The sequence below is a fragment of the Lissotriton helveticus genome, chromosome 5_1, assembly GCF_964261635.1.
Source record: "Lissotriton helveticus chromosome 5_1, aLisHel1.1, whole genome shotgun sequence".
In the NCBI taxonomy this organism is placed as follows: Eukaryota; Metazoa; Chordata; class Amphibia; order Caudata; family Salamandridae; genus Lissotriton; species Lissotriton helveticus.
Window position 1 is genome coordinate 595,906,752 of NC_136065.1, and position 1,153,433 is coordinate 597,060,184.

A 1,153,433-nucleotide genomic window follows, 5' to 3' on the forward strand; every position below is an offset into this window, starting at 1 on the left:
GGCATTTAAATTACAACTTCTTTTAAAGTTGTCTTCATTTGTTTTAATTTAGATTTTTTTATTAAGCCTAAACCTTGCTAAATCGCTCACGGAGCTTTGTAAAGTACATATTTGAACCCACAGATGAATGAGACTCATTAGAGGTCGATCTGATGAATGAGACTCATTAGAGGTCGATCTTTTCAAAACTAAGTGCATAATTTACAGTTTAGAACAGCGGTTTCATAATTTTCTGTAGTAAGAGCTACTTATGTTCAATTAAAATGAACCAGCGCTAAGTGATGTGATAGTCCATTCAAGACTGCCAGCAGTGATCACATCAGTGCATTAGGCAGGGATGTTTGCAGTAAAGTAAAAAAACACTATCAATTTGGTATGCATCTACATGGGTAAGACATTACAGCAATAGCTTCTATTCCCCGGCACCAAGGTAATAATTTGAGTAATAAATGTCTGCAACTCAAATAATAGCTTTACATTTATTTTGGAAATTGAACCATTTTTCCCCAAACATCAGCTTATTAGTTCTGAAAATACATACATTTGTGTCTCAAATACGTGCTTTTTAATGTTGTGAAACAAATAATCATAAAACCAAGCAAGTAGTCTGAGTTGCACAAAGGCGAGCTACTCACAGGTAACAGGAGAGCTACCGGTAGCTCACAAGCTACTAGTTGGAGACACATGGTTTAGAGGTTGATGGTAATGGAGAGCCCTGCAGTTTGTGGAGGCAATTGTAAATATCCCAGTGGATGATTCTCTAAAGGCAGAAAAACACCCAGTGAAGTAACCTCTGCCGTTCTGTTCCTATGGTGCGTCAATACGCCAAAGGGTTCTTCACTTCAGAATTTTTCACTGCCTCCTCCTTGCCTTGCCAGTTGCCACCCAACTCTGAGACTATTATTAATCCTTGTGGGTAGAGGAATACATGTTATGTGAGTTTTTCCATGGGTACCCATTTTAAAGATCCCAAGGTTCAGAGGGAAATCAGAGCTGTAGCTACGGTTTGTGTAGCAGGTGCAGTAGCAACAGGGTCCAGAGGTGCCCTTTGAACCCTGACAAAGCTGTATTTTACATTCCAACAGCTGTCTAAGTGGTCTTTTGCGCTGCTTGCCCCAAGGCCCAGGGCATTCTTGCTACGCTACTGAGGGAAATAACTCTGAGACTGGAGAGATATGGATCACAAGTTGAGATTTACATGGAAAACCAACAGGTGATCAGTCCCAGCCATGAACTCCTTGTTGATGTCTGGGAACCCATTTCGTTTGCCAGCTCTGAAAATGACTTAAAGATCTTTGCATGGTTGTTTCCTGAATTAGTTAGGAGTTACCTGTCATTCTCCCCTTCCTCCAGCCCCTGTTCTCACACTCGACAGCGCTTGCGCTGTCTCTTCCGTGGACTTTTGGCAATCCACTAATTGTCATTGGTTCTTTCTTGTGCCATTCCAAAATGCTGGCCTTCCATTGCTCTATTGCTATCAATTGTCCCTCCTGTGCATGCTTGTTTCAGCTGAGGCGATTTCACTAAGTGATTGTTTTTGTTGGCCATCGGCACGCTTCCTCCTCGCACAGTGCGCAAAGGCCCCTCCTCCCATCTGGGAACGCAGTCTCAGGATTCTTTTTCGTTGTCTATCTGTTTGCTTTGGCAGGCCGCGCCCCTTTGCGAGAAAGCCTTGTGTGTATTTTGTAAAGTCTCAAAATCACCAGCTACCGTTAAATACATACTTCCTCTAGTCGGCAATGTATAATTACAAAATGTGCCTCCTTTTCTAATGTTCTGACCTCTGTCTGCTTGTAATACTTAGTGGGAGTGTCCAATGTTTCTAAACATTCAATACTGTATGTCCTCTTTCTAGTTCCATGACACAGTCTGGAGCAGCTCTTTCTGATTGGCTCTGTCCCTCTGCTGACATTCCATGAGGGTTTGCTTATGGTTTACCTTGGTATACAATCCAGTATACTTCATGTTTACGCTGCGGCACACTGCGAGTTCCCTGCCATCTCTCACGTCAGAACCATAAAGGACCTCTTTCTTCACATTAACCAGGTTACTTACCTCTCTGCCTCCTTGCCTAGTTATGGAGCATGTAGGTATCTACATCCGCTGGTGCTAAAACATGCTGTTTTTATTTTTTTTAACGTTCAACTCAGTCACTTTTTATTGGAGGCAAAAGCATTACAGCAAAAAAGGTGAATATTTATCACACATGTTCTCTCAATCAGGACCAAAGAAAATAAAAAATACTCATGCACTCAAGACAGAGAAAGAAACTTAAAAAACATGACATGTTTTCACCTGTTACTATCAATAACAAAAGGGGGAGAGAGAGAAATAGATCGAAATGGATTTGTTCTCCCTAGACAAATGTAAATAAACAAAAGGAATCCACTCCCTGGGTATAGGGCGTGTCCTCCAAAGTTGGGGAACACCCTTGTTGTTTTTGGTCCCTTCACACACCAACAGGCTCCTTGGTGTCATGCTTCATCATTGGGGTCCTCGTCACGTCGTACCCCGTAGAGGGGTACGAGGACCCCAATGATGAAGCATGACACCAAGGGGCCTGTTGGTGTGTGAGGGGACCAAAAACAACAAGGGTGTTCCCCAACTTTGGAGGACACGCCCTATACCCAAGGAATGTTTTCACCTGTGCATACCCCGTTATTCTTCCCATAAATCTGTAAATCAGCGCCTAGACGCCTCCAGGTAGTAATGCGCTATATACATTTATAAATAAATAAATCAATTAAAAAAAAAAATTCTTGTCACCTGCAGCTGACTTGAGCTTCTTAGTCGGTCATTTGGTCTAACACAGATATAGACCTTCGTCCATCACTGTCAGCACTTCGTTAGCCTCTGCCTTTACTGACTTCTACTGTCTCTGCTAACCTACCTTCTTTCTGCTCCCTTCATTGGCTTACGAACAATACCGAGCACATCAAGTAGATTCTTTTTTTCACCACTTTTCATGTCATGTAATTTTAAGTGTCTTACCCGGATGGTATTGATCATAGACTGAAATTGTGGTAAAGAAATGAGCGCATAAAGGAGAATAAATTGGAGTTGAACAAATTCAAAACTTTCATCACTGAAAGACAGCTCTGCATTTTACTGGTATGTTACTTCTGGGAGTTGTTTTTATGTGTGGGTGCCATCTTGATTTTTATATAACTTAATATTTTTTTTACCCTGCATAATTCCCGCTTGCTGATTCTCCGTGTTTAACTATAACTGTTGTGTAACTTCAGTTTCTGTGTGTGAGTGAGAAGTAAGATGAGGTTTTCTTAAGACATACTGGTGGTCTCTGAACGGCGACTGGGTGTGAGCAAGGGAAAGCTGGGGGTATCGCAATTAGGGCCTGGCTGAGTGGGCAACTAAACGGTTTTCAGCTCTAAAGGCCCCAGCTCTGTGATTAATTTCAGAAGTTCAACAAAGACACAATAGATCCCTTCCACAATGTCTGGGCCTCTGCTGATAAGTAATGTGTGAATAAAAACCAAATGTTGCTTAATATGCATCTCTGAGCTAGGTTGTGCTGAGTTGACACTATTTTTCCATGGTGTGCACCAAAATGTTTTATAATATTTCAGTTAGTGCACAGCGAGTTCATCGGTTAACCAGTTATTAGTTTCAATTAGGCTTTTTTTGGTGTGCACTACACGCTTGAATTTCAGATTTTATTTTTATCTTAATTTGTCACAAGTCCTATATGTTGTAAAGCTGTGTGATACCCGCAGGTCTAGCCAGCGCTACATACAACTCTCAAATAAATAAATAAGTCATGCTTCAGGGAAGGCCACTAACCAAAAGTGTAAAAACCTGAAATGGTCTAATTTTAGCTCCATTGTGCCGAGTTCCATCTGCATCAATCCCTGAATTAGCATGTACCCTTTTGTTTCCCTTTGTTTGCATTTGTGTCCTTGTGATTATCTTTTGTGATTTATTTCCTTCCATGTAGTAATGAGCTCCATGTTACACATGCTCTTGTTTCACTAAAGGGCTCCCTTATAGTTGGTGCGGCAATTGGTCACCCATACTCTATCCCTGGGAATCTGTTTCAAGGCCCTCTTCAACAGGTGAAGCGTCCGAGAGCACTTAACATCAAACCATTTCAGGTGCTCAGGGAGGAGCTGAGCTACAGGAGCTGATAACAAACTGCTGTTGTCTGCGTGATGGCGATAAATGACGTAATAGTCTCCTCATCAGATGCTGATGGCTCTAAACAGGTATGGATCTCCTGTTGTCGGGGTTTAAAAAGAGAATAATTAAAAACCTTAGGATCTTTTTGCAACCAGAATGGGCCTCTGCCTTGATCAGATCAAAATAATGAGCCTGCAGATATGCTAGAATGCGTCGGCTGGTTACCCGCCCCTTCGAGTACTAGTGTCAGGGGGTTGTGATCACTATATGGACAATTTAAGATCTTAAAGCAGAGTGGTGACCCTCCCATTGTGGCAGAAACAAAGATATAGTTGATGATTGTGGCATGGCCCCAACCTTTATAGGGGAATTACAGTTTTAAAAGGTTCCGGCCTCTTATCTATGGTAAATACTAAATTATAAGAGTGCAGTAGACGGTTCAATGCAAGCACTATTGGGGAGTGTTCCATATGCAGTCCCTCCCTAATCATACATGTTTGTATGCTATGCTGCAGTTGACTTGAGTTGGGGCAAAGGTGGTAGTTAAAATCCCCAGCTACAATTAGTTTTTTTTAGCCAAAGGCCCTCTCCCGGTAGCGAGTCTAGGGCCACTCTCAGTTCTTGTAGACTTGAAAGCCCTTGCTTACCCTTTCTAAGAATTGTAAAAATTAACTATAGTCAAGCGAAGCGATCTTCCCACCACTAATTTGAGGCCCAGGAGAACTTTGGAGTCCCACTTCGGTTGCTTCACGAACCCACCATGATCAAGGGCTACTAAAATGATAAGACCCTCCTCTTGCTCTACCTGCTCTGGAGCTCACCGCTGGGAGGACAAAAGTCTTAAAACCCTTGAGAAACAAGCATTTGCAATGCAATAGGTCTCGCATTAGGAAAGTTTGAGCTATTGGTATTGTAAATGGCAAAGTTTTTATTTATGTTTCTTTTTTTTTTAAATAGCTAAATTAATAGCTTCGTCATTTACAATGCCAATAGTTATAACTTTCGCAAATGTGATACCTATAGCATTTGTAATGCAATATGTTTTGTATTTACAAACCGCGAGAGGACAAAAAAAAGCTCCGGACCACCGCCTCCTCCCAGGCCTTCAAAAGGGACCTCAAAGTTCTCCTCCTCCAGAGACACCTCCAAAAGTAATTCACGTCCTCTTGCTATTGTGAGGAAGACTTCCCACTACTGATAATTTCTACTTTCCATGGCCATGGAAGTGCCTTCCCAGTGTATGCCTGTGATTGGAGGGTCTGCCTTTTTGCAGTATTTTCCATGTACTGGTGTTCGGTGCCCTTTTGTAACATGCACACACCACTCTGCCCTTGCAACACACGGCTGCTACCTCTCACATGTCTTTACCTTTGATACTTGCACAAGTGCCACCTTGCCCATGTAACGCTTGTTCCTGAGCCTGAGTGTCTAGCACTTATTGCAGGACTATACCTCTAATCATACTCTGTTTTCTCTTATAACTGCACACTTGTCACTTTCATTTCCTCTTGTGCACTTTTGTCTACCTCATGTATTTTGGTTGCTCACAATTTTTACTCAAGTATTTTGTTTGCTCACGATTGTCACTATTACCTTTACTACCTCATGTATTTTTGGTTGCTCATAGTTTTTACTACCTCGTGTATTTTGTTTGCTCACAATTGTCACTATTACCTTATGTAAGTAACGTATGTTTTTGCAACCTGTTCTTTTGTAATGTTTCTCATTATGTTTCATTTCTGTTCCTGTTGTGAAGCCTCCGACGCCTTCGGGTAAAGTCCGCGCTATATAAAAATGCATAAATACATGAATAAATAAATACCGCCTTCGGGTAAAGTCCGCGCTATATAAAAATGCATAAATACATGAATAAATAAATACCGCCTTCGGGTAAAGTCCGCGCTATATAAAAATGCATAAATAACTAAATAAATAAATACCGCAAATCAAACATCCTCGTCACTCTGCCGCGCACACGAATCCAGGAAGAAAAGCTTGTGCACCCTCTTGTCCCTCCTTCCCCCCAGACTGATCACTATACGTCTCCAGCTGGACAAATGCATCCTTGCGGATGCATTGCCAGCGAGACCCAAAAATATACTCTCGACCTCCCATGTTTCCTGTAGGCAAATAATTCTAAAAGATCTAATGAACTAGACCCACCCTGTGTCTTCAAACTTTGCAGATACCCCAGCCACATTCCAAAGAGACAACGCTTAAGTCGCTCCTACTGCCAGGTTATGGGTTGAGAGAGGGGTTATAAGGCCCTCAGGTCGGGTGATAGCAACTTTAGTAGACGTCCTGCTAGTTAGGAGGGCTATATTTGTGTAAGAAAGAACCTCATTGTCAGCCAATGCCTGTAAGGGGGACCCTGGAGAGGTTGTCATTAGTAGGACATCTGGTGTCCTCTTCTACGAATCAGTCCAGCTTGTTAAGGTCTGCCAAGTGGGCATAACGGTTGGACAATGCATAGAATCCACCCTGTGCACATTACTCCCCCAAAAGGCACATTATGTTTCTTAATTGGCACTGTGTCCAAAAATACAATTCAAGATCAGTTTATAGTAAGCAATTGTGTCTGGTTTGGCTTTCTGTGTTTCTCCCCCTTTGATTGATGAGTCCTTTGTTCTTTACCTGGTAAGTGCAAGAGGTGTGGCGCCGCGGTCAGGGCGACTGACTCCGGAATCTGGGGATCACGGGTTGATCCCCGGCACCGGTGGCAGATTAGCCCAGCACCATGTGACTCTGGGCAATAGCTTGCTTAATCTTCCTGACGGCCCCCAGCGCCTAGAGACCCTTACGGGTGATTGTTCGCGCTTTACAAATGTGGATTATTATTATAGCTACCTAAAGTTGGCGCAGCGCCATTTGTATTGTTTTTGCATCAGTTGCACTCTGAGGCGGATATCACTTTACGGAAGAGGACCGACATTTGGCGTGTGAAACGAAAGTAGAAACTAAACCGGAGGTTGAAAGCTAGACTGAGGTGGTGCCTGTGTGTGTGTGTGGGGGGGGGGGGGGGGGGGGGGGGAGAGGGGATGCTGGGGGGTGAGGCAGGCACAGCTCGCTTTGTTAGGAACAACCGGCTACATCAGCCTTCAGCACATTATAAGGAGGAGGCAGACACTATTAACCCTTTGCTTGGACTTAAAAGCTGAAGGGCGCACTATGGGGCATATTATCAAGAACAGGCGATAAAATTATCGCCGCTTTATCAGCAGGAAACTGCGGCTAAAGCGGCGATAATGGGCTTGATAATATGCCCTTGTGAATTCCCATAGCAGCCCAGGTTAACACCAGAACCTGGGCTGCTATGGGAATTCACAAGGACATATTATCAAGCCCATTATCACCGCTTTAGCGGCAGTTTCCTGCCGATAAAGCGGCGATAATTTTATCACCTGTTCTTGATAATTAACAAATACCGAAGATGTCAGCACTTACCAGGCTCAATACTTAAAAAATCGCAAATACAAGACCTATTGGCTATGCAAAAGTGCTAGTTGATCGAGGCTTGTGGGCACCAGGCTGCTTTTTTTAATGCAGTGGCTAAAGCTGCTACATAGCGGAGTATGAATGGGGGTCTTTGAAACAATTGTCCTGTTCGTCTAGAACTTAGGGGCATATTATCAAGAACAGGCGATAAAATTATCGCCACTTTATCGGCAGATAACTGCCACTAAAGCGGCGATAATGGGCTTGATAATATGTCCTTGTGAATTCCCATAGCAGCCCAGGTTAACACCAGATAAAGAGGCGATAATTTTATCACCTGTTCTTGATAATATGCCCCTTAATTCAGTCAGTGACCGTGTCTTCCTGCTCCTCTGGTGCCACAAGCACAAGACAGGAACACACACGGAGAGCCTAAATGGGGAATCTTTAGTGTATGACTGCAGATCCCTTCTGCAGTTTTGAAATTCCAATAAAATGTGTTACTCTAACTTGCAATGGTTGACACTTTGACTGCCTGACTGTGACTTTTAAATTGCCCTCTGCTACCCGTGTGTGTGGCGTGCTGCAGCAATGTTGATTTGACCCCTATGTGTGTACTTATATTTATTCTTTAATCTGGCCTGGAGCATTTGAGATGCTTACCCAGCTCCGCTGTAAACAGGGCTCTAAATCTCGTTATCTGGTCATATTTGCACCTCCACCACTTCATCCACAAATATTACCCCACACACTCCACTACCCACTCTATTGCCTAAGCCAAAAATAGCTCGTCTGCAGGCGAGACCTATTGGCATGACCAAGCTTGTTTTGTGTCCCCGCCGAAGGTTTCTAAACGTCTTGTTACAGCCTTCGACCACTCGCTTTGCTGTTTGACGTTATTGGTTCATTTAAGTATTCCGCCTCTTCCTCAGAAAATTACTTGTTAAACTTGTTCGACTTCAAGTAACAGTTGTGAAACACACGCAAAATAACTATTCGTGCTACCAGGGGCGGCTCTAGGCTCATGGCGGCCCTGGGCAGGGAGCGTAGGTAGGGGGCCCCGGAAGAGGGGATCTGGCCGGGGCGGAGCGCGGAGGCCAGTGAAGAGGGGGGTGGGGGGTCAGGGTGTTTGGAAATGGAACAGAGCCGGAGGCCGCCAAATCCCTGCCAGGGGCCGCCACGCAAATATGTATCCTTCCTCAGAGGATTATTATATTAACGATATATATTGGTGTGGTGGCCCCTGGGTTTTGGTGGCCCTGTGCAGGTGCACAGCTTGCACATGCCTAGGGCCGGCCCTGGTGCTACACCCCGTGGCACAGAAACCAAATAAAGCACACTTCCAAGTGCAGGAAGAAAGACTGTCAAGGATTGCGATACCATATTTCTCAAAAAGAGTTTACATTTTCCTATCAGAGAAGCGCCCAAGGGGTGACGTGCCAGACAAAAATATCATAATTAATTTCTTGGGAACCTGTAGCCGCAAGATTCTGGCAAGCAGCCAGTTTCAGCAGGTATATAAGGCCATCCCTCTTCCCGCCTGAGAAACTGCGATAGAAAATACAGAATAGGTGATTTAGTGCTAATTCTAAAGTTTATAAATAGGTCCAGATTCCAAAGTAAGTTGTTTTAAGAAAGCAGAGTTCGGTTTCTTTATAATCACGAAAGCCTTCCTTTAAATTCAGGGTTTGCTATACGAGTTAGTAAATCCAGTGGCGTACCAAGCTCAGGTGGTACCCGGTGCGGACATTTTTTTGTCACCAATGGCAAAAATAAGTGTTTAAAACTCATATTTTTGCCATTTTGTCACCCCCCACCCCTCAGTGATGACACCCGGGGCGACCCACACCCACCTTCCTACGGCACTGAGTAAATCCGAGGGTTAAATTGCCTGTCGCTCGGATGGCAAGGTGTCAATGGCTCTACGCAAAGCTTAATTTGTAAAAAAAAAAAAGTGCCAGGGCCTAGACAAGACAGCTTGCATCACCTACTGCCCTTGCCAGCACTGTCAATAACACTACCAATATAACTGATAACCATCACACTGCTACACCTGTGACAAATCAGACTATTTCATGCACCCAGTGCTATAAGAACGGCTTGGACGGCAGGTATTAGCCATGATTATGTTGCATTGAATGAATAAACAACTGTTCTTGCCCTGATTTCTAAATGAGACATACAGCGCCACAATGTAGCAGACTCAAAAGTGCCAGTGCTGACAATTAAGTACGAGTGCTGAGCACTGGAAACCATTGGCCAAAACGAAGCATTCAAAAGAAGCAACGGTGAGGGTAACACAAACTGTAGCACAGAAAACAACCCAAATTTATAAACAGAAATAATTCAATTGTCTTTTCTGGTCTAATGTCCGTTCAAAACCCCAAAAGGATCCACCGTCCTAAGATCCAAAAAATGTCCAATACAAATCCAATGATTCGAGGGAGCGGTTCACACTTCTTGAAAATATCACAGGGTCAAGAATTGTTGATTCCCAAGTTTTATTCATGTTTCAGTCACAAAATGACGACAGCTTCAATAATAAATTTCAATATCTCAAATGAATCCAAATTAATCAAAACATCAGACAGCCAAAACGAAGCACTGGCTCTGCATTTTATAATATTATTTAGCTGAGTTTCCACCACTTCCTGGAGCACAAACTTGGCCATGGTTGAACAAATATGTTGACGTTCTTGATAACGGTCCCAAGACAGCAAAAAACATTCTCCTGCTTCACTACCTAATGGTAGATTACTCTCAAGTGACTATCCTGAGATTGCAAGTGGGGCACAGGACAACACTGGTAACCTCGCGTTTTTATGCCACTGACTTTCTTCCCCTAACCCAGGAACGTCATTTGTGGTGTTTGGGTGGTTCAGACCACTTGTGGGCAGCAGCGCCTTTTTTCAGGTTTGGAAGTCTGGGCACAGGGGCATCTTGGCCTGTATCCTAACCACCTAGACCCATCTAACCGGACCACTGGCTTTCCAAGGATCAAGTCCTTTGTCTCCACCCAGGTGATAGGACATGATTTCCATTATACTGCACTTTTCTTGCGAAAAGGCACATTCTTATGTCCACTAATTTCCTCATTACCTCCCGGAAGCCATCTTTTCCTGCAAGTCAGGTCTTGACGTAATTCTCAAAAGCTGTCCCTCACGAATAGTACTTAGATTGAGGGGGTCTTGGCAGCAATTGAACTTATGTTTTATGATTTCTAAAGCTTTGATAGTGTCTTTTGGGGTCTTTGCACCAGATATTTTCTGCAATTTCAGGGCTGTTCTTCAAGGCAACAACAGGGCTCTCACAGCTTTTCAAGATCTTAAGATGCTTAAGAGGAAATATCCTAGTTTTAGTACTATCCAATACTCAGTTACATGTCAGAATATTGTTGCTCAAATGTTTTCTGACAAAAATATTGTGGGCAAAATAAAATTAAAAAAAATATTGCTTCGTTGGGTTTAAGTTTTCTGTTTTTAAGTCCAATACAGCAATATCTTTGTTATCGATATTTAGGCAATGATATTCTGGCACCATACCGAAAGTCAATGATATTTTTTTAGAAACATCATTCTATTTATTCTGAAGACAGGGAACACAATTAAGGTAGGCTGGAATTAATAATCTGTGCCTCCTAGCTTTCTCCGTGGGCAGTGCCTGTCAATGGCGGTCAAGATCCAGTGATGGAGAACCAATTTTAGGTCTCAGCTAGACAGCGCTTGGGCTGTCTCTTTGAGACATGTTGTATATACTTTGTGGGCTTCAGCTTGCACCTAGGCTTCCCATTGCTCAATCGTCGCTCTCCTATTCTTTCTTCCCATTTGTCTATGACATGCTTGCGTCATGTCTCTTCCTGTGTTTATCCCTTCCCAAGAGCATGGACCAATTACCATATCAATTCACTGGTCCCATTTTAGCATCTGTTTTAGGACCTCTTTTTTCCTTTGTTGAAAAGCAATTCACACACTGGTACTCCTGTAAAACGCTCTGATACCCGATACCTTCCAGTCAAGTTCACGCTATAACTCCGTAAAAAGAATTATGTGTATTTTTGTAATGCACTTTATGAAAACGTACTTTATATTTTTAGGAGAGGGGGTACATCAGCTGACATTGTTGGATTGTCTCAAATCTATTTCGAGATGCACGGTGCACTTTTCAGAATTATGTGTTTTAGGGAAGTATATAGAGTAAACAAGAGAGGCAGGCTGGGCTGTTTGTATCTAAATTGCATTAATAGCAATGCTTTAAATCAGGAAAGAGCTGCAACATCTGTTTATATTCGCCTGCCTAGAAAGAGATGTGGAATTTTGAGGTCCCATCTGGACTTGTTGTCAAACTATGGCCACATTTAGGGTTGGGTGGTAATTGGAGAACCTGTATTTTCCGGGGGAAGTGTTAATTCTAGAGTAGACTACCTCAGATGACCTCCCCCCATCAAGCATACCTCCGAGCTTTCCAGTGGTTAGCAGTTGCAGGGAGAGTATCCTTCAAAGCCCTTTGTGTTGCACATTGAGTGATTCATGGGTTAGGACGTACAGTCCAAAACTCAGGTCATTCAATCGAAGGAGAATGCTTGAATTTAGTATGGTTCACACATATTAATCCGCAGTCAACAACAACTTGCTTGAGTGGTTGCTACAAGCACTGTAACATACGCCGAAAGAGACCAGGTCCATCAACAATCTTTGATATTTCACAAAGGAAATAAAAACCTGTCTTTTCCCGAACAATGGACTCAACTGAACCTCATCCTGCAAATATTGAATGGTTTGTTTATGGAGTTTGTTATCCTATCCTCTCTCTCCTTTGCTCACAAGAGTAAGCTGTGCATACATGCTGCTGCACCAGTTCTGGAGGACCTCAACCTTAAGCCTGAAGCCCAGAATAAAGAGTTGTGACTATTGCAAGCACCCTTCTTCAGTCATCACACGACAGATGCTCTGGCTTTCCCCAAATGCTGGACCCGGGTAAACTCCCACGCTCCAACCATTTGTCTTGTTTGCATATGCTGCTTGCAATACAATCCTCTCACGTCTTTTCTCTCAACCACAAGTATAAGCTACCAGGCATGCATTCTTGTGCCAGGACTGGAACACACTCTTCACACTCCACTAATGACACCAAAACTCAAAAGTAATACATCTGGCTACTCCCAAAGCCCATCTCCCATCCTCACACAACCGATGAACTAATTACTTATTGGACCTTTGAGAAAGCGCGTTGAGGCTGAACAAGAGATGAAAAAAAGGCTAGAAAAAGGGTGGAAGGAATTCCACTAGTGGATGCACCTCAGAATTTAGCACTCCTTCCACCAAGCGAAGGTTTTCTGTAGCATGCAAATCTAAATCAACCCTAAGTGTCATAGGAGAGTTATTCGAAGCCACCGGCAATCTTTGCTGGGCAAGATCACCACTGGTCCCTGGAGAATACTGAGTATTTGTTTAAATGTCAGGCATCCATCTTATATTCATATTGATTATGTGATATGATATCGGGTCAAGCGCCTACTATTTGGCTAGTGCTGGAGCCTGAAACTGCCACTACATATTTTCAACGAGAAGGGACTCATCTAAAAAAACACTTTGGAAATTAACAGGTTAAAAATAGTTCACCAATGGGAATTGCTCAAGTTCTTCAAACAATGGTTTACAGCCTAGAGGTGGTTCACTCTCTGGTGCACACTATGCAAATGACCCCACTCGCTCATCATCATTCTGTAGGTTGAATCCCTCCATTCTTACTGTGGTGAGTTAGCGTGCCAGCTCCTGGTGCTGACGCACACGCCGGAAATGTCCAGCCCCAGCGCTTGCGCCGAAAGGCGGAGCACATACAAAAATAAACGGGTGTGACCGCATTAGGCAGTCTGCCGCAAGCATGAGCTGAGTGTGGTTGTCCAGGTATTTCCGTGGTACATCTGAGTAGCGCGCCAGACCCCACGCGTCCCTCGGCTCCACTTATCACACTGGCAACGAGGAGCGGAACGGCCCACGCTCCACGGCGCCCTGCAGAGGGTAGCTGCAACATGTCCCCACAGTGTGCAATCTACACAGAGGACCGCCTTTGAAGCTGGCCAAACGTCACATACGGCACCATGAGAAAGGAGGACTCTTGCTTGTCCTCAGGAAGTACCGGGTATTTGCGCAATTTGGCAGAGTACGCCTAACAGTACCAGAAAGTGTCACAACAGGACACGCCCACACCAACAATGGTGAGTTTCACATGACACGGAGTGGAAGCGCCCAGGCATTTTCCCGCTTTGCAGACAGTACCTACGTGCCACAAGGCCGCGCTCACGCTCGCTGACCCAGTAAGACCCCAGTAATGCCAGTCTTACTGGCCACAACGCTGGATCCATTCCTTTGGGCACTGCACCTTCGCTAGGACGTACAGGCATCGCATTAGCCAGCATCATGAGAGTAAGAGCCACAACACAACACCCTCCCTCAGGTGTTTTACCTTATTTTTGTGAATTGGCAGACCCCTCTACGGCCTCGCTGAGGTGGCAAGTCGGGCTCAGCCGCCTGGAGAATTACTTCATCACCACCAGGGAGACGGATGGTGGCGTCAAATGCTCACTACTTCTCCACGACGTGGGAGAGGAAATAATCCTGCTCTTCAAACACCTCCACACCACCGGACCCCCCGAGGACTATGCAGCAGCCGTGACTGCATTAAACGCACACTTTGACCCGCAACTAAATCCAGACTTTGAGCATTTTAAGTTGAGGCAAGCAAGGCAAAGGGAAGGAGAATGTCAGGGCTGGACAGTGTAGACCATCTCCTGTTCTTAAATTACTCCCTGCTGTCAGTAGAAAGGTCCAGATTTACTATTCACGACTCCATAGAGTCATACCCTGCAGATGGGTTTCCTTTTGGCTGAATTGCCAGTTGACTTCCTCGTGGCGGAATTCCAAGATGGCCACCGGTGGAAGTTCATCAGGTTGCAGGTCTAGTTGCTGAAGCTTCTGCAAGCGCAGCTGTGCTCGCGCTTCCTCGCGCAGCAAAGTGCGCACTTCAACTGGAGGATTTTCTAGAGCAGTCGCATTTCCTCATTGTGACTGCAGTTTTGGAAGGCAAATCTATTTAGTGAGTATAAAAGCGGCAATTTGTGACGAAGAACCAAGAGGGTTTCCACAGCAGCGGTAAGTCGTCAGTTTGGCCATATGATTTTTCAAGTCTATTTCTGAGAGGAGAATCCAGGGAAACCATAGCTTCAGTTGGTCAGCTGGATTAGAGACTGAATACAGAGAGCTGCCAAATTGGTTTTCTTCTTGAAGAACCTTTTTTCCTGGAATTCCAGAGACACATTTATATCGTTAGAGACTTATTTAAGATATACCTTTCTAGTTTATTGCTCACATTTCTTCAGAGACAAGGAGACTTATTTCACAGCATAAGTAAGAGTGTGAAAATTCTATCACAGACAATATACCCTATTATTGATCCTTAGTTGGGTATTTACATATGGAAACTCTTGACCATGGAAACTAAGCTACTAATGAGAAGTACACCAAGTAGGTGTAGTTATATATATCTCCTTTCCACCTCTTCGATCCACCGGGACCCTTGTACGTCGGTGCATTCCAGGGTCTGAGGTTAGCCTGTATCAATTACTTTCTCTCCGCACGGTCAGGTACGCAATGCACTCCTTCCAATCATTATCACGAGTTCAAGATGCTTTAAAAAGATTTAATTAAATATCAAGCCAACGCAAACCCTACGCATTTCAGCGATAAATCGCCTTGGTCACGGGTTTATCGCTGAAACCCGTAGGGTTTGCGTTGGCTTGATGTTTAATGAAATCTTTTTCAAGCATCTTGGACTCATGATAATTATTAGAAGGAGTGCATTGCGTACCCGACCGTGCGGAGAGAAAGTATATATATATATATATATATATATATATATATATATATATATATATATATATATATATTACCTACTGGCGGTCGCCAGTAGGTATATATAGTTAGAATTTTCAAAAATCCCATAGAGAAAAAATCCTATGTCTAATAACTTTGGCGTTTGTGGACGGAATTGGCTGAAATTTTCAGGAAAATGGCACATTTTGTTTCAGAGCAGCCCTTGAAAATTTGGGGGGGGTTCGTCAAGGGGGAGCCGAGAAAAAAGGGGGGTCCCAAAACGTGTTTTTAACATTGAGTTTTCCATAGGGCGGTTGGCCTCACTTTTAGCCCGAACGGCTGAATGGATTTGCACGAAACTTGGCAAAATTGTAGGGACTGGTAGCCCGATGTGCCTTTTGTAGGTCTCAATATATGTGCTCCAGTGGATTTTGAGAAATTAACGTTTAAAAAAAGATATATATCTGTAACAGCGGACCTGGCAGCGTCCCAGGACGCGTACTTTACGCGCAACGGAGCTTTGTGAAGCGAAGCTGATTGGTTCTCCGGCGTCTGTCAACATTCCAAACAGTCCGTAGCGGCCGCCATCTTGTCTCTCGGTAGGATCGAGAGACAAGAGGAGGCCAAAGCGAAGGGGCAAATGACCATAAGGGGGCATAGTACATTGTCGCTCACCCCCTAGGTTTGATGTGGAGGTTTTAAAAGGGCCCCGCGGGGCAAAAAAAAATAAAAATAATAATAATCGAACAGCTGAATGGATTTGCACGAATCTTGGCAAAATTGTAGGGACTGGTAGCCCGATGTGCCTTTGCTAGATCTCAATATATGTGCTCCAGTGGATTTTGAGAAATTAACGTTCAAAAAAAGATATATATCTGTAACAGCGCACCGCTTCGCGTACTTTTCGCGTTACGGAGCTTTGCGAAGCGAAGCTGATTGGCTCTCCGGTGTCTGTAAACATTCCAAACAGTCCGTAGCGGCCGCCATCTTGTCTCTCGGTAGGATCGAACAGCTGAATGGATTTGCACGAAACTTGGCAAAATTGTAGGGACTGGTAGCCCGATGTGCCTTTGCTAGGTCTCAATATATGTGCTTCAGTGCATTTTGAGAAATTAACGTTCAGAAACAAGATATATATCTGTAACAGCGCTCCGCTTCGCGGAGATAAAATTATATGTGTATTACCTAGCTGTTGCTAACACCAGTTAGCGACGGCTAGTAGAATATAGCGACCATCTTGGGCCCCACTTTGCATGTGAGTGATATTTATCACTAATGACATGCAAAGTGGGCATGCCAAGATGTTAGCGACTGGAAACAGTCGCTAACATCGCTATCTCCTATTATCAACTTTTGGAAATATTCGAGATAAGCGCGAATATCTCCAAAAGCTACCACCTGCCCTGAGCAGTTCTTAGCCATGTTATCCAATGGGAGGTGGATAACATGGCTAAGAGCATTAGCTCGGTAATGCATGAATATCGCTGAGTTTTCAGCGATATTAATGCATTGCGGTCGTTTTTTATCGTATTTCCGATAAACCTTGATAATAGCAAGGTTTATCTGCGATAATTTCTGACGGTAAAAAAATCGTTGCTAAGCATCGTTAGGGATAAATATCGCTTAACTTTGGTAATATGCCCCAACGTCTGTTAACGTTCGATTCGAAGGAAATCAGGAAGTGTTGAAAAACATTGTCTGCGCCATCTTGTCTTTTTTCAAATGCCACACTTTTGTCGTGCACGGCAGCCATTTTAGATGCCTTGACCAGACCCACTCTGTGCACGCTGTCGATCCTTAGCATGGCTCCCCACCCTCGCAAGCATCTCCCCCAGGCAGTGGTCACCCCCGCTCTCTGTCTTATGCATGGGTAATAAACCTCCCCCCATCTGCGCTGCTCTTCCCTGAGAATCACACCCTGTGCCCGCCCGACACCTCCCTTTCGCCCTAATCACTACCGCACCCTCTGACACTCCTTTTCCTCTGTGTCCGATTGTCCAGGCTGGTCCTAGGGTATCAGCTAGCCCTGCAGATGTAGTTTATGGCCACAGCTGTAAAGAATCACCCCTCTTCAAAGGAGTTATAGTAGATCAAGGCCCACACTCGATGAGATCCGTCACAGCAGAAGCGTTGCTATTATCTGAAAACCATCCTGTATTGTGATTGGGGAGGGGACCGAGCCTGAAGCGGAAGATTCCAGGGATGACTCTTTGTACATCAAAGTTTTTACAATTATGTGTCACATTAAAAATATATAGCACTCCGACAAAGTAGTAAGATTATAAAACTTTAATAATTTATAAATATATACAAGAAAACAAAAATAGTAATAACATATAAACATTTTTAGGGAAAAACAACGAAGTAGCGGTCGGCTGTGCGAATAGTCCCAACGCAGCACAACGTCCAGATTTCCGGCGTGGGGCGTCGCGGGGGTGGGTCATCAGTAGCAAACTGTTGTGCGAATAGTTCCAAGGCAGCAGAACGCGCTGAAATCTAGATGACACGAAAGTGATGTCTAGTAAGTTGCCACCCAGCAAATAACGGCATGGGGCGTCGCGGGGGGTGGGTCATCAGTAGCAAACTGTTGCGCGAATAGTTCCAAGGCAGCAGAACGATGGCACCAAGGTGATGTCCAGTAAGTTGCCGCACTAGTTTTGGTATCCTACAATGCTGCTCCGAATAACGGCGTGGGGCGCTCCGGGGGAGGCGGCGTGAACGGGCCTCTCCAGGTGGAGTGTCATCTGTTGTAGTGGGGCGCCCCTTTACCGTTTCAGTTGCCATTCCGTCCGTTTTTGGTCCACTGTGTCAAAAGCCGCAATTCAGCTGAGTTGCGCCCACTCTTGCGGTGCAGCGATAGGCGGCTGTCACAGGACTCTCAAAATGGCGGCAGGCTGTTTCCTTTTTGGGCCTGGTCCACTGAAATGGCCCTGGGACACCTTGGAAATCGGACGCTTGTCTGCTAGGTCTTGGACCCCATTCTCGAAAGCGTCCCCTCCGCCTTGAGAATTCATCAAAAGTTTTGGGGGCTCCGACTCCTGCAGGCTTCTGGTGGGGAGCGGCTGCCATGATTGCTCGCGGAATGACCACGACTGAGCTACGAGATGGTGGTGCTCTCATGCTGACGCCAGCTTCAGTCTGAAACATCCAGAAACAAGGTGGGGCTTTCATCGTTTGGGAAAAAAAAAAAGTTTTCATCCAATGAAAAGTGTTGTTTTTAGGTCACATGATCAAGCCTTCCATCATTAGGAAACCAAAAGTAAAATGAACCAATGAAAAGTTTTATAAACAAGTCACATGACCTGTTATGCGGCATAGGGTGTAAAATGCGGAGAAAATACGTTGGCACGTGAGGCGGCGTCAGTAGCGGACCGATGTGCGAATAGGCCGAAGGCAACACAACGCGCCAAGATCCGGATGGCACCGAGGTGGTGTCCAGCAAGTTGCAGCACTGGTGTGGCCATCCTACAATGCTGAAAGTCGGCGTGGGGCGCCCCGTTGGCCTGTGAGTTTGCGTCAGTAGCGGACCGATGTGCGAATAGGCCGAAGGCAGCACAACGCGCCAAGATCCGGATGGCACCGAGGTGGTGTCTAGTAAGTTGCCGCACTGGTGTGGCCATCCAACAATGCTGAAAGTCGGCGTGGGGCGCCCCGTTGGCCTGTGAGTTTGCGTCAGTAGCGGACCGATGTGCGAATAGGCCGAAGGCAGCACAACGCGCCAAGATCCGGATGGCACCGAGGTGGTGTCTAGTAAGTTGCCGCACTGGTGTGGCCATCCTACAATGCTGAAAGTCGGCGTGGGGCGCCCCGTTGGACTGTGAGATGGCGTCAGTAGCGGACCGATGTGTGAATGGGGCCGAAGGCAGCGCAACAATATTTTCGGAATAGAAGACACCACTAGGCGCTGAGATTCCAAGATCCGGATGGCACCGAGGTGGTGTGTAGCAAGTTGCCGCACTGGTGTGGCCATCCTACAATGCTGAAAGTCGGCGTGGGGCGCCCCGTTGGCCTGTGAGTTTGCGTCAGTAGCGGACCGATGTGCGAATAGGCCGAAGGCAGCACAACGCGCCAAGATCCGGATGGCACCGAGGTGGTGTCTAGTAAGTTGTCGCACTTCTGTGGCCATCCTACAATGTTGAAAGTCGGCGTGGGGCGCCCCGTTGGCCTGTGAGATGGCGTCAGTAGCGGACCGATGTGCGAATGGGGCCAAAGGCAGCGCAACAATATTTTCTGATTTGAAGACACCACAAGGCGCTGAGATGCCAAGATCCGGATGGCACCGAGGTGGTGTCTAGCAAGTTGTGGCACTGGTGTGGCCATCGTACAATGGTAAAAGTCGGCGTGGGGCGCCCTGTTGGCCTGTGAGATGGTGTCAGTAGCGGACTGATGTGTGAATGGGGCCAAAGGCAGCGCAACAATATTTTCTACAATATTTTCGGAGTAGAAGACACCACAAGGCGCTGAGATGCCAAGATCCGGATGGCACCGAGGTGATGTCTAAGTTGCGGACCGATGTGCGAATGGGGCCAAAGGCAGCTCAACAATATTTTCTGAAGAGAATACACCACAAGGCGCTGAGATGCCAAGATCCGGATGGCACCGAGGTGATGTCTAAGTTGCGGACCGATGTGCGAATGGGGCCAAAGGTAGCGTAACAAGATTTTCTGTATGGAAGATACCACTAGGCGTTGAGATGCCAAGATTCGGATGGCACCGAGGTGATGTCTAGCAAGTTGTGCCACTGGTGTGGCCATCGTACAATGGTAAAAGTCGGCGTGGGGCGCCCTATTGGCCTGTGAGATGGTGTCAGTAGCGGACTGATGTGCGAATGGGGCCAAAGGCAGCGCAACAATATTTTCTGACTGACACCACAAGGCGCTGAGATGCCAAGATCCGGATGGCACCGAGGTGATGTCTAAGTTGCGGACTGATGTGCGAATGGGGCCAAAGGCAGCGTAACAATATTTTCTGTATGGAAGATACCACTAGGCGTTGAGATGCCAAGATTCGGATGGCACCGAGGTGATGTCTAGCAAGTTGGTGTGGTCATCCTACAATGCTGAAACTCGGCGTGGGTCATCCCATTAGCCTGTGAGATGGCGTCAGTAGCGGACCGATGTGCGAATAGGCCGAAGGCAGCACAACGCGCCAAGATCCGGATGTCACCGTGGTGGTTTCATAGTTGAGAGGCACTTCATCTGCAGTGGGGCGCCGAGATCCGGATGGCACCGAGGTGATGTCTAGCAAGTTGCTGTACTGGTGTGGTCATCCTACAATGCTGAAATGTAGTGGGGCGCCCATTTACCGTTTCAGTTGCCATTCAGCTGAGTTTCGGCTGCTCTTGATGCTACAGCGACAGGCGGCTGCAAGAGGACTCTCAAAATGGCGGCCTGTTCTTTGGATTTGGGCCTGGTCCACTAAAATGGCCCTGGGACACCTTAGAACTTGGACGCTCGATTTTTTTTTCCTTTCCTGTACATGCAAAAAAAGGTAAATGCCCGGTACGTTACACGCTTCATCTGCCACGATGAACTCTCCAGAGGAACCGAAAAAAAATATAGTTGTGGTAACTATACCATGCATCGTCATATGGAGAGGTGGCACCAATTAATTATAGTGCTGCATAAAAGAGAGATTTGGAGGAGAACCCCTGACCTGCTAGTACATTCATCAAAGAAGTGGCACTGAGAGCTTCAGAGGCAAGGGAAACGGTCCCAAATATTTAGAAGAACTTTGGAAAGATTAAAATGACATGTTTAGATTGTGGTAAATTAATTTCATGTGGACAGATGAGTGTTACTCTAATAAATACAGCATATGAACATCATCATAGTCGATGGTTGGTAGAGACATTTTGACTATATCCTGGACCTGCCCGTCCTCACCCAAAATGGCGCCGGAATAAATGGGACTCGTAACTCCTTGTTGTGTACTGGTTGCAGAACCTTGAAATCACGAGATACGTATGCAGTTTTGAAGCACATGGCGGGCGGGGACGAGAATTGATTGAATATTTCGACATCCCTATTGATATTAAGTTCTGATGTGTTATTGATTACTGTACTGTTGAAAGTTCGAATTAACGTCACCCATGGTACTTGCCCGCAAATGTATATCTAGATAATTTTATTGTAACTGGCCCTGTCGTATTTTAATTATAAAATGTACGTCCACCGATTCCGTAACTGTTAGACACCTTAGTTCTTGCAACCTAATGGCCCGCCCGTTACGTTCCTCTACAGTGTAAATGTCTATTCATCATATACGATTACAGTTTGCTCCGTGGCAGGCCCACGTGGTTATAGGCTCGTATTTGTATAATGAAATTTTCACAATAAAGGTTTTTAAAAGAAAACATGGTAGTAGTATATACATTGGTAAAGTTTTTAATAATAGTCACTGTTTTAGAATCATTAAAAGGCAAGTGAAATAAAGCAGACCAATTACATGAAGGGTAAAAGGTATAATACGAAGGAACGCAGTAAAGATAAATGGTCAAGGGCTGTTGTGTTTTCTATTCCTGCAACATAAAGTGATCGCTAAGAATCTCATATTCAGGCGTATCGGCGACTAAGACAGCAGGTCGACCCTCTTTTGCTCAACGGCTCCGTCATGGGACGAAGAAACGCTCTTTTTCTCGAAAAAAGAATATATTTTACTTGCAGGACAGTTGTAAAATTTCCGGGAAAGTACATTAGCCTGGAACGTTATAACATATATTTAAGAAAAAATAATGTTCGGAAGTAATTAAAAGCGTAATTTTTAGGTGATATGACCAAGGCTTTCATCATTAGAATAAGAAAAGTAAAATGAACCAATGAAAAGTTTTATTAACAAGTCACATGACTTGTTATGCTTACGTTACGCGCTGCGCGCCCCGGATGACTTCCGGATGCGCTAACGCGGCGCGTCTATGACGCATTACGCGACAACGCAGGTCCAGAATATAGTCAAAATGTCTCCACCAACCAGCGGTCGAAACACAACCCCTTTCAGCAGGCTAAATAGTTCTGTTAAATGACAACAGAAGGGACAGGCAACAAGAACCATCAGTCAAAGAGGGGACGGCTAGTTCTTCTCTACCGGGTTACATTGGGGCGCTACCGGAACTGATCGAATTGGTAGTCTACAGTGTTTCTGGATGTTTCAGACTGAAGCTGGGGTTAGCATGAGAGCACCACCATTTCGTAGCTCGGTTGTGGCCATTCCGCAACCAATCATGGCAGCCGCTCTTTATCGTTATTTTGGGCGGGGTGGGTGGCGGAGCCGAGCTGTTTTGCAGCCATCATTGTGTGGAGTTCAGTTCATCTCACTAGTTTTGTATTTGTCATGAGGGGTTGTTCCTAATGTTTCTATTTTAGCGAGGTCAAAAAGAGATCCCATTAGTGGCCTACTGATTTTGCTCGATTCCTTTTCTTTTTTTTTACACGATTTTTCGTTATCTGCAAAGACTAAACAGAGTATTGCGACTCTGTGTTTGTTTGTAAATAGAGAATGAACCAAAGAGAACTAATTCTAAAACAGTAAATACTTGGATAACAATCAATCAAATGGAGAGAGAAGCAGGCACGACGGATTACAACGGGGGCAAAGGCCTGCGTTAACTACCTTTCACTATCTGCAAAGAGAGAGTACTCCTAATAGAAATGAGGGGGGGGGGGGGCACCATTCAAAGCAGATCAGTGTGCATAAACACGAAAATGTTTTCACTTACCACGTACTTGACATTCGACAGCTTATGATAATTGCTATTAAAAAACCATTGAAATTCACTGAAAAAACCATAGGTTATAGACCATATATAGTTAGGAATTAGCATTTACAAAACCTTGAAAATTCACTGAAAAAACCATAGGTTATAGACCATATATAGTTAGGAATTAGCATTTAAAAAACCTTATTTTACTCACACAAAACCATTGAAATTCCATATATAGTTAGTTGCACTAACTATATATCGCGCACCCGCAATCCACTGCTGATCATGTCACATATTACATCATTCATGAAATGGTCAGTGACATCACTGATGACATCACTGATGACAACATCCAGTGATTATGTGTTTCTGTAAAGTTTAAATATGTTTTACATATTGAAGAATGAGTGGATGTATAAGTGTCTGAATGAAGGTTTTAGTAGGTGCGTGATTGACTGTATGAGTGAGTGATTAAATGCGTCTTACTGAATGCACGGGTTAGTGACTAAACTGTCTAAAAGTGTGCATCGGTATGTCTGTTGTTGTGCAAGCTGCTGCACGTGTTGATCAGTAGCTATATAAGTAGCTATATGGGTTATTGATTGGTTGCACAAGTATTTGTATGGGAGACTGAGTGTGTGTATGGCTGGCTGGGAGGTGTGTGACTCTGTGCAGATCAATGTGTACTTGTATCAGTGATTCTATAAGAGAGTAACTATGTGTTAGTATATGTTTCAAAAATGTAAGGTGTTCTGTGTTTAACTGTATAGATGAGAAAATGGAAGTGTGATTGATTCTTTTCAGGACTGACTAGGTGTGTGAGTAACTCCATGGATGAGTGGCAGAGTGTGAGTGTCTGTATAGGTGTATGAGTGCATATGATAGTGTTGTAAAGATGAGTGATTGTATGTATGAATGATTGTATGAGTGAATGTGTGTGTAGACATAGGAATCAGTGAGTGCGTATGTAGTAACTAGTATTGGTGTGTCAATGGTTTCAAAAATGATACTCTCTATTTAACACTGGGTGTAACGGAGGTTATATTAGAGTGTGAGGAGATGCATTGTATTATCACATGAATGATATCATCAGTGATGTGATCATTGATGTCAAGTGAGATGTCATCAGTGATGTCATTTGAGATGTCATCAGTGATGTCATCAGTGATGTCACTGACCATGTCATGAATGATGTAATATGTGACATGATCAGCAGTGGATTGCGGGTGCGCGATATATAGTTAGTGCAACTAACTATATATGGAATTTCAATGGTTTTGTGTGAGTAAAATAAGGTTTTTTAAATGCTAATTCCTAACTATATATGGTCTATAACCTATGGTTTTTTCAGTGAATTTTCAAGGTTTTGTAAATGCTAATTCCTAACTATATATGGTCTATAACCTATGGTTTTTTCAGTGAATATATATATATATATATATATATATATATATATATGTGTGTAAAAAAAATTACTTACCGACATTGACAGAGCATCTTTCATATCCTTGCAACCAGCGGAATGCAGTCAGGAGTTTGGTAACAGTCATCCAATACTATCTAAAGAGAAAAGATAAGAAAGTCATTCTACAGTATTCATTGAAGGGTTCACAAGGTTGTATGCAGGTAACAGTGAAGAAAATTAAGCAAATTAGAAATATTCAGTGAGTGATTCTCATTAGTGACATATAACTCTTTTGCAGATACTGACCTATTCTGAGGACACCCCCGCGCCGCACGGCCACCAGCTGTCGCGTGTGCCCCCCGCCTGCCGCTGCTCTCAGCCTCGCTGAGCCCTCCTGCTGACCACGCCCCCGCCGCCGCTCGTTTTTGTCTCCCGCATGTACTGTTATTCTTTGTAATTTAAATTGTAATTTTGTACTTTTTTGTACCTACTGCCTGTGTTCTCTGTCCCCCCCTGTGCAGTTTTCCCCTGCAGTGCCCCCTGCGCCCACCCGCCCCGCTCCCCGCTTCCCGCGGCCGTGAGTGCGGACACGCCCCCTTTCCTTCTGTGCCCTCCCCGCTCCCACCTCCCAGCTGCTCCGCCCTCCCTCGCACTTGGCCATAAATGGCGACCGTGCGGCACAGGTGAGTGTGACCTATTCTGAGGACACCCTCGCGCCGCACGGCCACCAGCTGTCGCGTGTGCCCCCCGCCTGCCGCTGCTCTCAGCCTCGCTGAGCCCTCCTGCTGACCACACCCCCGCCGCCGCTCGTTGTTGTCTCCCGCATGTACTGTTATTCTTTGTAATTTAAATTGTAATTTTGTACTTTTTTGTACCTACTGCCTGTGTTTTCTGTCCCCCCCTGTGCAGTTTTCCCCTGCAGTGCCGTCTGCGCCCACCCGCTCCGCTCCCCGCCGCCGTGAGTGCGGACACGCCCCCTTTCCTTCTGTGCCCTCCCCGCTCCCACCTCCCAGCTGCTCCGCCCTCCCTCGCACTTCGCCATAAATGGCGACCGTGCGCACGTGCAGCGGTTGCGCCGATTGTGCGCCGAAGGCGCGCCAAAGGCAAGCCCGTCTACGCCCGTCCACGCCTGGACCGCGCCCAGCGCCAGGACCCCTGGTCCCCACCGCCGATGCAAGACTTCACGACATACCTACGACGCCGCCACCCTCAACGCACTCAATGCCGGCCGGAACCCTGCCTGCTACCGAGCCACCCCGAGACGCACCAACGGACCCTTCGCCTGCAAAGCCTGCCGCTTCACCTGCTACCGGACCTGCACCGCCCCCGCTGACACCAACACTAACAGCAACCACCTGAAGTGCATCATGCTGAACACCCGCTCCGTCCACAGGCACGCCGTGGAACTCTGGGACCTGCTCGACGCCACTGCACCGGACGTCGCCTTCCTCACCGAAACCTGGATGAACGCCTCCTCTGCGCCTGACATCGCCACAGCCATCCCGGACGGATACAAGATCACCCGGAAGGACCGCGTCAACCAGACTGGAGGAGGCATCGCCATCGTACAAAAGAACACCATCCGCATCTCGACTAACTCCGACAAAACCTTCTCCGCCGCCGAGCACCTGCACTTCCAGATACACACCGACCCCAAGACCACCCTCCGAGGCACCCTCATCTACAGACCACCGGGACCGCGCAAGCAGTTCAGCGAAGACATCGCAGACTTCATCAGCCCGCACGCCCTTCACTCCGCCGACTACATCCTCCTACGCCACCCGCAAACACCATCAACTGATCCGCGCCACCAAGAAGACGGCACTCAAAGAATGACTGGACAACAACGCCCACGACAGTAAGGAACTCTTCAGCATCGTCAAAGAGTTCTCCAACCCCAGCACCGGAACCAACGACATCACTCCCACGCACGACCTCTGCGACTCCCTCGCCTCGTTCTTCCACCGCAAGATTGCCGACATACACAACAGCTTCGACTCACAGACCACGCACCCTACCACCGAACCAACGCCCGCCACCACCACCCTCTGCAACTGGACCTCGATCAGCACCGAAGACACCACCCGCACGATGAACTCCATCCACTCAGGATCACCAACCGACCCGTGCCCACACCACGTCTTCAACAAAGCTGCCGCCACCATCGCACCCCATCTCCGAGACACCATCAACTCCTCCTTCCGCACCGCCACCTTCCCGGAGAGCTGGAAGCACGCCGAACTGACCGCCCTTCTGAAGTAACCAACGGCGGACCCCACCGACCTCAAGAACTACCGTCCCATCTCGCTCCTTCCTTTTCCGGCCAAAGTCATCAAGAAGACCGTCAACAAACAGCTTGACGCCTTCCTCGAGAAGAACAGATCCCTCGACCACTCGCAGTCTGGATTTAGGGCCAACCACAGCACCGAGACCGCCCTGATCGCAGCCACCGACGACATCAGATCCCTGATCGACAACGGGGAAACAGCGGCCCTCATCCTCCTGGACCTCTCCGCAGCGTTCAACACGGTCTGCCACCGCACCCTAGTGAAGCACCTCAGCAACATCGGAATCCGAGAGAAAGCACTGGAGTGGATCATCTCGTTCCTCACCGGAAGAACCCAGAGAGTCCGCCTTCCTCCGTTCAGATCCGAGGCCACCGAAGTCATTTGCGGCGTACCACAAGGATCTTCTCTCAGCCCGACCCTCTTCAACGTCTACATGAGCCCCCTCGCAGCCATCGCACGACAACACCACCTCAACATCATCTCCTACGCCGACGACACCCAACTGATCCTCTCCCTCACCAACGATCCCACCACCGCCAGAGCCAACCTACACGAAGGGATGAAAGATGTCGCCGACTGGATGAGGAACAGCCGCCTTAAACTGAACTCAGACAAGACGGAAGTCCTCATCCTGGGATCATCACCCTCCGCCTGGGACGACTCCTGGTGGCCCCCGGCCCTGGGCACCGCCCCCAAACCAACGGACCACGCACGCAACCTGGGCTTCATCCTGGACTGCTCCCTGTCAATGAGCAGACAAGTCAACGCTGTCTCTTCCTCCTGCTTCAACACCCTGCGCATGCTCTGCAAGATCTTCAGATGGATCCCCACTGAAACCAGGAAGACCGTCACCCAGGCACTCGTCACCAGCCGACTGGACTACGGGAACGCCCTCTACACCGGAACCACAGCCAAACTCCAGAGAAGACTCCAACGCATCCAAAACGCCTCCGCACGACTCATCATGGACATCCCCCGACACAGCCACATCACCGGACACCTGAGAGAACTGCACTGGCTCCCCGTCAGCAAGAGAATCACGTTCAGACTCCTCACCCACACACACAAGGCTCTACACGACCTGGGCCCCAGGTACCTCAACGACCGCATGACCTTCTACACGCCCACCCGCCAGCTACGATCGACCAGCCACGCCCTCGCCACCGTACCACGCATCCGCAGAGCCACCGCCGGAGGAAGATCTTTCTCCTACCTGGCAGCCAAGACTTGGAACTCACTCCCCATTCACCTTCGACGTACCCAAGACCATCTCTCCTTCAGGAAGCAACTCAAGACCTGGCTGTTTGAGCAGTGACACACCCCTCTCCCCCAGCGCCTTGAGACCCTCCCGGGTGAGTAGCGCGCTATACAAATGCCGTGATTGATTGATTGACCAGCAATGCTGCACTCTTGTAGGGAGAAGCTTCTGTGCAAGAAAAAACCTTGTTAGAATTTAATACACGAGAGCAGCTAGCCACTAAACTAGGACAGGTAACTAGAGGGTAAGGTAAATGTTATAGATTAGGAATTACAATTATAGTGTTTACATGGTTTTCTATTTACAGGACGAATACGAGGATTATCGTTTGCAGTCCAGTCCAGAAGAAGTGAAGCCGCGGCGGTCTGACTTTTATTCGCAATCCCCTTTCCCCCTCTTTGCTGCTTGCGAGCCTATTGTTCGCAGATTCAGAGTTTGGGAATTGCGGAGTATTCATCTGCTTCCGCGGAAGCTTGAAGTTCTGGTAAAGGTTCTTGACAGAGAATCAGTGGACTCTTTTCACACAAAGCTGAGGGAGCTCACTAGCACTCACCTCGTAGGGGACAGAGCCACAGAAGAAATCAGGGCGCAACTGATTCTGGGGATCAATAGTTAAGTGCTGCAAGGCCTTATCCTAAGACAGACGAACATGTCTATGAATGACATACTGGTGCAGACACGGTCCCATAATCTTTCAGCCGCGCGTGCAGACGAGATGGACCTTGCGCTCATACGCAACACAGAAAAGGGCGTTGCAGTTAATACTCAACATGCCGATGCTGTCAGGATGCGGGACAAGACCAACAAACCAGGAGACCGCCCACCGCCAACACCAAAAGGCCAATGTGGGTACTGTGGTTATGAGCAACATCCCCCACAGTCATGCCCAGCACAAGGGTAGACATGCACCAACTGCGGGATTGCGAACCATTTTGCTTCGGTGTGCAGAAAGATAGCACCACAGTAAGAAGGCAAACGACCCAAGCAAATGAGGAGACTGGTCTGTCAACTATCGAGCATCTCGCTATCATCCACGCCAGGAAGAAAGACGACGGGCACAACCGTCTACCAAGCAGACAACACCTCGTCAGAAGAGGAAGGGGAGACGTACCTAGTCTCTTTCACCCAAGCCCTGAAAAGACAGAGACGTCCTCAACCCCGATGCACGGTGCAGATAGCTGGGTCAGAAGTCAATGCAGTGATAGACACGGGAGCGTCCATCACCGTCATGGGAATCCAACAATACAACAAATTGAAGCCCAAGCCAGAACTTCGACCCTCAAAGACAAAGATCTTCGCCTAGGACACCGAAATCAGAGTTGACATCCATGTCATCAACCAAGAGGCAGACACGCTGCAGAGCAGCCATGCCGCAGAAGACCTGGGACTAGTGAAGTTTGCCAGAAAAGGGCAAGATGACCAGACCAAAGAACTGCTCAGCCAATTTAAGGATCTGTTCAAAGGGCTGGGACGGATAAAAAAAGCTCCAATCAAACTGCACATAGACTCAACCGTCATGCCGATGGCACTGAGGCACAGCAGGATTCCCTTCCACCTCCGACTGCTAGTGGAAGAAGAGCTGCAGAAGCTAGAAGATCAAGGGGTCATAATGGAGGTCTCAGGGCCCACACCTTGGGTGTCCCACATGGTGATCGCTGAAAAGCCTCGCCAACCAGGAAAAATAAGACTCTGCACTCTGCATTGATACGCGCCTCCCCAACAAGGCCATTCAGCGTGAACGCCACATAACGCCGACCATGGACGACATTGTGGCCGCCCTAAATGGGTCCAGGTTGTTTTCGAAACTGGACCTGAATGCAGGCTATCACCAGCTGGTGCTTGTGAAAGAAAGACGGTACATAACCACATTCAGCATGCACCTAGGACTCAGAAGGTACAAGAGCCTGAGTTTCGGCATATTTTCAGCTGCCGAGATCTTCCAGAATGCAGTCAAAGAGATTCTGGTTGGGCAGCCTGGCGTACTAAACATGAGTGACGACATCCTCATCCACTCACAGACAGCCGAGGAACACTACAGGCACCTGAGGGCCATGCTGCAGAGGTTCCATACCATGGGGGTCACCTTACATCGGGAGAAGTGTCTGCCGTTCCAACAATGGATAGAATTATTCTGTTACACGTTCACGCAAGATGGAATCCAGGTCGACCCCCGGAAATCCCATGTCATCAAAAGTGCGCCTGCACCCCTCACAGTAGCGGAAGTTTGCAGTTTCCTTGGGATTGACACATACTGTGGGCGCTTCATCCCGGATCTAACCGCCACTGCGGATCCACTCCGAAACCTAACACGAGCCGGTGCCATGTGGCAATGGGGCCCGGCTGAAGAAGCAGCATTTCAAGCAGTCAAGGGTGCTCTCCTCGACCACACCACGCTGGTGTATTTCAATCTCACTAAACGGACCGAAATACTAGTAAACGCCAGCCCTGTCGGCCTAGGGGCCGTCCTTACCCAGGAGCAAGAGCCTGGAAGGTGGGCTGACCTGGCATACTCCAGCAAAGCACTCTCCCCAACGAGAAGCGATATGCCCAGATTGAGAGGGAAGCCCTAGCTGGGCATGCCAGCATTTTCATTTGTACATATGTGGCACCCATTCAAGATCACTATGGACCATCAGCCCCTAGTACTGTTATTTAAAGGGTGGGCACCCCACCCCCCGCCACGCATCAAATGATGGGCCATTGGGCTCCAGCAGTACGAGACGGACGTGGCATACTGGCCGGGTGCAAAAACCCTGCTGATTTCCTCTGGAGACACCCGGGGCCAGTGGAAGACAGATGTGAAGAACAGGGTGTTGACCCCCCGGAGGCCCACCTTAACATGATCTCAGCATTTACGTGCCCTCGAGCACTGACCGTTGAGGAGGTGGTAGCTGTAGCAGAAGCAGACCCAGTTATTACCAAGGTCCGAGCAGCCGTCCAAGGAGGGCACTGGCACCAGTTCCTACAATCAGCCAACTCATGGGCGGGCCCAGAGAAGCAGAATCTAATACACATGTGGAGGGTCAGGAATTAACTGAGCGTTCCCCAACAGGGAATCCTGCAGGGAGGCTCTCAGATTGTGATCCCAGCATCACTCCAGTCGAGAGCAAATCAACTCACCCACGGGGGACACCAAGGGGTAGAGAAAATGAAGGCCCGCATGCGGGAGAAAGTCTGGTTCCCAGGTATGGACGCTCGTGTCGACAAGACAGCCCGGAGTTGCCCCTCCTGTCAGGTGACAAGTGGCCCCAAAAGACCCACACCCGTCCACACCGAAGAGCACGGGAAAAGTCAATTGGAGAAGCTGACCGTGGACTTCGGGAGCTTCCTGGATGGGAGAGTCACTCTGGCTCTGATCGACAGCTACTCGAAGTACCCAATCGTGGAAGTTGTCAGATCAACGGTCTTCTCACATGTTTGCCCAGTGCTGGGAAAGATATTCACCATGCTTGGATGCCCAGAAGAACTCCAAAGTGACAACGGAACCCCATTCCAAGGGCATGAGTTCCAGGAGTTTCTGCAACGCCATGGCATCCAGCACAGGCGAATCACCCAGCAATGGCCCCAAGCCAATGGCGAAAACGAACGATTTATGAGGACAATCAACAAAGCCCTATGCATCTTGTGGCTGGGCACGCCGATCCGGAAAAGCACCTACAGAAATTCTTGCAGGAACACCGTAGCACCCCTCAAAGTTTCACGCGTCAGGCCCCATGGGCGCTGATGTTTAATGGGGCCTTGCTGATTCTCCGTGTTTAACTATAACTGTTGTGTAACTACACTTTCTGTGTGTGACTGAGAAGTAAGATGAGGGTTTCTTAAGAAATACTGGTGGTCTCTGAATGGCCAGTTAATCAGAAAGGAGAATGGACACTTGTAGCTTCATAACCATTGGTTATAGTGGATCACCCTCATAAACGCTGTGATGTTAAATGCGGTGTATATCTGTTATCCGCCCCACGTTCAGCGTTATGGCATAGTCATCGGTGTCCAATTACGTGCTATATGCCAGCCTCATCCTGAGGCAACCTCTGGTCTGGGTAGCAGTGTCTAGAGAGTGAGGGACACCCCCAGAGGGAAGGTGAAGAAAAGAAGAGAAAGTTTCAACTTAAAAACAATACCTCTCCAAAAGGAAACTTTAATGTAAAAAGGAGAGGTAATGTTATTAAAATGGATTGGATATGGTGGTTAATCAAGTTACTGGATCACCTTATATCTCTTAAAAACGGTCGACATGTTTCTGCTCTCTCTGGCCCAGCCGGGTCTATAGAGCATTCGTCAGGACATACAAGACAACAGGTAAGTACTTACACCATTTGTGTAGCTTTCAAAAGAGTGTGTGATTTTCAAAACTTGATTGAACGCAGCGCCATTTGTATTGTTTTTGCATCACTTGCACTCTGAGGCGGATATCACTTTACAGAAGAGGACCGACATTTGGCGTGTGAAACGAAAGTAGAAACTAAACCGGAGGTTGAAAGCTAGACTGAGGTGGTGCCTGTGTGTGTGGGGGGGGGAGAGGGGATGCTGGGGGGTGAGGCAGGCACAGCTCGCTTTGTTTGGAACAACCGGCTACATCAGCCTTCAGCACATTATAAGGAGGAGGCAGACACTATTAACCCTTTGCTTGGACTTAAAAGCTGAAGGGCGCACTATGGGGCATATTATCAAGAACAGGCGATAAAATTATCGCCGCTTTATCAGCAGGAAACTGCGGCTAAAGCGGCGATAATGGGCTTGATAATATGCCCTTGTGAATTCCCATAGCAGCCCAGGTTAACACCAGAACCTGGGCTGCTATGGGAATTCACAAGGACATATTATCAAGCCCATTATCACCGCTTTAGCGGCAGTTTCCTGCCGATAAAGCGGCGATAATTTTATCACCTGTTCTTGATAATATGCCCCTATATATCCTTAACAAATACCGAAGATGTCAGCACTTACCAGGCTCAATACTTAAAAAATCGCAAATACAAGACCTATTGGCTATGCAAAAGTGCTAGTTGATCGAGGCTTGTGGGCACCAGGCTGCTTTTTTTAATGCAGTGGCTAAAGCTGCTACATAGCGGAGTATGAATGGGGGTCTTTGAAACAATTGTCCTGTTCGTCTAGAACTTAGGGGCATATTATCAAGAACAGGCGATAAAATTATCGCCACTTTATCGGCAGATAACTGCCACTAAAGCGGCGATAATGGGCTTGATAATATGTCCTTGTGAATTCCCATAGCAGCCCAGGTTAACACCAGAAAAAGCGGCGATAATTTTATCACCTGTTCTTGATAATATGCCCCTTAATTCAGTCAGTGACCGTGTCTTCCTGCTCCTCTGGTGCCACAAGCACAAGACAGGAACACACACGGAGAGCCTAAATGGGGAATCTTTAGTGTATGACTGCAGATCCCTTCTGCAGTTTTGAAATTCCAATAAAATGTGTTACTCTAACTTGCAATGGTTGACACTTTGACTGCCTGACTGTGACTTTTAAATTGCCCTCTGCTACCCGTGTGTGTGGCGTGCTGCAGCAATGTTGATTTGACCCCTATGTGTGTACTTATATTTATTCTTTAATCTGGCCTGGAGCATTTGAGACGCTTACCCAGCTCCGCTGTAAACAGGGCTCTAAATCTCGTTATCTGGTCATATTTGCACCTCCACCACTTCATCCACAAATATTACCCCACACACTCCACTACCCACTCTATTGCCTAAGCCAAAAATAGCTCGTCTGCAGGCGAGACCTATTGGCATGACCAAGCTTGTTTTGTGTCCCCGCCGAAGGTTTCTAAACGTCTTGTTACAGCCTTCGACCACTCGCTTTGCTGTTTGACGTTATTGGTTCATTTAAGTATTCCGCCTCTTCCTCAGAAAATTACTTGTTAAACTTGTTCGACTTCAAGTAACAGTTGTGAAACACACGCAGAATAACTATTCGTGCTACACCCCATGGCACAGAAACCAAATAAGGCACACTTCCAAGTGCAGGAAGAAACACTGTCAAGAATTGCGATACCTGGTTTCTCAAAAATTGTTTACATTTTTCCTATCAGAGAAGCGCCCGAGGGGGGACGTGGCAGACTAAAATATCATAATTAATTTCCTGGGAACCTGTAGCCGCAAGATTCTGGCGAGCAGCCAGTTTCAGCTGGTATATAGGGCCATCCCTCTTCCCGCCTGATAAACTGCGATAGAAAATACAGAATAGGTGACTTAGGGGCATATTATTAAGGGGGTTTATTTCCGCTTTTTGGCTTTAAAAGCCAAGAAAGCGGAGATAAAATGATCTCCCTATTACCTAGCTGTCGCTAACACCAGTTAGCGACAGCTAGTAGGAGATAGCGACCATCTTGGGCCCCGCTTTGCATGTCAGTGAAATGTATCACTAATGACATGCAAAGTGGGCGTGCAAGATGTTAGCGACTGGAAACAGTCGCTAACATCGCTATCTCCTATTACCAACTTTTGGAGATATTCGCGCTAAGCGTGAATATCTCCAAAAGCTAACACCTGCCCCTGAGCAGTTCTTAGCCATGTTATCCAATGTGGCAATGGGGCCCGGCTGAAGAAGCAGCATTTCAAGCAGTCAAGGGTGCTCTCCTCGACCACACCACGCTGGTGTATTTCAATCTCACTAAACGGACCGAAATACTAGTAAACGCCAGCCCTGTCGGCCTAGGGGCCGTCCTTACCCAGGAGCAAGAGCCTGGAAGGTGGGCTGACCTGGCATACTCCAGCAAAGCACTCTCCCCAACGAGAAGCGATATGCCCAGATTGAGAGGGAAGCCCTAGCTGGGCATGCCAGCATTTTCATTTGTACATATGTGGCACCCATTCAAGATCACTATGGACCATCAGCCCCTAGTACTGTTATTTAAAGGGTGGGCACCCCACCCCCCGCCACGCATCAAATGATGGGCCATTGGGCTCCAGCAGTACGAGACGGACGTGGCATACTGGCCGGGTGCAAAAACCCTGCTGATTTCCTCTGGAGACACCCGGGGCCAGTGGAAGACAGATGTGAAGAACAGGGTGTTGACCCCCCGGAGGCCCACCTTAACATGATCTCAGCATTTACGTGCCCTCGAGCACTGACCGTTGAGGAGGTGGTAGCTGTAGCAGAAGCAGACCCAGTTATTACCAAGGTCCGAGCAGCCGTCCAAGGAGGGCACTGGCACCAGTTCCTACAATCAGCCAACTCATGGGCGGGCCCAGAGAAGCAGAATCTAATACACATGTGGAGGGTCAGGAATTAACTGAGCGTTCCCCAACAGGGAATCCTGCAGGGAGGCTCTCAGATTGTGATCCCAGCATCACTCCAGTCGAGAGCAAATCAACTCACCCACGGGGGACACCAAGGGGTAGAGAAAATGAAGGCCCGCATGCGGGAGAAAGTCTGGTTCCCAGGTATGGACGCTCGTGTCGACAAGACAGCCCGGAGTTGCCCCTCCTGTCAGGTGACAAGTGGCCCCAAAAGACCCACACCCGTCCACACCGAAGAGCACGGGAAAAGTCAATTGGAGAAGCTGACCGTGGACTTCGGGAGCTTCCTGGATGGGAGAGTCACTCTGGCTCTGATCGACAGCTACTCGAAGTACCCAATCGTGGAAGTTGTCAGATCAACGGTCTTCTCACATGTTTGCCCAGTGCTGGGAAAGATATTCACCATGCTTGGATGCCCAGAAGAACTCCAAAGTGACAACGGAACCCCATTCCAAGGGCATGAGTTCCAGGAGTTTCTGCAACGCCATGGCATCCAGCACAGGCGAATCACCCAGCAATGGCCCCAAGCCAATGGCGAAAACGAACGATTTATGAGGACAATCAACAAAGCCCTATGCATCTTGTGGCTGGGCACGCCGATCCGGAAAAGCACCTACAGAAATTCTTGCAGGAACACCGTAGCACCCCTCAAAGTTTCACGCGTCAGGCCCCATGGGCGCTGATGTTTAATGGGGCCTTGCTGATTCTCCGTGTTTAACTATAACTGTTGTGTAACTACACTTTCTGTGTGTGACTGAGAAGTAAGATGAGGGTTTCTTAAGAAATACTGGTGGTCTCTGAATGGCCAGTTAATCAGAAAGGAGAATGGACACTTGTAGCTTCATAACCATTGGTTATAGTGGATCACCCTCATAAACGCTGTGATGTTAAATGCGGTGTATATCTGTTATCCGCCCCACGTTCAGCGTTATGGCATAGTCATCGGTGTCCAATTACGTGCTATATGCCAGCCTCATCCTGAGGCAACCTCTGGTCTGGGTAGCAGTGTCTAGAGAGTGAGGGACACCCCCAGAGGGAAGGTGAAGAAAAGAAGAGAAAGTTTCAACTTAAAAACAATACCTCTCCAAAAGGAAACTTTAATGTAAAAAGGAGAGGTAATGTTATTAAAATGGATTGGATATGGTGGTTAATCAAGTTACTGGATCACCTTATATCTCTTAAAAACGGTCGACATGTTTCTGCTCTCTCTGGCCCAGCCGGGTCTATAGAGCATTCGTCAGGACATACAAGACAACAGGTAAGTACTTACACCATTTGTGTAGCTTTCAAAAGAGTGTGTGATTTTCCAAACTTGATTGAACGCAGCGCCATTTGTATTGTTTTTGCATCACTTGCACTCTGAGGCGGATATCACTTTACAGAAGAGGACCGACATTTGGCGTGTGAAACGAAAGTAGAAACTAAACCGGAGGTTGAAAGCTAGACTGAGGTGGTGCCTGTGTGTGTGGGGGGGGGAGAGGGGATGCTGGGGGGTGAGGCAGGCACAGCTCGCTTTGTTTGGAACAACCGGCTACATCAGCCTTCAGCACATTATAAGGAGGAGGCAGACACTATTAACCCTTTGCTTGGACTTAAAAGCTGAAGGGCGCACTATGGGGCATATTATCAAGAACAGGCGATAAAATTATCGCCGCTTTATCAGCAGGAAACTGCGGCTAAAGCGGCGATAATGGGCTTGATAATATGCCCTTGTGAATTCCCATAGCAGCCCAGGTTAACACCAGAACCTGGGCTGCTATGGGAATTCACAAGGACATATTATCAAGCCCATTATCACCGCTTTAGCGACAGTTTCCTGCCGATAAAGCGGCGATAATTTTATCACCTGTTCTTGATAATATGCCCCTATATATCCTTAACAAATACCGAAGATGTCAGCACTTACCAGGCTCAATACTTAAAAAATCGCAAATACAAGACCTATTGGCTATGCAAAAGTGCTAGTTGATCGAGGCTTGTGGGCACCAGGCTGCTTTTTTTAATGCAGTGGCTAAAGCTGCTACATAGCGGAGTATGAATGGGGGTCTTTGAAACAATTGTCCTGTTCGTCTAGAACTTAGGGGCATATTATCAAGAACAGGCGATAAAATTATCGCCACTTTATCGGCAGATAACTGCCACTAAAGCGGCGATAATGGGCTTGATAATATGTCCTTGTGAATTCCCATAGCAGCCCAGGTTAACACCAGAAAAAGCGGCGATAATTTTATCACCTGTTCTTGATAATATGCCCCTTAATTCAGTCAGTGACCGTGTCTTCCTGCTCCTCTGGTGCCACAAGCACAAGACAGGAACACACACGGAGAGCCTAAATGGGGAATCTTTAGTGTATGACTGCAGATCCCTTCTGCAGTTTTGAAATTCCAATAAAATGTGTTACTCTAACTTGCAATGGTTGACACTTTGACTGCCTGACTGTGACTTTTAAATTGCCCTCTGCTACCCGTGTGTGTGGCGTGCTGCAGCAATGTTGATTTGACCCCTATGTGTGTACTTATATTTATTCTTTAATCTGGCCTGGAGCATTTGAGACGCTTACCCAGCTCCGCTGTAAACAGGGCTCTAAATCTCGTTATCTGGTCATATTTGCACCTCCACCACTTCATCCACAAATATTACCCCACACACTCCACTACCCACTCTATTGCCTAAGCCAAAAATAGCTCGTCTGCAGGCGAGACCTATTGGCATGACCAAGCTTGTTTTGTGTCCCCGCCGAAGGTTTCTAAACGTCTTGTTACAGCCTTCGACCACTCGCTTTGCTGTTTGACGTTATTGGTTCATTTAAGTATTCCGCCTCTTCCTCAGAAAATTACTTGTTAAACTTGTTCGACTTCAAGTAACAGTTGTGAAACACACGCAGAATAACTATTCGTGCTACACCCCATGGCACAGAAACCAAATAAGGCACACTTCCAAGTGCAGGAAGAAACACTGTCAAGAATTGCGATACCTGGTTTCTCAAAAATTGTTTACATTTTTCCTATCAGAGAAGCGCCCGAGGGGGGACGTGGCAGACTAAAATATCATAATTAATTTCCTGGGAACCTGTAGCCGCAAGATTCTGGCGAGCAGCCAGTTTCAGCTGGTATATAGGGCCATCCCTCTTCCCGCCTGATAAACTGCGATAGAAAATACAGAATAGGTGACTTAGGGGCATATTATTAAGGGGGTTTATTTCCGCTTTTTGGCTTTAAAAGCCAAGAAAGCGGAGATAAAATGATCTCCCTATTACCTAGCTGTCGCTAACACCAGTTAGCGACAGCTAGTAGGAGATAGCGACCATCTTGGGCCCCGCTTTGCATGTCAGTGAAATGTATCACTAATGACATGCAAAGTGGGCGTGCAAGATGTTAGCGACTGGAAACAGTCGCTAACATCGCTATCTCCTATTACCAACTTTTGGAGATATTCGCGCTAAGCGTGAATATCTCCAAAAGCTAACACCTGCCCCTGAGCAGTTCTTAGCCATGTTATCCAATGGTAGGTGGATAACATGGCTAAGAGCATTAGCTCGGTAATGCATGAATATCGCTGACTTTTCAGCGATATTCATGCATTGCGGCCGTTTTTTATCGCATTTGCGATAAACCTTGGTAATACCAAGGTTTATCTGCGATAAAAATCGCCGCAGCTCAGCGGTAAATATTTGTCTCTAACCAAGCAATAGCGATAATTATCGCTATTGCTTGGTAATATGCCCCTTAGTGCTAATTCTAAAGTTTATAAATAGGTCCAGATTCCAAGGTAAGTTGTTTTAAGAATGCAGAGTTCGGTTTCTTTATAATCAAGAAAGCCTTCCTTTAAAGTCAGGGTTTGCTATACGAGTTAGTAAATCCAGTGGCGTACCAAGCTCAGGTGGTACCCGGTGCGGACATTTTTTTGTCACCCCCGGCTTGACAAAATGGCAAAAATATGTGTTTAAAACACATATTTTTGCCATTTTGTCACCCCCCACCCCTCAGTGATGACACCCGGGGCGACCCACACCCACCTTCCCACGGCACTGAGTAAATCCGAGGGTTAAATTGCCTGTCGCTCGGATGGCAAGGTGTCAATGGCTCTACGCAGAGCTTAATTTGTAAAAAAAAAAAAAAAAAGTGCCAGGGCCTTGACAAGAGGCATCTGCAGCTCGCGACACCTACTGCCCTTGCCAGCACTGTCAATAACACTACCAATATAACTGATACCATCACACTGCTACAACTCTCACAATTCAGACTATTCCATGCACCCAGTGCTATAAGAACGGCTTGAACGGCAGGTATTAGCCATTTTTATGTTGAAAAAATAACTGTTCTTGCCCTGATTTCTAAATGAGATATACAGCGCCACCACCGAAACTTGAACCCTGTTCCCCAGCTTCATAGTCGACTGCTCTAGCCATTACGCCTTATCCTCTCTTATATTCTTGATCGCCCCCTGTCTATTGTTACTCCTTCGTGATCAACAACCCTACTGTCCACCTCCCCCGCTGTCCGTTTCGCTCCCTCCCTCCTTTCCCGCACCTTCCCCGGTCTAGCTTGTTATGCACAAGGCTGAAAGTGAAAAACAAAAAAAGCGCTATGACGTGGTCAACTTTAGCCACGTCATAGCATTTTTTTAAAACCTTTAAACCACGTTGTACAGCAACTACTGCCGCTGTGCAACGTCTTAACACCACATTCACAAAACCAATAGATTTCACAGAGATGAAACCTATTGGCTTTGCCAGTGCTTGTTTACAGACAAGTAATCTTTCCTTTTTCATCACTTGTTCTCTCCAAGCCTGCCATGCTATATTCTGCCACCATCTCCCTCATTATTTCCGTTGTGACGTTGTCAACACATTGACAACGGATGCAACAGTGCACAATGCAACAATCACAGCATTGAGTGTGAACACATGATAAACTCTAAAGAACTGTTTATGAGTACATTATCTAAGAGGTAAATAATTTTATTCTGATGTAACAACATTGTTGAATTCCCCGCTTATGTTTAGTTCCTTTCAGATTCATCACAGAGGTTATGAAACGTGAAGCAAGTCAGAGGCATTTTAATCGCCTGAACTGGCCCAGCTGGGTAACGTGAGCAAAGTGTGTATGACGACTGTACATTCAAGGAGAGGGTGCCTCGGTCATTTGCATATTGGCTGGGGCTGCGTTGTGTAATTTCCGCTGAACAACATTGCCTGCCCTGCCAGCACTTTATATATAGACCTATTAAAATAGCGTCATCTATTAGTGATACCTGGCAGACTAAATAAAGTGTTATTGCAAAAGTGATACATGCAGTAGTCAATGACTATAAAAATCACTATACACCATCAACACCACACCTTAACGCCCAACTGTCTTTTTAAATTTCCTTGTACTTGTTAATGTAATCGTCCTCCACAGCATTAGGGGCCCCATTTAGGATTTGTTTTGCAAGCGTGGGTCTTACCTAAGCCATGACATGGTGCTGGTGTCAGTTTCACCTGCTTCACAAAAGCATAAGTTTCAGCATAAGTTTGTGAAATGTGTGCATAATGCACTCAAGTCTGTGCAACGTACAGACAGATACACGTGTATTTTTTTTGCATGCTGAACACTAGTGGGTAAAATCAGGTGTGTTTTAGAAGGGCGGTCAAGAATGCCATATACAAACGGGTGAACACTCACAGCGGGAACCACTGTAAACATTAATAATATCTGGGAAATCATGTGCTGACGTTTGGACCTCAATTGAGCTAATGATATGGGTAGTTATGTCCTAACATTGGGCACTGTGTGACACTGAGTAGAGTTGAACCTTGTTGGCCTTTTTTGGGTTCTCGCACAGCTCTTCATGCTCGGTTGCCCTGATCATGGGACTTTTGTAGAGAGATAGATCTGATATGTACTAATTACAAATATTATTTTGGAATCAAAATTAACCCGATGTTACAGCTGCCTTAAACCCAATTTTAATGCCATTGATGTTTTTCGCCAGACGTGCTTCTAAATATCTTATCTGCCATTTTTTTCTTAAAAAATGTGCATGTAGGTATCTCACTATTATGATGGTTTCTGATTAATACTTCTAACCACATGTTCCTCACCTTGTGAATACCCCCAGGCATCAGACTGGATTGGGAGAATATTCTCTGCGTTGTTCCCGTGCGACAGTAAGTGTTGTGGTGCCACTTGTGGTATATAAATAAATAATACCGGATCTATTTTTGACTGGATACAGTAATAACAGATAGCTCAATAAATAAGAGTCAAGATTCGAGGTAGTAGGAGTTTGCAGGTTTAATACAGCATAAGGACAGGAACAGGACAACCTGCACAGGACTAGGATGGCAGCGCTGCCGGGGGCAGGATCGGAATCGGAGTAACATTTAATAACAGTGCACAAGCATATATACTAAAACAGTTGCATTACAGTACATACAATAGGCGGAGCAGTGGGTGTGGTCAATAGCAGTCGCGAAAGATAAGGGTGAAAGTAGGTGTAACAAGAGGCGTGAACATAGACATGTGATGTAAACGTAACAGAATATGTCATAAAATGGGGCGGAAACATGGGGGGGGCAACCTGAGGAGCCGGGACCTCTAACCTAGTGGTGCGCGCAAACTGACAATGACGTGTTACTAGGAGAAGCTGGGGGCTATGACTTCTGCGCTAGGAGCAGAGACTGAAGTCTGGAGAGTCAGGGCGACATGTACCTAAACACTATCTAGTATCTGATGTTTAGAGAACATGTTGATAGAATCCAAAAGTTATCGGGGTAAAGGCTAACAGACACTAAGACTGGTGCATGCATTATTCTACATGTAGTGCGTGTTGAAGAATATTAAATGACCATTAATACAGTATTTCTCTTACATGGAGACGTAAAGGCTAGACGATGACGGAAACTATTGATGCGATTCAGTAGCTTTAGGAATGCAGAGAAGGAGGGCTGGACTGATAACTAGAATCATAACATACTCTTGGCAGACTGGCAGGCAGAGCCAGGCCGAGCCGGGCACTGTGAGGCAGTAAGTAAGTGAAGGGTCAGGGATACAGGTGGGGGCTGTATCGCTCCTCAGCGAGGGCTCAGGAGACAGGAGCTGAATCTGGTGTCCGGGCCCTTTTGAGGCCTAGAAACGGGGACTTTACAATGAAATAACGTGCACACTGAGAAACGTGGCAACGTAACTTTACATAGGCCTAATACTCGTAGCTTTCACGAGAACTGGAAACTGGCATACTAGAGATGGACACAACTGTAATTGCGTCTTTAATCGATCATGGGGAATACATATGCATATTAATCATGCACATACAACATAGGATGGGGAACACGTAGGGACACAGAACATGGCAAAATTTACTTTTCCACACACTCAGCGTGACCTTCATCCCTCCCTGAAGTGACTCCGCAGCCACATGTATGTCCCACCCTTGTGGTGACACCAGTTGATTTCTTTCCGTGTCTACGGGTCTGGAGCTCGCTCCTCAACATTTTCTCGTCTGTTGACAAGTTTTTTTTGTTAAATTTTTCTCTCCGTGTGCAAGAGACCACAGGGTTTAAGCCTTGTGGGGACTTTCACAAATAAATGCCTATGACAAATCCCCACCAGGTATATCTTTGATGCCTAGGGTCTTTGAATGACTCCAAGTCTAGTGAGGACTGCACCCGGAGGAAGCCTTAGACGATCCAGGGCTGCTCTATGTTGTCGAACACCATCAGAAGATGCCCAAAGGCTGGTTCTCATCAAGGATGCAAACCCGTTCCCATTCTGAAGGCCGTTCCTGCCAAAGGACCTCTTCACCCTCAAACTCATCCCTGGTGGTCCATTGGGAGAGCCTTGCTCTTCTGCTGTTCACTCTGCCAGCCTTTCTGTTTTTGCCCCTTTTTGTCTGTCAGTGCCTTGTTGACTGTTAGTGCCTCTTTTGTTTGTCTGTGCCATTTACACTGCTTTCACTGTTTTTCCTGCTGCCTTTTTGTTCCCTCTCCCACCGCTGCTGCCCTCATGACACCTCCCCACTCGTGTTCCCGCTCCAGGCTCCCAGCTGCTCTCCTTCCCCCAACCCCTACTTAATGGCGGCGGTTGCGCAACAGGGTGAGCAAGACCTCAGACCTCCTAGTCAGGGAAATTGCTCTCCCTTCTCGCAGCTCCATCGTTGTGCCTCTTCCCCCAGCACCTCTCTGATTCAGGTAGGTGTTCGAGGCCCTCCTCCACCCGCAGGTTCCTGCCTGCGCCTCATCCCTGGTGGTCCAGTGGGAGAGCCTTGCTCTTCTGCTGGTCCGCTCTGCCAGCCTTTCTGTTTTTTTCAGTTTTTGTCTTTCTATGCCTTTGTTGTTTGTCTGTGCCTTGTTGACTGTTTGTGCCACTTTTTGTCTGTCTGTGCCTTGTTGACTGTTTGTGCCTCTTTTGTCTGTCTGTGTCGTTTAAACTGTTTTCTCAGTTTTTATTGCTGCCTTTTCGTTCCCTCTCCCGCCACTGCTGCCCCCGTGGCCCCCCACTGCATGTTCCCGGTCCCGCCTCCAAGCTGCTCTCCCTCCCCTTGACCCCTATTTAATGATGGCCAAACCAGTGGCGCACCAAAGGTGTCCGCGACCTGCCGCGACTAAATCCAGGGACCCTGGTCTTCCGACCCCCCATCGCTACGACTCCAGCACTCTGCACGCATTTAACCCTGGACGCAACAACAACCACCAGCTCTCAATGCCAAGTAACTCCCAAGGACCGTTCTCCAGCCAACACTGCTGCTGTACCTTCACCCACCTCCGGACCCAGACAGGTACTGCCACCCTACCGGATGCCAACGCACCCAAACCCCTGAGCTGCATCCTCCTCAACGTACGCTCCCTGCACAGACACGCAGTAGAAATCTTGGAGCTCCTCAACACCCTATCGCCAGACGTCGCCTTCCTCACAGAGACCTGGACCAACGCCGACCCCGCATCAACATCGCAACCGCCGTCCCCGACGTGTACAAGATCCAGGGGAAAGACCGACCCAACCACCATGGAGGAGGCCTTGCCTTCATCCACAAAAACTCCCTTCGACTGACTACCTCCATCTCGAATGACTCCTCGCCCCATATGGAACACATCCACTTCCAGATCCAGGTCAACCTCAGAACAACTCTATGCAGAACCCTTGCCTACAGACCACCTGAAACCCGCACCCTGTTCACCAACACCATCGCAGACTACATCGCAATCCATGCCCTTGCCTCCTCGGACTACGTACTGCTCGCAGACCTGAACTTACACTTTGACAACCTCAGCGGCCCCCAACTCCACCGCGCTCATAGACAACCTCGCCAACATCGGATTGAAGCAACTCATCACCATCCGACCCACAAGGCGGGACACACCCTCGACCCCATCTTCGCCGGAGGAACCAACATTCGCTTCAGTCACACCACTCAACCCCTCTGGATGGACCACCACTGTGTTCACTTCTCCTTCTCGAAACCCATCGCACACAAGGCAACGTCACATCCCCGTGCAGAAACTGGAGCAAGATTACCGAAGAGCACCTTGCCTCTGCCCTCAGCCACACTTCTCTACCCACCACAACCAACGTCAATTCTGCAGCCAACGAACTCCACAAATGGATCGCCGACTGCGTCAACATGCTCGCACCCCTCAAGATCTCCGACAGACAACACACCACGAAAGCCACCTGGTTCACCACAGACCTCGAGAATCCATGCGCTTGAGACAACGACTCGAGAAAGTGTGGAGGAACAGCAAAACCCCGGAAGCAACCACCGCCTACAGGACCGCCACTACAGCACACCACTAACTCATCAGATCTACGAAGAGGAACTTCATCTAGGGCAGAATCCTCTCCAACTCCCACAACTCCAAGGAACTATTCAACATCATACAAGAATTCCCAAGACCCCCCCCTCCCCCAGCGAAACCTCTGACGTTCCTCCTTCCCTGAACCTCTGCAACATACTCAGATCTTTCTTCCACCACAAGATCAGGACACTCTAGATCAATTTTGGCGTACAGACCCAAGACACCGACCCAACACCTTCCACCAGCAACTCCACCCTGCCGACCATCCTCGCCTGGACCCTGTCACGACAGAAGACACTGCAAACACCATGAGGAGCATACACTCCAGAGCACCCACAGACCCCTGCTCTCCGCACATCTTCCACAGTGCCGCCTCCACCATTGCACCAGAAATACGATGGACAATCAACTGCACCCTCGAAACAGGCACATTACCCGACGACTGGAAATGAGCAGAAGTCAAACCCCTCCTCAAGAAGCCCCCTGCAGACCCAACGGACCTCAAGAACTACAGGCCCATCTCCCTCCTCCCCTTCACTGCCCAAGTCACCGGGCAGATAGATCGTCAACATCCAGCTAACGAACTTCATAGAATCCAACAGTATCCTCTACACTTCTCAATTCAGCTTCCACAGCAACCACAGCACCGAGACCGCTCCCCTAGCCGCCATGGACGACATCTGCACACTCCTAGACCAAGACCATACTGCAGCCCTCATTCTACTTGACCTCTCATCAGCTTACGACACCGTCTCCCACCGCACACCAGCCGCCAGACTCCACGACACAGGCATACAGGGAACTACCCTAGATTGGATCCACTTCTTCCTCAAAGAATTAGACTCCCGCCCTTCCTCTCTGAACCCACAGAGATCAGATATGGAGTTCTCCAAGGATCCTCCCTCAGCCCCATGCGCTCCAACATCTATATGGCCCCCCTCGCAAACATCAAGAGAAAACAGACTCAGCATAATATCCTATGCCGACAACACCCAGCTCACCCACTCCCTCACCAAGGAACCCAACATCACCAGACACACCTTCCAGGAAGGAATGAAAGACTTTGCACCCTGGATGAGCAGCAGCTGCCTGAAACTCAACTCAGAGAAAACTGAAGTCCTCATCCTCTGAGCCACCCCCTCCGCATGGGGCAACACCTGGTGGCCCCCCTGCCATCGGCAACCCTCCCACCCCTACGGACCACACCCGCGACCTCAGCATCATATTCCGCTCCTGCTTCACCGTGAACCGACAGATCAACGCTGTATCCTCCACATACTGAACACCCTCTGCAAGACTTTCAAATGGATCCCTCCGAATCCAGGAAGACCATCACCCACGCACTCATCACCAGCAGGCCTGGCTACGGGAACGCCCTCTACGCCGGAGTCAACAAATCTCTACTCCACAAACCCCAGACTGTCCATAACGCTGCAGACAGACTCGTCCTCAGCATCCCACGACAAGACCACATCACCCAGCACCTACCAGACCTCCACTGACTCCCCATCGAAAAAAGAGGGACCTTCAAGCTGCTCACTCACGCCTACAGAGCACTCCACAACACCGCACCCCAATATCTCAACAAAAGAATCTCCTTCTACACCCCCAAGACAAACCTCCGCTCCACTGACCTAGCCTTGGTTAAAATCCCCTGCACCCACAGAGCCAGAACGGGAGGCAGATCCTTCTCCTACATCACGGCCAAGACCTGTAACAAACTCCCCCTCAGCATCAGACGAAGCTCCACACTGCAAGCATTCAGGAAGAGCCTCAAGACCTGGCTCTTAAGATGACTGGAGCTGCCTGAAGCCCCCCCCCAGCGCATTGAGACCCTCAAGGGTGAGTAGTGTGCTCTATAAATCCCTGATTGATTGATTGAAAGTCGTCAGGTCAGTCCACAGCAAGAAAGAAACACAAGATGTCAAAATATAACTCCTCCTTTTCCTGCCGCTCTCATCAAGAGAAGTCATGTGGATGTCATGGTGCCTCCCAATCTCAATCCTGGTCCCCTACTGAAGAACTGATTCCCCAGCTTATTCCAATGAAACCCAAATTTCCAGGTCCATCGGTAATGCTGCAACAAGTTGCGGCCTTCGAGGAAGCTATGTCATGCATTTTTGGGATCCTTCCAGCTACCTATGGTATGCCATCGGGTCCCAAGGATCTGAGGAGGCCTCTAGGTGGGCTACTGTCAGTGGATCCATCCTCAACCCTATCTGCAGCTCTTGACTCCACTACAAGGTCTGCCACAATTCCAGTGGCAACACCCAAACCAACTTCAAATACAGCAGCACATTCTTTTCCGGTCCTTCAACAATGCCAAAGGAAGAAGCTATTGTCTTATCAGACTCGTCAGTGAACTCTCGACTGAAGTCGTCCCCTCCACAGCCTTAAGCGCAGCTGGCCCAACCTCATCCTAATTGGGAAAAAACCTGGCTTTTTACCTAAAATGCTCCACATTTCTGTCTCTTCACACTCATGGGATAGACACTTACCCGCATGCTGGATTGAACTCTCCAGTTGGCCCATCCACAGAGGATCAGACAGACTGCTGGAGTTTTAGACCTGTAACTTTCATCTATTGAAGTAAAGACTAATGTCCAGAAAAAAGTCAGACAATCTGGGAATACTTCCACAGAACCACTTCTTCCTTGTAATCAATTCCTGATTGACAAAGTGATGGGTACTTGGGCCAAGTCCGGCTCTACCCACCAGCCAACAGACAGGTTTCCAGAAGACAAAGGCATTCCCTAGTGTTCTTTCCATCTTTATGCAACACCTTACACCTGAAAGCGTGGCTGTCCAGGTGTCGACAAGTGGACTCAACTCTAACACATTCCCTACTACGCCTTCCGATAGGGAATCAAAACGTGTGGAGGCATTCGGCAAGCAGGTGTTCTCCTCAGCCAGGCTCGCTGTTGGACTTGGCCCTTTCTGCAGGGTCATCCCTGAACTTTTTGCCTTCCTCCAATATTCTCTCTGACCTGTTTTTGTTGGTTTAATGACTCTGGGCACTTTACCACTGCTGACCAGTGCTAAAGTGCATATGTTCTCCCTACTATAAAAGTGTATATGTAATTGATGTCCATGATTGGCTTATTTGGTTTACTGTCAGACCCCAGTTAAGTGCACTAGGAGTGCCAGGGCTTGTAAATACAAATGCTGCTAGTGGGCCTGCAGCACTGGCTGTGCCACCCACAGAAGCAGCCTTTTAAAATGTGTCTAAGGTCTGCCATTGCAGAACCTGCGTGCAGTCTGGTATTGTCATGCTGACTGCGCAAGTGCACCCACTTGCCAATCCCTAAACCTTCTCTTAACTTCATATTAGTCACCCCTATGGTAGGCCCAAGGGCAGGGTGCATTGCTCTCCATAGGACAGAATGGGCTGCTGGAATTATTACACTCTATAATCCTAACAGACTCAGAGAGCATGATAGAAAGTCAAGTTTAGTATGCCTGAACTCAGAATAATAAAATACATCTTTTAGTAAAGTTTATTTTAATATCCTGTGTTTGCAAATACTACTTTTAGAAAGTTAGTATTTGCTTGCCTAACCTTTTCAGCCCGCCTCTGCTAGGATGTGTATCTGCTGTCTGGTTTCTGTGAGTGACAGGGCTGGGGATGACAGGTGGTGAATAGAGGGATTACACCAGGATGGGTGGGGGGAGTGCCCCTTGACTCTGAATAGGGCTGTGCTCTGCCACCTCAATGCTGGCTCCACCCTCTGGGGAGCGTCTGATGTCTCTGCCCTGCCCCTTGTAAAGAGAGAGGAGAAGACTTTCAACAGAGTACTCCTGGACTGTACTTGTCACCACAATGCTGGCACAACCTCCTGCGGAGCGTCTGATGTGCCTGCCCTGCTCACTGAAAGGAGAAGCCAGAGTCTGCAAAACAAAGTGCTCAGGGCCTGGACTGGATTAGGCAAAGGCCCCCCTGGTCTGCAAGAACAAAAGAAATGGTGTATAAAAGTAGGAGCCCTGCTCCTAAGAAATCAGATCCTGTTTGCGCCAAGAAGAACCTCTGCCCGAAGAGAAGGACCTGGAAAAGCTGCATGGAGGACTACGGTCTCTGACCTGGGAGATTGGCCTGTGGAGGGTGCCTTGCTGCAAGAAGAAGAGGAGAAAAGACTGAGAGAGACTTTCTAAAATCTACTTGTGCTTTTGTGAACAATCTCCGAGGCTTGGACTTGAGCTTGACCCCTGAACAGAGTCCCAGGATCATTGGACTCTTGACTGCCTTCCCTGATGAGCTGCTGGGTCCTGCCTGATCTCTTGTGCCGCTGGGGGCCGCATCTGAAGTGCACCTCACTTCCCCTTTGCAGCCCGTGCCTGGCCACTCCCTCCTCGAGTCACTCCGCTCCCGTTTGAGCCATGTCCGCTCTGCTGAGCCACCTGCAACCTGCCTCCCCCTTCTCCCTGAGCCGCACTGCTCTTTGCCGCCCCCACCGCTGAAATAGCCCGGAGCCCCCGTTGCGAGGTGAAGAAACGCCCGTACGCCTGAAGCGTACCAGCCGCCTCTCTCCCCGCTCCGGCCCGTAGAGATCACCTGCATTGCCCCCAGCCGCCCTGACGGAAGGTACGGCTCATACCTGAAAGGCATACAGCACCGCACTAAGAGAGCCGCCGGTACGGCCCGTACCCCCGCTAGGTGCCGCCGCAGTAACCACATACTTCGCACCGAACCAACCTAATGCTTTGCTCATCCCGGTACGGCGCGTACTTGTGAGAGCGCACCGGCCCGCTCGCACCTGCATTGAAGGTGCGGCTCCATCCCCAAAGCGTACTGAAGTAGTGCGCTGCGCACAGAAGCCTCGCCCCACGAACGCCTAAAGCTCCGGATCGTCTGCCCCTCTCTCTGCAGTCCCGCTCACCCACCTCGCAGCTCGAGGCCTCCTACGAGCCGGACTGCCTGGGAGAACCGCCAACCTCATCCCGGGCCCGCCTTTACTTGGGGCCGCATCTGTACGCCACGAATTCCCGCATTTGAAGGTACTGTGCGACTCAGACCACAGGGTCCGCAACGTTGGTGTAACACTGTTTAAAGCTACGAACTACCAAAGAAAGGTCGCCCAGCTAGTGCGAAGCGCGCAGGACCCTAAAAACGACGCATTTAGAAGAACTCTTTTTCATACTAAAGTACTGTGGCCTCATTTAAAAAAACGTGATAATGGTCTTGTAATTTCAACCTGCATAGAAATCTATTTTTACATAAAGCATATGTATTTTTATAAATATAGACTGGTGTCCATTTGTGGTGGGTGATTTTTATTACTGTATGTGGTCATGATTGCTTAACTGACTAAGACGCCCTGAAGTCTAGCCTTGTCTGCTCGCGCCACACTACCTAGAGGGTGAGCAGGGGTTATTCTGAGGAGTGAGTCCCTTACCCTGACTAGAGGAGAGGGTCCCTGCTTGTCACAAGTGCATACCTGTGCCAACCAGAGACCCTCAATCTAACACTCGCCCTCTGTTCAGTGTATACATTTTCTTCCTGTGTTGAAACAGCGTTCTGGTATATGGTTAAAAAGATCTTGCCAACAGTCCTCATTGGATTCCGCGCCAACCTTGCGCAGATTATCCAAGACGGTGAAGAAGCGGTGAAGTACATCATCTGTTCTGGACTGGACACCACTGACTGGGCAGGGCACTCATTACCGGTGTGGTGTTTCAGCACATGGCATATATGAAATGCATGAGCTTCTGAAATTATGTTCAGGCATCACTAATGGACATGTCATTTGATGGTACCCATCTCTTTGGAGATAAGGCAGACTCGACCCTGGAGTACTTCAATGAAAGCAGGACTACAATGCGCTCCCTCTGCCTTTCTTTGCCTGTGTAGCAGTATCCCCAACAGTTCTCCCCTTTTGAGGTTTCATAAGAAGTGTGGCACTAAGACAATGCCAAGATCCACCTTCACAGCAGCAGACTATGCAGTCTATTCGAGGCCGGGGTAGGGGATCCAGCCGAGAGCAGCCAGGCACTTAGGGACAACACACTGCTCAATTGCCCGTCCCCACCGCTACCAACACAAACCACTTTAGCTTGCTCTCGGTGGCACTTGACTATCCTATTGAAGGCAGAATAAGATATTACCTACAAGTGCGGCAGAGCATCAAATTCAACAGATGAGTATTTCAATTAGCCCAGCAGGTTTGTGCCTCTCAGGCAGACCAAATATTCTACCCACAGCAAACCGGCTGTCGATGTGATGTAGGTGACTATTTGTCCACTTTACAGCAGGAGATCAAAGTTCTTTAGGATAAAAGAGTCACAGAGTGTCCCAGCATCACACATAGGAACTGGGTGCTCCTCCCTTTATTTTCTGGTGTTGAAGAAGAATGGACACCTCTGTCCTATTTTAGACCTTGGCCCTCTCAATTTTTTCCTGAAATAGAGCAAATTCAAGATGCTCACATTATCCTGAGTGCTATCTGCCCTGAATCCAGAAGACTGGAGGTTCACGCTGGGCCTGCAAGATTCTGTTTTCTCATTCCCTTCCTGCAGCCCTCAGGCATTGCCTGCGATTAAGGTGGGCCAGAAACAATTGCAGTGTTCTTTGTTCCCTTATGCCTTACAGGTACTCCTCTGTTTGCCGCGCATCTTTCCAGGTTGAGCATACCAGGCTTCCTCTACCTCAAAGACTGGCTGTTGAAGGCATTCTCGGCATAGTCAGTTGTAAACCATCTCCAGACAACAGCAAACCTCTTAACATTTTTGGAGGCTCTCAATCTACGTGCCGAAGTAACATCTGACTCCTTCATAGAGGCTCCTGTTCACCTTAGCTGTTCTAGATACGGTGCAGTTTGAACATTTCCTGCAGATCAAAGATCCAGGATATTCAGGCTATGATCCCAACGTTTCAGCCTCGGTCCTGGGTCTCAGTGCTAGTGTCTCAGAGGCTTACTGACCTTCTTCATCCTTCCAAATGCATTTGCAGGCTCTGCAGTGGTATCTGAAGTTTCTGTGGGCGCAACACTCATGTAACCTTTCGGGTGTCATCCAGATATCAGGGGAGACTGCAAAAAATCTGCAGTGGTGATTGATGTACCTCAGTTGGACCTACACCATAGCCCTCTCCCTACTCGACCCAGAACCGATGGTGGTGACCAACATGTTGCTATTGGGTTTAAGGTCATCTGGGAGAGGAGGAGATATGAGGACTCTGGTCTCTGTCAGCAACCTGCTTCCACATCAGTCTGTTGGAATTGTGGACCTTTGCATTGAAGGCCTTCCTACTTTTCAAGAAAGGAGACTGATCCCGGTGCTTACGGACAGCTCGACTGCCTTGTGGTACTGCAACAAGCAGGGCTTAGTCGGGTTCTGGGTCCTGTGCTCAGACCCTCTGTTCCTCTGGATTTGGCTGCACCGGCAGGGCGTCTCCATTGCCATGCACCTCCTGATGGGATCTTTAAAAACCAGGGCACACAAACTCAGCTGGTGATGCATTGCGGATCACAAATGATAGTCACTGCCAAGAACACACACTGGCAACACTTTTGCACCTTTGAGTTCCCAAGAAGGCTCTCTCTCAGAGATGCATTCCACCCAGAGTGGATCATGGAACTCCTATATGCCTTCCCACAGTTGCCTCCCTAAACCCTAGTTCTGAAGATCAGGAATGACCAGGCCCACATCATTCCAGTGGTTCACAAGTGGGCCAGGAGACTGTGGTACCCAGAATGTCTGTCCATGAGCATCTGCTCTCTGATCAGGCTGCTGCTTAATCGGGAGGATCTTCTGTTGCGGGGAAGGGTCCTGCACCTGTGCTTGCACAATCTTCACCTCCCTATCTGGAGATTGAACAGTAACAGTTCACTGTTTTTGATTTGCTCCTTCTGACGTAGTGGATATCATTCTAGTGGCCAGGCGTCAATCTACAAAATCTGTTTACGCTTGTACAAGTTTGTTGCCTCGTGCAATTACCACCACAGAGACACATTTCAAGCAAAGCTGTCAGATGTTCAGCTTTTTCTGCTATTGTTGGGCTAGCAAGTACCTGCCATGGGCACAGGTAAAAGTTACTTGAAGGCCCTTTCAACCTCTTTACGTTTACTGTCCTAACCATCTTTATTTAAATCACCTGTTGTGATATATTGTCATATCTTTCCCGGGGGCGAAGGGAACAGCGTCGGGGAAAAGCACAACATCGCGAACGCCATGGACTACACTTCCGGGTTCGCGACACCGGAAGGAACTACAATTCCCGTGAGGCACTGCGCGGCTCATGCACACTTCAGCAAACAGTATTTAAGTGATGGCGGCGCCCGCGGACACTGTCGTTTATTACTGCCGCAACACGGAAGATTCTCCGCAAGGTAAGAGACTACGTTCTCCTGCGCTTGTTTACTCGTTCTTCCCAGGGGAAGCACAAAGCAATTGTCCTACGGCCGCCTTGTCTGGAGTTCTGCGCACCCCCAAGCGCACGGCGAACTCATTGGGTAAACGGTACCTCCCAGTGCTGCGGGAAACTTAACTCGGCACCAAGTTGGTGCTCGGATACGTACTAATACCGAGAGCGGTCAGAACTGTACCTGCTCCACTACCTGACTATAACATTGGGGAGACAGTGACGTAACTGCTCGCCCAGGTGTAGAGAACATTATAAACGGGTGGTTATAGTGCTTCACGGACTAACAGACTTTGTGTCCTGTATACTTTGGTGAGGTTAACCAAAAGTACTGTACCCCACGTTGGGGAGTGCCGGGACCGGCATTCTTGCGGGGGACGGTTTGGTGCAAGAAGGTCGAGTGGCATTGTCGGCCATTACATAGCACGGTGCCCTCCGTTGGCAAGTGTCTGGATGGACATTCATGCGGAGGACGGTCTAACGAAGTAAAGAGCACCTAGGGTGGAGTTAACCCTTGCTATACTTCTAGCGTGTATCATGACTTCTTAGAAGTTGTTTTGTATGCTCATAAAAAACCATCATACCGTAACCTTTGGATTTAGTCTGCTTTATTCCGGCGCAGGTACGCCACAGGTTAAGAGATAGGTTCGCACCCAATCCCGAGGGCACTCAGGGATTACAAAATAAACGACCTTGAAAATCTTAATCAGCCTCCCGGTTGGGTTAACGAACATGACGGACATGGACGATGTGTTAGCTGCCCTTCAGGCAGTCCAGAATGAATTAGCGGCCTCAAGGTTGGAGACTGCTGACATAAGGGCCAGAATGGAGCACCTCCAAAGGAACCCGTTTAACGCTGGTACGCCTGTGGTGGCTCAGCCGGCTGCAGTGGTTGTGGAGTTACCAGTGTCTATACCGCTTGCGACACCGGAACGTTACAGTGGTGATCCAAGCACGGTGCAAGTGTTCCTTACACAAGTAGCTTTGCATTTCTCCTGTAAGCCAAGGTCGTTCCCCACGAACCAGGCGAGAGTCGCCTTTCTGATTTCTTATCTGGCCGGAAACGCAGCCCAGTGGGCTGTGCCACTAGTGAGCAGAGATGACCCTCTCATTCACGATTGGGACACATTCCAGGAGGAATTCATAAAGGTGTTCGACAGGAGAGCCGATTTGTATACAGCAGACAGGGAGCTGCTAGAGCTACGCCAAGGCAATAACGGGCTGGTACAGTACATGAACTCCTTTCGAAGACTGGTGTCGGAAACTAAGTGGCCTGACGAGAACCAGGCGGCGCTTTTCCATCAAGGCTTAGGTGAAGAGCTGAAGGACGTGATAGCCAAAATTGACCCCCAACCAGCCACGTGTGAAGCTCTCATCAGTCTGGTTCTTCGACTCGATCACAGATTAGGAGAACGCCGTGGGGATCATAAGAAAAAAGATAAAACCCTACCTGTCCAAGGGCCTTCAGGGGCCACAGAAACACCCCTTCCAGTACGATCCGAGCCCATGGATGTAGGGGCCATAAGGGCCAGCTTAACATCCACAGAAAGAGAATCACGACGCAAGCAGGGCCTATGCTTGTATTGCGGCAAGAAAGGCCACTTTGTGAGAGAGTGTCCGGTTAAACCAAAGACCAGTCGCTTCAAGGGCCCAAGAATAACAGCCGCACCTATCGACAACCCTGCGGAAAACTGAAGAGCTCCGGGAAGAGAGAAGGGGATTCCAGGAGTCGTTGTTTGATCCCTTCCGTACAGGTGAAAACGTTGCCCAACCCGAGACACTTGTTCATAACCATTCACCTACATGTCAAGGGGGAGTGGTCACCGGTGGAAGCCATGGTAGACTCGGGTGCCACGGGTCTCTTTATGGACGCAGAAAAGGCAAGAGAACTATCTCTCGTGCTTACAAACAAGACTGTGGCAGAGGATGTCTTTGCGGTGGATGGAAGGAGTCTGGCCTCGGGGCCCATTAGGCAACACACAGGGGGCATCCGAACACGATACGGGAAGGAACATAAGGAGGTCATCGACTTCAATATCATACAAGCCCCCCAATACGGAGTGATATTAGGGTTGCCGTGGCTCCAGAAACACAACCCTTTGATCCACTGGATCACCCATACTGTAAGCATGACGTCTGGTTACTGTGCCTGCAAGTGCGGGGTGTCCGTTTCAACTCAGGAGGTAGAGCACACGATACCGCATGCCGTTGCCACAGCGGCGGAAAAACGAGTGGAGTTACCCGACGTCTATCAGGCGTTCGCCGACGTGTTTAATAGCACACAAGCCGAAGAGCTCCCACCGCATCAGATATACGATTGCCAGATAGACTTGGTCCCTGGGGCAAGCGTACCGAGTGGGAGGCTCTACGCGCTGTCTGAACCAGAGAATGTACACCTACGTGCATACATCGACAACATGTTATGCCTGGGGTTCATACGCCCATCGAAATCACCGGCCGCTTCTCCCCTGTTCTTCATCCCCAAGGCCAAAGGGGAACTCCGCGCTTGTGTGGAGTTCAGGGCTCTCAATGCCATCACGGTAAAGAACCGTTATCCATTGCCTCTTATCAACGTTCTATTGGAGCAAGTGAAAACGGCCAAGATATACACCAAGCTCGACTTGAAAGGGGCATACCACTTAGTGCGCATGAGAACAGGGGACGAATGGAAGACGGTGATCTGAATTTTCATATGGATGAGAGTTCTAATCGGGATACAATGAAATTGATGGATATTATGACACCGTTAGGCCTGACCCCTTTTCTCTCTGGACCGACCCATGACAGGGGCCATACCCTGGATCAGATCTTTTCTACGTCTCCTATCGAAGTGTCGGCTCTGTTGCCGGTATTGTGGTCAGATCATTATCTGGCCAAATTTTACGTTCAGTGCATTAAAATTTCACCTAGCACTGTTCGGAAACACCAGGGACTAGTATCCAGGGAGTACCATCGGGTGACTCCAGAGATGCTGGATCAGGCCTCTCTGGATCATCCTCTCCCTGTTACGGGCGGTCTGGAAAAGGATTTAGATTCACTGCAGCAGTGGCTGATGGACAGGCTGAACGACCTAGCCCCTGTTACTCCCCCCCCGATTAACACCCAAAAGGGCCTCTGCCCCTTGGTTCACTGAAGCACTGTCGCACTCCCGTAGGCAATGCAAAGTGGCCGAAAGGGCCTGGCGATCTCAGTATGACGCCGATGCTAGGCTTGTCTACAGAACAACGGTTAAAGCCTACCACCGGGAAATTCTCCAGGAAAAAAAAGGCTATTTCGCCAGGAGAATAGAGGCAGCAGCCAACTCTTGTAAAGAGATTTTTTCCATCGTCAGAGAATTTACGACTTCTAGGTCCAATTCGACTCTGATCGATCCCTCTCAGTCATGGGTGTCTGCCCTTGCCAACTTTTTTACCAACAAGATAAAGCTGATTCAGGACTCCTTTCCCTTGAGGCAGATAGATGCTCCTCCCAGCCCTGTGGGTGGGCCAGCTCTATTGACCCCCACTGGTCCTGTTTTGATGGTGTTCCCCCCACTTTCGCTACCTGTGTCCTTGGCGTTCATGGCCAATCTTAAATCTGGATCACCTCTGGATCCCTGCCCTGCTAAATTCCTGGCGAAGATGTCGGACATCATAAATCCTTTGGCTAATCCGCTCTTGAATCTTTCTCTGAGTCAAGGGGTGGTCCCGCAGGTGTGGAAGCAGGCAATGGTCATTCCCCTTCTCAAAAAGCCCGGTCTTCCTCTAGGTGAGCTGGCCAATTATAGGCCTATTTCGCTTCTTCCCGCTCTGGCGAAGATCCTGGAGAAACATGTTCATTCTGTTCTCTCCAATTATTTGGAGTCCCAAGATCTTCTACATCCCTCCCAGTCAGGCTTTCGCCCTAATTTAAGCACTGAGACAGCGTTGCTGGATGGTTTCCGAGGCCATTAAGGAGTCGCTGGATTCAGGAGGCAAAGTCATGCTTGTTAGGCTTGACTTGTCGGCGGATTTTGACACCGTCCCCCATGAGGGTCTCCTCACCAGACTTTATGAGATCGGTCTGAGGGGGACGGTGCTCAGCTGGTTTAGATCTTTTTTGGCTGGCCGCCGACAAACGGTCTGGGCCTCTTCGAGCTCCGCCGAGATGCCGCCATTGGGAGTCGGAGTCCCTCAGGGCTCCGTGTTGAGCCCGACTCTGTTTAACATCTTTATGACCCCTTTGGCGACATTGGTGGAGTCTTTCGGGGCCCAGATCGTGTCTTACGCCGACGATACCCAGCTCCTCTTTTCATGTCAGAAAGGAGCAGATTTTGACGGAGAGAGTGTCCGTGAGTGCCTTGGGGCTGTTTTTAATTGGTTCCAGCTAAACAGCCTCAAGTGCAACTCAGATAAATCGGAGATACTCTTCTTCGGTTGTGTCTCTGACCCAGAATGGCATGAATGGTGGCCTGCTGACATGTTCCCTCCAGCACACTCTTCTCAGTTAGCCAAGAATCTGGGAGTGAAGATCGATAATGGGTTGACTTTAAAGTCCCAAGTTCTGGCCCTCTCAGGAACCTGCTTTGGTCTCCTCAAAATGCTCCGGAAGTTCTTCCCCCTGCTCTCGGAAGAGCATAGGAGGACCACGGTCCAGGCATTAATTGGCTCAAGATTGGATTATTCCAACATCCTCTATCTTGGCCTGCCGGAGTATCTCCTGCAATGTCTGCAGGTGGTGCAGAATGTGGCCGCACGGGCTATCTTCGGCCTCCATAGACGTGCCAGAGTATCCAGCCTATTGCAGTCGCTCCACTGGCTGCCCATCCGGAAGCAGATAGAGTTCAAGGCCTTGACTTTGGCCCATAAGGCCCTGCATGCTAAGGGAGCTCAGTATCTCCAAAGGAGGCTTGCCTTTTATCATCCGGCTCGTTCTCTGAGGTCTGAGTCTCTGTTTTTAGCTGAGGTTCCCCGTGTAAAAAAGGCGCGCATGGGTGGTCGCTCTTTCAGGCTGCGGGCGCCGCAGCTTTGGAATTCGCTTCCTCTGTCACTGCGTAGCACATCCAATCTACTGGCCTTCAGGAAGGGCCTTAAAACGTGGCTCTTTGCCCGATAGCGGTCTTCTCCCTAGTGTTGGAGTCTTCCACTCATTGTAGGTGTTCTGTCGTTTGCTGTCGATGTTTGTCTTTTCCGGTCACAAATCAAAGCGCCGGGACACTCCTTTGGAGTAGCTGAGCGCTATATAAGACCAACCTAACATAACATAACATAACACGGTTTGGTCTGTATGAATACCTGGTGAGGCCGTATGGCCTGTGTAACGCCCCTGCGGCCTATCAGTTTTTCCTGAATGATGTCCTCCGGGACATGCTGGACATTTCCGTCGTAGTATATATCAACGATATATTGGTGTACTCCGATAACGAAAAGGGTCACGTACAGCATGTGTCCAAGGTTCTGCAGGTCCTGCGAGAACACCTGTTGTTCTGTAAACTCAGCAAGTGCGACTTTCATGTCACAACGGTGGAGTTCCTGGGTGTGATGCTGAGTCCCGAGGGCCAGACGATGGCAGATCGGAAGGTAAAGGCTATAAACGAATGGCCTAGGCCACAGAACGTCAAGGAAGTACAGAGCTTCATTGGCTTTGCCAATTTCTATAGGCGTTTCATCGATGGCTTTTCTGGACTAGTGGCCCCTATCACCCAGTTGTTACGGAAAGCGCATGTCTTTCTATGGACCCCTGACGCGGAGACAACTTTTTTGGCTTTGAAGACGGCCTTTGGAACAGCACCGGTGTTGGCTCACCCAAACACGGACATGCCGTTCATCGTGGAGGCAGATGCGTCAGACGTGGCCCTGGGAGCCATATTGTCACAACCGCAACAGAGTACAGGTGAGCTACACCCTGTGGCCTTCATGTCCAGGAAATTGAACGAGGCCGAGCGCAATTACCACATAGCCGAGAAGGAACTGCTGGCTATCAAGGATGCCTTCTTGGAATGGAGACATCTGCTGATGGGGGCTAAACATGTCGTTACCGTTTTTACGTATCACAGAAACCTCCAGTTCATGACAGCGGCCAGGCAACTATCTCCCAGGCAGATGCGGTGGATGCTCTTCTTCTCGGGGTTCAATTTCACTATCACCTATAGACCAGGAGCCGAGAATCGTAAGGCTGATGCTCTCTCCCGCCAGTCCTCGGTGCCTTCACTCCTCCCTGCACCTGAGGCCTCCATCATTCAACCCGACAAGGTAATCGGGGCGATCCAACCCGTTACCTTCCTGAAAGGGGTGCTGAGGGGAGCCCGCACACACGAGTGGACGACGTGGCTACATCACCACCCAGAGTGGCAGATGCAGGACGGTATTCCTATGAAAGGGAGTCGCATACTGCTACCTAACCTACAACTGAGGATACAAGCCTTCAAATGGTGCCACGACTCACCCAGCGCTGGGCATCTTGGGTCCGAGAAAACGGAAAAGAGGCAAACTGTGGTACCTGGTGGCTTGGAAGGGGTACGGTCCAGAAGAACAGACGTGGGAGCCCGTGGTGGGCATCTCTGCCGCCAGGTTGATTGCAGCATTTCACAAAAAGTACCCTGAGAAGCCAGGCCCGTCGGTGGGAGCCGTGTAAGGAGGGATGTGCTGTCATACCTTTCCCGGGGGCGAAGGGAACAGCGTCGGGGAAAAGCACAACATCGCGAACGCCATGGACTACACTTCCGGGTTCGCGACACCGGAAGGAACTACAATTCCCGTGAGGCACTGCGCGGCTCATGCGCACTTCAGCAAACAGTATTTAAGTGATGGCGGCGCCCGCGGACACTGTCGTTTATTACTGCCGCAACACGGAAGATTCTCCGCAAGGTAAGAGACTACGTTCTCCTGCGCTTGTTTACTCGTTCTTCCCAGGGGAAGCACAAAGCAATTGTCCTACGGCCGCCTTGTCTGGAGTTCTGCGCACCCCCAAGCGCACGGCGAACTCATTGGGTTAACGGTGCCTCCCAGTGCTGCGGGAAACTTAACTCGGCACCAAGTTGGTGCTCGGATACGTACTAATACCGAGAGAGGTCAGAACTGTACCTGCTCCACTACCTGACTATAACATTGGGGAGACAGTGACGTAACTGCTCGCCCAGGTGTAGAGAACATTATAAACGGGTGGTTATAGTGCTTCACGGACTAACAGACTTTGTGTCCTGTATACTTTGGTGAGGTTAACCAAAAGTACTGTACCCCACGTTGGGGAGTGCCGGGACCGGCATTCTTGCAGGGGACGGTTTGGTGCAAGAAGGTCGAGTGGCATTGTCGGCCATTACATAGCACGGTGCCCTCCGTTGGCGAGTGTCTGGACGGACATTCATGCGGAGGACGGTCTAACGAAGTAAAGAGCACCTAGGGTGGAGTTAACCCTTGCTATACTTCTAGCGTGTATCATCACTTCTTAGAAGTTGTTTTGTATGCTCATAAAAAACCATCATACCTTAACCTTTGGATTTAGTCTGCTTTATTCCGGCGCAGGTACGCCACAGGTTAAGAGACAGGTTCGCACCCAATCCCGAAGGCACTCAGGGATTACATATATTTCCTTAAATGTCTAGTCCACAGCTTCCCACCGAAACATTCTGTAATGCCGAAGTGGGACTTTAATTTGATACTCAGTTTTCTGATGTGAACTCTATTAAAACTGATGCACAGCTGCCTTTGCACTTTCAGACTTTTAAAATAGTCTTCCTCATAACAACAGCCTCAACTTGTTGGGTCAGTGAGCTACAAGCTCTGTCCATTCAGTCACCATACACTGCCTTTTTTACAGACAAATTGGTAGATGCACCCTTTCATGTCAGACAGCCCTTCACCCTTTTAGAATTCTTTGATCTGCCTCACCTGTTGAAAGAAGAAGAGACATGCTAACATTTGGACCCCAAATGAGCTTGAAGTTTTACATTGATCGTACCAAAGACCATCAAGAGGACGATCAGCTCTTTGTGGTATTTGTTGGGGTGAAGAAGGGTAAGACAGTGCAGAAAAGGACTGTATCAAGGTCATCTGTATAAAGATCTACTACTTTTTGGCTAAGAAGCAGCACCCCGATGGCCCTCAGGGTTCATTCAACCGGAGCTGAATGCTTGGTCTGGATATCTATCAGGCTGTGATGTGGGAATCACTCTGCCCAAGCAACCTGGTCCAGAGTGAAAGGCATTTTGCCTGTTCAATCCTGCAGGACTTTCATGTTTGAGCCACCACTTTGGGAGGTACTGCTTTGGTGTCTGTTCACAAGGTGATCATTTTGTGGTTAGAAATATCCAACAGAAGAACAAGTTATTTACCTTCATAACAGTCTTCCTGGTAAATAAATGTTCTAGCTGCAGAATTTCCACTACCATCCTTTCTCTTTGTTCTGTGGAATTGACTCTTTTCACCATACTTTAAAAGATCCCAATTTAGAGATCGTCACACTGTCACATCTGATCAGTTAGTAAGCTACATTTCCAAATGTGTGGACACAAACAATACATAAACTGACGTCCACTTGTAGTGGTGGTCATATAACTGGCTACAGCATCATTTCTTGGGGCGGGGTGAAGTCAACGCAGAACCGCATGAATCCCTACCAGTGCACATGAGCAATGCTGAGAAAAAACTCCTGATCCAGTCTAGCCCTTTGGGTATTCACAGGGTGAGTAACCTGTGATTAGATAGAGTATTCACCAGAAAGAGTGTTGTTGAAGGTAAGTGACCTGTTGATTTACAATCATCTATATGGGTATACAAAGTTACTCACAGATTGCAACGTTGCGTAATTTTTTAAGAACTAATGATTAGGTAAAGTGCGTAGTTGTTCCAATATTTAAAAAACATATATATTGCTGTTTCAGGGTGTCATGGGGAACTGGTGCAGCTCAGCAGCTGTCCATCTGCTATGAGCCCCCGTCCAAATACACAGAAATTCCGAGCCTTCGATGCACTGGTTAAATAAAAACATTCCCAACCTGGTCATTGTCTGTGTGTGAGTCTGCCCACTTTGCCTGCCCATTCCCCTCACCCTCCTGTAGTATTCCAACTGTCCAACCCACCCTGCACCACCCTGATATACTCCTACCTACATGCATAATCCAGGCCACAATCCCCGGCAAATCCTGGTATTCCATGCCAGGGGGCAGGAGGCTATATGATGGCACTTCCTTCTGCAGTGCGGATTATGTCCGTCCTAGGACATCCAGAGCAAAAAGTGATCAGAACTGGCCACACCTGTTTTATTAGGAAAAATTGGAAATTTCCAGCTACTGTTTGTAGCAGAAATGTTCTCATTTTTGACAATTCGACATGCACATTTATGTATTCTCACATGCCTTATCATTTAAATCCTTGACTTATGTTATTGTCCAAAGAAGCTAGTCAATGAACCATTCTCCACCTTGGTCACTGCTGGGATCTGATTCTATGTCTTGGGAACCCTTGTACATGAACATTCCCTGCGTGGAATGTTCTGCGTATTGTGTTTTTACTTCGGCAGTTGCTGCCGGGGAGTTCCTGTGACTGGCTGGAATAAAGTATCCTCCTACTTACCTTGATGTGTGGGGCTCTACTTCCTTTCACTGGCGACGATTGATGCCAGATCCAGCCTCCCAATAGTTTGTTTGAGCTGCTGCAATCGGCTGTCTTCGTGTGATTATCTTTGTGGGACCGCCATATCTGCGTTTTGTTTGCGGCCCCTTCGGCGATTCCTGCCTCTTTTCTACCGTCATGGTGGTCTCCATTGTATCCTGACTGGCTTAGGGTCTACGTGATCAGCATTTAAGGTACTCTGCTCATGTTGGTCTTGTTCCACGATTGAGCCGTTCTGCTCTTGCGTCAGCGCGTGTGTGCTTGGCTCTGTCCTGCATGTCCTGTCTGACTTTCACGCGACGTTCCTACGCTGCGTGCGGCCATTTTGGATTGCAATTGTCATAGCAACCTCGCTGATGCGCACATCTTTGTTTTCAGCGCGATCAGCTGACGAACAGTGGCAATCGTATTGCTTTTACCTTGCAGTGCGCACTGCTTCTTTTCTTGCCACCTATACAGTCATTCAGCCTCTAATTTTCTTCCGCTGACGCGCACAGCCCTTTTTTTTTGTGTGCTCCTTAGCGCCAGCATTTCATTCTTTTGTGGTATTCTGCTGCATCTGTGATGTTTGGTTACATTATTTTTCACCGCTGATGTGCACAGCATTGTTTATGGTGCACACTTCTATGTATTTCTTTATTGTGATTTGATTGCACTGTTTCATTTTACAGGTTTCGTTTTGTCATTGTTAGTATTAGTTGGGGCAGCAACTCACCCACGTGCTGCTATGGATCACATTTTAGCACCTCTACCCTTTTTACAGTCCGCTGGCACGCCTCCTGTGAAGTGGGATGATTGGAAGGACACGTTTGAGGCGTATTTAGAGGCAAATGATGGAGAAACTTTTACTTCTAAAAAAAAGAAAGCCTTGTTGATTTATAACCTTGGGGCTGAAGGCAGAAGTGTTTTAAAAACCCTACCCTTGGAAACTGTGAGCACTTTAGTGACTGGTGGTGATAGTGGTGATTCCTTGTTGGTGGATGAGTATGCCACAGTCATCAAAACCTTGGACAAGCGTTTTAGTCCAAAAAGGAACATTGTTCTAGAACGACACAAATTTCTTCAGCGAACTCAAATTCCTGGTGAATCGATTGATGATTTTGTGGCCGCACTCAGAATTCTTGCTGTCAATTGCAATTACAGGGAATTTAGGGATGAAATCATCCGGGATCAATTGATTGAGAAGACCTCCAACAAGAAAAATCAAGAGAAGTTGCTGTCGTCTGATGATCCTGACTTAGAAACTGCTCTAACTCTTGCTAGATCTATCAAACATTCTCAGTTTTGTGTGAAAGAGATGAGCAATCCTACCTCTTCCACCGAGGTTAAACTTTTAAAATCCACTTCCAAACCCACCAAGTCGCCGTCTTTCACTAAGCCTCCTTCTGGGGTTCCACGGTCCTCCGTTGCGATTCCTAACCAGACTAAGGCTATACCAAAGGATGTAATATGTTTCCGTTGTGGCAGTACTACTCATCTTGGCAATGCTACGTTTTGTTTTGCACTAAATCAGACTTGTTACAACTGTGGAAAGAAGGGCCATTATTCCAGAATGTGTAAAGTCGCCTCCACCAAGAGAAATCAGGATCAAATTGTAAAAACCATTACCGATGACTCTGATGAAGAGAACTATGAATTGTTAATGCTGTCTTCTTCTGCATCTCTTGGGGATGGTGTGGTGGAGTTAGCTGCTTTAGGCGGTATTCACAAAAGGAAATCACCTTCCTGACATATTTCTGTAAATGATACCTGTCTGACTTTTTTAGCTGCTTCTGGTTCTCCTTTTACTTTGGTGAATGCTGCGGATTGTGATAAAATAGGAAATGTGCATCTTGGGGAATCCTGTATAAAAACGTTTGCCTATGGTGGGAAACAGGTTGAAGTTTTAGGGAAATTTGTTGCCAATCTCAAATTTCATTCTGATCTTGCTTCTGGTACTATATTTGTAGTCAAAGAGGGAGCCAAACTTTTAGGTTGGGATGCGCAGGGTGATTTGAATACTGTGCTGGATCCCAATCATCCTGATATGGTAATTTCTCATAGCGAGTTTTATAAATCTGTTCCTGGATCATCTGTTCATTCTCATATTGTGACCCAATTGTCTGGTGCCAAGTGCGAACATATGTTTCCTGAAGTCTATTATGGTAAGCTGGGAAAACTCAAAGGTTTCCAACACCAGATTGTTCTCAAGGATGGTGCCAAAGCTGTAGCGCATAAAGTTCGTAAGGTGCCTTTGAGTCTTTGCCCTGAACTCAAAAAGGAGCTCGAGGGTTCTGAATGGCTCGCACCAATTGTTTTGGCACGAAAATCAGACAACTGTTTGAGGATGTGTATTGATTTGAGAGACCTAAATGCTAACATCTGGGTCGACCGTCAACCCCTTCCAAATATCAATGAATTGTTGAACACTCTTGACAGTGCCAGATTTTTTACTTCCCTTGACATCTCTTCTGCATACCATCTTATTGAACTTAGCAAAGAGTCTAGACATTTGACCTCCTTTGAAACCCCTGAAGGCGCTTACCGTTATATACGGATGCCCTTTGGCCTTGCCTCAGCTTCGGCTGTTTTTCAACGATTAATGAAAAACTTATTTAAGGACATTCCTGGGGTCGTTTTCTTTCAAGATGATATCCTTATTCATGGGAAAAATGAACTTGAACATTATGAGAGGGTCAAACATGTTTTAAGTATCATTAAGGCTAGAGGGTTAACATTGAGGGCTGATAAATGCAAGTTTTTGCAAGATGGTGTTGATTATTTGGGTCACCACATTTCTCACAAGGGTATCGAGCCTAAGTTTAAAATCATTGATGCCATTCAAAATGCACCCACACCTACGAACAGGGATCAGCTTCGTTCATATTTGGGGCTAGTGGAATATTATTTGAAGTTTGTTAGTAATTTCTCCACCAAAACTGCTTCCATGCGTAATTTGCTAAAGAAGAATGTCAAATTCGTATGGGATCAGGATTGTCAAAATAATTTTGTGTTAAATAAGAATGAGATTGTACAAGCAGGTCCGCTTAAACTGTTCAATATCAATGACTTATGCATTATTTCAACTGATGCTAGCAATGTGGGTCTTGGTACCGTTCTTCTTCAAAAAAGAAGTGATGGTCGTGAAGACACAATTGCTTTCGCTTCTAGAACCTTGAGGGGTGCAGAAGGAACTTATTCAACCATTGAGAAGGAAGCTTTGGGTTTGTGGTGGGGTGTACAGCATTTCAAAAACTTTTTATGGGGGAATGAATTTATTTTGAGGACCGACCACAAACCTTTACTTGACCTTATCACAACCAAGGGGGGTGGTAGGGCCACACCTCGGGTTGCCAAGTGGCAATTTAGGTTGCAAGAGTTTCGTTATCATCTTGAGTACGTGCCTGGTGTTAAAAATCATGTTGCCGATTGCCTGTCTAGATTGCCCCTTTGTTCCGATGATGATATTTCTACGTGTGATGATTTGGAGATGGTGTGTGCTGTTTGTTCTTTAAATGACACTGTTGGTTGTGCTCTGTCTGAGCGTGAGTGGTTGGATAGCACATCTGAGGATGATGTGGTTATGAAGGTTTTTGACTATTTATCTGGTGTGTGGCCGTGTGACAAGGATTGCCCTTCTGAATTGGTTCCTTATAAAAGAGTCAAAGACGAATTGTCTGTTGTGGATGGTATGTTACGTAGGGGTGGTTTACTTGTAGTTCCTTTTTCCATTCGTAACAGAATTCTTAATTTGGCACACGAAGGCCATCCTGATATTCGAGCTATGAAGCGTAGGGTTAGACACGATTTTTGGTGGCCGGCACTTGACAGGGATGTGGAACATTTTGTACGTGACTGTTGTACATGTGTCACTAGTGACAAGTCGCAGGTGACAAGACCATCTCCTGTTGAACCTATTGTTGTAAAGAACATACCTTGGTCCAAGCTTGCTTTTGATGTTGCTGGTCCTTTTGGTCTCATTGGTTGCTCTCCCAAGTATGCTCTTGTTCTCATTGATTATATGTCTAAATGGCCTGAGGGGAGATTTGTTGATAATGCCAACTCGTCATCCATCATTAGTTTCTTTCTTGATGTTTTTCTCAGGGAGGGTTTTCCGGAAGAATTGGTTTCTGATAATGGCACCCAATTAACGTCATTTGAAATGCAGGTTTTTTTCGAGGATGCAGGAATTAAGCATGTTCGTACATCTCTTTATCATCCACGGAGCAATGGTTTGGTTGAATGTTTCAACCGTGTTGTCAAAGAACATGTGCAGCTTGCTTTGGTGAATGGGTTGCATTGGCGCAAGGCACTTTGTGACATGTTGTGGGCTGTAAAAACTACTCCTCATATTAGCACTGGAGTTGCCCCGTTCACTTTGCTCCGCGGTAGGGTGGCTGGTTCCAAATTGAATAAAGAGTGGATGTTTAGGAGAATGATTGATTCCAGTAAATTTTCTGGTGTGACTGATGTCAGAGCTGCTGTACAGTTGAAGTATGATACTTCCCCTGGTGCGCGTCATACCCTGGATGTCAAGGTGGGTGATTGGGTGAGATTCAAAAAACCTGTTTTTTTCCGCAAAGGTGAATCTCGTTTTTCTTCTCCTAAAAGGGTGTCTGAGGTGAAAGAACAAGTGGTGGTGTTGATGGATGGTAGGGTGTGGAACAAATCTTGGGGCAGATTTACAAGCCCCTTGCACCTCATTTTGCGGTGCAGTTGTGTCACTTTTGTGACGCAGCGGCAGCGCAAATCCTGCTCCATGGTGCAGGGGTACTTACAACGTGACGCATCTGGGAGTTGCGTCACATTGTAATGCCCTGCGCCACATGTAGGCGTTCCTGTGCAGGGGTGGGCGTTCCGGCGCAGGAACGCCTCCTAAAAGTGGCTGAGTGAAATCTACAAGATTTCACTCAGTCACTTTTAGGCCCATGCTGCGTCAAAACCCTGCGCCTGCCTGATGCAGGCGTAAGGATTGACGCAGCATTAACTAGATAGGGCCTCCAGAGCATTGCTGGAGCTGCGTCGCGCTTGCGACGCAACTCCAGCAATGCGTCACTTTTACGGCACAGATGCGTCACGCATCTGTGCCGTTTTTGCACCATGGTGCGCCGTATTGTAAATGCGGCGCATTCATGATGGCGGAGCTGTGGCGCACAATAACTGGCGCATCCCTGCTGATTTGCAGGGATGCGCCAGTTATTGTAAATATGCCCCCTTGTATCTCCATTGTTCCTAAACCTATGGTTGATAAGGTTAATAGTAGACTGGGCACTCATTCCCCTGCCGTTGTGGTGTCCTCTGATGTTCTTGGTAGGGGGGGTGTTGTTCTTCCAGGTTGTGTTCCTTCCAAGAGAGTATACAGAAACAAAAAAGTCCCCAATTGGTGGGGATATACCCTGGGGCGTAAGATAACCTGACCAAAGGGCTTGAGGGTTATCTACGCTCACAACAGCTAGAAATATATCAACATACCATCATTCTATCATTCTAATAGCGGCCAACAGTCAGTGTGGGGACCCTATCTAATTGAACACACAACAGTTAAAAGACTGTAATCTTTACCAGTGTAAAATCAACAATTTATTTAAAACCATACACAATCAATTTGCATCAGAAAAAACATTACAAAATGAAATACACAATTAAAAAAAACCAAAGGTCGCCGCGGCGTTTCGGTGTCTTTTGTTGATGGTGACACCTTCTTCAGGACAGGGTTTTTTTGATTAAAAATATCTCAACATTTATAGGAGATACAAAGCATATGTAGTCTCATAAGGATACAGATTTTTTCTATCTTTACTCTGCCACCCAAGGACTTCTCTTCATTGGCGGAAATATGTCAATGGTTATTCCACCTGAATATAGAGTTTCCTATATATGGTCTTTGCTGTATCTGGGGCGACCACCGTATATCTTTTAGGCTTTGACCGCATGTAACTTTTGTGGTGTCATCTATACAGAGCTCCAATTTCTCATTTGTAGGTAGAGGCATACGTTTTTCTACTTTCCGTTTCCTTCTACCAGCTTGTAGTTATTTCCTTCCATTGGAGGTTTCTTAAGTTGAACTTTTTGTTTTAATCTTTCTGATGAATCTCGGCCTCCCTGTCGCCTTGTTCCGGATACAGCTTCCTCATGGTCCATGAGGAAGCTGTATCCGGAACAAGGCGACAGGGAGGCCGAGATTCATCAGAAAGATTAAAACAAAAAGTTAAACTTAAGAAACCTCCAATGGAAGGAAATAACTACAAGCTGGTAGAAGGAAACGGAAAGTAGAAAAACGTATGCCTCTACCTACAAATGAGAAATTGGAGCTCTGTATAGATGACACCACAAAAGTTACATGCGGTCAAAGCCTAAAAGATATACGGTGGTCGCCCCAGATACAGCAAAGACCATATATAGGAAACTCTATATTCAGGTGGAATAACCATGGTCCATGAGGAAGCTGTATCCGGAACAAGGCGACAGGGAGGCCGAGATTCATCAGAAAGATTAAAACAAAAAGTTCAACTTAAGAAACCTCCAATGGAAGGAAATAACTACAAGCTGGTAGAAGGAAACGGAAAGTAGGAAAACGTATGCCTCTACCTACAAATGAGAAATTGGAGCTCTGTATAGATGACACCACAAAAGTTTCATGTGGTCAAAGCCTAAAAGATATACGGTGGTCGCCCCAGATACAGCAAAGACCATATATAGGAAACTCTATATTCAGGTGGAATAACCATTGACATATTTCCGCCAATGAAGAGAAGTCCTTGGGTGGCAGAGTAAAGATAGAAAAAATCTGTATCCTTATGAGACTACATATGCTTTGTATCTCCTATAAATGTTGAGATATTTTTAATCAAAAAAACCCTGTCCTGAAGAAGGTGTCACCATCAACAAAAGACACCGAAACGCCGCGTCGACCTTTGTTTTTTTTTAATTGTGTATTTCATTTTGTAATGTTTTTTCTGATGCAAATTGATTGTGTATGGTTTTAAATAAATTGTTGATTTTACACTGGTAAAGATTACAGTCTTTTAACTGTTGTGTGTTCAATTAGATAGGGTCCCCACACTGACTGTTGGCCGCTATTAGAATGATAGAATGATGGTATGTTGATATATTTCTAGCTGTTGTGAGCGTAGATAACCCTCAAGCCCTTTGGTCAGGTTATCTTACGCCCCAGGGTATATCCCCACCAATTGGGGACTTTTTTGTTTCTGTATACTGCTTACCCGGTCCCCTAAACGGTCCTAAGGGTACCTCCCTCCTTGTGTTGTGAGCCTTCCAAGAGAGTGTCATCTAGGTCAAAACGTTTACCTGTCAGGTTTCATGATTATAAATATGCAATAGACAAAACGTTTACCTGTTATATTTCGTGATTATGATTTGCAATTGCTTGTGGTTATGATATCTTGTTTCTCCTGTTTCTTTAATCTCTATTTTCCTGTTTTCCATTTTCATTTTCCTGTTTCTCTTATCTCTTCTTTTTTTCTGTCTTTGTTTTTATATTGAAGGAGGGGAGGTGTGTTGGGATCTGGTTCTATGTCTTGGGAACCCTTGTACATGAACATTCCCTGCTTGGAATGTTCTGCGTGTTGTGTTCTTACTTCGGCAGTTGCTGCCGGGGAGTTCCTGTGACTGGCTGGAATAAAGTATCCTCCTACTTACCTTGATGTGTGAAGCTCTACTTCCTTTCAGTCACTAAAAGAATCTTTGGTAACCCACACCATTATCAAGATGTCTTGAAATCCTATCCAATTTTAACCAGGTATACCTGCCCAATGTGTTTGTTAATGCACCATTCCTAATGAATTTTCCTAAAAAAATTAGGTAAAAGTACTCAAATCCTCTAGTAAAGATATCTTTACATTTGATCCCAATTATTGTTACTGGTCCAGTGTGTTTAAGAATATATGCTATTTCTCACATGTATTCAATAAAAGGTCGCTGGGGTAGAACCCTTAAACCCACGTTGAGGCATTGCCTTTCAGATTCTTTACAATTCGGACTAATGAAGCTTGCCGGGTGTGCCTAAGAAAGCGCCTTTTGGTATAAATATGTCAAAAAATGTGCCGTAAAAAAGCTACCCTACAGTGTATCACTCAGAAATGTGAATCACTATGTGATAATGTCTTGCACTTTTTTAGTTGTCTGGGCTTTTTTTCGTCCCAGTCTGACACTGCGACCATCTATGTATCAGCCTTATTGCTTAGCAACAATTAACTAGCATTCGGTTGAATAATTATGTTACTTAATGGTGCTCGTTTTATTGTCTTTGGATTGTTGAATTGTTTAGTTCACAATAGCTTTGGGCCTTTTGACTTTCAGGTTCAAATGCACACACATCTGTTCTGTCCAGCAGGCTGTAACTCGCTGGTCCGCCTGGCCACATAACAAATCTGGCTTCAGTTGATCCATATGTCTCAGTTGACAGCCACCTGAAGATAAAAATGACAATTTACATTGCCTATGGCGGGCATTTCATCAGAATAGGTTATGATACGAGCAAACTCGTATTTATAAAAGCCAGACTGCATAAATGGAAACCCATATTCGTTGGAGCATGCAGCAGGCTGGAGATTTACATTACGTCACAGTTCAGAAATGTTGCTGGGTTTGTTTCACAATTATACTGCAAGTCACCCTTGTAATCCTCGTGTGTCTCGTCCTGTTTAGAAGTGACACATCATACAGACACGCAGTGTTACATGACATTTACTCTGCGTCATAGTTTCAGAACAACGCTCACAACTCTTATTATACAAGTTATGAAACAAACCACCATTCCAGAATTCGCAAAGATGATTCGTTAAATTTGCGGTATAAAACTGAAACTTTGATATTTTCTTACTAAAACAGAAGCGTTTCACAAGCGTTGCTACACTGTTTCCCAGAATGCACTTTTTTTATATGTATTGTTCACTCCAATTTCTTGGGAACTGTCTTCTAGATAGTGGTGAGATGGGGAATGCTGTCTAAGACATATGTAATTACCGAGGGCTAACTGGGGATGTTATTCACCCAGGGCTCTGGTTGACGGTCAAGCAGACCGGTGCGAAGTTTGAGTTATTTATTTGTGATGTCACTCAAAACCTCGAAGTGAATAACATCCCAGTTAGTCATATATATATATATATATATATATATATATATATATATATATATATATATATTTTAATCTTTCAATTGCAGTGAAAAAACAAATACAGTACAGCGTAGAAAAATTAACAGAGGCATTTTTCTACTCGTAATTTAATTTTGAGTTATACTTCCTAACTCCCCTAACACATCTGCCTCTCTGCCAACATATAGTAAGGGGGGTTAAATATTAGAAGTATTAAAAAAAAAGGAGAAAATTCTAAATCTGACTAAATTAGAGGCCATTGCTTGGATGAAATAACATAGGTAGACCAAAATTGAAAATGATGAAAATGTGTGTACTTTCAGAGCTCCTAAGATGATGTTTGGAGAAAAATAGATCGACGGCATTTCTCCTCCCCAACAAACAACTTGGACGTTGGAACCAGTCTGAGGGAGGTAAGTTGTGGGTGATTAAGGTGAGCTGGGGGTGGTGAGGGGATGTGTGTGCAAAGGCCTGATCTGTGAAAAGGGAATGCTGCAGCATTTTCTTTTATTCACCAACAGTAGGGAGGGCGGTACATTTCTTTTCGCCCAGGGCGCTATTGCAGCAGCCATGTCACCGTTCTCTGCTCGATTCGAGAAACGTGGCTAGAGTGACTTTGGATCCTCCTGCATCTGCCCCACATTTCCTGCTGGGAGTGGTGGTGTTTACAACAAAACTAGAATTACCCCTGGGGAGACATTGCATGGAAGGAGAAGAGCCATGGGCGGCACTTGGCAGGGACAAAACCAGATTCGGGGCAGGAAACTGCCGCTAAAGCGTCGATGAGAGGCTTGATAATATGCCCTTGAGAATTCCCATAGAAGCCCAGGTTCTGGTGTGAAGGACATCAAACCTGGGCTTCTATGGGAATTCACAAGGGCATATTGTCAAGCCTCTTATCGCCGCTTTAGCGGCAGGAAACTGCCGCTAAAGCGGCAAAAATGTTATCGTCGTTCTTGATAATATGGCCCTCTGTCTTCAATCTGAGAGCGCTATTTTGGGAGCCCGTGCATTTTAATACGACTTTCATTATTTTTAGGAAAAGTGCTGTTGCAGTTCTAGGGATCTACCTACTCAAAGAGAAAAAGGCAATTACAGACAAAAAGAATAGAGATCTCCTCATAATTAGAGCATAATAGACACTGCACAACCCATTCGAGTAGGTTTGTGAAAAACCATGGTCCTCGAAATCCAGTAATGGTTTAGCTCTGATCAGAGAGAACAGGCACCCCAGCACGGCTACCAGTTAACCATAAAGGTATCTTAATGTATCATTTATATTCCTAGATTTGTATATGCTTCGCTGTTTTATTGTTTATGGTAAATAAATATACATTTTTGCTATTTTCTTACCCATTGCTGAATGCGACTTTATGAATTTCTTAAGCCCATGGTTCTTGTTACCAAGTTTTAGGCCATGCCACTAATTATATTGGCCACGCCCCCAGGGTTGCTGTGCTGCCCTTAGAGACACCCCACTCCCAGTTTTTTAATCCCACCCAAAGCCCTGATTTGGAAAAGGGTAGGTGAGGTCGCAATTCTGTCACTAACCTTGGGTTTTTGGAGACCCGAGCGAGGTTGTGGAACAAAGTGGACGCAAGCAAAAGAGTAATGAAGCGCTTTCCCTGGGTGACATCACAGTGGTTAACTATTTATTTGTTATTTTATTTATTTATAAAGTTTTATATAGCGCAAACTTGACCCTAGAAGGGTATCAAACCGCTTTAAAAATATTTAGGTAAGTAGAAAACAAAACAGCCAGGAAGCACATGCTGACAATACCCATTGCAAATCAGAAGGACTGTGAGTTAGAAACCAGGACGTGGTCAGCGGCTATGTTGCTCAATTAATTTTGTGACCGCACTGCAACGAGTAACTAGTTTCCAATCCAGTTATTCATGCTAAAGGCTTCCAGTGGGAGCCATATAATAATAAACTGTTCAGAATGATGCAGTTGTGTAAGCAGCACGGCCCATTTGAAGAAAAAAAGTAGCTGCTCCTTTATGCACCGGCTGTTCTGCTGAATGGCCACTCTCCAGCAGAAACCTGAGTTTATTTGGCGAAATACGTGGAGTGAAATTAAATCTTGATGCACAAACCTGCTACTAGCCCAGGGCTCGAGTCGGGGTACCACGTGGGTGGACGGCGTCCCCCCACTTATTTTACCGGGTGGACGCCGTCCCCTCTGCCAAACAGCTGGACTTCACTCTTTGGCCTCTCTGGGACGAGATCGGAGCGCACCTTTTGCGACGTCACTTCCTGTCGTGACATCACTTCCGGTGACAGCGTCCCCCCACTTCTCTTTTTAGGACTCGTGCCCTGTACTAGCCCCTTTAAAATAGTTCCTGTGTATGTGCGGTCTGCAGTATTTTGGAGGCAAGCAAATCTCTTGAATTGGAATCAGCTTGGCCTTCTCTTGCCCAAGTATTTAATCTGTAGGGGATCTTGAGGTAAGGGTGGGCCCTTATGAGTGAACTTAGCAATAAGGACTGGATCTCTTTCCGAGCACCAAACCACTAACACACCCCAGAGTGCAAGCAGCATCGCAGGGGTGGACCTTCTGTCCCCTCCACATTCTTTGGATTCCTTCCGCAAGCCATGGCGAGAGGAGCTCAGGAGTCTGCCTCCTCTAATCGAGACTGATCCATGCACTATAATACTGTCCCTGACCTGATCATGGATATCAATCAGGGATAGCTACTTGCCATTTGATACTTTCAACACTGTACTTTGTGGAACATAAATTAAATAAACAACAGTGTCTATGTTAAGAAAACAAAAATAAAGTGTGTGTGTGTGAGTGAGTGAGAGAGTGTGGGAGTGAATGTGTAATTGAGTGAGTGAGTGTGTAAGTGAGTGTGAGTGAGTGAGAGAGTTTGTGTGCGTCTGTGTGTGTGTGCGTGGGTATATGTTTGTGTGTGACCCTCTGATCAGTGCTCCTTTCTTCGACCCCACTTACATCTGTTCAGGTAACTTTTCATCCTTTTCGAGCCAGGAAGATTGCAAATGAGCAGTTTCTGCTTTGAAACATTGCTTACCATATATCACTGTACAAGGCTGGACTGTTTAGTATCAGGCCCGGACTGGCTATAGTGGGCACCGGGCAATCCCCCGGTGCGCCGCACAGGTGGGGGCCGGTTTTGGGCCCCCGGGGGCCGTTTTTGTTACAGGGCCGTTTTTGCAGCATAAAATCGTCCCTGTACCAAAATTGGCCGAAAACCGGCCCCGTCAAAGAGCTCAGCGGCTCCTGCAACTCCCCCCCCTGCCCTCCCCCCAGTGGGGAGGGGGGGCCGGCCGAGTACTTTGCCGGAGCCGTTTTGGTTTCCCAGTCCGGCCCTGTTTAGTATTATACTTACTATCAGGTTTTGGGAAGATGGACCAGTTTCTAATTGCAGGAAACCGTGCTTGAATTATGACGCACAGCTGTTAAGCTGTAAAACTATTTGTTTGAGCAGGTCTCTTTTTAGGTGGAACCAGATGACTTCCGACTGTGGATAGGTGGGTATCTATCTATCTATCTATCTATCTATCTATCTATCTATCTATCTATCTATCTATCTATCTATCTATCTATCTATCTATCTATCTATCTATCTATATCTATATATATATATATATATATATATATATATATATGCACAAACACAACCTCCAGCACTTCCAGACGGCGAACTGAAGAAACGGACCACCAGGACATTTGAATGGCAGATTTTTATTTTTTCACTTCCTCATTCCATGACGCGTTTCGGGCATCAAGTGCCCTTGATCACATACAGAGTAAGCAGTACGCCATGTTTTTTATACGTTTTTTTCTCTTCTCAAATGCAACACCACGTGATTAATGAGCAGTGAAGAAATACTATGTTGTTTACATCGAGACTTTTTTTGCAATGCACTGAGATAATATTCACCTACAATGCTACATTTGTATTAAGCACATTGTTTTTACGAGACAACATATATCATGTATTTTATATCGCTAAAAAAACATGAATGCTTGCATTTATAGATATTGTGTGATTCTGAATAAATAAATAAATAAATACATATTTTAAATAAATATGTATAAATAATTTAAAATATACATATTGCCACACAATAATAAATAACAATCTTAATTTCAAAAACCAATGTGCAAATTACGCAATGATCATATTTCTGCTTAAATGCTTATTGATCATGTAGAGCTTGGATGAATTAATATCTGCTAAATACAGTATTAAGTTTCCTTGAATTATAAAGTGCATAGTGCCATAGTATACGTCATCTGTATATACATATATATTTCATAAAGTGAACTGTGCCTAAATTAACGTGCTTATATGTTATTCTAAAGTGCATTGTGCAATGAACAGATCCAAAAATATATATGCAGTGTGGATTCAAAGAAAAGGTAATATAAAAGGTATCTAAAAACAAGAGACAAGTTGTCTACACCCTAGTGGTTCACGGTGGACAGCGTACAAGTCTAGTACCATCAAAGTCTTCATTTGCCCAACAAGCCTGTTGGGCAGCTTGACTGTCAACATAATAATCAGAGTCATACATGTCAAAAATGTATATTCAATATGTGCACAGATAATATGTGTTAAAATATATCTAGGCTATCTCAACCTCCCTGGGTTAAAATGTCCTAAAATAACACATAAAAAGGCAAATCACAGAAAAGGTATAGATATATACAACTATAAAAAAGTGTGCATATCCTCTGTATTGTTAAGACCGTTTGGGAATTTGCTATTCAGTTCTAAAATAAATCTTGTTTCTCTTTGTCTTAGCAATTTTTCCCGATTGCCACCTCTGCGAGGGGCCAATACAGAGTCAATGACAAAGTACGTTAAATAGTTGACGTCATTGTTATGTGCTTCTTTAAAATGTTGAGCGACCGGATATATATATATAGCTCCACAAACAATTCCAATTAAATGCGCTCTCAGCTATCAAAGTCACGCCAGGCAATCTGTAGTCCAAGGGTGTTTATTCACCTACTATAGGTAGGTAGTAGGTGAATAAACACCCTTGGACTACAGATTGCCTGGCGTGACTTTGATGCTGAGAGCGCATTTAATTGGAATTTTTTGTGAAATTGAATACCGGCGTGCTCGGCCGGAGCATGCGCCACCTCCCACGGGGCCAAAAAAGCAGTTAGAACAGAGCGACCTGTCTTGGGATATATATATATATATATATATTTGTATATATATATATATATATATATATAAATATATATATATATATATATATAATATTTACTGAAAAAACCATAGGTTTCAGACACGTTATAAATAGAAGTTAGCATTTAAAAAACCTTAGAAATTCACTGATAAAACCATAGGTTTCAGACATGTTATAGTTAGTTGGACATTTCACTCGTACAAAACCATAGAAATTCCCCTGTTATAGTTAGTTCAGCTAACTATAACTCGCGCACCCGCCATGCACTGCTGATGATGTCACATATTACATCATTCATAACATGGTCAGTGACATCACTGATGACATCTCAAATGACATCACTGATGACATCATCCACGTGAAAATCTCATACACCTCCTCACACTCTAATATAACCTTTGATACATCCACTCTAAAATATAGAGTAGCGTTTAGAAAACCATCGACACACCAATACCAGTTACTACAAACGCACTCACTGATTCCCAGGTCTAGGCACACATCCACTCATTTACCATTTTCTGACCCCTGCAATACCTTCATGCCAAATTCGGGGTAATTTCGTTCAGTAGTTAATTTCCTATGGAAAATTGTTTTTTTGACTCTTATTTTTTAAATTTCTCAAAAACTACTGAATGGATTTACACCATTTAAAAAAGACCGCTTTCTGAAACAAGCTCGACCTTTCTGCCAAATTTGGGGTAATTCCTTTCAGCAGTTTGGGCTGTAGCTCGTGGCAAAATCTCCTACGGAAATTAACATGGGGAAAACGCATTTTGGGACCCCCTTTGTTCTCAGCCCTCGCTTGGCGAATCACCCCCAAACTTTCAGGATAGGAGCTAACCTGGATAGACCTTTTTTTGGGAGAATTTCAGAAAGATTCGTCAAACAACGCCAACGTTATTAGCAAATCAAAAAATACTTTTCCTGTGGAAACTAGGTTCTAACTATAACTACCTATTGTGTTACTGACAGAAATGATACATCTTGACATTGCTATTGCGCTAAGAAGCTACATGAAAGGTTTAAATCGTTTTGTATGGGATAAACTTAAGCAAGGGTAGAAATGTTATCTATTCTTAAAATCCCTTATTCTGAGTATATAAACATCGATGCTTAAGGAACAGTCATAGATCCAATGGTTTTAATTAACTGCTGCTAAAAAGGAAGGATGTGGATAATGAATCCTCTTTTAATGAGAGTATCAACGATACCACCAACTAATAATTTTATGCTATTTTTTAAATTATTTAATTGTGTATATAATATTGAAATGTTGAAGCCACCAGGGGAGAAGGTGGTCACCGGTCCCCTGTTTACCAAAATATTAGGCTAAATTAATTCTGAGGAATTAGATGGTTTTATCTGTTCATGTGATCTTTTTGTGTATGGTTTTATTGTTTATGAGATCTTTTTGTGTTTAAAGACTGTGGTCTAAATAAACAGAGTTCTCTCTCTCTACCTACTGGCAACCACCAGTAGGTTATATATATATATATATATATATATATATATATATATATATATATATAAAATCGAAATCTTAGATGTAAGCATACAGGTGGTGGAGGACAAGCTGGTAACTAGCGCCTTCAGGAAACCAACTGCTGGCAACGCAATTTTGCACGTGACCAGCGCACACCCGAAACACCTAATTGCAAGCATTCCCTATGGGGAAATCTTGCGATTGAAACGCATTTGCAGTGCACAAAAAGAGTTCGAAAGATGTCAAGGTGAAACCCTTAATAGAATGAGACGGAGGGGTTACACAGAGAATATTCTGACAAAAGCAGTCTTGAAAGCCAGTCAGAAGCACAGAGAGTCATTACTACCAAAAGGCCATGATTCAGAAAAGGAGACAAGTGATATTGATGATGCTCCTAGATTAATTACAACTTACAGCAGGCAAGAACGTAAGATCAAAGCCATTTTAACCAAAAATTAGCCCATAGTTTTAACTGACAATATCTTGAAAGATAGACTACCAGTTAAACAACAACCTTTCGCAGGTGTAAAACTATGGAGGCTCACCTATCTAAAACCAGAGTGGAAGGAGCTCCGGTAAAAACGTGGCTGCCAACTAAACAAGGGTTCTATAAATGTGCCACTTGCCGGGCATGTAAGTTTGGTGTTAATACTATGAAGTATAAAACGCCATTCAGGGAAAATGAAATTACTATCAGAGGCAATTTCGATTGCCGTACAGAGTTTGCAGTTTATGTTCTCACGTGCACCTGTGGGCTAAGATATGTGGGAAGCACAAAACTCCAGGTGCACGTGAGAATTTTGCAGCACATTAGAGCAATCATAAACTGCGATCCCGCCTATCCTGTGGCGCGGCACTTTAAATCTGTACACAACAAAGGCATCAATTGCCTGACATACTTTATAATTGACACAGTCCCTATGCCACGCAGAGGTGGAGACAGAGAAAAATTGTTGAGACAGCTGGAGACAAAATACATTTTAAATTTGAATAGTAAAGCTCCAAATGGTCTCAACAATACTGAGGATTTGCATACATTCCTTTGAGACATCCTCTTTCTTTTGGCTTATATTTACGTAGTTTTCTCTGCTGTTGCAAGAAACTTTTACAAGAACAATAGATCCCTTTTTTGTTGTAATTTTCTTAAACCAACTTTTAAACCTGTCCTGCAGGCGTGCAGTGATTGGGAGTCTGATCAAACAGCTAAGAATAGTTGGATTATTGATACAAGGGAGGAATAATTACTTGACAGTGTTCAACCTTAAGATATTAGGTTAAAACATATTTTAAATAATTTTGGAGCTCACGATCCTTTTAGCAATCACTTATTTTTATTCACTTTGAGCACTTAGCACTTTGGCAATACTTTATGAAATAATTGTAGGAGCTGTCTTTTTGGCACTTGGGATCAAGTGTCAAATTAATCCAACAACGGGTGTGAGTCAAAACACCAATTGTAAGAATTGAATAAGCAGATAATTCTGTCAGCAGTACATGTTTACAGTGACATTGAGTTTCCACATACGCAACTGCATTTAGGCAGTAATTTTGCACAGGTTCTATGGCGTCTCAAAATTAATATGTTTGAGATGCATAAGAATTAGACTTTGTATTAAAACTATTGCGTAATTTGCACATGCACTACAGCATTTAAGCTGTTATTTTGCACAAATAACCTTAATGGGGTATAGGAATGGAGATCAACATCTCAGCGTATTGTGATTTTAACAATGTAATGCTAATATTTGTAAATATATGTAAATAAGTATCAATTTTATAATTTTATAAATTTTGATGCAGCAATTTTCATGAATAAATATTTATTGCGTATTATGCATTTATGCTGACACAAATCCGATTGAGAAATAAGCTCTGAAAAAACAATAATTGCCGTGTATAACATATTCACTAAGTATTTCTACACTGTTTATAATCACGTGGTTTTTGAAATGAGAAAGAGAAAAAAATGAGTATAAAAACATTCTCTCGCAGTGCATGCCTGTTATGTGATCAAGGGTATTCACTACCCGAAACGCGTCATGCCTAAATGAAACAAGGAAGAGATAATAAACTTACCTGATATTCCATGCTGCTTGGTGGTCCGTGATTTCTGTTGTGCTGCGAACCGGATAGACAGAATCTGCCCTGGATATATATATATATATATATATTTACTGCTCCACTGCCAAACAAAGTCGACACACCCGCACTCACAGTAAGTTAAACCTCTTTAGGTTTATTGCACAAGGAAAAAGTAAAACAGACGCGTTTCAGCACTTGCCTTCGTCAGTGTCATCTGGCGACGGCGAGGCGGAAGTAAATAAAGGCATATATAATAAACATAGAAAACGGACTATTGCCCAAATCATAAGTGCCATCTTGGAATGGCAAAATAAAACCAAATCATAATCCAATTAAATTGCATTCATTTGGGTACATTGTGCTATTGTACAAATCAATTTATGTATATCAGTACTATATACATGGTAAATATTTACAACCAAGTTTGTAGCCCTAGATGGGCAATCATGTTAAGACAATTGATTCGCTGTTGTTTTAATTATTCAATTAGCACAGGCAATTATTGACAAATGTGACCCGAATTGTTGTTATGTTACATAATAATGCAGTCAGGGGAAAAAGAAGTTAATTATGTTGGAGCATAAAGCAACCATAAGGGCCTGGATGGGCATACTGTAAAAAATCATGATCACTTAATGGATGTCCGTGATTCATTTTACAATCAATCATTGTTCTTGGTAATGGTGTACTGTGTGCTCCAATTTATACTGTCCCCTGGCATGTTACTACATTGGTTTCTCTAAATCATTCTTGAAAAGTACTCAGGCATCGACACAGCACATGGTTCCTAACATTTATCAGTGTTTACAGATGTGATATTAGTTCCTCTCCCGCATTGAGACCTCCCGGTGACTTTGTTTGGAGTTCGATGATATACCTCGACTCCAAACGTCTTAGTTTCCGTTTATAGTCCCCCCTCTCAGGTCTTGTGGGATGCAGTCTAGACTAAAGAAACTAAGGAGAGTTCTGTCGCTATTGTGGTGTGTAGCGAAATGGCGAGCCATCGGATAGTTCTCGTCCTTATTGGCGATGGCCCGTTGGTGTTCTAGTATCCTTAGTTTAACTGCTTTAGTGGTGCTCCCTACATAACGGTGTCCGCAGGGACATCTCAAGCAATAGACTACAAATGATGTAGAACAGGTTATGAATTTCAGGATTTTGATCCTAGCTTCTTTGTGGGGTACTTGGTAAGATAGCTCTCTCTGGCTCATGCTACAGGCCTTGCATTTCCCACATGGGTATGACCCATGCATGGCCTGTAGTTCTCCTTTAGATTTTGCTTTTGACAGATGACTTTGTACTAGCTTACCCTTCAGCAATTTGGTTTTCCTGAAGGTTATCATTGGATGATCCGATAGATCCTTGCCAATGACCGCATCTGATTTCAGAATACCCCAATTTCTAAGCATTATGGCTCTAACCCTATTCGCTGCCACCGAATAGTTGGTGATTAGTCTTATTATGCCATTGCCGCCCTTCTTCTCCCTGTTCTGCCTCTCACTCAAAAGTGTTTGCCTGTCAGTGTTTAACACTTTTCTTTTTGCTTGCTGGAGCACCGTGTGGGAGTAGCCGCGTGATTTAAAGCGTTTTATACTTCTCTCGGCTGCCTCCTCAAAATTATTATTTAGGGAGCTATTGCGTTTTATCCTCAATAGCTCCCCGTAGGGGATGCTTTTTACGAGGGTTCCTGGGTGGCTGCTACGTCCATGGAGGACGGAGTTCCCCGCTGTCTCTTTCCTGTAAAGAGCAGTCTGAATTGCATCTGATTCTACGAAGACCCTTAGATCCAGGAAATTGACCTCCTGTTTGCTCATATTGTAGGTGAATTTTAAGTTCAAGTTGTTAATGTTGAGGGCTGCGATATACTCTTCTGCTGGGGATTCCGATCCCTTCCAAATGAGGAAGAGATCGTCGATGTATCTCCTCCAGCAGATCACCCTATCCACCCATTCAGCCTTATCGTCTGCCCAGGCCACCTGCTTCTCCCACCAGCCCACAAATAAATTCGCGTAGCTGGGGGCGAAGCAGGTGCCCATAGCCGTCCCCCTGATCTGCCTGTACCTTTGGTCCTGGAAAATGAAAATGTTGTTGTTTAAACAAAATGATATGATATAAAATCCATAATCATCCTGCTGTGTTCCAGGTATATATATATATATATATATATATATATATATATATATATATAGATATATATATGTATATATATTACCTACTGGCGGTCGCCAGTAGGTATATATAGTTAGGATTTTTTCTCTATGGGATTTTTGAAAATTCTATGTCTAATAACTTTGGCGTTTGTGGACGGAATTGGCTGAAATTTTCAGGAAAATGGAACATTTTGTTTCTGAGCAGCCCCTGAAAATTTGGGGGGGGTCGTCAAGGGGGGGCCGAGAAAAAAGGGGGGTCCCAAAACGTGTTTTTGCCATGCAATTTTCCATAGGGCGGTTGGCCTCACTTTTAGCTCGAACGGCTGAATGGATTTCCACGAAACTTGGCAAAATTGTAGATATTGTTTGCCCGATGTGCCTTTGCTAGGTCTCAAGATATGTGGTCCTGTGAATTTTGAGTAAATTAGGTTTAAAAAAAGATATATATCTAGAGCCGCGCCCGGTATGCGTACCGGGGAGCGCTTCGGGCGCGCCACGCGACTTGCGCACGGCAAGCTGATTGGTTCTCGGGTGTCTGTAAACATTCGAAACAGTCCGCAGCGGCCGCCATCTTGTGTCTCGGTAGGATTGAGACACAAGAGGTGGCAAAAATCAAAGGGGGGAAATGAGCAAAAGGGGGCAGGGTACACCCCCCTGACCCCCTAGTTTTGATGAGGGGGCCATAAAAGGCTCCCGCGGGTAAAAAAAAATTTTTTTTTTAATTTCGATTTTCGCGGGGGGGAGCGCCCGGTACGCGCACCGGGGAGCTTACGGGGGAGCGTACCAGGAGATAAAAAATGACAGACTTTTAAAAAAAAAAAAAAAAGCTTCTTTTTATAAATTGGAGGTAGTTCTGAAAAGAACTTTTTTTGATTTTGTTGTTTTATATATTTGTTTTTGTTTTTGTTGTTTTATATTTTTTTTAGACTTTTTAAAACAATTTTATATTTTTTTGGGATTTTTGTCAAGGGAAAAACAAAAACAAGGATTCCAAAACTGCTCAACAGGAGCAAAAAAAATTGAACATTTACGGACTGGCAGAGCAGCGGTGTTGCTGTTTCTTTAGGGCAATGAGTTCAACACTCTGCTCCCCATAGCAGAGCAGTTCGTCACACTCCGTGCACAGAAATTTGATGCCTGCAAACACCGGCTGAATGTTAGGGACCATTCTTCCACGGGGTGGTCCCGAAGGTGTTGCTCCACCAGTGGAGGTGCTGCCGCCATCTGTGGGTAAATTCCGTGCCAGCTCTCTGACACTCTCCCTGGCAAAGTTGTTAGGGTGTCTTCTTTTCACATGCCTGATTAAATTAGCATTTCCAAAACTATATTTTTTCAGAGGATTGCCTCTGGATAAACTACTCCCACATATTTTGCAGGTTACTTTGGGAGCGTTGACTTTTTTTTGTCCTTCAGGGATGTCATAAAATTTCCAGATGAAATGGTTTTTTTTTCTTCTGCTGAGGAGGGTCCTCATCTAAAAATCCCTCTGAATCACTGCTGGATGACTCTCTTGCAGCCATTGCTGGAGATCAGAAAAGTAGGAGATAAACACAGTACACAGAACAGCTCTTGCTCTCTCCAAGTACAAAGCAATAGTGAGAGAAATGGGTGGGTTTCACACAATTTGGAAAAAAAAAAGTTCTGAACCAATGAAAAGTGTTATTTTAAAGTCACATGGTTTGACGCGCTTACGCTACGCGCCCCGGGGCGCGTCCCGGGGCGTGTATCGTAAGCGTATCGGGGCGCTTACGTTGCGCGATCGTATGCGCTTCCGGGTGCGCTTACGCGGTGCGTCATAAGACGCATCTCGCGGCTACGCGATACGTGTCTTATGACGCAAGGCGTGGCGGCTACGCGATACGTCACGATGTTGTTTTCGTTCGCGGCAATAACGCTATCGGGACGCTCATGAGTACGCGCCCCGGGGCGCGCCGCAAGATTGCGCTTACCCGTGCGTTCACCTGTCCGCGCCCCGGGAGCGCACCAAAAAGAATTAAAAAAAAAAAAGACAGAATTATAAAATATAAAATTCGATTTAAAATGTATTATTTTTATAAAGATTTGCTATTAAAAAACCTATGAAATTCACTGAAAAAACCATAGGTTATAGACCATATATAGTTAGGAATTAGCATTTACAAAACCTTGAAAATTCACTGAAAAAACCATAGGTTATATACCATATATAGTTAGGAATTAGCATTTACAAAACCTTATTTTACTCACACAAAACCATTGAAATTCCATATATAGTTAGTTGCACTAACTATATATCGCGCACCCGCAATCCACTGCTGATGATGTCACATATTACATCATTCATGACATGGTCAGTGACATCACTGATGACATCACTGATGACATCTCAAATGACATCACTGATGACATCACTGATGACATCTCATTTGACATTACTGATCACATCACTGATGACATCATTCATGTGATGATACGATGAACATCTTCAGACTCTAATATAACCTTAGATACACTCAGTGTAAACAGACACTCACAGACTGTCACTCATCCATGGAGTTACTCACACACCTAGTCAGTCTTGCAAAGAATCAATCACACCTCCATTTCCTCAACTATATAGTTATACACACCTTACTTATTGAAACATATAATAACACATATTTACTCCGTTATACAATCCCTGATACAAGTTCACAATAATCCATACAGCCACTCACACATTCACTGGCTCTTATGCACAGTTATTTATATATGTCAACTATCACATGTACTGTGTTTTACATATGTACTTACTTTGACATGTAGCACTGAGATATCCATTCACTCACCAATACACTCATGCACACAGTCAACCGCCCAAACAGCTGTTTCCACATGCACTTTTGAACCCATACATCTAGTGAATCAACTGCTCACACATCTATGCACAGAGTCATACACCTCCCAGACACCCACACTCACACTCAGTCTCCCATACAAATACTTGGCCAACTAATCAATAACCCATATAGTTAGTCATATAGCTAATGATCAACACATGCATCAGATTACAAAACAACAGACACAATGATGCACAATTTAAAACAGTTTAGTCACTAACCCATGCACTCAGTGAGACACATTTAATCACTCACTTATACAGTCAGTCATGCACCTACTAAATCCTTAATCCAGACACTTATACATCCACTCATTATTCAATATGTAAGACATATTTTAACTTTACAGAAACATACAGTCACTGGATGTTGTCATCAGTGATGTCATCAGTGATGTCATTTGAGATGTCATCAGTGATGTCATCAGTGATGTCACTGACCATGTCATGAATGATGTAATATGTGACATCATCAGCAGTGGATTGCGGGTGCGCGATATATAGTTAGTGCAACTAACTATATATGGAATTTCAATGGTTTTGTGTGAGTAAAATAAGGTTTTGTAAATGCTAATTCCTAACTATATATGGTCTATAACCTATGGTTTTTTTCAGTGAATTTTCAAGGTTTTGTAAATGCTAATTCCTAACTATATATGGTCTATAACCTATGGTTTTTTCAGTGAATATATATATATATATATATTTATAAGAGACCTGTCATAACAAAATGTTTTACAGCTTAACAGCTGTGTGTCATAATATATATATATATATATATATATATATATTTATATATATATATATATATATATATATATATATATATATATATATATATATATATATATATATATATATATGTTAATATATACATATATTTATATGGGCAATTCACTCCGTGTTTGTTTGTTTTGGCAGCAGGTAACACGGAGCAAAGCGTGATTGAAGGACTGTTAGTTATTTTGAGCCATGCCGATTTTCATCGCTTTTTGGAAAAACTTACGGACCTGCTTTCATTGAGCGTAAACCTTTGAGCACAGTTTGGGCACAGTTTTATTTTAGGTATATATTTTGGCGGGAGGCGCTAGGGGGCGCAAAGCGGAATGGCTGCCTGAACCGCAGCTCCGCCGGGCGATCACACACGATGTGATCCGTTGTCCCTGGATCCCCACCAACCCTCTTTTCGCGACCATTTCCGGGTGGGGGAAGATGTGGGGCATGGGCGCTCCTACACTGTAGAGGTCTCTAACCCCGCTAAGCTGAGAAATGCCGAGATGACCGCAGCAAGCATCGGACTGCCTGACAAGATGGCCGGCGGCGAATAACAGACATTGCACAACCACGGCGAACTCGGCGTAGGACTGCCGGATAACACAACACACAAGGTCCGGGGGTGAGTTCCTACTGCCAGGCACAGTGTGGCAGAATTGCGCTGCTTTCACCCCCGAGCGGTGACGGCTGAGTCTGTAGGCACCCTTGACCGGGTGCCTGACAAAATGGCGGCGCCGGTTGAGGAGGCAGTGGGAACTTCGGACCAGCGCCGGTGACTGGGACTCGGCTACGTTGGGCTGGCTGGCCGCCGGATCGGCGAGTGTGGGAGCTGAAAACACCATTGTGGGGCATATGAGACTGGAGGCGGCCTGCCGCCGGCAACTTGGCGCCGAACGCACATACTAACCGGGTAGGGTAATCACAGGCTGCAGAACAAAAGCGGGAAACCCCACGAAGGAGTAGCGCTCAGCTTACCTAACTAGTTGCGGAGGGACCCCCTGTGGAAACGGTCCTGTACCTCCGCCTTGCTACTAGACGCTGTTGGCATACACGATATACATCCCACCTATAACGCATACACCCTGGCGGGAACCTACTGACGGTGACCATCTCAAACACGGAGTTTAACCACGAGAAGCGGCTGGCTACCACTGCCGAGGAAACACGGCGACGGCGAACAGAATAACGAGGGCGTCTGGACCCACATTGCGGAAAGTACATACACCGGCCGCCACAATGGGGAAGCCAGATAAGCAGCAACCGAAACTCTCTTTTGACAACAGGAAAGCAACGAAGCCTGCAGAAGATTTGGCGGAGGCCGGCGGTTCGTCAGAATCACCACTAAATAGCAACATAGAGAAGATTCTGATGGCAATTCAGTCGAATTTGCAAGATATAAACGGTAAGCTGGACAATCTGACGTGCAGGATGGATGGCATGGCTGCTCGGCAAGAAAAGCATGGCGAGCGCCTGGATGAAGCGGAAACAAGAATCTCAGCCGTTGAAGATGAAGCACGTGCGTCCACCACTAAATGCGCCGGAATGGAGCGAATTCTGGCGGTAATAAAAGCAAAGGAGGAGGATTTGGAAGCGCGTTCGAGGCGCAATAACGTGCGAATCGCGGGCCTGCCAGAATCGACTAACACAGGGCGTATGGAGCATTACATCGAGGGTCTATGTAAGGATATCTTTGGTGCGGAGGCCCTGTCGCAGATCTTCATTGTGGAAAGAGCCCACAGGTCATTAGGCCCCAAGCCGCCACCCGGCGCTACGCCCAGGCCGATTGTGGCGCGGATTCTCAACTACCGCGATTGGGACATGATCCTCAGGCTCGCGAGAGAGAAGGGTAAAATCACTCATCAAGGTAACACTCTGGAGTTTTATCCTGATCACACGGTTGCTGTTCAGCAGGCGCGTAAGGAATACACCGCGGTGAAGGCTAAGCTGCGAGATTTGAATATCGCCTATTCTATGTTATACCCTGCCCGACTTCGAGTGGTGTGGAAGGAACAGGCGATAGTATTAGCGACACCTAAAGCGGCACTTGAATTAGTCAAGAAAATACAGCGGGAAACGAGGTCAGAGTCCCAGAGCGATCAGAACAGAGACTCGGAATGAAGACACTGGTGATGTTCATCGTGGTCCAGCGGTGAGTGCTATTGCGCGGATGGCTACGATGGACTGCTGTATGGCCATCCTCAGCCGCACTGAGCAGAACTGACCGATGCGAGACTCATAGAGGTGAGATAATAGCGCTCTACTGCGAAACTTGGTACTATAAAGGTGGGGACAGGTGGAGATGACAGGGGCTGTAACAAGGGCTGCACCGCACTCATGTCCTGGAGTGCAGCTGATACCCGTGACTAACACTTGCCACAGCGATCTCCCCCACTGGATGACTAGTCCCGCAGCCACGCTAAACTGTAACTGTTACTGATGCTGCGAGCGATGGGTCAGACCTTTTTCAAGTAACTGTACTCACAGACCCTATGATGTGCAGAGAGATAGAGATAGAGACAACGAACCACTGGACACTGCGATGCATATCATGCTGCAAGGTATAGACTAACCGAGATAAGATTGGCACTGCCTGCCTCTGTTTACCTAACTACTTGGGTCCGGGTGTTGGCTTTGTGCAGGACAGACTGAAAATTAGATGAGTTGGGCCTATTTCCTGCCATGTACATTTGATCGATATGGGGGGGAGATGCATTTCCTCTATGACAGCGCCACTGCTTTCACCCATAATGGGAGTGGCGATGGGGAGGTGGGGAGAGCGGATCAATGGTCACGTATTTTGCGAATATGTTCATGTTTTCTAGAATCGCCTGCACCCTTTCACCGGGTGAGGGTTGTGCTCCTGGCGGTCCTCCATGAGGGTAATACCCAACACAAGTTCTTAAAATGAGCACTAAGTTGATAGTTATGTGTTTGGGAGAGTTGTGCTCTGAAGGGGTATGGCTTCGGCAGGTTGGGGATGCTGGAGTGGGTGGGTATTGGGAAGGGGGGATATTTAACTGTTTACTGAGACCGAAGACATTGCTAATGTACACTTTATTGGATGCTCAATGGAGAGAGTCTGTCATTGTAACTTCTGTACAGTGGGCTGCGGGTGGACGAGATTCGGGTGTAGCGCCTGAGGGTGTAGAGATTAGTTACTTTGCGCTTTTGATGTACGACAGGTTCTAGGAATAGAAGCAGAATTGGTCTGAACGTGGTTACTTGGAACATACGGGGGTTCGCCCGTCCTCAGAAAATTAGACAGGTATTTGCTAGCCTTACCAGATGGAACGTTGATATAGCATTCCTACAGGAATCACACCTCGCACCACACACACACGCTACATTGGGATCAAAGTGGGCGGGGGCATCTTACAGGGCGTCATATTCCTCTTACTCTCGGGGGGTGCTTATATTGATTAAGAAAGGGATCAACTTTGAGGAGAAGCAAGTGACACAGGACCCTGCTGGCAGATATGTGCTGGTGACAGGTACACTGAGAGGCCAACATATGACACTCCTTAATGTCTATGGCCCAAATACGGACGCACCCGAATTTTATCGGGATGTATGGGGACACATGCAGAAACATACTAACACACACATGTTATGTGGGGGGGATTGGAACGTGACATTACGGGATGGACTGGATCGCTCCTCACAATCCGTAGAACAACACAAACAATCGAGACTAATGGTGGGTCACATGATGGGAGATCTAGCTTTAGCAGATCTCTGGAGACTACGACACACTGACGCACCAGGCGCCACACACATCACCGCATCTCACAACAGTTGGTCCAGGCTGGACTACTGGTTGGGCTCCAAAGACGTGGCACTGTGGGTTCGTAACATACAAGTACTACCGCGCACATTATCGGACCACAACCCGGTCCTGTTGCAGATAGACATTCCACATTACGAACCCCCCCCCATTCCAATGGCGATTTAACTCCCAAGCCCTCACAGACCCAATATACATAGACACTCTGACAAAGGCGATCAAGGACTATTTTGCTAATAACTCCCAAACCACTGAGGACCCATGTCTCCTCTGGGAAGCCTTTAAGGCCACGATCAGAGGTGTATGCATTGGCACTACCATAGGAGTACTCAAGGACATCAGGGGCCGGATTTGTCGCTGTGAAAGTCAAATGAGGGACTTGGAATTGCAATATGAAGCGACGCAGGACGTATCACTGTTACCCAAATTACGCGATTTGCACACCGAACATGCGGATTGCTTAACTTCAGAACTTAAATACTTGGATCGCAAACATGTGGCCAGGGCCTTTGGAGAGGGGGGCAGACCGGGGAGTGTACTGGCGCGGAAAATATGTGAAGGACGGGGGCAATCAGCAATACTCCGAGTCAAATCAGGGGAGGGGATATTGCAAACACATTCGACGGACATATTGAAAAGCTTTGTGGACTCCTATAGCACATTATATCAATCTCAACCAACAGCGACAGCGGACGAAACATATGATTACTTGCATGACGTGGCAATTGGCTGGTTGTCGGACGCCGAAAGGGAATATTTAGCTCGGCCAATAACGGTGGAGGAGGTCACGGAGGTGATCACTTCACTTCCCAATGGAAAGGCACCGGGCCCGGACGGGTACACATCCGAATTCTATAAGAAGTTTGTAGATATCATCGCCCCCTACCTGGTAGATATGTATGGGGCCTCCTTTGAGAAAGCGTTGCTACCCCCCACATTGCGTGAAGCAATGGTCATTGCACTCCTAAAACCGTCCAAGGATCCGGAACACTGCGACTCCTACAGGCCCTTGTCCCTGATAAACGTAGATTCGAAGATACTTGCTAAATTGCTAGCTGTTAGGTTGTCCCCTTTGATGACTCGACTGGTCCTTCCAGACCAAGCGGGGTTTGTTCCCACCAGATCCGCCTCGCATAACACCAGATCCCTGTTTGCGCTGGCGCACTACCTGGAACCCTCGGTTAAGGCGGTGGCCGTCATGCTAGACGCCGCAAAAGCTTTCGATTCTATCGAATGGCGTTATATGCTAACGGTCCTCAATAGGATGGGTTTCCCTAAAAGGTTCGTCCAGTGGATTTCCCTGCTATATACTCAACCATGTGCAAGGGTCCGGATCAATGGCTATGTTTCAGCTCCGTTTGAAATTGGGCGGGGTACTAGGCAGGGCTGCCCCCTGTCACCCCTGCTATTCGCACTAGCGTTAGAGCCCCTAGCGTGCATAGTACGGCAAAACTACAAAGACTCGGCGTTGCAGTTTGCGGCTAGGCCACTGCACATATCACTCTATGCTGACGATATGTTGCTATACGTTCGCGACCCAGAGGTACATCTAAACCCGCTCCTTAGAGAATATATCCGATTTGGGGGGCACTCGGGGTTAGCGATTAATTGGTCCAAATCCTCACTTATACCTCTCACCGACACCACAAATTCATTTGCGGTTGATTACCCGCTAGAGTGGCAGCAAGATCCGACTCGCTACCTAGGGGTCATGTTCCACAGAGATCCGGACGAAGTCATGCGAGCAAACTATGGGGTGGTACTCTCCAAACTGGACGAAAAGATCCGCCGGTGGATCCACTTACCTCTCTCACTAGCAGATCGCATAGCGATCGTCAAAATGAACATTTTGCCCAAGTTATTATATCTCTTTAATAACATACCCATCACGCCAACTCAAGAAGTCTTCCGCCGTATAAAGTCCCTGGTACTAACCCTGATCTGGGCGGGTAAACAAGCTCGTATTGATCTGCAGACACTGACACTCCCGATTACACAGGGCGGATTCGGAGTCCCTGATTTTCTCCTATACTACCTTTGTGCCCAGGCACAATATGCAGCATACTGGTACCATGAGGTCCCCTATCTCACTCATACGGCCATTGAGGAGGGAGATGCCCATCCTGTCCCCCTATCAGCGATACTGACGCACACCAGGCCACCACTACACGCAAACGATATCAACACTGTAGACACCACGATTAAAGCATGGAACAAATTAGGGCAGTTGGCTCACAAAACCCCGTTATACGCACCGAACATGCCATTGCAGTATCATCAGGCACTGTCAGTCACTAACGAAAAGGTGGGGATGTCCTTGCTGACTAGAGCGGGTATCGACAAGATGAGCGATGTATTCCAGGGAGGCACATTTATGGGCATTGACCAGTTGAGTTATATTCGCAACCAGACTCCTATGTTCCGATTCACATACTATAGGCTAACGAGGGCATTGAGGGAACATTACCCATCCTTCCCTGCGGAACCAGAAAGCCTAACACCTCTGCAAATGCTGATCACTACAAGGGATCTATCACACTTAGTGTCCAGACTGTACTCTGCTGCACAATCAGAAATAGCGGGCCACACACTTAAAGCTAAAGGGCGGTGGGATGCGCTGCTAGATACTCCACTAACAGAGGAGGAATGGCACAGCTCATGCGCGCTAACACAGATACTGACACCGAACGGAAATCTAAGAATCATTCATTTCAAGTTCATCCACCAGACCTACTACACACCCACTACACTGCGCAAATTTGGGTTACAAGAGGAAGACAAATGCAAGCGCTGTGGTAGGGAGGGTGCGGACTTTGTCCATCTGGCCTGGACTTGCGAGAAGGTAGCGGGTTATTGGGCAGAGATTACGGCCACACTCACGGTCATGTTAGAGGATGAGGTGCAATGCACGCCACAGGTCTGTTTACTAGGTATTATACCCCAATTCCGAGCGTTGAAACGCAAATTCTGTGCAATAGCCCTGTTGTTAGCAAAAAGACAGGTGGCGCAGTGTTGGCACAGCCGTAGGGTACCGACTGCAAAAATATGGCTACATGACATGTCCATCTGCCGGGACAAATTGCAAACATATGAGGAGAACTTACCGGCGAAATCAAAACCGAAGGACGTATGGTGCTTCTTATCAGACTACCTAACCTCATTGCAGGATGATGAGGAGGATTAGCTCGACCTCTGGTTATACTATCGGGAGGGATAAGTGGGGGGTGAATGGGGGTCAGTTGGGGGTTGCACTAAGGACATGCCGGTCTACTGCTTCACACACTGTATAGGTTGTGTATAAGGGCAATGTAAGGTCTTAAGTTGGGGTATGTTGAATTTTCCGTTTTCCAAAAAGACAAAATGTGAGACTCATTTCGATTGTCTGCTCAGAGCCCTACGGAGGTTATGTACGGCAGCTCAGCCAGAAGATTTTTACTCTGATTTTCGTTACTAAATTACTGTTTATTGGATTATCAACATCACGTGGCGAGCCGGCCCCAGGGTTGTAGGCTCATGCTGTGTACTTTGCTTTATGTTAATAAAGGTCTTACGCAAAAAAAAAAAAAAAGTATATATTTTGGCAAATGTGATCGCATGGCATCTGGATGATTTTTCAGCCGTTGAAGTGTGCGATGTTTAAACCTCTGCGAAAGTTCGTTTCTACACGCGCACACCTTACCTTTCCTGCGTGTTCTTAATGTGACATCTTATCCCACGCGAAGCAGCTCTGGAATCCTGTGCTGCTTACCGACGCTCTGCTGACTTGATGTGCCGGTAGCCACCCGGTACAACATGAACTACGTTTCCGCCATTTTCTGATTGACGCATCTCATCGAGTCTTGTGCAGTTATCTGATACACTGTGGAGCACGGCTGCATTGCGCAGCTGATACGATTTGCAGCGCATTTCTGGAAGGCAGCAAGCATTCAATAGCACTCTCAGTGAGCAGAGTTAACAGAACGTGGAGTGAGAGTTATGACCGGATTGTAGAGCGTGGAGTGAGAGATACGACCGTACCTTTCTTCAGACTTTTAAATGGTACTAATTTTGTTCGTATGAACCCTTCATGACGTCAACGGTAACTACTTCTTTTGTTTTAGTTAGTTTTTTTAACAACTATTGAACTCTTTGACAATGTATTGAGTTGATGTGCCTTTTAAAGTGAATGATCTAGCTCTGTTACTGATCAACATTAAGAGTAATCAAGGTGTACATAGCATTTATTTAGTCTTTTCATAATTTACTATTACTGTGACTAGGATTGTTAGGTATCATCATAGTGTGCATGTCGTTTTAGTGTGCATCCTCAACTATTTTGTTAGCTTGTTTTCTGTCCAGGTTGTGTTAGGTATGTCCTCTTACGGGGAGGTGGTGGGGTTGTGTAGCTAAGTGCCCCATCATAGGGAGGTGTCTTCCCTATTACATGGAGGGTGTGGGAACTGTGTGCTCCAGTTCTACCTAGTCTAAGAGGTTTTGGGAGCTAAGTTTCTGAGTCACTCATTATTTTTATGGTTGTACATGAGATTCCTGTTATGTGTTAAGTCACTCATGTTTTCTACTGTTCATGAGATGTCTGAAAAGTTGTTTAAGTCACTCATTGCTTGCATGGTGTATGAGAGTTTTATGTTGCGCATGAGATGGCCGTCAAATTTAAGCCACTCATTACCATTTTGGTTTGCTTTTGGAATGACTGCTGTGGTATGGCAGTGTGTGAACAGGTCACCTGATGTTTTATTTTATTTTTAAAAACATTTTTTTGTAGATGAGTATGTGAGCCCGTGACCTGAACGCATGGGCGCGTGACCCAAGTGACGTGACTGTTGTCACATTTGTATGTTTTGTATAATGTGTCTAGAATTGGTTGAATTTTTTCCCTGTCACGCTGAGTTGGGACCCTTTTGCCTCTTGCCAGTCGGTTTGTTTGGTTTCTTGGGTTTTGTATGTTGTGTGTTGGCGTGGTGGTGTGTTGGTTATTTCGATTTGGGAGTAATGTCTTTTTGTTTGAGATAGGGAGAAGGTGGTGGTGAATGTAATTTGCTGGTTTGCGTGATTTGCTTGAGTGAATGTTAATTGCTGATCTTACCTGATTTCATGTTAATTTCTGAAGTTGCGGGATTTGACTTGATCTCCCCAATTTTGTTTCTATTTATTGTTCTTCTATTAAAGAAGGGAGATGTGTTGTACTTATTCCTGCTGCTCAGCCTAGAATGTTGGTGTGAGAGCTTGTTGGAATGTTGAGTGTGTAAGACTGCCTGTTGGATGAAGGGCTGAGCAGCAGGAGGCTGCTCCTGGTGGGGCTTTATCCTCTTCTTCTTACTTTACCAGCTTACCTGAAATAAACTACTTACAAGGAACTACAAGGACTACGCTACCTTTATTTACAACAATAACATATCAGAAGGAGCAGAAACAGCAGTGGAAGTGGGAGGGTTGTAGGTTACATTTGAACCACTTATGTCGTTACCGAGACGGCTGCATGGTAGCATCAAGTTGGTAGCATCAAGTATCCTTGCCCCACATCTTGCTCGTGTGCATCATAAAATGATGCATGTCAGCAAGGGGAATGATTGCTGCTGTGGAAAAAGGTTGGTTTGCCCCGTATTTTCCCACAATGCCACTGCAGTATTGTTACACCTGCACCATTGTTCAAGCCCACAATGTAGGGAAAGCAGCCAGAACTACACAGACCACCCACCCATCACCATGGGGCCCATTTGTAAATATTTTAGTGGGTATCATAAACATATCTAAATGTCTAATTATGAATTTGTACTTTTATTGTTGTATGTTTTCAGAGTGGGTAGAGGCCTACCCTTGTATTAATTCAAAAAGAACATTTGAAGGACAGAATGGTGAACAATATCAAACATTCACCCCCGTACAGAGATCTGGGCCTAAATCCATCATTTTTTTGCTCACCATGCAATTCCAATTTGGACCCAGCCATAGCCATATAAAAATCAGTCTTGACCCTGGTCCCATGGGAACAGTCCAGCCATAACTGCCAGGCCAGATCCTCCCTGGACTGGAAACAAGCACCCTGGGACCGGTTTCGGGGATTCCACCCTCATTAGCCAGACTAGCTTGACTCCAGTGGCATGGCGAGCACGGGACCCACGTCTATGCATACCCGTCTCACTCAGGGTGACAAATGTAAAAAGAACAATTGATGGACAGAATGCTGAACAATGTCAAACACTCACCCCAGTACAGACATCTAAGCCTAAATCCATCATGAGCAAACAATTGATGGATTTAACACAGATCTGTGACTTAGGGTAAATGTGTCATTTGTTCTACATTCTGTCCATCGTGTGTTATTTACCCCTTTATTGAAGCTGATACGAAGACAGTAACAAAATACTGCTGAAGGACTTTATTCCTTGCTTTGGCATTTTACTATCCATAAACAGTTAAAATGGAACTCACTTCACTGCCCAAATACTGCATGACATTTGCAAGGTCCTCCAAATACAGTAGAAATTTCACTTTGCCTATCACCCTCAGTCAGCTCGGAAGGTAGAGCGAAATAATTGGGTGCTTAAAAATAAACTTGTAAAGATCTGTGCAGATACTGATCTCATATGGCCTGATGCATTGCCCATTGTTGTCATGAGCATGCTAGCTACTGTAAATAGGGTAACAGAGATTAGTGCACATGGACTCAGCACCAAGGGGACCTTTGAGAGTATATTCGAGAAGACTGAGAAGGACATGCAGTGGTGGCTGCTTGACTGCAATTGGACCAGCTGCAGACCCCTCTACCTATCCCACCCAGAGCTAATGGCCATGACAGATGCACCGTTGCAGGGTTGAGGAGCCTACTTAATAGGGGTGGAGAACAGAGGACTCTGGTCTGTAGGGTAAGCTTGCCTTTACATTCATTTTGCTAGAGTTGTGATTGATTCACTCAGCATTGAAGGCTTGCTTCCGACCATCACTGTGGTAATAGGTACAGGTTCTCAAGGACAACACAACCACCATGTGCATTTGCAACAGACAGGGCAGAATGGTGTTGGAGGTCCTGTGCTAGGAGGCTCTGTGTCTCTGGAAGTGCTTTAATGCTCAGGGCATTTAACTGATTGCCCAGCACCTGGTAGGCTCTTTAACAGCCAGGGTAGATGCACAAATGGCAGTCACGCACTGAGGTGGTGCAGGGAATCTTCCAGCAATGGGGCGAACCCTGGCTTGATCCATTAGCTACCACAGAGAAAGCTCAGTGTCCAAACCTTTGCCCATTGGGGTTCACAAGTCAGTACTTCTTCAGAGATGCCTTCTGTCTCAACTTGGGCTTGGGACTCCTGTATTACTTTCCCCCCTGCCTCTCCTTCCTAAAGTACTGAACAAGATCAACAAAGACTGAGCCTAAGTCATCCTAGGCCGGGTGAGTAAAGTGTAGTACCCAGAATTCTGGGCATTTGTCCTCCAATCAGGTTGCCCCTTTGGGACTCCTGGGAGCTCCTGTCACAGCAGCAGGTCCAAGTCATAAATGGGAGACTGCACAATTTACACCTCTATTCGTGGAGATTCAGCGCTGAAGTTTATAGTTTTTTATTTCCCTCCCGAGGTGCTCGGTGTCATCTTGGCGACCAGACAACCATCCCCTCAAAGAAATGCATCACTGGATGCAGTCTGGAACCTGAGGGCTTTCAGAAGGTGAGGAATCTGCAGTTAGATAGAGTTTCTACCACAAAAGTAATTACCAAAGGTAAGTAACTTGTCTGTTTCAACTGGACATTGCAATTTGTGTGGCACACTGAATATAAATCAGTTCAGGTGGATGTGGCAGGTTTCTTCATTGGTTCATGGCTACAGCTACCCATCGACATCAGCTTTTGCATCATTGTTGATAGAAACAGACCACTAGGGAACATGAAGTACATAACACACCCCAACTTGAGAAGTCATAAGAGTTGATTATACAGCAGCTGAAAAGATTGCTTGAAGAAACTCAAAACAAATCTGTAAGTAGAGACTGCTTTATGATCCAATGTTTTGCTTAATTGTCTTTATTAGGTTTCTTTAGACACGGATACAATTTCACACTGTTTCACAAGAAGCGTATTCTAGATATTTTTTAGATTACGCGCATTCAATTTTACCTCATTACTACTCGATTAGCATTAGGCTGAAGAGGTAAAGAACATCATTGAAGTTTGCTAAACATTCAGAATGCACCTAAATACAATAATTTAGATTATTCTCAAGCTAGACAACACACTTAACATATTTTCTGGAATGTTTAAAATTAGAGTCTGTTTACTCTATTCAATCCCTTATGAAAGAGCCCTAGATTTGTTAAAACAACTGTAACTGATCATTCAATGTATAAAACATTGTTGCCATTGTCATCTTCGATTGTGTCCAGTTACCTTACATCAAGGGTATGCTTGATTTCCTGACTGGGAAAAGTGCACAATTTGGCTACTGCTAGAGCTGAGACTCTCCATCTCTTTGCAAGGTTGTTTATGTCTATTACCTCATGTGTCAAGAAGGACTTCAAGTTCCAAGGATGGGACAATCTGCAAAGAAATCATATTTTTCAGATTCTGCCGTACATAATATCAGTACTTGTTCAATGTCAGACAGGACCATAGAATGTGAACCATATCCCCTCCTAGTTAGCCGCATCGCTATTATCTGGAGGACAGAGCAAACTTTGTTCTGTGGAGTTTATACGGTGATCAATGCCATTCCTGAGGTTCAAGAAGCTACATTTCTTCTAGGTTTTGCTTAGACCTTTGTCATGGGTGGCGAATATTTCAGACCATTCTACTTCAGTGTAGGGCGGCTGGTGACATTTGAAAGTGGTGAGGCGTAAAAGTTCAGGATGAGTGGCATGTAGCGAGCGAGCGGAGCATACCTTCTAATTACACTTCCACCACACACAACACAAGGATGCTTTATTCCTTCTTCCGTCATTTGTACCACACGCAGAAGAGTGGTGCTTCATCCCTTCTACTTGCACTCAACTTCAAACATTTGAGACATACTGCATCCTATTTCCATTACTATCTTCTACAGAAGTATGGTACTGCACTCCTAATTGCACTTCGACCTCACACTACTGAATCACACTGCATCTTTTTGATTTCCAGTTCTAGCTCACACCGAATGGTGGCCCTGCATCCATTACCCAGCACTACACCAGACACCCACACACACACCAGCTATGCACCCAGCACTACACCAGACACCCACACCAGTTGTGTACCCAGCCTCTCATACAGGCAGCACTACACCAGATACCAGTCCCCCTCCCCCACTGTGCACCCAGCTTGCTCTACACTAAACACCTGCCAAAAAAGACTGCTCTACACCACACCATTCACTGTGCACCCACCTTTCTTACCAACTACTCTACACCAAACACCACCCACCCTAGGTGTGCACCCAACAACGCAGACCTGCAGCAGAACAAAGATACAAAGGGGCATATTTACAATAAGTGGCGCATCCCTGCATATCAGCAGGCATGCGCCACTTATTGTGCGCCATGCCTCCGCCACAATGGATACGCCGAACTTACAATGCGGTGGACCATGAGGCAAAAACAGCACAGATGCGTCACGCATCTGTGCTGTAAAAGTGGCGCATTGCTGGAGTTGCTCCAGCAAGGCTCTAGGGTGCCCTATCCTTCAAATTCTGCGTCAATCCTTACGTCTGCTTCAAGCAGGCGCAGGGTTTTGACGCAGCATAGGCCCCAAAGTGACTGAGTGAAATCTTGTAGATTTCACTCAGCCACTTTCAGGAGGCGTTCCTGCGCCAGAACGCCCCCCCCCTGCGCAGGAACACCTCCTTCTGGCGCAGGGCTTTACAACGTGACGCATCTCCCAGATGCGTCACGTTGTAAATACCCCGCACCATGGCGCATCTTTTGCACGGCCGCTGCGGCACAAAAGTGACGCAATGGCAGTGTAAAAGAGGTGCAAGGGGCTTGTAAATCTGCCCCAAAGTATTTGATGCCAAAACCATGTAGTCTGGTCGCACACCACAAACCAGCGTCAGTGACTCAAGTGTGTACCTTAGCTCTAACGGTAGATCCTCTCTTTCTGGTCTTCCCCCAGTATTGTGGGAATTTAGTTGTATGTCACATTCATCTTTTGCATCACAGCTGTAGGTTTCAATTGTCCAATTTTGCATGTTCTAATTCAATAGGGCACTGCAGCTATATATGTAGTAATACATGTTCTCACATTTTGCTTCACTGCACATTTCACAATTCAGAGATGATTAGGGAACTGTACCAGTGCTGTGTCCTTAAGCAGTTAATATTAACATAATCATGCATCAGTACCTGTTGAAATAAAAGTTTGTGATGCTGAGGACGTCTAAGTACCCCCACCAAGGGTGTTCACAGCATTTCTAAATCCGGCATGGAAAGCGACCTTTACTTCCGATTGTCTCCTCTCCTTTTTCTTTCAACTGGCCCTCCCCTTCTCTTCCATCCTGTGCACGCCTCCACCCTCTCTCTGAGCACAACTTTCCCAAAGTCACATGCACGTTTCCTTAACCTCTAGGATTGCATTTCTGAAAACTGCCCACAACTCATAACAAAGACTACATCCTCTCCTTTGTTGACAGTCATATCCCTGTAATGTAAGGTTTACTCAATCCAACCTGTTAATCCCACCGACCATCTGCATGAGCGCACATACTCCCACCCCCAACTAATGATCAACCCTAACTTTTATTGATATAATCACCAAGAAAATGAAATGGTTTGCTGAGCGGACAAGACTAATCCCAATCAATAACTAACAGTAACCAATAATACGGGACTAATCCATAACCTTGAGTTCGGGAGCAGTACGGTGTAATGTGCTTCAACTCCACATCAAGGGTAGTGAATCCTATTTAAATGCAATTACAATCTCACAAAAACCTAATCTGTAAAAAAAAAAAATATATACAAGTGCAGAAGTTGCCTAGTTTTGATTTCTACCCTACACGTTGTCTCACGATTGCATTCTTATTCCATCCCTGCTTCCTATCCTTCTTTTCCTCATTTTTCTCCCTTTTCTTCCTGTTGCTCTGGGTCAACCTTTGATGATGAAAAGTAAGTTTGGGCCCTCAAAACTCAGCGTCGATGCCCTCCGGTTGCAAACACCGGGACAAATTAAGCACTACGTTGTCAAAAGTTAATACGATCCTGTCTGCAGCACGCTGCCACAGACACTGTCATGCACTACAGTGACATTCACTGTCACAGCCTCTTTAACAGCCCTGTGCACTCTCGTGACTCTTTGATAGACACGCTGTCGTGTGCTCACGGTGTCAAAACCTAACACACACATGCACTGACATGACCCGACCCCAGCGCCGCCCCTGAATACAGTCAGCAGCAACATTGTGCGTGCAGATGCACTGCAATCGCGCGGGAGGGGGGTCGTGCGGGGGGGATGGTCGTGCGGGGGGGGGAGGGTCGTGCGGGGGGGGTAAGGGGGGTATTAAAATTAATTTTCAAAATCCTTATCCTACCTTAGAGGTCCTGAGCAGGTCCGCGCTGCCCGAGTCCGTCCCTTGGCGCCTACAGCCTACAGCCCCTCTCAGCCAATCCAGCAGCGCCAGGGCACGGCTATTCTTCGCCCGCCGCATGCCCATTAGGAGAACAAAGGGCTCCTAATGGGCATGCGCAAACAAGTCAAAACTCAAGTGCGCATGAGTGGGCACGGTGCAAAATTCGCCCTCCGTCCCCACTCATGCGCACCTGTGTTGTGCTGCTGCCTGTTGCCCCCCACTGGTCTGACAATCATGTCAGTCAACATGACGCCAGACCGCCCACCCCCTTTAGTCTCTGAAGGGGGTGGGCGGTCCGACGTCATGCTGACTGACATGATTGTCAGTTCTCCCTCGGCCTCTTTGAACTTAAGTAAACTGAATCAGTTTACTTAAGTTCAAAGAAGCCGAGGGAGCTGCGGGCGGGGGGGCTACGCCCCCACGCCCCAATGGACGCACCGCGCCTGGACTTTTCTAAATGCAAGTCCGTCATTATTCAAAAGGAAACACATGCAGTAGGCTTGCAGAATATTTCTCCGATCAGGGTTTCATATTCTCCCGAGACTAATTTTATGTAGCCACTCAATCTTACTAGATAGTTGTACAAGGTTGTAGTAGGTTAAATTGTTGTTTTCCTAATATTTGCACTACACAATGTTTCAGCTGCAAGAGCTGTCAGCAATGCTTTGGTCAATGGTGGAATTCTTTGTGCTATTATGCAACTGATTTTAGGGAACACTGATATCAGGTGGATGAGGGTCACATTATGTTTTGTAAGAAATTGAATTATTAATTGGAGGTGGATGACTAACCAAAAGGAACTGGAAAATAAACTATAATTAAATAAACAAAATGACACCAAAATGACAAAAGTCTGATAAGGGGAACCAGAGATATTAATTTTTAAAGTTTTAAGCAGCAATAGCACTCAGAAGCACTAAGTGCCAACGATAATCAATAGTCAAGGTAAACCAGTACCTATGCAAAAATTGATTCAACCGCGATGGAGCTCAGGTCAGATGCACCAATCCGGTTCATCCTGGTCAAATACTTCACCTACTGAATAAGGGCCCAATTTAATTACTGGCGGATGGAGTATTCTCTCTTGGCCTGGTGTAGAAATGTACTTCTGCCAGGCCAAGACTATTCAGCCCAGCAGATTTATAAATGACCGCCTAGCTTGGGGTCATTTAGAAAGGCATTGGCAGAAACCGCCTTTACAGCAGTTCCTGTCAATACATTTTACTGTTTGCTGCAGGGCTGCATTAGAAGGACACAGCACTGCAGCAAACAGTATTCTTTTTTCTTTTTAAAAAAAAAATCCAGAAACTCGTTTTTTTTAAAGAAACAAAGTAATGCTTTGTTAGCTATAGGAGGCTTCTCCCTTGGTGAGGGGAGCATTAGAACGTTTTTCCTGTTCCTTACTGCCAGGTAAAACCTGGTAGTAATAAATGTAAAAAATAACAACATGTTCGCTCATCTAAATTGGGTGGGCGGCCATTTCTACAATGGCTCCTACTGCCCAGGGCCATTGGAGACATTTGGCCTCGGCAGAGACAGAGTAGTGTCCACCGTGGCCAAACCTAATGTTCACCCGCAATTAAATTTGGCAGGTGGAACACTATATTGGTGGGGAGTACCCTCTCTGGCAATATATAAATCAAGCCCTTAGTCTTTTAGGTCCCAATTCACACCAGCGGGGTACACTTCTAAAGCCCCCTAGGACCTTAGGGGAGGCACTTAGAGACTCACAGAGTGTCAGGCAGGCAGCGGGCTCTAGTTCAGGTCTAGGTGCCAGTGGTCGGCTGGGCAGTTGTAGGAAAGGCTTATTGTAGCTTATTGTATACTTGTAGCAACACAGGTGGTCAGTCAGCTGACAATTGGAGTCCTCTTTTTTCCCTGGGTACAAGTGGGAGAAGGTCCAGTCCTTCAGGTCTCCTCTCAGGTCACAGACAGCAGATTCCGTCCTCTTCTGTTCTTCCTTAGGTCCAGGAGTGTTTGAAGGTTGGTGCCTAGAGATGACATATTTATGCCTGGCATGATCTAAAGCAGTGAAGGAAGTGACCCGATACGGGTCACCCGGGTCACTCACAACCACCTCTCAGCCTTACACACAAATGAAGAGTCGGTCAGACAGTAGAGAATACAAACCAAGTATATTTTATTCAGGTAAACTCGAGTGGAGTCCGGTCTGACCAGCCTCCTTGGATTGCTGCAGAGGGACTGACTTCAGCAAACAGAAATACAATATGCACACTTTCTGAACCAAGAATGTCCCGCCCCTAATGGAAATCTACTAGCAAGTGCAGCTAAAACAAAGGAGTACAGTAAGATGAGTTTCGACTCTGGGACCGGGCACAGGGTATCTACTTGCCAAGGTTATTCTGTTCATGTCTCAAGCTAGGCTAATGCGAGAAAGCCTTTATCTATGGGGAAAGGAATGCATCAATAGGAACAGTATATTAGTTAGCAGAGCAAGGCCTAACCTTGGAGAAATCAAAATGTCCACAGCCTGCCTCTCGAGTCAGGGAATACAAAGCTAGCGACATGATTCAAAATGGCGGCTGAACCTAAAATGTTGCCGCAATTGCTAACTTAACACGTACAATGCATGAACAGATAGCTAAAACATTTTTATTCCAACAGCAGTGATACTCAAAGTACGGCCCGGGGCCGCATGCGGCCCTCCTGACCTTTACATGCAGCCCCCTGGCAGCATCACACTGGGCTGCTGTTTACTCGACTCAGCACTAACATGAAAAAACTGTTAAATATACATCAAGCACATATTTAAAGGTTAATTGCAGTTGGGGAAAGAAAGCCATTACCTTTATTTTTAAAGACAGCAAATTTGCAAAAAAATCTCTATAGTCTTTTCAAAATTAAAAACGTGTATTTCATTGACCTGTAGAACCATTTCACCTTAGTAAATCAAATTATAGCAGTGCATTCAGAAGTATTTTTCTTAAAGGGATGTTTTTCAAACATGAATTTAGAAACTTTCATGCTTCCCCCCTACCCTGACAACAATGCCATTAGTGAATACATCCAAGCACAGGAGATGGTTTTGAACACCACGCATCCTGAAGTCATGTATTTCGAGTTCCTCTCATATGAGATAGTGAAGAAAAAGGAGGGACATTGAAATAAAACAATTGCCCAGGGTCGCACAATTTGGTCAAGTTGAGAAGCCAGGATTCATCCCAGGTTTTATGGTTTCACATTGCTTAATTCAGTTCAGCCACTAAATATTCATGCTTTGCTCCACCTACACCCACTTGACACTCACCGATGGCATCAGTGCAGCCCTCTGTCACACCAAAGACCAAACTTTTTTTCGCCCTGGAAAATGTTTTATGATTCCCCATGATCTAGTGGGTGAAAATCAGTGGCGGCTAGTGATTTATGCAGGTGGGGGACAGGTGGGCCACACATGCAAAATCATACATACTCACACTCACTCATCTAAATTCACGCTCACTCACACCCAGACATTCATAGGCATGCACACGTATGAACATCATTCACAAGCACATACACAGACACACATTCACAGATGCAGGCACTGATACACACACATTTACACATATGTGAATGCACATACGCAATAAACATTAAAAAATATAGACAAACTTACCGTGCTGCAGTGGCAATCTGGATTGGCGGAAGGAAAGCCTCTAAGATTCCTGGAGGGTTGGGAATGCTACCTCCTCTCATTGGCTGATATTAGGTCAGCTAATGAGAGAAGGCATCAGTCCCTTACTCGTCACAAAGTGGGATGGCATCAGTGAGAGTTGCTGACCTGACCCGCTCTGGGACAAGCACCACTAATGGACCCTAGCACAGGGGCACTTTGTGGAAAAGTGCGTTTATTGTCTTGCCATTTCACTCAGCCATTTTTTGTGCTGTGTCCTTGTGACTGACTTTTTCTCTGTATCACGAACACTCTGGAGCTCAAACTTTTGACCTGTTGCATTCCTGCACGGACACTCTGTTCATGCTTTGGCCTAACACTGATTGACCAGCCCATGCTACATGGAGTTTCCCAGATGTTTATCGTCCTCGCCGTTACCTGTGCTTATCAGATTAACCTTTGTTTGACATGTAATCATGCTATGCCCTGCAGTGCCATCTAAATCAGATTAACCTTTGTGAACTATGTAATTATAATGTTTTGCCCATATCCTGCTAAAACCCCAAAGGCTACTCACCTGCTGACCCTCCAGATTTTCCATTTGTTTAGGAATGTAATTGGTACAACTCCCTTACATGCCTGGGACAGGATAGAGAGTATATAAGACGTGAAGTAAGACCATTCTAGCAGACTGCCTCATTCAGTTGCTAAGGCTTCTGTGTGACGTAGTCTCACCTCATTTAAGGTTAATAAAAATGTCCTTGTAAATTTCGGCTGCTATGGAATTTCTTCTTTGTTGGTTTAAAAAGGACCAAGTATCAGTTAGGCCCCTGAGAAGGATTTTTGATTTCTTCAGTTGGCGCTCCAACGCGGGCCTCATCAGAGAAGTGGCTATCTGAGGGAGTGATCTTGTCAGGAGACAGAAATCTACTAAGGAGGTACTCTGTGCACAGAGATTTGGGGGATTCTCTGTCTCTGCAGCCCAGTATATTTCTGATTTTCCTGATTTTGATCCTCCACATGATGTCACTCCTGACTGAGAACCTTTTTGGCATGAGTATTCTAAAAAAGACCGTTAGGTCATTCAGAACTTGGCAGTTAGAATTTGGACAACCTTTTGATTGGTAAGAGTCGTTCTGCGGCGCTTGCTGTGGGTTTCGATGCCTGTGATTGGTAAGTCAGTTTAGTAACGCTTACTATGGCTTTGGAAATATATGAATTTGTGTTGGTCAACTTTGAATTTGTATGGGATTGATACGCTAATTGCAATTCGTGTAGGCAGGTAATGAGGCGACTTTTCTCTACTTTGTATAAATTTGAACGGTGCAACGTACGGAGAGTACCTTCAGCACTATTTTGATTATAATATTTGCATATTCTGCAGTATTTTGGCATGCCTGTTTTCAAGCTCACATCAGAGAATGTGTTGCTTTTTGGAAGGTGCCATATTGTGATGTGAAGTAAATTAGCCGGCTCCCCCAGAGGGAATGCCTAAATAGGTTTAGGTATAAAAACATATTTCTTCCTTGGTGATTCTGTATCCCCAGGGAATTAAAATATGACAAAATACAAACAAGGATCCTTTGTTTTGTGCAATTTTATGAATGGAGATATGCAGAGCGATTTTTTTTGGGTGTTCTGCCAGCCAAAGCTAGTGAATTGAGTGTATCTTGGCTTCTTGGAAATAAAGGTCTGTGGGGCTGTTTTTGCAGTTTTTTGGAACACTATTGAGAAGCGTTTCTTGTAAATATGACTTACAACTAGTATTTACAAATGGTTTGGTTTAAGTACAGTCTGTGGGCTGTCCTTTGTTTCTGTTCTAAGTGTTGATCTGTGGGTTAAGTGTGTGTTTAAATGTCTATGTGATTTGTGGGTTTTCCCATTAGCAACTTTTGTAAGTGAATAGCGATAGCGCTATTTATGAAATAATGGTTATTAAGCGCGCTGTATTGTGTGTCCTGAGTGTTTCACCCCTTTCTGTATATGTCTGAAATGTGCTCAATATGTGTTGGTGGTCTTTCTTGTTGTCTTCAGTCTGTTGTGCAAAATGTTAGTTGATTAATATTAATCAGAAATAAAAGAAAAATCCAGAAATGAGCCACGTGATATGCTAAAATAGCTATATGTTGCTATTTAATTTATAGAGTAAGCAATTATGCACATGTACAATGCTTAAAAGATAAAATTAAAATTCACATTTACTAGGAATAAAAAAGCCCTCAAAAACGAAATTGTGTGTTTTGGAAAAAAATAAACTTAAAGCATTTTCCTTAGATACATTGTATTAGATATTAATAGGCAAACACATCATCTGAATACATTGGATTTTGTTGTATTGCACACACATTTTGAAACTTGAAATGTCTTAGTTTTAGTTTTAATAGACAGCCACCGTGCCCACGTTTTCAACACTAAGAAACAGCTGTTGCTGCCGCTAAGCAAGCAACACGAAGCAATCACGAATAGACAGGAATGTTTACTCAGTCAGGACTTTCCCAGTTAAACACGGGTGACCCTTTGCATTTCAGAATAGTGTTTTAAAAAGGTTACAAAAATAAGGTTCATTATTTTGTATTACAGGAAAACATTTCAATTAAGGGTTTCCTCTCTTTAAGCATTTTTGTAAGCATATTCTTGATTCTAATGTTAAAATAATTGTCCTTTTAAAAAAAAGTGGCGCAAAAATTTGTCATGTTTCAAGTTAGGCTTCTGTGCTTAGGCTTGTGAATGAATGCGTGTAAATATGATAGGCAAGGCATGCAGCTTGCTTTTCATGTGGAATTATCAAAAATGATTGGTTTCATTGAAGAAGAAGAAATTATTATTAATCACGAAAAAAAATAAGTGCTTTTAAAATCGTTTTTTAATATTTATAAAGCTTAATACTCATACTATGACCTCCTAGCATTAAAATTCAATTTAAGTTGTGTTGAACCGCAAAAATGAGAACATTTGCATATGGAATTTCACTTGGCGCAGGCGTAAAAAAACTCATTTTTATAAGGATTTACATGAGATGTCTAATGTCCAATCTCTGCAATCTGTAAAGAACATTCGGAGGATGGTTAATATGTAGCACAATTATAGGATATTTATTTTTAAGTGCCCCAAATATCAAAGTCGAAATTGGGTGAGGGCACTATTTAGGCAGCATTTTCTTTCATTTAGAGTAGCTTTTAAAGTGCCCTAGGCTTCAGTAAATGCATACATTTAGGTATAATACAAATTTGCAGGTTGTTCTCATTTGGGGTTGCTTTTAATGGCTCAGTGAGCCAATGTGCCCGGTGCAGAGGTTTGAGTTTCATATCAGGGTTGAATGTTCTTACTCTAGCTGGCCCTACTGAGACGTTCATCCATTTAAGGTTGATGAAATGAGCACCATTGCATAGGGTGGTAACAAGCATTTGTTCTAAAGCTGGCATGTTGTGTTGTTGTGTTCTGCGAATTATTCACAGTAGATGTTTTTGAGTCTGGGAATAGGAGTGGATTGTGGCCCCTAAAGGGAGTAATATATATGGTATGTGGTTTTGGATAGGGTTGGTTATTGCAGGTTGGAAAGAGTTGGGAAGGCTTTTTGTCTTTGACAGCTTCAGAGTGAGGAGCCGCGGAGTGCGCGAGGTAGATTTTGACCTTAAAGTCTGTCAGGTGGGGGTTAGGAGTGAGTATAAACAGATGTTCTGCTGAGGTGTTATTCTTAGCTCTTGGAGGACTGTGCTAGGCTTTCATGTATGTTGACATGTGCAGCCTATTAAATCAGGGCCTTGACTCCGAGAAGTGCATTCCTGAGCGGCCTCGCTCAAAGCAGGGCCTCAAAGGGGGTGATACATTTGTATTTCTATTTTTTAAAAATAATGTCCATGTAAGTTGCTTTCATTTAACAGAAAAAAAAATGCTGCATTAGTTTTAGAAGATGGTTGGTTACAGTTGATATTTTGTGTGTTATGTGAAGTGTCAGCAGTATGTTGAAGCAAGATGTGGTTTTTGTATGACTCCTTTGAAAAGAAATGTTTGTGTGTTTTTCACGTTTTTGCATTTTGTCCTATGAATTGTAACTGTTGGTCCTGTGTGTCAGAAGCGACACAGTAAGTTGTATTTGAAAGCCGATCTCCACTAACTGGTGATCTGCTGTTAAAAGGAGGGTGTGTAAAGTAAAAGAAAGTGTAATTTTAATTTTAAGCCTGACAAATTAAGCAGGCCCGAATATTGGGTTTTGGGCTATAGGTTCACAGTGCGTGCATGAAGTGTATGACATGGTGTTGTGCGTCACCGCTCATTTACATGTGCTACTGTAATTTGTCTATGCTTTTTGAGCTTGGTATACAGCAAGTATATCTGATGGCTTGACATGTGCATTTTTATTTTATGTATGTTTTTGTTATATGTTGCTGCTTTTGATACTATTACTAGTTCCCCTGTGTTGTGAAGGGATCTTCATGACAATGCATATCGCTGCACAACATTTGGGTGGATTTGCTCTGATACTAAATTTCACAGATATGATATTTTCATGCTGTGAACGACACAGACAACACTTCACTAGTGCATGTCTATTTGGCTATAATGATATTGAAGAAAAATAAAAGAGATATACAGGATCAAAGTGTGTCACCTGCAGTTAGTCACGTTACTGCCCCTTCCCTTAAGAAACAGGCAGCCCTAGATTTATGTTTCCTTGATTGGACCTAAGGATGAAATTATAGATCTGTGACTCTTGTACAAGGTGACCTAATTTCTATATTGCATTAGTCTGCGTCCTAAGTAGTGTATGGCTTTGTTCCTCAAAGGAAACCAGGTTTCATTTTACCCTGAAAAAGGAACTGGAACATTAGCTGAGATTACCGTATATGGTGTAGCGGCCAGCGGTAGAGCTATTTTGTGAACTATTTTGATTTTTGTGTATCACCCGTACTCTTGGTGTTGTGTCACATGCCTGACTATCACCCAAGTAATTTCTTGTTCTTCCTATAGATTTTTCTTTTGTCGCTTCTCCCCTGACCGATGTCGCATCGTGCCTAGTTATTGGGGATTTTAGCTGTGTCCTAGTTCCATTTCCCTTTTCCATATTCCTTTCACCAGTTAGCCCATTTATTATTGTTGGTGTATTGTTCAGGTTCACACTTCTAGACTGCAGTGATGTACCAGGGACCCCCATATTATGTATAATTCCCTTTTGTATGACCAGATGGGTTTTTCAAGAATTTTACTTCATGCTCACTTGGATGTCTTTTTTATAGTCTGACTGTCAGGATAGTGATGGACTGGTTAACTGACTCAATACTATAGCAAGACAAGTTTTCCACCTTAATAGGAGATATCTTACGTTTATTCTTTGAACATGACGAATTTTCAATTTTTATTTTACTTTGGTTTTTTACCCTTTTGTTCCTGCTGCTTTAATTTTTTGTGGGATCAGATGTGTTCTAATCATGGAAATACCAGGACTCTAGTTCTTGTCTTTTGTTTCCATATTTGATCATTAGCCTGTGTATTGCATAGTGCGCCTGATGCACAGTTATTAAAGGGAGGTATCTACATGTCCCTGATAATCTGTATTATGTGATTTCTCTTTTGAGGTGTTCTAGATAAGGAATTTAGGAACACCTACACGTAATCATTGAGAGAAAAAAAATGTGTTTACCCCATTAGGCAATGCCACTATGTGGGAGGACATCCATTCAGATAGAATTCCCAAGTAGCTATCTACCCTTAGATGCAGAGAATAATGAAGAGAACCCAATTGAAGAGGCTAGAGGTACTGTTTTGCCTACTGCCTTTGTCTTTGTATTCTATGAGAATGACAGTGTATTTTAGATCACAATAGTCCCATGTCGTATGGCCACTCCTTTGAAGATTACAGGCCACCTGCTTGCAGTCCCCTTGTTAAATACAATGAACTGTTTTTGTACTAAATTGAAGGAAACTAACAACTGTGTCACATTTCCTACGTCACTAGGTTCTGCGGTATCAAGTCATAATAACCTGCAGAACGCTGATTTAAGACTAATTCCCATCAGTGACAGCTACAAATGAGGGCCGGACATCTTGGCTCTACAGTCCCAGCACCCAGACAGTAGCAAGGCTGGACAGCAATCGTCAGCGCGCCATCAATGGTATCTCCAAAGTATTGTGCTTGCTTCATCAGAAGGCGTTGAACATCAGAAAAGAAGGAGGAGCTGGTTCAGTGCAAAAGAGCGAAAGAGAAGGATCCCTGCTGTTGATGGCAGGATTAGTTTCAGGCTTGAGTTTTCTACCTGTCATGTGCTGGTAACCTCTGACAGTGTGCAGTCCCTTGAGCCCCTTGGACTGAGTTTTGGCCATTCCCCTTTTTTCTTTGCTCCAACGGAAGGGCAGTGCACCGCAGGATCCAAGATTGGCAAAAGGCACTACACTTGTGATTCTTATGTTGAAAGGAAAATTAAAATGAAAGAGCAGCCCGAGTGTCCTCTGACACTGAATAACAAGTGTTGGAGCCTGAGGATGTTGCTCAACGTAAACGTCTGTTGCTCTTTCCCGATTTACAGTACTTGGGTCTGCATGATATGATCAGCGCCCACGACCAACGAAGAGCATGATATCTGTAGTGCCTGCCGCAGAGGAGAGACACTGGTGCCCTGCCTTGAGACATTGAGACTTTCGAGTGAGCTGTGAGTGTTTGCCAGGAGGGCACTCCAACAGATACTAAGAAGCACTATTTTCATGGAAAGGCCCAGATCGAGAGGCCCAACGTGGAAGAAGACAATGGATGGGCGATAGAAGCCTACCAAAGAGGCTTAGAACGGACTTTGGGCACAGTTGCACAATCGTGATGAACATTGTAATTTACTGAAAATGGTTTCGCTTATGGCAAAAGGATGGTCTGTGGAAAAGTGCGTTTATTGTCTTGCCATTTCACTCAGCCATTTTTTGTGCTGTGTCCTTGTGACTGACTTTTTCTCTGTATCACGAACACTCTGGAGCTCAAACTTTTGACCTGTTGCATTCCTGCACGGACACTCTGTTCATGCTTTGGCCTGACACTGATTGACCACCCCATGCTACATGGAGTTTCCCAGATGTTTATCGTCCTCGCCATTACCTGTGCTTATCAGATTAACCTTTGTTTGACATGTAATCATGCTATGCCCTGCAGTGCCATCTAAATCAGATTAACCTTTGTGAACTATGAGGGGCGCTAGAGGGCGCCAGGCAAGATGGCCGCACATATGTGAGGCTCCGCCGGATCGGATCGACATCCTACACTTATCCTGTTAATTCGCCTCGGTGAAGTGCCCAGTGCTGTGGCAAATAGCGGAGTACTGCTGGGTGCTAGAACGGCGCTGGTAATTTAACTGCTGGACTGTCCCTGGGGCTGAAAGCGGCGAGTGAGCTGCCGGCTGGAAATCCGCCATTGTGGAGACCAGGAGCGGAGGCTGTTTCCGAGGATTGCGACGGAGCGGGACCTTGGATATTGAGACTGCGGTGGCTTCTTGCTGACTGAACGTTGCCTCGGTGATTGGGACTGGGACTGCCGGAGAAGAGCGGCCGGTCAGCGGTGGAGACAGCGTGACGGCAGGGCTCGGTCCGACTTCCGCCGGTTGTGGTGAGTGGGGTGGCGGCCTGGGAAAGCCCGCGGCTGCGGAGGTGGCGCTGGGCCGTGCTAGGCCGCGCCGTGCAAACTGTGGCTGGTGTGGGCGGGGCGGGTCGGAGAGGGCCGGCGAGGGAAGCGCTGAATCACGGAGTGTCTGCGGCCATCCCTGGCAGGGTGCTATCTGTGACACACTATTTGGAAATCGCTTCTGCACTGCTAGATGTGAGCTGAGGGGCTGTGGTGCAAATAGCGATCACTACTACTTACAAGCGGCCATAAGGGATCAAGCTGAGACTGAGTGGGCCATGTTTTATGATTGAAGTGACTGGGGCGACTCGCGCCCGCTATGGAAATAGGTGAGACCAGAACACAGCGGCCTGGAGATACACGGTTGGCGCCTTAGAGGAACGGACTGGGCCTGCGGTGTCTGCAGTTTGCAGTAGGGTACACGATCGAGACGACTCTAAACACACTCTCTGCTTTGGACTCCGGGGTACCGTATAAATTTGTGCTGCCACTGTAGAGGACACTGCTGTGTGAGCCGAGACATGGGTAGAACTGAAAGAAATCAGCCTAAGTTGGTGTTTGAGGCGAAAAAGGCCCCCATGTCTACTGCGCAGGATCCACCGGTCTCCGACGCTGCTGGAGCAACGGGCGGCACGCCGAATTTGGAGGGGGTCCTTGTGGCTATGCAGAAGACACTGCAGTCCATTGAAGGCACTATGGAGGCAGTTAATCATAGACTGGACCACATGGCCACCCAATTTGATAGACAGAATGAGCGGATGGGGAGGTGGAACAGAGGGTGTCTGCTACGGAGGACGGCTTGACCACAGTCACTACGAAAGTGTTTAACATGGAGCGTGTCCTGGAAGTAATACAGGCCAAGAACGAGGAGTTGGAAGGGAGGTCCAGACGCAACAACATCCGCGTCACGGGCCTGCCCGAGTCCACAAATGTGGGTCGCATGGAAGACTTCATGGAACGGCTGATCACTGACATTTTTGGTGCTGAACAACTATCTCGTGTGTTCATAGTGGAATGAGCGCAACGTTCTCTTGCTAAGAGACCGGTGTTTGGGGCGGCACCGCGACCAGTTATTGCCCGAATATTGAATTATAAGGACAGGGACGTGATCCTTCGGATGGCGCGAGAGAAGGGCACCATAGACTGGCAAGGCAGTAAACTGGAGTTCTATCCCGATTTTACTGTGGCGGTGCAAACGGCGAGAAAAGAATTTCAGGCTGTGAAGCAACTTCTCAGGGCCGAGGACGTCCCGTACGCAATGCTCTATCCCGCCAGACTTCGGATTGGTCCACCGTCCGATAATAAAATCTTCACCTCGTCCAAGGCAGCTATGGATTATGCGAAAAAGCAAAAGAAAAGAAAAAGAGACGCAAATGCGGCGCAGAAAAGGGAAGAAGACATTCTGGAAGAGGCTGAGTGATCGGATGTCTCTGGACGGCACGGACATTGCCCGTTGTCTAGTATACTGCGGTGGAGATGACCACATAGATGAACACTGTTCTTGAGTTTGGATGTTGAGACCTGCGTGATTGCTGTTTGCAGGCGAAGCCCGGACTGGAAGAGCGTACTGGGATGGTTCTTTGTACACTGGTTAAGGGGATATGACGTTTGAGTGACCTGTCATTGTATTTGTTTATGGTGCTTCATGATGTTCACCCGCTGGAATAAGACTGGGTGTTCGTCATTCTGGCTCCTTTGTCGGAGGGATGGAATGTGGGTAAGGTCACTGTCTAACATTGCGAAGTTATGATTACTGCTGGGTGGCTGCGATTGACTCCAGGGACTATTACCGGATTTACAGCGGTTGTCTTCCATTTTGTATTATGGGCCGTGGGGCTTGGTCCACTGGGGCGGAGGGTTGACTGTCTATTCCTCTTCTACTACACTTGGTAGTGGAAGTTGGGCACCTCTACGCCCCCGCTTATGGGAGTTCCCCAAGATATGCTCCGAATAGGGGTTTTGGTTGGGAGGTTGGGGGGTCGGGGACGGCTTTGGCAGGTTGGGGGAGCTGAAGTGGGTGGGGGGAGGATGGGGGAAGTTCAAAGGTTTCAGATGGATACGTTGCTATGTGTGGGTATGTGCGACGGGGAGGGCTGTGATTTCGTAATAAGGATAGATGCTACGTGATACTCTCTGGATGATGAATATAATTCACTGTTTGCTGTGTTGCTCCTGGATTGACATTTACCGTTGGGGGTGGGCTATGTGTGCAGGCTGATGGAATCTGACATGTACGGACTTTATGGCTAGGAGTGGGCAGATCTGTTGGATAACATGGAATGTGCGAGGTCTGAACAGACCGCAGAAATCTAGACAAATGCTGTCCTTTCTTTCTAAACATGGGGCGCAGGTGGTCTTTCTTCAGGAGACACACCTCCGGGGGAAAGCAATTGAAGCCGTGGCTAAGCAATGGGCGGGAGTGCGAGTGGCAACGGACTACTCATCTTATGCGCGAGGGGTCATGATTTTAATCAAGAAAAATGTGCAGTTTGATTTGATGTATAAAGAGGTTGATAAAGAGGGCAGATACATTATTCTACAGGGGAAACTGTATGGCACATTAATAACGTTGGTGAATATCTATGGTCCGAATGTGGACGATCCAGATTTCTATGTTGATCTGTGGAACAAGGTGTATGCCCTTCCGCCGTCGGCTATTGTATGTGGAGGTGATTGGAATGTGACATTAGACGAGATGCTGGATAAAAAGGATGAGAGGCCGACTGTACATAGGAAAGCGGCAGATGTGGTGTGTGATGGAATGCGTGACTTTGGATTGGTGGATGTGTGGCGGTTGGTACATCCGGGCGTGCGAGAGGGCACTTGCTATACATCTGCCCATGACACTTGGTCGAGATTGGATTATTGGCTGGTTACCCGAGATATCAGTGGATGGGTCAAGTGCAGCGACCATTTACCCAGGACCCTATCAGATCATGCTCCAGTGCTAATGGACGTGGACTGGCCGTCACACACTCCGGCACCATTTTCATGGCGCTTAAACCTGGGGATGCTGCCCCGATCTGGTGCTGCGGGAGGACTTAAGAACCTGTATTGAAGAATTTTTTTATAGGAATGTGGGATCCGTGGAGAGTATGGGCACAGTATGGGAGGCGTTCAAAGTTACGATTAGAGGTGCGTGTATCGGTATGCAATCTGGGGTGCTTAAATCGTTGAGGAACTCTATGAGTAAACTGGAGGAAGAACTATTGACATTGGAACGACAGCAGGAACAATTTTCTACAGATGCTAGGCTAGCAGAGATTCGAGAGAAAGTCACTGCTTATAACGAGCTAGCTGACCAAGAGATTAACTTTCTGTCCAAGCGTTCCAAGGCGCGTTACTACAGTGAAGGGGGGCGCGCGGGACGGGGGCTAGCTGATAGAATTAGAGAACCATGGGCGAGGCATTGCGGAGTTCAGGAAATAATACATGAGGGCGACACTGTCACCAGTGCTGCGGGTATCCTAGATTGCTTTGCGCAGTACTATGAGCAGATGTATAGTTTCAGGAACACGGCTGACGAGGAGGAATTGGCACAATACTTGGACGATATCGCTCTAGTTTGGCTGTCCAAGGGGCAGCAAGATTTTTTAATGCATCATATCACGGAAGAGGAGTTTCGGGATGCGATTTCTGCTCTGCCCAATGGCAAAGCGGCTGGCACAGACGGTTTACCGTCAGAATTTTATAAAGAATACGCAGATTTGTTGTTGCCGCGACTGGCGGCTGTCCTGGAGGACTCGTTGGAACGGGGTCAGCTACCGGCCACAATGAGGGAGGCGCTATTGGTGGCACTGCCGAAGCCAGGCAAGCCGCCTAACCTATGCGAATCATATAGACCATTGTCTCTAATCAACACAGACGTCAAGATCATAGCTAAAGTGCTGGCGACACGTCTGAGACTTATTCTACCGGTGATGGTCCTGCCTGACCAGTCTGGTTTTGTTCCCCTCCGCTCCACTGCTCACAACCTAAGGGCTTTGTTCGCGATTCTGCACCTTCTCAAACCGGAACTTCCAGCGGTGGCGGTACTACTGGATGCAGCCAAGGCATTCGACTCTGTGGCTTGGAGATATATGCTAGCGGTGCTGCACCGGATGGGTGTGCCGTACTTTTTCACGTCCTTAATAACTTTGTTGTACACAAAACCGATGGCGCGGGTGCGGATTAATGGTCACGTGTCGGCGACGTTCGGTATTCAAAGGGGAACTCGGCAGGGGTGTCCTCTTTCGCCCCTGCTTTTTGCCCTTATGCTGGAACCACTGGCCTGCATTTTGCGGCAAAGGTATGCTGCCGCAGCGTTAAGGTTTCCGCTAAGGTCATTTGCAGTATCCATGTATGCGGATGACATGGTGCTGTATATCAGATACCCAGCTCAGCATCTAGAGAGAGTATTGAGGGAGTTCATACGGTTTGAACTTTTTTCTGGTCTCTCGATAAATTGGAATAAATCTATTCTGCTGCCCCTTACTGACGCCACCATGCCCTTCCCGTTAGAATTTCCATTGGAATGGGCAGTAGAACCGGTGCGCTATCTGGGAATCTGGGTGCACAGGGATTGTACTGAAGTCCTCCGGACCAATTGCGGAGTGGCGGTCTCAAAATTGGAAGACCAGGTGCACAGATGGATTAGGCTGCCGCTATCATTTGCGGATAGGGTATCCATCATCAAAATGGTGGTGCTACCTAAATTTCTGTACTATTTTGTCAATGTGCCCATCATCCTGACGTCACACTTTTTTGCACAACTGCAATCGTTACTCATCACGCTGGCCTGGGCCGGTAAGAAGGCGCGGGTGAGATGGGATGTTCTAACGAAGCCGTACGAACTTGGGGGTTTTGCAGTACCGGATATGAAACTGTACTATCTCTGTGCGCAGGCTCACTTTGCTTCTTATTGGATGTCGGCACCGCCATATACACCACATGTAGCACTCGAAGCTAGTGCAGTCACTCCGCGACCACTGAAGGCCATGTTAGTAAATCGGTACTCTGTGTTTGAGAGGGGGGAGGTGGACACGGTACGCAGCACACAATGTGCTTGGCAAGAATTGGGCAAAAGGTCGGATAGATTGCCGTTGTATGCCCCGGATATGCCGCTGCTATATCACGCCGAGATCTCGGTCACCAGCGAAGTGGGAGCGCTCCAGCTTTTCCAAGGGGCTGGCATACATAACATGGGGCATGTGTTTCCTAATGCCTAGTTCATTCCACTGCAGACTCTGTTGGATAGCACGACTAATCCCACTATGGCCACGTTCCTTTATGTTAGGCTACGCGCTGCGGGACTTGTATCCCTCCTTCCCGGATGAACCCCCAGTGTTAGGTGCCTTACAGTTACTGTATTCCTCTACGAATCGTGTGAAACTGGTTTCGCGCTTATATCGTGCCTCGCAGGAGGATGAGGGCGGGGGTGGGGTATTGGCGAAAGCGAGATGGGACGCATGTTTCCTCTGACTGATGAGGAATGGACTGAATGCTGTTCTGGGACGGGTGGGTTTGCGGCCAATGGGAATTTCCGTCTCATTCACTATAAATATTTACAGCAACGGTATTACACACCTGCACAACTGTTGAGATATGGACTGCGGGATCACTCTAGATGTGTGAGATGTGGCGCAGAAAATGCTGACTTCATACACTTGGCGTGGGGCTGTGCTAAGGTATACGAGTTCTGGATTGCGGTGACGAAGGCACTGACTGAGATGACTTCCATAGAGGTGACTGCTGAACCGCGGTTGTGCTTGTTGGGTATTGCTTCTGGATTGCCTGTTGGAGCTAGGCGTCTGATAGTGTTGGCATTGCAAGTAGCCAAGCGCAGAGTGGCTGTGACGTGGGGCGGGCGGCGAGCACCTGCTGTCAAGCTATGGTTGCAAGACATGGCGTATTGTCGTGATCAACTGACCTGCTACTATGAGGAATTGCCAGAAGCCTCAAGACCTAGGGATGTGTGGGGTCCGTATACAATGTACATGTTGTCCAGGACGGCGGTGGAGGGGAGCCCCTAGATCAAGGCTGGTGTGGAGGATGGCCTCAGATGAATGAGTGCGACATGGGAGTGGTTTACCCTTGCAAAGATTGTTGATGGAGTAACACGGACGGTTCATAGCTTTACCGTCATCACGGTGTGATATTGAGACACGACCTTTGTGTCGTTCTATGTACCTCACTGGAAGCACACTTGAATACGGCATTTGCTGGAGTCTGATCTGAAACCTGGGATGTTAGATGGGGGGGATGTTACATGGTTAAGTACTGTTGGGTTGCTTATGAAACAAGACTGCTTGCTAATTGAGTTAAAATCCTTACAAGATTCAGCTTCTGTATTGTCACCTGCTTTTATTTGTATACCTACTATGTACGGAGATTATATCATTTTGTAGGTGTTGGAAGACAGAAGTACTTTGCGGCCAGCCCGCGTCTGGGTTGTAGGCCTATGGCTGTGTTCTTGTACTTTGACTAATAAAAGTCTTTAATCAAAAAAAAGCTTTGTGAACTATGTCATTATAATGTTTTGCCCATATCCTGCTAAAACCTCAAAGGCTACTCACCTGCTGACCCTCCAGATTTTCCATTTGTTTAGGAATGTAATTGGTACAACTCCCTTACATGCCTGGGGCAGGATAAAGAGTATATAAGACGTGAGGTAAGACCATTCTAGCAGACTGCCTCATTCAGTTGCTAAGGCTTCTGTGTGACGTAGTCTCACCTCATTTAAGGTTAATAAAAATGTACTTTTAAATTTCAGCTTCTATGGAATTTCTTCTTAGTTGGATTAAAAAGGACCAAGTTTTGGCCATTCCCCTTTTTTCTTTGCTCCAACGGAAGGGCAGTGCACCGCAGGATCCAATATTGGCAAAAGGCACTACACTTGTGATGCTTATGTTGAAAGGCCGCTTGTGTAAGAGACGCTGCTGCTGCTGTGTTTGTTTTCCCCTAGCTACTGGAGTAGCTAACAAGGTGTCGTATCTGCTGCTGGACTTGGCAGAAAGCCTACAATCACCTTCGTGGCCGCAGAGGAGGGAGAGGCGCCGGTCCCGGGACTGCGAGGACCAGCATACAACACCTTCAGCTGGGTCCTCTTCCCGCGTGAGCTGCGCCCCCTCCCAGTGCCACGCCCTCAGCCAAGTGCCGATAACTACTCGCGGCCCCCGCTTCGCGGGACCTGCTCGTGTAAGAGACGCTGCTGCTGCTGTGTTTGTTTTCCCCTCGCTACTGGAGTAGCTAACAAGGTGTCGTATCTGCTGCTGGACTTGGCAGAAAGCCTACAATCACCTTCGTGGCCGCAGAGGAGGGAGAGGCGCCGGCCCCGGGACTGCGAGGACCAGCATACAACACCTTCAGCTGGGTCCTCTTCCCGCGTGAGCCGCGCCCCCTCCCAGCGCCACGCCCCTACAACCCAATACACTACTTATTAAACCCTGTAACGCGCATCGCGGGACGCGCGCGGGTCGGAGCACGGGGCGAAGCCCGGGCAAAGGGCGGGCCGTCTGTGGCCGTCCGGGGACGTACCAGGACGGGACGGGCCACCTTATTTCCATTTCATTTTTACTTTTACCATTCAACTGCGACCTATTAGATCCTGGTACCCTAGGGTCCTAGGGTCGAGTAATAACCAGCATCAGCGCGGTAGGTGTAACACCTATCTTCTTGACTCTACCATCGGGGAGACGACTCTCTGAGCTGTTGGCCCATCAATCAACAACAGAGAAGGAAATATCACCTATACCTCACTAATTCCTTCGAGGAAAGCTATATGGCTTTTAAAAAGCTTAGATCTCGCACTATATTCATGAAGCGAATGGGCACTGAGGAAGCAGTTAGAAAATCTTCTGACAAAGCAATAAAACACGGCCAGATAACTAGAAAACCGGCAATTAGTAACTATTTCACAGCCTTATCACCAAAAAAGCTAGCTCCTACTAATGTATGGGAAATTCCAACAAATATTGAAACATCAAAAATCAATGAGGTAACAGAGTTGCCCTTCCCGGACCATCAAATTATTCAAAATTCTAGCGTTTCGTGTCTTGAATCCAACCAAAAGATATTATTCTCAACACAGGAATCACAAATTCCGAATCACGAGTCCTTACACTCTACATCTCTAACACCTATAAAACGAATAGGCAGCCTTTCTGGTACTGAGGATCTTCTTCAAAACGAGATGAAGTCGTTGGAAAATATCTTAGATCTTCAGACAATTCAAGATAATTCACTCCACAAGTCCCAGGAAAAATCATTAGATCACGAAATTGTCCTTGATTCTTCATTGGACCCATTTCTCCTTAAAAACATTAATTCAATTAATACTACAACACCTATATCAAAAGCTCTTTACACTTTACAGGAAATACTGGAATCGGTTCTTTCTTTTTTAGGTAATGTTGCAGGGTTTCTGTACTCACACAGAACTGTGCACAGAGGAGTGGAACCTCGGCAAATTAGGGTGTCCCAAAACTTACCTTAGCAACCAACTCACCCCTTACCGAGCTAGCTACAGTGTCTCATTGGACATATCAAACACCCAATGTTTAGACAAACCAGAACATGAACTTACAGTACCTCAGGGTACGTGGGACTCATGAACACTCTTTCGTTATTTTATCATTACAAACCAGAACATGGAGTAAAGAAGACACATGTGCATTTGAAATGTTTATTTACTAATGCCGTCTTCTCAGGCGCAGTATCTTAGATAATACAAGTATAATTATTATCAGTAGCAAAATTATCAGCATAGTTACTAAGACATAAAAAGCGAATGGTGACAGCATGTTAACATGCTGTAATGAATAAGAGTTAACAACACTTATATCTCACCCTCCCTAACACATATATTATATTATTAGCTAAGAAGGTCTCTTTGGGTTGTTTTAGGGCGGGCCCATACCTTAGTGTCCTAGCATGAAGGAATCACATCAGCATACACCAGCTCTCTCTGCATGTGCACCGCATCAAGTGTGTTAACAATTCTCGTGCAAAGCAATATCAATCCCGCCTCAAGCCCAAGTTGGCAAAGGCTGCACTTGTGTTATGACTATGAAGGCGTGGAGATCAGACCTCATAACAATTCCATATCGTGTTGCTCCTGAAACTTCAGCACTCTCCGTGCAGACATGGTTTATTAAACAAAACTGATATCAGAGCAATAACATATTATTCTCACATACACCACGGCAAACCACTAGGTTGAAAGCTAAGTCAACAATTAAGGGTCGTGTGCAGAAGTTGCAAGAAAGGAAAAATGGCGTTTAAATCTCAAATGTACCTATGCTAACTTAACACGATATAAGGATATATAGGAGCTATACAACAGTAATATCTTGGAAAACTCTGATCAAACTTTAGATGTCCAAATTGGCATATTAAAATTCTTAGTAGAAGAAAAAAGGAAAAAAGAATTCGCTGATGCAACAAATAACAAACAGATAACTGATGCGAAGCAGGACAACTACAACATTTCTTCTAATATCATCATAAGCCCTGAGCCACAAATTAAATGTGACATTAGTACCCAAACACTTGATGTAAAAATACTAGAAAAGCCAAATAAGAAGATCCGGAAAAATCTTAAGGATGTCAAAACATACTCCTTGAAGAAACTTTTTAGAGAAGAGCCTTTACCCACTGTTAAAGAGTACTCTATTTTTTTGGTTTCCAATAAACTAAACTTGCAAAAGTCAGGGTCCGATAAGGAAGAACAAGGAACCTCCACTAAACTTACACCTGATGAAGTCGGAGATGACAAGATCTCCCAAACAAAACTCAACCAAGAAAAAAAGGGAAAAAACAGAAGAAGGAAACCGCTAAGAAGAATTAATAAAAAGAAATCCCGAAAGCTAAAATTCAAAAATACAATCACTCCTCAAAAAAATCAAGAGGGACAAAATGATAAAATAATATCTAACTTTCCTTTAGTAGAGACAACTAGTGTTAGAAAAAATACACAATCAATAAAGTTACTGAACTATAGAGCCAATGAATATATACCTTCCAAATTTACTGAAAGAGCAGGACATACACACAAGGAAACAAGTGAAAATAATAATAAGATGCCTCTAGGCGGCGAACAAATTTTGACTAACTATTTACAATTTGAAGAACTCTTTCCAATCGATAATTTACCATTAAATCGGGGAAGGATAATTAATCTTCTACAGAAAATACATCCTTTACAATCTATAACCAGCAAAGAAATAGATCTGGTGACCTTCACCATAAAAGAAAATTGTAAAATAGCGGAAGTAGCGTTCTGGTCATCAGTAATTCCCGGGATTATTATAAAGGAAAAAGAAACATTACACAAATGTGGTTATGATGTTATTGAAAGATTTCTTCCTAAGGAAATTAAAATTAAGAACAGGACTATTGGCCTCCTAGGCACTAATTTGAATACCCCAATTGTGAATTGTTATTCTAATAACTCTAACCAAGATGATTTAGGATCAACTTGCGCAAGAAAGGAAATTTTGAAAATTCATGTGAATAATGGCGAAAGAAAAGTCTGGAGCCTAGACCTAGAAGCAACAGAGGACAAAAAATCAACAAAGTCTTGGGCTTGGGTCTCGGAGACATTAAACAGTAATAAATTACTTTACCATCAACATCTTACTGTTTAACAATGGTTTAGAGATCACTTCATGGAACATAGCCGGAAAAACAAATAATAAAATGAATGAAGCTCTCAAAAATCATCCTGATATCCTGGCTTTGCAGGAAACCTGGGCAACAAAATCTTTCCACCAGACTGGCGATGTTCCAGCTAAAGCTACAAACCGAGGCCACGCAAAGGGCGGATTGGCAATTTTGTTGAGTGAGGATCATTCATGGTCCCAAGAAGTTGTTGAGTCTAACTCTGATAACTTCCAATGTATTAAGGTTTCGCTGAAGACTCATAATCTAGACCAAAAAAAGGCCTTTCTACTCTTTAATATGTATTTCCCCCCCGGCACCAACCAGGACGTCACTTTTGTGGAAACCTTGGATGCAATTGCACAAATAATCGAAGACCGAGCAAATTTGTCTTATTTAATCATGGGCGACCTGAATGGAAAAATTTCTAATGTCGAGATTGGAAAATGGGCAAAACTCTACGAAGAAGAATCGCTGGAACTATCTATCCCAATATTTCCTAAAGGGAAAGCTTCAGACAAGAGAGGAAAACTGATATTAGCATGTTTACCAAACCTAAACGGGACAATTCTAAATGGCAACGTGGACGGAGACATACCAGCGTCTTTTACAAGATGAGGGAAAGGATCTCTAACAATTATTGACTATATAATATGTGGCATGGAGCTAGTGGATACAGCTTCATATTTGAACATCAACTTTTCAGATGATAGTGACCATGCTCTATTACACTTAATCACTGGTTGGTCGGTTATCCCCTCCTCGACAAACCGAATCATGTTCCATAAAAGTAATATTGAAATTAACAACAACCAGAGACGGATCTTTTGGAACTCGGCGACCTTGGACCATATCACTGAAATGATTTCACATAATGAACTTTTAACTAGTATACATTCTAGCGACCAAATAACAAACTTTGAAAGTATTATCAACAATCTTAAAAGAGCTCTCTTAGATAAGATAAAACAAGATAAAAATAGAAATCAAAAGAAGAACAACAAAAACACAACCAGGAGAACTTTGACCTCGAAGATGCTCAACAAACTTATTCGAGGTCAATACTTGAAATCTTCACCTGTAATTCAACAAGAAATTAACAAACTAAAAAATAAATTAAGAAGAGAGAAGAATAGCCAAAAAAGAATGTTGCAGGATAACAATTGGGTTGATATCCAAGTAGCGGCTAAAAAATACAATCAAAGAAAATATTGGTCCCTAATTGCCAAAATGACAGGAACAAAAAAGAAACTACATGCTACACCAGTTCCACCGCAGGAATGGGAAATCTATCTAACCGACCTATACAAGGAAAATTTAATAAAATCAGACAGAAAAGACACTGACATTATTTTGGAAAATAAATCTATTATGATAGCAAAAACTACAGCATTTTCCATAGAGATGCATATCAGAAAAGCAAGAAGCACCGCCACGTCAGGTCCTGATCAAATACCCATTAAGGTTTTGCAGTCATATCCTAAAGAATGGAGTCAGATGTTACTACCGCTCTTCGACTATATCTTCAACACTGGGAGACTACCAAAGTCGTGGCAGGGAAGTATTATAATTCCAATTTATAAAAAGGGGAGTAAAAATATCGCTGGCAACTACCGCCAAATAGCGTTGATGGACGCTACTGGAAAAATCTTCGCTGCAGAGGTTTTGGATAGACTAAAAGACTGGGCCTTCTCGCAGGGTTTAATACCTAAGTACCAAGCAGGCTTTCGACCTAACCATTCAGTTACTGACAACATATAAATTCTCCAGACTATTTTAGATAAATACATCATACAGAAATTACAACCAGTGTACGCTGCGTTTATTGACTATTCCACAGCTTTCGATCGCGTAGATAGACCTACACTGTGGAAAAAGTTAAGGAGACTGGGAATTCCGGAATATCTACTACAGATCATAATTAATCTTCATACCAACACTTGGTCCCAGGTGCAAATGGGGAATGAAAAAGGACTAACTAAATCGATTAAAACCGCTAACGGCCTCAAACAAGGGTGCCTTTTAGCACCAATATTATTTTCACTATATCTTAGTGATTTACCGCACCACTTGCAACAATGCTCTAGTTTGCCCCCAAAGATTGCTTCACATACTGTTCACGCACTGCTATACGCAGATGACATTGTAATGTTGGACCTTACACCCTTTGGTTTGCAAAAGCTACTGGATACTTTAAATGATTACTCAAAGGACCATTTTTTAACTCCAAACTTAACAAAAACCAAAGTGGTAGCTTTTTCTGGTAGGAAACAAAGTGTAAAATACTGTTGGAAACTTGACGGGGTTAGAGTTGAAGAAGTTGATGAATATACTTACCTCGGAAGGATATTCTCAAAGAACTTGCAAAATACAAAACAGATGAACAATTTAAAGAGAAAATCAGAATTACACGCCGGGGCTCTTTCCAGATTGTACTCTGCTACAGGAAATAGGCACTTCTCTTCATTGTTAAAAGTGTATAGAGCAAAAATTCCTCCGGTTTTATCTTATGCTACTGAGCACATACCAATAAAGCAATGGTCCTATATGGACCTAACCGAAGGGAAAATTTTGAAAAAAATCTTAAAGGTTTCTAAATCAACACCTATTCAAGCCCTAAGACTGGAATTTTCATTAACAAGCTCTTATGCTACAGCTGTTGCCAACGTCATCAGATGGGCTTATAATATTCTGCACGCAAAGGAAGGATCATTGCGATCCTTGCTAAAGACCGAGAAATTTGAATTAAACGCATCAAAACTCAACTTTTACAGGAATATGTCAGCTGCATTTGAAATTGCTAAACTTACTAAAGACATATTGCTCACCTGGTCAAATTCCCAATTGAAACATTTTCTAAAATGCTTTACACCTAGACTGAGCTTTGATCTTGATCTTGCATATTGTAGTAAGTTATCCACATATAAACTCTATACTGAGACATTGGAATATAAGCAAATACAGCCACATTTAAGGTTTTCCCTTACGCATGGTGCAAGAAGGGCTATAACAATGTTGCGCTTAGGTATTTTACCCGTGTCAACCTTTACCTCTAGATGGTCACTAGCTGGTTCCCCGATATGTAAACTCTGTCAAGGAGGTGATCAGGACATTGAGCATATTTTATTCGTATGTCCTCATCCAAATATAGTTTCAGCACGGGCAAGATATCTCGACCCGATATATCGCAAATGTAAAATTACTACAGTAAAAAATTTGTTACTAGTGGGCAAACAACCACCAGTGAATGGGTTTGATAGAATTTTTACAAATTTCTAAAGTCTTCTTTAACATTATACTAACTTTTGTTGATTTATCCTCATGTAAACTGTTTTTAAATTTGTGGTCCTCAGTTGAGTACCAAAACAAATAAAAATCTTTTTGACTTTTGAAAGGAAAATTAGAATGAAAGAGCAGCTCGAGTGTCCTCTGACACTGAATAACATGTGTTGGAGCCTGAGGATGTTGCTCAACGTAAACGTCTGTTGCTCTTTCCCGATTTACAGTACTTGGGTCTGCATGATATGATCAGCGCCCATGACCAACGAAGAGCACGATATCTGTAGTGCCTGCCGCAGAGGAGAGACACTGGTGCCCTGCCTTGAGACATTGAGACTTTCGAGTGAGCTGTGAGTGTTTGCCAGGAGGGCACTCCAACAGATACTAAGAAGCACTATTTTCGTGGAAAGGCCCAGATCGAGAGGCCCAACGTGGAAGAAAACAATGGATGGACGATAGAAGCCTACCAAAGAGGCTTAGAACGAACTTTGAGCACAGTTGCACAAGCGTGATGAACATTGTAATTTACTGAAAATTGTTTCGCTTATGGCAAAAGGATGGTCTGTGGAAAAGTGCGTTTATTGTCTTGCCATTTCAGTCAGCCATTGTTTGTGCTGTGTCCTTGTGACTGACTTTTTCTCTGTATCACGAACACTTTGGAGCTCAAACTTTTGACCTGTTGCATTCCTGCACGGACACTCTGTTCATTCTTTGGCCTGACACTGATTGACCACCCCATGCTACATGGAGTTTCCCACATGTTTATTGTCCTCGCCGTTACCTGTGCTTATCAGATTAACCTTTGTTTGACATGTAATCATGCTATGCCCTGCAGTGCCATCTAAATCAGATTAACCTTTGTGAACTATGTAATTATAATGTTTTGCCCATATCCTGCTAAAACCTCAAAGGCTACTCACCTGCTGACCCTCCAGATTTTCCATTTGTTTAGGTATGTAATTGGTACAACTCCCTTACATGCCTGGGGCAGGATAAAGAGTATATAAGACGTGAGGCAAGACCATTCTAGCAGACTGCCTCATTCAGTTGCTAAGGCTTCTGTGTGACGTAGTCTCACCTCATTTAAGGTTAATAAAAATGTACTTTTAAATTTCAGCTTCTATAGAATTTCTTCTTTGTTGGTTTAAAAAGGACTAAGTATCAGTTAGGCCCCTGAAAAGGATTTTTGATTTCTTCAACTTCAGGGCTTAAAACTGAGGCCACCATGACTGAGTCTATCAGTGACGTGCCCACTCGTCATGAGTGGTGAGGACCTTGAGGCACTTTGCAGGGCTGAGGAGGTTGCACCCATAGGACTGTGAAATCCTTAGCTCTGAAACGTTCCGCTCAGGCAACCGTATACATGCGCTATATGTGCAGGTGCATGACTGCCTGAGCTTAACCTTGCAGGGTTGAAAATAAAGAGTGCTTGTCGGGCTGAGCTTTACTCAGCCTAACAAACACTGTTTATGTGTGCAAAAAAGTTGGGGACTTGGCCCCTCCACCCTTAAGGACAGGCTGTGCCTGGTGGAAATATCTCCTAGGCAATCCTAACCTATGGGGTAAAAGTTCCCAGGGCCAACCCTGCATACTTTAAGCATTTTCAGGATGGCAAAAGTCTTTGACCACACTCAAGTTGACCTCTGAAGACTGGGGATATGTGTGTGTGTAGGGGGGGGGTTGTACTATGGTGTCCACATCTAAAAATAAAATCAGTTTGATGCAGCCACTATACTGATAATAAGCCCAGTGACTTAAATCTGGCAGCACAAAAGTAGGAAACAGACAATAGATACACAAGAATTGTCTTGGCATCCTGTTCTCCTTCTTTTCAAGAGCACTCCGGTTGTCCTGTGTAAAACCCAGAAACAGATGCCTAGTTGGACAAAGCATGGTTCATCACCAACCAGACAGTGGCTACACAAGAAATGTCTTGCCCTCCTGTTCTCTGCCATTTAAGCATGCCCCGGAGTGTTATATTTTAACTCAGAAGACCTGTCAAGCAGGTTTTAATACTGAAGCCGGATTTGGAACTGTATTGTCAAAAAGGACGCTCACAGACTACACCCTGCACATTCCGTGATGTTCAAGGGACTCATCTCTGCTCATTCAATTCAGCCTATAGCTTCCTTTAAGGGTAGACAGAATATTCCATTCCGCCAGTGGAATTAGAGAAATTTGGCGAATCTTCGTTACTCTTGTGGCGCAGAGTTATGGCCAAATTCCACCGATTGCCGCATGGTGAATTTTTCTCATGCGAGGCTTCAGAACGGTAAGTTGATGAGCGCAAGCGAGATTAGGCGGCCCTTAGCGCGGTTTGCGGTCACTAGGAAAACACCTGACCAGATTTTTCTAATGCAGGCAGTGGCGAATGTTCGTGATCAGAAGGCTTCCGCTCGAGTAAAAAAATCTACTCAAGCGGCAGCAAATTCAACTCGAGTACCTCCACACCCTCTTGTTCACTGTGTGGTGCCGTTTAAGTTGATTTGTCAGTGTGTAACGATTTGTCAGTGTGTAACGTGATACCAGTGCTAAATCACAGGGCGAACAACCCAAAGTGCCTATTTGGAAGAACTCTGCGGAATCTAGCTGAGTTTTTATGTAACTCCAAGGAATTCCGTAGAGTCAAATTCCACGAGTCCTGCCCACCCCTAGATTTTTCCTGGGAAGAATTTCACCTCTTTTTTATACCTCTTTAAAAACGAATCTCTGGGTGGGAGTATTTTGAGACCATATGCACACTATACTACAGTAACTTCAGGGAGGGAAAAGGTAACTTTCTAAAAGTTTCTTTCTAAATTTTATTAAAAATCCAAATTCTCAAAGTAATTGGATTTTTAATAACTATTAAAAATAGTTGTTTAATTATTATTTTATCTAGTCCCCTTCCCAAGATACAGTATTAGGGTTTTAATCTGCACTCTGGGTTTCTACATAGGACAGCTCGGCCTGCCAAAGTGAATAGCTTTTTGATGCTAGTCACCGGAAGGCTATATTAACATTAAGTTTTTACATGCCATTCCTCAAATAAAATGCACTTTGCCTTGTGGGCTACAAGGCCTACATGAGATGACTTATTAATATTTAAAAAGGAGGTGTAATCCTGTTAAAAGGGTTAATTGTGACAGGAGGGATTGCAGTTTTTACACTGCTTCAGTCAGACTTCAAAATGGTAGGCCTGAAGCTATGTTTTACACTGTCACTCCAGTAGATGAAGTAATAGGTACTGCAGTTCACTAACAGCTTTTAACTTACAGGCCCGGGTGCATTTTATCCCATGTACTAGGTACTTCTGGGTTGTGTTATGTAATGTTATGTTATCTGTGTGTTTATAGCATGCTAATCACCTGCGAGGGTATCCATGCGCTCCGTAGCAAGTATGTGAGGCCATCCCTTGGGACTTACTCAAAAAGCCAGGTCTTCAGCTTCCTGCAAAAGTCAAGAAAAGAGGAGGAGGCTTACCTGTGTTGTGGGAGGTCGTCCCATGCTATGGGGCCAGGTACAAGAAGACTTGGTCTCCTGCTCTGCTTATGTGTATGATTGGGGTATGTGCTAGTTAGAGACCAGCATAGCAGAGATATCTGGCAGGTTGATGGAAGTGAATGCAGCTGTTCAGATAAGCAGGGCCAGTTTTGTTCAGAGCTTTGTTTGAAATATTTGAAATGTGCTGCAAGTAGGTAAGTTAAGTGGACCAATTAGAAATATGCCAATTCTACCATGTTTAAATGGGGAGCACCATTGCTTTACCACTGATCAGCAGGTTTAAAGTGAACAATGGTCTAATGCCAGAAAAAATATAGATTCCATCAAAAACGGAGAAATTGATGTGACTGCGCAGAAATGGCGGATTTCCTAAACTTGTCCTGCCCGTGTTTGGCCGCAAAATATTTGGCCTTTGTTGCATCATTCTGTGTTGATCTATATAGATATTTGTAGGTGAACTAAGCCATTTTAGTCCAGTGCTTTGTGGTTGGAGGACCAAAGTTTCATAGAACTCACTAAGATTGGATTGACTTTTCCTCTAGTTGCTGATAAGCAGTTCCTTAGAGCCCTTTCCCAAGTGATTCTCCAATATTGCCCAGTCAGTTTCCAGATGCCGAATACAGTGGTATGCCCTTTGCACAGATGTTGCGATGTATGATAAACTTCCTTATTAAGCAGTTGTAGAACCACTGAAGACGTAGAGGTGCAGAATTTGGACATAACCAGCCTCTGTGTGTCCCCGCCCCAGGTATATTCCTTAATAAGATGGTGATCATTTATGACTGAATATGAGATGCTCGAACTGGTAACATGCTGAAGAAATAATTGAACCTCGTGCAACTGTCATTTTTAATGTTTGTATTCTAGCCCCAGAGTGATTATTGTAGCTTGTTCCACTTAATAAACTTGTTCTGGTCCACCACAAACCTCAAATTGTCCTGCACTATACTATGAGTATTGCCACTTACCATATTGCATTTTGCTGGCTACCCACCTAAATGGTTGGCTTTGTAGAGAGCCTGCCTTTTGATACTGAGCTATTGGCAGGGCCTAACCTTTCCTCCTGTTTATTTAGTACCTGGAGAATAGAGACAATTTGGAGATAACCTCCATCATGTCCGGTACAGAAGTACTGGAGAAGGCCACTTCCATCAGGATATCATCGGCATGTAGCATCGATTTGAGGCTGCGATCAGATGTCCATTGTCTTTGATTTCAGCAGAGCATCAAATTACTATGTCCAGTGGTTCCAGCTAGTAAGAAAAGTAAGGGTGACAGAGTGTCCTAGTGACTTAAGCAATTTCCATTATTTTAGATGGAAACCACTGAAGTTCACTAGCGCTGATTGCTTTGATATAACCATCTAGTCATGAAGATGAATTTTAGTCCCATGCTTAGTCTATCCAGCATACAGAACAGGTACCCAGTACGCCAGTGTACAAACCTAACAAGGCAGATGAAACCAGGATTCTCAAGTTCACCATGAGCCATTGCTTGTTTGTATGACAGATTCTTGGGCTTCCAAGCACAGAATCGAAAACCAGCCTACCAACAAACACAGTACAGTCTTCTGTAAGAGGACCCCAAAAGGCATCAGACCATAATATACACACTAAAATCAATGGAAACTCAGTCACAAGTAGACAGTGACTGTGGAGTTTATTAGGCGCAGATATCTGTTGTATTCATCTTATGATGAACATTTCCTTGATTATTACTCTGTTACTGGATCACTCTATTAAAACAAGCACAAGTGCAAGATATAAAGTATAAAAAATATAAAAAATGTGCTTAAATGTACAGAACATCACAAAAACATGCAAAATATAAAATTTGTACAAATCACATTATCTTACTTGCTTCCATCTAATATGTGTAATTACATTATATAATTCACATTCAAAACTTAGGCTGATAAGCATTAACTAAATTACATAAACTCAGTTATAATGAAAAGAAGAGAGGCGACGAACAAAGAGTTAAACATTTATTTTATTTATTTTTGGTGTATTATAAAGCGCTAACATGACCCAAGGGTATCAGAGCCCTGCACATATGAATGATAAACATAACCAAAGAGCTGATACATAAAAAAGAAACATCTAAAAAAATCGTAGAGCAACGTTTTAAAATATTGAGTAAGATATGGTATGTTGTAGCAGAGTTGTTATTAAACTACCGCTATTCATTTAAAAGTCATTGGGATAGATTCTCTGGTATGGTTTTTCATGAATCTGCTTAGCGTTGGTTTAGTTCCAGGTACTCGGGGACAATGTTTGTGAGTGTCCTACTGGGATTGATGTGCTTCTGCCCTGTACTGGGATTACTGTCTTTGTAAAGGCCAATGTACCCAGGAGACAGGCTCACTGTGCCTTTATGAAAGTAATATGTGTATTAGGAACTTTTATACCTCATTTTTCAAGATGTGGTCGATGGGATAGACCAAATCTTGGGTGGTAGGGGGTTTCAAATTCTTGGAGCCGATCCAGGAAAGCAGCATGTGAAGGATTTTTATTTTCTGAATCTGGGGGTTCTAGCCTAAGAGAGTTTGCACTTCTGAGGGAGGGGATGCCCCCTGAGACTGGAATATTTCCTACCTTGGTTTGTCACAAGGTAAGGCTTTATGTGTGAGGCAAGCACTTTTCAGTTGAGGTCTGGCCTTAATAGGGAGGCTAGCTGCTGCATTGAAACACACTTTGAGTTGAGTAGTACTCGATTTGTGAAGACCTGAGAGTGTTGCAGAACCATCTGAGAGTGTTGCAGAACCATATTCTAGGCTTGAGAACACTAATGATTGTACTGTTTGTTTGAAGTCTGGAGCTGGCAGAAATGGTTTCACTTTCTTTAGTAGTTTGAGTTGGAAAGATGCACTGCATGTGGTTGTACTGACATGTGCTAGCATGTTCATGTTCTTGTCTAGTGTTATTCCAAGGGATTTAGTGGAATCAATAATGGTAGGTTTGCAGTTGAGGGCATCTTTGTGACTGGATGTGTGTAGAGCTGTTATGAGTGGAGAAAAGTAGGAGCTCAGCTTGAGGTTGTTTTGAGCTATCCGGGACTGAGTTTTGACTTGAGTGTTACTTAGTTGAGGGGGTATCTTTAATTATAGTTGTGTGTCATCTGCGTACATGTGGTATCCAGCGTTCAATTGTTTGAAGATTTCCATTAGTGGCTCAATATGTAGGTTTAAGAGTGTGGGGGAAATAGTCAACCCTTGGGGGACTCCGCATCTCACTGGGGCGGTACCTGAGAATGAGTTGCGTAGTTTGATTCGTTGTGAGCAGTTATGCATGACGGATGCGAACCAGGAGAACACTTTCCCAGACTGCCCTATTCGGTTTTCTAGTCATTTTAGTAGGATGCTGTGACTGACCATGTCAAATGCCGATGAGAGGTCTAGTAGGTTGAGTAGGCAGGAGTCTTCGTTGTCTAGCATCTTAAGGGTGTCATCCATTTTGTTAACAATGGCCGATTCTGTGCTGTGCCCTGGTCTAAATCCTGATTGAAACATTTGGAGTAGATCAAATTGATCAATATGGTGACTCAATTATTTTTGAACATATTTTTCCAACAATTTAGCCAGAAAGGGAATTTTCGATACCAGGCAAAAGTTGCTCAGGGCTGTAGGGTTTGCTCCTGCTTTTTTCAGGAGGGGGTGTCACTTGCTCAGCCTTCACGCAGACTTGTTTTAGCAATAGATGTACAATCCTTGTCAGTATGGGTGTGAGGTGGTGACTGAGTTCCTTTAGTATTGTGGAGGGGATAGGGTTGTTGAAATGTGAAGTTGGTTCCATGGATAATAAGGTCTTCCTTCTCCTTGGCTAGTGTTTTGAATTAATTCCAGATAGTTTGATTTTTTTGTCTTTAATGGGTGAGTCCTAGTCAGTTCCTTCATTGGGTATGGAGATACAACATCTGAATGGTGATCATTGTCTATAGTGGCTCTTAGCCTTTCTTTGTCAGTTACAATTTCTTTTTCGATTTCTAAGATTTTTCCATTGAAAAATGAAAAAAAAGCTTCACAGTTTTCCCCTGAGTTAATTATTGCTGAGCTTATAAAGAGCCACAATGCTGAATTGCCCCACAACCTGTCACAAATGGACACGATAATAAAGTGTTGAAACTGGCCAATTTCAGAAAAACTTGCCCTGATCTTCCAAGCAAATAATGAAGTTCTGGAGGTCCCATACATCGTATTTTCAGACGTTTCTAATTTACATGCTCATAATTGTAATTCTGAAGCTTATAAAGCGCATGGTTACACTTACCAGTGTGTCCCCGCGCTGAATAAACTGCTGAGGAACCAGTCCTGGCCTGTTCCTGTGAGGCACCCAACTCCTGGGCACCCCCCTGGTGAAGCCAGGCATCCTTAGCGATTAGGGCCGGTGTGGAGACTAAGCAAGCTATTGCCCAGAGTTGCAGCGTGGGACCCCATGATTAGAGTAGGCACCGTGCCGAGAATGATCGGGTCCGCGGACATTTGAGCTCAAGACCCTGCCGCGACGGGAATTGAACCCTGGTCCCGGGCCAGAACTCTGCATCAGGGTCTGCCGCTCTAATCAGTGAGCCACACTCCTCCACGGTGGGTGACTAAATGCTCTGAGAAACCTAGGTTTTGTTGGTGCTGCAGAATCCTCCTCTTATGTGACTTTCGACATAAAGAGCAAAAAGAAACCCCCCAGAAAATTAGCCTCCATTTCATCTGAATTTAAAAAATAAAAATGTTTTCTAGCATGACCTTGAGCTGATATCCGTGAGGGCGTGAATGTGACTAAAGGAAGGTGCCAAGAGGGATTCCGATATATTATCGCTTGGCCATGATGCGTCTGACATGATTTAGAAAGTTTTTCAAATTCGGGATGCATTTGAACATTAGAAAGGCCTCCTTCAGTTTGCCCAGGCCAGGAATAATCGGTGTTGACGCTTGTGACCATGAATGAATGACAAGTACTTCTATAGCGCATGGCTACTCGGAAACAGTGTCCCGGCGCTGATTGGGTGACTCAAAGCAGAAAAGAAGGCGTGAACCACTTATCTCTTGTTATCCTAAGGTCTAAATAAGAGAGTTTTTTTTTATTTAATTTTTTTTAAGTTTTATGAAGCGCTGGCTAGACCCGGAGGTATCAGAGAGCTTTACATGAGCATCAGATCATAGTTACAGGTTACATCATTACAAAGGTTGCACAGTTCTTAGAGCATGGCAACATAGTTACTTGTTATGTTATGTTATGTTACTGGCATTTGTAATGCGCTCAGCTGCTCCAGCGAAGGAGCGTCCCGGCGCCCGACAAGGTAGCCACACAACATAACGAAGGGCAGAGTATTATTAAAAAATTAGAGTTACAGCAGGCTATGGAAACAAAAGAGTCTTAACGGCCCTGCGAAAAGAAAGCAGGTCAACAAGGGTCCGGATTTCCCGAGGCAAGGCGTTCCACAGAGCGGCTGCCCGCACTTTAAAGGAACGCCCCCCAGCTCGACTACGATTGAAACGTGAGGCTAGTGCCAATTCTTGGTCTGAGGAGCGAAGGGAACGGCCAGGGATATAGGGACGCAAAAGGTGATGCAGTATTGGAGCAGAGGGGCCCTTTAAGATCTTGAAGGCCAGACAAAGCACTTTGAAATGTATCCGTTGCCTGACAGGCAGCCAGTGTAGAGCACGCAAGGTGCCGGAGACCGAGCAGAACCTAGGAAGGCCTACAACTGCTCTGGCAGCTGCATTTTGCACTCGCTGGAGACGCGTCAGCTCGGCCTGATTTAACCCTATAAAAAGGGAGCTGGCGTAGTCTAGCCGAGCCAATATCGTCGCCTGGATCACGAGTTGGCGCGTTGCTGCATCAAAATATTTGAGTGCAGGTCTTAGGTTGCGCAAAATGCCAAAGCAGGAAGCCGCCATCTTTTTGGTATGGCCGACAAAACTGAGTGAGGGGTCCAACCACACCCCCAGATTTTTTGTCTCCGAAACCGGAGTGGGGGTGGGACCCAGCTCCGAAGGCCACCAAGAATCTCCCCAGAGATCCGTCCGCTTGCCAAAGACCATCACCTCTGTTTTTTTGGCATTCAGTTGGAGACAGTTGGACGTCATCCAACTGGCCACCGCCCGAAGTCCGTCCCTGAATCTTGGGGCCTCAACCTCGGGGTCCCCGCTGATCGTGACCACTAGCTGAGTGTCATCTGCGTATGACACCATGGTCAAACCGCAGAGCTTCATGACCTCAGCCAGCGGCCTCGCGTAGAGATTGAACAACGTGGGACTCAGCGAGGAACCCTGCGGGACCCCAAGAGACAGAGGATGAAATTTGGACTGGTAGGGCGGGGCAGCCACACAGAAGGACCGATCCGCTAGAAACGAACGAAACCACTGGAGTGCAATGCCGGCCACGCCTGCATCCTCGAGGCGCTGCAGGAGGATCACATGCGAGACAGTGTCAAAGGCGGCGCTCAGATCTAACAAAACAAGCGCCGCCGTTTGACCTGCGTCAAGCACTGCCCTCAAATGCTCGACCATAAATAGGAGGGCTGTCTCCGTACTGTGACCAGCACGAAAACCAACTCTGAACGTAATGGCGCCCGAATAGGGACTTGCCCTTTCCCCACGCGCCGGCGAAGCCACGCAAGCCCCCTGACCCTCTGCAGCCGTGACGGAACCATCCTGCGCACCGGCAGATATTTCTGCTTCAAGTATCCCTCAGGTCCACGGAGGAGACGGAGGTTGCGGTCCAGCATCCAGACGAGGCGGTGGAGGAACGCGGCGAGTCCCGACCAGAGCCCAAGCCGAGAGTCCAAGGTCCGAGGTATCCGGAGGCCCACCTGTAACTGAAGTCCGAAGTTCGTCGTCCGTCGTCGTAGCAGTCCAGTCCAGTCCGAGGCCTTCCGTTCTTGCTGCCCGGTGAGTACCGTTGCTGGGGTAGTATCTAGACAGGGTCAATTAATTTGTCGTGGGTTTGGGTACGCAAATCCAACACGAAGTGTTCACCTAGGTGGACGCGGGTCCTGACGTGTCTCTTTAAGTAGTGTGGCTCACTGGTTAGAGGCGGCAGACCCGAGAGCAGAGGACGGCCCGGGACCAGGGTTCGATTCCCGGCGCGGCAGGTTTCTGGACCAGGGTCAGCGGACTCGATAATTCTCTCGCCTCGGTGCCCACTCTGATCAGCGTTCACACTCGGCAACTCTGGGCATTAGCTTGCCTCATCTTCACTAACGGCCCCACCAGACCGCCGGGGATGCCTGGTCTCACCCTGGAGATACCCATTAAGGGACCATCTCTCAGGGAAGCCAGGAAGGGTTTCGCAGCGGTCGAAGCGCCTTGGGACCCTACGGGTAAGTAGTGCGCTATATAAATGCCTATACATTTACATACATACATTTATGAGACCGGTAAGTTTCGTGCTGTTTTAGCAGTACATCTAGTAATTCTAGTAAGTTCTGTTCTCGAGAAATTCATGTGATCTGTTCTAAAGTATTCCAGGTAATATTCTGTAATGTTATTCATGTATTTTTATGTCGTGGTATGAGTGATTTGTTATTCAAGTTATCATCGTGTCCATTGTGTATTGTATTGTGTCTAGATTCCAGCCTAAATCATGCCTCTATTCTCGAAATTACGTCAGTTAAAAACTAGAAAAGGATTGTTAGAGGAAGCAGTCCCTGTCCCTCCTAGGGACAGTCCAGGACATTTTATGTATCACAAGCATGGCTTAAGTGCCATAATATACCTAGACTTATGGTCTGATTATCCCAGACATCTCGAAGAGAAGTATAGATGGCCTGTATCAGGCACATGGGATGCCGAGTGCATCATGCGAGTAGAAGAAGCATTATGGAAAAAGAAAGCCAGACAGTCACAGAAAGATGCCATCGAGTTATGGCGCAAAGAATCTCATAAAAGAACCGAAAAAGAAATCAGAAAAACAGAATTAAGTAGAGAATCCTCAGAGAAAGCCCAAGAAAGGGAATTAATCGAAATAGGTGAACGAGTTAAAAGCGAACAGTCCGACAGACAGAGAAATGCCCTTGTTAAGGGTATGTATCCTCTTATTGCCGAGGGCTTGCCAAAAGCAACCCCGGAGGCATCCAGTAATTTCCCGCCATCACTAGTTCCGACTAAGCTACGTCATAAACCGACCGCAGCTGATATTTTCCTCTCGTCCTATTTGGACGACACAGTCCCAGAATATGCAAATCCTGCTCCGCCTGCTCCCGTAAATAATGTAATTCCTGTACCTCCAGCCACCGGGGCAACCGTTACAGCACCTGTTACGGTGCCCCCGGTCCAGCCTACAGTACATGTGCCCGCTACATCAGTCACTCTCCCAGCACGTACGATACCCATCGACGATTCTAGTCAAGGGGCCTCGGGGGGAAGTCCTCCTGGAACCCCGCCTCAACATAAGCGTGTGACATTAATCGAGCTACATGCCCGAGCGTTACAACGTTCGCCCAAGCATCAGTCAGTTGCCGATATCAAGCGAGCCCTTACCGAATGCCGTTATGATCCAGTCCCAGGCGATGATAATATGGTTATATATTCACTGCGTGTAAGACGGGTGACCGAGTATTTGGACACCCTGCCGAATATGAAAGGTTATCTAGACAGAATATATTGTTTCATCCGTACAGGAGCAGACCCAGGAAGTATTGGCGAGGCCATGACTCAAAGAAAAGTCGAGATTCAGCTCATGCTATTAAAGTTTCTAATTAATTGTTTAATACGAGAACAAGATTATCCAGGAAAAGATCCAGAAGAAATGAAAGTCCTGACCAGGTGGAGTGACCATATAGCCGAGGGAAGACACAAGACCCAGAACTGTATAGAGAGTATGTACAAGAAAATCCGTAGGGAAATAGTAAAGTTACACGAGAAACGAGAAGCATTACAAGCAACCGAGAAAGAAGACGCCTCTGATACTGAAGAGGTAGACGACGAGAATCCCACCAGAATAGCGTATGTAGGTAGAACTAGACTTCCCGACCGACATTCACGCCTAGAACACAAGAAAGTTTCCCTTTCTCCAGTACCAGAACAAGGTTCTCTCGAACAAGTATTTCAAGCTACCGATCACATTCTGAAATCACGAATCGGTTATGGTGAACTCAGTACTATGTATGAACAAGAACTAGCCCGATCAGCGGTCCGATGGACTACTGATTCTACCACTTTTCCAGACGAAATAGTGGCACAAATGTTTCTGAAATTGCCCCCAGCCGAGCAACGACTGGTGGGTATGTATATGATCCAGCACCTCATTACACTGTATGAGGGACAGCATTCTGATCCAGGTCCGTTACATGATGTTCTGAACGAGTTACTCCAGTATAGATGGAGAGGTCTAGGTACCGATTTAATTAGTATCATTCTAGAACAGCGCCACAAATATAGAACGTTTCTGAATCCGCATTTTGTTCATGTCCCACCTCCAGAAAATAAATCCTTTTACATAGATAGACAGCATCCGTTACGAGAAGTACACCCAGTTAGGACAGCGGGTGGTGAATTAGAACGAGTATTTGTTTACACCCCTATTACAAAGATGGAACTCTTAGAGATGAAAAAGTTAATTCCCTGTCATGATAAAGATCCAGCAGGGTTCCACCGTGAATTAAAAGACATGCTCCGTATGGGAGAATACACGTATCCAGATATCATTAAAATGTTAAAGGTCCTGTTGCCTGCGGGGGTATATGAAAAACTCAAGGAAAAAGAATGGGAGGTGGGAGAGAAAAAGATAGATTGGACAGCTCTAGAAGCTGAAGACAATTCACGAGTACCAGGTACCGGTCTTGGGGATAAATGTAAGGAATTGCCCGAACTATTGATACAAGTTTTGCCAAGATTACTAGCCACGAAAAAGGAAGACTGGGATGCAATCTCAGCCTGTAAACAGAAACAAGACGAAGATACTAGTGATTTTTATTCTAGATTTGAAAAATGTTTTATTATCAACAGTGGTCTGAAGACAGGTAGCGAGTCATACCCTCATCTTTTTGTTACCAAACTAGTCGAGAATTCAAGTCCACAAGTTAAAAACCGAGTTCTGAAAGTCGAAAGTACCTGGCAAGCTAATACTCCGTCCCAAATGTTACAGATGCTCCAGTATCACCAGAACAGAATCAGGGAAGAGCAAGAACACGAAAGGAGACGTATGAAAGACACGAAAATGAAAGTATTAGTTGCACAATTTGTTCCCCAAGACAGTCAGAAGAGGGGTCCGAATCAAGCCAGTCATCCTGCAGCTCCCGTTAAAGGGACCTGCAATTATTGTAAACAGCCAGGTCATTTTATAAACGAGTGTGCAGTTCTGAAACACAACATAGCTACTGGTAAGACTAAAGAAAGACCACGTCCGCCTAGACAAGAACAAGTTTTACAGACTTCTCAGTCACCACAGAATGCACAATAGACAGTTACAGTACCGCAGCCTATCGCTGCAACACAGCATGTTACACAGCAGATGTACCAGTACGCACAGTCCGAGTATCCAGAGTATCAACAGTATTCATGAAACAGCCTAGAGAGGGAGGTAGGCTTGCCTCTTATCGAGATACCTGTAGATCAAGAGGGTCCCTATGTACACAGTCAAGTATTAGGGAAAGACAGAAAGTTACTGATTGATACAGGGGCAAGTAGGACTACTATCAGTCATGACGAGGTTCCAGGGGCTCCGCTCTCAGGCTCTAGAAATGTTTCCCTTGGATTTTCAGGAAAGCCCATTGTTAATGATATTTCAAAACCAGTTACTCTAGAAGTTGGTCCCTTGTCCCGAACTACTGATTTGTTACTCACGAAAGCGTGTCCAGAAAATTTGTTAGGCATCAAGACATTAAAAGAATTAGGTGCAGTTATATGTTGTTCCCCAGAGGGGGTTCGTTTGTTTTTACGTGACTTTAAAGGTCACTATGTATTACGTGATTTTGATCCAAGATTATTGAATGTACCGCAGCATCTATGGGCACAAGGTCCAACTGATGTTGGTTGTATGCACATCACACCCCATCGTGTGACTCTCAAGCAAGGTATAGTTTTGCCACGAATCAGACAGTACAGATTGCCACCTGAGGCTGTAGCAGCCTTATCCAAAATTATTGACGAGCTCATTGCTCAAGGAGTAGTTGTAGAAACTGACTCCAATGTATGTAATTCTCCTATCATTCCAGTCATGAAACGTACTGATCCAAATGCACCTCCAGTATATCGATTAGTGATTGACCTTCGAGAACTTAATAAATGTATTATTCCCCAGTACCCAGTAGTTCCAGATATTTCTTCCCTATTGACAGCCATTGATTCTGAAGCTACATTCTTCACAGTTATCGATCTCAAGAACGCATTTTTCAGTGTCCCCATTCATCCAGACAGCCAGTACCTTTTCGGATTCTGTTTAAATGGAAGGAGCTATAAATTCACACGAGCTCCTCAAGGTTTCACAGAAAGTCCTAGCATTTACAGTCAAGCACTCAAGAGACAACTAGACAATATTCATATGCCAACTGACACTGCCCTGCTCCAGTATGTCGATGATCTACTGATCACAGCCCGTTCTGAACGTGACTGCGAGCGTGCGTCACTTACAGTTCTGTATTTCCTGGCCGAGATGGGGCACAAGGTGTCCCCTTCGAAGCTTCAATTCTGTGTCCAGCAAGTGGTCTACTTAGGACACTTACTGTCCAAGAGGGGTAGGCAGTTGACACCAGACCGTATCCAGTTAATAGCATGTCTTCCGCAGCCCAAGACTCAGAAGGAGGTACGAGCTTTTATCGGCCTCACTTCTTATTGTAGACAATGGATTCCTCAGTATGCATTTCTAGCCAAGCCGCTGATACAGTTAACGACACAGGAGGCAGCCGCATCGACTGTCCTCCCTTGGACATCTGAACATACACTCGCTTTTAATGAGTTAAAGAAAGCTTTATGCCAAGCACCTGTTCTAGCAACACCGAACTACAGTAAGCCTTTTACACTTTTTGTCACAGAACGTGAAGGTACAGCATTATCTGTTCTCACACAAGATCAAGCAGGACAATACAAGCCTTGTGCTTATTTTTCTAGCACATTAGATCCAGTAGCCCAGGCTCTGCCTGTGTGCCTCAAGTCAGTTGCAGCCACAGCTCTAGCTATCAGACAAAGTGATTCCATAGTGTTAGGACATTCCCTGACAGTACAAGTTCCACACTCCGTGGAAGTTCTTTTAAACAGAACACAGACCCAGCACTTGACTATTGCACGATTAACAGGTTATGAATTGACACTGTTCCAGTCACACATAGAAATCAGACGCTGCAACATTCTAAATCCTGCTACACTGTTACCGTTAGTTACTTCAAATCCTGCCACACATGACTGCGTGGAAGTTGTTAACACTATGACTAAGCCAAGACAAGACCTGACAGATATTGCATTACCTGATCCCGACCTGACACTTTATGTGGATGGTTCATGTATGAGAACAAGTACAGGAGAACTAGTAGCCGCGTATGCAGTGACTACTGAAACCGAAGTTATAGAGACACACCGTATTGATACCCTGTCCGCTCAAGCAGCAGAGCTAGTCGCTCTGACCCAAGCCTGCATACGTGCCAAGAACCTGAAAGTTAACATATACACAGATTCACGTTATGCATTCGGAGTCGTACACGACTTTGGAGTGCTCTGGCAAGAAAGAGGTTTTATGACTTCTCATGGAACCAAGATTCAGCATGGTCTCCTCATTCAAGCTCTGTTAGATGCAATACATTTACCGACAGCTATCGCTATCATGAAGTGCAAGGCACATACGAAAGTCACTGACATCATTTCCCAAGGTAACGATCTAGCAGATCGAACAGCCAAGCTTACAGCTCAGACTCCAGACATTCCAGTTAGCAAGACACTGACACTCACTCCAGATCAGACTACTTGTATGACAGTTAAGGACCCTACACAAGATGTCATAGATATCCAGTTACATGCTACTCCCGATGAAATCAAGAAATGGTCCGAACAAGGAGGGGTCCAGACAGATCAAGGATGGGTGACAAAGGGAAAAGTCACATGGTTTCTCCCCGATTCAATGGTTCAAGTCATCATTAATACCGCACATAGTCCAGCACATCTAGGAGAAAAAGCCATGTTAGACAGTATCCAGAACATTTGGTTCAACAAGCATTTACGAGCTGCAGCCAAGCAGAAAGTCCGTACCTGTATGATATGTTGCCAGTTCAATCCAGGTAAAAGTGTCCCGGTGGAACAAGGTGGTTTCCAACCTCCTGACCACCCTTTTGAAGTCCTCCAGATGGATTATATTCAGATGGAGCGATGTCGAGGTTTCAAGTATGTCCTCGTAGTTGTATGCGCTTTGTCCAGGTGGACAGAAGCATATCCAGTTCCAGATTATACAGCTGCGACCACTGCCAAGCAGTTTGATCGTGAATTCTTTCCTCGTTATGGACTCCCTAGGGTTGTGTATTCAGATAACGGCCAGCCATTCTAATCTGAGCTTATGAAACATGTTTCCCTTTTGTTAGGGTACCAGTGGAAGTTCCATTGTGTGCGCCATCCTGAGGCAGCCGGTCTCGTAGAGAGACATAACCAGACTCTGAAAATCCGAATTGCAAAAATATGTAAGGAGAAAGGTGTAGACTGGCTCGTAGCCCTGCCAGTTGCTCTATTTTATATGCGCATGGTCGCACATTCCAGATCAGGTCTGTCCCCGTATGAGGTCGTATTCGGCCGCCCCCCAAATATGTGGGGTACACCTAGACCCCGAAGTATTACAGACGTTTCCAGTAATATGCTGACAGATTACCTAGCTTCCTTGATGTCTGCCCTACACTCTTGTCGTTCACAGGTTGCCGCTGCATTTCCAGACAATACCGAGGTGAAACCGCATGAAATCGTTCCAGGAAACCTCGTATTGGTCCGAAATTTTGATCGTTCAAGTCCGCTGGAGCCCCGTTGGAAGGAGCCTCGTATGGTCTTACTTACAACAAGGACTGCGGCCAAACTAGAGGGGAGAAAAGGATGGGTCCACCTGTCCCACATAAAGAAGTTCCATGGAGTGCGTGTAAAAACATTTGCTAAGGACTACCTTCCTCCTAAAGACTGCCTAAAAACAAACTCTGAACTCAAGCCTCCCCTGTTAGAGGAAACTCCGCAACAGGAGTATAAAAAGAAACTCAGGTCTAGTAAAATAAGTCAGCCAGTTTAATTGTCTAAGTCCCTCTCGGGTGAAACGGTTAGACAGGTTTCTGACATGTATGAGATAGACCCACATAGTGAGAGAGTTAGTCAAAACTCTATCAAATGTATTATTGTTCTAAGTTTTTTGTTACTCTTGAGTCTTATGGTTACCTGCACAAGTTATGCTTTACATTTATGTTTTCCAATTTCACATGTAAATATGTTTCTAATGCTACAGTAGAGCACACATTTAGTGATCTGCCTCCTCACGAGCTATCCTATCGTCTTGCTATGCGAAATAATACATTTATCAGAATGTTACACTATTCACACCAGACCAGCAATGCCACTAATTGTTGGGTGTGTGGTCGACTCCCCCCTTTCCAGACACCGAAGGGAGTTCTGCCACTCTTTCCTTATCCGTTTTCACATAATGGTTCGTGTGGAGCATGGTCCACGTTAACGTCATCCTCAACTGATATGTCCCTTCTGAATAGCACATGTTTCCCAGACAAACAAGGTCTTTCCCATAGAACAGGGTTAGATCTAGAAAATGAAGTATATGATTTAGGTAATTATTCCTCGAATTTCATGGTCCTGAATGTTCAGTCCGATACTACTCCAGATCTGCCCGCTATTTCAGTACTACCAGTCAAAGGCGAATTATGTGTCAGAAAGAATGGTTCCGCACATATAGGACATAGTGATTGTACTACTATTGTCAAGTATAGTGACAGTGGGAAATCTATTTTCAAAGCCTCACGTCATTCTTATTTTATTTGTGGTCAGACCGCATATGTTCGTCTGCCCCTCGATTGGGATGGAACCTGTTACATTGCCTTCCTACTGCCACCAGTTTTTCTAGCCCCATCTGATTATCACAGAAACACACATCTAGTACACATTAGACATAGAAGGGAGATCGAGTCCCCAATTGTCGATCAAACTGAAACTACTCTAGAACAATATCAAGATTTCAATAAAGGTTTATTCTTCTTTATAGGCCCTGTCCAGAATAGTAAGTTAATACGTAGGTTAACCAGAACCCTTGAAGCAGTAGTGAATGAGACTACTTCCGCTCTAGGTAACTTAATCGAAGAGCAATCTGCTATGAGATTTGTCGTGCTCCAAAATCGTCTCGTTCTTGACGTCATACTGGCCGATAGAGGAGGAGCATGTAGAGTCATCGGATCTAGTTGCTGCATTTTCATTCCTAATAACGCGCCGTCTGTTTATTCAGCTATAACCAGACTACATAAAATTGCCCATCAGTTACACCAGAATCCAGGCACCTGGACATGGTCCGGTTGGCTTCAATGTGGCCCTGCGATTTGCGGCATTTGTGCTACCTCTTGTATTCCTAGTCCTAAGTCCCGTTCCAAGACAATTCGAGACGAACAAATGATGCTATATGAAATGATAGATGGTATCATGAATATTGATGTTTCCTGATGGAAACGTAGGGCACAAGGAGGGAATGTGGAAAAGTAAATTTTGCCATGTTGTATGTGCCTACGTGTTCCCCATCCTAAGTTATATGTGCATGATCAATATGCATATGTATTCCCTATGATCGATTAAAGACGCGATTACAGTTGTGTCCAACTCTAGTATGCCAGTTTCCAGTTCTCGTGAAAGCTACGAATATTAGGCCTATGTAAACCTACGTTGCCACATTTTACAGTGTGCACGTTAATTCAGTAAAAGTCCCCGTTTCTAGGCCTCAAAAGGGCCCGGACTCAGATTCAGCTCCTGTTTCCTGAACCCTCTCCGAGGAGCGATGCAGCCCCCACCTGTATCCCTGACCCTTCACTTACTTCCTGCCTCACAGTGCCCGGCTCGGTCTGGCTCTGCCTCCCAGTCTGCCAAGAGTATGTTATGCTTCTAGTTATCAGTTCAGCCCTCCTTCTCTGCATTCCTAAGCTACTGAATCGCATCAATAGTTTCCGTCATGGTCTAGCCTTTCTGTCTCCATGTAAGAGAAATACTGTATTATATTCATAGAATATTCCTTGCACCCGCAATACATGTAGAATAATGCATGCACCAGCCTTAGAGTCAAGTAGCCTTTGCCCTGATAACTTTTGGATTCTATCAACATGTTCTCCAAACACCAGATATCAGATATGTTTTAGGTACATGTCGCTCTGACTCCGCAGACTTTAGTCTCCTCTTCTAGCGCAGAAGTCATAGCCCCCAGTTCTCCCTGGTAACACGTCATTGTCCGTTTGCGCGCACCACTAGGTTAGAGGTCCCAGCTGCTCAGGTAGCCCCCTCCATGTTTCCGCCCCATTCATGACACTTCTGTGACATTCATACCACATGTCTATGTACACGCCTCTTGTTACACCCACTTTCTGCCTTATCTTTCGCGACTGTTACGAACCACGCCTACTGCTACGCCTACTGTATTGAATGTAATGCAATTGTTTTAGTATATATATATTGTGTACTGTTATTAAACGTTGGCTAGCCATTCCAGACCCTGCCCCCGGCAGCTGCCATCCTATTCCCATGCAGGCTGTCCTGTTCCAGTCCTTTATGCCTTATTAAAGCCTGTGACTCAAGATACCTCGAATCTTGTCTCTTATTTATTGAGCTATCTGTTATTAGAGTATCCTGAAAAATAGACCGGTAATTAATTATTTATTTACCACAGTAGCATCCAGAACGTTGGTACGCGACAGATGGTCAGTGAGGGCGGTGTTAACATGCACCTCCGCGAGTTTGGCTGGCCACGGGAGAAGTGAGATGGGTCGATAGCTCTCCGATTTACTAGGGTCAAGAGATGGCTTTTTCAAGATGGGCATTACTACTGCCTGCTTCCACCTCGAAGGCACCCGGCCGGATGTAAGCGAGATGTTGATCAAGTCTCAGACTGGGTGAGAGAGTGTCGCATCTCTGAACATTACTGGCTTGAGCGGATCTGCCGGAGATCCAGATTTGACTCGAAGAGCCAAAATGTTAAAAGTCTCCGGAGTAAGACAGGGAAAAGAATCTAATATCAACTGTCCAGGCACAGTAGGCAACCCGGCGCCAGCCTGCGCAGCAGTAGGGAAGGCTCTATAGATGGATTGAACCTTCTCCAGAAAAAAGGCCGCCAGCGTTTCACAATGAGCGTTTGAGCTAATGGTGTCAGCAGCGGGCTTCTTTGCTACGAGGTCCTTAAGAGCCTTAAAGATGGTTTTTACCGGGTTAGAGCTGTTGCGAAATTCCAGTGCATAAAATGCAGCCCGGGCTCTGCAAACAGCCGATGATAAGCCTTAACAGTAGCCATATAGATGATTTTTTTACTCTGATCATACGCTCTCCGCCAGTCTCTCTCTGCACGCCTGCAGGCGCTTTTCAGTACACGCAGAGTGCCATTATACCAGGGGCTGGGATCACGAGGTCCGCATTTACTCTGTATCATCGGGATAAGGGAGTCAAGGGCTCTGGTTACCCATTCGCAGAAATGGTCATAACCAGATTCCACATCCTCCACTGGGCCCAACGGATCTTCCGTAAGAATGCGGTAAAAGTCTTCCAACTTTAATTTGCTCCAACGCCGCCTAGGCATAACTCGCAACAAGGGCTTAAAAGGAGCCTCTGACAGAGGGCAGTGAATCGTCACCAACGAGTGGTCTGTCCAAGGCATGGGAAGGGAGGGGGCCACCTTTACCCCCGCTAGATTTGAAAAGAAGGGGTCCAGAGTATGTCCCCCAACATGGGTGGAATCTGGGACCAATTGGACCAGTTGAAGGGCCTCGAGATCAGCCCCCAACCTGCTCACTGAGGGTAGGGTCATGATGTCAAAGTGAAGATTCAAGTCTCCAATGATTGAGAAGTTGGCACACCCTACTGCCAGTGAACTAACAGCCTCAGGAAGAGCCTCTCGGAATGCCACATCGCTGCCTGGCGGACGGTAAATAAGCAGCCCTGAGAAGGTGAAGTGAGATGTAACCGCCACCTTAAACAGGGCGCTTTCACAGCCCGCAATGTTCTGAACTTTCCAGGTACAAGGGTAGCGAGATTTTACAGCAAGCGCTACTCCACCGCCCCTGGAGGAGCGATTCAGCGAGTAGGTAGAATACTCGGAGGAAAAAGCCAAATTCAGGACAGCTGGGTCAGAGTCCTGAAGCCAAGTCTCTGTCAGACAAAATATGTCAGGAGGTTCGTTACCCATAAGGTCCGCTATGTCCTGATGATGTTTTACTAACGATCTTACATTCAAATTCCAGATGGTAATATGGTCCCGAGGGCTGCTACTGCAAGTAGCGAACTTTGCTCCAATAGCCCCTAATAAGGAGGGAGCTTCAAGCAGCCACCTGCCGCATGCACACTGATGAGGGCCACATAAGGGGTCCACGCGGGCTCTGTCACAAGACGGCAAACGGTGGCAGACAGACATAAGAGCTTCCCTAGTGTAGGAGAGCATCGTGCATAGGTGGCAAGAAGCAGAGTCCCCGCCGGACCCGCGCGACCAAGCGCGGACGGGCGCAGACGGGCAGGACTCTGGCACGACTCAGGCTACGCGAGGGCGCCACCGCTGCGCGTTACCGCTGCACTAGGCGGGGAGCTTTAAATACCTGTCCCTCAGTAACTCCTGCGCACTAGAGCGCTCGCCGGTAGTAGTCCCTGAACACACCACCACCACACCACTCCAAGATGGCGGCCAATACCAAAACGGACCCCACCCCAGAACCGGACCCGCACAAGCGGCGGTGAAATAACAATGTAACAACTTGTAAGGTCGAGATAAACAATAAGCACAAATACGTAAGGGGAAAAGCAGGCAAGGTGAGAGATTCAGGGGAGGGGGGTTGGAGCAGGGGAAGTAGATAGATAATGAAGGCGGGAAAGAGGAGGGGAGGGTGAGAGACACAGCAAGGGGAGAGGAGGGGAAGGGTGACGTGGACACAAACCGGTAGACGAGTCAAGGCAACGTCCAAAGTCCAGTAAGCTGTGATCCCAGGGGAAGTGGTATCCCTTCCCTATCTCTATTGCGAGAGGCTCCCTTTACGCAGTGGACTCTCTCAGAGGGGTCTCTGAGACTCCAAGGCCTACATACTGGATCCTTCCCCAAAAAGGGGAGAGGGAGTGCTTTGGCAAGGGGTGCCATACATACCTCAAGTGTGAGTGGCTCCCTTGGCGCAGTGGACTCACTCAGCGGGTTCGCTGAGACTCCAAAGTATAAATATTGGATCTTTCCCCAACAAGGGGAGAAGGAGTGCTTAGTCAAAGGGCACAAAGGACAGGGGGTAGACAGAGTAGCAGGCAAGGGGAGAGATTCAGGGAAGAGAGGATAGGAGCTAGGGAAGAGACAATAAGGAGAGACGAAAAGAAGTCTGCCTAAAGACCGACTGGGTGGGTGACGACCAAGGAGGGAATCCACGTCCCATCTCCCCTATAGCTAAACCAAGTAGCTCCATCGGGCATCAGACAAAATAGTTCAGTGTCAATACATTGAGAGAGGAGGGAGGGAGAGACATAAATAGAGGGAGGATGCAGTAGGAGACGACAGGAGAGACGAAAGGAAGTGCAACAATGTGGTTCAACAATACCAGAAAAAGAACAACAAGTAAACATTAAATCAAACAGTCAGCAGTACATTAAAGGAGGAGAGAAAGGAGAGAGAAAGTAGTGGGGGGTAGGCGAGGAGAGGGAGTGAGGATAAGGGAAGAGACAACTGTAGAGACAAAAGGAAGTCTGTTTAAAGACCGACTGGGTAGGTGACGACCAAGGAGGGAATCCACGACCCATCTCCCCTATAGTTAAACCAGGTAGCTCCATCGAGCATCAGACAAAATAGTTCAGTCTCAATACATTGAGAGAGGAGGGAAGGAGAGACATAAATAGAGGGAGGATGCGGTAGGAGACGACAGGAGAGACGAAAGGAAGTGCAACAATGTGGTTCAACAATACCAGAAAAAGAACAACAAGTAAACATTAAATCAAACAGTCAGCAGTACATTAGGGGAGGAGAGAAAGGAGAGAGAAAGTAGTGGGGGGTAGGGGAGGAGAGAGAGTGAGGATAAGGGAAGAGACATCGGTAGAGATGAAAGGAAGTCTGTCTAAAGACCGACTGGGTAGGTGACGACCAAGGAGGGAATCCACGGCTCATCTCCCCTATAGCTAAACCAGGTAGCTCCATTTACATTTATGTTTACATTTTACTTCATCTGGGATAGCCCTTGTTTGTTCAGGCAGTCAATTCCACATTCTGGCTGCCCTAACAGTGAAGGAAGGACCTCCCCTCCATTGCCTTTTATAGCGGGGGACCACAATTAGACCAGCATTGCTAAAACACAATGGTCTTCCGGGGCTATATTCCTAAATTCTTTCATTCAGGTAGGCAGGCCCTTTATTGTAAAAGGCTTGGTGCGTCAGGGTCAGTGCTTTGTATACTATACATTTCCTAACTGGCAACTAGTGAAGTCTCTCCTGAAATAGTGATATTGATGTATATTTTGGTATTTTGTACAGTAGGCGGACCCCCATTGTCTGCACAACTTGTAACTGCTGAATCAGATATGCCAGGAGGCCCAAGTATAATGTATTAGCATAGTCCAGTCGTGAAATGATTAATGACCTAGCCACTGTGACTTGAGCATTGTGTGGAAGCGGATAAAGAAATTTTTTCAGCACGCAAAAAAAGTCTGGAAACACGTTTTCACAACTGTTGATAACTGTCAGGCCAAGCTCCAACCCATTCTGGGAAGGGATTCCCCTCAAACAATAGAATTTCTGTTTTATCGGGGTTACATTGTAATTTTTTTTTTGGTCTCAGCCAGTCAAGCAAGGTACTATACAGCAAGCAAATGCTTCCTTCATCATTATATATACTATACTGTATATGTGAGAAGGAGTTGGGTATCATCCGCATATGAGATGACCTTGATGGTAAATAATTCAACCAAATGGGCCAGAGAAGACATATAAATGTTGAAGTGCGTAGGACTCATGGAGGAGCCTTGCAGCACCTCCCACTTCAACTTTTTTGCTCCCAAGGCATACGGTTTCATCTAAACCACCTGCTCACATCTCTCAAGGAAGGAACCCAGCCAACTTAAGGTAGATCCTGTCACCCCCAGATGTTTCAATCTGTACAGCAGGATGTTATGATTTACTGTATCAAACATGGCTGACAGGTCCAACAGCACCAAGGCCACTTTAAGGGCAGAGTCGAAGCTGGCTTAAATAGACTCAAAGACCTCTAATGATATGGTCTCGGTGCTGTGGCAAACTCTAAACCCTGATTGGGAGGGATAGAGCAGGTTGTTCTCAGTCAGAAAGTTGGTAAGTTGTTTATTCACCCACCTTTCCAAGATATTTGAAGCTGCTGGGATCAGAGAGACTGGTCTAAAATGTGCCAAAGATTCAGGGTCTGTGTTAACCTTTTTCAACAGAGGAACACCATTAGCTCCTTTCCAATCCTCTGGAATGATCCCTGAGTGGAGAGAGATGTCAAAAAGCTCCTGATAAATTGGGGCAATAATATCTGAGATTGACCTTAGATTTTGAGGAGGAATTAGATCCATTGAAGATCCAGACTTACAGTTCCTGAAGGAGGTTGACAATTCCTCAACAGACAGAGCTTGGAAGGGCCCCAATTTAGATTTTGGAATAGAATCAGCTCCATCAGTTATTACAGATCCTCCGGGGGAATGATTCACCCCAAAATTGGACTGGAATTTGAGGTTTTATCCTCAAAAAAATCATTAAGATGGTCACATACTGACTGGGTAGGTTCCAGCAAAGGGGAAGAACATTTAGAGTCCGTAAAATTGGTCTCAATTTAAGAAATCTCCTGCCCATCATTTTCTGCTTCCTTAATAGATTGCGTAAAAAAAGGTGCCACAGGACCTCTTGAGATTCTTATGGTAGTTTTTCAGGGTTGTTCTATAGAGAACCTTATCTGATTCTAAGTATTGATGCCATTAGGCTCTTTCGAGGTTCTTGCACGCAACTCTTTTCTGGGCTAACTCCTGTGAAAACAAGCGTGCTGAATGGGCGGTAGTATTCTTTTTACAGGCTGTAATGGGGGCTACAAAGTCTGCCGCCCTTCTAAGCTAAGTACTAATAACAGTGTCCTCCTCCATGGCAGAGTATAGAATAGCCTACGGAAATATGTAGGTTGACTTTACTAACCTATAAGCATTGTTGCTTATATTCTCCGGAGAAGACCAAACATTCATGAGATGGATGTCTCAAGGAGAATCTTGAATAAAAGTAAACCATCCCAGATTTCTGGTACCTACTGGGGAAAAACATCTTAGAGGGCAAATCTGTATTGACTGGGTTCGTAATGCGAACCCAAAGAAGCAAATTCTCTGATTTAATCAAAGGAGAGACATCAACGAATACCCAAATCTCATGATTGTAGCACACTGCAGGTTGAGTTTGTTAGACCTGACATCCTTGGTGTGGTGTCCCCCGACTTTTTGTTTTCTGACCTCCTTTTTTTGCTGCCTTCATTGTTGCTGACTTTAGAATTCTGGGCACTTTACTACTGCTAACCAGTGCTAAAATGCATATGCTCCATACTCTAAACATGGTAACATTGGCCCATCCACAATTTCCATATTTAATTGACTTGTAAGTCCCTAGTAAAGTGAACTATATGCGCCCATGGCCTGTAAATTAAATGCTACTATTGGACCTGCAGCCCTAATTGTGCCATCCACTCGGCCCTTTAAACATGGCTCAGGCCTGCCATTGCACAGCAGTGTGTGCAGTTTTAAACTGCCATTTCAACCTGGCAGGTTAAACAACTTGGCAGGCCCAAATCTTCCTTTTTTATTACATTTAGGTTTCCCCTAAGGTAGGCCCTAGGTAGCCCCAAGGGCTGTGCAGTGTATTTAAAAGGTGAGACACGTACTTTTGAGTTATAAATATCCTGGAAGTGAAAACTGCTAAATTCACGTTTCACTACTGCAATGCCCATCTCTACCTTAGGTTAACATGGGGATTGCCTTAAAACATCTTTTAAGTGTAATTTCCCATTGGAAGCAGCTATATAATTGGAGTTTGGTGTCTCTGGAGTTGCAATTTAAAAGCACATATTTTAGTGAAATTGGTTCTTAAATTGCAGGTCTGAAAATGGCACTTTTAGAAAATTGGCATTTTCTTACTTCAACCATTCTGTGCCGCTGCCTGTCTCTGAATACACACCTAGGTTAGGGTTACAACTGGGCTTTGTGCATTCCCTCTAGACAGTCACACAAAGGAAGCTATGAGGTATTACATTTGCATCCTGAGCGCCCATCACCAGGCTGATGGGCCTTCCTGAGATAGGCTGGGAGGGAGGAGCTGACTCTTGCACATGAGTAGGGCTATGCCTGCCCCCACAGAAAGAATTGCATACCCCCCTGTAGTGTGTCTGGAGCCAGGGCATGAGAGGCAGAGACCTTGCAATCTTCAATGGCACCTCTTTAATGTCTCCCTCACTTTAAAGGCACATTTGGGTATAAGTACTGAACCCCCGACACCACCAAATCAGAACTCTACTCGAACCAAGGACATTCCGCCTGGAAGAAGAGCTGATGTGCTGAAAGAGGTTCTGCTACTTTGCTACTGTCTCTGCTGTGCTGGCCTGCTGATTGCTGTGCACAGGAGGGACTGCCACTTTGCCACTTGCTCTGCCGTGCTGGCCAGCTGCCTCTTACAGGGAGTGAGAGGAACTGGACATCCTTTCTACATCCATGAACCCAAGATTCTCAAAGGGCTTGCTGGCTTGCCTCCTGTTTCCAAGAAGTCACAGGATCACAAAAGACTTCCTGCAACTCTCACGGTGCTGCAGCACTCTGAAATATGTGAGTCCTACCCTTGCCTGTGGTGCCCCCTCTCATCCTGGGCCTCAGAAGTGGCTTGTGCATCTGTTTTCCTGCAAAAACTGGAGCATCAACCCGACTGTGTGAGAAAAATTGACGCATCACTCTTCGACCCCGATGCAGTGCGGAAACGACAACGACGTGGGTCCCAACTGCAGGGCTCAATGACGACGCAGGAGCCAATCCTGCACAGCTTGACGACAACGCAGCACCAATCCTTCAACACCTTCTGCAAGGCTCAACACGACACAGTGATCCGACTGTGTGAATTGGAAATGACGCATTGTGTTCTCGACGTCAACGCTTTGCTCCATACAAGGTACTTTTTCAGCAGACTTTGCGTGGGTTCTGTTGCGAGCCTGCCCTCCATCCACCCTGAACTTTCTATTTGTACTGGTTCCTCACAACCTCAAGTAACCCTTTGACCACTAGTGACTTCTAAGCACTGGTTTTTTTATTTTTATTATTCATCATCAGGAAATACAGTTCCACGTGATTACAATCAATTATTTCATTCCAAATATACATTTCATTTAGCAGATATGCATCATTGTAAACAAGAAAAAAAAAATTTCACAGGTCATGTAAGTCTTTACACAAATGAGCTGAAATTCATGAAAACAAAAAACGAAAAGTAAGAATTATTATAATGTTATAGACTAATATTGTAGAATAGATTACTCCTCTATTCTGAATTTCCAATGCGTTACCGGTGCTAAGATCCGTTTACCTAATTGCATCACTTTACGACCTTTTTTTTCATACTATGATTTCTCCAATGTATATATTGATAACATTCTTATAAGCCATTGGTTAAATGACGGGGGATTAGCACTGTTTTCAAATGTATTCTTTAAAAATTCATAGCTCCAATTTGCTTAGTGGATTTTTGTCAATTTCGTCTTGTTTTAATCAGATAAATATTCTCTATTTTTCAAAACTGGTGTGGAGTCTTTTTGTGGTGTATTCATTGAGTTACTTTAATTAAAGTGTGCACACATTCTTTACACATTGCCTTTTAAGTTATGCTTGACTGCTTTGTGCCAGAGGGTGAGCACAGGTTAATTTAGGTTGTGTATCTGACTTACCCTGACTAGAGCGGTGGTTCCTACTTGGACAGGGTACCTACTTCTGCCAACTAGAAACTCCATTTCTAACAGAGCTGCACCCCTATAGACCTCTATTGAGGTTAATAACACTTACCTGTACAGGGTTTTAGTAAATTGAATGGTAGCACCGCCTGTTGTGTCAGAATGTAAATAGTTTTTGTCAGCTTTTTATTTAAATTATCTCCGAGCTCTGGTTAATGCCCAAATAATCAAATTCGAGCACCCGCTCAAGAAAACAATTGTCCAGATATAGATTATTTTTAGATGTTCTAGGTGGGTTAAATGTCATAAATGCTGTTTTACACAGTTTAATTATTAATCATAGCTGATGACAAAAAACGAATATCTATCAAGTCAGTGTTCTATTCCCAACGGTGTGCCAGACACTAATAAGATTATGAGTGATGATACGTCCTTGCTGGACGCTATGTCTCACCAGAAGGGATTAAGGGCCTGATTTAGACTTTGGCAGAGAGGTTACCCTGTCGCTCTCTCCTCCAAAGTGTAGTTTCACTGCCTCATTTAGAGTAGGACGGAACTTCAGTATGTAGATGGCAGAAACTACTCCGTCTCTGCCGCCTATATATACCTCAGATGGCCTGACAGAGTAAGGGCCATAGGAGTTTTTGCCATGGGTCCACCCACACTATTTAAAGTGGGTGAACACATGGGCAGTTTTTGCTTACGACAGAAGGAAAGCAGGCAAGCCAGTCCAAGTGTGCCGGCACAAAGAGCACAAAAAGCCAAAGGGAGGCAACATACATAGCTTATTTCCAATGACTGGCCACCGTTTAGCATAAACGGTGACACCAGCCAATGGAAATGAGGGGCGGGCTTAAAGCTCTCTTCTGAAGATCCTCTCCTACAAAATCTCTCGCTGAGGCGGAGCAGGGATCTGCCCTGCAACGCCACATGAGACCTAAAAAGTATCTACTTTTAAAAGTAGTTACCTGCTGATATCACTTCAAAGTACTCACATTGAGCTTAAAATCGGCCCCAAGAGTCTTTACAAAATGCATGGCACTGGTGACAGCTCAACTCCAGAGAGACAGTTGCCAAGTCTGAAATCCGCTTTTGATAATATCCCTAAACATATGTTATGGGCTTCTTTGATTAAAATAGCCATGATAGTGTCATGTTAGATATTCTGTTACGATTGCACCACTGTCATTATGCGAAAATCCTTTGGTGACTGTTTCATAAAATGAGATTCATTTCTGGATCTGGTGGCTCAATGGACTAATGCGTCCTCTGCAGGGGCCTGTGTGACCTCATGGTCACAGGTTCAAATCCCGGCAGGTCCTCTCAACCTTTCATCCATCTGAGGTCAATAAAATGAGTACCGTTGTGTTGGGTAACAATAAACATCTGTTATTTAGCACCAAGATACCTCCGAGTAAACATGCTTAACAAATACAAGTTATGTTATGGTTTATGTGCATCAAAGTAACATTTGCTGATCTTCAAAATACTGTGCAAAACCAAAGGGGATGACGGACGGAGTGTTGAACATTGCAAGCACTCACCCCCAGTCAACTGATCTGGGTTTAATCCATCATCATTCTTTAGCTCACTCCGCCACCCCAGTTCAGACATGGCCATATGCAAATCAGTCTGACCCTGTGCCTCATGGGTACAGTCCAGCCCGAACTGCCAAGCCTTGTCTTCCCTGGACTGGAAACAAGCATCCTGGGACCGGTTACTGGCTAATCAGCCGTCATCAGCCAGGCTAGCTTGAACCCACTGGCAAAGTGAGCAAGGGACCCATGTCTGGTCATACCCTGCCAACTAAGGGCGAACAAAGCAAAACCAAAGGTGATGAGGGACGGAGTGTTGAACATTGCAAGCACTCACCCCCAGTCAACTGATCTGGGTTTAATCCATCATCATTCTTTAGCTCACTCCGCCACCCCAGTTCAGACATGGCCATATGCAAATCAGTCTGACCCTGTGCCTCATGGGAACAGTCCAGCCCTAACTGCGAAGCCATGTCTTTCAAAAAACTGTGCCTGTCTCTTATTCAAAGAAAATCATTTTAATTATTCGCTATGAATGCAGTTCCTTGAATCAACCTTGAATACCAGTATAGAGAAAACATTCCCTGCAAAAGAAAAACTACTGTTGTATCAGTCCCAATGGATTGGGGTCACTGGCAGATCCTCTAAGCAACAAAAGGTAATTCCAACTTTTTTGGATAGAAGGAGAACTGGGAGGTATCTCATTCTATCTAAACTGAGTTAAGCTCAAGCGGAAAGGAGTGTTTACAGTCAGACAAGCCTGTCGGATAATCTCTCAGTCACACATGTTTTGTACCCCCAAAATCAGTGCATACATATATGCAGATGTGCACGCGCTCGCACACACTCATAACGCACACACGCGCACCCACACACACACACACTTGATATTTCACTATATGATTATTTATTCTGCACTTTATTAATAAATCAAGTCCATTAAATTATTTTAAATGTTATAAACAACTCAGCAATAATTATGCAAATTAAGGCAATAGTCAAAAATGGCCCAATTATAGTTTATAACACATCACTATTTTACTGATTTTGCCTAATGTGGTTGTAATCAGCCTTTTAATTACATGGTTGAATTCGTTTTTATTATACTTCATTATGCTAACAAATCATGTAATGCCTTCCGGCACGCTGCTTTTTAGGGTCGAAGACAGATCTCCATGTTTTAGGGCCTGTTAGAACCGGGGGCCTCCAGTTGGCAATGGTTTGCACCTTTGTCCAAATAGGGACCCTTGCTTCTAGTCAGGGTAAGGGGGCTACACTCCTAAAATAACCCCTGCTTGGCACGAGCTGGAAGACTTATCTCAGAGGCAGTGTGTAAAGCATTTGTGAACACATACAGTAATACAGTGAAAACACTACAGATGGACACCATACAGGTTTTTATAAAAATAAGTATTCTTTATATAGACTTAACACAAGACCCAAACAACAAAAATCCACAATACAGTATTAAAAAGATGACTTTTAGATGGTAAATATAGCTTAGTTCAATGATGATGGTAAATGCGACACGTTTATCACAAAGTACCTTTGGTTGCGTAACGCGAGATAAACAAAATGTTCGCAGGGAGAGCGATGCACCGGTTCCTTGCTTCGGGGGAGACGATGCGTCTGCTCCTCAGTGCTTTTGCAAAGTATGTGATGCGTCAGTTCCTTACCGGAGAGGAGGTGATGCGTCGATCTCATAGTGGCGTTCAGGTTGCGATGCGAAAAGATGGTGACGCAATGCGACGATCCGGTGCGATGCTATAAGATGGCTTCTTTGATGCGATGCGACGATGTGAAGGCGATGCATGCATCCCCGATGGCCGTGCGGCGACTCTGGAAATTCTGAGCCGTGACAGGCCCTGCGACACGCTTCTCTGGAAATGCGACGGCTCCCCTTGTGGTGGTGACACGATTCTTCTGTGATGCGACGACAAACAGCTGCGACGGAGACACGCTTCTCTAGGGGTGCGACGTGACCTCTGCTGCAGCAACACGCTTCTCCGGTGATGCGACGGCAACAGCTGCGGCGGCGACGAGCTTCTTCTCGTTGCGTCGCGCTTCTAGCTCCCAACAATATGCAGGCTTCTGCAGAGTGAATTCCCAGCAAGGAAATTCAAGGGGGAGCTGGTGGTGAAGTCTTGTATCCCTGAGACTTCAGCAGGAGGCAAGCACAATTCAAGCCCTTGGAGATTCTTCTTCAAGATGCTCAAAGTTCATTAAAAGTTATTTCTTGTTTCCTTGGCAAATAAGTAACCACTTCAGCCCAACCCCAGAAAATAGCACACTGGCACAGGGGCAGTCAAATCCTTCAGCTTCTTTTGGTTCCTCTCCTTGGCAAAGGTTTGTCTTGATTCCCAGAAGTGATCTCAAGTCTTGGGGTCTGGGCCCCAATATTTATACCAGTAATGTATTTGTTCTCTGAAGGCAGAGAGTGTCTGTACCTGGCCAAAACCAGTTCTGTCCTCCCCGGTGCAGCTTCCTGTCAGGAGGCGGAGACAGCATTGTTGAAAAGCACACCTGGCCTATGTAGCTGAAAGGAAATCTCCTCCCCCTACTCTCTAATCTATGAGGGCTTCGGGTAGTGAAAGGAAATCTCTGCCCCCTACTCTCTATTCACCCAAGGTCCAATTCAGCCCAGCCCTGACTCATCAGACTGCTTGAGCCCAAGCCCTCCTGCCGCTCACAAACCAGACATGCAATAAACAACCTAGCATAGGCAGGCTGGATGGTTAGGTAAGAAAATACCTACTTTCTAAAAGTGGTATTTTCAAACACAGAATGTAAAAATCACCATCACAAAAAAAATAACATTCAGAGTTCAGGCATACTAAATTCGTTTTTCTACCATGTTCCCTGGGTCAGTTAGGATTATAAAATGTTATAATCAAACTGCCCATTCTGGCCTATGGGGACAGGTAGCCTTGCAATAGTGAAAAACTAAATTGGCTGTAATTTACTATCAGGACAAGCCACACACACCAGGGCATCTCCTACCTTTCACTTACAATGCACCTTGCCCTTGGGCCTGTCTTAGGGGTAGCTAACATGTTGAAAAGGGAAGGTTTAGGGGCTGGTAAGTGGGTGCATGGTCAGCATTTTCTTATAATCATCTCTGTGATGTTGACAGTTCAAGAAATACATAAAAATCCTTTGTTGAGAGTCTTACAACAATTTCCTTTATGACGCTGTCGTCATGGTAATCTGCTTCATGAAACGTCTCCGTGACGTAAGTACTTTTGACAATGGTTTCTGCGTTTCACTATTGAAACGCAAACGTGCTTGTACCCAGGGTAGCACGTAACCACAAGCCACCAGTTTTTTCTGTTGCTGGAACGCATGTCCATGTTGTGTGTTCCAGTGCCACTGACCTTATTTTACCGTTGTGTTCTGCCCACCAAAACTGCCCCGACGCGGTCCACACAGCAACCATGGATGAAAAGCAGATGAGATTCACCCTCGTACAGCCTCGTACAGCTTCCGACTTCATCAGGACCCGAAATCACAGCATTCCGACATCCCTCTGTGTCATCGGTATTGTGGCTGTATCCTTGCTGCACATTGCCAAAATTTTTCCTTTGAAGAGTTGCTGTTTCTTGGCGATATTTACTTCAGTGGACATTTCCTTTCCTTTAATGGAAAAATATCTTCAGCAGACGCTCATGGGTTCATGTAGGTAGTCCAGCTCCCGTCGCCAAAAAGATGTTGTAATCAAGACTGACATCAGGTAGGTTTTAAACTTAGTTTAATCCGTATCAAAACCGGACTACCAAGCAGATACACAACATCTTGAGCTGCCAAGGATCAACTGTCTTCAACAGAACTTTATAATAGAACAACACCTCATTGTGGAACACACTCAGTATTAGGTTCTAGGCATCTAACCATGCAACAAGCATAGGTTAGTGCAAATGTAAATTACTACAGACTGGTAAGTGGGTGCATTTACCAAGTTGACATGGCAGTACTAGATTGCACACAGGCTCTGCAATGGCAGGCCTGAAACACACTTTACAAGCTGCTTCTGTGGGTGGCACAATCAGTGCTGCAAGCCCACTAGCAGCATTTGATCTACAGGCCCTGGGCACACATGGTGCACTGCACTAGGGTCAGACAAGTAAATCAATTAAGCCAATCATGGCATCACTAATCCATTACAACAATTTACAATAGAGAGCTCTTGCACTGTGGCACTGAATAGCAGTGGCACAGTGCTCAAAGCATGTAACCAGCAAAAACATATCAAAAACAGAGGAGACAACAGTGAAAAATGGAAGGGAGACTCACGCCAATGGTACCAGGTCTAACAGGGCCCCTTTGTCAACCAGTCAATTTGTCTAACAGCTTATTTACCTTTCCTAGGTATCACGTTCAGTGGCGCGGGGAGGGCTCGGGACGGGTAATACTTGTCCTCAATATGATTGTTCAGGACTCTTGAACAGCATATTTATTTAAAAGATGCAGGGTAAGCGAACTGCTACTTTCCAGGGGCGTAACAAAGGCCCCTGCAGCCCCCGGGGTGCGGGGGGGGGGGCCCTCGAGCTCCAGGGCCCCCCTAAGCTCACTGTACAATTATACTCACAGACAGGGTCCGTCTGAACTCTGGGACCTAGTGATAATAGGGCTTTGGGGGGGGGGGTGACCAGCGGGAAGCCTGTCACCCCCGGGAGGTTTTGGGGGCCGGGGAAGGGGGGGTAGAGCCAGCACCGTACGTGGGCTGGTTTTGGGCTGCTCTGGTAGCCTTGGGCTGGGGTTGGGCTATATTTGGGCTGCTTGGGCTGGTTGCCTTTAAAACCGGCCATTTTGGGTAATAGGCCACCATTTTGATGACCTGGTCACAGCAGCCGGGCGGGGTGGTGGCGGATAAAATGTTTTCCCTCCCTCCCTCCCTGGGTTTTTTATAAATTTGATGTACTGGTGGTCGCGTCGCGTGGGGGGGCAGGGTCGCCCTTTGGTTGTCCACGGGGCCTGTTTGGTGCTGGGAGTCGTGGTTGGCGGTGGCGTGAGGAGCGGAGGCAGATGGCGCGCAACTCTGAACCGCGGACCTGGAGGGCCGGTGGTGACGCCGCTGCGGCGCACCACTGGCGATGCTGCGGTGGCCGGATTAGCGGTGGTGCCGCTGCGTGTATATCCCAGGTAGGAGGGGGGTGGGTGGGGGCATCGCAGGGCCTGGCGAGAGGGCGGTGCGGTAGGGACACGGCCGGGGTGCGGGGCATGTGCGAAGGGGAGAGCCCGTCGCGGGTGGCGGCGGCTGCGCCTAAGCGGCAGGTAGCTCCGCACGCGCGCCAACCTATAGTACGTTGGGTCTGTCCCGGTGCGGTAGACAGCGAATTAGTGCATCATGTGCTTTCAAGGATCCGATAGCAGGCATGTCGGTACAGGCAGCGACAGCGGAGCTATCGCTTAGATTAACAGAGTTTACTTGCTGCCAGGCACGTTTTTGGCCCAAATCTGCCAGGCTCTTAAAAGGTGGGCTCACGTCTGCACTTCCCTAAGTGCGCGGTAATGAGGATACTGGGGGGGGGGAGTATATGTTTCCACTCCGGGCCTGGTATTCGGTAGATGACGATAAGGGGGGGCAGGCTGGGGGGTGCGGGGGGGGGGCGGCCGATGGGAGCCTGGGGGAGGGCGGGGCTGGGGGGGAACTGTTGCAGGTGGGGGGGGGTGGGAGGCACCGCAGGCGCGGGGGGGGCATGTCGGGTGTGGAGGGGGGGGCTTTCGGGGGCGGGGGGGTTTGGTTATCCCCCGGCTTGCTGGACCACGCCTCTTGTTCTGGACAGGGACGCGGAGATTGGCGCTCGGGAGGGCAGCATGCAGCCCCACTCGACCGAGGGGATGGGCCGGCTCTGCCTGGTATGGGCAGTCGCGCTCCCACGAGGGACTGTTCTTGGAAGCGCGAGGGGGAGCGGGGCGGTGCGCACCCCCAGCCCTCCCCCCCCCAAAGGGTCTGCACGGCCGCCGGGGGTTGGGGCTGGCGATTGGAAGCGGTTGATCGGATGCTGAGTATTATTTATTTCTTTATGAGCAATGCAGGACACTTGAACGATCAGATGCTGAGTATTATTCATTACTTTGAGTTTGAATGGCGCAGACTTTACTGAAGGTGTCGGAGCGCTTCAAGATAGGGACGGACCTGATACGGGTGCAGTACAAAGTGAACGACTGGCGAAAGCAACGTTATGGTACATGAGGCAACAGTGACAATCAGGTGCAAACAAACTGCTAGAGGTGGCAGACTATGCATTACAGGAGGGAAGGAACATGTTTGCAGGTTACAACAGGGGCAATCAGCAAATGGTGGCATGATACTGCAATCGATGGAGGACACTTGAACAAAAGGGCACAGGTTACGTGGGGGTAGCGAACAGTGTGTACCTGGGACTTGGTGACGTGTGCTTGTTACTGGGAGTGCCAAGCACAGGTGAGAGGGTGTTAGCGCATTTATGGCAGCCTAACGGACCACACGTACACGTGGGGACAACACTGACATGGTCACATAGAATGAACGTTTGGTTTGCCAAAAGGTCTGCCCGCAGGTTATAGTGGGTGAGGAACTGGTGGTTCAAAGCGGAGGCGGAAGGGAGTTCCAGTTACTAATTGCATTGTCCGGAAAGGGGAGCCGTCGGCCAGTCCTTCTTGCAGGTGGGGGTTCCATGCTGTCGTTTTCCGCATGTGGTCAAGTGCCAGAGCCTACAGAGAGTTGTGGTTTCTTTGTGAGATAGTGTAAAGGGGCAGGACGAGGGGATGAGTGGACGGAGGGGCCCGGTGCTGGGCAGGAGGCCGTGAGGCCATTGGACTATGTGAGGATGTGCAGGAAGAGGGGGAGAGGCGGACAGGGGGGGTGGGGGGGCAGCAGAGTAGCGGTGTTGGTGTTGCTTCAGGTATGCCCACGGCGGGGAGCGCCGAGTATGACGGGCCCACCGGGAATATCGGGATGGAACATGTCAGTTACTATCATGACATATTTTACTCGATCTCTTCTCCGTTTAACAGAAGGGTATGGCTATTGATTTCGTATTCTCCTTTTGTCCTCGTCAGAGTAAGGCTGCTTGGGCACACCAGGATTCGAGTCTATGACAACAGGGGTAGGAGGGCTCCTTCAGCAGAAGGCTTATACAGTAACACTAGAGCAGTAATAGCATTCATGCAATGACCGCAGTTGACAGGTACCAAAATCGAGTGGGGTGATGAGGGTTCGAGGGAGCGGGGCCTGAGGACGTGGTCACATATGGCTTCTTTTTTCTTACAACACAAGCCCATTATTACTACTTTTGATTACTGTTAGACAGGTTTTGTGCCAGTTTCAATGTATTCTTGAACATCGGCGGAGGCCGAGCTGGCCGTAACAGGGGTTAAAGCTGAAAGTTGCACATGACTCAAGGAAGATCAAAAATGCCGCTTAAAAGGCAGGTCAATAACGGGGCAAGCCTTGCTGGTTCATGGATTGTACATTAACAAGTATTGTCACAGCCAATAGGCCTCACCTTTGGGACCTTGCAGTTGTTTAGCTATGCAACGCATTCTCCTGGGTGCGGTGCACAGTCAGCTGGCTCAGAAAAAGGGAAGCCTGGGGTGGGGGGACAGGGTAGTAGAAAGGGGCACATATCAGGTGGGTGGGTGGCTGGAAAGGTGTCACTGGGAAAGCATTGATGAATGGGGGGGACAAGCGCGTTGATGTGGATCAACCAGTGAGGAGAGAAGGTGAGGGGCAGGGGTCGGTACTGAGGTGTTGGAAAGGTGTTCAAGGCATTGTCCTGGAAGGTTGGATCTCACGTGTGCGGATTGGGCGATTTAGTTTTGTTGCATTGGGCTTTTTCCTGGCGGACAGGCTCTGGGACGGTGACACACGATCTGGAGGACTTCTTTCTGGTGGGACGGCCAGGTTCGACGGACTGCCAGCGGCAGCTGGTCAGTTGTACGGGCCTCGTGTTTGCATGGAGGGTGCCCCTGGCGCCAGAGAAGACGTACGGTCCCAGGCGATGCTGTCCTGGCTTGGTATATAGCTCGACTCCGGGGCAGGGAAGCACGCCTGCCATGGGAGGAGAGGGCATCAAGGTTGGCATGGGGGGCGACAGTGCCCAGGGGATGTACGAGGTCGTATGCGCTGTGTGTACCATTCATTTCTGTTGGCAGTGGGGGTTTTTTCCTGGCAGACAGGCGCTGGCGGTGACGCACTATCTGGTTGACTTCCTTCTGGTGGGACGGCCGGGTTCGACAGACTGCCGGCGGCAGCTGGTCTGTTTAAAGGGCCTCGTGGGTTGCCTGGGGGTGCCCATGGCACCAGAGAAGGGTACGGTCCCAGACGGTGCTGTCCTTGCGTGGTATAGAGCTTGATTCAGGGCCATGGAAGCTCGCCTGCCGGAGGACGGGGGGGGCTGCAATGTTGGCATGGTGGGCGAAAGCACGGCCCATGGGATGTTCGCTTTCATGTGCGATGTGGGAGACATTCAGTTCTTTTGCAGTAGGCTTTTTCCGGGCGGACCGGCTCTGGGTTTGACCGCACTATCTGGATGACTTCTTTCTGGTGGGACGGCCGGGTTGCGACGGACTGCCAGCGGAGCTGGACGGTTTACGGGCCTTGTGGTTTACCTGGGGGTGCCCTGGGCGCCAGAGAGGATGCACGGTCCCAGTTCGGTGCGGTCATAACTTGGGAGAGCTTGACTCCGTGGCATGGAAGCACGCCTGCCGGAAGACAAGAGGATGGCAGCGGCGTCGTTTGGGTCTGACGCTGTCCGGTTTGACGCTGCCGCATCATTGACTACGGTTGTCGGCGGGGCAAAAGGGGGAGCTGTTGGGACATGTGTTCTTGGGGCATTTTCCATGGTGCCTATGACTTGACAGAGGAGGAGTTGCGGCGGTAGAGAGCAGAGAGGCAGGTGACCGGTGGCTTCAGCAGGAGCAGGTAGTGCGGTTCGGGTTGAATTGATGGACGGGGTTTTGTGTTGGGGGGTGACGATTCACCGTCGGCGGGGGTCTGAAGGACGGTGCTGTTGGACAGGGGGCAGGGGTTTTGGTGAGGAGGAGGTGACAGAGTGTATGCGGCAGGGGGGTTGGGGGGTCCTGCGGCACGCCCTATGGTGTATGGGTGAGGACCTGATGGCGTTACAGTGGCATTCGTTCGTAGTGGGGCGGCAATGAAGGCTGCGCGTCAGGGTAGGGAAGGCCTTGGGCCCTGGAGGTCGGTCTGTGAGCGGGCGTCTGTCAGGCAGCGGGGGGAGGGGAGTGACGCTAGGACAGGAAAGAAACATTTCCCGCCTCCCTCGGGTGTGTCTTTTCAGGGGCGGGGCCAACTGCGGAGGCGCCGGAGAGCTATTTGGTGGACACTCCTTTATAAAGCAAGCAGAAAGGGGGACTGGGTCAAGCGCCGGACTCGGAAGTTGGCATTGGAGGGCAGGTTGTTCATGGTCAGTGGTAAGGAAGAGGGGCCGGCGCGGGCATGCTTCATTGCCGGCTTGGTGTGGGGGGGAAAAGGGGAGACTGTGCCGGACGTGGCCTTGGTAACATGCAAAGGGTTAGCGTTGGTTAAACACGTAAGGAGGGTCCTGTTGCGAGTCGGCGCAGGTAGGCGGGGGTCTTGACAAGTGGTCGGATTTTAGGTCACCGGCGGGTTTGGAGGGGGGTTGAGAGGCCAGCGGCCATAGTTAGGCCCGGAGGTTACTTATTGGAAACTGAAGGCTTTTGAGGAGAAAGAGGGGTGTGAAAGGATGGAGCGCCCGGAGATTAGGCCCGGGGCGGTGGTTTTCAGGGAGGAGGGGTACACCTGGCAGTACGGAATGGAGTTGTATGTGGTACACTTGCAGGAGGCTTTGGATCGGTCCATTGGTGGGTGCAGATACACGAAAGTGCAGGAGTCCTGTGGGGGGGTCGAAAGCCGTTAGCACGTCTTTCGAGTGGCGGTTCTTCCTAATATATGGGGGAAGTGCAGGAGATATGTTTTGGATATCGGGGGGTAGGTCAAGCACAATGAAGTATTTAGCCAGGTGGAGAGGAAAATTGACGTTGTTGCTAATTGTTTACTGCTTGTGGATTGGGGGAACCAGTTTAGGGGAGGGGGTGGGGGTTGTCAGGAAATTACATATTTAGTGAGGCCTAGTTTTGTACGGCGCAGGCCAAGGGTTTTCATTGTTAAGGTGCACCTGCTTCCAATAAAGCGGCCTTTATCACACCAAAATTCTGAGTCTCTGGTCGGTGCTTTGCTCCCCCTCCTCCCCCAATGGGCCCCAATAGGGCTTTGGGGGGGGCGGCCGACCAGCGGGAGGCCTGTCACCCCCGGGAGGTTTTGGGGCCGGGGAAGGGGGGGTAGAGCCAGCACCGTACGTGGGCTGGTTTTGGGCTGCTCTGGTAGCCTTGGGCTGAGGTTGGGATATTTGGGCCGCTTGGGCTGGTTGCCTTTAAAACCGGCCATTTTGGGTAATAGGCCACCATTTCGATGACCTGGGCACAGCAGCCGGGCGGGGTGGTGGCGGATAAAATGTTTTCCCTCCCTCCCTCCCTGGGTTTTATCCTGTTTCAAGGGGGGTTTCGAGTTTTTAACCTGGGGAAGCATGGGTGGGTTGATTTCCATTTTTCAGGATGGAGTAAGGTTTTTTGGGGATTGGGTGGGGTTTTTTGGAAGGGGTTTTCTTGGGGGCAGGTGCATTGGGATCTGTTTGATGGTTGGGGGGTTGTGGTGTCGCTGGAGCAGGTGCGGATGTGTTTCTGCCTGTGGGGGCGGTTCTTCCTATATGGGGGAAGTGCAGGAGATATGTTTTGGATATCGGGGGGTAGGTCAAGCACAATAAAGTATTTAGCCAGGTGGAGAGGAAAATTGACGTTGTTGCTAATTGTTTACTGCTTGTGGATTGGGGGAACCAGTTTAGGGGAGGGGGTGGGGGTTGTCAGGAAATTACATATTTAGTGAGGCCTAGTATTGTACGGCGCAGGCCAAGGGTTTTCATTGTTAAGGTGCACCTGCTTCCAATAAAGCGGCCTTTATCCCACCAAAATTCTGAGTCTCTGGTCGGTGCTTTGCTCCCCCCCTCCCCCAATGGGCCCCAAAGTTAACTCGGCGCTGCATAATTCGCAGACTTTAACAAAAAAAGTTTCTACTTGAAACGGATCAAAAATTATTAAACTACCACATTGCACGAGTAAGTACATTGGCACAAAAGGAACTTTACAACAGTGGTCACCAGCTGCTTTAATTAGCCGCTGAACAAGAAGACAGGTGTCACCCAGTGAGTGTAAACAACCACACTAGTTCGAAAGGGAAATACGTGTGTCTGTATCAGGAAACAAGAACCTTAAAATGTCAGTTTAACTCAAGCAGGACGGTTACCAGGATTGCTTCTTCCTCAATATTTTTTTATGTCACTATTAATGCAAATGCATATTCTCATCACAGAAATTATTTCAAAAGTGTAGTTAGTTCAAGCTTGAATAAAATCACAAACCTCCCTTTTTAAGGTAACATGTCATAAATCCTAAAGTACATTCTAGTTAAACAGCTTTATCTAAAGATGTAAATAAACTATTTTTCCACAGAGCTGTTCTTAATGGACAGAGGTGTGTCTAATTTGTGTTTCTCTGCCGCATGCATCAGTCTGCTTCAGCTTTATAATTCAAGTGACTTTTAGAATATTGAATATATGCATATTTTACGTTTGAACCTAAGCCTTCCTTTAAGGTGATTTTGGCTATAACGGTTCACATTAATGTTGTTTATGAAGCACGTAATCTATAATTCGACGGCTTCTAGGCACTCTCTTTTATTTTCGAGTAACCTTAGGAAGGTACTACCACCACTGCACACATCCACTGCTGCTCATTGTTTGGGAACTATTATTACTGTATTTCACCAGACACGTAAAGGAGTTTACCAAACAGGAGAACTTGGGGAAAATCAGAAAGGAGCTATACAAATAGTGAAAAGAAAGCTTCCAAAGTAGAATAGCTCATCACTACATGGGTTCAAGCAACCCATTATCAATATAACAAGTGTATTAGAAAAAGACTGCTTATTGCAATGCATCATTTAGTCCATGGAATCTCTGTGACGTTTACAGGCCCATGACTTCAGAAAACACTTCCTCCGAATTTAGACTGGAATTCCTGAGCTTACAACTCTGCTCTTCTCATTGTACACGTTTTTCATGGCAGGTAAAATCGCTCGGAGGTTTGAGCACCTGGTGTAAATGATGCATATAACTTGGAGTCATGGTAGGGCTCTCTCGGTTTCTTATCCTCGCAGTGACGATTAATAAGCCCCATTGCTGTGCTAAGGGACAATTCTGTGTCTTATCAGTACAGTTCGAATGATCAATGACATCATCAATGTGACCCTTCATAATAACAACGAGGAGGCAGAGATCACACGCTGAAGATCCCAGCAGATGCTGTCAGATTCGGTGCACGAGGATTGGTTGGTACGTTTTACAACAGCTTATCATATATATCCACACAATTCGTCATATAATTAATGAAGATTATACAAGCTTTACTTTCATTGCATAGATGGAAGTCAATCGCCGCCCTCCTTTGAAAAGATTTCAGTAGTTTTCCATCTAGGACTTTGGTCCTGATAGACGTCAATCCCAAGCCCCGCCCCCTGCATACATTATGCTTATGAAGTTAGCGGAATGTGTCTAACTAATTACTTACACTTACGCATTTACGTTCATGTTCTCATTATGCAGTTATTCACTTATGCGTGTGATATTGTTTGCAGTGTTCTTAGCTTAGCATGTGTGCCACCATTTTGGATTATTCTCTTTACGTGCGAAGTGTACTTGCTCATTCCCCCTCCCGTAGGAATAGGAGTAATTCCTCGTGTCAGCATATATGCATTTCTTGGTTTACTGTAACTGAAACTCCTGCTAGCGAAACTCCTTATCAGGCCGTTCTCATGCGCTGGGGATGTAGCGGCCTGGCTCTGTGTCCTTGGGAGATGATAACAAGTGTTGCTATTGCAGGTGCAGATGCCTCTTGTATGAGGCCATTGTCCACACCTCTGGTGGACCAGTACTTTTCCATTATGGGCGTGTTTTACTCTGTTTTCTCGTAATATAATGTATCACCATGATGATGTGAGTTAGTCCTTCTCGGCACACTCTTAGGGGTGAGGTCGATATAGGGCCCTCTCATATGGGAGTTTGTGGCCTAATAAACTTGTATTGTTTATTCTTCTCCACTGTCCGGCTGACTTATTTTGGGTAACTATAGGAGAGTGAGGTAAGTCACTCAGGTGGATTTGGGCCACGCTTATCAGATGGCGCCCGAACAGGGACTCCGCGATTAGGATCTTTCTCACCCGTAAGTGGGTAGCAGAAGGCCAGAGACCCCCTGGTCGGCACGGTGGGTCCGGGTACCCACTTTGATGCCGAGCTTGGTTCTCGCAGCGCTGCCCCACCCTGCTGATTGGAGGAGGTCTTGGTCCGTGATCCTACGCCGGAGTCCGGAAGGCGGAACCTTGGAGCTGACCGTGTTGGTCCAGCCAGCCGGAAGTGGAGAACGGTAGAAGTCGGGACCGCGCACGGAAGGTAAGTGGTCCGACTGGTGATTGAGGGGCCGGAGTGCTCCGTGAGACCGGTGTGTCTCTGGTGATTGGAGGAGCCGGTGTGCTTCTGGGGCTAGTGTGCTCCGGGAAACTCAGGGCGTGGATAACGCTCTGACAGACTTGATGGAGATTGGGGAACGAGGGTTTGTGAAAAATCCGACTGGATAGTACTGCGGGTTGGTGAGTGGCTTGCTGCGCGAGGATTTTGGGCTCGCCCGAACACCTAATGTGGTGATTTACGGGAGAGCGCCGGGTCCCGCGTGGTGTGGCACCTGCCGATTTGTAGTGCTGCCCGGGAAACGGATTGGTTTCCCAGTCTCGGAACAGCGAGTGTAGGCTGTTCAGTCTGCGGTAGTGTCCAGGTTTCCCAGGACTTGGTCGACGGGCCTTGTCCCATTTGGTAACACGTGTTTTAGTACGGACTATGTTTGATTAATATATGCATATGATATTGTGAATTTTTCCCTGTGTTATTGTGTGTTGTAGGATTACAAAATGCCGTGCTTTAGTAAATTGCGGTGTTTCGGGTGTTGTGATGAGGTTTCAGATGTGAGATTGGCTAAGAGCCAACCTGCCCCTCAGGAAGGTTCTCCAAATTTCGACATGTACGTCAAACACGGCTTGCCTCCTATTTTGTTTTCCTCTTTATGGCATAAGTATACAATGGATAATGTGGATTTGCAGTGGCCCCTATTGGGTTCTTTCGATGCAGAAAAATTAGACTATTTACAAGACAAGTTATTTGCTAGACGCAGCCGCCAGAGTATGTTTGATTCTTTGCGAATGTGGCAGAAGGAGGTACGGGAACGGCAGATAAGGGAAGAGAAGGTTGCTCAGAAAAGATCGGCTCAGACTATGGCGCAAAAGGCGAGAGAACACACTAAGAAAGAGAATGAACTGCGGATTGAGCGCGCAGATAGGCGTTTTCGGTTGTTGGAAAATAAGTGCTATGTGGTAAAGGAAGAGGACGTAGACGAGATGGAAGATATTTTGAGCGCTCGACCTCCTCCCCCATATGCACCACAGTCACTGTACCCCGTGCTTGGGGATTTCGCCCCACAGGCGGTGGTTTCAGTTCCCCAAGTCGGTGCCCCTCCCTTGTCCGGTACACCTGCTTCCTCTGCAGGGGGACTTACTTCCCCTTCTACCACGGCACCCTTGCTCCCTTTCTCGGCGGCGAGCCCTGCGTCTGCTGCGCTATCCCCGGTGCTCTCTGCTGGCCCTGCTATCCCCACTGTTTCTGCCAGCGCCACCCCTCAGAGCGCGTTGCGAACACCTGCTAGAGGAGCGGAGGGAGGTCTACTCCATCAGGTACGAAAGTTACTCACACGCGCTACTGTACCCCTAGACGAGAAAACAATGGTAGCTAATCAAGCTTGTCAATGGGCCAGGAATAACATTTATTCATTAGAAGATATTTGGTCTACTATGAAGGATTTTGAGCCTTTAATGCAGCAGCACGCTTTGTGGCACATGTCAACGACCCTGATAACGTTATGGGAGCAGGGGTATGGCGGTGAGGCACCGGCGATTCTTCGCGATATTAAGGCTCATGCTTACAGGGCTAATACTGGTGCGGGGGAAGTGCTCCGTAGTCTGAGGTATTTGTTGGAATACAGGAATGAGCTAACGGTAACAGGTGAGACTCACTTCCCGGGGATACATCCAATGCGTGAGGTACACCCTATATTTCACCCTGAGGTATCTGAAATAATAGACCCGACCACCTTGGCAGTAACGAGACCACGTGTAGATGCTCATTTCCAAGAACAATGGGTGTATACGCCCTGGAAAAGGAGCGAGGTATTAGCTCTGAAGGCGCAGTTACCCGACTCTAGAAAGAACCCAACGGCTTATTACAAGGAATTAACAGAGGCAGCATCCTCAACGGTAATGACGTTAGCAGATATTGAACTGTTTTTCGGATTATTGGTCCCCGTGGATGTGTGGAGACAGGTGAAGGGTTCGGAACATAGAGAGGAGTTAGGCGGGACTTGGGCAGAATTTACTGATTGGGATAAGGAACGTAAGCCAGGCGAAAAACCGAAACCTGAGATACTAGCATTACCCGGGCGCATAATTAAATATATGCATTCACTCATTCCTCCTAAAAAGGTAGATTGGGATAAGTTAACAGCTTGCAAACAGAAAAAGGATGAGGCAGTTTCAGATTTCTTTACTCGCTTTGAGGACACGTTTATGGATTTTAGCGGGCAGGATATCTCTCAAGATGGCGGGTTGCGTCTCTTTGTCAATAGATTTGTTACGAATCTACTGCCAGAAATATCAGCCCGACTGCAAGCGTCTGAAAGTACATGGACAACATCTACCCCCTCAGGCATCTTAAGCATGGCCCAGTATTATGAGCATAGAGAGAATGAGAATAAAGACAGGCAGGAAAAGAAGGCGAAAGATTTGAAAACGCAAGTAGCGAAGGGCAGAGGACGGGGAGCCCCGCCCGCGTCAGGTGGTCGAGGAAGTAGTTTCGGGAGGGGAGAGAGAAGAGAGCGTTTGGGACCCAACCAGTGCGCTAACTGCAAACAGGAAGGGCACTGGTGGAAGGATTGTCCACTACTGCGGTCCCAGGCTGGACCTGGTAGGGGACGAGGTCGGGGAGAAGCGCCTAGAGACAATAGGCAGTCTGAGGAGGGTAGGAGGCCTGGAGGAAATTATTTTGACGGAGGAAGGGATAGGCAGCATGTTGAAGGAAGGGATAGACAGTTTTACAACGATGCGTACGCCGAGGATGATTTCACTGGATTTTCTTATAACTAGGACAGCGTAGGGCAGAGTGAGGGACCTGTTTCTGTGGATGTTGATCAACGTGGGCCTTATGTAACGGCAGACTTGTCGGGATCTCATCAGAAATTTTTATTGGATACAGGCGCTACGAAAAGTTCTGTAGCACGTTCTCAGGTTCCAGGGGCAGCTCTGTCTGGCAAGACTAATGTTTCAGTGGGGTTTTCTGGTACCCCGGTGATTAGCCCCATCTCTAAGCCATTGACACTTACGATTGGCCCCTTTACTGTTGACTCCCCTTTTCTTTTGACTTCGAATTGTGGTGAGAATTTGCTGGGTTTGGATCTGTTAAAAAGATTGCATGCTACAATTTACTGCTCTCCGGATGGTGTGTACCTTACAATGGGTCCTTCGGTCGCGCATGCGCAGCAATGTTTTTCAAAGGATGAACCCCTCCCAGTTGAATTCAGGGATGTCCCTCCGAGCTTGTGGGCCTGTAGCGATACTGATGTGGGTAAGATGGACATTGCACCGGTGTCCATAAATGTTAAGGTGGGAGCGAAGCTGCCTCGCATACCTCAATATAAGATTTCTAGAGATGGAGAGAGGGCTCTGTTGCAGATTATACAGGATTTGATCGGATCAGGGGTGGTTGAGGAGACAGACTCTAACATTTGTAATAGCCCGATACTCCCGATACTGAAAAGGTCCTCAGGTGCCGAGGGTGAGAATACACCTGATGTCTATCGTTTTGTGATTGATTTACGCCATGTTAATAAAGTGGTTGAGCCTCAGTACCCAGTGGTTTCTGACATTACTACCATTTTGACTATGATACCTCCGTCAGCAAAATATTTTTCAGTATTGGACCTTAAGAATGCGTTCTTCAGTATACCCGTACACCCAGATAGCAGGTACCTCTTCAGATTCTCATTGGCCGGACGCAGTTTTAGATTTACGAGAATTCCTCAAGGTTATACAGAAAGCCCCAGTATTTATAGTCAAGCATTAAAAGCACAGTTAGATGATTTGGAGCTCCCACAGGGCAATGTCTTGTTGCAATATGTGGACGATATTCTCATCGCCTCCGACAATGAGGAGGGATGCCGAGAGTCGACAGTTAAATTGTTATACCATTTGGCTCAGAAGGGACACAAGGTGTCTCTCCCTAAATTCCAATATTGTCGACAGGAGGTTACTTATCTCGGTCACCTCCTATCGAAGGACGGGAGAAGGCTGACACCAGAACGCATCAGGGCAATAACTAACAGGGCAGTACCTAACACGCAGCGAGAGGTGCGCGCATTCTTGGGAATAACATCGTACTGTCGTCAGTGGATACCTAATTATGCTTTACTAACGAAACCCCTGCTGTATCTGACCACGAAAGAAGTGTGTGAGCCCCTACCTTGGACACCTGCATGCCAGGAAGCGTTTGAGTTGTTGAAAACTGCTTTATGTTCTGCACCCGTTTTGGGAACACCCAATTACCAGAAGCCTTTTGTACTCTATGTGCACGAGGCGGAAGGTTGCGCGTTGTCTGTCTTAACACAAGATTTTGGAGGGAAGCAGAGACCATGTGCTTACTTCTCTGCAATGCTCGACAATGTGGCAAGAGCGCTTCCGAGCTGTCTAAGGGCTACAGCGGCTGCTGCAGTTTCGATAAGACAGTCGGCAGGGCTCGTACTGGGTTCAGCTCTTACGGTAATGGTACCACATGCAGTGGACATTTTACTAAACAGAACACAGACGCAGCATTTAACTAGCGCTCGTCTGACAGGATATGAGATGACATTATTTGCCCCACATGTGACGATAAAAAGATGTGCTACCCTGAACCCAGCAACACTGTTGCCCCTCCCTTCGGATGAGGAAACTGGTGAAGTACATGACTGCCTGTTCCGAACGGAGGAGGAAACAAAAGGGAGAGTAGATTTGACGGACAAACCCCTAGATAACCCTGACGGAGAGTTGTACGTTGATGGGTCCTGTTTTAAACTAACGGACGGCACCACAACAGCAGCATATGCAGTGACAACATTACACACAGTGGTGGAGACTTCTAGAGTCCCGTATAACTCAGCTCAGGCCGCAGAGATAATAGCGTTGATGCGTGCATGTGAACTGAGTGAAGGATTGGATGTGAACATTTATACTGACAGCCAATACGCCTTTGGCGTAGCTCATAGTTATGGAAGACTGTGGGCAGAGAGGGGATTTTTAACATCACACGGACAGCGCATCCAACACGGCCCATTGATATTGCGCTTGCTGACGGCTCTAACGCTTCCCAGAAGGTTGGCAGTCATAAAGTGTAGCGCACACAAAGCAGTGGTTGATGATGTGGGGCAAGGAAATGCGTTTGCAGATCAGACGGCCAAAGAAACTGCCAGGAACAGACTCCCGCGAATGTTTGTGGCTGGACCGGCTAGATCTGTACCAGACATTAATATGTTTTCAGATACTGTACAGAGTGTGCGAAACATACAGGAGAAAGTGACTGAGGAGGAGCTGAGGGAATGGAAGAATGGAAAGGGACAGCTGGATTCGGATGAGTGTTGGACGGATGTGACTGACAAAAGACGATGGTTGCTCCCAAATGCATATGTCCTTCCAGTGGTGACGATGGCCCACGGACCAGCTCACATAAGCGCTAAAGGAATATGTAAATTATTAGACCCCGTATGGAGTAATAAGAACATTTCCAGGGTGGCCACACGCATGGTACAACAGTGCATGATTTGTCTAAGACACAATCCTGGGAAGGGAACACCTGTCCCTGTGGGTAACTTTGCACCTCCAACATACCCCTTTGAGGTAATACAAATGGATTACATTGAAATGGAAAGAGTGAATAATCTTAAATATGTACTTGTGGTGGTGTGCGCATTCAGTAGATGGGTGGAAGCCTTTCCAACAAAAGACTGTACAGCCATGTCGACAGCTAAAATGTTGATCAAGGAATACTTCAGCAGGTTCGGATTACCTAGGGTGATCTGGAGTGATAACGGTACCTCCTTCAATGCAGAACTGATGAAAAATATATGTAAGGGATTGCAAATCTCTCAAAAATTCCACGCAGCCTTACACCCACAGGCGGCGGGTTTAGTTGAAAGATTTAATGGTACATTGAAACTGAAAATGGCCAAGATACAGGAAAGTACTGGGTTGCGTTGGCCAGACGCTCTTCCCCTTGCTCTACTCTCCACACGAGTTACAGTAAATTCCAAGACGGGTGTTTCTCCCCATGAAGTTGTATTCGGCAGGCCAGCAAATGTGTGGGGAGTTCCTAGACCTAAATGTTTCTCAGAGATAGAATATCCTATGTTGACAGACTACTTGTATGCCTTGACTAAAGATCTTCATTCTGTTCACCAGCAGGTAGCAGACACACTGAAACCGCTGCCTGAGGGGCCCGGTCACGGCATCAACCCAGGGGACTGGGTTGTCGTCAAGAAGTACCAGCGGAAGTCCTGTTTGGAGCCCAGGTGGTCTGAGCCGAGGTTGGTGCTGCTCACCACCCGCACCGCACTTCGAGTGGACGGACGTAAGGCGTGGACGCATGCCTCTCATGTGAAAAAGGTTCCACTGCCTTTACCCTATGATGCCTGGGTAAGAGGTGGCATTGCAGATCACGAAACAGAATCGTTGCCTAAGTATCTCCCTTTCTCTGATGCTGTGTTGATTGGGGAGGAGCACGACGACAAAGCACGAAAGCCAGCCCTGAGTACGAGTAGCAAGGCTTCCATCGGTCACGGTGCTCCGGTGACCGAAGCCACCTCCTGTCCGATTGATCCACCAATTCTGTTTTCAGATCACGAAGTGCGAGGGAGCACTCGCTATAACTTGCGGCCCAGGAAAGAGAGGCAAACGAATTGAGCACTGGAAGAAGGGCTGAGATAGGGGCAGGAGTGGACTGAAGTCGATAGGTTAGTGTAGCAATAGGGATGGACTGCTGAAAGGAGCCCTGGTGCACTTCTGAAGACATTGTTGGATGGAACATTAGAGTCAAACGTGGGCCCAAGTTTAGTGCTCCTGAGTCATTACAGTTGTGTGACTCCGTCGAGGGAATAGGGTTCGCGAAGCTGAAAGCCTGCCTATGAGGCTTTAACGGACATAGGGAGAACAGCCCATCGAAGGGTGAAGAACCCCTCTGGCCGGTTTTGGAGTGTCTGAACTTTTAGTAGTGTCCTTAGTTTTCGGAACTTTTAGGATATCCCTTGCCCCGTTCTTTAGCAGAAATGTACCCTTTTGGTCGTCCAATACCCGATGAGGAACAGCCTTTTGCTGCTCCCCGCAGGCCGGAACAAGATTCACCATGGCGTGCTCTATCACGAAAAAGTAAAATTGTGGTTATTGTGGTGCTCATTATTGTCTTCCTGATCATGCTTGGAATACTGTTTTTCCTAGACAAAGCTTACCCAGTCCACAAGATGGTTCCTACCCCTTCTCCCTTACCAGAGCATAATATGATTACTGTTGATTATGGTGAACAATGTATGAGAAAAGGTTACCGTGATAATGTCTTCATAAAAACGTTACATCATGCACACGCGGTATACAATGTGACAGATTGTTGGGTATGTGGGTTGCTTCCTTCTGCAGCGTATAAGAAGGACAGGTTACTGGCACTGCAACTGACCCCTGTGAATAGCTGCGTGGGCTGGTACACTTTAATTGGTAGGGTAAAGTTTTTTCAGCAGCCGGACTCTCTTACACCACGACTCCCTGACAGTAGGTCTACATTGACGATGCGCGTTCGCCCTTTGCCTCCCTCATCCCTTGGACGGTTATTTACTGATGGACGTTTTGATCAAACATTCCTAAAGACTTGCTCGAACAAGTTGGACAAGTTTCTGGTACCTAATGATACTGATAAAGTACGAGAGAGTTTTCTACAGTTAAACTCCTCTCTAGCATACCGACACCCTCCCACTACGAACAGTAGTGGTCATTCTTTAGTGCCCCTAGCAGTGGTGGGACCCTCACCTTATTTCTGTATACAGGGTAGAGGTCCGATAAAGGTGGGTGATAGTGTTTGTAATGTGACCACCTCGATTAGGTTGACCCTTAGCCCTTCGCTTGTCACTCCCCCTAATGTCTACTTTGTGTGCGGTGATAACGGGTACCTGTGGTTGCCTGAGGGTTGGGGTGGGACATGCTACCTGGCGTATTTACTTCCTCCTGTTTATGTAGCACCTTCAGATTATCACAAGACACATAGGAGGTTTGACGCGGGGCAAGAACAGCGAAAAAGGAGGGATCTTCAAGTTGATGACGTCGATCAGACAGACACCGCTGGGCAGCAGTTTAATGACTTTTCTAAAGGTCTGTTGCCATTCTGGGGCCCTATTTTTAATAGTAGATCCATTAGACGCCTTTCACGGGTTATGGAAAAGGTAGTGAACACTGAAGCTGATATCGCAGCTAACATGTCACTAGAGATGCAGGCTATGAGATTATTTACGATTCAGAATAGAATGGTTCTTGACGTCATCCTGGCAGATAGGGGTGGAGCTTGCCGCGTCATCGGGACGTCTTGTTGCGTATATATTCCTGACTCCGCCCCGACTGTTAACTTGGCTGTGCAGAAACTTCATAGGTTGGCTGCTGAACTCCATCAAGATAATGGTACCTGGTCCTTACAGACATGGTTGTGGGGTCTTTTCTCTTCCTGGGGTTGGAAAATATTCATGGTCATTATAGGTGTTGTAGGTTTTCTACTGTCATGCTGCCTCTGCGTTTATTGCCTTCCTCCCTGTTGCTCCATGTGTGCCAGCAATTTGAAGAAGTCTACGAAACGATTGAAACAATACCCTGCTGTTGAGCTTACTGATGCGAATTGGCTAATACTGATTCATGATGATGTTATGGTTTAAGTTCCCCTGCCCATAGATTTTGCTGTAAAGGCCCTCCTTTTGGTTAATAAATGGAAACAAACGTGTTAGCCACAGTCCGCTAAAAGGAGGGTCTGATAGACGTCAATCCCAAGCCCCGCCCCCTGCATACATTATGCTTATGAAGTTAGCGGAATGTGTCTAACTAATTACTTACACTTACGCATTTACGTTCATGTTCTCATTATGCAGTTATTCACTTATGCGTGTGATATTGTTTGCAGTGTTCTTAGCTTAGCATGTGTGCCACCATTTTGGATTATTCTCTTTACGTGCGAAGTGTACTTGCTCATTCCCCCTCCCGTAGGAATAGGAGTAATTCCTCGTGTCAGCATATATGCATTTCTTGGTTTACTGTAACTGAAACTCCTGCTAGCGAAACTCCTTATCAGGCCGTTCTCATGCGCTGGGGATGTAGCGGCCTGGCTCTGTGTCCTTGGGAGATGATAACAAGTGTTGCTATTGCAGGTGCAGATGCCTCTTGTATGAGGCCATTGTCCACACCTCTGGTGGACCAGTACTTTTCCATTATGGGCGTGTTTTACTCTGTTTTCTCGTAATATAATGTATCACCATGATGATGTGAGTTAGTCCTTCTCGGCACACTCTTAGGGGTGAGGTCGATATAGGGCCCTCTCATATGGGAGTTTGTGGCCTAATAAACTTGTATTGTTTATTCTTCTCCACTGTCCGGCTGACTTATTTTGGGTAACTATAGGAGAGTGAGGTAAGTCACTCAGGTGGATTTGGGCCACGCTTATCAGTCCACAAATCATATTTTAAGCACCCTGACTCTTGAATGCAAAGGCTCAATAACCTTTCCTTATTAGCCTAGAAAAGGCCCCACTTGAGGTTGTCCTGAGAGAAAGGATTTATCCACTCCTGGACCCATGCAGACCTCACAACCAACAAGTGCAAAGCCTCCGGGGGACCTGAGAATTGACAGCTGGGCCCTGCGCACGGCGCAGCTGTGTGGTCTTAAGCCTCAGGGTGGGGCATCAGGTGTGGGCAGGGGTGGGCTGACTAAATTGTCATGCGCAGTCAGTGTAAACTGTACGTGCGGGGGCGGTGGGCAGTGACCAAAATTTAAATTGCGAGCCTGTGCCTGCCACCAAAGCTGCAAGACAAGTCCCAGGTGAGTCGGTGAGAGAGTGAGATGACGCGACAACTGGTAGTAGTACTACTAGTCCAGACACTCACGATACATTGTGTTGAGTTCAGTGGTCGAAGTGGGCGGAATCCGCAGGGCACGGCGTGCCTCTACTTCTTTAATTTAATGCGATCCATGACTCCCCTACTTTTTTATTTAAAAAATGCTTCCCAGGACGCCATAAATAGCCAAGGCCCATATATAAGGTTCGGCGTTCATGGCCCTTGGTGACGGGCGGGCAGGAAAGGAAAACGGGCTCGAATGGAGAGAAAAAAAGGTTAAAAACACAACAAATAAATAGCTAAATAAAGCAAGACATAGTGGTCGCAAAGTGGCCAGATTGGTTTTATTCACAGTCACACACTTTAGCGTCACTTTAAAAAGTTTACCAGTGAAGCGATACTATCGTTTTCTCATCTTTCTTTGAACAGCATTGTTTTCCTTAGTTCGGCAAGTGCAGCAATCCTGAAGGGACTGGAATACCAAGTTAATGTGTTGAGTGGAATACGTTTAATGTGTTCATTATCCGCTGTTTTCCTTATTTTAGTTTATCTGCGTCCAGGGATGTGGACTTTATAAACCAAACTGCTTAAGGTTTGTAAGGATATAAGCAATGGACATTGAAACTGTTCACTTCTAGGCCCTGTAGTCATTTCCTTAACTTTTCAAGCAAAAACACTCATTTATTTCTGAATAATGAGTGTAAAAGCGTTAAGGAAACCAAGTTGCTCCTGCTTACATTTCACATGCTTTACTTAATCTTGCGTTTCCTATGAGTGTTTGCTTTTTCCAGGATGTTGTTACTTTTTTTTTTCCAGGCAGCATATTACTCTTGTCTCGTGCATTATTTGAATTGAGTTGCATCCAGGTGTTTATAGCACGGCACAATTTTGTTGTAGCTGAAAGCAGCGCAACTTTCTCTCAGTGGAGCAGTCTGGTGTTCAATGGGGGAGCGGATGTGGGACTATGGCCACAACCGGCGATTATGGCCCTGGCGAACCAGGTTTAGCCTTCATGACCAGCCCAGCAGACCACTCTTTTGAGGGAGCACATTCCCGTGCTAGACCTTAAAAGGCCCGCTAGACCTTAGAAGCCCTGGTGTCATAGCACCAGCAGGTCGACCCTAGTGCTGACAAGTGTGCGTTAACTTTGAAGGCCTGTCCCACGCAATCCATACTGAAGTTCACCTTCACTCTTGCGGGCAGGCCTACGAAACAGCACACCCTAGAGCAACAGTGACACTGTCACTGAGGTCACAGGACACTTGAAACCAGTCCGCCTCACCCATTGATACCTCCATTGGCCTTGTTACAGCAGTAGTAGTGCAAATCACCAGGGATCGGCAATGCATGATTTGCACACACACCAAACTAAGTTTGCAAACGTCACTGTCTCTCTGCTTCATGCACGAGCACTTTTAACATGTGCTGCTTGCTTTGGGGGCACTGGAATTATACAGCTATGGGGGACAAAATTATGCCACAGTGTTTACTTAATTATGCAGCAAAACAATGGCTGCAGTGTAATGCAGTATAGTTTCTGATACTTTATTATTTTGACTTTTTACACATGCTAACTGTCTTTGCAAAGATTTGGCCTCATTAGTACCAGTGTAACATACAAATGAAGCAGTGAGAAAGGTGACCAGTCAACCTTTGCAGGGGGCCCTCCACTTTGCAGTAACACAAGTCACAATTTTTAGTAACCTTTGATCCGTTTGAGCTACAAACAATTTATTAGTTCTAATCGTCAAATTATGCAGCAGATGATGTATTATGTGACAAATATAGCAGAGCCATAATTATGTGGAATACATTTGCACAGTAGGATATCTCGCCATCCATGTTTGAACTGCTCTTGGGGAAAAGGGAAAGAGAAGTTCTGATGACAGAAACTGCATGGCTCGGTGACAGATAGTTTGTGATTCCAGTTTTGAGTGTATGTGGGGCATTCTGTTATTGGAAATGTATCCCACTTTGTGAATGTATTTTAATGTCAATAACTCATATTAAGCCTTTAAAAACATGTGCATCCATTGGTTGGATTAAATAATGTAATAAGCTGTAACTGATCAGTGAAATGCTAAACAAATACTAGAAATTGGGATGTCCTACTTTTTCTGGCCACACCTCTGACTCCGCCAACTGATCCAATCCTCGGGTTATTCCTGCCCTCTGATTCTCCGCCCACAGGTCCCCTAGTTTTTTCCCCCACTTCGACCACTGGTTGATTTCAGTTATGTTCTGTCTTCAATTCTCTGCAGTGGGGGCTGCTTTTATTCAGGGACCTGGGCCCCGGATTTGCTTGCATGCTATTTGCGAGACTCTAGCCACCATGAGCCATACACCCATCATAAAATAAGCCTTACTTTTGCGAAATTTTGCAGATGTCATCTTGCAGCCCTGCAAGGGTATTTGATTTATTGGTGCTTCTTTATTGGAGGGTCCCGGTTCTCCAGATGGGGTATGGCACATGAAAAACTTGACAGGCTTTTTCAACAGCCATTCTCTATTACAGCCTGCTGGGAACTATGAATGTGAACAAACGTCAAGACCCAAATGTCTTCAACCCCATGCTTCGTCTGGAGGAGTGGTGTTCTGTTAATATGGCAATTTAACTTATTCATTGTCCTGAAAATACCCAATTGTGCTTCGCATCCACACATTCAGAGTAAATTGTGCATGCCCCTCTTTCTTTTTTCTGCAACATTTGTATGTATATTAGGCAATACTTCAGTGATTATTTTTCTTCAGCAGTGATGTAACATAAGTCCCTGCAGTGTGGGGGTGCAGAGCTCCAGGGGCCCCTCTAAGCAAAAGTGGTAGGTGTTGGGGAAGGGGCCCCCTCCATGTACTTTGCAGGGGGGCCCCCTCAAGTTTTGTTACGCCACTGCTACTTTCCGTTCTTCTTCTTTCGAGACGGACCGCAGAGGGTCGTCTCTCTTGCAGCTAGCTTGCTGTCTCTTCAGCCGCCATGCATACACACGACGAGGGCACCTGAGAATGAGCATTTTATATTCGAAGTTACCGAGGCCAATAACATCCCATCCCCTTTTATTGTTCTGATACAGCATCGAACACTGAATAACATTCTAGAACCTTACCAACGTTCCAAACGCTTTAAAAGTACAGAAATGCATCCGTCTTCCTTCTTTTATTGGTGCTCACGATCAGATAAGTACTCTGAGTGCAACCTGGAAAATGGATTTCTGCTTTGTGGAATGATTAATTGATTAGTAGTCACAGGAAGTGTTTAGCGGGGAAGAGTTTGTTTGAAAAGCTGCAAGAAATTGTAGGATCGGTTCTTCAACAAATGAATACAGCGGCGTAGCTTCAGGGGGAGTGTTGTGGGTGTTACACCCCCTAATAAATGTATTTTCAGATGAATAGTTGGGTACAGGTGCTTTCAGTGCAAGGGAAAATGCACCTGCACTTTGGGAACAACATGTGACATTTTACATATATTATTGGATTGTCAGAAGGTTTTAGATATACAAATAGAGATTTTACGCCCGATTTTTTTAAAGTATGATATTAAAAACAGGGTTCAAGCAGTAAACCTTTTAACAGAAATTAATACTTTAGACATAGCTTGTGCCATGGTGAAGTTTATCCAAAAAGTTAAAGAATTTCTTAAACGTGATTAGATCTGAAATGTTTATTTTATTGTTTTACGTGGCCACTCACCTACGGCAGACCCAGGATCACCTCTCCTTCAGGAAACTACTCAAGACCTGGCTGTTCGAGCAGTAGCGACCCCCCCCGCCTCAGCGCCTTGAGACCCTTACGGGTGAGTAGCGCGCTATACAAATTCTGTGATTGATTGATTGATATGTTATATGAAATGTTGAAAGGAAATCCGAGTGTATTATATGAATTTTTATGATGTTTAAATTAAGAACCATGATTTTAGAAGTTGTATTAATGTAGTTTTTAAAAACGTTTGAGGACCATTGGACTAAATAAACTTGCATTGAATTGATTGAATTGCTTTCAGTGGGTACAGAGAAGTGTCTGTTGGATTGAGTTAGCTGTATTTTGAGACATTATTAGAATGTTGCTGAGCGATGGATTGAGTTATCCTGCCAGTTTCTAGTAGCAATGTGATTAACAATGGAGGAGCAGTCAATCGATAATCTGGATGGGTGTAGGAGCATCAGCATTATCTGTAGCGGTGGGCGTAACTCGCGTAATTCCTGCCTGCTGTAATCATGCGAAATGACCCACGAATTCTGTGAGATTACGCTTAATTATGTGAGATACATCTCGCGCAGGTCACGTCAGAAAGATGACGTTGGGGACTAGAGCCGGCCTTTGCTAAAATAGCGCCCTGTGCATTTTGACGGAGAGAAATTTAGTGCCCTTTCGGATAGTAGTGAAATAAATGAGGCATCAGGGGGTCTCTTTTGTGTTCACTGGTCAGTATCTGGATGAGCAGGGACTGGCCCCTGAACACAAGCATCTCGACCACCCCCAGATCACCTAAATTGCTGCTAGCTTAGCTGCCTCACATAGATGTGGATTTGTTGATGTGTGCCAGCAAGGGTCAAGGGGCAAATGCAGGGCAAGGAAGGGGGCAATGGGGTATTAACAAAATCACCAGCCATATGATAATTAGGGACTAACGCCACTTTAAACTGGCAAATCAGAAAGAAACAAACAGGCAGGGATCAGGATGGGGCAAGGTCAGAAGGGCGCTGCTGTTGGCATAACCTTAATGCAGACAGGCACCCTGACCCCAGCTCGCTCATGGGAAAGTTCGGCTCTATCAGTTATGCTGTTTGCTTTAACCGCATGCGTGCGGGCGGAATTCCGCTCGTACGCTGACTTTTTTAAAAGCGCACTTTACGTGACGAGCTGGGCTCGTCATGAGCGTGCGAGGAGGCTACCTCATGACGAGCCCAGCTCGTCATCAGCGTCGAAGGGGTTAATAAACAGCATGAACAGCATTTCATGCTGCATAAGGGTGCAGACATTTTGTGCTTTAATGTCTGCACCTGCCTAGCCATACCCTTGTGTTTCCTGCTCTCTAAGCCCCAAACTACCTAATCCACCCCATTCTGTGCCACCAGTCACACTTTTTTTGTATTTTTTCACTTTTTCATTACATTCCTTCTCCCGTATGTGTTTATTTTACTTTTTTTCCCCAATAGTTAGTCTATATTTTGTACCCAAGCCACCCAACCATTTTCTATGGCAGAGGCAGGCAGCACTGCTGCGTGCCGCGCACCCTGTGGCAACGATGGAATGAGCGGGTGATGCCCCGCCACATGTTTAGTGAGGCGGAGAGGGCAGCGCTAGTTTTATATGCTCAGCACCACCTCCTCCTCATGCTATTACATTTTCCCCAGTGGAGGTCACCCCTGGGTAGTTAGAATTAGTATTGTGTTTCAATAGGAAATGCCTTATTTGTGTTGCTAATAACTTTGGTGCATTTGACTAATCTCCACAAAACTTAACAAAAATATATACTTTTTGACTAGTTTGTGCATGGGAAGTTTCACCATTATTTTTCTATAGGAACTTTAGGCACAGCTACATCCTACACCACTGAAGAGACTTACACCAAATTAGGTAGAATGCTGGATCTTGTTTCAGAAAGAGTGATTTTTGTGATTTTGGGGTAATTCATTCAGTAGTTTTAGAGCAATTAGTGCTCAAGATTTTGCATGTTTCATGCTGCGGAGGATTCCATGGAGCTGGCAGATCTCCTGTAGAGATCTGTTTGGCTGCCACTACATCAACCAGGAAGTGGTGGCAGCCACCTTAGGACTCAGGACTGAGTCCTGAATCTTTAAAAAACGCATAATAAGAAATAGGGAGTAGGGTAGGCATACCCTGACTTCCCCAGGGCTTGATGGTGGGATCCCAGAGGGACCCAGCCTGAGGCCAAATAATTCCTCAGGTTCCCTCATCTCCCGGGGCAGCCATTTTGATAAACAGAAGGGGGCATGCCCCCTCCTTCCCAGGCCTAATAAGGCCCCAGGGAGCCCATATCCCGGGTCCAAAAACCTTTGAAAAGAGAGGGCGCGACCCCTATCCCTATGCCTAAAAATGCTCGGGGACATATCCACTGGGGACAAGTAACTAATGATGGAAGGGGGAACGTGGCCCCCCACTTCTTGAGCCTACGTAGGCACCAGAGACCCTATCCCCCAGGGCTAAAATGTGCATAAAGGGAGGGGGCTGTGCAGCCCACCTCCAAGAGCCTTAAAAAGGCTGCAGGGACCCCATCCCCTGGGGCAGGCTCGGTGACCGCACCCTGGGGAGCTCACCGCTGGACACAGTAGTTTCCCTGCACGCACTAGCGCAGACAGGGATACATATGTTTTCTCCCTTCTGATAGGAGCATTTTAAAATCTCCCATCAAATGGGAGCAAACACTAAGTGCTAGATATACGTTGCTTTTTTGAGCTCACAAATGGCCAAATTCTCAGAATTGGTCTGTTTGCGATTGCAAAAAGGCCTTTTTGGATGTGCAAAACCCAATTTTGTGATACGGTAACCCATTTCCAAATCGCAAAATGGGTTGAGATTTAGGTATAAGGAAAGGGCGAGTTAAGAGTATTACTTCCTAATCGCAAATCTCAGTGGTAGGTGTGAATGTTTTGCTACCGAAATGCAGTCTCAAACCATCCACATTTTTCTTATTACTACAGGTAGGTAGGCGGCAAACCACTGTCTCCTCTTAAAAAATGAAAAGAAGACTTTTTATTTTTGTTTTTGAAATGCATCCCATTTTCCTCTAAGGAAAACGGGATGCATTTAAAAAAAAATATATATATTGCTTTATTTAAAAGCAATCACAGCCATGGTGGTCTGCTGAACCCAGCAGGCCACCATTCCTTTGATTTGAGCAATTCCCAGTGGGTTGCAAAGTGCTACCTACCTCATAAATATTAATTAGAGAGGTCTATTTGTGACCAACTGGGAATCGCAAAACGTGAAAAACACATTAAATTTGACACCTAGAAATCCTGTTCCAACACTTTCTATGTTGAGTAAAATACATTCTAGTTTATAAAACATTATTATTCTTTTCTGCAGTCTTCTAAGTTTGATAGAGAACATAGTCTTCATTTTTAGTTTACAGTACTTATTTTCGACTTACTGCACGATACTTTCAACTTGGAATAAAGATTTATCAACATGTAGGAAATACAGCTTTAGCAGCCTTCCAACATAGACAAAACCCTCCAGCAGTAGCAGCTTATTAAAGAAGCATGGGTAGAGAAAAGTAATTGAGGACTTGCTCCCCTAAACACAGCTTTTGTCTAAACAGAAAACAAACGTCTTACCAGCCATGGAACTGCAGCCACGGCCTGTGGAGGGAGTTTCGGTGGGGCGGAGAGGCGGGGCGGGGGAGGGGCAGGGCGGGGGGTGCTAAAAACTGGAGTATGGATAATTGAAGGTAAGTAAACAATTTAATTAATAAAACGAATTTCGTAGCGCACCCCGGCATCGCATAATGCAATGCAGGGTGCGCTACGAAATTCGTTTTATTTATTAAATTGTTTACTTACCTTCAATTATCCATACTCCAGTTTTTAGCACCCCCCACCCTGCCCCTCCCCCGCCCCGCCTCTCCGCCCCACCGAAACTCCCTCCACAGGCCGTGGCTGTGGAACTGGTTTCGAAAGGTAGGTCTCTCCATCAATGTTCCTCATAGGAGTTGAAGAAGCCTGTAGAGGCCTGAGAAATAGCTGTGCGGACTACAACCCTCATGAACATGAGTTACTGTAACAAACAAACCGAGTTGCTACTGTACTCCGAATAAGCTCCAGTTAGTGCATCGACCTGTGCTCTGAGGGTCCAGTATCACCCTCAGGTCTCCCAACCCTTCTTAAGCTGGTGAAGCAGGGGGTTCATGACACCACTGTCCTGGATGAAGACCATGCCCTCTGGCCAACCCCCTGCTGCGCAAAGCCTTTGATCGTGCACAGCATGGGGTTGGCTGCCTGCAAGGGGATGAAAGCTGGGTGGGGGGGTTGGCTTTACTTATGGTAACAAAATATTACTTTATGTTAAAAAAAAAACTAGAAATTTACTGAACGAAACAAAGGTTATAGTAAGGTTATGGTTAGGTGACATTTTTAGTTAAAACTTCACTTTTTAAACTCTACAAACCACAGAAATTCACCAGTTATAGTCATCTTAAGTAATGATAACGCATGCCATAAGGTAGCTATAACTTACGCCCTTGCCCTGCTAAGTACCCCACATATTGCTGGCAGGAACAGGCCTAGGTGGAACGCATTCTTTGCTCTGCGTTCGGTCTCAGAGGCACCATGGACCTGCAAGTCCCCGAGAACATTTGGCAGCCAGCGAATACTGAATTACCGTTATCCAACTGATGCCCCCAAGAGAAGGGGGTTTGGGACCAAATAATAAACTAATAAAACTAAGTAAAATAACTATTGGCAGACAAGTGCGTGCTCGTGTAAGTGGAGAAAGCAAACCATCGGGTCACCAGACTTGTTTTCTAGTTTTAAATTTACACAACCAGTTAGTGTGAACATTTGTAGGGCAAGTATCCCAATACTCATTCACTCTTAGCATTGTCACCTAAACTGGCCTTCAGAATAACTTGGAGGGGGTATCGAGTGGCATAGAGAGCAGTGGCATAGATTGAAATTTAATAGATAGAGTGATGTAGAATCCATAAGTCGAATGGTGTAGATTGAGTGGTAAGGTTCAAAAGGGCCTGCGCACAAGTCTCCCTTTTAGTTACACATTTAAAGTTTACATTTTTTTCTAAACAGTGGCCGTTACATGCCTTGTACATACATGATAACATAGTTGGAAACTCTTCTGCTTGCAGCATATTTCTTAGTAAGCATTTTCTCATGTAGTTCATATGCTCTGTCCAAGGCTAAGGAACACTCTAAGCGATGCCCTTGTATTTGATTGTCCAGTTGGAGACAGCACTGAGTCCCAAGACAAACAATCACATCAGCATTGCACCTCTGACACAGTGTGATTAAAACAGTGCTTTTATTATATAAACCGCCTCTTAGTCAAACCCGGCAGAGGAGCACTTCAGATTATCCTGACATGCTGTGCCTGAGATGCAGCACTGTTGATTCTAATCTCTAACCTGCACAGGACGGTTGGCCTACTGATGCATCACTCACAGGAATGGGGGTTGGGTTTTCCCAAGGGATCTGGCAGAGGGTACTCCCACTATGCTCTTGATAGTGTATGTAGTATTAGGTAGCAGTATATGTAAAGTTGGTAACTAAGGCTGAGTAACGGTTGGGGAAAGCAGAAAGTCAATAATGCTTTTGCCCACACTACTATCAAATGTACAAAATACCTCGACTGGTCTGTCCCAAAATAAACTGCTGAAACCTAGATCATATTTAAAAATAAGCTTAATGAGTTTCTCACCGTATTCTGAATGTAAAAAATGGGTGCCATCGTCATTTGTGAGCGCAGCCATACCACAGATATTGTTAGATGGCAATTTGCAGGGTTGGATATTAAAATCGCCCCATACCAGTATTTTCTTCTCCATTCCCCTTAGTAATTAGAGATTCCAGATCAATATCAAGTTGGCCTAGAGAAGCCAGTACATCTGAGTTACAAGGATTATTGTAGAAATTGACTAAAATCTATTGGGAGGATGCTGAGAGCTCGACAGAGACAATTTGATAAAAGGTATTCGGAAACTTTATATTTATAATAGAGGATGATAGTTTGACACATAAATACAAAGACCACCCTTGGGTCTACCATATCTTGATGGAATGGCTGGAGAGTTGAGTGTTTTAAAACCATTCTGATGTGTTGGTTCAATGACCCATGTTTCTTGTAGGCAAATAATATTAAAACCTGTCGTAAAATCTAACCATTCTGGTAAACTGTGCTTACTACGAAGCCCTGCTAGATTCCACCATAAAAATGTGGTAGTACTTATATCTGGTGTTGTAAGATCCATATTAATCTCATTTCTCAATGGGGACTGCTCCGCAGTTAATTGGACATTTAATAGGACCTCCTATGCCTGTGTATTATTGATAAGGGTTAAGGTTATGGGAACAGGTATATGCAAAGTAGTTCCTACCAATGATTCAGCCTTCAGTCAATCCACACGTTTTCACTAGGCCCCCACACGTTGATGAACAACTGCAGCACCTCCTACAAAAGATCTCCGATAAAGAGCCCTCTTGCGTTGCCCGTGGGGGACTGCAGCGCCACCCCCATGAGGAGCTACGCCCAATGATGAAGCACGACAACCGCAAGAGTGTGTGAGAGCACTAATTTCAAAAGGAGGAATTTACCCCCTATTTCTTTCTATCCCACCTACTCTATCTCTTGACACACTATATCTCAACTAAAATAGTTGTAGAGTGTTTGCCTTTTTGAGGAACAGCTACCATCCATTGTGTTGACATTCAGTCAATCCACCCCAGTAAGACTAGAAAGACAATCAAACCTGTTCGACGTTGAAATAGGATACATAAGGAGACGTTCGTAGTTTGGTTTGAAATTGGTAGTTGATATGTTGGTTGTGATTGAGGGAATTGTTAAATCGCAACATTCAGCTGACTCGGCAATTGTAGGGGGGTGCTTGTAAAAGAAACCTAACGGCAAAACTGAAATTTCATTTTGATTTAGAAGCACAAAATCTGCAAAAAGCGCTCACCCATCCCAACTTTAAAGTTTAACCAGTTAAGAAATGTATTTCTCAACGAGTCCCATGTTTGTTGGAGAGGAGCACCTAGGGTCAGAACGTTGGCCAAAATGACCACGTATGGGGTAGCAGCAGGGGGAAGATCTAATAGATCCATGACAGGCGGAGGGTGTGTAGGAGCAGTTCTCCCATAGGAAGTATTGGACAGAGAGACTGGTGGTGCCCCTTTATTTTGAAACCTGTTTACATACGTGACTAGTACTTGATGTGACTGAGGCTCTGAATTTAACAATGGTCAATTGGGTAACTTGGGATTCCCTGGAACAGGTTGTTGTGGGGGAGTTACAGAGGCTCTAGAGGTTAAACCATCAATATTAACGTGATCATTTGGCCCTTCCCTACCATTCCCAAGGTGGGAATTAACCGAACCCAATCGTTCTACACAGGTTAACACAGCACATTCAATGGCTTTAAGTCAGTCCGTGAGACTACAAACAGAGGTCTTAATAAGTTCTGTCAGGGATTGAACAGCTGTCACCAATGGAGAACAGTCCAGGGATGCAGAGAGCAATTATTTGTTGACAGCTCTGGGGGTTTGGGGTTCGCTGCAGACTTCTGGTGAAGTGAGATTATGGATATTCTCATCTTTATCTTTATTCGCTGAATCGGTTCTCGTAATCTGCAGTTCGATCGGTTGGACTGCATTTGAGGAGGTTGTACACAAATTTGGTGGTTCAAGGCAACTCTCAGAACATATGGTTAAAGTTTCCTCCACACTTCAAATTTGCTTCTCAATAGCCCCCATTGCCCCTGTTATATAATTCATAATGGACTGCTGTGATTTCGGTGGGAACTGTGGGAACTGTGGTAGTGCAGAGCTCAGATGTCTACTTTTCTCCATTTTCATACAATGCACCACTGCTTGGATCCAAAGTATACATGGGAAAACAACAGGACAACGTAAATACTGCCAAAAAGACAAGAAACAGTAGGTTATTCAAATTTACAGTACCAGTACCAGGCTCATCGTTAAGGGACAGGAATGCTGGAAGTTACTTGACAGGATGCACAGCCAAGTGAGGGGCCCAGCCCTGCCTCCTCCTGCCGCTGATGGGCGCAGACGGGCCTACCATTGGCCCTGGCTTCGCCTGGGCATGGCCTGGGCAAGCCTGCGAGCGTCCCACGCTGCAGGAAGCCCTGGCCACCTTTCAGGTCCTCTGGGCGTGGGCAGATGTCATATTGGCAGCACTCGGGCCGCAGGAATGCTTGGGGTTGGAGTCCTCCCCAACAATAAGCATCAACAGCAAACAATGGGCTTCCACGCTGCCGGAAGCCCTGGCCCCCTTTCAGAGCCTCCGGACGCAGACCGACGTCACGTTAGTGGCACTCAATAAATGTTTGGAAAGACAATTTGTATCTTTCTTGTGTCTCTCTCTGGGCATGCCTAAGCAACAACGAAAGGGAAGATTTGTTTCCTTGAATGACAGGGAGAGCCAGGAAGGGTTCCACAGCCTAAGCGCCGAGATACCCTAATGGGTGATTCAGCGCTATATAAATAAGTAACTATAACTAGAGTGGTTATGTTCTGAAGTTGCAGATACCATCTTGTACCCTGGAAGTTTAGGGGTCCAGATGGCACACTGCAAGATTGCTTGGAATTAGGCCAACATACTCTGATGATATGTATGGTCTCAGTCCCCATATTCTGGCCGTTATGTTGTCTGGCTACACAGTCCTACTTGATTCACAGGAAGTATATGACAAGAAGAATAGCATAGATGGAGTCACATGGAGTGGTGTACAGTACAGTGCAGGTAAGTGGAGTGTCCTAGAGTAGAACAGCATAGAGTGGAGAGGCACAGAGTGGCATAGAGTCAAGTAGCATAGAGTGGAGGGGCATAAAGTGGAGTGGTGTACAGTGGAGCAGCATATAGTGGAGTAGTTTACAGTGGAGCGGTATACAGTAGAATGGCATTGAGTGAAATGGCATACAGTGGAGTGGTGTAGAGTGGATTTGGGTAGAGTGGAGTGGTATAGAGTTGAGTGGCGTACAGTAGAATAGAGTGTGGTGTAGAGTACAATAGTGTAGAGTGGAGTGGCATACAATGGACTGGCGTTCAGTGGAATAGCTGAAGTGCAGTGGCATAGAATACAGTGGCGTGGAGTGGCGTAGAGTGAAGTGGCATAGAGTGGAATATCATAGAGAGGAATAGCATAGAGTGGAGTGGCTTAGATTTGAGTGGTGTACACGGGGGTGGCATTGAGTAGACCAGTGTAGAGAGGAATGGTATAGAGTGGAATTGCTTAGAGTGCGGAAGTGTAGAGTTGCGTACAGTCGAGTGGCTTAGAGCGGAATAGTGTAGATGGGAGTGCCTAAGAGTGGAGCGGCGTAGGGTGGAATTACTTAGAATGGAGTGGCGTAGAGTAGCATAGAAGGAAGTGCCTAAAATGAAATAGCATAGAGTGGAGTGGCAAAGAATGGACTATAGCGGGGTAGAGTGTAGTGGCATGGAGTGGAATAGCATAGTATGGAGTGGCGTAGAGAGGATAACGTAGAGTGGAGTGGTGTACAGTGGAGTGGTGTACAGTGGAGTGGAATGGAGTCATTTGCTTTAGAGTGGAATTCCTCAAAATGCATAGAAAGAGGAAAATGGCTCAAGGAATTGTTTTTGTGCACATAGGTGTCCCTTCCTGCACAAAAGCAATTGTGCTTGTAAAGCAGGCACGCTTGCACCATGGCACAAGGGTACCTGCATTGGTGCTAAGCCGCAGTCAGTGCGTCAGCGCAGGGAGAGAGCAGTAACATATTTTGCCCAGACTTTCAAACAAGGCACGGAAATCAGCTAAGCAGCAGGGAGGAGGAGAGCGCCATATCTACAGAAATATGGCTCTCTCCTCTCCTCCCCTCTCCCTAGCCCCGGAGTGGATTTAAGCTGCTGTGCGCTAACCATACGGGATAGCGCTAGGGTGCGTGCCTGTGTCTAACATAGGTTTTGTACAGGAAGGGTACCCTTACTGTACAAAATAGTATGCTTCGACACACTTTAGATCATTACCTACTTTGTATGTGTGCTGCACAGTACAGAACGCATGCAAAGTCAGAAAAGAAAGGAGAAATATGCAAACATTTCTCTTCTTAATGTCTAATTTCAAATAGTGTTAACTTTAGGCACTAAACCCTGCCTACTATTGTTTGTAGATAGATTTTTGTGTCAAAAAGCATGGATGCTAGCAAGGGAATGCCCATGTCCCACCCTTGTAAAACTCCCTTAGCACTACGTAATGCAGAGCAGCGATTCATGCTGCTGTGCGTTACTTTCAGGGTACTTTCCAGCACTGGAAAGTAAATGAGGAAGAAAACATTGTGTGCTGGTTAGCATCACTTTTGCAGACATGCCAACCCTCCCGATTCAGGCGTGAGACTACCGATTTGAAGGTTAGTCTCCCGCCTCCTGCAATCAAAAACCCGATTCCTCGGGGTTTCAGCTGACAGGGCTTGGTATTGTGTAAAGTGCCAATTCTTCCAGCAATAGTCAGAGTGGCCATGCAGGGGTTGTAGAAGAGGTGGGAAACCAACAAAGCGTCATTAACAAGGGAATGGTCTTTTAAAGACCTGTGAAGTACTGGGAGGGGGAGGGTGAAGGGGGGCGGCTGTGTGCACAGAAAGCTGTTTCAGCCTGGGCTGTCACACAGGGGGGGGAGAGAGGGGGGGGGAGGGGGGGGAGCATGCATTGCCAGCAACCAACCTGCCAGGCCAGTGCACAACGCTTGCATCACCCTCTCTCTGCCTAACATTGCGCTCCATGCTTCTGAAAGGTAAAAAAAAACGTGCATTTGTGTTTCAAATGTCCAATCCTGCAGCAGCACACTTCCAAAGCCCATACATGCCAGTAACCCGATTCAAGGCCCCATTCTCCCAATATTTTTTTTTTTAAATCTCCCTCTTTGCTCTTCTGAAATGTTGGCATGTATGCTTTTGTGACGCAAACCCAGTGCAAAATGTTTGTAAATGTAGCCATTTGTGTCATATCCTACTAGATATAGTACATTCCTGCTCTCTCCCTATGTCTCAGTTCATCCCTAATCACGGAACACCTTTTGTTTGTAAAATTTAAAAGTAGACCACTTAGTGCCTTTGTGTGAAGACGCTGTTCCCTTGTGAAAGCTCAGGCCTCAATCACGATGTTTTGGCTCTGCAGCCAACGGAGCAGCGTTCTTCTTCAATCGCGTATGGCTTGAGCGAAGGCACTAAGTGGTCTACTTTAAAATATTACAAACAAAAGGTGTTCCGGTATTTGTGCATGATTAAAGCGGCTACAAACCCTGTATAAAGCCCACATTAGTGAAATAGATCGGCTGATCTATCTTTGAATTAAAATGAGCTTTTGTAGGTCCTTAGGAGAACACCATTTAATTGAAGTTGTTCGAAACGCGTCGACCTGCCTTTTTTGACCTACTGAGTGTTGTGCAACTGTTTTTTGAATTGTACAAGATTTATGTAAATTATGCACCTTAGGGCTTATGATTTTTTGGAAATGATTCATGTCAAAACTTAAATTGTAAATGTGGCATTGCGTGTATTGGGATGAATGAGTGGTTTTGAATTTCACAGTATGTGAATACGAGTGTGAGAGTGTGTTTGCATTTTTATGAAATTGGTAGATTGTGACAATTATAGTGAATTGTATAGTTTTGTATTGTGTAATTATGTTAAATGTTGAAAAATTTAATTAAACAAAATTATGGTTTAAACATTTTTTGCAAAATAAAAAGTAAGGAATAAAAAAAAACTTATGTCATGTCTGTTTAGGTCTAGGTGACTTTATGAAAAATTAATTTCAAGTAACTATCAATATTGGCTCCTTATTGTTTTGTTCTTATTGTGTCGCTCTGCCTTACTGATTAAGAGTCCAAACCCTGGTTGTTCTTCACAGGTTTATTTCTGGGCACTCTCAAAAATAAATTCATTTTTTGCACCAGAGCATGCCTGAGTCCACTGTCTTTATTTCAAAGGAGTGAGCATGGTTTCTCTGTACATGTTTGGATGTAAATTGTGAACTGTCCATGTGGTTTGCAGAGTAGTGGGGCATGTTGCTACTGTGTCTGACAGATACGGTGGGTGTAGGACTGAAGGATCGTAAGGGATGTGGAGTGGACATCAAGTGACACCAGATTGTGTTTCAGTGTGAGTCAGGTGCGTGATTGTGCTAAGGGAAGTTAGTAACAAGGATAGCCTGATATCAGGGGTGTTGGTTGGCATCGTCTGTGACTTTATGTTGCTTATACAGTTTCCATCTCCTATCTCCTTGAGGTGCAGTAGGTGAAGGAAGACTGAATTTGCCCATCAATGGAAAAATTGTGTGAAGTTGAGCGGAGTAGCAATATAATTGTAGGAAGCAAATAATGTGTACAACAGAGAACTGATTTAGGGAGGAATTTGAAGGGGGTAGAGGATTGGTTATTCCGACTGTAGAATACTTGAATGCTATATCACATAAAAAAGAGTATCTCTCCAACACCATCTTCCAAACCAAACATCCAACCACACGAAAGGGTGTAGGGGGCGAGAGAAGATCCCAAAAGGTGAATTTGGCACTCACACTTGTTATTAAAAATGCCCTCACCCACAAATTGTGGCATGCTTCATCATTGGGCTTGCTAATAACATCCCTGTGCATACGATCACCTGGGATGGAGCATAAGGGTGGGGACGGCACAGTTTGACACAATTAACCATCAAGTACTTGTCAACCGACTGCAGAATCTGGGATCAGGGTTACAGTTCTGAGCCTACTCAGTTCTTTTTTGTCAAACAGAGAAAAGACTGTGGTGTTTGGAGGGCATGCATCAAACTCTTTCGCTCTTCCCTGTGTTGTGCCTCATGGATCATCATTTTCTCCAACAATATTTAACATCTATGTCACCCTATTGGCACAACTCATTCGATCAAATGGTTAATCTGCAATATCATATGCATATGATACACAGATAGTGGTATCAATTTCCTCTGAGTTAGACACTGTGTGGCCAAAGAATTTAACAACTCTTTGGCACACATCAATAGATGGATGCAGGAAAACTGTTTCAAGTTGAATACTGAGAAAACAAAGGTTATACTCTGTGGAAACAACACCACTTTCTGGAACAATTCTTGGTGACCGGTCGTCTAAGGGCAGTGCCCATCTCCAGATCAAAAAGTAAAAAGATCTGTGAGTCATGTTCGACAGTCAACTTTGTTTCTCAGAATAGATCAATCATATAACATCCTCATGTTTTGATATCTTGAAGGTTTTAAAAAAGGCTTACGAAAAACCGTAATAGTTGCCTTGTATCAAAGATAAGACTACTGTAACACTCTCTATTTGGTAGCAAAGAAGCATTTGCAGACGAAGCTTCAGTCTTTGCCGAATGCAGCAGCCCGCTTACTACTAAAAATTCCAAAATGTAGTTCCATATCAAAGATCATTAGGGATGTAAACTGGCTGCCTGTCCAGGTTAGGGTAAAATGTAAGGCCTTATGTATTGTACATAAGGCCCTTCCATCTTTCACCAATCCCTTGCGTAGCATGTCCCTCAACGTGACTTAAGATCATCGACTGCCCAGTTGGTGGTTAGCCCCAAGGTAAGGAAGGCAAACTGGGGGGAGGCTGAAGTTTTTTTCACTTGGCCTGTAAGCTGTGGAATTCCACACCATTCTCATTGAAATCTCAAAGAAGCAGGTTGGTCTTTAGAAAATCTTTGAAGACCTGGCTCTTTGTCTTTAGTGTCTAAAGTATGTCTCTCTCTCAGTCAGTGAGAGCACTCATTAGCGCTAAGACGCCTTAGCATTCACGCGCTTTAGAAAAATATTACTTACTTAAGACAATACAAACAAATAATATTAGGATCAAAATGTGCAGGAATCAGGATTAAAAATGGCTCAGGAATATCCTCCCTATATTTTATTCATTTATTTCCTGGTCAGGATTAAAATATATATATTATAGGATGACGGCGATGGGGAGAATTATTAGCCCTACACCCCTCCTATCTACATGCTTGTCTATATGTTTCAGCCGTATTTAGTAGCCCAAAAAGGGTTTTCCAGTTTTCTTCAGGACTATAGATCCAGTGTAACCCCTACTCTCCTACCTTACTTAGGGGTCGATTAGGATGGCGGACGTCTGGGGCAGGGACCGTCCGCCACAAGGTCGGAGGTGCAGGGCCCCGAATTAGGATGCACCCGCCACAGTGGCGGGTGCATCCCGCATTTTTAACATTGCGGCTGACGGTGCTGAAAGCACCATTCGCTGCAATGTCAAAAATGCATGTTGTGCGTTTAACAGCACAACATGACAGGCACCGCGCGGTGCCTGCCATGTTGTACTGTGAAACGCAGGGGGGTACCATAGGTACCCCCCATGTGCACCCCCCCTTCACCCTGGGGGCCCGCAACGGGCCCCCAAAGCAAAGCCTGTATGCCTTTCCATGGCGGCATTGCCGCCACGGAAAGGCATCTGCATCCGGCCATCGTAATATGGGTGTCTGGAAGACACCGCCAGCCATATGAACCCTTTTCTGCCCCGGCCGCAAGGCGACTGGGGCGGAAGAGCGGCGGACGTGTTTCTGTCCGCTTCGGTCCCCCCGCCATTGTAATATGGCGGGGGGAAATTGGTGGCGGACGGGCACAGATGGCGGACGGATCGCCACCGCCTGCATGGCGATCCGTCCGCCATCCTAATCGGCCCCTTAGTTGGTAGAGTGAGATCTGACCAATTCTGGTTTAGATTGTGTAATCACATTGCAGTATTTCCAAGTTTCAAATGTTCAATCGCTCATATTGGTGTGTGAGTCGGAGAGTCTCCCTATAGCCATACATTTGTCAAGGTGAGACCGCCGCAGCAGCGAGCCTCTCTGGACACTGTGAAGGGCTACTAAATACGGCTGAAACAAGTTAACAAGCATGCAAATCTCTGTGAGAGGCTGTACATGAAGGGAGACTGACTTTGCCCATCGCTTTCAGTGTGTCAACATCTCAAAACTGTATGAGGCAAGGATGGAGGCACAATTTACAATTTTATGTTTAGGGTTGAACAGAAGTAAAGGATTGCTTAGTCAGGCACTAGATTTGCTGGCCACTAAAATCCCACCTCCCCTTTTAAGAGTACCTTCTAATTTTTTTCTTTGTTTCAGGCAGTCCACCACCGCCAACACCAACTTGCCCCACAGGACTGAAGCAGCCTGAACCTCTGCAATTCCTGCTGGTAAACTTGCAGAATATTTTTTGCCTCTAAACTAGTATTCAGTCTTTAGTATTTTCTCTAACTTCTCTCCATCTATTTTAGTGTCCGCTTTAACCACGCAAACCTGCCTCCTAGTGTTTTCTTTTATATTGTTCCAGTTTCAGCTGGTGACTTCTCCTGTCCTTTCTTCCCCTGCCTTTTTAGTAAACTTTCTCTCGCCCCTCGTTTACATGTCTTGTGTTAACAGAAGATTGTCGGTAATGTATAGTGGAACACAGGTCTTTGTTTACTTCCACACACCATACAGGTTGACACAAGACTTTATTGAGCCTGAAATCGGTCCCAGTATGCTTGTTTCCCGACCAGGGAGGACCTGGCATGGCAGTTCAGGCTGAACTGTCCCCATGGGTAGCAGGGTCAATACTGATTTGCATATGGCTGGGTTTAAACTGGAATGGCATGGTGGGCAAAAAGCGATGGATTTAGGCCTTCATCTCTGTACTGGGGGTGAATATTTGACATTGTTCAGCATTCTGTCCTTTTTTTGGTCATTTTACTTTTGGGTAGGATGGCCCCCAAGATAGAAAAAAGCAAAGAAAGAGGCAAAACGAGAGGGCAAGCTTTGAATTGCATCAGCTGGAATGTCATGAGTCAGATTCAGTGTAAATCAGGCAATGACTCTAAATGTATTGCAACGATCCTAGCTGGAAAGCATGCGCCAACAGCTACAATAACATTGAATGTAAGAGTTTAGCACCCCCTACCCGCAAGCAGAGGGACACCACATGGATGCTTGCTGTCTCCTCTTTTCTTTGCTTTCACTATAGAGCCACTGAAAAGAAGAATTAGAGGAAACCGGGCATTGCAGGGGCTACAATTCTGCCAGTGCATGCATCGACTGATGTTATTTGCAGACAACATTTTATTAACACTTTCAAATCGAGGCACCACACCCCTTACCTACAGGGCCTAAAGAAGCATGATGTGATAATAAAATTCAAAATAAACAAGTCCAAAATAATACATCTCACCCTATCACAGTCAGAAGTGGAAGCCCATCGGTATTGAATACAATTCCTCTGATTTTCAAGGTCCATTAAACATATTTGAGTCACTGTTACTCCTGACTTTGTGGACCACCTCAAAGCAAACGTCCTCCCTATTATCGCTGAACTAAAACGGGAACTAAAACAATGTCTAGCAAACCTTGTCTCATGGATAGGTAGAGTAAATGCTACCATAATGACCTAATTACCTAATATTTTATAGCTTTTTCAAGCTCTCCCTATAGTTTTCCTGAGGACCTTCTTGACTGACTTCAAAAGAGCGTTACTGACATTTATTTGGGGAGGGGGATAACCAAGAGTCCCTTATAAAACAAAGGGCCAACCTAAAAACAGGAGGAGGTATGTCTTTGCCTCAGCTAAGGCCCATTGAGGAGTGGTGTGTGAAGGCATCTGGAAAGATATGGGTGCAAATGAACAGAGATAGAGAGAGCCTTCTCTGTGGGATTTGATATGGAAACCAATATGGGATCACCCAACAAATTCCTATGTTGGAATGCCCACATCCACAACATTACAGCTCTGCACACCTTAGAAAGACAACTCCTCTGAACTACTTATCCTTCCCCGCACAGACCATATTATTTTAACCTGACATTTACATCTGCCCCTTGCTGCCTGGAGCATCGGAACTGCCTATTCATCTTGGCTCTATTTAACAATGGTGGCATCAAATCATTTGAAGAGTGCAAGAAAGATTTTCTTATAGAGGAAAGATAAAGGTTTAATTATATCCTACTTCTGCTATGGGGACTGCAGCTGGAGTGGAAAGAAGCCGCCACCAGAGACTTGGCTCCTGTCGAAACATCTGTACAGGCAATAGAGTAGAAGAACGTAATCTCAAAGATCTATACTATCCTCTTAGGTTTGACCGTACACAATCATAAATGTCAGACCATTGCAAGGACAACATACATGGAACCATTGGCTCAATATCTGGAGGGATCTGCATCAAAATGGTCTTCTCTCATTTTCATCCGAAATGTTGGAGGTGCTTTGAATCAGTTGGCGATGCGAGGCATTGCTGGTGGGACTGCCCGTGCATCTCACCGTTTTGGTCTGTGATTATGGAGTCACTTAGAACTATCTTTCATGCCCCGATCCCACAAAACTTCTCCACAGTACTTTTGGTGGTGAGGACTTCCGCTTTGAGGTACCAGACTAAATAAGATAAGACAATTCTTTGGAGCTGTCTACGAGCAACAAAAGTTACAATAGCATCTCATTGGAAGAATGCTATACTCCCGTCATATCACGGGGAAGCTGTGTAATAGTGGGACAGAGGAGAGGTTGTTCTTGGAATCCGTGTAGGGTCCTTTGTCATCGTATCTATCCAAAGGGACCCCATCTTTTGCTTACCCAGCGAGACTGAAAGCCTTGAATATGTTTATACTCTACAGAATTAGAGGGGAGTGCATGGATAGCAAGTTGCCCTTGCTAACCTATTCGCTTCAGGGTAACTAGTAAGATTTGAATCTAGCTGGAACTCAATCAATCAATCAATCAAAGCATTTGTATAGCGCACTACTCACCCGGAGGGTCTCAAGGCGCTGGGGAGGGGGGTCTGCTACTGTTAGAACAGCCAGGTCTTGAGCTACTTCCTGAAGGCGAGGTGGTCCTGGGTCAGGCGGAGGTGGGTCGGGAGGGAGTTCCAAGTCTTGGCGGCGAGGTAGGAGAAGGATCTTCCCCCTGTAGTGGCTCTTCGGATGCGGGGGACGGCGGCGAGGGCGTGGCCGGTCTATCGAAGCTGGCGTTTGGGAGCGTAGAAGTTGAGGCGGTTGTTGAGGTATCCTGGGCCTTGGTTGTGCAGGGCTTTGTGTGCATGGGTGAGGAGGCGGAAGGTGATTCTCTTGTTGACCGGGAGCCAGTGCAGGTCTCTCAGGTGTCCGGAGATGTGGTTGTGGCGGGGGATGTCCAGGATGAGTCGTGCTGAGGCGTTCTGGATCCGCTGGAGTCTCTTCTGGAGTTTGGCGGTGGTTCCGGCGTAGAGGGAGTTGCCATAGTCCAGTCGGCTGGTGACGAGGGCCTGGGTGACCGTCTTCCTGGTCTCGGTGGGGATCCATCGGAAGATCTTTCATAGCATGCGTAGGATGTTGAAGCACGACGAGGAGACGGCGTTGACTTGTCTGGTCATGGAGAGGGAGGAGTCCAGGATGAAGCCCAGGTTACGTGCGTGGTCTGTTGGTTTGGGTGCGCTGCCTAGAGCTGGGGGCCACCAGGAGTTGTCCCAGGCGGAGGGTGAGGATCCCAGGATGAGGACTTCCGTCTTGTCCGGGTTCAGTTTCAGGCGGCTGTCCTTCATCCATTCGGCTACCTCTTTCATCCCTTCATGTAGGTGGGCTCTGGCGGTGGCGGGGTCGTTGGTGAGGGAGAGGATCAGCTGGGTGTCGTCGGCGTAGGAGATGATGTTGAGGTTGTGCTGGCGTGCGATGGCTGCGAGGTGACTCATGTAGACGTTGAAGAGGGTTGGGCTGAGCGAGGAGCCTTGAGGAACGCCGCAGATGACTTCGGTAGCTTCTGATCTGAACGGGGGAAGGTGGACTCTCTGTGTCCTTCCGGCGAGGAAGGAGATGATCCACTCCAGTGCCTTTTCCTGGACTCCGACGTTGCTGAGGCGCTGTACTAGGGTACGGTGGCAGACAGTGTCGAAGGCCGCGGAGAGGTCTAGGAGGATGAGGGCCGCTGTTTCTCCGTTGTCGAGCAGGGCTCTGATGTCATCGGTTGCTGCGATCAGGGCGGTCTCGGTGCTGTGGTTGGCCCGGAAGCCAGACTGCGAGAGGTCGAGGGATCCGTTCGTCTCGAGGAAGGCGGCCAGCTGCTTGTTGACGGTCTTCTCGATGACTTTTGCGGGAAACGGGAGCAGCGAGATGGGTCGGTAGTTCTTGAGGTCGGTGAGGTCGGCTGATGGCTTCTTTAGTAGGGCGCTGAGTTCGGCGTGCTTCCAACTCTCCGGGAAGGTAGCGGTGTCGAAGGAGGTGTTGATGATGTTCCGCAGGTGGGGTGCGATGACAGCGTCGGCCTTGTTGAAGACGTGGTGAGGGCAGGGGTCGGTCGGAGATCCGGAGTGGATGGAGTTCATTGTGCGGACGGTGTCTTCGATGCTGATCGGGGTCCAGGCGCGGAGGGTGGTGGTGGGGGGCGGTGGTTCGGACGTGGCGTGCGTCGGTTGGGTGCTGAAGCTGTTGTGTATGTCCGCGATCTTGTTGTGGAAGTAGGAGGCGAGGGAGTTGCAGAGGTCTTGCGAAGGGGTGATGTCGTTGTTTCCGGCGTTGGGGTTGGAGAGCTCTTTAACGATGTTGAAGAGTTCCTTGCTGTTGTGTGCGTTGTTGTCCAGTCGTTCCTTGAATGCAGTTTTCTTGGTGGTGTGGATCCGTTGGTGGTGTTTTCGGGTGGCGAGCTTGAGGGCAGTCATGTTGTCCGGAGTTGGGTCTCTGCGCCAGGCTTTCTCAAGGGCTCTGCAGTTCCTCTTGGAGCTCTTGAGTTCGTCGGTGAACCATGGGGCTTTCTTGCTGCCGGGTCTGCTAGGCGGGGTCCTCAGAGGGGCGAGGTAGTCTGCGCAGTCGCTGATCCACTTCGTGAGGTTGGTGGCCGCTTGGCTGGGGTTCGTTGCGCTGGTGGGTGGGTTCTTGCTCAGGGAGGTCGCGAGCTGGTCGGCAGTGATCTTGTTCCAGCTTCTGCGTGCAACCTGTTGCTGTTGGAGGTGGATCGTGGTCCTTTTGAAGCTGAAGTGGACGCAGCTGTGGTCCGTCCAGTGGAGTGCGGTGGCGTGGCTGAAGGCGATGTCCTTGCTGGAAGAGAAGACGGGGTCGAGTGTGTGTCCGGCGTCGTGGGTGGGGGTGGTCACCAGTTGCTTGAGTCCGAGGTTGGCGAGGTTGTCCAGTAGGGTGGTGGTGTTGCGGTCGTTGTTGTTCTCCAGGTGGAAGTTGAGGTCCCCGAGGAGGATGTAGTCAGCGGAGGGGAGGGCGTGCGGGCTGACGAAGTCGGCGATGTCCTCGCTGAATTGTGTGCGTGGTCCCGGGGGTCTATAGATGAGGGTGCCTCTGAGGGGTGGTCTTGGGGTTGATGTGGATCTGGAAGTGCAGGTGCTCGGCGGGTGCGAGGGTGTCGTTGGTGTTGGTTGTGATGCGGATGGAGTTCCTGTGGATGATGGCGATGCCACCCCTTGTCTGGTTGACGCGGTCCCTCCGGATGATCTTGTAGCCGTCTGGGATGGCGATGGCGATGTCGGGCGCTGAGGAGGCGTTCATCCAGGTTTCCGTGAGGAAGGCGACGTCTGGGGCTGTGGTGTCGAGCAGGTTCCAGAGCTCGACGGCGTGTCTGTGGATGGAGCGGGTGTTGAGCAGGATGCACTTCAGGTGGCTGCTGCTGTTGCTCGTCGAGGTCTTGGGCCCTGCTGGAGTGGTGCAGGTTCGGATGCAGGTGAACTTGCAGGAGTTGCAGCAGAAGGGTCCGTGGGTGCGTCTTGGGGTGGCTCGGTAGCATCCCGGGATTCGGCTGGCGTTGAGTGCGTTGAGGGTGGCGGCGTCGTACGTCCGGCGGGTGGGCTGGGGTCAGCGGGGGCCAGGGGGGACCTTCGGCGCTCAATCGGTGCTCCCGCTGCGCGCTTCCGCTGCGCGGTCGCTCTGGGGGCGTCATAAGAGAGGAGCCGGGAGGGCGGGTCTGCTGGGTGGCGGGAGCGGGGCTGCCAATGGGCAGGGGGGGGCGGAGTCGGCGGGGGTCAGTGGCGGGAAGGGGCTCTCAGGGCGGCTCTGCGGCGGCTGGGTCGGTGGAGGAGACCCACGGAACTCAACAGGATACCCTAACTATTTTGAGAAGATGTATGGATGGGTGTGTGTACATAGATATGCACTTAGATTGAGGTGGCCCATGGAAGGGAGGGAGGGGAAAGTTTATCCATTTTCCCATACATAATATATCCTGAGTCAAGGTGCAAGGCGCTTTGAGAATTGTTAACATCTCTGCTACACTTTATATGATGCTATGCAAAATTCTTGACGGGCAGGTTCATGTGCATTGTATTTTTGAGCTGTGAACTGTTCTTAAAATCAATAATATTTTCCTGGTAAAAATACATTTTAAAAACACACAAAATCCAAACTTCTCCCATTCAAATATTTTTTTAGGGCCCTCCAACAAAGGGCGTGCCTCTATTAATTGGAAGGCCTTGCACAGTTTCAGTGGTGGGTTGGATGCAGTGCCTAACCTATCCGCAGGTCATGAAACCAAACCCTGCTTCAGGTTGGAGGCAAGCCGAGCCCTGTGATCAACCGGTGCAGTACAATACATATGAGGAATGGGCATGTGGTAAGTGAATAAAGAGCACCATGAAAAATTACTGGGACTTACAATTAAAAAAAAAGCACAGTTAAAAGTTAGATATGTTTCAGTGAACACAAACCTGAAAAAGCCCTGCTGCACAATAAACACAATGTGCACCATATCTCAAGCTGTCTGCAGGCTCTGGATACGACTTTGCCAATAACATAGGGGGGAAAACGCTGCTTATCAAGAATAAAACATGGCGGGTGGTGTGAATTATGGTGCATTCTGATTTGCATGCCATGTAATCATAACTAATTTTAAACCATGTTTTTTGTAGTTACCCACCATACATCACCACGCCGACCGCTACACTTGCAAAAGTTGGAACAAAGTCATTGACCCCCTGCCTCAGCTAAACCCCACCTCCGACTTCTGCTGACACCACTACCTTTGCACACAAACTTCCACCGATGGATCTCCAACTGCGCCGACACAAGGGATTCCCTCAGGAAAGCGCCAGGCAAGAAAAACTCCAAAAAAGCCAGCTGGTTCTCTCCCATTCTTCATGAGTCCAGACGCACCTGTAGACAACTCGAGAAGAGATGGAGGAGTAGCAAGAACCCAGGAGACCACTTAGCCTTCAAAACCGCTGTCACAGCACACCGCACACCGCCACCTTATTAGAACAACAAAGAAAGCAGTCCCGCAAGAAAGGATCAATGACAATGCACACGATAGCAAAGAACTTTTCACCGTAGTCAAAGAATTTGCCAAACCCAACACACAGACAGCAAACATTATACCCTTCCGAATATATGACGTTACAACGCATTATTTTACAGCACGGATTTCACAACGCAATTACCATTACAATGCATGTTTTTACAACGGGAACCATTACAGCGCATGTCTATAAGGACACAAATAAATGCTATTACAATGCATAATATTACTACGTATGCCAATACAACAAATACCATTACAGCGCATAATAATTTAACTGTTAAAATGTAGACAGATGTTATAAGCAAAAAAAAGTCATTAAAAAAACAAAGATCAACACTTCACAAAAATATTTTAAACAATAAATAATTTTCCAGGATATAAGTCACATTTTACGTTTTTTTAAAGAGCGCTTTTATTGACAAAACATGCATTTACATACAAAGCATTAAAAATATGAGTCCCTCTACATTTTCCACTACAACAGCCCAGCCATCATCTACTCAAAATGGTGACCATTCTGAAATGGATTGTTATAAAGAACATTTTACACACAACATAATAATCATTAAACATTCTGTCAGGTTCTAAATCACGTGGACAAATAGAATTCTATACATATTTTCTTTTACATTTTCGTTAACTCCAAACAAATGTGTAAATTCAGCTGACCACCATTTTGTGCTCAGTGGTACACTGACTTCCCTGGTGACCACATGCATCTACAGTAGCAGGAGAATTATGAGAAGTTCAACTTCAAACACTGCCATCTATTGACTGAAGAAAGTGAAAGTTGTAAACAAAACACATTTAGATAGACATCAAATAATTAATAAAGCTAAACCTCCAAATATAGTAAATTCACAGATCTTGGAGAAACAGACACAGCAAAACAGTACTCATCTTCTGAATAAAGGAAGTGAATGCTTAACATAAATCAGATTTAGTTTTAAGCGGAAAAAAGCTCAAAGTACATTTAAATTTTGTGTTTCGAATACATTCACTGACTTTGAAGAGAGACATACACGTAACAAAATTACTTTATATCTCTGAAGAAATCCATCAGTAAGTTCATGCGAAGTATTTTTATAACCTAAAAAAGAAACTTTGATTTTTAAATAAATAAATATATGTTGTGAAAAATGCTGGGCAGTAGTCTGAGGCAAAATTACAACTGTAACGCAGCAGGGTGCTTACCTCTAGAAAGTTGCTGGTCAGTGGTAAGGGAGCAAAATTTGTATTATAACTCCATCAGGTGTTGGCCTGAGGGAAGGTGCTGGTCAGTTGTGGGGGGCAAAATTACTATTATAACTCCACCATGTGTTGGCATCAGGGAATGTGCTGGTCAGTGGTGGAGGGGAAAATGTCTATTATAATTCTGCAACATGTTTGCCGCAGCGAAGGTGCTGGTCAGTGGTGTGGTACACAATTTGTATTCTTACTCAACCAGGTGCTTGCCTCAGGGAAGGTGCTATAAACTGTGGTGGGCAAACTTACTATTCTAACTCAGCAGGGTGCTTGCCTCAGGGAAGGTGCTGGTCAGTAGCAGGCGCAAACTTATTATTCTAACTAGGGGGCTGATTACGATGGAGGATTTTCCGCATGCTCCGGGCCGGCAGAAGCCACCGCCGGCCCGGAGGATGCGGAAAATCCTCTGCGGACCCACCGCCAAATTAGGATGGCTGGTGGGTCTTGGTTTCAGTCCGCCGCTTTTCCACCGCGGTCGGCTTACAACCGTGGCGGAAAAGCTCTAACATGTCAGGCATATTAGGATGTCTGGAGTACTATGCCTTTCCACGGCGGCATTTCCGCAGTGGAAAGGCATATGGACTTTTGTTTGGGGGCCCGTTGCGGGCCCCCAAGGGTGAAGGGGGGTGGGGGGTGCACATGGGGGTACCTATGGTACCCCCCTGCATTTGTGTGCAGAAATCGGCAGGCACCGCGCGGTGCCTGCCGCTTTCTGCATACAAATGCAATGTATGCATTTGTAACATTGCGGCGGGTGCAGCTTGAAACCACACCCGCCGCAATGTTACAAATAGAGGATGTGACCGCCAGGGTGGCGGTCACATCCTAATTGCACAGGAGGGAACTCCGCATGCCCATGCGGAGGTTCCCTCCTCCTCGGTGATCGCGGACGGACTCAAGTCCGTCCGCGATCATAATGGGCCCCTAGGCACGGTACTTGCCTCAGGGAAGGTGCTGGTCAGTGTTGGGGAGCAAAATTACTAATCTAAGTCCACAGGGTGCTTACGTCAGTGAAAGTGCAGGTCAGTGGAGGAGCAAAATTATTTACTACCTACACTGTGCGCTTGCGTCATGGAAGGTGATGGTCAGTGGTGGAGTGCAAAAATAATATTCTAACTCCACTGTGTGCTTGCCTCAGGCAAAGGGCTGGTCAGTGGTGGGAGACAAAAATACTATTCTAACTCCGCTCAGTGCTTGCCTCAGGGAAGGTGCTGGTCAGCGGTAGGGGGCAAACTTACTATTCTAACTCCACAGGGTGCATGCTTCAAAGAAGGTGCTGATCAGTGGTGGGGGCATAATTAATATTCTAACTCCACTGAGTGCTTGCCTCCTGAAAGGTACTGATCAATTCTTGCTTTATTAAATGGGAACAAAAAAAAGAATGCATACAATCATTTTCCTTTTTTTACACAGCTTGAATGAACTCTATCTAAAAGCAATAAAATAAAATCCATCAACTGGGCTACAAAATATCCTATCAGGCAATTGTTCAACAATCAGAAGGCTTTTCACAGGTAAAATAGTTAAAAACGTAATGTTGCAACAAAAACTAATAAAAATATTTCTTTTTAGAAAGCAAAAAGGCAAGCAAATATCAATCATTAAAAATCAACATTTCCTTTTAGACCTACCCAACATTACCATGAAGGGAGAAAATAAAATCAACAAAAACAGCTGAAGATACCAAACTACACCAGCAAAAGTACAAACAACCACACAAAGGAACCTTACTAAGGCGAGACATACTAATTCAACTATACAAAATGCCTCTTTATGTTTTAATAGGAATCAACAACAAACCATATTAGAAAATCACATCTGGCAAAATCTAAATCAAATGTAATAAACAACATGTTCTTAGAGAACTGAATACACAACCAATGAACTATTAACCATTGTTTCTGCAGGTGGTAAAAAAAACAATTTAATTAGAAAATCACATAATAACAGCCAAACTGTATTCGGAAATATACATTGTCAAACATGTCAAATTAACTACATTTTCTTAAACGTTAATCTAAAAAACTATAACACAAAAACTATTGTTCCCCCTTCGTTTACAGACATATACCTAATGGCATCAGGAAGACAAGCCATCTATGTGAAATTCCAAAGAGGAAATTGACTATTAAAGCACAGTGGCTCCCTTTACTGGAAGGAGAGATTAACTGAGCCCAGGAGCATTGGAGGTGCGTGCAGTATTAGTTATCCCAATGCACAGGCAGAGCAGTTACTCTTGGTGACACTGTTAAAAGGACCACAGAATATAACCGTTCTGCCTCTGCAATGGGGATCGAGTTTAGAGAAAGCATAAACCAAATGAAATAACTTGCATCCACCTCCAATGAACCCTGGGGTGCAGTTTTAAGGGAGGTATCCCAACACATTCCTATACATGTAGAAAATAGTATGCCCACAATCCCACAGTGACGCAGAATTATACAGAGAAAAAAACAAGCGTATAACATCCCAAACATACTCCGATATTAACTCCTGAACTAACTGTTACAGTTACTAATGAACCCTTTCTTTAGCATGACAACAAAAACCTCAGAAAGGAATACTAATCTTTATCACACCCCGTAATCAAGTATAATTCGAGACTAGTGATATTTGGATGATGGATGGGACATTTAAATCCACACCCTATTCATTCTCCCAAATACACACCAAGCACGCCTACAATAATAACTCTGTAGTTCCCTTAGTGTACAGTTTACTCCCTGATATGCAAACCTCAACATAAACTGAATTTTTAAAATGTAGTAAAATCTGAAAAACAAAAGTCCTAGAAAAGTGATAGTTGATTTTGACTTATCAATGATTAATACCATAACCAAATTGTATCCTGATACCCAAATTCAAGGACGTTTTTTCACTTTTCACAGGTGGATTGGAGTAAAATTCAAAAAACATTGTTAGTTGAGGATTACATATCAGACAGTAAACTGCAATTTGAGTTAAACAACTAACTGCCTTGTGCTTTATTCCTCCTGACAGTGAAGATGACTACACATTAATCACTGAATATTACTGCAAATGAAGACAAACTGGGCACCTTACTGAATTACTTTGAGGACACATGGATTGTTCATCTAATCAGGTCGGGTTGCAGGAGGAATCCAAGGTTTCCTGTGAAGTGGTGGAACTGTCACACGACCTGCTTAGCAGCCTGAGCAAAGACCAATAATGCCATAGAGGGATGGCATAATTCCTTCAATAAATCAATTGGAAAACCTCACCCAAACTTTTATCATTTCTTGGAAATTTTGAAGAAGGAGCAAAGTTTCTAAAAAACGAGAATAGCGCAATCATTGACTGGTAGTCTGAACCCACGAATTTCCAAAAGAACAAAATAAAGGTTAGAGAGCTATTGGGACAAATTCAACAGTTATTTTTGATGGTGGCTTCAGACTACCTAGACAATATTAAACAAATACTGCCTTTCTAACTATCACTAACACCTATTCTATCTTACTTACCTGTTTTGCAAATTTCTTTTTTTTATTAAAATGGCATTTTTGGCAACTTTCCAAATAAAAAAAAAAGAAAAACGGGTTTCCTACCTTCAGTTGTCTTCCGTCTTTGACTCTTCAAATCCATAATCAACTCTTGAATCCAAAGCCCATGTAAAACTTTCAAAAGAGACACAGGTTGGCATAGCCATATTTTACAGCAAAACACTGCTGCAAAATATACTGTGAAAACTTTTTTTAAAAAATGCATCCTGATAACTGAAATAAGTTTGGCAAAAAAACGCAACAAGATATCCATTGTTGCAATCCACTCTCCAGGCAATTTAAATCCATTAATTTTGTGTCAAAAGTTTGACAAAAAACAAAAATCCAAACTTTAACATGCAGCTAAGCTCCTGTATTAATTTAAAATCTATTTGAAAAACTTCCAAATTGTCCAAAACATCCATTCGGCTGTCCATGCCATCTGTTTTCTCCAAACTAAAACATGCTCGAACACACATGAATACGCTATACTTTTTTTGAAAAACACAACGCACTCAAAATTTCAACAAAAAAAAATCTGCTTTCTTCACACATTGGTTAAAAATAAATGTTAATAATTATTTTAACATAATTTGTTTTTTTAAACCAAAAGTGTAAACAAAAGCATTCAACCCAACGTGGGCATACAATCTACCTGTATAGGAAAGAAAATGTAATTAACAAGCATTTGCAATGCAATAGGTCTCGTATTAGGAAAGTTTGAGCTATTGGTATTGTAAATGACAAATTTTGTATTTATGTTTTGGTTTTGAAAATAGCTAAATTAATAGCTTTGTCATTTACAATTCCAATAGTTTTAACTTATGCAAATGTGACACCTATAGCATTTGTAATGCAATATGTGTTGTATTTACGTGACTTAGATGGATTGACATTACAAATAGCAATGGCTTTTATTTTTTTTAAATAATTAATACTTAAATAAAAGTTATTGTAATTTATAATGGCAATAGCTTAAACTTTTGTAAATAACTTTTGTGAAGATTATGTTCAGTGTATTTTATTGTGACGAAAATCCAAGAACAGAAGTGAAATATTAAAAAACAATTGTGACATTTGTAATAAAGCTTGAAACATTGAGAGAACATATTTGAACCAGTTGTTGTTGAATGGTTGCACAGATTGATGCTGTGGTGGCGCTGAGTGATGTTTTGGTGGCGACGAGTGATGCGGTGGTAGCGCATAGTGATGTTGTGGTGCCCCTGAGTGATGTTGTGGTGCCCCTGAGTGATGTTGTGGTGCCCCTGAGTGATGCTGTGGTGCTGCTGAGTGATGCTGTGGTGATGCGATAGAGTGAGTGCGGTAGATAGAGTGAGGGCGATAGATAGAGTGAGGGCGATAGATAGAGTGAGGGCGATAGATAGATAGAGTGAGGGCGATAGATAGATAGAGTGAGGGCGATAGATAGAGTGAGGGCGATAGATAGAGTGAGGGCGATAGATAGAGTGAGGGCGATAGATAGAGTGAAGGTGATAGAGTGAGGGTGATGGAGTGAGGGCGATGGAGTGAAGGCGATGGAGTGAAGGCGATGGAGTGAGGGCGATGGAGTGTGGGTGATGGAGTGAGGGCGAAAGATAGAGTGAGGGTGATAGATAAAGTGAGGGCGATAGATAGAGTGAGGGCGATAGATAGAGTGAGGGCGATAGATAGAGTGAAGGCGATAGATAGATAGATAGATAGATAGATAGATAGATAGATATATAGATAGATATATAGATAGATAGATAGATAGATAGATAGATAGATAGATAGATAGAGGTGTAGAGAGAGATGTAGAGAGAGAGGGGTGTAGAGAGAGGGGGGTGTAGAGAGAGGGGGGTGTAGAGTGAGGGGGGTGTAGAGAGAGGTGGGTGTAGAGAGAGGGGGGTGTAGAGCGAGGGGCTTGTATAGAGAGGGGGTGTAGAGAGAGAGGGGGGTGTAGAGAGAGAGGGGGGTGTAGAGAGAGAGGGGGATAAAGAGAGGGGGTGTAGAGAGAGTGGGGTGTAGAGAGAGTGGGGTGTAGAGAGAGGGGGGTGTAGAGAGAAAGGGGTGTAGAGAGAGAGTGGGCTAGAGAGCGAGGGGGTGTAGAGAGAGAGGGGTGTAGAGAGAGTGGGGTAAAGAGCAAGGGGGTGTGGAGAGCAAGGGGGTGTAGAGAGCAAGAGGGGTGTAGAGAGCAAGAGGGGTGTAGAGAGCAAGGGGGGTGTAGAGAGCAAGGGGGGTGTAGAGAGCAAGGGGGGTGTAGAGAGCAAGGGGGTGTAGAGAGCAAGGGGGTGTAGAGAGCAAGGGGGTGTAGAGAGCAAGGGGGGTGTAGAGAGAGAGGGGGTGTAGAGAGAGAGTGGGTGTAGAGAGAGAGGGGGTGTAGAGAGAAAGGGGGTGTAGAGAGAGAGGGGGAGTAGAGAGGGAGGGGGTGTAGAGAGAGGGGGTATAGAGAGATGGGTGTAGAGAGACAGGTGTAAAAGAGTGTAGAGACAGAGGGGTGTAGAGAGATGGGTGTAGAGAGACAGGTGAAGAGAGAGTTGTAGAGAGATGGAAGAGACTAGTGTAGAGAGAGGGGTGTAGAGAGAGGGGTGTAGAGAGAGGGGTGTAGAGAGAGGGGTGTAGAGAGAGATGGGTGTAGAGAGAGAGGGGTGTAGAGAGAGAGAGGGGTATAGAGAGAGAGGGGTGTAGAGAGAGGGGAGTAGAGAGAGGGGTGTAGATAGGGGGTGTAGAGAGGGGTGTAGAGAGGGGGTGTTGAGAGACAGGTGTAGAGAGACAGGTGTAGAGAGACGGGTGTAGAGAGACGGGTGTAGAGAGACGGGTGTAGAGAGATGGGTGTAGAGAGATGGGTGTAGAGAGAGGGGTGTAGAGAGAGGGGTGTAGAGAGTGGGGTGTAAAGAGAGGGGTGTAGAGAGAGGGGGTGTAGAGAGAGAGGGGTGTAGAGAGAGAGGGGTGTAGAGAGAGAGGGGTGTAGAGAGAGTGGGGTAAAGAGCAAGGGGGTGTGGAGAGCAAGGGGGTGTAGAGAGCAAGGGGGTGTAGAGAGCAAGGGGGGTGTAGAGAGCAATGGGGTGTAGAGAGCAATGGGGTGTAGAGAGCAATGGGGTATAGAGAGCAAGGGGGTGTAGAGAGAGAGGGGTGTAGAGAGAGAGGGGGTGTAGAGAGAAAGGGGGTGTAGAGAGAGAGGGGGAGTAGAGAGGGAGTGGGGTGTAGAGAGAGGGGGTGTAGAGAGATGGGTGTAGAGAGACAGGTGTAGAAGAGTGTAGAGACAGAGGGGTGTAGAGAGAGGGTTGTAGAGAGACGGGTGTAGAGAGACAGGTGAAGAGAGAGTTGTAGAGAGATGGGAGAGACTAGTGTAGAGAGAGGGGTGTAGAGAGAGGGGTGTAGAGAGAGGGGTGTAGAGAGAGAGGGGAGTAGAGAGAGGGGTGTAGAGAGAGAGGGGTGTAGAGAGAGAGGGGTGTAGAGAGAGAGGGGTGTAGAGAGAGAGGGGTGTAGAGAGAGAGGGGTATAGAGAGAGAGGGGTGTAGAGAGAGGGGTGTAGAGAGAGGGGAGTAGAGAGAGAGGTGTAGATAGGGGGTGTAGAGAGGGGTGTAGAGAGGGGTGTAGAGAGGGGGTGTAGAGAGATGGGTGTAGAGAGATGGGTGTAGAGAGATGGGTGTAGAGAGACGGGTGTAGAGGGGTGTAGAGAGAGAGGGGTGTAGAGAGAGGGTTGTAGAGAGAGGGGTGTAGAGAGAGGGGTAGAGAGAGAGGTGTAGAGAGGGGGTGTAGAGAGACAGGTGTAGAGAGACAGGTGTAGAGAGACGGGTGTAGAGAGACCGGTGTAGAGAGACTGTGTAGAGAGACAGGTGTAGAGAGACGGGTGTAGAGAGACAGGTGTAGAGAGATGGGTGTAGAGAGACGGGTGAAGAGAGAGTTGTAGAGAGATGGGAGAGACTGGTGTAGAGAGAGGGGTGTAGAGAGAGGGGTGTACAAAGAGGGGTGTAGAGTGAGGGGTGTAGAGAGAGGGGGGTGTAGAGAGGGGGGTAGAGAGGGGGTGTGTAGAGAGAGGGGGTGTAGAGACAGGGGGATGTAGAAAGAGGGGTAGAGAGAGAGGGGTAGAGAGAGAGGGCTGTAGAGAGAGAGAGGGGTGTAGGGAGAGGGGTGCAGAGAGAGGGGTGTAGAGAGAGGGGTGTAGCGAGCAAGAGGGGTGTAGAGAGCGAGGGGGGTGTAGAGAGAGTGGGCTAGAGAGCAAGGGGGTGTAGAGCGAGGGGGTGTGGAGAGAGAGGGGGGTGGAGAGATAGAGGGGGTGGGGAGAGAGAGAGTGGTGTAGAGAGAGGAGTGTAGAGAGAGGGGCGTAGAGAGAGGGGGTGTAGAGAGAGGGGGTGTAGAGAGAGGGGGTGTAGAGAGAGGGGGTATAGAGAGAGGGGGTGTAGAGAGAGGGGTGTGGGGAGAGAGGGGTGTGGAGAGAGAGGGGTGTGGAGAGAGAGGGGTGTGGAGGGAGAGAGAGTGGTGTGGAGAGAGGGGGGTGTAGAGAGCAAGGGGGTGTAGAGAGCAAGGGGGGTGTAGAGAGAGAGGGGTGTAGAGAGAGAGGGGTGTAGAGAGGGGGTGTCGAGAGGAGGTGTAGAGAGAGAGGGGTGTAGAGAGAGAGGGAGTGTAGAGTGGGGGTGTAGAGAGAGAGAGGGGTGTAGAGAGAGGGGTGTAGAGAGCGAGAGGGGTGTAGAGAGAGAGGAGTGTAGAGAGGGGTGTGTGGAGAAGGGTGTAGAGAGGGGGTAGAGAGAGGGGGTGTAGAGAGAGAGGGGTGTAGAGAGTGAGAGGGGTGTAGAGAGCGAGAGGGGTGTCGAGAGCGAGGGGGGTGTAGAGAGAGTGGGCCAGAGAGCGAGGGGGTGTAGAGCGAGGCGGGTGTAGAGAGAGAGGGGGTGTAGAGAGAGAGGGGGTGTAGAGAGAGAGGGGGTGTAGAGAGAGAGGGGTGTAGAGAGAGGGAGTGTAGAGAGAGGGGGTGTAGAGCAGAGGGGGTGTAGAGAGAGGGGGTGTAGAGAGGGGATGTAGAGAGAGAGGGGTATGGGGAGAGAGGGGTGTAGAGACAAAGGGGTGTAGAGAGAGAGGGGTGTGGAGAGAGAGGGGTGTGGAAATAGAGTGGTGTGGAGAGAGTGGGGTGTAGAGAGCAAGGGGGTGTGGAGAGCGAGGGGGGTGTAGAGAGAGAGGGGTGTAGAGAGGGGGTGTAGAGAAAGAGGTGTAGAGAGAGAGGGGGTGTAGAGTGGGGGTGTAGAGAGAGAGGGGTGTAGAGAGAGGGGTGTAGAGAGGGGGGTAGAGAGAGGGGGTGTAGAGAGAGAGGGGTGTAGAGAGAGAGGGTTGTAGAGAGAGAAGGGTGTAGAGAGAGAGGGGGTGTAGAGAGAGGGGAGTAGAGAGAGGAGTGTAGAAAGAGTTAAGGAGGTCCTTTATCTAAGATGACTTATTCATTACACGTCCTTAATTTACCAAGAAAATTCGAGGATATGTCTTCACATTACCATACACTGAAAACATCTTAAAGTATGTGCTTGCAACAAAGTGTAAACAGATCAGTGGCCTGTTAGCTCACACTACAGATTTTACGTTTATTCCGGATCAAAAGCAGCTGGGGTGTTGTGTGTAAACAACAAGCTCTTGGCATTGCGCGGAGGGGGGCGGGGGAGCGGATTTCTTTGAAGTGTGAGAATTCCTTTGAAGTGTGAGTGTAACAACAAGCTCTCGGCATTGCCTGGAGCGGGGCGGGTGAGCTCGGGAGGGTGTTTCTCGTCGCTGGACGTGGCTAGTACAACTTTCCCTCCATTGGAAGCCAGACAGAAATCATCAACTTTGCTCATGTTTGATCCGGCTGTCAACGATAAAAAATCATGTGTGTTTAAGACACCAACAAAAAGAGAGATCCACAGCAGGCTGAACCCTTGCGGAAGCTTCCGGGCCATCAAAAGGAGAGTCCCCTAGTCACCAGGCAACCGAGAAGTCTCGTTGCGCAGCGCTAAAAGCGCAATATTCTGTATTAAAGTGGGTAAATTCGACGGCCATTTTGGAGTAAAATGTATCATCTCGTTAAACTGCTATATTGAGCCCACGGCTGCAGTACAGACGTGCGCAAAGAGCTCACCTTTTACTTATTACCAACTGTGAGGGTTGTGGGTAAAACCTTAGGAAACGCTTCAACTGACATATCACTAGTGAGATCGGAATAAGGACAGAATACAATAATTAGAGTTGAAAAGCAAGCGGTATTGAATCATTAGTAAACTCATTGGCAAGTAAGTAAAATTGTAAGCCGACACCACACAACATAAAATGTGTAATGACAATACATTGGCAAACATAAATTTAATGAAAATACAAAAAGAATTTAAACCATTTAAGCTTATCATCAATAGAACGTATTAACATTCCAAGATGGCCACTGCCATACCTCACAGTGATTGGTCTAGTGTTTCAGAACGTGCACCTGGGCAGCTGGTTGTTAGTTACCAAAGTGAGTGACATTGAGAAAAGACTCCCACGCCACTTTTGTACAGAAGGCTCTTTCACTGCACAGGTTGGTAGAACTAAGTTTATGTTGCGGAGTTCGGAGTTTGCAACAGTGTCCTACAAGACCTATAGTGACTTGTTAAGTAAGTTGGCCCCTTAGAAACCTTTAGAATGTGCTGATGTTTTTCGCCTAGTTCTATCATATTTAAAAAAGGTGAAGAAGTTCTCAAATTGGTACAAAGTATGTACATATCAATAATACTGGGTTCGCGCGTGCATCTGTCTGTTTTAAGTTTAGAGGTCGTGACTTAGAAAAAGGTGTACTCCAAAAGTTTAACGGTGTTTTCCTTCTTATGTTGGTATTTATTGTCTTTGACGGCTCTCAATGTTGTGAACATCAGCAGAGTTATCTGCGTTATCAAGCTGCGAAATGGCGCGCACGCGCTTAATTAACAAAGACTTTAAACAAGGAGGAAAGAAAGGGTTAATCAACTGCACATGCCGCCGCTGCTGGAGTAAACAGAGGCAGTCAGGGGGGAGTGTAGGTGCTGGAGGGGGGATTCGCAATGCAAGATCTCTGATGTGAGAAACCCTCAGCTGTGTGTGTGTGCTTGGAGGGTGGGGGTGGGCTCCGAGCACGAGGAGGGAGGGGGAAGCCACAAACAGGCAGACTGAAGGGATTATCAATGCCTTTGTGAACCCGAGCAAAGGGAAATAAAAAGAGTGTGCAGGCACAAACATTTATGACAAGTAAGTATGCCGCAGAGCACGTTGATGCGAGGCACAGACTGGGGGGAGAGGGAGACGGGGGGTCGGGGGAGCGAGCGAGTGAGAGGGAAGGAGCATGGTGGTGTGCGAGGCGGATGGGGGTGGGGGTGGGGGAGCAAGAGAGCGAGCGAGTGGGAGGGAACCAGCATATGGGGTGTGACGAGTAGGAGGGAAGGAGCATGGTGGTGTGCGAGGCGGATGGGGTGGAGGGGCGGGTGAGCAGGGGAGCGAGCGAGTGGGAGGGAACCAGCATATGGGGTGTGAGTGAGGCCAAGCTCGCGCTGGCGAAGCATCACTCTTCAATAGATCACATGCATTGGGAGGGATCCGCTTGGTCAAAGAGTTTGTTTCAACTACTATACTCTCGTCTATTTATCCCTGCGGGATAGAATAGTCGAGACCTAAAAAACACAAAACATATATCAAAATACGAAAATCTATCTAACTACCTTCCTCCTCTCTCCTTACAATAAGCTATGCCACCCACAATCTCTATTTGATAAATAAAATTTGTCTTACCTAACCGCAGCTCTTCCTTGCTTCCAATCTTCACCGCGACACTCTACTGACAGTAGAAGCAAATGCACAACCACGTACATTATCTGTAAAAGTTTTTTAAAAAGGACGATTTCACCTATTGACTAGAATAGAAAAAACATCGGAAAAATTGAAAACTATGTTAAACAAAATGTTAACGTACTCCTTTGCAAAAGTTTTTATTTTTGTAAAATAATATATAATTAAGCATGTCTATATTTATTTTTATGACAATTTTTTATTCACTGTTATATTTTTTTAAATAAATCTTATGAATAAATACTTTTTTGTGTCCTTTTTAATTATTTCCTTTAAAAAAAAGTATTAATAAATTCCTTTTTATTATTATCTTATATGCTGTCTTTTTTTATAGAATTATCTGAGTGCACATATAACCATTTTTACCTTATTTTAAATGTTTTATTAATTTATTGTATATCAACTCATATTTACAAATAATGTTTTAAAAATACTACACCCCCCTACACCAAATATCTGTTTTGTTACATCCCATGACAGATTAAATGTTAAACCTTCATAATGTTTTATTTAAATTCTTTGAAATGTTATTACATTATCATTATTATTATTAAATTAATGCACAAGTATTAAAATTAGAATTAAAAAATGAATAATACATCTAATATTCATTAATACCCAGATATTGAAATTAATACCTGGGTATTTGTGAGAAGTTGGCCTGATATATGATGTTTCCAATTCTGGAACCACCTTGTATCAGTCCAAACAACCCTTATGGTGTCTGGTTGTAAGTCAACCTTATTAGACAAGCTATCCTAGGGGTAGCATGGACTAAGCAGCCTAAAGGCTTAACTTAAGAGGTCGTGTTAAGCGAGCTGTTTTACCACATACAATCCTGTAATATCAAATGAAAGGACACCACACAAGTATATTATATAAAAATATATGTATTTATTACTAAAAACAATCCCCAGTATTCTTTATGAATAAAGGGGCACAAGCGTTAAATCAAAAGCACAGTATAACATATAAAGTTGCACAATTTTGGATGAGGCCAAGGGGCCACTCAAACCATATACTAAAAAAATGGTATAAGAGAGACCATTTGATCAGTGGTTAGGCCTAGGGCCTAGGGAATCGCTGGGAGCAGTCAGGACAAGCAATACTGAAGTCGGGAAAAGCCAGCGGGATTCGGGTGCAGTGCAGAAAGTGCACGCATGCATCAAAGTTAACCAATGGTGCGTAAAAGTTACAAAGTTATAGTTTAAGGACACTTCCGCTGAACCTAGAGGAACAAAACTTAAGACACAGACCCTAGAGGTGTGTACCAGTGTGGGAACACCGGCGTTGCAATGTTACCTCACCCACAGGAAGTGGGTGCACAGGGTCGAAGTTGAGTCGGGTTTCGTCACGCAGGCTCTTGGTGCTTGGAGCTGAAAGGGCTGCAGGCGAGGTGAAGGAGAAGTGTCCGGTGGAGTCCAAGGGTGGACTCGAGTCGAAAAGTACCTGAAAGCAGAGGGGACAGAGTCTGGGTCACTCAGCAGTGACCAGGGTGGAACCAGGACGGAACCAGGCAATGTCGGGCGCAATCAGGTGGTTGTTGAGGAGCTTCTCTCCGCTGTCACGTGGGCTCGGGGGCATCTACGAAGTCCAGGAGCAGGTCACAATCTGTCCCACACAGGCTCTCGCCGTCGGCACTGTCGGCTTCAAGATTGGAGCAAACAACACTTGGCAAAAGCAATCCACGCGGAACTGGAAGATTGCTTCTCACTCGGACCAGGAGGGTCAGAGTGGGGGCTCCTTTTCAGGGGAGCTGGTGCAAATCTGGAGCAACCAGAATCACAAGTCGAATTTCAAGTTTCATCGGCACAGGGGCCACAAGCCAGCTGGCAAGGGACTGGCCAACGCATTGAGCCAAAAGAAGCAGAAGGGCCCCACGCAGCACTCGTCAAGTGTGGGGGGCTGAACTTCGGTGCAAGAGTGGCTCAGGGTTGGGGCTTCTTAAACCCCGTTGTACAGCTTCAAGGGTCACTCGTGGGCTGCACGGTCAGCGTCTCATGGTCTTTTCAAGATGGCGTGCCCCACGCTTCCGGTCGCCTCCACGGGTCTCAGCTCTGCAGGGACTGTGGATCGGGCTGTTAGAAGGCAGGCAAGCTTAATCTCGTCGATCTCTGTCGCTCGAGTTCTGGCGGGAACTGCAACAAAGCAGACATCAAGGTGCTGGATGGTGCCTGTTTGCACAGGGTGGTCACTCCTTGACCACAAGGGAGATTCTTCAGTCTTCTACGTCGAGTAGGATGTCGAAGGGTCCAGAGTTTCGTTTCTTATGTTTCATCAGGATAGTCTAAAGTGCCTTGGCACTGCTCCCACTCTTATACCAATCTAGGGGGCTGGATTACCTGCTAGGTCCCCTCCAATGGGTGGGACCCAGGAAGTGGGTGGATACACCCCCTTCCTTTGATCCAGGCCGCGCTGGCACGAGGGCTGGAGTGCCCCAGAACCGGTTTGGCCGGATTTTGCAAGGGGCAGCCTTGTGCTCCCCAGGCAGTGTCTGGTTTCTTTCAACCTCCCTGCTACAATCCACAATCTCCTGTCTGGGGGGTTGTAACACCGCCCTGCGACAGGAAACCCTTTGTCCAGGCCCCTTGGGCTGAGTTTCAGTCAGCTTCAGGGGGTCAGACTTGTGTCTGTGGCAGAAGCATCCATTTTGTGGATCTGAGGCCCTTTTAGAAATTAACCGCATTTAAGTAAAGTAACATGTCTTACCCCTCTAGAGGGGTGGAATGCTATCCCCGTCGCCAGAACTGGCGAGGTGATAGTATTCCAAATCGTATGACACCTTACACGACATGTTTTGATAAAGCCAAACCAAAGTTGCTATATAACCGCGAGGATTATAATGCACTTAAGAGTATATGGTATGGCATTATCCTGAAACAGCTTAGGGATTTGTTCCCGACGGCTGCAGACAGGCTCAGCTCATGCTAGAGCTCCATCTCACATTAAACCACGCACTCTGCCTCCAGGATTGATAAGGCCTTCCATAGGAGTGACTCACAGGTTTATATGTGTCCAGATATGGGTCTAGATATAGGTATACTATATCTAAGCAAGAGGTGATTACACCACCTTGCCCCAGCTGAGTGATCAGCCAGTTGTGTCAATTTAAGAACCAGCCAGGGGTGGCAAAAGAAATGCTGCAGCCCCTGGTAGGCCTTGGTGGCACCTATGCCCTGAGCACCTACAGTGCATGGTACAGGGGCTGACAAGGAGTCCATTTCCAATTGTGGTATGTACCTATAGCACATGTATCAATAATTTAGAGAGAGAACAGCAGGCTGGGGGTCTGATTAGCAGGCCCACAGCCTCAGTAGTCTAAAACCAGTGAAGCAAAATGCAAAAATTTGGGGTGACCATAGGATAGCAGACCCTACTCTCCTACACACCCCCCCCCCCCCAAACGCAGGGACATTAAACTAACCTTGACCAGATAAGTCTTCATGTTCTAAGTGGAAGTACCTGGAGACACCATCTGCATTACCATGGTCAGTCCCTGGGCTGTGCTCCACTGTAAAGTCCATCCCCTGTAGGGAAATGGACCACCTGAGCAGTTTGGGATTTTCACCCTTCATCTGATTGAGCCACAAGAGGGGCTTATGGTCTGTCTGAACTAGGAAGTGAGTTCTAAACAAGTAGGACCTCAACTTCTTCAGGGCCCAAACCACAGCAAAGGCCTCCCTCTCAATGGCTGACCAACATTTCTCCCTGGGGGTCAGCCTTCTGCTAATAAAAGCAATGGGCTGGTCTTGACCATCTTGATTAAGTTGTGAGAGCACAGCTCCCACCCCCAACTCAGAAGCTTCTGTCTGTACAATGAACTGTTTGGAGTAGTCAGGACTCTTCAGGATAGGTGCAGAGCACATGGCCTTCTTCAGGTCATCAAATGCCTTCTGACAGCTAACTGTCCACTGAACCTTTTTTGGCATCTTCTTGGATGTCAAGTCATTTAATGGTGTCACAATGGACCCATAGTTTTTCACAAACTTTCTGTAATACCCAGTCAGGCCCAAGAAGGCTCTGACTTGTGTCTGGGTAACTGGAGGAGCCCAGTCCTGTATGGTTTGGATTTTGCTCTCCAGTGGTTGAACCTGACCCCCACCTACTAGGTGGCCCAGGTACACAACCTTACTCTGCCCTATCTGGCACTTGGTAGCCTTGATAGTCAGGCCTGCCTTTTGCAGGGCCTCCAGAACCTTCTTCAGGTGGATCAGGTGATCCTCCCAGGTGGAGCTAAAGTCAGCAATATCATCTAGATATGCTGCACAAAAGTCATCCAACCCAGCAAGGGCTTGATTCACCAACCTTTGGAAGGTGGCAGGTGCATTCTTCAAACCAAAGGGCATCACCACAAACTGATAATGTCCACTGGGGGTAGAGAATGCTGTCTTGGCTTTTGACTCCTCAGCTAGTCTGATTTGCCAGTAGCCAGCTGTCAAATCAAATGTGCTCAGAAACTTGTCAGAAGCCAATCTGTCAATGAGCTCATCTGCTCTTGGAATGGGATGTGCATCTGTCCTAGTGACAGCATTGAGACCTCTGTAGTCCACACAAAACCTCATTTCTCTCTTTCCATCTTGGGTATGAGGTTTTGGCACAAGGACTACTGGGCTGGCCCATGGGCTCTCTGATGGCTCAATCACTCCAAGCTCCAACATCTTTTGCACCTCAGCCTTGATACAATCCCTGACATGATCAGGTTGCCTGTAGATCTTATTCTTGACAGACAGACTGTCACCAGTGTCCACCTCATGGGTGCACCAGTTTGTCTGGCTGGGTGTGAGTGAAAACAAGTGTCTGTGGGCTTGCAAAACCTGTCTGCAGTCCATCTGTTGCTGGTCAGTGAGGCTGCCTGCCAAGGCTACTCCATCAACTGAACCATCATCAGGGTTCTGGGAAAGCAGGTCTGGGAGAGGGTCACTCTCTTCCTCCTGTTCCCCATCTGTGGCCACGAGCAAGCTCATGTCCTCCCTGTCCACAAATGCTTTCAAACGATTCACATGGAGCACCCTGTGGGGGCTCCTAGGGGTTCCAAAGTCAACCAGGTAGGTGACTTCTCCCTTTTTCTCAATGATAGGGTAGGGTCCAGTCCATTTGTCCTGGAGTGCTGCTGGGGCCACTGGCTCCAACACCCACACCTTCTGCCCTGGCTGGAACTCAACCAGAACAGCCTTTTGGTCATGCCAAGCTTTCTGTAATTCTTGGCTGGCCTCCAGGTTTTTGGATGCTCTTTCCATATACTCAGCCATCCTGGAGCGGAGACCAAGTACATAGTCCACTACATCTAGCTTAGGCTTTTTGAGAGGTAACTCCCATCCTTCCTTCACCAAACATAGTGGACCCCTCACAGGGTGGCCAAACAAAAGTTCAAAAGGGCTGTAGCCAACCCCCTTCTGTGGGACCTCTCTGTAAGCAAAGAGCAAGCAGGGTAAAAGAATGTCCCATTTCCGCCTAAGCTTCTCTGGTAATCCTTTTATCATTCCCTTGAGGGTCTTGTTGAATCTCTCCACAAGCCCATTGCACTGTGGGTGATAGGGTGTGGTAAACCTGTACTCCACACTCCTTCCACATTGCTTTCAAAAAGCTAGACATGAAGTTAGTACCTCTGTCTGATAATACCTCATTTGGAAGCCCACTCTTGAGAAAACTGCAATTAGGGCTTTTGCCACCACAGGGGCTGTGGTGGTCCTCAGGGGAATAGCTTCTGGATACCTGGTGGCATGATTCACTACCACCAGTATAAATCTGTTCCCAGATGCTGTTTGAGGATCCATGGGACCCACAATATCTATTCCAACTCTTTCAAAGGGTACCCCCACCACAGGTAGTGGTATGAGGGGGGCCTTTGTTGTGCCACCTGACTTACCACTGGCTTGGCAAGTGACACAGGAGCGACAAAACTCCTTGATATTTTCTGACATGTGAGGCCAGTGAAAGTGTGAAACAAGCCTGTCCCACGTTTTGTTCTGGCCTAAGTGTCCTGCAAGGGGAATATCATGGGCCACGGTAAGAAGGAAGCCCCTAAACTTCAGAGGTATGACCAACCTCCTGGTTGTACCAGGCTTGGGGTCTCTAGCCTCTGAGTAAAGGAGTCCATCATCCCAATACACAGTATGGGTACCTTGGGCATCCCCAGCAGCCTCAGCAGCAGCCTGCTGTCTCAGGGGCTCAAGTGAAGGGCAATCTAATTGAGCCTGCCTCAGGTCTGCCCTTGAGGGTCCCCCTGTCCCCAGAAACTCAACCTGGTCAGGTTCAAGTTCCTCAGAGACAGTCTCCTCTTGGACTGCAGAATCAGTTTCCTGTGAAACCTGATCCTCAACCTGGGGCAAGGTGGAAGGCTCAGCCTTTCCTCTCTTGCTCCTTCTCTTGGGTTGTGGTTGGTCTATTGTTTCAAGATCCACCACTGGTTCAGGAAGGCACTTCTTAGCCTGAGACCTTGTCACTGCAAGGACATGAGCTGAAATCCCTAGCATTTCTGCATGAGTCCTGTACTCCACTTCTGACCAAAGTGAGCTTTCAAGATCATTGCCTAACAGACAGTCTACTGGGAGGTCTGCACTCACAACAACTTTCTTTAGGCCATCTACCCCTCCCCAGGAGAAGTTTACAACTGCCACACTATGGGAAGTAGTGGAGTTGCTGGCATTGGTCACTAGGTTGTGGAAAATGAAATTTTGCCTGACCATGATAATACATCCCCTGACTTAAGATATCAGTTAGTACCAGACGTGCTGGTCGCCTTGACACTAAAGATCTCTCTACTAGACTGAAAGTCAGCTCTCCTCCCAGTTACACGTCAATTGCACGTCATGCTCAAATTGCATGCACAAGGAGGGCAAAGTTCCAGCCTGCCATGTAACCCCTCCTCTATGTAGCCACCCACCTATCACCCACCTGTGACTCATCAAGTGTACACCCTCATGCACGCCCACATGCTCTTATCTCTTTCTTTCATGCTCTGCCTGGAGCGCTCCTCCCTATGTACAAGGAAAAATGTATATATGTGTTGTTCTCTGTAAATAAAGTTAGAAGACCCTTCCTGAATCTTAGAGGTGATGGAACAGATTCTCCCTTAACTCGAGTTATTGGAATAAAGCCCTTTTAACTTGGACACCACGGACTCTCTGCCTCTCATTTGATACATGCTAATTGTTAATGCCTAGAAATTATGCCAGGGTAATATTTTATTTACCACATTAATTTGGCGCCCTTACAGGGACCTATCCCTTCCCCACGCGCCGGAGTTGTAGGTCCAGCTTTGCCCCCTTCTACAGCCGTGACGGACTTTAAAGTGTACACGCCATCGGGATTTCCCGCTACTCCCTCAGGCCCAGGAGGAGGACGGACTGTGACCAGGCATCCATACGAGGCGGTGAGGATTGCGGATCGTCTCAACCAGAGCCCGACTTGTGAGAGAGCAAGGTCCGAGGTTTCCAGAGGTCCACCCGTTCCGAGGCGCATGCGTAGACGTAGACGTAGATGCGTAGAAGTCCGAGGCTTTCAAGTTTCAAGTTTTGCTTCCCGGTGAGTACCACTGTGGGGAATGCATAAAGTTTCAAGACGGGTTAATTTTATATGAACACGGTCAAGACGGGTCCACGGTAAAACGTGGGCACGGTAAAGACGGGTTCACGTTATTCGTGAAAACGGTAAAGACGGGTTCGTTCACACAAGCACGGTCAAGACGGGTCCATGGTAAACGAGGGCACGGTAAAGACGTGTCTCATTTTTGAGACCGGTATGGTTGTACTGTATTCCAGTGCATATAGTTTTTCAAGTACATGTTTAGTTCTCTGTATTGGTTTAGATCATGTTTGTTTTAATGTTATGATGTTTTAGTGTGAATGATTGTTGATTGTTTCAGTCTATTTTTGTGTATTGTATTTCCATTGTGTTGGTTTCAACATGCCACTGTTTTCAAAATTGCGTCAGATAGGGACCAGAAAAGGTATACTAGAAGAGTCAGTTAACATCCCGCCTAGAGACACACCTGGTCATTATATGTATAATAAGCATGGATTAGACGCCATCTTGTTTTTAGATTTATGGGTAGACTATACAAAGGACCTGGAGGAAAAGTATAGATGGCCTATCTCAGGAACTTGGGATTCAGAATGCATTATGAGAGTAGAGGAAGCGCTATGGAAAAAGAAATCAAGACCCTCTCAGAAAGATGCCATTGAATTGTGGCGCAAAGAGTCACACAGGAGAACAGAGAAAGAATTCAATAAAGCAGAGAGAACTAAACAAGCAGAGGAAAAAGCCAAAGAAAAAGAACTACGGGAGGAGGGGGAACGGGTCAAAAGAGAACAGATTGATAGAGAAAGAAACGCCGTCGTTACTGGTATTTATCCTGTCCTGGCTGAAGAACTAGCTAGAGTGACCACCTCAGAGAGACCCAGTAGGTCGCGAACGCCACCACCTGTACCATATAGAGAACGTAGAGTAAAGCCGACAGCATCAGAGGCGTTCATTTCCTCGTATCTAGATGATTCCCTTCCGGACTACGTTAATGCAGGTTTCCCTCCACCCCCACCAGCAGATCAGCTCCAGCAACTTCAGCAGCAGCTAGTAAAAGATGACGTAGGTCCCGGGGCAGTGGGAGGGGTGCCTACTGTAGATGTAGCCATTCCATTTTGTGTATATGATCCAGAACCAGGAAAAGGTTCAATGGTCGTGATTTCACGTAGGCTAAGACAAGCCGTTGCAGATCTAGAGACATTACCAGACATGAAAGAACACCTAGATAAAATGTACCGTTTCATTAGAACGGGGGAGGGACCAGATAGTATAGCACAAGCCATGGCACAAAGAAAGGTAGGGGTTAAGAACCATATCCTATGTTTTATTATTAACTGCCTGATCAGGGAACAAGACGAAGGAGACGGAGATGTAAAACAAGGTTTGATAGAATGGAGCGAGCACATAGATGCCGGTAGACATGATAAACAGGGACAGATAGATGCCATGTACAAGAAAATACGAAAGGAAATAATAGAAAGACACAGAAAAGAGTCTGACGAGAAGGGCGAGTCATCAGCGGAAGAGGTAGAGGATCATCAGGATCCGAAAGGCAAGATTAATTATGTAGGAAAGGCGCGACAGTTTGACAGACCCAAATGTCTTGACTACCGTAAACAAGGGCCAGCTATAAAAGAAAGGTATTCCCTCGAAAATCTGTTCCAAGCTACTGAACAAGCCCTGAAAAAGCAGATAGGGAGTGAGAGACCTCCCACCTCACACGAAATTGAATTGGCCCGGTCAGCCACCCAGTGGGTGTCTAATTCTAATATATATAGCAGTGATATAGTGGCTCAGACTTTCTTAAGCCTTCCACCGAACGAACAGCGTTTGGCTGGTATTTACATGGTCCAACACTTGATAACGTTGTATGAGAGTCAATATTCGGATCCTGGTCACTTGCATAAATTACTAGACGACATTTTACTAGACAGATGGACAGGTTTAGGTACCAAATTAATTAATGTTATTCTGGATCAACGACATAAGTACATAAATTCTCTGACCACATGTATGCCTCCAACCTCACACCACGGCAGAAATAACTTACACGTAGACAGACAGAACCCCCTACGAGAGGTACATCCCGTCAAAGATGCGGACAATGTGTTGCAACGGGTGTATGTTTACACCCCCTTAACAAAAATAGAAATACTAGAAATGAAAAAGATGCTGCCCTGCCATGATAAAGACCCGGGGGGGTTTCACCGAGAATTAAAAGACATCCTCCGCATAGGAGATTATACGTACGATGACATTCTGAAGTTACTGAAAGTACTGTTGCCTGCTGGTATTTATGAAAAGCTTAAGGAAAAAGACTGGGAGGTAGGCGAGAAAAAGTTAAGCTGGGATGCACTGGAAACGGAAGAAAAAGGTAGGCTCCCAGGGGTTGGTCTTGGGGAAAAAGCTAGAGAACTGCCTGAACTCCTGATACAAGTTTTACCGAGATTATTGATTACGGAAAAGGAAGACTGGGATGCTATTTCAGCCTGTAAACAAAAGCAAGAAGAGGACACAAGTGATTTCTATTCTAGATTTGAGAGATGCTTTACTATTAATAGTGGCCTTAAGCCAGGTAGCGAGTTATTTCCACACCTTTTTGTGAACAAATTAGTAGAGAACTCCTTACCCCAGATCAAGAATAGAATACTGAAGGTTGAGAGTACTTGGCAAGCAAACAGCCCTTCACAAATGTTACAGATGCTACAATATCATCAGAACAGGATTAGAGAAGAGCAGGATCAGGAAAAGAAACGCATGAAAGAGACAAAAATGAAGGTGCTGGTTGCCCAGACGGTACCAGCAAATAAGAACAGAAATAACATGACACATGTTAAGGGGAACTGTAATTATTGCAAACAACCAGGTCACTATGTAAATGAATGTACTGTCCTGAAACACAATATAGCTACAGGCAAGACAAAAGAATGACTGTACACTCCTAGACAGAATAGCACGCAACAGAACACACAGCAGACAGTAACGACTTTTCCACCTCCACCACCGCCTGTTCATGCCACACCACAAATGTATCAGTACACACAGTCAGACTATCCAGAATATCAACAGTTCTCATGAAACAGCCTTGAGAGGGAAGTAGGCTTGCCCCTTATTGAGGTTCCTGTAGATCAAGAGGGTCCGTATGTACATAGTCGTGTATTAGGACAAGACCGAAAATTTCTGATTGACACAGGGGCGAGCAGGACTACCATCAGTCATGACGAGGTTCCAGGGGCACCTCTCTCAGGCTCACAGAATGTTTCCCTGGGATTTTCAGGAAAGCCTATTGTTAATGAAGTATTGAAACCAGTTTCCCTCGGGGTTGGTCCACTGTCACGAACTACAGACTTGCTACTTACTAAATCATGTCCAGAAAACTTACTTGGTATGAAGACATTAAAAGACCTAGGAGCAGTTATCTGCTGCTCTCCAGAAGGAGTACGCATGTTCTTACGTGATTTTAAGGGACATTATGTGCTGACTGATTTTGACCACAGACTCCAGAACGTGCCACATCACCTATAGGCACAAGGACCAACTGACGTAGGGTACATGAATATAACACCACACCATGTCACACTCAAAGCAGGGGTAGTACTTCCACGTATTAGACAATACAAGTTACCACCTGACGCCGAAACAGCCTTATTGAAATTAGTTGACGAACTTATTGCACGAGGAGTAGTGGTAGAGACTGACTCAAATGTATGTAACTCGCCTGTCATCCCTATCCTTAAACGATCTGACCCTAGTGTACTGCCAGTGTACCGACTAATTATTGACCTACGAGAATTGAACAAATGTGTAGTACCACAATATCCAGTGGTGCCAGACATTTCTTCATTACTGACTGCTATTGATTCTGAGGCTACTTTCTTTACTGTTATCGACTTGAAGAACGCTTTCTTTAGTGTTCCCATCCATCCCGACAGCCAGTACCTGTTCGGATTTTCATTAAAAGGTCGTAGCTTTGTATTTACAAGAGCTCCACAAGGCTTTACAGAAAGCCCTAGTATTTACAGTCAGGCACTGAAAAGACAACTAGACAGTGTTCACATGCCTGCCAACACTGCGCTACTCCAGTACGTAGATGACATCCTAATTACAGCACGATCAGAACCAGAATGCGAAAATGCATCACTAACAGTTTTACATTTTCTGGCTGACAAAGGGCACAAGGTGTCCCCTTCCAAGTTGCAATTCTGTGAAAAGCAAGTGGTGTACCTTGGACACTTACTTTCCAAGGAGGGTAGACAACTAACACGAGAACGCATACAGCTCATTTCTAACCTTTCACAGCCCAAGAAACAGAAAGAAGTACGTGCATTTATTGGCCTCACTTCATACTGTAGGCAATGGATTCCCCAGTATGCCTATCTAGCCAAACCACTCATACAGTTAACTACACAGGAGGCAGCCGCCACTCCGACTGTCCTCCCTTGGACACAAGAACATACCTTGGCATTTGAGGAATTAAAAAGAGCATTATGTCAAGCGCCAGTTTTAGCGACTCCATGTTACAGTAAACCTTTTATGCTTTTCATAACTGAACGAGATGGAACAGCGTTATCTGTCCTCACACAAGATCAAGCAGGAAAACACAAGCCTTGCGCTTATTTTTCTAGTACACTAGATCCAGTGGCCCAGGCTCTGCCTGCGTGCCTGAAATCAGTTGCAGCAACAGCCCTAGCCATAAGACAAAGTGACTCGATAGTGTTGGGTCACCCTCTGACAGTACAGGTTCCACATGCAGTGGAGGTTCTCTTAAACAGGACACAGACACAACATTTGACTGTAGCAAGACTGACAGGATATGAACTGACATTATTTCAACCACACATAGAGATCAGACGTTGTAATATTCTGAATCCTGCAACACTATTGCCCTCAAGTACAGTAAATGCACCGCCACACGACTGTGTGGAAGTAATGAATATAGTGACGAAACCAAGACAAGACCTGACAGATATTACACTTCCAGACCCAGACTTAACGCTCTATGTAGATGGATCATGCATGAGAACGAGTGCAGGAGAATTAGTAGCAGCATATGCTGTGACCACTGCTACTAAAGTCATAGAGACACAGAAAATAGACACACTATCAGCACAAGCAGCAGAGCTCATCGCCCTGACACAAGCCTGCATAAGAGCTAAGCACTTGAAAGTAAACATTTATACTGACTCACAATATGCTTTTGGCGTTGTTCATGATTTCGGGGTCTTATGGAGGGAGAGAGGTTTCTTGACCTCCCATGGGACCAAGATCCAGCACGGCCAGCTCATTCAAGCCCTGTTGGAAGCAATACATTTACCTACAGCCATTTCTATCCTGAAGTGCAAAGCTCACACCAAAGTTACAGACACCATTTCCCAGGGTAATGACCTGGCAGACCGAACAGCTAAACTTACAGCCCAGACACCAACAGACACGACAAGGACAGAGGTACCATTACTGACAACATGTATGACAGTCAGGGATCCCACTCAAGATGTACTCGACATACAGACACATGCCACTGCAGATGAGATAAAGAAATGGACTGAACAAGGAGGGGTCCAGACTGAACAAGGTTGGATGACTAAGGGAAAAGGTACATGGTTTCTTCCAGATTCTATGGTACAAGTAATCATAAACACAGCACATAGTCCAGCACACTTGGGAGAAAAGGCAATGATAGACAGCTTACAGAATATCTGGTTTAACAAGCACATGCGTGCAGCAGCGAAACAGAAAGTACGAACATGTATGATCTGTTGCCAGTTCAATCCAGGTAAAGGCATTCCGGTGGAACAAGGCGGATTTCATCCTCCTGACCACCCTTTTGAGGTCCTCCAGATGGATTATATCCAAATGAACAGATGTAGAGGTTACAAGTATGTCTTGGTAGTTGTGTGTGCACTATCTAGATGGACAGAAGCATATCCAGTTCCAGATTATACTGCTGTGACAACAGCCAGGCAATTAGTGCGCGAGTACTTCCCCAGGTATGGATTGCCTCGGGTCGTATATTCCGATAACGGTCAGCCATTCTCCTCTGAATTAATGAAACAAGTGTCTCTTCTGTTAGGATACACTTGGAAATTCCATTGTGTAAGACACCCTGAAGCAGCAGGCCTTGTAGAAAGACATAGTCAGACAATCAAAACAAAACTTGCTAAGATATGTACAGAAAAAGGCGTGGATTGGATGGTAGCTTTACCGGTTGCCCTCTTTTACATGCGTATGGTAGCTCATTCCAGAACAGGCCTATCCCCGTATGAAGTAGTCTTCGGTAGACCGCCAAATATGTGGGGTACGCCTATGCCTAAAAGAATAACTGATGTCGACAGTAACATGCTGACAGATTACCTGGCTTCCTTGATGTCTGCACTACTTTCTTGTCGTTCACAGGTTGCTGCCGCCTTCCCTGACAACACCCAGGTCAAGGAACACGCCATTGTCCCTGGGGATTACATTTGTGTCCGGAATTTTGATCGTTCAAGCCCCCTCGAGCCTCGCTGGAAGACCCCGAAATTAGTGCTTCTTACAACAAGGACCGCGCTGAAGGTGGAGGGACGCAAAGGATGGATCCACGCTCAGCACTGTAAAAGACACTTTGGACAATCTGGTACTTTAGTAAAAGATACAGGCACTAAAGACATTAAAGACAATACAGACTTTGCGCCGCTTGCGCCGCCTGCGCCGCCTTTACTAGAAAAGACTCCACAGCAGGAGTATAAATCTAAGTTAAGATCTAGTAAGTCAGACGTAGTTTAATTGTCTAAGTCCACTCGGTGGTGAATCGGTTAGACTAGATTTCTGACATGTAGAAGATCACATACGAGAATAGTAAGAAAAAAACATGAAAGCAAAATACTGCAAGCTATTACGCAGTAGATGTATAGTTACTTTGATCATTCTTTTTATTCTGTGCATTGTTATAATCTGTGTCAGTTTATTACTACATGTTTTCTTTCCTATTTCCTCACATATACACTCTTCCAGTAACAGCACCATAGAGCATACATTTAGTGAACTGCCACCTCATGAATTGTCATATCGACTTGCATTGCGTAATAATACTTTTATTCGAATGTTACACCATTCTCATCAGACCAGCAATGCGACTGATTGCTGGGTATGTGGCCAACTGCCACCTTATCAAAAGGCGAAGGGAGTTCTGCCCTTCTATCCTCTGCCGTTCTCACACAATGGTTCATGTGGAGCATGGTTTGCCTTAATGACCTCAATAGATAGAAAGTACATAGCTTATCAAGGTGGCTGGATATATGGAAACCAGAATAAAGTAATGAATGAAGCATGTTTTCCAGACAAAGACGGATTTCCCCAAAGGAAGGGAACCGATCTAGAGAATGAAGAGTACGAGCAGGGAAATGCATCCGTTAATTTTATAATGTTAAATGTTCAGCCCAAGCAAAATACAGGTCCACCGTTTATTTCAGTTCTACCAGCAAAAGGTGATTTATGTGTTAATAAGAAAGGCTCAGTACATATGGGACACAGCGAGTGTAAAGTTGTAGTAGAGTTTAATGATAAAGGACTTTCTTCTTTCAAAACATCACGCCATACCTATTTCATTTGCGGTCAGACAGCCTATGTACATCTGCCCTTAGACTGGGGTGGGACTTGTTATATAGCATTCTTATTACCACCTGTATTCTTGGCCCCATCCCATTATCATAGAGATTCACGACTAGAACATGTTAGAGTAAAGAGAGAGACAGATGCCTCAGGGATTGATCAGACTGAAACAGCTTGGGAGCAATATACAGATTTCAACAAAGGATTCTTCTTCTTCATAGGTCCCGTCCAAAACAGTAAACTGATACGCAAGTTAACAAGGACTCTTGAGGCAGTAGTGAATGTGACTGCATCTGCCCTGGCGAACTTGACCCAGGAACAGTCTGCTATGAGACTTGTTGTTCTTCAAAATCGCCTCGTTCTAGACGTCATCTTGGCGGATAGGGGCGGAGCTTGTAGCGTGATCCGATCTAGTTGTTGCGTTTTCATCCCAAATAACGCGCCATCTGTGTATGCAGCAATAACAAGGCTCCACAAGATTGCTCATGTCATACATCAAGACCCAGGCACATGGACTTGGTCCAGTTGGCTCTGGGGTGTGATATCTGCTTGGGGATGGAAAGTGTTGTCCTTCCTAGGAATGGTCCTACTTATGATATTTGGTTGCTGTCTCTGTCTGCAGTGTGGCCCGGCCATTTGCGGCCTGTGTGCAACTGCATGTGTTCCACATCCAAGTATACAAAGGGTTAAGGACGAACAAATGATGCTGTATGATCAACTATACGGTCTCATGAATATAGATGTATCCTGAAGGGTTAAGTAGGGGACAAGGAGGGAATGTGGAAAATGAAATTTTGCCTGACCAAGATGCCCCCTACGTGTACCCTATGTTACATGTATGTGCATGTCACCCATGCATATTTCTCTCAGTGGCCTGAATCACAAGGCCTCTGCAATCACGTCCTGCATTAAGGTGCCTGCCATCAAGTTTCCCAAACGTTAAGCTAACATGAAGGTCCATGTATTTGCATTGTGCACTTTTAAATAAATATCGTAATGAACCCTTTTTGTGGTTCAGTCTGAGCCACTTTCTGAATTAGGGTTTTCATGACTCCTGACACACTGAAAGCTGCAGTTACGTATCTCTGACCTCGCATACTTCTAGCTCAGCCGAAAGAGACCCAGCAAGGGTTGCCAAGATAGTATTATGAATAACAGTTATCTGCCTGTTGTACAGAGTCACATTCCTGCCCAGTGAGGAAGGTAAACAGAACCCGTCCGCGGAAGATAGGGCCTAGCCTCTCTGTCTCCATTGAAGTAAATCACAGTGCTTGCATCCATAGAAAGCTCACAGCCCCCACGCAATGAACGAAGAAATATATGCTTTTTCTGATTCTTAGCGATGAGCAACCTTTGCTTCAGATAATACATCCCCTGACTTAAGATATCAGTTAGTACCAGACGTGCTGGTCGCCTTGACACTAAAGATCTCTCTACTAGACTGAAAGTCAGCTCTCCTCCCAGTTACACGTCAATTGCACGTCATGCTCAAATTGCGTGCACAAGGAGGGCAAAGTTCCAGGCTGCCATGTAACCCCTCCTCTATGTAGCCACCCACCTATCACCCACCTGTGACTCATCAAGTGTACACCCTCATGCACGCCCACATGCTCTTATCTCTTTCTTTCATGCTCTGCCTGGAGCGCTCCTCCCTATGTACAAGGAAAAATGTATATATGTGTTGTTCTCTGTAAATAAAGTTAGAAGACCCTTCCTGAACCTTAGAGGTGATGGAACAGATTCTCCCTTAACTCGAGTTATTGGAATAAAGCCCTTTTAACTTGGACACCACGGACTCTCTGCCTCTCATTTGATACATGCTAATTGTTAATGCCTAGAAATTATGCCAGGGTAATATTTTATTTACCACAAGATAACTTTCACCTAGTACAATCTGTCCAGGGTCCACAAAGTCAGGTGTCACCATTGTGACACTGGCACATGTGTCCCTGTAGGCCTGAGCCAGTTTCTCATTGATTAAAGGTGTCTGCCTATATTTGCCCAGGTTACTGGGACTCACTGTAGTGGACAAAGTTAAGTCCACATCATATAGGAGAACTGCCTGAGTAGGGATTCTGACTAGGCCAGATCCTACTTCAGTACCCAGGGTTAACCCTACTACACCCTTTGGCTGTGTTCCACCACTGCTTACTGAACTAGGGGGTGCAGGTGCTTTAGGAGATGCAGTGGTGGGGACTGGATTTGTCTTGGTGCATTCACTGCCCCAGTGTGAAACTGATTTGCAGGTATTACACCAAGGTTTCTTTGGGCTAAGCATGGGCGTAAAATCCGCTCCGATCGCGGATTTTTCGGATTTTCGGCAAATTCGCAATCCGCGAACTCTCGCGAATTTGTCGAAAATCCGTGAATCCGCTCGCGGCGGATTTTTTGCTTGGTTGCGGCGCGCGGCGTGGTGCACGGCGTTCACTTTCCGTCATTAAGCGTTTGCCGAGTTGTTTTTCTCGATCATATTTTGCGAGTGCCGCGCCATTTTGGATCTTGCTGCGTGATCCCGCGGGAGTTTGGCGCCCGCGAATACGTAATCGCGGCTTGCCACCTTGCACAGCACACCTCGCGAGAGTTCGCAATTGCGAACACGTAGTTGCGGCGGAAAGGAACAATCTCGCACTCGCGAAATAGAGATTTTGCAATTCTGCACAAGAAAATCACCAGCAAACAGGATAAACCTTCAGAAAATTATGATTTTTATCAGAATCACTCCTCAGGTTGACATTTGCATGGCCTTTTTTTTTGCAAGGAGTCCATTTTTGGGGGGGGAGGAAGGAAGTGCCCCACAGTCTCCAACTTCCTGTTCCTGTCCAGCAGGCTCCTCCCAGTGCTTTGTCCATCTCCTGGTCACTTTCATTTGGATCTGGAGCTGGAAGGATTACTTTTTGTGGGTGCTGCTGGATATTTGGATTTGAGGCCTTTTTGACTGTCTTTGGATCACTTTTGGATTAGAAATCAACTTTCACAAGTAAGTTTGTTTGGGGCATTACAGTTGCTGCAACTACAATTTTGGAACTTTTTCAGAACATTAAATAAATTATATTGTGGGTAGCCACAGTATCCAGTAGGACCAGGGTTGGTTATGGGTGCATGATACAACAGTTTTGTTGAATTTAAACACCATTGAGGCCATGGATGGGCTGGGATTGTGCTGATTTTTGTCGTTTTTTTGGGCCTGCTGGTGGGGCCCTTTGCCCAGGGGTGGTGAGTGTTGCATGGGCCTAGTCTTTCTGTGGGGTGTCTTCTTGAATTTAAACATCATTGAGGCCATGGATGGGCTGGGATTGTGCTTATTTTATTGTTTTTTGTCGTTTTTTTGGGGCTGCTGGTGTGGCCTTTTGCCCAGGGGTGGTGGTGCATGGACTGAGTGTGCCTGTGGTGTGGTCTCACTCTCTTTAATGTAAACATCATGGATGGCATTGGATCGTGGTGATTTCTGGCTGGTTTTCTGTTTTTTGGGGGTGTACTGTTGATGTGGACTGGCCATGTGGGTGGTGGTGGTGGCCATCTTGAGTGCTGGCTGGTACAGGCAACATGTGCTTGGGGTGTAAGGGGCCATTTTGAAGAGAGGCAGTGTCTGAGGCCTGCACTTATTTTGCCTACTTTTCATCCATTATGCCCAGGGGTAGTGAGTGTTGCATGGGCCTAGTGTTTCTGAGGGGTGTCTTCTTGAATTTAAACACCATTGAGGCCATGGATGGGCTGGGATTGTGCTGATTTTATTGTTTTTTGTCGTTTTTTTGGGGCTGCTGGTGGGGCCCTTTGCCTAGGGGTGGTGAGTGTTGCATGGGCCTAGTCTTTCTGTGGGGTGTCCTCTTGAATTTAAACACCATTGAGGCCATGGATGGGCTGGGATTGTGCTGTTTTTTATTGTTTTTGTCGTTTTTTTGGGGCTGCTGGTGTGGCCTTTTGCCCAGGGGTAGTGGTGCATGGACTGAGTGTGCCTGTAGTGTGGTCTCACTCTCTTTAATGTAAACATCCTGGATGGCATTGGATTGTGGTGATTTTTGGCTGTTTTTCTGTTTTTTTGGGGTGTCCTGTTGATGTGGACTGGCTTGGGGTGTAAGGGGCCATTTTGAAGAGAGGCAGTGTCTGAGGCCTGCACCTATTTTGCCTACTTTTCATCCATTATGCCCAGGGGTAGTGAGTGTTGCATAGGCCTAGTCTTTCTGTGGGGTGTCTTCTTGAATTTAAACACCATTGAGGCCATGGATGGGCTGGGATTGTGCTGTTTTTGTGTTTTTTGTTGTTTTTTTGGGGCTGCTGGTGTGGCCTTTTGCCAAGGGGTAGTGGTGCATGGACCGAGTGTGCCTGTAGTGTGGTCTCACTCTCTTTAATGTAAACATCCTGGATGGCATTGGTTTGTGGTGATTTTTGGCTGTTTTTCTGTTTTTTTGGGGTGTACTGTTGATGTGGACTGGCCATGTGGGTGGTGGTGGTGGCCATCTTGAGTGCTGGCTGGTACAGGCAACATGTGCTTGGGGTGCAGGGGGCCATTTTGAAGAGAGGCAGTGTCTGAGGCCTGCACTTATTTTGCCTACCTTTCATCCATTATGCCCAGGGGTAGTGAGTGTTGCATGGGCCTAGTGTTTTTGAGGGGTGTCTTCTTGAATTTCAACACCATTGAGGCCATGGATGGGCTGGGATTGTGCTGATTTTATTGTTTTTTGTCGTTTTTTTGGGGCTGCTGGTGGGGCCCTTTGCCCAGGGGTGGTGAGTGTTGCATGGGCCTAGTCTTTCTGTGGGGTGTCCTCTTGAATTTAAACACCATTGAGGCCATGGATGGTCTGGGATTGTGCTGTTTTTTGTTGTTTTTGTTGTTTTTTTGGGGCTGCTGGTGTGGCCTTTTGCCCAGGGGTAGTGGTGCATGGACCGAGTGTGCCTGTAGTGTGGTCTCACTCTCTTTAATGTAAACATCCTGGATGGCATTGGATTGTGGTGATTTTTGGCTGTTTTTCTGTTTTTTTGGGGTGTACTGTTGATGTGGACTGGCTTGGGGTGTAAGGGGCCATTTTGAAGAGAGGCAGTGTCTGAGGCCTGCACTTATTTTGCCTACTTTTCATCCATTATGCCCAGGGGTAGTGAGTGTTGCATACTTGCATGGCCCTAGTCTTTCTGTGGGGTGTCTTCAATGTAAACATCATGGATGGCATGGGATTGTGCTGATTTTTCTGTGTTTTGTCGATTTTTTGGGGTGTATACTGAACTGATGTTCCTCTGTCTTCCATTGCTTTTAGCTGCACAAGACTCAAGAGAACCACCAGTGCCAGGAAGAAGTCCTGCAGCGGTGTGTGTGTGCAGCATAACGTCACGCGACGTCACGTCTGGACACAGACAACTCTGCAACTCGTGCAACTGCTGCCTGCTGTTCTGACCTGCTCTGAAGAAGATGGCCCCAAAAAAAGTTACCCGTAGCTCCTCTAGCAAGAAAGGTGCCAGTAAGGAGCTGAAGAAGCAAGTTACCAAGGAGACTGGTGTGCCGCCCGCCCCTTTTTTTGGGAGTAAAAAAAAAAGTATGCCTGCAGCAGCAGCGGGATCTGCTGGGGACCAAGCTGGCAGCAGCACCCCCGCTCCATTGGGCTCAGTGCCACCACCACCACCACGCCAACTTAAGTCCAAGCCCTTGAGTGCTGCAGAGGAAGCCAGTATAGTTGTTCAATCACCATCGACCAGTGATGTTGGCTCATCGCAAGAAAGCAGCAGCAATGTCCCTCAATCAACACAGGTTGTTGTAGCTCATCTGACGAGTGTTGAACAACCACAGCCGCAACAACAATCACATGTGCAAGTACAAGCCCAAGTACATGTGGAAGGAGAGGCAGCGCAAGGAGATGCGTAAGCAGAGGTGCATGGAGGGTCACAAGTGCCCACAATAGTTGTTCCTCCCGAAGTAGGGGCACATCAGGAAATCGACAATCAAGGCGAGGTATCATTTGAGGAAGACACTCCTCCTGATGATCATTCATTGTCTTCCACACCCCTAGCAAGGAAGAGATCAAGGGTGGTGTCTACATCTTCTTCAAGCACACCTCCTTCTGATGATACGGATCAAAATTGGGAACCAGCACCACTGCCTGAGAGTGAGGCACACCATGATCTGACAAAGGTAGTTAAGCGTAAAAGGAAGCTCGTCCAAAGTCTCAGAGTTATGGAGTGTGATGATGAGGCTCAACAAGAAGTGGCGGATACTGCTGCTGATGAAGACTCTGACAACAACGACCCAGTCATCATAAAGGTCACTGCAGCTCCAGCGGGCATGCAGCAAACAGACATTTTGACCCTAGCCCGAAAAGCTGCTGAGCGTGATGATGATGATGTTGTCGACGAGGAGGCAGTGGAAACACCACCACAATCATTGGAGTTAAGTAGTACATCAACTCGTACCGCTTCCATATTTCTTTCTGGCAAGAAGGGACCTCCATCCACCTCGACCTTAATTAGTGGCGGTGAAAGTGCACAACGTACAAAAGTTGGGCAATCAGATCCTCCACTTCATCTGGCATTAGCATCATGACCACCACCACTAGTATCGCCGCCTCCTCCAGGCCCCACAGACACTTCAAGTCCCCAGTTTGGGACTTCTTTACTGTTTGCCAAAAAAGTCCAAAGTTTGCCATTTGTACCCTTTGTAAGCTTGCAGTTAGTCGTGGTAAGTCAGGTACCAACTATGGTACCGGAGGCCAGAGAGGTCATCTTGAGAGAAAGCACACTGTCAAATGGTTTGCGCACCTAGATGCGATCAAGGAAGCCCGAATTGGAAGTCAAGAAAACGTTGATGTTGCATCTGATGATGACGAGGAGGAAGAAGACGTGTCAAACACTTCCCTTACACCCAGTACCCCTGTCAGCAGCACACCCAATGTGAGGCACACTAAGAGTGTTGGAGCGAGTGAGACACCAACGCGCAAAAGTTCACCAGCGAGCAAAATTGGCTCAACGAAGTCATTATCATCCCGTAAATGCTTGGTCCAGGGCAACATTAGAACCATGTTTTCTTCAGACGTGCCATATGAACGCAACCACCACTGACGCGTCTGTATAACACTAAGCTGGCTAAAATGCTAGCTGTGGACCTTCTCCCTTTTTCTTTTGTAGAAGCGGTAGGTTTTCTAGAATTAGTGGCAACGCTCTGCCCTAAATGGAAGGTTCCTCGCCGGTTCTATTTTGCCAGAGTTGCGGTTCCAGCACTACATGAAGATGTGCTGGAGGCGATTGGGGCAGCTTTGCAGAAGAGTGCTGTTCACACAATACATCTGACAACAGACATGTGGACCAGTGGCACAGGCGCTGATTACATGTGCATCACTGCACACTGGGTCTCTTTTTCAGGTGTTAAAGCAAAGCTAAACGCAGGTGTTGACCCGGGCCAAGTTTTTAAAGCTGCTCGGAAACATGCAACACTAGCCATGTTTGGCTTGGAGAAAAGTCACACATCCCAAAACATTTTGGACGAGTTTAACAAAAAGGTCTTGAAAATGCTATCCCCAAAAAAACGCCAGATTGGTTATGTTTCCACGGATAATGGCGCCAATGTAGTTAAGGCCATGGTGCTGGGTGGCTATTTCAGAGTGCCGTGTTTGGCGCACTGTATCAACCTGGTAGTTCAAAAATTCTTGAGTGATAGAGACAGTGCAGCGTTCGCGGTAATGACCACCTGCCGCAAAATGTGCAACCATTTCAGCCATTCTTTTAAGGCCCGGAAGCATCTGAGGAGGCTGCTACTTCAAAGTCGAATACCAGTGAAAGCACTCATCCAGGAGGTGGCAACACGTTGGAACTCAACCTTCTACATGCTTGAGCGTCTGTATGAGCAGTATACGGTACTCGATCACTATTTCTTAACAGAGGGTACATCTCAGAAGGAGGACCTGCGGATGGGTGCGGCGCAATGGGACATAGTTAAAAGCCTGACAGACATGCTTCGTCCTTTTGAGTTCTTCACGCGTGCAGTCAGCCAGGAGGACTGTAATTTGGGAAAAGCTATCCCATTGTTGTGCATGCTGGAGCACCAACTGATGGCGGTGTCTTCTGAGTTTGAAAAAGATGTAAAAAAAAAGACCCTTTTATTTTGTCTGAGAAATTATTAGAGCGCCTACGTGGTGATGAACGTCTTCAAAAGATCAAGTCAGAACAGCATTACATTTGTGCTACTATTCTGGATCCACGCTACAAAAAGGCGCTGGCAGGCGAAGCATTCTTTCCTTTTGCTGATGAAGATGTTCAAAAGTACAAACATTGGCTAGCCTGGTCAGCCAAGAGGTTTGAAAAAGAACGGCAGGTTATTGAAGGAGAAGGCAGTACATCAGCATCAGCATCAGCAGGCCATCCCCAGTCACAAGAATCCACTTCTGCACCTGTGGCTGGGGCACAAGTGACCTCTCAGCCGTTAAAGACACCGGCAACTGGATCATCTGCACCACACACAACAGTAACAGTGGCTGCTGTGGAGGATTGGCTAAGTTTGCTTGGGTATGGTTCTCGAAAAAATGTCACAGGCACAGCAAAAAGTAAGCAAAGTGGAGGAACCGTTGATGACCTTGAGTCGATGGTGCAGGACTATCTGAATGACTCAACAGAGGTCTTTCTTAATGATGAGCCATTGCAGTATTGGCATGGCAAAAAACAATTGTGGCCACAGCTCTCCAACCTGGCTATAAACTATTTGTCTTGCCCACTCGCAAGTGTGTCTTCTGAACGTGTTTTCAGTGCTGCTGGTGGCATTGTAACTCCCAAACGGAGCCGCCTCTCGCCCAAAAATGTGGAGCGGCTGACAATGATCAAGATGAATCAGCACCTCATACCACCAGATTACAAAGTATGAGAAAGCACGTCGCATGAAGACGAGGAGGACGGCAACGTAGATGAGGGGATTTGTTCTCTGTTCGGTGGCACTGACCTCATCCTGCCTGAATTCGCAGAGTATGATGACGAAATCTTCTTCTTATTCCCTGACACCGAGCCCTGAAAATGAGACAATGAATCAATAAGTTTCTTTTTCGTCCTTATTCACTTTTATTCCTGTGTGTCTGTCTTTCTTTGTTTTGCACAGTTAATTTAATTCAAACTTTAATCACCTAATCCCAAAAACAAGACCATCAGCAGAACTGTCTTCACTTGTTTGCTTATTGATTTGAAGGTGCCGCAGTCTACATTCCTCAGGTTCACAAGTTCTGAAGAACATGCTCCTCTATCCTCCTCCTCCAGACTGCGATTTCCCTCAAAGCAGAGTGCTGGATTACGCCCAATGAAGAAAGACTCAGCACTTGTGGGGGTGTTCTACTTCTTTGCGGGTGAGTTGACGGCTTTGGGCCCATTGCTGTGAAGCTCTAATAATGGATAAAAGTGTTTTGGACCAAATATGAGGTGGAAATTTCTTGCCGTTTTTGCTGACTTGCTTGCCTTTGAGGTGCTCTTTGGCGGGGTTCCGGGTGTTTGTGGGTGAGTTTTGGGGTCTGGGAGCACTGCTGCGACAGTCTAATCTTGATTGCATTTGCTTTTCAGGAAATCCGTGGTGGAAAACAGGAGTTATGATGATGACCTAGCTGCACAGCGCGTTTGGACCGAAGGCCGAGAGATATTGTAAGTATGAGATTTAGCTTTTTCGCTGTTTGGGGGTGTTGTCGCATGCTTTTTTGCGGGTGGGTTGGCGGGTCTTGGCTGGGGCATTCCTGGGAAGGTCTAATACCGGATAGAAGTGTTTTGGACAAAATCCTTAAGGAAAAGCCTTTTTTTTGCTATTTCTTCTGACATCTTGCTCAATGTAGCGTTTTGGGGGGCTTCCTGCTGTTCGTGGGTGGGTTGCGGGGTCTCTGTCGAAGCACTGCTGCGACAGTCTAATCTTGATTGCATTTGCTTTTCAGAAAATCCGTGGTGGAAAACAGGAGTTATGATGATGACCTAGCTGCACAGCGCGTTTGGACCGAAGGCCGAGAGATATTGTAAGTATGAGATTTAGCTTTTTTGCTGTTTGGGGGTGTTGTCGCGTGCTTTTTTGCGGGTGGGTTGGCGGGTCTTCGGGCATTCCTGGGAAGGTCTAATACCGGATAGAAGTGTTTTGGACAAAATCCTTAAGGAAAAGCCTTTTTTTTGCTATTTCTTCTGACATCTTGCTCAATGTAGCGTTTTGGGGGGCTTCCTGCTGTTCGTGGGTGGGTTGCGGGGTCTCTGTCGAAGCACTGCTGCGACAGTCTAATCTTGATTGCATTTGCTTTTCAGGAAATCCGTGGTGGAAAACAGGAGTTATGATGATGACCTAGCTGCACAGCGCGTTTGGACCGAAGGCCGAGAGATATTGTAAGTATGATATTTAGCTTTTTTGCTGTTTGGGGGTGTTGTCGCGTGCTTTTTTGCGGGTGGGTTGGCGGGTCTTCGGGCATTCCTGGGAAGGTCTAATACCGGATAGAAGTGTTTTGGACAAAATCCATAAGGAAAAACCTTTTGGCACTTTTTGTAAGTTAGGGTTCGTTAGGGTTAGCCCTAGCAGCAGGATTGCATGTGTTTCGGGGTGTTCTATTGCAACGCAGTTCTGGGGTTTTAGAGCACTCTTGGAGCGATGCTGGCTATGGATACTTTTGCTTGCTTGCAAGTGGTTTGAATACAATCCACGGTCGGTAAGGGTGTATTTGGGCCTACTGTTACTTTCAAAGTACGTTTTGTCACCATTTTTCTGCTAGGCATCGTTTTTGGAGATCTGATTGGGGGTCTTCTACATTTTTGCGACTGGCTTTAGTAAGGGTCTTGGTGGGAGCATTGCTGGGAAGGTCAAATTTTGTTCTAAAACACAGTTTACAGTACACCTACCTTGAGGGGAAAGATCCGCTATAATATTTTGGCCATACTTATTTATCCTTAAAAAGGTGACTCAGACAGAGCACGCAATTTCAAAAATATTGTACTGTCTATTAGGGAAATCAAAGTGTGACTTTTTGCACCACACAGCGTACATACCTTATATTTATTTATCAGTGGTATTGTAATAGCACTTCCTGTTTTCCGTTCAATAATTACAGGCCGGGTTTCAGTCAACATCCGCCAGGCAGGCAGTGGACAGGGTGTCTTCTGTCAGTGGTCACCAACATTGATGGACGAAGCGTCAGCTGGAATGGAGGAGTGCCGCTAATAAGAGGAATTGTTTGCTGCATGCAACTTACTTACCAAATTCAACAGGACAACTCCAACAACATACAGAATACAGATACAGTATCCATTGTTTTCTTCTATGAGTGTGACTGCATGTGGTTAGCTTTAGTTTGTACCCAAAGATTTCTTTATCTTCAATTATTGTTTGTCCAGGCTGTGCTTTTTTTTTCTTCTCTCAACAAAACCTACCCAAAAAGAAACCCCCATTCCCATCCATTTTCCAAACCCTAACCCTCTTCCCCCGGGCTGTGTTGTTTTGCTTGATGTCTGACTAAAATGACATCAATAATTCCACACACTTGCTGGGGAGGATAAGGTCATAGCAACAGGCTGGTGAAGGAATACGAGGATATCTTCTAGACTTACTCAGCTTCAGTACTATTTCTTCTAGTAGTAGGAGCCAATGTCAAATAAATTCAACGCAAGTACTAGTTATACTTGCAAGCAAATACTTTACCATTTGTTAGGCTACATTGTGGCACTGTTCTAGTGTACTGTCACCTGCTATATTCTCGATCGTACCGTAACCGTTGTAATGCTACAGTAAGGACAAACCAGGTTTCGTTTTCTTTTTTCCATAGGCATGCAACTGCCACTGTGTCACACCACTAGTACCACCGCAATGAGGAAATTTCACCCGCCCAGGATTGCCAACGTTAATCCCCATTTCACGTGGAGCCAGCCCTGGGCCTAGCCCTAATTTCTAACACAAATTACAGGTAAGATAAGCGTTTGGTGGGAGGTAGTATAATGGAGTATTAGGACTAGACGAGAGATTGACGGTAGTACTACTAAAGTCCTACGACTGTTCAGGAAAACAAACTTACTGTTACACCCCCGTCCCCCACCCACCAGACTGAAAAGCAGTAAAAACAGGTATGGTCAGATAAAGTTTAAAAATGTATATTTATGTAGCCCTAACAAAATAATCTCCCTCAAGACCCTCCCTAACCCCAACGATTGTCTTTGAAAAGTCCCAAAAAGAACCCAACTCCCAAATCCCACCCCCCAAAAGTCTCTAAAAAAAGGGCAAGGGACACTCCACTACTGGAGGGTGCTGGTGCATTTTGCAGCATGGGCATCATACTCCTTGCGGAGGGTGGCAAGCTCGAAGCGGATGCCCTCCACCAAGTTCTTATAGTTATGGACCTCCTGCTCCAGGTAGGACATTCGGACTCCTAGGCGGCGTTGGCGTGCCTTGCAGCTCCTGTGGGGGGCAGCTGGTCTTTCTGCTGCTTGGCGGTGGCGGTTGGCTTTGTTAGCCCAGCTCCGTACCGCTGGAGCACTGCGCATGCTGGCGGCCCGTGGGGTCACGGAGGAGGATGCAGCTGTCCCAGTCGAGGTTGTTGTGGTTGCACCGGTCGACTGCGTGTCCTCCTCCTCCTCCAGGGCCACCAGCCGCCGATATTCGGCGACAGTGGCATCCAGCCTCCGTTGCCGGGCCATTCGAGCCTGCTCCCTCCGTGATGTCAATTTGGAAGGAGCAACTATATGAAGAAAGAAAGACATAGTCTGTAACCAATGCTCCTTAGCATTAATAACACAAAGTGATTGAGCCGAAAGTTGGGTCACAGTACAAGTAGCAAATTGAAAGCACAGTACATAACTATTGAGGACAGTATCTATGTAACCTCCCACTTCTGCATCCTTGCTCTAACATTAGTGGTAGTTTAATGAACAAATTCTACGACCACTATGGACTTCCATTACAGTCGACTATGACAGTACACCAGTCTTATTCTTCTTCTTCTCTCTTGTTTAGGAAAATTGGTACGTTATCTTATGCAAGCCGGCAGAATGGCAGCACAGTGAACTTGCACCCGAGAAAAACAGTTGCACACCATGATGAGTGAGACAGACTTGCGTTACTGTACCGGTCCAGTACATGCAGGTGGTGAAGCTATTACTTTTCTATTACGGGTGGCACTGAGAATACTCTGTTACAAGGGCTACTGCTTAATTAATTTACCTTTCACCCTACAGTGCAAATGAGTACTAGAAAAGGAAAATGAAGAAGCTAAATAATTTGATTATCTATCACTTCACATGGGACGTATTTGATGACATATGGGATGACTTTAGGTGCTTTGCTTAATATTGAGTGAACAGTGATACACCCACACATGAATGACGTACTACAACTAAACTAAAGTTATTAAGAGAGGTACGGAGTGTCCACCGTAATAACGGGATATATGCTGTGCTTGCAGTTGCAATACAAAGTACTGCTACTATTCATGGTAGTATTGGACAAATTTACAATTTCTTTTCCTTGCCTTCCCTACACTGGAACGGACGTGCGGGTGCGGTGGTACATGCTCTTCAAGGTAACACTTAGTTCATCCAGCGACCATCTACTCTCTCTAGATACACATGTGCTATCTAAGAGTCAGATAATACCATGCTCCAGGCATCCATTCATTCAAAGTATACGCACACATACAGTTTCTGTTTCACCCACCCAGGCTGCTGTCCTTCCACCCATCCTTGCTTCATCATTGACCCAGCCATGCACCATACCATATTCTTTCCTTCCCAGCCACCTCGGGGGCCAAGCAAACACATATCATTCTTCTTTGCCAGCCATCATAAAATTTCGCGTCCCACATACTTACACCCTTCTTTCGCTTTTCGTTCATCCCATCCATCACGTTCATCTAAGATCTTATTGGGATTCTTCTCACCAAAAACTTCACAGCTAAGTCGAAGTACATTTCGAGGAGGCTACTACCTGGTTGATTTGTAATACACCCGTGCAGAAAGCACACTATGCAGTCTTCAATCTCAATAAGTAAGGAATATATAGCTTACCTGTTCCCGCCACCACCGTGCGAACCCTCACAGGACCGTCCGCCGGCACTTGCACCGCATCCTCCCCAGAGTCCTCCTCGCCCAACACCACCACCTCCGCGCTGGCCCCGCCACCAGATGTTCCACCTACAAAGTACATTTAAGAATGTTAGAATACACCACTCACTACTATATAATATTTGGTCTAGGAGTAATAAAGAAATGTTAAAAAAACAGAATACAATGTAATAATTTGTGACTGTCTACTCTAAAGTAAAAATGTCCCTTTTTCCAGGGAAGGCTGTTGTCTTGCTGCACTTTTATGCACAACTGATGAATGCTTGGTTTTTATTTTTAACACGCACCACTTTTTCTCCTAACAGACAGAAGCTTGACTTCTAAGAACACGAGCAGGATCAAGTTCAAACCAGGTGAGAGCTCGGCTCGACCACAAGAAATGTGTCCAATTAATCATCAGCACTAAGCACTTTTCCGTTTTCAGTTAAATAGTTTTATGACAAAGTTGATTTTAATAAATGTGTTTACTTTTAATAAAGCTTTTAAACTTAAATAGACTCTGTGGTTTTTGGTCCTCCAGACTAGAGTGGATGAGCTAAAGGTTTTGGAATTTTTGCAAGCATGAGTGCCTCTGACACTTCTTGACTGTGACTCCGTACCCTTGTCCTGCGTAGGATAATCTAATGATCATTGGGGATCAATCATCGGTGACTTCGGGAGCTAAATTACTCTGCCACACTATCTAGTCAGTAAGGAGACAGTGCATAGAGCTATTGCTGAATAGAATGGGAGTCCAATGGAATTGCCAAATGTCCAATCTTAGTTAGCTACACAGACAGACTAATAAGAATAATCTAGTAATACCACAGGGAGTCATATTCGAGGCAGGATAAGAATTTAGATCCAGTCTACAAGAAGATCAAAGACGATTTAGAAAAAATCGAATGAGGAACGCTAGGAAAAAATAGGTACTCTTTATTAAAATTAAAACTTACTGGGGCCAGCAAAGGAGCCCTCGCCTGCCCGATCCTGGCCTGCATCCTCCTGAACAGCACCCTCCTCCTCCTGTGTCCTATTGCCCTTGGGGGGAGCTGATGTACAACATGAAAGAAAGAAAGACCAGAAAACATGGATGAGATTTGTCAACCAAATCAAACATTTCAAAAGAACAATAACAAAATATTTTGGAGAAATAGCAAATAGATAGACAACTATTCCACGGGATCTATCTCATGTGGTATACTACGTTATTCGTATTGCCTGATTTGCGGACCGTTGACTTAGAAAGTTCCTATGTAACTCAATAAACAGACTACTAAAGAGGTTTGCCTAGGCCTGGCAGGCAGCAGTCCGCAGCACGCGAAGTGACAGACAAAGTCCATCCTGCTTGCAGATCAGTGAATACTCAAACTATCAATCCACCCACCACCACCACTATTTCTTCTTATAGCCATGTGTCTAAAGGAAGGACTGGACTTCAGTCTGTTGGGGCTGATTTAGAAGTCCCTTGCGGCTCATTTTCCTCCATTGTTGCGTGACTTTTGTGACGCAGCGGCAGAACAAAAGACTCGCCATGGTGTTGGTGCGGCGTATATATTAAAAAAAAACACATATGGGAGATGCATCACGTTGTAAAGCCCTGCGCCATCAGGGGGCGTTCCGGCGCAAGGGAGGGCGTTCCTGCGCAGGAACGAATCCTAAAAGTGGCTGAGGGAAATCTACAAGATGTCAATCAGTCACTTTTAGGACAATGATGCATGACTCAAACCCTGCGCCTGCTTGAAGCCGACGTACGGCTTGATGCAGCATTGGGGAGATAGGGTACCCCAGAGCATTGCTGGAGCTGCGCCATCGTTGGCACGCAACTCCAGCAATGCGCCGCCTTTACGGCACAGATGCGTAAGGCTTCTGTGACCTTTTGGGCCAATGGGTGGTGGTGGCATGGCACACAATTACTGCCGCATCCCTGCTACTTTGCAGGGATGCGCCGGTAATTGAAAATATGACCCTTAGTGTCTAGCATTACGCAGTTCTTATCTTTACACTACACTCATACATAATTTCTCAGGCCAATGAAATGAACACAAAATACAAAACAAATAAGCATAGTAGCAAGCAAGGCTACTGAGAAGGAGAGCAGTGCACCTGAAATGCATAGAAGATTTTGAAATATAATTTACCTACAATGTAATCGGCAGCATTATTGCTCTTGGTAAAGAACAAAGATTTGCAAATAACAGAGCCGGATAAAACAGAGTAGTGATGAATAGCTACTACTACTCACCAAGCCCGGGGACCTCTACGCCGAGCGCGTCCAGCAAGTCCCGTTCCCGGTCCATGACATCCGTCCAGCGGTGGGTGGCCTGGTTATAGGTGCGCCGGACCCCAGAGAGCTTAAACATGGCCCGGCACACCTTCTCCCACCGCTTCCGGCGCTCCCGGATGCCATAGCCGGTTGCGATCTTGCCGCCTCCCAGGATGGTCTTGGGGAGGCGGCGCTGGACGTAGAAGATTAGTGCGCCCACCTCCTCCGCGCTAAAGATCTCCCGTGGCACCACTTGCTCCCCCCTCAAACGCCCGCACGGGAGCCGGGCACGGGATGCGGGACCCTTCCCCTTCTCAGGGTGCTTCCCGGCTCCCTTTACCATGGTCTGGGCAGAAATAAAGTTAAATGATAAAGAAGAAATAGAATATTGAAGAAGAAAAGAAAAGAGTTTAAAAAAGTAGTTTAAAAGTAACTAAAAGTAGCAGAAAACACAAAAATATAGAGCTAGAAAAATAGAGGGATAGATAATAAGTAAAATAGATCAAATAAACTTCAAACAAGCAAAGGATGGCAGAGATTCAGAGAGGATACAGAAAGCATGCCCAGAAGCATAGCAATGAATGAGAAACAAGATGGCCGCGCCCGTTTACGACCGCGTGGGTAAGTTCGCGCGAGATTTTCCTCGCGAGCACGCGCGAAATTGTACTAGCGAGCAGCACACTTTGCGAGATTACACATAGCGGCCGGACACGGAATTACGTCACGCAAACAAGATGGCCGCGCCCGTGTACGACCGCTAGGGTAACTTGGCAAACGTATAGCTACAAGCGCCTTGCGAACACGCACAAAATCACGCGAACATACACGCCGCAAAAAAAAATTAGTGTATTCGCAAGCATTCGCGGCTTCCGAAATCGATCTCGCACGGATTTGCGCCCCAAAAAACGCACGAAATTGCCGAAAAAACGATTTTTGCTAAACTGAAAGCAATGAGCAGGTGCAAAAGTTCAAACTTAACATTAGTAACATTCACTCTAGTGCTTCCTGAGGGGCCCCTCCAGAGTTTGCAACTATTCTATGACCCTGCTATGACCCAAACAGCAGGCTCATAGAATAGCTACAAGTAGATCATAAAGGTCCTGTGAAAAAAAATTGCACTGCAACAGAAAGCAAATTACAGATAAGGAAGGAAGCAGGTGCCAGCCAGACTGGAACTTTCAAAATAACTGACACATTAATCAACCCCAAATTAATTCATGGCAGTTGAAGTAGGGGAGGTGTGCTTGCTTTTTTCAACCCCCATAATCTACAGTGATAAACAAACCTAATGGGTGGCAGTGAGGATGTACCAGAGGGTGGCATGGGTGTCCCAGAGGGTGGCAGTGGTGAAACAGAGGGTGCTGTGAACCTGTGATGATAAACCAGACGTAGAAACAACATAGTCGCGGCCGTTGCGAGCCGAAAAGTAAGTTCGCAATTGCGAAATTGTCCACAAATCCTCGCGAACACTCACCAACACAAAAACCGGGAAAATCCGCCAATCCGCGAGAGTTCGCGTATTTTCGCGGATTGCGAATCCGTAAATCCGCAAATTCGCGTACGCGAGATCCGCTAGATCCGCCCATGCTTACTTTGGGCCATTATTCTTCTTTTTCTTGTTTCCATTTTGGGAACCACCCTCCTTATTACTATTTTGGGGGCCTAAAGACTTCTGGTCCTTTTCTTTATCTTTCTGATTTCCACCCTTCTGGTCTGTTTTCTTCTGGTCACCACCTTGGTTCTGGGGTTTCTGCTTAATCCTTGTTCTGACCCATTTGTCTGCCTTCTTTCCCAATTCTTGGGGAGAGGTCAGATCAGAGTCAATAAGGTATTAATGCAACAGCTGGTTTGTACAGTTATTAAGGATCTGTTCTCTCATGATAAGATTGTACAATCCTGTATAGTCTGAAACTTTACTTCCCTGCAACCAACCCTCCAGAGCCTTAGTGGCACAATCTACAAAATCAGTCCAGTCTTGAGTCTGTGCTTTTTGGGTGTCTCTGAACAACAACCTGTATTGCTCAGTGGTTAGGCAAAACCCTTCAATAAGAGCACTCTTCAAGACAGAGTAGTTTTTGGCATCCTCAGGTCTAACTGCGAGGAGCCTGTCCCTCCCTTTCTCTGAAAAGGAGTACCATAAAATTGCAGCCCACTGATCCTGAGGAACCTGCTGTACCATGCAGGCTCTCTCAAGAGCAGTCATCCATTTGTGGATGTCATCCCCTTCCTTGTAGGGGGCCACAATTTTTGTCAGGTTTCTATTATCATAGCTCCTGTCTTTTTCTCTAGGAATATTGCTGCCACCAGTGACATCTAAGCACAAATTTCTGCTCTCTTGCCAAGGCAAGTCTAGCTTGAGCCAGGGCTACCTCCTCCTCTTCCTCCTCTGGGGTGGTCTCAGTGGCTGTGGGGTTCACTCCATCTCCTGATTCTAAGGGAACTGCATTTGCCTTTTCCAAGTCATCCTGCTCTATAATGGCTATCAGGGAAGGACTGGTGGGACTTCTGCCCCTTTTTAACCCTCTTGAGATGCACAAGGCAACCAAGTCTTTGTGGGTTAGTTTGTCATAGCTGGAAGTTGCCTGGGTAAGGTCAACTGTCACAGGAACAGACCCTGAGGCTTTCCCTGTGTCAGACATGACTCTAGTGTGGTGTAAGTGATGCACCTACCTACACTAAGTGTTTCCCTACTGTACCTTGCTGGTGAGTTGTAGTCAGGGTGTGCTAATCCCTTTAATCTACAACTACTAAGTTCAGTAGAACTTAAATATGCTAAGCTTTTGATTTATATGTACCTAAAGGTACTTGATGTGATCTTTCAATTTGATTAAAAGATTGCAATGTTAAAACAAACAGCAAGCTCAAATCCGCACCGCTGCTCACCAATGTGAGAAGTTGGCCTGATATATGATGTTTCCAATTCTGGAACAACCTTGTATCAGTCCAAACAACCCTTATGGTGTCTGGTTGTAAGTCAACCTTATTAGACAAGCTATCCTAGGGGTAGCATGGACTAAGCAGCCTAAAGGCTTAACTTAAGAGGTCGTGTTAAGCGAGCTGTTTTAGCACATACAATCCTGTAATATCAAATGAAAGGACACCACACAAGTATATATTATAAAAATATATGTATTTATTACTAAAAACAATCCCCAGTATTCTTTATGAATAAAGGGGCACAAGCGTTAAATCAAAAGCACAGTATAACATATAAAGTTGCACAATTTTGGATGAGGCCAAGGGGCCACTCAAACCATATACTAAAAAAATGGTATAAGAGAGACCATTCGATCAGTGGTTAGGCCTAGGGCCTAGGGAATCGCTGGGAGCAGTCGGGACAAGCAATGCTGAAGTCGGGAAAAGCCCGCGGGATTCGTGTGCAGTGCAGAAAGTGCATGCATGCATCAATGTTAACCAATGGTGCGTAAAAGTTACAAAGTTAGAGTTTAAGGAAACTTCCGCTGAACCTAGAGGAACAAAACGTAAGACACAGACCCTAGAGGTGTGTACCAGTGTGGGAACACCGGCGTTGCAATGTTACCTCACCCACAGGAAGTGGGTGCACAGGGTCGAAGTTGAGTCGGGTTTCGTCACGCAGGCTCTTGGTGCTTGGAGCTGAAAGGGCTGCAGGCGAGGTGAAGGAGAAGTGTCCGGTGGAGTCCAAGGGTGGACTCGAGTCGAAAAGTACCTGAAAGCAGAGGGGACAGAGTCTGGGTCACTCAGCAGTGACCAGGGTGGAACCATGACAGAACCAGGCAATGTCGGGCGCAATCAGGTGGTTGTCGAGGAGCTTCTCTCCGCTGTCACGTGGGCTCGGGGGCATCTACGAAGTCCAGGAGCAGGTCACAATCTGTCCCACACAGGCTCTCGCCGTCGGCGCTGTCGGCTTCAAGATTGGAGCAAACAACACTTGGCAAAAGCAATCCACGCGGAACTGGAAGATTGCTTCTCACTCGGACCAGGAGGGTCAGAGTGGGGGCTCCTTTTCAGGGGAGCTGGTGCAAATCTGGAGCAACCAGAATCACAAGTCGAATTTCAAGTTTCATTGGCACAGGGGCCACAAGCCAGCTGGCAAGGGACTGGCCAATGCGTTGAGCCAAAAGAAGCAGAAGGGCCCCACGCAGCACTCGTCAAGTGTGGGGGGCTGAACTTCGGTGCAAGAGTGGCTCAGGGTTGGGGCTTCTTAAACCCCGTTGTACAGCTTCGAGGGTCACTCGTGGGCTGCACGGTCAGCGTCTCGTGGTCTTTTCAAGATGACGTGCCCCGCGCTTCCGGTCGCCTCCACGGGTCTCAGCTCTGCAGGGACTGTGGATCGGGCTGTTAAAAAGCAGGCAAGCTTGATCTTGTTGATCTCTGTTGCTCGAGTTCCGGCGGGAACTGCAACAAAGCAGACGTTGAGGTGCTGGATGGTGCCTGTTTGCACAGGGTGGTCACTCCTTGACCACAAGGGAGATTCTTCAGTCTTCTACGTCGAGTAGGATGTCGAAGGGTCCAGAGTTTCGTTTCTTATGTTTCATCAGGATAATCTAAAGTGCATTGGCACTGCTCCCACTCTTATGCCAATCTAGGGGGCTGGATTACCTGCTAGGTCCCCTCCTATGGGTGGGACCCAGGAAGTGGGTGGATACACCCCCTTCCTTTGATCCAGGCCACGCTGGCACGAGGGCTGGAGTGCCCCAGAACCGGTTTGGCCGGATTATGCAAGGGGCAGCCTTGTGCTCCCCAGGCAGTGTCTGGTTTCTTTCAAACCTCCCTGCTACAATCCACTATCTCCTGTCTGGGGGGTTGTAACACCGCCCTGCGACAGGAAACCCTTTGTCCAGGCCCCTTGGGCTGAGTTTCAGTCAGCTTCAGGGGGTCAGACTTGTGTCTGTGGCAGAAGCATCCATTTTGTGGATCTGAGGCCCTTTTAGAAATTAACCGCATTTAAGTAAAGTAACATGTCTTACCCCTCTAGAGGGGTGGAATGCTATCCCCGTCGCCAGAACTGGCGAGGGGATAGTATTCCAAATCGTATGACACCTTACACGACATGTTTTGATAAAGCCAAACCAAAGTTGCTATATAACCGCGAGGATTATAATGCACTTAAGAGTATATGGTATGGCATTATCCTGAAACAGCTTAGGGATTTGTTCCCGACGGCTGCAGACAGGATCAGCTCATGCTAGAGCTCCATCTCACATTAAACCACGCACTCTGCCTCCAGGATTGATAAGGCCTTCCATAGGAGTGACTCACAGGTTTATATGTGTCCAGATATGGGTTTAGATATAGGTATACTATATCTAAGCAAGAGGTGATTACACCACCTTGCCCCAGCTGAGTGATCAGCCAGTTGTGTCAATTTAAGAACCAGCCAGGGGTGGCAAAAGAAATGCTGCAGCCCCTGGTAGGCCTTGGTGGCACCTATGCCCTGAGCACCTGTATGGTACAGGGGCTGACAAGGAGTCCATTTCCAATTGTGGTATGTACCTATAGCACATGTATCAATAATTTAGAGAGAGAACAGCAGGCTGGGGGTCTGATTAGCAGGCCCACAGCCTCAGTAGTCTAAAACCAGTGAAGCAAAAAGCAAAAATTTGGGGTGACCATAGGATAGCAGACCCTACTCTCCTACAGTATTAATACACTCCCCTGCCCAAAACCCCCAATTCTCCCACATCCTGTGCCATAGAAAGGGTGACACACTCTCATAAATATTATTTTTATTTTTAAATGGATTAAAAATAATATTACTTTTAGTATTCATTAATACAGATGTATTACAATTAATACCTGGGTATTAATACACTCCCCAACCTAAAACCTCTAAAACCCCTGCATCCTGTGCCAAAGACAGGGTATCACACCCTCATAAGTATTATTTTTAATTATGATCAAATTACAAAAAAATGCATAATACATGTATTATTCATTAATACACAGGCATTTACATTTATACCTGAGTATTAAGACACTCCCCAATGCAAACGCCTAATTCCCTGCATCCCAAGTCAGAGGATGATAATTACATCTCAAAAATATTCATGTAAACGTTTTGGAAATAATACCAATAGTAATAGTAAATTCAATACTACTATAAATAAAATTAAAAACTACACAAAAAATATTTTATAGTAGTTACCTAATTCCCGATGTAATAGCATGCGTTGTAAAGGCTTTATGATTTAATGCCTGAGTTGAAATGGATGTTTCCCTACTCTCCCAAGACCTCTGCAACAACCTTATCACCTTCCTCCACTGCAAGATTAAAGAGATCTACGACAGCTTTAACAGTCTTGACACCCAACACTCTCTCACCCCACATGCAACCTCCGCACCCAACGACAACAAACCCCAGCAGACCCTGACCAGCTGGACTTCCCTCACTGCTGACAGCACTCTGAAAAGCATGAAGAGCATCCACGCTGGTGCACCCTCGGACTCCAGCCCGCACCACAACTTCAACAAAGCCGGCACCTCCTTTGCCCCAAAACGCTGCCGCACCATCAACTGCTCCATCAACTCTGCCATCTGCCTAGAAGACTGGAAACACAAAGAGATCAACCCCTTGCCGAAGAAACTCTCTGCTGACCCGAAGGACCTCAAGAACTTCAGACCTATCTCTCTGCTTCTCTTCCCAGCCACTGTCATCGAGAAGGCCACATCAACACCCAACTACCCGAGTTCATAGAAGCAAACCACATCCTGGACCTTACCCAATCTGGCTTCCAAAGCAGCCATCACAAGAGACCGCCCTCCTCGCCGCCACTGATGACATCGCACTTTACAAGTCACCTGATTGATTGATTGAATATATGTATAGATATATACATGTTCATAACTACACAGTGAATAGGAGGAATGTATAACAGCTAAACTAATGGAGGAGGAAAAACTACACAGTTTGGTGTTTCCTCATAATATGAACTGCAGCATGAATTGGGAGTGGTAGATTTCTTTGGGCAGCTTGTTCCAGAGGTGGGTGAGTGCCACAGAGAATTTAGGGACAGCTCTATTTTCATACTTAGCTGTAGGTGTGACTAGAGGAGTGTACTACTGAGTGTAGTTTTTGTGGAGGAGCGTATGTGTATGTTTACTTGGGGCCAGGTTGCAGGCGACTAACAGCTGCTAATTTTTAAGTCCTGTCTACAAGCAGCTTTTAGCTGTGTATTTTTGAGACCTCTTCTTTCAATACCAGTACCTAGAACAAGCTTTGGATCGGCCCATTACTTATAATTGTTTGGCTTTCTTGTTATGTGCTTACTTCTGCCTGTCGGTGAGACTGCCACCGGCAGGCTGTCGGTGGTGGTCTTACCGCCATGATAATTGACCCCTATATTCTTTGTGATGCATTTGCACTGTTCTAACGAATCAACCTGAGAATACTAACATAATTTTTAGCCACCAATTTCAAATTCCTTCACATTTACAGATTGTTTTAAAATTTTCACTAGTGCATTTTGCTCCTTTATTAATATTTTTTAATGTTCTAAGCAATCGCTGGCCCATTGGTTAAGAACCACTGCTCTATCTTATCTTTAAGCTGGATCAAGCACATCAGGCTTTTAACCCCTTCCGTGCTCCCGCCGGCCAACGGGAGCACTACCTTGTGGGTGCTGCCGTCGGCCGATGGCCGACGGAGCCCCGCCCACTCTTTAGAACGCCGGCACCGCGTTAGGTGATTCCTGACCTTGCCAGAGGTCTGATCGCTCATCTCGCCGCACAGCTCCCCCGGAGTGCTCGTGCCCCTCCCTCCTCCCGAACGCTACTGCCGAGAGTTTGTTCCCCCTGAGCTGCCCGTCCTGCACGCTTGCACTGGTTTCTGTTTTGCACTGTGCCCACTGTTCGGTTTTCTGTGCCACATTTCTGCCCCTTTTGATTCCTCCTGTTGCCCTTTTTCCGCTTTTGTTTCCTCTTGTCGCCCGCTATCTCCTGTCCCCCCGCTGCTCCCCTGCGGCACGCCCCCTCGACAGCCCATTGGCCCCCCCGCTCCCGCCTCCCAGCTGCTCCTCCCTCCCTTCTCGCCTCATATGACGACCACTGCGCGTCCGCGCAGCGGGCGCGCCACTGGCACGCCGGAGCACGCCTGTCTGTGCCCGTCCATGCCTGGACCACGCCCAGCACCAGGACCCTGGACCCCGCAACCGTTGGACCAGACTCCGCAACAATGCCAGTGCCCTCCACGCTCTCAACACCGGCCGAGACCACCGCTGCTACCAGGCTGCCCTGAAAGGCACCCACAGACCTTTCTCCTGCAGCACTTGCAGCTTCTCCTGCAACAGAGCTGCCAAACCCACCAGGACAGGTGCCAACTACCTCCGGTGCATACTCCTCAACACCCGCTCTGCACGTAAACACGCCGTCGAGCTCTGGGAACTGCTCGACACCCTCACTCCAGACGTCGCCTTCCTGACCGAGACCTGGTGGAACAACTCCACGGCACCCAACATCGCCACAGCCATCCCGGAAACCGCAACAACAGGTCTGGAGGAGGAATAGCCATCGTCCACAAGTCCACCCTCAAGGTCTCCTCCCACTCAGATAACACCCTCAGTACCGCCGAACACTTCCGGATCCACACCGACCCAAACACCACCTTCAGAGGAACACTCATCTACAGACCACCTGGACCCTGGCCTCAGTTCAGTGACTCCCTCGCCGACCTCGCCAGCACCCACGCACTCGCCTCCATGGACTACATCCTCATCGGGGACTTCAACTTCCACCTCGAGAACAACAATGACACCAATTCCACCACCCTGATTGACAACCTCACCAACTTCGGCCTCAGACAACTCGTCATGGCTTCAACGCACGCCGCTGGCCACACGCTTGACCCAACCTTCTCCACAAGCCTACACACGTCACCTTCAACCACACCAGCGACCTCCACTGGACCGACCACCGATGCGTCCATTTCACCTTCAGGAAACCCACCACGCACCACTGCACCCAACAGCTGCCCCGCCGGTGCTGGAGCAAAGTCACCAAGGACCAGCTGTCCACCTCCCTCGCCCAGAACCCTCCCATCGACACCACGGATCAAGTCGCCGCCGCACGCAACCTCAGCCAATGGTTCAACAACTGCGCCAACACCCTCGCCCCACTCAAGAAACCACCCAACAGCCGCACCAGCAAGAAAGCCACCTGGTTCACCGAAGAACTCCAGACCTCCAAACGGACACGTCGTAAACTGGAAAAGAAATGGCTACACGAACAAACACCAGACAACCGGGCAGCCGACAAGGACGCCTCTCGCAGACATCACCACCTCATCAGACTAGCCAAGAGAGCGTCCTTCAAAAGCCGCCAGAAAACAACGCACACAACAGTAAAGAGCTCTTCAGCATTGTGAACGAACTCTCCAACCCCAGCGCCAACGCAAACGACATCCCGCCCTCTCAAGAACTGTGCGACTCACTAGCCACCTTCTTCTACCGTAAAATTGCTGACATCCACGCCAGCTTCCACAACGCAACCGTCCCTACCACACTGGACTCCAAAGCACCAGCGAACACAACCAACGGCAACCGCTTGACCTCCTGGACCAAAGTCACCATCAACGAAACACGCACGACCATGAACTTCATCCACTCACGATCACCAGCAGACCCCTGCCCACACCACATCTTCAACAAAGCTCACACTGCCATCGCCCCCCCAACTACGGAATGTTATCAACATCTCCCTGGAGACTGCCACCTTCCCGGAGAGCTGGAAGCATGCCGAAATCAACGCCCTCCTGAAGAAACCCAAGGCGGATCCCAAGGACCTCAAGAACTTCTGGCCCATCTCCCTGCTCCCGTTCCTGGAAAAAGTCATCGAGAAAGTCATCAACGCGCAGCTGACCCACTACCTCAAGGAGAACAACAGCCTTGACCCATCCCAGTCCGGATTCCGAAGAAACCACAGCACCGAGACAGCCCTCATCGCAGCCACAGATGACATCAGGATTCAACTAGACAACAGAGAAACTTCGGCCCTCATCCTCCTGGACCTATCAGCCGCCTTCGACACAGTCTGCCACCGCACACTAAGAGCACGCCTCCAAGAAGGAGGTATCCAAGAAAAGGCCCTGGACTGGATTACATCCTTCCTTGCCGGCAGAACACAGAGCGTGCGCCTCCCCCCCTTCCGCTCCGAAGCCACCGCCATCATCTGCGGCGTACCCCACGGATCTTCCCTCAGCCAGACGCTGTTCAACATCTACATGGCCCCCCTCGCACAAGTCGTCCGCCAACACGACCTCAACATTATCTCCTACGCAGATGACACCCAACTGATCCTTTCCCTCACCAAGGACTCGACCACCGCCAAAACCAACCTCCACGAGGGATTGAAAGCAGTCGCCGAATGGATGAGGAACAGCCGACTGAAGCTGAACTCGGACAAGACGGAGGTCCTCATCCATGGCCCCACACCCTCAGCCTGGGGCGACACCTGGTGGCCAACCAAGCTAGGAACAGCACCTACTCCCACCGACCACGCACACAACGTGGGAATCATCCGTGACTCCTCCCTCACCTTGTCAAAGCAGGTCAACACCGTCTCCTCCTCCTGCTACAACACACTCCACATGCTCCGCAGAATCTACAAGTGGATCCCCACCGGAACAAGAAGGACTGTGACCCAGGCCCTCCTCAGCAGCAAGCTAGACTGAGGCAACGCACTCTACGCAGGCATCCTGGCCAAACACCTGCGACGACTGCAACGCATCCAGAACGCCTCCGCCCGACTGATCATCAAAATCCCTCGCCACACCCACATCACCCCCACCTAAGAGATCTTCACTGGCTCCCCGTCGAAAAGAGGATCACCTTCAAACTACTCACCCATGCACACAAAGCCCTCCACAACACCGGACCAGCTTACCTCAACGACCGACTCAGCTTCTACACCCCTACCCGCCAGCTCCACTCAGCCAACCTCGCCCTCACCACAGTCACCCGCATCCACCGGGCGACCTCCGGCGGCAGATCATTCTCCTTCCTCGCCGCCAAGACCTGGAACACCCTCCCCACCCATCTACGGCAGACCCAGGACCTCCTCACCTTCAGAAGACTCCTCAAGACCTGGCTCTTCGAGCAGTAGCAGCCCCCCCCCACACACTCAGCGCCTTGAGACCCTCGCGGGTATATAGCGCGCTTTACAAATATAGTGATTGATTGATTGATTGATTGAAAAACCGCCGTGGTTAAGGCATTACAATTCTTTTCAGTTTCCTGTGTGAAATTTAAAAATTCGACTATGTTGTTTAGAACGATCAAAAAATATTGGGGACACATACTGGATTTAATATATTGTACCATTAGTCTAGTAATTATTATTGATGTATTATATATATATTTGTATTGGGATTGTTTTGATTTCAGGTACAATAGCCTGGGACGGTGCACTCCTTGGTGGCCACTCCCTCTCATTCCTTTCCTCCCTCCGTTGCTGAGGATATTAGTTGCATGTGATCTCCATTATAAGTCAAACACTGAATAGTTCTGTCCGCACACAAGATCCCAGAGCTCTCTTAAAATATAAATGCATAAAAAATAAGAATTCTCAAATCAGCCAATATTGAGAATGCAAAATAAATTGAAAATTTTAAAACCTATGTGCAGCTTTTATTTTCAAATTTTTAGATGATTCTCCCAAAAAATAAGCCAGTCATTTCCATGATAAAAATCAGTAGCCTTCAAAATTATTATAAAACAACTTCGCAAGCGTCTATTAAGAGAAAAGTAAAAAAAAGCAGGGCAATGTAGCCAAATTGTCTGCAGCCATAACTTTCTATCAAAAATAAAACTGCCCTCTTCAGAAAGAGCAGTACACCAGTATTCCATCATGTGCTGTCAGTGACAGTTAGGAAAAAGAACAGATGACCGACGGAATGCTGAACAATGCAAACAGTCACCCCAGTCACAAATCTGGGTTTAATCCATTGTTTTTTTTATCACTACACCATCCCAGTTTGGAACCAACCAACTACAAATTAGCCTTGACCCTGCTTCTCATGGAAACATTTTAGCCCAAAATGCCAAACCAAGTCCTCCCTGGACTGAAAACAAGCATCCTGGGTCCGGTTTCCGGGTATCACCACTCATCAGCCAGGCTAGCTTGAATCCCACTTACGGCAACAAAAGCAAAAAGAACAGGTGATGGACTAATGCTGAACAATTCAAACATTCACTCGAGTCATAGATCTGGGTTTAATCCATTGTTTTTTTGCTCACCTCCCCACCCCAGTTTGGGCGCAGCGATATGCAAATCAGTCCTTACCCAGCTGCTCATGTGAGAATTAGGTTAGTTCTTTTCCCGCTACTGGTGACGGAGTCCTGGTTCACTGAGCTTGGCCTTTTTTGGTTTGAAACACATTTCCAAATCCTTAAAAATCACAAAGCCACTGTTGTACCATAAGACATTGCAGTAAGGTATGAAATGTGTGGTACATTTAAGAACTTGCTAAGAGCGAGCTCCTGCTTTGCGTAGCGATCTCGCTTACCAAAAGTAACAGCCGTCTGAAGCTGAACTTGGACAAGACGGAAGTCCTCATCCTCGGCTCTATCCCCTCGGCCTGGGATGCCTCCTGGTGGCCGGCCGCACTGGGAGCAGCACCAACACCCACCAACCATGCACGCAACCTGGGGTTCATTTTCAACTCAACCCTCTCCATGACCAAGCAGGTCAACGCCGTCTCTTCCTCCTGCTTCAACACCCTCCGCATGCTCTGCAAGATCTACAGGTGTATCCCCACCGAAACCAGAAGAACTGTCACCCAGGCCCTCGTCAGCAGCAGGCTGGACTACGGAAACGCCCTCTACGCAGGACCCTCTGCCAAACTCCTGAAACGACTACAACGCTTACAGAACACCTCTGCACGCCTGATCCTCGACATCCCTCGCCACAGCCACATCACACCCCATCTGAGAGACCTGCACTGGCTTCCCGTCAACAAGAGGATCATCTTCAAGCTCCTCACCCACGCACCCAAGGTACTTCCCAACACCGGACCGGCATACCTCAACAGACGACTCACTTTCTACACCCCGAACCGCTAGCACTGCTCCTCCGAACTCGCTCTCGCCACCGTCCCCCGCATCGGAAGAGCAACAACCGGTGGCAGATCGTTCTCCCACCTCGCCGCCAAAACCTGGAACACCCTCCCCATCGTCCTACAGCAGACCCAGGACCTACTAACCTTCAGGAGGCTACTCAAGACCTAGCTATTCGAGCAGAAGCAGCACCCCCACCCCCCAGCGCCTTGAGACCCTCATAGGTGAGTAGTGCGCTTTATAAATGTTCTGATTGATTGATTGATTGATTGATTGATTGATTGATTGATTGATTGATGCTGGTTGCTATTTTTCCTTTTAAGTTACTTCTTTATGGCTCGCGTTGCTTTCCTGCATCGGTTGCTTGGTCTTAGTTGGATGTCTTGATTTGTGAGGATAGGCTGTGTTTGGGTTTCTTATTTATTGACTTATACTTCACAAAATAAATGCAGCACTTATCTCTGCTTAGCACACAAAGTCTCTATGTAACATTTGACGATGATTTATCAAGAAATTTTGACTTTTGAGAATTTGGGGGCATACTACCAAGGAGGCGATAGGAAATTATCGGCCGAAAAGCGGCGATAATTTCATCGCCTTATTAGCAAAGACACGCTATCGCGTGTTTTGCTGATTTAGCGAGCCTTTCAACAACGCCCAGTTTTGTATCTGAAGAGATGCAAAGTGTGTGTTCCAGAGCTAAGTGACATTTCTCCTATTATCAAGCTGCACGCTAACAACCACAGTTAACGCTACTTTCCTAACGCCTGCTTGTGACCTGATTTAGCCATGTAATCCAATGGGAGGTGGATTACATGGCTAAGCTTACCCTGCCCTATCAACAAGGTTATCGCCATTTTCAATGGAATATCGCTGGAAAAACAGCGATATTCCACTGAAAACGGCGATAAACCCGCTATCGCTGTTTTTTTTTTATCTCCGTGGCGTTAAGCATTGTTAATACAACGCTAACATGGAGATTATCACCAGCGATAGCCGGGGATAGATTTACTCATGCTAACAGCGGTCAGCGATAATTATCGCTGCCGCTTGTTAATATGCCCCTTGAAGCTTATAGCATACTCCAGATATCTCAGACTATCATTGGTATTATCTCACTCGTCTATGCTGTTATCCAGAGAGTGTTTCTCCTGTACTTCCTGGAGCCCACACAGCTCAAGGCTACTTTTAAGCTATTTCAAGGGTCGCTCCGCCCACTTCCTCGTGTCAGCTTCATGTGCTCCACTTCTTCCTCACCAGGGGTGAGCCACTGGGCCCTAGTGCGTGTGTATGTGCTTGATATAATTTCTTTAGTTTACATGCCTGTCTTTCAAGTAAATACTTAGCTGCTCCTTGACACAAACTTTACATTTCTGATCTGTTTCCTTCTTCTGTTGGGAACAAGGTGCAGATAGACATCATTGAGTCTGCCTTGTTTGCCTGCTTTTTTCCATCAACCATTTTATCCAAAATGTTCCTAATTTGAAAGCAACTGTTTTTAGCTTTATGTAATGCAGCTCCACATGCTTTGTACTATCCTGCCATCTAGTGTTCTGTTTGGAGTATTACAACTTGTATATTTTAAAGACTGTGTGTTTCAGTTTGGAGAATAATTTGTGAGCATGTAGCCAAACTCCACCATTCACCAGCACACTAACCCCCCTTTTGATTGTAGTGTCTGTGTGTGTGTGTGCTCATGGTATAAAATTAAACTGCTTAGCTAAGCAACCCCTGTACTTTCAAAGTACAAACGAGGAGGATCAAACATGTGTATCTATAACCTGACAAACTTCAAATATTTTTTTATGGTTCATCCAAATAACTGATGAACATATCAACCGCTCAAATTACTTTCATATTTCACTAAACTAATTCACCACTAATCCTTTATGGGTCCAGAGTAACGTGCTACTCACCAAAAAAAGCGCTTTGATGCCTCATCAGGGGTAGTAAGCGCTATATAAATGCATTTAAAGTTTATTTATTTGAGAGTTTTTTTATATCGGTAGCTAGACCTGAAGTTATCCGAGTGATTTACAACAGTAAGTGCTCATATCAAAGATATCAAGTCTATTCAGAGCGCTTTACAGCAGCAAATGTTCACAACATAGTCCATACACACATCGAAACATGATACGCCAAAAGATGCACATCAGACAGCCGGGTCATATCTACAATAGCACTGATGGGCAAAGCCGTACATTCCACATTGAAATAGGTCAAACACTAAAAGGAATCTGAGGACTGAACAGGGGACGTGAATTTATGACAACAGGTTTAAGTGCCATTTGCTGAGTTCTGTAATTAGCACTGACTAGCCCTGCTAGTGGCAAACTGGCATCACAGGTTATTTTTAAAAAATTTTATATGAAATTAGTTGATTATATGTAAGTAACATATTACCTTTACAGTGTGTATGGTTGCCGATCACAAACGTCACAGCAACTTTACACTTTCACTGCATGGTGTCTGTGCATCTTTGTGCAGGAGGTTTTTTTTATCGATTTATTGAAACACAGGTACCACTTTGCTCAACTCATGCACCAATTCATGCTTTAATATACAATGAAAAATGTGGAGATATTTTAATTTTGTTAACAAATTTGCTAAATATTTTGTTTCATTTCTCAGAACGACAAATATAAATCATAGCATGCTAATCAAAGAAATGTTTTCCTGTGTGTCTGTGTCTATGTCTAGAGTTTGTCATTACCACATATGTTTAGGTGTGAGTACCCGGGGAATGGGGCTGTACAATCAACTATAGAGTATTAGAAAAGATCACATATTTGTGTGGCAGAATCACTCTTTATGGTGCACTGCTCATTTGATGACAAATACCAAAACTCAGGACTCTCTGGAAAGTTTGAAAACTATGTATTATCTAACTCTATATAACCTAAGGAGTCTTTTGGTGCAAGTTAAGCCACCCTTTCCCTGAGTTTCAGAAGAACACAATCAACACGATTTTTGTCAGATTTTTTGCAATATATTTTCCAAAGCATGCTAATTCCCTCAAGTCTCCTTTATACAGAAACATATCCCCCAACTTTGCTCCTCTGGGTCTTTTGAGCGTGAAGAAACTAGGCATGTTTGTGGTTTCTATGGGTGCAGGACGCTTACAGGCGATAAACTAAGTGCACTGCATTTGGTAAATTTGTTAAACAACTGAAAGCAAAATTTTGTTTGTAGGCTACCTGTATTTTGGTCGTAGATGTGTCCCCTGGACTGTACAGAAGCTTACGCCAATCATAGCGCTCTGATATCCCTCGGGATCTTGTTCGTGCTACATAACACTTTATAAATAAATAAATATATTTTCAACATTTACAAATAAAATGCTTTCTATCACTTGGTGCCAGACTGCCTTCACCTAGCTTGCAGGGAGACAACACACTCATCAATATTTCTGTCAGATTTTCTGCATTTCCCTCAAAACATGGTAATTTCCTTCAGTGTTCCTCAACATGAACAAAGCCCTGCCAACATTTAGCCTGAATATGTGTTTCTCTTGGTCTTCTGAGTGTAGGGTGATCATACTTGTGTAGGTTTTGTATGGGTTTTCCAGGGATCTGCACGCTAGAGTCCAGGATTTTTTTTTGATGAGGAGAGACTCTGTGGTGAGTCTGTGCAATCTTTTGGCTCCTGGTCGTCCGGGACCCAGACGAATCTAATAACCCCAATAAAAACTGTATTGCAACCACTTGCCACACAAGCCAGAAATACACCAAGATTTGACCTTTTGAAGACTACTTTGACATTTAATTTACTTCACATATTCACAGATGTGGCCTGTTCTTTTCAGTTGCAATAGGCTCACCCATACCTACGCGGTACGTTTTTATTGATAAAAGTATGGGAACCCTGAGTAGTGTGTTTAGCTGTTCCCCCACAAATTCAGGTACATTCTGTCACAGAAATGTGATGAAATTCAGCGTTTTAAGCAATGTTAGACATTTGCAGGATATTCTGGGTAAGAAATATTAGTTTCATCTACTCAAGCCATACCCCCCAGAACTCCTGGAGTTGATAGGTTCCTAGGTACCCAAAGAACCCAGGCCCAAATCCACCACCACCCACATCACTAAAAATCAACCTCATTGCAAACCTTTTTCTTTAGCTCTCCACGCCATGTTCTTCGGCCTTTCCTGCCCCGTGGGAAATACAATTGCGGGCTGCCAATTTAATCAGTAGACATGTGGAAATACAGAATGGTATCACATTTCTATTATTTATGGTATTTCTCTAATATTTTGGCTTCCTTCTGTATGTCAATAGGCACAATGTATTTAAATCTGAAGTTCACTAAAAAAAAGTATTACCCAAGGAGCATCACATACATATAAACATAAAGCAACAATTTCTGCCATTTATTGAAAATCAATGATCAAGAAGTTCCAAACAGGCTTTCTTCATTGCTGAATCAAAGTCTTTAATATTTTCATTGATAGATTATATCAATTATCGATGCTTATTTCCTTTTCATATATACTAGATGCAAAGTTCACTAACCCTGCAATTAACAAATTCACAGGGTTTGCGAATGCAAAAGAGTCACATGCAATGTAATAATCCAGTTTTGGAAGCTGGAAAGCCTTTCTGATTCACAAAATGGCTTTTGCAATCCATTCCATATTGCATTTAGCTGTGACGTGAAGGGCGCGTCCTCTGAGCCGCATTGGTATATATCAATGGTAGGAGGTGGTAACGGATTCAGAAAGGGGACAGTGTCATTTTGGGGCACCTCCCCCTTTGTGAATCATGTTGGACAATCGCAGATGAGCAGGCTTCTTTTGAGGAACATTTATTGCTTTAAAAAACTAAAACCACACAAATGGTGATCATCTAGGTGTTTGTAAACCATGATCTGGTGTTTGTAGCTAGTCACTGGGGTGTTCACTAATAGCAATCTGCCTTATTAGTATTCTTGAGACAGGCCATTCTGTGACAGCCTGTGACTGTAGATTGTGTGATGCAACCAATTAGTAGATAAGTTGCAACACAAAATCAGAGACATGTCGTGAAAAGTCTGTGCACAATTTGCAACAGGTTTTTGTGGCCTATCTCTTACTACTTTGGTCCCAAAGTCCACAAATTCTTTTTGCAAAAACATCTTCAGAATTGCCTGAATGTATGGGTTATCCAAAATACAGGGTTGTGCAAATGTCCTATCCCTTACCTCAGAGCTTTGGGTACATTTAAAAACTATATACCTTTCATTTACCCCCAATTAATATTTGGGTGTGAGTGGGTGCGTCAGAGATTCTGTGGATGATATCATCAGTGATGTCACTTGACAGACCCCCCCCCAGTATATAGCGGCATGGATTAGCAAATTTAGCGGCACAGATGTGGAAATTTAGCGGCACAAATATGGAAATTTAGCGGCATTTTTGCAATGGAAGAATCTTTGGTACCATTACTTCAGGGACCTTCACTTTGGAACTAGGAGGGATAATAACAAATCAGTCCTAAAGGCAGCTCTGCTATTTGGAGTGCCACATGACAACGCTCCCAAACTTTTGCATAAGACACTAAACCAAAACATTATCCATAACCTTTCTAAGCCATTTCTGGGTCTGTACAACATAATTATCTCAGCAGTCGACCATTACTGTGAACACTATGCTGCTTAGCAATACGAGTCCACATAAAACATGAGTACAGTGGCCTCTCTCATGGAGCTAGACCATATGGCAAGTTTGTAAATATGACCACCTTCGACCCATTCACAACCCAGTCATGAACACAAAAGTTGCCTTATCCAAGCTGTAGACATATTAATCAGGAGGGACAACGGTCTACATACATAGTCATGAAGGGAAACATCTTAAAAGTCCTCTTCACTATCATTTTGGTTAAAAATCAGTGGAGCACAGAGACCAAAGAGAGTCTCCCAGGGTCACCAAAAGACTACCCCAACACATCCATATGGATATTAACCATGGCTACAACCATATGAGCTTTCCACTACTAAATGAAAGCCTGAGTGAGTGCATTTGTTTTCCGAAAGTGAGGAAAAAATATTTTTGCCACAGTAATCCAATTGCGATCCCACTATTATAAAGGCCATTTTACATGGATGGAACTGCTGCCTGAAAATATAAATTTAATCAGGAATTCTATTCGCACGACACAATAGATTTAATCTAGGATACCGGTTTTGGCTTCTTTCTATAGATTTAGTAGGCAACCATGGTCTCAGTCTCGGGATGTCTACAGTGCCCTTTACTGAATGACTTATGCGCCAATCAGGACACACCTATCCTATGGAGCCGACGGAGCAACTTAAAAGCAGCTCCGGTGGTCCTACCCAGTAATATTCAGGATGGGAGGGACTGCAAGAAGCATGGAGAGACTGCGCTTCAAGTAGGTTTTGCAAAACTTAATACAGCGTCACTGCACGTTATACTGCTAAAAACGGCAGGAGAAGTAAACCTTGTGACTTGCCTTATTTTACAGCCATTTCTCATTTCTTGTTGCTTTCACAGAGAAGACAGCCAATCCCTCTCCCTTTTTTGATGACATTAAAGATTCAGAGCATTTAGAAACTTTGCCTCGCAACGGCACATTAATATTAAGCGAGGATATATAAATATATAATCCCTTGGAAATGTTTCTAATTCGAATATTGAATTTCCTGACTAACATACAAGTGCTTGCACTGTGCACAACGTCAGTATTGTAGATCCCACCCTTTCTTTGATTTTTAGGAAGTGTAAATATGTGGTAAATACTTTTGTAATAGTCGCAGGATTTTTACAAAAGTGCCGATTTCGCGGGCACTTTTGTAAAAATCGCGGCATTTTTACAAAAGTGCAGATTTCGCGGTAAACCGCAAAATCTTGGAGGGTCTGACTTGAGATATCAGTGATGTCATCAGTGATGTCACTGACCATGCCATGAAAAATGTAATATGCGAGGTCATAAGCAGTGCATTGTGGGGGCGCAAGTTTAAGTTAGGTCAGCTAACTAGAACTGCTATATTTCTCTGGTTTTGTGCATGTGAAATCAGAGCCTATCTATAACGTCCCTGTTACCTTTGTTTTTTTAGGTGAATTTCTAAGATTTTGAAAATTCTATTTTCTAACTGTAACAGCCCTGTAACCTCTGTTTTTTTCAGTGAATTTATAAGGATTTTTAAATGCTAATTCCTAACTATAGCGTCCTTGTAACCTTTGTTTTTTTCAGTGCACTCCCATGGTTTCTTATGAAGCAATGGTGCTTGCAGAGTGGTGGGGAAAGGCCACAGGCCCCTGACCAACTCTCTGGAATCCCCCAGTGTAGTACTTACAGAAAGTACCAGGAGGGCTTCATGGTACCCAAGGCCCCTTAGCATCCAAGAGAACTTAATTCCCCAAACAGCAGTGTACCAGGAGACACGTTTGCAGAGTGGTGCAGAAAGGGGGCGTGGCCTCCGAAGACCTCTTAACAAACTGACTGTGTGCGACTTGGTAGAGGTAACAGGAGTGGTAGTTGACCCCCAACGACCCTCATTAGCCAACGGGACTTCAACCCCCAACTAGTACTGTGCCAGAAGGGCGTTTGCAGAGTGGTGAAGAAAGAACGTCCTTCATGATTGCACAGGTAGTGCCTGTGTGATTCTACGAGTACCATTGCCAAGGATATACAGAGAATACTGGGTGTTTTTGACAAAGTATAAAACACATATATAGACATATTTTACATAAAATGTCAGTGTAGCTATTTAGTAAGATATTAATTTAACTTTCCCCTTTGTATAAATTTGTCAAAATAACTACATCAAAAATACATTTTCCAACTTCACAACAACACCGAAGGTCGCAATGACATCAGCGCTGCCTGTGATCCAAATGTGGCCAACATCTATATGGGTGCATTTGAAAATAAATGTATTTTGAATGAGATTGCCTCATTTTTTGAAAATATCACATATTACTGTCGATTTATTGACGATATTTTCTTTATCTGGAGTGGACCTGAGGAACAACTAGACAAATTCATTTTGTGGATCAATTGGTGTGACTCTCATTTGAAGTTTAGTCCCATTCTTTGCAAAGAAAAAATCGAATTTCTAGATATATGAATTGAGGTAGTGGATAAACACATTGATGTATCTTTATACACCAAACATACTGCGCGTAACACTCTTTTACAATATCATAGTTACCATCCTCGCAGTCAAAAGGATAGTATACCTTTTAGTCAGTTCCTGCGTCTCCGCAGGAATTGGACCTGTATTAAGAAATTTGATTTTCATGCTGAACAACTAAAAACTAAACTTTTGAATAGAGGGTATCCGTACAGAATAACCACAGAATCCTATAAAAGGGCTAAATATTATAATAGTTACTCCCTTCTCCAAGTTAAACTTAAGGACAATCAGAATAATCTGGTGTGCGTTACTAGACACTCGAGCTTCAACAACAAATTACGCCAAGCGATCAATTCTTCGTGGCATGTCCTGAATTCCGGGAATTAGAATAATATTTTGCCTAAACCCTACTTTGCGTTTCGTAGAAATAGGAATCTTAAGAATGTTTTAGTTAAATCTACTGTACCAGAAAAGAATAAAACTATTCAACGCTCCATTACTGGAACCAACCCCATCCTAGGCACCCACAAATGTGGCAATTGCCATGCTTCTAGTTTTGCCAAAGTAACTTCTAGCCTTGAGTGGGGCAAGAAGGAATTCTTATTTAAGGAAATGACAAATTGCAGGACTGCCAATTTGGTTTACCTTATCCTTTGTCCTTGTGGAAAAGGATATGTAGGAGAAACCAGTAGAGAAATGCGGACCAGATTTAGGGGCCCATTATGATCGCGGACGGACTTGAGTCCGTCCGCGATCACCGAGGAGGAGGGAACCTCTGCATGGGCCTGCAGAGTTCCCTCCTGTCCAATTAGGATGTGACTGTCACCCTGGCGGTCACATCCTCTATTTGTAACATTGCGGCGGGTGCAGCTTCAAGCTGCACCCGCCGCAATGTTACAAATGCATACATTGCATTTGTATGCAGACCGCGGCAGGCACCGCGCGGTGCCTGCCGATTTCTGCATACAAATGCAGGGGGGTACCATAGGTACCCCCCATGTGCACCCCCCAACCCCCCTTCACCCTGGGGGCCCGCTACGGGCCCCCGAGGTGAAGAACCGCATGCTTTTCCTCGGCGGAGAAGCCGCCGCGGAAAAGCATCATTTCTCAGCCATCCTAATATGTCTGGCGGTGTCTGAGAGACCCCGCCACCATATTAGGCCTTTTCCGCCGCGGTTGTAAGCCAACCGCGGCGGACTGAAACCAGGACCCATCAGCCATCCTAATGTGGCGGTGGGTCTTTGGTGGGTCCGCAGAGGATTTTCCGCATCCTCCGGGCCGGCGGTGGCTTCCGCCGGCCCGGAGGATGCGGAAAATCCTCCATCATAATCAGCCCCTTAGTGAGCACAAATCGGCGATAAATAACAAACGCATTGGAGCACCACTGGTGAAACACTGGTTGGAGAAACAACATTGCATTAAGGATCTCCAATGGCTCATTTTGGAACAGTTACATGCTCCTAAAGATGGCAACATTGATGCCTTAAGACAGAAAAGGAAGGTTTTTTGGATGTATACTTTACAGACGGCACAGACTGGTTTAAACGAGTACCTTCCCTGGGAGAATGTGATTACTTGAATTTACCCTTCGGTGACCTACTATGAATATATGCTGAGCTGGTTTTTATTCTTCTCTTGTTTTGTATATCCTTTTTTCTTCAGTTTTTTTTACACAAGTTATTTTCATATTTGCTTTTCTACATTCTTCACCTAGTGACTTCCCCTTTTCTCTTCCTTTTATATTTTGGAATTTAGGTTATGCGAGTAAACCAGAGGATACTTCCAGACTTAGCACTCTTAATATATATTTATTTCCTGACTCAACAAGCCTTGTTTGCTTTTGAGTATGTGTATTGCTACTATTTACTTTTATGGTTGGACTTGATGGTTTTAATATCATAACTCTGCTGCAGGATTCTGATATAAAAGGTCACTCTGTCTTAAGGACTGTTATAGAAATCTGGTGTGCCTACATTGAATCTTGTTTGGCATATTCCTCTATATGGCATTTTCTAATGTCATATATTGGTTTATTCGGTTTTATATTTTTCGGCTGATTTTTGCTTGATCTCTAGCCGTATTTTCCCACTGCAACATGGCCACCAAGTCGGCGCCCAGCCGTAATACGTACGCCCGTCGGGTTTCCTTAAATCCCTGTCATATAGGAGGATTCAATAGGGCTATTCATATTCAAAACATTGAGGTTCGCGGACCATACTTCTAGTCCGCAGGTGTATTATAACATCCCGCGGTATTTAAGCAGGGATTTCCCGTCCCAGTCTCTCATGCCCCGGAAGTACCTGCGGTGGAGCCAGATATTACTGAGGGAATCCTTCCCCGTCGATGTAAGTACATTACTATCTAGATCTTGGGTGGAATCCTGCTGATATTCAAGGCATTGTGTCCCGGGTCAGTCCTAGTCGCCACGGTAGCAGTGTGTATACCGGTAGAACGATGAGCATATGTACGGTACGAAGGGTTGTGGTTCTGAAAATCTGGACCCTGTCGCTATCCCGATATCGAGGTCCAATACCCGTGTCACAAAATATCAACGTACCATGACGATTTTGGTGTCTATGAACCGATAATGATTAGGACATCATTCCTATGTATTTGCGTCACAATCGAGGGTTGCCAACACCCCAAAATCGTAGTTTCCGTCCCAATCCCTTAGACTCCATTTTGTGAACGGCATCCATCTTACATCTTGCCCTCATGTTAAGTCAATTAAAGGTCGAGCTTGATCCAAAAGGGACACGTCCACCTTCCCTGACTTCCCCCTGACCTGTCCCAACTGACTCCATTGCCTTAAGCCAAACCTGTTTGGGCAGCTCCTCGCCCAGTGGCCGAATACGATAGCATCAATGCATAACATTCCACAAACCATTTTTTTATTTTTTTATTTATTTAATTTGTATAGCGCGTTATAACCACCGGGATCTCTAAGCGGGGTCTCATTCACTACATACAGACCATGCTTTCTGCAAACATGCACCTGTCCACGTTCCTTGTTTATGGCCAGTTTTATGACTGGGTTGTACCTTTCTTTATTGGTGTTTCATCGATATCTGATGGGAGTTCCAGATCTTGCTGGGTAATCTATCACGAACTGGACATCTAAAATGTGGGCTTGCTTACATGACTTCGCACTTTGTATTATTGCAGAAATATGTTTATAGCCATACCATAAAACTCAAGAATTCTTGCTTGCAGCCATTATTTTCGTATATAAGGAGAAGGCTGGTTCTGTAAAAACGAACACGAACAGTCTCCTGAGAATACATGACCTGTGTTTGTCGTGCTTCTAGGACACGTGTTACTTGGTAGCTACCAATAAAACTTGATCTCTGACTGCGACTAGAAGACTCATTGTTTCTGTGGTCCGGAACAAGGGAGAACTCAGAGGTCTTCGGGTGTTATCCCCTGGCACCACCGGGTTCCTAAAAACCCGGCACCTCAGTTGGCGCCCAACTCGGGGCGATATCAAGCGGCGACGGTCCAAGCCAGATGTTCGTGAGGAGCTTCGTGTGAAAATTCCGGAGGACGGCCAGCCACTTCAGCGACCCCTGTATGTCGACGTGGTTCCGAAGGTCTTTGCTGCGAGGTTCCCCGCGTCCCGACGGCTACGAAGGACTGCTGCCCTGACTATCGCCTTGTTTTGGACCCAGTGATCCTTGGTAGAGCGAAACGATAGACGAGTCTTCTAGCGACGTCACCGATCTTCAAATACTTCAGTTAAGTATAAGTGGAGCTTCTCCCAGTCCTTAGGTTGTCCTTAGTTTTTGGTATCCTTGAGATACGACTTGATTTGGTACTTGCAAGCCCCAAAGCCGAAGGACTCGTGTATTCACGAGAAATATCGTAATAGATAAACCTTTGAAGTTTGAAGCTAGACTAGTGAGCGAAGATGCCTGGTTTTAGCAGACTTGGAAACTTGTTTTGTCTTGGTTGTAATAAGGACTCCCGATTAGAGGATTCTTGTCCGGTTCCTCCAATTGGAACTCCAACGTATGAGCTCTATGTAAAACATGGCGTAGGTCCTGTCACATATAATGAAGTGTGGATAAAATACACCCGTAAGGATGGTGTTTTAAAATGGCCCCAATATGGTAGTTTCGACTCAGAAGTTTTAGATAACCTAGAGGTCAAACTGTTCAAGAAGAAAGCCCGACCGGCGATGTTTGACTCTTTCCGCTTATGGCGTAAAGAGGCCAAACAGAGGGAAATTAAATTAGAAAAGAAGAATAGGAGAGAAAGAGGTATTTCAGTAATGCAAGCCGCAATAAAATTTAAAGACAATGAAGAGGATAGAATAAGTGAGCAGTTGCACAGGCAACGTAAAATGGCAATAGATAAATGCTATCCTGTTTTACCATCTCTTCAGAAAGAGACAGTAAAAGAGCGTGAAAAAGATCCATTAATGGCTCATTTGCTAAGTTCGCCACCACCCTATGCACAAAATGCCACAGCACCTCCGCAACCTTTAGTTGCACCTCTGGTAGCTGTTATACCAGCTCCTCTACAGCACTCACCAGCTACTCTTCAGCTGGCTCCTATTTCTCTAGTGCAGCCTCCTCAAGGCTCGCAGATCACATCTACTTGTCCTACTGTTCCTCTTACAACTTCGCCTAGCGCACCTTCTATTTCTCCTGATACTAGTTCTACGAATGCTTCTGTTTCTACTTTGCGTGACTCTGTTCTGCCACCAGTTATTCCTCCGCTTTCACCTTCCGTCTGGCATAAAATGGCCAGCATTGTTACTAACATTCCTTCACCACTGTTTCGGTCGCCTAAAACGACCCCTAATACGAGACAGAGACAGTTACGAAGCCAAATGCCTGATTATCAAGAGAGGGAATGCCTGAATAAGTTAGCACGGAATTGGGCTATGGATACAGCCAGATATGATGTAGAGTCCGTCATGAACGTTTTCCGTCAATGGGATGAACCGACGCAAAGATATGTTTTTGAACAGATGTGTGTTTTTCTGTGTGAGGATTTGGAAGATAATGGTCAAGAGAGCAACGCTCGAGAGTTATGTAATGTACGATTTAAATTTGGGGAAGGCATGATTGTAGGTCCCGATGTCGAGAAAGCAGTTGAGGTATTATTATCATATCGAAGTACAGGTGGTAATTCTGGGTCATCGTCTGAATGTGGTACGTCTAGTAGGAAAAGAGCGAGACAGTACCCCATGAGAGAGGTTCCTCCAGTTTGGAGGGAAGGTGATGCGAATGCTAATCCACCAATTCTGCCCCATTTCCAGCGTGTATGGGTACATGTCCCATGGAAAAGATCGGAAGTATTAGCACTCAAGCAGTAACTACCTGACCCTCGTAAGAACCCAACTGGGTATTATAAGGAGTTATCGCAAACTGCAAGCTCATGTATAATGAATTTAGCGGATGTAGGCATGTTATTTGGGAACGTTGTTCCACATCCTTTATGGAGCAAAATACGTCATACGGATCACGATCAGGAACTAGGTGACTCGTGGGCGAACATTGCGACTACTGATGCTAGACAAATCGGTGGTTTTAAACCTGAGCCTTTAATAGCCAAACTACCCGGTAGAATTATAGCGTACATGAAGACAATAATGCCTGAAGTACGCGTAAATTGGGACAAGCTATCCGCGTGTAAACAAAAGAAAGATGAGAATGTGTCTGACTTTTTCACGAGATTCGAGGAAACTTTCACCGACCATAGTGGTCAAGATATGGCTACCGAGGGTGGCCAAAGATTGTTTGTGGACAAGTTCGTACATAATTTGCTCCCTGAACTATGCAATAAACTAAAAGACTCTGAAAGCGCTTGGGCTGTCTCTACGTCAGCGCAGATTTTAGCTACGGCCCAGTACTATGAAAATAGGCGTAAGGACGAGCTAGATAAGGCAGATAAAAAGACGAAAGATTTGAAAACTAAGGTTCTTCTCCAGCAGGCCTATCCGCCTCGTACGGCTAGTCAGCACGACTACCAACCACGACAACAGTATTCGAGAAACGCGCAAGGTAACGAGTTTTCCCATCAGCGTCCTACATATGGCCCGAATCAATGTGCGTATTGCAAGGAAGAGGGTCATTTTAAAGGTAATTGTCCGGCTCTTGCGCGACGTTTAAACGGTGCTCAAGGTGTAAGGGGAAGAGGTGTTCAGCATGCCCCTAGAGGTAGGGGCCGTGGAAATTTAACTCAGAATACAACTTCTTTTCCGCCTCAGAATTCGATGAATAGCTTTGATCAACAGAATAATTCATCGTCCAAGTCAGCTCAGTATTACTCTGACGACTATTACGCCGAACACGAACATGAGGGTAATGATTGCTAGGACAGCCATGGACAAAGAGAGGGAGTTGTTTCAGTTCCGGTAGATCAGAATGGACCTTATGTCGAGGTGATTACCTCAGGAGTGTCCGAGCCATTTCTGCTGGATACTGGTGCTACAAAAAGTTCTATTGTGCACTCGAAACTTCCTGGCGCACCTTTGTCTGGCGAAATGAATGTCTCAGTAGGTTTCTCTGGCGCCCCTGTTAGAAACCCGATCTCTAGCCCTATATCCCTTTCTGTTGGCCCATGCGAATTAGAAGCACCCCTCATTTTGACAACAGGTTGTGGTGAAAATTTGTTAGGTTTGGATTTACTAAAACGGTTATATGCGACCTTGTACTGTTCTCCCTCGGGAGTACAACTTACTTTAGGTAAGAAGGTAATTTCTCCGATGTATTTGTCAAAAGAAAATATTCCAACTGAATTATTATCACTTCCTGATATACTTTGGGCTAATGGTTCTAATGATGTAGGTCGTTTGGAGATATCACCATATGTCATAACTTTGAAAGCCGACGTTAGGTTGCCACGTATTCCCCAATACAAAATATCTAGCGAATGCGAAAAAGCATTGTTGAAAATTGTTTATGATTTGATTGATAAAGACGTCATCGAAGAAACGACAGGAAATGTCTGTAACAGTCCGGTTTTGCCCGTCTTAAAACGCACTGATCATTTACAACCGCCTACATACAGATTCGTGATCGACCTCAGAGAAGTGAACAAGGTAGTTATTCCACAGTTTCCAGTCGTCCCCGACATTGCTGCTTTATTGACAATGGTTCCAGCTTCAGCAAATTGGTTCTCGGTGATTGACCTGAAGAACGCTTTCTTCAGCATCCCGATTGCTGAGGAGAGTAGAGACATTTTCGGCTTCAATTTAGGAGGACGAAGCTTCCGCTTCAAGTGCGCTCCTCAAGGCTACTGCGAAAGCCCATCAATATTCAGTCAGGCCCTGAAAGCACAACTGGACTCGATTATTCTACCAGATGGTTCGACTCTGATTCAGTATGTCGACGATCTGCTGATCGCCGCAGACACTAAGGAAATTTGCAAGCGAGCTACATTGTCATTATTGCATCACTTATGTGACATGAAGCACAAGGTATCCCTTTCCAAACTACAATTTTGCCGACAAGAAGTAACCTACTTAGGTCACATCTTGTCGAAGGAGGGAAGGAGACTGACACCAGAAATAATACAGGCAATCGCAGAACTGAGTGCCCAAAGGACACAGCGAGAAGTTCGAGCCTTTTTGGGCATTACGTCGTACTGTAGACAATGGATACCGAATTTCTCACTACTAGCTAAACCCTTGCTGGCACTACTCCGTAAAGATACGCCCAATCCTATGCCCTGGTCTGAAGATTGTCAGACGAGTTTCCACAAGTTGCGTGATGCATTATGTTCGGCTCCTGTGTTGGGAAACCCCAACTACAGTAAGCCTTTCACATTATATGTCCATGAGAAGGAAGGCTGTGCATTATCAGTCCTAACACAACACTTTGGGGACAAACAGCGCCCATGCGCATATTTTTCGGCAACTCTAGATCCTGTGGCTAAGGCACTACCAAGTTGTCTGAGAGCCACCGCCGCAGCAGCTGTCTGCATTCGACAGTCTGCTGGATTAGTCATGAATAATACTCTGATTGTTATGGTTTCACATGCAGTAGACATTTTACTAAACAGGACAAAGACACAACACCCTACTAGCGCTCGACTATCCAGTTACGAACTTACACTGCTAGCAAGTCACATACACATAAAGAGGTGTGATACACTCAACCCTGCTACACTATTACCCATCCCGACAGAAACAGACACAGACAAGATTGATAAACATGACTGCTGCTTTAGGACAGAAGAAGAGACAAAAGGGAGAGTAGACTTACAGGACACTCCCCTTCCTGAATGCAATGATACTTTATGGGTTGATGGTTCATGTTTCAAGTTACCGAATGGTGATACGACTGCAGCATATGCTGTAACAACAGTACACACCATTATAGAGACCGCACGTATTTCCCACAACTCTGCACAAGCTGCGGAAATTATTGCACTTACCAGAGCATGCGTGTTAGCAAAAGGAAAGCAAGTGAATGTGTACACGGACAGCCAATACGCCTTTGGCGTGGCTCACAGTTTTGGGAGATTATGGCGTGAACGTGGTTTCCTTACATCACATGGTGCAAAGATACAACATGGTCAGCTAGTTAACGAGCTCCTTGAGTCACTGACCATGCCACTACAAGTAGCCATTATAAAATGCAGTGCACACAAGAAAATTCAAGACGATGTTGGCCGCGGGAATGCATTTGCAGACGAGGTTGCGAAAGAGACCGCAAGGAACACGATGAGTCGAATGTATGTAGCGGGTCCCGGTAGATGTATTGCTGATGTGGGAATGTGTGAGGACACCATTGAAAGCGTGAAATCTATACAAGCTGAGGCAACTGAGAATGAGTTGAATGAGTGGAGAGAAAGTAAGGGTAGATTGGATACGAATGGTTGTTGGGTCGAATTATCGGAACACCAGCGATGGCTACTACCTAATGCATATGTACTTGCAGTAGTAACAATGGCTCACGGCATGGCACACATCAGTTCGAAAGGAATATGTAAGCTATTGGCCACAGTATGGCAGAATAGCAATATCCCGAAATATGCAGAAAATGTGGTCAGAAACTGTATGATATGCCTGAAACACAATCCCGGTAAAGGAACTCCAACTCCAGCTGGTCATTTTGCGCCTCCTACGTATCCGTTCGAGGTTTTGCAGCTCGATTTCATCCACATGGAGAGGTGCAACAATCTAAAGTATGTGCTCGTTGTTGTTTGCGCCTTTTCAAGGTGGGTGGAAGCGTACCCCCTTAAGGATATGCCGCTTTGACAACTGCCAAAGCTCTTGTCAAAGAGTTCTTCCCGAGATTCGGTATGCCTAGAATTGTCTGGAGTGATAACGGAAGTGAATTCATAGGACGAGTGATGAAGAGAGTGTGTGAGTGTCTAGGCATACACCAGAAATTCCACGCTGCAAATCACCCCCAATCAGCTAGATTAGTAGAGTGCTACAATGGCACATTGAAACTCAAGCTAGCCAAGATCCAAGCCAGTACAGGTCTTAAATGGTCTGACGCCTTGCCCCTAGCACTCTTGTCAACTAGGATGACTGTCCATTCCAGATTAGGTCTTAGCCCTCACGAGATAGTGTTTTGCCGCCCAGCCAACGTCTGGGGCGTGCCAAGACCAAAGAAACTCAGTGAGATAGAACACCCTGTACTGCTTGATTATTTGTGCGAGTTGACAGCTAAATTGCGTGTTTTACACCAACAGGTTCACAGTTCCTCTCCGCCAGCCTCTGACGATCCAGGCCACCTCATCAAACCCGGCACGTGGGTCCTGGTGCGAAACTTCCAGCGCACCAGCAACGGACAGCCGAGGTGGACCGGACCTTACTTGGTGCTTCTTTCCACGAGGTCAGCGGTTCGGGTGGATGGCAAAAAGAACTGGGTACATGGGACCCATTGCAAACGGGTCCCTCTGCCCCTTCCATACGACCGGTGGGTCGATAAAGGACTTGCCGACTCTGAGACTGAATCCGTACCTCGTTTCATCCCTTTCAGCGATGCACGTTTAAAAGAGACTGGTACCGAAAAGGAGAGTGATCGTATTTTGCAAGGACTTGTGCCACCGTCTATGCAGTTGGACACTACCGAACCTGAGACATTGTTTAAAGACCACACCGTACCTGAGAAGCGATGATACGACCTGCGATCTAGCCCCAGAGACTAATAAAACTTGACCTAATGTGATTTCCCTTTTCCCCCAAGAACTATTTTTGATTTTCCAGCTCTCTCGTCCCAGGGAACTAGCTCATTTTTGATTTTCGAACCGCCATCCGGTTCCGCTGCTAGGGTCGCGGTTGAAAGTCTGGGGAGTGCAACCAAGGAAGTTTTAGGTCCACGGTTCTGGTTGATCCGAGGGAGTCACCCCGGACTGAACGGAGCGCACTCCCTGGTAGAATCAACCTACCACCGCGGGCAGCAAGTAGATGATGGAGTTTCCAAGGGTAGAGAGACCTGTCAAACCTACGAACTTTGAAAAACAATTGTGTACTATACTGTCCAGGAGAAGATTTTTAATAATATGCGTTCTAATGCTGTGTAGCACTGTGATACTTTTGATTGGTTATGCTCTATTCGTATTTCGAGTTTCCCTATTCTCAAATAACACTCTGCCAACGCCTCCTCCCACTCTCTCCCCACACTCTTTTCACCCTCTACCTGAACACGAGTCTGCCAGAAGACTCGAATTTGTAAATAGCTCTTTCATCCAACTCCTACACCAACACCAGTCTATAATGAACACATCAAACTGTTGGATATGCGGACTCATGCCGCACACAACTGATAAGGGTATCCCATACTTCATCCTGCCATTTAGTTATTATGGTTCTCTGTGGGCTTTTCAGACCATGTTCCTATTCGCCCTAGAACCATACCCGACCCGTTCCACTGAGAGCGATTCCAGTAACAAGGCGCTAATAGCAGGGATAAGAAATATGAGTAGGGATATCGACACATATCTGACTATCCCCAAAGATGAACTGACTCCATACGCTCGTTGGAACGTAACTAAACATGGCGTTTACCTGATCAAGAGCCAAGCAGCAAAGAAATCGCGCCCAGTTTGGATAGTGCCCCACCGAGGTCACTTATGTTTACAAGGTATCGGTAGGAATCCCACAGCACAGTTAGGAAAGAGCATTTGCACAGAAACATATGTGTTCGCCTCCCGAACTTCCCCTATACTCTTAGCAGCCAAAGGCACATATTTCGTCTGCCACGATCAAGCCTATACATGGTTACCCCCTGACTTCTCAGGCACGTGTTTCATCTCATTTTTGCTGCCTCCCACCTACACGGCCCGAGCAGATTACCATCGGACAAGGACAGCTAGAGGTGTCGTGAGTAAAGACGACACCGCGGGTCAGGAATTCGCTGACTTCGCAAAAGGTTTTCTGCCATTTTGGGGGCCTATGGTAAACAGCAGGAATATTCGCCAGTTAGCAAGGATAGTTGAATCCGCCGTGACTACAACGGCCGGAGCACTTGGCAATTTGACAACCGAGCTTCAGTCGGATCGACTTATGACCCTTCAGAACCGAATTGTCCTTGATATCATACTCGCCGATCGTGGTGGTGTGTGTAGAGTCATCCAATCCAGTTGTTGCATTTTCATCCCTGATAATGCGCCGACAGTATACCAGGCCATCTCTAAACTACATGAAATATCTGATTCCCTTCACGTTGAGAAAGGGGATTGGTCCTTGCTAGGGTGGTTCTGGGGACTGATCGCTGCCTGGGGATGGAAAGCACCGATCTTCATTGGGATGATCTTAACACTTCTGTTCATGTTCTGCCTATGTGTACATTGCGCTCCTGCACTCTGTGGCCTCTGTGCTACTTCATGTGCACGGAAGCCTGTGTCAAGGGACGAACTGAGCAACAGGATGATGTTACAGCAGCATCTCCACGAATTCCTTCATACAGATTTGGACTCAGATTAACATGAGTTATTGCCTTAACCTAAGGGCAAAAGGAGGGTCTGTGGTTCTGAAAATCTGGACCCTGTCGCTATCCCGATATCGAGGTCCAATACCCGTGTCACAAAATATCAACGTACCATGACGATTTTGGTGTCTATGAACCGATAATGATTAGGACATCATTCCTATGTATTTGCGTCACAATCGAGGGTTGCCAACACCACAAAATCGTAGTTTCCGTCCCAATCCCTTAGACTCCATTTTGTGAATGGCATCCATCTTACATCTTGCCCTCATGTTAAGTCAATTAAAGGTCGAGCTTGATCCAAAAGGGACACGTCCACCTTCCCTGACTTCCCCCTGACCTGTCCCAACTGACTCCATTGCCTTAAGCCAAACCTGTTTGGGCAGCTCCTCGCCTAGTGGCCGAATACGATAGCATCAATGCATAACATTCCACAAACCATTCACTACATACAGACCATGCTTTCTGCAAACATGCACCTGTCCACGTTCCTTGTTTATGGCCAGTTTTATGACTGGGTTGTACCTTTCTTTATTGGTGTTTCATCGATATCTGATGGGAGTTCCAGATCTTGCTGGGTAATCTATCACGAACTGGACATCTAAAATGTGGGCTTGCTTACATGACTTCGCACTTTGTATTATTGCAGAAATATGTTTATAGCCATACCATAAAACTCAAGAATTCTTGCTTGCAGCCATTATTTTCGTATATAAGGAGAAGGCTGGTTCTGTAAAAACGAACACGAACAGTCTCCTGAGAATACATAACCTGTGTTTGTCGTGCTTCTAGGGCACGTGTTACTTGGTAGCTACCAATAAAACTTGATCTCTGACTGCGACTAGAAGACTCATTGTTTCTGTGGTCCGGAACAAGGGAGAACTCAGAGGTCTTCGGGTGTTATCCCCTGGCACCACCGGGTTCCTAAAAACCCGGCACCTCAGTGTCCCCCTCGGTGCATTTTGCGCCGTAACCACTCATTTTATTTCCTTCATCTTACCACTCTACTCGACCTGATATTTGATGGGTACGCTCCTTTAATATTGCTGGCGTACTTAGGGGTGTATATGCGCTACTCGACTTGATATACGATGGGGACTAAGGATAAGTATATACGGGCAGACCAAGACTATTATATGCTTAGTAAAGGGTTTTGGCTTGAATCCCAGGATGCACGGATTAACTGTTTAGCAATGTTTATATATCTTACAGCCCCTTCTAATTAATAAGGAAGAGGACTGACCGTTTCAATATATCCTTTGAAGGAGGATTGGGACCATACTATGAACACACAATTTTACACACATACCGGGAAACTACTGAAGAGTTGTTTTTGTAAATATGTAAGTGTGCCCGGGTTTTAGATCTTTTGGCAGATCTGTACTTGTACAGACACTGATTAATCCTCTATGTCTTCTGTCTCTTGATAGTTTAAGTTCGAGACTGGTGACTTCGCAATTTGTTCTTCATTTGTACGGATATCGACTTGGAACTAATTCTGGCATTTTGCAAGTATTTCATATTGGACTTAGGTTCATGACAACATTCTAATCAGGATTATTAGATTATTCATAATGACTAGATCTTCATTTATTTCAGTGTACCTCAGGCTGTATACAGTAGACGATCCCGTTTTGTGACCACCTCCCGGAGGACCTTTCCTTAATCCTATTTTATACAAGTAGGCTTGTTCTACGTTTATAATTTACTTTTCAACATTAAATTATATAACTAAATATATTTTTATACTCTTATTTTCTCTAAAGTATATATGTCTAATAGTGGTCTGGTTTGTCCATAAGAAGTTAGATGGTTGAAGTGCCCCAGGAGACACAAGTTACAATCCTTCCTCTTTGCAATACAAGTATGTAGAGAACCCTTGATTCGACCATTTTCACTAACGCTTCTAAATCTATTGAGTCTAGCCTAAACTTTTATACTATGGGCTAAGGTTCTATATCTATGGCCAAGCAAAGTTTTCTTGTTCTATTGTCACTTGGAATTTTCAGTGCACTTTGTGTGGGTGTTCTGCCCCTGTTTTAAATTCTGTCTATATGTGGTGATGGATTGTATTCTTAGCTTTGAGACATACATTTTCTTATGATTCACAGGTGTTACCATTTCGTTTTTGCTCATATGTGATTTTAATTAGAGTGATATGATTAAATCATGAATATGAATTAGTAACTTTGCTATATCTGTTCCCACAGAGTCTGTTGTATATTCGATACAGAGCCTCCTTTTGCAAAAAGTATTTTCTTGTATGACTTGACAGATACATTGTTTTTGGAATTGTGAATCACCCGATTGCATCAGCGCCCTGATGAAAGACGGTTTTGTTTGAAAAAACAGGAGTGAAAACCCATCAACCAGGTCGGGATTGGGGTAATAAGCTATATATATAAAAACAATATCCCAACTGGTATGATTGCAGGACAATTATAAAGGATATGAAAACATTATCCGGAGGGGTACAAGGAGACTCTATACATTCATTTTAAATGCTAGAAGCATCAATTTAATTCAAGTAATCAAAGAAATTTTGTGAAACCGGAGAGAAATTACAGTTAAATATCAGCACTGCAATTGTAAATACACATTTTCAATGACCCAAGTGTGTACAAGGTGCACGAGTGAAAAAGGTGACACTACGGCGACACAAGTGACAAGGAGATCAGCGAGGGACAGCGCAAGGTGTGAAGTGAAAATATTTACAGTGACTTCAGACATAGGGATTTCAAAACACTTTAAATATTTGATTTAGGTATTTCATTTTCATAGAAATTCGCTATGAAGGAAGCGCCTAAATACAGGCTGAAGGGTCGACGGCGTTTCGATCCGTGCAGTTTGGGATCATCTTCAGGACTAAAAGGGGTCGTGTGCAGTGCTGTAAGGAGAAAGAGGGGAGGTGTCACTGGATATGAACGGGAGGGTGGAAAGGGAGACAGTGACAAAGGTAACAATAAACCAAGTCTCACCCGGGGTACAGGCAAGGGCTCCTTAGGTAGATTCGGAGATTCAGGGTCCGATGAACCAGAAGTCACGAGGGACTTGAAGGGTAGAACCAGGATGGTCAATCTGGGAGGGAAAGGAGGCAATGAGTGACAGGATCGGTATGGGAGAGTGGAGGAGACTGGGCTCTAAAGGGGGAGTAAGGGTGGTGGAGTCTACTCACCCGTCGGCGATCGACTGTGACTGTCGGTGTAATTCTGGAAAGTCCCGGTCTGGAAGGATCCGAGAGTCCGGCCGTGAGCAATTATGTCGGCGGGAGTTGGACACCGATCTTACCTTGTGATCGGGTCAGGACTAGGAACAATCTATAATGAAGTGGAGGAGTAAATTAAGCCAAGACTATGTGGGCGCAAGCAAAGGGAATCTGGACTGGGCACAAAGGCCTTACCTCTAGTTGGGAGAATGTCGGGCGACTGAATCGCGGTGCCAGCGTTGCTAGGGGAACCTCAGCGGGTTTGGAGAAGCTAAATGCTGGTAGGCCTATGCGGGAGGGAAAGGGGCGGGGAGTGAGTGGAATGGAAGCTGGACGTGGATTGGGCACAGTCGGGAGAGGGGAGGGGGCGGGAGGCGGGAACAGACCTGTGTTGCAGGGAAGGTGACGCGATACCACGTTAGGAAAATCCTTGCCACAGATATACACAGTGAAGGAGTATCGGAGACAATATACAATAAAGTCAACAGATTGAAGCTGGCATTTGGACAACCGTGGAGAGTAAGTCTGGCCAGCAATTAGATCTTCCAAATGCAAAACAAAAATCATTGCAACAGTACGAGCGTATTTACAAGAAGCAGACCAGAACAACCAACAACTATACAGTTAGTGAATGATAATAATTAGACAGATGGCTGAATTAGCGCTATCTAGTGGTTTAAAGTAGGAGACTTGCTGGTAGTACTGGTAAGGGACAAGAGGTGAAGGGACCTGTCTGATGATACAGAGGCGTACAGGGGGGACAGTAAAAATTACATGATAACGAGTCGTGAATACCGAAGTGTGATAAATCAGAAGAGGTCGGTATTACTGAGAGGCAGGTCAGCAACAAAGAGTAGCATTACATGGTGATTGTTCCATTACGTTCATCGATGGTGTTTAATCCGTTATTAACGGAATCGCAAAGTGACATCCATTTGCATTCGATCCTATTGAGTAGAGATCTGATGTCGCCACCTCTGATGGGTAGCGATACTTGTTCAACTACCTGCCATTTGATATCTGTGTCTTTGTGTCCTTTCTCCAGAAAGTGCGACACCAGGGGGGCTGTCACCACTTTACAGTTGATGCGGCTCTTGTGTTGTACAATCCTGTTTTTTACACTTTGGATAGTTTGGCCGATGTAGATCAGTGTACACGGACACTCGATTGCATATATCACGTTGGTAGATCTGCAGTTTGTGTGATTTTTCAAGGTATGGGTCCTATCTTTGAACTTGAACACTTTGGTGTTGATGGTTAGGTCACATACTGAGCAACTTTGACATTTATAGTGGCCCAGTACTGGAGGAAAGCCCCAAGCTGCAGTAATGGTATGATGATCAGTGGTTTTTTCGGGCCAGGTGATAGCATGGACCAAATGAGAGGACAAATTGTCTCCACGTTGATAGGAGAAGAGAGGTTCTTCTTGGAAGTGTGCAAAAGGACGGAGGATTGACCAATTTTTCTTAATTATTTTCGCCACTTTGTTGCTGCAGGGACTGAACTTTGAGACAAATGGGACCCTTTTGAGGGATGTCTTGGTTTGTGTCGTCAGCAAATGTTCTCGATGGCAATACCAGGCTCTTTTACGGGCTCTCGAAACGAGGCGCTTGGGGTATCCACGAGCAATCAGTTTTTTGGTAAGAATGTCGGCCTCGCGAAAGTAGTCATAGCGCCATTTGCAATTCCGCCTGATGCGGAGAAATTGACCAAAAGGTAATCCATCCCTAAGCCCTCTAGGGTGGTAGCTGGTATATTGGAGAAGGGTGTTTCTCTCCGTAGGTTTTCTGTATAGTCGGGTGCCTAATTTTCCTCCTTCCGCATGGATCGTGACATCCAAGAAAGGTAAGTCATTTGGTTTGCATTCACACGTGAAGCGAAGATTTTCCTGTGATTGGTTGAGCCATTCAATAAACGTTCTTAGAGTTACCTCAGTACCATTCCAAAGGAGCAACACATCGTCAATGTATCGACGCCACAAGTTTATGTTAGTGTGAAAGGGATTCGTAGGTAGTAAAATGAGGGTTTTTTCCATGTAGTGCACGTACAGGATGGCAAAATTTGGAGCAAAGCAAGCACCCATGGATACTCCTTTAATCTGTAAATAAAAGTTGTCTCTGTATAGAAAATAATTATTTTGAAGCGCTATATGAAGTAAATCCATGATGAAATGACTGGGTATTTTGTTTGGTCTGGGTCTTGTCTCAAGGAGGTCTCGTATGACTTGCAGACCTTCTATATGGGGAATGTTTGTATATAGGAACTCGATGTCCAGTCCTGCCATCAGATTCTCATCCATATCATAGTCAAGGTCCTCAATGGTGTTGATTAGATCAGTGGTATCGCGGATAAAGGTATCCGTGAGGGGTACAAATTCTTTCAATATGGCATCAATGTATTTCCCGATGGTCTCTAGAATTGATCCGCAGCCGGAAACAATGGGTCGTCCAGGTGGGTCGAGGTGGTTTTTGTGAATCTTGGGTAAGACGTATAAAACTGGAGTTCGTGGGTGGGGGTTGTTCAAGAAGAGATACTCTTTGTGAGTAATTATATCCATCATTCTTGCCTCTTCAGTAACGTCCAAGATCTTACGTCTGATATCCTGGAGTGGGTCTTTGGTCAATAGACGATAATGTTCGGCATTGTTAAGTTGCCGTTTTATTTCAAGGTCATATTTGTCGGCTTGCATTATGACAATTCCTCCACCCTTATCCGTGGGTTTAATTATGATGTCCGGATTACCCTTTAGGTCTGCAAGAGCTTGTTTTTCGGATAGAGGGATATTGTAAGGGACAAATTGTGGCTGTGATTGTAGTTCCGTTATGTCACGTAAGACCAACCGTTCAAATGCCAAAATTTCAGGAGGCATAGTAGCTGTCGGTGGATTAAATGTCGAGGTCGGATGAAAGCGTTGAATCATTGGCTCAAAGGATTCTACCTCATGGTGGAAAAATTGTTTCAATCGTATTCTCCGAAAGAATCTTAATAAACTTGACTGTAATTCCAGATAGTTGGTACGCTCAGTGGGCACAAAACTCAATCCTCGAGATAGAATACGCGTTTCTTCGTCAGTCATAATGTGATAGGACAGATTGAAGATAGGAATGATTTCATCATTATTGATAGTAGGTCGAGTATCAGTCAATATGGATTCCATTCCCGAGGGAATTATTGGGGAGGTCCCCATTGGTAAAATCGGTTGCGCGTTTGCCTTTCTCCTGGTAGTTGCGCTTGATATTGGCGGGTTCGAGTTGGTCTGGTAGGAGGTTGGCCGCGTCCTCGGCCCCGGCCAAAAAAACCTTGGGGAAGTAGTGGCGGTGGTCTGTTGTTTGGTCTGTTGGAACTTGAGCCTTCACCTGGGTCGGACTCTTCCGCGGAGGTGTTAGATAAATCCGAAAAGGTGATACGTTGATTATTCCTGTATCTACCCCAGTTCTTGGTTCTAGGAGGGATGTAGGGTGTCTTGTAAAATTCCTCGTTGAGATATGGATAGGTGTTCTCAACTTTGTAGAATTTTATATCCTTTTGGATTTTTGTCGCTTTTTTATTCAATTCAAATGTGTTAAAGGTAGCAATGGTGGAATTCACTTTATCTAGTAAACTTTTGGCATCAGGAATAGTAGAATCGGCTAGAATAAGTTGTTCAAGGTCCTCAATTTCTTGGAGCTCCTTCCTGCTGTGTTCGACTGCCGTATCGATACCCAACACCATCCAGTGGCGTGAGCAGGATTGTACAACACAAGAGCCGCATCAACTGTAAAGTGGCGACAGCCCCCCTGGTGTCGCACTTTCTGGAGAAAGGACACAAAGACACAGATATCAAATGGCAGGTAGTTGAACAAGTATCGCTACCCATCAGAGGTGGCGACATCAGATCTCTACTCAATAGGATTGAATGCAAATGGATGTTACTTTGCGATTCCGTTAATAACGGATTAAACACCATCGATGAACGTAATGGAACAATCACCATGTAATGCTACTCTTTGTTGCTGACCTGCCTCTCAGTAATACCGACCTCTTCTGATTTATCACACTTCGCTATTCACGACTGGTTATCATGTAATTTTTACTGTCCCCCCTTTACGCCTCTGTATCATCAGACAGGTCCCTTCACCTCTTGTCCCTTACCAGTACTACCAGCAAGTCTCCTACTTTAAACCACTAGATAGCGCTAATTCAGCCATCTGTCTAATTATTATCATTCACTAACTGTATAGTTGTTGGTTGTTCTGGTCTGCTTCTTGTAAATACGCTCGTACTGTTGCAATGATTTTTGTTTTGCATTTGGAAGATCTAATTGCTGGCCAGACTTACTCTCCACGGTTGTCCAAATGCCAGCTTCAATCTGTTGACTTTATTGTATATTGTCTCCGATACTCCTTCACTGTGTATATCTGTGGCAAGGATTTTCCTAACGTGGTATCGCGTCACCTTCCCTGCAACACAGGTTTGTTCCCGCCTCCCGCCCCCTCCCCTCTCCTGACTGTGCCCAATCCACGTCCAGCTTCCATTCCACTCCCTCCCCGCCCCTTTCCCTCCCGCATAGGCCTACCAGCATTTAGCTTCTCCAAACCCGCTGAGGTTCCCCTAGCAACGCTGGCACCACGATTCAGTCGCCCGACATTCTCCCAACTAGAGGTAAGGCCTTTGTGCCCAGTCCAGATTCCCTTCGCTTGCGCCCACATAGTCTTGGCTTAATTTACTCCTCCATTTCATTATAGATTGTTCCTAGTCCTGACCCGATCACAAGGTAAGATCGGTGTCCAACTCCCGCCGACATAATTGCTCACGGCCGGACTCTCGGATCCTTCCAGACCGGGACTTTCCAGAATTACACCGACAGTCACAGTTGATCGCCGACGGGTGAGTAGACTCCACCACCCTTACTCCCCCTTTAGAGCCCAGTCTCCTCCACTCTCCCATACCGATCCTGTCACTCATTGCCTCCTTTCCCTCCCAGATTGACCATCCTGGTTCTACCCTTCAAGTCCCTCGTGACTTCTGGTTCATCGGACCCTGAATCTCCGAATCTACATAAGGAGCCCTTGCCTGTACCCCGGGTGAGACTTCGTTTATTGTTACCTTTGTCACTTTCTCCCTTTTCACCCTCCCGTTCATATCCAGTGACACCTCCCCTCTTTCTCCTTACAGCACTGCACACGACCCCTTTTAGTCCTGAAGATGATCCCAAACTGCACGGATCGAAACGCCGTCGACCCTTCAGCCTGTATTTAGGCGCTTCCTTCATAGCGAATTTCTATGAAAATGAAATACTAAAATCAAATATTTAAAGTGTTTTGAAGTCCCTATGTCTGAAGTCACTGTAAATATTTTCACTTCACACCTTGCGCCGTCCCTCGCTGATCTCCTTGTCACTTGTGTCGCCGTAGTGTCACCTTTTTCACTCGTGCACCTTGTACACACTTGGGTCATTGAAAATGTGTATTTACAATTGCAGTGCTGATATTTAACTGTAATTTCTCTCCGGTTTCACAAAATTTCTTTGATTACTTGAATTAAATTGATGCTTCTAGCATTTAAAATGAATGTATAGAGTCTCCTTGTACCCCTCCGGATAATGTTTTCATATCCTTTATAATTGTCCTGCAATCATACCAGTTGGGATATTGTTTTTATATATATAGCTGATGAAAGACGGTACATGGGATTTCCGAAACGCGCGTCAGCGCAATTTTGTTGTTTGAACTGTTAGTAATGTTTAAAATTGTGATGTATTGTCAATTTTGTAAGTCTTTGTGAAGTTTGATTATATGTCTCTTCTTCTATGTGTATTGATTGTTTTATGTGGAGACATGTACCATAATTAAGTGACTTTCTCTCCCCCCCCCTCCCATGTATGACTGGGGCTCCTGAGTCTGGGACTCATTTTTTAGGATAAACAGTTTATATATGAAATGTAATAAAATAGATGTGATGAACAGTATATGTATATTAGAAAACTCAAAATTATATATTTTTTTAAAAAGTATAATATATGTTTATCATTTTTGATAACAATAAAAAAAATATTAAAAAATGTACATTTTGAATAAAAATGTATATTTCTCTCTGTGGGACATATGTGTTTGAAGCAATGTAGGATGTGATTATTGCATTTGGGGTTTAGTGTTGTTTATTAGGTTGTTTCTCCGTGGTTTTCCCCTAACAATTCTCGCTGAGCAGGGACCCTCTTATGTATATTTCGCAATTAATTTATTTATTTGTATTTATTTATATTAAGAGTTTTATATAGCGCTAGCTAGATCCGGAGGTATCAGAGCGCTTTACATGAGGTTCCACAAAATTACAAGATTACATCAGTTCCAAGTTACATCAGTTGCTAGACAAACAATTACAAGAGCATAGAAAACGAGGTAAGCGAAGTGTAGAGGGGAAGGGGGTAAGGGTAAAGGGGTGGGAGGAGATACAGCAGAAAGACGAAGGAAAGTCTGCCCAAAGTCTGGCTGGGTAGGTGAGGGTCGAGGGGGAAGTCCCAAAACCCATCTCCTCTATAGCTATCAGGTAGCTCCACCGGGCTTTGGACAAATAGCTAGGTCTCAAAGGGAAACATTTAAGGAAAATGGAGGGCAAAATAAATGGAGCGTAGAGGGGAGGGGACAGGGAAGGTGAGAAAGGGAGCATAGGGGAAGAGACAACTAGGAGAGACGAAATGAAATCTGTCTATAGGCCGACTGGGTAGGTGACGTGAGTTTGAGTCTACCTGATTAGTAACATAATTGTTTAACTTTAGTTTAACAACACATTTAACAAAAATAACAATTTCAAAAAATAACTTCCAACACTGAACTCATGAATAAAACAGAACTTCAAAATTCCCATAAAACAACTCATTCTTACCCAAACTCAACAGGAATCAAAAACTGCTCCAAACTACTTCAATATACACTCTCTGAAAAGATCCTCTCTAGAGGGACGAATACAAAATATTTATGTGGAATGACGTCCATGGTCTATCATCTTAAAACTTAACATTGAAAACATCTCTAACTGGCAATCAAGTAGAGGGAAGCTTGAGGACCATCTACATCGATGGCACCAGCAAGAATTCCCACCCAGAAAGTTCTTTGAGAGTTGCAGACTACCGCAACAGATATGGCTCCAGTGTTTTCAAGAATGGCCACGTAAAAAACACAAACAAAAACAATCAATAACAAAACAGAAAATGATGTCACTGAGAAATAAAGGAATGTCATTGGATAATGCACTTTCCAACTAAAAAATAAAAAGAACACACCCATTTATCTATCTTGAACATTCTTTAAGAGGAGTTCATAGTGAGCAGATTTGCGCTATGCACAATATGTCACAAGGCATTGTCAAGGGGTACAAATACAAATATTTTTTGCGGAACTAAGTCTATGCTTTATCATCTAAAAACATTCCAAAGCAATAGTGTGAAAGCAGCACGAAGGCAACGCAAGGGTGAACTTCAGTATCAGCCACCAGCCACAACAACACTGGGGCAGAGAATCCCTTCAGAGGTCCAATCTCAACTTCCAGATTTGGCGCCACAGTTTTCCTGGATGGTATCATACTGCATGGATTGTGGAGTTGTAGTGAGTGCTGTAGAGAAGCCCATAGGAGCCCTTCGCAATGCTGCAAAGAAACATAAATATGAATTTCTTTTTATTTTTGGCCCTTCATAGTGCTTCTACATTAGTAGGCATTTTAATATCTTACAAAATGGGGATTTAATAGATATGTGTTGTTCATTTTATTATCGTCTAATTAATCGTAAGACTAGGGCCTTGCTTTGCACTTCCAGATAATACAGTATACCAGACGGTGGCCTAGACATGATGAAGCAATACACATTAGACAAAATCCCCTGGAAAGGGATTACACTTTCTAAAGTGAAGCACATCAAAGACTCTCTTTTCAGAATAAGGCTTGGGGTTTTCTTTGTGCAATGTTCTCTAACAGAAAGACTTTCCCAGATGTCAAATGAAGAACATTCAAATATATTTAGCGATTGTTAGAAATGGTATTTTTGGTCAGCTAGGGCATGTGCCAAAGTTGGGCAGAAACCACCACGCTAGTCAGGATCAGGGAGTTACACTCCTAAAATAACCCCTGCTCAGCCCCTTGGTAGCTTGGCACGAGCAGTCAGGCTTATCTTAGAGGCAGTGTGTAAGCATTTGCACATAACCAACAGTAATACAGTGTAAACACTACAAAAGGACACCACACCAGTTTAGAAAAATCTCTAATATTTTTATATATTTAAGAGAAGACCAAAAATTATAAAAATCTACATTACAGTACTTAAAAATCTTCAATTATCAAAATATCCTTGAAAAATAGTTCCTTGATGTCGATAGCTCCGTCCGGGGCTATCACAGCATCGTGAGCAAACAAATGCAAACAGTTCTGGCTGAACGCAGTGTCACGGGCCGGCAACGGTGTTGGGAAGACCCGCAAACAGTACCTTTTATAAATGCAGTGCATCAGCGACCTCTCGTTGAGCTTCCGGAAGCACGGTGCCACAGGCGTCGGTTCCAGAAGTTGGTGCAGGAGTCGTCGGGACCCTCGAAGTCACACGGGATGCAGATCGAACTCCTCTCTGTTGATGTCAGAAGCGCTGGCGTCGGCAGACGTTGGTTGCTGCGGTGTAAAGGCTTTTTCTCGTATTACAAGCTTTGTCATACTTTATCGCTCTCACACAGAAGTCTTCGTATGTATGACTTTTATTTTGCACAGCATATTTGAAGAATAAGAAGACCAAGCTCTACCACCGTCTCCAGCACGCAATTTAATACAAAATTCCACAGTTTTCTCGAAATTTGCATCAATGGAATCTTCTGTAGCCTCTCAGCCAAAAAATGGCACATCCTTAATTATGGTATCTGCAGCGACTATCCTGGCAAATTCTGGTAAGGCTACCAACGAGCTTCTCTAAAAAGACCCACCTTCTCCTGCAAAGTAACCTTCTCCTGCCTCGTTGGATCTATTTCTTGATTAAATTCGTGCCTTAAGGCCCTTTATGGAGGAAACAAATACTAAACTACAATTTCTTACTGAGAGGTGGTCCTAACTGGATGAGCGGCTTCATGCTGTGGAATAGAACGTTTCCTCATATGGTGTGACTGAAAGCAAAGTGAGTACCTTTCAGTCACAAGCTGCTACCTTGCAGAAGCAAGTTGAGGATTTGGACAATAGAAATAGAAGGAATAACTTACGTTTATATGGTCTATCGGAAAGCACGGAGGGTACAGACCCTCTCACCTCCTTCAAAAGTTTTTTTCCTAAGGTGCTGTACCTTCTGAAAGGTACCATTCTGAACATTCAACACACACACAGATTTGGTTGTCAACATCTTAATGCTTCTCGTTCAAACCGCCCAAGGGGTGTCATCTTGTATTTCCTGGAGTATACAGATCTTCTTAAAGTTCTCTTGGCTACTAAAACAACAACCTGCATCTCTTGATTAGGGCACGCTTTATTCTTTTCTCAAGATTATGCTAAGAGTACCACAGACAGACGTAAAGAATTTCTAAATATGAGACCGGATCTTTGTACCTTTTTCATCCTTGTCTTTTTAAGGTCACCTATAGAAATAAGGCAACTAACTATGAGGATCCATTTAAACTTAAAAGTTTTCTCATCTCTTACAAAACAGAAACTATGGGCATTTCTGGAGCTTCTACCTCTCATTCTGACTAGGAGGAGAGACTGACAGTAGTAAGTGAGGGTAGTACTGCATCTATCTGCCGTTGTGTTAAACGATTGGCAGATTTCAAAAACTGGCTGCGCCCCTGCAGCAAAAGGGGGAACAAAAAAACAAGGTGACGTAAAAGATTAACCCCCCCAGAAAAGATTGGCATCATATGTATTGAAAAACTATAAATGTATTACCCTAACAATTATAACCTAAGACAAACCCCACAACACCTCAACCACCCCTCCTACCCCAGCCAATATCCAGTAGTAAATTAAATAAACGTCCATGGTGAAAGAAGTCCGAGAAAAAGTCTACGCCAAGGTACCCCAACTAGTCCCAACATCCCACCCACCCAAAACATTTTTTAAAAAGGGGCAAGACAAGTGTCCGACTGATGTGATGATTAGCAGCGGGGGTGCCGGCTAGTCCCCGCCAGGACCTCCTCCAGCTTGGCCTCCAAGCGCGCCACCCTGAGATCCATGCAGCGCCGGAAGTTCCTGCAGGAACAACAGAGGTGTGCAGCAGTAGATGTGGATGGGCGGCTGCCAGAACACGGTGCCGTGTCACCGGAGGCACGTGGGGGCTGGCTGGGCCCAGGGGCATTGGAGGAAGAAGCTGCCCCCGCTGCTGCCTCCTCCTCCTCCTCCTCCTCCAGGACAACCAGCCAGCTATATTTGTCCCGCGGATAGCCTCCAGCCTCCTTTGGTGGGCCCTAGCCGCCATCTCCTGTCTAGTTGGTTGGGATTGGTAAGGAGTAGCTATATCAAGAAAGGAAAAAGAAGATAATTGTAACCAATACTCTTAGCAAAACAGTAACACAAAATTAAATTACACACATAGAAATTATAGTGGCACAGTAGTAGTACTAGCAGTTGTGGTATCCTCTCCTCCTCACTTCACTTCCTCTGCCCCTAAGATTTGGATGTGATGTTAATACTTTTATTAACAACACTACTGGGTTTCGGCTCCCAACAGTAAGGCCAAGCCTTTGAACACTAAGTAACAAAAAAAGATGCCAGTACTGAAGAAGACTTTTTGAAAAAACTAAATTTTCTACCATTAATTGATATAAAACAAGAAATGGGGAAGGCAACTTGTTTGTCTGATTTAATCAAGTATCTATTTATTCTTTTTTATGCATGTTTTTGAGGAATTATTCTTATTCACTTTCTACATTTCTTTGATAGCAAAAATAACACAATTAAAATATCCACAAGTACAAATCCCAAGAAAAATTCATTTTCATTGTACCATCCAACTAAACACTTTTGCATACTTTCATTCACACCCACTCAACACATTCATCCTACACAAAGAAAAATATTTACACAAATTCGATTTTTCACATCTATATCACATTACTGAAATGCCATAAAGTAAACATTCCGACTGAAATCTTAATTATTTTGTGGTTAGTTCAACAACTACTATTTACAAGACTTTTATGGCTGAAAAGAAAAAGGTCTACGCGTTTCGAACTCTGAACAGTTTTTTGAGTTCTCATCAGGACCACAAAGAAAGCTGTGGGGAAGAGACAAAAAGACCTAATTTAGTCTCATTCTTATTATTCAAATTGTGCTACCCTCCCTATTTAATCAGCTGTGTCTCTCTTACCTCCATTGAGGTTTGTTCAACACCAGAGTAAATCTGTCGTGGGAGAACTGCAAACAAGAAGAAATACCACTGTTTGTTATCCCTGACCCTCTAAATAAATACACTCTTCCACAACACGACTCTGCTAGATATAACATCTCCTGCCAGATTGTTTGCCACCACTTACATTTTTTCGAGGTGTGGGTCTTTGAGTTTTGAATGTTGGACGGTATATTTTCCTTTTCTTTATCCCTTTTGGGCTGTGTCACAAGGATTAAAACGAAAGGTCTATTTGAGTGCGTGTCTGCACTGGCCCGATTTTTACATAAAACGAGACATTTGCTCTGGGTGTACTTACAGCTGCCTGTAGTCAATCTTAGCGTGTATCTTTGTAGCGAGCTGGTCCCTCGTATTTATGCACGCTGTAAAGACAAACGATAACCCGACGTCAGTCTGTGTGCTCACACCGTTTGGAAGTTTTAAGGTTTGGGCGAGGCAGATTCTATTTCTGGTTCTTACCTCTACGCGTGGCTGGGACCGCTGTCTCAATCCGTCCGGGGGAATCTTGTGTGTGCAAGCCCTTGGTTGCTGCATCTAAGCACGCTTGTGGCGTTTTTTTACTTCCTGATTCTCTTTACAGGGCACCTGGGAATTGTAGTTTTACCCCTGGTGCTCATGGGAAGGATAGTCATTTGCGTGTGTTATTCCTACCTGTGTCCTGTTACAGGGCGCATTGGAATTAAGACTTTACATAGTGCTCGTGATGAGTGCAGTCTATTGAAACGTTGCCCATATTTTGTGGCGGGAATATTCGGTGATTTAGATTATTCTAAGCGTATCTTGTGTCCGTGTCTACGGGCGTCATTAATTGAAATCGGATGGGTTGTGTTCCATTCGGTGGGGGTCATGGTTCTCAGTAACCTCTAGATTGCTTTGAAAAAAGGGGGGTAAGAAGCGAACTCTGAACATCGTTATGATGTATTCTGTTGAAGCGTTTGTCAAAAACTATGTGAGCTTGAATTTAGACCAGGTTGTAGATTTCTGACAATTCATTAAGCCCATTCGTTGCAGTGTTATATTTGACAATAAGCATTGCCTCCCTTCTTGCGAGTTTTTGGTCTAAATCACCTCCTCTTTGGTCTTTCTCCATTTTAGATATTACTGTCCAAATCAGATCAGATACTTTATGGTTTTTTAAGCGCCAATGGTATACTAATGGTGCTGTATGGACGTTGTTTTTTATCCTTGATTTGTGCTGAGTAATGCGTGTCCTCACTTCCTGATTGGTCTTCCCGATGTATGACATTTTACATGGACAGACGATACCGTATATCACGTTTCTTGATTTACAGTTTGTAAATGTATTGTGCTTCCAATAAATGTTCTGATGTTCAAAAATGTTTCCTTCTTTTGTAGAGGGGCAGCATATACAGGTCCCGCATTTATGGTGACCTTGGACCAGTGGTAGTCCCGCGTATGCTCTGACTGTCAGTGGGCTAGTTTGTGGAAGGGCAGCTCTGACCAAGTGATTTGCGACGCTTGAATCTTTTTTGAATGCAAAGAGGGGTGGATTTTTTAAGGAGGTATCCAAATTTTTAACTAAGTGCCAGTTCTGCATTATTACCTTTTTCAGCATGTTGGAATTAGGACTAAATGTGGATACGCAGACAATCCTGTCTGTTTCCTTTTTGGGACTTTTTTCTAAAAGGCATTCTCTTGAAGTCCACCTGGCCCTTTTCATTGCTCTTTTCAACAACTTCTTCGGGTAGCCTCTTTGTTGCAAATTTTCTGAAAGTTGTTCCGCATGTGAAAAATATTCATCCTTGAAATGACAGTTTCGCCTAATTCTAAGGAATTGCCCTAGTGGAAGATTTTCTTTTAGGCTTCTGGGGTGATTGCTGGAAAAATGCAGCGCTTTGTTCCGATCTGTTTTCTTTTTAAACAAAGTCGTCACAAGACCTCCGTCTGCGGGGCATACTTCCACATCAAGAAATGGCATTTTCTTTTTTGAGAAGTTCAAAGTGAACTTTATTTCTTCTGTGCGGTTGTTTAACCATTGATGAAAAGAGATTAGATCTTCCTCTGAGCCTGTCCATACTAGCAAGACGTCGTCAATATAACGACTCCAGTTTTTTATGAACTGTCCAAACGGATTATTCTGATAAATTAATTTGTCTTCATATTTAGCCATGAATAAAATCGCTAATTCCGGCGCGAAGGGGCAACCCATTGCTACTCCACCTACTTGGAAATAGAATGATCCATTAAAGTTGAAATAGTTCTTTTGTAGGGCGAATTTCGCCAGTTTGATTATGAACTCTGTTGGTACTTTTGTTGGTTTTTCCCGTGTTTCTAAATAGGCCTCAATCACTTTCAGTCCCTCATCTTGAGGTATTTTGGTGTAAAGAGACACCACATCCAAGGAAACTAAAAGATGTTTATCTTCTTCAAACTCAAATGTGGATAACTTGTTAATAAAGTCTGTGGTATCCCTGAGGTAAGATTTAACCTGTATTACAAACGGCTTTAGAAAGAAATCAACGAATTTGGAAATCGGCTCCATTAATGATTCACACCCGGATACGATGGGGCGTCCGGGGGGGTGGGGGTTTCATCTTTATGGACTTTTGGAAGTACATAAAACAGTGGGCTTCGGGGGCATTTGATTTTCATATATTCATACTCTTTTTTCCCGATGAAACCCTCATTATTCCCTTCCTCCAGGATACTGTACAATTCATTTTTTAGTTCAATCAATGGATCTTTGTTGATCTTTTTATAACATGTGACGTCCTGTAGCTTTCTCTGAACCTCGGCGATGTATTTGACTTTGTCCCAAATTACAATCGACCCTCCATTGTCTGCTTGTTTTATTATCACAGACGTGTCCTTTTTCAGGTTATTCAGAGCCTCTATCTCTAGTTTGGAGGTGTTATACTTGATCCACCGTTTTTTTTGTTCCATGTCAGTGACCACCGATAGGATGGTTTTTTCAAAAATCCCTACTTCTTTTGGGATTTTATTTCCCGGGGGCAAAAAGGTCATCTATTCCGCAATCCTGTTGTTTCAATTGGGGTCTCCATTGGATTTTGGTTAAAAAAGGTTTTCAATCTGATTTTCCTGCAGAATTCTATGACTTCTGTTTTCATTTTAATGAAGTCTGTATGTTTTGAGGGGACAAAGGTTAAACCTTTTTTCAAGATGCTTTCTTCTTCCTTTGTCAAAATTTTTTCAGATAAATTAAAAACCGGCGAAACTGTTAGTTCTTGTAGTTGTGACGCCGGGTTGACATTTCCCATGGTTGGTTGAACCTTATTCGTCCCCTGGCTTTTTGTTGGCCCCTTCCTAAAAAAGAAGAGGAATTTTGCGGTTGTTGATTTTGATAGGAACCTCTCCTGTTTGTATTCCTTCTTGGTTCCGAATTTTCTGATTCACTGTTGCTGTCCGAAGACGAGGTCTCTGAAAAAGTTAGGTAGTTATTTTTTGACCTCCCTTGATATTCCTGGAGGTGTCTCCTTGATTCCGGTCGTTGATAAAAATCCGATTGTAAATAGGAATAGACTTTATCAAGATTAAAGTTTTTTTTGTCCTTTTCGAATTGGTTTCCTTTCTGCTTGATAGTGTAGTCTCTAAAATCAGCGATTTCTTTCTCTACTTTCTCAAGTAGTGCCTTAGAGTCCGTTATCTATTGATTAGATGTAATTTCTTTTTCCAAGGTTTCAATCTCTTCCAATTGTAGTTTGGATAGTCTTTGTGCTGTTTCTACAGTAAGGACCATCAGGTCCCTACTGCATTTTGTCTCGATGTAGCTATACCCTTTCTTGTAGATCGGGTCATCGGTAAAGATAACTGGCACGTTTTTTATTTGTAGTCCCCCTGGGATTGTACCGGCTCTGAGATGTTGGATCAGGAAGTGGCCTTGCAGATCTGTCCGTATCTGTTTCTTTTTTAGTCGAAGCAATTTGTCTGATTCGTTTTGATTTTGGGCTGTGAGACTTAATGTTGCTGATGCAAAAAGGGGGGGGGGCAGCTATTAGTTTTTGGATATGGTCTTCACTGTATGAAAAAGTCTCTTTTTCTGACATTGTAACGTAACACACTCACCGCTATCTGTAACCCACTGACATAAATCCAATAACACCGAGGGACGCTCTCCCCTCTTCTTATCACTCGACACAACCTACTCTAGGCACTGAGTGCTATCAGGAGGCAACCTCGCAGAGCCGCGTCTGCTATGAACATTAACAACACTACTGGGTTTCGTCTCCCAACAGTAAGGCCAAGCCTTTGAACACTAAGTAACAAAAAAAGATGCCAGCACTGAAGAAGACTTTTTGAAAAAACTAAATTTTCTACCATTAATTGATATAAAACAAGAAATGGGGAAGGCAACTTGTTTGTCTGATTTAATCAAGTATCTATTTATTCTTTTTTATGCATGTTTTGGAGGAATGATTCTTATTCACTTTCTACATTTTTTTGATAGCAAAAATAACACAATTAAAATATCAACAAGTACAAATCCCAAGAAAAATTCATTTTCATTGTACCATCCAACTAAACACTTTTGCATACTTTCATTCACACCCACTCAACACATTCATCCTACACAAAGAAAAATATTTACACAAATTCCGATTTTTCATATCTATATCACATTACTGAAATGCCATAAAGTAAACATTCCGACTGAAATCTTAATTATTTTGTGGTTAGTTCAACAACTCTATTTACAAGACTTTTATGGCTGAAAAGAAAAAGGTCTACGCGTTTCGAACTCGGAACAGTTTTTTGAGTTCTCATCAGGACCATAAAGAAAGCTGTGGGGAAATGTCAACCTGGCGTCACAACTACAAGAACTAACAGTTTCGCCGGTTTTAATTTATCTGAAAACATTTTGACAAAGGAAGAAGAAAGCATCTTGAAAAAAGGTTTAACCTTTTTCCCCTCAAAACATACAGACTTCATTAAAATGAAAACAGAAGTCATAGAATTCTGCAGGAAAATCAGATTGAAAACCTTTTTTAACCAAAATCCAATGGAGACCCCAATTGAAACAACAGGATTGCGGAATAGATCAACTTTTTGCCCCCCGGGAAATAAAATCCCAAAAGAAGTAGGGATTTTTGAAAAAACCATCCTATCGGCGGTCACTGACATGGAACAAAAAAAATGGTGGATCAAGTATAACACCTCCAAACTAGAGATAGAGGCTCTGAAAAACCTGAAAAAGGACACGTCTGTGATAATAAAACAAGCAGACAAAGGAGGGTCGATTGTAATTTGGGACAAAGTCAAATACATCGCCAAGGTTCAGAGACAGCTACAGGACGTCACATGTTATAAAAAGATCAACAAAGATCCATTGATTGTACTAAAAAATGAATTGTACAGTATCCTGGAGGAAAGGAATAATGAGGGTTTCATCGGGAAAAAAGAGTATGAATATATGAAAATCAAATGCCCCCGAACCCCACTGTTTTATGTACTTCCAAAAGTCCATAAAGATGAAAAAAAAAAACAACGGACGCCCCATCGTATCCGGGTGTGAATCATTAATGGAGCCGATTTCCAAATTCGTTGATTTCTTTCTAAAGCCGTTTGTAATACAGGTTAAATCTTACCTCAGGGATACCACAAACGTTATTAACAAGTTATCCACAGTTGAGTTTGAAGAAGACAAACATCTTTTAGTTTCCTTGGATGTGGTGTCTCTTTACACCAAAATACCTCAAGATGAGGGACTGAAAGTGATTGAGGCCTATTTAGAAACACGGGAAAAACCAACAAAAGTACCAACAGAGTTCATAATCAAACTGGCGAAATTCGCCCTAAAAAAGAACTATTTCAACTTTAATGGATCATTCTATTTCCAAGTAGGTGGAGTAGCAATGGGTTGCCCCTTCACGCCGGAATTAGCGATTTTATTCATGGCTAAATATGAAGACAAATTCATTTATCAGAATAATCAGTTTGGACAGTTCATAAAAAACTGGAGTCGTTATATTGACGACGTCTTCCTAGTATGGACAGGCTCAGAGGAAGATCTAATCTCTTTTCATCAATGGTTAAACAACCGCACAGAAGAAATAAAGTTCACTTTGAACTTCTCAAAAAAGAAAATGCCATTTCTTGATGTGGAAGTATACCCCGCAGACGGAGGTCTTGTGACGACTTTGTTTAAAAAGAAAACAGATCTGAACAAAGCGCTGCATTTTTCCAGCAATCACCCCAGAAGCCTAAAAGAAAATCTTCCACTAGGGCAATTCCTTAGAATTAGGCGAAACTGTCATTTCAAGGATGAATATTTTTCACATGCGGAACAACTTTCAGAAAATTTGCAACAAAGAGGCTACCCGAAGAAGTTGTTGAAAAGAGCAATGAAAAGGGCCTGGTGGACTCCAAGAGAATGCCTTTTAGAAAAAAGTCCCAAAAAGGAAACAGACAGGATTGTCTGTGTATCCACATTTAGTCCTAATTCCAACATGCTGAAAAAGGTAATAATGCAGAACTGGCACTTAGTTAAAAATTTGGATACCTCCTTAAAAAATCCACCCCTCTTTGCATTCAAAAAAGATTCAAGCGTCGCAAATCACTTGGTCAGAGCTGCCCTTCCACAAACTAGCCCACTGACAGTCAGAGCGTACGCGGGACTACCACCGGTCCAAGATCACCATAAATGCGGGACCTGTATATGCTGCCCCTCCACAAAAGAAGGAAACATTTTTGAACATCAGAACATTTATTGGAAGCACAATACATTTACAAACTGTAAATCAAGAAACGTGATATACGGTATCGTCTGTCCATGTAAAATGTAATACATCGGGAAGACCAATCAGGAAGTGAGGACACGCATTACTCAGCACAAATCAAGGATAAAAAACAACGTCCATACAGCACCATTAGTAAACCATTGGCGCTTAAAAAACCATAAAGAATCTGATCTGATTTGGACAGTAATATCTAAAGTGGAGAAAGACCAAAGAGGAGGTGATTTAGACCAAAAACTCGCAAGAAGGGAGGCAATGCTTATTGTCAAATATAACACTGCAACGAATGGGCTTAATGAATTGTCAGAAATCTACAACCTGGTCTAAATTCAAGATCACATAGTTTTTGACAAACGCTTCAACAGAATACATCATAACGATGTTCAGAGTTCGCTTCCTACCCCCCCTTTTTTCAAAGCAATCTAGAGGTTACTGAGAACCATGACCCCCACCGAATGGAACACAACCCATCCGATTTCAATTAATGACGCCCGTAGACACGGACACAAGATACGCTTAGAATAATCTAAATCACCGAATATTCCCGCCACGAAATATGGCCAACGTTTCAAAAGACTGCACTCATCACGAGCACTATGCAAAGTCTTAATTCCAATGCACCCTGTAACAGGACACAGGTAGGAATAACACACGCAAATGACTATCCTTCCCATGAGCACCAGGGGTAAAACTACAATTCCCAGGTGCCCTGTAAAGAGAATCAGGAAGTAAAAAAACGCCACAAGCGTGCTTAGATGCAGCAACCAAGGGCTTGCACACACAAGATTCCCCCGGACGGATTGAGACAGCGGTCCCAGCCACGCGTAGAGGTAAGAACCAGAAATAGAATCTGCCTCGCCCAAACCTTAAAACTTCCAAACGGTGTGAGCACACAGACTGACGTTGGGTTATCGTTTGTCTTTACAGCGTGCATAAATACGAGGGACCAGCTCGCTACAAAGACACACGCTAAGATTGACTACACGCAGATGTAAGTACACCCAGAGCAAATGTCTCGTTTTATGTAAAAATCGGGCCAGTGCAGACACGCACTCAAATAGACCTTTCGTTTTAATCCTAGTGACACAGCCCAAAAGGGTAAAGAAAAGGAAAAAATACCGTCCAAAATTCAAAACTCAAAGACCCACACCTCGAAAAAATGTAAGTGGTGGCAAACAATCTGGCAGGAGATGTTATATCTAGCAGAGTCGTGTTGTGGAAGAGTGTATTTATTCAGAGCGTCAGGGATAACAAACAGTGGTATTTCTTCTTGCTTGCAGTTCTCCCACGACAGATTTACTCTGGTGTTGAACAAACCTTAATGGAGGTAAGAGAGACACAGCTGATTAAATAGGGAGGGTAGCACAATTTGAATAATAAGAATGAGACTAAATTAGGTCTTTTTGTCTCTTCCCCACAGCTTTCTTTATGGTCCTGATGAGAACTCATAAAACTGTTCCGAGTTCGAAACGCGTTGACCTTTTTCTTTTCAGCCATAAAAGTCTTGTAAATAGTAGTTGTTGAACTAACCACAAAATAATTAAGATTTCAGTCGGAATGTTTACTTTATGGCATTTCAGTAATGTGATATAGATAAAAAAAATCGGAATTTGTGTAAATATTTTTCTTTGTGTAGGATGAATGTGTTGAGTGGGTGTGAATGAAAGTATGCAAAAGTGTTTAGTTGGATGGTACAATGAAAATGAATTTTTCTTGGGATTTGTACTTGTGGATATTTTAATTGTGTTATTTTTGCTATAAAAAAAATGTAGAAAGTGAATAAGAATAATTCCTCAAAAACATGCATAAAAAAGAATAAATAGATACTTGATTAAATCAGACAAACAAGTTGCCTTCCCCATTTTCACTTTCACCATGACTACATTACTGCAATAATAAGGCACATGATGATGGTTACTGATGACATGCTTATGGATGTTGAGAAACGGGGGCACAACATCATGAATGATGACATACTGAGTGATTTGTAAGTATTAGTTACTCACCATGCAGCCGCTAAGCCACCCATGGCTGACACAGAGAAGGGCCTGGAGCGGAAGTGGGCCTTGGAGTTGGAGGGATGCGATTATCGGTAGGGTATAGTCATCCACAACATTATGTTGTGCTTAGTTGCAAATGACTGTGAGTTAAGGGAGTATTCCATTCTGAAATACAAGTACAACCCCAAACCTTTGAATAAAAAACCTTGCAAAAAAATAGCCCTTGTTCTACCCAGGGCTTGTTTCTTCATTTACATTCAGTGCATTTACATTCAGGGCATTGCTCTTCTAGCATTATTATTATTTTATTCTTAATCTTCTTCAGCCTTGGCTTTAGTACTCTGGCACGGTTTAATTTTCTTTTACATTCTCTTCATCCAGTCTGACTCTGCTTTCACCCACTATGATACCATCCAGGCATCCATCCATCCAAACATGGCTATCACATACCAGATTTCACTGACACAAACAACATTCATTTGTCATAGATATAATATATAACCAACCACCACCCATGTCATGCATCCTCGCTTGCCTTAGAGTTTGACCCTTCAAACCCCCCCCAACAGGATTCCTTTGACCCATACAGTTCACCGACTCAGACAGGCATCCTTTCTGCTTTCTCTTTCACCTTTCACCCATCCTTCAACTTCCCATGCATCCTATTCCTATCAACTCCATTTGCCACCTATGTATCCTGGGAACTCTTCCTTCACCCATGCATCCTTCTCTGCAGTCATACATGTCGACTGACTGTTAGTCTTTGTCATAAAACTGTCTTTGCTGAGTTGAAGAAAGAATATGCCATTAGTTACTCAAACCCCACCGCTGATGCTAATGTTTAAGTAAAGGGTGTCTTCTTCAACTGTTCAGTGTTCAAAACAACAACTTAGCCTCAGCAGAAGTAAAGTGTACTAGTAATGACTGAGTGCTGTACACTCTTGAAGCGAGTGTATTCATCATTCTCAATAATTAAGGATATATATATTACCACTGCCTGCCACTGGCTGCTGGCTCACCTCTGTGGCTGACGCATCCGCTCCCTCTGGAGTGGTCTGGCTCTCACCGCTCGCCCCAGCACTGGTGGTCGGTACACATGGGGGAAAAATTTTAAAAAATGTAGATGGCATATATACGCCACCCCTGTTTATTTTTCTCATTAGCAAGATTGAAAATACATCATTATTAATACATTAAATACACCACACACTTCACTATCTTCAATTAGGATACTAAGGTACAGTAGACAGTATGTCCTATCAAAAATAACTAACTAATATCCGGCTGGGCATTGTGTTGGTGCCAATTTTTGAAAAGCCTCTCAAGAAGAGGACAACCCAAATAACTGGACTCAGTGACTAGAGCTATTGGTGCATCTCATTTTTTGAAAAGAAGAAAGAGTAGCAAAGTGGGTGGGCATGAGTTTTCTCTTAGTTGGAAAATATTAATGCCGTCCTTCTACTCCTCCTACTTCCTTCCAGCCATAGTGCACGGTAACTGTTGTTCAGTGTTACTGTTCACCATCAATTGCTGCTACTAAAAAAGTAATAGGTCTGGATTACAAAAAGTAAAATACAGCACTTTGGGGTGTCCTGTGACCACCATTACTGATTGAGCATGATGAGACAGTAAAAGAAACTAAAGCTTTCTCATCTCACAATTCACAAACTTGCGGATATTTATAATACTTTACTTGGGCGTGCAATCTGCACAGCACATTAGTTCTAAGTAGTAGTAAGGAGTCCTTACTAGTACTAGTATTAGCCTAGGACCAATGGGTTCTCTGAGTCTTTCAGTACCACTACTAGGCAATCCACATATAAGGGGAGAGGAAAATCTGAGTGAAACCCAGATGAAAACAAGCTACAGACAGACTAATACAGAGGCAGAGCAGAAGTTAGTTAGATGCAGTTTCACTTAATGTAAAAAAAAATGACACTAGAAGAAACAATGTCATTATTCGTACTAGCACTTAGTAGTAGGTAATGGACCAAAAACAAGAATTTAAAAACAGATAGATTGAAGAGGATTTTGGAAAAACGGAAATTAGGAAATAATAGAGCGGTAAAAGTTAGGGAAATAAATGTAATATGACAATACCAGGAGGACTTACTGGGGCCAGCAGCAGAGTAATCAGCGCCTGAGGCTGCTTCCTAATGCTCAAGGAGGCCACTCCAGCTCCCACACCCGCTGCAATGCCAGCTCCCCCAGTCTTCTTCTTGTTCCTGGATGCTGATCATCTTGTAAAGAAAGAGACAAAAACTATTGAGTCGCAGTCGAGTACCATCCGATCATTATTATTTCAAATTTCAATTCAGATTCCTGAAAACTTAAACATACTTATCCCGCCTATTCCAGACTTTGGAATGAATTGCAAAAAAGTTATATTTGCTTCTAAGTTCTAATCTCATTCCCAATCATCTCTCAGTCTCAACTCCAACAACCCCCTTTGACGGGCCAATTAGTCTGCATTTATTCTTCTTCTTATTAATGCATAGATGGACGCATGCATATTGCATACACCAAATTGGTTGAAGAACTAAAAAAGGTTGTACCGGGACTGAAGTCATGTGAGAGGACGCGTCACGCAGGCCCCTTAGCGCTAAATTAACAAATAATATTAACTAACTGCTACCACTATCTTAGTGACAGGAGGACACAGGGCAGCCTGACAGGGCAAAGGAAAGGACTGGAGTCTACCCTATCTGGATTACCTACCTAACTTAAATTCTCTAACCCAACCAGCCCAAGTGAGCGCAAAGTTGCAATCAAGTACTATTAGTTAGTAGCGCCGACTCGAGCACATGTCTGGAAGTAACAATCACATAATATAAGATTTTTAAACATAGGTTACCTGCATGTTCAGCAGCAGCAGCAGCATGTTAGCCCCAGAACCTCAACACCTAGCAGGTCCAGCAAGTCCTGCTTCTGGTCAAGGATATCGGACCACCGGTGCATCAATTGGTTATGGGTGCGCCCGAACCCAGAGCAGCGAAATACTGCCCGGCACACTCTTACCCACCACCGGTGACACTCCCAGAGCCCGTTCCCGGACCCAGGCCTGCCACCTGCTGCCAGGGTTAAGGGGAGGTGGAGCTGCACAAGAAACCAGTGCGGCCACTTCCGCCTCACTGAATAGGTGCCGAGACTGCACCCCTTGTGGGCGCCGCTTCCGCAAGGAAGGCGGTTGCGATTCAGAGTATCTGCGCCGCAGCTTACGTACCTCTGAGACTGCTGGGGGTTAGACTCTCTCTTCGTCCCTGCGCCTGCCTGCTTGACGCGCCTCCCAACATCCGCGGACCGCGCGCTGCCCAACTACAAGATCCAGAGGGCAGCGCGGTCCCGCGAGAGGTGCTCGGCAGTTGCCCCGCCCCCCCGGGACCTTTCAATTGAGGTCAGCTCTACATGTCGTGGGACACCTTTGCAGTAAATCTAAAGATGAACCTGTGATTTCACCAGTATCTGCGCCGCAGCTTACCTCCCTCTGAGACTGCTGGGGGTTAGACTCTCTCTTCGTCCCTGCGCCTGCCTGCTTGACGCGCCTCCTGACATCCGCGGACCGCGCGCTGCCCAACTACAAGATCCAGAGGGCAGCGCGGTCTAGCGAGAGGTGCTCCGCAGTTGCCCCGCCCCCCGGGACGCGCGTGGGCGAAGCCCGGGCCAAGGGCGGGCCCGTCCTTGGCCGTCACTGGCCGGAAGAGGCCGGGCTGGGCCCACTCCCTTGGTTTGAACTTTTGGCCCATATTGTGTTCCGTCTTTCCCTGACTAACCCCTGAAGTATTGGTATTGTGGGTAACTAACACTGAATAATGGGTAAAAGGAAATTACCGAGTCCCAGGGGAATAAGGCGCAACACTGATACACAGCAGACCCTTCTGAGTTATCTAACAGGAGCGGTAGACGTGCTAGACAAACATATCCACTCAGTCGAAGAGTCTATAGCGGGGTCATCTTCCGGGTTAAGCCAGGAGCAACCGCCCAGTGAAGAACTAGCTTCTCCACACTTTTGGGAGCAAGGCACCAAGCATAGAAAATGGGTGCATTCAATCACATACCAATGATATTCAGTCTATTGGTAGTGAGTCCCCCATCCAACCCCCCCCAAAAAAGTCTAAAAATAAACCAAGACGAACAGCAGCTAGCACTAACAATACTCATAATGGAGCGGGCTCAGTAGTTGTTCATGTTCCTCCTAGCACACCCAAACAACAGAAAATTGTTACATCTAAAAGGAGACCCGCAGGCCAGCTTAAAATGCAATCATAGAAGAGAGCCAACCACCCCGGCACTGTGACTACTCAGTCTTATCCCGAGATACAGAATTTAACAGCTCTAGTGGAAAGACTAGATTCATATATAAGAGTTAGGTTAGATCAAATATCCACCAGAGTGACTAATGTAGAAAATATCTTACTGTCCAAATCTAGCTCAGTTACTCAATGCATAAGCACAGATCTAGGCTCAGATACGAGTCCAAACGCCCAGTCAGGGATGCCAAATGCTTGTGAAAACGAAGGGTTAATATCAAAAAAGGCACCTCCTCCGGCCCCCTCTCTGATAGACAAGACACATACCACTCAAGCAGGAAGAGGGGCTCTGCACACAACATTAAGGCATACTAGTATACCCGCTAATCCGCCTTCACAGGTAACAACATCTTGTGTACTGGTCCCTTCTTCCCTTCAGCATCCAAGTCAAAATTACCCTACTAATTTTCTCCCGACTGTATATAGGGCTGTAGACCCTCACTTAGATCTTCCTCCAGAAGCCACCCCCTATGTTATCATCTTAGGTAATGTTCCCCCTAACCAATCTTCTAACGAGGAAACATGGTCAGCCCTTAAGAACAAGTCGCTCCATTGGTTCAGCAGCAGGGTTGGACTACATACTCACCTTTTTCGAGATTTTAAGATGGTTAGGCGAGTCAAATGGGTAGGCGTAAGGGAGAAGGTTCTAACAGGGGACTGTATAGTATTGACATTCGGCTCCCCCCAACTGGTCAAGGAAATCCTGTGCAAAGTGCGGAATCACATAGCTGATTCCATAGGGATTAATGTTCTGCCACAGGGATTTATTTACCCTCCGCATAGCACGATTTTCCTTCTTCATATATGAGAAATCCCCATAAAGCTCAGTGGTTCCCACAGCCGATTCCTACCTATAATAGATTCAGCGCCCTATCGGGTTTAGATGACAACGAGTGACTGGACTTGGCGGTGGTAGAGATAACGTCAGTAAGTGCTATGGAGTTATTAACTAGGCGGAACTTAACCAATCCCGGGCCCACACATGCTGTTCAAACATTAGATACTATTACCATCCAACGTATAAATGGTGAGGATTTGAAAACTGCATTTAACGACTTAGGTAAATGGACTTGTAAACCTAAAACAGATATGCCAATTCCAGTATCAACACTATACAGTGAACCTTCTATGCAAAAATGGTTTTCATCCCCTAAAACACAGGGCTTAAAATTGGAGATCGCTTTTTGGAATGTAGGCGGTCTGCTTCCCGAAATTGCAAATGAAAATTGGCTGTCATTAGTGACGAAGTATAATATTATAGGATTGCAGGAAACATGGCTCCGTACCCCCGTTCATTTAGTGGGATATAAAACCTACTTTTCGGCGGCTTTTCCATCTACTGTTAATAAGGTGTCGATCTATTTTATGGTAAATTTTTATAACAATGTCAATTCAATTGATTTAATTGATATTTTAAATAAGGTTTCCTTTTTAATACAAGGGTTGAGTTTGAAGCACAGTGACAAATTGTTAGCAATGGTATGGGGCGGTGATTTTAACATGTCATTATGCAAGAAAAGTAATACCAACACCTGTGGAATTCAGGACAAGGGTGGAAATAACAAAACACATTTTGCACATACGAGAGTAGGAGATCGAATGAATAAAATAATGGTCTCCTTGGACTTAGGGTTTGCTAACGAATCAGTCAACACCCAGTTCCTTTTGCCCCTACTTTTAGTGGGAGAGGACTTACAAGTACAATAGACTTTATAATCGTCTTGCACTGTATCTCACCAATATTGTCAAACTTTGAGACAACTATCAGTGCCATAAGTGACCACTTTCTTAATAGTGTTACTATAAGTAGTCCCTCTCCTTCGGCAGTTGTTGATTTTTGGAGTCTATTGGATCAAAGATCCTTGAACATCGACAGACTCAACGGCCGTTCCCTAAAATGGGGTAAAGTGGACCGAGATTGAATTACGGCCAATGTAGTAAAGAGAGGCCTATCTTCCTTTGATGTCTGTCTAGATCCTAATGCCACTTCTGAACAAATACTCCTTAGTTACATGACCATCACTAAAATCATCAAAGAAGAATTAACTCATGAAAGGAAATTGAAATGGACCCCCAGGAAGGGATGGTTCCATTCAGAGTGTACAAAATCTTACAAGGAATTAAAGATGGCATTGAGCAAGGAAGTAAGGGACAGAAATGAAATTGTTATACTGAGGAAAACTTATAATGCTGCCTTAAAAAACCGTAAGTCCCAGATTAAAAGTAGTTTGTGGAATCAACTGCATGAAAGCTGCCAAATGAAGGATATGACCACTTTTTGGAGAGTAGTTAAATCTCCATTTTTACTTGAGGATAATGACTCTCCAAAATTGGATATAGCAGTAGATGCTGACATGTGGATACACCATTTTACAGAAGCTTTTAAACAAATAGGGGACGTCATCCCAGGCTCAGCCGAGGATATACCCCAAATAAGCTATCCCATACAGCTAACTTTTGAACATAATGAGGTAATTAATGCCCTGAAAACATCAAAATTGGGAAAAGCCCCAGGCCCCGACGGGGTTCCCGTAGATCTTTTTAAATATAAATTAGATCTATGGTCCCCAATTTTACTTAGAGTCTTGGAAGCAGCGAGAAAGATTGGTCTGGTTGATTCCTGGTCCAGTTCGATTTTGGTGCCGATTTTAAAAAAAAAGGCGATTGCCATATTCCCACCTGCTATCGACCCATATCGTTACTCGACTCTCTCGGGAAAATCGCTGGACGAATTCTATTAGACCGTCTCCAGGACTGGGCAAGTGATAATAATATAATATCTGACCTCCAATATGGGTTCCGAGAGGGTCTAGGCACAGTGGACCAGGCACCTTTCGCTTCTCATGGGGAAGTACGTTTAAGCAAAAAAAGGGTTTCTGTACATGGTCTATGTCGACCTGACAGCAGCGTTCGACTGCGTCAGTCATTCCAAATTGTGGGCAATTTTATTGGCTATGGGAGTGGACCTTTCGCTGGTGAACTTCTTGAGGGAGCTCTATTCGGAGGCAACCGCAAGAGTGAGGTATGGAACAGGGGGGAACTCATCGAGCCCTTCAGGATAGAGAAGGGGGTCAGACAAGTTGTGTCTTGGCCCCCTTCCTATTCACATTATACACCAACGGCTGGAAGTGGAGATGGTGAAAGGAAGTCGGGATCTGCCAATAATTTGTCGTCGGCCAATTCCGGCGTTACTTTACGCTGACGCCGCCGAAATTTTGACGAGAACCCCTGTCCAGCTCCAGAGGTCTTTGAATAAATATTGTAACTTTATGAACTCACTGAATCTCAAAGTAAATATAAAAAAGACTTATGCCATGCACGCTGGCCATAAAACGAGAGATATTTTTGTTAATAACAGCAGTCTAGAGTGCACAACAACATACCCCTATTTAGGGATTTTAATAGATCATAAGCTTAAATGGACAGCGGCCGTCCAGGCAAGGAAATTATTGTTCCTAAGGGCTACCTCTGCGCTGGTGGCATTTGCACAGAAGTTAGGAAAGAGGCCACCATTGGAAATGCTGAAAATCTATCAGGCAAAGTGTACTAGTGTTGCTAGCTATGGTGCAGGGCTGTGGGGATACACAAATACGGATGCTATACAGAGAGTAGAAAACTCTTTTTTGCGCTACCTACTCGCAGTCCCACAATCTACCACGACATATGGCTGCCACTTAGAATTAGGGTTGGACTACATCTCCGACATTTTGAAGATACAACCGATTATGCTATGGAGGCGTATTTTGACCACACAGCAGTGCGAACTTACACGAAGTCTTATTCAGGAATGTATGTTATTGGATAACATGGACAAGATAGGATGGTTAATATATGTAAGGTCTTTCTTGGAGGCCTTAGGCCTTCAGGGATATTTTACAGATCCACCCACTTATTCCGAAGTGTCAAGGAAGGACTTAAAAAAATTGTGTCTTTTCCACTTAGGCGAGCTACGACTATCGCATGAAGAAGGAAAACCCTCAGTACAGCATCTGCTAGCTGTACAAACCACCCTTTTTCATGCAGCCTTATCTGACGTTCAACCTGAACCCATATGAAAAGTTTCTTTTAACAAGATTTAGATTAGATAGTTTCCATCGTTTGATCTCCTTCCCACAGCAAAATGACTGGACAAGGAATCTAGTACCCTGTCCATGTGATAACATCGCTCCACAATCCTCAATTCATGCATTGTTGTTCTGTAAATATTACGAAGCTCCACGTAAACGTTGGATTGTTCCCATATTAAGATCGATGAGACTCCGAATGTGCCGTCCTGCTTTCCTAGCACTTCAATTTTTGGATAATGAAATACATGCCAAATCTGTAGCTTGCTTTTTGAAATTCTGTGTCAATCACCGTGGCAATCTTAACCTTAATTAACTGTTGGCACTATGTAGATATCGCAACATGATAATTTTATAATTGTTTAAATGTTTTTATCTGTGCTTTTATGGTTTTCTACGAATTATGGAAGCCGAATAAAGATGATTGATTGATTGACTCAGATTCCGAGTCTTGCCCTTACTCTTTGGCATGGTTCCCGGACAGGTGGGGGCGGAAAAGAAAAGGTGGGAGCTAAGAAAGTAAGTAAAAGAAACTAAATATGCAAATAATAAAAAAAGAGTCAAACGCAGTAAAAAACACACAAAAGTAGGAAAAAACGCAAAATATAGAATCAGGAATAGAGAGGGATAGATAATAAATCAAATAGATCAAAAAATGTTTCTAGAAAGAAAGGATTGAAAAGATAGAAAACCAGGCCACAGAACCATAGCAAAAGGTGAAAAACAAAATGGCGACCGTATGGGTAACTTCGCGCAATATTTTCCGCGAGCACGAAAAAAGCGTCCAGAACACACAATACACGTTCCCGAACAGGAAAAACGCATCACGAACAGGCGGAAGAAGCAACTTTGTGTGCTTGCGGAACTTTACGAAGCTTGCAGAATTTTTTGGCGACATCGTGGAATTCTGCGTAGCGCGACTACACAAACTCTGCCCAGGGTTAATGTGTATATACACACACATATATATATATATATATATATATATATATATATATATATATATATGTACCTCATGAAGGTTGCTGCAATGGATGTCAGAGTGCATCTCCAACAGGTGGGAACCTTGAAGCTTTGGATATATATATATATATATATATATATATATATATATATATATATATATATATATATATATATATATATATATATATATATATATATATATATATGTGTATTGTATATATATATATATATATGTGTGTATATGCTGCTTACTCCGTTTTGTGTCTCTTTCTCCACTCCAAACAATGGACGCAGACCCAAAATTGGTGCAATACTATTTTAGTTTTTAAATAACCCCCTGCACCACCACCATGACGCGTTTCGGGCAACACAGTGCCCTTGATCACATGACCCGCATGTGGAGTGCTTCCCATATTTAAAGTGACAGTGCAAGTGCAAAAGTTACCACGTCATAGGCATAAACATGAAAGACATACTTAATTATTTTCATTTAAGTCAATTAATGATCCCTTAGTTGTTATGCTATATACAATAGATGTTAATAAATAAATGTTATCAACAATTCTATAAATAAATAGACATTAAATATGGTAAAAGCATTTAAAAAACCCTCGCAGTGAGTTTTTAAAGTTTTTTCGAATTTAAAAGAAAACCCCATAGCTCATAGCATCAACCATATACAATTGCATAATTGTTTTGGTTATAATTTGTGTGCTAATTTGCAAAAGGGAAATGTAAACATTAGACTATTGCCCGAGTGGGCCATGATTATTGATGTTTTCATGATTTAAATGGCCTAAAAGTGTTTGTGCTAAAGAGATATGTGTGTTTAGTGATCATGGCCGTGACCTACTAATGTGCAAATGTGCAAAAGAAATAACAGGAAGATAAAAGAAACATTCATTTTAGCAGGCAGCGGTTGAATATGGATTTTAAGATCTCATTAAAAATCCAATATAAAAGCTCAGTGCAAAATATAGGCATGTATAAAAATCTTCACTAAAATTCAAACCCTGAGGTATCTTACTATCCAGTTCCAGCCTACGCAATAAAGCCTTCCGGTTCCCCCCTCGTTTCTGGGGCAAGATGGTATCAATGACAAAATATTTCAAATCATCAAGCTTGCTGTCATGATACTCTTTAAAGTGGCGTGCAACCGGGTAAGTTACATCGTTGTTAATTATTGCTCTCAAATGCTGGAGCACTCGCTTGTGTACTTGTAATTTAGTGCTTCCTATGTATTGTAATTTGCATGTACATTCCAATACATAAACTGCGTATTCGGTTTTGCAGTTGAGACTCTTATTAATTGGGACTGGATTTGGTTTGAATGGTGTACTGTAGCTTATTTTTTCCACCCCATATTTACATGCTTTACATATTTTACAGCGTGTAAAGCCATTCTTTAGACTTAGCCAGGTTTTAGCCACCAATACCTCCGGACTACTCTTTACTAAGGAGTTGCTCATTGATTGAGCCTTCCTAAAAGTTATACATGGTGACCGGATGGATTGGTTATTCAACATTGGGTCACTGTTTACCAAAGACCAGTTTTTGTTCATGATTTTGCGTATAGCTTTGTGTTGCAAACTGTATGTTAAAATCAATCTGGTGGAGGGTTCATCTTGTGTAACCAATGATTTTTTATGAATTATGAGTGCTTGTGTTTGATTGAGACCAGCTGTTTTCTCCATAGCAATATCATGTATTATTTCAGAATACCCCCTGTCCAGGAATCTATTCTTACTTTCTAGCTGTGCTACCCTGCAGTCATTGTCATCACTACATATCCTGTGTATTCGTAGCATCTCCCCGTAGGGGATGCCGTTAATCAAATGGACAGGATGATGGCTTGTAGCATGTAAGATTGTATTTCCAGCTGTTATCTTTCTCTGTAATTTGATATTCACCTTGTTGTCTGCAATGTAAACTTCCACATCTAAAAAGTTTATAGTTTCCCTGCTCATTTGTGCTGTAAAACCCAAATTAAAAGAATTACAGTTAATACATTCCACAAATCTTTGAGCACTTTCTTCAGTTCTCCTCCAAATTAAAAAAATGTCATCAATAAATCTGTACCAACATAAAACCTGACTCTTTAAAATTTCTGAATATTCTTTTCCTAGCACCTGTTCCTCCCAGTAACCCATATGTAGGCATGCATAACTGTGCGAAAAACAGGCCCCCATAGCCACTCCCCGGACTTGGTTAAAAATCTTGTTGTTAAATAAAAAGAATTTTTTTTCGAGACAAGTTAAAATCATGGTAGATACCATTTTGTTATGCAAATGCATGTCCTCTGATCTTGTGTTCAAATAAAGCACCACTGCCCTGATGCCATCACAACGGTTAATACTTGTATACAATGTTGTGACATCAAGGGTCATCAAGAGGTGGTCTGCTTCCCATTCTATTCCACTCAATTTCCTCAAAAAGTCACTTGTATCTTTTATATATGAGGAAAGACTTTTAACGTGGTTCTGTAGGAAGAAGTCCACATAACGTGATGTGTTCTCCAGTAGACCAGCACAGGCCGATATGACGGGCCTACCGGGGGGAGTTGAAATACGTTTGTGAACTTTTGGGATAAAATTATTGCTGGAAGTTTTGGGTGATCGTTCTTTAAAAATTTCAATTCATCTTGAGAAAGTAAATCTGCTGGTTTCCATGCTATAAGTTTTCCATAAAACTCATTGCGTGCTGTAGTTACTTGTAATGGGTTTCTTCATCTGTAGCAGTCTCTATTGTTTAGTTGGCCAATGCTTCTTCATATACATGTCGTGTGCCCCTTTATCAGATTGGCGAATTATAATTTTCTGTTGTGCTTGCAATTTTTTCACTAATTTGTGATATTCATTATTGTGTTGGTTAAATTTATTTTCTTGCTGAGTGCATTGTTTTATAATAGAGTATTTTTAACTCCTTTGTGACTTTCTCACTAAATAGGTCCAGATTGTCTCTCAGCATTAGGGGGCAGAAAGTAGATATGGGTTTGAATGGAGTGCGAGCATCTTCTCTTGCTTCCACTCCCATAGGTTGAGGTCCTTGTGTGATTACATTGTTCTCTGCATGTAATTCCTCCAAATCACTTAATAACATTCCATCTTGTGTTGATGATCCATCCGGATTACCTGCTGGTAATGCATGTATCAGCCTTTGAAACTCTATATTGGTCCTTCGCATTGCGTGATATTTGCGAAGCTTTAGTTTGCGTACACATTTATACACGTCAACCCTGGTGTTAGCATAGTCAAAGTTAGCTTGTGGGCTGTATGATAATCCATGAGACTGAGTTTTTGTTTCCTCTTTGCTAAATTTTATGTTAGTCAGATTAAATATTGTGCTCGAGTTTGTTTCATTTGTTATTACTTTCGTTGCCACCTTTTGTTCGCCTTTTTCTTGTTTTTTGGCTTTGTTGCATCTGCGTCTGGCTCTTCGTTTGAAGTTCCTGTTTTTGGTGTCCCTGCATTTTTCACATTGGACCTCAGGGTTTGTCGCCTGTCCTGGCGCAGGCAGTCGACCTCCTGTGCCAGGGATCGTTTTGGAAACCCCATTGCTTTTGATGTTCCCGGTTGGTCCACTTCCGATTCACTATCAATAACTAAGCTAAGGTCAGAGGCAGAAGACTGTATAGTGAGATTTCTGCCAGTGTTTGGTTGTTGTTCTCTCATCCCACTCGCAGTGCTGGTTGTTTTTATATTGTCATATTTTTTAGCGAATGTGAACACGAGTCCCTGTTCATAATCGCATTTATCACTGTGGAATTTAAAGGTCTTCCTCTTTTTTATTACATCCTCTTCCTTTTGTAATCTGACAAGCATTTCATTCCTGTATCTTTGTATTACCTCTGTTTATTCCAACTTAGCAATTTCATCATTGGTTTCATCTATGTTATTTTGTAATGCTATCCAAATTTGTCTCGGCCCATTCAGATAGCATGCGGGGGTCCGGATTTTCATAACTGGGGGCTAGCATTATTCTTAGTCCCCTCGGGACCCTTCCCACCTCCAAATAACGTGTAAGCGACTTATGCTCCCACCACTTTGATTGTTCCATTCTGCTGAGCTTCTCCAATTTTTTTAACAATTCTTTGGCGTTTTGGTTAACTATGGGGGTCAAAGTCAGATTACATGCCATTGTTGTCTCCCCACTGGGAGAGTCATTAAACATATCCGTAGCCTCTGCCTCATGACTCCTCAGCGTGTCGGCTGGCATGGTGGTATGTGTGGGCAAATTCTTTTGGGTATTTGAACTATTAAGTCCTTTATTTAATAATCAGGCTTCAATAGTGCACACTCCTTCACCAGACATTTGGCGTCTCCCTACCTTTGTCGATACTTCAGCATTTACACGTATCCTCCGATATGCGCTTACGCGTTGGATCCACTCGTAGGGTTGTTGCCTCGTCTGGGGGCTACCGCGGCTTCTCCTTTACTCGGAGTTTCCAAAAATACACCCGGAACGATACCAGGATGTTGCTCCTTGCCGACCGGCCCACAACTCGAAGGAGGGGTCTATGTATATGTATATATATATATACAACAAAGTTCTCTTCTCCTGAAAAGAACGAGCCCACGCGGCACATCAGGAAACTCGCTTTAATGAACAAGCAAAGGCATGATGCGTTTCATCTGGAGTGACTTTCTCAAATGCCGGCAAATTAAAGTGTTCACAGGTATCCACATTGAACACTATGTGCCTCACTACGATTGGCTGAGGCACTGTGACAGGTAGAGGGGGATGTCCTGAAACCTACTGATGGTCACCAGTAGGTAGTTATAATTAGGACCTCGTTTCTATTCAAAAAGTGTTTATATTTTGCCAATATCATTGGCGCTGTTTGACGAATCTTCACGAAATTTTCAAAACTATTGGTTCACTCAGGTCAGCTCCTTTCTCGAAAGTTTTGGAGTGATTCGTCAAACGGGTGCCGAGGAAAAAGGGGGGGTCCCAAAACGCATTTTCCCCATGTTAATTGAATAGGAACTTTAGACATAGCTACAGCCCGAACTGCTGAACGGAATTACACCGAATTTTGCAAAAAGGTAGATATTGGCCAGAAAGTGACCTTTTTTTTAAATGATGTAAATCCGTTCAGTAGTTGCTGAGCATTTTTTTTAAATCACCCAAATTCACGCTGTGTGCTCGAATCCAGCCAAAAATATTTTTAAAAAACAAACGCGGGCTCCCACTTTTTGTTTTCTATAAGCCCACGGGTGGGCCAGGTCCCCGGGGCAATGCTTAATTAATTTGTGAGTGCCTCTTCCCCAGTGCTTTTTATTTAAAATGCATGGTGGGCTGCTGTCCCGGGGACGGCCACCTCCCCGGGGTATTTGCATTTTTGTGCGGGGGGACCTCGTGAGCCCACCAAGCCCTAGGGACCGCGACCACCCCGGGGCTTTGAATTATTTTGGGTGGGGGGACCTCGCAGGCCCAACCAAGTTGGGGACCACCACCCCCTCGGGGCTACAAGATTTAAATTTGGGAGGCCTGGGGACCACCAGCTACCTGGGGCTATTTTCAAAATCAAAGTGTGGGGGGGCTTGAGCCCCCCCCACAGTTCCCCAGGGACCACCACCTCTCTAGAGCGTTGAATATGTAAATACAGGGGTCCATAGTGGACCCCATCCCTGGTGACCACCACCTCTCCAGGGCTATTTACATGTTTGGGCCCGCCTCCTGGAGCCCTCAATGGCCCTGGGGACTGCCAGCTTGCTTTTCTCTGCACTTCTGTTGCTTCTTTCTGTACCTCTCTTGTCTCTTTCTGCACCCTTCTTCCCTCTTTCTGCATCTCTCTTGCCTCCTCTTTCTGCACATCTCTTGCCTCTTTCTGCGCCCCATTGCTACTTTTAAACTGGCATCAGGCTCAGCAGTGCACACATGAAAGTGCAGACAAGTGCTGGTGGTTCGAGGCCATGCCCCTTTTTACACCACTCTGAAGTCCACTTGTTTCCTGAGCTCTGAGGAGCTCAGGACACAAGTGGACTTCATCTCCTGAGCAGCAGTGCACCAGGAGCTGCGTTTGCTGAGTGGTGTAAAAAGGGGGGTTGGCCTCGACCCACTCTCAGCAATCCAGGTGTGTGGTGCTTACTGGAGGTATTTGGTGGGAAAGCTGGCCTCCAGGGATCATCAGGAAGGAAGGGGACTTAATACCCCAACTTAGAATGCGCCAGGAGGCGCGTGTGCAGAGTGGTGGGGAAAGGGGTGTGGCCTTTTTCCACCTCTCAGCAATCCCACTGTGTGGGGCTTACTGGAGATAAGAGGTAGGCTAATTGGCCCCTAAAGGACCCCCAGCAGTGAAGGGGATTTCAATCCCGATCCAAGAGAGCACCAGGGAGCGCGTTTGCAGAGTGGTGGGCAAAGGGGGCATGGCCTGCTATGAGAACTTAGCAATCCTGCTGTGTGGAACTTAGTGGAGGTAATAGGAGGGGTAGTTGGTCCCCAAGGACATCCTTGGGGGCCAACTACCCCTCTTGTTAACTCCAGTAAGTCCCACACAGTGGGATTGCTAAGACGTCTTCGGAGGCCATGCCCCCTTTCTCCACCACTCTGCAAACTTACCTCCTGGCAGCCTACGGGATGGGGTATGAAGTCCAATTTACTCCAGAGTGACTTTGGGGGCCAAGAAGCGCGCCTGGTACCTCCTGTAAGTCGTACACAGCAAAATTTCTGAGCGCTGGTCGGAGGACCAGCACCCTTTCTCCACCACTCAGCAAACGCGACTACTAGGTAAAGAAGTGTTTGCAATATAATAGCTTTCACATTTTGTGAGAATTAGAGCTATTGGCGTTGTAAATGCAAAAGTTTTTACTAATGTTTTTTGGAGTGGAGTGGATGTACGTTGTGTGAAGTGAAATTATGTGGTAAGTTGTGCAGTGAAATTATGTGGCTAGAAAGTATGTGGTGTTTAGTGTATTGAAATTATGTAGAGTGGGATTATGTGTTATGGAGAGTAATGATGTGGTATGGTAATGTGAGACGGCACATATGAGGGACAGTACGGTACCTGTTCGTTGGGAACGGCAGGTTAACAACACTCCGCGATCCACATAAAGCCCAGTGGACTACAGGGCGACGCTGTCAACGATAACCCAGCTCCTTGTCATGTGTCCTTACAGGAACCAACCCCGAGGCGGGAGGCGGTAGAAGGGGGCGGAACTGTCCCAGGAAACAGAAACCTAGTGCCGGTAAATAGAGCACAAAGGAGAAGGGAAGGCAGCGCATCTGCAGGAGATGAGGAGGACAAGCACGAGAACCAGAAAGGAGAAGAGACGAAGAAGACCTCAAGTCGAGTGGACGAAACCAAAGGACCAGAAGGAGAAGAAGAGGGGAGCGGGGAGTGGTGGAGCCCACCGGAGGACGCTGGCGAGCAACTCAGGAGAGCCGGTGAGTCACTGAGAGAGAGAGAGAAAGAAAGAGGTAGCGGGAGCAGGGGAGGTGGGTGGTGGATGAATACCGGGGGTGGGATAGGGAGGGTCTAGGTGTACAGCATGTAAGACGCACAAACCCTGAAACACCCTAAACCTCATGTCCACTCATAGGCACCATAGTCCCCCTCCTTTCCATAATGTTCTGTGCCCTGTACCTTGTAGTTTATATATCACGCATTCCCCTTTTTGCACATCCCACCATCCAACACTGTGTTCACCCTCATATCACCGAGTGGGTGTGGTGACGGATAACCTTAGGCACAGAATTAAAGACAGCACAACAGCTGATGGCTCCCTTTTGTTTCTCCCCTCTGTAAGAGCCTCCGGTGACCCTCCCCTTTGTTAGGAGCCACCTCTGGAGAAGACCAACCAACCGAAGAGGCCACAGGAAGCGAACAACAGAGAGAAGAAACAACTGAGGAGAAAGAGGAATCTACCAAGACAGCCTGTTGTTATTAATAAACCAACTAAGATTGCCAACTACATCCAGCCTCCGCGTCTGTGTATCTGACCTGTACTCCCCCCACGCTCACAGGTAGTCTGTGTTGTGGAGTGTTAAACCTCAGGTTTGGTCTTCCTCGTTTCCATAGAAGCTCAACTATGAACTCAGTGAGACAAAAAAAGAAGGAATCACTGAGGAGCACTTGTGGAGCTAGTCAGAGGTATGAGCAGGGCCACTTGAATTATGTGACTGTTTGGCTGCTCTGACTTTTGCACAGTTATACATTTTCTGTATTAGCTACATAATTCATCATCTGCTCCCTAATCTGCATATTTGAATAAAAAAAGCCTGGTTTCTAGCTCAAACGGCTCAAACGTTACCAAAAATGCAGCGACAAGTTTTACAGCGTGGTGGAGGCCCTTTGCAAACCAAGAATGGTCACCTGTTACTTATTGCTAAATAAAGGGTGTTAAATTGGTACTAATGATGTTCAAGCCACTCTTGCTTCCTTCTGCGCCTCTCTTGCCTCTTTCTGCATTTCTGTTGCTTCTTTCTGCATCTTTCTTTATTTTCCTGCACTTCTCTTCCCTCTTTCTGCAAATCTCTTCTACTTTCTGCACCTCTCTTCCCTCTTTCTGCACCTCTCTTCCCTCTTTCTGCATGTCTATTGCCTCTTTCTGCACCTCATTTGCTTCTTTCTGTATTCCTCTTGCCTCTTTCTGCCCCCTTTTTCCCTCTTTCTGCACTACTCGCCTTTTTCTGTACCCCTCTTATGTCTTTCTGCACCCTTTTTGCATTGTGCTGCTCCTCTGTTCTTTCTTTCTACACTTGTTTTGTTTCTTTCAGCATCTGTCTTGCTTCTTTCTGCACCCCTCTTCCCTCTTTCTGCACTTATGTTGCTTCCTTCTGCACTTATCTTACTTCGTTCTGCACCTCACTTGCCTCTTTTTGCACTTCACTGAACTTCTTTCTGTAACTCGCTTTCCTCTTTCTGCACCTCTCTTGCCTCTTTCTGCGTCTTACTTGCTTCTGTCTGCACCCCTTTTGCCTCTTTCTGCACCCCTCTTCCCTCTTTGTGCAACTCTCTTGCCTCCTTCTGCACCTCTGTTCCTTCTTTCTGCACCACTCTTGCCTCTTTCTGTAACTCTGTTCCTTCTTTCTTCACCTGTCCTGTCTCTTTCTGTACCCTTTGTGACTCTTTCAGCATCTCTGTTGCTTCTTTCTACAGTTCTCTTCCTGTTTGTGCACACCTCCTGCCTCTTTCTGCACCCCTTTAGCTTCTTTGTGCTACACTCCTACCACTTTACGCACTCCTCTTGCCTCTTTTTTCACCTCTGTTGGTTCTTTCTGCACCTCTTTTGCTTCGTTCTGCACTTCACCTGCCTCTTTCTGTACCCTTTTAGCCTATTTCTGCACCACTGTTGTTTTTTTTGCACTGTTCTGGATTCTTCCTCCACCTCGGTTCGAACTTTCTGCATCCCTCTTGCCTTTTTCTGCACCCCTTCCCTCTTTCACCACCTCTCTTGCCTCAGTTTGACCACCTGTTTCCTCTTTCTGCATCCTGTTTGCCTGTTTCTGCTACTCTCTTGCCTCTTTCTGCAGGTCTCTTGCCTCTTTCTGCAGGTCTCTTGCCTCCTTCTGCACCTCACTTGCCTCTTTTTGCACCTCTGTTGGTTCTTTTGCACTGCTCTTGCTTCTTTCGGTATCTCACTTGCAAATTTCTATACCTCTCTTGCCTCTTTTGCACTCCTTTACCTGTTTGTGGACCTCTCTTGCCTCGGAATGCACTACTTTTCCCTCTTTCTGTATCTCTTTTGCCTGCTTCTGCCACTCTCTTGCCTCTTTCTGCATGCCTTTTACATGTTTCTGCACCTCTTATGCCTCGGTCTGCCTACCTGTTCCCTCTTTCTGCACCCCTTTTGCCTGCTTCGGCAACTCTCTTGCCTCTTTCTGCAGTACTCTTACCTCCTTCTGCACCTCACTTGCCTCTTTTTGCACCACTGTTGGTTCTTTTGCACTGCTTTTGCTTCTTTATGTACATTCTTTCAAATTTCTGCATCCCTCTTGCCTCTTTCTGCACCCCTTGTACCTGTTTCTGCACCTCTCTTGCCTCTGACTGCACCTCTGTTCCCGCATTTTCTACCTCTTTTGCATGTTACTGCAACTCTCTTGCCTCCTTCTGCACTTCTCTTGCCTTTTTCTGCACCCCTGTTCCTTCATTCTGCACTTTCCATACTTCTTTCTGCAGCCGTCTCGCTTCTTTTTGCACCCCTGTTGTCTCTTTCTGCAATCGTCGTCCCTCTTTCTGCACTTTTCTTGCTTCTTTCTGCACCTCTGTTGCTTCTTTCAGCACTTCTCTTGCCTTTTTCTGCACCCCTGTTGCTTTATCTGCACTTTCCATACTTCTTTCTGCAACTGTCTTGCTTCTTTTTGCACCCCTGTTGTCTCTTGCTGCCCTCGTCTTCCGTCTTTCTGCATTTCTCTTGCTTCTTTCTGTACCTCTATTGCTTCTTTCAGGAATTCTCTTGCCTCTTTCTGTACTTCTTTTGACTGTTTCTGCACATCTCTTGCCTCTTTCTGTACACTCTTGCCTCTTTCTGCACCTCTGTTGCTTCTTTCTGCACTGCTTTAGCCTCTTTCTGCACCCCTGTTATTTATTTCTGTACCTCACTTGCCTCTTTCAGCACCTCACTTACTTTTTTCTGCAGATCTCTTGCCCCTTTCAGCACCTCACTTGACTCTTTCAGCACCTCTGCTGCTTTTTTCTGCAGATCTCTTGCCTCTTTCTGCACCCCACTTTCCCCTTTCTGCACCTTTCTTGCCTCTATCTGCACCCCTGTGCCGGCTTTCTAAACCTTTCCGGCCTATTTCTGCACCTTTCTTGCCTCTTTCGGCACATTTGTAACTTTTTCTGCTCTTTCGGCATCCCTCCTACCTTATTCTGCACCCCCTTCCCTCTTTTTGCACCTCTGTTGGTTCTTTCTGCACCTCTTTTGCTTCGTTCTGCACTTCACCTGCCTCTTTCTGTACCCTTCTAGCCTATTTCTGCACCACTGTTGTTTTTTTTGCACTGTTCTGGCTACTTCCTCCACCTCTGTTCCAACTTTTTGCATCCCTCTTGCCTTTTTCTGCACCCCCTTCCCTCTTTCTCCACCTCTCTTGCCTCAGTTTGACCACCTGTTTCCTCTTTCTGCATCCCGTTTGCCTGTTTCTGCTACTCTCTTGCCTCTTTCTGAAGGTCTTTTGCCTCTTTTTGCACCTCTGTTGGTTCTTTTGCACTGCTCTTGCTTCTTTCGGTACCTTTCTTGCAAATTTCTATACCTCTCTTGCCTCTTTTGCACTCCTTTACCTGTTTGTGGACCTCTCTTGCCTCGGAATGCACCACTTCCCTCTTTCTGTATCTCTTTTGCCTGTTTCTGCCACTCTCTTGCCTCTTTCTGCATGCCTTTTACATGTTTCTGCACCTCTTATGCCTCGGTCTGCCTACCTGTTCCCTCTTTCTGCACCCCTTTTGCCTGCTTCGGCAACTCTCTTGCCTCTTTCTGCAGTACTCTTACCTCCTTCTGCACCTCACTTGCCTCTTTTTGCACCACTGTTGGTTCTTTTGCACTGCTTTTGCTTCTTTATATACCTTCTTTCAAATTTCTGCATCCCTCTTGCCTCTTTCTGCCCCCCGTGTACCTGTTTCTGCACCTCTCTTGCCTCTGACTGCACCTCTGTTCCCGCTTTTTCTACCTCTTTTGCATGTTACTGCAACTCTCTTGCCTCCTTCTGCACTTCTCTTGCCTTTTTCTGCACCCCTGTTCCTTCATTCTGCACTTTCCATACTTCTTTCTGCAGCCGTCTTGCTTCTTTTTGCACCCCTGTTGTCTCTTTCTGCAATCGTCGTCCCTCTTTCTGCACTTTTTTTGCTTTTTTCTGCACCTCTGTTGCTTCATTCTGCACTTTCCTTACTTCTTTCTGCAACTGTCTTGCTTCTTTTTGCACCACTGTTGTCTCTTGCTGCACTCGTCTTCCGTCTTTCTGCACTTTTCTTGCTTCTTTCTGCACCTCTATTGCTTCTTTCAGGGATTCTCTTGCCTCTTTCTGTACTTCTTTTGAATGTTTCTGCACATCTTTAGCCTCTTTCTGTACACTCTTGCCTCTTTCTGCACCTCTGTTGCTTCTTTCTGCACTGCTTTAGCCTCTTTCTGCACCCCTGTTATTTCTTTCTGTACCTCACTTGCCTCTTTCTGCACCTCACTTACTTTTTTCTGCAGATCTCTTGCCCCTTTCAGCACCTCACTTGACTCTTTCAGCACCTCTGCTGCTTTTTTCCGCAGATCTCTTGCCTCTTTCTGCACCCCACTTTCCCCTTTCTGCACCTTTCTTGCCTCTATCTGCACCCCTGTTCCGGCTTTCTAAACCTTTCCGGCCTATTTCTGCACCTTCCTTGCCTCTTTCGGCACACTTGTAACTTTTTTCTGCTCTTTCGGCATCCCTCCTACCTTATTCTGCACCCCCTTCCCTCTTTTTGCACCTCTGTTGGTTCTTTCTGCACTCCTCTTGCTTCTTTCTGCACCCCTGTTGCTTCATTCTGCACTTTCCATACTCCTTTCTGCAACTGTCTTGCTTCTTTTTGCACCCCTGTTGTCTCTTGCTGTACTCATCTTCCCTCTTTCTGCACTTTTCTTGCTTCTTTCTGCACCTCTATTGCTTCTTTCAGGAATTCTCTTGCCTTTTTCTGTACTTCTTTTGACTGTTTCTGCACATCTCTGGCCTCTTTCTGTACACTCTTGCCTCTTTCTGCACCTACGTTGCTTCTTTCTGACTTGCTTTTGCCTCTTTCTGCACCCCTGTTATTTCTTTCTACACCTCACTTGCCTCTTTCAGCACCTCACTTGCTTTTTTCTGCAGATCTCTTGCCCCTTTCAGCACCTCACTTGACTCTTTCAGCACCTTTGCTGCTTTTGTCTGCAGATCTCTTGCCTCTTTCTGCACCCCACCTTTCCCTTTCTGCACCTTTCTTGCCTCTATCTGCACCCCTGTTCCGGCTTTCTAAACCTTTCCGGCCTGTTTCTGCACCTTCCTTGCCTCTTTTGGCACATTTGTAACTTTTTTCTGCACTTCTCTTCCTTCTTTCTGCACTCCCCATGTCTCTTTCTGTACCCCACTTACCTCTTTCGGCATCCCTCCTACCTTATTCTGCACCCCCTTTCCTCTTGTTGCACCTCTGTTGGTTCTTTCTGCACTCCTCTTGCTTCTTTCTGCACCACTCTTGCCTCTTTCTGTGACTCTGTCCCAGCTTACTTCACCTGTCCGGTCTCTTCCTATACCCTTTGTGACTCTTTCAGCATCTCTGTTGCTTCTTTCTACAGTTCTCTTCCTGTTTGTGCACACTCCTGCCTCTTTCTGCACCCCTTTAGCCTCTTTGTGCAACTCTCCTACCACTTTACTCACCTCTGTTGGTTCTTTCTGCGCCTCTTTTGCTTCGTTCTACACTTCACCTGTCTCTATCTGTACCCCTGTAGCCTATTTCTGCACCACTGTTGTTTTTTTTGCACTCCCCTGACTTCTTCCTCCACCTCTGTTCCAAATTTCTGCATCCCTCTTGCCTTTTTCTGCACCCCTTTCCCTATTTCTCCACCTCTCTTGCCTCAGTTTGACCACCTGTTTCCTCTTTCTGCATCCCTTTTGCCTGTTTCTGCTACTCTCTTGCCTCTTTCTGCAGGTCTCTTGCCTCCTTCTGCACTCCTCTTGCTTCTTTCTGCACCCCTGTTGCTTCATTCTGCACTTTCCATACTTCTTTCTGCAACTGTCTTGCTTCTTTTTGCAACCGTTGTCTCTTTCTGCAAACGTCTTCCCTCTTTCTGCACTTTTCTTGCTTCTTTCTGCACCTCTGTTGCTTCTTTCAGCACTTCTCTTGCCTTTTTCTGCACCCCTGTTGCTTCATTCTGCACTTTCCATACTTCTTTCTGCAAATGTCTTGCTTCTTTTTTCTGCAGATCTCTTGCCTCTTTCTGCACCCCACTTTTCCCTTTCTGCACCTTTCTTGCCTCTATCTGCACCCCTGTTCCGGCTCTCTAACCCTTTCCGGCCTGTTTCTGCACCTTCCTTGCCTCTTTCGGCACATTTGTAACTTTTTTCTGCACTTCTCTCCTTCTTTCTGCACTCCCCATGTCTCTTTCTGTACCTCACTTGCCTCTTTCGGCATCCCTCCTACCTTATTCTGCACCCCCTTCCCTCTTTTTGCACCTCTGTTGGTTCTTTCTGCACTCCTCTTGCTTCTTTCTGCACCCCTGTTGCTTCATTCTGCACTTTCCATACTTCTTTCTGCAACTGCATTGCTTCTTTTTGCACCCCTGTTGTCTCTTTCTGCAATCGTCTTCCCTCTTTCTGCACTTTTCTTGCACCCCTGTTGCTTCTTTCAGCACTTCTCTTGCCTTTTTCTGCACCCCTGTTGCTTCATTCTGCACTTTCCATACTTCTTTCTGCAACTGTCTTGCTTCTTTTTGCACCCCTGTTGTCTCTTGCTGTACTCATCTTCCCTCTTTCTGCACTTTTCTTGCTTCTTTCTGCACCTCTATTGCTTCTTTCAGGAATTCTCTTGCCTTTTTCTGTACTTCTTTTGACTGTTTCTGCACATCTCTTGCCTTTTTCTGTACACTCTTGCCTCTTTCTGCATCTAAGTTGCTTCTTTCTGCCTTGCTTGTGCCTCTTTCTGCACCCCTGTTATTTCTTTCTGCACCTCACTTGCCTCTTTCAGCACCTCACTTGCTTTTTTCTGCAGATCTCTTGCCCCTTTCAGCACCTCACTTGACTCTTTCAGCACCTCTGCTGCTTTTTCCTGCAGATCTCTTGCCTCTTTCTGCACCCCACTTTTCCCTTTCTGCACCTTTCTTGCCTCTATCTGCACCCCTGTTCCGGCTTTCTAAACCTTTCCGGCCTGTTTCTGCACCTTCCTTGACTCTTTTGGCACATTTGTAACTTTTTTCTGCACTTCTCTTCCTTCTTTCTGCACTCCCCATGTCTCTTTCTGTACCCCACTTGCCTCTTTCGGCATCCCTCCTACCTTATTCTGCACCCCCTTCCCTCTTGTTGCACCTCTGTTGGTTCTTTCTGCACTCCTCTTGCTTCTTTCTGCACCACTCTTGCCTCTTTCTGTGACTCTGTCCAGCTTACTTCACCTGTCCGGTCTCTTTCTATACCCTTTGTGACTCTTTCAGCATCTCTGTTGCTTCTTTCTATAGTTCTCTTCCTGTTTGTGCACACCTCCTGCCTCTTTCTGCACCCCTTTAGCCTCTTTGTGCAACTCTCCTACCACTTTACTCACCTATGTTGGTTCTTTCTGCGCCTCTTTTGCTTCGTTCTACACTTCACCTGTCTCTATCTGTACCCCTCTAGCCTATTTCTGCACCACTGTTGTTTTTTTTTTTGCACTCCCCTGACTTCTTCCTCCACCTCTGTTCCAAATTTCTGCATCCCTCTTGCCTTTTTCTGCACCCCTTTCCCTCTTTCTCCACCTCTCTTGCCTCAGTTTGACCACCTGTTTCCTCTTTCTGCATCCCTTTTGCCTGTTTCTGCTACTCTCTTGCCTCTTTCTGCAGGTATCTTGCCTCCTTCTGCACTCCTCTTGCTTCTTTCTGTACCCCTGTTGCTTCATTCTGCACTTTCCATACTTCTTTCTGCAACTGTCTTGCTTCTTTTTGCACCCGTTGTCTCTTTCTGCAAACGTCTTCCCTCTTTCTGTACTTTTCTTGCTTCTTTCTGCACCTCTGTTGCTTCTTTCAGCACTTCTCTTGCCTTTTTCTGCACACCTGTTGCTTCATTCTGCACTTTCCATACTTCTTTCTGCAAATGTCTTGCTTCTTTTTTCTGCAGATCTCTTGCCTCTTTCTGCACCCCACTTTTCCCTTTCTGCACCTTTCTTGCCTCTATCTGCACCCCTGTTCCGGCTCTCTAACCCTTTCCGGCCTGTTTCTGTACCTTCCTTGCCTCTTTCGGCACATTTGTAACTTTTTTCTGCACTTCTCTTCCTTCTTTCTGCACTCCCCATGTCTCTTTCTGTACCTCACTTGCCTCTTTCGGCATCCCTCCTACCTTATTCTGCACCCCCTTCCCTCTTTTTGCACCTCTGTTGGTTCTTTCTGCACTCCTCTTGCTTCTTTCTGCACCCCTGTTGCTTCATTCTGCACTTTCCATACTTCTTTCTGCAACTGTCTTGCTTCTTTTTGCACCCCTGTTGTCTCTTTCTGCAATCGTCTTCCCTCTTTCTGCACTTTTCTTGCTTCTTTTTGCACCTCTGTTGCTTCTTTCAGCACTTCTCTTGCCTTTTTCTGCACCCCTGTTGCTTCATTCTGCACTTTCCATACTTCTTTCTGCAACTGTCTTGCTTCTTTTTGCACCCCTGTTGTCTCTTGCTGTACTCATCTTCCCTCTTACTGCACTTTTCTTGCTTCTTTCTGCACCTCTATTGCTTCTTTCAGGAATTCTCTTGCCTTTTTCTGTATTTCTTCTGTCTGTTTCTGCACGTCTCTTGCCTCTTTCTGTACACTCTTGCCTCTTTCTGCACCTCTGTTGCTTCTTTCTGCACTGCTTTAGCCTCTTTCTGCACCCCTGTTATTTCTTTCTGTACCTCACTTGCCTCTTTCTGCACCTCACTTACTTTTTTCTGCAGATATTTGCCCCTTTCAGCACCTCACTTGACTCTTTCAGCACCTCTGCTGCTTTTTTCTGCAGATCTCTTGCCTCTTTCTGCACCCCACTTTCCCCTTTCTGCATCTTTCTTGCCTCTATCTGCACCCCTGTTCCGGCTTTCTAAACCTTTCCGGCCTATTTCTGCACCTTCCTTGCCTCTTTCGGCACATTTGTATCTTTTTTCTGCTCTTTCGGCATCCCTCCTACCTTATTCTGCACCCCCTTCCCTCTTTTTGCACCTCTGTTGGTTCTTTCTGCACTCCTCTTGCTTCTTTCTGCACCACTCTTGCCTCTTTCTGTGACTCTGTCCAGCTTACTTCACCTGTCCGGTCTCTTTCTATACCCTTTGTGACTCTTTCAGCATCCCTGTTGCTTCTTTCTACAGTTCTCTTCCTGTTTGTGCACACCTCCTGCCTCTTTCTGCACCCCTTTAGCCTCTTTGTGCAACTCTCCTACCACTTTACTCACCTCTGTTGGTTCTTTCTGCGCCTCTTTTGCTTCGTTCTACACTTCACCTGTCTCTATCTGTACCCTTCTAGCCTATTTCTGCACCACTGTTGTTTTTGTTGCACTCCCCTGACTTCTTCCTCCACCTCTGTTCCAAATTTCTGCATCCCTCTTGCCTTTTTCTGCACCCCTTTCCCTATTTCTCCACCTCTCTTGCCTCAGTTTGACCACCTGTTTCCTCTTTCTGCATCCCTTTTGCCTGTTTCTGCTACTCTCTTGCCTCTTTCTGCAGGTCTCTTGCCTCCTTCTGCACTCCTCTTGCTTCTTTCTGCACCCCTGTTGCTTCATTCTGCACTTTCCATACTTCTTTCTGCAACTGTCTTACTTCTTTTTGCACCCGTTGTCTCTTTCTGCAAACGTCTTCCCTCTTTCTGCACTTTTCTTGCTTCTTTCTGCACCTCTGTTGCTTCTTTCAGCACTTCTCTTGCCTTTTTCTGCCCCCCTGTTGCTTCATTCTGCACTTTCCTTTTTTTTATTTCAATCTTTTTATTAAAAGTTTTTGCTTTTACATACAGGACACGGCATATCTACAAACAAGAGAAATAACAGAAATAACAGAGAGAGAAAGAAAAAAAACAACAACCCAATAAGAAAAGTAGATATAACAGTCCAGGCTCTGAAAACGTAAATCTTATCAAGGGGTTAGAAAACAATATTCATCATATATCGTTCCCACAAAACACATTCCATTATATTACATAAATTCTTTTATGTACAATTAAACCATAATCAGTTGTCTAATTTTTATCTCTCTCCCAATATTTCAGAGGTAACGTCTAAGTACCTTATAGATTATCATAAGTCACACGATTTTTCCTCGTATCTAGTTTTCAATCTGTTCCACCCTCTTTCCATCGCGTAATGGGGTCCCATATTAGCTTACCCAGCTTCCTTCCCCTTTTCCCCTTCCTTGCGTAGATCTCTCTCTCCATATTATATATTGTTATTAATTTGGCCAACCAATGATGAAAGGTAGGAGGAATAGGGTCAATCCATGCAGACGCTATACATAATCTCATAACTGATAATGCTACGAATAAAAATTCCCCCCCCGCTTAGTGGTTGTTCATCCTCCACATTCACTCCTAATAATATTGTTCCGGGAGTTAACACAATTTCAGTTCCTAAAATATTATTTATAAAGCCTTCAATATCTTTTTTGAGTGAATATAGATGAGGACATGTTGCAAATACATGCATCAAATCAGCTTCCAAGCTTCCACACCTATAACACTTAATTCCCACAGTACCTCCCCATTGAGCTATTTTTGCAGGGGTATAATATAGATGGTATAACGTTTTATAGTGTTGCGCCTGTAATGGTGCCGAGCATAACAGCGAATATCCCTTTTCTAAAGAAATATCAAAGCTTTCCCCGCTGATATTGAGATTGTTTTTCCATTTATCTGTCCATTTTTCAAGATCATCCTGTTTTGATTTAATCAATTCAGCATAAAACCTCTTGATAGTACAATCTTCCCCTAACTGAATCACTTCCATAATCGGGTCATGTCTAAACCCCAATGGTCCTCCCTTTTTACTCAACAAAAAACTCCTGATTTGTAAATATTTAAAAAAATGCCTAGTATCTAGCTTAAATCTTGCCTGTAGTTCTGAAAATTGACAAACCCCTTGTTCCCCCATTACATCCCCTATTCTTCTAATTCCCTTACTTTCCCATTCTATAAATGTGAGACCCGAAAAAATCTCTTGTGGAAGATTTGGATTATCTATAAATCTAGTGTATAAATTATATTTCCCCAAGCCCGTTCTTTTAATGAAACTTTTCCAAATTGTACATGCTGCTATAAGCGTCTTGAACCTTGTCCTTTTATAGTAACTAGCCTCTGTATACTTCAACAGCACATTCTCCACTTCTATTCCCAAGGTTAGGCCATAAATTGCCAGCGTTCCAAATTCGCTCCACCCTTCTAACTCTGCCCCCCCCAGTAAACTTACCATATTTTGAAGAGCTGCCGCCCAATAATAAAGCTTTAATTCTGGTACTCCCCAACCTCCCCTCTCTCTTGGGAGTGTCATGAATCTGAGGGCCCTTCTAGTTTCCTCCTTTGCCCATATGAATCTATTGATTATATACTCTAGTTTTTTAAATAATTTGATGTCAAATAACAGAGGTATTGCTCTAAATAGATATAAAAATTTTGGGAGAACCAGCATTTTTATTATATTCGTCCGCCCCACAATTGACATGTGCAAGTTATCCTTTCCGGCCTGTTTCTGCACCTTCCTTGCCTCTTTCGGCACATTTCTAACTTTTTTCTGCACTTCTCTTCCTTCTTTCTGCACTCCCCATGTCTCTTTCTGTACCCCACTTGCCTCTTTCGGTATCCCTCCTACCTTATTCTGCACCCCTTCCCTCTTGTTGCACCTCTGTTGGTTCTTTCTGCACTCCTCTTGCTTCTTTCTGCACCACTCTTGCCTCTTTCTGTGACTCTGTCCCAGCTTACTTCACCTGTCCTGTCTCTTTCTGTACCCTTTGTGACTCTTTCAGCATATCTGTTGCTTCTTTCTACAGTTCTCTTCCTGTTTGTGCACACCTCCTGCCTCTTTCTGCGCCCCTTTAGCCTCTTTGTGCAACTCTCCTACCACTTTACGCACTCCTCTTGCCTCTTTTTCCACCTCCTTTGCTTCGTTCTGCACTTCACCTGCCTCTTTCTGTACCCCTCTATCCTATTTCTGCACCACTGTTGTTTTTTTTGCACCCCCTTCCCTCTTTCTCCACCTCTCTTGCCTCAGTCTGCCCACCTGTTCACTCTTTCTGCACCCCTTTTGCCTGTTTCTGCTACTCTCTTGCCTGTTTCTGCAGGTCTCTTGCCTCCTTCTGCACCTCACCTGCCTCTTTTTGCACCTCTGTTGGTTCTTTTGCACTGCTCTTTCTTCTTTCTGTACCTCTCTTGCAAATTTCTATACCCCTCTTGCCTCTTTTGCACTCCTTTACCAGTTTGTGGACCTCTCTTGCCTCGGTATGCCCCACTGTTCCCTCTTTCTGTATCTCCTTTGCCTGTTTCTGCCACTCTCTTGCCTCTTTCTCCATGCCTTTTACATGTTTCTGCACCTCTTATGCCTCGGTCTGCCTACCTGTTCCCTCTTTCTGCACCCCTTTTGCCTGCTTCGGCAACTCTCTGGCCTCTTTCTGCAGTACTCTTACCTCCTTTTGCACCTCACTTGCCTCTTTTTGCACCACTGTTGGTTCTTTTGCACTGCTTTTGCTTCTTTCTGTACCTTCTTTCAAATTGCTGCATCCCTCTTGCCTCTTTCTGCAACCTTGTACCTGTTTCTGCACCTCTCTTGCCTCTGACTGCACCTCTGTTCCTGCTTTTTGTACCTCTTTTGCATGTTACTGCAACTCTCTTGCCGCCTTCTGCACTTCTCTTGCCTTTTTCCGCACCCCTGTTGCTTCATTCTGCACTTTCCATACTTCTTTCTGCAACTGTCTTGCTTCTTTTAGCACCCCTGTTGTCTCTTTCTGCAGTCGTCTTCCCTCTTTCTGCACTTTTCTTGCCTCTTTCTGCACCTAAGTTGCTTCTTTCTGCCTTGCTTTTGCCTCTTTCTGCACCCCTGTTATTTCTTTCTGCACCTCACTTGCTTCTTTCAGTCCCTCACTTGCTTTTTTCTGCAGATCTCTTGCCTCTTTCTGCATCTCACTTGACTCTTTCAGCATCTCTGCTGCTTTTTTCTGCAGATCTCTTGCCTCTTTCTGCACCCCACTTTTCTCTTTCTGCACCTTTCTTGCCTCTATCTGCACCCCTGTTCCGGCTTTCTAAACCTTTCCGGCATGTTTCTGTACCTTCCTTGCCTCTTTTGGCACTTTTGTAACTTTTTTCTGCACTTCTCTTCCTTCTTTCTGCACTCCCAATGTCTCTTTCTGTACCTCACTTGCCTCTTTCGGCATCCCTCCTACCTTATTCTGCACCCCCTTCCCTCTTTTTGCACATCTGTTGGTTCTTTCTGCACTCCTCTTGCTTCTTTCTGCACCCCTGTTGCTTCATTCTGCACTTTCCATACTTCTTTCTGCAACTGTCTTGCTTCTTTTTGCACCCGTTGTCTCTTTCTGCAATCGTCTTCCCTCTTTCTGCACTTTTCTTGCTTCTTTCTGCACCTCTGTTGCTTCTTTCAGCACTTCTCTTGCCTTTTTATGCACCCCTGTTGCTTCATTCTGCACTTTCCATACTTCTTTCTGCAACTGTCTTGCTTCTTTTTGCACCCCTGTTATCTCTTGCTGCACTCGTCTTCCCTCTTTCTGTACTTTTCTTGCTTCTTTCTGCTCCTCTGTTGCTTCTTTCAGCAATTCTCTTGCCTCTGTCTGTACTTCTCTTGACTGTTTCTGCACACCTTTTGCCTCTTTCTGTACAATCTTGCCTCTTTCTGCACCTTCCTTGCTTCTTTCTGCACTGCTTTTGCCTCTTTCTACACCCCTGTTATTTCTTTCTGCACCTCACTTGCCTCTTTCAGTCCCTCACTTGCTTTTTTCTGCAGATCTCTTGCCTCTTTCTGCATCTCACTTGACTCTTTCAGCATCTCTGCTGCTTTTTTCTGCACATCTCTTGCCTCTTTCTGCACCCCACTTTTCTCTTTCTGCACCTTTCTTGCCTCTATCTGCACCCCTGTTCCGTCTTTCCGAACCTTTCCTGTCTGTTTCTGCACCTTCCTTGCCTCTTTTGGCACATTTGTAACTTTTTTCGGCACTTCTGTTCCTTCTTTCTGCACTCCCCATGTCTCTTTATGAACCTCACTTGCCTCTTTGGGCATCCCTTCTACCTTATTCTGCACCGCTTCCCTCTTTTTGCACCTCTGTTTTTTCTTTCTGCACTCCTCTTGCTTCTTTCTGCACCTTACTTGCCTCTTTCTGCACTTATCTTGCTTCTTTCTACACCTCTGTTGCTTCTTTCAGCAATTCTCTTGCCTCTTTCTGCACTTCTCCTCCTTCTTTCTGTACCCCTCCTGCCTCTTTCTCTACCTCTCTTGCCTCTTTGTGCACCTCTCCTACTTTTTCTACTTCATCTGCACCACTCTTGCCTCTTTTTGCACCTCTGTTGGTTCTTTCAGCACTGCTCTTCCTTCCTTCTCTACCTCACTTGCCTCTTTTTGCTCTTCTCTTGGTTCTTTCTAAACCTCTGTTTCTTCTTTCAGCAATTCTCTTGCCTTTGTCTACACTTCTCTTGCTTCTTTCTGCACCTCTCTTCCCTCTTTCTGCACCACTCTTGCCTCTTTCTGCACCTCTTTTGCTTCTTTCTGTAGTTCTCTTCCTCTTTGTGCACACCTCATGCCCCTTTCTGTACCCCTTAGCCTCTTTATGCACATCTCGTACCACTTTACGCACCCCTCTAGCCTCTTTCTGCACCACTGTTGGTTCTTTCTGCACTGTTCTGGCTTCTTCCTGCACCTCTGTTCCAAATTTCTGCATACTCTTGCCTTTTTTTGCACCCCTTCCCTCTTTCTGCACCTCTCTTGCCTCAGTCTGCCCACCTGTTCCCTCTTTCTGCAACCCTTTTGCCTGTTTTTGCTACCTTCTTGCCTCTTTCTGCAAATCTCTTGCCTCCTTCTGCACCTCATTTGCCTATTTTCGCACCTCTGTTGTTTCTTTTGCACTGCTCTTGCTTCTTTATGCACCTTTCTTGCAAATTTCTATAACCCTCTTGCTTCTTTCTGCACCCCTTTTAACTCTTGTGGACCTCTCTTGCATCTGTATGCTCCTCTGTTCCCTCTTTCTGTATCTATTTTGCCTGTTTCTGCCACTCTCTTGCCTCTTTCTGCACCCCTTTTACCTGTCTCTGCACCTCTCATGCCTCAGTCTGCCCACCTGTTCCCTCTTTCTGCACCCCGTTTGCCTGTTTCTGCAACTCTCTTGCCTATTTCTGCAATTCTCTTGCCTCCTTATGTACCTCACTTGCCTCTTTTTGCACCACTGTGAGTTCTATAGAACTGCTTTTGCTTCTTTCTGTACCTCGTTTGCTAATTTCTGCACCCCTCTTTCCTCTTTCTGCACCCCTTTTACCTGTTTCTGCACCTCTCTGGCCTCTGACTTCACCTCAGTTCTCTCTTTCTGTACCTCTTGTGCCTGTTGCTGAAACTCGCCTGCCTCTTTCTGCAGTTCTCTGGCCTTCTTCTGCACCTCTGTTGCTTCTTTCTGCACTTCTCTTGCCTTTTTCTGCACCCCTGTTGCTTCATTCTGCGCTTTCCACACTTCTTCTTGCAAATGTCTTGCTTCTTTCTGCACCCCTGTTGTCTCTTTCTGCACTTGTCTTCCCTCTTTCTGTACCTTTTGTGCCTGTTTCTGCATCTCACTTGCCTATTTCTATACTTTTCTTGCATCTTTCTACACCTCTGTTGCTTCTTTCAGCAATTATCTTGCCTGTTTCTGCTTTTCTCTTGCCTGTATCTACACCTCTCTTGCCCCTTTCTGTACCCTCTTGCCTCTTTCTGTACCTCCCTTGCTTCTTTCTGCACTTCTTTTGCCTCTTTCTGCAACCCTGTTGCTTCTTTCTGCACCTCACTTGCCTCTTTCAGCACCACAGTTGCTGTTTTCTGCAGATCTCTTGCCCCTTTCTGTACCTCACTTGCCTCTTTTAGCACCTCTGTTGCTTTTTTCTGCAATTCTCTTGCCTCTTTCTGCACCCCTCTTTTCTCTTTCAGCACCTCTCTTGCCTCTATCTGCATCCCGGTTCCGTCTTTCTGAGCCTTTCCTGCCAGTTTCTGCACCTCCCTTGCCTCTCTCTGTACCTCTTTTGCCTCTTTCTGTACTGTTCTTGCTCTTTCTGTACCCTTTGCGCCTCTTTCAGCACCTGTTACTTTTTTCTGCACTTCTCTTCCTTCTTTCTGCACTCCTCATGTCTCTTTCTGTACCTCTCTTGCCTCTTTGTGCACCCCTCCTACTTCATCTGCACCGCTCTTGCCTCTTTTTGCACCTTTGTTGGTTCTTTCTGCACTGCTCTTCCTTCTTTCTGTACCTCACTTGCCACTTTTTGCACTTCTCTTGGTTCTTTCTAGACCTCTGATGCTTCTTTCAGCAATTCTCTTGCCTCTTTCTGTGCTTCTCTTGCTGGTTTCTGTACCTCTCTTGCAACTTTCTGCACCTCTGTTGCCTCTTTCTGCACTTCACTTCCTTCTTTCTGTACCTCTCTTGCTTCTTTTGGCACCTCTGTTGCTTCTTTTTGCACTCCTCCTGCCTCTTCCTAATCCCTTCTACGTGCATCTCTCTTGCCTCTTTCTATACCTCTCTTCCCTCTTTCTGCACCACTCTTCACCACTCTTGCCTCTTTCTGCACCTCTCCTGCTTCTTTCTGCAGTTCTCTTCCTCTTTGTGCACGCCTCCTGCCTCTTTCTGTACCCCTCTAGCCTCTTTGTGCACCTCTCCTACCGCTTTGCGGACCCCTCTTGCCTCTTTATCCACCTCCGTTGGTTCTTTCTGCACCTCTTTTGCTTCTTTCTGCACTTCACTTGCCTCTTTCTGTACCTCTCTAGCCTCTTTCTGTACCACTGTTGGTTCTTTCTGCACTGCCCTGGCTTCTTCCTGCACCTCTGTTCCAAATTTCTGCATCCCTCTTTTTTCTGCACCCCTCTTCCCTCTTTCTGCACCTCTCTTGCCTCAGTCTGCCTACCTGTTCCCTCTTTCTGCACCCCTTTTACCGGTTTCTGCAACTCTCTTGCCTCTTTCTGCAGTTCTCTTGCCTCCTTCTGCACCTCACTTGCCTCTTGCTGCATCTCTGTTGGTTCTTTTGCACTGCTCTTGCTTCTTTCTGCACCATCTTATGCAAATTTCTATACCCCTCTTGCCTCTTTCTGCACCCCTTTTACCTGCTTGTGGACCTCCCTTGACTCTGTATGCACTGCTGTTTCCTCTTTCTGTACTGTATCTCTTTTGCCTGTGTCTGCCACTCTCTTGCCTCTTTCTGCAGTTCTCTTGCCTCCTTCTGCACCTCACTTGCCTCTTTGTGCACAACTGTTGGTTATTTTGCAATGCTTTTGCTTCTTTCTGCACCTCTCTTGCAAATTTCTGCACCCCCTTGCCTCTTTCTCTACCCCATTTACCTGTTTCTGCACTTTTCCTACCTCTGACTGCACCTCTGTTCCCTCTTTCTGTACCTCTTTTGCCTGTTTCTTTAACTCTCTTGCCTCTTTCTGCAGTTCTCTTTCCTCTTTCTGCACCTCTGTTGCTTCTTTCTGCACTTCTCTTGCCTTTTCTTTTTCTGCACCCATGTTGCTTCATTCTGCACTTACCACACTTGCTTCTTTCTGCACCCCTGATGTCTCTTTCTGTACCTTTCTTGCCTGTTCCTGCATCTCACTTTCCTCTTTCTGCACTTTGTTGTTTCTTTCTACACCTCTGTTGCTTCTTTCAGCAATTCTCTTCATTCTTTCTGCACCTCTCTTGCCTATTTCTGCACCCTCTTGCCTCTTTCTGTACCGCCCTTGCTTCTTTCTGCACTTGTCTCGTGCCTTTTTCTGCACCCATTTTGCTTCTTTCTGTACCTCGCTCGCTTCTTTCAAAACCTCACTTGTTTTTTCTACAGATCTCTTGCCCTGTTCTGCACCTCACTTGCCTCTTTTAGCACCTCTGTTGCATTTTCTGCAGATCTCTTGCCTCTTTCTGCACCCCTCTGTTCTCTTTCTGCACCTCTCTTGCCTCTATCTGCACCCCTGTTCCATCTTTCTGAAACTTTCCTGCCTGTTTATTCACCTCCCTTGCCTCTTTCTGTACCTCTCTTGCCTCTTTCTGTACTGCACTTGCTCTTTCTGCACCCTTCACGCCTCTTTCAGCACCTCTGTAACTTTTTTCTGCACTTCTCTTCCTTCTTTCTGCACTCCTCATGTCTCTTTCTGTACCTCTCTTGCCTCTTTGTGCACGCCTCCTACCTTTTTCTGCACCCCTCTTCCCTCTTTTTTCACCTCTGTTGGTTCTTTCTGCACTCTTCTTGCTTCCTTCTGCATCTTACTTGCCTCTTTCTGCACTTCTCTTGGTTCTTTCTACACCTCTGTTGCTTGTTTCAGCAATTCTCTTGCCTGTTTCTGCACTTCTCTTGCTTGCTTCTGTACCTCTTTTGTGTCTTTCTGCACCTCTGTTGCTTCTTTCAGCACGTCACTTGCTTCTTTCTGCACTTCTATTGCCTCTTTTGGCACCTCTGTTGCTTCTGCACCCTTCCTGCCTTTGTTTGCACACCTCTTCCCTCTTTGTGCATCTCTCTTGACTCTTCCTACACCTCTCTTCCTTCTTTCTGCACCACTCTTGACTCTTTCTGCAGCTCTGTTGCTTCTTTCTGCAGTTCTCTACCTCTTTGTGCATGCCTCCTGCCTCTTTCTGTATCCCTTTAGGCTCTTTGTGAACCTCTCCTACCTCTTTATGCACCCCTCTTGCCTCTTTTTCCATTTCTGTTGGTTCTTTATGCACCTCTTTTACTTAGTTCTGCACTTCACGCCTCTTTCTGTACCCATCTAGCCTCTTTCTGCACTGCTCTGGCTTCTTCCTGCATCTCTGTAACACATTTCTGCATCCCTCTTGCCTTTTTCTGCACCCCTCGTATGTCTTTCTGCACCTCTCTTGCCGCAGTGTACCCACATGTTCCCTCTTTCTGCACCCCTTTTGCATGTTTCTGCAACTCTCTTGCCTCTTTCTGCAGTTCTAATGCCTCCTTCTGCACCTCACTTACCTCTTTTTGCACCTCTGTTGGTTCTTTTGCACTGCTCTTGCTTCTTTCTGCACCTCTCTTGCAAGTTTCTATACCCCTCTGGCCTCTATCTGCACCTCTTTCACCTGTTTCTGCACCTCTCTTGCCTCAGTCTGCCCACCTATTCCCTCTTTCTGCACCCATTTTGCCTGTTTCTGCAACTCTCTTGCCTCTTTCTGCAGTTCTCTTGCCTCCTTCTGCACCTCACTTGCCTCTTTTTGCACCACTGTTGGTTCTTTTGCACTGCTCTTCTTTCTGCACCTCTCATGCACATTTCTGTACCCCTCTTGCCTCTTTCTGCACCCCTTTTACCTGTTTCTGCACCTCTCTTGCCTCTGACTGCACCTCTGTTCCCTTTTTCTGTACCTCTTTTGCCTGTTTCTGCAACTCACTTGCCTCTTTCTGTAGTTCTCTTGCCTCCTTCTGCACCTCTGTTGCTTCTCTCTGCACTTTCCATACTTCTTTCTGCAACTGTCTTGCTTCTTTCTGCACCCCTGTTGTCTCTTTCTGTACTCGTATTCCCTCTTTCTGTACCTTCCTTGCCAGTTTCTGCAACTCACTTGCCTCTTTCTGCACTTTTCCAGCTTCTTTCTCCACCTCTGTTGCTTCTTTCAGCAATTCTCTTGCCTCTTTCTGCACTTCTCTTGCCTGTTTCTGCACCTCTCTTGCCTCTTTCTGCACCTTCCTTGCTTCTTTCTGTACTTCCCTTGCCTCTTTCTGCATTACCGTTACTTATTTTTGCACCTTACTTGCCTCTTTCAGCAACTCACTTGCTTTTTTTCTGCAGATCTCTTGCCTCTTTCTGCACCCCTCTTTACTCTTTCTGTACCTCCCTTGCTTCTTTCTACACTTCTCTTGCCTCTTTCTGTAACCCTGTTGCTTCTTTCTGCACCTCACTTGCCTCTTTCAGCACCTCACTTGCTGTTTTCTGCAGATCTCGTGCCCCTTTCTGTACCTCACTTGCCTCATTCAGCACCTCTGTTGCTTTTTTCTGCAAATCTATTTCCTCTTTCTGCACCCCTCTTTTCTCTTTCTGCACCTCTCTTGCCTCTATCTGCACCCCTGTTCCATCTTTTTGAGCCTTTCCTGCCTGTTAGCGCACCTCCCTTGCCTCTCTCTGTACCTCTTTTGGCTCTTTCTGCACTGTTCTTGCTCTTTCTGTACCCTTCGCGCCTCTTTCAGTACCTCGGTTACTTTTTTCTGCACTTCTCTTCCTTCTTTCTTCACTCCTCACGTCTCTTTCTGTGCCTCTCTTTCCTCTTTGTGCACCCCTCCTACCTTATTCTGCACCCCTCTTCCCTCTTTTTGCACTTCTGTTGGTTTTTTCTGCACCTTACTTGCCTCTTTCTGCACTTATCTTGCTTCTTTTTACACCTCTGTTCCTCTCCTTTCAGCAACTCCCTTGCCTCTTTCTGCACGTCTCCTCCTCCTTTCTGCACCCGTCCTGCCTTTTTCTGTAACATTCTTGCCTCTTTTTGCACCTATGTTGATTCTTTCTGCACTGCTCTTCCTTCTTTCTGTACATCACTTACCTCTTTTTCACTTCTCTTGGTTCTTTCTAAACCTCAGTTGCTTCTTTCAGCAGTTCTCTTGCTTCTTTCTGCACTTCTCTTGCTTCTTTCTGTACCTCTCTTGCTTCGTTCTGTACCTCAGTTGCCTCTTTCTGCACTTCACTTGCTTCTTTCTGCACCTCTCTTGCCTCTTTTGGTACCTCTGTTGCTTCTTTCTGCACCCCTGTCTCTTTCTGTACCCCTCTTCCCTCTTTGTGCATCTCTCTTGCCTCTGTCTACAACTCTCTTCCCTCTTTCTGCACCACTCTTGCCTTTTTCTGCACCTCTGTTGATTCTTCCTTCAGTTCTCTTCCTCTTTGTGCCTGTCTCCTGCCTCTTTCTGTACCCCGAAAGCCTCTTTGTGCACCTCTCCTACCACTGTACGCACCCTCCTTGCCTCTTTTTCCACCTGTTTGTTCTTTCTGCACCTCTTTTGCCTCGTTCTGCACTTCACTTGCTTCTTTCTGTACCCCTCTAGCCTCGTTCTACACCACTGTTAGTTATTTCTGCACTGCTCTGACTTCTTCCTGCACCTCTATTCCAAATTTCTGCATCTCTTGCCTTTTTCTGCACCCCTCTTCCCTCTTTCTGCACCACTCTTGCCTCAGTCTGCTCACCCGTTCCCTCTCTCTGTCCCCCTTTTGCCTGTTTCTGCAACTCTGTTGCCTCTTTATGCAGTTCTCATGCCTCCTTCTGCACCTCATTTGCCTCTGTTTGCACCACAGTTGGTTATTTTGCACTGCATTTGCTTCTTTCTGCACCTCTTGACAATTTCTGCACCCCTCTTGCCTCTTTCTGTACCCCTTTTATCTGTTTCTGTACCTCTCTTGCCTCTTTCTGCGCCGTATTGCCTCTTTCTGCACCTCCCTTGCTTCTTTCTGCACTTCTCTTGCCTCTGTATGCATTTCTGTTGCTTATTTCTGCACCTCACTTGCCTCATTCAGCACCTCACTTGCTTTTTTCTCTTGCCTCTTTCTGCACCCCTCTTTTCTCTTTCTGTACCTCTCTTGCCTCTATCTGCACCCCTGTTCCATCTTTCTGAACCTTTCCTGCCTATTTGCAACTCTCTTGCCTCTTTCTGCAGTTCTCTTACCTCCTTCTGCACCTCACTTCTCTTTTTGCACCTCTGTTGTTTTTTTTGCACTGCCCTTGCTTCTTTCTGCACCTCTCTTGCAAGTTTCTATACCCCTTCTTTCTGCACTCCTCATGTCTCTTTCTGTACCTCTCTTGCCTCTTTGTGGACCCCTACCCTTTTCTTCTCCCGTCTTCCCTCTTTTTGCACCTCTGTTGGTTCTTTCTGCACACCTCTTGCTTCTTTCTACACCTTACTTGCCTGTTTCTGCACTTCTCTAGCTTCTTTCTGCTCCTCTCTTGCCTCTTTCTGCACCTCTGTTGATTCTTTCTGCACCTCAGTTGCTTCTTTTTGCACTTCTCATGCCTCTTTCTGTACCCTTCGTGCCTCTTTCAGCAACTCTGTTGCTTCTTTCTGCACTTCTCTTCCTTCTTTTTGTACTCCGTGTGCCTCCTTCTGCACCTCTGTTGCTTCTTTCTACACCTCTATTGCTTCTTTCAGCAAATCTCTTACCTCTTTTTACACTTCTCTTGCCTGTGTCTGCTCCCCTCTTGCCTCTTTCTGCATCCATCTTCCCTTTTTGTGCAACTCTCTAGCCTCTTTCTATACCTGTTCCCTCTTTATGCACCACTCTTGCCTCTTTTTCTACCTCTGTTGCTTCTTTCTGCACTTCTCTTACCTCTTTCTGCACCCTTCATGCCTCTAAGTATCTCTGTTTCTTCTTTCTGTGCTTCTTTTCCTTCTTTTTGCAATCCTTGTGCCTCCTTCTGCACTTCTGTTGCCTCTTTGAGCACCTCTTTTGCTTCTTTCTGCACTTCTCTTGCCTCCTGTTGCTTCTGTCTGCACTTGCACTTTCCACGCTTCTTTCTACACCTGTCATGCTTCTTTCTGTACCCCTGTTGTCTCTTCGTGTACCTCTTTCTGCTGTTCTCTTGCCTCCTTCTGCACCTCTGGTGCTTCTTTCTGCACTTCGCTTGCCCCTTTCTGTACCCCTGTCTGCACTTTCCATGCTTTTTTCTGCACCTGTCTTGCTTCTTTCAGCATCCCTGTTGTTTCTTTCTGCACTCGTCTTCCCTCTTTCTGTACCTTTCTTGCCTGTTTCTGCATCTCAATTGCCTCTTTCTGATCTTTTCTTGCTTCTTTTTTACATCTCTGTTGCTTCTTTCAGCAGTTCTCTTGCCTGTTTCTGCATCCCCTTGCCTCTTTCTGCAGTCTTCCCTCGTTGTGCAACTCTCTAGCCTCTTGCTACATCTCTCTTCACTCTTTCTGTACCCCTTTCTCCTCTTTTTACATCTCTGTTGGTTCCTTCTGTACTGCTCTTGCTTCTTTCTGCACCTTACTTGCCTCTTTCTGCACTTTTATTGCTTCTTTCTACATCTCTGTTGCTTCTTTCAGCAACTCTCTTGCCTCTTTCTGCACTTCTCTTCCTTCTTTCTGCACCACTACTGTCTTTCTGTACCTCTCTTGCCTCTTTGTGCACCTCTCCCACTTCTTCTGCACCCCTCTTGCCTCTTTTTGCACCTCTGTTGGTTATTTCTGCACTGCTCTTCCTTCTTTCTGCACCTCACTTGTCTCTTTTTGCACTTCTCTGATTCTTTCTAAACCTGTTACTTCTTTCAGCAATTCTCTTGCCTCTTTCTGCACTTCTCTTGCTTGTTTCTGTACCTCTCTTGCGTCTTTCAGCACCTCTGTTGCCTCTTTCTGCACTTCACTTGCTTCTTTCTGCACCTATCTTGCCTCTTCCTGCACCTCTGTTGCTTCTTTCTGCACTTCTCTTCCTCCTTTTTGTACTCCTTGTGCCTCCTTCTGTAGCTCTGATGCTTCTTTCTACACCTCTGTTGCTTCTTTCAGCAATCCTCTTACCTCTTTGTGCAACTCTCTAGCCTCTTTCTACACCTCTTCCCTCTTTATGCACTACTCTTGCCTCTTTGTCTACCTCCGTTGCTTCTTTCTGCACTTCTCTTACCTCTTTATGCACCCTTCGTGCCTCTCAGCACCTCTGTTGCTTCTGTCTGCACTCCTCGTGCCTCCTTCTGCACCTCTGTTGCCTGTTTGAGAATCTCTTTTGCTTCTTTCTGCACTTCTCTTGCCTCTGGTTACTTCATTCTGCACTTTCCATGCTTCTTTATACACCTGTCTAGCTTCTTTCTGTACCCCTGTTGTCTCTTCATGTACCTCTTTTGCCTGTTTCTGCAACTCTCGCCTCTTTCTGCCATTCTCTTGCCTCCTTATGTACCTCTGGTGCTTCTTTCAGCACTTCTCTTGCCCCATTCTGCACCCCTGTTGCTTCATTCTACACTTCCCATGCTTCTTTCTGCATCAGTCCTGCTTCTGCACCCCTGTTGTTTCTTTTTGCACTTGTCTTCCCTCTTTCTGTACCTTTTATTGCCTATTTTTGCATCTCAATTGCCTCTTTCTGCACTTTTCTTGCTTCTTTCACATCTCTGTTGCTTCTTTCAGCAATTCTCTTGCCTCTTTCAGCAGCTCTCATGCCTCTTTCTGCACCCATCTTCCCTCTTTGTGCAACTCTCTAGCCTATTTTTAGGTCTCGACCTACAGCATTGCTTTAGCAATGCTTGTTTGTGTCGAGATTATAGTGAGGCTTTCAAAAGTCTACCCAAACTGCTGCGGATTGGGTACAGTTCATGTGAGCCAGGCGCGTGCACAAAACACCACAAGCCTCGGCATAGGACTTCAAAGGAATCGCCCCCCCCGCATCAGACTTCTGAGGAATGTGCTCCCCCGCCCCTGCCACAGCAATGCCGAGAGCTTCATACACTCTTCTAACGAGTCTTCCTTCTCCCTACTTGCACCCTCTCGGATCCATCTTCATTCCTTTCTGCTTTTCCCTGTTTCCGCCACACACTCCACTCCTTAGTATCTCCTTTCTGGCCTCTTTCCTACTTAACTTTTCATCCTTTTTCCTTTAATCCCATTTCCACCTTCTCACAACCCCTTCGAGCACTGTTCTCTTAACATTTGTGTTTCTCTCTGTCTAATGTCTGCACAGCCACCATTTACTTCGGACCCTCACACACCCTCACCCTCACACCTCAGTGATGCCATTTGAGATGTCATCAGTGATATCACTGACCACGTCATGAACGATGTAATATGTGACATCATCAGCAGTGCTTTGAGGAGGCGCAAGGTATAGTTAGCTCAACTAAATATAATGTCCGAATTTCTCTGGTTTTGTACAAGTGAAATGTCCAACTATAACGCCCCTGAAACCTGTCGTTTTTTCAGTGAATATATATATATATATAAAATATAGTTACCTGAGCTAACTATAGGTTACGCCCCCACAATGCACTGCTTATGACCTTCCATATTACATCACTCATGACATAGTCAGTGATATCACTCATGACATTACAAATTACATCATTGATGATATCATTCCGTTAGTGTCCATGTTTTTTAAGTTTGAGTGGTAAACATATATACCAAGGTACTACATTAACATTGTATACTTTCTATACTACTGAGTGATACTATTTCTAACATATATTAGGTGAGTGGCTGTGTGACTGTGTATGTCTGTGAGTGCGGTCTGAGTATCAGTTTGGGTGTGTGAGGGGCTGTATAGGTAGGCATGTGAGTATCTGTGTGGGTGAGTGAGTGGCTGTGTGAGTGACTATATTGGTAAGTGGGTGACAGTGGCCGTATGGGTGAGTGAGTGACTGTGTGAGTGGCTGTATGGTTGGGTGAATGGGTGTGTGACTATGGGTGAGTGGGTGTCTGAATTTCTTTATGAGTGAGTGACTGGCTGTGTAAGTTACTGTATGGGAGAGTGAGTGGCTGTTTGGTTAAGTGAGTTGGTGTTTGAGTGTCTGTATTCTAAGGTAAATTGTCTGTGTGAACAGATGTATGGGTGGGTGAGCAGATTTGTGATTGCTTGTATGGATGTGTGAATAGGTATAGAAGTGGTTGTGTGAGGAAGAGTGTTAGTGCTTGTATAAATGAGTAAGTGGCTGTGTTGAGAGGCTATATGGTTGAGTGGGTGGGTGTGTGAGTGGATGTATAGGTCAATAAGTGGGTGTGAGTGTAGCTAAGTGGTTATATGAGTAGCTTTATGGGCAAGTGAGTGGTTGTGTGAGTGCCTGTATGAGTGAATGGGGGCCTGAGTGGCTCTATGGATGAGAGAGTGGCTGTGTTAGTACTTATAGGAGTCTATGAAGGGGTATGTGAGTGGTTGTGTGGGTATGTGAGTGGGTGTATGAGAGATTTTATAGAGGTGAATTGCCTTTGTGGATGAGGTCATTAGAGTGCCATCAATTATGTAATTTGTGATGTCATCAATGATGTCACTGACCATGTCATAAGCACTGCATTGCAGGGCGTAAATTATAGTTCGCTCAGGTAACTATAACTGCTGAATTGTCCTTGTTTTGTATGAGTCAAATGTGAGCGTAACTATAACATCTCTGTTACCTTTGGCTTTTTCTGTGAATTTCTAAGGTTTTTAAAAAATTCTATTTCCCAACTAAAACGTCCTGGGTAGGTGGCGGGCCCACCTGCCTATATATTTGTATTGTGCCCTGGAAAGGTGGCTGTCCTCGAGGCTGCGGGGGGGGGCTGCTTGGACCCCCTGCATGTATTTAAACATTTGCCCCTGGGAGATCGCGGTGGCCGGGGAGTGAGGAGCACTGCACTAGCAAGCCCCTGCATTTTTATATTTCCTAATGCCCCTGGAGCATGGCCCACCCAGGGGTTAAAGATGACAGATGAGCGGTAGCCCGCCCTTCCTTTTTTTGGCAGAAGCCATGGTTCCAGCGGTGCTCCCACGTAAATATATTTTTTTAAATGTTCTTTTGCCCTGCTGGACCTCCCCCAAGAGGCCTAGGGGATCAGGGTGTTTGTACTCTGCCCCTTCTGTTTTTTTATGATTTTTTTTCTTGGACATGGCTGAAGCAGAGTCCCAAGGTGGCTGGCAACACTTCCTGGTTAAAGTGCTGGCAGCCAGTCACATTTCAGCTCTAGGATTGTTGGATCCTCTAAGGATTTGCGTCCCTAATATACACATTTGGATTTCCCTTAATTTAACAGCGCCAAATGTATTAGCAAAACAATAATTTCCTTTGGAAAGTAGGTTGTCACCAGTTATACTTAGGACCATGTCTCCATAGAAAAAACGTCTTCACTTAGTTTTCCACAAAAAAGTGTGCCGGTGATTCTTGTTGCACATGGAAAGTTTAGGGGCATTCCGTCAAGCTGGGAAAAAGGGGGGGGTCAAAAAAAGTGTTTTTCCAATGTTAACTTCCATAGATATTTTCGTTGTGACTACAGCCCGAACCACTGGATAGAATTACCCCAAATTTGGCAGCAAGGTAGCTCTTGGTCCAGAAAGAATGAACTCTTTTTGTCAATTGATGTAAAACCATTCAGTAGTGTTTGAGACATTAAAGGAAATGTAAATTTGTATATATAGGGACGCGGATCCTGAGAAACTCCTACATTCCCCATCTGAAATGGGATTGGCTGCCAACACTTCAAGTTGGAAGTGTTGGCCGTGTCCCAAAAAAACATTTAACAAAAGAGAAGGTGGAAGGGTGGCAATACCTGGACCACCGAGGACTCTTGGAGGGGCAACAAAAATGTTTTTCCTGATTTTTCAGCAGGAGTCACGCTGGATCCGCGGAACCCACCCAAAAGAAAAAGCAACGCTTCCCTGGTGGTAATGGAGCATGCAGGCTTACAGAAAATTGAAAGGACGGAGCACACGGACCCCACTCCTTGGGCATTTTTATGCCATGGGGACCCAAACCTCTTTGATGCTTATATTGTGTAAAGGGGGGGGGGGGGGCTTGGAATCCCCGAGGACCACCACATCCCAGGGGCTAAACTATTTGTAATGGAGGGGCCTCATGGACCTCCCCTCTCAGGCATTGGGGATCACCACCACCCTGGGGCCCAAATACTATTTTTGAAATGGGAAGGGGGATGACCGGCCCCATTCTGAGACATATACGGCCCCAGATACCACCACCTCCCCAGGGCCGGCCCATGAACTACAAAGGAGAGGGAGTTGTGCGGCCCCCCCCCCTCCTAAAGCCATATTTGGCCCTAGGGATCGCCACCCCCCAGGGCAGGCTGCTGCTATGTTCCACAATGCCCACCCCTGGGACGTAGCTTCCAGCAAGCAAGAGCTGATAAATGCTCACTTACTGGAAGCAGCACTTTTGTTTGTTTCCTCGCTCACTGTCAATTGGGCAGGAAACCAGATGAAAGGATTGCTCCTGCATGGAGGGAGCTGCCTTTCAGCAGCTCCCTCCGTGCAGGAGCAAAGCCAGCTCCAAATGAAGGTGAGAAACAAGTAGAAAGAGGCAGAATAAAGATCAACAACGAGCAAAAGTTGGCAAGATTAAAAAGAGAAATGAGCAGTAAGAGGAAGAATAGAAGTCAGAAATGAACAGAAAGAAGCAGAATAGAAGTCAGAAAGAGCAGCAAGAGGCAGCATAAAGGTCAAACACAAGCAGAACGAGGCAAAATAGACATTAGAAACTAGCAGAAAGAGGCAAAATATAGGTCAGAAACGAGCAGAAAGAGTCCCCCTCAACACCCTCAGCAGCCAAGGAGACTTCATCCTCCAACCAGTAGTACCCCAGGTGACGCGCTTGCAGGGTGGTTAAGAAAGGGGGTGGGGGTCTCCCACAAGGTCTCAGCAATCCCACTGTGGGGGGACTTACTGGTGGCAACAAAAGGGGTTCTTTGCCCCCATGGACACTTAGCAGCCAAGGGGCATCCACCAACCTGTAGTGCGCCAGGAGGGGGGTTTACAGATAGGTTGAAAAAGAGGGAGAGGCGTGTAACAAGGTATCAGCAATTCCGCTGAGGGACTTACTGGTGGCAACAATAAGGGTTCTTGGCTCCCAAGGACCCTCAGAAGTCAAGGGGACTTCATCCAACAACCAGTAGCGCACCATGATTCATGTTCACAGAGTGGTTAAACAAGGGGGCAGGGCCTCTGACAAGAACTTAGCTATCCCGCTCTGGGAAACTTACTTGTGGCAACAATAAGGGTTCTTGGCCCCCAAGGGCCCTCAGCATCCAAGGGAACACACTCATTCGCACATCCACTGAGAACCTCATGCACTCACTCACATACTCAGTTAACAGATTACACTTAGGAAATAAAATTAAAAAACAATAGAAATTCACTTAAAAACCTAAGGTTACAGGGTCGTTATATTTTGAAAATAGAATTTTTTTTAAACCTTAGAAATTCACTGACAAAACCAAAGGTTACTGGTACATTATAGTTAGGTTCAGATTTCACTCGTACATAACCATAGAAATTCAGCAGTTATAGTTACCTGAGCCAACTATAACTTATGCCCTCACAATGCACTGCTTATGATCTCACATATTACATCACTCATGAGATGGTCAGTGAAATCACAGATGACATATCAAATTACATACACTCATGCCCCATACAACCTCACATACACCAACTCCCACACAACCACTCACAATCCCATTCACAGACCCATACAAGTACTCACACACCCACTCGCTGATTCATAGAGCCAGTTAAACATCAAGTCGCTCATATAGCCACTCGTACCTACTGACTCAACAATACAGCCACTGACATATCCAGTCAAACAGTCATGCAGACACCCATACAGCCACTTACACATCGAGTCAGTTAGACATACAGCTACTTACACACATACTCACTCACCCATATAGTCAATCATGCACTCACCCATATAGTTACTCACACATTCACTCACTCATACAGATACTAAAACATGTATTCACTCACCTATACAGTCACTGACACAAACACACATTCACATATACAGCCACTGTCACATTCACTCATTCATCCATACACTCATATCCAAGCACTCACTCATTCACCACTTATGCACCTACTCACTCACCCATACATCCACTCACACACACCATCACTTGCCTATAGAGTCGCTCACTCACCCATACACCACTGACAACCCTCCTCACTCACCCACACAACCGCGTACTCACTCCTACAGCCACTCACACACCTATATAACCACACACACCCCATAGAGCCTCTCAGACACCACTTACACAGTCACTCACATATGGATTGCAAATAGTAACACTCTTTAGTAGTATACAAACTATACTCATTTAACTTTTGTAATATCTTAGTATATATCTTCAACACTTAGAAACATTTAGAGAACACTCACAGGATGATGTCATGAGTGATGTCCTTTTTCTATAGTTTTGTGTGTGCAAATTCTGAATCTAACTCTAACATCCCTGTAACCTTTGGCTTTTTAGTGATATATATAAATATATATCACCAGTCTTTCTCGTCCATACCATCCAGAAACAAGAAGGCAGACCCAAGGATAGTGCAGATGTCTGGTTTAAACACCTGCACCACCGCCATAACGTGTTTCAGCCTCCTCCGAGGCCTTGATCACATGACACGTTTCAGAGGTAATTTATTCAATTTTAAAGTGACAGTGCAAATGACACATGGGAAAAGCATAATAAACATAGAAGTTACACTATGAACATGTTCAGTGAACCCATGAATATACAGCCTGTATTTGGTAGTGCAAGAGTGCAAAATCCGCAATAAATATTCATAATGTCATAAATATCTAAAAATGTACAAAACATTCGAAATATTTAAAATATTGAATAATTCAAATATTAAAAACATTCTAAATTTAGCACATCAGCCTGACAACCTACACAATTCAATAGGTGAGAGGTATTGATAAATATTGACAGTATAAGCAAAAAAATGTGTCTCAATGTAAAATTGTTATAAAATTCATCATACAACAATAAATACATTGCGCTTATTGACTAATGGACAACATGTATCCTACTAGAAGATCGGTCATGAAACCTCACAAGTGCCACAATAGAGACACGGTCAAGCTGCCTGCAGTACTACCAAAATATTATGCTGTATGTTGGTTGAGACCATTGTGTCTAAAGGGTTCAAAGGAAAGAATTTTGCCCAAGTGGGCCAGTAATCATGTGTAACCTAAAAAAAGTGCAAAGTGCAAGTGCATAATAAAAATTGCGCTCTAACTATTTTCTGATTTACAGCCGTAAATCAAAAACGTAAAGTCATAAAAAAATCATAATCATTTCATTTCAATACAAAAGGGGTGTGGCTGATGCTAGCTAAAAGGTACTGGGTATGCAAACAGTTACAGTTAAATTTTAAAGACAGGTAAAGACATCTTCACTGATATTAAGACCATAGGGTGTTTTGCTATTAAGCTCTAAATGTATTTGGTTTCCAATTTCCTGAGGAGGTACTCACGATTGCCATCCCTTCTAAGGGGCAAGACAGTATCCACAGAAAAATATTTCAGATGTTGTATATTGCTGTTGTGATGTTCCTGGAAATGTCTTGCTACCGGATACGTGGCATCCATGTTGGCGATTGCCCGCTGGAGTACCCGTTTGTGAACCTGCAGCTTAGTGCTCCCCACATAGCGCAGGCCACATGGGCACTCCAGCACATATACTGTTTTGCAGCTCAAAGCTTTGGTGATAGTAACAGGTTTAGGTTGAATGGGGTGGTGTATGTTTTAGTATTTACTCCCTGTTTACAGGCCACACAAATAGCACACTTGTAAAAGCCTGGCCTGCTGCTAAGCCAATTCTTGGTCTTTATCACCTCAGGGCTGCTCCTAACCAAATCATTACTCATAGAGAGCGCTTTCCTGTAGGACATGCTTGAAGTTTTTGTCAAGCAACTACCTAATACTGGGTCATTCTATACCAGTGGCCAATTTTTGTTGACAATTTTACGGAGGGTTTTGTGTTGCCGATTGAATGTAAACACTAGTCTTGTTGGTTCTGCTATTGTTTCTTTATTGGAATTAGCCTCAGAAGTTTTTGGCAGTAACGTCACTGAGCACTGAAGTTTATCGGCCTTCTCCATTGCTATCTGAACTACCACTTCCGAGTACCCCCTTGACATGAACCTTTGCTTACTTGCCATCTGCGATTGTGTACACTCCAGGTCCGTACTGCATATCCTTCTGATCCACACTATCTCCCCGTAGGAGATGCTGTTGATCAGATATATATATATATATATATATATATACATACACACAAACGCACACACACGCATACTCAGTTATAAAAAAACAAAGGCTACAAGGACGTTATAGTTGGGCTCAGATTTTGCATGTACAAAACCAAAGAAATTCAGCAGTTAAAAATACCTGAGCTAACTATAACTTATGCCCCCGCTATGCACTGCTTATGACCTCACATATTACATCACTCAAGACATGGTCAGTGACATCACTGATGACATCTCAAAAGGCTGAAGTAGGCAGAAAGTACAGGTAATTGCAATTCATATTTAAGAACAGCCTGGTCCTCTTGGGCTTCTTCCTTGCAATAATATTTTGGTAATGTGTCTGTAGGTGACCATGTTGGTGCCTTGCAAATATCTATGGTATGTTGCCTAGGAAAGTTATGGTGGCATCTTTTTTGTGTGTAGATGAGCCCGAGGAAGGAGCTATTTGCGCTGCATAGCAAACTTGAAGGCTTCACACAATCCATCTAGTTATGCTCCATTTTGAAAATGGCATACCCAGTTATGTAGGTGTGAAGGAAACAACTGTGTTGCGTAAGCGCTGGATTCTGTTAATGTAGCACATGGGTGTACATTTGACATGTAGGAAATGTAATGCTCTTATTTCCCTGCTTGAAGGAATTTGAAATATTAGAATTTAAACTGTTTTATTGAGCTGAAAGTGTGATATGAACTCTGGGAGAAAGGTTGAATGTGCATTTAAGATGATTTTTTTCTTTGTGAACTTAAATGAAGGCCTCATCAAATGATAGTGCTCGTTATTCGACAGAAACGCAGCTTTCCAAGTTAAAACCTGCAGTCTGCATGAATGAAGTGGTTCAAATGGTGCTGCGTTATTTTAAGACAATATTAAGATCTCAATTGAGTACCTGACGTACTTTAGTTGTATAACCCTTCCATGAATGCTTTGGCCACAGCTTTTATAGAATTTCATTTATAGTAATTAACAACGATTTACAATGTGTTGCATAGCATGCTCGTGAAGTGGGGTGACTTAAAAGTAATGGTAATTTAAGGTAACTTAATACAATCACTGCAGAAGTTTAATTGTACAACTTTGTTGGTTGGGATGGTAAATTTGGTCTTTTTGCAGTATTAACAAGTCTAGGCTGATCATCAGCTTGAAATGCACCTATTTTGTCATTTAAAGCAACTATGAGAACCATAATTGTTTGGTCAGTGTTGGTGCAACTTTGATTATGTCCTTTACTTCGGACAGAAGTTGAAAAGGTGGAAAAGCGTACACACATATGCCTGACAATTATTTATCTTTATTTAACATATTCAATACAAGATAAACAGAGCATACCCTACAAAGGATGCTAACAGGTTAGTAGATTGTGTACCTCTTGGAAGTCATTTTGCTTCAAGTTGTATGGTTTCCTTATCAGCACACCAAACTCCCTATGTCCTTAAATTAATCAAATGTACACCCCTTTGCATCGTTAACGGGGTATTGCACTGAATATTACTGCATAACACAATATATATTTGCGGTATTGCAATTATAATTAGGTTGTTTTGTTTTCTTGGTTAATGTTGCTATCCGACTTATGTGATACATCTTGTTTTTCCAGAAGATAAGTTTGTAGTCGACTCCAAATATCCCAGGGCCTGGAGGCGTTGGGGTTGTATGGAAGCATATCACTCTGAGGTATTTTGCAATATGCAATGTCCTTCAACCGTGCCTTTGATTTTAAGAGGAAGGACCTTTGCCCATCTGACTCCTGTTCATCATCCTAAGAGTTTGTGCTGTGAACTTGCGCACAGCCCAGCAAATTGTTTTAACATATACTAATAGACTGTCTGGATAGATATTTGAATTGTGATGTTTGCCATTGTGGTAAGTTCTTAAAATGTATTAAACAATACATGCCATTAACTGAGACTTCCTTGATCTGTGCCCAGCAATATGCCCGTTTCTGGTCTGTCACTGATTTACCTAAATCGTCCTCCCAGACTGGTCTAGGCTGGTTGGCTATTTGTTTGTGTAAGAGTGTAAAGTTGGATATTTAATTCCGTTTGGTTAGTAGTAGTGATATATATATATATATATATATATATATATATATATATATATCCAGAGTCTCTCACAAAGTGAATTACTTGCGCTCTCAGGCAAGAAGGCAAAGGGGGTCGAAATAGTCAATAATGCAGTTTATTACACAACGCGTTTCAGCAAAGAAAGCCTTGTTCACGTGTAACCTCACACAGGAGAACACCAAGTATAAATAAAGTTTTACTGTGCTGTAGACTCATAATCAACAAAAAGGTAGGACTGGCAAAAAACACAACTTGTTATTTGGCAGACATGTTGGAATGGTCAAAAGAAACGTGAATAGTTAGGAGGTACCTGATTATGTGGGTCCTTGCACACTAATTGTTAATTTAATACACAAAAGTGCACAAATGTTCATGCAAAATGCAAACAGAAAATTAATTCCAATTTTTCAATTTCCAAACAAAGTATTATTCTGGAAAAAAGCATGTAACATTGTCAAATAAACGCTCCTGTAATATCAAAGTGGCACAATAAGGAAAAATATTAAGGAAAAAAAATATTTCAACATATTCCTCAATGTCAGCACGTGTCCCCCTTATCATGGATGTAGGTGTCACATAGGTGCATGCAGACAGCCATCTGCTACGTTATGGTTATAGTAAGGGTGTGTCTGTAGCAATCTACACAAAAGTGAGTTACAGCCTAAATGCGCTAGTGAGAAAAGTCTGAATACAATGATATCAGCGCCAGTTGCTGTATTTCGTGATAGGAAGAGCATGGGTTAAACATGAAAAGTAAAATACAATATAATGCATGACATGGATCTCTTCCACAGGATGTAAAAGTCTACATGGTCCATCAGCGACAGAAAATATTTCCTCTAAGGCAAATATGTCATGCCCAGTTACGGGTGATAACTGAGGAGAGTGCTACTGAGTCAGTGCCACAGTCATCCCAAGCGTGAAATTAAGTCTATACATGGGTATCATATCTGCCCGATAATGTGATGGTATGGGGTTTGCCAAAGTCTTTCATAAATGGAAAAGTCAAACCTTGGAAATATGGTGTCTCGGAGTGTGGTACAAACTCGAGCAGTGATTCCTGGAGTGCAAAGGTTGGGTGCGCCCGTGCAGGTGTGATCCAGTGGTGGGCCCCCTCCTTTCCTCCTAAGGAATGAAACAAAGTAAGATGTGACTTGAAGGTTAACATAGAAAGACAAGTGAAAACATATAACCAAATGAAGAGCATCATAGTGGGAATAACAACATGTTAAAAAATGTCAGAAGACGATTAGAGGAGTCAGAGCTTAACAAATGAAATCAAAACAAATTCAGGGTGTTACTGGAGATTTGCAAGGTCATGCAGTCGCTACTCTCTAAGGTGAATTGCCAATTCCTCATCCATATTGAGGCCTCCCGGGAATCTGGTTTGAAACTCAATTATGAGTTTGGATTCTCGTTGTCTCAGATTGAGTACCCTGTCACCCCCTCTCGGATGTCTGGGGACCTGTTCCAATATGAAGAATTTTAGATCAGCGGTATTGGAATAGTGTTTTTGTTCAAAATGGCGCGCCACAGGGTATTTTGGGTCCTTGTTGGTAATGGCCCTGAGATGCTCAAGGATTCTTTTCTTGGCAGCACAACTAGTACTACCAATGTACCACAATTTGCAGGAGCATTCGATGACATATATCACAAATGTGGTGCTGCAGGTAAAGAAAGAGGTCAGGTTTTTGGTGATGTTATTATATTCTACAGATCCTCTGTATTTACTGTGCTTGCAGGCTTTGCAATGGCCACAGGGGTAAACACCCACTAGACCATGTTCAGAGTTTATTTTGGTGTATTGAGTGATGTCATTTCTGACCACCAAGTCACGTATATTCCTGCATCTTTTGTAGGAAATGGTTGGACGATCAGGAATGCTGTTGCCTAGAATGGAATCAGTTTTGAGAATATCCCAATTTTTGGTTAACAGTTTTCTGACTTGATTGACCTCTGAACTGTAAGTCAAGATGAGTCTGGTGGACTCATCTTGCTCCACAGTGTCTGTAGTATCTTTGTTAGCTAATGTTTCAGATCTCGCTATTTCATCTGCTCTCTTTTTAGCTTTTTTAAGGACCCAACTGGGATAACCTCTGCTTTTGAACCTGGTTGTGATGGTTGCCTGCTCTTTAAGATAAGCATCATTGGTATTGCAGTTTCTTTTTGCCCTTAACAACTCCCCATAGGGGATGCTCCATTTCAGAGCCTCAGGGTGGCTACTTTGTGCGTGAAGCACACTGTTACCTGCCGTGGCCTTACGAAACAATGAGGTGCAGATTTTTTGGTCTCTAATCTCCAGTTTGACATCCAAAAATTCAGTTTGGCTGTCACTGATGTTGCCAGATAGAAAGATGTTATAGCTGTTGTTGACAAAACAAAGGGCGCAGTGGGAACCAGAAAGACACGCTCCAACAAGAACTACTAATGGATGCAAAAACGGTAAATAAAACTGTGATTAATCTGTCAAAAAGAACTATCTCCGATAGTGACAAAAAGACGTTATGCTTAGGCCTCTCTTTCTGCCCTAGTGCCAGACTCAATTTCACTGATACCCGGATTGAGGTTTTTAAATTTGTACGTAAACTTAAATTACGCAAATGGCACAAACTTAAGAGATTGGGTCAAAACAACACCACCGGCAACAGCAATAATACCGTCACCTCCGATTTAACAATTGGAGATGCAGAGACACTAGCAGCAATGGCTGATCTAAACGAGAACATTGACATTTGTAATGATGACCTACCGATGCCTATCACACAGTGCCTTGATGATATGAGCTTAACGCAAGATGCACATGCGAAAACCGCCTTTAGAGCCAAATCTACATTTATGCCCTCACTCCCACATGATAACATAGACACATTTCATGACTGTATCATCAAGGGGTTGGTGGGCCTAAGGAAAAAGAATCATACACAACAAAAAAATAGAGGTTTCAACAATAATCTATCTTTTTCCCAAAGGAAGGCACTTAAGGCTCTATATGAGGATAACAATATAGTGATACGTCCTGCCGACAAGGGTGGCAATATTGTTATCATGGACCGTGAAAGTTATGTAAATGAGGCACTCAGACAACTAAGTGATACCAAGTTTTATATCTCTGTCAATATCGATGCCTATAATATGAGCATCACCGACATTTGGGAAAAATTAGAGACATGGAAAGACAAGGGGCTCCTTGTTTGGGAAGAATATCGCTACCTAAAAAAAGACTTCCCTAGACTTCCTATCCTGTATCTACTTCCCAAACTTCACAAAAATGCAACCGATCCCCCAGGACGCCCTATAGTGTCCTCCATCGGGAGTATCAGCGAAAACATTTCCAAGTATGTAGATCATTTTCTCCGGGACTATGTCACCTTACTACCCAGCTATATCAAAGACACTAAAGATTTTCTTTGTCATATTGAAGAAATAGCGTGGGAACCTGAATACAGTTTTGTTGTTTTGGATGTTCAGTCACTTTACACGATAATCAATCATCAACATGGTCTTCAAGCATGTGAACATTTTTTGAAACACAGACCCTTATGTTTTCGTGAACATTCCAAAATGATAATGGACATGATGTATTTTTGTCTCACAAATAACATTTTTTCCTTTGATGGCGCCCTCTACAGGCAAGTCAGTGGTACTGCCATGGGTTCTTGCTTCGCTCCAAGTTTAGCTAATCTGTTCATGGGATACTGGGAGCAAGAAATCCATGGCAGCAGCACACTGGCAGAGGATTTTGGGAAGGTCGTCGTGTGGCTCCGTTACATCGACGACCTTTTCATCATCTGGAGAGGTACTAAACCTGAGGCTGAAGACTTTATCATGAAACTTAACTGCAACAGCTATAACATCTTTCTATCTGGCAACATCAGTGACAGCCAAACTGAATTTTTGGATGTCAAACTGGAGATTAGAGACCAAAAAATCTGCACCTCATTGTTTCGTAAGGCCACGGCAGGTAACAGTGTGCTTCACGCACAAAGTAGCCACCCTGAGGCTCTGAAATGGAGCATCCCCTATGGGGAGTTGTTAAGGGCAAAAAGAAACTGCAATACCGATGATGCTTATCTTAAAGAGCAGGCAACCATCACAACCAGGTTCAAAAGCAGAGGTTATCCCAGTTGGGTCCTTAAAAAAGCTAAAAAGAGAGCAGATGAAATAGCGAGATCTGAAACATTAGCTAACAAAGATACTACAGACACTGTGGAGCAAGATGAGTCCACCAGACTCATCTTAACTTACAGTTCAGAGGTCAATCAAGTCAGAAAACTGTTAACCAAAAATTGGGATATTCTCAAAACTGATTCCATTCTAGGCAACAGCATTCCTGATCGTCCAACCATTTCCTACAAAAGATGCAGGAATATACGTGACTTGGTGGTCAGAAATGACATCACTCAATACACCAAAATAAACTCTGAACATGGTCTAGTGGGTTTTTACCCCTGTGGCCATTGCAAAGCCTGCAAGCACAGTAAATACAGAGGATCTGTAGAATATAATAACATCACCAAAAACCTGACCTCTTTCTTTACCTGCAGCACCACATTTGTGATATATGTCATCGAATGCTCCTGCAAATTGTGGTACATTGGTAGTACTAGTTGTGCTGCCAAGAAAAGAATCCTTGAGCATCTCAGGGCCATTACCAACAAGGACCCAAAATACCCTGTGGCGCGCCATTTTGAACAAAAACACTATTCCAATACCGCTGATCTAAAATTCTTCATATTGGAACAGGTCCCCAGACATCCGAGAGGGGGTGACAGGGTACTCAATCTGAGACAACGAGAATCCAAACTCATAATTGAGTTTCAAACCAGATTCCCGGGAGGCCTCAATATGGATGAGGAATTGGCAATTCACCTTAGAGAGTAGCGACTGCATGACCTTGCAAATCTCCAGTAACACCCTGAATTTGTTCTGATTTGATTTGTTAAGCTCTGACTCCTCTAATCGTCTTCTGACATTTTTTAACATGTTGTTATTCCCACTATGATGCTCTTCATTTGGTTATATGTTTTCACTTGTCTTTCTATGTTAACCTTCAAGTCACATCTTACTTTGTTTCATTCCTAAGGAGGAAAGGAGGGGGCCCACCACTGGATCACACCTGCACGGGTGCACCCAACCTTTGCACTCCAGGAATCACTGCTCGAGTTTGTACCACACTCCGAGACACCATATTTCCAAGGTTTGACTTTTCCATTTATGAAAGACTTTGGCAAACCCCATACCATCACATTATCGGGCAGATATGATACCCATGTATTGACTTAATTTCACGCTTGGGATGACTGTGGCACTGACTCAGTAGCACTCTCCTCAGTTATCACCCGTAACTGGGCATGACATATTTGCCTTAGAGGAAATATTTTCTGTCGCTGATGGACCATGTAGACTTTTACATCCTGTGGAAGAGATCCATGTCATGCATTATATTGTATTTTACTTTTCATGTTTAACCCATGCTCTTCCTATCACGAAATACAGCAACTGGCGCTGATATCATTGTATTCAGACTTTTCTCACTAGCGCATTTAGGCTGTAACTCACTTTTGTGTAGATTGCTACAGACACACCCTTACTATAACCATAACGTAGCAGATGGCTGTCTGCATGCACCTATGTGACACCTACATCCATGATAAGGGGGACACGTGCTGACATTGAGGAATATGTTGAAATATTTTTTTTCCTTAATATTTTTCCTTATTGTGCCACTTTGACATTACAGGAGCGTTTATTTGACAATGTTACATGCTTTTTTCCAGAATAATACTTTGTTTGGAAATTGAAAAATTGGAATTAATTTTCTGTTTGCATTTTGCATGAACATTTGTGCACTTTCGTGTATTAAATTAACAATTAGTGTGCAAGGACCCACATAATCAGGTACCTCCTAACTATTCACGTTTCTTTTGACCATTCCAACATGTCTGCCAAATAACAAGTTGTGTTTTTTGCCAGTCCTACCTTTTTGTTGATTATGAGTCTACAGCACAGTAAAACTTTATTTATACTTGGTGTTCTCCTGTGTGAGGTTACACGTGAACAAGGCTTTCTTTGCTGAAACGCGTTGTGTAATAAACTGCATTATTGACTATTTCGACCCCCTTTGCCTTCTTGCCTGAGAGCGCAAGTAATTCACTTTGTGAGAGACTCTGGATATATTAATTTAACCGGACCGCTTCGCCGGCATTTGCGCCAACTTCCACGGGTTCCAGTGCTCCAGAAGAAGCGGTTTGTTTTCTCATATATATATATATATATATATATATATATATATATATATATATATAAAACTACACGCACACATACATACATACAAACTTACATACACATGGGGTTACTGATTGGCGCCCCTAAGGGTATGCTGAAAACACAGATTGAGCTTTTCGTCTAAAACACAAGAATGTGACTGTTGATTTGATTTCGGTACTGTCTATATAGGTGTGAAGAGTGATATATTGGCTTCTTTAAATAGTTTTTCCAAAGTATATATTGGTAGTTTGCAGAATTGTGTTTTTGGCTTCATTTCTGAAGCCAATAGAAAAAGTGGGTGCTCTTGAATTTTAGCAGCCGGCATGTATAATGTGAGATTACCAATACGTTCACCTAATTCCCCCCAAGCTCATTTGGTAACTCACAACGTTATGTTCTCTGGGAAGGCCATATCTGCCTTGCCATAGCACTTTTTTTAGTGGGATTGGTGCATCTGTAGCATTCCCTGCAATCAGATTGGGTGGGGGGTAAGATGCCACCATCAGTATGTGTGTTGTTTCTGTTCATATTAATAGTATAGTTCAATGACTGTGGCAGCAGTATCCCTCTCCACTTGCTCTATGGTTGTGTGTTTCCCATTTATCCCCGACCAGTTAAACCATTTATTATTCCCTTTATATTGTGGGTAACAAAACCTGGTCATACAATATGGCCATTTTCTGTTTTTAATTGTGGAAAACAGATCTGTGTTCGCATGACCTCTGAAAGTAAAGTTGGAGATTTGTGGGGTTTATTTCTCACATGCGTGTTTTTGTATTGTGCCAGTTGACCGATTTGTACAGCAGTTGTTCAATAGGGGATCTCCCGCTAAAGGTACTCTTGAGGGTCCAGAGTTTGAAACTTAGCAAGTAATAGATTTGCTTCCCCACAATGAATTACGTCTTACCCTAATGCCTCTGAGAAACTGCATTAATGGAAAAACCCCAAAGGAGCCATGTCAAGGCTTGCAATTCCTGTGGCGAAATGAGGGTTTTCAATGATGATCCTCACACGGGATACATATACTGCCTCTACCCAGACAACAAGGCTGAAGGATGCAACAGCTGAAGAACTTTTTCTGCCAAGACCCTCAAAGACTGAGGGGAGATGTCTCAGATGGCTCCAAAAGAATAAAGCATCGGAACACCCCTCTCCAGGGGATGAATCTGAGGCTAGATCCCCTAAATCTGAGAGAGAGAAAAAGGAAGCCTGGTGAAGAGGATTCCTCAAGGGTGTCTGAAACTGAACTCAGACAAGACGGAGGTCCTCATCCAGGGATCATCCCCCTCCGCCTGGGACGACTCCTGGTGGCCCCCTACCCTGGGCACCACCCCCAAGCCAATAGACCACGCACGAAACCTGGGCTTCATCTTGGACTCCTCCCTCTCGATGACCAAACAAGTCAACGCCGTCTCATCATCCTGTTTCAACACCCTGCGCATGCTCCGGAAGATCTTTCGATGGATCCCCACCGAAACTAGAAAGACTGTCACCCAGGCACTCGTCACCAGCCGACTGGACTACGGGAACACCCTCTATGCAGGAAACACAGCCAAACTACAGAAAAGACTCCAGCGCATACAGAACGCCTCCGCTCGACTCGTCCTGGACATCCCCTGCCACAACCACATCTCCGTCCACCTGAGAGACCTGCACTGGCTCCCCGTCAGCAAGAGGATCACGTTCAGACTCCTTACCCACGAACACAAAGCTCTCCACGACCTGGGCCCCAAGTACCTCAACAACCGTCTCACTTTCTACACGCCCACCCGCCAGCTGCGATCGACCAGCCTCGCCCTCGCCACCGTACCACGCATTCGCAGAGCCACTGCCGGAGGAAGATCCTTCTCCTACCTGGCGGCCAAGACATGGAACTCCCTCCCCATCCACCTACGGCTGACCCAGGACCATCTCTCCTTCAGGAAGCAACTCAAGACCTGGCTTTTCGAGCAGTAACGGACCCCTCCCCCCCAACGCCTTGAGACCCTAGCGGGTGAGTAGCGCGCTATATAAATCTGATAGATTGATTGATTGAAGGGTGTTAGAGCGTGGTGTGCTCTCTCATCTGTAGGGGTGCATCATAATCATGGGTAGTTCGCACCCTCATATAATCCTTTGTCGTGTTAACATTGGGTCATTAGATTGTGTATTGTAATAACGTGAAAAGAGAAGTTCTAGGGATATTTCAGAGATAACGTGAAGAAATGAATGTTGCAATATATGTGGTCAGATGAAAACCTTAACGTGTAGGGTTTATACATGTGGCTAACAAAAATTCTCACAATTAATGTGCTCGTGTAATGTTTTGATTTGACCGTGCTCAGTAATAATGTTCATTTATATGTGTGCTTTATAAAATGTGCCATTTCTTTTGTTGGCTGATTTCTGTAGGCCTTAATTGTATTTCTCCCTGGAAGCTCTCGTATTAGACTTGCTATTGAATTTCATGTGCATGTGGAATTTGTTCTTTCTCATGTTTGGGTTGCAGGTGAAGAAATTCATCCTTGTTAGATAGAATTATGTCCTTGTTTTAGGAGTTAGGCTTAGGGAGGAGAAGATACATTGAACGGCAATGCTGATAATGAGGGACAGTGTTTTTTCTCATCGGAGAGAGCCTGGGAATCAAGGTCATCGAGCCAAGGCATGGGAGCTTTGCTGCCGCATGGAAAGTTACCTACAAGGAAGTGGCTTGCTTGGATGGTGTGAGAGGTCGCGTTGCATCTTGGGATGCTAACTGCAAGTTCATGTATTGAAGTAGGGATAGTGTCCGGGGGACTTCTGTCTTCCCCTGAGAGAGAGAGCATCTTAGAACTAGCTCTGTAGCTTTATGCTACTTGACCCACTCAATGTGAATGGACTTATTAGGAAGCCTTCACGTGCTGACACCTTTACAGAACTTGTCGGGGAAATGCTAAGTAGGGATGGCATGTTAGTGGTAGCGTAGGGACTGACGCTTTTTACTTACAAGCCCCAATGAAGGGAAATTTGGATGTCGGAGCCATTCTTTTCTGTATCCTGATTTTGGAACGGATTATTCTGTGCATGTTGCACCATCTCAACTTCACTCGTAGGTTTGGCTTTGTATTAGTTCCAATGTATTTCTACACCCTCGTCTTGCAGTGCTTGTATGTCAAATTGTTTTTGGCTTTGTAAAACGTACTAAACTCGATTGGGAGTCTGTGATCCTTCGGTGTCATAGTCAATTGGAACAGTAATGATTGATAGGCTAACGATTTTCCTCCCCTCCACACTTCCATGCAGACAAAAATAGATATTGGCCTAAGGTTCCAGAGTAAATCTACAACATGGAACCCAGCTTCTTCAAGGGCAAAGACCAAGCCTAAAGAACCTGCCTCAGCATGTAATAAGTGAAAACACAAAAAAAAGCTCTGAAAAAATCAAAAGGTATGTCTATCCAATAAAAAACAAGGGAAAAAGAGGCTTTCTCCATCTTCAATGCCTCCAAATTTATAACCACTGACTAAAAAACCTGAAGTTAATACCACTGTCGACAAGGAGCCCATTGATGTCATCAACAATGCCAGAGAGAGATCCAATGCTCTTAATATGAGGATTTACAATCAGTCCTCAGCTGCTGTGGCGGAATGTGTAGTATTCTTAGATATGCCAGACAGGGTCAGGTGTACAAAGCATTTTTGTGGTCGCAAACTCTCCAATTCGGAGTGTGACATCTCAGAAATGCTTTTTGCAATGTACAAAACCCATTTTGTGATTTATTACCGGGTTGCTGAATTGTAAAATAGGATTCGAAGTGCATAAAGAATCGCTACTTAGAATGGGCGGTTTCTTCCAAGAAGTGATCCTCTACAGTATGCATCAACAAAGAAAGGTACGCAGTTCCCTAAGGGTGGTGTACTCTGAGATAACAAACTAAACTAATAGGGCCCAGGTAACAAATCAAGAAGGGACAGTTGAAAGGGGGATGGGGATCCTCCCTTTTGGGACTTAAAACCCTCACACACCCAGCAAGCTAGGTGTCATGCTTCATCATATGGGTTTTTGCTCCTCGTCAAGCTGGCGCTGCAATGCCTGACGGGCACCCAGAGGGGGCTCTTTGTCGGAGATCTTTTATCCCTGCCAGTTGGTGCATGTGGGTATGAGGGCCTAGCGCGAAAGGGTGTAGATGTGTGTAAGTGATAGTGATGTAAAATTAAAAAAAGGTTAGATAATCCACAAAGTTTTTTATTGGCGTGGTTATTTACCTTAATAAAAACAGTATGGAGAGTTAAACTTCCTAGTTCAATGATCCAGGACAGTGTGCTCTACCAAGTGGTCAATTAGTGGTCGGTCGACATGTTTCATGCTCTAGTTCATAAGGATACAGCGCAATTCATCAGGACCTAAACAATAATAAAGGTGCACTATCTACACAGTGTGGATGGTGAAACGTATAACTACTCCACAAGGAGTCGAATGGTAGGCTGGTGGTCCTACCACTTCTTAGTGGAACCGGTTTCTTATTGACAGTACGAAGAGCTGCAGTCCTCGGCTGACCAGCATGTTGATGTCCCACTGTGTACAGATAAATCGCCTCACATCAACCTGGCGACAGCTCGGGGGAGGGGCAACCCGCTCTCTCCGTCGAGACCCCGGGCTTTCAAAAAGCTGGAAACCTCTACAGTATGTAACATTGATCTTTTATTAACTCCCAACATGGGGTGTTATGCCACTTGCATAAGGGAAGGTGTCCCTTTGCGGCAACTTGCCTTTTGTGAATGTAAATTTTAAAAAAAGGTTGTTGGAACTTTTCAAACTTTTATTTTTTAAACCACAACTTGGTTTCCTTTATGGAAAACAGGCTGCATGTTAAAAAAAAAAAGTATTTAAAAAGTAGTCACAGATATGGTGATCTGCTGACCACCCACAAACCACCATGGCTGTGATGGCCATCAATAGTAGCATGTCGCAACTTGAGACCGAACTCATGAATATTGATGAGGTAGGTCGGATTGCTTAACACTAAGATTTGTACGTAAGTCGGTTAGTAAAATTCAACATTGGTCGCTAAAAAACCTGGTCACAATTTGCTCCCAGAGTTTTGTACATCTGGCCCTTAGTCGCTTATGTATCTTCCTGAGGAAAGGGGGCACCATGTTTGGGATTTTCTGTTCACAAACCGAAAATAAGCAGAGTGATGATAGGAACAGTGAGTGGAGTCTCAGTAATGTGCATTAGCCATTTTGAAATCAAAAATGTAATTTCATCTGTGACACAGGTCATTCTTACATCCCAATATCAAATGATCCTGGAAAGTTCATACTTTGTAGCATTTGTTTTTGTTTAAACCGCTTTCATATAGTCTTAGGGCATATGTACTAGAGTTGCATTAATTGGTGGTGGTGCTGGATTTCGCACATAGAGTGCAGTTTCTAGAAGAAAACATAGAAACAAAAGGAGCGCTACTTTTAACGTTGCATTACATAGAGGCTTTCATGCTGAACTGATCGCACCTAAGAACGCAGTCTGCCACTACTTTTCATCACCTTCATATGTAAAAACAAGAAGTTAGGGGGTGAGGAAAAAGTATTTTAACAACATTTATGAAACACTCACTACTACTATGGAATCTTAGTGCAGTTGCAATCTGGTTGACCTTTTGTGTAGATTTTTGAAAGTCAATCGTGTGTGCATGTTATTTGTCAGTGATTGGTGAACTGTACTTAGAGGTTTTTTTCACTCCAAATTTGTATTCTTAGGTCGTCTGTATATTTTATTGTAAAAGTAAAGTGCAACAGCAAATATCTGCTTTAAAAGAACAACATACACACTTAACATACAGGTTTCATCTGAATACATATTTATTAGATAAATATTATGTTGTCACATCCAGCTACATACAATTTTGCAAGACTAAAAATCACAATTTGTATTTTCTGACCAGTCTGAAGTATGAAATGATGTTATCGTACATACAATGTACAAAGGAAAGGATATGACCATTTGTTTGCATGTGCTACTTTATTTAGATTGTACCTCGGTGTTTATCGTCTTAATAATTCGTTATCTGAGCATGATATCAAAAGTTGTACAAAGTATGAATTTGGTTACAATCTGCTTTTTTTCCAGCTCATTATCATTCCTCATTGTCCCACGTTCATTCTTCATCATTATTTTGTAGCACCTTCAAAATACAAAGGTGAAAGAGAAAGACAGGTACACTTACACCAAATATTACACATATTGATAAAACAAAAAAAAACTAAAAAACAAAAGTATCTTTTTTTCCACAAAGGGTCCGAGTATATTACACAAGAGAAACAAATGCGGAGATGTCACGAACGCCAGCACATGGAGTTCATTTTCCACGCAGGATGGAGTGGCAAGCTTTTTTTTCCTTCTTTCTTTTTTTTGCAAAATAAAAAACAATGCACATTCCAAGGAAAATGAATGCATTTCTGTTAACATTTCTTTCTTCGTCATTTACATATGTACAGAGCAATGTGTCCCTTGGGTCTCTGCTGCAGACTTTATTTTCTTTAAATGTTTGTCAGTCCGTTGTTTTAAAATCCCTTTACAGCAAAAGAAATAAAAAAATAAACTTGCAATTTAATCAGATTCTATCCAGGGGCGGGGCCGACTTTCCGTAGTGAGAAAGGGAAAGAAAATTTACAACAGAAAGAGAACCAAACGTTTGAACCAGAATTAGAATGGAGTGCTCCCTAAACTCACAATGCAAACATATTAAAAATATTTTGATTACCACTGCCTCCCACCTTTCTTGCTGGCAGTGGACATTTTAAATTAAATCAGTTGGCAGTCATTCTAAAAAAGATTTTCAATCTTAGTCCTGGCAGAGATAGTGTGAGCAACTGGCCACCACCTAAATCCATCATAGATTCCATTGGACTGATAGAAAGTGTGTGTTAACCATCCGATTCATAAGCTCACTATGTAGGTACTATTAACCATCCGATTCATTGGCTCCCAATGCAGGTACTATGTGTACCAATGTATGCCCTTCAATGCAGGCAGAATATGCCCTTCATCTTGCAGGTGGTGCCCTTGTGTTTTGTATACCGGTTATTCTAGTGTTGCCTGGCACATCTGACCGCTCTGGGCAACTTTCTACTTCCAGTCATCTCCAACACTATTCATTCTGAATTCACGTATGTATGTAAACATGTGTGGCTCATATGCACAATTTCCAGGGCATGCCTTTTTTTGGGAATATATCCTCATATTTCTCCAGCTGCAGTTTTGATCACAGATGGACTGAACGACCAAATTATTTCTAGAATTAGAGGCGACTTACTCCTGAAGCTCAAATAAGAATAGTTTGTGAATCTTGCCCATGGTGTCTGAAAACTGTCAGAATATCATGCTTCTGTTCCCTACTTTATTTCCTTCCTAGTCAATTTGTGATCAAAGAGCTTCATTCCGGTAAAGGTTAAAAACAAAATGGCAATCTGCAACGTAAGCTCAGCTATCTACATCAGAAGCATAAGAATGTCGCAGGCTATTTAATTTACAAAAAAACAATATTCAGAGGCTTGGTGTAATATAACAAAAAAGTATCCATACAAGTACAATCTCAAGATGACGGCATACTGAAAATATGCTAAGAAAATGCAACAAAGGTAGCACACGACCAAAAAAGTGTAGAAGGCTGCAGGCATCAGAAAGTTATGACCCCGCAAGGTTCTCAATAATAGGGGCAACTAAGTGGATCACAAATAGCTATAGTTAGAAGTGCCAAAGGCCAGCATGCATATGGATGCTCGTAGTATTTCAGCACAATAAAGGCTTTCGGACTTATCTGTAGGGACCAAAAAAAGAGACCCTGTCATATGAAATGATCCAACCCTACAAGTTAAGGTTGAAATAGGATGGAAAATAATAATAACTAAGGCAAAACTGATGATTTTCAATGAGGCTGCGGTATAATAACAGACAAGAAATTTGCTTGGTGGAAAACGACCATTAAATTCACAGTGATCAGTCATGTTCAAACTTGAAGAAAACTAAAATACATAGAAAACTTGCATCCTGATGACAATAATAGTTCATGGAAATTGTACGCCATTTGATTCCGTATGGTCCTCATCATTCTATCATGACCACTGTTTGCATCCGAAGCTAACACTCAAAGTACCTTTCAATGCCAGTTTGTTTCTTTTTCCTATATTTGTCTTTTTGAAAGTTACCCTGAACTGCAATTTGAAATCCTGTTTACCAGTTTTGGAGCGGAGTACTCCATAGCCAATTCTACCATGCTCATACATCTTACTAAGAAGGCTGGCTGTTGGATTGAGTTCATTTCTGGAATGCCAAAAATCACACTCCAGCAAGTACCTTTGATGGTCATTTACAAACACATCACTTAAAATATGCCTCCGATAAAGTGCTTCACTTCTATGCTATCAGACAAAGGGACCATATTTTGTCTGTTTACTGAACACTAAAAAGAGTTTTCCTGGAGTGTGATATTTTGGCTCCGCAATACCTTTGAGGAAGTACAGAGAATGTTCTCTAGACTAGAAGTGGAAAATCTCAGGACCGCAGGTAACAAATTCCTCCTCTTTGGAGCATATCCAAGCTCAGTAACCATGCGAAACGCGCAGATATACACTTGGTGAGTATAGGTCTTAAACTGACTCAAATTAGTGCTTATAATTTGTTGGCAAGTATGGAAAAGACCACATGCTTTCTTATCACTGGCCCAGCTGTGACCCAAGGAAAGGCATGCTTCTACAAGTGCTAGTGTGTCACTAAGCAATATGAAGAAAAGGACTTTCTGCCAGCAAACTGTGATATGCTGTTCATGGGAAGCCAATATGAACGTGTGTGGAACCTTTGCTGAGCATACCTTAGATTACACTGCATCTTGGAAGGTTTCAATACATATCAGTCGCGTAGGACAGTTGTTGGTCCGCCTGACAGTGTTATAAATACTTTAAAAGCAGTTAACAATGATGGCTTGGTGAAATAGCATCAGAATTTAGTTATACGTCAATTGAATAGATCAGAGCAGAATTGGAAACGAATCGCTTATAAAGTAACTCCACTTGAGTTTGTGCCAAACTCAATACAGGATCCAAGAATATTTCCCAATGACTGGAGTGAAAAGACCTGGGAAATTGGTCAGAGGGTACTGACATTTGAAATGTTGTTCTAATGTGCACTGCACTTGGCTAGTCTAGAGAACCGTTAAGAAAGCTACAGGCAAAATCAAAGAAGCATTCGCATTCCGTTTGCAGCAGTCAGAGACCAAGTAACTTTATCCTCCCCACTATTATTTATACATTTTTTTCAAATGAAGGGTAATATGAGCCTGTGGAGCCGGTCAAATGAAACAAACACATTTTTAAAAACACAGATGAAGTGTCCCCATCCTGCAAAAAGGGACTCCAAGTATTTAAAACACCAGCAAAGGTGGACCAAATGAGATCATTTGAACAGTGATTATCGTTATTATTATCAAAGACATTATTAAAATATTCAGAGATTATTTACAATAGCGGGTTATGGTTTCTTCTTTAAAAGAACTGACTTTGCATACTGAGCAACACTTTAAAAAAACACAAATAAAATAAAGGAAAGAAAAAATAAAGGCTGGCAACCTTCTTCAGATAGTTTCACCACTACTGCTAACAGAAATGGGGGAGGAGGTGGAAGCTTACTTACTGATCCTTCTCGTCCCCAACACTTCCCCACCCAAAAATATAAATGGCGTTGCAGATCAATCTCTAAAAACCGTGCATGTAGAGACCAATAGAGGTCACTTGTTTTTTCAATTTTTGCTGTTGCTGCGATCGCTTTTTCATGTTTTTTTTTCTTAAATAAAAAAATTAATTTACAAATACAACTTTGGTACTTAATTTAAAAAAAAAAAAAAGCAAATGCCCTAACATGTGCCATCCTATTTACATTGTGAACAAGAAAATGGCAAGGTGAAATGGAATTCTGAAAAGATTCAAAAACAGCAGCGAAAATCAGCTGGCACTCTAAAGAAAATAAAGTAAAAAACATTTGCTTTGAAGTGGAACAGATTAAAAGATATGTTTTTTTCTTGTTTTAGCCTAGACAGGATATTGAAACATGATTGTGATCTGTGCAAAAGGTGGGAGAGGATGTGGTCTAAGAAAACAGGGTTTAGCACCCAGATTGGCACGCATGCACGTTGTTGATATATCAAGTGTACATCGTTTATCAAAGGAGGCAAGGGACAGAAACACAGACAGCACGTGGGGCCAGTGAACCAATGGAACACATGCAAGAGATGCCACCAAACAACCATAACAGGCCAAGAAAGGCTTGGTACCTTAGTTCAATGAGGATCATTGGGATACCCCTAATTTTATGGTTTAAAAAACTCTAATAGGTCAAATAAAAGACTAGACTGTGTGTACATTATGTAAATTAAAAAAAGTAATTTTGACTGTCCGGTTAGAATGCCCCATTTTCCACCTTATAAAATGATAATGACGATCTTGTAGATGTTTTCCTTTCGACACTCCCTTCCTTGCTCCATCTGACCGAGGGAACCAGAAGACTTTCCGGTGGGGAGTGAAAGCAAACCGCATTCTCTCTGCTAGGTCCAAGAATATCTGAATGGATATATACGCCAACACTACCTATCTAAGAAAGGACAGAAGGTTTAGAATCTTTAAGCAAAACCAGAGGGATTGTCCGTGGACTAGACTAGACTTAGGCCCGGTAGGATTGCTGCTACTTCCTTTTGAGTTCCTTTCCATTATTTTCGATAGACTGGGTACTGACTGATTTAACTGTGTTCAATCACTTCACCCCCAAGTCTGAACATGTTCAATGTTGGTGAGGGAAATATAGCCAGTCTTATAACTGCATGCCCATCCAATCTCAAAGTCCAACTGATATTTGAGAACCTCCTACTTCGCAAAAGGAAGAACTCTGATGAGTGGTGGCCAAGGAAGGGGTGGGAAGACATGCCGGAATCCGGGCACAAGGCAGCAGGTCCATCTGTTTCTTCCCAGTTCATATTTCGCTGGACACCACTGCTTAAAATCCGAACTGTTCTTTTTTCACGATTAAAAAAATCATTGATTTTTATATATATATATATATATATATGTTTTAATATTTATGTGTTTGTGGCAGAAGGGGTCATATATATATTTATAAAGCTGCGCCACTGTCTTAGCAGGCTGGTTCTGACTCCTTAGGGATAGTCAATACAAAACAAACAAAAAACCTCTACAACATGGTCCATTCCTGTCTCCACGAGCTTTATGGCCAGCTGATGTGGGATGCAGTCCTTCCCATGCCGTCACTCAGTGTCTGTCGGAGGAGGAGGAGTGCGTAGTACTGAGGGATAGAGGTGTCGGTTCCTCATTGTGTGGCTGTGCAGTGCCACTGACTCAGCCGAGAAAAGACAACACCAGTTTTGTTTCAGTTGTTCTCAAAGAGGGATAGAAGGTCATCATTGCTGTTGGTCGGCAGGTCAGGGGGATCCAGGTAGGAGAGGAGTTCATCAGGATTGGTGAGTTCTGGAAGCAGCTGTAAACAAAAGCATAAGGAAAATTGCACAGGTTAATGATGATGTGTAGAAGTGCAGGTCAACTGAAAGCACATATTCACTTGCATTAAAAGGTAGAAAACGACAAAACCAATGGCCAAAACTCCTTAATAATGACTGCTAATATAAAGCATATCACAAATGGCATTTACCCATGATGCTTTAATAACAGGCGTTACTAAATATATTTAGATATTTATTTAAATCAGGGCAGAAGTATGAAAACGTCAATGGACAGCAGCAGATTTCAAACCTGTGAAAGGGAGTTTACACCCTGATCTGCAAGAGGTAGCTGACGGAGTAGAGCCGTCTAACTGACAAGGAAGTCATGAAGGTAGCAATATTTGAGGCATATGATTAATATTAACATGTATGGACAGTAAAAGGAACCTTCTACAGGATGTCATGCTGTTGGCCACAACAATCATTTGTGGGAGCTATAGCTTGCTGCAGCGTAATAATATGCATCTCCTTGTCTGTCTTCTCATATCATACGAACACAGATAGCATTCAGATATTTCTCCCATTCCCTTCTTTCTCAGTCTACTTCATGACATCCATTTTCAGAATACCCATCAGAAACTCGGCATTGTGACACTCTGGCGACTTATGCTGAAAAGTCAGCCAAAATCCAGCCGGTCCATGTCGTAGCACCCAGTGCCCCATTTGGAACCATCCATTTCCCCAAAATGCCTTAATCCTATACCCACCTATTTGAAATGTCTAAGTGCGCTTTATTTTCATTACCACTGCTGAATTTCATGGTATCCACATTTAGAATGCATCTGCAAAGTTACCTCGACTTCCTTTGCACACTGTCAGGGCCTTTATCAATAGGCTTGCTAAGAGCAGATTGAGTTTCTTAACAGCTCTTTAACCCGTCTGCCCAGATATTGGTTCGGATTGTTGGACAAGGTTATCTGCGTCACCATGAAAATCTTTTTCAACCTCCATAGGAACTCTGCCCTCTCTACCGTCAATATCAAGCCTTGCTGGGTATCCATGTAGAGCTGTTTTGCATACAAGTTCTGTGCATTGCTTTGTCAAATTTAAGGTGTTCATCAGCACTGCTCCAACGTACCTCTCAAAACCACTTGCCAGATATACTCCCATCGCAATCTGCAACCACTGAAGTGCAACCTTTAAGTTAGCCCCAAATCTGCCTTCAAAACATTCAGATTTTGGTTTTATGGCACGGTCATGCCATTCACTTCTCAGCCTTACAAACCCCACCTTCAGCAGAGAGAATATCTTAAGGACCTCAAGGCCTCTCTTCATTCCATTCTCTCAACACGTATTCCTTCGTCTGTACTGTATGCCACCAGGAAACATTCAAACTGTACAAAAGTACCTCTGTAAATTTGCTTAGTTTCGTGAAATGACTCACAGCTTCTCTATGACCACAAGAAGAACATTTCTGCAAGTATGCCGATCAAACAACCAAACAAATACAAAAACAAGACTGCAAATGGATAACTACTGACAGAAAGGTCTCTTCCCTTCCTTTGCCCTAATTTGGGATGGAGATTTCCCAGCTAATTCAAAAGAACTCCATGTTCATTAATATAGATGAGGGCTCCTATAAAGAATGTTTATCATATTATATTGAATAAACATTACAAGAAAGACACTACAGTTCGAAAGCATCCACCTCAGCCATTTCTATATGTCAGTTTGGCCACAAAAAGGCAGATCTCATTATGTCTCGCCTGTGACAGCGCATGTGCTGCATGCGCTCAGGATTGCGGGAGATATATAAAAGAATGGGCTTACTGCTCATTGCTGAACATTCATTGCCACATTACCCATGGTGCTTTAACCCCTTGGGCGCGGCCACGATTCTGCGCCTGTGCGGCGTTTTCCGTAGTGGGCGGGTTCATGACGGCCCCCAGCCGTCATCAGCACACGCCCACCGCGGTTCAGGACGGACGGGGGCCGTCATCAGCACCGAAGGGGTTAATAACAGGCGTTACTAAAACCCATCACTATGATATTTATTAATTCACAGCAGAAGTATGAAAACGTCAACTGACAGCAGCAGATTTCAAACCTGTGAAAGGGAGTTTACACACTGATCTCTACAAGAGGCAGCTGAAGGAGTAGAGCCATCTAACTAACAAGGAAGTCATGAAGGTAACAAGATTTGAGGCATTTGATTAATATTAACATGTATGGACAGTAAAAGGAACCTTCTACAGGATGTCGTGCTGTTGGCCACAACAATAATTTGTGAGAGCTATAGCTTGTTGCAGCGTAATAATATATATCTCCTCGTCTGTCTTCTCATATCATACATACACAGATAGCATTCAGATATTTTTCCCATTCCCTTCTTTCTCAGTCTACTTCATGACATCCATTTTCAGAATGTCCATCAGAAATTCTGCATTGGCATTGGATGACATTCTGGCTTCTGCTTGATTGCTGTCCTTCCACTGATCGTGCTGTGATTGAAGTAATATTTTTTTTTTTATTCCCTGTCTTCCTTGTTAAACTTTTTGCCATATGTTGCTATGTTTTACTAAGCCACATGCAGAAAGAAACAATTTTCTCCTGTGAAATGGTTATTTATTTTGACATATGTTATCTGCTTTTATTATGACAACAGATGTTATCTGTTTCCAAATGTATTTTCACTAAGACATGTACATGGGTGCAATCGCTTTCTTTATGCAATAGCATTGTTTTGTTAATATTTTTCTTTTTCATGCATGGGGAGATCAACTGACTTGCTCACAATCACAGGGGAGTTGTGCCAAGACCTAACAAGCATTGGCAAATCCAATAAGTTTCGCCCTCGAGGACATTGGCTCTGCCATCTGCTTTTTTTTCATGCTGTACAGCATGGGAATTTCCGACTTAGGAAATAATTTGTAGCAATACTGTATAGCAGTATGGTTATTGTGCAGTATGGCTAAAATAATAATTAAAAAAAGACTATGAAATCAACAAGCCCTAATGCAAGTTAAAAAAAAAAAACACGCATGAGCCCTAGCTTCTTCATAGTGCTTTTTAAAATTAGTTCTAGCCACACTGCAAAGCATCTGCACTGCTGTACAGCATGGCTTCAAAACATTGCCAAGGCCAGTAACTCTCAAAAGCGAGACCTATCGACTTTGCCAAAGCTCGTTTTGAGATATTAAGAAGCAATTTAGGGTACAAGGTTTATAAAAAAAAAAAGTGGGCACCATCAAGAAACAGCAAACAGAAAATCATCACTAATTCTGTGTAAAATTGCACCTTCAATTGTTACAACCCTTGTGTACTGATTTTTTTCTAACCAAGTATCAGAAAAACAAAATACATCGCTACTGCTGAAAATTTACATTTAATCATAAATCACAGGAAGGTCAGAAACCTCTTGCTACTTTATTTGCACACATTATCATTCTTCTGAGAGAGAAAATCTTTCTTATTACAGGAAGCTGGGTAAAAAGTGTTGGGGTTGTAGAGTATTTTTTTCAAGAGCTCCATTAACCCGTTGGCTGTGCCGCCCCTTTTGTGGAAGTGCGGCACTTCCGCAAAACGGGTGGGGCCGCGCCGGCCATTGGCCGACGGCAGCACCAGCGAGGTAGTGCTGCCGTCGGCCAATGGCCGACAGCTGCATGGATGGGGTTAAGTTTGCCCCTTCCCAACACAGATTCATCCGCCACATAGTAAGGTTGGGGCATCTCCTTTAGGAGAATCACTCGTTAATCCGCGAAATTATTCATGAAACTTTAAAAAGAGAAAGCATTAAGAATGAGGAAAGGAGTAAAAAGGGTTTCAACAGTTGCAGCTTTTGAGGAACCCATAGATTACACACAGTTTTTAAAGTCATCAAAGAAAAAGTTTAAAAGTTAAAAAAAAAAAACCCTAACGTTGGTTTTAAGGCTATTCTTCCTTTGTTCACCCCTTTCAGTGGGATTTTTACGGTTGGCAGTAGGTGCTTAATATAAACCAGTAGCGGTATTTTGTAGATTGCTAACAGACAGTGTCAGCCAAGGTTACGCCCCGCACAGCACTGGAAATGAAGGGTCCCAGGTACATTGGAGAAACTGGTGTGGCAGGGAAGGGATGCTTACTCTCCTAGTTTGTAAGAAAGGATCCAGGGGCAAAGGACATGAAGGCACAGTCTTAACCACAGGGAATGAGGAAACCCAACATTCTGTGCAAACATGCATCCAACTTCCTCTATGGACACCATTCACTTTGTCTATTGCGTCCTGGTCCCACCTACAGCAAGCATGTAACATAACAAACTGTGCTCCACATACAGACAATATGCTGCTACGTTGTTAAGATGGACTGTTTTCATTTTAATTAGGGAGAGACTATGAAGCGGTTGCCTTCCAAGAGTGCTGGTAAAAAGGACTATACCCCTGTCTATTAGCAGCCGCCAATACTTCAGGCATCCTACAGCCTGATGTAGGGGGGCAGTAACCACTCTCTACTGTCAGTCGTGGTATAGCAGGCAAGACCTTTCTTTAAATTATGCTCAAATGTCTAATGTCAAGCAAGGTCAAAGAGCACATCCAACGGTCTCGCTATTTGTCTAGTCCACTCGTAGACAAAGAGAACACAAAAAAAGAACAAGCCAGGCCGACACAGCTTTTCCAAGCCAAGCTATGCCTTCAGTCTCTACAATAACAGACAATTAAAGTTACTTCAAATTTGCAGAAGATAGAAGGTGGTGTGGGCCAAGCCTCTACAGGGAAACTTGGCCAAAAATGTAGTGAAAAAGCGGCATGACACATTCTCTGGCAAGGCAGTGTAAGCAGTCCGTTCTGGCAAGAGCCTGGTGCATGAATATTTTCTAGTCCCTTCCTGAATAGACATTTCAAATATGAAGTGCAGAAATTAGGGGTGTGCTAAATTCACGTAATTTGCTTTAGCATAATAATGTGAACTTTTGGCAAACTACACAAAATGCAAATCCATCATTTTCACACCATATTTTAGCATAAAATGCTTCTTCACATATTTTTTTGTCATGAGGATACATTCATACGAAACACCCTGAACATCCACTCTCGTTCTGTTGTTTCTGTGTGTTCATGGGGAATTTTTACTGCAAATGGTGTATAATTATGCGCAGTGGCAATATGGCATAATTTTGGGAATTTGACCTAACAAGTGTAACACATTTTTGTGCTAGCATCATTTAAATTATGCCGAAGGCTGGCGGAAATGGTTGTCAAGGACTGCTGGGAAAAAAGCTCTGCCCCTTATGGTTCAGAGAGAGCATATTGGCTCCAGTGTTTGAAAAGTGTTATGGTCTGTTGACAGACTGACGCAATAAGTAGAACACCCACACTGCGACAGCATATTAAAGAAGCCATGTGTGCACTTTGAAACCACACATATTATTTCAAACCCACATGGTGTGACCAAAGCAACCGATTCACAAATGTACAGAGACTCCTAAACAACGTGTCACCAAATAAACCACTGATTAAACAATTGTGCCAAAGCTACCAGCCAACTTATACATTGATCTGCTGATGTTACTAAGCAACATCGTCTGTCCTGCCAAAGCAAAGAACTCACATGATCACTGTGACACAAAATGACCTGCCCACTTATGCACTGTAACACCAACAGCATCATACAATGTATGCACTGTTATTGGCCATGCACTCAGTAGTCCATGGCAGTGATTATTTTGTAAAAAAACGTAAGTGCCAGGGCCCTTGTTAAGAGGCCACTATAGCTTGCACCACCCAATGCCCTTGCCAGCGGTGCCAATGGCAGTATCAACATAACAACAAACCATCATACTCCTACAAGTATGACAATTTAGACTATTACAGGACCCCAAAGCTTTAAGATATGCATGGGAGGCAGGCATTAGTCATTTTAAATGTAAGATGAGTTAATAAACAGCTGTTGTCAGTGGCGGCTGGCATGTACCAGCAGTGGTGAGGCGAAGGGCACAAAAAAACAGTAATAATAAAATAAACTTACATTCCTGGCTTGCAGCGTGAGGTCCTCCTCCCTCGGGTGACTTCTCAAAGCTCCAGACCCAGGAAACTGCACTACCCAATCCTGGCGCTGCTCTCAAAGCATGAGAGAAGTGCTAGAATTGGAGGGAACAGCCTCATTCAGCACTCTAAATAGCCTTGGAGGTCTGTGCTTTCTCTAACCCAGCTGTCTAAGACAGCTGGGTTAAAGAAGTTTAAAATGCGCATGCCTGGCTGGACATCACAAGACGGCCAGCCAAAGAGACATGCACATTTTAAACTTTAGCGCACAGTTCCCTGCTACTGGCAATCGGCAGCAATGGCCCCGCCTTCTTCTGACAGTTTGGGACTGGTTGCTGAAAAATAAAATGGTAATAAATAAACGTTATTTCCATTTTATTTTCCATCTATGGGGCTTGTGGGCCGATGCTCCTCAGATCAGATGGAGGAGCCGCCCCTGGTTGTTTTGCTCAACACTAAATTATACAAACACCGCCACCATGGGGCAGACTGGTATAAGTGCCGGTGCTGACAATTAACTGCTGGTGCCGAGCACAGGGAACCACTGGCTCAAATTAAGCGCTGATCCACAGTACCTCTTGTTAATGTGCTGTGTATCATTAGAAAATAGTGCGATAATCCTTCTCACGCAATAATATGCTGTGATACTATCAAAAGAGTCGAAGTGAATTCAGAACAAGGCCTACCAAAAATATTTTATTGAATCCAATAGAACAAATCCTTTCTAAACATTTTTCACAGTAACGAATGCTTCTTAGCCTATCATCAAGGGCTTAACAAACAGAATGTGTATTAATCTGAGCACATTCATGCACAGAAACAGAGGACTAATAAAGAGCATAAAGTCTAAAGGCTAAAATCAGGGACTGCCTTGACACCGTTTTTTCATGGTTTCAACAACACAGCCTTAAATGCAACTCAGACAAGTCTGAGTTGCTCTTTTTTGGCTGTGCTCCGGATCCATGTTGGAAATCTTGGTGGCCTCGAGACATGTTTCCTCCAGACGCGGTGTCAACGCAGGCCAAAAATCTGGGTGTGATCTGTGACGTTGATCTGTCATTTAGATCCCAGATCAATGTATTATCAGGGAAATGTTTTAGCATTCTGCGGATGCTCAGGAAATTTTTGCCGCTGCTGTCACTGCAATATAAGAAAATTGTGGTGCAGGCATTAGTTGGATCACGTTTCGACTATGCTAATGCACTTTATGCGGGCCTGCCGAAGTATTTGGTGGCAAGATTGCAGATAGTCCAAAATTCTGCTGCAAGGGCAATTTTTGGCCTTCCACGCAGAGCTAGAGCCTCTGGTTTACTTAAAGAGTTACATTGGCTACCGATTTCCAAAAGAGTCATTTTTAAAACTTTGACTCTGGCATTTAAAGCCCTGCATTCTGTAGGCCCTTTGTACATTAGGAAGAGACTGGCCTTTTATGTCCCAAAGAGGGTGTTGCGTTCAGCTTCATCTGCCACGATTGTGGTCCCTTCTTTTAAACGCGCTCGGATGGGTGGTCGGTCCTTCCGCTATCTAGCGGCCCTCCATTGGAATGGGCTTCCGATCTCTTTGCGGAAAGCCAACAGTCTCCTGATGTTTAGAAAAGAACTAAAGACGTGGCTCTTTTCTGCATGATCATCACGACTTCTGAGCTGCGGGCTGGATTGACTGGTCTCTGATCTCTTTGCTAAAGCGCCGGGACACCCGCTTGGGTAGCCGTGCGCTATAAAAGAGTGGGCACATAACATAACATAACATAACATAACATAAAGTGTCTGACTTCCGAGTGGAATTTCACAGAAGAGGATAAACGCATTGGCAGATGTAGGTACGCTCACTATCTTAGTCTTTGCATGAAAGCGGCTGCTCACTGAACGAGGCTCCATACAAATGTCAGATTCTTCCTACAATCCCATTACTGAGCAATCTTAACAGCAATGAGACTACAAAACGTAGGTATGCTCCAGCTGAACAGGAGCTTATAATCAGACTATTTTCCAGAGCGTATTATCACCCGGACTATAGCACCTGCTTTGCAATGTACTATTCTGTTAGGAAAATATTAAATCCCAACACTTGTCTGAAGTGACGTACCTGCTAGGAATAGGAGCCATCACTGCAGGGCCTCGGTTATTTGAGTTGCTAAACTCCTGCTACAAAGCATCACATTAATATTAGCACTAGAAAGCTGAAATAAAGAGTTGCCAAAGGAGACGAGGAATAATTCACATTCATAGTAGAATTATTTAAATTCAGAGGCACCTCAACGTTAAAGGTATAGACAGGTGCATACATGACTCATGCAACTGGATAAAGGGAAGGAGATTAGAAATAACCTTATTAGAAGACTTTCGGTGTGATTGATCCAATATATGGTACAATAAACACTGAAATTCAACCTTTAAGACGTTTGTGCTTCATTTATCAATATCAAGAAGGATGCCTATGCTTTTCGCAGGTTGTGCAGTTGCTTACAAAACTCTGCTGGAAGATCATCTCGCCTTCAATGCAGATGTACCCACAACCCCAATTCCCACCTCCCCAACTGCCCCTCTTCAAGAGACCAAAAGCACATTCTCAGGCAGGCAGAGAGTGGTTATGAGAAACTTACATCCAGCGAGGGTTCCGTCATGTCGGGCGCTCCCTGTCCTCCCGCCTGACCGTGTAAGGCCGAGGCGGGGTGAAAGGTCAGGTCACCGTGTGGATGGTTGCTAGGAGCGGCCTGTGGCGGCTGCCGGGACAGCTGTGTAGGACCACTGGGATGTAATGGCTGCCCTGACTGGCTGCTGGGGTGGTGGTGGTGTGCATGCAAACCTTGCTGCAGGGAACTATGTAACTGATCAGAGCTGCCAGGATGAGGCATCTGCGAAGGAGGAAAAAAGCAGGAAAGAAAGTGAGGCCACACGATGTCCGAAGAAAAATGAACACACCTTTGTGGATTTTCTTTAGGAATAAAGAGACGGTATCACAGATAAGCGAGAAAAAGACCATTCCCATCCTTACAGGTGATATCATATTGTCTCTTCAAACTGTGTATATGGCTAAAGCAATGGGTATTATCCATCCAGGAACTATTTAAAGTCCTCCTCGTTCACCCAAGGCCATTTCTAAAAAAAATGTGGTCAAAAGGTTTACTTCTGTTTACTGGTTCATGTATTGGGCACTCTACCAATGCTAGGATCACAAAACAAATGTCTTGTATCCTCCACATCGTTCACGAGAAATCCTTTTATGGGTACATGGAGAGCTTGTCTACATACTTTCCTGCGTAGTCCCCAGCATTGTAACTGGGTATGCTGAACAAGCTACCAGTCAGTGCTACTCCTTTTAAATGAAGACCACATTCAGACTAAACTAACTTCATATTCAAGGGAATGTGCTTAAGTATGCAGAATAAATAGCATGGATGCTGGAGCGTCACACTGCACATGTAATAGCCATAATTCCTAGACCCTCTAACATGTTTAAAATTGAAATCTCGCTCAATACTTCTCACAAATAATGTGCGCCACATAGAAGATCCTGACTCGACCATCATTTTAAAATAAGTTTCTCTCCTTCTACCCAGTTAGTTCGGTGGCAATGATACAACGTGGTAAACTTAAATGAGCATTATTTACAGGTCCAGCACAAAAAACGTCTTTGAAGTGGAGCTCTCAATTTTTGAATACTCACCGTTGTGCAATGCACCATAAACTGGTAATATCATTATAAGAAATCAGTGGTAGCAACCTTCCCATCTTTCATTTCTCTCAACATTAATCATGGTTAATATAAAATAAAGGATAAAGTAATATAGAAAAACACATTTCTGCAAGACTTTTCTCTAAGGACTTGGACAACCCGTGGAGAAAACCAATGCCATTAAGATAAAGCTTGTAAAGAAAAAGCCAACTCTACTATCATTCCAGGTCTCTCTGTTGATTACTTGACAGATTTTGATCTTAAAAACAATCTACATTTGAGAATATGATCATACCGAATTCAAAGCACTGGGGACTCACTTCCATTGTGGGCCCACCTTCGATTAAAAGAACTGGTCGTTGGTTAATACAAGAAGGCACAGTCAAAGCTGAGCTGGCGGTGGAAGATGGGCTAATACCCGACTCGCTCATATTCCAAAAAACAACTGATTACCTAACAAAGTTATTGTTTGGGAGTTGACGACCAACTGCTTGAGACATGATTCAAGCAAACAGGATGTGAAAAATAGACCAATATAAGCGCTGAACGACCTCCAGGGATTGCTTATCTATAACATGCTTCTGAAAAGCTAAGGATGCTGTTTGAATGAGTATGAATAGAAAGGACATGAGGCAGACCATACATTTTGCTACTTAAGAATATCAAACTAATAGTTCACCAATATATCCCTCATAATCCAATATCGGAGGCATTCACACTGTAAATGGTGGATCAAGACAGTGATTTGTGTCCTCAGTTCTGCTGAATCAGAATTTAAGGCCTCCTCTAGCATCCTGAAAATGAATGATCTTCTCAGCTCTTTTTTTAAGGATGTCAAAAAAAATAAAAGGCAGAAAAAATGAAGATCTAATTTGAGCTGAAATTTAAGAACACCTGAGGAATGGAGTATCACACTCACTGTCTCACAAACACTTAGTGGGTTGCGGTATTTTATTTTGTTATTGATGAAAATTGCTTCAGCAATGCAGTTGTGCGGAATAATGCACAGCATAGTGAATCCAGAAAGATTTACGCTGCAAAAACTCTATATACCCCAGCAGTTTCATGAGAGTCTGGATCGCTTAAAGAAGAGTTATGAGAGTATTCCAATGTTAGAAGGTATAAAACCCCACTGATAGCAATCCCTTTATTGAAGCATTGCTCTCATTCCAGGCATCCTCCATAAGAATATAGGAAGACATATTTGGAACTAGGAGAGAGGTGGGTACAGTCCGACGGTTGTACAGATACCCACGTTTTTTAAATTAAAAATCAGGCTTTGATCTGGAAGCCATTGTGAGTCTTAAGGCATGCTAGAAATAATCAGGGGGTGTGAAGGAGATAGAATGGTATGGGAGGATTTCGTTCCTCCTGCTATAAAAACTTCAATAGCAGAACCTCATCCACTTTTATTTATAAACAAAAAAACAAGTCAATGAAACCTAGTACTGGTAGGCTACGGCTCCCAATATGTGCCCTAGAAATACTGGCCAAGTCACTGTGTGATGCCTGCTGACACTATTAGATGTCTTCCCCTTATCAGTGTGAAGACTATAGCCTGTCCTGAAATGTAATGCATTTAGATTTCCCTTACAACCTCGCCCAGACACCCAAACACCTTAAGTCTGCTAACGCACGGTTTAGGAATGAACAAAATAATTTTGTATTGAAGATGAATAGCAACACCCAACACATTGGTGAAGAGGAAACACAAATCAAATTGTATTTGTTGTAGACCAAGAGGATTTCCAGTTTACAGACTTGGGCAAGTTAAGTTTAAAGCAAGAGTCTGTGAGGGGAAGTCCCTGTCCCACCTTTATGATTTCTGTGTGTATATGTGTACAGTGGAAGCAGCCGATGGCCTGTTAAATTGCAATGTATATTGTTTGTATTATTTCCCTTAACTTCCTAAGAAAATCAGAATCTTTATCAGGGTTTGAGGCAATGTTTAAAAGTTTTCCAGATTGCTTAACCTCCAGCCACACTTGTTTTAAAATGTAGTGTCAACTTTAAAATAGCATTTGTACATGTTTAAACCAAAATATATATTAAAGACTATAATGTAGGTGGTTGAAAAAGTGTACTGATTTACTAACAGACTGAATGTAGCACAAAGTTGGTTTCGCTCTAAATCCACAGAAAACAGTTTGCATTAAAAATAGTTGTAATAAGTTGCTGAACTTGTTAAACCGATGCCTTTTGTGTTATTTGTAACATTCTGTAAGGTATTAAAAACAATCTAAATTTAACAGGCTTTATAGCAGCTGCTCATTTTGTACTGTTATGCATTCGGAATGGCAACCTCGTCCAAATACAAGTCTTGAGGCACGTAGAAAACAAAAGCAACCAGGCTGCAGGGTTACAGCATAGAAAAAAAATAAGCTTTGAATTACAGCACAGACATATCCACTTCATGTTTGGTAGAAGAAAAATCTACAATTGTTAGAATTTCCTTTCTCGTTATAATGTAGTGGTTCTTTGAGCATGCTGGTTCAACAGAGACATATTTGCTTGTTGGCCAGTAAGAGTAAGCCAGGGATTTTAAACAGCAAAAGAAAATGTGTGTCATATCCTAGCACATTTGTTTGGGAATAAACTATGCTTGAATGAGATAATGTGCACTCAGGTCTTGAATTTGAAGCAGATATGCAATGGCTCTGGGTCTTCAATAAACATTTAGAAATCCACAGAAGATCATTAATCAACAGGATTTTCTTACAATAAACACAAATCCCCAAAATCGAACTAGGAACCAGAGTGAAGAGAGATTACAGTCGCCAAAGAGCCTTAACACCCTTCAAGAGAATATCTATATTTAGACCTTAAAACCAGTTAAAGTCAGTGCTTTAAGTTAGATTAGTATCATTATGTAGAATCAATCCTACACATTTCTCTGTACTTCTTAGCTTCTCTGTGGTTACTAGATCGCCAAGTCCCACTCTACACCATATCCAAATGTGTGGGCCTTAGTGATAAGGTTATGAAGTTACTTTAATACTATCCAAATGTTTTGTAAAGATTGAGTTTTCTTAATGATTGAGTTTTCCTGAGCTACCTGTTCTCTGACTTACAAAGGGCATCAAGGTTCTATCTTTGAACCCAATCTCTCCAACCTACACATGATGCCACTTCCCAAAATATCGACAAATAACATCACCACTCAGCAGATTAGAAGAAACATTCAGAATCGTAAACTCTAAATAAAGTCCCTAGTATTCTGGGAGACTTCAGTGTCCCTTAATTTGATTGGAATCCAAAATGACGTTTTTTCTCTTATGCAGCTACCTACTCAATCATTTTAAAATTCACCCTCTTGGTGAATCACCTCCACCTACTTGCTCCCCTTCGAAAAAAGTCTCATGGGTTATCCTGGATGACAATTTTGCTTTAGAACCAAACGTAATCAGATAATAAAAGACTGCCTTGTCTTAAACAAAAAAAACAAGCCCCTTATGAAAATGTCACATACGTGGTCCAGTTCTTGGTTCTTCCTCACAAAGGTGGGGATGTGGAAAAATCAATCCCAAATCCCAGCAGCTGTTCCTAGGACCTATGTACCCCCAATTAAACCCATTCATCCCTATAAGCCCTTTATGATCAACTATGCAAAGAAAGTATGATCATGTTCATTTAATACTGCAGATTCTTCAGAGAAACTTCAAAACCTTTGAATATCCTAAAAGACCCGTCTATTGCTCAGCCTAATCTCATAAAGATAAACTCCCTACTACTGGCAGATCACATAAGAGAAGCACTTCAGACTTCTCCCTAAGATCTCTTCGCACCCTGAGTACCAAGAGATTTAACCATGCCTTCTCATGATCTGCAAACGTGCCTTCTCATGATCTGCCCTCGCATGCCTGGAATCTCGAAAAATGCCATGTGGCACTTATTCTCCAATAAGGCTGTAGAATCTCATCTTTTTTTCTATCCTTCCATTACTTCCTAATTCACTCTCTCTCTCCTTTCTTGGTTTCCGGTACTTGGAAGACACAAAGTAATTTTTAAGTCTCCTACTGTGATAAAGTGCTCCCATGCATGTGTGACTAGAGCTGTGCTATAAATGCAATAAAAAAAAATAACACCGTCTGCTTTAAGTATGTAGTGTATTCTTTATAACTTAATGACTTAGCTCTACTATATCATCTCATCATACATGAACTCAGAGAGCACAAGGGTTTCTGGTGATGCAAATTATTGAAACCTTCTCAGTTTATGTGGAAATCTGTACTTATGGCACTAAACACTCTTTACCTAGTAAATATTTGTGCATCATCAACTAGAAGTCATATTTAAAATGTGGAAATAAGTAAATTTTCCATGCAGATCATTCAACTTTGCAATTTCTACATCTCATGTTTTAGATTGGTCAGATTTTGACAGTAACACTGCTCTTTGGCTTTAGTTCGATATGGAAAATATTAAGATGGTGTCAGGGCCACAAACAGTGAGGTTTATTCTAATGTCAAAGGCAAGCAACAGAGTTCGAAAGGCCAGAGATTAGGTCTGGGAAGCAGGTTACTTACAGACTCTTGCATTGGGTGGCTTAAGGGTTTGTCCAAGGCCCCCATACTGTTTGGTAAGTCTGGTGGATGGGACAGCTGTGGACCATGCATGAAGTCATTCATGGTGGTGCCCCCGGGGTTCCCATGGGGGAAGTCAAAGTTGCCATGGCCCTGGTAGGCGTTTCCTAGAAGAAAAAAAAAGTGGAACAATTTGTTTTGTACTTTCTCCTTAGTAGCCCTAGGGGCAGTTGAGTGTGTAATGTAGGAGAGAGTGTTCCAATGTGTGCATATCACATAAGCAACTATCGGGTGTTTTAAAAAGTTCACATTAAAATTGTGATTTTCACATAGAAATACAAACATTCTGTACAAAAGAGCTAATGATTGTGAGAAACTTAGAGCTGTTATGTCACTAATTACATTCAAGTCTGGCACTGGGATCAGTCAAAAGTCAGTACAGTTTGCTTGTATGCCAGTATAAAACGCTAGTCTTCTAACTCTCCCTTGGACAGTCTTGGCAGATAAGCCATACTGAATCTGGCAATGCTTCAGAACTGTGTTCTCCTCTTGTCGAGGTCTGCAAAGATCACTGGTATGGCACCGCACTGAAGCAGTAGAGAATTCTGTGCTGTCACAGTTTTTACTAAGTTTTCTATGTGGTAGAGCGAGAAGAGTATTCCCAAATAGGTTACTGAAACACTTAAGCATAATGTTGTTTCAAAGTCAATGACTTGTCAGGATGTTCTCCCACTCCGCGCAAGGTCTGGGCTTCCAAGAGGACAAGCTTTGACATAGAGAACACACTTTTTTTTGTACAATTAGTTTTTCACCTAGCAGTGAAGACCTACCTTGGCCAACGTATTCAGGGTTGTTGCCCCCGGGTGGTTGCTGGAGGGAGGAGTAGGGTGACGGTCCAGGGCCCAGAGCTGCTATCATTTCCATCACATTAGGCATGATCATTTGGCTGGGGCTCATGGTCTTGAAACGCTTGGAGGGCATGCCATCTGGGTCATCTTTAATGTGGATCTCAGACTTAATGGCAACCGGCCGCCAGCTGCACGTTGGGTCGATCGTCACTTCTTCAAACTCAGAGCTGCAACACACAGGACTATTTGAATAAGAAACATTTTCAAGAGTCTGCAAGCACCAACAGTCCAGGTGAAAGAGCTTCCAAATTCTGGGGCAGAACATCGCCCAATACGGCGTGGGGCAAAAACAAAGGTGCCATAGTTTCAGGGCTTAACCAAAATGCAGGTTTAGCAGGGCCTGCAGTCTTGTTGTAGGCAGAAAATATACAAATGAGACATGCAGTCTTCGTTTAATATCAATAGCATCAGATTAAACAGGAGCCAAGGTAGGAGAGGCACTTCCTTGATATCCAAACCGCTGAGGCTTTTGGGCTTTTCCTCCCCAAATACCAACCTTATGTAAAGGCAACTTGAAATCCTGTTCTAGAGTGAGCAGGAAATGTGTTATGTCAACAGCAGTTTGAAAAATGTTCTCCCAGTCTACTGCAGCATGAAACAATTTTTTTCAAACACGTGATAAAACAAATATTTGTTAAAATCAGTGGTCAACAGTTACACAGACATGTTGGTATAGTGAACGTTTTTAATATAAGATCAACTCTAAACTCCCTGAACATTTGCCCCTGTTTTCCTTGGTGCTCAAACTGCCCTGGGCCTTGGGCCCGTGGTGGTCGGAGATAAATTGTCGACATAAACAATTCTCTTCTGGGGAGTGGTGAGAATTGAAAGGATACCTTCCAAGATAAAATAGTGGTTGCATTCCAGTGCAAACAACAACCAGGATAATTGAAAAGTGGTTAATGGATGCAGACTGGTAAACAGCTTTCTGACATTCCCATAAAAGTAGTATAAGTAAAACTAAACTTAAGAAAACTAATTAATACGCTAAACAAAAATAATGTGGCAAGAAAATATAAAAGATTTGCTTAAAGAAAGCAGAACGGCATTCATAACTATTAAAGGCAGGGAGTTCTGGTTTGTATAATATTGACCAGTGCTGGTTGTGCAATAATTATTTTTAGGAGGTTCTTCTAGGTACCATTTTAAAAACTAAAAAAGGGATAGTAATTTCAAAATGGATCACCCAGTGATTTATCTGTAAGATACTAAGATGTTTTGAAATATTCTGTGCACGGCAAATGGGGTCAGCATGTTCAAGATAAACTTAAAGCACAATCTATTTTAACACAGGCAGAAAACTTAGTTTGAAAAACGAAACCTGCTGACTTATCGTGGCTCTATGACAAGAGGTTGGGACTCCTGTGTCCTCTTTCAATGCGCTCATGCTCAGATGTGCCATTCATTTTTGAGAACACATTTTAGCCCATCAAGCAGACACCTGGGGCCGTATTATGCATTTGTGATTGGATGCACCCGGCGCACCTTTTAAAAAGTGCGCCGGGCGCAAACAATCAAAACGCGCCCTATTATGATGTATGTGCTGCCCCACGGCAGCCGCAAACTTGCACTGCCCTGGGGGCAGCACATACATGTGAAAACACAGAGCAGCTGCTCCGTGTTTTCACAGTGCAGGCGGCACCCGCCTGAATTTTTACATGGTAATAGAGATCCCCTTGCAGGCAGGTGGAGTCAGTGACTGCACCCGTCTGCAAGGGGATGTCTGGGGTCCATGGGACCCCCTTTACCCCCTGCAGAGGGCTGCTCTCAGGAAGTGCACTGACATTGCACCACCTTGTAAATGGTGCACTGTCAGTGCGCCTCCTGAGGGCTGCTTTGACTCTGCGCCCGCGTTGTAATATGACGCAGGCGCAAAGCCAAAGGAATTCCCTTAGTTGCATAGGGCACGCCCCTATGTAAATGAGGGCACACCCTCTGAAGGTAGTGCTGGTACTTTAAGTGTGCCAGCACTATCGGTATTATAGAAGGGAACGTTCAAGCATCTGCACCCTCTTCTATAATACCAAAGTGCCCCGGAGGCGCGCAAAGCGGGCGCAAATGCCATTTGTTCCCCTGGGGCACTTATTGTAATACGGCTCCTGGATTTTCCTACTGATACCATGCAGCAATCAGTGCAATGAAAAGAACGAAAACTAACTGTAACACTTACTTCTGAATGGCGTTGAGAATGCCCCACATGTACTGGTCCACCTCCAGACCTTCCAATAGCGCAGTTTTACTGAATAGGGGAGACAAAAAAGGGCGTTGAAGCAGCAGGCCTCTCTCATCATTTTATGCAAGAATGTCACAAATAATCACGTGGTCGGAGCGCCAGTAAAGTCCGGAATGTGAAACAGCCATTCGCTGACTGAATGCATGAAGTTTAAATTCATACAAATAGAAGGAAGGTAGAAATGGATGGTGGGAGTGCCTTGATGCACATGGTGCAATCTGCATCTACCCTCTGACATGTCGCTCTGTGCTACCCATGTCTAAGCACTTAAAGGAGATTATGTATTCAGTTAGTGTAACCCAGGTCACAAAACCACGTACCCCTTTATCCTAAGCCCCATTCAACATGGACCAACTGTAGTCTGGTTAATATTTCAATGCAACTCAATCAGAGTGCTAGTTTCCTCGATGCTTCCTATCCATAACAGTGCATCATGGCCAAGCAAAAACCAAATGTCGAAACTCCAGTCCCATGTACATACTTGCATACAGGACACCGCCACGTCCCTCGCTCACAGTTCAGCTGTAGGTAGGATTCGAGGTCAAAGCACTGCAAGAAGTCCAAAACAGATACGAACATTAGGCGATCCACCCAAGTACAAAGAATAATGATTCAGGATGCTTCAGTTTTCTCATACGTGTTGGTGGGAGTTTCAGGCCATCTTATTTTTTCATTTCAAATTGTGATAGCAAGAATGCTACCCAAAAGGCAGTCGAGTCCGATCATGTACAAAATAGAAACGAGAAGGCGTACCACATATCAATTTAAAATAAGAGAAACCCCTAAAACAACAGAAATGTTTTTTTCATTTAAAATGATTCGTAATTTACTAGAAAAATGGTTACAAGCGGACTTCATGACCGAGGATAAAAAAAAACATCAGAATCAGGTGATGACATAACAAAGTACATGAACATTAGCTATTGCCAACCATTTTCCAGAAATGAACAAGGTTCCCCATTCGCTTCACCAGCCCTAATCTAACCCCTCGATGTCACCGACTCCAAGACTTTCAGAATAAGGCAGGGCACACAGTGCTAGGTACACGCCGATGACAGATTTAAAATAGGAAATGTGTACTAACTTTTGTTTCTGTATTTGTTTTTTTTTATACTCCGGACTAACTGAGCACAGCATGCTCCTAGGCTCCGACTGTCAAACTCATGTCAGACTCAGCAGATGTCTTTGTGACCACATGCAAAACTCATAAATAAGTCTGCAAGAACTCATTCCCTCAGCCGTGGCTGAAGGCTGTCACCCTCTCTTTTTATCATACTACTGATGTACCTATGTAGCATCTCATTGCAACACTAGCTGTATATCACAACTCAATGCTGCACTATCCATGTGGCAGCTCTCGGTTGCACTGGGTTATAAACAGCTCACAGACAGCACATATGGCAGCCATCATCCGCACTAGCTCCGTACGGCAGCCATCCACTGCACTAGCTCCATACGGCGGCTATCCACTGCAATTGTTAAGTATGACCAATATCCACTGCAATTGTTCCTTATGGCAGCTATCCACTGCACTAGCCCCGTACAGCAGCTATCCACTGCACCAGCTCCATACGGCGGCTATCTACTGCACTAGCTCCATACGGCGGCTATCCACTGCACTAGCTCCATATGGTGGCTATCCACTGCACTAGCTCCATACTGCAGCTATCCACTGCAATAGCTCCATAGGGCAGCTATCCACTGCACTAATTTGTATGGCGGCTATTTACTGCACTAGTTCTGTATGACAGCAATCCACTGCACTAGCTCCATACTGCAGCTACCCACTTCACTAGCTCCATACAGCAGAGAGCACTGATACTCAATTTGTCAGCTCACCAATACGCTTACTGGTGACTCTTTGCGATAATAGATTTATGGCGTTATTCAAGGCACTAGCCTTAAATGGAAGCTCACTGGTCCTTCCAGCAGTGGTGGCCCACTACCTCTAATTTATGGCAACTAAATTCTTCTCTGCCAAATGGACGCTCACTGCCCCCTACCAATATGATCACACAATGTCTGTCACGTGGCTCTCTGCTCCTTTGGACGTCCACTGACTATCTGGCAAAATGGACGCTTGCCAGGCCACAATCCACTTCGAACCCTTTTAATTTTTACTGCCCCTCCAGCTATACAAATACTCTATGTGACAGAAATGGCTTGACTCACTGCCCCTCTAACAATTTGAACACTCATTGCAGTCGCTAACCAGATACACATGTATTGCTTCTTTAGCCATATGCATTTGTATTGCCTCTCTAGGCACACAGACCTTCACTGTCACTCTAGTTCTTCACTACCGCTTTAACCACATGGCAGCTCACTGCCCAATTAAACATATGGTTGGTCACTGCACAGATAGCCTCTTGGAGACTAACGCGTCACAGGTGCCAAGATTCATGTGTTTTAAGGTTACATCCGGAATCTCGTCATTAGCTGAACGGGGACCTTACCTGTACATGCTTGCAGTCATGACCTCGCGCTGGGAGTTGAATCCGCCGGAATGTGATTGGACACTTGAGGGACACCTTGATTGCTGTCTGTTCCACACCATCCTCACTGTTTAGAGTTGCATTACCTGTTGAAGCTGCCACGCTGCTGAAATTCCTCTTAACTGTGGTGAAAAGTTATCACACATTACCACTGGTTTCAGAAACATTTATGGATTTAGCTTTTAAGGCATGCAGTGTGGATTCCATTGCAGCCCCAACAAACAAGGACCACATCAAAAAGCTCCCAGTCAAAAACCTAAAGTCATATCTGACTGTGCTCCACACATTACAAAAATAATATTCCAAATGCAATACATTTTTGTTTTCAAAAAAATACAGTTCACGTTTCATCGATACTCGTACTGTTCCAGTTTTCAGAAGTCTGACTTACTTTTTGTGATGCAGTGTTCTGCTGGGAGAAGCCTCTTCTTTAGTAACCCCTGCAGTACAGAACGTACTGACGGCCGATGCACCAACTGTAAAACGAACAAGTGCGACTGCGAAGGAGAAAAGAGCAGACCATCAGGGACACAGTATCAAGACTGTTAGAATTGTTAAAAGCAGTCAAAGAAATGGTTTCAAAATAAAATAACTTTTTTTATAACTGCCAGCGTGGAGGACATTTCTAGTGGTGATCCACCAACTTCAGTTAAACGTTCCCCCCATTGCTGTTCCAAACCAAAGACCTATAGCTGCATATTTGTGAGACATTATTATACAGCACGTCGTTCACAGATTCCTTGATCTACGGGTGCCCTCATAATGTAATATTCAAATACAAAGTACCAATGCCATTTAGCATCAATAATTCATCACACTACACGGGTAGTTGCTAGGCATTGAGATTGTTATGGACAGACAAACTGCTTAGGTGTGGTTTTTGTGAGAGTAACAACTCTCACACTAGGAAAAAAAATTGTGGTACTTAGGTGCGGTTTTGTGACTGTAACGTAACCCTCAGAAGGGAAAAAGTGTGGGGAGCAATGTAACATTGTTCAACTTTCTGACTGTCATTTTCTCTGTGCAGAAGCAGCTTGGCATTGGTGGCTTTTTCCCAGCAGCTTTTTTGCTCTTGAGGAGATGCACTGAGCAGGGATCCTAGTACTCTGTTTCATAGCATAAGAGTGTTGAGTGGTGAAATCAATGACGCAGTAGGATTTGTTTTTTTTGGGAAAATTGTTGGTTTAAGCTGACCCTGGGACCACTACTGCAGTACAAAGCATATATATAGAGGGATGACTGAAAAGAAGTTTCTAGAATTGGGCTAAAATATTTCAGTAATTACTTCGTTTTAGGAAACCAACTGTAGTCTGAAAGTCAGTATGAGGCAACCCTATTTCCTGTCAGTAGTGCATCACAAAGCAATCCGTCGTGTATTTCTCATTTTTAGTAACAAAAACAAAATATGTTGACCTTTTTCTAACTCATGCCCCCTCTTAGTGTGGGTCAAAAAAATGCCAGGTTTTAACTACTGCTTATTTTCAGACAGTCAGTTTGCAGTGTGAGCTATATAAAAACCCATATACAAACCACACCATAGAAGCAGAAGATTTCAGCTAAAAAAAGACAAGTGAATGAGCTGCAGGGATGTTCTTAGACTCCTTTGGATAGTCAATTTTAGTTTCCTCAGGATATCTAAAATTCTTCAAGCCCCACCTTCAAAGGTAAGATTTAATTAGGGTTTTTAAAAAGAAAAGATTCCACTGGAATTCCCTTTCTTCTTTGGTCTGGCGTCTGCTTTGTTTCGGGATGTATAACGAAGGTGTACACTGAGGACTATGAAGCTACCAGAAGATTTCCTTCACTGATAAAAGTGGTATAAAATATGGTTTCTGACCAATAAAATGGTCATAGAAGGTTACAGAAATGCGCTATTTTGCAGTCCGAACATGGTAAAAGGTTGTGGTGAGCAGTGACACAGAACAGTAACTGTACATTAACCAAGGCAGCAAACTCAATGTCTGTGTTAAGACACGTTCAGATATCATCACAAAGTTCTTTCAACGTTCCCTCTTGCTATCCCAAATGAGGAGAGAAAAATCCTTCTACACAGAGGCCAAGACTTGACCACAGGCCTTAAGGATTCAACTCACCTTTCTTAACCTAAATTCTTGTCAAGATACAAGTCAATTTGTGCCCTAAAGAACAACTTGGAGTGCACACCATGTGCACACAAAGAGCACCACGACAACCACAATAGTCACCAGTTAGTTGAACTGAAAGTCAAACTCAACCCTAAGTGCACAAACATCAGGTGAATAAAGTCACCACATTCCCCTCCCTGAATCCCCATAATCCAGGACCTCACGTTCCAGAAGATTGTACTTACACAACAACATGCTGTCACCGTGATCTGTATGGTGTTCCTGCCCGGCTGGCATACGTGCTTCAGGTGAAGGGGTTTGTGGGAGGTCTTGTTGTCCCCACGTTCGATGGTCAGTGGAGTGGCATTGACACTGACCTGGACGGAGGCCGGCCAGTTTGTGTTCATTTGCCGGTCTTCGTGGTGGTAGCACTTGAATTGGAGCTCAAGATCAGACCTGCACATAAGGGAAGAGCACAAATAACTTCTGGTCAGCAATCCCTTTCATTAACTTCAATGTAATGGAGGTTCAAAGGGGAACGTCTTTTGCATAGTATAACAGGAGAGTAAGTATATTTTCCGAGAGCATTCAAAACGCTTCCCTTTGCTGAGGGATAAAGGGACAGCCCGAATCTAAAGCTATGAAAATTGTCAGTGAGCTCTGCTCACAATCAAGTTTTCACAATTCCAAATAAGAATTCAGAATAACGTTTGCATAGATTTAACCATAACCATTTCCGAGTATAGTGTACAACAAGGGACATAGTAACAAATGGTCAACTACTCAACGTCAAACAAACAAAACAAAAAAGACTGCAAGAGAATTCTGGACCATACCATTAGATGGTGGAATAATGCACAGCATGTGAATCAAGAAAAGATTCACGCAGCAGAATTCTCAATGGTGTACAACAACGGACATGGCTGGCGGTACTTGGGTTTTGTCAGTGTGACCTAGCAGCTAATCTTTGTGAGTAATATGGCTTGAGGTTTGCCTAACACTGAACAGTTTTATAGTTATGGCAAGCAAAAATAATGAGAGAATGGACATCCTCTGTTGTGTGCATTATTTAACTACATATTAATTAGGGGGATTCATAGGGCAGGAGTGGAATACGTTTTAAAAAAAACAACAGAGTGGGGTACATAGCAAATGGAAGCTGCAAGAGCAGAGCAAGTCATACATGTAGCGTAATCGCTGTCTTCAGGTCCTTATTAAATGTTTTCACCCCATTACTAGACCTTATGACCAAGCTTATAGGCAGATGAAGAACAATGACCCCTCTGGCAGTTTCTACTACTGGACTGAGATGTGTCTATTCTCTGCACTCCCAAAGCAACCTGAAATACCAAGCTGGCACATTAAGTTTTATTTCAGCGTATGTCATGTATTGCAACAACTGCCTCTTGGATGCAGGCGGATAGCAAGGAGCCATTTTGCTGTCGCCAGCAGCCACAATGCAGAGGTATAAATTTGCAGGCGGTATCTGACAGCCCTCCCCGGCGCTGATTACCTATTAATAAGAAGCTGCAAATAAACTGCTGAAATCCGCCACACACCACCGTACACCCAGGCATAATGACATGCCGGGCTGCCCAAACGACTGCAGAGAACGACGGCAATTACTGGCCTTCCGTCCGCCCCCCTTCGTGAGTATGAGTTCAGGAGTGCACTGAAGTGAGAGCTGTGGCCACAAGGGAGGAACGAAGGCAGCCATGTCAGAGGTTGCCATGGTTACGAAAGCAATCAATCTCCCTAAAAAGGGTCATTTTCTCAGGGTGCAGTGACTGGCGAGTGAAGCAGGTAAAAGCAGATAATAAAGCTCGGGCTTTTACATGGAACAGCGGGGCTCTCACCTATGTCTGCACAGCTGCCATACAACGAGCAGAACAGTGGTCTCCACTGTGCATTTGAAGCTGGACAGACGAGGACCTGTCAGAGTGCGTTTAATGAGAGATGCTGCAGCTCATTTGTTGGTCTGCATGCTGGGCTTAGAAGGGGTGAGGAAATGCAGATGCTGTTGGTCAGCCGCCCTGTATAATGAATGTGTAGGTGGACAGGGCAGAGTGACCTTGTTCTTGGACAATAAATGCTGCAGGTTAGGGGATCTGCATTATAGGCTGGAAATGGACAAAGGCAGGTGTCCTCTGCTTGGACAGTGGTAGATGATGCAGGTCGCGGGTCTGTATCATGATGGGTTCAGAAAGATTGCTTACCTGCAATAATGAAGTTTAACTAACCTGGTCCACTTTAGCCCCAGAGCCACTATTATGTAATACCCAGCACAAAGGCAGAAGTAAAAGTGAGTGGAAAATGTAACCCTTTGGAAGTATTCAGTTTCTCTCATGCCACTAGATGCATACTCACCTCCACATCAGCGTCTGGTGGACTGTCGGCCGCAAGTGGAAGACATGGTTGCTGACAGCCAGGTTATGCTCCAGCCGGAAGGGCTCGAGCACCACACCGTCCCGCACGGGGAAGGTCAGCCGCAGCTCATCAGCATGACTGGATGGCATGGAGGATGGGGAGAAGGTGTGTACTTTGCCTTTTGCATCTGGCATGGATAGAAGAGGTCAAAATGTGTCAGTGGCACAATAGAAACCGATGAAAAGCAAAGAGCTGGTTAGTCACCTGAGCTTGACTAGATGCTCTACAACGTCTTACGACCTATCACAAATCTATGCAGTCGCTCTTATGGTAGTCATTCATGTTACAAGGCAATTTAGTCTTCACTATGAAGCGTGGACTACTGTAGAAGACCTCCTTCCCCATTGGTCACAATCCGGCACCTTGCACACACAAGCAAATTCACGCCATTAAAACTACTTTAGAGCCTAAAGAAGATTCATACACATGCATAGTTTAGCCACATTCACAAGCTTCTTCTTCTTCTCCTCCTTGCTGACCTACAAGCCTGTCTTGGTAAGGCTTCCTCCTAACCCCACACATTGCTCTCCCACCACAACCCATGGTAAACGCCACAGGGGTCCAGATTTGCTGTATGCAGATGATGCTGTTGTTGTGATTCTTATGCCCACGGACACCATATTTACATAGATAAAGCTGCGCTTGATATCTAACCAACCAAAACCAAGCGTTATGGAAAACCCAAGTACAAAGATAAACTCTTAATGTTTCATCCAGTAAGCCGCAAAAGATGAGTAATTGACAACACTTATAAAGTACTAGCCATGCTAAAGGGGTTTACTGGTGCCTTTCTGACAACGTTGTAGCCAAATAGGTATATTTCAGCTTTTTTTCGAAAGCTTAAAAGTGTGCGAGAACGTTAAATGTCTAAAGGAAATGGATTCCATAACAATGGTGACGGGGGAGAGAAGGAGCGACTTCCTGTGACACAAGACTGCATTTGAGCGTCATTAACTCGATCTGGTGTTTGCTGCAAACATTTCAAGTTGCCACCTGCCGACTAACTTTGGTTATCCTTGGTAAGTGTAGTCCAGCTGCTGCTAACAGGATCTGAACACTAAGCACTGAATTTTTAGCATAATCCTGTCACTGACAGGAAACCACTGAACTGCTGCATGTGGATCCTTATGGAGTCTTAATTAGGGGTTCTCAGAGAGCCTGTTTAAAGGCGATTGCAAGACTCCAGACAACAGTCTATATCAGCCCCTACAACCAGAGCCCCATTCTTCATCAATAGCACTAATAGTAGTAGTTTACGATGTTTATATTATGAAATCTGTTTTTGACCATCGTATGTATACGAGGGTCCAGAGGCTTCTTTACCTTATTAAAAAAATATGAATGAATAGAGGATGTACGTGGAGATTGAATAAGTTGATGAGAGAAAGGACCATTGTATACCCATAAATTTGTGTATTTGGTTGGAAAAGGAAGACTCCCAACCTCACCTTTTGAGTCCGTCCTGCCAAGATGTATTGGAACAATCGACACTTACTATAATCTAGCCATTCCATTTGGATAACCAACTAAAAAAGGCTACAACTTCCTCAAATAGTCTCCACATTTTCTTTGTGATTTACAGTGGATATTCTCAAACATATTTTTTAGGCCTTGATATTGCCAGAGTTGAGGCAGCTGGTGTTGGCCAGTATTTACATGTACCCACTGCACCTCTACACCCGAAAACTGATCTCACTAGCCGGCTTTAGTCTGATGGCCTGGAACTACTGAGTCACCAACCATAAAGTGTTGTGGTGCACGGGGGTGGTGTGATTCAGCAGGGGAAAACAGCGCTAAGCTTCTGCCCATGACAGTCATATATCTGCAACACCACTGGGCTGTTGTACAAGTTTGGATCCAAGAAGGTACCAGAGGAACAAATCTGAGTGGGAAAAATCCGAGTGGTAGAGGCACTAACAGCCTGATTAATCAAGCCGAAATCGGCTCGCAAAGGGCCAGATTCTGAGAATCTGGCCCTTTGCGAGCGCTATTTTTGCATTTGGGATTCATCATCCCAAATGCAAAAATCGGTAATAGCGATTTCGCTATTTTGCGAGGAATTACATTTAAGGAATCTCTATTTGAGATTCCTTAAATGCAATTCATCATCCATTTAAAAATTGCGAATTCGCAATTTCGGCCCGCTATTTACCGCGAGGTGAAACCTCGTGGTAAATAGCGAAAAGTTAGAAAAATGCTTTTAAAAGCATTTTTCTAAGTTGCATGTTGCACGCACACATGTCCTTTGGACATGTGTGTGCGCAACACCCGTTTCAATTTGCATTTAAGGGGTGCTACAGGGTGTCCGTTGGACACCCCTGGCACCCTTTAAATCGCTATCTAATTTGCGATTAGCAAATTGCTAATCGCAAATAAGGAATACTCCCCATCCATTCCTATGGGCCTTTTGACCCATAGGAATGAATGGGGAGTTATTCCTTATTTGCGATTAGCAATTTGCTAATCGCAAATAAGGAATGTGTAGGAATCGCATTTCTTTACGCAATTTCTACATGAATCCCGTTTTGCAAGTCCTTAATAGCGATTCGTTATGAATCGCTATTAGGGGCTCGCAAAACGGGAGAATGATGAATCAGGCTGTAAGCTCCTAGGTATCAATACTCTACTGAAGTCTGAGTGATCTTGATATTACTCATGTTTTTAAGTGAACAATGCTACAACATGAGTAATGCAGAGGACTTCGTTAAGCTTCAAGTTCACGAAACCTAAACATATCTGCGTGAGAGTTCAGAAAAAATGACCGGGGGGGGGATGTTTGCCGTAATGGGATATAAAAATAAAAAAATCGGAACCCTAAATACATCCCGAAAGTGTTAAGCTGAAATACTTTCACTATGAAATATTTTATTTTGAAAACACAAAGGCACGGGTTTGTGTTAGGCTTAGGTTTGGCATTGGTTTATGGCATGTTTTAATGCATTTCATATTACGTTTTTAGAATTATAGTAACAGAAATCGTTACTGTTCTTCAAGTATAAAAATGTCGTTTTCAATAAAATTGTCTTTAGGCTATATATTTACGTTTTTGACCAGTTAATTAATGTAAACATCTAGCATTTGGGAAATATTAGCTTTCCTAAAATCCTAATTGTGTCAAGTTGAGACAGGGAGGCGGAAGAGCATTGTAAGGCCACTAATTCAATGTAATTGGTATTTTAATGGTTGGATGATGAAGAGGAAATGAACAACTGATAAATTGTAGGACATTTTGTTTGCTGTTATTGCAGTTGACACCCTAACGGTGACGATACGCCCAGACGTGGATCCCATACTCACTGTGCCACTGGAACTAAGATACCTGGCTGATGAGCCCCAATCAGGCGAAACAAGTATTGGCTTGCTTGTGTTCTCGTTCAGGGAGGACCTGGCCTGGCAGGTGGGATGGACTGTTTCTATTGGACCAGGATCAAGACAGATTTGCATACGAGGCTGAGGCTAATCAGGAAGTCCATCCATCTATCACCTTGTTGCTGTTGCACAAGCACAAGAAGACAGGCCTCCTAGTAACCCTATGACCAGAGATCTGATATTATTAGATTTCAGTTGATCTACAAACATTACTGGGGGATCCGTTGAGCTGGGAAGTGAATTCCCGCAGCACTTCTTAGAACAACATCCCCTTTTGAATTGCAATCCTGCACTGGGCTGTCAAAAAAGAGATCACATTGATTCCCTTTCCAATACTTCACCCATCTCTCTTTGACCGAATACTGTCCTTTGGCTGCCGCAGTCAAACGCTACCAATAACCCTGACAGCAAGCTGACGCTTTTTATTTTTTATCCAGCTACAGCCAGCTAATGGATGTGATGCTCTATCGCTCCTGGTGGCTTGCGGCCACGGTGGCCCCCGCTGAACCATACTTTTACTGCAATTAGTAACCTTTTGCTCCAAAACTTCTTGTCCCCAGCACCATGAAGCTAGGAAGATTGTGTTACCCTGTTGGCTCTTGCAGTCTAATGCGGCAAGGGCAGCGAGTGGCTACGAGAGGCACATACATCAATGAACGCACAATATTGAATATTCTTGGTATAGACGCTATTTATATTCCCCTCTCAGGCAGCGGCTCAATGACATATATCCCTTTGTCCTTGGACCGGGTTACTCCGCGGCCAGAATATCAATGGAGGCCATTAGAGGAAAGCACTCCGGTGATTACTTCAGACAGTGTAACCTAATGGGTCTGTGTTTAAGGCCGTGAGCGCACATGTGTCCAGAACAATAAATGTACCGTCTGTGCAGCCTGGTGACCTAGGGTGCATCCTTCAAAACAACATAACATTTAAGAGGGTGCTATGTAATATCTGTGGTTATAGAAAGACGCAACTGTAATAAGGTGAGGCAGTGTAACAGCAAGAGCGATCAAGGAATACATCTGTAATAACAAAAATACCAAGAAAGGGGCAAAATGTGATAGCTAGTACTTCCTGGGATGAAACATATGGTCTAAAACACATTCCAGATGCTACTCATGACAAATGATATGCTTTGTACAAGCGACTATCACAATATACCATCAAATGAGCAAATGCAGTGATCACAAAGTGATACCAGTGAAACATTTAGGAATATTCCAATGATGTGCAAAGTGGCTTGTCAGATCCGTGTAAACTTGGGACAGTTCTCACTACAGATCCTGGAGGACACTAGTACTTCCAGAACACGTGTGCTGGATCTGCTGCTTATGGCACAGCTCTGATAGCAGTGCATACTCTGCCAGCACTCGTATGAGCTCTTCAGAGACCAGGCATTGGGATGGTGTTGAGGTCTTCAAACACAGACCATTTTAGCCTTTGCAACCCAATGGTTGACTGCACTTTATTTCCCACAAAGCGGTCTGTGAGCTACTGCTCCACTCTATACACAGTTCTACAACTGTCCTAAGACACAAAGCTGTACAGACTAAAACATCGACCCAATACGCCTACATTAAGCAGATGCAACAATGAGTCAAGTGTTTCAGACTTTCAAACTATGAGCATGACAAAGGGAATGCTGTATAATCACAGATGGGACACAAACTACTGCTCGCAGGTGTTGTTGATCCAGGGAAGAAAACATGTGAAAATACCAGCTTCTGGGAGGTTGTAGCTGCTATCAAGTTACATGCTAGTTAACCATTACAACAGCATGCAGTCATCGGTTAGTACAGCCTTTAAAACATTACATAAAATCCCAACCTCTCTCCTAGCATCAGCTTTACCACTCAATCTTCTCTGCACACGTGTATGTCTATTGTACGGAAATAACGAGCAAGTCTACCTGGTTTGCCTGATGCAACACAATTGACACTACTTGGCGTTCAGGTTGGTTTTACTCTTGTGCTATGATTATTACGTCTATGTGTCTGTCCAGACTTTTTGAATTATGCTACTAATCTTTACCGATCTGAAAGGCAGCTTCATGTATTTACCATAATTTCTGTGTACACTGTCTTCCTCCTGTTACTCCCCACCTTCCTAATGACCAGATACTACCTTATGGCACCTTATTCTAGACCTCACACCTGTGCAACTCAAGCAATGAAATGTCTCAGCTGCACGTCACCACTCTCCGACACTATACATATGTGAGATCTTCCAACTTGCTTCAGGAAATGAATGTTGCATGGCAGAAACTGTAAACATGAGTTGATAAAACCCTGCCTACCTTTCTGTAGTTTCCACTCCTTGTCCTTGCACTGAACAGCACATGGGAGTCTACTTTAGTGTTGAGGGTGGAATGAGGGGTGGGTCAATCTAGTGATAAGATCTGCAGTCAATAGGTGTCTGATGTCAGTGTTGCCTCCCCTAACATTCTAGTGAATTTACATCTATTGGCTGATGCAGACTATGTACTTTCTTGCTAGTTTTCCTTTGATTCATTCTGAACAAAGGGCCTGCAGAGCGAGACTTAATATTCCTGATTTATCCTTCAGTACTTGGAAAAACTCTACCTGTGTCCGCCCAAATTCAACAAAATACTCAAGCTAAGACTCTATATATGCCTTCCAGACCTGGCTGTCATACTCAAGCTCCGGATTGCTGAACTGCAAGCATACTGCAAATGAAGCACAAGAAGTGGTGGTGCAACGACAATCCAACTTCATACCTTTCCTCATACATCCCAACGCACGTCACTTTAGAACACTACTCAAACCTTACTTGGTCATGACCAAAATCATGGGTCATTAAAGCATGCAAGCAAGGTGATGATTGACTCACTTGGAGGCGGAGGCAAGGAGTTCATGTTTGGCTTTATATCTGGGGGGAATGGTGGCTTCACATCCTGGTTGGGCGACAGATACGGTGGCATACTGCTTCCTGGCGTCATGGGAGGCGTGGGGTTTCCTGGAACAGGTGAGTGGGGGTAATTTGCGACAGGCCGCGAAGGCTGCAACAAAGAGGTAAAGAAAGTAAATATTTGGAAAAAATGAAAATACAAAAAATAAAAAAGTAAAATGTGAACACTTCATTAAGTTTGCTGCGCCGATCATCCACCAAAACATGAGGGAAACATAGCAAGTGCGATGAACTCAGGCAATCCCATAACTGGTAATGTTGTGAAATCCCCTACACAACCGTTGAAGAGCAAGTAGGCTCGATGAGACTTGAAAAGTCCTAAAAGGTCCAAATTAGGTGTAAATATTTTGGAAATTACGGTATTAAGGCTCTCATCCCGCTTCAATAGGATACTTGGAAAGCCATATTCATATTGGGAAAAAAGAATGAACGATTCCAGAAAGTAAAGTGAGGTGTAGTGAAAAGCCAAGACTAGCTCTGACAACTACATCACAAAGTTGACCTCAAGCATCATGAATCAAAGCCTGCGCCATCTCAATCTGCATGCAAAGATAGAACAGGCCAGTATGTAGGCAAGGTAAAATTGAGAGGTCCCCCTTGGTCCAGAAGAAAGTAAAAGAAATGAGAGCCGAAATAAAACCATGACGTGTCAATAGGACCGTCACTGTCAAAGGGTCAAAAACGTGGCGCCTATTGCTAGTGATTCCAGGTGGTGAAATGCACACTGCAAATAAAGCAGTGCAGCATTTGAGTGAGCAGAGTTTTAGAGAGCACAGGTGAGCATGCGGCCAGGAGAGCGCAGCAAGTGAAAATAGAGATGTAGGCCAAGAGAAGAGTGCCCAGTTTGAGGGGAGAGCTTCCTTTAACAACAGGATGGAGTACTGACAGACAGACGTTGCAACGTTTGAGAACTCACAGTAAGACAAAGGACGAAAGAAGGCAGAGCAGAACTTGAAAACAGTCACTCCATGTCCTGGGAACACGCACTGCAGCACCTCGATCGTCACATAAGTTGTCATCATGAACATGATCACAACATCAATGTTGACAATGAGTGGTGTGGGAAAGTGCATCATCACAACTAAGTGTGACAAATCATGCAATAGCAATAGAAAACTCTAAAACTGTTGCCATTTGATGAGCCATAATTGGAAACGTTCTCCTGGCAACTTACATTCTCCAAGCATCCATGACGACTGTCCATGTCACAAGAGGTGTCAATTCAATAATGATCACAACTGCCCCATCGCAGCAGTCTTTCTGGTCATAAGGACAGTCATATTCACACAACAGCCTTTATCTACACATGTGCCTTGGAAACAACCATCATTACCACACACCCATCCTTCTGTCTGCAATATAAATCGCTCAACTGAAGAGGGCCTTACCTTGTAATATTGCCCCATATTGACGGCCTGTGGAGGATACTGCCCCGTATTCTGCTGGCCTGGCATTCGCTGGCCGGAGTAGTTAGGCGACGTCAGCGGGCGTTGAGAGTTGGGTGTTGGATACTGCCCAGGCTGCGTTGGAAATTGGCTGTTTGGTCCATATTGCTGATTTCCATAATTCGGCTTTTATACCAAATAGATTAATAGGGGAAAAAGACAATCAAGGGTTATCATTCCATCACTTATACAAGAGAACATTGACTACTCGCTCTCGAGCTGGTGTAAAAGATAATGTAAAGAATCCATTAAACAAAGCATGGTAAAGTTTACATTCTAAAGAAAAGCACTGCTTCTGAAATGAAGCCTCCGAATGGCAGCGAATTTGAAATGTTAAAATATGAATCACCAAAGGCAAGAGGCTCAGTCAACTGTGGCCCTCTTCCTAACTGAAAATGAGAAAGAGACAGGACTCGATTAAGCTTTTGAGTACCTTCATTTGTGATATAGCTGAGTCTATAGGGAAACCAGTAGCCAAACATAACAAAAGAGAATGTGTTGCCATTCACTAAGGCTGTGTTGTGGGTCCAATAATTCTCATTGGAAATTAGCTTTTGCGGTGCCAAGGGGTTTTCTATGAAATATGGACCATTCAAACTGGATCTGTGTGGCCACGGCGTTTTTAATGGGCGGGTATATGAGTTCTTACAGAAGTGTTGTATTGTGAGGTCTTTTTCACCCTAGTGCTGTGGGCTGATGCTTATGGTGACCGGTCCACAACATTTGGACACAGCAAAATCATTTTGTTTTTAGAATCAAGATTAGCCAAGTGTTGAAACTAGGTACAATGCCTCCTCATTTTGGAGAAGCCCAATGAAACTGCCAAGATTATGGCATTTAAAAGGAAACCTGGTTCTACTCTACCACAGCAGAAAAGATTCGATACTGGGGATATGCAGAGGGTGCAAACTGTTGTGCCAGATTCAAACATAGGTGTCCTTTCACAACGCGGACCTGCAGGTACTGACCTCTCCCGGGTATGGCCTCTTCATGCCCTGGATGGGCAGCGACTGTGGGCGGGGACCTGGGTAGGCTTGCTGGGGCATTCTCTGATTATGGGCGCTGAAGGGGTTCATGCCAGGCCGAGGCTGATTCATGCCCATCGGAGGACCGCTCATACTGGACGGGGCCATCCCAGCACCCATATTGCCTGGGTTCATGCCGCCTTGCATCGAGGCGGGCCCACGTGCCCCCTGCTGGCTCATGAACTGGTTGTTGTAAGCTTGAGACGGGCCCATCTGGAAAGAGGAACAAACCTTCACCGGAAGAGAAAAAAACAAGAATAAAATGCGACATGCATTACAAACGGGGAAAGGGCGGGGAGGAGGGGAGGGGAAACAGATCATCAGGTGGGGGGAGAGGGTCATGTCGCATTTTCTATCATGTTCAGTACTCTGCGGCATTGCACATTTGCAATCCAAATGGATTTCTAAACGCAAAGAAAAAGTATGTTTGTTAAATCACTTTATAAACAGAATTAGAAAAACAAGCAGCACATACAGCTTCTGAAAACAGTACGCACACATGGGGGGGGGGGGGTTTAAAATTTGAATTGTCCCCTGGTTCGGAGCGTGTGGCCTGGCGACCCGCAGCATATGATACACATCAAAGAAATTATAAAAGTAACTGTGACAGGGTCTTATACGAATCCGATGTCTGCCCTAATATGCACTAATGTGATTAAAAACACATTTGAAATCACCCACAGGCAAGAAAAGGTGTATGGTTTAAAGTGTATTTGGTGCATGGATTGCATCTGGGTCTCCAACTCGTATCTGAAAGGAATGCCCCCAGTACACCCAAATTATAGAATTCAAATATGTCAATCCCTGAATGCTGTGGCTTAGTATTTATTTTAGGTGTGGACTTTGCTTCTGTACACCACTTTAAAACCTAACACATGTTTATCATTAAAAGCCTATTAGCTTCAGTAAAGAGCAGCAAGGAACTGCTAATGTGGGGTACAGTAGTTTTCGGGTGTGCTGAGAGGAGCACAAGTGACACAAAAGAAGACACCTCAGGCCGGAAAGTGGAAAAAATGCCCAGAAACATTGAATGAAGCACAGGAACTCTCTCATCCGCACAATGCTACACTCGGATGAAAAGTCTGTTGCTAACCACGCCGCCCTTAGTGTACCTCACTATACGAGACAAAATATATTTTGCTGCAGACAAGCTGATGGAAGGCAGCAGAATTCTAATAGCACCTCTTCACTGAAATGATCCCTTTGTAAGAAGATCATTCTCCTCAATATTAATTATAGAAATTAATCGGAGTGTGTATGAAGGGCAGATGTAATATACCCTTTCTGATACAAATAACCTTCAAGTGGGTGTTTAAATGTGTTTTCAAACACAGAAGATGCACACGACTTCTTTCTACCTTTTTGCAACTTTCTCAGACTCTTATTCTGTATGGAATAAATGTGATTTTATGTGTATTATTAAGTAACTCTTGAATGGAAATGTTGATTTACCATGCATCTGACCAGGGGCGGCTCCTTCGCTATGGCAGAGGAGCTTCCCTTCACTGCCTTTCGGCATGGCAAAAAAGTTAAAATAAAATAATAACACAATGTTATTATGATTTTATTTTTCTCTGCTGGGGCAGTTTTGTGGGGCGGGTCTAGGCTGCGCAAGTGGAATGGGCGGGGGGATCGTGGTGGCACCCTCCTAAGTGCACATGAATGTTTGGCTGGCCCTCTGGGGCTGGCCAAACATTCATGCACACTTTGTATGTTCTCTGGGCATGGGAATGCAAACCTGAGTGGAGAACATGCCTAGGCTCCCATTCCCCATCTGAGCGCAGAACCATGGTGCTCAGACCAATCACAACACGGCAATTAGGCTTAAGGGAGTTTATCCTGCTTCCTGTTTCAACAGAAGCCAGAAAGAGGATGGAAAAAAAGCGGCAGCCGGCAAGTAAGTGATGTACCCCCTTCCCAGCCCCACTACTGATATGCAGGAGCAGCCGCGACTGCATCTGACCATTACTTTCTTCTATAACTTTCCTAGGAGGTAAGTTCACCTTTGTATTTTGTTATTTTCCAAGAATTCAGTGAAGGATACAAAATTGTACACTTATAGCAAAGCCAAGAATCATCTGGTAGGGAAAGCTTTCAAAATATTTAGGGGTAGGCAGGTGCCGACTTTACCTGCCCATACTGGTTCATCTCCTTGTTCTGCGTCTCCTGCAGGGCTGCCACCGTCGCTGTGGCAGTGGCGGTTGCAGTGGCTGCTGCTGCAGCCACAGCAGCAGCTGCAGCAGCAGCAGCCGGCTGGGTAAAATCCTGTGACCGGCCATGCTGGGACATAGACATCCCACCAGGGTTGTTCGGGCCGCCAGGATAACTAGGGAGCAGAAACCATAAATAGATTATTTCTAATCCTCTAGATCATCTGGTAACACGTATCAGATGATTAACAACACATTCATCATTATATAATTTCACACCATTTTATAAATTCTCCTAAAATTGGGTTAATTCAACATTTCAAAAAACAGTCACGTTTATAGTAATCAGAACATTTTTAGCAAGGGATCTACAACGTGCAATCCAAATTAAAAACATCAATCACTCTTTAAGAACTATGTTTGGAACCACCAGTGTTATAGAAAATGTGTTTCAAAGTTATGGCTACATTTGGTTCCTCTGATGCAGCAGCAGTTTCAGATTTTGTTTTTTTTTAGCACTTCTCACTCATCACGTAAATTTACGATAGATTTTTCTTCCTGCCCAATCTCCCATAATGTTGGATAATTCATGGGAACAGAAAATGATCAGTTTCATACTGGTTTGCCCATCTTCCATGTGACTTCATCAGTGCTCAAAGTGGACTGAGCAAATAGATTTTAGCAACTAAGTGCAAAGTTCCAGAGTGATGTTGGTGGACTGGTCTGTGGCTTAAGAGGCCTTGGAATAAACAAGCTGTAACAGTTAACATGTTCAATGGGAGTTCCATGGAGGGGAAATGTGAATGTGCAGGGTTTAAAAAATATATATTTTGCTCTAAATGTTATGGATGTTTTTGCTTATAAGTGCTCTAAATGTATTTCTGCGGAATAGAGAATGGACATAAAAGGAGATGGGGTGAATTGCCCATAATTACACAATAATAGTCCCCGGGAAAGCAGAGATTACAAATCAGTTTCAGGATACGCATTCACTGCTTGCAATCTGCTACAAGGAAACTAATTACAGCTGTTATTCAACTGATACAAATATTTGCTTGTTTGTTCATTTTTATAATATTGTGCCCCTCTCGCATCGACTACATCCTTTTAGATGCACACTCATGGCCCGACGTAATAGACATGGTGGTTAGGGAGTCCTCCTATAGTGACCACAACCCCTTATGTATGCAGCTTAGGTGGGTACGTGGCCGTGAACCTAGTCGGGTAACTGAGATGCTAACTAAAGAAATCTTCCCTGTAAATAATAATAGGAAGCTAAAATGGAATGTAGTCAAATGTGATGAGGGGAAGCTCCAAAATATTACGGATTTAGTATCCAAAGAAATTAGTAGTTTGACAGCTTTGCCCCACTCTGAAGTTAAGGTAGTCGGTCCCAGTTTGTTGGTATCCTATAGTAACTTAATAAGTAAAATAGGAGCCCATTTTTGTAAGAAGCAACCGGCAAAATCAGGCCTTAATGGTTTTAAAACCACAAGTAACCCATGGTACACGAGTAATTGTAGAATCAAGAGGAAAGCAATAACCAAAGCAATACAAAGTAAGGACTCTGTGGCCGTTCGGGCTGCCAGGAAAGATTATACAAGAAGTATAAAATCCGCAAAACGAGCCTGGGAGGAAGAGCACTGGCAACAGCTTAAGGAAGCAGCACGTGGGAAAAATGCTGTTATTTTTTGGAAATTAATTAACATTTTAGATAGCAAGGGAGCAGGAATGATTTTAAATCATATTACGGAGCAGGAATGGTATTCCCATTTTTTAAAGTTGTACTGCGAGGATAATTTGGACAGCTCGCTACCACAATTAGCTAATACCCCTGGAAACATGCTCTGTGAAACTTTGAACCATAATATAGATCCATTTTCGCAGAGAGAAGTATTAGATGCTATCTCTAAACTACTGCCCGGGAAGGCCCCAGGCCAAGATGGCCTTCCAGGGGATATGTTAAAATATGACCCAAATGTATGGGCTAAGTATATTTCGTGTCTGATGAACTTGATCCAGGCTGGTCACCCTGTTCCAGACTCCTGGAAAGGCGCTGAGGTGATAACTATTTTTAAAAAGGGCGAAAGGGATGACCCCTCTAATTACAGACCAATAAGTCTGATAGACACCATTCAGAAGGTGGTAGGAAGGGTGATCATAAATCGCACAGAATCTTGGCTTATGGATAATAACATCTTGTCCCATTTTCAGGCCGGGTTTAGAAGTAATATAGGTGCAATAGATCAGGTCTTCAGATTTTGTGCAGTCTGTTGGAAGTCAGTGCTAATCATGAAGGGTAGTCTATACTTGGCTTTTATAGACTTGAAGACAGCATTTGACGTCATCCCACGGACTAAGCTTTGGTCGGTCTTATCTGATATGGGTTTTCCTAGTTACCTTCTACAATTTATTGTTAAACTTCATGATGGAAATTATGCCAGAATCCGCTGGGGATCTCAGGGTCAACTGACTGAGAGGATTCCGGTAAACAGGGGAGTGAGACAGGGGTGTGTGATGGCTCCAACCTTGTTCTCCCTCTTTATCAATGGGGTGGTAGACCATTTGAGGGAGGACCAGGCTGATGCCCCCACCCTTGCCGGTGAGAAAACACCTACTCTCCTGTTTGCCGATGACACTCTTCTCATGTCTAAATCCCCTATGGGTCTGCAGAAACTGCTTGATCGGTTTTGCAGTTTTTGTAAAGAAAGAGGGTTGACAATAAACACTTCTAAAACAAAGTTGATGGTGTTAACATCGAAAAAGCAACATAGGAAGGTTAACCTCTTGTTGAATGGCACCGCGCTGGAGGTGGTTCAAGAATTTGATTACCTAGGAGTAAGACTTTGTAATGATTTGAGTTGGTCTGCCCATATTACTAAAATGGTTTTAAACCTTAAAAGGGTGGCAGGAGTGATTCTCAAAAACCAGCGACGTTCTATTAGCAGACCCATAGCCCCTACCCTGGCAGTGTACGAAGGGAAAGCACTGGCGGCGGCAGTTTATGGTTCAGAACTTTGGGGTGCGGAAAATACAAAAGCTTTAAAAGTGGCGGAAAATAAGTTTATTAGAAATATGGTTTCGCTACCTTTATCGTCCCCCTTGAAACCCTTATTTTTAGACCTGGGCAAAAAATCAATAGTAGATCTGGTGCAAATTCGCCCCTTGTTATTTTGGGTTCGTCTTAGAAGGACCCCAGAACTCTCTAACTATGCCATGGTTTTGGATGAGTTGATTGGTTTGAATGTAGCCAACAAAATCAAATGGTTGAATAATCTAAAGAGGCTCGTGAAAGCCATAGGTTTGGAGGAGAGTTGGATCTCTCAAATGCCACCCCCAAAAACAATTGTAAAGAAATTATATTGGGATTGGGTTGTTGCAAAAGATCTTAGGAACCAAAATTGGGGCCACTTAACCAACTCCTTCCTTGAACATAAGCCCCTTGGAAAATTGGAGCCCTTTTTGGATTTTATCCAGGTCCCTCGAGATAGAACTTTGTTTCTGGAATTCAGATACGGCATTTTACCTCTTAACACATTCAAGGAAGGTTGGAAGGGATATAGCGGTACAGGGGTTAAATGTCCAGGTTGTCCCTGCCCGAAAGAATCATTAGGACACTTCCTATTTGCTTGTGTAGCCTACAAAAAACCTAGAGATAGGTGGTTGAAACCTGTTTGTAGGAATTTAGGGGTGAGGGAACATAGATTAGCCATGCGTATTTTACAAACAAATGTCATTTCAATGCATATGATTTGTGGGGTGGCTAAATATGTGGCGAATGCTTGGTTCATTAGGTCAAAATTTTTGCCCATTGTCTGAAATTATTTTTATGTTAATAATCTGTTTACTGGTGAAAAATTTTAATTTTTGTGTATAGCTTATTTTGGATATTGTGTGTTGTACTTTTATGAAACTTGTTTCGAATAAAGTAAATAAACAATATTGTGTTAACAGCTCTTACTAAGATAGGTGCAAAAGAAAGTCAGGTTAAAGCAACTTCAAAAGTTGGGCAGATGATGTTAATTGTATTGTTTCAAATAGTAATTACAAGTCGGCTGGCTGGCTGGCTGGCAGGTACGCACACCCCCCTCCCTCTCTCCTCCCTCCATACACCCCTCTGGTTTAATAGCTACCAACTTCTTCCAGTAACCGGCTAATTTCGATTGGAAAAAAGTGTAGCAACAGTTTAAACTATATCCTATGAGGGAAGATTCCCTCAAAGTTATGTAAACTTTCTTATCAAGGTAATAAAGCTTACTTGGTTTAGTAAGAAAGGCCTATCGCTGTAGATGAAAGAAGATAATATTTAGTATTCATGGTTCCATAAAAATAATGTTTCTCTTGATTTCAGCTTGGTGGTCATGCATGTGCAACTCCAGGCAAGGGTTGTATGGTTATGAAATGAAGTTTAAATTCGAAAGGGACTCTATTTCTGTCGTTCTCTGCTGCAATTTGGGTGATTTTGTCAAGAGTTTGTATGGCTTGGGTTCAGAGAGTTACAGGAACACACACAAATGGGTCTTACCTGCCCCCAAATCCTCCGCTGCCAGGGTAGTTTGGCCGCCCATACATGCCCTGCTGTAGGTAAGGCTGGTTAGAGCTTCCTTTCGTTGTAAACTGCTGCTGCTGTGTCGAGTACTGCGGGGAGTTCATGCCTGGGTTGCTGTTCGTCATCCCAGAGCCCATGGGGTTCCCTCCAGGGTTCATGGGGTTGTTAGAGTTAACCATTGGGTTACCCAGCACCTAATGAAGGGGTGAGTAAATCATGACTTGAAGAATTTAACATTTGCATCTAATATTCTAATAATCTAGGATATCTAAGCCTCTGTAATTAAAAACATGCCCTACTCCAGTGGTCATGAAATTTCTTAATAGGCGCAGAGCCATTGTTTGTGTAAAAAAACTTGAATTAGGCCCTCCATGAACGAGACCCTATTTTTTTACAATTATTCTATAAAATTAGTAGCTATAAACACATATAACATTGAAACTTTGCAGTTATGTATGGCTGTCCCTCTTAAAAATGTAATCAAGTACACGACTACCAATATACTAGGGAAGCTTCGTCTCTCTGATGTGTTTAAGTATCCACAATATGACCCTTTACCAAAAATGGGGAGGGAATTTGAGTCTTTTTTCCACCAACACCTGCCACACCCCTTTGACCCCTACTCCAAATCCAAGACATGAGTGACAAAAGATGTTACTGATAGTCCATTCCAGAGAGGCTCACTGTAACTGTTTGTTTTGCTAAAAATATTGCACCCTTTTAAGCATAATGCCCGGCGCACACACCTCCCAAGATGAAGCCCAGCCCCCCACTTTGAAGTTGTTTGCCCAAGTCAAGTGTGGATGTTGACCATGAGGATGCTAAGCAGCGATCTATGCAGGAGGAGAGTTTCCACATGTACTGTGGAGCATTCATGGCGATGTTAGGCTAAGTTAATTGTCACTTTGTTTCTTGAATTCACATAACATTTATGAGATGTAGCTAACAATCCACAACGCGTTTCAGATTCAAACCCACACAACTGCACATTGAATTGGGGCGTGTCCAAAGCTCACCTGGCTCTGAGAAGTGTTTGTGACTCCCCACACCGTTGTCACCACGGAGAGAGAGCCTGGTGCCTGGTTAGTGTTCTGCTGCCAGGGGACAGAGTCATAGGAGAAGGACCCATCACTGCAAAAACAAGGGGAAACAAACTTGTAATTTGAGAACTATTTTGTGTGAAAAGAATGAAAGCACTAATACAAATAAAAAAAAAATATTTCAAACGTAGGAATGACAGCAATCGGAGTCAATATAAAAAAGTATTTTCAAATGACCTTACTATCAAGTTCAATATACTATCAAGTGACCTTTAAAATCAGAGAGGAGTATTAACAAGCAGTCTTACGATCGTTCAAGGATAGTGATAAAATAAATTCCTGACTATTAACCACTTCCGTGCTGATGACGGAACCGCTCCGTCATCAGCCGCGGTAGCGCTGTGCTGTAGACGGAGCGGTTCCGTCATGGCCCGCCCGACGCGCCTGCGCGGTGCCGATTTCGCGTCTGCACGGCGCGTTCTATTGAGCGGGCGGGGCCATAACGGAACCGCTCCGTCATGAGCACAGCTCAACCGAGGCTGGTGACGGAGCGGTACAGTCACCAGCATGGGCGCGCATCGCGGCTCCCCCGCCCCCTTAGCGCTGCGGCAGAATAGCCGCCGCAGTGAAGGTGTTAAACAAAAATAAGTAATACATGACCAAATGGCAAAGGTGGAACAATATATCAGCATACTGAACGCAGACTAACAGGTGACCTTAATATGAAACAAAGAGTAACTACAAGTGAACTTGATATAAAACTTAGGGGGTACTACCAAGTGACCTCTGCATTACAACTAGAGCCTCAACAAGTGACCTCTTTACAAATATGAGTACCGCCAAGAAACTGCCATATAAAAAGCCAGAGGGATCAAAAAACACACTAACTTGAAGTACCAGGACTTAAGAAAGTGACCTTACTTTTCAAACAATGAGGCTACCACTAGGACACTCATATATCAAACACAGAGCATTCCACCAAGTGGCCCCATATGGGTGGTTGACAAATGCCCCATGTGTGTCATGGGTGCTCATTGCAGTTAGTTTATGGTTTGCTGCTTCGCCTGACTTACCCATGCGACAGAGTGGGTTTCATTGAGCTCATAGAGTTCATGGGGGGCTGCATAGGGATCTTCCCTGCGGGGTCGTTCTGACGGCTCTTCTGGTGGCGGAGCAGCAAGAGCCTCCCCAACTCTTCACACCAAGAAGAGAGCAGGGCTGTAAAAAAACATAATAAACAAAGCAATAAAGTAATTAACTTGAAGGACAAAAGGCTGCTAAATTTTGTCAATAAGTATGCACACTGACTGCTTAGCGATCATACTATAACAACAGCCGGAGAAGTCCCTGTGCCCCTACAGAGACGTGGAGTAATTACACAAATATTCTCTGAAGGTGCACAGAGGCAACCTTACAAAGTACAAAACATGCCACTAGGAGCACTCAACATTCTGACGTTTAATAAACATATGAACTAAACAGGTTATAGTGGATATGCTCACTGAATTTGTAATCGAACTACACCGCACATTCTGTGAGAATGTCACTCTTCACATTCCATATGATTACCACATTTCACTTTTTAGGAGACTATCACTAAATGTTTTAGATCACCACAGTACACACTACTACTTCCGGTCAGTCAATTAATACAACATTTGACTAGTTTCACGCTTTGAACTTTTGTGCATACCCTTACATAATAATATGGGAAGAAGTCTACATGAACAGCTACACAAATTAGGAAATATTTCATTTAATTCACAAACAAATATATATGTCTAAGTTTAAATTTTAATGGAAACATTGGAGCTTTTCAGAATGTGGTTTTATTTCTAAAAGACAAAGCGATATGCTAGAATCTTGCATGTCAGTCTATCTTTCATACTCTCTTTGTTAAGATCATACCAGTGCTTCAATTGAGACCATAAATCATTCATACTCGATTCTGTTTGCTGTACTTGCAATTGAATCAAACTATGGATACCAACTTAATTTTTACCCTCCTATTTCATATTCCTTCACAATTACAGGGAGTTTTAATATTTTTAATAAAGCTTTTTTAGATAAATACCCTTTATAAATAAGCTAATATTTCACTTTCTAAATAGTCGCTTACCCCTCAGTTGCGCCGCATGCCCCCAAGGGTCTGCAGACCTCGGATTAAGAATCACTATTTTTTTTTGGAGTTACCACACTGTGCATGCTGCTGAATTACCAGGCTGTATACTTGTGAATCACCAACTGCAAACTAAGCAATTAACACTATGGTTTCTTACAAAATATTACATATGGTATGCATTGACACAAATTCTAATACTGTGGATTGTAGAAAAAAAAGAAAGACAGCTGAACTGTGTATTTAATAGGTGCCATGCTGTGAATTCTAACATAACTATCACACTGTGCATTCAAATAAGTCACCACACTGTGCAATCTAGCAAGTTTTAATTTTGTGCACTCCAATGAATTACTGCTGATTCAATTGTGAATAGCCACACTGTGCATTCTAGCAGACTGCAACGCTATCGCAATCATCCGTGGATTCAAGAGTGCATTCTGTATAAGGACACTACTATGCATGCGCAAGGATTGTAACACTGTTTAGTAGCAGTTTCTGGTGCAGGGCATCAAAGCGGCTTCTTTCGTTGAGCAACGTAGAGATTCCAACACTTCATAATCTATAATCACACTGCACTAGATTACTACACTGTGGGATTCCCACAACTCACATTCAAAAGGATTCATGGGGTACTCATTTTAACACACTGCCCAAATGCATAATTTTGCGAATTACCACACTGCACATTGTAACCGCTATCAAGAGGATGCAAATGTTTGCGGACTAATAAACCGTGTCCGACTGACCTACCACTGTGCATGTTTGTGTAGATTCCTCCACTGCTCACTGCCTCACAATACTAGTTTTCACTTCCAAACAGTAGGCATGTGAAGCGCTTGTACTTGTATAGGTGGTACTCCCACATAGTAAACCTGTAAACTGACATGCACACCGCAACAAGGATCTGATTTGTGACTAGTCACCTACTGCGGGTGTTCTTCCATTGCCTTGCTCTCATTCATCCTTACTGTGTGCTCTGCGAATATGATCTGCAGTTTTTGTACCTTCCTGGCTACCTCCCAACTCTTCATCCATCCATGAAACAGATTCGTGACTAGACTTTAAAAATACAGCCAAAAAAAAAAAGGGAAGGCATAGATGTGAAGGCGCTCTGCCTTTGTCTGCCTCAGTGGTGCAGGACTGCGATGATGGCAGTGGCACTTAGCAGCATCAATATGTCCAACGCGAAGATGGTTACAGAAAGGCCTGAAGAAAATCGCGTCTGACGCGTGGCGAAGGAAAAGGCTATGTGACACTAGGGGTGACTCTCACATTTTTGTTGTTGAATATCTGTGCACTCTCCAGGGGGTCTAACTATTGTCAATCTGTACTTTTGATATGAGTGTGCTTTTTGGGATGTCACTTTCTGATCTCAAGTGCAAAATAATTAGACAATAATCCCTTTATGAGTTTATGTTCCCCATAGGCACTCCTGTGATAAGTCTCCCGCTGGGTTTCTCAAGCTAAATTCATTATAATATATTCCTCTCAATATTTCCACATCCGTCAAATGAATTACTCTTTTGATTTCAAGGTTCATTTCACTGAAGTGTTTATTTAATTTTGTGCATTTTTGTTGTGTCCTCAACCAATAATATATTTAGTACCCTCCTCTCCCCAATGCATTTTGGACCTAATGTGCTCCTTCATCAGGGGAAACTCTGATAATCATCTCTTGCATTTCTTTTTTTTGGGACTGGAAATGTCCTCCTGTTTGGGTATGTGTGAATGTTAAGAGAGCTTCAAGGCCAAGAGAATCACTTTCAACCAGACATATCTTTGTAGTCAACAACACTTTCTTGGATTCTAGGACTTGTAGTTTTGTTTTTCCCATTTTAAGCATGGGTCTAAATGCAACAGATTGCAGTGAACAGTCGGAAACAATACAACACATGAGTTTGTTGCCCTCAAAGTACGAGGAGAGCAAGAAGATCAGTGAACTAATGAGGAATGAGAGAATGAATGAATAGTGAGATATAGTGAGATATCTACAGCACACAGCTACTCAGAGGAGTGTCCCAGCGCTGAGTAGAATGTAAGAGAGAAAAGGATGTTGGAATTAGAGACTGAAAAATCAGGTCTTGAGTTGCTTTCTGAAACATCTCTCACTTTCTATTTAGGAGAATTCAGCAGGCAGTCTGTTCTAGGCTTGGGGGCACCTAAGGGAGAAGGATCTGCCTCCTGTTTTTTGCCCGCCTGACCCTATGGACTTTAGCCAGATAGCCGTGGGAAGAACTGCGGTGCAGTGTTGAATCCTGGAAGATAGGTACTCAGGGCTAGAGTGGTTCAAAACTATGTGCATAAGAACCAGAGTCTTGAACAGGATCCTTTTTTAACAGGAAGGCAATGCAGGGCTCCATCCAGCAAATTAACTTGCAGGTAGAGAGTTAAATGATGGCCGAAGCTGAGGACCTCTGTGCTATCAGTGTTGCATTTGAATTGGTTAGTAGTGATCCACTGGAATACAACTGATAGGCAGGGTTTACTGGCATCCTGGGCAATTGGCTGACCTTTTTTAAAAGAAAACAGAAGCTGAGTGCCATTGGCATAGGAGATTATCTTGGCCCCAAAAGACTCGACCAATGCCGCTAGAGGGACCATATAGATGTTAAACATTGTTGGGCTAAGGGCCGAGCCCTGGGGCACTCCTACAGAGACACTTCTCTTACCCGACGAGACAGGTGGTATCCAGACCTCTTACATCCATCTTCGAGGAAGGATTTTAGCCACTTCAGCGTTGTGCCCCTGATGCCTATGTCATGAAGACGGGCAAGCAGTGTGAAGCTGAAACACTTCATTAGTCCTAACAAGGCAGCAAGATCACTTTTATAAGTTTAGCCCCTCCAGACTTACTCAGCATGTCGAGCACTGTCTGTGGTGTGCACAAACTGACTCAGGCTCTTGTGCTGCATGTTGAATAGATTTAGATATACAGCAAATCTATTTGCTATGCATTTTTTCTATGTGTTTGGCGTAAGGGACTCAACTGTGTACATACTGGGCTAAATTTAAAAAATAGATGCACACTATGACACACGTAATTTACTTGTATGCATGATAGTAATTTACACTTTGTTATTCCACAGTCATCTCATGTCCTCCTAGCGCATTGAGTTATGCCTTATTTCTAGTTATATGTATGGGTTCGCTGGCATTGCATAGATCAAGTCCACGGGTTAGGAAATCAGAAAAATAATGACTTGTTTAATCTTTCAACTATAATGGTCTGTGCAAGTCTCTTGTCTCTACACACCCATTGCAATTTTCAGCAGCACTCCCACAATGTTCAGCTGCAAGTCAGTAGAAAAAATGCCTTGAACAAATGTCCGAATGCACCACTTTGTTAAAACTGAGTGGGTATTCACCATATTTGCAAAAGATCATCCAGACTACTCTTCTGACACACCCAATTTAAGTTAAAAACAAGGCCTATATATTCTATACATTATCCAGTACACTATACAGTAGTGCTTTGCATTCATTTACACGTTTCATGCTTAGTGACTCAAGAGTAAATTATGCAGTACAATCTACACCTTTTACTTTCACATTTTTGGAATCCGTCCCATTCAATTCTTAGATGCATACATTACACATATGCAGCGTTATTATTTTCTGAAAGTTCAGAGCCTGGTCCCACATTGGCTGTGAAAGGCGATTGTGTTAAACTCGTTTCTCTAACCCCTTCATCAGAATAAAATTAAAGGGGAAACTGGCTGCGTTTGAAATGTTGGTTTTATGGTGCAAATCAGGCTTGCACGTAAGCTCTCATGGAGTGCTTATTCGAACATTAATGGCACTCGTCTAATTCACCACTAATACTTTTTGGGGTCCAGACTAGCGCGCTACTTACCAAAAAGCGATTTGAAGCCTCCTGGGGGTAAGTATGCGCTATATAAATGCAATTACAATTACATCTACTTGTAATGATTGGTTGGCCTGCCACCGCTGCTTGTTGCCAGGAGAATGTATTAAAGAGGCAAACAACAAGCATTTACAATGCAACGGTCTCGCCTTTGAAAAAGTTAGAGCTATTGGAAATGTAAATAACATTTTTATTTATGTGTTGGTTTTGAAAACAGAGACATAAATGGCACTGTCATTTACAATGCCAATAGCTTAATCTCTCGCAAATGCCACACACAAACACACAGACCCACACAGAGTCCCACACACATACATACCTACAGAGTCACACGCAGAGCCACACACACACATACACAGAGCCACATAAACAGACACACACAGAGCCCCCCCTCCCCCCTGTCGGGACGCACCCTCCAGGGCCAGCATGGACGGGAAGTCCTTGCAGTTGGAGATGCCGGTGGAGTCGGTGATGCAGGTCTTCCACAAGTTGGACCAGAAGGTGGCCGTGGTGAGGACCGTGCCGTCGATGCTCGACACCTTCCAGTAGTCGGTGGGCAGCGTGGAGCAGACCAGCACCCAGCCCGACAGGGCCAGCAGGAAGGCCAAGATCTCCCCCGCCGTGCTGGCCATGGTCACCGGCGAGGGTCACAGGGCATAGGTGTCAGAGCTGAGGGCACGGGTGAGGGCACAGGGGTAAGAGCTGAGGGCAGAGGGGTGAGAGCTGAGGGCACAGGTAAGAGCTGAGGGCACAGGAGTCAGAAGCGAGGGCCTAGGAAGAGCTGAGGTCACAGGGCAGGGTAAGAGCTGAGGGCACAGGGCAGGGTAAGAGCTGAGGGCACAGGGCAGGGTAAGAGCTGAGGGCACAGGGCAGGGTAAGAGCTGAGGGCACAGGGCAGGGTAAGAGCTGAGGGCACAGGGCAGGGTAAGAGCTGAGGGCACAGGGCAGGGTAAGAGCTGAGGGCACAGGGCAGGGTAAGAGCTGAGGGCACAGGGCAGGGTAAGAGCTGAGGGCACAGGGGTAAGAGCTGAGGGCACAGGGGTAAGAGCTGAGGGCACAGGGGTAAGAGCTGAGGGCACAGGGGTAAGAGCTGAGGGCACAGGGGTAAGAGCTGAGGGCACAGGGGTAAGAGCTGAGGGCACAGGGGTAAGAGCTGAGGGCACAGGGGTAAGAGCTGAGGGCACAGGGGTAAGAGCTGAGGGCAGAGGGGTGAGAGCTGAGGGCAGAGGGGTGAGAGCTGAGGGCACAGGTAAGAGCTGAGGGCACAGGAGTCAGAAGCGAGGGCCTAGGAAGAGCTGAGGGCACAGGGCAGTGTAAGAGCTGAGGGCACAGGGCAGGGTAAGAGCTGAGGGCACAGGGCAGGGTAAGAGCTGAGGGCACAGGGCAGGGTAAGAGCTGAGGGCACAGGGCAGGGTAAGAGCTGAGGGCACAGGGCAGGGTAAGAGCTGAGGGCACAGGGCAGGGTAAGAGCTGAGGGCACAGGGCAGGGTAAGAGCTGAGGGCACAGGGGTAAGAGCTGAGGGCACAGGGGTAAGAGCGGAGGGCACAGGGGTAAGAGCTGAGGGCACAGGGGTAAGAGCTGAGGGCACAGGGGTAAGAGCTGAGGGCACAGGGGTAAGAGCTGAGGGCACAGGGGTAAGAGCTGAGGGCACAGGGGTAAGAGCTGAGGGCACAGGGGTAAGAGCTGAGGGCACGAGTAAGAGCTGAGGGCACGAGTAAGAGCTGAGGGCACGGGTAAGAGCTGAGGGCACGGGTAAGAGCTGAGGGCACAGGTAAGAGCTGAGGGCACAGGTAAGAGCTGAGGGCACAGGTAAGAGCTGAGGGCACAGGTAAGAGCTGAGGGCGCAGGTAAGGGCAGAGGGCAGCGTGGTGAGGGCTGGAGGCCTGGGTGAGGTCAGAGGGCACAGGTGCCAGAAGTTAGGGCCTAGGAAGAGCTGAGGGCAGAGGGGTAAGAGCTGAGGGCAGAGGGGTAAGAGCTCAGAGTACAGGGGTAAGGAGTGAGGGCCCAGGGTGAGATCAGATGGCAGAGGATTCAGAGCTGAGGGCACCTGCGAGGGCAGAGAGCAACGCGGCTCGCAACTTTAAGGAATGCCTGGAACGTTGGAGTCCCGCTCGGGGGACTCTGAATCAGAAACTGCCCAAGAGCCTCTCACGGGCTTTAAAACAATAATGCCCAGGATGCTGTGGCGGAACGATGGAGCGGCCCTCTGCCCTCTGGGGCCGCTCTAGAACCACTGTTCCACTGTTGGGCCCCCAGACGCCCACACTCACCGGGCTGCTTCGGCGGGGGCTCCTCGGTGTTCCCGTGCTGCTCCTCGAGGCCGCAGCTCCCTTCACTGGCTGCGGGGCTCTCCCTTTACTCTGGGAGCCTCGCGGCTCTCGCGGCTGGACTTCTCTCTCTCCTCTCACTCCCCGGGGCTCTCCCACGCTCTTGGGAGCCCGGGGGGGGGTTGTGGCGGCAGTATCTCTCCGGACATGGCAGCTTCCAGAGGAGGCGGGGTGGGCTCCCGGCCTCTTCCTGTGGTCCCGCAGTCCCGCCCTCGGCCTGCCTGACTTCCGGGCCCGGCGGCGGGGGCAAACGAGGGGTAGGCACCCTCTCTAATTTAAATATAAACGGATGCCTTACCTTAATCACAAAAACGGAGCATACATACCGGGCAAAGATGGAAGACGGAGACAACAGCCACGAGCCACGCACAACATAACACGGAGACGACAGGCACAAAGACGACAGCCACGCACGACGATAAAGGAAACGACAGGACACTGGGTTACCTGCTCGCAAAAGAATCAGCAACAGAAATCGCGCAGCCCATCCGTGCAACAGACACGTTTCAAATGACAAAAACATGGCTTGAAGAAAAAAAAAAAAACGCCCACCGCCCCATGACGGTAAAAAGGGGGCGGGGCTAAAAAAAAACACAGAAACGCCCACGAATCTGCTCCGACAATGATTGCCATTATTCTCTTCCAATGGCTAGCCTCCATTTATGGAGCTAGCCAATGGAAGAGAGAGGCGGGTTCAACCCCACTACTGTACTAAGAAAATTTCTCGAGCTGCGCGACACTGCTGCGCAGTGTACACCAGTCGAGACCTAAAACACCACCGGCTGCGCCCCTGCTTCAAACTAGGAGAGGGATGTTTAAAGCGTAAAGAGGCCTAAGGTGCGGACATCCGCTGCGCCCTCGAGGGCTTAACCACATCGACGCGGATGACGAGCTCAGCTCGTCATGAGGTACACCTCTCATACGCTCATGACGAGCTGAGCTCGTCATGAACCGTGGGATTTTCAAATCTTCAGCGCACAGCGGGAAAATGCGCCGCACCGATGCGGTTAACATGCTGAATTTGGCTTGCCAACAAACGTTTACCTGCTTCCACACAGAATTGCCACTAGGAGGCGCAGCAACGGCGAATTAATAAACAACTGTTGGTGGGCTCATCTCTAAATTAGACAGACAGCACAATGTTGCAGACTGTCATAAGCGTCATAAGCGCCGGAGTTGACAATTAAGTGCCGGTGCCAAGCACCGGAAAATACCTGCTCAAATTAAGCATGGTTGTAAAGCTATTGTTTAGTCTAATTCTGCCACAACAGACAACGGGTACACTACATGTGCAGAGATTGTTTCACTACTGTCCTCTTGACTCTTGGAATACATGTGGACATCGTTGCCGAAGACATTTTTTTTCGTCCCAACGTTCACGTCCGATAATCAGAATGGGTGCATCTGCTTTGTAGCTTAAAAATGACATCTGCTATCATTTCTACTTTGTTAGTAACCAGAGGTGAACACGCTGGAGGGTACCAAAACCGCTGCAAATCCATCAGTGAATAGAGAGATGTCGTGAGCTGTGGACACCATGCCTACCACCCTAAGTTTATTTCACCTTTTACCTTCTAGTTTCCTTGTTAGTGTATTCCACATTGTCACCTCTGATCCCCAAAGTCCATGAGCGTGCCAACTAAATTGATCCCCATGAGAGCCCTAGGCAGCTGACGATTGTTTTTGTTCCCATCTTTCGTTATTGAAGGAGTACTCTCCCTTCATATCCCACGAGGAGAAAGTTTGGTTGTACCAGTAAATTTAGAGTTCTGAAGTATTACTTTTTACTATACTGTGATTTAGAGGTCTACTGTTCCCTATGTGTAACCTCCAAACAGACCCCTATAACACCACTTTACCGCTCTCTTAAGGATATGGTACATGGTGGGTGGTAAAGAGCTTACAAAGTGAGTAAGTATGTCTCGCTGCTGCTGTGGTAGTCACGTATTTTGGAAAATTGCCTTCCCATCCTTAAATAAGTTGCAGTTTCTCAGATGTAAGAAACTGTCGCAAAAATATAACCTAATCCGGCAAATCGACTCTCTCTAAATTATTTGGTTTCTCAGATGTAAGAAACTGTCGCAAAAATATAACCTAATCAGACAAGTCAACTCTCTCTAAATTATCTGGGGAAGAACCGTGCGAACATTTTCTCTATGGAGAGCTAGAGTCTCGATCTGTGAATGATGCTTGCATTGGATTGGAGCCGCTCCATCAAAAACTGATGCCTCCCAATAGCCAGTACACTTTGTGGTTGAGGACTAGACCGGCTTTTCAGAATGTGGATCCAGAGTGGTGCCTGTTTCCTTCATCTGGGGCTAACTTGAGAAAGTTGGCTTGGAGCCAGGCCAGCCTGCCTGAAGTGCATGCCACAAGTAAAACACTCAAGGTAACGACATACCAGGAGACCAGCCAAACAAGGTGGCGACCGCAGTTCTGAATGAGCCATAGCATTACAAGCATCAATTGAAGGAGTATTACGCTCACTATACTATTGTGAGAGTGTTCCGAGGTATGCTAGATGCCAACCACAACATCCATGTGTTGGCACATGGCAGAAACTTTCCACAACTTTTAAGATCCTTTAGCCCATTAGCATCCACTGATTGGCAACAGTGACTTCTAAGAAGAAATTCAACTCTGAACAGCCAAGTCAACTGAAAACCCTCTCGAGGACACTAACCATGAGCTGCCACGCTCAACTCATCCCAAAACAATAGTTAATGACCTCCGAGGAAGCAGTGATTTAAACTAGTTTTGTAACGTGGCAGGCTTCAATAAGCAAGCCGAGCAACTAAACAAGGACATCAAGAAACCTGCAAAATCATGAGTACAATGGCAGGCAACCAACATACAGGTCGATTTCACTACCCGGTTGGGGCCTAATCATAATAGTGTGGGTGCTAACTGCACAAATGAGCAGCAGGGCACTGAAAAATCCTGACCATGCAAGTCAAGAACTGAGACCTGGCTCCACTTCCCTTCATTGATGGCCTCCAACAGGTAGCTTACCATGGCTCAAAGAACTGAAGGGCATCAAAAAAGATAACTCATGCAAATTAAGCATTACAGCCCACTGCCACGGGCAATAATGGTCGTTCAAGGCACTGAACCCAAGTCATAGGCCCAAGGTCTTTCTTAGGGAATCTCATTGTGATGAACTTCGAGTCAGAGCTACCTGTTGTGCTTGGACGTCCATGAGCTTACAATGGCCCATTTCAGTTCTTTGCAGCCTGAACCTGAAGGCTTTGCAAAGGCTAAATTTGCAGTTAGATTTAAAAAAAGCCCATAAGACCCACCCCGCCCCTTTCATAAAGTTCACAGAGATTATTTACATAGTTAATAGAGGGAAAGTCCAAGTAACAAGACTGTTAGGCTTCACAGATCCTGATTCCACTGCAAAAACGATACTGATAAACGTTGAACTATCTGGATATAAGCTATAGGTTTTTAGTGCAGCTCATCATTTTACCCGTTTGTTTTTTAACAACATATTTTTTTTAAAACCAAACCTTTGAGTGGTCTCCGAGCTGTAATGACAGAGTAACTACCTGTGCTACACTGAATCCGATACCCGGCTCTACACTACCTCCCAGGTTCAAGTACTAGACTGCTCTATGCAGATCCACTGGACACTCGAAGAACCTCCTGGGACCTTTCTTACTCCGGCACTCCTAGTCCTTAGACTCTCGAGGACAGGAGAGGTGTCAGTGTCTTAAAGTTAAGGACACACAGGCCAACTTAAGGGAGGGAGGTGTAAAAAAATCATTCAGCATGTAGCGCCACCAGGGGAAAAGTGTTCTGTGTGAACATTCCTCCCCACCGCGCCCTAACGAAGAGACATGCCTAGGCTGGGATATTTCCCTGCTGCATGAAATCCTATCCTGACGAGTGTCAAGAGGCTTTTATCGATCAATAGACTTATTTATAACAACTTGGTAAGAACCAGCGGGCCTGTGGTACCAGTGTCCACCGCTGGGCTGTGGGTAAAGCATGGAGTAGGAGAGGAGGTGGAGTGCACAAGTTAAGCCGTGTGGCACTGCAGAACAGATCATTTGAGAGAGCCCAATGATCTCTGCAAGTAAGACTGCATTCCCCAGTATTGCTGCACTTAGAAGATTATAAAATACTGTTTGCTTTTTGGTTTGTACATATCAATTTGGCGGTTTTTAACCTGTGGTCCACAACGATATTCAGGGGTCCACGACTGTTTAGAAAAATAAACAATATTAGCGGCCTAAGATGTATATGCATAAAAAAAAAATCAATTGACAATTTTAGAACATTCTAAGTGTCACTGAATTTGAACTTGAACACTAAAAATAAGTACGAATCTTTAGCTTAATTCGTGGGAGCAGCACAAGTACAGCAAACAAAATCCAGAACAGATGACTGGAGACTAACAGTAGCACTCTTATGAGTTGACAAAAAGAAAATATGGAATAGGAGCAAAAAGAATAACCTATATGCTAAAGTGTGGCATATTGCTTTGGGTTTTAGAAATAAAACCACATTTTGAAAGGCTCGAAAAGCTGCATCAAAATGTCTGTTCCAATGGGATGTTGCCACTGAGTCCCCTGTAGGTAAAAGCTGTCGCTGAAAGAGTAATGTCGCGAGACAGTCCTGGTATACAAACAGATCTAAAACAACCAATGAGTGTGGAAAGTGGGTGTAGGGCTGCGAAGGGACTAAAAGCATGCAGAGGAACCTGATAAGAAGAATTAAGACTTTTTCCTCGAGTGAATGTCTGAGGTCAAAACTGCTCACGGCCTGACTGGTGGGGTAATTACCTGTGCCTAATTAATCCTCCTGGGGAGAGGATAGAGGAAGGAGGTGTAGTTCTTTAGTGAAGTTAGTAACTGTGATTGCAACCCTGTAGTTGTGAATCCTACTCAATTGAGAAGTATTTTGTTCTACTTTGAGGTTAAATAACTTTCATTTAAAAAATGATAATCACTGGCCTGAAGAATACATTAATGTGTCAGCTGATTGACCGTTGAGTTCGGAGCTCTTGTCCTCCGTTCTACCTCCCTGAGAAAACTTTGACTGCTTACGATGAGACTTAAGAGCAGAAAAGGATGTACTTCGCCTAATTTGAGGAGCCACCGAAGGACCGATCGCAGGACATTAGTAGGACCAACCTCAACTAGCATATCTGCCTTGTTGAAAGAGGTGTGACATGATGGGGGTTGCACTGATGGTGGTGTTGGTGGTAGTATCAGTGATGGCCTTCACTTGGTTATAGTACTAGTGATGGTGTGATAATCATATGGCATTTGTGGTTGTAGTACTGGTAGCTCCAATCAGATGCCTGCATATTAACACGCCTACATCTCGCGCAAAAATGCTTTTTAGTTTATTGCACTGGGATGCCATGGACCAAGGATGGTCGCTCGATGTGATAAACGAAAAGCAATTAGAAAGCCATGTTAGGGTCAGGTTAGCACAAGAGTCAAGAAAAAGGCATTCTTAAATGACGATGCAGTAAAAAAAAAACATTATGTATTCCCTGCATTAATGAGAAAAATGAGTGAATGTGACGAGGTGTACTAGTTGAGTGTACTTTATAAATACACAATAGTCCCTCATCCATTACAGTACCAGCACTCTATAGGCAATAGAATGATGCACCAGTCAACAGCAGGACAGTGTGAGAGAGATATTCCTCAGATAGTGCCAGTGAAATACTACATAGCATGCAGTGGCGGCTGCTATTTAACAGGGGTGGCGAGGATTTAGGGTGTGGTAAATGAACAAAACAACTTATAAAACACTTACCTTCTGGCCGGCCAGAGGCCGCCTCTCGCTCCTCTCCGGCTCCTCCACAGCAGGAACCAGGAAGCATCCAGGCTCCCGAGTCCCCTAGTCAATCACAGCACTGCAATTCAGCGTTGTGATGGGCCCGAGCGCCGTGGTTCGACGCTCAGATGGGGAATGGGACCCTGGGCAAGTTCTCCACCCACGCTGTAATGCAGCCTGGGTGAAGAACATGCAAAGTGCGCATGACAGTTTGGCCAGCCAAACATTCATGCACACTTGGAGTGGGCAAACCACTCCTCCCCTGGCCCCTGCTCCGTCAGCCCCTCCCGCACCAGGAAACAGAAAACTATAATTATAACGTTGGTTATTATCATTTTAGTTTTCCTTTAACTACTGCTAGGAGAGCAGTGGGGAGACGCTCCTCATCCTTAGCGGAGGAGCCACCACTGATGGCATGCGTTTTAACACCCTGAAAAGTCTAATAAATGAATACCTTTACCAACCACTTGGTCCACCGGAATATTTTGTTCACAATGAGGGACAGAACCGAGTCTTGCATAAGCTTCTCTGAAGTAAGAGAGGCTTCAGTGACAACACTCAAGGATGATGTATCTGCACTTTTATGATGCAGATTTTCTCTCTCATAGTTTCCCCACTAGTAAACTGTCTTCTACTCTGTGCACAAATGCCTGGAGATTAAGCTAGGTTAAAGTGAAAGTGTGGGACACAAAATTTCACAACGCTAAGAAACTACAAGCAAAATGTGCACTAAATATAACGGATGCAGTCTTACAGTGGGGAACTATGGCCACTAAGAGACAGCAGAATCTCAACAGGTCAAGGAAGACTAACAGAAAACAAAAACATCAAACTTCATAAAGCATGAGGCAAATCTTCATTCATGCATGTGGGTCAGACTCCAGCTATAAAGTAACTCAGTCAGACGGGGCAGGCTACTTCTGTGGGTATGGTGGGCTCTAGGTAGGATAAGCAAGATGATTGAAAGTTGGAGTTGTCTTGAAGTTTAGCATTCAATGGCAGGCTACAAATAAGGGTGGTTAGGATGCTGTAAGTCTTGCTAGACCCTGCAGGCTTGAGCAGGTTTATGAGTTTTTGCTCTTATACATCACAAAGGAAGACCTGCCTTGACAAAGATGGTGAAAGCCATTGGTGTTGGCAAGCTCATCCAGGTTATTACGTACATTTATGGCATGGAAAATCCTTCAAAGTTTCAAAGTGAGACATCCCTTATTAATGTGGCAAACTTCAACGCAGGACAAGAAGTTGGTATATTATCCACTAAAACAGGTATGGGGTTGAAGAAGTTAATGAAGGGGCCCGCGGATGGCGAATTAGGCTGGGTTTTATTGATGAACACGACTGACTGTCGCCTTCTCCAGCTACTGCCAGTATAAGCTTTTCACTCTCTACTCTAGATGAAACCCAAGCCCTGGGACGTCATCCTGGCTGTTCGCATCTCCCCAGGGAACTGTATACCTGTTTACCTGAAGAAAGGGAGCATATGGCTTTGAAGGGAGTAGAATAGTAAAGCCAGGTAAATGGCCACAGCTGTTTCCCTACAGCTAGAGAGGGGCCGAACCATCTGCTTCCACTGGTTCGATGTAATTCTAGCCTCCCCCAGAAAGCAGGGCAGGTGGCGAAGTCGAGGTGCTTAGTTTGCACTACCTGCAGTTAAAAACTCAAAGATACCGACGGTCACCTCCTTCTGAAAAACAAAGTGTCAGAATTAATCTGACCAACAGTTCAACTGATAGATAAGAAAAGGAGATAAACAGAACTGAGGTAGACTTAGGCCCCCGAAGGACTCGGCAAAAACCCAAACCAGTGAAGTTAGGGAGGGAATAGGAAGGTGTTTTTTTTGTTGCAGAAAGAACAAACTTTCCCAATACATTATATAGAAAGCATGCCCCAAAAAGCCAGGTTTCAAGCTATCGCACCCAAAATTAACTCGGTCAAATGCTGAACAGACATTGCAAAAATGTTAAACCACAACATACGTGCTATCGTTCAGTTTGCGGCTTGTGCGTCTAAAGTGCTTGATCTGCTTTGAGACGGACATGGGTAACCAATTTCAAACATTTTTCTGGAGATTGATTTTGCAAACAAATGTGTTTTTTGAAGACTGTGGCATGGATTGTTTGATTTTCTTCTGTACTTGATAGTGGAAGGTTTTTTCACTATTCTGTGTGGTGTAAAGGTAAGGACATGTAGAAACTGAATTAGTCATCCGGTGCATAGCTTGGCTCCGATAATCTTAGTATGCATGATGTCAGTGGATGAAATAGGGACGTTTAGACAGCCTGAGTAAACTTCAATAAACAGGACTTAATATAATCGATTCTGGCAAGGTGTTCCACAATTTTGATGCAGCAAGCAAAACGATCAACACCAATTTTGATTTTCTTAAAAGGTGGGCGTTTTAGAGTCATAACATTTGAGCGCAAATATCTCACCAAGCAATAGATTATGAAACGCAGAAGGGGGTGAAAACCTGTCCCCCACTGTGATTGGCCTAATAGACTAAAAACATATATTTACATTTGATCTGTGCAGCAACATGCAGGGCAATCCAGGAAGCTCGTGTTGGGGAGATAAGGTTAGAATATTCGAGTTTTTTGGCACCATTGGCATTGTTGTGTTCCCTTTAAAAAAAAATAATACCCGTTTTGGAAGATCCAGGAAACAAACCTCTTCATTGGCCCTAGATGGTCTGGAAATGAAAACAGACTAAGTCACAGCAGGCGCAGCTGAATAAACCATGCACAGACTACTGAGTTGATGGTGGGGGGTCAAGTGATGCTCTGGTCGTTTTAACAACATGACTGTTCACCACTCTTTCCTATATGAATGTCTCACCAAATTCAATTGGCTTGTAATTGCAAATAAATAGCAGGACTCACTTAAGGGGCGAAAGATTTCGGTTTTATTACTGCTCAGTTAGGTCTGCTTTAGGCACATCCAACCGTCCATTGCTTTCATACATTCATGGGTTAAAAAAACATAGGAGAAAGCAGCCCTGTGGAACAAAATAGTTAAGCATTTGTGAGGCTCGCTTGGCCAGAAATCCCTTAAACCTTTGCAAAGTTTGGTACATCAGGCCCACTGCCTGCAACTGATCTTTCAGCTTTAAAAAGTTATCAAGAAAACAACCAGCACATGTATTAGTCAATTGCGGGGATGGCATATGGGATCTCCGAAATTCATTAGCCACGAGAAAAATCCCTTTAGCAATATTTATTAGGAGTCTCGAATATGTTAATGGTAAAATGCTAATGTTTTGCTTTCTGATTTTTACTTTTTAAAGACCGGACGCTACTGTCCAAAGTCCTTGGACAAGATTTTCAGTTGGAAAATCGTGGTAACCAGACCATTCAAACACCAATGTTTCTTTAAAACCCGATAAGTCTAATTAGGTTATTCTAATGGAAACACACTGAAAAATAAGGTCAAATAAGGGACCCATGGTCTTCTGAGTCTACTCACGGTGTCCTTAATTCTCTTTCAACTTTGCGTCTCCTAATTTTCATATTTTCCTGTGTTGTTTCTGTGATTTAGGCAACATGAAGGATACTATGTCATATTACATAAATTCCAAAAGGTTTTCCTTCACAGAACAAGAAGTCCTTATGTGCTGCTGTCTATTTTGTCTGTCTACACTAAACTCAAGATGATCCAAACCATACTGTGTTGAAAGTAAGTCTGGTAGCACATGGTGGAAATATTCATTCGTTTGTTGTTTGTATAGCCACTGAGCATGCATTACAAATTTGCCTCTATTGTGGTTGTTTGTAAAGCGCACACTCTGCCTTCGGTATAGCCTTGTGCACATTGGGCAGTCCAACAGCTGCTCACATGATTCCTAGATAACCATGGCAGATCGGAACCTGGTTCAGTTTGTGATAGTGTGTTAAAAGTAATGAAATCAGGTCATGTTCTCGACTAGGTGGCAAAGGCCTACACATTCATCTGTGGGTATATGATTTTGTAACGTTTACAGCCTTTAAATGCAGAGGGCTTCACCACCTGTTTAAGCTACCTTCTATGTTGAAAGGCTTTTTCATTGCCCTATGGACAGAAATATGCGAGTGTGGTGTTATTAGAAAATTTTGCAAGGTACTTTAAAGCCAAAAACGAATAGTAACGGAATGTGTTGGCTGAATTTTACGAGATCACTTCAGGGTGATCTATGGGATGTTAATAAGTGGTGTGGGGTGTGTAGAGGTATAGTCAGCACAGCAAGAGTCAACAATACAGCTTATCTAAACTGAGCTTCATTTCAGTAAGGTGGTCTTGTCCAATGGTCAAGTATTTACAGCCTTTCTAGCAGCAATTACTCTATGCACACAGAACATTATGAAAATAGTGTATATTTTTAAAGTACGAGCGTATGATTGAATGAAATGCAGGTCAACAACCTGGCTCATTAAAATGAGGTCAGACTTACAGACTACATCTAACCTTGCTAAAACGTCTGAAAAGAGTAGAATTCACTGCCAGGGAACAGCGTCATTTAGACATGCCCCCGATTTTGTCCTTCATATTACTGAAATATGATAGAAGAAATAATCATGCATAAAAACAACAAACTGTGAGAGCACTTGTGGTAGTCCCCACACTGCTCTGCCAATGGTGCGCCCATGTGACCATCTTTAGGTCAGACACTGGGGACACAGAATCGTGCGGATACCACACAAACCGGCAAACTGCCTGCTGTCCCACCCACATAATATATGTCCAGAGACCGGGCTTCAATTCGGCAACGCTTTATGTATAAGGGGAGAAGGGGAGGGATGGACAGCCTAGAATAACTATTGCCAACTGCCACCTCAGGCCAGTGAACCAGGAATAGATAGAAGACAGATGTTTTCATGCTATTCCCACTTGTAATTCCACCACGTTTCAGCTTCCCAGCATCAGATCCATAACATCTTTCCTAGCGTGAACTTACAAACCAGAAAAAGATTTTTCAAACAAATCAGCTCTCAACTCAAAGGCCATGAAGCCATTCATGAGCTTCTCAGAGCTTTAAATCAGCAACATAATTTAACAACTCAATTTTTTTCGACTTCTGAAGGACGAAAGTATACATATAAGCAGGAAAGAGCCCTGGGCAGGATTGATCCGAGTTCAAAGCAGCTTCACTGATCGGCACTTCACCCTGGTAGTCTGACCACTATATTAATTTCCTGTATACAGAAAAGGATGGACCTGATATTCCAAGGAACCGCTGTAATTAGGACAGCAGAGAAAAATGGGGCCTCCCTTGGAATTACATTTGAAAACCATAGTCCGAAATCTGACAGATCACAAAGCGTATAACCTGTAGAGTAACATACAATTTAATCATCGTAAAAAATGACGCAACACATTTTAAATATGTTCACCTATCTCCCACAACTCCTTATTCATCATACCACTATATGGTGCATTCCATAACACGATAACCACACCTTGTGTTTCCAACCATATGCCCACAAGGTATGGCATGCTACTCACAAGGACAAACACTTAATTCCATATCGGGGTATTAAGCACTGTGAAAAAAATAAGTGCTGTTTTTGGTTTAACTACTTTTTAAAGTAATGCAATTGTTTATGTACGCGTGCATGCATTTTAGTGGTATGTGTGTATGTGTACAAGGGAGACGGCCTGAAAACACAAGTGCTCCTACGGAGCACTTGAAAACAAACAAATAAATAGGTCTGCAAATTGTGAGCAGTGTAAGGAGACATGTACTTGGTCCATGGGCTATGTGAGGGCCAATATCACATGGGAATGGATTGCACACCTTCCTTTTGACAATTGTTTCCTTTTTCTCTCTCAACTTTTGTATTTATTCACGCGGCGTGCACACTGTTTCGTGCCAAGCCCATACTGCACGAGTTCAACTTAAACACCAAAATAATGGAGCTCTCTTCTAGCTCCATTTCAGTGGCGACAGCCTTATTTAACAATGCTTTTGCTAGCTCATTTAAATTTTTTGCTGTTCGTTACAATTGATAATCAAAATTCTCCCATAGGTTTTAACTTTTTTTATCATCCGTTTTCACCGCATTTTTTATGCAAGGCAATGCCAATTTTCAAAGTTTCTCATGATTTGGTGGGCCGTCAGAACCTCTCGACCATAATCACGTACAAAAAGCATGGTTCTCTTCAAGCAGTATATTTATTTATCCATTTTCCAATGCATTTCGGACCGAACTGGCCCTTCGTCAGGGAAATACTGTAAACAACAATAGAACATGTTTTAATAACCATCTTCAAAAAACCCTTTATATTAAGATACAATTTTCATTAATCATCCATAATGTTCACAATGCTACTGCTGAACGATCTTATTGTTTATGGGTATCTTTTCACACTCGGTTTTCAAAATGACCTCTCCCCTTCCCTTTCTCTCTATGGCTCCTCATTCAACCTCTCTCCCGGTACATTTCTATTCAACTCTACCTTTAACGCACATCCTTCTCACATTACTTCTTTTTAAACATCCCTTCCCGCAGTCTACCCGCCGTTCTCAAACTTTACGTCTCACTCCTTCTTCTCACTCCACTTAACTCGCAACGTTTACCTGCTTGGACTGCTCACTGCCTCATCTCTCGTAACAACAAACGCTAACCCTTCTCCGTTCCTCCCCGTCATTTGAATAGAATTTCCCGCCATCTTTCATTAAACCCGCCCCTGTTTTACTCAAGCGGACTCCCGCCTGCGTGCGTGAAAAAAACTACATCCCCCATAATCACTTATTCTAACATCGTTTCATGTGGAACCACAGTTTCCTCGTAGCTGGACTTGAATCTCTCATGCAAACTGGATGAAACCTGTCTTAATCCGGGAATTTATAAATGTTGCGGTAATATGTCCACTTTTTCTGTTCGTCGTTCTGTCATATTCAACTGGCGTTTTCTTAAGGAAAAAATAATAAATAAACTTGTCGGGTGAACCTAGATAATCCTCCTTGCATAACATGCATTGTTTTTTGCTTCTCAGAATTCCTTGTTGAATTCCCGGATTAAGACAGGTTTCATCCAGTTTGCATGAGAGATTCAAGTCCAGCTACGAGGAAACTGTGGTTCCACATGAAACGATGTTAGAATAAGTGATTATGGGGGATGTAGTTTTTTTCACGCACGCAGGCGGGAGTCCGCTTGAGTAAAACAGGGGCGGGTTTAATGAAAGATGGCGGGAAATTCTATTCAAATGACGGGGAGGAACGGAGAAGGGTTAGCGTTTGTTGTTACGAGAGATGAGGCAGTGAGCAGTCCAAGCAGGTAAACGTTGCGAGTTAAGTGGAGTGAGAAGAAGGAGTGAGACGTAAAGTTTGAGAACGGCGGGTAGACTGCGGGAAGGGATGTTTAAAAAGAAGTAATGTGAGAAGGATGTGCGTTAAAGGTAGAGTTGAATAGAAATGTACCGGGAGAGAGGTTGAATGAGGAGCCATAGAGAGAAAGGGAAGGGGAGAGGTCATTTTGAAAACCGAGTGTGAAAAGATACCCATAAACAATAAGATCGTTCAGCAGTAGCATTGTGAACATTATGGATGATTAATGAAAATTGTATCTTAATATAAAGGGTTTTTTGAAGATGGTTATTAAAACATGTTCTATTGTTGTTTACAGTATTTCCCTGACGAAGGGCCAGTTCGGTCCGAAATGCATTGGAAAATGGATAAATAAATATACTGCTTGAAGAGAACCATGCTTTTTGTACGTGATTATGGTCGAGAGGTTCTGACGGCCCACCAAATCATGAGAAACTTTGAAAATTGGCATTGCCTTGCATAAAAAATGCGGTGAAAACGGATGATAAAAAAAGTTAAAACCTATGGGAGAATTTTGATTATCAATTGTAACGAACAGCAAAAAATGTAAATGAGCTAGCAAAAGCATTGTTAAATAAGGCTGTCGCCACTGAAATGGAGCTAGAAGAGAGCTCCATTATTTTGGTGTTTAAGTTGAACTCGTGCAGTATGGGCTTGGCACGAAACAGTGTGCACGCCGCGTGAATAAATACAAAAGTTGAGAGAGAAAAAGGAAACAATTGTCAAAAGGAAGGTGTGCAATCCATTCCCATGTGATATTTGTCGTTTCTCAAGCCTAACGGGTTAGCACCCAGTGAAAATTATGAACATTCAACAAGGAATTCTGAGAAGCAAAAAACAATGCATGTTATGCAAGGAGGATTATCTAGGTTCACCCGACAAGTTTATTTATTATTTTTTCCTTAAGAAAACGCCAGTTGAATATGACAGAACGACGAACAGAAAAAGTGGACATATTACCGCAACATTTATAAATTCCCGGATTAAGACAGGTTTCATCCAGTTTGCATGAGAGATTCAAGTCCAGCTACGAGGAAACTGTGGTTCCACATGAAACGATGTTAGAATAAGTGATTATGGGGGATGTAGTTTTTTTCACGCACGCAGGCGGGAGTCCGCTTGAGTAAAACAGGGGCGGGTTTAATGAAAGATGGCGGGAAATTCTATTCAAATGACGGGGAGGAACGGAGAAGGGTTAGCGTTTGTTGTTACGAGAGATGAGGCAGTGAGCAGTCCAAGCAGGTAAACGTTGCGAGTTAAGTGGAGTGAGAAGAAGGAGTGAGACGTAAAGTTTGAGAACGGCGGGTAGACTGCGGGAAGGGATGTTTAAAAAGAAGTAATGTGAGAAGGATGTGCGTTAAAGGTAGAGTTGAATAGAAATGTACCGGGAGAGAGGTTGAATGAGGAGCCATAGAGAGAAAGGGAAGGGGAGAGGTCATTTTGAAAACCGAGTGTGAAAAGATACCCATAAACAATAAGATCGTTCAGCAGTAGCATTGTGAACATTATGGATGATTAATGAAAATTGTATCTTAATATAAAGGGTTTTTTGAAGATGGTTATTAAAACATGTTCTATTGTTGTTTACAGTATTTCCCTGACGAAGGGCCAGTTCGGTCCGAAATGCATTGGAAAATGGATAAATAAATATACTGCTTGAAGAGAACCATGCTTTTTGTACGTGATTATGGTCGAGAGGTTCTGACGGCCCACCAAATCATGAGAAACTTTGAAAATTGGCATTGCCTTGCATAAAAAATGCGGTGAAAACGGATGATAAAAAAAGTTAAAACCTATGGGAGAATTTTGATTATCAATTGTAACGAACAGCAAAAAATGTAAATGAGCTAGCAAAAGCATTGTTAAATAAGGCTGTCGCCACTGAAATGGAGCTAGAAGAGAGCTCCATTATTTTGGTGTCTATGTGAGGGCCAAACACAAGAAGAGGCCATGACGCCTGCATGCTGTGACGAACAGCATCAAAGAAAACGAAAGTGACACTGAAGTTTACCAATGGTAGGAGGTGGGTGGCCTGTAAGCCTACAGAAAGAACACAACACGTCTCTTCGAGACAGTGCATGCACTGTCTAGCCGAGACCTAATTACTTGCCAGGATATGGCCTAAAATACTTTTTGTCTGAAGCTGGAGACAATGCACGTTCGTTCACATTGGCCATGCTCACTGGCCAAGCAAGGGTGAGTTCCACAACTCGAGGCAGACATTTTACATTTGTGGGCCCACAAGGAGAAAACACAAATTACTTCACCAATATAGTTTGAAAACAATTTGTTAAATTGCACCATTTAAACTTCAGCAACTGTGTCTGTTGCAACTCACCAATGTTGATGAAATTAAGACCGTGCTTGAAACTGCTCATTTTACGTTTATTATCCCTATAATTTTGGACCGTAATCTGGCACGTCTCTTGCAAGGGATGTTGTCTTTATTGAAACCTGCTAATTATTTAAAGATCTAAAAATACAAGTCCCGATCAGTAAAAATGAATTCGGTAAAACAACTAATTCAATAGGAAATCCATAATCACAAACCCACCACAATATATTTTTATTTACATGGATTCTTTCGGACAATGAATCCCTAAACAATTACCTCCATATTAACATGTTTTTGTCTCACCCGGAAAACGACAATATTCCTTTCCCTAACACCTTTTTTTTTTTTTTACCTCAGCGTTAATTTCCAACCCTGGCACGGACTAATCATCTTCCATTCTGTAATGATTACCACTAAGGTCACATCTTCTGAGGTCCTTAGGCCAAATGCTAACCCCATCTCTAACACAACACTTGCCCTTAGTGTAACCCTTACCCAAAACCAACCCGTGACAAAATCCTTAATCCTGACCCTGAAGGGTAGACATATCCTAATACCTACCCCGTACCCTAGTCTCATAATGTATACTGACTTCAACAAGTAAAAACAACAAATGTTGTGATTACTTTATTTTGCCAATTTGATGTGTCGAATTCTAGGTCATGAGATATTCTATTGTCATTTGTTGTAATGAATGCACGTTTGGACTATTCAGCACAGGGCAGACTTGGTTGCCTGTGTGGCCTGCCCAGTCTAAAATCTTAATACACCCTTCACATGGAGAAGGGCCTCACCGTAGCAGTGAGTCTCTATCATGAAGTCAGGAAGTTCAAAGAGGCAGAAAAAAGACTGGGACAATGAATACTCCAACAGTGAAGCAGAACAAATTAGATCCACACATGCAGTCTGGGAGACAGTGACACATACACACTAATGAAATCCAAGACCCAGTGACCCCCATCCCAAGGATTGTTGGAAGGTCATTAGCCCCATTGACAATTCGGAAGTCTACCCATTGGCATTATCTATAACAGGCAGACAACAACCTGTGTACTGAAATACCCAAGAGTGCCTGAACGTCATAGAAATGGTGAACACTACAAAAAGTAACAGAAACAGATGTGCAGCAGCCAAGCAGCCATGTTGCTGCAACATTCTTACAAATGGCCTCTATGACCTTGGTAACAAGAGGGACACTAGAGACGAGTCTCTAGCTTGCGGGATCGGGAGGGAAGAAGTACGCTTTTTAAACATGTGCCACAACTGCTTCTTTGTGATGCACAGCAATGAGTTTCATAGCAAAATGATATTGTTATGACTGCCTTGACTCCGTTGGCCTAATATTCAAAATGTGTGCCAAGCTGATGGGGAAAGATGGATCACAGCAGCTTTATGTGCTGCCTTCATCTTCCTAAAAGGAAACCCGCTTTCCAGCCCGGAATTAGGAGACTAGACCGTTGAAGCAATGTCTCCCAACCTTTGGGGTGACTTTACTTAGGGGGATCCCTATTTGGCTGATTTTTATTTTAACATTGAAAGCAAGCTCTGTGACGACTCGGGAGAGGCTGGGGCTACATAAAAAAAAGCGTGTTGTTCTTTCAAACTGTTAAGAAGCACAGCTGTAGTGTTCACTGTTCACTCACCATCCGAGTGTTCGTTTATTTGCACAAAAGGTAATCTTTTACACCACTCTCTCTCTGCTGGACATATTCGATCATCTTCCTTTCGTGTCTTTGCTCCAGTTATACTCATGTCACCCCAGTCCCTTCAGTTCCCCCTTAGTGCAGCAGACAACCAATAGTTTCCTTAAGGATTCATTTCTGCAATTTGTTGTGGCCGATGGTACTAAGTTGCAATACATGGTAAAGGGATTTCGAACCGAATTGTCTCACCAGACCATCTAAGTTAATGTGTAGACAGCCACAAAGCAAGCAGTGCACTGTGTGAGTGTGCCACTAAGTACTATTCACATACATTCTCTAACCAGTGCAGTTTGTATTGTGTGCCGAGACTTGACAGACACCCAGTTGTTATTACTGTATAATTTGGATATATGGTTAGTGCAACCACACAGAATGTAAAAACAACACAGTTTGTGTCATGTCTTGTATAAGGAGACTGTACACACCGTACGATTGGTAACATGTTTAGATCAAGCACAGAGAGACAGGAAAGACCACAACACCCAAGAGATCTATCATGTGAAATATCGTCTTTCTTTACTTCTTGCCAAGTGATAGTGAATTCCTGAGAGCACTCGTGGACAAGCGTGGGCATGACAGTGTCTGCGCCAACTAAATCGCCTGTAGGAACAGAAACACAAGCTGGGTCACACAATTGCTTCGATATGAGGACTTATCTAGAGAATACAACAAACATTGGTTTTGCTGATGTTTGTTGAGCACAACTTCATGGTTTGGGAAATTGCTTGTGAATCTATAAAAAATGATAAAAACTAAAATATTGTTTACTTCAAAAAGTGCACATTGCCATAACAGTCCTTGTCACTGAAGGGAACTATTTTGTGTGTGGATGTGCTTCTTGTGGAAGGACACAATACCATAAATCACAGCGCAGTTAGTCAATGACCTACTGCCCCATGCTGCAGTGGATGGAACACACATGTGAACGACATAATAGCAGACCAATAGATGAAAAGGGCCAGCTGACTGTCCCTATATGTTTGCTATACAATTATATCAAAATCAAAATGTCTTGGTTAAAGCCAGACCTAAAAAGTGTAGGAAGGATTTCCAAAAACGTGATCGCGGGCTAACAGAAAAGATTTTAAAAAGGCCAAAATTCACAACTTCTGTCTTGCAATGAGACAAAGTATCTTAATGTCCTCTGAATCTGGTAAACGTAGTGTAGGAGCCTGGAGGGGCGTACTACTGCTGTAACCTGCACTTAAAAACCATCACAGCCCCAGTTGAAGGAAAATATCTTCCAAGGGAGTCAAATCTTGATTTTACAGGGATTCCCTGCTTTATCATGAAAATCTGTCTTAATATAAACGGCTGATTACTTTGTTCCTGGAAATCCCGAGTCGCATGATCTTTAGACATGTGGTCTCTGCCTTGTTTGAGAGTTCATCTCTTTGTTAGACAAAGAGAAACTCTCCACTAAAACATTACATTATAAGTACGTTTGAGGGCTTTTAAGGTATTATATGATGAACAGCATGGCCATCCATATCTACTCTATTCAGCTAATACTCATTTCCTGACAGGTATACATAACACGGAACTGGGCGGGTCTAGAATGGGCGTTATTCCAAAATGCCCAAATTGGAATTAGATTGGGCACATCTACATTGATTTGATCGTCATCTCTCCTATGGTGCAGTAAATACAAACGTCAATCCATAAACTCATGATTTTAGAGATGCGAGAAGAGGGATATTAGCATGGTCAAAATAAGTCACTAGCATGAGCCTGGTTGGGCTCAGGTGTAACAGGAGCTTCCTTACTATAATATCGCAGGAGCAGACAAAGGAATTCAAGCACGGAGAGAGTTAGTGAGAATATGGGGCATGGACCACCATGTGAACCAACCATTGATGCCTTTGCGCTGGTGTCTAATGCTATTCTTCTCCTTAATCGGGGCATGCATGCTTAGTGGTGCTTTGTCAGTAATATTAGCAAAACTGGACTACCTCCAGCACACTGGACAGGGAACTCCTGTATCATAAATCATAGTTATGCTCATGTGTCCCACCCCCACTATCTCAAACAGCACACAATAAAGAGGACACACCATATGCCCCTTCTTCCCACTCACAAGGCTGCCATTCTATTAAATTATAGGACTTTAGTTTGATGCAACAATTACTAGGTATGACGCTCTGTACAGGTGTGGTCACTTATTCATCGCATTGTTGCATACGAGAAGTATGCACAGACCATGCTTCAGAGAGGAACGAACAACAAACTAACTGGCAAGCCCCCTTGGAAATCCTACCAGTTTTGTAGACATCCAGTTGATGATTCCTTAGCAGAAAGTAAAAACATTCTATTCTTGATATTAGTAGCTAGAAACCTCGGGGTTGTGACTGTGAATGTACATAAAGAAGAAGCCAATGCAATTGGTACACTTAAGCCTTATGGGTTCTTTGGTGTCTCTTACAAACACCACAGGCACAAAGATGACCTCCTAAATTAAATGTATCATTAAACTGCCTTTCCCTTTAAAGAAATTGGAAGATGCACACTTTATTGGAACTGTAGACCATAATAACACGTGAAGGAAGATCCTTCTGTCTTTTCTTGACTCGTAGACAGAGCAAAGTCTTTAGCTGGAACTTGACCTTTACATTTCTATTTGTCTATTCTGTCCCTGGCTTTTTGTATTCCTTAATGTTTCTCGTGTCCACCACTTTTTCTGACTGGCTGTTTAGTCCACCACACTATTTTATGTGAAAGAATATCATCCAGCACTACTCTCTAGCCTTTCCACTCCAGTCATAAATGACCGCATCTAGTGCTATGAGACTACCTCCACTGCAAAATGCAGCCTTTTGCATTAGATGTTTTCCCTTTAGTGTACTGAATGTCTATCATCTCCCCCTCTATATACCCCTCCTTTTCTTCTATAATGTAGATTTTTGACCTTTTACTCCTAATACTGGATTTAAACCAGCCACCATTTCTGATCCCGCCACAAAAGGCCATGAGCTGTTTCAAATGAATTTTTTCTCTGGGCATGTGAACTAAAGATCTCGACACACAACTATGAACTTGCTGCCCCTTAAAACGAGGTGCTAACAGTTCTAAAATCTCTCTGTCCGTGGCATTTTTCTCTACGCAGAAATGTGTGTAGCAAAGGGGCAACACTGTGAAAGCTGATGCCCCAGTTACCCGAGAACAATCAAACAAGACCTTCCATTTGTTTTGCTTTTTGCAAAGTCTCTTCCATTCAGGGCTGGCTGTGATGCTTCGAGCTCACATAAGTGCTAAATTCTAAGACTCTGAACACATTTAGGCTGCTAATGAAAGAAATAGGGTTATGCCTCTACTTGTAGTCACAAACCACAAATTTGCCTTATCCATGTATGGGTGTCCTAGTGATGTTTGGCACCTAACCATCACTCCTTGTGTACTGCATTGGTCTCTGAAAAACTCTGTAGTCACTAGCTCCACCCTGCCTCGAGCATTCATCTGGGCCAACCCTTGGCATGCTCTAAAAGCATCCGCTGTTCTCCCTGGAGACCCAAACCCATCTCGACAAAACCTGGGCTGCAGGGCCAGCCTGGCTGGCTGCACTGGATATCGACAGGCTCGAAAATCCATACTGCTCAGTACGGCTGCCGCCAAAGGTAAACTCTGCCTCCATTTATGGAGCACTTTCCGCTGTAGGGGATGCTGGATTGCCCGGCTCCTGCAGAACTTCTGCAAATTACCTTCAGACAGAATGACACATATAAGCTTGTGGGTGTTGAATATATGTTAACATGTGGATAATGCCTGTGATCCGGAACTCATTCGTTGTATGGCAATTACAATATCAAGCAGCTTACAATTAAATGTTTTCCTACTTTGCTTCAGGTGAACTAGAGTTTCACATTACCTCAGGGGTGTGTCCATTACAAAGATTCGAGGGGTTCTCCAACAATCTTGTCCCAAGAGCTGCAAAATCTGCAGAAAGTTGCAGGCTGGCTTTAAAATTGTTCTCCTCTACGACTCCTTCTGCGCAGCTTGTGATGGTGGGCCACTCATTTATGAGTACATTTCCAAAAACTGCATACATTATACTACCACAGACCGTCCAGCAAGGCAAAGGTCCCTTTTATATGGATCCAATCTGAACCTTTTTCATTCCAGATCAAAGCAATGCCGCTTACAATCATTACATTCTTATCAGTAGATGGGAATATTTATCCATACTTCTGACCGTCACACCATTTTTCATTGATGGTTATTTACGTCTATTACCAAATATTTGTTTTGAACTTTCACTTGCAATTTATTTCCATTTACAAATGTTACTCTGATGACAAACGGCACTTCTCCACCAGGTTTCACAGACTAATATACCATACAAATAGCTAAGAAGCTTTCAAATATGAAGATCAACTTTTGTCACACAAAACAGTGTGAAAAATGCGATAAAGTACGTTTCTTATGGAGGATTTATCCTACATTTAAGAAACTATGCAATCCAGTGCTTTTCAATATGAACACATTTAATAATAAGCAGAGGCATTGTGTTGTGTGGAGAATTGCCTAAAATCGATGCTTTCGGAATTTGTAATAACATTTGGTATAAACCTATCCTGATTTAGTATTTTTGATTTACCAAAATAACTGACATGCATAACTCCTATTTCTGGGCTAAGCAAAAGACAAGTAAATTAAACCTATACAACAAGCCAAATAATAGAAGAACGACTCTTAATGTGGATGGAGCAACGAGCTCCATTTGAAGTTGATGTGTAGGTTTATATAATTAAAGGCAAGGGAACCAGTAGCACTGCAACACATCAATGTTTATGATTATATTCCCCAGGGTCGGACTCCTTCAAACCTTTCATGGGGTTACAATGGTGTGTACCTGTGTAAAAACTAACTTTTCTAGAGGGAGTCTGGATCTTCCAACCCATCCCCCTCTTCAGCTCAGCCACCTAGGGCTGGGCAGTAGGGAGGCTGGAGGACTAACTGGCAGGGCGCTGTCACTAAAAGGGATCAAAGATAAAGGAAAGGACAGTCGATTTACCCGTCGTAGAGACTGACTTTATCAGCATGATTTCCCATCCCTACCATGTCAATGTGCCACCTGCTGTTGAGATCTGTGCACAGGTTAAAGATTGCAGGTTGGTTTCCAAATCACAACTTTATAACTCTGGGGTGATGGGATCATTTGTGGTGTGTGGTACATCAACAATTAAATCGAGCACCAGGTAGCAAGCAGAAGGAGGTAAAGGGAAACTTTTGGCTTAGAAAATAAATCTCTGACAGCACAGCGATGAATTAGTTTTGTCCCCAAAAAAATGATCTGCTGATGATCACCATAGGGCACTGCCATGAGTATAAACTTGACAGATGGTAGGAATTTACAGAAGAGCAGATCATGTTTACTGTGCTTGAACCTACGTAGTGGTTAGCAGTCTGCTAGTACAGTGCAACCCTGAAAATCTAAGAGTCCAATTTCTATGATTAAACACATGGTAGGCTGGTCCAAGCTTCTTGAAAGCCTGCCCCAGAAGTATGTGTGGCTTGATTTCATGAAGGTATTCAATATTGTGGTACTTTCTCCTCAGTGGCAAAAGGCAGACTCACGTTGCCTTCAGGACAGCAATATTGGAGAGGGGAGAGGAGGTGGCCTAACGGCTAGGGCGCTCGACCTCGGACCTGGGTTCGAGTCTCGGGAACAACGCCAAAAAACCTCCTGTGATTCTGGGCAAATCACTTAATCTCCCCGTGCCTAAAATGAATGCGTGTCCTCATGTAACGTAACTGGTGCTATGTAAAGCGCTCTGATACCCGATTCAGTTCGGGTCTAGTTCGCGCTATATAAAACTCTGCTAAAAAAATAAATAAATAAATAAATATTGAGTTGAAGTACAACATTGTGCCAATTTCTTGCTAAAATTTCTGCAGAACACGTATAGAATTAACTGTACAGTGCCAAAATGTTTTTCTCCTTCGTCCCTGCTTTTCAATCTGTTTCCCTTATGATTCACGAACATCTGCTGTGAAGAGATGAATTTATACCTATGTAATGTGCAGTTATCCTAAATCATAAACTAAAAACATGATCTAAAAAACTAATCTGAAAAAGAAGATAACGCCTACCAAGTAATAATCCAAGTGTCTGTCCTGAATCATTAATGAGACACCCATGCAGTAATTGGGGGTGGGCGGTGGTGATTGCAGACTACCCACTTGGTTATGCTGCATCTGCTCTCTACACCTTTTTAACTTGAATGCTCGAAGGGGGCACCCTGCACTCCTGTTCCGTATTGCAGGGCACAAATGTTCTCCAGGAACAAGAAGCCGCAATATTATCTCTTTCCACATCGATGACTTCAGAAGGTTTAAGTTATCAATGGCTCTAAAACACGCTGCTTTAGGTGTACTCAGTCGTTCAAGTTAACAGGTACCAGGTGGCCTTGACATTTAGGATGGACATACACTGACAGTCTGGTGATTTCTAAAACGCTGCCAGGGCTAATGATTCTATTCCTTATGGAGGAGGTAACTCGGCAGCAGTTTGGGCAATCCAGAAAGTATTGCAGTTACTCTAGTGGCCAGGCTACTGATGTATAGAGAAAGATTAACTGCCCATCCTTTCTCCAGGTAATACAGACAGCAAGACATCTCTCAATTCCCTCGCTCCACCATCCTGTTGCATTAATGCGAGTTACATACAGCACACTCACCAAGTTATGCCCAGGAACCAATTCACAGTGAATGGCTTGACAATCTAATCCCTCGGTGACAAGGTGTACTTTTACTGGAAGAGCCACACATGCTTAAGGGAGCCTCGCACTAGGAGAAAGGATGAACCTGTCACTACACAAAAGTCTTAAAGGTGAATTTCATACATAGCGAGAATCTGGGGTCATTGTAACGGTTTTATGGCACTTCCAAACCATGCGTCTCTGCAGCCTGCCAGACACATTCATGTGCAGAAAGGGACGGCCATGCACCTCCTGGCAGAGTCAAAGGCACACACAAAACACAGAATGGATGCGTTTCAAGGGTGCTCTCGCAGAAACAACAGTGGATACAAAGCCACCAGTCGATAAATCAGGACAGACAGCTGCGGAGTTTTCTTCAAAAGCCCATCTCACATATCCCACCGCTCCCACTGTGCAGTAGGCGTGGACGACCGGTGGGGTCGAAAAAACATGCCGTCTACAGTTAGGCGGACCAGCTGGCCAGCGTCCATGAGCTTCTTTTCCAACTATTTGCAAGTAAAGTTTACACAGCGCATGGTGATCGGGGGCCTTAAAAGGGGCAACAATGTTAAGCCAAAAATACAGCAATAATTTAAGTTTGTGCCGAGACATAGAAGTCCTTTACGTCACATGTTGCACGAAAGTTAATGGAGCACAATGAGCTTCATTTATATAGCATGCCTTTTCCCACTGTTTAGTGACCCTGCCAGCCACTCTTGGAGCTGCTGCAGCAATGCCACATATTTAGGATATCACCACACCTAGTGTTTGGTATGGCCTGAATGCCCCAGAACACTATTTGCTAACAATTGAGATTTCAGAATATTCAGCTGCGATGTTATTGTCCGACATAATAGATTACAAATCTTATTGTGCTTGTTTTAGGACCCGCGCCACAGTGGGAGATATTAGGCACAGCAAGCAGGTGGGCTACCCTCTCGCCGCCAGCTCACTGCGGCACAACCCTGTAGATGTCTGGCACTTACTGCCTTCAAGATTAACCAGGGTAATCCCGGGCCTGCACCACAAGCCCTGCCACCTTCTACGTTCATAGTACAGGTAGGCCAGGAAGAAACTGGGGTCCAAGTGGAAGGCAATACTATGCTTTGAATCCTCAAGACCCCTTAGAGCACAACAACATGCCCTCGGCACTAGTGGTACAAATAGGTGAGTTTTTGTAGCACTTTCGCATCCCACAGGAAACCAAGAAGAATTCCCAGATCCTGCCTCAGACACAGCCTTCATAATACCACACTCTCCCAGCAGAAACCAACTAGGTCTACATTGGCAGGACCTCTACATTCAACACAATCTACAGATAAGAGCATCTGTGAACAGGGACGGACTGAGAGCCAAAATCGACCCAGGCAAATTTTGTCAGACCAGCCCCTCCGTGCATAGTCTGTCTCAGGTAGCTCCGTTCGGCTGTACTGAGGTTTGTATTTTCATTGCAGTGCACTGCTGGCCTACAGTGAGAGCAGGCCTGAAAAGTGAAAATAGGCCCTCTTAAGGGAAAATCGTCCTTCTGGCCTCCAGCCTACCGGGGAAACGCCGGATACCAGATATAGCCAGTCCAGTCCTGTCTGTGAAACAGCAAAGCATGTCGCCATGTTAAGGATCTCTGCCGACATCCGATTGTACGATTAGTTCACAAATTTGTATCCTGGTAATACCTTCAAAGTCTTGCAATTCAAATTAGGTATACTAAGTACCATTAAGCCGAGTAGTAGTACTGTGAATGATAACAGATATAGAGCTCCTAAAAACAGAAGAAACGGTGCAATGAAAGGGCCACAGTAAATTGGGCCCAAAAACATTCTGAGGGCTGCTTCTCAGACTTGGTCTATAATACAGATAATTGGTCGTGAGAGGCACTGGCTTTGGAGTTAGAGATACAAGAGGCAACAGAGATGAGAAAGCGAGGGCTCTGGGATAGAAAGTTATTTTCAGAAACACAGCATTTTTCCAGCACACGTAGGCATCAGCTTCAAGTAATTGTTTAAATACAGAGCGGTCATTTATGAGGATACATTGGACTGTGGATTTTTGACCAATTTAGGAGCAGGTATGTCACTACATAAGATATTTCAGACGGCTTTCTACTGTCCTGATAAGATGCTGATCTGTTCAACCAGGGTTGAAACTTCAACCATAAACACTGAAACAGTTGATCCAACTGAGAGGACAGAGAATTTCAGGACTTATTTTGGCCTGCAGCTCTCGGGTTATAAGTAACGTGCTGCATCTCAGGACACATTCTTCTTTTGCTCAAAAGTAACACTGTTTTTCCTTGTCACAGGGCACTGTGTAGTCTGAACTGTTTACTTTCTGTTGTGAAATGTATGTGACGTGTATTATTCATACTGAAGTCAATATGTTTACATTATCTTTTTTTAGCATTGGGTCCCTCTTTTTTATTCTGATGGTGAATTAATTTGTATCTGCAATAATAAGATCAGTAATGAATGGACTAATCTTATATAATTATATATCTTCCTGTATTGCCTTGGGTGTGTGGGTTAGTCCTGGAATAAATCTATTTGGAAAAAATAGAGTCCGTTTTTCACTTCCTTCTTTGAGGCTCCACATTTTGATCTTCTGTTGAACACCCATGTCCATGACATCTCTAAGCATATGTAATGATGAGCTTCTGTGGTTTACGGCTTTTTTTCACTACTCCTAGCACCAATGTGATTCTTAGGATGGAATAAACATACCACAGAGGATTCTGCACCAATTAGAGTATGGGTTATGATCACCAGACTGGGGTGACCATGTTTTACACTAGGTAGAGTTATACATGTATGTCCCCTGTGGGAACAGGCACATTCTGAGACAGCATATTAATCACAATTTAGGATTAGACATAAAAATGATCAGCCACATTATGCACCACTAGCTAGTCAGGCACTTATATCAGCACAAGACAGGGTCATCTCAGACACATCTTTTATTGGGACTGAGAAAGGGACAGCTACATTCTGCACTAGTTGGGATTTGGGATGTTTTCAGAAGCACATCTTCACTATACAGGCTCAGTTTGGGAAGGCATCTATCTCCTCACATTCCGGCAAATTTTGTGTCTACATAAAGAGTGAAAAATGGGGCACTATATATATTTTAGGGGGATACATATGAATTCCCAGTTGCTCCAAAGGATGGAACTCCATGAATGGAATTTTTAGCGAGAGGATGTTCTTGGTGGTGTTGGAAGCTAAAAGGTCCTACTATGATCCATATAACTGGATTGGGCTGCATTTCTGGTTTGAGAAGCACAGTGTATTCACATTTTGAAATTCTATTTTGTCTAACAGACTATTTTGAAATATCGCAACAGCCGCAATCTGATCTTTAAGTGTTCAGATAACTCCTTTAATAGATGCATCCCTACACAAACCCATTATTATTTAAAGAGTTGGCCTTTCCTCAGAGACTACCGAGGGCACAATCAAATCTCAACCTCTGCCTCCCGCACTCGTCCTCTTTAATTGTCTATGTATTGAACATTTTGGAGGGGTGGCAGGAAGGTGAGGTGGGCAAGCTTAAGCATGGCCACAGGATACCCAAAACAAACAAAAAGCAGACATTCCTTGCTAAACCGGGATGCCAGTGGTTTCTGCCCACCATCAACACCTCTCCAGCCTAGCTTAACATCGAAAAAGACCTGGATAAACCCTTATCACTTGCATCCCTAATACCTATAAAAAAAAAATGAAAACAGAACACTTTGCTAACATCATCTCATGCACAGTACAGGCACTACACAAAGTTTATAACAAACTACCCAACAGAATGCGTCACTCGCACCTAGCCTCCTTGTTGCACAACGAAAACTTCAGAACAGAGGGTAGAACACCTTTCATTGAAGAATGGGCACAAGAGGGCATACTGTCAGTAGGGGACATTGGCACCCCCTCAGAAACCAGATCAAGATGAATTTCAATCTCAAAGACATGGACGTCTTTCACTTTTTAAAAATCAAATCACTCATAGCCAGACGTAAACCGCTAACCCATCCAGATCTCCTAAAGGCCCTAAATACTTACAACAAAGGGGGTCACTTGGCATCTAAAATATACGCTCTACTTTCCCCCAGTAAATCTGCGCTAACCAAACCCACCCAGGGTAAATGGGAAACCCTACTGGCTGATTTTGGCAACTCCCATGTGACAACACCTGACTGGTCGTCCATTTGGGGAAACCTCACCACCAACGAACTAACTCCCTCTCTGGCACAATGGTGTTACTGAATTGCTAATATGGTCCGCTGGAACCCAGCCAAACGTTACTAACTAGGCCTCCGACGCTCGGATACCTGCTGGAGTTGAGAGGAGGAAGCAGGGGACTTGAGGCACATGCTTTGGAAGTGCCCCTTCACTAAAACATTCTGGAAGGATATCAGTGATACTATATCACAAATTCTTCACACAAAATGGACTCCAGACTTAGCAGCTATTACACTAGGTATACTTCCACCGGCACTAAAACAAGCACTGAACAAAGACGGAGAAGTCTTATGGGATATACTAGTTACATCCGGTCTCAAAGTCATCCTCTCAAATTGGAAGGACTCATCCAAACTCTCCTCCCAAACCTGGTGGGAATGGGTTCAATTCACCAGAAGCGCAATGATTTCACCGAATACATATCTTAAATCCTCTCCATAGATTAAAAAGAAAACGTGGCCCAAACTAGAGAAGTTTACAATTATTCCCACCATCCAAGTTAGGGGACAGTCCCACACACCCACTCCCTCTTATTTCCTATACGCCTCCCTCCTCCCCAGTGCCCCACCCCTCACCCTGACATTTCCTGACACACCCTGCTAAATGCCTCACTCACTCTTTCTTTCTACCTCTCTATCCCTTCCCACTCAACAGCTATTGCTATACAAACAAGATACCGCACAGTCCTCTCTTAGTCACCAACTCAACCCATTCACCACGCCAACGTCAATCAACTATACTTGAAACCGATTCACTTACACCTCATACCCTCAGAGACATAACTTTTACTTGTTATGCATTATAATGTTGTCTCTCACTTAGACTATCGGTATCATCCCCTGGATAGATTGCTTTATTTGTATCTTCTTTACTGTATTTTCTGTACACGATAACCTAATAAAACATTTTGAAAATTACATTTTTTTTAAATGAAGCACGGACCCGAAGTTGATTAAAACATAGACAAAGGCCAACAGAACTATACAGATCGCTTTATTAACACTACCTTAATGTTCTAAAGAAAAGGTGCTATAAATACCAAATGTATAACGACCCACTTTATCAGCATCGAGCAGCTGAATAGCTGTGTGTGCCCTTCCTGGATGAGAACCTCTAACTAGCATGTTATACAGAGATGGATGCAAAACAAAAAGACTTTTCAAGCACACTGTGAGAGACCACTACTTTAATCGTTAGGAGGTGCCCAGGAATTTCTCAATTAACTAGGGATTCACGGACATTCACAGCAGATAATGACCCTTCATAATTCTGTTTGATGCTCATTTCACGGCATAACACGACACCAAAGTTCACCATACTCTCCCACTTTGTACATTGTCTCACAATGTTTTTATTGTGTATATCTCAGATTTGCTTACCAATCTCTTCCTTATGTATCTGTTGTTGGTAGCGTGTTATTCCCCCCCCCCACACTTAATGACAATGTTTATAGTTTCTCTAAAGCAGTAACAAAAACAAGCGATGGAGAATAGGGCCATATGCATAACAGAAAGTGCAGAAAAACATACAATCAGGGTTTGATAACATCTTGGTTTATACGCTCAATTCAAGGGGAACTATATGGTATATAAACGCAAAGCACATCTCATCAAACTCTTGCAGAAAATGAATGTGCAACATGATGTAGTTTCAAAACATGTAAGTTAGACTAGCGAGCAACAGTGTTGAAGAGACTATATGTTTCAATGAGTCATAAGATCATATAGTTTGCAAGTCATACAAAGAAAACGTATACATGGCGGTTAAAATGGACATCAACACGGACAGGACAATGTATGCAGCTACGTTCATAATGATACAGTATCAAATAGATCTATAACCAATGTGGCCACAAGAAATGAAACTAACCTACCTAATGTATCTAAATCTAAATGTAGCTAAAGCTTTTCACCAATCTGTCAAAGAAAACACAGCTACAATAGTATCACCGCAGCAACGTAACTCGAGAACTAACATGCCTCCATCGCATTTCACTTCACCCCTAGCCATGAATGGAGGACTGATGAGGATGGTGGACTGGGATGTGAAAACAGCATTCCACGTGCATCCTGAGAGCCCGCACCTGCCAGGATCAGCCGCGGCGCGCGGCCCTCCCCTCCTTTATTCTACCTTCTGCCATTTGACAGCAGGCTGCACCCCGCGCTACCCACAGTGCCCCGCGCCGCTCGCTCCCGCGCGCACATAAACAGTCACAGTGACAACGGCGAGCACGAGCCACCCGGCCAAGATGTGCGTCCCCCGCCAGCCCCTCCCCCACAAGTCCCCGTGTGCCGCGCGCCCCACGCACTGAGGAGGAATATTAAGGGTAGATAAAGATCCCAACTTACCCACCAGTTGTGTGTCATGGAGTCAGGGGGCGCAGCTCGCCGCCGCTATCCGCCCTCGAGGTCTGGGTGCAACGGAGGCCACACATACGCCTCGAAGGGGGGTGGGGGAGGCAGGAGGCACCAACGGCGGAACAAAGACGGCCGGGCCAGCCTTTAATCCTGGCGCTGAGCTGGGGCCAGCGGCAGTTCGCTGGCGCGCGCGCGCGCTCAGAGTGCGCCGCGTGCGTGCCCGCGCGCGCCCCCCTCCCTTCTCACATGCAGAGACGCACACATGAATAATTCAGTGCCCGTCTCCTGGCTCCCCCGCGCGGCCCAATCACCGGAGCCCGCGGCTAATGGGCTTCTCCGGCGCTTGCCAACGGGCATCTTTCCTGCGCTCGCGGCCCCCACGGAGACAATGGAGGTAAACCGGGCTCCGGCCGGGCGACCTCGCCCGCGCGGACCCGGGCTGGAATGGAATGGGAAGTTAGAGGCTTGGGAGGCACGGCATCTTTGCTGTAGTATGGTCAGGGCTTGGACATTAACAATCCTATGAGCCCGAGGTATCAAGATGCAGCCTTTCTTCCACCAGGGGAAACAAAAAACCTGCAGTGGATAAAGCCACCCTGTTTTATCAGGAGGACGTCACGTACCGCTTTTAATAAAATACATGTTAGGCCAGTCGGCACGGCAGCTCCCTATACACAGACCCGCATGACGTCCTCCCATACCAAGCATTACAATAAAGTGGTATTTGTAATTTATTGAGACCTCATCTCAATAGCCCGAATCCTGGTACGCTGCTACTTTGCGCCAGATGCAGAGGTGTGGCGCCGCCACCTCAAGTGCCCCCAAACCACATGGGAATAAGGCATGAAACGATAATTTCATTTTTTATCCCCTTGGATTGAAAGCTGGGGAAAGGAGAGTGGGTGTCCGAGAAAAAAAGAAAGAGCAAGAAATCCTCACCTCAGCTGTGTCAGGGCATTGGTGGTCTCTGCTCCTGACTGCACTGATCCATCCCTGGATGTCCCTTATGCACACCCCCCCTTCCTCCTTCACCCCTAACACATCTGAACAGACACAGCTACTTAGCCAAAAGGGAGGGAGACAGAGAGGCAAGGGAGGGAGGAGGGGTGGCAGGGGGTGGCGGAGTGGGGAAAGAGAAGTGGGAGAACCAGGCAGCTCACATTTCAAACTCGCATCGAGGGGGAGGTGCTTAGAGCATCAGACAAAACCCGTGCCCTGGAGGGCGGCCAGAGCCCTTGAATGACCCCCCTTCCCCCATTGAGGCCACAATGGGAGGAGGGCTTTTGAGGACTGGGTCCAAATATTCTGGACTCCCGAGTGCCCCTCTGTCCACAAGCCTACCCGTCCCATGGTAATTACGCCAGACCTCCATACAATATTGAACAATCACGTACAAATACAGTACCACAAATAAAAGCTTGAAATCCCATCAAATAGCAGATGTCCGCCAACTCATTCCACCCCACGTGGCCAGCTTCCCCAACTGTCTTGGACAGGGCGCTGCCTCAAAATGTAGCAGAGTTACGTCAGCAGACTTTAGGTTCTCTACTAAGGGACAGTTTTTGCTCTCCACTCTGGCGGAGGCTGGTGTCAGGGCCGCAGAGTTGCACATACGAATGTGTTATTGCCAGTGCCAGGTTGCCCAGGCAGCGGCAGACGCTGTGCTTTATACCATGCTGTTAGTCTCTGTGTAGATCACTTCTGCCACTTGTGGGACCGTCTGGCGTGCTTTGATGTGCCTTTCCTCGTGGGTCCGGGAGTTCTCACTGACTGCATCCATTTGTGGGCAGGCATTCCTTTCTAGTCTGTACAGAGGGGCCCTTGGATTATATAGGAGTTTGTTAAGAATCTGGGTGTCTTGGTGAGTGACTCTTAGGACTTTGCTGTTCATTTCATAAATCAAGGGCGAACTCTAAAAATAATAGCTATAATAAGATATTACGCCCAAATATCCATAAAGACAGTTCTCCACACTCTGGAGAATGGACAACAATGTGACAACAATAATTGAGCATTTTTTTTTTTAAATAAAACTTATTATTGAAACCTTCTTTATGAAGGAACCCCCTGTGACCTCAACCCATTTCATGCCCCCAACTGGGTACTCTAAAGGCACAGAGTCCCCTGGATTTAGATTGAACATCTAGTTCTGCGAGCAAAGTCAGGACAAAACACATTTGCGTAATTTCTTGCTTATGATCAAAGATATCCATTCTAAAGAGACTAATTGCATTCCACAGTACAGAGGAAGGCAAGGGAAATGTGGAGGATAGTCGAAGCGATTGGCTATTATTATCCAATATCTGTGCAATAGTTTACCTACTCATCTAAAATTCTTCACAATGCATCTATAAGAAACTGAATTTCTGCCTGTAGGTTGTTTATAAAGGGATCAGAACAGTTCATAGCAGTCTCTATTCAGCACTAATGATCCACGCCTTTTCCTGCAGTTTTCATCGCCAATTGACTGTTCCAATTAGAAGATGCCAAGACACACAAATGCCTTAATTATGTCTTAATGTTTTTGCATTTTGTGTCCTCAGCTCAGAAAAAGGGCACTGGCCGGTCAGTGTAAATATTAGCACATGCATGCAGTTGTGAACACAGCGAAACCGGCAAACCAAATTGCTTCAGTGCTGGTGCTAATGCGATTTGTAAAGGCAGTTTTCAACAGCTGGTCAGTTTAAATCACTAGCGAAATCAGTCCTTATCAATATAGTTTCCAACTGATGGTATATTACATCCATCTTGTGTTACAAAATTGTTCTGACAATGAATTCCTGGGTAATATCTGTGGTTCTAGACAACAAGAGGACCTGGTGCCACAAACTGTAACACTCAGCAAACTTTAGTATGGCAGTTTCTACTGCAACTTTGTCCTGGGTAAAAAGTGCTATATGCATGCTGTAAAATACAGCATTGCTGGGGCTTAGTATAGGAGTGCCGCCCCACTGCTCTCAGAGCAGTGCAAAAGGAAAAAAATAAAATGATAATAACAAGGTTATTATCATTTTATTTTTCATTTCTACCTAGCTGGGTTAGGGTAAGGGGGGGCTGGTGGCTCAGGGAGGAAGAGTGGAATGTGCACACTAAGTGCGTAGGACTGCTTGGCCGGACGTCTCGGGCCGCCAAACAGTCCTGCACACTTTGCATGTTCCCCACCCGGGCTGCATTACAGCCTGGGTGGGGAACATGCATAGGCTCCCTGTCCCAGTCTGAGCGCCGGACTAGGGTGCTCAGACCAATGACAACGCTGCATTGCAGCGTTGTGATTGGCTTAGTAGAGCCTGTGTGCTTCCGGACTCTTCAGCAATGAGGGAGACGGAGGCGGCCGCGGCTTGAAGAGGTAAGTGGTGTCTTTTTTGTTTTTAAATATTTTGTTGCCCCCCACTCCCCTGCCTGCCTCCGCTCCGCCCCTGTTCTCTGTCAGCCGCCACTGCAGCACTGGATATATGAGATCCTAGGTAGTGTAAGGAGAGCATTAGAAATGTGGTAAACAGTGGTGACAACGCAAAAGCAATCACAATCTAATATTACATCGTGACAATTGTCACTTCAACTTGCCCCATCAACACAAGTCCCCTTGCCGTACAGGATTTCTGCCTGTCCGTGACTGGAGGAAATGATGGGGGAAGAGGATAGGCACATTTGATAACTACCTAAGAGCCCCAAGCAAAAACTATTTTGATGAGCATGCAATGATCTGTTTGAAAAATAAAGTGTGTGCATATACTACAATAATAGAAGCTGGAGCGACAAATGTGTAAGGAAGGCGCTCAACTGGAGATGGAACAGAGAACAAAAGGTTATGACTAGTATAAAACTAAAACAGCATGCTGCGTTGTGGATTATAATTTATTCATTGTTTAATGTTCTGCTGTTGGCTAAAAATGCTGTAACTGATTGTACAAATCATTTTGCTAAAGTGTACAAGACCGGTGGAGCAACTTGTAAGAAATCAAACATAGCATTAGGAGAAGAAAGAAAGAATGTCATCCTTTCTCCTCAGTCAGTGGTATGGACATTAGGCTACATATGACAACATAAATAGACCTGCAGATGCCATCAGAAAACACAGAAGAAACTGCGAAGCTCAGAACATAAACAACACTTTTGGGGAAATACCAATAGTATCATATGCAGCCAGGATATTCTGGCAAGTTGAGCAAAGTGCACTATATCGTGTGACTGAAAATGAAAAAAAAAAATCAATAAAAAGCAGTAGATGTAGAGTCCACCACAGATGTGTTCTAGCCAAGACTCTACCAATAAAACCAGTAACATACAAGGAAATGCCAGAACACAAATCCACATCCCTTCAGGATTCCGTGCATGTCCCCAAGGTGAAGTGTCCTGGTGCCTCTTTAGCAACGCTATAATGAGGCTCATTTTGTTGATACCAATGATTTTCTATTTGCTTGCCAGTTATTCAGTGACAAAAATATTCCAAATACTATGCCACAGCTAGTATAAATTCAAACACTCACAAAAAATATTAATATCAAATAAGACCATCTTATTGCACAGAATCATAGAAGTACACAAGTAGCTGGGGAAATTAACAGCATTAGAACGAAGGACAAAAGAGAAAAACATGCATTGACGTACAGCCAAGACTACTCAACACTTCCAAAGAAACAGAGAGACATGCTGTACTAAACATTAATGCCATGTCCAGCTTTCTAAATGGATCTTGGATCGTTTCCACACCGAACTTATACAAATAATATCAACAACTTGAGTTACAGCCCCTGGCACAATACACTGCCATAATTTTCACATATAAAGTGCATACATGTTACACATGGCTCAACTACAGAATATCCTCTGCTGCAGAAATAATCTAAGAAGCAACTGGACAAGTTGTTCAGGACAGTTTCAACTGCGATGACCAATTTGGTATTTTGAAGAATCACTGAAAAACATGATCTTGCAGTCTCGTCCTCAGTCGTAACAAACATGAGCCTGATAGATTTAAACTCACTTTCTCAGTCCACATTATGTCTGAATGAAAAATACATCCAGATGTAAGAGAAAGCTATAACATTAGGAAATGTGCCCACCCCTCTGAATATAGTTGAACTCAGATTGCTACAGCTAATGGCAAGAAACTGCTTCCTTGACATCAGTGATTTTGTCACCGTCTGAACTATTCTGAGATAGCTTACATTTAAAAGAAAGGTCTTCTGCGTGCCAAAAGTAATTTCATAAGATTAAGGATGGGCTGGCATCAGAAGATAACATGATGTATTTTGACTTTTACCTGCACACTGAACCCAGGGTAGATGTCAGCCCAATGGAGTTAGGAGCCATTCTTGCACAACTGTCAGTAGGAAAAGTAATGCTATTTGCAATCAGGTCCTAACTGATGTGGAACTTAACTATGATAATATGTAATATAAAAAGTCTGGCTGTGGGGAGGGCCTACGAACAATGCGTTCACCACCATGATGCACCATCAAGCAATATAGCAATGATGTAGAAGTAAAAATGCTACTTGCAGCTGATGATGTCCCCATCATCAGTTGCAAGTTGCAAGTTGCATTTTTAGTACTTCTACTTTAGCTCTTAAAATAGGACTTCAGTGTAATTCACAAACTTGGAAAGAAGTACAATCTCGCTGATTATGTATCTAGATATATTTTTTGTTGAAAAATTACCCAACCTTTTCCAGCAGAGAAATAAATCAGTTTGTGGTGCCAACAGTCAAATTCTTCAGCAATAACAATTGAACATATTGAATAACAGCCAAGTGAAAATATCACTCTATAAGTGATTTGCAAATTGCTGATACAGCACAGATGGAAGCATGTTAATGACGTGAAGAGATACAAGCAAGTGTCAACACAGAACAATTTAAATGTTTCAAGCACATAAAGAGGAAGTTTTAACATCTGATGGGATTTTGCTATACAGAATCCACAGTTCATATGAAAATCTGTTGAAAATAAAGTAATGGATGTTTTACATTTAAGCAGCTGAGTTTCAAGTGCCACAAAAAAACACTTAAAGAAAGGGTGGAGGTCATGATGTTCGATATCTGTGGCAAAAAAAAAAAAAGAGGCCATCTGTCAGTAAGCAAGCGGTCCTCAAGTGATGAACCTCTGCCAATGTCAGACATTTCTTAAATGTTTTTCTATTGCCTCTTGACAGTTAGCTTCATCTCTTGTCCTCTCTGATAAGTACTCAAGAGTAGTAAATCTGGTGGCATCCTCGGAGAGGCTACCTACTCCTGAAGTAATGTATGCAGAATGTGGATCCCAGACACTCCGAAAACAGATAACAGGCGTCCGTTGCACTGCTATGAATTTACAAGATTAATCAAGTATGTCTATGTGGGCATAAACCACTGAGAAACAACATCACTGCAACCATAACAAAATGGCATGACACAGTGATTTATGTCAGCGGTCAAGACGGTGATTGAAAGAGCTACATCCAGGAACACAGAGGCAATGATGGCTTCTGAATGGATTGAAAACCAAGAGGGGATGCATAGTTTCTATTCGATGTGAATGCAATCTCACTCTTAGAAATACCAAATCTCTTGTCAAAGGGTGGCAATCTTAGTGAGGCCAGCTTTTAGAGCGTGCCTGGGACTGCTAGAACGCAGGGTTCTCAGGCCGAACCATCATCCGTCCAGTTTAATCTTTAAAAAAAATTCTGATATTCAAGATACATTTATTTCAGGGAAACGGTCATGCTTTCTCCTTGTATTCACTGCTGCACTGCAAGCGAATGGAAACATGAGTGGTCTTCGCACCACTGCTTTAGCCACAGACAGACTGATCTAACAAAGGCTAGGGTCCCTATTAACACTGACTTGGTCAGTGCGTGTGACCCCTGCAGTACACGAGTCTGACAAAACAATGCTCAAGTAGGTTTGGTACTGGTCAGAGACCACAGCTTTGCAAGACCAGCTTAACCAAGTCTCAGGCAGGACAAAAACACACTAAATAACCTTCCTTTCCAATAATAGGATGCTGCCACATGGATGTAGCTCACCCATGACTACTGCCCCTCATGCAGTCGTGGCACAGTCACAGGGCAGAAAGTGCCCGCACACCTATCTTGCATTGGGGCAAAGAATAAAGCAAAAGGCAGGTGGCCAGGATGCAAGACACTGTGCTGAGAATTGTGCCATGTACCACTAGCTGTTTTCGTACGGTTACCCAAAATAATGGCGCCTGATCATTTAAACATTAACGTCAGACTCATTTTATATTGGCATGAGGCTTGTCAATGCCGGTTGAAGTACGTTGACCCCTGGGCATGTTGTTCGTCGATGCTCAGCCTGTTGCATGCTCGTGTCTTCCGCTTGGCACGTGCATGCAGGGCTTGCTGCACGCAGACACTTCTTGTCGCACGTCAATCTAACACCATGTCTTGTATATTTCATTAGTAAAGTGACGCCTTTATTTTGTCTGCAAGATGACACACTGACATCCGTGGCTGGCTGGCGCAAAGCCAAAACATCATCGGCAGTATTTCAGAAGCACAGAGGCAGCCAGAACAGGCTTCTGAAGAAATGTTGACAGCTGGTGTGAACAGAGTAAAGACCTCTGAATAGCTGTAACTAGGTTAAAAAATAATTGATCGCATACCTTTGTCGACCACCAGACCTAGTTCCAGGCTAAAAGGGTTCCCAGAAGAGGCTCACACAGAACCCTCCTAGAAGGATGGGGGCTCATGCAGTAACCTGTGTGAAGGGTGGAGGCTCATGCATGAACAGGAGGAGACCCACCAGCAACCCGCAAGAAGAGGTGGATGCTTACTCATGAGCCTGCAAGACGAGGTGCATGATCATTTAGAGCAATGAAAGGGTTGACATCTCAGCCAGGAACTTGTAAAAATAAGTGGATTCCTACGCAGAAACGGCTCACACTGAAACTTGGGTATGGTGTGGATTTTAAAGCAGGAAAGTGATGAGACGGAGGCTCGTACAGAAAACGGACAACTGAGGCGGAAACTTATGCAGCAGCTGCAACTGGTGGAGAATGACATAGTAGCCTAACACAGGGAGTTGCAGCTCATGCAGGAACCTGTCACAGGGGTTTGGAGGCTCACCAGGAGCCTGAAGGAGTGTCTAAAGATACAAAAATAAACATGTGGCAGAGGACAGAGGTATACACAAAGCTCTATGTATCTGGACAGATGAAATAGGTCTGATCCCAGAGTTTCCTGCCAAACTTGTTCAGCGCTCTCTGCAGGCATATATTCATGAATTCCAGCAACTGATCTCTATACAGGCCAAACACAAAACCCATCAGCAGCTAATACTCGGAATATTCATCTTCAGTTCTGTGGCCTTGGTCCAAGGCACCGTGCCGATAACTGCCTGGGGGATGGACTGACCATTGAGGATCAAGAGGAACTGCGCTGCAATATACGTCTAGATGTAGTGGTGTTTGTATGGCTTAAACCTAGCTACAAATACATCAGGTGATGTAAAATGCTGATATGTGGACACCTCTCAACAGATACTGGGGATTTTTAGGCCAATTCTGCCCAGAGCAGGTACCCCATAGCAGGAGAGGAGCTTAGAAGAACCAAAGTGCTTAAAGCACAGGGATGATAACAAGATTCTCTCTGATGCTCTAGGCTGAAACATTTAATTGCTACATTAGCGTGATCTTGGTCAGGTCACTTCGTACATTTATTTGTTAGACGACAAGTCCTCTGATGGGCTCTTCTGATCAGACACCTTCCCACGTTCATGAACAGAGCACCACTGGGACTAGCAGCATGTCATGACATGTTGCTTGTTTGGCTCTCTCGTATGCTGCCACTCGCTTCCTTCAAAAACGGAAGATGGCAATCGGGTAAAGGGAGAGGGCACAAACAGTGGAAAGAAGAATGAGGCCAGAACGGTGATATTTTGGTACTGCCATTTTTCACTGCCCAATGGCTCTGGATATTGTGTTTTTGTTGGCTACGGTTGATTAGGTATGGCCCCAAGCATAGCTCAATGGTAACCCAATGTTAATTCTATGTGTCCAACTTTAAAAGCGCTTCGGAAGTCCTTGGGACTCAGAGTCACTTTTGTGTTTATTATCAGTACAGCAATCAATTAAATGGTACAACATTATCTGTCAAACCCTACATTCCTTGGACAATCTGGGTACTGGTGATTACACATTGGGGATAAGAGGAAGAACACCAAGGGTACTTTTTTACTGTCTAAGTTTAAATCTGTACAGTGTCATATGACAACTGGTGCCTCAGTGTCCTCTGGGATTTAGACTACCAAGGGAAATCATTGGTAAACAGTAGAACTTTCATAGGAGAAAGGTTTGCTAGATGGTACACCTGTGACAGGGATATTTGGCTTTATATTAGGGTGTATAGGTTGGTTATAAAGTGTTTATACTATTTTAAGTATGCTTCATGCAACAAGCAATAACAGAAGGAGGAAAATGGTGGACAAGAAAGGGTAGGGAATGGATGCAGGGTGTCGAAAATGAGGTAGAACAGGGAATAGGAGGAACTTTGTGAAAGATAGTGATTAAAAGCATGAAAGAAACATTTCTCGGATAAATTATATGCAGATTCACTTGTTTCAAGTGCTTCTGTGTCAAGCACCTTGCAGGCACACCCTTCTAGCACTTTAGGCATCGCAATGAGTATGTAATATGCATATTATAGTACAAAACTACAGACTACATAGGCTCCACACCCACTCTCCCTCTTCAGTAATGGAAGTGCCCCCTCCCCATCTCTCTTACAAATAGCACAGGCGCCCTATTCATGTCTAGCACTCTACTCAGTTCTGGGAACACCCCTGCTACTTTCTGCCACATCTACTATTCTCAAAACTGAAATCTCCCTGGATTGGCTCTCTCTGGTCCACGCCTCTCAAGAGTACATGTTCTACATGCACACAGCCTTTCTAGACTCCATAGACACACCACTTAACTTATGTCATTTATGTGTACTCCAACACTCCAGCGAATGAGCTCTTCATTGCCCTACTCTCTTGTATTGGGAAAACCCCAGGCACACCACTTACGCGTGCCACTCTATCATACATGCTGAATAATCAGAAAACAAAACTTGATTTACCCCATGCTCTCTATAGAGACAGAGGCAAATGAATGTATGAACACCACCTTGTCCTGAGTAATGGGAGACCCCACTTTTGCTATCTTCACGTACAGTACTCTGTCCACAGTGCTGGGGTACAACCCAGATCTCCAGTTCTACCACTGACAAATTCACATTCCCAGTTGGCATATTGGTAGCTCTGGTCTTAGAAACAGAGTTCATGTTTTAGGACCATTGCGACACAAACACGGACACACACACTGACAGCCACACTCACACGTTAGAAAGTGCCTGACAACCTGTGGGAATGCCTGAAATTAATGGTACAACAAAGACATTTACAATGTCCCTGAGTGCACAGTTTGATGTATGAGAAAACATTACATAGTTTTAATGATTAAAGTCCAAGCAGTCTCAGGCCACGTGTGGCTGTATGCAGAAAACAAAACTGATATCACAAGTCTGAGAAGGTGCAGCATCAGAACAAACCTAGGGCACCCTATGTCATGCCTGGGAGTGAGTCCACACGCCTTGCTTGTGATAACCGGAGCTCGAGAGAATGCGTAGAGGCCAGTTCTAAACATGGGTGAACCATGCTCAGGAGTGGATATCTTCAGGACTGGAATTGAGTGACTTGACACCAAACACAACGGTGGGCGAGCCCGAGTTGCTATGAGCATCCCTAGGCCTGCGTCAAGCTGATCAAAGTCTGAAAATGAGGGAACGGAGATAGTCCTGTAAGTGAGCACTGCGCACCTGAGAGTGAATTACCCTGATCTCAGCCTGACAGCTCGGGACCACTAGTATTGGTGTGAGAGACCAAAAGCCTGATAATGGGAGATCCCAATTGTGAGTAAACAGCACTACATCCAGCTGTTGCAGCCCCAGATAGGTGGCCATAAGGTAAACCTGAGAGTGAATGACCCTAGATCTAGACGTGAGTGACCCCCTGACAGTAAGTGGCTGCAAGCCCAGATTTAGAGTGAGTGAATCCAGGCTCAGTCTGTAAAAGAGCCGCCCCATACCAGAGAGGTGCAAGCCCGATCCCAGCCTGAGAATTTTCGACTGTCTGTCTCCTTTCCCTAAGTAAAGGACCTAAGGCATGGAAATGAGTGTTTCAGCGCGTGTCAATCTGAAAACAACTTAATACGTTTTTACAGAATGGAGGAATGAGATTACAGGTTAACACAGAAGAAGGCCTTAAGTTTCTCTTCTCTGGTTTTGTGTGTTTAACTTCTGGATACAGTATTGCAGCAATTTGCAACATGACAAATAAAATACAGGAAATGCTTCAAAATGTTGTAGCTCAGATCATTATGCTAATAATGTGCGATAGCCAATAAGGAGTACAGACAAGCAATTTCAAGCATAAGCTACTACTTGAGTCACATACCACCCTAACAATTCTGGAACAATCTTGAGAGAGTACTAGTGACATTCGGCTCCAGGCCTTTTGTCTGAGAGAAAGGGGGTCATTGGAACTGGAACGGCAACATTCTTGCATGTCTGGAATTCTGTGGTGTATGTGGTGAGCCTACGACAGGATGCCCATCCAATCTACGACTGGGACCACAATGGCACAACAGGACCCACCTTTAGGAAGCCGAATTCAACTTCTGAATGTGACCTAAATGGCCCCTAGGAGCCAAGATGTTGGTGCTAGTAAAAAGTGATGTGCTGATTTTGATGCTACTCTCCTCGCAGACTCCATAAATTCTTTCAATGTGCAAACTCCTCAAATACATGTAATGAGTTCCTTAGTCCATCCATGTGACAAAATCTCTTAACATGCTTTCCTTGTGCTCCAAGTTCCTTTCACTGTTCCTGCATCAAGGTCCACACATTGTGCTCCAAGCAGCTGTCTGCACATGTGCATCAACTCATCACACCATCGATCCAAAAGTCTAAAGCTCGAATTATCCACATTTCCCACATCATCATACAGCCCATGTACCCCACGCAACCCGCACTCTCTGGTAACCTGCAGACTACTCCTCACACCTCATACATTTCAAGCCCATCACATTGTCTTGATACTTCAAGTTCTTCAAACTTCTTGTCTATGCGACCTCAGCTTCTTAACCTTGCCTTGTCCCCGTGCCACCAGATCCGTGTACTGTCAGCACATTTTCAACAATCGCCTAACATACTCTATCAATGTGCCACAACTTCTAGCATTCTCCCAAGGAGCTTAACATCTTAACTTATTTGTGTGCCCCAATCTTCTTACAAAATGTGTCACTTTTTCCATGTGCGCTCCTTAATTCTTTACACTGACTGCCATATACACCAAGCCTCTCACGTTGGCTACAGTATGACCCAAGCTCCTTATGCTGACCACTTTGTGCCCCACATCCCTAATACTCTTTGCCATGTGCTCTTAGCCCCTCGACATGTCCATGTGATCCAAGCTCACCACATGCTCATCATGGGACCAAGTCTGCATATGCAAGACAATAAGAATTATGATTCTGATGGCGGAATCTTCCCAAATTTTCTCTCAACACACCCAACTCAGAATTTACATGTTTTTAGAGGCACCTCAGGTGGCCTGTGCTATACTGCTACATACACAAATGGACGAAACTCCACCACCGTTGCAAGATGGCTTGATGAGTGTATGATAGCCATCGGCATCTTTAGATCACAAATTTGAAGCCTAGCCAGGCAGATTCAGTCAGTCACCAATCTGAGGTCAGTAAATTATGTACATATAATTTAGTCATAAATGCAACTGTTATTTACAGTATTTAGAAGAGGCAAAAGGCAGGTGTGAAGTGATACGTAGAAATAATACTGAAGGCCAACGTAATAAGGGGTTGGATGGCACACAGATTACCTATATTCTACAAATGAAAACACCTGCATGGCCATTTGGACAGGGGGAGCAAGTGACTGGTTGGGCATTGAACGAGAGGCTTCCTTAAGTAAGTCTCTAGTACTCTGTGTGTCTCAGAGCCACATTTCAAAGCAATGGTTACATTGCACTTTGTGCATTCAAGAGCAGTGTGCACCTTCAAAGCACGCTTCTGCCAGCGTTTTGACCTATTTAAACGTGGGGAAGGAGCTCCTGGCACCTCTGTAGGGAGTGGGAAGCACTTTAGCGGCTCCCCTCCTTTCTTCTCCCAAACAGACATGGAAGATCAAGTGAAAATGCTGCCGTCTTCCAGCTGCAAAGCCTTCCAACCGGCCTTTGAGGGAACAGTAAGGTGGCGAGAATTCAAAGGCTGGTCAGGTAGGAGTGGCAAACTTTGTGCCTTTGTGTCTGCACAACTTCTAAACCATAGCAGTAGCGCACTCTCCTTACACTGGAAACAACGAATCCCCAGGGCTGTATGGTAAGGTCGGAAACCAAGGCATAACAGGGAATTAATATGAACACCTACAGATACACCAAAGTCTGTCAATTCAATGCAAATGTATCTAGCACGTGCACCTGTAGCCACCCACGGAACAAACGGATTTGCCTTTGCGTCGGAGACGCACGCGGCCAGTGACGCAACGACGCTGACGTACTGCCTGCATGCGTGACGTGGCAGTTTGCTTTGACGGCTGAGGTGATTATAGGGGCTGTTTTTCCAGCTTGAATCGAGTTGCGCGTGAAGGCCGCTAAGCTCTTAGCGGGCAGGACCGGTTATTATGCGCGCGAGACTGACAGCTACTGAGAGCTTTCTAATCTTGCAGGTGTTGACCTGACACGTAGATCCTCTCGCGGATAGGGCCATAGTGCCTCTGGGGTGCGGACGTTATGTTTCAGCGCGCCCAAAGCGCCCGGGCAGCGTGCCTGGGGCCACAGCCCCGCCGCAGTGTGAACTCCAAGGCCACGTTTGCTCTTCCTAAAGGACGAGCCATGGCCTAGGTAAAGAGAAAGGCTCAACTGCAGGAGAGGGTTTCTTCTTTCGCGTTGCGCCACTGAAACCGTCAGTGTATTCTGTCTGACTCTGAGCTGTATATCACATTATAAAACAAAGATCTCTGTGCTAAAGAACTTGTTAGAGCCACAGCGAGTTGAAGGAAAACCTGTGACATTTCTAGGTAGGAATGGTGCCATGGCTTGACAAGCACACAAGGGGTCAGGGCTGGAGTAAGTCACGAGTCAAGTGTGCCTCAAAAGGGCAGTAGGCCCGAGGAAGAATCGACTAAATGTCATGCAAGACTGAGGAGCGGAAGCGAAAGGGTGGGGCGGTAATTAGCATTTTGGAGTTTACTCAGGTATATTTATTTATGTTTGTATAAGACTCCCTGAAGGTAAACAGGATTATCAAAGGCAGGCAGAGAAACAGGCATACTAACACTGGCTGACACTATGGGAAGAAATTTAGTGACGCTACATCATTTTCTTGCCCAAGTTCAAATGATTAATAAAAGGCATACAACAGAGAATTACAACAAATAAACCTTTTTAAAATGACAATTCAATGACCATACAGTTGATGGCATTTAACACGGTGGTGCGTTTTGCCATTACTTTATTAGAAGGGTGAGTGAAATTGGGTTCCCTCTTTGTGACCTCAAGTACTCTGCTTACAATTAAGATAGGGCCCGTCACCGCTGGGGAATGGGTGTTTCAACAAAACATTCCACAATACACTTTTGTATGGAGTACTAGGCATTTCAGAAAGCCTTTTGCTGCATCTGGCCAAAACAGCACACCTGTCTGCTGGTTAAATGCACACTGCATTGAACTTTACTAAGTATTTACGCATTCTTATAGAGCACACGCATCCTTAAGATAACAATACAATGCATAGCACGTTACAAATAAGAAAGTAAGTAACCGTGTAAGTGAAACGATTTTGTACATCAACGCATCAAAACCACATCATGGCACAAAAGGAGGAAGGTTATACAGAACGAGAGAAAAGGAGGTAGGAAATAAACTAGGGAGTGGACAGAAGAGAAGTGGATAACAGAAGAAGATTTCGCTCAGAAGATTAAGCAAAGGAGAACCAGAAGAAATTACTGGTAGCTAGAAAGCACTCCAGATGTAATTTGAACAAAACAGTTTTCAGTTGAAACTGGAGAAATGTTTCCGAACATCTCAAATCAACCAGGACAGAGATCCAGAGTGTTGCCTAAACATTTTGCCTTAGCACTTTTTGTGTTATGTACGTCTTGGTTTTTAAAAGTAGGTTTTGGAGACTTCTCAGCTTTCTTTTTTCCCCTGATAAGTTTAGGGTAGTGTGAAAGTAACTGGGCTGTTGTAGATGGAAACATTTATAAGCAGGCTAATTTGAATTTAATCCTGATTGCCGGTGGTACCCAGTGCAAATCTCTAAACCATCACATTTTCTTATTCCCAGTATTAACCTGTATTCCACACCAATACCTTCACCTCTTTGGCCCTATTAACTCCTCTGTCTCTTAGATTCCCTTTGACCTGTCTTTCTATCCCTACTCTGGTGTCCTCTCTTGCTTCCTTGTCAGAGTAGACGTAAAAGCAATTAAACATATTTGTCTACTTATTTACGTGTCCTTCGAACTGCTGCCAATGTTTTAGGAATTCTACACATTTTTTCCTGTTCTCCTTGAGTTAGGATTCCTAAACGGATTAAGGCCACGTAGTTGTCAAAAGTATTGCGATGTTCATTGATAATGTTTTTTTGGTTATTCACCTTAATTAACATACACTGGTTTGGACTTGTTACACTAGTACTGTCTACTTCGATGTTCCACCAAACGAAGTGCATGGAGGCATATCAAGCATTCTGCTAAAGTTAATTGGAATTTAATGTACTTTTGTCTGAAAGATGGAAAATTAGCATTTGTAGTGACACAAAGACAGTGGCGGGGTTTCCCCCATTATATCGCACGTGCTTTACAATATGACAAAACAATTGCATCCGCTGCTTCGACCCAACTTCTAACTCCCAAGCTTAAGTGTAGGTAAGCTGATGTTGATTTAAAAATAGCAAATATATACCAATATTGAAGATGAGGTGGTAGGTATTGCAGTGAATGGAATATATTAGTAGGTCGAAATTATTGACCTCAATATAGTGTCACAGAGGGCAATAGCTAGTCTTTTTAATATGGGAAAGGCGACCTACATATTTTGGCATCACATTTAGTAAGAGAGGGGGTGGCAAGAGGGCAGCTAATATCAAGGCAGATTCAGAATGGTGAATTAAAACAAGGGGGACCAGGGCACTAGAACTGCTGGCTAAAGGAGTACATCAGCAGCTCTCCACCCACACTAACAAAGACCACCAAATGGCAACACAGGAACCACCAAAAAGATCAATAACACCCAGATACCCCACTGAGATCTCCAACAACTACCTGGCTAATTACACACAGACCTATGGCTTCCACCTGACTACCCATGCACAAATCCACAATGCCTGCCGAACCACTACCAGTGAGATTGATGTAAAAACTGGGTTACACCCAAGAATACATCTCCCATCCTTACCAGAAAAACAGCTCTGCAGCACACATCCAGCTAACATCAAATATTGCACCAGCACCAACCTTAGCCTTTACCATGCTCATGACGAGCTGAGCTCGTCATGAGCCGTAGAACGCTCAGGTGCGGGGAGAATTCCCCTGCTGTGCTGAGCGTTCCACGGGAGCCGGTGCACCTGTGACGAGCTCAGCTCATCATGAGCACAGGAGCGCCGTGCCTCATGACGAGCTGAGTTCGTCATGAGCATGCGGGCGCTGTGCGCGCCCCCCCCAGCACAGCGGGGGAATTACCCCCGCAGCGAAGGGGTTAAAAGTCCAAGACAGAACAAAAGCCATCAAACAGCTAACCCCAGGGAAATCCTAGTGACCCACCTAGCGACTCAGAAAGAAATTCCTGACTCCCACCAGCCTATCTCCGAGATATTGCTGGCTAACTACACTAAGCCCCATCCCAATATCCCGTCTCCTACCCATCTTCCATCCAACATAACTCCAGCACTGTGTTGGTTTAGCAACAAAAACATGAAATCCTAATATGCTAAACAATCCATTTTTATGTGGTGGTATGTTTGTGTATGTGTTTTAAGGTATATGTATGGTATAGGTGCTTATGGACGTTTACAGATATGCGCACACAAACACTTATTGAGCACAATCATGTGCACGCAGATTTTAAACAGTAAACAAAATATCCGTGTGTAATGTAACTGGTGCTCGTGTAATGCAATCCAATACCTTCGGGTCAGGTTTGCGCTGTATAAAACAGCAAAACCAAAGAAGTGGCATAGAGCTTCTCTGGCACAGACAGTCCAGTAACGGGGCCCTTAAAGGACTCCCTGGTGCTATGAGCTATATTTAACCTAGTGTGGACTGCACGGCCAAATGCGACTCATGGATTTATCTGGTGTGTGCAATAAAGGTCTTTGTAATCTTGCTTCCAATTTGGACCTCTGTTGCAAATTCTGAGGGCACCCCTTTCATGTTCACATCCCCCATTTAACACGTCCTTTTGTGGGTCCTCTATCTCTCAGCCATTTTGAAAATAATTTTCATATATTAGTGGCTGTGGCCAAGACCAAGTCTTTAGAAAGCTTTACAGGGATTTGCAGTTTTTACATTATGGCCAACTATTTTTTTTGTTGTTTTACAATGCATTGTAGATTCTATTAAGCACTTCACCCAGGGGCATAGTTACCATTGGTGCAGCAGGTGCAGTGGCGCCAGGGCCCATTGAATCCTGACAATTGCTGTATTTTAGTATTTCAAAAGCAGCCAAAGGGAATAGTTTTCTTGCTTGCACAAGGGCCCATGGCATTCTTGCTACGTTACTGGTTTTACCACTTAATTCCTTGACTGCCGCACCATTCCATGCCAGTCACTCCCAGACTTTGCTGGTGCCTTGGGCACCTGGATGGGGGTATGGGCTTCTTGAACAGTTTCCTCTCCATGCAATAGCCATTTATCATACGCACATCACAGAATACTCTTTAAGCGCTTTAGTAATAACAGGGTGTTATTGAGTTAAGAAGGTGGAAAAGCAGGCTCAGCCCTGATGAGATTCAAACATTTGACCTGCTATTTACACAAAAATCATTGTAGTGGGTGCTCAAATCACTGAGCCATTTTGTTGGCTACGAAAACAAAACGGGTGGGGGCTACTTTGTCCCCAATATAGTCACATGATGGTCGATCGATACTAACGCATGCTGAAGGTCAAGTACCAGTAATTACACTACCAAGGGTTAGAAGTAATGTTGCAATACCGTACTTTTCCCACCCTACTTCAAATAATCCGTGCAGCCAAAATTCATGGTTGGTGCACAACAGTGATCCTCTCAAGATGCCTAGACAAGTTAAACACTCGCTCTTAAGATCTACAGTAAGCTGTGGTCAACATACTGAATACAGACAAGGTCACCACCGCCTTTCATCCTTCTGGGATTGATAAACTGAGCACCATTAGACTGACTAATATAAAAATCCGTTATTTGCCTTTCTTAGAATGAATAATAACAACTGCAATATTAAGCACATATTTTTTTTTAAACGAATTATTATTTCCTTCTTTTACAGAGAAACACCCTTGGGGGAAATCCCCAGCTATTCGATGATACAGACCACAATTCACACTGGTCAGGTGGAAAAGTCCACGACCTTACCTCCCTACGAAAAAGCCCACAATTTGCCGGAAATTATCTGCTCTCCGAAACCCATAACAATGGCAATAGATTGTCGGACGCATTGTTAGACATAAACTAGCACTGGCAAAACAGCAATTACTATTTTTATTTACTTATTTCTTTGCAAAGATACGCAATTTACATAAAAAAGTAAAAATACGAACTTCTGAATGCGGCATGCAGGTTTGCAAAAAAAAAAAGTACAAATTAAGCAAAATGCAGGTCACTGCTTTTAAGTGGATGTGTACATGTGCACTAGCAAATTGAATGCCGCCACTCACAGTGAAGTAGAGCGAGTGCCTGAAGTGAGGTGAGCCGTTGTACCATGCTGTAGGTGGTGGTGGGTGGAGTAAAAAGCAAAAAGAACTTGAACAGACTGTTGGATGAAGATAACTGACCGAAAGTCACTCATGTATATATGTATGTTTTTGTGTAATGTAGATTATGGAAACACATTTTGAAAAACACGAATCTAGCAAGACCGCTAAAGTTGACTATCATCATTGGGGGCTTGTTGTATAAGGAGCTCACGGTTCTGGACTTTTTCGGAGGTGGCCCTTGAGTGAAAGGCTGACACTGGCTCCTCTCAGCACACTTGCAGCATCTCTCCCACCAGGCAGCAACTTCACCAGGCCCTGTGTGAGCAGCAACCCAAACCCCAAGCGGCTCCTGGTGGTGCCTTGAAACCCCTGTGCGCTGCCTCTGGTGAGGCAGCCATGCTCGTGGGGGTATCATATTACTCCTAGCCTTCCCTCGGCCCAGCCTTCACCTCAACAACAACCAAACAACAAGAAGTTCAAAACAGTAGGGCAGGTGGGTAAGATGAGCCCCTACGCAGATGGTACCAGATCTATCCTGTGGTTGGTACCCCAGGGAACCTACACAAAGAGTCCTGCTTTATGTCGTGTAAGAGTGCGCCACGATGTTCCAGCTTAGACACAATGCAACCAAGTGCAAAGTCAGGCTCTTACAGAACTGAAATCCTAGGGTGTAGAAGCTCCGAGAGGGGCGAGGGGCTCGGGTTATAGATCAGCGAAGTGGAGCAAGGCCCTCAGATTACATCAGATGAACCCCAATAAATGGAAATTATTTCTGGAGGTTCTATCCTGGGTAGCTTGTACAGTTCAGAAAGCCTCATCTGAAGAACGGCTCACATTTCTACATGTCTCATTTTAAGTACTGTGCCTGGGACTGAGAGTTCATATGAAGTACTGGACGCCTCACCCACACCCCTGTGTACTTTTCATAGGCCATTTCAAGAGAATTTTGGGCATGTCTGCAGGTCATTCCTAGTGTGCTTTGTTTAATTCTGCAAATCACATCTGATTACTCTGTCCCAGTGCTCAATTTTGAGCCGGTGCTCAGCACTGGTGCTTAATTAGTTTCCGGGGCTGGGCACCAGCACCTAATTGTCAACACCATACTTAGAACAGTTCACCACATGGTGGCGCTGCTCATCTAATTTAGAGATGAGCAGCAGAACGGTAGTTTAGGACTACAATATACATTAAAATGCCTGCCTCCCCAGCTATTACTTTAGCTTTGCGGACCTAGAATAATCTGAACTGTAGCATTTACATGCAAGAAAGATGGTTAGTAGTTGTTTTGAAGGGGGGTGGCTGGTGCAAGCTGCAGTGGCCTCCTGGTCAGAGCCCTGGCACTTAATATTTTACAAATTAAGCACTGCCACCATTAAAGGTCACATGTCCAAAATAGAAACATTGGGTATATGTGTCAAAAATGGCATCTAAAAATGAACAAAACTGGATGCTCATATGAGCCCACTTTTCTATGTGTAATCCATACTATAATGTTTAACCCCTTGGCCACGGCGGTAATTCCACCGCGGCGCTGGGGGGGGATGTCATGCGGCGCCGCCATGCTTGTGACGGAACCACTCCATCACGAGCCACGGGCGCGCTGTGCTCATGACGGAGTGGTTCCGTCACGGCCCTGCCCGCTCATTAATTCTGCCGCGCAGGCGCGGAATTGATGCAGCGTGGGCGGAGCAGCCGCGGCGTGACGGAACCACTCCGTCATTAGCAGAGCGCGCCCGTGGCTCGTCATAGAGTGGTTCTGCCACGAGCACGGAACGGGTTAATCAAACTAAAAGCGAGTCATTTTGACGATTCAGTTATTTTATCAAAGCTTTCACAGTAAATCATGTCGGGAAAATTGTGGCAAACTCATTTTGGGTTGTGATCAATGCAAGTCTATTATGTGCACAAATTATGTGGGCAAGATACATGTCGATTACACTGCAAATCTACAAATGATGACCTTTTTATGAAGTTATAATGTTGCTAGTGAACCTCTTGAGGCGTCTGTCAATTACAGGTTCTAAATCACGCAATGACGAGTCAGCCATTCATCAGTAGAATACTCTGAGTTTCATAGACCACCTGTCATTTACAGTGCTTGTTAGATTAAAGTATTTAGCAAAAGCACTTTTTAAATACAGGTTTGTCCAAGGAAGAATTTTACGCCATCTCTGTACCTCTCCTTGATACAACAAAAAGGTATTACGTCCTAGAAATGCCATTAAAATGGCATGTAAAATTAACTGTTTTTCTAGTTCTGTTCCTTTTCACTCTTCAAAACCCATTCGGCTAAACACATTTTTAATGGGAACCTAGACCCCTCCCTTTCTGACTCAAATATTAATTCTCTAAGCCTCTGTGCTTGGGATGCCATTCACACCTAAGTGCATCAAGCCCTGATGATCCCACTGGATCTGTTTGCAACTTTCGCTTCTGTGGAACACCTTTGACTTCCAAACAGATTCATCACAACCGAAAGAAAAGTACCCTAAGTGCTTCGATGATTTACCTCATTTTTAAAGCACAGAGAACAAACAACACAGGGCAGTTTCTATTTGCTTGCAACTGTGGTGAGCTGACGTAAGCAATGTCCAGGAACTTTTTCTTAAATGTACTTTTGACACCTGAAAAGTGCTTCAGAGATAAGACAAAAGTTACTTACCAGCAACAATAGTTTGGCAGCTTGAAAAATCACATGCTCTGAAGATATTCTCCCAGCTAGTGACTGGAGTCCGAAAGTTCTGTTTATTTTTATTAAACTCATCATGTTTGCATTAGGGATCTGAATTCAGACTACTTCTGCCCAGTTTAAGTATCGCCTCCTCTCCTTGGCCCCTCCCCACCACCTCCATGTGCAGCCATGTTGTGATGGGCTCAAAGCGCTGCCTGCACAACTGACCTCAACCCTTCGTGGCCACACACCCTTCTCACATAGTAAAACAAATATGAAAGTTGGCAGGTCTGTAACCCCTTTTGAGAGGTTCAAAAACAAAGGTGTCCCAAATTGATGGACAGTGTCGTCCTTTTAATGTGTCAATATTAACACACAGCATACCATACTGTTGGCGGGAAAGGCAAAATTCTATGTTCTATTCAACAAGAGCAGTAACAACCAGGGACAGATTGAACACAATTAATACATCACAAGTACTTATAGAAATGAGAGAAATTAATAAAACTTGTCAAAGCATGTCTTGGTTAAAAAAGTATGGGTTGAATTTATTACATCATCCAATTACATTACATATAAAAACATAGTTTAAAAACATAACAATTCATTAAAATAAATTACAAAGCTCATAAAAAACAAGAAGAATCAACAAGGTCGACGCAGCGTTTCGGCTTTCTTTTAGTATGCCTTCATCAGGACTGATTCTAGACAAGTGAGACATTGGAAACACAAAGTTACCAGCCATTTTTTAGAAATTTGAACAAGTTTTAGTCTCTCTTTTTTTTACCTTTTTCTATTACAAAAAAACTGATCCTTTTCCCCACGGTTGTATTATTCTTACAAAATATCAAAAAAACATTTTTCCTGATTTTGTATTACTCTAGATATACATATCCAAATGTTCAGATTCTAATCACTTTTGGCTCAACTAGATATCCCAATAAAGATTAATCAGACATGAAGTTTTTTTGCCTCTCCCTTGGATCTAGATCCAATGCTATGTACTTGCAATATTGTCACTGTTGTCGTGCATATTTTTATGGAGCACTAACATACCTTATTCTAGGTCGTACCTAGCTGGAACCCGCTAGGTAGATCAGAGGGTCTTATGGACTTTTGGACTGTTTTCAGGTCACAGGTTGCTTTTCTCAATTCGCAAGTGCCTGCAGTTTCTGAATATGAAATTAGGGCATTGTCAGTACCATCTTAATTGATAACTGATATTGCTATAGGTTTTGGGGCGTTGTTTTTGCATACCTCTTTAGAGATGGTTGTATACACAGTTTCTTTACTTTCATCTATGTATGTAGGTACAGGTTCTCATGTATCTGCAAATATACAAGGGAGAATTTACCACACTTGATTGGTTTGTTTATGAATCACCCCACCAGGTCTTAAAAAGCATAATCCGCCCAACCTATTACCTGTTTATGGTATATTTCCTGTGTATATATGTCTGCCAGGAGGAGCCACCGTTTTTATATGGATTATATAGACTCTTCTTCCTACAGGGTTGAAAATGATGTTTCAATCACCAATCCTCACATGTTAAAGTAGATTATAACTGTAGCATTACCCCCATATTTATCACTCACCAAAGGAGTTGTGTGATCAATCGTTGTAGTATGGAGCCTCTTATCACTTGGGCAACCATGCATCACGGATCATTAGCGAATTCGGGGTTGACCTCGCGAATTTTTTCTGTGGAGGTATTTGATGAAAATAATTTGTTTTATTTCTCATTATATCGAATACCTCATTACACTCAATTGTTATTATTAGTATTGATGCTCAATTCCCTGTTTTACTGTGCTTCTCCAGCACTCCATTACATTGTTCTCTTATTCCCGATTTTATTATTCAGAACCATATGAATCTTAATTTCTAATGGCCTGGCCGTTATCTATATCTACAATTCTATGAAGCCATCGCAAGGTTAATATTATCCTCCGTATTGCATATTCCCCACCTATAGCGTGAAAGAGTTCCATTTTTAACATCATGCTACAATTCTAAGATGACATCGGTAGTCTAAATACATATTCCTTAAGTCTAATGCTCCCTAACAATCTCTATTCTTAGCCTGCTCTTCTGTCAATCTTGCTGTTTGTAAAGACTCACAGCATTCCTCCCGCGTTTCTCTTCCTTGGCTTACCTTAAATGCTCGGTCCGGCCTCCCTGCTCCTATTTCCTGGCAGAACTTCCGCGTGTTGTTTGTTCAATCTTGTATTGAAAAGAATAGTCACAGTCAGTTAGTTTCGGGTTTATATGCAACCATAATGCTAATTGGCCGCCTTTTCCTCATAGGTTGATTGGACCCGCGGTATCCAATTAAAATAGCGTCGTTACGGTTACCAAACACCAATGCTTACTTTTTCATTGGTTCATTTTTTCAAGGGGGGATGTTTAGATTGGATAATGGCTAAAACGCGTTGCCAAGGGGATGTTAATACGCGTCAGTTTGTTCCGGGTTTATGTTTCTGACAAACTCCGATCGGGCTTTTCTTGTGCCGTGTGTTGATTGGTCCAAAGGTCGATAAGCTGATGTTCCCCCGCGTTTTCAAGATAGAATACACTGTACTCGGCTGCTTATTCGTATTGCATTAACACGGGAATGCCGCCCCGATTCTTGGGCGATTATTTATCAGTCATGTTGAAACGATTGCTTGTATTTTAACGTTCATGTTTCTATGTCGTTGGCATGCAGGCAAAGTTACATAGAGATATTGCCTTTTATTGCTAAATATTGGCTAATATCTTTTTGCCTCGTTCCTTACTGCCGAGCTTAGTTTTGTCTCTAGTATTTTTTCTATATAATACACGTATTTACTTGATACACTCCTTAGTTGCTATATGTGCAGCGTTATACTTTTAATTTTGCTATATAATACACGTGCTTGCTGGATACTCTCCTTAATTGCTGTATGTACAGCTTTATATAGGGGAGATAAACCTGAATTGCAGGCATTTCCCTTCCACATTAATCAAGATTGATGACTTCAGTCTATTCGCTCAAAATATCGCCTCATTGCCGTAGAGCGGGAGACACAAAGAGTCATTGCCATTGTTTCATCAATTGTATTATGACCGACTAACCCAACAGTAGGCTTCGCTCAGTATCTTTTTCTTTCTCCTTCAGTGTGATTTTGGTGGTTCCCATCATTTGATAATTTTTTCCCAGTCCTCTCTTGAGTTTAGACCAACTCTAACACTATTAAAAGTGGACATATAGAATTGCTCTCTTTTTTTTTTTTTTTTTTTTTTTCCTCTTCTTATCCAAATTGCCACCTCTCTTACTGCCTGTAATTTTCTCCAGTCCGCACCACTTCAAATCCTCAATTTGGTGGCCAGCAGTCCGCCAGTGGTCGGTTAATGGAGCTCCTACTTTGTTTGTTCTGATGGCTGATCGGTGTTCATTTAACCGTAACCTGATCTCTATAGACGTCTCACCTACATATGATTTTTGACAAGGACATTGGATCAAGTAGATTAAGTTCTTAGACCTACAATTTATAAAGCTTTTGATATTTGTTGATCTATCATTCACTTTAATCTGATTGCCCTTGATAATGTTGGCACAATTCACACAACCCAAACAGGGATGTGTGCCCGTGGGTAGTGGGGTTTCATATAGTGTCAATTGTGAGTTTTTGGTTTTTTCTCTATACGTATGGACAAGAGAGTTCCTAATGGTTTTGTTCCTCCTATATGAGAAAATAGGTTTGGGAATTGGAGTATCTGTTTTGTCCACCACAAGGTGCCAGTTCCTGTTTATGATATTCTTAACCCTATGGCTTACTTGTGAAAAATTAGTTACGAACATAATTGGTTGTTGCTTTTCCTGGATTCCATTTTTTGGAACAAATAGGTTGTCCCTGTTGAAATATTTCGCCCGTTTGTAGGCATGTCTGATCATCCTTTTGGGGTAACCCCTGTCTATAAATTTGATTTTCAGTTTAGCTGCATGTATTTCAAAATCTTGCATAGAGGTGCAGTTCCTTTTTAACCGCAGGAATTGTCCAAATGGAATATTATTCTTCTGCGATGCTGGGTGGTTGCTATCAAAATGCAGCATGCTGTTCCTATCTGTGGGTTTTGTATATAGTTCAACAGTAAGATATCCATCTGTGTTTTTGATGATAATATCAAGAAATTCCACATAGTGTTTGCTGGTATGAGATGTAAATTTGAGATTATCATCGCCCAAATTGAGCCAAATTAGGAAGTCTTTGAGACAGTCTATGTCTCCTGTCCATATGAAGAATATATCGTATATATAGTATGGGGGCTACATGTGCCCCAAGTTTAGCTTGCCTATACGTCTCCAAATTTGAGGATAAACACATCTATAACTCTTCGGCCCCATTCTATGAGAATATCTCGGAATGGGGTCGGTATATAGATGAATAATATTCCATTTGGACAATTCCTGCGGTTAAAAAGGAACTGCACCTCTATGCAAGATTTTGAAATACATGCAGCTAAACTGAAAATCAAATTTATAGACAGGGGTTACCCCAAAAGGATGATCAGACATGCCTACAAACGGGCGAAATATTTCAACAGGGACAACCTATTTGTTCCAAAAAATGGAATCCAGGAAAAGCAACAACCAATTATGTTCGTAACTAATTTTTCACAAGTAAGCCATAGGGTTAAGAATATCATAAACAGGAACTGGCACCTTGTGGTGGACAAAACAGATACTCCAATTCCCAAACCTATTTTCTCATATAGGAGGAACAAAACCATTAGGAACTCTCTTGTCCATACGTATAGAGAAAAAACCAAAAACTCACAATTGACACTATATGAAACCCCACTACCCACGGGCACACATCCCTGTTTGGGTTGTGTGAATTGTGCCAACATTATCAAGGGCAATCAGATTAAAGTGAATGATAGATCAACAAATATCAAAAGCTTTATAAATTGTAGGTCTAAGAACTTAATCTACTTGATCCAATGTCCTTGTCAAAAATCATATGTAGGTGAGACGTCTAGAGAGATCAGGTTACGGTTAAATGAACACCGATCAGCCATCAGAACAAACAAAGTAGGAGCTCCATTAACCGACCACTGGCGGACTGCTGGCCACCAAATTGAGGATTTGAAGTGGTGCGGACTGGAGAAAATTACAGGCAGTAAGAGAGGTGGCAATTTGGATAAGAAGAGGAAAAAAAGAGAGCAATTCTATATGTCCACTTTTAATAGTGTTAGAGTTGGTCTAAACTCAAGAGAGGACTGGGAAAAAATTATCAAATGATGGGAACCACCAAAATCACACTGAAGGAGAAAGAAAAAGATACTGAGCGAAGCCTACTGTTGGGTTAGTCGGTCATAATACAATTGATGAAACAATGGCAATGACTCTTTGTGTCTCCCGCTCTACGGCAATGAGGCGATATTTTGAGCGAATAGACTGAAGTCATCAATCTTGATTAATGTGGAAGGGAAATGCCTGCAATTCAGGTTTATCTCCCCTATATAAAGCTGTACATACAGCAATTAAGGAGAGTATCCAGTAAGCACGTGTATTATATAGCAAAATTAAAAGTATAACGCTGCACATATAGCAACTAAGGAGTGTATCAAGTAAATACGTGTATTATATAGAAAAAATACTAGAGACAAAACTAAGCTCGGCAGTAAGGAACGAGGCAAAAAGATATTAGCCAATATTTAGCAATAAAAGGCAATATCTCTATGTAACTTTGCCTGCATGCCAACGACATAGAAACATGAACGTTAAAATACAAGCAATCGTTTCAACATGACTGATAAATAATCGCCCAAGAATCGGGGCGGCATTCCCGTGTTAATGCAATACGAATAAGCAGCCGAGTACAGTGTATTCTATCTTGAAAACGCGGGGGAACATCAGCGGCGGTATATCGACCTTTGGACCAATCAACACACGGCACAAGAAAAGCCCGATCGGAGTTTGTCAGAAACATAAACCCGGAACAAACTGACGCGTATTAACATCCCCTTGGCAACGCGTTTTAGCCATTATCCAATCTAAACATCCCCCCTTGAAAAAATGAACCAATGAAAAAGTAAGCATTGGTGTTTGGTAACCGTAACGACGCTATTTTAATTGGATACCGCGGGTCCAATCAACCTATGAGAAAAAGGCGGCCAATTAGCATTATGGTTGCATATAAACCCGAAACTAACTGACTGTGACTATTCTTTTCAATACAAGATTGAACAAACAACACGCGGAAGTTCTGCCAGGAAATAGGAGCAGGGAGGCCGGACCGAGCATTTAAGGTAAGCCAAGGAAGAGAAACGCGGGAGGAATGCTGTGAGTCTTTACAAACAGCAAGATTGACAGAAGAGCAGGCTAAGAATAGAGATTGTTAGGGAGCATTAGACTTAAGGAATATGTATTTAGACTACCGATGTCATCTTAGAATTGTAGCATGATGTTAAAAATGGAACTCTTTCACGCTATAGGTGGGGAATATGCAATACGGAGGATAATATTAACCTTGCGATGGCTTCATAGAATTGTAGATATAGATAACGGCCAGGCCATTAGAAATTAAGATTCATATGGTTCTGAATAATAAAATCGGGAATAAGAGAACAATGTAATGGAGTGCTGGAGAAGCACAGTAAAACAGGGAATTGAGCATCAATACTAATAATAACAATTGAGTGTAATGAGGTATTCGATATAATGAGAAATAAAACAAATTATTTTCATCAAATACCTCCACAGAAAAAATTCGCGAGGTCAACCCCGAATTCGCTAATGATCCGTGATGCATGGTTGCCCAAGTGATAAGAGGCTCCATACTACAACGATTGATCACACAACTCCTTTGGTGAGTGATAAATATGGGGGTAATGCTACAGTTATAATCTACTTTAACATGTGAGGATTGGTGATTGAAACATCATTTTCAACCCTGTAGGAAGAAGAGTCTATATAATCCATATAAAAACGGTGGCTCCTCCTGGCAGACATATATACACAGGAAATATACCATAAACAGGTAATAGGTTGGGCGGATTATGCTTTTTAAGACCTGGTGGGGTGATTCATAAACAAACCAATCAAGTGTGGTAAATTCTCCCTTGTATATTTGCAGATACATGAGAACCTGTACCTACATACATAGATGAAAGTAAAGAAACTGTGTATACAACCATCTCTAAAGAGGTATGCAAAAACAACGCCCCAAAACCTATAGCAATATCAGTTATCAATTAAGATGGTACTGACAATGCCCTAATTTCATATTCAGAAACTGCAGGCACTTGCGAATTGAGAAAAGCAACCTGTGACCTGAAAACAGTCCAAAAGTCCATAAGACCCTCTGATCTACCTAGCGGGTTCCAGCTAGGTACGACCTAGAATAAGGTATGTTAGTGCTCCATAAAAATATGCACGACAACAGTGACAATATTGCAAGTACATAGCATTGGATCTAGATCCAAGGGAGAGGCAAAAAAACTTCATGTCTGATTAATCTTTATTGGGATATCTAGTTGAGCCAAAAGTGATTAGAATCTGAACATTTGGATATGTATATCTAGAGTAATACAAAATCAGGAAAAATGTTTTTTTGATATTTTGTAAGAATAATACAACCGTGGGGAAAAGGATCAGTTTTTTTGTAATAGAAAAAGGTAAAAAAAGAGAGACTAAAACTTGTTCAAATTTCTAAAAAATGGCTGGTAACTTTGTGTTTCCAATGTCTCACTTGTCTAGAATCAGTCCTGATGAAGGCATACTAAAAGAAAGCCGAAACGCCGCGTCGACCTTGTTGATTCTTCTTGTTTTTTATGAGCTTTGTAATTTATTTTAATGAATTGTTATGTTTTTAAACTATGTTTTTATATGTAATGTAATTGGATGATGTAATAAATTCAACCCATACTTTTTTAACCAAGACATGCTTTGACAAGTTTTATTAATTTCTCTCATTTCTATAAGTACTTGTGATGTATTAATTGTGTTCAATCTGTCCCTGGTTGTTACTGCTCTTGTTGAATAGAACATAGAATTTTGCCTTTCCCGCCAACAGTATGGTATGCTGTGTGTTAATATTGACACATTAAAAGGACGACACTGTCCATCAATTTGGGACACCTTTGTTTTTGAACTACGACTTTCCCCCCAGTCCCTATAAAATTCTGTGAGGGGTCCTCCTTCATTTTCATTCTAATACCCCTTTTGAGAGGGCATTCCTTTCTCTTAATGCTACTTTACCGTGCCAGTGATACTACCGCCAGGACGTCTAAGGCCTCAATAATATTCGACAGGCTCTGTTAGTATATAGCTCCAAAGGAACCATCACCATGGATTTTGCCTCCTTTACAACTAGATGATTTCAGGTATGTTTTCCCTTAAACACCTCGAGCATTTTATGGAGCACTGTCTAGTGACCGTTCCACTGCTGCATCAGCAGTACTGAAGAGGCGTCACCTCACCCCCTGCGGTTTGACTGTCCAGGTTAGGATCAGGCAATTAATGGTGCAATTCCTTAACAAACCTTAAACAATCATGAGCCAAAAATACCTTAGCCTGACACCACTGCCAATGGGAAAGTCGGTCATTTATCAGAGCTCGGCAACAGCATTTATATTATATAAAGGGCTGTAAGTGGGCCGGGTCTCACCGGTACTCAGCACTGACTGATTTTTTAAAGGGGGGCTCGAAACGGGTCTCTATCAGGCTCTGTTTTGTGCCCTGGCACAGGCGGGCTGCAGTGACAGCAGGCACATCAATGTGCATGTGCTCACACTGCTCACTTTTCACTAGTGGAGAAGTAACGCATGACGCCTTGCCAAGAGAACGTAGTAGGGGAAGGGAAATCCTTTAAGAGAGTAATTTTATCTCTGTATTTCCCTTCACTTTTTGAAACTCAGGAGCAGTAACATTATTGTGGTGTCACCTGGGCTTCAAGTGGAAGCTTTTTCAATATTATATACAAGCTAAGTGTGTTGCTTATTTACCTTATGCAACTAACAACCATTGACAAAGCCAATAGTCCTGACTTGCTGCAGGTATTATGTTACTTGTTGTATCATATATCTGGATGCAATGACAGAGACAGAAAAATACAAGTCGGGCAGCACACTATACTAAGTACAGATTTTTAGCTTACGTGTTTTAAGCGACGCCATTAATTACATTGGCCACGCCCATTTGAGAGACCCCCCCAGTTTTTTTTATCCCACTTAAAGCCCTGCTTTTATGGAAAACCATGGTGTGTGGATTATTGTTTGATCTCCCCCAATCTCTCAAGCCGCCCCCTCCAATCCTGCAAGAATTATCAACGAGTGAAAAAGTATTCTCCAAAAGGAACAAAATGTATGCAACCCTTCCGACATGTGAAGAGATTTACAGAGAAATGTAACTGCTTACAAGAAGATCTCCCCGTACTCCTCATGGTTGGTTAAAGGCGTGAAACATAGCACACAAATGTGGCAACACACACGTGCCTGCGCTTCGTCTCCCTCAGTTGGTAAAATTCGGAGCGCCTAGAAGATTTAGCGCTATTGAGACAAACTAGGCATTAACCTTTATTTTCTCTCACACCTCGCCTGTAACTCTTAATAAAATGATCAACCAGCATAATCGTTTTTTTCTTTGGAGGGGGGTTAACCTTAAGAGACCAGAGACTCTTGACTCTAGTATGGAATAAAGAAATGCCAAGAAAGCTTTCAAACAAAACGACCCTCCCCCTTCCTTCACATTCCCTGCCTCACATTTGAAGGCCACCCTGCTTGCTCAATCCCCTCCACCTCCCCCACCCCACCCTCCTTCTCCAGAGAAGTGAGGGGGGCGGGGGCGTCAATGCATTCCTAACCAGCTGCCTGTGCTGCTGTCGCTGCCAAGCCAGCAGCGCGCGGCTATCCGCGGAGGCCCGGCGTCTCTTGACCTTCTCTACGGTCGCGAGGCAGGGACAGCCACTGCAAGGTCACGAGACACAGGAAACAGGAGAGACGGTTCTCTCCAGAGGAAGTAGCTCTGGGATCTGACGGGCGAGGAAGGGGAGATCCGACACCCAGCTGGAGGTCCTAAACAGCTCCAGGAGTCGAAGACCAGCATAAGGTGCCAGGCCCCCCGAGTCTGGAGAACTAAAAGCAATGCCTGGCTTTGGAATGGCGCTGCTCCTCGGGCTAGACACCGGCAGCACAGGCCTGTCAATCACAACACAATACACGATGAACCCTGACCCGGCCCTACTAGATAAGCGTCCACCTTCAATCGCAAAATAGCTGTTTTTCAGACTGCGAGGGGCAGTTTTATCAAGGGTTTTTTATGTCGCAAACGCTGCGATTCGCAAAATAGCAGCGTTTGCGACAAAAAAACGGGATTTGGAATTTATCATGCAAAAATCCTCGCAATGTTAAGGAATCGCAAATTTTGCGATTCCTTAATATTGCGTAAGCATTTAAGAAATCGCAAATTGCGATTTCCTAAATGCAATGTATTAAGCATTTCAGTTTTGCGAATTTTGACTAAGAAATCGCAATTTGCCACCAACTTGTAGTTGGTGGTAATTTGCGAATTCTTTTACAAATGCACTTTTTGCATTTTCTAAAGGTGCCATGTGACGCTCATACATGCCCTTAGGGCATGTATGTGTGCCATATGCGCACACATGTCGATTTCAGGGGTGCAGCAGGGTGTCCTTGAGACACCCCTGCACCCTTGAAATGATTCTCAATTTGCTAATCGCAATTAAGGAATTTTAAGAAATCGCTAAAAAATAGTGAATTTCTACATACATACCATTTTGCAATTCTCAAATAGCGATTCCTTAAAAATCGCTGTTTGAGAATCGCAAAAGGGTATCTTGATACATCTACCCCCTAGGTCACCCCAAGGCAGGCGAGTAACGTAATGTTATGCTGCCCACCGGTGGCCGAATAACAGCGGTGTACAGCACACCTGCAAATTGGGTACCATGCGACAGTAGTAGCGCATTTTATTTACAGCGGCCGGACACTTTAGTGTGAAAGATATTGCCATAAAAATATCAGTCGAACGACAGGGTGGTGAAAGATATTGCCATAAAAATATCAGTCGAACGACAGGGTGGTACACAGTGCTCCAAAAAAATACTGGACTTTACCTAAAACTCCCAAAACAATGTAGGACATATTACCCCCTATGATACTGTCCCACTTAAATGGCCGGCAGAACGATGCTACGATGCGAGCTGTACCCAGGTATGCAGGTCAGTTAGAAGCTAATGGTTATTCCAGGACTTGTACACAGAAATGCATGTAAGCTGCCACAACATTTATCCAATAAAGGCCAGGCCTCACTATTAAATATTAAAGTTGAAAACAAGCACGCAGAAATCATGAGGTTTGCAAGAAGTTTGCACCAGAAGTAAAAACCATCATCTTGCGTTAGCCATGCCAACTTTTACATTCACATAAGTAGTCATTGCTAGAGACTCCATTCAGAGTAGGAGGCTTGGAATATCTGCATTGAGAAGTGATGCATGGAGTAGAGAGGTAGGCCGCACCAACTTATTGTTGCACAGGCTTTTCTGCGTACCAGGTATCACGCATCCTCTCCACTGTGTAGTCTATGGCTAGTGTTTATTGCAGCACTTAATTTGAAAAAAATAAGTGTCAGAGTCCTTGTCAGGAGGCCACTGCAGCCAGATCCACCCATTGCCCCTGCGGTGCAGCCAATGACAGTACCAACACAACTCCTAACCATCACACTCCTGTAAGTGTGACAATTCAGACTATTCCAAGCCCCTAAAGGTATAAGAAAGACTTGGGAGGCAGGTTTTAGTAATTTTCGAGGTATACAAATTAATAAACAACTGTTGTTGTGCTCATCGCTAAAATAGACAGACAGCACCACCATGAGGCAGACTCTCATAAGCACCGGTGTTGACAATTAAGTGCTGGCGCAGAGCACAGGACATTACGGACTCAAATTAAACACTGGTTTGCTGAGAAATCCTGCTGCCTTACCAGGGTAAACTGTGTGATCCTGGGGAAATGGATTCACTCTCTGCCACAGGGCTCTGGTTAAAAAGACGGTACGAAATGAAGGGATCAGCTGAAGTAGACGATAAAGAATTCAGGGGCAATAGACACTGAGGCAGCGAGGAGAGTGGGCATGCACGCACAAGGGATGGGAAGTAGATTATGACACACTGATGGGCGAATCATCACGGGTTATATGGAATTCAGGTGAAAAAGGGCTACAAGAGAGACAGGTGTAAGGCAAGCACAGAGAACAGGCATTACAGAGAGAGTGGAAAAAGGTGAGCTTGGAACATGAACCAAGTTAGACAATGGCAGAAGGCAAAAGCAGACGGGGAGTCACGCAGAGGGGAGAGGAAATGCATGTAGTGAATGACCATTAGCGAAGCATGGAAAGTGATCAAGAGAAATTCCCAGTGATTAGGAAGTGTTAGATCAAGTTGACCGATCCATTACCTTTGTGTTGTCTGAGTGAATCTCACGAATGATGAAAGGTATGGCCAGACCAGAGTCCTGAGCTTGTTGTGCAAGGGCTCCACCTGCACCCTACAAATGGGACCCAAAATAACCCAATACATCTGGAGGTGCCTATATTTCTGTGCCAATTGATCAATTATTGCAAAGTTTGGGCTAAACAGCTCATTTGCATCTATTTTTCTCATTTGAAAAGGTATAAACAGCTACAACACCATGTTATGCTGATTTGTATGGTGCACGTCGCCCATGACGGTATCTTATTACCTGAAAAAGGAGCAGTGCAACATTATCAGGAGCTTATAGGACAAGCCATGTTTTCAGCTTCTTGAAGAATTCCAATTTGTTGCTGGTGGCTCTGATGTGGAGGGGAGGTCTTTCCAGACTCTGGGGGCTAGGTAGTAAAAGATGCAGCCCTGGACTCTGGCTCAGTGGAAGCAGAGAACTTGGGCTTAGAGAAAGTATGCCGAGCCTTGGTGTCGAGTTGGTGTGTGGAACTGGTTGAGGTATGCTGGGCCTTGCTTCTGAAGTACTCTGTAGGTGCGTGAAGAGTTTGACGAGGGCACATTTGTGAATGGGGAGCAAGTGGAGGTCTTGAGTTGTTTGGATATGCGCTGGCGTGCTTGGTGGAAGTTTGAGAGTGAGTCTAGCTGCTGCATTCTGTGTAACTTGGAGCCTCTTGGTGAGTTGAACAGTGATAAGGACTAAGAGGGTTTTGCCGTAGTCTTTTCTGCTGGTGATAAGGGCTTGCATGATGGACCTCCAGGTACCCTGAGAGAGCCATCTGAACTCTTTTTCGAGGAGCTTGAAGTTGTGAAATCAGGTGGATGCAACTGAGGTGAATTTGTTGGCCATTGAGGTTTGATTGTTGATCCCCAGGTTGTATGGCCAAGATGTTATGTTATATTGATTTGCATTGCACAAAAACGACCAGAGGGGGTATCCAGGCGAATGTGTGCAATGAGAGTGAGGCAGAGCGTTGGTGTCTGGTAGGCTGGTGAAAGTGTATTCGGTTGTTCAGGTATTCTGGTGCTGTGTTGTGTAGGGCTTTGTATGTGTGTGTGAAGAGGTTGAAAAGCCTGCGCTTGTGAATGGGGAGCCAGTGAAGCGTCCTGAGGTGCGGTGTGATGTGGGTGCAGCATGGGAGATCTAGTACGAGACTTGCAGGGGTGTTCTGGGTGGTTTGGAGTCTGTGCAGGAGTTGTTTGGAGATTCCAGCAAAGAGAATGTTGCCATAGTTCAGCCTGAATGAGTCTGAACTGCGGCTGTTATTTCGGCGCAGTGCGGGCGTTCCATTAGGTGGGTGGGGCTCCGTCAGCCATTGGCCGACGGTAGCACTAGGGAGGTAGTGCTCCCGTCGGCCAATGGCTGACGGGAGCATGGACCGGGTTAATAACAAGAGTGCTAGAAAGACATGAACTTTTTAAACCTTCGTTTTAAATGAAATTTTAAATATTTGACGCACAAAAGTTCCTTATAGATTAACTTTGTAATATTCTGCCAATGATTTTATGCGTTTATATGTAGTAGTACTATTTAAAAATGTCATTTGCTGTAATGGTTTTTGTTTTTAAAAGACCGAGCACCCAAAATAAAATCTTGAAATCTTGAATCATTCACCCGAGACAGCGGCAGACGTGATGGGGTTGATGATGTGAGTCGGGGTGGTGATCATTGGTGATTATCCCAGGTTGTAGATGTAGTGGGGGCATGGGTCCATTTAGACCCCTGAGTGATTGGTCTGCAAGACTGCCACTGTGTTGTTTCTGGTGAAATATGTCCATTTGGTCAGGTCGCCATCTTGGTTGGTGGTGAGTAGGTTAGCAATGAGTTTTCTGGGGTTGGGTTGGAGTGCGAAGTTGCTGTAAATGTTTGCGATTGAGATGGTTGGGCTGGGTGTCAGGCCTAGCTCTTTTGGCCACCAGACCAAGGACAAAAGAGAGGTGTCTTTACCGAATAAGACCACTTTCATTTTGTTGGTGTCGAGTTTTAGGCAGTTGGTTTTCAGTGCAATGAAATACAGTTTAATGCAACACGTGACTTTTCAGTGGGTAATAGGTGGCAACCAGAGTACTTCCATTCATCCTCTTCATGGTACACAAACAGTGTTAGTACTTTCTTCAAGTAGGACAGAACTTCTCTAGGTAGGAATATTAACCAAGCTAACTTGTAACAAAGTCAATAACTGTTAAGCCATCGACAAGGTTGTCAATGTTGTATCTATGAAGAGTACTGCAAAACTGCTTTTGGTAAATACATTGGAAACTCATGATTACGTCAAAACAAATCTGGCTAGCATTAATTACTTGGAGGTACCTAATTTTACACACGCAAAAAGATTAGGGGGAGGGGGGGAGAACTATAAGTAGTTTGCAGCGCTTAGAAGAGATTCATTGCCCAGTATTGCACTGCATTTCCAGGGGAGCTCTAAATCACAACAAGCCGCCAGGTTGATGCAGCACTGCCAGAGTCCCAGCAAACATGTTAAATAAACAAAAACCTCCCAATCATCTCCTGCTATATATTCTGCTTAAGTGATATAACACAATACACCGCATTATAGTTTCATGGTTTTCTTGAGGTCCATCACCACAAACGGCTAGGGCGCTCGACCTCGGATCTGGAGGAACTGGGTTCGAGTCTCGGTAACGACGCCAAACATCCTGCGATTCTGGGCAAATCACTTAATCTCCCCGTGCCTAACAAAAATTAATGTGTGTCCTCATGTAACGTAACTGGTGCTATGTAAAGTGCTCTGATACCTGATTCGGTTTGGGTCTAGTTCACGCTATATAAAACTCTGCAAAAAAAAAAAAGGATAGAATTCTTGAAAGGACATCACCTCAAACATAGTCTGCGAGAGGGGCATCCGTCGCAGGCAGATAGTCATTTTGAAGCACTCCGCAAGTTTGGAGTCAGTCTCAAGTAGTCCACCATATGGTTATCAATCGCGACTGTCATTAATCACTATGCCCACCGAGAGATGGAGATCAACCACAAAGAGAGACCATTGCCAGACCACTCGTGCAAGCGCGTGGCCATCCCAGAGCATTTGACTTTTCTAAAGTACCGGGTCAGAGTCACAGTGTTGCTAGAAAGTTACCTGAGGGAGTATTGCATCCAATAGTACTCACTGAAGGGTATCAATCGCAGGCTGCAATTGATGCAAGAGCATTTGGCTAAGTAAAGGACAATACTCGATCAAACAGAAACCAATGGCAGGGCATTTGGTGAAACTGGTATCAATATCTAAACACTCAGTTGATTGGTATCATTCCCAGATCTCTCAGTCACGTGGGTATCAATCCTGCTCATCTATACGCAGCTTAGTGGTCAGTGTCCGGTGTCCACCATGCCACACATACTGAGGTGGGTGGAATTCAATGGCCCTTTGCAAGTCAAGTAACAATCCTTAGCATCAGGAGTGGCGAGTGTCAATTCCACGGCACTCTGCAGTGAAGAGTCAATCTTTACATAGCCCTTAGCTTGTAGACACAATTTCCAAGCCTCAGCTAGCAGGTGTGTAACAGATGAAATACACACACCACAAAAACACAAAAATAGCACCAACCCTTTTAGAAACACTGAACTGGCTGGTAAAAATCCAGAGATTTGAGGTGAAAAGCACGAACCGCTGTATTTCAAAACAAAATATGCTATTAATTCTCCCTTGAAATGCAAGTGTGTTGCCCGGGCAACGGACCATTTCTGCAAAAAAATTATACATCAGTAAGCGGAAAGAGGTAGGTAGGGGTTAGAAGCAGGGGGCCCCACTTCATTCAAAAATTTCGAATCGTATAATACAGCTTATTTTTAGTGCATATCAAAGCATAATCTTACAAGAAGGATACCTTGATATCTTAAAAACCCTTTGATTGCTATCGTTGGCATCTCACTGGCCTTTTCATCAGTCAGTTATGAACCAGAAGTAGGCGCCCTGTATTAGGCACGACGAGCCTGCTCTCTGCACTTGTAAGCAAATTACATTTCTAGGAAAGTGTGAAAAGGAAGTGTGACACTACCATGCAACTTCGATAGCTACAAGAAAGGCAGAATGGTGTTAATTTGTCAGTGCTGCTGTCGGCAGAAATTCAGAGCAATTAGTGTACCTGCAAGGCAAGTCTCAGGCTGCTGTCTGCAGGGCTATTAAGCACTCTCTCCAGTAGGTGTCAGCGCAGGCCGACGAATTCTCTGTTCTGGCGGAAGGGAGACTATGCTTCTATACAAGAATATCATACTACATCATCCTCTGGTCCAAAGCGACGGCTCTCCTCTTTATTACTGCCCATGGTCCTCCCCTTTCCACCTACCCTCAAACACAGCATCTCTTATTCTCACTGGACATTTTAGATTACATTCATCAATAAATATCTGGAAACTGCAGGCAGATACATCATTGGAATGGGGTTGAGTAACATTTTCATGTTAAACTGTATTGAAAATGATTACTTGTTTTTTTTCTGTCCCCCGAAAAAAAAAAATGGAGCTGCCATTGTAAATAAAATGGGTGGCAGAAAAAAAAGCAACACTCGTCACAGTCACAGTAATGCCCTTCAGTAAATCGGAGATCTCAGTTGAATGGTCATTATCAGCCTTATTCATCAACGGGCCGTTTTGCGAGCCCCTAATAGCGATTCATAGCGAATCGCTATTAAGGACTCGCAAAACGGTATTCATGTAGGAATTGATAAATAAATAGCGATTCCTACACATTCCTTATTTGCGAGTAGCAAATTGCTAATCGCAAATAAGGAATAACTCCCCATTCATTCCTATGGGACAAAAGGCCCATAGGAATGAATGGGGAGTATTCCTTATTTGCGATTAGCAATTTGCTACTCGCAAATAAGATAGCGATTTAAAGGGTGCCAGGGGTGTCCAAAGGACACCCTGTAGCACCCCTTAAATGCAAATTGAAACAGGTGTTGCGCACACACATGTCCAAAGGACATGTGTGTGTGCAACATGCAACTTAGAAAAATGCTTTTAAAAGCATTTTTCTAAGTTTTTGCTATTTACCGAGAGGTCTGACCTCTCGGTAAATAGCGGCCCAAAATTGCGAATTAGCAATTTAAAAATGGTTGATGAATTGCATTTAAGGAATCTCAAATAGAGATTCCTTAAATGTAATTCCTCGCAATTTAGCGAATTAGCAATTACCGATTTTTGCATTTGGGATGATGAATCCCAAATGCAAAAATTGCGCTCGCAAAGGGCCAGATTCTCAGATTCTGGCCCTTTGCGAGCGCAATTCGGCTTGATGAATCAGGCTGCAGGTCCTTAAAATAATTTACTAAACCATTTAAAAGTTCTTAGGTGGCTTTAAGTTTCTTTTGTGTGACTGGCAATTCAGTTATATGAAATGGAGCCTTTTTGGTTGTTTAGGTAGAGCGCGGATCTAGCACCAAGAAGTGGTGCTGCGTTTCACAGACAGCCTTTTCATTACACCAGTCACTCGCCGGTAAGTACAAAACACAACCAGACACAAACTCAACAGAACACTTTCGAGTGCAGTCAAAAGGTACCTAAAACCATAAAGGGTACCGAGATCCCAAAAGCACTGCAGGACCATAGAAGCAGTGCTTAATTTGTAAAAGAAATAAATAATAAATGTGCCAGGGCCATTGTAGGGAGGCTACTGCAGCTTTCACCAGCCATTGCCCCTGCTAGTCCTCGCATGTAAAGTACCATCACAACTACTAACCATCACACTACTATTATAAGAGTGACAATTCAGACTACTCAAGGCCCCCAGAGCTATGAGACTGGCTTTGGTAGCAGGAATCAGTCCCATTAATGTTTATTTCATGAATAAGCAACTATTGTGTGTTCATCTTTACCTTGGAAAACAGCGCCACCATGAGGCAGACTGTCATACGTACTGGTGTTGGCAATTAAGTGCCGGTGCTGAGCACCGGATACCACCGGCTCAAATTAAGCACTGCATAGAGGTGGCTGTAAAGCCGAGTACAAATGCATGTTAAGTAACAATTTTAGGCACCGGTATCTGGAGGTGATTTCAAGAATCACACTTCACCTGGTTCAAAAATCCTGGCAAATGGATGTAGAGCTATGCTGAGCTGCGCCTGTTTTAGGTAAACTGGAACATTTTAAACAATTCCAGGAGCACTCTTGGGATGTGGCAAGTAGTCACCAATTTCTAAGAGGGCTGGCATGCATATCCTTTTGCAGACAAGCCCATGTATCATTTTACTTATGTGGAATTATAACACGAAGGTACTATGGCACTATATTACTTAGTGCTCGTTTCCTGGTGGAAAAATATTTTGCAAAAAAAATTGCCAACAGACACATTTTTTTGTAGAGTTTCTCCCCATTCCCACCTTGAAAGCATCTTTTTTTTCTTGCTAAGAACGCACATACAAATCATTTTCCGGATGGGGAACTACTGGCAAAATATTTGTTATCATACAGAAACTCGCAAGTTTGTGGTTGTTTACCACATTTTACAGGTGGACTCACCGAGCACCACCAGCATATTAGCCCCAAGAGCTGGTCCTCTCAAACGAAAATACCATCATACTGGTAACATTTCTATATGAGTAAATGCCATAGAAAGGGCTGCATCCCATGGTTCCTGATTCTGCGAACCAGGAATGGGTTTTAGCCCTTATTACACCTGTCTGCATTTGCTTCATTTGCATTCGTTTCACTCATGCACACAAATACCTTTGAGACTTTGGTTGAATGTTGATTGCCTAGGGCCAATGCTGGGGTTATAACCCAACTCGCCGGGGACTAAAACAATCCACCGAGTCATTAATCCACATCTCCTGCCACAGTACTAGACTAGTAACAATAATAAAAAAATTTTCATAACAGTTTCTGCTAGTGCTGTAGTCTTGTTACTATACAACTAAGCAGAGCTCATCATCATTCTCAAGTCCATGGAACCTGTGTAGAGCTAGTAGAAAGGAGGCTCAAGAAGTGTAGATCCAATTCATACTTAAGTTGCAGCCCTATTTCCCCCACTGGACTAGCTGTCTCATGCACAAATATATTTTTATGCAAACGATGAAGCATGTCACCTGATCATGAAGCAAACAGATCCGCTGATGCCTGCGTTTTTGGCGACTCATTCCTCCCTCCACCTTTTCGGGTCACTTCTGATCGTCTTTTAGTGCATATCACCCCGTTTCAAAACTGACGGCATAAGCCTTTGCTGTGTCCTTTATGGAAATCACACGTTATTTTAAGATGTACAGATGTACACTATTATTGGGTACACAGTAGTTGCGTATCACACTTCTTCAGTGGGTGATAGAAGTGAATCTTTAAAATTGAAAAACAAAATCTATTGGCTCAGTTCAGAATGCCTCTGAGTCAGGAGTCCGGCCTCTGCTCTCCATGATGACACACACCTTTGTAGTAGATGTCCAACTTGGATACGCTAACAAAGAATACAAGGAGTACTCTCGGAAATGTCCACGAGATGTATATTACCAAGGGTACTGCAAACCCCAAAATGCATAGTGTGTGGAATCTCCATAGGAGTAAACCATCAGAAATTGTACACTTTCAAATTAACAGTTTTTTTCGTTTTCTCCATAATTTTTGCCTTCTGGACAAACCCCTTACTGTGCAGACCCAGTAAACAGTGGGGTTTTCCTCCCCCACCAAGGAGCCTAGCTTATGTCGGCCTCCAACAGAGTTACTTTGTGTGTGTGTCACTACAGTGGGAAACCACGTGCAACCGGGAAGCGGATACCCTCAACCACACAAGTTTGTCAACGATCTTCGACTTAAGCATCATCTTCACTGAAATGCCTGTCACCTGTCCGTCATAAAGGCAATTTTCTGAGGTGAGTGCGCTTTAGAAAGATAGAATTCTACAAGTCAGACTTCCATGACAATATATATTCTGTGACTAAGTATGTGGATTTTGGGAATACAACACGCTTTTCTAAACACACAATTGTGTGAACTTAAGTTATCATATTGCTACTAACAAACCACACATCTTCCGTTAGTGTAGTCTCTTGGTGCTTCGGGCTGTCTTGAGATGTGCATTGTGCTGCTTTTGGATGTATGAATCTGATTAAGTGAGTGTAGGTGTGATATTGAATTCGTGTTTTGCAATTGGTGCGGTCTATGTGCGTATTGTGTGTGGAACGTCTATGAGTTCTTCTGAGATAGATCTCATAGTTCTTCCAGGATGATACAGAGTGTCTGGTGTACAGTATTCACCTTATGTGTGCTTGCTGGGGTCCAAAATGCTCTTCTAGGTTCTGTATTACATGTTGTGGTTGTTACCTCGCTGGTGCTGACCATATTTGTAGTACTCCCCTGGGATCACGTTGTTTAGTAGGTCAATCTAACATTCTCATTTAGAGATTCTCGCAACCAGCCACCGGCTTCTTGCCACACCAAAATCCCTTGAAAAACACGTTTTGTTTGCGTTCTGCTTACGAAACCATATTACGTAGGTCAATTTAATATACAGTGCGTATCATGAGTTTTGTGCTACAATAAAGCGATGCATGTCGGCTTTGTAATTCACTTCTGCAAAACGGAAGACTACTTGCGCTATCACAAACAAAGAAAACAAAAAAGTCAGGCTGCACAGTGATAATCTTGAGCTGACTGCCCTTTTGTCTAGTTGATGAGGTCATCTACCTGGACTGGGACTGATATCAAGATTTACCACTAAACTCGAAAGTGCAAGTGTAACTTTATACGTTCAAAAGCTAAGAAATGTTTCTGTGTGGAACAGACTCCAGTTTTCTCTTCAGCAAGAATTGGTTGTATAAAATCACCAAACAGCAAAACTACCTAGCTGTAATAGTTGTTAACGAACTCGAGCCACGTGTGATGCAAACTTAGAACTGGTTTGGACTCCAAATTCAGCATGATTGCCCTGTCGGGAAACTTAGACAAACTACAAACAAAGAGGATCACTTTTGTCTGCTGAATCTAACTCCTCCTCAATGTTTTCCAGATGCCCTATCTAAATAAATCTCTTCTACTTTCACTTTGAACTACCTGTTGCGCAGACTGTAACTAACTGTAACTAATGCACCAACACAGAGAAAAACATCCAAACCCCATCATAACTTCCTGATTTCAAGAGGGCCTGCAAAGGTGGCTGTAGAACAATGACACTGAAAATGGCGCCCCTCCCATACAATTCTTAGGAAAATAATGCATCTAAATATCTGCCACTTGAGCAATTTGTACACTACCCTCCAATTACAATAACAGCACGTGGTTCGAGGCGAACAAAAGCTGCAAAAACACCTTTGGTAAAAACAGACTCTAAATTATAGACTGCTAAAAATCTCGTAAGTGCTCAAATATCTCTCTACAAAAATGTTGAAAGGTAGTGAATTCATAAATGCAGCCATTTTCGCTTACTAAGACTTTTAAAGTGTATATTTTGAAGTATTTATTGTAAAAGGTATCTTTTTAACCTGTATTTTCACATGCTACTATAGTTTGCACTTTAAAAAAAAAGAGTGAAATGGGCATGTGGAAAGATAGTAACGACAATCACAAAAAAAAGTGTGTTTTCCTACCAGCAGATTTTGGAGTGAATTTGTCTCTGTTTGCAGCACATACGGCAAGTAGCCGGTACCCCAGGTCTAGATCGAACCCTTGTTGTGCCGCTACTCTGCTTACAACCTAGAGAGAGTGAGAAACAAAAATTAGATGCACAGTAATGGCACAGACGTGTCCAAAAAAAGTTTGTTCCACACTGTGGATATTCGCACCCAAGAACTTAGACGCCACACTCAATGCTTGTGCACAGAAAGCTCTTATGGCCAACACGCATGAGTCTGTGCAGAAGAATTTACAAACTACTGTGTGCTTGCTACAACTTACACCATATGCTTACATGGAGCAAAAACCTAGTGAGGGAGCAAGGGAACTCTGAACATAATAATGGGTTAGGGAATGATTTATGATAGTGTACTAAAGCGACTTGAGTGGAGGTAGCAGCACGAGTTTTCCTTCAAGGTGTGTCTCTAGAACTAGATGTTTTTTTCCATATCAGTTTTGAATGGAGTGCTACTTTGACAACTTAATTTTAAGCTACTTTTTCTGAGCGAACAGGCATGCTTGATATCCAGAGTGATGTTGCGTCCTCTTCTGGTCATTTCTTAATTGCACTCTTTGATTTTTAAGTTTAGATATCTTTGAGGTGAATTGCACTCTTCCAACCAGCATATATGCACTAAAGAGTTACTGTTCTACACCTTAGGTATTAACAAAGTAGAACTTAAACCCTATAATTCATGTGTCTGCACTTAGTAGCGAAACTGCTGCATTACGTTTGACCTCTTAGTATGTTACATCTTATGCTGATGGTGTCTACACCAAAGACCTTCCATCCTACACCAAAAAATGGTACACCCCATTCCTTATGTGCCTACTCTCTCTATATGCTATGAGTGTCTGTACTAAAGAGCTCATGTTCCATAGTTCACATGGCTGCATTTACCAGTTTATCTACCACTCTGTCAATGTCTGCACACAGTATGTTAAATCATGCACTTGCAAGTTTCTGTATGCAGAGCCTACATCTTACATTGGATGTGTCTAAATCCAGTAGCTTACATCCGATTTGATAAGCGTTTGTCACTTGTTAGCCAATATGGTACTGCTGCAAAGGTCTATACTAAAGAAGTTGTGTCTTGCAAAGGATATCAATTTGGGCAATGATCGTGTCTGAACATGAAACAAGTTACATACCTGTAACTATAGTTTTGCAGTATGATGCTATTCTAGTTTATATGCTTTGCTTAATTCTACAATCCAACGGTTAGGCTCAAAACAGCCTCTTTTTTCCAACATAAGTTTGATTTTGTGTGCTGGCTGTAGGCATGGTTGGAGTGACTCGACGCCATTGTAATATTTCACTGCTGTGTTTGACAGAAGCATTTGCATCCATTATTGTAGGGGGGCATCATAGCAGACCTTGCATATGTTTCTTAGCACTTTAAGTTATATTCTGCATTGTGCTTTCAAGAGCAGCTGCATCCTAGGCAGCCTACATATCACTTACCTGAGCCTTTACACAGACGGTTACTGTCAATAATGCAGTGGCTGGCCACAGACATCACATCCTGAACCCGCACAGTGCTGCGATCTTCCTTGGAAAGCATTATCCCATTACAGCCCCACAAGAGCTGGGTTGCTCTTATTCTGTTTAGCGGAGTCTTTCATACAAAGGTGACAAGGCCCCCACAGATGTACACCCTACCCAACAGGTCGTCAAGGTAACGATGACAGGTGTCCTTTTGCCAAAGGATACCGGGAGCAAATCTGAGGAGACGCACAATCCACTGACTGGTCTATAAGGTTGTGCCCCACTACCACAGTGATGCGCTGAACCAATGAAGAACATTATCGGTGGAATTCATCAATCCGGACTGGGTGTAGCGGGAGGTGAGAAATGAACCTATAACGTGGTCAACTGCCACGTCATTCAGCTGCCATGACCATCCCTTTCACCCACCATGCGGGCACACGGGCCTTTCAGGGACCTGGGCTTGGGGAGGCTGATTATTATGCACCAGGGCTTGTCACCGTGGCCACTTGTACGCACGCGGCATCCAAAGCATGCAGCTGCGCCATCTCACCAAGTGACACCTTTCATTAGCACTCTGAGGTAAACTAACCCGCGCCGCGATGGCAATTTAATTACTCCCGACTGTTTCCCAACATCCACTTTTCTTAATTAACAACAAAGACTCCGATTGTCATTATCAAGGAGAAATATTATGGATTAGGCCATACAATGTTGAGGTTTCAGAGGCGGATAATTTCCAAATTGGAGGGAAGATTAATCGCGCTCTTGCAGAGGTCTTTTTTCCCCTCTTGTTTAAGCATCCAATCTACGAAATGGAAAGGCTCCGGAATCGAGCGGCTCCGGGAGTGCATTTTAATGATCAGACATGCTAATGCGGCTCAGATGGCGAACGCTTTAAAATACGCTTACACAACATGCGGCGCCGCGCGCGCTCCTCCCTCCAAAAATACAAACACGAAAAAAAAAAATCTCAGACGGCACGCAGGAAACGCGCCTGGGCCAAAGCACGCACGCACGCACGTCGACTCCTTCCTCCCGCCATCTGTGGCTGCACGAGGAAGGTGATGGCGGGAATGCAGCGCTGGCGCGAGCAGGGATGGCGGCAGCTGCGAGGGGAGAGAGTGAAGCCCCCATGCGTGGCGGCGGCGGCTGCTTCTGTGGTGGAACATTCCAGATGGCGGGCGGCGGGCTCTGTCCGCCCAGTTCTTGTGCTAGTGTAGGACTGGCCAGCCTCTATTCGTCCCCCACTCCTGTCCCAGAAGTTCTTACATCTGGAGCGCGTGCGTCAAAAACCCCCCAAACCTCTTTTGGGTGGCTGCGGTGCGGAGGGAGAGGTAAGTACCATGGCACACGCCCTTTCCTCACTGGCTCGCAGAGAGGCACTTTAACTTCTCATAGGTGGGGAAGATTCGCAGTTCCGCATAGGCCAGTGTTCTTTGTCTATTGAGCCCATGCAGGCTCTGTGCTCCCCTGGATGGCTGACAGGACTGCTCACCTCTTAGCTACAACCCTTCATCCTCTAAGGGGTAAAGCTACTTGGAGAACAGGTCAGACTATGCTCTCCCCTCGCCCTTTGAGTATCGAGCTCTCCTTGTCAACAAAGACAGATCCAGCATCCATTCAGCAAGTAGACAGGAACCACTACCGCCTTGACCACGGAATGGGACCTGAAACAAGGCCAACTACATCACCAGTGCTTTATGAAGGATGATAAAGGTGGGGTGATCGCCAACAGAGGCGTGACAAAAAAGCACAACTAGGAATCCCTTGAAAAATGCAGGGTATATGCAACCAGAGAGGTTACCCAAGGACCTCCAATTCAAACATGAACATTCAGACTATAAACATGAGATGCTTAGTGCATAGGCAGGAGACTTAAAGTTACGCTAGGAATACCACTACACCAATTGTGGGTAATATCAAGCATGGTTTGCTCCTTGCAAAAAATGAAAATAGATAGAATGATAGACAGACAGATAGATAGATCAGATTCCCATTGGGAACCAGCATTGCTATCCCACTGGAAATACGGCACAATCTTCCTACCCTAGTAAACGTTCACTGTGCCTCTGAGCGGTGCACCTGTATTGACATCTGCAGACTGCCTGGGCCTCCAGCACCTGATCACGCATACTACCTGCCTTCCAGAAAGCGCTAAGAAGCGCTAATGAAGATGCAGCTCTGTACTCCAACTAACTGTCAGTAAGAACCTAAAGGGTTGCAGGTTGCAATGTTCATGTCTCCTGAATGCTCGCGGCGCGAGAAGGGAAATCAATCTAAGCCCCCTGCACCCATTCAAGACCAACAAATTGCAGAATACAAGGATCCGTGAGGCAAGGCACATCTGTATATCACATACAAATGCTAGTAGGATTCGTTAAAAAAACCATTATGTTTGCCCAAACTAGTTATTTGTCATTTCTATGCAACTGTTTTGAAAAAAAATAGAACTTATTTTTTCCTGCTAGGGCAAGTTTGTATTTTTTCCGGTGAGTAAAAGGCAAGAATAGAATACTTGCTAAAGATCAGTTTCAATGTCTGTTTTGTTTTTTACTGCTGGGGCGGAGCCCCAGCAGGTTTAGCCCTGCACACAGCTCTGCCTAAAACACTGCGTCGAGTGCAACCGCAGCTTGATTCAAGAACTAAAGGAATCTCAATCAACTGTAATTCCAGAAGCACAGTGAGCTAAGGACGTCAGGACAAAGTCAGGATGATCAATAGATCTGCAACACTGGGACCACGAATAGAGAAAAAACAAGTGAGAACACATTGATGGGAACCACCCATGTCATGATCGCACCTAAACGGAAGGGGCTGTGGATCTCAGTTAAGCTTCTTGCAAACAGCTAGCACTCAACTATGAAGGTCTCCACACATCTAATTTTCATGGACTATTTTCTCAACATCCTAAATTCCGAAACATGACATGACCACCTTGCTAAAACAACTGATATAGGCTCCCGCTAAATTCACTCATGGCCAGAGCGGACAAGGGTTGTTAAGACCCATCCTCCCACTATGACCTACAACATAGAGATAACCCACTAGTTACAGAGATGGGTCAGGTTGGGAGGTCAGAATGTCAATCGCGTACCCTCCAAATAAACTCTCCCACATAAAATGAGGGTTGGGAATGAATTAACAACTTATGAGAGCATCGACATGGATGCAACACAAATGGAGACAGAAGTCTGCACAAAGAACCAACAGAGGTCAAGTAAGTGGTAAGTGCAGCATTATAGAAACAGCAAGAAACGTAACATAACGGGAGCATGTTTATATCTTGCATGCTTTTTAGGTCTCGCCTGTCGATGCGCATGCGCATCGAGCAAGCGAGAGTATTGGGACTTATCCACTCTTTATCCACACTGCAAGGAATCGTGGCGATTCCTTGCAGTGCCCGTGACTTTTAAGCTCAATGCGCATGCGCATTGAGCTTAAAAGCGCGTGCACGTCCGTCTTTGTTTACCCGCTCCGCCCCCTCCCCGCCGTCTCGCATTTCCCCTGCCGCATCAAAGGCTTTCACGGCCGGCAGGCCATGCTTTCAGTTTCACGACCGGCCGGCCGTGTCAATTACATTACAAAGCCCGCTCTCCCTGATGATCTGATCCACCTTTGATCATTTCTGCTTGTGAAATATTATTAAATATTTATCGGATTTAAATTTGGTTTGGATTATGAAGCTCTTTCTGTATTTTTGCCTGTCCTTTTTGTAAACAGACACACGTCACAAGCATTTTTCCCTCAGAGGATTACTAAACCAAGAAGGATTTTGAAATGAGAGTGAAGGTAGAGGTTGTGGACGCTATTTTCAGCTCAGGGTCCTTTGCGATTGCAGCGGTTGTCTGCTGTTGCCTGTGTCTGTAATCAAGCTCCCTATTGGCTCGTGCTACCGGCTGCCAGGCTACGCTTGGCCTCCGGTTGTTGCTGGTGTTGGATGCAGCGTGAGGATTACGTTTCACCATCTAACTCCTGGTCGTTATCTCTCTTCTTGTATCTCCGGTCTTCAACCCAAGCTGCTACTAATAAGTTTCACAAAATTTGGGACTGTTTCCTTCATTCTTCATTTTACATATGCTTGTTTAGTGTAGTACACATGCTTACGCAGGATTAGTACTTGGCACCATTGCTCTAATTAGTATTTATTTTGCCTTGCATTATGTTGTAGTTGTTTGCTGGTTTCTTTAATATGTGTGAAATGTAGCCCTGGTGTGTTTTTCTGCGCTTTGTTTATTTTACCCGCTCCGCCCCCTCCCCTGCCCGCCGTGTCGCATTTTTTTTTAAATCCCCACTTCCCCCCTACCCCCCAGCAATGCCAACACTGACGCCGTGCTCTGCTGCTTGTTTTTTTCTTCCTCACTTCTAGCTGCTGCAATTCCAGTCCAGCAGCCTGGGCGACGGAGGGAGGATTTGCAAGCAGAGCTGCTCCCATTTGCAATCAATTTCCGTAGAATTTGCCAATGATTTAAATGCTTACTTTTTTCCGCATTTTTGTTAGCACAGAGCTGTGGCATTATCGAACCACCGTCGATCTCTTTCTGCTTACTGAATTTGCCAATGATTTAAATGCTTATTTTTTCCGCATTTTTGTTAGCACAGAGCTGTGGCATTATCGAACCGGCGTCGATCTCTTTCTGCTTACTCAACAAGGCGCACTGTTGACAAACACTGATGAGCCAACTGGTTTAACGAGGATAGCGATGTTGGCCACCCCTCACCCTCACTCACCCTCACCCTCACTCACCCTCAACCCCTCACCCTCACTCACCCTCAACCCCTCACCCTCACTCACCCTCACTCACCCTCACCCTCACTCACCCTCACTCACCCTCACCCTCACTCACCCTCACTCACCCTCACTCACCCTCAACCCCTCCCTCACCCTCACTCACCCTCAACCCCTCACCCTCACTCACCCTCAACCCCTCACCCTCACCCTCACTCACCCTCAACCCCTCACTCACCCTCACCCCCACTCACCCTCACCCTCAACCCCTCACCCACCCTCACCCTCACTCACCCTGACCATCACTCACCCTCAACCCCTCACTCACCCTCACTCTCACTCATCCTCACTCACCCTCAACCCCTCACCCTCACTCACCCTCACTCACCCTCAACCCCTCACCCTCAACCCCTCACTCACCCTCACTCTCACTCATCCTCACTCACCTTTAACCCCTCACCCTCACCCTCAATCACCCTCAACCCCTCACCCTCACTCACTCACCCTCAACCCCTCACCCTCAACCCCTCACTCACCCTCACTCTCACTCATCCTCACTCAACCACCCTCAACCTCACTCACCCTCAACCCCTCACCCTCACCCCCTCACCCTCACTCACTCACCCTCAACCCCTCACCCTCAAACCCTCACCCTCACTCACCCACCCTCAACCCCTCACCCTCACTCACCCTCAACCCCTCACCCTCAACCCCTCCCCCTCAAACCCTCACTCACCCTCCCTCACCCTCAACCCCTCACCCTCAAACCCTCACTCACCCTCAACCCCTCACTCACCCTCAACCCCTCACTCACCCTCAACCCCTCACCCTCACTCACTCACCCTCAACCCCTCACCCTCAACCCCTCACTCACCCTCACTCTCACTCACCCTCACTCAGCCTCAACTACTCCCCCTCACCCTCACTCACCCAAAACCCCTCACCCTCACTCACCCTCACTCACCCTCAACACCTCACTCACCCTCAACACCTCACCCTCACTCACCCTCACCCTCACTCACCCTCACCCTCAACACCTCACCCTCAACCCCTCACTCACCCTCACTCACCCTCACTCACCCTCACTCCCTCACCCTCACTCACCCTCACTCACCCTCACCCTCACTCACCCTCACCCTCACACAGTGCAATAGTTCTCAGACCATTTCAGTTAGAGCTTTTAGAAATGTTTATGGCTTTTTTTATTTGTAATACTTTAGCATTGGCTACAGGAAACAAAAATGCTAAACATTTACAAAAAAAACCCATAAACAATTCTAAAAGCACTAACTCTAATGGTGCGAGACCTATTGCATTTCCAATGCTTGTTGGTAGTAGAGGTGATGGGTCTGCCATCCTATCCTCCAGGTTAATTCCTGCCACTCTGTGCACAAGGAGTTAATGGTGAGAATCACAACAGCTGCATCTTGGGACCCATACTCGTATCTTCTTGGTACATGCCTTTTTGAATATGAAAGACGTTCTCTGAAAGATCAGGCGAACGCGCAAGCATCAAGGTCCTTCATGGACACTGCAGTACAGCCCACTCTCAACCCTACTGGGCAAGGGGCAAGTTAGTGGAAACACTACTTCGGTGACTGACTGCTTACGGTTGCAAATGGCCACAGGTTTTATAGTTATTACTAACAAGAGTCAGAGGGCACCGAGTACAAGCAAGGTGCAATACTAGCAAACACTGTACTTGTCTTCGAATACAGCGACAATATTGAATATATTCTACAGACTGCATTTTAATGTAATCTGAAATTATTGACATCATCTCCTAAACTTACTATGCAGAGCTCCAGTGTAGGTCTAAGGCTTTTCCAATAAGATTCAGACTGAATGAGGAAGAGTCACCCACTGTCAACAACACCTAAAAACAAGATAAACATGCCCCCTCACAAACTGGGTAAAAAAACACACAAAGGATGGACGGAGTGTAGAACAAATCAAACATTCACCCCCAGTCACACATCTACATACATGATTTTTTTTGCTTACCACGTCACCCCAGTTTGGACCAAGCCATATGCAAATAAGTCTTGACCCACCTCCCCATGGGAAGAGTCCAGCCCAAACTGCCAGGCCAGGTCCTACCTGGATTGGAAAACAATCATCCTGGGACTGGTTTGGGCGTATCTACCCTCATCAGCCAGGTTAGCTTGAATCCAGTGGTATAGTGAGCCCAGGACCCAAGTCTGGGCATACCCTTCCCAAAGCCAGACGGTAACCAAGTACAAGCAAGGTGCAATACTAGCAAACGCTGTACTTGTCTTGGGATACAGCAACAATATTGAAGATATTCTACAGACTGCATCTTAATGTAATCTGAAATACTTGACACCATCTCCGAAACTCACTGTGCAAAAGCACAGACCCAGTGTAGGCCTAAAACGTATCCAGTAAGTTTACGACTAAACATGCCCCCTTAAAAACTGCAGCATAATATCCGAATCGTAGGTCCCAGTCTTGTGTGTCTCAAATCGGATGGTCTAGCAAAAGGAAATCAACATTCAAATCCTAACAAATTAAATTTGACTTCAGGCCAGTCCATGGTAAGCAGCCATATACAGTGAGATGACAACGGGTGGTCCTTGGCTCACTGATCAAATATGCACACAAGATAACCTGGGCACGGTAGCAGGAAGGTTTAAGGTACCCAGTAGTGGACCAAAGAAACAACATTTTATTTACACCTCCTGTGTCTCTACGTGATCAAAAGCACAAATTTGAGGGAACCCAGCCTGGGCCTAATATCACCAGGCGGAACAAGATAGAGTATCTCAAGTACAGACAAGGTGATGTGGCAACATGACCACAAGGCACATGCTCTTAAAAAGCTCAAGCACAAGTAATAGCCGAAACAAGATTAGGACCAGGTATTGTGTTAAATGTGGGGCACAGGCACTGCCGAGTTGAGGCAAGATCTAGAAACGAGCTGGAGAGAGTATACCAGAAGGGGTTAAAGGTGATTTGGAGGAAAGGGACAGAAAGGAGAGAGAGAGGGAGAGAGAGAGAGAGGGAGAGAGAGAGAGAGAGAGAGAGAGAGAGAGAGAGAGAGAGAGAGAGAGAGAGAGGGGGAGAGAGGGAGAGAGGGGGAGAGGGGGAGGGAGAGGGAGAGGGAGATGGGGAGGGGGAGGGGGGGGGGGGGAGGGGGAGAGGGAGAGGGGGAGGGGGAGGGGGAGAGGGAGAGGGGGAGGGGGAGGGGGAGAAGGAGTGGGAGGGAGGGAGAGAGAGAGAGAGAGGGGGGGGGAGAGAGAGAGAGGGAGAGGGAGAGAGAGAGAAAGAGAGATGGAGAGAGAGATGGAGAGGGAGAGGGAGGGGAGAGGGGGAGGGGGAGAGGGAGAGGGGGAGAGGGAGAGGGAGAGGGGGATGGGGAGGGAAAGAGGGAGGGGGAGAGGGAGGGGAAGAGGGAGGAGGAAGAGGGAGAGGGAGAGGGAGAGGGGGAGGGAGAGGGAGAGGGGGAGAGGGGAAGAGGGAGAGCGAGACAGAGAGAGAGAGAGGGAGGGAGGGAGAGAGACAGACAGACAGACAGACAGCCAGAGAGACAAAAAGGAGAGAGAGAGTCAAATAGGAGGGGAGTCTACATGGGGAATGGAATAGGAATCCAGGAAGGAAGATGGGAAGCTAGGTGACGTAAGCTCGTCCATATCGTTAATGCATTGGACAGAAACAGAGCAGACGATGACCATTCATGACAAAGTATGATCTACCACTTTGAAGCCGCCTATAGCTGGAGGCATCTATGCGAATAAAGCAATTTAAACCACTTCAACACACCTTCCGTAGCGAGTACAGCAGGATTAATGAGGTGGGCTGCAACATTAATATTTCAAGGGATGGCTTCAACATAAAGTATCACAGCACCAATATCCTCATTACGATTCATGTTTAAATCCCGACTGGGCAACTAACAGCATTTAGTGTCCAAATTCAGATTACGAACTTTCCGGAAAAATCTGTACTTATGGATTTTTGGGGCAGTTTCAGTAGTACAAAAGTTTGACTTTTTCTAGGGACATTTTGGGGGAATTATGAAAAATCTGCAGATATCAGTGCAAAAACACAAATTTCCAAGGTTAATCCACATTCCAAGATTCTGTATTCATAATGGTGAAATAATACCACATTAGCATACCCTGCGGTACCAGTCTTACTGCATCAGTTTATTGTAGACTCACAAACTGCCCCTAACGAAGGATCTTTAATTTGTTAACCAGTTTGATTTTGTTCCATTTTTGAAACTTTTTGCAACGGTGCAAGCTGACAGAGGCAGCAATGCATGCCCACAGTGCAGCAATGCCCAGCAACTTCCCAGAAAATGGAAAACTGCCAGTACCTTTCAATACTCTCATGCCATGCAGGTACCTACGGCTCCTGCCTTTCACCGTGCACCAGAAAAGTGAACCTGCTACAGATTTACAGAATAACACAGCTTTCGGCTTTTTTCCAATTGTTATTTTTAGTAATCTCTTCTAGGAACTTGAAAAGACAGGTTGTTCCAGACTTTCCGGGAGCAGCACATTCTTGCCACAATTATGCAATGATGTTTTACTTTGCTTAAGGAAATAGTGCAATGTGTGAGGTCAGGAGCTAAGCAGTAGCGCTATACTCCCTCATAAAATACCTTTTAATACATCAACATGTGTTTTGCATGCAGGTCTTCAGTTTGCTTCTCTTCAAATCTGGTTGATCATCTCCCTTACTTTCCACCAACAGAGGCACAGAGCACCCAATCCCCCGACAAAAGGCAATCATCTAAACCCTCCACTCCACACTTTGATTGACACATCCTCCGTTCAGCTCTGACTGAGGCAAATTTCACCTGACCGAGGCAAGAATCCTCTCTATCACAGTTCTCACCCATCCTGAAAATTAGCATAGCTCAGCCCCATCCCTTAGAGAGGCATAGTGCCATCTCCAACCCTTGATTCCTGAAAACATGATCTGATGAGCCTCCTCAGGGTAGGTGAGAAGCAGTACCTGGCTGTGAGGCTGTTATGGCATCACGGCTCCAACAGGTTCTGGTGGCAATATCTGGACATGGCAGTGGGTGGAGGTGTGAACCACCACAGGCAGGGCACCTACCGTTAAACAGCCCATCAGGCTCTGCTCAAAAGGTCTCTGGAAGGCTCGAGGATCCCCACACCAGTCCAGCAGCTCAGTGGCCGCATTCTGAAAGTTGGCAGGATTCTGTAAGTGCTGAAAGAGGAGCAGAGGAGAAGAGGATCAATGGCCAGTGGTGATCAACAAGAGAACGACAGAAAAACCACCAACATCCATCCCACCCTCATTTTACTTCTCAGAAAAAAAAAGTTTAATGAGCAAAGGCAGGTCAATGTCTGTCCACTGATGGTCAATGTCTGTCCACTGATACCAAATGCGCGGAACTAAGGCCAAACGAGATATTGCAGCCAAAAGTGGTGGGAATGTCAGAGAAGTGAGGAAACCAAAGTCCTGCCCGTCCCTAGTTGGATTCCTAATCCGCATGGTGACATCTTGGTTCTGATTTTGCTTACCAGCATATCGATCACAAATTTATACATAAGAATGTGTAAATAATTTGGGATAACTGAAAGAGTAGACAGGATAAGGGGCACTGCACAGTTCAAGATATCACATATGAGGCTAAAGAGAGAGTGGGGTTAGGGGAGTAAGAAGCTAGTTACTTACCTATAACAACAGTGTGAGCTTGAAGCTTTTGTAGGTTCTCTTTGCCGTGTATTATTTAGGCCTCCGTCGTGAATTACGAGTCATGTTGCCTGGAGCTTGGACAGAGTTTTGGGCATGGGGATTAGGTACAGCTACAGAAGTATATGGCATGGAAAACAGCGTTTACATCGCATGCCATTACAACACGGTTGTTACAACGACTGCGTTGTTACATTGCGAACCATTACATCGTAAGTAGTTGCAACGGCTTGCTGTAGGGGGCAGAAGGTGTTCGATTTACAATCCAACACCTACCCTGCTGTTGCACAAACAGTAGGAATAGTAAATTATACTATTCCTATCCTAAGTCCAGCGCGCCCCCTACAGCAAGTCGTAACAACTTGCGATATAATTGCTCGTGATGTAACAACGCTGTCGTTGAAACGACTGCGTTGTAATGGCAGGCGATGTACAGCATGCCTAGTAATGATATATATTCAAAGGCACAGATGAAGAAAATTAACAGTTTCTCAACAAAAATATATAGAAGTAGAAAGTGAGGCCCTGATGATGATGTTGCTATAGTTCCTTATACTATAGTTCAAGATTGTAAAAAGTTGATCACAAGGGGCCAATCTATGCCAGATTTAAAACTAAAGCCATGTAAATGACTCCTAGTGAGTTCTCTGCATCTGAATGCATCTTCTGGGTGTCTTTGAAGATATGGCGAGGAATTTGGTATCTTTGGCCAATCCTGAACAACACCAGTCTACGTACTTTTCAAAACCCAAAATAAAATATTCATACATGCCCCTTCACCCCTAAGGAAGGTGTGTCCAGCTGTTTGCTCCTGAATACAAAGACACAAGAGATGGCTCAAGAGCCCCCAGACAGGCGCCTCCCACACATTCTATCAAAAATCTGCTTTTTCAAACATGAATTCTCCGAAGATGAGCTATGTATGCACCACTGACCTGCAGCATCTAAGGTTTTCACTTTAAATCACACCTCTACTCTCACCCTGAGTCCATAAGCGCACACCTCCGGGTAGGTCGCTTCCCCACCGCTGCAGTGCCGCCTGTGACCCGCCTGCTCTGCTCCCTGTGTGCCAGTGTCTGCTGCCCATTTTGACTTCTGTACCCCCGTGTGACTGTCGCCCTTCTCTCCCTTGGAGCCTCACTCGCCGCTGCTCCCCCGTTTTCCCGCCACTGCCTCCCGTGCGCCCCCCCGTGCCCATTCGCTGACCACCCTCCCGCCTCCCAGCTGACCCCTCCTCCCTTTAAATGGCAGCCGCTGCGTGGTAGAGACAGCGACGCTTGACCCTCCGGGTAGGTCGCTTCCCCACCACTGCAGTGCCACCTGTGCCTGTGACCCGCCTGCTCTGCTCCCTGTGTGCCAGTGTCTGCTGCCCATTTTGATTTCTGTACCCCCGTGTGACTGTCGCCCTTCTCTCCCTTGGAGCCTCGCTCGCCGCTGCTCCCCCGTTTTCCCGCCGCTGCCTCCCGTGCGGCCCCGCCCCCCCGTGCCCATTCGCTGACCACCCTCCCACCTCCCAGCTGACCCCTCCTCCCCGCCTCCCTTTAAATGGCGGCCGCTGCGAGACCGCGCAGTGGACGCGCCTAAGGCAAGCCCGTCTGCGCCCGGACCGCGCCCAGCGCCACAACCCCTGGCCCCCGACGTCTCCAGGGCACCCGACTGAGGTACGACACCGCCACCCTCATCGCACTCAACACAGGACGATCTGCCGCCTGCCACCGAGCCACGCCGAGGCGCACCCACGGACCTTTCACCTGCCAAGCATGCAAATTCTCCTGCTTCCGAACCTGCACACCTCCCACCGAACCCAGCAACAACAACAGCCACCTCAAGTGCATCCTCCTCAACACCTGCTCCGTCCACAAACACGCCATCGAACTCTGGTAACTCCTGGATACAACAGTACCAGACGTCGCCTTCCTCACGGAAACCTGGATGAACGCCTCCTCTGCCCCCGACATCGCCATAGCCATCCCGGACGGCTACAAAATCACCCTGAAAGACCGCGTCAACAAAACTGGAGGAGGCATTGCCGTCATCTACAAGAACACCATCAGCGTCACGACCAACGCCGAAGACACACTCACCGCCGCCGAATACCTACACTTCCAAATCCACACCGACCCCCAGACCACCCTCAGAGGAATGCTCATCTACAGACCCCCGGGCCCACGGACACAAATCTGCGAAACCATCACCGACTTCATCAGCCCGCACGCCTTAACCTCACCAGAGCACATCCTCCTAGGGGACCTGAACTTCCACCTGGAGAAAAACAACGACAACACCACCACCACCCTGCTCGACAACCTCGGACTCAAGCAACTGGTGGACACCCCCACCCACTACGCCGGCCACACGCTCGACCCCATCTTCTCGGCCAGCAGCCATGTTGCCTTCAGCCACTCCACCGGACTACACTGGACCGACCACAGCTGCATCCATTTCACCTTCAAGAAGACCACATCCCACCACCACACACTACAGATCCCCCGGAGATGCTGGAGCAAAATCACCACAGACCAGCTGACCACATCGCTGAGCCAGAACCCACCGGTCGACACCCCTGACACCAACAACGAAGCAGACAATCTAGCACAATGGATCACCAACTGCGCCGACGACCTCGCTCCACTGAAGAAACCCCCAGGCAAGACTAGCAACAGAAAATCCTCATGGTTCACAGACACCCTCAAAATAGAAAAGAAATCGTGCCGAACCCTCGAAAAAGCCTGGCGCCACAAGCGGACATCAGAAAACATGACAGCCCTCAAGAGCGCCACCCGCGAATACCACCAGATGATCCGCACCACCAAAAGGACATCGTTCAAAGAGCGACTGGACAACAGCTCCCACAACAGCAAGGAACTCTTCAGCATCGTCAAAGAGCTCTCCAACCCCAGCGCCAGCAACAATGACATCACATCGTCGCAAGACCTCTGCAACTCCCTCGCCACATTCTTCCACCGCAAGATCACAGATATACACGACAGCTTCTGACCCCAGACCCCGCCCCCAGCAACCAAACCAACGACCCCCACCACCACCCTCAGCGCATGGACCCACATCAGCACTGAAGACACAACCCGCGTCATGAACACCATCCACTCCGGCTCCCCCTCCGACCCATGCCCTCATCACATCTTCAACAAAGCCGACACCACCATCGCACCCCACCTCCGGAACGTCATTAACAGCTCCTTCACGTCAGCCACCTTCCCTGGAAACTGGAAACACGCAGAAATCAACGCTCTTCTGAAAAAACCAGCAGCGGACCCCAAAGACCTCAAGAACTTCCGCCCCATCTCTCTGCTCCCCTTCCCGGCCAAAGTCATCAAGAAGACCGTCAACAAACAGCTGACTGCATTCCTCGAAGAACACAGCTCGCTCAACCCATCCCAGTCCGGATTTCGAGCCAACCACAGCACCGAGACCGCCCTCATCGCAGTCACCGATGACATCAGGACCCTGATGGACAACGGAGAGACAGCCGCTCTCATCCTCCTGGACCTCTCGGCAGCCTTTGACACCGTCTGCCACCGCACCCTAATAACCCGCCTCTACAACACTGGGATCCAAGGAAAGGCCCTGGACTGGATCACATCGTTCCTCTCCGACAGAACCCAGAGAGTCAGTCTCCCTCACTTCCGTTCCGAGGCCACCAAGATTATCTGCGGCGTACCCCAAGGCTCCTAACTCAGCCCAACCCTCTTCAATATCTACATGAGCCCCCTCGCCACCATCGCCCGCAAACACAACATCAACATCATCTCCTACGCCGACGACACCCAACTTATACTCTCCCTCACCAAAGACCCTCTCACCGCCAAAGCCAACTTCCAGGACGGAATGATTGAGGTCACAGAATGGATGAGGCACAGCCGTCTGAAGCTCAACTCGGACAAGACAGAGGTCCTCATCCTCGGACAATCCCCTTCCGCCTGGGACGACTCCTGGTGGCCCACGTCGCTGGGCACCGCACCGACACCCACTGACCACTCACGCAACCTGGGATTCATCCTGGACTCCTCTCTCACGATGACCAAGCAAGTCAACGCAGGCTCGTCCTTGTGTTTCAACACCCTGCACATGCTACGAAAGATCTTCCGGTGGATCCCCACCGAAACCAGAAAGACGGTCACCCAGGCCCTCGTCACCAGCCGACTGGACTACGGGAACGCCCTATACGCAGGAACCACAGCAAAACTTCGGAAACGCCTCCGCACGACTCATCCTCGACATCCCCCGCCACAGCCACATAACCGCCCACCTGAGAAACCTGCACTGGCTCCACGTCAGCAAGAGGATCCCATTCAGGCTGCTCACCCACGCACACAAAGCGCTCCACAACATGGGCCCTGAATGCCTCAACAACCGCATCTCGTTCCACACCCCCACCTGCTAGCTCCGTTCCTCCAGCCTCGCCCTCGCCCTCGCCACCATCCCACAGATTCGCAGAACCACCACGGGAGGAAGATCGTTCTCCTACCCAGCAGCGAAGACATGGAACTCCCTCCCCGTACACCTACGACTGACCCAGGACCATCTCACCTTCAGGAAACACCTCAAGACCTGGCTATTCGAGCAGTAGCAGCACCCCCCCCCTTGTTTTTCCTCCAGTGGCTTGATACCCGCACGGGTGAGTAGCGCGCTCTACAAATGTACTGATTGATTGATTGATATACATCTCTTGCCCCATAAAATTCATAATCAAGAAACCATGTCCTTCCGAAATAGTAAAATACACACATCTCTCTTACTCCTCTTGTCCCGGACAGCTTTTCATTATATGAGCATTTTCCTCCTCATCGCCTCTTCATCGTACTTTTCATTCTGCTACGGTTTTGTAAACTGGTGAGATCGGCTCTTCTTTTTCCTGTGACAAACCGGTCAGACTCTACAAATGTGACACAGTTATTGGTATGTCCAACATTCAATTGACAGCGCAGGCCTCTACACTGCCCATGTGTATTGTCGTTGCACGTTTCAGGATTGCCGGCCCTACCTTATCCCCACCTGCTACCATTTTAGTCTTCTTCACTGCCTCCTCTTCTTCACTGCCTTCACTGACTCCACAGCATTTTCTAAGTTCCTCTGGTACCTCAAGTTTACCAAGCTCCACCACAGACATAGCCTGTGTCACCAAATAGTAGGCCATTACCAACGTGTTTAACTATCACTGCCAGCCCCCGCTCACACCAGCGGCCTCTCTGCTGCCACCAAGAACCCCTCAAATACATCCACATTTTTCTCCTAAAACACAGCGGCCCAGTCATTACATCCACAGCCCACGGCTGGACCCTATAAGCTGCTATCACTACTTCCTCCCTTCCATCATTGCCCTCTCGTCCGCCACCAAAGGTCTACTCGCTACCTAGAATGGGTCCACCACCGCAGCCACAGGTCACTCTGGTGCCGCTCCCTCCGTAGCCCTCCACGCTGCCACTGTGGATGTTTCTGTGGACTGTACTGCACTCCACGCACCTGTAGCCTCCAGACTCTGCCCTGTGCTCCCAGACACCCCACAACGACAGACACAGGACGCTAAGGTATCCCTTCCTCACCACCCTCATAAAAGCAGACTGCTATGTCCCGTCTGAGAGCTTCCAGCCATTCTCTGACAAGAGATGATCATGATGTGGAGGAACACTTTTTTTATTTTTTATATACATATACAGTTGTACAGACTGCACCTTATTCAGCTACAGTGGAGCAGGCCCAGTCCAGTCTTTGCCACAGACACTGAGTGGCACCTCCAGCCACAGCGCCCTACATACACTCTACAACACAAACTGAAATGCCTCTTCCACTCAGTTGCTTTGGGATTAAGAGTGCCTTTCAGGTGTGTGTTGTACAGGCTGGTCTGCAGAAGTCAGTGCATGTATTTTATTTTTTTCTACATCCGGCTTTTCCGGACCAGCTAATTACCAGCGTTGCACAGCATGAAAGATTCAAGGTTCAAGTACTACACAAAAAAACAAAATATTTTTTTAAGTTGGGAAGCTACAGTGTTGGTCGGCTTTGCCTTACAAAAAACTTTAAACAATTTTCAAAATATTCCTAACACTGAATACAATAAATGGGTTGACCTTTCGCTCAACATGCCTGTGCGGGAAAGTCAATAGTTTGAGCCCAGATAGAGTGTATTAGGCCTTTTAAATATTGCTATTAAATCTACCCCTGAGGCGGAAAGCCGGGGGCTCATACCTTTGTGAACGCGCTATAGAATGTTGTAGACTACCTGCTATTAAAGACTGTAAATATTTTAATTTGCACTTTTAAAAACTTCAATTGCTTAAAACTTCAGCGCGAGATTTGCTTCGCGCTGAAGCTAATACAAACATTCTTAAGGCACGGTGCAGCCGATTTGCGGGCTGACACCGGCTTTCACACACTTCACGCGCCATATTGCGCTGAGAAACGGGTCGCGTTCTAGTTGTTGGACGCCTCCCGCCCTCCCTGGCTATTTAAATCCCGATCACTAGCAGAACGGTGATTGCTATTAAATCTACCCCTGAGGCGGAAAGCCGGGGGCTCATACCTTTGTGAACGCGCTATAGAATGTTGTAGACTACCTGCTATTAAAGACTGTAAATATTTTAATTTGCACTTTTAAAAACTTCAATTGCTTAAAACTTCAGCGCGAGATTTGCTTCGCGCTGAAGCTAATACAAACATTCTTAAGGCACGGTGCAGCCGATTTGCGGGCTGACACCGGCTTTCACACACTTCACGCGCCATATTGCGCTGAGAAACGGGTCGCGTTCTAGTTGTTGGACGCCTCCCACCCTCCTCAGTACTCACGAGCTCTGGGGATAAAAACAATATGTCATCCCGTCCGCGCAGCGGGCGGGCGCAGCGGGCGCGCCAAAGGCGAGCCCGTCTGCGCCCGTCCGCGCCGGGACCGGGCCTAGGGCCCCGACCCCTGGCCAGATTTCATCAGATTGCAGGATAATCCATTCCCGAGCCTCCTTATTAGAGCTACGCACCCTTTCCAACTCTCGATGCTTGGTTCACGACCCTAGCAGTCTTATACACAACACCGCTATTAACTGTACCAATTGTAATACCACGATCTTCATAAACAATCAAAAAATTCCACCTAAAGTAATATCAGCAGCGAAAGAAACTGACTATCTCATGGCCCTGATCAATGCAAGATCAATAAGCAAGCATAGACAAGAAACAGCCGACCTCATTATAGACAACAATCTAGATGTCCTCTTCGTTACCGAGACCTGGCTGAATGAAGCATCCGGACCAGACCTGGTTATTGCTGTGCCTCACGGCTATACCATTTACCGTCTAGACAGGAAATTACAACGAGGGGGGGGACTGGCAATTATTGCCAGAGAAGGATTTCCAATTAAAATAACACCCATTTCAGTAACCACATGTGAGGTATTTCAATTTAGCATTCGCTTCACTGCCCTTCATAGTTTCAAGGGACTACTCTTATATCGTCCCCCTGGAACTAGAACGCCTTTTATAAACACCCTCAATACAATAATGGAATCATTAATCATGGAGGAATCCTTCACAATTCTGGGTGACATGAATTTTCACCTGGACTTGAAAGAGGACAAGGATACCCAGACCTTGACTATGGATCTGGACATGTTAGGACTCAAACAATTGATCACGTCCCCGACCCACCAAGCTGGACACATTCTTGACGGTATTTTTTCCAATGTTGAGACCCTACAGATTCTTAACATCCTGCCATTGCCTTGGACGGATCATTATGTCATATTCACTAAGCTGACTCTAACTGATACTTCAAAGATAAAAGCTATGCCACCGAGCCCAACCACTTTCAAAATCTGGAAAAATATAAACCATACCGAATTAACCAATCTACTGGACAGCTCTTGTCCATCACTTTCCGCTGACCCATCCATTGCCACTCAACAATTTCACGACTGGCTGAGAAACGCTACCAATATCTTAGTTCCAACAAAAAAAGTCTCCACGAACAGAACGACTCCTTCTGCCCCATGGTACACTGATGAGCTTAGGAGACAAAAACAGCTTAATAGAAGCAGGGAAAGGAAGTGGCGTACAAATTACGATCCGGACGAGAAAGCGAAATATAAAGAGTCACTATCAGTGTATAAAGATATGATTATGGAAGCAAAGAAAACATTCTTTTCAGAAAAAATCGACAAAGCTAAAAACTCAACTAGACAATTGTACGACATTACCAGAACACTATCTGGCAATGCACCAGATCTTACCCCGCCTGCCTCTCAATCCTTCTGTGATGAATTGGCTAAATTCTTTTACTCCAAAGTCAATGATATCTATCAGGCTTTTTCTTCAAACCCCCCAAACTCGCCCTCCCCTAAGCCTGTACAGGACAATGAATTTACGAGTTTTAAACCACTGACCATGGACCAAACTAAAAAAATAGTCTCTTCTATTAAGACTGGATCCATATTGGATCCGTGTCCATTCTCGGTTCTCCCACCAGTGATGAATACTCTCATCCCGATGATCACTTCAGTCTGTAACACCATTCTAGGCTCCGGAATCTTCCCCGATTCCTTAAAAAACACGATTGTGAAGCCTCTGTTGAAGAAAGCTAGCTTGGACAAGACCGACCCAAAGAACTATAGACCAATCGCAAGCCTACCTTTCTTAGCCAAAGTGGTCGAAAAGGCCATGAATCAACAGCTGGTTGAGTACATCGAGACACACCACCTACTGGATGACTCACAATTCGGCTTCCGAAGACACCATGGCACCGAAACCGCCTTAATCAAGGCTGCGGATGACATAAGAACCATCCGAGATCTCGGTGGGACAGCTGTCCTGGTCATGCTGGATCTGTCGGCGGCTTTCGACACGGTCGACCACAACACTCTTATCGACTGTGTCGAAAAGATGGGCATCCACCAATCGGCGAGCAAATTGATTGCCTCATTCCTAGCCGACAGATCACAGGCAGTCACCATTGGCCCTTATCAATCTATCAATCTGTCATTACCATGTGGGGTTCCTCAAGGCTCATCCCTAAGTCCGACACTTTTTAACATCTATGTGTCGGACCTTGCCAATGTCATCAAGGCATATGGGATGAGCGTAACCTCCTATGCAGATGATACCCAGCTGGTTTTGGGTATTAAAGATAACGGACCAGAGGTGACTGACCGATTTCGGCGCGGAATGCTCGCAATCAGCGAGTGGATAGCATCTAACTGTCTTAAGCTAAATTCCGATAAGACGGAAGTGCTAATTTTCGGACCCCTCAGACCAGACTGGTCATCAACTTGGTGGCCACCGGGAATGGGTGAGCCTCCGAAGCCAGCACTCAAGGTTAGGAACCTAGGAGTAACTTTCGATGTGGACTTAAATTTCATGGCACATGCAAATAAGGTAGCGGCAACAGTCCACCATAAATTAAGGCTGATTAGGAAAATTCTCCCATTTCTTCCAGTTACTGCTGCAAAAACACTAATCAGTTCATTAGTGTTAACTTCCCTTGACTACTGCAACGGGCTATTTTTAAATGCCCAAACCAGGATAATAAACAAGCTTCAGTCATTGCAGAATGCTGCAGCACGGCTCCTCTCAGGAACACCTAAATTTTCCTCAGTATCGGACACCCTTAAAAACTATCATTGGCTAACGATCCGCAACCGAATAAAATTTAAATCTTTATGCATAGTTTACAAAGCATTACATGACCAGGCTCCCCAATTTTTTAAGGCAAAGCTGACACCCTATAAACCAACCAGACTGCTTCGATCAACCACTCTGAACCATCTAGTGGTCCCTCGATCCAAGACAGTATCTTGGGGAGATCGTCGCTTCCTGGTTGCGGCTTCAAAGCTTTGGAATTCCTTGCCACTCTGCATCAAGACCTCTCCTTCACTTATGCAATTTCGAAAACTATTAAAAACCTGGTTATTCGATCAGTAGTCCAATACAGCCTGCTATGAGCGATGAGGGAATTAATGGAATCATAGCGCCGAGACGCCCACGGGTATTCGCCGCGCTCAATAAATTACAAAAATAAATAAATAAATAATCTTTTTTTGAGGACCATTTTTTTTGTTTGAAACTGAGACAGTTTAGGTTGTGAAATGTGCATTGATAGGTCTAAATTATAAATAGTAACAAAAACAATTATAATAATAATAAAAATATAATTATTAGTCCTTCTGAGAAAAAAAAGATGCAAGGGTCATATAAAGCTAACAATACAATAAAGCAAATAATGTCAGGTGGGATGAACCACTGGACTGAGTACCCAATACCAAACACTCTCCTGTTGTCAAATAAAGGTGCCCATCGTTTCCAGGCAGATAGGATCAGACAACCCTGGCTTTGACCTGAAGACCTGGGCCCACTTGCGTTAGGCTATGCACTAAACGCTGCCGCACCTCAAAGAATACCCCCTCTATGGCCACTGTGCTAAAGCAGACAGGGTAAGAGCTCTGAATGTAGGTACAGCGCTTGGAAGTAGCACACTATGCCCTTAAGTAAGAAGAACAGTCTACTGTTCTCTGCTGCAGGCCCAGCACAGCACGAAGGTGGACTAGCTACAGAGCAGTGCACAGGTTCAAAGAAAAGATCAAAAGGATCGAGTCTACCTCACACTGGAGCAGCTGCGCAGACACACCCAAGATCACACTGACTGACTGCCTTGGAGGCGACCTACACAGACAAGAGGGGTTAAGAAGTTCACATTAACAGCAGCGCGAGGCAGAGTGGAAAAAGCGTGTCTTGCTTGCGAGGCGGAAGAATGTGGGACCGGGCCAGAGGCCTGTAGTGGCCCGCCCTGGAAAGAGCTGCAGAGGAATAATGACTTCCAGGCCCTGAGCTCTGGAGCAAGGCAAGGAGGCTGGAACCTTGGTGATGACTCACCAGTGCAATTTCTTTGGGGGGAGGGGGGGGAGGGGGGAGTGGAGACACAAGGGCTTTAAGTCAGATTAAAAAAGTGTGTGTGTGTGTGGGTGGGTGCGTGTATGTGTGTGTGTGTGTTGGGGGCGGGGCTTCTAAAGAGGGCATTGCCTATGTAATTAAGGGAGTTTCGTAAACGCCTAAACTACATTTCTGTGATTCCCAGTGTGGTATTCCCAGTGACCGGTATTTGGTATTTAAGTTCCTCTCTCAACTTTCTATTATTGAATCTAGATATATAACACGACAACTGACATACTCTGAAAACCAGCCAGGACTACTGGCTTTGTCAATGGTTGTTAGCTGTTAAAGATAAATGAGTAAGAACAATGATAATATTGAATACATTTCAACTCAGAAATTGTGAGACTGAATAAAACACCACTGAGGCTAGTGGAAGGAGTAGTGATCTTCAGAGCTTCTAAATCACTTCAGTTATATTCACTCAAGGTCAGACATGCACACCCATTTCCCTCCACATCTTGTTCATCTGCATATCTTACACTTCATCTTTTTCCTTTTCATCACCCTCTTTTCACTCTTTCCTGAGTGCACTTTCTCTCATCTCCTTCACTTCACCACATGCCAAACACACGCGCGCCCACTCACCTGGAAGTTCACTTTCGCTTTATCAATATTTTGACAACTGCGGGCCTCCTTCATACTCAGTTGCACAGAATCACCATTACTATTGGAATATGTGGCCATTGCTCAGTGTGCTCTACAGAGAGGCCAAGGATTGGATGACCATGTATTCTGAATACCTTTCTGACCCTCTGCCAGGCAGTGTGACAAAGTCACACTGCCTTCGTTCAGCCTTTACTCCAGAGCTCTCTGTCATGGCCCATTATGAACAGCTGGAGGGGACTCATTTCAAAGTATGCACTATGCAAGAGTCACAGCCGACACAAAAAAGAAATACAAAATTCTGAAAATAGCCAACACTCTTGGGGAATGCATGATTAATAAAACGTGAAATATAAACAGGAACTAAATTGCTGACATGAATTACTTTAACATGTTTTACATTAATTGTTCAGAAACTGGATCAGTGTTGTTGCCAGTAAAGTTAAGGACATGAATATATGGCCTGATGGGGACCCGTTTCAATATCCGTTTTAATTAGTACCAGGTCTGAGACCCGGAGGGATCCAGTCCACTCAAAGCCCCGACAAACACCCTCCTTTCAGTCTGGAATCTCAACAATCACTCCCACTCCCGCTCAGAGCTCTTAAAAGCACCCCGCAGCAGCCTGAAGCTCAGACAAGGCCCCTCCCTGCGGCCATGTTCTGAGATAAGCACCTGTCTAATGGTGCGAAGCAGAGACAAGCACCACCCTCAGACACTCGCTAATCAAACAAGCACACTCCAGAAGGCTGGACTGAGACGAGTACCCTCTGAGTGCACTTCTCAATGAAAGCAAGTGGGGCTCATAGGCACGCATTTTTGGGGAAGACTGAAAAACGGGCACAAAGAGAGAAAGCAGGGACCGCAAGAGTGAGGTAAAAGGGCAGCAGCGTCTGGTAGTGGATTAACCCTTCCATGCTCATGACAAGCCCAGCACGTCATAAGTCACAGTGGAGCTGGGCTCGTCATAACGGCCGCGGCCCGCCCGCGCACGATTGATTCCCCGCCTGTGTGGGAGAATTAATCAGTGGGCGGGGTTGTGACGAGCCTAGCTCGTCATGAACACAGCTCCACTGTGACTCATGACGAGCCCAGCTCGCCATGAGCACTGCGGCGCCGCCCCCTCCCCCCCTCACGGGGAAATTACCCCCGCGGCAAAGGGGTTAAAGATAATTGAGGTGAACCCAACACTATTAGTTGATTTTGTGTGCTCCCTGGCACTCATTCTTTTACAAATTAAGCACTGTTGTGTGGTCTGTGACCGTGACAAGTGGCATCACCATGAATAAGAACCTTGCAGCCAACCTGAACAGACACAGCACCCCCTCAATGGCCTGGCGATAGGGTGAGCTCTCTCTCTCCAGTGGGACTGAACAGATACAAGCACTCAGTCCAGCAGCGCAGAAACAAGTGGGGCTCTCTCCACCAATCCTGGAACTGAGAGAAGAAGCCCCATTCCCCTGGCCTGAACCCAAAATACACACCTCTTTGGACTGTCAGAAGTCTGACCCCCCCAAGAGTCAAAAACCAACCACAATCATGTCCTTGAACCCGCAAGGCATCATCACACAGCCATGACCAAACTAAGCACCCTCCTCGCGACCTGCACCCAGACTGGGAATGCCCAATGGCAAACACTCAAACCGGAAGTGCTGTAGTGTTTTGTTCTTGTAGGTCAACCTTAAATGGACTTGTATAAAATGTACTAATGTTACGGTGTCAACAAATGTCAAATATAGCCACAGAAACATTTCACAAGGCTAAGCACACACTTCACAACTACATGCCACTTTCACCATACTACACTAACAAAATTCACTTACTGCAATTTCCCTATGCTGCTTTTATTCGGTGAATCGGGTAAAGATTTTTTTATGCGAAGGGAATGAGGGTAAAAGTTAATAGCTAAACATTTAAACCACAAATGTTTGACCTGAACACCTGGTCCGGACAAGCAGCCATTCATTCTATCAATGATTGGCTGACTGACTACGCAGTCCCCTTTTAGGAGAACCCAAATTACAAACGTAATATTGACAGTTGTGTGATTTTCAAGATGCATATAATTCTGACAACCTCACCGACAGAAACATGCAAAACAATGAAAAGCTGTACGGAAAAAACAACAAGGCTATATCACGTAGAACACCTTCACGGACAGGGCTCAGTCAGATGCAGGTTTAAGAGTAGACTCTACAAGAGGGTGAATGATCATGAGTTAATGGGGACTCAGGATTAAGCTCCCACAAATCTAGAGGTGATCAAAAATAATAAAGTAATAAATAACCTCCCTCAGAATATGCACTTGTGAGCTACCTGCCACATACTACAGTCGGTAAGCAACCAGGTAATCTCCCTTGGCAACAATGTCGCAGTGTAATTAGTGCACCTAGGACTGCTACACACACAAAGAAGGCTGAATTTCTATTTTAAGGCACAGTTATGTAGCTTGTAAGTGGGGTTAAGCCAGGAGTATAGTAGAAACTCCTAACACTTAAATCAACCACTGAAATCTACCTGGTGACGTCCACCAGTAAGTAAATTTACCCTAACTTAACGTGAAACAGTAGTAACACTGTTAGTCTACTACAGGTCACCATTCCTGGGTGGGAGAGGTAGTACTAAGGAACAAAGGGAACCCTAGAGCCATTCAGGGACCTTAAGTATTCACCAGAACAGTGGCCCTGAGGCACACAACATCAACAATCTTAAACACAGAAAAGTTGTTTATTAGTAACAAAAGAGAAATTTCAAAAAAAGTAAAATCAAACTTATTAACAATGGTGCAGTGGGTGAGGGTGACAAAACGTGCTCGGTGCACTGTTTTATGTGATACACACGTAATTTTAGAGGTCAAAGTGCGTATTCCAAAACAAGAGCGGCAAGGCCCGTTAGTAGTTGATAAACAGTGCAAATAGGGTCCTTAACAACAGTAAACGTTTCAATCCTTTAAGTGAATCCATCAGGATTCAAAGGTTTTTTAAGGGCCTGAAAGTTAGATGGGAAAAGCTTCAAGGCATTTAGGGTAGAAATACTCTAAATACATGTGAAAAATTGAAAATAGGAGTAGCCACTATCGAGCATGCTTAAAATAGCCAGGGACATGTACACTGGCTCCAGCAATCCAAAATGACAGAACCCTCTGACAGGTAGAAGTTACAAGTTTTGCTGACGGCCAATTAAGGATTGATATGGGACAACGCCCTTGATTGCTGCACAAGGTCATGTAGACGAATTCAGTATAAAGCAGACACAGTGATTCACTGGTAGGCCTTGCGGAACGATGGAACATGATTTGCTCCTCAGATCCTTGATGAAACAGGGACTTTAACATCTGACGCTGAAGGCATCAATAATCCCTTCGCTGTCTCCAGTAAACATTTTATGCTGTCAACGGGCCTAATAGCATGGTGGCCGCAGTCAGACCTACCGAAGAACTTCCAGCCGAGCGCCTGAAGAAGGGTAGTAGAAGTGACCTTTGAACAGCCACCAACAGTGGATGAACTGATGCTCTATCCTCCATGCAGTTGGGCTAAAGGCTCCCCAGCTGATCTCTTAAGCGTATGGCCTCACTCCTCCCACCTCACATGTTGGCTATGTTTGACTAGGCCTCTTGAGGATAGGCAGGAGTACACTGTGTTAGAAAGCTATTAATAGGGCTATACGATGTCATGAACATTTTGGGGTCAAAGGTGGGAGCATTTCCACATTTCTTCGGGATTTAATTCATAAGGGCATGCCTAATTAAGTACATCTTGCTATGCATATGTAGTCATGTGCATGTATATAATAATAGCCCATAACTACTTTGACATGTAATGATACAAACTATACCGTGTATGTCTGAGAGGTTGATCTATTTAAATGAGAATTAAATATTTTATATAAAAACCGCATTGAATAGCCTTCATGTCCTCAGATGACTTCAGACATCCTAACTCCTTTAAGCTACCCGGATAACAGGACAGGCACTTAAGGGCATGGCGCCCAGGTTCCTCCGAGAGTCAGAAGGGTAAGTCGGGCAGTACACAAGTCAGTAACACGACAACCATTCCCAATGGCGAGTATCATTTTTCTGTCGTCCACAGATTCCTTTTAGCCCTCTTCCGTACCCCGAACTCCGCCACAAACAAAGCCCTAGTTGCTGTGTTAGTACACTGCGTAACCGAGCCAGGGCCCTTGGCACCTCTGGCTGACAGTGCGCGCCAAAAAAGCGCCTCCATCGAATGACCTTGCCGAGTTTGTTTTTCCCACCCTTGTGGCGACGAGGATTGCACAAGAGTTTGTCACCACCGTAAGTGAACCTGCGAAAATCCCTCGCGCAGCGCATGAGTCACCGTCAACAAAGGGGAGATAGTGAGAGAGTCCTCCACGGGCTGGTACCGGCCCGCAGCTGGCACTCCCCCGGCTCCAGGAATTTTTATTTGGGTGGGCCAATGGTGTATTTGGGTGGGCCACTGAGTTAGTCGCGTCCGGCATGACTCGCGGGGGGGGGGGGGGGGAGAGGGGGCAGGGGGGTCACGCGGGGGGGGGGGTAATTTAATAATATCTTTTTTTTAAATGTAGCTTACCAGGTGCCACGGCTTCTCAGCTCCTGCCCAGGATGCAAGCAGCCAGGCTCCCTCCCCAATGGTGCATAATTCCAGTGGCCCTGGTTATATCAATACACCCCAGCAGGCAGCAGTTATTGACTGTGCTGTCTGAACAAATAACTATGGCGTAAACATGTTCAGTTTCGCTGGTTTTGATTGAAAGGGCTTTATTTTTTTTTCCAAGGAAGGAGTACATGATCAAACATTTGGTCTCTCAGAAAAACCATAACACTTTCTGTGGTGGCCCTCCTTTGACTGAGGTAACTTAAAAGTTACACTGCGGTGACCCTAGGGCCCAGGAACCTCGCTGCCAAGGGCATCTGCTGACAAAGCCTATACATTAAATGCCACATCGCAAAGAGATAGGTATAGTGGGGTTGGTTTCTGGTTAAATCCTGAGTTTGAGATGGGAGGTTGGTAGAGCAATCAGCAGGGGCAGCTGGTGACATTTGAAAGTGGTGAGCCGTAAACTAATTTGCATATTGCACCGCAGTGAGCGAGCGCAGCGAGCGAGCCCAAACCACCTTGCATCCATCCATACATCATTCATGCATCCACCCACCCTTCATCCATACATCATTCATTCATGCATCCACCCATCCATCCATCATGCATCCACCCATCATGCATGCATCCATGCATCCATCCATACATCATTCATGCATCCACCCATCCATCCACCCACCCATCCTGCATCCATATATCATTCATTCATGCATCCACCCATCCATCCACCCACCCATTCAACCTGCATCCATCATTCATGCATCCATCCACCCATCAAAGAAAAACCAAAGGTGATGATGGACGGAGCGTTGACAATACAAACACTCACCCCCAGTCAACTGATCTGGGTTTAATCCATCACCGTTCTTTAGCTCACTCTGCCACCCCAGTTCAGACATGGCCATATGCAAATCAGTCTGACCCTGTGCCTCATGGGAACAGTCCAGCCCGAACTGCCAAGCCATGTCTTCCCTGGACCGGAATCAAGCTTCCCAGGACCGGTTTCTGGCATTACAGCCGTCTTCAGCCGGGCTTGCTTGACTCCAGTGGCAAAGTGAGCAAGGGACTCACGTCTGAGCATACCCTGCCACTTAGGGCGAACAAAGAAAAACCAAAGGTGATGATGGACGGAGCGTTGACAATACTAACACTCACCCCCAGTCAACTGATCTGGGTTTAATCCATCACCGTTCTTTAGCTCACTCCGCCACCCCAGTTCAGACATGGCCCACCCATCCTGCATCCATACATCATTCATTCATGCATCCATCCATCCACCCACCCATCCAACCTGCATCCATCATTCATGCATCCAACCACCCATCATGCATGCATCCATGCATCCATACATCATTCATGCATCCACCCATCCATCCACCCACCCTGCATCCATACATCACTCATTCATGCATCCACCCATCCATCCATCCATCCACCCACCCATCCAACCTGCATCCATCATTCATGCATCCATCCACCCATCATGCATGCATCCATGCATCCATCCATACATCATTCATGCATCCACCCATCCATCCACCCACCCTGCATCCATACATCACTCATCCATGCATCCACCCATCCATCCATCCATCCACCCACCCATCCAACCTGCATCCATCATTCATGCATCCATCCACCCATCATGCATGCATCCATGCATCCATCCATACATCATTCATGCATCCACCCACCCATCCTGCATCCATATATCATGCATTCATGCATCCACCCATCCATCCATCCACCCACCCATCCAACCTGCATCCATCATTCATGCATCCATCCACCCATCAAAGAAAAACCAAAGGTGATGATGGACGGAGCGTTGACAATACAAACACTCACCCCCAGTCAACTGATCTGGGTTTAATCCATCACCGTTCTTTAGCTCACTCTGCCACCCCAGTTCAGACATGGCCATATGCAAATCAGTCTGACCCTGTGCCTCATGGGAACAGTCCAGCCCGAACTGCCAAGCCATGTCTTCCCTGGACCGGAATCAAGCTTCCCAGGACCGGTTTCTGGCATTCCAGCCGTCTTCAGCCGGGCTTGCTTGACTCCAGTGGCAAAGTGAGCAAGGGACTCACGTCTGAGCATACCCTGCCACTTAGGGCGAACAAAGAAAAACCAAAGGTGATGATGGACGGAGCGTTGACAATACTAACACTCACCCCCAGTCAACTGATCTGGGTTTAATCCATCACCGTTCTTTAGCTCACTCCGCCACCCCAGTTCAGACATGGCCCACCCATCCTGCATCCATACATCATTCATTCATGCATCCATCCATCCACCCACCCATCCAACCTGCATCCATCATTCATGCATCCAACCACCCATCATGCATGCATCCATGCATCCATCCATACATCATTCATGCATCCACCCATCCATCCACCCACCCTGCATCCATACATCACTCATTCATGCATCCACCCATCCATCCATCCACCCACCCATCCAACCTGCATCCATCATTCATGCATCCATCCACCCATCATGCATGCATCCATGCATCCATCCATACATCATTCATGCATCCACCCACAGCACGCCCATTAGGAGACCGAAGGGCTCCTAATGGGCATGCGCAAAAAAGCACGAACACAAGTGCGCATGCGTGGGCACGGGTAAAAACGTCACCCTCCGTCCCCACGCATGTGCACTCGTGTTGCTGCCTGCCTGGTGACAATCATGTCAATCAACATGACGCCTCCTGACGTCATGCTGACTGGCATGCATTGTCAGTTCTCCCTCGGTGTCTCCTGCAGGCGGCTCCGGGCGGGGGGGGGCTACGCCCCCACACCCCTATGGACGCACCGCGCCTGGCAGTGAGGATGCCTTGCCTGGCCAGAATTAGTTGGAGTCGGGCCAGCCATCCACTGCGAGGAGGGAGGGAGCAAAACCCTGTTTATTGCCCTCATCACTTCCTGTTCCAAGGGGAGTGAAAACTCTGGCCCGTCGTAGCAGCATCTCCCGTGGTGAGGCCTCACTGTCATACCCTAAGGCAGTGGTCTTCAAACTTTTTTGCATGGGGCCCCCCAAAGCAAAATGTTTTGAAGTTGGGGACCCATGCAAAACTTTATTCCAAGGATCGTAAAACAGGAGAGGCAGGGCTGAGAGCAAAGGCAGAGCTTTTGAGATCATATCATGGACACTTTTTTGTAGCTCATAATCCACAGTAAATGTGAAACATATGATAGGGAAAATCATCAAGCAATAACAGAAATTGACAAAAAACCTGTTCTCTCAATAAATTGGTTCTTGTGAGCCCCTCGCACTCCTGGGCCCCAATGGAATTTTATTTTCTGCACTAATTATAGCTGAGGCCCTAATTAGCCCCCTACCTCCTCTGCCTCTTTCACAACTTACCGACCATGGCTATCACTCTAATCTTGAAACAGGTTATCCATCACTTTTTGGGTTTTACGTAAGGGCATTGGGAAACTTTAAATAAGCACCATTTACATTACACAAATACAAGTTCATAAAATGTATTATATACATTTTTTTATTTTAGGCACTGGACTATTAAGTGATTTGAGTTGAGCTGACAGGAGGACCTGAACTAGGTTCCAAAGTAGGAAGCTCTTGCCATTAGGACACAACTCCTCCCTTTTAGAAATAATGAGCTCCAATGTTCTGTCCCCACCTTTTCGCAGTGAAGGTGCTCTCATCTCTCTGTGAAACGCCCTTCGCAAAGCTTGACTGGTCACCTTTCTTTTGCTTTTTGCTATATTTGGGTATTAAACCAGCATTAATGAGGTAAAATCAATGCCCAGATAGTTTTTACCAAATGTAAAAATGACAAAGTAGATGCATGACAAAATGTTCTGCATAACCCCACATAATTTTCCTTTTCTTGCCACATAATTTAGTCAACCCTGCCACATGATTTGGTCCTCCCCTGCGGCATGATTCCAGTGACCCTGGCTTTAATAGGCCTCTCATGACACTGGACCCTATGCAACTGGTTAAGCAACACACATAAAAGCAGCCGAGGAGCTAATATATTCTTTATGTCATACCATAGTGCTTTTTACCACAGGCATGGAACGTGTAGCTTATAAATACACTAGTTACTATTTCCCACTGTGAAAACCAGGATTCAAATCGGCGACTCTCTGGTCAGACACAGAAATCTGCAGTGATTGCTTTAGATAACTGAGGTTTATAATGTAAGAGAGTATATTTTTGCAAAATTCGTTTCATTTGCTTTGTTTTTTCATTTACTGTGTGTGCGCTTTTTTTTAAATATGCAGTTATATGAAGATGAAAAAATTACATAGTTATTAGCATGTTGTGTTTACCCTTGAGCCCCGTCTCCCTACTCACTGACAGTGCCCCAGGAAAAACTCAGGATTACAGGTGCAAACTTTTTATGCTGTTTAACTTCTGCATATAAAAGAAGACAGCCTGTGAACTCACCAGATACACGTCGATGCTTGCAGGCGATCTTCATTCACAATTCCTTCCTTGCAGTTGTGCCCCCCTGGGAATGCAATCACGGGCCCCCAGGGAGGTGTGCACAACCGTTTGAAGACCTGTGCCCTAAGGCCAGGGCCGGCGCTCCCACCACATGCTGTGCCTGCTGGCTTTGGCCCATTGTCATTCTATATGTGACAATGGGCCGCGATAATCTGTGCTGGGCTGCACAGAGGCTGCAGCAGTCTCTTGACTTCGGATCAGGAGAGCCAGCCTGAACACTTGATGGGGGAGGAACGGCTCACATCAGGCCTCAGGCCAAGGCTCCTGTTTGGGTGGGCCGGGCTCATGTTTGGGTGGGCCCGGCCCACCCGGCCCACCCTCTAGAACCGGGCCTGAGCTGGCATCACGTGCCCTCCCGTGCAGACCGCAGGCCGACCGCAGGTTCCCGGCGCCCTGGCATCTAGTAATCCCGGCCTCAGTAAGCAGCGATGGGAGAGGGGCATTTAAATATATACACGCAGCGCTTCGTGATGGGTATACAGGGTGCAGCGTGAGAGAGCGCTGGGGGCGGGCGACTGCATGAAGTATGTATGAGAGAGGCCCTGGCTGCATGCAACGTGTGAGAGAGGACCTAAACGTATGCAGGGTATAAGATACACGTGGATATAGCATGTGTGAGATGCCCTGGGAGAGCGACATTTGTGCATACGGTGAGAGACAGAGAGACCTTGGGTATATGCTGTTTGAGGAGAGGAAGAGAGGCCCAGGCTGCATGCAACAACTGAGGGGCCTAAAAGTATGCAGGGTATAAGACAGACCCGGATATGGCATGTGTGAGATGCCCTGGGAGAGCGACATTTGTGCATACGGTGAGTGCCAGAGAGACCACCCCACTCCCACATGACCAGAACCCCACACTTCCGACTAGCTTCCCAGGACAACCAACCTCACCTGACTGCACCCAACACAACATGACTCTCTCCCAACCCATCTCCCCCCCACTCTTTGCACTCCCTCCACTCCTAGCCCTCACTCTCCCCCCAACCTCTCCCCCCCCCCCACTCTTTGCACTCCCGCCACTCCTGGCCCTCTCTCCTCCCTCAACCTCCCCCCCCACTCTCACTCCCTTCTACCACACTGTCACCCTCGCAACACCCAGCCTCCACAATTCCCGCAATTGCCTCACCCCCCCTATCATTGATTCCCTGTCCAATAACACCAACACCATCGCTAATCCTATCACTCCACCCCCCTCAACATCCCTTCCTACCCGAACATCAACACACTCACTAACACCTCCAACTCCAACACCAACTCCAACCACTCTAACACCCCCACCCCTCTCCCCCCCATCTCCAGTAACCTAGACACTTGCTCTCCATCAATGCCCACCCCCAACTCCTTACCCAACCCCACGCTGGACACGATCATGTCCACCCTCCTCCAAGTGAGAGAAGAACTCAGCACCCTCAAAGAGTTACTCCTCAAACACCCCAGAAACCCCCCTACCGCCTCCTCTTCCCAACCTAACATCATATTCCCCTCACATCCTACTCACCCCCTACATTGGACCTCTATCCCCTCTCACAATACCTCCAACCGCCCTCAACTCCGCACCCTCAGAGAGTTACCCCTCACACACCCCAGACACCCCCCTCCCACCTCCACTGCTCAACCTAACAACATATCCCCCTCACTTCCTACTCACCCCCTACATTGGCCCTCTATCCCCTTTCGCAATACCTCCAACCGCCCTCGACGCACTAACAAGACTCTTTCGGACCTCGACATACACACCCTACTCCGCACATATGCCCCGACTCGCCAAAACCCCGGCTCGCCATCCACCTCCATCTTAGCCACCACACACATGTCCATTCCTACGATTCTCTCCAACCCTCTCAGACACCCCACACATAACAACAGAAGCTCCGTCCTCAACAACCTCACTAAAGTCCCCCTCACTTTAGATCCCTCCTCCTCCCTCTGCACCCCCAAACTCAAATGCACACTTCTCAACTGTAGATCGGCCCAAAGACACTCCTCGGAGATCGCTGATCTCATCACTTCCTTGAACCTTGACCTAGCCATCCTAACGGAAACATGGTTAACTGAATCTTCTACTCCTATCATGGATATCCTAGTCCCCCCCAACTACTGCATCATTAGACTTGACAGGTCCAGGAAGACAGGCGGTGGAATCGCATGCATTTACAAGAGCAACCTTTCAATTAATAAAGTCACCGCCCCTTCTCTTACCTCCTGTGAATACATCGGCCTTGATGTCATCAGTGAAAACAAACCAGTGTGTTCACTACACATCATCTACCACCCACCTGGGGACAACCTCACCTTCTCCCAACAACTCATGGACACAATCTCAATCAACTCAGGACGGCAAAACACACAAATTTACCTTGGCGATTACAATCTTCACTGGAATGACTGTAGTGACGCAGTGGTCAATAGCCTCAAAAATTACCTCAACGCTTCTGACCTCACCCAAATTTGCAACAGCCCGACCCATGACAAAGGCTCTATCCTCGACCTTATCATCTCCAAAGAAGGTACTACTCAACTTGATTCAATCCAACCATGTGACTGGTCAGATCACCACATTGTCACATTATTCATCAATGAAAAAATTAAACGTATCCCGGCCCAATCCACCAAACCCAAAGTATGGAAAAGAGACTTGAAGAAACTCAATCCAAACTCTCTACCCTCTAACAGCTGCAATCTCCTTCTTCCCCCTACCGGCGTTACTGATGTTCAGTGCTTAACCGACCACTATCTCAACGCCATGACCTCAATAATCAATGAGGCTGCACTGTTGCATCTGAAAAGAGTCTCCACCAAGATCTCCAACCCGTGGTACGACGGGAGCCTCAATGAAGACAGACGGGCCATGCGAATGGCAGAGCGCACCTGGAGATCTGTCCCCTCGGCACTGCACCTAAAAACTCTAAAGAAAAAGAGAAACGCATACTTCAGGAAAATAAAACGCTCAAAGTCAGATTTCTTCAGACTCCAGCTCGACCAAGCAAAAAACCGTCCAAGAAAGCTGTTCGAGCTAATCCGATCACAATCCAAGGAACAACCCAAAGCAGTAGACAGTATGGGCAATGCACCTTCTTGTGAAGATTTCTCTGCTTTCTTTAGCCAAAAAACTGACAACATAAGGAGCGATCTCCTCATTGATGCAAGCCTTTACTCCAAACCCCACTGCATAACACCCAAGAAACCAAAAAACAATGCGACATGGTCATCCTTTGGTACTTACTCTGAAGAAGAAATTGACAGACTACTCAGCACCCTGAAACCATCCAATCACCTCAATGACCCTCTTCCTGCTAACGCTGTAAAAGACTTCACCCCTTTGCTCCTCCCACTCTGGACTAAAATTATCAATAGCTCACTTCAACAAGGAACCATCCCTGACTCCCTCAAAGTTGGACAAGTTACACCTTTACTAAAGAAACCAACAGCCGACCCCACTGATCTAAACAACTACCGTCCTATTACCAACATTCCCACTCTCGCCAAACTGTTGGAAAAATGCGTTCAACTACAATTGACAAAGCACATAGAACAGTTTGATCTCCTCAACCCTCATCAATCAGGCTTCAGAGCAGGGCACAGTACCGAAACTGCTATGACTCACATAATTGACGACGCCCTCCAAATTTTAGATCAAAATGATACCTGCCTCCTCATCCTTCTTGATCTCTCCTCAGCATTCGACGCTGTGAAACATGAGAACTTACTCGAACTCCTAAACACAAGAATGGGTCTTTCTGGGACTGTTCTTCAATGGTTCACCTCCTTTCTACACAACAGGTCTCAGAAATTCAAGAGCAACAACCGGATGTCCTCTCCAGTACCTGTATCGTTAGGTGTCCCTCAAGGATCCTGCCTATCCCCTACTTTGTTCAACCTAGTTATGGAACCTCTCACCGCATTGCTACAAGCATCCAATGTACACTTTCACATGTACGCCGATGACACTCAACTATATCTCAAACTACAATCACCCAAAGACATTATGCGTCTGAACTCAACAATCAGAAGCACACAATCCTGGCTGGCCGATAACCACCTCAAACTCAATGCTATGAAAACTGAGTTCCTTCTGATCTCACCTCCCGCGAAAATCTCTACCACTCAAACCTGGCTTAAACACCTAACTGCACTCAATGTCCAACCGACCATAGTGGATTCAGCAAAATCTTTAGGCATAACACTTGACGCCAATCTCAATATGCAGCAGCATATAAGCAAGGCAACTAAGGGAGCGAACTTCCAAATAAATACCTTGAGGAAACTTAAACCCTTCCTCCCAGCCGAGGACTTCCAAACTGTAGTACAAGCACTAATCATCCCTCGCATAGACTACGGCAGCATCGCCCTCTGCGGTCTCCCCCTAACCACAACTGCACCCCTAAGAGCTTCACTTAACGCGGCAGCGAGACTCATCACTGGATAAAAAAATACTCACATATCTCCCCTGACTTAAAATCCCTGAATTGGCTGCCTTTTGAAGCCAGAATACATCTGAAAATTGCCTGCTTGACGCACAAAGCTATACACCTGAACTCACCCGGCTACCTCACTCAGAAGCTGACAATTTCCGGCGGCTCCAGAACCACCAGAAGTACAAACAATCTTCTGCTGAAGCCTCGAAGATTCCGGAAGGAAAGAACTTACAAACGCTCCTTCTCAGGAATGGCGCCCAGGATCTGGAACTCACTCCCTCCTAAAACCAGGCTCATCCCCTCCACTTTTCTTTTTAAGAAGGAAGTTAAAGCTATCCTCATGGCTAAATACACTTGAACTACTACTTCTGATCTTCTAAGACTGTGCGTCGATCTGTATTACTTATTTGATCCCTTGCACATGTGTTTTACTTGTATTATCGACCCTACCCGATTGCTCATGCTCCCTCCTATTTGTACTACTTGCATTGACGACCTACCATCCTAACTATGCTCCCTCATGTACCCACCCTACCCCTTACCCCCTTGCCTATGTAAAGCGCTCTGTTATCTGCAAAGATCTTGTTAGCGCTATATAAAACTTTCAAAATAAATAAATAAAATAAAAATAAATAAATATGCTGTGTGAGGAGAGGAAGAGAGGCCCTGGCTGCATGCAACGTGTGAGAGGCCCTAAAAGTATGCAGGGTATAATAATCCACATTTGTATAGCGCACAATCACCCGTTAGGGTCTCTAGGCGCTGGGGGCCGTCGGGAAGATTAAGCAAGCTATTGCCCAGAGTCACATGGTGCTGGGCTAACCTGCCGCCGGAGCCGGGGATCGAACCCTGATCCCTAGATTCCAGCGTCAGTCGCCCCGGCCGCGGCGCCACACCTCTCCCCAGGGTATAAGACAGACCCGGATATGGCATGTGTGAGATGCCCTGGGAGAGCGACATTTGTGCATACGGTGAATGCCAGAGAGACCCTGGGTATATGCTGTGTGAGTGAGGAGAGGAAGAGAGGCCCTGGCTGCATGCAACGTGTGAGAGGCCCTAAAAGTATGCAGGATATAAGACATACCCGTATATAGCATGTGCGAGATGTGCTGGGAGAGCGACATTTGTGCATACGGTGAGTGCCAGAGAGACCCTGGGTATATGCTGTTTGAGGAGAGGAAGAGGCCCTGGCTGCATGCAACGTGTGAGAGGCCCTAAAAGTATGCAGGGTATAAGACAGACCCGGATATGGCATGTGTGAGATGTGCTGGGAGAGCCACATTTGTGCATACGGTGAGTGCCAGAGAGACCCTGGATGTATGCGGTGTGAGGGGAGGAAGAGAGGCCCTGGCTGCATGCAGGTCTAGTCCAGAAACCCTGCTTTAATGTACAGAGGCCCTGGCTATGCATGCTGGGTGGAAGCAAGGGCCTGGAAGTATGCAGCAAGCCTGTGAGGGTTCCCCAGCGTGCTCTGGGTACGACACCCAATGCTAACACATCTTTTTAGCTTCCCAGCCAAGGTTCCTTACTCCGCTATTTGCATCGACAACACGAGGGTGATAAAGTAGGGCCTGACTACCTATGTGCTGGCGATTCAGATGATTTTAAGGCACCCCTGCACTTATGTCTAACTACAAGTCCCGAAGCCCTTCGTGGGAAAAGCGCCCCCCACCCACGTTACTCCGTGGCATCTCCCTGCAAACTCATGAGCCACGGGGCACGTTCAATTGCATGTATTTAAAGGACCTTTAGCACATGTGCGTTTGTGGAACTGCGTCCTAAGTCCGCACTAACCAGTGTACATTACTCCCTTTTGCAGGGTCCGCTCTTACACCTGCATCTGACTGAGCCCTTCTTTGGAAAGTGTACCATGTGATTGTCCCTCAAGTCTTTTGGGCGTTAAAAGTTCTCGGTTGTGTAAGTGCTACAGACATCTTGAGATGACAGAACAGTCACTGCTATGGCTGTGTTGTGCGTCCTCTGGAATGCCGCGTGCAGTGATGGGCTACTGGTCTGAAGTGCTGTGTGAATTCTTACCTGGAACATTGTGTCCAGTTCTGGAGGCCTCAACAGCCGTGTTGTGTTGACTACTTGGCAGGAGAAAGGGAAGCAGTGGGACCAATAGAAGCTAAAGAAGGGGACAGAAACGCAAGAACGAAGCTGTCGCGTGGATAGGTCACCCTTCCCAAGACACGGGAACATCACCAGATACAGCCACGGGGCACCATAGTGTGGCCGACCTTGATGAAGGAGCAGGAGGGAACAGGAGAGGGAGTACAGGACATCAGCTGGAGCACTGTGTCCAGCTCCAGAGGCCTTATCTGGAGCGCCAACTCTGGAAGCTCTATCTGGCATTTCTATTCTTGGAAATCTCGTGTCAGGAAGGATAAATGGGAAACAGCAAATACCACGACCGCCGAACAACGCGTTGACTTTGCAAAGCGGGTGGAAAAACAAATGCGTCTGAACCAATCATTCCTTTTACAACGCAAGTCGTTACAACGTTCCCTCCTGTTGCGTGGACTGGAGTTGGAATAGAAAATTATACTATTTGAAAGTCCAGCCCCCCCCCAGGCAAGTCGTTGTAATGATTCAAATTAATTAGTTGTTCTGCCGACGTTTTTTTAAGGAATGTGTGGGAAAGGAAAGCGTGGTTGCGTCATACAACCATAAAGACAGGCTGGAGACAATCCAGAGGTGGGTGACCAAAAAGGTAACTTGCTTATACCACTCGTCCTATCTAGTCATGCTCTAGATTGTTAACATACACATACTGGAAGACCATATAAAAGGCAGAAAAAGACAGCCACAAATAATCCACACTGACGCAAATCAATACAGGGACTCCTGGGACACAAGCAGCATGATAGGAGCCGGGAGAGGCCAAAGCGGAGGGATACATACCTGTTTTATGCACTGCAGCCTGTCGTTGGTCTGCTGTATGTGCCTGTCCATAGAATTCATTCTGACCGTCTCCTCCAGGCCTCTACCTGGAAGCCATTAACTGCGCCAACCTATGAGAAAATGAAAAAGAGATGGAATAAGACACCAAGTCTGAGCTGGTGGTGCAACAGTCGATTCATCAGCTTTCGGTGTTCATTTTCATATGGTTCTACTGTCAGCTAGAGGCGTTACTCATTTGTACAACATTAAAGGACATGATTATAACAAATAACAAATGTTGCATTTCATAGTGCCTAACTGCACAGATTGGCTTCTAGGCACTTTCCCTTTAGTGCAAAAACAACAGTTGATGGACAGAATGCAGAACAATGTTATACATTCACCCCAGTACAGAGATCTGGGCCTAAATCCATCCATGTCTTCCCTGGACATGGCTTTGCAGTTCGGGCTGGACTGTTCCCATGAGGAACAGAATCAAGGCTGATTTTCATATTTCCATGTCTGAACTGGGGTGGGGTGGTGAGCAAAAAAACGATGGATTTAGGCCCAGATCTCTGTACTGGGGTGAATGTATGACATTGTTCTGCATTCTGTCCATCAACTGTTGTATTTACACTTTCCCTTTAGTGCCCATCAAGAGTGAAATGTAACTGAATGGGGAAACTGAAAGTTAAAGAGATAAAACCAATTATGTAAAAGAATATGTGTTCCCGTGTGCACGCACTATATTTAGAAGGATTTGAACAGGACATGTTGAAAGGCTGACCAGCATTACCAACATGCTATAGTGCAAGATTTGTATACACAGGTCCACAACACACACACTTGAGTTGAAAAAAGTCCCCCTCCAAAACAAACACAAATACACACACACGTCACAAGCGAAGCTTCAGACACAGGTGTACTCAGTTCAGTACACAGTCCAATCACATGTTATATTAAGTAGCAACAACCCAGATATGTACACAGGTGGTCATAACTTGCACAGGTTCATTCTGAGCAAATAATCACACAATCCGAAGCCTAGCCCTGTGTGTTGGGAAGAGTGATGAGGAATCCTGCACCTCATTTCAGACGTGGGCAGCTGGTTTTTATGGAGTACAGTGTGCGACAGTCGTTGCATCTGTCGGTGAGGGTTGTACCAAGCTGGGAAGTCTGATGGATCACAACTCCATATATGTTTCTTTAAACTATGGGTACATACGTCTAGTGCATGGCTACTCTCAGTATAAAACAAGCATTTGCAATGCAATAGGTCTCGCATTAGGAAAGTTTGAGCTATTGGTATTGTAAATGACACATGTTTTATTTATGTTTGTTTTGAAAATAGCGAAATTAATAGCTTTGTCATTTACAATGCCAATACTTTTAACTTTTGCAAATGTGACATCTATAGCATTTGTAATGTAAGATGTTTTGTATTTACGTGACTTAGATGTATTGATATTACAAACAACAATGGCTTTTACATTTTTAAAATAATTAATACTTAAATAAAAGTTATTGTAATTTATAATGGCAATAGCTTAAACTTTTGGAAATAACTTTTGTGAAGATTATGTTCAGTGTATTTTATTGTGACGAAAATCCAAGGACAGAAGTGAAATATTAACATCATTTTTGTGACATTTGTAATAAAGCTTGAAACATTGAGAGAACATATTTGAACCAGTTGTTGTTGATTGGTTGCACAGATTGATGCTGTGGTGGCGCTGAGTGATGTTGTGGTGGCGACGAGTGATGCTGTAGCGTGCAGTGATGCTGTGATAGTGCATAGTGATGCTGTAGTGCCCCTGAGTGATGCTGTGGTGGTGCGATAGATAGATAGAGTGAGGGCGATAGATAGATAGATAGATAGAGGGAGGGTGATAGATAGAGTGAGGGCGATAGAAAAATAGAGTGAGTGCGATAGATAGATAGACTAATGGCGATAGATAGAGTGAGTGTGAAAGATAGACAGATAGAGTGAGGGCGATAGATAGACAGATCGATAGAGTGAGTGGGATAGATAGAGTGAGGGCGATAGATAGATGTGTGTGGTTGTGTGTGTGGTTGTGTGTGTGTGGTTGTGTGTGTGTGTGGTTGTGTGTGTGTGTGGTTGTGTGTGTGTAGTTGTGTGTGTAGTTGTGTGTGTAGTTGTGTGTGTAGTTGTGTGTGTAGTTGTGTGTGTGGTTGGGTGTGTGGTTGGGTGTGTGGTTGGGTGTGTGGTTGGGTGTGTGGTTGGGTGTGTGGTTGGGTGTGTGGTTGGGTGTGCGGTTGGGTGTGCGGTTGGGTGTGCGGTTGGGTGTGCGGTTGGGTGTGCGGTTGGGTGTGCGGTTGGGTGTGGTTGTGTGTGGTTGTGGCTGTGTGTGGCTGTGGTTGTGGCTGTGTGTGGCTGTGGTTGTGGCTGTGTGTGGTTGTGTGTGGTTGTGTGTGTGGCTGTGTGTGGCTGTGTGTGGCGGTGTGTGGTGGTGTGTGGTGGTGTGTGTGGCTGTGCACCCCAGACTAAAATGGATTGAACCTATTTGCCAACAAATGGGCACACAGAATTACCGGGTTGCCTTGCGCATTCTTTAAATCGGACACTAGACCAGTCTTTGCTTGTGCAGTCACCAGGTTCCTTGGCCATATGTGGAGCATTAGGAAAAATGCACAAGAAGATAGCTCATGAAGTAGGCTGACTCCTCCCACTTATACTGTTGCCTGTGCCCTAAGTAGCCTTTGTCATAACTCGCTTTTAACCCAAAAGTAATGGAACTGGGCCATAAAAAGAGCCTTGGAGCAATGCGCTGTACAGATACAATTTAAGAATCCCTCCCTATATAACAGAAATGCTGGCTCTGATAAAACAGTTAATAAGCAGGAGGCTTCACTGTGTATAATTTAGCATTGTGACTTTCGGCCGTTTTTATTCCTTTGCACACATGCTCTCTGTTAACTTGTAAAGGACTAACTTTTTAAGAATTCTAGTATGAATTTTTATTCTTTTTTAGTACAACTACAAAGTCAAACCTATGAACTTTATTATTTACTCAGGTAACTGCACTATTATGACGGTTTTTCCTTGAGCTCGTTTTTAAAGATTTTGTATATGTGAAAACGTTGAAGGCATGAATGCCGAAATAAAGTTTATATTACAAATAAGGGGATACGTGAGTGTTAATTTTTTTATGTTTCTAGTTAGACTGCTGGTGTGGTGGAAACAGAACTTTGAAAACGTTGGGTGGCCCGATTACCCCAAAAATAAAAATAAGGACCCGATGCCAAGATCTGAAAAGTCAGGTCTTAATTGTACTCTTCACGGTATCTGAAAATCTGCTGATCATAAAGGAAATTAACCTTTGTGTGCTCTCCGAACAGCAATCCAAGCCACACCCAATACGGCAACAGTAAACAGAATGCTGCAAAACCCGTCACAGTGCAACCAAAAAACGTGCACAATTTTGTCCAGAAAAGATCCTAAACTAGCTGAAATGCAACGTGGAGACAGAGTTCATTAATCAGTTTGGAAGTTCCATACACAATATGCAGCTCCAAAGAACTTATTTCATCGGAGTTCGCGAAGCACCACAAACTGACCACAAGATGTGCAGGCTACTTTACATAACACTTTATAATAATAATTTCTACATGTCCATTAGCCGCTTTCCCCGTTGCATTTAAAGTGACTTGACGGGTGAAGCAAAACGGACATCAGAACAAAACTCAGAGGGCTCCTGTCAGTCCCCTCTGCCCTCAAGAGGGGGTTGTTTTGTTAGTACATGTGACTACCGGCCTCTGTCCTCAGTGGGCTGGAGAGTCTGTAGTTTCTGTCGATTTATTGGACCGAGTGACCTCCTGCCCGTTTCTTGGACCTGTGTGACCTCCTGCCTCTGCCCTCAGAGGGCCTTGAAGACGTGTGTTTGCCGGTCTGTCTCCAGCGGGGGTACGAGCACAGAAGCAAACGTGGAAAGAAAACAGATGGCGGGGGTCTGAGACGGAGACTCCGGAGCACAAAAGGGTCCAGACGGCCCCCTAGGGGCAGCGAGGATGCAACCCTGACATATAAACTGCGCTGTTAAAAGGACCGACAGCAGCTAAGCTCCACCCAGCCCTCAAACTACCCCAAGTCGGCCGAGATTCTATAGAATGGGGAGTGAAAGGGAAATCAGACAACAATAAACTCGATCTCAAGTTCCCACCAACAAAAAAAAAAAAACACCTAGGCCGCGCCTGTGCACGCGCCCTGGGCGTACTGACGTCAGCGCCGTAGTAGATCAGAAGAAGAAACAAGCGTGAGGGAAGCACCGCGTATGGTGATGCACCGAAGAAAACACCAGAGGAGTGCGGAGCCTGTAGAGCACAGCGAGGCGACGTGACAAAAGAGCACGGTGAGTGGAGGGGGGATATGTGTGTGTGTCTGTGTGCGTGTGTATGTGTGCGCGAGAGCCCGTGAGTGGAGGGGGAGGGGGGGGGGGGGTGTACGCGCGTGTCTGTGTGTGTTCGAGTGTGTCTGTGCATGTGTCTGTCTGTGTGCGCGGGGGTCTGTTTAAGGGGGGGTGCGTGTGTGTATGCAGTGTGTGTGTGCCTGTGTTTGCGTGTGGCTGTGTACGTGCGCATGCGTAAGTGTGGCTGTGTGAGTGTGTTTGCGCATGGGAATATGAGGCACGAGAGGGGTGCGTGCCCACGAGGTGAAATCTGCGCTCGTGCCCCTCTCGTGTCTACATTCCCAAATACGGGCAGCAATAGGTCTCGAGCAGACTCTGTCTGCTCGACCTAAAAATCTGGTCTGTCTCACTGGCCCTGGGTGACAGTGGGAAACTATTCCTGCTGATGCAGGTGAGGGGATTGGAAACCGGCAGACTGTCACTGCTTGGCAGCCACCCACTCTTCCCATGAGCCACCATCATCCTGCATAAAGCATTCCAGGTAGCAGGCACATCCCCCCCTTCCCCAAACAACGAGCCAACAACACAGAGAATTGCCTGGTACAGCTCACCTGCATCCTTTATAGGCCCCACTTGAGACATGCCAACTTAAAAAAAAAATCGAATCATCATGTGAGGACTGGGTGGAGCCATGCGGCGTGGCTTCAGGTGAGAACTGCATGGGAGGTACTTCTGCCCCTCGCCCCAGTGCTCCCCCACACAATAAATAAAAAGCTAGGTGAAGCTGCTGCCGATGTCCTGTGGTGTTTTTACGCCCCTTACGGATATCAGCTGCTTAAAGCCTTCAAAGAGGAGCTGGAAACCCACTCAGTGCAGGGCTGTCCAGTTCACCTTCCCTGCCACCATGTGATATCTGTTCTTCGCAGGGTGATCGCATGAAGGAAGCAGCTATTGAGTGACGCATGGTGGCACCATGTGAAATAGCAAGTCTGCCACTTCCCCACCCTTCCCCCCTTTGTCCTGTCCTGGTTGCCCTCCATTTCGACTGCTGGTATTCGTAGGAGGGATTAGCCGTCAATATCTCCATATTCCTGCTCCTGGATGAACCTGCACTGCAGGTGCGCGAGCGTTTCTCAGAGTGTTAATGTACTCATCTGTCTGTCCGCACCGGTCTCTCTAGCACTGTCGCTCTTGGCTAGCTTGATCTACAGGCATGCACCTGGCAGTTCCAGCATGCATGTCTGCTGCATGTATGATGGTGTGATGTGGCTGTCTGTGGTAGATCTGGCTGCATTTGTAGATGAACTCTCTGAAATTGAATGGAGAAAAAACAGAGGTCTTGGTGTGAGGAAAAAACCCACCCTTATGGTGTCCTCAACATTGGCCGATAAATCTGGATGCCTGGAAGGTGAAGAACTGTGGCTTTATTTTGAACTGGCCCTTCAGTTACAGCAGGCACGGCAGCACCTCAGCCACTGGAACCATTTTTAGAGCAAGGGGGGTGTTGGCCATTAACTTCACCCACTAAAGAATTAGGAATGAGAAAAAAACTGCGAACAGTAAATGGTCACACACATGAGCGAGAAAATAGGCAGAAGGTTTAGTGGAACGTTTGGACCTGCATTTTTGCACATATATGGCAAAGCCATTTGTTAATGCCAATCATATACGCCACATGCTCCATTCAAATTGTCTTTTTATGCATCTATACAAACAGAAACAACCACTGCACTTGATATTGACTAGGCAAGAGAGAGTGTCTAATCTCCTTCACTGCTAAGAATGATCTGTTTTGAAGGCAAGCATGGAGAACCATGGCACATGAACAAGAAAGCGCTCTGTATAGAATATACAAGAATTCGAGAGGTGCACTCGTTGGTGTATATAGCAAAAAAAGTTCATAAAGTTTGTGAATCTTCTGTTTCTTCTTTATTAAATTCTTTTTTCCCCTTCTTTTGAGATACAAAGGCACAGCCAACGCGTTTCATTCCCTTTCGTGCCGTGGGAATTTCGTCAGGGCTGTAAAAGGCACGAAAGGGAATGTGATTGTTACAGGTTTATAGGATTTGTCCTGAAAAAGGTTTATGAATTCCATAGTAGAGGTGTGAAAATTACGCAAGGAAAATGCATCTGTATTGGTGAAATTCCACTTCTATATATTTTTTTCTCCAATATGAAATCAATTTTCCCCACAAAGAAACCCATTTACTTATACCCCCTATAAATGTGAAGGTGTTCCCTTCCTATTCCATCTTGAAAATGAGTACGTATCTTTGAATGTTTCAAGAGTGGAAATGGGCAGTGGTGAAGTTTGTGAATACTAACACATCCATGCTTGGAACACACACTACCCACCCCGACACGATGTACTCATGCCAAATTACACCATATTGGGATGTTGTTGTGCTTGACTACAAATTGACTTTTGTGAATTTTAATTGGAAATCTGAATTCCTGAGTCAAGCTAACTGCATGTTTAGGTACAACTTGCACATGAAAATGACTTTTGTGAACCGATCCCAAAAAGTCAATATACCCTCACGTGCATGTCATTTACTATTGGAATATGTTGAAATACTTGTAACGATTAGCTTGCTAACAAAAACAAACGTATATATGAGTGTGTGTGTTGGAAAACCTTTGCTCAAGCTTCACACACTCCTTACAAAGTTATCTCAATTTTCAAACACAGAAAGGAAAATAAAACAAACCTTTCAATGTAAGAATAGTCATCAAGAGTTTTCAGACACAGTGGCCTGATATCTGATAGTGGGCCTTTAAAAACACAACAAATACAACTTGTTGAGGCGATTTCAGGAGCCTCCAACCTTTTCACTAACGCGAGCTACTTTTGTCAAACAAAAATAACCCTGAGCGACTGAAATTATTTGTGCAATACACTTCAGATAAGCGTAGGTTAGTTACCACCCTATGCAAGATTACCAGCCGTGATCTCCTCAGTGCAGGACTGTCAGGAGTAATGTAAAAAAGTCTTAGTCAGTTTGGAATACCTCTACAAGGGTCATGCATAACAGCAACAGCAATGCCCCCAGCACAAACGGGATAACCTTAGCAATACATCTCCCAATGCTGCATGATTTATCATTCAGATATCAGCTTTAAATATATTTTTGATATTATGGGTTTTGAAAATACACACATTTTCCCCTCAAATACACATGTTTCAATGTTGGTATATGCTTATTGATTCAACCAAGCAAATGCTTCTAATTTAGTAGGCTGGGCTGCACACAGGAGAGCTTCTCGCAGGTAGCTGGAGAACTACCAGTAGCTCAGGAGCTATTCGTTCGAGAACCCTGGGCTATTCATTGTTTTTCCTGCATCTGAAATCTTACGCAGCCGCGGTCGGTAGGGGAGTACCTGCCGGGGCGGTGACGTGGGGAGGGGAAGGGGCAGGGTGGGGGTGAGTAATGTATGGATAATGGAGGTTTGCTGGTAAGTAAACATTTATATAAATCAAACTAATTTCGTTGCACGCACTGCATTGCATTTGGGGATGCAGTGCGCGCAACGAAATTCGTTTGATTTATATAAATGTTTACTTACCTGCAAACCTCCATTATCCATACATTACTAACCCCCACCATGCCACTCCCCCTCCCCACGTCACCGCCCCGGCAGGTACTCCCCTACTGACCGCGGCTGATCTTACGTTTACATGAGTGTGTTGCAGAACCTTCTAACTCCCCTCAATCCAACTCCACTGCCCAGGTCCTGGCTGCCACTGAAAACAAACACAAGCACTAAGTGATTGATTCACCAAGGAGTAAGATGCCAGGTATCTACTTATGCTTGCCTGCTGGTTCTTTTTTTTTTTTTTACTACAAATGCAGAAAGTATTATTTACTGCTGCCTGACCTCAAAATGTGACAGGAAGGAAAAGATAAATCAATAGGTAGTGGTGATGCTGCATCAATCAGCCCATTAGGAGTCCTTCTACCATTCCACTCCCAAATGTGGTGTCCTCTTTGGACTCTACATACATTAACTGTTTACCGGTCTCCAAGATGGGCACCTGTTGGAGGTGGTCCGGCAGTGATGTTGAGAACAGTAAAACAGTTTGTGTGCGTGGAGGTTGTGACAGCCACCAGGGTGAAGACAAGCAACTCCTGAGGTTCTGATGTACATCTACTGATTACCACTCCATAGCGTCACTTCCCAGGAGTGGGTGCAATATATCAAGGGCCAGAAGGATGGTGAATTTACACTAAGGTAATCACAAATTGGCAGCACTCTATTACTGGAGGAAGGAGGTTATGGCAGAAGATTACAGTGATGAGGCTTCTCACTTTCTTACTCTGTGCCCGCTTCTTGAAACACCACTGTATTCATTACTTTGCCCATTGTGGTGCCAAATATGACATAAAAAATGTCATGGACACCCCATCAATAAAAATCTCCCAAAATACAGAAATCATTTTTGCCACATGTAAGAAAGAAAGTGTTGGTAGCAAAGAAATACATTAAATGGCACATCAAGGGAGGAACCACCACCACTCTAGACTTGGAGAAGTTCTTGATTTGTGACTAGAAATGCCTGGGTGTCTTTTTAGAGTTGCTTTTAAGTGCTTGGGGGGAGGGAGTCTGATATACAGGTCTTGTCCTTCCAAGACTGTATTCATAGGTGCACAGGAACACGACCTGCAAGTTTTTTATTCCAAACCCTTATTTTCAACCAATGTGTGGTATGTTCATCAACGCGGCCAAAAACCTAGAAACACCAGCTTATCAGCCAAGTGTTTGAGAAGAAAGGTTTGAGTTTTGAGGAGACACTTTTAGGCTGTCAGATGTACTTTACAAAGTAATATCGGACTTTAAATCCACCGGGAGTTGGAGTATTGTTCACAGCATTACCTTAATGAAATTGTACTCTAACTTTCGCTGACGAACCTCAATTTCTGGGTGAGAGCGCGATCAAAAAAAAGTATGTGATAATAAATTGTGAGTAGTTCTATGTGGAAATTGCCTTCCACGCAGCAGTTACATTTCCGCGAACATCAGCCACATCCTTGAACACTGTTTTGAGGAAAAAGATTACGTTGGTACGCCCAATGAACAACACTAAAAGTTTTGGTAAGGAAGGACTTTTGATGTTGTGCCAAAGTCCAGTAAAGTGACCACAATCGTAAGCGGCACGTGGATGCAAAGGACCGGAGGCGAGGTGGTGCCTGAGGAAGCGGCAGTAGTCCTAGTAACAAGCAGGCGCTCGGAGTTGGCCAGTGTACACATGGTTCCTGTTCCTGTATTAATCCCTGTGTCGGGGACAAGCCAGATGCAGATAGAGACTATCCTTGGCAGGAGCATAACGCATGCCCCTGAGATGGACGGGCGCAAACCTCCAGGGGGACCCAAATCTCAAGAGGGGTCCCAATTCAGTCAAAACCCAATGAATATATGTGAAATATGGAAGGCCTCGCTAGCCTCTTCACGACGCTGGTTGGGCCCTATCATTTTGCCTTTTATCACTGAGCCTTGGGGGAGCCTTCTGATGCACCAGACAGGGGTCTCCGACCTTTTCTGTATTGAGACCTACTTATGTTCAATAAAACACATTAACAGCTACTAATATTATTAGTGCAGTATAACTTCAATTTCTTGATATGTCTATTAATTCAACCAAGCAAAATCCTTTTAATTTAATAAGCTGGGCTGCACACAGGTGAGCTACTTGGAGTTAGCTCAAGAGCTACAGTAGCTTACGAGCTACTGGTTGGAGACCCCTGCACCGGAGCAATAAGGTCAGAAGAAAAAGCTGTGATGGAATCCTCAGCTGAAGCCTTACACCGTTCTTCTATTGTTGAAAATTAGTACGTTTCGGTGAACATTATCTGCGCCATCTTGCCTCTCCCCCTGATGCCACACTTTTGTCGTGCGCGCCCGCCATTTTGTTAGATGCCCCGAGCAGAACGAACCCTTTTGCATGCCGCTGGCCCCTGACATAGCCTTTCGCCTTCACTAAGCCTGCACGCTGACCACCCCCCTGCTTGCACCTGCCTTGAGTCATAAACCCCTCTTCGGCGCTGCTCTGCCCCAGGCCCTCATCCTGTTCCCAGCGCGACACCTCCCTGCTTCCCTTTCATGATCTCCGGCCCTTAGATGCAAACCCCCTTTTTTCCCCGTATGCCCGCTTTGTCTTCCCCGTTCCCAGGCCGACACCCAGCTCTGCCGATACCATTCCTTGCCCCTCCCCGTACAATAGAAAGCTTCCCCCATCAAAAGATCCCCGGGTTGATCAAAGCCCCCACCCCATGAGATCCGATCAAAACCCCCCACATTCCGTGAATCGGCGGAATATCCAGCTGCGTGATACTCATCACCTGTTGTGACTAGGGTGGGGACTTCGACTGTAAATGTGTGTGGGAACGGGCCCAAAGGGGATTTCCGGGAATGTCTTTTTCATACATCAAAGCTTTAACATGAATGTGTAATGTACAATAAAGTCATAAACTTGTGTATAAGAGGCCAGGCCTCAGGGATGCAGTTAGAGCACCTCAGAACGATACCTTCTGTCCGTTTCGTTGTGTTCTCCTCCGGAGAGAATAAAAATCTTGTTTCCTGCTTTCCAGTCTCCAGCGCCTGCCTCTTCATTTGATTAAATAACTAGAGGGTCACAGAGGCAATATCGCCGGGCAAATATCGATTGTCCCCGACCCGACTCATTATTTTTACAATTGGCGTCCCAAGCGTGGGGCCCATCAGCGACTCGTGGATCCAGTGGGAGAGGTCCCGACGACAGAGTGAACGACTGCAACGATCGGGAGAGCTCTTGCCCAATAGACCCTCGTCTGGCAGCCGATCATCCGAACTTCACTAGTTCCGAACAGACCTCTCTCGAGTGATCTACGGTCCTGACTGGGGACCATCAGGAGTGCCGTGAGAAATACGAGAAAAAGAGGACGATCGGGCGCTGGATTCGGAAGACAAGAAACTGTCCATATGGTCCGGGTAAGGTCGTAATAATTGCTTGATTGCTTGATTGTTTAAAAATACTAGTATTGCTCTTTTTATTTTATTTGGAGATTCACTGTCTACAAACGGAGAAACAACAGGCTCTCTCTTTGCAAGCAGTGGAGGATAGGTAGGGCAGCAGCCGTGCTTATTTTTTCTCCCCCACTCAATAATCACTTGAAACTGAACTGTTGTTCGCAAACTATTGTTTCCTGGAGATTCCCTGTCTGCAAACAGGGAAGAGACCACCCTTTTTGCAGATAGTGAAAAGGGTAGGTAACGCAGATCTTTGCGGACCTACTCATTCTCCCCATTGTTATTTATTGGTCTTTTGTTATTTTGATCCATGAGGTATTCACTGCCTGCAAACAACGTAGAATAGAAATATTCTGTCCGGTCTTTGCACCTAGTGATAAGATAGGCAGTGCTGACTTTTTAGTCCCTCGTTACGAGCCGTCATGTCTGTCTTCTCCCCACTGATGAATAGCCTGTTTAGCCCGGACCGTGTATTAGAGGTGGACCATATAGCTCCACTAGAAGGCACCCCTAATAAGGACATGTTCATAAACTATGGATTAGTCACCATAGCCTATAATAAATTGTGGCACAGGTATACCGAAGATAGTCAAGACAAACAGTGGCCACTGGCAGGATCCTTTGACCTTGATAAAATAGAAACGTTAGAAATAGCCCTTCGAAATAATAAGACAACGCCAATTATGCTCGACAGTCTCGGTATGTGGCGCAGAGAGGCTATGCAACGACAGAGAAAAGACGAGGACAAACCAAGTAGGGAAATATACCGACAGGACAACCCCAGGACACCGCTACCCACAACTTATCCCCCGACACTATGCAAAAGACGACCAGACTTAGGGCAAAACCAATGCGCTTTTTGTAGGTATGTCGGACACTGGAAAGCCCAATGCCCGACTCTACTGAGCGTGAGTAAAGGCAAAGGGCCGACAAGAACGACAGACCGGCAGTACGAGAAAAAGCGCGAGACAAAGAAGAACCCGACTTACATAGACAGACTAGACAGAACCACCACGTTTGATTATGCCCGATGGCACAGATTTCGCCAGGACAATTTCAGCGGCATGCTCAAGTTCTCCTAGGTCGGGCAACGTCAAGACAGGAACCCAGCCTCGTTTCAAATTCACAGACGGAAAGAGATAATTATGACCAATAACTGTTTTATATTCGTCTTGGGTCTTTGTATGTCGTACTTGTACTGTCCCCCGTCTGAGTTTGTGTGTATGTAATGTACAAATCTGCGTCATCCCTCTACACGTGTTTCCGTGTTACTCAACCTCTGTTAGCAGAAACTTAGCATAAAAGCAACCTGAAAAGAAAGAAATGGTAAAACAAAATCCGTAGACCATTAATGAACTTGAACTTTTAATTTAACACAACAAACAAGGAATAATAACGGTAAACTGTAGAAAATGAAAGTCAAACAGAACATTCGCCCCCCCCCCATACTGGAACCTTCCAAAGTAGGGCAGGGTTACGGCTACGCCCAACCAACGGCAACCCATATAAGGCGGGCCCGACCGCCAACTCTTGGTCAGGAAATCTTAACGTATGGGGGAGCCGGAGGAGAGGCAGGAGCCAGCGGCCCGGGCAGTTGTAGGTAGTCCCGCCACATGTCTCTTCAGCCAGCCGCAACGGGCCTGGATAGACTTAAGTAGTCCCGCCACATGTCCAGAGGAGAACGAGGCACCCTTTTTTTTTCCTTTTCTCTTCCGTAACAGCCGCAGCAGCTCTGGACGGCGAGATGTCCTGCAACGTACCTCCACAACAATTTGTCCAAGTTGGGCTGGGAGGGAGAGGCGACGCGGACGAGCCTCTCCCACCTCCACCGATAGGAGGTTTCCCAGCCCCCGGCCCGACGCCGAACACCCCCAGTCAGGCGATGGTGCCAATACTTCCACAGCACCGAACACACCATGGTGGCACCCCAGTACTTGCGCAGCACCGAACGTGCAATGGTGGCCATACTCCCACAGCACCGAGCACAGGTCTTGGGGAACACCGGATGTGGAGAAACCTTCATGCGGGGCGATGAAAAGGAGCGGCCTGGAGTGCACCGGGAGAAGGAGACGATGCGAACCAGTCTCCCTCGCCCCCCAGGTGGGGGCATCACAGCTGCACCCCAGCCGAACGTCCCGCTCTCACAAAACAGAGACCTCTTCCTTTCACTCCGAAGGATCTCTCCCACTCTTGCAAACTCGACGAGAGTGGCCCCTGTAGGGCCTCAAAATGGCGTCTGGATCCGCTGGAAGGCGGGCCCCGGCCCCTAGAGTAACTTTGACCAGCAATATAACTCGAACATTTGCCCCCTGGAGCACGAGCCCCCATCTCCGGCAGCATCTCCGCAGCCTTGAAGATCCTACAAAGGTCCCCGGCGGAACCTTCGGCCTTTGCAGGCTTCCGGTAAGGGACGGCTGCCTTGATCGCCAACGAAACAAACATGACATTGCCACTCCTTCTATTAGCATGAATTCTAGAACTGCCGAAAAGGACTCTGGTCCAAACTGCCAGTAATGGGAAACATTTCCCCCTGATGCTGCTTCCGGACTGAGCCGGCCCCGCCCAAAATGGCGCTGGTATCAATCGGAACTTACGAACACCTCGTGGTGTTCCTTCGCACTAATATAAACTTGATGTTCTGAGATTTTATATGATCCTTTGTACACTTGGCTAGAAAAGACAAGGAGAACTCACTCGACGAACAGTATGAAAGGATCCCCGTTACAAATGTTGATTACAAATGTACAATGTATTATATTTTTATAATTGATGTAAACCTCGTTTACGACGCTCACGTACGGTATGCATATAGGAAATCTGATTACCACTATTATGATTATGCTTCTAAATTATGAAAATAAATGCCCCCCCGAACCCCCAGCCAATTAATAGACGTTTTAGTCTCTTACAAACGAATGAGTAAAACTTTCCGATGTTTTTATTGCTGCAAACGACACCCCCCACTGTACGCACTTTAGCCATTGCCACGACCGACCAAATACGACCGCACCCTCATAATCCAAATGCTGAAATGATTTTGCAAAATAAAGTTTTTGAAACTATGAACGGGTATTGCATGCTTTATTTTAAAAATATGGGATCGGTGGGAAAGTTCTTTTCTGTGCACCCTACTCTGCTCTCTCTTTAAGGTTAAAAGAAGATGGTTGCCCAGCCCTGGAGGACGGATCGGATCGACAACACGACACTCCGCCTTCAAAGTACGCGACTGACTCATGAACTCTCGCGTAGAGGAAGACCTTGACTTCCAAGGATGGGTAAAACGAACGGTGTAAACGAGGGAATGTAAAAGGAGGGTGAAATAAAATAATGTAAATGTTATAAAGTACAACGTTCCAAAGTATCAGGGAACGGAGCTGACCCAAGAACCGAAGAACCTTAGAACGACACAGCGTTGAAAGAGGTTTTAGGATCCCGATAGTGAGATACATTCTTTGACTAGATACCTCGCACTAAGCACCTCTGGTTTCCTTTTTTACGTTTCCCCGCGCACGACCTATATGAACACACTACCCCCCTCGACTCCAGAAACCATATCCCCGGGGACCCTGCCCCGAGGAGGAAAGACGAGTAAGAGGTAAGTAAAGGACTTATGAATCCAGGTATTTGAATATGCGCGAATGCTGTCTCCCCCACCCCCCCCCTTTTTTTCCTCCCTCTGCAGGTTACATCAGAAATTACAGCCGAGGTGTGGCGAAGATCCGAAGCCTTGCCATGTCTAATACACGAAGCGGACTAGCGCCGCAAGGTGGTGTCTAAGCACGCCTGCAAACTACTCACGTATCGAACAAACCCGAAAAATTAGCACAACCTGATAAAAAGTGATCACCCTTAAACCAGACTGGACGAATGAACCCATGTCACGTATGATGCGAAACTATGAGGGAATGTGTGTGTGTGACTGAGGCGTCGACCCAACTGGTCGAAGGGCCGAGAATGCGAGAAGTGCGACAACATGGTACCTCCTTTCTTCTTTCCTTTTTCTCAAAGCACGTCCCCTCTACCCTGTCTAATGCTCAAAACTGCATGATTACAAGATCCTAACGCAGACCCGTGAATGCCCTTTACTGTGTAATGCACTAAATAGCCTTTCTTGAATACACTGCCACCCTCTCTGTTGCACGTGTACTATTTAGCCTGCCGTTACGCTCTCTCTCTCTCTCTCTCTCTCTCTCTCTCTCTCTCTCTCTCTCTATTTTTGCACTCCCACTCTTCCGAGTGATTAGCCCCGAAATTGGCAGACTGCCACCCCTAGCACACCACCTAATTGGCTTCAAATACCGTCAGTATTTGCGCAAAAACTTGTCTTTAATACAATCACCCTGAGACCGCGTCATTACCTCTCCTTTTCCGCTAGAAGCCAATGAACCGAGGTTGGGCCGTAAGGGAAAGGACAGGTAAGGCGACAGAGGTTCCCTAATCTGGCCCGAAATAAGGGAACTACAGGTCAACGGCTCCTATGGTATAAAACAAGGACCTCAGAATACGCGACCCTCCCCTCCCCGAAATGTCGCAATACCCAAAACCAGAAAAATGATCACCCCTGTTACCTCCCCTGTATCAGCCGCCCAAAAACTGGAATTATGAAACTACCCCTCATTTCCGGTTGTGAGAGATGGGTCGATTTATGCCCTTACCACAAGTTTCCTATGTCCCTGGTTGTTTCCCATAAAACCCCTGTCCTTCCTAATTAAGTAATCGGGCTGTAAAAGGTTACGTAGGAACCAGAATGATGTTTTACAAGGTTAACAGACTAGTCCTAGGTAAAGAAATCATCGAAATGAACCCCGTAGTAGTTAAAAGGCAGGATGCATCGATAGAAAGGAAATGTTTAGCCATGTTCGTCTCTCAGCAAAATACCTGTGTAGTACCATGTTAACGTCTCACGAAGGTGGGTCACCATCAGATGAACTGTCGTGACTATGATAAATAATTTTAAAGGAAAGTCATAGTAAATCCAACAGGCCCGTCACCGGTCATTCATATGCCAGTTGTGAACACTAAATAACGGGCATTTTTCATTCTTTGCCTGGAGCTGGGAGAGAAATAGACTTTTTTGATTATCTTCATCTGCAAATTCTCTAAAGACTGTCTTTTCAAACTTGTTTAAGGGTACTGCTGTTGGAGGAGAGAAGGACCGGATGTGGGAGCACGAGGCCTGACTGCAGACTAAGGAACACCTGCGACATTAGCCAAGGCGAGACCACGACAGAAAAGAGCTGCAGGACGAGACACTGTTTTCGACAACATGAGAAGAAAGGGTCGACCTGATGCCCCTGCTCAATGTCCAGTGTCTGTCGACAAGTCCCCGCTCTCTGAATTCGGTCACACGCCCGCCTGTTTGAAGTCTCTCGTTCCCCTAGTTTGTTCCTAATTTGGCCTTGCTCCATCCCCCTTTTCCTCTGACCTACCCTATGGACTGTTTTGAACGCTCTTCTTCCATCTGAACTTTCTGACAATCACCTCAAAGGACACAGGGCGAAAGGGACCTTTCCGACCAGGACGCGAGGAAAGGGTCGTGCCCTGCAACGCAGAACTTAGAACCGAGCTGGACTCGTAGCTCCACCGCCGGTGCTCAACAGCGCCAACGAAAGGCAACAAAGAATGATGAGAACTCGTTAAACTTCGAACATTTGACATCCCCAATCGCCGTTTCTGCTAGACCTCATTTCTCTCCCAGCCGCCATTGTATTGATCATGCTCCAATCCGAACCTGATATATATGTAATAACCTGCCAGTATGAAATATGCTTGCTGCTTTCGCTACAGAATCGTTTTTTGTATTACATTCCTATGACTTTCCTGCTAAACAAATTGATCAAAGTTTATCAAATAGGCCCACCTCCTAAAAACTAGAAATGTTAAAATGTATTGTTTACAACTCTTTTCCTCTAGGGTTCCTACCGTTTCCTTTCTCATGCCCACCACAATAGAACCGAGTAGAAAATGAACCAGCAAGATGTCTTGAATATGTTAAAGGGAGGACTGTTGAAAATTAGTACGTTTCGGTGAACATTATCTGCGCCATCTTGCCTCTCCCCCTGATGCCACACTTTTGTCGTGCGCGCCCGCCATTTTGTTAGATGCCCCGAGCAGAACGAACCCTTTTGCATGCCGCTGGCCCCTGACATAGCCTTTCGCCTTCACTAAGCCTGCACGCTGACCACCCCCCTGCTTGCACCTGCCTTGAGTCATAAACCCCTCTTCGGCGCTGCTCTGCCCCAGGCCCTCATCCTGTTCCCAGCGCGACACCTCCCTGCTTCCCTTTCATGATCTCCGGCCCTTAGATGCAAACCCCCTTTTTTCCCCGTATGCCCGCTTTGTCTTCCCCGTTCCCAGGCCTACACCCAGCTCTGCCGATACCATTCCTTGCCCCTCCCCGTACAATAGAAAGCTTCCCCCATCAAAAGATCCCCGGGTTGATCAAAGCCCCCACCCCATGAGATCCGATCAAAACCCCCCACATTCCGTGAATCGGCGGAATATCCAGCTGCGTGATACTCATCACCTGTTGTGACTAGGGTGGGGACTTCGACTGTAAATGTGTGTGGGAACGGGCCCAAAGGGGATTTCCGGGAATGTCTTTTTCATACATCAAAGCTTTAACATGAATGTGTAATGTACAATAAAGTCATAAACTTGTGTATAAGAGGCCAGGCCTCAGGGATGCAGTTAGAGCACCTCAGAACGATACCTTCTGTCCGTTTCGTTGTGTTCTCCTCCGGAGAGAATAAAAATCTTGTTTCCTGCTTTCCAGTCTCCAGCGCCTGCCTCTTCATTTGATTAAATAACTAGAGGGTCACAGAGGCAATATCGCCGGGCAAATATCGATTGTCCCCGACCCGACTCATTATTTTTACACTATAGGACCCAGCAAGAAGGCTCATTGAGTCCTAAAGAGGGGAAAGGGTGGCACATGAAGTCTCGCATGGGGACTCGTTTACATGAGAGGTGTCCGGAGGGTGCGAAGATCTCATAGCTTGCAGGGGCAGGCGAAGATAATCACGTGTCAGGTTCTACCTGACCAGTCACTGACTCTTTTTTTTTGTATCTCAATTCTTTATTGAAGTTTTTTCAAAATTACATGAACAATGATGAACATTCAAATATCCTCATATAAACAAAAAAAAGTCAAGGATACATTAGGAGATATGAGCAGAATAAAGCAAAACAAAATAAAAACAAATTAGTACAAGTACCAGAGTTGCATACATAGACAAATGAATGACATAAGTGGTGCTAGCCTGGCAGGAAATCTAAGAGTTAATTCCCATGTCAGTCTGTCCCTCTGGGAAGACAAGATAGTCACAGTACATCAGAAGGGCTGGGGAGGCTCGTAAAACGGAATATTTCACTATCTGCTGAAAAGATATACGCATTGTCCTTTGGTGCCCCAGGTTCACGCATGAGAAACGCATCCAGGCCTCCTATCAGCATTGTAATTCGGGACTTGTAGTCCTGCATATCCCATTATAAAATAAGGACTACATGTACCAGAATGCACAGCAAAACAGACTGGGTGAGCTGCTCACACATGCACTGCTTTAAATGGGTAAGTACTGGGTATCTTTAATTTAAAAAGGAAGAATACCTGCCCTTTTCTCACAACTACTGCAATACTTACAACTCGAGAGCAGCAGCACTTCTTAGTAGCACCAAAGTACAGAAAGGACTTAGGTACTATAGCATACTAAGTACCCGCAATTCTGCTTTTCGACTGACAGCACTGCACCCATGTACCCAGGAAACACCACGACTCTGCATTCTCTCTCGCTGGATCAGTGGCTTTATCACCCCACCAAATGACTGTCCACCCCTCATCCCCTTCTAACCACCTCCGGTTGAGGCGTAGCTCTCAACAGGTACAACAGCAGGTGCAATGGCACTGGGGCCCATGACTGTGAGGGACCCCTTCACCCTAATGAGTGCCCATTTTATACTCCCCTAAACCAGGAGTTGAGGGGCTAGTTTCCTAGCCTGCATTAGGGCTTGATGTGCCCCTGCCACGCCACTGTCCCAGTGTCGTATTGGACTCCAGTTGACATGTTTTTCCATCACCCTGGACTCCAGTTGACATGTTTTTCCATCACCCTCTGAGGCTCCGGATGGTGAGGGGGCAGTGGACACGCATTCCCCAGGCCCTTTTCCTTTCCCTGAAAGGTGGGGTAGGAGCAGCCGGCGAGCCCGCAATTCAGGTTTATCAAGCGGCAAATGGGGCGCCGCGGGTCAGCCGCGAGCTCCACTCTCCGGGCCTAGGGAATGCGCATCCAAAACGACAGCGCCTCGGAGGTGTTCACACTCCAGGGCGAGGTGTGGAGCGGTCGCGGGGGGTGTGAAGGGGGGTCCTCTCACTGTACGGCTTTGGCACGTGCTATGGGTCTGGCTGATGGCGCGGGCAATGGCTACCACGGAATATTAGTACCGCCCCCTACACACACCACCACCACCCCGACAAATTGTGATGAAGGGCCTTTGAGCATCCAATAATCTCACTGGCCGTAGACATGTACAGGCCTTGGGCTGAAAGGAGTGGGGCTCCCTGCTGGGGCTTGCGTTACGCTCCTGTGCACTGGCTGAGCTATAACTAGAGGTGACAATACTTAAAATGCCCGGATTAAGGTGCACTAACAGTTGGGAGTTTTAGGTGCACCATCAAAACCCTTGAAATGTTTTCGGCTGAGGTGCAATGTTACAGCTACGGTCTGGGGTTATGGAGGGCACCCACGGCTAGGCCAGGCGTGGGTAACCGCCCTCTGCTGTCCTCGGTAGGCACAGACTTCCGTCAGCCATGGCACAGCCGGGAGAGAGCGAGCTCACCACTCCCCCCGTGACCTCCACATGCACAAGGGTCCACCCTGAGAAACAAAACCGCACCGACAGCGCGGAAGCCGCGCACTTGCCAACAAACAAAGGATGCAGGGAGGAGGCCTCGACGTGTTTACAGATCCCGGCTTTGAACCGGTGCCACGGGGCGAGTCACACGCACTGGCAAAGTGCGCCCGGACTGCGAGGAGACGGGCCTTGGCAGACGCTCCACAAACTACCACCTGCTGAATCACTGAGGCGGCCGGGGGAGCTCCGCAGCGCCCAGGAAATGCGCACTGCCTCCCCTCGGGGGGTCTCACGTGGAGCCATCGCCTTCCAAGGCTCCCAGCCGGAGGAGCCGTTTCCAGCAGAGAAAAACATTGCTTCAGTGATAGCTCTTGACATGCGCATATACACAAAACACACCAGCGGAAGCACAGAGATGTAATACTACCCTCGGGTAAAATAATAACTCATCCACAGCCAGTACGATGCTGATTAACTGGACGTTTACCCAACTATCATTAATATTGATTGGACTTCAATCATAATTTGGCTTTCACAATATAAACATATAACGAGTTAAGACTTTGTGTAGAGACTCAGTGGGAGGCCCCAATTGGTAACTTTTGACTTTAAACTCGTGACATTTTTCCCGGATTGTCCCCTGGGTTTTCCAGACTTTGAAGTTCACAACTTTCAGTTCTTTTACATCTTCATGATGACCACCGCGGGGAAGTCCCATTAGCAGGGCCCCTGGAATTATGCGGCAGGGGAAGACCAAATTCTTTGGCAGTGCTGGCTGAATTATACCTTCACACTCCAAGCTAAAACCCATGCGCTTCCTTCTTTTATCAAGCTCCCCCGTACAAAGAGGCCGGTAGCAAAGTATCCATCAACCAGTTCAGAAGGTGACGTTCTAGGAGCTGCCACAAGGTGGCAGTATTGCACCACCTTCTCGTAAAACAGAGTTGAGATGCTGCAGGTCTCTAAAACAGATGTCGCTTATATACATTTTGACCGAACCCATTTTTTTTGTAGAAAAATGTTGCCACACAAGGAACTACAGGACACACTATTGGCACATACACTGCATATGTAGATGGGGTGAAACAGCGAGGCGTACATGTTAGCGCGCGGGCCAGAGAACGCTTCAAGAGCGTGCTCGCATGGCACGGATTAATGTCCCCCTTGTGCATGGATGGGTTGCAGAGGGTCGGTCTCCCTGGTACTATGCCCTCTGGGCGGTTCCATCTTCGTGGCAGACGGGGCTCTCCTTGCAGAGACCGTTTCTCTGCTCCCTTGTGAAGTGCTCGAGTGAAACCACAAGATTCCCCTCTGCAGGGATGTTGTGCCGGGACCTGGGTTCGTAGCTTCAGTGGAATTCTCTCCAGGTATTTTCATCGCTGCTCTGGCTCTTGTTGGTGTTTTGGCTTCATGCGACGCTTCCGCTTTACAGGTGGCTGCTTGCAGCTCCAAAAGGATCCGAGCAGAAAACAAGCACAAGCCAGAACAAGAAGGAAATAACCCAAGGGTTGGGGAAGAGGGGGTGGACCCCGGGGGTCCTAACAGCAGACCCTGAGACAGAAGTATGGGCACCTCGTTTTCGGTCAGGGCAGCTGGGCACCTGCTCAGCTGGGACATGGCCTATGAAGCTGAGATACATTTTCCTGGCCTACAGGGCCATGTAGTAGGGCGAACCACCACATATTCCAAAACCAGATGAAGACTGCTCCAGGCGCTTGTTGACACATCTGGCGGGTGGGTGGTAGACTCCATCATCCCTGGCTACCAACGACTCGAGTGAAAATTAACCCTCTACTTTCCCTGGTGCTTGATATGGTGCTTTATATGCATAAAAGTGTTTTCACAAAACGTAAACATACTCCTCTTACAGTCCCTGCTCGGATTCGAACCTGATACTCGCACACAAATCACTGCAGCTGGCCCACTGCCCTGAGGCGTCTCCAGAGGGGTATTCGCACATTCGAGCAGAACAATTAGGGTAGATTCCACTCAAACCCCCCCCCCTGACACTTCTCATCCACTGTTAATACCGGGTCTGCCATGGGTAGAGCAAATGGTAGTCTCTCGGCGCCAGGACACCTTTCTGGTACTTGCACACTTACAAACTCCGACCACAAAAAAACTTAACAATTGAGGTGAAAACGGTTTGCTTTGCAGCGAGTAGCTGCTGCACGTGCCTTGGTCTGGAGCAAAGTTCTTGGTGTAGGACTACAGGGTGAGACGGTGATCTGCTTGCTTGCTATTCCTACTTTTTACTTTTATTCCATCATTCATTTACTTGCTATTACATCAACACGGCATGGAAAGGGTAACAATCACTGTTGTATACAGCATGAATGATGAATGACAAAGGTTGGAGGAGGGGAGGGCCTTGACTTATCCGCCGGCCCCACCCCTTCCCACGCACTTGTGGGCCTAGGAATCTGGTACAGGCCAGGTAATTTTGGAAAACACACTTGTGACGCATCATTTTAAAAGGACGTCCCGGTGAGCTCGTTCTGATGACTCTTAAACCGGTACACGTCCCCATGGAGGCCTATGGTGTCTGGCTGTGGGCCCCACCGGTTTCACAGCCCGGCCCTACTCGGAAACCAAACATGGCCCATCCCGGAGGGCCGGGGCCGCCGCCTCGGCGCAGGCGGGCGCCCAGATCGGCGGAGGCCCCCAGGGCTGGCACCGTGCCCGTCCCTGCGACTTTCAAGCAAGAGCCAGGCTCTGGGATCAGCGTCTGCCAGCAAGGTGCACGCGGATTAAGCATTTCCCACGAGTCTTTCGCACAAAGCTGCGACGCTGATCCGGCGCGCGGAGACTGCCAAGCCAGGCCCAGGCTTCCCCGGCAGAGGGCGCCCTCTCCCCGCCCGAGCCCGGCCTCAGGCCCCGGTCCCCCGAAGGATGCGCGCTCTGTTGTTCCTCTAAGCCCCTACAAGCCCCCGACAAATCCTCTGCCGCTGCCTAACAGGGAGCTCGGGAGCTGACACTGCCTGCCTGACCCGCTGCCTACCAATGAGGCTTCCCCCGGAGCTCCCGGGCTGGGGGCGGCGCACTAAGCAGGGGCATTCATCCCGTGTGACAGAGACGCACCAAGTAGGCCTCAGTCAGACGCGGTGACCGCCTGAGAGGGGGGCGGGGAGGCCCGAGGGTGGGAAATAATTTCGTTTTTTTCCCTACACAAGAACCAGAAGAAATGTCAATTTCCAGGATGGTGGAAATGAAAATAAGCATCAAGAATTCAGGAAGACTCTCGAATCTGAAACCTGTCAATCTGTATTGGTATGATTTGATATACGATTTGACAGAGAAAGTCATGGTTTTATTAGTGACGTGTATTCAATCACTTCAAAGATGTCTATGGTCACCTATCCACAAATGTTCTATGTTTTACATAAAGGTGGATGAATCACTGAAAGCTCCAGTCTGGCTCGAGCCAAATGACAGCCTCTGGCTCTGGCAACCTTGAACCCAAAATGAGCAGATTTCCTTGGCAAGCGAAGTGGCCTGGTGGCTACAGCTGCAGACCATGTATTACCAGGAGGCGGGTTTGAATCCTGGCCTCGGATCAGCATCCTGTGAATTCTGACAATGCTCCCTGTGCTGCACAAAAACAGAAGATGTAAACAGGCTGTACTTGTTGTGAAGGTGTTGTTTGTGCCCATGGGCAAGGTTCTTGCTATGTAAAACTCCCCAAAAAAAATCTGAATTCGGCTTCCACAAAATCTAATCTGAATTTCCAAGAATTAAGTCCAAAGCATTAACCCATGGTGGCAGAAAGAGATACTAATCTAGTGTATGAATTTCATAGTGTGAACCTGGAAAATCTGTGATTAAACCCAACTTCCCTTCTTGGCCATTTTGTGGGAACCTGGACAAGTACTTTATTTCACCAAGCATTTTTGTTCATTACCAGACAACAGCACCTTTACATACTTGAGTTCAGGATGTGCTCTAGAAAACCCTTGCCTTGTGTTTGATTCAATAACCTATAAAGATGATATCTACAATACAAATCTAGGCCAGGTATACTCTATACAGGACAACTGGCCTGCTTCTTACTTCACTAATAGCATTGTAACCAGGGTGGGTGCAAGAATGTTTACCAGTTCATGTTTAAAAACTCCCAGTTTAATGAACATTTTAAAAATAATCTGATGTGCTATGATGAAATGCTTCCGTGTGATAAAGAAATACAGTTTATTGAATTTTGAAAACAATTTATCACACTATCATAATATTTGTTGCATGATTTTCATGCCAAATATTTTCTGGGTTCTGCTCATGCACGGCCTTTTAGAGTCTTCCCTAGGCTCTGATCTCCACGTCAATGTGTTGGCTCACCCACCGCTAGTTTTACATTCTTAGATATAAATACATGCATACATTTTTAAAGATGCAAACAGACAAGACCAGAACATAAAGCACCTCCATTTTAGATCTAATAAAGAAAGTCAGAGACAGGAGCAGAGAGCCTGTCGCATGCCTGCACAGTAGAGTGCACCTTGGAGAACGCTTTACCCATGTGCACGCTCTTGGAGAGGGAGGCACAAACAAGAATGATGTTGAAGTACATCATGCTCGCAGCAACACAGTAACACATCAACCGGCATGCTCAATGCTGTTGGTAGCATGATTTCTTGTCTATGAAGGCATGTGTCAGAAGGTAGCTGTTCCATATGGTCCTGGAATGATGATTCCTATTACATAAAAAATACAATCTGCTCATTCGATGCAGGGTAATGGATGGGCAGAAAGAGACTAGTTTCATAACAACTCTCCATCCAATGGAGGTGGGCAAGAAATAGTGCTTAGGGGGGTTATTTTGCCACATGGCCAGCCAATTCCACACATTTGTACACTGCAAATGATAGAAAACTTCAAGTGGTTCTGTCAGGTTTCACAACTCTGGCAAGGAAAATCTTCTCGGGAGAGGATATGGCCTAACGGCTAGGGCAGTCGATCTCGAATCTGGGGACCCAGGTTTGAGTCTCGGCAACGCTGCTCAACATCCTGCGATTCTGAGCAAAGCACTTAATCTCCCTGTGCCCAGAGCCGGACTGGCGGTAGCGGGCACCGGGCATTTCCCCAATGGGCCGCCAGGGTGGGGGCCGGTTTTGGGCCCCTGGGGGGCCATTTTTTCTACTGGGCCGGCATTATTGGCCCATAACAATATAGGCCGAAACTGACCCTAGGAAAAAGCTTGGCCGCACCCCTCCTACCCCACAGGGGGGGCCGGCCGAGCAGTTTGCCAGGGCCGGTTTCATTTCCCAGTCCGGCCCTGCCGGTGCCTAACAAAAAAAAATTAATGTATCAGTCTGTAAAGCAACTAGTGCTCATGCAAAACGCTCTGATACCCGATACCTACGGGTCAAGTTTGTGCATACAAAACTCACAAAAAAAAAGTATTGTTAAAGATGCTATTTACTAAGAATGAATATTAAGGGTCAAATATTGATCCCTATTAGGCAGTTTATGAGAGCATTGTGGAATTCTAATTGTCTACACAGCACGACACAAAGAGTAACTCATCAATAACATGTATTATTAGGCTGTCTATAAGACACAAAATACAAACAGTACAATAACTTCAACTGACATAAAACACATGGATAAACAAAAGTTCACAGTGTTTACATATACAGACATGAAAACTATTCCAGTTGACATTTCGACCTTCTGATAATGTGTTATTGGTTACAGATCTTAGTCGCTCTTACTCAGGACTAAAAAATCAAAGGGATAGCCTGCAGGGGAAGAGTCCAGGAACACAAAATGTGCGTCCTGTGTAATATCATAAATGTATATTCCAGGTCATCATGGTACCCAGCCGGGATTCACAAGGTGAGTAAAATGGAGTGGGTATCACCTAAATGGCAGCCCATCTTAATTCTTGGCCTTCACATGACTACTCAACTATTAGTACTTCATTGGTGTTCCATCATCAAATATTTATCTTTAGGAGGGTATGTCTTTGTCATCGGGTGATACAGCTAAAGGGACCGCTCTGTCCTCTGAATTTCACATCTATGATCCAACCAGCAGCACTTCATCTGTACCGCCTGAAGGGCCACGGCCCCCACCTTTTTCCAGGCAAGAAGAGTGTCTGTCAGGCTGAGCAACGGTCAGCCTGGCAGACATTCTTTTGGTTCAGGTCAGGCAGCCAGGAGCTAGACATGCGCTAAATGCGCAGGCTCCTGGCTTCCCGAGCTGAACTTGGCAAGGATGAGGATTTCACAACCCTGCGGGTGTGACCTCCTCAGCCCGGCAAAAGTGCGAGGGCCTCCCACTAGTGATGAACGTGAGCGTCACTGATTGCCTCAGACCTGGGAGCTTCAATTTTAAACCCTGAAGTGCCCAAGGCCGAGTGTCAATCAGTCACACCTCGTCACAGAGTGGTGTGGGGTCAGCAGTCTCACTGACCCTATCCCACTCATAGGAGATTGGGACTGCCACCTTCCCTCATCAGTTGACCTTAGGCAGCAGTTTCAATCCTCCTGGGACCTCCAAGGCTTCCTGTTGGAGAGCTGTTGTTGAGGTAAGTTTTTTGTTTGGTGCGTGCGTGTATGTATGTATGTATGCATGTATATTTGTTAGTGGGTGTTGTGAATGTGGGTGTGTGAATGAATAGATGTGAGTGAGGTGCATGTGTACTCCCCCATGGTAAAATTACCAGCCACCACTGCATTCAACAAGAACCATAAGGTCTTCTTATGCCTGCCCACTATTCGCTCACATCCGTAAGCCCTGGGTGGGTGGCTGCTGCTTCAGACGTCTTGTGGACAAATATTTCTTCACTTTACACCTACAAGAAAACAATATAATGTTCTCCATGTCTCTTACAACTTGACACTTTACTACTAGAACTTAGGTTCGTGCACTACGATCTATCTAGACAGTCCAGAGTCAGGCCTTCCCTTACGGTACTTACACAATTTACAAAAGGCAACTCAAATCAGAAATGGCCAGTAGGTGAGAGAGAATGGCATGTAACGGAGGCAGACAGATGTGAAGAAGGTAGACAGATGAGAGGCCAACAGACGTGAGGGGCCAACAGGTGTGAGACAGGCAGATGTTAGAGGCTAGCAAGTATGAGAGGCCGCAAATTGTGAGGCTGACAAATGTGGGAGGGCAACTGCTGTGAAATACTATGAAGTGTGGTATGTCCGGAAGAGTGAGATACTAGCAGGAATGAGATGCGGGCATGTGTGAGATGCGTGCAGGTGTAAGGTGCAGGCAGGTGTAAGGTGCAGGCAGGTGTAAGGTGCAGGCAGGTGTAAGGTGCAGGCAGGTGTAAGGTGCAGGCAGGTGTAAGGTGCAGGCAGGTGTGAGGTGCAGGCAGGTGTGAGGTGGAGGCAGGTGTGCAGGCAAGTGTGAGGTGCGGCAAGTGTGAGGTGCGGCAAGTGTGAGGTGCGGCAAGTGTGAGGTGCGGCAAGTGTGAGGTGCGGCAAGTGTGAGGTGCGGCAAGTGTGAGGTGCGGCAAGTGTGAGGTGCAGGCAGGTTTGAGATGCAGGCAGGTTTGACATGCAGGCAGGTTTGACATGCAGGCAGGTTTGACATGCAGGCAGGTTTGAGATGCAGGCGGGTTTAGTGGTGCTGGCAGGCGTCAGAAGACGGTTGTTGTGAAGCACCATGAAGGGGGGTGCTGGCTGGTGTGAGAGGGCAGCAGGCAAGCTGTGACCTAATACACAACACACGATTTCTTGCCTGGGAGCACCTTACAGTTGCAGCTGTCACAATCCCCAGCCCACCACAACCACACAATGAAGAACCAACCCTGGCTACAACTACACGCATGCAAACAGTCAACCACACACCATAGACACAGAACACCACAACATTATAACAGCGCCCTTCTAGCAAGATGACAAGTCACCTCTGAAGGCAGGGCGCTGAACCCGGGAGATTAACGTTTGACAGAATCAGGGGCACTCGGGCAGGGTACACACATAGTTTAATACAGCTTTATTCGCAAATCCTGTGAAAAGAGCACCCGGGCGAGGCATTTTAGGGACGCACACCGAACTCATCATAACCGGGGAGGGAGGGGGGCTGGTGCTAGGGATCAGAGGGGGCAATCGACCCATAAGTGAGGCCTCCACTGACTGCGCCGCGTCGAATCTGGAAAGATCCCCAGCCGAGGTTTGCAGTCACTTCAAGGGGCACAAAGAGGCGGAGGAAGCAGTCACCCCAAGCTCAGGACATGAGAGCCCCGAATCATTGTGTTAATCCGCCAAATACCCAGCCCACTCGGCCGTCGGAGCCCCAACATTAGATGCTCGCAAGCAGATCACAACAACGGGCCGGATGTCGTCGCAGCACGTCCCTCGCGCCCCCGCGCGTGCGCCGAGCGCTCGCATCTCGTGGACGGAAAAGAATGGGCTGACAGCCGGCAGGAGCAGCCCCGCCGGACTCCTCGGGGAGACGGAGCAGCGGGGCGAGGCGCCAATCACAGGCCGCATCTGCAGCCTGATTACAAAAGCCACCGGCGGCGGCTGCGGGGAGGGAGGGGGCGCAGCTCTGCGCGGAGGACACACAAAGAGGTGAGGCGCGGGGGAGAGCGCGAGCGCACCGCGCGCCGAGTGCAACGTGTCTTTGACGCCGAGCGGCCTGCACGTGCGAGTAGAGCGCGCCCACTGGAGTAGCAAGTGTCCGTAGCACCAAAAGAGACGCGTGCTCCTAGTCCAGCGGCAGGTGTGCCAGATGAACAGGTGCGAACATTAAAGCGAACACCTTTTGCTAAATGCGGACGGATTTAGGCCTTTATCATACATGACAACATTTTAGGACAAGGACGTGGGAGAATTAAAATTAATAAAATCGGGAGAATGAAAATTCCCCATTGACTTATATTGTAGGAAATGCAATTTCAGGCGGGAGACAGCTGAAATAAAGCCATTTTTGGCTTGAGAAATTGGTAGTCTCCCGCCTGAATCGGGTCTATTGGCATGTATGGTGTATCAGGGTGATCCCATGTAGGTGAAAGAAAATGAACACTCTTGGAGGGTTGATATGCGACAAGCGGGTACCCTCACTGGAGTATATTGACACATTTTGTCAGGCGGACGGATCATGGAGCGTGACAACGGCCAAGTACTTCATGTCGCAGCACCAGTTTGACTTTTACATCGTTAGCTCCTCTGTTTTTTCAGCCGATTTCTCAGAATCCAAGAGACCACCCATATACAAGATAATGTGTGCCACTTGGCATCAGTAAATGCTCCCCATGTCATCAATAGGGAGCAATTGATTCTGTAAGACTCTATGGTTAATGGTAGTTGCATTGAATTGCATGGTAGAGAATTTTTTATAGATTCTGGGGAAGAGGTCAGCGGACTTCTACTGAATAAAGTCCAATATGGTAGTTGCTTTTCGCGTGCTTCTGTGCATACATGTGCCTCTGTCGGAAGTGCAGGCTCATGCATACAAGAGAATTAACTTGGCTGTGGCGTGACCATGGTCACCTTTGCCAGACCACCCATTTACCTCAAATTGTGTTCGAAAGTCCTAGCTGGCCGACCATGGTTTGACAATGGGCCCGGCGAGGCTTCCCGCCCAGTCAAGAGAAATACACAGACAAATCCCACATGTGGATAAATACTGGTCCCACTTTATTACAGGTTAATTGAAAATGAGTGAAGGTTAGTATTCGTGGTATCACAAGGGGACAGCAGTTGGGGTACTTTGCTGTGGGCTTCGTACTTTACAACTCCTCATTGTCCAGCTACATAACTGATTTATATAATAAATAATACAAAATATGGTCTGGCCTGCTTGAATGAGAAGGCCCCTAATGGAAGGCTGCTAAAAGGTGGTAACAAATTCACCCTTTCTCTTTCCCAGAAACCATGTTGCTTCGGTTTAAAAGGTGAAAGCCAGAGTTAGGCCCAGCAAAAACGTTTTGACCCGGACCTCACAAAGTTGAGTAGCACTGTTATTTCACAGAATAGGGGTGAGGCGGGGGGGGAGGTTGGCTGTGGAGAAGCACCAACCCATCCCACCATCCTGTGGCTAGTACAGATTGATTTCGAAGAGTTATGTTCAAGAGCTCCCTGCCCCTAAGAGGACTCTGAACCTCACTCGGTTAAAAGCATTACAATTAATTCATCTTAATAAATATATATTTTGCGATCTTCAAAGCCAAGAGGGGATACGTAGTGCTCCTTCCTGATCAAACCAAGCAAACACTATGTAATACGCCAAAAGGCCACTTCCTCAACTGATTAAAATGCACAGCTTGGTGGGCTGGAAGCAAAGTTCTTGTTAGCAGCGGTCCCATGCAGAGGTCACTGGGGGTCTAGGTGAAAAGAGGAGGAAAAGTGATATTGAATCCAGATATTGTCCTTTATACCCTGCATGATCATTCGCTACAGGAAGAAGCTGTTTTCCTGCTCTTCAGATAGAATCTGCAAGACGTCTAGCTAGTCCCTAAACTACATCCTGCAAACAAAAGAGCCCACCTCTGCAAAGCTGGTGCCCAGATTTTGAAAGAAGCATTTCTTCTGATGGGAGGTGGAGGCCTGTCCTGCTCCTTCGAGAACTGAATCCAAATTATAAGACATGGGCCAGTGTTCTGAAGAGCTAAACCGACCCAGCACCATGGTGGACTTTGTACAAGGTGCAGCTACTTGCTTCCCATCTCTCTCTAGCAGGCCACAAGCAGGGAAGACGGTTTCACTAGGGTCTGTTAAGTCTGCCTTCTAAAGAACTGTCTTTAAGGCCACAAGCATCTCAACAAAGGGAGCCAGTGATGAGTCCAAGGCCTCCTGCATGCTCTTGTCCAGAGATCATGGGCACAGCCTGAACAAAGAGCCAACTGTGGAAGAAAGAACTGGATCCAGAAGGCAAAGGAAGAACAACTAGTTTGATTATGTCCAAGGGTCAGACGAGCAACTCTACCGTAGTGAGCTTAGCTCCTTGCCCCAGAAGAGAACATTTTTTTACCCTGCAAGGAGCCCCCACAGCCTATGTAAATGCCTCCACAAGGGTCTCTGAGCGTTAGGCCACTGGCTTGGTATTCTTAAGTTTGTGAACTGACTGGAAAGTTTGTCCCACGTTCAGAAACAACTACCCTGATACACCATAGTGGTGCATCTGACCGGTAGCAGGACACGCTGTTGAGTGCTGATCTGCTAAAGGTAGCAATCAGGTGCGCAACACCCATAGGGATCAGAGGGCTTCAGCCCCCCCCCGTCATGTGTGTCAGCCCGGGCTGAGACAGCTTCCCCACACACATGAACAGCCAGTTCTTGAACTGCTGTGGGCTGGTTAGTCTGGCGTCTGATTGCAGCTGCACCCGAGTACTTCACAGGTCTTTAAAATACCATTTACTTGATAACAAGGCTTTGTTGTTTTTTCACTCGTTCCTAGAGCCCCTGCATCTCCACTTAGCCTATTCCTTAAAGTTGCAAATTACTTTTGCTGCCACATGTGAGAATGCATTTCCTGAAAAGTAACCTTAGGCTTTGCTTTTTTGCAGTTTTATACAGTTCCAACTCCACCCAAAGGTATTGAGGCACTTTTGCATGAGCACCAGCTATATTATACAAGGACTGCAGAATTACCTGAAGAGTACTGGCAAATAACAAGCGAACTGGACTCTCGCCATGTCTGTAAATCCCACGTGGATAACTGAACTCTCCCGCAAAGACCAGATACAAATCTGAACTGTCGTCGCCTAATCAAATGAGCAGGATTATCACTCCACGCACTCAAACTGTTTCCATCCAGTGAAATACTCAAAAGTGTACAACTCACTCAGTAGATAACAAGTGTATTCAAGTGAGTTAGATGTCTTGTTCCATCAGCAAATACCAAGTTGGAAAGGCTCGACCTCCCTTAACCAATCAAAGGGGATGCACACTTTCAAGGCACAAGGCTTTGCATTGCTAAGCCTCACTTCATACGCGTACGACAGTGAAAAATATTTCAGAAATCTAAAGGACTGAGTTGACAGTAGAGGAGATCACACAATTTGACGAAGCACGTCAAATGCTGTGCCGCTCTCCGATCAACAAAACCTGAGCAACAGGGTGGCCGCAGTCTGCACAGTCTGTGCAGTTCAAACCAAATTTAGCTATGTTCAACACTGAAACTGCCGAAGAGGTCCTGACAATGGGTTTATGATCATAAAGAAAGAAGTTACTTGCCTCTAAAAACGGTTCTAAAGATTCAGACTTGTAGATTCACCTGCTGTACATTATTCCTCACTTCTGATGCTAGCTTCAGAGTAGCACGCCAAAATACATTTTGTGGGTGTCAACTACAGGCGGAGTCACTCCGACTTAGGGTCATCCTTCAAAACACTCATCCACGCCGCAGTGTTCAAATATCTCCTCCTCCCACCGCACAGAATATGATAATTAAATTATATATTAACTCAGCCTCAGGAAAGTGCCCAGGAATAAAAGGTAGAATCCACACTGAGTCAGCCATTGCATAGGTCTCCGGTGATCCTGTGTGAGCGGTCATAGAAGCCGGTGAGACAGCTCTGTGACTTGAGCACCTGCAGAGGTCTTGGTTACCAGCAGGTCACATGTTTTGACTCCTGATGAAATCAACTTGCCTGTTCACCTTTTTAACGCTGATAAAATGAGCACCATTGAGTTGCAGTTGGATAGTAATCCCTGCTGTTCAAGGAGGGGCAGGTAAGTTTATGTCAGCTCTGTACAGGGCCGGATTAGCCTATAGGGCAGTGAGGAAGCGCCCAATGGTAGGGTCAGACAAGTCATTGCGTGGGTTGCTTTTTTAGTTGTTTGTGGGCTTGTTTTGTGGTCTGCAGGGTCGGTGTCTACTGTTCATTTCCCAGACATTAAAACAAACATTGCCTGCAGCAAACTCAAATTCATGCAGTCTTCCATACTTTGCATAATACTTGTGCGGCATGTCTTTAAAAGTTAAAAAGGGACCTAATTTGCAAAAACTGACCACTTTTTTATCTTTTCGATTCCCTAATGGAGGATCATTTTTATTTTGGTGCCCAGGCATATTCTCAATCAATCAATCAAACTGAATTTGTAAAGCGTACCTAATCACCCATGAGGGTATTCAGGTGCTTGAGAAGCTGCTGCAGGAGGCTCAGTTGAACAGCCAGGTCTGGAGTCCTCTTCTAAGTTCAAGCAGAGAGAATGAGGTCTGTAGGTGAAGTGGAAGGTCATTCAGGAGTTCGCAGCTAGGTAGGAGAAGGAGCGACCTCCACTGTTGCATTTTGTGTGCCAGTCCGACACTGGCACTGCACAAATGCTCTGTACTACTAGTAGTATTATAATCATGCCTCAAGAATATTCCCTCACTCAAATATCTCATCATCTACTCACAAGGGAGACAAAAATGTACTGAGGTTGAGTACTTCAACCTCTTTAGGGAGTACATTATTTTGTAAGTACATTATTTTCCAAGGCACAATGTCCCTTTGAACATGTTGAAATCCTGCAGGCTTGAAACATGTGAGAGGCAGTTGGCAGACACATGGCCCGGACCTCTTTACTGTATGTTTGCTTTTCATGTGCTGAGAAGGAATCAATCCAAGGACCTAAGCTTGTAAACCCCACGCCCAGCATTTCTATTTGTGTATCATTTTACTAATCCTCGTGTTTACCTGGGCACTATATATGTTTGACTTGTATTGCTACTAACATAGTTAGTAATGTAATGCTGCGTGGCGGGCTCTCCCTAGCATGCATCTGGAAGGCTGGTGCCGCGGTGGCACAGGCAGCCACATATCTGCGGCTCATGCCAAGTTCAAAACACGTCACATCATTCAAAGCCTTATACAGTAAAAATGCAATACTACATGTACCAGAAAACACTCTGCTTTTGCAGTGGAGGCTGCTCTATTCTCAAAGTAGTGAGGCAACGCAAACACCATTGGGGGGGGTAAGTAAATCAAAGCACTTACCTGCCGCTGCGGTCTATGCCTCGGTGCTCCCCTTCTGACGCTGTGCACACTACACAGGCTCCCCGGGGCCACTCACGGTGCTGCTCTCCTGCTGGTAATACCAGTGTGTGAGCAGCGCCATGATTGGCCTGAGCAGGCTCAACTAACGCTTGCTGAGAGTCTATGCCTTTTCTCCACCTGGCTGTGCAACGCAGCTGGGTGGAGAAATGTAAGTGCGCATGTCGGTTTGCCCATCCTAAGATGGCCGGCCAAACCAACATGCGCACTTACAGTGCACAACTCTCCTCCGCTCATGATGATAAACTGGTTTTATTATAGTTTTATTTTTCAGTGTGGCCCCTGTGCTTTTGGCTAATAGACCGAAACCGACTGAAGGTGTCATACATGGCATGTGCCAACTTGGCAGCACTGCAGTAACCTTGTGGGCTAATTTCTTAAAGGCAGACACCCTTGGAGCAGAGACGAAAACATGCAATAAATGCCGCAAGCCAGATAGCAAGATGAAGATGCCAGGATCATTTGTAAATGACCAGTACTGCTGGTAAGGGTAAGTCACTTGAAAGATTTGCTTTTGAAAGGCTGGCGTGCCTTGTTCAAATTTAAGAGGGTTAGTACAGATTAAGAGACATGGCACCTCATCTCCGAAAGGCCAACTTGGCTGGGCAGAACGAGTCCGAACAATCGTGGATCAGCATGAGTAAGTTTCAGCGATGTCCTTTACACCCTCGTGTATCGGACTGACTCTGCCCTACTGTGTCATAGGATGAAATTTAAGTGAACATACAAGACATAACTGTAGTATTAGAACAGTGCACTTTGAGCCCGAAGGAACGCTTGACGCCATTGACATCTAAAAGATATTGCTTCTTTCCCACCTCAATGGTATTCAATGGGTGTATGACATTACAACGCATGCTTTTACATCGCATGCTTTTACATCGCAGTTTTTACAACGCATACCATTACAACGCATAGCGCTTTGGGGTGCTGGATAGTGAATAGTTTAATCTACTATTCCAACTCCAGTCCCCGTGGACACTAGGGAAGGTGTTGGATAGTAAATTAAATCTATTCCCTATCCTAAAGCGCCCCCAGCGCAATGCGTTGTAATGGTTTGCGTTGTAAAAGTTGCGATGTAAAAGCACTGCGTGGTAAAAGTTGCGTTGTAAAGGATGTTTCCCGTATTCAATTGATCAATCTCAGAAGGAGGAAAGACTGAATTGACAGGCTTGGAGTCCAACCTGTGACCATGAGATTAAAGAGATCACTGTAGAGAATGCACGAGTTCCCTGAGCCACCTCACAGCTTAATACAATCTTTTCTTGACAAGTCAAAAAAACAGTACCATAAAGGTTCTTTTAATCCACACTTTATCAACTCTAAGTCTGGGGGGAACCTGGTGTGTCTATTAACTAACAAAGTGATGTCAGGGAGCAGGGAACGAATTGTTTTCTGAACAAGAATAGCACTCCTGGCTCACATTCCCTTTAAAAACAACCTTTGTTTTAGATGCTACATCGAAATAAAAAGAAGATAGCCCTGACATTTATGATGTTGTCAATGAGAAATCATCTCAGGTCAGCTGCATACCATAAGTGGTTGACGGATGAAAGGTTTCTCACACATCCACAGGTGATTCAATGTGGCAAAGCCATACTCTATCTGGCTGGGTTTACATCTTCCGGCTACTGAGAGTGGTGACACCAACAGCTGGAAATGACGTTAAATTCAAAATAAATAAATATAATGAGGGTATCCATGCCCAGCCAGTGATTTACGACTGCTTCCAGCTCCTATAGGCAGCGCCTTCGCATAAGTGGCTGTTGCATATTAATTACCAAGTTAATTAATGGTGTACTGTATAATCACGCCGTAATTCATTAGTCGTCTCTCGAGTGCTAAAACGCTGCATAGCGCTGAGCAGTAGGCCTGATCCAGAGGGCTGTGCCAGGCCGCTCGGAGGCTGGCACTTGAGATTACACATAAAATGAGGGGGCTGCACCCTCGGGAAGGGCAACACCACCCACCTTTGGCGTTCCCAGGGATCTGGGACGCCAGCTCCGCCGCGGCTAATGCAACCAATAACAATATAAATAAACTGGGGACTTCGGCTACGTAAAAGTCGCCGGGCGGCTCCTCCATTTGAGCGGAGGAGCATCGCCCCACAAGCTCCAGAGCTGACGAATAATATGATAAAGGAGTTTATTTGTTACCATTTTATATTTCAGCAACCCGTCCCGAACTGTCAGGATGGGGCAGGGTCAGTGCTGCCAAGTGGCAGCAGCAGGGAGCTGTGTGCTTTAAAATGTTTAGGTCTCTTTGGCCGGCCGTCTTGGGACGGCCATCCAGACATGCACATTTTAAAGTTCTCTAAACTAGCTGACTTAGACAGCTGGTTTAGTAAAGCTCAGGCCTTCAGTGGTCTTGTGAGCACTGAGTGAGGCCGCTCTGTCCAATCCTGGAGCTGCTCTCATGCTGAGAGCAGCGCCTAGATTGGGTAGTGCAGTTTCGTAGTCCGGAGCTTCCAGAACACACCAGAGGGAGGAGGATATCGAGCTGCAAGGAAGGTACATTTATTTTATTTATTTATTCGTTGTGCCCATCCTCGGTATATGCCAGCCGCCACTGAAAGTCACTCGCTACTGTAGAGGCCCGAGTAAGAAAGGGAGACAGACTTTACCCACCCAAATAACCACGCACACATCCTTACTTCCGTTAGATTATCCATGCCACCTCCAGTGGTCAAACTGAGGGAAGACATACGTTGCACAGGGCTGCCATTTTGAAATAGTGTTTGCTAATTGGCCAGATGCACACCTGATCCAAATACCCTCCAGCACAGACCTGGTTAGCAGTGAAGCTGCGCCACGTCAGGCTTGTTCCTACAGGCAGGGGCCATGGTCTCTTGTGCGCTGTGGCGGCGGGGACTTCTGACCCTGCTCTTAATGCTAGGAGTGAGACCCCAGGCAGTCTGGTGGGGGTGGAGTCTGGTGCTTCTTCTGTTGGTGGGCGGGGGGAGAGTTGTCCTGGGATTGCCCCACCATGGATCTGGGCGGCTTCGTATGAAATTTGGACGAGTGGAAATTGGTTTTATTTCTAGTATGCCAGGTCCATCCAATGATTTCTGTTGACGCTCGGTCTGCTTAAGTCGATTGGTTGAGTTGTATTAGCTTAGTTAGAATAAATTAAAACCTGTATAAATATTGTATTCAACTTTGTTCTCGAAACGGATTGTGTTTTAATGTATTTTTTAAATAAAGTCCAGGTGGGTGCAATCCATGAGCAAGTATGTTGTCATTGTCTCAGTTGAATAGGGGGGAGTGGGGATCAAATTGGGCACTTCTTAAGCCTTGTGATTGGCTACTACCTGGTAACTGATAACTAGGCCCCCTGGTAATACTGATCCAGAGACACATCTTAGCTTCCTGGTAAACAGGTGCCTTCCTATAACGCTCTGCCGCGTTGATGGGTTACTTCCTGAACGTGCTTTAGGGATCACTTTCTGAACGAGCCACACCTGTCACTTGAAAGCTGCTGCTCCCCGACTGGTTAATATCCAACACCCGATGTGATTCACATTCACGACACCTGCTCGGGGGTTTGGTGCCGGCACAGCGCTTCCATCAATAGATTCTTCCTGCCGGTTGCCTTATTGGGTCCGTCCCGCGTTGCCATGACGCCGACATCATCCACAGAAGCCCCCTGACCTGCCTCTGGCGGCCACTGTTTCCCATGCTGGTAAGTGAACAGAGGCTGCTGTCGCCGCTCACAAAACCCAGCCTCTTGCCCCCTGACACAGCCATGCTCAAGGATTCGACGTATTCTCTGTAGGGGGTGGCTGTCTTCATTCTATGGCACGCACCTCTATTTACAACCTATCCTCGCGAGGCTCATGGCGTAAGCCATTCCATGCACCATTTGCTCGCCTGTGTACAGTTTATCCTATGGACACACTTTCAGACCTGGGTACAATGGCTGCCATGAAAAGCGAGTGTAAGGATCACACACGATCATTTCCTGCACCCAGTGTGGCACAGAATATGCCCACCTCCCCTTCTTCTATCTCAAAAAACATGCACAGATACTCAACGTTTTTTTTTGTTTTTTTTTTTTTATTTATTGGCATTTCAACAAGTATAGATACTAAAAGTTAATGGAGTCCTGCTGTCCCTTAGCTTTGAGCATCTGTGCATGTTTTGTGAGTGGCCAAGGTCATAGTGTGACTGTCGGTGAGCTGAGACCGTGCAAGATGCAGAAACTAAGACGTCTTCGCTGCGCAGGCTGCATATTCGGTGATCTCATGCTCATGAAAATATCAAATTGACTTTCAGAATTGAAAGGTTCAGGACAGAATATTTCATGGCATCCAGTTGGTCCCTAACCTTGTCCACCTCAGTCGCCAGTGTCGTCACTCGTACGCAAAGACAGCAGAATGTCTTTGTGTATGTAGGAAGGACTACTGCGGCGTATTTTGGGCGCAAGACGCACCGCAGAATATTTCTGGGTGTAAAAACATTAATTTGAATATCATTGTTTACTTAGGGAAGGGAAACAAAGCCCCAGGGGCATGTGAAGGTGGAGTAACAAAAAATGACCACAATGTCTTGAGTTTATGGATCCAAGTAGCCCCAGTTCACAGCAGAAACTGTATCGTCCATCACAGTGGACCAGAGGCCATTGTCCAACAGGGCAGACAACTGGTAGGCGGCAGCCAAAGGCTCACTCACATTTACTATTTGATGCTCATGAAGTCTGTGTAAGGTCCTGGAGTCACTCCTCCACTGTGAGCAGTCCTTGTTCTTCTGCAGCATCTTCGGTTTCTTTGGCAGAGAAGGTTTATGGTCCTGGGCTGCTTCTGTGGCTCCTTCGGCTGGTGGAAAGGGTCTTTTAGCAGGCCATGCCATCTGCTTGAGCACTCGAAGATAGCATTGCTCTGAGGAACACACACACAAGATCCGCTGATGAAGTAAATGTTGTAAGTGAAATGAGCGCAGTGGTTCACTGCCTAGCCGGTTTCCTAGGCTTAGTTGAACAGGACCCAAGCCTCCGGTCAGGGCTGGTTCTACATCATGTATCTTGACAGAGACCGGTATCAGACAACCCAGGTTCATGGCCTTTATTCCTAGGTCTTGGTACCCATGAACTGGCTTCTGCCAGGCATTTTGTGTATTGGACCCCAAAAGCCAGACAGTAGAAAAGTTGTTCTGCATGAAGGCACAATATGGGGTAGTCCACCAACTAACCAAGGCCCTTCTTGGGCCACAGGGAACCATGCCAACAACCATATAGTCTTAGTCACTTTATAAGGGTAGGTCCTGCCATGGAAAGACATGGTCCCGGGTACGCTATCATGCATGCAGGGGACTTATCTAAGATTTAACAAACACACCCAGCGGGACGCAAGCGGAATAATTGGGGTTCTCACCATGGCTTTATAATAGGAGGCGATGTTTCTCACCCCTAGAGATACAGGAAAACGGTTCTTCCTACAACTATTTCTATACACGGCCAACGCGCAAAGGGGATTACTTGGGAGGTTACTCTGTAGGACTTTAAAAGAAGTAAACCTTTGGGTTCCTCATATGCGTTAGCCTAAGTCAGCTTAGTTAGACCTTAAACATCTTACTGGCCACAGGAGGAGAATTGTGGAAAACAATTCCTAGGCAACTACGAGATCGTTCATGTATCAATATACAGAGAGTAAGTCAGAAATAGACAGAAAAAAATATATATTAAAAATTATTTAGTTTTTATTCAATTGTGTCCACAAATGTCTCACTAATATTGAAAAACAACAATACATTGAAATCATCCTTAAAGGCTAAAAAGACATAAGGAGGACAATGCCATTGACTGGAAGAATTAGAGAGGAGAAAAGGGGCACAGCGGAAAATGGCAAAGGATGGTTGCTACAGCATTAACAGCCAAATGGGCCTATCATTCACCAATCAAGGAAATCCACACCAGTAATTGATGAAAAACACCCAACCCTATTAAACAACTTTTTGATATAACCCACAATGAGAAAGCAAAAACATATTTCCAACACATCAGCAGCAGTATTTGATACGCTAGCCAATGCTAGCCATTTCCTTGACTGAATGCGACACTAGCTGGGCAATAGGTACAAAAATCACAGGAATTATTCAAGGCTATTTTGCAATGGATTCCTCTGGAGCAGGGTGGTTCATGCAAGTCTTTCACATGTCCGCAGTACTGGTCATTGGTCTAAATTCACTGCTACATGGGAGTAATCATCTCGCTTGCTCTCTAGTCCAATTCAATTTCTGATCTCTGCAGTAGGGATGACGCGGTGGGGGCGTATTTAAGAATTAAAGCAAAAGTTTGAACTCAAGAGCACAAAGTTCCCTTTTGCGATCACTGGTAAGATCACCAATTGGCACATGACGCATCTTCCAACAACAGATTGTAAGAGGTGTATGTACTTTTTTTTTTAGAGTTCTACCAAGTGCAACAAACGTGTTAATCAACAATGCTACCACCAAACAATGATATTTATATTGTGAGTAGAACACATAACCCTAGTCTCTTCTACACATATCCTCATGGTAAATTGAACAGAAATAAGTTGGAAAGGTGCAAATCTTTCAGTTTATATGTTTACAACAGAACAGTTTACAAGTGCATTCATTTTTTTGCTGGGGGGGGAGAAGAGCAGACCTGCACGAATCCAACATAGAGCACCCAAACAAAATACAGACAAAGCACCTTCCATTTCTGAATGAATTTGTGTGCAGGTTGCATAATCACTAGTGAACGCTTACAATATGAAAAGATCCATACAAGAATGAACAGGAAGTAAACAGAGATATGTTCCAAACTGGAACCTAACACCCCTGGGGTTTGACAGCGAACATATATACTTGATCTCTATATAAACAAGCCTTTCTTACACCTGTGTGTTTAGTGCATGGAAGGGATGTCTGAAAGCTCCTGACGGACGCAAGGGGCACATGGTGCAAGTTGGACATTCCCTGTCCTTTGGGTGCAGCCTGGGGGTAGATGTGCCAATTCCCAGCGATGGCAGCTTCTTGCGTGTGCCTGGCGGCCCTGCTTGCAGCTTATGCCTCTGGATTCTCAGCACACTTGACACTGTGTCATATTTTGCCAGCTCATTAAGTACGCATGCTCTTTCCCAGGAGTGATTGACGCATTAGGCTCTTGTCGACAGATCAGTTTTGGGATTCGCAGAACATCAACTAAGAGGTTTTGGTGGGCGAGGCGAGAGGGATGTTGCTGTACTTTCCATACATGGTTGTAGTGCTTCAAATCCCATATTCTAGAAACACTGGTGGGTGCACTGGACGCCAGACTTTGCCTTCTCTTCGCCTTGTTAGATTTACCTTTGTGTAACCCTGTGGGCAGGCAGTAATGCCTCCAAAGTGGTTGCGTGACCAAATCCATTGATCTGGCATATAGCAGTTGGCGACCCAGCAATTTTTTTTAGCAACTCTTTGCATTGGAAAAGGCCCACCCCAGGTTGGTGAACATTCGTGACCCTTGTGAGGCTTGCACCATTAACTTGACACGTGCAAGATTCTACAACCCCTGTGTATGCCGGAGAAGTGTCGTGCCCGTCCCGGTAGACTCAGCTGTGACTTCAGCGCCTCTAAGGTAGGGGGCACTCGCGAGGTGCTCTAAACGCATTAGACTACAAACGAGACACCACAAATTGAAGAGAGCGCCTTGTTTTACAGTGCGCGCGGGCATCTCATTAGTCTTGCCTCCCGTACACTGTCTATGTGCAGGCCACATAAAATACAGCAGGCAGGCTAATTAAAATATGACAGATCCCATCTTCGGGACCGGCCTCCCAGGATAACATGTTTTCTATTATTAGCAATGAGCCTTATCTGCTCCCCTCCCCCCAGACACCCGATCCCCACAAAGGCACCTTGCCGCCCCCACAGCAAGCGCTTCACGCGATCACAACCAGTGATTTGTCTGCGTGGCGCTCGGCGGACATATATATATATTTTTTTTTTAACTTGCCCAGCGCGTGTAAATTGCAAGACGCTGGCGGGGCGGGGGCGCTTGGCCTGCCTTCGCTCAGTGGATAACCCCGTGGCAGGGCGGTGCCACGCCGGATGACGGATGGCACCGGTGCCTGCAGTACCAGCTCTCGGGGGCCCTCCCGGGGCAGACAGGGAGGCAGCTGCGCTCTCGAGACGTCAGGAGCCTGGCCTGCCCCGGCTCAGGTTATCAATGGCCTGCAGTGTTCCAGCCGGAGCCCGGCTACCCCCTGCAGCCATTACTTTCACAGCTGAAGGCGACCTTCGTCTAGCGGCAATTAGCCTTCAAGCCACACACGACTTCTTAGTAGCCAGGCGTAGGGTGTCTGCTGAAGCCGCACGGACTGCATCGGGGCTGAGATCTATATTTTCGCAATTAGTTTACCAGCTAGTGCTGCGTTTTTGTGGCCTCGCGAGGTGTTTGGAAAGCGCTGCACAAATGCCATTACAATAGCACCCACGATTAACCTTTTAACCAATGCATAGCCTTTTATAGTCAGGAATAACACTTTTACCTATGACTTGCCCTGGCTGTGACTACCTCCTACGGCCACGCCCATTCTTTCAGCTCATGCCAACATTGTTCCAGCGTTGAATGGAGCAACGCTTGGCTACTAAAAAACAAGCATTTCCTTGCTAGATGTCGGAGTCACGTGCTTGCCTTGCTTCGCTGCTCTGGCAAGATTCTTGCAGAAGGCCCCAGCCTTACTGCTAGCGCCGAGTGTTTCCTTGAAAATGTCAGCAGTGCTGTGAAGCCTCTTCAACCAAAGCCCATTTAGGCGCTGCAGTGTTAAGCAGGGCACAAGTCATAAAAAAAGAAAGGGTGGGGGACGCTGTCACCGGAAGTGACGTCACGACATGAAGTGACGTCACGAAAGGTGCCGTGCTCCTCGTCCCAGAGAGGCAAAAGAGTGAAGTCCAGCTGTTTGGCAGGGAGGACGGCGTCCCCCCGTAAAATATGTGGGGGGACACCGTCCACTCACGTGGTACCCCGACTCGAGCCCTGGTGTTAAGCCTTTCTTCTAGCAAAGACCTAATGCCAACAGAGCATGCTTTCTTATAGTGCCGAATTCTTACTAGCGGATACAAAACAAGGTAGATGGAATACTTGAATGAATCCAAGCATTGCTGATAACTCGGAGCCGCATTCCAGTACAACTTTATTTTGCACATCATGTCACCTCAGTTTCGACCCAGCCATATGCAAATCATTCTTGATTCCTGCTCCAATGGGATCAGGCCAGGTCCTTTCTGAACCGGAGCGCAAGAAACCCAGGACCGGTTTCGCTCTTATTACAGCCAGGTAATGGTTGGTTCCCTTTTTAAAGTAGGGGTGTTCTTAGGGGTAAGGGTGGGGAGGTTGGGGTACTTTTGGAAAGGGGGCAGGTTTTTAGGGCTCAGGGCGGGGGGAGGGGTAGGTTTAAGGGCAGGGTTTGGGGGGGATCGGGGTAGCTTTCTTAAGTGGGGGCATGGCTTTAGGCCTCAGGGCAGTGGAAAGGATTGGGGTCGTTTTGGAGAGGGGGATGTTTTTAGGGATCAAGGCGGGGGTGGGGTTCTTTTAGGGACATCAGGGTGCCTGAGTGGTCTATGGTAAGGGGCATGGTTTTAGGCCTTAGGGCAGGGGGAAGGGAAGGGGTACTTTTAAGGGCAGGTTTAGGCCTCAGGGTGGGTGGGGAGGTCGGGGTTCGAATTTTAGTGCTTAGGGCAGGGGCAGTTGGGGGAGGGTTAGTATATGGTAAGAGGCATGGTTTTCTACTCAGTACAGGGGGAGGGGAAGGGGTAGATTTAAGGGCAGGTTTAGGCCTCAGGGGGGCGAGGTAGGGTGCTCGGATTTTAGGGCCGGGCGTAGTAGTTGGAAACCTTAACCACACATACCCCCTTGCCATTCATGCCTTTACAACTAAAATGCATGCTAAAGGAATGCATGGTACAGGAATTCATGGTTATGATGCATTCATGGTTCGGGCTGCGTGGTAGAGGCACGCGTGGTTTAGCCATTGTTCATCCCCTGTTCACACAACGCTCTTGTTTTACACAAATATAACTCTTTTTAATAAGATTTTGAAACATGTGCATGCAATCTAGAAGCTGGCCAACCGGTTACAGCACAAGGCATCATGTCATACAGTGCGCAACTTTGGGCCCATCAGGCAGGGCCGGACTGCGAACCACAACCGGCCCTGGCAAAGTGCTTGTCTGCTCTCCCCCTCCCCCTCCCCACTCGGGGGGGGGGGGGGGGGGGGTGGGGGCTCGGGGGGGGTTGGAGGTGCCGCCGAGCAGTTTGCCGGGGCCGGATTTCAGCTGATTTTGGTACAGGGCCGAATTTCTATGCTGCAAAAACGGGCCTGTAACAAAAACAGCCCCCAGGGGCCAAAAACCGCCCCCCACCCGTGCAGCGCACCGGGGGATTGCCCGGTGCCCGCAATGGCCAGTCCGGCCCTGCCATCAGGGCCTAGGAGTAGATGTCACCATTCTGGCCAACTCGCATGAGATCGCCCCATGCCCTGTGCTTTCTAATTGAGATTACATTTAACCAGTCCTCTGCAAGCCAGTGCGTGGGCTACAGGGGAGCAAGAGTGAATCTGGTAAGACAACTAGCTCAGGGGATTTTGCGTCCATTGCAGTGATAATCAGGATGCAATCTACCAGTAGCAAGTTCCTAAAAAGACTCAGATTGGGACAAAAAATAGGCCCAGTCACCAAGTTAAACGTGGCCCCCATTAGCAACGCACATAGCAAAACAGGGGTAATATCAGCAAAATGAACATTAAAACCCGGCCTGTGGCCATAAAACTGGCCAAAAACTGCTAAAAAAAACTGTCTCACACACTGATCCGTCAGACCAGCCCATCAGGCACTACTTGACTGCTCTGTAGGCAGGTCCCACCTGGTTAGACCTGAGAGCCTTCGGAGGGTCTTACCCCCACTTTTTTTGCCTACCTCCCTCCATTTTCTGTTCCCCTTTTTTGCTGTCTCTAGGACCTTGTGCACCTTAACGCTGCTAATCCGTGCTACTGTGCGTGTGAGTGCTCTCTCCCCTAAAACATGGTAATATTGGATCGTACCCAATTGGCATATCTAATTTATTTATAAGTCCCTAGTAACGTGCACTACAGGTTCCCAGGGCCTGTAAATTAAATGCTACAAGTGGGCCCGCTGCACTGATTGTGCCGCCCAAGTAAGTCGCTCCCTAACCATGTCTCAGGCCTGCTATGGCATGGCCTGCGTATGCAGTTCGCTGTCAATATGACTTGGCAGGTAAAACTACTTGCCAAGCCCTAAACTCCACTTTTTAATACATATTTCACCCTAAGCACCCCTTGCCAACCCAGAGGGCAGGGTGCTATGTAAGTAAAGGGAAAGACATGTGCATGTACATTTTACAGGTCCAGCTTTATCATATGTGGTATGGGTGGAATACTAGTGATAAACGCTCTTTACTGGTAAGGTTGGATTTAACACTACTAGTGCAGAAATGCCACTTCCGGACAGTGGACATTTTTCTGCTCTTAACTTTGCTCTATGTGACCTTTAGCCTGTCTTCAATACCCATTTGGACACCCCAGGGTGAAGGATTCCATTTGTGCCTTCCTTCCAGACAGCCATAAACCCTGGAAGGACTGGCTTGAAAGGAGCGCTGGTGCACTTCAAAACTACTCTTTGAAGTTTCCCCCACATCAAAGGCACATTTGCTTATAAGTTCGGGGTCCCTAACCCTCCCAAATCAGACACTTCTGGACTTATACCTAATTTCAGTCAGAAGAACTGCAGTACTGCTCAAAGGAGTCAACTGGGCTGCTTCTCTGGAAGGGCTGTTTTTCTATTTGTTGCCCTGCTGCTCTCTGACTACTTGAAAGGGAGCTAGTGGTCTGCCTTCCCTCCAAAGTGATCTTCAAGAGATTTTTAGCTTGCCTCTGGTCTCTGAGGTTTCAGAGACACAAAAGACTTCCTGCAGTTCTGCTGGTGCAGCTGGACTCTACCTTCTGTGAGTCCTACCTATACTTGAGGTGCCCTCTCCAAGTTCTGGGCCTCAGATGTGTGTTCTGCAACTGAGTTTCTGCCAAATCTGACGTAGTATGACACAAAGCCTTGCCGAGCAGCCTCTCGGAAAGTACGCCAGAAAGTTTTGCTATGAAGACTGCTCCCCAGGATACAAGGTACAGTGTTCAGCGGGACCAAGTGATTCCCTGTAACCGGCCCAAGCTCCATCACGGTCTGCCTGAACTTCGGATTTGCACCAGTACCTCACAACCTGAAGAGACCTTTTTAGTGATACCCGATTCTAAGTATGTTATTGAATTTTTTTCTTCACAATTCCATATCTCAACTTCTACTTGATGGATTTTTAATTGTTTTTGACTTTTTTTTTTTTTGCTCAAGTATTCTCTATTTATCTAAACTGCTGCAGAGTCTTTTTGTGGTGTATTGACTGTCTTGTTGTAAGAGTTACTGCACACATATTTTACACATTGGCCTCTAAGTTAAGCCTGCCTGCTCTGTGCCAAGCTACCAGAGGGTGAGCACAGGATAAAGTAGGACTGCGTTGTGACTTACCCGGACTAGGATTGCGGTCCCCACTTGGACAGGGTGCATACCTCTGTCCATTGGTGACCCAATTTCTAACAGACTGGTTCCTAAAGCGATAGAAATTAACATGTTAAGGGCCAATGGAGGATTCGGTTTCCAATGAGCTTTATACAAACACGCAATGTTTAAATATGAAGGTTGCGCCTAGGGCTCGAGTCGGGGTACCATGCGGGTGGACGGTGTCCCCCCACTCATTTTATCGGGGAGGGGCGCCGCCCCCCCCCGCCAAACAGCTGGACTTCACTCTTTGTCTTTGGCCTCTCTGGGACGAGGAGCTCGGCACCTTTCGCGACGTCACTTCCTGTCGCGACGTAACTTCCGGTGACAGCGTCCCCCCCCACTTCTTTTTTTTTTTTTAGGACTTGTGCCCTGGTTGCGCCTCAGGATGGGGCTTTGGAAAGGACTATCCATCCTTTCGGCCTCTGCTGTCCATGCACGTGGGGGCTCAGGCCTGCCACCGCACTTGCAAGATCGCGAGACATTTCTCTGCTGTAAACCTCATTCCGGAGCAGACAAACCGAGGATTAAAAATGTGTTTTGACAAAGATAGAGCCGCCCTGGTGTTCGCGGAGATTCGGCGCCCCTGTTGCATTTCTTTTCACCTAGAGCACCTGGCAGCTTCAGATAAAGCGCGGCTCTGCTGGCGGCGTCGCAGCACGGGCTCGGCTCCGTCCCACACACTGCTAAAAATAAGGCGAAAAGGCTTTTCATTCTGCACCTCCAGCGGGCTTCCTGGAGGAATCCGGGGACAGGAATCCAGCCGACCGGCAAGAAGGCTGCACAGAAGCGGCCACAATGCAGGCTTGAAGACATTCTTAAAGGGGACGCAGGCACTGAGTTGTATAGCGCTTCACGCCACCATTTAGCCTGCTTCTAAGTGCTTCCCATTTTAGCACACAAGGGGGAGGAGGGAATTAGGAGGATTTGTCCAGGATCAGATAGAGTGCTGAAGTGTCGAGCCAGGATTAGAATCCCGATAACACATGAATGATCGTTTTCCCTTCTGCTCTTAATGGTCACATTTTCACAGGTATGTTTAAAAAAACTCCGTATGTTTTGCTTTGAACATTAAATGTGACTAACTGTTATGTGCTGCACTGTTTCTGAGATTTCATCCGACAATAAGTGACCTAATAAGAACACACATATAAATGCTGGAGCGATGCCCATTTCTTAGCATTTTTAATTTGCGCTGAGACTAGGCACAAATGTAAAAGTGATGTGCCAAGATGACCCAATGTGGTCGAGTGGGTGAAATAAATTAAAATCCAGGTGACCGAAATTGTGGCCATTTTCTCTTTCAAGTTACATAGGCCTTTGCAGCAGGCGCATTTACCTTCTGAGCCATTGTAGGGATGCAGGTCTATTGGCCGCGGCAGTTTCTGTGGTCTATGTGCAACAAGTGGCCTCTAATCTAAGCAGCAACCAGGACCCCATCTCTAGTTCTCCTTGCAGATCCCTGGGCTGCTGCTTAGAAATGGGAGATCCTGAAAATGTCGCCAGCCAGCATCTTCAAGTGAGTGCCTTTCCTGCCTCTTACACATGGCAACCAGAGACAAAAGATTTGCTACCCTTTTGTTGTGCTTCAGGTCCAAAGATCAGTGATGCCCACTAGGTAAACCATGCAACCTACACAATGCGGATCTTCTCCCAGGCCCATGAGTGTGTGGTAGAGGTAGGTGTCTGAATAAATGACCCATTTCTAAATGGCCTTGTTGTGTTTGTGATCATTGGTATGAACCTCCCCTGCAGCACACTCACCGACTCTCTTCCCTGTCTGGTTTGGATGGATGGAATCCACACAAATTTCAGCCCAGCCAAGTCTGTCCAGAACCTGCTCAGGGAGGAACACCTTCTAGGTTGGGCTGTTCATGGATGGCTTGGAGCTGGAATGCACATCCCGCTCAAGTCCTGGTTCTTGTAACTCACACAAGGACAAAGCCTGTGAATCGCTCCTACCTCTAATTAGCTGAGATCCCACAATGTCAAAGTTACCCCTCTGTTGACTCTGTGTACTTGCTGCTTTTGGTCAGGTCTTCAAAGTCTTTTTGCCTTACTGGACACTGGAACTGCAAGTTGCTAGTCTCCGCTAAGCGGGGAGAAAGCATGAGATGCGCTGCATCCCCTACTGCTTCGGCGGTCTGGCTGCCGGGCGCACTCTTGGAGGGCAGGAGCATCCTTGACAGTGAAAGGAGGCTACTAGAGGAACCTCGCACTACTCCCGCTCAGTCTCCACGACCATAGAAAAAAGTCAAAGACAACTACGAGTCTCGCCAGGAAAGAGGCACATTCACGTTAAATCAAATCAAATCGAGGGCATTTGTATTGCGCACAAATCACATCCAATGAGTCTCATGGCGCTAGCAGACGACTCCCTAACTAACATCCCTAGAGCAGCAAGTCGGCCTGACTTTCTCACTCCAAGGCCCAACAAGGGAACCTTATGTAATACTGAGCATCCCTCCCTTTTCTAGTCGCGCCCTCAGCCTCTTAGTCCAACATGACTTTGAGGGCAGGCGGCTCAACTCTGCCTAGGACTCCAACCAGTGTTCCAAATATTTTCACTGTGGCACCGTCCACAGCCCCTGCCAGGTAGTGCAACGATACATTAACTTGCAAGCTTCGCTCTACACCCTCAATTCAGTGTTTGACAAAAGCATTGCAAATCCGACTCTTAAATTTGACCCATCTGGGACCACTCCATCAACTATGGACTGAGTTAGGTAGAATCACTCGTGCCCATCACCTACAAGGAGCGCACACTGATCCTGGCAAGTTGGACTTGAGAGCCTAGTACTGAAGGTCCCCAAGATACTGGCCTCTAAGCCTTCGGAAATCCACTTACACCCAAAGGAGAAGACACTCAAACTTTTAAGTAGGTCACAGTGGTGCTGCAACAATTTTTGAGTGGGGGTGCTGGCCAATAGAGTCAACTCACTAAAGGCATAGGGAATATATGCCAGCCTGTCTTTGAAAACACAGCAAATACCACGAGAAGAACAACATTCGAAGATCCCCTGTATTATTTATTCTGCATCTAAACGCTTTCAAGTTTTATAGGGTGACTGCAGCATCACTCGCACCCCTAGTCCGAGCGCCACTGGTAGGTCATTTGCGTTTGAATTTTCTAATAGGCTTTAGTAATTAAAAAAATCTATATTTTAACTGGGTAGAGGAGTTGGCCTAACAGCTAGGGCGGACAACCTCGAATCTGTGGAACTGGGTTCGAGTCTCAGCAATGATGCTGAACATCCTGTGATTCTGGGCAAATCACTTAATCGCCCGTGCTTCACAAAAATGAATGTGTCCTCATGTAAAACAACTGGTGCTATGTAAAGTGCTCTGATACCCGATCCGGGTCAAGTTTGCGCTATATAAAAACTCTATAAAATAAAAAAATTAAAAAATCTCTGAGGTAAGTAATACAGTGATCAATAGATGGCTTGGTCTCTCGGTGCGCCGGAGCACTACATTTTTAGGTCAGGGGTGAAAGCATAGCAGCCAGAGAGACCTATTGTTAGCAATTCTGTAAGATAAGCATAGAGAGGGCTTTGGCTCTAACCAGGGCTTGTTTCTCTGCAGACCAGTAGGTCACTAGCTATGGATGCCAGCAGCTGCCAGTGATTCCAGTCACCAGGCTGTGTAGGACACATGTTCCCCAGTAGAAGGGAGAATGCACTAGTTTTGAGGATGCAGATGGGGAAATGCGATGCAGCAAAATATATCAGTTTTTTATATCAACTTTGGTTTAATTCAAGAAATAACAATGATACGATACCTAAACCATCAGTTGAGCGTGAAACGTACACACCGACTGTGGCATCGTAATCTACATCACGATAGCAGCTGTAGCAGTGCTTCATTTCAGCCGGTGGTTTCCGGTGCTTGGCACTGGCACCAAATTGTCAGCACCTGCACTTATAACAGTCTGCCACGTGGTGGCGCTGTCAGTTTACTTAAGAGATGAGCAGAACAACAGTTTATTAATTCAATATACATAAAAAATGACTAGTACCTGCCGCTCAAGCCATTCTTAGGGCTCTGAGAGTCTGAAAGAGTCTGAATTGTCATACTTGCAGGAGTGTGTGATGATTAGTAGTTCTGCTGGTACTGTCATTGGCAGTGATGGAAGTGGCAATGGGTGGCGCCAAATGCAATGGCCTCCTGGCGGAGGTCCGGGCACATAATTTTTTGCAAATTAAGCCCTCAGCAGTAGCAAATTACCGTACCCCGGGGGTACCTCTATAGGATACCATCTTAAAAGTCAAAAGCAGCCAAAAAGTTGTACTTGGTGTTTAGTTCTCAGGGGAAGGCTTTGGATCATAACAGACTCTGAAGACTGTTTCACCAAAGCAAACCAGGAAACAAACCACGACACGCTAAAAAAAACACACACACCAAGTCATTACATCCAAGGGAGTTTTCGTCATATGTTGTAATATCTTGTGATAAGTAAAAACGTGCCTGTTCTAACTTGCACTGTACTTACTCATGGGAGTCTATTACAAAGGCTTCCATTTTTAAGCAACAAAGGCTGGGCACGGATCTTTATTGTTTTTTGGAAAACTAATCAGGCGGTTCTTTTTTGGTTCAAATCCAGCACCATCTCCCATGGGCTGGGTGGTGATTAGTCGCCTTAACTACCAAGAGAGTCAAAGTGGCCTTGGAGCCATAACTTTCAATCACAGACTATCAGCATCCTGGGCAGTAGGGAACCAATGCATCTCACCTTTGATCCTATCGAGGTTCCCGCAACTTTGGTATCCGCGAGAACGCTTGATTGTGGGCTTAACGGCTTTTCTGTATCAGTCAGGCTCACCAGCGGGTTAAAATCCTAGGTGCCCACCAAGGCGGAGGATAGAAGCAAGGTGAGCAAAGGAAACTGAAGCAGACACTACTTTCTTACATTTTCCATTGACCAACGTTGCCAACATGAAGCGTGGCAACAGGTGTTGTACAGCCAACTCCATTATATAGACCACCAAGACCTCCACCCACAAGAAAATGGTTACAAGACCTTGGAGTCTTCAAGAGCTTTCTCTGGCTGCAGCTCTGCCTCTTGCAGTACAGAACGGTCCTCAGTTATCACCTACACAAGTAACAGGGCAGTGTGTGCATCACAAGCCAAACGAGCAGAGGTCTCATGGGCTGATGCACAGGAAAGGCGGGACAGAGACTGGGGGGCCTGCAGTGAAACTTCCTGCACAACAATGTGTCTAGGAAGCGTGAACCACGTGACTTACGTAGCCCCAGGCCCAGCACCGTTTGAGAGGTATTGACTGGAGATCAATAAAATAACTTGTTGGGCACGGTTTTGGAAAAGAGGTGGAGTCCAAAAGAGAGACTGCACAGAAATATTGACTCTGAAGGACATTAGATATACCAAACAACCCAGCTTTCCTAGCCCCATCTTCCACATCAGATCTGATTGTGCCTTCAAGTGTGATTTCTAGCTTCCTTTATTCGGTGCTCCTCTTACATCTATGACCCAATCGAGGTAACTATGAGCCTACAATAATTCCTGTGAGAGCGGAAAAACTGACACAAAATGAGAGAAAGCAAGCAGAGAATGAGATAGAAAATGCAAGAGAGAAGCAGTGACTGAGTGAGCGTGGGTGAGTGTGTCGACTTTCGATATGTGAATTGGTGGCACACAGTAAAGAGAATGGGAAGAGAGAAAGAAAAGAAGGGAAGAGTAGAATAAAGCACAAGAATGCAGAGAAAGGAGTGGTGGAAAGAGGAAGAACGAAAGGGTGCCAGACAGTGCTTGAAATGGAAAAATAGAAGTGTAGGTACTATGTACCAGAGTACCTGCTTGTTTTTGAGAAGTGCAGGTACTCTCCAATTAAATGTATTGCATTTCTCTTGAGAAGTGCCGGTACTCTCCCTCTCCCAAAAAAAGTATTGGTACTCCGTACCGGACACTACCGGCCCATTTTAAGCACTGGTGCCAGAAAAACACAAAACGGCTAAATCATCAATGAATAGGAAAAAAGGCACAGAAGAACAGCAAATTGCGAGAAAAAGCAGGATAAAAAAAAAAAAAAAAAAGGAAAAAAATAAAGACATAATCGGATCTTCGAGATAGTATAAAAAACTGACGAGCAAAATAAAAAAAGTTTGGACAAATTATCAGAATAAAATCTCGGAGCCAAAAGTACAAGTCGTCGGATGGGTCGTAAAGAGGTGCGAAATATGAATTTAAATTGTAAACGTTCGTCTGTGATGGTTGAAACAAACGTCCCACAAAACAACTCCCGAGCCATGCCCCGACCCCGCCATGTTCTTTTTCATGTCCCTCTCTGATTAGTCAAGATTAGATGTGAAAAGTTTGACGCCTAGGAGAAGCTTCCAGTTAGAGTCAAGTCCATGTTCCGAACACTTTATAACCAGCATCCTGGCCAGGATGAATAGCAATTATACCCCCCCACCCCCCCATTCTCCATTGCCCCCACCCCATTCACTGGCCTGGAATCAGCCAGGCCTCAGATGGCTGTTGCCATGGCAGCGGTGCTCATTCAATCCTGGCACATAATGAAGACAATGTGTTTTCCATTTAGACGAGTTTTTCGAGCTGAGGAGCCTCCTGCCTCACAGCCCCTCCCTCTCGGACTGGGGGCTAATGCGATCAGCATCCTTCCCTGGCCTTTGAGTAAAGGGCCAATGTGCATCTGAAGGCGCTCCGGCGACATGTGGCGTGATGTCAAAGCCTACGTAGCGACATCAGACCAAAGGGATTGGTTGGTCTTTGGAGACGCTCTGTCAAGAGTTGGCAATGTTGGTCGATCCACCACCACCAGAGCCAAGGCCCGAAGTCCCAGACAGGTGAGAGATGGTGGAAGACCAAACCCGACAAAGTGAGCCATCTGGATGAACAAGGCTAAGTCCTGGCATTCTGGATATGGTGCCCAACATGAAGAACACCATGGCTGGTGGCCTGTCACCACCTTGAAATCTCCTGGGGATAGTCCTCTAGTGGCAGCTTAGCATGTAGGTCATGTGGCATTGAAATATTGGTATAGTGTTTCATATTTTCTGCTGCAACACAGTCTTATGATGTGGTGATGCATAGAGAAGCAAAGAACTAGACATTTGTGCCAGATCTGAAAAACACAATTTAATAAAGATATAAGGTATACAAGACTAGCTTGGTAGAGTTGAAGCCAACCCGAAAAAGGGCTATGGGCCGCAAAATTAAAAATCCAGAGATGAAGCAATGGGTTGCCTCTTAGGCTATTTGCAGCTCACTAGACATTTCAGTGAACTTTAATGACATCTTAGTGGGAATACCATTTTTTGCATGGGTTACACCAAGAAGATGGGCCCAAGGGCTGAGAGCAAACCAGTTGCACAGATAGAATGTCTAAAGTTGCTGCCACGCACAAAGGCGTCCCTAACAAGGTGGCACGAACAGGTAATTCTATCTGGAGGAGACCGTAGCCACCAAGTGGGTTTCTGATTATTGAGAGGTTTATAGACCACATAAAACAGACAGTTTTGGTGGCTTTTAACGCACGGCACTACCAAAGGAACAAATGACAGAAGGATGTCTAAACAGAGAAACAAAATAGAAACAAATGCAGGACTGATAGGAAAAATTTAGCAGCAAATGTTAAAGACTACCTGGCAGCGTAATGGAAGGCCTGGCCAACGGGTATCCTGACCAGGAAGGGGTAAGCAAAGGGCAGGAACGCCACCCACGCTTATTCATCTGACTATTTCTTCAGACTGGCCTAGTCCAAGGAATCAAGACTCCTAGGCAGCAGTCTGAAACTGATATGCTGGGGTTGACCATTTAGCGATAGGAACCTAGCCCCATTGCTTAGTAGGGAGGCAGGCTTGGCGCAACGATTAGCGGCACCCTATTCTAAGATAACTAAGCATAGTACCACCGAACATTTCTCCAGCTCCATTAGCCCAACCCTTGTAGGAAATGGCTCTAGCAGTGTGACATTCATTTGGAAACAGAACATATACAGTCTTCAGGAGCCAGGGATCGGCAAAAGGACATGACAGAGCTGCACGTCAAAAGAAAAAGTTCTACAAAAAGACAGGCGAGGCGGTCTATTAAAACGTCCTCAAAAGATAAACTACAAGAATGGGTTAGACCAAATGGAGACTGCAGAGGAAAATTGATCCCTGTTCAATGAATACCTATTAAAGCATGAAGCATCTGCACCCAGAATGTCGCCATTTATCACCTCCTTGCACTGTTCGGCCTGGGAGGCCGGTCTCTCCTCAGTGAACACGGTGCAGAATGCGACAGGGAAGGTTATCATGTTTTAGACACATGTTAAGTGGTAAACCCTATATGCCTTGTATGGGACAACCTCGTCGCAAATATCTTGGTGGAAAGCAGATTATTGCAGCATCCACGGGTGAACCGTCAGCCATTAAGGCAGGCTCCTATTGTAGACCTAGATCCCTCTCGCAGCAACAAAACGAAGGCCCTGCAGTAGCCAGGAGGTGGTAGTGGGGGGTACTGGGGCAGGAGTGTCGGGGAGGATGGTAAGGAGGTGGTAAAAAGGGGTGCAGAGGAAAATGATATTGGCTATTTACTTCCCTTACGGACCAATCAAACATTTCAGAGGATGGATCCGATGTAAAATTGGATTTGGCAGATGCCGCCACTGGATACAAGTGTGCGAGGGTTTTTAGAGCCAGCCAGTAATGTAGGACGCAACAAACCTTTCGGGCCTATAGCAAGGTAGACAAAATACAGATGATTTTCAAAGTGTTCTAGATATCCACCTGACAGTGGTCAACAAAAAATTTGATTACACTTGTGACGAGAGATTAGAAACAGAAAATATGATTATACTTGTGACAAGAGAAGATCCAATGATAAAGAAGAGCCTTCTTGAAAGAGGTTTCACAATAACACTTTTTGTATAGGTGTGTCTGGAAGCAATCAGGCCAAAGAAAAGTGTCATGGAAGAAAAATTGTGAAACTGGGACAATGCAGCAGCAAACAATTCTTACCAGGAGCTTGGGAGACACAGAAAAGAGAATGAAAAGTAAACAAATACTAGAAGTCAGATGGCAGCAGAATAAAGGATCAATCGGGTAATAAAGAGAACTTAAAAATAACCGAGAGAAGTGGAGCTAGACTAAGTAGCTAGATGTAACTTACAGCTGAAAGATTACAAAGTCAGATAAGCCGGTGAGCCCTAGGACAAGGGTAGGGATGAAGCCAGAAAAAGACTGGGAATGAAGTCTTCTCGGGGAATGATGTCACTAGATGCACAGAGTGCTGACATTTACCAAGAAAGGGAGCCAGAAGACACCACAACTGATTATGAAATCTAACACTAATGATAAAAATAGCAGAGACAAGACACCAGAACCGATGATAACACAAGCAGATACAGGAAGCTCGCAGACACCAAAACACATTATGAAATTAGCAGACGCTGTGCACAGAAACACCGGAACATACAATTAAATCGAAAAACAAAGGAAGCTTGAATACAGCACAACAGATTGTGTGATAGCACCAGAAAAGGTGAAGAAAAGAGCAGACACGGGTAGCGTGGAGCTACCAAACTGTTAGTGGCATCCAATCAGAAAGAGAGCAGAAGAAAACATAACTGGTGCAGAAATCCGTAGAAACAGACAACCTGAAGACACCACACAGATTATAAAATCCGCAGACACCTAAAACCATAAAAACACACTACCGATGATTACAGCATACACCAGAAACCTTGAGACACACAACTGATGGGGTAATCACAGCAAACACAGAAAACCTGTTAGACACCAAAAGCGATTATGAAATCAGGGAACACCGACAGAACAATGAGACACCGGACCATGTGACGAAAAAAACACAAGCAGACAGAAGACAACACAGCAGCTCAGAACATCACTTTAGGACACCAGAAGGAGTGAAGAAAAAAAACAACAGTCACAGGAAACCTCAAGAACAAATGATAAAATCGGGTCAAAAGGGAGCAGAGGACAACGAACAGAAGATAAAAAACAGCTGACACAAGCAGAGTGCTTTAACAGAAACAGATGATGAAATCCCCAATCAAAACAGATTGAAGGCACCCCACAGAGATTATGTTCACTCCCAGATCTGGGGCTTCGGAATGCCATTCTTGCTACTGCCCCAGAGCTCGGAGGCATCCATTCTATCTCTACGCCAACCCCCAAGTCCATTCACAATAACGCCAGTGCCAGCTCCGTCAGACACTGGAAACAAGCGATGCTCTATGAGACACCATGAAGATGTACTTATGATTCACCCAATTGAATATTACATTTTTTTTTTAAAAGCCAGGAACTCGTCTGCTGACTTCTTTCTTCTGTTTACACTGGAAGGGAACATGGACTTGAACAGATTCCCAGATACTTTTCCACTGTTTTTTTTTCTTCATTCTTTTTAGAGCAGCGTGGAACAGAACTTCCTGGCGCAAAAGGCAGCTTTCCAGGCAGCAGATCAAATCCAACTTTGTACATGTCTTGGAATGGGAAATGCAGTGCCCTGGCACTACTGGGGCTGTAGTGAGCAACCTGCTGGCCAAGTTCAGCCGAGTGCACCAGAAGACACTTGCGCTAGGGCTGAGGAGCTGATGCACCCTCCTGAACAAGGATCAACACTTGGAGAAGTGTGGCTCAAATGGTTAGAGCGGCAGACCCTGATGCAGAGGTCTGGCCTGGGGCCAGGGTTCAATACCCGCCTCGGCGGGTCTTGGGCTCAATTTCCTCGGACCTGATAATTCTCGCCTCGGTGCCTATTCTAATCATGGAGTCCCACTCTGCGACTCTGGACAATAGCTTGCTTAACCTCCACACCGGCCCCAACAGCGCTAGGATGCCTGGTTTCACCCTGGGGGTGCCCAGGAGTGGACACTCACAGGGAAAACCAGGAAGGGTTCCTAAGCGGTATACGGACAGCGCTGGGACACTACCTCAGGGAAGTGCTGTACGCTCTATAAATACCGGTACATTTACATTTACATACATTTGTTTGGTAAAGATGTAGAAACTCTGCACGTCTATGGTCCAGTTCAACGGCCAATAAAGGCGCTCCAATCGAAAGCAGTGAGGGTAAATGAGAAACAAGGCATGTGATGTCAGATCTGATCAGGTTTAAGTGTGGGCAGGGGTGTTGCATTAAGGCCAGCTCTCCAATGTTGCAAGCTAGACTTCAATGATTCACTAATTGAAGTTGATTAGCAACCACGCTGAAGCAATCAGGGGTCTTTGGATAGAAAAGCAGCAAATTTATAATTTTATCTCGGATCTTCTGAGAAGCATACCCTCTCACTCAATAGCACACCCAAATCATACCCAAGTCATGTCCAAGTCAGAGTACCAAAATCGTTACATGAGCCATGAGCCCCGTAAACAAGAAATAGCACAAACACGTAATTAAACCTATGCAATCACGAGGGGCAGCTCATCTGGCCAAGCTTAGGACAAAAACTGATGTACACACCAGGCATGGATTTGCTGTGTAAGTTAGACGCTGGAGTAACTCTTCTAAAGAATAAGATGGATGTATGACGTTACAACGCAGGCTATTACAACGCCTGCCTTTACAACGCGGTTTTTACATCGCAATCCATTACAACGCATAGCGCTTTGGGGTACTGGATAGTGAAAAGTTTAATTTACTATTCCAACACCAGTCCCCGTGGACACTAGGGAAGGTGTTGGATAGTAAATTAAACGTATTCCCTATCCTATAGCGTCCCCCAGGCGCAATGTGTTGTAATGGTTTGCGTTGTAATGACCGCGTTGTAATGGTAGTGCGTTGTAAAAGTTTCGTTGTAAAGGTTGTTCACCGAATAAGATAGAGGGCGGGAGGATTGATCAAACATGAACAATATTCCACTACTGAAAGTATTAAGACCAGAGTCTGCACAAACATGAGAAATAGCCGGGATACGCCTGGTACTACCGCTGATGCATGAGCAACAGCTCTGCAATGTAAGGCTCAAGACTGGGGTTGTCAGGAGTCTGCAGACCATGTAGAACTCAGCGGCCATATTCACTCTCATCCCCCCACATCGCACTCCCATCACACCACACCACACCTGAAGGAGCTCCACTGGCTTCCCAGTCACAGATGAGCACGATTCAAAGGCCTCACCCACACTTACAAGTCGCTACATAGCACTGGCCCAGCACACCTCACCAATCACATCTTTTTCACAACGCTTCCAGACACCTCCACTCTGGCAGGCTCCTACTTGCACAAATCTAAGTAACATGGAAAACCAGATCCGGCAGTCGAGCCTTCCGCTACATCACTCCTAAGGTGTGGAACAACCTGCCGCTGTTCATAAGAGCCTCCTCATCACTTCTTGAATTCTGCAAGAGGGTGAATACCTGGCTTATTGAGTAGTCCCACTAGGGCCTAGATGTACCTAGACTCACACCTGCTCAGCACCAGGATTCGCTCCCGGGAATAACCCGACATAACATTACTAGAGCAATAGCTCTGCTGTCAAGGCACAATACTGGGGTTGACGTCACCTAAACGGTAGTTCTGCAGTGTAAGGCACAAGCCTCGGGTTGACATAAACTAGAGTGATAGCTTTACAGTTTAAGGCCTAACCGTGGGGCGGGAAATTACCCCGTGGATAGCCTTACTGTCTGCTAGTAGCACACAGGTTGATACCAAATTGGAGAGCTCCTCTGCTGTAAGAGGTTCAAGACAAAGACCGAAAAAACAGTGTTATTTATTTCAAAGGAGGACGTCACTGTTGAAAAGTGAGTGATAGCTACTAATCAGTGCCAAAATGTGTTAGTCCCCATGTACAAGATTGCCATAACATATTGTCGGCTTTCGACTGCACATTAGCTCCAGAGGTGGCAGGTTCCAAAGGCCTGGCAGGGATCTGTCGAGCACAGTGGCGGTCATGTGCTTGACTGTCAGACACATGGCCGTTGTAATACATTTCAGCATTTGTACAGAACTACATACCCTTTAGCATGACTACAATGCACTTTCTGATTGGCCCAGTGAGTGGCTGTCCTGTCTGCTGTGCATGGTTCTTTGAGTGTGGCAGCACTTATGCTGGACGATGACGCAGAAAGTAGTTCCACAAACCAACACTAGTGCATAGATGGCACTTCCCAGCATGTGATCGGAGGTCTTCAGCCCTGCGGGCTGTGGTGCGAGATTGAAAAGAGCAGACGCAGTGCTCAATCCAGTACTTGGCAGTGTGGTGCTGAGACTACTGTAGGGTGACGCTTCTCACCTAACAGTGACAATCCATCTCAGCCATACTCTGTAGAGATCATCACTAGGGGCAGAAGGGTATTCAATTAGATTTTTTTTTATAGTTTTATTTAGCGCTTACTATACCCGTGACATCGGATATCAGAGCGCTTTACATGAGCACCAGTTGTGTTACAGATGAACGCATTCTTTTTTTTGGTAAGGCCTGGGGAGATTAAGTGATTTGCCCAGAATCACAGGATGTTGAGCGTCCTTGTCGAGACTCGAACACGGTTTTCCAGGTCCAAGGATGACAGCTCTAGCCATAAGGCTACATCCTCAACCCCGATTCGCCCAATGTATCACGATCTCTTCGGCTTAGACTGCCAATTAAGATGAGCGAACAAATGTAAGAGCTTGTGGAAACTGACTCCTGTCTACCCTTGATTTACTGCATACATTGATTTTAGCTAGGGCAAGGAACAATATATAAGAGGTTTAGTCAATGCAGTCACTACCAAAAGAATGTTCAGTGTGTGAAGGGTTCGTTGCCCTGCTTCTCGAAGAATAGCCAATCTGCTCCATACGCAGCTTGTTTGCATTTGGTCAATAATGAAAAGCATATTCAGAAGCCTTCATGGTAACTGGGCTGTCTTGACCACGGGTTATGCCACAGTGTTCTCAAAGCACACCTACCTGGCACCACAGGAGAAGAACAAGTCCTTCTCTGGTAAACTGGTTGAGCCTCTTCCGCTGTTGGCATCCTCAGCTTTCAATGCACACCCCCTTCTTAGCTCAACCTCTCACATCCATTTTAATAAGCCAAGCCACCTCCAGAAGAGACACATCCATACGTCTGCCACTCAGTCAATGTAATACTGGCACACTAAGTCAAGGCACCCACTACATGACTGACCCCACCTCAGCCCCGGATATCTTTCACTGAATTCATTCCCATAGGTAATGTCTCAGAAACTCTCTCTCAGCCCACCCTGCTTAATGCGCAGTCCTGTTGGGGATGCGCCTTGCAGACTCTCTCAGCGTGAAGTTGCAGACTTCGGGATAATAACATTGCTGTAGAATGCTGGGACTTTAATTTCATATTGTAACACCCTAATGGATTCATTGTTTCCAAGGCGGCCCAATTGCTCTTGCTATTATCTTTTAAACACCTGTATTACCAAGACGTCTCGCTTGAGCGGGGTAGAGATAATTTACTGATGAGCGGGAAAAAACAAGAAAATACAGCGAGGCTAACTCACTGCATAGCAGTAGGTTTCCCCGACTGTGAGAAAGTTTATCTCAATACCACAGGCGGGACTAATCCGCGGGAAAGGCTTTGCAAAGATTATTCCAAGAGCCAGTGGGACCACGGCAGATTTGCCCGGACAAGAGGGCGGCACTTTCGCCTCACACGTGCCAACACAAACACTGTCAAAAGTTGTCTGACTGGTACCTTTGATGAATGCAAGAAAGGGGCAGCAAATAAATGCAATGTCGGAGCACTGCAGTGTCGCATTTAACAAGGACTACTCTAGCCTATTTCTGTGGCACTCGTATTGACCTCAGAAGGAATACAAGTTTCCACACAAAGCAAAGTCACAGCGACTCAGACCCAAACATGTATTCAAACCAATAGGAGTATCTAGGCGCTATTTATAGATATTTATTGTTTCTTAAGTCAATAGTATTCATATTATCCGACATCAGAAGGAGGAAATATTAGTGCTGTGATTCGAACCTGTGACCATAGAGCTAAACTCAGCCTGCCACAGTGGATAGATTAGTCCACTTACCCATCAGGCCTACTATGTTGGCTGGTAACAATAGTACATGAGCGAGCACAGTGACTTACAGAGCAACATATTCCAAACTCTTTGTGTCTTGATGCTACATAGTGCTCGAGTCTGCTCTGCAAAGCAAATGCAGGGGTACGCAGCATTGTGTTTAATTTGTAAAAAAAAAAAAAAAAAGAGTAGGCGGACTGAGGCCACTTCAGCTTGGACCACACAATGCTCCTATGATGTTACCAATGATCCTAATAACACAACTACTAACCATCACACTCCTACAAGTATGACAATTCAGACATTTCCTGGTCCTCAAAGCTATAAGGCTGGCTTGGGCGGCAGGGAATAGTAATTTTTTAATGTATATTGGATTGATAATTAACTGTTGTTGTGACCGTCTCCAAATTAGCCAGACAGCTCCACCTTGTGGCAGCCAGTCACAAGCCCCAGTGTTGAAATTGACGTGCTGAACACTGGAAACCACCAGCTCAAATTAAGCCCTAGGTACAGATTATCAGGGTGTACCTTCTGCCTGCTGGGAGTGTGTGAATGCTGGTGCCACAGTCGTGCCCAGGACACTGCATTTGTTGGCTCCTGGGTACCAGTATAGACACAGAGACAAACCATGGAACACTACACAACAAGTTGGTAGGCAGTGATTCTGAGGTTCAAGCGTACATGCCAAAATAATTGTTATTACTTTTGTTCTTTTATGCAGCGCAACAAAGTCTCTTCTATAAGTCCATGTGTATGTGTCTATACATTGTTGCTATAGTGTGAGTAGATTAGGCCTTCTGTCGGTGTGGCCTACATGGACTGATCCATTTTAGATTGTACTAACTGTACCTAGGGGCTGGTTATAAAACTGGATCTGTGTACTCGGCTTGATGGACGGCCATAGAGAAAGCATTTGGTGGACCAGACACAAGCCCAGGCCATGCAAATAAACTGGCACAAACACAAAAGCACATAGATGTGTGCAACCACAGGCAATCAGTATTAAGTGCAGAAGCACACACACAACAAACACACACAAACAGTTACAAAGAGAGTGTGATCTGACACGCATACAGGTACGAAAGGACAAGTTGGCATACAAACAGACGGCCAAAACACAGCACACAGATAAGAGATTCATTACTGAATCACAGACAAGCAAGCAAAGAGACTCAAACACGGACACATGAGAGCACAGCTATGCATGCACTAAAATACACGTGCGGACAGTCTGTTAGTGGATACACGTGAGCACACAGTTCATGAGACATAAACAAGTAGTCACCAGTACCAAACATGATCGTACGAAGTATGCTAGCAAACACAGAGACACTGCTGCAAACACATTTATCATGACACACATGCCCAGACAGAAGGCAGACAAAGAAACAAGCCGAAATATGTGGCTAGCTAGATACAGACAACAAGCAGGCATGTGCCAAGTCACACTACAAGCAGAGAAGAAGCCCCCATGCCAAGTCACATACATGCACCCCAATGTTCCTGCTGTAGGCATGGGGGCAACAAAACACACATATAACTTTCATTTGGACATGATTGTCATAAAATCAACTAAGTGCACAGGTTACATTTCACACACACTAAGTTATCAGCAGCCTGCAATCTGACTACCATACCCACAAAGGCAAACACAAAGAGGACACACCAGAACTGCTGTTGTATGATGCGTCCCTCTTCCTTACAGCTTGCACTTTTGAGGTTAACACTAGTGAGATGCAATCATCATTCATGAGGTCATTGTTGATGTAGTATGGTATGTTCTGTATTAGGATTGCACGATCAACTATATTAATTCATGTTTTTTTGTTAGCGTGTAGGCATCCGCAACATTACATACGCTTGTACACACACAACCATGTTTGCTTTCAGGTCTGTGTAATCATCTTCCCAGTTCAGCGCTGAAATGACAGGGAAAGTATCGCAACCATATGTGAATTCTTCACACTTTCGTACGAAATATGCAGACTTTTCGGCTCTGATCCAGCATGTCTTGCACGCCACGAAGGAAGGGAGTAAGTACACAATGCAATGCCAACTCAGCTTGTCTTGTCTGCGGTGTTTGTTGATGTGGCTGCCAGCATTTCAGGGCGCTACAGAAGACCAGGCAACGAGACTTGTCTACATGGACAAATTTCAAAACGTGAATAGTGGTTGGATCGCTTAATGAATGCTGCCTTGTGAAAGCCTAATGGTAATATACTGCCTGAGCGAAACATGTGTCAGCTTTATCATATAAAAACTTTTATGGCCTGAGTTAAAATATAAACACCAGATGTTAGGCAAAAAAACTAATTTTAGATTCTCAATATGTCTAAGATTGTCTACATTTTCTAAAGTGAGTGCAATCGGTCTCCTCTAATACGAAAGTCTTGAGACAGCTATTCGTCGAGATCTGGCTTAACACTTCGCTCAGCAAATTAAAATCCACAATTGCCTTTCGAACCCCTCCCCCATCTCTCTAGGAGTTCCGCAAGGATCCATACTATCTCCCTCTCTCTTTAACCTCTTCATGGAACCCCTCACCCTCATTCTCAAACATGCCGGGATTAACTATCACTTCTACGCTGACGATACACAACTCTACCATAAGATAAAAACCCATGCGACATCCTCCACCTCAACAACACCCTCATCAAAATTCAAGCCTGGTTCCACTCGAACCATCTCAAACTTAACCCAAAAAAACCTGAAATTATTCTTTTCTCCCCAAAAAACAACCAGCTCCCCATTCAAAAGTTGTTCACAGACCTTAACGCCCTCAACTGCTCCTTGTCCCTAGCCACCTCAGTCAAATCCTTGGGCATCTCCCTTGACAACCGCCTAACTCTCAACGTACACATCAACAACTCTGCCAAAGGAGCCCTCGTTACCCTCCGTAACCTTAAGAAAATTAAGCCCTTCATCCCAATTGATGACTTTAAACTGGCAGTCCAATCTCTTGCTCTATCGCGCATTGATTACGCCAATGCCATCCTCACCGGAATTCCCAAAACCCACCTGGCACCTCTTAAATCAGTGCTCAACCTCGCGGCTAGGCTTATCACGGACTGCAAACGATTTGACCACATCTCTCCTGCCTTCAAATCCCTCAAATGGCTCCCCATTGAAGGTAGATCCACATATAAAACTGCCTACATTACGCACAAAATCCTCCACCAAAACACATCGACATACCTCTCCAACAAACTGACCAAAGCAGGCTGCACGCAATCACCGAGAAGCTCCAACATCCTCCTACTTATCCCCCCCCCTTCAGAAAAAGAATTCCACTAAGTCACGCTCCTTTTCAGGCAATGCCCCACTTATTTGGAATGCCCTCCCAAAAGACCTCCGTTGTAACCAGTCCTACCCCAGCTTCAAAAAAGAACTCAAACTTCTTCTCCTTAATAAATACTGGGGTTTCTAATGCCTCCCTGGTAGCCTCGCCTCTCTGCATCACCCCACCTTGCTGCTTCGCATATGACTAGTGACCACCCGCCTGCCCAACCCCCTTTCCTTAAATCTGTTCACCTTACCTCCCCTCCTTATAACCCTCAGTTTTTCTTGCATGTTTTTGTATACTTAGGTGAGGCTTCCCACCAAACTGTGACCGCTATATTGTACTTCTCATAGTGTCTAGCAATTGTTTTTACTTTTTTATATATAGATGTCATGTATCCTATGTGGACTTGCTCTTTTATTAATCCATTGTCTGCTGTGCTTATACACACTGTACCTGTATTGAAACACCTTGTAAAGCGCTCTGATACTCCTGGGTCCAGCCAGCGCTATGTAAAACCTCTTAAATAAATAAAAAAATAAAAAATTAAAACAAAGGTCAATGACCATAAGTTAACGGAAGGCTGTCCGTACGATAATAGGTAATTAGCTGCCAAGTAAACTGACCAACAGATGCATCTCATCTAAAAAAGAAATGTAATTGAAGGGCACCTATCAGCACTTGGCATGTCCTCCTATAGGTGACTGAGGGTTAAAAATGTAAGCAGGGCCAAAGGAATTATGTTTTTGTGACGCTGAAGCATTTTTTTTTCAGAATTTACCACATATTTCACCCATCTTTTGCCTAGTTTTCAGATTTCATCTAAAAAGTTTTTTTTAGTACATATGGGATAGAAGTTATAAACACAAATGAGCCACGTGTGGTGCAACATACTGGAAAATACTTTGCAAAATGTAAAAGCTGACCTTTAATTTGCTGATTGCTGCACACGGGGAATAAAATGGTATTAATGTGGTCAAGCTTTTGCCCAGGCGCTCCTAATACTCCCAGTTGATGGGCTGTGGAGGGGCTTTTGCCTACAGCATAGAAAAAAAATCTTACATATTTAAATGTAATTCAAATGGAGTGGATATAATGATTCTCTGTGTTATGAAAATAGTTTGCTTCATTATTTTCATGAAAATAGCATTCATTTCAAAGGGGTATACCCAGAATATTGAAAAATCCCAAATACTGTAATTGACTTTTTAGGGTTTGGTGTCTTGAATTGTATGCAGACTTACTTACAACTCTGTTATGCAGTGCGGTTTCATTACGGAAGGAGGGTGCTTCCACGAGCACACAGGGTAGCCACAGTGTTAACAGGACTTGAAATCTAGTTAAGCCCAACTGGGCAATGCAGAACAGAAGCAGTACACCCTTTATTAAAGTAATTGTGCACATGGAGGCTTGTTTTCTGCTGAATGCGGCGTAACATATTTTACGCAAACTATTTAATTTGGCAGATACAAGGGACATTCTTAATAAAATGTGCTTCCATGCATGGCAATGGCATTATTTGTTGGGCAATAACTTTTTCAAAAGGTTATTGCAAAATGTGAAACATTTGTGTTTTAGTTTGCATTGGAATCACTTCAGTATGAATTCATTCTAAAATGGCAAAAAAACGCAAAGGTATTAACCGAAACGTGCAGCCTAATTTAGTCAACCCCGCTACATAATTTTGTCATCCGATCGCGCATTAGTCCAGAGTCCCGGAATGTACCACGGATCACCTCCATAAGGTGAAGCAACACTGACAATGCCGGGTAAGGATGAGATAAACATTAAGCCCCCCCATCAGAACTACCCCCATGGCTATGAATTTCTAGCGGAGAGGTCCTGGAGCCACAACTGTCCGTTCGTCCGGGAGACCCTGAGTCAGACCTATGCATAAACTAGCTTACTATATATACACACATCTCAGCATGTACTAGCGCAAGGTGGGCTATGTTCAGTGTCATCGTAAGTCCTGCTAACTCCTCCAATGGTGGGCTTCTAAAGGAAAATGTATCTATTTTACAAAGAACATTTCTGCACCCAACCTCTAGGAGGTAGAATAATGCAGAGCAAATTAATCTAAAAGAGATTTACCATTTAAAAACAGTGAAGCACGCTAAACCCAGGGCCCTTAGAAATATCCTGCAATTGAGAACCAGATTAAGCGTCAGGGTTCACAAAATCCTGAGGCATAACCTGCCGCAATCAATGGCATTGAAAGTAGTGTGTAGCTATTTCGGTGTGTGTATCGTTGGTGTGCGTGGTTGTAGTTCATTGCGCCCAGAGATGTGGTACTCATAATACAGTGCAATGAGCTTCAACCACATCCAGCACAAACATCAACCCACACCCATATCTCCAGTCACAAAAACACCCACACAAACGCACACACGAAAAGAGTGCTTTGTGGCGTATTGAAAAGTACTCTCTAACGCAATTTCCTTATAAGCACAGATTTCAACAACCCCTCCCTTAAAGTCACAACACTCACATCTCTCATCTAGCAAGGGGAAAGCAGACGCTTTGTGCCTCAGTCCACACAAACTGTCCCCCACCGCCAACACACACACACAAAAAAACCTATGATAAATGCTACTCTTGTTACCATGGAATAAGAGCATTGCGACAGGCAGAGGTTTTCTACTGCAACATCTGGTACTTCACCTACTTTTAATTAAAACCCACCGAGGCCTGCAGGAGGCTTCGGGAGGCAAACGAAAGCCCACCGTGCTGAAAATGGCGGGGGGCTCTTCAAGGACGGCCATCTTGGCTTTCAGTCACTGCTGGCGGGAAGCACGGCCAGCATGTCAATGGCGGGGCCGGGGAAGGGGAGAACAAAGGCCTTCAGAGGCAGCCTTGTAAAGATTGAAAAGCCTGCCTGGTGTCGGGAGAAATATATGGACAGCCAGCCATCGAACCTCATTCCTTCCAGCCCCCGCTCCCCCGCCCTCCCTGCCTCACTCCATGCAAGGCAAGGTTAGCTGAAGGCAATCATTCTTCAGGGGGGCCCTCTGCAGAGGGGGAGGGAAGGCCGGCCCCGTCTCATCGGAGGCAGCACCGGGAGGAAACGCATCTTAATGGGTGGCATCTGTAACCATTCCCTGCCTGAGCATTTGATTTCACTCGAAAGGTGAACAAAATACAAATCTATCGGTTTGATCGGGAGGGGGGAGAAGAAGGGTGGGGGCGATTGTAAGCTTCCCCCGCACACTTTAAGGCAGGGTTTTCCAGTAGCTTTTAACAACAATGGTATCGGTGATAACAATAACCGTGAATATGTTGCTTATGGAAACAGACGTGCAGCCTCGTGGCTCCGTGAACACCAGGCGGGGCTCAATGTATGTATCGCGCGAGAGTCGCAAATCGAACCTGCGACAATCATTGTGCACAGACCACTGCCCCAGGCAAAGCCCAAAGCTACACCTCGGCCTTAAAACAAGGGCTAACGTGGCGTCACAGGGCAGGTTAGTGGAGTAGAGCTTTATCCACAGAGAACACGTCATTTCCTGCCTCTCTGTGTCCAGTGCACCAGGCTGATGCAGACTCCAAGTGCCCGAAGCTTGCAGCAGAGATGGGCGGTGGTTTGTAATTCAGTGCTAGGTCATTTGTCAGCGACAGGCGTCTAATGTGCATTAGAGATTTCTTGGGCCTTGCAAGGAAGTCAGACACCGAGACAGACATCAAGAGTATGGATTATGTAATAAAGAGAGACATCTAGGGCATAAGGTATGCTTGCAGAGGCAGACTTCTAGGTGTACTCGTCAAGCATCCTGAGAGGACGTGGCCTACGGGCTAGGGCGGTCGACCTCAAATCGGGGGAAAGGGGTTTGAGTCTCGACAACGTAGCTCAACATCCTGTGATTCTGGGAAAATCACTTTATCTCCCCGTGCCCAACTAAAAAATGAATGTGTCCTTGTGTAATGCACTGGTGCTCATGTAAAGCGCCCTGATACCCAATACCTTAGGGTCAAGATCGCGCTATATAAAACTCTAGAAAAAAAAAGCATCAGAAACAAACTTTCAGAACATGGACTACAACGCGGAGACAGACACCAAGGACATGGATCAGGCATCAGAGACAGCTTCCTAGAGCATGAACCAGGAAGAATAGACATCAAGGGCATGTATCCAGCATCAGAGACATGGACCAGGAACCAGAGGCGTGGGCCATGCAGTGAAAGCAGATTTCCAAGTCCATGAAGTCTACAGAGGACAACCTCGGTTTGTGGTCAAAACACCCCTAGTGCATCGATAATGACTTCGAAATGTAATATGGAGCAGAAACTGACAAAAGAAACCCATAAATAACTTCTGGTGGTGCAATTTCCCTTTGTACCTGCCCAGGGAACAGGGCAAGAAATACATTTGGGTTTATGATGGGTTCTGCATGATTCAGATTAATGCAGTGATTAGCTCTGCCTGTACCCCGGAAGCTCTGTCACAAAGTTCTACCATTACTGAGCATAAGCAGGACAATTCTCAGCAGCAGGTAAGGCTACTTCACAAAAGAGGGAATGCGAAGGAAATTAAGGTGGTATAACTATAGGAAACTGAGAAACCAGGTGGGTCTGGCGGTCGTTTTATGTTGTCAAACTGTGCGTAAACCAGAGTTTTCATGTCATGCATCTTAAAACTGTGAGGCTTCTTCATCATAGTGATATGCACCAGAGCGAAACCCATTAATAAAATAAAATTACCTCTTGATGGGGTTTATTTCTTTATTTACTGAAAGGTCGTACAAGTCTAGTTGTATTAGCAGGCCTACCTTTATGTGCCTGTTAACCAGTATTAAAGATGCAAAGGCAAATAGAGATCATACCCCAACATTTTTTTCTTCTTTTTTATAAACTTTTTTCCTTACTTTTCCACTTTTTTTTAAAAAAAAAAACTGGAGAAAATCAGACACAATTCTTTGCATCATTGAAAACTCCACAGTGACTTGGCGAGAAAGACATAGGGGACATTACAGAGGTATAAGCAGCAACAATGCTAAGGCGCGTCACTCAAGCTTTCTTGGCTGCAGCCGCATCATTAATCGCCTGTCCACATGTTGTTTGCATTCTGTGAGCAACACCTGGAAGAAGCCACAAAAAGAGCCGCTGACAACACAGTACATCACTCTCTTGTAGTTCCACTTTGGTCACCGGTAATTAGCATGTGTTCTAGGCCCGTTCGGCTACAGAGGAGGGATCTGAGAACGTCTCCTTCCCTTGTCGCACAAGATCACCCAGGGGAAGGCGACCACATCAGATCTTTGTGTCGCCGAGTAAGATTTGAACATGTTATGCCGTTTCCAAAAAAGCAGAGTCGATTCTCTGGTGAAAAGCGGAGAAGAATGCGCTAGCGTGCTTAAAAGAGCGCGTGAGCATTCCCAGACTGCTGCCCTTCAAGTGCCTGTGAAGTGCCTCTAGTCACAGCAGAAGGCTTTTTTTGTGTGACAACCACATAGATGAAGAACTCGATGGTGAAGAGGAGTTTGAAAGGAAAGACACATCTGGGAATTTAGAGTCATTGTGAGATGAGGGTGAAACAGGGCAGCCAGGGCTTCTCTGGGTGGGATGTGGAGGAATAAGCATAGAATATTAATTATGGTGTTTCAATACAACACCATGCAGTGAAACAGTGCATCCAATAAGATGGAGACTCAGTGCTTCATCTGTACTGGTGTTTCCTGGCTCTCAGCACTGGCACTTGTTATTTAACCCCTGCATATTTTATGGCATTCCACCACGTGGTGGCAGTATCCATCTGTTTTTAAAGTGAGGGTATTAGCAGCATTTTTAACAATTCAATATATGTTTTAAAAAAATAATACCAGCGCTCTCAGGCCATTCTTACCGATTTGGGCTAGCTAGTGTATTCAAAATTGTTACGTTTAGCAAAGAATGATGGGTAGTAGGCATTGTCAGTGCTGGTAACAGCTAGAACTGGCAAGGACAAGCCGCAGTGGCCTTCCGAGTTACATACTGGGACATGGTACTTATTTTTTACATATTAAGTGCTGTGGTGGGTAAAGGTTGCTAGGCAGATACAGAAGGCCCCGTTTAAAGCTGGGCACTTCACAGATCTTCATTTTAGCTCTTTTTGGATTTCTTATGACGATTCCTCAGCCGACCTTTCCTAGTCCCCCAGTTTTGACTTGCACTCAGTCTACTGCGAAAGCAACGCTTGCAAACCTGGACCACCTCTGGCTGACAAGAAGACTTGTAAATAAGGATTCCGGTTTTCCGTTTTTACTGATCTTTACAGATAAATACAGACAGAAATCAATGTATTTCCTGTCTGTATTTATTTTTAAAAGTGGAAAAATACTGACTCACCATGCTGTCTTTAATGAATTCTAGAGAACAGCTGAGCAGATAAACAGCATGGAGAGTTAAAAAATAGGATGAGATTTCCTTAAATAAAGGCATATGCGAACATATATTTTTAGTAGTAGTAGAACGCTAATATGCACCTGTGAGTGTAGTCTTTTGTTATACGTAACTGCTTCATTTGCAAAACCTAACAGGCATCCATGTATGAGTGCACGTCCAAGAGTTAAATAAACGTGGAAATATACCATTTTACAGCTCCATTTAATCTCAAAAGACAGAATAAATATGGATAAACACTAATGAGATGATAAAAAAATAAATATGGATAAATACAGACGGAAATGTTAAAAAAGAAATACCATAAAACCGGGAGCCCTACTTGTAAATGACTGATCTACCACTGTAAGATACATTTATTTGTTTTGTTTTTTCTCACATGCATACCTTTCAGTCAGGACTCCATGTTTACTCTTTTAGTCATACAATCAATATGTTTTTTTAAATGTGCTTAATGAGAGGAAAACCCACGTGCTAGTGCTAACCCAGGCCAGTAGCAATAACCAGAAAGCAAATCTGTGACAGCTGGGGAATTACCAGTTTATGGGTTTGTTGTGGATTTCACCCCAGCCTCAAACATCTTCACTCAGTCAAAGCGAAGCATTCTAGAGGGCTATTGGTTTGCACAGAACATGGTCCAACGATATGGAGTATACCAAAGGCAAAGGAAGAGCTTCATTCCGGGTTCTCCTGTCTACAATGGTACCTCTCACCAGTTCACAAATGCTCACCAAAAATGACAATATATTTGAAAAACCGCTATAGATCAATAATAAACCTACAAAAGCACATTAAACGTTCAGATCGAATGTCTAAAAATGTAACTATAAGTATGAACATGTTTATATGTCTGTGTGCTTTTAACACTACAATGTATCTAGTGTTTTGGAACATATTTTTTGGTTTTAATTAACTAAAGAATAAAAAAATTAAAATTCACTTTCACATCACTAACGCCTCACTGGCGCATGCAAATCTTGTTCCGAATCATCTACTTGATTACGATCACAGCTTACCAAAAACAAAGAGGAGTGATTGGTGCCACTCATGAAAACACATGTTCCTCTTTCTTTAAAAGACAAGTAGGTTTGGCGCATTTCCATAGTGCAGGCAGATTATAAAGCAGTCAGCTTCATGCACAGTCTGTAAAGGATGCTAAGCTCCGCTCGAAGAGATTGCTAAATCCCTTGGTGCAAAATGGACGGCTCCGAAACGCAATAGCGGTCGATGATCCAATCACGTTGAGAAATCCCCTGATGAAGGCCAGGGTCTGGGAGTGATCGGGATGATGACGGTGGACGTGCTCCCTGAACACAAGGTCTGCAGCGACAATCAAGAGCTAGGCCTCTTTGTGCCCTTCAGTTAACCTTGTTAGATGTCAAAGTGCCCTAGAAGCAACTAGGCTGCCTAAAGTAATCGATTATTGGTAATGGATTCACTCCACTAGCTGCCTCATCTCCTCAGTGCCAAGCACTACGAAAGCAAAGACTACGAAACACTACAAAAATGATGTTATGTTATTTCAGATCAGACTGCTCAAATGGTAGTATTTTCTCACCTCACGTAATTCCGAAATATTGAAAAACATTGACAAATATATAAGGCACAAGGGGTAAATTGCTGGGAGATATTTTCGTGGTTCAGCTCCTGGGGGTGCTTTGTAGATATGATAGGAAATATTCAGCTTGATATTCAACACTCGTGTGCCGAGCGATTTGACTCTAAAATCGAAGCCAAGGCAGAAGCATGAAAGTTGGTTATGGGGAGCCAGGGCTAGAAAATTAAATAATATTAGCAGACTAATAATGTATATACATAAAAAAGTAAAACTGTACATTTTAAACTGCTCTGTAAACGAGAAGAAATTGGAGACTAACATTTAAGTTGGTGTTCTTAGCTTCACTGGTGGGAGCAGCACAAGTGTAGCAAGCAGAGTCTAGCATAGATTAGTGGCTTTGATTGAAGACCTGACATGTAAGACAAAAATGAAAGCCTACTTCAAGAAAGAAAAAAGTGACATACTGTGAGAAGTTGGCCTGGTATATGCGGACCACTAATTATAGTGGGCACCTTGTACCAGTCCAACCAACCCTTATTGATGATTAGGTTAAAGACAACCTTTATTGAAAGCTATCCTAGTGGAAGCTATGTAGAGCAGCCTTCAGGCTAAGTCTCAAAGGAATGTAAAGCAGCATGGTTTATCAGATCAGAACCTCCTGAATGACCAAACGAAAGGAGAACCACACAACTTCCCTCACAACTTCGTGGTAGACTGCTGGCCTAGCAATTGCCCACATCCAGGATCCCCGAAAAATTGTGTCAAGAACGTAGGAATTAAAATTGACAGCTCATTATCCTTTCTTCTGCAGATCCAAGCCTTGACTGGGTCATGCTTCAGCGCGGTCTGCACGTTGAAAAAATTCCTACCGCTCCTCTCCAAGCCAGCAGGCAGAAAGGTGGCACAGGCTCTAATTACATCTAGATTGGACTACAGTAATGCGCTGTACCTGGACCTTCCGGACTACCTTTTCAACAGACTCCAGGTAGTACAGAATGCAGCAGATAGACTTCTGCTTTCTCTCCCCTCAATATCTCACATGACTCTGCATTTAAAGGCCCTCCATTGGCTTCCTATGAAACAGAGGGTGATGTTTAAAGCCATGGTCCTTATACATAAATCCTTGAACAGGACGCGTCCATCTAATCTCAAGGAGAGAATTAGTCCATACGTTCCTGCCCGTACTCTTTGCTCTTCTTCTACTCACATGGCAAGGGTACCTCGAATTAACCGTCTCTGGATGGGTGAGAGATCCTTTGCATATTTGGGTCGCTTGGAATAGTCTTCCTCTGTACCTGAGGCTGATAGACAGTCTTGAACTGTTCAAGAAGAAACTCAAAACCCATCTTTTTAACGACTAGTCCCTTTTCTTGTTGTCTGTCCTCCCTCTGCCAGCCCCGGGACACTCCGCCGAGTAGCCGCATGCTTTATAAATTGTTCTAACATAACATAACAACCTTGCAGCTAGAGATAGATAGCGAACATTGGTAATAGACAGATAGGTAACCAGATAGATAGACCAAAAAAGATAGATAGATTTGAAAAGATATATATAGATATATATATATATATATATATAGAGAGAGAGAGAGAGAGAGAGAGACAGACAGACAGACAGACAGACAGACAGACATAGACAGATATAGACAGACATAGACAGACATAGACAGATATAGATAGATATAGATAGATAGATAGATAGATAGATAGATAGATAGATAGATAGATAGATAGATAGATGAGCTGGTAGACCGACAAGGATCCAAGGATCCAGATACACATACCGATAGGTAGAGGGGTAGATAGACACAAATGTAGATAGATAGATATATAGATACAGATGCACAGCACAGTTCAATTAGTAATATAATAGTTAAATATCTATATAAGCTTGATAAACAAGAGCAGTGAAGGCAAACTAGAGAGAAATACAAGCAGAACATACATAATAAATTGTATAGCTGCAATCTTCAATTAAAATATATTCAGTGGTGGAATTATAAATGCATTTCTTTACATGCATTCTAAAGAGAGAGAATTAATTCATAAAGAATAGATTCTAAGTGACACAATCTGGTATACTCAGAAACAGTAGCAATCAGCACAAAAGGCAGCACCAAAAGGAATATACAACATCATTAGCAGAAGGAAGAACTGATAAAGCCGGAATGTGACCTGTCTTTGAAGAGCTGGTAGAAAGTGCCCTTACTACTGTGACGGCAACACTTATGTAATAATTAAGTACAAACAAAAACAATGAATCTGAAGGGATCTACCTTCTGAGCGGGTGTGCTCCTTGTGAAAGAGCAAAATGCAGTCACTCAAAGTGAAGTTTAACCACTTGCTTAAGTAGGCTGACCCACTGCCCCTTGCTGTGTGTTGTAGTGGGCGTAAATAAAATGTGAATGACACAACAACAGGCCAATGGATAAAGAGAGCTGGCTGGAATTATATTTTATATTTTGTTTTAAATCACAAGGTCATGGCTAACGTCAGACATAAAAAGGACAATTCTCAAGTTTTAGCAGTCATATGATGCCACCTAATGGTGACGAGCTAAGACTGTCACATTACTTCACCTTGTTCAAGGAATGTCCCTGCTGTAGGATGGAGTGACCAAAATGTACATTTGTAGCCAGGGTGAGCACTGATGCTTCCACAGCAGCCGAGATGGGACTAGCAAGTGTTGCTTAAAAAAGGCGCCCTTATCAGAGGGGTCGCACATGGAGGTGAATGGCAAAAAGACCTGGATTTGGAATACTAAATCAGTCACCAGTGGGACAAGTGCAATACATATTATGCAGTAGCAAGAAACTCAGTTTCTTTCCTCTTTTAAGGAAGAGCAGAGCATAGTAGAGTTTGACGCTGTATGTCTCCACCTGACAGTAGCAAACAAGGACCCCAAGGTAAATACATTCAAATGAACACATTCATAAAGCTGTGTGCTTCAAAAGAACTCAGAACAAAAATTCAACACATTGAAGATTGTGCTTGAATGACAGAGTATAGAAAAAGAAAACTTATTTATTGATTCGATGGCAGACCCTAATCTTAGGTAAGTATGAAAAAATGATTTAATATGTGCAAATACAACTTTTGAAAACGGATTGGCCTGTGAGTAGATTCCAACGGATGTATGACATTACAACGCATGCTTTTACCACGCATGCTTTTACATCGCAGTTTTTACAACGCATACCATTACAACGCATAGCGCTTTGGGGTGCTGGATAGTGAATAGTTTAATTTACTATTCCAACTCCAGTCCCCGTGGATAGTAGGGAAGGTGTTGGATAGTAAATTAAATCTATTCCCTATCCTAGAGCGCCCCCCAGCGCAATGCGTTGTAATGGTTTGCGTTGTAAAAGTTGCGATGTAAAAGCACTGCGTGGTAAAAGTTGCGTTGTAAAGGATGTTTCCCGATTCCAACTACTGGGCTCCCCTAAAAAGGAGGTAAAAAACAAATGTGATGCAGGAGAGAAAGGTTGTTGAGCTATAGGGGCGCGGTGGGGTAGTAGCAGTGGAGTAGGTGGCTAAAAAGTGAATGATACTCAGTGGGTGGTGGCGGAGGGGCAAGGCAGAAAAGCAACAAGAGGCTGGTGGTAGAGGTTTTTAAAAAATAAAAGCCAAAGGAGGAATGGGGAAGCAACGCAGGAGCTGGGGAGTGGAAGCATCTCTGAAAAGTGCCAGGGGCAAGGACTTGAAGGGATAAGCAGCACGCGAGGGAAGAGTGCAAGAAAACACAGACACATGCATGGAAACCTGAAATGAAAACAAAAAAGTAGTACCCTGAAAGATAAAATGTATCCAGTCAAAAGGATGGTAGGTAAGATATCCCCCTGGGGTGGGATAAATAGAAGAGGAGGAAGATAAGCAATCAAATGAGAAGGTAGTGAATGAGTGTCACAAGAAAGCCAACTTATGGTAAGCACTGGCTGGCCAAAGCTCACTGTAAGTTTTTGGTATTGTCCACTAGCGGTATTTCGAGACAACAGAAAGCTTGGCAGGAGAGGCCTTCAAAAAGCATAAAGCGGACTGGGAGATAGTAAAAGATTGCAGGAAGAAAACTTAACAGAGAAATTAAAAAAGAAGCCCAAGCAGCAAGAGAGAAACCTATAGTTATAGTTCTAAGAATGTGGGAGTCATTTATTGCACTCTCCAGAAGTCCGCATCTGTGCTAGGAGAAAGCTATAAACGAGAGACATGTTGGAAATTGGAGCATGTGAAAATCTACTTATTGCAATAGACAGACGTAAAGAAGACTTATGGAAGCTTTGGAATGGGTGAGGGTACTAATGGTGGACAGGGCAAGGGGATTCCCCACTGTCACATATTGTTTCTGTTACACAGTTCTGAAATTTCGATATTTTCATAGACTTTCATCACACTAACTAACATTAATTTATCTTTAAACTTTAGAGCCAAAAAAGTCTGGTAAGGCACTGACAGTGGTAACAGGAAAACACCGAAAGTAAGGAGAGCCCAACAGTGGGTGACAATAAATGACAAAAAAACAATCTAGGAACTGTGGGTATTATTAGCGTAAATATTAAAAAATCATTATTATTTAGTTGAATGACTGCAGGCCATATGAAACAAATTAATTGCATTTTATAAGACTGTGTTTCCTTAAGTTGGCAAGACTGGGCCCTGACCCCATCTTGAAATTCAAAACGTGACCATGTTTTCATTCTTACTGTCTCCACATACAGCAACATTTGAACAGAAATATTATTGAATGTACTATGCATTGTGCTTCTGTCATAACCCAGTGTCGTTCTTTGTAAGCATCAGAGGAAACTTTCTTCTCAAAAGTTACTGTTCAAGGTTCTTCCTGCCTGAATCTCAGCGGGCCTGTTCATTTCAGAAGTCTCTCATTGTTGTACATGTAACAGGATTTGTACGGTCAAATCCGATAACATTTGAGCAAATGGGTACTAATTATTATTTATCTAGGGAGTGGTTTAAGCTAGTTGCATTTCATTCTGTATTATGATGTGCTGTGCGTATGTATCAATTTACTCACCACATGCTGACTTTATGATTTTATTGTGAAATTTCCTATAAAAGAGGTCTCATTTTTGAGGTGAGCCGGGGTTGCTTGCCCTGATTCTTAAAGAGCAGACTCATAATTAGCTTAAGTCAAATATTAAGTCTGACTTCATGCTGCTTTTGACTGAGCTTCATGTAAGGCCTTGTAGCTAGGTCTATTATGATTTCGACTGATTTGCCACATTTTGCCTTCTGTATGACCTTGAGCTTTTAATATACCTTCATAGTTTCTAACCTTTAACTTGTCTCAAGAAAGCTTATTTGCCTGAATATGCTATCCGATGTATTACCAATCCTAATCTATTCAGGGGCACATTTCCTCATACATACTTGAAGGCAGCACCTTACCTGATTCTGTGTATGCGCTTTATCTTTAAATTATCTGATAAGAAAGCGGCATCAGTACTGATGGCAGAAGTTCACAAGACACAGCTCACACAGGAACAGGTAGGGTTTCCCAAGACATACGGCCACATGCATCATTGTTGCCGTTTGCGATTTCTTAATTGCGAAAATTAAGGAATCGCAATTAAGAAATCGCAAAAGGCTATGCATTAACAAATCGCAATTTGTTTTGCGATTTCTTAAAATTCCTTAATTGCGATTCACAATTTGCGAATCGCAATTAAGGAATCCCTTCCCATTGATTCCTATGGGCCTAGAGGCCCATAGGAATGAATGGGAAGTCATTCTCAATTTGCGATTAGCAATTTGCGAATCGCAAATTGAGAATGCAATTTCAAGGGTGCAGGGGGGGTCCAACGGACCCCCCCCCTGCACCCCTGAAATATAACTTTAAGTGCATTTTTCACACACACATTCCCCAAGGGCATGTATGTGTGTGTAAAATTAAACTTTCAAAAATGCACTTTTGTGCATATTTGAAAGTTTTCGCAAATTACCATGAAGGTCAACTTCATGGTAATTTACCTCTCCCTATTTGCGAATTCGCAAATTTAAAATGTTCATGCATTGCATTTAAAAAATCTAAAATTGCGATTTCTTAAATGCAATCGCAATTTTAGAAATCGCAACATGATTGCGATTTCTAAAATTGCGAAAAACATGATGCATCCCAATTTTGTCAATTGCATTCGCAAACGGCCGAAAATTGCGATTCGCACCGTTTGCGAATGCAATTGACAATGATGCATCTGCCCTATAGGGACATCCCAAGACACGAGCTTGGAGGGTTTGCGGGCATCCGTAACATATAGACAGTTTTGTTGCAAGAACTGCTCATGAGGGGTCATGAAATAGAAGTGGGTGTTGCGTTGTACAAGGCAAACTTTCCTGGAAATTGATTTCAGAGCGCTGTACAAACAGGGTAGGATTACAATACAATAGTAAACCTATTCGAAACAATACCGATAATAATGAAAGAGTATGCCGAACAATAGGTCACAAATGCAGGGGATCATTAACTGTACAGCACAAACCAAAACGAAATAAATAGGTATAGACTGAAATAATGGCATCATAAGACCATACTTAAGAGTCACATAGTTACACGGCAGGTAAGAATCATAATTATGGTTCTGACAGGTTAGTAAAAAGAATAGCAATCAGCTATGCAATGCACTAAACAACAAAAGGTGCAAAATTCAGCACTGACCTTTTAAAGCCCTAACAGATGAGCTAAAAACGACAGTTGAGAATCAACAGGACTACAGATAAAGTGGATAGGGAGGGAGCAGTAGCGATGCACTGTTGGGAAGAAGCAGGCATGGCTACTCACGCAATTTATAGGGCATTGATACTGCAGATTTACTGACTTTAAATAATATGGAGTAAGATTATAATGCATAGGTACAGGAAAGAACAAGAGACTAGACCCACCCAAAAGCAGGTGAAATATATCTAAGTTCTGAGCTTTCAATGTATGCAAAAGTTGGTTGAGTATTTTAAGGCAGTACCATACAGAAAACTATTCCCCTGATCAACCCCATGTAACTCCTCAATTAAGTACCAGCTCAACATTCCCATACATGCCAACATTTTAGATCAGGCAAGTGAAAGATTTTAAACAATAGTTGGGAGAATTCAGTTTCCCCACTGACTTTTACTGAAGGAGAAGCAATCTGCCTGAATCGGGTCGACTGGGTATGTATGGCAACAAAAAAACAGCATTTCATTTTTGGCTGTTTAATAACAAAAGCAGAGTTCTAAACTCTGCTTTTGTATGCGTTATGTAAAACTTTCAAAAATAAAATGTCAAGGTCCGTCATGTTCCCCTCCAAGAATTAAGGCCAAAGAGTTTACCTTTGATGTCACAGGTAATTCTTGCAGGGGTAAATCTGGAGCGTGCATGACAGGCATCAAACCTTTATTTTCGGCAGTTTTACAAAACTGAGAATCGGGTTTCCGCATGCAGGAGACGGGAGACTAGCCTTGACATTGGTAGTCTGCTACTTGAATCGGGAGGGTTGGCATGTATGTATTCCTCACCTTTCCCCGTATAATCGTAAAAAATCTTATAGGGAACCATATACAGCCCTTGGATCCAAGTCCGTACATAATAACTCCACCATCCACAGGCCGTAGTTTAAAAAGCCCGAGAGCACCCCAGCTAACTTGGCAGGCCTATACATCTCCGAGGTAGCTCTTCTGGAAACAGGAAATATTCCAGACAGGCAGAATGCATAGTCCCCCAGTCCTGCATGACTCTGCGAGACAGATCTATTCATCCCTGGCCAGCAGATCAGTCGACCAAGACGGCAGAATGCAGTTCTTCTCAGCAAGTCAGAGCTCTTTAGTAGGGGTGTAAGAAAATATGTTATATTTTTTCACTAAGTTTAGTACTATGGTGTACATGCATCTCGCTTTTTTTTTTTAACACAAGCACACATCTTGCATACAACAATCCTGAAAGATAATGATTGGAGACAGGTTTGATGAGAAAATGTTTTATCAGTAAGACATTTTCTCCAAGAACCATTTCCCCTTCTGCAAAAATTAAGTGAAATTATGCAATGCTAAATTTTGCGATTTTCCCATAGCACTAAATTCAGTCAATTCTTTGTCGTCATATTCATTTCTCCAAGGTCCACTCCTTAGGGTGGCTGCTACATCACCATTTGGTAATGACTGCGTATCTTGGACATACGAGAGGCTGTCGGTGGCACAACACTGGTGTGGCATTCAGGGACGAGATCTCTTTACTCGCGCGAACAAAACTTAACACCACTATACAGTAATAGATTTTTCCCATATCCTCAGTAAACACCTCCGGCCACACAGGCTATAAACCCTTGTTTTAATTTACATGATAAAACTTAGATAGAAGAGGATGACCCCCACCTCCTGTCCCACAGGAGCACATTTTGCCAGCTCAGCCCCTCAGCCTGCATCATGACGTCATCGCACCTGCTGAACCGGAACTTCTACACACACACACACACCTTAGGGGGGTGAAGACACTGAAGCGACCCCCTCACAGGATCACTCAAGTTGCAACAAGCAGGAGACACTACTCTGCTAAACCCAACACAGCCAACAGCCTCGAGGGGCCTTGCACAGGTCACACTCGAATGACGTCACTTTGTAAACAGACGCGCGCTGTCACTAGGGCCACGGAGTGGGGAAACCGCGTTGTGGTCGACAGTGAGGCAGAGAGAAAAGCCGCACTCTCTCGCCTGCTGTAACTGTAATTATGCTGCATTTCCACACGCGGTTGCAGAGCTGCGCTTCGGCTTTCACGGTGCAATATCCCCCGCGCAGGACCCTCGTGGGCCTGACTTCCTAATAAAATGCCCGTGTCTGAAGACATATTGTCAGCGCAGGACAGGCCTCCGAAGGCATTTAATTCAGACTGCATGTGAAAGCATTTCCAGCTCCCATTAGCCCGGAGTCTTCCAGTAATAACCGATAGGCCTCCCGCACGTACGCGGCGGGGGAGCCCCGGCGCGCTCCCAATTAAGGGCCCGTTGCCTGGAAGCCTTGCACCGTAAGCTAATATTTCAGTAATGTGTTTACCACGGAGCAAACCGGACAGCGGGGAGCGGCCGTACCTTAGCGGAGACATGGAGCGGGGTCCGAGGGGCGCGCGAGAGAGAAGCGCAGAGTGCGCGTGACCATAGAGGTGGAGAGCAGACTGCGGTTTGGGGCGCGAGCCAATAGGAGCACAGAGTGCGCGTGACCAGAGGTGCATGATGGGTACGGCCTGCCAGCCCAGCCTAATTTGCCCTTTCCCACTGCAACACCTTATGTTCTCTCTAGTCTCCAGCGTTGTCTCTGCAATTACAGAAAGAACACGTCCCTGTGTCTCTTCACAGCCTTAAGTCTCTCATGCCGAAGCCAAAATAGACAGTTCTCTTAAAAAAAGAAAACACATTAATGGTGCACTGCAATATATCTGTATTTAGGCCAGGGAAAACAAATATGGCCTATAACACGCGTTATTTACAGCAACTATACCAAAAAAAATCAAATTCACACGTTTATTACTACAGTATCACAAAAAGTACAGCAACAGTGACATGAGAAGAATGCTTATTACTGCCTCAGAGATTGCATGCCACAATTATATTACACACGGAAACAACTCTGCAAATTGTGAAGCGGACTCTTGATTATGATTTTACCTTACTTCACAAATGTAACCCCTGCATCCTGGTTTTTGACAAATAGCTCTAGTGAGTCATGGCCTCCCTATAAATAGCATATTACACTCTGCGCATCAGCATGCATGCTATGTAGCATAGTCTGTGTGTTTATGTGTGTGTGAATATATATATATATATATATATATATATATATATACACATACATACATACACACACAGGTGTGTGTGTGTGTGTGTGTTATGCCCACAAGGACATGCTGGCACTGAGCTGGTGTGTGTGCCTCACCCTACCTATGGTAGGTTGGTTAATTGACAAGCCAGGCCTTCAGCTTCTTGCAGAATTCAAGAAGACAGGGGGAGCTCTGATGTGGAGTGGGAGACCGTTCCTTACTTTGGGAGCAATGAAAGAATGCTTGTCTGTCTTAATCTGGTTCTGTGTTTGCATGGGATGTGTGCGAGTAGGAGTATTTCGGAGCAGACGGGTCTGGGTGGTTGGTGGCAGGAGATGCAGCTGTTCAGGTAGGCGGCCAAAGTAGTGTAGTGCCTTGAATGTGTGTGTATGTGGGCAGTTTGAAATTAGTGTGTGTGTGTGTGTGTACTGTAAGCTTCCTTTGGTATGGTGAGATGCAAGTTCTGATGGAGAGATTGAGGATGGTTTTTAAGTTCTGCATGGATTGTAGTCTTCTAATGAGTTGCTTGGCGATCCTGGCGTTCAGTGTGTTCCCATAGCGGAAGTTGCTGGTGACTAGGGTGGTAGTGACAGTTTTCTAGTGCTGCTTGGAAGACATTTGAAGATCTTCCTCAGCATCTTCAGGGTGTGGAATTACAATGTAGTGACTGTTAGGGAAATAATTTTCCCCGACAGTAATAGCACTGAGCTGTGCAGTCATGTTCATTTTGCAGTTGGTAATTATTACAAGGTTCCTGGGGTGAGTGCAGGGTTTGGGTCCAAGTTCTGTCGGCCACCAGTTGGAGTCCCATGGTGAGGTGTTATAGCCAAAGTTCATTAATTCTTTCTTGTCAGATTTGAGCTGGAGACAATGGTCTTTCATCCAGTTAGCGTTTTCGGTCCTACAGGAGTTTAATTTGTTTCTTGTGTTTGGGGCGGGCCCTAGAGGGAGAGTGAGAGTTGCGTTTCATCAGCATGGGAGACGATGTTGATGTCATGTACGAGGATGAGGTTGGCAGGTGGACTATATATCCGTTGAAGAGGGTAGGGCTGATCGATAAACCTTGAGGCAGTCTGCAGATGAGTTTGCTGGATTTCAAGAGTAAGAGGCCCGGCTGACCGCTTGTGTTCTACCTGTTAAGAAGGAGTAGATCTAGCAGAGAGCGGGTCCTTGGGTGCCTATATTGTGTGAGCCCTTGATGAGGATAGGGTGCGAGACCTTGTAAAATACTGCAGAGAGGGTTGCTGTGTCCCCTCTGTCAAGGATCATACAGAGGTTGTCTGGGGCGGCGATGTGTGATGTTACTGTACTGAACATATTTTCTGACACAGTAGTGAAAAGAATGTGAACACAACACAAGTTATTTAGAGCAACTGAACTAATAAACACATTAACCCATAATATTACTGCAATGCAAATGTCAAATTGAGTTTAATACAATAGTACAGCAAAAGTGAAACACATTTTACTGTCTTAGATTCCCAGAAGCATTATAATTTGCACATGGAATCAACTCTCCTAATAGTCCTCTCTTGAATGAGATTTTTTTACCCGTGTGCACAAATTGCATCCTGGCTTTGGTTAAAAACATTTGTTAAACAAATGCATGTGACAACATATCATGACATAAACCATATGCGCAGATGCACAGAAAATACTATGCTATTTATCTTATACTTGAGGGGGGAGATGGGCACCATGACTCACTCGAGGCTTCACTTCTTGTGAGTCGTGGCCCGGCTTCACACTCAAGTCAAGTCAAGTCAAATAATTTATATAGCGCGCTACATACCCAGAGGGTCTCAAGGCGCTTGAGGAAGGGTGGGGAATTACTTGTCGAATATCCAAGTTTTAAGTTGCTTTCTGAATGCTAGGTGGTTCTGAGTGAGGTGAAGGTGAGTGGGAAGTGAGTTCCAGGTTTTAGCTGCCAGGTAGGAGAAGGATCTTCCTCCCATGGTGGTTTTGTTTATGCGAGGTACAGCAGCAAGGGCTTGGTTGGAGGAGCGAAGCTGGCGGGAAGGGGTGTAGAAGGAAAGTCGTGTGTTGAGGCATTCGGGTCCAAGTTCGTAGAGAGCTTTGTGTGCGTGGGTTAGGAGGCGGAATGTTATCCTCTTATTGACGGGGAGCCAGTGGAGGTTTTTCAGGTGACTAGAAATGTGTTCTTTACGCGGGATGTCTAGTATGAGTCTGGCTGATGCGTTCTGGATGCGTTGGAGTTTTTCTGAAGTTTTGCGGTGGTACCGGCGTATAGGGTGTTGCCGTAGTCCAGGCGGCTCGTGACCAGTGCTTGGGTGACTGTTTTTCTAGTTTCGGTGGGGATCCAGCGAAATGTTTTTTTGAGCATGCGAAGAATGTTCAAGCAAGATGATGACACGGCGTTGACTTGTCTGTTCATCGAGAGTGTGGAGTCCAGGATGACGCCTAGGTTCCGTGCGTGGTCCGTCGGGATGGGTGCTTTTCCAAGGGCCTCTGGCCACCAAGAGTCATCCCAGGCGGAGGGGGAGGTGCCTAAGATAAGGACTTCTGTTTTGTCTGAGTTCAGTTTCAGACGGCTGTGCTTCATCCACTCGGCTACTTCTTTCATTCCTTCATGTAGGTTGGTTTTGGCGGTGTTCGGGTCTATGGTGAGTGAGAGGATCAGTTGAGTGTCATCAGCGTAGGAGATGATGTTGAGGTTGTGTTGGCGTGCGATGGCTGCAAGGGGGCTCATGTATACGTTGAAGAGGGTGGGGCTGAGTGAAGATCCTTGTGGTACGCCACAAATGACTTCAGTGGCCTCTGACTTGAATGGTGGAAGGCGGACTCTCTGAGTTCTTCCGGTAAGGAACGAGGTGATCCATCCAGTGCTTTTCCTTGTATTCCTATGTTTCTGAGGCGTTGTAGGAGGGTGCTATGACAGACTGTGTCGAAGGCTGCGGAGAGGTCAAGGAGGATGAGGGCGACTGTGTCTCCATTGTCTAGTAGAGTTCGAATGTCGTCTGTTGCTGCGATGAGTGCGGTCTCAGTGCTGTGTTTGGCTCGGAAGCCGGACTGTGAGGAGTCGAGGGATTTGTTTGTTTCGAGGAAGGCGGCGAGCTGGTTGTTGACCGCTTTCTCGATGACTTTGGCCGGGAATGGTAGGAGCGAGATGGGGCAGTAGTTTTTGAGTTCGGTGGGGTCAGCTGTGGGTTTTTTCAGAAGGGCGCTGAGTTCGGCGTGTTTCCAGCTTTCCGGGAAGGTGGCGGAGTTGAGGGAGCAGTTGATGACGTCTCGGAGGTGTGGTGCTATAATGGAATCTGCTTTGTTGAAGATGTGGTGAGGGCATGGGTCTGTGGGGGATCCTGAGTGGATGGAGTTCATCAGGCGGATGGTGTCCTCAGTGGAGATTGGGTTCCAGTCATTAAGGATGTTCAAGGGGGGTGAGGGTATGGCAGAAGGTTGGGAGGGTTGGTCTCCGGGTTGGTTGTCGAAGCTGTTGTGGATGTCTGCGATTTTGTTGTGGAAGAACGAAGCTAGGGAGTCGCAAAGGGTTTGAGAGGGAGTGATGTCGTTGGAGTTGGCTGAGGGGTTGGTAAATTCTTTAACGATGTTGAATAATTTCTTGCTGTTGTGGGCGTTGTTGTCTAGTCGTTCTTTAAGTGCAGTTTTCTTGGCAGTCCGGATCAGTTGGTGGTGTGTGCGGGTGGCGTTTTTGAAGGCGTCCTTGGTGCTGGTGTTTGGGTCTTTTTTCCAGGCCTTCTCAAGGGAGCGACAGAGTTTCTTGGATTTCTTAAGATCATCATTGAACCAAGAGGCGTTTTTGCAGTCTGGTTTGATTTGACATTTTTTCAAAGGTGCTAGGTTGTCGGCGCTGTTGGTTAGCCATTGAGTGAGGTTAATGGCTGCTTGGTTGGGGTTCGAGGAGTGGGCAGGGGGATTTTGAAGAAGCGATGAGGAGATCTGGTCGATGGTGATTTTGTTCCAGTTTCTTCGCAGCGTAGGTTGAGGATGGTTGTGGGATGTGGTCTTTTTGTAGACAAAGTGAACGCAGCTGTGGTCCGTCCAATGGAGAGCTGTGGTGTGACTGAAGGAGATATGTTTGCTTGAGGTGAAGATGGGGGTGTTAACAAGTTGTTTGAGTCCAAGGTTGGCGAGATTGTCCTGAAGGGTGGTGGCGTTGCTGTCGTTGCTCTTTTCCAGGTGAAAATTGAGGTCTCCCAGTAGAATGTAGTCCTCGGAGGGGAGGGCGTGTGGGGTGATGAAGTCAGTGATGTCATCGCTGAATTGTGCGTGGGGTCCCGGTGGCCTGTAGAGGAGGGTGCCTCTGAGTGTGGTCTTGGGGTCGGTGTGGATCTGGAAGTGAAGGTGTTCGGCGCTAGCGAGGTTGACGTCTGAGCTGGTTGAGATGCGGATGGAATTCTTATGGACAATGGCGATGCCTCCTCCTGTTTGCTTGGTGCGGTAACAATCACATAAACAGCATCTATACACATGAAATTATTTTTCGCTACCCTTTTAGTGCCCTTGTTTATTTTTACGTACATTAGTTCAAAAGTAATGTATTCACTTATCTCTGTGATCAACAATATTAGAAATAAACCTTAATGAAAGGGCAGTGAAAAAAAGGAAAAATGCAAAATGGACATCAGATAAATGAAAGAAATGCTGATGTCTGGGCCAGTGACTAAGGTGGGGAAGATTTCAGAGGTAGCACATCTTACAGGCTAAACTATCCCACATGCATGCAGGTTAAAACCTTTCTTGACAAGACAAAAAGTCTCCCAAAGTGCTGCCTCCATCTTCGGATGATGGCTCCCGACGCTGGCCTATTGAGGGGTTGGGGGGGGGGGGGGTTAAGTCAATCAAGGATTGAAGTTCAAGGTAACCAATGACATTTATTATATTCCCCTTTGATTTCAATGCAGCCAGTGGCGTAGCAAGGTCAGGTAGTACCCGGTGCGGAAGATTTCTTGTCACTCCCGGCTTGTCCAAATGGCAAAAATCTGTGTTTAAAACACATATTTTTGCCATGATGTCACCCCCCCTCAGTGATGACAACTGGGGCGTCCCGCACCCACCGCACCCACCACACCACCCTTCCAACGCCACTGAATGCAGCAAGCTGCTCAATCGGATATCATGAAAATCTGACGTGGACCGGCCTCCATAGAACAACATAATCCTGGCGGAGACAATGACAGAAGCAGAAGAAGTGATGGCTGCTTACAAGGAGGGGCTTTAGCCCAGCAGAGCACTTATCCACTTACATGCAGCTGAATTTAAAAAAATGTCATTATTGGAATTATAAATTACTGAAGGAAGCAATTCACTTTCTTTAAAAAAAAAAAAAAAAAGTAGCTCACGATTTGACTATGACTGGCGGAGGACGGAACAAAGAGGATGTCCTTGAGTACAGACAGGTTTGCGTGCGTGTCCGAGCCAGTGAGGCGAGCTTAGACTCATTTTCATTTCAGAGCATGTCCACCGGCTATTCTCTTTTTCCACGAACTTGGAAGCATTCAAACCTTGGCTGGTATAACATTGCATAGTTTATGCTGTATCCTTACTAAGGAAGAGCCGGAAACTCAGCAGAAATACTGCTATTTGCCTGCATGGATTATTTCCTCTCCCCTTTATTTACTTTTCAGGAATTAACCCTACAATGCCAGGATTGTGGCACCCATTTTCTGCACATTGCTTGTTTATACTTCATGACCTCATCGGGGCGATAGATAGATAGATAGATAGATAGATAGATAGATAGATAGATAGATAGATAGATAGATAGATAGATAGATAGATAGATAGATAGATAGATAGATAGATAGATAGATAGATAGATAGATAGATAGATAGATAGTCCACTGCCTGCACTGTTAAAAGCCAGGGGGTGCTGAATGCCAAGTTGACAAATACCAGTTCTGCCTAGCCTTGATTCCACTGCATTACTCTTTCACCGCCCTACATTTCTCATCTTTTCATCTCACTCTTGAAGGTTCTTCTTCGTCTGTCTCCGCTTCATAACTCCTTTCTCCCTTTCCTGTTCTGGGTCTACGCCTGATGATGAAAAATAGCACGGATGCTGGAATTATGTGGCAAGGGAGGACCACATTACGTGGCAGGGCCTACTAAATTATGCGGCAAGAAAATGCAACATAATGTGGCGCACATTGTGATCGTATCAGTTCATTAGTTAGTCATGTTTACAAGTCAACACTGTCTGGACAACGCTTTCACCTCATTAGTACTAGTTTGACGTACAAATGTAGCAATATGCAACCGAAAGGAGAACAGTCAACCTGTGCATGGGCACACCGAAGCACAACCCTGCTAGATTTATCCTAGGCTGCACAGAAACCACACTGATGTGAACACACCCTCGAGAACGCCCACATCGCGCCAGTGCCAGAAGAGTGTAGAAATACACAGTAACAAACGAGGGTTGCACGCTATAGGTATATGGCATAACTGGCATCCCGAGACGCCACACCTCGTCCCTCACTTGTGATGTTCCTCGTGCAAGGGAAACGGACTGTACCAAGCAAAAGATGGGGGGCAGCCCAATAGGGTCGATGGGCGCTGGAGGCAGTGCTGCCCCACCCCTCTTGTTTTGACACCCGCTCGGAGAGAGAGCTGACGCTCCCGGACACCTGGCGGCTAATCTTCCAGGACTCTGGCGGCCTTTGAAGGTCTGTTATGGTAACTGCCGCCTTGACTACCACCACGGTGGCCCCGCGGCCTCCAGGCAACATCAAACGCCGGAGGAGGAAGTGGCAGCGCCTTGGCCGGCCTCCAGGAGCAGTGGCAGGAGCGGCCCTGAACCAACCTGCCCCGGCAGCCGCCATTGGCCTCTCGCTTTCTCTCCTGGCTTCGCACGAGGGATGCTTTCCTGGCCTGGAGCCCAAAGCGCGCCGACTCCATGCAGGTCTGTCAGGTGTTGTGCTTGGCATGACTTCACTGCGCCAGGTAACATCCCACTGACGCCTGCAGGGCCCCGGGCACGTACCAAGCCCACTCCCTGCTGGGGGGCTCCAAGGATCCTCAGGTAGGCGAGACCACCAGTGCTTGGACCCGCAGCTTCGAGCCGCCCTGCACCACGGGCCTGGACTGGAGGCTTCGGACCGCTTCCCTGACGCACCTCACAAGCAGCCTGATCTCTGACGCTCAAACAACAGGGTTCATTACCTATCTCAATGATACGCGTTTTATCTATCATGAAAGGGCACACCGGTACTGGGCACCTCGCTCCAAACCCACTCAGCAGCTTACAGTGCTTAATTTGTAAAATACTAAGTGCCAGGGCCCTGACCAGGCGGCCACTGCAGCTTGCACCACCCATCACCCCTGTCATCGCTGCCAAAACAACTACTAACCATCTATCTTGCATGTAAATGCGACAGTTTAGATTATTCCTGGTCACCTAAGCTAAAGGAATGGCTGGGAGGCAGGTATTAGTCATTTTTTAATCTATATTATTTTCCTAAGCAACTGTTATACAGGTCATCTCTAAATTACATGAGCAGTGCCTAATGTGGCAGACTGTCTTAAGTGTGGTGTTGACAATTAGGTGCCACTGCTGAGCACCGGAAACTAGTTAAGTGGTGGTGCTCAGCACCGGAAAGCTCCGGCTCAAATTAAGCACTGACTCAGCTATCCTCCTCCTGCAACTAAACCTTTCCTTACTGAGCTTTAGATAACATTATGAGCAAGTCGGCGGTGACTGCTGCCCCCCACCCCCTTCAGCCTCTTCGCCACCCTACAGCCACAATTGTTCATCACCCTACCCTAAACACTCTCCTGTCTTGTACCCAGAGCCTGTATGGAGAGCGCACAAGCATACCCTGGAAAAAACAAACTATAAATGCTGCAAAAAATAAATAAATAACGGAAAACGGATGTCACGAGGAGAGGGCCTTATCCAAAAATGCTATAAAGTGTCGTCCAGAAAACTTATGACATTGTAAACATGCAACGCCACTTGCACTGCATACTGCGAGTTAGTTCCCCAATTGTATTGAAGCACTGAAACCTTTCTGGCCAATGCAAATGGCGCACAGCAGGTAGACATGCCCTGCCCTCGTGAACCTAATTTTGGCCACTCCCCTTTTTCAGGCAACTTGTGAAAAAAGTAAAGATGATCTGAGTGCTGATCTAATGATACACCATTAATAGAACAGCAGGAAATTGACCCACTCTGTAAACGCCTGCCAGGTATTGTCTCACTTGCTCCCACCACGAAGCCGCTAGCTGGGTCCCCTTCATCTACCAACCCCTGCCAAAGCTCCCACCACTTATGGAGCACACCTTCCATCCTGGGCTCACTTTGATTGTGAAACATCCTATGCCCATTCAAACACCAACTGCCCACCTTTCCTCCGGGGCCTTCTGCCACTGGAATATATACAGTCGGTGCAAAGACATGATCCAGCGCATGGATTAAGATTAAACCTGGTCCTCTGTGTACGTACTTCCTGGCACCCATGCAGTTTGAGACGGACACTGTGGAATTATGGGAGAATCGGTCAATAAATCCCTCCCAATTATGTAGGATCTGTTATTGCGTGGGCTGAGGTTCAGTCAATGCGACCACAATACATCTCTGAACAAACTTGGAAAAACAGACCACAGGATTTGGTCTAGTTCCCATAAATGTCACTAGTAAACATTTATTTAAATTTAAAAAAGCAAGACCCAGCAACATGGGTTGAAAACCGCAAGTGGATTAATATCCATGTGAAACTGAGCCGCTGACAAGATTGCCACACATATATAAGAGAGGCGGTAAGTTCTGCAGCTTGCCTTGAATTCAACCTCTCTCATCAGCAGCCACCCTGGAAAAGAGCTCACATCTCTGGGAAACGGGGAACATCCTTTACGACGCGGATGTTACCCCGCGCTACCATTACGACGCGTCTCTTACAACGCAAGTCGTAACCACGACTTGCGCTGGAGGGCGTTCAAGGACAAGGAATAGTTAATTTACTATTCCAACACCTTCCCTACTATCCACGGGGACTGGTGTTGGAATAATAAATTAAACTATTCCTAAATCCGCACCCTACAGCGCAAGTCGTGGTAACGACTTGCGTTGTAAAACACGCGTTGTAACGGTACACGTGGTAATAGCCCGCGTCGTACCGTCATACATCCCTGGGAAACAGAAGACAGAGCAGCATTTGCATGCCACCATGGTGATGGAAATGCTGCACATTCCGGATAGCCACATTCTGAGGGGAAAATCTGCATGGACTTCAGGGAGGCGCATGGCAATGCAACTGCAAGCGAGGGAGGCCAGGATCTATGGCTAGCTGGCTACGTGTGAAGCTTGTGGAAAGTAAGTTCTAAGGTGATGATGGCCTGAACAACTTGAGAGCATGCGCGGGTTCTAGTTAATGAGGGATACAGAAATGAAACGCACACAAACAATGGAAATTTACATCTCCTGAGAGGGATCAGTTAAAAGGAGGCACCTCTGTGCTCTCTTGCAATTCAAGGAGGTTTACCTTCCTCGCTAGTAGCATTGCAGCAACAGGTTGAATCAGGTACAGAGTGACCAATAAAGTCAAATGTGGGTGGTGCGGCTCACTGGTTAGAGGCGGCAGACCCGGAAGCAGAGAACGGCCCGGGACCAGGGTTCAATTCCCGACGCGGCAGGGTCGTGGACCAGGGTCAGCGGACTCGATAATTCTCGCCTCGGTGCCTACTCTAACCAGGGATCACACTTGGCAACTCTGGGCATTAGCTTGCCTCATCTCTACAACGGCATCCCACATTCGCCGGGGATGCCTGGTTTCACCTTGGAGATACCCAGTAGGGACCATCTCACAGGGATAGCCAGGACGGGTTCCCCAGCGGTGTACAGCGCCACGACGCCTCAGGGCAGCAGTGCGCTTTACAAGACACATACATTTACATTTACAAATATCCACCATGAAGCTCAAAAAGCACCATAAGGCAGCCTGGAGCTGGCAACACCAAAGTCTCTGAAGCCCTCAACTGTAGGACCAGGTGGATTCAGTCAAGTCACAGGAAGGAAGCTGCTGACTGGCATCACAGAACGACCAGATGCAAGGCCCAACAGGGGACCCGAGCAGGGAGTGCTTATGGAACGTCCCATGATAAGCAGCAGCACTGCCTGCTCAAGGACGAAAATTATTAAGTGACTTTTTTAATGCGCACTTTGACTCGACTGAAGCTCAAGAGAACACAGCCAAGACTGGAAAAAGCCAAACGCGCAACAAAAGCTGCCGCAAGCGTATCGATTAGGCTGGTGCACCAAAAAGGAGGAAGAAGCGCTCGTTCTTCGTTAATCAATGGCTCTGTGTTAATTAATTGGCAAGAATGTCTATAGTATCAGCAGAAACAGAGAAGCACTGGCAGACAACAAGTGCTTGCCCATCTACTGACAGGATGAGGAAAAGCTGTGTGCAATTACATGTCGCGAGACGCGTCGCAACCTCAGTAATCGGCGGATATGGGGGGGCTGCCCAGAAAGGGAGCCCACCTACAATAGAATAACTCATTATCCAGCCAAAGCAAGGTCGGGCACTCATGCAGTAACTTGCCCCTGGTTTGCGGACGGATTAAAAACTATTTGCTCCAATTTCTCTGACCGTTTTGCACAATGCATTATTGCACTATACACCTTTTCAGCGGATACTCTAGCATACTAGTGTAATAATCGTTCCTGCTTCCGTCCAAAGTGATATCTGAAGACAGTACCAAGGACCCAGTGGGGACTTATTATTTAATTTGTGGTGGTTGCCTGTGGAGGCATCAGCGCACGTTTTAAGACGATGGGACTAAGTAGCACTTTATGTGCTGTCCTGGTCTCCCTCTGCAGCTGCGTTTCTGAACACAGCAGAGAGACGGACAGTGCTTTTTAGCTTATTTCCACAAAGGCCCATGGCCACCAGTGCTTAAAGTGGGTTGGAAAAGGTAGGGGGGCTTGCTGTTGGACACAAATGTACCCAAATGCACTGCAGCCTAAGGTTATCTTTCATATGTTTTTCCTTTTATGTATTGTATCTAGACCGAGTGATTATCGATCTCTTTGTATGCACACTGTGATTCTGTATATATGCCCTATGATTGTTTTGAACTATAATAAAATGTTTTTTTTAAAAAAAAGAAAAGGTAGGGGGGCCCAAAAGGGGCGTGGCCATAACACAAATAGGACTCCTGTAAAGGGGAATGCCCTCTGTAACAAAGGGTGTGGCCTAGTAGATGGGATTAGAATTCTGTGTTACACAAATTCCTAAATAGTCCTTTCACAAAATCATAAACAACAATACTAAGTAAAAAAAAAAGCCCCGCTGCTTTGTGTTTCAGTAAAGCAAAACGTTCCAGCAAAGAGTTTACCACAGTGTCATCAACTCGGACATTAAAAAAAAACCACACTCAACAGCAGTTTGTATCAGTTGTTGTGAATGGTCTATCCCAGTAACTGCAGAGAAACACGAGTTTTTCAGTTTCTCGACCTATAATCTGATCAGATGAAAGTGTGCCTCAGAGACGTTTTAAACCATGGGCAAAGTGGGCTCCGGCCGAGGGCCCCAGCCTTTCAGAGGGGTCTTCTTATACAGTTGTGTTCTACAGAGAGTCTTGCCCTGATAATTCTTGAACTGATTGTTTTAAATACAATTTTCCTTAATTTTTTTAATGGGTGATGTGTGAGAGTCTATCACAGACATTTTGCTATGAAAAGATTTAGAATTTGGACGAGTGTGACTGTGCACTGTCAGTGACCTGGCCAAAGAGGGCACGAAAGAGCAGAAATTGGTTAATATATTCAAAGCTGTTCCGAACATGGGTCCCCAAAATACGTTTGTCCCAGGGCCCCTAAAATACAGATCATCATAGTTGCTGATAGTGGCTGCATACATAACAAAACCGCCTTGTCGAAGTTCCATCAAAGGCTGGGGAAGGGTGGGACCTCACCGAGGACATATATGTTTCCTGCTGAGGAAGAGAGCAAACACGGACAGCCCCATGGGAACCCGTCGTCTCAGCACCTGGTCTAGACAACTGCCCGTGCTGAGCACAGACAGGACCTGGCCCACTTAAAGCCCTGATAGCCCCCAGGTAGAATAACCAATACAGTGATCATTGAAGGAACAGGCAACCCATCTTCCACATCCATAAGCCACAATAGAAATAAAAGAAGGACTTTTGCTCTCCCTTACTACCACTGCTAACTCAGCATTAACACCTGCCTCAAAGCCTCCTTCACCCTCTAGCTTGAGACTACAGTGTCTGCATGAAGCTCTAGGGTTACCACTGTCTCTGGACAGGGAGGAGCCTGCATTGCCCTAACTCTGCAGATAGAGACACTAGGCTGAGAAACTTAAGCAGAAAAGTGAAACAGGTAAACACCTCCTTTTCACCATTGCTTCTATAGAAAGGCATATTGGTTTGTGGACATGGGATTGTGCGGGCTCTGGCACGCTAGTGGTATTACTAGGCATTTATGGGTCATCCATGAAATAATGGCGTGCGCCCATTGTATGGTTGATCCTGGTATGATGTTGAGAATGCTTAGCATAACATAGGCATCAATACCCACTCATGGCACAAAGGTGATCTTCACTCACTGCCTATTTCAAAATCCTTAGCATGATAATGCCAACCTTGAAATGCGGCTGGCCTTCGCAAAACCAGCTAAGCTCATTCTTGGCATATTTTTGGCCATCAATGGCATGGGATGGTGGTTCAGGGACATGCCAGGCAGAATCCATATAATGTGCAAACGTGTATGGGTAAGTGCTTGTATGTTTAAAGGAGATACTTCAGGGAATATCATTATCATTGTGTAAAACCACAACATGTTACATTCGTGTAACCAGCCGGGTGGCTGTCCGAACTTGTGTGGTTCACTGTAACATGAGCAGCATCACTGCAGTGTGAGCAATACAAACGGGACTAGCTCTACGAAATCAAGAGGTATCTCTATTCTTTTTTAATTTCTATTATGCCCTCTTCCAAAAGGATTCTCAGTTATGACATTTGCTTAAGAATCTACTGACAAAGGGACGGAACAGTGAAAAGTATTGAAATTTAGAGTGGCCGGTAGATTTGAAGGCAAATGATAGCGCATGCACAATTGCATTTATGAATAGCCTGTAACAACTTAGAATTATTTTATGGAAACAGTGCTTAAAATGCATTATTTTGATGTAATTTTCTCAAATATACCTTGGAGTATGCAAGATTTCAACACTCACATGAAGGGTCAAACATGATTGTGACACTATGAAAGTACTGCGACAGTTCCTAGAGTACTTTTAGTACTGCGACAGGAATGCACATTTTTTTCTATTGTTTTTGATGTGGTAAAATCTCAACACCCCGAACTCCTAATGAGGTGGTGGGCTCACTTGCTTTGCTCCCACTCAAATTCTGGTGCTGGTGGTGGTGGTGGTGGTGCAAGGGCAGTTTCAAAGGGAAGAATTTGGGTACCAGCATTTACTTATTTATTATAAACTAGCTGCCCGTCCCGACGTTGTCCGGGTATAAAAAAGATTTACCTCAAGGACGGCAAACTTTACCAAATGCTACCCCACCACTTTCCATTGCAGCAGGCATCTTAGAATGCACATGCCCACACACAACAACACTGAAGGGCACGCACACCTCACGAATTCCACGAACGCTAATCTCATCACAGTGAGATTAGCGTTTGTGCACGTCGTGAGGTGTGCGTGCTGTTCAGCGTTGTTGTGTGTGGACGTGTGCATTCTGAGACGTGTGGGCGTGTGCATTCTGAGACGCCTGCGTTTATCCCCGGTTGAGATCGGTAACGCTTATGCCCACAAAGGTTGCTTCACAACATATGTTATTAACACCGCCTGAATGGCAATGTGCGTGAATGCGGCGCACCTTGTGTCTTCTATACGGACGTGTGAGAAGTGATTATAACTCGTGAATGGAAAGGCGCGCTACTGAATGACGCGGCCATTTTTTTGTTATAAAATTTGTGGCACGCCCCTCTGAGAACGCTGTTGTGGTACGCCCCTCTCACAAAGTATAATGTGTATACTTTGACACGGCTACGACCACGCCCCCGACACGCCCACGGCCCTCTGAGTGTGTAGTTTGACACGCCCACGCCCCTCTGACAACGGTTAAGGCCACAAAGTAAAATGTGTGTAGTTTGACACGCCCACGAACACGCCCCCGACACGCCAACGCCCACAAGGGACTACTTTACCCCTAAGGTTCTTTGACGTTTCTAATGTATATGGTGGCCACCTATATAGCCTATGTCCATCTGCTGCAACTCCCCTTTCCAATGCTGTATTGGGTGTTGTGATTGGTGCTGTACTTCTCGAGTTAACTCGCCTCGAAGGTTTTAGCTCTCTCTTTATAATATTAGTATGGACTAAGCACTGGATGTAATATCTCTTTAAGAATGTTTTCCCCCTTATTTCAAAAAGCCAGACTGTGGCTTCAAGGATCTGCACTTGAAAAATGCTCGGCCTTGCCATGATCATATGGGGGAAAGAGGCTGAAAGGGCAAAATATATTTTACGAAATAAATAGCTCAGCACCGTCAACAAGTAAGAAAATCTTCAAATGCACCCCGCTAAGAGGATCTAAGGGGGTAACGGGGAGTGAGGACTAGCAAGGATCCAGATTCATCTAAGAACCGTCTTTAAGGGTTAAAAATAAGGCATTTTGGTTGATCTGCGACTTTGTAAAATCACCATTTTAGAAATTAATACCCCAGACATTGTGTCAAGCAAGCATTTGCAAGAAGGGCCTTCGCCCGGGCTCCTCGTCTCTTATGGTCAATAAATAACCAGAGACCTTGCCTAAATGCTGGTTTAGCTGTCCACTTTCTCCTTTTTTTCCAGACCCAAACGTTATCTCCACAGAATGTGAGGGTGGGGAGGGAGAGAAAGAACAGAGCAATGGAGGGGGGGAGAGAGCTGGGGAGAAGAGATTGAATGCTAATAACGTTCTTAGAATACCGATCAACAGCATAGGAGGCGGTAAAGCAGCAGCCCCACCATACTCCCGCTCGACATGAATGGAGGAGTACATTGAAGTCAATTTCAGGACCTTTTCATGGTGGACTGTACTGCTGTTGCCTTCGTGCCAACCTGTAAGGCTTCTTGTCTGTGATACCCCTGGATTACAATGCCCCAGCTAGATAGATGTTACTTGTCCTGTTCAATGTAATAGGACTAGATATGTACCGACACATCCGATCAAGAGGCGTTATATCAATATTCATTTAGCGGATGGTGTTCAATGATGCTGCGTTACATTTTGTATTCTGATTTGTCAATCTGCAACAACTCTATTACTATGTTGACAATGCGATTTTTCACTGTATATTTTGTTTTTATAAGGGCTCCATTTAGGAGGTGAGCCAAGTCCGGTTTGCCCTGAATTAGAGAGGGGACCCTTGTCACGAAGTCTCTTGTTTAGGACTGGGAGTATTTTTGCTCAAGAGACAGGACTTCATGGCATTTCCTTTGATGCATTTGACGGAGCCTTATGCTTATTCCCTATATTGATTTACCAGGCATTTTGACTTTAGTACTTGGGCTGAAAGGGAGACTGGTTGCAATTAGGAGAATGCAGTTGGGGTGGAATGGAGGGCGGCCACTGACAAAAGAGGAGCAGGCATGGCAGCTTTCGCACGGATCCAACTGTTAAAAGTTAAGCTGCAAACGTCAACATTATCGGCGCCATCTTGCTCTCCTTGAACCCATTCGTGCACGTAAGCGGCAGCCATTTTGAGCACCATGGCCTCCTTGCCCCTCGCTGATAGCAAGCGCGTCTCTCTCTCTCTCTCTCAACCTCGCAAGCATTCCCCCGCACGCTGACAACCCCCCCGCTCTCACATGCCCTGAGTCATAAACCCCTCTTCAGCGCGACTCTGCCTCAGAACCCCATCCTGTTCCCAGCGCGACACCTCCCTTCATTCCTTTCATGGTCCCAGGCCCTTTGATACAAACCCCCTTTCCTGTGTGCCCGTTTGTCTTCCTCTTTCCCAGGCCGACACCTAGCTCTGCTGATACTGTTTATTGCCCCTCCCCGTACAGTAGAAAGCTTCCCTCATCAAAGGACCCCCGAGTTGATCAAAGCCCCCACCCTAAGAGATCCGATCAAACCCCCACATTCCGTGAATCGGCGGAATGTCCAGCTGCGCGATAATCATCACCTGTTGTGACCGGGGTGGGGACTTCAACTGTAAATGTGTGTGGGAACGGGCCTGTAGGGGAGATTCAGAGGATGTCCTTTCATACTTCAAAGCATTACAAGACTGTGTTACCTGCAATAAAATTCATTTAACTGTGTATAAGAGGCCAGGCCTCTGAGATGCGGTTAGAGCACCTCGTGACGATACTTGCTGTCCGAACTGATGTGTTCTCCTCCGGAGAGAATAAAACCCTTGTTTCCTGCCTTCCAGTCTCCAGCGCCTGCCTCTTCATTGGTTAATATCTTGTGGGTTTAAGAGGCGACACCGCCGGGCAATACTTAAGGATCTCTTATTCTGATTGGTAGCCTGACCTTTTTAACAATTGGCGTCCCAAACGTGGGGCCCATCAGTGACTCGTGGATCCAGTGGGAGAGGTCCTGACGACAGAGTGAACGACTGCAACGATCGGGGAGTGCACCTGTCAGATAGACCCTCGTCTGACAGCCGATCATCCGAACTTCACTGGTTCCGAACAGACCTCTCTCGAGCGATCTACGGTCCTGACTGGGAACCATCAGGAGTGCCGCGAGGATTACGAAGAAAAGAGGACGATCGGGCGCTGGATTCGGAAGACAGGAAACTGTCCATGCGGTCCGGGTAAGGTCGTGTAAACACGACGAATTGCGAAATAATTATTTGAACTGTTTAGAAAATACTAGTATTACTCTTTGTTAATTTATTTGGAGATCCACTGTCTGCAAACGGAGAAACAACAGGCTCTCTCTTTGCAAACAGTGGAGGATAGGTAATACAACCGTTGCACCTATCTTTCTCCCCCACTGATTAATTATTTGAAACTGAACTATTGTTTGCAGACTGTTTTCTGGAGATTCTCTGTCTGCAAACAGGAAAGAGCCCCCTCCCCCCTTTTTACAGATAGTGAAAGGGTAGGTAACGCAGACCTTTGCGGGCCTACTTATTCTCCCCACTGAATTGTTTTGACCGAACGTTGACTATTTGATATTTGTTCATGAGGTATTCACTGCCTGCAAACAACGTAGAATAGGAATATTCTGTCTAGTCTTTGCACGCAGTGATAAGATAGGCAGTGCTGACTTTTTGTCCCCGTTGTGCTCCGTCATGTCTGTCTTCTCCCCACTGATTGGTAGCCTGTTTAGCCCGGACCGCTTATTAGAGGTGAACCATCCGGCTCCACTGGAAGGCACCCCTAATAAGGACATGTTCATGAAGCATGGATTGATCGCTATAGCCTATAACAAACTGTGGCATAAATATACGAAAAAGGATCGAGAAAGTCAGTGGCCACTGGTAGGATCCTTCGATGATGACAAAATAAATGCGCTAGAAACAGCCCTTGGTAAAAACAAGACAACGCCCACTATGCTTGATAGTTTCGGCATGTGGCGCAAAGAAACTGAACAACGTAAAAAGAAAACTGAGAGTAGGTTGGGAAAAGAGCTGCGAAAAGCAGCCCACCTAGCTGCTCAGAAACTGGAAGGAGAGATTAAGGAAAGAGAGAAAGCCAAACAGAAACTAGAAATGGAAACATCAAGTCAGTGTCCGGTTAGAACGTTCTCCATGCTCTACCCCGATTTACCCTCGAGACAACGAGCCAACGATGATCTGCTGTTAGGTCCTCCGACCATCCACATGCCCCCTCCATACGCCCCCTCCCAACCCTTAGCACAGCACCTCCCACCCCCAGGTACAAACGAAGGTAGCATCACAGCTTCGGCCCCCATGGCCTCTGTGCCGGCCGAACCCCTTGTATCAAATACTGCACAAACGACAACGTTAGACGACCCCGAGACCCCAAGGGCTGGTTCTGCTAGAACAAACAGACTAAGCAAAGATGAGCGAACAGGGATCGACAAGATAGCAAGGACACTGGTAGAAAGGAAGGAAGATGAAGAGTACATCACGGATATGTTTAACTCGTATACCGGGAGTCACAGGCGACATTTTACCGTACGACTGTGTTATCATGTCTTGAACGCATACGAAGACCGATATCGAGACAAAGGTCCCGAGAGCCTAATGACTCTGTACCGGAAGGTCGATATCGGGGATGAGGGCGAGTGTGATGTGACGAACCTCCTTACGCGTACGCTTGAGGTTTTCCGCCACCTCACTGAACGAGAATCGGGAACAAAACCTACGACCTCCGTAGTGACCGAGCCGCAAACTGAGCAATCTAACACCATGATGCCGATACGAGAGGCTGCCCCTTATTGGGTCCCTCCACGAGGTGCAGGGACTAACGATGATACAAACCACCCAGATGCGAAGGGAAGGGTAGTGTACAACTGGGTCTACCAGCCATGGAACCGGCAAGAGATTCTGACATTCCGGAAAGCTCTGCCTGACCTACGTAAAAACCCCACGGCCTTCTACACTGAATTGGGTACAGCCCTAGGATCAACGATTATGACCCTGGCTGACATCGACTTGTTTTTCGGGTTATGTCTACCAGCTGATGTGTGGAAACAAATCCGGAAAGTCGACCACCTTGAGCTGTTTGGACATACCTGGTCACAACTCGATAACATCGATAAACAACGAGGACCTGGACAAAAGCCTTTGAAATCCATTCTAGACCTTCCAGACAAAATCGTACAGAAATTAAAAACCTTGATTCCAGAAAAGAAAGTGGACTGGTCGATAGTAACGGCCTGTCGCCAGAAACCCCAGGAGGATGTATCGGAATACTTCTCCCGGTTTGAAACGGTGTTCTCCGATTACAGTGGCCAGGACATGACTACTGCAACCGGACACCATCTGTTTGTCCAGAATTATGTTAAGGGTCTGTCAGCAGAGGTCTCCCAGAAACTGCAGGCTAGCGAGAGTAGTTGGGCAGCCTCCAAACCTACGGCTATCCTCCAGATGGCCCAATATTATGAGCATCAGAAAAATGAACACGATAGGGCAACAGAGAAAAAGAAGAAGGACTTGAAAGAGAGGGTGATGATGGCCCAACTGCAAGGGGTGACTATAGGACGAGACCAATACCGGGCAAACTACCAGACGAACGCCCCTAAGGCTGCATTTCCCCAGGACCGCACTTTGACTCCCCACAGTGGACGTACAGACCTTAGAGAGGACCAGTGCGCTTTTTGCAAAGGAACTGGCCACTGGAAATCCCAGTGCCCAGTTCTTCTGGAAATAATCAGAAACAAAGACCCCAAGGACATAGTAAGTGGACCGAGAAATAAGAGACAACAGCGAGGGCCCTCCAACGACACGACTAACGATAGATCAGGCAGGCCAAATACATTCGATCGACCCAGGCAGAACCAATACCAGCAATCTGACTACGATGACGCCCACAACTTTGCATAGGACTGCCAAGGGCAAGGGAGGGATCCAGTCGAGCTCTATGTTGACCAGCAAGGCCCTTACATCACTGCTAAGGTCCTGGGTACCAAGTCTCCATTTCTGGTAGACACTGGCGCAACACGTAGTGCGTTATCTAAACGACTGATTCCGGGGGCACCCTTGTCTGGCTCACTTATAACATCGACAGGTTTCGATGGAACGCCCTCCACTAACCCTTTGTCCGCCCCGATCCTCTTTGACGTAGAAAACAACACCACTGACACCACGTTCTTACTTTCCTCCAATAGCCCTGATGCCATTATGGGACTTGACTTATTGAAACACTGCCGAGCGACGATCAGATGTTCTCAAGATGGAGTACGAGTTTTCCTTTACGACAACCCCGTTCTGCTTAGACATTGCCCTCCCCGACGCATGTTTTCCATCACCGACGTTGACACATCCCTGCTTGACACTCTGCCTCCGTATCTGTGGGCCAAGGCGGATTCGGACGTAGGGCGCATGTTGATTGACCCAGTGCACATTACTGTCCGACCAGACGCAACACTCCCAAAACTTCCACAATATCGGATATCGCCCGAGGGCGAGAAGGCATTGGTAAAGATTATTCAGTCGCTGATAGATGCAGGAGTGGTAGAGGAAGTGGTAAGCAACGTTTGCAACAGCCCTATCTTGCCCATCATCAAGAAACAGGGAGAGGGAGATGAGAAGGCATACCGTTTTATCATTGACCTTCGAGAGATCAACAAAGTGGTGATACCCCAGTACCCTGTGGTCTCAGACATCACCACCATCCTGACTTTGATTCCTTCTACAGCCACCACCTTCACTGTCATTGACCTCAAAAACGCATTCTTTTCCATCCCTATCCACCCGGACAGCCGATATCTCTTTGGCTTCACCCTAAAAGCCCGCTCATATAGGTTCTGTCGAGCACCCCAGGGCTACACAGAAAGCCCTAGCATCTACAGCCAGGCCCTCAAGAGACAACTGGATCAAGTCCAGTTACCCGATGGAGTGGTGTTAGTGCAATATGTCGATGACATCCTCTTGGCAGCCGACACCACTCCACTGGCAGTTACAGCCACCATTCAACTCCTGCGCTTCCTTGCGGAAAACGGCCACAAGGTCTCCAAGAAGAAGTTGCAATTCTGCCAACCCCAGGTCACTTACCTCGGCCACCTTTTGTCCAAAGAGGGAAGGAAACTCACTCCTGATCGAATCCAAACCATTCTCGAAACTCCTGTCCCGAAGACCCAGAAACAGGTTCGCTCCCTACTAGGCCTCACCTCCTTCTGCCGACAGTGGTTACCGAACTTTAGCCTCGTTGTGAAACCACTGCTTTCTCTGCTAGGTAAAGACGTCCCCATTCCACTCCCTTGGACCCCTGAGTGTCAAACCTCCTTCACGGAACTACGAGATGCCCTTTGTTCAGCCCCTGTCCTAGGTACCCCCGATTACAAAAAGCCCTTCTCCCTTTACACTCACGAAAGGGAGGGGTGCGCTTTATCTGTCCTGACCCAGGCCATTGGCCCAAAGCAACGACCGTGCGCTTACTTCTCTGCCACTCTTGACCCTGTAGCCAGAGCCTTGCCTGCCTTCGAGCTGTAGCTGCTGCTGCAATCTCTATCCGACAGAGTGAGGGAATCGTACTCTCGAATTCCCTCACGGTACTGGTACCCCATGCAGTTGACACCCTCCTGAACCAAACCAAGACACAACACCTAACAAGTGCACGACTGACTGGATACGAACTGACTTTGCTTGCACCCCATATCACCCTGAAAAGATGCACCACACTGAACCCGGCAACTCTGTTACCCTTGCCAGAGAACGATCCCAATGTGCACCCTGTACATGACTGCGTGACTCTTACGGACGAACAGACTAGAAGTAGGGTTGACCTCAGAGACACGGCTTTCCCTGACCCTGACGGGGAGCTGTGGGTGGACGGTTCTTGCATCAAACTCCCCGATGGCACCACTTCCGCTGCCTATGCGGTCACCACGGCTCGAACTGTAGTCGAGACGGCCCGCATCGTGCAACGATCTGCCCAGGCAGCAGAACTGATCGCCCTGACACGAGCCTGCATTCTGGCAGCAGGAACCACAGCGAACATTTACACCGACAGCCAGTATGCCTTCGGGGTGGTCCACCATTTTGGGCTCCTTTGGAGGGAAAGGGGATTCTTGACCTCACATGGCACCCCCGTTCTACACGGGGATCTAGTCTCCGCCTTGATCGAAGCCGTCCTTCTCCCCAAAAAGCTTGCAGTCGTCAAATGCCAGGCACACAAAAGGGTGACAGACATCATTGGGCAGGGAAATGCACTAGCCGACATCACGGCCCGAACGACAGCTGAAAATAGAACGACAACACATATGTACGTGACCAGGTCACAAGCAGAAAAATGGACTGACGCTAGGGACACTATTAGAGACATTCAAACGGCTAGCACACAACACGAGCTGACTGAATGGACACGGGTGGGATTAAAAGATGATGAAGGCTGCTGGCGGACAAAAGACACAAACAAATGGTTGCTACCTGACTCGTACCTGATTCCCATACTGGCTATGGCACACTCCCCTGCCCACATAGGATCAGCCCCCATGATTGAACTTGTCTCCAGAGTTTGGCACAATGATAAAATCACAGATTCCGCCAAACGTCTAGTCCAACAATGCTTGATATGCCTGCGACACAACCCCGGGAAAGGAACTCTAGTACCCCGGGGAGGATTTGGGGTCCCAAATCACCCATTTGAAGTCCTGCAGATGGACTACATCCAGCTGGACAGGTGCCAAGGCCTGAAATATGTACTTGTCGTGGTGTGCGCATTTAGCAAATGGGTGGAAGCATATCCTACCCGTGACAACACTGCTATGGCCACTGCAAAAGTACTGTTAAAGGAGTTTTTCCCCCGTTACGGCCTTTGTCGTATTTTATGGAGCGATAACGGCCCCCACTTCATAGCCGAAGTCATCCAGTTCATCTTAAAGGGGTGGGCATCAAGCAGAAATTTCACGCAGTCTTCCACCCCCAGTCTGCTGGACTAGTTGAGCGACACAATGCCACTCTAAAGCTTAAACTGGCCAAGATAGTGGCTACCACGGGTCTGAAATGGCCAGACGCCCTCCCATTGGCATTGCTATCAATGCGCTCCACCCCCACCAGACATCACTTAACACCCTATGAAGTTGTTTTCGGTCGACCCATGAGTATCTGGTCTGCACCGAAACCAACTTCCATTCATGACGTCCCGGACGTCTTAATGTCTGATTATCTGTATAAATTGACTGAAACTCTGTCTGTCATTCATCAGCAGGTGCAGCAGGCCATCCCCGATGCTTCCAGGGGTCCGGGTCACGCCATCCAACCTGGGGATTTCGTGCTGATCCGGAACTTTCAGCGGTCAAAGAGCTTGGAACCCCGGTGGACGGGCCCCTGGCAAGTGTTAATCACCACCCGGACGGCTCTTCGTGTGGAGGGGAAACGGCACTGGCTGCATGCACACCACTGTAAGAAGGTCTCCTCGACCCTGGCCACGACGGAAAACATCGACAACCAGGAAGAGCTCCTGAACAAAGACCGACCATCGCTAACCTGCTATCCTGACACCGAAGCGCTTGAACTTTCAAAATTCTCTGATCCCACTGTGCCATCCAGAGAAGGGTATTTCCTGCGTCGAAAGGAGGGAGCTTCGGCTAAGTAGACCACGAACTAAGTTGAATCTCAGAACGGTGACCCAAAGCAACCAAGGGTTACCTGGAGAGAAGCTAAACTAAGTCTGTGGTTCTGCCCACTACCGAGCGCCTTGAAAATGAAGATGATGGAAGCGCCAGATAAGAAGATGATGGAAGCGCCAAATAAGAAGATGATGGAAGCGCCAAATAAGAAGATGATGGAGGCAACAGGAAATACCCACTACAGACAGACTCCATAGCTCAAAGACAATTGCACTCTTCATCGCAATCCTTTTCTGCCTTCTCCTCATGACCACACTCTGGATTGTGGAAGAAAAAGCACCTGCTCACGAAACATTCCTGACCACTGCTCAGCCTACCACCATGAAGGAACATTATCTGATTTCGCTCTCTCCTCAACTCAGAGAGAGACGAAAGGAGTTCACCAACACAATCTCGCCACCAATGCCACCAACTGTTGGATCTGTGGGTTGCTACCCCACGCCGCTGGACACTCGATACCATTCATCCCCTCACCCTTCTCAGTTCATGGCTCCTGCCTTGCTTGGCTGATCCTCCTGCAAGAAAGCTATAAGGACAATGCCACCTCCGGCAAAACCGTAGCGCATTTCTACCACGGGGTCTGGCGAAACAAAACAAAGACACACTTCCAACGACTCAATCCACATGGACATCCCTGCTAAAGAACGAATTGAAATGCAGGTGTTCAACAATCCAACCAGACCCACCTTCTCCTACCTGCGGAAACGCACGGCTGCCACTCTGACTGTGGCCCTGTCAGTCATCAACGTTACCGGCCACATGTGCATAGAAGGACATGGGACACAGCTGGTGGGCCGCAGTGCTTGCCGTTTTACCAGAACTTTGGACTCTACGGATCCACCTTCCTTTGTGTCGTCCCCGAACATGTATTTCGTCTGCGGCACAAAGGCCTACACCTGGCTCCCCAAAGGCTGGGGGGGCACTTGTTTCATCTCTTTCATCCTTCCTCCAACTTATGTGGCCCCGGCGAATCATCATAGACAAAAACGAGCCAAGGACATTGAGCAAGCCGACTCAACAGGAGCACAGTTCCTCGATGCTATGAAGGGACTTGTTCCCCTCTGGGGCCCGATGGCGAACAGCCGTGCCATCCGACATCTGACTCAGGCAGTTGAGACGACAATGAACATCACAGCTGGTATCTTTGCTAACAACACCACCGAACTTCAAGCGGTCCGCTTGGTGGCCCTCCAAAACCGCCTTGTCCTAGATGTGGTTCTTGCGGACCGTGGTGGAGCATGCCGCATTATTGGGTCCAGCTGCTGTACATACATACCGGACAACTCGCCCTCAGTGTACAAAGCCATCGAACATCTTCACAGACTCTCTTCAGAAGTCCACCAGGAACAGGAAGAATGGTCGCTTGGTGGTTGGTTCTGGAACACTGTTAAGAACTGGGGCTGGAGACTGTTCACCATTATCCTGATTCCTATAGTTGTAATATGCGGTCTATGCTTAGGAATCCAATGTCTGCCACCCCTGTGTTCATTATGTGCACAATGTATTTGCCCTAAGACTGTGGACTTTGGAAACGAACGCATGGGAGCATTATATGATGTCGAGGTTAGGAATTTGATGAAGATTGACATTGAATAGACAAGTTGGCTAGATATGTTGAAAAGGGAGGACTGTTAAAAGTTAAGCTGCAAACGTCAACATTATCGGCGCCATCTTGCTCTCCTTGAACCCATTCGTGCACGTAAGCGGCAGCCATTTTGAGCACCATGGCCTCCTTGCCCCTCGCTGATAGCCAGCGCGTCTCTCTCTCTCTCTCTCAACCTCGCAAGCATTCCCCCGCACGCTGACAACCCCCCCGCTCTCACATGCCCTGAGTCATAAACCCCTCTTCAGCGCGACTCTGCCTCAGAACCCCATCCTGTTCCCAGCGCGACACCTCCCTTCATTCCTTTCATGGTCCCAGGCCCTTTGATACAAACCCCCTTTCCTGTGTGCCCGTTTGTCTTCCTCTTTCCCAGGCCGACACCTAGCTCTGCTGATACTGTTTATTGCCCCTCCCCGTACAGTAGAAAGCTTCCCTCATCAAAGGACCCCCGAGTTGATCAAAGCCCCCACCCTAAGAGATCCGATCAAACCCCCACATTCCGTGAATCGGCGGAATGTCCAGCTGCGCGATAATCATCACCTGTTGTGACCGGGGTGGGGACTTCAACTGTAAATGTGTGTGGGAACGGGCCTGTAGGGGAGATTCAGAGGATGTTCTTTCATACTTCAAAGCATTACAAGACTGTGTTACCTGCAATAAAATTCATTTAACTGTGTATAAGAGGCCAGGCCTCTGAGATGCGGTTAGAGCACCTCGTGACGATACTTGCTGTCCGAACTGATGTGTTCTCCTCCGGAGAGAATAAAACCCTTGTTTCCTTCCTTCCAGTCTCCAGCGCCTGCCTCTTCATTGGTTAATATCTTGTGGGTTTAGGAGGCGACACCGCCGGGCAATACTTAAGGATCTCTTATTCTGATTGGTAGCCTGACCTTTTTAACACAGCACCCCAGTGTTTAATTTGAGCCACTGGTCTCCAGTGCTTGGCACAAACACTTAATTGTCCACACCAGTAGTTATGACAGTCCGCCACATGGTGGCGCTGTTTATTTAACTTTGAGATGGGCACAACAACAGGTGTTTATTAACTCAATATATATTAAAAATGCCTGAGACATGCCGTCCATGACATTCTTATACCTTTGAGAGCCTAGAATAGTCTGAACTGTCACATTTGAAGGAGTGTGATGGTTAGTAGCTGTGTTGGGACGGTCATTGGCAGTGCTGGTAGTGGCAATGGGTGGTGCAATATGCAGTGTCTTCCTAGCCAGGGCCCTGGCATTTATGTTTTTTTTTTTTTTTACAAATTAAGCACTGACTGATCCAGGACATAGGACCATCTACCAGGAAGCTCTAATGTAGCTGAGTGCACCACTCTCACTGCTTCAGTGGCTCAACAGCTGTGATGAGCCACCAGCCAATCATAGTAAAGAGTGGCACAATGAAAACTGGTTTCATACGCGCCGCTCTTCGGATTCCAGAACTTTGATGATTTCCTGACAGAACTCAAGGAATATGATTTGAGAGAGACTAATTTTTACAATTACGGTTTATATTTTTTCCCACTTTCTGCACATTTCACCTTTTTTAGCCTATCAGTCAATCATCCTTAAGTCAAAAAAATACCCATGCATGTAATACGTAGATTTATTTCTGACTGACAAGATGTGCTAATCTTTTTTGATATATGTTTTGATTTGTAATCTCTCCTTTTCCCTAGCAGTACCACGTTTCTGGAGAGACACTATCAAGGTACAAGAGATATGAGACTATTTTAAAGTCTATTTTGTAAGTAACAGGAATTTAAGACAATATTTAGACCTATGACTGCCTGTATGCATCTGTAAAATCACTCTAGTGCACTCCACACTTAAACTAGGATCAGCAGCGGCCCGTCCGTAGGGTCTGAGGGGCCACGCACCCCAGCTTTTTCCAGACAAGAAGAGCATCTGTCAGGCTGAACAACGGTCAGCCTGATGGACACTCTTCTGGTTCAGGGCAGGCAGCCAGGAGCTAGACATCTGCTAAATGGGCAGGCTCCTGGCTGCCTGAGCTGAACTTGGCCAGGCTGAGGATTTTACAGCTATGTGGGTGTGACCTCTACAGCCCAGCAAAAGTGCCACAAGGCCCTCCCCTCATGCCGAAGGGGAGCGTCACGGATTGCCTCAGGCCTAGGCCCTTCACCGGCCCGAGTGTCAATCAGTCACACCTCGTAACAGAGTGGGGTGGGGTTAGCAGTCTCACTGACCCAACATTGTGGTGAGATTGAGATTGCTGCATTCCCTCTTTGGATGAGCTTAGGTTAGTCAATGAGGGAAGGTGGTAGTCCCAACTCTCCTAGGACCTTTGAGGCATGGGACAGGTGCCCAAGGTCAGCCAATGAGGGAAGGCAGCAATCCCAATCCTCCTAGGAACTCCGAGGTTTCCCTGTTGGAGAGCTGTTGTTGCGGTAATTTTTGTGTGTGTGTTTTTTGTGTGGGGCGGGCGTGTGTGTGTGTACATGTATGAACGTATGTGTATGTTAGTGAGTGTTGTGAATGGGTCTATGTGTGCATGTGCCCCCTCCTTGGTAAAATTACCAGCCACCACTGACTAGGGTTCTCCATTCTTTACTTTTGCTCTCCTTGCGCTATTTTTTGTCTCCCTGCCTCTTTTGGTCTCCACAGGGTCTCTCTCGGCCGCTTCTTGTTCCCTTTTTTGCCTCCAATTTTCTCGGATTCCTCACTTCTCTTCTCGCTTTACATTGTATCGCTGCATCTTATTTTACCCGTCTCCCTTAATGTCTTCTCTTTTTCCCCTCTCTACAGTCCTGATTACCACTATTTCACAATTTCTCGTTTCTCTTTATGTCCCTTTGTCTCTTTCTTTATCCGTCTTTCCTTGTAGGTCTGTATTTGGATGTCACATACTCGCTCCATTATCATAGCATCCTCCTAGGTGCCTTTTTCTTTTCCGCAATAGTTCTACCTCCCTCTCTTCCTGTGCCCATCTTAATTTTCCTGCGTGTCTTTCTTCCTTTGTGTCTCCCTTGCTCATGTTTCGCCTTACTCCTCGTTTTTTGCTCCTTCTTTGTCTTTCTCTTCCGTTTTTCCGTTTTTAACAAGCCTTTTTCTATTTTCTTGTATTTCCCTCCCTACTCTTGTATGTTTTTCCTCGACAGTTTAATTGCTCATTTTCTCCCATTGTCTCTCTACCTCTCGCGCCACCTTAGTTTTTCATGCCCCCCTTTTGCCTCTCTTTTTCCTCTCCACTGCCCTTCTGTCTCTCATGCCTCCTCTCTCGCCTCCTATACACTCCCTTGTGTTTATGAAACCTCAGGAAATGGCAGGGCTCACATTCCAGTTCCACAACAGCAAGAGAGCCAGTGACCTGATGCCACAGCTTCAGCGGAGGGGTGAAGGTGGGGGGCACAGAAGAGGGAGACACTGGATAAAGTTTCCTCGTGGAATGCAAGAGGAACATTTCTTTCAGGCGCCAGAAAAACAAGGGAAAAGGGTCAGACTGCAGGACTGGGGCTGCCTGTTTTTTTTCCACAGAGTTTGGCCCCAGAACTCGGGCTGGAAATGCGATCATTTCATGTAACACACTGCACTCATTTTAACAACAGTGTGGCGGAGAGCCAACACCCCACCCGACCCCCACCCTCCCACATCACGATCACGGGAGCCGAGGTCAGCATCAAAATGCTCGGGATTGCACACTGCAGTCCACTCCACTGCTCCCCCTCTTCACAGATCACCGTCCCTGGGAGGCCGCAGCAGACATAAGTTAGCAAAATGAGAGTCGAAAAGATGTGGTGTAGGCAACCCACAGCACAACACCTCCCTCCCACCACCAACCACAAAAAACGTCAGGGGCATATATATATCTGGTGTAAGAGCGAAACCACAACGCTAAATATTTCATGGAGTGAGTGAGAGTGTGGGTGAGTGGGTGACTGAGAGAGTGGGTGAGTGGGTGACTGAGAGAGTGGGTGAGTGGGTGACAGAGTGTGAGTGAGTGAGAGTGTGTGACTGAGAGTGTGAGTGTGTGTGTGTACAAAGGATTTCCAAGGAATGTGCACATTTGCAGTTTCGCTCTTATACCAGATATATATGATCACAAAAAAAGTTTAAAGTTTCTTTATAGATAGATAGGTGTTGAAATGGGACAAGAACTAACCACTTAAATATAGCACTTATAGTTGTGTCTATTAACTAAAACCTGCTCCCCCTTCATGGACTGCTGATGACCTTAAGATATTGCCTTAGGGACCATAGTACTCATTAGTAATTTCAAAAATATTGTACTTTAAATCAACTAAGTGATGTCATTCAACATGTCATGAGTGATGTCTTATGTGAGGTTATAAGCAGTGCCTGATGGGGTGTAAGTTATTGTTAATCAACTAAACCAGAACTGGAGTATTTCAGTCGTTTTTATAACAGTAGTTCCGGTGTCGTTTCAACACCTGGGTCCGGTGTCGTTTCAACACCAGGGTCATTTGACCCTGTTTTTAAGGCGCCCCTTACCTGCACTGTAAATTGTTACCTCCACCGCCGTTTGGGCGGGTCTGGTCCTGGGGTGGGTGCCCTGTTCGATCTTGGGCGCCATCTTAGAGTGGGGTCAGTGGATTGAGGTATTTCGACCTGCCTGCGTCTTAGTGCGCATGCGCGGCCTTGGAACACCTACTTAAAGCTCCTCCCCTAGCGCAGCGGGATCGCGCAGCGGGCGTGTCCTCGCGTGGCCGGAGTCGTGCCAGAGTCCTGCCCGTCTGCGCCCGTCCGCGCTAAGGACGCGCTGGACGTCGCGGGATTCTGGTTAACGGCTAGTTTTCCATCTTTGCGCCGCCATGCTGACATACTCGCGGGAGTGCTTGTATTCTATCGGTCAGGTGAGTCCCAGTTGCATCCACCCACCGGTGCATCCGTTACGAGGCCCTTATCAGTGTCCTTGTAAAGGGTGGGCTCTTGACTCTCCGAGGCCCCTCCCTCGGAACAACTCCCTGGCTGCTCGCCGTATTAGAGACCCCCCTTCCTCTCTGCGGATCCTGAACCTTAATGTTAGGTCAGCTTTGAAACATCATCAGAACATCTATGACCTCATTGAGGAGGAAGCCCCGGATATATTTGCCTTAACTGAAACCTGGCTCCAGGATGTGGATAATGCTATTCCCAATCTAGCCTGCCCCCCTGGCTATTCTATGTACACCTTGAATAGATCGTCCAGAGGTGGGGGTATAGCTCTAATAGTAAGGTCCAGTTTTTCCTGTGTGTGGAGTGCCCTTAATATCTCTGGGTGTGAAAGTGCCTTGTTTAAGGTCTCTGTCTGCCCTGAGTTTACGCTTTCCGGGATGGTCGTTTATAGTCCGCCCGGCAGCGATGTGGTGTTTAGAAATGCTTTCCCCGACATTGTTGGCCCTTTGGTTGCAGATTGTGCCAACTTCTCCATCATGGGTGATTTGAATCTGCATTTCGACACCCTCTCAGGTCTGACAGTGCGTTCCGTTACCTCTGACCTAGAGGCCTTTCAACTTTCCCAGATGGTCTCCCAGCCGACCCATACGGGGGGACATATTTTAGATCCCTTTTTCACCAATTTGCCGGAGATTAAAATTACCTCTATCTTACCGGTAGAATGGACAGACCACTTCTTGGTGTCTATTCTTTGTCCTGTCTCAGCCACCCCTTCCATCTCTTCGGCTAGGCGGGTACCGAGGAGAGCTTGGAATAAACTTAGGTTAGAAGACTTTCATCTTCTTCTACTAGAGGAGCCGCTGGGTCCTTTGACGGATGTAGAAAAGGGGTATGACCTCTTTTGTTCCTGGATTACCAGGGCTCTTGACTCTCTGATACCTATTGTATCGTCTAAAGTCAACTCTAGAGAGTCAAGTTCCTGGTACGATGGTGCCCTTCGTGCCCTGAAGGGAGCCTGTAGACGGGCGGAGAGGGCTTGGCGGAAGACCTATGGGGCTGATTTAAAAGCTGAATATGCCAGGTCCGTAAAGCTCTACCATAGGGCTATTTGTCGAGCTCGAGCGGCTTTTTATGCCGCAGAATTCAGGAACAGTGCCAATCCGTCTAAGGCCATTTTTAAGGCCGTGAAAGATCTTATGGCAAAGCGGACGACCTCCATGACTGTAACCTCCCTTTCCCACTGTGAATCCCTTGCTTCATATTTCTTGGGGAAAGTCCAAGCCATATATCGGACATTCCCTAGCATAGGGTCCGGTTGGGAAAGTACCAGTGGGCCACCTCATCACACTACTCTGCTTGTCTTCCCCCCTCTTACCATGGACGGGTTTGACAAACTTGCGTTGCAAATCAAATCTGGATCTCCTTCTGATCCAGTAAGGCCTGCTCTCTTTCGAGATCAGGCTTTTATGGGACGCTCAGCTGTGCGTTCCCTTGTCAACCTTTCCTTGGAATCGGGAGTAGTTCCAGCTAGGTGGAAGCAAGCTGTGGTGTCCCCAATTATCAACAAGCATTTGCAATGCAATAGGTCTCGCATTATTAAAGTTTGAGCTATTGGTATTGTAAATGACAATGCCTTTTATTCATTTGCATCAGAGCGTAAACAAGCACTTTGTACTTATAGTCCATGCTTATGAGAAGCAAGGCTGGCAGTCTATTTTACTGCCAGCCTTGCTCATCATAAGCAAAGTACGTTCAAAGTGCGTGTTTATGCACCGATTGCAGGTTTTAAAAACAAATGAATAAAAGGCATTGTCATTTACAATGCCAATAGCTCAAACTTTAATAATGCGAGACATTATGCATTGTAAATGCTTGTTTTTAGAATGTATGGTATAAAGATCCCTTTGACATACATTATAAGGATATTGCTGGTCACTGAGGAGTTCTGTGAACATAAAGAGGTTGTAGAACATTAAGGTGACTTTCACTATCGTATTGTGTGTTTCATTAATTATGATATAGGGTCACACCATTGCCCTTTAATGAAAAAAAACATTTTTGGCGTTGAGCTCCTGCCTACGAATGAGTAAGCTTGCAAATTCATAGAATGCAGAATCTATAGTGCAAAATTGTAATTCTGCTCTGACACCTACTTTCATTCTATCTGATGGCTCTAGCACACTTAACTCACCTGTAATACGTTATTACAGTTAAACGACTATCTCATTTTCTTATTACATTCCTCCTCATTTTCTTATTACAAACACTCCTGGCGACCTTTTTATGAGCTATGAAGCAGAACTATATAATGCACAGAAAACCGTAGACATCACCAACCTATCACAAGAAACCGAGAGGCACGTACTACATTCGAGCTACAGGGTAGTTTTTCCATGGCCGCAAATATCTTACCGTTCATTAAATCTGAATAGTAGTCGGATATCACACACACTTTAAATAGGAACTACAAACTCCATGCAGAAGGAAACGATATTTTGGAAAACTCTCTGAAAAACAGACCGTTTCAATTTCTTGAGGACTATGCTAATAATACGATCGATTCCACTGATGACTTCATTTATGCAGACACTCTGTCGTTGATCAAACTACACACTGTACCTCACGGTTGGGTAATCGTCATGGAATGCAGGGCACACAGCTTACTCACTGGTACAACAGTGCATATATGCACAAATTAATTGCGGTGTCAACTACGGTGAGAAATTCATGAAGTCACACAATTTCCGAACGGCACAACAGCACAGAATTATCCTCATGGTCCAAGGTATAGAATACATGTCTATCCATACACTACTTGCCGCCTATACTTTATTATGTTGCTCCCACGGGAAGTTGACAGGAGTTGGGAAGAAATTGTTGAAGGAACTAGCACGAAGCTCTGAGCAGCAGAAAATGTATCCTTATTACCACAATACACAGAGCATTCAGGCTGAAAGCATGAAATGATGGAAACCTACTAACCACCACAACCGAAGATTTTGCAGGAAGGGGTGAGGGGGTAGTAAAAGTTGCAAGTTAAGAGACACCTATGCGGAGGTAGGAGAAACAGGAGAAGGAGGTAAATTGACAACTATTCAAATGCAGAATTCGAGGCTACAGGGGATAAATCTCCGGCAAGATGCCACACAAAATGATTACAAATGTGGATTTCCAGAGGAATTAATTATTCTACGTCACTTTCACATAAAAATCCATCTACGTGACCAAGAAACTATGCCTTTAAACTGTAACAAAGAAAAAGACTATTCCCTGTAGTTTCTGGAGAAAAATAAATTTATGAAATCGTTTTTTTGTAAATCAGGTTTAACTATTCCAGGTAGCCAACGTCTCAGAAGTGTGGAACTCCTGTTTATGTTGGATTAGTTGTCTGTTGCTATTTCAAAGCATGTTCAATATGTGCCCATAACTTAAACCTTCGCTGCCGCCAATGAGAGTGAAGCTCATGTCACCAAACAGAATGAAGCATACAGGGCTAGCTGCAGAAAGCCAGAGAGATGTGCACTGCATCGTGGGGTATGTGAACGATACTGAGATGGCATTCGTCTTCAAGTATGGAGGAAGAATGAACGCAAAGCGAGTGCAAACTGCCAAAGTTTCAATCACTATATTAAAACTGTGTTGAAGAAAAATAAAAACACACACAGTGAGTGCACGCATGGAATCTTTTTTGCAACCAAGGCCCCATGTTCCAAGTGCCTTCAGGCTCTGTGCTGCTCCTGCTAGCATCAACAAAGACTCCGGAGCAGAAGGGCATCTTGGTTCTAAATATTAAGCAAGTCCCATCCCATTCCACTCATTTAACACCGATTTAAGCCCATTTCCGGTTCTGAAAGGCCACAATACTAGCACGAAAAAGGTACATATAATTATCATAAGTGGCAAACTTTACAGTTTTTAGCCTAGAAAAATTATATGATTATAACTACCCTAGTACATAGCTGTACTTTCCTTGACTTCAAATGCAGTAGATTAGAGACTTTATATTTTTTTTCCTGGTCCATAAAATCCGATGGATCTGTTTCGACAACTTATTCTCCGATGTACACCATTCCAAGAAGTAACAGACATTACAACAGTCCGAATCACAACAGGCTATATAAACATTGTCAATTAGGAACAAGCATCGCGGCACCTGTGCTCCACATCCGGGCCGGGGAGTACTCTGCCGGCCTGCGACCAGGAAGTCAGGCAGGCCGGCGCGACAACAGGAAGTAGGAGGGCGGGAGCCTACCCCGCCTCCCACGGAAGAGCCGCGATTGGAGCCGTGCACCGGAGCAGGCAGGAGCCTACCCTGCGCCCCGGTGCCTAACGAGGGAAGACGAGTCCTGCTGCCGGGCCCTGCAGCTGAGGAGAGCCGGTGAGTGCGTTGCTGAGCTGCGGGCGGGGGGGGGGGGAAGCATGTACGCGCGCGTTGCTGAGCTGCGGGCGGGGGGGGGGAAGCATGTACGCGCGCGCGCGTGCGGGTGGGGGCTGCCTATATGTGAAGCGCTCTGATACCTGATTCGGTTCGGGGCTGGAAAAATTAAAAATAAAAATAAATGGCTGTTACTCTGCGCATGCGCGGGTGAGACGCGCGCTCCCGCGGTGAAAACCGCCAAGGAAACGCTCGTCCACATCGGTGTCCACATTCCCATTAATGGGCAACAATAGTAGTCGAGCAGACACTCCGTCTGCTCGACCTAAAAAGCCCTCACTGGACCCGTCTAAGCCTGAAAGTTACCGTCCCATCTCGTTGCTACCCTGGCTGGCAAAGATCACAGAGGCCCATGTCAACTTGGCCCTGTCTGAACATCTTGTCCGGACCAATGCCCTCGACCCCACACAAAACGGCTTCCGTGCTGGTCACAGCACGGAGACCGCGTTACTTGTGATGGTGGAACATCTCCGTGCAAGGCTGGACGCTGGTCAAACGGCGGCGCTTATACTGTTAGACCTTAGCGCCGCCTTTGACACGGTATCTCACAGCATCCTCCTGCATTGGCTTGAGGAGTATGGTATTGGCGGCCAGGCGTTGCAATGGTTCCGCTCCTTTCTCGATGACCGCTCCTTCTGTGTTGCCATCTCTCCCTTCAAGTCCAAAATCCAACCGCTGGCCATGGGTGTTCCGCAGGGGTCCTCGCTGAGTCCCACGTTGTTCAATCTTTACGTGAGACCGCTGGCTGATGTCGCTAGGCAGTGGGGCCTAACCTTGGTCTCATATGCCGACGACACACAGCTGGCGGTTACTCTCAGCGGGGACACGGAGACTGAGGCCCCTAGGTTTCAGTCTGGACTGAAGGCGGTGGCCAGCTGGTTGACAGGTAACTGTCTCCAGCTAAATGCCACTAAAACAGAGGTGATGGTTGTCGGTAAGGGAGTGGAGCTGTGGGGTGACCAATGGTGGCCTTCAGAGCTGGGACCCACTCCGACCCCGGTGTCGGAGGTGAAAAATCTGGGGGTCTGGCTGGATGCGGGCCTCACCTTTGTAGGGCACACCAAAAAAACTGCTGCCTGCTGCTTTGGTCTGTTAAGAGGCTTGAGACCCGTTCTCAAGTTCTTCGATGCCCCGACCAGGCAGCTGATGATCCAGGCAACTATCATCTCTCGCCTGGATTATGCTAGCTCTCTTCTGGCCGGGGCCAACCAGGCCGAGTTAACTCGCCTGCAGCGGGTTCAGAATGCTGCGGCTAGGGCGATTGTCGGCCTGCCCAGATTCTGTTCGGTGACAAATGTTCTGCGCTCCCTACATTGGCTTCCTGTAAGGAAGCGCATCCTCTTTAAGGTTCTGTGCCTTGCTTTTAAGATCTTGAGAGGTATAGGCCCGGAAATTTTATCCAGCTGTCTTTCCTTTTATGTTCCCACCCGTACCCTCCGTTCCCAGGGGTTGGCCCTTGCTGTGGTCCCCAGATTCAGACTTAGTCGTATGGGCGGCCGCTCGTTTAGTGTAAAAGCTGCATCAGCTTGGAACTCCCTCCCTGTGGAAATTCGCTTGTTGGAGGACCTTTTGACCTTCCGGAGGGCTATAAAAACATTCCTGTTTTAAGCTGCTTCTTCCGTATTTTCATTTTCTTGTTGTGTTATGTTCTACCTTGTCTCTGCGCCGGGACGCTCCTTTGCTGGAGTATCTGCGCGCATAATAAATTAATATAACATAACATAACCTAACTATAACATCACTTTAAGCATAATTTTTTTCAGCGCTTTTAAAAAAAAATAATTATATTCTAAATTGTCTGAGCTCCCAACCCTCAGTGAGTTCCCAGCCCTTGCTGCACAAGGCCTCAGGCTGCATGCAGTGTGGATTGCCTGCAGGGTCTGGCCTTACGGATATGCCCTGTGCCCAACACTCCACTGGCACCAATCCGTGCTGCGCATGACCATTGGCCATGCAGAGGTGTTGGCCACACCAACTCCTCAGAAGGCAGCCAAAGCCCACCCCGGACGATGTGCAGGTGGGGTTGCCCACTGGGCCAGCATCCAGTCTTCTGCAGGCTCGCCCCTCTGTCTACGCCGAAGCGCCAATGCGCACAAAGATTGCCTACCAAAATATTTTTACTCTTAAAATTAGGCAGATGTTATGCAGCTGAGAAGATGGTTAGGGTGAGTGAAGGAATGTGGAAAGGGCATGCTGAACTAATGCAGGATTCTACCTCTTCAACTATTTTAGTTCCTTTAAAAATACATTATATCTCAATTTACTCACATTTGTAACCCGCTGGTTTTATGTCTTCATTATCATCTCAATGCTCATTTACTGCAACCTGTTACCCTAGAAAGGCTTCAAATTCAGCAGCTCCTATGCCAACAAAATGGCATACAAGAGAGCCTCACGTTTGTCTTGAATATTAGATATTAGTCCCTCTAGGTGTTCTTTAGAACTCTGTAGTGAACCTGTAGTTGATCATGAGGGAGTTAATTGACAGACTGCTACGGGTGTTGGAAGTACGTTTCACTCTGCATGTCAGAATGTTGTACTGACATGGATGAGAAAGATATTTGAGAACTCACCGAAAATATGTCCTGATTTTTGCTTTGTTGAGGATGAACCATATTTTTTATGACACAAAGAAACTAATTTGTCCACTTACTGCAGTATCATCTGCATGAAATGCTTGTAGTTTTACAACTTTGATTCCCTCAAGATGGCATTCAGGTGTGCAGCACTTTTGTTAGCGCTCTAGTTTGTCAATATAACACTATGTTGACGCGGCAATAGACCACTAGGGAAGTCAACTAACAGGCTGATTCTGGTGCTGCAAGAACATGTTCTACTCAGCATACCAGACATTGCACTCACATGGCCGAGGATATATATAGTGTGAACTTACTAAAAACGTGTTCTCTTTTTAGCTTCTGGAATCTATTGGAGAATCAAGAGAAACTATTCTTTTCTCTCACAGGTGGTTCATCCAATACTAGCAGAGGATCAGCATTTTTCACACTATAAAATTACATTTGCACACACCACAATTTCTAAAATGAGTATGGCACCAGCAACAAATGATTTACATTTTGCCGTACAACTGCTATCACCCATTATATGTGCTCCATTTTGTGACCTTCAATACTTGGAATTTACTACATTGCATCTCAATGGGAACCATGTCCCAGAGTCATGTAATGTCTGCTACCGCACGTTGTCCCTGTTGTGCCCAGCCAATCAGGATTAACCAATCAGAGCACAGCTGAACACCAACAATCCAAATATCACTACCTTTTTTCTCGTGGTTGACCACTTCATGCCAACCGGGCACCCTTTTAAATGTGAATTTCTTGAAAACCATTGAACAAATTTACACAAGCGAACTTTCTGAGTAAAGTGAGTACAATTCTATCATTCCACTATAGGTGGTGCAAGTCCGTTCAGGTTTTTTCTCCTGTATCAGAGACCAGACTTTTATATGCAAATTAAAATGGAAAATCAATGTTTGGGACCACCCCCTGCCCTGGCGCCCCGCCCAGCCCCCTTGCCCCACCCCCCTTTTTTCTTGGCCCTTGCAAGTTTCACTGAAGGATATAAAGTGGATAAAATGTTTTTTTTTTTTAAGTTCTATTCAGATTTGTCAAACAGCATCAAAGTTATTAACAAAACAAATATGCCTTCTCTAGCGGAAGTCTAACCTAACTAATAACTATATATTCTTGTAACAAGGGGTGTGCAGGTTTAAAATTCCACCAGCACAACAGTCAGACTTTGCTCAGTTCTACGTTTGTGAATTCCACACAACTTCAATTGTGAGTTAAGTTTTCCTATTAGAAAAATGTTTTTGCTGCCTAATTTTCCAACAGACCTGTTTTTGTTTGCAAGAGACTTTATGCAAAAAAGGTATTTTTTTGCTCTCATGAAAGCTACTACTTGTTTTTTTTTCATTATACCTTCCTGGGGTTCAAAAACTCTCTAGCTATAAATACAACTGCAAAATGAACGATTTCATACAAACACTAAGGCACAAGCCTTGTACGGTAAATCTAATCAGAACGTTGCCAAAAGTAATAGCAAAATTTACATCACCCATCTGTACACAGACCCTTATTGAAGAATCTTGCGAACAAATTAAGTCTCAAGCAAAAGTTGTGGGCAAATTCACTGAGAAAAGACAACGGCATTTTGTACAGGGCTGGCCATCGGCTGAACAGTTACAACAACTTTGCCAAATCTGTATTTCATGGATGCTTTCATTTCCCTACAAATACATCTTGAAATTCTGAAGAAATTTTCACCAAGCTGGGCTGAGATAAATAGTCTAACACATTATGTATATGAAAAGTGTGCTATTATTATTGCCACTTCCTCGCTGTTTTGATCTATTATAAACAAGACAACAAGTTATGTGTCAAAAGAGGACCAACTGTAGGGTTTGCTAAATTATGTGACAAGTAAATGCAACGTGCGGGTCTGGGTCGGCAAATGATATGGCAAATGTCGTTAAAGGCAAATTAATTAAGACATTCAGTGATATTATCGAGTAGCTATTTTTAATGTTAACATTTGAATACAATGATACAAAGCTGAATCCATCGTACACATTGCTGATAAAAGAAAACTATGCACATTCTACACATGCCATTCGAAGTATCATTCATCAATAATCATTCATTTGATCCTGCATGGAAGAGCTGGAATGCCATTTTAATATCTGTGTAAAACATATACAACGTTGCACTTAGCAGAAAATAAGCCTAAGTGTATACACTTTCTGTTATAAAAGGTGATCCTCATTTATTTCGCACATCTCACTTATGTTTTAAAAGTTGCTTTAGTTTCACATAAATAGAGCCTCTGGAAGCTTCTTTAAAACAGTACAGTATGTTTAATAATGGTACGAGTTTCACCAAAAAGTACTTTAGGAGTCAAGGCATATCAGAATACAAAGAAATTCAACATAACTTGGATTTCGTATGAAGTCCACTGTTGAAATTACTGCTTCTTTAGAGAATGAGGTCTGTGATGTGAACATGAATTTTTGTAAAAAGCGAAACAAACAAAAAAATCTTCATGAAGGCACATTTTTTCATTCTGTGCTGTGAAATTTAAATTTAAGTATTTACGGCTTAGGTGTCCAACTTCAAGCAAAAGTCTCTCCCATAGTGTATCAAAGGGGGCTGTTTACACGGTCTGGGCAACATTATCATCATTATAAATGTCTGTTTTTCAGCAATCAACAACGGGTGGTGACTAGTTAATTTCTGCAAATCATCTGTTAATACCCTGTGTGCAACAAATTCACTAACGTGTGATCTGTTTGAGAGTGAAAGATGTTTTGTGAAACTCTGCAATTCATGAATTTGATGTGGCTTATATAGAGTGTTTGAGTTCATATTGATGCATAAAACACCACAAAATTGCATATTTCCAGTGGTTCTTGTAATTAAATTGATTCTTGCAGATACAGCTTTTTGCCAGCCTTCAGAGTTGGCAAGTGTACTCATGTCCAGTGTGGCACCAAAAGTAAAATGTGACGTTTTAGCCAACGGCATTTGGTATTGTTCTGAATTACGATCAGCACTTATAACTGGAAAGATGACAAGTGCCATAATGCAAACTCCTGCTAGCTAAAAAGATTGGTTGATGGTACCTCACAGGACATGGCAACGCATTGAAGCATCATTTGCCCAAAGCATCTCAAATTCTCTGGAACACCAATTAGAGGTTCCACTTGGGTTAAGTGGGTGTCTTTACCTAAAGAAAAAACTTTGTCAAAGTTTTTTTACAAATTGGAGGTTGTCTCACAGAGTGTTCCACCGTCATGGCCTCTGTGTTTTTATGCGTAAGGGAAGGAGACAGAAATCATACAAAAATCTCCAGCCCGAATAATTTCATTTCTATCACGCATACTTCGACACACCTCCTCTAACTTTCAGTGTGACAAAGTTTATTCCTCCATATAAAGTATGACACATTGGAACTGACTTTTCAGCTAGCTTCTTCGAGGCAATAACAATCAAACTCCGTATTCGCAAAGGATGCACTATGCTGAAAAACTCTTTTCACCATATGGTCTCACCATAATGGGAGACAGACAATAACATGTGGTGAAAAGCACCAATGGTGCAGTAAACAAACTGTAATAAATAAGAAAAAGAACAGGCAGGAGACACAACTGAACATTCTTCAATATTTAGCCTATGCAGCCAGGCCCTCAAATCACCAAATAGTTTCTGACAACATGTTTTTCAATGAAACAACACTCATTACAGAAAATAGGCAGTTTCGTCATAGACGACCAAGTCAATAAGATCTCAAATTCAAGCCAATCCTTTGCAAACTATTACAATCTCCATTAATAAACGAAAGAGGGCAAACTTTTAATTTCAATGTGACCAATTGAGCGAAGAAAAGTAAAGTCCGAAATAAAAATATAAACATCAAACATCAATTTATTCATAAAGTAACATTCCATTGCAGATAGTTCAGGCACCACAATAGCACTGAAATAAGCAAAACATTCTGTGTTGAAAATTCAGTCCTACTGTTTCTAATGTACATCTACCAATGTTCATTTGTAAAACCTTCTGCAAAGCTATCTTGATCTTCACTGTAGGCATCATAATACTTCAATAGTCAATGCTAAAATGCACTATATACTGATTTATAAACTGGATTTAATTTTTGTATGCAGTATATTTAACGGTTACATTTGCTTACATTGTGGATGTTAAACTGGACACTGCGGTGCAGACCCATATCCTAGTTATCATCTAATATTCTAGTACATTCATCTATTAAAACAATTCAGTGGATAGGCACAATTTGTATCGTCTAAATATCAATTACATTTTCCCATTTCTTCACTCCTCTTAATGATATCTGTAGGATTTAAGTATGCAATTTACCTGTGTATATCAATGTATTGGAAACAGGTAAATATCTCACCATTTCTGAATTGCAGGCAGTGGGTTATAAAATATTATACATTGGTATGAGTTTGACAAATATAAGTCATGCATATGTTGCATTTTTTATTATTAATATACTTATATTTATTACAACTGTTTTCAATTGTCTATCATGTTTAATATATGTATTGTTTAAAAAAAAAATCTTATACTAAATGACAACAAGCTCACCAACATGAAGGGCCTACATCTAGGGTATGATTCTTGCTTCTGGTGACTGCTGCAGGATGTTGCATTCTCAGAGTGAGCAGAAATGGGGCCCCACTTGCATAACGTTCCAGACTTTTTCCCTATACAGGGACCCAGGGCTTTGCCAAGATGGAGGCAAGAAAATCCAATCAACTTTTAAAACTGAATGCATGTGCTATTGGAGCCAGAAGAGGGGATAATAAAGGCTCCAGGGGACACCGATGAAAGAGACAGATGTAGTGAAAATGTTGGGCGTCAATGTAACTGTATGCCTACACGCAACCTGAAAGCAGTATGTCAGCTCCGGCACGTCACCTTCCATTCCAGTTTTCTATGAGTCGAGTTCTCGAAGGGATATCTTTAATGAAATAAATCTGTGACTCAGCAAAAAAGCTACAGCAGTACAACTAAGTTTGCCTGTCACAGGAGAGCAGGCAAGGGCTTGAAGGTTAGACAACAGACAGAGTACATCTTTTCTCTTACCTGGGAGTTTTCTTGTGAGTCCCTCACCACTCCCCAAAGTGGACTTCTGCTTCCTCAGGAGCCTCACATCACAAGATCTCCCACCTTCAGAGCAAGGAAAGAAAGCAAGAAGAGTGGGTCAAATAGGGCTTTCTCTGGAGCAGAGTGTACTACATTTTTCTATTGATACTTATTACATGTATAACCCAACAAAAATCCTTTACATGTATTGAAGCACACGGTACATCAGACTAAAACAGAAAACATGACTGCAATAGAGAGCAGGTTCATTGGGAGATCAAGTAAAGGGAGGCTGCAAACAGAGAAAACCCATAATATCGGCCTTGAGTTGAGGGTTGAGATGTCTTGGGGAGCCATCTGACTGACCGAGGTTCTATCTGAGGACATCTGTGAGGGTTCTGTTGGTGGAGTGGCTGTGAGGTTAAAGAGTTGGATATTTCCGGGAAGAGGTGCCAGTAGGACGCTGAACGATCTACTACAGGAAACCTGGGAGCAATGATCTGGTGAAGGGGTTCAGATCAGAGGTGGGTGCAGGAATAGAAGAAGCTGGTTTGGTTGAGGTAAGATGGACAATGCCACAGAAAAAAGAGTAGTCTTTGGCACAGCTGTAGATCTACATTTAATGTCCCACTGCACTGAAACAAATGCCTTCACAAATGACTTTGTAAACATGCTAGTCTTTGCAGGTTTTAAAATGGCAGGAATAAGTAGCAAAAAGGACTGTTTTTGGTCTAGAATGTATATGGCAGATACATAAATGAATGTGATAAACAGTGTGATGATTGAGTGCACTTTTCAGACGTAAATAGTCTCTCATATATTCCAATGGAAACATTTACTAGAAGAAGGAATAATATATCAAGCAGCCAATAGCATGAGGTGAGAGAGTAATACAACTCTAAGTAAGTGCCGCCAAAAACATATCTGTGTATATGTTAAAGTAGTGTTCCCCCCCCCCCCCCCCCCCCAAAAAAAAATGTTGGCAGCCTATTCTTGGTGAGTCATGATAGACCAAGCAATAAATAAAAACAGCCTTCAAATTCTGTATTTATCTAGTCCTATTTGCTGCACTTCAAATGCAGCGATTACTTCTCAGGCTATGTCTTCCGACAAATTGCTTCTTTTTTTAACATGGGGATTGGTGTTTACTAAGTCCTCACACTTTGCAGTCAGAGTTAGAAAATTAAAGTAAATTATGTGGCAATCTTGCTGGCGTACAAGGAGTGTGAAAGGAAAGGCTGCAGGATGTCATTTTTTTTTATAACGCAACAAAATGCAAATAACTGTAATCAAACTATGCACATTTAGCACTTAAGAAAGCCAAAATAAAGCACAAATTGTTTGTAATTCTGAACTGTGATGGAAACAAATTTTATTAGGCACAAAATAAATCACAACATTTTACTTGGTGCTGCACAAATGATAAATGTTCACTGAAACCCGGATTCCACACATCATTTGTGTGCAATATACTTTTATCCGTAAAACTGTGTGTCGGTGCCAATTTAGTGGTAATTTCAATGGAAATCGTGCAGTCTGTAAATGACAGTGCCATGTGTTTCCCAAAGTTACCTACAATTGAACTGCAGAAAAAAAGGGATCGCAATGAAAAATGCCCTAGCTCCCCTTCAATTAAGATTAACATCCCATACAACTGATGAATCCCGCTGTTATACGCCCGACACCCCAAGTATTTTTTTATTTTTTATTTAACACCTTGGACGCTCATGACGAGCTGAGCTCGTCATGAGCCACGGCGCTCCGGTGCTCATGACGAGCTCAGCTCTTCATGGCCCGTGGAACGCTCAGGTGCGGGGATAATTCCCCTGCTATGCTGAGCGTTCCACAGGAGGCAATACACCGGTGACGAGCTGTGCTAGTCATGAGCACAGGAGCGCCGTAGCTCATGACGAGCTGAACTCGTCATGAGCATGGGGGGCGCTGTACGCGCCCCCCTCCCCCCCAGCACAGCGGGGGAATAACCCCGGCAGCGAAGGGGTTAATGAGTTTTATATAGCGCTGGCTAGACCCGTAGGTATCAGAGCCCTTTACATTCAGTTACACAATGTTACAGAAAATGATAACAAGTAGTCTGTGATAACTACAAGCGGAAAGGTAGAGCTACGTAAAACTTGCTAACTAATATCTGTATGGTCTAGCAGTGTGTTGCGTGTGTTAAAGTGGTGTGCCGGTGACTCTAGGAGGTGTTGTGGTTTGTTCCCTTGTAGAAAGAGAGCAATGATTATTAGTTGGTGGCAACTGCTTGAATTATTCACTCGCCTACTGACATTTGTACAGTGCAAAAGACGTTAATAATAAAAAAGGTAGTATACTCCAGCTGGCAACAGGAGCAGACACTTTAGTGGCAAAGTTCTGCCTATTTGGTATACCTTACATCAAACGTGCACAGCAGTCACTTTGGCAATATGTACAGTACCAATGTACAGTACCAATGCTGTCTTTTAAAGGTACAGATTGCATGCACTCCCCTCGACGTCCTGCCCCAGCTTTGCCAGTGAAAGGCAAGTTTTCAAGGTATTCAGGCCCTAAACCCATCTCATGCTTCCAGTATATCGCTGAGCACTACTTTTGAAGGGGTCAGACATCCTTTTTTTGCTGGATTTTCTTTAATTTTAAGAATGGTTATGTTCCATCTCAGTCCCAATTTCACTTTTATCCCCAATCCTACAACTCTCTACGATAGAATCATAGTTACCTCTGGCATCTTAGCAGATAGTCTGGTTTTATTTTTTTTCCTTTTATTGAGATTTAAGTCACTCGTAGGTGTCGGACGAGAGGAAGATTCTCGACTGAATGAAAGGCATATGTGTCGAAGTCTGTCCACCAACCCATCAGTCTCAATAGACCCTACAAACGTTTTAGTGACTCACTCTTGCTAGGAGAAGACATCTGACGGCAAGACCTGAGACGGGCAGGTTCATAGAAGGTTTAGTTCAAAGCAAGTCTCATGAAAGCACATGGGCGCTCTCAGATTCTACAATAGTCTTTGCTGATTCCAGCACACAGACCAATTTCGGGTTGGAGACCTGTCACAGAGGTGGATTCTTTATTTCAGAACATACATCTCTATATTGGGAACTATACAGCACCTCAACCCTTACTTCCAGACTACTTAAACACACAGGAAGCAACAACAGGCTTATTTGCTTTGTATGCTCTCGTGAATCGTCCCCTCACAGGATGAAAGGGAACTTCCGTTTTGCAAGAATAACTATAATGTGAGAGATTCTTGCTAACGAATTAGTATTCCGTACATACTCTTGGAGTAAAGAGCATCACAACCAATTATAATTTTCGTTAAGTGGCTAATCCGGAGCAAGTTAGGAGAGGTATGATATTGTCGCGGACCACCTTGTGGTCATTGCTGCAAAACTCAGCTACTGTGTCCACAGGCCTCGAAACCCAAAGTAATGTTACGTATTTGGCAGGCGCGGTTCGTCCATTGGGGCGTGGGGGCGTAGCCCCCCCCGCCCGACGCCGCCCGCAGCTCCCTCATGACAATCATGTCAATGAATCAACATGACGTCAGACCGCCGGCCGGGCGTCATGTTGATTGATTGACATGATTGTACAGGCGGCAACACAAGTACGCATGCGTGGGGACGGAGGGTGAATTTTCACCCGTGCCCACGCATGCGCACTTGTGTTTTTGCGGCGTTGCGCATGCCCATCAGGAGCCCTAATGGGCGTGCTGCGGGCGAGAAGGTACCTGTGCCCCTGGCGCCAGGATTGGCCAGGGGCGCTGTGAGCCTGTGACGTGTGGGCAGCAGAGCCCAGAGGTGGCGCGGACCGGGACCGGCAGCAAGGTAAGAGTGTGTGTTTTTAGTGCATTACTCCAGTCGTCTCGTCTCTTCGTCTACCACGTCCCATATTTGTTACCCTCTCAGTTCAACACATCTCCCTTATTTCTTAGCTTTTTTCTCACTTGTCTTTATTATACTGTTTTTAAAGCTCCGTGCCGCCCTTCCCCTCTGCCACCTGTCTCCCCCCGCCCCGTTACTGCTCCACGCCGCTCTGAACCTGCTTGCTACTCTCTCTCTGACTATGCCTCAGCTTCTTCCTGACACTCTTCCGTCTCAATCTCTCTTTTTCTTTTGCACTCTTTGTCAGTCGCTCCCTCTCAGTGTTTCGCTTTGTCTCAATATCTGTCATACGCACTCTTTCTCTTTCAATCTGGCCTCGTCCTCTTCCTTTATTCTCTATGAATTCCTTCTCTTTTTCACACTTTCTCTGTCAGTCACTTTCCTTCTTCTCTATCTCTTACGCACTTTTCTCAACAGTCTCTGCCTCGATACAGTCTATCTACAAATATAATGTACTCTTTGAACTAAGGTAATAAAATTATAAAATGTTAACAAACGGTAGAGGCGGAATAGCATGATATATGCATTTATTATTGCATGCATGTTGGTGTATGTTTGTATGTGAATTTGTATAGTACATACCTAGGGCTTACAGGATGGCAAATACATGGGCGGTAGAAGGTTTCCAGCATAAAAAGGTAGGGGTGATGTAATATGTAAACTGGCACATCCTTCAACATCGATCCCAAAGGCTTGTTAGAGTCCATAATCTATTTTTATATGGTCATAAAAATACATGAATGATGGATGGATGCAGGGTGGGTACATTAATGATTGTTCGGTGGATGGGTGGGTGGATGGGTGCATGGATGGATGCATGCATGCATGATGGGTGGATGGATGCATGAATGATGGATGCAGGATGGGTGGGTGGATGGGTGGATGCATGAATTAATGATGTATGGATGCAGGATGGGTGGATGGATGGGTGGATGCATGAATGATGTATGGATGGATGCATGGATGCATGAATGATGTATGGATGATGCATGGATGCATGCATGATGGGTGGATGCATGATAGATGGGTGGATGAATGAATGGGTGGGTGCATGAATGAATGATGTATGGATGCAGGGTGGGTGGGTGGATGGATGGGTGGATGCATGAACGATGTATGGATGGATGCATGCATGATGGGTGGATGCATGATGGATGGATGGGTGGATGCATGAATGAATGATGTATGGATGCAGGGTGGGTGGATGGATGGGTGGATGCATGAATGATGTATGGATGGATGCAAGGTGGTTCGGGCTCGATCGCTGCGGTGCAATGTGCAAATTAGTTTACACCCCACCACTTTCAAATGTCACCAGCCGCCCCTGGTATTTGGGTTGACTTTGGGTTGGTGGGGTCCAGTATTTTTCACCTCTTGTTCCAAAGCAAGGCTACACTCAGCTGTTGTTTCAAATACTTTAGAGCATAAGTTGAGTTAGATCACCCTCCTTACAGGACACTGCATTATGTATATCCTTTGGAACACTTCAAGGCACTTCCCAAATCAAAGTCCATCGTGGGTAGAAGGCCAGCAACTGGCCAGTCTGAATAAAAGGCCTCCCCTGGATCACTGGGTATTGAAAGCAGGACCACAGGAATGACATGCATCAGGGCCCAGGGCAGAAGTCCTAAAAAAAAGAAGTGGGGGGACGCTGAGGTCACGACAGGAAGTGACGTCACAACAGGAAGTGACGTCACAAAAGGTGGCTTGCACCATCAGACTCATTGCCTCCCCTCGCCCACCCCTTAGATGCGATTGCATCAGAGAAGCCAGCGAGCGCTGAGCAGTGTTCTGAATGAGCTCCGATCTCGCCCCAGAGAGGCCAAAGAGTGAATGTGTAGCTCCATTTGTTCCAGTTATCGAGCTCCCGTTAAAATAGGTGGGGCGACACCGTCCACCCGCGTGGTACCCCGGCTCGAGCCCTGTTAGGGCCTCAGCTCTGCGCAATTAGGCATTTGTCACATAATCCACCATTTCCTGCGTAAATTGCAGATTTCTACCAAAAACAGGTTGTACTTCACACCTTTCAAGTTAGTAAAAGGCTGCATGCGGGATACAGCACATCTCCTCACATTTTGCAAAAGTTAGCTTGTAACCTTTCGCCTGCTGATTTATGTATTCAGTGTTAAAGAAATAAAATTGTAGCTAATATCCACACATGGTGGACTGATGGAAGGACTTTTATCTGCACCCAGAACAAAACCCCATCATGTCTGAAGTCCAATTCAAACAGAGCAGAAAGACTGCCTTTTCCTTCTCTTGAGAAGGATTTGTTTCACTATTCATGCAAATCCACATTTTCATCAGATATTCTCTTATCAGCAATTATTTTAAGATGGCACTCAAAGCTTGAAAGAGTTCCATTTTGTATCCATTTCTAGAGTAATATTTTGAAACCTAAAACGGACTCCACAACATAGGTTTAAAACCTACCTGGGATGCACAGAATAAAAGGGGTGCGCCTTTTAACATGTAAACACAAGTGGGTACATGGGGCTACTTTCCTTGCAGGAGCAAAAACATTATACTTCTTGTAAACCATTTCTTTGGGAGATTTGAGGATGGTCCTGTACTTCTACGCTAGAGAAACTCAATAATTGCTGGTAAATAAAATTTAGAACACAATTCCAATATCGCTTAGTAATAATCCTGCAGAATACGCTGCATGACGTTCTTTGAATTACCAAAATGCGGCATAGTGCTTTCTTAGCTGCATAATTTAGTCAAGCTCAACCCTGAACGCACCACTCAGATACAGACTGATCAGCGCCCACGGATCAGCAAGATATCATTAAACTGCTGCACACCCACTGCCTAGATACAGTCAAATCAATAAACGCCCATAAAAGCAGCACACCCAGACACTATACACCTCAGTGGTTGCATAATTTAATCCTCTTTTGCCACATAATTCAGGTGAGCCAAGCCATACTTCCTGAGGCACCACTTTTTAGCATCTCTACCAAGTCTGCATGTTTTGAAGCTTGATTCAGTTGCTCGTGGTTTTCATGGGTAAATGCCCTTGTTTTAATTTGTTATGTTTAGCTTCATTGACAATCCCTCGATTTTGGTGTTTTTCACACTGAAAGAGCTAGTGTTGGAATTCCTGTTCCCTTTGGAGGCCTGTTACCAGTGAAACAGAACCATCATTGATGCCAGCCCACACTGCTGCAATACACTCGATATGGAACTTTCTGAAAAAAACATTGCGCGACTGCAGACGCCGCGCCAGGATTGTGGCTACAGCCGGTCCAATGACGTACACCGCTCCAGCCCTTCGGAAACTACCCCCGCCGTTGGTAGCTATGTATGCTAAAAATTACTTACAAAGACTCAGTAACTTGGTTACATTAGCAGAAACCAGACTAAAGCACAAATGCTACAGAGCTGTTGCAAGGTGCAGACATTAAAATGCGGTAATGCTCTAGAAGGCTTCCGCAGAAGGACTGCCATGCTATATTCAAATGGAAACTTAAGTTAAACCTTTCGCAAAACCTGCCAGGACAAAATTTTAAATCAACCTCAAAGGGGTGGAGGATGACTGTCCAACAGGGACTAGTGCTATCAATGAATGTCCAAATCCACACAGAGTGGACGGCCTAGTTCCTTAACTTCATGAAAAAACAAGCATTGCTAAGCTTGGGCTTCCAGGCTTTTGGCTTTACCAATGCTGGTTTTGTTTCTTCACTGCTTTTTAAATCGTTATTGTTGTATAGCTTACTGGTCTCCTTGCCAATACAAAAAAATGGTCCAAAAGCAAAAAATGGTGAAAAAGAAAAAATGCTGTCAATCACACAGAGGTTATTGAATGACTGAAGAGGTCTGACCTACTGCCCCAAAGGCAGACGAAAAATGTCAATGACCACAAAAGACCACTGAATGAAGAGGGATGGCTAAAATCCCTAATATGTTAATATATTAAATGAATAATTTTAGTAAAATCCAAAGATCTGGGCTAACTCTAGACAGAACACTGAAAATCACCAGTTCTAAAAAGACAAACTCACAATCTGCTTGTAGAATTAGTTCAAGCTTTCCTAATATTTCAGGCCCATTAAACAGCTACCAATTTAGGAAAGAGTGTCTAATGTTGCAAATCGGTCCCCTTTTCGCACATTTTTAGTTATGCATCTTTCTTGTATTTTTGTTGTTGTTGAAAAAATGCTTGTTACACAAGAAGTCACTGTCAGGCTCAAAACATACATGAATAAAAATAATGACAACAAGATGAAATAAAGATTACTGCCCAACAGCTATAAGGAGCACTTATTTTACAGTTATTTTCGGTCGAAAATTAAACCGATCACAACCGCACCATGAAAAGCTGTCTCAAAAAGAACAGTCCTTGGGTTGTCCCTAGGCAGCACAGGGGCTGCAAATGCAAGACTTTACAGGAGCTACTAGGCCCCAAGAACCAAAGTTGGTATAATCACACATAATTAAATCTGTGTAAGATCGAAAATCGCCCTTTTATATGAGACTAATGACATGCATTTCATAGGCACAGAATACATTTTTTAAAAAAGGTTGTGAGCCACCCCACCACCCCCAAAGACCCAACCCAAATAATGGCATGATTTCTTTCCTATTTTTTTGTAACTTAGTTAATTTATTTATTTATTTATGTAAACTTATAAGGCGCACAGCTACCCGCAGGGATAGATTGAAGAAGAAGGAACTGCCGGGCATCAGTAAGTGGAGCTACCAAGAAACTGTTCAATATTATTGCTGGAAAAGCCAAGTTTTTAAACCCTTGCGAAACCGAAGAAGATCAGTTTCCAATTTCAGCCTCACAGGCAGAGCATTCCAGGATTTGGTGCCTAAATGGGAAAAAGAGCGGCCACCCATCTTCACCAGCCTAAATCTAGGAACTACAAAATCTCCTTTTCCTGCGGATCTCAGGATCTCATGGTTGGCACTCCTAGTGATTTAAAGCATGCAGTCCAACACAGATGCCTTAATCACCAGCTGAGGCTCACCAAGAACACAAGTATCTCAACAGTGGCCAAGTGACACCAAAGGTGAAGCAGCAGTGGCTCATAGAGTGCACAGAGGTCTCAGAAACGACCCATCAAATTCTCACAAACCAATGAAATGAACCAATGACAACCTGCAAGTGCCAATGTCAGGCATTTAAGAGCCAGCAAATGTCAGCAGCGGGCTATGGATGACCCACTACAGCCAGCAGAGACCCATCAAGACCTCACAAGAGCCAGCCATGGCTCAAGCAGTCCCAACGTACCGAACAATGGCCGCTATAGAGAACCGACGAGCACACACAGCTATCCCTTTACGGTCCTACAAGGGCCATACTGACTCAGTGAGTACCAGCAGTGATTTACATGGAACCTTACTAGTGCTAGGAGCACCTCATTCACGTAAATGTGCCAGCAACAACCCACTAAGACCCACTGAACCTATGCAGTTCTTCTGTGAACTCCTAATAGGGCCAGAAGAAGTCTATCGAAAGCCCAGGAGAGCCGCCACATGTAATCTCGAGCCCGAACACTAGTGTGCACATAGTGGATCACAGCTAAGGCCCTCTCTCCTACTTCAGTTCCAGCCGGAGAAAACAGTCTGTGTCGGAAATGTAGAACAAATCCCAGAGTAACACGAGTGAAATGAATGTATGTAGACTGGGAAAAACTCAAGCACACCAGTCACCCCGAGCACAATCAAACAAACTTGCAGACAGAAGAGCAGCATAATTCCCCAGCGCAGGTGCCCCAGAAACACAGTGTTATTTCTGTGCAATTTTCCTGTCAGGGTACAAAAAATTCGACTGTCAATTACCCCTCGAAAATATCCCCCTTACCAGGACTAATATGTCCCCTCGTCCTCAATTACTATCAAATTGACGGCATATGTTATTGATAGTCTATATCCTTTCTGCTTATGCAAGATAACAAAATTACCCTCCTCGTACATTAATATTTTCCACACAGGGGGCTTGTCAGTATCCCATGGTAAAGATGGTTTTTCTACACTGTTCTCCTATTGCCCACGACAGCTAATGCCGTGCTCTAGTTGGGTACACAAGAGAAAGAAAGAATATAACGAAAAATTAAAAAATATATTGCGAAAGAAATAAATGTGATTTTAAAAAAAAGGAATGGAGAAACTTAATTCATGAGAAAAGGAAGAAGAAAAAAGAAAAGCAACTTTACAAAAGAGAAAAAGAGACACACGGTAGAAGACGAAGAAAAATACATAGTAGTAAGAAAGAAGGTAAAAAAAAAGTTAATCATTGATAAGCAATTATTACTAAGCTTATATACCTAAAGTCAGGCTTCACTTGACGAATTTAAGAAAGCATTGAGAAAAAAGTTTTTAAAAAACGGTGGTAACAAGCTTAAATGGCCCAAAATCAGCCCCAGCCCTGTTCGCGGTTTACTGCTTAAGGCTGGGAATAAACATACTACCTTCTGCTGTAGCGGTTTATCAAAGTATGCAAATTCCGCAGAAAAGGCTAGGATAGTCAAGAGAGCTAATGCGTCACAAGAGATGGAAAAGTATCACATTGTAAGCGAACATAAAGACATATTATGTATTAAATACTGACAGAATAATTAATTACACACAACCTTTACTTGCATTCAGACAAACCCACTGACTTTCAGAACTCCGAATGGAGCTGCCACCATAACTGCCACTTTATAGAACTTTCTGCACCACGGGCATCATTTAGCAACTAAGGTGTCCATGCGTGGGTCTCTAATGGCACTCTTCTTGCAAAGGCAAACTGAGAAAACACGACTGCATCAGCCACAGGGAACCTTCTATGCTCACTTTCAGACTGTGCAGCTCTGCTACTTAAAATGTTGGAAACATGTCTCCTTGTTACATAAACACGGCCTTCTAAAAATAAAACGCCCCTGGTCACTTAAGGGCTGAGGCATATAATCAGGCCAGAAGAAAAGTGCAGCTCGGCTGCCGAAACGTGTCTACAGACCTGCTTTACCTGAGGGATTGCTCAGCTGTGCTAGCCCTGAGCCTGTAAAATTCCTGTGACCCGATGGACACACTCTCTTAGCTAAGCCCGGACGGTCTCCAGAGACACAGGGATAGCTCCGATGCCGCAGTGCCTGAAGCGGCCAGCTCAAAGTAGGTAGAGGACTTGCTAGCTCTATTGGATGGTTAAACCTGTACGGTTTGTGTAAACGCACAGATAGTTTTGCTGTGTTATACAGAAACTTCTAAAAGCCTTGTAACTGGAGCAGGGCTCGAGTCGGGGTACCACGCGGGTGGATGGCGTCCCCCCACTTATTTTAGCGGGAGCTCGATAACTGGAGCAAATGGAGCCACACATTCACTCTTTGGCCTCTCTGGGGCGAGATCGGAGCTCATTCAGAACGCTGTTCACGCGCTGGCTTCTCTGATGCAATCGCATCTAATGGGTGAGCGAGGGCAGAAAAGGAGTCTGATGGTGCAAGCCACCTTTCGTGACGTCACTTCCTGTTGTGACGTCAGCGTCCCCCCACTTCTTTTTTTAGGACATGTGCCCTGAACTGGAGGGATAGTTCTGATGTATAAAGTCAATGTCTGAGCTCCATCTGACCTGCCAGAGACTTCTGTTGTCCAGACCCTGAGGGGGCCAACCAGTGAAAAGCTTGTCCTCTGACTAATAGGGGCTGGCTCACTTTCTCACTCTCCATCAGTCCTCAATAATGTGTCAAAGTATCTAGTCCCTCCCTTTTCATGCTCTTGCTCCCAGTCGTCCTTGGAAACTTGACTGCCTCCGTTGTTAATTCCAGTTTCGATTTGTTACACTATAACTTTCTAGGTGAATAGCCGGAAGAACATTGTTACCCTGCGCTTATTGTATATACTTCTGTCAACGCGTTATGGCAATAAAAGAATGTTTGTGACAATATAACCTTTTTTAAATTAATAAAAGGATTTTTTTTTTAAAAAGAAGCCAAACAATATGGGTGCTGAAGGTCTCTGTTTGATGATGGCTGGATGGATTGTGAATGCTATTAACACATCTTTCGTCAGACACACTGTAGAATAGGCCACTGGTACAGAAGAAGAAAATTACCAGTGGTAACCAAAACTTTACAAAAATATATTCAAGCGCAGGGTGTGCCTGCTGAGGTACAGGAGGCCACATCTATACCAGATTTTAGGCGGTATACTTAAGATAATTTGATAATTTTATGTAAAAGAAAAACTCAATGGAACTTCATAGTCCATGGATATCCTGACAATCTGGCATAGATCTCATGAACCCATGGATGAAACTCCTATTCTAGTATATCAATGACCTACTCACTGAAAAGTTTATAGCTTAAAGAAACAGTCCGACTCTAATGCTGTTCAAGGCTTTAAGAGCTACTTGCTCATGAACTCGATTCTTTTTTGGCCTTCGGGAAACTGTAACTTACTCTAGAATAATAATTCTCCGACAACAATTTTGAAAAGTGGGTACAGAGACACAATGTGCCAATTCACATCAGAAATGATACTTGGGCTTTCCGGCTGCTGCCAGCCAGTTTAACATATCATGACAAGAAGACTCTTAAAATCCTGTAGTCCAACCTACCAACATGACTGCCTCCCACAGGCAGCACAGAGGTTCTTTGTAAGACGCTTGTCATTCTACAGAACACCAAAACTTTCACACAGAAAGATTCAATTCCACAAAATAGTTTATTGAATTCGATCCTTCTTAAAAAATATAACACATTGCCCGACACTTTTTTATTACATTTTTTATAGTATTCTAGGACCCTAATGAAGATTTATTTTCTTGGTTATTTCCTCATTAACAGCACTAGATGTGTTGAGATGAACACAAGTTAAGATCAGAGGAAAAATTAAACTTGATTTACTGCCATACCTTTCTCTAGAGGGCCAGTGGGCAACATAGCTAATTAAACATAGGAAAAATCAATTGGTCTTATCCACAAGACCTATACAAATATTAAGCACCAGAAACAGGTGATGGACATTGATGAAATATGAGGTGAACCAGTCCATATAGGCTGACCCTCGAATGGCTCAATCTTAAATTACAGGTTCACTCTGGAATCCAGTTTGAACATTACGAGTTGAAGGCAAGTTTATATCGTTCTTGTGAGAGAACCCTTGTCAAAGCAGTTGGAAATGGCGTTTGTAACTTCTTAATATACAGAGAAACTCTGGCCTGGACAAATGTAGCAAGTTCTGCAAATGTAAGATGGTTGAACAAAGTCAATGTGAAAAGTTTGGAAGATGTCTTCCTTGCGGACACGTAGCTGAAAATTAAAAAATTACTGGTGGGCTTAGGTTGGTTTTCCCCTAAATTTAAGTAAACATTGAGTGAAGGCGGCACTCGGCTCCATGGTAGAAAGATGCTTCTGTGCAAGTGCACATTTTCCGTGGCTCCCGAGAAAAGCACAAGCGTTCTTTATGAGCGTGGGCTCTTTAGACACTCAGGCTGCCAAGCTGCCGACCGCCAGCACTTGGTCCCCTCCCAAAAGTCCGCGCCGGCCCACCGCAGACACACCGGGCGCGCGACATCTGACTGGCACCGACGTCGTGGGTCCGCAAGGCTTCGCAGACAAGGGGAGACGGGTGAGTCCGGTTTCACCAGGCCCCAAAAGCCTCCGCCTTCTGCGAGGGAGGATAATAATCGGAGCAGCATGTAACCGAGGCTTCCCCTGCGCGCCCCTCCTCCCGCCATGGACTGTTCCAGTGCGACCTTGAGAAGATGGCGGGCTATTCTCAGAAAAGCGAGACGTTCACACGCGGCGGGCCCGGCTCTGGAGGCCGCCGGTCCTGGTGCGGTTTCCCAGGCATCCGATGTCAGAGCACTGGGCTGTGCAGGGAGAATGGGGCGGAGGGAGCACCACAGGCAGACCACGTGCTGCAGGAAATTCTAGTCTCCATGTCTATGGAAGTGCCTTCCCAGAGTGTTCTTGTGGTTTGAGTGTCTGCCATTTATGGCAGTATTATCCTTCTACCTGTGTTTTGTTCTCTTTTGTAACATGCACATGTCACTTTTCTCATGTAGCCTATTGTTTGCTACCGCCTGCATTTTGTTTGCTGTTGATACTTGCACAAGTGCCACCATTGCTTACGTAACGTTTGTTCTTGTGTTTTGAGTGTCTGCCATTTATTGCAGTATTATACCTCTACTTGTTCTTTGTACGCTTTTGTAACTTGTACACATGTCACTTTTTTCTCCTGTAATGTACCGTTTGCTACCTCTTGTATTTTGTTTGCTCACAATTGTCACCATTGCCTCATGTAACGTAACGTTTGCTTTTGTAAATTGTTCATTTGCTTTTGTAATTTGTTCACTTGTAATTTTCTCCTCATGTATCATTACTGTTCCGATTGTGAAGCGCTCTGACACCTTCAGGTAAAGTCTGCGCTATATAAAAACGCATAAAATAAAAGGTTTTTCCATTGGTTTCTCCCTTTGTTAGCTTCCATGTCCATCCGAGACCTTTTAATTGATATAATGTTGTGGACCGACTTGTCAGCTGTGAGGCTCCACCCTGCATTCAATGTCCAGTTGCTTGTGTTGCAACCCTAAGCATCTCTCATAGCAGTTAGATACGTCATATGCTCAGGGCTTTAAGTGGGATGCAAAACAGTTGGGGTCTCTAAAAGGGATGTGGTCAATGTAATTAGGGATGTGGCTTAAACACAGAAACTAAATGTTTCTGATCCATATATTATGAACACCCCCCACTTCACTGACCAGTATTTTGGTGCAAGGTTAAATAAAATGTGAAATTTGAACAGGAACTGTATCTCTAACATGTAATATCTTACAATTTTGTACATTATTAGTTCAGAGATCGATCAGTGTTTGCCAGTAAGTTAAGGACATTAAAACAAGGCCTGATAGGTACCCGTTATAAGGTCTTATGGTCTCGCTTAGGCAGCACTTGCTGTATTCAGGTATGGACTTGAAGCTCCACCTACTTTCCGCCAATCTTCACTATCCTTTGTAAATGGTGGCTTTTCATTGGTCAGTAGGATTAGTAGCCCAACCCTTAATACCGCCTTTTCTCTTCTTGCTGCCGCCTTGCTCGCTCCCCTTTGGTTTTCGCCGGTTTTGCCCTAAATTTGTGCTTGTTTTCTTTTTGTGCCGTATGATCGTTTCTTTAGCTGTTTTTCCACTGTTTTGCCCGCCATTTGTGCCTGTATTTTTTGTGCCGTTTTCCTTCCTGTTTTGCCCTCCATTTGTGCCTGCTTAAGTGATTGTTACCTCTGTGCCGTGTCTGTCTCCTTCCTGTTTGCCCGCCTACCTCGCCGCCCTCCGCTCTCCCTCCCCGCTTCCCGCTTCCCGCCACCGCCATTTGCCCCGCCCCTTTTCTCTTCTGTTCCCTCCCCGCTCCCGCCTCCCAGCTGCTCCGCCCACCCGCGCACTTGGCCTTAAATGGCGACCGTGCGACGCAGGTGAGTGTGACCCACTTGTGGGACACCCCAGCGCCGCACGGCCATCAGCTGCTGCGTGTGCCCCCTGCCTGCCTTCTGCCTCAGCGCCGGCCTCGCTGCCGCCTTGCTCGCTCCCCTTTGGTTTTCGCCGGTTTTGCCCTAAATTTGTGCTTGTTTTCTTTTTGTGCCGTATGATCGTTTCTTTAGCTGTTTTTCCACTGTTTTGCCCGCCATTTGTGCCTGTATTTTTTGTGCCGTTTTCCTTCCTGTTTTGCCCTCCATTTGTGCCTGCTTAAGTGATTGTTACCTCTGTGCCGTGTCTGTCTCCTTCCTGTTTGCCCGCCTACCTCGCCGCCCTCCGCTCTCCCTCCCCGCTTCCCGCTTCCCGCCACCGCCATTTGCCCCGCCCCTTTTCTCTTCTGTTCCCTCCCCGCTCCCGCCTCCCAGCTGCTCCGCCCACCCGCGCACTTCGCCTTAAATGGCGACCGTGCGTACGCGCAGCGGCCACGCGCAGCGGGCGCGCCGATTGTGCGCCGAAGGCGCGCCAAAGGTAAGCCCGTCTGCGCCCGTCCGCGCCTGGACCGCGCCCAGGGCCAGGACCCCTGGCCCACGAAGACCCCGACCGACCCGCCTGACTTACTCCGCCGCCTCCCTCATCGCACTCAACACCGGCCGACACCCAGAATGCCATCAAGCCACTCCACGACGCACCCACGGACCTTTCAGCTGCCACGCCTGCAAATTCTCCTGCATCCGGACCTGCCTCGCACCAGCACCCGCCAAGTCGAACACCAGCAGCACCCACCTCAAGTGCATCCTGCTCAACACCCGCTCCGTCCACAGACACGCCATCGAACTCTGGAACCTCCTAGACGCCACAGCCCCTGACGTTGCTTTCCTCACGGAGACCTGGATGAACGCCTCTTCAGCTCCCGACATCGCCATCGCTATCCCAGAGGGCTACAAGATCATCCGGAGGGACCGCAACGCCAACCAGATGGGAGGAGGCATCGCCATCATCCACAAGAACACCATCCGCCTCACGACCAGCACCGACAACACCCTGACCACCGCCGAACACCTGCATTTCCAGATCCACACCAACCCGAACACCACCCTCAGAGGCACCCTGATCTACCGACCTCCGGGACCACGCACCCAATTCAGCGAGGACATCGCCGACTTCGTCAGCCCGCTTGCCCTCCCCTCCTCTGACTACATCCTCCTGGGGGACCTCAACTTCCACCTGGAGAACAACAACGACCGCAACACCACCACCCTGCTGGACAACCTCGCCAACCTGGGACTCAAGCAACTGGTGTCCACCCCCACCCACCTCGCCGGACACACACTCGACGCAGTCTTCTCTTCCAGCACAGACATCGACTTCAGCCACGCCACAGAGCTTCAATGGACGGACCACAGCTGCGTCCACTTCACCTTCAAGAGAACGACGACCCACCAGCACCAACAACAGGCCGCCCGCAGAAGCTGGAACAAGATCACAGCAGACCAGCTCGCCACCTCCCTGAGCCAGCACCCTCCTGCCAGCTCAGCGGACCCCAGCCAGGCCGCCGACAACCTCACGAAGTGGATCAGCATCTGCGCGGACGAGCTCGCCCCGCTGAGGACCCCGCCCAGCAGACCCGGCAGCAAGAAAGCCCCGTGGTTCACCGACGAACTCAAGAGCTCCAAGAAGAACTGCCGAGCCCTCGAGAAAGTCTGGAGAAGGGAACCTACACCGGACAACAGGACCTCCTTCAAGCTTGCCACCCGGAAGCACCACCAGCTGATCCGCGCCGCCAAGAAAACCGCATTCAAGGAACGGTTGGACAACAACGCACACAACTGCAAGGAACTCTTCAACATCGTGAAAGAGCTTTCCAACCCCAGCGCAGGAAACAACGACATCACCCCATCGCAAGACCTCTGCAACTCCCTCGCTTCATACTTCCACAACAAGATCGCAGACATACACAACAGCTTCAACAACCAACCAACGCACACCATGACCGAACAATCACCCCCCACCACCACCCTCCACGCCTGGACCCCGATCAGCACCGATGACACCATCCGCACGATGAACTCCATCCACTCCGGATCACCGACCGACCCCTGCCCTCACCACGTCTTCAACAAGGCCGACGCTGTCATCGCACCCCACCTGCGAGATATCATCAACACATCCTTCGACACCGCCACCTTCCCTGAGAGCTGGAAACACGCCGAACTCAGCGCTCTACTCAAGAAACCAACAGCAGACCCCACCGAACTCAAGAACTACCGCCCCATCTCGCTCCTCCTGCTTCCAGCCAAAGTCATAGAGAAGACCGTCAACAAGCAGATGGCCGCCTTCCTCGAGACGAACGGATCCCTCGACCCCTCACAGTCCGGCTTCCGAGCCAATCACAGCACCGAGACCGCCCTCATCGCCGCCACCGATGACATCCGAGCCCTGATGGACAATGGAGAAACAGCGGCCCTCATCCTCCTAGACCTCTCCGCGGCTTTCGACACGGTCTGCCACCGCACCCTAGTGCAGCGCCTCAGCAACGTCGGAATCCAGGACAAGGCGCTGGAATGGATCATCTCCTTCCTCGACGGAAGAACACAGAGAGTCCGCCTACCACCATACAAGTCAGAGGCCTCCGAAGTCATCTGCGGCGTCCCTCAAGGATCATCTCTGAGCCCCACCCTCTTCAACGTCTACATGAGCCCCCTCGCGGCCATCGTACGCAAACACAACCTCAGCATAATCTCCTACGCCGACGACACCCAGCTGATCCTCTCCCTGACCAACGACCCCGCCTCCGCCAGAGCCAACCTGCACGAAGGGATGAAAGAGGTAGCCGAGTGGATGACGACCAGCCGCCTGAAACTGAACTCTGACAAGACGGAGGTCCTCATCCTGGGCTCTTCCCCCTCCACCTGGGACGACTCCTGGTGGCCTCCCGCCCTGGGCACCGCACCCAAACCAACAGACCATGCACGCAACCTGGGCTTCATCCTGGACTCCTCCCTCTCCATGACCAGGCAAGTCAACAACGTCTCCTCGGCGTGCTTTAACATCCTACGCATGCTACGGAAGATCTTCCGGTGGATCCCCACCGAGACCAGGAAGACCGTCACCCAGGCCCTCGTCACCAGCCGACTGGACTACGGCAACGCCCTCTACGCCGGTACCACCGCCAAGCTCCAGAAGAGACTCCAGCGGATCCAGAACGCCTCAGCCAGACTCATCCTCGACATCCCACGAACCAGCCACATCACCGGACATCTGAGAGACCTTCACTGGCTCCCCGTCAACAAAAGAATCACCTTCCGCCTCCTCACCCACGCACACAAAGCCCTACACGACCAAGGCCCGAGCTACCTCAACAGCCGGATCAACTTCTACGCTCCCAAACGCCACCTCCGATCAGCCAACCACGCCCTCGCCGCCGCCCCCCGCATCCGAAGAGCGACTACAGGAGGAAGGTCCTTCTCCTACCTGGCCGCCAAGACCTGGAACTCCCTCCCGACCGACCTGCGCCTGACCCAAGACCACCTCTCCTTCAGGAAGAAGCTGAAGACCTGGCTGTTCGAGCAGTAGCGGCACCCAACCCCCCCCAGCGCCTTGAGACCCTACGGGTATGTAGCGCGCTCTATAAGTGTCACTGATTGATTGATTGATTGATTCTTGTAACCTCCCATGAGGACACCCAGTTACATGTGTTGTTACTCAGTAAAGTTTAATTACAAACTGTGAGCTCTATTTTCTCAAATAACTTTCTTTGCCTGCCTTTGCATGCAGGACATGGTGTCCTGGACCAGTTTTTTTAACAATCCTTAAGTTTTACCGCTTTTCAACACTTAAAAGAAGCGGCAAGCGATACGAAGGGCCGTTGTGTAAGTAAAACATGTTTTTTTATTTCAGAACGCACCACACAGCGCTGTCTCTAACAGGGTGTCGTCGCGCCTTTCTCTTGTTTTGCGCTCTGCAACCAAACATTTGTTAAATTATTTAAATGACCTGCAGACCTTAGCAAATTCTCCCGTTTTCACATAACACAAGTGCACACAGTAAGCAATGGTGCCTGCTGGCCACTTTTACATGAACATGGGCGCACACAGTCACCAATGGCGCCCGCTGCCAGCTTTTACATGAACACAGGCACCCACAGTCACCAATGGTCTCCGCCACCTGCAATTCCATGAACCTGGACGCACACAGTAACGGAAGGGAAGAGGAGAACGGTTCAGAGAGATCTCAGCGCATGCTGCACACTAGAGAGGCAAGGGGTGAAGCTCATAGGGCTTTAGGGCCAAAATACCCATGCATGTAAGTGCTACCAGTTTGTCAATTACTTTAGACCTCTTCTCCCCAATTTACCAGTTGTTAATGTTATAAAACTGGCCATGGCAGCACATGCACGTCGGTGATTGCATTGGTGCTACCCTAGGTGGAGTTTCAACACCGTTTGCTCTGGATCACCACAGTTCAGTCACTCGTACATCATAATCATTCTGCACTATGTGATGTCCCCCTAGCTGACCAGTTTTAAGGAAAAAAACTGTGTTGCCTAATAAATAGGTAGGCCTGGTCCTTAGTAAGGTAGCTATTATTAGTGCAGCAGGTGGAACTGCATCAGGCTCCATACGTGCGAGGGGTCCAGCGTGGTGTAGCTATATTTTACTACCTAAGCAGGTATCAGGCAAGCAATTCCCTTGCCTGCATTAGTCCCCATGGCACCCTTGTACAAGGTGTTTCTCTTTAGACTTCGATTATGGTATTTCAGCCTGCTACATAAGAGGCGTGGCCATTAGTGGCCCGTTGGAAGACTTCGTATAGTAAATTACTTTATAAAAGTGTCAGCACCCACGTGATTCATTGTTAACCCCTTCGATGCTCATGACGGAACGGTTCCGTCATGAGCGTCGGTTGAGCTGTGCTCATGACGGAACCGTTCCGTCATGAGCCCATAGGCTCAATAGAACGCTCAGCACAGCGCGAAAATTCGCGCCGCGCTGATGCGGTTAAGAAAATTACGTGGGTTGAGTAGTTGATTTTTCGAGATATGCCATTTTTAATCTTGTGTGGCTATTATTTTTATGGCTGGCCCTACATTTCACCAGGCTTGGGACCTAGTATTGGAGCTGCAACCGGTTATGTAACCTCGAGACGTGGACACGTAATAAGCCTTTTGCATGTATCCCCATAAATTTGCACACTGCTGATTTTGGAGTACCTTGCTTTTCTGTGCAGGAAACCTGTGACTGTGTGCCAGAACAAATCCTTTTCAGACAGCCTGCCTCTTATGCTGTGGGAAGGCAGGTTCGCAAACTTCCTTTTTTACCTAGACATGTTGCGGGTGCAATACCATGTGTGGCCAAAAGAGGTCCAATGGGACCTCTTTTGGCCACATATTGTGCTGCACCCTGCAATACGATTATGTAAACAAGAATTTCCAACGTAATAGGCCTCGCATTTGTTAAAGTTAGAGCTGTTGGTGTTAAAAAATATGACAATGTTTTTCACTTTTGCTTTTTGATACCAATGGCAATAGCACTATGCACATATAACTACTCAATTGCAAATATTAAAACAAAAGTAAAAAATAAATAATTTGCAATGCTGACAACTCTAACTTTAACAAATGCGAGACCTATTGCATTGCAAATGCTTGTTGTTAATTACTGAGACTTGGGTGGGGAGGGGACTGGCCAGCTTAAGGCCTTGTGCTCCGGGTCTAGTCTGACGCTGCAATTTGTGTAAATTTCCTTCCCTTCTAAAGCACGTCTAATAGTATACTTCTGCTGCTCCTTATTGCCATGTGGCTGAATCCCAGCACCACGCTGCTCTCCTGTATCTGGCTTGCCTACAGTCTGTCTACATCTTTTTGTAGGTGACAAATGTGGCCTTTAGTACAGGACATAAGAGCAGAAAAGGCTCCACCATTCACAACAGGTCTACACTGGTAACAGAACCTCCGCTTTTGTCGATAGCTTTCACAATTTCTATAGGTCTGCAATATTACTCCACCCTGTTGCTCTATCTCAATATATATTCCCTCAAGAGCCCTCCGATGAACGTCCATTTAAGCCCTGCAAAGCTGCAATTTAAGATTCAGTGTACCATGCACGGCACACCGGCATTGAAAACTTACCTTTGCCTGCCATATTAGGAGTACCTCTTCTGCTTCTGGTGACCCTTATACCAGGAAAACAAGTTTTAAACTCACTCTTACACCAAACTACCCACAATTATTGAACATGGGCCTTAAAAATGGCCAACAGACTCTCTTTTAGAGAAGCTATTTTAAGGTAGCATTGCCCATGATACACTATCAAGAGATGGTAAACACAGTTTTTTGTTGCTGATGGAGGTGTTGTTCTTTAGCTGCAGAATGTTTAGCTTACTGGGTCGAATGTGTGTCTTTTGACTGAACTCAACTTTTGGCTTCTTCTTCAAGCAATGGTTGCATCAAGAAAGAAGTACACACCTTTAACCTCTACGAAGCTCATGACGAGCTCGTCATGAGCCACGGCGCTCCGGTGCTCATGACGACCTCAGCACGTCATGAGCCGTGGAACGCTCGCATGCGGGGATAATTCCCCTACTGTGCTGAGCGTTCCACGGCAGGTAATGCACCTGTGACGAGCTGAGCTCGTCATGAGCACAGGAGCGCCGTGCCTCATGACGAGCTCATCTCGTCATGAGCATGCGGGCGCTGGGCGCGCCCCCCTCCCCCCAGCACAGCGGGGGATTAACCCCCGCAGCGAAGGGGTTAATGGGAAAACATAACTCTCATCATGACACACCCGCTTCCCTTACGGAGATGCACTCCTTTGGGACAGTATAAAAGTAGTACTCAATCAGGATAAGTGTACATGTCGCTACTGCAAAATAAGATTCTTTATTCAATATGCATGCACTCACTGAGCCATGCAGGCTCTATATCAAACATGCTGAACAATCCAAGGCCTGTGTTGACCGTGTTATACCTTTTAATTCACTGGGCCCTCACTCATTTTGAGGGAGCTGCAGAATTCAACCCATTTCCACCAGCCACTCAATGCAATATTGAAGGGTCAATGAATGTAAGTGCAGAGTGAGCACCCAGCATCAAAGCATCAGTTCATGGGAGTGCAGAGGGAGCACACCGCTAAGGAGTATTGATTAACGCATGTGCAGAGTGAGAGAACGGCATAGGAGCATCGATGAATGCAAGTGCAGTGCGAGCTCACAGCATAAGATTACAGATTAATGTAGATGAAGAAGGAGCTCAGAGTATAGGACCATCGATTAATGCAAGTGCAGTGCGAGCTCACAGCATAAGATTACAGATTAATGTAGGTGCAGAGTGAGCTCACAGTATAGGAGTATCGATGAATGCAAGTGCAGTGCGAGCTCACAGCATAAGATTACAGATTAATGTAGGTGCAGAGTGAGCTCACAGTATAGGAGTATCGATGAATGCAAGTGCAGTGCGAGCTCACAGCATAAGATTACAGATTAATGTAGGTGCAGAGTGAGCTCACAGTATAGGAGTATCGATTAATGCAAGAGCAGGGTGTGCTCACAGCATAAGATTACAGATTAATGTAGGTGCTGAACGAGATCACAGTATAGAATTATCAATTAACGCCAGTGCAGCATGAGTGTGGGCTCAAAGCATAAGCTCACAGTATAGGAGTACCGATGAATGCAAGTGCAGCATCAGCTCACAGCATAAACTCACAGTGTAGGAGTATCGATGAATGCAAGTGCAGCGTCAGCTCACACCATAAACTCACAGTATAGAAGTATCAATGAATGCAAGTGCACTCTGAGCTCACAGCATAAAATTACAGAATAATGTATGTGGAGAGTGAGCTCCTCATAGGAGTATCGATTAATTTTTGTTCAAGTGCAAAGTGAGCTTTGTGTATCAGTGCATCAATTACATCAAGATCAGAGTGAACTCACGGCATAGGAAAGTCTACTAATACAGGTGAAGAGTGAGAGCCCAGAGTCACAAGAGTAGCTCACATTACTTATCGCAAGCATAGAGTCAGCATACAACAACCTCTGATTCAGTTAGTGCTGACTGGGATCAGTTATCATAGTCTCAACTGTTGCAACTGCAGGGTAAGCGGACAACAACTGTAGCAAATGCAAGTTTAGAGTGCGCACGCAGCAGCCAGCGCACTAACTAGCTCGTGTACAGAGTGCACAACAACCATATCATGGCTAATTTTAAACACAAAGCGAGTCCTGAGTAACAGACACAGTGATACATGCAAGTAACGAACAGAAAGTACACCGGTCAATGAAGGCGCGCGCGCACACAACAAGCACTGGAACCAAATATGTAACTGCAGAGTGAGGACTCAGCAGCCAGAGGATCGATATGAGCAAACAATAGAAGCAGCTAGTTGTGCAAGGTCCAGGTAAACACAAACGCAGTGACTGCACAGCAGTTAGTGATAGACAAGCCCTTATTAAGCTAGGCCACTGATTAATGCTTTCACTTTTAAACTTACAAGGCCTTTCTAGAGAAAACCTCAGTTTTTTCTGTTTTTTGTTTTAATTGTGCAAATATTTTTGTTGTGGATGCCAAGCAAATCTCAAAACAATTACCACAGAACATCTAGAAAATGTAGATTTTAAAGAAAATTCCACTAAATGGAAACACTTTCAAAATTTATTTTCAACAAAAATACAAGAAAAAAAAGAAGCAATGTTCCCTAAATATACATGAACTCTTTTAAGTAATGTTTGGTCAAAATTGATGTATTTTTCAAATATATATTGTTACCCCAAACATGTACTCCCACCCATTCTCCTGCCACTCACACATAGGGAAACATGCCTTAAGGCTGGTGCTCCGGGGGTTTCTACATTGACAGCAATAAAAAGAATCTTTGTTCTAAAACCTTTTCACTATTAAGGATTAGATTCTAATAGACTATTACAGACACATTTGTATTAAATTTAATTACATGCGAGTAGTAATGTAGAACTACAGACATTTTATCAGATTATCTCCACGTTTTTCTGCAGGCCTCTTGTGCGTTTTAATTCATAATTTGAGGAGGATAGTTTTAATAAATGCGTTAGTGCTTTGGTATCACTGCCGCCACCACTGGATTGAAGTGTATAGTGTTGGGGTCTCTTCATTTCAGTGCACAATTGTATTTCTCTGCATCTTTGTGTTACAAACTTTTGTTGCAGATGTTCTATGGTAAAACAAGAGTGCATGCATCAACACCACTGTGTAATAAAGTAAAGGAGCGTAAATCAATATGCGTCTGTCTGGTAACAGAAAGGTGTAAACATTAACAGAGTACACAGTTAACAGAGTACACAGTAATATAATTCAATAACACCAGGGACCTGAACTGGCCAATACTTGCAGAATCCACTCATTAATGCTGAGGCAGGTGGTGGATTTTGACTGACAGATCTAACATCACCCAGATTACAAACAGCTTTTAGCTAATCTCCCCGTAGACAACCTAACTATATTGATGCTTCACATGAAGACCTATGACTACAACAGTTGGTTAACACAACCAACATACAATGATTCATTAATCAACTGTGTGAAAAACAGAAAAAGCATTCTCATATAGCTCTATTAGCTTTGATATACCTGGCAGTAGCAACATGTAAAATATGGCAGACATCATGCCAGGACCAGACCCTTACCACACAACAAACTACAGCCACACACAAACAAATATACAGCTGTCAGATCCACCTGTAAATGTACAGTCCAGTTCTGGTGTACAAAGATGCCACTTTAGTAGTACTTGCATCCTTTTCAAAACGGTAGAAACCATAATGTGGGCAAAGAACATCATAAGAGTGACAAATAGTGTTTACACCTGTCCCTCTCTAGGGGGGTTATGCAAAAATGTCATCTAGTTCATGGAGAACACTGGATAAACACTAAGCCTGCACTGCCGCCAACATAAACAAATTGCTATTTTTCAATGGAAAAACACAATGAAACAAAAGTTGAGATCACACAAAACTAGGTAGTAATGCATCAGACAATAGAGGCAAAATCAAGTTTCATCACACAATAATTTGAAAAAAGTAAATAATGTTTTAGTGATTCATAATTTTAGTGCATCTGAGGTCTAATTTGAAGCACCTTAAAATATTGTCAGTGGAAGAGGCGTAAATATCAAGAGATGGAGATGTTTGGCAGAAGAGTAGTACACCACCAACCTGGCGGAGTACCCTGTCCGCCAAACTAATGGTCCGCACTCCTCTGTGTTTAATAGGGAGTACCGTCATATTTCGGACAGCGTTGCCGCCAAATGAAAGACAGAGTTGGGGCCATTGGTGTAAGTGTGTCAGACTGTCCTCCCAATTTACAGCAAATGGCCGATGTTCTTTTTTCCAGTTCATGACCACTAGGGAAACCTTGGCAGTCCCAAACAGAAAAAAAAAATCTAAACCCCACAACCTGGGAGAAAACATGCTTAGTGTCACTAGTTTCTTTTTTTGTTTTTCAGAATCAAAATTCTGCTTTGGGAGTTTGATTTTGAAAAACAAAAACATTTGCCAGGTCAGGGACTCATCTGAAGGCACAGAGATCTCTTCATGGCCAGCCAAGAACTGTAAATACGATGGGCGGTAGTATGGCCAGAGAGGGAGTTATCCCCACCACCCTGACAGACGGTGGCCCATCAGCCTTAGTCAAAATGAGGCCTTCTATCTGAGAGGGGATCAGAAACGCTCTTGCGCTTTAGTTCCCACCCTTCCGGAAAAAAAGAAGAAAAAAAAAAGATATGCATACAATTTGGAAATTATTTCACACATGAAAAACCTAGCAAGAAAAGATTGACTCAGCTAGAAAATGTGTTATATTATTTTTAGATGTTTTATGCAAGACCACTTTTCCTGAAATCTCACACCGTTAAAAGAAAGTTACATTCCTAATATTTTCCCTTCTTCAAAGTAGTGGAATATCTACTTCTAATGCTTCGAAAATTTATTTAGAATTGTCGCTCAAAAAAACAGGCCAAGTTACATTCTGATTAGTCAGGCATCTGGCCACCCCTAAACGTAAGAAACACTGATCTTCAAATACAAAGCAGGGAGCTTCCCTTCCCATCATTCCCCAACCCCTATCTGAATGATATCGTATATGGCTGCACTTGTTACAGATCTTGACAAAATGCAAGAAACAGAACTTGTATCAGTTCACAGCCACTACTGATACATGGCACCTCTGGAAAGCCATAAGCATTTAAAGTTAATATTCAAGTATCTTGGGTTCCCTGATTCGGCTGCAAACTGGTGTTTCTGTTCACTTTGGCATTCTAGGACGTGCAGTATTTCTACATGCCGTACGACTGTACCGAGGAGTGCCAAGGACATATTTATCAGGTAAAACTGGGACTGCCTTCAGCAGCAATTTCCTATACCACAGAGGCAATCTCTTAATGTTGCAGGAATTTCCACAGGGGCAATCTCTTAATGTTGCAGAAATACCACAGAGGCAACCTCTTAATGTTGCAGGAATACAACAGGGGCAATCTCTTAATGTTGCAGGAATACAAAAGGGGCAATCTCTTAATATTACAGGGATACCACAGGGGCAATCTCCTAATGTTGCAGGAATACAACAGGGGCAATCTCTTAATGTTGCAGTTGCAGGAATTTCCACAGGGGCAATCTCTTAATGTTGCAGGAATTTCCACAGGGGCAATCTCTTAATGTTGCAGGAATTTCCACAAGGGCAATCACTTGATGGTGCAGGAATACAACTGGGGCAATCTCCTAATGATGCAAGATTACCGCATAAGTAAATAAACACACAATGAGATATTCGGATTTCTAGCTGCCAGATTGCTGTTTTAGGAGTCTCACAATTCCCTGAAGGAGGGACCTTTTTTAAGGTGAGGTGAAAAAAAAAGAAAGAACTTTCAAAAAGTTACAAAGTACACGATTACTACGAAATTCTGTTTATCTAAAACAGCTTTCAGCCGTCAAGCCTTGAGAATTAAACCTGTTCAATTGTAGTTTCCCCCCTGAATCAGTGCTTGAAATGAAAAAATAGAAGTGCAGGTACTTTGTACCACAGTACCTGCTTGTTACTGAGAAGTGCTGGTACTCTCCAATTAAAAGTATAGCATTTCTCTTGAGAGGTGTTGGTACTCTCCCTCTCAAAATAAAAAAGTGCAGGAACTCCGTACCGGACAGTACCAGCCCATTTAAAGCACTGCCCTGAATGTATCTAGGAGTAGCTCCAAGTCATGTTTGAAAAACAGAAGGCCCCCAGACCTCACTTGGGACCCCACCTCACCTCAAAACTTTTGTTTTGTGTTTTTTGTACACATCACTTACTCGTGAAACTGTAAACCATTACAACACACTAACAATAATACAACAGGGGTTGAAGGAGCAAAATATGAATTAACATAGGGGACAAAATCAGGTCAAGGGAAATCCTTAGATAAGGAATGGAGATTTTCCAGGAGGCTCGAGCCTTCGATGGGCCCACAGAAGGGGGTGCCATATAACACACTGTGCCTCCTCCGCGTATAAAAGTATGTGTTTTTTATGCGTTTGGCAGAAATTCAGTTTCTCTGCGATGAACCAAGTCCCTGGCTGCAGCCTTATGCGCCCGGATTCTGCGTGGCGAAGTCATCCTGTTAAGATATTGGTTTTCGGATTACAGAGATGAAATGCCTCCCACAGGCCTTTTTTTTCTTCTTTAACTTTTTCCTTAATAATTTCCAAGCCGGCACAGCCAGCGTCTCCCGCCGACGCATAGAAGTGAAAGACTTTATCAGCACACACTCGAAATACAGTGATAAAAAGAGACATCTCGCCGCAGTTAAGAGCAGGACTGGCCTCTCACGGAGGCGATACCTCATCACCGAAACATGTCTACTTCCAACGGGGGAGAGACAACAAGCCCGGCAGAGATCAAACATGTACCAGGCACATTCAGGGGAGGGAGGGAATTGGACAAGCGAGTTATCGCCGCCTCCAGCGTAAAACCCCCCGTCCCTCTTCCCCCTAAAGTGCGCTCTGGAGAAAATAAATAGACTTAATTAATGTATAGCACACTCTGCAGCAGAATGTCCTCTTGGCGCTTTAACTAGTAGCTTCAATTCACAAACGAACAACCCTATTCTATAACATACAAACTCTACATAAACAACCACGTTTTCTTTCTGTATACCCTTAGACTTGCCTCGTTTGGAGGGAGCCACCCTCCTTGGCTGAACTTCACCCTATGAACACGTAAAAGGCCTCCCATGAACTTCAAAGGGAACACATCTCCTTAAAAACCTTTCCACCCTCCATAATTTAAAATTGTTCTGGATTCCAGAGGGATCGCCTTCCAGAGCAAGTTAATCTAGCAGCACTTGAAGATTGAAGGTTGAGAGGAAGGTCTGTGCTGACTACTTCAATTTTACCTTTGGTTTTCTTGCCCTCTTCCAAATCATTTTGGTTTTGTGAGGCGCTGCAATGTAGCCTTGTGGCCCTTTAAGAGTGCCAGTCCCCTGGGCACGTGGTGAGCACGTGTCGGCTCTGGTCCAGAAGCAGGAATGTGCTCCAACCCGGCTTCTCAACAGGAGTTAGACTCAGTCTGATTATCTAATTAGTGCAGGATGGGTAGTAGCTCCCTAATTTGCAGTTTTGAGGAGTGCCTCGAAGGCAACTAAACTACTGCCCGAAGCGCTACAAAAAAAATATAAAACAATGCATGGTCTTTTAGTTTCATTAAGTCAGGGTACATACCAATTACGGTTAAATTACCTCCTGTTCTGGATGGAAAGAAGAATGAACCTTGGGATCAAAGGAGGAGTTTAACCTCAGAACCAACTTATCCTCAAAAATCATCAAGATTGGAGGTTCGCATAAAAGAGATCCTGTTGAAAATTAGTACGGTTTGGTGAACATTATCTGCGCCATCTTGCCTCTTCCCCTGATGCCACACTTTTGTCGTGCGCACCCGCCATTTTAAGATGCCCTGATCAGAGCGAACCCTTTTGCATGCCGCTGGCCCCTGATATAGCCCTTCGCCCTCACTAAGCCTGCACGCTGACCAACCCCCTGCTTGCACCTGCCTTGACTCATAAACCCCTCTTCGGCGCTGCTCTGCCCCAGGCCCTCATCCTGTTCCCAGCGCGACACCTCCCTTCTTCCCTTTCACGATCCCCGGCCCTTAGATGCAAACCCCCTTTTTTCCCCCGTGTGCCCGTTTGTCTTCCCCGTTCCCAGGCCGACACCCAGCACTGCCGATACCATTCCTTGCCCCTCCCCGTACAATAGAAAGCTTCCCCCACCAAAGGATCCCCGGGTTGATCAAAGCCCCCACTCCATGAGATCCGATCAAACCCCCCACATTCCGTGAATCGGCGGAATATCCAGCTGCGCGATACTCATCACCTGTTGTGACTAGGGTGGGGACTTCAACTGTAAATGTGTGGGAACGGGCCCAAAGGGGAGTTCCGGGAATGTCTTTTCCATACATCAAAGCTTTAACATGAATATGTAATCTGCAATAAAGTCATAAAACAGTGTATAAGAGGCCAGGCCTCAGAAATGTAGCTAGAGCACCTCAGAACGATACCTTCTGCCCGTTTTGTTGTGTTCTCCTCCGGAGAGAATAAAAAACCTTGTTTCCTGCCTTCCAGTCTCCAGCGCCTGCCTCTTCATTGATTAAATAACTAGAGGGTCACAGAGGCAATACCGCCGGGCAAATACCGATTGTCCCCGACCCGTCTCAGGTTTAACAATCCCACTTCTCCTAATCTTCCAGTCAAAGTAATGGGGCAAGAAAAATCACCTTGCATGTACATAATGAAAAAGGAGTGGAATCCATGGGTAAAAAGGAATTTTCTGAGGAGCAGACAATACGCGTAACAAATCCCAAACTTGGACCCAGCTCTGTACTGCAGGCTGTAAGCAAAGAATTCAAGCAACTTCAAAACACAAGTGTTCAATGACAAAAACATTTCAAAGGCATTCTCAGCCCCTCAATGGAGATGCACTGAAGTTGCTATAAAGAAATAGCCAAACCTAGAGACAGAGCCTTCTGTAGGAACAAGAGGATGTTTCACCTCATCATAAGAAACTGCATCATTTCTAAAAAGTTGACCAGTGATGAGAGTGAGCACATAAAAGGGAACAGTGGCTTGAAGTGAAGTCTGTCCCCCAACGGACGACCTCCCAAATAAACCTTTCCTCTTCCAAGCCATCAAGAGCAAACATGACAATACTATCTAACTCGGAGCAGGTGATGTCAGAGAAGAAAGTAGAAATAGGGACATCCATTATACTCACAGTGGACTAAGAAGAGGGGGTAACCAGGATGAGCGGAGACAAAAGGGCACTACCATAACCACCCGAGGTCTCTCTTTCCTGACCTTCATCAACACCCTCTAAATCAACAGACAAATGTGTAAAGGTGTGGCGTAGTGCCCCCAGCGTAGTGCCTGCAGCCAATAATATGTTAAGGCAACTATCACCCAAGCTTCTCCTAGCTGAACCTGAAATAAAACCCTGGGCCAAGAGGATTCTCCTTACTGGCAACCAGATTAATACTGTGTGACTCCATCTCCTGCACCTCTCCATGTAGACTAAAGGAACTAGACAACAGCCCTGGAAGGAAGGAACCGCTCTGCTGGGTTTGCATCCCAATGTGTTGCCCACTCTCCCCTTATATTATTGACTAGAAAAGGCACTAAATGTTATTCAGCCAACTGAAAAATCGTTATGCTCTTTGGCAGAGTGCCTGCTTGTCTGTTTATATAAGATCACACCGGCATATTGTCAATTTTCATCAAGACTGGATCACCTTGAATCCAAGGAGCAAACCCGAACAGCCTTCCTGGCTGCCTACAGGTCCAGTCCAATGAATGTGACCCGCATTGTGGAGACCGTTTGCCCTGAAGGCACAAAGAGTCCTTGGTTGGCTCCATCCATAATTACCGGGGTTTGTTGAGCTAACTTTTGGAGCAGGCACCAATAACCGGGTTCCTGTCCTCAGAGGTACTGAAATCATCCTCCACTGAAGCTCCCTTCTGACATGATGACTCATCATTATCAGAGATTATAACTTTGTGGAAACTAAATTCCAAAATGAAAGGAGAAGCCGGACAACAAACTCTAATTGGACCTCACCAAAGGAACAATCATGGCTATAGCTGCCACAATCTATTTAAGTTCATGACCGACTGAGGTGTTGGTGCAGTAAGTGTATCTGATTGTCTATGGTAGCACCTGAATTTGATGGTTGTTTTTATTGATTAGTAGTTTTCTGGCATTATGTTTTACCAGCCGACTGCTGCTGTGTGTGGTTTACACAACTACAAACTTTTGCAAGCTAGTGAGTTCTGCTATCCGACTGAACTGATGTGACTATTTAGCATACTGCCTTGGTTGTTTGTTACAGGAGTTCTGCATGTACACTGTAGGTACCAAGGGTAAAACATGCTGGCGTCTGAATGGTCACTGTTGGCCGCATGGGGATGTTGCTGTTAGTGCTTTTGTTCTATTCTGATTTGCATAGTTGTCACTCAGGAACACAGTGGGTCTACTAGTTAAAACGTTGTATTTTCTGATACTAGAATGGTGTTGGTTTCAGTTAGGAGTTCTGCACAACCAGTAACAGCTATGTTCGTTTTATCTCTACACACACAGACTTCTATGCCCATAAAGCCCAAATCCAATCCATACGTAGACCGGAGTCAGAGCCATTTGAAACAGGTAACTTGGCCCTTCACCTTGGTTAGTAGACCTAAAATGAGCAGCCTGCATGGAAAGAAAGAAAGAAAGAAAGAAAGAAAGAAAGAAAGAAAGAAAGAAAGAAAGAAAGAAAGAAAGAAAGAAAGAAAGAAAGAAAGAAAGAAAGAAAGAAAGAAAGAAAGAAAGAAAGAAAGAAAGAAAGAAAGAAAGAACTTAAAATTGTTAGTGTTGGGTTTCATTAAGGTGCACATGACATCACCATGATAAAATGTCTCACAGGCCAGATATACCATCTCACAGGTGGTAAATTGTGTTGCAATTTGCGCACACTCGATTTGCAACCAGTCTCAGATTTTGCAAAGCAAACAATGCAATAATGCGGTGAGTCACAAAATCGCCAGTCAAATGGTGAGCAGAAAAATCTACTTAAGAATCTGGTTTTCTTTGAGTGTACAGGACGTATCCCAATAACTAACCAACAGTTACCAAAAACACTGAACTAACCATTAACCTTGGGTTCCAGAGCAGCGGGCTGCCCGGAGTAATGCGCTTCGACACCTCGTCAGGGGTTAGTAAGTGCTGTATAAATGCAACTGCAATTAATTTGGCATCTTGCTTTGTGTTAACCCTTGTGATTGGCTAGAAAACCCAGAAATGGTGGCCTGCAAGGAAGAGCAAAGCATCATCACAGGTGGGAACCAAGAAAGGCTGATAAAGAGGCAACAAGGCACCCTTCTTCACTGCCCAAACTTCCCACAAAACAGTGTGAGACGGACCCTGCACACCAACAACCAAGGTGGGATCTCCAGGAGCCTGCAAACATCGCCCTAAGATGAAGCAGGCTGCCAGGGCTGATCAGAGCTGTATGGAGATTCACGAGGCCTCGGGTGCCTGATCAGTGCTATCCGGAGAAGTCCCGTCAGGCACCGCCAGGATCCAATCTCTGGCTTTCTTTCTCTAGAACATAAGTAGCTCCAGGGCTTTAAGTGGAACGAAAAAACTAGGGGGTATCTAAAGGGGAGGTGGCCGATGTAATTAAGGGCGTGGCTTAAAAATACTCAAGCTAAAAATGTGTGGTTAGCTTAGTGCGCCGCCCAACTGGTATTTTGTTGCTTCTGTTACTGCATACAGATATATAATACAACAAGTGACAATATACCTACACGAAGTCAGGGCTATTGGCTTTGACAATGCGTGTTAGTTGTGTAAGATAAATAAGCAACAACTATGGCTTCGTTGTATAGAATAATGAAAATACTTCAGTTTTGAAGTGATGAGAGTGTGAAAGAACTATAGCGAGTCTCTTTGAAATTACCTCGAAGGAAGTCAAGGGTGGTACCTACTGCTGCAGTGTTAAGATTATTTTTTACACCCTTGGGGGGGGAAATGCAGAGCCCCATAGAGACCCGTCTCAGCACCTGTTTTTTAGAACTGCCCTGCCGGTGCTGAGCCCTGGCAGGACCCGGCCCACTTAAAGCCCCCGAGTAGCTCTCATTACAGAATAGGTTGAATACCCCTGTTCTATGATCACTTGGCAAGCGCTTGCTCAGGGGCCTGTAATAGTCTGTCCACACACCCCTATCCTCGGCACCCCGAATCCAGTGCTCGCTGTACTCTGTGCATGCACCCCAAATGTTGCCTCACTAACATGTCACTCAATTACTGGTGTGCTCATAAGCAAACACAATCTCTGCATAAGCACAAGGGTCCCCCGTTGCCTCACCATTGTGTGCACGCTTTAAGACTCACAATAATAGAGATGCGTGCACCAACCATCTCCTCACTGAATCGACACTTGCACCTTTACTCTAAGCTCACTTAATTACTACTGCTGGCTCCGGGTCCTGCAACACTCTCTCGTAAAGCGTAGGGGTCCACAGCTCCAGGGGTCACGAGCACGCGCCCCAGGACCTGCAATGCCCGGTGCCTGCGCCTCAAACGGGATTTCATTGGCTCGCCAGCGCCTCCTCCGCGCGCTTGAGCACCGCTCCTCTCCTCTCCGCCCAGTGAATCTGCGGCCTACCCCTGCCCCTTTAATCCCCGTGGCAGCAGCTCCGCGGTGAAGACTCTCTGGGGAAACATTTGTGCCAGCTTATCCGGGCTGAAGGCATCTGTTCATTTGTTTCCTTCTGTGGGCAGGGGGCTGGAAGGGCTGCAGAGCGGGAGGCTGAGAAATGAACCGTGCCTGAAAGGATGATGGGCGAGAGGCTGCGGAGGGAAGGGGGTGGCGGGGAGGGGGCTACGGCCGCGGAGGGGAGGGGGAGGAAGGGCGCGTATGCTTACAAGCTAGAGTCGCACGACGGAGAGAGGGGTCTCAAAACCCAGGCAGGCCAGGGTTACCACGCAATATAAGAGCGGCCATTTGATGCTATTACTCGCTGGGCCCCAAGGGCCGGCTTTAGGACAGTTCGACTGGTGCAGCCGCGCTGGGCGCTGACCTGTGTAGTGGGGTGCTGACCTCAGGGAGGGTGCTGTGTTTAGCAATAACATGATTGGAGAGATATGGGGCACTTTTGCCCGGTGGTAGTGAGAGAATTCGAGTAGGCGGTCATAGGGTGTGGGGGTGCCAAAAATGATTATTGCATTGGGTGCCACCAGCGCTAAAGCCGGGCCTGCTGGGCCCGTCCAGTGTACGCCACTGAACGGGCCCAGCAGGGCCCAGCTTTAGCGCCCCCTCATTTTTGGCAAGGAAGGGGGGATCCACCCCGGGCGGCACGAGTTTTGGGGTCGTTGCCCCCGCTTACCTGCGGCCTCTGCAGGAATCGCCCCCTTTCATACGGCAGTCTAGATACGCCACTGGGCCCGCTAGTCTTACCCCGCTCTAAAGCACGCTTCTCCTCGTAGCGCTACATTCACAGGTAACCACTGCCGCCCTGCTGACCGGGTAAAAAAGTGCATTTAAGCAGCGGTGATAGCACTGCCATAACACAAGTACCACAAAGATGTAGTCCTTTATTTAGAGGTTTTATAAAGCGATAAATGCCCCCAACTAGTCGCCGTGAATCACGAAGATGGAAAACAGATAATAAAGGAAAACAGGGGGAAAAAAGGAAAAATATGCAGGGGGGAACCACATGTCGTAGTAAAGGTAAAATGAGTTCGGGGTCCAAATCATAGGTAAGAGGACTTGAGGGGACATTGGACTGTAAAGTTTATTAACCGTATGTAACCTGCCAATAAATATAACTTGATAATGTTCTGAGGAAAGGCACCTGGTCCTAAGCCTCTGACCGGGTAACCCAAGATCAAGTTTATTAAAAGAGGGAAAAAGACTGCTGGAGGTTATAACTCAATGGGCCTGACCCTCAGCTGCACAAAAAAGTGCTTGCAGAATGTAAAACGTGTTTTCCATTTGTAGTTCTTCTGGCAGGGAGCTTCACTGAGGTAGGCCTTGTACATGCAAATATCTACCGCCAAATATGGTCCAGGGCATTACTTTTGAGACCCTCGGTCTCATTAGTAGCCATCCTTTTGTACATGTTCTCTTTATCCTAATAAAAGTTCCCACAGGCCACAACAAAGCGTACAAAATATAGGTGCCTTGAAACAACCACTGCCTGAGACTCAATAATTGCTCACTTTGGGCCTGATTCTCAAACAGCACTTTGAAGTACGTCCTGTAGTACCACAAAACGCACTTAACAAACTACGTGCGGAGGCAGGTCTCTGGACTACCTATACTTCTATGTGCAGAGTTTTTCGCCATGACTGCGGAGTCTCAGGGTGCAAAGTAACACTGTGCAGTATGGGGAGTGCGGAGTCGTAAAACCACACAGTTTGTGATGATCGAAAAATAATACGCGTACTACAAAGTGTTCGTTTACCTTTGCGAATCATGCCCTCTGTATTTCACATGTACTGCATACTCCCTATTCCATCAAGACAAATCCTCAAACAAGCAAAAAACACCTGACCATCTGCTTTCTGCCCATGGGCACTTTGTGGGTAAACAGGTAACCAGGATGCTGGTTCCGCAGCCCCGTGTCTCCGGGGCTCCACACAACCACCATGTTTGCACTGTATGTGTATGCTTCGGTTGCCGCAGGCGGAGACAGAATGAGGAGTATCACCTGCCGGCAGGCAACAACCTTGCAGTGGAGCTTGCGCTGACTTTTGTGACTCAACCTTGAGCCTCTAGTGCACCTCGGGAGCGAAGTGAGGTCAGGAAGACCCTTGAAACCCCTGACCATGTGGCTGAATTATTCCATATTTAGTTGTATATGGATTATGGTTATATTTCTTGAACTGTGGATTGGTATCAAGGGGATATTGCGGGCTTAGGTTGTTGAACCTCAATTCCCTTGATAAAATTAAGGGGTACATCTCATTTTTTTTTTTCATACGCTGAATTATTCACGGCAGAAGCCTGATTCTAGGCCACCATGCAACAACCGCCTGTCCCCGTGGACACAAAAGCTGCTCATTTCTCATTGACACACAAGTTAACAATGTTTCTAGTACCGGTTTCTACTCCACCAGCTCTGCATCCTCTACATACCAGCATCTAATGTGACTTCAGCCTCTCCTGGCCCTTGGGCTGGACTACGGTAACAGCCCGGGCTTTGAGATTGAGGTATGTCTACAGCACATCCAAAGTGCTGCTTGAAAAATATCAGGGCAGGAAGCCATGCCATACTTTGCCCTCTCCTTCAGATACACTGCTTACAGCACCTCCATTCACAAATGTGTTACCATTTGTGCTTGGCAGACAGTGGAAATACTAAACACTGCATCATCCATAGCACTACACGCCATTGCAGTGCACAAGCAGTTAGAAACCTGATTTCTCCTCCTGTAATCAGGGTTAACACCTTAGACTCATTTTAAGCCTGGAAATGGTAGGTGCACAAAGCAGTACACGTTTTTACAAGAAACCACTGGCAAATAAAGCATACATAAATTAATTCCTGTGTGAATGAATGATGTGCAGATATCAAAAGAGAGGCTATCTGAACAACTTGCTTATTTTTGACGAGGTTGTTCATTTTGTGGAGCCTTCGCCTTCTTTTCTCTAAGGAATGGGTAGTGCTTAGTTTATATATATATATATATATATATATATATATATATATATATATATATATATATATATATATATATATATATATATATATATATATATTTATTTGTTTTTTTAAAGGACAGGGGACTAGGTATTTCTCAGGAGGCCACTGCAGCTTGCACCACCCACTGTCCCTGCCAGTGCTGCAAAATGCCAGTACAAGTACTATCGCCAAACCACCACACTCCTGCAAATGTAACTGTATGGACTATTCCAGGTTACTCTAATCTGTAACACTGGCCTTGATGTGCTGGTATTATTTCTATATGTATTAAATTGTTAACTAATATGTTGGTGTGCTCATTTAAAAAAAGATCCGGATGCCACAATTATTGGCTGAGCAAGGATGACCGCACACATGGTCTTGTGTTCTTAGAATTTCCCTACTTATTTTGTTTGACTTTTTTGTACGCAAAGATCAGCCATAGGCAGAACGAAAATAAAAAAATTGAAATTAAAGTACGGCGGCCCAGAGATTGCGTGCATTCAGAATGAGTAGCACAATGAACCCAGGGTTATTAGGTATGCAGAAGGTTCTGGTAGAGATGGTTTTGACCAGACAACAGGGCTCAGTTAAGTAGGGAGGCCCTTGTGACATTGCTGCATCCTCTAAGGCAGTGAAAGGGTCCATCTAGGAGAGTTGTATGTTGGAACAACAAGTTCCTCAACAACGACTCCCTAAAGAACCCGGTCTCTAGGATGACCGCGTCTCAACCACGATTTTTTTTACTACGCATTCCTTTAACACGAATTTTCGTGGTAAGGGAATGCATGGTAAACCCACCCCCTAAAAAGTAAACCGAACCCCTCCTACTCCCTAAAAACAACCCCGTAACACCCACCTCCCACCCCCTAAAATCTTACGTTAACCCCTCCCACCCCCTAAAAACTACTCTGAACCTCTCCCACCCCCTAAAAACTAACCCGAATGCCTCCGACCCCTAAAAACTAACCAGATTCCCTCCCACCCCCTAAAAAATAACACAACCCCCCCACCCATTAAAAACTACAACGACCCCCTCCCACCCCCAAACCCCTCTTACATGTCCTGTCCCTGTCCGACGCTCCTCTCATCCCGAACCATAGACCTACATAACCTTACCACGCACATGCGTGGTTAAGGCTAAGTCATTGTTTGGGCAAGTCGTTCGACTTGCGTGACTCCAGAACTCATTGTACCAGAGTCCTTGTTCAGGATGTTTCCCGCAATGGGAGCATTAACGGAGAAGTGGTGTTCTCCTTGGCACCATTCTAAGATGGCAGATCTGCAAGAGGCAATGATGAGCAAGCGTCTCTTGGAAGCACTGAGAAAGATCTGGTCCCAAGGGAAGATAAGCTTGAGAGCCAAAGAATCAAGATCCTATGTAGCAGAAACAATAGGATACACAGATTACCATTTTAAAGATCCCAAAAAGCACATCCCCATCGCGGAGAGCCAAGATTTTACATTTACCCAGCAGCAATTTCTTGTATTCACTACATTATGACGAGCACGGTCAGTGGTATAGCCATGAAGTCGGTAAAGTGCACCGGGCCCAAGGTTCTGAGGGGTCACACTTACCACAATTGTAACTCTTTTTTTCACTAGCTAGCCACAGTATTGGGTCCATTTCGCACGCCTGCATTAGGGCTCATGACACCCTTGCTTCGGCACTGAGTGTGCAACCACACAGCACCAACACCTGCTGAGCTGCATCTAGAACAACAACTTTATGAATATGGGGCAGGCCATAAACTGAACTTGCCCAACTGAATGATACTCCTACCACCGACCCGGGAAGAATGGAAGGGGAAGGTGGGCCCCGCTGGATACACACACGTCACGTGGTCTGCAAGTTGCCCATACAAACCTCAGTAGCAGGGGCATTCACCCGATCGGCTGTCTTACCAGCGAGTGACTCTATTCTGCGGACAAACAACATTGACAAGTGCCTTTGTCAGAGCCAGGCTATGGAGAAAGGCTGATTTCCGGGTTGCCTCTCTGTGCTGAAAAACTCCCCTTTTTTTCATTTAACGAACTCCCCGCACTGCCAGCAGTTTCTTATGAACTGCGACTACCTTGATTTATCTACTGTCGCTTCTCCCTTTTTGTAGTAAAGAAGAATACAAAAAAAATCCCTCTGAAAGTAATCTGGGGCCTGTGAAGCCGGTGCCCACTGTGAGCGCGAGAGGCAGAGCCGGCGGTATTTTTAGCCCGGCGCACAAAGCCCGGCCTGTGCGCGCATCTCTCGCAGGGCCTCGCCACCGAATTATCTCACTCCGCAGCCGCCACTTCCATCGGCGCCCTCTGACCCCGCCGGATGAATCCGTGGCGGGTTATGAATTTGTGATCAGACTCCCGACTGACACCGTGCGCCCTGGCTGAGTGTACACACCGAAAGGCAACCTAAACAGGACGAGGCGCACGCGGTGTGATGGGCCGCAACCCACAGCCCTCTCCCAGCTCCAGTTTTCACTTCAGCACAGACCACAGCATTGAGTGCGCCAGACAGAAGGCGTTATAGCGCCCACGGCGGACCCCTTCACTAATAGACGCATCCTATAGATTGGCAGCCCAGTCCATGTCTGCTCTGGCATGTAAACGTTCTTTAATGATATGGTATTTCTTTTTTAGACAGTTTTTAAGCGCTTGCAGTTTTCGAACGCATGGTAAGTGAGGCATAAGTTATTTGCCAAGGATCTATCAATTTGGGGGAAATGGGATAGACGTGCATATATGCCAAGAAAACTCAGTCCTGCGAAAAACTTTAGCAAAGATCTTTTTTTTTTAAAGAAAGATAATAAAAAAGCTCTTAAAAATCGCAACCATTTCTATATAGATTGCAATGCCTCTAAAATATCAAATCTGACGGAGGATGTTTCCCATCTACTTAATTTCTGCTTTGATGCGGTGTCCAGAGTCGGGTTCACACAAATCCAATTCTCTGCGTTGGCCCTTGGCTCAATTGATTTGAGTAAACGTAAGTGTATTCCAGAGACACACATTTCTAGTACTCCATTCTTTGTTACAGATGTTATTTTAAAAATGTAATTGTTGAGGTACTTAACTGTATAAAACAATTCTTGCCTCGCAGATTCCATTAAAGGGGATTTTGGCAGCATTCCCCAAAAGGTAAGCTGAAACGCTGAGTCCACAGTAGACCGCTTTGGCCAACTTTGAGAAGACCACATCTCCTCTGCATGCAAAGGGCCCTGACTGACAGTATAAGTCACCTACTACCGGTAGTGTCTCTCTTACTACATCCTTTTCTCTCTGATGTACATTTCAGTGAGGGCTGAAGAAATCCAAGGGCACTTCGATGATCTCTGACGAAGGAACATGCTTGAATCATCTTGGACTTGGGGCACCATCGTGGACTCTCCTGACCTCCACCCAGACTAATAAGAACATGATGAGGAGATGGCCGGTGCCCTGAATATAATGAGGGTGTGGTTCCTTTTGTTTTGTTCATAACTCTCCTAGGGGCCAGGACCCTTCAGATAAGTTTTAAAGCATGGGCAAAGCTGGCAAACGCGCAGGGCTCCCACCTTCCAAGAGGCCCCCTGGAAAAGCAGATCTCCTCTGTTTGACCTCTGTCTTTTTTATCTTTTTATTATTATGTTTTTTAGAGTTTTATATAACGCAAACGTGACCTGAAGATATCAGGTATCAGAGCGCTTTACATGAGCACCAGTTTCATTACAGATGGACACATTAATTTTTGTTAGGTACGGGGAGGTTATGTGGTTTGCCAAGAACCACAGGTTGAGGAGCGTCGTTGCCGAGACTCGAACCCAGTTCCCCAGCTGTGAGGTCGACTGCTGTAGCCATAAGGCTATGTCCTCTTCCTCTAACCCCTCTGCCTACTGTTAAGTAACTCTTTCTTTTAAAACCAGTGCCATATTAAGGGTTTTTGGGTGCCAGACAAGACATACATCAACTGTTTCTATGTGACCTTTTTCAAATATAACATTTAATTTAGTATTTCTTAGTGTCATGTGGGCTTGAATGTGTACTAAAATTTGAGTTTGTTCCATACAAGGGTCCACAACAATATTTTACCCGGTGCTCCCAAAATCATTAAAAGGACACTGTGGCCCAATCAATTACCTGAATGCTGCTCCATTCCCCAACATCAAAATGTTTAGTGTTGGGCAGACTTCACCATCTACCCCCTGACTCAGGCTCTATTTTCTAGCACTAGGGTGCAGCTACCGGAATCTTTCCGCTCAACTGAAATGTGACCAACTGGTGCCTAGTTCAATATTCTCCCCTCCGAGAAATTCCCATGTGGGTGTCTAGCCAGGCTGAAATATTCACCACAGATTATGTTGGGCAGCCGCCACAGAGACTACCATTTTTAGTTAGTACACATCTTCACCATAGTCAGGGAAATGAGAGGAAGTGGAAGGTCTTAAAGCAAAACACAAAGCACTCGAAATTCATATTCTTTATACCTAGAAGGAGCTAGGAAGTAAATCATAGGACCATGGTAAACATGGGACTCCGGGAGGCCTATGAATGGCAGCGGTTTGATTCTCAAAGAGGCATCGGTATAAACCCAAGGCCCTCAGAAGACCTGGAAATCCAATCTGAGCCTGCTAACAAACAAGAGGGATCTGGGACAACCGTTTAATTTGGCTGTGCCTCTGCAACTGTGTCCATGAAACATTACATAAACTAACTATTCAAGTCTCTTATCTCTCACCATTTAACAATATTACAAAATATACCCGTTCCATGTTTCCATTTTTCTTGGTTGTTGGTAGTGAACTGGTTTGGTCTACTGTTCAACGCTTCAGTTTGTGGGAACTGCCTTCCAAGAAAGAATATCCGAAAGTTATCCCATGAGACTGAAGCACCCTAGAGATCCAGAGAGTGCTGAAACACTTGAACATCAACAGGGCCGGACTGCGAATCAAAACCGGCCCTGGCAAAGTGCTCGGGGGGGGGGGGAAGTTGGGGTTGCAACCGAGTTCTTTGCTGGGGCCGGTTTTCGGACTATTTTGTTACAGGGCCGATTTTGCAGCTATGCTGCAAAAACGGCCCTGTAACAAAAACGGCCCCCAGGGGCCCAAAACCGGCCCCCACCCTTGCGGCGCACCGGGGGATAGCCCGGTGCCTGCAACAGCCAGTCCGGCCCTGAACATCAATATCTTGCTCATTAGCCTGAGAATTCAGGCATCACACAATTCTACTCAAAGAAGCTCCTGATTGGTCATTTTCAGGTGCAGTTTTTTGTTGAATTGCTGGATTGTGGCTCCATCTTATGTTATTCAAAGAGTAGGACTTCTAAAAATCAATCTCCATCCCAAATGCCATGTAAATTGGTGCCATTCTGGGCAACTGCCCTCTCCCCCCCCCCCCTATAGATTTCTCAGTTTGGGTCTTGCCTGAATTGAAAAACATTGGAAGATGGCTACCCACCATGTGTGTGTGCGATGCCCATGTTAAAATGAATTATCTTTTGCTTTGAGCAAAATCGTTCCAAGTTGGCCGGCACACATGTGCACGCACAATCATAAATTAAAATATACACAATATATAGATACATAATAGATCTTTTGGGTTAGCCCTCTTCAGCCATCATTCAATTGAACTGAGTTTTTACATTTTGCACTTGACTACAGAATAAGGCATGGAGCATCAGGTCAGAGTTCTTCGCCCATTAGCTCTCTTGCTATGTGAGTGACAAAAAATGTTCCCTGAACACATGTACATTTGGCAAAAAAAATTTATGTTTAGTGGTAGGGCTGCTGGGCTAATACTTTATTTTGCTAATGCTTTCTTCTGTCCATCATTTACACTTTTTATGTTTAATTCATTCTTAGGTGTTTTAACCAGGTCTTCAGCGACAGGAATTCAGATCCAAGAAAAGCAACTTTATGTACCATACCAATCATATAGTCTTCTTGTTTACATTACAACTACATGAGGGTTTATGTACACCTACCTGCTAGAAAACACCAGTATTGTTCTATTAAAAATATAGGTAGTTGTTAATTTTTTTTAATATACTTTTTTTCCAGCTTAAGCAACTCTATTTATAAGTCAGCATGTTATATATTTCTTCTGTTTATCTTAGTTGTATATGATTGCAATAAAAAAAATAACCATCACACCAGCTTGCGAGATTCAGACCTATTGGCTTTGCCAATGCTTATTTTATAGTGTGTGGTGTCATTTTTAGGTCCAATTTAAGAGTGTAAATGTCTGTAAGACCTACTGTACTGCAATACTTTGGAATATAATTTTTTTTTGTAAAAACACCCCATGCCTCGCTTTCACTTTAATAGCAGCAGAGCCCCTTTGTTTAGATGTGGCTCGCTGTAACCTAAATATGGAGATCAGCGCCTAAAGAAAGGGGTGTGGCCACTATTAAAGTGCAGCCGTAACAGTGGACCATGCTGGCAAATAAAATGAAGAAGCGTGGCCGCTATACTTAAAGCGGATCACACTGCCAAGTAAATAAATAAAGAAGTGCAGCTGCTATGGTTAAAATAAACCGCCATTTCTAATTAAACTATAACAGCGCTGCCTTGTAGGAAACCACGTCGTGGGTGGGTTGTGGAAAATCATTAAAGAAAATAGTGATCACAAACTAGATAAAGCAGACCGTGTAACAACACAAGTAAAAATTCCAGTCCTCATGGAAGGTTACAAATGCAGACAAGGTGGTACCAATGAGGGACTACTAAGCCTATTCATGAATCAAATGCAACAATTTAGAAAGGGCAGTAACAGGAGCCAATTGGAAAGATGTGGGGGGAAATGGGTGGAGTTTCAAGTACCTCCCCGACTACAGCATGCCTTGCAGAGCAGCGCATGCGCTGCCCAGGCTCGACCTAAAAGGGACTTTATTTCCACCCGTAGGAGTACTCGTTTCTCCTCGCATCATGCTACTGGCTTTCAATGCATCATTCTGCCACCTACAGACCGCTTACATTGCATTTAAAGCTCAAAAAGTAAACTGGTACTAAACACACTAAATTCTTTATCACACAAGTGTATTCTATATAGATAGCATCGTTTTTTGTGCTTTATGTTTAGTGCAGCAGGCTTTTCAAAATATTTTTTTCAGAATCCAAACTTCTTTGTTTTACCAGATTTAAAAAAAAAAAAAAAGTATATTGCTGCCCTCAGCAATTAATTTAATAATGCATTGTTCATGTGCATTTACAATTCTAGACTTTTGATTTCGTCAACGTGACGGTCTACTCGAGAGTCAGACTGATGACTACCCTATGCAGCCTGATGGTACAGTCCGAGGGTTCTGGATGGCTCCTGAAGAAAGGGACAACCTTGAGCAGTGGGTCAGCTTGGTAGGAGTTCTCGAGCGAGTAGCTGAGAAGGGGTCAAAGGGAGCATAACAGAAGATGAGAAGTAAGAAAAAGACCTACTCCACTTTACATCTACGAGAAGAGCTGAGCAATAGTCACTCGCTTAGATAGCGATGAATTGAGCTGAACTTAAAACGTCCACTCTAATTTCTATCAAAGGAATCCATTTTTGCTCAATATCCACGACCTCTGTTTATATATGGAAAGGACAGAACTAAAAATGCACTCCCTTTTACGAAGAAGGAAACAGATTAAGTCAAATACACACTCCTCGTTTAAAATCAGTTACAAACAGAAATAAATAATCAAATGTTTAAGGATTAAATTTCCACTTTCCGCTATAGCAAATATTTTAAATGAATTGTTACCAACTCCTCCCTTAAATTATCTGAATAAACACCCACTCCCCATTACATTTAAGAGATTAGTTGAATACATTCTCACTACCCGTTATATCAAAGTTTATTTGAACAATTGACAGCTCACCTTTATAGCTAAGAAAGCAGATGAATACATTCCCACTCCCTCATATATATAAAACAAAGGTGCTGAACAGAATGAATGCTCCATCATGTTTGTTCAGAGGAGAGCTGAGCACGATTGACGGCCACCCTCCTTTCTATGTAGGTTAAGATCTAAAATTGAGTGCAAGAGCTAAATCACCACAAAAAGCTTACAGCGAAGAGTCACAAACAGGCACAATCAATGAGCAGGTTCAGAGTCTAGAGACAACAGCCCTGGGTTTGAAAATGGGGCTGGTACCTACGGTGGTGGTCATAATCAGTGTGGCCTATGCCGATGAGAAGGTGAGCCCGGCCATCTCTCCTAAAGGTTGGATGCAAGGGACCTTTGGCAGCAGGTCCAGCTCTCTGGCCCGTGGGGGTATGGATCAGCCGACAGCACCATGTGGCCAGTCTTGTACGAAGCGAGCTTCCACACTAGATGGCTACACAGAACGCACAAAGTGCTAAAGCAACATACAGGCCTCCGAAGGAAATCTGCTAGATTCTGCACTAACTGAAGCCTCTCAAACCGCACCAGTGGATGCTCTGCTCTGTGTGTCTGGTGCTGTGGGATCCCAACGCATAGGTACTAAGGCAAGGAACAACTACCTTAAGAGTAAAAAGTGGTTTGCTCAGCCTGTGCCACAGTGGAAAAACCACAAGGTAATTTATAGTAGACTTATAGGCATATGCACCTCAGAGCTAGTCAGTACAAAATATTAAGAAAGGAAAGTGTGAGTTTTCTGCAGAGTCAGTGCCCATGTTGATTGTATTTATGTTTATTAACAGGAATCATCTCAGAACTTTAACAAACACATCGCTTGCACTTTTCAGAGAGGTGATACTCACTTGCTGATGATTAATGGGCTTTCTTGTTCTTGTGGCTGTCAGTCTACAAAGCATTTTTCTTGTCATGTAATGCAAAGTGGATTTGTAGAGCACTGCTCGTCACCCATAAGGGTATCCAGGCACTGAGTAGGCATGTGGTGAGGCTGGAACCGAGTACAGGCAGTCGTGGTGGTCCCACAAGAAGACTAATTGAATTCAAGAAGTGAGGAGGAGGCCTTGATGCATTAGAGGAGGTCGTTCCAGGAGTTAGCATGGTAGGAGAATGATCGACTTCCTGTTTTGCTTCTGTGGATGCGGGTGTATGTGAGTAAGTGAGAGTAGTGCTGAGAGAATGTATCTAGTGGGCTGGTGGCAGTTAAGCCGGTGATTGAGATATGTGGGTCCTGTGTTGTGCAGCGATTTGAATGCATGTGTGAGAAGTTTGAACTGGAAGCGCTTCTGGAGGGGGAACCAGTGGAGGTATCCAAGAAGTGGTGTGGGTTTGGCACAAGGGATCGAGGGCAAGTCTGACAGCAATGTTTTGGATGGTTTGAAGTCTGTGAAGAAGATGGGTTAGGATTCCGGTGTAGACTGTGTTGCCGTAGTCCAATCTGCTTGTGATTAGGGCTTGTGTGATGGTATGTCTGGTGTTCAGTGGGAGCCAATCAATCAGGGGTTTATAAAGCATGCTACTCACCTGTGAGGGTCTTAAGGTGCTATGGAGGTGGGCGGATCAGTAGAAGAGCCAGGTCTTGAGGTCCTTCCTGAATGTGTGCAGGGTCGGGGAGCGTCTGATGTTCAACGTGGGCTTGTTCCAGGTTTTTGCTGCGATGTAGGAGAAAGCTCTCCCGCTGGTTCGGTTTCTGTGGATGCGGGGGACCTCTGCTAGGGCGAGTTCGGCGGAGCGGAGGTTCCTCTTGTGTACGTGGAAGAATAGTCTCTTGTTGAGATTTTACATAACACGCAGAGGATTTGGAAGAATGAGGATGTGACTATGTTGACTTGGGACTTCATGGTGAAGTTGGTGTCTAGGATGAGGCCTAGGTTCCTAGCTTTGTCGGTGGGTTGGGTGTTGGTCCAAGTTCAGCGGGCCATCAAGTGGACATCCAAGGTGAGCTCTTAATTCCAAACATGAGCACTTCGGTTTTGTTGGTGTTGGGCTTGAGCTAGTTTTCGTTCATCCAATTGGCTACGCTGGTAATGCATTGTTTGATTTTTATCTTGGTGGTAATGCTATCATCTGATAAGGAAAAAAAAGAGCTGGGTGTCAGCAGCGTAAGTGACTACGTTGATTCCATGGGATCTGAAGATGTTAGCCAGAGGAGTCATGTACATTTAGAAATGTATGATCCTGAGTGATGATCCCTGTCAGACTCCACAGATGAGGTCCTTGGGAGCTGATGTGAAAGGTGTGAGTCTAACTCGTTGAGTTCTTCCTAGAGAGGAATGAGGCTATCCATTTGAGAGTTGGTTCTTGTATTCCCGCTGTGTGTAGTTTGGCGATGAGTTGGTGGTGAGAGCCTGTTTCGAAGGCAGCAGAGAGGTTGATGAGGATCAGGGTGGCAGGACAGCAGTTTATCCACAGTCGAGGAAGGTGCGTAGATAATTAGAGACCAGGACATTAAAAAGAAAAGGAGAGCGAGATCTCAGGATTGGAGAGGGAGAAAAGTCTAAGACACTGGGGGAAAGTGAAGGTGAAATATTACCCATTGTAAGATAAGAACATCTGGGAATTTACCAGGCAGTTGGCTGCAAGAAATCCGTAATAGAGAATGATTGCTTTATGTCCCAGCATTCAAAATCTGCCATACACAGGTAATGATACACTTTGTTCCAAATTCTGAGGTCAATAAACAATCAGAATTCACACAAAAAATACTGAAACATCTGTCAACTAAAGATAAGTATCATAATCCATTGGAAATCCCAACAACCAACAGAACCATCAACAGGAATGCCAAACAACAAACAAGAATTGCCAATACCCAAAAGGAGATTTTCAACAACCAAAAGGAATTTCACAACAGGTATTTACAACAAGTAGGTAATTTCCAACAATCAAAAGCAATCCCAGAAAGACAGCCCACAACAAGATCACCCAAAACTGAAAAGACTGTCGGAACACCAACAGATGTCCTAACAGGATTCCTCGACAACCAAAAGGAACAACTGTCAGCAGTCACTCACAGCAACCAACAAAAACTGACAACAATCTAAAGAAATTCACAGGTGGCATGCACTGAAATTGCAATCCACACAGTCATTCCAATAAAGGAAAACCATAATTGCCATTCAATGATCTGTTCAAGTAAAATAAAACATGAAATTAAAGTTCTTCTGATCTCCAATGCAGAGCGCAAATCAAGTCCACGTCAATGTCCGATTCATGCGTCATAACATGAATCATACTGAATTCCTGTTGACGTGTTCCTAGTTCTGCATCTAAAATATTTGCATTTCCAAAGTTTGCAACACTTGCTCATTCCTGACGACACACATCCCAGAGACTAATGGTTTCAAGAGAAATCTAGATGCCCAGGAGACAGCGGGAGCCTGTATACACATCTCACATTCCTCATTTAACATCCAATGGGATCACCTCAAAACATATTTTACATACAACAGATTTATTTTGAATAAGCTTTCAACTACACTTCCAGACTTCATCCAAACATTCGGCCCAATTGAATTCTGTCTAAAATGCTCGGAAAAAACGAAAAATGTACATAAAGAAAACAGATGATTCATAGATCACACAATGTGCACTAGGCCACACTTAACATTTCCAGTCTGAAGACGTGAACCCAGAAAGCACTTTGACATCTGTGAACCAAACCACTCACAGACCTCTTTCCTGTGTACACCCCCACAGAACATATGTGCATGTCGGTGCATACACACAACCAGATGCCCAAGAGTTTTCACTGCTGGAAGTCCTACTCAAAACAACTCCCTGAGACACATGTGCAACCCATGATAGACAACGATCTTCATCTAATGCCTAGGCCGCACACCTGCAAAAATGTATTCGGATACAACAGCTGGTGTTTATTACCTATGGGTCCACACACACTTACACACATATATTTACTCAGGTGTGCTTCTGGACAAGGGCTCTTTTTTAATCAAAGAGACACACTGAAAACTATTTAAGGATTAAGCCAAGTGCCTACGATGCTAGCATATTGGCTCAGGGAGTTAATCGCAGTCCCCATTTTGATCTGCAGATCACGCATTTGAGCAGGTTAATTAAGCCTTCTATTCTTCAGTGGTCAGTAAATAGAGTACATTAAACTAACTAACAAGGACACCTGATATGTACAGCACTTAGAAATAGCAAATGGATTAGAAGCGCTGCAGAATATATATATATATATATATATATATATATATATATACACACACACACACACATATAAGACGGCTTTTCCGCAACACAGTAGTTACTTCAGGAAGAATCCAATTTACTTATTAAGGGAACATCGGCATGTTATTTCTCTTAGTCGCTTTGTGTTCCTCTGCCGACAGTAGTGCGACTCCTTTAAGCCTCCCCCTCGCCCTCGGCGCACACGCACCCCCTTTGCCTGACATCAGAGTCCAGAGCATAATTATAGATCTGGAATTTGTGTGGCTGGCTGCACATAAGCATCGCTCCGCGTGCGAGTTCAATGCCAAATCGAATGCGCGCAGCGCGCGCTGCGCAGCAGATGGACGGGGAAGGCCACAGCACGGGGCCACCCTTCACGCGCCCCACTTCCCCCAGCGAGCAGAGGCCGCCTGCGCTCCAACGGCTGCCGCGCGCGCGCACTCTGCGAGACCACGACAGCACCGCGCGGCTGGCCGAGTCGGCGCAGAACCTGCCAGTGTACACATGGAGGCTGGAGGCATCCATTGGGCCCACCTCTGGCGTACTTAAATATACTCATAACATAACCAAGGCAAAGCAGTCCCGTGCAGATGCATTGCAGCCAAAACGTGATCGAGTGGCGCGTGACAATGATGCCAAAGACCCTTGCGCGAGGGAATTCTCACCTGCCACCTCGATTTGTGTAACAGGTGACAGCAATCATAAGAGTACAACTGCCACACGTGCTGCTGGGCACGCATCTGCAAAGAGCACCTGCTGCATTCAAGACCCCGCGCCCCCTCTCTCTTAACCTTTTGAGTTTCCAGGGAGGGTGAGATCACGTGATTTTTGGAGAGAGATCACATTGAATGAAATGGAAATTTCAAATAAAATATCATGGGTGGTGAAGACAGTTTTCCAAAATGCAAGCAAGGCTTACTGGCTTGGCCAGTGCTTTTTATGTTGAGCCTGGGCAGCGCATGTGCTCCTCTGGCAGCCATGCTGTATTGGATTATATACTTGAAGCCCCACCCACTCTCTGCCCATATTTGTCATTGGCTTGTGTCATTGTCCTCCTTAAATGCTGCATCTGATTTGTTATTAGGCTTGTTAGTGCCTCCTTAATACTGCCTTGTCTTCCTTTATAACCTCTAATGAGGACTGGCCCTTTTACTTCCATTGTAACACAGTACGTCTTCGTTAGTCTGTAAGCATGATTTTTTTTATGAGTTTCTCTTACTGCATGAGTGCCTCTCGTGCGCAGTTGTGACCACTGGCTCCTTCATTTAGCTTGTAGCAAACAGGGAGCTCTTCAGGGTCCTTTGAAGACATAAGGGTCTCAGTGATGCCTTCAAGCATTTGGAATGCAATAGATGTCACATTTCAGAGTTTAAGCTAATGGCATTGTAAATGACAATGCCTTTTATTTATATTTTAAAAACCAAAACGTAAATAAAAGGCCTTGTCATTTACAATGCCAATAGCAGAAACTCGCATAAATGCAAGTCCTGTTGCATTGCACATGCTTGTTTAAAATGTTATATTTATGTGGTTCAAATCAATGGGAGGTCTTTCTCTCGTCTTGGAAGACAGCGATGGAGGAGTCAAAAGGATTCCAAAGCAAGGAGGGTACCCCTCCAAATAAAGGGAAGTTTGGAGGCACACGTGTCTATCTGAAAAGTATACTTGTGATAAATCACCTCCCTTGTTCATGGCTGCTCGCCACTGACCAAGGTACTGGGCCCACCTACACTCCCAATTCCATGGCAGATCTCAATACGAAGTCAGCCAGTCCACGGAGATCAAAACCATGTCAGATATGTAAGGTACCCGCATGGACTAAAGCTTCCTCTTCAGGTTTAAATGGAAACAATTTACCATAGGGTTATGCGGAAAACTGTCACATTTCCTACCCTCCTAGACCAAAGTCTGAGCTCTCTAAAGAGACCTTCATATGGAGGGCCAGTTTTGATCAGTCCATGAACATTTTTACCAGATTCCTGCTCTGACCATCCAATGTATTCATCCTGTTATACACAACTCAATAGTTAAAGTTAAACTCCTAAACAAACCTCAAATTACATGCATTATTACAACTGTTGCAGACCGAGGACCAAGATTTGCCATTTTTTACTTGGTACTATTATTTATATTTCATCAGAATGTTGCCACCTAGCCAGAGTCAGCAGAGAGGTCATGGCTTGAATGAGCACTTCTAACTTGCCTTCTCACTCACAGGAGCAACTTTGGTGGCATTTGTGTGCAAGGTTCAATTGATGCATTGCTGTGTTTAAAGTCTGGCAGTAGGCCAGCCCTTACACAAGCATCAAATGCACAATTTGACTCACCAGAAAGCCCAGCGGGACATCAGATTGTAGTTTTGTTAAAAAAGAGAGAGAGAGAGAGAGCATCGGGGAAAAGAGCCTAAAAAACAAAACGTCTCGTGCCTCTGTACTGTTTCCAAAAGTCTCCCCTTCCCTCATAACCAGATATCAGACTGGCCTGTCCAGCTGCAAAATGTTGGGTTTCATAAAATACATGCAGACTTTCTTATTTTACTATTTGTGTAATTTTCTGGTTTCCTTTGGGAAGTTTGATGCAAGAATGATGGGCGATATGCTAAGGCATAAGTTTTTTTTTTTTTTTTGGTAAACTGGAGGGTGGGCAGGGGAGGGACCAAGCCGCCCTGGAGGCAACCAACGACTCGACCTCCCCTGGGGTACCCCTGTGCTATTCATCAACTGTTTTCCAGGTCTGCGGAGAAAAAAAATCGATGTTCTTTTGTGCTGCAAACTGTTCATTACGACAGGAAAAACTCTGAAACAAAATCGATTTCCTTAGCTATGTTAACACAATTCAAACGGTAAGTTGCTGGGAAAACTAAAGGTACTGGAGGGAGAGAGACAGAGAAGGTGATGCGTATCCCACCAAGCTGGAGTGATCGGAGACAAGGAGTAAATGAATGAGTTATTGTCTGAAGTAGTGCAGGGAGAGCTCACCTGGTTAAAAACCACACCCTGATCGATGTATCTTCAGAGGTGCAGGTTCTAATACCCGTAGGGGTGACCCAACCTGGGTCCTACCGCAAGCAAGTAAAATTATCCCACTGACTGCTGTGTGACTCCTAAAATACATCACTAATCAAAGTTCAATGGGCCTCTCATGCCTCTGTGCCCTGGTGCAACTGCACCTGCTGCACCACGGACAGCTACGCCCCTGGGTTGAACCTTTCAACTTTTCTGTACCACATTTAGAAGCACAATATGAGCTGGAAAGTATTTTTTTATGTATATTGGGACCTCGTTAACTGATGTTTTGTACTGTACACTACAGGGACCAGCTTCCACAGAGGTTTGAACCAAATGATAATAAGGAAATATACGAATAAAACGCAACTGTTAACCCTTCAGGGGTGTCCTGACCAGATGTGAGAGGTCTCAACCTAATCCTTTTTTTTTTTGCTTTCCTTCGAAGGCTCTCTTACCTTGATCATTACCGGTGAGCCTCTAATTGAAGGAAACACTCAGTTGCCATCATCAGTGTTATTCAGCAGACACACCGTGGTTGACGGGGAAAAAAAATCATGACCTCCGAAAGTTTCCACGAAAATTATTTTGGGGGGTAGCCCCTCAAGTTACCAGCACTTTTCAGATGCCACTAGTTGGGTGCAGAGGAGTATAATTCTTAGGGGTACATTGTTGCTACCACATGCACCGTTTTAGTCTTATAAAATCAACTAGGGCCCACTCTTAAGTCCGTTTTCAACCATTCCAAATGTGAGAGTATGAGCATGCCACATTTCATCCCGGGTGCGTGGTTGTAAAATGGTGGATATGTGCTTGTCCGCACAAAGAATATGGAACTTTCTCATCCTCCATTCCCACTCCTTCTTCACTTCTATCTGGAGCTAATCCAGAAACATTTCCACAATGGAAGTCTTCTGAAAAACTGAATAGAAGATGCCAGACAAAAGCTACCCTACTTCACAAGAAATACATTCCTCTTGGAGTTGTTCTGTCGGGTTTTGGCCTGGAATATAGGACCTAACTTAAGTCACCTCTTCGAAAATGAAGCAAGGCAGAAGGACAATAAAAATTAACTCAAATTCAATGACTTATACCCAAAACTTGAGCCAGGCCTGCTTGCTGACTGCCAATGGCCTTCTGTTTAAGTACCTCAAAACGATTATAGAATCTCGTACTCAGTCCCATCTGACAAAGAGTGACACATCACCAGATATATGCGATTCTGATGGTGCTCTGTTGACAGTACAAGCTGCACCATGTCCTTCTCCCAGAACCTGGATCAATACCTGAAGATTCCTCCTTGGACTTGTTGCTATTCTGTATGCTGCCTTCCTGTGACTGACCGAAAAGAGCCAAAATTTAGCCGGAATAACTCATCAGCAGAGCCCACGTGAATTCCTCCACCCAACTCCCTATGGACCAGAAATTTAAAGAGTGAAACATCATACCCATGAAAAAGTGCCGGTGAGCAGATCCACAGATAATGGCCACTTAACCTGAAACAGACGCTCAACTTCAACTTGTGACATTTTGTTAAACGTGGGATCCTCCACCGCCTTTGGGCATCAACACAAGTCAGCATGGGCTCACTACAAGCCTTGGACATGGATGCCAGAAATCTTTCCCTTGAGGTCCTATCTAACAAATGGCATGGTTGACAATTTCAGAGCCAGTCCTAACTCCCACTATCTTCGAGGACGCCCCAGGAGACCGGCCACACTCGCCTCAAAGCTCTTCCTCGGGTGTCGGGCCTACACGATTATTAGATTTAGGAAGCCCTTTAGAGTGTAGTCATATCCGCTACAGCAAATCCCTACTGGAATTTATTGTGTGGCCAGTCTGCTCTCCTGGTAGCCTTGGAGCAATTACATTTTTCAACCACTTCCATTAAAAAGTACAATTCAGGATTAGTTGGCCATTGCGCCAACCTCAAGGAGTTTTCAGATCCATGTACCCTAGAGGGATTCAAATACCTGGACTTAAACTAGTGGGAACTCAGACAACTGAGATTTATTCTACCTTGAGATTGCTTCATCCATTTCTTAAGCATTGGGAGGGAAGCAGCTGTCAGTACAACAATAAGGTAGTTAAACTTTGCCTTCCGGACCAGTGTATCTCCTTAAGTTTCCATGTAAGTAACTTTCTGCAGTCTAGACAGCTCAGATACCTGTGCACTCTTATACGACAACAATGGTTCAAATTTTCCCTTTTGGGACATGTTACGCTGAAACGAACAACAGAATCCCACACAAACTGCCCTGGAAACAGCAGAACACAATATTTGTTGAAAGCCTTGGAATCACGGTTTTTCTTCAAGGGCTGTACACAGGATTTTTTCCAGCCTGTGCAGGGTTTTAGCCCTCTCGACTTCCACTTCCGAAAAATACCTCTAGGTGCCGCTGTTTCAACAGAGTCTGCACATGGGTCTGAGGGAGCACGGATTACTCTTGCTGCCGGGTTTCCAAAATGATCCCCAGGGCCCTAGAAATGTTCCAAAGCTATTTTTGAGAAGGGTAGTCGGTACTAGTTACGTACGAGGGGCTGGTGACACGTTGCACGTCAAAATGGAAACGTAAACGCCAAACGTCAAGTGTTTATCAACTACCTGCAATTACTGGTACTCCGCTCTGTAATTAAACATGGATCACTCCGCCCCCTCATACCCAGAATCTTCTTGATACAGAACCTGTTCTTCGAAATGATCTTTCTTCCCTATCAGACGCATCCGTTCTCCGACTGCTGACAACTGTCTTACTTCGGGAGACAATCACTGAATGGGAAGCAGAGAGAGGCTTGGCACGTTGCGTCACAGGTTCTGCTACAAACAGGCTCCTTCAGTAAAGGCCACTGTCGGCAGAATGTGAACAGGCCCACCACGGTACCTTCACGTGACATCATGGCCCTTCCGTGCGTGGGTGCTGCACGTAACGTGTTGCACGCTGCCCCTCAGGAAAGGGTGGTAAATCCACCCCAGCTAAACCACACTCGGTGAAGGGCCCAGGATTGTATACCTGCCTGCCTCTGACTCACAGCGCCTGCCTGAAACCGGAGTCTTTACTCACAACCTTTGCTTCTGTTCAAACAGCAGGTCTGAGTTCAAACATGGCGGCCTCCTTTTTTATTTATTTAATGCGATTTTATATAGCGCGAACATTACCCGAAGGTGTCAGAGCGCTTTACATAAGAACCAGTTGCGATACATAAGGACTCATGATTACGTGCGTTGCATAAAAGATACAAACAGAAAAAAATTGCAAATGTACAAGTGATAGTCACACAAGGAGGAGCACTCCAGGAAGGGATACGAATGGATATACTCTAAGAGTCACATAGGAATGGTAGAGAGCACAGCGGACTACTGCATATACTAGTGATTAGAGTTATCTCTATATACATAGGGAAGGGATACGAATGGATATACTCTAAGAGTCACATAGGAATGGTAGAGAGTACAAAGGTCTGCATATACTGGGGACGCCATAGCAAATTAAATATTACAATGTCGGCGAAAGATTGTGATAGTGTAGACATGGTTGCGACCACAGATACACCTTGAACTTTCACTTACTATTTCCGTGCTACCCCGGCATTTTACCTCAGTTAGACCTACATTCGTTTCACGATCACTGTATTTCGTCTCTAGCATCTTCCGCAGCGCATTTCACAGCCATATGGCCACAGCCATGGCACTTCTGTTGCCCTCTTCCCACTTCTGCCAACTCCTTCCTGCACTAATGACGAGGTGCCCACGGTTGCCCACCCTGTGTGGGGTGCTTCTCCACCAGCCAGAGTGCCCTGAGCGTTCAGTGGTACTTTGTTAAATTCAAGGACAGCCTCGGTCCCTTTTCCTCACCCTCGCAGCATATTTTCAGACACGTAGGCTGTTCTATGCGCTTTAAATGCGACCATTATGGGAAAACACCCTATGATCGCAAATTACGCTGGGCAGGTTTGACCTACATGAAAGCTTGCAACAGAAATCCACATGGACGTAAATTTGTTCTTGTGACATTTCATATAGATTGTCTACCTGCCCAGGCCCAACCAAAATGGTTGAAAATGCCTTGCTTATTTTACGATTAGGGAGACAAACATTCAGGAAGCTCCCAAAGCAGAAGAGACGCACCCAAAAATATGTGAGACTAGAGGTAGTGTGCAGACAGCATATCCAAATGCCATGCTATGCGACTATCGTATATGGCAGAAGGCTATAACATGAGGGATCAATGAGTAGCGAGACAGAGCACGGGGTACGGATGAAGGTCATGTCACCTGTCCAGAGTCCATTTGGCCTGGTCAGTGGTTGGCCTGGTCAGTGGTCGGCCCAGTGGCCAATAAGAGTAGGGAATCTTTAAGTGCAGGCTATGGCTAAAGGCCAAGCTCGCTCCCAGGGCATGCAAAACTTCCACAATACAACACAAGCATCAACCAAATACCACACACCACTTAGAGACTTTCCTGAAGTCTGTATACACAATTCTAAGATCCACCAAATGTAGTCCAACCGAGGCATCCTAACGTAAAAGTACATTATGGGGTTTTCCTAAATGAAATATGAACTAAGCTTTTCTGGTAAACAGTTAACTTCTCTTCTCTGGACCCAAGGGCAGCCCTAGTGCTCATGTAGCCTTTGTCTGCAGAGCAAAATATATCCGAGCACAGTGCCCTCAGTTGGGGTCCATAATGGTCCTTTGTGTGCCCTAAATGTAGTTCATATGTCATATACTGAGCTAAATTCAGCTAATCTAAGTGGGAAAACAGCAGTCGTTCAAAACCCATATTTCTTGGAATGATGATCTGCCTGCTAATTATTTTTGATAATACGCAGCCCCTAGATCATCATACCTGTGAATTACAAATTTCAAATAATGAGACTACGTAATTTCTTGTTAAAAAATATATTAAAAACCCTCATGGGCAGCGAGTATTATTAGTGTCCGATCTGCCATCTCGTGTTTTAGGGACACTTTTAAAGGACCCCACATTGGATCTCGAGGTTTACCATCAAGTAACCAGAGCCATTCAATACCATCGGTGAACCATAAAGCACAATTACCAGTTCTCTCCCTACTATGGATACACATGGATTTAAATATATCTTTCTATCTCATTGTATTGTAATTTATGTGGCCCTTTCCTTCCATTTGCAAGGCCAAGGGGGTTAATATAAATCTACACAGACACCTACGCACACAAACGTACCCTCCATGTTCCTGTCTTGCAATGCGAACATTATTTTTGTAGAGCATTTACTATCACAGATGTGCCATTTTGCAGCACTGTCAGTACAAGGGTTGTTACTGCCTGACAACATACTGCTCATCTGAATCAGAAACATAAGGAGCTGAGGTAACCTCGAATTCCAAACGATGAAATATAGTCCACAAGCACATGGCAGTAGCTAACATTAATTCAGTGAACTCTAGGAGCAGGCTAACGTTCACAACATACTGTAAAATAATGGACCAGTTATGAGACCTATTAGAGCAGATTTTTGTGCCCCACAAATTCAGCTAATGTGAAGGGGGCACCCAGCAAGATTATACAATAGGCTCCTGCTAATATAGCCAAACAGGAAGTCTCCCTTACACCCATTACATAGGAAAGGACATCCAGTTAGAGAATGTGCTGGGAGGTCAAGGCAATACTTGTTAGCGCTATATAAATGCAAACTTAAAATAACAGGATGACGGGGAGCAGCACTGCAAGAACAGAAATACAGAAAAAAAGATAGCAGGTGATGGAGAGAGGATAGTATTAGAGAGAGAGAAAGAGAGAGAGAAAGATGGAAAGAGCGAAAAAACGAAAGAGTCACAGAGACATGTAGGCATTTGGTTTGTGAGTTTTGCGGTGCAAGTGCGGGTCATGGCTGGCATCTTCCTATGATATCCGCAGTGCTACTGGGTGCATACGGTTGAGATGCTCACTGTGTGTTTTTATTCGCATTTCAGAGAGAAAACACGAAGAAACATCACATCTTGCATGCAACAAGGGCACCTCACTTTGAAAGCACGTAGGCTCATACCTTTGGGGTGATTTTCCAAATGAGGTACTGTGAGTAGTACTGAGCAGCACTGAGATATACAACTAAAGACAAGAAAGTCCCCCGCATAATATAAAGCTCCATAACCCTCCGTAATTGGCCGTCTGGCTTAAAAAAGATCTTTCACGCCCCGCCTGCTAACTGATAAGTTGGCAGCCAGCCCCTACTAACACAGGAAACTGCCTGATAAAGAAGAAAACTCCAACTTGTTCCTTAAGGTGAAATCAATTTATATCTCCAGATTTTACAAACTAGTCCTTCAATCGAGTAATTCGGAGAGAAGCAACGAGCTGGAACAATTCCCAAGTAAAATGATTCCCCCTGCCCTATTTCATCTGGAGTCTGAGCAGAAGTAAATGTGTTTTCGGACCTCAGGGGAAATACACCGAGAGCTCGGACCGTCTATGGGGGTAATTGAAAAGCATCAATAAATGGTACCCTTCCTGTCTGGTGCGTTCCTGCCATCTGCACAATAACCAATGGCAGAGGTGACAGCTGAGGGGGAATAAACAGAGTGAGCAGGCGTCCATCTTGTAAGGCCATTTTGGCTCTAATCCATAAGGGGGCAAGAGGGAAATAGAAAACTACAGTAGAGAGGTTTCTGACAAGCAGACAGGGTGGGCAGAAATCTGGAGATAGTCCGACAGGCAGTAGAGTAGTGGGCCCGGGGCAAAGTCAGTTGAATGCTGGACTCGGTCATGGGAAACATCCTTTACGACGCAACTTTTACCACGCAGTACCTTTACAACGCAGGCTTTTCAACACAGGTCATTACAACGAATTGCGCTGGGGGGCGCTCTAGGATAGGTAATAGTTTAATTTACTATCCAACACCTTCCCTACTATCCACGGGGACTGGAGTTGGATTAGTAAATTAAACTATTCACTATCCAGCACCCCCCAACGCAAGTCGTTGTAACGACTTGCGTTGAAAAACCTGCGTTGTAAAAGCATGCGTGGTAAAAGCATGCGTTGTAACAACGTACATCCCTCGGTCATCACCTCAATGAATTTTCAGTGACACTGACTTGCCTTGATGAACCCTCATTTTCAAGTTAAGGATTCTGTGTAGATTCTGCATTTGAACACCAGCAGATTTGGATCTAAGTTTGAAAAAATCTGCATGATCATGTCAGGAAAGAAATTCAAACGTTCGAAAAAAAAGGTCTTCTAGCACCCATACCCCAGAAGCTCGTAGAGCTCAAGCTGTCATCATCAGTGAGAGACTGTTAATGGGAGGGTGTCACTGAATGATCCTGTGGGAGTTCTTTTTTTATTGTAATTTTCGGTGCTTTTTAATATGTCAATTGTAATTCAAACGAAAAAGCCATGATGCGCAGAACTATCTTTTTTTGGCCTAGGCTGATTAGGCCGCAACTCCGTTTTAAAATAACATGGCTGCAGTTTCATAATATTCATTGTGTGGTATTATTTGTCATTGACCCTGCACATAGTAAAATGTGCACAGTTTGTTGTGTACGATATATTGTTCTTAAAAAACTCAGAAGGAAACCTTCACCTACACTACAAAGATCTTCCAGATCGCATTAATTTATGAGCCTTTCATTGTTCATGTAACTCATTTTGTTCTTACACCTCCGATGACATTTGGTCAGAATGGGTCAATTATTGATCATTTTGGGTGGACGGTGCCTGGATTGTGGTATTATATGACGCTTTATAATGTCAAATTGTGATGTGCCCCAATTTCTACTGCTTTCTATGGTGACATATTTTATTAAAACCCTTGAATTTGGGGTGGGGGGGACTACCCATTTCTCTATAGATTTACTGCACCTTTCACTATCTTTCCGATTTTGTTTATTGCTGCCTCTATTTTAACTCTGAGAACCTTCATGCTAATTGATTTCTACATCTTTGATTGATTTATTGAGACATCTACATATTTTTCCAGTCTATATTGCACTTTAATATTTTAATAAACCTTTAAGGTTTTCCTAAATTACTGATCCGGAACTCCTTTTTAGGAGTTCGTTTTTACTTATTGATTACATTCTGAAATTGAGTTTTGATACTTATCGTTAGGGATTTGTTGTTGAATCCATTTTTTAGGATAACACTGTCCCTGACCCCTCTATTGGTGCTATGAATATCATGCAGATTATCTAAGTGATAGTGCCCACATGTATTTGAGGCTTCACCAATCACCGCAGATGTCGAGACCAAGCCAAAGACAACCGGGGAAGTCGGGAAGAGAAAAAGAGAAAGAGGTGTCTTTTTCCCCAAATTGATTGAAATGCCATCTGGCAGCCCAATCTGGTAGGTACAGACGTGCATCACCAAATTGTTCTTCTGTTATTTTCCCCAAAACACCAGAGAATCATTTGTGCTTTTTGTGCAAAATCAGCCATCTCGCCTTGAATGAACAAGACACAGTTAGCATTTGGAGGATGTTTGCCACATAGGTAGAGGTGTCACCACAACTGAGACTACAGTCAGCGTTCTTATGACAACTTTCTGTCATGTGAAATTTTCTTTTTGCAAGTTGTGCTACTTTCATACAAAAAAGTAAAAGCAAAGGTCTTTTTTAAAGAATGGAGGTTTTACTAAAATTCTGCAGGCTTGCTCAACGAGTTACTGCACCTCTGTAGGTTACCTTTTGCTGTACTTGATATGTGGTATAAATGCAGCCAATACAAAGTTGCAACAACGTAAACAGGAGGACTCCCCATAGCAACACAGTATGCAGTCTTTACAGCGCGGGATTTACCACAAGTTACACTCACCACGCAACTGTTACCACGCAGGGAAGTACCATTCATGCCATTTTCTGACACTTTGCAATGTGGGACTTTACCAAGTACATACGTGTTTTGGAATGCTTCCCTTAATTAAATGGAAGGAGTTTTAAAGCATCAGGGTTGGATTAGTAATGAGTTGTCAGGTGATTTAAGGGTTGAGGGATGGGTAAGGGGCAGTGAGGAGCAGTAAAGGGCTTTAGGGTTCAGTAATGGGTGAGGGTGCATGGATGTAAGGGTTTTTGGGTTCTGGGTTCTTTAGTGGTAGGGGTAGGTAGGAAGTTGTAGAAGATTTTTAGAGTTCAGGGATGGGTAAGGGTAGGGTGTAGTAAATGATAGTAAGGGGTTTTATGGTTCATGGATGTGTAAGGGCACAGTGAGGTACGGGTTTTAAGGTTAGGGGTTGGGTAGGGGCAATTAAATCGTCAATGTTTTTTCAGGGTTCAGGGAAGGGTAAGAGTAGCGGTAATAGGGTTTTGGAGGGTTCAGGGATGGGTAAAGGTGCAGGTGTGTATGTTTTTCGGCTTCAGGGTTAGGTAAGGGGTGGTGTAAGTGACGGTAGTAAGGGGTTTTAGGATTTTTGAGTGGGTAGGAGAAGCAAGGGAATAATTTAGGGTAGTTATATCGAGAGAGGGGTAAATTGACTTAGGAGGGATTTGGAGTTAGCACTTTGTAATCACATTTTTTAATAATTGTTTAAACTGAGAATAAATAAGCGTTTTGTCAACCTATTCTAAGCAGTCTTGAACAGACAGGTATACTTTGTAATTCAGTTATTGGTCTTTAAATGGTGATTTAAAAGTAGGATCAATGGAAAATATGAAGCGAAAATCAGTGTAATTTTTTTTATTTGAGTACAAATGTTCTGTCTTCATGAATGGGAACCTGGAAGTTGTAGATTCTAATCGTAAAATGGGTGCCATGCACATGTTGTGCATTACCAATGATCAGTCACGTGACAGGCACGGGCCAATAAGAGACAGTCAAAAGAGTTAACAGGTGTATTGAACATGTGACCTCACACTCTAATTATTGTGCACTAAATAAAAGGAGGGTGGCCTTTGCAATATCCCTTCTGAATTAGAACCACCCCAACGGCTGTAAAGTAGATTCACACTTGGTCACCCTTTCCACAGGAAGGGATACCATTATGATACCCATGAGCATCGCTGACAAGTCTCATCCCATGAGATAAATCTACAGACATCTAATCGAAAGGGACTCATTTGTTAACTTCAATGACGACATTTACCCTCTGAGATATTTACGAATCCCTCTTTTGCAGACCATACAGAGAGAGCCCTTGGACTAGTATGACAATTGCTTGCTCGTCTTGGGAGATATACTTTTACATCAGGGGTGTCCAACGTATGCCCAGGGTGGCCGTATCCCATGGCAGGATTTTAGGATATCCACATAAAATGCTTTGACCTATCATTAGTCTGATTAGTCTAATTGGAACTCTTTACATAGCCAGTGATTATGCTGAAAAGGCGGCATGGATCCAGCCCTCCAGGACCTGCATAACGCATTCCATGAAAAAGACTATCATTTAAAGGGATGACCTCCAGGACTCAACACAATACTCCAGATGTGGCCTCAGTAACTGACCACAATACTCCAGGTGATACTCATTTTAAAAACAGTGAACGAAAAAAGGCTGAATCACTTTCCATGGGTAGAAAAGAAATCTCAAGCACTCCCTTAGTATTGATTGGTATTCTTATGTTCTTTATTTGTATAGTGTCCAGCTATTTTCTGTATCTTTCTCCACTCCACACACTAGCTAACATGTGTTTCGTCTTAGGCGGTAAATACGCCACAAGACTTCGACAGGGCTAACAAAACATTGCCACCACAAATCAAAGTTTCTATGTAGAAGTATGTATGAAAGATTCTGACAATACGTAGACTTCACCCATCAGGGAACTGAATATAGATGTTTATGTGTAAAGGAAACAGTTCTTCACAACTGAATCCTTTACACACACATCTATATTCAGTTCCCTGGTGTGTGAAGTCTACGTATAGTCAGAATCTTTCATTTATACTTCTATATAAAAACTTTGATTTGTGATGCCAAAGTTTCATTAGCCCTGACTAACTCTTGTAGTGTATTTACCGCCTAAGACAAAACATGTGTTGGCTAGTGTGTGAAGAAAGGCACAGAAAATTGCTGGACAATATACAAATAAAGAACATAACAAGTCTGAATACTAAAGAAGTAATTGATTATTTTGGAGTGGTTGAGATTTCTTTCAATTCATGGACTTAGTTGCCATTGAATTAGACTTGGTGGCATTTCTCCGTCTTTGAGCACCAGTGAAATATTGTGGCTTTTCTCCGTCTTCGAGCACCAGTGAAATATTGTGGGTATATAAATTGTAATTGTTCAATCAGATATTGTATACTGTGAGTGAGCGCCAAATAAACGAGCTGCCATTTGCATTTGAATTAACTTTTCATGGTTAATTTGACTTTAACCTGCCACGGTCACAATGAAAGAATGTTTAGAGGTAAAAAAAAAAATGTTGACACAGGTTAAACATAGATATGTGCTGCATGTGCCTTAACCCGCTGAGACTTTCAAACAATGAAGTGTATATGCCATGTAGCATTTTTTTTTCCTTTTGGCACCAAGTAAAGTCACATTGTAAAGGAAATGTAAAACAGAGCATGAGGTTTTCTCCTTGGTACATACCTGCTTGCCCATCACATAGATGAACATCTAACCCCACATTATGGGGTGTTTGAAACAACCACAAACAGCCCCAAATACGCAAAGCAGGAAACATTGCGAAAAGCTCAAAACCAACTCTAGTGAATGGGGAAGCAAACACCATCATCACTAAATGGAAAGGGTTTTAGGAATTGTTTGGATTTACCAGTTAGTGACAGTGTGTAAAATATCACCAATTACACAAGGGGGAATAACATGCAACCGTGAAATCCGATGAGCTGGATTAACGGTGGTAGTAAAGTTATTTCCGCTGTAAATCCATTAGCACATGCAGTTACTGCAATTTTGGTTATCAAGGCCTCCCGTGTTACTTATGAATCATATTTGGCCAACACTATTTTTAACCACAGGCAGCATGTGGCTTGTTACTACAAAGCATGGAACATGTTCTGGTGATATGGCCATTGCCCAATGTCAGGTGTGACACCTTCATCCCATTCTTGGCTTCTTATAGCTAAAAGCACGATGAATGCTGGGATCTTTAAGCCAATACTCACAAAGTTAAAAGTGAAACAGCAAATCGCAGAGCACAATATGCTGTCTGAAAGTGCCACTTGACATGTGGCCTCTTAGAAAACTAAGGGCCTGATTACGATGTTGGTCGGGAAGCCTCTGACCACTGATCGGAGGCTTTCCAACCGACATGGTAGGTTTAAACTCCGACTGCCACATCAGGATGATGGCAGTCTGAGTTTAAACAGGCGGGGGAATCTGACTCGGTTTTGACAGGCTCGTACCTGCACCTTAATCCCTCCAGGACAGCGTTTTCGCCATCGGGATTATGATGTTGGTTTCCGACAGCCAATCCATGTCCGCCTTTACGACATGGACAGATTTTTGCATACCAACTTGGGGGGCCCCAGGTCCTCCGCATTTGGGCTTGGTGGGGGGGGGCACCTCAACAACCCTGCACCGCGTGGTAGGCACTGTGGACGTTTTTCACCACACCTAATGGGGTTGTCGGAACCGCCGACCTAAGGTCAAGCAGTTCCTTCCGACCGACATCGTGATTAGGCCCCAAGAGTTTTCACCAGTGTTGGTAAAAAGGTAGCTGTATTATGCTATAGCCCTCACCCAGGACAGCAAAAAAGCCATACCAAAACGAATTACACCGAGGCGTGCAAGAGATTTTGCTTTCCAGAGAGTGCTGAATTATAACCTAGAATCATGCACTCAATTAAAGTCCTCAATTATATAATATAGGAGGTGCCTCGCGAGCCTAAACAAATAGACCGGACCTTTACCATGTGCCAGGTGTTGCAAGCAGAGTCCACACTTGCTAGTACCGAAATGTATATTTATTTCTTTGTTTTTCCTGAAGGATGTACATCGCCTTTCTCCACTCTCCCCATATTCATTTTCTACAACCAGAAACTTCATGACTACAATTTCCACACCGGGACCCGAATGTCATTACAACAAGCCCACAACACCAGGTTTTGTTAAAGCAATGTAATCACGTGTGGGGAATTTATTAAATTCAACAAGATCAAGTTAAGTGCTTGCCCGCCATCTTACTCCAGGAACCACTGCTCTTAAAGTGCAAGTAGGTAATGCCCTGCCGCAAAGTTACGACAAGGCAATCCTGTTTGCGTAGCTACAATTTAGTGTTAAGTTTGCTTCTTCTGTAACGACCTCTCGGTGCCTGCATGAATAATTATTTTTTTTAAACGACTATTTTTTTCGCATTTCACAAACAGAAAAAGTGAAATCGTGAATCCATTAAAATGGGAACCATGGTGATGCCGACAAAAAAAAGCCTAAATAAAATAAATCGCACAACTAGGCAGTGCAATTTGCCAAAACAGCTCCTGCATCTTGTGACTCATGCGGGTTGATCCGACCACCTTCGCCTGATTTTTACTGTGTTTTGTTTGTTCTACATATCATACGCGTCAGCAGTGACGCCGGTCTCCTCTCGTGCTGCTGGCGCGCTCACAAGTGCATCATTCGCTCCCAGCAATACGATTGGATTTCCCTGATAAGAGCCTGGGAATGCTGGGGCTGAACGAAGGCTCAAAATGCTGATAATTATATGTGTACCCGTTTATGCATCAGCTGGCGTGGGGGGGGGGGGGGGGGGGGCACATTAGCCCTGCTTGTTATTCTGTGGTGGTCGGCGTCTCTATGACGTCAGAGCTGTCGAATATAACAATGGCACCCCGGCTTAGGCTGACAATGGCACTTTTTATCACACCAGTTCCTCGCCTCACCGCGTTTTCACCTCAGGGTGAGTGCCTCCCTACCCCTCACACCTTCCCAACGGTTCCCCTAGCTCGCATTCCACTACATCAACATGGAATACGAGCCACGTACAACCCAACATAAAAGTGACCTCCGTTTCATCTGTGGGATTTGTGGATTTGTATCCTCCAGTTTATTTTTAAATATAAATTACAATTATTAACTGTGAACTTTACAAACGCGGGTCCAGCCGCAAACCCATTTGTTTGATGCATTTTGTGTAATTAATTGTTTGGTAAGTGAAATAAATTAATGTTGTACGAATGTTGGAGGGCTCAGATTTCATAAAAGTCTTGTGATGTTATTTAACTGTTGGATTAATGAATTCATTCTATATTGATAAAAAATTAATGTCATGTATTTTTTTGACAGCATTTTCCGTGCATTATTAGCAAAATCAGCAAGTCTGTATAATAACAATAATAATAAGATGATTTATAGAGCGCCTTATTACTCCATTCACAGTGTCCCCACACTACCTCTACTCAGACCCGAACACCAGTACCGGCCCTACCTAGAAAGCTGGACCAACCTATGGTTTTGTAAGGAGCTATGTCTTAAGTTTCTTTTGAAAAACTGGTTCAGACCCCTCCTGTCTCAAATATAAAATCATGCTATTCCACAGATTAGAGGCCAACAGGCCAAATAAAACGTCGCCCATGGCAACATCACAAATCAAGAGTGTTTTGGTGAAAAAAAGGAAAATCAAATTGTGAAAAATAGTAAAAGTTCAACATTTTGCATTTCCTGGTACTGAAAATAGGCCCTGTGGGTAGAAGCAGATTCTACCGGGGTCCCAAAATAAGCGGGCTCTCGTGTATGAAGGTACTGCTGTGACTGTCTTTAAGCGCTGAAAAGGAGTGTCTGGGCGAATATCTCACCTCCAAGATCATCTTCTATTGATATTAAAGTTCTGTAAAATAAGCAGCAATTCCAAAATAGTAATTTTTTTTTAGAATCTCTTGAATGTCTGCATATGTCAGAAGAAAATATTTGTCTACCATGAGAATTTCAACTTCTTCCTCCAAGTTTTCTTGTTGGCTTGTACTTAGTAAATGCTCGATTCATTGCTGAACATAATGTAAGACGTAACATGAATGGGTTTAGGAGTTGCAGTTTGTTTTCAAACTTTCTTTGGTGTGTCTAATCTGCAACATGTTTTCCAGCATTTTCGGCTGTTCATTGAAAAGAAAGGCAATTGTAGCTTCTAAGATTAGGGGAGTTGTGGAAAGATAGGCAGAAAACAACAACTATAAATCTGTGTCAGATTTATAAAATGAATGTTAAGTCTTCTGTGGTTTGTAAAACTTAAAAACAATATGTAATGTCACTACAATTCTCTAAATGCTCCACTCCCAGCCTGAGGTTCTCTGGCAATGCTCACATACATGTGATATAACTGCAGCCTTGCTTGTTCTGGGAGCCTTCTGAGCAAAAGGGACCCTCGCAAGGCCGACCTGGAATTTCAATTTGTTCCTACCATGCAGCAATAAATAAATAAATACATACAATAAAGGCAGAATGTTGTTGACTGCTGCTCAGTCCACTCCCCCTCCACATCCCCAAACGAATGATGCGCATTATCGAATTTCTAAAAGAGTCCTGCAAAAATACAAACTCCAGATTATCGACTTCCATAATATAAATATACATAGGTAAGTATGGTGTTACTATTCATAAATCCTCATCTACATTACACACACACAGATTTTGAAATCCACACCTATGTACCTTGAACAGTTATCTACCTGAGTGGTATGTAGCTGCAGAATTATGGTGTCCTGGATTTAATATTTTTGCATAACAATATCTTTGCCCCAGTACAGTGGTATACAACTGTCACCCCACTACTCAATAATGTTGGGTGGGGAATAAATAGAGGGATAAATTCCATGTGGCCTTAACGTTCCTGACCCATGGGTGGGATGGGCTTGTGTGGTGATCGTGAAAAGTGTTGTAACGAGACTGGGGTGACCTGAAAGGTTCCACAACAGAGAGCTTTTCTCACTATCCAACAGTGAGCCTGTTTCAAAAGGAAATGAATGAACTATAGTCCTCTGTAAAGCAGCCCCATAGGGAACATTTTTATAATATTCCATATTCTCTTATATCCAGAGAGAAGAAACATAATTTTTGTGAACAGCTGGTTTGAAACCCGGTTAGAACTGCCTCAGTATCAGAGCAGTGCAACCCGAGTTTCATTTTTTCACTGCTCTGATGTTAGAGTTCTGAATCAGTTGCTTGGGTGAATGCTATTCCACCGCATACCCTGGGTCGCCAGAGACCTGAAGGAGGTGGTGGAATGGCACATTAAGTCCACTGATTCCCATGCCTTCCCTCGTCTCTCTCGGGTCTAGAGGCCAGTGGGTGGGCAGATGATGCCAGTTGCCACCCCTTAGGTCTCCAGGTAGCTAACAGGAGATGGTGAAATGGCCTGTGATCTTGCCTGCCTTTCTCTTATTCTTTCTGGTCTCCAAAGGTCAGAGAGAGGCTTGGTAAGGTGGTAGGCGCTTAGCTCTGTCAACTACCGCCTTCCCTTCATACTGTTGGTCTGAACAGACTGAAAGATGCAAGGCATTTCTCTCCCTGTTTGTAGCAGCACTACCCGAGCTGCTTGCATCTTTACTCACTCCATGTTGACAGTGGCACTGTTAGCAGAGCCACTGTCCGCATTATGCCTACTATTTGCTATTACAGTGAGAGTAGAGAGCACAGTACTCGGGTTGGAAAAGAAAGGGGAGCCCAGAGGGTGGTTGAAGGGTGGGGCAGGACACCAGGTATTTTTTTAGAAATATCCATAGACGCCTCACACCTCGATGTGGGAAGTATGTGCCAGCCAGCTCCTTTCAACCAATCAGATTTCACTGTTTCAGATTTCTCACATACTGTTACTTATGTAAAGCAAAACCAGTCAAAGCAGTTTGGCTGGAAAAAGCATGATTTTTTCGGTTTAAATTTGCTATATATACAAAACAGTTTTTTTTGCAGAAGTGGACAGAAAAATATCCTATTGAAATTTGAAGTGGCAAAGCAAGTTTTGGGACACTTCCTTCACTTCTACCTACCCAGGACCTTAACCAATCTGCACAGTCTTACATACTCAAACTTAGGAGTAGGAAAACCTTTTTGAAAACTTTGCACAGACTTTTCGAATGAGGCCAAAGTTCAGACACAAAAAATACTTTTCCTCTGTATGAACCATCTTGAAAGCTACTACACAGGCACCATCTCAGTTTTCAATTCAGAATGGAGGCAGCAAAGCAATTCTTCAGCTATGGCTATGTCAAGTTCAACACAGTTAATCCCTATTTTATTTCTTCTAATAAGACTGGTACTGTTTGATGAATCCGCATGAAATTTGGCATGGGCTCTGTCCATCAAGCTGAGGTTACCTTTCAAATGTGTGCCTACTGGTCTAGAATGGAAATGTATGGAAACTCAAAAAGTTGCTCCCTTCCTCTCTGAAGATCAATTGTTGCTTTCTGGTATGACACAAACTACTTGGGATGAAAACAGAAAATTACTCAGATTGTGACCTTTCTGGTTTGATTTTAATGCTCTCAGTGGTTTGATATTTCGTATAACAAAAAGCTGCTGAGTGAGTTTCACAGAAATTATTTTAGGTATATTTGCAAAAGCCTGTTTGCAACCTAACTGGAAAGGCCACAGCCTTAGGGCCAGACTGGCCATACTGGGCACCGGGCGTTTCCCCGGTAGGCCGCTAGGGTGGGGGCCGGTTTTGGGCCCCTGGGAGGCCGTTTTTGTTACTGGGGGTCTGCAATATTGGCCCCGGTAACAAAATCGACCGAAACTGTCCCTCGCAAACTGCTCGGCTGCACTCCCCCTCACCCCAGGGGGTGGGCAGGATGAGCAGTTTGCCAGGGCCAGTTTATGTTTCCAGTCCGGCCCTGCACAGCCTGCATCCAATCCAGTACTGCTCAGCATCGTTCTTTTTCCTTGAGAAATTGGTGTCCATTACCCAAACCTTAATTTGAGCCAGTGGATGCCGATGGGGCCCCGGCATTCATATTTGGGGACTTACACAAATGTGTCCAGAGCAGACATTTCTAGAGAGTTTTCCAAGGAAGAGAAAAACGTAAAACATACACAAAGGGAGAACGCTGTAACCTGTAAGGGTGAGATAAAGGGACAGGGATTGCATCTTAGTGGATTTAGCAGGCCCAACATAGGTTCAGGACTACACAGTCTTGGTTACTGGCACGCCCACATTTAATAACATTGACCACAGGCTCCTAAGCAGGGCCTTGGGCACCAGCACTCCTTATTTTCCCTATTAAGCACTACCATTACCCTAAAACAATGCTCTAAAAAACTTCAGATGAAGAGATGTTATTTGTTAGGACGCAATTTCTTTTTTTTAAACACAGATTTGCAGTGATGTGAGCTAGGCATCTCCTCCAAAAAGCACTGCTCATCACCTCACATGTCAAAGTCGACATCACAAATGGCGTTAATGACATCACAAATGGCATTAATGACATTACAAGTGACAGCACAGATCACATAATTAATGACATCACTAAAGTCATTGTGAGAGGTTGGTCACTGAATGAAAGCCTGGCTCTGCGCATAGAATTAAATGAACAAAGGAAACGGTCCTTGGGTCCTTGCTCCCTGTTGTATGAGCATTGAACAGAGTCTGGAAAATGGGCAGGCCCAGGAATAAGAGCCTGGTGTAGGGTTGACAACCATATCCAATGGATTTGGGCAGTAGGGATGTTGAATACGACTGTTGCATCCATAGCCCATTGGCTAAGACTCAACATTGCGCCCAGACTTTTAAATTGGGCTACTAAGTGCAGAGGCGGCCGACACAATTTAGAGGTGGTGGGGCAGGTGGAGGGGCCACCGGGGTTAATCATTTCTGTGTCGTGCCTCGGTCTTCCTTGTCCCAGCAGGCACGGTAGCAGCATCAGACTACCTGTGCAATCCCCTCGCTGCTCTCATGCTGTGAGAGAAGCACAAGGATTGGCCTGAGTGGGCTGAACAGACGTTTCGCTCAGGAAAGGGAGTCTGTGCTGCTTCTCCAGCCCAGCAGTTCAATTCTGCCGGGTTGGAGAAACCTAATTGCCCATGTGAGTTTGGCCGTCTTGAGATGGCTGACCAAACATGCATGCCCACTTAGAAGTGCACATAGCACTCCTCCTCTCCCCTCCCCTGCCTCGAACACACCCCTCCCTACAGTGCTGGCTCAGTCAGTCGGGCGACGCTACTCACCCATTGTGGAGTAGCCTCCTGTGGTTAAGTGTACAGAGTAGCCTAAGGCCATGCTAGCCCACACAGCCATTACCAAAGTGAGTGCTGGGCTCAACAAGCTTTCACACTGATTTCACGACCTGCACAAAGAGCGCCCTTGCTCCCACAGACTGCTGGGTACGGGCAAAGTTGAGCCCAGTTGAATCTGGGGTATAGGAGAAATGAACACCGTCAGAAATGCCTTAATTAATGATGTAAATAACGATGTGATATCACTGCTGTTTTATCTGACATCATGTATGAGCAACATCCTGCTTGGTTTTGGTTGCTTAGCTCTCTAGCACGGCGATTTACTGTGGTTTGTAGGGTTTGGATTGTTGCCTCTTAGTAACACTTGTATGCTATTTCAGTGTTATATAAATATAAAGTATATGCACTGATGCCAACTGGACTCAATGCATGACGGAGACGTTCTGCTGGTTCTGGTTTTCGCAGACCAGCATCAACCCTGCTGGGTCATAGGTTCGTTTCCCACTAGATGCACAGCCGCACCTACAACTTCGCTTAGTCACGCTCACTGAAGAGCCCGGACGGTGAAAGCTACCCTTGTGACAGGGGAGCCAGCTAACAGACAGGTTTTTGCAAACGCGCTCATGTAGCGTGAGCCCACGAGCTGCCGACGGCGAGCACCTCAGCAGGATGGTCTCCACAGGGATGAGCCACAAAAACAAGGCAATGTGCGTTGTTGATTTTCCTCAACCCACCTCGTCCTCCCCTTTCGGCTCAGAGCGTTTGAACAGAGAGACATCCGCGCTTCCTGTTACATGACGTGCGTCGTCTATTTTTATACCTGTACGATAAGACAATGGGGCGGCCCTCTCCTGGGCTTGTAGTGCGCAACCTCGGGGCTGCACGCTGCGCGCGGCAGCATCTCGACGTCAGTGACGACAGGCGCCGGCGGCACGAGGCCGACGCGTCGTAATGGATGGGAGGCGTAATGACCGGTTACTCACCGGTAATATTCATTACTCCGAGTCGTAGCCCTCCCCGTCCCAGTCCTAACTACATGAGCATAGCTCCTCCCACCAGAAACTCCCAAGCAACTTGAAACCCATCCCTTCCCTCCAGGCCACACCCATACCCTGAGGCATATAACCCTGTGACCTGCCAATCAACAACCTGTACCCAACAAGCACAAGAAGCCGAAACAGGGAGGGAGGGATGGGAACCTGGACTGGGACGGGGAGGGCTACGACTCGGAGTAATGAATATTACCGGTGAGTAACCGGTCATTACCTCCTCGTCAGCCCTCCCCGTCCCAGTCCTAACTACATGAGCAGATACCAAAGCAATAATCGGCTTCACTCAGTAGCAAAAAACAGACTTTATTAAAGCACAGAAAGTCACACCACCGGAGTAGAACGCAACACAGCGTCCCCAAACCCAGCAGAATCAGTCCCCCCAACCACCAAACGATAATGGGACATAAAGGTGTGCGGAGAACACCAGGTAGCAGCCCTGCAGATTTCAGCCATGGAAGCCCCCTGAAAACAAGCCCAGGAAGCCGCCACCCCCCGAGACGACCTTCCCTGAACAGACCCTGGAGCCAACACACCACAGGCCTCATACGCAGCACCCACAGCCCATCGTAGCCAACGACTGAGGGTAGCCCCAGAAGGCTTAAGACCCTGACCAGCCAGGCCAAAGGTCACAAAAAGGGATTCCACCTTACGAAACGGCCCAGTACGTAACAAATAGATCTCAAGAGCCCGCCGAACATCCAAACAGTGCAGCCGCACCTCAACCTCTGAAAGAGGACCAGGACATAAAACAGGCAAAACCAGATCCGCAGAGCAGTGAAAAGAGGAAGGGACCTTGGGAACAAAGGAAGGATCAGGCCGCAGTACCACCCGATCAGGAAAGAAACGTAAAAAAGGGGCCGAACAAAGCAAGGAGCCCAATTCCCCAATCCGCCTAGCTGACGTAATAGCCACCAGGAACAGCACCTTGATCGTCAGAAACCTCAAAGACACCTCCAGCAGAGGTTCAAAGGGAGCCCCCTGCAAAGCCCCCAAAACCAGAGGCAGATCCCAACTAGGAGCAAAGGACCGAATGACAGGCTTCTGAAGGAAGCAACTCCGCAACAAACGGGACACCAGGGGAACCACCGGGTCACAGACCGAACCCCGAAAGGCCCGAACAGCAGCCCACTGAGCCCTCAGGGAGGACACAGCCAGACCCAAGTCAAAGCCGTCCTTCAAAAAGTCCAAGACCAATACTGGATCCACTGCCAACGCAGACCACCCACGCGCCGTACACCAAGACTGAAAAGAAACCCAATGCCGGGCATAGGATTTGAGAGTCGAAGGGCGCCTGGACCTCTGAATAAATTCCGCCACAGAAGGAGAACACCCCAACGCCACAAGGTTCATCCTTTCAACAGCCAACCCGCCAGCCTCAGGCGGACCAGACACTCCAGAGACAGAGGGGGAAACGACAAGGGACAAGGGACCACTGGCAACCTCCAGCAAGGCCCCACTGCCAACTTCAATAACAGAGGGAACCAAGGCCGCCTGGACCAATCCGGAGCCACCAGGATCACCGAAGCCCGATCCAACTTGACCTACAGCAGAACACGAGGCAGCAGGGCAATAGGGGGAAAGGCATACATCAGGCCCCCCTCCCACCGGAAGGACAGGGCATCCACCCTCCAAACCTCGGCAGAGCGAACCAGAGAACAAAACGTCTCCCTCAAGGCGTTCCCCGGGGCCGCAAACAGGTCCACCACAGGGACCCCGAACCGGGCCATCAGGCAGCGAAACACATCCTGAGACAGGCACATGTCCGACAGGGAAGGAAACACCCTGCTCAGGCGATCCGCCTCCGAGTTCAAAATCCCAGGCAGATGTAAAGCCCTCAGAGACAACAAGTGAGACTCCGCCCACAGGCCTATACTTTGAGCCAACAAATTGAGGGAAGCCACCCTCGCGCTCCCCTGGCGGTTGATATAACACACCACCACCGTGTTGTCGGACCGCACCATCACATCCCTCTGGAGGACCCAAGGCAGAAAATGAGACAACGCCAACTGAACCGCCTTCAATTCTCGCCAATTCGAGGACATTTCCGCCTCCGGCACAGACCAAAGACCCTGCACAGACTCCTGACCCAAGACCGCACCCCAACCCAGTACGCTGGCGTCGGTCGTCAGGACCAACCTCACCTGGGACACAAAGGGCGAGCCCTGCAAGAGGTTCCGATCCACCAGCCACCAGGACAACTCCCGGGCGATGGACACACCCCCCGGAACCAACAGCTCGTAATCCAGAGAGGCCGGATCCCAATGCTCCAGAAGATGATTCACAAGGGGGTATAAGTGTAAACGGGCCCAAGGAACAATCATCACAGTCGCTGACATCAGCCCCTGAACACGCAACCACTGGCGAGCCGTGGAAGACTTTGCCCCCAACACCTTCTTCAGTTCGTGCACAAGAGTCAGTCTGCGGGGCTCCGACAGGAAGACCTTCCCCAACCTGGTGTTGAACACCCCCCCAATGAACAACAGTTCCTGAGTGGGGTGAAGATGGGATTTCTCCAAGTTCAGAATCCACCCGAACCGTTGAAGGAGACTGCAAACCTCCCGGGAGTGTGACTGAGCCTGAAGGAAAGAAGAGGAAGAAATCAGCCAATCGTCCAAGTAAGGGAAAACCTGTATACCCTTAGCATGCAACAAACCCACCAAGGGCGCCAACACTTTAGTAAACACCCTCGGAGAGGCAGACAGGCCAAAGGGCAATACCTGGAACTGGTAGTGATCCACCCCTACACAGAAACGCAGGAACCTCTGGGAATCTGCGTGCACTGGCACATGAAAATAGGCGTCCCGTAGATCGAGAGAAGCCAGGAAATCTCCCACCGACAGGAAGGGAAGAATCAACTGCAGAGTCACCATTTTGAAGGACCGATGAGGGATACACAAGTTCACCGCCTTCAGATCCAGGACCGGACGGAAGTCCCCATTTGGCTTTTGGATCAAAAACAGGATTGAGTAAACCCCCCGACCCTGTTGTCTCACAGGCACCCTCACCACAGCACCCTTTGACACCAAGTCCCGAACTCCGTCCAATAGAGCACGACATCTTGCTAGAGATCTGGGAACAGGGGTAGCTTTGAACACATCCACCGGAGGAGTCCCAAATTCTATTCTGTAGCCCAGCCGTACCACCTGTAGAACCCACAGATCCCGAACGAACTCCTCCCAGACAGGTAAAAAAGAGGTGAGGCGACCCCCAACCGGCACCTCCAAGGAATCCATCACATAGTCACGACTTGGAGGGACCTGCAGAAGAGGAAGCACCATGTTGACCCCGGGACTTGTGGAAGGAAGGGACACCCCGGCCACGTCCCCTACCACGAAAGGGCTGAGCAGCCATCTTAGATTGAAACGCCTGCCCAAAAGCCCGCTTATAACCCGCAAACTTCCCTTTCTGAGAAGAGCGGACCGGAGCCAACAATTTTTTGTCCTCAGCTGTCTTTTTAATCAAAGCTTCCAACGGCTCCCCAAACAGCTTAGAGCCCGTGAAAGGAATCTTCATCACGGCCGCCTTCTGAGCAGCTTCCGCCTTCCAAGACTTAAGCCACAACTGCCTCCTAGCAGCAACCGAGGCCCCAGCGGCCGCCGCCGCAGCACTAAGGGAGTCGAAGGACAAGTCAGCCATGAAACGCAACTGCTGTTCCAACATGGACAAAGACTCAGAGGGATCCTCTTCCTGCATGAGCTGCGCAGAAATACCCTGACAGTCCATAAGAAGCGACTGAACAAGATAGCTGGTGTAAGCAGCAGACCGAACAGCCAGATTGGAGGCTGCAAAGGACCGCTTCAAGGCCCCCTCGACACGCTTGTCCCCAGGATCAGAAGGCACCGCATCTTCAGACACCACCAGGCTCTGAGACGCCATACCAGCCAGCAGAGAATCCACTTTCACCACAGCCGGAAACTCCTCCGCGAAGCCCTGCAAGGGATACCTCTTAGCCAGAAACCGGGGAAAGGCATGCCTGTCAACATCCTTCCACACCCCCTCCAGCACCTTCCTCACAGACGTATGAATGGGGAGGCTTTCCGGATCTTTCTTCAGGTAATTGGCGAAGAAGTCTTCAGACTCTCCACCCTCCACAGGATCAGGGAATCCCAGATTGTCTCGAACATGCTGCATAACACAGCGAAGGTCAGCCCCTTGGACAAAACGACCCTTCACTTCCTCATCAGAGTCAACGTCCGGATCCACCTCAGCCGAGGCATCCAATTTCTGTCTCTTAGGCCCCTTGGGAACATGAGCCACAAAGGCCGCCGCCACAGCAGCCTCAATCATTTTTTGAATATTTGCCATGGAAGGAGCAGTGGAAGAACCTGCGACCACCTCCCCATCCTCACAGCCGAGTTCACGCACGTCTGCACCTCTACCCTCCATGTTGTAAACAGGAGAACAGAAATCCAGACCCCAAGATATACCCAGACCAATCAAAGCAAAAATCCCCAAGGGCCAACCAGGGAAAGCCACCCAGACCTGGAGCCAATCCCTACACAGGACCGAAGGCCGGCCTTCAAACCGCCCTATCAGAGAAGACTACCAAACTACAAAAGGAAAAGACTGAACAGGGCCCAACTGTAAGGATACAAAGAAACCCAGAAGACCCCGTCCCAGGAACCAGTGAACCCAGAGGTAAGAACTCCCCAACTCCCCAGCAGAACTCCACAGCAGAGCAGCAAGAGGCCAAGACACGAAATCAAGCCCCATGCAAATCCCTCCAGTAAAAAACGGCAATAAAGCAAAATTGGACCGCCAGCAGAGGGAGCTCCAACAACAGAAACGCGGGGGAAGAGAACACTAACCCAGGAAACAATCAACAAAGTCGGACCGAACCTAAATATCGGGCCCCCACGGACCAAACAAAGGCAGTCCCCCCCCCTCCCCGCAACCCCAGACTCCACCAAGGATTGCAGGAAGCATAAAGAAAAAGGGGTTAAAACACGGGCTCGAAGAAACGAGCCCCGAGAGTTACAGACAGAGAAGCCAATCCGGCACGCCCTCGGCGCGCTGAAAAAGCCAGCCACACACCCCCCCTCCCTCCCCGGGTGTACCGGCTAGAGCAGGGACGAACCCGGAAGAGGGGAGGCTGCAGCAGGGAGCCACCACCCCACAGCAGGCAGTCAGGACCCCCAACCCCACGGTCCCGCTACAGCAGGGACTCAAAGCAAACGCCTACAAGGTAAAGAAAAACAGGCACAATAGGGGTTAAAAACGGGCGCTTAGCATCCCGTTCCACACTCACCAGATAGGAGGCCAATTCCAGTGCCCCCCTCGACGAAGACTGCTCGGAAGTGATTCCGCAGAAAAAACAAACAGGTTGTTGATTGGCAGGTCACAGGGTTATATGCCTCAGGGTATGGGTGTGGCCTGGAGGGAAGGGATGGGTTTCAAGTTGCTTGGGAGTTTCTGGTGGGAGGAGCTATGCTCATGTAGTTAGGACTGGGACGGGGAGGGCTGACGAGGAGGTAATAAATAACGATTACGGCGTTAAACGGCCTTTTAGCCTGCTTTAACATTCAGCCACCCATTCTTCAAGGAAAAACACTCACTCGCGAGGCTGCAGAGCGTGGATTTCCCTTGCGATAATAGCGCGATATGGGAAAACTGCAGAACCAACGGCGTGAAGAGCTTAACACAGGCCAGGCAGTGAACTCCACGTGAGTTACTGGCATTCTGCACAGAAGCAAAAAAAAAAAAAAAACAGAAGGCAGTTCCACTAAAAAGAATGGAAGTAGTCACTTTGGAAAATCGGACGCACTCTTGATAAAAATATTCGTATTGTATTCCATGATTGATTGTTCATTCTTTTTCAGCGTTCTGGTACTAATTATATTTTAAAATATGCTAAGTAAACAGTGAGTTAAACGCCACTAAAATGGTGATTGGCTGCACACAACCTTTTCAAATGCTCCACATCAAGTTGAAATACCTGTACTTCACATTCTGCATTTTTGGCAATGGCACACAGTCATGAGAAAGATCCCCTCTTACAACTCGAGAGATTTTGCATGAAGAGTTTTGTGTTATGGGCAGCTTCATGCCAAGACTGTAGGCATGAAAGCAGACAGTTAGACTGGCCATGAATGCACCAGTAAGCGGTTCCCTCAAGTAACTACTCTTGTGGAAATTTCCCTTTTTTTATAGTGCCCATTAGTGTCCGAAGGAGAGGAGATGTAGGCACAAAAAAACACAGCTGGTGTCGAAAATTCTGAACACCTGTCTGCATCAAAAACCTTCCAAATAATAATATGGCTCGAGTACACCCCCACTCTGGCGACCATGCTTTCAACAAAAATAGCCCAGTTACCTTCAGCAGGATCCTAACCTATTTCTTTACAAAATTCCACAACAAACCTAACCAGCCAGATGACTTCAGCAATAAATGGTCTTGAAAGACAAGTACTTAACCTTTATAACTTATAATTGTTTAGACCATTTAAAGTTATACATAGACCAATATTTCATTCCATATCATCATTTTGAATTAAGTGACTTGTGCACTCACTATCCTTAACCCTTCGGATTATTTTTCAATGCAAGACACAATGAAAAATGCATTTAAACTGAAATTTGTGCCTAGAAATGTGAAATCTTCAGTTCAGTCAGCCAAACATGGAGTGCCAGGGCTGGTATGATACAATTCATCAAGGGGATTACTGAAAATGCAATGTAAGGGGCAAGGTTTTATTTTTTTTAACACGTGTGGACACGTCACAGCACCATCTAACTAGCAGTCTCACTCATGCATTCCGAATGCATTATTTCAAAAGGTAAATATTTCTTTCCTTTAAAAAATAAGAATCCCAGCAATTATCCAAACGCTGGGGCTAAATTTATAAAGCATACTTTTAGACCTCAACTTTGGTGTAAAAGACCCTAGGACAATAGAAATGGATTCCCTGAAGTTTATGTTACACAGCTAGAAAAGTGAAAAGTACCAAAGGAGGATGCAGAGTAGGAACATTTGCAGTTAACAGAGTAGAATGGCCATCACCACCAAGATTAATAATTATTCTTCTCAGTCAATTAAGGGTAAAATGAAAAATGCTCTTCAAATTACCTCATAAATCTAATGAAGCAAGGACAGAAACCAACTCATGTCCCAGTCTGGAGACAGTACAGCTATTCGTTACTAACAAGCAGAGTGTAACAAAGGCTGGATTAGGACCCCTAAACTAAAGACCAATCAGAGAGTGTCAAACTCAACATAGTTGTTGATTTGTTCTTAAATTCAATATGCTTGAGGAATTAAATTCATCAAGCATCCTTCCCTTGACACACAAAAGGGTGGCCACCCTAGTACTAGATGATAATGACGGACACATCATTCAGTACGGAGTCTGGTTGGAAGCAGCCGGAATGCCTTTATACAGTCTCCAGGACAGGGAGACCAAGACACTGGAGCAGTGGATACAAAGAAACAAGAAAACACAGACACTCGGACAGGACCCTGAGCTGTGGCATCCTAAAAGGGACAGGGCGCTTTGTCCTGTAAAAATAGCCACTTGTCCCTTTGGTGCTGTGCAGTGATGTAACACATTATGACAGCATTCTCATTATATCAGAGCACCGATAGTCGTCTCTCAGATTGGATGCATGCCCCTACCACACATGCCATACCATGCGTTGACATTTACAATGAGTGGCATTAAATCAAGAAACTTGACCACACATTGTGTTTTATATATATTGCACATGTATACACACAAATATACATAGACATTTTCGTGGTGGGAAATATATATATATATATATATACATACACACACACACACACTTATATAAATAAACACACACATATTATACATAAATATATATATACACATACATATATAAATACAGATACATACATACATACACACACACAAATATATACACACACACACACATACATATATATATATACATACTCATGTGTTTTACATTTTATTTTTGGTGGGAACCTGCCTCCACCTCCGCCTTTTACTCTTATGCTCCCTTTACCTTTTATCTCCTGAACCATAAAATTACCATTACCTCCCTTAACCTCTACCCACCCCTTAAACCTAAAACTAGACTTTCCTCCCTTTACCTCTACCCACCTCTGAACCCGACAATCAAGCATCCCACCTTTTACTTCTACCCATCCCTTAACCGTAAAATCACCCTTACTTCCCTTTACATCCACCCGCACCTAAACCACTTTTTGTTAAACAACACACAAAAGGTGCCTGGGTGGTAAAGCACTCCCTGGTAAATGTAGAAATACATACCTGCGTGGTACTTACCTGCGTTGTAAATGCTGTTTCCACACTGATTATGCCAATGGTCGTATTATACCAGGGTATGGATACTAAGAAGGCTCTGGGGTTTTATCACCTTTCAGCGAATCTATATTCAGGTGCTGAAAGTAAGCTGGATGCTTTAGTTACAGGAATGGCATGCCCTGAGAGTCTGTGCACATCCACAAAGTCTTCTCAGAGGTCTTCACATACCAGAAAGGGTTGAAAATGTACTCCTGACAAAGGCAGGCGTAAAACTTTTTCGGGTGGGGAAAATAGAAGGTGTAAGAAATGGGAATTTGCAATCGCTCAGCAGCTTTTGCATGAGCATATATTTGCATATATATTTGCTCATGCCAAATTTAAATTCACACAAGTGTGCTAGTAGTATGGTTTCTAAGCCTACTTCTGTAAACGTTTGTTAATTCTTGAAAGTCGTAAATCTGCACCATTGCAAGGACACAACTGTGGGTGCACTTTTTGTGCCTTTTATTTAAGGAAGGGGCTCATAATTTATTTGATATTGCTCTAATGTTGTCCATAATAGTTTCCCCCGATTCTTCATTAACTACACACAAGCATCAAACATTTTGGTCAACAATGCCTCGTAGAAATGTTATTTACAGTTGCTGGATAGTTTAGTAACGTTTTTTGAAGTTGCACACTTATTAAGGCAGATTTTATTTTGAAACCAAATCACCAATTTCAGGAAGAATTCTGGCAGCATAAGTAGCCTCAAGATGTCGAATTCGGCACACAGGCCACTGCATTTCTTAAGATCGCTTCCCTAACAGTAAAGGTTTATATTAACCAGATATACTTAACAACTTATAGATTCAGATACAAATGTTGCTTTAGTAGCAAACAATCATCTTTCAAAGATCCATATTTTGGTACTGTACACTAGCAGATAAAGGACTTGTGCTGCAGGGGGGTGGGCCTACTTGTCAAGTTGACGAAATAAATATGAAAACTACTTGTTTTGTACACCCCCACCCAAAAAACATGTTGTGGACACCAGGCAATAGGAATTCCACACCTCTGCAGGGAGACAGATCCTGGAACAGGGATATGAGAGAGATTGAGGGAGATGAGTAAGAAGAGAGAGAAACTAGGGCAGGAAGGCAACCCAACAGTGAGACAAATGCTGGGACTGGAAGACTCGCACGCAGAGATCACAAACTCAGCTGCATCAACGTGAAGACTCGTACCCAAAGACAAGAAGACTTCTATGGAAGTAGAAGAAAAGTCTGACCCAGGATCGGAGAGACTTGGGCACAAGGACAGGGAGACTCGGACACCTGAAAAGGAGGCTCGGATGCTGTGACTAGGAGATTCGGGACTGACCGAGGAGACTTCACTATCTGTGACTTGCATGGAGGATTCAGGTCCTGGACCCAATTTCTACACAAAAGCCAACCACTCTTGTGAATTTCACAACGCATCTTACACAAGCGTATTCGCAATCCTACACACAGATACAGGGGAAGACTGAAACTCCCCACCAGCTTCAGACTTCATCACTGATCAACACAGAAGCACTGAGCAATGCATGAACCATCTCCCATCCATGGCCACTCTATAAAGAAACCATGGGCCAGGACATGACACTCTACTAACTAAGACAACAGTCCACGCAAGAGGCAGAGGCTGTGCTTTCAATATGGCGCTAAGCTTTACCTTGAAATGTGCACGTGGGGTCTGGAGAATCTTAATTTTCAGCAGGATTAAAAAGCTAAGCTTTACCTTTCAGGTCTACAACTCACACTATAAGGGGATAAAAGGTGGAGTAGGATTCTCTGGTTCAGCCTCCACCCACATTGCTCAGAAATTCTTCCCACGTGAATCTCAACATAGACACGGTGCCCATCTTTTCCCTTCTTTGTCGTGTACTGGTTCCTGATGTTACTTTACTTGGTATTTATTTCAATAGCACATTCATGACTGCGTACCAGGCTTTTCGCTTCTTCCCAGAAGCTGTCCCATGCTGTCACTACCCTTTCATGATTGGTGTGGGTTTAATTGTTGAATAGCACAATTCATGGTAAATCTATTTTAGTTTTGGCTTAAAGGGGACTGTCAAGTAACTCAAGGTAAACCTACTCTATATACCATATGAGGGGAGTCGGTGATCTATGAAATTGTAGGGTAGTTATTGTGGTTGACGAGGAAAAAATGAAGTTTGGCAGATGCGCTTTTAGTACTCAATGCATTAATGTCATTTATGCTTTAGCTTGTATTCGGGTCCTATGTGTGGGAGTCAGTAATTTTAGGTCACTGTTTTCATGCATTTCAGAGTGAGTGAAGAAAGAGTGGTGTATGGCTTTCTCTTCCCAATGGCACCTTTTCTGACAGTAAAGACATTTTCTACATGTCAACCCATCACATATACAAGATGTGCTGCACGTTTTCCCTTATATAAGTTCTTACTGCTTAACTAATTTAAGAATGTGCAGTGGATTCCCAGCTACATTTTTTGTGTGTAACCTAGAAATGTGTTTACTTTAACTTTGAAACTTTTGATGCAATACAGACTTTAGCAAAATGTAAGCATAGTACACTTATTACACTATTTGAAGCCAGAGAAACAAAAATAAGTGAGCTTGCCAATATCATGACACCAGGTATGGTATGGAGAATGTACAGGGCTTCAGCCACCCTGAGGCCAAATCAAAGCACTGAAGGACAGTTAGCGGCGTAGCTAGGCCTTAGGCCGCCCGTGGAAGCCCCTGCGTGTGCTGCCCACTGTAGCCTGATTAAAGAGCTGGGAGGGGGGTGGGGGGGTGCTGGTGATTCTTTCGGCCGCAGTTCAGAGCGGGGAGAAGAGGGGCGGCCGCCGCCCCAAAAAAATGCCGCCTGGGGTGGTCCGCCCCTCCGCCTCCTCCCCTAGCTACGCCACTGAGGACAGAATTAAAAGAGAAATTGGGATGGAGGAAAGAACCAGGGTACAAGAAGTGGAATGTGGATAGAGCATTGTAAATAGGACAGTATTTCCCAAAACAATAGTATTTCTCTTGACAGAGAGACAGTGCCCTGAGAGTAGCCCATCTTATGAGTTTAACTGGTAGGTTGTAGGATAAAAAGGTGAAGGAGAGGTACTGGATAAGAAGGAACTGGAGACAGGAGGGGATGAGGAAGAAATAGTGGTGGGTCTGAGACATGACGAATGAGTAATACAAGCTACACAGTTAAAAATTGTTATGGAATATGAATGGGTTGGAACAAGGGAACCCCTGTGGAGCAGGATGACAGGATCCTTTTCAATCTCTTTGTAAGACTTCTTGCCGAGATTGTGGAGCTTTATGGGCTTACACTATTCTCATTTGTGGTATCCTTATCTCCCAAGGACAATTGCAATACAGAGGTGCTCAACACCTTTCTTGGTTAGATGAATCCAACTCGCAGAAATGGGGACAAAATGGAAGTTCTGCTGGGGGGCGATCATCCCCACCTCTTGGGTCCCTATCTGTGGCCTTCAACCATGGAATGACCCTATCCCCAGTTCAGGAACAATCTTGGAGTATAGCAAAATGAAAAACTGTCTATGAGTCATCAGATTAATAAAGTAGCTGCCACCTGCTTCGGCGTCCTTAAATGGCTAAGGAACATTCTGGTAGGTCTCCTGGTCCCTGCTCAAAGAACTGTGGTCCAGGCTCTGGTGATCTCCAGACTGGACTATGGGAATGTTCTGTACCTGGGTGCTGCAAAATCTTTGCTCAGACCGCTCCAAATTGAACAAAACTAGGCGGCTTGCCTTCTTCACCCACCCAGATTCACCTCCTCAACCAGTATGTTGCATACTCTGCAATGGCTGCCCATTGAACGGCCTTATGTTTTTTGCACAAGTGCTGTTGTTACACAGGGGCCATGTATCTGGGACCTTTGCCATCTAGATACATCTAGCCACATCTAGCCATCAGGATCTGGCAGTGGTTCCCAGCGTTAAGAAAACCTGCGAAGATTACGGAGCATTTGCCTACCGGGGAACTAAGATCTGGAACAACTCGCCACAAATGCTGAGAGTCTGAAAATCGCTCACAGCCTTTTGCAAACTGCTAAAAACTTGGATGTTTTAACCCCTTTAACTGCAGTTAATTCTGATACCTCTGTAAACATCTGGTTGACTCTGGCTCAGTGAGGAGGCTAGCGCTGGGAAACCTTTTTTAGCTAGCCATGAGCTCTATGCATAAAGCTTACTAATAATAATAACTACGCTCTTCTCAGTTCCGATAGACTAAAATTTCAAACAAATCGTCCCAAAGAGCAAAGCGTATTGATGAATACCAAGGTTTTTTTAAATGCACATATTATTCATCAATACACACACCACTCCAGTGTATTCAGGTTGCGCCAATCCATTCATGCTTCATCTCACCCATGCATCAATCAAGGCGCCCTTCTGTGCATTTATACCTGTGTGAACCAATGCTAGTCTTTCAGTGCACCCAGATACATGTGCACCCATCCAGACTTCTGCATGCATTGATGCCTCTTTGAGCTTTGTCTGTGTACATAGGTGTACCTCAGTGAGTCACCTTTGAACGGGAGGCCGCCAGTACGTGTGTGTGTGTGTACGTGTGTGCGAACATGTGTGTGCATGTGTGTGTGTGTAAAACAAAGAAAAACATGAACAGAAATGTTTGAATTAACCTTAACCATTTCCAAAATGCTAAAACCTGTGAGGTTGCTGTTCAGACAGAACACGGTACAGCATTTCAGTTTAAAGTATTTTATTAGCTGTATGAAAACAAGAATTGAAAAAAAAATACTGAATATGAAGTAACTCGGTATATAAATATAACCTATTCAATTAACAGCCCCAATGTCAAAGTGACTTTAACAGGAAGAAGAAAAAAGGGATACCATCTAGTCAGTAAGTCAGTCAGTCCACCTAAGCAAAATATATAGATATAAGAAGAAATAAAGTCCAGGAAACAATAGAATATATTATTAAAATGCATCACAGAGCATCATGAGAAAGGCTGGCAATATAATTGTAGAGAGGTTTCTAAAACATAGAAAGGGTGGGGAAGGTTTCATGTGGTTTTATAAAGAACCATCACAGCGTCTTGTAAAAATGGGCCAACATTTCGGGTTGTACAAGTATCTAATGTAATAACAAGTTATCGCTGTATTTTGATACATCATATGGCGATTCTCGTTGATTAATAAATAGGACAACTGAAGAAGAAATCCGTGCACAAGGGTGCCCCTGAAACAGTTCCACGTTTACAATGAAACAGACTAGCTTAAAACAATGGTATGGAATGTGTCTATTGCTAGTGGCGGATACTGACTCGATCATATATATCCACCTATCAGTTCCGGCTGTCTACAAGTATATAACTGCATGTGCATCTGTAGGGGTGCCTAGATGACCTATGGGCATGGATGTCCTGCGTGGTTTAATCTGGATGTACATCTATGTGTGTGCTGTTCTACCTGCATGTTTGCTTCTAAGGTTATTCCTCCTCCGCCCCATACAGCTCCTCCCAACTTCGTCGACGTACTGTGACTTCGGCTTTTAAAGGTAACCACTTGTAATGGGGCTAAAAGTCAAACGAGTTTAACTGGCCCTCGAGCATGCTGGGAAATACTCTCAACCTCGCACACAAATAAATGAGCTAATGCAGATGTCCGCGTGGCCCACGTGGTCTCAACAGAATGGACGACAGCATAGTGTTAGTGCCCCGCACCAGGCATGGTTGTCCCTCTCTATTTCGCTGTTTTGCCGGCGCGCACACCAGGCCGCGTTTCCCAATTAACCTCTAGGCACCCCCAGACCTCCTTCACCTCCCCGACGCCTCGCAAACGCAGAGTGGTCGTTAATATAAGGAAAACAAAGCAGGTCAGGCCCCTCGTGGTGTATTAAAGTGCCCACGAGGAGCGAGTACACACAGCAGCGTCATTGCGAAATAAACTGGCGGCCAAGAAAGCCAACCGTGCACACACAGGGCAGCTTCCAGCAACTGGGGACCTACGACGACTGAGAGGGGGGTATGGAAGGGGTAATGAGACCTATGGAGAACGGAACAGAATAGGCCGCAAACTGGCCGTGCACGCCCGGCGAGTGCATCCCAGGAGACAGGCGAAGCAGTAATCCGAAGGCGTCAGTCCGGTTGGACCAGCTCCGCGGATCCCTGGCAAATCTTTAACAGCCAGAAGCAGCGACGCACAATGTCAACACGGGCTTTCTCTGGTCATTCATTAGCAGGGGGCGGTGCCAGACACGGCTCGCACTTCGCGCACCTTGCTTGCTTCACCCTGCAGGCCGCGGGCCCTTTCCTTGCACAAGAGGCTCTGTGCGAGGCGGGGGGAGGGGGTGTGTGGGTCGGAACGGCAGCACAAGTTAAAGCGATCTTGGAAGCATGCTCGGCGATGACAGCTGGGAGTCACCGCAGCAAAGGCACACTCCGAGGTCAGGCAACTGCAGGAGCAAAGGAAGACGAGGCAACTGTAGGCGAGGGTTGTAAGCAGTATGTTGAACGGAGACAATCCGTGGTGTTCCTGAAAGAAGGCAACCCAGGACACAAACTAGTGTAATCTACAAATCACGTGGAAGCCCCTCTGGATACTTGTATCAAGCTCTGAACACATTTATCCCGCATTGCCTCATGTAACGTAACGTTTGTTCTTGTGTTTTGAGTATCTGCCATTTAGTGCAGTATTATACCTCTATTTGTACTTTGTACACTTTTGTAACTTACACACGTCACTTTTTTTTCCTTTTGGAACATATCGTTTGCTACCTCTTGTATTTTGTTTGCTCTTGATACATGCACGATTGACACTATTGCCTTATGTAACGTAACGTTTGCTCTTGTAACATGCGGGCTTGTAAGTTTTCCTCATGTTTCACTACTGCTCCTATTGTGAAGCGCTCTGACACCTTCGGGAAAAGTCCGAGCTATATAAAAACGCATTGAATTAAATAAATACAAATACACCCAAATTGTACTGAGGGTTATGCCAATTACGTTTAGACTGATATACCAATGTAAACGAGGGACATAAAAAGAAGGTACCCTGACTATGAAACAAAACCTACGATCCGCCCTCACCAATGGTAGCAATTGTATGGATGGGTTTCTGGCAAGGAACATGTGAGGTCAACGTGAGGCAAAAAAACACACACACACACACAAAAAGACCCCATGGCATGTCACAGGGTGGAAGACAGATCTGGCGACCAAATACAACCTACAGCGCCACCACAGGTGGCGAGAGGGCAGCCCGGGTGCGCCTGGCACTCATTATCAGCCACGAACACACACCAAGTGCGTCCCGGGAGGCCTGGGGCTGCCGAGCACATGAGCGGCCTTCCGACGCTGCTCCGGATGAGAGCCCGAGGCCGGATCCCCGACCTCGGCCAGGTGCAGGCAGGCTGCGGCCTAAATCCGGCGCAGCTCCTCGTCCTGGAGGGGGAGGTGCGACCGCAGGGAAAGTGCAAGTGGCCACAGGAAGGAGCTGCTGTTTGCTGCTGCCGGTCGGGCTCCCAGCCTGCCTCGGCCACATAGAAAACACAGGGCCCCTTCGCGCCGAGCTGCGTTCTGTGCCAAATTCTTAGCACTTCCGGGTCACAGCAGCACACTGAACCGGGCGGAACAGACCAAGTTCACCAACACTCAAGCAGAGATCAAGGAGTGAGATGGGCCACTCCCTCCCACAAGAGGGCTGTAGACAGACTGCATTCCTCTGCCACAGTCTAGGGCACGCTTGGGCATACGCAGGGCTTTAAGTGGGATGAAAAGACTGGGGGGTCTCCCAAAGGGCCGTGGCCAGAGTAATTAGGGGCATGGCTTAGGGGCATGGCTTTAAAACACTTACGCTAAAAATCTGTGTTTAGCATAGTGTGCCGCCCAACTTGTATTTTGCGGTTTCTGTCATTGCATCCAGATATGTGATATAACAAGTAACATCATACCAAAAACAAGTAAGGAATATTGGCTTTGTCAATGGTCATTAGTTGCATAAGATAAATAAACTGCAACTATGGCTTGATACATAGAATATTGAAAAAAATTCCAATTAAAGTTGACCCTACCACAATGTTGCTGCTCTTGCCTTTCAGGAAGAGAAGGAGAATCCAGAAAGAAAATGACTCTTTAAAGGATTTCCCTTCCCCCACAACGTTCACCTGACATGACATCATGCCGTAACTTCTCCACTTGTGAGTAGTGTGAGCAGCACACATCGATGTGCTTGCTATCTCGAAACGGGTCTCTATCGGGCTGTTTGCGCCCTGGCACTTTTTTCCGGACTGCAGTGACAGCAAACTGCTGTCACTGCAGTCCGGAAAAAAGCGGACCGCCTGTGCCAGGGCTCAAAACAGAGCCTGACAGAGACCCGCTTCGAGGCCCCCTTTAAAAAACTGCCGGTGCTCAGACCCCTTGAGACCCGGCCCACTTAAAGCCCTGGGCATACGGTACCGACTGAAGTGCCACGTTGGTCACGTGTGAAGACAAGCCTTCGCAGTTCTCGGACACCCCAAGGATGCCAACAGCCACGCAGGGGCAAGTCGGTTGGGGTGACAGTTGTCTTTTCCACTACTGCTGCTTTTCCACACCCCAAAAATGTGGCTTTCTAGAGCAAAAGGGGACCGCGCCTGCAATATAATGGATGGGGGTGGCCATGGGGTGTGCAGCTCGGTGCACACTTTTCCTGGCACAAATCTGTGGAACTCGAGGACCTTTAGGAAATATAGCCGGCCCTCTGCCCTCCTATTTGTGGGTTTTGGAAGTCACCTTAATGCACAGCTAGGTTTTAAAACTAGATTTTTGTACATTAAACATATACTCCAGTCTCAAGGGCTTTTACCTGTACTTTTTTCTTCAACACTGTTCTGCTCTAGAAAGGTTTCAATCTTACATCATCTATGGATGCCATTCTGCTTTTTCTGTAATTTCACCTTGAGATCATTCACTGGCAAAGTTTGTCCTCCTAGTTTTTTCAACCATATTTGAATTAGTTTATGATGGTCTGTTCTATGGAGTTTCCAACTGCCCATCATACTTTGGCAATATGTTGGTCTGTAATGGTTTCAACTCTAGATCATTAATTGATGAATTTCTACTGGCAGCAAATTAAACTATCGTATATGACTTCTTAGTTGAAGCAACTTGCCTATTGTATATTGAATGAAGGACCAAGTGGTCTGAAGTAAAAGTAGAATGACAGTTTTAGAGGTTGGGAATAGTTTGTAAATCACAACACCAACACCCTCCTTTCCTCCCGCTCTAAATCACCATCACCAGTCCTCCTTCTCTCTCTCCTGCTAGTATGAGTGGTAAACCATCAACCATCAGGGTACCAACAGATGCAAGCAATAGACTATGGTATGGAACGGTACAGTTAAAGATTGTACGCAGAGTAGCCATATTGGGCAGACTGGATGGGCCTAGCAATCATCAATCTACAAATTCTACATCTTTAAGTTTAGGTCATTAATAGTTGCCAATGACCACGAGGGTCTAACTGCCTACTTGCGAAGACAGCCATTTTTCAAACGACACTGCGCCATTTCGAAACGGCGCTTCGGGTATAAACGTTATGCTATTTTCTTTGTTCCTCGAGCTGTTCTCGCAGAGTCCATAGTCTAGCGGTGGGGACTGCTGCCTGCGGCGTTATCACAGGCAAACAGAGGGGAGCTAATGGCGTCAGGCACTCCTGGCAAGGTAATTATTATAGGACGGCGAATGCAAATGTGCCCTCAGCTGTCTTGCACAATGGCAGAGGTCTGGAATTTGCATTTCAACTTTTGCAGCGCTCGGCAAGACATAAGACTTTCCAGATAACAATGTACTGGGAATGCAGGAAGGAGTAGCGGCTTTGAAAGCCTGCCCTTAGGCTGGTGCAGTTCTCCCTGAAATATATACCCTTTACTTGACCTCTACCCCCACCCAGTAACTCCGTTACCTCACCATCCTTCCTCCTTCCATACCCGACGTCGAGTTGGTTTTTTTTGGTTTTTTTAAAGCAGAAGAAAAATAATCTTTATCAAAATTAAAATGGACACCATTTTACATTCGTTAAAACGTGGATATTATGCCTCAATATAGCTGGCTTCTTTATAGAAAGGTACCCTTGCTATCTGGTAAAATGTCCAGTTTTAATATTGTTACTAGAGGGGTTTTAAATGCTCAATGCTTTACCAAATGAGGAAACAGAGGCAGTTGAAATGAACCAATTTTCAGAATTTCACAGAATTTGACCCAAGCGAGGATGCCAATATAAGGGCTCTCGATTCCCACTTCCAAAATGATCAGGAGCGCAGGTGCAGGCTGCAAAATACCCACTGTGGTATCACTAAGAATTTAAAGTAGCCAAATGGCTCACCATTGGTTGGCTCTATTGTCACTCATCTGCTTCCTTCTTTTTCAATGAATTTCCTTATCCCAGTTTGTGCAATTTTGTGGTTGCCTCTCAACTAGAGCATAGCTGCATCACCATCTCCCTCACAGGCTGGATTCTTTCCTGCCACTGATTACTTTTAGTGAACAGCGTTTTTCTGTTTTACTTAAGTACTCAGTGAGAGTGCATGTGTATTCCAACTCCCTCCCTGATGTGCTTTTTGACGACTGCCAAACGCACGTCTCCGTGCACTCCATGTTGCAGTCTCCTTCGCTTTGCACACGCCCACTCAGTGCTTGTCCCCCACCAAACTCCAAGACTTCCCCTGCGCTTCATTTTGCTTTATCGCTTCTCCCCCATCCCATTTGCGCTGCTTCTCTCCCCCTCTCCCACCCATTCCTTGATGCTTCTCCCCTACCTGGTCCTCCATTGCCCTCTACGCATCTCACTTTTTAAAAATATATTTTTTAATTTTTATGTGGAGGACAAAGAAGCAAACTGGTGCTGGCCTCTTTGAATTTATTCAAAATAAGCTTTTGCTTTATTGCTTTTTTATTTACCAACACATATTTCAGATGAATAAAGATAAATAAAAAAGTACCAAAAATGGTACAGTGTCACTTTGAATGTTCATGTGCCTAAGCAGATACGCACGTCACAACGTGTGTACGTGTCAGCCAAGTCTTCGCGCCTTACTGCAGCTACTGTACAGCATTGCCAGAAAGCCTCAGCAAATCCAATGGGTCCCAAAGGCAAGACCTACGGACTTAGCCAATACGTATTTTTAAATTTAGATTTTAGTACTTTTAGTTCTGCTTCTACCAGATTAAGATTAAGACCTGCTCACATTCAGAAGGCTTCTCAAGACCTGGCTCTTCGAGCAGTAGCAGCGCCCTCTCACCCCCAGCGCCTTGAGACCCTCACAGGTAAATAGTGCGCTTTACAAATACTGTGATTGATTGATTGACTACTAGTACCAGAAAGAAAATAAAAAACCTGGACAGATCATCTACTCAGGCATGGACGTCTGACACTTCAGAACTCTAATTACTAGTAAAACAAATGCTGACTTCTTTTAAAATAAGCTTTGACAAAGCCAATAGGCCAGACTTTGTCTCCAAGGTATTTTCTAAATATTATTTCATTATTATTATTATTTTTGATTTTTATATAGCGCTAACTGGACCCGAAGGTATCAGAGCACTTAACATGTTATCATTTACAAGAGATGCACAAGGAGATTAATAAGAGTCACAGTTGCACAATAAAGCATTAAGTGGTTATAAAGTCACAAGTATAAAAAGAAGTATACAATAGACCCTTCCACATATCTTGTATTGACTAAAAACGCACTGGAATTCACTGAGCTGCCCTGTGCGATAGTAAATATGAAGATCAGCAATGAACCCGGTCCTCCCTAGCAGTAAACAAGGTGTCATTTTGTTGAAAAACTTCACAGGCTGAAGTAGTACAGCACAGACCCAACACTACCTATTCTCACCCCTGGCAGAAGGAGGAGTTATCTTTTAGCTGCTTAGAATATAGGAAGATGGGTTCCTTCAATTATTTTATGAAAAAAATCAGTGACATGTACATGAAAAAGGAGACATTTCTCTAATTAGACCTATACAGGCTCTAGATCTATTGGTGGCTGTAAACAGTTAAAATCACATTAGTACCTGAATTACATAGTTCAATGAAAGTTACCTCTTCCTATATTATTTGTACTTTACCCAAGTTGGTAGGTATATGGGCAGCCCCATCTCACTATAGTATAGGTTTGATGCAGTTAAAGGCTTTCAGTACTACCATACAAACCGGTCCCTTTCCTATGTATCTACTTTTTTTTTCATCCACCTTACTACCAAATCATGTCTAATAGAGACATTATCCAGTAAGAAAATATATTAAAAAAACACTCACTTGGGTCTTAGTTTCCGACACCCACCAGTACCACTAATAATGCCATACTCCAGAGTAAAATAGACCAATTCGAAATAATAAAAAAAATCATGCCACTACGGTGCACGGAGGTGTCCCATCTTGCCAAAAACTATTATAATGAGCTTTAAAATATTTCCCTTTTGTAATTATATTCGTTGTATTGCTATAGTAGTTAAGTACGTATCTTAAGCAAACCCTATAATATGTGTATATGTCTGTTTAAGCTCTGGTAAAACCATGCTGCAGTTGCGAACCTACCATGACAGGTGCACAGAGCCCACATTTCAATTAAAAAAAAGATATACATGAAGATTATATTATTGAACAGAGGTTAGAACAACACTAACAAACCTCACATACAATACTGGTTGTGCTTTTTGAGACAAGTATGGCCAGTTTATGGAAAACAACTCCCAAACTTTTGACAGAGATTTTCACGATCTATCCCTCATAGAAACCAATAAGATGACATGTCCACTAGACAAAAAAAATCAGTTATTTCATATTTCATGTACCCAACTGAAAGTTATCTTGTTTAGTGGAGATATATATCATTATACATATGAAATAGTATTTAAAAAAGTTGAAATTCACTGAAAAAAACAAAGGATACATGGACTTTATAGTTAGGAAATGGAATTAAAAATAAAAATCACTTTAAAAATCAAAGGTTACTTGCACGTTATAGTTAGGAAATAGAATTTTAAAAACCTTAGAAATTCACTGAAAACCATAGTGGCCACAGGGATGCCACAGCGAGGCCCACGCCTCTCCAGCACAAAACCAGAAAAACCCAACAGTCACCCACAACCCATTCCCCCACAACGCACCACACACAAACTGACACACCATACCATTTGCTTTACAAGCTTCAAAACAAAGCATTATTTGGGCAAAGTGAGTAATGTAGCAAGACATACAGACAAGAAACACACACGTTCATTCACTTGCTTAGAGCAACCAGCTTGACAATGTTGTAAAAAATGTTCTATTTGTATCCAGTGCTTAAAGTAGCAAGACATATAGAAAGGAGTGCCACATTCAACACTTCCCATCATGTGAAATGTTACTCTTCAGTACTTCCTGTCACCTGACATGGTTCACTTCCAACAGGATCTTTTTATGTTATGCTGCTATTATTTCACACCACAGCTAGAAAAAACAAGTATTGGCAAAGCCAATAGGTCACGTCTATGCAAGAGCGATTTTCTTTGCAAATGTGTTTTATCCATGTTGTACTAGCGTGTCTACTGTTCAGCATGGCTAAAAGTTAGTGGTGGAGAGGAGAGTGTTGTAGAGTGTCGTAGAGTAGAGTGGCGTAGAGTAGAGTGGTGTAGAATGTTGTACAGTGAAGTGGAAGGAGTAGACTAAATAGAGTGACAGGGTGTAGATTTAAGGGGCACAGAGTAGAGTAGTGTAGCACAGAGAGGAGCAGAGTGTCGTGGAGTGGTATTGAGTGTCAGGGAGGAGAGTGGCACAGAGTGGAGTAGCATGTTGTAGAGCGGAGTGTCGCAGAGTGGAATGTCATGGAAGGGGAGTGCCACGGAAGGGGAGTGTCGTGGAAGGGGGGTGTCGTGGAAGGGGAGTGTCGTGGAAGGGGGGTGTCGTGGAAGGGGAGTGTCGTGGAAGGGGAGTGTCGTGGAAGGGGAGTGTCGTGGAAGGGGAGTGTCGTGGAAGGGGAGTGTCGTGGAAGGGGAGTGCCGTGGAAGGGGAGTGCCGTGGAAGGGGAGTGTCGTGGAAGGGGAGTGTCGTGGAAGTGGAGCGTCGTGGAAGGTGAGTGTCGCAGAGTGGAGTGTCGCAGAGTGGAGTGTCGCAGAGTGGAGTGTCGCAGAGTGGAGTGTCGCAGAGTGGAGTGTCGCAGAGTGGAGTGTCGCAGAGTGGAGTGTCGTGGAGTGTCACAGAGTGGAGTGTCGCAGAGTGGCATAAAATTTGGCGGAGTGGAGGGGCACAGAGTGAAGGGGAATAGAGGGGAGGGGCGTGGAGGGGAGTGGCGTAGAGAGGAGTGGAGTGGCATAGAGTGTAGTGGTGTCGTAGAGTACAGTGAAGCAGCTTGTCGTAGAGTGGCGTGCCATAGACTGTCTAAGAATGGAGTGGTGTAGAGTGGGATGACATGATGTAGAGTACAGTGCAGTGGGGCGACATTGTCAGAGTGCAGTGGCATGTTGTGAAGTGTAGTAGCATGTCAGAGTGTAGTGGCATGTCGTAGAGTGTAGTGGCATGTCGTAGAGGGGAGCGGCGTGCCCTAGAGGGGAGCGGCGTGCCCTAGAGGGGAGCGGCGTGCCCTAGAGGGGAGCGGCGTGCCCTAGAGGGGAGCGGCCTGCCCTAGAGGGGAGGGGAGCGACATGCCCTAGAGGGGAGCGGCGAGTCGTAGATTGGAGCGGCGAGTCGTAGAGTGGAGCGGCGAGTCGTAGAGTGGAGCGGCGAGTCGTAGAGTGGAGCGGCGAGTCGTAGAGTGGAGCGACGAGTCGTAGAGTGGAGCGACGAGTCGTAGAGTGGAGCGACGAGTCGTAGAGTGGAGCGACGAGTCGTAGAGTGGAGCGACGAGTCGTAGAGTGGAGGGGAGTGTAGTGGCGTAGAGTGGAGTGGCATAGAGTAGAGTGGCGTGGAGTGGAGTGGTGTAGAGTGGCGTGGAGTGGAGTGGTGTAGAGTGGCGTAGAGTGGCGTGGCATTGAGTGGAGTAGCGTGGAGTGGCATGTCAGAGTGTAGTAGAGTGGCATGGTGTGGAGTATGCATGGTGTGGAAGCACACTACCATTGCAGACAACATAATTGAAATGACCATCACATTTGTACAGACATTAAGTTTTACTGATAAAAGTATACAGCGCATAAATGATAATATGTGGGAATGTCATCACTTAGTGTATTGATGTATTTTGGTCATATTAAAATATGTTTCCAGAAACACTAATTAGAAAAAAAGTGATTTGTTTGTGCTTTCCTAATTCTGATATATTCTGAAATATCTGCACAGTTCAATTACAGACATTTAAATTTTGGTGTGGGCTAGAAAAAAACCTTTGCTTTCACAGAAAATTGTCACCTAAATCTTCTCACTTTGAAGTCACAGAAATAAAACTAAACAGCAAGCTCCCTCAGAAGACAGAGCCTGACATTTGATCTCTGTTTTTGAATGCACAGCAAATGTGACAAGATAAGAGCAAGATTTAAAGGTCTGTTTACAGAAAGTGAGCACTCACTTATTTGGCAGTTTTATATAGCATAGACCAACCTAGTGGGGCCTTTGCAAGAGGTCAAGTTATCAGGGATCCAGATGCAAGAGAGTGATTACAAATAATATGAAGAGTATTAAGCAAAACCGAAATCATAAAATCGTATCAATAAAAGTGCTTCATGTATGCGTCAATAAAAAGTGCTACGCCTAATGTCGATATGTAAACAGAGAAGGATGGACAGCTATAACCAATATAAAAACACAGGAAAAAACTATGCGGTTAAGTCCATCGAGAATTAAAGGGCATGGGTCTTTACATTGAAAGGTTTTAAGGTGGGAGTTAAAACAATACCTATATGAATTATACTTTAAATGCTTCATAAGACGTTATGACTTGATACACAATATGATGGAGTTCGAGACCTCAAGACAAGAGGGCCCTCGTGAGAAGGATCATTTCAGTGTCTGACTTTTCGAAAGATGGTATTTCAAGGAGGTGTGAATCTGAGCTTTCAAGGAGACCTAAACATGCTAAGGTCTGGCCTGTCACTATTATATATGTCTCAATACAGTTACTTTAACATAGCTATTTCTGATTATTCACTGTTTTTCTATGTTAATCAATTGTGTTAATAGTTTGGTATATCTAATATTGTATTATACTTTCGATGTGCTTTAGCTACATTTAACAATATACTTTTTTTTAAATTAATTTCATTTTATGTACATCTATTATTCAATGTATTTTTAGCTTTTTTCGAATAAGGTTATTTGTTTATTCCCTATTCAGATGCATCATATAATTTGATATGAATAATAAAATATAACCATGTATGTATGAAGGTGGCACTAACCCATTTAAGAGTCCTCAAATAGCCAAGCGCTCCTGGAGAGGCGTTCAATCAAATGCAGTGTTTCCAACTCCAATTCTCAATCAGGTGAACTTCAAAGGGACTTCACATGGTCCAGCCAGACAATGTACCTCCAGGAAAACCTTCAACCAATTACAACCCCTGACAAATGACATCAGAACCTGATGCCATGGGGGTGGTCTTAATGCGTATTGCACTTGGGCCAAGATTGTCAGCTTGTCATGAACAGAGAGAAAGAACCCCCTTGTACGAATCAGTTTACCACACTTTCGATACCGCTTAACTTTCATCTCATTATTATCACAGCTCTCAGTCTGGATCTTTACAATCCCTTTCCAATACCACAGTGTGCTCAATCTTGAAATGTACAAGTTAGATGCATTTATATCACCTCCATTCCAACATCAGTATGCACAAGCCCAAATAATCACTCACAGAGCAAACTTCCCAATGGATAGAACCATGTTACCCAATTAGAGAAAACACAAAAGTCTTGGATACATCAAAGCCGTATGGTGTTTGTGAATTCAACACACCTTTTCATAATGACTCGTACTGTAACAATTTCCTTCTCTTTGGTGTATGAAACCACTTCATAATTTAAAAAAATGACCTTTTAAATGTTTCACCCTTGATGAGTTAATCATTTTTGCTAGTTATCAATTCAAGTACATTGCAATGTACAGGGTCCCGAAGTACTTCTCGCTTGGCCACTACTCACCTTCTTTTCTTGCCCTTGGCCTGAGACAGCCAGCATATCAGTCACATCAGATAAGTGTCACTTCATTGCTGACAGATTCCTGCACATAGTAATGCATTTATTTACCCCAAGAAACAGATCTGCATTTAGTGTGGAAACTCTGCTCATAGCCTCCTAGGTTGGACCCTTAGCCCAGACCTATTGTGCCCCCATAGCCACATAGGCATGCATTTATTCGTTCAAGCTACACAGCTATATGCCTTGAGATATCCCAATAGAGGAGGACTTTAACATTGCAAATTCCTGACTCAGATCCCTGGCACTGCTTACTCAGACAGATCAAATAGATCTTTAACTTAATGGGACATGAGCTGTGATTCCACACCATTCGAACAATAAATGAACACAAATACACTCAATTTCATTTGGCTTTCAGTGATAGATATTTCATGTAAACAATTGTTGGTCCCTGGGGTCGGGGGGAGAGGGACTGGGAGGGAGGTTCCTCACATTGAGAGGCAGCTTGCTTCCAAAAGGGGGGGGGGTCGATGGATGGCTTATGTTTGGGGTTACATGATATGCTGAATATTTTCAGAGGATACTTCCTCGGATTCATCATATAAAACCCCCCCTCCCTTCCAGTGTCTTTGTGTTGATATAGCATCCAGAAATCCTGCTGAGAGGCAGACGGTGAGCAAAGCTCTTATTGTTGTGTAATCTCTTGTATGGGGCTAAAAAGGCCCCTTTTAAAAGCATTTTTTCTTATATACTATTCATCTTGATGAAGATGAAAAAAAATCTCACCCACAATGACGTGCAGCTGAACATAAAACATTTCCAATAGAAAAACACTCGCTAATCTCTCTCGAAATAATTAAAGCAAAGAAAACTGCAAACATATGCAAATTTCCTCTGATGTCCAACCACTTATATGCTTAACATGTTCCAAACAATGCGCGGAATACCAATCTCGAGGAAGTAGAACCTTAACCCTGATCCAAGGCAAATTTCTCTCAATGGTGTAAAACAATCAGACATGCAGTGTGGCTTTTCGAAGCTTATCTATTAGATATTGTTAGAATAAAAAAAGGAAAGCAACGCCTTAATGATGCAGCAAGACGAGGTGGACTGTCTAATATAAATGGTTGCCCTTAAAATGGCTCTTGAAACAACAGGTCAGGGCTAGAGATCAAATGTCTTGAGAATTGCTACTTCCTAGAGGCTCGGGAGGGATAATGGGTGTCTAATGCCACAATATGAAATTCTTTGAGTAGAAACATAAGCTCCACCACCGTGAGGGACTTATTCCCTGTACCAGCCTAAAAGCACTGAATCGCTGACACTGATGGTCTAACAGCAACTGCGCCTTTAAAAACAAAAACAAAAAAACATTTACAGATTGCAAACGTAGAGTGTGTCATCTGGCAAACTAAATTCTACAGCCTATGGATAGAGAAGTCGAAAAATAGGTGTCGGGTCTACCTTTTTGGATACGAGTCTAAACGCTACATTGCAATAACTCCGCTTTCCCAGTGGATCAACCTGTGTGATCCCAGGAAGATCATATTTCTGTGCATCACTTTTCTTATCTGCCAAAAAATAGACCATTCATAAACAGACCAAACGCCAGCACGATGTTCTACTGAAAAAAATTTTTTTTTAATTTAAAATGCATATTCATCAAATCTCTTATATTGACCACTAGTGAATAACCTACATGAAAGGTGAAGTAGCTTCACCCAAAACACATCAATAAAATAAAGCACATTTTAACAATCACTTATTTTTCTTGGCAGTAGCCTGCAAGGTTATCTCCGACATGTTTACACTGGAGAGCCTTAGAGAAACGGGTTCACTGTGCAGACGTTATGCTTCCCCAGCCAGCGGTGTGAGAACTTCCTATCAAACTCCCTCCCAGACCGGAACTTGACCTACTCTTGCCGACCGGAAGTAGGCACTGCGTGACAAGTCAAATGGTTTCCTTTAGATGTTCCAGGGATTGGGGTGGGCTCCAAACCGAGGCAATACCTTTGTGAAAACCACAGCAGGCACAGGTCTGGGCAGTTACAAACATTTAGTGGGATTTATGTGAAATGCCTAAAGCAAAGAAGGAAGGTAGTCAGGCGGAAGTTATTACCCGGAAGGCCTGGATCAAAGCAGTGCCTTTCCGGGCCACGTGAGGCGGCAGGTATATCGCTTCCTCTTTGCGAAGGTCACAAAAGACAATAATAGCCGGGCTCGAGGAGGCGCGTTTTGTAACCGGTGGATTTGAGGCCTGCTCGTGGGGCGGCTCAAGATGTCTTGCCAGTCTCGCGCGCGGCAGAAACCCCGGCACAATTACACCCTTTCCAGCGTAATCACAGGGGCGCGGAACAGGTGCGCCAGAAATATGACAATTTAAGTGCCGCGGCAAAGCGCTGATAGGCATGATTACACGTGGGGGAAGATATATATTTTCAATCGCCCCTTTCTTTGTGTTATTTCAGACATCAGAGAGGCGGCTCCTTCGGAGTGGTTTGCCCTAAATGAGGAGAATCTTCTAAAAGACTTTCGATTTCGGATCCTCTTTCTAGCATCTCGTGAACCACGTGACAACCCTGCAAGTGACTGAAGTCATTTCGGTTCCTGCGTGAGTCATGCTGAATGTGAGAAGTTCCCAATTTCACAACGTTCAGTGGGCAGAGCGCATTCAAGAAATACTAGTAAACGTTGTTTTCTTCAATGATTCCTTTTTACAGCATTACTCCCGCCCAAAGCATGCCTCATAAAAAAAGACATCGAATAAAGAATTACGAAATGAGAATACTCCTTATGATGGTTTGATAAAAACTACAAGAGGCGGGCGCACAACATACGGAGTCTGAAGCACACCCCCTCACCACAATCCAAAAACAGATGCTGGGAGACAGTGGCTGCGGCTACACAAACTACCCTCAATGAAGAGACTACGTCATCACCCTGGGAGGGAGGGCACTGCACAGATGCACCAATGGGCAGAGAAGAATCCCAACGAGCGATGAGTGCCTATGCCAATGAAGGCACTGGAGTTTAAGCGAATGACTGACAGTGGCTATGTTATATGAGAAACTGCAATACTGAGCCAGCACTGTTGGCCTTCTGCCGGTGTATCAACAGATGCCGTTGATTATAACCCAGTGACGAAGAGCCCTCACCATATCCACCAGTGGGGAAAAAATTTGTACCACAGGGCGACTATGTGTATTTCGATATCCTCAATAATGATAATGCAATACGTTGTAGTGTCAGAGGGTAGCTCCCCGGTCCATCAGTGTACGCAGATCAATATGCCCCAGTGACCGAGGGACCACCACGTACTTGTGAACAGGAAACAATGCCAATCTCAGTCAGCGACTCTGAGCGTTTCAGTGTTCATCAAAGATAATGCAATACGGTTTAATGACATAGGGCATCTTGCCAGGTCCATCGGTGTATACCGATCAATATGCACCACTAGAAACCATGCCACATCAGCCAGTGACTGAGTGGTTCAGTATCCATCACACAGAACAATACAGTGCCATATAGTAACAGAGGGCCTCACATTGGTCCGTCATTCTGGTCATAGGTACATGCCCTAGCGACTGACGGCCTACTGCTTCTACATTGGTGGTGAACAATGCAGTATTAGCCATGGCCTACAGGTGTTTGTATAACCAACAACAATAGCAGTGCACCACCATCGGGTGACATAGGACAAATGCCAGTCCATGACCGCAGATACACCTACTTGTCTGAGTGATTGAGGGCAAACATCATATGAACCTTAAAGAAGCAAGCAATACAGTATCATCCAGCAGACAGGGCGCTTCATATACCATCAAGTGATGGAGGGCTGCTCAGCGGAATCCCTCAGTGTAGAAAGAGCAATATGGTGCAAAGACTGAAGACGCATCCCATAGTCACCAAAGAAAAACATACACACCGACAGAGTATCTAACATATCCAACAATGCAATTTCACCCAGTGACCAAGGATGTTTTTCATTGTTTCATCAATTACAAAAAATGCTAAACTATTCAATGTCAGATGGCACCTAACCAACCCATCAGACACCGTGGTGTAACCTACTTACTGAGAGCCTCCTATACATTCATCAATGAGGAGACTTAGGCATCGCCTTGTGACTAAGAGTATCCACGATTCCCACCAATGACAACACGTGAAATCACATTCAGTGACAGATGAAAATGAATGGAGACTCTGCTATACTATGGCGCGATGCAGGATGTCATGCATACTCATCAATTGAGGCTCAGCTGTGTCAACTAATATAGGACAGCAACCTCCATGTCCTTCAGTGAGAGACCAAATGACTTCTTGAGTATCCACAAATGAAACGCTAAAGAACTATTTTATCTCTAAGAGTTGCAAGCAAACTCAGAGGAGTCAGTGATTCAGGAGCCCGTTAACCCCTTTAAAGAAAGCTTATAACCCAGACTATTTATTTGGGTTCTCAGCAATTTTATTAATGGAGTGCCATCACTTAGGGCTCCAACAATGGAAATCCATATAGCACAAGCCAATCACTAGGCTGCAGTCACCAACTCCATTAAAGCACGGTTGATAATGCTAGCTGTCAATACTAGACTACCAGCCCCCACCACTGTTGGATGCAAAAAAAACTCATTCAGAATGAAGGGTTCCAGCATACCCCAGATTGTTGGCTTCACACTACAAGGAAACCCAGGCAAGATTAAAAGGTGACACAGGAACTCAGACAGAGAAACAGTGCCAAGGAATTACAGAGAGATTAAACCATGACCAGTACTTTTATCTTGCGTGATTTAGCACTACTCCAATAAACAGATCAACATGCATTGCATGAGCAGTCTAGCTCAGTTCTGTGAAGATGAAGCATCCTGAAGCGGCGGCCCAGCTGTTGGTTCTAAACTAGTCTTTAATGTGTACCCAGGCCTTAGAGGCCTAAACTTGTCTGGTACAAAGTTGCCCACCTTCTCTGGAGGGGTGTGTCTCTAAGGCCTTTTTTTCAGGAACAAGTCTTTGCAAGGGCACTCTGGTCTCATCCACCAACCACAGAAGGGAACCACTAAACCATGCTGTCGGAGAGGCCCTGAAAGGCAATTACAGCCACAATAATTTACACCTTCCCACACGCAGTCCAAAACTGAAATCCAGCACTTACCTTCCGCCTATCCCAGGATGCCCGCGCCGCGCCTGCGCATTGCTGCGCCCTCCTCTGCAATTTTGTCGGGAGCTCCACGCCACGGAATAATTTCCTGGAAACAATGGAAACGTGAGAAAGGTTAGATAACGTGCGCCCACCCCTTGCCTTCAGCCGAGCGATCAGAGAAGCGCATTGCTCCGGAGCCTTCCCCTCTGTTCCTACCGCCTCGGCCATCTGGGCTGGGAAAATAATTTGTTTTTCAAATTGCTGTGGCGCGTGCAATAGGGCTGAGCAGAGCAAGCCTAGCGTGAAACGGCCTCCACACCTTCCAAGGAACAATTCTGTGCGCTTGTCTAACAACTAACTTTTTGGGCGATTTTTAGTGCGATTGCGGCAGCGCCGGCTCGTTGCGTCAATTACATAATGATAGGGCATGTCAGCCAGTAAATGTCATGGCGGGAGCTGACAGTGTGGATGGAAACCTCCCCAGCGAGCTCAACCACTCGTCGAATCACGCAACCTTCGAGGTGCGGGCCAGTCCCTGGGGAACACCACCCACTGCTCGAGTGTAGGGCGTGGCGCACGCACCGTGAGGTCACAAGCACCTAGCAAAGTGCAGTCAATGGGCATGAACGCTCAATAACCGAGACATAGCACTGCTTTCAGTTCAGTTTAAAGCACTTTTAATAGGTAAGGACTGTCACTTCTCAGCGGCCAGCATGAACTATGGGAAAGTGCGGGGGGGGGGGGGGGGGGGGGGCTCACCTTTTAGGTTTCTATTCTGCTCCACCTAGACTGAACCCATGCAGACAGAAATTCACAAATATCCATGCGGATGCACACGAACAGACACACACATCGCAAATGCAACTTAAAAACAGAGATTCACACCTACATGCACAATTGTGTATATATATATATATATATACACGTCTAAATGAACATGCAGCCGCAATATAGATGTGCGACTAAGGTTTGCACCATGAGTACTCTGCTACCACACATATTCCGAGATTCGCGAAGCCACAATCACAGGTTCACGACCTGACGAGTGACCGCAAGAGTAAAAGATCTGCCAAAAAACAATATCACATGGTCATGGAAACAATGACAAATCACATTCAGGCTGGCATCGAAGGCAAAGGTACAGCTCGGCAAACACATGAGGCCGCACAGACACTCACAAACACGGAAGCTACAATTTGATCCATCAGGGGCACACACAGTATACAAAATGGTACTTACAGACACACGCAAAGTACATGATCAATGGTGTCAAGAACACAGTCTTGTCAATAAACACACCCAGCCACCCTGCGCAGCACATACCAGTATTTGCAGAAGAAAAACAAAATTTGCAGAAAAAATTGCAAAGAATCATTGAAAGAAGAAGAATTGTAAACATGAGTCAAGAAAGTTTTTATTGAAAAGTGCAGTATCCAACTCCCAGTTGCATATCTACGGTTATGCACAGAACACGTCTTGATGCACAGCAAATGCCATCTCTAGGACCGTTTGAAACAGTTATAACATGAGCCTCTCTTAACCACTTCTAAACACATTTGGCAAAATACGGTTAGGCCAGACTGAACGTCTTTAGTAAGATACGTACAAAGATGAAGAGAGAATGAGAAGAGTACGAAAAACACAAGAGCGTGTATGTTGAGTATACGTGGTTTAGGTGTGGGTCCCAAAATGACTTTTCCCATTAAGTGCACCATTTAACTTAGTCTATTCTCAATAACTGGCAGTCAACGCCCCAATTTTACATATCATATATATCAGAGTAAGGATTTCTGTTTATTGCTTAGCGAAAAATAGAGAAACGTGTGCCTCCAGGGAATGATCATGAGCAAAAAGCCCATGAATTTGTCAGTTTCCATTATTAAAGACTTAAATAAAAGCAGATAAAAAAGTAACATTCATGAAATCTTTTTTAAAAAAACAAATATGAAAAGGGGTGACAGTCATCGAATCAACCATGGTACACAAACAACCATATTATTTACGACTATTCATTCGCTGTTGCGACCCAATAACACTTACCAAACAGCCTAGAAGTGCATGCCATTCCGAGGGATGGAAAGCAAAAGACACACAAATAATGGACAGATTGCGGAGCAAATCAAACATTCACCCCCAGTCAAGAGATCGGTGTTAAAAATCCATCGTTCTTTTGCTCACCATGCCACCCCAGTTTACACCCAGCAATATGCAAACCAGGCTTGACCCTGTGCCTCATGGGAACAGCCTGAACTGCCAAGCCAGGTCCTTCATGGACTGGAAACAAGCATCCTGGGAACGGTTTTGGGGCATCACACCTCGTCAGCCAGGCTAGCATGAATCTAGTGGCACAGTGATCCCAGGACCCACGTCTGGACATACCCAGCGCACTTAGGGCGAGAAAGCAAAAGACACACAGATGATGGATGGAATGCACAGCAAATCAAACATTTACCCCAGTCAAGAGATCTGGGTTAAAAATCCATTGTTCTTTTGCTCGCCATGCCACGCCAGTTTAGACCCAGCCATATGCAAATCAGTCTTGACCCTGTGCCTCATGGGAACAATCTAGCCAGAACTGCCAAGCCAGGTCCTCTCTGGACCAGAAACAAGCATCCTAGGACCAGTTTCGAGGCATCATCCCTCATCAGCCAGGCTAGCTTGAATCCAGTGGCGCAGTGAGCATGGAACCCTGGTCTGGGCATACCTGGTACACTTAGGGCGAGAAAGCAAAAGACACACAAATGATGGACGGAATGCAGAAGGGATTGCAGCACTGGAACAAATGACTGAGTTCCACACCAATATGACTGTGATTGGACCTTGGCTCACTTCTCTCTGCAGTGCAGAGCTTCAAAACCGATTCATATTTCCAAATAGCGAATGTATGAGAATGCAAAGATAGCGCTTGCCTAATCCCAACAGCGCCGACCAAAGGCCCAGGACTTTGAGGAAAAAAAGATGTGAGCTGCCGGCTCTTCTTGCAGAGCAGCAACATGAAATGCAATGACCCCTATTAAACACGCTGCTGACACCTGCACCTCACGTGCTGCTGCTGCAAGGAATCAATACATACTGACAGATCGCAGCCAGACCAGGTTATATGGATTCAGGAAAAATACGTTCAATGGCTGACCATAGGGGCGAGCACGCACAAGCGGCACCCTTCAAGGTCTTCCAAAAGGCAAGAAAGGCCAAGTCAAAAAGGATCACCACCTGTGATGTTATAAGTAGATCAGTGAAATGTAAATTACAAAAGCGTAATTCTCGTAATTTTGGGAATTTCGCATTACACTTTTGACACAATATTCCCAAAATGATGCCACATTACATAATTAAGCTCCATTTTCAGCAAACATTTCATGCTAAAATAGAACACCAAATGACAAATCTGCATTTTCCATAATACACATAATTTTCTGGAAATTTCTTTTAATTACACAAAAGCAAGTTGGTCAAATTTCGCACACCACTAGTTATATGGCGTTACAATCAGAGGTGTAGACAACTTCACAAGCCACAGGAAGGAGCAACACGGTGCTTATGTACCATTAAAATAAAAGGCACTGAATCATATAAAATTGTACATACCTACTAAAGTACATAGTAATCTGCTAATAACCACTTCCAGATCTGACTTCCGTTCTGGAACTGCTGCCTTTCGTATAGGTTAGTCTGCACCCCTCAAAAATAAAAGCTACCAAGAACAAAGTAATTAGGACATCCTACCAACGTACGCTGAGCTTTGGCAAGATGTCGGGTCTTCCGCCACTTTTACTAAGTCTATGCTCCCTAAATCAAAGCCAGCATTATTTGATCCTGAAGCAGTAACTTACATTGCTATAGTGAGGGCGAAGACCACAGGTTTCTTGCAGGAGACCGAAGGATCATAATGGGTAGATTCTAAACAGTCGCAAGCCCAGAATAAATTGATTTAGGACATCCAAACTGATGTATTTAACTTATAAAATGATATAAAAGTACAAAGAAAGTACATTGAATGGCCGGAACAATATACATGATATAAAAGGGAATCAAATCTAGTAGCCAAAAACTAAAATATTATGTCACGAGAATGAAAATTCTTTCTGGTGTTGCCCAGGGGGTATGAAAGAGCCCTAGAAAGGAGGTAAGTGCCCCGCTGCTCCAGGGAGCCATCTTCCTGCAAATGCATAACAAGGTGATTCAACAAGAGCATACTTGAGGTGAATCTAATAATGGTGATTTCCAGAGCTACAAAAGTGGTCATGACAAACTCACCACTGAGCAACCCTCCTGCCACTCAATCACCACACGTGACTGACACGCGCAAAGAAGGCAGCACTAGCCGTTCAGAACCCACTAACTCAAAAATCCTCCTTGTCAATAAAGAATGTTTAAAAAAGAAAGAAAGAAAGGTCTTCCCGCCTTCTCTGAACTCTTAACTTGTTTAGGGTGCAGGGAGACAGACAGACACCATGTATCACGGTGCTTACAATTCGAGAGTGCACGCTTTACAGATGCATGCTCTGGTAGGAGATTGCCTTTTGAATGAGTCACAGTTTAGCCCTAAGCACTTAGGCTTGCAAAGTATAAAATAAGCAGCCTTGTTGGGAAAAAAAAGTCAATCATCTATAGGTCCTGACGAATTGCCTTCACGGCAAGAAACATGTTGACCGCACCATAGGTGAGGGTCGAACGAGGCCAGATTACCTAACTCCTTGTGCTTCGCTACCCCTCCCGTTACCAGTTTTAACTAGGCAGTGAGCCATATCATTAAAGTGTTCTTAATGGACTCTACTGACCTATTTTAACCTTCACTCACGCTCACTTTTGCACTTTTGAGGCCCCTCACACGCATGCATCCATTGGCTAGGAATAAAAGAACTCCACCCAAAGAGTAGCACTACGTGCTACCCGGCAGGCATTGCACCGCCAGCCCGCCGCTGGAGCTGGAGGCCAATGATGACACGATACAATCATTAGGTAGGATGGCAATCGTTGTCCAGCCTTTTAATTGTGTGAGGCATCCTTAATTCCGTCAAGGGTTTACTTTATTCCCTGCTACACTATTTAATCCTCTTTAGAGAGAGTACCCATCCCCTTTATTTCTTTCATCCCCTCGGGGAACTCTGTACACGCCTTTGTTATCTACTTGTAGGACACGTACATTGGACCCCGGTAAACATTGTCCTTGATTGTTCCTCCTGTTTGCTAACACAAAAAAAGTCAATGTCACTCAGAATCAAAACTTTCCAGCTAGCTCATTGATAAAAGCCCTCACCATGAGAAATTTGGTGTTATGGCCATTGCAGGAAAGGGTGTAACTGTAACGCAACAACACAGCCTCTTGCTGCGTGCTGCACCCTCTAACTTGACCCTTTTTTCCAAGATTGAGATTTGCAGACCCTCAGTTGCTGAGCGGAAAGTAATGGGGCAAGTAGATTGGTAAAGTGGGAGAGGACTCAACACATAATTCCTGCCTCTATGTGTTCCAATAGGAAAAAAATAGGTGCTATGCATTCACAGGTTAGCTCAACGTTAGTGAGCTTTGAAATGCAAAATAGCCACCTTCTGGGATAAGGGTTCTCTGCTGCATGTCCCCATTTGGAAGCAAGACAGGTCTAATGACAAAATTAAAGGCAGTACAAGTTGTCAGTGTTGAAGGGCCACCGTAAATGGCCTGGAGCACTCACACGCCTCAACATCGGGTACAGTATAAAGTGTCTGTGGCGGGTACAGAACAATGGGTGGTAATGGAGAAAAGATGCCCGGAACAAGTGAATGCGGCAAGGACGCCAAACCCTGCAACCCCTGATATTCACTTACTAATAATATTCACCTCACGTCCTGCCAACCACCAATACATCACAAGTAGCTCCTAAGCAGCCATTAGTAAGTTGCTGATTGTTTTCTACAACTGGAGCTATTATTTGTGGCGCTGTGGTCGATGTGTGAAGCTACTGCACTACCAGGTAAAGGATTTCTTGCAATTACTGACAACAACCTGCAAAAAGCAGGCAGAGAGCCACTGGCCATGGAAACGAGGTGTACGGGTGGGAGGGGGGGGATAGGAAACACGAGAAATCAATAGGATAAAGTATTCAGTGCAGCACGTCCCTAGATCTCAAAGAAAAAAAGACAAGGATTTGCCGGAGGCCAAACACCATATAATTAAGACAATAAATGCCCTGCCTTTCTCAGAAAGTCTCTGGCAAGCTTCAAAATTGCAGCATTTGGTTTCTCCATGTAGGAGAATAGGAAAACACTAGCAAAACAGTACTTCCAAAACACGTTAAGATCATAACATACGTCACGAGCTTAAATCTCAAAATGGCAAACTTCAGTGCCAATCCAATCCTTGGTTGGTAAATTTAAATCAATTCAATTGGGTAATATGAACCCTTCTTACTTACAGTAAGCATAGACAGCAACAACTTCAGTACACACAGCTATAAAAAAAATAATCACGTTACTCATACTATAATGAACACCTTCCAAACACAACTGCAAAAAACATTCTCAGAATGCTGTAGCTAACACCAATGGGAAGTGTGTCGCCAAGAAAGCCACTAGCATTCCGGGCAAACAGCAATTTAAAACAATTCCTCAATGAGGTTGTTCAAAGAGGCAATATACCAGCATAGAGCCCGTTAAACATATTTATTCACAGAGGCCAACATTAAACTACAAGAAGCCGGTTACCATACTCTGAGAAATGGACAAACAAAAATGGCCCCCAAGAGCCTGTCCAACACATTCAAAGCATGCTCACAACACACGTTCTAAAGCGGCATCTCTCACAGTGCTGTCCATCTCAACCAGGCTCAGGTTTCATCCACTGATGAAGGCCAAGACAGCTAGTACTGACCACATTGAGGGTTACCGGATACAATGCACACCCAGGCTTCAAATGGTTCTACCCGGTGAACTTGAGACTGCAAAATGGCCGCCCTGTCTCCCAAACAAACAGAAAGTGCATTCAATTATTGATGCCCATTAAACAGAAGGAAAAAATTAAACAGCTCCCGGATTTTTATTAATCATTAATGCAGTTTCCAATGGAGCATTTTTTCCGCCGGGTTTCTGTTGCCGCTGTCGCATCGTATTGCAGCGGGGCATGTCTTTAAAAATAAATAAATAAATAAGTAAACGAGGCTTAGTCCTGCAGGCCTTCTGCAACGGGGCCGTGGTGGGGGTGAGGGGGGGCGCGAATAAATTCTAGGCCAAACTGTAACCTTTGGCAATTAAAGCGGCAGTACAATCCATTAAAGGCAGGTGAATGAAGGGGGAAGAAAAACTGGGTTGTCAGATAGGAGGCGAATCGATGACGCAACATCGATTGGCTACTCTGCGAGCTTTGCCTGCTGCATTCGCGAGCTAATACAATCACACCGTAGGCAAAAGATAACGCAGGTCGATGAACACTTGCGCCATATTTCTGGCTGTGAGGGCTGCTCCGGGTTCCGGTTAGGAAGATTATAAACGATCCCCAAAAAATAGAAAAACGAGACACACGTTTGCATGATGCATTTTGTAATATATAGATCAGACTAACGTGTGTGCGTCGTGCCCCTTTTGATATGAAAATCTCTCCTTACGTTGCCTTATACATTTTTACCATTAAGTGAAAATGCAGAAAGATGCTTTGCACCCTCACAAATAAGGGTATGGTGCCAGCTTTGCTGTGTTTAGTTTTTTTTTTGTAAAAAAAAAAAACTGTGCCACACGGGATTCTACAAATGTAAGACGCTAGGAGCATGCGTTCTAAAGCTGGTGAACAGACCATCTCTGGTGAGAGGGGTGTGTGCAAAGTAGTCACTGAATGCCAGACTGAGCAGCTGTCCCCAAGGCTGAGCATTCGATTCAGTGACAGCGCGCGGTAGGTCGGGGGGTGGGGGAGGGCGAATCTGGGTAAATTGAGGGCAATGAGTGAAAGAAATCATGTTACACGGAGAAGGAGGGATTATCAGTAAGACAGACTGTTACAGGATAGAAGAGATCGTAGAAAGTGAAAGGGGACGTCGAGGAAGGAATGAGTCATAGGGAAATATGACCAAACACGACAGCAAGGAGTGGAATGGTAGAGTCCAGAAATGCCAGAAGGGCAGACGAGGTAAGGACACAGGAAGAAAGGGAGCAGAGAAGGGCACAAAGGCGAGGAAACGGGACAAATGTGAGGGAAGGGAACAAAGACGAGGGAAGGACACCCAGACGATGGAAGGTGACAAAGACGACAGAACGATGCATAATGGTTCCAGTCGCAGATGATGCATTGGCCACCGAGGACTTATGGAAATAGAGGCAAACATAGTGATCAGTATTGATATAAAGCAAACACAGATAACCTGAAGGGCCACAGAAACTAGATCATAAATGTTGGAAAGGATTGTAGGCATAGGGTGTGACGGTAATTGGCAGAGGACATCTTATGCAGTGTTAAGTTTGCGTTACTCTCAGAATTAGCCAGGGAATATAGGTATTCCTGTAACATGAATATTGTCTATAGGAGCGTCTCCCAGACACACCCCTCTTTCGGTGTCCATGTTATCTTCATCAATGAAATATGCCAACAAACACAATTAAAGACACAAATAAATAGAAGTGCCATGCCAGAGTGAAAGACATTTAACTCCAGGGGTTTGACAAGAAAGACACACGGTTGAGAAGGCTCTACGAGTCTTGGACAACAAACAATGCCCTTTGAGATCCCTACGATACTGCATTAAAAGTAGTGTTAAGCCGATACACCAACAGAATAAAGAGGGACCTCCCTCCAGGGTGAGGAGCACACCTTCTCAGAGGGTGAAGGAGTCTCCCCATTGGAGGAAAAAAATTGCCTCCCCAATCAAATGAAGATGAACTTCACAAAGGCAGCAAGAAGATGTCGAATCGAGTGAAAATTGAGTGTCTTCAATGGAAGGAAAGAGGGGCCTCCCCAATAACAAAGAAATGAGTGCCCAAACACGACCAACGTTTCCACAATTAAGACAAAGGTGTGCCCCAAGAAAGGTGTGAATGAGCTACGTACCAAATCAAGAGAGTGGGTAGAATCTGACCACAGTGGGTAAAGTTGGTTTGGTCACAAATGACAGTTGACGGAAATACCACTACGAGGCGAGAGAGGAGTCTCTCGGATAGGCCAGTTAGGGCCTGCATCAATGGTCAAAGAACAGCACCTCCTCTGGAAGAGATAGCTTAGGCAGACATCTTGAAGAGCAAAAGAAACATTAGTCTAATGACAGTAAAGCGCCATGCTCCAACAGAGGTAGATATCTCCCTCGAGACAGCAAGTGCCCTGAAGCAGTCAAGCATTCTCGCATATGATGGCTGAAACATCCAGCTGACAGTGGCTGCACTGTTGTCGAAGACTTCAGGGTGCCTGTGCCCTAACTGAGGCAGCAGTCAAGAGCGCCGAACTAACAACTGGAACTCTCCCAAGCGTCGAGAGGCTCTTCAGATCATTGTGAGCTCTACGCATTAGAATTACATACATTAGGGGAAAAAAATGTTAGAGCAGAGATAATAATAATAATAATAATAATCCACATTTGTAAAGCGCACAATCACCCGTAAGGGTCTCTAGGCGCTGGGGGCCGTCGGGAAGATTAAGCAAGCTATTGCCCAGAGTCGCATGGTGCTGGGCTAACCTGCCGCCGGAGCCGGGGATCGAACCCTGATCCCCAGATTCCAGCGTCAGTCGCCCTGGCCGCGGCGCCACACCTCTCCCGGTCCGCCAGTGTGCTGTACAGCACTGGGGCTCTAGGATGGCAGCTCTTGCGAGAGCTGCGCTCACCGGTGCTCGGCTTTCACCTGATTATAAACAAAATATATGCACCAGCAGGCGGCATAATATCACAACATGCAGAGATACAAACACAGCCACTGTATGGATACATTCAGGCAGAACATTTCTGAGCAGTTGGTGGAAATGACAGCGTTCCTGTGGGCAAAGGTGATAAAAACGTGAATATTTCATACTGGCGGATCACACTGCTGGGCCTCGGGGGACTGGAGCAATTTGAACTGGCATCAGCAAATGCATTTCCCATCTTCAGCTGCCTGTATAATGAGCTGTGTGCGACTGCCAATCATCTCCCACGGCCCCGGCCTGCTCGGCAGCCAAGCTGCTCTGCTCGCCAGAGAGAGCACAAAACACACAAGCCACCGCTGCCTGCCAGCCAGAGCATCTGCACTCACTGCCAGCCCCCACCTGAGCCCCCCCAGCATCGGCTCCAACATAAATGTGTGTGTAGCATGCGAGCATGGGCGATGAGCGTGTTTGTATGCGGTGAGAGTGTGAGGCTAGCGTCTGTGTGGCGTGGCATGCAAGCGTGGGGGCTGCATTTGTGTGGTTTGGTTATAAGGGGAATAGGAGGTACATCATGCCGGGACGGCTCCTCTGTAATGGCGGAGGAGCGCTGTCCCACTGCCAGCACAGGATGAATAAAATAATAATAACACGTTGTTTTTATAGTTTTATTTATCTTTGTGGGAGTTACTTACGTCTGACTGGAGGGGCAGCCCCGGCCGAGGCAGGGAGGAGTACTCAGCACTTATAAGTGCACATATGTGTTTGGCCTGCAGTCTCAGGACAGCTAAACACACATGCACACTTATGTTTCTCCAACCTGGCTGTATTGTACAGTTGCGGAAACCCCAGAGGCTACCAGGCACCATCTGAGCGGCAAACTAGGCCACAGACCAATCCTGGTACTGCTCTCATGCTAGAGGGCAGCGTCTGGATTGGGTGGGGAGCCTGTGCCCTTAGGCCCATCAACTTCCAGCTTCCGGGACGCGAGGAGAAGGAGGAACAAGGCAGCCAGCAGCGACAGCAGAGTGGAGTGGAGCGGCTGGTAAGTGGGTTTTATTTATTTATTTGCCAACTTCTCCTCCCCCCCTTCCCCCGTCGCCACTGCCCTACTGGTTTTAATCGGTATCAGCCGCCACTTGGTACCCATTTGGATTATGCCATTGATAGCTAAGTGTAATGGTGTGGATCCATCACAGTGTGGGCTGTGTACGGATCGAAAGGCATGGCACTGGAGGGAAGTGTGTATGGGTGCACATGTGTGTTTGTGCATCAAGATATTTCAGTAGGAGCTGTGCATGAGCAGCATAATGTGTCCCTACCCTGTACAACTGTTTGTCCATTTACTAAGCTCGCTGTGATACTATCGCCGGTTAGGGAGGCTGGACACAAACAGAGGCTGGCACTAGATGGACTATAGCCTGTAAATGGCACTGCTCAGATGTAGGCCCAGTTAGCGGGGCAGAAACTGTGGAGGGAGGGTTTGAGTGAGTGGTGCAGGCACTAGAGTAGGAAGGGCCTATTAGTGACACAGGAAGTAAAGGAAGTTGCTCAGGTTTGCTGGTCAGGCGGCAATGGAGGTCCTCAGTCGGTGGTGCTTTCCCTCAAGAGGGGGCGGTTAACAGACTTCCAGCGGTCCACATCCTCCGTTCCTCAGCCCTTGAGAAACGAAAAAGACTTCCTTATACAATGCCTGAACAGACATTTATTTGAACCTTGCAGTGCCCGGATTTCGACCAAACGTAACACTCATGTGCAAATCATACGCATACGGATGCCATATTGATGTACTTTTTCCTTAAATACTGCTGCACCAATGAAGCCATTTGACTTCGACTGATGGGAATTTCGAAAGTGTATAGTAGAAGCTTCCGGCATTAGTCTGCGCGGGCTAAACACATAATTGTCAGAATTATCCCTGTTTTATATAAAGTATTTCCATTTCACTACCGAGTATGGGAATACATTTGTGCTGTTGCAATTGGTGTGGTTTCAATTGTTGGTTCACACATCTTGCATCTGACGCACCTAAAATGGCCTATAATGGGAGTCAAATTCCATTGGGACTATAGATCCAGAGGATTTTAACAAGGCACATACAATGTGGTCTCTCACGCTTTTGCCTTTCTTGAATGCATACATTGTTTTTTTCTTTCATGCCAAGGTCGTTAAAAATCAGGTCCCTATGGCTTTACAATTTTTTTTATCTCATTACTACGGGTACAGAAAGTAGTTACACATATCCTTTGTTTGGTGTGGTCTCTTTTCTTTAGGCTCTAGCAAGTTGGCTTGTGGATAATACTGGGTCCTTTTTCCTCAACGTTTCAAAAGGCCCAACGATTAACCTCTCTCGTGCAGTCTCTTTAGGAGGGTGTCCGATTCCTTAAAATAATATGCCCTACGGGAACAGTTCCTCCTGATCCTCAGGATTACGCCGTAAGGACGATTGTCACATAAGTTTCTCGGGTGGTGGCTGGTGCATCTTAGCAATGTGTTACGTTCAGTTTCTTTACGAAATAGTGTGGTATACAGCTGTCCATTCACAAACTTAATGCTGATGTCTAGAACATTAATTGCCTGTCTGCTGTGGGCTATGATGAATTGTATGTCTTCATATCCACTGTTAAGTCATTCATAGAATCAGCCAAGGTCTGCCTCATTGCTTGTCCAAGTCATCAAGACGTCATCTATATATTTTTTCCATATCGTGATATTCACTAGGAAGGGATTATTATCAGAGTATTATATAGGTGCATTCACAATTGTCCTTGAAAAGAATGGATAGCACGGGGTCAAATCCTGCTCCCATTGCCACTTCTTTCGTTTGGTAATATTAGTCACCTTGAAAGGCAAAACATGTTTATGCCTTGACAATTTTAAGTAGGTGGACTATAAAATCAATGGGGACATGGAAGGGCTGTTCCTTAGATCTAAAAACTCTCGGATTACTGATAAAGCAGGCTTGAGTGGGATGTTTGTGTAGAGCAAAGTAATGTCCGTGGTCACAAGAACTTGATTTGAGGGCTCAAAAGTATGGTTTTCTATGAGTTCTATGACTTCCATGGTATCCTTTATATGCGATCTAGTATTGTATACCCATGGTTTCAATAAAATAGCAACATATTTACATAGAGGTTCGAGAATGGACCCACAGCCTGATATTATTGCCCCCCCCTGGTGGCTATTCCATTCTGGGTATTTTTGGGAGTATAGATCGTGGGCATTTGCTGGTGGTTTTTGTTTAGGTAATCAAATTTAAGGTCACTCAAGTAGCCCTCCATAAACCCCACTTGCATAATTGTTTGATCATTTTTAAACTTCATTGGTGGAATCGCACTTCAATTTCAGGAATATTTTAATGCAAACCTAATTGTGCCAGGAGCTCCTTCTTATAATTTTTAACATTCTGCGCCACGATGGCCCCTCCCTTGTCAGACGGTTTTTATCACACTCTTGCTATTTCTTTTAAGTGATTCCAGACTCATGCTTTTATCTTTACTGATTTTATATAGATTTTATACTTTTAAGTGAAGAGCTGCATGAAACCACGAAGGCTCACTTGTTCAAAGACTAACACTTTTTGGGACATCAAATGTGGAGGGGGTGTGAATGTAGAGGGTATCCCGAGGCCTCTATCAGATCTCTTCCTTTGAAATGGAATCTTGTTGGAATAATGTCTTAGCCTTATCTTTCTGAAGAATTGATGCAGCTCCATTTTATTGTTGAAAGTATTTAGAACTGTTGTGGGGATAAAAGAGAGCCCCTTGGACAAAATCTCTTGTTTACCCATGGATAGAATATAATCTGAGAAATTGATGATGTGATTACCTCTTTCTACAAGTGGTATAATAGTGTCATTAGTTACCACATGTAGTGCTGTCTGCTCATCTGGAATTCCTTGTGGCTCGAAGGAAGGAATCGTACTGGTCTCGACCGACCTTTGTTCCTTCCTCTGCTCCAACCCTGGTTTCGTCCTCTCCCTCTGTTCCAGGATTCATCCTGATCTCTTCCCCTGTGTGAGACCAATCTCCGTCTCCTGAAAAAGTTCCTGGTTGTGGGTACTAATAACCTAGGCCCTGTTCCTGTGCACTTGAGCTAGTCCCCGGGAGTTCTCCCTCACAATTCGACCCAGTAGCTCTTGATGATTTAGAGAAAGTGGCTTTTTTTTTTTTTTAATGTCCTGCCTTGGTAAATATACCTTCCTTGATTATCTGGTCCGTAGTATTCCTCCTGTAGGTAGGGGTATGTTACTTTCTTATCATAAAATCATATATTTAGCAGATTTGTCTAATTTCTTAAGACGGTGTAACAGTAGTGAAATCTAGAACTGTTATTTAAGCCTATCCAATGCCTCTTTGGCAGTAATCAATGCCTTGTCATTGGGTATTTCCTTCGTAAGTTCAGCTATCTCTCCGATTAGTTTTTGTACATTGTCAAGGCCGTAGTCTCTCCCAAGAACATCCAATATCTAGAGCAATTATGTGCCACAAAACTGAACTTTTCCCTAGATCTGGAGTCTTCTACAAAGATTTCCCGCTCATTTTTTTTTCTTGGAGTCCCACTGGTATAATGTTATATTGGAGATATTTGCTTACCAAATGCCCATGTAGTCGTGTTTGAACTAGTTTATTTTCCAATTTCTCAAGTTTGTTAAATTTTTCGTTAAGGATTGCAGAAAACCACCTAAATCTAAAAAACAGGAACTAGGTTGCCCCTGTATTTATTTAGTGATATCCTTTTCACTGTAATTGGTCAACATCCTCTCTTCCTCAGCTCTTGAGAAAGTGAAAAGACTTCCTCAAGTTGATACAATGCCTGAACAGACATTTATTTGTTTGACCTCGCAGTGCCCGGATTTCAGCCATACGTAACACTTATGTGCACATCCTATACCTAAGACTAGCATATTAATGCATATACTTTTTCCTTAATTACTGCTGCACCAATAAAGACATTTGACTTCGACTGATGGGAATTTCGTTAGGGTGTAGTAGAGGCTTACCCCATTAGTCTGCAAGGGCCAAATATTTACGTGTCAGAATCATCCCTACTTTATATAATGGATTTCCACTTTGCTACAGAGTATTAATATGTACCATTTATATAAGGAACCATACAGCAGTACAACTTGATGACCCGACTCTATAAAGCATGTAGGTTTGTATCACATCACTGAACACAATGGTGGTTAGAAAGTTTGCATTGATCAGTGGTGAGTGTGTATATAGACAGTTATATGTACCGAAACATACACAGCAGTGTCAGTGCAGCCTTTACCATGGCACTACTGTATGCCTCCTTATCTACATGCAGTTACATTATCAGTAAAAACCGAGAAAGCACAGCGGCATATGCCACACAACATTCAGTAACATATGTGGCACATATGCATGAACCAACATACAGTTTAAAACAAAACTGTCACCCAGTCTTGAGGGGAAGCTTCCAGCCCTACCACACTTTCTACTGCTGCAACACAGCTCACTGTGACTACATTTCTGTCTTTGCTCTGAGCTGGATTACTCTTTTTAGCTTGGAACAGGTTTGTATTACTCTTCCACAGTACTATCCTAGTTGCAATGATCCTCTCACCTACTTCAAAAAACTTGTGGACATTGTTTGGATCTCTCTCGCCTCCCAGAGTTCAGGGACCAAGAACAAGGATCTTGAATGTTATATTAATGTATGTACAACAGGATGCTACGGTATCATATATTCACTGGAAATACTTTTGTTACCAGATGTAATGGTTGGATCAATATCTACCAAACATTACTAAAAACACATAAAAATTGCATTGAAAAGTCCATTTACAACTCAAAACCCAAATGTAACTGAAATCCACAGTGTATGGTTAATTAGGCAACCATAACAAGCACTCGTAAACTGATAACATCACAAACTAAATCAACTGTGACTGAAGCCACAAAAGATCCCCCTTTTTTTTAAAATAAGCAAATGATTAAGCTGTCAAAGCCTACCAGCAGCCTTTTGAAATGGAAGCATCTCTAAGACCACTGGAGATTTACACCCAACTAAAAGAATGATGTATTTGGAGTAAAGGGGAGAGGATGTAGCCCAACTGTTAGGGCGCTGGATTTCAAATCTGGGGAACCGGGTTCGAGTCTCAGCAACGACGCTCAACATCCTGTGATTCTGGGCAAACCACAATCTCCCCGTGCAAAAATGAATGTGTCCTCATGTAACGCAACTGGTGCTCATGTAAAACGCTCGGACGCCTGATTTCAGGTCAAGTTCGCACTATATGAAACTTTGAGAAAGAAAAAAAAAGTTCTATCTTCAGGCTAACAAAGATCTGAAATGCCAACATCAGAACAGCCATCACCATACATGTCGCAAGAAACTGAAGACCTAGCCCTTCCACCGATGCCGCTGACCATCCACACCTACTCGGTGCCTGGAGACCCTCATGACTAATTAGTCAGCGCACTGTAAATCATCTTACGTTACATCGAAACTTGGGTTTAATTTCATTCAACAAGAAACAATAGCTATGGGACTTGCAATTGAAATTGTATTTTTGCATTGAACACACAATACGGATATACCCTTGAGCAATAAATGTGAAACTGACAATGGAGCACGTGAAATGAAGGAGCAAATGGCCCATCAAATTTCACTTAGATTAATGAAATGTACCCAAGTTATTAATTAAACAATAAATTATGTTTGCAATAAAAAACACTAACTCTACTATAACTACACAGTGGCCAGCATTGACTGCAATACTAATTACAGATAAGCAAACTACTCTTAGAAAGCAAGCGCACATATTTATGTCATGGCAATGAGAATAAATAGGACTCTATAAAACATGTTATTGCTAACAACTATATAAAGTCACACTAACACATTTATTATTATTATAACAAAAGGTCAAGTGGAAAGTTATTACTATACTGCAGCTTAACTGAAGACATCACTGGTTACTGCCTCCCAGATTCCATGTTAGAATCGTTTTACAAGGAAAACAGCCAGTTCCTCGTTGACAAGGCCAATTTAATGAGATGTTAACTCAGCAAACTGATTTAAGCTCCAGGTTATGGTTAAATACTTTTTTTTACAACGTCTATATATCAATTACAGTATGGCCAGACCTGCCAAGCTTCTTCCAAGGTCCATGCATGATATGCTTATTCAGTCCAGGTTTTTTCTTTGAATTCTGGGTCCTGTAGTCTTATAAACCATTATAAACCATGACTACTAGAAGAAAACCTAGACTGGAGCAGCACATAACCCAGGGACCTGGAACAATTGGCAGCTACCCGCAAAAACCATAAAGGTAGATCCACTGAGCACTTAATGTTTATTTTTAGAATTAGGAGGGACATTCAGACCTTCCTTGAAGCTTTACGGCACTTATCCACACAACAATAGTATGAAATATTACCTTACACTCAGCATAATTCAATGCTAGTAACAGTAAAGGTGGCAGAAAAACACTTTATTTTTAGTGCATTCAAAATACATCTTCATGCATTTATTCTACAGTGCAAAGCTCAAATTTCAATTTACTACCACAGTACAGCAAATTGACATGAGAAAATAATGCTTGTGTTTCACGGAAAACATATTTCCATGACTTGACCAAAGGGAAAATGTTGCTAATAGTCATGAGCCCTATTCAGTGAAATTTTCTTTCCATGCAAGGATTTATATTCTTCTGTTCAGTTTCTAGTTAAAAATCTTTGCTTATGAGCACCAGACTCTATAAACCAGCATGGTATAAACCACATATGCAGATGGAGAGAGTAATACGCTATTTATTACCTTCGTCGAGAGGCATCATGACCTACTTGAGAGTCATGGCCCCTCCATGGTAATGAACAGCGTACAATACTCTGCGCACCTGTATGTGTGGACAGACAGACAGATAATCTTAATCAAACAATGGTGGACTGCTTGCATGCACCTGAAGGGAAGGGGCTCTGGACAAATCGGGGGCTGCCCTCCTTGTCTTGCGCTTTTCTGTCCTCCATCAAATCCATTAATAAAAAAAGAAGCCCCAACGCTTGAAAGTGGTTGCTGCCCTGACTGTGTGACATACCAGCATTCCTTTTTGTGTACCAGCACCTGTATTCAGTGACAGATTTGAAGGAGGACAGGAAAAAAATGTATATATATTATACTATATAATATATTATATAACTGCTCCAGGTCCCGCTAAAAATCCAAGGCACTCGCGGGTGGGTGCGGTCTGCGGTAGAGGGTTCCCGCAATAACACAAAGCTCGGCTCCCAAGAATCTGCTTAGAAGAACCGCACTCGTAAACCAAGTGGATGCTCACACCATCGTTTTTATTTTCTCAGAGACAACAGACGCGTTTCAGCATCAAGCCTTCGTCAGTGTTAGTCGCACTGCGCAGACTGGCCAAGGTTTTAATACAGTCACATGTTTAGCTAAACATTGATGATGGACTATAAACAATGTAGCCAATATATTATATATAGAGATCGGTGAAAGAGAATATATATATATTATATAATGTATATATAATATATCTTGACATCTCAAAAATGGCAGGAATGCCAGCAGGCCCCAGAACATTGCGGTGCTCGGAAAAGTACGCTGCCGCCATTACATACAAAGTTCGCCTATCGCTCACCTTTCGATCAGGAAGAGACCGCCACTCTAGGACAGCTTTATTACAATGCCAATTATATTATATATATCGAATTAGATACACATAGATATAGAGTTTTATATATATGTGTATATATATATATGTATATGTATATGTATATGTATATCTATATCTATATGTATATGTGTATATGTATATGTATATCTATATCTATATATATATATATATATATATATATATATATATATATATATATATATATATATATATATATATATATATATATATATATATATATCCTAGTCACTGTTGGCCCCCCTGACCCAACTGGGGCAGAACGCATTGCCAGGTGCAAGGTAAACGCCTAATCCAATAAAAAAAACATGAGAACCGCTCATCCCCAGTACTAAATATGCGCTCACACCGGTGATCATAAATTGTCATCACCATATTTACATATGTACTTATTGAGTACACTTTAAGATAAATGCACGGCAGGGTACTTGTACTGCACATGCATATATATGCAGACACCACTGGTAAGGCATACATAAATGCAAGGACCCTCAGACAGTGGTATGTTGATATTCATGGTACTTGCATAGTGCATGTTTACATACATGCCCTCATAGAGTGCATACATACACATCCAGTCATTCACCCGAGCTCTCCATAAACTCCTTTTATACAGCAGCGAACAAGTGGCAGGACAAAGACGAAGTATTACAAGGTCCTAGATGCGCCCCCACCCAGACTGAGTGAGTGAGTATGTGTATGCATGTGTGTGTGTAAATATATATATATATATATATATATATATATATATGTATGTATATTTGTGTGTGTGTATATATATATATATAAGCAAGTGCATCCGCCCGAAACGCGTCAGATTGGCAGCTCTGTAACAAATAAACGTACCTGTGCCTGATTCTTGGGATTCGTGTTGTCTCTGTTCGCCAGTGGTAAGAAGAATGGGCAACCCAAACTACCCTTGAGGGCTCGGGCAAAGTAAGAGGATGGGTAAATGTGCCATCTCAAAAAGGTGTACAGAAAAAAAAAAAACGGGTGTATATATGAAAATATTCAATCTTTATATTATAATTTCAAAGGGTACTTATATACAATACATGCAATGAGACAAGAAGGTAATTATTCTGCACTTGAAAACCTTCACTGATCCTCTACCAGTCCGAGGAAGTGTTTATTGATACGCCATAAAACTTGAATACGCTCCTTCAGAGCTACCAAGATTAGTTCATTCCCAGTTCTACAATTCTGAAGAAATTAAGCCAAGCTGGGCTGACTGATTTTAGGGTCCACAACCCTAATACTATATAGTCCTGAAGATGGTCTTATTAATGCAAAACTATAGACCGAAACGTCGACCTACACACTTTTTTCCTTGATATTGATTTGTGGTTTATTTCAAGAAAAAGTGTTGCAATTGTTACAGTGAAGGTTTTCAAGTGCAGAATAATTACCTTCCTGTCTCATTGCATGTATTGTATATAAGTACCCTTTAAAATTATAATATAAAGATTGAACATTTTCATATATACACCCGTTTTTGTTTGTTCTGTACACCTTTTAGAGAAATATTTCATATGATTGTTCTATCTTAAACGGTGTTTTACCCGTTTACAAGAAATTGAGTAAAGAATTAAGTTTCCTGAAAGAAATCAATCAGCAAGCATACAGTCTATCTGGCTTCCAAATGCTACTATAAAATAATTTTACTATTCAATTAAATAAATCCCTTGAAGGCACATTTCCCCGTCTCTGTTCGCCGACCTGGAAGTGCGGAGACGGCTGGTTTTTGATTGATTGATATATATATATATATATATATATAAGTGAGCCGCTCAGCTTAAAGATATGCATAGGCTACTGAAGAGCAGCTCTCCCTTGCAAGGCGCACACCTCCTGGATACTCATGGCGCCCCTGACCTCCGCTCCCCGCAGCCTGCGGAGCCCTTACAACGCCTCGCGCTCCAGCATTGTCCGGAACATTCCAGATGACTCTAGCGAGGCCCCGGAGAGCTCTGACTTGAAGTGCTTCCGACGTCAGCTGCTGAAGTGCCTGGAGCTTAGTCGCTCCGCGGCACTCTCTCCCCTTGGCAGTGCTTGAAATGGAAGTGCAGGTGTTCCTTGCCCCAGAGTACCTGTTAATTGCTGGGAAGTGCTGCTACTCTCCAATTAATTTCATTGGAGCAGTGCTGAGAAGTGCATGTACTTTCCCTTACAACTGAAAGAAGGGTAGGTCCTTAACACGTGGACCTGTGGTTGTATGGGTGCCTTCCCTTGAACCTTAACCTCTTCGAGGCTCATGATGAGCTGAGCTCGTCATGAGCCACGGCGCTCTGGTGCTCATGACGAGCTCAGCTCGTCATGAGCCGTGGAACGCTCGCATGCGGGGATAATTCCCCTCCTGTGCTGAGCGTTCCACGGCAGGTAATGCACCTGTGATGAGCTGAGCTCGTCATGAGCACAGGAGCACCGTGCCTCATGACGAGCTCAGCTCGTCATGAGCATGCGGGCGCTGTGCGCGCCCCCCTCCCCCCCAGCATAGCGGGGGATTGACCCCCGCAGCGAAGGGGTGAAGCTCTCTCCGTGTTTCACAGGGTCACTCTGGGCCTTTACACCACAGTGCACCGAACTCCAAATCAACATTCCCATATTGCACTGGGGTGGGAGAACAACAGACAGACGACGGTTTGCTGAAACACCACACAGACACATCGACTAGGCAAAATGCCACCCATACCGACAACCTGAGCAGGACTAGAAATAGAGCTCCCGGTTTTGTGGGATTGTTCTATTTGACATTTTCATCCGAATTTTACCTTCATAGTTATTTTTTGTGGTTATAAAATAATGTTGCAACTATTATATATTCACATTTATTTATCTGATATAAACCTGGAACTCGACGGTTGTAGGCAGTGCTAGTCAAATACAAGTGAACAATACACCTGAAATATCACCTGAAAATGGCGTTGGACTGATCATAATGTGTGATCTGTTAGTCCACCCTAACTTGTGCCTTCATTCAGTGAGTAAGAAGCAGACCTCAGATTTGGAACTGCTGAATGAGGTTTGAAAGGACCTGGGATGCAGTCTTGCAGTGCACATTTTACTGCATAATAGCCCCTTGAAGTGACCAGTCTGCACTAACCTGTAAATAAAAAGGACGTCATTTCCCCAGGAAGTTCGATATAGAATGCATGCCTTGATACACACAGCAGTCACTCCTTCAGTCATTCACTCAATCGCTTAGCAGTGTTCACTCTTATCAAACTGGCAGAGAAGGGTTTTAACCACATCTCTCAGTAAGCCGATTTATCACCTGCGCACTTTACAGTTTACACCAAGGCCCTCGCTTAACAAAGTGGAACATATGTACCAAGAAGTGGGAGACAAAGAGAGAGAGAGAGAAAAAAAAGAGAGCTAGAGAGAGCGAGCTATCACGAGAGCGCAAGATGGAGAGAGCGAGCTATCACGAGAGCGCGAGATGGAGAGAGCGAGCTATCACGAGAGCGCGAGATGGAGAGAGCGAGCTATCACGAGAGCGACAGATAGAGAGAGCAAGAGAGAGCGAGAGCGAGAGCGAGACCTAGTTTAAGACATTACCATTTCCTTAAGACCCCAGTTCTGGTGTGAGAAAAGCCCAGCCACCCTGGACCACAGCTTATAAGCTGTATGTGTTAACCAGACTCCAGTGGAAGATAAAGCAAACCTACATCTAAAGGCATCTTAATACTATGAATATATACCTGTACATCGCATGCATTGTTACAACGACCGCTTTGTTACACCGCAGTATCATTACAACGTAAGTCGTTACAACAATTTGCTTTAGGGGGCACTGGATGTTGGAATAGTATAATTTACTTTTTCAACTCCAGTGTGTGCAACAGTAGGGAAGGTGTTAGAATAGTAAATTATACTATTCCTTAGCTTAGAGCGCCCCCTACAGGAAGTCGTTGTAACAACTTGCATTGTAATGGCACTGCGATGTAACAACGCGGACGTTGTAACGACCGCGTTGTAATCACATGCGTTGTTACACATGCGATGTAATGGCTGTTTCCCACTAAAGAGGTCACTTACACAGTGTTATTAAATCACCTTACACATGGGCAGGGACAGAGATCATTCCAACTTTCAACAAGCGTTTGTAATGCAATAGGTCTTGCATTTTCTAAATAACACAAATAAAAGGCATTGTCATGTACAATGGCAATACCTTAAATGCGAGACCGATTTCATTTCTAAGAAGCGGCCGCCATTGTCACAGGCTGCTCGGAAAGTGAAGGCACCCATGGCACACTGAATGTTGCAGGAAAGCATGTCGTGCCTGCAGTAGGAGAAACTCATTAAAGAAAATAGTGCGTACAGACTAAATAAGACATACTGTGTAACAACAGAGGTAAAAGGGTCAGTCCTCATGGGAAGTTACAAATGAAGGCAAGGAGGGACTACAAGCCTGTTAGTGAATCCGAAACCAGCATTTAGGAAGGGCAATGACACAAGCCAATGACAAATATGGGTGGAGAGTGGGCGTGCCTTTTCTTCCATACTCCAATACAGCGTGCTGTAGAGCAGTGCATGCGTTGCCCAGGCTCAATTTAAAAAGGGCCATAGGGATAGTTTAAGCAACTACATACCGATCAGTCTTTTAGTCTTCAAAAAAAATGTTGTAGACAAATACTATATAAACAACAAGGCTGGATGGAAGAGTATGGTATCCTGCAAGCCCTAAAGATGGTTTTAGGAAAAAAGATCACCACAAAAGATTAAATGTTCAGGTTTATGCTGCAGTACTGAAAACCGTTACACTTAGGAAGTGACATCTGTATATAGTGGTTGTGGATTTTAGGTCTGCCTTTGACCTGATACGATGGGACATTATTTGCCTAGTTCTAAAAGAGATTTGTGTCCCTGGTTATATTCTTAAGAACATAAGGCTTCATGATGCAAAGTTTTTTTTGGGGGGGAGGAGGGGGGAGTGTAATATAGCGCAAACTAGACCCAAAGGTATAAGAGCACTTTACATGAGCACCAGCTGCGTTATAGATGGACGCATACAAATTTGTTGTTCGGCACGAGGAGATTAAATGATTTGCTCAGAATCACATGATGTTGAGTGTCCCTGCCGAGACCCAAACCCGGTTCCCAGCTTCAAGGTCGGCACTCAAGTCAAATGCAGCACACGTGGTGAGCTGATGGACAGCATCCCTATCTGAAAGGGGGTGTGGGAAGGATGTGTTCTGGCACTAATACTATTGTTATTATTTATAAATGGCGTAGTGAATTTTCTCACTTCATGAAAGATTGATTTCACAAAGTTACTTGGGCGCAGGTCTTCTGCCCTCCTCTTTGAAGACTATTTGCTATTGATCTTGGAAGTCCCCCACAGGTCTCTGGGATTTATTAGATCGATTTTCAGACTTCTGGAGACAGCGATGGTTGGAAGGGAACACTGCTGAGACCAAATTAATAGTCTTCATCGCATACAAGTCCTCTAGGTGTACCCTCACACTTAGACTTGACAGGGTAGAGTTAGAAGTAATTTTGAATATTTGGGCGTGAAAGTTACTGATGCAATGTGCTGTGGCATGCAGATAAACAAAAGCACACTTAAATTGCAACAACTTAAGGGTCTATTAGGAAGGGTCTATTAGGAAGATGGTCGGAAGACCATCGCCGGAGCGGCGGTGGCAACCGCCGGGGGTCATCCGCCCGCGATCGCAACCCAAACTGCTAGTCCCATTAGCATGGCGGTGACTACCGCGGCAGTGAGATATTCCGCCTGCCACTTTCCCGCCGGTAGCAGTCCGCACGCTTGCCTGGCGGGTGGAGCCAGACCGCTGATGTGGGGCCGGTGCAGGGCCAGGCTCTGCCGACATGAATATGATGCCAGGGGTAGCCAGGTGGGACCGCCATGGAAAGGCATGCGGAGAATGTCTCCGGGGGCCTACTGCGGGCCCTCAATGTGTTTGGGGGGTGTGGGTGCAAGGGGGTACCCATAGTACCCCCCTAATATGTCCCTGTACCAGGTGACAGGCACTGTGCAGTACCTGCCACGCAGTGCAGGCATATGCAGGACATCCTTTTTTGGACATCGCAGCGGTGCAGCTGGCAGCAGCAACCTCCGCAATGTTAAATGCAGCGATCCGACCGCCGCAGTCAGATTTGGACTGCGGAGCATAAAATTGGATCGGCGGTTACACCGCAGTCCTAGCGGACGGTGTTTTCCCGCTACCATGGCGGTTGGAGTGATTTTCCGACCACCATCCTAATAGACCCCTAAGTGTGGGATTCTAAAAACTCTCAAAACTACCCTGTCAAAAATCAGTTCTACCTGCTCTGCAGATATAGGATGTACAAACAATGGGGCAACCTTACATGGCGTAGAGCTAAGGGAGTACTCTAAGGTTCCTAATCTGGTGAAAGTAAAAAAGGGTTTCTCAGGTCTTTGTGGACATTTTGCCCCAGAGTTACCCATCTCTACCACTTCAGAAGGACATGGGGATCAAAAGCATTGAGCAAAAAAAATCTAAATTATACATCTGCTACTCTGGTGGCGAATCAGGCACACAGAGGAATTAATTTCATATACAATGGCATTAGAGGAGGACGTTGCTGTGGATTCCTCTAGCAAAATTCCCTTGTTGAAATCTATCAAAGCACACTTAAGCACTTTAGGTCAGGAAGCACTCTGGATAACCCTAAAAGAAGCTACTCAGATAACAAAAGGTCATATAAACAAAATAAATATTTGCTTCATGTTTTGGGGAACATTGTGGTGGTCCTAGTCAAGGAAGTCTTACTTTTACTTTCTTAGACTTCACCCCTCTTTTGGCTAAACACCTAATGCTAAATTAAGGTATTGAATTCTTCCTTTAAATGGGTTTTGCAGGAAATGGACTACAATAGAGTCAATCAGCGATACATTTCCAGCTTGCAGAAATGTAGTTGAGCCTGTGGAGCAAGTGTTGTTTTGCTGTACGACTTATATAATTCAGCGCTGAAAATGGCTTGCCCCTTTATGAGACAAGTTGTGGTGCTGCAATATGCAACTGCTCTCAGAATTAATAGATCAGATCCCAGTAAGACCATTGGTTTTAGAATGTCTAGATTTCTTATATTTATGTGGCACCTTAGGAGGACATTTTGTAAAGATATTATCAACTAACTTCTATTTGTCTATCTTATTAGTCAACAAGGAATTTTATTATACAAGCTCATATAAAAAGTGTTCTATTTTATTTCTCAACATGAATTCAGCAATATGCTCTTGTGGAATTGTCTGTTGTCTGCTTCTGACTGTTTTAAATAAGTGGCCCGTTAGTTAGTAGGGAAATTTTTATCATCAATAGTACTTGAATTTGGATGTGTTACTTATATATAATGTTTTATTGATTTTTATACATTATCTTTTAGATCAAAATGTATAAATTGTGTTTATGTGATTGTTTAATGGGGTTGTACTCTGAATAGGCGGTTTGACTGACTGACTTACTTAAGGACGCTTGCCATTTACAGCCTTCTGGGCAGTGCTTAATTTGTGCTGGTGGTTTCCGGTGCTCGGCACTGGCACTTAATTGTCAGCACCGGCTCTAATGGCAGTCCACCACATGGTGGTGCTGTCTTTTTCATTTTGAGCTGTGTTTATGGAATAAATATACTTTGAAAATGAAGAATACTAGCCTCTCTTGCCATTATTATAGCTTTGTGTGGCCTGAAATAGTCTGAATTGTCATACTTGTAGGAGTGCAATGGTTAGGTGTTACGCTATTACTGCCATTGGCAGCTCTGGCAGGGTATGTGTGGTGCAGGCTGCTGTGGCTTTCCGAGAAGGACCCTGCCACTTAATTTTTTACAAATTAAGCACTGCTTCTGGGGCAATTTAAGAACCACAAGGGAGACCGCATCACCTTCCAGGGAACAACGCTATATGATTTTGGTGTCCTTCTTGTTGTTCTTGTTGAGCACAGCATGAGGTCATACAAGAGGAAGATGTTAGAAGGTAAGGAACAGACACACACTTTTTTTAAATTCAAGTTTGGAAGTCCTGCCCAGTCTACTTTAAAAATGCCACTACATTGTGCATCCAGGCGTTACTGAATTCAAAACACTTGTGACAGATTGTAATGGTGTCTTTCTTGTAGAATGCATATGGTAGAAAATTATGGCATGCAGAACTTCTGCATTGAGACACAAACACAGGAATAATTTACCACCTGGAAAACTGCCAAGTAACTCATTATACCTTTGCTAGTACACCTTGTGTAATTCTTTTTGTCAAGTGTACATAACTATCCCAAATACTGTAAATCAAGAACCCATTAAATGTGTATTTACATATGCAGTACACCCAAACAGTAAGCTATAGACGTGGGCCAATAGCAGCTCTGTATCTGTCGGCTATTCAAGGTACCAAGATGAAAACTGGAATACATATTTTCCTGGATTAAGGGAAATTTTCCAGCATTAGGTCCTCTCCTGTTTTTGCATCAGTTGTGCTTCTTGGAGCAAGACTCTCTCCCTCCTCTTCGCTTTTCCACCTGTGTGTGAAGTCCGCACATCCATCTGCTTTCCTGCCATTGGTTAAACTAGTTGTCTCTCAGTGCATTTAAATCCAAATGCCCATCAAAGGACCTACACTGCACTGATGGGGTGATCTGCACTGGTTATATTAGAGATTGCAGTTATGAGTTTGTGTGATACCCAAAGCCTCCATCTCCATGTACCGCCTCTTGGACCTATTTCTAGCGGGAAGCTTCGGAGCGTGGTAAAGAAGGGGTGTCCGACCATTGCCTCCAAAGAGGTCTACAGATTCCAGCTATCCTGAACACTATAGGTGATACCTGAAATCAATTTGCTAGAATATTCTGACCATTTATCAAAAAACTCCATATCTATTTAATAGGATCTGTCCAACAACTTTCCGGGGGAAATTACAACCGTTTACCCAGAGGCTTCAACGTCAGTTTGCCAGAACATCCCCACAGTTCAACCACAACATGCCAACATTTTAACAATAATGATACCTTAATTGGCTGTTTTGTGTCTTGGCAGCACAACTCTGGAATAATCTTCATTTTGGCAAACTAGCACCCCCACAATCATCAAGAATATCCATATTACTTGACCAGATTCATGGCATAACACAGACTATGCTCATTGGTGGAGAGTATTCCATCACTGTGCCTCCATATTACCATCAATGTGGCTGCAAAACATTAACCAAAGCTCTAGAATATGATCATCATGGCAAGGTATTTATTAATCATAACTTCACCAGAAAGCCAGAGAATATATTAAGGCACCCAATCCCTTTGGACAACAAAGATTTTTGCCTGAACACCATCAGCGTTCTCCCATATTAAATGATCGGGCCGGCGAAGAGAGCACTTTTTTTGTGAGGCAGACAGAAGGTTTTGCTGCCACCATGAATCTGCCCGCGCCAAGTCTAGATTATGTCTGTTAGCCAAGCAGATGGTAAAATTGATCGCAGATGTCCCAACGTGGTAAAGAATAAGAGCTATTAGTAGTGTCTAAATCCTACTCTTGGAAGCTACTTTCTTAAATGCACAAGGCATGGTGTTTCGGAAATCACATGTGCTACTTCTAGCATCTAAAATGTTAGCAGATGTTGCTCTAGCGGAGGCAATTTCCATGTTGAAAGGTGAAATTGTCCTTTTTATATTCATGCCAACCATTTATTCCGTGTACGATGGCATGGGGCAACACAAGACTGCCCTACACAAGGCCTTGCTCCCAGGACAGCCTATATTACACCTTCCCAGCCTGTCACACTCTGGGCCCCTGACTGCTTTACCGCCCTTCATGATCTGCCTGCTCCAGAAGACACCAGGCATTTCCCTTTTTTAACCAGATCAATCTTAGTTTACAACTGGTCAGCTTTAAACATTTATAGCAACCATCACATCTCAATCCAACAGTTATCCATATCTTGCTTTTTTACTTTACTGCTTCTCCATCCACGGTTCCCCATATTGTTTCCCATGCCGTCCCAAAATTTTGACTTTGATATCACCCTTTATCCACAATAACATTCCCTAAATTTCACTTTCCCTTTACTCCAGTAACTTAGCAATAGTCATTATTATAGTAACTGCAGTGTGCATTGGTATCTCTACAACGTCCACAATATCTTGCATCATTGCATCTGCTGCCCCTTCTTTGTGTTCCTCTGTGATTCCTCTAAATGTAAACATCTTCATTTAATTAGTGCCAATATCTTTGGGGAATCAGATAATATATTTGTGAGCATAGCTGTATGATCATATCTACAGCAATTCTAATTTGGAAGCCCTGTAAACTTTTCTATTTCGTGTTGAGCATATTAAGGCAGATATAAAATAGAATACTGCGATTGTAGCATGTTTGTGGGCAAATTTAGGTTGTGCATCTGCACTATTGACCATTCCCATCTCATGCTATTGTATTTCCTGGAATGTCCTTCTCAAGTATATTATGATTGTATTTCTATCTAAAGCTACTTAATTACTCATAGCAAATTGTTTCTTGTCCTAGGTCCTCTCTTAATGGAGGAGACTACTTTTTTAATTTACTTACCTGGCTTTCCATTAACCACTTCGCCTCTCTAAATATTTTTTCAACTGCCCCTTGTACATACGGATACAGTGCAAAATAAATAAATAAATAAAAAGACTTTCATCCTAGGCATAAGTTACCCAAAACCTGTGCTTGTGCTCTCTCGTGCTTGTGCAAGTCCACTTACCTACCAGAACACTAACCAGTTCCAGTTTGCGGCACTGATGTTAGAATATGCGCTAACATTCTGCCATACCAACTTCTGAATGTTAGCGTGCATTCTACCATTGGTACGGCAACCTAGAGCTTTTGGCAGTTCAGTGTCTTCCATCGGGGTCCCAATATGGACAACTTTTTTTTTTTTTACACAGGAAAGGTATATATCCCTACCCTCTGAAGTTTTTTTTAAATAGGTCTTTAAAGAATTGCTCTTAAGACTGCCGAACTTTTAGCCTTAAGGCATCTCTGCCAGAGATATGGCACTCTTTCATATGGGGCTATTAACCACTCACCCGGCGCTAGTTGTCCTAGTCTTTTAATCCCACTCCAGCTCAGGTTCAACCAATGGTCTGTTGGTGAAAACAGCCCTGATACCAGAGGTTGTCTCATGAACTAGAGGCGCGAAGCGTCCATGGTTTTTCCTCCCGCATTATTTATATGCCAAGTGCGAGACTCAGTCTACGTAGGTGGAGAAAACACAGGAGCTGCACCAGATCAACCATAAAGGCCACCCAGAGCGAGTGAGCTGGAAGCCCAGTCCTGGCCTCCTTAGGCCAGTTGATTGCAAGGAGCATGCCTTAAACCCCCAGGGGTGCGATCCTTGTCAAATCTTGACACCCACATGCAGCAACAAACACAAGCACCCTCTTACGTTCCTATTCACCCTCCATCCAAATCCCTAACAAGCTCACAGGTAAACAAATCTATGTGAGGGCCTTTGAGGTGTTGTGGGGGGGAGCAGGCAGTGCTTAATTTGAGCTGGTGTTTTCCAGTGCTCAGCACCCGCACTTAATTGTCAACACCGGCCATTGCGACAGTCTGCCACAAGATGGGGCTGGCTGGCTAATTTGGAGATGACAACAGTTAATTACTAATTCTATATACTTTAAAATGGCTATTAACTTCCACCCAAGCCATTCTTATTGCTTTGGAGGCCTGGAATAGTCTGAATTGTCACAAGTTCTACAAGTGTGACAATTGGGACTGTTCCGAATGTGATGGTTAGTGGTTGTGTTACTATCATTTACAGCATGCAAGGGGCAATGTGTGGGTCAAGCTGCAGTTACCTCATGACTCGAGCCCTGGCACGTATGTTTAAAAAATGTTTTTTTTTTCTTAATATTAAGCACTGGTGGCAAGAGCTCACCACATCCTTCCCATTTTGAGTTTATTCCTGAATTTGTCGTGCCCCCATTTAGAGCTATTTGGAAGCCTAGAACAAATTCGTTTGGGTGGTGACTGATACAGAACTACAAGCCGAGCAGGAGCCATGCTCTGGAGAGCGCGTGACATCCATTCATGAAAGTCTCCTCAGGCCCCAGGCAGCCGCGTGATGACGTACCAGAGCACGACAGACATAACAGACCTATTTTCGGGCCAGACGGTTATATTTTCGACGGCAGCTGAAGTAACACTTCGTACCTTCTTAGTTTCATCGGCGCGCGAAGCAGGTAACACCCAGAGCGGCTGTGAAAGCCAGTCAGAGGAGCGCCAGAGGCGAGAACCAGGGTTGAGGGGAAGGGGGCGGGCGAGGGAAGAGTTCCCGCTCTCCAATGTTTGGTAGTATTTTCACCTGCCCCGTAAAGCAGAACCGGCGTCACCTCGGCTGTGGCTCAGACCGAGTATGCAAGGCTAGAGCGGCCGACCTTGACGCTGGGGAACCGGGTTCGAGGCTGGCAGAGGACTCAAACATCCTGCAATTCTGGACAAATCACTTAATCTCACCGTGCCTAAAAGTGAATGTGTCCATCTGTACCACAACTGGTGCTCATGTAAAGCGCTCTGATACCTTCGTGTCGAGTTCGGGCTATATAAACTGTACACACAAAAAATTCAGGCCGAGGCAGTTCTGCAACTTTGTAAGAGTATAAAACACACACACACACAAAAAATCACATACTACAAATCTACGCATCATTTAGAGTGCGAGTAGCCGCAAGTACATGGCAGGCTCAGTGTCGTACTACGACAGAATATAGGAAAGAGTACCATACAGGGCCGGCTTTAGTGCTGGTGGCGCCCGTTGCGACAATCATTTTTGGCACCCCCACTCCCCCATGACTGCCTCCTCGGATTTGCTCAAACCACCAGGCAAAAGTGCCCCTTATCTCTCCAATGATAAGTTATTATTCAAAACAGCGCCCCCCCTTGAGGTCAGCGCCCCACTCCACAGGGAGCACCAGTCGCACTGCCCTAAAGCTGGCCCGGGGTACCGAAACAAAAGTATCCCCCAGTAGCGAATCGGAAGAAGCGACCTGCTGAAACGGCTTCTGATCTGACCATCGGAGAGTCCACCTTCAGGGCCTGACTGAGAACCAAAACCGGCCCTGGCAAAGTGCTCGGCCGCCCCCCCCTCCCCAACCGGGGGGTTGGAGGTTGCGCCGAGCTCTTTGCCAGGGCCGGTTTTCGGCCGATTTTGTTACAGGGCCGATTTTGCAGCTATGCTTCAAAAACAGCCCTCAGGGGCCCAAAACCGCCCCCCACCCATGCGGCGCACCGGGGGATTGCCCGGTGCCCGCTATGGCCAGTCCGGGCCTGGTCCACCTCCGGACCCAGGTCACATTTCATCCCTGCCCTGTGGCACTGCCTCTCTACCCAGCTGTCTCCAAGGTACCATGCTCTGGCACGCACACGTGTGTACCTGAAGCCAGAGGTGACTGCATGGTTTAAGTGCACTGAATGAATATCACAGTTTAGGTGATGCAAGTCATTCACTATTGCCTTCCGCAGCTGAGGTTAGCTGGAGCAGCCAAGCTCAGAGTCTTTTGCATGTCCACTCTCTCCAGCACACCCCGGCAGCCCAGTACGTCTCACCAGGTACGACCTGAGAGGAGACGGATCCAAGACAGTGAGCACTGAGTGTTCCGCTTTAGAAACAGCTCTTTCTGTAAAGAGAAAACACATCTGGGGACTGACGAGTACACTGCGTACTAGGCTGTGCTTCAAAGAATGTGTTCTCATTTTCGAGAACACGCAAGCCCTTGCTGTGCTTCTCACACTGCACTTTGTGAACATCCTGGATTAGCGGAACGTGCTCATGTGGAAAGCTCCAGGACAGACAGCCGTCAGTCAGGAAGCCCCCTTGCCATCTTTCGAGGTTAACCAGCGGGTATGCAGCATCTGAAACATCTGCTTGAGTTGGCTGGGCTTGGCGCCAGGCCTCCTCCTTCCTTGAGATGGTGATGTATGGCCTAAGACGAGGGCCTGAGACAGTGGAGCTGGGATGGTACTAGCTGGGCAGGGCAACATGATTTGAATCGTTGAAGCCAAGAAGGGCACCAAGATTTGAGGAGGCGAGACCTGCTGCGATATGAGAAACAAGCGACTGCAATCCAGGGTATTATAGCAGGTTTTCGGACCGTAAGGCAGAGGCGAATGTCAAAAGGGGCGCCTCCTTCGTTTCAGAGGAGGAGCATCGCCCCACATGGAAAAGCCCCAGGCCAGAGCTGGAAAATAAAATGATTATAAAGTTTATTTATTACCATTTTATTTTTCAGCCACCGACCCGTCCTGAATGGAGTGACAGGACGGGGGCAGGGCCAGTGCTGCCGAGTGGCAGTAGGGAGCTGTGGGCTTTAAAATGCGCAAGTCTCTTTGGCCCGCCGTCTTGGGACAGCTAGGCGCATTTTAATCTTCTCTAACCTAGCAGACAGCTGGGTTAGAGAAAGCACTGGCCTCCAATGCACTTGAGAGCACCGAGGCTGATGCCTCCAATCCTGGCGCTGCTCTCATGCCGGTGAGAGCAGTGCCAGGATGGGTTAGGGGAGTTGGCTGTGTCCTGTGGAATAGAGGCGACCAGTGGAGGAGGATGTTGCGTCTTAAGGTTAGTGTGTTTTTGTTATTATATATTTTTTTGCGTCCTGCCCGCTACGCCACACCCCACCCGACCACCATCGGTACATGGAAGCCGCCACTGATTATCAAGCCTGTAGACAGTGAGCTCGGGCTCAGCGTCGAGTTTACCTGCAGGGAGACTGGACCTGGTAACAAAGACATCTGGGAAACTAGGCACAATATCTGGCCATAAAGTCAAAGTAGGACTGCTCCATTTGAGGCAGTAAAACTGGGCACAACAAACAGGCCACCCGGCTGGCTGGGCCCAGCACATATTCTTCATTCGGTGAGGTCCGGCCTCTCACCAGACATTTGAGACAGCCAGGGCGAATCTTGTCCCAGGTCCATGAGGTAGAGATAGCGACACGAAAAGAGGTCTTTAGACAGCGATGCAGGACTTGACGCCACACCGCTGGCAGTGGGCAATGCTGGGTACAAGGGCTTCAAGGGCCATTTCTGACCACAAGTCAGGATTACAGCAAGGATGGCTACCACAGACTGTCCGCGACTCCAAGTCGCCATTGTTAGGGCAGGTGTACCACTCCTATGCTCCCAGAGCGCCTCACGTCAGCCGCAGTTGGTCTCCCAGTGGGCGGGAATCACAGTGCCTCTGGGATGCGCTCTGTTACCAGGAGCTGGCTGTTACTGTCACGAGCCAATCTCTAATTGCCAGTTTTGGTTTTACGAAAAGGGAAGATTATTCCCACGAATGCAGGATTTTGACTGGAACTGCTCATCAAAATCTAATGGAGCCGTCAGAGACACGAGAGGTAATTTAAGCCATCAGTTCTGCAGACGGCACTTCTCTGCTACATGTAAATAAATAGCTTTTATCATCATTCGCGCACCCAAAGACGAATCAGATAACCAAACTGCATGTCGAAGCCTGCCTGCTTGAAGCTGGTAGGTGTCCCAGTGGGTTCATGTATCTGCTGCGTAGATTTATGTCACAGGCCCCATTTCCAGTGGGTCTGTTCAACCAGTGTGTATCCGTCTAGCCTGAATAACATGATTACCACTGACTTGGATTATAGTCGTTTTTTAGATACAACAATGACAGCAAAATGATATTAAAAAGGCTATTTTTTTTATTTCTGTCATGACATGCTCACTATAGCCAGGTGTGCCTCGACACCATAAACAGATATGATCTAAAGGGGCAGCGAAGATAGCCTAACGGCTAGAGCGGTTGACCTGGAAACTTGTGAACCATATTCGAGCCTCTGCGTCGGTTCAACATCCTGTGATTCTGGGCAAATCACTCCATCTCCCCGTGCCTAACAAAAATGAATGTGTCCATCTGTAACGAAACAGGTGCTCATGTAAAGCGCTCTGATATCTTCGGGTTCAGTTTGCGCTATATAAAACTCTTTAAAAAAAATGTAATACATTTGCTTTAATTCAAGAAGTCTCATTAATTAACATTATTTGGTCCTAGGCACTTTTAGAAATGTAGAGTATTAAAGTGAGGTGCCATCTCTTCTGGAGAGCACCCACTCCTCTTAAAGGAGCCTCCTCGAGCCCACATGAAGTGCCTCAACAAGGTCCATTGTGGGAAAAGCAGGTAGAGGCAAGGCACCCAGTAGGAGGCCTCCATTTAACCGGGTTTGCCATGACCGGGGAAACTATCAATAGCTCTGCTTCCGGCGACCTGCGAGTCTAAGAACTGAAAATGGTCACTTGAGTTCGCCAATGGCCATGGGGCGAGGAAAAACTTAAAAATAGAACTATAACGGCTGCTCAGGAGAAGCTCAAGAAATTCAGAGGTTGCACAGAAATGCACAGCTTGAGGAAATTCAGAGCATAGGCTGGGCACACGGCGAACACAAGTAGAGAGAATTGTGGGAAGACGTTGAGTAATCAGTAGCGCACGCGGACTAAATTCAGAACACACACTGCATAAATATAGAGCATATGTTGAGTGAATTTTAAGCACACTCCGGGTAAATTCATAGCACAAGTCAAGCAAATTTAAAACACACATCGGGCGCTCGAGAGCAACAGTACGCTACTTTCCACAACGAAGAACAAATCTCTTCTCTACTTTGGTCTGACTCCGGGTTAAAGTTCACCCGATGGATTTTACTCCAATATATTTTCATGCCCTATACCAACAAGAGGATAGCTTATGAAATGGACTGAGAGTACCATTTATTCTACTCACTAAACCCAAATGCAGACATCTGATTCATTTGAGGTCAAAGGTCAAGTGTGCATGGTGCGTTATTACAAACCGCTTGCATGCTTAAGCTGCATTCTTATTGGCCACCCGCCAGTCTCTCCTATGACGCATCGCCCAGATGGATAAACAACATGCCTTTCAACACTATATAGAAATGGTTATCTGTCACATCAAAAACCAGAAACAGCCCCTAATACAACTATAGGAAACCATTGCTCACACTAGTATGGGTGGAGTTGAATTGGTATCATAGCTCAGTAGCATCTGCTGCAAGGAGAACAATTGTGTCCGGAATCAGTGAAATCAAACAAGCCTCAGAGCTCTTAAATCAACAGATCGTAGCACACATTATGTACAGTCTGCTCTCTTGGACCACTTGTGCTTGTATATTGAACGCAACTTTCAACGATATTTGCATCTACAACACGTTGGGGCCACCTAGAAAATCACAAAATCACCGAGCAACTTTCAGAAACCATTTGCAATCTTTAAGGGCAACACAGGAGGGGTAATGGATCAGTTTGACATTCCAGAATGCACCCCACCCTCCTTTCTCTGAAGGAGTAATTTGCTAACCCCCTTTTTAGATCTGACCTGATCACAGTGGGCTGCAAGACCACATACAATGGGCTGAGGCTTTGTCCAAAAAAGTATTTTTTGCTCTCTCTTCGTGCTATTGGCTGTGTGGTGTATCATTCCGCCTCCTATGGTCTGTTTACAATGCATTGCAAGTGTGATTATTCTCGGTGTCAAAATCACACTGAATCACAGGACATCAATTTACTTATCTCATAAATGTATACATGAAGCATTTTTCACTCCAGCAGGAATCTATACATTAGTAGGGAATTAAAATTCAAACCACACCTATTGGCTTTGCCAATGCTTGTTTTCCAATGCCGAGTCTTAATGCATGAATCTCCAGTCCAGATGGGTTGAAAGGGCTGAGCAGCAGTGCTTAATTTGTAATGAAAGAAGTGCTAGGGATCTTGTCAGGAGGCCACTGCAGCTTCCACCACACATTGCCCCTGCCATGCTGCCAATGATAGTAACACCAAAATGTCTAACCATCACACTTTTACAAGTGTGACAATAGGGACAATTTCAGGCCCCCAAAGCTATAAGAATGGCTTTGGCGTCAGGTAATAGTCATTTTTTATGTATATTGAATTAATAATTAACTGTTGTTGTGGTCACCTTTAAATTAGCCAGGCAACGCCACCTTGTCTCAGACTATCACAAGCGCCGGTGTTGACAATTAAGTGCTGGTGCCAAGCACCGGAAACCACAGGCTCAAATTAAGCACTGCTGAGCAGCTGCTGAGAAATGTTGTGTATAACCTACAGGTGACTGGCTTAAATGCCACAGGAACACATCGGCCATTTACCTTCAGAAGTTTCATAAAATAAGTACCCTAGAGTTAAGTTATGATGACACCAAACGATAGGAACTGATTCAGTTTGAGTCAATATCATATTCTAGATCAGAATAAGACGTCGGTGTGCCTCTCAAGAGGTAACTGTGCGCTTGTGCCAACAAAGCCTTCGATGCTGAAACCAACAAACTCATTAGCCTCAGGCCTGGTTTTCTTTCCACCCTGACCTAACTGTCCGCACCTGACCTCGAATAACCCACCATTGGCCAAAATGAGGCTGGCCAATAGTGGTTGAATATGCCGCCGAGCTGCATCTAAATGTCCCCCACCAAAGTCAGAGTATCTCACACTTATTTGCCCGTGACATATCTCACTCTGGCTGCAACTCTTGGTAGGACCAGAAACCAGTGGCAAGATTGGTCGGTGAAAAGGATGTCAAATTTACCATATTTTAATTAAATTCTTTTGGTAGGACCAGAAACCAGTGGCAAGATTGGTCGGTGAAAAGGATGTCAAATTTACCATATTTTAATTCAATTCTTCAGTAGTTGACACCAATTGAGCCACCTGTATGTCTAAAAGTATATCATATTGAAGTCCCTTCTTGAAGGCCTATGCAACGCCTTGAGGTCACGTCAGGCATCACACCCAGACTTGTGCTTTATAAGGGGAACGTAAAGTCTACTTAACCTCTTGGATGCTATGGGAATTCCCCTGCTGTGCTGGGATTTCGTGATCCTCATTGGTTTATGACGAGCTGGGCTCGTCATGAGCGTGCGAGGAGGCTACTGCATGACGAGCCCAGCTCGTCATGAGCGTGGAAGGGGTTAAGCAGGTCTGAAAATATTTTTCTATAAGTATCTCTGCTAATCTAAACACCATCTTTTTCTAGCCGGATGGACCAAGAGATTTATTGGACTGGAAGATTACACACTGTGGATGACCATACAAACAAGCATTGGGAAATCCAATTAATCTAGAGTTGACCACTAGTCTTTTGGCTGTATCAATGCTGGTTTTGTTTTCTCATAGTTTGTGCACAATGTTATTGCTGAGAAAGCTGCCAGGCCCGCATCAATAAAAAAAAATGTAAAATGTAAAAGGGGAAATTGGCAAAAAGCAAAACAAATGTTGGGGCCTCAAAATGCATACATTGCGATAGTAGTCACTCACAATCAGGAGGATTATTTGTGAGTGGGGGTGCTCCTTGCAAAAGGGCAGAATTCTGTCAATCACAATGAAGGTAGCAAGTGGCTGAAGAGGGCTGACCAAACGCTGCCACATGTTGTATGCTGTTGAGGGCGGGAGAAAAAATGGACTGACACAATAACAGACCATTGGATGAAAAGGGCTGTTGAAAGCCCTTATATGCAAAAATATTACTCATATAATTTTTGTAAAATGAAAAGTTCTTGGTCAGTGGGAGACGCAAAAACAAAGCTCAGCAAACCCCAAGTAAACGTATGGTTGAAATTGACTAATCAAGCAAGCAACTGCATCAAGAAGGTACCCTTGGTCTCTGATCACAGACCTAAGCCAAAGTTCATCTCCAAAGACATTGGATGGGCGTGGCTCGGTAAGCAATGTGGCTGATGTCAACACATAATTTGAAGAACATTTATTTTCAATTAAAATGATTAGTTGTATTTTTATATCACTCTTTACCTTCCAGCTACTCTGGGATTCTAAGGAGAACCTTCAATTTTTAAGGCAGCCTGGTGATTTCACGCCCGTTAGAGAGAAGTTGGATGAAATCTCTTAAGTTAGACTGTTACAAAATATTGTTCCTGGAACGAAGAACGATCCGCCACCTTTTACCCCAACGTAAATATCTGTTAAGGGAGAAGTTGTAGGGCAGGTGATACTGCATGGATCCGACGCAGGTGTGGATGGTTGTGTGTGGCGATAAAGTCGACATAGAAGGATTCGGCGCCTACTACATCAAAAGGCAATTCAACATTTACTAATCTTACCTCCACCTATCGTCACCTTGTGACATAATGTCTAGGTGAGGAGGTGGATGGAATATTATGGTCATGCGATACAACACGTGAAATATAGTAGGGGTATACTATGTGGAGAAACCCGGATGAAAAAGTTATGAGCTTTGCTCTGAAAGCTCTGTAAATGAGGCCTAGACTGTGATTGCAGTGCCTCCTATCAGGTGGGCAGGAGTGGTCTCACATGGCTCCACATAGTCGTAACTGAGGACAGGAAAGGAGTCCTTTCATCCACTTCACAGACCACAGCAGAACATCAGGGTGGAGGGGCGATAGAGACATAGTTCCATTAGCGAGACCTTCGATTAATAAACAAATCAAAACAAAAAACTTCAGGTACTCCGAAAAAGCTCCTTGTGCTCGTGGGCAAATAAGTTCAGTTTAGGAAGCAGGGTCTTCTTGGCAGGCAGCCTGCACAGTTATGCTCTTGGTAGTCCAAGGCAAGGTTGCCATCGCTTAAGTAGGGGCTGTGCCCAGGAAGGCACCATCATAGTATGGGAACAGATTCCAGAGTGGAACCGGCATCCTGAATGCTTCAATATACGAACTGGGCTGAAGAATGTGGAAGGCTATAGAGGGAACAGCCTACGGGACAGCCCCACTCGGGTTGGCTCGAGCTCCATTTCCTTATCAAACCTGGGATAGCCCATTTAAGCAGATGGGGAGTCCGGCTGTCGAGCACGTTCTGGTTTTCCCACTTTTTTCCACTGAATACAGCCGAGGGCAAGGGAAGACGGACTTGGTCAAACCTGTTCTCCCAGACGTCGACTTGCTGCTAATCGTCCCACTGCGAGAAGAAATCTAACTCCGGACAAAAGACAAACAAGGCGAGGAGTCAGCAGAAACCACCCCATGGGGCGTACCATTCACTCACTTCGAGTAAGAAGGAAGAGCAGGCCCAGGAGTGGGGGAGGGAAGCCTCTGTGCCCTCTGGGCCTCTTCCGCAGCCTGCATAATATGCATTCCTCTAGCTCGGCTCCACCCCCTCCGCAGATACCCCGGTGCAAAGCGTGGTGGGGGGAGAAAGAAGGTGTCCGGCTCGAGTTCCCTCGCTGAACGGTTTCACCTGGGCAGGCGCGTGCACGCAAACTGATGCAAGGCTTAACAGGTGAAGGCCGCAAGCCAGGTCCATGGTCATACATTGTACAATTACACAATACTAACACTCCTACGAACGACCCCGTTCAGAGCAGCAGAATCCACTTAACCCAGGAGGGGAGAAGAGTTATATTCTTAGCCGAAGAAATAAAATACCTCCAGGCCTTAAGGCCCAGTGTATTCAATACAATGGTACATTAGCTATACTGGGCATGGTCTGTAAGGGACAACCGCAAGGAACCTTCTCTTGTAAACCCAGAAACAAGGACCTCAGCACAAACTCGCCAAGGGCCGATGCATATGGCGCAGACACAAAAAAAAATCGAAGCTCACCTCAGAAAAATATGCCTGCCATTCCGAAAAAAGTACTGAAATTAAGTAAGTTTTACAGAGGCTGGAGACTTTTCTACACTCGGTCGGGCACAAGGGTCTCTCACCCTCAGCCATGTGCAGCCTGGCTCTCTCACACACTTTTCCCCTCAGACTCACCTGTATCATCAGATTGTGGTGGGCAGAGAGCGGAGTGTAAGGCATGCCACTTGGAGAGGAGACCGCACGCTATCCCCTTGCCTACAGATACCCGTGTGCTATTTCTAAACTATTTATGATCGAAAATAGCATATTCTTGTGCGTAAAATAAGCTTTCGCCATTCCCAGCTTTTTCCCCTTTCAAATAAATGTTTATGATGCTGGCACACAGCAGAGTGGGCACCTGAGACAGCCTTTTAGGCTTTTCAAAACATAAATAAATGCCACTCGCAGCAAGAGATAGCCAAGACGTTGCCACAAGAAATGGAAGCGAAAGAAATGTGGTGCTACTGAATAATGAAGCGCTCATTTGGTCTGGCGCCACTGCCATGCGTTCCACGCTTCCAAAGGGTCCCTTCTAGAGCAGAGAGACCTTGCCCAATGGGTCTCCAAAGGCCGCTTCGAGACTTTGGAACTGTGATATGCAAAATATAACGATTTTTTTTCGTTCCCGATAAAGCACAGGAACCCCGACCAGGCTGTTCCTTCGTCACGCTGCCACCCACGCCTGTGGCTTCTTATCGCTGCTGTGCGACTGTAACTGAGGGGGAAATGCGACTTCCGTGACCGCAACGCGGCTGCGTGTCCATGCAGGGCTCACCTTACTGGCACTGGAACAGAGAAACCAATATTCTGACTGTTGGACAGTCAAAGTCTGCGGAAGCATTAACCCACCCCTGCCCGAGGCGGACCGTGGTGAACTGTGAAAGGTCCGTATTCAGATACCATTCAAGTCAATAGTACGGCAGAATATCAAATCGAGCACAAAAAGATTGTGCTCCAGATCTACATACCTTGAAGAAATAAATACATATTTATATTTCCATGGCAGCAGAAATGTGGGCCAAAACCACGTTCTTTTGAGCTATTGTCGTAATTTACTACATGGTAAAATTCAAGTCTATTGCTTATTGCTACACTACCAGCAAAACTGTCATTAGACAAACAATGATTAAAGTCGCACTTAGTGCATATTACAATTGCTTTATGCATGGAAATAGCTCTCTGTAATGGTCAGGAGGCTTCTGCAATTGATTTTACCTTGCTGTATACATTTTAGCCTATGCATTTTTTTTTGGGGGGGGGGGGCGTGTGCGTCTCTCACAGGATAAAACATATGCAGGGAAGAAAGGTAATCATGACCCACTGGAGTCTTCACTGTTTGTGAGTCATGCCACCCACCTTCCCAGACAGAATAATGTCAACAGCCTATTACGCTCTGTGGGTATACTATATACACATTCAAGATACACATATGTGGAATTTAGTATTTTAAATCTGCATCTAATTATATACTTGCCTTCACTATATTTTGAAAGTCGGTATTCTAGAAAGGATCTTGTAGTAGCACAATATTTAACCCAGGTGTTCTGGTAGTGAACCCCCAACGAGATTCCATAGGCCCCTCCTTAAAGTGATAACCCCTCTGCCCCTTTTATACCCGTCGAATGCCAGCTAGCTCCTTCGGGACAGCCCTCATCGGGGTCCTGCACTCTTGTGGCACTGTGGTAATGCTATTGCCGAGCGGGCATCATGGTCAGCATTAGGCCCACCAGGGGCATAGGTTAAGCATTGCTCACCTTGTGACCCGAGGGGGCAGACCAGAGGTCAGCAGGCCAACCCTGGTCCCAGCGCGGACTTGCCCTTTGAATAGTTCACAGCAAAAACGTCACTGCAATTATCACCTCTTTTCGAAAGAATAAGCACATTTGAACTCGAAGCCACTATCTACTGTTTTTCAAGCACAAAGATTCGATAAAAATCTTTTTGTTTGTTTTTAATTGGGATAAAGTGAATGCGCATGGCTGAGCAGTCCCACATTTCGAAGAAAGCGAATGGGTAATAGTGAACAAGCGTGTGGGAATTGAAATATCCTTCCCGGAACAAGGAAAGGAGCGCTGCGGAGTGCAGCAACATGTACTCCAAAGCCGCCATGACACTTCCAGGCATGCGCGCTCCGTCCGTGACGCAGGTGCGCTCGCGCACACCTGGGTGTCACGTGACGGGCGTGTGGGCCTTCCGAGGGCAGGCCCCGGACTGTGCACATGGCACTGTATTAAAGGTGAACGCGCGGCGCACGTGCACTCGTGGAATGCAGTTTGCCCAGGTGATTGTGCAAAGGGCAGCGCCGATAAAGAAAGACTTTCCACGCAGCATCTCAGAGGCGGAAGAGAGGCCAACACGCACGGAAGGGGAGTCACCGAGATACCTAGGAATAGGGCTGGCTGCACGAGGAGCTCATGGCACAGTTCGTGAGAGAGAGCCTGCAACTCTCACAGGGCTCCAATTTCTACAGACACGTGGGGATAGGGTCTTGGGGGGCTGCAATGCTTAAAGTGACACGATTCCTACAGAGTCAGAGGTGTGGGGGAGCTCTGCAAATAATAACCCGGTATTTGTAAAGCTTGAACTAATCAGGGGGGCCGTCGGAAAGATTAACCGTGCATGCGGTCAGCCGCGGCCGGTAGTGGGAGTACCGGCCGGGCGGTGACCTGGGGAGAGGCAGGGTGGGGGGTAGTAATGTATGGATTACGGAGTTTAACAGGTAAGTAAACATATAAATAAATAAAACAAATTTAGTTGCGAGCACTGCATCGCATTTGGTGATGCAGTGCACGCAACGAAATTAGTTTTATTTATTTATATGCTTACTTACCTGTTAAACTCCGTAATCCATACATTACTACCCCACACCCTGCCCCTCCATATGTCACCGCCCGGCCGGTACTCCCACTACCGGCCGCGGTTGCATGCAGTGCACATTTTCGCGCTGTGCGGGCGATTTGAATAGTGGGCGGGATTCAGACGGCCCCCGGCCGTCCTCCGCATGCGAGGGGTTAAGTGAGCTATTGCCCAGAGTCGAGTGGTGCAGGGCTGAGCTGCCGCCGGAGCCGGGGATCGAACCGTGAGCCCTGTGCTCTGGAGTCAGCTGCTCTGGCTGCTGTGCCACACCTCTCCCTAGCAGCAATATCACGTCTAGAGGAACAGTGGGGTACGAGTGGTGCTACAAACCTCACGACGATTCCTGTAGGCACAGAGGTGTGATGCTTACAGTAACAAATACACAGACACACTGCGAGCTCCGTCGGACATTACTACAGCACAGCTAGTGCTGTGTAGGGCCGTACAGGAGAGCTTGCCCCTTAGCGTTACATACGCCACACTGGGTGAGACGCAGACGGCCTTTGTTACCCGCTGTGCCCTGGCAAACTAAAAAACATTTCTGTCTTGTACATTTAAAGGCCTAATGAAATCTATATGTAGTATAAAGTCACGTTTCACTTCAGTGAGCTCATCTGACCCAATCCACGCTACAGTTGCCAGTAACAGAAATGTTCCGAACTAGAGCAAGGTGTCCCATACATATCACATGGAGTCACATGGCTGCACCAGAATAAAGTCAGTGCAACAGGGATTATGTAATTTTGCAGCCGTAGCGTTTTATACATAGTATAGGATCTTGCCCTTACTAAGAACAATCGGCTTAAGAACTTGTCGCCCAGCATTTTTAACTTTGCAATGTCTGAACTCTATTACAGCAAAGTATGTAGCTAATTTTTTAAAAGCTTGTATCAAATACCGACGTAATTATGAGTAATCCACATTTTAGCTTACGTTTTCCTGTTTTCCTGGTTTATTTTTATTTTTATTTTTTCACTCCTTTTACTCCTTACACGTCTTTTAAACATTGTATAATTCTAATGTTTTTTCTTTGTACTTTTTATGGTTGCAATAATATGTGGCAATCGAATAAAAGATTATGAAACAATTAAATGAAACATAGTATAGGTTTGCCATATTATTCATAATCTGCCGATTTTTGCAACAAAAAAAAAAGTTACATAAAATGTGGCAAAGGTGTTGCCACGCAGTGGAAAGCCCAAAGGTTGACTGGTCACCTTTCTGTTGCTTATCGCTATATTTGAGTGTTAAACCCGGGTGATAACGCACATTAAAAATCTAAATAAATAAAATAAATAAATAAACCTGCACTAAGAGGTGAAACATACCCAGACAGAATTAAGAAGTGTACAATTAAAAAAAAAAGTAATACGATCACAAAATGTGTGTGTTAGGCTGCATACTTTGACTTTTCTTACTGCACAATTTAACCAAGCCTGCTGCATTATTTGGTGCTCTCTTGCTACATAATTCCAGTTGCCCTACGTAAAGTAACACAAGGAGCAGACAGTTGTGCATGGGCTCCCTCTCTACCTAAACTCATAGTCACAGTGCTGCAGACATGGGTGAGAAGGAGCTCTCCAAGTGTTGGACTAAAACCAGTCACACAAAAACAGACGGTGAGAAGCAGTTCAGTGTCTCATGGTGAATCAAATCACCCTCCAGGCAAAATTGTGACACAAAGCCTTTTGCACAACAGTTGTTCATCTTCACCTCACATCGACCAGTGTTTTCTATTTTGGCATCACGCACTAGCCAGAGTAGCGAGAACAACCAATCCCCTACGATCCATCGGCTTCATGTCATAATCACCACTGGCACTCGATGGGACACGTATGTACCCAGTACTGTGCGACAGCTACCAAACAGGGACAGTCTTGATATGAAAACTCAAAATGAACCAGCAAGCTTTGTCCAGCTCGATTTTACCTGGGAGTAGCCCATGGTTGATCCACTGGAGCTGAATACATGCCATATATTCAGGGTATCCACAAATGATGTCAGAAGCTGGAATAACTACAGGGAATGGCCTACTTGGTTGTACAAGACCAATTCCAATAACTAACAATAACGAATGACACTGGACTAACGACTAACCTTGGGTTCTAGAGCAGCGTGCTGCCGGCATAAATCGCTTCAAAGCCACGTCAGGGGTAGTGAGCACTATATAAATGCAATTACAATTTTCATAAAGTGAATCTAAATGGGAACTGTTTATCATTAGGGTTGTCCAGTGTAGGTCCGGGAGGGCCAGAATCTTTAGATTTTAAGAAGACCTGCAGACCAAGTCCTTGGTTTTCATTTAGGTGGACATCCATTATTACTGCCACTGGCTCCCCTGAAAATATGGATTTAGCCCTCTTGCATGTAGGTTGGAAACCCATGATGTAATTTAGATTTATTTTATGCAAATTTATTCCATGGGAATATCCTGTACTTTTGGCACAGATCGCCAAAAATGGCAACTGTGGTAACAAACCATGTGTACTGGTAAAGTCAGTCTTTAACCCATGGGGGCATCATGATACTGACAAATGTTTTGGTGTTATTCAAGTCAATGTGTTCCTTTTATTGACCTCAGAAGGATAAAAGGCTGAGAGGGGCCACTGGGATTCGACCCAGCATCTAAGTGGTCAAACACACGTTTTTGGAGTGGATACATTTGTCCACTCAGCCACCAGACCTGGCTAAAGGTAGAGGGTGGCTGCACTGTTCCCAGATCTCCACTTTTCCAGTTCTCTGCTTTTTCTTCCTAAATTAATGCCATCAGAAACGTGAATCCACATGGTTCCCTTGAAACACAGCAAGACCCCAGCAAAGCCAAGGGTTGGCAGCAGGGCCTATAGGGTCCACTGATTGTGTCACCCGTTCTTGCGTAATATATACGGGATCTGATGCTTTCCCAAAGGGAACTCAAACCATCCCCCATTCTCTAACAAAGATGATACACTAGTCAGTGTTTAGATTCGGTAGGTGGATGAAGTGGTGTCGGTGCTCACAACTGATGATAGAAGCTCTAAGGAAACTCCTTGTCATTAGCTAAGTCCGGAAGGCTAGAAGGCAAATCTGGAATAGCCAGTAGTTGACATGCTAGGGCGGTGAAACGCGTCCACAGACTGGTTCAGCCAGTGCCACTCCTCACGCCTCTTCGAATCTACAGCACTTTCAACTCATTCATTACAATAAAACCGGTTTCCAGCTCCCATTGAAGAATTTGTTTTGGTCTACATAACTGATGGTATTTAGCTAAACAAGCCCTGCTCAGAGCACTACATACAAACAGCCATCACAAAAACAGAAAAATCGGAGGATAAAAACCACACAAAAAGGAAAGAAAGTTGGGCTACACCACAACCTTGAGAACAAGAAACTGATTGTAACAACGAACAGGTCATTTTCAACCCATGCTCAAAAGACACAGAAGTTATATTTACAATCAGTTTTCATTGACAGTTATGATTTGTGGCATGGATTTTGTAGCACTCTCTCGCCAAGCAAGTTCAGTCCTGCAGTACCAATATTTCAGCCTTCTCTTTTTTTTCCACTAACCATTTGAGTACAAGTTTAGAATAATATATCTGCTCTTGCACAATATGTGTGTAGGAAGCTGGCTCTTTATATCATGTGAATCAAACAGAAGATCATGTGCCAAAATGAGGTATTTAGTGTAAAGAGTCCTGAGTCTTCCTTATGAGTGTACATTGGCTTGATCTAGCAATCCCAAGGTGCTCTTCTAGGGGTTAGCGTGGTCGGGCAGCCTTAGGCTTATCAGACAGGAGTAGAAGACATCTGCAAATACACACAATAGACCATAAATGTTGCACACGACTCAATTAGGAGATCCAGACCATTTTATAAAAATAGCATGCATCTTTAGATATGTTTTAGGCACCAGAATCAATACAATCAGGTAAGCACGTTTTTCAAGAGAAGTACTTTAGTGCCGCCCTTTTGTACCGATTTGTTCGCCATAAGTTGGCAGGTTATGCTCAGACGTGAGTCCCTTGCTCACTTTGCCACTGGATTCAAGCAAGCCTGACTGAAGACAGCTGAAATGCCAGAAACCGGTCCTAGGAAGCTTGTTTCCAGTCCAGGGAAGGCATGGCTTGGCAGTTCGGGCTGGACTGTTCCCATGAGGCACAGGGTCAGACTGATTTGCATATGGCCATGTCTGAACTGGGGTGGCAGAGTGGGCTAAAGAATGGTGATGCTTCATATATTGATTTGGAATTTTATTCTCTCTTTTTGCTTAGGTCTATGTTTTTTACTTTGTTCACAAGCAATTATGTAAAGCAGTATTGCTGATTGTCTACGGCAGGCCCTACAAAATTGTTTGACAAATCTAACGCACGTCCGATAACTTTTGCCTTCTACCTCCCAACTACTGTCTCTCCCACTACCTCCTAACTCCGTCTGACTACCGCTTCCTTCGTACCTATTTACATGACTCATATTCTCATGTCTCTGGCCTCTTTCTCTCATATCGTGTGACCACATTCCCTCTCTTTTTTCTTCTCCTCTGCCTAATCCTCCCCTTACCCTTTCCCAACACCGTCCTTCCACTCCTCCCTTTCCACGTCTCTCCCTCCACAGCTTCAACACACTGCCCTCCCTTGACTTCTCTACGTGACTATCTGATTTACCTCTCTTTCTTTGCCCAATACACCTCCTCTCAATTTCCCTTCATCCACCCAGGACCTTTCTCTATCTAAACATGGTCCCAACAATACAGCCCCCAGGCAGGAGATACGTGCCTCTGTTCAAATCTTATGCACCTCATGCAACCTTCCCCCCTCTCCGCTCCTACTCTTTCCAGCTTCTGTCCTCAGCCCTCACATGCCCTTGCCCTTTGTTCCCCACCCTATTTTTCTGTGAACCTTAGACAGACTTCCTTTCGTCTCTATGGTTATCTCTTCCCTTATCCTCACTATCTCTCATCCCCTACCCCCCACTACTTTCTCTCGCCTTTCACTCCTCCCCTAATTGTACTGCTGATTGTTTTATTTAACCACTTCCATGCTAATGACAAGGTCAGCTCGTCATGCAGTACACTGGAGCTGTGCTTATGACAAGCTGATCTTTTCATGAACAATTGGAAATGAAGGTCTTCAGCATGGGACGGGAAAAGCCTTAGCAGCCAAGGTGTTAATGTTTACTTGTTGATTTTCTTCTAGTATATTGGTGAACCACATTGTTGCACTTCCTGTCGTCTCTCCTATTGTCTCCTACCGCATCCTCCCTCTATTTAGGTCTCTCCCTCCCTCCTCTCTCAATGTTTTGAGACTGAACTATTTTGTCTGATGCCCGATGGAGCTACTTGGTTTAGCTATAGGGGAGATGGGCCTTGGATTCCCTCCTTGGTCGTCACCTACCCAGTCGGTCTTTAGGCAGACTTCTTTTCGTCTCTCCTTATTGTCTCTTCCCTAGCTCCTATCCTCTCTCCCCTGAATCTCTCCCCTTGCCTGCTACTCTGCCTACCCCCTGTCCTTTGTGCCCTTTGACTAAGCACTCCTTCTCCCCTTGTTGGGGAAAGATCCAATATTTATACTCTCGAGTCTCAGCGAACCCGCTGAGTGAGTCCACTGCGCCAAGGGAGCCACTCACACTTTAGGTCTGGTATGGCACCCCTTGCCAAAGCACTCCCTCTCCCCTTTTTGGGGAAGGATCCAGTGCGTAGGCCTTGGAGTCTCAGAGACCTCTCTGAGAGAGTCCACAGCGTAAAGGGAGCCTCTCGCAATAGAGATAGGAAAGGGATACCACTTCCCCTGGGATCACAGATTACTGGACTTTGGACGTTGCCTTGACTCGTCTACCGGTTTGTGTCCCCATCACCCTTCCCCTCTTCTCCCCATGCTGTGACTCTCACCCTCCCCTCCCCTCCCCTCCCCTCCTCTTTCCCACCTTCATTATCTGTCTATTTCCCCTACTCCAACCCCCCTGAATCTCTCACCTTGCCTTCTTTTCCCCTTACGTATTTGTGTTTATTGTTTATCTCGACCTTACAAGTAACTATGTTGCCATGCTCTAAGAACTATGTAACCTTTGTAACGATGTAACCTGTAACTATGATCTGATGCTCATGTAAAGCGCTCTGATACCTCCGGGTCTAGCCAGCGCTATATAAACCTTTTTAAATAAATAAATAAACCCAGATCTGTTGACTGGGTGTGAGTGTTTGATTGTTTCAGATGCTCCATCCATCTCCACCAACCCACCTTTTGTACCGCTTTAAAAAGTTGACAGCACATTTTTCAGAAGCTGCAATGTTATCCTATGGGAGAAAAAACAAGTACAGCATCCAGGATTTAAGGAGAGTATTTCGCTAGGTCCAAGGCTGCACCAGCAGGTCAACTCCAGTGACACTAGGTTGGCTGGGTGTCGTGGTGTGATACAGCGCCAGGTGCCCAATGTTAGTCAATGGTGATAGGTCTGCGGGAAAAGAAGCTACAGGTTGCGGCTGGGAGGCTAATCGGGCTGAACCAACAGTAGGGTTCAAGTCTTGGGGACCCCAGTGATCCTCTTCTCTTTGTATGGAGGTGGCCGGGTGCAGAGGGTTTTAAAGGTGTCGGTTTCTTCATCCGGGAGCACTAGTGGGTGAGGGGGGCCTGCAAACAGAGGCAGCAGGCAACATCAGGGAGTGCACAAGAAGTGAAACAAAAGTAGACTCTTCTGGAGGGCTTGGGGACCACGTAGATGACACCAAGCACCACTGCGCCCGGTCCCAAGCCCATGTTTAAGTGGGCCAACGGTGTCCGCGTGCTCAACAAGAATGGTGAAGAGACGGAGCGCATCCAACAACTTCTGTGGTTTGCACAAGTAAGTTCTACACAGTTCTAGAAGAGCCATATCTATGCCAGATTTCCCAGATAACTACAAACTATGGAAAGGAGTTCCATTTTCATTCACTGGATAAAAAATGATCATCTTTGAATATCCCCAAAATTTGCCATGGATCCAGCACGCCTGAACTAATGTTATAGGGCCATGCACTAAAGGGTAGGGCTCTAGGTGACAGAAATGCGGGGTTGTATGGACCATACTATAAGTTATTCAGAGTGAATTGCTTAATCTACTGGAATAGAGTACCCAGCACACTCACGGATGATAAAAAAGGTGAAACATAATATCTATTCTTAAAAATGTAAACATTGGGGACTTGAGTTACAAGTGACTATTTAAAAAAAATTAAAACAGAGGTAATGTGGGGTCGATAAGAAAAATAAAGTACTTTACTATGATCGCTTGTCACTACTTTTGTCTTCGATAGCTTAAAAGCAAATAAGCTTGGTTCCCAAAAACATAAAGAAAGAAAAGAAGGCGGTCGCATAGAAATGTAACACAACCATTGGAGTCACATGTATTTGACGGATATGCAAGAGCATCTGAAGGCACCATTAAAAGATGGGTCAGCCCGTCACATGTTGTTGACCTATCTTCTGTCAGAAAGGCGGAATGCTGGAGCATAGACGCTCATGTCAGGTGATGCCTACACTCAACCGACTCCAGCCCAACCACATTGCCTTGGTTAAAAAAACTTGAACATTTCATAATGTCTCAAAGCCCAGTGCCAAGTGTTGGACTCTTTCTTGCAAAATTCAACAATTTCTTCAAAACTCGAATTTGTCTAGGACTGGATTTGGGTCACATGTCAACGGCACGACAGGAGGGTGAAAATCAGTGCACTGCACTCCTTTCCACTCCCGGACGTGGCTGGCGCAGCATCAGGTGGATCACGAGTAAATATTAACATTGTTGATCATTAAAAGGCTTTCCTGGATAACATCCGGCAGACGCTTCTAGGGTCACGTGGCACTGTGGCCCTCCCACCTGGAGCGATCCTTAACTGTAATTATGCGTGGACACTCCAGGTACCAAACTCCAAGGAAAGACTTTGATGTACCACTCTTATTTGCCGAGACATCAGGTGTTCTACTCCATCGGGATGCATGGGCCTGCATCCATGCACAAACAAGTCAACCTCAACCAGGATTGCTAAGAGGGCCTTTTACTATCGCTGGCTCTCACTGATTGCCTTGTTTCCTGCCTAGTTAAAGGGCTGTCACAAAATGTCCGATTAACCCCTTGCGTGCTGATGACGGCCCCCGTCCGTCATGCATCACAGTGCTCGTGTGCTGATGATGGCTGGGGGCCATCATGAACCCGCCGACTCTTCAAAACAGCCGAACAGGTGCAGAATCGCGCCCGCGCCCAAGAGGTTAGGGTGCAACATTTCTTCAAAACGATATAATCCTGAAGCATGGAGGAGCCAGTCTTTCATGCCAGACTATTAACTAGACCCTCTGGAAAAGGGATGAACGTATTCTTAACCATATTGCCTTCAAAGCAGTCTCCGCTCCACATGGTCAAACACCCTGTGGCCCTGTCAGGCTGCTGGCGTCCTCCCAGTTGTTCACCAACTTAAGAGACTACACAGTGCTCTCTACTATTGAAATGTCTTGAAAAAGACCAAAGTTTGAAACATGAACCAGACTCTGTGATGCTTACGATCATGACCAGTACATAAAGATATTCTGGGATGTTAAACCCAGTTCCTAAATGAACAGGGAAACTTGGTGATGCTCCAATTGGTCTGGTGGACTGTCCACTTTTATGCAAGCATCACACCCTAGGGGCTGGAGGAACAGTAGACTTTGGCTAAGAGTGATTCAAACAGGCACAGGGATGACCTAGGAATGGGAATGTCCCTTAACAAACACGCCACAACAACCAGTGACGAGAATACTCACAAGGCCTTCACGAACACATGAAACTGCCTTCAACGTAGGACCAGTTCAAGACCATCTGTGGCATGGCTGGCTAACATGGATAATAGATTAAAAAAACATTGGATACTCAGTAACTCACACACTTTTTTTTTTTTTTTTAGCAAAGTCGAAGATGCCAAAGACTTAATTCCCGTAGTCTATGTGCAACACAACATTACCAGACAAGGGAAATTCGACATGGCTTCATTGCTCTACAAATAACCATGCTACATAAGGAAACATGCATAAGTGTGTATGGATACAAAGGAGTTAGCAAAAGTCTTGTGTCCCATGGATGATACAGGGCTCACTGCCATGAGCCACAAGCTTGGAAGTCTATCGGAGAATGTTCTGTGTGCACAATGAGTGGACCAAACTACTATGTAGCTCTGGCGGCCCAGCCGCCCCCATCATTGTTTGCTCGACTGCTGATTGCCTGGGAAACCATAACTGGCCCTCAGGTTTTGAAACTGCTATTCATCAAAGGCCAAGAAGTAAAAAAAGACTTCATGTAATAATAATTCTCCTGGCGCCAAAAGCAAATCTCATCGCTGTCTATTACCTAATTCCTTTGGCACCATATTCCAGCTTTCACATGCACCACAGCAGAGAAAGAGATCAAGTCAGAACCTAACACAACTTTTAATGCTTCCATCTTGTATACCTAAAAGCAAGTGCGCAGAGCCAGGTTAGGTTGGCTTGGTCCAATCTACGCCCATTAACACTTGCTGTTCAATTGTATGGACAACAGTGTCCTTAATACAACTCAGCTCCCAAGCACTACATCCACACCTACCCATACCTTAGTTTCTATACCCGGGATGCTCAAAGTAAGACCTACGGGCAGCTTGTGAACCCTGTTGAGCTTTACATGCACCCCCGGTGAACAGCAGTACTGTGCATCTGTTTACTTGACACAGCATTAACATTCAGAAAGCTGGTAAAATGGGCAAGCCTTTATTTACCCCATAAGTAATATACAGGAAAGGAAGCAAAGAAGGTGTCTTGCACTACTTATGTTTAGGACACAGTTAAGGACATTGGGCCAGATGTACAACCTTTTTTTGTGGCCACAAACAGATCATCCAGGTTGCGACCGCAAAAAAGGGTAATGGCATGTACAAATGCTATTTTGTCAGCCACTGACTCGCAAAATAGCATTTGCAATGCCCCTTCCTAATAGTGAGTCATCATGCCATGTACTTTTGTTTTGCAACTGCATCTGGGGCCGCAAAACACTTGCAGTTTACCACCTACTTCAAGTAGGTGGTAAACCACTTGTAAATGGGAAGGGGTCCCTAGGGAACCCCTTCCCCTTTGTGAGTATGTGAGAAAATATATTTTTAAGAGCATTCAGCGGTACCAGGGACCACTGCCTGCCCTTAATAAAATGAAACTGAAAAGTTTCATTTTTCTTTTTCAAGAGCAGACCGTTTTCCTTTAAGGAAAACAGTCTGCATTTAAAAACTGCTTTATTAATAAAAACAGTCACAGGCATGGTTGTCTGCTGACCCCAGAAGGCCACCATCCTTGTGAGTGCTAGCCATTCCCAATGGTGTCGCAATTTGCGACTGCCTCATGAAGACTAATGAGGCATGCAATTTGCGACCCCATTGGGAATCGTAAACAGTGTGAGACACTGTTGTACATTCAGATTTGCGAGCCGCAAATGTGAATGTTTGTACATCTTGCCCATTGTGCAACAAATGTCAAAAATAATAAACTATCTTCAAAATATAAAAAAAGTGAATTTCAATAAAAGACAGAATCGTTTCACCTTAGTACATAAGATTATATCATTGCATTGAAAGGCATTTTTTAAATGTGATAGTTTTGAAACATAAACTTAGAAACTTTCATGCCTCTCCCCGCCTTTACAACAGCGCCATTGGTGAACCAAGCGGCAAGCAGCAAGTAATTTGCTCCCTCTGTGTGGACTACGTTGTTATTGTTCTTGGAACAACATTACAGTTTATTAAATCAAACACAAGAGAAGGTTTTGTACAGCGCACATCCTGTACTCATGTATTTCAAGGTGCTCCTACATGTGATAATGAAGAAAAAGGAAGCTAAGTGAAATAAAACAATTGCCTAGGATCACACAATTTGGTCAAGTGAGAAAGCCAGGATTGGTTTTCTGGTTTAACATCTTGCAATTCAGCCACTAGATGGGTATTTCTTTCCCTTTTTAGATCAAAAGTTAATGTTTTGACTTTATCTAACCTCTTGTCTCGAGGATTAGAGTGTGGATAGCAGACAGAAATCACAGGAAAGCTCAGTTCATTTTAGGCTACAGGATCCAACAGAACTTCGAGCTGAGCCAGAGCCATGCATTTGGCTCGAACTTGCCTTAAGCCATCTATGGCTTGCCCACCTCTATGACATAAACGCAATTAAGAGGGCAAAGGTGTGGGAAGTATAACTCAACAACTCACTGTCCGCCCTATGTACATGCTTTGCTTCCCTACACCTACTTTACACCACCCACGTTTCTAACTCTTGTGGCATCAGTGAGGCCTTTGGTCATGCCTCACTCAGATCATACTTTTTGGAACTGTGAAAATTTTGCTAGTACCCGTATTCCATTCAACAAAGAGCACCGTCCGCTTTTGCTTGAAGAAGCGGGTGCCCTCTATATCACTCTCGGACTTTGATACAGTGTGGGCTAGTCTTTGAGCCACATAAGAACTGTGATTATCCCCTATGAAGAGTGCTTGTCGTTACAGCATTTCAATGAAATATAAAATGGTGGAGTGCGCAAAAAGAGACTTAGCGGAATGCTATTGACACATCTTTTTCTACTACTGGGCTCATAATAAGTGTGCAGTAGGGACAAAGGTGCCAGAGTAAAAACACATGAAGGCGATTAAAAAAAAGGGTTGAAAAATGTAGAGCCTCTGATCAGCCAGGAAAGATATAGAAACACTTGGGTCCTATGATAACAAGGCAGGAAATTATTAATTTTTGGCCAGGCTGATCCAGTCAAGTACCCAGTGGCCCCTAATTCTAGCTGGACCCTCGGATTGGGACTCAGTTGTTGATTTACTGCTGTCCTCCTATACTTGAACTGTGCCGACGCAAATGCTTTATCAAGTTGTCATTTTGCCACTTTGGGAAGATTCTCCCATTCCTTGGAGAGAAGAGACTGTTGCCACACTAATAGTCCTGTGCATGCATTTTAAAGCTGATAACACAAACACCACATCTTTGAGGAGCTGCCCAGGCCATGCTGGTTAGCATCAGCTTGGTGAGAGCATATGGACCAGACCCTCCTGAGTATATGTACTCTAGAATTGTAACTGTTTCCTCAAGTGCAGTCCAGTGGTATACTCCAATGAGCACTGATATCAACTGGCCCAAGTGGCATAAATGTAGACTCAACTTACTGCACAATGGACTTAGTTATCGAGTGCAAGACACTGCCTTATCGCGATGCCAATCATGAGAATATACCCTCCCTGTGGAGTAGCAGCATTGAACAGTAGCTTTACACTTGGAATTGTTTACATGCCCTCCGGCTAGCAAGCAGTGAAACCTGAAAGAAGCGACAGACACATCTACTGTCATTAATTTTGAAAAACGGATAAAATGCATAAACATCTTGTGACGGAAACCACAGTAAAGCATATTGTATGATTTAAAGGCAGATAGAGAAAGCAGCACTGCATGAAGCTTGCATTATAAGACCTATAGAACACGCAACATATGGCTAAAAACCAGAAAGGGAACGATGGATCCCAATCAGAAGTGTGGGGTGCGACGTACAGTACCGTGATACACGGGGGAGAGAAGGGGCTTAATATCATTGCAGAATTCTTAAAAGGTGCTAGAAGACATTAATTCTGCATAGTGAGCCAAAAAGCGACAAGGAAAATTGATTTACAGCGACAATGGGAAAGTAGGCCAACCAAATAAAATCATGTTTTGCACAGCTGCAGCATCCCTCACTCCTCATTTCTCGCATTACAGATCAGCTTTACCAAATTATGTGCCAAAACCATTGACCTAACACAAATACAGGTGTTACATGTCTACAGGATGTTCCCTTCTTAATGACACTTATTGAACCATAAAGTCCCGGTGAATTACACAGTCGAGCGTGGAAGCTGGCACCTCATGTTTAGAGCCTTAACTAAATCAGTGGGCACGGTTACCAACATTGCATTCAAAGTATAAATTCAGAACTACGAAGTATCAGAATATAAAAATAAACCACTGGTTGACCTAGTTGACCATGACATTGCCAAAACATGAGTGATCCACGGTACCTGAAGCACCAGGCTTGGTCATAATTTAGGACTCTGGATGGCACCGCTCCGGCAGTTCAAGCAGTCTGGATTAAGGACTAAGTGTCAATACCAGCTTGGACAAGCCCTATAAATTCTCCATCTTTAAACTGCCATCGTATATGTCTGTTCCCACTTCCTCCTCTCACGGTGGTCAGCTACAGTCTTACTCGTCTTCCAGAAATCAAGTTGCTTTGCCCGAGGTGCCATTAATACCCACATTTCCGATTGAATAACATAAGGGGGCTTGGATGAGCTCCAAACCAGACATCCCTTATATCAGCTGCAGTGATCACATGTCCATTGCAGCCCGTGAAGTCGTAGTACAAGCAGGAAACAATCTGTCACACTGCAGCATTTTCTATGACAGCACAGAAGGGAACAACCCATACATTGTTACAAAGTAGCTTTCGGGAACCTCCGGAATATTGTTATAAAGCCGCTGTCTCTGTGATGTGCCAGTAAAAATGCACAATCACAAAAAGGAAAGAGGCACCCTGTATTCCCATGGAACGTAGTGAAGGCTATATGTACAAAAATGTTCCGGCAGCAAAACTATCAAGAGAATTGAGTACAGCTGCAGGAATTATACAACAACTGCACTATCACAATCATTTGTTTTCAAGATACTTAGATTTATTTGCTCAATATCCTCATGAATAAACGACAAATCCAATGAGTGGAAAGGCGCCACAAGTGATGGCGCAGTGAGAGTGCAAAATTGATTGTGTTCACAGTAAAAAAAAACAAAAAAAAACAGCATTGTTACAAAATCATTGAGCACCGCGGCAGTACGGTTACAAAATCAGGATTACGACTGCTTGTAACTAGACTGAACCGCTGGAGCACTGTTGCAAGGTAGTGCTAGCCGAGTGAGATCTACCTAGGCAGGACACACTGCAAGCACTGGTACAACCTAGCCTTGTCTGTGATACAATTGGTTATGAAACAATCAAATATTGTTACAAAGTAGCATTATCCAACCGTAATGTAACTGCACATGCTGGGCTGCGCTCCAAGTTGAGAAACCCCATTTGGTGCGACTTTATGAGAATTCACGATGTTTTGTGTCTTCAGGACTAAAGAAATAATCCATATTAATGGATTTAAAACCTCCGCAACCCCCGTGGTGAATGGACAATCTGGAAGGGCAAAGGGAGGTCTTAGCACTTATATTGCCAATAATCTGAAAGTAAAAAAGATAGTGCTGTACGTTGAGGAAGTTAACTATCAATTGCTTAAAATTGATATGGATAATAGGAACTGTATAGCACTGATAAACGTTTATAATAACATCCCACCTGTTAAAGTGGAACATGTGTTAAAAAAAGTAAATAATGATATAAAAAGTTAGCGCAATAATTCCAATAAAGATACCTTGGTACTAGTGGTAGGAGATTTTAATTGTGCTTTATGCCCAAACACTGATGGATTAAACTGTGGCCTTACAAATGGAGATGGGCCCAGTAATACCCACGTTGGTCATTCCCCACTGGGCGAATGACCAAAGTGGGTCATGGTTGTTGGCCATAATATGGGATTTGCTAAAGAGTTATGTCCTATACCTGTTCCCATAAGTTCCACATTTAGTGGAAGGGGTTTATCCTCCACTATTGATTTTATCTTGGTCTCAAATAATTACGCATCTAGACTCCGAACGTTCCATATCGATGACATTTCTTTGAACGACCATTTCCCTTTATGCTTTTCTTTGTCACTGCAGGATGGTAGTCTTAGCAGACATGATAAGAAGGACCAGCTCCAAATAAACATCACAATCAGCAGGTTAAATGGTTATACTTTACATTGGGGCCATGGTGGACCCTATATTAGTTACTAAACATGTAATATCTAAATGTAATCAGGCGTTTGAGACCTGCCTGAGCGATTCAGCCACTCCAGATAGTATCTTGACTTCTTTTCAAACTATAACATGCGCTGTAAGGGATGCATTACTAATTCAAAAACCAATACAAAGAACACTCTGGGATGGTTTCATCCAAAATGTACATGTGCATATACCAATTAAAAAAATGTTTTGCACCATGCTCCCCGAAATACAGACGTAGCGAGGCAGGCAAGAGGGGAGTATAGACTAGCTATTAAGGAAAGGAAAATTGCACTGAGGAATGAAGCATGGGAATGCCTGCACAAGGCCTCTGTAGCGGGAGACAGTGCAGCTTTCTGGCAAACTGTTAAAATGTCCTTTTTGATCTCCAGAGATGGTCCTACATTGGAAATAGCGATAAGTGAGGACCAATGGATTGAGCACTTCTCAAGGGTTTTTAATGGTATGGGTGGAATTGAGAATAGAGAGCAAATAAACTCGATAAAGATACGCATTTTAAAAGGACATACGAATCCAGCGTTTCTCCTCCTATACTTTATGTCATCAGGAAAATACTGAAATTTGACAGCACTCAAAAGTGGATTTAGAGGGAACTTAACAACAGTAATAATATGTGCGCTGTAGAAAGTCCAAATAAATAAACAAAAACATAGGATGCAGGACTTAATTCCAGTTTTTGTGTTTACCAAATAGGAATGCCAACCTCATGTGGAAACTATAGAAACGCTAAATGCAACTAGACGTTCTCTGCCAAAATTCGCTAATAAAATGAAGCGGTAACAGGAGTGAAACGTAACAGCACCTTTGGCTTTAGAGGTATTTTTAATCATTTTACTCCATCTTTTGTATCATAGCTTAGTATGAGATCAGTTCTAATGTCCGCCTCTATGTCGATTACTATAGGAAGAATAACTCTATCACAGACATTACCTTCCACACCCAATTCGATGAGACTGGACACTTTACCGAAAGTTACCACAGTGCTGGGTAAGAGCATGTCTCCCTCCTTTTAGACCCAAAGGCAGGAGGGATAAGTACAACCCATAAGTTAGGGTTTGATAAATATAAAACCAACATCCCTATCCAACATGGCCCATCAAAGAACGCAAAGCAGGTGGCTATAATTCTGTAACTCCCCTTGGACTATAGGATACTGCTTAGGATTTGAATAGGGATGTTTAGTATTATCCAATAGACTATAAGTTCAGGCCCTATAAAACAGGAACTGAAGGTGAAATAAGTGGATTAGCTCGCTCTTAGACACATAGAGATGCATGTATATGTATTTGAAACCATCGTTTAAGCAGATTAGAAAATAAATTGTGTTTCTCGCCGAAGCATTTCTGTATCCATGTTATATGCTATTGCTTTTGATTGGCACTTATAAATACAAATAGAAGTGTATGACCAATAGTAAAACACTAGGAAGGCTCACATTGAGGCAATAGGTTTGGAATTTATACCTCCTACTGTATGAGATTAGAATATTTCTAATTGTTTAGAATTACCAAGTATTATCTCTAATTCATTGTGTATCCATTTTTAGGGAGACTGTACTGACCCCAAGCACTACGACAGATACCATTTGTAGTCTTGATAAAGGTGGATAGAATTTTGGGAAGCCACCGAAACGCGTTGACACATTCTTCAGTATAATTCACGGCTCGGATATCCCTGTTGATACACTGTACCGTAGTGTGCATAACATTGGTGTCAGAAATTGAGTTGGAATATACACTTAGTATTGTACAAGTTTAATGTCTTACTGTTTTTTGTCTTTATGTATCAATTTTGCTGGTCAATATTGAATGTTAGGTATTTTTATTGCTATTTCTTTTAAACCTGTGTTAAGTGGTCTTTAAACCGTCCACTTTTTTAATCATTGTGTAACCAATAAATTGTGTTCTTTTTATACATGTAAATTTTGTAATTGTTTTCGTTTCCAAACTTTAATTGTGTTTACAAATTCAACTTTGTTCAAGGGAATCTCTCCTTTTTTAATTGAGAATAGCCAGGAGGGATCTGCCCAAAACCGTTTGACTCAGTATTCAGACCTTCAAGTCACACTGGAAGAAGTGAATCGGGCAATCTTGGTTAGTAAGGGCGGAAAGGCGTCTGGGCCGGATGGGGTCCCGGTAGACTTGTTTAAGTCTAATCTGACTTTATGGGGCCCAATCCTAACCCAGGTGATTAATGCTAGTTCCGTCTCCCCCTTTCCACCAACATGGGTCAAGTTAATAATTGTGCCAGTCTTCAAAAAGGGAAATCACCAGGATCCTGGATGTTACAGGCCTATTTCATTACTGGACGCCATAACTAGGCTAGCAGGGCGTATAATTTTGGAACGTCTACATCTGTGGGCAGAGGATAATAAAGTCCTCTCTGATTTTCAATATGGATTCCGTGAGGGGCTAGGGACCATCAAGCAGAGTCTGAATTTGCTCATCCTAGTAGGGCAATATCCATGAGCAACGCAGGAGAGATTGTTTCTAGCCTTCGTGGACCTCACTGCAGCCTTCGATTTCATAAGACATGCGAAGCTGTGGAAGATCCTGGGAACGCTGGGGGTGGATGAACAAATCATTTATTTTCTCGAACGTTTTTTATGATAAAGCACAGGTGCGAGTTCGATTCGGCCTGGCGGGTAGTTGTACTGCACGCATCCCTCAAAAGGAAGGGGGTTAGACAAGGATGTGTGCAGTCCCCCTTTCTTTTTAACCTTTATATTATGGGCCTGGGAAATGCTCTGCTCAAAGATAATAAAGATTTCCCTCAGATAGCTGAGCGCACCATACCCGCTCTCCTCTACATGGATGATGCAGTTTTAATGTCACGAACGCAAGTAGGATTACAAAGGGTCCTTAAATAGCTTTTCTAATTTTATGGGTAAACTTGGACTAAAGGTGAATACCTCAAAGACTTTTATAATGAGGTGTGGCCGTGGCTGTCAGGGATGTAGGGATATGTTTCTTGACGGTCAGAAAATAACCCCAACCAAGAGATTCTCGAGGCTTGGAATACTTTTTGAACAACATGATTCATGGACACAAGCTGTGTTAGCTGAGAAACTAGTTTTCTTTAGAACGAATACTGCACTTTTTCACTTTTGCAGAAAACTAGGCAGGAAACCCCCAGTTGATCTCCTGCAGATTTATAAAGTAAAAAGTGTTTCTGCAGCATTGTATGGAGCTGGACTATGGGGTTTTACCGATACGCACTCCCTACAAGTGGAGGAAAACCCTCTCTCGAAATATATATAGTCTATTCCAAGTAGTACATCGACACACGCCTGGCACACTGAACTGGGTTTAACGCACCCTTCTGATCTAAAAAATGCAGCCCGTTCTTTTATAGCACCGTATTTGGAAAAGAATGGAGCCTCATTTAAACTGGGACATCCTAACAGATAGCCTAAAGTTGGGTGGGGCTTTAAAAATCCTGTTGTTAAGATATGTCTGCGATTTTATGCAAGACTTGAGACACTTGGAATATTTAGTGCACCTAATACTATGCAATTGGTACAGAGAAAGGTTTTTTTAAAAAGAGGGCCTTTTACTGCTGGACACCCCAAGATTTTCAGGTGAGGTTTTAAAGCCTAGTGTCCAGCAAAACCAGATGATTTTAACAACTTTTAGCATTCAACCGTATTTATGATCATACCTGGCATTTATGATAGGTTACTCCTGACAAGATTAAGGTTCGGGATATTCCATAGAATTGTAAGTTTCCCAAAAATGTATGATTAGACCTGAATACTGCAATTGTGTCCATGTGACAATCGCTCGCATCATACTACTATTCATGCATTTTTTGTTCTGTAAATTTTATAGCGAATATAAAAGATCTTGGGTTGTTCCGATTTTAAAATCCATGGGGATCAGGCAATGCCGCCCGGGGTTTATCGCCCTACAATTGTTACAAAATAGAATTGTTTAACTGTGTATGAACCATTCAAGTATAGTTATAAAGTAGCATTATCCAACTGCGAAATAACTGCACATAAATCCAATGAAGTATTGTTACAAAATAGATTTGTCTAGCTGTGATTGAACTGTGTATGAACTACTCAACGAATGCTACATAGTAGCATTATCTAACTGTGAAATAACTGCTTATGAACCACTAAAGTAATGTTACAAAGTAGCATGATCGGTGAATAAACTTTGTATGAACTACTCAAGTATTGCTACAAAGTAGCATTATCTAACTGTGAAATAACTGCTCATGAACCACTAAAATAACGTTACAAAGTAGCATGATCTGTGATTAAACTGTATGAGCCACTTAAGTAGTGTTACAAAGTAGCGTTATCTGTGATTGAACTGTGTATGAATCACTTAAGTATTCTTACAAAGTAGCATTATCTAACTGTGACATAATTACACATGAACTCAAGTATTCTGACAATGTAGCATTATCTAACAGTGGCAAAGGGGTGTATGAACCACTCAAGTATTCTTGCAATGTGGCATTATCTAACTATGGCATAACTGTGTATGAACCACTCAAGTAATATTACAAAGTAGCATTATCTGTAATTGAACTGTGTATGAACCACACAAGTATTACAATGTAGCCTTATCTAACTGTGATAATGGTAGAACAAGGTTCATAATCTTTATTCGATGTGTTTGCAGCTGAACTCCCATCTCCATCTCACTTATAGAGATGGGTTTGAAGGGACATACAAGTAGGAGAGAAGTCAGTGTCTTCGGGGTAAACAACAGCAGAGAACAAAGACCTGGGAACGGATGATACAGCTCAGAGATGGAAATAATGGGCACTAACGACATGTGTGACATGCATCTTAGTGAAGGAAAATGCCCAGGGAGCTTCTGACTTGGGCAGTGGGTGGGGGTAAATGACTGAGAAATATAGAAACAGCAAAAATTGAGATATTTTTCAAGTGTGCTTCATGCCCCAGTCCTGCGATTTCTACAAAATCAGGCCTTACACCCTCATGTCTGTGATGGATAGAGATTTGGGAGGAAATTATTCGACATTAGAAAGGCCATCATTGCCTTGCCCACTGCAAAACTCGGTGTCCACTTGTTCAGACACTTTACATATATATCTGGGCATGTTTTGTTTGAATCAGTGCTTAAATAGGCCGGTCCTGTCAGGTACTGAGGACCTAGCAAACACAAGGAGATGATGGATAGAGCGCTGAAACCTTTCAGACACTCACCCCCAGTCACAGATCTGGGTTGAATCCATCATCGTTCTTTACCTCACTTCCTCACCCCAGTTCAGACCCAGCTATATGCAAATCAGTCTTGATCCTGTGCCTCATAGAAACACTCCAGGTCTTCTCTGGACCAGAAACAAAAGAATCCTGGAATCGGTTTTGGGGTAACACCGCTCATCGGCTAGTCTAGCTTGAATCCAGTGGCAGAGAACCTGCCATTGGTGCTTGAAATGGAAAAACAGAAGTGATACAGAGTGCCTGCTTGTTTCTGAGGAGTGCCGGTACTCTACAATTAAAAGCATTACTTTTTCTTGAGAAGTGCAGGTACTCGTCTTCTCAAATAAAAAAAGTGCTGGTACTCAGTACCAGACCATTTAAACCACTGCCTGCCCAGCCCTTCTTCATTTGGAGATGGGGAGTATCTGCACTTCTCAATAGAGGTGCAATTCTTTTCATTTGAGAGTATCAGCACTTCTCATAAGTAAGCAGAAACACTGGTATAGTGTATATGCACTCAAGGTTTTTCCATTTCAAAGACTAGCTTCGGATGTGTGTGTATAAACGGGCACACAAGACAGTAGAGGCTGGATTGTCTTTAAAATTAACCGAACAACTGCCCTGCATAACATTCTGACCTCCGTCGGCCCAGCTCTCTCCTCTGCGCGAGACCGGAAGTGCTCCTGCGCGCGGGCAGGAGATGCTCCTGGCTCCATCCTCCTCCCCCTCTTGTGTGACACGCACGTCGTCTTACGCAGCACCTCGCGCCCCCAGTCCGCCTCAGCGCGCAGCGTGAGGGAGCGCCAAGGCGTGGGGGCTGCGCCCCCCCCCCCCCCCACCACAGAGGCAAAGCTGGGGGCTCCAGCTGCGCCGCGGGAATCATTATTCACACTGGCTGGAGAGCAGCTGCTCCTCTCCGTCGCCCGAGTTTCTGTCAGCTGCCCCGGGCTTCACGACAAAGCCACCCCCACCCCAATACACCGAGGGGGTCCACACGAGGCCCCCTCTCCTAGGTGTCCTCCGTTGGCTCGGCCATGGGGGTGACCACACCTGTCCTCAGCCCCACCGCCTCATGGAAGTCAGTGGCAACCGGTGCAGCAGGTGCAGTGGCACCCTTGGGCGAGTCCGTCCTCCCTGTTCCCCTCAGCTGACTCGGCAGGCTCCAACGCCCGGCTGTAAGAGATCCGCCGCCCCCGCCTGACCCACAGACCACTTACTACAGACATAAATAGAGCGTGTCGAGAGATAAGCGGCCGCCAGCCCATGTGGACTGCCCTGCCCGTTCCAACAGGGCAGGTGGGGTCCATGCTCCGGGGTAACAAACATTAACACTGCCCTCTCCACCCGGTTCTTTCCGATACAGGGATCACCGGTAAATCTGGGGCGGCGCTCGGGGAGTTGTAGTTAACAAGGATTAAAAGTGGGTCCCTTTACTAATCAGGAATTAACGGGGGAGAACAATCCTGCATTTCAATTCCCTTGATTATTTCCGGCCTAATACCAGATATCCGACCCCACTTTCAGCAGCTAACTCTTTGGGTCAAATGTGCGAGGTCCACCTGGTAATTCTAAATGGACTGTAAGTAACTCCTTCCACGGCCGGACGGCCCCATTTGATCCAAGTAGGCACTACTAAACAACCCGTCAGAACTCCATCCACTCGCCTAGATTTCAAACTCCATCACTGCGGAGGCCTTCTATCTCGGCACTATGCAAGAAGCCCAGTCTGCCGCAGCCACTGCCTGTGATCCTGGCCACTTTTTCACGCTTCACTCGCAAGTGATAAGTACGAAGGTGGAAAAGGAAACATCACAGCTAATTATGACCAAGTTTTAACTCTTGTATGTTTCCCCCTTGAGTGCACTTTAGAAAAATTCCAGCCTCTCCACCCCTACGGACTTCAATGTTTTCACTTTAACAGCTCTGCAGGCTAGCAGTGTTATCAAAATGTCAGTCTAATGGCAAAGCCTTGTAACCATACTCCATCAATTCTCTCTTCTACCTTAATCTAAAGCCTATACAATGCCAATCACTTGGCGTGTTGATTTGTACCAGGGCCTCCTTCACACTGCCTGTTTCACCTTCGTTGCTGGGGCCTTGGTAAAAGTTAATGACTGCTGTGGGTGGTGGTGAATACAGTCCACCGTTTAAACGCCACGCCACCGCCTGTTCACGTGTGCCAAACATACTTATGACGAACCCAAGCAACTGGGCATTATGCATGTCTGCTCAAAACTGGCACTTAACAAATGTAAAACGACCCTGGCACTGGTGGCGTGTTGTCGAGGGGGCCCTAGTGCCATATTCACAGGTTATGGGTCGGGGTTGTCTACCTTGGGTCTCTGCATAGGTAATTGAAAACCTATTAAATGCATGGGTTTTCACGCCTCCCTATGCAGGAAGCCACTAACCCTGAAAACGGAGATAACATTTCTCTTGACAAAGTCAGAAGTAAGTGTAGGTGGGGTGGGAGTGGGGGCGGGGGGTAGCAGATATTTACTGGAGAAGCGGTTTCTCCCTGAAAATACTTCCGGCATTTTGGTGAAAATCCAGCCTGAGTAAACATCATGCATTGGCGTCCTGAGAACGTATGCCAATGTCGATCGGTTGGTGCGCTCCTTAGAGCCTATGCGAAACCGCCCCCCCCCCCACTCACACACACACACACACACTTAAATCAGAAATGGCTATAAACCTGTAAGTAATCATAGCGCGAACACTTCCGACTTATTCCCTTTGGGGCAGATTTACGAGCCCCTTGCGACACTTTTACGCCGCCGTTGCGTCACTTTTGTGACGCTGTGGCGGTGTAAACAATGCGCCATGTTGCAAATTATTTATTTACAACGTGACGCATCTAGGCAGATGCGTCACCTTGTAAAGCCCTGCGCCACATGAAACCTGCGTCAGGTTTCATGTGGGCATTCTGTCGCAGGGTGGGCGTTCCCTCGTAGGAAAGCCCCGTAAAACTGACGCAGTGAAATCTACAAGATTTCACGGAGTCAGTTTTACGACGCTGCTGCGTCAAATCCTTATGCCTGTTTGAAGCAGGCGTAAGGAGTGACACACCATGTTATGTATGGGAGGCCCCTGTGCATTGCAGGAGTTGTGACTCCAGCAATGCGCCGCCCGTACACCACAAGATGCGTCACGCATCTACCCTGCCTTGCACCATGGTGCGCCGTATTGTAAATCGGCGCATCTGTGGTGGCGCAAGGAGGGAAATGCGTGACACATCAGTTCTGGCGCATCCCTGCTGATTTGTAGAGATGCGCCAGAACATGTAAATATGCCCCTAAGTGCTTTGCGAATCAAGCATGTGGTATGTCCCCGTACATCAATATTTTTCGCACAGACTATGCATGCGGCCAAAGCTTAACGCATTCTTATTCACATAACAGTAATAGGATAGCCAGGAAAACAAACATTTATACATTAGCATCAATGGGTGTTTCTAATACGCCGTTTTCCTCTATAAACTGAATTCCTTCTGCAGCAGAAAGAAAATAAAAACGGTTCTGACGATGATCTGGGTTAATGAGACCGGGTAGGGAGTAAAAAGAAATAAAAGCTAATTAGAAGGCATGGTGGTAAAGGGATGGAATGTTCCAAACATTCAAAAAAGGTAGGGGTGGGAAACGTAAAGAATAGTATACCCCCACCACCAAATAAAAACAACATTTCGAAACACTAGTTGTATTATCGTGTTATTACTTCTCCTCCAGTTAAGAGCTTTGCCTCAGCAGCTTAGTGAGAACTGCACCTCAATCCATAGCCCAGACCCCCCTGTTCTTTTTTCATGGGGTTAAGGTCCGTCTTGCTGGGGATATTGAACATATATTCGGAGAACAATCTGAACAGATTCATTTCTAAGCACATAAGCTAATTTTATCGGCATTGGAAGGCTAAAAGTCTGAGTTGGCGCTGATCAGTTTTACAAGATAGAAGATGAGATGTTGGGGTCGGATGGGAGCATCAATCATTTACCCCTTGAAGTTAACAAAATACTGCACCACTAGGGCTGCTTCCAAAGGCGGAGTGGCCCCATGTATGAAAAGAAACAATGACAGTGCAAATGTCCTCTACTTATGGGTAAGACTACTTAACAAGACACGCAGGGCCTCGGTTACACCACGATAAAGAGGATTTAAACCTTCTCTCCAGGCAGGAGATGTCTTCTGTATCAACAAGCGCGCACACTTAACAACTACAGGTTCGAGATACCATAAAGAGGATTTAAACCTTCTCTCCAGGCAGTAGATGTCTTCTGTATCAACAAGCACGCACACTGAACAACTACAGGTTCGAGATACCGAGTACAGCTTCAAGCATCTTCTACTCAAGAGCTGAGATCCATTCCTCATAACAAAACTACACAGATCCACCATTGAGAGCCTGCCGGGTGCATGCGAATGGTGTTCGAACTGGTGCCAGAGGTCCTAGTTTATCAATAGTTTGATTTTTTGAAAACCCATCCCAGGAATTTATAAATCACATCCCGAATGCGGATGCTATTCCTTGAAGCGATAAGGTTCTGAGAAAGAGTTCCCATAATCACTGCTTGGCTCCTTTCCATGTGATTTATCATCATCCTTCATCTACAGGTTTCGATACCACCCCTCAATAATGTAGAATTTATCAAGTGGCCTTCTCCAAGACATATTATGCAGGCGCAGCATCCTTGGACTGTGGCACAAACACAAACACTTTATAGAGTCCATGGCCAAGTACCAGCCCACTTATTTCGGTTGTCGTACCTGCCTACTGAAATAAGACCGCCGTACTACTACATGAAGGCACAGGACACACATAGAAAGAACCCAGGAACTTAGAATATGAGTGTATAGTAACTCTGGTAGGCCAGGACGATCCAGAGGTGCCCTTAAATTGAGACACCTCATTCAATCGCCTGAAACCTCTCACATAAATGGTACCATCAAATGCCAGAAATATTTACACGAGAAAGTAAGAGAAGGATACTACACCCCAAACGTTATGCAAAACACATTAATCTGCATCATAAATACGTGTACTAACTAGAGAAAAAAACTTTTTGGATATTAGTTGCTGCTTTATTCCACTCATATAGCACCTGTGCCTGACTCCTCAATGAAGAGTTAAGGACCTTGACCCACAATGCATCTTGCTTCCGCTTCATTCTGCGAACAGGTCGGTTAGACGCAGACCTGAACAGGGTAATAAAGGCTTCCTGTATCCTTCTGGTAAGAGAAGTGTTTCTCTACCTCAGCACAACACAGGGAGCCCAATCAGTGTCTAAGCATGTGCCAAGGATCATTAGCAGGCGTGCTCGCAGGCAGGTTTCCCCAGAAGACTGCGACAATAAGTATCCCCTTCAAATGGAAAATATGCAGGCAAGACGCAAGGCTTCAACGGAAAAGCCCGGGGGATCGGTACAACCCACTAAAGGATACCGCACCAGTGTCAACCGCCATGTAAGCGGGTCCCCGATCATAAGCAAACTAACAAATCCATGTGCATGTACTCACACGACCTTTCTCCCAGGTACTGGGCAAAGCTCTTGAGAGGAGTCTTCCAAGAATTAGAAAATTCTCCTGATGAAGCCTCCGGTGCTAGAAACAGCGCTCCAAAAGAGTTTGTGCTTGACGGAATATTATAGCTGTGACTGCCAGATGACCGCAAGCATAGAGTGCTTCAAAATCAATAAACATGACCTCTCCAATCACATGCCGAAAAGCTCTACAGTTTAGACACTACTAGGGTTTTACCGCTGGCTCCTAGTCGGTTTACCCCACGTTCATCCTTGAGCTTTTTTTAATACTGTTGTAGAGTTAATTGACTTCCACGTACATGCTTAGGGTGACAATAAATGACCAAAGGGAAGCCCAGGACTGGGAATAGGGGCGGTCTGGTACCTTGAAGCTCAGTAGTGTCCCTACGAATCCTTAAAATTCTAAAGAAAGAAGAAGCTACAAGGCAAGGGTGAGCCTGCAATACAAGCAGTGACAAACCTACGGCATACTGGTGCCAAAGTTACATTTCTTTCTTTTTTTAAACGAAAATAAATAAAATACATGTGATGGCCATAGTCTTGCAATAAAAAATGAATTAAAAAAAAATATTGATCACCTGGTCAATATTGGTCCTGCCTACTAAGCAGGTTGTAAGTAGACCAGCATAGAAACTCTTTTTAGTTTTAATGCACATCTCAGGGAAAGATGATCTTCATTAACGTGAGGAAATAATATCAGCACAACCTAAAAATGGGAAACAGCCATAACAACGATGGCCACACCACACATTGGCTTCAAAACACTGTTGGAATAACGAACGCATCTTAACCAAGCATTCCTTTACCACGCATGTCCTTATAACGGCATGCCTTAGGTAAGGCGATGTTGGACTTTAAAGACCAATGCTTTCCCCACTGATGCGCGTTTTGGAGTTGGAATAGTAAAGTATACTGTTCCAAAGTCCATGCTTTCCCTAAGGCAAGTCTTTGTAAAGACTTAAGTGGTAAAGGAATGCGCGGTTAAGACGCACTCGTTGTTCCAACCGCGTTGTTAAGGAACGCGTGGTCTAGACATAAATAGCTGTGTCATAAAACCCCTAAAAACATAGTTTAAATGCACAAGGATTAAAAAAATATGATAATAATGGGGTCGAAAAAGAGCAGCAGCAAAGTAAATTATTGGCCAATCAGTTCTGGCACTGAAGTGCACTTCTCTTTAGGCGAACAAGCACACGTGATTAGGGAAAATCCTGTCACTCACTGTGCAAGAGAGCCAATGGCTGGAGTGGACTGATCCACTGCCCCCTCATGCTGCATGCTGATGAGATCACTTCAAAAGCCTCGGGCCGGATCTAATTGCAAAAAAAATGACTCCATCTCATGAATTAAACCCACACTATATCCCTCACTAACAAGACAAGTTCTCTATTACAGCACAAAGGAACGTGATGCCACTGTTCCTGCTGATCTGCCTGTAACTCCTGTTTGCTTTGGAGAGGCGCCATTTTGAGACAGGCATGTTTTACCTACACAGCTAGCTTCAGTTGTTATTCAACGGGGACAGACACTCTGTACTTTTCCCCACACCAAAAATAATGTAAAGGGGATGGATACACTGCTCATTTCTTAACACAAATGTAAAATTTGAGTTTACTTAATTAAAGAACTTAGTAAAAAGAAAAAAAAACTCTGTTCATGTCAATCTATTTTTGGCAGTGGGGTTAAACTGTTTGATCCTGTCCATGCCCCTGGGTTCTAATTTACTTTTAATTCTTCTACTCAACGGCTGGGTTTTTTTAGCAAATATGCAGTAAGTAAATATGTTGCAGTTTTAATTAAGAGGTTTTGGATTTTCGGGTATTATTTGTGGAATTTAGAAGGCTACACAGACATTTACCAATGCTTTTACTTGTCAAGTTTGAGAAAAATATCGCTAAGCAGTTTGTTTAGACTTGCCAGGAGCTAGCACTATTGATACATTTTGAGCACTTCCGGATTCCTTTAGCTTTAATAAATCCTCACAGCAATCACTTGCAAAACAAATGTTATGTTATGCCGTTTTATATAGCGCACAGCTGCCCCAGCAAAGGGGCGTCCCAGCACTGATAGCCGAAAACTGCAAAACTATAGACAACAAAAGCAGCCTACAATGGAGGGAAGAGGTGAGTTTTGATTGCCTTGCAGAATGCCAGGTAAGTGTTCATGCTGCGAATGCAGATGGGGAGCGCGTTCCAAAGTTTGGCTGCCAATATACAGAAAGAACGTCCACCAGCGCGAACACTCCTCACCAGCGGAACCATCGGAACCATCCCCAAATGCGGCCCCCTTGACCAAAGTTGACGGGAGGGGGTATAAGGTGTAAGCAAGTTGGCAAAGAAGCCTGGAGAGGAGAGATTTAAAATTTTGAAAGACATGTAACGGACCTTAAACTCTATACGCTTGCCCACCGGCAGTCGATGTAACCGACGGATAGCACTAGTAGTAGAGCATGTCCTGGCAGTCCCAATACAGTTCTCGCAGCAGCGTGTTGAACCCTTTGCAATCTTACAATTTCCGCCTTATTAGATCCCAAGTAGAGCATATTGACATAGTCCAGTCTGGACAGGATAGAGGCCTGGACAATAACGTGCCTAATAGACAGGTTGAAAAACCCTAGCAGCGGTTTGAGCCCCCTCGTAGGATGCCAAAGCAGGTCCCTGCCACCTTCTTGGTTTGGGCCTGGAAGCTGAGGGCACAGTCTACCCACACACCTAAGTTATTTACCACCTGTTTGGTGACAGGTGCACAGTCCAAGGTGGCAGGCCACCAGCGTTCGCTCCACAGCTCAGAGTGGCTCCCAACCAGTAGTACCTCCGATTTGTTGGCATTGAGCTGGAGACAGTTGGCAGTCATCCACTCAGAGATGGCCTCAAGATCTCTCCGGAACATACATGCATCCTTCATGAAATCATCCGAAAGTGCCACTACCAATTGTGTGTCGTCCGCATAAGACACTGCTGTGAGCCCTTTGCTCTTGGCCACCACTGCTAACGGTTGGACATATAAATTAAACAGTGTTGGGTTCAAGGCTGAGCCCTGCGGTACCCCATATTTGATGGTATGGATCTTGGAGGCAAAAGGGGGGACAGCAATAAACACTACAGGCGCTGGACTCCACACGGTTAATATTTTGGAAGCCAATGCTATTGGAAGAGCACCTTTGCTCCCAATGTGTTTATATTAGAGCTGATGACATGCAACCTTTGACCCCCCCTCTCACCCCCCCGAATATTTTGTTAACTTGAACTACACAAGGAAAAGTAAAGTAAATGAAAAACTTTTCAAATATGCATTTTCTTTGAACTGCAAAGAGAAGACCTTGCTGCAAAGGTTTGTGCCTGGCGCTCCTTTTCTAGTACAGTGCACTCACTCTGTGTGTCTAACACTTCTCTTCACCTCTAGGAAATGTGTTGGAGGAGATGGGGTAAAGGTTTCTTATGAAATTAACAGTTTAACATTTTTGGATATAAAAGAAGGATCTTTACTTTATCGCCCCAATATCTATTTTCTGTAAGTGGGAGTGGTAGACTCAGCCGTTAATCCTTCTAAAGTACTTCAAGTTTAGCACAATTAATTAGGTTATAGCAAAAGTTCGTAAAATTAGAAAACGCGAGGTGTGACTCCAAGCACTAAACACGTTCTTATAAAATGTCAGACCGTGTTATTTCAGTGCCCACCAGAGAAACTGCTGTGATTTTAAATAATGGTCTTATTAGTTGCAAAATTAGAAAACGCAAAACGGAAGCTGGGATTTCTTTCCCAACAATAATAACAGCGCATGAAGATGAGAACATTAATCTCGGAGACGGGACAGGCAGGAAGGTCTGGGACTGAGGCAAGGGACACGCCAGGCATAGTCTGACATGCAACTGAGCTATCTGACGTGCAAAGGCCTCAGGCTGTAGTGAAACGGGCATTCCAGTATTTACATTAAAAACATACTGGCAAGGGAGAGTTCACAATACGCGCTTCTACTCTTGCTTCAAGGGAGCCAGCTCTGCGATGAAACATATTTGAATAAAAGTAGAAAGAGGGAAACCACTGCTGAAGGATTGGTCTGAGGTAGTGATGGTAACTCTACGAGAGGTACTGGTCCTTACACCATCTTAGTAGGTAACCCCTGGATTCTCTATCACAGATAGTGAATGTGAGGATGTAGAGGGAAGCGGAAGTCAGGGGAGCATGGAGTAGATACAAGGCAGAAGTATTCATGCGGTTTAGAGTTGCTGCAGGGCAAGAGTAGATCGGGGTGGAAGGCGGAAGAGTGGATTGGAGAAGGAAGTGGGACATTGCATTTGAGCCTGGATGGATGAGTGAGCGGATGGGCTGAGATAAGTGTGGATGGCGACGAGAGAGGTGCTTTTGGATCTGCCCAGGTCCCAGATGGAAATTTGATTTTTCGGCCAGCCTCAGGGCGCCTGGTGCAGTTGCCCACCAGGACTAATGTCCCTGTGGCTTGGCGCCGCTGCAACTGAAATTTAAGGATGGAAAAGAGAGACTGTCCTCCATTAAAAGTGCAAGTACGGCTGCAGGTTTCTCTAGATTAACTATCTGCAATCCCCAAGCACAACTTAAAACCACGTAGTGGTGATTGAGACCATCTATGTATCTTTAGGGCAGGAAAACACAACACATGCCCTTCCATACTTGTGATGTCCAAAGAGAGCTCTCTGTGGTTTGTAGGAACTCTGGAGGAAGCGAGATGAGCGGGAGCAGGAAGCCTTCGTGTCCCCAGCTGCCCATTGGTCCACAGTGATTCAAAAGTCTTTACGTCCAATTAAAGTGCCTCCAAAAATAGTGTAGTGTGAAGAGCAACCTACTCCAAAAAGAACAGAAGGGAAGCAGCATAGCTTTTCGCCGGTCTGTTGTAGAAGGTACAGGATCCTCGCTAGGGGAAGCCAAAGTGGTTGTTTAAGATACAGCGGCCAAACACCTGGTCTTCTCCGTAGCCTTGGTGCAGCTGCCATTTGGACAGCAGAAAGGGACTCCGGAATATGCAGCCCTTTGTTAGTATATAAGCCAGCAGTGCACCTCCCTAGAAAAGAATACACATCACTCGAAGCCAAGTGGCTCGAACCCCTGGCCCAATAATACTAAGAGCTGCAAAAGATTATGGGCGAGTCACCTGGTTTGCCAAAAGAGATCACAATGAACACACAATCAACTGATCTTTGCTCAAAACGGAGGCCGTGTGGGCACGCCAGATACAAATATGCGACTAAATCTCTAGCAAATCCCTGCTTCTTTGGCACGTTCCAGACAATGGTAGGGCTTGTTGTACCACGAAGGATGATGGATGGTAATATGAAGACAGAACAAGATGAAATTCAAGAAGTCACGTGTAAATAGTTCTGAGGCAAACAACACTGTGTCCAAAGAACACAATGCACCATGGAGTGTTGGTTTCGTAATGGAGCCTTGGAAAGGAATGCCTTAAAATTTAAAACGTGTTTCCTGATATTAAAAACAAATGTGTATGTGTCAGTCAAAAATTATATTTTTAGTTCGCCGATTGCACAAAGTGGTGGAGAACACTACTTGGTGTTCGCGCTGGTACACTTGAGCTGCAGGAGACCCCTTTGAGATCTATAGGCAGCCACAGCCAAGTGAGGGAATCATACTGTGTGGCAGCAAAAGCCTAAATAACCACAGATGAGGATTTTTCTTAACCACGTTGGGTTTTCAGATGTAAAAGTCCTCTGCCATTGCCAATGATATTTGGATGTTGTTTTTAACAGCTCCTTTTTACTCCCTTGGGGTGGCCGCCTCCGCAGTCGGCTTCTCAATGGCACAATATCTCCATGACTTCTCCCAAAAAGCATCCAACTGGCATATCGTCAGTGGCATGCAGCCCAGTGGTGGGCAAGCCAGCATGGGCACAGGGCCGACTGACTGGCGCAGACATTCAAGCAGATGTTTCATTGCTCACAATAGCTGCTCACTGCATCAGTCCTCATACAAAGAGAGACAGATGGAACGACATCTGTACACTGTGAGATTGGAGGAGACCTGTGACCCTGGCAGCTAAATATCCAGGTGGTATAAACACAATAGAGAAAATGTGGGCATTTTGGATGAAGGGTGATGAGAAAACAAGGGGTCGCCGATCTTAGAAGAGGCTAGAGATGAATGTGGGGAATTCCTCCTTCACATAAAGGGTGCTAAAAACTGGAACCACATTCATGCTGGAGCAGCAGGGAGGAAAGGGTCAGAATTAAAAAAGGCCAGAGTCAGACATGTTGGTAGCCATGTTGGAACATAGAACAGAGCTGGAGTCGGACTAGAAGAAGTGAAACGTCAATACTTGACAACAGATGAATCCTAGCAGGTGCATCAATGGTTTCTGCATGTATGGCTCAACTTGGTACGTGCATGCCCCTGAGCCAGTGCGAGTTATGATCCTAGTGCAGTCAGTAATTAGGCAATTTGCAGCACTGGCATTTTCCACTCAATTATAGATTACCTTATACATCATATAATTCACCTGATGCGAAACTTGGAGATTTCAACCAAAAAATGTTTCTAGCTCAGACAGATCAAAAGTTACTAATAAATGCCATTTGCAAAGGACAACAAGTCATATTTTAGTTCCAGACTGTTGTTAAAATGATACTAATGAAATTAAAATGTGGCCTGCACAGTATTGATGCATGCAGAAATGACAAAACAGTAATTAACACTTCCAGAGGAAGGCGCCCATTGTGACGCATATTTTGCCTTTTCCTGCCACATAATTTAGACAGCCATGCCTCATAATACGTTCTCTATTGCCACATATTTCCAGTTGTCTTGGATATAGCCTAACTTTTTAACCGCATCGGTGCTGCGCATTTTCCCGCTGTGCGCTGACTTTTTGAAAAACCCGCGGTTCATGACGAGCTCAGCTCGTCATCAGCGTACGAGAGGTGTACCTCATGACGAGCTGAGCTAGTCATCAGCGTCAAAGGGGTTAAAGTTCTATGGTAATATTCAGCCTGGGCTTCCATTCGACTTAACACTAGGGTCTGCAATTCTGACGCACTGGTGATGAAAAAATTTGTCTTGTGCTTTCTAAATCAACTATGGAAGTACAAAAAAATCCACAATTCTAACTCTAAAATGCATCACAATGCTCTTGGACCTCTTTTACGAATACCTGTGGTCTAAAAGAGTGCCATCCAAACTGCATAATGTTTTATGAAGTTTCAATAAAATTAATTAACAAATCGCGAAATTATGACTTTAGTGTAAAACGTGAGTTACTGCTATGTCGCTTTCCCCTTTTTCCATACCTCGTGAGTTACTGCTATGTCGCTTTCCCCTTTTTCCACGCCTCGAGTGAGAAAATCACGTGTGATACAAGCAGGAAACTGGTTCAAAATTTCTCAGCAAGTATAATGCAAAATTCAGGGCTTTTTTTCAAATGTTACCGGTGTAAACTGGATTTCGCCCAGGTCTGGTCTAAACCAGGTTCCTCTTCTGAGAGCCCCCTTTTGGACAGCCTTAGTCCAGCCTTATTACCCCAACACGGCATTACAAACATGGCTCCTAGATCTGTCTGCAGTACTCAAATCAGAGCGCCCAGAATAACACACACGGCGCTTCACAAGTAGTGCGCCGATTACGGCTATGAATGGGCCACCACAAACTGACAACAGGGCGGCAGGACCTCATACACAGGTGAGCTCTCTCCAGCGCCCCAGGGATAGCTCACAGGATTACTACAGAAGTAGGATAGACATGCGTGTTAACGTATTTACATGCGCCGGAGAGGGACAAAGCAGGAGTGCACCCACGTCCATGTGCACACTGCAAATCCCAACAGCCTTCCCACTAGAGGCCCTAAAATTAAAACACGCTGCATTGTACTTGCTTTTATATAGCGCTTCCTACCCCAAAAAAGGCGCTGAAGCACTTTAACACATTAGTGGTATGTGCATTTTAATACAGGTGGCTCTGAGATAGATAGATAGATAGATAGATAGATAGATAGATAGATAGATAGATAGATAGATAGATAGATAGATAGATAGATAGATAGATAGATAGATAGATAGATAGTCCTTCCTTTAGGCTTAACTGCCCACACCCCTTTATGTTCCTCTCACCCTATGGCACCCACTCCTCCCACAATCTAGTGCCAAGGATGGGTGTGTTGCTCTCTTTCCACAATATAGTGGTAAAATGTCCTTACTCTCTTAATTTACTTTCTTATTCCCTCCTTTCCACTCTCCGGGCCCTCCATACCTCCCATCAAGCACGACGAGGCAGAATAGGACGAGAAAAGCGCTATGTAAGACACAGAGATAACAAAGCAATGTGCGCCAGCTATAGTGCCGTAAAAAACACGGCTGTGCCAGCCCGTGCTACATAAAAACACCTTCAGGGAGGCTTACTATTCCAGCTGCCAACACCTGCAGGTGTTGTGTCGGCGCCTGAGAGCCCCCTCGCCGGGACAATGGCCGCCCTGATGATCGCTATTAATAAAGCCGGGCGGCTCTCGGCCTTTACTGGAGCGCAGCGTCGAAGGCAGAGCCGGGGACGGAACAGGACGTTCCCCTGGGGGCAGGCATCGTGCCACCGTCCACCGGAACATCTCCTGCCCGCCGCTGAGGTGCACGCTGCCAAGGAAGGAGAGGCGAGCTCCGGCACACCACTTGCCACCCCTTGACCGCTGCAGCTCCCGAGAACTTGCACGCTTATGCAGTGGTAAACATGCACAGGGTGGGAATTAGACGTTCAGGGTGACTTTAGTCCTGTGCGTTACCGTTGGCATTCACCCGCTCCTCTCAGAAGCCCAACCAAGCTGGTAGTGGATCAAGATGTACTCCAGTGAATCTGGAATGCCTCCCACTCCAGGGTGATTAATGTGAATGAACACCCCCACATTGCGTGTCTCTGTGCAGCCTCATTTATGCAGGGGATGAATGTTGCTGTTAGCTGCAAGAGGGCCAGGACTGCTCAGAAGGATGAATCTCACAGTGCTCTGCCTATGGCAACCTTCACAAACAAGTCAATGCCAATGGATGAATGTTGCTGTTAGCTGCAAGAGGGCCAGGACTGCTCAGAAGGATGCATCTCACAGTACTCTGCCTATGGCAGCCTTCACAAACAAGTCAATGACAATGGATGAATGTTGCTGTTAGCTGCAAGAGGGCCAGGACTGCTCAGAAGGATGAATCTCACAGTGCTCTGCCTATGGCAGCCTCACAAACAAGTCAATGCCAATGGATGAATGTTGCTGTTCCCTCCACAAGGGCATAGGTCTAACACAGGCCGGGTCCTTGTCCGATTGGCGGATGCCTCTGTTCCTTCCTTTCACGGGGACAGGGGCGGCAACCCAACCATGTTGAACGCATGAATGGGCCTGCTACATGCCAATGCACTTAGGCCTCACGCTTCCAGGCACTTTAACTTCCAATGCTACCTTGAACACATGCAGGGTGTCTTGACGCTGGCACGCTGCCTGCTCTGTGCTCAAAGGCCTCTTCATGCACGACAAAGCATTGTGCAGCGTTTCCTTTTTTATATAACACACTTCCCCAGCCGCCGGTTCCGTCCGGTCGTATTTTTTTACGTGGCGTTTGAGGGCACGCCGCATCTGATATGGGTTGCCTTCCGTGCCCCTTTACGCGGGGTTGCCAGCAGTTCATTTCAGTTCTTCTCTCTTGGACACATTGCAAGTGCAAGCGTTGCAGCTCGCGGGGTGAGGTGCCCTCTGAGGAACGGCCTGGAATCAGGCTCAGACTCAATGAATGACGTTGATCATTTCCAGAACATGCCACAAATGGGTTTGCTTCTTGGCGCTAAAATAGGGACAGCTACCCAATACGATAGGAGATGCTGGCTAATCACTTTGTAATCGAGGTTCTGATCCAAACGTTTACACACTTCCTTGCCCAAAAATGCGTGATTTTAGACATACCACATGTAAACATGCGTCACGACAAGGTTTGTGTGTACACGTGACCTACAGAAGTTTCAATTCTCCATGGAGTCGAAAGGCATTCTAGCCCACCCCAGGATTCCCCGCTACAGCATTCCCGCCGTTTGTGTGTAATTCTTGGAGGGAAGAATGTGTGAGAGGAGCACAGGCAGTTCACGGTATACCTGCGAGTCTGCGACCAACTTCTGGAATTTGCGAAATATTCGAAGATAAATTCCACTCCCCCCTCTGGGCGGCTGGGTTAAAAGGTTTCTGCTAACTAAAGGGGAAAAAAGAGCAAATACATTTCCACCCAACTCCAAACGTGGGAAAAAAATCCGCCTGAGGTGGTTGGGAGACCTGGAGACGGTGGTTCTTCCATCGTGGTATCAAGAATAAAATATTAAGCCTCGACCCCACGTTTTGTGCAGGGGAGTCTATGCCGGATTCCACAAGGGGCTTGTAGTTTTCCGTATTTTAGTCAACTTGGCACTTGTGCGTCTATGTCAGAAGTGACGTCATCTTGCAGTTATACATTTCCCACCTTTACGTAAGTGAATCCATTGTTGCTGCAGTCTGAAGCATCTCCATCAACATTTGGTGCTTTGTAAGGTTGCAAAATGCACCTGTACACAAGTCAGACAGTCGCCACAATCATCCAACCTGCTAAGATCCTAATAACGTACCAGCGTTTTCTCTACGCAACTTCTTGATCCATACCAAGTGTAAATCAGTATATTGTTTACACTGAAGAGGGAACTGCTTTGGACTTCTCAGTGTTGACAACTTGACTACTCCTGTCTGAGGTGAGGCACACGAGGCAAACAGACCACCAAGCCATTCATGTGGCAAGACCAAGGTTCACCTTCCACCACCAGTGCCCGCTGCTCACACTTGAAGATGTCGGTAACAAACCTATGGGAATGACCATAGAGTCCGCCATTTTATTCAATATACCTGCTCCGGCAGATCAGCTCTGACACATGGGGCTATTGCTTGCATAGTTCGTCCAGAACGGAGGTCAAATTGAGTTACTCATGCCCCCTGCGAGTGCCGTAACCAATAAACCTCAATCCTGAGCTGGGATATCGTGGGTTCATTTTTAACATTATCAAACTCTCAAATAGCTCTGCCCTTCTACTGCCTGAACTATGCTAAATATGATATCTCAAGCTGATCAGCCTGGGTGCAGGTCACAAGGAGCAAATGGACATCTTCTCAGAGGCCTTGCCTCACTGTGTCATGATGCAGTCAGTTCTGCCACATTACGTAAATCCCTTATATTATCTAGTGCTTTCTGATCTTACGACTTGCCATCGCTGAGACACAGCAGGATCAAGCCACATTTGTACACTTCCTTTACTATGATGTCTGGCTTTTTAGTGTCCGATGCACCAGATAAAGGGTTTTCTTAGATGTTGATTATGATTTGGACAAATCGTAGCATGCATAAGGAACCTCATTGCAAGACAGGGTATGCCAGGGTAACGGGCTACACTGTGAGCTCCTTGTGCCCATCATTTGTACTTTCATGCGTTACATTTGGAACATACCTGGAGATCCGCTAGCTGCTGAACGCATCAAACTTGTTTCTGTTACGTCAAACTTGTTGCTGACAATGAACGTGCACCAGAAGCCAATGAGCAGCTTCTCTTGGCAATCAGGCGCAAATAAGGACACCTCTCTATGATCAGTGATAGTAACTTCTGGGATCCAAGAGTACTAAGATTCCAGACACATTTGTGTATTTCTGTTACTGCCATGTCTGATTTTCTGGGGTCTTTTGATTCGTCAGTATGAGGGTCTTTTTGTAGTGACAGGGTACATGCCTCAACGCTCAGTCAATTTTGGCACAATTGGGATGATGGGAATGAGCCTCAGTCTAAGCGAGGGTTCCACCGGTTACGTAGTGAAGGGCTAGACTCCAACAACATGTGCAACAAAAGGTGATACATTTATGCACAGCTGCACATGTACTGAAGTAGAGGCCTAGGTGCTATCTCCCGGGCAGTGGAAGATGCTAGGCTGGTAATCCTTAGCAGAGGCTGATATTTTATGTTGGGAAAGTCAGGCCTCCAGTCTTTATATATTTGTGCATAAAGTCGCCATAGCAAAGCACCCATTTGGGCTGCCGTTGCAGTTTCTCTCATTCCTAACAACAAACAGTGCACCACAGCCGGGATTAGGTGAGTCTGGCAAAATGACCAACCTCCCATCCCATCCTCTGCACCTTCAGAGAAAAACAAACGCCGAGGTTACAGTATTTTCCTTTTGAGAAAATATACACAATTTTGGCATTGCTACTATAGAGAGTGGTGACACCCACCAACAAGCTACTTGCTGGATAACACAAGCCATACACACGCCACTATGTCACGGTTCCTACTTCCTCAATAGTTGAACATTTAATAATTAAATATGTATGTGATGAGTACAGAGTCACGGATTGCAAAAGTCAACAATGTCAATGTTGATGGCCGGATTATGGATCTTTTATTTCTTTACTGCCATGTTGAAAAATTATAAATAGAGTTTTAAAAAACTAGACCTGGTAAGCAGCGAAGTGGACCATGCTAGTCAAGAGCACTTTTTCACCCAAATAGGAGTTGGTGGGTGCTGCCCACAGGAAGGCCACAATGAGCTTTTACTCAAGAACCAGGTCTTTGCAGAGTATAACTTAACAAAAGGCTCAGCACCACCCGTGGGGCATGATGCCGAGACGGGAACTGAGGCAGAGCGAGGTGTGTGATGGAGAATGTTTTGGAATGAGGTAGCAAGAGCTAAAAAGTGAGGCACAGGCGGGTGATAAAGACAGGGTGGAGTGATATTGGCTGTGGGTAATGAAAGGTGATGCGAGTGAGGTGATGTGTGAGGGAAAAGAGCAGAGTGTGGTGTTGTCGCAGACGGCTAAGTGACCATGTGGGCTGTATTAGGGGTGAATTAATGGGTGAGTCAAGTAAAGCGAAGGTGTGGATAAGCAAGTACCTGAGCGAGAAATGGAGACCTTGCGGAGGAGGGTGTCTGTGGAAGGCTATATTAGGAATGAGTGTTCTTAACTGATGGTGTTTAAGGCTATGCATCAAAATTGGGGTGAGTTTTAATATTCAGTGAGCATGAACTTCCAAGAACATCTCCTCTGTCTCGACACAACTTTGCATCTGAACACACTGACTCCACAGGCAAGTAAACAGATAAACAAGAGGTGTAACCAAAGAAGTGATCACTTTCCTTTGTCGTTCATATTTTAACGATGCCCATCAGTTTCTGCTACAAGTAGAAGTAAGAACAGCTCCACCTTATCGTCAGCTTTCGTGTGGAGAGGACGGATTAGGTCAAATGTATTTCACTGTTGCAGAGCTGGAAGAAATTAGAGCTTACTGTGTGTGCTGTCTGATGTTTTTAGCACTCACAACCACTTTGCCAATGAGAAACAATTGCTTTTGCCAGACAGAGAACTTTACTTAGTTTTAAAACACTAAATTTGGGGTATAAACCCAGGCCACATTTCCTAATCCCTTCAAATATCCTGACTAGGCGGTAGTTTTATGCATTTCTGAGAGCCTAGTTTTCTGTTTAATCTTTAATGTGGCCTGTTATGTGAGTGGTGTTATGAAGAGGTCTGAAAGCAAATCTTTGGGCAAAGATGATATTCAAGAAAAAGTGATCTAACAGAAAAATAATTACTAAGTACAAAATTCCGCTAAAGCTAATAGAATGGGTGAAGGCACATCAAGGTGTCGACCAAAAGGGAAACTGTGGTCCAACAGGAACCACACCAGATGATTAACATGTGCAAAAACATTCCTTGCATTTCTGACCAAATCAAACGCTTTTTTCCTACTTTGAGCACCTTCTTAGCAGTCCTCTAGAGAAGACAAGTATTTTAGGAAAAAGCTTGGCTCGGCTAAAGATCCACTCAGCCCACACTGTACAGCACAGACCAATCATTTCTAGATCCATAAAAAACAAGGAAGCTACAGAATCAAACACTCGATCTCAACCAGCCCAATAAGGGCGATAGTAGCACAGCACCAATATCAAGCGAGAACCCAAGCGCATAGAGGCTACATTAATTCACATTGACTTCATACAAACTGCACCTCCTTAAAAATAAATACTTTATAACAGCCTATTGAAGACATGAATTTGACCCACCACAACACAAACGTTAACAATAAACGTGAATTGTGTGAAACCACATAAGAAGTTTTAAAACCGAAAAACCATCTCAATGAAGCTAGATTTTAATTGCTTTTGATGCAAATCAAAATAATAAATACACCCACATTTTATTACCACAAAATGCCTACATTTGTGCGCTTAAAGCCGTCGATGGGAACAAATAAAGGTAAGATGCATCGGACGCAGAGGATCTTCCAATTCCAATCCTTTTTCATAGCTAGATCAGTAGGTATATTCCCTTTTGAAGCTGTAAATCTAGAGAGAATCTTGCAATAGTCCTCGGTTGACTGGGGGAAAAAAAAAATCATTCTTGATACAGATGCACAAACACTGTGCATGCCTTTTCAAACATTTCCCCAGAAGGGCAAAAAATCCCATCACAGAGATGAAAAAAAAAAATGAACGGGCGACTGCAAAGGGAAATGTGTGCCACCGCCGCGTCTTCATGCTCGTGGAACGGGCATCCAATCAGCCGCACAGCAGAGCCCAACAAAAGGAGCAAAATTGGTTCTGAACGAGGAGAAAGCAATCCATCCTCCTGCACTGTCACGATGTAGGCCTGCCGCAATCCTCAAAGGAAATTAAGGCAAATTCTCCACCAGATGGAAAAGGCTTGGGAGCCTGCTTCAGGGGCCAGAAGGTAAAAAGAGTAAAAGAAAAACTGAAATCCCTTATTTAAAAAAAAAAAAAAAAATGTCCTTGTGCTTCTATGTACACACCATGGGTAAAGTCTGCATGTGTACTGCATAGGAGAAGAAAGGCAAATCATGGACATCTTGCTGACACCTGTAGGGAACCAATGTTTGGCAGAGAAGTTGATCAGATAATAATCTGGGGAATTAATGTGGCATCCGCCACAAGCTCATCCACCTCTTTCCACTTACATAACTGGGATTATTAGCCCACTAAAGGACACTGCTGCCATATAAACCTGAAGGACACACAACTTACTCTCCCATGTCCAAGAATTTTTTATGTTACGGTTGATGTATATTCATTATTTATGGAATGTATATTTTTAGCTATTGTTTTATGTGATTGTAATAAACTTTTGTAACCATTTGGAAACTGTTCACTCTCAGTGTTGGTCCTTTTACTACTGTGTTAGTATTTTAGAATTACTGCCTAGGTAGTTTTCTCCATTTGATATAAACCTGAAGGTACATGCAGAACCCTAGAGCAGAAGCATAGCCCCATACAGGTACCCTACCCTCTATGAGGACAGAAGACTGGGACAGGGTGGGATGTGCCTCAAGTTAGGATCTGCCAAAAAATGACCCCGCCTTCGGGCTATTCAGTAGTTTGGTTCCAGCACAACCTAACTTTATTACGGATTAGGGATATGGATTTGAGGTGTTAATATAATCTGTGTATAACCTTTCTGGTAAGCCGTAGAGAGGGCATGAATACTTTCACAATTAAGCCACTTTGTTGAAATTTAGAAAGGAACTCAAAACTGTTTTGTTTAGTTTGAGGCCAAACAGCACTCGCCTCTCCTGAGCTGTAATTATACCATTACAACTTACTTTGCTTCTGAGGATAGGACACAATTTTTAAGGTGTTCTCCTTTTTAAATTGTTTTAGGTTTTAAAAATAGCTGTCTTTGTACAGTGCTCCACAACAAATGTCGGGTCCGGCTGGGCATTGAAAGATTTTAAAATCAAGGGTCGAGTAACAATACATAAAAAGTCAATATTTTCATACATTTATTATTTACGCATCAAATTTGGAAAGCTCAGCAGTGTGTAAACAGCTGAAGCCACCAAATACCCATTTGTCTCTTTGGCTCCCTTTGCTAACCAATCCTGGATTACTTCCTTGCACCGATCACTCAGATTGCTTTGATTCTCCTACAAGGTTTGATCTCCATTGCGCTCTGAAAGACTTGCAAGTTTAAGAAAAAGGGCCCTCCACTCTATTTCTTACCTCTAAAATGCACACTTAAAATCCGAGCTCCCACAAGCAAAAGGGAAATGGAATGCAGATCTTTCATTATTAGGGTTTTTAAGTGGACCGTTGGTGAGGTTGCAGATGAAATCATAGATTGACTCTGGAGTAAGATGGCTGAGAAACTTGGCATCGATTCACTTTAAGTTGTTCTGACACTGGGTCACTTAGGGCAGTTAGTGCATAGCGCAATTCTCATGGACCACCAGTATTAGAACCAGTTGGACACATGCCCATTCCACTTATGTTGAAAGCATGAAACACTATGGTAAATAGTGGGTCAATTCTCTACATGAGATGGGTCTTTACTCTGAGAGGTGGTAATATAAAGAGCAAAGGCGGTAGAATAATTATGGCTTTATGCATATGTTAAAATTCCACTCCTCACGGTTTTAGTTTTTTAAATCCATTTTATCTTCAACATTGCTGGCTGTTGTGCATTCATCCAATGTTCATGGTTCTTAAGTGCTTTTTGTGTGTGCTTTAAATCACAGATGTGGGTGTTAAATATATCCATTTAAAATAAGGAAATCAACATATGAAATTGAATGCAGAATTTTATAAAAAAGAAAAGATCATTACAGAATGCCTGTTTTATAAAAACAAGAGAAAGGATGCAAGTAGTTTGTAATGGAAATTTCCTTTCCGTAAATGTGCCTATTTACGGTCTTAAACTGCAAGTTTCATTCTTCAAATGTGATTGTACGTAACAGATTTTGAAAATTCTGTTTTTGGAATCTCTATTTAAGCCTGAGGCTTCAAATTATAGGAACAAAACTATAAAACTTCAACTAGAAATCCCATTGTTGTTATACCAGCATATAAACTTTGACAACAGAGGATCATAACCGTTTTGTTTCTATGTTAAAAATTCCTTCCATCTTTTGAAGTTTGAAACCGGTCCTTTGTGACGCAAAGGGATTTTCAATCCCAGACATGCCTTTTTATGCGGCTTTTCTTCTTCAGATTATTTTCTATCAAAAAGACTCAATTATTTTATTCCATGGCGACTACACCTTAATTTTAAAAGATCTATAAACTCTGCCTTCAAGGCTGACATCTTACTCAAAGACAAACTTGGTTGCACTCTACATCAGGACAGGAATATAATGAAAGACCCAACTGTCATCTCAAGCTAGAGGCCTACATTAAGACTTTGCGTGCAGGGACTTGTAACAGATTTGCTTCCACAAAAATGTCACTCTACTGACAGATATTTCCGTGTGGTAAATCCGACTTATGTCAGATCTGCACTCACACATATGGGTACTAGTACACCTAAGTGAAAAACCTGATAAATTGAACACCACCTTTTTTTCCCTTTTGAGTGAAGCCTGTACCATTATTCTAGACACATTAACTTTTTCTAAACCCCTAAAAAAAGTATATATAACATAAGCCAACTCCTACTGCTTTCTGTTTGGCACATGACCCCGCCAGCTCCTTGGCCTCATATTGAAGATTCTAGATGGTCCTCTATTAACCCTTCATTTGCACTCAATCAGTTCTCAGGCCCATTCCTGACTGGTTAATATGTACGTCAAGACCCCGCATGAGACCTACGAAACAGAGCCTGTCAATCATTCACTCGAATGGAATCGGAGACTCGGCCCTAACTATGCAGGCACTACAGTTCTTCTAGAGGGTTTCCTGCTCAACAGCTCCTGGCCCACAGAAAAAGTCTGAACATGAACTGCGCTCACCTGGTCTGTTGCTTCTGTGGGTGCACCATGTTTTCTTAATGAAATCATGACGGTAGCGATTAACTAACAAGACACTCCCAGAACACTGCCTCTCACAAAGCTTCCTAAACTCAGGAGATTATATTAAAGTGCTTATGCTAACAAAAATGGTCTCCTTGTAAACAAGAGATACTTATGCAAAGACCACGTGATTCCTGTTCCAGAACTTCAAAGATATGTCATCAACTGTTTTCCCACAACACATGGTATCATCTTTCACCAATAGCAGGTATGGTTACAATGTGTGCAGATTTCAAGCTTTTATATCTGAAATACATTATAGAAGGTGCAAAGAACCACGAAACGAAACAGAGTAAAAAACACTGAATAATAATGTGACATGCTGAATCCTGTTGAGTAGTGTCAGCGATCATTCAGTTCATGTTAAGGTTTTCGTATAGTGTGATGCTTTTAAAAAGGACCTGAAGAGCTATGGCTTTTAAATTATATACTCTCAACCCATGAAGGTCTTACCTACCACTGAAAACTTTTCTACCCAATTAATTTCCTTTTTAAAAAAAAATTAAATTAAAGAGACTGAGGAGTCGGTTATGTAGCACATGCTCTTGCATTGTGAAGTACAACAAAGCAAGATGGTCCCTTTTTTTTGTGTGTATTCGTGTTTAACTAGTATCTTTCATTTGTACACGTTTATGTACATCTGCTAGACTGAATGTACATTTGGCTGTGCAAATGCAACGTGGAGGTGCAGATTTACATTGTGTAAATGGTGTCAATGAATTTGTTTGATCGAAAGTGGATAATTTTGTTCCATTTTACCTTCATCACAGCACATATATAGTTCTACTTGCGTGAAGTTGTTTGGTACATACCACACTTCATAACCTCCCTGGAACACAGCGTTGTAGCTACTGTAATTCACTTTGTCAGAACAGGATGACAACTTTTATCCCTAAATGCATCATGAACAGTCCTCAAGTCACGTTTTCTAGATATTCTTTGAACAGGACTTTGAGCTAAATTATAAATAACTCCAACCATCACTTTTCTTGAAAATCATCTTTCTAGTGTTTAGCGACATCTCTGGTGGTTGGGTCTCTTGCTGACTGGAGACAGATCTCTGTTCTGACTCCACATGAATGGTTTATGGAATAAATGCTAAGCCCTATGGTTTTGAATCTATTTGGGAAACTTCTTTGGGGGGGGTTAGATCAGGGACTGAAAGATGCTGGACCTCTCCTTTACGATTATGCCCCCCAACATTATGTTGCTAAACCGAAATGTGCTGAGGCACACAACACTTTGCAGACAGTCGCAAAATATCGTGTGCTGTAAATCTTGGATGTTTCCAGCCACATGACGCCCCCTGTTTAACGATGTGATAATGGACCATACCTGTAACACACAACCCTGATCCTTAGTCAAGTTTCCTCTGCGGAGTGCATCTGTTCAGACTGGGGACCAAGGTTTCTCACCCATAAATTCTGCTGCATATACTGGTCTGGCCTATCTGTTGAGTGAGAGTCATTCAAATATAGCCGGAGACAGGAAGTTCCATATGGGACCATTAGAATGCCTCTGGGTTCCTAAATACTGATGACACCCTAAGCCAGACTGGTGACGGCTAACACCATTCTGATATCTGTAACGTACACACCCTGCACTATCCCGACTGGGTTACCGCACACCCTTATGAATGTCATGTACTTGTGACTTTTTGCCCTTGATGTTACTTGTGGTTGGATGTTTTACTACTGCTTCCCTTTACCCTAGTCCGATAGCTGGTCCCATGCTATTATCCTCCATCTTTACCAGAAAGACATTCCTGCCCTTTTATATCATATCATTTAATTTTGACTAAATTTCGGGCTTTTCTTCCAAAAGAAGGACTATTTCCACTGTCAGATTGTGTCTCTTGATAGGATACAAATGCTTCGGGTAACTTTTTTCTTGGCACTGTTTCCCTTGCACAAATATTCTTTGTATGTATCCCAAAAATAAATATTGCACAACCAAAAAATAAAAATAATAATTAATAATCATTTCATCATGTCTGAATCGCAACCCTGGTCTAAATAGATCACCGACAAATGGTCATTTACAAGTCACCTACTTGAGGCACAACCAACTTTAAACTTCACAGGTTAAACCAGCCTATATTTGAAACATTCTCACTAAGCACATTTACCAATAACTTGGTGGACCGTGATGAGATGTTTAACTTTTTATTTGTTTTTTTAGAAAGGGTAACATTTATATTATAATTTTAGAATTCGCTACAGACGTTTAAGATACCCTTAACTTAGTGCATTAACAATTTTTTTTACCGTGCTACGAAAGCGACAAAGTGTGATGCGGGCCTCTAGTCCCAACTCAGGGTGTTGCTATCATTTTCAACCAAACCGGCCTTTATTTAGCATTTTAGGACACCAGGTCGCTTTGATGACAACGAATCACAATACATGGCTTCCTTCAGGTTTCCTCTTTACCAGCGTTTCTTTACCCACAATCCAGGGACTGCAAGGAATCCATGACGGCCATTCAGGTGGTCTGAGATTGCTTAGGAAATTAAATCAACCGAATAATAAAGTGTATAGAACTAAAGAAGCAAACTGGATATTAAAAAAATAAAGTTTTGTAAATGTCAAGGAATTTGAAGTTGGAGGCTAAAAATTCAGTTGTTATTCTCAGATTGATTCATGAGAGCAGTATGAGTGCATTAAAGAGAATATAATATGGAAGATGGGTGGTCTCCATTGAATTTAGAAAAGCTCCAACGTTACCACTTTTATTATTTTTTTTATAATTGTGAATTAAATATAATATTTCATCACTTGTGTATTTGTTTGATGAATACGTATTTATCTATTTTTAAGTGTTGTTTTGCACTTCAAATTATTGAAATTGCTTAGGCTGTTGTCCCTGGCTTTCAGTATTGAGTCAATAAGGATCCCCAGAGTCCAATAATGATTAAATGGGGATCCCCAGGTTCCAGTAATGATCAAGTGTGTGTCCACAAAAGTCAAAAGATTAAGAAACACTGTTCTGTACAAATTACAGTTTTAACACAAAAAAGCCTGATTAAAAACCACATCATTTTGTCCACATACCCCTGGTTGCCGGTCTCCATGGCAAGTTACGTAGGGCGATACTGGATGACAGTCAGGCTACAGGAGAGATGTGAGGCCTATACTTGGTCTTAGTGATAGAGGACAGGCACAAAGTATGCCTGCAGACTAGATGTGCAGGACTGTGGGACACCAGCGATAAGACCATAGAGAAACAACAATTCATGGCACATGTTTAGAGGCGGGCCATATCTCATTTAAAGCCTTAAAACATTAGAGGATTACTTTCTTTGAATGGGTTTAAAAGAAGTTTGAACTACAACCACAAAGTGCCACAGATCATCTTCACTACCTAGGCCCAAGGGAATCATCTATCACCTGGACCTTTAACAATGCAAAGAAACACTTGAGAACCAGCAGAACTTGTAATTTTGCTCACTTAATGTCCAATAAGTAATCTACTTCTGCACAACATCTCCTGACTTCATCTTCTTCATCTTCTTCATACGAGCAATAGGTTTATCCCTACCACCTTTGCCTCAATTTATCAGAGGAACTGAATGTCGAGAAAAAGTATATAGTCTTACATTTCTGCCCAACCCTGTGAAAGTTGGCCAGCTAAGGTTCAACTCCGAAAACAGATTTTCAGTGCATCCACGTGCAAAAACTAGTGTAGAAGTCGAGGATCATTGCAACAGGATAGGAGAAGTCCTGTAGGTCCCCAGAGGGCACGGGGATCTTGGGTTTATTATAGTGGATGAAAATTGCTGATTTACATCACAAGTTAAGACTGATCTGGAAAATTGTTCAAAGTTATAGGATTCCTTTGGAGTACAGTGCTACACTGGCAAGAATACAGAGAAGGCCAGGGTAAAGCTCTTGAAAATGTATGGTTCTCATTCCGAGGTAGTGGACAAATGGGTAGGCAGCCCAGTCCTCATTTTTCTGCATACTATGCATCTATGCAGTGGTCTCTTGTAAATTATTAGGAGTTGATGAATGACCAAGAACTAGGCTCAAGATTCAACGAGCCAGTAGATCTACGCATCTGGAGTACTCCCCTTCTATGAATATAAAGGCTATTATCAGCTTTCTCACATGCATGGTGAGAAGTGTTGGTCACTTGAACGCTTTAATCTAAAATGTCCACTTATCAAAAGGAACGCTGTTGAAGAAGTGTATTTCAATCATACAAGCAACGCTTTGGAGCGCGGAGGAAGGGTGCCGCATAGTCCAGCTATTCCTAAACCGCTCTTACTTGCTTTATTAGGGCTTGATATTTATGGAGTTGTAAAAGCAAGCAGCAGCCCAGCAAGTGCTTGTATTTGTCCAACGTTGAGAGCAAATACAAAATGTGCAAGTGCGAAAGAGAGAGAGGCGAGAAAACAGAGCTGAAGTCCTTGCTTCCTCAATAAAACGGTTTATCGGGTCAATTCTCCTCTCTGCCAATTACCACAGGAGGCGTATGTGTGAATTCATGAGCGCCATGGGGTGACAAGATGGGAAATCCCAGAACATCCAGATTTGGAAAAGGTAATGTAAGAGTCAGAAGGCAGAAGGGATGTTTACACTAGTTTGCATCAGATCCGTGATAAAGGCAGAGCAGCGCTATGACCAAAAACAACATTATTAGAAACACATTTTTTAAGCAGAAGAAGCGTGAAAGGATGCAAGCAGGTGCTCCTACAACTAAAGGTTGCACAGCCAAGTAGAATATTAATTGTAACCATTTATAAAACACATAGGGTCTGTTAACGCTTACAATTTTCAGTACAGGGGAGTGCTGCTCAAATCAGTGTCCATCGAAGGATAGAAGGTCATTATGATACCTGCAAGTCACAAATGTTGTTCAGAAACAGACATCTCCAGTGATTGATCAATGCATTGAGCACTCTTATCAACAAGCCTCCATGACAGAAACTCATTTCGATAAATAAAATGCTTCACCGGGAAACTACACCGCATGCCCTGGACAGTGAGTTTACAAATCATCAACATTTCCAGGCCCCACCACACCAACTCACTCAACATCGACATGCCCAGAAGTCAAATCTCCCACTTAAGCTGGTCTAGAATATTGCAAGATTGGACGCTGCTCAGATGCCTGGAGACTATCTCCTGAACGACAGGTATCTCCACTATTTTACCATCGGTGCCTCAATCGGACCCATTCCCCTCTCTCCTGTATACAAAACAGTATTTACCCGTTCTACAGGCAGTTTTTCCATGATGCATTTAGTCATTCATCTTTCTTTGCTATCTTTCAGCTTCTTGGTACACCTTACTCCCTAGGTATAGGCAAAGACGGATAGGGAAGTCAACTTCCTTGCACCGGATGGGAACACCATGAAGTTATTGTGGATCCTGTTATGTCTTTTTTTTAACTGTGCTCTTATTTTTTATTTTCAATCCCTGCACTTCCGAATTAAAAAAAACAAAAAGGAAGAGGAGCAACAAAGTTGTATCTGACACAAATAAGCAAGCCTATCAATGCCAATTAATTTGGATATGCAGGGTCATGAAAAATCATTTTAAAAACACTGCAAGCTTTGCCTATTTTTCCCCTTAATCAAAGGAAGAAAAAGATCCTCTCCAGAACCAGATGTGACGGTCACGGGGAAAAACCAATCATCCACTGAATATTTCCAGAACTAACCAACCTTAATTAATAAAGCGAGAGAAATTGAATCAGGGGAACAGCTTTTGCTGTAATATGTGCTGTAAACAAAATATATATATTCCTTCTGATAATCTACACATCATGCTGTCATGCATATCCTTAACATAAAAATTCATATCACATCCAAGTGCAATCAAACGAGAAGATTGCCACAATTTTCAATGGGTAACGCTCCCACGTCTCGACTTCAAAGATTCCAAGCAGTCACTTTTGATGCGATTACTAACCAAAGACCGATTTTGCTTAAAATGCACCTAGTCTATTTGCGGGTAAAACATGTGTTTTTTAAACAAAAAAAATAGCTTCTGTAATATCAACAGGTTTCTAACAAATTAGCTACAACATTTGGAAGCTAAAAAATGTGTAACCTGTCCTGTTGATATTACAGAAGCTAAAGAATTACCTAAAAAATGTGTACGTTTACAATGAGTAACCTGTTGATATTACAGACTGCTATCTCTGCCATCACAGTATCACGGCATTACTATCAATGTCAAATCTGTCGCTGGTAATCAGTTTATCAAAGATACCCATTTACCCCCGAGTGATCACACCTTGCTATCATTGCTAATCAATCTTTGTACATTGTCAATACATCATGGTTATCCTATAGTATTGTCAATGTATCATACAGATCATATACCTATCATTGAAATGATTTTTCAGTACACAATGTTCAACAATTAATGTGTCTTTTTTTCCAAGCAATTTTAGAAGTTATATATGGAATTGCTGCCCAAATATCAAACTGATGATCAATAAAGTCAATATCACCGATCCCACTCCTACCGGGAATATATATCAAATATATTAGCTTTGCCCATTTAGCTATCACATAATTATTATTGCCAATATTGAAACAAATATTGCTAATAAGCTAGCTCAGATACATGTATTTCTTACAGTATATAAGATGTATAGGTATTAGTCCCAGTATAACCTCATTATAATTAATATTGCTGTCATAGCAAACTTGGTATTACTGCTTTGTGTTCAATATAACCAAACTGTTGACACTGTAACCGTATTTTTACTCCTCGTTTAAAATCTATTAACTTTAATGCAAATTTCAAACCTCCAGTTGACATTTGCAGTATAGAAGAAACTTCTATTCTATATGCCAATAAATCAAGTGTACTGTAAATATTTCTACCATATTAGATATGTTGATATTTCTGCAAATAGATCTAACAGGTTATTATGCTCAGTACATAAAAACTACCTTACTATGTCAAAACGACAAATGTATCATAATTAGTGCTATAATTGTCCTTATATCAAACCAATTTTAATTCAAAATCTGCTCTGCTGAAACAGGATTCTTCTTGAGTGGAATAAGAATCAGTGTCTCCTCCACCTTTCATCATTCTACGGTGTAGTAAATGAGTCCCAAGAGGCAGAGCAAATGTAACATTTACTAAAGGTCTTTAGTGACTATATCTGAAATGCTCAATAGTTACCATGGCACATCGTACTAATAAATGAATAATTATGGAGAACGAAAACAGAACAAAGAAAGGTAAAAAAAAAACAAAGACCTTTGGTTAACAGGTAAGAAAATACCCAAAACAAATTGTATAAATCCTTGTTTTTCAATTTCTATCATAAGAGTTGTTTGAATGTTTATGATTAGATCTATGTTAAAGGTTAATAGAGTTAAAGTTAGCGCTTGGTTTGAGGTTTTGTATAGGTGGGTGCTTTCAAGTATGGATTGGTCTAGGTTTGGAGGAGTAAGGTTCAAGTTTAAAGTTAGCATTGTTATTAGGCTTCGAGTTCGCGTTTGGGTTGATGTAGGTTTGTTATTAAGACACGCTTTAGAGTAAGGATTGGGCTTATGTTTAAGGTTATGGTTGGAGACTGTCTCATGCTTAAAGTTAGGGGTTAGGGTTGTCTTTAGGTTTAGAGTTCCGGCAAGGGTAAGGAAAGTGGGCAGTTACGTCTAGGTGTAAAGGCAGAGAAGCGCTGGTGTTAGAAGCAGAGATAACCTAGTTGACTGGGATAATGGCTAGGATTTTCTTCATTCTAGCACTCAACATCATGGGTTCTCATAAATGTCAATAAAACATGAATACAATTTTCTTCTTTAAGGGCTCTTCATATCCAGAGCGGTCATCTTGTTTCCTTTAGACCCGTGTCCTCAGCCAAGTCCTCTGTGCCTACCGTCTACATCTTGCACCTGTGCACCATACCTACATTTTCTTCAAATTTACTGATCAATATTGCAGTTAGGCAACATATTTTTGCAATTCCTGTTTTAACAGTTTTTACCTCATCCTATCAGTCAGGCTCAGAAACTCTTGCATTCGCCGCTGCCAAGAGAGGAAAGCAAATTAATATTCATGCTAGCCTTGCTACAGGCCTTTGCTCTCTCGACCTCGGCTCCTTGTTTTTCATTCCACCCCAGTTTCCACCAGTCTCACCAGCACCAGAGTTTAGGTCCTCCACTTGAATGAACGTGCTCAACTGAAACATTTCAGAAAACGTAGGTAAAGCCTCCTCTGTCCTGATCAATTCCGATGAGAGTCAAGTCGGGTTACTCTTTTGCAAAAGCAAGTTGATCTTTCAATATTTCCTTTGACCAATTTCCATTTTGCACTCCTATAGGCTCTCTATTAAGCAGTTTCCACAGCCTCCCTACCAGGCAGTCCACAAAGCCTCTGCCTGGAGGTTACCGTATGTCACTCAGTAGTCAAAAGCCTCACTCATTCAGTTATTCCCTAATACTCTCTCTTCCTCAGTTCACAACTGTCTCTTCATCCTCCAGTCCCTTTAGTCTACACCCCATGCAAGCTCTCTGTGCTGTATCTCTTTGTTCCTATAGTGTCTGTCTACCAGCTTCAAAAGGGCTTTGGAATTTGTTCCCATACTCACTTCCTACAATACGTCTGCCCCAGGTCACATTAAATCTTTTGCCATGCTATCCCTTCCTTCGTATCCAAGTGCTTGCCTCCTACCACCCAGAGTTCACGGGATGAAAACAAGGCAAACTCAACGATGGCACCATGGATCTCATTCGAAGCCGTGTGGAAATAATAATCAGTGTAAGTGCCACAGGATAAACCTGCAACTGCTACTTGAAATGTTCCCTCAGGTAAAACTTGCTACCTTATTCTTAGTTTTCCATGTGAGGGAAACGTTGTTGGATACGAGTTACTCTGCCAAAATTCTACAAAGCTTCCCTCATAGCGACCAAGGATTACCTTTTTAAAAATATTTTTTAAAGTTATACATACAGAAATACAACTGAATCCCCAAAGTTGGCTATCTCAGAGCATTTCGAAGGAAGACAACAGCAATAATTGACCACATGTGTGTGTTGATCAGAGAGATGATGCTTAGGGGAGGTTCTTTCCATCTCGTACAGAACACTGGTGCATTACGGAACAAGTAACCTATCTCGTGTCCGTAGCTTTGTCAAAATAGACCAAAAATGATTCAACGTTAAATTCAACATTATCGTACTCCACAGAACACTTGGATCGAGACGAACATGGTTTACAGGTGATACTGGTATTCCAGCTGCACGAAGAGAGACTGCCTCAGTAGGAATCTCATTTTCAAATGGATGAATCTGTGCTCGGTCAAACGGTGAAGTCGCAGTCATTAACACAGTAAAGGTAACCATGAGCCACCATGGAAAGCATTTCACCTGACCTTGCGTTGTGCATTATCATGGTCTGGGGATGAGGAAATCGATCTTTAATATTGCTGCTGTTCAGGTAGTCTTTTACATGCATTCATGTCTAACTTACTACCAACAACAAACCTGGCTTCTATCCTCAAGATAGACGTATGGTAGAGTCACAGGAAGTGACAGCATGTAAGGAACAATCATTTTATATCATTCTCCACATTGGGCCTACCACAAACAAGACCTGTACCGCCACTACTGCCTCGAGTGATTTCGAAACCAACACTTATAAACCTTGCACCTTTTCAGAACAAAAGGATTCCAGTGTGGAACTGAAGTAGACGAGGAGCATGCAACAAACACGAGATGTCACACGCGTGGAGACAAAGAGGTCCTAAAACAGTCGCGGCCCATGCATGGAGTGTCAGGGCAGGGGGTGGCAGGATTTCGAAAGACAATGACCGGGGGGAAAATTATTATTTAATTTTCCCTCGGGGTCGTCTGTCGAATCCCCCCCCCTCCCCCCTCCCCCCCCCCGAAACCAGTCCCACCACCCCACCGGCAATGAAGTTTAAGTAACCCAGCAAGGAAATGTGCTATTAAAGAATCGGCCATAAAAAGTTATATGCATTGTGCAAAACAGTAAGAGAGGGGCAACGGTGCCCAAATGTAAATTTACGTTTAACAGATTTAAAAAAAATGATATTTAATAATATATCAGTTGCCATTTTGAACCTCCCCCAAAGATTAAAGACTGGCGACAGCGAGAGAAGGTCCTCCTCTTGCAGCAGGGTTTGTATACTGCAAAATACACTTTGTTGTGAATGACAGCCGGCAGCAGGCTCGCCCTCACGGCATGTGCCCACTTGGATGACTGATTTCAAAGAAACCGTGCCCTTGAGTGAAAGCTGTTGACAAGTGCCATGGGTTTTCGTGCTATTCTAACTAAGCCTGTGCTCTGTAACAGCGATGTCCAACACAGGTCCAAAAAAGGGCCTCATACATGTTGGCTATTTAGCTCCCTAGTTAACTTGACATACAATGAATGTAAATGAAACCTACACCCTCTAAGGGAACCCCAGGACCCTTTTGGAACTTTGCTGAAAACCAGAGTACAATAATAAATAGAAACTAAAAAAACAAAGAGAGAAAAGGAACTACCCTATATTATTGTGGTGCCAGAGAGGAGGGGTTATCGAGGGGGGGTCAGGCCATTTCCGAACCCTCAACTAGAGACACTTTCAAAATGTATTCAGGTAAAACAACATTCTGTTGTCAAGACACACACCCCCACCGCACCCAGGCATTCCCGCTCTAATAAAATCTCTGTGTATGGAGGGTGTGACAATTAGTGTTGGAAAAAATCATATGCAGAAAATAAAAAAGCAGTGTGGGGAGAGGGTGGGGGAGGGGGGGTCGTGTACTATTTTCTCTTCATTAGTACCGTACTACCGACAAAATCGAGCACAGGCATTAACGTGTGAAATCAAGAAGCTGTTTTTCCGAGGAAAAAAGAAAAGAGCGGCCCTCGGATGCAGAGGGGAAAAAAACGCACACTTCCAGGTTCTGCTCGAAGTATGTCCCTGCTGAATAATTCACGACACGTTTCATAAAAGTGTGTGGGAGCCGCTGCTTTCCGGGGCACGGAATAAGATTTGCAGAAAATCTAATACCATGACACGGTGACCTCCCGCAGTACGAACAATGCAGACCTCAGCTCCCACCACACGTGGTAACGAAGCGACGAGAGGCGGGGAGAGGAGCGGCGCGCGCCAGAAGCCTCGAGGAGGAGTGGGAATCAGCCGCAAAGGCAGATATCAGGTAGAGGCCTGCCAAGATGACCCCGGAAGCAGACCTCTGGGTGGGCACTTGCGCCATCCCTTACAGCCTTGCCAGCTGACTTACTGATTTAAGATGGATCCAGGCAGGTGACTCCACGTCACACTGTTTTCAGTTCTGGGTTTTGATTTAACAGGGTAGTGCATTCTGGTAGTTGTAGTCCTGGTTCATTTTATCTGGGCTAACACACCTGATCATGATATGTACAGGCGAAATCCGGAAATCGAAAAGCAGGGCCTTCTGACTACCAATGGACAGCAATCTGACCAAGGGTGGCATCATAGACTCACACAAGTGCTGGAAGAGAGCGGAAAGCCCGAGTTTAGCACCCTATTTTTGGTGCATGAACCACCACTGTAACGGTGCACCCACCAAAAAACACCCCTGTTACATCAATTCTCTTACCCCTAGATCATCAAAGATATTTCGATGAAACGGGCCCCATAGGAGTGATCAAATGACATTTGTATGTGTGAAATACCCTTCCATGCTCATGTCGTCATGCAGTACAGTGCTCATGTGCTCATGACGAGCTGAGCTCGTCATGACCACACCAGTTTTTATTGCTGTCCAGCACAGCAGCAGAATCGCTCTAGCAGTGATGCGATTAAACAGTGTGGTGGTAATTTCAGTCCCCCACCGCGGGATGATGTAACAAAATGAAATAATGAAGTGGAGGCCTTGTCTTAACATACAACCGTGCAGTACATATGATTGTACTCAGAGGTGGAGGGCCATCATGTTCAGGGGGACAGCTTTCATTAGTGCCACCTAGGAAGGGTGGGAACAGATCCACCACACCCAACTTTATGGTGCCCTTCTACTATTTAGCCAGTGAGCAAGTAGAGAGATCTTCATTTGCTTGCTTTGTGGCCCATGGCATTCTTGCCATGCCACGGATCCTGTTGAACACCCACTCTACTTCAGAAGAAACTGCACTAGTACAATAACAGGATCCTAATATGCTACATCCAAGCCGTTTGAGCAGTGAGAGTACTGTCAATTTGCTAATTTACATGGAGACCATGGATTGCACCCAACCTAGTGATATTTTTGGGGAACTCTCTCTACACCAATTTCAAGGATTATGATGATTAGCCACTAAATATACAATCACCATCCATTGGTGGTCACCATTTGTTATTAACACCACACAATCCACAATCGTTTTTCATTAGTTCATAATGCAAAATGTGAAATTTTCTTTCAGCGCTTGTGTTGTTTGTTGCTTTGAGTAACAGACAGCACCTGGCAGGAACCAGGCTCTGGAATTTAGAGTGCTTGCCTACTGAAGTGACCAGTGTCACGGTGTGCCTGGCCACGCCACACTGGGTCAAGCAAATCCGGGATGCAAGCAAAAGCAGTCAGCAGTCTCCAGCATTCCATAGCACAACATATTTTAAAAGTAATTCTACAATTAAATTTGTTGAAGGGCAGTTCGTTCTCTGTATCAAATTCCAGGAAAGTTTGGCTGGATACATGCAGACCACACAACACTCAGTTCTCTCAGTTAGTGAAGCGCAAAACAGATATCGTGCCACACAGTAACTTGTAACTAATCTGTCCATAAGTGACGCAAATAAGTGACGCAAGCCAGCGATCCCTGTCTGCCCCTGATTGAGTTGGTGTGCATCTTCAACCAAAGCCTGTTTACCAGTGAGTTGGTAAATATCAATCCCCCCACAAAAAAATAATCTTGTTTATTAAGTGAAGGGAATTTCCCACTCAAATCCAAGTACTCCGGTAAACACCTCAAATTGCCCCTGGTAAATCTCGACGTGTCAAACCCCCTGAGATTCACTGGAGCAAAAATGTGCAAATAGGATACATCCGGAAATCTCCAAATAGGAGGTATTTAAGGAACCTGGTAAATTCCTCACCTATTACCTGCCCACTGGGTAACAGGGGCCAAATTGCATGCCACAATGGAAATCACAATGAACATGGCTAGAGCACACTCTACAAGATAAATCATCTCGATGGATTGATAACAACAGTAGTTGTTTTACCACTAAACACTGCAATTTAAATTAAATTGCTTTCTGATATAGCGCTTTACACCACCTTAAGGTTGCCTGGATGCACTTAGAAGCAGCAGAGAAGATAGAAAATGGGTATTCAACATAGAAAAATGAAAGGTGGGAACAAGGTAATGGGAGTAATGAAAATTCTTGTGAAAGAAGCGATCTTCTTGAAAACACTTTAATCTCAAAGGACAGACCTGTGGTCTCTGGCGGGAAGACTGGCCTCACGCTCCTAAGCTCACACCAGGATCCCATTATCTTTTCCTTGCATCATTCTGGGACTACAGAGAGTAGCCACCTGGTGGGTGGACATAAGTGTGCCTCTCACATCCCACTCCACCCCACATCTAGTCCCTTCTGCCACTCTGTGTGAACTGGGTTACCTTTGTCGTCACCACCAAAACGCAGCCTGTGGCTCCAAGGTGCTTGGCAGGCAGCGAATGACTCACAGTGATCCTTTCTGTAGCATTAATCAAGTCCCACCAATCGTTGCCATGCAAACATTTCATCAGAGGAAAGTCAAATAACGAGCTCCTCGTGCTGGCAAACAGCGCACTCAGTATATTACTTCTGCAGGAGACTGGAGAGGTGCCACTCCAACTACTAAGTTCGTCACTTGGATACAAATCACTTTCTCCAGACAGTTAAGTTTGGAAAATTGATTTCAGAGGCAACATGATAGGAAGGGATATTAATTTTTTTATATCATTTATTTGACTCAGAATTCTCCTCAGTATTACAAATGTTTTAGATAATTCGATAGTCTTTTTCAAGGATAGGTGTGGATGTTGCAAATTTTATTGGGGAAATTGATAAGACCATATCAATTTCGGAAAAAATAAAGTTTTGAATTATGTTAAGGAGTTACATACTTCCAACATAACCACAAAAACGGGGTCCTGTGCAGTCAGAACAAGCATCACAACCAGAACCAAGTAGACAGTTCGCAAAACAGGAGACATACTCCATACAAGGTAACCAGTTTCAACCAGGCCCATTAAAAATGGAAGACAAACTTAGAACAGTCCACCAAGTGGCGCCTGCGCTTAGACCACCCTGCACCAGAACATCAAGAGCCTCTCCTTCTAATTTTTTTTCAATATTTTGCAGAATTATAACAGATTAAAAAAAATGTAACATTTAGATATTAAAAAAAGTCTGCACCATATACCCATGGACGCAGTGAGCTAGTAGCTTGTCCCTGTTACTGTCATGAAATTAAATCTTTCTTGCCTCAAGAACCCACCACCGTGACAGCCAGTCAGCCCCAGAACAGGCTTCATGGCTCCTTTAAAAATTAACCAACTACATCAGCAATAAAGTGCTCCCATAAAATCCCAAGGAAATGGAAACATAAAACGGTGGCTTTTTTTTTTTTTAATTACAATTTTGTAGTGCCCACAGGCATATTGGGCTGAATTTACGGAGCTTTCACCCAAGCGGAAAAGTGAGATGCAGGGGATTTCTCTGGCACTTGTGCATTGCATACAAGAACATCACATAGACAAGGATCAAAGTAAGAACAGTCAACACCTACCACATACTTCTAGTTCACTTTCAGGTACACATAAAAAATGAAATAGAGTGAAGTTCAAGAAGCAGAAGAGACGGCGCAGATGTGCATTATTTAGCGAAATGTGCTGAGCATCCCTATGCAGTGCATACCCCACAAAATTGGAGAAAAAAAGATTTAACCCCAGGCCCTTTCCTCCGCGAGCCTTTTAGCACCACACAGATTCCATGTCACCAAGCACTCACAGTGAAGCGAGTTATTAAATTAACACAACATGCATGTAGAAAATTCTAAAAGCTACAACTTTCTTCCAGGCTTGGTGTCTTAGGAAATTACTTGCTTGGGCCAGCAAGCTGAACCAATTAAAGGACATATTCACACATAAAATGAGGAAACCCGTCTCTTGTCTTAAAAGAGGTGACATGAAAGCGATCTCTTGCATTTTTTAAACCATATACCGTCAAAAGCAAACCTCATGCCTACTCTTTGATCCAATGCTTTTAAGGCAGCTTTCCCTATCCTGTGGCAGGAATGGGGTAGCGTGCTCCATGATAGCTGTTTATGGTTCATAAAGTGCTTCTCACTTCTGAGTGAAACCAAACAGAAGCCTACATTAAGTGAATGGCTGTTAGAGTTACCTCTCAATTGCAAAAAGAACGCAATCTGCTCTACCACCTCGTCCCAGAAGGGACAGCATCATACATAGCTATGCAGTCTAATAGTAGTCCCAAATTATGTCCAAGTAAAATCACCACCCTCAAAACTGTGTTCACTGCTCCTCTCCGCAGCAGCTTCTTATTGCAATCCAGGCCCCTGCTAAAGCATCTGAGGGACTTAACAAAACCACGTGACTGGTCTCAATCTCTTGAGTGGTTGTCTCTCAAAGCAGTAGCACCTTGGTGGCCTTCATCTTGTACTTCGACTTATTAGACTTTGAAGCACTTGGACTCAAACACTTTATATCTTAGCTTTGCTTTAAGAGAGTATATTTTCACAGTTATGGTTCACCTTTCTATTCAGAAGCCTGACAGTTTTTGGCTGCTTCCACCCAACTATATGTGCACATGCCCTAAGACCCAAGAATCGGAGTCTGTTATTATCGCACCTAACATGAATCGATTGTCACTGGGCATTCACGACCCTCCTTAACCGAATACTAAAAAATCAGTCACACCAAACCCATATTTATCCATAGTTGTTCTTATGCACGCAAGATGAAAGTAAAATGGACAAATATACACTCAACTGGTGCACAGCGTGAGCATACACAAGCATTAGAACTATCTTTAAAAAAGCAAAGCAAACATGAGTCACTTGCATCCGTTTTCCTACGGTTGATGCCAACGATCTTACAGACTTAAAACAAATGTAGAGAGGGTGAGGCAGGATGAACTATGCCAGCGGCCTACAAGCAAGTAAGCACCTTAAAAATTAGACAACACAGGCAGGTGGAGATCATGGAGTGATTATGTTTGATGACCTAAATGAGTAGATACAGTGAGGCACGCTATAAGGGGGCGCAAATGAATAGAAGAACAACCAGTAGGAAAAGTGAAGTGGTGTCAGAACCCGCACACAACATTAGTGTTGGTGCCGTTATGAATGCTGTATCCAGTTCTGGAGACCACATCTCCAGAAGAATAAAGAGACTGAAGGAACGTAAGAGGAGGGTAACCAAGACACCGCAAAGTTCAAAACATAAGCCACGTGTGTTTCCAGAATCACAAAAATAATATAAGGCAGATGAAAGTGGAAAGGTGAAGAAAGCCACTGTGATAATAAGGGTAGCAAGCCCATGAAAAAATTTGTGAACGCATGAGCCGAGGTTTCTATCTTACAAGCGTAAAGGTTAGGGGGGAAAAGTAATGATGTTTTCCCATAAAAGGGGTCATAAAGAGCAGAGCAAAACCTTCAAACATAAGCAGTGGAAATAAAAGCTAGTAACAAACGCATCTTTGACCAAAACCAAGGAGCAATACAAAAGAGAAACCACATGGAAGATTTCAAACCATGTGTAATTTCAATGTCAAGGGCACAGAGACAATGGACGGACTGGATAGGACCAGTGGGTCCTCAGATAAGGAAGAAGGACTTTGAAAGTGAAAAGAAGGATACTTCAGGGAAGTGGTAATCCCATTCACTAGAACTCAAATCATATATTGACAAAGAAGATGAAGGAGTGTGTCCAAAATCAATGGCATGGGATACAGTGTAAAACCACCCATTGTCCCACCATACAACAGATACTACACAACAATGGTTCCTTCATTCTGGTCGATGGGCCTCACAGGTCTGCACAAAAATTAAAGAACGCGCTGTGTTGCCAGAACAATGCTGGCAGGCGCTATAAAAATGTGATTAACATAACATGACCAGGTAGTGGGATCCCCTCCAGTATTGGTGCCCACCCAGAAACTCTGGTGCCCTAGTGAAGCGCCTCAAACTGCTGTGCCGAGGACTGTGGGGGAATGCCAGTGAGCATCATCTGCCCCGGCCCTGGTCCAGGAATCATGAAGTCACCTGTCGAGATATCACAGCAGCCCAAAGTGAGGTACTGGGCAAAGTGAACTTTTGTTTTTGCATCATCATTTTGAGGAGGGTCGCCTTCCAGAACCCCATTCTACATCGAGAACTAACTGCGCACCAAGGTTAAGAGCCGATAACATCCAGTACTAGAACAAGGAGGGACGCCCTTGAGACCCCCTAGCGAACATTTACATTGGCGAGGAACCAAGCGCAACAGCTGACCATCACCTATCGTCGCATCAGTTTTTAAACGTAGAACCCAAGTACGATATACTATGCAGCCCATTTATTAAGGATGCAACTGTAATTTTCGTGCGGCGCCCTCCTGTTGTTCTCCAAATGGGATAAAAACATCGCTGCCACCCCAACAGGGTATGCAAAGATCTTACTGAGGCGACTGAAGACCTATATTATTTTATCAACCCCGTGAACCCAACAAGAATAATAAATATAAAATATTCACTATATGCGAAGAATTTCTTCACAACGCCTGAGGGCATTGAAAACAACGATTGATGAGTTGTAGTATCTAACCAAAATACCTACTATAGAAGAAAGTTGTGCCCACCGTTTTTTTGTGATGTATATGTTTTATTGCAAATGACGGACTCCTGAAGAAGGCAAATGCCGAAACGCGCGTAGAGACTCCACCCACCGCTTTGCTTACTCCAATAGCCCTATGTACCATCATTGTCATTTGAATATGTGTATTCTTTTGTTAATAATTCTTTCACTCGTATGTTTTTTTGATTAGCTGTTTTTTTGTTGCACAATAAGTATATTTATATTTGTCTGTCAGTTTATATTAATATGAAAAGAAAAATATGAAAGATGTATCAACCCACAAGAAAATGATTAAAATAAAACAAAAATATATTTTTACATAAACACAATAGTCATCACTTTTGTTGTCTATATATGTTTGGATTTTGCCTGTCAGAATAGTTTCCTAGTTTGCATTTGGCTCAATTAATCAGCTCACTATAAGGCACGTTACCAATATAGTCTAAAAGACTCTTTCCCTACAAATAGTGAGTCTATCATTAGTAGGGGTCCCCTTCTTTCTAAATTGTTGTAGGACCAGTGGGTCCTCAGATAAGGAAGAAGGACTTTGAAAGTGAAAAGAAGGATACTTCAGGGAAGTGGTAATCCCATTCACTAGAACTCAAATCATATATTGACAAAGAAGATGAAGGAGTGTGTCCAAAATCAATGGCATGGGATACAGTGTAAAACCACCCATTGTCCCACCATACAACAGATACTACACAACAATGGTTCCTTCATTCTGGTCGATGGGCCTCACAGGTCTGCACAAAAATTAAAGAACGCGCTGTGTTGCCAGAACAATGCTGGCAGGCGCTATAAAAATGTGATTAACATAACATGACCAGGTAGTGGGATCCCCTCCAGTATTGGTGCCCACCCAGAAACTCTGGTGCCCTAGTGAAGCGCCTCAAACTGCTGTGCCGAGGACTGTGGGGGAATGCCAGTGAGCATCATCTGCCCCGGCCCTGGTCCAGGAATCATGAAGTCACCTGTCGAGATATCACAGCAGCCCAAAGTGAGGTACTGGGCAAAGTGAACTTTGCAGAGGTCAAAGTTCAGTAACAGCTCATGGGCAGAGCTTTCCACCCAACAGCAAAGGGAGCCTTTCAACGAGTTGATCACCAGCCTGCTGTGTTCTAGCCGGCGTGCAACAAGCTCTGAAGACATGAAGAAATGGTAATCATGCAGCGCAAACGGACACATCGTTCAAAAGGACATAAAATAACCCATATGGGTGCAAACCAATTCGGGGTCTCCGATGAGCTCTGTGTCTGTTTGAAACTAATTTCATTCCACATAAAAGCAATCAGCACCCTGCACCTCTGTGTTTATCCAGTCAGTGTAGAGGTGTCTCCCGTATAAACCGAAAACAGCATTAAATTATTTCCTGTCACAGATTACGCAGATACACGTAGAAGAACGGCGCTAACGTATGCACGTAACGTGACCGCGTGAGCGCCTCAGAAGCAACGCAGGACTCCGCCGTTGGAGGCGTGCGTGCTGGTGAACGGATCTGCCGCCAAAATCCGCGGTTAACACGCCCCCGAAGTCGGCTGCCAAATCATGAAATTCTGCTCTGCTTCCTCTCAGGAAACAGAACAATGCAGGGGATAAACCGACTTTCAACCTCCGTCTTCCTTCTCCTCAGACGCACGGCGCACAAGCCCAAGTTCTTAAAGCGCACACATTTGAGAATTTGTGGGTCGTTTTTCATTGTTTATGAGCGAAGCAGTTGAGGAACAGGGGCGCAAAATGGTCTTCTTCCAGGACTGTGGAATTCCACGGTGCATTCTAGGGATAAAATTAGGAGCTACCAGGAAAGGCTTGAATGTGCCATAATTAAATCCTCCCTCTGTCACTATAGGTAGCCACTTTGACCTCAACACGCCCCCGTTATTCCTCTACAGTTGGGCGAGCCATTGCTTTTGTTTCTTAGAATTTGTGGGCAAAACTCTGCTGAGAACCAACAAAATAATTGTTCAATGACAGTCACAAAGGGTGGGTATTGCAGAGGGGAAGGAATCTCTGTGGGACAGGACCTTCAGCAGAAAGAAGGGTTTCTCCTGAAAAGGGCAAGGCCTTGTCCATGGAAGGGAAGGACACTCTCTGCAGAAGGGCAGGGCTGACTGATTTTCCAAACTGGCACTGGCTATGAACATATTGTGTTCTGTGATATGTTCGGTTATCAACTCCTTTACAAGCAAAGAAAATTATCATTAAATAAATGAGCCTAAAAAGAAATGAGCTAATGCCCTGAAGAGGTTGTGTGTGTAAGAACGGACCATGGTTTGCTTTTGCGAAGGTCTCCTCTTCTGTTGGCATCCTGTGAACTTGTACCATTATTACCCTGCCGCCATCTATAAGAATTTGGAGGAGTAAGAGGTGCTTTTCACGACTTTCGATGACATATGTACGCACCATCTCTAGAACCCACAGCTTAGTCCCTTGTAGCGTTAACCAATTCAATAACGACCACTGGGACGGGCATCTGGATTCATTGTTTTCATTCTCTAGTGGAGGGAGCTCAAAAATAGCCAGGATCAAGAAAAAGGCCCCTGGGCCGGCTGTAACACTGGCACAGAGTAAGATATGGCCAACCATCATAGTATGGGTGCTACCCAAATGTAATCTCAACCCTCCAAGCAGTCCCTTCTTTTGGTTATAGACTCCCAGCTGACTAACTGCATCTGTTACTGCTGGATAATAGGATACAAGTCACTGAGGATCTTAAAAAATAAGACCTGGCTGCTTTGTTAAGCACAGGTTGAGACCAGCATTAAGAAGTGTGCACTCTACAAATGTTGTCTGTCGGTCAGAGGGTTGGCACTGCTGTAACAACGTGCATTTTAATATTGCTATATGGCAGAATTCCACCTCCGGACCCACTGCCTTAAAAAATATCCCAGCAGATTAACTCAACCTGCTTCGCAATACATCCACCTGCAGTCCCAAAAAATACAAACCCAACCACACTCCCACGATTACCCCGTATCGATCAAAGTCAGTTCCCCATGGACCTGCATTCCACCCTCACTCTGACACAAGACTGCCCCAACAATTATAAACATGTGTAAAAAAGGTTTTATAGACTTTTGCACTGGACCATATTCTTATGAATTACATATACAGAACATCTCCTCAAATTCATTACGAATATGCCTTCCAATCACTACATCTTAATATAAACACAATCCTACATAAAAGGTTTTGACTCACTCCCCCCTCACAGCAGCATATGGTATTTGTGATACTCTGACAGACTAGTGTCCAACAATATAGGGGAAATGAGAAGACATGTTTACAGAGCAACTTAACTACCAATTCCCTCAGCATGCAGGACTTATCAAAAATGGCTGGGTTGCTCATGTAGGGAAAAAACAACCAAATTCAAGGGCATGAGGATTTTAAGTTGTTTGCTAACAAATCCTACCAAGTAGTGCCAGCCTCAGACCTGAAAGCCTCACCGTTATGTCTGACATTGTTGTAGATGCGAGATTTGCGAACCGCTTCCACAGCTCTGGACATTGTATTGTATATACATTTATATAGCACTTACTACCCCATACGAAGCGGCAAAGCGCTTTTTCGGCAAGTAGCACGCAACTCTGGAATCCATAAAGGATTAGTGGTGAAATTAGTGTAGTAAAAAACTAAAGTAATTTGAGTGGTGGACATGTTAGTCAGTTATTTGGATTGAGAAAGATAGTGGAGGGATAGAAGAGCGGAAAAATGTTTGCATTTATATAGTGCTTGGGTCGTTGAAGTGCTCTTTTGGCGAGTAGCAAGCTATTCCGGAACTATTGACATTTGTGTATCAGTTGGAAGGTTGACTGTGCAGTACCACACAATTTGAGTTTCTGCCCTTGCATAGCACCTGTGTTTTTCATTACATGATCACAATTTGAGGGCTGTGTATGCACATTTTAACGCCAAACCATCTTTCCCGCTAGGGGAAAATCTAGTTCTTTACCCTACGCCCTTGAGTCAAGCCTTGAATTACTATTGATATTTCCGGTCTTCCTGCTGAGAAGATCGATTAATTGCCATTATTTTAGCAGAACTCTGTTAACTATATAAGTAGTGCCCATTCCCCATTCCCTCGACCCAGCCTTCCTGGCACAGAGCATCACTTTCAGCAATGCCCCATGCAACTCTTTCTGAAATGCAATCCTCCAGAAGGCATGCCGATTTTTTTGAGGGTGGAAAGTGGGGTAGGTGGTAGTTGTAAGGTGCGCGGGGTGGGGGTGGGGGGACAAGGAATGTGGACACATCCAGCAGCTCTTTCCAAAATGGCTGCTCCTTTTCTTTAGGTAACACACAACCGAGTATCCTTGCCACGTGCCACCTAAAAATCCCAAGATATCTCTTCTCTGTAATTAAACTCTTCACATGGAAATCTTCCCCTGCTCAGTACTTTTGAGGGTTATCCAGGTACTCCCTTCCAGACCCCATGTCGTAAAAGACTAGGAGGTCATCACTATGCCACTCTGCACTCCAGCCTTTGGACAGTAGTGTGGATTTAGAATGAAGCCGACGTGCGAAGGAAAGCTGACATCATCACTGTGCGCCACATACCCAGGCCTTTGCTTTCAGTGGGAGATGGAGACACTGAAAGTAGCAAATGAAAGTAAACAGAGGTCCTTACTATATGCAGAGATCTCCGTTTAGTGTAAGTGGGTTGGGAAGGAGTGGAAGGTATTGGAGATAAAAGGATATCAACCAAAATCTGTGTATTAAATAAAACAAACCACACGCTTATTAGACAGTGGTGTATGGAGGCCCATAGGTCGCATAAGGGAGGAGTAGAAGTAGGTGTTTATCGGTCGATAGTCTAAAATACTAATATCCAGCAGTAAAGAAGGGGGCATCAAGAGTGCAGGTTTAGTACTGCCAACAAATTACAACCAACAATTCAAGACTACAGCATAAAACACACTGTACGGTCTCTTTGAATAATGAAAACATTAATACAATGAATACGAAGTGTCCTTTGAATATTTGTTCTTCTGCAGTAAGACAGAAGATCATAACATTTAAGGAGTTAAATATCTTCAGATGATAAAAGCCACATCAAATCTAAAGCCTTGATATCAATATTCTTATTGGACAGCACTTTGCATGGAAACCCTAAAATGACAAGAACCTACACACAAGCTATCCAAGCCGAGCCACCATCCAGGTTTCAGAAATAGAACAGTTTTTTTACACGCCTCAGGGACTGAAAAATACATCTGATATTATCATATGAGGATATTACAAGCATAACATTGTCGTTGGGGATTTTGCCTTCTTGAGCGGTGAATTTCCATATTGCTAGAAGACAAATCTAGCTAGAGAGAAAGAGAGCTGAATAGAGGTGTAAGTCCAGAGATAAGAACAAGGGCCATTTACAATTAGACAATATTAGTGAGTGGTAAATCCCTTTGTTTAGAGCTGTGGTACAAATCTTCAGATCCTTCCTAACTTGTCATGATTTGGAGGCGTTTTTAATTCCACATCAAGAGAGCATACATAGACAAGTTCAGTATCCTGGTTTGTTTTATTTCTTTATTGCTGTTCTCAGTTTTCAAAATGGCAAAGATGTGTCTTGCAGTGCGACAGTGTGCGCCTAAAGTGGTTATTTTCTCACAAGGGTGGAGTTCCTAATGTCTCTCTAAGTGATGCAGCCAGTCATGAAGATGTTGCGGGTGGAAGGGAAGACGGTGCACTTCCCTAGGTTTTGGAGTGATCGGTTTAGGTGCGATTATGGGTACAAATGACACAGTGTTAACAAAATGAAGACTATTCAGCAGCAGAAATAACTCATGGTAACAGCAATTGAAATGCCCCCCTCCCCCTCCTCCCCAATGTAAATGGACAGCTATGGCATCTCAATTAAGTTAGTAGTTTAATTTTTATGGGGGTTAATTTGTTTCAAATAACTAACAACTCTAACATTTTAGTGAAAAGAAACCATGGGGCAAATAGCGATTCACCGAAGATAACACAATTTAGTATAGCATGTGGCATTATGAAAACAGTTCTTCGTCCCACTAAAGCAAGACAATACAAAAAAAGCTGACACGAGCAAAGGCAAACTGTTAGCTACAGTCATTTAAAAGAGGCAGTAAACATGAAGAAACGAAGTTTGAACATTTTGTGGATACCCCCGCATGCCCTACTGCTTCGACAAAGACATTCCTTAATGTTCCAACTTGAAAATGGGGGGAAAACAGAGTCTTTGACAAGATCACTGTTGAATCCACATGGGGCATTAGAGCACCCTTAATACAGCCAGCTATAGGTGAATAGGCATCGAAAGCGACAGAAAGCATGCTCATCTTGACACAGTGAAAAAAGAGTTACTAAGAGTTCAAGTAAAATTAGCTGGGGAGCTAGTTCTTCTTATAAGCTCTTGTGAACTCTTGTCAAGGTGGGGTGCTGTGCTATCACTCCCTAAAGCCCTTCATAATTGGGAACCAGTAAACCTAATCTCCTGATTAGATACAGGACACAACAGTAAATAAAAAAAACTCTGTAAGGAATAACCCAACAGATTCAAGAAGGAGGAAACCCAGAGAGCAAAATAAGTAATCAATCACACAACAGCAGAAAGAATCCAGGACTCCAGGAAAAGTAGCTCTTAACAGCAACAATGATCATTTATTTATTTATTTATAATATTTTATATACATTCTAGACTTAGGAAGAAATCATAACGGAAAGAAAAACTTTCCTCCCAGGACGCCAAAATAAAAGTACTACCTAATGACCCTAGAAGCAGGCATCCCCCGGGAGTCTAGAAAAATGAACTATCCACTTAAGCACCTCTAGGGGAAGGTACATTCTCTCCAGCAGGATTCCAGAACAAGGATGTTGTCTCCAGGACCCTAGAATTAGAAACATGAATAAATATATAGAACAGAAAATGACTCATCTCCCGGCTTAAAGATCATATTTACTTCCAAAACTGTTGAAGGCCCTAAGTACGTCAGAAGAAGGAGCTCAATCAGAACTCTAGAAGACACAATCCCACACACAAGAAGCACTAAACTGGTACCGGCGTCATTGCTTGTGTGGGTTCCACTCCATAAGAGATCAGTGCACGAAAAAGGATGAGCAGTGTGAAGACCTCTTCTCAAGTCCACTTGAAGATAAAAGTGTGTAGTACAGGGCTACATGGATCCTAAAACTTCACCAGAAATTGATAGCTATCAAGGTTGTACATGTCACTCGAATCACCACCGGGACCATATAACAACCCCAGAGCAAGCAAGATTTATTCCCAAGCTCATTTTCTAGGCCACTGTCGGAGCAGTCAACAGCAGTAATCACTGTGGCTTAAGGTGGCTGATTTTGAGGGAGTGTGCACAGTTCACCCATAACCCACATAGAGCACCAACAGCAAGAAAGAGAGCCCAGTGAGGGTGAAGGACTGGCTATCACAGAGATGTTGATTAAGAATCAGCAGAGAAGATGATGCTCTTCATTGGACCTGAAGGGTTCCCCGTGTGGTTGGACTCAAGCAGTCTGGATGAAGACTTCACGTCGCCAGATCGAGGTCTTGCTTGCACACTGTGATTTTTGGAACCAGAAATAAGCGTTACATTTTGGATCAGTTGAGCTTCCAATAATCTTGCAGAAAAAAAGGCAATTCAATATTCATGAACATGTCTTAAGGAAGAATATTATTTTGCCATGCTAGTGTCACGTACAAAAAAGCATGTAGGAACGGACAGTTAGTAGAACTTATTAATAGCAGAAAGTAAAGATTCTATATGAGACTATACGAGACCAAATTGAGACTATACAAGACCAAATTGAGCCCCCAGTTAACCCACATGCTACCTAAATAGAAACAGACATGAACTTCTCAAACAGATTCCATTCCGAATTATAAATGCAGCTTCAGCACAAACATAAAGATAAGATGCCCGATGTAAATTACCAAGCCTTGAAGATTCAAAACTGCACTGTAAAAGTAGCTTTCGACTTCTACTCCAGAATAATACATTTCTAAAGGCGGAAGGGTTCTCTCCTCACATTTGATTCAAACATTTAGCATATTAATATGTGCAAGAGGTTTAATACCATTATGAGAATGTTACCACTCAGAAGCCTAAAACACTGTCCCCAATACTAATAATAACAATGAGCAATTTTATTTTTGTGCCTGATTTCGGGTTTCAGTATCTTCTTGAAACCACCTCTTGCCTAACTCAAATGCATAAGAGGACAGCCAAATCAAATTCACTTCCTTACACTACCCACATCAAAAGACACAATATGAACATAGTTAAAGCACAAAACTTTACACAAATGTCTCTGCATATTCTGATACAGTAATTCCCTTTAAGCCACACTTTTATATTGAATTCTGTGTACTCTGGGCATTAGAAAGGCATCTAAAAGTTAAGGCTGCCTAATTTTGCCAACACATGAACGGGGCAGGTATATCATCCTCATAGGTTTGAAACAATAGAAAGATCGAAAAGAGCAAGTATATCAAACTAGTAAAAGTGCAGAAATACTTCTCAGTCAAGCTACTTTCCCCATGATCGGGAACAGGCTATTTTGGAAAAAGAACGTTCAGGTTTGTAATAATTTCGCCCACACATTCTTTATGTTAGGAGTGTTCTGCATCTTCAACATAAAATCTTCAATTGGAAGGACAACTGTATATGTTTGCCTTGTTTTTTGACACTCAAATAGTTACAAGTCCATGGTTTTGAACAAGAAGAAGCTACAACAGACTTTTTAGCTGCAACAATGTAGAAAGCACAATTTACCTCCAATAGATCAAATAGCTACACGTTTAGGTTTGGGACAACAACTAAACCAAAACGTTTTTTTCAGTTGCAACAAAGTAACCTGCAGAATTTACCTCGAACGAGTCTAAAAACATCAGTCTGATCATTTAATGAAGTAATAAACAATATTATATCCTGAAAGCTCCCCACCAGAGAGTCAATGTTGTTTACTTTGTGGTTCTTGGATTTGTGATCAAAGAAAGAGTGTAAGAATACTATCTTCCGTGCCTTTGATAAAAATCTATTTCCAAAGCACGCGTAATTAGGGAACTTTTGTTACATGTTGGAATCATAATGTCGTTAACTGAACCTGCAGTAGGCTCTGCAATAAGAGACACTTAGTGGAGGACACATCTGAACTTTTACAAAGATGTTTAAGAGCAGCTTGCTGGAAGGGTTCATAAAGGACTGGATAGACCAGACCCAGCATATAAGCTTGTCAGAACCTGAGGGTTGGGAAGGTAGGTCTGGTGGGTAGTGTGGTACGTAGGTCTAGCTGCATGTGAGGCACAAAAGCATGAAGATACAGTATTAAAAGTCTGCAGATCTTCAGATGTGCTGGGTAGTTCTAAAATTGCAGAGGACTGGACGGGAAAGGGCTTGAGAAGGTTTTAGTTTCTCTGTCAAGACTAGCCCATTCACTCGTGTGCTTGGCTAGTGGATACAGGTAAACCAAAAACAACTCTAGCAAACAACCAAAGAGTTGCAATGCTCTCCATTAGAAACATAGGGGTGCAGTAAAAGGAGATGAAATTGACAGAGAACATCCCAATTAAGAGGATACAAGGTAAAAATGTGTCACTGCTGCCTGCCAAATTCTTACGAAAAAATGCTTCAAATGCAAAATCAACCAATCGCCTTGTGCCCACTCTTAAAACTAGGATATTAAGTTTCCTTCTCCACTTCTAAAAAAACAGCAGATTGAATATTGTGTAGATCACATTGTCAAAATCAGACCGGCAAGAACTTGCGGATTGCCGTTAACTCCATTGCTTCTACCCAGTTATCCTAATTCACACTTCCAACCATCCAATCAAATTCCTCCTGTGGAAAAGAAGCCAATAAATAAACAAGTGTAAAGTGATGGAGCAGCTAGGTGGGTCTAGACTAGAGTGGCCATCATTCCAAAAGTGCAGCGGGATGGCTCAGTTGGGCTGGAAGAGGCTACCAACTGCTCTCACTAATGGCAAGCGAAGAATGTCTTAATGCCAAAGTCTCTTGAAAGGGAACACCTCAAGGGAAATCAGGTTGATCAAAAAGCAAATAAAATATGCTGTACAGGAAGGAGACATTGTCTACCTTTTAAACATACAACTAGCTTGTCGAGGTCCTGCAACATCCCCAGTGGCCTGCTGGTGGTCAAGTCACCAAAACAAAAGGCAGCACCTAAAGCAGGTGGAGGACAGAATTGCATGGACTGAAAGGGAAACGTCAATCCAAACATCCAACACTTATCACCATAAATTTCCCCATTTGAGAGGTTCCGATTGGCTGAGACTGGTTCGCTGACCACTTGGAATCAGGATCAGATAGAACAATGGTAGATGTTAAGGCAACATGTTTCATCCCAAGGAAGGGATCAGCCAGACAGAAGGAAACCTCAGAGACCATCCCGCCATCTAAATTAACAGAACCTCCCCTAACTCCACAGACTTTGTGTAGACATCACTCCACTTCAAAGCATAGGGTGCAGCCAAATTACCAGTTTCTAAATTATTATTATTATTTTTTTTTAGATTTCCACAAAATAAGTCATGAGGTAAGCTGTCAAGTCTGATGGCAGACATATCTATTTATTTATTTTAGGCTTATACATCATGCCGAAGGGCAAACAAAATCCCTTTGAGCCACTCCCTATGGTTCAGGAGGCCACTGGGCTACTGGTCCTGATCGGAAACTGGGTCACAGGTCAACTTCGCATTCGAAAGTTGGGCGAGTAAGGGCCCTTATTGTTTTGGTTTGTTTTTTTACACCTCAACCCACAAGTGCTTCAAAACTTAACAAGAGCAAAATGACATTAAACATCAAATAACATGATATTAAATGGCCCCTGACGCCTAGCTTTGTATCGATACTTTTGTATTGACATAAAAAGCAACCCAAATCAATGTTGGGCTCTTATAAAATTTCAACACGAGGCGCACTATGGACTGCACATTAACAGTACATAAGAGATCCTTTCCTTTGCAATAGCATAATGGGTGGCAGGGAAGGGGGTCGCCTAACGGGGAGCTTGCATCGCAGTTTTAGTGCTTCAACGCCTTGAACCGATTGAAGCGCTATCAAAGAATGCCTAACGCATGCGTGCTTGTCTCATATCATAGATGCTTGTTCTCTAATTCAGGGGGTGGGGGCGAACCACTGGCACCCCCTGCACTCAGCCGCCTGAGAGGCACACGTGCTCCTTAGCAGGCCCGGCTTTCAATGTGGCTTTTGTCTGATGGCCGGTCTTTCAACATCCTCCGCCGGAACACAAGAAAAAGGTCAACACCAGGCTCCTGGCATTCAGAAGTTAAAAAAAAAAAAAAAAGTAAGACGGATGACCAGAGTGAAATGTCCCCTTCCCCCAGGTCCAAAGAAGAACTGGTGGCCCAAAGGTTATTGCCCTGCCGGGAAGCCAAGCACCAAACATAATCATAGTAGCTAAAAAATGTCTCCATTGAGAAACTTTTTTCCATTATCACTTCAGCTGTGCACGTCCATTGCAGTATGCGCCCCCCCCCCCCATTTAAATTTTTTTTTAAAAAACTACAGCCCCGCATTTCATCCCAGACTAATCTACGTTCCATGACATCCCAACATCCCGCCCCCAACCACCCCTCGAACCCCCCCCCCCCCCCGTGACACTCTCCTAGAGTGAAGAAACTGATCCTAATTAATGAACCTGCCAACGCAGAAGGCCAAGTTCCTTACCTTGGCCAGAGCACCAGTTAAAGAAACTTCCCCTGGCACTTATGAGGGGCTGCTTGCCACCTACCCTCTCCCTCCACACCCATGCTTCTGCCCTCTGCAAATCTCATAAAACATTACACAGAGTGCCCCATTGATGGCATGTGTGTGTGGGCAGAACAGAGTTAAAATAATGCTCCAAGCAGCACCCTATAACTCTACCCGCTCCCCACACAGCAGCCCCGGGCCATGCGCCCCCCACCTTCCTCCCTGTCTCTAAGGGAACCTTTCAGGGAGCATTTGTTCAGGCTGCCAAGTTAAATCTGCCTCCTCGTGTCAAAGCATTGAGAGAGCAGCCCGCAGACAGCAGCCCTCTCCTGGCCTGCTGGAGGTAAATGGAAAGAGAGGAGGGGGGAGGGGGGGAGACACAAGTCCTCTCGCACCGCTCGGCCATTAAAGGCGTCTGCAGGTTATTAAGGGGTGCGCGCAGGGATATGTACACAGCGCCCATCAAACACGGACTGCAGTGCCATCCCTCACCCGTGCCACGGCTGCGTGGCAAGCCCGGAGCCAGGCCCGGGGGAGGGGGGGTTCGGAACGGTAGCATTATTTCACCCGAAGAGATTCCATGGGCACCTCCAGTTTTACAGTATGCGTCTCATGTCAATAGATAAAAGACAGGAAGTGCCCACAAATAAACAAGGGGCTTAGCTGGCTGAAAGAGCGAATTGCTTTTCTGACAGTCCCACCTCTTCCAAGAGTCTTCGCTCTGTCATGAAGCGCCTTCACACACCGCTGATACAGCGCGCTATGAGCGCCCAATTAGCATTATTAATCAATAGCACCTAAAAGCAGGCAATAAATCACGGCCGAAAACCTATTATTTCTTCTGTTTACATTAATTAAAGCGCCTCAACCGACTGCTTTAATGGGCTGCGCGGCACACACTCTCAAGAAAAGACACATTGACCCGAAATTACAATATTTTGCACTGTTTACACTCCTTAAGGTGGCTTTTTTCCACTAGGTTAGCGTTATTACCACTGCGATTCCCAGTTTATATAATTCAGGACTATACGTGCGTTATTCTCTTGTTTATAGTCGATAAGACACCTTTAATGGTTGTTTAGTCAACTACACAACAGTGCATGCATGTAACAATATCCCACGGGCATGATAAGAATCACAATCCTGTTTGTACTCTGAAAGTGCCTCAAATTACGTGTTTGAACCATTTTCAAAATAATGTAAGCATTTCTACAATAGATCGCAGTGATACAAGCCTTACGCTCAAACCCAATAGCGCCTAAAGTGCCTACAACCCATGCCTGATCCAATTGCTGAAGTTATCCACAAACGCACAGAATGAACCAGGTCTAAAGTGCAGGTTATTTTCTTGTTTAAAGACCCAATGTGCAAACTGCCGCGATTCCACCATACAACAAGGTAATACTGCAAACAACTGAGATGCGAAATACAACATAAATTCTCTTGCCCCCACAGAGAAAAAAAACAACAACGTGTTTCATGTTTAAACAGATAACTCATATTATAAAGGAATACATTTCAAACACCTAACCCTGAACGTATTTTCCACTCGCCTAAAACCATTACAATAAAGTGCTTTAAACAATATCAAGTCCAGAAGGGTTCACGCAAGATTGATAAAAAAAAAGTGGGTAACAGAAGTGGGTTTCCTTCTGTTTACATTGCTTAAAGTGCCTGCACTACCTCCCCCCTCCCCCGCTAGCACCCCCCACCCCTCCGCCGGGGTATAGCCCAGCCTCCCTTAGCCACAAACAGCTTCCCTCCTTTTCCTTTCACAATGGCACTGATCGGGAGCTGCCCCCTTTCAATCTGCTCGGGGTTTCTGCCCCCACCCCCTTCTCTCTGGCTTCCTGGACAGATGTACACAGGAGAGAGAGAGGGGGAGAGACTTCTTTCTCCTTCCTCCTGCCCTGCGAGAGAGGCCCCCAGGTCCCAACTGGCTTTCAAAAGCCAGACTGCAAGGAATTTACCCAGGCAGCTTCCCAAAGCCGGAGAAACATGTCCCAGCCCCTTTCCCCCCTCCCCCTCTCTCCACCACCAACCCTCAAAAACTACTTTAGCAATAGTAAAACCACCCAAATCCTGATGGGAGGGGGGAGGATGCACTGAGAGCTGCCCCGAGCCAGCAGAATACACACAACACATTAAAAACAAATAAAACACACAGAAGTGGCAACCACTTAAAGCTGCAACCCTCTCGCAGGCTTGCCATGCTCTCTCCGAGCTTCCAATCCGGTGTGTGACTTCAGCCTTCCGCAGACACAAGCCAGGCAGTGTGAGCAAACACAAGGCAACAATGAAACACCTCAAAACCTGGGAGCAAGTCGCAGGGCACGGGTAAACATTAACAGCACCCCCGTCTCCCAGAGTGGACCAGCCCATGCTTTTCCTTCCATACAATCACAACCCGACACTGACTGGCAGGAGACAGGGAGGTCGGCGAGGGAGCGGGGGTCCCCCAGCCCGGCTGCACACCATGCTGCTTCGCCCCCGGTCTCCGGTGGGCATGTGCCCCGTCCCTCTGCCCGGGCTGGTACACACGCTCCCTCCATTGTCTCTGCAGCCGGATCCTGCCTTCGCCTCCCTCTCCCCCCGCCAGCCAAGGCTGAGCAGCGGCAGACAGGCAGGCTGCAGGGGAAGGCAGGCAGGCAGGCAGGCTCGCGGATAGACGTGAAACTTACCTTCAGAGCTCTCCAGGCACCTCGGCGAGCCTCACAATCCAAGGGGGGGCCTCCTCGGCGCTGCCAGGGGGTGCAGGGTCCGATCCGGTATTCCTGTCCCCCCTTTTTTTCCCCCTTATCCCCACCCAAAACAGACAGTGAAAAGGAGCTCAGCCTTAGTAGGCGACTGAGTGAATCAACTGGCAGGGAGCAGAGCAAGTTAAAGTGTCACATTACACTGCCTATTCTATTACCACAGGGCCCTGCTCGGCGGCCGCCTGTAAAATCTGGCCTGGATCCTCCCTACATGTGGACGGGAGCGGCGCACTACGCGAGCCTGAGCCCTCCCTCTGCGAATATAAACACACGTCCATGCCAAGAAAATGGAACTTAGGGAATACAGGCCACTGTTGCTTCTGATTCAAAGAAGTGTGTGGCCTTAAAGGGCTAGTCAGCTTTCATATTTTCTTTTCTTTCCATGGTGTCCTCCCGACCTATTTTGTTTACGATTCCTTTATGGTTTTTTTTAAAAAAATGTTTTGTTTTACCCTTTCGTTGTTTTAAATTTGCCAACGTGTTTCTGTGTTTACTGAAAATGTGTCAGCGTTGTTAAAAACACGCTTTTAAGAAATCATGAAAAGTATTTTTATCAGTTTAACAGTTGGGTTGTTTTCAAAAATAAAATTATAAATAATTACTTTTCTGTCCACGGGTGAATGAAGTCTGTCGACGTATGTTCTCTGTTCCCACGCTGCACATTTAAGCAAAAATAAGATAGAACCTGTGTACTTTCTTGGACTAAAAAAAAAATCACATTTGTTGTTGCCCAAAATTGCGAGAGTCATTATTTTAAATACATAATAAGGGCTCTGAAGTGAATGAAAGGCAATGTGCCCGGATTATATGGAACACGCAAATAAAATAAATCAGGACAAATGCCATGAGACTTCGAATGAAATCAGAGCAGTTGGCAAGTTTGATTGGCATTGCGTGGCAAAGCCACTATAATTATGTGGCAGCTAGAGACAACATTATGCGGCAAGGAATGCAATTTATGTCTCGAGGAAATGCAGGTAATTACCTTACAAGGCAATTCAAGGTAAATTATTAAACACAGTCTCTAGCCTTATTGTCACATTAGTTTGTCATTTTACCACAATGGAAATGTTGCTCTATTGGTATAAAATAGGGTGCTATGCCACTGCCCAACTCAAGTCAGTGTATTGCCACTTTTTTACCCTGAAATGTCATTCACTAATATTGAAAGTGAAAGTTGTTCTAGGAGTACATTCTAAAGGGCAGGAGGATGCCTCATCATGTAAACTAGAAACAAGCATTTGCAATGTAATAGGTCTCTCATTTACCAGCGTTGGGACTACTGGCATTGTAAATGATAATGGCTTTTATTTATGTGCTGTTTTTAAAACCGATAAATAAAAGACATTGTCATTTACAATACCAAGAGCTTAAACTCTCGCAAATGCGAGACCTATTGCTTTGCAAATGCATTCAGCGCTCGTGCTATAAAGATTACAAAAAAGCGCTAGGAGAGAGCATGCAGGCAGGACAAAGCTATTGAGAAAATAGTACTCAGAGGCTGTAATTAAAGCCTACCGAGTAACAACACAGTAACAGGGTATGTCCTCATGGGAGGTTACAAAATGAGACAAGGCGGTACTAGGGAGGGACTACTAAGCCTATTGACCAATTAAAAGCCACAGTTTACAGTGGACAATGACACAAGCCAACGAAAAATATGGGTGGAGGTTGGTGGAGTTTCAAGTCCCTACCTGAAGACAGCATGCTTCGCAGAGCAGCGCATGTACTGCCCAGGCTCGACCTAAAAAGAAAGGTTCTCCGGGACTAAGAAAAAGCATTGGGCTCAAATGGAGGGGCAGAGCAAGACAAATTGTGTAAAATATTTACAATATTGCACTCTGCAGAAAGCAAGGCTACATGTACCGATTTGTCATAAATGGTGTGCCTCATTTATTAGGTGCATTCTGATTATGTTCTAACATTTGTCTTACATTTTCGATTTAGGGCCTCTGGAAGCCGATCATTCAATTAGGAAACAGAATTGTAGAAAAATATTTCTCATTACATATTTGTTACGTAAGTGTCTGTCTGGAAGGTACTTTAGAAGTCAAGAGATCTGCCTTAAAAAGACAGGCAACATATTTGAGATTTTTTAAACATCTGAGTGCCCTCTTGACATAGCTGCTACTTTGAGAACGGAGTCTGTGATGTAAACTTCAATGAGTGAGAATAGTGTAACCAAAAGTTTGCCTGAAAACAAGGAACCCCTTTTCCACAGTTTGAACTACTGCCAAGTTTTTGAGGAATATAGACATTCTTTCCTTCTGTAGACAAATCCCCCCTCCATCATAAACTGATAATGTTTTATACTATGTCAACAACATTCTCACCTATTTTAAATCTTCAATAGTTCTGGAAGGTGACCAGTTTATTATTTATTTCTTTATACATTGAGCAACATTCAGTGTACATTTGTACTTACATCAGAGCGCTGATTGAAGAGGTACACTGCACCGTAAGAAAGAGACGAAGAGTGAGGGGTTGAGTATAATCATAAAGGGCGGGTGTCCATAGCTGATATTTTTTGACCATGGCCGCTAATTGGCAAGAAAGATAACTTTGAAGTCTTGGAATTATGCTGATAATAGTGCTTTATTTACAGCAGAAAAAAATGAGTGGCAGTAAGTCGCTTTGTAAATGGCCATCACTTACATCATTTGAGCGGAGGAGCGTCACCCCATAAGCCCCAGATCTGAAAAGTAAAACGGTAATAACGTTTATTTATTATAGTTATATTTTTTAGCAACCTGTCCCGAACTAAGTGTCAGGACGGGGTGTGACCAGCACTGCTGAGTGGCAGCAGCAGGGATCTGTGCGCTTTAAAATGTGCATGTCTGTTTGTCCAGCTGTCTTGGGAAAGCCAGTCAGACATGTGCATTTGAAAGTTCTGTAACCTAGCTGTCTTGGACATCTGGGTCGGAGAAAGCACAGGCACCCAGTGCTCTTAGGAAAACTGGGAAAGCCTGCTCTATCAAACTCTGGAGCTATCTTAATGCTGTGAAAGCAGCACCAGGATTGGGTAGTGCAGTTTCCTGCATCAGGAGCTTCCTGGAAGACTCCGGAGGGAGGAGGGCTTCGCTCTGCGGAGGTAAGTGAATGTTTTGTTTTTGTGCTCCCACCGCCATCAGTACAGGTCAGCTGCCACTGCTGAGGAAATGTAAGTTGGGTAGAGAACAGCGATCCTACCCACACCTAGTCTCCTATTTCACTTTCTGGGGTCAATACACATAGGGGAGCCATTAAAAGGGCCATGCAGCTTGAAACTCTGAGAAGGCATTAGAAGCTTTCGGGCAGGAAAATGCAAACTTTCTAAAAGTGGCATTTTCAAAATTTTAATCTAAAATCCAACTTTACCATAAAAGAGGATTTTAAATTACAAATCATTTGAGTCGGACCATGACACTTCTATTTGCTCCCAATCAGAAGTTAGCACTTTTTAAATGTAATAAGGTAACACAATGTTACCCAATGGGAGAGATAGGCCTTACAGTAGTGAAAATTAATTTAGGAGTCTTTCGCTACCAGGACATGTAAAACATAAAAAACCTGTCCACATTTGTAAATACAAAGCACTCTGCCCTATGAACCGATTAGGGCCTACTTTAGGGGTGACTTATATCATTGAAAAGAAAGGTTTAGTCCTTGCCAAAGGTTTAGTTTTGAAGGTCAAAATGTCAGTTTAAAACACAATGGCAAGCCTGAGACATATTTTAAAGGGCTTCTGTGGTGGGTGGCACAATGAATGCTGCAAGCCCACTAGTAGCATCTAGTGTGCAGGCCCTGGGTACATGTAGTACCATATACTAGGGACTTGTAAGTTAAATGGGCCAATCAAGTGTAAACCAACTTTACCATGTTTTAAGGACGGGGCACCTTACATATTAGTTGCAGTTAGAAGGTCATCTTCCTTTCTCATAACACCAGTCTGTTGACACCTCTTTGATCCCTTTGTTTCAGTGTGGCAAGTGTTGCCTATTGCAGAACAGTGTTTCTTACTCTATATATTTGTGTTTTGCCTTTGTTTGTTGAGCACGCTCCAATCCAGTTTACCTGGGGACACACTTGGCCAACTAAATCTGTGATTCGCAGGCAATTAATTTTTCTTTGGTTCATAAAGCAGTTCCAGTTTTGATTGCCATTTGAGCAGAATTTCTTACCATCCTACACCTCTCTTGGAACATATCATTCCATCCTGAAACCATATTCTCTGCTCTTCATATCACATCTTCTTTAATGCACCATATCCACTTAGTAGCATACATTTCCCTCTGTCAATCCTGTTCTAAACTCCTTCAATCATAGATCAGGTCCTGAAATGTAGCCACCCTGGAACTAAACCCTTCTGTACCATGTTCACATAATGTCCCCTTTAGACTTACATCATCCTCACTTAAATTCGAGTTTTCCCTTTTTGAAATTACATCACCCTCACCTGGAATCGCTTCATCTCCAATTTGAATCACATCATGCTCACCTGTACTCACTTCCTCTACTCTGGGAACCCAGCCACCACCACCCTCACCTGTAATCCCTTCTTCTTTTCTTGAAATCGCATGATCTTCTCCCCGACTCACTTCTTGTCTTCTCTTTGAGTCACATCACCTGTACTGTGAAATAGTCCTCTTCTCACAAAACCACCTCATAGTACCTGGACTCACTTTCTCACCTCCTGGAATTATCCTCTATGTCAGTTTCGGATGGGTTCTTGCTTTAAAATAATAAATAGAGGTAACAAGGTAAATCTTGGAAGTTAGTGTATCAGAAGACGTTTGGGGCCACAGAGGGACACAGCTCATGAAATAAAGGTCTATGACAATAAAGAGTAGGAATCTGAATTTTGAAGATACCAGTAAGATAAAGAAAATAGATTTGCCCAATTCGATTCCTTCATAGCAAAGGATTAATTTCTAAACATATCTGTTTCAGGTGGATTATGACCATCGTTGAAGGGGGTATGGGGGGTAGGAGGAGTGTTCAGGACAGTTCTGGTTGATGGTAATATTTTTTAGAAAGATTTACAGTCATTACATTTTGCAAGATGATTTTGGGATACAAATATTGCTAGCTACCACTCTGTTGCACAGATTTTCGAAGGCCCCTTGTTGGGCACTCAGTAATCACTAGCAACAATACCTTTTGTGAGCTATTTGTTGCAAACTGACACCCTCTTCTTGCTTCTTGTCGTGGTGCAAAATACAGATGCGTGGAATGGCTTAGTGCTGATCAAGTCTCAGGATCTCAGTTGCGCTCATTGTGGTCAGGATAACCTCCAACTAGAGCCAGGGGTGTAGAGATATGTTTAGTCACATCTCACAGCGCCTCCATGTCTGACCACCAGCAAAAAAACAATACCCAAAATCACCAAACCTACATCGTCTTATGAACCCTAACAAAGAATCTCAGTAAAAGCTCTTCATGGTTTCTCTGTATAGTGGACAGTGGACTCCCTGTTAATGTTGCACTTGTTTCATTCCAAGTGCACAGAACAATTTACCCTTGAATTCACATATATGTATACTAACATGAAGCTAAGGTAGTTTAAACAAATCTGCTATGACTTGTTGAAGCTTGTTTTCCTGCCTTTCGGTAACTAGGAATCGATTAGGCCTCTACGCCATCTTGTCAGTTGCAGCCGGCACAGCTCACAGGTGAGGGGGCCGTGCGGGTGGTCACGCAGGCAAAGGGTTCACGGAGAAGGTCGTGTGAGGGGGTTTAATAAAGAAAAAAAAAGTAAACTTACCTTGAGGCCGGGTCCCGCGTCTTCGCGGCTCCTGCTTTCATGAGTCTGCTTCCAGGAACAGGAAGCAGGCAGCCAGGCTCCCTCCCCTAAGCCAATCACAACACTGCAAGCAGCGTTGTGAGGATGGCACCCAGCCAGGGGCCTATGGGGTGGGCATGTTCTCCATGCAGGCCTGCATGGAGCAGCCTGCATGGAGAAGGGCATAGTGCACATGACTGGTTTGGGTGGATCAGGAGTTCCGACCAATCAGTCTTTGGGCAAACCACTCCTCTCCTGTCCTGCTCCACGTGAGTAGAGCAACACCTAAAACGCAAATATAAAATGGTAATAACTTTTGGTTATTACCATTTTATGTTTCTGCTTCTCACAGTGGGGCAACCCTCCTCCATCTTGTCCAAAATAATAGTCATCTCGTAATGTTTTTATTCTGTTTATAATCCTGTTGTCAAGCAAGATGTGGATTTGTTTATTTAGGAATTGCACTGTTATCAAAGACAGTCAGATAAAGAACCTACTGTAACACTTTTCAAGGACCTTCCTCTTGCACGCAGTATTGCATTCATTCACAATGGTTCACTGTTGTTTATGTAACTAGCTTGTTGACACCTCCAGATAACATTAGGGCAGAGAGTCTGAATCAATATTCATGAGGTGGCTTTATGCTGAGGGGGTAAGGTTATGTGACCATTTTAAAATCTGTAATTTGATTTGTAGAAAACGCTATTCTTTGCTCACACCCCTATGAGCTTGCAGTCCGAATATATTTCCGTGAAGAAAATGACTTTATAAACCCTAGGGGTGACCCAGATCGTTTTGAGTCTCTGTTAGGGATGCTGCCCAATCTTTTTACTGATTTTGCTGCACATTTGAGACTAAAACTAATATTGATTTTGCCACCTATCCTGAATTATTCTTATACTGTGATCTTTATGGCCATGATTTATGCATTTAAACGAGATTTGCTGCATCCTCACTTTAATATTTCTGCATTGTACCCTTTCGAATTTTGTACTAAACCTTCACGGTTTTTCTAAATTCCAGTCCAGAGCGATTTTTTTGAGTCAGACCTTTCTTTATTTGACTATATAGCAAAATGCTGCTTTGTACCTTGGCACACTGCCTTGTGATTCAAGGTTAACACAACCCTGCTATAGCTAACTCCTGGTCATGCCACTGAGCTGTTAATTATAGGTGTAAAGGATGCCCACAGTGTGGAAGTCCAAAAGGACAAAGGGAATAGTATCTGGCTGCCATGTGGTATAAAAGTTTACAGGTCAGAAAACTACTATTAGCTGTAAGAGATGAGTCTTCCGCCTCCTGTGGGTTGGTGAGCCGGCTTGACCAAGTATCACAGCCATTTAAAATATTGGTTTGAAAATAACTTTAACGTAAAAAGTGTGGTTGCTTTTTGGAAAGCCCAGGACTAAATATACATTTGGAGAGCTCCCTGCAGAGGTTGGGGGACCTAGACGTATGTTTTACATTAGAACTAGTGCTTGACATCCAGCCAAAGAATAATGTGCAGCCTATGGGTTATGTGTTTGCTTTCTCTTAATTTTGTTTCGAGAATGGCAGTAAAATTAAATGTCACTGCCATCATGTGGTTAGCAGGAAGCAAAAGATGTAGTTAGTCATTCCTGGTCCAGTTTGTGCAGAATGTCAGTCAGTGGTCAAAAAAATGGGGCAGAACCTGAATTACATCTCAAAGATGTCGATGAGAAATAATGCTCCGAAGTCCTAGGCCTGTGTCGAGGCAGTTCTGCTTTTGTAAAGAGGATTGAATCAATGAAATGGGACCCCATTTGGCATTTATTGAGGCCAGATAAATTGCTGCAAAAGAACAATTGATGGACAGAATGCAGAACAATGTCATACAATCACCCCAGTACAGAGATCTGTGCCTAAATCCATCGTTTTTTTGCTCACTATGTCATTCCAGTTTGGACCCAGCCATATGCAAATCAGCCTTGACCCTGCGCCCAACGGGAACAGTCCAGCCCAAACTGCCAGGCCAGGTCCTCCCTGGACTGGAAACTAGGACCGGTTTTGGGCTTTCAGCCCTCATCAGCCAGGATAGCTTGACTCCAGTGACATGGAGAGCACGGGACCCACGTCTATGCATACCCGTCCCACACAGTTTGACAAATGCAAACAAAATTGATGGACAGAATGCAGAACAATGTCAAACATTCACCCCAGTATAGAGATCTGGGCCAAAATCCATTATTTTTTTGCTCACAATGCCATTCCCGTTTGGACCCAGCCATATGAAAATCAGTCTTGACCCTGCGCCCACTGGGAACAGTCCAGCCCAAACTGCCAGGCCAGGTCCTCCCTGGACTGGAAACAAGCATCCTAGGACCAGCCACGGCCCGTGGAGGGAGTTTCGGTGGGGCGGAGAGGCGGGGCGGGGGAGGGGCAGGGTGGGGATGTGCTAAAAACCAGAGTATGGATAATTGTAGGTAAGTAAACAATTTAATAAATAAAACAAATTTCGTAGCGCCCTCTGCATCACATTTTGCGATGCAGGGCACGCTACGAAATTTGTTTTATTAATTAAATTGTTTGCTTACCTTCAATTATCCATACTCCGGTTTTTAGCACCCCCCACCCTGCCCCTCCCCCACCCCGCCTCTCTGCCCCACCGAAACACCCACCACGGGCCGCGGCTGCCTAGGACTAGTTTCGGGATTTCAGCCCTCATCCGTCAGGATAGCTTGACTCCAGTGGCATGGAGAGCACGGGACCCATGTCTGGGCATTCCCGTCCCACTCGGGGTGACAAATGCAAAAGAACAATTGATGGACATAATGCAGAATAATGTTATACATTCACCCGAGTACAGCGATCTGGGCCTAAATCCATCTTTATTTGCTCACCATGCCAATCCAGCTTGGACCCAGCCATATGCAAATCAGTCTTGACCCTGCGCCCAATGGGAACAGTCCAGCCCTAACTGCCAAGCCAGGTCCTCCCTGGACTGGAAACAAGCATCCTAGGAACAGTTTTGGGCTTTCAGCCCTCATCTGCAAGGTTAGCTTGACTCTAGTAGCATGGAGAGCACGGGAGCCACGTCTGGGCATACCCGTCCCCCTCGTGGTGACAAATGCAAAAGAAAAATTGATGGACAGATTACAGAACAATGTCATGCATTCACCCCAGTACAGAGATCTGGGCCTAAATCCATCGTTTTTTTGCTCACCATGCCATTCCAGCTTGGACCCAGCCATATGCAAATCAGTCTTGACCCTGCACCCAATGGGAACAGTCCAGCCCGAACTGCTAGGCCAGGTCCTCCCTGGACTGGAAACAAGCATCCTAGGATCGGTTTCGGGCTTTCAGCCCTCATCAGCCAGGATAGCTTGACTCCAGTGGCATGGAGAGCACGGGACCCATGTCTGGGCATACCCGTCCCACTCGGGGTGACAAATGCAAAAGATGCTTGTTTCTGGTTCAGTGAAGACCTGGCTTGGCAGTTAGGGCTGGACTGTTCCCATGAGGCACAGGGTCAAGACTGATTTGCATATAGCTTTGTCTGAACTGAGGTTACAAAGTGAGCTAAAGAACGATGATGGATTCAACCCAGAGCTGTGACTGTGGGTGAGTGTCTGAAAAGTTTCAGTACTCCGCCCATCATCTCCTTGTGTTTACTCAGATAAATTGCTGTCCAGCATCTAGATTGTCTGGAACACTGAGGTTGTGCTTTTTCGGATTCAGAAAGAGTGTCGATGGAGACTTTACAGTTGGTCATTTTTATTACTGTCTGAACCCATTCTTACTTGAGTTGATGTGTAGATGACAGCTGCAAAGAACAATGGTAACAGTCTGGGGTGTAATGTCGGATGTAATACAGGTATCTGTGTACAGGACCGTCAGATATCTTGAGATAGATTGGTAGATTTGTTAGAGGTGTGGGGCAAGTGAATTTGTCTGAGGATGAGTGGGAGAAGATGAGTATTTCAGATGACTCAGCATAGTGTTTTTCCTGTTGACTGCCACTAGAGAGAAGAACACAAGGTTAAGGTTGTCTAAAGACAAGTGCAAGACAGTAGCCAAACAAATAAAATACTCCCAAACTTTGAATCATATCACAAATGACAATAAGTGGACATATGTGATGAGCGAGCCCAGCAGTCCTTCAGGAGATTGCTTCCCCAGAGTGAATTATGAAATCTCCTACCTTCCCTCCATCCTTCGTTGTATTTTTTCCTTCCTTCTTTCTTTCCTTCCTTCTCCCATCTTTCTTTCTGTCCTTTTCCAACTTTCCATCCATCCTTCATTCCCGCAAATCTTCTTAAATCTCTCCTTCTTTCTCTTCAAAGTTTCTTTCTTTCTTTCTTTCCTATTTTCTTCATCCTCACATGCATCCATCCTTCATTACAGCTTTCTTGCCATCCGTCCTGTCATTCATCCAAACATCCATTATTCCTTCCTTTTTTAAATCCACCCATCTTTCCTTCTCTTTATCCATTCATCTTTCTCTGCATCCGTCCACAATTCTCTCCATACTTCAACTCTTCTCTCCGTCCACCCATCATCCTTCCCTCTATCAACCCCTCATGAATATCAGCACTCATCCGTCCACTTTGCATTCCATCTCACCATCCTTCCATCCATTGTTCCATCCATTAATTGTTCTATCATTCCTCCCTTCCCTCCATGTTTTTATGTTTAATTTGTTCTCCACACTCCATCATACTATCCTCTTACACTAGTATATATGAGTTTTGTTTTGGGGACCAGCGCTCACTCTGTTCAAATATAAATGAGCTATAAACAAAAATCTTAGGGGCCCATTAGGATCTCGGGCGGATCGCCACCGCCCGCATGGCGGTGGCTATCCGCCCAAGATCCGTCCCTGCCCACCACCCATTTCCCCCACCATATTACTGTGGCGGGGGGACCTCGGCGGACGGAAAGACCGTCCGCCGCTTTTCCGCCCGGTCAACAAGTCGACCTGGCGGAAAATAGTTTAATATGGTGGCGGTGTCTGTTAGACACTTCCAGCCATATTATCATGGGGACGGAAACATGCCTTTCCATGGCGGAATTGCTGCCACGGAATGGGCATGTGGGAAGCGATTGTGGGGGCCTGTTGCAGGCCCCCAGGGTCTCTGGGGGTGGGGGGTGCACATGGGCGGTGCCTGTCATGTTGTGCATGGAAGTGCACGACTTGCCTTCCTGGCATTGTGGCGGGCGGTGCTGATTGCACCGCCCACCACAATGTCAGGTATGCAGGATGCGCCCGCCACAGGGGCCTCCACGGGACCCCCGCCCTTATGGCGGGCGGTACCATTTCCCGATAGGATGGCGGGCGGACAAAGTCTACCTGCCATCCTAATGACCCCCTTAGTGTTTTATGTTCATCAGACTGCTCAGTGGCACTAACCCCACTCAAACTGCTAAAGAGGGGGGTTCATAATGCCCTATAGAAGTGTATCCATCACCTCCTAGACAGGCCCTGTGGATTTAGAATTCCAAAGCCAGGTGATCTGCTAGGAGTGGATTTTATTGATCAGGACGATGGGCCAAGGAATGGGTTACTGATCAATAGTACAAGATTAAAATAGCAGCATGATGCAATGTTATCGAAACATGACATAAGGACCTCCAATTATTGAAGTAGCAATGGAGTGGCGTTTAACAAACTTCTCTTTGTCACCACTTTAGCTAGGTGTGATTTTTTCCCATCTCATCGGTCTTGTTTTGCACAAGGCTTGGATCAATGCCTGGTCATTATTGATATAGTACTCAAAAATTAAGATTTTGCTAGTTTGTTAGTGGCTGTGGATAATTGATGGTAGCACTGTGTTAGAAATGGGGGTCTCTAGTTGGCTTGCACCTTTTTCCAAGTAGGGACCCTCCTTCCTAGTCAGGATAAGGGAGTTATACTCCTAAAATAACCCCTGCTCACTCCCTTGATAGCTTGGCACGAGCAGTCCGGTATATCTCAGAGGCATTTTTCACATAACCGACAGTAATGTAGTGTAAGCACTACAAAAGGACACCACACCAGTTTATAACAAGCATTTGCAAAAGTTAGATATATGGCATTGTAAATGACAAAAAAATTATTTATGTGTTGGTTTTGAAAACAGATAAATAAATGGCATTGTCATTTACATTGCCAATAGCTGAATCTCTTGCAAATGTGAGACCTATTGTACCCTACTGGACGAGCTCAACAGACAGCAATTACTACCACACACACACACCCAGAGCCACACACACCCAGAGCCACACACACACAGAGCCACACACACACACCCAGAGCCACACACACACAGCCAGCCACACAGACACCCAGAGCCAGCCACACACACACAGAGCCACACACATCCAGAGCCAGCCACACACACACAGAGCCACACACACCCAGAGCCACACACGCCCAGAGCCACACACACCCAGAGCCACACACACCCAGAGCCACACACCCAGAGCCACACACACACACACACACACCCAGAGCCACACACACACACACACACACAGAGCCACACACACAGAGCCACACACACACACCCAGAGCCACACACACACACACAGCCAGAGCCACACACACACACCCAGAGCCACACACCCACCCAGACCCACACACACACACCCAGACCCACACACACACACCCAGAGCCACACACACACACACACACAGAGCCACACACACACACCCAGAGCCACACACACACACACACACACACACACACACACACCCAGAGCCACACACACATACACACACACACACACACACACACACACAGAGCCACACACACACACCCAGAGCCACACACACCAAGAGCCACACACACACACCCAGAGCCACACACACACACACACCCAGAGCCACACACACACACACACACCCAGAGCCACACACACACACACCCAGAGCCACACACACACACACACCCAGAGCCACACACACACACACCCAGAGCCACACACACACACCCAGAGCCACACCCACACCCAGAGCCACACATAGACACACCCAGAGCCACACACAAACCCAGAGCCACACACACACCCAGAGCCACACACACACCCAGAGCCACACACACACACACACAGAGCCACACACACACACCCAGAGCCACACACACACCCAGAGACACACCCAGAGCCACACACACACCCAGAGCCACACACACACACACACACACCCTTGCGACACACTGAAAGCAAGGTACTCTCGATTATGGGGAGTGAGACTTATGTTTCCCAGTCTTAACATCACCGTTCTAACATACTGAATACCTCCTGTGGACTTGATCGACTGTTCAGTTTACTGGAAGGGGTAAAAAAAAAAAACGTTTGGCAGACAGGAGGGCACAGCTTTTTTTCAGCAGTGTACTTTCCTTCGCCCAACCGCTAGCATTCAGCAAAATACAGCTACTGAATAGGTGCATACAAAGGGAAAACGTACCCAGAATAGCTTATACTGGTGCCAAAAGTAAATGTCCGTACACACCTTGACAATGAGTGATCACATTAAGAACGAAAGGGCCGCTCTATCAATGTGAAGCCGAATATTAAGACTTTCTAGTGCATGCAAATCAAAAGGTAGAAAAAAGCTGCCAAACACAGCAACACTTAAGTCTATCGATTATATTCAGGCGTTAAAGAAAAGATAACTTGGCCACGACGATATTAATATTCCCAATTGGTGATCCATAAAGGAAGAGCTTTTCAGCAGAAAAAAAGACGCAAAATAGATTTAATAATTTTGTCTTTTGGTGCAGTTTATTCAATCAAGCAACACAATTTCGTACACAGCTGGTGCACACGTCCAACAGACAGTTGTTTTAAAGCAAGATAAAGTGTCTGCTATCATGAGAGAATTATGATAGAAAATCTAATTCTAAACCAATGAGCCCTCCACACACCATTATCGTGTAGTGTTCCAAGGTTCGTCCCTTTCTCGGCAAGTCCTTTGGCACAGGTATGTGCTATAGCAAGTACATTTCCAAACGGTCATAGATGAAACTCAAACCCATCTCCAACTAGACATCACCACAAACATTGGTTCCACAGTGTAAAGCAACGGTCAATGGGATGAATCTCCAGCTCTCCTTACTCCAAATACTCTATACTAAGTGCTGACCTTCTGGTGTAACTGTCAAGAGCCCATGTCCTATCCAGCCTTAACTTATGTAACACTGAATCGGAGATCCAAAATAAACATTTTGGCTGGCTACAACGCCTACATAAAGCCCCAATGCGCCTTTACCTGCATAAGAGGGATATGGCCACAACTAGCCATAGTTAAACGGAGTCCACTGAGACCATAGTCAAGACTAGCTATAACAATCTTAAAGCCCAATGAGACACCCCCGCTCACATACACAAAACGTAGCACACTAGACAAGCCAGGAACCTTCCCGACATCTAGAGATAACCCTGTTGCCCATTATATGCAACAATGAATAGTTTGTTTTGACGGGGGAATACTCACATTTGTAGAAAAATAATATTGAAACACGAAAAACTGGAATTATAGGGAAGGGGTGGAAAAAAAAAAGAGGAGGAGCAAGTACTTCCGGGGTATTCTTGAGACAGCCTCCTTATGCACGCTTCGTATTGCATGCCTAAATGGTTTTAATGAAAATGTCACTGATCGATAAGAGCTGCCCTGTGCAAGACGGATTATACATTGGAGTGTGACCAGTTAAGATATGAAATTAGCGGTGGCGGGGAACAATTGGCAACCAGATTGTATACGACTGTCTAGTAACCAGCAACGTTTGGGTATGCTCCCGGGTAGATCCAAACCATAATACCATGAATCCACAATTTCTATCACGAAGCCTTTTGAGAAATGCGGCTTTCAACGCTCGCTGACTTCACAACCCGGCATGACCCGATGATCTCATTATGCCGTAGCCATGCCTAGTGACCCACCCAATGAGTTCCTGTATGTCCCAGGTTGAAATGCCCACTGACCGAGCCCACCCCCGCCTGTAAACCCAGGAGCAGTGACGCGCTGATGCCCAGAGATCCCAAATTAAGCGAGTGCTTCACTGCCTTTGACATACTTTCTTAGAGCAGTAAGAAGAAGGTACAAGAACCACATCAACAATGAAAAAACAGAGAGGAGGAGCTTCGCGCGCACCCAAGATGGTCGCGTGAGCACAGGGCTCCCGGACCCTCGCCACCTCCATCGACTATCCTGTCCTTTATCCTGGTTCAGACGACGGGTGTTTATTGGCACAGTTCTACTGCTCATTTATTTGTTTCAACGAACTTTTTTGGACTTCGGGGTCCAGAGCTACAGACTGTCGCAGTTTTCAGGCCTGCTCCATGGCGACGCCCCGCGCTCTCTTGTCTCGCTTGCCGTTCAGTAAGTGAACAACAACGGACTGCCAGACTTGCGTGGGCTGGCGATTGCTTTCGGTTTCGATTTCTGTCCGGAGCTTAACCTGACTTTGTCGGCTCCGTGGGCGGCCGGACACTCCTGCACTGGTCTCTCCGTTCCTACTGCCGATCTGTAGCGGTTTCCAGATCTGAGACTGGCACCACCTTTGCCCTTTTGGTCCTACATTTGCCACCGCAGTCACCATTTTTACCCATCAACGGGCGACCCGTGCGGGTCCAGGATCCAAGATGGCCACCAAGCCTGAGGGTGGGAAGCGCGGGCCGAAACCAGGCGTTCGAGGGAGTGCTCTGCAAACGAACATTATGGACCGGTACACCCAAGCTAAGGGATCGCCGGGAGCAGCAGCTAAAACCTCGACGACAATGCCGGAGGACTCATCGATTGAGGACGAGCCCTCGCTGCGAGATCTCATGGGCGCCATCACTGGTATGAAGGCCTCATTGGGGCAACAATATGAGGCCTTGACTCTCAAACTGGATACGGTGGCGATTGACGTTAATCTGATCAGGGCGGACTTGGCGAAGACAAACGAAAAGGTCAAATCCTTGGATCTTATGACCTCTAGCCTGGTCACCGACGTTTCTGATTTGCAGGCTGAAGTTGGGAATCTGAGGAAAGCCAATGATTATTACTCTGGGCGCCTAGAGGACTATGAAAGCCGTGCCAGGCGCAATAACATTCGCCTGATTGGGGTCCCGGAATCATCGACTGCTGCCTCGACAGACCTATTGGTGGAAGACCTGGTGCTGAACCACCTGGCGCCCAAGGGTCTCAGCAAGTTTTTCGCTGTCGAACGTGCACATAGGATCCCCGGCGGCACACCTAAATCGGGTGCTAACCCTCGACCTATCATTGCGAGGATTTTTCATTTCCGGGACAGAGACGCTATCCTGCAGGCTTCGCGGCAGTCAGGTCCCATTGCCTTTGAGAACTCTACTGTCAGCTTCTATCCGGACTTTACACAACAGGTCCAGAAACAGAGGCTGGGGTTTCAGGGGGTCAAGAAGAGACTCCGGGAAAGGTCAATGAAGTATGCCATGCTCTTTCCGGCCCGTCTGCGGGTGGTACATAAGGATCGTACTTTTTTCTTCGACCATCCTGGGGTTGTGAGTGACTGGCTTGACACGCTGCCTATGGATCATGAACCTTTTGAGGACTCTGGCAAGTCGGATCGGGCGGAAGGTGGCCCGACGGAGCAAGAGTAACTGTTGACTTTGACCCCGTACCCTTCCCGTTGGCTTTGAACTGTGCTATTTTGTGTTCTTAATGTTTGCAAGCAATAGTCTCTTTTTTGGGGGTGGGTGGGGGGTGGACGGGTCCTTTCTCCTCCTGGGTTTTCTTTTCGTAGATTAGTTGGGTGGTTGGGCGACAGGCACACTGCGAGTTTATGGGGCTCTTTGGTCTTCAGCAGGGGTGCGGGGTATAGTTGTTTTGACATTGTTGGGGGGGCTGGGTTGTTTGTTTGAATTTTCTTGTTACTTGCAAGGCGAAGGAAAGGCGCTCTCCTGTTTTTTGCAGTTGCTCTGGGTGTGGGGCCGGGGAGGGGCTGGGCACGGGGATGGGGGGTAGGGGATTTCGGTTATTGTGTTGGAACGTGAACGGGTTGGGGGATGGGATTAAGAGGAGGGTGGTGTTACAATTGCTGAAACGTTTGACTCCAGATGTTGTCTTACTGCAGGAGACTCATTTGCTCGGCAACAAGTGCTACGCTTTGAATAGGCGTGGTTATCGCCTTGTGGCGCACTCGGGTTTCACTTCGGGCTCTAGGGGGGCGGGCATTCTGGTTCGGGCCTCCCTCCCCTTGGCCATTGATGATGTCATATTGGATGATAAGGGACGATATGCTGCCATTGTGGGGCGCTGGGAGGGGAAGGTTCTTATTCTGATTTCTGTCTACGTGCCCCCGGGCCTCCAGGCCACCACCTTTGCTGATCTGAGTGGACTTATCCTGGGCCTCCCCGAGGGTTTGCTTTTGGTTGGGGGTGACTTTAATGCGGTGGTCTCGGGAATGCTTGATCGTCACCCTCCCAGGGAACTGCCGAGGGCCCAGACTTGGTTGAGCGACTTCCTGGAGACGTTGGGGCTCACTGATTGCTGGCGGTTGCTTCACCCGGGACAGTTGCAATATACCTATCATTCTGGTGCTCATGGTAGTCTCTCGAGGCTAGATCACGTTTTACTGCCCTCGGCCCATGCATCCCTCATACGGGAAGTTAAACATCTGGCACGGGGTATCTCGGACCATTCTCCACTTTGGCTGGTGGTTGATGCACGGCAGGGTTCGGCGGGCCGAGTGGCCCCGATCAACCCCTGGTATTTGAAGGACCCCAGGGTCAGGGATGAGCTGGTTAAAGCACACGATTGTTATTTTGAGGAAAATGTGGGCTCTGTTTCCTCCCCTGGTGTACTTTGGGAAGCTTACAAGACTGTCATTCGTGGCCAGGCCCTCTCATTGATTGGTAGCGTGAAGTTGGCCAACCGTGCTGAGACGGTTCGACTTGAGGGGGAGGTCACGGCCCTGGAGGAGGGCTTGGAATCTGGGGTTACCGCTGAGGGGTTACATCTACTGGAGTTGAAACAACATGAATACAGAGCTCTGGTCACTGAAGCTGCTAAGGAAATGGGGCGGGAACAGCAGGGACGCCTGTATGATGTGGGTGATAAGGCTGGGAAACTGCTTGCTTGGTTGGATAAGAGGGAAAGTGCGAGTCGTGTCGTCCCTGTGATTGTTGCGGAGAATGGAGAGTGTTGTACGGACCCTGTTGATATTGTCGCATGTTTTGCCGATTATTTCCGCGAGGTGTACTCCCAGGTGTCTGATCGATCGGAGCAGGACTCCCACCTGTTATTGCGTGATATTGCACTTCCCCGATTGTCTGATATTGATAGGCATGCTCTGGATGCTCCGCCTACTGTGGACGAGATTGCCGCTGCTGTCCGTTCGGCACGATCCGGCAAGTCCTCGGGCCCTAATGGGCTCCCCATTGAGCTATATAAATTGCGCCCGGATTCGCTAGCTCCTCATTTGCGCTCTATGTTTCTTGAGTCTTTGGAGGTGGGGTTTCTCCCGCCAGACCAGAGGCTGGCCACTATTGTTGTCATCCACAAGGATGGTAAACCTCGGGATCGCTGCGCCTCTTTTCGACCCATTTCGTTGATTAATGCGGAACCTAAAATCCTGGCCAAGCTGCTGGCGACACGTTTGGCGTCCGTTATTGGGGACCTGGTTCACCCTGATCAATCCGGCTTTATACCGCATCGTAACACGGCGCTTAACCTCCGAAGGTTGCATGGAGTTCTGGCACGGGCTGAGACGCTGCGTGAGCCCGCCATCTTGGCGTCCTTGGACGCTACGATGGCGTTTGATACAATAGAATGGCCGTATTTGTGGGCGGTTCTTGCTAAGTTTGGTTTCGGTTCGGACTTCGTTCGATGGGTCAAATTGCTCTACGCCAGTCCCATGGCCCAGGTGGTGGTCAATGGTCGGGTCTCTGCGCCCTTTGCACTGAGCAGAGGGACGCGACAGGGCTGTCCCCTGTCCCCCTTGTTGTTTGCTCTTGCCTTGGAACCGCTGGCGGCCTGGTTGCGGTGGGAACCGTCCCTGAAGGGCATTAGATGGAATTTGGAGTTTGAGGACCGTGTATCTCTCTACGCTGATGATATTCTGCTTTATCTTACATCACCCCGTAAATCCCTCATTGTACTGTTTGATGTCTTGACGTCCTTCCGCAAAAACTCAGGTCTTGTCATCAACTGGTCGAAGTCCTGTGTATACGTCCTGTCGGGTACCGCCCCCCTTCTGCCAAGCGGCTGTCCTATCGCGATTGTGGAAGATGGATTTAAATATCTGGGCATTTTTATCTCGCTGAGCCCTGCACTGCGGTTCGACCGTAATTTACTGCCCCCTCTTCAGCGCCTTCGGGCGGATGTGGTCGCCTGGGGGAAACTTCCTCTCTCTCCCCTGGGTAGAGAGGCATTGTTTAAGATGATGTCACTGCCCCGATTCCTCTACGCATTGCAAAACACGCTTGACGTTGTCCCGGCTACATATTTCCGTGAGGTCGAGAGTTTACAGAGACGACTGGTGTGGGGGGGTAGGCCCCGGATTGCCATTGCTAAATTGTCGCTCCAGTGGTTCGACGGTGGAATTGCTTTGCCTGATATTCGTCGCTATTATTGGGCGTCTCAACTGGGGGCAATAAATCATTGCATGTATGGCCCTTTGCCGAATCCGGCCTTCGCGTTGGACAAATGGTTGCTACCGGGGGGCGACTACAATAGAGCCCTCTACTCGAAACTCACCCCTCGCAACGTGACGGGCCCCACTAGGACGGCCGTCCAGGTATGGCGACATGCTTCCATGGCGCTTGGGTGGTCTGATAAATTGACTCGTGCCACCCCCCTGTACGCCTCTGATAGACTTGGCTCACTTTGGCAGTCCCGGGGGTTTGATAGGTGGGACTTGATTGGTATCAGCAGGATTGATGATGTTTGGACTAAGGGGAGAATGAAGACGTTTGAGGAATTGAAAACCGAGTACGCTTTGAGCGATCGCGAATTCTTTCGCTATGCACAGATCCGCCACGCGGTGCTCTCGGTCTTCCCTTCGGGTGTGGAGATTCCGGAGTCGTCCCCGCTTGAGGACAGGGTACTGGACGGACATGTTCCTGATAGTACGATTTCGCTTATTTATAAAAAGTTAATCAACTCCAGGTCTGACCTCCTGTCTCGACTTAGAGAGGTCTGGACTGGTGATGGGCTGGAGCTGGACGATGAGGACTGGCAGGCGGCGATCTCCTCCCCTAAAGAGGTGGCCATCCAGGCGCGCCTTAGATTTGTGCAACTTAAAATCCTACATAGAGTGTATGTCACTGGTCCCCGTTTGGTGCATATGGGCTTCTCTGTGGATGGTTTGTGTTGGCGTGGCTGTGGTCTCCTGGGCACCTTTTTACATATCATCTGGGAGTGCCCTGAGATAGTGCGATTCTGGACCCGTGTGCACGAGGTGATGAGTGAGGTTACCGGGGTGCGATCGATGCCGGAAGCTAGGAGATGCCTGCTGAACGTATGGGAACCGAATGATTACTCCGTGTCGCAGCTTCGGTGGGTGACCTTGGGCAACATGATTGCCAAAAGAGACATTGCGCAATTGTGGGGCGCCCGGGGCCCGCCCAGACTTCAGAAATGGAAACAAAACATGGACTGGTGCATGTTCAGAGAAAAAACTGTGTATATTTCTCGTGGTACCCCCCGGAAATGGGGTAAGATATGGACTCAGTGGAACACTTATCGTGGTGATATATGTGCCTCTCCTCTCCCTGACCCTGATGTTGCACCTATGTCCCCGTAACCCGAGGGTTCCTCCACACACTATTGTATACTGATTGCAATTTGTTTCTTCTGGCCCCCCCTCCACTGTGTAACTCTTTCTCGATAGAACGAACGCTCATTGGATTGTCCTTCCCGCCCCAACACCATGTAATGCAACGTTGTGTATATTGATGTCTCTTTTTCTTCTTCCTTGCAAGTTGTTTGTGTTTGTGTTATAAAATCAATAAAAAGTTAAAAAAAAAAAAACAATGAAAAAACAAACTTCTTCTGCAATACGCTAGAAAAGGCAAAAAACAGACCTAGAGAACTCTTTGAGATCATCAAAAAACAAACCTCCAAGCCATCCACCGTCCATGCTCAACCCTCCAAAACGCTATGTGACAACTTCCTCTCCTTCTTCAATGAAAAAATAGCCAAGATCGAACTATCCCTAGACATCAGCCCTACCCCGACCATCAACACCAACCTAACTACAACATTCACCACCGCTGGAGACACAACCTCTACTGCCTGGTCCTCTTTCGACCTCGTCCAAGAAGCCGAGATCCTCAACCTAATCTCATCCTCCAAACCCTCCTCCCATAACCTTGATCCCATCCCCGCCCAAATGGCCAAAGACCTCAAACTCATCCTTGCCCCACTTTGGTGTAAAATCATCAACAGCTCCCTAAAATCTGGCATCATCCCGGACTGCCTTAAAGTTGGCCAGGTCACTCCCCTCCTGAAGAAACCAGGTCTGGATCCCAACGACCTTAACAATTTCAGACCAGTCTCAAGTCTACCCTTCCAAGCCAAAATCCTAGAAAAATGCGTACTACGCCAACTCAACAACCAGCTCGACAGCATCAACTTGCTTGATCAAAACCAATCAGGCTTCAGAAAAGGCTACAGCACCGAAACCGCAATCCTGAACATAGTAGATGACATCCACAACTCCCTTGACTCGGATCAATGCTGCCTACTCATCCTTCTTGACCTGTCAGCGGCGTTTGACACGGTTGACCACAAGCTCCTCATTGAGGCCCTCAAAGAACGAGTAGGCGCGGAGGACATGGTCCTGAAATGGTTTGTCTCCTTCTTTCAGAACCGCCTCCAAAGAGTAAAAATAAAATCCTTCACATCAGACCCTCTCCCCGTGACCAGAGGGGTCCCCCAAGGATCCGTCCTTTCCCCCCAACTGTTCAACATATACATGGTTCCCTCACCATCATACTGAAGAAAGCTGACATCCCTTTCCATCTATACGTGGACGACACTCAGATCTACATAGAAACCACTTCCTATAACGACATCCTAAGGCTCAACAACACTCTAAATGAAATCCAAGAATGGCTAGGGACGAATCACCTCAAATTAAACCAAGGAAAAACCGAGATCCTCCTCATCTCCAACAAAGATGACAACCCCAAATTAACTGAATGGATGAAAGCACTTGACGCTCTCAAAGGAAATCTCACCCTGACCAACACAGTAAAATCACTTGGAATCACCCTAGATCACAAACTAACTATGTCAAACCACATCAAGAACTCCGCGAAAAGCGCCTTCCTTAATCTGAAGCTCCTCAATAAAATCAAACCACACATCCCGCAAAAAGATCTCCAACAAGCCACCCAAGCATTGGTCCTATCCAGACTGGACTATGGGATCGCAACACTATCCGGCACAGCCATATCCCACCTAGCGCCACTGAAAACCACCCTCAATGCAGCAGCCAGAATGGTCTCAGGTGCAAGGAAATTTGACCACATATCCCCCGCACTCAAAGATCTTAAATGGCTTCCAGTGGAAATGCACACAAACTTCAGAACAGCTTGTCTCACACACAAAGCCCTACACACAGGAAAACCGGAATATCTAGCCTCCAAGCTCAAGAAAGCGGGTCAATCCAGAAACCTCAGAAGTTCAAACTCCCTACTACTCATCCCCTTGAAAACCCGGAAACAAAAAAACGCCAGCCGCTCCTTTGCCGGCAACGCACCAAAAATCTGGAACTGCATCCCAGTGGACATCAGAACCACCCCTTCCTTTCCCGAATTCAAGAGAAGACTAAAAATCCTCTACCTCAACCGCGCATTACCGAACTCTACCTCAATAGCGTAACCTGGAACTCGGACTACCTCAACAACTCTACCTCAAAACCGCCCCACAAGCGGAAGACCACTGAGCTAACCACTGACCATGTATGTACCCTGTTTGCTGTTTGCTGCACTATTTCCGCACCTGTTTCTACCTGACTGAATGTGAAGCGCTCCGATACCCTTGGGTCTGGCCAGCGCTATAGAAAACTCCAAAAATAAAAAATAAAAAAATACAAAGGAAAGCACTCTGCTGTAAAAACGCACAGATTTCTTTGTTCTCCGGGTCCTTACAGCACCCACGCATTGTGGGCCAGAACCGATCTGAACTGAAAACAGAGGTGGAACCCAGTACCTCCGGCAACCTACCCTCTCCAGTACAATAAAAAGCCAACTCAACTTCCGATTCCCGGAGAAACAGTGAGCTAAACGCACAAAAGGACTGTCTGTGGGTGGCGTTACCGGCATAAATTGCGTACTATGGCCTAGGAAGACCCCCATATGGCCGTAGTCGAAGGAAAAACCCAGCCAATACATAACGTAATACGGAATGGAGGTGATCTACGGTATACAAAACAGGGATTATAAAGAGGGTAAGAAGGTAAATGAAGATGTGAACAAACGACACATACCTCAAGGGACCAAAATCCTTTACCTGCGCACTTCAATATTCAAGGGATAGCTTCTAGATTTATGTAATTCTCATGTAACTCTCCTCTTTCTGTAAGGGAAGTAACAACAAAAGCTTTCCTCAGAAAAAAGAGTGCGCTTCCAGTCTCCGTGTGCAACCTACTCGACCTGCCACATACCATGCTCATAAATAAACTGTCCAGCCCAAATTGTTCCCCTATCTCGATCTGCTCTTCTCAATAACTTACATGAGAGTGCCCTCTACACGCGACCTGCCACATTCCAATCTCATAAGCAAACTATCCAGCCAGAAAGGTTCCCCTATCCCGATCGGCTCTTCTCAAAAACTTACATAAGAATGCCCTCTACACGCAATGTAATTACAAAAATGTCATGCTCCAATGTCCAAATAGGGGGGACTGGCCCCATCTCAGAATCTCGGCAGGCATTTCTACGTACCTAACTCGGAAATTCTATTTGCTTCAGATCTACTCCTCCCGCGGCTTTTCAAAATACCACCTTGGCGTGCAGCGAGGGGCCGTCTCTCTACTCGCTCTATATGCGCGGTGACATCACATGCGCCGGCTCCCACGCAACGGGTCCAACAAAAATTAAAAGCGGACTTCTCGATCCAGGCAGCAGCCACGACACTAACAAAGGACTCACGAGGGGATATTCAATAGGACTGGTTCCGCGAGATCAGAAGCACACACAGCGGTCGTGCATGAGTCAGGGTAACTACTAATACAACTACTACCATGGCGGCGGCTGCAGGGGGGGTTTGGAAAAGATGAAAAGGAAACTGGAAGGGAGGAAAGGGAAGGGAAGGGATAGCAGAGGGACAGGGGTGGGAAATAAAAAACTTACTATGGCAACCACTACTAAATTCCACCATTGGTATTACACAGCATGAATCTCGAGTGCGGGTCCACTCACCACGAGAATATTAAAACCTGCGAAACTGAAGATGATGTGCCGGGCAAAATGAGCAACAGGTCAAGAAGGGATATACAAATAAAACAGAGGGAGGGACTACAAGAAGAGGAGTCAAAGGAGGGAACTACAAGTAAAAGGGTCGATCCACACCCAGGAAAGGAAACAAAAGAATAGCTAACCCCCACCCCCCCACCCCCCCAACCCCAATGCACTGACGAAAAACAAGGTCAATTTGAGATTGGGGGGCATGTTTTTCGTGCTCTCCCCTTCCAATTGGCTGAAAGGTAAAATTCCAGCCAATGGGAAGAGGAGAGGGCGGGACTTAAAAAAAGACACGGAAACGCCCCCGAATCGCGTTCTGACGGGGAAAGAGTGATTGACAGCCAATCTCTTCCAATGGCTAGCCTCCATTTATGGAGCTAGCCAATGGAAGAAGGGGCGGGTTCAAGTCCCCCATACTGTTCTAACATTAGATTTCGCCAGCGCGAACGCTGCTGCGCAGCGGATGCCAGGCGAAACCTAAAAATAGCCAATATTTTTATATACAAGACCAAAAATGCTAAGAATCCACAATACAGCACTTAAACATCTACAGTTATCAAAATACACTTTAAAACAAGTTCCTCGATGTTGATAGCTCCATCAGGGCTATCACGGCGTCGTGAGCAAACAAATCCAAATAGTTCAGGCTGGTTTCGACGTCGCGGACCAGCTACGGTGTCGGGAAGACCCTCAACAGTACCTGTTAGAGATGCAGGGCACCGAGGCCCTTGAAGTCACTCGCGTTGCAGGTCAAGCTCCTTTCTGTTGGGATCAGGAGCACTGGCGTCAGCAGGCGTCGAGTGCTGCGGTGCAAAGTGCAGCATGCCGTGCCATCAGGTCGCGGTGCGAGCAGCGGCTCAGTAGCAGCATCAGATGGTGTCGTCAGTGAGACCAGGCTGGCGGTGCGAGGAGAAGGCAGGGCACGTCACGGTGCGGGCAGGTCACGGTGCAAGCAGCGGTGTCATCGTTGCTGAAGCGCTGTCGTCGGCTGACGAACGGGAGTCGATGGTGCCGGCGTCGTTAGGCCAAGGCTGCGGTGCGGGAGGAGGGTGCTTTGAAGTGTAACGTTATGAGTGGAGCCCTCGAACCATGGTGGAAGAAGCGGCGTCGATTTCGGCACGGAGTGTCGTCGTCAGGGAGGCCAAGGCATATTTGTGAAGCAGTGCGGTGCGGTGCGGTGTGGTGCGGAGTGTGGTGCCCACAGGTCGCGGTGCGAGCAACGGCTCAGTGGCGGCATCAGCAGGCGTCATTGGTGAGACCAGGGTCGCGGTGCGGCATTGCAGCGGTGCTCTCTGTGGTGCCCAGGCTTTGGCGTGAAGCGAGGCGGTGCGGAGTGCGGTGCCCACAGGTTACGGTGCAAGCAGCTGCTCGGTAGCGGCATCCGCAGGAGTCGTCGGTGAGACCAGGGTAGTAGTGCGCCATTGCGGTGGTGCCTTCTGTGGTGCCTTCAGGACAAGGAGTTGGCAGCAGCATCGTAGGCGTCGTCGAGTTACTTTTCCTCTGTTGCAGCACAAAACTAACAGTCCCCAGTGCTGCGGGCAGAAGAGCTTGAAGTCTTTGCGGTTCCTGAGACTTTGTGAACAGGGAGTAAGCTCTACCTCACGTCTTAGGAGAGACTCACAAATTAGGTTGCAGAAAGTCCAGTCCAGGCCTTTCACTGCCCAAGAAAGAAGCAACCACTGTAGGTCAGCCCTGCAATGCACTCAGCAAAGCTGTCGTTCCTCCGTACAGCTTCTCCGGCTCTTCTTCTTGGCAGTCTTATTGATCCAGATGAGTTCTAAAGTTCAGAGGTCTGGTCCCCAGTATTGTTATCCAAATATCCTTTGATCCTCTAGGCAGAGGGTGCCTGTGCCCAGCCAGAACCAGTTCTGCCTTCTCTGGTGTGATTTCCCAGCAGGGGTTGGAGATGGCATTGTCAGAGGCAGACCAGGCCCTTTGAGGTGCAAGGAAATCTCCTCCTTCTTCCCCATCGCAACCCAGGTCTATTCAGCCCTTTCCTGACCTACCTAGACTATCAGCAACTACCCTTGCATCCTAGTTATCTGTCGTCCAAAACCCAGACAGGCAATCCACATTCCAGCATAGGCACACAGGGTGACTAAGCAAGAAAATACCTACTTCCTAAAAGTGGTATTTTCAAACACAAAATGTAAAAATCACCTTTACTAAAAAATGCCTCATTAGATTCTGAGTTCAGGCATACTAAATTTTATTTTTCCACCTAGTTCCCAGGGCCAGTTATGTTTCTAAGATGTTATAAACAAACATCCTAATCTGTCCTATGGGGAACAGGTAGCCTTGCAATAGTGAAAAACAAAATGGGCTGTAATTCACTATCAGGACAAGCCACACACACCAGGCCATGCCCTACCTTTCACATACACTGCACACTGCCCACAGGGGTACTTTGTGTCTACGTTAAATGTGCCTTACATGTATGAAAAGGGAAGGTTAGGGACTGGACAGTGTGTGCACGGGCCAAGTCGACATGACAGTTACAAACTGAGCGAAGACTCTGCAACAGCAGATCTGAGGTACCTTTTCCGGGCTGCTCATGTGGGTGGCACATTCTGTGCTGCAGGCCCACGCATAGCATTTGATTCAAAGGCCCTGGCACACTCAGTGCACTTTACTAGGGGCTGACAAGAAAAACAAACAGCCAATCATGGAAACACCAATCCATAACATACTTTACCGCAGGAGCACTTGCACTTTACCACTGATCAACAGTGCAAAAAGTATGCATAAACACTACTCCAGCAAAAACAGAGTCAAAACCGGGAGGGCAGAAAGCAAAACCTCAGGGGAAACACACCAAAAGATGCCAAGTCTAACACACTGCTGTTGTGCATACAGGGAGCAATCATTGAGAATATCCCTTTTCCTGGCTCACCGGGATAGAAGCCCGAGAGGCACTATATAATGACTCACATTTCTGCAAAGACCCACAACCAGAGGTCCTCTGTTAGGTCCCTAGAAGAGATAGCTGAGATAGCTTACACAGCACGCTTGATGGTTGCACCACCAGTTTTTTCGAATATTCACTTAGCAAGAGAAGAATCGCTGAGATTACCAGGTTAACTGTGCTGGGCAGCTGCAGTGCTTTTGCCAGTATGTCCAATTAGAGAGAGAAATGAAAAATAAGAGTAGTGTCGCAGGAGGAACCAAGATCTCTGTGAGAAATTGACTTTGAATCCATGCTAGGTAGACAACACAGTATGAACTGAGAATCTCTGTAAAGTTGGCAGTTCAAAACAGGCATGCACTGAACCACAAGACACATGTAAACGGACCGTATGTATGTCCAGCAAGCAACGCAACATTTCAAGAGACAGATAGTATAAGGAAAGCAAAGTACAACACAGGCGTATAATAGCGTCTAATGCTAGTAGCTACCTGCATATGAAGCCGGGGCAAGAGTACAGCCCTCATTCAAGGCCCCTGAATAGCAGTGGCTACCGGGGGAAGTAATTTGTATTAGACCAGCACACCTGGGCAAGGATGGCCTGATCAAAAACAGTCATCTGAAGGATTTGATGGAAACATGCCCACGGACCAACAAAAAGATGCATAAAAGGTTTTCTCCAATTCCTCCAGATGCACGCAACGCAGGGTGTCTAGAACACTACCTCCATGGCATAAACTTCACAGGAAAACAACACAAAAATCATACTTTTGTTTTTTAACACTTTTTTCAATATCGAAGCACATGTATCAGAGTGGCAAATTTACACTAAACAAAATCTGTTGAGGATTTGTTGAAAATATAGCCACAGTACAAACAAAATAACAAAAAACAAAAAAACACATCCACTTTTGGATATTTTGAGTTGGTTTTCTCTGGTTCGAGCCTTGCTGGTTGCCACGTTAGACCACACCTGCATCACATGATACACAGCTGGAGCCATATTGGTTTAGATTGCCGCCCCATAGACCATTCTAAGCTCTCTGTGCTCTACCATGACTAGTTATTCTCAATCCTTTGCTGCCTCTACTGAATTCTATTTAGAGAACATTTGAACAATGAGCCTCGCCTTAGTGTGAACCATCTGTTCAATTGGGTTCCAATTGTTAGGCCTGTGACTTCCACATCCTGGTTCGAGTAGAGTGACAAAAGGCTTTTTCTCCAACTCCTAACTCAGTCAGTACGAATGGCAAATTCTTTGGTGTTTAACTGTTTTTTACCACTAGTATTCCCCGCTTTGGGCACCATTGCACCGCTTGTTGAGTGCCCCTATGGTCTGGATCCGTCAAAGGGGAGTACGATCAAGAGATCAAGACTTAATATATTGGGTGATGTGAATCTGAAGCTCAGACAGTGTATAACACACCAGTAATAACATTCACTAAAGGTTACTGTCCATGTAAACCATCGTTTTTAAAAGAACATAAGTATACTGTTAGAGTTTATTAGACAATACTATTCAATCGGAGAAGTTCGTGATTTTGTGGCTTTGCCTAGTAACAACCAAGTCTCAGTCCTTAAGAGGAGCGGCTCTGTCACAGACCCCAGTCAAAATAAGAAATATTTCAGATAGATTTCTACAAATACATCAAACACCCTACGATATGCCTACATTTTCTAAGTGGGCGTAGGGTGCAAGAACGTTCAAATCTGAAAGAAGAACCCAGACAGTGAGACTGGGCCAAAGTTGTCACAAAACTAAACTTGGATTGGGAAAAGTATGGTAATAATATGCCAAAGAAGTAGTCCAAAGTCGGTGTTCAGCATTGGTGGCAAATTATGTTTCCAACTGGTCTCCAAAGTGAGAGTCCAAACATTGGACAAATGGTGTTGGTTCAGGGCGAATATTAACAGTAGAGCCTCATTCTGATTATGATTGGTTAAAGTCAAAATATTTAGGTAATGGAGTTCCTATAGGACATAAGACTCCAGCTGCACCATGCTGTTCTTTTCCCTGAGCAATGCACTGCAGTAGGGTGTCTATTGTCTTTTCTGAGTGTGTCTGCTGAGCTCTTTCTGATTACAACTTACTGGCTCTGGGGGACTAGGTTTTATCCAGTTCTAGCATGCACTGGAGGAAAACCAGGCGCAATGAAAATTGATCCCACATTCATAAATCGAAAGCCCACTGTCCAGTGCTGGGCACACCTTGCCCAGGGGCATAATGCTGGTCTCTAGAGCCCCTACTGCGCACCACCGCCCCCAAACTTTCAAGGGGCACTAAATCAGTCCAAGGAAAATGAAGAAACGTGATGTATGAGATACTCAGGTGCCTTTCCTCACATTTGCACGGCGGTGCCATCATTTCACGTGATGCCACTGATCATGCCTGGCATCTACACAAAGGGGATTGGGGAAGGCACTAATCTGCTCAAAGGGCTCTACATTCCAGAGCAGACAAGCAGGAGATCAACCCAAAAAGAAGCCCCTTTTATTACCAAACAGTTCTCAGTTTAACAACAAGAGAAAGGCTACAAATAGCAACTGGAAGGGGAACTGGGCCCCACACATTTTAGATGCCTTGAGCTGAATTAAGTTATCTCGAGCCATATTCTTAGGTTAAGCGGACCTGCCTAGGGAGGCACACTCGTCTATAGTATTTTGTAATAAGGCAGGATCTAGCCATCAGAAATATTTCATCTAGAAAATGGAAATCGAGAATCTGCAATGTGCTTTAAGATAAAACCCCAGGAACAGTACTGAGGATAGGGAAACCTGAATTCCCATTATTCCGTCAAGGAACCACCAACTATTTACGCCAGCTGCAATGTGTCATTATAGACACCACCATTCTTACCACCATAGTCCCAGATACATCACATGTAACAACCTTCTCTCCTGAAAATCTGGAGAAGGGGAATTCTTGCACATCTATCTATCTATCTATCTATCTATCTATCTATCTATCTATCTATCTATCTATCTATCTATCTATCTATCTATCTATCTATCTATCTATCTATCTATCTATCTATCTATCTATCTATCTCAGAACAGAGGGAGCAAGGAAGGTAAAACAGAGCAGAAGAGGGCAAAACAGAGGGCAGAAGAACGAGCAGTAAAGGTAAAACAGAGGGGAAAAGAAGCAGAAAAGGCAGTGAGGGAGTGTGTGAGTGCTTGTATGGGTGAGGGAGTGGCTGTGATGAGAGGCTGTATGGGTGAGGGAGTGGCTGTGATGAGAGGCTGTATGGGTGAGTGAGTGGGTGTGTGAGTGGCTGTATAGTAAATACGTTGATGTGTGAGTAGCTGTATGGGTGACTATGTGAGTGGCTGTAAGGGACAGTGATTGGTTGTATGAGTAGCTGTATGGATGAGTGAGTGGTTGTGTGAGTGGCTGGATGGGTGAGTGGATAAATGCCAGTAACACCAATAGCTGCAAATGGTCAAAATTCCATACGCTGTTTATGTAAAGTGACTCAGTGCATTTAAAAGAAATTAAAATCAATTTTAGATGCTTTGTGCTGACTGGTTTAAAAAATAGTCTTATCACACCAACATGCGAAAACAGAAAAGTGCAGACACATGCTACCTCTTCATCCTTTACTTGCCTCAGTGGCTTAGCTCGGACTTTGCTGCTCATGGCAGTCCATGCCTTTGCCACTCCGAGGTAGCGGTGAAGAGCAGAGGTGGGGGAAGGTGCTGGCGATGTTATGTTTCCTGCATTTTTCGCCCCTCATGTAAGAGCGAGGGGAGCTGACGCCCCAAAACTCATGCCAGGCCCCCCCTTGCTATGCCACTGACTTCCCTCATACTATATATAAATATATAACTATTTTACCTAATATAGTTAGGTCCGCTTTTCCATAGGAAGAACCCTTTTGGTTTGCTAATAACTTTGGCCCCGTGTGACGAATGTTCACAAAATGTTCAGGAAAAAAAGGAGGGACGCAAAATGCAAAATCCCCATACATTTTCAATAACGTTCTTTAGAGACGGCTACAGCATAAACTGCTGAATGGATTTACACCAAATTCAGCAGGAAGCTAGATCCTGGTTCACAGATTGTGCTCTTTGTGATTTATTGTAGATCTGCTCAGTAGTTTTTGAGAAATTTAGGGGAAAATATATTTGTATATTTTGGCAGTTGGGTCCGTAACAGTCTCAAGTGACTCTTGTGGGGGTCCAGTTTTAAAATAGAATGTTCTGATTGGCACAGGGAGCTTTATTTCCCTTGGGCCATCTTGCTACCAAGTCAAACTCCTGCGAGCGCTCTGTTTGGCTGCCAGCAACATGAGAGAAATGTTGCTCGCAGACTTGGTCTCTGTTCTGAAGATAGAAAAAAAGACATATGGGGTCAGGGTAAGGATACCCTGGCCCCCTAGGCCCTATGAAGGGGACCCAGCAGGACCACCCCTGGCCCAAAACGAAAAAAAGGCAAAAAATGCAGAGATCCTGCAAGACCCTTGCGGGATTTAAAAGAAAAGAAAAGAAAAAAGGCAGCCAACCCCCCCCCCCCCCACATACACACCTGAAAAGGTCTTGGGAAGTCCACCCCCGAGGTCCGCCTTGCAGCTCAAATCTCCCGCTAAGTGGAAGCAAACATCAAGTACACCCCCAGCTGGCGGGAGATTAAAAATATTCCAGCCAGCCAGGAGCAGACTTTTGATCTGTTATCCTTGCCCGCGGTGAAGCGGGCAGGGAAACAGAGGAAAATCTTGCTCCCGCCCAGAGGCACAAAAGGTGTTGGAAGCCTGCTTGCAACAAGTCCAACTACTGGAAATAGTTCAGGGTAGCGCTCAAACCCATCGTTTGTTTGCTCACCATACCACCTCAGTTTGGACCCAGCATTCCTCCCATCACCTTTTTGTGATTCATGCACTGCCCTCAGTGGCATAGGTATGCCCAGACTTGGGTCCCAAGCTCACTGTGTCACTGGAACCAAGCTGTACCCGGCTGATGAGCCCAAAACTGGGGCAAAACTGGTCCTGGGATGCTTCTGATTCAGAAAGAACCAGGCTTTGCAGTTCGAGCTGGACTGTTAATATAAGCAGGGTCAAGATTGTTTTGCATATGGCTGGGTCCAAACTGAGGTGGCATGGTGAACAAAAGAACAATGGATTGGCATGCTACCCTGGGCAATTGCAAGTGGTTAGACACATTACAGGCATTCCTCCCATCACCTTTGTGTGTTTCAAATATGATCTTTAGCCCTTTCAGATCTGCAGCCCAAAGAGTTTTTTTAACCAACTATCTTTTAATTACCCTGTGTTGCACCTTGCACATTATAGCTGAACATTTTTTAGTAAGCCTAACCTTGTTCTAAAGTTGACACATGAAAGAGAGGATTGCCAAAAGCAGTAGTTATTCTTTTTCCTCGAGACACCTCTAACAGTTTCTCAAGGTCTTCTTGCATCGTTCGCACCAGAAGAGCCCGACACCTGCTCATTGGTGCCTATCTTTAGGTTGCTGTCTGTCACGTGTTCCTAACTGCATTCACTTGTAATGAGAACACCTATATTAATGTAGCATCAAAACGTATAGATTTTAACACTGCATTTCTCCAACTGACAAGAGGTGAAGCACTGGCATATTGATTAGACATATTGAATTTGCTTATTTTTTGCACTAAACACGTGAAAGACTTATCTGTGGAACCCCAAGTGGCCGTTTTGTTTTACAAGCCATTTTCCACACTTGTTGTAATCTCGAGAAAGAGGCAGTTAAATCTTGATTGAAAATTAACTTTATTCATCAGAAACCATGTGATACCTGTAGGCCAGGCACCATAACAGCAACTGACTAGGAAAATTCTATAGTAAACAAGTATGGAACACTGTAATGACACGCTCTTAGTTGCATTCCATAGGAAACATTCAGTGACCCCAATACATTGTTGGCGCACAATTAAGCTAACAATACTACACCTCCCCCTTCCTCCGTGAGAACAAAATACAACATGAAAGAGACAAAACCGAAGAACACGCATTGACTGTACACGTAACACACATATATAACGCAGTAACCCAAAGACAACCAAAGAGACACATGCACATAGACACATGGACATGACTACACAACCAAGAACAAATTCTCCAACTCCTAGGAAAACTCAATCCCACACAAAATCCAATGATCATCATGGTAGCCTACAAGACCTTGCCACTCCCATACCAGATACTATCCACACTCATGTGGGCAGCACAAGTAGAATTTGAGTCCCCTGTAGCTTTTCCCTCACTTCCATCTGCACCGCCTCTACCCGAAATCCTACTTCCTTGAAAATCAGTGTCAGTCATGAGGAATCACTTACTACAACCATCCTACTTCTCCTCCTTGCTTGCTTTTAATTAAGAGACTAGTGTTGTTCCCGGCTGCCTGCCTCTCATCATCTCGAAAGGTGACTTTCCTGTGCTGAAATTCACTGTGGTGCAATGAGCCCACAGCATGTCCTAAATTGCATCCTGTAGGCACAACTCTGAATTTATCGCCAACTCCATGGTCCCTTTCACAAGCCTGTTAATCCTATCCACTTAGCCATTATCTTGTGGGTTGTATAAAGAGGGACCAACATGCTTACCCCCATATTATGCAAAAACGGACTAATTTCCACCAAAGTCAATTATGTGCCATTGTCAGTCACAAGAAGAGAAGGGATATCCTTACTCGTGAAAACTTCCCCAAGCACTGATAATATAGTGGTAGCATACATACCACCGTATACACTATCTCTCAAACAAAATCTGTCTCACACATGTTGAGCTTCATTCGAGGTCCCCATCCTACAATCAGTCTCAGAATTCTTGTGGACCGCACATTCCACAACTCATTGCCTCACTCGATCGTCTTGGCTGGCCACCAAAACCTTTCATTTAATCTTTTAAGAGTCAACATCTGACCTATGTTTCCCTTGTGCGCTATTGTTGGACTTGGCCCTTAGGGCAGGTTCACCCCTAGACTTTTTGCCTTTAAGTGGTGACCTGGTGATGGTGATTTTTGGATTCTGCGCACTTTCACTGTGTCCCAGTGGAAAGTGCGTGCGTACTCTGAGTGCATGTGCTGAGCTAGGCCTGCCCGCCCATAGGAATGCATGAGGAATATATGTGTTCCTGGTAGTTCCTGATGCGTGGGGTGTACAGGCTCGAGTCTGGTATGTGTGAACTCGTGAGAGTGAATGCTGCAAGATGGTGAATGCGGCATGTATATGTCTAGTGGGGAAGTGTCATTCCTAGACATGGCTGTACGTGTGCAGTGAGGGTGCTGGAGCGTGATTCGCTGGAGCTGGCTGGTATGCCAGGCTCCAGGAAGTCTGGATGGGTCTGCCCGGTGGTGAGTGGGAGATTAGCATGAGTGATGTGTGGGAGGAGTGTACCTGTGTCCTGGATGGGCTAGGTTTTCCTCACACAATGCTGGCTCCGCCCCCCTGTGGTGTGTCTAACGACCCTAGCCTCCCCAGTGAAAGAAATGGGTGGTTGGGCCATCAAGAGTGCTCCCAAGCCAGCTGTAACTGGTTTTCCCCCCACCCTGCACCTTGAAACAAAGGATTTTACAGTATAAGAAGGGGCTGTGTCCCCACAGATGTTGTTCTCTTCTAGGATCCTGTCTGAGGGGGCTGCTGCTGTTGCTGGGCCAGAGGACCGCCACTTGGACTGTCTCCCTGCCTGGAGACCCAGTGTGCTGGCTCTGGGCCCAGCCTTGCCCCCCCCTGCCTGCCCAAGGACTTGTTTGCTGGGGCTCTGTCCTTGCCCCTGGGAGCGCTTTATTCTGCTCGTAGCGCTCGTAGCGCGCTTTATGCCCTCTAGCGCTTGGAAGCGCTTTATTTTTGATTATAGCGCTGGGAGCGCTGTGTTACTTACCCTCAGCGCTAGGAGCACCTTACTTTTGGAAGCCGGAGCACACCCGGCGTTTGGCCCAGCTCCGTGACGATTTTCGAGTCCTCTGGCAGGTGCCCGCCCTGCCAGGGACATTGCCGCCTTTGAGCGAGTGCCACCTCGCCTTGTCTATTGAAGAAGCCGGTGCCCACCCGGCATTTGCCAGAATTGTGAAGTCTCCCCCGGGCCACCGCTCTGCCTACGGCGACCCGGAAGTCCCGCCTCCATTCCCTCCAGCGCCGCGCTGCTATTGGCTGCAGCGCGACCCGGAAGCCAGGCAAAGCCCGGGAGGACGGGGGCGGGCCTGGTCGTGCTCCGGGCTCCACGGAGAAGGAAAGCCCAGAGCAGAAAGGAAGCGTGCTGGTTCTCCCCCCGCGGGGCTCTCCCGAGGAAGAGAGCCCCGCCCACTGCCACTACCAGCACACGGCCCCCAGAAGCAGGACCGGGTGGAGAAGAGACCGCCACAGGGAGGAGCTGCCTCGTAATTCCCGGTGAGTGGGGCTTCGCCTTGGGGGCATTGGTGTCTTTAGAGTCCCCCGAGTGGGACTCCAACAAAGAGGGAGCAGTCTTTCTTTGAGCCACGAGGCTCGTGGGGCAATTTCGAGTTGAGCCCCCCAGAGGGAGGGGCCCCACCCCCGCTGCAGTTGCTGCCAGAGCCTGTCGAGGCTCCCGATCCAAGGCAGCATTTGTTTGTTGGAGCCACGAGGCTCAGGGGCAGTCCATTTGTTTAGAGCCCAGTGAGGCTCTGGAGGGCCACATTCATTTCTTAGGGCCTGGAGAGAGGCTCCAGGCGCCAAAGTTGTGTTGAAGAGCCCAGAGAGGCTCAGGGGGACATTTTGTTTCTGCAGAGCCTGTGAGGCTCTCACATAGTGTTTGCCCCACCATTGTTCTTTGAGAGCCCAGCGAGGCTCCCCCATTGGCCCCACTGTTTTCTTGAGCCCTGGCAGGCTCAAACATTGTTGCGCCAGTTGCCCAGCACTTTGTGGGCAACTGCTACGTTTAGGCCCCTGGACACTGGACACAGGGCGTCCTAGCCCCAACAAGGCCAGTTGGCCTAGGGACAGTCACAGGTGGTGACTTACGTGAGTTTGGTGCAATTGTTCCTTTTGCTGCACCTCTGAATGTGTTTTTATGCGTCATGTGCCTTGTTTTTACACCTCTGAGTGTATTGTTGATGCATCATGTGTTTTCCTCCCTTACACCTCTGAATGAATGTTATGCATTGCATCATGTGTTATGTTCTTACACCCCTACAGGTATTGTGATACATAGGTGGTTGTTTTCTCCTAGTGCAGGTGGTGCTAGTGAGGTCCTGGTTACCAGTGATTACTGGTTGTGTGCTATTTTGTGCTAAAGTAATTTTACATTCTAAGTGCTATTTCTGAAAGTGTTACTTCTAAAAGTGCTGATTCCTGACAGTGGTCCAGGTGGCCCTGTCTTGTACATATCCCCTGTAAATTCTGCCCGTGCCTCTGGCACATTGTAAAGTGTGTGTTTTATCTAATGTGTTTTGGTGTAATACAAAGGCTATTTTTATATAACCTTGTGTGGAGTTTCCTTTGTGGTGGGTCCTGGGTGTTGTTGCTGGGGTGCGTGCGCAAATACTTAACTTACATCGCCTCCAAGTTCAGCCTTGCTGCTCGCGCCACGTTACCTAGAGGGTGAGCAGGGGTTATCTTGGCGTGTAACTCCCTTGCCCTGACTTGGGAGTGGTGGTCTCTGACTGACTTTGGCGAAAGCCCTGGCCAGCCAGGGATCCCATTTCCAACATTGGCGGCAAGCGAGAGGATAAGGATTTGTGTTTGCGTTGTACCACGGTAGTAACTGGCCACACTACAAAGCTCTGCATTTTAGATGACCACATTTTAGGGGATTGTTTTTTGAAGTTTCATATTTTCTTCTCCTGAAGGTATCCATTGTGTAATTGTGTCAGTACATTTGTCCCCCGCCCTGCGCCCAGAGTCGGTACCTGTGTCACTTGTGGTCAGGTTGAGGAATCAGGGGTGGTAGAAACTGCCTTACCAGTCCGAGGGGAGGGTTGTGTGTGGATGAATGGTGTGTGGCACTAGGCAAGTGAGTAGGAGTTCTCTGGGATAGAGAGCTTGCTGATACCTTGTGAATTGTGTACTCCTGTGTTAGCTCAGACCCCTAGGTTCCCTGTGTAATCTTGTCTCTAGAACGTCCTGCCAAGATGGATCTTGTTTTTGATTTCAGTGATCTAGATACCTACAGTACGTGGGAGCTGGTAAGGTTCTGTGACGAGAGAGACATAGGGAGGGGTGAGTCAAACCCATACGAACTTAGGGACCGCCTGGTCAGATGGCAAGAGGGTCAATGGGAGCGTGAGCGCAGTGAGGAAAGGGCCTGGGCCTCACACCATGAGGGTGATGGGTCTGTGGGGAGCCCTGAAGATTCAGAAGAGGAAGAAGAAGATGACAGCACCTGGACGCCAGTAGAGAGTAGAGACCCCATAGATAGGGAGTCCCTTGCTGGGTCCAGCGTAGGAGGCAGCGCCTCATCCCTTTCCCTGTCCCCAGAGGAGCTGGAAGATAGGAGGAGAGAAAGGGAGCACCAGCTGGCTTTAGAAAAGCTCAGACTAGAGCATGCCCAGGCTATGGCACAGCTGGGCGTTAGAAAGCAACAGCTAAAGACCGAGAGGGTCTTAGCGCAGGAAAGGATAGAGGAGGCTGAGAGGGCCGCCACCAGAGGCAAAGTAGCTCTGGAGGGTAGACTATCCCCTGCGCACAGTTTTAATTTTCTGGACTCCCCAGGGAGGGGTGGGTCCAGTGGTGGCAGCTATTTAAATGTTAGTGTAGACAGTCCCACTCCCAGTTCCCCGAGTATGGTACCTGTTTCCCCAGAAGAGGAGTTCAGGGTGAAATTCAGGAACCTTAGGAAACCACCTCACCAGGAGTGGGGGTATTTTGTGGATGACTGTTCTGATGCAATGTGGGATTGGCTGATGACTAACTCGGACAATGAGGTGGACGGAGTGGTGAATATGTTTCTCAAAGAGCAGTTGCTCAGTGTTGTTTGTCCAGAGTTGCGCCAGCACCTGCTGAGGTTAGAATGTTTTAGTCCGTGGGACCTTGCAGAGGAAGCAGAGCGCTGGGACAGTGCCAAAGGTTCTCTAGAGTCATTGGTGAGTGACTCCAACAGTAGTGGTTCAGGTATCTTCTAGCCCAGCGTGGTGGAAGAGGCTCAGTGTAGCCCAGCTAGGTTCCAGGATAGCGAGGAGGGTGTAGGGGCTCACTGCCTGGCTCAGTGGAGCAGGAGTGAGGGGGAGACCGAGGTTCCCCAGACGCCCGAAGCCCTGCCTCAGGACTTGGATGGTTTCTGTAGGGAACACCAGGTTGGGGACCTAGGCTGTCCTGTTAGTCCATTTGAGGAAGATCTCCTAGTGAGTAGAGGACCTGGAGCATCTGTAACCAGAGCTCCTGTGGTTCTAGAGTCTGGCAGTACCGCTCCAGTAGGGAGGGTACAGGAGTCCAGCGTGAGGAGTGATTGGGGGATGAGTTTCCCAGTGGATGCACCAGTGGACCAGGGACTAGCCAGTTGGGCTAGATCTTCTTGGGGGGACCCGGGTCGCGCCACCTCTGGTCTGGGGGATCGTCACGCACTGTCAGGTGGACAGGGGACGGGAGATCTGCGCCAGACAGACAGTCACGCAACATATGTGTCATTTGTTAGCCTCAGGGGGATTGTGTGTGAATCCCCAGAAGTCCTGGAGTGCCAGGCAATTGTTCCACCGAAGGTTGTAGACCAGAGGTTGGAAGGCCAGGTTCAGGATCAGCCTGACCTGAAGGGTAGGACGACTGTAACCAGTGTCCTGACCGGTTCTTCTTCCAGAGGAACTTCTCCAGTTGGGAGAGGGCAGACCTCTGGAAGGGGGTGCAGAGGGTGGGAGAGCCCACCTCTGACCCCGGTGCAACTTGAGGGGTTAAACCCTGAGTTGGAGTGGCATTGTAAGGGTACCCCTCGCAGGAGGAGGAGGAACCCTAGAAGAAGAGGTAGGGGGAGGAGAGCCTTCCCTGAGACTCCTGGTCCGCCTGAGGTTGTAGACCCTAGGCTGGAGAACCAGTGGCAGTCTAGTCCTGTCTTGCAGACAGGGAGAGTGGAGAATGGCTACTATGTGCCAGGGGTTACTACCCCCCACTCTGTGAATAGGCAAGGACCGGTGGCACCTGGGTGGCCCAGGGCCTAGTCCTGGCCGCGGACAGCTTAGGAGTACCAGTGGGGTAGCCCAGTTGGTCCAGACAGTGTGTTGAGAAGGAATCCCATGGGTTCACCGTGGCGTAGAACAGGAGGGTGTCCCTGCAGTTGCGGGCCCGCGTCCGTGTTCTATCGCCCCAAGCAGGGAAGTCCATCACGGTGGTGATTGTTCTACCCTGCGTTTTGGCTGGAAGGGGGTCGTGTTGGATTTGGCCCTTAGGGCAGGTTCACCCCTAGACTTTTTGCCTTTAAGTGGTGACCTGGTGATGGTGATTTTTGGATTCTGCGCACTTTCACTGTGTCCCAGTGGAAAGTGCGTGCGCACTCTGAGTGCATGTGCTGAGCTAGGCCTGCCCGCCCATAGGAATGCATGAGGAATGTATGTGTCCCTGGTAGTTCCTGCTGCGTGGGGTGTACAGGCTCGAGTCTGGTATGTGTGAACTCGTGAGAGTGAATGCTGCAAGATGGTGTATGCGGCATGTATGTGTCTAGTGGGGAAGTGTCATTCCTAGACATGGCTGTACGTGTGCAGTGAGGGTGCTGGAGCGTGATTGGCTGGAGCTGGCTGGCATGCCAGGCTCCAGGAAGTCTGGATGGGTCTGCCCGTTGGTGAGTGGGAGATTAGCATGAGTGATGTGTGGGAGGAGTGTACCTGTGTCCTGGATGGGCTGGGTTTTCCTCACACAATGCTGGCTCCGCCCCCCTGTGGTGTGTCTAACGACCCTAGCCTCCCCAGTGAAAGAAATGGGTGGTTTGGCCATCAAGAGTGCTCCCAAGCCAGCTGTAACTGGTTTTCCCCCCACCCTGCACCTTGAAACAAAGGATTTTACAGTAGAAGAAGGGGCTGTGTCCCCACAGATGTTGTTCTCTTCTAGGATCCTGTCTGAGGGGGCTGCTGCTGTTGCTGGGCCAGAGGACCGCCACTTGGACTGTCTCCCTGGCTGGAGACCCAGTGTGCTGGCTCTGGGCCCAGCCTTGCCCCCCCTGCCTGCCCAAGGACTTGTTTGCTGGGGCCCTGTCCTTGCCCCTGGGAGCGCTTTATTCTGCTCGTAGCGCTAGGAGCGCGCTTTATGCCCTCTAGCGCTTGGAAGCGCTTTATTTTTGATTATAGCGCTGGGAGCGCTGTGTTACTTACCCTCAGCGCTAGGAGCGCCTTACTTTTGGAAGCCGGAGCCCACCTGGCGTTTGGCCCAGCTCCGTGACGATTTTTGAGTCCTCTGGCAGGTGCCAGCCCTGCCAGGGACATTGCCGCCTTTGAGCGAGTGCCACCTCGCCTTGTCTATTGAAGAAGCCGGTGCCCACCCGGCATTTGCCAGAATTGTGAAGTCTCCCCCGGGCCGCCGCTCTGCCTACCGCGACCCGGAAGTCCCGCCTCCATTCCCTCCAGCGCCGCGCTGCTATTGGCTGCAGCGCGACCCGGAAGCCAGGCAAAGCCCGGGAGGACGGGGGCGGGCCTGGTCGTGCTCCGGGCTCCACGGAGAAGGAAAGCCCAGAGCAGAAAGGAAGCGTGCTGGTTCCGCCCCCGCGGGGCTCTCCCGAGGAAGAGAGCCCCGCCCACTGCCACTACCAGCACCCGGCCCCCAGAAGCAGGACCGGGTGGAGAAGAGACAGGGAGGAGCTGCCTCGTGAGTCCCGGTGAGTGGGGCTTCGCCTTGGGGGCATTGGTGTCTTTAGAGTCCCCCGAGTGGGACTCCAACAAAGAGGGAGCAGTCTTTCTTTGAGCCACGAGGCTCGTGGGGCAATTTCGAGTTGAGCCCCCCAGAGGGAGGGGCCCCACCCCCGCTGCAGTTGCTGCCAGAGCCTGTCGAGGCTCCCGATCCAAGGCAGCATTTGTTTGTTGGAACCACGAGGCTCAGGGGCAGTCCATTTGTTTAGAGCCCAGTGAGGCTCTGGAGGGCCACATTCATTTCTTAGGGCCCGGAGAGAGGCTCCAGGCGCCAAAGTTGTGTTGAAGAGCCCAGAGAGGCTCAGGGGGACATTTTGTTTCTGCAGAGCCTGTGAGGCTCTCACATCGTGTTTGCCCCACCATTGTTCTTTGAGAGCTCAGCGAGGCTCCCCCATTGGCCCCACTGTTGTTCTTGAGCCCTGGCAGGCTCAAACATTGTTGCGCCAGTTGCCCAGCACTTTGTGGGCAACTGCTACGTTTAGGCCCCTGGACACTGGACACAGGGCGTCCTAGCCCCAACAAGGCCAGTTGGCCTAGGGACAGTCACAGGTGGTGACTTACATGAGTTTGGCGCAATTGTTCCTTTTGCTGCACCTCTGAATGTGTTTTTATGCGTCATGTGCCTTGTTTTTACACCTCTGAATGTATTGTTGATGCATCATGTGTTTTCCTCCCTTACACCTCTGAATGAATGTTATGCATTGCATCATGTGTTATGTTCTTACACCCCTACAGGTATTGTGATACATAGGTGGTTGTTTTCTCCTAGTGCAGGTGGTGCTAGTGAGGTCCTGGTTACCAGTGATTACTGGTTGTGTGCTATTTTGTGCTAAAGTAATTTTACATTCTAAGTGCTATTTCTGAAAGTGTTACTTCTAAAAGTGCTGATTCCTGACAGTGGTCCAGGTGGCCCTGTCTTGTACATATCCCCTGTAAATTCTGCCCGTGCCTCTGGCACATTGTAAAGTGTGTGTTTTATCTAATGTGTTTTGGTGTAATACAAAGGCTATTTTTATATAACCTTGTGTGGAGTTTCCTTTGTGGTGGGTCCTGGGTGTTGTTGCTGGGGTGCGTGCGCAAATACTTAACTTACATCGCCTCCAAGTTCAGCCTTGCTGCTCGCGCCACGTTACCTAGAGGGTGAGCAGGGGTTATCTTGGCGTGTAACTCCCTTGCCCTGACTTGGGAGTGGTGGTCTCTGACTGACTTTGGCGAAAGCCCTGGCCAGCCAGGGATCCCATTTCCAACAGCTATGCATAGCAGTTTTGGTCCCACTACAAACCACAGTACAAGCTTGTCACTTTTCATCATGACCTTATTCTCACACAAAGGCCACTCACCCGCAAACTTATAAAACAGTTGAACACCATTTTGACACCTGTAGGCCAGGCACCACACAGCAAATGATTAGGAACATTCTATGGTAAACAAGTAGGGAACATTGTGATGACACACCGTCATTTCCATTACATAAGAAACATTCAGTGGCCCTAATACATAGTTGACACACAGCTAAGCTACCAATACTACATCTTTGATGGATAACTTATCTCTGGCACCAGAAACATTAACCACATTATGCCAATTCCGGCAGAGCGAACATGGCTCTTCGTGTTGTAAATGAACATGCACGATTGACTGAGTAAAATCGTTATCTATTGTTTCCGCGACTCTAGAGATTGATTTCTTATTCTTGGGAAACAAAGTTGTCATGTTTATGCGGTTGTCAGAAACTAATCCCTTCTTGTGAATTCGAGAAAGTTTCTAGTGACCTCTGAGCTAGCTGGCACTCACAATTAAGTTTAATATATTCAGTAGAGACCTAGTCGACCTCAGTCCTACGTCTAAGCTACAGGATATATTATTCCAATGCGTAGAGCCTATTGGGAATATAGGAACTACACTACATTTGAAGCTTGCAATACCAATACGTATAAGATTGCTTGTGACCATATACAATCAACATCAGTATGTCTATATGGAACATAACATCAAACAGCTTCTTCATCTTGAAATCTTGAAATTCAATCATAAATCCACCACAAAATGCTATTTCTATGGGAATATCTCTAGAGTCTGCAAACCCTGCCAGTCAACATCAGACTCTTTACCACCCTGAAGGGATTAAAATTTGAAATAAAGAACCACCTTTTAAATCTGTAGCAATAATACCGGAAAGTGCTCCAATTTTGTCCGAAGGTACATGGTTTTGTATAGAGTTTGTTCCATCTTGGCATAAGTATCTACCTGTCGTAGATATTACCTCAGTTAAGATCAGATGTATAAAGCTGCTCACAAACCCTCTGATTTGCTGAAGCAGAGGGGTTGCAATTGATAAAAAGCTTTTTCTAACCTACTAAACACCAGTTAGCAATTTGTAAAACATTTCCCAAATCACTTAATGGGTTTATGAATTATGAGTAACCCTGGAAAAAGCACTACGCTACGCTCGCGTAGTTTGCGAAGTTTGCGCTACTTCACACTACGCGAACTGCACGTAGCACAGTGCAAACATGCGTAACGTAGTATAGTGGTCATTTTTTGCTTGCTCGCGGTCCTCAACGTCAAGTTGGCGACCGCGAGCAAGCAAAATGACATCCCGGCGAGACTTTTTCCTCGTTTGCGATCAGCAACATCAAGTTGCCTATCGCGAGCGTGGAAAATAAACCTCCCGGGGACATTCTCAATGAGGGGAGGTCAGGTTTCTCATTGTGAGTGATCGCGTATGCTCGTGACCGCTCGCGATGAGAAACTACCAGTCCGCGTTGAGAAAGCTGCTGCTCGAGTAAAAAATCTACTCAAGCGGCAGAAAACTACAGCTCACACTGTGCAAGATGCCGTTTTCAATGATTGCACAGTGCCGGATGCTTGTCCGCACTGTGCAATCATTGAAAACGGCACTTGCACAGTGCGAACAGGGTACTACGTAGTTCGCGTAGTGCTCGCGTAGCTCGCATAGTGCGAAGTGCACTTCGCATAGCGCTACTTCGCAAAATACGCTTAGCCCTAATTATGAGTAATTCTCAATTTGGAAGGGACGTCCCTACAGATTGCGAATTGATGAGCTATATATGAAACTCTTGTCGCAACCCATTACTCAGCAACTAACTCCCACGTTGAAGTTGGATTCAGTAATCATGGTGGCTGCTTCAGAGGAAGTAGGCAGTGGTCTCAATGTCCACTCCATTCTCTATCTCTAAAGTTTTTCAAAATGGCAAAACTATTTTTTAAGCTCCCCTGTTCACTTTTAGAAAATGGGCGGCCTTAAAAAAATATTTCCCATTCTGAAATACTTTTACATGAGTGGTACTCTGCTGTTGTTTACCAGCCACAATTCCTGATCAGATAGCCAATTGTATGGAGTTGCAATTTGTGAACTGACTAATGAATTTTATGCAGGCAGGTCAGTCAGAAACCCTCTTTTATTCATTATTTTGCAAACTGACCTATTATTTCATAGGTTGCTTCTCAAAATAAATGACCTGTCTTAAAAAGTTTTGGCCATTTTCAACCACTTTTTGTGACTAGAACAGTAGTACATCTGGCCCTTAGTGCTTACCCCATCTCTCCACATATGTGCTCTTTGATGTCAATACTACTGATCGTCCCTGCCATGTGAACACATGCCATACACATTGTTGTGCCATTATGGTTTATTTTCAGCTGGTTGCCTTCTTTTACACTCCTTACTGCATGCTGTTTGTCTTATTATTTGCCAAATGATGTAAAACCCTCTTCCCCACTGATGGGGTACAGAACATGGTATAAGGAAACAACCACCTCAAAATAAACACACAGCTATGTTAAAGCAAGAGGTCTCACACACACAATGTGTGGGGAAGTAAAGGGTTCCACTTACTTCAATACATGACTATGTAGAAGAGATGGAGTCCATTGATGGGAAACTGAAAGGATTTACCACAAGGGTCTGTATCCCTTCCAGTTATTCAACTGCCACCAACTGTCAGTCTCCTTGGAGCCTAGGAGCCTAGCATGAGGACAGTAGTCCCATTTAACAATGGATAGGGTAAACGTTTGGTGTACCCTCCTGTATAGCAGAGGCTTGAGCAGCAAGGGGTTAAGGTGAATAGCCCCCCATTGATCTTGAGATTTCAGACACTCAACAGAAATGTAGGGAACACCTCTTTTGGCATGCTGTCCCGATGCTGCTGGTTTTGTGACTCTTAGAGTGTACAGAGGCCTGCTAAGCAGACCTCAGTGCTAGGGTTATAACCCCCAACAAAGTGAATGTCGAATTGGCTAACCACAAGTGGCAGAGACTGGCTTACTTAGAAGTCCCTAGTATATGGTACTCAGGGCATGTAAGAGTGTTCAACCAGGGCTGCAGCACTGATCTGCCACCCTGTGCACGACAAGGTACAAAAATGCAACCCGCCTGCCACTGCAGACTGGAAGGGCAGTGGTAACACTGCTAGTTGGATTTTGCCATTTAAAGCAATGGCAAACCCTCCCACTTCCATTGCCAATATATATAAGTCTCCCCTAAGGAAGGCCTATCGAGCCCTGAGGCAGGGAGCTGTATATTAAGTGGGACATGTATTTAACATATATGTCCTGGCAACAACCATTCCAAATTGCTGTTTTGCTGTGGAAAAGGTAGTAGGCCCATTTGCTGACCATTCAGCCCAGCTAACTTCTAAATGGCACTACTGAGATGTGTACTGTAAGGTATCAAATTAATCAGGAGTTTTGTCTGAGTCCAGATTGGTCACGCAAGAGGGACATCAGTCTCCACCAAAGGATATTGTTGGAGCCGCTGTGTTGGAGACCAGCCACAGCTTACTTTCTAGTGTTTTAAAGAGCACTTTGAGGGACTCTGACCTCTGTGGCCAAAGTTACCACACGTGACCCATGGACTGAGGAATAACCATAAAGGCGCACCCGCCGACTGCGAAGCACCCAGAGCATCCTTGAGCATCTTCCATCTCCTGCATTCGCAGCACCAGGACCACTCCATCGAAGTCTATGACGGGCATGCTCTAAAGTTTTGAACTGCACTGGAAAATGCTTTGGTGGCCAGGTAACTGTTCATATACTCCTTACTGGCCTCCTCAGACCTTTTCCCTGTTGTATTTGATCGTTCAAGTTGGGCCTGAGTAGTCAAACTCAACTCTTACAAACTTTTTTAAAGTTTACACACTTTACAGTTGCCAATGCTTATTTGCAGTTAAACCGAGATTTAAGTTGTCTTTAAAAATCTAAATCTCCTGAACCCTATGGTGGAATTCACGCACCTTGGAGTCTAAACAGTCATATAAATAGAATCTATTTTTATAATACACTGGTGGCAAATTGCTTTCGTGTTGTGTGGCTCTCTTATTTCATTGTTTGGAATTGATAAATGCTTTACACTAGTTCCTATGTTTAAGCCTTGCTGCACGAAATCACAACTAGCCAGGGTTGAGCTTAAGGATTTACATATGAATCTGTCTGGACTCAAGACAGTTTTTGCGGGTGTATTACATGGTAAGGCTGCACAGCAACCCTATATAATCAGGGCCACTGGAATTATGTGGCAGTGGAAGGCCAAATTATGCAGCAGGGTTGAGTAAATTATGCAACATATTGCAGCACATTTTATGATAGTATTATGTTATTATTTTGTCAATTTTAAACTTGCTAACACTGCCTGGGGATTAGTTTCACCTCTTTAGTGCCAGTTTAACACTCACATATAGCAATAAGCAATAGAAAGGTGACCAGCCAACCTTTTTAAAGGGCCTTCCACTGTGTGGCAACATGTTTTGCTACGTTTTTAGTAACATTTCAACAGTCTAAGCTAGAATTTTTTTTTTGTAAAGATCTGCGGATTTTACACCACAAATTGTTTTCTGTTGAAAACAAAGGACTGTTATCAGCATAATGCTTCTTTTGGCCAGAGCCTAATGCTCCCCCTGGGATCACTTGAGGCCCCATAGGAGGGCGTGCCACCCCAGTTTTTAGACCCCTACCTTAGTGCTAGGATGGTCATAAACCCAAACATGCAGCTCTAGAAAGCTCTAAGGAATGTGACATTGGAGCACTTTTGTGGGGCCCAGATTATCTGGATTTTTGAGTTAAAGTGTATGACACACTTAAGAGACCAAGTAATACAGATAGTCTGCTGTAGTATTGGTTACCTGCTCCAGCTTAAGGTAGTGGATCCCTATCTGTTGTAGGTTTGTCAGACTCTTGACTTATAAAAGGCCACTCAGCATTTTTAATTTCTGATTTTGAATGTCATGTTTTTAAACCTGTTTGTTAAATAATGGAGCAAGCAGCTCCTGTAGCAATAGTAATAAAATACAGGGCGCCATTTACACAATATTTCCTGGTCAAGAGTGTCCCTAACATGGGGTTGCTGTTATTAGTTCTCATGAATGCACATGCTGCATATCCTTTTGAAATATTTTATTCATGGATGAAGTTTGACCCTGTAGATCTCAACAGAGGAGACTTTCATGCATACAGACCTGCACAGGTGCCAGCAAAGCATGTACTCTACCGTGACCGGGAAGTCCCTTAAGGATACCAAGAACAGCAGGCATGGTTTGATGGTCAACTATCTCATGTAGCTCAGAATGTAAGATTGGGACTCCTAAGTACTGAGGGTCCCACTTGGTCTGTATTGGCTGGATAAGCACCATATCCTGATGCAGCAAATTTGTCTCGTAAAGAAATTACATGATTGCTGAATCAGCTAGTAAATGTCTGTAGACGACTTCAACAGTATGTTTTACAAATATCTGGGCCAGCCCCTCAAGGACCTGCACCACATGTTTATGCAGCAGCAAAGGAAATCAGTACTCAGTACATAAACTCCTTTCTGAGCAAAGTGCCCATAACCCAAGATAAAATGTCATTTGGGATTGCTCAAAAGACCAACCAGTTGGAAGTAGTATTGATAGAGCAAGATTTCGCATCGCGACTTGCTTGAGTCAAGAACCTCGAAAATTTGTTATAATCCCGTAATTCCAATTGTTTGTTTTACAAAATTTATGTATTTTGAATGTGCGTGTGTATCATAGTGATGCTTGCCTATGTGTTTCACTAATACGAATAACCCTTGTCTTTAAAACATGGAAGCTGCTCGAAATTTTATTCTGCGCATGCGTTAGGCATAATCACGTGACACGACGCAGCCACATTTGGAGGGAAAGGGTGCGCATGCGTAACAGCCATAAAATGGCCGCGCTTTCTAATAAGCGAGGTGAAGATTGCACCGTTGCTTCTTGTGATTCTGTCTGTTGCACTAATAAATAATTGCATAGTATATTTTATAATGATAATTCACAAGTACACACTCATGTTATGTAGTTTATTCATTTATTTCTATGTTTTAATTTGTTTTCGCTTACTTTTCATATACCATGGTAAACGGGGGGTCCAACTGGGTCGAGAGCCATCTTGAGGGTCCTTTCTGCGCATGACCGCGTAGCCCAGGCAGCCATAGCCTTGAGCGGTGGAACTCAGCCAGCTGGCAGTCACAGACAAGATGCTCCTGAGAACGCCACCTCTGACCCAGGAGGATAGAGAAATCATGTTCCTGACTTGATACAATGACATTATTTCTATTGTATTCTGCATATTCTCTCATGGGAACCCCAATCTTGCTAGGCGGTACCTTAGAATGCAAAATAGGACTTGAATAAGTCTGTTCTGATTGGTGTGTTAACCCATCCTACCTTAGGACCAATCGAAATTGGGGATTCTGACACTTTGCAACATTGGGGGGTGGTACACTGACCCAAAAGAGTATATCTAGCCTAGGTTTAGCTAGAGAAATTGTCCGACTTGTCCGAATAGCTGACCTGTCACTGACCCAACGCACTCAATAGGTGACTGAATATACAGAGCGCTGCGGAGCACTCTGTCCGAATTTGACCATAGACTAAGGTTTTACTAAACCTTAAGTGCTGGCGGAGCACTTTGCTGGGGAGTTCGCTAACCCAAATCGGGGTTCTGACTGATAGCTGCAGAGAGGGTGGAGCGCAGGCGTTGCTTCCGAACTGCGGGTGCTGGTCGTATCCTGGTGGTCCTGTCCTGATCCTAATCTGGGTTTCCTGTCCTGTCCTGAGGTGTCCATACTGCACCTGCTGTCCCATTGATGACTGCTATTCCTTGGGGTATTTCCTGTCCTTAACTGACCCGTGGCCAGGGTTGGTTTTCACACCAGTCTAGGTAAATATCTTGCCGAAAACTCTGAACTGCACCTTTCTATTTTTCCGTCTTTGCTTCAATAAAGACATACTTTTGCATATGATAATTTTCCATGCTTTTCCGCAACCATTGCATATCATAAAGTTATTTGCATTTACTTTCATAGCGTGTTCCTATGTTACCCTACCTTTTAGAAATCATTTTCTACATTGCAGTTTGCAATTTCCTGATGTGGTCTATAATTTTCTCTTAACATTTAACTGAAGTACTTTACTAGAGTTATATCGTGTTTCACATTACACCCTTACTATAGCTGTTAGGATTACTAATTTCCCATTCATATTCATGAAAACTGTTTCCATAGTAAAAATTCCGATTATTGACTGGGGTTTACTGTAAACGTTATGATTTTCCAAAACTGAATTTTAGATAAAGAAACTTAAAACTTCCCAGTTGTCCGTGGTCATTTGATGAAAACATTGTAATCATTTTTATGTTGGGTTTTGTATTTTGCTGCCTTTCCTTTTACAGCTAGCTCCCTGACCCATCGTGGTCATAGGTACCCGTATCGGTGGATGGTAAGTCGGGTACACTAGAAATAGCAGGAAGGGACTCACAATTATTGGTAGTAGATTGTATGGTCATCTGATCAAGGTATATGGTGAAATGAAATATATGGGCCCGAAATCTAAGTGGTGAAAATATTGGTTGGGTGACCTGCGATCTCTATCAGTAATTTTCTGGTAGCATCGAGGATGGTTAGGGAATAGCTAAAGGCTAGGTAGGACTAGTTAAGATTAACTAAGTTGGATGCTGCTAATGAGAGTAGACAATTCGAGTGATTTGATCACTCACTTGAAGTGTTTGCTTTAAAATTATGAAATGTTTTAAAATTGTTGTTCTTATTCTTATACTGTTATATGTATTTATCTATTCATTAGTAAAACGTCTTAAGTGTTGTCAGAAATCCCCGGGGAATTGAATAGCGAGTGGTGAATAGAATCCACTTGCTTTGAGGTCACTGGCTTTCAAGGAAAGTTGGTGCAGGTTAGGCAGAACTGGAAGCACTAACTAGGGTTTTTTTTTCTGAATGTATGATTGAATAAATGTTAGTAACGAGGTTCATTGGCAAAATTCCTATTGTGGCATAACCTAGTGAGGGTCACACCGGAAAAGTAGCAGGTTGATCGGAGCTTGAGTGAAAGCAAAAAGGGCTCGCTGGTGAAACTTTAGACTTGGATATATCCCGGAAAAGTGGATGAGTCTAGGGAAGTAGCAGGTGCCCCAATGCTAGTGTGAAGGGTAGGCGGAAGAGATCTACCCGTAGAGTGTGAAAAGTAAATGGAAGTAGTTTACTTGCAGTGAAACAAAACTCTTTCCTGTCTAGACACTTGAGCACAGTGGCGAATGTGTATTCGTTGTTAAATAACCGAACACTAGCACTTTAGAAAGAAAGAAAGTTTACGTTACCTTGTGAAGGAGGGAGTCAGGCACGAAGCTGCTCTGACGTCACTCTGTGCCGCGCTGGGATTAGTAGTCACAGCGGGTTTGTAGCGGAGCTGGAATTGTAAAGGAGGGGCAAGCGCAGGAGCGTGAGAACTGTCTCACGAAAAGGCCGCGCACCCATTGGTTGAAATTATTTGAATTCGTGCATTTCATTGGCCGCACGAAATTAATAGACGCACTTGGATTGGAAGTGGTTTTGTAAACAAAGTCACTCGTAAAAATCGTATGTGGCATTCGTATAGACCGCATACCAGACCTGATCCACGGCATATGGGATTTGAGAACGATCAGTGGAAAGGAGTTAAAAACGACATTATGTACAGAAATAAGAGAAAAGTGTCTCTTGTAAACAAAGTGAAAAATTATTTCAAAAAAGACAAACCGATTAAAACTAGAGAAGGTGTTGTCATACCGCCACCCAACACTCCCGCATCTTTCATGATGTTCGATAAAGGGTACAACACATGTGTATGGTTGGAGAATTGGGCGGAATACACGAAAGATGACGGAGTATTGGCTTTTCCGTTAGAGGGTACCTTTAACAGTAGGATTCTATTCAATCTGAGAACCCGAATGAATGACTTACATCCCAGACCTAGGTTAACACAGTATGAAGCACTAGAGGAATGGGAGATTGAGGCTTTTGAGAGAGATAAGCCCCGAATGGATAAAGGGTTAACTACATTTTTTCCAAAATTGAAGCAGGAAGCCCGAGCCAAAAAGATGAAACAGTGGAGACAGAATATGATTGTAGAAGGACTGTTTCCCATGATGCCAGCATGTGGTCCTCCTGGGGGGGAGAAGAAAACAGAAAAATGCAAACATTGGGTACCTATTGGAGAGTCGGATGATGAATTATTGGTTGACCTGTTTATGAGAAGTCCGCCTCCTTATAATGAAAGAAATGGACCTTCCAGTGAGGGGGATAATTCCCGAAGACTTCATCTTCAGGATGAGGCCCGATCAGCCAGTGCAGGAGGGGGTTGCCCCATACCTCCTTATACCGAGAGCTTAGGTCCTGTAGATACAAGAGATATCTATCCAAGAATATCAGCTGGTGGGGATGCCAGATACTCCCGTGAAAGCGATTTTTCCCCGAGACCTCCCTACGAGGGTGAGGCGAGACCATCAGGTTCAGGAATGCCGTTTTTACAGCCTTTATATGAAAGAGAACCAAGGTCCCTAGGTACAGGAAGTTTGTTCCCAAGACCTAATTATGGTGAAGGACCTAGTGAGACTCATCCCACTGCCCCGAGTTATGCTCCCACTCTGACCCCGCAGGTGTTACATGACAAATCCTTAGAGAGATTATTGGAAGAAAAGGAGCGAGAAGTTCTAGCAAAACAGAGAGCTGAAATAATTCAGAAAATTTCCCAGTTAAATACCAGTCCTGAAGCATTGACAATCCCAGTAACTATCAGACCCGTGGTTCCGTTGTATGGGGACCCACGCGAAAGTTCAAAACCTCCAGTCATTACCCCAGTCATAGCCCAGCCCAGACCAGAACCCTTAATCGTAGATGAACAGACAAGCGAGTGCGAGTCTGAGGTCTCACTAATGGATCTGCCCAATAGAAATACAGGCAAAAGGATGCAGAAAAGACATAATCCTTTCAATACGAGGGAGATTCAAATGGAATCGACTTCAGGTACTAGAAGTGTCACTTTGGTTACACCTGAGGAAATCGAAAGATGGAGCCAAGAATTGGAGAAACAAACTTCGCAGACGAAACCTTTAGACCTCTACAAACTGAGAGTAGAAATAGAAGAACTAATGGCAGGAAATGTGGGATTAGACAGATTAAATACCTACTCTGAAGAAGAACTGTTGTTTATTTGCAAAAGTCTTACCCGAAATGCCCGAGTACTTCATGAAAAATTGACAGATACTGCTGCTAGCATGGGAATAGATATTTCAAAATCGAAACCCTTGCAGAAACCATACAGAGCAGAATTTTCAGACAAAGATTTGGAAAACCTGAATATATCAGGAAAAGAGGCACAGGTCAAGGAACTATTGACAGTGTTACAGAAATGGGGAGACGTAGAAAGATGGAAAGCCAGATGGGCTAGGAAAAAAGATGAGGCCAGGTCTAAGCAGGTAACTCCCGAATTCGTTCTAAAGGAAGTAGATAAACCAGAACAGTTATGCCCTATGCGCGAAGTGCCAGGAGGAAAATATGTACATGTTCCATGGTCCAGACAGGATATTGTGTCCTTTACCAATGACTTCCCGAAATTACGAGAAAAGCCCGTCGATTGGTACCGGCAAGTAGAAAGATTTGTAAAAGTGCAAAAATGCTTGTGGAAGGACCTGGATGGGTTCTTCGACATAGTGGTCCCTGTAGATCTGTGGACTGAGTGTAAAATCGCCATAGGTTGGCCTAGTGAGGAATACCCGAGGGACTCAGCAACAGGAGAACCCTCTAAGGAAGTGATGAAAAAATATGATCAGGTAATTCAGCATCTGAAGCTAAAAGTGACCGCAAAGGAAACTGATTGGACCAAGATAGATAGAACCACGCAGGAAAGGGACGAGACTGTGCATTCCTTTTATGAAAGGCTGTTGCAGGTGTTCAAAACGTACAGTGGTATAGATAACATCGAAATGAAGGACATGACGCATTTCATTTACAGGTTTGTAAATGGTTTAAGACCAGAAATTTGTCAGTGGATAAAAGATAACAAAATCTGTTGGCAGTCCAAGAAAATGGACGAGGTCCTACGGTACGCAAAGTACTGTGAGGACGAAATGGCAGAAAAGAAAAAGGCCCTGAAGGAAAAGGTGATGTGGGCTCAAGTAAAGCTCGCAGAACAGCAGGAAAAACAATTGAATAAGCTAAATAAAACTACTCAGAACCAAAGCCCTGGGGGTGGGGGTGGAGGAAAGCCCCGAGCAAAAATGAGCAGAGAGGAAGCCAAAAAGAAATTTCCCTGCCACCAGTGCGGGGAAATTGGACATTGGAGAGACGAGTGTCCGTATTTACAGTCCGATAATACCCAAACCCCTGATTTAACTCCACAGACGCAGAATAAAAAGCCAAGAAAGACCCAGCAGCAGGTAAAAACGATTCAAATACCCCGAGCGCCAAAGCCAACTTTTAAGGGAAAATCACCGTAGGGAGATGATATAGAGATCTGGGGGGGGGCACTGAGAACAGAAATGCAGCAACTTCGCAATATTTATTGAATGACACTTTTTTCTGTGACGACTAGTACTGACGGGGCCTGACAGGGGAGGACAAGGAGTGTGTACTTGGCGCCTCCTTGCCGGTAGACCAGTCCGGGCCATACATTGAAGGAAAGGTTGATGGAAATGATGTCACCTTTCTATTGGACACTGGTGCTACCCGTTCTACTGTAAGAACAGCAGACGTTCCAAACCTACCCCTCTCGGGAGAAGCAATCCAAGTAGTGTGTGTATCTAATCAATTGATTAGTACCCCTGTTACCGAGCCCATGGAGATATCAATAGGGAATTTCAAAGAAATGCACAGATTTGTCGTCTGTGATACCAGTCCAGTGAACTTACTGGGACGTGATTTGCTGTGCAAAATGAACTGCACTATCTTTTGCACACCAAAGGGCGTTGAGATTCAAACCCCAGACGAAGATGGTATTTACAAGCTAATGTTAGTCAGACCGGACTCAGAAATTAAGCGAATGACTATACAAGACTTACCTGAAGAACTCCAACAGACAGTAAAGCCAGAAGTATGGGACTTTACAGGAAAGGATGTAGGATTAATGGCCAATGTAGACCCAATACAAATAGCCATAAAAGAAAATGCAGCCTACCCCAATACTAAGCCTTACCGAATGAGTGCTGAAGTGAGAGCAGGAGTTGCCATAGAAATACAAAAATTGCTAGAAGCAAACATCATACAAGAAGTGATGAGTAGCCCATGTAATTCCCCAATAATTGGAATTAAGAAACCTAGTGGCAAGTACAGAGTAGTGCAAGACCTGAGAAAGGTAAACAAAATTGTGGTTCCTTGTTGTCCTATTGTCCCAAACCCAGCTGTGATTCTGTATCAGATTCCCTGGGATGCTGAATGGTTTACTGTGATAGACCTATGTCACGCATTCTTTTCGATCCCATTGAATCCAGATAGCAAATTTCTTTTCTCATTTGCTTTCAACAGTCACGTGTACGTTTGGAACAGGGTCCCCCAGGGGTACACAGAGAGCCCCTCTATCTTTAATCAGATCTTGAAAAAATGCCTTGAATCTTTAGTCTTACCTAGAAAATCTGTTTTGGTGCAATACATTGACGACCTATTGGTGGCGTCCAAAAGTCATAGGGATTGCGTGATTGACACTATTGCCCTACTGAATCACCTAAGTGAAAAGGGACACAAAGTGGCCCCTGAGAAATTGCAGTTCTGTTCAAAATCAGTGAAATATCTGGGGCACCAGATAGAAAAAGGAATCAGAAAAGTCACCTCACAGAGAGTCAGAATAATTCAAAAGATGCAGTTACCCCGTACTCAGAAAGAAATCAGAATGTTCCTTGGAGTTGTAGGTTAATGCAGGCAATGGATTGTGGGATTCGCAGTCCATGCAAAGCCTTTAATAAAAATGACAAAGAAAGGAGCACCGGACCATGTGGAATGGGATGATGAAAGCTTAACAGCATTTACTAAATTACGGGATTGTCTGTGTACAGCCCCTGCTTTGGGAATGCCTGATTATTCCAACGAGTTTGCTCTATTCTGTGACACACGAGACAATTGTGCATTGTCGGTCCTAACTCAGGAACATGGTTTGACTAGACGCCCAGTGGCATATTTCTCTGCCACGTTGGATCCAGTGGCTGCTGGATTACCTGGATGTTTGAAAGCAGTGGCTGCAACATGCACAAGTTTAGAACAGAGTGAATCTATTGTAATGGGACATCCGGTAACTGTGTATGTTCCACACGCAGTTGTGATTTTACTAACCAGAACAAAGACTCAGTATCTCACCCCTAGTCGGCTGACTAAATACGAGAGGATTCTCGTGGATGCTGCAAATGTAGCCATCACTCGGTGTAATATACTGAACCCCGCCACTCTACTCCCTGACTCAATGGTTTTAGAAGACCAGGGAGAGAACGAGCATGACTGCATTGACCTGACAGAATTCAGTACTAAACCCCGCCCAGACATTAAAGAAACACCCTTGCCTGTACATGATGAAGAATGGTTTGTGGATGGTTCATGCATGAGACACGAACTTGTAGGCCTAAGTGCTGCCTACGCTGTGGTTGCGTTGACAAAGTTAAAGAGGCATCCTGTTTATTTGGAATAAAGTCTGCACAAGTAGCCAAACTAATTGCCTTGATAAGAGCTTGCAAATTGGGAAAAGACAAAAGGATAACAGTGTATACTGACAGCCAGTACTGTTATGGGGTTGTGCATGACTTTGGCCAATTATGGCTACAAAGAGAATTCCTGACTTCATCAGGTACACCCATTCGAAATGGAAAAGTTATCCAAGACCTTCTAGAGGCAATCCAATTACCAAAAGAATTGGCAGTGGTCAAATGTGTTGCTCATAAAAAGGGCCTTGACCCCGTGTCATTGGGTAATGATTTTGCTGATCGGGTAGCAAAACAATGTGCTATGGATCGCATGTCGATGAATATCAGACTGGGTGGGACTGGAAACAGCTGCCAACTTATGGTGTTTGAAGAAGTGCCTACCTGGGATGAAGTGAGAGAATGGCAGCATGCTGTGCCCTGGGAAGAGAAAGAGAAGTGGAAGGGACTTGGTTGTCGACCAAGACGTGATGATGGTGTCATTGTGGGCCCAGATGGTATGCCTATGTTACCTAGGAACCTGCTTGCCCCTATGGCCAGACTGATAAATGAAGGATCACACATTGGTAGGGATGCCATGGTTCTGGTATTTCAACAGACCTGGTATAACCCGAAATTCAGGAAGGTAGCAGAATCCTTGTGCCAGAGGTGCATGACTTGTCAACAGTTCAACGCTGGCAAGAGAACAGTAGTTGAACTGGGAAAATTTGGAAAGTCAGGGGGTCCCTTTGTTAGGATACAAATTGACTTCATCACCATGCCATGCTGCGAGGGAAAAAGATATGTCCTTGTAGTAGTCTGCCTATTTTCAAAATGGGTGGAAGCTTACCCTGTCCCACAGAGTGATGCCTTAACAGTAGCCAAATTGTTACTACGAGAATTGATACCTATGTTCGGGGTGCCAGTCACTATTGAATCAGATAGAGGCGGACATTTTCAGAATGAGGTGATGGACCAACTCTGTAAAGCGTTTGGAATCACACAAAAGTTGCACTGTGCACATCGTCCAGAAGCTTCTGGAGTGGTAGAGCAGATAAATGGCACTATTAAATCGAGGTTGGCCAAAATGTGTGACTCAACGGGAATGAATTGGATTACTGCCTTGCCTCTTGTTCTGATGGGACTCCGAAGTATTCCAGATCGGAGAACAGGCCTGAGCCCCCATGAAATTTTGATGGGAAGAGTGATGAGACAAACATGGGTACCAGGAAACAAACTGTTAAGCATTTCTGATGATTTGGTACTTGAGTACTGCAGGAAACTGGGTGACCAAGTGCGTTCTATCTCTCGCCAGATTGGGGAAGACGCCGTCGCCAACCCGACAACTCCAGTTCACAAATTGGTTCCAGGTGACTGGGTTAGAATAAAGAAGCACACTCGTTCGAGTTGCCTTGCACCGAGGTGGGGAGAAAAACGCCAAGTAATACTGGTGACCACGACAGCAGTGAAGTGTGCAGGCATTCCCAGGTGGATCCATGCCAGCCATACTCAAAAGGTAATTCCAGACAAGGAGCCTGGAGCTGAAGGTTGTCCAGCTGAGGGGTCTGCGGATGTCGGTCCTGAAGTAGCTGATGACGAACAGCCGAGCGCCAGTCCAGCTGAGGGTCCTGCAGACGTTGGTCCGGAAGTAGCTGATGACGAGCAACCGAGCACCAGCCAAGATGATTGGATACGTATAATCGATTTCATTGAAGACCCAATCAGAACTAGAGAGCGAATCTACGAAGATAGAGAGTGGAATAGAGAGGTCGAGATAGGCACAGGCGAAGACCCTCAGATCATTGAGATTCACATCAAATCCGAGGACGAAGAAGGAGGTCAGACAGGGACAGAACAAGTGATCGATACTCCTCCACTGACTCCTGAAATTGAAAAGGGACAGACTAGAAATAGTGTAATAGTTCGAGCAGAAGAAAATCAAGAGATCGAAGTGCTTGAACAGGATCAGACAGAGCTAGAAGAACGTGTTCAGGACAAAGAAACAGAGACATTTGAAAGCAAAAATCAAAATTCACCTGAACCAGGCCAGTTTAGTAATCAGGCAAAAGAAATAGATACAAGACCTGGGACTAGTAAGACAGGAAGGAAAGAGACAGAGGAAGTGCCACAAACGAATGAAAACAAAAGAGCATTAGAAGAAAGTCAACTGACAGTGCCAACAAAAAGACTGAAGAAAAATAAAAATATCGAACCAAGATACATTAAGAGACTAAGATTGAGAATAAAAACAGTAGAAGAGAAACTTGCTGACAGAAGAAAAAGCATCCGAATAGCAGAACAAGCTGGAGAAAGCTCCAAAAGAAGGAGTGATCGAATAAAAAGACTGAATGAGAAATACCAGGATCCTGAATGGACATATCTGATTCTGGAAAATTTAGAGGATCTTGATATTACTGACGAAAGCGACGGGGAACTGATTACTGATTACTCTGCAGAGGAAGAGGACGAACCACCGTGAAATTGCTCAGCATAAAGGTACCTGGGCAAGGACACAAAGAGGGGTTGAAAACTTCTTCTGAGCCAAAATGTCTGATTCAAATGTGAGTGGTAGACCTAGCCGCAGTTGTTGCAAAACATGCTGCAAGGTATGTATATGTAGTATAGTTATAGTAATATTAGTTTGGATAGGACTAACAGTTTTCATTCCTTTTATGGTAAGCAAAAATACTAATATTGACCCTACTCAGACTACCGACCCTGAAGAACTGACAACACGAAGTGTAGAAAGACGTGAAAAAGCACTCAGACAGACAAAACGAGACTTAGAAGCATCAGATGAGGAAGGACTACATTACCACGGAGTTAGAAACCAGACACACTTAAATGTTTTCGCAAACTTGTTAGTGCATTATGTAGAAACTATGGAAATAGAAGATTGCTATGTCTGCATGAAGCTACCTACTTCTGTAGCTGAAGGCGTGACTTATCATCACCTACCTCTGACCTATGGAATTTCCTGTAGTATTTTAGCAAGCTTATTTTACAAAAGAGGACCGTTACAGTACTATTACTCTAATAATGACGTAATATTTTCCGAACTTCCTATACGTGGTAATCTGAACCCTGTACATACCAAAAGTGACGTTACACGTTATATGGGAGAATACTTCCTGACTATAGGTACCATAGACTTAAATGAAGCACACAGAGACAACTTGACTTGTTCATTACATGAACAAGAAAAAATATTTTTGAACATGGCAGAAAAAAGAAGAGAGAGTTTCCAAAGAAAGGCAAATGACAAAAGACAGAAAACCCCAAAATGGGCTGAGGACATGGAAAGCACCTCAAACGGCGGGGCAGGGCCTGCTTTGTTGCTGGATTTCGAAAAGAAAGGGAAACTCTGTCTTCATCGCGAGAAGACTAGTTATTATAATAATATTTTCATTGGTTCCAGTCAATGTGAACACAATTACAAGGTAATTGGAGGTTGGGGTTTCAAAAATGGGTCAGAACCTGTGTTTCCCGGAATTTATTATGTATGTGGAAACAAGGCTTATTTCAAATTGCCGGATCACTGGTATGGAAGCTGCTATTTTGGCATTGTTTTCCCGAAAATATACCACGTGAATGAAATTGCTGGAAGCAACGAAAACACTAATGGCTTAATGCGTAGTAAAAGAGAAAGCGTAGGTGAAATAATGGGTAGTATTTTTAGTGCACTGATACCTGGAGTGGGAGTGGTTCTGAACACACACAGAATTTGCAAATTATCCACAATAGTGGATGTGTTGTCTACGGACACGGCTCATGGATTTCTGCTGGTCAATACTGAAATGGGTGCGATCAGATCAATGGTTTTGCAGAACAGACTTGCTCTTGACACCTTATTAGCAAAAGAGGGCGGAGTCTGCCAGATGTTGAAGGCGCAACATTGTTGCACTTACATTCCGGACAAAAGTATACAGATCAAAAGGTATGTGAAAAACATTACTAATTTGGAAAAGGAACTCAAACCACTCGAGGTTGACAGTGCCTGGAAGAGACTGGTTGATGGTCTCTCCAATGTAGGTCATTGGTTTGCTAGCTTAGGTAAAAGCTTATTGTTTAAGGTACTGATGCCAATTGGAGTGATAGGTCTTATCCTATTTCTCATATTCGTCTGTTGCAAATGTCGCAAACACACAAAGAAATACCAAGTGAATGTGAGAGGAGTGAAACGGAGTGCGGATGAGCTTGAATTGGAAGAAATGAATAATCAGATTTATAAAAAGGTGAAAAATTCTCACACTTCCAAAAATGAGAAAGAGAAACTGAATCGCTTGTTGGAAGAGATAGAAATGTACAAGGTGTGAAAGAAAGTTGGCATCTGGTTCCATTGTTTTGTGATGATAGTAAATATCATCAAAGAGGGGATTGATAGAGCAAGATTTCGCATCACGACTTGCTTGAGTCAAGAACCTCGAAAATTTGTTATAATCCCGTAATTCCAATTGTTTGTTTTACTAAATTTATGTATTTTGAATGTGCGTGTGTATCATAGTGATGCTTGCCTATGTGTTTCACTAATACGAATAACCCTTGTCTTTAAAACATGGAAGCTGCTCGATATTTTATTCTGCGCATGCGTTAGGCATAATCACGTGACACGACGCAGTCACATTTGGAGGGAAAGGGTGCGCATGCGTAACAGCCATAAAATGGCCGCGCTTTCTAATAAGCGAGGTGAAGCTTGCACCGTTGCTTCTTGTGATTCTGTCTGTTGCACTAATAAATAATTGCATAGTATATTTTATAATGATAATTCACAAGTACACACTCATGTTATGTAGTTTATTCATTTATTTCTATGTTTTAATTTGTTTTCGCTTACTTTTCATGTACCATGGTAAACGGGGGGTCCAACTTGGTCGAGAGCCATCTTGAGGGTCCTTTCTGCGCATGACCGCGTAGCCCAGGCAGCCATAGCCTTGAGCGGTGGAACTCTGCCAGCTGGCAGTCACAGACAAGATGCTCCTGAGAACGCCACCTCTGACCCAGGAGGATAGAGAAATCATGTTCCTGACTTGATACAATGACATTATTTCTATTGTATTCTGCATATTCTCTCATGGGAACCCCAATCTTGCTAGGCGGTACCTTAGAATGCAAAATAGGACTTGAATAAGTCTGTTCTGATTGGTGTGTTAACCCATCCTACCTTAGGACCAATCGAAATTGGGGATTCTGACACTTTGCAACATTGGGGGGTGGTACACTGACCCAAAAGAGTATATCTAGCCTAGGTTTAGCTAGAGAAATTGTCCGACTTGTCCGAATAGCTGACCTGTCACTGACCCAACGCACTCAATAGGTGACTGAATATACAGAGCGCTGCGGAGCACTCTGTCCGAATTTGACCATAGACTAAGGTTTTACTAAACCTTAAGTGCTGGCGGAGCACTTTGCTGGGGAGTTCGCTAACCCAAATCGGGGTTCTGACTGATAGCTGCAGAGAGGGTGGAGCGCAGGCGTTGCTTCCGAACTGCGGGTGCTGGTCGTATCCTGGTGGTCCTGTCCTGATCCTAATCTGGGTTTCCTGTCCTGTCCTGAGGTGTCCATACTGCACCTGCTGTCCCATTGATGACTGCTATTCCTTGGGGTATTTCCTGTCCTTAACTGACCCGTGGCCAGGGTTGGTTTTCACACCAGTCTAGGTAAATATCTTGCCGAAAACTCTGAACTGCACCTTTCTATTTTTCCGTCTTTGCTTCAATAAAGACATACTTTTGCATATGATAATTTTCCATGCTTTTCCGCAACCATTGCATATCATAAAGTTATTTGCATTTACTTTCATAGCGTGTTCCTATGTTACCCTACCTTTTAGAAATCATTTTCTACATTGCAGTTTGCAATTTCCTGATGTGGTCTATAATTTTCTCTTAACATTTAACTGAAGTACTTTACTAGAGTTATATCGTGTTTCACATTACACCCTTACTATAGCTGTTAGGATTACTAATTTCCCATTCATATTCATGAAAACTGTTTCCATAGTAAAAATTCCGATTATTGACTGGGGTTTACTGTAAACGTTATGATTTTCCAAAACTGAATTTTAGATAAAGAAACTTAAAACTTCCCAGTTGTCCGTGGTCATTTGATGAAAACATTGTAATCATTTTTATGTTGGGTTTTGTATTTTGCTGCCTTTCCTTTTACAGCTAGCTCCCTGACCCATCGTGGTCATAGGTACCCGTATCGGTGGATGGTAAGTCGGGTACACTAGAAATAGCAGGAAGGGACTCACAATTATTGGTAGTAGATTGTATGGTCATCTGATCAAGGTATATGGTGAAATGAAATATATGGGCCCGAAATCTAAGTGGTGAAAATATTGGTTGGGTGACCTGCGATCTCTATCAGTAATTTTCTGGTAGCATCGAGGATGGTTAGGGAATAGCTAAAGGCTAGGTAGGACTAGTTAAGATTAACTAAGTTGGATGCTGCTAATGAGAGTAGACAATTCGAGTGATTTGATCACTCACTTGAAGTGTTTGCTTTAAAATTATGAAATGTTTTAAAATTGTTGTTCTTATTCTTATACTGTTATATGTATTTATCTATTCATTAGTAAAACGTCTTAAGTGTTGTCAGAAATCCCCGGGGAATTGAATAGCGAGTGGTGAATAGAATCCACTTGCTTTGAGGTCACTGGCTTTCAAGGAAAGTTGGTGCAGGTTAGGCAGAACTGGAAGCACTAACTAGGGTTTTTTTTTCTGAATGTATGATTGAATAAATGTTAGTAACGAGGTTCATTGGCAAAATTCCTATTGTGGCATAACCTAGTGAGGGTCACACCGGAAAAGTAGCAGGTTGATCGGAGCTTGAGTGAAAGCAAAAAGGGCTCGCTGGTGAAACTTTAGACTTGGATATATCCCGGAAAAGTGGATGAGTCTAGGGAAGTAGCAGGTGCCCCAATGCTAGTGTGAAGGGTAGGCGGAAGAGATCTACCCGTAGAGTGTGAAAAGTAAATGGAAGTAGTTTACTTGCAGTGAAACAAAACTCTTTCCTGTCTAGACACTTGAGCACAGTGGCGAATGTGTATTCGTTGTTAAATAACCGAACACTAGCACTTTAGAAAGAAAGAAAGTTTACGTTACCTTGTGAAGGAGGGAGTCAGGCACGAAGCTGCTCTGACGTCACTCTGTGCCGCGCTGGGATTAGTAGTCACAGCGGGTTTGTAGCGGAGCTGGAATTGTAAAGGAGGGGCAAGCGCAGGAGCGTGAGAACTGTCTCACGAAAAGGCCGCGCACCCATTGGTTGAAATTATTTGAATTCGTGCATTTCATTGGCCGCACGAAATTAATAGACGCACTTGGATTGGAAGTGGTTTTGTAAACAAAGTCACTCGTAAAAATCGTATGTGGCATTCGTATAGACCGCATACCAGACCTGATCCACGGCATATGGGATTTGAGAACGATCAGTGGAAAGGAGTTAAAAACGACATTATGTACAGAAATAAGAGAAAAGTGTCTCTTGTAAACAAAGTGAAAAATTATTTCAAAAAAGACAAACCGATTAAAACTAGAGAAGGTGTTGTCATACCGCCACCCAACACTCCCGCATCTTTCATGATGTTCGATAAAGGGTACAACACATGTGTATGGTTGGAGAATTGGGCGGAATACACGAAAGATGACGGAGTATTGGCTTTTCCGTTAGAGGGTACCTTTAACAGTAGGATTCTATTCAATCTGAGAACCCGAATGAATGACTTACATCCCAGACCTAGGTTAACACAGTATGAAGCACTAGAGGAATGGGAGATTGAGGCTTTTGAGAGAGATAAGCCCCGAATGGATAAAGGGTTAACTACATTTTTTCCAAAATTGAAGCAGGAAGCCCGAGCCAAAAAGATGAAACAGTGGAGACAGAATATGATTGTAGAAGGACTGTTTCCCATGATGCCAGCATGTGGTCCTCCTGGGGGGGAGAAGAAAACAGAAAAATGCAAACATTGGGTACCTATTGGAGAGTCGGATGATGAATTATTGGTTGACCTGTTTATGAGAAGTCCGCCTCCTTATAATGAAAGAAATGGACCTTCCAGTGAGGGGGATAATTCCCGAAGACTTCATCTTCAGGATGAGGCCCGATCAGCCAGTGCAGGAGGGGGTTGCCCCATACCTCCTTATACCGAGAGCTTAGGTCCTGTAGATACAAGAGATATCTATCCAAGAATATCAGCTGGTGGGGATGCCAGATACTCCCGTGAAAGCGATTTTTCCCCGAGACCTCCCTACGAGGGTGAGGCGAGACCATCAGGTTCAGGAATGCCGTTTTTACAGCCTTTATATGAAAGAGAACCAAGGTCCCTAGGTACAGGAAGTTTGTTCCCAAGACCTAATTATGGTGAAGGACCTAGTGAGACTCATCCCACTGCCCCGAGTTATGCTCCCACTCTGACCCCGCAGGTGTTACATGACAAATCCTTAGAGAGATTATTGGAAGAAAAGGAGCGAGAAGTTCTAGCAAAACAGAGAGCTGAAATAATTCAGAAAATTTCCCAGTTAAATACCAGTCCTGAAGCATTGACAATCCCAGTAACTATCAGACCCGTGGTTCCGTTGTATGGGGACCCACGCGAAAGTTCAAAACCTCCAGTCATTACCCCAGTCATAGCCCAGCCCAGACCAGAACCCTTAATCGTAGATGAACAGACAAGCGAGTGCGAGTCTGAGGTCTCACTAATGGATCTGCCCAATAGAAATACAGGCAAAAGGATGCAGAAAAGACATAATCCTTTCAATACGAGGGAGATTCAAATGGAATCGACTTCAGGTACTAGAAGTGTCACTTTGGTTACACCTGAGGAAATCGAAAGATGGAGCCAAGAATTGGAGAAACAAACTTCGCAGACGAAACCTTTAGACCTCTACAAACTGAGAGTAGAAATAGAAGAACTAATGGCAGGAAATGTGGGATTAGACAGATTAAATACCTACTCTGAAGAAGAACTGTTGTTTATTTGCAAAAGTCTTACCCGAAATGCCCGAGTACTTCATGAAAAATTGACAGATACTGCTGCTAGCATGGGAATAGATATTTCAAAATCGAAACCCTTGCAGAAACCATACAGAGCAGAATTTTCAGACAAAGATTTGGAAAACCTGAATATATCAGGAAAAGAGGCACAGGTCAAGGAACTATTGACAGTGTTACAGAAATGGGGAGACGTAGAAAGATGGAAAGCCAGATGGGCTAGGAAAAAAGATGAGGCCAGGTCTAAGCAGGTAACTCCCGAATTCGTTCTAAAGGAAGTAGATAAACCAGAACAGTTATGCCCTATGCGCGAAGTGCCAGGAGGAAAATATGTACATGTTCCATGGTCCAGACAGGATATTGTGTCCTTTACCAATGACTTCCCGAAATTACGAGAAAAGCCCGTCGATTGGTACCGGCAAGTAGAAAGATTTGTAAAAGTGCAAAAATGCTTGTGGAAGGACCTGGATGGGTTCTTCGACATAGTGGTCCCTGTAGATCTGTGGACTGAGTGTAAAATCGCCATAGGTTGGCCTAGTGAGGAATACCCGAGGGACTCAGCAACAGGAGAACCCTCTAAGGAAGTGATGAAAAAATATGATCAGGTAATTCAGCATCTGAAGCTAAAAGTGACCGCAAAGGAAACTGATTGGACCAAGATAGATAGAACCACGCAGGAAAGGGACGAGACTGTGCATTCCTTTTATGAAAGGCTGTTGCAGGTGTTCAAAACGTACAGTGGTATAGATAACATCGAAATGAAGGACATGACGCATTTCATTTACAGGTTTGTAAATGGTTTAAGACCAGAAATTTGTCAGTGGATAAAAGATAACAAAATCTGTTGGCAGTCCAAGAAAATGGACGAGGTCCTACGGTACGCAAAGTACTGTGAGGACGAAATGGCAGAAAAGAAAAAGGCCCTGAAGGAAAAGGTGATGTGGGCTCAAGTAAAGCTCGCAGAACAGCAGGAAAAACAATTGAATAAGCTAAATAAAACTACTCAGAACCAAAGCCCTGGGGGTGGGGGTGGAGGAAAGCCCCGAGCAAAAATGAGCAGAGAGGAAGCCAAAAAGAAATTTCCCTGCCACCAGTGCGGGGAAATTGGACATTGGAGAGACGAGTGTCCGTATTTACAGTCCGATAATACCCAAACCCCTGATTTAACTCCACAGACGCAGAATAAAAAGCCAAGAAAGACCCAGCAGCAGGTAAAAACGATTCAAATACCCCGAGCGCCAAAGCCAACTTTTAAGGGAAAATCACCGTAGGGAGATGATATAGAGATCTGGGGGGGGGCACTGAGAACAGAAATGCAGCAACTTCGCAATATTTATTGAATGACACTTTTTTCTGTGACGACTAGTACTGACGGGGCCTGACAGGGGAGGACAAGGAGTGTGTACTTGGCGCCTCCTTGCCGGTAGACCAGTCCGGGCCATACATTGAAGGAAAGGTTGATGGAAATGATGTCACCTTTCTATTGGACACTGGTGCTACCCGTTCTACTGTAAGAACAGCAGACGTTCCAAACCTACCCCTCTCGGGAGAAGCAATCCAAGTAGTGTGTGTATCTAATCAATTGATTAGTACCCCTGTTACCGAGCCCATGGAGATATCAATAGGGAATTTCAAAGAAATGCACAGATTTGTCGTCTGTGATACCAGTCCAGTGAACTTACTGGGACGTGATTTGCTGTGCAAAATGAACTGCACTATCTTTTGCACACCAAAGGGCGTTGAGATTCAAACCCCAGACGAAGATGGTATTTACAAGCTAATGTTAGTCAGACCGGACTCAGAAATTAAGCGAATGACTATACAAGACTTACCTGAAGAACTCCAACAGACAGTAAAGCCAGAAGTATGGGACTTTACAGGAAAGGATGTAGGATTAATGGCCAATGTAGACCCAATACAAATAGCCATAAAAGAAAATGCAGCCTACCCCAATACTAAGCCTTACCGAATGAGTGCTGAAGTGAGAGCAGGAGTTGCCATAGAAATACAAAAATTGCTAGAAGCAAACATCATACAAGAAGTGATGAGTAGCCCATGTAATTCCCCAATAATTGGAATTAAGAAACCTAGTGGCAAGTACAGAGTAGTGCAAGACCTGAGAAAGGTAAACAAAATTGTGGTTCCTTGTTGTCCTATTGTCCCAAACCCAGCTGTGATTCTGTATCAGATTCCCTGGGATGCTGAATGGTTTACTGTGATAGACCTATGTCACGCATTCTTTTCGATCCCATTGAATCCAGATAGCAAATTTCTTTTCTCATTTGCTTTCAACAGTCACGTGTACGTTTGGAACAGGGTCCCCCAGGGGTACACAGAGAGCCCCTCTATCTTTAATCAGATCTTGAAAAAATGCCTTGAATCTTTAGTCTTACCTAGAAAATCTGTTTTGGTGCAATACATTGACGACCTATTGGTGGCGTCCAAAAGTCATAGGGATTGCGTGATTGACACTATTGCCCTACTGAATCACCTAAGTGAAAAGGGACACAAAGTGGCCCCTGAGAAATTGCAGTTCTGTTCAAAATCAGTGAAATATCTGGGGCACCAGATAGAAAAAGGAATCAGAAAAGTCACCTCACAGAGAGTCAGAATAATTCAAAAGATGCAGTTACCCCGTACTCAGAAAGAAATCAGAATGTTCCTTGGAGTTGTAGGTTAATGCAGGCAATGGATTGTGGGATTCGCAGTCCATGCAAAGCCTTTAATAAAAATGACAAAGAAAGGAGCACCGGACCATGTGGAATGGGATGATGAAAGCTTAACAGCATTTACTAAATTACGGGATTGTCTGTGTACAGCCCCTGCTTTGGGAATGCCTGATTATTCCAACGAGTTTGCTCTATTCTGTGACACACGAGACAATTGTGCATTGTCGGTCCTAACTCAGGAACATGGTTTGACTAGACGCCCAGTGGCATATTTCTCTGCCACGTTGGATCCAGTGGCTGCTGGATTACCTGGATGTTTGAAAGCAGTGGCTGCAACATGCACAAGTTTAGAACAGAGTGAATCTATTGTAATGGGACATCCGGTAACTGTGTATGTTCCACACGCAGTTGTGATTTTACTAACCAGAACAAAGACTCAGTATCTCACCCCTAGTCGGCTGACTAAATACGAGAGGATTCTCGTGGATGCTGCAAATGTAGCCATCACTCGGTGTAATATACTGAACCCCGCCACTCTACTCCCTGACTCAATGGTTTTAGAAGACCAGGGAGAGAACGAGCATGACTGCATTGACCTGACAGAATTCAGTACTAAACCCCGCCCAGACATTAAAGAAACACCCTTGCCTGTACATGATGAAGAATGGTTTGTGGATGGTTCATGCATGAGACACGAACTTGTAGGCCTAAGTGCTGCCTACGCTGTGGTTGCGTTGACAAAGTTAAAGAGGCATCCTGTTTATTTGGAATAAAGTCTGCACAAGTAGCCGAACTAATTGCCTTGATAAGAGCTTGCAAATTGGGAAAAGACAAAAGGATAACAGTGTATACTGACAGCCAGTACTGTTATGGGGTTGTGCATGACTTTGGCCAATTATGGCTACAAAGAGAATTCCTGACTTCATCAGGTACACCCATTCGAAATGGAAAAGTTATCCAAGACCTTCTAGAGGCAATCCAATTACCAAAAGAATTGGCAGTGGTCAAATGTGTTGCTCATAAAAAGGGCCTTGACCCCGTGTCATTGGGTAATGATTTTGCTGATCGGGTAGCAAAACAATGTGCTATGGATCGCATGTCGATGAATATCAGACTGGGTGGGACTGGAAACAGCTGCCAACTTATGGTGTTTGAAGAAGTGCCTACCTGGGATGAAGTGAGAGAATGGCAGCATGCTGTGCCCTGGGAAGAGAAAGAGAAGTGGAAGGGACTTGGTTGTCGACCAAGACGTGATGATGGTGTCATTGTGGGCCCAGATGGTATGCCTATGTTACCTAGGAACCTGCTTGCCCCTATGGCCAGACTGATAAATGAAGGATCACACATTGGTAGGGATGCCATGGTTCTGGTATTTCAACAGACCTGGTATAACCCGAAATTCAGGAAGGTAGCAGAATCCTTGTGCCAGAGGTGCATGACTTGTCAACAGTTCAACGCTGGCAAGAGAACAGTAGTTGAACTGGGAAAATTTGGAAAGTCAGGGGGTCCCTTTGTTAGGATACAAATTGACTTCATCACCATGCCATGCTGCGAGGGAAAAAGATATGTCCTTGTAGTAGTCTGCCTATTTTCAAAATGGGTGGAAGCTTACCCTGTCCCACAGAGTGATGCCTTAACAGTAGCCAAATTGTTACTACGAGAATTGATACCTATGTTCGGGGTGCCAGTCACTATTGAATCAGATAGAGGCGGACATTTTCAGAATGAGGTGATGGACCAACTCTGTAAAGCGTTTGGAATCACACAAAAGTTGCACTGTGCACATCGTCCAGAAGCTTCTGGAGTGGTAGAGCAGATAAATGGCACTATTAAATCGAGGTTGGCCAAAATGTGTGACTCAACGGGAATGAATTGGATTACTGCCTTGCCTCTTGTTCTGATGGGACTCCGAAGTATTCCAGATCGGAGAACAGGCCTGAGCCCCCATGAAATTTTGATGGGAAGAGTGATGAGACAAACATGGGTACCAGGAAACAAACTGTTAAGCATTTCTGATGATTTGGTACTTGAGTACTGCAGGAAACTGGGTGACCAAGTGCGTTCTATCTCTCGCCAGATTGGGGAAGACGCCGTCGCCAACCCGACAACTCCAGTTCACAAATTGGTTCCAGGTGACTGGGTTAGAATAAAGAAGCACACTCGTTCGAGTTGCCTTGCACCGAGGTGGGGAGAAAAACGCCAAGTAATACTGGTGACCACGACAGCAGTGAAGTGTGCAGGCATTCCCAGGTGGATCCATGCCAGCCATACTCAAAAGGTAATTCCAGACAAGGAGCCTGGAGCTGAAGGTTGTCCAGCTGAGGGGTCTGCGGATGTCGGTCCTGAAGTAGCTGATGACGAACAGCCGAGCGCCAGTCCAGCTGAGGGTCCTGCAGACGTTGGTCCGGAAGTAGCTGATGACGAGCAACCGAGCACCAGCCAAGATGATTGGATACGTATAATCGATTTCATTGAAGACCCAATCAGAACTAGAGAGCGAATCTACGAAGATAGAGAGTGGAATAGAGAGGTCGAGATAGGCACAGGCGAAGACCCTCAGATCATTGAGATTCACATCAAATCCGAGGACGAAGAAGGAGGTCAGACAGGGACAGAACAAGTGATCGATACTCCTCCACTGACTCCTGAAATTGAAAAGGGACAGACTAGAAATAGTGTAATAGTTCGAGCAGAAGAAAATCAAGAGATCGAAGTGCTTGAACAGGATCAGACAGAGCTAGAAGAACGTGTTCAGGACAAAGAAACAGAGACATTTGAAAGCAAAAATCAAAATTCACCTGAACCAGGCCAGTTTAGTAATCAGGCAAAAGAAATAGATACAAGACCTGGGACTAGTAAGACAGGAAGGAAAGAGACAGAGGAAGTGCCACAAACGAATGAAAACAAAAGAGCATTAGAAGAAAGTCAACTGACAGTGCCAACAAAAAGACTGAAGAAAAATAAAAATATCGAACCAAGATACATTAAGAGACTAAGATTGAGAATAAAAACAGTAGAAGAGAAACTTGCTGACAGAAGAAAAAGCATCCGAATAGCAGAACAAGCTGGAGAAAGCTCCAAAAGAAGGAGTGATCGAATAAAAAGACTGAATGAGAAATACCAGGATCCTGAATGGACATATCTGATTCTGGAAAATTTAGAGGATCTTGATATTACTGACGAAAGCGACGGGGAACTGATTACTGATTACTCTGCAGAGGAAGAGGACGAACCACCGTGAAATTGCTCAGCATAAAGGTACCTGGGCAAGGACACAAAGAGGGGTTGAAAACTTCTTCTGAGCCAAAATGTCTGATTCAAATGTGAGTGGTAGACCTAGCCGCAGTTGTTGCAAAACATGCTGCAAGGTATGTATATGTAGTATAGTTATAGTAATATTAGTTTGGATAGGACTAACAGTTTTCATTCCTTTTATGGTAAGCAAAAATACTAATATTGACCCTACTCAGACTACCGACCCTGAAGAACTGACAACACGAAGTGTAGAAAGACGTGAAAAAGCACTCAGACAGACAAAACGAGACTTAGAAGCATCAGATGAGGAAGGACTACATTACCACGGAGTTAGAAACCAGACACACTTAAATGTTTTCGCAAACTTGTTAGTGCATTATGTAGAAACTATGGAAATAGAAGATTGCTATGTCTGCATGAAGCTACCTACTTCTGTAGCTGAAGGCGTGACTTATCATCACCTACCTCTGACCTATGGAATTTCCTGTAGTATTTTAGCAAGCTTATTTTACAAAAGAGGACCGTTACAGTACTATTACTCTAATAATGACGTAATATTTTCCGAACTTCCTATACGTGGTAATCTGAACCCTGTACATACCAAAAGTGACGTTACACGTTATATGGGAGAATACTTCCTGACTATAGGTACCATAGACTTAAATGAAGCACACAGAGACAACTTGACTTGTTCATTACATGAACAAGAAAAAATATTTTTGAACATGGCAGAAAAAAGAAGAGAGAGTTTCCAAAGAAAGGCAAATGACAAAAGACAGAAAACCCCAAAATGGGCTGAGGACATGGAAAGCACCTCAAACGGCGGGGCAGGGCCTGCTTTGTTGCTGGATTTCGAAAAGAAAGGGAAACTCTGTCTTCATCGCGAGAAGACTAGTTATTATAATAATATTTTCATTGGTTCCAGTCAATGTGAACACAATTACAAGGTAATTGGAGGTTGGGGTTTCAAAAATGGGTCAGAACCTGTGTTTCCCGGAATTTATTATGTATGTGGAAACAAGGCTTATTTCAAATTGCCGGATCACTGGTATGGAAGCTGCTATTTTGGCATTGTTTTCCCGAAAATATACCACGTGAATGAAATTGCTGGAAGCAACGAAAACACTAATGGCTTAATGCGTAGTAAAAGAGAAAGCGTAGGTGAAATAATGGGTAGTATTTTTAGTGCACTGATACCTGGAGTGGGAGTGGTTCTGAACACACACAGAATTTGCAAATTATCCACAATAGTGGATGTGTTGTCTACGGACACGGCTCATGGATTTCTGCTGGTCAATACTGAAATGGGTGCGATCAGATCAATGGTTTTGCAGAACAGACTTGCTCTTGACACCTTATTAGCAAAAGAGGGCGGAGTCTGCCAGATGTTGAAGGCGCAACATTGTTGCACTTACATTCCGGACAAAAGTATACAGATCAAAAGGTATGTGAAAAACATTACTAATTTGGAAAAGGAACTCAAACCACTCGAGGTTGACAGTGCCTGGAAGAGACTGGTTGATGGTCTCTCCAATGTAGGTCATTGGTTTGCTAGCTTAGGTAAAAGCTTATTGTTTAAGGTACTGATGCCAATTGGAGTGATAGGTCTTATCCTATTTCTCATATTCGTCTGTTGCAAATGTCGCAAACACACAAAGAAATACCAAGTGAATGTGAGAGGAGTGAAACGGAGTGCGGATGAGCTTGAATTGGAAGAAATGAATAATCAGATTTATAAAAAGGTGAAAAATTCTCACACTTCCAAAAATGAGAAAGAGAAACTGAATCGCTTGTTGGAAGAGATAGAAATGTACAAGGTGTGAAAGAAAGTTGGCATCTGGTTCCATTGTTTTGTGATGATAGTAAATATCATCAAAGAGGGGATTGATAGAGCAAGATTTCGCATCACGACTTGCTTGAGTCAAGAACCTCGAAAATTTGTTATAATCCCGTAATTCCAATTGTTTGTTTTACTAAATTTATGTATTTTGAATGTGCGTGTGTATCATAGTGATGCTTGCCTATGTGTTTCACTAATACGAATAACCCTTGTCTTTAAAACATGGAAGCTGCTCGATATTTTATTCTGCGCATGCGTTAGGCATAATCACGTGACACGACGCAGTCACATTTGGAGGGAAAGGGTGCGCATGCGTAACAGCCATAAAATGGCCGCGCTTTCTAATAAGCGAGGTGAAGCTTGCACCGTTGCTTCTTGTGATTCTGTCTGTTGCACTAATAAATAATTGCATAGTATATTTTATAATGATAATTCACAAGTACACACTCATGTTATGTAGTTTATTCATTTATTTCTATGTTTTAATTTGTTTTCGCTTACTTTTCATGTACCATGGTAAACGGGGGGTCCAACTTGGTCGAGAGCCATCTTGAGGGTCCTTTCTGCGCATGACCGCGTAGCCCAGGCAGCCATAGCCTTGAGCGGTGGAACTCTGCCAGCTGGCAGTCACAGACAAGATGCTCCTGAGAACGCCACCTCTGACCCAGGAGGATAGAGAAATCATGTTCCTGACTTGATACAATGACATTATTTCTATTGTATTCTGCATATTCTCTCATGGGAACCCCAATCTTGCTAGGCGGTACCTTAGAATGCAAAATAGGACTTGAATAAGTCTGTTCTGATTGGTGTGTTAACCCATCCTACCTTAGGACCAATCGAAATTGGGGATTCTGACACTTTGCAACATTGGGGGGTGGTACACTGACCCAAAAGAGTATATCTAGCCTAGGTTTAGCTAGAGAAATTGTCCGACTTGTCCGAATAGCTGACCTGTCACTGACCCAACGCACTCAATAGGTGACTGAATATACAGAGCGCTGCGGAGCACTCTGTCCGAATTTGACCATAGACTAAGGTTTTACTAAACCTTAAGTGCTGGCGGAGCACTTTGCTGGGGAGTTCGCTAACCCAAATCGGGGTTCTGACTGATAGCTGCAGAGAGGGTGGAGCGCAGGCGTTGCTTCCGAACTGCGGGTGCTGGTCGTATCCTGGTGGTCCTGTCCTGATCCTAATCTGGGTTTCCTGTCCTGTCCTGAGGTGTCCATACTGCACCTGCTGTCCCATTGATGACTGCTATTCCTTGGGGTATTTCCTGTCCTTAACTGACCCGTGGCCAGGGTTGGTTTTCACACCAGTCTAGGTAAATATCTTGCCGAAAACTCTGAACTGCACCTTTCTATTTTTCCGTCTTTGCTTCAATAAAGACATACCTTTGCATATGATAATTTTCCATGCTTTTCCGCAACCATTGCATATCATAAAGTTATTTGCATTTACTTTCATAGCGTGTTCCTATGTTACCCTACCTTTTAGAAATCATTTTCTACATTGCAGTTTGCAATTTCCTGATGTGGTCTATAATTTTCTCTTAACATTTAACTGAAGTACTTTACTAGAGTTATATCGTGTTTCACATTACACCCTTACTATAGCTGTTAGGATTACTAATTTCCCATTCATATTCATGAAAACTGTTTCCATAGTAAAAATTCCGATTATTGACTGGGGTTTACTGTAAACGTTATGATTTTCCAAAACTGAATTTTAGATAAAGAAACTTAAAACTTCCCAGTTGTCCGTGGTCATTTGATGAAAACATTGTAATCATTTTTATGTTGGGTTTTGTATTTTGCTGCCTTTCCTTTTACAGCTAGCTCCCTGACCCATCGTGGTCATAGGTACCCGTATCGGTGGATGGTAAGTCGGGTACACTAGAAATAGCAGGAAGGGACTCACAATTATTGGTAGTAGATTGTATGGTCATCTGATCAAGGTATATGGTGAAATGAAATATATGGGCCCGAAATCTAAGTGGTGAAAATATTGGTCGGGTGACCTGCGATCTCTATCAGTAAATCTTTATACAACACCGCAAAATAATCAAAGAATTGTAAATATATGCCTTCCCTTTAGGATTGTTCCACCAATAGATCATTGCAAAACCTGAGGAAGCATATTTGAAATTATTTAAACTGCTTTGCATTGTGCACCCAAATTAGCAGTGTTATCGGAGGTGTTTAATGAGCACAAAGCTACAGCAGCTTTTGGTTTACGGATGAAATTTATCATATATTTTAAACCAATCCCCTTGATCATTCTGAGTAAGATCTGAGTCGAAGCTGACGTTCTGGCAATTCATCAGAAGTTGGCAATAATCAATGTTCAGGATCGTAAATAGGAATTACCGAAAATGATTTCAAAAGTTCCACCTATGTGGGCCATATTCCTTGGGTTCATGAACCCATAAACCACATTTTAAAGTTAAAAAAATTGAGATAGAAGGTCCTAGCTAGGAGAAAGCCCCTCCAGGGACTAAAATTCAGCAGAAAGCCCAACAGAAAACAAGGACCGAATCTCTTTCAATGCAGGGGCCTTATTTATGAAGGCCTTGCACCGCCGGTGCGTCACTTTTAAAATGGGAAAAAGTGACGCACCGGCGGCGCAAGGCCTTCATAAATAAGGCCCCAGGAGTCTGGCTGGAGTGGATATAATTTTTGGAACTGTGATAAAGTTAAAAAGCAGGATCGATATTCATATCCTGATAGCCGTTCTTCCCATTCTTTTCGGGACTCTGACAGTAAAAGGGCTGACAGAAGTGTATAAACTGAGTATTGCTGAAAAGATTAGTACATCAAGCAGAAAGTGAATCAGGATATGAGGCTGAGATCAATGTAACAAAGGAAGAGAAAGGTTCGGATTCCAAGACTCACATTAAAAACAGAAAGTTGCCTGAGTAGCAAAGAAACATGCCACGAAAACTACAGATTTTTCTGCAGAATGGATCTTGAGAGAAAGCGCTTCTGGACAGCGCAGCCGAAGTGCCGAAAGTTCACCAGAATCTCAAAGAGCATCTGGTGGTGACTCCAACTAAAGAATATATAGAGGTTGAAGCCCAAGGTGGGCATGTTAGGTGTATCTGGAGTTTATAATGTAGAAATGCAGTTTGAGAGGGATAAAAACAATATTCTGGCCACATTTATCAGGTGCTCATGACATTATTCTTTCAGATGATGACTGCTCTCCTCTTTTTTTAATAAGGGATGAACCTTGAAGGGGGAGGTAATAATGCAATCCTTTTAATGCTTGTTAATGGAACCTGAGAGGTTGTCGCCAGCTCTCCTTGAAGAGCTACAAAACACAACTTTAAAATAAATCTCACAACGCTGCAGGGGATGGGCACATCGGATCCTCATGGTGACTGCAAGCTTTTATTGCAGCAACAGGGTCTAAACCGGATCCCATGGCTGAATAAATACCTAGGTATTATTAATCTTCCCAGCAAGATCAAAGACCTTTACATAAGTAATGTTCCTCTGTTGCTGATTGTTTGTATAAAGATATTTATAGGTGGGACAAACTTACGATCTGCTGCTTAGAACGAATTTGGGTATAAGATTTGACATTTTGCTAAGATTGCTATACGTGGCACAGATCTTGCCTCTCAGGTTCACTGAAAACCATTTAAAGCTCAAGCATAAGAAAATCATAGCATTTATTTTGATAAATAAACAACCCAAAATACCTAAAACAGTACTGTTTAGACTTCCGGCAGATGATGGTTTTGGACTCTCTAACTTGGGAAATTCTATAATAGCTGCCCAGCTATACCAGGCCATCGACTGGCATTACCTAACTATGGGTAGACTTGAAGCCGGACTGATAATGGCTCGCCCCACAAATTTACTTTCCCCATCCAGGCACTTCTGACCTCAGTTGTCATTCTAGCAGTTTACTGGCTCCTCTTTACAAGGACAAAATGTGTGATCACATTCTCATCCCCACTAACCCCAATCATTTTCAACCCTAACTTCAAACTAGGAATCACGGACTCAGGTTCTACCACGTGGAGTCCAGAGCTGTCATCCCAAATTAGAATAACTCTACATAAATGGAGTGACCATGAGCAGAAATAATTGTGATATATCTTCCAATTTACAAATCATGACAAATTCTGCCTCAATCAGTTACCACATTGGGTTGCCATGAGGGTTGTCAATGGAGAAGGCAGCTGAGTAATGACTCTGACAGAAGCATTCTTTTCATGACCTTACACTGAAAGTGGCATCTTCAACCTTTATGCCAGGTAGTATAACTCACAAGCAGTTAAAAATCCCAGTTACATGTTACACTGGGACAGGGAGTTAATGGCCTGATTCAGCATTTGACGTGCAGGGTACTCCATCAAAAATACTGTACCCTGTCTGCCAAATCTGCCTTTGGGTTGGTTTTTGAAAAACTTTTGAAACGTTTGACGGCTCGCCATCATGGCAGAAAGTACCATCTGCCTTGATGGTGGATCCTGTCAATGTAGAGAGTTGTCTGCAGGGGACAACTCTAAATTTGGCAGGCGGAGGTTTCTCAGGATGGCAGAGGTATTGTTCTCCGCCACCCTGATGGAGAATACTCTGCCTGCCAAACTCTAGATCAATTCCTGAGTAAGGAAATAACAGAAGAAGCAGGAGCTAACATCTGGAGCAGAGCTGCAATGTCTTCTATCTGCTTCCAGGATAAAGAAACACCTATAGAATCATTGCAACGTGGTATTTAGCACTCGCTGGATTGAACGCAATGTTTGACAGTTAATTGCTCAACAGCCTGTGGACTGGCACACACATATATTCATTTATGGTGGGAGTGCGTGCTAACATTCTGGAAAGAAATTCTGTTCCATTGTAAATCCATTACTGGCATAGAGTTTCCACTTGATCCAGTGATACTTTTACTGGTAGATTGAGTAGAGGACAGTATCTATACTCTTGCAACACCAATAGCCAAATTAGTCATGCATGTCTTTATGGTGGTCAAACTTACAATAGCCCAGGCTTCTCCAACGAGTAGCTTGTGCATTCCTGGTAGCTCTCCATTTATCTGGAAGTAGCTCTGCTGTGTGCAGTGCAGACTTATAAATCAGAAGATTTTACTTGGATCAATTAATATATGTCTACCAAAATTGAAGAGTGTATATTTGAGACAAAATGTGTGTGCTTTCACAGCTCATAAGCTGATATGAGGCAAAATATAGTTAAATTTCCAGAATATATAGAAATCCCCCATTGATTTATGAATCAGGTGGCGTTGGGGAGGCATATCACCAAAATTAATGCTTTGGTGCCTGGGACACTGCAGCTATCAGTGGTATGCATTTCAAATTGGCAAAGCCCTTTTTACATTACTACTAGCAACACTGCCTGGTCCACAGACGTGTTTCCTGCTGGAAAACTTGCTTGGAATGGGAGAGGGGGTCACTAATGTAATGTGGTTTGATGTGGTCACTAGACTAAATATTAGTATGTTTTTCATTGAACATAAGTAGCTGTTATTGCCAAGAAGATTGGAGACCCCTACTATAGCCCTGACTTGGAATACCTCTGCCCTCCCCGTAGCTCTTTCACCACCTGGTTCTGTAGTGGAATAAAGAGTGCTATGTTTATGCCATGCAGAAGCTGTCATCGATAGCCATCAATAAAGTGGATATATTTGAAACAAAATGGCTTCTGCTCAAGACCTATAATGCTAGATCATCAAAATATGACACGTGCCATACACGCAAGCTGTGGTGCAAATTTCAACCTTAGCAAAAATGGCATCCTCATGTGAAATCCTTAGTGGAGGCGTTGCCAGTCTATTGAAATCTGAGGATATCAATCTCACGTCTAATTATAGTCTACATCTGTGAATCCCAACACATCATGTTACATAATATGCCTCCTGCTAGCTTTTTATTAAGTATGATATTTGTAAGGGTCATTCAGGTACTATGACAATAATATTTACATTATACAGATAAAACCAAGAATAAACTCTTCTTGGGAAATCATGAACTCACAAAATGGAAGTCATTCGGACTATAAGCAATCAGTTATGCATATCAGGGCAAGGATCCTACAGTGCGGGGATCCTATGCGTAAAAAGAAGAATCTTGACATTAGGGACATTCTAAGCTGAGTTACTTTCAGAGGAAGACATGTCACAAGACTGAGAATGGAGAACAGCGATTGGCATATTTTCAAGGTCTTCAGTGTGTCGGTCTGTCTCTTCTCAAGCACATTTTAAATGAGAATCAAGTATTCTTGAATTTGTTTATTTTATCATGGACTATGGCAGTCAGCTTCTCCATTGCATATACCTACCAGACTTTCACCCACCACTGGACCGGTGGTGAAGCGGGCTGATGCTTTCAGGAGTCTGCCTGGCAGCTAACAATATGTAAGGAAGCAACTTCAGCAACAAATTAGTAATTGAGTAGATATTTCATCTCCAGGTGCTCCAAACAGTAGCGTAGTTCTGTTTAATTGGAGGTCCAACCCCATGACTGATTTAATGTGATTTAAAAATAATTTCCAATATATATATATTATATATATATGTGTATGTATATATATATATATATATACACACACACACATATATATATATATATATATATATATATATATATATATATATATATTTGTCCAAGATACTCCTTTCGGTGTTCTTAGTCCTTTAAGGAGTGGTGCAAAGCCGGATGAGAAAACCGGTAATCAATATCCTTAGAAAAATCAACGCAGACATCAGGAATTCACAAGAGTTTTTGCAGCGAAGTTGGTGGTTTATTCAACTCATAAACCCGCCGTGATGCGTTTTGCCATTGTGAACAAGCCATTTTGATGGCGAAACACGTCACGGCAGGTTTATGAGTTGAATAAACCCCCAACTTTGCTGCAAAAACTCTTGTGAATTCCTGATGTCTGCATTGATCTGAGAGCGTGAATGGGATTTCGTTTTTCTAAAGATATGTATATATATATATATGTATATGTATAGATATATTGAACATCAGTGATGTCATTTGAGATGTCATCAGTGATGTCATGAGTGATGTCACTGACCATGTCATGAGTGATGTAATATGTGACATCATCAGCAGTGCATTGCGGGCGCGCGAGTTATAGTTAGCTGAATTAACTATAACTGGGGAATTTGAATGGTTTTGTATGAGTGAAATGTCCAGCTAACTATAACATGTGCAAAACCTATGGTTTTTTCAGTGAATTTCTAAGGTTTTTTAAATGCTAATTCCTAACTATAACGTGGCTGAAACCTACGTTTTTTTTCTGTGAATATATATATATATAGCACTTGCACTTTGCCACAGTGGAGCACAGAGGATATATTAAAAAAGTAATAGGTTTAAAAAGAAAACGAGAAAACTCTTTATTGAATAAAACTTTACTGACATAACAATCATGTCAAGTATGTTTTCCATCTCTATGATGAGGGCATGAAAATACTGAGTGATGGGTACTTTAAACAGTAGTCATGTGACCGTCCTAACATTTTAAACAAGGCAGCTGAGACTGCAGAAACGCATCATGCCATCTAAGCCCTATCATGCTGAAATAAAGTTGTACAATTGAGAGTGATCCTAGGCAGTGTCGGTGCCTGTTTTTTTAAGTGGGATGGGAGCTATAAGTATATATATTACATGTGTGAACCACACCCCCTCCAGCATTGGCCAAAGCTGCTGAACATAGCTTTTACTGTTTATGGTATGAAGTGCCACCTTATTATTAATATATATACATTTTTTTAGAGCTGAGAGCAGTTGGAAGGCATATGATCCTACACTATATGTGCATCTAAGTTTCCTCTGGTCTGTCTGTATTCATGTCTTCAAGTTGATCATGTAGGTGTGTTTCTGCCTCGGGTGCTATTTAATCATCTAGGAGTATGGGCTAGAAATTTCTTTTCATTTTTGCCCTTGAAAAAACATTAGTTCCTTAGGGATGTATCCCTTCACTTCCCTTATCGATCTTTTGATCCCATCTGCGTGGGTGCCACTGATGGACTCAATGCATTATTCCTTACCCAATAGCTCTCCAATTTCGACCAAAGCCCTATCAAGGTTGCGTTACAGGAGTTCTATCTTCCAAAACCTGCATCTTCCATATTCGGTCTAAAGTCTGGATAGTGAACTGAGGGCATCTCCGGGTGGTCTGTTCACACTGATTTTGTAATTGAACTATAGTAAGTTTAGGGATCCTTTGTATAGCATATAAAACTGAAGAGATCGTAAACTCGTTACTTTAAAATAAGGTTACATCTATTTTCGTTTTACAACATAGAACAAGTAATGTCCACATTAATACTGCATTCGACCTAATCACATCATATTTATCACTATGCACAATCCCATGGATGCAATACATCATCAATGAGCTGATCCACTGCGAACAACCTTCCTGCCCTTGTCGACCCTTACTGGCTCCACCCACCCTGAGCCCATCAGAGTTGGGATCCCGCCCCCAGGCCGTAGCAACAAGAGTTAGCTTTGGGGTGATATGTCTCCTCCTTCCCAAACTAAATGATAGAGCTCTCTCTATTTGCTTCATTTGTTGAGTGAATTTCCGATATATAATTGCATTATTGGGCTGCCCAAATGTTAACAATTAATAACTGCTTCTTTGACAAACAGGGACAATCCTACAACTAGATTGGAACTTCAAATACTGGAATAAGTTGGACTTCCGAATCTTTTGTATAGGAACCCTTCACCAAACACACTACCATTGTTTGCCGCCACCCCTAGACACGGGTGGCGTCAAGCAGCGAAATGGATAAAATGTGGTAAACAATTTACACACGAAACTCCACTTTGGTGGGCATCTGGCTGCCACATGTTGCTGACCTTAAAGGATTTTGATCATGGGACCAAATTGGCATTGAGAAACTGGAAGGCATAAGGGGAATTAATCATATGTGGAGGTAATCATATTAAATCGAGCAAACAGCTTGCCCAAGAAAATTCTTCATGTATAACACAATTCTTCAAGTAGTTTAGAAACATGCTTGCCTCACAAGCAATTAGTTCAATACCTATTCCGAAATTCAAACCCTTTGAACCTAAATTACAGTAGAACAGTTTTGTGGAAAGGGTGTATCACAAATATACAGATCTTTAATACCTCATACAGCTGATCCATGAAATGGACGGAGAAGTAAGTGAGAAGTGGATGTGGCGGGTAGGTGGTGGACAACCTGATCTGAGTGATGTGCAAATGCAAAAACAACAATTGATGGACAGAATGCAGAACAATGTCATACACTCACCCCAGTACGGAGATCTGGGCCAAAACCCATCGTTTTTTTGCACTCCACACCACCCCAGGTCAGACATGGCCATATGCAAATCAGCCTTGACCCTGTGCCTCATGGGAACAGTCCAGCCCGAACTGCCAAGCCATGTCTTTCCTGGACCGGAATCAAGCATCCAAGGACCGGTTTCTGGCTATCAGCCATCATCAGCCTGGATAGCTTGACTCCAGTGGTGTGGAGATCATGGGACTCACGTCTGAGCATACCCATCCCACTCGGGGTGACAAATGCAAAAACAACAATTGATGGACAGAATGCAGAACAATGTCATACACTCACCCCAGTACGGAGCTCTGGGCCTAAACCCATCGCTTTTTTGCACTCCACACCACCCCAGGTCAGACATGGCCATATGCAAATCAGCCTTGACCCTGTGCCTCATGGGAACAGTCCAGCCCGAACTGCCAAGCCATGTCTTTCCTGGACCGGAAACAAGCATCCAAGGACCGGTTTCTGGCTATCAGCCATCATCAGCCTGGACAGCTTGACTCCTGTGGTGTGGAGAGCATGGGACTCATGTCTGAGCATACCCATCTCACTCGGGGTGACAAATGCAAAAACAACAATTGATGGACAGAATGCAGAACAATGTCATACACTCACCCCAGTACAGAGATCTGGGCCTAAATCCATAGTTTTTGTTCACTCCACACCACCCCAGGTCAGACATGGCCATATGCAAATCAGCCTTGACCCTGTGCCTCACGGGAACAGTCTAGCCCGAACTGCCAAGCCATGTCTTTCCTTGACTTGAATCAAGCATCCAAGGACCGGTTTCTGTCTATCAGCCGTCATCAGCCTGGATTGCTTGACTCCAGTGGTGTGGAGAGCATGGGACTCACATCTGAGCATACCCATCCCACTCGGGGTGACAAATGCAAAAAAAACAATTGATGGACAGAATGCAGAACAATGTCATACACTTACCCCAGTACAGAGATCTGGGTCTAAACCCATCGTTTTTTTGCACTCCACACCACCCCAGGTCAGACATGGCCATATGCAAATCAGCCTTGACCCTGTGCCTCATGGGAACAGTCCAGCCCGAACTGCCAAGCCATGTCTTTCCTGGACCGGAATCAAGCATCCAAGGACCGGTTTCTGGCTATCAGCCGCCATCAGCCTGGATAGTTTGACTCCAGTTGTGTGGAGAGCATGGGACTCACGTCTGAGCATACCCATCCCACTCGGGGTGACAAATGCAAAAACAACAATTGATGGACAGAATGCAGAACAATGTCATACACTCACCCCAGTACAGAGATCTGGGCCTAAATCCTTCGTTTTTTTGCACTCCACACCACCCCAGGTCAGACATGGCCATATGCAAATCAGCCTTGACCCTGTGCCTCATGGGAACAGTCCAGCCCGAACTGCCAAGCCATGTCTTTTCTGGACTGGAATCAAGCATCCAAGGACCGGTTTCTGGCTATCAGCCGTCATCAGCCTGGATAGCTTGACTCCAGTTGTGTGGAGAGCATGGGACTCACGTCTGAGCATACCCATCCCACTCGGGGTGACAAATGCAAAAACAACAATTGATGGACAGAATGCAGAACAATGTCATACACTCACCCCAGTACAGAGATCTGGGCCTAAATCCATCGTTTTTTTGCACTCCACACCATCCCAGGTCAGACATGGCCATATGCAAATCAGCCTTGACCCTGTGCCTCATGGGAACAGTCCAGCCCGAACTGCCAAGCCATGTCTTTCCTGGACCGGAATCAAGCATCCAAGGACCGGTTTCTGGCTATCAGCCGTCATCAGCCTGGATAGCTTGACTCCAGTTGTGTGGAGAGCATGGGACTCACCTCTGAGCATACCCATCCCACTCGGGGTGACAAATGCAAAAACAACAATTGATGGACAGAATGCAGAACAATGTCATACACTCACCCCAGTACAGAGATCTGGGCCTAAATCCATCGTTTTTTTGCACTCCACACCACCCCAGGTCAGACATGGCCATATGCAAATCAGCCTTGACCCTGTGCCTCATGGGAACAGTCCAGCCCGAACTGCCAAGCCATGTCTTTCCAGGACCGGAATCAAGCATCCAAGGACCGGTTTCTGGCTATCAGCCGTCATCAGCCTGGATAGCTTGACTCCAGTGGTGTGGAGATCATGGGACTCACGTCTGAGCATACCCATCCCACTCGGGGTGACAAATGCAAAAACAACAATTGATGGACAGAATGCAGAACAATGTCATACACTCACCCCAGTACAGAGATCTGGACCTAAATCCATCGTTTTTTTGCACTCCACACCACACCAGGTCAGACATGGCCATATGCAAATCAGCCTTGACCCTGTGCCTCATGGGAACAGTCCAGCCCGAACTGCAAAGCCATGTCTTTCCTGGACCGGAATCAAGCATCCAAGGACCGGTTTCTGGCTATCAGCCGTCATCATCCTGGATAGCTTGACTCCAGTGGTGTGGAGAGCATGGGACTCACGTCTGAGCATACCCATCCCACTCGGGTGACAAATGCAAAAACAACAATTGATGGACAGATTGCAGACCAATGTCATACACTCACCCCAGATCAAGCTATCCTGGCTGAAGATGACTCATGCTCTCCACACCACTGGAGTCAAGCTATCCTGGCTGTAGACGGCTGATAGCCAGAAACCGGTCCTAGGATGCTTGATTCCGGTTCAGGAAAGACATGGCTTGGCAGTTCAGGCTGGACTGTTCCCATGAGGCACTGGGTCAAGGCTGATTTGCATATGGCCATGTTTGAACTGGGGTGGTGTGGAGTGCAAAAAAATTATGGATTTAGGCCCAGATCTCTGTACTGGGGTGAATGTATGACATTGTTCTGCATTTTGTCAATCAACTGTTATTTTGCATTTGTCACCCCGAGTGGGATGGGTATGTATGCTCAGACGTGAGTCCCATGCTCTCCACACCACTGGAGTCAAGCTATCCTGGCTGAAGACGGCTGATAGCCAGAAACCGGTCCCAGGATGCTTGATTCCGGTCCAGAAAAGACATGGCTTGGCAGTTCGGGATGGACTGTTCCCATGAGGCACAGGGTCAAGGCTGATTTGCATATGGCCATGTCTGAATTGGGGTGGTGTGGAGTGCAAAAAAACGATGGATTTAGGCCCAGATCTCTGTACTAGGGTGAATGTATGACATTGTTCTGCATCCTGTCCATCAACTGTTGTTTTGCATTTGTCACCCCGAGTGGGATGGGTATGCTCAGACGTGAGTCCAATACTCTCCACACCACTGGAGTTAGGCTATCCTGGCTGAAGATGGCTGATAGCCAGAAACCGGTCCTAGGATGCTTGATTCCGGTCCAGGAAAGACATGGCTTGGCAGTTCGGGCTGGACTGTTCCCTTGAGGCACAGGGTCAAGGCTGATTTGCATATGACCATGTCTGAATTGGGGTGGTGTGGAGTGCAAAAAAACGATGGATTTAGGCCCAGATCTCTGTACGGGGTGAATGTATGACATTGTTCTGCATTCTTTCCATCAACTGTTGTTTTGCATTTGTCACCACGAGTGGGATGGGTATGCTCAGACGCGAGTCCCATGCTCTCCACACCACTGGAGTCAAGCTATCCTGGCTGAAGACGGCTGATAGCCAGAAACCGGTCCTAGGATGCTTTATTCCGGTCCAGGAAAGACATGGCTTGGCAGTTCGGGCTGGACTGTTCCCATGAGGCACAGGGTCAAGGCTGATTTGCATATGGCCATTTCTGAACTGGGGTGGTGTGGAGTCCAAAAAAACGATGGATTTAGGCCCAGATCTCTGTACTGGGGTGAATATATGACATTGTTCTGCATTCTGTCCATCAACTGTTGTTTTGCATTTGTCACCTCGAGTGGGATGGGTATGCTCAGACGTGAGTCCCATGCTCTCCACACCACTGGAGTCAAGCTATACTGGCTGAAGACGGCTGATAGCCAGCAAACCAGTCCTAGGATGCTTGATTCCGGTCCAGGAAAGACATGGCTTGGCAGTTCGGGCTGGACTGTTCCCATGAGGCACAGGGTCAAGGCTGATTTGCATATGGCCATGTCTGAACTGGGGTGGTGTGGAGTGCAAAAAACGATGGATTGAGGTCCAGATCTCTGTACTGGGGTAAATGTATGACATTGTTCTGCATTCTGTCCATCAACTGTTGTTTTGCATCTTAATGATGTGCAGGCACTGTTTGAGGAATAGGATATCTAAAGCAGAGGAGACTTGCAAGTAGAGCTGTGAATCCTTGTCATATTAGTGACTCTTGATGCTGTTATCTGAGAGTAGAGCATCAAGTGGCCCCACGTGGTGGTTGAAGATGTGAGGGGACGGCAAGGGTGTTGTCTATAGTTTTTTTTATCCTATTTGGAAAGAGTTTCCATGTTGTGCATGAGGACCACTGAGGAGTAGTTATCGTGTTATGGGATACAGAAATGTGCAGTGTGAAGGATGAAGAGGTGTAAGAGCTGATTGATGATGGAGTCTGCAGGCATGTTCTCCTTTATGTATTGGGGTCCTGTGTTGAATACTTGTATTTTTTCTCCACATGAGTTTTTATTGCTCTTGCTGTGGCATAAATTCCTCCTTTACACAAATACTTTACACAGAGGGTCCTAGGGATTCAATATTTGAAGACCAGGCAGTGTTCTGTCCCCATAATACAATCTGAAAAAACACAAAGAAACTACAGGTCTATGAACAGTGAGACAAGGAATGGCAGAAAAGATAAAGTGCCTGGGTCAAAAGTAATAATACATATTCACAAAGCAAAAAGTAATCCCATCAGCCCACCAAAGTGTCAGAACTTCATCATCTGGGATTTGTTGTGGCTTGCACAACAAGTGTAGCCAAGAATGATCGATGAAAAGCCATACTAGATTCATAGCCCAGTGATTGATACAGCCACAACGTTGTCTCAGTCAGTGGTGCTGAAGATTTGCAGTGCAAAAAGTGAAAAAATAAAGAGTGTGAAATGTTAAAATTGACTACTAGGACACCACAAAAACTTTAACTTGAATTGACTCTGGCCTTCAAAAGCTGCTGACTTGTCATCATCCTCGAAAATTAAGATCTTCTCTTGTTCCTCCTCATGTGGCTTTGGGGTCGAGGGCACCTCAATGTCTGGCTGCTCATCCTCTGTCTCCCTCTGTTCCAAGGGCCTGTTGGGAAGCAAAATTCCTTCAAGGAGTCATCATACTCTTTCTTCCTTTGAAGGAGAGCCACAATCTGCCTCAAGTCAGCATTTTTAGTGTTCTACCTTGAGCGTTCTTTATTCGACCCCGAGCGTTCTTTGTTTGGTTTCGATCTTGGGCTGCACCTTAATTCTGGGTGTCGGAGGATCATTCACCTTCAGCTCCTTGCCTTTTCTCTTTGCTCCTTCTCGAGCACATGTCTGCTTCGAGGGTAGGCTGGAAGGTTTGTCCCATCAGTGTTCTTTGGTCAGGACCCTTGTAGCCCCTTATGCCTGTGTTGACGTTCAGTTTTTGGTGCTTAGATGCTGATATAGATTACGTGGAATTCAAGTCTGAGGACTTTATGTCTGAGCTTTTTGGTGCCATCTTTACCTTTTGCTGTTTCTTCTCAGTTTCTCCTGCCGGCTTCCTTGCAGTTTTCATCTTTTCAGCATCAACAGTGCTATTTTCTTCATCCTCTCCTACCTGCACTGGTTCAGCCTTCTCAACATTCTCCGCTTCCTCTCTGGAGAGGCCAATGTCTTTCAAGGATTCTTTGATCTTTTGGGTGCTAGCAACAGCCTGGTATGCTAGGAGTTGTTTGAGTCCTGCCTTGAGAGCCTTTGGTATGAATTTGGTGCAGGCTTTGCTGTTTTTAGTCCTGTGGGCCTTGGGGAGACACAGGTTGCAAACCTCATGTGGTTCCTTCTGCAAAACCTGTAGCAACAGTTTGGACAGAATTTAAAGGGTGGTTTTTTCATGTCCCTTAGCTGCCCATCCCTCTCTGCATTCTCCAGCCATGTGGTGCTCACTGGCGGGGTCCCCTGTCAAGGCCAGAAAGCTCTCCTTCTCTGGCCTTTTGTGTTTCTCATGGCCTCCGGGGATCTTTAGTGTTTTCCTGTGAGTTTTCTCTGTATTTTCTCTGGTTTTTCCAAGATTCTTCGGAGTTCCTCTTGTGTGCTTCCAGGCCCAATGGTGAAAAAATGATCTGGAGATGGCAATCACACATGGGTGCTTCCGAGTGCATGTCTGATGTCACATAAGTGCTTGATTTACCACCGAATGGTGGTCGAGGACACCCACAAAAAAATAAGGTAAAAGAAAGAGGAAGAAGTGAGACACAATTCCGGCCCCAACCACTAGATGGTGGAATATTGCACAGCATGTGAATCCAGAAAACTCTTTAAGCTGCAAAACTACTAACCCTGGGCGAAGCACTATGCTCCGCTCACGGAGTTTGCGAAGTTTTTGCAACTTCGCACTACGCGAGCGGCACGTAGCACAGTGCGAACATGCGTAGTGCAGCGTAGCGTAGTGCAGCGCTCATTTTTTGCTTGTTCGCGGTCCTGAACGTCATGTTCGCGACCGCGAGCAAGCAAAATGACATCCCGGCGAGATTCTCAACGCGAGGAGGTCAGGTTTCTCATTGTGAGTGGTTGGGCATGCTTGCGACCGCTCTCAATGAGAAACTACCTGTTCGCGTTGAGAAAGCTGCCGCTCGAGTAATAATCTCCTCGAGCAGCAGAAAACTACAGCTCGCACTGTGCAAGATGCCGTTTTCAATGCTTGCACAGTGCCGGATGCTTGTCCGCACTGTGCAATCATTGAAAACGCATCTTGCACAGTGCGAACATGCTACTACGCAGCTCGCGTAGTGCTACGTGAAGTTCGCGTAGTGCGAAGTGCACTTCGCGTAGCTTCGCGTAGCGCTACTTCGCGAACTACGCCCACCCTTAAAAACTACTCCTACTAGTAACTAACCATTTAATTAGCAGAGTAAATGCTGAGGAGGTGTAAGAGATAAATATGTAGTTTCTGATTTAAAGTAATCTGGCAGCTTTGTGTAGCTTTGCAGGTCCACTTATGGGATTTCTTATGTTGACAGTCTACTCAGTTGCATACTGCACTCGGTTGTCCAACCTGATATTTTGTTTATTGTTTGTGCTCTTCAGCAGCCATGGCTGGAAAAAGAAGATATGGGGAGGTCTACTGGGCTGGACTTGGATAAAATCATCTGGTATCTGAATGTCATTGTAAGAGGTAACAAAGCTGTCAAAGATTGTATTTAGTTGGAACTGCAGTGGTGGACTAGATTAAAGTCCTCCGATTGGCCAGCAGAATGTGGCAGGCCTTTTCAATTATTCCATGCCTCTCAGTTGGGGATGGCTGGTCTATGGGTTGTACAATACTAGGAGATGGACAAGCCCAACAGCAGATATGTCTTATGTGAGTACAAAAGGATTAAGTAATATAAGGGTGTCAATATGCAGCCTGTATGAGCTGCTGCCTGCTATGGCAATAGTATTAGTGTGGGCCAAAAAGCTTATATATGAATGGACATCACTTTATAATATCCAGGTTAGCCATAGGTCAGCCCTTCTTAACCTATCTGGCTATAGAAAGTGGTGTGCTGGATGGGCTGTCCCACATCTGCGGAATGCAAAGTGTAGATTGTACTTGAAGGTGTGATTATCTTTCCGGTTTACAGGATAAAGGTAGATACCTTGGAAATAGCCATGTTTTCAACTGTCGTATGACGTGTATTGTTTAATGTTTTTATATAGTGCAAACTCGACCCCTGGGCTTGGCAGTGCTTGACATGAGCACCACATTACATTACACAAGATTAGGTTAATTTGTTTTAGGGACAGGGAGAATCAATGACTTGCCCAGAATCACAGGACGGTCAGCTGATGCCAGGACTGAAACCTGGTTTCCTATTGTCAAAGTTGTCAGCTTTGGGTTGTTATGGCCTGCAAAGACACACAATTTGGTGTAATTGTGGTGAAAAAAGTGAATGTGTACAAGAATTGAATGAGGTGTCTTGGTGTACTGAAATGAATCACATGATTTAGTGAACCAGGGTTCACTGACAGGGAATCAGATAGAGTCACTTCAGTGACTCTATCTGATTAGTTTGGATCAGATATTAACTAAGTAAGGAACATTTTAAATCTTAGTTATTGTGTTCCACAGCACCTGTTCATTGTCAATCTAGTATTCTCCCCACTCAGTCAGGTCCAGAAGCAGTACTGCAGATTTGTGGCAGATTTCCCGAAACGTGTCTGGAAAGTGGGACTATTCCTGGGTTGCAAAAATTATTCTATTCAGTTTGACCCCTTGCATGTTTTTCACTCCAGATTATGGTGGGCTCTTAGGGAACCAAGGACCATGTTACAGATAGGAAACTCTGCTCTGGTCTATGCTGAGGTGCACCTTCTACTGGATGTACTGGGCACCAACTCAGTCAGTTGCCCTATCAAAATGAATATGTTATTCCTCCTGCAGACAGGAATGAGTGCCTGCATTGGGAAAAGTACATTACTGAAAGACGGACTGGTTGATTGAAACCACAAGTCTGTCTTTCACCGTGCAGTTGAGAAGTCGGCCTACATTTTAATGCAGGCCAAAAATCCCAATACCTGCAGGGGGGTGTATGGGGCTGGGATGTCTGGGGGCCATAGTGCACCGTTCCAGGGGGTGTCATCAGGAGCACACTGATTGTGTGTCACCATTTACAGGGTCCATGGTGTTCTTCCACAAAAAGTCACAGAATAAACTTCAAAACCAAAAACAGATTGGACCGTGTGTCTACTCCCTTGAAGCATAGGCCTCACATGTTGTTCTATCTGCTATACGTTTTTCTAAAGAACATGTGAAAGTGCTGGGGAGCATGACAAATCCCTGGCAACCTAGCTTACTGAAATAACTCCTTGTCTGTTGTGACAACCAACAGCTGAGATATCACAAACATCCCAGAGTTCCCCACCACACAGAACTACTGGCATCTGCATTGAGAACTACTGGACCTAAAAGAGACAACAGAACATTGATAGATTGGTCAAAGTCCACCAAACTTCTGAGTGTCCTTCTCGGATTCTGAAACTGGAATGAGGTCATCAACATTCAGGGAATGTGAACACCAATAGATTTAAAAAGAGCAACCAAGGAGAAGAGATAAAGACCGGACCAGGGCAAAATGAACACACAGGCTGTAATATATCCCTAAAGTTGCAGCTATTTATATGTGTAAAAATGGTTCCACATGCCAGAATAACAATAGTTTATTATTCAAAATAGAATGTATAGAATCTCCAAAAACATCTGGTCCACCCAGCAACAGGAGCCAACTGACTACTTGGTCCTCAGTGTTCCACACACATTGGACGTTGCGATGTTATGCTAAGGAAACCAGAGAAACCAGACCTTGTCAATAATGTGCTAAAGCAAGCTGCAGCCAGAAGACATATGAGGAAAATCCCTCAGAAAGAAGGCAGCACAGATGTCTGTCTGAAACCATAACCAATGTAACTGCTAATATATCCCATAGAGAGGGACACATTCTTCCAGTTGACCAACAACCTGATTTGTTGGAATGATCAGGACTCCTTTGGTTATGTTCTCCTGGGAAATTATTTATTGCAAAGCTTCCACCTTGAAGTGAAAGATCTGAGCATAATGGTTTATACTCTTTTTAGGTCAAAATTAGATAAAATTCACAGGAGAGTTTTGGGGATCATGAAGAGCATGATGAAATGGGGTTTTCACACTGATTCATCAAGATTCTTTTCTCCAATATATCAAATTACTTTCCTGAATGGGTCTTTCTAAACCACATTCTTCAAAAAGGGCTTTAAATGAACTCCTAGTTATTGTGAATGAGTAGAGAAGTCGGTCTGCCCTTGAAGGGACAGCTTCCACTGCCTATCATTCTCAAATATATTCTTCCTCAACATGCTGAAAGACAATGAGGAGGAAATTCCCAACTGCCCACAGGCCCCCAGCCCAGACATGGTCATGATGGGTTAGATTTGTTCGTTAAGGACAGTGGTCTTCAGATGAACATGAAAAGAACATATCTAAAGCATCAAGCTGCTTTGTTGATTGTGTGGTGAACCGAAGAGCTGCTTCAATGAGGAATTTGTACATAAGCATGTGTAAGATGCAACTTTCTTTTTTATAGCTTATGGATACTTTAGTTCATGGTACTTTGTGAATATGGTCTCTGACTAAATACCATAGAGTTTCCATTCCTGAAATAGCATATATGGTGCTTACTTCCACTCCCCTGTTTCAGGGTGCCAACTTAGAATGTAAAGACAGTGTGTGTCCTAAAGTCGTCCCAGCAGCAGAATTTGATGTTATGACCACATCAATGTCAAATGTGCCAGAAACTGGACCTGTTTCTTCATACTGCCAAGATAACAAATGTGACCTATCATTTGTTGCTCTGGGTAGCAGCCTGAATTCTGACAGCACCGAGAGTGCTGTATGTGTAGGAAAAGTGAGACAGTGCATACGCCTTATGTAATGTTGGGTCCATCTTCCCATCGACTGCATTGATTCATTATGGAAGGTCTTCTGTATAATCCTGGCAGTAACTGGATTAATGGACTCCTTGTAAACCAGCAGTAGGTGCAGTTTATACATGAACCAGGATATGACATTATGGTCTGATTCTATCCATTTCTTCCAGGTGACTTTCTGAACCGATGTATTCAATGGAAAATCAATTTGAAATAGTGTCTGAAACTACCTTGTCAATGTTGGCGAGGATATCCATTGAGTGCCTGTTTGTGGAAAAAACGTATTGCTGTCTTCTGGAGTTTCAGATAATTTCCCTTGGGCTTAGTTGACTCCTCTTGCTCATCCAGAGATGATGACTTGGGAACCTACGGAGAAGAAGACACTTGTCAGTGCAGATCTTATTTCATCACTGCTTTTTCTACCTAGGCACATAATGGCTTGTCTATCAAGTTCTTGACTTGTTACTTTGTAAATGATCACCATACCTTGCCTCTGCTAATGCCCCTATTTATGCCCCTTTAGTTGAGGAAGCGGAACAGGAGTACTCAGTGGAAAACTAAATGACTCAACATGTCTCTGTTTTCTAATGAACAGTTTCAGAGATTGCGGGCAGTCCATAGTTAGACTTGTAACATCTATATTCCCAGCAGAATGCTAGAATTGCACGCAGGTCACCAGAAAAGCCACGGTTCAAGGCTTTCAGAAAGGCATGGTGTTTCTCCTTGACTTCACCTCTGGCAAAGTGCAGCCCAAATCAGTCCATCCGCTTTCCCCAGCAGACCAAATAGTTGGGAGAGCAACTATCTAGGCCGAGCGACAACCAAGGATTGTCTGAGCCATTTTCCAGGCTTAGTGGGCTAGCTAGGCTCGCAGAAAAAGCCCACCTATGTCTAAACTGTCTGTGTGCCAGGCCCTTAGCTCTGTCCAGACTGAATCTGTTCAGCAAATGAGCCAGACCCGCCTCACGTTTGACCCATCACCGTGTTGCGCCCCCTGAGGGATCTTCGCTGAATGAATGTGGTCGCTCCTGAATCGTCCTTCGTGCGGGAAACAACAGAGTTCAGGAAGCGCTACTAGATTCAGGATCTACAGGAACGAGAAACCAGTGTACTGCCCGAGGGCGGGAACAAAATTCAGGTAGCTCCACAACAATTGGATATACTATACAACACATGTATAGTCATTCTTTTTACTTCTAGCAGCTACTATTCGTGTTGGAGGTATGCTCATGCAGAATAAGGACTAACTCCCAGATGCATCAACAACCCATTTTGCGATTCCTTAATAGCGAAAAATACCAATTCGCTATTAAGGAATAGCAAAATGGAATGCATCAAGAAATCACTAAAAAAATAGCGATTTCTTAGAATTCCTTAATTGCGACTCGCAATTAAGGAATACCTCCCCATTCATTCCTATGGGCCTAGAGGCCTTTAGGAATGAATGGGAAGACAATCTCAATTTGCGAGTCGCAATTAAGGAATACCTCCCCATCCATTCCTATTGGCCTAGAGGCCCATAGGAATGAATGGGAAGACAATCTCAATTTGCGAGTCGCAATTAGCGAATCGCAAATTGAGATTGCGATTTCAAGGGTGCAGGGGTGTCCAAAGGACACCCTGTTGCACCCCTGAAATTGATCTGTGCACATATGTTGCGCACACACATGCCCTTAGGGCATGTGTGTGCGCAACATGAAACTTTGAAAAATGCACTTTAGTGCATTTTTAAAAGTTTTTGCAAATTACCATGAAGCTGTACTTCATGGTAATTTGCGTGCCCTATTAGCGAATTCGCTATTTTTGAAACTTTCATGCATTGCATTTAAGGAATGTCAATTTGAGATTCCTTGAATGCAAATAATCGCAATTTAGCGAATTCACAAACTGCGATTTTTGCATTTGGGATGATGCATCCCAAATGCAAAAATACAGGTCGCAAAGGGGCAGATTCTGAGAATCTTCCCCTTTGCGAGCGGATTTTTGCTTGATGAATCTATGCCTAAGACAAGGAGGCGGTGGAAAGATAATGGTTCTTCTCTGCTTACACTTAATAGTAAATAAAAGTAGGAAGTCAGACAAGAAAAATCATAAACGGACATTAAGGAAGATATATACCATTTCCTACAAGAGCCACAGGTGCCCCGGAATGCTTGGGTGGAAGGCGTAGTTCAATATAATGACAAATCAGGGGAAGGCTTCTTGAAGTCTTCAGACTACAAACAAAGGTGTTTGGTCATTGTTTGATTGAGAAGCTCACTGGTCAATAAGAGAGCCAGAACACTTACATGCTGGCTCTCCGACAGGTCCGTAGAGGAGGGGATGATCAGACCCATACCTCTTATTCTGCCCCAGCTCAACTAGCCTTTCATTTGTGATTAATGCTGCTCCACCCCTGCCCAGCATTTTCCAGAGGCAGCAGCATGTTTTAACTCACCCGCTATTTCAATTGGAAAGCCCACCACCACAGAGATCGATTCCTTACCTAAAGCACTCTTTGACCTCAGAGCTAGCCATAATAGGGTATTGGGGGGCAGGTGACTTTAAAGCCGTGCCCCCCCCCAGGGATTTCGACCACTTGGTCAAGGCCAAGGTGGTCTGCTGTAGCAGGGATTGGTCGGTTTAGTAAGGGGCGAGGCTTTAGCGGTAAGTAGGCAATGATTGAAGGTTTAGGTCCTCTTCTGGTGAGTGCACGTGATTACCAGAAACTAGTTGGGGCCGCGGCTATAGGTTCACTAAGGTCGATGTATTGTCAAGAGTCGTATTCCTGCATTTAAGAGTCTACTATGTGAGAGGAGCAGTTAAACTTGAAAACATTAAACACTTTAGATACATTCTCTAATTTCACTCTTCCAGCACTAAGAGAATTTTTTATATATAAATAATATAATATTATAATCTTGAACTTTCTAAATATCCCACAAGCAAGAAACGCGTTTGTCTTCAAAGTTCTATGTATTTGAGCGTACACATTTTCGATTAAACATCATCAAACATCCACTTGAATATATATTTTAAATGAGAAAAATGCAATTAACTAACAAATATTACATACAAAAGCCTACAAATTTCCCTTAACAGTTTAAGTGATACAATATATAACTTCAGTACGATACTGGAAAAACTGTGTCAGAAAGTCGGCAATTATAGTGAAAAAAATATACTTTTACTGGTTACGGTAAGATTTATTTTTTTAAAGGATTTACTCTGAATGGGTGTAAAAAACGCTCAAAGAAAGACCCATGTATGAACTTTAATTCTGGTTAATAAATGCAAAATATTATAAAACATGCTTTTAGTATTGAAACAGTGGTGTTACCATTTAATAATGTAGCATTTCATTTAAACCGTACATGGATCTGCGGTGCTTATGTAATTGAGAAAGAAAGCGAAAGAACTATTCATAAGCCTTAAACGGGTCTCTGGGCAATTCAGCTGTCTGAGAGCGCTACTGATAAATAAAACCCTCGTACCTTTTTATCTGCATTCTTTCCTGATGCACAGCGCACTGATACATACATCTGTTTGGTAACAGGTCCTCATAGAAACTGAACATCACATTGTTTAGCAAATCTCGGATGCTGGTTTAGAAAAGTACACGATAATAAATATTCGGTTCTGTGCACTGAATGATGCCACCGAAGATCCACCACTCAAAGACCTTGAATGTGGGGAGCGAATGTGGCCAAATGGCTAGAGCGGTCGACCTCGGAGCTGGGAGCTGGGGAACCGGGTTCGAGACTCGGCAGGGGCGCTCAACATTCTGGGATTCTGGGCAAATCACTTACCCCCAGATTCATCAACTAATAAATTTGCGATTCCTTAATAGCGAAAATTACCGATTTGCTATTAAGGAATAGCGAATCGGTAATCGGTAAGAAATCACTAAAAAAATAGCGATTTCTACTAATTCCTTAATTGCGACTCGCAAATTCCTATGGGCCTAGAGGCCCATAGGAATGAATGGGAAGACAATCTCAATTTGCGAATCGCTAATGCTAATCGCAATTAGCGATTCGCAAATTGAGATTGCGATTTCAAGGGTGCAGGGGTGTCCAAAGGACACCCTGTTGCACCCCTGAAATTGATGTGTGCACATATGTTGCGCACACACAGGGCATGTGTGCTCAACATGAAACTTTGAAAAATGCACTTCACGGTAAATAGCGGCCCCAGATTGCGAATTCACAATTTTAAAATGGTTCATGAATTGCATTTAAGGAATCTCAATTTGAGATTCCTTAAATGCAATTAATCGCAATTTAGCGATTTCTAGAATTGCGATTTTTGCATTTGGGATGATGAATCCCAAATTCAAAAATAGCGCTCGCAAAGGGCCAGATTCTCAGAATCTGGCCCTTTGCGAGTCGATTTTACTCTGATGAATCTGGCTGTTAATCTGCAGAACAAAAATGAATGTGTGTCTGGATGCAACATAACTGGTGCTCATGTAAAGCGTTCTGATACCTCCGGGTCTAGTTAGCGCTATATGACACTCCCAAAAAAGAATAAATATGAGTGTGCCGGAATTGGATGCCGTATCTAATAAACCCGGTAAATTACAATATCCCGAGATAAATACCTCATAGTCAGAGTTGAAACTGCGCTTATTTCAGCACGTACAGCGTGGTTCTCCATATTTAAATGGCTACATTTTGACAGGTAAGCGTTGCAGAAACTTGCAAGAGGAAAGTGGAGGGGTGCAGTCATTACCGCAGTACTAATAAATCTGATCCATGCGCATTCCCCCGTTTGTGCAGACATCTGGATTTAGCCCTATTAGTTTATATTGCTAATAAGGGCCTGGTCTTGTTTCTGAGGTAAATTATGATGGCTAAAGGTCGAGCAGGTGATATGCAAACCTTGCAGGGACTGGGAACCCTAGACTCTCCAGTTTCTACAGAGTACCCACTCCACATGTGGAGGGGACCCTAGCAACGGATTGTATTTCCAATACTTTATGGTCCTATAATCTTACGTGTAGCCTACTTCTAGGAGTAGCTATCCTTTGTCCAAGACTGTTCACCTTTTTCCAGAGGCCCCCTTATTGTCTTTCCTCCTCATGTGCACAACACCGCATCATGGCTTCCTATTCGGCCTGTGATACCTCTCTAGAAACCACCCCAGTTTTTGGCCAAGAAATGGGTAACCAACCACACAGCTTGAAAGATAAATGGAGAAGTCTAGCCACATGTCAACCTTTTGTAATCCACCGTTTATATCTCTTTCAACTCATATTTCCTCTCCTCCTGCCCCTTTCTGAGAAACGTCACGTTTTTGTTTCGAGTTTGCCCGCACCCGCAATTTATAAATAACGTTTAAACATAGTATGTTCAAGCTTTCTCTGTAATTCCCTTACTTTGTCCGTATAATGTGTAGTAGTCGTATGGTTTTCTCTGTAGCAGGTTTGCTGTAACATCTATTATTGGTCTGCAATCATGGGCTACGTAACAGCTGTGGAGTCTCGTGGCACATAGTCTAAAATAAAAAGTGCGAGCTGGATGACCCGACAGTCGCACCCGCTCATCCCACCCATCAACACAGTTAACATTCTTTTAATGCTTCTTTTACTCCCTCTTGGACATCTCATATGTTTAGAAGCTCAAGAAGTTAAAGCAGTGATTTGGTAATGATGCACAATCGTTTACTTTCCTGTTAAATTCCTCCACTCTGCCCTCTCCTCTCTGCTCTGTCCTTGCTGTCCTCCCCTGTTAGTCCTCGTGCAACCTTCTCCCACAATCCCCTGATGCTTCCTGATTGGTCCTTTGAGTGATATTTACCAAACACTGCCCAATCTGCAAAGGGCTTCTCCAGCCAAGGTTTCATGCAGCGGTGACACCCTCTGGCCAATCTTGTTTGGCCTTGTTAACCCTTAAAACTCTATGCCCTCTTATGTGTGAGTGTTGTATCTTCTGGCCTAAGTAGCTGTAATTCTGGAGGGTAAGGTACTAGGACACCATTGCCCAGGAGGTTGGTCCCACACATCACATTTGATAGCCTTGAAGGCTACTCCATCAAAAGGAAGGCTACCTAAATCAGGTTGTTTACATACTTATTGCTTGTTATTGCCTTGAGCAAATGACTAGTGTGGGATCAATCCATTAGGGACAGAAGCGTTTGTATTGCCTCTCATTACGCTCATCTCCCCCAGGACAACCCTAAATCTGGAAAATCTTTGCTGTCTCAGCACTTGCATCACACCAACAGTACGATTTGGACATAATACTGAGCCCTGTGCATGACACAGCTCCAAGCCATAAGAGGGGCAAAGCATTTCCCAGATTGGTTGCACATTCTTTTCAAGCGGCACTCGCACATCACCCTACAACAGCACTACACATTACACACATCTCCTGGTACCTCCCTATCACCTAGATTCATCAAAGTCCCGTTTTGCGAGTCTGTAATAGCGATTCATAAGGAATCGCTATTACAGACTCGCAAAACGGGAATCATGTACAAATCGCAATTTATTTTGCGAATCCCACAGCTTCCTTATTTGCGATTAGCAATTTGCTAATCGCAAATAAGGATGCGATTTCAAGGGTGCCAGGGGCGTCAAAAGGACACCCTGTGGCACCCCTGAAATTTAAATTTAGCCTGATGTTGCACACACACATGTCCAAAGGACATGTGTGTGTGTAACATACCACTTAGAAAAATTCACTAAAGTGCATTTTTCTAAGTTTTCGCTATTTGCCACGAAGTCAGACTTCACGGTAAATAGCGGCCAGAAATAGCGAATTCGCAAATTAAAAATGGTTAATGAATTGCATTTAAGGAATCTCAAATAGAGATTCCTTAAATGCAATTCCTCGCAAATATACGATTTCGCTATTAGCGATTTTTGCATTTGGGATGATGAATCTCAAATGCAAAAATTGCGCTCGCAAAGGGCCAGATTCTGAGAATCTGGCCCTTTTCGAGCCCATTTTCCAATGATGAATCTAGCTGTATGTATGTTACGCCTCCAGACATCTTGTTTGCGGAGTGTTTGTCAGCTCAACAGCTCAGACAGGTTAAACTGTACTCAGGTATTAGCCTACACCAACTACATATAATAAATGCGATGACTGACGCCATCATGCCCACAATACTGTCCCAAGCCATATGATACGTTCGTTAAGTGTTTTTCACCAGAATAGAACATCTAGATCACACTATACTCAGATATTGCAATACAATAACACTAGATATTCGACACAACGACAGTAAAAGTCACGCCCACAACACTTCTCGAAGTCTTGAAGTTATCCAACTGTTTGCCACCAAAACTTCACATCCAGATTAAGCAATATTGACACATTGTTCCAAAACAACAGTATACACTAAATGGAACCCTAGCACCATCATGAATGCAATCTTTCTGCAAAGCCACTTAAGCCCTAATTCTGAGGTAGGTGGAGACACATTTACCACTTTCCACCTCATTCAGAGTAGGTAGGTTTTTCCACACCTGTCTTTTCAAACTTCAGGAGAACCATCTCTGATTTTTCTGGCCAGTATTTCCAGGCAGAATGAGGGTTTAGCTGGAAAAATTGGTACACTGTGGGAATTCCCTATTCCCTGGTGTTTTACTCATAATTGGACAGCAGTGGTGTGTATTTGCCCCACAGTACATGTAAAATTGCAATACCGTACAACTTAAAATTAGGCCCATCGTTGGATATGCACCATAGCAGTATATCTATTTAATCTATACTTACATATGGATATCCCCTCACTTGCCTACATATTAACCTTTCTAATGAAGTTAACGTAACTCTATTACACCCAAGGACACATATAATAGCATCAAAAAGACATCATGGCAGCGATGTATTGACATACAACAGAAGTCTTGCAAAGGACTACCAGGCTCCCAACCAGAATGAAACAAAGAGCAATGTACTCTGACACATGGGTCTATAAATACAATACTGCACAGGGTTCATAACAATATCCAAGTGGCCACCATGTATTTCCAATTAAATTTATCACTAATCAATAGTTAGTCTACTGCATCCTTGCAGGTCACCATTCAACAATATGTAATGAAAATTAAAGAATCGCAAGGGCAACCAGATTCCAAAAACACTAAAGGACTGTCGAAAGTTTGGAATGCGCTTCACAAATGCATATATCATAACAAGATATCCTCTCTCCTGGCTCAGACTTGTCACTCTGCCATCATGTAGCAGCCCTTCCCTCTCTCAGAAAAGCAAAGATCACATTTGTTTGATGAGTCACTGGTGCCACATAATGGTCCTTCATGCCTTGCGACATTCTGGTTGGTCAGTAGGCGGTGTGGGTATTGCTTTGGCTGCCCCCTGGCTTTCTTTTTCCATACTTCCCACAGATATTCCACTTAGTCTGTGCACTGTTGTGCTTCAAAAGCAGGAGCCTTTCCTCGTGATGAAACATAATCAACTTGTGGCAGAGAACTCTGTCTCTTTGAATTGATTGGCCTGCAGGAATGCCAAGTTAGTGCAAGAGTTATTGTCCCGTTGTTGGCACACAATGTACCATTTGACAAAGGAGCTAGTTCAAGTTCAAGTTCCAAAATTTGTATAGCGCACTACTCACCCAGAGGGTCTCGAGGCGCTTGGGGGAGGGAGGTGTATTTATTTATCGAATATCCAAGTTTTTAGTTGCTTTCTGAAGGAGAGGTGGTTTTGTGTAAGGAGGAGGTGGGTGGGGAGAGAATTCCAGGTTTTGGCCGCTAAGTTGGAGAAGGATCTTCCTCCCAAGGTGGATCTGTGGATGCGTGGAATTGCGGCGAGGGCTTGATTGGACGATCGTAGTTGTCGGGAGGGGTGTAGAAGAATAGACGCGTGTTGAGGCATTCGGGTCCTAGGTCGTAGAGGGCTTTGTGTGCGTGGGTGAGGAGACGGAACGTTATTCTCTTGTTGACAGGGAGCCAATGGAGGTCATTAAGGTGGCTGGAGATGTGAGCTTGTCGAGGGATGTCCAAAATGAGTCTGGCTGAGGCGTTTTGGATGCGTTGGAGTTTTTTCTGTAGTTTGGCTGTGGTTCCGGCGTAGAGGGTGTTTCCGTAATCCAGTCGGCTTGTGACCAGTGACCGTCTTTCTTGTTTCGGTGGGGATCCAGCGGAAGATTTTTTTGAGCATTCGTAGGATGTTGAAGTAAGATGATGAGACGGCGTTGACTTGTCTGGTCATCGAGAGGGAGGAGTCCAGGATGAAGCCCAGGTTACGTGCATGGTCCGTAGGTATGGGTTCGGTTCCGAGGGCCGGAGGCCACCAAGAGTCGTCCCAGGCAGAGGGGGATGGCCCTAGGATGAGGACTTCTGTTTTGTCCGAGTTTAGTTTTAAACGGCTGTTCTTCATCCATTCGGTTACTTCTTTCATTCCTTCGTGTAAGTTGGTTTTGGCGGTGTTTGGGTCTTTGGTGAGGGAGAGGATCAGCTGGGTGTCATCTGCGTAGGATATGATGTTGAGGTTGTGTTGGCGTACGATCGAGGCGAGGGGGCTCATGTATACGTTGAAGAGGGTGGGGCTGAGTGAAGATCCTTATGGTACGCCGCAGATGACTTCGGTGGCCTCTGATTTGAAAGGGGGGAGGAGGACTCTCTGTGTTCTTCCGGTGAGGAACGAGATGATCCAGTCCAATGCTTTTCCTTGTATTCCGACGTTGCTGAGGCGTTGTATGAGGGTGCTGTGACAGACTGTGTCGAAGGCTGCGGAGAGGTCAAGTAGGATGAGAGCGACTGTTTCTCCGTTGTCCAGTAGTGTTCGGATGTCGTCTGTTGCAGCGATGAGGGCAGTTTCGGTGCTGTGTTTGGCTCAGAAGCCGGACTGTGAGGGGTCGAGGGATTTGTTGGATTCGAGGAAGGCAGCGAGTTGACTGTTGACTGCTTTCTCAATGACTTTGGCAGGGAATGGGAGGAGCGAAATGGGGCGGTAGTTCTTAAGTTCAGTGGGGTCTGCTGTGGGTTTCTTCAGGAGGGCGCTCAGTTCGGCATGTTTCCAACTTTCCGGGAAGGTAGCGGAGTTGAGGGAGCAGTTGATGACGTCTCGGAGATGGGGTGCGATGATAGAGTCTGCTTTGTTGAAAATGTGGTGGGGACATGGGTCGGTTGGTGATCCTGAGTGGATGGAGTTCATCAGGCGGATGGTGTCTTCGGTGGTGATTGGGTTCCAGGCGCAAAGGTTGTTAGGGTGCGGTTTTGGTTCGGAGGTGGGTGGAGTGGACTGGTCTTCTGACTGGTTTTCAAAGCTGTTATGTATTTTGGTGATTTTGTTGTGGAAGAACGAGGCTAGAGAGTCGCAGAGGTCTTGGGAGGGAGTGATGTCGTTAGTGCCGGCGGAGGGGTTAGTGAATTCTTTGACGATGTTGAATAGCTCCTTGCTGTTATGGGTATTGTTGTCAAGTCTATCCTTGAATGCTGATTTCTTGGTGGATCGGATCAGTTGATGGTGTTTGCGGGTGGCATTCTTGAAGGTGGCTAGGTTGTCAGTGGTTGGGTTTTTTCTCCACGTTTTCTCGAGAGTACGACAGAGCTTCTTGGATTTTTTAAGGTCATCGTTGAACCAGGGGGCTTTTTTGCTACCTTGCTTGATTAGATGGTTTTTCAAAGGTGCCAGTTCGTCGGCGCTGTGGGTGATCCACTGTGTGAGGTTGGCGGCTGCTTGGTTAGGGTCCGATGAATTGGCAGGGGTGTTTTGGTGAAGCGATGTGAAGAGCTGGTCGGTGGTGATTTTGTTCCAATTTCTTCTGGGAATGGGTTGTGGGGGGTTGTGGGTCGTGGACTTTTTCCAGCTGTGGTCCGTCCAATGGAGAGCTGTGGTGTGATCGAAGGAGATGTGCTTGCTGGAGGTGAAGATAGGGTCAAGCGTGTGTCCGGCAAAATGGGTGGGGGTGTCAACGAGTTGTTTGAGTCCGAGATTGGCCAAGTTTTCCAGGAGGGTGGTGGTGTTGTTGTCGTTTTTCTTTTCCAGGTGAAAATTGAGGTCTCCCAGTAGAATGTAGTTCTCGGATGGGAGGGCATGTGGGCTGATGAAGTCAGTGATGTCTTCGCTGAATTGTGTGCGGGGTCCTGGGGTCTGTAGATGAGGGTTCCTCTGAGTGTGGTTTTGGGGTCGGTGTGGATCTGGAAGTGAAGGTGTTCGGCGGTGTCGAGGTTATCGTCAGAAATGGTTGTGATGCGGATGGTGTTCTTATGGACGATGGCGATACCTCCTCCTGTTTGGTTGGTGCGATCTTTTCGGATGATCTTGCAGGTGTCCGGGATGGCTATGGCGATGTCGGGGGCTGATGAGGCGTTCATCCATGTTTCTATAAGGAAGGCGACGTCCGGCGATGTAGTGTCGAGTAGGTTCCAGAGTTCGATGGAGTGTCTGCGGACAGAGCGGGTGTTGAGCAGGAAGCACTTTAGGTGGTTGGTGTCGGAGCTCAGTTTGGAGTTTGTGGATTTGGTGTGGGTCCTGATGCAGTCGAACTTGCAGGAGTGGCAGGTGAAGGGTCCATGGGTGTGTCCTGGCGCGGCTTGGTAGCAATTTGGTGAACGGCCTGGGTTAAGGGCAGAGAGGGTAGCGGCGTCGTAGGTAATGCGGGTGGGATGGGATTTGCGGGGAGCAGGGGGTCTGGCGCTGGGCGCGGTCCAGGCATGGACGGGCGTAGACGGGCTTACCTTTGGCGCACCTTCGGCGCGCATGGGGCGCGACCGCTGCGCGTGAACGCTGCGCGCAAAAGCATCTGTCATATGTGGATGGTGGAGGGGGCGGGGGCGAGGGAGGAGCAGCTGGGAGGCGGGAGCGGGGCGGAGAGCCAGGCTGGGGGTCACCACAACAACAACAAAATGGCAGCAAGCCAAAAGGCAAGCAGGACAAGATTGGGGCACAGGTAATGCTAATGGCAATGAAATGGGCAGTGGAAACGGCACAATCAGGCACAAATCGGCAAGCAGGCAAAGGCAGCAATGTACAACAATAAATAATCAATGCGCAGTCTAGCGGCACAGCGCTACGATAAATTCGAATTCAGCAATAGCAGTGCGAGCAATGCGACAATGCTTCGAGGTCAGAGAGCAGCTTTGATCAAATCGAGTTCAGCAATAGCAGTGCGAGCAGCGCTACGATACCAGATCAGGTACTGGGCTGGGAGCAGCGTGGGGAGCGACCGCCTTCGAGGAGCTCAGGACGGTCACTGTAGCGAGTTGTAGCAAGTGTTCCTATACCTCCCCAGGCAATGACCGGATGCATGATGTTAGCTGTATTTTGCCCTTTAGTCCACCCTCTTGATGAATGGGATGCAATTAACTTGAGGTCACAGTGGCTATTCTTAAGTATCTGTGGCATCCTGCCAGTTTATCACCAATGCACAAGTGCCCATATATATATGCATTTCGGAGCAGCCGCTCCTTGGTTACGTGACCAAGGAGTGGCTTCTCCAAAACGCGTCAGGTGTTTTTGCTACATGGATTAATTAATGAACCACACTGACTAAAGAAATTGGGCTTGGCAGCTTTGTTTGACTTTACAAAGGATTGTGCATATATACATGTACATATATATATATTCACTGAAAAAACCATAGGTTTCAGGCACGTTATAGTTAGGAATTAGCATTCAAAATAACTTAGAAATTCACAGAAAAAAACATAGGTTTCACACATGTTATAGTTAGCTGGGCATTTCACTCATACAAAACCTTTGAAATTCCGCCGTTATAGTTAGTTCAGCTAACTATAACTCGCGCGCCCGCAATGCACTGCTGATGACATCACATATTACATCACTCATGACATGGTCAGTGACATCACTCATGACATCACTGATGACATCTCAAATGACATCACTGATGACATCATCCTTGTGAAAGAGTGGCAGACCTCCTCTCAGCGTAATATAAGCCTTGATACACACATTCAAAAATAGAAACTAAAATTTTCCAAAAAATGGAGATACCAATACCAGTTGGAACAACCTATCAGTAATTTCAAAATCTACATACACATCCACTCATTCAACAACAGTTCTATATAGCCACTCATACATATACTCACTCATCATATGTACTCATGCACCTATACATACTGTTACACACCGACATTCATCCATAGAGTTACTCACACACATACTTACACATGCAAATAAACTATCAAACATCCATTTACTTGCATATACAGCTATACACACACCACTACACTTACTTTTACAGAAACGTACACATACTTACTTTCTTAAACAATTACTTATAGAAGCACATACTTATTTATACAGGAACTCTTCTAATCTCTCACTCTCACATATACTCACTTATATACAGCAATACTCACATATACTAGTTCAAAACATATGTAGTTACTCATAAATATACTATTGAGACAGTCATTCACTCACTAACACACCCATACACACACTCATCCACCCATACAGTCCTGCACACATGCTGTCTTCAAAACACATACAAACAGTGAGTCATTCATTCATGCATCTGTGCGCTAAGTAATACCCCCACCAAACCCTACAGACACTCATACTGATACTAAAAAAAAACAACTAATAACCCATATACACACTCATGTAGCTACTCTCTAACCCATGCACCCACTTATATACAAAGTGAGACACAGATACAAATATTTTCATATTTAAACATTACTCGCTAATACATGTATTCACTAAGATATACTTAATAAGTCAGTTATGCAATCAATTTTACACAAAAAACATCCATTTAGACACTTATTTACCCATTTATTCTTCCATCGACCTTTAGATATACTTATATAAAAATATTTATTTTTCAGAAAGACACACATTCACTGGATGATGTCATCAGTGATGTCATCAGTGATGTAATTTGAGATGTCATCAGTGATGTCATGAGTGATGTCACTGACCATGTCATGAGTGATGTAATATGTGACGTCATCATCAATGCATTGCGGGCGCGTGAGTTATAGGTAGCTCAACTAACTATAACGGGGGAATTTCAAAGGTTTTGTATGAGTGAAATGCCCAGCTAACTATAACGTGTGAAACCTATGGTTTTTTCAGTGAATTGCAAAGGTTTTTTAAATGCTAATTCCTAACTATAACATGTGTGAAACTTATCGTTTTTTCAGTGAATTTCTAAAGTTTTTTAAATGCTAATTCCTAACGATAACATGGCTAAAACCTATGGTTTTTTCAGTGAATTTGCAAGGCTTTTAAATACTAATTCCTAACTATAAGATACCTAGAACCTAAGTTTTTTTTAGTGAATATATATCTATCTATCTATCTATATATATATGCAAACATCTATTTTTTCCCAAAAAAAACACCAAAAACAAAACTTTTTTTGAAAACTTTTTTTGAATATTGTTACACCCAACAATGTATTGCACCAAACACCAGGAAGTTGTGCACCTGTACTTTTGATTTAAATGGTATTTTTATTTTGCACATGGATTTACTCTTTGTGAATAACGTTGATAACACTGAGTCTTTCTTCCTTTACCATGACATAAATTGTTATATCAGTGAAGCAACATATGTGATGGTCATGTGACCAAGAGCCCGTGAGCTCGAAACCCGTCATTTTTTGCCCGAAATAAACCAAAACTACACGTACTTGGCTGGTGTGGCTTGTCCTTCCTTTTTCGATGAAAGAAAAGAGGATTTCGTGAATTTGGTTGAGCGGTGGCGCCCGCTCGAGTGACGAGCCCCGGCCCGTCTTGGAAGGGTGGAGAGCCGCGCCGTGTTTGAAGAGTGACGGGAAGTCAGGAAATCTCCGCCCGCCGGATGCTTCAAGTCTCTACGCGGAAAAACAATCTCCCCGAGACGAAACCGAAGTAAAGACTCCTCTACGCCTTGCTGAACAGCTGATGGTGAGAGGGGAAACCAGCGAGGGGACGGCATCCAGGGCACGCTTGACGATTACAGTCGGCAGCGCAACCAAGTACGGAGACGGTCTGAGGACCGAACTGCATTGTGGGCAATGGAGTTCTTGAAGGGGCGGGAGGCCTCGGCAGAAAGTATTTTCAAAAAACAGAAAGGTCCCAATGGAACTGGAGTGAATGGGTCCAGAGATACAACACCCCCTGGTGTGACATCGTTAAAACAGAAGGGGCATCTACTGGAGAGGTTACGAAAGAAAGAACTTAGCCGTTGGTGGGAAGCAACATCTCTGCAGAATTACATAGAGATGGATCGCGTCCCCCGCGGTTTGCGCATTTTTATCGTCCCAACGCTCAACAAACCTAAGCCAGAGGTCTTGAAAGCATGGCGTGAGAATACCAACGCCTGCTCTAAGGTCATGATGCAGATCCTAGTGAAAAATGCATGGGAGGAGCACGAAGACCTATTGAAGGAAATTCAAGCGCTGCTTGATGACCTGGCCAAGGAGTCTGACCAGACAGAGGTATTGAAAACTCTGACAACTGTGGACGATAAGGTGAAGAAGGTCGAAAAGGACATAATCGCTAGGAAGCAGCGCAAGTTTGAGCGCGATGAGCGCGATTACAAGACAGGAAGAATTCTGACATTTGCCAGGAAATTTGATAAACCACGCTCATCACTTTTGAAGGATAAAGCACTGGGAATGGCAGACAAGGACAGATGGCAATCAGGTACAAGTCTTAGTTCTGACGCAAGCTCCATTGATGGGATTGCACAGTCCACCACCGACGTTTTTTTCCGACGAAATGCGCCTCATGATAGAGGCCAACGAACAGTCGATAAGAGGAAGGACCCGATATCAAGGCCGAGGAGGCAAAGTAAAACCGAGAAACGACGGCAGCGGCGCAACAGACTCAAACAATACTGGAGTGGGAAACAAAAGCCATATGCAGAATTGAATTGAAATTGAATTGAAAAGGTTCTTCTATAGCGCATGGCTACTCGAGAGCATCCCAGCGCTTAATAATTAAACAGAAAGGAAAAGAGTGAGAGGAGATAGAGATCTAGAATAAACTGGGCGAGATTATCTATGTATTGGAAAACAGAACAGTTTTTATCTTTTTCCGAAAAACAGTCAGGCTGGGCTCTAAACGAAGTGGAAGAGGGAGAGCATTCCACAACCTAGCCGCATTACGCGAGAACAGGCGGTCCCCTGTTCGAGCAAATAATGGATGCACGACCTACAGAACTAACGGTAATGAACCTTTCTAACAGACAGTTATCAGAAAATGAAGAGAAGGTCTTAAAATTAGGACTGACATTTTGCCCTGATTTACATTTTGAGTATACACAAACGCGCATAGATATGTATATGTTTGTTAGAAAACTCAAATTGCACAAGATTCACTCCAATAGGAGAGGCAATTTACAAATACCTGACAATACTAACACGGTACTTGATCAAGACATTGAATTACAGAGTGTTTTAGACACTCTACATGATGAAGGTGGGGTGGATCTGACACAACCACAGACACCCGATACCCAAAATACCATTGAGAACACCTTGGCACCCGACAACATGACCCCTGTAACTAATGCCATAACAGTGACCACACCTTTTAGACCTAAATCCAGATATAGACCTCAATTACCACGGGACAATATAGATCTGTTCCATGACCTGGTTAACAATGAAATGCTGAAACTTCTTAACAGACCCCCGGACAAACAAAATATAACACAAGAGATGAGGGTGGCACTTATGGAACTAAAAAATGACGACTCGATCGTCATAAAGCCATCAGACAAGGGCGGTAATGTGGTTTTATGGGATAAAAAAATGTACATCAATGAAGCTATGAGACAGCTATCCGACACCACATGTTACTCCAAAGTTGACAATATGTATCTTACTAAACTACAGAGCAGAGTACACCAACACATCCGCGGGTGGGCTAGTGAGAAACTGTTAAATTGGGATGAGTCCAAGTTTCTTATCAACAACAACCCTACCACACCCACATTCTACCTTCTACCCAAGGTACATAAGAACAAGATACAACCGCCAGGAAGGCCTATAGTGTCATCCATCAACAGCCTACTAGAGAATGTCTCACACTATGTCGACTACTTCCTTAAAAATTATGTCAAAGACCTCACATCACACATAGAAGACACCAAAGACTTCTTGCAGAAAGTAGAGAACATAAACTGGGAATCTCACTTTTGGTTAGTATGTTTAGATGTGGAAAGCCTTTATACATCCATCCGACACAGGGATGGATTGAGGGCATGTGAATATTTTCTAAGAACAAGAAGTAGACACCTTGAAGCACACTCTCTAATGTTACTCCAAATGATAGAACTGTGTTTGGAGGAAAATGTTTTTCTATTTAACGGGGTACTGTATAAGCAAACCCAGGGCACATCAATGGGCACCTGCTTTGCCCCCAGCTACGCCAACCTTTTGGTAGGCTGGTGGGAGGAGCAGGTGCTCAGAAATGATACCCTGGATTACTGGACAACCTGCGTAAATGTTTGGCTCCGCTACATTGACGACATCTTTTTTGTATGGGAGGGAAGAGAAGATGAATTGCTAAAATTTGTGGACTCTCTTAATCAGAACTGTTTAAACCTAAGATTTACTATGCAATACAGTCAGGAGACCATTGACTTTCTTGACATAAAACTTACAACTGTTGGGAACAAATTAGAGACAGAAATCTTTAGGAAAGAAACAGCAGGGAACTCTATACTCCACTCTACAAGTTGTCACCCTCCAAGTTTTAGATGGGCGATTCCTTTTGGTGAGTTTTTACGCGCCAAGAGAAACTGCAGTACCAAAGAGGCATTTATGAAACAGAAGGAGTCAATGCATAAAAGGTTCACTGCAAGGGGTTACCACCCCAACATGCTCAGGAAAGGAGAGGACAGAGTAGCTGAAATTGACCGCAAAGAAGCTCTATTTAAAACACCGAAAACCACACAAACGACTGCCCCGATAAGATTGATAACAACTTACAATACTCAATCCCCCAAGTTCAGCCAGATTGTGAGAAAGAGATGGGATATCCTTTTACAGGATAAATCCCTTAGGGAACGACTAGGCCCTCACCCGTCTATAACGTACAGAAAGGGCAAATCTATCAAGGATTTGATAGTCCATAGTCACCTGGAAAAGAAAAAGATCTGGCTCACAGCAAAGGGAGGATTTTACAAGTGTGAAAGTGCAAGGCCTGCAGTCACAGCTCCAATGTGAGGGAGGTAGAACTCAACAGGGTCAAGAAAAGGTGGAAAATCAATAAGAACATCCAATGCACCACAGACCATGTAGTCTATGTAGTGACATGCCCTTGTGGCAAATGGTACATTGGTTCAACAACCTTTCCCGTCAAAAAACGAATCCTTGAACACTGGCGTGCTATTACCAATAAGGATTTTTCGTATATCACAGCCAAACATTTTCATCAACATCACGACGGGGATTGGACCAAGGCAAAATTCTTTGCCCTTGACTCAATACCCAAACATGTGAGAGGAGGAGATCTCCTAACAGCTTTGCGCAGGGCAGAGTCCAGGTTCATTCTACAGGCAGGATGTATCGCACCTTTTGGGATGAATATTGATGAAGAAATGTATGTACACTTATGAATAATCTGACCGAGACTTCCACTATCCCCTTCGGGACACTCAGATTCCATGACAATCTGAATTTTAATCATTTTCTGTTAATTCTATTATGCTTTTGTTATTTGATCATTGGTGTAATTTGGGTGTATGAAGAGCTAAATTTTTGAAGGAATTAAGATGTTACTGGAAAACTTAGAATCATGACATGAATTGAGGCACAATAATATGGCCAGCAAGTATTATGTATTTTTTGCATATGTATATTTTGCTCACACATGAATCTAATCACCACTCTCTTCCTTTTACTTTTGTAGAAAGAATGCTGTTGCGGAAAAAACTCTTATAATACCACAGATAGAAGATAGCGTTACGAGCACAACCACCCCACGAAAACTTTCAACTTACCTTTAAGAGCACGGGGTAGTATCTTAAGACTTGGATATGAGGCTGGAGGGTGGCTTTACTTGATGGTACTTTGAATGACATAGTTTACTGTGTGACGACCTAGCAATAGTGGGAATTGATACACTGATATTGGGGGAAGGAACTATTAGCATAAACGGGTTGATGTTGATTTCATCTGACCAGAGATTTGAACTACCGAATGAAGGGTACTATACCCAAATTGATTCTGTCATTCTCTTTCCTACCCTCTTCCCTCCCCCCTGATTATTCGCTACTAAACTAATCTGCCTCAATTTCGCCTTCTTTATTATTTTCCAAACATGTTTTCCTCACGTTTTTTCTTAAACAAATTCCTTCTCTTACTTTGCAATAATATGGTACTACACCGTTATGCAAACATCTATTTTTTCAAAAAAACACAAAATATTGTTACACCCAACAATGTATTGCACCAAACACCAGGAAGTTGTGCACCTGTACTTTTGATTTAAATGGTATTTTTATTTTGCACATGGATTTACTCTTTGTGAATAACGTTGATAACACTGAGTCTTTCTTCCTTTACCATGACATGAATTGTTATATCAGTGAAGCAACATATGTGATGGTCGTGTGACCAAGAGCCTGTGAGCTCGAAACGCGTCATTTTTTGCCCGAAATAAACCAAAACTACACGTATTTGGCTGGTGTGGCTTGTCCTTCCTTTTTCGATGAAAGAAAAGAGGATTTCGTGAATATATATATATATATATATATATATATATATATATATATATATATATATATATATGTGCGCACTGGAAAATTAAACACCCACTTCCCTTACAAAGAAATGGAAACTTTGCATCTCTGCAGCCTCTCTTATTTTTCACCTTATTCATTTTCCGCTCAATCAACACATCATCCACAAATACACACACCTACTTACTGCCTTTCTTGGCTCGGCTTATCAATTATTCTTCTTTAATTCAAATTCAAAGTCAAGGCCCTTTATTTAGCCTTCTTCATAACTACTACCCATCAATAGCAGTGGGTAATTTCCACACTTCCGTCCTTTCTTCCGTCCTTACTACCGCACACTATGTGTACTTTATGCACTAGCTTGCTTTCTTAGATGTGCTACTCGTTTCTCTTACTCCCACTGCGGAATCCAACACCCTATCTGTGTAATGAGCTGGAAATCCAAAGATTCTCTTCACTGACAATGCAGTGGGTAGTTTGCGTGTCTCCAACCTTTCTTATTGTTCACCTTTTTCATCTTCCACTCAATCAACACATCATCCACACATACACACAACTACTTGCTGCATACATTAGCTGTGATTATGAACTATTCTTCTATTTCATATACCTATTCAAAGTGCAGGCCTTTATCGAACATTTTTATTGTAACAAGTCCCACAGCCGAAGACATTGTAAATTTGCACACTTGCTCCTTTTCTTGGCTGGGGTTATCAATTATTCTTCAATTTCATATTCTGATTCAAACTCAAGGCCCTTTATCAAGCCTTTTTGTTGTAACTACTGTTGCAGGTATTCTGCTCCTACAAAGAACTGTGCATAAAGACTTAGGACCTCAATAAATCATGGTGTACCAAAACCCACCTTAGTGCCCAAACCCCCTACCAGACTAGCAATCAGTGACTCATTGGTTCTTCCTCCTATAGCAAAAACACCAATGACTACTCAACCCAGAACATGCAACTTAGATTACCTCAAGTAAGATAGATAAAAAGAGCACTCTTTCGTTATAGTCTTACACCAGTGCAAAACAAGGAGTAAATAAATACACATGCAAGTTTGAAATGTTTATTTCTTAAGCCGTAATCTCATGCACAGTACCTTAGATAATTCAACCAAACATATTATCAGAAACAAAGTTGTCAGCATTGTTACTATTCCATAAAATACAAAGTGAGAAATCATCTTATATTGCTAACGGGAAACAGGTTTAAAATATACCTACATTTCACCCTCCCTACCTACCAGGTTAGTTTATAAATACAGAAGGTCTCATAGGATTACATGGACGATCCCATACCTCTGGTACTCAGCAGTAGTGGATCACATTGAGTTCTGCACAAACTGTCAGGATACCAATATTTTCCAACTGTGTCTAATTATGCCTCCACAACACATTATTAAATGCGCCAGTATCAGATGTGGCCACACCTGCATATATGTTATAGGTCGAACGTGCGAGAATCATTCCGAATAACAGACACAGTATCCAAGATAACCTTGATGTTCCATGCTCTCACTATACACACCAAACCAGCGAGGCAGTCTAGAAATGTAGCATAACAAATTATTCTCATGTGAAACAAAAAACTCAGCCTTCTCTAAACAATATCAAAATTGCGTGTCGTGAGCAAAGCAGAGCAGGAAAGCCATAATGGCGTTTAAGCTTCTAATGAACCCATGCTAACTTAACACGGGGTGAGTGCAAGGCTCAGCCCACGACACCCTCCCTCGATAGAACCACGTGATATAAACGTGGGCGAACTAGGAACAAAGAGTACAAGCCTGAAAAGCAGAGTCAAGTTCAAATTTGCATAAAAAAATTATTCGCTGTTTGATAGAAAACAGTAACTAAATAATAAAGAATAGGTAGAAAAATCAAACAGTCTTAATCCAACAGCATATAAGCACAGTATGTAGCAACAGCCTCCAAGAGGAAGTCATTCTTCTCATCTGAAAACATTTCAGCCATCCAATTCAATAGTGAGAATGAACATACATGTTCCTCAATGACCGGAACCTCTATCACCATCGGAGGAAAACTCGGGTCATCTTCAAAGTAACTGCGTGCCAAGAAGTCATGCGCCGCTGCAAAAACATTCCAACGTCCCATTATTCCATGTATCGCTGCTAAGGCCATGATCCCGGCACGCCAGAACAGAGCAAGTCATGAACCACTAAGGGGCTCATCAGCTGGTCATAATCCACGTTGGGAGACACCTTACTGCAGAGACACAAATCCAGGGCCCAGTCGAAATCGCAGCTCAGGCAATGGAAGACAGGTTGAACGCATGTGAAAAAGGAGAATCGAAACGATAATCCATAAGCTGCACTCAATGTAGCCAGAGGCAGCGCTCCGTAATAATTAAGCATTCGGTTGCGGAGCAGCAACAGCCGAGAAATATTGTCATGTGCTAGAGGATGTGCATCCATATTTAAGTGAACAAATTAATAGAAGCACACCAGCAACTAATGCGACTATTAAGAGGAATCCACCAAAGATGCTGGAAGAAATCGAATGAAAAATGCCGAAAAGACACCAAATATAGTTTGAAAAGAACTCACAAGACCACTGCTTCTAACTTTAAAAAAGTAGGGTAACCCCGTAGTCAAGGACGCATTAAAGATACTCCGTAAGGATCTTACCAATACTGTTCTGCAGGAGCGTCAGGAACACCAGGAACATGTTGATAGGTCCTTAACCTTCCACTACTACCAATTGCCCCTATCAGACTCTAGAGCGCAATGGTAAATAGGGGAAAGAAGGGAAACAAAACAAGGAAAAAAGGGGGAGACAGTCTTCGTAATTCAGTCCTCTCTCCGATGGCAGGTTGGTAGTTACTAACTTCCTGTAAGGAAAAGGAACACTTAACTGAGCCCAAGGAGACGATAACAGGTTAGCTCAAGTGTAAACAATTCTAGAAAGTTAACTAATTACACAGGCACTGTTCTCTATAACAAGGCTGGAACCCTCAGTGTAGGTATAAAGGACTTGTCTTCTCTGAAGGGAAAAAACATATGTTTTAACATTGTGAACTAGTCTCCAGATACAGTGGCTGATATGTAAAGCATCTATCTCACCAGGGCTATTAAGAGCCACAATTAACCTGAGATGTTTGAATAGTTCTTCCAATATAACAAGTCTCTCCTATAACACAAATATAAAACAACGTTGGGAATCAGCAGTCATACATATCTGGAATAAGTACTTAACACCTTCGCTGCGGTGGCTATTCCGCCGCAGCGCTAAGGGGGCGGGGGGGGGGGGCGTGTGGCGCACACACGCTGGTGACGGAACCGCTCCGCCACAAGCCTCGGGTGAGCTGTGCTGATGACGGAGCGGTTCCGTCATGGCCCCGCCCGCTCAAAAGAACGCGCCGCTCAGGCGCGAATTCAGCGCCGCGCAGGAGCGTCGGGCGGGCCATGACGGAACCGCTTTGTCATCAGCATAGCGCCACCACGACTGATGACGGAGCGGTTCCGTCATCAGCGTCGAAGAGGTTAAAGCAGCACAGTGCGCTGTTACCGTGAACCCAGGGGTTTCCAGATGATGAAATAAAACTCCAGCGCCGGTAGAATTGAAGGCTGTTGCGACCGTCAAAGTAAAGAAACTGCTCGATATAAGAGGGACAAAAAGGAATGAGGGGAGAGGACTCCCACGCGCAGCGGAACCCCGACCAAGCGAGATCTACCGCTGACAGAACCGTCCCCATGAGACCCGGCAGACCCGCGGGACAAAATCCGGCCGGTCTGCGGAGCCACACGACACACAGTCCTGCCCACACGCTATCACTCACCGGTGAAGTCCGGCTGCACGGTGAGTACGGGGAGATGCAGGCAACCGCTTTACCTAGGCAGGAGAGCACCAACGGGTGATAAGCTAAAGGGGAATCCCGGCGGGAAACCAGTGAGGGGAATCCGGGAACTTGAAAGCAACTTGATTCAGGCTTGCGCAGAACGCGAGAAGCAGGAAATCCGTAATCAGGAAACGGGGCACAGGAAGTCAGGCTTTTCAACCTGCCTGACTTCACCGCACATGCGCGGTAGGGAACCGCCATCTTGGATTTGGAATCGGCATCGGCAATCGTGACATACTCTGAATTAACTCCCCAAAATACAAAGGCACGTCTGTATTTAATAAACCATACACTTCTGTGCGGGTGTTTACTACATGAAAATGTTTCTCTAGCAGATGTAAGAGCGACCTCTTTTTCAGACAAAAGCGCTCTTATACGGCTCATTTGGTTGACTCTGCTTTCAAGGTCGGAATCGACGGCCAGATGGAAGCATCCAGCTTCCCATGCAGAAGAGTAAACACAACTTTTTTTTAGCAAACCACACACTCAGTTACCTTAATCATGTAAACGATTCCTGGTAACATTGCACAACAATCTGCATTATTTCAAATTAAATAACTCACGTTTCCAGTAAACTGAACAATGGTATGATAGCAGGTGTTGCAGTGCCTTTCAAAACTCACATCAAATTAGGCGCATCTTGATTACAAGAGCCATGCAACTGTATGTGTCTACAAATTAAGGAGTGATGTGGTGCTATTGTGCAATCCTCGCCATTCACATGGACTTCTTTTCCCTCCCTCAGACACCTATATGTAAATGATAATAACCAAGCTTCATGGAGATAAGCGCTGCCTAAACATCCATATCTGCCTATAACATAGTATTACATGCAAGCCTCAAACTTAAACAGGCTAAAAAGTAACATTATGATACCGTGGATAAGCCATACAGCTCAATCGGATTTCCAATGAGTGACCACTTCTAACCATTCTCATAGCACGCTCTGTGCTCTGATTTGACAGTGAGAGAGTGATCGCACCATAGTTTGTACTGCTAATCATTCTCAGCATACGCTACGAATACGCTTTCACGTTACACGCCGCATGAAAGCTTCCGTGTGACGTTATGTACGGCGCCCCGTACACAGAGACGCAAATGTTTTTAATTGTTTAAAAACATATATTTATGTATTTATTGAATATACCAACAGAACACATTATCTAGAATAATTATGAAAACATTTTTTTTTAAAAGTTCCATTACTTTTAAAAGCAATTACACCAATCGCGGTAAAAAGTCATGCGTACTCGCATCCTAAGAACACCGTAATAACAGCGTAACCGTACGCAAAGCCATGTGACTTTAAAAGAAGAAATTTCATTGGTTCATAACACTTCCTATTACAACTGTTGAAACTTCCATCCCATTTTAATAATTCTACTTTGACTTTCTAAGAAGAAGCATCTCTTCTGAGAATCTTGTCAAATAGAACAAAGTTTACCATATTAACAGCAATGGACTCATCTTCCAGCCATTCTTCAGAAGAATATTTCATTCCTAAAGAAACTCCAAAGAAGAGGAAAGAAGATCTAATTTGGCAGTTTTTTACTTTTCCAGAAGGGCAAAAAAAGGTTAATGCTCCAAAAGAAACCGGTAAAATTTTCCAAACTCTTTCAAGGGGAGATCCATCTCAAAAATACTCCTTTAGCACAGCAAATATGGAGCGACACGTAAAGAACTTACACCCCAACAACTTTGCTCGAGCTGCAACACAGAGGTTGCAGGACAACCCACCTGCTACTGCACCAAGCACATAAACTGCTGCACCAGCATTTTCATAAAAAAGTCCACGCACACAAATTCATCCTGATTTTGCTGAAGTTAAAATTCTATACATTTATTGCAATAAACTTTTGTGTTATGGGAAACAGTCTATTGACCTGATAAAACGCAGGAAGCAGGAGCATCACTGTCCTTGACATTACATTTTTTTTCATTCTTTTCTTCCTGTTGGACACTACCACGCCCCCCATTATAGAAAAAAATTGCCAATACGCGTACAACGCGTCTTTTTTAATTTAAATAAAAATGATTTGCGCCTAAACATCCATGTGAGACCCCCTGAGCAGGCCTAGAGGGTCAACCTGTTTCTACCCTACCCCCTTTCCTTATTTTTCAACTTTGTTTTACTGTTTTCTTGTGACTCGGTGCTACCGAGGCACAAGATGGCTGCCAACACTTCCTGGTTTTGAGTGTTGACAGAAAGGTTGACATCCAATCAGCATGCAGCTCGTGCTTGTAATTGTACGGATTTCCGTACGCGTGCTGTACTTCGTCTCTAGATATCGCTATGATTTTACTTTTGATTTTCTCAGGAACTACTGAACGGATTTACACCATTTAACAAAAAGCACAATCTGCGAACTGAACTCTACCTCTCTGCCAAATTTGGTGTAATTCCGTTCAGCCGTTCGGGCTGTAGCCCTGGCTAAAGGTCCCTATGGAAAATTGCATGGGGAAAACACCTTTTGGGACCCCCCTTTTTTCTCGGCCCCCGCTTGACAAATCTCACCCATACTTTCGGGGAAGGAGCGGAGAGGAGCAGGCCATTTTCTAGGAGAAATTCGCGAAGATTCGTCCACCGGCGCCAAAGTTATTCCAAATAGAATGTTGTGTATATATATATATATATATATATATATATATATATATATATATATCTATATATATATATATATCCTACTGGCGGTCGCCAGTAGGTAGTTAGAGTTAGGACCTAGTTTCATAGGAAAATGGCAACATTCTATTCCCAATAGCTTTGGTGCCGATTGACGAATGTTCGCGAAATTTTCACAACAGATTCTTTGTTGAGATCATCTCCTATGTTGAAAGTTGGGGGTGATTCCTCAAGGGAGGCCGAGAAAAAGGGGGGTTCCCAAACCTGTTTTTTCAATGTTAATTTCCATAGGAAACTTTACACAAGGCTACAGGTCGAACGGGTGAACAGAATTACCCCAAATTTGGCAGGGAGAAGGGTCTTGGTCTAGAAAGCACACTTTTGTTTATTTGGTGTATATCCGTTGAGAAAAATCAAAATGTACAGATATCGATATTTGGGAATTCTGCCATCTGATTGGCTGAGGCGTTACGAGCATGAGCTTGCTGCTGATTGGCTGCGAGCGGTTGCAACTAGGAAGTGTTGGCTGCCATTTTGTGATTTACCCCTACTGGTGTGAAAGTGCTGTTTTGCCCACTCTGAGATGGTGCTGAGGAGAGGTGTCGGTACACTCTGGGATGGGATAAAACCGTGCCTTTAAACTGTGAGCTGAGTGGTCTGTAGCATACTGGCAGAACCAAAGTATTTACCCTTACCGGTGTAAAAGTGCTGTTTTGTGTAGAGTGAGATGGTGCAGAGGTGAAGTACAGCTAAAGTCAGGGATGAAACAGTATGCCTAAACTGTGATCTGAGTACAGTAAACTGATGTGCTCTGGGCGGTGTAGCATACTGGCCGAAGTGAAGTATTTACCCATACCGGTGTGAAAGTGCTGTTTTGCCCAGTGTGAGACGGTGCGGAGGTGAGGTGCCGGTACACTCGGGGATGAAAGTGTGTGCCTAAGCTGTGAGTTGCGTGCTCTGTAGTATCCTTGCAGAAGCAAAGTATTTACCCTTACCGGTGTGAAAGTGCGTTTTTGTCTAGAGTGAGATGGTGCAGAGGTGAGGTACCGCTAAACTTGGGGATGAAGCCGTATGACTAAACTGTGAGATGGGTGCTGTAAAGTGGTGTGCTCTGGGCGCTGTAGCATAGTGGGCGCTGTAGCATATCTGTGCAGGTGGTGTTAGTATGCGTTTAGAGTATAGGGGGAGTGGGAAGCAAAGTACTTAGTGGTACCGGTATGAAGACTCGGGGATGAAATTGTGAGTGTAAGTTGTGAGTTTATTGCTGTGAAGTGATGTGCTGTGGGCGCTGTAGGATACTGGCCGCTGTAGCATACATGTGTAAGTAGTGTTAGTGTGTGTTTATTCTATACAGGGAGTGTGAAACGAACTACTCATCTCTATTGGTCTGGAGAGTCGAATGTAGTGTTTTAACCGCATGCGTGCGGGCGGAATTCCGCACGTACGCTGACTTTTGCGAAACCGCATGTTACGTGACGAGCTGGGCTCGTCATCAGCGTAGCAGGAGGCTACCTCATTACGAGCCCAGCTCGTCATCAGCGTGCAAGGGGTTAAGAAGCAGGAATAAAGGAATAATCGTGAAGAATATAATGCAGAATGTTGCAATGCCAGAGAAGAAAAATGGTAAAATGAGTTGTGTCTAAGAAAGTGGTTGTGTGTAATAAAGGGATGGAGTTTGAAAATTATATAGAAAGTGTCTTTATTTAAGTACCATAATTGGACCCACTGGTGCAAGAGCTAGGGTATCCAGCTGATGCAAAGTTGAACCACTTTTGCTGTATTCAAACGTAAGCTACGGCATCGGTGAATTGTATATTACATGTTACAGTTGCATGTGAAATAAACAATAGATATTACACTTGAATGACTCTACATTCTATAAAGAAAATAAAGATGTTATGTACCTTGGCAGTGCTTTTTTGTAACAACAAATTATCAATAGTAGAATTGTTAGCAATCTGTTGTACAGTAGATTCAATGTGGTGCGTGTCAGAATTGGTACTCGTTCTACCCATATTGGAACTTTGAGGATGAATACAAACATTTTGCTTCTGAGAAGCACATTCGGTACCTTTGTAGTCAAACCGTACATTATTGTCTTCAGCTGTTTCAAAAAAACATTCTTGTGTAGAGAGCTAAGGCATCGAGCTTAAACAAACTCCAATCGCTTCTGCTGTAGTCAAATCGAAGCTCCTACATCAGTGAATTGCATATTATATGTTACAGTTCTATGTGACGTATAGAATAGCTATTAGACATGAATAAATACATTGTATAATTAAAATAAAGGTAGTTTACGATTAGCACATTGTGCCAACCAGTTGCTAAACAAAGTCGTCTTTTTAAATTGTTATTGTGAGGTTCTGAGCAGAGGCTGACTTTGAGTAAAATTGTGTGAAAGGGCTTTGTGAATAACAGGCAGGCAGAGAGGTGTGTGCACAAAGAATAGACTTGGTTTCTAAATGGGTGTCAGGTTTAGGCTAATTTTGGAAGTAAATAGCGTATTTGCATAGGGCATACATCACCGATTCCTGGTTAGACTGGAGACGTAAGGTGCAATAATGAGGATAGAGTCAAATGCCTGAGTATACTTAGAAAGTTATTATATCAAAGTAGTAGGATTGAAGTGTATTTTAAACAATTTAAAGGAAAAAGTAAAAAAAGATGGAAAATAATCCATTCAAGAATAAGGTGAGTTTCTTACAAGTCTTGGAGATTCCAGTCCAAAAGTTCTTCAACTGCGTGAAATGCGTAGTGTTCCAAGAGGCTATTGTTGCCATCGTGTGAGAAAAGGGAAGCAATCCAATTCATCTCCTCGAAGGGACAATATTGTTCCTCGAATGTTGGAGCGGTAATTTGAATGGGCAGGCAATCTGCGATGTTGTGAAAGGTTGCACGTTGCAGGAGATCTTTCGGTGCTGTGCAGAAATCTCATGCGATTCCTTTTTGCATTGCATTCGTCATTGCTCCGCTGCCAGAAAATTCACGTTCATGGTTTTCAAGATACTCCATTACCTACTGGATATCTGGAGTGATTGTTGAGATGTTGGCAAGGCATACATCCATTCGCCAGTCGAATGGGCACGTTTTGCATTCAAACGATGGTTGTACGCATATTGCACAGGTGTAGATAAATGTTATGTTGTAGCAAGCTCCGATAATAGATAGAGGCAGGTAGCCGAAAAGTTTTTCAGTTTTTTTACGGTATTGATGTAGCTTGGCGTAGAGGCGTATTTTGTCTGACATAGTTGTTACTATAGAGAGCTTGGCCATTTCTAGAAGTAGAATTAGTAGTAGGATGGCCGCAAAGAAGGGGAAAATTATGGGCACTATTCCTGTTATTCCAGAGATGATCGAAAGAATGTCTGAATGTGGTTTGATATTAAAAGAAGCACAGTTTGAAAGTGCGTTAGAAGGCTGTAGAAGACCGTGTTTAAAAAAGTGTGCCAGACCTTGAGTGTGACATGTGTTAAAAATTGTGTAACAAATCACAAAGTGTAATTGGTGGTTCGTATTTAAAAGGGAGTGTATTTTATTTGAAGTTCTTGGTATCTGCAGTCAATACATTTCTTTTGCAGAAGTGAGGGAGACTTCTGTTCTAAACAAAGGTGCTTTTAGTTTGGTTTGGTTCTTGAAATGTGTTTTCAAACTAGGAATTAAAGGCCAAGTTGAAGTTTGGGAGGTAGTTTGTATGGGTGGGAATAGATATTGCCACAGGAAGTTACTGTGATTAAAACAGTAAGGACATGCGTTATGCCAGCTCACATTCCGTAGGAGTGTATGTTATTGAGAAGCAGATAACCGTCGTTAGAACGCTGTGTGAATGTTGGTGTGATTATGGGAGTTGGCGTCCTTTTAAGAAAGGACGCAAGATTGGTGGCTGTAAGCTTAGAAGCGCCGTGTAGTTGGACATTCTTGGATAGTAATGAATGACTGCCATTGTGGTCACACTATTCACCTGTGGGAAAAAAAATTGTATGCTCTTTAAGACAGCGATATGTAAATGGAATAAACCACTGCTCATGAATAAACACGATACCTTATATAATGACATTCAACATGACAAACAACATGTGCACGTGGCAGACACAGTTAACACTACATACTGTGGGAACCGTGGCAAGCCATATATACAAACTAAACATGGCATGGCACCTCTGCCTCACTATGCAGAATGCGGGGAGAGATGAGAGCAAAGTATGTGCGAAGGTTGCACGTAATTCTCAATTATAAAAGTATACAATGCAAAGTCTTGAGGGTATGTGCCGGACAGACTCGAGTATGCAGAGCACAGACATGCACATGTCAACATACACTGATGGTCTATTGAGTGAAGAGGGCGGTGGATGCAACCATTTTAGAACAGTCAGTAGGGAAGATTACGGAATGGTAGCGCGTACGTGCCCCCCCCCAAATGTTTAGGGAAGTAAGGCTAGCGTAGAGGTATGAATAAAAGGCACGTTTCTTTGGGTGTGGTTCTCTTCCGGATTGACAAACATGTCTGCCAGGTCTGTGCAGCTTACACCGCCACGAGACTGACGCTGTGAGCGAAGGTGGGTTTGTGACTGATGCTCTCAGTGTGCTGGTACCGAGAAACCATCATGGCCGCTGCGACGCATATATGCCCCACAGTTCACCTTTTGACACCGCTGTATGTGAAAGAGGGCCCTCCATGTGCCGGCGGAAGGTCCTGGGCCGAGGTCTGCGACCTCGGAAGGCTCCTGAGATTGCCACTGGATACAGCGACACAGGCAAATAGCACTCAGCCTGAGGCCCGGGAGCGTGAAGTGCTCTGTAGAATAACAACACAGTAGTCCGACAGGTACCGACAGTGGAACAGTGTTTTTGATACCATAGTGGGTGATGCTAGAACTGTATCTGAGAGTGGAGATGAAGGTACTCTTTTCGACCAGGTACAAACAACTCTGGGTCCCAAACGTGGAACGGTGTCATGATCCCACAATGGACGATGTTAGAACTGTATCTGAGAGTGGAGATGAAGATATTCCCTTCAACCAGCTGCAACCAACTCTAGGTCCCAACAATGGAATGGTGTCTTTGATACCATAGTTGTCGATGCTAGAACTGTATCTGAGAGTGGAGATGAAGGTACTCCCTTCGACCAGCTGCAACCAACTCTGGGTCCCAACATTGGAACGGCTTTTCACAGAACTCCCTCCGTTGTGGTGCATCACACTCTGTACTTCCGTAGCTAACTGCTGTACAGGATTATTGGGCTTTGTTGACTGTAGTTGTTGGACTGTAGCGTGGTACAGCAGGTCCGAACAATGAAACGGGGTCTTGATTCTATGATTGAAGATGTCAGAAGTTAAATCAATCAATCAATCAGAGTACTTGTAAAGTGTGCTACTTACCCGTGAGGGTCTCAAGGCGCTGAGGGGAGGGGGTGCCGCTACTGCTCGAAGAGCCAGGTCTTGAGGAGTCTTCTGAAGGCGAGTAGGTCTTGGGTCTGCCGCAGGTAGGTAGGGAGGGTGTTCCAGGTCTTGGCGGCAAGGTAGGAGAAGGATCTGCCCCCGGAGGTTGTTCATTGGATACAGGGGACATCGGCGAGGGCTGGGCTGGCGGAGCGGAGCTGGTGGGTGGGGATGTAGAAGCTGAGTCTGGTTCAGGTAGGCTGGTCCGGCGTTGTGGAGTGCTTTGTGTGTGTGGATGAGGAGCTAGAAGGTGATCCTCTTGTCGACGGGGGGCCAGTGTAGGTCTCTCAGGTGGGGGATGATGTGGCTGTGGCGGGGGACGTTGACGATCAGTCGGGCAGAGGCATTTTGGATGCGTTGTAGTCTTCGTAGATGTTTGCCTGGGATTCCTGTGTAGAGTGCGTTGCCGTAGTCCAGTCTGCTCCTGACGAGGGCCTGTGTCACGGTTCTTTTTGTTTCAGTCGGGATCCACTTGTAGATACTGCGGAGCATGGGGAGGGTGTTGTAGCAGGAGGAGGAGACGGCGTTGACCTGTTTAGACATGGAGAGGGAGGAGTCGAGGATGAATCCTAGGTTGCGTGCATGGTCCGTGGTGGCCGTGTGTTCGGCCACCAGGAGTCATCCCAGGCTGAGGGGGTGGGTCCGAGGATGAGTACCTCCGTCTTGTCTGAATTCAGCTTCAGACGGCTGTTCCTCATCCAGTCGGCGACGGCCTTCATTTCCTTGTGGAGGTTGGTTTTGGAGGTGTGCGGGTCCTTGGTGAGGGAGAGAATGAGCTGGGTGTCGTTGGCATAGGAGATGATGTTGAGGTCGTGTTGGAGGGCCACTTGTGCGAGGGGGGCCATGTAGACGTTGAACTGCATCGGGCTGAGGGATGAGCACTGGGGGACGCCGCAGATGATGTCAGTGGCCTCGGATCGGAAGGGTGGGAGGTGGACGCTCTGGGTTCTGCCGGAGATGAAGGACGTGGTCCAGTCAAGGGCCTTATCTTGGATTCCGGCTTCTAGGAGGCGTGTCTTTAGAGTGCGATGGCAGACCTGTCGAAGGCGGCTGACAGGTCCAGGAGGATGAGGGCTGATGTTTCGCCGTTGTCTAGTTGGCGCCTGATGTCATTTGTGGCAGCGATGAGGGCTGTCTCGGTGCTGTGGTTTCGTCTGAACCCGGACTGGGACGGGTCCAAGATGTTGTCTTCCAGATGGTGGGCCAGTTGCATGTTGACGATTTTCTCGATGACCTTCGCCGGGAACGGGAACAGGGAGATGGGCTGGAAGTTCTTGAGGCCCTTGGGGTCCCCCTTGGGCTTCTTGAGGAGGGCGTTGATTTCGGCGTAGTTCCAGCTTTCTGGGAATGTCGCTGTTTTGAAGGAGATGCCGATGACCATCCGTAGTTGGGATGCGATGGCAGCATCTGCTTTGTTGAATATGTGGTGTGCGCATGGGTCTGATGCAGAGCCTGAGTGGATGGAATTCATGACCTTGCGTGTCTCGTCGTCGTTGACGTTGGAACCAGGAGGTCAGGCGGTTGGCGCTGGTGATGTTCACATGGGGGGTGGGGTTTGGTGTAGTCATGGCGGTCATGGTGTTGAAGCTGTCATGGATGCCAGTGATCTTGCGGTGGAAGAAGATGGCTAGTGAGTTGCACAGTTCTTGTGGTTCATGGACGTGACGTCAGCGGAGCCATATATGCCCCGCCCCGGCGCGCCAACATCAATTTTCTTCTTTTACACGTCACAATGCGGATCCTGGAAACCAGCAGTTCCTGGCCTACTTTCAGGCCTTCTCGACATCGTTGGTGTCTTACTGGAACAGTGTGCAATGCCCTCCGGGTTCAAAGCCTGTGCGCATCATATGTCTGGCATTGATCTGCATCTTATTTGCATGTGCTGCCTTGGTGTGCACCACGATTTCAAGCAATGCGGCGACTGTCAACAGATGAAGCCGAAGTCCCTTTGGGAACGCCATATGAAGCTGTTGGCCGCACAGCTGTCTGGCCCAGCTTCTTCTCGTCGCCACTCTCCCTCTCTAGAGGAGGCCCGCTCCCGAGGCCGCTCCCGCGACCGGCGCCCTACAAAGGGAAAGCGGAGCCACAAGCGTTCACTGAGGAACACCTCTCGTAGGCGTGCCGAAGGTGCCCACTTCTCTCGTTCGGGGACAGCTATGGTCGCCCGGAGGTCACCTCCTTCATACCCTTCTTTTCAGGAGTTGGAGCGGCACGCGCCCTAATGAAAGCCTACTCCTGGGCTCTTCAGGCCTAATTTGAGTCCCCCTCTCTCCCTGGCACGCCTTTGGGCCCCACAGAGGCGGAGGGTACTCAGGCTGGGCCCTCATCGGTGGATCCTTCCCCGACCAGGATTGTGTGCACCCACTCTGACACCGGAGCCGAGGCAACGATGTTGGGCCGTGGCCCAGAGCGTCCTGGTCGCAGTAGCACACTCCGCCAGTCAACGCATAGCTCTGTTCGGCTTCCTGCATGGACGGCGGAAGCGGAGTCGGCGACGCCGGTTTCGATGCCAGGCTCTCACTGCCAGTCAACGCATAGCATAGCCCTGTGCAGCTTCCAGCGGGGGCAGCGTCGACAACGCAGAGCTTGGAGCTGGGCTCCACTTCGGACCCAAAGACGGTCTGCTCGCCCAAGCCCGCACCCAGCTTTAAGTCTGAGCCCACGTTTGAAGCAACACTTCATCCGACGCCGGTCGAGGTTGCATCCCTCGTGGAGGCCGTCGACGTCCAGTCAACTCAGACACAGCGCCCACCGACGCCGCTGTCAACACATCCTTGCTTCATGAGAAACGCAGGATTTTTTCTCTGTTTCAAAAGACAGAAAATAGGACTGACAAGTCAGCACTTCATAGTTGTTTCATGTTTCAGAGATAAGACTTAATTGCCTCAACTGTAAAGCGCTCTGATATCCTTCGGGATCAAGTTCGCGCTATATAAAACTTTATAAATGAAATGAAATGAATTGTGAGGGTGGTATGTCGTTGGTGTTGGCGCTGAGGTTGAAGAGTTCCTTTACGATGCTGAAGAGCTCTTTGCTTTCGTGTGTGTTGTTATCCAAGCGGTCTTTGAAGGAGGATCTCTTGGCTAATCTGATGAGGTGGTGATGTCTGCGGTTGGCGTCCTTGTGGGCTGCGTGGTTGTCCGGTGTGTGTTCGTGGAGCCATATCTTCTCCAGTTTCTGGCAAGCGCGTTTGGAGGTCTGCAGCTCGTATGTGAACCAGGTGGCTCTCTTGCTGGCATGGTTGTTGGAGGGTTTCTTGAGTGGGTCGAGGGTGTTGGCGCAGTTGTCGGTCCACTGTCTGAGGTTGCGAGCTGCGGTGTCTGGGTTGGTGGGGTCGGTGGGTGGGTTTTGGGCGAGGGTGGTAATCAGCTGGTCTTCGGTGACTTTGCTCCAGCAGTGGCGAGGTTACTGTTGTGTGCAGTGGTGCGTGGTTGGTTTATTGAAGGTGAAATGGATGCAGCGGTGGTTGGTCCAGTGGAGTTCGGTGGTGTGGTTGAAGGCGACGTGGGTGCCTGTGGAGAAGACGGGGGTCCAGCATGTGGCCAGTGGCGTGGGTGGGTGCGGTGCCGAGTTGTCTGAGGACGAGGTTGGCGAGGTTGTCGATCAGGGTGGCGGAGTTGGCATCGTTGTTGTTCTCGAGGTGGAAATTCAGGTCCCCAAGGAGGATGTAGTCCGTGGAAGCGAGTGCGTGGGTGCTGGCGAGGTCAGCGATGGAGTCGCTGAATTGAGCTCGGGGTCCGGGGGGTCTGTAGATGAGTGTTCCACTGAGGGTGGTGTTGGGGTCCGGAAGTGCAGGTGTTCGGCGGTGATGAGGGTGTCATCTGCGTGGGTGGTGACCTTGAGGGTGGACTTGTGGACGATGGCTATTCCTCCTCCGGTTCCGTTGGCGCGATCCCTGCGGGTGATCTTGTAGCCGTTCGGGATGGCTATGGCGATGTCGGGCGCCGAGGAGTTGTTCCACCAGGTCTCGGTCAGGAAGGCCACGTCTGGTGTGGAGGTGTCGAGCAGATCCCAGAGCTCGACGGCATGTTTGCGAGCAGAGCGGTTGTTGAGGAGTATGCAGCAGAGGTGGTTGGGACCAGTCCTTGGAGGTTTGGTGGTTCTGTCGCAGGTGAAGCTGCAGGTGTGGCAGGAGAAAGGTCCGTGAGTCCGTTTCGGGGCGGTTTGGAAGCGGGTGTGGTTTCGGCCAGTGTTGAGTGCGTGGAGGGTGCTGGCGTCGTAGTGGAGTCTGGTGTTCTGGCGTTCGCGGGGTCCAGGGATTCTGGCGAGGACGCGGTCCAGGAGTGGATGGGCGCAGACGGGCTTGCCTTTGCCGCGCCCACTGCGCGTGGCCGCTGCGCATCAGCCTCCATAAGAGGGGGATAGGGAGAGAGGAGCAGCTGGGAGCGGGAGCAGGGTGGCCAATGAGGAGCAGGTGGGCGGTGCTGCAGGGACGCAGCGGTGGGAAGGAGCAGGAAACTGCAGCGAAACAGGCGAGCAGCAGGGAGCAGGCCTGAGGAAGCTGGCAGCCGTGAGGTGGTGTGGGGAGCGACCTGCCTGCGAGCAGGGTCAGAGGTCGCTCCTACGCCACTGTGCAGCCTCCTTAAGAGGGGAATAGGGAGGGAGGAGCAGCTGGGAGGCAGGAGCGGGGTGGCCAATGGGGAGCAGGGGGGCAGGGCCACAGGGACACAGCGGCAGGAAGGAGCGGGATACGGCAGCAAAACAGGTAGGTGGCAGGGAGCAGGCCCGAGGCAGCTGGCGGCCGTGTGGTGGTGTGGGGAGCGACCTGCCTGCGAGCAGGGTCAGAGTCTGTGATGATTTCGGTGTACCCCCTCCGATCAGGTGCAACCTACTCTAGGTCCGAACAGTGGAACAGTGTCTTGATCCCACAATGGACAATGTTAGAACTGTATCTGAGAGTGGAGATGGAGGTACTCCCTTTGACCAGCTGCAACCAACTCTGGGTCCCAACAGTAGAACGGTGTCTTTATTCCACAATGGAAGATGTCCGATATTACATTCTGCTTGATTTTTACAGAACTCCTTCCATTGAGGTGGATTAGACTCTGTGCTTCTGTAGTTAACTGCTGCACATGATTTTTAGGCATGGTTTATTGCAGTTGCTGGAGTACACAGCGGTACAGCATGTTCGAACAGTGAAACAAGGTCTTAATGCTATGATTGAGGATGTCAGAATTTAAAGTGTGTGATGATTTTCGTGTATAGCTTCTGATGAGGCGCAACCAACTCTAGGTACCAACAGTGGAATGGTGTCTTGATCCCTCAATGGACGATGTTAGAAGTGGATCTGAGAGTGGAGATGGAGGTACTCTCTTCGAGTAGGTGTAAGAAACTCTAGGTCCCAACAGTGGAACGGTGTCTTGATCACACAATGGACGATGTCGATATTACCTGTTCCTGTTTTTTCACAGCACTCCATCTGTTGAGGTGCATCAGATTCTGTGCTTCTGTAGTTAAGTGCTACACATGGTTATTGGGCTTAGTTGACTGGTATTGCTGGAATACACCACGGTAGAGCAGGTCCAAACAGTGAAATGGGGTCTTAATTATATGATTGAGGATGTTAGAAGTTAAAGTGTGTGATGATTTCTGTGTACCCCCTCCGATGAGGTGCAAGCAACTCTAAGTCCAAACAGTGGAATGGTGTGTTGATCCCACAATGGATGATGCTAGAACTTTATCTGAGAGTGGAGATGGAAGTATTCCCTTCAACCAGCTGCAACCAACTCTTGGTTCCAAAAGTAGAACGGTGTGTTGACTCCACAATGGACGATGTTAGAACTGCATTTGAGAGTGGAGATGAAGGTACTCTCTTCGATCAGGTTCATCCAACTCTAGGTCCTAACTGTGGAATGGTGTCCTGATCCCTCAATGGATGATGTCCGATATTACCTGCTGCTTGCTTTTCTCAGAACTTCGTGTGTTGAGGTGCATCACAGTCTGTGCTTCCATAGGTAACTGCTGCACATGATAATTGAGCTTGGTTGACAGTAGTCGGTGGAGTATACTGTGGTACAGCAGGTGCAAACAGTGAAATGGGGTCTTGATTCTATGATTGAGGATCTCATAAGTTAAAGTCTGTGATGGTTTGTGTTACCCCCTCTGATCAGGTGCAACCAACTCCGTTCTTCCGAATCCAATGATATGTAGCTGTGAGTTGTGAATGACCACTGCATTTGGTGTAGACTGCGGTTCACAGGGTTTACAATTTAGATTGCGTGGTGATTGTTTAAGTACAGAATCCAGTAGTTAAGTAATTAGAACGGCTATTGAAACATACACAAAATATTTTTTTAGTATACTTGCTTCAAGAAGTTTTTTATATCAGTTATAGGTTTAGTGAAATGACCAAATTCATCTTGCAAAACCAAAGGAACGGTGAATAGTGCATACTGTGGAGAGATGAAATCCCAATTCGAATTGTTTTGATTTATTCAATTTAGAGTTCTCTGTAATTTATGTTTTATTTTGTAAAGAGGGAGTGAGAAAAAGTATTGATGGTTGTGTGTATGAGTATTGCTTTTAATTAACAATGCAGACAGTAGGGTTCACAATTCAGATTGAGTTGCTATTGTAGATGACGCAGTCCGGTAAGAGAAGAGATTGCTGTAGTGTGCTCTGTCTGCACCACTTGTACGCATCATTGCAGGCTCTGCACACATTTTCTTTGCTGCATGTATTGCAAACTAGAGCTCAAGTTAATGCTACGTGACTGTGGGCCCTTGCTGAACGCTCTCTCTGGCCTATACGGCAGACTTCAGTGTTCACATATGTCATTGAGTCGGTATTGTAGATGATGCAGTCCTGTAGGAAAAGACATTGCTCCAGTGTGCTCAGTCTGCACCACTCATACGCATCATTGCGGGCTCTGCACATGTTTTTTTTGCTTTGTGTATTGCAAACGTACAGCTAAAGTCAATGCCATGTGGCTGTGGGCCCTTGCTGAACGCTCTCTCTGGCCTATACTGTAGGTTCAGTGTCCACATTTGACATTGAGTCGGTATTATAGATGATGCAGTCTTGTAGGAAAAGACATTACTCCAGTGCGCTCTGTCTGCACCACTGATATGCATCATTGCAGGATCTGCACAAGTTTTTTTTCTTCGTGTATAGCAAACTGTAGAGCTCAAGTGAATGCCAGGTGGCTGTGGACTATTGCTTACTGCTCTCTCTGACCTACACTGCACACAGCAGTGTTCACAATTCAGATGGAGTCACTATTGTAGATTAGGTAGTTCTGTAAGAAAAGACATTGCTCCAGTGTGCTCTGTCTGCACCACTCATAGGCATAATTGTAGGCTCTGTACATGTTTTTTTTGCTTCGTGTGTTGCAAACTGTAGAGCTCAAGTCAAAGCCACGTGGCTGTGGGATCTTGCTGAACGCTCTCTCTGGCCTATACTGCAGACTTCTGTGTCCACATTTGACATTGAGTCGGTATTGTAGATGATGCAGTCCTGTAGGAAAAGACATTGCTCCAGTGTGCTCTGTCTACACCACTCATATGCATCATTGCAGTCTCTGCACACTTTTTTTAGTGTGTGTATTGCAAACTGTAGAGCTCAAGTGAATGCCATGTGGCTGTGGGCCCTTGTGACCGCTCACTCTGTCCTACGCTGCAGACAGCAGTGTTCATAATTCAGATTGAGTCGGTGTTGCAGATGATGCAGTGTTGATGGCAACAGATATTGCTCCTAGTACGGCCTGTCTACAGCACGCATTATGGGTGGCTGTGCACATGCTGAATGCTTTTGATGTGGTTATGTGAGTGCACTAGAACTGATGGAGTGCTTATGATACAATCTTTTGTGTATTATTTCAGATCTATTGATTGTGTGTCAGTACACTACAAGTTGTTGTTCTTTTACGATGGAATTATTTCTGTATTATTTCACATCTACTGTCCCTAACTTACTGCAGCATAAATTATTGTTTCCTTTAATATTGAATCTCTGTGTGTGATCCAATGATTACTGTTGTAGTTGATGCTAGCAGCAACCATTCTCTGAAGGCTGGTTTACACTTACCGCACACACATCCAGTACAGACGTCACTGGATATGTCACCAAGGTAATAAAAAGGAGTCCAGCGTACGTGCCCGTATCCACTTCCACTATCTATCTGTGTCCGTGTGTTCATTATCTATGCATGATACTGTCTCTGGGCCGTACTGTATTACGTTGTGTTGTTAACAGCGTATGCAACCATGTTATCTGTGGTATTGGAGAAAATTTCGGTAATGAAACTTTTAGGTGTATGGGTATCATAGGTGGAAGGCTACTTTACAGAGCATGAATATTTATGAAAATGATTGTTGCATGTTGTGTGTAGTGTAAGATATGTGTATATGGCAAAAAGGTCTGAACAAAGCTCTTAGCAGAAGAGGTGTGTCTATTGAAATGCAGTACAGATATTGACTAAAATGGGAGGCGTTTTCGAACTGTTACAATGGGAAATGTTATGAACTAATGAAATGCTTTTTTTATAGTTACATGGCAATCGTGCAGCCAGTGAGCAATGAGACCGCACCCGATGTGATTTTGAGAAAATATATTTATTATAATATAAGTTTATTAGAGTTAGAAATATATAACTGTTTAAAATTTTAATTATCACTTGCTCTCATATACACTTTAAAGTTTTTTAAGATATAGTTTTGAGGGAATGGCGTATGCGGCGAGACATTGTACGTCTATGACGTAACACAGGGTGTGGCAGCGTGTACTTGTCGCATACGCAACACGCAGCGGGTGTGACCCTATACGTACATGACGTAACGTGCGGCTTGGTAGTGTGTACCCATCGCATACCAAAGTAGCAGCTGAGGCAACCTCATATGCACATGCTGTTAGGCGGGCACGCGGTGCCACAAACCCGTCGGATACGAAATGCATATCATTTAAATGTGGTGGATAGGATTCGCGTGTTGATCGAGCTTGGTAGACTACTGGTACGGGACTGTAGTTTTCTAAAAAAAATAAAAAATAGATATACATGTTTTGTGGGGAAGATAGAAAAGATTACATAATTTGTAAAGTTTAAAAAAAGGATGATAGAGTTGCAAAAATATTAAAAAAAAATTTGAAAAAATATAGGTTTTGTAAATATTGAAATATGAAATTAACATTTAAAAAACCTTCAAAATTCACTAAAAAAACCATAGGTTTTACTGACATTATAGTTAGGTATTAGCATTTAAAAAACCTTAGAAATTCACTGAAAAAACCATAGATTTAAAGGACGTTATAGTTTGTTGGACATTTGACTCATATAAAACCAAAGAAATGTGCCTGTTATTGTTAGTTGAGCTAACTATAACTTGCGCGCCGGCAATGCACTGCTGATGACGTCACATATTACATCACTCATGACATGATCAGTGACATCGCCCATGATATCCCTGATGACATCTCAAATGACATCACTGATGACATCACTGATGACATCATTCACGTGATAGTCTGACACAACTCTTCACACTGTAATATAACCTTAGCATTTTGAAAAGCATAGACACACCAATACCAGATACTAGATATCCATCCACTGATTCCTATCTATATATTGTGAGCCAGATATACACTGATACAGTCACTCATACATGGTGTCACTCATAATTACATCAGTATAATATCCACTCATACACGTATATTTACATTTACACAGTGCTACTGATCCATCGAGTTACTCACACATCTATTCAGTCATGCAAAAAATTAATCATACATCCATGTACTCACCTGTGCAGATATATGCACAACACCTGCCTTATTTATACACACATCACTTTCCTTATTTATATAGATACTATCACATACTTACACTCTTATACAATCACTAATACATGTACACATTCGTGTATGTAGACACTCTTGCAATCACTGTCTTTCATGTAGTCAATTATACATCCCAACACACACATATAGTGTGCAAAAACATATATAGTTACTCACATACATACAACTGAGACATCAATTCACTAATCAACACACCTGTTCACACAGTCAGCTATCTATGCAGCCCTACAGAGATGCACTTTTGAATCCATAGAACCAGTGAATTGGCCATTCAGACATGTATGCACAGAGTCAGACACCACCCAAATACCCACATAGACATTCTGACCCCCATACAAATACTCATACAATCAATGAAAATCACATATACACAATTATGTAGTTACTCACCAACCCATGCACCTGCTTACACACCAAGTGAGAGAGTAAGAGAGACATTCACACTGTCTAGTAACTAATCCATGCATTCAGTAACATACATTCAATCAGTGACTTATAGATTCAGTCATGCATCTACTAAATAATGTAGTCAGGCACTTTTACATCAACTTATTCTTGAATAGAGCTTGGCATAGATATATATGAAAAATATTTAAACTTTACAGAAACACACATTCACTGGATGATGTCATCATTGATGTCATCAGTCATGTCGTTTGAGATGTCATCAGCGATGTTATGAGTGATGTCACTGACCTTGTCATGAGTGATGTAATATGTGACATCATCAGCAGTGCATTGCAGGTGTGCGAGTTAAAGTTAGCTCAACTAACTATAACAGGCGAATTTCTTTGGTTTTATGAGTCAAATGTCCAACTAACTATAACGTCCCTGAAACCTCTGTTTTTTCCAGTGAATTTCTAAGGTTTTTTAAATGCTAATTCCTAATTATAACGTCTGTAAAACCTATGGTTTTTTCAGTGAATATATACACACACACATACACACACACACACACTTATTGTGTGCTGCTCAAAGAAAATAATGTCCAGAGTAAAGTGGTCCATAGAAGTCTGTTGGCAGAGAAGTCCACACAGCTGAAGGCAGTTTCAGCATTTTTCATTTCTATGGGGTTGATGACCAGTTTGCACTTTAACTTAAAGTGTTATTGTCTAATGATGTCAAATGGTAGGAATTACACTTTTTCATTGAGTAAATTCTTGGTGATTAGCGCTTAATGTGGATTTAGGTCAATCAGACTGAAAATACCAATGACCCACAGCAGAAATCTTTCTTTCGAGCCTGTCAGCTCTTTCTGAGTTTGTTTGATGCCTTCAGCTACATTCAAATTCTAATGAACATTTCCTGCCTTTGCTGGCTTATCTCCATCTCTGCTGTTCTATTGTTTGGCGGACTTCTCCAAAGGCTATCTTTTCTGGTTTATAAAATACTTGGCCTCTTCTGTTTCCTTTTTAGACCCATCAGGAGTACAAAACTATGTTTCTCACTGGCTCTAATCCAGGTTTGTGTTGTGCCAGAATTACACCCAGCTCTACTAAACAGCCATCCACAGTCACTTCCATACAGCAACAGTAACTGAAGTAGGTGATGTGTTGTATTGAAGCAAAAACCTTTTTATAGTGTGCGGTGGGCCGTCACTGGCATGCAACAACTCAAATGCTCTATCTTGTCTCTTTACCTTCCTCCATAGTACACTTGTAGTAGCAAAGGCATTAATGCAGCTTTTAAAATACCTGCCATTCAAAGAAATGGTAATTAATCTTCCACAACCACTGGTGACAGTGTTTTCCGGAAAGCATCAGCATTTTATGGTCTTTTTGCAATCCTTTCTCCGAAGAAATATGCCCAAAGAATTTCAGTTATTTCTTATTGCATTCGCATTTCTTTGGGTTTAATGTGAGAGCTGCATGCTCTTTCTTCAAAACAGGTGAAAAAAGTATATCATCTCTTATAGGGGCTTAATATAACCTGACGATCTTCCTGGGTCTTCCTGGAAGATCTCTGCTGCTGAGGATATTCCAAAGTTGGAGGTGCTTGAACTAATGTAGACCCAGGTACATCAAGAAGGTGATGTTCAAGCAAGACAGGGTATTCAGCTCCTGTTCATGGTATCATTGGTACAGATCCAGTTTAGAGAATTCTTATTGATCCATTAAGTAACCTCCATATTGTTCCGTTTCAAAGCCTATGCTGGGTAATCACTTGTTCACACAGATGCAAAGTGTGTTGGTGCGTTGCTTGCGGACAGTTCAAATGGACATGGCTCTTGCGTTGGATCAATGATGCCTTGACTCAACAGACATTTAGTTTCCTTCCCTATTTTTTGTTGTATGTGGAACAGAACTTTAATATGATTCTGGGCTGTGTCATGTGTTTGTCAGGTATCATCTGTTTGTTCTTCAGCTTACTTAAACCATGAAATCATTCAGGGAATTGCTATGCTATTTAGTTTAATTAGATAGGGGTTAATGTCATAGCAAGGGAACGTTTGAACTGCTCAGTGATGTTGCTGGAGAGGTATTGGGTTAGTACTTTCTTTCTATGCATATGTATGTACCAGATGTCAGGTCATCATTTCAGGGAGCATATGAAAGCTAGATCCTTATTCCTGGAGTCTATGGCTTGAACTATATCTTCTTACATTAGGGGGCACACAGGTTATACACTAGTCCACTGAAGAGTGCAAACTTATGAATTAACATTCATTACGCTCCAAAGAATCTTTCTTTTAGATGTCATGCATTAACAGCATATTGACTTGCTCACTTAGTGTATGCAGTTTTCATGTTGATGTACTATGACACTGTATATGGTTGTTCATCTGCTCCACTCCCCAAGTGTGATTTACCAGTGAACTTAATGTCCTTAGGTCTTATAGGCACATGCAATGTGAGTTAGTCTTGGCTTTTCTCTCCGGATATAATAAAACCTCCTGATCTGAACACTCTCCCTAAGATTGTATACTATTTTTGCAAAATCATTCCCATGATATCATTCAATCATGAGAGCTGAGTAAGGCCCACTATGAGGGAATGACAGAGTAGCATACTTAGCTTTGAAACATACTTTCTCACCCTTGGCAGTGTCTCTGTTTATCTTTCTCTCTTCTTTTTCTGTCTCATCATTAACAGTGATTGCTCGCATTGCCTCTGAATCCATTGTCCTTATCCCTGTCACTCCTTCATGAGGTGAGTGATGCTATCAGAGATAGGACATGTCAGTAAAATACTGAAAATGCAAGCCCCACCTACCATTAATAGGGTGCCCTAAGAGGTCAGGCATTCTAAGTATCATGCTCTTTTTCCTATCTCCATTGGAAGAAGGACTTTGGAGCGAGAGATTACTGTTGGGCTTGAGCCTCCACTGATAATTTCTACACCCTCCCTGCTGGACGTGGGGGAAGACAGAGGTATATCCCTGGATCAACAGGCTTGGGAAACAGTGGAAGAGATCACTGTTCTCGCAGACTACCATTGTAATTGGAGGTAAGCTCCCCCTTTATTTTCTAAAAGCGATTTTGACTTTGTGTTCTTGCTTCTCTCTGGGTTAGGCATGGAGTAGTGTTATATGAACATCATACGTGGTGCACTGGGCCAACATGGGTTACTCCTTCCTGGGCTTAGAGTAAGTGGGGGGAACATCTCTATATATACATATAGGTGAGGGGTATGAAGGATCCCTACCAATTCTATTTGCTGCTAACCTAGTCTTACTTTGAAGTGGAAGGTACTTGGCGCCGGTAGCAGGAATCACATTATATGAGGACATCATTAAGTCAAGATGCCCTGGAATCGACCTGCTATTCAATGTTGGGAGGTAGCGGGCTCAATGGAGCACACGAGTCAGAGCAGTACAGCACACATTCAAGGACTTTCAATTCTTCTCTGTAACACAATATTTTTAATCAGGTGTTCTGGGACTAAGTAAGCAGGTTTTTTTGAGATTCAATTAAGTGATGAATACACTGTTTCTGTTTTCTTCTTTATTATAATTAAGATGTTTGGAAAAATTCTACTTCTCGCTATGGGAAAGAATGAGAGGAAAACAAGACCCATATACTCTTTTTCCTCAGTAGCCGCCCATGGTGGGAGTGCTGCTGGGTGCTGATGTGGGGTGGGGGGTAGTAAACTATGGATTACGGCCGATTAGAGGCAAGTAAACATATAAATGAATAAAACAAATTGTGTTGCGCACGCTGCATCACCGATGCAGCGTGCGCAATGAAATTTGTTTTATGTATTTATATGTTTACTTACCTCTAATCAGCCGTAATCCATAGTTTACTACACCATCCCCTGCCCCTCCCCCGCCCCACATCAGCTCCCAGCAGCACTACCACCACAGACCACTACTGCTTCTCCTAAGAGGTCAAAACCTGGAGTAAAGAGGGAAATGGATAAGAGAATCCGGAAGCTAGTCACTGACATTCTGACTTACCTATAAAAGAAAGTGTGAGCTGGATCTTTGAAGAACCTTTCTGTTCCTGTGCAAGATCTTTCTGTGTCACAACAATGACTTCAGTAGTTATGATTATAAGGGGTGGCGAGCTGATCAGAAAGTGAAATATATTGGCAGGGAGTTGTTGTCAGAAATGTATCTTCATGTCAGGGAAAATATGGGTTTTCCATTTAATGAGACTCCTGGTACTCCTGAAGACACTCTTCTTCGACAGTTCCAGAAGCCACCAGTGTGTTGTGGGACGGACAAAATATTGGAGAGAAAATATCAGCGACAAAAACATTAAAAAAAAATATCAAGGACATAAATATTGACGTTGTGTACTTTGTATGCAAAGTCAAAAATGTTTTCAACAAAAATATGCAAGACTAAAATTTTGCCACAAAATGGATCAGGATATCAAATTATTACAATTATTCACCGCATTACCTTTAAAACATATTAACCTTAAATATAATATTATATTAAGATATATGCCTATAAAAATAATTTTAAAATGTATAACTTACAAAGCCTATATTTTATAATAGTTGCAAAATATCATAAATATGATATCCAAAAGAGTACATTATTATTGAAACATAAATAATAGAACATATGAATATACATCACGTACAATAGCAAACAATTGATATTAAAAAATAAAACATATACAGCATAAAAAACACAAATTCTAATAATATATATTTTTCTACGTCAAACTAAATTAAAATTCAAGCAAAAATATTAAAACTTCAAAAAATTAAATAAAAATAATTGGACTTAAATGGGTAAAATTGATTACTCCATCTCCAGCCTCAGCGGCAAAGGCTCCTTATCAGGGGCGTCAGGTCTCAGCCCCTCCCTTCCTCTGTAAGGTCTGTGCGCATTTTTCAATTTTGGAATGTTCATCAAAACACAAGTTTTGTGTTTTCTCGAATACTGCCAGTGCACATATCAGCCAACTCTGCTTGGTCTCTGGTATCCTGATGAAAAGTAGAAGGGGGGGGACACAGGCATGATCCAACTACAGAGTGTTGTTTCAAGATGAAACACTCTGTACTTAGATGTCTGGATTGCTCATGTCTGAGGGGGCATGGTTCAACTATGATCGACTCACAAATGCATAATACATTTTATTTAGCAGACATACTGTACATGCCTCAGACAGCACAGTATATCTGCTAACATGTGCCTGTCAGGTGCACATCAGTTTATACTGAAGCCAAAGAAAAGCCCCACAGAGCTGCAGGGTCAGGATTCCCAGCACTATTCCAGCTTCTTATAGGCCTGTTCTTTCAGTTCTATGAACACCAGGAGAGGGATTGGGTTTGGGCTTCCCCTTTTCAATCCTGCCCTTGCTGCTTGACAGGCTCCTCACTGGGAATCATGGCATGCCAATTCCAGTACCGAGCGCCAGATTCCCACTCTGCTGATGCCATGAATCCTCTGAGTAGCCAGCCAAGGGTTCTAAGTAAGCAAGGTAAGTAAAAAAATGTATTACTTCATGCTTGTGTGTATGTGTTTGTGAGCGATTGAGAGTGAAAGGGATTACGTGAAAATGTGTGTGAGTGTGTTTGAGAGTGTCAGTGAGAGTGAAAGTGAGTGAGAATCTCAGTTTAACAGTGCGCATGACTAAGCGAAAGTGAGTACGAGGGATGAGTGAAGACGTATGAGTGTGCTAGAATGGGTGATTGATTTGACGTTGTGAGAGGGAGTGAAAGTGAGTCAGGGGTGTAGCTGTCAATGAATAGTGCAGCAGGTGTAGTTGCACCACGGCACAGAGTCAGTGAATGTGTGCAACTTTGTTAGTAAGTGCGAATGAGAACCAGTGAGTATGAGTATGGTTGGGCTGTGTGTGAGTAACTGCCATTGGGCATGAGTATGAGGCAGAATCAGCAAGTGAGAGAATGTGAGTTAGAGTGAGTGAGTGGAAAGAGACTAAATGTGAGGGCAAGCGAGTATGAGTGAGGCAAATGTAGAAAAAAATAGGGTGAACTCCTGACTGGTATTACGCCCCACCACTTTCAATGATTATTAGCCTTTACTGACCCTGAGCAACAGTAGGGAAAGTGTTACAATTTAAAAAGGGTCAGATGTATTATTCCCACCCCAACATAAACAACAGCAAGGAAAGTGTTACAGTTTAGGGGTTAGATTTACTGGTCTCACTCCTACGTAAGAAATAGTATGAAAAATGTTGAACTATGGAGAGGTTAGATGTAATATTCCAAACCCAACATAAGGAACAATAGGAAAAGTGTTGGACTCTGGAGGGGTCAGGTTTACTATTCCCGCTCCAACCTGAGCAACAGAAGGGGAAGAGGTGGACTTTGACGTGGGGGGTAAAATTTACTATTCCCACTCCAATACAAGCAACAGTAAGGAAAGCATTGTACTTTGGATGAGTTAGATTTACTTTCTCACCCTAATGTAAGCAGCAGTAGGGAAAGTGTTTGAATTGGAGGTGTGAGATCTACTATTCCCACTCCACTGTAAGCAATAGTAGGGGAAATTACTTAACAAAAAACATAAAAATAATAAAATGAATACATATCCAAATTATTAAAAACAAATAATCACTACAATCATCCAATTAAACAATTGATAAGTAAAACAACACATTAATGAAGCTATCTATTAAATTACTAAATAAATTAAATAATGTATTCCCAGTTAGAAAAAGAAAACTTATAATAATAAAATGTTATACTCAATTAAAAAAAAATATTTAAGGATCTTCCCACCTTGTTTCCCTACGAATGCAACAAACTTCCAAAAATGATAGAATTTACATTAAATAAGGAAAACCTAAAAATGTATTACTAAATAAAAAACATTAAAAAATATTTCAACATTGTTCAATATTGAAATAATGACTGATTGTAACACGAACTGATCATACTCAACTAAGTAATTATCGAACAATCCTATGTACAACTACAATCAAACAACTATATAAATGACCTAAAAAATTATATTCTTACCTTCTATGTACTATCCCACAATATATTTGACATTACAATATTTTTGAAATTATATTTGTTTCTCACAATATTTTTTACACAATATTCTGTCTGCATACCCACCAGAGTTAGTAGTTACTATTCTTATGCCATTGATGTCATCATTAGAGAATGGAAGCATCCTAAGAGCAAGCATGGTAACGTTTATGTCCATCCTAAATTCACTGAAAAAAAATCACACTTTACCTTGTAGACTATGTTGCAGTGGATTTGTTTGTGGAAAGTTTGCCTGGAAGAATATCAATTTTTCAAAAAAACATTCTGACAGAACCAGTAGATAAGACATGTGATTCAGCACTTACAAATGAGTACTGGCTTTGAAAGCACATTTATAGTGTGTATACCTCTTAATTGCTTATCTCTGGATTTAGGAAACTCTTCAAGGCACTTGAAGAAGGACCCAAATGTTCAGCCTTATAGAAGTAATGGAGTATCAATCTGAACCTTTGCTGGTTATCTTTTGACAAGGTAAGAGTTTCAGCATTGGCTGATGGAATGTCTATTTCTGCCAGATGTAATTTGCAACTGAACGATTGAAACAGTGGCACACCCCTGAGACCAACAAGATTATTAATGCCTTTTAAGGGATCCTCATGCTTTGACCCCAATCTCGAGGAAAGGTAACCAGTTGTGTAAAGAAAAGAAGTTACCTTCTTCTTTTAGATGTTAGCAGTCAAAGTCTTCAGACTCCTTCAAGAAAGGTTTGTCTTTTCGCGAACCTCCCCGAAAGCAGCAATCCTCAGCTCAGTAAGGTAAACACCAAAGAAAGAATTTCCCTGGTAAATATTCTCAAAAGAGAAACACAGTTCTTCAGGCAAGAATCCTCAATCCTGACTATGGGCCTTATTATGACTTTGGCGGTGTGGGAACGGACCGCTACACCAGCCTCGCACTCCAGCACCGCCAATGTCATATTTAGACCGCCAGCTGGATTATGACTGGAATCCAGGTAGGTGGTCCTGTGGCAACTGGCCCACTGCAGTGTCTGTTTAAAGGCTTATAGAAGAACCGTAACAGGCACATCAATGCGAACGCCATTGCAGGTTCCTGCAGGGCATGGACTGTCAAGTCCATGCCCTGCAGACTCCGTGGGACAGGAAGCACACCATGTGCCCCCTGCATGCATCCCTTGGTGCAGAGACAACAGGGGACCCTGTAGGACCCCCTGTATTTCCTCTCCACCATACTTTTCATGTCAGGAACACTGCCATGAAAACCGCAGTGGAGAGAAAACTCGTAATATGCTTGGCGGGCCGTAGCGGCCCACCAAGCATATTATGGCCTCAACACCGCCACAACAATCAAAGATCCCTGGCAGTTGCAGTGGTACCAATGTGGTCCGACTGGCCAAGTAGTAATGGGGTCGTCGGACCACCAGTGTGGAGGTGGCATCACTGCAACCGAGGCTACGGCGTTCTGATGGACTGCCGTAGTCATAACAAGGCCCTATGTCAAGCTTCAAATGTAAATGTTATTTACTACAGGCAAAATATTGAGCTTCCATCAAGGGATGACCTGAGTTTCCAGTTGAAGGGCATATTCATCACTTCCTGCAGGAATAGAAGATATCGTGTTTAGACGCCTTGGTGTTGAAGAAAGTTCAGACAGGTGAAAAAATTTAGTTCACCCCTTCTTCCACAGAATTCGTGAACCACACCTACTCCTTGGGTGAAACATCCTATTAAGAAAGACACAATGCAAAATGCTCTGACTGCTCTAAGGGAAAGGTGTGGAATGATTTCGGTCCCTTGTCTGTGGAGAGGGATAGGAGTTTATATCATTTTCTTAATTCCAAACTATCAGGAGAACTACAGATGCTGATAAATCTAAAAGAAACTCAATAAGCTGTTTAAGAACATTCCTTTCAAAATGGAAACATTGCAATGGACCATTCCAATGCTCGAAGATTTCCACTTTCAACAATAACATTTATGAGTGCAAATTTTTGTATTCACATAGATCATTTGTGTTTCCTCAAAGGTTGCATTCAGAATCAACTTTTCCAGTTCGGGTCTCCACTCTGCACCAAGAGTGTGCCCCAAGATTTTCCCTCTAGTAGTGATTCATTTGCAGGTTCTTCCAATATTTCCATACATGTATGAATGGCTACTTCATGTCCCTTCAGGATCTGTGACAATGTAAATAATAGAAATGGTAAAGAATTGTCTATCCCATTCCGACTTTACCCTAAGTTGTCAAAGGTAGTAGCTATCTCAAGCTCAGGTTCTGATTTTCATTCATAGGGGCTAGGTTTAGAATGGACTCAGATATGGTTATTCCTTCCTATCCTGAGCCACACATCTGCAAAACGTTCTGTTCACCCTTTTGAAAATCAACAAGGCCACAGTAAGGATGCATTGGAGACTCAGAGGCACAAGGCACCATGTATTTACAGTCCCATGGCTCAACGTCATGACTGTCTTGTGGTTCATATAACAATAGCGATAAAGGTAGCTCTGCAATGATGGTTGGAGCCAGCATCTGTTTCTAAGGGTCTTACAATATATTTTTGGGATCTGTCTTATGAACTCAGAGTTTTCAAGCACAATGCTCTCTACTGCAAAGGCACAGATCAAGGAACTGGAAAGAACTTTCAGAGTTGTGAGCTCTTCAACAATATCACACACATGTCCAAGGCCCCAATGATCTGGTAAAATTGGACACTACAGTGACACTGGTGTACATAAGTCATCAGGGCCAGGTGGGGTGCCTGTTCCAGATTCTTGTACTAGAATTCTTGGTCTAGTACAAGAATAAACTTACATTCTTGTCATCCTCTCACATCAAGGGACAGAGCAATCTTCAAGCAGATAAATTGAGCCGGGTAACTCCATCTTCCCAGGGCCTGCATCTATTCTCTAGAAGGTGGAAATAGGCCTGTCTCTCCCTTTCTGGATCTCCATACCTCCCAAGGCACTGCTCAGCTCCCAAAAAGTTTGCTCTCTCAATCCAGAGAAGGAAGCCTGGGATTCATGTTCTCTTTGCGAAATGACTTAAGAAGTTGCTGTATTTCTTTCTACCTTTTTCCGGAGTCTGAGAATCCTTTTCAAGGTTCAGATGAAGGAAGCAGAGATACGTTTTATGGTTTCCTTTTGGGCATGGGGAATGACATTTCTACTGCTGAAATCTCTGGCAGTTTTCCCTCCATTGGTTCTTTCTGCTTTCATCTCCTGTTCTCTTTCTCTCCCCTCATCCGAGCTGGTATCTCTCTCTTGATGTGGAGACTGACAGAGAAGGTCTGCAGCACAAATGGCTTCCACTCCATCTAGCTCAGTAATTTCAAAATTCAAGAAGACCCTCTAGCATGAAAGTATGATATTCATTCGGCTTGTTGTCAGAAAGGGTATGCTGCTCGTTTTATTTTTCCATTAGATAATTTTTTTCTTCTTTTTTCCAATTCTGTTGGAATGTTTTTGTTTCATCTTAATCATTCTGTCTCTACTTAACACCCAGTGGACTACTTTCAATGCGTTTTGCAAGCATTTGGGAGCCCCTCAGGAAGGGAAACTCTGGGGAGAGACTGTTTAAAGGTCTTTCTTTTCCTAGGCTTTGCCCTCTTGGACGTTAACTTTGGTGTCTAAAGCTCTACAAACATATCCCTTTGAGCCCTTCTCTTAGGTGGAATTGAAATATCTAACTTTTAATGTAGCATTTTTTGTGGCTATTCCATCAATTCGTAGAGCTGGAGAATTGTCTGATATAATGTGTCACCCCCCCTTGTGTGACAATGTGTGATGATAGTTTGGTTTTAAAACAAATCCAACTTTATTGCCTACAGTTTATTCTTCTTTACATACTTATCAAGAGCTAATGTGGCAAGTGTTCTTTTCTTTGCCAGCTATCAAGAAGAATCGGTTACTTCATACTTTGAATATACACAGAGCTTTAATAACCTATCTTGAAGATTCACACTCCTTTAGGAAGTGAGACTAGCTAATTATCACTATTGAGATAGCAGATCAATTTAAGAAAGTATCGTCCTTTACCACCAAATCCGTACTGAATTGCACCGCCACATCAGCTTTTCTATCAAAAATCTGAAATAGGTTGAAGGAATGTAGTAGTAAATATCTTGGGGCAAATCCTAGTAACCTCACCAGGATATTGAATGATGGGGAACAATAGATGGTCTTTTGTAGGGAGACAGCAAATTGCTGCATGGATTCAATGGCTTGTTGGCAGATGTCAGGTTGGTAAGTGCCCATTGCGCTTCTTTAGATACCGCAGAAGTGAATTGTGTTTCCAATTCTACATCTGGTCCTAGCGCTGGCAGAGCTACACTCTGCCCATGCTGTTCATTTTACCCTTTTCTTAGATTCCTCCTCCCTTCCTCTGCACCTCCTCTTCCTTCTTTCCTGGTTGTGCTGCTGAGGTAATTGCCACAATACTGTGGCATCTGTATAAGGCTAACAGGCAAATACATGGCTACATAGGTGCAAATCTGAAGCCATGTGGCCCTTCAAGAAGGATCTGTGTTTTTCTACAATTCTGCATACACCATCCCTCTCCAAACACATTGGAATATAGTGAAGTAACATTAAAATGTCATTTGGATGAAAAACACAAGTCTACATCCCACAGTTAATCTACACAGTCACTCTATTGAATAGAGGAAGTGAGGACATCTATTCAATGCTATTACATCCAACTATCTCTTTATTAGGATTGTGAACGGATCCTTGTGGATTCTCGATAGGTTTTAATCTTGGATTTTCTCCTTTATAGCTAAGGATTACAGCTCTGGGTACATTAATTGCTCTTTAACTATCTTCATCATTGTTTCCCTGGTGTGCACAAGTCTTGTGATATCCTTATTCGCTTGGGGCAAGCATGGTGAGATGCCTTGATTACTGACTTCCTGAAACCCAACATATTGGAGAAATTCACACCCTTTGAAAAGGGGTCCATTGTCCATCTTTGTTTCTCAATGAAATTTGTGAGAAGGAAGTGTCTTTTCAGGCCTGTGGAGCGATCATATGTGCTTTGGATGAAAAACCTTATTAAAGAAAGTGGTTCTGAAAATGTGGTTTTTTCAACCAATGTTGACAATTCTTTTTTATCAAGAATGGGTTTCACCTAGTGATAAAACCAGCCTGGTAGAGAGTCTTTATTGACAAAATATTATCTCTTAAGTCTGTAATTTTGTATCTTTTGGAAGAAAGTTCCTCTCTTTAGTTCCTCTCTTCCTTTTTTCACCTTTTTAGGGATTTTACCTGCCTTCCATGCTCCTGATGATACTCTGCCTTTTAAAAAAAATCGTTATTCCCTTGCTTTACTTCCATTTTTTTGGTATTTGGACAGAATATCGAATTTAAAATATCGTTGTATATAAATATTGTGTTTTAAATATTGTTTTTTCAAAATATCGTGGTATGTATTATTGAGGTCACAAATATCAAACTTCGGTGTTGTATTAAATATAGATGTTATAAATATTGCTGCAAACAATTTCGTTGTTAAAAATATTGTTTTTTAGATTTAATATAGTTTGTTTTATATACATATAAATATACATTTTAAAAAGTATACATATGATATATATATATATATATATATATATATATATATATATATATATATATTTTAATTTAATGCAAAGGGAGATCATCAAGATGTATACAAATATACAATAAAAGAAAGACGAAAAAATAGATAACCCGGGGTAGCACCAGATCACATCATTTCCATGAAACAAAATTGGTTAATTGAGAACATATACAGCACGAAAATCATATTTAAATTATCAATCCTTAAGTACCTTATGCCACACAATTTGAAATCTCCGCATAGGACGTATTCCTCTGTTTTTTGCCACAGCTTTTTCCCTTCTCACAAATCTCAACCAACAGAGTCCACCACTCCATCGAGACACTAGTGGGCCCATTAGGATGTCGGGCGGTGGCACCACCGCGGTGGTGGCGGGGCAGAAAAACAGCTTTTTTCGCCCGCGAGCAGGGGTACTCACGTCCGCCACATTAGGATAGCAAAACATAGGTCATTTCCCATACGCCGCTGAGCGCCGCGCACCGCCATCAAAGTGCACCCGCCACTGCGGCGGTGGGAGCCAATCGAGACTCACCGCCGTGCCGAATGATGTCCGCCCCGCTCGACAAATTAGGATGGCCCAAACAAGCAGACGCACCGCAGCGGAGACACCATCCAGCCTGAGCAGGCGGAAACTCGACAGCGGAACAAGATAGCCAAGACCCGATCATGAACGCCATGGACCCAGCCCTCCACATGCATCCGGTGATGTACCTCCTACAACACTATCGTCAGATGGGCTGCCGCGGATGCCGCCGCAGGTACGCAACTACACAAATGCAACACACAACACACAGGCCGACACAGGGTCCAATCATCACACAGACACCCTGCTGGGGGTCACAACACATCCACAAGGGCACCCACACATGACCCACCTGACAACAAGGCACCCCTCAGCATCCGGGACACACATCGTCCGCCAACTAGCAGCAACATCCCGGTCCCGGTCACGTCACCGCCGCGGTCAACACATGCGCACTATGCAAAAGGCAGAGCCACTCCAAGGCATGGGCAGTGCACAAACATCATAGGGACACACCACCCCCAACCACACATCAGCACACACCATCAAGTCACAGGCCAGGTGCACATCCCGTGCACCCCTATGCACACCAACAAGTACAAGGACAGCACACATAAACCATTGTGGCAATGTCCAGAGTGGAACAACATTTATAGTCCAAGAACTGCACCACAAAGCACAAGCTCACAAATGAAGTGCAGGCCAATTTCCTGCATCTCCGCTTTAGCTTGCTTGCTGTCTGCGGCAAGCTCCTATCTCAAGCCTGCGAAGTCGTCTCTGAGGGTCCCGAATAGCTGCTCAAGGAAGCCCCAGGTGATAGGCTCATCTGCCTGACCTCCCGTGAGATCTATGTCCTTCTCCTGTCCTTGGGGTCCCTGCTGCTCTGCTTTTTTGGTGCCTGGCTTCTGTAGGACGTCCTTGACAGTTGAGTCTTTTTTCCCCTCGGTGTGCCATTATCTTTGGGGGACAAGCCTCCCCACTAAGCGCAATAGCTGCCTCTGGTGCACCTCTCTCGGCTCTCCTGCACTCTGGAGGGTCTGCAGGTTGGGCCAGGCCGGTGCGATCCTCTCACAGCAAAGCAGAGTCTCCACCTCCCCTCTCCTCATGCTGGGTGGCACCGGGTGGCCTGGAGCTGCTGGGGGTTCAAACTCCAACGCTTGGTACCATAACAGTTCACCCGGAGTCTCCGCAGGTGAGGCCAGCACCAAGATAGGCCTGTTGACCAAATTCGTAGGGTGTCCCCAAACTCTGCATTCTCGTTCCGCTCCAGTGACACTCCACTGATTCGGGACCAGGTTCCTTTCCCCCCTCCGTAAAGCGCCTTATTACCTGAGGGCCCAGATCAGCCACTACATGGCCCAGTTGTTGGGCTCAGGGCCCGCGGCCGCTGCGTGATGTGTTCTCAGCGCTCTCAGGGCCTGGGATGTTTGCAGCCTCCTAAATTCTATCTCGGATCCACCAGACCATCTCTTACCTCCTCCGCTGCAGAAGTGCTCCCCCCCAGCTTCGGCAATACCACAGCTAATTATAGGGCCCGGCCCACACTATGGCTGTGCTTGTTAGCTCTCGCGCTGAGTAACGGGTGCTGCGGTGCTAGTGTTTGGCATGCGCCTAATCTCCGGCCACTGGTAAAGCTCCTGCCCCTCAGTCCCTGGGGTCCATTTGCACGGCGCAAACCTGTTCAGGGTGGATCTCGGCCTCGTTCAACCCGGTGCAGCTCTGTTATGATCCGCGCTCCTTCCCACGCCAGACACCCCCAGGGGACCAAGGAAGAAGGTTTCTTTTCAAATTTTTTACAGGTAATGTGTATTAGTTTTAAGTAAACAAAAGATTATTTTATATTTCCTTTATTTTTCGGGTGTTCATGGAGCGTTTCTTTTTTTAAACAATTTTACTGTTTTTTTATGGTTTCTACGGATATTGTGTTTTGGACAGTTGTATTTTTGCATTTTTATAGGTTCACTTTAATTAAGTAATGGATTTTCGACAACTTCGGATTTTTCCTTGCTTTGTGGATAACATTCTTCAGCTATGAAAATGTAAGTAGTTTTAAATTATTTATAGTGGGTGGGAAATGTTAGTTATACGTTTGTTATTGTTCATTATTTTAATAATATTTGTTTTCTATATAGGTAGGTTAGCTATATATTTTGTTGTGCTTTTAGATGGCATCTATATTTTTAGATATTTGTAAGATATAAAATATTATTGTTATGGCAAATATTTATAAATATAGTATTTGACATTATATTGATATTTTCTATCTTAAAAATATTTGGAAGGTTTTGTTAGAAACGCAATTTAGAAATTGTGCTTTTTATGTAGGTGTGGACATTTTTTAGAGTATGGGTTTTGCAATGGTTTCTAAGTATTCTAGTCCTTTAGTGTTTGGGTAGAGTCTCACTTTGAATTGTAAATGCTCATACATTGTTTTAGTTTGTTTTGTTCATTTGGGACATAGTTGTGTTACAGATTGCTCTAGTCTTAATTATTAATAGCTTTGTTTTTGCATCGATTCTGGTAATTTATGTAGGGTGGGTTAGGTTCTTCTCATTGTGGCTTGAAAGGCATTATTCCATCCTTCCACCGCGTTAATAGTTTTTGCTTCCTGGTTTAGTGTACTGTTGTACACATTCCACCATAGAATGTGGAATTTTGGTTGTCTTCTATGTCGAGATCTATGTAGTCTTCCTACCCAGGTATCCTTGAAATAGTCTAGTAGAGGACTTAGGGGCTCAATACAGTGGCTGAGGGCCCGCTAGGCCGTCGGTGGCGGGGTAATCGCTGGTTAAACGTGGCAGTCCTATAGAATGCCCACCACGGTTCTGACAGGCGGTCCTTTTCCGACCGCCTGGCGGAACAAAAACATTGGCTAACATTGTGCGGTTCCTTGCAGGCACCGCCATAGGGATTATTATATCCCTCTCCCCAGTTAGTTTTGCGGCGGACAACCCGCCACAAAATGAATGGCGGAAACGGATTTTCTATGGTGCCCCCAACATGTGGCAGGCATCACAGGGGGCCTGCTACGTAGTGCAGGGATGTGTATGCACCCTCTATTTTGCATTGTGGCGGGGCTGCTGACCGCAGCCCTACCACAATGCAAAATATAGGTGATGCGACTGCAGTGGTGGCGTTTGCATCATGATTAGGATTGTGGGAGGCCGCCTCATAGGCAGCCGGTCCCAAAATCCATATCGATGGTAGACGGACATCGTAATGAGGCCCTTAGTTTTTGTTCATTGTTTTTGTTATATGGGATTTTAATTAATAAATTGTAGTGTTCAGCAACTTCTGTTATTGGGATGTAGTCTAGTGCAATTCGTTTTTTTATTTCATATGCAAAGTTGGTGTTAGTTGCATATTCTACACTAAGGGTAGATTTTTGTAGATGTCTCTATATGATTTGATTAAAATGGTAATAGCAACCTTGCATTGCTCTGAGAGGGTAATTTTTCAGTATGGCTAGTATCATTGACTGTCTATGATAATTTCTTGTGGTTAGTAGTTATTAGTTTCTTGCTTTATTTTTGTTAGCAGTTCTACATAGGTAGTTTTTTGTTTGTTAGGTAATAGTGCATAATTGAAGGAGATATTGCTATTGTGGTACTGTCCAGTGCTTAATTTGTAAAAAAAGAAGTGCAGGTGCTGAAAATTTTGGCAAGGAGGCCACAGCTCACCTCTTCCTCCGGTGAGCCCCACTTTCAACACTCTCACTGCCTCAGTCTCTATCTTCTAACCTTGATCTGTTGTCTGTCCTTTAAGTCTTTGCTCTAAGAGTCTATCTTCTCACCTCTCTAATTGTTTTCTATAATCTTTGTCACACCTGGTGTGTTACCGTATTTCCTGTATTTCTGATTTGCCCTCTATTCATTATAGCCCAGCCCTTTTTCCTCTTCACTTTTATCCATGCTCTGCTCTCTCTCCCCTCGATCTTGGCTCTTTACTATCACTCTTCGAGCTGTGATTAGCTGTGTCTCCGTTTTATCATTTGTCTGCTTTTTTTCCTCTGTCCTTTCCTCTACATCCTTTCATTCTATCTTCTCTCTTCTTAATGCTCTCTTCTTCACATCATGGCTGCTTTCTCTTTGTACTTAGCTCTGTCTTATCTCTCTCTTCTCCTGTTGTTTCTTTCTCCTCTTTACTCCTGCTCTCTCTCTCATCTATACCACTGCTGTGCCTGTGACCCCTGTCGTCAGCCTGTACATGTCCCTTCTATTTTGAACTCTGCGTTTTCCTGTTGTCATTCCTAAAGAAGTGGAAGAGGGCGTGTTTTACTTTCTTACCTACACCGAGTGCAAAAACAAAATGTACACCAAATGAAAATGCTTTTTTTGCATATATTAACCAGTGCGGGATGACTGGGTTTATTGCGGAACAGACGGCTGCTCGAGCACAGCAGGTGATGTCACTGCTAGTGCTGCCTGTAATTAGTAGGTCCAAGGATGGCAACAGCATTGGCATCCACTGCTCAGCGTGCTGTGACCCTGCCTGCTACAGCACAGGCATTGTCCCCAACTGTTATGCTGCCAATGCTGGTAAGCATGGCTGTGATGCCTACTGGATTCACGTACGCTCAGCAATTGCCATGCTGCTGTGCAGTGCACAGATTCTACAGGTGACGCCATGGCTTACAAAAGTTATGTTGGTCCACAGCCGCATCGAGCACGTTGAGGATAGCAGCAATGCAGGGCTGCAGGATATGCTACTCTGGCTACGCAGCAAGTGGAAAGCCCACACTTACTTTCGTTTATTCTTCCTCAAGAGACCTCACTCCCAAGTTCCAAATGCGCTCTCACAGCTTCCTTGCCTCAACTCCGTCATGAGCCAGCCCCCAGCTACAATTATCCAATGGGAGGCTTATGCTCAGGCAGTAGCAGGGTGCAGCAGACTCGGGGAATAGAATGCAAGCCATAGTTTGTTGATGACTTCTTGGATTTGTGATCGGCGTGATGACATCATCACTAACGTAGTGATACACAATCATGCCTGCCTGGACAGACGTATGCTGGCCTGTCTATGAACATTTACCAGCCTGTCACCATACAATGTATGTTATTCTTTTTATTTTGAATTTGAATAATTAACATTGAGACCACCACCTTCAGGGTCAGAAATTGTAGCCCCGGTCCTGTGAAAGAAGTGCCGGTGCTGAGCACCTGAAAGCGCCTGCTCTAATTAAGCACTGGTACTGTCCATGGATTGTGTGTAATTGGGAAAATGGTTTGGGGCATATTTTAAATGTACCATCCATCATCTATGTTTCACATGTCTGAAGTTATTGTTTACATAGCTCGAGTTGAGTTACATGAGGACACATTCATTCAAGCAAGGGGAGATCAAGTGATTTGCCCAGAATCACAGGATGTTCAGTGTCATTACCGAGACTTGAACCAGGTTCCCCAGTTTCGAGGTCGACCGCCCTAGCCATTAGGCCAACTCCTCTCCCCAAGTTCTAGCAATTAATCATTTTAAAGATGAGACAGAGGGTAATTGTCCAGTTACCTGTTCAGAAACTCAGGGTAGGATGTCCTTTAGTATTTCTGGTGTGGGTTTTTGAGAGCTAGTGCTAGCTTCTTTAAGAGTTTCTAAAACATCTTTTACTTCTATCTCTGCTAGAGTAGGGGCTAGCTTGGCTGCCGAGAGGTGCTGAGGGGCTTGCTGCCTTCTTTCTTTTACAACTGACCAGATCAGCTTCCCTGAGCAGGAGTGTTCTGTGGGCTGTGCAAAACTTGGGACCTGATTGTGATTCTGCAGGTTTGGGCCTGCATGGAAGGTCGGCAAGGAGTGCCAATAAATGGAAGATTTTGCACCTGGCTAGGTAAGGGCCTTAAATTGATAATCTAGCATCTCCCCACTCCGATGACTCTGGACACAGTGGCCCCAAGCCGGGATGCAACAATTCACTTCTGTTGCACCCTGCGTGCCCCCAGATAATCTGAGAACTGCCTAAGTAACTTCAAATGTTTTGTTAGAAGACCTGGGAGCATGTGCTTAGAGCAAGCTTTAAATCTTCATGAAATATACATTTTTTATAATGCAGAGTTAATGGTGTGCTTTCCAGGGAATGTTGATGGATTGTCGGCGATAGCTGTAGCTGGGTCATACCGACATGGAAGAGGACCTGCCTGGCATTATTTGACTGTGTCCTTGATGTGAGGGGCTGTATGAGCAGAGCTATTAGAAGCTGGAGAGACACGGCCAAAGATACTCCTCGACTGAAGCTTCTTGAGTGTCTACCTATCTGTACTAAAAAGCCCTGCCTGAGAATGACAATATGCACATTGGCAGTGTGTCTTTAGTGACATAACAGGGCTACCAGATGGAGAACATAGACAAGAAAATGAAGACATGGATAGTCAAGTCAAGTCAACCAAGCTTTATTTGATTTCATTTTAGATAATCATAAAACCACACATTAATACACATTATCATAATCATGAAACAAGATATTAAAAAACGCATCATATGTACAATATATACAGATTAAATTCGATTAAATTATATTCTTGGTTACCAGTTTACAGTAGAATGGATTTTCTACATATTAGTATGCCTTTTAAAAACTCTAGTAGATACCATATAAAAAATTCATTTTCTAGAAATTGAAGAGTTATAAATGCAGGACGGCATTGCCTAAGACCAAGCAATTTTAGAATCAGTGGGATCCATCTTCTTCTTTGCACGGAATAAAATGTACAAAATAAAACAACATGTAATGTGTACTGTTCAGAAATATCATCACGGGGCATTTTTCCATAACTCTAGACCAGTCATTCATTTGGGAAAACGTAATAATCTGTGAAGGATTCCCAATCTGAATCTAGTCAAGAGAAGTCTATCATATCCACCCTGAACAGTTTTCAAATAAGGCTGCATAGACTGTTCATCTAGTAACGTCAGGCATTTTTCCTTAAGGATTTTTCTTGTTACACCAGTCATTGTATTAGGCTTGTTATAAAATTCAGGATGGACAAGATCATGCATAAATTTATCGACATACTTTAACCATGGTATTTTGGATACCTATTCAAGTTTAAAACAGTCATTTAAAATGTCCTGATTAAGAGTGTTCTTTGATGATATTCAGATCCTATATTCAGATCCTATGCCATAGCAAAATAGGCTCTATTTTGATGAGATCTGAGAAATAAGGGACACCTAGTTCAACGTGGCATACATATGATGAGGTACTGGCTGGGACTGCTAATACAAATCTTAAAAAAGCATTTTCGACTCCTTGTAATACATGCGACTCAGCGAAACCCCAGACACCCGAGGCATATATGGCTGTAGAAGTACACTTAGCCTGATAAATATGAAGTAACTCTGCTGGCTGACGTCTGCCCAATTTATTTGCAAAACGAACTAATGCCGCAGTGGCTTTCATAAACATTAGTTTCCTTGCTTGTATTGCCTGCGTTCAGGTTCCCTTTTGCTCAATTAAAATTCCTAGATACCAGATGTTTTTCGTAAACTCAAACTTTTTCTTGCCGATAAAAATGTCCCTACATTTAGAGCTGCCTGCACCGCATCTCATGACAAACATCTTTGATGTATTGACTCTTAGTCCCCAGAATGTGCATGAATGACGAAAAACGAGATACTAGCCTTTGAAGGCCAACTGAATACGTCACATCAGGACGCATCGTCCGCATACAATAGGGCCGGTATGGGCCGTCAGGTAATTTGTGGGAGATCTTTGCACTGGCTCACCAGCACTTGGCCTAATCCATTAGTATATCAAGTAAATAGGAATGGGGCCAGCACGTATCCTTGACTTACCCCTCTCTGTATCTTAAACTTAGCCGTGCATTCCCCGACACCATATTACACCCTCGCTTTCGCGTCACTATATAGTTGCCTCAAAAACTGTATTATCAGGGGTTCCACACCTAAGCTGCTGTGAGGTCTACAAATACTAGGAAAAGCCTGCCCTGCTTTTCCAGTGTATATTTCCCTATGATAATATTCAAATTTAAACTCTGCTCAATAGTACCTAGACCTTCGCGGAAGCCAAACTGTAGTTCTGAAATTATCTTGTTTTCTTCAGCCCAGTCCTGTGGTCTTAGAAGTAGGATACGCCCTACAACTTTAACCAGGGAATCCAACAAAGAAATGGGATGATAACAACCCGGATAATGACGATCACCTTTTTAAAAAATTGGAACCAGAGTTGATTCTGACCAGCTTTCTATGAAGTGAGAAGAGCAGCTAGCTGTTATTGCCTGGATTAAAAGAGGGCCCCATAGCAGAAGATTGGACTTATAAAAATCTACGGAAACTCCACCTGGCCCAGGAGCTTCCCCCCATGCTAGCCATAATGACACAGTTAACCTCGTCCAGTGTAAACTGGAGATCGATGGGACTAATGTGCTAAGGCTCTGCATTTTCGTGTAATTGATTGGCTCCCATAGATTTTTCACGCATGGGGTATTTGTACATTGTAGTATTCCTATTTAGAGTGTATTCCTATTTAGAGTGTTCTAATAGAATTGTTATGATACATTGATGCCTTTGTATGTGGGAGTTGGGGAGAAAGAGTTGGACTTCTGATGATGGTGGTTGTACAAGCTGTCTCCTGTAAATAAACTATCTACAACCAATGTTCCTGTCTACTGGAATACCTCATACATCTTAGGGTAGTGTTCCACCCACTGTTCTTCTGTTATAGCCATCTCAATCGAATAGGCAACCTGGGTGGCCAAAAAAGGGACTTTAACTGCCTTCCAGAATGCAGAGCTATCTTTTGATAAGGAGGCATCATGCAGCACTTTCCAACCTTCTTTTCTTATTGTTTCTTTCCGCTCTCTAACTGCATATTTATATACCCCCTAGCCATCCTAATATCATTTGCATTTCTAGGAAGTTTATGTATCTCACATTTTAATCTGGAGTAAGCCTGAGTACATTTAGTGTCAAACCACCCTGGTTTTTTATCATTCAGATTTTTTTCTTCACAAATAGGGCCTCTTTTACAGCTTTTGCTATCTGCTGATATGAGTCTAGGACATTATCATGAGCAGATGATTAATCTAAACAAGATGTGAAGGCAGTTTTACATTCAGTAACTACTTTTTTTGTAATTTCGCTAGAATCTACCATCGACCATCGCAATGAGTATCCATTTGTTTTACCTAAGACTATCTCTTGTGCCACATAAGGAGTTTTACATTTAGAATGTGGCTGTTTGTATGGTAGAATCAATTAAATGCTTAGTGGGAAATTATCACATAAGGCATTTTTATGAGTAGCAAAAGACTGAATTCTATCTGAATGTCTGTTTGACAACAATATATAGTAAATAGTTGTAAAGCAACCTATTCCACTAAAGGTAGGCCTGAGGGGGCCGAGGGAGAGCATACCTCATTGGCGAATCTCAAATCAGAGCCAAACATAACTTCGTTTAGAAGTTCCCCATATTTGGTATGTGGAAAATGCGTGACACATCCCATCCCCAGAAGAAAACCCACAAAGTTCCCCCCATCTCTCAGACATTGGGCAGAATTAAAATCCCAGCAGCAAGCTATGAACACATCTTTTGCAGTATAATTTTGACAGATTTTTAAATCCTGATCCAATTTTTTCATTACAGTTCCAATCTGTTCGGTTGGCACATTATTATAAAAGTTTACCAGGGCAATACAGTATAATCTGTCAATGTGGAATACAATTAATTGATAATATACCTCCTCTTTTTTCATTTACATTTTTCTCAGGTTCACAAGGTTTGATACATAAGTCAATAGCCCGCCCTTAAACCTTCCATGCTCCACTGCAATAGCTGCGGTATGAAAAGTTCTATAGCCTTTTATGTGTACAGATTCTTCTGACCATGTTTCTTGAAGGCATATTATATTACATTTCAGAATGGAATCCACCCACAAAGAGTTGAAAAGCTTCGAGCGAATACCTGGAATATTCCAAAATACAAGATTGCAAAGGCCTGAGTTATAGTTGCCTGTGGTATTTGCTTCTATTATATTGTTCGGGGAAACCGAATAAATAGAGAGTCTTTCGGAATTTACAGAATTTACATGTGGAGCTGTAATATCCTCAGTAATGCTTGGGATTCCTACGATGTGGTAAAGATTTATTTGAGGTGCTCTTGGGGACTCCATCTCGTTTACTTCATCAAAACTTAAAGCCTTAGTCAGTGGTGCATGTACTTGGCTCGGTTGTCATTACCCTACTGCGATTCTCAGTTGCTGTACCATTTTTTAAGCAGTCAACTTCTTCTAAATTATGAAGGGTGTCAAACCGATTATAAAGCGGGATGTTATATTTATAGTGCACCATATCCATGTGATTCCTACTAATGGGTCTTCTGAATTGCACATTTTGTCGTTGGTAAAAATATCCTAGGGGTAATATATGAATACTCTGCATTTCAATAGCACAGTTTCCTGCTCTCCTCAATATTGTTTGGATTAAGTAAGGAGATTTAAATGTATGAACCACACAGTCTCCTGGGAACATTTTATAGGCTTTACTAACCCAACTGACTCTTCTGGCCATCTTGAATTCTGCAAACAGTACTTCTGTCAACCCAGTTTTTGCACCCAGCCAATGTAAAGATTTATTCCTCATGGCGACCCAGGTTTCATAAGCTGGTCCCCACAATTTTGAAACATTTGTCAGGATTATCGTATAGGTAGTGGCTTCTGGTGGTAAATCTGCACAAGCCAACTCTGGTAGCTGTCTAACTTGAGTTGGAGACATAATGGGGGAAACATTAGTTGGTAGTATAGATGACCGTTGTCGAGCATCAAATCCCTTCTCCTGAGTTGTTCTGTCATTATGTACAGGAGATGGACCAGTACAAGATCCAGTCGGTCCAATTAAAGTATTTGTGCTGGAGTTCATTATACGGTCCTCTTGGTTAAGCCTTGATGGGGGTTTAGAGGTCTGTCTCAAAAATATCCCATTATCCCTATTTGCTATCATCTCGTCATGGCCCCTTGCCACAGTGATGTTATTAGAATGGTTAGTGTTACCTAAATAGTTTTTCAAAGCCTCCTCAATTATTATTAGTCTCTCAGTTAAGTTAAATAGGGTATTTCTAATATGGTTAGCTGTCTCATCCAGCTTTACGGTTAGTTTGCTTAGATATTCCTTCGGATTATAGTGCCGGTTATTTGTGGCTGGACCCCCACCTTTGCCTACCTCAGATGGAACTAATGCTTTACCCCGCTCAGCTATCTTATTATGTGTTTTTACACCTGGAATTCTACATGCCAAGTTGGAAACCTCAGTCACTTTTACACCTACGCACGGATTTCTTGGGTGTTTTGGTGGTGGTTGAGAATCACTTTCCTGATCCCTGACTAGGACTAGGTCTGATACATTTTGTACACAGCCATTACAAGACTGTGGGAATACATTCACAGATGATAAGCTGACATGATGACTTTTACTTATTTTAGGGTCATTTAGCTCTACTACCTCTGTTCCCAGGTTTTCAGAGTTCAGAGTTTCTTTCACCGGCAAAATCTGTATTTCGATGGCCCCCACAGCCCCTGTTAAATAGTTCATGAGCTTCGTGCGTGTGCCAGCTACGGTTTTAGGGGTAGCCAAAGTCCTCTTGGTTTCCGCCTTTCTTTTCCCCATTATTAATACCAACAAAATACCCCAAATACTGTAGAATTAATAATGATAGTAATCCTCTTGTCCCACTTGACCACAGCAGTCCAGGAAGCTCACAGCATAAAAATGTTCACAAAGCAAAGGGCCGGTAGAATTCAAAACACCATGTGGAAAACAAGGATGGGCAATAATGCGATAATAATGTAATGATTGTAGAATTATCTGAAATCATTGCAGGGCCAGACATGATCTTATTTATTGAGTCCTGGCCTAAATAGTGAGTTGAACCTACTGGTTGTCTCAGTTTTTGATGTAGAACGTGTCCACATAGTCCTGATTCCAGTGCGTCTCCTCTGCCCCTAGTTGCTAGATTATTAAACTCCAAAGACAGAGATACCCTCCTTTAAGAATGTCAAATATGGAGGGTTGATCTTGTTGGACAATTATAAGGTGTTTTTCCCCAGACTACACTGCCTTGTTCCAGTCTAAAAGGCGTTCATTTATGGATATTAAAAGATGTTTCTGTCATCTTGAGCTATCCCATTCACTCATTTTCCCAGCTACTTTGAAAGTTCTTTGCTAACAGCAAAACACATTTGTTCTCTGAGCCGGAGAGGGCCTGTGAGTAGTGGACAACAAAATGGGAGCCTAAAGCCAGAAAAGGTTGATGAAGCAGAAGGCGATAACTGACTTCAATGACCTCTGATGTGATTATTGCTTGAGTGCCATGCATTGTGGTAGTTCTGTATTTAGTGGGAAACTCAATGGTTGATAATTGTATATGCTATGTTTGTTGCGTCATTACCATATGGTTACTACTGAGTAGTTAGGAAATTTGCAGCTTAGAGGTGAGTGAGAATGTCAACTGTACCACATGCTACAGGGGGCACTTTCATTAATAATGGGCTTCACGTGAGGCACCATTGCACCAGGTGCACCTCAAACACAATATCTACCCATACACCGGTATTGATTGATCAGCTTTGCCTGGGTTTTTCTCGAGTTTTCTTTGAACTGGCATAGAGGTTTTGATTCTAGGCCCAGGGTCGGGGTTAGGTGGGAGTTCCTATTTCTTGGCCATGGTTGCATTCCAAAACAATTTATCTATATTAGATTCTAAGCTGAGTTGATTAGAGATGATGGCAACCTGGAACTTGTAACCTTCTAATGAATTTGTATTCATGTCACTAAGTTTAGTCAATGTACTGCTGGGTGGGGTGCCCTATTTTCCTGAATTTCTTTTTTTTTAAGGTTAAGTTTGTCCTGACATATAATTCGTTAACATGGAACTTTAGGGGTTTGGCCTACTTATTCAAAAGGCAATCAAATGTACTCTTTCATAACAAGAAGAGACAACGATTTTGCGTTCCAGCACGTGACAATATTTGTTAATACATATTGTGTTTCATGGGACAAAAGATGGTGGGTTCAATTGTCCCACACTTCCTATTCCATTATTAATATGGGTAAGATCTTATGGATTTACCCTAAAATGCTATTTAGTGGCAAGTTTGATGGTAAGCTGCTTAAACTCATGAGCATTTATGTCAGTCAGTCAGTCAGTCAAGATATCTTTATTCGATTTAGTTAAAAATCATACAAAGAGATAAAAGCATTTCAGACATTATAAAATATGTACAATACAATTATTTACAAATTATTTACAACAAACAAAACAGAGTATGTGTTGAGTTAATAAAAACATAATTCATTTAATAAAACACCAGGGTCTCACATCTTAATTTACACTTTTTACAAAGGTCGTCAATCTAATGGATATGTTTCTTAATTCTAATTGCAGCCACCAAAAAGTTGGCCATGCAAAAAGCGGTACGTGGGTTAATCAATAATTGTAAGTAGAGTAGGGCTTTTAATGCTGCTCAAGCTGAGTTTGTGGGCTCAGTGATGGCACACTTCATATATGACCAAGATACATCCACCATTTGAGGTGGAAATTTCAATTGTGTAATTGACTTAACATTGGGCTGCAAAAATACAGGCATCACATATAGTCTCTGTTTTTGGTTAGTGAACTGGAGGTTGGTTGATGCCTGGAGAAGTGTGTATCATGAAGTTCTCTAACATTCATTATATTCTTATTTGCATATACTGTGCATTATTAGTTCTGCACACCTAGGCAAAACATTTTTAGGCCACAACTCTTTTCAGTTGACAATGCAATCGAGTAGGCAGATTCTCAGCACAACAATTTGGTGCCTTTAGCCGGAGGCACTCTTAGGTACACCGTGTAGAGTATTGCCTAAAAAAACCTTAGTAAAACCTCTTAGAGGAAAATAAGGATTCAGTTGATGATCCCCACACTTTTTGGGAAGCTTTTAAGGTTACCATGAGAGGTACTTGTATTGAACGACAAATGGACTTATTGAAAAGAGATATATTAAAACTACCAGACAAAGTACGCCAGCTAGAAATAAAGGCAGTATTGTCACCGGATAGTCTCCCCCTCCTGCTGCAAGCTAGAAAAGAATACCAAAATGTGGTAGATGGAGTGGGAAAGCATCTCGTAATACCTATACATCCAAAAAAACATAGTGAGGGGGCAGGCCATATTTAGCATGGCTATTGAAGGGAAAAAATCCATCTATTGGAAGGGTATTAGTGAAATAACCTGAATGCAACTGGGCATTACCATGACTCTTATGGAGTATTATAAGAAACTGTACACTGTGACCACTGCGTCCACTGAAGTTTGCAGTTTAGCTACAAAAATGCAGCATCCGTAAATAAATTGACAGACGAACAAAGGGTGCCTCTTCAGTCCCCCATGACTGTAGAAGAATTCAAAAATACTATTAGGTATTTTGAAAGAGGTAATGCTCCAGAAACCATTGGTCTTCTGGTTGAATTTTATGCTGCATATAAAAATACACTGGTGTGTCATTTACTGCAGATGTATCAAGCCAATAGGGCAGGGGGTGCATTGCCTTCCATGACTAAGGAAACTTTAATCATCATTCTTCTGTCACTGCAGAAGGTTCTGCTAGATGTGTGCTCCAACTGCCCACTGTCCAGGCTCAATTTGAACTATAACATCTTGCCTAAGTTGCTAGTGGTGATAATAGCTGATGCGCTACCAGAGGTGATTCAACTGGATGAGTCTGCATTTGTGCCCGGCAGAAATTCTTTTCCAAATACTAGAAAATGATAATGTGTACTAAACCATAACCTGCTATGTGGTTCATATGCAGTGGTAGCCTTCATTGATATGTAAAACGTTTTCGACAACGTCGGGTAGAGGCATTTGATTCAGGTACTAATGGTATCAGGCTTTGGCTGTGAACTGCTGGTGTGAATTCAGTTACTATATTCTGCTCCCACAGCCAGGGCCCTTAGTTGTAAACTATTCAGTGAGATGGGGCAGGTACACAGGAGTATGTAGTATGAGTGTCGCATTTAAACCATGCTTTTGCACATGCTATGGTACTCTTAGCAGCAATATTGCATAAAGAGCAGATTATTAGAGAAGTAGCATTTTATGGGCATAGACATTTGATTTCTCTATATGTGGATGATGTACTTCTCTATAGTAATAACTCGGCAGCTGATGTAATTCCGTTATTTGGGCAGCCACATCGGTTTGGGCAAAACTCTAATCAAACACTATACAGGGACAAGTCATGCTTGTTTCCTTTTCATGAGTGAGCAAGTGTTTCCCCGCTCTTGGATCTGCCACTACAGTGGGCGGGTGTGACTTTTATATACTGTGGTTGCAGATATTCCATAAGAATGAAGATAATCTGGAAGGTAATCTAGAGAAAACAATTATGAATATCAGGAGATCCATACAATTTTGTAATAAACTCCGATTTTTGGAATTTGGTAGAATTGCCCTATTCAGAATGATACCCCTCCCTAGGCTCTTTTTTGAAAATGTAGCATTAATAATCCCTGAACAAATATTTAAAACAAAAAAATGCTTTACTGTTGGAGCAGAATGTGAGGTGGTGGCAGTAATAAAATTGTTCTATGAAAATTGAAACTTCTCACATTGGGCAAGCGGACTTAACATACTGGACAGCTGGTGAGTTGCTTGTTGGTGTGTGGACGCTGAGGTAAATGATTCAGCATATATTCACTACAACGTTAGAAACCTATTACTTGTGCAAAGGTAATAAGGTACAAGGTACCAGTGCAGTTTCAATCTGAACTATTGACGATAGCTCAATATTTTTTGGAGAAAGTGTTTTACTCATATGGAGACAACGTTGGCCTATGCGCTGGCTGTCCCACTGTGGTGGTATTCGGAATTTAACTGAATAGTAAATAAAACTATTGTATGATATTGGCAGGAGATTTGGGTTGACATCCTGGGTAATTTACTAGACAGCGCACAAGCTTACGTCATTTATGGAGATGCGAAGAGATTTACATGTGAGGCAATATTTAGCATATGAAGTGACACAACGTACAGTTAAAACTGTGTGGAATTGGGGTAATACTGGGACTGCCACACAATGCATTGCAGGTATTTCTAATACATGAAAGGAACTGGAAGGAAAAAACCATGCTTTACCATAGAGTTGTTGAACAAACTAAAATACGTATCTCAGATTTGAATAAGCAATTAACAGATGTGGAATTGGCAAAGATCCTTGAACCCCTGGAAATGTCTCTAGAAATGCAAAATTTAAGTTAATTCAATATACAATTCTTCCCAAAGCATATTTTTTGTGTTCATAGGTTACATAAGATATATGCATAAGTAAGAGATGTCTGCCCTAGGTGTGAAGTAGCTAATGCTGACCTATTACACATGTTTTGGGGTGGCTCTGAGTTGAGGGTCAGCTGGCAGGTGGTCACTGGTCTAATCTGAGATTACTGGTAGAACCAGATTACAAATCAAGTCAAGTAAAAATATGCTTTATTCGAGATTTCACTCATAAAAGCAAGAACAGTTTAAAAATACAATCAGATTATCATTCAATTGCAATAAAAAAATAAAGCATATAACCAGATTACTGCAGCCAGGTTGGTGTATTCTAGGTCTCAGTAACAGACCTAGAAGAGACAAATTGGACTACAGATTTATAGACCTGTGTATGTTGCTGGTGGTATGTCAGATTGGAAGTGCTTGAAATTCCACCCTACTGCGCTAGATGAAAGAGTGGGTCTCTGGAATGCTAAAGTGGACGACAGCTTAAGGTAAATCACAGATGATCATGCAAAACTTGTTAGAGGATGCACTATTAGTGAATTTGTCTGATATAATGTCATTAGCCTTACAAAGTACAAATTATTAAATATAAAATAAAAGTAAAAATAATTAAAATGTAATAAATACTTTTTTTATGGGCCCGCTAGGCGACAGAGGGGAGGCAAATTTATTAGAATGAACAATGCTAATTCTGGCTCCTTTCATGCAGCTGTGCGCTGCCGAAATATACTTTTTTTCTTATATTTTTCTATTTTTTTTACTAAGTATTTATTGTGTTTTTACAAAGGGTACAAAGAAAAATATAGCCTTAATTTCATACATGGACATTTTAATCCCTAGCCAAAAAAGCATAAAGAAAAAGAGAGAGCAAGGGAAAGAAGAAGAAAAGAAAGAAAAGAAGCAAGAACAAAAGGAAAAATCAGAAAAAGAAAAGGCCTAAAAAAGAAAATAGAAAAAAAGTGTATATATAGGAAAGATCAGACAAAGCAGTCCCAAATGCAGTATAATTTTTGTAAGGGCCATATGCCCCTGACTTTAGCCAATGCGCGATCCCTCTCGTATATGTCTTTCATGGTGGCACACCATTCAGGAAAGGTGGGGAGTTTGGCGAGATCTATGCTCTTGCAATGCAGATGCGAGCAGCGACAAAAGCAATAGAAAAATAAGGTCTCACGCCTCAGTGAGCACTCTCTTTAAGACCTAACATGATCTCTTTGTTAGTAGGGATACAATCATAGCCTAGACGATGACCAATACATACTTTCCCCCAGAAAATACCTAACATGGGACAGGTACAATACATATGAATGATGCTTATTCAAAAACACCAGTAAGCGGCTGACCATGAGTTCCGCACGTCAATCTCTATTCAATATATATTGAAAGCTCTGTGCAATACACCTCCGGAGCTTGCCGCAGTGAAGGTCCACTTGCATCCAGAGCAAAGATATTTCCGTTGTAGAGGGTGCACCAGAGAAGAAGTAAAAATCACTAGAATAAGTCCATAAAGTTTCTTTTATTCTTCACAATAATCAGAATTGGACATCCGCCATGAACGATGTTAGCTGCGACCCATCCGCACTTTGAGCACTGTGTCCTATCTCTCCCATCCCCCCCTTACCCCGTTGCCCTTTGTGCCCATTTCCCAATCCTTTCAGGAGTGTAATACAGCATGCAAATAGTTCGAAATTGTTGCAGCTTTAAACTGATAGAATTGATAGAGGTATATAAAATATATAAAGCAGGGACGATTTCCGTGTCAGCAGTAGTTATGCCTAAAACTTGACTCCATTTAATAGCTAGACATTGAGTATCATCACGCCTGGATTGACAGAGTTGTAAATACATTGTACTAATTCGTCATTTCAGCGTAAGATTTAACAAACATGTCGGTGAATCGTGAGAGTGTGGTGTTTGTATCGGTTGTCATCTTAAAAAGTAATCCCTTATTTGTAAGTCTTTAAAAAAGGATTGTTGCGAAATATTGTAAGCAGCTTGTAAAGACGCGAAAGTGCGAAAGCCATCGGAATCGTAGAGCTGACTAAAATGAAATAAATACATAAAAAAATAAAAACAGAAATACATAAATAAATAAAATAAAGTAAAAATGATGAGATGCCACCTAGATGCGTATAATACCAAATGATTGCAGTGGTTTGTGTTCTATGATGTGCTGTTTGCAGTGATCTATGTCTGCCCTGGGTTGTTATGCCATCCCTTGCATAGTATACCAGTTTTTTCACAGGTAGTTCCTCGTTATAGTGTACTAGAGTCATGGTAGAAATGGGTGCCACATTGGCCAACAATAGTTGAATTTGTTTATGTTTAATATAAGTCGCGCTACGTAACCTGTTATTAAAAGCTAATATAGTGATGCATTGAATGTAATTGAGGAAGCGGATAAATTGTTAATTGTAATATTCAATAAAGATATACCAATTTTTCAAAATATTTTTCTGGCAAAGATATTCCTTCATTTTAACTTTTCCTTAAAATATCAGTCTGTTTTCATCAGACTGATGTTCTTCATTTTGGAAATTAATCAAAATGACGGATAACTCTTTCGAGCATAGCCTCAATAACAGGGGTTTTAGCCTTACTTTTGGGGTTTGGGATTATTGGCCAACCAGCAGGGCTGACAGCAACATGAAATAGACACAGGCACCAAAATAGAAGTGCCCCCCAATTTGAATTGAGTAGCTAAAAAAGTGGCCCATGTTTGCAAATTTGAGTGGTTTTGAACTTGTAAAGACACGCTGTGTAAGTGTTTTGCAAGGTATGAAGCCTACATGAATTTGAGCTTGCTGCAGGCAATGTTTGTTTTAATAGCTGGGAAATTAATAGTAAAAATCGGCCCAGGAGATCATAAATCAAGTTCACAAACAGCCAAAACCAGCCCACACACTAACTTGTCAGACAAAGTTGTCAGGCACAGCCTGATTGATATGTAGGCCAGTATGACCCTGTTTACCAGTATCAGCACTTGAAGTACACTTTGAGCGTCACAGACTAACCATCTACAACGGGGTTTGTGTAGGAACAGGTTACCTTAAAATTTCAACAAACTGTCAATTTCGGTGAATAGATTCATACTCTAGACTAGACACTGGCCTTGGTTTATATGACCCCTTGATGTCTCATGGGTTCCAACTGATGGTCCCTGGAATTAGGCAGAGGGAATGATTAATCAATGCATGATTTTCAGATCGCGAAGGCCTGATGTACTAAGCATTTTTGTATTCACAAGTGAGCCAATTCACAGAATCAGCCCATTTGTGACATTAATAAAGCATTTTGGCATGTATGAAGCCCAAACTGCAATTCGGTAGCTTGTTACCTAATCGCAATTTGGTTCTGCAACCAAATATCGATTCTGAATTAGAAAGGGGCGTGTTTGGGGGTGTCCCTTCCAAATAACAAATTGGAATGGTATGTATTAATGCTGAACGACCCAATTCCAGTCTCAAAACATTAACACTTTACCAACTACCAACATGTAGTGGTATCCAATTTGCAAGTGGTAAGGGTCCCCTTGGGCCCCTTCCCCTTTGTGAATGTAAAAAAAGTTTATTTAAGAGAGGGCAGTGGTCCACGGGAACATTGTGTCTTCTAAACAAATTTTTTTTTTAAACAAAGAATCTTTTCTTTTTAAACGCAGTCCCATTTTCCGTAAGGTAAACGCGCTGCATTAAAAAAGCAGTCACAGAGATGGTGGTCCGCTGACCCCAGCAAGTCACCATCACTGTGATGGCTACAGCTCATAATGCGTTGCAATTTGACACTTACCTTATTAATTATTCATGAGGTAGGGCAAATTACGACCCACTACGAATCAGTAATTTGTGAACTGATCTATTAGTACATAGGTTGGTTTGCAAATTTCCACACTGGTCGCTGTAATGACTTGCCTGGTAATGGACCGTGAGGTAACAAAGTGTTTGTTGTATTGCCCATGTTGTAAAGGTACAGCGTAGCTCTGTCTGTGCTGTAAAGGCTGTTTCCCTGTTGAAAGTGCTGCCTAGCCCATGAAGGTGCACAAGGAAGGCATCAATGGATACTCCTTGCTCTTTCCTGATTGACAGAGAAGTAAAGTCAAAGATGTAGTTTATCTGGGGTTCATAGATCATAGGCAGTCCTATCACTGTCTAGTTGAAGTTATCACAGGTCCCTGCATAGTGGAACAGTGTTGAATGTTTTCTCGTCATTTGCAACGTTTCGCACCTTAAAGAAGTGGTTAAGAGGTGTCACCCACATTTTTCACCATGAATTCCTGCTGTCTAGTGCCACATCCAGTTTAAAAGGTAGAGGGCCTTGGGCACCCTGGTCCCATGAAGGCTGTGGGCGGTGAGGGGGTTAGAGGCGGTACTATGATCTACATCCGCTCGTGCATGCATCGATAGAGCCATTTCAGACACACAATGTGTTTAGCAGATCCTCAACGTGGGGTCCAGGTTCTCAACATGCCAGGCTTTCTGAGACTTGGGCACAGTCACCAGCAGCTGGAGTGCAGCATGAATTAAGTAGTAGACAATGACTCACACATGGTGCAGCCATGTGCCAGTCATCCATGTCTGCTACTGCAGCTTCAGCACAGCCATGAGCCATTCAGCTCTTCTTAAAAGAGCCACGCCTCTCAATGGGTTTTACATGACATGTTCGACAATAGTGGCAATGTAAAGAAAGAGGTCTGCTCCAACCAAAAAAAAATCAGGATGATGTTCCCTAAAATAATGGCACCCAAGGAATTTCGGAAAATAGAGGATGTTTTTGATTCAACAAAAATCATGCTGCACAATAAAATGTATGTATGTATGTATGTATGTATGTAGAGGCAGCAGAGGTGCTGAACAGGGTGAAAGCCATAGCCAGAGATAACAAGTTTTTGGAGGGACAGCGGGGTTCTGAGAACAGACGTAGATAGTTACAATGTGGTAACGATGTAGTGTTCTTTAAATAGGTGTTTATTTTCTAAATTGGAGCAGGATTGGCCAAGATGGAAATTTAAAGGCAGTAGACTGGCACAAGTCAAGCCGGGACATGGAGCTCCCCTATTGTTTTAAAGAGGAGATGTCCATTTCTATTGGCCGTAGGAAGCAGTGTATGGTGTGAGCTTTAATATCAACTGGATGCGAATAGCCCTGTGCTCCTTCACCGGTTGCCTGTTCCCTTCTGTAACGACAAGCTACAGTTTTGCATAAACGTGCCATTAGTCTCATGATATTTTTGTAATCACGTCTGACAGCCTCCTAGTCATCTCAGAAAATGGTGAAGCAGTAGGTCGTCTTTAGAGCTCTTCACTTGGGGGGAAACTACCCACCCTTTACACCACATCAATGGGTTGAGGGAAATACTTGTGTTTTGTCCAATTAAAATACATCAGAAGGTCTCAAACGTATTAACAGCAAATCTAACACTGCCCTACATATATCAACTGATTGAAGGTACCAAGTTTGAAAAAATGCAATATTTATAAGTGAATTTGGGATTACCGACAAGGGTTTCTCAAAACAAATTCAAATGAGAGATTTCCATTACTTGTTTTGGTGTCTGCAGGGTGGACTATACCTTTCATTTCTGGATTTTAATAAATTTTTATCGGAATGATTAAAGATGGGCTAGGAGAATGAGCATAGGAATCGTTAAGCTAATCGTAAGCTAAACTTTCTCGCTATCATGTCTGTTGCTCTATATTTGGACTTCATGAGATCTTCACAGCAGCAAAGTGCTGTCTGCGACAAATTAAATGGTTTTAGATTTTTACTATATATCGCAGATAAAATAAATACATGGAATTGAGGAAAGGGATCCCTGTCTCTGAAGTAAAGCTGCTGGCAGTACCAGAATTCATATGATTGCTAGCTGTCCTTTCGCCAAGTATTTTGTCAGGAAAATATGTAGATGTTTTTATATCTGACCAGGCTTTGATATCACTATGGCTGGCCAAAAAGCTTACTTCACTGTACTCCAACCAATAATGGCTCATTGTTGTTTTACATTTCAATTATAGCCATAATCATAATTTCAAGGAACTAGTACAACTATGGTCTGCCAATGTTTTCAGAGTGATAATCTGAAGTGCTAGAGCACAATACACCTGAAGAATACATCGCAAAATGTAGTCATTGATTGCATTGTTAAATTAACCAGATGCAACCTACATTTGCGCCTAACATAGATTTGAGAACAACGTTATAACTGATCGAGCACGAAAACGTACTAACAATCATCCCATTAATCATTACTATCTTTGTGGGGTGACCAACAAAGTATTGATCCCCTGGGATCGGACTCACATTTAGTATTAGACATTTTTTATCACAATGAGCAGCTTCAGATCTTGGTTACAGGTCAGTAAACAATTTTCAGTCAGCCATTTCAGCAGGGCATCTCTCTCTGAAAGGCAAACCAGTTGGGGAACATCCTTTGGTGTGTAAACATATGAGAGGCATTAGGCTTTCTTATCCTCCCCGACCAAGGTATACAGTTCTGTGGGACATGAATGTGGTTCTTAGATTTCTGGAGCGATGGCCAGATAAAGAAGGTTTTCATGAAAACAACTTTCAGCCAAACATGTTATGCTCCTATGTTTGTTTTTATGTAGGAGAGTTTCGGATATCCACGGTCTCAACCTTACAGGTAGAGTAGTTTCTATGCAAGGAGTTGCTTTCTCTATATCAAGATGTACAAAGACTAATTCTAGATCTGTCTCATATCCGTTCTTCCTCAATAATGGTAAGTGGTTAGATGGCTCTAGGTGTATGAGGTGTTTTATTGAGGAGCTATGACAAGACCCTAACAGGCAGTTATACATTGCTCTGCAGAAACCCTACAAACTGGTTGCTGCAGCAACATTGGCTAGGTGGGTACATTGGCTTTTTGCAGAAGCGGGCATTGATGTGTTCAAATTTAGAGCTCAGCCTGAAAGGAAAGCGATGGTGTCTAAGGCTTATGCAATGGGTTCACAGCTGGAGGATACTACCAGTGTTGCAGATTTGTTGATGGAATCTACCTTCTTAGCCTTTGAGCATAAATCAATTGTCGATGTTGCTTCTGTTGTCGTGACATAGCTGTAAACTAGTTTATATAAAGGATGACTAAAAGGGATTTTGTTCCTTAGCTGTTCAATATGATTTCAGTGTATTTCAATCGTAGGCTCATTAGACAATTGAGCCCAATGTATCCACAGGATTACTTTAGCATTAGTCAATAATCTTTCAAATGAATATATTCAAAAAGTAAAATAAAGCGTAGAGAGAAGAAGCACACAGCCAAAAAGGTTATGTTTGAAGTAAATTGTGTTAGAATAAATCACAAATAAAAAGTCATCGGGACAGATAATAGAACAAAACTTTGAGTAAAAGTCATGAATTGCAGTATATCTACATTAACTAATCAATTCATAACATTTCATCAGCTCCATAAATAGATGAGGAAGACCAAAATCATAGATGTATAAAGGTGTCCTTCAATGCAAAAAAGCTGAGGAGTTGATGTCTTTGGTCGACGTTTCGGTCTTGTTTGTTGGCATCTATAAGACCATCATCAGGACTAATGTTTGCCGTCAAGTAAAACCCCTTAGATACACATGGTGTATGGGGCCGATCTTCAGACTGGATATTATTTTAACAGAAGGATCTGCCGTAGCTCTTATAAACAATTAGAGCTGGTTAAGCGATGTTGTTATGCTGGTGTCCTTATTTCCAGATCAACAGGCGTGATATTTTTTACGAATTACGAAAAAGTGAAAGAGTCTCGGGTCAGTTTTCTGAAAAATCCCTTGGTTGTTTTCATCAACTCGAGACTGCCAGGGATTTTTCAGAAAACTGACCCGAGACTCTTTCACTTTTTCGTAATTCGTAAAAAATACCATGCCTGTTGATCTGGAAATAAGGACACCAGCATAACGACATTGCTTAACCAGCTCTAATTGTTTATAGGAGCTACGGCAGATCCTTCTGTTAAAATAATATCCAGTCTGAAGATCGGCCCCATACACCATGTGTATCTAAGGGGTTTTCCTTGACGACAAACATTAGTCCTGATGATGGTCTTATAGATGCCAACAAACAAGACCGAAACGTCGACCAAAGACTTCAACTCCTCAGCTTTTTTGCATTGAAGGACACCTTTATACATCTATGATTTTGGTCTTCCTCATCTATTTATGGGGCTGATGAAATGTTATGAACTGATTAGTTAATGTAGATATACTGCTATTCATGACTTTTACTCAAAGTTTTGTTCTATTATCTGTCCCGATGACTTTTTATTTGTGATTTATTCTAATACAATTTACTTCAAACATAACCTTTTTGGCTGTGTGCTTCTTCTCTCTACGCTTTATTTTACTTTTTTAATATATTCATTTGAAAGATTATTGACTAATGCTAAAGTAATCCTGTGGATACATTGGGCTCAATTGTCTAATGAGCCTACGATTGAAATACACTGAAATCATATTGAACAGCTAAGGAACAAAATCCCTTGTAGTCATCCTTTATATAAACTATCTATTGCCCAAGCCTACAAGGGTTGATTGGGTTTCCCCACGTCTTTAAGATAGCTGTAAACTAGCATAATCTGAAACTCTGGAATTGGCATAGAATAAAAAAATTCTAGCTATTGCAACAAGAATATACAATTTTATTAAGGACACGGAGGTGAAGATTATCCCACCCTATAATTTTCACTTAAAGTTAGATTGTTTGCAGTAGAATTATCTAATGATTCATTCTACTGGATTTGTTTCTCCATTGTAATGCTTACTGTGATATATTATGAACCCACCAGATAACATTTGTTTGGTATTCAATGAAGTTGTTACTGTGATTATAGATTGGTATTTTTCTGTCTTTAGGGAATGAATAGACGCTTGGGTGATGGTCTTTGGAGCAGAGTTGAAGCCAGATAAAGGTGATAACTGCCCATGAACGTAAGGATTGCCTTCAGTTCATTGATGCTAGAGGATGTGGAGCTTTTTGTTCCCGCTTCATCCTGTTTTGATGAGAAGGTTGCCACGGTTCTGGAGTGCTCATTCAATATCTTCTTAGTTCACAGGATCAGTTGCAGTGGAAAAGTTTTTGTTGGATATTCAAATGGGTTGTCTTGCAGGATAACTGTTCTACTTTATCAAAGAAAGAGGAGGCAAACGGGTGTCTCATGTGCTTAAGGGATCAGATTCATTGTGGCTGGAGCATGTAATCTATGACAGTGTACACATTTTGTTCATGGAAAATGTACTTTTGAATTTTCTGTATTTTAATTGACCGCTGTCAGGTTTGCAGTAGATTGAAACCATAACCCTCACCTCCGTGTTCTTAATAGCACTTAAAATTCTTCTGCATTTGTTAGAATTTTTGTATTCATTGTTATCTTTTCCAAACAATGTAAAATATACCCTCCTACCAGATTACTAAGCAACTGATAATTGAGGGCCTAACACAGATTTTGTATGCTCAGTTTTTGCACTTATTTCCTATCTTTAGGTATCCAAGGGGTAGATGTATCAACATACCCCTTTGCGATTTCTAAATAGCGATTTTTAAGGAATCGCTATTTAGAAATCGCAAAATGGGATGTATGTAAAAAATCGCTATTTTTTAGCGATTTCTTAATCTTCCGTATTTGCGAATTTGCAATTTGCGAATTCACAAATAAGGAATATTTTCCCATTCATTCCTATGGGCCAGGAGGCCCATAGGAAGGATTGTGAAATTAATCTCAATTTGCGATTCGCAATTTGCTAATCGCAAATTGATAATAATTTCAAGGGTGCAGGGGTGTCTCAAGGACACCCTGCTGCACCCCTGAAATGTACATGTGTGTACATATGGCGCACATACATGCACTATGGGCATGTGTGTACGTCACATGCCACCTTCAAAAATGCCAAATTGTGCATTTTTAAAAGAATTCGCAAATTAACATCAACTACAAGTTGATGGTAATTTGCGATTTCTTAACCAAAATTCACAATTGAAAAATGCTACATACATAGCATTTAAGGAATCACAAAATTGTGATTCCTTAAATGCTATGGCAAAATAAGGAATCGCACATTTTTGCAATTCCTTATTTTGCGAATTTTTGATGCATGCCAAAACATGCAATTAGACCGTTTGCGATTCGCAAACAGCTTGATACATCTAGGTCCAAATGTTGTCAAAAGGGGCCCTGAAATCCATACATGAGAAATGCAAGAGAGCGTGGTAGGGAAAGCATACTGTTTATGTTTACCTAATGACAGGTGCCTATTGAAAGAAGGTCTAGCATGAAAAAAGATAATCCCAAAACAAAGTCACACCACATAACGATGACATTTGGCCACCAAAGTCAAGAATTAACATCTATCTTTGTGCTTTTGTATCTTTTTTGATCCTTTTTATTTTTCCTTCATTCATGTTTTGTCCCACTACTTGATTTTCAGTTTACCCATTCTTGTCTTGTGGTCCTGTTTTGACCCTTGTTTTCTTTTTTTTTCCACTTGAAGCATTTTTTCAAACTTATTCAACTTAGCCATTGCAGATGGCCGGAAAGTGCAATTGCCATTGTCCATTTCACTTGTCATCTGAAGCCCAATTGAATTAGGAAGCCTAAAAATTCATATGCCAACTTCATTCAGTGGAAACAATTTGGTAACTGGTCAACTGAAATTACCATCAGATTACTACTGCTCATCTAGGTCTCTTGTTTTCTTGCCATACATTCCTACCCTATTTTTGCATCATCTGACCGCTAATTATTGTGCATTATAACACATAGAGCTCAGCTCCCTCTGTGTTCAGTCAACCCTCCCTGAAAACTAGGACATGTACAAAATATACTGAAATTTGAGACAGACATCCTGGCAGATCCAGGATGTCTGGTCTCTCTATACAAGTGTGACATTTCTACTTCATTTGACCACATTGATATTTTATCTCCCTTGCCCAATTTCCAAACTTTTCTCTTCAATAGGTTGTGTTATGTTCATAGAATTTATAACCTATCCATTCCAATGGTGTACAAATTATACTAGGGAAAGAAGCAATTACCAGGTTAAAGTAACGCTATAGTTACATGATAGAATGAGACAAGAATTAACGTTTAACGTCCCCCCAAAAACTGAAATTCACCAGTTATAGTTCAGTCATCTGACTGTAGCTTGCACACCTGTCATGCACTCTTCATGACTTTGCATGTTACAATATTCATGACTTGTTGAATGACATCATTGATGACATAACTGTTCACACCATTCATGATACCAATCAACTGATAATGGATGTAGCCTTTGGCAGCATTTTCCATACAATTGAGGGCCATATTTATCAAAGGGTTGACAAAGCGACACAACTGTTAAGATGCTATTTATCGAGCCACACAAGGCCCCCTTGTGTGGCCTGCATGGCTTGATAAATCTAGAGTAACACAACGCAGCACAAATTGCTGTGTTGCGTTAATCTGCCCCAGGGAGGTGTTCCAAGGGTGCTACGTGGATGTTCCCACGCAAAGCACATGGATTTTGATGCATTCCCAGATTTACCATAGGTAATAGGCCTGGTATTGCGTCAAAACTGCTACGCCCAGGCGATGCGTACCTATAAGAAATATGCCTATTTCTCCTCATTTTTTTTCTTTTTCTATATGTACTGCATTCTGCAGCATACATAAAAAGAGGAAATGTCTCAGGAGATTGTTTTTGTGCAGGAAGATGCCAATTCATGCACAAAAATGATCTTGCTAACAATATAGGCACCCTTCCACCATGGTGCAAGAGTGCCTGCGTTGGCGCTAGGCAGCATATTTGGCAAAGCACTGGGAAAAGACAGGAATGCGCCATATAATGTTAAGTCCTGATCATGCAGCACAACAAGGTGACTTCCTGAGCTGCGTGATATAATGATAAATATGTCCCTGAATATTTGCCATCTCATCCATATTTGCAGTATTTCACCCTCTTTTTTTACAGGTATTCACCCGTCTCACACACAAAATACGTAAATAAAATTTAAAGGTGTCACTCACTTTTTAAACCTTGAACATCCTCCAAAAAGCATTTATTCTCTAATAACCTTAATGGGATCACCCTCTTAAACACCTCACATGGCCCGCAATATTGAGTTAAGAGATTGAGAGTTATGTATTAGCCACTTATAAGGCATCCTAAAGCAGTCCTCAATGGAGAACCCTTCAGAGTTTGGTAAAGGTTTGGTAAAATACAGTACACACACTTCTGAAATTACCAGGATATTGTGCAACCATAGAGCAATATTTACAACCACATTGTGAGTTAAGTCTTATCTCCATGGGTTACCCATGCATTGTACATTCTACTACAATGCGGCATGCCTCAAAATCCTCAGGGAAGTTTTGCAAATAAACACCCACTCCTTCAAAACCACCACTTTGCATACATGTATGGATACGGTATTTCTGTGGCGTAAATCTAGCAAAAAGACATCTGAGAACTGTAGATTGTCAAAGACAAGCATAAAGTCAATAAGCAATAAGAGAGAAAGCTTGTTTGTAGATGATTAATGCATTGTGATGTAGAGTTCTTTGAAAAGGTGAGTCTTCAACTTTTATCTAAATTGCAGCACCTTGGGGACAATCCTAATGGATACATGTCTGTTGTTTCAGGTCCTGGGTGTATAGATTGAAAAGACCTGCTTTCTAATTTTTTCTTTTTTTTACACTTCTCAGTTTGGGCACTGGTCGTGATAGATTTGTAAATGATGCAGCTGGTTTTGAAGATTGTTTGGGCTGGCAAGGGGAGCCAATGAAGTTCCATCAGAACAGGGACAATGTGATCATATATATTCAGATGTTCTGCATGTGGGATTCCCAAAAGGGTGCCAGTGTGGAGCCTTGGAGATCATGGAGTAGGCAATTACCACCATCCACATGGAAGTGTATGACAGTTTGGATAGCAGTTCTAAAGTCACTTTATGGAAGAAATGGTATGACTTTATTTAGAAGATTTTGTCGATAGAACTGCAGGACAACTTTTTAACATAGGCCTGTACCCAGACATCGACTGTTGGCTCTGCAAACCACAGCAGGTGCATTCAGCCTTTATCCTGTTTAACATGGAGTACTATGTGCACCCAAATCTTTACTGGCTGATAATCCATGCATCATATAACTTTTGAAATGCACAGCAAAATTTGGTTCCAAGGCATATGCTATTTTCATTTGATTCACCCACATGTGTAAATGCAGTAAATCTATGCTGTGAATAACTGTAGGGCCTTTGCTACCAGCTTTCGTAATGTGAATGGCAGCATCATGAGTGATGTGATCAATGATGTCATCAGTGATCTTAATGATGATGTCATTTTAGTTGTCATCTGTGGTGTCATCAGTTATGCCATTTAACATGTCATGAATGATATAATATGTGAGATCATGAGAAGTGCAAGGGCACACATTATAGTTAGCTTACTAATCTATAACTGGCAAATCTCAGTTTTGTTAGGTGTTTAAATGTTAGATCCGTTCTCATTCCATCAATCAACCTTACAACCCATACATTTAGTTAAATATGGCATACTCCAAACTAACAATTGCATATGTTGCTCATGTATCCAATTGCATGAGTATGCAAAGGCCAGATGTTTGTTAAAATATAAGGTTCCATAGACATAAAAGTATCAGATATATAGTTAAAAATGATATTGTGGGATGACACAAGCCACAGAAAACTCCTATATGGTAATGATATGGCACATGGCCTCTATGATCATATCTAAAATTGTTGAGATGTTCACTGTATCACAGTTCTGAACACACAGTGGCCAATCATTTGACTGAATGTGAAGTTGTCCTCCGACACTTTAGAACCAACATCAGCTATTGGTTCATAATCATATCATGTTAATTAGGCTGTGATGTATCAGCACCAGATGTGCACGGTGTGCTTGGAGTGCCCTTAGTACATAAAAAAGCTCATTGCAGTAGAGAGCGAAGAGACACCGAAGAAATGTTTTCAGCACAAGACATTGCAATGGAAAATACATGACTAAAAATTCAAAGCAACAAACGTGCTCATCTGCTTATTTGGCTGTGGCCTCTTTGATTGGTAGACTGGGGTTTCCCTGTTCTCTGTTACCCCTGGTCACCTGTTGTAGGTTGCCTTACCTTGAACTGTATATTGCCTTTGTTGTTTTTATGCTGTGCTTAACCAGGGTTGGCTCCTCCGTAATGGTGGAGTAGCGCTGCCCCCCCACTAAAAGATGAAAAATAAAATGATAATAAAGGCATTTTATTATCACTTTATTTTTGCCTCGCGTCATCGGCTGTCAGCAAGTGTCTTCAGCACGGTGGGGCCACGCAATCTTCTCTTGACAGGCATGGGAGGGGGAGGAGTGGTGGGCACATTTAAGTGCACATGTCAGTTTGGCAGGCTCTCTTGGGCTGGCCAAACCGTCATGAGCACTTAGGTTTCTCAAACCCAGATGTGTTGCACAGCTGGGTTGAAGAAACGCCACAGGCTACCAGGCACTGTCTGAGCATCAAACCAGACCTCTCAGACCGATTCCAGTGCTTCTTTCATGCTGGGATTAGAATTCCCAGCATGAGAGAAGCACCGGGATTGGCATCTGGAAGCCTTCGCAGTGTGAGTCAAGGATTGGGAGAGAGGAGCAAGGTGGTGGCCGGCGGAGCAGCAGGTAAGTGCAAATTTATTATTTTTGTGTTCCATTTTTTTGTGTTCCCTTCACTCCAGTCCCCCACCAAGCAATGCGAGCAGCTGCTACTGTGTTTAACCGAAATATAAGGTGCATTTGAACTGACCATTTTAATGTCCTGAGAGATAGATGTCAGTGTTAGAGCATGAGCTTGTCACCTTGGGGATGGTCTTCCAGTTAAAGACCAACCTCTTCAAAACAGTATGGGTTACATTAGGAAATGAGGCTCCATCCATCTGACTTTTTGAATGTCCCAGTGAGGAATTTGTCTGAAAAGATGATGTTGACTTAAAAAGCGCACACTTCTCCAAGAGAACACTAAGGGGGTCATTAGGATGGCGGGCGGACTAAGCGGACTTAGTCCGCCCGCCATCCTATCGGGACTCGGGACCATCCGCCATAAGGGCGGGGGTCCCATGGGTGGTATTAGGATGCGGCTGCCACAGTGGCCGCCGCATCCTGCATTTATAACATTGTGGCGGGCGGTGCTCTCTGCACCGCCCGCCACAATGCCATAAATGCATGTATGCATTTGCATACACAATGCGGCAGGCACCGCCCGGTGCCTACCGCATTGTATATGCAAATGCAGGGGGGTACCACAGGTACCCCCTGTGTGCACCCCCACCCCTCCTTCACTTTGGGGGCCCGCAGGGGGCCCCCAAAGTGAAGACCGCATGCCTTTCCGTGGCGGCATCGCCACCACAGAAAGGCATCCGATTTGGCCCATACTAATATGGCTGGCGGTGTCTATGAGACACCGCCACCATATTAATCCTTTTCAGCCCCGGCCGCAAGGCGACCGGGGCGGAAAAGCGATGGACCATCTTTCCGTCCGCCGCGGTCCCCCGCCATACTAATATGGTGGGGGGGTATTCAGGAGTGGATGTTGGGTGGATTGCCTCCGCCAGGCCGGCGGTGGCTACCGTCAGCCTGGCGGAGGCAATCCGCCCGGCATTGTAATGGGCCCCTAACTTGGGACATGAATTTTGCAGATTTAAAATGAAAGCATCTGTATGTCCTGTGATCTGAGGAATAACCCTGCAGGCAATTAAGTAGTTATAAACATGCATTAAGGGGTGCTTTAAAGAACAAGTAATTAGTATCACTTGCCCAGAGAAAGGTAAAAGTAAACGCTGCAGTGGTGCTGAACTGAAATATGACTGCTTAGACCAGGCGTTCAGTGGAGCAAAGTAACATAACACTGGCATTATGCAGGTATGCACCAAAAAACTGTGCAACTGGGGTATAGCACCAGTTAGAACCTCAAGCGCCTGCCTTGTCCTTCATAGTTAGAGCCACCTGTCCACTCCTACTGACTGTTCTCTTCAACAGCCCCTCTATTAATGCCCTTGAACAGACAGACTCCCCACACAACTTGCCCTGGCTTCCAAGTGTTAAAGCAGCATATTCTGCAGTGCAAAATGTGTGGAAAAACCAAGGGCAGTGAATGGAATCAGCTCAGCTGGATGGATAAGTAGCACTCCACTTTCACCACCCCCGCCTGCACTAGGAAACTATGGGGCATATTTACAAGTCAATTGCCCTGCTGATATGTCAGTTTTTCCCATATTAAAAGTGATGTATCGGCAGGGGAATGGGCTTGTAAATAAGCCCTGAATTTGAGTAGAGTTCACAGACATCGGTTAAGGGCAGGGAAGCAGCCACTTGATCTGGTAACTTAAGAAGAGGCTTTCATTTAGGAGCCCACCGTCAGAGATGCAGGGAAGCCAACTGACCAATCATAAGTGACACAAAACTTGGAATAATTATCTTAGAAAACAGCTGTGTGCTTGAAAGTTAGAACAAACAGTGGATTGGAACATGGATACAGTTCAGTTCTGAACTTACTTACCATGAGGCAGGGGCATAACACAGGCCCCCGCACCACCATGGTGCAGGGGGCCCCCAAGCCACAGGGGCCCCCCTCAGCACAGTACTCTCGTCTGAGAGCTCCTGATAAAATCCATAGCGGGGGCCCCTCCATGCATCTTGCAGGGGGGCCATCTCAAATTCCATAACACCAGTGCCACGAGGGAAAGGTACGGCAGAAAACAAATGCCAATGGTATCTACGTTTACTAGCTTCTACCCCTAGCTGCTCCTTTGCTACCCCTGACACTACCCTTACTGTGTCTACTCTCAGGTGACATGAAGGCAGCGGCAAATACAGAAAGAAAACAGGACTCAAAGAACCCTGTTTACTTCGCTGTAAACACGTGTATTTGTACAATGCAAATTCTCCCCGAAGGGCATCTCTGTGCCCCATGACAGATGTTTGTCATACCCCAGCTCAAAAGTACTCATTGGCACATGTGACTTGAAATATTGCAACCTAGCTAGCCCAGCTAAAACAGTATACATTGTTTGTACATGTGAAGGCCATTTAATAATTCTCATGAGTGCAGCAAGGTGCCTGCTTGTACTATCGATGAGAATTCATTTGTGTGATTGATACTATAAAACATGTATTTAGTAGAGTAGATCTTTGGGTCCTACCTTCTCTAGGAGTGAATTGCTGACGTAAAGCGAATCCTCTTGTCGGTTATTTCTGTGGTTCATATACAAGTCATTTTTGTAATAAACACTTTGCACACTGGACCAAAACATAAGACACTGTTTTTATCGACAGCTAGTAAATAAAACCAGCATAAATTAACACCCCGACACGTGCACAACATTGCTACCATCTTAGATTGCGAATCTTAGCTAGAAAACACCATACTTGATCCAAGTATTGGACCAGGGTTCTCTAGTGTCGGTCCTGGAGGGCTGGATCCATGGCAGATTTGTAAGATAACTACATTTATCTAAATGTGGATAAGCTAAAAATCTGGCATGGATCCGGCTCTCCAGGACTGACTTCGGAGGAGCCTGTAATAGACAATCGGCCACCTGGTCGACAGAATAACAAAAATGTCCTTTTGCACACTCACTCACACCTATAAACCTCCACAAAGACCTTCCAAGTACAAACTCATCATTTCATACTCAGTGACTCTTGCGATTTTGAAACTGAACACTAAGCAAATGCAGTGAACCACACACATCTAAACATGATCAAAGCAACATACACTATCAAACTATAGTTCGTCCAGTTTGATCGATAGCCTGTCTTAATCATCAGGAAAGGGTGTCCATAACATAACATGGCATGAGATCGCATGACACAATATGACACATGACATGACATATGACATAAGATAACATGTTTGGAACCTCCACAACGAAGTTGTAATATTCTTCTAAAATATCAGAGCGTCACACTGTGATGTCCCATGGCTCCTCTCTGATACTAGAGACTCCTAGTATGGTTCCATCTGCCCTTTTTAAAACATGTTCCTCTACGAACTTACTACTCCTATGTTGATTTAACCCCTGTAATGTAACCAAAATTACATCTGAATTTTGAAAAAGTCCTCATCTCTTTAGTGTTTCCTAGTTTGAGGAGCTTTTTGTTGGTACCGGTTATAATTCACTGCTTAGTAACACGCCACTTCATTGTGCTTTCTACATATAGGTTGAAAAACAGAGACACTGAACAATATGATCTTGTGGAAATGTGCTTTTTAATGAACACACCAGTGCAGGGTTCACCCTTCTCTGTCCACGGGTCTTTAGACTAACAAAATAGAGATTGGCACTGAAGCTGGAATTCAAAACAACAAGTTTATTCACTCATGAGTGAGACCACATCCATACAACACCCTTGAGTGTTCCAGGAGGTAGTGGCTTGAATAAACAGATCATGGTGCTTTTATACAGAGTTTTCTGCACTGGTAAGCATGTAGTTACAAATAGAAGGTACAAGCATACACAGGAATTACTACTGACAAACATGGGCAGATGGAGATCACTTGGTCAGCAAAGTGGGAGGGGGAACAGAACTGCTTACAGTAGCAAAGAGTGATTGACAGTTACATCTTTAGCCAGGTGCATTCTAACAGCTACAGGCCTTTTCTCATACATTGCTTTGGCTCAGTACAGAAGGAGTCAACTAAAGCTGATGACACAAGCAGAATAGAAAGGCAAGCAACAGTGAAGAAGGAAGAATGGATGCCACAAACAAGATGGCTTCAGCTCATGCTAACGCCAATTATTTTCAATTTCCACAGATGGCCCTTTTAGCATTGGCTGAAGACATCTCTATGATTTGGAAGGTACATGGAAGATATCATTTACATCTATTCTCATGAGTTCATTAATTTCCTGGTCCATTGCTAGGCGGCCATTTACGTTCTTAGCATTTTGTTTAGTCGGTATACTCTAGGTACAGGGAGAGATACAAAGGGAACAGAGCATCGGGCCACATTGAAGACACAGGCAAAAAATGAAAAGAATTGCAGCAAATATACATAGAGCTGACAGTAATTTCCTGCCCATACAGTAAATATATTCCATAGCCATCCAGTCAAAGTCCATGTCCCTGAATCCTAGTGGATTTCAGTGGCTATTTTGTGCATCTTGGAAATTGCTTCAATAACTGAAGGGGCGTGGTCAGGGATGTATACGCAGCAGCTCCACCAGGGTTGGCCAGGATGATATCAAGGACCATCCTGTTTTGGAGCACCACAATTCTCGCAATTTGTAGTTCTTTGGTGATATTTCCAAGTGCCATGGATGTCTGATTAGTTACAGCCTCTACAACACGTGTCAAATGTCGGATCTTTCTACTGTTTAAGGCCGCACCAACAAAAAAGAATAGTTCCTAATTAAAGTCAATATACTGCTGCAGTGCAATATCAGTTTAATCCACCTCATCATTGTTTATTGTCCTCTTGAATCGGCTCTTAGAAATGTCATTATACAATTTATAGTATTTATGGTAGGATGCAGGTGCCAAAAATACAGGTGGAAGCAAAAAGGGACACATAGCAGCTTCCAGACCACCCAATAGGTAGGTGGTAATAACCTTTCCTTCCACAAATGAAATAGGTGCTGTGTGAGGACCAAAAACTACTATTGTTTATTGCAGTCCAATACTGTTATCACAGAGATCCACTTGAGCTCTAGTAACAGTGAGTCCAATAATGAACATACTCTTTCAATCACAGACTCTTGCAGCAGTTTGCTTATTTTCCTTAGGCATGTTCTTCTCGTCGTTGAACAATAAAACAGATGGTGCCCTAAGGTCCTGGGCAGACGTTGGTTTCTTCACTGAGGTTGAGACGAATAGTCACTAAAAAGCTACCCCCTTTTGTAGTCAGTCTTCAACCACCCAGGACAGTGGCTCAAACGGTCTTTTTCAGCAATTAAGTGTCTTTCTTCCGGGATCGCAGCTGATATCAAGATATACCAGGGATCATGTGGTCAGGGAAGACTTCCTCAGGTCCTTCAGGTGACGTAGTGTGTCCTTTTTCTATAGCCAGGATGTCGCGGTGATCTGCCAAAGCAGCTGGGCTCACTAGGTCTTGCAACACTTTCCGGCAATGTGTCACATGGACCCAGTTCTTTCGGTTGGTCACTCGAACCACAGTCCTGGTAGCCAAGTGTATCTGCTAAGGGCCTCGCCATCTGAGTGCTAGGGAGCTGGCTCTCTGGAAGGACATGACTACCACGTAGTATTCAGGGTGCAAGCAGTGGCTTTCACCTGGAAGAGTCTCCCAAACCTGTTGATAAATAGAAGACAAACTGTCAGTCAACTGAGACAAATAGTTATTCATCAATACATAGGGTACATCATGTATAGGGCATGGCTTAGGAATCCCCCAAATATTCATTGGCCTTCCGAAAACCACCACATACGGTGTGAGGCTAGATCATGTATGTGGTATTGATATAATAGATAGCAATGCTAAGGGCAATGCATCAGGCCATTTCAAAGATGTGGAAGCCTGTATTTTAGCCAATTGTAGTTTCAGGGTAGAATTGTAATGTTCCACTAGTCCTGCTGATTGTGGGTGAAAAGCAGCATGAAACTTCTGCCTAATTCCTACCCCTTTCATGAGATACTCAACAACTTGCCCAAAGAAATGGGGTCCGTTGTCACTCCATAAAACTCGACAAATTCCAAATCTAGGAAAGAACTCCTTTAGGAGCACCTTTGCTGTAATAAGAGCTGAATTATCCTTCGTGGCATATGCCTCCACCCATTTACTAAAGGCACACACCACTACCAGAACATACTTCAGATTATTACAGCGTTCAAGCTGGATATAATCCATTTGCAGAACCTCAAAAGGTGCAGTAGGTATTGGTAACCCTCCTGTTGGAGTTTGTGTTCTATTTCCAGGATAATACTGTCAAGGAACTCCCGGTCACCGGTGGCACAAAGGTGGTACTGACGCAAAGATAGGCGGAGAAGACCGGAGGTAGTTCGTGGATCCAGGACTACCAGTACCAGCATGCATAGCCCGATCGATGAGCGAACTGGAGACTCCTACTTAAGGCGCACAGGAGCAAGGGAAGGCGTCGGATATTGAGATCCTTGCCGGCCTCCTTGTTTCCTGTTTGAACCTTGCTGGCTTGAACGCTGGACCGTTGCTGTTCATGTTGTCCAAGAACCCGTTCTTCGAAGCAACAGAAACTTGACGAAGGTAAGACGCGCGGCTGCACATCTTCCCGACAATCACGAGGAGTCTTGGTAGAGTGTTGGTTTCTACGCTCCCAAGACAGGATTAAGCAGAGACGCACACCAAGGAGGTGTTTGCAGCGTCTCCGCTTGGGTTTTCGGATTCGGTGTACACTGGAGTAGCGCATGACACTGAAAAGACTAACACACTCAAGTCGCAGTGAGTATTGGTTGAAGGTAGAGCGGCTGTTCCCTTCCTTGCTCGCTGTGCTCTACGGTCGAGTGCCCGGCTGGACATTCCCGAGGGAGTGTAGCCAAGACATCCTGCGCTACTGTTTGGTGTAACGAGTCCTTGTTCCCCCCCATAGCCATTCGAACGGTATTGTCGGCCGTTGATCTGCACAGTGCCCTCCGTTGGGGAATACCGGGACCGGTATTCATGTGGAGGACGGTTGGATCATAACCCTACCGAAGGAACAGGGTGGCTAATGGGTATCGTTATGCTTATAATTTATTTCCTGGTTGACTACCGATAGTGGGGCTCCACTAATTGCGAGACTGGTTATCGCTGATTGCGTTTTGCTTTATTTCTTTCTTAAATAAAGGTGGCAAGGAAGCCTACTTTAAACATTGTTGTTTGTGGTCATTAGTGTATCCTCGATCCCGAGGTCCTGGGAAGATTACATATACTGCAGGCAAATCAGGCAGGACTGGACTAGTTTCTTAGCTGTACCGACAATCTCTGGATGATACCAAACTTGCATAAGTTGCTTTGCAATTGAGGATGCTCCAACATGTGCCGGCCCCTGTGCCATGTGAATCATAGGGTGTAAATAGGCTGCGGGTAACTTCCATTTTGTCATTTCTTTATTCCTCCAACAGCCCTCATCGTCCAATGCTCCCTCCTTGGACCATTGGTCAAATTCATCGACAAAGGCAGATTGTTGCATGTCCAGCACTTCTTGCCTGGCATCATGCCCTCGTTCAGCATGTGATGTAACTACATACATAGATGTAGTACTTCATTGCATTGCAGTCTCATGAGCTGTGTAGTCTCCAAAGGCATTGCGTGCTCCTATTTTGTCAGTCACTTTCTTGTGTGCGCTCCACTTAACAATTTCTACTTTTTTACGATATGTCAAGGCAGTAAGGAGGTTATGTACTAATTCCCCATGCAATATTTGTGTCCCATGTGAAGTGAGAAAGCCTCTTTCTTTCAAAAGTTAGTTGGGCAAAGCTACGTATTCCGCCAAAGGAGCATTGACTATCAGTGTAAATATTAACAATGAAATCTGTACTAAACTCACATGCTCTTGCCAGTGCTATCAACTCAGCAGCTTGAGCTGACTTCTGTGGGATACGAGCTGTCTCAACTACGGTCTAATGTGTTGTAATTGCATAAGCAGCAGATGTAGTACCATCAGGCAACTTCAGGCAAGACCCACCAACCCACAATTCCCCATCAACACTAGAAAGAGGTGTATCTTGTAGGTCAACACAACCCTTTGTTTGTTCTTCAGTAAGGGATATAAAGTCATGTAGCTCTTGTGACTGAGACTGAGTAGCTGGGAATGGTAATAATGTAGCAGGATTCAGAGTCAAACATCTTTTCAGTGTGATATGACAAGCCAAAAGTGTCAATTCATAGCCTGTCAAACAGGCACTAGTCAAATGTTGTATTTTCGTTTGGTTTAACAAAGCATCAACTGAATGGGGTACAAGCACAAGCAATCTATGTGACAAAACTATTCCCTCCCTCTGATGTATGGACACAGCTGTCGCTGCCATCGCTCAAAAACACCCAGGCAACGCACGAGCAACTGGATCAAGGACATCGCTTATCACCGTGTGTCTGTGCTAAAACAGAGAGAGCGCAACCGTCCCTCTTGTGTACATAGAGTGTGAAGGCCTTAGTGTAGTCTGGAGTTCCTAATACTGGTGCAGAACAAAGAGTGTGACGTAACTGTTGAAAAGCATTCTGGTATTCAGTGGTCCACGGGAGAGGCATCTAAGTGTCTTTAGTCAAAAGGGCCAACAAAGGTTTAATAATGTGAGAAAAACTAGGGATCCACTGCCTACAGAAAGAAGTAATGCCAATCAATGCACAAACATCCTTCTGAGTTCGGGGCACAGGCGTGCCCAAAATAGTTTGAATGTGATCTGGTGTGAGTGCACGCCCCTCCTTAGACAGGAGGTGACCTAAGTAGGTAACCTGCTGTCTACAATATTGCAATTTCTTCAGAGAAACTTTGTGATGATGAGGGCCAAGGAATGATAATAGGGACAGTGTTCCTACTTCACACTGTTCAGAGGTATCGGCAGCCAACAAGATGTGATGCGAGGAATGCGCATGTGCAGGCTCCCGCACATGCGCAGTTCCAAGACGACGGCTAGCTGGACAAGGAAGATGACCCAGCAATAAGGTAAGTTCTTATTTACATCTTATTTTAGGCTTAAAGTCATTTAATATTGCGGGCGGCGGGAGGCGGGCGGCCAACTTCCGTTCCTCCCCAGAGTGTGTGAAGATGTGCCCCGTTTCTCTGCCTTCATTGCAAAAGGCGGAAGGGGGAAATCTCCGCACATTCCGTGGGCGGAACGGAGATGACCGCCCACCCCTAGTATAGACCCAATTATTAATAAAATATCCATTTGCATCATCTGAGGTTTTATCCTCATACATTCCCGTTCCCCTTGGGGGAACATACAGAGGTGCTGCTTCACGCATTGGTTTCATAACAGCTTCACTACTACTAGGTTTGTTCGCATCTACTGAAGCATCTACTACCTTTGTCTGAGATGGAGCTATTTCTACAATGTTATTTTTTCTAGCTAACTCTTTCTCTTTTCGTAAATGCAATGTTTCATCTCGAAATTTGACCACTCACCTAATCATATCAGGTAAGTTTGAAAAAAGGAAAGTCCCATCTACTAACTGTTTATAATCAATACTTATATCATCTGGCTCTGTGTCATTATAATCATGCCACCAACCATATATTACCTCCCAAGAGAATTTTTCTAAAAAATATAACTTCCTTGGTCAAAGTAGAGCAGGTTAGCTGCCCACCTTGCTTATCTTTATCTTTTTCACCTCAAGACAAATGCTCCTCAACAGAAACCCCATTCTCAGGGGCACTAGGGAATTTATATGTAGGTGGAGGTCTATCAAACAAGATGGAATCAGCTTGAGGTTTATAAGGTATGGGATATATAGGGCGCCTAATAGGGTACTGGCCAGTTACCTCTAAACAACGCTCCCTTTCCTCTTTGTCTTTGATTTACTTCATTACCATATTTTTCAATTCCAATGCTTTTTGATATATTGTTTTAAGCTGCTCTTTTTCTGCTATAGCTTCTTCTTTCCTCACTCTCTCTTGCACTTCCTTCTCCCACATTCATACACAATCAAACATATCTTGTTGACTCTTACGTTTAAACAAACACTGCTCTACATACTGAATCTTTTGGAAGTCAGATAACCCATTCACAGGCCATTGTAAAGCAGGATCCTTTTTCATATATTTGTTCCACAGTGTACTATACATTATGGAAGAAATACCGTATTTAATGTACATATGTCTATTAGGTGTCCCCTCTGGGGGAGCCGGCTGAATACTTTCTAAATCCATTTTGGTACCTCCAAGACAGCAACACAGCCTACGGAGTGTGCTGGGAACAGGCATGCTACCACATTTTTGTAATATATTACTTTCCTAAAATATTCAAAAGTAGAGAAAAATCTCCACATTACCTGCCTTTATTTTCTGCAAAAAATAAATCAAACAAACAAAACCAGAATCTTGGCTAAGCAAATCAAGAGTGCCGCTTCAGCGTCCTCACCTAACAAGAGTCTCCAACTGCCAATCTCTTGGTCGACCTAATGGTCACTGCAAATACTTGCGCCAAAGGAAACCTCAGTTGGGACCGGCCACCACCTGGAGGGTCAGATCAAGAAAACCGGAAAAATAACTACAGCTGCAAAGACAAGGTTCTCCTCATGCAGGACGTCTCCTCAGTAGAATTCCAATCTTCTGTCAAGACCACTCCTTTGGGCGGCCGCGTCTCGGATAAGGACCCACGTCGGGCACCAAACTGTGGATATGTGCTTTTTAATGAGAACACCGGTGCAGGGTTCGCCCTTCTCTGACCACGGGTCCTTAGACTAACAAAATAGAGATTGGCATTGCAGCTTTTATATAAAACAACAAGTGTATTCACTCATGAGTGAGACCACGTTCATACAACACCCTCAAGTGTTCCAGGAGATAGTGGCTTGAATACACAGACCATGGTGCTTATATACAGAGGTTTCTGCACTAGTAAGCATGTAGTTACAAATAGAAGGTACACACATACACAGGAATAACTACAGACAAACATGGGAAGATGGAGATCACTTAGTCAGCAAAGTGAGAGGGAAAACAGAACTGCTTACAGTAGCAAAGAGTGATCGACAGTTACATCTTTAGCCAGGTGCATTCTAGCAGCTAAAGGCCTTTTCTCATACATTGCTTTGGCTCAGTACAGAAGGAGTTAACTACAGCTAATGACACAAGTAGAATAGAAAGGCAAGCAACAGTGAAGAAGAAAGAATTACGTAGCTGACAAAATGGATTCCACAAAAAAGATGGCTTCAGCTCATGCTAACGCCAATTATTTTCGATTTCCACAATCTTAGTCAGAGGATCTGTGATCATTTTTTACAATGTCATCAGAGGTCAGAGAGCATGTGAATCCACTTCTGCTCCGATTATGATTTTGGTGATTTGAGTTATTCTCTATACTGTCATATCATGAAAATTCATTTACGCAAGGGTTATTTTCAGGGGGGGAGGCACCCCCTCTCCTGAATGTTTACCAAGAAAGGCTTTGAATGTGTGATCGGAAACTGAAGATTTCAACAGAATCTCACGTTGCTGGTGTTCCATTTGGTTCCCTATGTAACATTAATTTTTATAGGTGCACCTTTCTTCCTGGGTGTTTATTGATTCTATGTCTGGACACGAGGCAAGGATTATGCTCATTTGCAATGATTCTATGTTATTTGCCTTGTTGTTTTCTGCTTCTGTGCAGTGAGTAGCCTCATTGTTATGTTATGTTATGTTATGTTAAAATTAATTTGTAAAGCGCACGCACACTGGGGTGGTTTCATGGCACTATTTTGAATGATACCCAAGTCCTAAAAAGTTACTCAAAAAGCCTGTTGAAATAGCCAAGTCTTAAGGAGGCTCCTAAAGCCAAGGAGATTGGTGCAGCAGCGAATTTCAGGGGGAAGGGAATTCCAGAACATGGGGGCCAAAATAGCATACCTGACACCACCAGTGCGCTTCAATTTAAAAGAGGGGATAGATAGAAGTTGCTTGTGGACTGAGCGGAGATTGCGTGTGGGGGCGTATTTGTTAATCAGGTTGTTCACAAATTTAGGGCTTCTTCTATTGAGTGATTTAAAGATAAGACAGCCAACCTTGAAAGCACAGCGTTATACAACGGGAAGCCAATGTAATTTCTTTAGAAGAGGAGTGACATGGTAGAGCCTAGGTTGATGAAGAATCAGATGTGTGGCCTGATTTTTTACCATCTGCAGACCCTTGATAGGTACACGGGGATGCCAAAGTATAGCGAATTGGCATGGTCAACATGGGACATAACCATGGCGATAATCATGGGTAAGAAATTTGCAGATCTTTTTTTTTTCTGAGTTGAAAAAAACAGGTGGAGATCACATACCCAATCTGAGGATTCATAGTGAGGTCCTAACTGATTATTACCCCAAGGCTCTTGGCCTAGCTGGATGAGAAGGGGACTGGCCCAGCTCACTGGGCCAGAAGTGAGGGCCCCAGGGTTTTTTAGAGGTACCACCGGTTAAAAACAATTCTGTCTTGTCCGGATTAAGTTTTAGATGGTTGCTGTTCATCTATTGACTAATGAACAGCATGGTGGACTGAAAAGCATTGACCGACTCCGGGGAGTTGCTGATGGAAAAGATAAGTTGAAAATCATCAGTGTAATTAAATGTACAGACTTGATGCTCTTTCAGGGCTCGGACAAGAGGGAGAAGGTAAAGATTGAACAGCAGGGGGGAAAGTGAGGAGCCCCGCAAGAAATTCTGATTCTGGGGGCAGTAAACTGGGTGGTACAGACTGCCTGGGAGCAATTTTCCAAGAATGAGCTGATCCAGCCCGGAGCAGGTCCCGAAATTCCCGCGTCCCTCACACGGTCGACCAAAAGATTATGGTCTACCGTGTCAAAGGCCGCGGAAAGATCAAGCAAGACAAGAGCCTGAGAGGAACCACCATCGACCTCACTGAGAATAGTATCCAACACTGTAAGGATCACCGCCTCAGTGGAGTGAGCTGGGCGGAAACCCGCTTGGTGGATCAAGAAATTCAGATTCCTCCAGGAAGTCGGTAAGGCATCTCGTAACGTTGGCTTCCAAGACCTTAGGAAGAAGGGAAATTGGACTGCAGTTTGTTCAAATCAACGGATCGGTGCCCACCTTCTTCAAAAGGGGGACAACAATTGCCTCCTTAAAAGTTGCAGTGACTATGCCCTGGGACACGACTCATTTAAGAGATTGAGGGCCGGACTGGGTAGGGCAGTGAATATTTCTTTCAAGATGCTAGGAGGGCAGCAGTCGGTGGGGGAACCAGATTTAACTTTAGAGAGAAGGTCCACAAAGTTGTGCTCACTAATTGTGGGGAATTGCATAAAGGTGCTATGATTTCGGGTAGTACACAAACTGCAATCCAGATTTTGGCAGGCCTGGATACTAGACTTAATTTTTTTTATTTTATCAATAAAGAAAAGATTCAGTGAGTTGAAAAAAGTTTGGGAGGGAGTGGGCTTGATTGAGATTCTATCAGGGTTAGACTAGTCATTCACAAGGTAGAAAATCTCTTCAGCTTGGCTGCAGACAGACCTCTAGAAGAAAAGTATGCTGCTTTGGCAGTCAGAATCAACTTTTAATATGTTTTCAAGGTGTGCAAGTAGGACCATTTATCTTTGGGTAGATAATTACGTCTCTAGTTTCTTTCCAATTGTTGCAAAGCTAGTTTTTTATTTATTAGATCGGTAGAGAGCCATTTCTGAGCGTCATGGCGACGAGTGGCGTGGATCTTCCTGGGAGGCACAAACTTGTTGCTAGCAGCCAGTAACCAAGTAGTTAACTGTACATCAGCGGAATTAATAGAAGAGTAAAAGGGAGGGACAGAGTTAACAAATGAGTCAAGGAATAAGAGTTTCTCAATCTTATTCCAGTTTCTGCATGTACCCCCTCCTGAAAATGGGGTTTTGGTCGAACAGTTATCGTGAATAGTGAATTTGATAACATGGTGATCTGACCATGTGCACGGTGAGACTAATACAGGGGACATAGTGAGGTTAGCTGTCCAGATCTGATCAAGGGTATGCCCCTTTGTTAGACCTGTCTGCTTCTGAGAGTCCCCTCACCAATATGATTTCTTTTGTTCCCCTGTACCTCCCAAAATGTGTCGCTTTTCTTTGTCTGCCAGGACTTTTTATGTGTTGTTTCATGGGGTTAGATGTTCCTTGAAGCCCAGTTGCTCACCAGGTTTGTGGCACCTATTTACAAGACATGGTGAAACCGGTGGCATTACAAACTGGGGTTGCCAACCCAAAGATATGGCCCTAAAATGGTAGACACCCTTTTCCCTCATGAGAGTGACTCCCATTGGAGCCTTCATGAACTTTGACCTTTGGAGGTTTTGGCGCCCTTTGTTTAGCGCGCTCTTCTGACAAGAATTTCTTTATTTCCTCTCAGGTACACAAAATGGCTGCTCTAGAACCACTGTGCGGTGGCTCTGTGTGGCCTAAATACACCTCCAAAGGGCCATGTCATTGTCACAGCCAGAGAAGGTTCTGGAACCTTCTGGCTCGTGCCAGCACCCCAGGGCACTGGCTATATAAGGCTCAGTCCCTGGTGGCCATTTTAGATTCATTTTAGATTCCAGACTTGACACCAGATTGACACCTGCCCTGTTGACCCCTGAGGTGGCTGGTAGCGCGGGCAGTAGAGTGGCAAAGGTCATTGACATTGACCCTGACTGGCGTTCCAGTTATCCGCATTAGCGGTGACCTTGCGCCTACAGCGCCTGCCCAGCGAGTGCCTCATCACCCCCAAAGACTGTGGCCAATATCGTGTGCCTCCCCGCCCCCCAGGTTGTGAATTGCGACAGACTTCACGAGTCGCGTGGCGAGAGCAAGTTCGCCGCGACCGCGATCGTCGACTGTGCCCCCCTTCGCGACAGGCGCCTCTATAGGGGAGCTCGGACGTCTCCGAGCCCCACCAGCGTAGAGCGCTTCCTGCGCGGACTGAAGGTGAGGTGGTGCGCCGGGGCGGGGAGCGCCAACCCTTGTTGGGCGGGACTAGCGTCCCTGCCACTCCCCAGTGACCCAGAAGTTGTGGCCTTGGGCGGGAACCACCCTGAACGCGGAAGTCAGAGGGAGGTCCGGTGAGCCCCTGAGAATCGCGCCGCTGGTGTGAGGAGTGCTGTGCCCTGACTGAATCGCTTTTCGATCACAGCCAACGTGAGGTGGGCCCGTTTCTTCCAGTAATGTGCAGCGTTGTGAAGGAACTGTTAACTGGCATTGTTTTCCCTAAGCGCGGAAGTTGCGTGACCTCGCCGGCAACCTGTTCGTCAGTCTAAAGACTTTGAACTGGTGCCGCCTGAGTGCAAGCGATGACAAAGCCCGTAGGCGCGTAGAGACTCCACCGGCAAGCAGAGATCCTATTCCGGTGACAGCCGCGTGCAAATGAGATGTTCACTGTGTTTCCTAGCCTTTTTAAGATACACGTGCGTACTCCTTGAATGAGCCTTAAAGAGTCCCAAAACGCATTCTGTGCCCAGAGAAGCCTGTATGCATTGTTATTGAAACCAACACAAACTGTAAGAGTTATCTTTCCAAATTGAAACGTAATGCAAATGTAATGTTCCAAAAATATTTAATTGGTGGCAGCGATACCAGAATGAACATGTGTTTATTTATTTAAATGAACCAGTATTTATTCTGCTAGGCGAAAGTGATATATAATCTATTGATTTGTGATATTGATTGCTGATAATATTTATTCTATTTATTGATGCTATTTATTCCTGATATTCATTCTATTTATTGATGCTATTTATTCTTGATATTATTTATGGAACTACTCATTACAGAATTGAAGCCCTGAAATGTGTGACTAAAAGAAATGTATATGTGCTATCCCAATCATCCCTATTTACAGAGAATTTTTACATAAATTAATCGTATTTTTCTACAGCAGTGGTGTGGTGTCCTTCTTTTTGGTGTGGCTGCACAGGGGGTTATTATTGGGTCAAAGCCGGCTTAACACTACAGCCTTCACTCGCCTTGTCACTTGTGCCAAGCTACCCCCTTTGTGCTGGGCTTGCCCATCGCAGGTCCAACACCCTTGATATGTATGGCCGAGGACACCTGTTGTATAATTTTCAGTCCTGTAAGTAGCTCGGAAAGTTAAACCGATTGGGGGCCGCCAGATGTTTCATTGGCTCAGTAATTAAAGTCACCAGTCAGCAGAATTTTCCCATAGTTGGTAACTAAATGCCCTACCTGTTTACCCAAAGAGTGAGGGGAAAGGGGCATCCTCTGAGGGGGTCTATAGAGCAGAATGTATACTAAAGGGGCAGCATTGGATTCTAATTCTCTCATTGCAGGTTTAATCTGGGCCCACAGGAGCATTGTCATCACTCTGCCCGTGGCGCCCTTTTTACTGAGACTCAAGCGTTGGTGTAGAGTGGACCACAGTTTCCTAGAGGGTGCGAGTCTCAGCGCGTCTCGCTGGTCCATGTGGGAGCGCTGCCCCACAGAATAACACAGCTTGAGACGCCTGGAAGTCGGGTACTCGTCGAGTCATGGGTCGGTACATTTATAATTGCTCAGCCTAATGCCTGCAGCGGGTCTGTATTTCTTCTTGAAACGCTGATACAGCGACTATTTCCACCTTCCCCCTCGCATGGCAGATATAGGCCCGGGCGTTCTTGACACCCCAGCAAGGCATGGTGAGTTGCCCCAGGTCAGAGGCACAACGTTTTTCACGTGCTCAGCACGCCCAAATGCATAACTCTCGGGTTGCCAAAAATTAAGCCTCAGGCTGCCCAAAAACAACATGCTCAGCGTGAAACCTATACATATTAGTCACGTGGTGGTCACAAGCCTCAGGCTGCTGAAAGTTTTAACTCTTAGTGGTGGGCTCTAGAATTACTGCTTTTAAGCTTTTTCAATTGTGGTCTCTTCCCTAAACATATTACTCATGCCTCTTTGGTAATATGGAGGAGGACTATAGAGAGGAAGAGTCTCTGTTAGTCCTGCCCCTTGATGATGAATTTTCCGAAGCAGTAGATGCTTCCATTCACCAAACAGTGGCAGCAGCAATGGCCCCTTTGAGTGTTGCATTATGGAAATGTCCTACACTTGCTAGAATTTCCAGTCCCATCCAGTGCGCATGCCTTCCACGAGGTGCGGCCCTAAGTGCAAGGGCGACTCAAGAATAGACTTGGGCGCCGTCGAGTGCCTGAAGAAAGCTTTTCTGGCTGGGCCAGATGCAGGGGTGCATGACACCTTGTCCAGGACACCCTGTCCAGGATGTGGTAGGCCTTGAGGCAGAGGAAGATTCCATCCACGGGGGTTCTAAATGATGAAGCCGCCCTCTTCAGGATGAGGCACCGAAGAGTGGGCCCCTTCCAATACGTTTTCAAAAGTATGTTGCAGTGCACCTACATAATCCCCTATCGACTCAGGTAAGAGCCTGCCTCTGGGTGGAATGCCCTCACCCCGACCTACCAGGCAGGGTCACGGTAAAGCCCGAAATCGACCCAAGAATGTCACTTTCCTCCAAAAATGTATCAGGAGCCCAAAGCAGGGCATTGATTGTTCATGGAGATCTTTTACATATAAATTGTTAGATATTTCTGGCCCTATTACCAAGATCCTGGAACTGGTGTAGGAGGCTAAAGCATCAGGCACTCCCTTTTCCCCAGACTGAATCTCCAGTTGGGCGCAACGTGCATTAGTTTTTCTCAGAAATGCTAATTGCGCTCTCCGAACGGAGAGGCTTCATTTCCTTCTCTTGAAGGTGGATCCCAAATTGGGAGACCTGGCTTCTTCTGAGGCTGGTGCAGTGGCTCAGGGTGGGCTCTACGGAGACACATTCATCAAGGAGCTGAGCGAATTTGTGGGCATGTTTACAATCTTGGATAAAGGGCAGGACTCCATAAAGAAGAGTTTTCATCCTCAAATTTTTGTTAGGGGTAGACAGCGATTGGTCGGCTGGTTCTTCACCCAAGGCCCTTAGATAAGATTCATGAGGCCCCAAGACAAATCGAAGCAGGCAGAATTTTTCCAGAGGGTAGGTCAATGCCACAACAGGTGAAACTTTCGCTCTTCTAAAGGTGGGTGCAGGTTGGCGCATTTTGAACACAACTGGGAGAGAGGTCCTTTAGACCATAAAAGGTTTTCATATAGAGTTCTACAGATCCCCTATCCAAGGATCCTGACCTTGTCTGCTCATTTTTTGCAGAAGATCAAGTCGCCTTGATAGATCAGGAGGTGACAGACTTACTGCAAAAAGCCATGATGGTCTGCTCCTGCCTCCACCCCAGGGGTTTCCTCAGGAACATTTTTCTAGTGGACAATATGGATGGTGGTCAATGTCCGGTAATAAATCTCAGAGAATTCAAACCAGTGGTTGTTTTCCCTCCATTTCAAGATGGAGGGAATCATCTTCTGCAAGATCTGCTACAGCCCAATGACTTGATGGTGAGCTTGGATTTAAAGGAAGCCTACCTGGCAGTCCCCATTTTTGCCCCACACCGCAGTTTCCTGCATTTCAGGTGGAAAGACCAAGTGTACAAGTTCACCACCCTTCCTTTTGGTCTGTGCATGGCCCCATTGTGCTTCACAAAGGTCCTCAAATTGGTTGTGGAGGCCTTAAGGGCGAGGGGCTTCTGCCTCATCATTTACCTCAATGATGTCCTCCTTTTGGGTCATAGTCCGTCGAGACTGTTACAGCAGTTACAAGTAGCAGTCAGCCTATTGCAGGGCCTAGGCTTTGTGATCAATGCCAAGAAGCCTTTCATGGTGCCGTTCAAACAGATGACCTTCCTCGGGTTCATCATAGACTTAGTAGTGCGGACTTTGAGCCTTCCTTCCCAGAAAATGAACAAAATCCGCTAAGAGCTAAAAGGGATGCTGGCATGTTCAACCACTTCCTTAAGGCAGGTAACTTGGATGGTAGGCCTTCTGTCATCATCAGTACAGGCGATCTTCCCAGGGTCATTCCATTACATAGCCTTTCAACGCCTTAATGCGTTCCACCTTCGTCAGGGGCTGCAATACTCGGACCAGATCCCCCTAATAGACGAGGTGAGAGTGGAGATGGTGGCCGAACCATAAGGAAGCCTGGAAAGGGCGGGCCATCTTTGGCTCAGAATCCAATATTGTGAAAGAATCCGATGCCAGCAGGCCGGGTGGGAGGTGTGATGTGGCGATTCCTTTACTGGAGGAAAATGGTCCGCAGATGAGTGTCACCTTCACATCAAATGTCTAGAACTGATGGTGGGGTCCTTTTACATTCAACTTTTTACGAAGAACAAGGTTTCATGCAGCGTCCTCCTAAAGATGGACAATGTATCTACAGTTCGCTATATAAACCATCTTGGAGGGACCAGATACAAGGCCTTGGCGGACCTAGCCATGGTCTTTTAAAGCTTCTGCCTATCCCACAGCGTCTCGGTGAAGGCAGAGTACCTCCCAGGAGCCTACAATGTGATAGCAAATTGGTGCGACAGTATTTGGTTGCACATATGTTTGTGGAAGCTGCCGCCCCAGCTCTTCCAGAGGTTAAGTGCCCTTTGGGGCCCTTTCTCTGCAGACCTTTTTGCTGGGTGGCTGGGTCACCAGCTACCCAGCATCTTCAGCTGAAAGCTGGACCCTCTTGCAGTGGCACCAGACACTTTCCTCCAGGATTGGTCCTGGGAAACCAGGTATGCTATCCCACCATTTGCAATGATAATAAGACTCACAGGGCAGGTCCACAGGCAGAAGGCAAAGGTTGTGGTGATCATGCCTTATTCGAGATCTCAAGTGTGACTTCCAATTCTACTGGAACTTTTTTGGGATTCTTCAATCCTTCTACCCTTCGATCTGACTATTCTGTGGGATCCCCAGGCAATCTCCACCTCTGGTCTTGCAAGGTCGCATTCCTCTCATGTCATGGTGGATTTCAGGCACTACTGGGGGATCCCAGGCCTATCGAATGAGGATGAAGGATTACTGGCAGCAGCATGGGCCGACAGCACAAGCAAGCATTATTGATCGGCACGGACCAGATGAGTTAGTTGGTGTGTACAGAATGATCCAGATCCCATGGGGTGTGAAGTGGTTGCCCTTATGAACTTCTTGGTCTCTTTAGTGTCTCAAGGTTTGGCATATCGGACCATCAATTCTTATAGATCAGCTACTTCGGCTGGGCATGTGCTAGTTCAAGAGGCTCCTGTGGGTGAGCATCAATTGGTCTGCAAACTCTTGCGGGGGATTCGTTTGACGCTCCCTCCAGATCCCAGATATTCAACCTTGTGGGACGTTAATAAGGTCCTTCGTTTATTCCGCTCTTGGAAGCCCAATAAACATTTGCCTCGCACAGAATTGTTGTTGAAACTAGTTATGCTACTATGCCTGGTGTCATGTAGGAGAGTGTCTGACGTACGAGCTCTGGATATTTCAGGAAGGGGCTTTCCCCAGCAAGGGGTCGCCTTCCATAGTGTTAGAAGGACCAAGTCCAACTTCAAAGTGGTGTCCTATCTGGTCTTCGATAAGTTTCCAAAATTGTGTGTGGTCCGTTGTCTTAAGGAGTATGAAAGTATGACAGAGGAGTTTCGCCCTCCAGGGGAACGTCAACTGTTGATCTCTCTCAGGAAACCTTTCAAAGCTGTTACTCCTCCCACCCTAGGCCACTGGTTCAGGTGGGTCATGTAAGAGGTAGGCATCAACTTCTCTCAATTTAACACGCATTCTGTTAGGGGAGTGATGGCTTCTGAAGCGTTCACCCTCTGCACTAGTCCAGAAGAAAATATAAACACAGCAGACTGGTTCTCAGACTCTATAAGCCAGTTGCTGATATGACATCATTGGTGGGGGACAAGCATTGAACAAGCATAATCCTCACCTCCGGTCCTAACATAGAATGACAAATTTTCTACTAATCATGAAGGAAAGTTTCAATTTTATTAAGGACAAGGAGTGGAGGATTATTCCCGCCCCAAGGTTCCGGAGATCCTTGTCCCAACCCTGGGAAATTCCATATTGAAGACCCCACTTTGCTTCACTCAGTTGTATGGTACAAATATGACATGCTTTTCTCTATTAGCTAATGTGATGGCAGTTTGTGCATTTTCTTTGCTATATACACTGGCATTGTCTCCTCTTCCCTTAGTATAGTTTCGGCTTGTTGATGCATGAGCAGTCAGATAAATCTGTGACTCTGATTTGCATTGGATCGCCTGAGTTCAGATTCATTAATTTTTCCTCTAGCTTCTTTCAGGTTCATATAATTCCAAAACAGAGTATTCTAAATTTGTGGATTGTCTGGTCGCAGTCAAGAAAGAGGAAGTCTTCCAGGGGGAGCCCACCTTAGTGGATATGCAGAACTCCCTATTGGTGGACTGTGTGTTGACCTTTTCCATGTGCACCATAGGTGAGATCGTTTTTTAGACTTGTTAGTTGAAGCTGCTGGAAAGGGAATAAAAGAAAGTTTTGAGGATAATACTCACCCATGAGTCCTTAATAGAATTGAAACTTTCCCTCATGATTACTAGGACATTTTTCATTACCTCACAGACACTTTCCCTCAGCTACACCACTGTGGTGCCCTTGTCTCATATGAGTATCCTGTTTTGTTGCCTGTTTGCATAGCACCAGTGATGCTCTATTCAATATTTTGTTATGTTATGTTAAGTTACATTATGTTATATTATTGCATGTAATGTTATGTGCAACTGTATACTATATTTCTACCATCTGTGTGCCCATGTGGTGCTACTTGAATCTGGGATCTTTGCTCATCATTCTGTGCTTTTTCCTAAGGCCAGGGATAAGGTGATCTGGAGTCTTTTATTGTGTCAGTAGAGTGAAGACTGGATAGTTCTGAATATTATACCGTGTTCTATTATATGCATGGGGGGTGATTGTACCACATCATTTAACTATTTAATTAGAACATCAGGTTGATTGGCTGCCAAGAAGTGCTAGTTTTATTTTACAGACTGTTGGCAGGTATATATCTTCAGAGTCATATTTTTCCAGTGAGTACGGAATAGTGGAGCAGGTATTGATGGTTGGTGAAGAAACTTTGTGTGAGGAGTGCCACTTTATGAGAGGAGTGCCATTGGCATTTGGGTATGGCATCAATCAATCAGAGTTTATAAATCACAGCTAATCACCTGATAGAGCAACCAGGCTCTTGCAGGCATTGGCGGCTTATTCGAATAGCCAGGTCTTGAGGGCCAATCGGAGTTCTGGAAGTGAGGTGGTGGTCTGGAGGTACGTGGGTAGGTGGTTTCAGGTCTTTGCTGTGATTTGGGAGAAGGATCGTCCTCCACTTCTGCTTTGGTAGATGCGGGAGTATGGGCAAGTGAAAGGGAGGTGGAGCATAGTCTTTTTGATGGTTGGTGGAAGTTCAGACAGTGGATAATGTAGGCAGGTCCTTGGTTGTGTAGAACTGTGTGCGCATGGGTCAGCAGCTTGAATTGGCATCTCTTCTGTATGGGAGCTAGTGAACTTTCCTTAGGTGGGGTGTGATGTGGGTTCATCAGGGAAGGCCAAGGATGAGTCTGGGTGCAGCGTTCTGTATGATCTGAAGTCTCTGTAGGAGGTGTGCAGTGATTCCTATGCAGAGGGCATTGCCATAGTCCAGTTGGCTGGTGATGAGGGCTTGTGTCACGGTACAGCTCGTATGTAGGGGTAGCCACTTGAAGATCTTATGTAGCATACGCAGAGTTAGGAAGCAGGTGGAGGAGACGGCATTGATCTGTGATTTCATGGTGTGCTTGTTGTCAATGATGATTCCGAGGTTTCTGGCGTGGTTAGAGTGAGTGGGTGCGGGTCCTAGGTCTAATGGCCACCAGGAGTTGCTCCATGTGTTGCTGCTGTTGCCAAAGATCAGTACTTCCGTCTTGTCTGTGTTCATCTGCAGGCAGTTGTTCTTCATCCAGTCAGTGATGTTTGTCATTAGTCTGTGGAAGTTGGTTCTGGTGTTGGTGGTGGGGTCCTTGGTGAGTGAGAGAATAAGTTGGGTGTCATCTGCGTAGGAAATTATGTTGAGACTGTGGGATCTGATGCTTTTGTACCAGCGGGGTCATATATATGTTGAAGAGTGTGGGGCTGAGGGATGAGCCCCCGGGGGGAGCACCACAGGTGATTTCCTTGGTTTCACAGGTAAAAGGTGGGAGGGGGATCCTCTGGGTTCTTCCGATGAGGAAGGAGGTGATCCATCTGAGTGTGTCTCTTTGGGTGTCGATGTGGTAGAGTCTTTCGATCAGTGTTTGGTGGAATACAGTGTCAAAGGCTGTCGAGATGCAGAGGAGGATAATGATGTTGTTTCTCTTTGGTTGAGGAGGGTTTGGATGTCATCAGTGGCTGTGATCAGGGAGGTTTCAGTGCTGTGATTGCTGTGGAAGCCAGATTGGGAGGTGCTGGTAGCTGGTGCTGCTCCAGGTGTGTCATGAGTTGATTGTTGACGATCTTTTCCAGTACCTCCACTGGGAATGGGTGCAGGGAGAGTGGGCAGTAGTTTTTGGGTTTGCTGGGGTCGGCAGAGGGTTTTTTGAGGAGTGGTCTGACTTTGGCGTGTTTCCTGGGGTAGGCAAAAGTTGCGGTGGTAATAGAGGTGTTGAGTAGGGTGGTGAGTTCCTCGCCGATCCTTTGGTTTCCGAGGTTGAAGATGTGATGTCAGCATGGGTCTGTGGGAGCTCCTGAGTGGATTGATTTCATTGTGGACATGGTATCCTGGGTAGAGATGATGTTCCAGGTGGTCAGTGTGTGGTTTGTGTTGGTTAGGGTGGTGGTGTATCTGTTAAGGACATCCGCAGGTGTGGGTTGGGGTTCTCAGTTTCTGTATATGGCTGCGATCTTGTGGAAGAAGTGGGCTAGGTTGTCACACAGCTCCTGTGAGGGTGTGATGTTGTTTTCACTGGCAGCGGGGTTGAAGAATTCCTTGATGATGTTGAAAACTTTCTTGGTGTTGTTGGCGCTGGTTTCGATGCGTGCGGTAAGGGCTATCTTCTTTGTTGCCCCCAGCAGGTGGTGGTAGAGGCTGAGGGAGGTGTTGAAGGCTGACCTATCAGAGGTTTCTTTGCTGGTGAACCATCTCCTCTCCATCTGTTTGCTGTCTCATTTCACTGTTCTGAGTTCTTGTGTGTACCAGCTGGCCTTTCTGGAGGATTTCCTCTGGATGTTGCTGTTGAAGGGGATGATGCTCTTGGTGATCCAGGCATTGAGGTTTTTCACTCCCTGCTCGAGGTTGGTAGTGGTAGCAGGGTTGGAGGTGTTGAGGGTGTTTGCCCAGCTGGTCTCTGAGATTTTGTTCCACTTCCATGGGGGGGGGCGGGGGGGGGGGGGGGGGGGTTGGTCATCTTGGGGGTGGCAGTGCAGGGGCAGGAGATGCTGAAGTGGACGATAGAGTGATCGGTCCACGGGAGTTCTGTGACATGGCTGTATTTGACACATTAGCTTGAAGTGAAAATTGGGTCCAGCGTGTGTCCTGCAGTGTGTATAGGGTCGTGGACGAAGTGGGTCAATCCAAGGCTGCTCATACTGTCGTAGAGGTGTGCAGTGTTTTTGTCATTGGGGTAATTGAAGTGAAATTTTAGGCTGTAGAGGAAGATTTAGTCCTTGGAGCCTAAGGATAGGGGGGCAATGAAGTCTGCAATGGTGTTGCAGAAGTTGGAGTGCGGACCTGGGGGTCGGTATGCGAGCGTGCCTCTGATGGTTGTCTTGTCATCTGTGTGGAGCTTGAAGTTTAGATATTTCATGGGGGTGGTTTCATTGTCGGTGGTGGTGGGACACTGTATAGTTTCTTTGTGGATGATGGCTGTTTCTTCTCGGCTTGTTGGTGCGGTCCTGGTAAGTTATTTAATATATCCTTCGGGGATCGCTGTGGCAATGTTTGAAGGTGATATGTGTTTGAGCCAGGTCTTAGTGAGGAAGATGATGTTGGGTGCGAGGGTGGTGATGAGATCCCATAATTCACTCACTAGAATACATGCATAGTGAGTGTGTGTTGAGAAGGGCACATGTGAGTTGGTTTTGTTGTTATGGTGATGTCTGTTGTGTGTTCGGGGTGGGGTTGGTTGGAGGGCTGGTGTGTGTGCAGTGGCAGGTGGAATGGCAGTGGGTGCAGATGTAGAGTCCTACTGTAGAGCGTGGGTTGGTGCTGTGGCAGTGTTTGTTGTGGTGTCCAGGGTGGAAGGTGTAGAGTTTGGCGATGGTGTATCTTCAGGGAGCAGGAGCGCCAAGGGTTGTGGTGCTGGGTGAAGTCCCAGCATGGACGGGCATAGACGAGCTTGCCTTTGGGTGAGCCTTCGGCGCACCCATTGTGTGCGTCCACTGCGCAGACGCTTTGCGGCCTGCATTAAGTAGGACCTGGACTGGGTGGGGCTTCTGTTGACGGGAAGAATGGTGAGTGGGAGAACCTGGTCGGGAAAACCTCAGAGGGAAAACCCGGGCAGCTGCGGTGTTACTGGATCAGTCTGGAACAAGCCGGAATTGGAGCTACATGCTTGTGGCAAGCTAGGTGTCCAGGTGTCCACTGATGTGGTTGCACTGCGGTCTGCATTTAAGTAGGTCTTGGGGTGGGCAGGGCTTCTGTTGGCGGGAAGAATGGGAAGAATGGTGAGTGGGAAAACCCAGTCTTGAGGGTTTAGACACTTTAATTTCTCTGTTTATGCAGTCTACCCTGTTGTTGATTATTGTACTGTTTATATCTCTGTTTCATTCACAGTATTCTGCCTGGTTTCAGCATCATCTTGCAATCCCACTCCAGTCCTATTCCGAACTTTTTGGTACCTATTATTTCTCTCATTTAGTCCACAGTGCATGCCCATAGCCTTCTATTCTGATCACCTCCTGTGCTCAAAAGACATATGCTGTACTTAAGTATATCAACTGGGTATGCAGTTCCTTAGGAGAAGTAAGAGAGAGAAAAAATGTGGTTGGTCAGGTATCTAAGTGAACTGACAGGTGGTCCGCTCCTTTAGGAACTTGTGCCTTCACACACCCAGTTGGGTGTCATGCTTCATCGTAGGGCTTGCTCCTCGTCAGCACGGCTCTGCTATGCCAAAGCTGTTATGACAACTGTAGTGGTATGAAAGCTGCCGTTTGACTAGCATTTTATGGTGTAAGACTCAACCCCAATGAGTGAGGCCTGAGATGATTGATTTCATATACTGGTGCACTTTCAACAAGGTGGGATCGAAGTCCTATCTGAATTTCACTGAGGCTCAAATGGCTGTGGGATTCTCCCCCAATAAGCCTTTGACAAGAATGAGACAAAATCGTCAATTTTGCAGGACAATTATCGAAGGTATTGATTACAAAGTAGTAGAAAATCAGGCAGTTCTGAGGGGGCACGTCATAAAATGTATTGAAATAATTCATAGTAAAACACTCATTCATTTTTTGGTGCATCCCACCCCCCAAGAACTATAATGGGAGTATTCAGTTAATTTGAATGCACAATTTGCATTAGGAAGTGGCAAAGAAATCCATAGACTGAATGGCAGTCTAATTAATCTTGATACACTACTTGGGATAACTTATGTGTCAAAACGTTATAAAGCATCTTCCCTTCACGTTTACATTGAATTTCTTCATTTTATCCACCCGCACATTTAAAGTAGATTCTTAGTTGTATAATATGATCTACTGGGAAGGAGCAGTATGTGAAATGAGAAGTTACACAAATCTCACATCTCATCTCAAGCCTTAGGCAGCACTGAGGATACTAGGTTAGATAGACCTTACAGACTCAGACTTCAGAAATATGCCTTGGGTTACACAGTTTAATATAGTCATGATAATTAAATGGCAAGCTGTCTATGTGAAACATGAAATATTTCCACATAATTCATGAAGTAACATCCACAGAAGCAAGTATTTCCGCTTTGGCGCCAAGGAAGTTATGCCACTGAGTATGACATAAGTGTCCCAAGCTAACCATGAATTTTCAACCAATTACTTAATGTAAAAATATTTTTGAAATGCACACATTTCTTTTCTAAACGAAACATTTACATTTCTGAACATCCAATCATTTTGCATGTAATACCAGAGTCTAATTTCTAGTAAGTAAACCAATGTTTAGCAAACATCTAATTTTCACTTTTTGAAAAGAATCTCCTTTTGTTCCCAAAACCATTTTTGAAAATGTTACTCTATAAACCTTTGTTTACGATTAGCTTTTCATTGTCTAAAAATGCAATAGCCATCTGAGATTTTCACTTGCAATTGCAGCCGTTGATGCGGCCTAGGCCTTCAACCAAGTAAGTTGGGAATATTTGTGGGGGTACGTTTGGTATTCTGATTGCCTCCATAAACACCCTTTACTCTAATCCCTCGGCCAGAATTTGGGTAACTAATTCCCTAACACACAAAGGGCCCCATTAGGATGACGGGTGGACATTGTCCGGCCGCCACCCTATCGTATAACGGGACCGCCCGCCATAAGGGCGGGGGTCCCGTGGGGGGAATTAGGATGTGCCCGCCACAGTGGCGGGCACATCCTGTAGTTTTAGCATTGTGGCGGGCGGTGCACTCTGCACTGCCCACCACAATGCTAAAATTGCTTTTTCGCATTTGCATATGCAAAGCGGCAGGCACCGCGCCGCTTTGCATATGCAAATGTGGTGGGTACCATAGGTACCCCCCCTGTCCTCCCCCACCTCTGCGTACACCAGGGGGGTCCGCAGGGGGCCCCCGCAGCAAACACCGCCTGCCTTTCCGTGGCGGCATTGCCGCCGCGGAAAGGCACCTATAGCTCAGCATCGTAATATGGCTGGCGGTGTCCATTGGACACCGCCACCATATTATTCCCTTTCCACCGCGGTCGCAAGGCGACCGGGGCGGAAAAGCGGCAGATGGTCTTTCCGTCTGCCGCGGTCCCCCCGCCATACTAATATGGCGGGGGGGAATCTGGGTAAGGGTGTCGGGCGGATTGCCTCTGCCAGGCCGGCGGTGGCCACTGCCAGCCTGGCGGAGGCAATCCGCCAGACATCATAATGGGCCCCAAAGTTTTAATAGGCAGAGGTTCACAGCAAGGTTGCCCTCTTTCACCAAATCTCTTTGATCAATTTATCAAACCCCTAACTGAAAATGAAGGGCAGATGAAATTGCCCGGCTACTTCATTAATCAGGACAAGCTGGAGATTGTGGTTTGAAATATGGAAGATACCCCTCGTGTTGTAACGTAGCAAATGACATATTTGGGGATTGACATCTTCCATAATATAGACCAGATACCGAAAGAGAAGAGAACTTAGCCAGAGTTACGTCTGAAACAAAAAAATTGCTAAAGAAGTGGCAAAATCTTTTCCTGACAATTTATGCTAGAGTTAATCTAATAAAGATGTGTATTTGTCTGAAAATATATTTTATTTTAAATAATAAACCTTCAAATTTGCAGAGCTGCATTAATAGTGTTGTTTGCGCTTTAAGGGATATTGTGATTAATTGGAACAAATTAAGGAATGAATTGGGAAAAGGTGGCCTACAAATCCCTGATCTACACTTGTACTCTTGGGCCTTTCAACCTAAATCATTTATGTTGCTTCTGGGGGTACCTGACATGTCAGAAAGAGGTAGGTTATTCCAAGCTCTAATATCTGAGCTTATGAATAAGGATGGTTATCCTCATAAATTTGGATCTCCTAAATACTTTAGGAAAATAAAACTTACATTTTTGGGGCAGCAGCCAGGATATGCGCAAATGTCAAGTCAAGGTAAATTCTGAAGACTAGAATAGAGTTGCTGTGGAATTACAAGGACTTTGTACCAATTTGAGATTCACCTGGTAACCCAGATTGCCTAAAGGACTCTTTGAGTTTTCTGTTAAAGGTGACACATTTTAATCGATAGCTGACCTAATTGGTGTAGCAGACTTGAAATCATGAGATCTCTTATCTCATATACCTCTTGGTAAATTGTGCAAAGGTGGACAATTTGCTTCTCTGTAGGCTGCTTTGAAGATCTGCACTTTTCTGGGGAGCTGAAGAAAGAGGTAGCAAAGTAGCATTGATATCTATGCATTGCGGAAGATATGAAGAGGCCTTCTATACATGAAGTTTGGGATGGATACTTGCTGCATGAGGAGCTGAACGAGTTGTTGCAAGTATATTTTAAGGCAGTTTACTCAATTGTCAGTCCAGCTACCTTGAAAAGGAATTTTTTTTTACCCTAAACAGAGCATGTTGGACCCGTAAAAGGTTGGCATAGTGGGCAAAAAACTGCTATCTTTTCTGTAAAAATTGTGGAGCACCTTACCTGGTGAGCTCTATCAACGTTCTGGGGCCCAGTGAGTATAACCATATCAGCTGCCATTTTTAGGAATATTGAGGTAAACCCTACTATCATTCTGTGTGGTGTCAATATCAAAGACATAAACCGGTATGAAGGCAAATTAATATTTTACTCAATGCTGATAACCAGACATATACTTTGTAAAAAATGGGTTGAACAAAATTATCTGGGGGAAAATGGTTGGATACATGCAGTTGTGCGAATTTGCATTCAGGACCAGTTATGTTTTGAGAGCAAATCATCATAGTTTTGATAATGGATAACAGATTGATCGGAATGTAATAATTGGTTCCAATGACCATACTATCTCTCCGTTTGTGGATCTGTGGGCTGTTATCGGTGCCTTTTCTGCAGTCCAGCGATGATTTGGGCGGCGATGCCACATCACAGGGGGGTTAGAACCTTGTAGACTGGTACAGTTAGTATGTAATGGAGCATCGAATTAACAGTGGGGATAAGGACTAAAAAAAACATTTTGCCATAGAAGCGAGTATAAAGTTGTAGATATAAACATCTGTAATTATTTTTCAGAAAGAAGGACTTAGCAGATTTATGGAGTGAAATGAATGCGGCGGAGTTAATCTAGTACAAAGTTGAACGTAAAGAGAAATTCTGGGTAATGGGGAGAAAAACAGCAACATTAGGTAATTGTAATTGCATTTATATACCACTTCCTACCCCTGAAGAGGCATCAAAGTGCTTTTCAGCATGCATGAGGAAAGTGCGGTTTGCATCTTTCACTAGAGGACGAGAGCAAAACAAATGTCCTCAGCAGCCATGAACAACAGGACTTGATTTAACAATTGCTTGAAAATGTGATAAAATGGATAATCAAAGCTTGATTATGATTTTTATAAAGGTCAAATATAGGAACAGCTATAATTAATACACTCCAACAAAAGAGATGTATGAAGCGTTCAGGAATTGAGGGGCTTATTTACAAACCTATTGCGCCGCCAGCGCATCACTCACTTTTGATGCACTGAGGACTCTGTGTGACTGTCCATATTTACAAGGCCACGTAAAGTAACCCTGTATCGCTTATCATGGCCTTGTCAAAATGGCCCCTCTTTCAGGTATTACTCTGCGTGGAAGGGGTGTTCCATGGGTGCTGCTGTGGGTGTTCCCATGCAATATCCATGGAACCTGATGCATTCCCAAAGTTGCAAGGGTTTGGAAACCTGGGAATGCATCAGATCCCTACGCCTCCCTAGTGGAGGCGTAAAGAAAGCCCAACGAGGAGAAATACCTTTATTTCTGCTAATTTTTCCTTTCACACATAGAAATAGGAAACAATCACCCCTACAAAGCAGAAACCCTTGCACCATGGTGCAATGGTGCCTGCGTTGGCTCATGGCAGCCCGTTGTGTGCCAGCGCATGGGAAAAGGACAGGAATGCTCCTTATGTTAAAGATGCAGTGCACTCCTTCCTTTTACTTATGATGCACGGCAGCACAGCAGGAAGACTTGCTGTGTTGCTGTGCACCAAAATATTGTAAATGAGACCCTGAGTATTTTAAATGAGTGTTGAAAACAATTATTCTGAAAATGTTTTCTTTTCCTTCATCCTATTTTTAAATCTATTAAGTGTGGGCTATCCCTCTGAAGTTCATTATTGACTGAGTTACTAGTATAACTGAAAAATGGAAGACTTTATTGTAAATCAACATAAAAGTAATTATTAAAATGTTTTTATGACAATAAATTATAAAAATGAGAAGGTCTAGCTTTCATGTAAAGACTCTTTATGAATTTATATTTCAAAACAGAAGAGTAACCCACAACTGGGACAGACTGGTAACACTCCAGTGAAAAATAACTTTCCGTTTTTGACTTTAGGTTCATACCAACAGCCTCAGCAGCTATGGGCAACATTAGTTAGACCTGTTTTCCCACCCTGCTGTTCCAAACATTTCGCTAATGATGAGCTAGTCCTGCTTGTAAATACAATTGCAATTTCTCTCCAAGATTTATTTATTTATTTACTTTTGGAATTTTTATAGCGCAGCTGATACCTTGCAGGCTTCCTGGCGCTGGAGAATACTTCAACTGAGATATAAACGATAGCGGGTAACAGGCGGGAGGAAACTTAAGGGAATAACCAGGTCTTGATCCGTTTCCGAAAGGGGAGGAGTTGAGAGATTTGGCATATATCGATAGGCAGACTGTTCCATAATTTGGCCGCTGCGAACCTAAACGATCTGCCCCCCGTTCTCACTTTGTTGTATCTGGGCACTTTTATCAGATAGGTTGAAGATGATCGCAGGGTTCTGATGGGAGTGTACCACGAGAACAGATCTTGCAGAGGTCTGGGTCTCAGTCCATGCAGCGCCTTGAAGACAATGCAGAGGGACTTGAACGGCACCCGCTGCTTCAAAGGTAGCCAGTGTAACTCGGCTAGGGCCGCCGAGGCCGAAGATCTCCTCGTCCAGCCGAGAGCCAGCTTAGCAGCGGCTGACTGAATTCTTTGAAGCCGGTCTAACAGCGTAATTGGAGACTCAAGTAGCAGAGCGTTACAGTAGTCGAGGCGACTAAGTATAGTGCACCTGACTATCAACGCACGGGCTTGTGGAGGGAGGAGTGGCATAATTTTACGCAAAGAGCGCAAAAGAGCTGAGCACGTCCCCACTGTTTTGGCGACCTGGGTTTCCATATTCAGTTTGTTATTGAGCATGGCTCCCAGGTTGCGGACCGAGGTTACTGGCTGTGGTTTGTCCCTAGATTCTGGAGGCCAGAAATCGCTCGGGAACTGACGAGAAATATAATTTCCCGCGCAGTACAGAACCTCTGTTTTGGAGGAGTTGAATTGTAAGGAGTTCCTGTGCAACCACCCAGCCGTCTCTCTTAGGCAATCATGGAAGGAGGTGAAGTGGATGGAGCCTTCTCCCTCCCAGGAGAGAATGAGCTGGGTGTCGTCAGCATAGTTGATCGTTGTTATCCTGAATGACTTAATTAACGTGATCAAAGGTTTAAGATACATGTTAAAAAGAATGGGGCTGATGGAGGAGCCCTGAGGAACTCCCTGGGGTACTGGTGCAAATGCGGATTGGAATGGGGGAAGGGAGACAGCCTGTCTTCTGTCCTGCAAATAAGAATGAAACCACAGCAGGGCCGTGCCTTCCACACCTGCCTCGCTGAGTCTGTCCAACAGCGTCCCGTGGTTGACTGTATCGAATGCGGCAGACAAGTCCAGCAGTATCAGAGCTACTGGCTGGCCCCTGTCTGCACGCATGCGAAGATCCTCCATGGCTATCAAGACTGCTGTTTCGGTGCCGTGAGCGGGACGGAAACCGAATTGGAGTTCATCCAAGAGGTTGTTCTGTTCTAGGTGCATGGAGAGACAAGAGCTTACCCATCGTTCGACCACTTTTGCAGGGAATGGCAGGAGGGAGATGGGTCGATAGTTTAATAGACAATCAGGGCTCAAGGAGGGCTTTTTCAGGAGCGGGGTAACGAGCGCTTGTTTCCAGGGGGTTGGTACATATCCGCAGTGAAGAGAATAATTGCATTTTCGTCGCAAAGTGCCGAAGAGTTCTGATCCGAAGCTTTTCCAAATTTTTGGAGGAAGGGGGTCGAGAGGAGATCCCGAGGTAATTCCGAGCGCCAGTCTTTCAAACTCGGATTCAGGAATGGGGGGAATTCCCGTAACCTAGCCGTAGGGATGGGGCCTGAGGAAGTCAAGTCCTGGAAGCTGGTGATGGCTCCCAGACTGTTGGAGCATCCCAGCGCAGGTGGGGCCTTTAAGTTGTGGATAATGGTGTTCATTTTATCAGTGAAAAAAGCAGCAAGACTGTCACAAAGTGCTTGAGTGGGAGGCTGAGTCATTGTGGCACATTCTGGGTGGGTTAAGTTTTTGAGAATCTGAAAGATACTTTTCGAGCTGTTGGGGGCGTTGGCAATGGTGGAACAAAAGTAGTTTGCCTTGCTTTGCACTATGGCAGTTTTATAAGCCCGAAGGTTATCTTTCCAGATAGATTTATTGGTATCAGTGTAGCCTTGCCTCCATTTTCTCTCAGATTGTCTACAAGCTAATTTGAGGGCTCTTAGTGAGTCATCAAACCAGGGGGCTGGTACTCTTCTCTTGGGTTTACTCTTTTTCTGGGGGACAAGAGAATCCGAGGTGTTGGAGATCAGTGTGCAGAGGGCCGTGTAGTTGTCCTCCACCGACTGCAAGGTGGAAAAACTGTTCTCCACATTGAATACGGGGCCAGCCAATCTTCGTTTATCCAAAGCTTTCCAATCTCTATACAGCGAATCGGGAGAGGAGCTAAGTGGCGACCTGTTGGCTCTGCTGCCAGCTATGTGGAATTTAATAAGTGCATGGTCGGTCCAGCACATGGGCAATATATCACTCAGGAATACTAGCTGGGGCGAAGAGAAAATCAGGTCAAGCTGGTGGCCAGCAGTGTGTGTGGGTTTATTGACAAGTTGGGAGAGTCCAATACCTTCACAAGAAAGTAGAATATTATTTAGGGCAGAGTCCAGGCTGCCGTTTGGCCAGAGATTAAACTCGCCCAGAATAATCAGCTTGTTGTGAGTGGTAGCCATATTGGTGATTGTGGTAAGAAGCGACTTTTGCTGCATGGAGTTGAAAGCTCCCGGAGGGCGGTAGCATATCATGGCCGTGAAGGTGATTCCAAAGTGACAGTTGATGGAGAGGCCGAGTATTTCCGTACCTGCAACTGGGTCCATGTCGAGGATTTTTATGGACCAGGAAGCTCTGTAGATGATACCGACTCCCCCACCTCGACCCTTGGGTCTGGGAAGATGCAGTATTTTAAAATCTTGTGGACAGGCCCAGTCCAAATCAATATTACAGTCGGCGTGGGTCCATGTCTCGGTAAGAAATAGTGCATCGAGGTGATGGTTATCAATGAGCTGGGAGATTTCATTAACGTGTTTAGGCAATGACCTAACGTTCAGCAGGCCGCCCAGCAACAAGCTTTTACTAGCGAAGTCATGCAGAGGGTAGGCAGTGTCTGAAAAGGACAGATGGCCTTCGTGAGCAAAGTCTCTGAGTCGGAGTAAGGACTCCCGAGTTAGTGGCGGATGGGGGGGGGTGGATTGGGGGGCCAGAACTTCGTAATCTGCTCCAGTCGCTGCCGAGGCGCGGACGAGCGCAGACGAGCTTGCCTTATGCGCGCCTTCGGCGCGCATTCGTCGCGCCCGCTGCGCTCGTCCGCTGCGCTTCCTGTTGGAACTCATGTTATATAGTAGAGGTCGTGCGTAGGAGGGGGGGGCGTGGCAAGCCGCGGTGGGCGTGTCTGGCGGGTCCCTCGGCCAGGAAATGGCGGCAAGACGCGATCCCCGAGCGAAGCAACAAGCAATCTGCTGCTAAGCTCGAGTCAGGAGATGCAAAGCGTTTTTAAAGTGCACAGAGTTAAAATCACAATAATACACAATACATTTTTTGTCACAAATGGTTAAAATGCCTGCTCCCGGCTTTCCGCCTCAGGAGTGCTTCTCAGAATGAAAGTGACGCGCTGGCGATTGGCGCGCAATTTGTATGAACTGGGGAGGGGGTGGCGTGGCCAGCCGCGGTGGGCGTGTCTGGCGGGTCCCTCGGCCAGGAAATGGCGGCAAGACGCGATCCCCGAGCGAAGCAACAAGCAATCTGCTGCTAAGCTCGAGTCAGGAGATGCAAAGCGTTTTTAAAGTGCACAGAGTTAAAATCACAATAATACACAATAAAATGTTAGTCACAAATGGTTAAAATGCCTGCTCCCGGCTTTCCGCCTCAGGAGTGCTTCTCAGAATGAAAGTGACGCGCTGGCGATTGGCGCGCAATTTGTATGAACTGGGGAGGGGGGGCGTGGCGAGCCGCGGTGGGCGTGTCTGGCGGGTCCCTCGGCCAGGAAATGGCGGCAAGACGCGATCCCCGAGCGAAGCAACAAGCAATCTGCTGCTAAGCTCGAGTCAGGAGATGCAAAGCGTTTTTAAAGTGCACAGAGTTAAAATCACAATAATATACAATAAAATTTTAGTCACAAATGGTTAAAATGCCTGCTCCCGGCTTTCCGCCTCAGGAGTGCTTCTCAGAATGAAAGTGACGCGCTGGCGATTGGCGCGCAATTTGTATGAACTGGGGAGGGGGGGGCGTGGCCAGCCGCGGTGGGCGTGTCTGGCGGGTCCCTCGGCCAGGAAATGGCGGCAAGACGCAATCCCCGAGCGAAGCAACAAGCAATCTGCTGCTAAGCTCGAGTCAGGAGATGCAAAGCGTTTTTAAAGTGCACAGAGTTAAAATCACAATAATACACAATAAAATTTTAGTCACAAATGGTTAAAATGCCTGCTCCCGGCTTTCCGCCTCAGGAGTGCTTCTCAGAATGAAAGTGACGCGCTGGCGATTGGCGCGCAATTTGTATGAACTGGGGAGGGGGGGCGTGGCCAGCCGCGGTGGGCGGGTCCCTCGGCCAGGAAATGGCGGCAAGACGCAATCCCCGAGCGAAGCAACAAGCAATCTGCTGCTAAGCTCGAGTCAGGAGATGCAAAGCGTTTTTAAAGTGCACAGAGTTAAAATCACAATAATACACAATACAATTTTTGTCACAAATGGTTAAAATGCCTGCTCCCGGCTTTCCGCCTCAGGAGTGCTTCTCAGAATGAAAGTGACGCGCTGGCGATTGGCGCGCAATTTGTATGAACTGGGGAGGGGGGGCGTGGCCAGCCGCGGTGGGCGTGTCTGGCGGGTCCCTCGGCCAGGAAATGGCGGCAAGACGCGATCCCCGAGCGAAGCAACAAGCAATCTGCTGCTAAGTTCGAGTCAGGAGATGCAAAGCATTTTTAAAGTGCACAGAGTTAAAATCACAATAATACACAATAAAATTTTAGTCACAAATGGTTAAAATGCCTGCTCCCGGCTTTCGCCTCAGGAGTGCTTCTCAGAATGCACTCCAAAAGATTGGAGTGGAACTTGGTAGATACTTACCTCTTGGTGGGCTCATTGTTTAACACATTTGTGTCTGTTACACATGGGCACAAATAGCTTCATTTATGTGAATAAATCACTTTTTATTTTTTTTATTTTTTTTAAAACCTTTATTCATATAAGCAGAGCAATACAAGCGCAGGCCTACAACCACAGGGTAAAATCAGGAGATCAAAAACAGAGCAGTTTAGACGTGTACGATAAAAAGTAAGTACAGTATAGCCGTAAGATGTGGTCGTAACACAGGAAAGCGCAAGGATAAAAGAGGTTTCATTTTTATGATATTAAGAGGAGGCAGCGGCTATATCAACCAAGGCGTCATGCAACACAATCAAAGAAAAGGAGACGGGAGGGGTATATCCCCCCATGCAATCAGAAAGCAATAATAAGTAACAGGGCCAAATACACCCTACGCCCACCAAAGGTGGGCCAAAAGTAAAGGTCAAACCATAGCAAGCAATTTAGCAAGACGTCGTGTAGAAAGCCCACCCGCACCAGACAGTAAGAAAGGCAAGTGCAGACACCGGATAAATAAAGGAGAGAAAAAAGAGACATAGCCAACCCCCTTGAAGGGGACCATAGAACAAAACAAATTAAAATAACAAACCCCCCCCATCACCCGCCACCCTACATCACCGAAATGGCTATGGCCTACCCCACTAACAGCGTGTCTGTCGCCCCAGAGTCACCCGAAAGAAAGGAAATAAAAGAAGAAGAAGAGAAAAATAACGAAAGGGAGAAAAAGAAAGAATGAGGAGAGGAGCCGGCGATGGAAACACCCGGTCCCCCCCATCCCCGCAACAGAAAGCGTACAGATCGAGGCCAGAAAGAATACAGAGAAAAGCCAACGCACAGGGTGCAATCAATAACAGTCCACAAGACGAGTCCCGGATACGCCATTAACTAAGAGAAAGTCCCGCCAGGACCTAGGCAAGGTCGCCCCTGGCCACTTCTGTGAATAGTAGAACTGCCAAACATCTGTGCAGTCAGGAGACAGTGCGATACAAAAAGTCCATACCAGTCAGGTGAGGCAGGCGGCATCTTCGCACAACACCGTCCCAGCCACCAAGAAGTAGCCAACGATACATGGCGGCAGCCAGAATGCAACAGTACGCCAATCACCAACGCGGCCAAGTCCTAAATCAGGTCTGCCCAGCACGGATTGGAGAACACAAGATGTGGGAAACATTGCAGCACCGGCGCCAGGTCCATTTGTTCTCTCAAAATCGTAGATTCATCCGGGGACCCCGGCTCAGCAACCGAAGGAGAATCAACGGGACCAACTCGGGGAGAAGGCACTATGCCACAAAATGGCAGATCAACAATGGCAGCGATCCGTAACTCCAAGTCCCGGGACTTCCAGAGCAGATCGGTCCACAGAGTAACCAGCGCAAGCAGCACATGACTTCGTGTAAGCGCCGCCCCAAGTAACCGAGGTCTGGGGGTCTCAAATGCAACAGTGTCACCGTCTCCGGGAGGGATACACTCCAAGGGGTCATCCGCCATCTTGAGCACATCGTTCGCCGCCATTACCCCCTCCACCTCCAAGTCCATCATGACCGCCAGAGGCAACAGGACCCACAGCCGATCAGCGGCGGTCGGCGCCCGGCGAAGAAAGGAGAGTCACCAGAAGGCCGGGTGTGCTCCCAGCAGCTCTCCGGGAGCCAGGCACCGGTTCCCGGACGGGACTATTAACATGAGTGGGCGTTCCACCCAAGGGGAACCGGACAACACGGCCTCTCTCCGGTTCACCAACTGCTCGGGCATACGGGGCGACCCACTATTGGGAGTGGGTCCGCTCCATCTCTCCCGGCTCGCGGCTCTCAGGCTCCCACCAACAGGCTTCTCATCCGGACCAGGGCCACCAACACTCCGAACACCGCCGGGCAGGCGCTGCACTCGAGGCCCCGGCGTCAGGGCCGGGAAGGCCAGCAAGCAGACAAGGGCAGATCGCAGGAACCACTGCACGTTGGAGCCCCAAAATCAGACGGTAAGTGAGCGATTTTCTCTAGCAGTAGAAATCAGAAAGCCTCGAACAGGATTATCGACAGGATAGGTAAGCGGGGAGGAAGGGACCTCAGAGCGAAGCGTTCATGCGGCTGTTCCGATCCCCATCTTGGCTCCTCCCCCAATAAATCACTTTTAAAGCCAGGAAATGTGGTTTTGCAATTGTAAATGGACTCACTCACATTGAGGTTTCTGTGTGAGTAAATCTATTATGTGAGTGAACAGTAGATGTTCCAGGGAAGGGAATGACTTGAGAGTTTGTGCACGCCAATGTATACTTTCAGGGGTTTTCTAAAATCAATTTCTTACTTCTTCCCACCTTAGAAATTGTTGGAGATTTACTGATGCCAAGAGCAGGAGTAAATCTATTTTGAAGGTGTGGAGGGACCAACCTTAAAACTGGTTGGGGTCTAGGTGAAAGAATTTTGCCACAACGAAAAACAATTCTGTGGAGATGTAAGAAAATACCTCTTTTGCATGATCACACTTTATTTTTTTTAACTGATGCTGTTGGTTTTCGGACTCCATTAACCAGGCCCCAGCGAATGTGCTCTGACCCCTCAACATTTTTCAAATTGGCTAAGAAATCCTGATTGGCACATTTAACTTACATATATGTCCCTGTATAAAGTGACCTTTATACCCTGGGCCTGTTAGTTAAATGTCACTAGTAGACTGCAGCACCTATTGATGTAAAACATATCCCTAGACCTGCCACAGAAGCCTAGCATTGCAGTTTTAAAACTATTTTGACTTTTTAAAATTGCCCTTTTAACAGGCCAAAACCTTCTTTTTAAATAGGAGGAAGTCGCCCCTAAGGTAGTCCTAGCAAGACGCATAATATTTAAAAATATATGTATTCAATGTTTTTACCTTTCCTTACAGTGAAAAAAGGCCACAACCCAGTTTTTCGTTAATTTGTCTTTGTTAATTGGAAACAATTAGTTACTTTATTTCACTTAATAAAGATAACTTCAGATTTGCACTACCTACCAAACTATTGCAACCACAAATTTTTAGAGTTAAACAAAATGCAACTTAATACCAAAGTCGAATTTTGTCTAGCTGTATCAGATATAGTCACTTTAGAAAGTCACTTTTTTCCTGCCTGAAAGCCTCTAGTAGACTTTTCAGAGTTAAGCCCAAACTGTCACCTAGCAGCCTGCGAGGAGTGTTGAATGGCTTCTCGGAAAGGGAACAAAAGGGCTGTGGTTTGGGGGAGGATTGACCTCCTCCTGATAGGATGGAAAACGGGATGTACCCACCAAATGCATAAGTTTCAAAGGGGCATCCCCTGTCACAGGCAGATATCACTCACACCTAGACCTGCCCATGCCATTGTCCAAGTAGCCAGAGTGGTACCAATCCCAGTGGTGGGAAAACCTGTTCTAGAACTGGTTTACAGGGGCAGTTACTCATTTCCCAATGACACACCTCAGGGGTGTGCCCAGAGTTCTTCACAGGTGAAGAAAGGTTTAGCCATATTGGTTTTAGTTAGAGAGAGGCACTGTGGGATAGTTTACAGTAAAAAAGCATCAGGAAGTGCCATAAAAGGGAGTATGGGCACGCAAGGAATATTTTCTCAGGAGGTTATGGAGTGACCAGGAGTTGACCCCACCCACAGGCTGGCACTGGACAAAAAAGCATCAGCCTCAGTACACTCTTCAGAACACCTCTAGACCTATGCAAGACCGAAGAACTACACCTGCCGTTGAACCTGTGGAGAGAAATCCCAAGGGCTAGAACTGCTTCCCACTTGTACCCAGTACAGAAGAGTGGACGACAAGGGCAAGTTGGCTAGCCTCTTGTTCAATTCCAGGAGCACAAAATCTGCAAGAGGCCAAAGATCTGCTGAGCCCAACTGACCAGTTCCAACTGGATTTGCCATTGAACCTGTTGGTGGCTTCTGGGAGATTGGGTCCTAACCCCCAAGTTCTGACCAAAAGGTCCTGGTCCCTTGGCTCATGTTAGAGTGTACTCCTTCAGAATTATACGGCTGTACACTTATAAACTGTTTCTGAACTTTCTGCAAGAAGAATCAGAAGCTGCTATCGGACCACTTCTTAGCCGCAGTCACTGGTGCAGAACTGGTGGTCGTATTCAACTTGCTGGTTTGCCCCACTGAAAGGATCCAGCGTTCTAGAGAAGTCAGAAAGTAGAGGTTTTTACCAGGACCAAAGCTGAGCAGCACCCCGTCAATGACAATAAATTCCGGGGCTCAGACTTTGGACTTTTCCCGCTTGGAGTTTTCATGGTGTCAACATCAAGACCCTCAAACTTCATGCCACAGGTGTGGCCAGCACTGAGGTCCTGCATTTCAGCCGGCCTTTGCCGATGAGCCTTTCTTAAGGTCCAGTCGGCATCCCAACCCGCCGACGACCTATTTGAAGAGGAATTTACTAAGAAAAATGACTAAGTCCAGAAGGTAACCTTTCCACTGGAACGAACCTCGCCCCTGTATCCAACCAGTGCATTATCGTGGTCAGGCTCAACTGTTGACTTTGACCCAGGATTGGAGCTCTGTGCTTTTTTGTGATAGAAACTTCTAACACTTTGAAAAACCACATCTTCGGGCTCCTATATCAGATTTTTGTTGTTTTGGTGTCCATTTGCTCATAAAATGTTCTCTATCTTTATAAATTGGATTGGGATTTTATTGTGTTGTGCTTTCTACTTTCCTATAGTTTTGGTACTGATAAATACTTTACACATTTTTCCTAAGTTAAGTCTGTCTGCTCTGTGTTACAGCTAACAAGGGTTGCACTCAGGTTTAAATTATTGAGACCTATGTGTAAGGAATAGTACCAATATAACTCGAAGAGGACTATCCTCCACTTCAACTAATAATCCACTATCTCACAGGAGACAAAAAAGAAGAAAAAAAACAGCAAGTGAATTTGCACTTGCTCATATTTTTTTGCATTTAAGAATGTATATGTTTGAACATTGGCTAATGCAAAGAAAACATTCACAGACCTTTTTTAGGATTATGCCTGGAAAGCTGGGAATGGTGCAGATTTCGATTTCTAACCTTGAGACAATTAATGAATTCTCCTAATGAGTAAATCGTCAACTTTTCAGATTGAAATCTTTGGGGATCAGTTTTATTTATTTTTGAAGGGTTCAGTTTTGCTTATTCTTGAAGACAAAGACCCCAAGTTTCTATCTACATTGATTATCGCTCAGCTTTCTCAATTACCACCCTATAACCGCGTAGTGTAGATTTACTTAAGAATTAAACCCTTTTTGAACGAAAAATCTGAAGTTTTTAAAGATAACTTTTAGCGCTCAATCTCGATTAGTCCACAAATCCCATCTTGGACAAAACTCTTTTTTTGTAAAAAAAACAGGATTATGGTATGTGCTCAAAATGCTGATGTTTGCTTCAATGATTTGTAGCTGGGAAGCCTTAGGCAAATCTCCTGAGTTAATAGCACAGCTTTGCTGTTTTGCATATGCAGGAATGGGAAATGACATACTATTTATTTGTTATTTTCCACTTCCCTATGATTGGTTGCAAATTGAGCACTTGCTACTTTGGATCCTTGAGCAAATTCACATTTGCTGGTGTAAAATGTTTATCTGCAAAATGTGGCATGACTGTGATTGGGCTGGTAATGTTTTTCAATGATTTTAACCCTGTGATCCGAATCACAATGACATTGGTGCTAAGTGACCAGCAGTGCATCAAAATAGAGGACAAGGCTTCAGCTAGGTGTGTACTATCTGTACAGGATAGGTCCTAGGCCCATTAATATAATGATTATCACTATGTTTGGCATCTAGATTCACCATGAAAAATTGGGATTCATAGTGTAATAATCCATGAAGTTTAACAGACATTATTCTCACCAAGAGTACACCATTGGCTATTTTCTGTTACTTAGGGACCACATAGCGATCCTCCCTGTACATATATCTCTGCTTCTACCCACTCACTTATGTATTGAGGAATTGTTGCAAGATCCCTCCATATGCAGGAAGCAGATTTTTAGAAATCAAAAGCTTCAATGTTCCCCCAAGGTACAAATCGACTGCAATGCTGATCTTTTGATTTCTCGCCCCCGTGCACACCTTCCTGGATCAGTGCTTGATGCTTTCATCTTAGGCTTCAGCGGGATGCCTGCAGTAATGGAGGTTTGCAACATAAACTTAATTGATTGCTTGATTAAGTGCTTCACATGCTTGAAATATTGCACCCACGTGATGTGTACATTACATCTTTTGTGAAGTGCAGCTTGTCCTTCTTGCCTTTTTAATGACGTCTTCCGTTTCCATTTCTCATTACCTCTTCATGTAAGTTGTCCCTGCTAAGAGTAATGGAATGTTCTGTGTTCCTCCCCACAGAACAGTTTACAGTGCTCAGCCACTGAAGCCTTGGCTTCTAATGCTAATAATACAACCTCACAGTTCATTCGAGAAAAGGGGCATATTTATTAGGAAATGGAGGAGCATTAAGCTGCCGCAAATTGTGCAGTGCTTTGCACTGCCATTTCAAAAACGCAGGGATGTGCCGTATTTACAACATTATGGTGCACCCTTGTGTTTTGTTGTATACAATAAGGAGGGACGTAGAGGGCCTTTTTCCACTCACACAGGAGTGGGAGGTCCAGCGTAAGCAAAGGCCCAAACGAACGTTATCAAAAATGGGTTATGCCATTCCTCTCGAGTCAGAGAGCGCAGAGTCAGAGAAGACAGGAATCCCGGGTGCCCCAAGTGGGGTCAGTGCTGGGAATCCATATGTTGGATAGTAATGCCCTCACATATCCTTGCAGGTATCATGCTTCATCATCTGGGCTGCTCCTCATTGGGTCGACGGTGCAATACCCAACGGGCTCCCTATGGTAGGTATCAGAGATCTTTTTATCCAACAGCCGTGTGGCAAAGTGCGGGTATGGGGCCACAATTGTGTTGATGCGGTGAGGGGAGTTAAAATAGGATTGGGAGTACCGAGGAGAACAGACTTTTATTCTGGGGTCTCCTACCGAAAGTAAAAACAAAAAACAAGGCACTAGCCCGAGTGTAAAGTCTTGTGTAGTATATTTTCTACTCAAGGTAATAGTGGCTAATACTCAATGTGACTGGTGCAACCTGGATTATGCTGAGTCCTAGACCTGCCCTCTCCACCAGACCCAGTGGAGAGGGCAGGTCTAGGACTCAGCATAATGTGCAGAAGCCTCCAATACACATAGGAGCCAAGTCATATGCGTATCCCACCGGGTACTGTTGATGCCTGGGGATTATACTGAATAGGGTAGATCCAGGTTGCACCAGGTACATTGAGTATTAGACACTATTACCGTGATTAGAAAATATACCACACAGTTTAGTTAATAATTTACACTTTCTAATAAGGACACCACTACACGAGACATTACACTCGGGCTAGTGCCGTGTTGTTTTTTTTTACTTAGGGTAGGAGACCCCCAGAATAAAAGTATGTTCTCTTCGGTACTCTCAATCCTATTTTAACTCACCTCACTACATCTACACAATTCTGGCCCCATACCCACACTTCACCACACGGCTGTTGAATAAAAAGATCTCGGATAAAGAGCCCCTACCATAGGGAGCCCGTTGGGTATTGCACCGCCGACCCAACGAGGAGCAGCCCAGATGATGAAGCATGACACCTGCAAGGGTGTGTGAGGGCATTACTATCCAACATATGGATTCCAAGCACTGACCCCACTTGGGGCACCCAGGATTCCTGGCTTCTCTGACTCTGCGCTCTCTGACTCGAGAGGTACGGCATAACCCATTTTTGATAGCACCCTTGTGTTTTACCTAGTGCTGGTGCTAAAGATAGCTGCCTAGCGCCAACACAGGAACCCTTGCGCCATAGTGCAAAGGGTGCCTGCATTGCAAGGAATGTTTGTTTATGTACAGGAAAGTGCCCCTTCAGCAGCACACATAGAAGTAGCAAATTGCCATTATTTAATGACTGTTTATGTGCAGGAAGGGACACTTTTCTGCATTAATGGTGCTTTGCTCTTTCTATGTGTGCTGCAGAATGCAGCACACATAAGAAAGCAAACACAAGGAGAAATACAAGTATTTCTCCTCATTGTGCCATTCTAATGCCTGTTAGTGCATGGCATTCATTTTTGGTGCTGCCTCAGATTTACACAGCCTGGTAAATCTGGAGCAACATCAAAAAGCAATGGGTGTTGCGGTGGAATGCCCACAGCAACAACAAATGCATGCCCCTTTCACACAGATACCTGTCTTAAAGGGTACATTTTAACAAAGCGACGTTAAACCACAAAAAGTAGCTTAATGCCACTTTGTAAATATGGTGTAGGGCACTAAGCCACCAGAACATCGATAAAAGTGACATTCCGGTGGCGCAATCCCCTTCTAAATATGCCCTAAAGTATGACATAGACATACGAAAATGAAAAGACATTGGAATTATCTTTAGGTTATTGATAATTCGGCTTCCGCGTCACTGGCGTTGACATTTTCTAAACTCCAAAGTATGACACCTTTTCATTATATGCTGCATTACTGCATTATCTCTCATTCCACCCTATGGAACTCAAAATGGGAATGTAGTTTCACACTGAGGAAAAAGAAAAATCTAACTCTGTGGTACCAGGTAGGTTGGAATTACCTCTTAGTGTTAACGTGACTCTTGCAATAAGGGCTAGTGCAGAAACTTGCAGACACATCCCCTTTACCGGAAGAGGGGCATGCCACCATTGACATCAAGCCACTTGCAGATGATGGCCAAGAAGAACAAACTGCAGCATGTTTTCCCATTTAGTAATTAACATAGAAGATACAAAACCTTAAAACATGCCATGCATCGTGGTGTCTTTACTTACAAAATGTCTGCTTCATTAATTTATTGATAAATATTTGCACAATATTTATCACTTACAATATAACTTCAGCGTAAATATACTTCTGGCAAGTCAATGTTAATTATAATTTTTAAATAAAGTGCTTTTTTCATAGATTTGTTCATATTTAATTAACAAAAAAATCAAAATTTAAAGAAAAGAAAACACATGGGATGCATTTGTAAACCTTCATTTTTCACGTGTGAAATATGATGATTTTCATTTGTTGTCTTCTTAATAATTTGAGATTTAATTGTAATACACCAATAATATGCAACACGTTTTCCTCTAAACATCTTAATATATTTATAAAATCTTTCCATAAATATATACCAAAACGTATCTCTCTATGAACTTCAATGTTGTGGCATGTGCCATGAAACTATGTTGTAAATCTCTAGATTAATTTTAAATGCACATTATTGAAAACTTTTTAAATGATACTGCAAGCTTTGTGATAATAAACTGATGGATGTTCCAAAAATGTGAGTGGGATATAGCCACAGTAAAGAGAGTACGTGTTTTACAAGGACATTTTCACGTAACTTGGTTGTTTTCTTACTCTGAAAATAAATTGAATTGTTAAATTATTTTTAATAAGTAAACACTTGAAAAATAATGAAGAATTCTAGAATCAACATTGAAAAGTCAATACGCTTTCAAATGAAATAGTTAAGTGGTTAAATAAAAAGGCAATTAGACAAAGTGCAATTACATAAACAATGTTTTTTTGTCCAAATTAGAAATATTCAGTCCTTTTTCTAAATGTTATTGAAAAATGTAGTGTTGCAATGCACATTGTTTGATTGCATATATTTCAATAGTGATGGTATCATGTTATGCATTATTAATTTGTCCTGATGAAGCTAGAGGTACATCGCAAGGAAAGTGTGGTGGACTTTAGATGTTGACCTTTGGGTGAAAATGGAACACTGCAAAAAGTATGAGAACCCATACTTTCCTTCACAAGTATGAACACCTGCATCAGTTTGTAATTATTGTTCAGTTTGAAGAATCCAAACACACCGCTTTTAAATGAAGAATGTGTCCAACACTTTGAAAGTTTAATGAAAAGTGTGTAGAACGTCTAACTAGACATCCAACAACGAAAAAATATTTTTTGAATAAATGGAATGATGTGAAGCAGGGAATAATTGATACAGCACTGTTTCGAAAAGAGACTGCTTCAACTAGTGCTCATGTAAAGCGCTCTGATACCATCGGGTGAAGTTTGCGCTATGTACAACTCCAACAAAAATAAACATCTGCATGACAAGGACATCAAATGGAGCATCACCCACAAAGAAATGCTAGGGGTAAAAAGAAACTGAAGAAAATCTGAAAAGAGTGATAAACACAGTTCATGATGAGAGATACAATGTTGATGAACCTGAAAGGGCAAACAAGGGATAATCATCAAAACAATAGATATAACTTCTAGTAACAAAACAACTAAAACCTGCAAGCCAAAACAAATAAGTGAAATTCTGACTAATTATTATTGTAAAGAATCCTCGAATATCAAATGAATCTTTCAAAAAAACTGGCACATCATGAAAAGGGAAACTGCAATTGGACATAATCAAGAAAGACAGTGTAGATTGTCTCCAAGTTGTACTGTTAAGAGAATGTGAATTTCAATAAGGACAGAGAGGCTAGCATTGTGAACTAGTTATTTATTACCACTCTTTAACAGCCATTAAAGCAAATTTCAGCCAAAGCCAACATTTCAGAATTAGAACATTAACACAGTCCATATAAACCTCAACATATCAGCCATCTTCCTCTTTGCATCTGCTTTGAAAACTGCACCAGAAATTGCACTTTTTAAAGGTCAAACCCTACTTCCTTGCCAGAAGATGGAAACTGTTTAACATCTGTCACAGAAATTAATAACAGTAACTGCCTTTTGAACACTCAACTCCCATAAAGGAAAAATATGAGCAGATTTATGAATATCTATAGTCTGATCCAGCTACCAATGCAGAGGGCGGGCTGGGAGGAGTAATGCTTGCCTCTGTGTCTTTAATGAAATCCAGATTCTCCTAACACGCTCACTTGGGAAAATCTACATTGTGTGACAAGACTGAAGACTAGTATTACGCCTCTTCAAAGCTTTTAAGAGCTACTTCAGACACCTGCTGAATCTAACTAAGGTAAAAACCACATACAGGCCTGCATTTGACAATCTGCTGATCCCAGAAGCGAAATTCACCTATTAGGGTATAACTAGCACTATGTAGTACCTCTGTCTCCAAACTAGCAACCAGACCCTCTGTAGCATAACAAATAGAGGGAAAGTATATAAATGTATCCCTGCCAAACTTGTTGAAATGCATCTACCACCGTGCATGCGGATCAGGTCTCCATCTGGAGTACTTCACCAACAGGCTTGCCAACCAAGATATCCTCAAAATGACCCAATGTTCCTGCACCTTCTAAAAACTTCATGACTGATGCTCCAGGCACTGTGGTCTTTCAGATATAAAGAATTTCAATCCCCTACTCAATCACTAGCCTAGTGAATATTCTGTTCTGAGCACTATTGTATACTCCAAACAAGAACTACCCAACTCTTTTGCCATCCCTGTCAAACTGAGTGACCTCTTACCAGGGCCGGACTGGGAACCAAAACTGACCCTGGCAAAGTGCTCGGCCGGCCCCCCTTGGGGGAAGTTGGTGGTGCGCCCGAGGTCTATGCCGGGGCCGGTTTTCGGCCCATTTTGTTACAGGACCGATTTTGCAGCTATGCTACATAAACAGCCCTGTAACAAAAACGGCCCCCAGGGGCCCAAATCAGGCCCCCACCCTGCGGCTCACCGGGGGATTGCCCGGTGTTCGCAACGGCCAGTTCGGCCCTGCCTGCTACCACCCAAATGATTTATATACCGAACCCCACACAAGTTGTCCATCTTCATTAAAACATAGCACTTGGCCAACCAAGAGTTTCTGAAAACTCTTCAGAGCAGAGAAGCCTGCCTTAATCTCCAGACAATTCATAGTTAGACATGTTTTTGTTTAGAGTCACCAGCTTCCTGTCTCCTGATGGCACAAATGTGCCCCCAACTGTACAACCTCACATCTGTTTCTAGCACAAAATCTGATGTTACACCAACACTTGCTCAACTGTTCCACACTTCTAAGTTCTCCACACACCATATTAGCTTCTCTTTTCCCTCTTCTCTAGGAAGTCGCTGGGGCAGTATTACAGTAAGTGTGCACCGTCTCTGGTTTTGCCACAGTACACTTTTAATTAGGTGTGCTGGGCGCAAACAGGACAGTGTGCTCTATTATTGATAACATCCTATCCTCAAGTCAGCTGTAAACATGTGCTGCCCTGGGGCCAGCATATTAGTGACAGACAGACCATCTGATTGAAATTGCCTGTTGCCTGTCACAGTGAAGATGGCATCCGGCCTGCACTTTCAAGGGGGTCAGAAATTCCTCTGCAAGCAGGTTTAGTGAGTGACTGCACCCAGCTGTAGGGGGATGTCGGAGAGTCCGTAGAAACCCCTTCTCTCACTATAGGGAGTGCTAAGGGTGTGCACTGACTGTGCATCACCTCTGTTTGAAATACAGTCAGTGCACCCTTTAGCACCAACTTTGCCTCTTTGCCTCAATTTAATGGGGTCACGCCCCCAAAGAAATAAGGGAACACCCTCTAGGAAAGCCCCAGAGCTATGTGCGAGCTATTGCTATCTGTACTGCAGAAGGGACAGCACAAGAGTTTGTGGCCATAGGGATGCAAAAAGCAGTCACAGATTCCTGTTCCACGGCACTTAATGTAATATGACTCCTGATATCCATAATACAAACCTTTTCTCAGACTTAGGGCCTCATTAGGATTGCGGGCGGACTTTGCCCACCCGCCATCCCTGCGTTAGTAGGGACCGCCCGCCATAAGGGCGGGGGTCCCGTCGGCAGCATTAGGATGCACCCGCCACAGTGGCGGGCGCATCCCGCATTCCTACCATTGTGGCGGGCGGTGCACTTAGCACCGCCCGCCACAATGGCAGGAAAGCATGCATTGCACTTCCATGCACAGCATGGCAGGCACCGCGCGGTGCCTGCCATGCTGTGCATGGAACTGCTGGGGGGTACTGTAGTTACCCCCCATGTGCACCCCCACACCCACACCCGCAGGGATTCTCCGCATGCCTTTCCGGAAAGGCATCCACAATTGCCCATCATAATATGGCTGGCGGTGTCTGATAGACACCACCACCATATTATTCCTTTTCCGCCTCGGGCGGAAAAGGGGTGGACGGTCTTTCCGTGCACGGAGATCCCCCCCGCCATACTAATATGGCGGGGGGGGGAACAAATGGGGATGTCGGGCAGATTGCCCCCGCCAGGCTGGCGGTGGCTGGCGGTGGCGGGGGCAATCCGCCCGATATCATAATGGGCCCCTTAGTGTTTTTAACTGCTGTTGTTCTTATAATGAATTGGGCGTTGAAAAAGGCTTGTATTGATGAAGAAAACAGTTCTATCGCCCATGTCAGAGTTCTTAATGAACCACCTCCTTGTTCAAAGTGCTCCTTGCTTCTGCTTTTATCATCTTTTTCTGCACCAGAAGACTTACAGTTGTCTATACTATATTCACATACACAGAAAAATTATCTCACTCTTCGGGCTCCAAAATCAACTTCTCACTGTTATAGTAAAGCCCAAACTCTCCAACAACTCTACTACCAAATTCAGATGATCTTTCAATTCCATGTAACTATGAAACATACACATGAAGTCATCCAGATACATGATCATTCATACACCTCTCTCCACCAGCCACTACACCTTTGAACACCACAGAGTCAAAGCTAACCAAAACTGATAAACATTCTTGACAAACTGAATTGTAGGAACCTTCAACTGTCCTCTGCTGTGGAAATCGTGATGTAAGCATTCTTGAAATATATCTTTATGGACCATACCATATCTGTAGAATTGTACTTAGAAGAGGGATCCCTTCCATCTTGAAATATCTGTCCACAGTACCTTGTTCTTTACCAGGAAATTCATATTCACAAACGTTTTTCACTCTTCTGATACCCTCTTGATAGCAGCCTATACCAACAATTTCTTGTGCCTCCAAGCACCTCTGATCCTTCGAAAACACTATCTTTCTTGGTTCTACATTTTAATATGACAGTTCTCCGAAATATTTCATATATCCTTCCACTATCCACAGGACCCACTGATCTTTTGATCAAAATTCTCCCAAATTATCCTGAAAACCTTCACTCTCTGTTACTTTTTTGGGAGAAAAACCAAGAGACATTCTCATGCATGCATGGCCTTGCACAGTCTACTTGGCACTGCCTCTGGGAGTTTATCCTCTACCAGATCTTCCTTTTTATGTTGAAAAAGTATTGCTGATTGGGACCCTCTGAAGGTTCCTATTACCTGCATCTGCTACCAGGCCCGGACTGGCCATTGCGGGCACCGGGCAATCCCCAGGTGTGCCGCAAGGGTGGGGGCCGGTTTTGGGCCCTGGGGGCCGTTTTTGTTACAGGGCCGTTTTTGCAGCATAGCTGTAAAATCGGCCCCGGCAAAGAGCTCGGTCGCACCCCCAGGGGGCCGGCCGAGCACTTTGCCAGGGCCGGTTTTGGTCCTCAGTCCGGCCCTGTCTGTTACTGGGACTTTGAGAGCATGTGGCCAGAGAAAAAGCCCCTTGTAAATAGACACCCTCTAAATACTCTTCACAAGGAAGGCTAGCTTTGTTCAAAGCCATAAAGGAGGATACATATTTACGTACTCACTTTAGTATGTCACCTCTAAAGAGCAACCCATTTGAGTCTTCATTAGGCACCCTTTTGGTAAAATCACCTAACTTCTGGCTACTCCCCATAAGTACAGCATGTTTCTTTTCTTTGAATGATGCCGGATTAGCTTTTTCTGAAAGACATATTGCACGTTGGCTCCATCCTCTTAACAAACCCACATTCTTGGTCACCCCCTTAGAATGTGCTTCCACTGCCATATCCAGTATATGAGCCACCACCTAACTACGTTGAGGAACCTATCTTGGCACAACTTTAATGCCCTCTCTAGTCCTTTATATGGTTGCAACCCAGCTTGAAAAGGAAACCTTTGAAGTCTAGTTCAAAATCAGTTGTCAAACAGACCTTTTCAATCACAGGGCAAGAACAGTCTGCTGTCATGGCCTCCTAACCTCCTTTTAATTATCCTTTTGTATCCAAGCCCAGATCTGCACTCACTCACATTGGGCATAACTCAACGCAGTAAGACAACTTGCAGTGCTGCGTCAAATGGAGAGAGCTGGAACGCAGCATATTTATTAAGATATGGCCCATTCCTGCTCTCTCTCTCTCTGCACGGGTGCACTGAGTCCTGCCTTGCACCAACGAAGGCCCACTTGCACTATGCATGACACAAGGGCAACGCAAGCTGTTAAAAAAATTAGGCCCCAAAAATTAATATAATAAGCCACATGGCTGATCTGAACTCCTCGGGTGGCGAATCATGTCCGGACTAAACATATCTTCCCCTTGAGGCTCCTTTACCTACCTCTTGCATTCTGTGCAACCTCCCGCTTATCACTGTCCAGATCCCAACTTTCACTCTCTGAGAGGTCAAAAATATACTATTCCGAATCTTCCTTATCGAAGGGCCTACCACTGTGATATGGCTCAATAGCATCATCCCGCCATCTCTGAATCTCCAGTTTGTGCCACCATATACACCTGTCAACGTCTTTCAAAGGGCACCAACGGCTTCTGTGGCACTAAGGCCTCCCCTCTGTCTTGAGCCCAAAGTTTCATTTACTTTTCACCACACTTGCTACTGCCCCTCGATTCTTTTACAACCTGAGGGCTTATCCAACCTCCTTTTCTTAGTAAACACGGATTTGACAGTCTCCCTGATTGAGGTCTGTACTTCCTTCTGAATAAATTTAAGAATTATCTCTTCCTGCACAGTCTCATCCCTGTTACTTGTCTCTGAATCCATGCTTGAAACTATCACAGCAATCTACCAAAACACGCTTAAAATGAAGTCCTCGAGGAAAACACACGTAAAGCAGAAAATTATAATCTGTTTAACAAAAGTTTCAGAATACCGTTCCAACTGATGGGAAGAAATCAGCTGTCTGCCCGTAGCAGGTGTGTGTGCTCGTTAAAAAACGCTCCACACAGTGTTGTGACAATAAGCGCACGTGTGCACGCTGCACTACACTACAGAAGACTTTTATTAAGCTTGCCCTCAGGACCAAAATGGCAACCTGCATGCGTGTGACCGGTGACGTCGCGAGTCACATGCTATACACCAGGGCACAAATCCTAAAAAACAGAAGTGGGGGCACTCTGACGTCACGACAGGAAGTGACGTCAGGAAAGGTGGCTTGCACCTTCAGACTCATTGCCTCCCCTCGCTCACACCTTAGATGTGATTGCATCAGAGAAGCCAGCACTTGAGCAGCGTTGTGAATGAGAGAGAATGGAGTGATAAAGCTTTGCTTACTTGTCAGTAATAATTAACTTGAATAATTTTCCTACTCTGCACAGAGCTCCCGGTAAAATAAGTGGGGGGACGCCGTCCACCCGCGTGGTACGCCGACTCGAGCACTGCTATACACCACAGCTCAGCGTATCCCTCACAACAGGCGCTTTCTCAGTCTGCGCACAGAATGAAGCAACGAGAAGTCAGCCCATTGGAAAATGCAGCTGATTGCGTCCAAGTCAGACACTGACTTCAACGGCAAGTGTTGGTGGTCTCCAATAGTTACAACATATGACTGCCGAGAAATGTTTGAAACTAAACTGTGTATAATATGCTTCTTCGAAATTAGATCCCTTTTCCTTTTTTCACCTCCCTAAAAATTCCACCCAATGGAAAATGCATCATCATCTGAGGTTACCCACACCAAATCAACTACATGTCTCCAAAAAGATATACCCGCACATAAACAAATCAATCTAAATACCTACCAAACTGATTAAAATGACTTTATTAAAACACAAGTAAATAGACACTTAGGTGTCATAGAGCAGCAAAGAAATGAGGAGCATAACTGATGTGTTGGGGCTTATAGGAGCTGTGTTAATATTCTAATTCTGGATTGTTGGGTTTGGTTGAAGTTGCTTTTTGTTGGCTGCTAAGGAGACGCACTAATATACATAATTCTAGTCTCTCGTCTCGTCATGAGATTACCTCTGCATTTGAAGTAATAATATAAGAGAAGAAGTGATCTGGTGTTGCTATCTCAACAGTGAGTACGGAGTTCTTAGGATTCACCCGACAGCAAGAGTCATAGTCATAGTCAAGAATCTTTATTCGGTGATTAAAAAACACCATAAAAGCACACATACATATACATAGATAAAAAAGACATTAAATATTAGTCAAGATCCTTGTACATAAATAATACAGTAAAAATCCCAACATACAGGGCCATAAATTTAAAACAGAGAGTCCCAAGTCTTTCATTCCTCTCCCCTCGTCATCCTTAGTCGAACCGCCACCTTGATAAAATTCATAACACAACATAAGGTTAGCGGGTCAGAAGCTTTTTGCAAATAGACTAAAGCATCCCTGGCATGTTCCAATTGGGCTTTTTTTAAGATGTTTACTAGGAATCTACGCCTGGGCATAGAAAAATAGGGGCAAAGCAAGATAAAATGAAGGGAATCCTGCGGAGACCGGTTGTCGCAGCCGCAGGGTCCCTTCTGCTCAATTGACGTGGTGAAACCTGCTGGAGAAGCCAACATAAAAGGAAGTAAGTTCAGTCTAAAACGACACATAAGAAATCTGTCCTGTGTGTTATACACAAGATACAGATAGGGCTCCATACCCTCCACACTCTTCACCAAGTTATAAGCCCTCACAGACTTTTTCTCTCCTTCAACCTCAGCACGGCATAGGGTTTTCCGCTCTAGGAAAATTTCCCCTACTTGTTTCTTGTGCTGTGCTGAGATGGTTGTGGGGTTCCTGAAGAGGTTTCCGAACCCTAGATCTTCAAGAGTGTTTCTCACATATTTAAGCCAGGGGATGCGCATGCAGTGAGTCCTACCCAAGCAGTCCAATAAAATTTCTCTGCTTAAGTGCGCATCTGGGTTTGCCCAAATTTTTAGCCACGCCACAATTGGCCTAAGTTTTAACAAGTCAACCAGGTATGGCCTCCCTAGCTCCCTATGAGCTATGTGTCCAGCAGTACTGGGTGGTACCCTCAGGATAGATTTCAGGTGTCTGTTTTCTTCCTGTTCAATTCTAGCAGTGTTCACAAAGCCCCAAACTTCTGCCCCGTAGCTTACTTTAGAGCATGTTATGGAGCCGTACAGGTTCATCACCTGTTCCGGGCTCCATCTGCCCAGCCTCCTGCCATAACCGGCTATTGCCCCATTAGAGGCAATCATTTTATTACAGCGTTCTGCCACCAAGAAGTTGAATTGGAGAGCACCATCAAAGGTTACTCCGAGATAGGAGAACGTTTTAACCTCCTCTAAACAATGGGTACCTATTGTGTAAGAGAATTTAGAAGAAGGTTTTTTGCCTGCCAGGAGCACGTATGACTTGCCTAAGTTGACAGATAGGTCCAGGTCACTCATAAACTTGACGAACCCATCTATCAGAATTTGTAGGCTTCGGGGTGTACGCGCAAGCAAGACCGCGTCGTCTGCATAAAGCAGGACAGGGATATGCCGCGTCCCAACCCTTGGGGAATCTGCTTTTAAGCCCAAAAGAGACTGCTCCAAATTATTAATGTAGAGGGAGAACAAAAAAGGGGCAAGAATACAACCTTGTCTGACTCCACTTTTACATGAAAAGGAGTCAGACAGTCCACCCTCCCTATTAAATCTTACTTTAGCCGTAGTATCGCTATGCAGCTCTCTTAATATGGTGATTAAACCACTCTCGATCCCCAAGCCTGCCATCATGTCCCACAACTTCCCTCTATTGACGTGGTCGAATGCTGCTGCCAGGTCCATGAATCCCATATAAATGGGTTCATCACTGGCCAGAGTGTATTTGGCAGTCAGCATATATAGGTTCAGGCATTGATCACTAGTGGACCTCCCTGACCTGAACCCATATTGAGTGTCCGAGAAGATGTTATTCTCTTCGGTCCACTCGGACAATCTGTTCAAAATTGCCCTTCCCAAAAGTTTAGCCGAAATGTCAATCAGGGAAATAGGCCGGTAACACCTTGGATCGTCCTTGTTGCCCTTTTTAAAGATTGGCACAATGATCGCTTTAGACCATGATGGAGGGAGACCACAGGAGATAGCGGTGTTTAAGACCCTAGTCATCAGGGGGGCCCATAGGTCTATATTGCTAAGAAAAAGGTCAGGGGGAATTCCATCCGGACCCGGGGCTTTGTTCTTAGTTAGACTCTCCATCCCTGCCACGATCTCCTTAAGAGTAAATACTACCGGGGGAGCCTGACTTAGGTTTGCTGATGGCTCTACAAGGGTGCCCGGTTCATGGTTGTACAAACTCCTAAAGTGGGTAACCCACTGCTCCGGTAGGATATTGGCCCCTATTTCCGGAGAATCATTTTCTAGAAAGGTCGGTTTATTAATGATTCTCCAGAACCCCGCTAGGTCCTTTCTTTCCCCTGCCTCTCTCAGATCTGCCCAGGCTTCTACCTGCAGGGTGAGTTTCCTCCTTTTGGTCTCTTTTTTATATTTCTCTCTGCTTGCCCTAATTTTTTGTGGATCCCGTGGTTTTGACTTAAGAGAGCATTTCAGTTCCCTCAGTGCCTTAGAACAATGCTGATCAAACCACCGGGGATTGACCAGGTTACGTGTGGGCACATTGGACCTTAGTAGTCCGTCTATCAGATTTGCAATATGGTCGAACGTTTCTAGTAATCTTGGGCCCTGTACTTCCAGATCCAAACAGTCGTTTATGGCCCGCAAACCCTTATTGCTCAAGTTTTTATAAAACTTTACCCCATCTATTCTAGACCATTTCAATCTCCTGCCTTGATCGGTGACCCTCTCCCCAATTAAACGGTGGACGTTGGATCCAGAACCCGCCCTATATACAAGCATTAAAACAAGCGGGTTATGGTCACTGAAGCTGTTCCAGTCTATCCCTACACTAGTTACTTTGTTAACCAGGGATCTCGAAACCAGAATATAATCTATAATAGATGAACAGCTCCTGCCCTTAAAAGTTGGTGGGAGTGTGCCGTCCGACTGTGGGTCCATCATGTTGATGGTATGCTCTAGGTCGTACTTAAGCCGAAGCAACCTAAGAGCCGACCCAGTAGGCGAGTGAGAAAAATGAGGCCCCTTCTCAATTGGGCATTGCGCCCAATCTGTGTTTGCTTTAATCAGTGCCGGGCAGAGGTGACAATTAAAGTCCCCCACCACAAGCAGCCTGTGTGATGGGCCCTTGTTCTGGGATATGATTTCTTGTCCTAACCTTTGGTCGAGTTCAGTCAATACCGGGGTATGGTTATTTGCTATCTCGGTGTTATACAAGTTAAAAACAGAGAATCGTAACCCCTTTCCATGGAACCGAACTGCCTGGATCCCGTGTGAGGACCAGTCTGGGAAGGACCAGGTGCCTGGGAGGTCTAAATCTACATAGAGGGACAAACCACCCATTGCTCTCCCAGAACTGGATTTTCGGGCGGGAACAAAAAAGCACTTGTACCCCTGCAGATGGTAATTATTCTCCACAGCCCATGTCTCCTGTACACATATGATATTAAATTTTCTAATGTAGTCAACCCATTCCTTATTATAAAATTTGCCCGCTATGCCAGCTATGTTCCATGAGATAAATCTCACACCCTCTCCACTCCATTCTGCGCCCCCCTGGTCCCTTGGTCTTATTTCCAACATTGGCCTTTGCATTGCCTGCTCATGTCCCCCTCCTATACTGTTTTTAGCTTTTACCTCAAGTTCAACACACATTAGATCCCCCACACCAATCGCCGAGGTTTGCAGAGCCTTGAAACTTTGCTCCTCCAATGTTTCTACCAGAGCGCCCTTTTCTATACAACCCTGGGGGGTATTATCTGTTTGTCAATCGACCCCCTCTAGGCCATTCAGGCAATTGAACCGGTTGTAGGTATAAAAGGGTTGTTCTGGTCGGCCCGCTATCGGTCTGGGGTATAAGGCCTGGTGTCTCCCCCTCCTCCCAACCCTCTCCCAACTATCATGAGTTTGGGGTTGCTGAAATGGGACTGGGGTAATGGGAAAAAAGAACGACACATGGAGGGTTTGGATGGTGGATTCCCTAGATCTATTTTTCCCCTGACATATATAGGACACCGTACCTGTATCCCTAAAACTCACCAGTATACAGTCCCCTTTTATGGATTTTTGTGTTCTCCCCACCCATGGTACCCTTCTTACCATTATAATTTCATTATTGAAATGTGTCGGGAGGGGTCTGTTTATGTTTAACCACTTAATTACCCTACTTTTCAGGGCACAAAAGTCCTCCCTTTCACCTTCCTCGAGTGGGGGGACACCCGCCATGACTACAGTAAAAGCGTTAGTCTCTGGGGGTAAATTAGGTCTACGTGGTCTCAGGGTGAGCTTCATTAAAGGGGTCGAGATGATGTTATCTACGGGCTGTGCCGGAGGTACAGGTCCTGGCGGATGGTTGGGCATATTGGCATTAAGGGGTTTAGATGTTGCAGGCTTCGGCCTTAAGGGTTGTTGTGAGGGTACCACATTCGCGGCTTGTAGAAGGACTGGATTGACAACACTATTTGCCGTCGGTTGAAGGACTACGGTAGGGAGAGTGGGATCTGGTTGCCTTCCCTGTCGACCAGCTTGAGTTTTCAGACTACCTAATGTGGCCTCCAGAATAGTTAGTCTGATCTCAATCTTTTTAATACTCTCGCTGATCGGCAATAACAGGGACCTTAGCAAAAATTCTAAATTTCCAAGCGGGACAACAGACAAAGGGATATTGGCAATAACAGCTTCTGTATCTTTTATCGTAACAGGAGCTGAATCCTTATGAGCGATGGGTTTAGGATGTAAATCATCCGGTGGTTTTTCTACTAACGTGGGGGTTTTTAGGGACTTGCCAAAGTCCGAATGAGGAACCTTGGGTTTACTCTTTCCTTGAACTCCCTTAGATTTCCTCCTGCGTTTATTGGGAGGGGATCCAAAAACTACTTGAGTGTTAGTTGGCTTGGATGTAGCTTTCCTAGTTTTGGGGGCTGGGGGGAGTTGGGACACTAAATCAATGGTCACCCTAGTTGGGCTAGGACTAATGGCTGGAGCTATACTCATGACTGCACCTGATGAAATATTAGTGCAATCCCTCAGCAGTAGTGGGACATCGTCAATTCGAGACAACTCCTCCCTGGGTGTAATAAGTTGGTCTCCAAGGGGGGTATTTTTCATGTTGTCTATTGAGCGTCTCCGTTCTGCCCTTAGCCTGGACAGGTTACACTCTTTGTCCCCCTCCCCTACTGCCCGGGAGAAATAATTTTCAAGAGTCCTATTTTTAACTCCGCCCGGTTTTAATGGGGTACTCTCTCTTGCCGGGGACGGCATGGTGTTCGTAATAGGTTATACTCCGCAGGGGGTTCTTAACCAGTAGTTGAGATCAGAGGTCGAATGCACAATCCAAGAGGGTAGGCCCAGCCCGGCCTCCTTCGGCCCCGGACGGCCACAGACGGTCCCGCCCTAGTCCCGGGCTTCTCCCGGCGCCCTCCCGCGCGCTCCCGCGCCGCTGAGGAAGCTGCACCTAATATAGGGGGAGGGTGTTTATGGGGCGTGTCCAGCAGGGAGAGGGAGAGCGTCCAGGTGCAGGAAATGATGGCAGCACAGGGACTCCTGGGCAATGGAGTCCCTGATCCTCACCTGGCGCTCGCAGCCCTGCTCCCCGAGATTCCAGCAGCTCCCCTGTCCACAAGCAGCAATGGTGCGCCCAAGCACACGGGCGAAGCGGGACCCGCGGAGCGGGTACCGCGAGGTACAGCAGCAGAACAAACAATCCCAGCAGAACGGACCTCGCAGGGCAGAGCTCGCACTCCCAGGTCAGTCAATGTCTCCCAGACAGCAAGAGTCAAAGATCACACCTCTGACTACATGGGGTTATGAATGTGCTGGAGAATCATGGAATGGGAAGGAAACATGGCATATAGTAGCGGCTGCTGCTATTGTAAAGTGGTTGGCAGTGAGGTGGGGGCTTGGTGTTGGGTTTTAAAAATAAAATAAAATAAAAACACTTACCTGCCGCTCCACTCCTCCTGCTGGCCGCCTCGTTGATCATCTCATCCCAGAAGTGGATGGGCTTCACGGCACAGGCTCCCCACCCAATCCAGACGTTGCTCTCATACTATACCTAGCATAAGAGCAGTGCCTGGATTGGCCTGAGTGGGCTGGTTTAACGCTCACTCAGACACAGTGAGTCTGCAGCTATTCTCCAACCCATCTATACAACATAGCATGGCTGGAGAAACCTAAATGTGCACGTCTGTTTGGCCGGCCTAAGACGGCCAGCCAAACTGACATGCGCCCTTATAAGTGCCTACCACTCCTCCCTACTGCTGACATGACACTCGTCAGCATAGCCCGCCCCGCTCTAACCTCGGCACGGCTGACGATATGGTAAGGAAAACAAAATGGCTCCTAAATCCAACTCCAGGAACCGCTGGCCATTATACCACTGAGTTTCCTTCACCTACAAGTCGTCCTCATTTAGAGGACAACATGTTGTTAGGTATTAGGGGTGGATCTAGCGAGGGACAAGTGGAAATCAGCAGAAGAGGGACATCTACGTGCAAGTTGACCCCTATAAACACTAGTGCAGTAGCCCAGGATGGGGCAGAGGGTCCTATCACTTTTAGAAACCATGTAAACTCGAATAATGTGTCTCACGCCAGCACAGACCAAGGGGCGAACTTAAGGCTTGTCTCTTGGAATGTGGAAGGGGTAAACAACAAATTGCCCCCCCCCCCTCATTGGAATAACTTTATGGATGGCTATGCCATCTGCCTTCTGCAATTAACTTGGTGTTTAGTTCCCATACACAAGCCGGGGTACGTTAGTTACAACTGTCCCGCAGTTTCAACAGGGAAAGACCTCCCAGCTGGAGGGTTACTAATTTGGGTCAAGAAGGTCCCTGGCTGTAAGATTACACTCCTCTTTTCAGATAGCCTAGATATATTGGGAATTTGCCTGAAGGGCCGTGAAGGGAAATCCATAGATATTTAAAATATATATGCCAGAGGAACGAGGGGGGGTTGTCCATCTGCCACTATCAAACAGCTATGAGAATTGCTGGATAAATGAACTACCCAAAATCCTTTGTTCATAGCAGGAGATCTGAATGTCACATTTGAGCCTTTAGATAGGAGTGATGTGAGTGAGTCAAGTGAGGAAGACACTGAGTGGTCAGTCCCCCCACTAGAACTCCCTCCAATCAAGAAATGGTCCCATGTAACACTCCAAGTAAAAGCTCAAACCCTAGATTATGGGCTGGGGGCAGCTAATGGAAGGACAAGCTCAAATAAAACGGGTGCCCACACTTTCAAGAGGGTAAATAGCCTGAGTTGAATTGACTATACCTTGATAGATTTGCAGCTATGGACCAAAGTCATTCATATGTCTTTTTGCGAAACTATCGATAGTGACCATAATCCACTCAGCCTAAGTTTGAGAGTGACTTGGGTGGGACTTTTCATTCAGACTGTAGACCACCAGATAACCAAGGAAGTCCAGGCATCCAACGACCAATGACCAAAGCTGCCTAAAGTGGCGCAAGATAATTTTGCATGACGACAAATGATACGAACTGCACAATGATCTCCTGGAAGGCGTGTCTAAACTAGAGTTGCTATGAGAAAACAGGAGGCCTAATGTTCACACAGACCTCTTCAAGCAATTATGCTCATATTTCACTGTGGCAAGGCATCGGCTGACACACTGGAACATCAAAAGGGACCCCCCAACCTGGTTTAACAAAGAGTGTAGAGCCTCCCAAGTTCACCTATCTAAGGCAATTAAATCTAAAGAGAGAGGAGACATAAACATTGCGAAAAAGAAATGTAAATCATCCCTACAAAAATTTAAAAGAGAGTGGGATGAACTATGATGGCAGCAAATCAAGAAAGCTTGCGAAACAAGAGATTCAAAGAAGTTTTGGGTACTAATAGTATGGGGCGATGAAGCAGGAGCGCCATCTCCACTGAACTTTATCTTGGCGTCTGCCTGGTATGACCACTTCCGCAAACTTTACCAAGACAATGAAGCACACCCACTGCCTAGGGAAGTTTTAAATAGACAGGCCAGACACTATGCAGTGATCTTTTTTCAATAAAGGACATTGAAGCCTCCAATGATAGAATAATACAGTTGAAAACTCAAGGCCCAGATGGTATACCAGGTGATCTCTTTCTTTTTGACAGCCCAAGCTGGTCCTGTTACATCTTATTGCACTCAAAAGCCATAGGAAGACGTGCTCTGATTCCCTGCTCCTCGCGAGGGGCTGAGGTGGTCCCCATACACAAGAAAGGGACAGAGAACTCCCCAGAAACTATAGGCCCATTAGCCTTATCGAAGCTATTCAAAAAGTATTTTGTCGAGTGCTTCTATTGGGCTGATGAAAATGCCATTTTAGCCCTTTTCCAAGCCGGTCTCAGGGAAAAAACATGGACAGTTAGCCAGGTGTTTTGACTCCTCCTTTATTAGAAAACAGTGGTAATCAGCAAGGGTAGTCTGTATATAGCCTTTATTAAGTTAAAGTCAGCGTTTGATCCAGTCCAGAAACCGAAGCTGTGGCAGGTACTCTACGATATGGGAATTCCAATTGAAATTCTAAACTTAGTCATAAGACTACACAAAGACAACTTTGCTAGATTGAGGTGGGGTACACAGGGGCAACTTAATGAACCAATCCCTGTTGGCAGGTGAATCCAGCAGGGATGTGTACTGGTGCCCACACTCTTCGCACTTTACATGAATGACATAGTATGATTCCTCTCCTTAAATCATGCTGATGCTCCAATCCTAGACAGGGAAAAGATTGTGACCCTCCTCTTTGCAGATGATTTCTTGCTGGTGTCCACAACTGCAAGTGGGCTCCAGGTACTCCTGGATGGATTTAAATGCTTTTGTGACATACGGGCCTAAGGATAAACGCCATCAAAACCAAATTTATGAATTTATACCCCATAAATCCTAGAGGGGCAGTCCATCATTGGGAGGAGTATTGCTAGAAAGAGTAAATATGTTTGAATATCTAGGCATTAAACTGCCTGACAAAATGACGTGGATACCCCATGTCCAAAAAATGGTCCTGAAACTCAAACAGATAGTTGGGACACAAGGGAAAGAACACCCGCCATCAAGCAAACCAGTAGCTGCAGCCCTACAAGTGTATGATGCAAAGGCAGCTAATTCTGCCATGTACTGGTCAGAACTATGGGGTTTTGAGAATCTAGAGGAGCTTACTAAATCAGAGCACAAATTCCTGAGGAATCTGGTATTGCTACTCTAGAGCACCCAACTTCACCCCTTAATGTTGGATATGGGCAGGAGACCGATACATGATATTTCCAAGCTCCACCCATTGCTATTCTGGGCTAGAATTAGAACAGTCCTGGAACTCTCCTCTTATGCAAATGCTATGACAGAAGTACCTTGCCTTGATTTAAACAAAGAGATTAGCTGGTTGCGCAATGTAAGGAGGCTCTTAATATACATAGGGCTACAGGATACTTGGCACAACCATAGTACACCCCCGCCACAAAGGAGTATAATCAAACAACATTACTGGGATTGAATTATACAGACAGCCTGTAAGAAATCTTCCTGGGGGAGGCTAACAATGGAATTTAGACTCCATAAGCAAACCATCCATTTGGAGCCTTATTTAGATCTAATTATAATTTCGCTTGATAGAAAACTGTATATCCAGTTTAGGCTTGGTTCACTCCCTCTGTTCGACCTCCAAAGCGGATTTCAAAACAACACATTAGTGCTAAGAAACTGCCCTGGATGCAAATCCCATAAAGAATCCGTGCCTCACGTTATGTTTGCATATCCGGCTTACGCACAGACTAGACGTAAGTGGCTAAAACTTATTTGTAGGCAAATGGGCACACAAGATTTTCAGACTGCAATGAAAATGCTCAAATCAGATGCCAGACTTTTGTTCACCTGCACCATTGCCAAATTTCTGGCCATATGTGGCCCATCAGGTGAAGAGTCCTGGCCGGAAGGTCATGAAGTCGCACTGGCACTTTGCAGGGAATCATCAGTTAATTTTTTTGCAAAGATACTATAATTATGTATTGTATGTTTTTTAATATTGTATAGTAAATTCCTAAAAGCTGCGGCATGTTTTACCTTAACCTTTTAACTTCTTAACTATAGCTGATGTATTTTAAATAACCAATTAGGAAACATTATTTTATGGTAATTGATGACGAGTTATGATGGAGGAAAACTTTTATGGCATGTTGCCGTAATAAAGTATTTTTGGATTGGTTTTGTTATCATTTTATTTTCAGTGGGGCTATGCTCCTCCGCCATAGTGGAGGAGCCGCCCCTGATGGCTTACATGGCTGTCTGGCAGATAGAGTTTGGGGAACCATTGCTGCAAGAATTGGTGTCTTAACTACTTCAAGATTGTGGAGGTTCACTTCATAGAGAACAGGTGTAATACTTATCCAAGATGGTAAACTGGTTCCTCTTGTTCATTATGGTAAGCAGAGCAGTATAGGAAGGCTACATTTCCAGTTTGCCTGGTAGATCCTATGTGTTGTGGGGTTCCCATAATCCTCATTTTAATTCATACCCAGCTTCCACTCTGCAGTACATTTGTTGTTTTCTTGACTTACTGAAGGTAGAGCCCCTTAGGCAGGAATTGTTTAATGCTGCTATATACCTCTTACTTTTCCTCACTCTGCTTATTTCATTCTGCAGTCCTTGGATTCACCCGGTTGGAGAAACTGTCCCACGGCCTCCAGGTTGTGAGTTGCATTACAAATGCTGTATGTCTAACTGTGTAAACACAGTTAGATTGTGATTAGATTGTGTAAACACAGTTAGATTGCTCATTCCCATAGAACCAATTTGCATATGATTGTGTGATGCCTTCTCTTTTAAAGGTGGTGATCGCGGCTCAAAAATCATATATTTTAGTGTTTCTTCCTTCCCCTTGCCTTCTCTCCTGGTTTCCCAGGGCCTGATTCTAGGTGCTTGTGCTCCTAATTTTTTGGGGGTTAATTATTTTTATTTGCATTTTGTTGTATACAGGTTACAGACATCTTCATTGACTGTGCACCATGAGTTTGTACTTGGAATTTCGCGTATTATCGTTTCAACTGAAAACATTATCAACAGTTATTGCTGTACTATTACACCTCATGATTAAAAGTAATGAAGAAAGGGTGCGTTATGACAGAAAGAACATTTGTCTGCATTGTGTACTTCATCTGTGGCACTTATCAGCTATTAATGGTACTAGAAGATACATCATATTGCATCGCAATGTGGAACATAACATTTAATGGAGGTGAGTTCAACTGGGATACACTGTAAAGGAGGATCTGCTTTGCGCTGGATGTAGGCGAGCCTTGTAGTGGGCTTTAGTATCTAGACATTATTGGCCTGGGCCCAGGAGGGACTGGCCGGGATGGGCACGATGTTTGATAACTATGTTTGCCCGGCCTCTGCGCTCTGCAGGCTAGCTGTTGCCAGGGGGTCGTCCCGCGCATTACCTGGGTACATTTCCTCACACGAGATTTGAGAGGGGGGAGTAGTAGTCTGTGTAGGTTGTGCATTTGTCACCTCTTGTTTTAAGGCGTGTAGTAGTGTCGCCCACTGCATAGATATGTGGTACTTTCGGGTACCCTGGACTTCTTCAAATCTTAGTGCCTCCTCTTCTGATGCCCCCCATTTACTTACTTTGCCCTAGAGGCCGCGAGCGGGGGTCCCGCTGGGTTCCTCCAGTGCATGGCTATACTTCACTTGGCTAGTAAGAGGACTAGGGATGCAAACCGTGTCTCTACCCTGTGGTGTTTTCGGCGTCTGATTATGCCTAACAAACTTGCTTCCCATGTTTTGCTGTCAGTGAGTTCCGTCACCTCATGTAATGTGGTGTCTATCGCGGTCCAGTAAGTCCAGAGTGTCGGACAGCTCCAGAACAAGTGGAGAAAGGACGCAGTTGGTTCTGAGCACCTAGGGCTTATGAATTGTGTGTCCGGGTAAAAGCGTTGCAGGGTTTCCGATGTTAAGTATGCACAGTGGGAAGACAGCGTTTACAATGCTATGAGTACCACACGCTTTGGTAACAATGCATATGTTACATCGTCCGTGTTGTTACCACACATGGCATTACAACGCAAGTCGTTTCTACGACTTGCACTAGATGGCGTGCAACACCAGGGAATGTGTTGGATTTTAACCGCATGCGCGCTAGCGGTTTTCCCGCTGCGCGCTGCGTTTTTTAAAAACACGCGTTACATGACGAGCTCAGCTCGTCATCAGCGTACGACAGGCGTCGCTGATGACGAGCTGAGCTCGTCATCAGCGTCGAAGGGGTTAAGTCCAACACATTCCCTACTGTTGAGCTAACTGGAGTAGGAATAGTAATTTATACTATTCTTAAGTCCATTGCGCCATCTAGTGCAAGTCGTAGAGACAACTTGTGTTGTAATGCCATGCGTGGTAACAATGCGGACAATGTAACGTCTGAGTTGTTACCTACCGCGATGAAATAAGTGGCGTTGTAACGTCACATATTCGCACAGTGTAATATAAAGTATTTTATGTTTTTGAAGTGGTAGTTGCGTGATACTTTTTTGGGGAATTCCAGTGCTCGTTCCCATTCTTTGTCATGCAGGGACTGCTGAAACTCTGTTTCCAATTTTTCTCGAAGCGGAGTGAGCGTGACTGCGCTCAGCGCTCAGATTGCCTATTACAGCCATGTCACTATGTGACGTCCGAGGCCCATCTGTAGTAGTGCATGTAGGACGGGGTGCATGGGTGGCTCAGTGTCTAGTGTGTGCCAGATGCGGCGACAATCTGCCACCAAATGCCTATGTATGAAAACCTGCTCCATGGAAGATCCGTGTCATTTTTTAGTTCTGCAAATGCTAGTAGTTGGCTGTTTACAAACAGGGACCCTGCTTCTGTGATTGAGTGTTCGTGAGTGTGTGTTCCTAATAATAGCATCAAGAACTCTAGGTTGAGAGGGTGGTGGGCCAATGTGCTTGGTTTCCAATCCTACCTAAGGTTGTGGCAGGGGCCATCTTGAGTTGAAAGGAAAATGATTATTGAAATAAACTATAAGATCAACAGTTCACCAACCAAGAGGTTAATCATGATTGCTAAATGCACAATATGTAACAAATGTCAGGATGTCCTATAAGTAAAACTATTGCATGCAAAGAATAATTTCTCATTTGTACTATTACCCATGAACCATGACAGAAAATGTCAATATGGATGGCAGGTTTTGTCTCAAACACTGTCTTTATTTGACATTTTATTTGATATTTTGCTAGAAACAACATTTCTGTTTTAAATTGAGCCTGAACTAAAGATTTGTGATAAAATAAATATTATCTGTTAAAGACTCCAAGAAGACACCACTACACACCTTTAGTGCAGTAGGATCACATGCGTTTTGTAAACACTTACACCGATTAACTGGACACAGAGTGTACAAAATTAGGACGAAAAGTAATTTGGTAGTCACCCGCCACTATGTGAACTACAAAACAAGCACACTCTTTGGATGATGTCATCAGTGATGTTATAGTTAGCTCTGCCAACTAGAACTGGTGAATTTCTGTGTTTTTTGTTGTTGTTCAAAATGGTAATGTTGTTACTGACATACTATAACACTGCTTTAACCTTTGTTTTTTCCAGTCTGTTTCTAAGGTTCTTTTTTTTAACAAAAACTGACCTTTTATTACACCTAATTATAACGTTGCTTTAACCTTTGGTTACTGTAGTGAATTTCTAGTTTTTAAAAAAAATTGTATAGTAAATTCTATTACCATTCATAAAGCCAACCATGCATGGCCTTCAGCTGTGCATGGAGGGAGTTGGCCACAGACCCTTATGTTTTTTTAAAGGGGATGGGGGCATGTGGCCCTCCTCCCGAGCCTTATTAGACCCTGTGGAACCCATCCTCCAGGGCCCTTTTTTAGGTCTCGCCTGAGCCAGCGCATGCGCTGCTCTGGCGAGACATTTAGTAAGCAGGTTTTCAAAGTGCCACCCACAGGCTTTTTCCGGCCACCAGCTTGCTGTTACGCTCACAAGCACGTGTGCCTCGCTACGCCTCTCCAATGCTGCGCGCGCATCCCGCGCATGCTTAGCACAGAGCGCGTCATCGTGGTCGCGATCACTTTCGCTTTCACTGCGATCGTGATGACTTTCGCTTTCACAGCAGTGCAGCGTTACTTTTATAGCCTCGCGGCCAATAATTGTTTATTTATCTCCCCCGCTCTCCCCGTTTAAAGCTCCTCCACTGCTCCCTGGCCCACTTTAATTTGCTTCGATCATGCCTTCATGATCTTCACTCTCATTTGCTCCGCCACCCCTCTTTACTTCTCTTAAACACCTGCAACCCCTGTGTGGGGACTTCCTTGTGTGTTGCTTTGCTACTCCTCTACCCACCCGGCTCTATTTTATACTCCCCATCCCTGTTGGTTCCCTCCACTCACTGCTCTGTTGCTCCCTCACCCTTCACGGGCATTGGTTATTTTTTGTGCACAGCCTGGCATTCTTCGTTCCTTGTTAGTAAACAGTGTAGCAGTGCCACCTGGTGGCCAACTTAAATCAGACATGACTGCCCCTTAAACGCAGTGTGAGTGTTCCTGAAAGGTGCTCCTCCCACACCAGAACTTTATCTGTTGTCCCCCAAATGCCTTACCATGCCAGGCGGCCGTTGCTGTCCTGTTTTGGGGCTCGCCCCTATAAGCTTGTGTTACTTGAGCCAGCTGTACCAGCTCCTAGCCCATGCATAACCAATGCTCCCAATTAGTGCAAATCGCTGCCGGCAAACAATTGCCATACAGTAAGTAACAAGATAACAAACGAAAATATGCGCTCGCAACATCGGTTTGCCTGCAATTGCTTATGCGATAACCTCTGCATTGTAGGAAAAGGTTAAATCTGCGTCAGCAAGCAAACAGATAAACGGTTGACAAACGATCGGTGTTTAGTAAACATAGCGTGCCACACTGTAACCACTTCCTCTCTCTCCCACTTAGTTGGGATGAAACCCCTACTCCGTCCCCTATCCAGCCTAATTTGTGCCCGATGCATTACTCCCCTGACATCACCACCCATCTCAAGGCACTTCAATACATCCCCTCACCTCATTCTTGAACTGCGGTAGCATGTGGGAATAAAACACCCTTTTCCTGAAATGTAGGATTGGGGCGCCACATACACCGCTTAGCTTTATCATGGCTATACCTCGTGATCTCAACATACTCTTTGAATTGGCGAGCTATGCAATACCTTAAACAAAATGTTGCCCCTTCCGCTTTGGGCCGCCAAAGGCTTTTCTCTGCCACTCGGTGCCCCCCGGCCGGCCATGCGGGCCACAAATTACCTTGCCCTAGGTTGTTGCCGCTTGAGGTTATTGCCCCTGCTGCGCCGCCAAAGGCCTTTTTATGCTAAACTGGCGGGCCATGTGGGCCACACATTCAACTTGCCTTTCTCGACCCTCGGGTAATTTTGTGCTCCAAGCACTGTTAACTTTTGCTCCTCTCACTGTATCTAGCAGACTTTGACCTGGCCCTAAACTAGTTTAAAATGTTTAGGTTAAATTTGTGGTTCGGGCATATCTCAAGTGTGCTTTATGCTGATGATATGTTTGTGCTAGACTGTATCCCAAGATGTTGCATTATTCATAAATACATTATATATTTGAAATGTTAAATACATTAGACAGATTCCACAAATTAGCAATAAAGTAAACATAAATGCAGATCATGGTCTGTGTAAAAAGCAAGATATTGGAAGACTGAAGGCTGGAAAAAGACAAATTACAATCTTTCTGTTGATAAACTGTGGGTAGTGATAGATGATAAAATTTAGTGGATCTCGCTAATTGCAAAAAGCAGCAATGTAGTGCTTGCTCAATATTGGTATGCCCTTGTTTCAATTAAACCTATCAATGTCATACGCTTTTGTTGGTGTGCATGGATTGTCTCTGGTCTAGTGCATGGGCATACAGTTTGGTGCTTTTGCCCGACTGGAGGTCTGAACATGGAAATGATTTGCTCCATTCCAGGTGGGTCCATCGCCCTCTGTTAGAGTAACAATGCTGTATTTATCACAAAAGGGTTAGTGATGCATGCAGCTGGCACTTTTGTAAAGGCTTCATTCAAGAACCACTTGCTGTTAGGTAATGTGAGTTTAAGATATGGAACCATCAGAGCTACTTGTGGCAATGGACCTCTGAAGCATTTTAGTCAATAAGTGAGGCAATCACATTTTAAAATCTGATTGAAGAGAGAACAGAGAAGTGGCAGTGTCAAAAAGAATACTACAACAAGCATTGGCATAGCCAATACGTCTCGCCTTTGGGACCTTATAAGTGTTTAGCCATGCAACAACAGTTGATGTTGTTGCACCAAGGATATTGTGCTGCATAACTAAATACTTATAAGGTCCCAGAAGCTAGACATATTGGCTATGCCAATGCTTGTTTTATTAAAGGCACCTATACCTGAGCCTCATTAGACCCTTGGGACCCCTTCCCCTGGGCCTATTTTTAATGAAAGGTGACAGGGGGCATGTGGCCCCCTTCACAAGCATTATTAGCCCTAGGGTACCCCATTCTCACGGGCTGTTTTTTTTAAGTTAGAGAGGAATGTGACATGTGGCCCCCTCTGCAAACCTCATTAGTCACTGAAAACCCCATTGTCCATGGTCCTTACTTAAAATAAAGGTGAGGGGACTGCATGGCCCCCTCCCTGAGTCACATTGCTGAAAAGTGCCCACCCAGGATGCACACCATATGCTTGTTGGGTATTATTATTAATAGAAATGTATAAAGCGCAACTAAACCCGTAGGCGTCAAGGCGCCGGAAGGGAGCCCCACGGCTTAAATATACACTTTCACCTCCAGCAGCAGCCTGCCATTTAACTCCTTGGTGATCAACTTTAGCTTTACCGTAGTGTTCTAATGAGTAACTAGAGTGCTAACATTCTGTATTTATGACAAAAGTGTGGCGCATCAAGCAGCAGTGACAGTTGGAGACATAAATAAACGCTGAGGTGCTACAAACATTAAAACATACATACATTAAAATAAATACATTAAAACATAAATTAGAATAAACATCAAAGAAAGAAAAAATAAGAGTTTCACTTACCTTATTCTGCAGCACGCCCTCGATACTCTCTAGCCCCTGGCTTCCAACTCCTGCAAGGGCGAGGTGACGTCACACAGCCAAATACCTTATCCAATCCAGATGCTGCTCCCATGCTGTTAACAATGTTAAGCCGGATGAGTGAAGCATCTGGATTGGCTAGACCAGGTTGCCTTATCGGTCTGACAGGTACTGGAGGCCTGTCCCTGCTCTCCAACCCAGCAGTCTAAGTGAAATGGTTTGAAGAGGTTTGAATTGTGCATGTCGGTCTGGCCGTAGTAATATAGCCAGCCAAACCTACATGCCCACTTCAAACTAAAGTGACGACTCTTCATTGCTGCCAATCAGCAACAATGACGCACTGGCCCCACCTCCACACTCCATTCGGCAGAGAGTAAAAAATAAAATGGGAATATAATCATTTATTACCATACTATTTTTCAATCTTTCTGCACCTGTGTGGGGGATGACACTCCTCCTCTCCTATAGTGGAACTGCTCCTGCCAGGCAGTCATCTTGATGGAATCAAAGCTGAAAAACTGAATGCATATCCTACAGAGGATACTGCAGTAAATGAAAAAAGAGGGAGCTTCATAAATAAAAAAGTGTACCAAGATGTTGGTCTGAGGAAAAGAGCTTAAATGTAACCCCATTATTACCCACATGTAGCCCAATGATAGCAGTGTGCAAAAAGCTTCAGTAACTCGTGCAAAAAATGATAAAGCAATCAATTGGACAAAAAAACATAAACATGGCAAAAATTTGAAAAGTCTCTCGTCGATATTGAGAACTAAGAAAATGTGTCAATATTTTTGCTTTCTAGAGCACTAACAATAATTTCTCTGAGGAACATAACACTTATTTTGTTCATTTTTAAAGGAAATGCTTTAGATCTTTGTAGTTATGATTCCCTTAAGATGACCTCAAGTTTGCCCCCGTTTTGTCATTTATAAACATACATGCCAACGTTTTAGAACAGGAATGTGGGAGCATAAACAAAATCAAGGTAATGCATTTTCCCCATTTACTTTATTGAAGCAGACACAATGCTGTGGGGAACACCTCAAAGAAAGCTATATTTGGCCCTAAAATCAGGAGTCTCCCTCCAGAAATGTGTCTGTTGGCATGCATCTATACAGAATGTTAACAGACGAGAAAGGCTGTGGCAGCTCGAAAAACATTGGAGGGAAGGACAGTGGCATCACACTAGTCAATGGAGGTATGAAATGATGGGGTAGGAGCACAGCATTAGACAACAGAGGACAGGAGGCAAGGGCAGCCAGCAAGCTGTCCGGGTAAGGCTGGCAGCAGGGATAGTGGTGGGACAATAGACCACACATGGCAGGTGGCATGGCAGGGACAGCACAACACACCATTGAGGGCAAGAGGGAGGGGCAGGGCCATGCACACAGAGAACAGAGGGCATGGGGACAGAAGCGAGGGCTTCAAGATGACCATACTGGGCAGGTGGGAGGTACAGTGGAAGCATAATAAAACATAGACAGCAGGACGGAGCAGGCAGGGGCATATACAAGGACATGGACAATAGAGGACAGGGTAGGGAGGCAACAAGCTGGCATTGCAGGAGGGGCAGTGGTGGTGCAACAGACCTTGAAGGGCAATGGGGAGGGTGCAGAGGCAGGCCAAAATACCATGGATGGCAGGAAGGTAGGGCTATGGGCACTTACTTTCACAATGGAGGGCAGGATGGATGGTGGCAGGGGATGGGCAGCAAGCTGACTAGTGGGAGGGTTAATAGAAGCACAGTGGGCCATGCAGTGCAAGCAGAGGAGAGAGTGACAGCACAGAGACAAAGGAGGGCAGGACAAAGGGGCGGTGGGGAAGGAGGCAGGGGCAGCAAACTGACTGTGGAGGCCTGACAGGAGGAGCGGGGCATGCAGATGAAGAACAGACGGCAGGCAGAAAGTGGGCAGAAGTAGCAAGGTGACATCTGTGGGCAGGAGGTGAAGGCATGGGCATGCAGATGGACAACAGAGGACAAGCAGGAGAGTAGTAGTGCCTGTGACTGCAATCTGATCACACAGGACAGATGCACATGTGGCAACACCCAGTTGTGAACGGCAGAAGGCTGTGAGCTGGAGAGAAGTTGGCAACTATGTTTAAAAAACCCTAGAAATGTACTGACAAAAAATAAGATTGCCTAGACATTATTGCCAGGTATAGTAATATGAAAAAAAACATTTATATTTGCCAGTTATAGTTCAGTGAGCTAAATAGAACTTCTTTTTCCGCCACACACTGCAAATGACCACAGATATTCCATCACTGGTGAAATGTTAAATGACATTATTGATGGCATCACTAATAACATCATCCAATGAATGTGGCAGTTTGCTATCCGCTTTTCATACTGGAAGGTATCAGTGGCCTACCCTGAGACCAAACAGCAGGACAAACAGTGGTGAGAACAGGGCGCATCTGGCCACCTCAAGAAATGACAATGCCTAGGCCCATTCACTAGTCCTCCATTTCTACGTTGTGTCCCATTCAACCCTTTGTGACCACTTCATCCGCCTCAACCCAGCTTGCCCTCCACTTCCTGTCCATCAGACAATTTTGGAATCTGTGAGTTTCAGAAGAAGGGAGGCAAGGGTAACGATCACTGTTACCCCTTCTTTTCCACTCAGCTTCCCCTTTGAGGGAGTCAGAGTTTGCTCACAGTCTACAGGCCTAAATCTTCCAGGTACTGACCTGAGTGGACCCATCTGCTTTGGGTAACAATTTAACACAGCTGGATGGTCCCATGCAGGCCCGGCTCGAGGATTCTTGTGCTGGGAGGGCCATGAACAAGGATGGGTGGGCCACGAAGATGAATGGATATTGGCTAACAAACAACAAAGTATGTGCAGTTAGCCATGTAACTACTTCACTCCCCCCCCCAACTAATACCATAATGCACACTTAACCATTATTGCACCTCCCTTTCAATGGACATATTCACTGAAAGCCAAAGTTAACAACTAACATGGTTCTGGCAAATACAGAAACCCACTGAAACTCCCCAGTTTTGGTAACCAACGCACACAATCCTGACCATGGCTCACGCTGCCTGTCATGCTCCAAACACTAGTTCCCAACAGAACAGAGTCAAAGAAAAGGGCAGCAACATGGTGAGTGGCTCAATGTATGTCATGCATTGTGTGCTTTAGTAATCATAAGCGGCAACTTTGACTGGTTGTCTGCTTTAGAGTCAGAACCATAACTCAGTTTTTAAACTCTGTTTTTTCAGTTATCCATTTACCATCACCATTGCTGATGGTTATATCAACATTGTTTTAAAGAAATGCAAAACAACATATTCTAATTCCCTCAGTGTCCACTGTTAGCTTGACTTTAAAGAAGACAGCTTGCTCAAGCTAAGTACCTAAAAAGAAACATGTAATTTAAAAAAAGACTTAACAGTTCCTCTTATGATACAGGGGCAGAATGATCATCTGTTTTTTTTTCTCGCAAACGCTGCAATTCCTAAAAAAGCAGCGTTTGCGACAAAAAAATCCGCAAATGCATTGTATGAAGAAAAACGCATCGCAAAATTAAGGAATCGCAAAATTTGCGATTCCTTAATTTTGCGTTAACATTTAAGTAATCGCAAAAAGCGATTCCTTAAATGCTATGTAAGATACAATAAAGTTTTGCAATTTCACACTAAGAAATCGCAAATTACCACCAACTTGTAGTTGGTGGTAATTTTCGAATTTTTTTACAAATGTACTTTTTTACATTTGTAAAGGTGCCATGTGGCGCTCATACATGCCCTTAGAGCAGGTATGTGTGCCATATGCGCACACATGTAAATTTCAGGGGTGCAGTAGGGTGTCCTTAAGACACCCTTGAAATTATTCTCAATTTGCGATTAGCAAAATGCGAATCGCAAATTGAGAATAACTTCCCATTCCTTCCTATGGGCCTCTTGGCCCATAGAAATGGATGGGAAATTATTCCTTAATTGTGATTAGCAATTTGCTAATCGCAATTAAGGAATTTTAAGAAATCGCTAAAAAATAGCGATTTTCTACATACATCCCAAATTGCAATTCTCAAATAGCGATTTCTAAAAAATCGCTATTTGAGAATCGCAAATGATGGTGATGATACATCTGCCCCTTAGTTCTCTATTGCCATCCCAGGGTTCTAGTGGAATTTAGAAACCGCTCAGCTTTTGGCCTCGTAATTTATGATGTCACCACAACATCTTGATAGGAGCATTGAACCATATTACACAGTTAGTTACCTGTTAATGTAAGCCATAGAAATAGCAACATCATTATTGTGGCTAAATATTTGAAATTTTTTACTGTATTAAATTTCGAATAACACCCTGGTATGTACATTTGGTTACACAAACGAAGTTAGGGGAGCATTGATCAGGGATTTCATAGCTTATACGATGAAAAATAATCTTTAACAATTTTATTTTATTAAGTTTTTCATTTTTTTATGTTCATTCAAATAATTGCTAACTATTTGTGGCAACATTACAACAGGAAAATGTGAGGTCTGCTAACTGTACATATTAAAGTAATAATCAAATATGAATATAATGCAGGCAAAATGGCGCAAAAAAACACATATACCGTTGTAAGCAGTTTGAGCCACAAAATCTTAATACAGGGTAGTTTTTAGGTAGTAATTCTATTGTACATAACTACACACTCCGCTTGACTTGCTCTCCTCACTTTGCCAAGTCCATTATGTCCCTCCTATATTTCCCACATCTACATTTCATTAATTATTCTCCCAAATGTCCACAGCTGAATCCTGGTGTGGTGCGTTAGGTGGAACATTTTCATTTAAACCACGTGTAAACTAGATCTTGCTGTTAGCTCTGGTGCAGATGCAAAAGCTTCCTCCCATAACACATTCTCTATTGGGCCTATGTCTTTCTCCAATCTGTTTTTCAGCCATGCATGTTTCTTGTGTCATTTTAGGCCATTCTAGCCTCTTGCAGCATTGCACCACTAACGTGCCACTTCCAGCATTCCCAGCTCTCCCTTAATGAAATAAATAACCGCATGCTTGAGCTGCTAGTATTGAGTTTTCTGTGTGTTCTGTAACATGTATTTGGCTTTCAAATATTCAGACAAACAATACTGCAGTGCCCTGCAGTAAACAAACAAAAACATACATGCTTAGATCAGACAGCACAATACTGTGCACTCCAAAACTCTGTTTGCCCATTCATTTAATATAGAAACTTCAACAGGAGTTAAGGGTACAAAGGGTGTCCATAATGAGCCTTAAAACACGTCTTGAGGACACTGAAATACGCCAGCTATGGAGATCTTTGAAAAAAACATAATAGTGCATCACACACACTCATACAGAGACAACGAATCATACGTGTGTAAATCAGTGTAGAACATTTTACATAAGACAAAGGGGACTACAAGATGTAGGATTCACATGTCATCCATACTGGCAGGCATGTTTTCAGTCCTTGGTCTGGAGAAGCACAAACTCAGGATTCAGAATGTGGCACAGTGGTTAGGGATGGATTTACTAATAAGAATTTACTTCTACCCAAACAAACCCTTTTTAGCAACATCAGGATAATAAAGTGCTGGAGAAAAAAAACATAACTTCCTAACCTGCACCATGGAGTTTGTATTCAGTTTTCTGATGGCAGTTCATAGCTCACTGTGCTAGATTACAACTGTAACATATGAACTGCAAAGTAACAAAAGGAATCTATGTGACAAAGCAGCATCCCACTAAGGTATGCACATAAAATACTGTTCTGCAATCTGCATGGCACACATTCTTTGCTGCAGGCATATTACCCCTCTGCGCTACCTTAGATGAGTCAAAACTGCCACTAAACAAAACTCTAATCTCTCTCCAGTAGGTACATTAGTAAGTACATTAGTCATCAGAGTTACCTTGACAATTCTATTGTTGCCTGAAAACTATGGATATACAAGAACTCTGAAGCGGATGCTTTTAAAACTGATGTACTGCCACAAAACTGGTCCCCAGTAAGAAACCCGGACCCCCAGCCTTCCAGCCTCCCAGGGAAATGCACGATGCTCAGTACTGCCAGTCTGGCCTTGTTTGCCATCACCCATCTCTTCACTTTTTGATTCCTATCCTTCTCTCTACAGTGCTTAATTTGAGATAGTGGGTACCCAAGGGTGGAGTGATCTGCAGTTATTTTTGAGGGACCAGCAATTTTTGCCTCCGCTATTTTACCAAGCGCAGGAGAGGAAAAACAGAGAGATCAGAAAAGAGGAGGCAGAAAAAGATGGAAAAACCACCACAAAGGGCGAAAGAAGGAACCTGGAGATGAAAGGGCAGGGTGTGTCTGATAGTGGAAAAAAGCAGCATGATGTTTTTTAAGACTGTGAGCCTTGGTATTAGGTGCAAAGTATTTTAATGGCACTGGCTGCAGGCTTTTGAGCATAGCTTCGGCATGACACTCATTCTTTTACAAATTCTCACTTTACTAATCTCATAGTCTACCCTTCTCTCCACTCAGTCTTTCCTGACTTCATCTTTTCTTTGGTCTTTTCCCTCTCCCCTTTTTCAATCTTGTACTCCCTCCATGTGCTTTTCCAGAATTATGTCCCTCCTGTGTATCCTCTTTTCCTCTCTTTTCTTCCTTAATTCTTTCTCCATTTTTCCTCTCCACCTCTCTGTTTGTCTCTACTCCCCACGCAGTGTCTCATTTCCTTCTATCTTTCCCTCCTTTCCTTATCTCGCGTCTGCTTTCACCTCTGCTTTTGCTCCAAGAGATAAAGTAAAATAGGGGCATATTATCAAGAACAGCGTTAAAAATTATCACCGGTTTAGCAGCAGAAAACTGTCGCTAAAGCGGCGATAATGGGCTTGATAATATGCCCTTTAGAATTCCAATAGAAGTCCATGTTCTGGTGTGAACATGGACTTCTATTGGAATTCTGCAGGGCATAATATCAACCCCATTATCGCCGATTTAGCAGCAGTTTTCTGCCGCTAAACCGACGATAATTTTAACGCCGTTCTTGATAATATGCCTCTTGGGTTTTTTACTACAACATTGTCAAAAAATGCATTGTATATTTTTTTCCCATTTCTTGTCATATGTTTCTTTAAATGTAAAGTAATTTCAGTTCAGTGTTTTAATGAATTTCCATCACTCTTGAATTATGCACAGCACCCTCTCCATTCCCCGAGTGGATGTAATTTCACTAGAATTAAAAACTCAAACTCAACCTGCATAGTTTTGAACACAGGAAGGGTGGCACTAGGCACCCGCAGCTTTTTTAGCCGACCGTTGTGACTAATGCCCATGTCCCCCACCCAAGACTTGCTAAGTGTACTGCTCAAAGCAGCAACTCCCTGAGGTTTGGAACTGGTGGAGGTGTCCACATGCTGTGTCTCCTCGACTTGCCTAGACTCTGTCGCTTGCTCTGTCACACCCACCTAGGCTGCAACAGTCTTTCGGATTGTGTGCCAGAAGGAAAGTCGGCCCAGGTGTGTGGACCTGCTTTTCCACTTCTGAATTGCCTTGGGTGGGCCAGGATGTTTCTTGGGTGGGCCTGGCCCCATGTTGGGCCATGAAAGGTGAAAACAGTATATTGACTTTGCCTTCGGTAGCAAAACTGCTGCAGGCCTGTAGCCAAACAGAACAGTTCTAGGGCAGTAAGTTGCATGCTCTGTACTTAGAATCCTCCCCTCAGTAGAATTGGAATGAAAAGCATACTTTGGCAGAGCCCTCTAAAACATGATATACAAGTTTAAAACCAAGAAAGCATCAGGAGAAGAGGAAACAACATTTCAGCCACACAGCAGGAGATCACTGCACGCTTGAGGATCTTATGCTATTGTGTGAATGTAATTGTGTGAATGTAATTATGTGAGGAGATGGACACAACAGACTAGGGGTGGGGAAGAAACAACTTCTCTGGTCTGAGCTTTTCCGGAATCACTTGTTTTTATTTCTGTGTGTTCGTCTAGTACAACTGAAACAGCATCCCCAACGTACAGATTTATTACATGATAGACAGGACTTGAAATGGACTATACAGATGACATGGAATCATTTAACAAGTGTTGGTGCTAGCACCAGAGCATTATAAACCATTAGGACTTGTTCCTACTTGAGGTTCCCATTCTCTGACAAATTATCCATTGGTGGATTCACTCGTTCATCGAACTCACTCCGTTACCCCGACAACCACCATTACACCTATTCGGGTGTCTGTTCCTCTACTCAATGCGTATATGAAAGAGAGGGGCCCCTTCAGACACCCACTATAACAGTGAAAAGTAGAAAAATCCCAACGGGTACGTTACTCATCCATCATCTGCATATCCTCAATAAATTTGAAAATTTCATTCATTCCATTCACTCACCAAGAAAGTACTATAACATATAGCTCGATGTACTACAAAGACCAATAAATTCACTTATTAGTCATTTTATTTAGTTTACAAATTCATCAAAAAGATTTTCACATAAAAAAGGCTGAAAATCAGCAGGACAGATTAAAAAACAGTCTGAACATATTAATAATCACAAATGAATACAAAGATATAAATTGAACAAACATAAAGAGAGTATTCAACCAGACCTAAGCATTTGGTCTTGGAAAGCTACACGTCCCCTATTAAACTATATATTGGCTACATTACTTGACCACATTTGTATATTTTTGCCGTTCAAGTAGTGCGGAGTCAGGGGATTGTGTACAGGTTAATGTGCGTTGACGCGTTTCGATGGGTTCACAGTTTATTCCATCTTTATCAAGACCAAAGGATCACTCTCATTTAAGCAGGATACAGTTGTGAATAAATATACACCTTCTAGTTACAAGGTTTGGGTATTATGTTGACACCGCGGCTTCTATAGCCCAATGCAGTCTGGCTATCAATTTGAAGTAGTAGTCAGAAGGCTTGCTTTTGAGGGAGCTCTATGTACTGGAGATATATATGAGTTCCACTGCTACTTCCTTCTTGCCACAGGTATTTTTATTTTAACCGTTCACCCTGTAAATATGGGTACGGGGGGCCTCCTTCTGTCAAGGCACCATCTGTGTCCTCCTTTTGTATTTTGGGGGATAGTCCGGGACTGGTTGGTTCACAAATTATTTTTGATAAGTTCAGTGTCTTTATTAAAACATCTTGTTCCTGCGTGTCGTCCGGTTTCTTTTCGAAAAGAAACCGGACGGCACGCAGGAACAACCCCCACACACCTGCCAAACAGGTAGCAATCCTTGTTTTTTTTTATTGATTATGTCACCTTCAATTATAAATAGGGAAGTGGCTGAAATGACACCAATCATCTCAATTGCAGTAGGGCTTCCCGGCCAGAACTTATCTCTACTGTTGACTGTGTTCTTGGGATCTGAGGTTGCATTCCTAGGAGGTGAAGGAGTTTGTATTTATGAAGAGTGAAGCCCGAGGACTTCCTTTTCTGATTGTTGAGATGTCATGCAGGATTACTATTGCAACAACACATCATCAGTTGGGTAAAACTAACCTGTCTCACGACGGTCTGAGAGGGGCGTAAGTGGGACGGACCAGGGGTGATGGAAGTTTTAGACTGAGGGATCTTCGGGGAGTTCCAAGCATGGGGAGGTGCCTGAATCGATGTATGAGTGTGCCAGGATGGGCAGTGGGTTGGTAAGTGCTTCTATATTCTGAGCATCATGGCTTTTTTTCAATCTTATTATATTTCTGCACAACGGGTGTGACACTGTAGAAGAACATTGTGAATATTCTTCCGGGAGCTCGTCAAACGGAAATAGGTAATTCTCCACAGCGTACAAATATTCCACCACAAGAGCAAGTCCATATACATATTACAAATAGAAGGCACAATAGATTCACACCTTTCTCTCCTTAGCAAGACCGGGACTGCTTAGGCAGGTTTATTAACGGATAAAAACTAAAGTGCAAAGCCCCAAAATGACTCTGTGACCAGCTAATGTCTTTGCCACCCACAATGCCAACATGCTTTGCAAGTCGCCTACTATACGAGGCTTTAAATGCCACGGGCTTCCCTTCTGCTCGCAAGAAGCATCGAAAAGTTACCCATGGCCGGTGTTTCAGAATCTGGGCCGGACTGGGAACTGAAACCGGCCCTGGCAAACTACTCAGCTGCCCCCCGCCCTCCATCCCGGGGTGAGGGGGAGTGCAGCAGAGCAGTTTGCGAGGGCCGGTTTCGGCCTATTTTGTTACAGGGGGCCGATATTGCCGACCCTGGTAACAAAAATGGCCCCCCAGGGGCCCAAAACCGGCCCCCATCCTAGCGGCCTACCGGGGAAACGCCCGGTGCCCGCTAGGGCCAGTCCGGCCCTATTCAGAATCGGTTCCAGGTCTCGGGGTCACAGTCCTCGACTATTGCCCCGGATTCAAACTACAGCCCTCAGAGGGGAGACTCATAGACTTACCCGTTCTGTTCACTGGCTTAAATATTCACCCTTTGATAACTCTTACAGGTTTCATTATAATTGATATTTGCACTTTTTAGAGGGAGTGAAGGGGATGACTGAACACACCCTGTCTTTTTGGTTCTCCTGAATTATTTCCCCCTTTGCCGGTTTTTCCTGACCTAATTTTCATTCCAACCCCATTTTACTCTTCACCTCTTCCTTCTATACCCCATAGGTTGTGTGTATATGTTAAGCTATGCTCTAGTAACTCATGTTACTTTGTAACAGTTTTTTTTTCTCTCTATGTTAAACTAGGCTCCAGTAACTGACGTAATTTTGTTACTTGCTATTCCTCATGTTAAGCGCTCTTTTACCTCCGGGTCTATCCAGCGCAAAACTCTGCAAATAAATTAATAAATAATACCCGAGGGGAGGAACAGGGGCAGACACAGAGATGTGGATATGGCCCAGTAAGAATCATTTAATAGGTACATCGGAAGAGCGCTTTGTAAGCAAGCTGTGGCAAAGAGCCTTGTAATGAAAATGTTTATTTCAAACTGAGACAACCCACGTTTCAAAATTCATGTGAAAGGCCCCCTGCCTCCCCGGCAACACCAGAAGCAGAATCCTGTGAACAGAACACCCATGACGTGACAGGGAGTCCAGTGCGACGTCACGAGGCCCAGGGTAATCAGCAGAGGGGAGGCATCCGCCTGCACGCGAGAGAAAAGGAGAGACCACTGTTGGGAAAGCATGTCTGGTAGGATGAGAGCTTCTTTCAGATTGAACGCAGGATATTTTTTTGTGACTAAATAATTAGGGTTTCTTAAGAAATTTTACTGAATTGTGCCGTGCCTTCACCCTCTTTTTAAACTGTAACAAATGGTATCGTCCACAAAGTGATGATGTATGATGACACATTGAATATCGCCATTGTGACGTGTCCTTGGTATTAAAGGCTGGGTACCAGGCAGCTGCAGTGTTGTACTCAAGGACACCGGACGGAGAGGACCACTTCTGGCGGCTGGAGCTGTGAACAGCCAGAGGCCGAAGCTACAGGGGCTGAGCAGGCTCCAAAATGGCAGGGGGCTGGGGTGGGTCTAAGGGTGCAAGGTAAGTGAATGAACCAACCGAAAACGGAACTGAAAACTAAACTGGACTTAAAACTGAACTTGAAATCGAACTGAAGGCTAAATTGAAACTCACTTGAAACTGACTTGAAATTTCAATTGACCTAATTGAAACCCATAGCCCCCTACTTCTCTATGCTGGCCTCCCCAACCTTATATTTAACATTTACAAACCAATCCCTTCCTTTCTCTTTGTACCCATTTCTAGCCTCCTTTCCACTTTCACCTGTTTCACTTCCTTTTCCAACCCTACCCCCTTCCTCGATCTCTCTTTCCTTAGCCTTACTTCACCACACGTTCCCACTCTCCCTAACTATCCAATCCCTTTCCTATCATTTTTCTTCCTTCATTTTATTAGATTCCCTTCCCTCTCTCCGTTATCCTACTCTCTAACCCCTTCCTATTCATTCCCTTCCCGTCCCTTCCCTTCCCCTGCCCTGCCCTGCCCTGCCCTGCAGCATGCTAATGGGAGCTGTCTCCATTCTTTTGCTTCTCCCCGGAAAGGAGAAGCATGTTTTAGTACCCTCACTGGGTGGCAGCAAAAGTCTGCTTTCTGCCCGGGAGAGTGCGGGCATGGTATGCTCGCACTCTTCTGGACAGAAAAAAGTAGTGTCCCAAAGGATTTGTGTCCTTGGGACACTATAGCAATATCAGAACCCTGGGGTTGGGGTCTTTGGGACCATTCATCAGCTCGAAGGAGAGGGGCAGTGCACCCTCTCCCTTTTTGTAAATTACCAACCCCAGGGGATGGGGTCCCAGGAGCTTATAAAAGTCTTGAGGAAGTGGGCTTCACGATCCCCTCCGCTTTTGCAAATTAACGGCTCCAGGGGATGGAGTTCCCAAGACCTGTTTAAGGTTCGGGAGTAGGGGCCGCATGCCCATCTCCCATTAAAACTCAATGTGGCCCCAGGGGATACGATGCCTGGGGACTGTGAAAGGCTTAGGAATGGTGTCTCCTGGACCCACGCAAGGCTCAGGAAGAGGGCCACATGCACTCCTCCCCTTATTTATTAATAACTCCACCCAGAGTTTCCCACACTTTTTAACACTTTTCCCGGATCCACCTCAAATTCATGGTAAAAACAAAACGTTTTAGCCTCAGAAGAGCTGCTCAGGGAACCCATACCAGGTCAAAGGAAGGTCAAGGAATACTTATCCTGCACCCTTATGTGTTTTTTTAATACTTTGTTTCAGGAGAAGGTACGATTCCTAAGTCTGAAAATGGTTCCCGCCACATCTCTGTTGATTTAGTGGCAGCCAGGTGTTTAGACATAATATCGCATCATTATTATCGAACTACAGAAATATAGAGTTTTTAATATTGTGACACATTAATATCATGCTGCAGAAATATTGTGGAAGGCATGGCTTGGCAGTTCGGGCTGGACTGTTCCCATGAGGCACAGGGTCAGACTGATTTGCATATGGCCATGTCTTAACTGGGGTGACTGAGTGAGCTAAAGAATGATGATGGATTAAACGCAGATCAATTGATTGGGGATGAGTGCTTGCAATGTTCAACACTCCGTCCATCATCCCCTTTGGTTTTTCTTTGTTCGCCCTAAGTTGGCAGTGTGTGCCCAGACGTGGGTCCCTTGCTCACTTTGCCACTGGATTCAAGCTAGTCTGGCTGTTGACGGCTGATTAGCCAGAAACTGGTCCCAGGTTGCTTGTTTCCGGTCCAAGGAAGACATGGCTTGGCAGTTCGGGCTGGACTGTTCCCATGAGGTACAGGGTCAGACTGATTTGCTTATGGCCATGTCTGAACTGGGGTGGCGGAGTGAGCTAAAGAATGATGATGGATTAAACCCAGATCAGTTGACTGGGGGTGAGTGCTTGCAATGTTCAACACTCCGTCCATCATGCCCATTGGTTTTGCTTTGTTCACCCTAAGTTGGCAGGGTATGCCCTGACAAGGGTCCCTTGCTCATTTTGCTACTGGATTCAATTCAAGCTAGCCTGGCTGATGATGGCTGATTAGCCAGAAACCGGTCCCATGATGCTTGTTTCCGGTCCAGGGAAGACATGACTTGGCAGTTCGGGCTGGACTGTTCCTATGTGGCACAGGGTCAGACTGATTTGCATATGGCCATGTCTGAACTGGGGTGGCGGAGTGAGCTAAAGAATGATGATGGATTAAACCCAGATCCCGTTGACTGGGGGTGAGTGCTTGCAATGTTTAACACTCCGTCCATCATCCCCTTTGGTTTTGCAGAAATATTGTGGACATAAATATTGAATTTTAGTTAAGTAATATAGTTTTCTATAATTTCTGTGTTTTTAACATCGTTAGCAATAATATTGTAAAAAATATTGTTTTTTAATTATTTGAATGTGTTTTATCTCATATTTTAATTGTGTATGTTATATATTGTTTATATAATTGTTGTTAATATTTTAAAATATAGTATTTAATTTTAAGTTGTTTATAATTTTGAATGTCATTGTTATATTTAGTAAGTTATAGTGTCCTAGCTTGTTTGTGAGGTTTGCAGGGGAAACAGCCATTACAACAAATTCAATAAAACACATGCCATTACAACGCATGCCAGCACAATACAAGTACCATTACATCCTATTGCCATTACAACACATGGCATTACATCGCATATGCCTTTACCAAGCACACCTTTACAACAAATTTTGTTGTAAAGGCATGAATGGTAAAGGCATATGTGTTTTACATGAAAATATAAGCTAAGTATAGGGTTTAGGGTGGGTTTGGGTTTTGGGGTGTAGGGGTATAAGTTTTGTGGTGCCAAGGATAATTTTAGGGTTCAGGGTGGGTATGGGTTTTAAGGTGCTAAGAGTAATTTTAGGGTTTATATTGGGTTTTAGGGTGCCATGGGTAATTTAAGGGTTCAGGGTGGGTTTGGATTTTGGGGTTCTAAGGATAAATTTAGGGTTCAGGGTGGGTTTGAGTTTTGGGGTGCCCAGGGTAATTTTAGCGTTGAGGGTGGGTTTGAATTTTGAGGTGCTCAGGGTAATTGTAGGGTTCAGGGTGGGTTTGGGTTTTGGGGTGCTAAAGGTAATTTTAAGGTTCAGGTTAGGTGTGGGTTTTGGGGTGCTAAGGGTAATTTTAGGATTCAGGGTGGGCGTGGGTTTTGGGGTGCCAAGGGTAATTATATTGTTTAGGGGGTATGGGTATTGGGGTGATAAGGGTAATTTTAGAGGGGTATGGTTATTGGGGTACAAAGGGTAACCTTTGGGTTTTAAGGGGTATTAAAATATATATATATATGATATATATATATGTTTTATATCCTGTTAACTCCCACGCAAGAATTACAAAATCATGAGCATGACACGGAGAGAAATAATGAAACATCTATTACACAAGTCAGAGATCCCAGCAATTTAAAGAACAAATCAAGGAAACTGCCAAATGCATCCCACGATGCGATTGATGTTTTCAGTGAGGCAATAACGGCAGATCTGGAGAGAATGGCTAACAGCAAAATGGATATGAGAACATCGAATATCACAAGGAAGGAATGGGAAGCAATCAAATCTCTTCGAAATGATAAATCGATTGAGATCAAGCCCTCGGATAAGGGTGGGAACATTGTTATCTTTAATAAGGAGAATTACGAACATGAGACTCTAAGACAATTGAGAGACATAGAGTGCTACGCTATGGTAAAGAGAGAACAATATGTTAAAAGTACCACAGAATATGGCACACTATTGAATCAATGGAAGAGTGATGGCATGATCAGCTCAGAGGAATACTCTTTTCTCCACTGCCATTCCCCGGTTCTTCCCACTTTCTACCATCTGCCAAAAATCCATAAAAATGCCAAAAGACCACCAGGGGAGGCCTATTGTCTCGCTATAGGCAGCCTACTTGAGAACACTTCTCGCTTCATTGATACATATCTGGCCCCGATCGTGAAGGACTTACCCTCTTATGTGAGGGACACGCAGGATTTTCTTCGCATCATGGACAGCGTCACTTGGGAAAATTATATGCTACTAATAACACTGGATGTTGTTAATTTATACACATGCATTGATCATGAAAAAGGGCTAAGTGCCAAATTTCGGGCACATAGTGAAATGCTTTTGTGTATGATGCGATTTTGTCTGAACAATCATTTTTTCCTTTTCTTTGGCCAGCTGTATAAGCAAATCAGGGGCACTTCAATGGGCTCGTGCTTCTCTCCCAGCTACGCGAATTTATTTGTGGGCTGGTGGGAGAAGCACGAGGCTTGGGGAGGCAATAATGAGATGTGGAATGAGAGAGTTTTGATGTGGACGAGATACATCGACGATCTCTTTATTGTTTGGCGCGGAGATAGAACCTCGGCTGAGGAATATGTCTCCGCGCTTAACAATAATGATCTGAACCTGAAATTCACCAGCACAATTAGTGACACTAGCGTATGTTATCTTGATTTAGAAGTATTTGTGGACAATAACAATCTCCACACTAGACTATATAAGAAGCCCACGGCGGGCAATGCCGTGTTACACGCGGCTAGCCATCATCCTAGGAGTCTAATCAGGAACGTACCTTACGGTGAATATTTGCGCCTCAAAAGGAACTGCTCAGTGGAAACAGATTTCAGGGATGCCCAAAAAGATGCCAGCAATAGATTTCAGGCTAGGGGCTACTCAAAGAACATATTAAATCAGGCTACCGCGAAGGCAGAAACCATCAACAGGAGGGATCTCCTGTTGGTGAAGGAGGCACAAAATGAGAATGATCAGGTCAGAATGATCACCACATTTAACATTAAATCAGGTGATCTTGTCCAGGCCTTTAAGAGAAACTGGCATATATTAAGAACAGACAACATCTTGAAAAGACATCTTTCTGATAGACCCATGATTACCTATTGAAGATGCCAGTCAGTATCAGACCACCTGATTCACAGTCACTTCTCCCCTTCAACTATAACCCCGGCTACCAATAGGATCACAGACTTTTTCCCGTGCTTGCGCTGCAAAGCTTGCAAGTATAGCAAGAAAGTAAAAGAATACCCAGGAAGATCTGGAGGTGATGAACCTAACAGGGTGATCACGAAACATCTGAACTGTAACTCAGAGTTTACAGTATACTGTCTGGAGTGCCCATGTAACAAACGGTACATAGGCAGTACCATCAAACCCACGAAGCTGAGAATCCTGGAACACATGAGGGCTATCGCGAACAATGATAAGACCTATCCGGTAGCCCGTCATTTTGCTCAATTCCACAAAAGCAACAGGGATTTACTCAGATATTACTGCATAGACCAAATCACAAGATCAGAACGTGGTGGGGACAGGGAAAAAGCACTCCGCATCACAGAGTCAAGATATATTTTGGACCTCAAGACAATGACACCGTGGGACCTCAATAATGACGCAGAAATGTGGGTACACCTATGAAACATGACTGGGAACTACTATGAATACACTTACTTTCGATGCAGAGATATTTGTCTGTACTGGCATGATTCTCAGGTCGAGCCTTGTAAATATGTAAATATCTGTATTATACACATTTTGGATTCAAGCCCATACAGGGCCCCACAATGAGAAAGATTTTGTACTGTATAATTTTTGTGTAGATGTATCTCATCTGAAACTAGGGGATACACCGCTACATAATGAGTCACGTTAATCCAGTTACACATAATCTAAAAATGTACAGATAGGAATTGATACAGTATTATGAAAAACATATATAGGAACAGAGTGTGCATAATAATTATGTAATGTTTGTTGTGGTCAACGATTTTAATACTGCACTAGAGCACTTTATTTTTGCTGGTTTAACCAATGAAGAATCTTTGTAATACTACACTACAAGATGGCCGCCACTTCCATAGAATTTACCATCTTCTATGTTGATGGAATGAATAAGTGCGGTGGGTTTAAAATGGCAATCGTATGTTTGCACAAACTGACACTGACGAAGCTTACTTGCGAAACGCGTCTGTCGGGGGTGAAGGGGGTTTGGAGAATAAATAGACTTTGAAACATCTTTACACCGGAGTGCTTGCCGTTTTTTCTCGACCGAATTGGTTGGATTGTGTGGCTATATATATATATATATATATATATATATATATATATATATATATATATATTACCTACTGGCAGTTAGGATTGTTTTCCATAGGAAATCCGCAACATTCTATTGGGAATAACTTTGGCGCCGGAGGGCGAATCTTCGCGAATTTCTCAAAGAAGATGGCCCGCTCCGCTCCGCTCCTTCCCTGAAAGTTTAGGGGGGATTTGTCAAGCAGGAGCCGAGATAAAAGGGGGGGTCCCAAAACGTGTTTTCCCCATGTTAATTTCCATAGGGCGGTTGGACTCACTTTTAGCCCGAACGGCTGAATGGATTCCCACCAAACTTGGCAAAATTGTAGGGACTGGTAGCCCGATGTGCCTTTGCTATGTCTCAAGATATGTGCTCCAGAGGATTTTGAGTAATTTAGGTTCAAAAAAATATATATATCTATATGCGCGCCCCGGTACGCGCACCGGGGCGCGCACCTGGCGCGCAACGCGAGTACGAGAGCGGAAAGCTGATTGGCTCTCGGGTGTCTGTCAACATTCCAAACAGTCCGGAGCAGCCGCCATCTTGTGTCTCGGTAGGATCGAGACACAAGAGGTGGCAAAAACAAAGGGGGGAATGACCATAAGGGGGCAGGGTAGACCCCCCTGACCCCCTAGGTTTGATGTGGGGGCTATAAAAGGGCCCCACGGGCACCGGGGAGCGTACCATGGGTCTGCATGATTAAATAAATATATTTTTTAAGAACACAGCTCTTTGATGAGAATTGGAGGTAGTTCTGAAAAGAACTTTTTTTTTCTTCTTTTTTTCTTTTTTTACAACAAAAACAAAAACAGGGAATGGGAAACTGCTCAACAGGAGCAAAAAAACAAAACAAAATTAGGGCTGGAAACGGCAGCGATGGTTATCCAATGCTCGAACCATGAGCAGAACACTTTGCTCCCCATAGCAAAGTAACTTATCGCAATATCTGCATTTAATAACGCCTTTATTAAAAGCAGGCTGGATGTTGGAAATCTGCTCTTGTGATTGCTCCCTCCCTGATGCAGTTTGTCCTCCGGTTGAAGTAGAGGCCCCATCACTGGGAGCCTCTCGTGCCAGAGCCCTGACACTTTCCCGGGCAAAATTCTGGGGGTGCCTCCTCTCCACATGGCGAATCATTGTGGAGTTACCAAATGAATATTTCTTAGTGGGGTCACCCCGTGACAGGACAGTGTGACAAATCCTGCACTCCACTTTTGGAGCATTTACTTTCTTCTTGTCATCAGGAATAGAAAAAAACTTCCAAATAAAGTGTACTTTTACTTTCGGCTGAGGAGCCTCTTCATCAAGAAATTCATTGGAGTCATCTTCACTGCTGGATGGTCTGGCAGCCATGATAATCCAAGATTTTATTCCCACAAAGATCCGACAGCAAAAAGGCAGGTCTTGCAGTCACAAAAGTGTAAGAAGAAGTGAAGGAAAGGGGTGGGGAATTCATTCTTTGTAAAAAAAAAATGTTAGCAACCAATGAAAAGTGTTATGTTCAGGTCACATGACCCGACACGCATACGCTGCGCGCCCAGGTGCGCGCCCGGGTGTGCCCCCGGCGGCGCTTACGTTGCGCGATCGTAAGCGCTCGGGCGCTTCCGGGTGCGCTTACGCTGTAGGCGTCATAAGACGCATCTCGCGGCTACGCGATACGTCACGATGATGTTTTCGTTCGTGGCAATGGCGCTAACGGGCCGCTCACCGATACGCGCACTGGGGCGCGCCATAACACTGGGCTTACCGGTGCGTTCACCGGTACACGCACCGGGAGCGCACCAAGGCAAAAAAAAAAAAAAAAAAAGGGAAAATATACATAAAAAAAGTACATAAATATATAATATAGGATTTATTATAAAAAATATTATATTTCATAGCTATAGAAATTAGCTATTAAAAAACCTATGAAATTCACTGAAAAAAACATAGGTTTGAGGCCCTATATATAGTTAGGAATTAGCATTTACAAAACCTATGAAATTCACTTAAAAAAACCATAGGTTTCACACCAGTTATAGTAAGGAATTAGCATTTAAAAAACCTATGAAATTCACTGAAAAAACCATAGGTTTCACACCAGTTATAGTTAGGAATTAGCATTTAAAAAACCTATTAAATTCACTGAAAAAAACATAGGTTTCACACCAGTTATAGTTAGCTGGAAGTTTTACTCGCATAAAACCATTGAAATTCCCACGTTATAGTTAGTTGGACTCACTACAACTTGCGCGTGCAATGCACTGCTGATGACATCACATATTACATCACTCATGACATGGTCAGTGACATCACTCATGACATCACTGATGACACCATCCTTGTGACAGAGTGACAGACATCTTTTCACTGTAATGTAACCCTTGAAACACATAATCAAGAATAGAAAGTAACATTTTCAAAAAAATGGAGATACCCATACCAGTTACAAAAACCAATTCAATAATTCCACCATCTATATACACATCCACTCATTCAACAACAGTTCTATATAGTCACTCATACATATACTCACTCATCATATGTAGTGATACACCTATACATCATGTTACGCACCGACAGTCATCCAAAAGATACTCTCACACATACTCACACATGCAAATAAACTATTGAACATCCATTTATTTGCATATACAGCTATACACACACTACCACCTTACTTCTAAGGAAACTTACACATACTTACTCTCTTAAACAATCACTTATAGAAACACATACTTATTTAATCAGGAACTCTTACAATCCCTCACTCTCACATATACTCACTTATATACATCAATATTCACATATACTACATTAAAACATATGTAGTTAATGATAAAGACACTAGTAAGACAGTCATTCACTCACTAACACACACATATACACACTCATCCACCCATACAGTCCTGCACATATGCTGTCTTCAAAACACATACAAAGAGAGAGTCAGTCAATAACCCACTAAACCATACAAACACTCATACTGATACTAAGAAAAACATCTAATAACCCATATACATACATATGTAGCTACTCACCAACCCATGCAGCCACTTATACACAAAGTGAAACACTAATACATATATTTAAATATTTAAACATTACTCTCTAATATATGTATTCACTAAGATACACTTAATAAACCAGTTAACCAATCAATTAAAAAAAAAATAATAATCTATGTAAACACTTATTTAAACATTTATTCTTCCATCAACTTTTACATATACATATATAACACATATTTATTTTTCGGAAAGACACACATTCACTGGATGGTGTCATCAGTGATGTCATGAGTGATGTCACTGACCATGTCATGAGTGATGTAATATGTGACGTCATCAGCAGTGCATTGCACGCGCAAGTTATAGTGAGTCCAACTAACTATAACGTGGGAATTTCAATGGTTTTATGCGAGTAAAACTTCCAGCTAACTATAACTGGTGTGAAACCTATGGTTTTTTCAGTGAATATATATATATCTGTGTATGTCCACTGCAGGCAAACGCTCCTTCCGAGCAGCAGGAAACCCGTGGGAGGTGGCGCGCTCTCGGCGCAGCCACTGATAATAAAATTCAAAGAGAAGAATGCGCAGTTAGCACGCTCTCAAGGACTCAGTCCACAAGGATAGTGGTCTCAAAAGAGGATTTATTTCATCATAAATCCACACATCGTGACACGTTTCAACCGTCAAAGCGGTCTTGCTCACATATATTTGCGTATATATATATATATATATATATATATATATATATAGTAAATTATCAATAATTATTAATTTCTAATTAAATATTTACTTGATTAATATTCGTGTACATTGTTTAATAATTATTTTTGTGTTGCATTTGTAGGGTAATAGGGTGAGAAGTTATTCAATTATAATTAACAAATATTTAATCATTGATTAATAATCATTTTATATACTACTGAATTAGTTAATAGTGTTACTTT

General features: G+C 44.9%; 1 protein-coding gene across 7 annotated transcripts; it reads right to left on the reverse strand.

The window, feature by feature from the left end:
• Positions 1-369,446: 369,446 nt before the first annotated feature.
• On the reverse strand, positions 369,447-883,899 carry ZMIZ1 (zinc finger MIZ-type containing 1). 7 transcript variants are annotated; one of them, XM_078642955.1, is made up of 23 exons: positions 883,691-883,899; positions 765,215-765,308; positions 662,624-662,707; positions 538,209-538,318; positions 509,666-509,779; positions 498,332-498,437; positions 417,057-417,201; positions 415,960-416,074; positions 414,920-415,137; positions 410,375-410,570; positions 408,188-408,475; positions 407,163-407,345; positions 405,697-405,865; positions 399,415-399,601; positions 397,293-397,503; positions 395,355-395,460; positions 394,925-395,085; positions 392,950-393,017; positions 392,406-392,474; positions 390,158-390,402; positions 389,331-389,494; positions 383,732-383,983; positions 369,447-375,147 (listed from the first exon to the last, which is right to left on the reverse strand). In XM_078642955.1, the coding sequence occupies exons 4-23, from the start codon at positions 538,266-538,268 to the stop codon at positions 375,040-375,042; spliced, it is 3,165 nt and encodes a 1,054-aa protein (XP_078499081.1). In that variant the 5' UTR covers positions 538,269-538,318; positions 662,624-662,707; positions 765,215-765,308; positions 883,691-883,899; the 3' UTR covers positions 369,447-375,039. The 7 variants fall into 7 exon arrangements, with proteins under 7 accessions (XP_078499081.1, XP_078499079.1, XP_078499085.1 ...); XM_078642953.1 differs by having other exon boundaries at positions 390,158-390,417; XM_078642959.1 differs by having other exon boundaries at positions 408,188-408,457; positions 883,691-883,874.
• Positions 883,900-1,153,433: the final 269,534 nt, after the last annotated feature.

What these genes read in the sequence shown, in the direction of transcription:
- ZMIZ1 (XM_078642953.1), bottom strand. Translation starts at nt 538,268, where the DNA reads ATGAATTCTATGGACAGGCACATACAGCAGACCAACGACAGGCTGCAG. An exon ending in ATTCACTCCAAAATCTGCTG is followed by an intron (nt 417,202 to 498,331) that starts GTAGGAAAACAC and finishes GTTTTTTTACAG; the next exon opens with CCCTGCTCTCTTCTTGGTGT. An exon ending in CCCTGAATACGTTGGCCAAG is followed by an intron (nt 389,495 to 390,157) that starts GTAGGTCTTCAC and finishes TTTTTCTTCTAG; the next exon opens with GAAACGCCTACCAGGGCCAT.